Below are 1,129,823 nucleotides of genomic sequence, written 5' to 3' on the forward strand. Positions count from 1 at the left end.
GCTTACAAGACAGGTAACACTTACAGCTGTGCTTGCTTTAGGAGAAAGCATAGGAATAAAAGAAGGGCAATAAGGAGAGGAACCAAGAAGTGTGTGGGTTAATATGGTGTGTCTGTGGACATGGAGAAGAATGTGGACATGGAAGGGTGGACCTGGGAATCTGGCCATGTCCTGATAATGGACCAAAATCAACAAACCAGTGCAAGAGTCTTGTTAACAGATGCCCTTCCCATTGCATATCTTCTAGGTGTAACTTGCTGCCGTCTATAGAGTTGATAAACAGGGCCAAGAAAAAGACATCATCTAGACTTAAATTCTACCTTATGACCTTTAAATATCCTTTTTTTTTCATTCAATTCTATTGAATCATCATTTCCTTTGGTGAGGTAATTTTTTCCAATGGGAATTGTTTCTCAGTGATTCTTTGGGGCCTCACTTTAACTTTGTCAGAACAATTGGACAGAATTGAAAATGCCAATTAGTGCTTTGCAAATGTATTTATCCTCTTATTCGTATCCTCAGGGTCCCCTCAAAAGATCCCTACAATAGAAAAGATATTATGACTTCCAGATCTGAAAATTTTCAGCTAAATTCTGATCCAGTCAAACTGACACTGACCTGAGGGCCCCTCATGCTCAACACATCAACCTCAATCCACCTCAGTTCTCCAAAGCAGACATCTACAGAGTGTACACATCAGATATAGACAGCTGTGCCAAGTCACATATGGCTTGTCCTATTTTCAATTTGTTAACTTTGCAAACACTCTGGTTCCCTGCAATTCTGGATTACCAGATATTCAGAAGCATGGCTAATCTCCCACTTACAGTGTATTTCTCCTTTAAATATCATTGTTGAAAACTGTCCATCAGTTCTGTCTGTACTTAGCCATTCTCTGTGCATCCAGAGTATGCCCCTAAATGCAAGAACCATAGGAAAGAAGTAAAAATAAGGGTCCTAAAAACTATCTTATCAGAGACCCTCAGTCTTCGGAGTAAACTATGGCCAAGAGGGTGTTATAGCCTGGCCAGTATCTCTTGGACTGTTATAGATCTCAGATTACATTAAGGCCTAAGATCATTCTTACAACTTGATTTATGTCCTTAATGTAACTGCAAATGTGAAGAACAATTAATAAGAGTCCCCTCATTGATTAGAATATTTTGTTCTTTCCATTTTGGAAGCATATTCATTGCAAGAAGTCAGAACAAGAATTTATTACGAAGTCAAAGTAATCAAAACAAGAATTTCCATTTAAAAACTGTTGTAGGGGCCGGGGATTTAGCTCGGTGGTTTCGCTGTACACTTTAAAAACCCACATCTCTCTTCCTCTAAAATTACATAAATTTTTTTAAAGGCATAGACATGACTAGTCAGGTATCTACTCTTCCATCTCATGGTTTGACTTCCACTAGAACATTATTTCTCTATAGCAGCACCATTGGCCCTTCATGCTTAATAATGCCTTGCTGTGGGAACTGTACTATGCCTTATCAGTTTTCCTGTCCTTGGCTTACTAGATGTCAGTAACAAACCTTCTTCCCCTCCACCCCCCTCTGCCATGCTGCCCTTAGTTATGAAAATCATAAATGTCTCTAGACACTGTTAAATGTTCCATGAGGGTAAATATTTGCTCCCTTCCCTCCATAGAACCATTGGTCAACAATATACTATGAACATAGAGGTTGTTCTGAGGTGTTCCTTGCTGGAATTTCTCATTAGTAATTATTTTCTAGGCCCTGCCTACCACTAACTCCACCATTTCTACTGTAATTTCTATTCTGAGCTCACCCCACAAAGGCTAATATACAACAGTGTGCCTTATTCTTTGAAATGCCTCTACACAAGGCTTAATAAGAAGTAGAAATGATTGAAGGGTGTGAATACCAGAGGTTGAGGCTCATGGAGGATCATAAAGAAACTGTCTAACACAGGAATCACTCAGTAAGTTGAGCTCTTCCTAATATAAAACATTTCCCCTTCACAATTTCTGATAATTTGTTTTCAATTTCATCTGAGGATGGGAAAGTTTTTGCAGTTGGTCAGAATGTTATCCTTGAGGCACGACCTCCTCAAAATAATTTGACATACTCCATTCCTTTAGTGATAATAGTAGGGTCAACTTGACTTAGTGGGACTTTCAATAAAAGCAGGGTTTTGAGTGTCTTTCTCCAGTGAGGGGAAAATTCGTCAAGAAAGCATAGCATGCTACTTCCTTGTTTAGTCAGCCAAAATTCTATGAAAACTATCAAACTATATTGATCAAATATTCATGAAATTATTTCTCAGTTAAACATTTAATTATGTATCACTCTATAATATACCATCTCAAAACTTAATGAATTCTAACATCAATTTATGTGGGTCAGAAATTTGGACAAGGTTCCACTAGGCATTGGCTGGAGTCATTTAGTTGTATTCACCGGGCTGCTGAGAACAGGAAAAAAGATTCAAGAAAGCTTCATTTGCATTGGTAGTGTATTGGTGCTCCTATTCACAGGGCTAATTTGGACTTCCTTGGGATGATAGTCAGACTTCTAGCATGGTGTTTGGTTTCTGAGAGCAAAAGAGCAAAACGCTAAGCCTCAGAAAGGCTTACCCAAGATTTGGCATGTGGTGTTAAAAGTAGATGTATAGATAGACAGACAAATATTAAAATCAACACCCTCAAGTTATGACCAGCCTGATATACGAACAACTTGGGTTATGACTGGAATTTTAGTTTTAACTTAGGAACAGTCTTGAGTTACGACCCAAATGCCAGCCGCTTGTGCTTCCAGATGGTCTCAGATACAGATTTAACCCTTAAAACAATAAATGGAAACAAAGCCTTTGCAAATAGGGAGTGGTGGAGGGGTTGAAGGGAGGGCAGGGGAATAGGGAAAAAATAAGAACCAAGACACATCATGTAAAGGTACAAGTTCCCAATGATGAATGTAAATGTATTGTGTACTTAAAATGTACCAATAAAAGAATTTAAAAGAAAACAAACAAACATTCTGGAATGAACCTTACAACATCCTTTCCTATGTGGGGTTAAATGAGAAATCCTGAGCCAATGTCACTCTAAGAACACAAGATCTGGGGCCGGGGATTTAGCTCAGTGGTTCCGCCACCTGCCTTGCAAGTGCAACATCCCAAGTTTGATCCCCGGTACCAAAAAAAAAAAGAACACAAGCTCTGCCTGTATACAGGAGAGAGACTCTGAAGGCTGTATAGAGGAGCCTGAGCTTTGAATTGACCAATTTGAGTTACAACCAGCACTTGTGAATAAACTGAGTTTGTAAGTCAAGGGTCCACTGTACAGAAGCATGTGTGTGTGTGTGTGTGTGTGTGTGTGTGTGTGTGTGTGTAGATTTCCTCTTTGTCTGCTGAAATGGCCTCCTAGCACTGACATTTCAGTAACAGTAATCATATCTAATACCCAGACCTTTGTTCCTAAATGCTTTTTCCCACTAAAAAGAAAAAGGGCCTTCTGAGTAATTAATTCCAGGGCTGTGGCAGGAAATATATAATAAGATCCTGAAAACTTTGTTTTGACAAAAAGTAACATAGAGCTCATAAAAGGTAGGATCAGGAAGAAAGGACATAGGACTAATCTTGAAGATGTTTGCCATGGTCAATTCTATGACAGGTTAGCAACAGACTAAAGGTTACAATGGACTATTACCCATATAATAAATATCCACTGGACTCTATTGATATAAATAAAGAATTGAATAACTAAACCAGTGATGGTGAACCTTTTAGAGCTTTCAGTGATAACAAGCAACCCACTGTGGCACGCATGCCATAGGTTTCCCACCACTGATAAACAAATGGAGAGGAACAGACATGCTTATCCATGATAGAATTATAGTCAATAAATCTAGGATCAGTAAATAAAGAAATACAACACCAAATAAATGTTTCAGGCAAGAATCATTGACAGGTCCAAAACATAGTGGACGAAAGTATAACAGAAAACAAAATATTTGTATAGTTTCTGTGGTATGCTACAAAATGTCCCCCTCAAAGATAACATTCTAATCCCTGGAACCCACAAGTGTTATCTTGTATGGAAAAATCTTTAAGAATATTGAGATGGGAGAATATTTTGGACTGAGTGAGTGGGCCTAAAATGGAACCATAAATTTCCTTACAAGAGAGGCAAAGGGAGATTGATGGCTGCCTTAGCCATTTGCATCATCACTGTAACACAATATCCAACACCCACAATGTAAAGGAGGAGAGATTTACTCTGGCTCGTGGTTCAGATGTTTCAGTCTATGGTTAGCAGATTTGAATGCAGAAAAGGCAGGGTGGAAAAGCCTAAGCAAAGGAAAGCTGCTCTCATCATGGTGACCGGGAAGTGGAGAGAGAAGGGAAGAGCTGGGGCAGGGGCTATACCTTTCCTGGTCAACCCCCATCGTGACGCATCTCCAGCCAGTCCCCACCTCATAAGACCACATTGATTTATAAACTCATTGGATGAATCCATTGGTGAGTACAGCACCCCATGACCCAATCATCTTCTGAAAGCCCCACTTCTGAACATATGAGACTTTGAGTGGACTTTTAAAAAATCTAAACCATAACAGTGGCAGTCAAAAGATCATGCAATAACAGAAAGGGGAAGGAAGTAGAAGCAGAGAGAGATATCACCAACTTTGAAGTTGGAAAATGGTCATGAGCCAAGGAATAGAAAGAATGCAACTTAAAATGCCAAAACATGTAAAGAAAAAGATTCTATCTCAGAGCTTCAGCAGAGAGTACCCCACAGCTGACACTGTTGTCTTAGTCCAATTACAACTGATTTCAGACCCCTGAACTCTAGAACTGTAAAAGCACGAAATTTTGTGTCTTCAGCCACAAAGTCTGTGACAGTGGTTACAGAGCCATGGGAAACTCTAACACAGTCTCAACACATTTTCTTAAAGTATACTACTTAATAATCAGTAAAACAGAAGCCAGCAACTCTACAGGAACTTGGTTTATGAAAAATATAATACTAAGCAAATAATCAAAATTAAAATCACTCGGATACAATGTTCTAGAACCACACGTACTTTTAGTTAGGATACGTGGAGAGGATCAAAAAGTCACCTTGGAAATTTCTTACTAAAAGGGCAAACCAGAAATGGTGATGCATGGCTGTAATTCCAGTATTCAGGGGGGCCGAGGGTGGATGATTGCAAGTTTGAGGCCCGCATGGACAATTTGATGACTTCACAAGTCCCCATATTAAAATTTAAAAATTTAAAAAAAAATTAAAGGACTGGGGATGTAGCTCAGTGTGATCTCATACAACAAAAACAAAAACATCATAACCTTGATCCAACAATGAGAGGAAAACTGGAACAGATAAGAAAACTGACAATCAAATATGATGTGGAATCCTAGAATGGATCCTGGGCCCAAAGAAAGATATTAATTGGTGTATTCATTTTCTATTGTTGCCTAACACATCATTCTAAGCTTTGAGGTGTAAAACAACACCCATTTATTATCTCAGAGCTCTGAAGTTCAGAAGTTCAGCATGGTGTGACTGTGCACTGGACTCAGGGCATCACAAGACTGAAATCAAGTTATTGGTTTGCTAGAGTTTCTCTCTGGAGGCTCTGGGAATGAAACCATTTCCAAACTCATTTGGGTTGTTGGAAGTTTCAGCTACTTAATTGTAGTGTTGAGGTCCCCGCTTTCTTGCTTTTCTTTCCAGAGCCTCCTGCATTTCTGGCCCTGTGCTTCCCTCCAGCAATGCACACTTCCTATATGTCAGATCCCCTGTGCTTCATATCTGTGACCTAATGTCTTTTACCCTGAATATTTAAAGGACTCATTTGCTTATGTCAGGGCCACCCAGATAATTTCCCTATTTTAAGGCCAACTGATTTCAGATCTTAATGTTATCTACCAAATCCTTCCATAATAGTACTTAGATTAGTGTTGCATTGTGTAAGTGGGTATCTACATCAGGAGGCAGGAAACCTGGAGATCATCTTACAATTCTACCTTTAAAAAAGATAGGAAAACTCATAACATTTGAATAATGTTTATAGATTTGTTAATACCATTATGTCAATGTTAATTTTTAGCTCATATAATTGTACCTTGGTTACATAAAATGTTGATGTGATTGGAAACTGGATGAATAGCAAATGGGAATCTTACGCATGATTTTTGTAATTTTTGTACATCTAAAAGTATTTAACATAGAAAGGCTAAAAAGCAAGCCATAAAGACTAGCTCATACTCAAGAAGAGAAGAAATAAAGTGCATTTCTCCATGGGAATAGACACATGTGGTGCAGAAGAGGGAGGCTGGTGATCATCTTTGGAAATTGTTACAGGCACAATGAGTAAATAAAAAATGGATATCACCCTTTTGTCTCTCAAGTATCCTATAATGTAGTGGGTGAGAGAATGTCTGCATACCAGATACTTATAATGTGTCTCCTATGGAGCAGACAGTATGATAACCACTGGAGATACTGGCTAAGATACCTACAAGGTATTCCAGCTGAGTGAGAATCATTAAGTAATTATAACTTGACATGTGACAACTGCTCTGGTCAGATTATGTATAGGAGACTGAGATAGAAAATAAAATGCAGAGATCACCTCCAATTGTATGGTTTTGAAAAAGTTTCATTCATGGATTCATAGACAAACAGAAGGAGGTACTTCCTGCTCCTCTCTGGCTCCAATACTTTGAAAATATCCCAAACAAAACAAAACCAAAATAACTTACATGTACAACTCACTGCTATATGTTCTCATTTTGGGGACAACATTTTACACTTAATTTGCTGATAGACTAGGTTTTTATTCAAAGGCGTGTTCTGCTGCTCATACAATTAGTAGAAATTAGTTGATTCATACAGATCATTCTAGATGTCTCCATCCTTCTTTTCTGTTTCCAAGAATCTGAAATATAACTGGAACTGGGTATCACTCCTTTTCCCACATTTGCAGGTATTTTGATAAGCCATAATTTGTCTACACTGGATTCCTTTTCTCCACCTGCTTTAAGTCTCAACGATGAGCCAGTCTTTCCCTCAGACACTCACTTGTGCTTCCCTCAGAGGTGAAATACATGAGCCTTAGTCTGTCTCACTGTTTTTTTCAGCAGGGGTCTTCGGAAGAGTTTTTTCTGACCTACCTACTTCCTCAGTGATATTATGACTCCATTTAACATTTTAAAAAATTCTTTTGTTGGTAAATTTTAGGTACACGATACGTTTATATTTATCATTGGGTGCTTGTACCTGTATGTGATATATCTTGGTTCTTATTTTTTTTCCCATTACCTGTGCACCCTTCACCCCCTCCACCCTTCCCTAATTACAAAGATTTTGTTTCCAATTTTTTCTTTTCTCATAATTTTTCCTTTCCCTTCTTTCCCTTCCACTTCCCCTCCTGCCATCCCTACACCTTTGGACCTTTTCCTATTTCAAATTATCAATTACTTGTTTGAATCATTTCAATCCTTAATTACACTTTCACTTTCTTACACTAGAGAAACTAATCGGTATTTACACATGTGTGTCCAATTTATTTCACTTAAGACTATGCCCTCAGTATACATCTATTTAGCTATAAATGTCTTTGGTTTCTCATTCTTTATGGCTGAGTGCTCCATTTTATTTTTCAAAACCCACATCTTCTTTATCCAGTCTCCAGTTGATGGGTACTTGAGCTGTTTCCAACCTTTAGCTATTACAAACTGTGCCGCTATAAACATGGGTGCACATATATCACTGTAGTATGATTCTTTTAATTCTTTGGGGAAGATACCCAGCAGGGGAATAGCTGGGTCAATGGGACCTCTAGTCCTAGTTCTTTGAGGTAGCTCCATACTGATTTCCACAGTGGTTGCACCAGTCTGCACTCCAACAATGGAGAAGAGTTCCTTTCTCCCCTCATGCCCACCAGCATTTGTTATGGGTTGATTTCTTGATAGCAGCCATTCTTTCTGGGGTGAGGTGGAATATCAGTGTTCTTTTCATCTGCATCTCTCGAATGACCAGTGATGTTGAACATTTTTTCATATATTTATTTGCTGCTTTTACCTCTTTGTCTGAGAAATGTCTGTTCATTTCAGTGGCCCATTTTTGAATTGGGTCTTTTAATTTGGGGGGATCTGATTTTTTTCAAGTCTTTATATATTCTAGATAGTAGACCTTCGTCTGAGGTACAGCTGCTAAAAATTCTTTCCCACATTGTAGGTTGTCTCTTAGCTCTGTTGGTGGTTTCTCTTGCAGTGCAGAAGCTTTTTAATAAGATCAAATCCCAGATGTTGATTCTTTGTGCTACTTCCCATGCCACTGAGGTTTTGTTCATAAAGTCTTTTCCTATGCCAATGTCTTCAAGAGTTCTACCTAACTTATCTTCCAGTAAGTTTAATGTTTCTGTCATAATATTAGATATTTAATCCACTTTGATCTCAGTTTAATGCATGGTGATAGGTATGGGTCTATTTTTAATTTATAGCAGGTTGAAATTCAGATTTACCAACACCATTTATTAAATAGGCTATCTTTCCTCCAATGAGGGTGGTTGGCTCCTTTGTCAAATATGAGGTGGCTGAGCATGTCTGAAGTTATTTCTGCATCTTCTAATCTATTCCACTGATGCTTGGGTCTGTTTCTTTGCCAGTACCATGCTGGGTTTTTTTTAATCACAGTAGCCTTGTAGTATAGTTTCAAGTTGGGGATTGTGATACCCCCTGTCATGTCTCTGTTGCCTAGAATTGCTTTTGCTATTCTAGGTCTCTTCTGGTTCCAAATGAATTTTTGGATTGTTTTTTCTAGTTCTGTGAAGTATATTGTTGGAATTTCAATTGGCATTGCATTAAATCTATATAGCAGTTTTGGAAGTATGGCCATTTTTACTATATTGGTTCTTCCTACCCAGGAACAAAGGATATCTTTCCATTTTCTTATGTCCTCCTTGATCTCCTTATTCAGAGTGCTGTAGTTTTCAGTGTAGAGGTCTTTTGCTTCCTTTTTTAGGTTGATTCCTAGATATTTCATTTTTTGGATGCTATTTTAAAAGAAATTGTTTCCCAAATTTCTCTCTCAGTGAGTCTGCTATTTGTGTATATGAAAGCTATTGTTTTTTGAGTGCTGACCTTACATCCAGCTACTCTACTGACTCTGTCAATTAAGTCTAGAAGCCGAGTTTTTTGGGTCTTCTATATAAAGTATCATATCATCAGCAAATAATGACAGTTTAACTTCTTACCTTCCTGTCTTTATTCCTTTTATTTCTTTCTCTTTTCTAATTGCTGTGGCTAATGTTTCCAGAACTATATTGAACAGGAGTGGTGATAGTGGGGATTCTTGTCTTGTTCCTGATTTTAGCATGAAAGTTTTCAGGATTTGACCATTTAGTATGATGTTGTGTGCTGGTTTTTCATAAATAGCCTTAATCAGGTTGAGATAAAGACCTTCTATTCCAATTTTCTGTAGCATTTTTATCACAAATGGGTGCTGGATTTTGTCAAATGCCTTTTCTGTATCTATTGAAATGATCATATGGTTTTTGTCCTTCATTCTGTTAATATAGTTTATTACATTTATTGATTTACAAATGTTGAACCATCCTGCATCCCTGGGATAAATCCGACTTGGTCAGGGTGTATGATCTTGATGACCCTCTGTATTCTCTTTGCCTGTATCTTGTTGAGGATTTTTGCAGCTATGTTCATTAGGGAGATTGCTCTGTAGCTCTCTTTTTGGGTTGGGACTCTCCCTGGTTTTGGAGTCAAAGTAATGCTTGTTTCCAGGAATGAATTTGGAAGCCTTGCTTCCCTTTCAATATCCTTGATGAGTTTAAAGTGTAATGGCATTAGTTATTCTTTAAATGTCTTGTAGAATTCAGCAGTGAAGCCACTGGGACCGGGGCTTTTCTTTGTTGTAAATTTTTTATTACATTTTCAATTTCACTCATTGTAATTGGGGGTTTCAGAATATCTATATCTTCTTCATTTAACTTTGGCAATTCATATGTATCTGGAAATCTGTTTATTTCTTCTGTGTTTTCCATTTTTATTAGAGTACAGGTTCTCAAAGTAGGTATTGATGATCCTCTGGATTTCTGCTGGGTCTGTTGTGACTTCACCTTTTTCACTCTTAATTGCATGGATCTGAGCCCTTTCTTTCCTTTTTTTGATAAGGTTGGCTAAAGGTTTACTGATTTTATTTATTTTTTTGAAAAACCAACTCTTTGATTCATTAATTTTTGTATCATTCTCTTAGTCTCCATTGCATTGATTTCTGCTCTGATCTTTATAATTTCTTTTCTTTTACAAGCTTTGGGTTTGTTATGCTCTTCTCTTTCAAGGAACTTGAGGTTCTGCATTGGGTTATTTATCTGAGTTCTCTCTGTTTTCCTAATATGGGCATTCACTGCTAGAACTGCTTTCATTGTGTTCCATAGATTTCTGTATGTTGTACTGGCACTATCATTTACTTGTAGGAACTGTCTAATTTCTTCTTTAATTTCCTCTGTCACCCACTGGTTGTTCAGGAGGGTGTTATTCAATTTCTATGTATTTGTGGGAGTTTTGTAGTTTCTTATGTTATTGACCTCCAATTTTATTGCCCTATGGTCTGATAATATACAGGCAGTAAGTTCCATTCTTTTACATTTACTTAGACATGTCCTATGAGGTAGCATGTGTTCTATTTTGAGAATGACTCGTGTGCCACCAAAAAGAATGTGTATTCTGATTTAGTGGGGTGGAAATCTTCACCTGCTGTTCCTCAGACAAATGCCTACTATCTCAAATCTATAAGAACTCTAAAAGATCAGACCTACCAAATTTAAAGACACAATCTGAAGATGGGCATCTGAAATGAACAGACATTTTTCAAAGAAGTAGAAATAGCAAATAAATACATGAAAAAATGTTCAACATCACTAGTCATTTGAGAGATGCAAATGAAAACAATGCTGATATTCCACTTCACTCCAGAAAGAATGGCTGCTATCATGAAATCAGCTAATAACAAATGGTGGTGGGGCTGTGGGGAAAAAGGAACACTGCTCCACTGCTGGCAGGAGTGTAGACTGGTGCAACCACTGTGGAAATCAGTATGGAGATACCTCAAAGAACTAGGACTGGAAGTTCCATTTGACCTAGCCATTCCCCTACTGGGTATCTTCCCCAAAGAATTAAAAGAATCATACCACAGTGATATATGTGCACACACGTTCATAGCAGCACAGTTTGTGATAGCTAAAACTTGGAAACAGCCCAAATGCCCATCAACTGGAGACTGGATAAAGAAAATGTTTTTGTTTTTTTTTTATCAAATGGAGTACTACTCAACCGTAAAAAATGAGAAATTTATAGCCAAATGGATGCACATTGAGGTGATACTCTTAAGTGAAATAAATAGGACACACAGGTATAAATACTGAATAGTTTCTCTAGTGTGAGAAACTGAAAGTGTAAATAAGGACTAAAATGTATAATACATAATATGAAATAGGAAGAAAAGGGGCAAAGATGAAGAAAGTGAGAAGGGTAGGGGACAGGAAAGAAGGGAATGGGATTAATATGAGAAAATGGAAAAATAGGAACAAAATCTTTGTAAATAGGGAGGGATGAAGGGGTTGAAGTGAGGGCTGGGCAAGGGTTCAAAATAAGAACCAAGAGAGACTATGTAAAGGTGCGAATTTCCAATGATGAATGTCATTATATTGTATACCTAAAATATACAAATGATTAGAATGAATAATCGATAATGCAAAATAGGAAGAAAAGGTCCAAAGGGGTAGGGGTAGTGGAAGGTTCAGGGGAAAGGAAAGAAGGGAAAGGAAAAATGATGAGAAATGGAAAAAATGGAAATAAAGTCTCTGTAAATTGGGAAGGGTGGAGGGGGTGAAGGGAGGGCTAGGAATGGGGAAAAAATAAGAACCAAGATGCATTATGTAAAGGTACAATTCCCAATGAGAAATGTAAATGTGTTGGTACTAAAATGTACCAATAAAAGAATTTAAGTAAAAAAAAAAATTGTACTCTCTCCTGTTTTTTCTTGGACTCCTATCAGTCTTATGTTATTCTTCCTTGCATCATCTAGCAGCTGCTGGATTGATTTCTCGTGGTCCCTTACTATTTTGAAGAGATCTCTGTTTTCATGGTCCTTAACCACAATCCTGTCTTCTACTATCTGTTATTCTATCTTCAGATTCCCTTAATCTGCTCTGCATGCTTTCAATGGAGTTTTTAATCTCCTGAATATCTGTTTGAATCTATTTCATGGATTCCATTTCTTTCTTATGCTGGGCATTCATGGATTCTAGCATGTTTCTGAGCTCATCTATTTTTTTATCTGTTTCTATTCTAGAGCCTCTAATCATGTCTTTCACTCTGCTCACCATCTCTGTAGTTATCTGAGAAATTATTTCTGTTTTGAATTTTTCTAGAGCCTCATTCACATTTTGTTACTTTCTGTGCTATCAGTTCAGGGTGTCCAGGTAGTTAATTATCAGACTTTTCCACCTCATTTCCCCAGAATTTGCCTTTTGTCAGGTGGAAGTCTGAGTTTGTGCCTTACTTAAATGTCTTCTCATTTTTGTTTTTGGTACTGTCCTTGGTTTAATTCCTGGGTTGATATTTTGAAGTTGCTTATTGTAAATATCTTTGTTGATGTCTTTAGAACCCTTATGGAATGACTGCTTCTCAGAGGTACCTTCCAGATACAGCTGGTCTTTAGGTTTTTAGTCTCTAATGGCTCTGAGGCTGTCTCATTTTCATTATACCAGGAAGGACAACTGATTTGATCAATCACAGCACATTAGGCCCAATGATACAATCAGCAACACAATAGCATCAAATATCTCTTAGAAAATGACATTTTGTGGTAGTTATTAATCTATCACCTTTAACTGTGTGAATTAAATCAAAATCAAGGACCAACCCAACATATGTTTATAGTGAATAAACTCCTCAATATAACAACTTTACCCTTCAGGATGGGGAATTAGAAAGAGTTGGGGAAGAGGAAAAGGTAAGTAGAAGGATAGGGCAAGGTTAGCAGTGAGGCCTGAGGACACAGGCAAGAGAAGAAAAGAGAAGAAAAGAAAGATAAAGAAGAAATCCGAATTAGGGGCAGAACAGGAACACAAAGGGAGGTGAAGAACAATGTGGGACAGCAAGGAAGCAAGGCAGAGAGAGAGAGAAAGAAAAGAGAAAAGAAAGAAAGAAGAGAAAAATAAAAATTTTAAAAGAGTAGCAAAGAAGAAAAAAATTAAAGATAAGAGCAAAAAAATAGTGGTAATTTTGAAAATAACAAATAAAAGATAAAAATGAAGGGCCTCCTTCAGGGTATGTCTCTGCTGTCACAATAGACAACGTGGGCAGCAGTGTGCAGTTAAAGTCAATGAGTCTCACTAAGCAAGTCACAGACTTGTGAGATTCAGGCAGATCTCTGGCTGTAAGTCCCAAGTTCAGCTCCCTGTCCTCCCGCAGAGTTGAACTCTGCAAGTTTCTACTGCAGGTTCCAGCTCCCTTTTCCCTGAAGATAGTCCAGGTTCCGAGGGGAGGTGAGGATCCCTCCAACTTACCAAGCACTGGTCTGGTGTGGTCTGGTGTGTCTTTATTGCAGAGATTCTCTTCACTTTTCCAGTGGGCCTCAGTCTTCATCAGGGAGCCTGAGAGAGGCCCTCTCTCCGTTGTTCACTTCTGCAGCTCAGGACAATGACCTTTTTGCTCCCCTGTGCCTCTGTAGTGTGGATCCAAGTAGCTGTGCAGCAGCCAAGAGGTTGGGAGGGCAGGCGGTGCTGCTGTTGCAGGCACCCGCGTGGTTAAGCTGGAGCCTGGTGGGCATGCCCGGGGGTCCTCATCGCCTTTGTCTCCAGCTCGGTCTCAGGCTCCTCCATTTCACATTTTTAAAAGAACCAAACACAAAAATCTGCTGAGGTGAGGAGGACACTTGGAGTTCTTTTGTTACAGAAGTATATATTCCTAGGACTTGGAATAGATAAAAAGTTGACTATGCCCCTGAGAGGGGAGCCTGAGGAAACTTTGCAGAGAGCCTGTGCCCACAGTATTTAAATGAAGCTGATCTTTGTGGGAATCCTATTATTTCTACAGAGTACTTGCAAAGGTGAAAATGATTGCATTAAAGTCTTTCTGCCCTTAATATGTATAGACTTTTACCCCTTTACTGATATCAAGAACCTTAGAGCTCATGAGTTTAGAGAAATAATCTGGGAGTACTCTTCATGGCAGTAATCACAAGGGGACACTATTCACACTGAAAACGCTCAACTTGTGTGCACCCGAATGGACATAATTTCCTGCAGGCTTTCCCAGGCATGTTCATTAAGTGAGCTAATGCACACAGTTCATTTGGAATAGTGCATAACAATAAGAAAATAGAGCTGGAATTATATAGAACTGTATTCTCAGAATGTTAGGAGGCTGAAACAGGAAAATCACAAGTTGAAGCCTAGTATAGGCATATAGCTCAATATACATATGTATGCCATCATCATTATCCTGCAGCATCAAATTTAATACTAGTCACAGAACTTGTGAAATGATCTGCCAGCATTCTAACAGGGAAAAATTCCACATCTACACATATTAACACAGATTCTTCTTTTACATGGCTCAATCTTATAAATGTATTTCTATTTTGTGTAGGAATGTAAAGCTAAGAACCCTGATGACTGTCAGAGTCCTCTCCCACCCTAACAGAGCCTATTCTCAGTCCGGGAGCTCTTTTTGATGAGTTAATAAGCCTTTCCCCAGAAGTGCACCCACACAGGGGCCCAACAAGCTACTCATTTCACCTCGTGCTACCCATGGTGTATGGGGTAGCTGCATAAAGCACTGAGGTTTGATCACCGTCAACTCCCCAGTTTGTCGCAGTTCAGCTACCCACTTCAAACCTCAGACTCCTGAAAAGAAGCAAGAGAACCAGACCAAATCACTGGACTCAGAAGACAGGAAAAGTAGCCTAGAGCTAGGAGTCCAAGTGACAGGGTATTTCCCGCTCTGTTGTGTTTGTAAGAAGGGGGTGCTTCTGTTTGCTGCCAACTCAGACTTTCTTATTGCACAGTTGCACAAAGCAGGCTGGGAGGATTCTCAGGGTACATTTTCAGAGGTAGACTTGTGTGCTGTAGCATTTCTGTCCTGTCTTATAGCCTGTACCAAGGCCAGTGAGAAGATGACAGGCAATAAGTCAGGCAATCCTTTGCCTTTTTTTCCAGAAAAAGCAGTTCTTTAACATGGCCCCCCAGAAGGAAGCTACAGTTTTCCTGACCCACTCCAAGGAAGAAACAAAAATCTCTGTTAACAGTATATTTCAATGCTTCTATCAAAAACAGCCAGGAAGTTCTTTGTAAAATCAAAAAACATAAATCCAGGACTGTTAGGGTGAATTGTGTTACTCATGTTGCCATGTCTCATACCAAGAGATGCTGTAGAAATCCACATTTTTCTTTAAGGTTCCAAAAGAGGTAAAAGGAGCAGAAACAACATTTCCTGTGGCAGTTTTGCCTGAACATCTCCCCATCTCTCCCCTCAACATCTTGGCTTCAGGCTTGGAGGGTGACTGTCTTCCTGCAGGCTGGGCCCTTTCGCAGAACTTCTGGGTGAGCGGAAGGGGTGTGGGTGGGAAGAGGAGGAGCAGGAAAACTGTCCCTCCAATCTATGTGGTCAGGAGCCAAAGAAACCAACAGGCTTCCACGTGGATAATTTGCAAAGAAAAGGAAAGAAGGGAGGAAAAGGGTGGTTCTATTAAAGTGTTCTGCATGCTCAGAAAGAAGAAAGCAAAGGAAGTCATGAGGATCCCATCATCTAGCTTGACAGATGGCAAGAGCAAAGTGGAGGAGAAGGCACCATCCTTTTGGTGACCACTTCATGGAAATGGCCAGGTATAAGTGCTTTGCCCCTGTCTGCACATGAAACAAGCTTGTCTTTTAAAAGAAAGAGCAAGAAACCAAGTGCAAGGTCAAAGCCCTGCTGAACCAGAAAGTTCCACTATCATGCCCTCACCTGCCTCCGATGACATTTTCCAACCGCAGTAGCCACACCCCAGCTATTTTGCTCCAAAGTGTGTGGCTGGGACACGCTAGTCTTGGCTCCATATTCTAATATTTTACATTTTCTTTTTCTTTTTGGAACTGGAGACCTGTGACAGAGAGATAGGAAGCCTGAGAGCTCTGCCACAGCCCTGCATGGCATCTGGAACACTCCTTCATTTCTTTCCCTGCGTTTCATGGGAGAAGAAGGGACCACTAGGTATTAAGGAACTGCTCCATCCAGAGATTAATTCAAGATTACTTGTGGGGGTGAAGTCATAGTCAAGATTACCACTAGTTGTCTTCCAAATGACTAAGTCCTATTTTTTGGAAGGTCAGACACAGATTAAGGTATGCACATTTGGGTAACATAGGGCTATACCTCTGTGGTTATGTCTGTGTGCATGTCTATGTTTGGAGAGAGAGAAGCCAGATGAAAAGGAAAAGTGGGAAGAAGAGGAGGAAGGGAAGGAAAGTCAGAGAGTAAGGCAAACATGATCACTATGGAGAGAAGGAGAGGAAGGGGAGGAGGGTCAAAGTATAGAAATGTAGGAAAGGAAGTAATCAGAAAAAAAGAAAGGAACAAAAATGGAATAGAAAGAAGACAGCAAAAGAAGGTAGCAACTGGTCACTTCTCTAAGTGAAACTTTCCCTGTCTTGTCTTTTTAGCCCTCAGGTCTTCATGAATGGGAAAAACAAGAGCAAGAGCCATTGTTTAAGAAAAATCGAGGGGAGTGAAATCTGTTTTCTAGGGGAATGCTTGAGATCTCTCCAGGGCCTGTCTCTCTCTCTCTCTGGGCTCTGCCATATCAGGCTGGGTTCCTCTACCCATGGCTGTCTAGAACCTGCAGAGAAAATATGCACACCAGTATCTGCACCTCCAGATACGCTTTTTCCCTTTCCTGCTAATCACTTTCTTTAAAAGATCTTCCCTTTTACGCCTGCACCCCTAGTGTGTGGAACATATGTTCTAATGCAAAGTATTCACTTCCATTTGTCTGCAGTATGAAGAGTGATTCTGGAAGACATATTTTGGAAGGGCTGTTGGGGGATACATGTGTATCAGAGTTGCTTATACTCCACTAATCCAATGCATAAACCTATCCTTCATGCTGCCAACCTTGTTTAAACATTCAGGGCCATTTGTGCTGGGGAGTTAGCATGGTATGTCTTCACTGAGAAACTATCTAAGCATCTTACCAGAGTAAAGCACCAGTTTACTAGGTTTGTGAGACTAATCACGATTGTATTCAATCCCTAAAAACTTTTAGACCTCATTGTAAGAGTCTGTGATATATTTCAGCTTTTCTTGATGTTTGTCATGGAAGTATATGCCTTTTTTTCTGAATCTCTTCATTCTCCTTGTCAAACAGTGATTGTACCAGTACTGGTACCACCAAATCAAGAAGAGGAGTGAGCCTGCTCTACTGACCTCCTAAAGATAGCTGATACTACAATCAAGATTAGCAACGTTTGCTGCACAAGTGCAAGGTCCCGAGTTCCATCTCCGGTACCAAAAACAAGCAAACAAAAACAAAAAGATTAGCAACATCGTTTTTAATCTCAAGGATGCCACCTGCTATAAATACTCACTACAACAGGGACTCTTCCATGAAGAGAAGCCAGCTAAAGGAGAATATCATCATCTTGGGGAATAAATTACAAAAAACCCAAAACAACAGGGTACAGAGGACAAGGAGTGTCCATTTTTTCTCACTTCTCTCCTTGGCCAAGGGTGAGTATTTCTGAGAAGAGGCTGATGATCTGAGCAATCTGGGCAGCTCACTGCCTCACATTTGTTCCCCAACGCTTTAGTGTCTGGAGAATGAGTCCCATGGATGAGCCATGTGGAAGAGGGATAAACAAGACTCACATCTATTAAACTTTTATTTTTGGGACTTGAACTCATCTCCATTATTTTTGTAGTACATATTTGTGAATGTAAAGTTTTTAAAATACACATGTCAAGGTCAAGACACAGAAGAGTTGTGTGAAATATCAAATTCAACTGAAGTATGAATGGATGGGATTTCCCTAAGAAGACTTCAAAGTGGGGACTGTGAATTCTTTTATGGAAAAAACTCTCTCCACAGAGCTATCCAGGTGCAGTAGCTTAATGTCTTAGAATGAAACATCCTATTTAAAATCTCCTTTATTGTTCTAACAACCCAGTAAATGGATCAGAGACAAGATCATACCAATTAACTGAGGTATTCACACAAAGTTGATCAATGTTCATTTCTCTTCTTCTAAGGAAACATTCTGCATATCAGATTGCTTGCTGGGAAAATATAACACATGATTAACCAGAAAATCATGGCAGTAAAAAGTTTAAGAAAAAAACAAAACAAAAAAAGGGAAAGAAGCCCATTTGCTTGTGGACACACCCCTAATTCCAAAATGATTAACCTACGAAGTTTCAAGGAATTTTCTAAGCCAACCTCAGACACAAACCTGCCAGCAGGCAGGCCTTGACATAATCTGAACTTGAGCATATGGTATCTTAGTAGTGAGTTCAGTTTCAGGAATGTGTAAGATAATAGGCCTTGATAATTAAAACAGCACATTTGTTTATAAGCATAATTTGATCTGGAATGTATTGCTAGAAACTTTAGCAAGCACAATGTTTCTTGCAGGACTAATTATCCATCTGAACTTGAAACATATTCTGAATTATTTCTTCCACTAATCACAAAGTAAATGTTTTCTGTTGGTTCGTGATCTGTTGGTTGAAAGCTCTCCTGGATCATTTTGAGCTATGTAGGTGGAAATATATATATATATATATATATATATATATGAATATACTGGAGAAAGTGTCTTTGTTTCAGTGGTGACTAAAATGTTTGAAATGTCTTTATTGGCTTGAAAGTTTTAGAAGCATTTTCTGATCTCTACGCATGATCAGGGTCTTTCTTCATATGGCTATTTGGATATTTCAAATTACTACTCAATCACTAATTTATATTTTGAGATATCTACCTGGATCAGTAGGAGAAATAGTAGACCCGCCTTTTGGGATGTGTGGTTTTACCAGCTCTCTGTATCCAATCATTTACTGATTTCTATACTAATTATGTGAACACAAAGAAATTTTGTGTGAATATAGCACCTGAAATACATGTCTCCAAACATGAATCTGTGAATTAGGCATTGGGGGAAAAGGACAGGTGTGATGAAATTCTCACTAATAGAAGAACAGCAGGAGTTCTTCAGGGATGTCCACAAACAGCAAAGCAAGGGAGACCGTAATTGCTTCAAAAATTTGTAAGCATTCTTCTAAAATGTCTCTCGAGGTCTTGTCAGGAGACAAGCTTTTTATTTGTTTGAAATTGTTGATTCTAGAAACATATTGGTCTTTACAGCATGGATAAATGACTCAAATCATTCCAATTGAAAAGAACACAAAAAGAATACGAGCTCTAAATCACTGTTTGAAAGATGAACATCTGTAACTTAGCTTTCAATTACCACTTGGTATGTAATGACATTGCTTTTAAAATATGTGTGCCTAACAACATGAATTGAGGTCACGTCAGGATACTAGTCATGGGATGTATGATTCTCTGGTCTGTACCTAGTCTTGGCAATTTATCCTGGAAGGTATATCCTAATCACTTCTTATCTTCTAGAGAGAGGATTTTTCTGTACTTTGCATTTGTTGACAAAATACTAGGCATGATATAGTCTTCTACAGTGGGCACTCATATAATGAACAAATGTTTTCCTGTCATTCTCCTATTTGTCATTATTTATATATTATTTGATACCTGGAAAGTTATTCAGCATTCACTTAAGACTGTTGTGTTTGGACATGCCTCAAAATAAGGTACCAACTGAAGAGTCACTCCTCACTCACTCACGCAGACAGATACCTACACTCCAAGCGCATTGGTGGAAATTGATTTTCTGCCATGTATCATGAAATCACCAGGCAAATACAACATAAAGCAAATATTTACTTCCACAGCGGAGAATGGAGCTCAGTTTTACAAGGGACATCAGCAAAGCCCATGGTTTAAACTACACACTAATAAAGGGTTCAAGAGCTCAAAATTAAGTTATTCTGTTTAAAATCAATCACTAGGACTGTCATCCTGCTTATTACTTTGACTTCCTAACAAAGATTTAAATGAGGACTTTATGTACAAGTAGAGAATGTCAAGCGATCTGCACTTTTTCACACTTGTGTGGGCAGGACAGGCAAACATTTAGGTCATTAGCATAATTAGAATGAGGAGCGTATTTTTCCAGAAAAAAACAATTAAACCCTTTTTAAAATTTATTTTACTTTTAATTAGCAGATAGGAATTGCATGTATTTATGAAGTACAATGTGCTGTTTCCATACATCTATACAATATGAAAGGATCAAGCCAGACTAATTAACATATCTGTCACCTTACATACTTCTCTGGAGTGAGAACAAAATTAAATCTTTATTTTAAAAAATCCACAAATGCAGACTATTATTTGACAAAAATTCATAGGGAAAATGATGTAGGGTACATTTGAAGTGCAGTGGACTCATTCATCCAAGTCATTCCAGAGAGGCCAGGCAGGAATCCTGGAGTTCCTCTAACTGCTTCACAGTGGCATCAGATGTGGGGAGAAGGATCCAGATGGAGAACTGCCTTTGCCAGCAAAGTGCACTCCGATTGTGGTTCTGAAAAAGAACCTTTTTCCTGTGTCACTTGGCCTCATGCTGGGTCACCACACCAGCGCTGAGTAGCTCCCCAATGGTCCTGTCATCATATCTGAGGACCTCCTTCAGGATGTGTGTTGTGTGTTGCCCGAGCAGGGGAGGTGGCCTGGCCTCTGACATCTTGAACTTGCTGTATCTCACAGCTGGGCCTGTCCAAGGAGGGGGAAAGCAGGAAGCCCATTAATGAACAAACCTAGGAAGTCCATTACCTAAGCAGCCTGAGGTGCTTCCAGTGAATGCCAAGAACAGCAGTGCCAGTCATACCTTTGCTGATGCATCAGGATTTGGGGAAGAAATATATTTCCACACATGGCTTTTTGTGACGCAACTGCACAGTGGTTGTCTGACCTATCTATCACCATGTAGTGGTCTGCAGGTCTGTCCCTGTCATGTGCTAGGCCTGTTCAAAACTTGTCCCTCCTACCACAAAGGCCCTCTGAGGTGAGACACCCAGCTGACTGGATTCTCTAGGTCCAAGAACACAATGACCAAAGACCCAGACCGTCTCCCTAAAGATAGAAATTTGACCCAGGGAGAAGGCAACACACAAGAACCATTCAGTGTCTACTGTATGTTTCCAAGATTTAGTTCCTTGGACTGCAGAACAATTAAACCTGGTTCAAGCCTTCTGGAAGTAGAAGAGGTCATGTGTACCAGTTCAATGCCAAGCAGCCTTGGGTTACACTCCGGGCTTATACTTTCTAGCAGTGCCATCATACACAAATCACTGCACTTCTCTGAGCCTCATGTTCCACAGCTGGGTATAATAATTTTTGCCACACAGAACCGAGGTAAGAAAAAATTTAACTGAGAAAATGGACAGAAAGCATTTAAGTAAACATTCTCTAACCCATAATAAGACGCAAAACTTGCTCGCACCTGATGATTATGAGAGCTTCCACAGTATCGCTCTTAAAGCTTTATTGGTATATGTTTGTAGTACATAATATGAAGTATGATCAAAAATACAATGGCTGTTTAAATTAAGAATAAATTATTATAGTAAGAGGTATATTGTCATTAATGCCACTAAAAATAGTTTTTCATTCTGAACATACTCATCCCATCATTCTTGCCATTTTCTGAAGCAGTTCTGGAAGTCTTCCTTCATGAGTATCTTTGGTTTCACTGTCAATGCGTTGAATTGATTTGAAACATTTACCTGTCAAGGTATTTTGACTTTAAAGAAAGCCAGAACTTACAGCATCCAATTCAGTAAAGGTGAATGAAGACACAGTGTAACGTATTTACAAGTCTGCCATTCTGTTAGACGGCGCTTAGCAGCAGAATTCACCATATATTTGATAATTCCTGGTAAAGACACTCACAAAAGGAGACTTTGAGAACTGCTTCAGAAAGTGTAAAGAATGATCAAATAAGCGGGTTTGAAGGAAGAGGAGTATTTTAAGGGGGATTAATGACAATGTATCTTTTACTGTAATTTTTTTTACTCAAACATTTTATTTTTTGGTCATCCTCTGTGTTTATATTTATTTTGGGGAATTGGTACATATGCATGTCATATCTTTAAAATTTTTGATCTTCTTTCCCTTCTCCCTATCTTCTCCCTTCCCATTTCCCTAGTCCCCTGCCCCATTTCCAAAAAGTCCACCTCCCTATTTCCTACCATCTGACCTTTATTTTCCTCTTTAATATTTATAATTGGGGTCTCTCATATAAAAGAAATCAGGTAATATTAACCTTCTGGTTTGACTTATTTCACTTAACTTTGTGGACTTGAGATCCATTTTTCTATAAATGGCATGAATTAATTTCTCTTCTGAGGGTAAATAAAATTCACTGTGTATATATGTTATAGTTTAGATCATGTGTTCAGAGGTGGGGCTTTTGGAAGGTGATTGGATTATGGGGGCTTATATCTGATTTGCTGTTGAAAGAAAGAGGTGCATCACTGGGGCCAGGGCCTGAAAGGGTGTACACTATTTCCCTTCCCAGGTTCTCCTTTCTCTCCCTGTTTCCAGCTGCCATGATGTGGCCAGTTTCCCTCCACCAGATCCTTTCACCATGCCATTGCTGCCTTGGAGCCAGCCAACCATAGACTGGTTATGTGAGCCAAAATAAACTTCTCCTCCTTTAAGCTGTGGGTGTCAGATATTGTGTCCCAGTGACAAAGAAGTGGATAAGCCAATAAAACACATTTTCTTTATCTATTTGTCTGTTGATGAGCATCTAGGCTGTTTCCAGAACTTAGTTATTGTAAATTGTGCTGCTATAACTATGGGTATGCATGTATCAGCATGATATGATTAACTCTTTGAGAAAGATACCTAGAAGCAGTATACCTGGGTCAAATAGAATTTCTACTTTTAGTTTTTTGATGAATCTCCACATTAATTTTCATAGTGGTTGTACTAGTTTACATTCCTGCCATTGATGTAGAAGGCTTTCTTTTTTCTCCATATCTTCACCAGCATTTGTTGCTTTTTGTGTTCTTCCTGATATCCATTCTGACTAGAGTAAGATAGAATTTGAGAGATGCTTTGATTTGTATTTCCCTAATAGCAAATACTGCTGAGCATTGTTTTTCTTGTACTTATTGCATATACGGTGTTTTTGAAAGAGAGAGTTCACAGATATAACACTGTCAAACTGCACCTTTATGTAACACATACTCTCCTCTGCAGACCAATGACAACCTCCAACTGATGTCTAAAGTCTGTCCTCTGAAGCTTTGTGAAATCCATCAGTTCTTAAATTTTCCTTTAAATGCATCATTGTATAACTTTTTTCTTTCTCCAAAGGTTGATTCCTATTTGGTAAAGAAGGATACAAGAACAACAAACAGCTGGAGACAAGGCCCATTATTCTCCCCAGAATTCTGATAATGTAATCTTGTACATATCTGATCCTAATTCATTGTTTCCTCAGACTCTTTTTCATTTTGATATTAATTTAAAACAAGTTTAATCCCAAATTTGTCATTTGGGATAAAGACTCCACTGAGGAAATTCAACATCCAGAAGTCAATATCATGTGGGTTGATCCTAAATGAAGTTCTTGAAGCAAGACCACAGAATGGGAAATAGTTGCTGGATTACACCAAGATCTGGGTGGGTTGGAACACAGCTACTGCTACTGCTGCTGCTGGTGCTAGCAGTAGTAGTAGCAATAAGTAGGTAGTAACAGTGACAGCCGTAGCTGTAACTACCACTTCCTGAGAGTGATGTGCTGACCAAGCACCGAAGGCTTCCATGCCTCTTCTCGCAACACCCTCACGATTCTCTCTACATAGTAGGCAGTTAGTCATTGCTTCCAGATTAGAAGATTGAAAGGAATGGAAAATGAAAGTAAAAATGTTAAAATTAGTGTTAAAGTTAGCTGATTAAAATAACTTCCCCAAAGCTACAAAGTTAGAAAATGACAGAGTTAGCATGCAATCTCAGGTTTATTGGTTCTAGAACTTGGACCTTTAAAGAAATCATTTCCTGAAATGAATTTTATATGGCATAAATTCTACAAAGTGAACAATTCAGAGGCATTTAGTACATTCTCAATGTTGTGCAACCTATCTAGCTCCAAAACATTCTTATCACAACAAAATAGAGTCCATACTCATTAAGCAGTTCTTTTCTTATTCCTCCATCCTCTCAAACTCAGGCATGGATTTATCTATTCTGGATATTTTTTATATAAGGAAACATATAGTATATGTTCTTTGGTGGCTGGTGTAATTCACTGGGGAGAATGTCCTCGAGATTCATTTACATTGTATGCATCAGGACTAAAAAATCTGTACTTTTAGTCTCCATGTAATGATCAGGTCCATCCATATTAAAGGTCAATTCACCTCATGTTTCCACTGAACACCCTCTTTCCTGGTGGTTTTCAGATCTACACTGAAGACCACACTACAAGTTTAGAACATATATTTAACCCTTTGCATAAAATTTAGTTTAGAAGAAAGGTACTTTTGGCTGTTTGTCAGGCAATGGGATAAAGACATACATATGATAATGGGAAAAATAAACTGATGTCAAGATCTCAAAGAAAACTCTGTTCCTATGAGCCATTTGAAATCCATTCTTGCAATCTTGTGCAATAATCCTTTGTTGAAGGAACATCTCTCTCAGTCTAGACTTTGCACAAGGGACTAAAGAGCTCATAAAATATCTTTATTTAAGAAGTACTAGAAAATAGTTGACATAATTATTTATAATCTATGGTCTAGAAATAATGAATAGTCTTATCTTCCATTAGAAAAGATGAACAAGATAAGCCACATGTTCTTAAATTTTTTGGCAAAGTAACATCTATATTCTCATATGCTTTCAAATAAGTACAAGCTGTTTGAACTTGAGGATTTTTAAGTCTCCAGAGACTCAGCCTACACATTTTATAAGATATTTACAATAAAGATTGTATTAACTTCTTGACACTGAGACACAATACCTGATACCCACAACTTAAAGGAAGAGGTTCAATTTGGTTCATAGTTTTGGAGGATTTTGTTCACAGGTGGCTGGCTCCAGGGCAGAAACATCATGGCAGAAGGGTGTGGCAGAGCAGATGCTTAGTTCATGAAGGCAAGGAATCAGAGCAGGGGAGCAGTGCCAAACAGGAAAGGACCGGGACCATATGTAGTGCCCAAAGTCACACCTCAATGATCCACCAACACCCACCAAAACACACCAAGACATGTCTTCCACCACCCCCCTGGGCAGACACCAAGGCTAATAAAGTTGATATTCCACCCTATTTGTCACAGCTATTGAGGGCTGGATTGAGTATTTAACGTCATAACAGATAATATTCAAGATCAGCAATAATTTTAAAAAATTGTATATGAAAATAACAAAATAAAATATATTCATAAAATTATTCAATATTCACTTGTTTTTAAGAAATTGGGAACTTCTTAAAAAGGAGGTAAAAATCCTTTTTTAAAAAAATGGAGCTAGGGACTGAACCTAGGACTAGGTAAGTACTCTACTGCTGAGCTATATTCTGAGCCTGGTATAATACTTCTTGAGGGAAATTTTAGCAACTACATATAAAAATGTTTAAAATGTTCATATAGTTGGATGGAAAAATCTCACTTTAGAAATTTTTTCCTATGAACATAATGTGGAATGTTGAGCAATTTTATAGCCAAGGATCTATACAGATTTCTCAGTCTGCTTAATGCTTGACTTGCTGTGCTGTTTTCTAACCTACTGCCTAGGAGAGTTCCTTGGTGGGATTCTGGATTCTTTTTGTTCATTTTTCCACTTGCTCTTTGGTTCCAAAGGTTACTTTTGTTCAGAGTAGGTATTTAGCTCTTCATTCTTTCATGCACTGTCCCCATAGGCATATTTCCAATATTTCTCTTCTAGATAAAGAGGTCAAATAGTTATGATATTGAAAAAATTAGGAAAATACGTCCAAAACTTGGGAACTCATTAAATAAATAACAGTGTCTCCAAATGATGGCAAACTGTATTATTTGGCTTTGGAGAAAGGGGGGGGGGGCTTTCCTAGTCTCCTGAAATCCCACTGAAATAAAAGTAGAACAACAAAAAGTAGAACAATTAAACAAAAAACTTGATACAAATGAAAGGAAGGAAGGGTGCATCATTAGTTAATGAAATATTTCCAGTAAAAAAATACATGGATGGGATCATGTTGGTAGGTAAAAGAGGTAAACAAAAGACTAGAGTATTCTATAAAGAGACAGATAAAAAGTACACGATGATTGGTCTATTTTAGTCTTCAAGAGTCTCTAATTTGAAATCATTGGTTCTAAAAGTCATAAATGACACTAGAAATAAGACTGAAAGCAGAAGGATTGAGTGTCTCCATATAAAATAACTCATCCAGCTGAGATCTACTAAAATCTTTAAACAAAGCCTACAAAAGGGAGCAGAGGGAGTCATCATTTAACAGCAAACAAAATATCAACCAGTTCTTCTTAGAAGCAGTTCAAAAAAGATGTAAAGCATAAGTTAAAACTTATAATATGGCTTTTAGTCCTGGTAACTAAGGTCATCCTCTTTCCTGCAATTGAGGGGTCCCATAACCTGTCTTTGACTACTTGTTCTTATCTCAACCATTCCTATAGTAAAGTTCATTGGTTAAACTATCTTGACTTGCTCTTTCAAGAACTCTCATTTATAATGTATCCAATTAGAGTGGAAAACATGCTCAACAACAGAAATTGATGTTTGACATTTAGATCATTTTTTTAAATTCCATATATTTACTGGTATATTTTAGGTATACAGTATGATGACATTTATCATTGGCAATTTGTACCTTTACATCATATATCTTGGTTCTTATGTCTCCCCCCTTCTCCTGCCCTCCCTTCAACCCCTCCATTCCTCCCTATTTACAAAGACTTTGCTTCCATTTTTTCCTTTTCTCATATTTTTCCTTTCCCTTCTTTATTTTCCCCTATCCCCCTACTTCCCCTTCCCCTTTAGACCTTTGCTTCCTGTTATACATTATCTATTATACATTTTGATCCTCATTTACACTTTCAGTTTCTCACACCAGAGACCCACTATTTGGTATTTACACGTGTGTCCCTTTATTTTGCTTAAGAGTATTGCCTCAATGTGCATCCATTTAGCTATAAATGTCTCTAGGTTCTCATTATTTATGGCTGAGTAGTACTCCATTTTATTTTTTTTAAAACCCACATCTTCTTTATCTAGTCACCAGTTGATGGGCATCTGGGCTGTGTCCAAGATTTAGCCATTAGAAACTGTGCCTCTATAAAGATGTGTGCACATATATTGCTGTGGTAGGATTCTTTTAATTCTTTTGGGAAGATATCGAGCAGGGGAATAGCTGGGTCAAATGAGACCTCTAATCCTAGTTCTTTGAGGTATCTCCATACTGATTTCTACAGTGGTTGCACCAGTCTACACTCCCACCAAGAGTGGAGAAGAGTTCCTTTCTCCCCACAATCCTGCCAGCATTTGTTCTTGGTTGATTCCGTGATAGCGGCCATTCTTTCTGGAGTGAGGTGGAATCTCAGCATGGTTTTCTTTTGCATCTCTCGATGATCAGTGATGTTGAATATGTTTTCATATGTTTATTTGCTGTTTTTACTTCTTTGACTGAGAAATGTCTGCTCATTTCAGATGCCCATTTTTTCAATTGTGCCTTTAAATTTGGGAGGTCTGATGTTTCTAAGTTCTTTATATATTCTAGATAGTAGATCTTTGTCTAGATAGTGGATCTTTTTACCAGGAACAGCTGGTAAATATTTTTCCCCACATTGTGGGTTGTCTCTTCACTCTGTTCGTAGTTTCTCTTGCTGTGCAGAAGCTTTTTAATAAGATGAGATCCCAGTTGATGATTGTTTGTGCTAGTTCATGTTTTATTCATAGTGTTTTCCTATGCCAATGTCTTCAATAGTTCTACCTAACCTATCTTCCAGCAGGTTTAGTGTTTCTGTTTTAATATTTCGATCTTTGATCCATTTCAATTTGAGTTTAGTGCATGGTGAGAGACATAGGTCTAGTTTTAATCTTTAGCAAGTTGAAACCCAATTTTTCCAGCACCATTTATTAAAGAGGTTATGTTTCCTCCAGTGAGGGTATGTGGCTCCTTGGTCAAAGATGAGATGGCTGAGTATGTCTGGAGTTGTTTCTGGATCTTCTGATCTATTCCACTGGTCCTCCAGTTTGTTTCTTTGCCAGTACCATGCTGTTCTTATTACAGTAGTTTTGTAGTATAGTTTCAAATTGGGAATTGTGATACCCCCACCTTGTCTTTGTTGCCTAGAATTGCTTTTATTATTCTAGGTCTCTTCTTGTTAGAAATGAATTTTGAGATTGTTTCCTCAAGTTCTGTGAAATATGATGTTGGAATTTTGATAGGGATTGCATTGAATCTATATAGAAGTTTTGGAAGTATGACCATTTTTCACTATATTGGTTCTTCCTACCCAGGAGCAAGGGCTACCTTTCCATTTTCTGATATCCTCTTTGATCTCTTTTTACAGAGTGCTGTAGTTTTAAGAGAATTGGTCTTTTATTTCTTTCTTTAGACTAATTCCTAGGTATATCATTTTTTTTTGGATGCTACTGTGAAAGAAATTGTTTCTCTAGTCCCTCTCTCAGGGAATCTGTTGTTTGTGTACAGGAAGACTATTGATTTTTATGTGTTGACCTTATATCCAGCTACTCTACTGAATTTGGTTATTAACTCTAGAAGACTTTTGGTGGAGCTCTTGGGGTCTTCTATATAGAGTATCATGTCATCTGCAAATAATAACAATTTAACTTCTTCATATCCTATTTTTTCCTTTTATTTTTTTCTCTTGTCTAATTGCTGTGACTAATGTTTCTAGAACTATATTGAACAGGAGTGGAAGATCATTTTCTATATAAGATGTTCAACCAAAGATTACCAGGAAAATAAGAGCTTTATGAAAGAATGAAAAAAGTGAAAACAGTCCATAACTGAACAAAAACAGAATGCTATGCAAAAAGCCTGATTAAAAGAAAAGTAAGCACTTACATGTTTTTTAATATTATTTTCAAAATTAGAACTTTAGAAAATAAAGTAAAAATTATCCCTAAGTATGTAAGGCTAAAAATACAAATTGGGTAAATAATATAAGAGAGGATATAAGAGTTCTCATAAAACAGACTAGGATTCCAGAAGGAAGAAAGTAAAAAGTGAAGAGGATAAAAGTTTTGTAGCAAATATAAGGAACAGGGCAAAAAAGCATGTTTTCAGACTGCTAGTGTCAACTGAGAATCTGAAGGAAGGAAGAAAAGACCTGAATCTTGAAATTTTAGAATATCAAATATGCAATTTTAGAATATCTATGATGCACTGAGATGGACTGAGAATCATCATAGGGCTCTAGGAAAAGTACACAAGTTTGTAGGTAATAGTAGGTCAGGAAGGTGGAAATTAGTTGTCTACAAAAGAAGAAAATCAGCTTGCACCAAATTTCTCACCACTTTCTACAGAAAACTTGAAGATAGAACTTGTTTTCAACTTTCCAAAGACAAACTGCATTAAACTTGGAATTATATATCCAGTCAAATGAAGATATATGCACACTTCAAAGACTAAGTAAGTGTACTAAGTTTCATTAAGATAACTCCAGTAAAGTGTAAGACAGGAGGTGAAGGAATAGAGGGAGGAGAAGGAGGCAGGGAGAGAGAGAAGCTGGTGGTGAAAAGGGATGAGAGGGAGAAGTCAGAGGAAGGAGTGGCGAGAGGAAGAGAAGGAGGAAAAGGAAAATGTTGGAATACAGGGAAGAAACTTCTAAGAATGCAAGGAAGGAAGGTCCCGGGTTGACACCTAGGACTTGGACAGCCAGAAAGAGAGAGATGGAAAACAGATGCCTTTCAAAGGACAGTCCAAGAAAATAAAAAGTTTTAATTTTGTAACTAGTATTACTGAAAGGTGAAAAAAACACAATGGGTAAAGTTGCTTTGTGCAAGAAAAAAACAATAATTACAAACTTAAAACTCTAGAGAAAAACTGCAGAAGTATAATCAAGATCTAAATATGAAGCAATTCCAAAAATATAGCAGGATTTAAAGAATGTGATGAACCGTGAGCAAAGAAAATCTATTTGACTTTGAAACAAAGATTCGAATAGCACAGATTATCTTTTGCATCCTATTGCATAATACATTTTTGCATCCTTAGCATAATACATTGAATTGTCTGTTTAGTTGCCTATATCCCCAATGCAGGCAGAAACAATGCTGACTGTGTTTGCTAATGGACCTTTAAGGCCCTCCATGGCCCCTACAAAGTGAAAGTCATTGTGGCAACCCTCCCTTCAGAAAATCATGATGATTATGGGCTGTGCTTTTTATTTCATTATTTCACTGAACTTCTCAATAAAATAGAGACTATTATATTTGCCATTTTAAAGATCAGAAAATTGAAGCCCTTTCAAGAAGTAAGTAATTTGCCTAAGGTTACCCAGCTAATAAAAGATGAAATTCAGGCCAGAACTCTTACCTGTCAGAATCCATTGCCTGTGCTCTGTCATTCAACACAAATTTGTTGATGTAATGATTGACAGCAATCAAATGTATTGGAATAGATATTTTTCATATTACATCTATAAATTTATTCATCTATTAATTTATTCTATTATAATTTTTAATATACCTGTGTCAAGATTCTGCCTATGTGATCTAGATGTATATTAGCAAACAAAACATACCTAGATACTATTTTTATGGAATACACTTTCTGAGTTGGTAAATAACAAATTGAAAAAGAACAAATGAGCAAACAGAAAACGAATTGGTAAAATTTGAAAAAATTATAAAATTATTATAAACCAACCTGAATGGTAGATAATGCTACCAGCCCCCCTGGGCAGGGACTACGGTGGTAACAAAGGGCTGGTCTGCATGGGATCCGCAGAGCAGACCACACTGATTAGATTATCCTGAAACTGACTGAAGTTGAACCATCCACGGCAACAGTGGAGGAAAGAAGATTCTAGGCAGAAAGAGCACATGATCGGGTTTGGTGTTCAAAGAACTGAAGAACAAAAAAACCCCATCTGGCTAGAACATAATTTGTCAGGACATAGGTTCTAGATTAAGTTGGAGGGAGAGGCAGTGGAGAGAGTTCATGGGGGATTTTTAGGCCGATGCAGTGCAAGTGGCTCTTATTTTGGGTGAAGCAGAAAGAGTGCAAAGCAGTGACAGACTTATGACACGGTGACTTGTTGCAAGCCAGGGAATCCAGTGAGTTCAGAGGCTGGAGTGGGAAGACAAGAAGAGATGATAGTGGCCTGGGATGGGATGATACTCCTAGAGTTTGAGAAAAGTGGGTATAATCGAGTCTCGTCCTTCTGGCTAAGATCAGATGGAGAGAAGTAGGTGTTGCTGAGGAATATCTGGGCCAACATAGTTGGGGAAAGAGAAAGCTCAAAGGAGAATCCTGTGTTTCCAGGCTAACAACTGGGAGGCCACTTGCTAGATGGGGAAGACTGAAAATGTTGCATGGACAACTTTGGGCAGAAGGTGAAATCAAAGATTTCTTTTGGACCTGCTAAGTTTGAGATGCCCATGAGATATCCAAGGAGAGAGGTTAGTGGACCATGAGCTATGCAGGTCTCTAATACAGAGAAGAGCTTTGGCCAGTATATATGAAGTTAGACATTATTGATTATTAAAATATTCTCATTGCAAAACAATGTATTTCCAAATCAATTATATTTCTTCTGACAGCTTTGATGCTAAGGTTTTTTAAAATAAGTTATTTTCATAGTTTTTCCTCTATTACATAAGTGCTCAACCTGTATCTATTGCATCAAAAAGATTTTGTGTCTACAGGAAGCAAATTCATTAAATAAAAATTAATCTCTAAAGCTCATAATGTCAGTGATGAGTGCATGTATTTCAATTCTTCTGGGTGTTCAATAGATAAATCTCCATTGACTTGAGAGTAGGAATTAGGGCAGTTTCCCTTTTGAAAGAACTGTAGACTTTTGTTCTTCACAGAAAGAGGCAGAGAAAGGAATTTAGAACTCTTTTTTACTGGGTCATGGGTATTTAGGGATAAAAAGGCAATCAAACTGAAAACCACTGAGACAAATGCACACCCTACCAATGTCCCGCACATCACCTAGTACAGAACCTGAACCCCCAAGTACTGTTCTTGTGAGGTAACTACCTAGTCTGGTGTCTGGTAGCCAAGTTCCTGTGTCTTCTTTCGTCTCCCACAAGAAAGGGAGTTGAGTGGCCTGGTTTGTAGATTATACCTACCTCCCAGGCAGGACTGTGTGTGACTTGCCTGTCTGTGGACCTGTAGGGGATGGTTCTATCTGATTCTAGAAAAATAAGTCTTTTTTTTGCTTCAAGATTGGCATATGCCCATATATGGGAGGCTGAATAGACAATCTTCTTAGAATGGAGTTAGGGTGCTAGCACTTGACAAAATTGTTAAGGTCAAAGTTATTCAAAGTGAAAGCAAAAAGGAATCAACTATTTCTTAACCATTATTTCATAACAAGAACTTTTGTGAAACTACTGTTAAAGTGAGAGGTCACTGTATACCAGATCCAAGCTAGATGGTTTACATTTATTATCTAATTTGACCTTCACAATAACCTTTGACTTTTTTCATAGTTACTAATTTATTTTATCCTTATATCATGAAGCTCAGAGGGGTTAAGAAATGTGTGCAAAAGCACACAGCAGAAGCAAATATAGCTCTTCCGACTTCAAAGTTATTTTTTTTCTGAGAAGTGATATGGTAAAGCGGATAAGTTTATAGGTTCCAGAAAGTTCATATTCTGGCTTTGAAATTAATGGATTGTATTTCCTTGGGTCATTCACCTAATGAACCTGTGCCTCAGGGTCCTATCATGTAAAATGGGCTTGACAGGGCACCTAACTTATAAAGTTGTAGTGGTGAAAAACTTCCTCCTACAAATCCCTCAGAACACTGCCATGCATACAGTAAGCACTTGATACATGCTGTCCTTCCTTCTGGGCTTACCTTAGTAACCTAGCCATCTCTAGTAAAGGCCTTGGTCACCACTAACTTCAGAGCTAGACTTCTCAGAAATTTGGTGAGATAGCTGCATTTTACATTTGTGAAAGCAAGCTGAGGATAAAAATTTTAACAGTCTCTAACAGTCAAGGTCAAGGTTATTCAGAGTGAAAGAAAAAAGGAAGAAGGAATCAACCATTTCTTAAGCATTACCACATAACGATGGTATTGAATGTGGTTTATTCCTCCTCATAACATCTTCCCCACTTCCAGAGGCTAAAGGATGTTAGATGATTACCCTTGTCATACTTCCTACAAGTACATCAATTAGTAGGCAATCAGCTATTGTTGCCAGTTACCAAAAATTAATCTTATATTCTCTTGACTTTAGTTGTAATAGAAGTAACTTTGGATCCATGGCATTTCTTTTACTTCTTCAGAAAACATTAACTATATGCCAGGCACTATCATATGAGCTTTATACACTTGCCTCAGTTTCTAGGATAACACAAAAATATTCTTATTATCATCCACCATTTAAAAATGGGGGGCACACAGACAGAGGGGAAGTCACTGCTCAGGGCCACAGAGCTTGTAAGAAGCAGAGCTATTATTCACACCCAGATAATCTTGCTACAGAATCCAGGTGCTTTGCTACTGGACCACACTGCTTCCTGGTGAACAGGGGTGAGGCAGTTGTTTCTGCTGAACACTACCAGGGGTCCTAAAGGAGAAAGTGCCAAGGACAGTTTCAGGCTTCATCTTCTGCCCATCTGTCCTCTCGGTCCCTCCAGATCAAACTTACTGCAGATCTCACATGCCATATGGATTCATCACAGCCTCTTTTTTTCAATCTCATCTGTCACATGTCACCTATTCCTATGGGGCAGTCCTGGAATCATGGCACCACCATCACATCCTGATTTCTCCTGTTTCTAAATCAGGGATGCTCCCCAAAGCCTCACCCCCCAAAAAATAAAGCCTCTACTGTGCTGTCTGTGCGAGGTTGTCTGCTTTGCGGCACAAGGAAGGCCAGTGCTCAGCAGACCAGAGAATCGCACAGATAGCCCCGCAGTGTTTCCCAGCTGTGGTGTTAAGCCTGTCTGTAGCAAGGCCCTGAGTATTTTGTCTGGCCTCTGTTTAGACCCCTTCCATGATTCTCAGGCTGAAAAGGGAATCTACCCAACTTAGGTGGACATGCCAGGTTACTCCAGACACAGACTCCAAGCAACATATCCATAAGTCAGATCAACTTAATAATGTAAACAGTTGCAGGAAATAGAGGTAGCCAAAAACATGTGGGAAACCATAATGGATATTCAAGTAACAGGAAAGGAATATCACATCATCATGAAAGAAGGGACCTAAACAGACACCTTTTCTAGAATTCCTTTCATCTCCTATCTCGATACATTTCCAAAGCAATGAAATGAAACAAGCTATTACTCAACCTCACAACTAACTGCCAATTGATCAACACTAAGGGTTAAATTAACACACTTGGCCAGTCGAATCACCATAGAATCAAGAATGACTAGAATTAAAACCAAACACAGTAAAGTTTTCTTGCTCCCTTTTTTTCTTTTAAATTTCTGATATGGTGTTCATTTATTTTAATATCAAGCATACTTAAAAGCACCTATCTGTTTTATGATATACAAAATGTTACATCCAATATTTTTATTTCGACTTCTTTGGCCCATTGCTAAGATACATGCTGTAGATATCATGTAATCTTCAGGTCTTACTAGTGTAATAAGAAGCCAGACTTCATTTTGCTATAAATAAGTGATACCTCCAATATCAGATTATTTCACAATTTTCCCTCCAGTGCCTGAACTCATCATTATAACATAACATATTTTTATATGGAGGCTCTCAGTCTTGACATCCAATGCATCAAATAGAGCCATACAGTTATAACACATCACACCCATTAGATGTGAGATAAAAGCAGATAAACCATTTAAACTAGCATGAAATGGTGTGAAAGGCCATACAGAATAAATGTGGCTTCAGATATCTTTAAAAGAACTCAGTCCAGGGCATTCCCTATGGGGGCAGCCATCCCAGAAACTCCAGGCAATATGTGGTATCTACTACCCACTTGGCTGGGTCATTCCTGCCCCACTCAGCATTCAGAAGCACCACATGTCACTTTTACTCTAATGAATATTGAAGCATTGCCTTTCAAGGCAATTACAATGCCTTAAATATCACTCTCCATCAGTTAGAGTCTATTTTCAACTGCATCTGTTGCCCTGTGATAGTTGTCCAACACATTTCCAGTTTCTACCTTCCAGGAGGAACACAGCAGTATTGCATGTCTTGGCTGTGTGGCTGGCAGGGTGAAGCCATATGAGCCAGAGGAATGGTAAATGGAAGGGATGTGTGTGTGTCACTCCCAAGGCAGAACAATCAATTGCTGATTTAAGGTCTTCTAGAGCTCTCCTTCCTTCCTGTATGACAATGGCAGCATGTAAAATGGTGACTACTCTGTCAGCTGGGACTCTGTGAACCCAGAATGGACTACATATAGAATGAGCAAGAAATATATTGTTCCAAAACCCAGTTATTTGAGGACTGTTTGTTACAGCAGTATAACCTAGCCTATTGAGACCGACCCTATGGTTTGGCTTTAGTAGACAGACCTATTTTCCTGGACCCAAGGAGGAATTAATTAACCCAGTTCCTCAGCAATGCATTACAAAGTATTCAGTCCAGACATTCCAATACTTTGAAACTGCTCATTTAGTCTGTAGCCAATTTTGACCCTGGAATGATCATAATACCTATTATTTATTGAGTGGTTACATGTGTTAGGCACTTGGCAGAATGCCCTCCATATATTACCATATTTGATTGACAAAATGCCTTTACAGGGTAGGATTATTATGATACTACTTCATCAATGAAGAAAGTAATGTTAAGTAACCTTATCAAAATTACACAGCTTGTCAAGTAAAGAAATTTCATTAGAACTTGGGCTGGTTAAATACAAAGTGCATGCTCGTTAACACTAGGATGTACTTCCTCTCTGCATAATGTGGAAGAAAATCTGTTCTCATATCAGTGGCTGAATAAATACCATTCTTTGGCAGATGGTGTTACAAAGCAGTACTGTATTATAAATACTTATATATTTCATGATTGCTAATCCATTAAGGCATTAATCTTTCATTTGTAAAAGAAACAGGGCAACTTGAATTTGATTTATCTATCTTATTCCAACCCACTGAAATGTCATAGTAGATTATCCATTTCCTATTGGAAAAATATATAGCCCATAAGGAAATGCTATTCATATTCATTAGTAAACATGCTGTCTCTCCTCAAAGTGTGCTACACAAACCGTCCACTGAGGTCATTGAAAAATATCCAGCGAAAAGCTCTCCCAAATGCTTCTTTCCAACACTGGTGTTTGTTTCTCATTATTTTTCACACTTCTAAAAACTCTAAGCAGGGTGAAGAAACACCTTGCTGACAATGTTCTCTTTGCCAAAATAATCAATTCTTTTGTTTCTTTACCTCCTAAAATTCAAATATTTCATACAAGCTCTTTGGGCAAATTCCCAAGATTTCCTTCAGTTAGACCTTACCATGGAAAACAAAATTGGTTCAGCTAAAGTCTGTAGCCAGAACATTTTAAGCTTCTCAGACCTTCAAAGTAGTGACCTTCTCCTCACCTCCTCTGCCTCTGTACTCCATTAAGGAAAATACCGGAAGAAGTTTCCAGTCAGAGAAGCCAGATTGCATTTTGATTCAATTTTGGGAGGAAGAACTGAGTGAAGCACTGGAGCAGGTGGTTATGTGTTGCTCTTACCTCAAATGAGCTTTGAAAAGTTCTGTAAATCTTCAAATATCTTTTGCAATATAATAAAACTTTTCGGGACTCCATAGTCTCTTATTAAAGGGATCAGCAGCCTTATATCTACCATCTTCTTCTTTTCTTTTCTCTAAGATCACACAAACCACAGCCATATTCCAAGAAAAGAGAAGACAGAGAAAGTTAGGCCCCCAGTACTGCTGCTGTGAAAATGGGTACGTTCCCATCATTTACCAAAGGAATTGATCTTAACATCTCCCTCTCTGTTAGCCTATGCAGCCCAGATGCAAAGGTTTTAAGATAGGGCCCTTGCTCTCTGTTTCCCTGTCTCAGTTTTGGCACTGCCATCCCCTCAGGACTATGATTGTCCTTCCTAGCTCCAGTACCTATTGTACCTTCCTATTGTACCGTCTTATCTCTCTCATACATTATCCACACTTATCTTTTCTTCTGCCTCTTTGGTCCAAAGCACTCTGCAGTATGAGGACAACTTATTCAATCTTTCTTCCCAACTACTCTCTCCCCTGAGCTGCACTGACTCTCCCCTGGACCCAGAGTTGTGTGAGACAATGGACCATCTCAGTTTGGCAGTCCTCTAGTCCATATTATTCTCAGAGATCTGTTCTGACTAACTTGATGATGTCAGAAGTTCCCTTTTCCCCACAATCCAATGGAACATCTCTCTACTTTGAGTCCCCACAACCTCTGTTGTCCTCCTCCTCCACGGTGCTTCTGATCTTCTAATTATATTTTTCTTGTGATCTTAACTGAGGCTAAAATTAATATTTTGCTCATTTTGTACCCTCCATAGTATTTCATGTTCAAAAATGGCTGAAAGGATCAGACTATAACAAAATAAAAAACCCCAACAAGTTCTTGGATTAGGAAACAAGGACAAAGGGAAGTCAAAGTTTGCAGACTGGTATATTTTTCACTGGTTTCTAAATGGAGTCATCTTGATTCTTCTTTTTCTCTTATGCTCCATATCCAACTCATCAGTATGTTCTATTGACTCTACCTTCAAGATATATGGAATTTAACTATCTTTTGCAACTGGTCTGGTTGTAGCTACCATCACCTCTTGCCTGGATTTCTGTGAGAATTTCCTACCAGGTCTCCCTGGATGTATACTTTCCTAAAGCATCTTTTCCATCAAGCAGCTATTGTCATGCCTTAAAAACATTAGTCAGATCAAATCATTTCTAAAAAATGGTCACAAGTCTGTGAATCTTCCTGTTTCACTCTTTATAACAGGCTATGGGGTTCTCCATAATCCACTCCCCTTGCCACTGAACCATCCATCTGGCCTCCCTCTTCCTCACTTGCTTCAGCTACCCTAAACTCATTGCTCTTCATAGGCACATCCCTCCATACTGTCTCTGCTCCAGCTGCTCCTACACTTGGAACATTCTTCCTTCTGAAATACACTCAGATCACCCCTCAAATCCTTCAAGTCTTTGCTCAAGTAGGCTTACCTGACTACAATGTTTAACATTTCAATCCACCAACCTGCTCCAGCCAATGTTCCAATCCTCTTAGGTTGTTCTCTCTCTGTCTTCTTAGTCCTTTTGACTTATGTCTACTACTCTTTATCTGCTTCTGTTAGCTAGAATCTTGGTTTGTTTCTCTCTACAAATATGTTCTCAAAGACAATGAATGAATAATTGATGTAGTAGTTCAAGCTTTAAATTCAGTTCTGAGGTCTCTAAAACCATTAAATTCAATATGGTGACAATTTCAGACATTAAAATTCTAGCAAAATAAATTCCATCAAACAGAGAAAAAGGGATGATGAGACACTTTTAGTATGAGCTGAAATAGTCATCTGTATATAACAGTGTTAAACATAATGTGTTTAGTCTCATTGCATCTGATTTATCCAATGGTGTCTTTTGGATTTATGCTACTCACAAAGGTAGATGCCTTGAAATACTCCAAGGATCAAGCATTCTAACAGGTGTCTGGAATTTCTGAGTATAGATATTCACTTGATAGGTTGAATAAAAACAGGTGGACAGGAGAATTTATGAGTTCCATAAAAGCAAGAATTTTATCTACTTTCTTTGCACTGTTTGCCCAGAAGTTAGAAAATTAGAATGTTCAATAAATATTCATTAAATGAATGAATGAAAGGAATAGACCCTTATATATTCAGAAATAAATAAACCAGTAAAGGATAATTTTATTGTTCATACAAAGAAAGTCTTATTACCTGAATGTTAGTATAATTCTGAATTTTAAATAATTTAATTTTAGAGTTTCATTTTTATTATAAAAATAATGTGTAAAACTCTATGAACAGAGTAAAATAGCCCAAGAAAACATCAGACTTTTAAAAAATAATGTTAATATTTTTTTCTTGGACGTAATTCTTTTACATCTTTAATGACTATATTTTTCTATTTGGAAAATATAACCCTGAGTTTTTATTTATATGAGCCTATAATTTCTATAATTGCACATTAATTGTATTTTGTTTCCCATGTTTCTTTTTTTAGTTGCCGTTGTGATTTCATATAACAATAACGACATGTGTCTTTTGTGGTATACAAACATTTTCCCATTTATTGGGGGTTTTTTCATAGGCTCCTTATTAGCTCTTTAGATTGATGCTTACAAAATGCCCTGCCAACTCTTTTGCACATTAGTTTTGTGGTTATTTTTCCTAGTATTGTTTGAGTTATTAAAAAGCATTTAACACATAAGGTGAAAAGAACTAATTACTACTGAAAATCTGAAATATTTTTATTTACACAGTTTGATTGTAAATTTGAATATGGTCATTTTTTATGTACTAATTAAATGCATAAGTACTATTCTCTCTCCCCATGGAGCTCTTTGCATGATGTCGAAGAACACAAATTCAGTTTTCCTTTTCACTCAGGGTAGAGTGAGACTATCTATTAAATATAGGCCATTATCTATGAAATTTGTTAGAATATCCTTAATGCATTCTGAGTGGAAAGACATTCTTTTTACATTGGGCTTTCATTAATTTTGCTTAACCAAGTAACAATCTAGGTTAAGCAAATGAAAAATATGAAGCATATCTATTTCTTGCAAGAAAATGAAACTAGACCAGCGATGTCTTGTAAATTCATGAGAAATCTTACTTTTTAATAATATACACAAGTGGATTACAATTACTAACTCAATTATTTTCCTATAAAGGGTACTTGTTCTGGGTTTGAGTGTGCTTATTTTTAGTTAAAATTTAAACATTTCCTGTGTAATCATAATTAAACCAATAATTTGTTCAAGAATATTTTTAACAAGAGAGCACAAAGATAAACCTCAATTTAGCTGCCCCCTTCTATGTGACCATATATTCCAAATTAATGAGAACCAGATTTAAAACATTACTATTATTAGGTATCTGAGCCCCAAAGTTCATAAAATCCAAAGACATGGTCTCAAATAATGAAGTGTAGATTATCAATGATAAAAAAGTTCCTGATGAGCAATGTTTTAAGGATAGTCTATCATCAGATATTATTTACATCTGCATCAACTAATATTCTTATCTGTGTCAACAAAATTTTATTTATTTAACAAAAATAAGTAAATCAGAAATATTTTAATGAAGTTTCCACATGACACTTTGAATTGCACAAAAAAGTCAAGATATTTTAGCAATAATGAGTTATAAATTTAATAACTGTCTTCGTATTATACTTTCTCTGAAAGTTTTGCACCTTAAAATTACATGAAGGGATAAAAAAAATGTATGTGAGGAAAGGGACTATTTTTATAAGATGCAAAAGGATTTAGGAGTTGCCATTGTATAAAAAGAGCTCTTATGTCATAAAAAAATCCAAAGACGTGACACATAGTTTAAGGATAACAATGGCTTTGCTTCCTGTGAAACAAAACATTCAGGTAATATCCAAGTGGCCACTCGTCAGGGAGTAGACTGTCCAGCTCAGCAGTGTGGCATTGAATGCACAGCCAACCTCACAGAATATGGTTCAAGAGACTTTGGGAATCCTCTTGGGTAAAACTCAGAAGAGCAAAGCACCCCCAAATCCCTCTTCTTTTTTTGTTTGTTTTCTCCATTCTTTATTTGTAATAGCCAGCTTACCAAAGAGAAGACAGATGCTTTGATGTCTTAAGTTTTCATCATTGTGAATAAAGGGCTTCCTTCTTCAATTTTCCAGTTTGCTACATCAAAAATGTATATTCCTGAGCTTGGCCTTACAACTACTACATCAGAATCTTTGAAAGTAGGAAATGTTATCTCAATTTGACAAAAGATGTTAAATTTCTTTTTAATCACTAAATTGGAAATGCTATGCTGCTTCCTAGCTATGTGAAATTAAGCAAATCATTTCATCTCTGGCAGCCTCAGTGTTCTCCTCTATACCATGAAGGTGATAGCAGGACTGAGTCTGTGGGTTAGTTCTGAGGGTTAAAGGATGCCAAGCATGTAACATGGGCCCTGTCACACATGAAGTGCCTGCAAATTACTAGATGTCTTGAGGGGAGGGTGGCATGAGAAGTGAGATTCTGCCCCAGGACAACCATACTTCCATGCTTAGCATCTACCCTGAAATCCTGGCAGAAGGACTCATTGTAAACTGAGACTGTTTATTTTGACATTAGCGAACAGAAAATGAAATCTGTACAAAGTACTACATAAAAAGCAATACCTTGGACTTCTGATTCTGGTCAAAATGAAATAGTCCCATTTTTCCTCAGGTCTCTCTTTTGCAGCTAAAAGACACTGGACACAGAAGCACAGAAAAATTCCGAGAGGTATAAAGAAGGTGCACTGCCAAGGGATCTTGAGACTCGAGGAATAACACTGGAGAGGATTTTCTGGGGTTTGTTGTTGCCCCCTACATATCAGGAACAGGCCATCACAGAAGCCTCTGGACACACAGTGTCCATCACCACTGCAGGTGGTTTGAGGGAGTGAAGCTAAAAGTTGATCCACCCTATTCTGAAGAAGTAGACAGCAGTGTTGATTTCCCAGCCCCACAGAGTCAGCAGGACCAAAGAGGAGCACAATTCTCATTCTATGTCTAAAGAAAGCAGATGTCATTCTGATTATCCCACCAGGATAGTGTCATGGAAATCTGAGATTCCATTCCCCACCTGGGAGAAGGAGGACTGAACATTTTAGTGTATGACAGGACTATTCATCACAGTGCTTCACCTCTGCTGTCCTCTCCACCCTCACTTTCTTAGTGTCAGCAGGTCCATCAGAGAATTGAGCTTCATCTTCATTCCCTAAAGCAGCAAAATGGTGTGAAGCATCCTTCTGATTCTTCCCTGTTGTTGTCAGTACTGTACAGCAGAAACTGAGGTAATATTCCCACTTAGAGACAAAGAGATAAAACAAGCTGATACCCTATTTCCCAGAGAAAGATGTTGGTAGGGTCAAATACAAAGACACATTTTCACAGCATCCATAATGAGACAGAGTGTCAGCCACATCTCACTTTTTCTACACCGGGGTGGGGAGTCTAATGGGAGGGATGCTGATAACATACACAGCCACTTAGCTTTTGTGATATAACTCAACAGAGGAACTGCCTGCTTTACAAAAGGAGCAGAGGAAGAGGAAGAAGAAGGAGGAGGAGGAGGAGGGAGGGGAGGGGAGAGGGAGGATGAAGACAAGAACAAGGGGAGAAGGAAAAAGAAGATGAAGAAGAAGGAGGAGAACAGGAGGAGAGGTTAAAAGAGGAGGAGAAGAAAGAGGAGGAGAAGGAGAAGAGCAAAAGAAGAAAGAGGATGGGGAGGAGAAGAAGAAGGGGGTAGGAGGAGGAGAGGAAGAGGAAGAATGGGAAGATTGAATGGGATCCAGAATCTCTTAATATCCAAATGTTCTGGATACAATTAAAAATCACTCATCATAATAATAACCAGGAAAATCAGAACATGAATAGGAAATGATAATCAAAAGATGTCAGAGACAAGATAAATCAAATATTGCAATTAACTGACAAGAAGGTTTAAAAATCCATCATAAGAATGTCTTGTAAGAGTTATTATTTCAACCTAAAGTATCCCCCCAAAGTCTCAAGTATGCAGAGGTAGGTGGGACTTTCACAAGGAGATTGGATCATAAAGTCACCAATCTGACCAACGGATTAACTGATGACTTCCCAGATTACTGGGTTATTAGGAGGTGAGGCCTAGGTGCAGGTGGGCCCTAGCTGGGGACATGACTTTGAAGGGCATATTTTTGCTCAGGTTCTTTTCCTTTTCCCTGCCTTATGGGTGCCATGAGGTGAGGCGCTTTCTATACCATGCCCTTTTGCCATCATGTTTCTGCCTTGGATCTAGCCAACCAAGGGCTGAAACCTCTGAAACTGACCTACAATAAAGCTTTCTTCCTTTAAATTGTTCATGTCACAGCAACAGAAAGCTGTAAGTACTTATGAATTTTATTGAAACAAATGAAAAAATAGAAAATATCAACAGAATATAAAAATGATTCTCCCTCTTGTTACCTTTGCTTCCTTGTGTGTACCATGTTGTTTCTGCTCTGCCATACCTGTTTTCCATCCCTGCCTTGGAGTTGGCTCATTATGGACTGAAACCTCCATAAACTGCAAGCCAAATAAATCCCTTCCCCTTTAACTTTGGGGGTCTGGCATTTTGTCTCAGCAGCAAGAGAGAAAGGTAACTAACACAGAAATTTGTCACCAGGGAAGTGGGGTCATTGCTGTGATATTACCTGGTCATGTGGCTCACAGCCTTTGGAACTGGATTGTGGAAAAGGGAAGAGTTAGGAAAGATCTGTAGATGTTGGCTACAGAATCAGCACTGGAATGCCTTAGACTGTTTTGTATGGGAGATTCTGGTCAGAGCTCAGAAGACCAGAAGGCTGGTAGAGACCCAGCTCAGGAGGTTTCTGCTGAGAAGGACTGCATTGGTTGCTGGACTCCAGAAGATGTTTGTTCTGACTTGACAGAAAATTTGTCTGAATTTTGTTCATGTTCAGAGACTGCTGGAAGATTCAGAGCTACCAGCTGAAGAAGTAGGGCTACAATGCCTTAGGCTGTTATGTGTGGGAGATTCTGGTCAGAGATCAGAAGAACAGAAAGCTTATAAAGACAAGGCTGGGAAGGTTTCTGCTAGAAGGAAGGACTATATTGGCTGTTGAACTCCAGATTATGTGTGTTATAGCTTGGCAGAAAGTTTGTCTGCATTTTGTTCATGTCCAGAGACTTTGCCTGACACTGAGATTAAGGGTGGTGAAGTAATTAATCTGGGAGAAGAAGTTTCAAGGCAGTCAAATATTGAGGCAGTGGCATGGCTACTACTGGGGGCTTTTAGCCAGATCTATGTGGAGAATCAAGAGCAAAGAGACCAGCAGAATGATTTAAAACATATTAGGTTGGGCCAGAAAGGGAGCTCCAGTAAAGCTGTGGACTGCAAAGATAGAGCAGAGCAGATCTTGATTACTGAGAAGGAACAGGAAAATAGAAAAGGTGGTTTCAGAGCATCACAAGAAGCAGTAGGACCCCACACTTTGTAGCCTCAGATTTATAAAGCTGAAGGAATTTGCTTTGAGAAATAAGCCCCACAAAACCGGGTTCCAAAATGGCGACAGTCACACCATGTTCCAGAATGGCGGCAGGCTAGGGAAACTGTTCCAAAATGGTGGCCTAGGGAAGCTGTTCCAAAATGGCAGCAGCCTAGAGAATTTGTTCCTTCGGATTGAGTTCACAGTCCTCAGCAATCCAGGCACTTGACCCCTACAGCAAAGAGAGAGGGAAGACTGGCTACTCCTGCTCCAGCTGGCAGTAGACCTTGGCATCATCCATGTGGTGCTGGTTTTAGGCGCATGCAGAATGCAAGAGTTGTGGGGTCAGGAATGCTTCCACCCAGATTTCAGAAGAAGGCCCAGGAGGCCAGGCAGTGTAACCCTGATAGGGCAATGTGTGAAGCTGTGACTGTGAAGCTGAAGGTACACTGGAGACTCCAGAAGTTTGAAGAAACCAGGGGTATGGATTGCCTGAGGAAAGCTACAAGAAGGAAAGCACAGCCAGCCCAAGAGAGAAGCCATGGGAGGTACAACCACCAGAAATGCCACAGGGGTGGAGCCACCCAAGCCCTTTGGTGTTCCCAACTTGCCACAGATTGCTGGGGATGCTGGAAATGGAACTGTGGGATTTAATATTTGCCCTACTGGATTTTGGGCTTACTTTGGTCCCGTTCCATTGTATCTTCCTGTTTGTACCTTTTGGAATGGTAATGTCTATCTTGTGTCATTGAATGTTGGAAGAGTTTGACTTTCTTTTCATTTGCACAGGAGCTTGCAGGTTAGAGTTTGCCTTAAATCTCAGAGGAGACTTTCAACTTGGACTTTTCAGCAATACTGAAACTGTTAGGACTTTGGCAACTTTTAGAAATAGACTAAATGCCTTTTGTATATAGGATTGAACAGGAGTCTTTGGGGGGGCCAGGGGCAGAATGTTATGGTTTGGGTCTAGATGTCCTCCCAAAGCCTCATGTGGTCATAGGATGGATTGAGAGTATGTGAAGCTGGAATTGATTCATGATGCAATGCTAGGCTCAAGGGCACTAGGATTAAGGGTGTGAGTGCTACCTGCCCTAAGTAGTCTGAATAAAATAAAAGGGGCAGGGAGACACCAGTAATTCCCTCTTGTTACCTTTGCTGTCTTGTGTGTACCATGTTGTTTCTGTTCTGCCATGCCTGTTTTTCATCCCTGCCTTGGAGTTGGCTGATTATGGATTGAAACCACTATGAACTGTAAGCCAAATAAACCCCTTCTCCTTGAAAAAATAAAAAAATAAAAAAATAAAAATTATTAAATGAACCAGAGTAATTATATAATTTAAAAATACAGTAACCAATATAAAACACTTACTGATAGTTCAGCAAGATGGAGATGACAAAAGATGGAGTCAGAAAATTTGAGGACAAGTTAGTCATATTTACTAAACTAACAGAGAGAAAATAAGCTGAAGAAAAAGTTGAAAGATTCTCATGGCTATCTAGGCTAAAATCAAAAAAGCTAACATTTCTATTATTGGAGTGTCAGAATGAGAAGAGAGAGAGCAAGACTGAAAAGGTATTTGAATAAATGATAGCTGAAAATTTCCTAAATCTATTGAATTTGATGTATAAAATGTAAAACTATGAAAGTCTTACAATAAAAAAGGACAAAAATCTTGAGAATTTATAATTCGATGAAGAATTCTTATACTCAATATAAAAATATCAAAAGCAAGATCCCTAAAAGGAAAATATGAATTATACCTCATCAAATTTAAAAATTGTTCCTGAATAGCACATTAAGAAGATGGAAAGACAAGCTGTAAATTTGGAAAAAATATTTGAAAATCATATATCTGACAAAGGACAAGTACCGACTATATATAAAGAACTCTCAAAACTCTAAAGCAAAAATCAAATAACTCAATTAGAAAATAAGGAGAAGAAAACACATTTTACAGAAGAGACTACACAGGTGGCTAATAAGTATATGTTCCATATTATTAGCCATTAGGGAGTTGTAAATGAAAACCATAATCAGCTATTAAAACACACACATTGAATGACTAAAATAATAAACAGTGATCTCACCAAATGCAGGTGATCATGCAGAGAAATTAGATCACTCATACAATGCTGGTGGGAATGTGAAATGTTACATTTTTTCAGTCTTTCTGGAAAACAGTATAGTAGTTCCTTTCAAAATTGTATATGCATTTATCATGTAATATAGGAATTACACTACTGGACATTTATCTCAGACAAATAAAAAATAATGTATATCTACCCAGAAATCTGTTCATGGATGTTCAAAGAGGATTTATTTGTAATAGCAAAAGCTGTAAATAATTCAATATATTTCACTAGTGGAACAGTTAAATAAATGCATTACAACCATATCTGTGTTATCACCCATATATCAAGGAAATTATGCTGATTAATAAAAACAAAGATAAAATAGTTATATACTATATAAATCCATTTTTATAACATTCTCAAAATGACAAGATTATAAACATGGAATACAACTAGTGCGTAAGAGGAATTAGAGAAGTGAGGAGAAAGGGAAGTGTCAGGACCTCTAAAAAAGGCACTAGGAAGGATTTTGTGATAAACTGTTCTGTACACTGCCCAATGGTTGTCTTCACAAGCATGTACATGTGTGATACAAATGCATAGTACTAGATACACCCGCATACAAATGATACACACACACAGGCACACATGCACACATACAAGTAAGTCACAGTATCAATGCCAATTTCCTGTCTGTGATATTGTTATTATAGTTATGGGAGGTTTTACTATTGGGACAACAAGAATTTCCATGTGAATATACCATTATCTCAAAATAATAAGGTTTTAAAAAGGTATGAAAAGAACAAAAACAAAAGCAATATCTTACATTTTATTAATGTTTTCCATTTTGCATTACAAATCATTATATATTTAATACTGCATTTCAAGAAACTGAAGATAGTGATGTGTTCTTCCTAATGGAGCATAAGTATTTCCCTAAACTAGCTACTTAAAACTTGCAATCGAGGAATGGAGAAATTAAGTGATTTACCTGAACCAGAGGCCTCATTGCTGGGTTCATAAAAATTTACATCAACCCCAGTCTCAACTTTCCTTCATATTCAAAGATATTTGTATGGTTTTTTGTTTGTTTGTTTTGTTTTTGGTACCGGGGATCGAACTCGGGAACTTGTGCTTGCAAGGCAGGCGCTGGAACCACTGAGCTAAATCCCTGGCCCGATATTTGTATGTTTTAAAGTTTGAAAGCAAATAATAACATACAATACAATTATCAAATATGTCCTTCTGCCAAGTTATTGGCAAGCTTTGGAGGACTGCCCATCCTGTCCTGAAAATCAGGGCTAGGCTGGGTGGTGGGGAACAAATGCAGGTCCTTTAGAAAAAAAACACTATTTCTAGAAACCTAGACAGAGAATGTGGCTGCTGCTGGAAGGAGGAGGAGCTTCATTTCTGCAATCAATTTTTGAACATATAAGATACAGGGTAGGTAGGGTCTGTAAAGCACATCATTTGAAAAGAAGAAATTTGATCAACCTGCATAAGAAATTCAAGACATATGCAGAAAGCATATACAACACATAAATAAAAACCTTCATTCAATCATCAGGAAATCAGATTTTATTTCCATTATTCATTTATTTTTAAATTTTCAGGTGAATCTGGAAGAGATAAAAGACCAAATTTCAAAGCTGTCAGCAAGGTGAAATAGAAAAGTATCTTGAACTGCACTGTCCAATACCTAAATCACCAGCTTGGTATGGGCATTAAACTTAAAATTAAAGAGAATTAATATTAATTTCTTCTATTGGACTAGCACAGTGGTGGCAAACCTATGGTACGCACACCACAGCAGGCATGCAGAGCCTTTTCTGTTGGCACAAGAGGCAAGTATATCGATTGCTTGTTCTAAATAAAACCTCAGGATTCAGGTTTAATAGCAGTGGTGGCACTTGGTGATAAAACACACTTGATAAGTGTGTTTTGGGTTGCAGACTGGGCACCCATTCTTTAAAATATTTGCAGTCACTGGACTAGTACATTTCTGGGGCTTGAGAGTCACATATGGGTAGTGGATATCAAACTGGAGATTGCAGAACCATTTTCACCATCTCAGTAGAGCATCATACAGTTCTAATATAGATAATTTAGGAAAATACTACACAGTCCTGACACATATTTTTAATTTTAAAAGGATAGTATTTACAAATGATGCTTCCAAAGACTCACTCCCATGGCCTCTTAGAAGAAAGAGGGTTGAAAGGACTCCAACATCATCATGTCAAATAATGGTCATATGCTGAAATCTTCCTGGTTGTCTAGTCTATATTAAACACCTTTTTTATTGCAAGTAGCCTTTATTTTCCTCATTCTTTGTTCAGATTAAAAGGAATATTAGTGTTTCACAGCTTTAAATCCTTGAATTCTGGCTGTTTGCTGTTGCATTCCAGTCTGGATTCCAATGTATCTATATCTCTAATCAGGAAACTGTTGTGCCAAAATTAAATCCCATGTTCCAGATGCTCTGGCAATAGATGGTTTGCCTTTTTCCTTACTATAAATAGTACATCTCTATTTTCATAGAGTAAAATCACAAAGTATCTTTTAACAATCTCACCAATCAGTTTATTGAAGTGAGTTTTCAGTTAAATAAAATCCTTCAATCTGGCTAATATTGCTCCATCTAATTGAAGTATTCTATACCCTAATTCTAATAATGTCTGCACAGAGTGGACTATCAGCCTACTTTTAATTATTTCTAGTGAAAAATTCATTAAACTTGTTGATGTTGATTAATCCTGTTGATGCAAACGTGGAGCTTCCTACATCTCTCTCTATGTGACATGTTAATAATGAAGACCAAACATTCACCCTTAGAAAATTCTTACCCCAACCAAGCCCAGCCAACAACCACCAGAGTATGGATCCAACCATCTTTGAGTTAGTCTACACTTCTCTGTTCTACACACAGAGACATCGAGGAATCTCAATTTTATTGAATCTCTTACATTACACTTCATCTTTTCCAGAGAGTTAAGAGCAGGCACTGTATTTTGTTTGTTTGTTTAAGATGACTAGCAGGTTTTTATGGCTCAAAAAAGAACTCATCAACCCTGGAGAAAGGACGATACAATTAAAGTCTTGGCACCCCATGGTGGGCAATTTTAGCATTTCATATGGAAACAATGCTGAGAACAATTTATAATGGTTGACTGATTTTCAAACAATAAAAAAGAGTGGAGCCCTATTTGACTGAATTCTAATGAATATGATATTTGCCACAGTCCTTAACCTAATGCTCTTCTTGTACAAGACCCTTTGAAGTGGCTGCGGGAGTGGAGAACTTAGTGTTCCCAAAGCTGCCTTTCCTACTGTTCAGCTGGAATGTTTTAGAACTGAATCTCTTGTGGAATCAATTCAGTCTGGAGACAAAGAGGAAAATTTTGTAGTCTGAAAGGTGGCTGTGCATTTATCATAGAGCATGACCAAGATGCCTGAAAGGAAAGATTCTAGAGAAATATTGCAGGACTTCATTATTATTTTCACTATTTCTCCCAATTTGAAAGTGGCTTGTGTACATGACTTCAATTTTCAACAGATGAAATGTAGTCTGAGACATTAAAACAGGGAAGCCAGAAAATAATAAATGTTGGGATGGAAAAGCATAAAGTAGGTTTGCTTCTCCCAGGAAACAGAGCCATTTAATAGGATTTAGGTAAGTCAAGTTTATTTGCCACATAGGGAACTTCAGGTCACAAATGGGAGAAATACTTTGACAACCAGGCAAAAATAAAAAACATAAAAAAGCTTTCCAAATATGGGAGCCCTTGCTGGGATGTCACTACTTCTTCTGATGTTCAGAGTCTTTAAAAACAACCCACCTCAGCTGAATATGCCTGCACTTGGATTTTGGGTGCAGATCTTTTTTTCCTACAGTAATCTGCAACTAAAATGTAACCAATGTGATTATTATTAGAAAGTTTTAACAAGATCAGTTATTAGATTCCTCTCCAATCAGACAATAAAGAAGAATGGGCTTCTGGGAAGGTGAGATCTCATAGAAGAACCTGCAGCATGGTCAACGGTGATGGGCCAAGCAGAGGGCTGAGGGTCCAAGTGATGGGGACCAAGCGACATGGAAGACTCAACATGGGACTGGCAGAAATGAGAAGACCTGGAAAAGTATTGATGTCTGGGATGAAATCATCCTCTTCAAATAATTCTGTTGCACAAGTGCTTTAAAAATAGTAAATGGGTAGAAGTTTGTAGCTGTCCGTCTCTTGGCTATTTAGTGTCAAAACACACACATATAAATATTAGTGTTAGAGAATATGTGCCTCGTTGTGTGATTCTTTTGTTTGTTTGCTTCTTTCAGTTCTAGTGATTGGACCTGGGGCCTTTGCTTTGAGCTACATCCTCAGAGCAGTTTTTTAATTGTTTGGTTTTTTTTAAATTTTGAGTCAGGACCTCATGAAGTCGCCAAGTTCCCCACACTGGGCTTGAAGTTGCAATCCTCCTGCCTCAGCCTACCAGAATACTAGGATCATAGGCATGTGCCACCATGTCCTGCTCCCCTTATATAATTCTAATAGTAACTTTGCTTTCAGTGGGATACAGATGGTTTTCGTCACCATGTCAAGTAAGATGTTCACAGCGATCACATGGAATGGAGGTTTATTATTTTTCTCACTTGACACTAAAGGAAAATAAGGCTCAGAGAGGCTACGTGTTTCCTAGAATCCCCCAAATACGGAAACAGAATAAAGACAAGGGAGGTTAAATTCTTATTCTGAGTTTTTCTCATGACTCTGCACTGTCACTCATTTGACACAGCATAGGCTACTGCCTACCCTACTCTACTGTGGATGCCTGAAGCCTCCTCTAGCACTTCTTGCCAGTGTGTAAGTTTTGCACAATCCTTTCCTCAAAATGCCCAGTACCCCTCACTATCCTAAAGGCTTACAACCAGCCCTGCTGACTTTGGGCTGTCATAAGAGTCAATGGTAAGGAGAATCTCACGCAGAGATAGGAGCTGGAGGTAAAAAGTGTGCACAGGAAAAGTGTTCTTGGTGTCCCCCATTGGAAATCAAACGCAAACTCATATTTTCCCACAGACTCCATGTGTCTGATAGTGGCTTTCTAACAAAGTTCAAGAATTCTAGGAGTATCTAGCGGTATCTTGGTTGGCCATCTGCGTTATACAGAGTTTCACAGATGAACTCAAAGCTACCCATCAGCCATAATACTGAAAATTGGGTACCATCTGCCTCCAAACGCTCTCTGCTCTCCATGGCACTTTCTGTGAACCAACCTGTTTTCTTTTTATGTCCAACTTCTGGGTGGTCCATGAAGACTAGTGCTCCTCTGAAACTACAGCAGAGGCAAGCAATGAGGAGAAAGTGAAAGTTCTGGGGAAAGGTCCTCTCTGCTAGCACAAGGAAGGAGTAAGATGGGGGAAGTAGAGAGAGCTGGAATTGTTCATCAGACAGCAAATTAAGGTAAGCCCATGCGGTTGTCAGGTTACAGCCTTCTATAGGAATACCACATGAAACTTCAGGCAGGAGAGATGGATGCCCTTAAGAAGGCACAGGCTGTTGCCTATTGGAAATGGTGATTTGAAGTCAAATATTTAACCTCTTAGAAGGCTTAGTTTTCTCATCTCTAAAATTCAGACAATTTTTATTGCCCTGGACATTTGTGAAGATCAAATTAATTATGTAAATGTGAACAGAACAGCACTGTCTCTAGTAACAAAGAGCAAATGGGAACATGCTTTTCCTCTGTTTCCTCCTTTGAGATATGCAGTGTGACTTAGGGGAAAGATTAGAGGAAATCTAAGAGGATTTGCATTCCACACTCAGAATTCACACCAGTGACAGCCTGTTCACAGTCAGAGTTTCTGTCTTTGTGCCTTTGCCAAGTGCTTTTGTTGGTAGTAAATGAATTAACATGTGTGAATACCTGCAGACAGTTGGTCAGTATGCATTATTGATTCATTATTTCAGGCAATCTGTGTTCAAGTGTCCAATATGGGCCAAGCACTGTGCTAGGGGAGTGAATTCTGGCAAAGAGAAAGAAGGTGACAGGGCTGTTATGGTAGACAGGATGGTCAGAGATGAGATATACAGAGAGTCCTGAATGAAGAGAGGGAGGGAGTGGGCTGCAGACATGTCCCAGCAAAGAGGCATCCGGACAGAGAAAGAGAAGGGCAGCTGGAGGGAGAGCTAGGCAGTCAGGTCGGCTTGGCCTGGATGGGGAACGGTGAGTTGGTCCTCAGGTCTTAATGACTAGTGGAAAGTGGAGGGATGGGGTGGCCTTAGCCTGTTGATGTGCCCTCCAAAAGGACTTTCTACATATCTAAGTACAGGGAAGCCCTGGGCAGTTGTGAGTGGCACAGTCTGTGTTCTAAAGAAGCCATTTGGAAGAAAGAGGGTGGTGGCCCAAGGGCAGAAGTATGATAAGTAGTAGGAGGTGCCAGTGGCTGGTGAGGAAGGTGGAGATGGCCTGCTGGGCTCAGGCTGCCACAGGGCGGAGGTACAGAATGCTCTGTTTCAACGTGAGCTCTGCAGTTAAAGCCAGCTGGATATGCTGATGAAGGCTTGGTTGTGGAGTGGGAGAGAAAGAACAGTGGAGAAAGAATCAAACTGTTGTGGTTGCTCCTCTAATGGTGATGCTAGCGGTCAGGCAGGGGAGCAAGTGCTGTAGGAAAATCATCATCTGGTCATCAACAGGGTGAGTTTGATCCAGGGTTTAGATGTCTGTGGAGTGTTCAAGATGTGTTCCTTCGTGGAAGGGCCCTTTTCAATAAAATGCTACATCATGTTTTCTTTTGTTATTGCTTTTCTAAGTATAAAAATTATAAAATAATTCAAACTGCTTGAGTCCTAAAGACAAAATAACTGACACTTTACCCAAATTTGAACTTGTGAACATTGGGTCACTTTGCTCTATTCATTTCAAAGAAAACTAAAGTCACCTCCCATCTAGACCAACCCTTTCTTCTTCCTCCCCATAGGCCTCAGTGAGCACTAAGACCTTGCCAGGAAGGTTGGGTTGCATGCAGCGCATTCTCCATCAAGGTCAGGCCCAGCTGTCCTGGGGAGGTGAGGATACCATGGTTATGATGTCCAGCTTCCCCATGCATTTTCTAGCTCCTCCTTCATAAATGTATCTCCATGGAAATGAATAGTACAGTTTTATTTGGTTTTTTAAATGGTAACATTTTGTACTATAATTCTTTTGTCCTTTCTTTTCACTCAACCTTGTGTTACGGTGGTGTTTTGTTTTCATTTTTGTTTTATTGAATGGGTTAGACACAATTTAGGAAATAAAGAGGGATGGGAGGCAGAAACAAAATCTTTGCAGAGAGAGCAATTGGAGGGTGCTGTGGAAATCCTGATGCACCTACTCTCGGGAAACGTTTTCTCCCTCCTTTCTGTCTTTTTCATTCCTCCATAGCTGCGCAGAGGAGAAAGGAGATGATTCAATGTTGTGACAATATTAAACGTCAGGTACACATATGCTCAGACCAGGAAGATACTCTCAAGACCCCCTGATCCTATAGTCCCCAACTCATTCCTCTGCTTATCCCGCTCCCCTGAAAAAGAGCCAGAAAACAGTGACCTGGGGTAAGATGACTGCATTCTGGAACTGATGAGCACATTCTCATCTGCAAGCAAAGTAAAAGTGAATATACAAGCTATACTTCCTGGTCACTGTTATTTTTCTCCTCTCTCATAGTCCAGTTATCTGTTTTATTTTTATTTCAGAGTCTTCACAGAATAGGCAATGTTTGGATTTAAGCTCCAAAGAGTTAAAGGTAGACAGGGGGCACATTCCACTCAAGAATCCAGGCATAAATTTCAAAGTGGCAATTTGATCCATGTCATCATGGGATTTAGACTGGAAGACAGGACTCATTTTCAAGACAGTGATGCCCCACAGTGACAGAATGGGACATTTCTGTGCCAGCAGCATCCAAGTGGCACTAACTGGAGTCATGCTGGCCCACTTCAGAGAATGGATTCTCCATAGCGTGGGTAGGTTTTGTTGCTGCTCCTGTGAAGCTTACTTTCTGGTAGTTTCTCCCCTTTGAAGCCTTTCTTAGAAGAGGGCTGGGCAGTAAAGACTCCCTGGAAGGTAGGTGAAATGTTGCAGATCAAGTCTTCTGGCCACAGAAAGGAGGGGACGATCAGGCCTGAAGCCTGGGTCAGGACACACCTTGGAGGAGGAATGAGCCTAAAAGTTAGCAAGCTTCTTTTGCCTAAGTTTTCCATGGAATTAAGAGCTTTCCACATGTCAGCTGATGGCAGAACAAGCTGGGAGCCTCAAATCAGAATCACACTGAAGCTGGTGAATGGAGAAAGGACACTTTGGCCTCTGAATGTGGGAGCTCAATTTGTCCCTTGCTTGGAGCCAGGCAGCAGCTTTTCTCTTTCCTTCCTCCCTGCTTGGTTCCAGCCCTCTGTCCCCGTTTCTGAGGCTCAGAGCTTACAGCAGCAGGTGCCTGATTCCAGTGGGATTTCTCCACCACGGAATGTCTCGGAGCAGGGCAGCACCTTACACCCACACACCCCATCACCTCTGATCCTTTGCCATTTGCACTTACAGCTTTTCATTTGACACACTCTGAGTTCACTCCAGCATCAGGGACTTTTGTGTTTTTCTTTCCTATGCTATACTTTCTCTCCTCATCACTCCTTTGTACTGTGGCCTAAGCCCGTTCAGCTTCTTCTTTTGTTTTATGAGAAGCGATACGTTTTCTCAAAAAAACTACACAAAACACAGAGATTTCAAGCACAAAGTGCCAAAACAAAATTAAAGTAGGAAAGTGTAGCAGGTTTGAGGGTTAAGGAAAGCAAACTTGCAGCCCAGTTTCACAAACTTGAAACATATTTATTTTCTTGGCCAAGTTCTCACCAGTCCTCTCATTTTGTGTCTTAAGGGATGGGCGAAAGCTGTTTCCTGCTCAGCACTTACTTAATACTTAAACGAAGTACCCTGTCGTTCTCTAGTAATGCACTTGTTGCTAACAGTGGAAATACAGACACCCAAGAGGCCAGATTTTTGGGAAATCTGGGGCCTATTCTTATGAAGACTGATGCCTTGTGGGTGATTCAGAAATAACTCCAGAGTTCCAAGTCACATTCCCCATATACTGTTTTAAGGAAAATTCTTTGTCTTGAGCTACAAACATTCTGGAAAACATTTCTCAAGGCTGCAGCAAGGCTGGGCTATGGATGTGAGACTCAGAAGTCTAGCTTCTTCACCCAATGCTTGCAAAATGTTTATAGTGAACTCAAATACCTTTCACAGATTACTCTCATTCTCTATCTGATTTCTCCACCAGCTGTTCTCTGCCTGATTCATTGTCCAGATTTCTTTCTAGTGTTGTGGATATTCCCTAGTTACCTACCATAATGCTAGGTCTTACAGGTGTATAGTTTGCTTATAATGCTTGTTTATACACTCCCATGGAAAATAATCATAAAATACAATTTTATGTGTAATTTTCCTGAATACTAAATGCTTTGCCCTAAACTTGAAGATAGTGTATCAGTTAAAGGATGCCAGAAATTACTTCACCTCATATATATGTACCTGTTATAGATTATCTTCATTTTCAAATTAATTTCAAAGCCAGCTGTTACTTTTTTAAAAAGTAATCTTTGATGGTGTTTTAGTAACTGCCATTTCAAACCTAGAGACAACTGGCTGTGCGATCTGAGAATTTAAAAATACAGTGATTGGTTCCTTATTATTGTTTCACAGTTTTCAGCTTAAGTCTCCTTCATAATTACATTGCTTGTAGTCATTTAATAAAATGAACTATTACAGAATATATATGTATATATGTATTTATATTTTTTAAATTCTGAAACTGTTGATTGATTTACCTTTTTAAAAAATTATAATTGTTCAGATATCTCTGTAGCAATACTGAGATTTAAAGGCAAGTGTGTAGACCATGGAGCTTGTTGGAAATGGTAGCTGGGAATGCAACAATCTATGTAAATCTTAACTCAAAGGAGGACTCCTTTCCCTGGAAAGGTAATCTCTTTGAGCCATTAGATACCTGGGCAGCCTGACTCACCTGTCAGGTCGACCTAGGGAGCAGAGTTAGGTGTGACAATCAGAGGTAGAAGGCAGGACCTCCTCCATTGTGAGCACAGATGAGACTGGACCCTCATTTGGCAGAATTTTTGAAGAATTCAAATTTTTCTCTTCCTGTTTTTATAGAATTGATGCAATGAATATTTGCAAACAATAAAAAGAACAAAATTTCCAGCCTATGCCAAGCACTTCAAATTAAGTTTCCACAGAAAATTTGAAACCTTAAAATGTTTCTCACCCAAGCCAGTGACAGATACAAATAATAAGTATACAGAGTCACAAACTCTTCTAAAGAATGCTAGAAACAAGGCAGCCAGACTTCCAACAGTGCAAGACCTCACTTGTATGTTTTTAAGGACTTTGTGACTGTCATTTTCAGCTAGATGAAAGTACTACCATGTGTCAGAAACAATGACATATGTCCACTAAACATTTATTTTCCTTCTGGGCATCCAGAAAGGATACATTTCCCAGTTTCTTTTGCAATTATTTTTGGGGAATGAGTCTAAATTCTATTCAATGAAATGCAAGCAAGAGTTATGCTTGCCAGGCCTGGCCCCAACGTTCCTACCTCACACACAACCTTTGACATCTCTCCTCCTCTTTCACACAAACCTCGGGACCACATAATGAAGATGGCGGCACTATAAGATAGAAAAAGGCCAGGTTCCAGAAGGCCTGTAGTCAGTGATACCCATTCCCCCAGGATTCTATTGAACTGTGACAGGATGCAATGTTTTGAATGTTTGTCCCCTCCAAGTTGAATTGCCATTGTGACAGTACTGGGAAGTGAAAGCTTTAAGACGTTCGTTCTCTCTCTCTCTCTCTCTCTGGAACATTTTTTTTTTCAGCAATTAATGTAGAGTGAATTTAAGAGTATAGCTAGCTACTTGTCATAAGCCTGAATGAGACAGAGGGAGAAATTTTCCGTTCACTGATCACTGTTTTTGTCTCTCATTTCCACCTCCTCTAAATTGTCCCATTAATCTAACGACCACCCAATGACAACCACTGCAGTGAGGGTTCTTTCAGGAAAGGGACCAATGAATACTCATTTTTATCCCCAATACTGGGACCCTACTAGGCAATTACTATGTTGACTTATTTAGAGATAAGATTACAAATCAGAAAATAAACTGCTTTGACTCTCAAAAAGCAGTAGGGCACTTTTATGGGACTAGGATGCCTGCCTGCCCTTCTGTTAGTCTATAGTTATTTGAACACCAGTTCTGAGACTTAAGGGAAATGAAAATCTAAATATAAAACACCACCTTTTACCTCATCTTCAAATAGGTTTTTTTTTTTTGCCTTTTTATAAAAGGAGAGGGAAAAGGGAGCAATAGGAAGATAAGAAAGAGGAACAGGAATATAGGAAAGAAAAGTAAAGGAAAATTTGTAGGGGGCCCACTTTCTTCTCAAATATGGAAACAGAGGCTTCAAATAGTTGCAAAATCTCCCCCTCCCAACCCAAGTTGATTGTAAGCAGTGTACTAGAGCTAGGTGAAGGAAATGGAAAACTAGAGGAATAGAAATTGCATTAGCTGTGTACAAATGTAAAACTATAATTTCCACCTTCATCCTCCAGTGTTAGTTTTTGAAATCCCCATAGTAGGAAATCCACTTGAAATATGTTTGCCTTTGGATCTATTTTTAAATTAAAAAATATCTCAGTGCTTCTGGTATATGTATGTACTAGAGAGATGTTAAGAGAGAACCCTGGGGCCAATTTATCAGTGACAGAACCCAATGCCAGAAGAGAAACTGGAATGGCTTTTTAACAAAGGTTCTATTTTTAAGAACTAATTGACTTATCCACTGGGATTATTTCTGGTATTAAGATTTTTAAGGGGCTGTTTCAAGAAATACAGACAGGATGTATGGTAAAAATCATTACTGAGATGATACAATAGCAGCAAATATTTATTAATGCAAAATAGGAAGCGCTAGAGTATCTGGGGGCTTGCTTCACTGTAGTGCTGAGTTATGAGACATCACAACCAAGGCCTACTTTTGGCTTTTTACTTGACATAAAAGAAATAAATACAACCCCTAGAGCTCTCAGAACATCCAAGAGGACTTAGGACTGATCCCTTGAGCATGCTTCGTCAGTCTTCTGTCTACTAATTGTTCACTTTCTCTGAATTTCCCACCTTCCTCTTTTCCTATTGCCATTTGTTTGTCTGGCTGCCCATTCCCATAGTATTTCTCCATTCCTTTAATAGTCTCACTTTCATTGTAGTCTTTCTCCATAGCTCTCTCAGAATTTCTCCATATTCGACACTATCAGATTTCTTCAGATAATCCAGTTCACTTATATGTGTAAACATGGATAAGGTGAATAATAGAGTTTTGCAAGATTCTTTCCTAGCTCCTTAGGCACCTCATTGTATTGGTCACCCTCTACACACACACACACACACACACACACACACACACACACACACACTCACAAGCACACCATTTCGCTATCTGTCCTATAAGTACATATGCAGGCTGAGTAGCTTCTATTTGGTGATATTCTCACCTTAGAGGCACATGTTTTGTCAGCTCTGATATTGTATCTCCTTCTTTCCCATAGACTCATCCATATGGCATGTCTCCATTGGCTCACTTCCCATTTATTTCAATCCATTGAAATCCAGTCTCCACTACTGAAACTACTCTCTCGGGAAAAATACTTCCACATTCTCAATGTCCATGATACTAAAGGTAATGCTTTAAAAATCAGACACATCTTCTAGGACTACTGCCCCTTCTTGAGGGAAGCAGTCCATGTGACTCTTTAGGAAGACGTAGTTATATTACTTTGTACCCCTGGCTGGACCCCCAGGGGCAGAGCAATACAAGTGATCCAAGTACTGCCAGTTTAAGCGCTATGAAACCCCTGCCTTATTACAAGTATGGAGATAAACTAGACCAACTGGATTTTCTCCTTGAAGCCCTGGTCCAGCAACAGGTAAAAGGCAGTGGAGCTAAAGCATGCAGCGTCCCATAGAGTGACAGTCAGACTGGGTATAGGTTGCACAGAAAAAGGTCAGGATGAACCTCCTATTGAGGATGCAGCACAGTATCTCATCACAAATGTTGTGCTGTAACCTGAACAGATTTCTAGGTTTTCAACTATATTCCACTCCTTATACAGCCTGGCTTTTCTGTGGTTCCTGTTTTCTCAGAACCCAGCTGAATGAATAGGTTCCCCATCTCCCGAATTTTCTGAGTGTATGCTTACAATCAAGCCATTTGATTTCTTGATCAAGAAAATTTGAATTAATATGTTCTTTGCTAGCAAAAAGTCCTTCTAAGTAATAGAAATGCACAGCAACTTTTATCATACATCTGTGACATTCAACTGTGTGGATCACTAACTCCTGGAAGTTCTCTCTCTCCTGGATGATACTTTCTTTGGTATCTCACTTATGGCCATTTCTTCCTTTCTGCCCACCATCTCTATTTCTGCATCTCAACCCTTAAAAATGTGTGTTTCTCAGGCATTCATGATCCCCTTTTCTCAAATATATAAAGTCTCTCTGAAGTGTATACATACTCATACTTTCAACAATCATTTAAATCCAAATGACAATTGTTTGCCAGACACTTTATCATTTTTAGATGTACCACAAGGTCATCAAAATCAAAGTCATCACTTTTTTTGCATAAATACAGTAGTGCCTCAGTTCACGACCTTAATTTGTTTCACAACTGTGGAAAAGATGGCCACATTTGTGTTTGTGTGGGAAAGACAGCTGTGGTCATGTTCATCATCCAATACAGAGTTTGCAAACAAACACGAAGTTTTGCCAAATGTTTTTGTTTGCAAATGAAATTGTTCACAAACAAAAAACGTTCATGAACCAAGGTACCACTATCTAAAATGTTTTTGTTTTATATGCCTTACATCATCAGTTGATATTTTAATTCTTTTCCATCACCCCAGCTGGTAAACTGATCCTAAGTTAAGTCCTTTTACTCCATGCTTTAACTTCTAATATCACTACCCCTCCACTCTTTTATAGCTGCTCTCTTCAGATTCTTCTCCCTTGCTTCCCAATGAGTAGGGACTACTCCTCTGTGTTCCCATGGTACCTGCTGTATACCTCTTTCATAGCCAACCCACTGGACAAAGAGTGTTGATTTTCGTGTCTCCTCCAAGATTGTATGAGGTAAGATCAAATAATACAGTGAATGTTTACATTTTTTAAAATTTTTATACCTAAACACACATTGCCTCAAATCTGCCCCACAATTCTCCCTTGCTTCAAACACACTTATTCCATTGTTCTTGTCACTTTGTGCAGCTTTGTGTGAGTGTCTTTATTTGTGCTGTCTTGGCTGCTTTGATGTACTGAATCAATTCAAAATGTGTACCTTTCGTGGTCATTTTGACTTTGAGGAAGAGCCACGAGTCACATAGTGTCAGATGCAGTGAATAACACAGATGAGGACACAACATAATGTTTTTATGAGCCTGTCTAGCCACTGGATGGCTCTTGGTAGCAGCATTCACTATATATTTGATCACACTTCATAAAGACACTCATAAAAGACTTCCAGAACTGCTTCAGAAAGTGCCCAAAAGGAAGGAAAAAGTGTTCAAAGCAAGGAGGAATGTTTTGAGAGGGATTCATGGTAATGTGTCTTTTAATGTGAAACAGTTTTAAAATGTAAACACTCACTGTGTATTTTGATCACCTCTTGTAAGTTCTTTGTAGTTAGAGAACCAATTTTAGCCATAATTGTACTTTATCACCTAACAAAATCCTGGACACTTGTGAGCACATATTAATGAGATTTAGTTAGTGAAAAATAAGTAAGTAGAGAAAAAGTCAGACTTGCTTAATTTATTCAAGAGTAAAGAAGCTCCGGTCTCCTAATTACAGTAAAATCCAAGAAGAAAGGGAAATGTAATTTTGGAACACACAGGAGTTGGTTTCTAATCTCTAAACCACTCCTCTCAGAACACTGGAAACACTTCCCCCAAATGCCATTCCTAAGCCCTTCTCAGACTCCTTTTTTATAATACCTTCATACAACTCTTATTTCACTTCTCATTTTGTACTTTCCCTAATTCAGGCCCTGGATTTGGGGTGAATGTTCACAGCTGACATGCAGAGTTTTGATGACCTTTCTCAAGAAGATTCTGTTTGTTTCCTGTTGAAGGAAGATCTTCACTTCTGCACACTGTGAAGTTGCTAAAGAATGACTGTAGTAAATCTTTCAGCCTTAAATATTGACCTACTCATAGGCTATTGACTCAAAAGGAAATATTTGTGATAAAGCTCGAGGAACTAATTTCTAGTGTGGTACCTTTAGCTAAATTAGTTCTAAGTTCTATTGATGATAGAAATCTAGTTACCTTGTGTGTGTGTGTGTGTGTGTGTGTGTGTGTGACAGAGAGAATATGCAAGAATAAACACACAAAAATGTTGACATGCATATAGAATATAGTGTTATTCTTGCCCATTTTGATTTGCCCACAATAATAAAAAAGCATTAGCATATATGGTAAAGAATAACAGGTATAGGTAAATTTTAATAGTGGAAAGAAAATTATAAATGAAAAACCATATGGACTAAAAATTATTTAACAGTTATGATAGGTATTACTAAACATCTTATAAGCATTATTTTATACAATTGTCATAAAAATTGTCTATAGATAAAAACATGGAAAATCTGATACAGTACAGTCACCTGTGCAAACAACAGAACTGAGATTTAAATTCACATATATTTATCTACAAAATCCATATTGTCAGAGCAATAACACACTGCCTGCCAATTTATCTTTTCAAGTCCAACCTGCTAAGAAAACTGAGGCCCAAAGGTGTAAAATAGCTTGGGCAATGTCCCAAAGTTGGTTAGGAACAGACTTTGATATAAGTTACCTGTGGGCATTTAGCCTTACCACAGAAATATATGAGTACCAGAGACAAATATCTACAAGTAAGAATGACAAGTCTGGAAGGTAGACAAGACAAAGTCATGTGATTTCCTCCTCTGTCTGACATCGGAATGGCCTGCATTCTGTTTCTTATAAAGTCTCCAAGAGACAATTACACTCATGGCAAGGAAAACAATCTGTTTGAATGACACACACAAGAGATATTTTTGCATAAAAGAAGGGAACTGAGCCACTTACAGCCTCTTAAAGATCAAAAGGCCCTTAGAAGAATGTTCCTCCTTACCACCAGCTCCTTATCCCAGCCCACAGTTGACTGACTTCCTTATTAGGCTTGGACAATAGAAGGACAACGAATTTAAACCAACTGGGTTTTGTGAAACTACGGAAGAGTAAGGCTTGGGGAATGGAAGCAATGTCCCCAGGGAGCACAGCTGGACATAGACCAGTTGGGCAGTAAGAGAGGAGACAATGCCCAAGCATAGGATGCCTCTTTGCAAATAATCCAGACTTGGTTGAAAAACATTATTGCAAATCTAGGACTTCTTAAGTTTTCTTGAAGGCTGCTCCCACATATGCAGACTGTCCAGGCTTCTGCTGCTGGATGTCTAACATTCTCCATCTTCAGGTGAGGACAGAGGCCAATCTCACAAGCAATTGACCTTGACATTTAGCAGCTCTCTTGAACCTGGAATCTATTGAGAAGATCCTGGATTGTCCTCACTTACTCTTGGTTTCCCGTACAGTAAACGGGGTAAGGGCATGGCCTAAAACAGGTCCAGTGTCACCAGATGGTCCTTCCATAAAACCACCCCAAGTCAGCCTCATTGTGATTCTGAGCTCCTGCCTGCTTACTCAGCTCCTTCCTGTGGACTCTTGGTCAAAAGCCACAGTTCTTTTCTGAACCTCAGCTTAGTGACTTAAGTTTCGGTGTATGGCCCCATCCTTGGGCAATTTGCTTGATTTTGCTGAGAAACTAAGTATGTAATTTTCTCTAGACTGCATCTGCCTTGGAACTCTACCTTCCACTGATCTCCCCCACTCATCCATCTGGATTTATTAAAGATCTATCATATGAGATCTTACATTGTTTCTTATTGTGTAACATCAGGTATCAAACAATGCAATTATTCTTTGAAAAAATGTAGACAGGTGAGCAAAGGGGAAAATCAGGCTGATGAAGGAGGTAACAATGATGGTGGCTGAAAAGGGAAAGCTAAGTAAAGAATTTCTACCAAAGAAATTTCTACCAACAGTCACAGGAACATGAATAAGATAAAACAGATTTAAAATGGGTTGGTTTGAAGGTGGAACTTCTGCAATTGTTGACCATGTGTTTTGTAAGGCTCTGAAGTGGGCTAGTCAGGACCACTTGATAATCTTTAAGAACCAACCTCCATTAATACTGCAGGGTCCAGATATCTCCCTTTTTCAAAGTAGAAATTTAGCACAAAATATCCAGCCCTAGGTGCTTGTAAATTTGAAGTTTACTTAAGCTTTCAGTTTCATCTTGCAGAAAGAAGGTCTCATTAATTTAATGGTTACTGTTTGGATGCTTAATATTTGAGGATTTAGAAGTGTATCTAGACATTGCTTCTCAGGAGATGCCCAAAGTGGCTTTCCAAGAGATGTACACACTGCATTAAGAAGCATTTTCAATGGGGAAAAAATAAGAACCAAGATGCATTATGCAAAGGTACAATTCCCAATGAGAAATGTAATTGTGTTGTATACCTAAAATGTACCAATAAAAGAATTTAATACAAAAAAAAGAAGCATTTTCTTCTCGTTGTGCTTTCACATAGACAAATAATGATAATAATAATAATAATTTACACCATCTTAGAGTAACATATTATAATATGCTACAATAGTTGGATACTACACATGGAACCATTTAGTATGTTCAATAGCAAAGCCCTAGAATTTTTATATTAAAAAGTACTCCAAAGGAATAAGTGCTCTTTTTCACAAGGATACAAAATAAGTGACAACTATCATTAAATCAACTACGTAAAAAAAAAAAAATTGATTCCTGACAATGGAAGCACTAACAGTTCCCTGGGTTGCATTTACATCTGAATGACACCAAAGTGTTCCTCCCCAAATGGTTTATAAGAACTCTGAACTTTGGAAGAAATCTTTAAGAAGATTCAAGGTAATCTCCATGTCTTTGTCACTTCTTCATGGAGACAACTGCTCGCATTGTCCATGCCTCCCCACATGAAAGCAAGTCATCTTGACAGCAGGGGGACAGCAGCTTGGGTTGAAGTGTAAAGTGCCAAACATGCTTTGGCTTTCAGACAGTGAAACAGCAAATGATTTGTTTTCTAACCAAACCCAAGGAACAAAATTTTCATGTCTGTTTTGATGAATGAGTTATTCAGAAGCAGTGAGTTCACCTCTTTTGGCATCCAGAAATTGGTAAAGATGCATATAAATAGTAAACAATGCTTTTTGGCCTCATGCCCCAGCCCAAGCAGTATGTGACATGCAGCCAGAGAGACTCTACCCTTGGACACACCATGAGTCCCACTGTAGCCAATGAAAATTGCATGAAAATTTCTGGAAGGAGGCAGAATTTTTCTGAGGTGGGGGCTATGCATGAGGATAAGGATACAGTTTAGGCTCAGAGTTTAGGTGAGTGGGTTGGAGCCATGTGCTTTTAACGACAATACTTTTCCTCCTGGAAGTGTATTAACTAGCATGCCTAAAGGAGGCATGAGAAACTGACCCATGAGGCAATGAATTCTAAAGCTGTCCAACTGTCTGAAGGCACACTGTAAAAAGACACAGTCCTTTTTCCTTCTGAAGTGTGTTTTCGTGTAGACATATTGAAGCCAATCACAAATAAAAGTGAAAACAGATCCAAAATAAGTACAGCAAACAATGGAAAACAAATGGATCCTGGAGTTCAGATGAAACCACACTGGTTTTGCATACCCAGTATTCTGCTTCCCGCCCCCCCCAAATGTTTTCTTAACATTTCTAGCATTATTAATGGAATTAAATTATTCCACATGGGTGCGGAATCAGTCCCCTGGTGCCAACATTTGTTTTCTGCACTCAAGCTGGGATAAACACAGTGCACTTCTAAGACAATGAGGCTGCTTTTTTATTATGGCCATTTAGGACTTAGCTTTTACCCTTGGGGAGTTACGCATCACTCAGAACATATAAATGACAAGGACTTTGAGCTTGAGAACCTTATCCTGTTTCCTAACAGATGCTTTCACTTAAGATATTCAGTCTTTGAATTACCTATAGTATCAATTACACTGAAAGGCTGTTTCTGTCTGAGAAGGCCTGGACTGTAATATTCTTAAGAAAAGGAAGGTGAACAATCCCACAGTTTCAACTCAAAGATATAGAAATACATCCAGGGAGAGGTGTAACATCCATAGATTCCTCCTCTTAAAGTTCCCATTATCTAAGGAATATTTATTAAGAATCTATCAGATTCCAGGTACTTTTTTACATGCTAGAGAAACAGAAATACTTAAGAAGCACCAACTGTCTTCCCTCCTGAAATTTGCATTGTACTTAGAGAAGAGAAAGTAAGCAAGTACAGTTGTCATTGCTTTCTGCTTATTGCTTGCTGCTGGCTGCCTTCTGCCTGCCCTGCTTTGCCATGAACTGTTTCTCCTCTGAGATATGTTTCCCCTCTGCCATGTGCCACTCACTCTGCCTTAGAGCCAGCCAGTTATGAACTAAAACCTCTACAAACTGTGAGCTAAATAAACCTTTCCTTCTTTAACTTTAGGTGTCAGATATTTTGTTTCAGCAGAAAGTACTATCAGCATTTTACTGATCAGTTAAATCCTAGTTTGAGATTTTTATTGTAAGAATTTTTTCTCTTAGCTTTAGGCCTAATGTTATATCGATGTACAAAATGTGTACCTTGCTGCCAAGAAGAGTGTAAGCTTTCAGAAGGCAGGAAGAGATCTGTACATTTTTTCTTCTGGAGCAGTAGTGAATTCTGGATGATTTTGATCAGCACCTTGCAACTATGAATAAAATGTCACTTATTTCAAAACTCCATGTTTTATTTAGTCACTATACACAGTGACCTGCTTTTCATGTATAAAGTAATTAGACTTGGGAGTTTGATCTTCCTCAATGACTATGTAGAAAAGTAATATGAACCACTCCTTCCTCCTCTTCCAAGAGAAAATTTAATCAATGTGCTACTCTTCTCCTGATAGACTGTAACAACATGATTTACACTCTTAAATAAAATTAGAATCTGAAGAAAACACAACACCACACCTGAGCTGGAGATAGTTTTCAATTTACTATATGGTTCTTTAGAATCAATCTTTGGTTTCTTTAATTACCCAAAAGAATTTCATCCAGCCTTGCATGATCATATTATTTTGGTGATTATTATTAAAATTATAATGATGAACACTGCAAAAATTAATGATGATTATATTTTTCATGTTTACTGGTGCACATGTATTATTTTCAAAGTGGATTCCTGTGTCCTTCATGAAGATGGAATAAGAAACAGCAATATCGGGAAGCGGGAGGCATTCCTTAAGTTTAAATGAATACATACCTTTCTGAGGTCTACAGCAGCTAGTTAATGGTACAGATTTTAGAGTAGTAAAAATTGGCTTCTTCTGTTACCAATTCACAACTTTAGGCATAATTGAACCTCTGTAAGATCAAGCTGCCCATCAATAAAACAATAGTAAAGTGAGACTTTGTAATCATAACATGGGACAATGTCTCTAAAGGACCTAGAGCTAGGTCTGACAAGTCTGTAAGAACTCCATAAATGGTTGCCATTTTTATTATTTCTACTAAATTGTATATTTTATTATTATATATCATAAAGCAAGGTGGAGAATCTTGCTCAACCCTGACTGGGAACAACAAAGAAAAGAAGAAGAAAAGGAAAGAAGTATTAAAATTGAAAATTTCCATCCTCTGAATAATATTATACCTAAAAATAAAAATTGGTATTCTTATTTGATCCTGTTATCAACTGCTTTGAATATATAATTTTTAAAGAATAATATAAACTATTCCCTAATCTTCAGTAATCAGGGAATCAAAACAATTGCACGTAAAACAATAGCTATAAGTAATATTTAAATTTCATTGAAATTTCTGCTTATAGCTACAATAGGAAATAGAACCCAAATGTACATAAAATCTGATTATTAATATATTTTCTGGTGAAAAACAGGCTAACTTAAAAAAGAAACAGGAAAGAGTAAGGATGATATTTAAAATACCCACTTTCAGCACCAGAAGACCAATAAGTTGGCTCTTCAGTACTGTGATTTCTCCCAGGTATCTATGAAGAGTAAACATTACTCAACCACAAAAGGAATGCTCAGAAGATTTCAGGGATGTTGAATGATGATGGAACAGCTTCTGTAAATCAACATTTAATAGAAATTAGGTTGTCCTCTTCTCCATCGCATCCTCCAAAGGAAGCTCACTGCCCTCTGCTTTGATCACCAAGACTCACTGGAGAAGTAGTTTACAAAGCTTTTTAAAGATGACGAAGTGGAAACTGTAAGGATTTTACAGTCTTCACAGAAAACCTGGTCCATAATGATCACCAAGGAGGATCAGAAGAGATAGTAAATGTAGACCCAGCCATAGAAAGAGGCTTTGTGATTTTAAAAATGCAATTATGGTGATGATCAAATTGAAAAGTCAGAAGGGAGACATTCTGAAAGTGACTGTGTGTGTGCACCTGTGCGTGTGCGTGCGTGTGTGTGTGTGTGTGTGTCTGAGTGCTGAGGGAGTTTCCATAAGGGAACAGAGAAAAAAATATTCTATTCTCTACAGTCATGCTTCTCACAGAGTATCTTTAAGGTATCTGTCTGCTCTAGTTTGAAATGACTAAGTGATGGGCCTTTCAACAAGTTCCAGGGGAGACCATCCCACAGTCCACAAAATTTCACTGTTTCCTCTCATTCAGCTTAATTTACTCCACTTCAGCTCACTGTTTCTATTCCAACTTTGGTTTCCTTTTCATTCTTAATGATTGGGTTTTCCATGGCCATGCCTTGTATATTCTAGAAAGGATGTATGAGTATAAGCAGATTACTTTTCTTGTCCAAAGGAGATATGCTGGCTGATTTGGGGGTCAAATCTGCATACAGTACAAATATGAGGGCATTTTTAGATCTGCATCCTGGCTCAGAGGACCTGGGCACACCTAATAAACAACCACATATTACATAATATCTTTAGGGGTATTGCCCCCCTTCCTATGTGCAAGAAGTGTAAGAGTTCAAAGTTCAAGCCCAATCTGAAATGTGCCACATTTTTCATTTCTCAACTTATGTCTAAGAGGTATGTAGTACTATCTGCTCTACCTTCCAAAAAGAGGGAGATCCTCCTTTGAAAAAGTCACTGTTTATTTTCACAGTTAAGACTTTAGACTGAGCCAGGCATGGAGGTTTATGCCTATAATTCCAACACTCTGGGAAACTGAGGCAGAGAGATCAAAAGTTTTAACCCAATCTGGGTAACTTAGTCACTTAGTCAGACATTGTCACAAAAAAAAATGTATCTTTTTTGTAAAGGGCTGGGAACGTAGCTTTATGCAAAGGGCTCTAGATTCAATTCCTAGTATTGAAAAAGAAAAAAAGAAAAATTCTTTAGTCTGGGTCACTACTGCCAGCTTCTGTGAGCCTCTTCTTTTTGCTCAAGAGAAATGTGCCAGTGAAGGTGAATTTGAAGCCAAACATTGTTATCAAGGCATAGCCACAAGATCCTGGATGAAGATGTCTGGGATAGAATTTTAATTTCTTTCTCTTCCCACAAGTCTATGGGTATGAGGCACAAATGTCTCATGAAATATTTCTTGAGATGCTCTGAATTGTTGGAGAATGCTTACATTCTGATCTCCACCAAGACTTACTGAATCTTCTGCCGGGGAAAGTGAGGTGTGGAAATTAATAAATCCCCCAGGGGTTGTGTATGCATGCTAACATAGGAAGAACAGACATTTTAACCCTTTAACTCTATCCAAAAGGGTGCTCACAACTTTTAATGTCTATCAAGATCCTGATGAGTTTTCTTCCCATCTCTACCTATTCGTAATCTAAACTAAATCATTTCTCTATGTGAAAAAGTTGATTGGTTCTTTTAAAAATATTGTCTACCACTACCAAGTGTCTGCTTGAGATGAGTGTGGGAACGTGAGTAGGAACATAATCTCTGGACCCATCTACAAATTCCTGGCTTTGTGACCTTACCCAAGACGCTTTCCTGTCTCCTCAATTTGAAATGGTGGTGATAATTGCAAATACTTGATAGAACTAGGAAGGACTGCATGATTAAATTAATTAATAAGTGTAAAGTGCTTAAATAATGCCTGCAAAATAGTAAACTTAGGACATTATAGTGTCAATTTCTGAACACAATATGGAAACTTCTGTATATCTTATACACCTTCCTGGGAAGAAAATAAAGAAATAGAGTGTTGTAGTTAAACTTAATTGCATCAACTTGATTGTCTTTTGATCCACTGAAGGAATTGGTAAAGCATTCTTTGGTTGTGTATGAGTTGGTCATGGAAGCATGACCTTGGGTGCTTGCCCATTCTGCTCTGGTACTGTTTCCCTGCTTTACTTCCTGGCCACCATGAACTGAACATCTTTGCTCTGCCACACAGATCTGCTATGATATTCTTGCCTTGGAGACAATTGTCCATGGACTGAATACCTGAAACTGTGAGCCATACTAAGCTTTTCCTCTTTTATGTTGTGGTTATCAAATATTGTGTCCCCATGAAAGAATAGCTGACTAATACAAAGAGAAATTCAAATCTACAGTGAGCTGCAACAGAAAATAATAGCAACTGTGGTTTCTGTGGTAAGTAGAATTTTCCATAAAGACATTATAAGGTCATGAGTACAAGCTCCCACCCTGCCCCAGTCTTGCCCTAGACGAGAGCCACTGTCAGACACAGCCTCAACCATCATCCAGGGCAGGAGACATCAGCAAGACAAGAGCATTCTGAGGAGGCACCATGATGTAAAGAGAAAAGAGTAAGTCATGCTTTTTTGGCTGGGTAGTCAAGAATGAATCTTTGGACATTTATGACAATGACTTTTGAATGTCAGTAATGAAAACAGATGTCTGCCTGGGGCACAATGTCATTTTCCAGGCCCACAAGGACTGGAGCCACCATAGCACTTGTGCTAAGAAAGAATTTCCCTTTGCAGAGTATAAAAAGATCCTGATTTTCAGCAAACCTTTCCAAAATCTGTTACCTGGCTTCATTAGGGACCAGTTTGATATGGTGATGGCTTTTTCACTGCAGGTATTCAGGATGTTCTTGTTTCACAAAATTTTTTCTCTGAATTTTCCAGGCTAGAGCCAAAGGCAAAGATTCTCCAGGCCAGATTTTCTAAAAATTTAATAAATCTACTGTCATAATACTAACTGCCACCACTGACAAATTTAATAAATGACAGGATGCAAAGCCTAAGTTTCCTAATGGGATAGCTTTCTTTTCTTTTCTTTTTTTCTTCCTCTTTGACAAGTTTTACAGAGTAGCACTTCGGAGATGTAGACAAGTGCTATAAACTTAATCCTTAGCAATTTCCTCCTTAGCTCAAATAACCTAAATATTTTATGAATGGTAAAGGATTTCACATGTCAGCCATCAACCGACCTTTGTCTCTCATTTTACTCTGTCTTACTTTTCTTCTGGGTTGTTTGGGTAATTTTGTTTGAGAAAGCATACTTCTGTCAATTTTTCCACAAAATGCACAGGATATTTTTAATATGCTTTCTTTAGAAGCTCTCAAAAAGAATGTGCTATTCCCAAGCAAAATATATTGTATGAAAGCTATCAAAAGCTTCCAGTAGCTTTGATGTTAAATTTTAAGGTCTAGTCTAAGTGCTTGGGCAAATGAGAGGACTAATTCTAAGACATCATGGGCACAAAGTACAGGATTTAGCTCCAGATGCCCCTCATGGGAGACACGGCTCTGGGAGCCTCTCAGTGCATTCTAGATCCTATTGGAGACCTATTTGGGGCACAGCCTACCTTGCCTGGTAGGAGTTACTTTCTTTAAAGTGGTGTGGGCTTCCTCAGATCTGTCAGTCTGCAGAGCAAAATCTATAGCACGCTTCCTGAAGCAAAGATCTGCAGGGTCTTACAATGTTACCAGCTTAGTGTAGCTTGCAGTGAAGAATGATAAGTTATTATATATTTGTGAATCTAATACTTAGGAACACAGTCTCTCTAACAAAAATAATTTGAAAAATAGAATAAAATAAATGTGTGTTATCAAGTGCCATGTCATACACTACAGTATGTTGGTAGCTTAAATATTTTGCCTGTTTGATACTTTATGATAATTCTAAGATAAGTGTCATTTCCCATGGTACAAAGTAAGGCATATGATGCTCAGAGAAGGTAAGTAGCATACACAAAGCATGAAGGACACAGAGTAAATAAGTGGTATTTGAGCCTTACAGTATTACAGAAATCAAAATTTTAACAGGCATGGTGGTACATGCCTGTTATACCAACACTCTGGGTACTGGGCCAGGAGGATTGCAAGTTCGAGTCCAGCCTGGGCAGTTTAGTAACTTACTATGTATGACCCTGTCTTAAAATAAAATATAAAAACATAATAAAGGACTAGGATTATAGATCAGTGTGAAGACCCTGCATTCAAACCCCAGTATCAAAAAAAAATGATTTTTAAATTTAAAATTGAAGACATAAATGTACATTAAAACATTATCCACTAAAACTGGGATGTACTATTTGCTAAAATTAGTTAAAGTTCACTTTTTTATTTTGATTAAAGCTGTATCAACAAGAAATTAATTCAGACATTATCTTTCACTGTTCTTAACAAATAAATTCTATCTTTTCAATATTTCAGTGTTCTACCTCAGCAACCCGAAATACATCTTTTTGTAAAGATTTATTTATACATACAATTCTCAAAGAAACTCAGAAAAAGAAGTGTACCATTGAAAAAACAGAATGGACAGAGTCGTTAATCTTAGCGCAAGCATTCATTTAACAGAAGCATTTATTGATCCAGCCTTTATGCAAGGGGCAAGGGTTTAAGATAAATAAAGTATGTGTCCACACTCAAGAAGAGCACTGGGAAGGAGAACTATATAATACCAAGTTATTATCATAACATAGTTTTATGAAAGCTAGAAACATAACTCTTCAGAAGAGAATTTAGAAGACAGCTCAGAGAATCTGTGTGTCACTGGGGATTCTATTGAAGTGGCTGGTGCTTGAATTCTAAAGGACACATTTGCAGTCTTTTGGTAGAGGTAATAGAGTTCCACACTTTCAGTAGAAGAAGTATATGAAACTATGAACTGTATAAAGCTATAAATTTGTCTGAGTAGCTAATGTATACTGTGTGAGTTTGGTAACAGGGAAAGACAGGAAAGGAGGGTGAATGGAATCCTGGTATTAAATCCCCTTTTTTCAGCCTCTGGAATATGAATATTGACTTACAAGCACAGGGCATATATGGTATAAGTTAAATGTTGAGAAGTCTAAAATCCTAAAGCACCTTTCACTTGCATCATGCATTCTAAGTAAAGCAGCCTTTGGGCCTTCCTTTGGGATCTATGCTCTCAATCATTTGATCTTATAAGTTTGTACACCATACAGGAGGATGGGAATCAGTGTCTGAGCTGAGGTTTGAGTCATCGAGGCCTCTGTTGACCAGTTGGATATGGACACTGAGGGAGATGGAGCAATGTAGATAGCATGGCTGTAGTTTTCAGCTACAGTGACAGAGGAGCTCATTAATCCAGAGAGTAAATACAGAGGAGGAAAAGATTACAGAGGGTATATAAATGAGTCATTTGGGAAATCTCCAGTTAGAAATTTGAAGTGACTGGGTTGTGTATTACAAAGAGAGTGGTGGTGTTTTCCAAAAGAAACACAAAAATGGTTTATGCAGTACACAGTTTCTGTGTGAAAATACAGCAGGCATTTCAATATGGGGCAATTACTGTGACTATCAAATGCCTTTATATACTTTAAATCAAATACCAGTATCAATGGGAAATTTTATAGTTTAAAAATCAGTTCATGCTGCATTCTCTCCTATGTACTAATAAAATATGCATAGAATTAAACTGTGTACAACCTACTTGCCTTTTGATCCTGTTAGACATGAGAAAATTTACCATAAGACTTAAATGAGCCCCTTGAGTATGTTCTGCATGCTACAGATACAGGTTGAGGAAACCTGGCCTTGACCACCAGAAAATGCTGTCTCAGAAATCTGTGGTCCCCTTAATAATTTGTTCACCTCCCAGTCAACATTGTCCCTATGTTGCCTCAGTGTTTGGGTATTCAGCTTCTGGGCTGCCCCTCGCTGGTCTGCAGGTACCTGCCTTGGCCCAGCTATTGCTGACCTCTACTCACTGTCATCTTCTCTCTCCAGCCTTGTGGCTGGAGAAACACCAGATGGCTGGTGTTTCTTGACTCCAGACCTTTCCTGGTCCAGATTCATTGGATAAAGTCAAATACTTTTCCAAAGTGTCAAATACATTTTTTTTAAATTCAACCCATAGGTACATCTGCTCTAGGAGGCAATATAGCTTAGGAATTAAGATGAGGTATATGGTGTCAGAAAAAGTTGATTCAAGTCCCTGAAATGTCATTTATGATGTAATATCATGAACAAGTCACTTGAACTCTCTTGTTTTGTGAAGTAAGGATAAAAGAAGCTGCCTCCTAGATTTTGCAGTACAAATGTCAGAAAATGCTAATACACATCTAGTGCTTATCCTAGTACCTTCTAAAGAGTAAAAGTTCAATATTTCTTTACCTTTTTCTTCTTTCTCCTCCTTTTCCTATCTCCTTTCTCCCTCCTTCCTCCCCCTTCTTGTCTTCTTTTTCTTTCTCCTCCCTTTTCTCTTCCTCTTCCTCTTCTTCTTCTCTTCCTCTTCTTTTTCTCCTTCTTCTACTGCTGCTGCCATTGCCACTGCCTCTTTCTTTCTTTCTCCTTTTCCTCATGATTATGAATTCTTCATAATATGCTTCTTTTTAGTGCAAAGCCTACCAACGCGTCATCTTACAAAGCACTTTCTCACAGGAAATAGGGAGATAGATCTTTTGCAAAAGGGAAGGGGGCAAAGAGCTGAAGGGAGGAAGGAGACAGAAAAGGGGAAAGGACTAAAAAATAAATAAGACATGCTATGTACATGTACCAACTCCCCATGAGGAGTGTAATTATCATGTACTGTAAATGTACTAATAAAAATAAAATGAAATACCAAATGCTAAAAACATTGCTTAGGTCATTCCTTAGCCTTCAATGGAAATTTCTCTCCTTATAATACCTCTGTTCTAAATCCTTTTGAATATCTTTGCATATATTCTTTTTTTCATGGACTAATGAATGCACAGAACACCAACACAAGGATTCTAAACCCAATACTCACCTTTGTCCTATTTCTAAATTATTAGAAGTCTCTTACTGACAATCCAGTCGGGTCAAGACACTGTGCTTTTTTCCATGAAAGGTATTTGTTGTACACAGACAAACAGACAGGAAGAAATTCTAAAAGGAAAAAAAATCGGGGTCCAGGATTCAAAAGGGTTATTATAAACAACTGGGAGTACAGAAAAGAAAAAGAAAAAGGAAACATTTAAAAGAGGTGAAGAAAGTACCTCCGCAGAACCTTTTCATTTGTATTGTTTCAAGTAAAAGATCATATATTCACAATATTCCTATTAATTTTCATATGCTGCACTTGCTCAGCATGTTTGACTATTTCGCTTCATAATGTTTTGGCACAAAAATGTAAATAACATTGCACTTCACCTTCCCAAGTTCCCATAGCCCATTTTCTGTAATAGCAGGAAGAATACACTAACAGTAAGAAACTGTGCACATTCTGCTGGTTGAGATCCAAAAGTGGTTTTTAAAAAGAGTTCTCTGTCACAACTTGTTCTTAGAAGTCTGTTCCCTGCCAACTAGAAACCATGATTGTAGGGGAGTACACACCCTCTTAAAAATCAGACAGGATTACTGGACCTCAGTGTTGATTTGGGTTGAAGCCCTATGAAAGTGTCCATTTTCCACTTCAGGTCAAGATCTGGTACCATTGCTTTTTGACTTCAGATTTCATTTTCCTTAAAGAACTTCTGGGGCATAGCTGGATAGCAGTTTTCAGGAGACAGGCCAGTTTTCCTTGTCCTTAGTGAAAGAAGATGGGTTCTAGAAACATTTTAGTTTTGGAATAGGTTACCTTCTGGAAATGGTTTTCCAAGTAGCAATTTACAAAATGTTGCCTTGTGATCATAAAGAAGGGAGGGTTAGGACAAGAGATTCTGGTCTGAGCTCTGCTGCTATCTGTATGGCCTTGAGGAAATAATCATTCTTATCTCTAAGTGAGATTTCCTTAAGTGTGCACCAGGAATGACCAGCCTTAGGGTGACCCCACTTTCAAAGGTGCTCAATTACTCTGGTGTGTTACACACCACATAATTTCTTCAATAAGGAAATGTTACACTGTTTAACCCAGAATTCCATAAGCCTATGATACAATTTGGCTATAAATTACTCTTCTATGGAAATTTACATAGGAAAGTATTACTCTAGTTATAACTTTACTATCAGGAATACAAGGTAAGTGTATTTGTAAAGATATATATTAAGATTCTAACATATTCTTACAGTGTTTGATTGCTCAAAATGTCACTTCCTGCTCTTCCTGCCTTGGAGCATAGAATAAGAATTGGAGAATGACATTTTTTTCTTAATTAATTTTTAAAAAGAGCATTGAACCTCTGTTTATGGAAATTGGTGGAATCCTGAAAAACATTCTTGATCCAAGTCATTTAAAAATGTTAACATACACTTTTAAAATATTTTAGTTTATGCTTTTTAAGTCGTTGGGAGGTGGTAAGTTGAGGAGGGAGAGCAAAAAGACACAGAAAATCATAAAATGTTAATTAAATGAGTTTAAAGACAGTAACTTCCACAAGAGCCTTTTGCCAATGTTTATTGATTCATAGCTGTGGTATAAATATCCAGATGAAGAATGGAAGATGCAGGTGAAAGATTGTGCAAGGGGAGGAGCCATGTTTGAGACCCCTCCACGCAACCGAGCCCTGCCCAAATGTCACTACCTCAGTACAATGGTAAACTAGAAATAAAAGCCATCTCACGTGGGAAAATGACAATAAATATTCTATTCATCATTCTGAGTTTCCATGAAGAGTGATAAAATAATTTCCTTGAGAATCACAAATCAATCTTTATACAAGTTTAGAACATGAATTCTTGCCACATTGATGACCACAAAACCAATAAGCTGAAATGTAATTTAAAAGGTGGATATCTTTGAAGTGTCACAGGCCTCTATCAGAAGTAAACACAAAGGAATGTACTTTTGATACAGGCCTTAAAGAATTCTGACAAAGTTCCATTGAATGTAACACATGCACATGCACACGCACACGCACATGCACACACACACACACACACACACACACAAATATAGCACCATGAACTAGAGACAGCAAGGAAAAACCAATCATCACATCCTTAATATTTCAGCTATTAAGTTATCAGATCCAGCATATAAATATAAAAAATAAAGGAAGGAATCAAAGTGGTTAAAATTCTGTAAGAATAAGAAGAGATATTTGAAAACATAACTCATAAATTCTAGAAGTGAAAATTTAAATCATTAAGTTAAAACTTGATGGGCAGGTTAAACATTAGATTAGATATGGTAGAGAATGAACTGTGAAACATAACTGAAGATACTAACCAGCATGTAAGAGAGATGAAGACTTGAAACATGAAAGAGAGTTATGAAAGTAAGAAAGACAAGAAATTAAGATGAGAAGGGTTATGGTTTAGATCTAGACTGTCTCAATCTAGAAAGGCTCATGTGTTCAGAAGTTGGGTTTATGGAAGGTAATGGGATCGTGGGGTGCTTGACTCATTAGTGGATTAATCTATTGATGAGTTTAGAGCTGAATGTGCTGTTAGGAGACAGTCTGGTCAGAAGATGTGGGTCACTGGGGGCATGACCTAGAAGAATATATCTCCTTCTCCAGCTCCTCCCTCTGCTCTCCTCTCTGCTTCCTGGCTGCCATGAGGTAAGCAGCTTTCCTCTCCCAGGCCCTTCCACCATGCCCTTCTTGCCTTGGAGCTAGTTGATTACTGACTGAATCCTCTAAAACCATGAGCCAAAATAACCCTCTCCTGCTTTAAGTTGTACTTGTCAGGTGTTATGTAGCAGAAACAGACAGTGACTGAGACAACACATATCAAGATGAAGTTACAAAAGGAGAAAATAAAGAATCAACATTTGAAGAATTTTCCAGAATTGATGAAAAACCAAACAAATTGTAAGGAAGTTAATAAGAATATCAATAAACAAGTAGCCAGTACTACCACTCCCAGCCCAGAGGATGTGGCTTCTGGGCTGCTGCACCACCACTACCAGCACAGATGAGGAGGCGTCCAGGCTACCACAGCACCACGCCCAGTGCAGAGGAAGTCTTCTGGGCCAACCTACCACCTCTTTCAGCACAGAGGAGGAGGCTTCCAGGCCTCCATAGCACCACTCCCAGCATAGAAGAGGTGAGCTGCGCAGACACCAGCAGCACACGCCCCCCTCCGGTTGAAATGAGAAGACACATAAAAAAGTCTCAAAACCAGACTTCCAGACCACCTACAGCAACCCCAAAGGGAAATGAGATGGAACACAATGATAATCAACCACCTAGACTCCCTGAACTGGCAACAAAGAGGATCTGGAAAAAATGAAATCAGAAATAATTTCTCAGATAACAGCAGAGATTGTGCTCATACTGCAAGACATGATTAATAAATCTAGAGAGGAACTGGGGAACATGATGGAATCTCAACAAAGGAAACAAATGGAATCCATAAAACAGGAGCAAACAGATTTCTAGGAGATTAAAAACTCCATTGAAAGTCTACACAGCAGAATGAGACAATGTGAGGACAGAATTTCAGATATAGAAGATAAGATTGCAATTAGTGACCAGGATGAGAAAAATTGCTTTAAAATTGTAAGGGACCATGAAAAATCAATCCAGCAGTTCCTAGGTGATGCAAAGAAGAATAACGTAAGACTAACTGGAGTCAATGAAGACACAGGAGAGAGTGCCGATGACATAAAAAAACTGTTCACAGAAGTGATGGTAGAAAACAGCCCAAGCAGGGGAAAAGAACTTGGCATACAGATAAGTGAGGCATATAGAACTCCAACTAGCCTTGAACAAAAAAATCTACACATAGGCATATAATTGTTAAGATTCCAGAAACTCAACAGAAGAATAAAGTTCTACAAGCAGTTAGAGAAAAGAAACAAATCACATACAAAGGAAAGCCCATCAGAATCACAGCAGACTTCTCCATGCAAACCCTCAAGGCAAGAAGAGCTTGGAGAGATGTATTTCAAGCCCTAAAGGAAAACAGCCTCCAACCCAGACTGATATACCCTGCAAAACTATCTTTCAAGAATTGATGGTTAAATAAGATACTTTCATAACAAAGAGCACCTTAGGAACTTCATGAATACCAAACCAGTACTCCAAAAAATTTTAGACAATATTCTTGGAAAAGTCAATGAGAATCACAACCCCAGGAAGCCCAGCAGAATGAATCCACTGGGTGTGACAAGAAATTAAATGCAAAGGGGGAGAAACCAACAAAAAGAAAAAGTCATGGCAATGATAAGTTAGTATGTATCAGTTATAACCATTAATATTAACGGTCTCAATTCACCAATCAAAAGAAATAGACTAGCAGAACAGATCAAGAAGCAAGATCCAACAATATGCTGCATACAAGAAACACACTTAATTCAAAAAGAAACTCATAGACTGAAAGTTAAAGTGTGGAAAACAATACTCCATGCAACAGGAACCCAGCAAAAAGCAGCAGTAGCTATCCTTTTTTGCAGATCAAGTAGATTTCAAACCAACACTGATTAAGAGACACAAAGAAGGACACTACATCTTTGTAAAGGGAACAATCCAACAGGAAAAGATGACATTCATAAATATCTATGCACCAAAAACTAGTGTGCCCAAATATATAAAACAAATACTAATGGACATGAAAAGTCATATATGCACTAATGAAATAGTAGTGAGGGACCTCAATATACCATGTTCACAGATAGATCAAGTAGACAAAAAATAAGTAATGAAATACTAGAACTCAATCAAACTCTTCAACAAATGAACTTCACAGATGTTTACAGAGTCTTCTACCCCACAGAATCAGAATACACAATCTTTTCAGCTGAACATGGTTCGTTCTCCAAAATAGACCACATACTCACTCACAGAACATGTTTAAGTAAGAGCAAAGGAATTGAAGTTATCTCCTGTATATTATCAGACCATAGTGTGATCAAATTGGAGATCAATAGCAAAAGAAACCACAAAAATTTTATATACACATGGAAATTGAACAATACACTTCTGAATAACCAATGGGTCACAGAGGAAAATAAAGAAGGAATCAGACAGTTCCTACAATTAAATGACAATGACAATACAACATATCAGAATCTATGAGACACAATGAAAGCAGTCTTATGAGGGAAATTCATAGTAGTGAATACTCATATTAGGAAAACAGAGCAAGCCCAATTAAACAACCTGATGCTGAACCTCAAGCTTCTAGAAGAAGAAGAGCAGGACAAACCCAAAGCTCATACAAGGGAGGAAATTATAAAGATCAGAGCAGAATTCAATTGAATGGAGACTGAGAGAATGATACAAAGAAATCAATGAAGCCAAAAGGTTCTTCGAAAGAATAAAAAAAATTGACAATCCCTGAGCCAACCTTATAAGAAAAAGGAAAGAAAAGGCCCAAATCCAGGCAATAGGAATGAAAAGGGTGAAATTACAACAGACCCAGCAGAAATCCAGAGGATCATCAATACCTACTTCCAGAACCTATATGCCAATAAGATGGACAACACAGAAAAAATGGACAGATTCCTAGATACATATGAATTACCAAACTTGAACAAAGAAGACCTAAAAATTCTAAACAACCCAATATCAATCAATGAAATTGAAAATGTAATGAAAAACTTATCAACTAAGAAAAGCCCTGGTCCTGATGGCTTCACTGCTGAACTCTACAAGACATTTAGAGAGGAAATACTGCCACTACTGTTTAAACTCTTTAATGAAATTGAAAGGGAAGAAATACTCTCAAATTCATTCCTGGAAGCAAGCATCACCTTGATCCCCAAAGCAGAGAAAGACCCAACTGAAAAAGAGAACTATAGGCCAATCCCACTAATGAACACAGATGCAAAAATCCTGAATAAGTTACTGGCAAATAGAATGCAGAAGATCATCAAGAAGATCATATACCCTGATGAAGTAGGATTCATCCCAAGGATGCAGGGATAGTTCAACATTTGCAAATCAATCAATGTAATAAACTATATCAATAGAGCCAGGGACAAAAACCATATGATTTTCTCCATAGACACAGGAAAAGCATTTGACATAATCCATCATGCATTTATGATAAAAACTCAACAAAAAATTGGAATAGATGGTCACTACCTCAAACTGATAAAAGCCATCTATGAAAAACCAACAGCCAGTATCATACTAAATGGTCAAAAACTGAAATCCTTCACACTAAAATCAGGAACAAGACAAGGATGTCCACCCTCACCACTGTTGTTCAATATAGTTTTGGAAACATTAGCCACAACAATTAGACAAGAGAAAGAAATAAAAGGAATAAAGATAGGAAATGAAGAAGTCAAACTGTCATTATTTGCAGATGACATGATACTCTATATAGAAGACCCCAAGTACTCCATGAAAAGTCTTCTAGACTTAACCAAATTCAGTCAAGTAGCTGGTTACAAGGTCAACACAACAAAATAAATAGCTTTCCTCTACACGAATGACAGACTCACTGAGAGAGAAATAAGGCAATTATTTCCTTTCACAATAGCATCCAAAACACTGAAATACCTAGAAATCAAACTAATGAAAGAAATCAAAGACCTAAAAATTCTAAACAACCCAATATCAATCAATGAAATTGAAAAATGTAATTAAAAACTTACCACCTTACAAAAGCCCAGGTCCTGATGGCTTCATTGCTGAATTCTATAGGACACTTAGAGAGGAACTACCGCCACTACTGCTTAAACTCTTCAATGAAATTGAAACGGATGTGATACTAATTCATTCCTGGAAGCAAGCATCCCCAAAGCAGAGAAAGACCCAACTCAAAAAGATCCCCAAAAGCAGAGAAGCTTGATCCCCAAAGCAGAGAAAGACCCAACCCAAAAAGAGAATAATAGGCCAATCTCACTAATGAACATAGATGCAAAAATCCTTAATAAGATACTGGAAAACAGAATGCAGAAGATCATCAAGAAGATCATACACCCTGATCAAGTGGGATTCATCCCAGGGATGCAGGGATGGTTTAACATACACATATCAATAAATTTAATACACTGTATCAATAGAGCCAAGGACAAAAACCACATGATAATCTCAATAGATGTAAAAAAAGTATTTGACAAAATTCAAGACACATTTATGATAAAAACCTTACAAAATATTGGAATTGACCATCTCTACCTCAATCTGATAAAAGCCATCTATGAAAAAGCAACAGCCAGTATCATACTAAATGGTCAAAAACTGAAATCCTTCACACTAAAATCAGGAACAAGACAAGGAGGTCCACTATCATCACTCCTGTTCAATATAGTTTTGGAAACATTAGTCACAGTAATTAGACGAGAGAAAGAAATAAAAGGAATAAAGATAGGGAATGAAGAAGTCAAATTGTCATTATTTGCAGATGACATGATACTCTATAGAGAAGACCCCAAGAACTCCACTAAAAGCCTTGCAGACTTAATAACCAAATTCAGTAAAGTAGCTGGATACAAGGTCAACACACAAAAATTAATAGCTTTCCTCTACACGAACAGCAGTCTCACAGAGACAGAAATAGGGCAAACAATTTCTTTCACAATATCATCCAAAAACTGAAATACCTAGGAATCAACCTAATGAAAGAAATCAAAGACCTCTTCTCTGAAAACTACAGCATTCTGAAAAGAGAGATTGAAGATGATATCAGAAAATGGAAGGACATCCTTTCCTCCTGGGTAGGAATAATCAATATAGTGAAAATGGCCATACTTCCTAAACTGCTATATAGATTCAATGCAATCCCAATTGAAATTCCAGCAGCATACTTCACAGACCTTGAGAAAACAATCCAAAAATTCATTTGGAACAAGAAGACACCCAGAATAGCTAAAGCAATGCTAGAAAACAGAGAGACAAGGCAGGGGGTATCACAACACCCAACTTGAAACTATACTACAAAGCTACTGTGATAAAAACAACATGGTACTGGCAAAGAAACAGACCTGAGGATCACTGTTACCAAAGAGAAGATGCAGAAACAACTCCAGACACACTCAGCCATCTCATCTTCGACAAAGGAGCCAAATACCCTCACTGGAGGAAAGATAGCCTCTTTAATAAATGGTTTTGGAAAAACAGGGTTTCAACTTGACAGAGATTAAAACTAGACCTATATCTCTTACCATCCACTAAACTAAAATCAAAATGGATTAAAGACCTAAATTTTAAAATAGAAATGCTGAACTGGCTGGAACAGAGGTTAGGTAGAACTCTTGAAGACACTGATGTAGGAAAAGATTTTATGAACAAAACCTCAGTTGTCCATGAACTAGCACAATCAACAAGTGGATCTCTTATTAAAAAGCTTCTGCACAGCAAGAGAAACCACCATCAATGTGAAGAGACAACCCATCATGTGTCAAAAATTTTTCACCTGCTGTTCCTCAAAGGTCTACTATCTTGAATCTATAAAGAACTTAAAAAGATCAGACCTCCCAAATTTAAAGACCCATTCCAAAAATACACATCTGAAATGAACAGATATTTCTCAAAGGAAGAAGTAGAAATAGCAAATACATACTTGAAAAAATGTTCAACATCACTGGTCATTTGAGAGATGCAAATGAAAACAATGCTGAGATTCCACCTCACTCCAGAAAGAATGGCTGCTATCATGAAATCAACCAATAACAAATGCTGGAGGGGCTGTGGGGAAAAAGGAACACTGCTCCACTGCTGGTGGGAGTGTAGACTTGTGCAACCACTGTGGAAATCCATATGGAGACACCTCAAAGAATTAGGACTGGATGTCCCATTTGACCCAGCTATTCCCTGCTGGGTATCTTCCCCAAAGAATTAAAAGAATCATACCACAGTGATATATGTGCACCCATGTTCATAGCAGCACCGTTTGTAATAGCTAAAACATGGCAATAGCCCAATTGCACATCATCTGGAGACTGGATAATGAAAAATGTGGGTTTTTTAATAAAATGAAGTACTACACAGCCATAAAAAATGAGAAATTAGAGACATTTATAGCTAAATGGATGCACATTGAGACAATACTCTTAAGTAAGATAAATAGGACACACATGTTTAAATACTGAATAGTTTATCTATTGTGAGAAACTGAAAGTGTAAATAAGGACTAAAATGTATAATAGATAATGTGAAATAGGAAGAAAAGGGGCGAAGGGTAAGGTTAAGTGGTAGGGGTAGGGGATAGAAAAGAAGAGAATGGAAGTAATATGAGAAAATGAAAAAATGGAAACAAAGTCTTTGTAAATAGAGAGGGATGGAGGGGTTAAGGGAGGGCAGGGGAAAGGGGAAAAATAAGAACCAAGAGAGATTATCTAAAGGTGCATATTTCCAATGATGAATGTCATTATATTGTATACCTAAAATGCACCAATAAAATAAAAATTTAAAAAAATCAACACATATACAAGAACAGTTCAGTAAAAATACAAGAGAAGAAAATCTATCAAACAACAACAAAAACCAAAGCCCACAAGAAAAGTTTAACACTGGAGAAAAAGATCACCTATGAAATTCTAACAACACTTAGAGCTGACTTCTCAACAGCAAAAATGAACCTAGAAGCATCAGTGTTACTATTAATCAAATGGCCTTATATTATATTCTACAATTAATGCAAAATATAAAAGAGAAAAGAGGCAAAGAGGCTAAGCAATAAAATGACTAATTAGAAAAAAATGTTATTGAACTTAGAGGTAGAGCTATCATTAATCATTTCTGCAGCATTGAGGGGAAGGAGTGGTGAGTTTGGCCATTTATTTATCATATCAGAGATGCTGCCCCCACTTTTATGTTCCTTGTCATACCCCACCCCACTTTTATGTTCCTCGTCATACCACCTCTCTACAAAACCAGGGATATGAACTATGGATGCCCGGGCAGAAATTCTATTAAGCGACAAATTTATGAATATAATACAGGGAAACTTAGCAACTCACCAAACCAAATTATAACTTTTTAAAAATCAGTAAAAGAAAGTACATATGAATGTGTGTGGAGATACAGTTGAAGAGTTTTTCAAGTAAGACTGTGTATTAGAACCATGGGCAGGGGTTACAAATACAAATAGCTAGTCCATGCCTGATTTACTGAATCAGAAACTCCAGCACAGGACTCCATATTTGTAAATCCCTCCCTGGGCAACTTTGGTATACAGAAAGATAACAATTGATCTGATGAAATTCTACCTAGATCTAGCCTGGTACTTAAAAGGCACAGAACTTGATTCTCATAGAAAGTGACACACTCAAAATCAAATTCCCTTTAAAACTAGTAGGAACACCAGAATGCCAATCTTTAGTGTATGTGGCTATTATGTGTAACCCAAATATTCATTTTATCATGATTTCCCCTTTCTCCACCTATAATCATTTACTTGGAAACATAGTTGCATCAAGAAATCCAATTAATTTGCATCAGAAACCATTATTACATGGAACAAAGAGCTCCAGGGAGTCTACCATACTCCATCGGCATAAATAGGTTGCTAGTAAATGTGGAATCAGAAGAAGGAAGTGGGGAGATAAATTGAAGGTCCCTGGAAATACTTTTCTCATCAAAGTGATGGTTATCAATGGAAGACCAGAATACACAAGTTTTTTGACAACTATCTCTGTGAGGAAAGCATTTTTGTCCTAGGATCCTCCTGATTTTGGAGGGAACAGTGGACTCTAAGTGCTTGAGTGAGACTGGGGTGTGCATCAAAAATATTGCTTCCATAAAATTCTTTAGCTAATGAAACCTTTTAAACATATTTTGTTCTTTTCTATTCTAAGACACAGGCACAGGATCATACGTCTAATGTCAAGACATGTATTTAGACAGATGTATAGATTTAACATGAGATTTTAAAATTAGTGCACCTCTGGCAGATAAAAACTGTTTCTCCTATTATAATTGCAAATTTTTTGTGGGCATGTTTATCTACTTTCATTCAACCCGTGACCAATCACGTGAGGTTAGGGTGAAGGGTCACCATCTTTTCTCATGACCCACATGTATGGGAACAGATACCCCATAAAAATAAAGGGCTATGCTAACAAAACAGGGACATAAGAAAGAAATGTAAGGCCCAATCACTGCTACAGTATATGCCTGAAATTCTTGAGTAAATCCAAAGGTTGCTTCTATCAGAAACCAATTCACTTAAGGAACATTTTTATCATAGCAGAGTAGCAGCCCAGGTGAGACGTATGTATATGTTTGGATTGTTTTAGCAATAAGAGTTTGAACTGAGGTAAGAAAAATGTAAATCCAGAAATAATATTTTCATTTTTTATTCCTTCATGTCTTTATTAAAGTCTTGATTGTAAAAACTTACTAACATTTTCCCGTTTGTTTACATGAGATCTATAGAAACAATATTAAGCAATTTACTCCTCAAACTATTATCTTTCCCTTAAAATCCTAACACACAACATTATGGTTGTTTTTTTGAAGCACACCAAGTTGGCCTCATTAATGAGTCTTATGGCCCTCTAACCACTAATGTACATCCATAGTCACTGAATTTGTGGCATAAAATCGCCAGCATTAAATGTGTTGGTCTCTGAAAAACTTATATCTGTTAGAAAGCTGGTTAAGCAAAATAAACCAGAGAAAACATTCTTTGAGTTTTAATTATCTTGCTTCTCTCTTTATGGAAATTGTTTGTTTAAATCGCATAGACAGTAACACAACTATAGAGCTTTCAGTAATGGTTACTTGATGAAGACAAACGTGTGCTACACTAATTTTAATCCAGTGGTCTTACCTTTATCATAACAACTTTTATTTTTCTGGTTGAAAAGGAAAAAGATTCATTCTATGTAAACAACAAATGCATTTTATGTCAAATATGATTAATGTTTGATAAATAAAGTTTATGAATTTTGTAAAAGAAAAGGTTTTTGTTTGCTTTCTGAATGATCTCTGCAAATAGATTTCTCTGCTCTTTTGACATGTTAGCTCCTTCATATCCTGGAAGCATTAAGTGTATTATGCTTTCAGCCGCAAGCAAATAAGAACAAATCTCAGCCACCTCATTTTACAAATCCTTTCAATCATTTGTAATATTCTTTGACTGGCAAATAAAAGGACCGCACCAAAGAAGCAACTTAACTCATTGCTTACAGATGGAAAGAATGTGCAGCATTTACTATTTAAGGACAGAGCACAATATTATACTCAAAACAGATCACGCTCAAATATTTACTCAACACTTTATGATTGTTTCTACAAATCATCGGTAATAGCTCACCTTTTTATTTTTCTGAGGTAAAATGATAAGAATTTAAATTATTGGGTGCATATAAGTAAATGTGGTGACAATATTCTAGAATTATTTCACTAAATCTTTGAAATTAATTTTCTCTCCCTGCAAATAATTTCTGTAGCTCATCCTGTTACCAAGTTATTATCCATCAGATTTGTTTTTTAAATCTAAGTTAAGTTTTCAGGGAAAACAGCAGTGAAACTCATTGATGAAAGAATTGTTATTTGAAACATATTTTGCCTTCTTCACATATACCTGTGTGCACAAAAATCTCATTTTGAAGGCAGCTTTCAGGAGTAGCCACACAGACTTGAATTTTTCCTGAGACATTTATGAGTCAAGGGGTCCCGGTAACATTCCCCAGCCTTTCTGACCTTCCTTCTTTACATGTTTGTTGTTATGAGCATAAATCATACTCACAACACTGGCTTTTATGAAGATTCAATGAGTTGATGAATATAAATGCAATATAGCACATTGGAAACAATAGGTACACAATTAAGTCTTTTTCTTTCTATATTTTAATTGGTAGAAGCATAAAGTAGGCTTTTTCTCTTTAGGATTCTCAATTCTTGGTGCTTTTTCATAAACATGTGACCTAATTAAAAACCTAACTCAAAACCTACCATGGAAGGCAGCACCCAGCTTCTGAGTATTTAGTCTAAACAACTAAATTCCAATTTTGAAAGGCCTGATGTTCATTGGAGCACTAATCACAGCACATAAGATATAGGAGCAAACTAAATGTCCATCAGTGGATAAATGGATAAAGAAATGTGGCATATATGTACAATGGAATATTATTGTGGGAAGTCCTGCCATATGCAATTTGATTTAATGTGGAAATCCCTGCTAACTAGATGAACCTTGAAGATATTATGTTAAGCAAAATAACCCAATCTCAGAAGAATATATGATATGACTTCACTTACATGAACCATCTAAAATGGCATCAAAGAGTAGAATGGAGTTACTGGTGACTGAATGGAAAGGAAGAATGAGATCTTTGTAATCAATAAACATTAAGTCTCAATTATCTTGGATGAAAAATTTCTAAAGACCTAATGTACAATATTGTTCCTCCAGTTAACAATACTTCATTGAACACATACAATTTTGCTAAGAGGGTATATCTTATGTTAAATGTTATCACAATAAAACCAATTAAATATCTCCTTTGGATTTTTATACAATATTGTGCCTGATATTCTTTTGTGTGCCTGCCCTGTATTTATAAATTAATTAATGGGTTTAAGGATGCAGGTGGATAGGAGGAATAAATTCTTTTTTTTTTTTGGTACCAGGGAAGGAGGAATAAATTCTAATGTTTTAAGTATAACTATAGTTGCTGATAGTTACTTGTGTGCTTCAAAATACCTAGTAAAGAGGATTTTGAATGCTTCTAATACAAAAAAGTAATAAATGTTCAAGGTGATAGATATATCAATTACCCTAATCTGATCATTACAGGTGTAGTCACGTATTGAAATATCACACTGTATCTCATAAATATGTATAATTACACAATATTAAAAATTTTAAATAGATAAATTAAATAATATTAAAAAGAAAACTTTAATAAAGTCCTGATAGATCCAGGTGGTCAAACCACATCATCAGGATCCTGACTCAATTCTTCAAGTCTTCATTCCTGTCCCTTGGCTCACCTCAAGAAGGCTCCCGCCAATCTGTAAGAAATATGACAACCAAGAACCTATGCTTATATTCTAACAACTGAGCAAATAAAAATGAAAAAGAAGTATTTTCCCAGTATTTCCAGAAAGAACCCAAGAAATTTCTCTGGTTATTGGATTTGGTCACTTGCCTTGCCTTGCCTTGAACTAACCTCTCAGGCCAGAAGAGTACAATTCACTCATGCTCTATCATTGCCAAGGGAGGTGGAAGCCCCGACTTGAACCACTGTGAGGAGGAGGCAGGAGAAACAGGTGAAAGGTGAAGGCTGACACTGACTCTAGAACCCACACAGATATCCATTAGAGGAGAACAGAAACTTCATGGCCTCAACATGTTCTACTATTTTCAGTTGGTTCTCTTTTATATTTTCTGTTTCTTTGCAAAGATGTTCTATTTCTCTGCTAAGATGTTCTGCATTTTCATTTGCATGTTTGTAATTGAAGGTTGAAAGGTGTTTTTTTTTAATTTTTAAGAACAGCTGCATCAGCACCTTTGTCATTGGTTAGAGCAAAGAGTTCATTCTCCAAAAGCCTCCACCTTCCCTGGGGTGAGGGGTCATCTTCATTACCTCCAGGCCAGGATAGCAGTCCATGGTCCCCATCTGGCTTTCTTTGATAGTACCCCAGTATGGGTATTCATTGCAAATGGTCTAGGCTCCCTACTCTGCCTCTGCTAACAGAGTTGCGGGTAAGGCTGCTATGTTTTCTAGTGCTATTTGCCTGAAGTAGAGACATTTTTGTCTATATGTTTTCTAGCCTATCCCCGATCTTGGAATTTCTTGCTTTCTGTCTTCTCCAACACTCTGCCTGGAGTACATAAGGAAAAAGAAACCCCAAGGAAGCTCACTGACATGATGATCTTTGGATCCCAAGATCTCCAGATGGTTTACTTTTCTTCCATCTTTCAGAGTTTTATGTTCACTTCTAATATCCACTTTGCTTTGAGATCTTGGCCTCTTATATTCTGGCTTCCTAGAGCATTCCTGGACTCAAATCCAGTAAAACTGGTGCAAGCTCTGAGTTACACTTTCTGGCAGGTTCTATGCCAGGCACTACAGAATGGTAGAGGGGTGGGGGCTGGAGTGAGCAAGGACACAAGGCTTACTTCAGTGTGCTGTATTCTTTGGGGAATAATACCATGGAAGTTATAACTTTCTTGGTAGCTCTTCAGTGCTTTTGAGCATATTTTTTAAAAGTATACAGCTTTACGTATTGTTCTTAGTAGGAGGTTCTGATATCTTCTGAGGATTTTTATATAGTGTTGCACCTAATATTATCTTATTTCATAATAAGATATTTTTCCTGGCCTTATAAATTAATTCTGACCATGGAGGCTCTGGAGTTAAGACGGATTACATCTGAAAATCTTAATGGAAAATGAATCAAATGATTAGTAATGAACAATTCTATATTCACCATGACAGATATTCATTCAGCTTGTATGCACTAGCATACCTGGACTGGTTATTAAATACTGATATATGTCCTATTAATCAGTAAATTCCTGCTGTTCTGCAGCCAAGCACCCTCCCTGGGATTCCACTGAAATGCCTAATGATCCCAAACAGAAAGGGCTAACCCCTAGTTTGGAGTGCTGCTTCTGAAACATCGCCTCTGTGCATACTGGCATCCTGTAATTTGGGGGAGGGCTCATGATTAGCTGTTTTTCAGAAATTTTAATATCATTCCTAAGCCATTTCTATCCCAGTTTAATTTTTCATTTACTCTTGGTTACTTCCGCAGAGAATTGTTTGGTAGAGCTCTTTCATTTATTTGTATAGTATGTCACAATACAATTAGCAAAACTATTCAGATTTGATTCTGCAAATGCATCCTATTTTAGTTTCTGAGCTATGAATATCTTTAACTTTCATTAACATAACTAAAACCAGACATTATTGCCAGGCTAAACCAAATAATTTAGGATTAAGGCCAACCTCATTGCTAAGATATTAATGTTCTCCTAGCTGATCAAGTGTTATATTGAATACACAAAAATAAGAATGTTCTATAACAGATATCTCAAAAAATATCCATTAACAAATTCATTCATAGAGGCCATTTTATTCTTCTATCATTCTGAATCATTTCCTTCAACTGTAGCCTCAGCATATTATTGTCATTACACTTCTCTGAGACAATATGCTTAAATTTCATAAACCTTAATATTTCAGTTATTGACTTTCTATAGGGAACAATCAAAGAATTACATAAGCTAAGTTTATTTGTCTTTGAACTAAATTACAAACAGCTGCCTAATTACTGATTTTAGTATATTGTAATGCAATTATAATTTTTCACTCTGAAGTTACAATTTTTCACTCTGAAAACCACTAATTTAGAGACTAATACATGCATTTTAATACATTTTTTTCCTCTAAGCTACTTTGGAAACAATATCATGTCCTACAGGTTAATAAAGTGTTTATACATATATTAATATTTTCTGGCTATTGTAATCAAGCCCTGGAGGCTTTTCCTCGTTCTACCTTATATTCTTGGTTACTAATTTGGTTCCCCAAAAGTCTTAATATCAATTTTTTACTCTTCTACCTAAGACTAATTTTCTTTTAATGGTAGTCATGAGACTTAGTGATTCCTGCAGATATTAAAAGACTGGGTTATGGGATAAAGGCAAATGGCCCAATTATCAGAATTCATTGAGCTAATTTAATCATGGGTCCTAACCCTAAAGAACTAGTGGAAAACAAGTAGCAAACAGCTATCTCCTCTAGAAGTGGTCTCATCTAGCAGTTTATGGTTCCTAATAAATGAAATAGATTTTATTAATTTTGTGTCTATCAATAGGCACCTAAGCTTTCTCCATAGTTTAGTTATTGTGAATTGCACTCCTATAAAAATGAGTGTTTCATGATCATACCAGCACAATTCAGAATAGGTAAATTTTGGAAGTCACTATGCTAATTAACAGATGGGTGGATCAAGAAAACTGGGGACAGATACACAGGGGAGTACTACTCAGCCATAAAGAAAAATAAATTGCTGTTGTAGGAAAATGGATGCACTTTGAGACTATAGTGCTAAGTGAAATGAACCAGATACAAATAATTTAAAGAGCAAAATGAAAGAGATGATATGAAATAAGAAGGTAGTCTGTGGAGATGGGAAAGGAAACTGAAATAGAAGAAGAGGTGAGGATGAAGGGGGGAAGGGGAAGTGAAAATGATGAAGATGTGATATGGATATGTGCCAATCCCCCAAAATGATTGTAAGTATTATGGATTGCAAATATATAGCAATAAACTATATTTTAAAATGGGTATGCATGGTAGAATATGTGGTATATATACACAATGGAGTTTCTTCAGCCATAATTAGGGACAACATTGTGTTATTCTAGAAAAATGGATGCATCTTAGTCTACAATGTTAAATGTTAAATTAATGAAGTCTGACACAGAAGGTTAAATATTTCGTGGTTCCTCTTATATGAAAAAGTCAGAATATAAATAAATTAAACAGTAAAATAAAGGAGAAATACTAGGAAACAGGAAGGTAGACTTTAGGTGATAGAGAAGGGGATCAGAGGTAGAAGGAGAGGAGAGGAAGAGGACAGGAATCTAAAATAATCAAGAATATATATATAGATTTACAAAATAATATGTAGAATGTAAATATATATATATATATACATTCCCCAAAATGTGATTATTATGTATCACAAACATATACCAATAGAAGAGTTTGTATATACTCTGCTTCACTTTGAGAGACAGTTTTCACTTGAAACAGTGTAAAATTTATAAATGTTCCAGGGGTTGTCTGGGGAGGATGGAGCTACTAGGGACTGACTCAAACTGTGTAGCTGTTGACCATGTGTAGTATGTGAATGTTCCCTTATAGTTGGTTTCTACAAGACTATTTTACTATCGATATATTACATGCAATATTACTTTGCCTCTGTGAGCTTCTATTGATATACACATGTTAATATTATTTACTAATGACAGTAGGTAAATAGTTTATCGTACTGTTAAAAAAAGGATGTCTAGCACAATTAAGTGACTGATTTCAGGTAACAGAACACATAAGTACAAAGACTAGACTCTAATGCTTTATTCAATATGGTTCTTTCTTGTCACTACAGCCTGAGTAATATCTATCTGTATATATTCCAGTCATGTCTATCCATATGGTTAAAATTATTCCCAGAGAATTGTTAGGTCATGTTAGTACCACACAAATAATTGTTTTAAGTATATTTCCTTCCTCAGTTCCAACTACAGAAAAGATAAAGTAGACAGAGGTCAAAAAGGGGCATTCACTAGCCCCAGAGATGAAGAATTCAGAGTGTATTAGTAAGGGATTAGTCTACAAGAGCTCCTCCTAGGAGCTAGTGACTCTAGTCCTCTGAATGTAATCCCCAATAATGGAGGATTTTAATGATACAAAAATGTTGAAAATAACTACAAGGAGAGGTCTACTTGAAACACTGGAAATGAGAATGAAAATAATGCTGTTAGCCCTGTGCAAGAGAGACTCCATCCCCAAAGCTTACATCTCAAATGACTTCAGATGAATGTGGATAAGAGCAGCACAACCAAATTCTGGCAAAGTTCTGAAATCTCCAGTCTCCCACACCTGCCCTAATCTACCTGCTTCTGTGTGCTCTGAAGTCAGGCCCCAGTCCTTTTGTGACTACCATACTAGGTTTTCTAAGAAGGCATCATGGGCAGGGAGAGAAATACTTAGGCATTGTACTAAGCTTTTCCCACACATTAATTTAATGCATATTCATTCTAAAAGTGTATTTTGAGTCATACACAAATGAACACCCCAGAAGAATCTAAAACAATAGAGATATCACCTTTTAGGAGCTCCAAATCCAAATGAATTTTTAGTACAAATTAGTTTTATGTGAGTTTACCAAACATATGAATTGCTTTTATAAAGGCATACAACTTCCCGGATGAGTAAATCACAGCAATCCAGGTTGAGCAATTAAGAAATCTCTGAAATTCTGAGTAAGAGCACATCTAGGATCCCCGTCTAAATATATTTGGATATGCATGTGAGCCCAGGTAAATTTTCTAGGTAATTCACCAATAGGGTTCACTTTCATAGGACATATTCAGGGTTTAGCATTGGACAGAGAATCTATGGGCACAAAGGAGTGTCTGAATATACCCCCAATCAAGCCTTCTGAACTTTGCTTCCCTTTTCTCATTCTCCTCTCTGATTTTTACGCCCTCTCCTGGTATTCTCCACTGCCCCTCACTGTAGCACCCTAAAATAAATATGAACAAAATGTGCTTTCTTCATTCGTTGTAGTAGAAATTGGCTGAAACATTCAGAAAAGTTTCTTTACTAAATATAAAGAAGAACAAAAGGAAAAAGAGGAAAATGTTACATATGCAGGCAAGCCAACTAAGAAAAGCTTTCCGAACCTGTCAAAGCTAGGGACTTGAAAGTTCTATCTCATTCTATTTCAGAAGCCCTGAAAAAGAAATAGTTCCCCTTTCCACCCTAAGATTAAAGTAATTACACTGGTGAGGTAGTCCAGTGTCCTCTTGCTAGCACCAGCTGGCCACTATGTGACAAACTTCAGAAAGCTATGCCCACACAGAGTTTTAAGACCCACTTTCCAGTTTCTGGCTGGGGATTATTTAGCCTGTGCTCAAGATGACCTTTCCTCACTACAAAATCAATGGAAACCCCAATATCTCCCCAGAGCCACAAGACTCACATAGGTAGAGTTACACAGAAGTCGCGTTCTCACTTGTTATTGACTCTGAGTTCCTTGTTATAGTTTAGATCTAAAATTTCTTCTAAAAGTTTCATGTGTTCAGACATGGGGCTTTGAGAAGATGACTGGATCATGGAGTGCTGCGGTTGTCAATGGGTTAATCTATGGATGAGTTCAGAGCTGAATGTGCCGTGGGAGGTGAGGCCTGGCTGGAGGTGATCACTGGGGTGTAATCTCGTCCCTTGCTCTATTTTCCTCTATTTGTACTCTGGCTACCATTGATTAACCACCTTTCCTCTGCCGTGGAGCCAACCCACCATGGACTGAATCCTCTGAAATATGAAACGAAATACACCTCTTTAAAATCGCAAGTGTAGAGTAATTTGTCCCAGAGATGGAAAAATGTCTAATATAATTCTCTTTCCAGAAAGGCATAGTGAGTAAAGTAAAGGCAGTCTATGTTTTAAAAAGATAACTGACTGTAGTGAAAATCCTGAATTTGTTGGACATCGCAAGCTACTGTGATAAAAAGAATCATCGTAATGAAATAACCGTGTCTTTCCATTCTTCTGTTGCTTTTGGTATACAAGAACACAGAGTTTCATGAGATTGATTCAGTCTGAAAAGAGGCAAGAAATGAAGTTCATATTGCAACTTTTTTCCTTGAAAAGATATTTTTCTGATTAGATTCCCTTATTATTCTTAGGCTGAGGGACTGCATGTGCCAATATGAAAAGTGCTGCTAAGGATTTTGCTAGAAATTATTAGAGAAGAAAACATAAAACACATGTATTTACTAGCTAAATTTCTTACCATAGGCACAGATAACAAATGAAATAGACTGGGGGTGATAATTTAAACTTTTTGCATATTCTTGTTCTAGTAAGACAGCTTGAAGGTAAAAAGAAAGGGAAAATACATCAGCAACAAAATATTAGTAAACTAGATAATTAGAAGTTACTAATGAATGGGTCAGGAACATTTAAAAATCATTGATACAGAATAAAAATTAGAATACATGGAGCATATCATTGTAAAAATCCCTGATTCACAATACATATGGAGAAAAATATAATGGGCAGACTTTAAACTTCCTAGGAAAAATAATTATCTATTTATTAACAGTATACCTCTAAAACTCACTTTTTCCCTTTCTTCTGGAAATGTTTTTAAAATATTAAGGTAGTTATGAATTTTAGAAAAAATATTACAGAAAAATAAAGACGGAAAAAATAATCCATTGTCTTATCACCCAAAAAATTATTTTTCTTAGCATCATAACTCTATTATTAGTATGTTGATGCATTCCTTCTAGGCCCTTGTTTTGCGGGGGGAGCCATAAACCTCACAATATCAATCATACAAAATGCTTGGATATTACAACACAATCTAAAAGTTGAGTTTAACACAAATGATAAGCTGTAAGGTCCTGATAGTAAAGAAAAAGGAAACAGAGATAAGCACCATTTGAAATTAAAATGTCAGCTTGGGAATTTGCCTGAGAAGAGGGGAGAGTCACTAATTCAGTGGTAGGAAATCACTTGCCAACCCACCATTCCATTAAGCTCATGATACTCTTACATGTGATTCAGCCATCAGTGAACCCCTGAACTTCTTCAGAATCACATTCAGTCTCAGAATTTCTGCTGTGGTCTGACGTCACACAAACCAATGGCATGCCTGAGTCTCAACACATGCCGTACCACATACAGCTCTATTATCCAAAAAATACACACAGATGTGTGCACACAGATGTACGCATCTGTATCTACATCTAAGTTCAGGGATGCACCGAGAGCCTGGCTCTCAGGCCTTCTTCGTCCCCTGTGCTGGTGGAGGACTGATGCCTTTTCCCTGACCCTAAAGATTCAATTGCTACCAATGTTTTATTATGATTTCCATAGCTATCATTTTATTGGAGAGAAAAAATATGAATTCTAGTAATGACCTTTTAATTATAAGAGAATGTAAGATAGAAATTCAGTGTCAGAGGCCCAAGGCCGAGAATATGAAGATAGTAAGAAAGCCTTGAGAATAACTATCTTGAGTACACATAAACAATGCTGATACATTAAGTGCATAACTAAAGAGAAACAGCTAGCTGATATGAATGTCAAGGAGAAGGAGCAAATAACTACACATGGATAAAAAGAAGTAAAATGAACTCTCTTAGTGTGGCACTAATAATAGAGAACAAAATTATCAACACAAGGAACCCAGTGCCTGAAAAATGGAAAAAAGTAAAATCAGTGACATTGTACTTATTTTCTCTTTGGATGCTAACCATTTCATCATTAGAAATATTTCCTTTCTTCCATTTTGAAGATTTATGATTAAATTCTTTATGCATTAATGAACTTCAAGCTGGCTCCTGAAAACTGTTGCGTCAAAATGTTTAAAACTTTTCAATATTGGAAATTTTTTAAAAGGCAACACAATTTTTTAAAAAATAAGAAAGAAAAAACCCACACTAGGAACTCCAAGTCCTGCCAATTTTTTCTTCCTGCCAAGTCCTATTAGTATAAATGAAGGGTTTATTTTAAGAAATGCCTGATAAATTACTCTACACAATCAGTAATGAGGGTACTGTCAGCAAAGGAGAATCATTTCCAAAATTTACTTGGCATTAAGGAGCTAGTGCCTTGTAAGCTCAAACTGGGTTATGTGGCCCTCGCCCCTGTGGATTCCATAAATCTCTCCCTTCTTCTCAGGCGACTGAGAGACCAGCCTATATACATAATTGCTGATGTTTTTCTTTATCTACTTACAGTTTTTAAAAATTAAAACAAACATGTTCATTTTCAAACTTTCCTTGTCAACAGTTTTTACCATTATTCACAGATTTTCTTTCCCTTTTGGACTTTGCCCTAGGGGAAAATATTAAAGACTCCAGGGTTCTATAATAAAATTAAAAAACACAGGCCAGGACAAAACAGAAAACAGAATGGTATAAGAAGGAAAGGTTTTAAGAGCTTCCCATCACTCTTGGGGCATAGACATTCACCCAGTGCTTGATTCAGACCCAGTGTGACACCGGAGAAATACAATTTTGAGACATGGAGGCTGCAGGTCAATAGTAAATAAAAAAACAAAGACAGCAACAATTACTCCATTTGGAGCAAGGAAGAAAGCAAAATCCATAATATAAAGAATCTGGGTGGAGAAAACCATTAAAGTTGCAATTAAACTATGGAAGATGATTATCATCGTCACTGGTTCCCACAACCCTCCTAGGGGACTGTACCAAGTGAAACCTGTTGTCTTTTTATTACTGAAAAATCTGCAACCAAGACCTCAGAAATAAAAGTCCTGTGGTGCTGTCCTCTTATCCCCTGATCGCTAATGCAAAACTACCTTGTCCTGAAATTTTATTTTATTAAAGGGAGACGGAAGTTGTGTTTTTTTATTGCAGTAGACCCCAGCAAAATTGTGAGAGTGAAGAGTTTAAAACTTGGAGTCTGTTATCTACAAAGGCTTTTTGTGCTCTTTAGAGGAAGAGTATTATAAAAGTTAATGTGCAAAGAAAATAAACAAATCCCTCTAGTCTTTGCCCACCCTCAATTTTCTTGGCCTACTTATAAATTCCCCAGTGATGGGCTTCTCCTACTTTTGCCTAAGACTCTCTTCTAGCCACTGTCTAAAAGACTTCCACTTACCCTTAGCAGTGTCTGTATAATGTTTGTGGTGACCCTGCATTGTTAGGCCTCCAAGTAGGAGACAAAAGTGTTTCATACAATTTATACTACTCATATTTTGTATTTAATATGTTTAAACACTAGGATCAGAGTTCAGCGTTTAATGCAATGCAGTATGTACACAAGCTGACTAAGTTATAGATGAACAGGAGAGATGCTGCATACTTCCTCCAATCTTATAGCAAAAGGAAAGATACCAGCTCTTCTTAGGAAATATTTATAAGTTCCAAGCATTCTTAGCATCATTAATAAGCAAACTTCCCAATGGTCTTGAGAGGTCATTGAAGGAGTCAATTCCTATTTTGTAGATGAAGAAACTGAGACCTGGAAAGAAACTGAGTGAAACTTTCAAAGGCAAGGAAGGAGGAGCTCCACCCAGTGCAGCATCTCAGACCCCTGAGCCATCCTGCCTCATCTGTTTCCCCACAATGGTACCTTCCTCCTCTGCACAAGATAGGGGCGTTTTGGTCTATGTCCATGCTAACATTCCTGTGATGTCTGGAAGGGATTGAAAGGGCTGGATAAATGGACTGTAATATTGGCTTGATTTGTACTCAGTAAAAGCCATACAGAAAATAACAATGGAGTGGAAAATCTCCTCCTCATCCAAAAGACATTCAACTTCATCTTACCTACCATAGAAATATGTTTCTACACAAACGTATTCCTTGAATCTCTCAGGTCTGATCCCAAGTTACTATTAACACAACATTTTGTTAATTGGAAAGCTTGGGGGAAGAAAGGTATACATTTCTATATCAAGCGGGTCAATAATATAAACCTAGCTTTCTCAGCCTCCAAGCCTATCATGCTCTCTGATTACTTTCTGATCGTTTCCAGAGTGCAGAGCAGGAATGGAAAAGGTCCTTTCTTTGTAGCCTGACCTCATCTTTGTGTGACACAGAGTGTTCCTAGATCATTAAATTATGAAATAAGCCAATGGCAATAATTACAGAAAAGAAAAAACAGGTCCTTTCAAAATGATTCTACCATTGCCAGAAAACAAAATACGAAGATAGATGTGAATTTTAAATGGGTGAAATGTCTCCGTTAAATTTCTAAACATAACTTCAAACATATTGTCAGCTATCTGGAGCCCGCTCTGGAATTGGCTACTGTACTGCTCCAGTATTCCCCAAGTAAGTCAAAGAGGTTCTTAGGACTCTAATTCCAGTCTTGGTGATCATATTCTCACACCTCCAAGTATGCTGAAAGCAGACATATACAGAAGAGGCTGTAGATGGTGGCTGTGATTTCTATAGTCTGAGTCTGCAACCTCTGGCCACACCTGATTAAAGCAAGGGGTACTGATTCCAAGGCAGCTACTCCTTGGATTTCAGACTTTGTGACACAATCAGTCGGTGTCTCAGACCAAAAAATTGGGCCCAAGTCTTCTACGGCATTGGGAACTGGAAAGCTAAGCCACAGAGCTAGTTAGCTGTGGGCACTAAAGCAGAAAGGTGGTGATAGGCGGAGATAGATAGCTGTTATGAGCTACACACAGGCTGAATTTATGAGAGGGGAGTGACTGAATGTGCGGAGGAAGTCGACTGGAGAAGAAAGGGGACAGTGAGGCAGAAGCACCAGATTCAGAGGCAGAGTGAAAGGGCGGTGAAGCAGGGGCACTGCTCTTGCTGAAGCTTGGTCATTCAGCTTCTCCCATGCACAAACTCTCAATAAATCCTCCTTCACGCGAGGCAACTTAAGTGCATGTCTGTTTCTTGTAACCAAGAGAGCCTAGAGAAGAACAAAGGCCCCAGAGGAAATGATTAAAGACGGACTGGGGTAGTCCAATCTTTGCATTGTCCAGCCCCAGGCCTACCCAGCTTTCCCCAAACCCTTGGCAGTCAGGCCTCCCGCAGGAGGGTGCCCCCTAGTGTAGTTCCTTGTGCATTACAATATTTAAAGCCACTTGGTCATTCTTCCCCCCCAAATTACTATAAAGGACCGCTGAAATTTAATACTACTCACACTATGAATAAAAAAAATTTTTTAAATCGCTAGCAGTATAATATGCTCAGAGGTAGAGCACTTTCTCAGCACACGTAGGGCCCTAGGTTCAATCTGCAGCAGTGCAAAATAAGCAAATGAAGAAACAAATAATAAAAAAAAATTAAATGTCTCATCATGGAAATATAAATAAGAATATGACCGTTCAGTTAGTGTACAGTGTTTTTTCTACTCTCTTACAATATAAATGTGTCACCTTACCACTGGTTTGTCCTGATGCCTGCGGAGAAGACAGCAGAGTCCTCTCTGCTGTATTCTTCCATAGTGTGGTTTTCAATTCAAATTAAAAAGAAAACAAGAGAAGTAGAAACCATCCCTAGAAATTAATATCTGGGCTCAGGCAGAAGAATGTGAGTTACATTCTGTCAGTGTTTGGTGAGCACAGATCTGAACAACTTCCACATGTAAAGTGTAAGAAGAAGCTGTCTAGAGAAGAAAACGATCTCTCACCCCTTCTCCAGGCAGTAGGGCTTTTGAACTCAAAATTTCATTTTTTAATGAAGTGTTTTTCATAGGTGAGATGCCTTCACACCACTATAGATCTTTTAAGAATGTCAGAGACTTCTCCGTGACTTACCACTTCAATGCAAAGTATCTTTTCATTAAGGTTTCAAAGTGCTCCCTGAAGAACAAAAATCAATACTTTTCTTGCCGTTTATTACATGAGACATTGTTTCATAGATGGCAAATTGATTTCATTCTGAACAGCAACTCCAAATGATTGTTCAAGCCCTGTGCCAAGAAGGGTTCCCTATAGTCAGGGGCATCCCAGGTTGGAGGGAAAGAGCCTTGGATTGATTAGCAAGTCTGCCATGAGCAGGCAGGAAACAGAACAGAATGATCAGTACTACCCAGCTTGAGTGTACACCTTTAATTAATAAGCAAGCTTTTGACTTAGAGTACTGCTTGCCTGAGCTGAGCACAAGGTGACTGTGCTTCAAATAATATTTTTTCACATAAAAGTACTAAGGTTTAAAACAAAAATAATACAGAAGAAATAACGCTGATATGCAACTTATAACTTTAAGGTCCTGCAAAGTAAGGATAACTAATTCATAACTAATAAACTTCCAAAAGAATATGAAAATTTAAACCCAAGAAACCAAGTTTTTCTCATGATGTGAAAGAACCATAAGTCAATTAAAGAAAACCAGTCATTAACATGAATAAAAGTAAGGACTAGGAGTGTAGCTCAGTGAGGGTGTGGGTTCAATGTTCAGTACTTCAAGGAATGATTGAATAAATGAACAACAAACAGACAAACAAATAAGATGATGATTGCTCTACCTGGGCTTGAGTTTTAAAACTTCCTCAAAAGTTATTTCAATCTAAATAAGGTTGTACTCTCCCTGAAAGACCCAGATGCTTCATTTGTTTGTTTGTTTGTTTCTCCTAATTTTGATAATTGAGGAATAGGCAGAACAGAAAGGAGACACTGATTCAAAGGCCCCAACATAAAGCAACAGCATATTCTGGGCTTGCAATGTAAAAATTTGTAGGCTTATTGCCTTAATTTGACCATTATATATCATACATGTATTCAAACTTCACATTGTAGCCCACAAATATGTACAATTATCATATATCAATTAAAAAATTTTAGTACAAATAAGAGTTGATTTTCAGGGGACTTGTTTTATGCCCCTAGACATCCAGACTCCTGTAAACTTTCACAGTGACTGAATCAGGCAATGACTGGGTATCTCTTTGCAAACTGCAATTTGGTCTGGCAGAAACTTGGCAAAGATGTACAAACTGTCACGCATGATGGGGAGGCCAGGAGACTACCTGACATTTCAGGACAATGGACAATATACATCAACTGAATATATTCTTTGGAACAGAAACTTTCAAAAAAGGAAAAAAAATGAAGCAACAATTCCAGAAGCTGAACCATTCTGAATTATCTGTGTTCAAAATATGGATCGAGCGCCTCCCTCTGACACTGTATGTTGACTTCATTTTGTGTTGCTGCTTCTTTAAAGGAATTTGGAAGATTGCACCTGTACTGACTTATTTATACTTTCACAGAAGGAGATAAAGTGCGAAATAATCCACTCATTTTACACTTAAGCCTGAGACAGTTTAAAATCTTGGGGCTTGTCCTTTAAAAAGCAGAAAGCATGGCCACTTAAAACCAGACCAGACTGACCCCCATGGAGAAGCAGAGCTAGAGCGTGGTCCAGTGGATGATTTAAAAAATCCAACTCACGTCAGTTGGAACACTGGCCCTGGCTCTTGCCAGCTGTCTGACTTCAACCATGTCCTGAAAATCTAAGCCTTGACTTACTGATCTGTAAAACAGAGAAAAGATCTATCTAGAAAGACGAAAAAAATATTTTCAGTGTATGCTAAGCACCTGATACAGTGAGAGAGAACACTTAATACATATTAACTTTTAATTACAGATAGACACCTTAGTTTTGTTCACAAAGTACACTTGTGGGTATGTGCTTTTTTTTCCAGTAGGGAAACTGGGACTCCACATCCCACCAAAGACTTTATGTATATGTGAGCTGCTGAGACCAGAAATAAAATACATTTACTTATAAGACAGTATGTGATTGGATCAGAGAGACCCCACTCATTTTGGAAAGAGCTCATTAGCATGTGGTGGCCATAAGATCACCTTCTTTCAGTATCACAGTATTAATGGTAAAGCAGATTTATTTTGAAAACATTCAGGGATGTTCAGAAAACTCATAGGAAGGACACTCAAATATGTTTTTCCTTTTCTTTCTTCTTGTTTATTTGATTTCTCTTCTGTGAAAAAAACAAAGCCTAATGATACCAAAATTGAAACTCCATGGTATGGTAAGCAGTCTCCAAAAAACAAGTATTAAATAGTACTGTGAAATATACATTTTCCAATAACAAGCATGTATTTCCAGCTAGAGTTTTGTGTCATTATTGTTTCACAATTTAAAAGAAGTGATTCACTTTATTTAACATTTTTTCCTTTTTATTGCCAACTAAATGTTACTAATGGGACCACACTAATGAACACAAAAACTCAAGACCTATTATTTATGTCTTGACATTCAGAACAAATTAGTGTTTTCTTGCCAAAATGTCTCAGTCATTATATTTCACAGTTGCAATATTTGGGGTAGATTGAAAATATGAAACTTGTGGGAAAAGCCAATATATAATCAAAACCCTTAACTCTTTTCAGGGCTTCATAATCTGTATACAAATATCATCAACACCAGAAATAACTCTGTTAAATTTAATCACATTCCAGTGAGACACAATGCCTTTAGATGACAGGTTAAATTTGAGAATTTGAAAGTGAAAATGTAGCAAAAGCCCATACAATCAGCAACTTCCACATCGCCACAATAAGAAATGAGGAAATAAATTACTGACTTGAGATACTGCTGTCTGGGAACTTTTCAGGTTCATCAATAACATCTAATTGTAAAGATACAACACAGATACATTTATATTATTATACATATGGAGCTCCTTTTATGTAAATTAGAGAAAATATTTTAGTTTTTAGATTTGCCTGCCACTTCTGAAGGCATTCCTTGGCAATAACTGTTGGGGTTTGACTAGATAAGTTAAAACACTTTATAGAGTTGTGCATCTTCCCTGTGGCTTTTAGAAGGATTGTGATTTATTCCTTTATAAAAAAGAATGGACAGGTGGGCTAGCCCATGCCTGTAATCCCATCACCCATGAGGCTGAGGCAGGAGAATTGCCATGAGTTCCAGGTCAGTCTGAACAACAGAGCAAAACCCTCTCTCAAAATAACTAAATAAATAATAAAAAATCAAAAAGAATCAAGATTGACTTCCAAAACTCTGAAATAATCTGAACACTTAAGCAATCATGGCAAGTCTTAAATTAGGGAAAGAAAGAAATATAAGAGAAAAAAGATGTCAGTTCCCAGATGGATTAACAGTATTGTGGAATTCTAAAATCTGATGTAAGTATATTTGCCCTCACTAAAAGTTGTTCAACACATTTCTGTATAAAACAGATTTATAGCATCCATTTTCACTCTGATTTCCTGTTTCTCTCTTTATTCACCAGGCAAGTATTTGGAAGGCTGAAACAGCTCTGTGGAGTATTAAGAGTTGACCTAGGAAGTGAGAGCTCCTCAGGGAGCAATTTGATTGGTTAATACTAGTTCAGAACCTGGAGTGAATCTTTATGAAGGCACCACTTCAGGAATGAATTACTTGACCTCAACTTTCTCCACAGGGTGCACACCTTCATTTTCCACACTGATTTTCAAATGGAATTACAAAAACACTTTACTTATCTAGAGGTCAACTATTCTACACTCAAATATTTGGAACACAGACAAAAAGTACAGACACAAAAAGTATCTCTGCAGGCAGAGTGATGTCATAAAATCCCATAGCTTTTCTCCATCAGAGAGCTGCTAATCACTTAGAGCAATTGTACCTTGATCTTATTAACAATTCTGATCACTTTCCTGACAATGTTTGCAAGCCAAAAGCAGATTAGTAAAAAACACATCATATGTTAGAAAAAGGGATTAAAAGAGGCAATACCAAGAGAATGTGATTTTTAAAAAGATTCTAATTTAAAAATGATATAAAAGGAAAAACAACTCCACATGACTAGTCTATATGGATATCACTTTAAAAAAACAATACAATAAGGAACATTTATAATTATTAGCAAAAGAGAAAAGTATCCATTTTATTAAATCCTCATTAAGAAAGTAGGGAAAATATTTTACAAAGAATCCCCTTAAAATGAAAAACATTTTGAAAGGATTAGCACGTAGAAGAATAAGCTCTGGTGATCCCACTATCATCTATCCTGGTGGACGCTGGATGATCCCACTGTAATTTAAAGACATGCTCACGGGCTCAAACATGGAAATCAGTCTTAAAAAAAAAAAAAAGAAAAAGCAGAAGCATGTTGTCCTCCAAAGAATAAAAGCTTTTATCTGTAAACCACAGGAACATGAAGCAATCTGGAAGACTGGAGGGAGCATGAGATGATTTTCAACAGGAGGTATCAGGAATATGAGAACCAAAGCTAAACAAGATTTCGAGGAAAATGTTACTCTGTCCTCCCCCTCTATGCTTTTTAGGTGGAAAATGAGGAAGAAGGGTGAAGTGAAGGTAAGTAAACAATACTGTGGCTACAGGAGTGGGCTTTATATTGGCTGATTCCTTTAGCAGGTAAAAGAAGGAATTATTAATAATAATTCTCCGACAACAGGCATAGATCAAGACCAACCTAGGCAAATTGCTTTGTTTAAAGACATAAGGTTGAAAAGTGTAAAATTTATTGCCCTTAACTTGTTCTTGAAGTATAATATGGTGGAAAAATATGAAAGGGTAATTCATAGAAGACTCTATATAACACTCTTAAGAGGTCTCCCCACTTCATGTGCTCATTCACATATTTGCTCAGTTATCCTCAGATAATAGCTACTCTAACCCACTATTACTTTTAACATAATCTCTCTTCCTTAGTAGATTAGATATTTTTAACAGTAAGTACTGTATCATGTCTTTTTAAATTATATTTCCTTTCAGTTCTCATTTGTTTTATTTACTCATTAAATGATAAATATCTATTAATTTTTTTTAAATCCTTAAAATGGAGGATATTTAAAACAATAGGAGTAATAATTACACTTATGTTCCTCCAACTAATCTTAAACTCATCTGACTAGGATAAAATTAGTTGCTTGAACTTGAAAGAATGCTAAAAGATTTTGGATTTCTCTGAACCACAGTACTTACCTTTTCAGCTCTGATAACCTCATGGCAGTGTTAAACACAGTACAGAAAGGGAGACCATCAGAAAAAAAATGCTAGAAAAAATTGCATATTCTGTTACAATAGAGTAACACTTACTGACATAATCTGTATTGATGTAAATCAGGGTCCACATGCAATCTGCTGTGTTTTAATGAATAAACTAATACAAATGGACCTTAATTCTTTCTAAACTATTAATACACAGCAAGGTAGAAGTGGAAGTATGGAGGAAAGTAAATATGTCTTGATAAGTGCAGAATTCTAACTTTTTAAAACAAAACATAAAACATAACTACTTTCATCATTTATTTGCATATACACTCATAAGTTTCTAGGAATTTAAACAAAGCTATGAACACAAAGTACAGTATGTAAGTTCATATATCTACTTAAACTTCAAAATTTTGTAGGTACAAATATCTAAAACCCTTTGAGGATTAATTAATTAATTCAATCACAGTCAATATAGACACATTTTAGCAGCTAGACAATAGAGTGATAAAAACAGTTCCTGCCTCAAATTGCTCATGGTCTAGTGGATAATTTGTTGTCCAAGATCATAGTAAAATTAGGTATTCACAGGTAGTCTGAGTATAAAAAGGAGGCACAGCCAGCAACTTGGTGAATAGTAGTCTTCCTATGCAAGAACTGTATTAGCTGAGTCTTGAATGATATTGTGGGAGATATGGTGTATTGTCCATTTATGTCATTTCTCTTCTTTCACAGTGCAACTGCTTTTCCATAAGCCAAATGTCACCCTAACCCCAAAATAAAAATGACACCTACAAGCCTCTTTCCAAAAATTATATACTTATTAATGTACATGAATAGAAGTATAATCATATGTCTTCCAGGAACCTTACACAGAAGATATAAAGCATGCATTTTTGGTCTTTTTCTTCTTTGTGTTTTCCTCTAATCCTCCATTTGGAACATAGATGTGATAACCAGAGTTCTAAATGCCACCTTACTCTATAATGACAAGTACCATACATCCTGGATGGCAGAGCAATGACCTAGAAGTATCCTGATTTCCTGAGGACATCCTAAAGTAGAAATGTCACTCAAGTGCTGAACTTCCCAACTCCAGACCATTATAGGAGAGACAATAAGTTCTGTTTAAATCTATTATCTGGGGCTCTCTGTAGATAAAGTTCTGATGCAGAGAATAGATGCTATTAAGGCAAAACATAAAAGCCATTCACCAAAGAGGAAACAACACATGCATACTAACAGGGGAAAAATGATTTGGTCCATTCAGGAAACTTGACAAGCTCAGAATGACAAGAGTTCAGGGAGAAAGTAGATGAGAGACAGAACACGTCGAATCAGCCCGCTGCAGACAGGCAGGTCTGCCCACGTGCTACGGAAGCCCCCAGTCAGGTGGAAGATGCCAAATCACCCCACTGCAGACCAGCAGGTCTGCCCACGCCCTACCGAGGTCCTGGGTGGCACGGAAGACACCGAATCACCCTGCTGCCAACAGGCAGCCACCTGGTTCAACACTACAAAGACGCACAGGACACCAGACCACCACACCAAGGTACTGAGTCCCGCTGCTCCCGGCCCAGAGGTATGGGCTTCTGAGCCGTTGTCCCACTGCTCCTGGTCCAGAGGAAGGGGCTTCCTGGCCACCATCCCTCCCGCTGCTCCCAGCCCACAGGAAAGGGCTTTTGGGTCACCATCCTTACCGCTGCGCCCGGCCCCTGTCCCACCTCTCCCAGCTCAGAGGAGGTAATCTGTGCAGGTGCTAACAGCCCCCTGCCCCAGACGAAATGAGAAAACACGTAAATAAGTCTCAAAACCAGACTTCCAGATCACCTACAGCAAAGCCAAAGGGAAATAAGATGGAACACTCTAATACTCAACCACCTGGACCCACTGAACTGGAAACAAAAGAGGATCTGGAAAAAATGAAATCAGAAATAATTTCTCAGATAACAGGAGAAATTGTGCCCCTAGTGCAAGACATGATTAATAAATCTAGAGAGGAGCTCAGGAACATGATGGAATCCCAACATAAGAAACAAATGGAATCCATAAAACATACGCAAATAGATTTCTAGGACATGAAAAACTCCATTGAAAGTCTACATAGCAGAATGAGCCAATGTGAGGACAGAATTTCAGATATAGAAGATAAGATTGCAATTCTTGACCAGGAAAAGAAAAATTGCTTCAAAATTATAAGGGAACATGAGAAAATAATCCAGCAGCTGCTAGATGATGCAAAGAAGAATAACATAAGACTGATTGGGCTCAATGAAGAAACAGGAGAGAGTGGAAATGATATAAAAAATCTCTTCACAGAAATAGTGGCAGAAAACTTCCCAAGCAGGGGAAAAGAACTGGACATACAGATAAGTGAGGCATATAGGACTCCAAATAGCCTTGATCAAAAAAAATCTACACATAGGCATATAAGTGTTAAGATTCCAGAAACTCAACAGAAGAACAAAGTTCTACAAGCAGTCAGAGAAAAAAAACAAATCACATACAAAGGAAAGCCTATCAGAATCACAGCAGACTTCTCAACACAAACCATCAAGGCAAGAAGACCTTGAGGTGACATATTCCAAGCCCTAAAATAAAACAGCCTCCAACCCAGAATGATGTACCCTGCAAAACTATCTTTCAAAATGGATGGAGAAATAAGATACTTTCATGACAAAGAGCACCTTAGGAACTTTGTGAATACCAAACCAGCACTCGAAAGAATTTTGCACAATATCCTAGGAACAGAGATTGAGGATCACAACCCCAGGAAGCAAAGCAGAATGAACCCATCTGGCATGACAAGAAATTAAATGTAAAGGGGGAGAACCCAACAAAAAGAAAAAGTCATGGCAATGACAAGTCAATACGTTTCAGTAATAACCATCAATGTTAATGGTCTCAATTCACCAATCAAAAGAAATAGACTGGCAGAATGGGTCAAGAAGCAAAATCCAACAGTATGCTGCATACAAGAAACACACTTAATTCAAAAAGAAACTCTTAGATTGAAAGTTAAAGGGTGGAAAACAATACTCCATGCGACAGGAACCCCCAAAAAAGCAGGAGTAGCTATCCTCTTGGCAGATCAAGTAGATTTCAAGCCAACACTGATTAAGAGTGACAAAGAAGGACACTACATCCTTGTAAAGAAAAGAATCCAAGAGGAAGAGATGACAATCATAAATATCTATGCACCAAACACTAGTGTGCCCAACTATAAAAAAGAAATACTAATGGACATGAAAAGTCATACATGCACTAATACAATTGTAGTGGGAGACCTCAACACCCCACTGTTTAAAATAGATAGATCAACTAGACTAAAAATAAGTAATGAAATACTAGAACTCAATTGAACTCTTGAACAAATGAACTTAACAGATGTTTACAGAGTCTTCCACCCCACAAAATCAGAATACACATTCTTTTCAGCTGCACATCGGTCATTCTCCAAAATAGACCACATACTCACACATAGAACATGCTTAAGTAAGTGCAAAGCAATTGAAGTTATCCCTTCTATATTATCAGACCATAGTGCAATGAAATTGGAGATCAATAGCAAAAGAAACTCAAAAAATTTCATAAACACAAGGAAATTGAACAACACACTTCTGAATAACCAATCTGTCACAGAGGAAATTAAAGAAGAAATCAGACAGTTTCTTCAATTAAATGACAATGACAGTACAACATATCAGAATCTATGGGACATAATGAAAGCAGTCTTACGAGAGAAATTCATAGCAGTGAATACACATATTAGGAAAACAGAGTGAGCCCAATTAAACAACCTGATGCTGAACCTCAAGCTTCTAGAAAAAGAAGAGCAGGACAAACCCAAAGCTCATACAAGGGAGGAAATTATAACGATCAAGGCAGAAATCAATGCAATGGAGACTAAGAGAATGATACAAAAAATCAATGAAGCCAAGAGTTGGTTCTTTGAAAGAATCAACAAAATTGACAAAACTTTAGCCAACCTTGTCAGAAAAAGGAAAGAAAAGGCCCAAATCCATGCAATTAGGAATGAAAAGGGTGAAATTACAACAGACCCAGCAGAAATCCAGAGGATCATCAATACCTACTACCAGAACCTATACGCCAATAAGATGGACAACACAGAAGAAATGGACAGATTCCTAGATACATATGAATTACCAAAGTTGAACGAAGAAGACCTAAAAATTCTGAACAATCCAATATCAACCAATGAAATTGAAAATATAATTAAAAACTTATCAACTAAGAAAAGCCCAGCCCTGATGGCTTCACTGCTGAATTCTACAAGACATTTAGAGGGGAACTGCTGCCACTACTGTTTAAACTCTTCAATGAAATTGAAAGGGAAGCAATCCTCCCAAATTCATTCCTGGAAGCAAGCATCACCTTGATCCCCAAAGCAGAGAAAGACCCAACTGAAAAAGAGAACTATAGGTCAATCTCACTAATGAACATAGATGCAAAAATCCTTAATAAGATAATGCCAAACAGAATGCAGAAGATCATCAAGAAGATCATACATCCTGCTCAAGTGGGATTCATCCCAGGGATGAATGGGGATGCAGGGATGGTTCAATATAAGAAAATCAATCAATGTAATACACTATATCAATAGAGCCAAGGACAAAAACCATATGATTATCTGCATAGACGCAGAAAAAGTATTTGACAAAATCCAACATGCATTTATGATAAAAACCCTACAAAAAATTGGAATAGATGGTCTCTACCTCAAACTGATAGAAGCCATCTATGAAAAACCAACAGCCAATATCATACTAAACGGTCAGAAACTGAAATCCTTCACACTAAAATCAGGAACAAGACAAGGAGGTCCACTACCTCTACTCTTGTTCAATATAGTTCTGGAAACATTAGCCACAGCAATTAGACAAGAGAAAGAAATAAAAGGAATAAAGATAGGTAGTGAAGAAGTCAAACTGTCATTATTTGCAGATGACATGATACTCTATATAGAAGACCCCAAGAACTCCACCAAAAGTCTTCCAGACTTAATAACCAAATTCAGTCAAGTAGCTGGTTACAAGGTCAACACACAAAAATCAATAGCTTTCCTCTACACCAATGACAGACTCACTGAGAGAGAAATAGGGCAAATAATTCCTTTCACAATAGCATCCAAAAAACTGAAATACCTAGGAATCATCCTAACGAAAGAAATCAAAGACCTCTTCTCTGAAAGCTATGGCACTCTGAAAAGAGAGATTGAAGATGATATCAGAAAATGGACAGACATCCCCTGCTCCTGGGTAGGAAGGATTAATATAGTGAAAATGGCCATACTTCCAAAACTGCTATATAGATTTAATGCAATTCCAATTGAGATCCCAGCCACATACTTCATAGACCTTGAGAAAACAATCCAAAAATTCATTTGGAACAAGAAGAGACCCAGAATAGCAAAAGCAATTCTAGGTAACAGAGACATGGCAGGGGATATCACAATCCTCCACCTGCAACTATACTACAAAGCTACTGTGATAAAAACAGCATGGTACTGGGAAAGAAACAGACTTGAGGACCAGTGGAATAGATTAGAAGATGCAGAAACAACACCAGACACACTCAGCCATCTCATCTTTGAAGAAAGGAGCCAAACACCCTCTTTAGATAGAAAGATAGCCTCTTTAATAAATGGTGCTGGAAAAATTGGGCTTCAACTTCCCAAAGATTAAAACTAGACCTGTATCTCTCACCATGCACTAAACTAAAATCAAAATGGATTAAAGATCTAAATATTAAAATAGAAACTCTGAACCAGCTGGAACAGAGACAGAGGGTAGAACCCTTGAAGACATTGGTGTAGGAAAAGCTTTTATGAACAAAACCTCAGTTGCCCATGAACTAGCACAAACAATCAACAATTGGGATCTCTTCTTATTAAAAAGCTTCTGCACAGCAAGAGAAACCACCAGCAGTGTGAGGAGACAACCCACAATGTGGGAAAAAATCTTTACCTGCTTTTCCTCAGACAAAGTTGTACTATCTAGAATCTATAAAGAATTTTAAAAAATTAGACCTCCCAAATTTAAAGCCTCAATCAGAAAATGGGCATCTGAAATGAGCAGGTATTTCTCAGACAAAGAAGTAGAAATAGCAAATAAACATATGAAAAAATGTTCAACTTCACTGGTCATTCGAGAGATGCAAATGAAAACAACACTGAGATTCCACCTCACTCCAGAAAGAATGGCCACTATCATGAAATCAACCAATAAGAAATGCTAGCGGGGCTGTGGGGAAAGAGGAACCCTGCTCCGCTGCTGGTGGGAGTGTAGACTGGTGCAACCACTGTGAAATCAGTATGGAGATAACTCAAAGAACTAGGGTTGGAAGTCCTATTCGACTCAGCTATTCCCCTTCTGGGTATCTTCCCCAAAGAATTAAAAGAATCATACCACATTGATACATGTGCAGCCATGTTCATAACAGCACAATTTGTAATAGCTAAAACTTGGAAGCAGCCCAAATGCTCATCAACTGGAAACTGGTTAAAGAAAATGTGAGGGGTTTTTTTTTTGTTAATAAAATGGAGTATTACTTAGGCATAAAGAATGAGAAACTAGAGACATTTATAGCTAAATGGATGCACATTGAGGTGATACTCTTAAGTGAAATAAACAGAACACACATGTGTAAATACTGAATAGTTTCTCTAGTGAGAGAAACTGAAAGTGTAAATAAGGGCTAAAAGATATAATAGATAATGTGAAATAGGAAGAAAAGGGGCAAAGGGGAAGGGGAAGTGGGAGGGGTAGGGAACAGGAAAGAAGGGGATGGAATTAATATGAGAAAAATGAAAAAAATGGAAACAAAGCCTTTGTAAACAGGGAGGGATAGAGGGGTTGAAGGGAGGGCAGGGAAAGGGGTAATATTAAGAACTAAGAGAGATTATGTAAAGGTGCAAATTTCCAATGATGAATGTCATTATACTGTATACCTAAAATGTACCAATAAAATTAATTTAAAAAAAGAAATCAATGAATAACAAATGATTGCAGGGCTGCAAGAAGAAGGACCCCTTCTCCACTGTTGGTGTGAGTGTAGACTGGTGTAACCAGTGTGGAAATTTGTGTGGACATTCCTTAAAAACTAGGACTAGAGTTCCCAGTTGATCCACTGTTCCCCTGCTGGTTATGTTCCCAAAAGAATTAAAAGAATCACATCACAGCGACATATGCACACCCATGTTTATAGCAACACAGTTTGCAATAGCTAAATCTGGGAAGCAGCCTAAGATCCCATCAACTGGTGAGTGGATAAATATGTGGTGTTTTTATTAAATGGAGTACTACTCAGCCATAAAAAATGAAAAATTAGAGACAGTTATAGCTAAATATTTGCACCTTGAGGCCATGCTCTAAGTGAAATAAATAGGACACACATGTAAATATCAAATCATTTCTCTGGCTTGATAAAGTCAAGGTGTAAATGAGGATGAAAATGTATAACAGATATTGTGAAATAGGAAGAAAATGTTTAAAGTTAAAGGGAAAAGGGGGGACAGGGGAAAGGAAAGAAGGGAAAGGAAAAAATCTGAAAGTAAGAAAAAATTGCTAACAAAGCTTATGTATATAAGGGGTGGAGGGCTTTAAAGGAGTGCAGGGGAATGGGAAAAATAAGAATCGAGATATATTATGTACAAGATGATATTAATAACTTACATTTTATAATATTTGAAATATTTGATATAACATTTGAAAGTATGTCACAATAAACAGACATATATCTCAAATTGAATACATAGGCAGGAAGATCGGTCTATACATATATGTGCTGAAACCTAAACCTGAACTATTTTCGAATTACCCATCAGTGCTCTCTATATACCATAGTAGAAAGTTTCAGGGAAAAAAATATTTGTTTGAAAGGCTTAATTCTCACTAACATATTGAAACCTTCATTTCCTATTAGGAAAACAAAAAGGAAACTGACATTGGGATTTATAGTAATTTAGAATTGAGGGAGAAGAAAAATAATCAACCAGCAGCCCCATACATGAAGATACATGGCTGAAATTTGTCAAAATAGCAGGATTACCACCTATAATGTGTATGGAAAATGTGTATCACTTTTTCTACACTTTGGGTAGCTCATAGTTTTAATCACATTACATTGGAATACAAGAATAAAAGGTTATAACAGAGTTCCATGGTACTTAAAAAGAAGAATACTGAAATAAACTTTTTCCTTTTTCCACCACAGGTTAAATGGTGACATTTCCTTTTGTATATGTGAAGTATTTAATAAGGGTAAAGAAGAGCAGTCCAAAGAAAATAGATGGCTGAAAACTTAGAGGGTGATGCTTGATATTCTAGAAAAGGACAGGAAGAGGCCCTGCAGTGAGAGGGTTTCCCTGCATGTGAGGCATGCTGGTTTCCGGGGGGTACAGATTAAGACAATTTCAGAAATCACTCCAATGTGAGCACCCCATCTATTCTTTTTCAGTCATAAATTCTGGCTTTTTCTCCATACATGTGCCTTGTTTTAGCCTTTGCTAATACCTCCTATACCCTTTAAATAAGGACAAAGGATACATGTCAAATAGATGATTTGAAGGCAAAAAAAGTAAGGGTTTTTTTTCATGAATTTTAGAAGAAACACATGATTTTTATTTTTTTTTCAAAATAATATGTCCCTGAAAGCATTTTTAATAGGCTCTTTGGCTCCCAGGCAGGGAGTTTAAAAGGAAGAAACCAAGAACCATTTTCAAACAAAGTTTTTGTTTTGTTTTGGTTTGGTTTGGTTGTTTTGTTTTGTTTTTGAAATAAAAATAATCCTGTAATCCTGTTCCACAGTAAATGTCTTAGAATTTTACCTGGAATGACAAGAAACTCTGGTTTGGAGTTCCTATAATTCTAATCTGATTCAAGACCAAATGTGTTTAAATGACAGCTGTTTGTATTCATCTTACTGGGATATATCATGACTATTTGGAAAAATAGATCAGAAGAAAAAAATCAGAAGAAAAATCAATGGAAACTAACAAATCAAAATGGTCATTACATCTTGGTGGATGTAAAATACCAAATTAGGAACCAGTTGTCATTTGTATTTTCTGAGGACCTAGGGACTATTGCTCTGCACTGACAAAGGAGGTTAAAAAGCACCGTGGTGTCATACGGATCATAACTGGAGCTAGGATATACATGCAGAACTTCCAAAATTGGAAAAACAGAGAAAAATAAGCTTCTTTACCACAGAAAGAACAATGGCCTGCTTGGGAGAGCTGATTGTGGGTCCTATTTATAATCTTACATCTAAGAAATTTACAGCTCATCTTCTACAATGGGTGATCAAAATATACAGTGAATATTTAAATTTTTAAAAAATTATTACAGTAAAAGACACATTGTCATGAATTCCCCTCAATATACTTTCCCTTGGTTCAAACACACTTATGTCATTATTCCTTCTGAAGCAGTTCTGGAAGTCCTCTTTTGTGAGTGTTTTTATGAGGTATGATCAAAATATGGTGAATGCTCTTACTGAATTCCATGATGTGAAAAGAAAAACTGGTAAAAACATTATGTTGTATTCTCATCCATCCTATTCCTTGGGTGTGGCACCATGAGACATCTAGGTCTTCCCCAAGTCAAATTGACCATAAAAGATAAACACTTTGGATGAATTCAGAACACTGAGGCAGCCACAACAGGGCAACTAAAGACACTTATGAAAGAGGACCTCCAGAACTGCTTCAGAAAGTGGTGAGAACAATGGAATAAGTGTATTTAAAGTAAGGAGAGCATTTTCAGGAAAATAAATTAAACTTCATTTAAAAAATATGAGCTTTAGGAGTGTTTTATTTTGTTTCAGACTCTACTCCACCCTACTCTCTTGAATGATTCCAGAAGAATTGTTTAAATAACAACTTATTGTTTTCAACCTCCCTGTCAGATCTGATTTTTCCATCTGTATTAACATACCATTTATATATATTTTTTAAGAAAAGAAGAAAGTATTATAAAGATAGTCAAACAAGATGATATATACCATCTCTAATAAGGTTCTGCTATGAAATTCCTCAGAGTTGAAATACGCTCCCTGAATGTAAAAGAAATAAGCAGTCAGTCTTGATGGCTAAAAAAGGCAAATGAGGCAACAATAACATTGATGGACTGACTGTCTCAAGTGTTCCATAAATAGGACTGTGAAATTAATTTTTTCAATCTATATTCTATATTCAAGAAAAATATTCCTCAGTGGTAAGCTGAGGTGAGATATTTGAATAGACAGTGGTTGGAATCTGAGTTGTCATTTCTATATTTATAATTCAGGAACTTCTCAACGAAATGAGATATGCTAAGGATATATTTCCTAAATTTCTTATATGTTATGGTTTGTGACTAGATGTTCTCCACAAAGCCTCATGCAGTCATAGGTGGGGCTTTTTCAGAGGCGGTTGGAGATAAATATGTGATGCTGGGATTAGGGTGTGTGATTATTAAATTAGTCCACTGATTGTTTTGGCACACTCCCTAAACCACATAGCCTAGATGGAATATAAAAGGGGCAGAAAGAAGCTGTTGTTGTCACTTGTGGCTTATTGCTTGCCTTGCTGTCTGCCCTGCTTTGCCATGAATTGTTTCTCCTCTCTGATGCCCCTCTGCCATTCCACCCTGCCTTGGAGCTGGGGGACTATGGACTGAAACCTCTATAAACCATGAGCTGAAATGAACCTTTCCTCCTTCAACTTTGAGTGTCAGGTATTTTTTATCAGCAACAAGAAAAGTAACTGACACTATACCCCTCATGAATCCAGTGCCACACTTTTCGTGGGATTTTTTTTCATCTTCTAATCAAGCCTGCTGGAATGATCTCTCCCTGCTGTATATCTGCTGTAAGACAGTTGAGGAAGAGGCTCTACCCTAGTCCTGCTGTTGTAACAGCTGGTGGCTTTGGCATTTTCATATAAACACGCAAGCCAAAGAGGAATTTCTTCTTTATAATTGGCCCTATCCCCCCATCATAGTGGGACATTCCACAATGCCACCAACGATGAAACGCTCAGAAATAAGGAATCATTTCTGCTTATTTGAAAAGAGATCTGAAGTCTATGACAGAAGGGAAGAAATAACAAAAAGCTTCAACGACCACAAAGAAAAGTTATAATCAAATCTGGATGCTGTTTGGCAGATCTGGCCAGGCCCCTCCATATACCAGCTGTGGATGCTCAGCAAGTTGGAGCCAACCACCCTTTCTCCTAGTCTTGCTATCACACTCCCTGAGCAACCTGGAGCAAGCTGCTTGCTAAAACCATGCCAAAGTATTATCTGGGTTCAGTGTGGGTAGCACCCTTAGTGATCACCCACACTCAAACATCAGCAAACCGTTTTACTCTTAAGAGTGCTTCATATACACTAAGCCATTTGTCTAAGGTTTATAAAAATGCTGATTAAAAATGCTTTCAGGAGGCAGCATAGCATTGTAATAAAAGGGTGTGGCTTTTTTAGTAACTCAGAACTGAATGCAAATTCTGGCTTTGTGATGTACCAATTGAGTGATCTTGGAAGTGTTATTTAATTTCTCAGAGGTCTGCTCATCTGTAAAATGGGGGTGTCAATGCCTCTCTCACAGTGTTGATATGATGACTAGATACTATATTTGTAAAGCACTGAACACATAATCATGCTCAGTGTTAGCCAGTTTTACTAAATGCTCCTTATAGTAACTCTCCTTCTTATGGTTTGCATTACAAACCTCCACATACAGTAGAGTGTAATGCAATGCACAGATTTTCTGTGACTCATATAATTAAACAGTACTACAATTCAGTTTAAGGGAAGAGAGGAAGCTTGAAGCAACTGTAAGGGCTATCACCAGCTCACAATACCTTGCCACAACTTACACATAATTCTCTGTTTTTTAATTTCTTCTCCTAACAAACATAAACTTCGGCATCTTTTGCAAAGAAAATAGTCTGTTACTGTCAGAATGTCATTAGGATGAAAATGACAAACAATGAAAAGTACCTTCCTGAATCTTTATCCAAGTAACTCAACTGATTTTCTCATTCATTGGCAGTCAAGTCACCCTTACTGTTAAATACTATTTCCCTAATATACTTCAATTCAAGTTTCCTTTTTGGTGGTTAAAGCCTGCTTCTTCTCATTTGCCAGATTAGGCAATTAATTGGATATTTATAGCCAGCTATCATATACTCCACTGTCAGTGCTACTCAGTCATACGTCTTAATTTCTCCACATCTTGCCACTTAAATCCTACCCCTTAATCACCTCATCATCTTTGTCACATTTTAAAAGATGCCTTCTACTTAATCAACTCCATTTTCTAAGCTAGAGTATGAACAATTGTGCAGAATTCTCCTAGTGCAGCTTTCCTGAGGCTCAATGAAGAGAAAGTGTTTTCCTCTTAAGTGATTTCTTTAGATCCCAGGATAGTTTTTGCTTCTAGTGTAAGAGCATCACCGTGTGAGCTATTCCTGATCTGCACTTCAGCGCTATCCTCAGTCTATTTTCATTATTAATGCCTTTCATTGTCAAATGAGGCTCTCACTAAGTGGGGGCTGAGGTTATTAAGTGTGAAATTGGGGTGCCCGCCCCATGATCCCTTGGCCACATAGGTTCTGCCTACCCTGTCCTCAGCATGTTCCTGGCTGACCCTCTCCTGTTCAATGTTCACAAACATTCAGCCTTCATGGAGGAAAGAACATTCTTCTAACAGCTTTTAGGATCCTTGGTCTCTTGAGCTAAGAACCAAGAGAAAATTTTGACCTTTGGAGGACAGTTAGTTGTATAGGTTCATGTGATAGTTCTCTCCCTTTGTTAGTGTAAACTAGCCAATTTCTCCAGTAAATGCCATTATGACTTGACTCATGTGGTTTCAAGGGACACACATGCCCACTGGGGTGTCCCACAAATCACTTTCCTCAAGATCCTCATAAGAGCTCGGGAGCTTTGTCAAACAATTTCAGGAACCATGGCATTTTACACCCCTCTTGGAGAGACTGAAGCACTTCTTAGAATATCAATGGTTCTGAGAAATGCCAAGGTCGACAAAACTCAGTAGCTTTTGTTTAGTGTAGATTTCCCAAAGCTGTTTGCCAGAAGGGTCATTTCTTGGTGGGACAACTTGATAAGTTCGCAAGAGGCCAGGGGTCCTACAGGAAATGCTGCAGTGTCATGGTCCTTCTCTAACGTGCCCCAAACAATATTGGACAGTCTCATCTCTGAATTATTTTCAACTGCATGATTTGTCAAAGAATAATGTTTTGAAGGGAGCCTTTCATGCTACATGGTCTCCACTGACTTTATGCACAAAATATTTACTCAAGAGCTTTGAGTTGGAAAACAGATGAAGGGACCCATTTGGCCTCACACATATGCAACAGCCGCAGTCTCAGGGTCTCCCTGTTCTCAGTACATGGGCTCTGATTGGTCCCTGTCACATGTCCCCCGACTAAGCTGCTCTGTCAACCAGCATATGGTACAGAGTAAAGATTGGACAACATTTGTTAACAAAAGAATGATTTGTTTTAGTGTATTTCTTAGAGAAATAGGCAGAATTATTTTAATGTTTAAGGGTTGAAAAATAATTAGTAATGAGGCTAGTTTTCTTTTCTCAAAGACCCTTGGCTACTATAAATGCTAAGGTTTTTAATTATCTACAAAGAGCTTCCACTTATTCATTCTATGTTCCAGGAACTCGGTGTAACTTACTTAATTATTATACGTTGTAATGAGGTATTTGATCATTGTTTTGCAAATAAGATGTCATTAAGAAAGATTAGACTGTCTGTCAGCTTCAATTATAAATTGTAAAGCCTGGTTTTGCTCTTAGGTCTCTCTGAGCCTATATATTCTCCATTCTACTCTATCTTGTATGCAGACCACATATATATATATATATATGAAAATGGAAGTTACTGAATTACTTTTTCTTAATATTATTTTATTGTAGTAGAAATATATTTAACAAAATCTATTATTTTAACCATTTTAGGTGTACAATTCTGTTGCACTAGGTACATTTACATCGTTATGCAACAATCCCTTGCCAACACTGTCATCCATTGTCAATACTTTTCTATCTTCCCAAATAGAAAGTCTGCTTTTATTAAACACTAACACCATATCCCCCCCCCCCAAAAAAGGACAAAAAATTGAGGTAAGTCTGAGTGGCAGCTTAACTTCTTGGTCTTTTGATGATTGAAATCTACATAGAGATCCTAAACATTTCTTTTTTTCTCTCTTTCAAACTGCATTTCTGTTAATGTGTGAAAAACAGTACAACTTGAAGGAAATATAATCCACATGTTTTGCTGCATTTACACTTATATGCTCTTGAGAATATCAATGTGGCTTAACAATACACTTCTGATTTATTTAAATAGAAAAAAAACAATTATAGACTTCGTAAGACAATCATAAAAAGAGTCTAAGTTTAAAGTCTTAAAATTTTAACATGATTTATATAATTTTCCCTGATGATTTTCAAAGAAAACATTTAAAATTCATTCAGGTGCCTTTAAATTATAGATCAAAATCATAAGGTAAAAAAACTCCATAGAAATCTCAACTTTCCTTTTTGGCTAGAACAAGGAGAGACTTCAGATATATCTAGACCTGGGCTTGACTTGCTATATATTTGATTAGTACAGCAACATTCAAGTGTCGGTTTTCTCATCTGTAAAATGGATATAATTTACGGCTTTCTTATGTTCCAGACATGAGATGAAATAAATTGTATACATTAAGTGCTTATATATACAGCATGTAAAGAAAAGCACTCAACAACTGTTACCTTACACTCAGATTTGCATTCTTAGCTTGAATACGCCATAGGAATGATACCATTAAAATTTATTCATAAAATATAAGTATATGCACTACAGTAGATTGTGTTTTTCCTTTAAATTTAAACACTGAAATGATTGATCCTTTAAAGGTTCTAGAAAATGAAGTGAGTTGCTTAAGGTCACACATTAACTTGAAGACTTGGCAACAAAAAGAAAGCAGAGTCAGTTGAGGAGTTTATGGGAGATAAAGTTGTGTTAGGGTATTCTGTAAATCTATGCGAGGTAGGGTCACTCTAGCTTTCTGTTAGTGGTACTTTTATTTAATCATGCACTCTCTTCACATTCCAAAAATATTTATATTAAATTATTTTTTTCTATTTTTAACTTAATTCAAATTATGTTTTTGCATAACTTCACAACTCTTCTTGAAATGATCAGGGTTTAGAGTTCTTAGGAATACTTTGAACAGACATGAACAGTAGTTAGAGCAGGACAGATTAGTTAGACCAATGTTCTACCCACCCTGAGAGTCACACTGCCCACCTGCCCAGATAAAGGGAAAATTGGGGAAGCATTTCAAAGTCCCTCAGGCCTTTCCTGTTGTATGGTATCTTAATTATACTCAGAAAATAATCCCCCAAACACACTGAACTAATGCCAAAGCCAGACACACATATGATGACATGGACATATTGTATGGAGGATTTCACCACAGCTGATAAATAATGGACACAGAGAACAACATTCATTTAAGCTGGGGAGGTTAGCGATGAGGCCCACAGGCCCAGCGTAGGACTTCCAATTCCTTAAGGCTTGGGGGTGACAAGCGGGATATTGCACATGACCCATTGGTTGTTATATGGAGTATTTTGTTTAACTCTTTTACTACTATTTCTTCACCTCCATCCAACATCTCTTTTTAACATTAACAGAACACTGTGTACCTAGTTAAAATTCAACTATGACTATTTCAATTAAAAGATGGCTTGCTTCATTAATACCTTCTCTGAATAGATCATGTTAGCGGAGATATTTCTTTATGTGTTAAGGATTCATATTTAAAGAAAATGACTTTGCTACAGAATTCAGCTCTACCACCATCATTTACTGCACCAGAGCCCTTTCTTGGTAATGCTGGGGGAAAGCAGAGTCACTTTTCTTAGGAGAGGACTAAAATGACCCCTTCTCCAACCATGAATAAACTCAGCAATGAGTCAAGTAACTCACTCCAGGCTGAAAGCACTTGAAGTCAAAGATAAATTAACTAACTGATTATCCAAATGAGGTCCATGACATCGATGTCCAAACTGAAAAACAATTTTTAAACTTTTGTATTTAGCTATTAGGTGGTATGTGTTTTTACTTCATCGATCAGTTTAAATGCCTAATCACATTTAATTAATTTAATTTATTCCCTAATAACCCACAGGAAAGTCACTCCATAAATCTGATCCAGAAAAAGACTTTCCTGGGTACCCAACGAAAAGTCAGCTGCAGCTAATACACCAGATTTTCAAGAACTGATCCCAAAGAATTTCTGGTCCACCTTTTAAGTTCTTTACTATCTTTAAGGCTTCCACTCTTGCTGTATCTTTTTACTTTGTTTTGGTTTTGATTTGTATATGCCATTCTACACTTAGCAATCCAATAAGCTTATTTCAAATTTAGCTCTAAACTCAGGGATCATTCTGCATATTGTACTTGAAAAAATATTCCAAACAACATAGAAGTCCAACTACATAATCACCCAACAAAATTCTTTAGCATGGTGAATATCACTTCCTCATAGTGGAACCTTACTCTGCACCCAGAATTTCATTGATAGCACAGGGTTAGTTTGCAGCAAGAGTTTGCTTATTTGTTAGGCAGATTCACTTATAAGGAACCCAGGGGGTCTGGGTGGATGAGGACATGCTGCAGAGGAATAACTGAGTTCTTGGCCACTTTCCCAGACCCATGAGTTCTCTGAGTATGAAAGCCCAGGTCTCACAAAATATTTCTTCCTCATGGCACAGATAACCATAGTTGATGGAGATTCCCTAAGTCAAATCAATGACAGTAACTTGGTTCTTGGAGCTTCTGTGATGCCTGATGGAAGACATTCCTAGGGATGCAATTCACGCCTCCTCTGCTTCCTCCCAGCTCTCCTAGGAAGGAAAGTCACCAGCTGTTCATTTCCCACCAAATGGGAACAATGTCTAAGATTCTGCCTCAAGGGAGTAGAACTTCCAGAGAAGGCTCCAGGCATTCAATGTCAAATCACCTGATTGATTTCACTATGAGTACCCTGGCATGCATTAGGGGTTTAATAATGTTAAAAATAATTAAGGACTTTGGGAAGTACCATGGCTAGTCTACTTAAAAATTCACTTCCCTGCCAGCTTTCCCTTTTTCCTGTCTACAGACTGTAGTCCCTTCTTTTCATTTTTCCTCTTTTTGCTGCTTACCCTGGTCCCTGAAGGAGTATGCTCTTTCCAGAAGATAGATTGTGCACTACACACAGCACAAAAACTTTACACACTTTTCCTGTTGCCATCTGAAAAGCCTTTCTACCTTGAAGAAATAACTTATCTCACTTTTAATTCTTGCATTGGTTTTATTTCACTTTCCTTCTGCGGACCAACATATTTAAACTTTATGAGACGATATAAGGTAAAACTTTTGTTTCTTAATTTTTCTTTTTCCCAAGTGACATTTGTGACAGTTTTCCCCTCGGCTGTTATCCATTATAGAAATTTAACTGCACTTTGAGGATATGTGATTTCAGAACATTATATGATTTTCTATCTATAGGGAAGAAAACCTAAAAGTAACAGGGCAAGGTGTAGGCTTGTACAGCACAGAAGAGCAAGATTTGTAACCATGAAAGAAATTAGGTGTTTACTCCATTTATTGTACATGCTTCAAACTGAAACAAATAAGTGACATAAATCACTTTCAGAGAGCTTCCACAGGTAGCCAATCCATTCATTAAAATGCACAAATCATCTTTAAAAATATGTATTATCTAATAGTTTTTGATACTAGTCATCACCCAGAAAACTTTATTAGTTTGGAATAAAAGGTGTTGATGGGACTTTAAATATCTTACAGGAGCTTTTGAAAGCATACTGTTTCAAATCCAGAAAGGCATTTTTAGATCATCCTTTATAAAGTCTTGAAAAACACTTAGAAATACAGTATGTCAGATAATCAAATAAAGAAGTAATTCAACTTTTAAAACATATACCTTAAAAGCCAAATATCAATATTTCAATAATTTGGTTCCAGCTAATCCATCATGGTGACACTTCTTTCATCCAACATTTACTGACTAACCATTGATGTAGATTCTAAGTGTGACATTAAAATACTATGGGGAAAACTCTTAAATGTATTATTTAAAAGAATTTGAAGATGCTTTTGGAAAACACAGAGCAAGGGCCCAGCAAGCAATGGTAATTCAATTTAGAATGTGCTAGCATGCTTGCAAGAGTGCTTTCCACCTTCCCTCCAGAGCACTGACATGCTCACCACTGGACTCTTACCAGAAGAGCTGCTGAAATCCAATGACCACAGTGCATACTGAAAACAGTTACATGGTGAGAAACTTTAGAGCTCCACATCAAACTCGATTTCACTGACATCCTCTGAAGTTTGGAGCTCAGCCCCAAGAAGTCCATGTCGGCACCTTCACACTGCAGGTGAGGACAGTACTCTCTGTTCTGGCTACAAATCCACAGTGGCCAGTGAGGTGACATGAGGATGATGCAAATAGTGACCAGCTCAGTGGAAACCAGCACTCCAAAGCAATGCGACAATTTATGCAAGATCTTTCCAGTAAAGTGACAAATAAGGTGATATTTATGTAGTGGCAAATCTCTTGTTTCAGAAATGTGTTAGGAACTTTAAGGTGCCCTTTCATCTTTGTACTGAATAAACACACATTTTTTAAATTAATTTCACAGTTTAAAATTCCAGGCATTATGAATTTTTCAAGGGAGCCAGAAATTACTCCTACAATCAGTCCACAAAAACTTCTGCTAAGACAGCACTGAGGTTCCTGTCCAAGCTGTTTCCAAGTTCAATTTTCACCCAGCAGATAGGCAGAATCTCAGAGCCCTCCATATAGATAGCTTAGAGATCTCGGATTTGTTTTTAACTTGGTCCTTAGCTGTATTTCAGATCTTATTCATCTGGCCTCTGGCTCCCTCTCCAGGGTAATTCTGAGCCCACCCCCCCCACTTTCTCCATCAGAGTGTTTCCTCAGCTCCTCTGTCTCTCACACACACACACACAAACACACACATGCACACAAATACACACGCATATGCACAAACACACAGAGTTCACTCCTCAGCCACATACTAGCCGAGGCAGCCATGGTCTGTGCTCTCAGTCATCCTGCTGTCACCTCTGGCTCTCCATGGAAACATTCATGTCACTTTTCAAAACATATTGTTCATGCTTGCTTTCTCTGCAAACTATATCTCCATGAGGGACTAGGCCCATTCAGCTTTCTTGCCAGAACTCATATGCCAGGTATGATTAAAACATATAATGAATATTTAAAATTTTAAAAAACATTAGAATAAAAGAAACATCACCATTAATCCTCCTCAAAAGATGGCCCCTCTCCTCAAACACATATCTCACCATTCTTCCCACTGTCTGAAGCAGTTCTGGAAGTCCTCTTTCATGAAGGTTTTTAGTTGTGGTGTCTTGGCTGCTTGAATGTCTTGAATTGATTCAAAACATTCATCTTTTATGTCACTTTGACTTTGGGAAAAAGTCTAAAAGTACATCGTGTCAGATCCATTGAATAAGGTGGATGGGAACACACTGAAATGTTTTTTTACAAGGCTGCTTTTCCATTGGATGGCACTTGGCAGCAGGATTCACCATATCTTTTTAATACACCTCCAAACACAATCATGAAAGAAGACTTTTAGAAAGTGGCAAAAAGAACCAGACAAGTGTGTTCAAAGGGAGGGAGGGTATTTTGAGGGGGATTAATTCCAATGTATCTTTTACAGTAATAAATTTTTCAATTTAAGCATTCATTGTATATTTTGATCACACTACATAGTGTACAGAGCAAAGTTCAGTTCATTTAGTTATAGGTAGAGAGTATGTGTTTGAGTTACATTAGTTAATTACGAGTAAATTAGTGCATTGTATCTACTCTGGCAACACTTCTACATAAACATCTTCTAAATAATGGTGAGCTATTCCCTCACTAAGGACTCTTAAAACATCAGAATAGATAAGCCCGGCAAAGAGAGATGTGACACTCGTGCAATAATTAAAGACATATGTCTGAATGCCCCTGAGATTTTATGGTTCTTACACAGCATTATTGGACAATATCTTTATAAATTAAAGTGAACAACAGGGATATTCTTCCCCTTTAGAAATCTGAAAATAACATTCCCTTTTTCCTGAGATTGGTTCTTCATTTCTTTACCCTGGAAACCCAGCACATTCACATGTGGATGGAGACAGTGTTACTTTCAACCAGTGTGTTCATTTTAGGTTGCTCACTGACTTTTCTCCTCACATATCACGCTAACAGTTGTATTGACTTGTACATGCTTCCCCTTTCCTCTAATGCACAGGGGACTATGATGACTCTATAGGACATCATCTTTAGATCAAAGGTTCCTGAGTTGTGGTTTGGGGCCCATGATTCCAAAGAGAGATGTTTGCAGAATCATGGCACTGTAGGGACAGAGGAGGAAAGCTGCACAGATGGAGTGTTAACCTATCATTCAGGAAAACTCTGCTTTTATCTTCTATCTATCTATTTATCTATCTATCTATCTAACTATCTATCTATCTGTCAATGCTGGACCATCACACTGAGCGCCATCCCCAACCTTGTTTCCTTGTTTGCTTGTTTGTTTTTATGAGGCCAGTTCCCACTAAGTCACTAAGTTCTCACTAAGTCAAGCTGGACTTGAACTTGTGATCCTCCTGCATCACCCTTCCAGAATACTAGGATTATGGGTGTGTGCCACCATGCCTGGCAGCTTTGATCTATTTTAGGTAGCAAAGATTCATTTCGAATATCAATCAGGTCCACTATTAAACAATTTAAAACTACTACAAAGTACCCTTTAAAGTCTTCTCAAAATGAAAGTGCTATGCTTACATTTTTTTGGTTCTGACCACCTCCTTCACTTTATTACCACCATGACCCCAATTTAAAAGACCATCAACTAAACTCCTGTAAGAATTTCCCTACTTGGCTCCTACTCTAAGTTATACCTTGGGTTATTTTGCTCCAGTACCTAACATCAAGGTAGACTGAGCCTTAGTGGGGCCTCAGGGCTCTGCTAATCTCTTTAGTCTCAGTCCTGCCCCATTGTCCACACAGCTCTTTCATGCTGGCTTAGTCTACACCTGCTTTTTCCACCTTTCCACCACAGGCCCTCTCACTTGCTGGTCCCACTGCATGCAATACTCTCCCCCTAGCCCTCACAGGCCAGCTTCCTCTGAGCCACACAAACTACTTGAGTCCCCACCTGCCGCTGTCATTCTCTGGGGCAGCACACTATTCTTTCTTTTCTTTGCAGACATAGAAACACTTGTTGGTTGCTTATGTCACCTAACATTCCATTAAATACAAACTCCACATGGCCAGGGTTCAAGCTGTCTGTTTCGTTTTTAACCCTAAAGTAGTGCCTAGCACATAGCATATGCTCAATGGTATGAATGAATGAATGAACTTCTTAGTTTTTAGAAGTAGTTTGTTTCATCACCTTTCTACATTATACAGTATCTCAGTTGGGTGCCATGGGACACATCTGTCATTCCAGAAATCTGGGAGGCTGAGGCAGGAGAATCACAAGTTCAAGTCCAGCCTGGTAAATCAGCTACTTGGCAAGACTCTGTCTCAAAATAAAAGCTAAAAACAGGCCTAGGGATGTAGCTTAGTGCACAGAATGCCTCCAGCTGTAAAAGCCCTCTGCCATATGACCTGGGTGATTGAGCAGTATGAGGAATGCCCAAATTCCAAACAAGATGACTAGGGAAAATCTTTCAAGAAAACAATAATGAAGGTTAGATCCTAGCTAATTTCATTGCCTTGTATTAGAAGAAAAGAAAAAAAGTTTGTAGATATTGTTGAAAATAAGGACAAAATGAATAAGAACATGGAGTGTTTTCCATACACCGCCCAGAGGAGAGACAACAGATCTGAGGAATAATACTGTGATACCAGAAAAGTGAAGTTGGTAAGGATGAGATATTAATTCTAAGCTCTGTCATGAGAATTGTTCAACAGGATGTTCTGAGAGTAGGCATGCAGCTCCTAGCTATCAGAAAGAGAGTTCCATCCAGAAATGAAAAGGTTGGCATTTGGCCTAAGCAGCGGTCTTGGGTACGTTTTTCTGGCGTGAGTCAACTTACAAAAATTCACTCACTTCTGACCTTAATGAAAACATTTAGTTTCCTGATTTGTAAAGCCAAGATCTATACCATAAACCATAGTTACAGAAGAAAATGACTGCTTCTATCTTCCCTGTTTTTCTTTCTCATTCCAAAATAATCACACTATGTTTCTTAATATTTTTCCACATCTATTATTATCCATCTGATAATAATCACATCATGTACTTTTGGATATACAAAATGACACAAAATGGAATGAGGAAATGTGAACTTGTTTTGTCACTGAGGCAATCAGACATTCCTCAGAGCTAAGACATAGCCCTGTGGTCTCAGCTTTCTTTCTTACAAGTGTGCTCCTACCATCCCCTTTCAACCCAAATTATAAGTTTGGATAATGTCTTGATAAGTTGTTTTGGGGAGTCATCAAGCCACCTGCAGCAGAAAATTAATGAAGAAAAGTATTAGGAAAAAATAACAAAAACATTCAAACCTGGAACTGAAATCTTCCCCACTGCTGGATGGTTCATCTCCATAATGAGGCCATTGTGTAATACCTTAAAATGGAAAAACAGAGAGAAAAGTAATTTACAAACTAAAACCATCTTCAATCTCAAGGTAAATGGACAGCTAGGTTCAGTCAACAATGAAGAAAAATATACCTAAGTTTTTCATTTGAAAATAAATATTTGAAGTATATGTTTCCCCTTATCATCCCCCAAGTGAAGCCAAAAGAGAGTAGAAGAATCAAGCAGTAGAAAGTTATATTTGTATGAAATCTTCCTACTCTTTAAAAGAAAAGTTATTTGCTCCTAAATATAGCTGATGATTTACCCATATTATTTATGTATGCTCCTGTGATATCAAAACTCATCTTCCTCCAGAATTACCTCAGGATTGGCTAAGGTCAACTGTAGCCCAGGTGAAGTGGGAAGGTATGGTTACTGTGACTGAAATCTGGACCTCAAAAGAGTCAGTCCAGGGTGAAAAATAAGTCAGCGTGTCCAGAAGGCCCAGTGACTGGTGGAGGCTGGAAGATAGAGGGTTATGGGGACAAATGTGTGAGCAGAGCCAGGTGACAGGGAAACCACAGAGGCTCAGGTCAAAGGCTAGAACAGGCAGGTTAAATCAGGGATATTTTCAGTGGCAGTAAAACTTTAATTATAATGTGAGGTTTCAGAAATAGGACTTTACTATCCTGGAGTGGGGAAACAAAAACAATTAAGAAAAATCCAGAGACCCCAGGCTACTGGGCTGATAGATTTTGACGTGATCTCACATATGCATTTAGTGTCCCATCAAGAACAAAGATAGACTCGGCTCAGGATTAAGACCTAAGGCTGGGTACCAATCCAGAGGCATTCTAGCAATGCCTGACTAGTGAAATGTAGCTTGATGCTGAGTCACCTGACTACTGAACCTAAAATTTGGAGGTGGCAAATTTTTTCTAGGGAGTGGACAGGAAAACAAAATCCACCAGAGATCCAAATCCCTCCTCTATAGGTAAAGGATGAGATGAGGGCATGGGGCCAGATTCTGGAACATAAAAGTTGAGTTACTGATGGCAGAATGTTTTGTGATACACAAATGAAAATGCTTACAAAATTTTGCTTGTTTTGTTTTGGGTAAACTGAGGGATACTTGGTATACTGTCACAATGAGACCAATATCTATTAGTAGGTCTTCAACAAGCCATACATGGACAATTTACATATAAATTGTGTTTCACCCGCTCTGTCAACAAAGTGGAGATCCTCTCTCTTTCTGCTCTGTATGAGCAGGAAAGAAAAAGAAGGATTTCACTGACATTATAAACTTATGTGTCACAGTTCTGTGCCAATATCCCAAAGACTGTGATGGTTCTACAGCATGTTGAGCTTTAGGTAAAAGCAAGATTTGCCTATCCACATTCTTACCAAAGGAGCAAAAGGGCATGGAATAGAGAAGCTAATAAAAATGTTTTTTAGTTAGAAAACTGAGAAAAAGAGGTTAAGTTTCTTGGGATTTATCTATTTCTAATGAACTTTTTGATCACACTATGGAATAAGTCATTAGTAAGATGGATGACATTTTTAAGCGTAGAATTCTAACTCTGCTATGGCTAACATTTTAGGTTTGACTGTTTACTTTGGGAATGGTCACTACTTTGGGGCCACACTATTTATACAATCATGTCAACCTCCCTCATTGATAAGGATGCCACCCCATATGGCAATCTTTTCTAGTAATGCCTTGCCTCTCTTTTAGGATCATCAGGTTTGTTCCCAAGAGCTGGCCAGAGAAAATTCCTGCCAGTGTTAGAATTGTGCTATAATTTGATTCTGGTGTGTTTCATTCTCAGCATCCACACAGCACAGCCTCCTTCTACATGGGGGTGGGGGCTAAATGCCAGCAGGAGGTGCTAAATCTCAGTTCTACTGAGGACAGGAACAAAAATATCAAGCTAAATTTCACTTGAAACAATTATCTACACACTGAATCATTCTTCTCTTCTCCTATCTCTGTTGCCCTCCTGACTACCTCTTTGTAATAATACTGCTATGCTACTCACAAAAGACAAAAGTGAGTGTTCTTTCTTAGCTAAATATAACTTAACTGATAATGTTGAAATTAATTAATGCTGAATTTTAATCATGTAGCAAATGTGAAGTGTCAAACGTGAAAGGGTAGTTGGTAAAGGTCAAGGGACATATGTCAACGTTTTGCAAAGCAAAAGCTAGCAGCAGTTGATTGAGATTTTTCACAGAAGTAGCTTAAGGGATTGTTCCCCCACAATGACTGCTATCTATAAGTAATATCTCCAACATGAAACTTTAACCTAATCAATTCTTTCACATCAAAAAACATTCAGATTTAAGCAAAAGTACAAATGCTTTGTATATTTGGCAAAGGAAGTTAACTGCAGTTTATCATTTGCTGTAGCATTTGCACAATTATGAAGCAATTGAGCTGGGCCGAGCTTCCATCTGCAAAAGAACTGATTTATTCCCCTGCCTGGTTGCCACCCACCTTTTTATGTAAAGTCAGAAGTCCATGAGATTCCATACGCTTCCTTTGTGAATCAGGTCAGATTATCCCAGAGAACAATTGGGACTGTGGCAGTGCTGTCCCTGGAAACCCTTCCTAAAGACTTGGAATCTTGGAAAACTCTCCAGCCTTGTCTGTGGGGCAAATTCTGCCCTACTTAGTAACATTTTTGAGAATCTCAGAAAGCAGAAAGTTGTGTGAATCCTACATAAATCTCTCCTGTTTTACTTCAAGTGAATTGTCTCATCCAAACTTCACTGGAAATAGAGCAACAACCTCCTACCACCACTTGCAAATCATTTATCTGGGAATGGTTACTGAATGTCCCCCTTTCCTGTTCTCATTCAGTTGACATTCCAATCTCTATCACTTCATCTAAAAATTCAAACTAAAAAATGTTCTACTTCATGACCACTAGCAATGGCCTGGTTACCTGAACTTCAGTGAGCTTCAACTACAATTTTTTTCTTAGGGTGAATCCCATGTCTTTTACCTCAGTCTGACCATTCAGGGCATTCCTTGTTGAATACTGAGTTATTTCAAAATAAGGGAAGGACCTTCTGCAAAACTCTACAGTAACTTTGATCCAACTGGCAATGTCTTTGAATTTTATTGTTTTCTCCTTTTGACTTCTTTTATTCTTCCTAGATCTTTCATGGTTTGGTAGCTCTCCTAAATTCCATTTCTTCACTTCAAAATTTCAAAAGCCTATTCTTGACAAGAATAGAATTGTAGATAGGGCACTCACCTCTTCAGCAAAGTATCAGGCCTATTTAAAATAAGGACTCTCTTTTTTTCTCAAGGGCTTTACAGATTGACAGCATAATGATAGAGTAAAATGGTAATATATTCATGATGGGGGGAAGAGTACAATGTATACCTTAAAGTGATGTGGGAAATACAAGTTTAAATGAAAGTAGGCCTTTTCATAAAGCCCTATGGTAGGAATGGCAGAAGGAAAAAATTGATATAATGTAGCACAAGCAAGCCTTTAAAAAAGTACAAAATTAAAATTGATCTCCTCTATATAGATAGTGAAAATCTTTATAGAAAGCAAGAGATGCAGGCCAAGGCTATATTGTCGTTACACATGAAAACTAAAGTAATGCCATCAATGACCTCAGCAATGATATACCAACAAAATGGACCTATCCACTCCGTATGAATAGACATTGACCTACTCATTCAATGCAACAACCTCCATGGAGCACTGGTATGTTAGGAACAGTGAAAGGCTGGTAGTGAAAAGATGAATGAACTTATATCAAAACTGCCTATAATTAGAAGAGAGGGTAGGGAATAAGAGACTGGAGTCAATTTTTGTAACACAATTTAGACTCCATAAGGAAGGAGCATTACCCAATGAGGAGCAAGTAATTTACTCTGCTTTCCTTTGAAGGAAGCTAAATGATCTAGGTTAAGGAGGTCAGTGAAGGCTGTAGAACAAGAATAATATTGAAATTAAATGTTAAGGTTAGCATTAACAATGATAAATCCAGTAACAGCAGCTACTGCACAACAAAACTCCTTAAAGATCAACCATTGTGTTAGGAACTAAACAGTCACTTCTCTTAATCCTTTCAATAACCAGATTAGGCAGGAATTGATATAATCTTCACTTCTACTGATAAGATAACTGACACCTAAAGAAATCAAGTACGTGTCCAAGACTTCCTAATTAATAAGTGTCTAACCTTGAACTATAATTTAGGTGTATCTCACCCTTAGTGTTTAGGTAGGTTCCTGGAAGTTGGAGTCTTCATTTTAAAAAATGGACAAGCATAATTTGACTTACCACTGAAATAACTAGCCAATCTGGTCAATTCTGTAAAACAAATTAGTCAATTCAGCAGGGAGAGAAAATCAGCCAAATGGATTGCTTGGCACCTGGAGACCCAGTGAGTTAATAAACAGAACGCCTCCCTTATAAGCAGCCAAGGGTACCCTGGCACCACCACAAGGGCTGTGAAGAGAGAAGGATTAGTTAGTGCAGAGTAGTTTAGAGTTTGAAGGAGAGAGATGCAGCAGATGATCTTGGGCAAGGAACATAAGGACTCTGGGGCTCAAAACCCTCATCAGTTAAAAAGGATAGTAATATCACTTTCTGAGGAGTTTGTGAGTAGTGAGATGATGAGGGGCTGAGCAAGGCCGCTAGTAAGCTCACAGGCAATGGTAACTGTATTTACTGCTGTCAATAGAATGGGTTCAAATTCTGGATTCACCAACTGCCAGCTGTGTGGCTTTAGGGCACATTCATACGTTCATGCAACAAACATGTATCCAAGGTTTTAACAGTAATGACTAATAATAAATATTTATTAAATGCATATTAATGTGCCAGCCATTGTAAAATGCTGAAGAAAAACTAGGTCACAGAACATGCAAGGTCCTCCTCTCCTTCAAGACACTTATAGCCCTGCATAGGAGACTTGCCAGTTAAATGTACCTCCTGTTCTGCTGTGATATATTAATATCTGCTTTGGTCTCTGCTATATGCCTGGAACTATGAATATTGTGTAGCCCTATCTGGTAGATGCTTAATAAACATTTTTAAATTGTTTAATTAACTGGCTAAGTAGCAGGTGGTTCCTTTTGGTGCCATTATTTTATAGAGAGGGAGGAAAATGCTCTGTTTTAACTTAATTATCAAATTCCAGTGTTGTCTTGCAGTTCCCTCAGTTTCCTAAAGCAGCTTCCAGGTGATCCTGCATTTGCACAGAAATTGCACACAACTAAAGACATTCCAGAGATGGTGCTGAGGAACTCTATCAGGGACCCTGTCTGCCAAAAAGGATGACTATGAAACTAGTAGAAACACTGTGCAAAACACATTTATAAATGTAAATAAAGCCTATCAAATTTGCAAAAATTAATCAGCATTCTCCTGCATCAGGAAACTTCAGAAAACCACTTCCAGAGCATGAGACAATATCTGACAAAAAAACCTACATTGGAATAATCTTGTTTCTTGCACAGGTTAAATATTCCTTATCTGAAATGGTTGGGGTCAGAAGTGTTAGATTTCAGACTTTTCAGATTTTGGAAAGTTTACATATAGGTAATAAGATATTTGGGGGATGGGACACAAGTCTAAACATAGAATTTATTCATGTTTCATATACACTTTATACACATAGCCTGAAGCTAATTATATACAATATTTTTAGAGTGTACCTGCATTTTAACTGTAACCCATCAGATAAGGTTAGCTGTGGAATTTTCCACTTGTGGTATCATATATCACATCCCTCAAAAATGTTTTGGGTGTTAGAGCATTTTAGATTTCAGATTTTTAGATTAGGGATGGTCAACTTGTACTGTCCATTTTATGAACTTAGTCATTCTTTAGCATAATAGGATAAGAGTCTTGAAATAATATTTGAAAAGTTATATAACTGAAGGCAAAATTTGAAATTAACACATTAAAATATAAATTCAGTTGTTTTTAAAAACTGTGCCCACTAAATAATGCAAAAATAACATAAACTCATAAAAAGACAAACTGACAGGTAAGGTAAGCCAGTAGCCTTATTTAGATAATAGAAATCAGAATAAAAGCTGATGTTTTGGGTTTTCTTACTTCTTGAAAAGAAATACTGCAACTAAGTTTTATCTGGAGCTAGTGCACATAAGAAAGCCATTTCACTCTTTAAAAATTATGGTTATTAATCATTCAAAGAAGCATTATGACAAACAAGTGCAGGTTAATGACATAATGAAATGAACACTCTCATATCCAGGACTTGCTTGATAAACATAACTTTTCTAAAAAACAAGTAAAATCCCAAGTTACTCCATATCTCCAACTTCAACCCCCAAATTATCATTTACTTTATTTTGTTAATTATTTCCTTACTTTTTATATATTTGTACCACATATATGTATACCACCTATTTAGTGCTTGATTTCACATTTTTCAATGGAATCACGTATATGTATTCTTTTCTGACATGCTTTTTTCTCTTAATATTATTTCTGAGATTCAAAGTATGCCATTGTATAAATATACCATAATTTATTAACCTACTCTTAGGTTATTTGCAGTTATCTTATTGTGACAAACAATACTACTTTTAACTAAACTGTTCATGCAACAATTTCTCTAGGGCCATATGCTTAGAGCTAGAATTGCTAAGACAAAAGGATGTGTAACTTCGATTTGTTAAGTAATGACAAATTAAGTTTTCTAAATCAATTAGAAACGCCTGCTGGTACTCAATATTATCTTCACTTATTTCATATTCTTAGCAAAACTTGATATCATCAGAATGTTTAGGTTTTGCCAGTGTTGTTACTGTGGAATGGTATATTTAAAAGCTTTAATTTGCATTTCTTTGGTTACTAATGAGCTTGAGTATATTTTCTCTACCTAATAACCATTTAAATTTCCTTTTCAACGAAATGCTTGCTGAAGAAGTCATTTGTATGTTTACCTACTGGTCTAATTATATTTTTATTATTGAATCTTAAAATGTCCTCACATATTCTGGTATGAGTCCTTTACTGCAACATGAAACTATTGAAATGGAAAAATACTATGGTTTCATTTCATACTCAATTTGTGATATATTTTGATAAACAAAATTTTTAACTTCATCATTCTCAACATACTGACATTTTTAAAATTCTTCCCTATTCTTAGATGATAAAGATATTCTTGAAATTTTCTTATAAATGTTTAAACACTGACCCATTCATAGTAAAAGCTCAGAGAAGTTAGGGATTGAAGGGCACTGCCTCAGCCTGATAATGAGTATATACAAAAATCATAACGCTAATGTCATACCTAATGGGGAAAGACTGAATGCTTTTGCTCTAAGATCAAGAGCAAAGCAAAGATATTTGCTCTCACCACTAGAATTAATACTCTGGTAATACTTGACATAAGATTAGAACTTCTAACCACTACCATGAATCAAGACAAACATTAAAAACAAAATCCATAGTGATTGGAAAAGAAGAAATAAAAGCAGAAATAAGGAAAAATATAAAAAATTAGCACAACAAAAAGAAGGAAAATCAAAGGAAGCAACAGTTAAGAGGAAGAAATCATACACATAGCATGAATTGACCACATAGAAAATCCAAAAGAATTTACAAGAGTATTCCTAGAACTAATAAATGAATTTTCAAGGTCCAAGCTATGAAAACAAAAAAAGATCAGTCACATTTCTGTATAGCAATGAATGAACATATAAAAACCCAATTTAAAAACAATCCCATTAAAAATGACTACAAACAAATTGAATTATTTAAGATATAAACTTAACAAAACACAGACAGGCTATGTATGCTAGAAATTACAAAACACTGATAAAAGATATCAAAGAAGATGTAAATAGAGAAGCATAGCCTATTCATGGACTGAAAGATTCAACATAATACAGATGTCAATTATGCCAAAGTTTATAGGTTTAACGCCATTCTTACCAAAACCCTCAAAACTTTTTGTAGTCATATAATAAACTTCTTCTAAAATATATATGAAAAGATACAGGAATCAAGACAGCTTAAACAATCTTGAAAATAAGGATAAAGTGAGAGAGAATCACTCTACCTGATATAAAGATATACTATATTATATAGCTGCTTCACACTGGCTAGCTACAAAATGCTATTGGCACAAGAATAGACACATAATTCAGTGGAGCAGAATAGAAAACTCAGATCCACACCAATAGCCTCGAATAAATTTTGACAAACAGACGAATGCAAGGAAATACAGAGTTTTCAACAATGGAACTGAAATAAATGAAAAAATTAAAGAAAGAAACTTCAACCTAAATCTCATGTCTATACAGCATAGAAAAATTTATTCAAAAAAAAAAGAAAAAGTTATTCAAAATGGATCATGGACTTAAATGTAAAATAGAAAACTATAAAATTTCAGGAAATAGAAACAGGGAAAATCTTTGGAATTGTTCTGCAAAGAGGAAGGAAAGATAAGATATAGTCTGGGGAAAATATTTGTAAACAATATATTGAGAAAGAATTAGTATTAGCACACATATAAAGAACTCTTAGAATGTAGCAATAAAAAAATTTCACACTTTAAACTAGAAAACAGGCAAAAGGTATGAAGAGATATTCTACCAATGAGTTTATATAGATGGCAAAGAAGCACATGAGAAGATAATCAGTTTCATTAACCATTAGGAAGATTAAAATGACAATCTGATGTTCCTACACATCTAACAGAATAGAATTTTAAGAAGTGATATCGAATGCTGAAAAGGAGAAACTAGATCACTCATTTTTTGAGAAAAATCTAAGATGGTACAGGTACTCTGGAAAGAAAAAGTTGGTGGTTTCTTAAAAACCTGAACATGCATCCACATAGAACCCAGAAACTGTACTTTTGAACATTTATCCCAAATAAATGAAGTTATGTTCACACAAAAACCTAGACATAAATATTCATAGCATTTGTATTTGTGATAGCCAAAATGGAAAACACACCACCCCACACTGGGCACTGAACCCAGAGATTTGTACTGAGCTATTTCATCAGTAGATTTATCATTACTAATGTTAATATTATTTTGAGACAGGATCTCAACTAAGTCAACAAATTGCCCAGGCTGGGCTCAAACTTGTAATCCTCCTGCCTCAGCTTCCCAGATAGCTGAGGTCACAGGCATGTGCTACCACACTTAGCTCATACAGTTTTTTAACTGTTGTACCACTAAGCAAACTGTGGTACGTACATGTCATGGAATACTTCTTAACAATAAAAAGGAACAAACTACAGATTCATACAACCCAGATGACTCTTGAGGGGAATTATACTAAGTGAAAACAGCCAACTCACAAAGGGTACATAGCATATGATTTCATTTCCATGGCATTCTTGGATGGCAAAATTCTGGAAATAGAGAACAGAAGTTAGAGGAGAGAGGGGTTTAGACGGGAGGGAGTTGCGAGTGCTATAAAAGAGCAACAGAAGGGAATTTTGTGGTGATGGAATGTTCTTAATCTCAACTGTATCAGTATCAGTGCCCTTATTGGGATGCTGTACTATAGGTTCACAATTACCACTGGGAACTGGATAAAGAGTATATGAGTTCCCTCTATTATTTCTTTTCTTTCTTTTTTCATTGAGTTTTTTGGTACATTTTAGGTATACAATACAGTTACAGTCATCATTGGGATCTTGTATCTTTACATGATGTATCTTGGTTCTTATTTTTTCCCCATTCCTCTTCCCTCCCTTCACTCCCTCCACCCTTCCAAAGATTGGATAAAGAAGATGTGGTTTTTCTATAAAATGGAGTACTACCATAAAGAATCAAAAACTAGAGACATTTATAGTTAAATGGACGCACATTGAGGCCACACTCTTAAGTGAAATAAATAGGACACACATGTAAATACTGAATAGTTTCTCTGGTGTGAAAAACTAAAAGTGTAAATAAAGATCAAAATGTATAATTGATATTGTGAAATAGGAAGAAAAGGTCTAAAGGAGTAGGGGAAGTGGGAGGGGTAGGGAAAAGGAAAGAAAGGAAAAGAAAAAATACGAGAAAAGGAAAAAAAATGGAAACAAAGTCCCTCTATTATTTCTTACAAGTGCATGTGAATCTACATTATCTCTAAACTACGAAGTTTTACTTAATTTTTGAAATATTTAGTCTTGATCATTTTGGTTTTTAAAACCTGGAATTAACTTTTGTGAATGATGTGAAGAAATTTCACTTCTGTTTTCCCCCTAAAATTATTCTGAGCACTTCTTTTCCCAGGAATTGTAACATCATTTGTGTCATGTATCATTTCCATGCATGCTGGGCCTGTTTCTGGGCTCTTCATTATGTTCTGTGGTTCCATTTCTCTCTTCCATTGCCAGGACCACCATGAGCTAATGATTCATTCTAATCATTGGTACATTGTCTTTGAGGATCTTTATCCTTAACTCTTGCCTTTAAATTTTAAACTTAGCCTGTCAAGTCCCAGGAAAAGCCTGTTGAGCAGAAATCATATCCTTACAATATTATCTTACTACCCATTAAACATTTATCTTAATGGTTCTATTGATGTAAGTCACTTTTAATGATTTCATGAAATGCCAGCTTTCATGATTTTTTATAACAGCTTTGTAGATTTTTCATTACACTGATCCCTAACAAAACCAGTCCATTTTAGCTCCTTAGGTAAAATAAAGCTTTTTATGTTCCTAAATAAAACTTTCTGTGTATTGTTAGCATCCAAGGTGAGATTAACTTCTAAAGTGGGATTTTATCTCTAGCAAATATTTTTATTAATAATCCACTTACAGATTGTGCTGTTTTCTATAAAATTAATTATATCACCTCTGAAGGATTACAGTTTTCTTTTTCCATTTGTAATTATTATACATTTCATTTGATTGCTGTATTGCTGGCTAGGACCATCAAGTTATTGATGAATAGAGCGTTAGTAGGAAATATTAAAGGAAATGAACATAATGCTTCATCACTGAGTATTTTTGTGCTGAACCATTTTGAGTACACTTTATCAAGTTAAGGAATTACTGGAATGTCACGGATGCCTCAGATATGGTTTGGGAACCACAGTTACATACTACTGTGTTCAGTATTTTGGTTCTTTTTATAATTCAAAAAATAGACATTATCAATGATTTTGAGCTTACTGTACGTTTACCATAATTTCAGCTCGACATTTTTAAAATCTTAAATCTTCCTTCATTGGTTTTATTTCTTCTTCCTGTAGAATGTTCTTTAGAATTTCTTTAGTTATCTTCTCATAGTAAATTCTCTTGGCTATTATCTTTCTGAAAATTACCTTATTTTGCCTCTATTCTAAGACAGAGTTGTGTTGGCTACACATTTCTAAGCTGACAATTATTTTCTATCTGCACACTGATGATGTTATTCCACTGTCTTCTGATTTTTACTATCAAGAATTCAGTGATAATCTCCATCATCACTGATTTGTAGGTAATTTGTATTTATTCCTGGCTGATTTAAAAATCCTTGCAGTTTTGGTTTTCTACACTTTATCCACCATCGATCTAAAAGTCACTTGCTTTTTATTTAATCTACTTAATTTTTTACATAATTACGTAGTCTTCAGTACTACCTGATTCTGAGGAATTATGTCCCCCAAAGTCCTGAGAAATTCTGAGCTATGTTCGAATATTACCTCTATTCCCCCCAGCTTCTCCAGGAACTTTCGTTAAATACACTAGGCATCTTTTAATTATATATTAGACTTGATGAGTCTATGCCTTTCTGCATCTCTTTATTTTTTCAGGGCTGAATTCTAATTAAATTTATTCGGGTCTATGTCCCACATCATGAATTCTCTCTTCCACTATGTCTAATTTACTATGTAACTTGTCTGCTGTTTACTTGTGCTTCATTCAGAGATGATTTGCATTTTGTTTTTCCAAATGCTCAGGGGAAACCACCAAAATAGGACCGCATTAAATTAAATTTCCTGCTTGAGTACTTTTGGGCCCCAAATGAATTAATTCCTACCCCATTGTCAGAACATTTTCTCTTCACATCTCTCCTACAAGAATCAAAGTCTAATCAGGCCAGAGTCTCCACTGTTTTCCTGTTCAGTTTTCAATGCAGGCTTTTAAAAGTGTTTGTTTTCTTTTTTGTTTTGTTTTATTTTTTTCCTATTATTTTTCACCCACTGAAAATACAAACTTTTTGATGTTCAAGATTTAGTGTGAATTCTCTATTTGATCCCACAGCTAGTGTGGAATTCAGATTGTTGTTCTGTCTCCATCCAAGTCCTAAGCAAATGGTTGTAGCAAGTACTTCTTTCAGTGCATGCTTCTTTCCATATGTGCTTTTTAATCATTTCTGCACTGGCAGATTTCTCTGGTCATGCAGTCTCTTATATTGTCAGAAACAGAGGTCTTCTAGATATTATTGTGTCTTCTTTAAAATACATTTCTGAAGCTTAATTTGATGACCCAAACTTTCTCAGGGTTAATTAGCCCAGGAAATAAGAGTAACAATTATTAAATAAAATAGGAAATACAATAGACCAATGGAATGTAAAGGTGATTTATGAACTTTAAAGTCAGGATATTGGAATTCCAGATTTACATCTTTAATTCAATCCTCCTTGGCAGTGGGACCATTAATTAAAAGAGCCCAGAACCAGTTGGTACAAACTTTGGTGGAAGCTGAGAAAGCATAATTTCCCCTCCAGCACAGGGGCCAGTAAAACCCTTGAGAGGGATCATTGCAAGAGGTGGCTAGCCATGTGACCATGTGTTCTGTCTGCACTTGGCAAGAACCATACAATGCTTTCCTTCTTAGGAATTTTCCAATTTCCCAAGTGAGAAACTGAGTTTTGATTTGTCCTAAGAACAGATCAGGAGGTTGTAAATTTATCATCTTTCCAACTGAATTTAGCACTCTTCTCCCTGTAGACTCTGAAAATTCTAGGCAAGAACCGGAAGTCCCGTCTGAGAGACAGAAGCCCGCTACTTTAATTAATAAAAGAGCTCTTGACCCTTCTCCGAAGTCACGAAGTAAACATTTTTCTCATTAACATTAATTTGTTGATCAAGAAATCATCACTTAAATATGGATCACTGCCAAGGACTCTAAGGCTTTAGGGATTGAAATAACAATGGAATGTAAGGAAGAAAACAGTCAGTTGGAAAAAATTAAAATAAAAAAGCATGACCGAAACAAAGTATGTAAACTAAGTGAACAGAGTTTACTAAGGGGCATTTTAGGGTGAGACCATCTGACATATATTAATGTAAAGAAAAGACACGACTAAGTATGAGGGGGTAGTACCTGGCATCTGCCTACTACAGTTGAGGGCCAATCTGTAAGCCCAGGTTCATTGCTATTCTTCTGTGACCCAGTAAATGCTATTGTCTCTATTGTACACATGAAGACATAGCGCTCGGGAGGTAACATGCTTTGAGCAATATCGTAAGTAGAAGGAAAGAGTGTCTATTTGATGGCAATTTACAGTCTTTCCCTCACCCTGTTCTGTCTCTAAGTGTTCAGGACCACTTCCCAGTCTAATAAGATTCTAGTGTTCCTGTCCTGGGTGCAGCACAGACATCAAAGAAAAAATCATGGGGACTCCAAATATCACATAATTGCCACTAACAACTTGTCATTGCTTCTATTGGCACAAGTGTTGCCTAAGAAAGTCAGGTTGAGTGAGATGTGAGATGTAAGATTTTATGAAAGCCTTCCTCTCTGTCTCTTTGATGGTACTGTGCTGTGAACTCTACAGAAATTAAGTCTCTGTTGGGATCTAATTGCAATAAGGCCTCCTCATAGTTGATGCAGTAATGCTCTTTAGTAAGTCCACAGGAATATGAAAGACAGCAGGATTTAACAAAGCATTAACATCTGCTTCCTTACAATTTCTTCTTTAATAAAGTCATGCATGCCAAACATGTTTAAGACTCATTATCACTCTGACACAGTCTGAGTTTAACCAGGAAAGGTTTTCGGCATCAGGAAACCACAGAGGAAATGATGTTGCAATGTACAAAGATATCTGAATAACTTCAAAGCAAAACAACACTTGATAAATGTGAGGGTTACTAGGTCCTGTACCATGAGGAAGCAATATCACTTACTTACTTTATATAAGCCATTGTAGACTAGAAAGCCATAACCACCCAAGAGACAATCAAGTGATGGCCCACTCATTACAGAAAGATCATGGACATTGTTTGTCTAATTTTGAAGTTCTGGGGATTGAATCCAGGGTCTTTGCACTGAGTTACATCCCCAGACCTTTTTATTTTAAAACAGGATCACGCTAAATCACTGAGTTGCCCAGGCCAGGTTCAAACTTGCAATCCTCCTTCCTGAACTTCTCATGATGCTGGAATTACAAGCATGCACCACCATGCCAGACAGAACTATACATTATAACCCTTTTCTATCTTGTTATTCAAAAATAATTGCTCATTTGCAAAGAAGGACAGAACCATTATAATTAACATGTTTTAGGGCTTAAAAGCACTAAGGTGGAGGTTCTGAACTGGGAGACATTCTGTGTGTTTGTTTTACATTTTGGATTGATTTTTATGAGAATTTGTGTTAGTGGGGAAGTGCTCTGCTTATGGCAGGCCGATGCATGCTTGCCCGAGGTAAAGCGATAAGGGGGACTATTTTAGGAAGGAGCCTCATGACTCAGTGTGGGGGCAATCACATTGGTAAGCATGGGCCTGGTCACTGATAACTTTGTGGGCAAGTGACCCTTTAGATATGCCAAGAGATTTTATCAACAAGAAGAGACTGATTCACTTATATATAATTTTGGCTTGAATTAATTGGGCTGTGGGACAGCGAGGTCATAGAAAATAAAAAACTGGGAGACATGAACTCAGCCAAGAGTCAGGCCTGAGATTCTCTCAAACACATTTGTTTTCCCAGCTGACTTTGCATCCAGGGGCTCATCATTTTAATCATGTTTTATCAACCTGCCTCAGAGGCCCAGTTTCCAGTGCCAACCTTCAAGGCAGTGTTGTATCTCAGTGGAGGAGCCAGAACAGTGGTTGTGGTGTCTGCTTTGCTCCAGTATCATAGGAAACGCTGCCTCCTGATTTCTAGCTGTGTGATACTTTGTCTCAGGGCCTGAAGCTGCCACTCTGGTTTAGCCACTTCTGCTTCTGTTCACAGAAAATATTTTCCTTATGGCTGAGTCCTAAGGTAAAAAGGTAGGTCTTACTTAGCCTGGGTCTTGAGTGAAAGAAACCTAACACTGTCTGTAGTCAGTTGAATAATGGCTACCCAAATGCATCTATTGAGTTCTAATCCCTGGCATTTTAAAACCTTACCTTATTTGGAAAAAGATGCTTTGCAAATGGTATTTAATTAGGATTTTAATACAGCAAAACTGTGCTGGATTATGTGGGGAAGCTTTAATGCTATCATTAAGAGAGAGGCAAGAGAAGACAGCAGACACATGGAAGAGGGGACGGCACTGTGATCATCCAGGCAGAGGCTTGGGCGATGTTAAGCAAGCCAGGACACCTACAGCCACCAGAGGCTGAAAGAGACAGAAAGGGTCATGACAATATAGTTGTACCAACACATTGACTTGGACTTCTGACCTTTAGAACTATGAGTGAATAACTCTGTTGTTTTAAATTGATCTATTCATAGTAATTTGTTATAGCAACCCTAAAATACACTGGGGATTGAACCCAGGGTCTTTGCACTGAGCTACATTCCCAGCCTTTTATTTTTATTTTATCTTTAAATTTTGAAACAAGGTCACACTCTTCACTAAGTTGCCCAGAGTAGATTTGAACTTGAAATCCTCTTGCCTCAGCTTCTTGAAGTGGTGGTGTTGTAAAAGTGCACCACTATGTCCTGCTGTATTCTAGCTCTTAAGTTACACACAGATATATCCTCAGGAACTACAATTATCAATTTAGTTTATGTACCGCTCTATTAACATAAGTCCCCAGCAAAAACAAACAAAAGAAAACCTGGCCCAAGGAAAGAGTTCAATGTGGATTCAGAGTCTCTACATAATGGAGAAAGGAATACTTTGAACAATAGTTATGCTGAAGTCAACTACTAGATGATACTTCATTGTGATTGTTTTCATGAAGGAATATTATTGTTTCCATCTTATTTTTGTACTCTTTTGGAACTAGCTTTGCTAGCTCAGTCACCTAGTAACAACTAAAAGCCAAATGCTGTTTTTATGTCAAAGCTCTCTTCCACTTCAGTAATTTGTTTATGCAAATCGCAGAGCTCAGCCATAGGCTGGTGCTTTGGGTACATGTATCCATGTAAATGCAGATGCTTGTTATCCACACTGTTTTGGTTCCTTTATAAACCCAATTATTTTCTGATGAGTCCTAAATGTTGATTTTATTTTTCCTTCAAGTATGAAAACATAATTTGCAAATGCTCTGTTTTGTATAATACCATAATAATATTTAAAGCAAAAATAAGGAGATGAGGAATACTTGATAGATATATCAGAAGATCTTGGTCTTATCTGAAAATAGCATTGATTAGTAAAGGAAAATTTAACAATTTATGATCTGTCATTATTAGATGGGGGCTTGGACAAAATTGTTTCTAACCCCTTGGGACTGTAATTTTTGTAATGTTAAAAACTATGCTAATATGATCTACCTCACAGCCTTGTTAGGAGGATTACAGGAGCTAAAATACTTTCACCTGAAGATCAGACCTCTCATGGTCAATAATGCCCCCAAAATGTATCGTCATACACCCCCAACAAGGAAAATTTGTAGATTTCACATACAAACTTGGATTCATGAGCTTTCATGAAAAACTAAAGGGTTTGATATGCTTAGAGCCACAGGAGCTGAGAAGCAGCTATTGTCTTTAGCTATGACATCTGCTTTCCTATTTTCCATGGTCCCTGCCATCCCTATCACTGGTCACCCAATCTGATTAACTCACTGACTTTATCTGCCTGGTGTCTTTAGGTACTTGAGCTATTGCTTATGATCTATGGGGCAAAGTCCAAACTTTGTAGCATAGAGAAAAAGCACTCATATTTGCACCTAGGACCCCTTCTCCCATCTTATCTCACCCAGATGAAGCATTGAACACTTGGTGATTCCTAAGCATCATACTCTTTCAAGCCTCTTTGACTTTAATATGCTTCCAACTCCCTGCCACACAGTCACCTCCATTACTGTCTTCTTTGCAAGCATGCATCTTGCGGCACGCTACTTAAATGGCACAACTTCAGTGAATTTTTATTTGGGTAGGCAAAGCAACTACATGCTTGTTCTAGTCATATACATATAAAAACATTTATTGCATTGATTTCTAATCATGTAGGTACATAGTCCCCAGCAAAAGGGCTTGTGCCTACTTCCTTTATATTGTTGACCTCTAGCACAGAACCTGGTATACAGAGATGTTAGTAAATGTTTGCTTTTAAAAATTGTTAATGTCTTTGTCCACTATTCAACATGTAGGAAGTGCTAAAATATTTGTCTTGAAATAGAGTAAACAGTATTAGGTATCACAGACTAGGGTTTACTATAAATGAACTCCACTTTAAAGTCCATTAAAAAATTATAACATTATACCACAATGAATAAGGATGCAAGCTCTGGCTGGGCATGGTGGTACACACCTGTAATCTCAGTACTCTGAGAGGCTGAAGTACAAAGATCACAAATTCAAGCCACCTCAGGCAACCTAATGACTTAGGAAGATCCTGTCTTAAAATAAAAAATAAAGAAGTAGGGCAAAGGCCCTGCATCAAATCCCCAGTACCATAAAAAGAAGAAGAAGAATGTAGACTCTGGAGTCAAGCTTTCTAGCTCCGCTGTTTGCCCACTGCCTACTATTTAACAAATCTCCTTTCCAACTTAGTTTAATCCATAAATAGGAATTTCTTCAAAGATTATTGAGATAATCCTGTAGGTATTTATAAAATCCTAAACATCATTTGTTGTGTGGCCCTAAGTAAATTTAGCTGAGATTACTGCTACTGTTATTGTTATTATGTAAAGCCTTCTTCATCAAGAAGTCTCCCTTGTGGACAAAAACAAAACAAAAAACTCCACAGAGTCAATCAGCACTCTACTGAGATGACTATATTGTGAGGTCTCAGAACTTACTAGCATATGGCAAAAAATACATATCCAGACAAGTTCCACAGCCCTTTTTTCCCAGTCATTCAGGAGGCTCCTCTTTTCCTTAAGCTTCCGATCATCCTATAGAAATGAACTTAATTAGGGCTGATGGGATACTCAGTGGTAACACACCTGCCCAGAAGCATGAGGCTCTGCTTCCATCGCCAGTACAACAACAACAACCAACAAGCAGGAAAATCTATCTCATTTAAACGAGTCAAATGATAGACACTATATCCCTAACACAACAATGAAATGCCACCTATTTGTAGCATTTGTAAATGTGCATATTCTTAATAAGATCACAATGCTCAAAGTTTAAAAGAGACACATAATTTTTCCCTTGAAGGTAAAGGTATATATTTATATGTATTTGAAAAGGGTACAGTTAATAAATGCAAGGAATTTTTTTAAATGTACTGTTTGACCAAATAATTCTGTGAATTTGTTCAAAAGAAATAATTTTTAAAAAGTAAAAAGTCTTACACATAAAAGTGCCAGTCTCAGCATCTTTGTAGCATTATCAAAAAATTGGCAATAATCTAAAGACCCAAAAGTAGAATAATAAATATGTAATAACACACATACATGATAGAACATTTGTAAGGTATAAAAATTATGTTCATAAAGTTATTTAACAACATAAGAATGTTACTACACGAAAATGGAAAATACAAATTTATACAAATAAAATAACCCTAAATAGTAAGGGGGAAATGAATAAGGAATTATACCTCACTTATTTTGTACATAGGCATTTAAAACTGCAACATCCCTAAGGTAGCAAAATTCTCTTTCTGCAATAATAATTAAACATTTCAACTTTATAATCCATGAGTTTAGAACTAGACAGAAAAGTGTATATTAAATTGATAACTACATTGTATGAAGATCAGTGTTTAAAAGATGAAGTTCTAATCTGAACTGGATGGCCAATTTGAAAAAAAAAATGCTTTCATGGAAGAATATGGCCACTTCTCAGTACAAGGATCAAACTTTAAGGATACAACCATATTTTAGATGAAATGGCCATCATTTATTAATAAATAAAGATATGTGATTTTTAAAAAAATGTTTAAAGATCTTGAACTCACCTAAGTGAAAACTGCTTACAAGAAAGAAGAAAACTCTTGAAGGCTAGATTCCCCAGCTGAAGATGAGGAAGATGCTTAGCAAACAGTTCCCAAAATGCGACACCTCTTTATCAACCGAGACTAGGAAACCAGCAACTTTGATTTAGAAACACAAAAACTGAGTTTGTATCTCTTAGATAAGCTAAAGAATAACTTCCAAGAGGGCTGGGGATTTAGCTCAGTGGCACCGTGCCTGCCTTACAAGCTCAATGTCCTGAGTTCAACCCCTGGTACAAAAAAAAAAAAAAAGAAGACTAACTTCCAAGAGACAATAATTTCCTACTAAAGAAACCATGACAATTTGGTATACAGCATGGAAAAGTATACTGTGGGAGGCAAAAAAGAAATCTCACAGGTCAGAAAATTCTTGTGTAGAGAAAAAGTTACTGCCCTAGCCAACTGTGAGCAAAGGAATCACTAACCATAACATGATACCATTCCTACTAATATATTATTCCACATCTGACAGCCCGCAGGGGAGCCCTTCTTGTTTCTCCAAACACAAAAAGTCAGCATAGGCTTTTCAATTACTCATATGATACTGTCTCAAGAGCTTTGCTTAAGGAACCATTCATTTTTCACCTGTAATGCAAGTGTTGCACCTTGTTTATGTATCATTCTTTTGTATTTTAGCGCACAGTTCTTTGGGCAGGGGTATTAATCCCTCTCCTAACCATCAAGTGTGGTCCTTGAATGAGAATGCCTAAGCAAAGCTCCACCTGTGGAGTCCATGACAGTATCTTCAGAGTGTGAGGTGAGACAAACGATTGCCCATGCCCTCCAAAATAAACCTGGGCCACTCTGCTATAGAGCCTTAGTTTGCCTTTCACTTTGCTTCAAATGTAACATCACTTCATGAATTATTGCACTCAAATATAAGATGCTAACATAAACATCTAAGAAAGTGTTAAGTGCCTAGGGTACGCTGATTAGTAATAATTATTAATATTCAACGTCTATTATGTGCCATGCATTTTGTACAAATAATATCTTTTCATTGTTTGTCAGCTCCATTTACTGACAAAGAAACTGAGGCACAGAAAGGCCAGTTCAAGAGGAAGAGCTGGGATCCAACTTGGAACTGCCTGGTGCCAAATCTCTCAACCCCGATTTTATATTGTCTTCTACTGACTGCCTTCCCGATTGCAAAGTTCTCTAGAGCTTTCCATTGTCCCTCTCTATAAGTTCTAAATCTCTTACTATTTGTTGTGGGTACCTTCTCTGAAAAAAATGTATCCTTATAAATCAAGGCTCTAAGAATCAAGGCAGTAGAAACAGGAAAAATCCAATTTCTCCATGAAAAGATTTTGGGGCATCAAAATCATAGTGATTCTAGGAACTGAACATATTGTTTGCTGAGAAATAATTAATTATAAACAATAAACAACTGGCTATAGGGTCTCAAGAGATTACTACTAGCCACATGGGAAGACAGAGAGTTGCGATGAATTCCAATAGCCAAAAGAGAAAGCAATGGCTTGAAAATGCTGTAGGGAAGTACTACTCAGTCTTTTTTTTTTTTTCTGGTACCCGGATTGAACTCAGGACCTTGTGCTTGCGAGGCAGGCGGCAGACTAATCAATGTCTTTTATGTCCCTGAATGTGTCATGCTGGCCACTGACATGATGGGTAGGGTTTTATTTAGAAGGAAAAGTAAGCAAGAAGGAATTCAAAAGATTAAAAGTGGGTAAAGGTCCTAAGCCAGTCCCCCTCTTCCAAAATGGAAAATACATTGCAGCGTTTGTATATCAGGAGTTTAAGAAGGTAGTTTCAGATAATACACAGCTTTAAAAGTATACTCAAAAGAAAGAAGGTCTCCCATTTTTCATTTGTTGGTTCGCTTATTTATTCACTCATTAATTCATGCAAAATTAGGAATCTTCTGTGTCAGTGCTTCTCTAACTCCAGCATGCATAAAAGTCCTGTGGAGAGTTGGTTTAGAAGGCTTACACTTCAAACAAGATCTTAAGTTGTGCTCATGCTGTCAGAGCACACCTGGTAGGAGCAGCAAGATTCTACATAACCTCATGAGAAGGACACGGGTCCTGTAAGTCCTGGGAAGGGAAGGCAAGGCCTGGCTGAAAGTACAAGCAGGAAACAGGAATAGGAAGGAAGGAGCTCTGCCGCTCCAGCCCAGTGTTTCCACTCCAGCAGCTCTGAGCACTTCCAGAGTTTTCACACAGCTATAAAAACAGGCAACTGGCAAATGCATCAAAATGCTCCTTCTATAGTAATAGGATAGATCGTTAAAAAGATTTCCATTTTTGTTTTCTCAGCTCTTCTGTAGAAGTGTTTGTTAATGTTTTATCTGTTTGTGTCTTTTTGTTAAATAAAATATGTAGAATTGGTTCCAATTGAAATTTAGCATCTTTGAGATAAATATACATATATAATTTATATGTATATACTTTATACACCTGGTTCATACATAAAAACATACTATATAATATATGTGTGTGTCTATGACACGTCACTGACTTCAGAGATCAATAAGCTGGTTACTAAATTTGGATCTCAGATTTCAAGTTATTACATTCAGCCCTAGTCCTTCTTAATAGGAAAGATAAATAAACAAGAATGCTAAATGGACACAAAGAGTCACATGTGGCAATAACCATCTGCCACGTCCTTCCACTTCCTAGTGTCCCCACGTGAAGAATTCTCCCCTCTATGTTTTATTTTCTCAGATCAAGGGAACAATATAGGCAATTGTGTGTTCATATTTTGCCTTAGACTTAAGTCCAGTGCTTAAATAGCCTCCTCCAAGACCCTGGTCCATGGCATAAATATCTTGTCATATTCTTCATACAGTGTCTATTCTCCTTTTTTCTTGTCTTAATTTCATTGCTCCACTTTGCATCTTTTTCATAAACTAGTTTGACTCCTTTTCACAAATAGATAAGAAATACGTAAATATTGATCTTAGTTGGATCACACAGCAATTTCTGAGTGATTCTTAGGTTGTAGGCACTGGGAGGTGAAGGAGCTCCTGTCTCATGAAGATGCAAAGAGTGAGAAAATCATGGTATAGGGTAGTTAAGAGCTTAGTATCCTCAACGTGTGTCTGAATTAATGAGATATAGTGCATAAGATATGTAACTCTAGTGTTCTGTAAAGCTGTAGTTTCTATCTTTTTGGCCCAAGAGTCTTAAAATCAAATTAGAGATTTCCTATGGCTATGTGATTTAACTGAAAGCCAGACTCGGAAGTAGAAGTCCAGTACTAGAAATTAATATCAAAACCTGTCCCTTTTATTACAAAATAAATCTCTTTCTCTTTCAGGGAACTGTGACTTCAGGAGACAGAACATCCCAGAAGGTAAATTGTCACCTGTCCTGTGATAAGTTGAAGAATTTATGCATGTTGTACCTTTCTGCAAACAGAACCAAAAAGGGAAGAAAGGCAGCAGCTGCTACACCTGCTGAGGAGGGGTGGGGAGAGCACTACCAAACGCCACTGTGGAAGGGCACTGTGCCAGCCACGCCTGCAACATCATCTCCTTTCAGACTTGCTTCACTTGCTGAAATTAGAGAAGTGATGTTACTTTCAAAGGTCACAAAGAAACAGTGGGGCCAAAATTCCAGCCCATCTAGCTCCTGCTTCTACAATTAGAGGTCTCATATGCAATGCTAGCTGAATGCGTAAAGTCCAGCCTCATGGGCATGTACCTGCTGTGCCTATGAAGTGGTAGGACCCCCAGTTTTCACAGTGCTTCAGAAACACTTTGTTAGTTTAGTTAGGAAATTTCAATAGTCTTATAAACAAAGAGTTCATAGAATACTCTGCCAATTTGCTTTCTGGATTTGGACCTCAGGATAGCTGATCTTAGAAGCAAATCACTTACACAGCACTATTGGTAGATTCATTTCAGATGGCAAACACTACTTGAAAGTACAGATGTTGTTTATGATTTATATGGTTTATAAATAACTTTATCAGATTGAAGGATAAGACTCAGTGTGTCACATGGACTTTTTATTGACCAAAAAGACAGCGGGGGTGCAAGGCGGGGTGATACTTCACCTCACAAGGAAAATATGGAACCAAATTTGATAGAAGAAAAGAAATAGCAACCTAATAATTCAGCTTAGAGAAGAAATATATATATATATTGAACATTATATAGAAATGTGTTATGAAACCACTTATTCCCTCATTCAAGAGTTGTTTACTGATTTCTTCTTGTTCAAACTAAAAGAAAATCCCTTTTACACATATACGATGTTTCATAATGTATCAGTCAGCTGTCACTTTTAGATGTAGAAATAGCTTTACCAAGTCCTATTTCTTAGTAAGATATTTATAACCCCACTGATTTATACCCTCACCCTTTCTAAAGAGTATAAATCCTAAGGAAAACACTTGTGAAATGTACACGTATCAACTCCTCACAAGGAATGTAATCATGATGTACTGTAAACATGTACTAATAAAAAATAAAATTGTAAAACAAAGGTAATATTTAGCCACCCCACTACTTTGGACAAGATTTACATTATATTTAAATTTTATGGGATTTTTTCATCTACTTTCTATACTTTTTTTCATTTCTGGCTACACAAATATAGGGAACTCAAAAACTAGAATTTTGCTAAAATACATCATCTTTAATATAAGTAAACCTAGTTACCACTTATTCATCTAACTGCCACATACCAGATTTTTGGAAATAGCAGCCAAGAAATTTCTGGATGCACCTACTTTTCTTCAGGCCCATTGGCATGTTAGATCCTATATGAGCAACATTTCATCAATTCTACACATTCTAACAATTCATACTATAATTTTCATAATTTTTTCCTTCTTTAAGCCAGTAAGTTTCAAAATGTTGACCTTGAAAGAAAGAGAACAAGATTTTGTGTTTTGACCAGTTTCTCAAATGATAAGTTTTAAAGTAGTACTGTACAGGGATTTGTGATTTTTTTTAAAAAGCCATCTTAAAGAGATTTAACAACACCAAGCGGGTTTTTGGTTGTCTTATTTTGCTTTGCACTGCATTTCAAGTTCCAATCTAATCGTAACTGATTTAACCAAGGCTAATGCCAGAGCATTAGCATTTGGCTGTCCAAATCTGTACACATTAGGTGAAAATCATACATATTTCATTCTCACTTTCATCCTAGTGTGATGCTCTCTGGTTCACACATTCTGCTAAGTTGAGAATGGCATGAACACTTGGATCAGAGTTTTTCTTAATGTTCTATGCATCTTACTCATTGATAAAGGAATCGATGACTAAATGACAAAGTTCTAGCAACCTAGAGAGAGGCAGATGTCTATTGTAAGAAACCAACAGCAGCATCCTGCGCACAGCTGATGCTACTAGTGCCACCTGCTGAATCAGAAATATCAACAAAGTGTACATAAACCAAGATGAAGGATTAACCCCTGAATCTGACTACCTTTTGAAGTTAATTCCTTGTATGGAGAAATTTGCCTTCACCAGAGTATCACACATAGCCCGTGTTCCAGATATATCAGCTGCACAAGGAGTGAAAATTCTGAAGAGAATCCTCTTTGGCCCTCTATTCTAACCCCAGCCCATGTGGTGCTACATCTTCTTCAGAACATCTGTCCTCCAAGGAGTCAGATCCAGAGGTCATCTGCTCTGATGCATGCTCCAGAAGGTCCTGTGTGGAGAACCACAGGCATACTAAAGAAGATGAAGATTCATCCTTGAGGGTCACTATACCTAGGTGGACGAACCTTGTGGTTTTAGAATATTTGTTCCATTTTATGCCTGTGCAACTGTGATTTCAAAACAACCAGTGGAGTTTAAAAGTTCATTTTCATGCAACTGGCTTGACTGTTCTTTAGAAGTGACTATATTTGGTCTCAAACTGTTTTTGGATTGAATGAGCCAACATTCCCAAGGAGCATTTAAATGAGCTATATCATCTTTGCAGTATGGAAATGGCTGAGGCCTATATCAAGGGCTATTTTCATTTGATTATATGTACACTTTCTTATGTAAAAATAGAGCAAAAACATGACACTTCCAAGAGACTTCCCTACGTTATAATAAAATCATGAGCTGGGATTTCTTTAAATTGAATAACTGGGTGTTTATTTTGCTTTCACAGCTGTCACCATTTTTATGTTTAATTTCCCCCAATTTATTGTTATTCATCATGCTTATTATTTAGGAGAATTTATTGATAGCAAAATGTGCTTGTTGGCAACTCCAAAAGAGGAAGTTGTCTACAATGTCAATTTGTGGTGCATGGAATTGTTCAAAGCTATAAGAACAAAACAAAACAAACAAAAAGCTGATGGCAAAATGACTTGAAATGCAGGCCAACTTTTCTCATATTAAATGGATGAGTTTCCTTCCCTTGATCAGGAGCTTGTGCAGCCCTTCTTTCATCCAAGACCAGAAGATATGTATGTAATATTAAATATCTCATGAAAGGACATTCTTGAAATGCTTCCAACTCTAGAAGTCTCATTGTGAATCATATTTTCAACTTCAAGCTATGTAAAATAAAATTTCAAAACCTACCATCCCTTCACAGATTGTATGTATATGCATAAAGAGGGAGAGAGAATCTTTATCCCCACTGTAGCAACTGCAGACTAGAAGACATACTCATCAGAGACAAAGAATGTCCAGGTTACAGGAACAGAATGAAGCCACTTAAGAAAATGGTCAATTATGGAATGTTCTGTGCATAAGTATGTCCATTAATTAAGAAGAGAACTGAAATTACTAATGGATTTTATAATAGCCACTAACCAGCTGCCAGATGGCTGTAGCTTGGTGACAGATGGTAGTGACTGATCTGGACTAGATTTGACCTAGAGATAGACCATCATTTATTAAACTGCAATCCCAAATAAAATTCCATGCATTGCAGCATTTCACTATTACATCTCAGAGTGAGATGCTCTGATAGCATTCCTGATCTGCCACTCCTATTGCAGATGACAAACTGTTCCAAGGACTTAAAGATAAAACTCAGTGAAGAAAAGTCTATAATATCTCTAGGGGGATGAAAACATGCAATTTGAATAAGTTTCACTTGAATAAGGCATAGGGCAAAATGGGAGCTCTGTTCCATGCTAATCCTGGTTGTTAGTTTTTTACCTCCCAGTGCTGAGAAATCGCCTCTTTGTTAATCATACAGTTCTCATTTATATAGAGAGATAGTGATTGGGTTCTCCTTTAATCTATCAGCACATCCTTGGAGAGTGGAGAACTACTACAGACTGGCTCCAGAATCTGCCTTCGCAGGCTTTTGCATGAACAAGTCACTGGAGTGAGGATATCAAAAGTTCCAATTACTGTCACCAGACCCTGTTTCCTCACTGTTAGAGTATTTGGAAAAATTAAACTAAGCTGTACTTTGGGAAACTAAGTGTCATGAAGACCAAGGAGAAAGTATTATTGTTATAAAATCCAGATAAAGAAAATAGAGTTCAGTGTATTTAAAATATTATGGGTAACATACTGTGGAGCTTTCTTTATGTTTTCAGAAAACCATATATCATTTCAAACATCACATGTAACTGTTGCATTCTATTACAAAAACACACATTCAAAGAGCAAAACCATGACACGAATAAGTGATATTTGGTCTTCTTAAAGTTATTACTTTATTACTTATTTCAAACAGATAGAATATTATTATGAATAAAGTTCATATTTAACACATTACATTAATTCTATTTTTCAAAACTTCTTATTTTATCTGAAAGGAGCCTAAATAATACTATAGCTACTTCTTCTGAAGAATGTCCCCTGAAAGGTCCCAAAGAGTAGAGGGGAGTGATTAGAGATTCCTCAGAGATATAGGGGAAAATCCTACAGAGGTCCGATCATGGATGAAATTTCTTTGTATTTTCATGTTTCATCCAAAATTGTGTTCAGTTTTGCACAGTTTATTCATATTTCCATCCCAAAAGTGACGCCAAAACTGTCCCATTATATGAAATTAGTGCATACCTAAGAAGATGTCACATTTTTATTCTGTTATCTCCCTTGTATTTCTGAATATTTTTGTGACCACAAGGTAAAACAACAGTTCTAACCCAAATTCCTCAGTTGATGGATAAGCATACTCAGGCTCACAGAGTTTGTGACCTAACTACAGTTGCATGACTCTAAAGTCTCATCAGAGTAAGTGTCTTACCCAAGGTCACACACAGCAGTGGAGGGGATGGAACCTAAGTTTTTGATTGTCACTCTTGAAATGACTGTGCTCTGAACTAAGCAAATGCTATACAGGACATTTCCACTGAGCTTGCCATGTGCTTTCTCTCGTCCTGCAGGCCGTTTCATCCAGCTTTACTACCTCTCACCTCATCTTGCCCATCAGCTTCTCATCTCTACCCCAATTTACCCTTTGTGTTGAGCCCCCTCTCAACTTCATTCTGCTTTTGAGTTTTCTATTGTGGGTTTTGTCAGTCTTTTGTCCGACCCACTTTACAGTTTTACTCTTCTTGAGTTGGTGGCTTGTAGAGGTTCCACACATGTGAGGCCTTCTGTGGCATGTGGGTGTCCCAGCACTGGCTACAGCTGGGTGTGTTGCCAAAGGATTCAATGTGAGAAAAACAAAAGAAGCTGGCCTGATGCAGATACTAGAGAGCTAGAACAGCAGGAGAGATAGAAGAATGCAACAGTGCCCCTTTCTCTTCAGGGGATACATTCAAAACTCTGCAGATATAGGGAAAGGCAGCTTCTAGGCAGGGAAGATACGCCAGATACATACATGCCCCCTTTACTTAATCATTAACTCTGAACTACCTTTCCATAAGGTTTTCTCACACACACACTTATCCAATCAATGGCCAAAAAAAAATCACTTATCCAAATCAAACAGCCAAAAAAATACCAACAGAGGTGCCCAGGTTAAAATAAAAACATATCCAGAGAGCCAATCAGATGGCAACAATTTCCAAATGTCTGCATGAGAGATTAAAAATAATCACTAGTTCTAAATTTAAAAGGCCAGGGATAAGACCTTGAGGGTATTCACTGTCTGATGCCCCCTACTCTTCCAAAACAGCTGTCTATCTTCTCTTTTTCCACCCTTTTCCAAATAAACCATCTTTCTTAATTTTAAACTCTGCCTCTTTAATTCATTACTGGTGCTGAGTTTATGATCCCCATAGGATCCCCCGAATGTTGCATGTTCCAACACAGCAGTGCCCTGACATGGTGCACACCCCCAGATGTGACACGTGGATGCCTGAAAGCCCAGCTAGTACTGAACCCTGTATATACCAGGTTTTTTCCTGAGTAACAGGCAGGTAGTGACTACAATATAGGTGTGCCAGATAATGGCATGATTCACATCTCAGATGGGATGGGGCAGGATAGAGATTAGTTTTCATCATCCTACTCAGAAAACTGGTACATAATTTAAAACTTACGGATTTTTCTAATTCTGGAATTTTCCATTTAATATTTTCAGGCTGAAGTTTACCATGGGTAACTGAAGCCACAGAAAGCAAAACCTAGAATAAGGGAGGAATACTATAAGAATAAATTAGAGATGAAGGTAAGAGCCTGAAACAGAAGAAGAAATAAACTGAGCTATACAGTACTACAAGAAAATAAACTGGGCTATAGAAGACTAAGGGAAAACAGCTAGACAGTCTCAGAAAGAAAAGCATGTGTAGAGACACATATAATAGGAAGCAGGGTACAGTAGATCTTCTGAAGCATGGGAAGGGATCCATAGGAAAAAATAAGCCCAGAGTCACTGGCAGGTGCCAGTCCTCTTATGGCTTTGTAAGCCATAACACACAGTGAAGAGATGCTACAAGGTTTACCACACAATAGCATGCTAAAATTTACGTTTTAAGACTGCTGCAAAGGAAATCTCCAACTTGGCCTTATTAGCTAAAGGAACTATGTTCAATGAAGTTTTCAAAGTGGTCTACGTTTATACCTGCTTTTATCATTCTATATTCAATAGTTTTTGGACAGAAAGGCTATAAGCAAATATTTTTTCTAGCTTCTGATAGTCTAAGAACTTCTTCCCAGACTTTGTGGCAAATAGTGTGGACACTGGCTCAGGGACAAGTATGTGGAATCTACTCTAATAACTATCCTTTAAAATACACAAAGTTCTTTTGTGGATAAAATGTCACTGCAGAACCATTTTTAAATGTTTACCTATATACTTAAATCTCCAAACTGCTGATAGCAATTTGAGATGGAAGGTCAAAAGCTGTTTCTCTCCCTTTTTATTGTACTATTATTAACTGGTAAGAAAGCCTAGCAGTTCATTTATCAGAGGAAAAAAATGTATAAATGCTTGACAGATGAAAGCAATGTTATGGCTTTATTTGAATTACATTTTATGGACAAAGCATGCCAATCGGTCAACCTCAAGTTACTGCTCTGTTACCTATGGTAACAGTAAGATATTTTCCTCATTACTTAACAGTACCAAATTTCACATAAGTATCAAACATGAAAAACAGATGTTAAAATGTGACACTCAGGGTTGGCTTATACTGCACACTTGTTCATTTTAAGTGCACTCTCAAAAGTTGTTTCTGAAAATTTTCACAAGATTGTACTGACTTGGTTGCAGGGGTGAGAGTCTTAATACGAATGTGAGACCCAAAAAGGAACCTGCTTTGTTATTAAAGTAGCAATAAGATGGGAGAAACTAGTTTTGAACTATAATGCTCATTACTTTGCATGAAATCTGATTTCATATAAGTAACCAGAATCAAAGGCATAGTTTCCATTTTTCTTTCAAACATTTGAATTTGTATTCTGTCTTTACTGTGTTGAGTGTTCTTATAAATCTATCAAAGGTGTATCTTCCATTTTAAATAGAAAACAACTTTTCATTATTATGCTATTATGGCTTTTTAAAAAACTAAAATATATGAATAAAGACACAGAAGAAAAAAAAGAGCTTATCATGATACAGCTCTCAAAAAAATCACATAATATAAATTTAGTTCCAGGTTGTTTTCCTCTGTATGCTTATATCTACATATCTATAACTATTTTCTTGGAGGAAATTTTGGAATGAAAACATGCAGTGAAGATCTTTCCATGCCAATTACTCTTCATTGGCAGCATCATATTTAAATGCTGAAGATGGTGCCCTGATATGGATACGCTATAATTTATTCAAATAATCACTGATTTCTGTGCATGTAAATTGCTTCCAATGTTTTGGTTTTATAAATATTATGTCAAGGAACAAATATGTAGCTTAATCTTTCTACACATTCTTGATTATTTCCTCAGCGTAAATTTCAAGAAGTAAAATTTCTGGGTCAAAGGGATCCATGTTTCATAATTTTGAGTACATAACTGCTTAACTGCAACCACAAAGATTGTACTAAATTATGTGTCCTTCTAGAGGTGAGTAGCTGGCATTTTCTGTCATATCGGGTTTTTTTTTTAGTTTGCTACTATACATCTTGGATTCCAAGGGGCAAGTTTTTCCTCCATATTTTAAAATCCTTAAATCCAAGTCACATTTTACAACTGCTGGCATATCATAGCTTAACTGGTGGTATATTTTCTTTCACAATGATACAAAATAGTATTACATCACATAAATGTTGTTATAATTCAAGAAGATATAGTATTTACCTTTATATATGTTATTGTTCTAAATAAATACACAGAACTTTTTAGTTTTTAGATAATCAAACAGTCCCTCATTGGTTGTCAGGCTCATGATTTCTCTAATTCTATTTAATAGATAGTCACCTATGTTCTCACACACAATATTTAAATATTTAATAAGACTAATATTCACAATTACTTTTTTCACAAATAATTAGCCAATTACTGTGCATGAACTAATTGTTTTTGTGTTTATATATCATATAAAATTTATTTTATTTAGACATTAATCAGTCCTATTAAGTTATTGTCTTAATCTCAAGAAGCATTTAATAAATATAATGGATTAATTAAATTTAGAGTTAAAAAGTAGATTTTGGAATGAGGTAAGGTTATGAAGTCATGGTTTAGGATTTATAAAGAGATTATAGTTTTAGTGGTTAAAGGCCAATCAGCCATTGGGTTGCCTGATTGATCATTGCCCTGTCACAGGAGACAGCAAATTAAAAAATAGTGCTCCTCATTGTTGATTACCATTCTCAAGGTCCTCTGGACTCCGGGAGGAAGGATGACTGGGCTGGCCTGAAAAACTCTCCAGAGCAGTTCTCAACACAATTCCACTGGAATTTATTGGGAGCCAATAAGAATCAAATAATACACTAGAGTCAGGAACATGTTCCCCACGCAGCTCATCAATTCAGTTCACAAGTTTATCTTTTAAAAGCCCAAATGCAGTCAGTGCACTTCAACTGACACATAATAAACAATTACTCTCTCTCTGCCCAGCACTAATGCTAGGCAGATGATAGCAAAACATTTCTGACATCACAACACCAGTTGGTGAGGAAGACAGATAAAAGTCAAGAAGTGCTATAAAATCCAACCCTTATTTTACTAATTCACAATGGATGGGGTGCAATAGGGGAACAAAGAAGAAAACAAGAGTCCAAGAAGAGGGGGAGGGGCAGAAAAATTAACAGAAAGAGGTGTGTAAAGAATCACTTGGCCAATACAGAGTTGGGGGTATAGGGACTGGGAAGGGCTTAATAAGCATATGATGGGCGGACAGAGTGAAGTACCCAAGGACACATTTGGAGAAACTGAAAAGCAATCAGATAGAAGACGCAGTAAGGAGTTGGAATGAGGACTTAGTGATTGAATGAAGGTAGGGACAGGGAGAAATCTGGGCTGATTCTCTCTTTTGAAGCTTGTATGGGATGTCCATCCATTGGGTGGGGGGAAAATAACAGGGGGAGGAGGGGCAAAGATAAACTCAGTTTTAAAATATGTTGAGTTTGAGTTCCTGTGGGTGGAAATACCCTGGTGGATATATGCTCAGCTTGAAGTTAGATATATGAAATTTGGAATTGGAGAGAGACCTGATTACATCCAACTTCACATCGCTTTACTTCATTTGCCTTCCTAGTAAATGTATTCTTGCTGGGGAATGAGAATTGATTGTGTTTGTTCATGTTTGTTTGTTTGTTTTGTGGGAAATAGGAGAGTGCACTGAAGGAGCGTGACCTTCCTTCTATTCTGCAAAGACACTGGACTCTTGAAAGGAAAGAGAAGGAAATTTAAGAAGACAGCAAAGGCAGGCTAGATGTCCTATTACTGTGCAGATTAGGTGACAGCAACAGAAGGTCCTATCCCAATCCCACATCAAGCCCTCTGCTGAGTTCTCTGCACTGGCCATAAACTGCTTACCCTTTGCTACATAGGTGGAATGAATAATGCTCAAGGATAACCTATCTGTACTAAGTTGGTTGATTTTAGAAAACAAAGGATAGATTACATTTTCAAAAAAATATTATTTCAGTGAAATAAAAAATGTGATTTTTATTATCCAAGTTACACCCCTAAAATCTTTTTTCAAACAATCTCTGTTCCTGGTACATGATAGGCAGAGATACCCCCTTGTCTCTGGGGTTGCAGACCTGTGATTTACATCTGGGTTTTTGGAATGTGATAGAGTCTCAGTGTGAATTAGATTTTATTACATGTACACCAGGGTCAGAAGGAGTACTACTCACAGTGGGAATTTAGACCAATTAATTGACTACATGGGGGAAGAAAAGGATAGGTAGATGCTATGCAAGTACAGTACATTTAATATACATACTATTTTCATGTATTGTTTTTAACAGTCTGATGGGTAAACATTCAAAGAGTTTCTAGTTTCTCCAGGGTGTTATAATCAACTTGAAACATGCGCAGAGTTAAAAGGCTTCTGAGAACCAGTGGTTCTGTTAATGTGACTTAATTGATAACAGCCAATGTGAACCCTATTATTTAAAATCTATGCCTCACTAAATAGTTACATTAAAAAATGGAGAACTTTACAAAGAAAAACAAAGAAAACCCTCATGAGCACATGGTTTTCATTTGGGGTGTAGGGAATGCAGAGAGGCTCTGCTCTGAGGTCTCCTTCTTGGCTTCAGGCAAAATGAGGAGATTAAACAGAAAGTACAGCAGAACCACTGCTCTCCACTGCTAGAGGTATTCAACTCAGTGTATGGGAAATCTAAAGGGTTCTTTTGAATTTGGGGAGAATAGTTAAATAGGAAATGATGAATAGTTATGTTCTTATTTTTTATTTTGTTTTGTTTCCAATAGTGGTGTTACCTAAATAATTTTACCACGGAAAGTGACAACGTTTAAAATGCTTTTTTAGTAATTTTAGATAGCTTACTACACGGCAAATGGAAAGAAGATGCCAAATGATGTGTCTTAATGTGGTCAAACAGCCTCATCTCCAAAAGGGAGAAAAGAATATGAAGAAAAATATCAAGCCTGATGGAATGAATGGTGAAGAAGCCAGAGGGCTGGAGAGAAATAGATGGATAAATCAACTCTATATACAACTAATACTTCACAAATACTCAAATGGATCACTGCTAGATGCCCATGTGCAGAGCAGGATTTACATGTGCTGCAGGACATTAAAATAAAATTGCTTCTGCCTCTGTTTTGGTTAAGGCCCAAAGGTTAAGCATGAAATAACAGGTGGCTATTGTTCTAGATCATCTTTGTACAACTTTCAAGGAATTAGTGAAAATTATTTTTGTAACCTTGACTCACAGTTTTTTAAAAATTAATTTTATTGGTACATTTTAGGTATACAAAATAATGACATTAATCATTGGAAATTTACACCTTTACATAAGCTGTCTTGGTTCTTATTTTTCCCCCTACCCCTGCCCTCCCTTCAATGTCTCCATCGCTCTCTATTTACAAAGACTTTGTTTCCATGTTTTCTTTATCTCATATTAATTCCATTCCCTTCTTTCCTTTCCCCTACCCCTCCCACTTCCCCTTCCCCTTTGCCCCTTTTCTTCTTATTTCACATTATCTATTATACCTTTTAATCCTTATTTACACTTTCAATTTCTCACCTAGAGAAACAGTTTGGTATTTACAAATGTGTGTCCTATTTATTTCACAAGAGTATCACATCAATGTGCATCCATTTAGCTATGTCTCTAGTTTCTCATTTACTATGACTAAGTAGCACTTCAAATTACAAAAAAACAACATTTTCTTTATTCAGTCTCCAACTGATGTGCGATTGGGCTGCTTTCAAGTTATAGCTATTACAAATTGTGCTGCTATGAACATGGCTGCACATATATCACTGTGGTATGATTCTTTCAAATCTTTGGGGAAGATACCCAGCAGGGGAATAGCTGGGTCAAATGGGACTTCCAGTCCTAGTTCTTTGAGGTGTCTCCATATGGATTTCCACAGTGCTTGCACCAGTCTACACTCCCACCAGCAGTGGAACAGTGTTCCTCTTTCCCCACAGCCCTGCCAACATTTCTTATTGGTTGATTTCATGATAGCAGCCATTCTTTCTGGGATGAGGTGGAATCACAGTGATATTTTCATTTGCATTTCTCAAATGACCATTGATGTTGAGCACTTTTTCATATGTTAATTTTCTATTTCTACTTCTTTGTGTGAGAAATGTCTGTTCATTTCAGATGCCCATTTTTGGACTGGGTCTTTAAATTTGGGAGGTCTGATTTTTTTAAGTTCTTTATAGGTTCTAGATAGTAGAACTTTGTCTGAGGAACAGCAGGTGAAAATTTTTTCCCACATTGTGGATTGTCTCTTCATACTGTTGGTGGTTTCTCTTGCTGTATAGAAGCTTTTAAATAAGGAGAGATCACACTTGTTGATTGTTTGTGTTAGTTTATGAACAACTAAGGTTTTGTTCATAAAATATTTTCCTACACCAACGTCTTCAAGAGTTCTACCTAAGCTCTGTTCCAGCTGATTCAGCATTTCTGTTTTAATATTTAGATCTTTAATCCATTTCAATTTTAGTTAAGTGCATGATGAGAGATATGGGTCTAGTTTTAATCTTTGGCAAGTTGAAACCCAATTTTTCCAGCACCATTTATTAAAGAGGCTATCTTTTCTCCAGTGAGGGTGTTTGGCTCCTTTGTCAAAGATGAGGCGGCTGAGTGGGTCTGGAGTTCTTTCTGCATCTTCTAATCTGCTCCACTGGTCCTCAGGTCTGTTTCTTTGCCAGTACCATGCTGTTTTTATCACAGTAGCTTTGTAGCAGAGTTGCAAGTTGGGGATTGTGATACTCCCTGCCATGTCTCTGTTACCTAGAATTGCTTTTGCTATTCTAGGTCTCTTCTGGTTCCAAATGAATTTTGGATTGTTCTCTCAAGGTCTGTGAAGTATGGTGCTGGAATCTCAGTTGTGATTACCTTGAATCTATATAGCAGTTTTGGAAATATGGCCATTTTCACTATGTTGATTCTTCCTATCCAGGAGAAAAGGATGTCTTTCTATTTTCTGATATTATCTTCAATCTCTCTTTCCAGAGTGCTATACTTTTCGGAGGAGAGGTCTTTGATTTCTTTTGTTAGGGTGATTCCTAGGTATTTCTGTTTTTTGGATGCTATTGCGAAAGAAATTGTTTGCCCTATTTCTCTCTCAGTGAGTCTGTTGTTCCTGTACAGGAAAGCTATTGATTTTTGTGTGTTGACCTTATATCCAGCTACTTTACTGAATTTGGTTATTAAGTCTGGAAGACTTTTGGTGGAGTTCTTGGGGTCTTCTATCCAGAGTATCATGTCATCTGCAAATAATGACAATTTCACTTCATTTCCTATCTTCATTTCTTTCTCTTGTCTAATTGCTATGGCTAATGTCTCCAAGACTATATTGAACAGGAGTGGTGATAGTGGACATCCTTGTCTTGTACTTATTTTAGTGTGAAAGATTTCAATTTTTGACCATGTAGTATGATACTGGCTGTTGGTTTTCATAGTTGGCTTTTATCAGATTGAGGTAGAGACTTTGTATTCCAATTTTGTGTAGTGTTTTTATCATAAATCCGTGTTGGATTTTGTCAAATGCTTTTTCTGCATCTATTGAGATGATCATGTGGCTTTTGTCCTTGGCCCTATTGATATAGTGCAACTACATTTATTGATTTGCTATGTTGAACCAACCCTGCATCCCTGGGATGAATCCCACTTGGTCAGTGTGTATGATCTTCTTGATGATCTTTTGCATTTACTGGCCAGTATCTTATTAAGGATTTTTGCATCTATGTTCATTAGTGAGATTGGCCTATAGTTCTCTTTTTTGATTGGATCTTTGTTTGGGGATCAAGGTGATGCTTGCTTCCAGGAATGAATTTAGGAGTATTGCTTCCCTTTCAATTTCCTTGAAGAGTTTAAACAGTAGTGGCAGTAGTTCCTCTCTAAATGTCTTGTAGAATTCATCAGTGAAGGCATTGGTGCCCAGGCTGTTCTTAGTTGGTAAATTCTTAGTTACATTTTCAATTTTATTGATTGACATTGGGTTGTTTAGAATTTTTATTTCATCTTCACTCAACTTTGGTAATTCTTACATATCTAGAAATCTTCCATTTCTGCTATATTTTCCATCTCATTGGTGTATAGGTTCTCAAAGTAGGTACTGATGATCCTCTGGATTTCTGCTGGGTCTGTTGTAGTTTCACCCTTTTCATTGGCTAGGGGTTTGTCAATTTTGTTTATTTTTTCAAAGAACCAACTCTTGGCTTCATAATTTTTTGTATCATTGCATTGATTCCTGCTCTGATCTTTATAATTTCCTCCCTTGTGTGAGCTTTGGATTTGTCCTGCTCTTCTTTTTCTAGAAGCTGGAGGTTCAGCAACAGGTGTTTAATAGAGCTCACTCTGTTTTCCAAACATGAGTATTCACTGCTATGAATTTCCCTCGTAAGACTGCTTTCATTGTGTCCCATAGATTTTGATATGTTGTATTGTCATTGTCATTTAATTATAGGAACTGTCTGATTTCTTCTTTAATTTCCTCCATGACCCACTGGTTATTCAGAAGTGTATTGTATAGTTTCCAAGTTTTTATAAAATTCTTGCTGTTTCTTTTTCTATTGATCTCCAATTTCTTCCCATTATGGTCTGATAATATACAGGGGATAAGTTGAATACCTTTGCACTTACTTAAACATGTACTATGAATGAGTATGTCATCTACTTTGGAGAACGATCTGTGTGCAGCTGAGAAGAATGTGTATTCTGATTTTGTGGGGAGGAATACTCTGTAAACATCTGTTAAACTCATTTGTTCAAGAGTTTGATTGAGTTCTAGTATTGTGTTGTTTATTTTTTGTCTAGTTGATCTATCTATTTGTGACAGTGGGGTATTGAGGTCCCCCACTACTACTGTATTAGTGATTTTTTAATTTTTCATGTCTGTTAGCATTTATTCTATATAGTTGGGTGCACTAGTATTTAGTGCATTTATATTTATGATTGTCATCACTTCCTCTTGGATTGTTCCCTTTACAAGGACGTAGTGTTCTTCTTTATCTCTTAATCATTGTGGGTTTGAAATACACTTGGTCTGCAAAGAGGATAGCTACTGCTGCTTTTTTTCGGGTTCCTGTCACATGGAGTATTTTTTTCCACCTTTAACTTTCAGTCTATGAGCTTATTTTTGAATCAAGTGTGTTTCTTGTGTGCAGCATATTGCTGGATCTTGCTTCTTGACCCATTCTGCCAATCTATTTCTTTTGATTGGTGAATTTAAACCATTAATATTGATGGTTATAACTGATACATACTGACTTATCATTGTCATGCTTTTTCATTTTGCTGGATTCTCCCTCTTTGCATTTAATTTCTTGTCATGCCAGAAGTATTCATTCTGCTTGGCTTTATGGTTGTGATCCTCGTTGTCTTTTCCTAGGATATTGTCTAAAATTTTTGTAGAGCTGGTTTGGTATTCATGATGTTCCTAAGATGCTCTTTGTCAGGAAAGTGTCTTATTTCTCCGTCAATTTTGAAAGATATTTTTGCAGGGTATATCAATCTGGGTTGGAGGCTGTTTTCCTTTAGGGCTTGAAATATGTCACTCTAGGCTCTTCTTGCCTTGATGGTTTGTGTTGAGAAGTCTGCTGTGATTCTGATGGGCTTTCCATTGCATGTGATTTGTTTCTTTTCTCTAAATGCTTGTAGAATTTTGTTCTTCTGTTGGGTTTCTGGAATCTTAACTAGTATACCCCTATGTGTAGAATTTTTTTTTAATCACCGCTAGTTGGAGTCCTATATGCCTCACTTATCTATGTGTCAAATTCTTTTCCCCTGCTTGGGAAGTTTTCTGTCATCACTTCTGTGAATAGTTTTTTTATGTCATCTGCACTCTCTCCTGTTTCTTCATTGACTCTTATTAGTCTTATGTTATGCTTCTTTGTATCATCTACCAGCTGCTGGATTAATTTCTCATGGTCCCTCACTCTTTTAAAGAAATTTTTCTTTTCCTGGTCACTAACTGCAACCTTATCTTCTATATCTGAAATTCTGTCCTCACATTGGCTCATTGTGCTATGCAAACTTTCAATGGAGTTTTTAATCCCCTGGGAATTTGTTTTCTTCTGCTTTATGGATTCCATTTTTTTCCTGTGTTGGGATTCCATCATGTTCCTCAGCTCCTCTACTTTTTTATCTGTGTCCTCTCTAGATTTATTAGTCATGTCTTGCACTATGTGAACTATCCATGATGTTATCTGAGAAATTATTTCTGATTTCATTTTTTCCAGATCCTCCTTTGTTGGCAGTTCAGGGAGCCCAGGTTGTTGAGTATCCAATTGTTCCATCTTGTTCCCCTTGGGATTCCCTTAGGTGATCTGCAAGTCTGGTTTTGAGACTTGTTTACATGTTTTCTCATTTCAACAGATGCAGCCTGATGTGTCTTTGTTGAGGCCACTTTAGCTCACCCAGTTGTCTTCAATTCTCATCAAGTTATCTAACAGCCTTTTCTCTCTTGCTCACCAATACAATAATTCCTGGGTTCAGAATGGTGGCCTTCTTGATCCCTGAGCTGACCTGTTGTCTGGGCGGGCTTCTGGCTGTGGCCTGTGCACACTTCGGATGGTACCCAGGTGTGCCTCTGGCTAGGGCCCCTATGTACCTGTTGTCAGGGAAGGCCTTTAGCTGGGGGCTGTGCACCCCAGTTCCTGTTGTGTGAGCAATCTTCAGGCTAGAGTCTCACGCACTTATGGATGGTATCAGGGAAAACCTCTGGTTGTTTCTTGTGTACATGTGCAGCTCTTTTCCAGGTGGGCCCTTGGGTTGGGCTGGTGTGCCCAAGCCTCTGGGGTTGGGGTGGAGCCCTGGCTGGGATCTGCTTGCAGCTACACCACTCTGGTCCACACTGCTGCTCCCTCAACTAAGGTGGTCTAGTGTGTCTTTATTGCAGAGATTTTCTTCACTTTTCCAGTGAGCTTCAATTTTCATCAAGGAGCCTGAGAGAGGCCCTCTTTCTGTTGTTCCCTTCCGCTCTATCTTCTGGAGCTCAGAACAATATCCTTTGTTACTCCTGCAACTCTGTAGTGTGGATCCAGTTAATGGGTCAGCACAGATGTGGTGGTGGTGGTGGGGTCCTGCTGGTGCCCTCTTGGCTCACCTCCTCTGTGCTGGGGGAGCTCTGCTCCTTGGGGCTCAGGGGCCTTGACTCACAGTTTTGAAGTTGTTTGAGTATGGTGGTATTTATTGCAATAACATCCTTAGCCATGGAAATAGGGAACACTTCTTCCTGCCTCAAGGTTCCTAAGAGAGATTTGTAGAAGCTAACTGAGAAAAGAATGAAGACTGATTCTACTTAAAGGATTCAGAAAGGGCTGAGAAAATGCCAATAGGCCAAGTTTGCATTTTCAAATACAATTCCAGACTTTAGTATTCCACTGTAGTTGACACATGAATCATGTCTTAGATGATTCTTGTCACAGAAAGTGATGTGGAAGACTTTTTATTACCAGATCACTGAAAAAGCTTCCTAATATCCAGAGGGAGGAAAAACTCAGGTGTGTTGGTCAGCTTTCCATCATTGTGACAAAATACCAGAGATAATCAACTTTTGATTTTTTGGCTCACAGTTTCAGAGGTTTCAATCCATGGTCCACGGCCCATTGTTTTGGGGCTTGTGGCAATGTAGTACATCACAGCAGTAAGTGTGTCATGGTACAAAGGTGCTCACTTCATTATGGTCAGAAAATGAAAGAGAAGAAGAGGGGGGCAATAGTCCCAATACCCCCTTCAAGGGCCTGCCCCCAATGACTTAATTTCCTTCCTTCCACAAGGTCCCAGCTCCTAAAGGTTTTGTCAACTTCCAACAGTGCCACTGGCTGAGGACCCTCTGAAGTCTACATTCCTGAGCTTAATTTAGGGCCGGGGGTTTAGCCCAGTGGTTCCAGTGCCTGCCTTGCAAGCATGAGGTCCTGAGTTTGATCCCTGGTACAAAAAAGAAAGGCCCCCTGAGTTTAACTCTAGGGAAATGTGATGGCTGCATATGTCAAAGAATCCTGAGGGGATCCTCCTCCCCAGGTATGAGACCTCCATCCTTCTCTGAGATACACTCAAAGGCTGATTGTTGAAATGTCTGATTTCACATCATTTTTTGCAAGGGTAGCACATGACTGTTAATCCTAATAAATACAATAAAAGAAACCAAAGTATTCCCATTTTATGTCTAGTGCATTTTTATAAGTTGTACACTCAAACCAAATTGTGCATTACACTAAATTCTCTTGATCTCCACAGAAGCAATTGGTAGTTTTCCTTCCACACTGAATTGTGCTTTGGGAGATTTGTGTAATACCCTACAACAAATTATAGGGGAAAAATCAACTTGCATTGTCAGGTATAATGCAATATGTACACATCTTTCTATCTATGCTTGATGAGACACAATATGCCTTAGTTGATTAGAAAACACTGCTGAATCCATTTTTATACAATTACTTATAGCTAAAAGTAAGTGTGTTCTATTTTATCAGAGCTCACCCAGCAACTTCTGTTAGTACCGCCCCTTTAACTAATACCATGTCCTAAAAGTTACTCATTTACAAATTCTAATTTGAATACTTAGTCATTGATTCATCATTTAAAATCCCTACTTGACAAACAAAGAAGCTATAGTCTACATATTGTCAAGGACAAAATCAGAGTTAGTTTCTACTGTCAGCTCCATGCTTTATTGGACCATCTTGTTCAGTCTGCAGGCTTGAGGATCGTCGATTTCCCCATGTTTGATGTGGGCTTCAATTGAAGGCTATGGTAAGGACTGAGAACCAAGGTACCAAACCTCTGCCCTCACAGTAAGTACTACCTAAGCACAGGCTGGCAATCGTGCTCTATGCATGTCATGGCATGAGCCACTCCAGGATCCCAGAGACATCTGAGATGGGGAACAGAGTTGACAAACCTACAATCTAGCTGGGCATCCACAGGAATAGTGTAACAATGATTTCTAAGTTCACATAAAAACAGAACTCACAAAACCATATTAATTCAAATAAATGATTCAAAATTTCCACGATAAGATTCCCCAGGAGGCAGTGAACTAGATGTGAAACAGTAAAAGGATGGGAAATGGAGCGTGTTTGGGGGGGACTGGATAGGAAAAAAGGAATGTATAAGGCAGTGTTTAATACTGAGATTACAAACATGGATCTCCATTGTAAAATGTCACAATAAAATCCTGGTTTCCAGCTTTTCTTTTAAGCCCAGAGCCTAGCTCTGAGCTGTCCTCTAAAGAGGAAGGCACCTTGGCTGTTGCATCCCAATGATCTGGATTCTGAGTATTTTATTCTCCTTGGCCTTGGCTTACTAATGTTGCCGGCCTGGCCCTGGTAGCATTTGGGATTACTCATCTGTGAGTTAGAAGTCTAGCTGACCTTGTAAAATATAGACTCACTCAGGCAACCATACAGTACTTTCTATTCCTTCTTCTATCTCATTCCAGTGGCAATTCTCTATCTTGTAACACCTTGGGGGCTGCTTTCCACACTCTAAACAGAAAAACTGCACATGAAATTCGAGTTTTTTTGGAAGGCATCTTTTCAAAGAAAAACTAAAGGAAATTTTCTTGAATTAAGATCCCAGAAGGAATAAAAAACAACCAAATACTATAATAATGAAAGCTCTGATGAGCCTAGCACTAGCTGATCTTTAAATAAAATAAGCATTATTTGCTAGGCTTCTTTACTTCCTTTCCCTTTCCATTTTTGTTTTGTTTTGTTTTGTTTTGTTTTGTTTTGTTTTATACCAGAGATCAAACTCAGGACCTTGTGGTTGTGAGGCAGGCAGTGGAACCACTGAGCTAAATCCCTGGCCCATCCTCCCTCCTTCCTTCCTTCCTTCCTCCCTCCATCCATCCCTTCCTTCCTTCCTTTCTTCCTTTCTCTCTCTCCTTTTCTTCCTCCCTGCCTCCCTCCTTCCCTTCCCTCCCTCCCTCCCTCCCTTACTTCCTTTCTTCCTTCTCTGAATTAGTTCTTAACATGATTAGAAAGGTTTTCTCATCTCTTTTTCTTTAAGCATAACTTTCAAAACACCCACCCCCAAACATACACAGAAACCATACTGCCTAAAGCCACTACTTTTATCAAGATCTAGAGGAAGAAGGAGGAAGAAGGAGGAGGAAGAAGGAAATCATAGTTTTTTAGATAAGGTCTCTGGAATAAAATATTAAAAGTGTTACTCTTTCAGAGTCCCTTAAGCCTCATGTATAAAGCAAGGGCTGGTACTATAACTGAATTTTTCCCATAAACTGTGAGATGGATCACAAATAACTTGTGATATAATATCTCTAGAATAAAAAACTTACAATTGGCTTGCTTCTCTACAAATAAAAGCAAATTTAAGGTCACATTTCTAATTATGCATTTTTGTCTTGCATGCTACAACACTGTCTGGAATAGGAAAGAGGTGGTCCACCTTATAGCTAACATGCACAAGATATTTCATAACTTGGGGGCACAGGCAGTATTTACAGTGAGGAGTGAAATACTGAACAGAGAAGCAATATTAAGAATTCTTTTCCAGGAAGTTTGCTCAGTGTGGGGTGGTGCACACATACTCCCTTGCCCCTTCTCCAAGAAATTTTTGGTAAAAATATATATTACATTCAGTGTTTTCTAGTGTAAGTTTTATGTTTATTTTGTGGAATGTCTTCAAGGCAGTCTTTAGCACGCTATAACCAAATGATTCTCTTAAAGTTGGCTCCCAGTCCCTGACTAGCATCAGCAGACCCTAAGAACTCAGTGGAATCAGTTTTTGAGCTCTACAGCACTCTATTGTGCTAAAAGTTCTGAGAGTGAATGGACCTAGAAATATCTATTTGAAGTCACCCTCTGAGGGACTGTAATGCTCACTGAAATTTGTGAATTGATGCTGTAACCTAGAGTGAGCAACCATTACTGAGAAGCTCTTTGCAGCAAAGACTACAGATGTCACCTATTCAGATCCTGCAGTTCACCTGTCCCTTGGATGCTTTGAGTCACACGGCTGAGGGTTTGTGCCTTTGTCTCTCTCCAGAGACACATCCTGGGGCAGCAGTATAAGGAGAGATGCCTGGGAGCTACCCACCTACCACATCCCTACCCTGAAGCAGTCAATGACTGACTTATGGTGCTCTTAAGCCTGGTAAGGGGTCAGGGTAGCTCTTCCCTAGGAGCCCTGTGGCTCAGCTCAAGGATAACCTTTACCTAAGACCACATCCTCATGGATGCTTCTACCCAGTGTAGCTCTTCTCACCCTCACAGTGTTTATTCTCACTAAAGCCTGTGCTTCCAGATTCTTGGGGAGAACCACACTAAGACACTATTAATACTTGTAATGATAACAAATAATTGTTGTGTTTTTCTCAGAGAAATGATGCTTTGAGGGTGGGTGTTTGGTAGGGAAAGTTCCTAAACATGGGAAAACACCTAGAAGAGTCTTCTCATTGGTCTATTAGGCAACACTGTGTTTCAGCACAGTAAAAGCAGAAGTTGAAAACTGGTAGAGCAGATGACCTCTGTTGAAACTTCAAGATCTAAAATTCATATCACCACAATTCCTCCTGGTGAGTAAAAAATAGTTATTGTGCAATTTTATTTGTGTTCAACTGTGTGAAAAGAATGGACTGTGACTATATGAATTTCACTTGTGTTCCATTATATGAAAGAAATAATCTCTAAAGGAGACTTCACTAAACTAATATTTTATATTGACTATTAAATAATTCATTAAACAAACATTGGCAACAGCTAGTGTCCTGCACTGCAGAAGCAGTGAGTGCAAAGATACTGAGGTGGGCTTGCTTGGCCAGCTCCAAACATTGGGGCTCAAGTAGCTGCTGTGCTGTGACCTAGGAGTCACTGGCCGGAATGAGTTAAGGAGGGGACCAGGCCCTGATTGCACAGGGACTTGCAGGTCGGAGTGAGAACATGGTGTGAGGAGTTAGTCTCAGAGGGCTCTGAGCAGATGATGGCAGGGCCTGCCTGTTAGGTATGGCAAGAGAACCAGGGCCCAAGAGTAAGAGTTAGTGCAGTGGGCTACCTGGTGGGTGTGAGATGGAAACTAATGGCCTCCAAGAAAGTTTCCTGATCTATCCCTTCAGTCCAATGAGACCTCTCTGATCAGCTCCGTGGAATATGCTCACACCACACACTCAGTGCAACTCACTTTTCCTCCTTGCTTGAGCCCAACATGGAGCAGGAAGGAAGGATGCATGAAAGTGCTGAGTCTCAGACTTCCAGAGTGAGGTAGCTAGAGGATATCACTAAGGCACAGAAAACCCAGGAAGCGCTTCAGTGCTAGCGTGTGGCATTGACATCAGCCCCAGGACATTTCACAGAGCATCTCCCTGCCTCCTACCTCTTTATATGGTACTGTGCACAGCTGGGAAGTGTCACTGAGACCACATCCTGTTCTCTAGGGCCAATGGCAAGGAATACTTTCCACTTTATTTTATTCAAAGTGTGTAAATATGTTACTAAACAATACCATAAAAGAAGACATTTTATGTTATCTACACTAACAACTAAAATCTCTACTTCATTATTCACTACCAATAAAATTTCCTATTTGTTACTAAGATTTTATCATACATGGAAAAAAGGTTTCAATTATGATTTATGCCACAAGCAAGTTTTAACTTAGGCAGGCAATTCTTTAATAAAGAGAAAACCCCTTTCTCATGAGCACTCACTTAGAAATGATGCTTAAGGCTTACATCCATGGAGAATCCTAATACTCCCTTCCTAAGTCGAATCCAACTTTCCCATTTGTAAGTTTTCCAGTGCTGGCAGTTGTGATGTGTGTGCCTGTAGTCAGGTAGTTTAGGAAAAGTAGATTTTGGGAAGAAGGAAGGCGCTGGTTTTAAAATTAAACCTGAATCTTTCACATGCCTTAATTATTATGTCCAAAAGAAATTGCTTTCCTCCGAACCAAAAGTACTCTCACCACTCAAATGCAAAGGGTCAGAAGCCTATTCATATATTCTCCATGATTTGTTTCCCAGATTTAACTTTCTATAAGCACTTCCTTCAGGGAAACACATACTTTTCCTCTCACAGCCCAATTTCCTGTAGGAGTGCCTCTTTAGGAAATGATAATCACAGTGTCGTTCTTGGGTTTATGGTGACAACTTAGAAGCAAGACACGCACATACACACATACGAAACACCTTCTAAAATGAAATGAGGATGAAGCAGTGAAAGGTGAGTAAAGAAATGTTCTCCTTTTCCCAAATGGTCCCTTCTTTTTATTTATTTATTTTTAAATAGTAGCTTTTGCAGAATTTTCTTAGCTTACTTTCAGGTTTCAAATCTATACCCCTCCTTTAAATGCATTCTTCTTTTAGTGTAAGGGGTAGACGCATGTAATCTGAGTCTCCATCAGAGTTTATTTAAACAGTTCCTTCCTGAGCAGTTATGGGATACCCAGAACTGCTGTTGGGACATGCCAGCACCGAGGTACTCGGGTGGTCCCAGGGGAGGCTGGGCTATAAGGGAGAGCAGTTCTCTAGTTATCAGAGCCATGAGCTGACCACAGTCATTGTGAGGACTCCCTTAAGAGGTAGACCTGTTTATCTTGAGTTGAGTGGGGGGTCTGTGGAACTATGCCCACAGAAAAAAGAAAGGGGAAACTCAGCTATACAGCCTCACCTCCTAAACACAAAGCTCTCACACAAAGCTGCCTTGAAACCTTTTGAAAATGCTGTGGTTTCCTCTAGATTATGACTCATCAAGGTTTCTAGCAATGGCTGTCCCTGAAAGTGGTGCTGGGAACAAGGTGGTTGCTCCTATGCAGAGGAGCCTCCAGAAATGTGCCTAATGGAGTTCACTGGCCTCTGAAGAAAGTACTCCATGAGAATCACCAAGCAGAGACTGAAGAGCACGCTTCCACTTACTGATCATCAGGCTTTGGGCTCAAATCTTACAACCACCACATGTGCTCAACTCTAAGGCTCTACCATGCTGACTTCTCAAGAGAGAACAAGAAACATCATCCTAACTGAAGTCACATACTGATAAAAATTAAATACAATGCCCATAGAAATACCAGACAAAGCTTAGTAGCTCCTAGCTCTCCATTTAAAGATATTGCTTCATTTAATCCTTAGAAAAATCACAGCTCTCTGAGGTAGATACATTTTTTTTTCTCATTTTACAGTCGAGGAAACTGAGGCTAAAGAAAAAGAATAAAGAAATTAAGGTAAGGGGTAGAACCTGGGTTTTGTACCTCAGAAATCATGCCCTCTGTATCCTAACAGTCTTCCAAGTATCTAGGAGGGAGCCATCATGGGTCCAGTATATGGAACAGTCTCTCCCACAGCTCCAGTGAGATGCAGGGACAAATGTTAAGGACATAGGCCATAATTCCACACCAGTACCAGAGTTAAGTGCTCAAGACTTTGATTTAAGCTTCATTGTCTCTGATGGAAAAAAAAAATCAAATCTCACTTCTTCTGTGACCCAGATTTTAGGATGCAATGTTGTGGATCAGAAGAAACAATCACACTGAGGTCTGAAAGATCTGGGCTTGTAACAGTGCCATGCTGGGACAAAAGGATGGATTTTCTAATTAGTGTTAAAATGTTAATTGGTAAAACAAAAGATGCTGAGAAAATTGGAAATTATAAAAATAGGTTCTCTATTTTTTAATAACACCAAAAATAAAATTCAAATGAACCCCAAAAATTTTAATAAAAATGAGAACATAAAGATCTTTGTGGTGATGGAATACTTTTATATCTTGATTATAGTGGTTGTTATGTTAATCTACACATGACGAAATGGCATGAGACTATACACGCACATTGCACCAATTGTCCAATGTCAATTTCCGAGTTTTGATATTGTAATATAGTTATGTAAGATATAGCCAGAGGGGAAAACAGGCTGAGGGATACGAAAGAGTAGTCTGTATGTTTTTTGCCACTTCCTGGAATTGTTTCAAAAATAAAAAGTCAAAATAAAATTTAAATGAAAGCATAAAATAAATAGACTAAAGTAAAATTGAATAGCTGAATTTGATGTGCACAAGGAAGAAGCATGTATTTAAAAAGTGACTGATAAATTTAAGACAAAGAGAAAACTTCTGAATGTTCAAAAATGCAAAATTATAAGGCAAATATCCACAAATTTTCAGCATCACTGACAAAGGAGCTTTCAGAGGCCTTAATATAATTTTATTTATATGCAAACTGAAAGTGTGGACTGAAGTTTTGAATCTTGGCTCCCCTGCTGGAGAGCAGGATACCTTTGGGAAAGCTGCCCTCACTGAGCTTTGCAATCTGTGAAATGGAGCCAATAGCACTGCCTTCCTCAGTGAGTCATTGTGTAGGTTAAATGAGTTAATCCACAGCCCTTAGAGTAGTAGAGTATCTGGAATATGACATTCATTGGGTTAGTTGTTATAGTTGTTATAATTATTACAATTCAATACAAAAAAGAGGAAATCTTCTGTGATACCAGGTTCTCAGCTGCTCAAAAACTTTCTGGGGTAAACTTGATCTTGATAACTCAGGAGAGATCACCCTGAGCTGAGCTGTAATATGATCTTCTCATGCTAGGTCAGGCCTGGTCATGTATCCTGACAGCTGGTGATTCATGTTAAGTCACTTCAACCCTTGTAATCTGTTAGCTGGATTCCTTGCTCCTTTCAACACTCCTACCTCCTTTCTACTCCAGTGCTTTGGGTCCATGGTAATTAGGTCATGGGATATTTGTAAGACTCTCCTTCTGTCAGGATTCAGGGTTGTCACCTGCCTTTCCCATACATCACCCCTGTTAATATTCACCGTGACCTTATGGGGTAGATTTTACTATCTCCACTTTGAGATGTAGAGAAGGGAATTCAGAGAAATCAGTGATCTATCCAAAGCACTCAGCCAGCAAGTAGGAGCATTCAACCCCCAAATAATTTTTTTCTGAATTAAAAGCCCAGATTGAATGCTCCCAGAATGATGGGAAACCATCTAGCCAACATCATGAACTCATTCAAACTCAGAGATTCACAGCAAAGATCTATGGAACTCCATGTTTGCTAGCACTGGGTTCTGGACACTAGGTTTTCCTTTTTTTTCTTTCTGATTCTCGTCAATGTTCTAGTGAGGGGTTCCCACCATAGAACACTCCCCTAGAGAAGCCAGCTACTCCTCTATCAGCTCACGTTTTATGGGTGAGCAGAAGTTGCCTTTGACTGTCACTTGGTTTGCTTTAGAGATCAGTTTCCCCAGATAGACTGGAGGCTAATAGAACACAGGAACCATGTGTTGTTATGGTCTCATATCCACTCACAAAAATTAATATAGTGGCCTATAATTGCTGGTATTTTGGCCCCCAAATTTGGAACAATGCATGGAAAAGCCAGAGATAGTGCATGTTCCTATTTCAGAAGCTCCTGTGTATATGTCCACCTTTGACCAACTAAGATTACAAGTATGGAAACCTGAGTGTCAGTTACTCTGGTACCAAGAAGGAAGAAGAGTATTTGCTTTTTTACTAGCTATTGGAGACAAAAATGAAATTCTCTTAGAATCATTATTCAGTCTGACCTTGGGCATGTGGATTAAACTTTACTGAATCTGTTTGCTCACATTGTGAAAGGAGTTTATCACTTTGCCAAAATCCCACTTTACAAAACAGCACTTCCAATCCTTCTGGTCTCCACAGAAATCTCAGTATGTATATAGAGAAAGAAGAAAGCCACAGGAGGAGAAGATTGAAAACCCACATTCTGAGGGGTCACTATGGGTTATTGCAGACCTTCAACTGTGTTAAGCACTTATGGAAAACTGTTCTAAAGCACCATGCTCAACTGGACCCTGACAATGAGCACTACCCCTGGATAAAATAGGGTGACTGCTCTCCCTCTCTCCCTCTCTTCCTCTCTCCCTTCCTCCCTTCCCCCTTCCCCCTTCCCCTCCCCTCTCCTCCCCTCCCCTCCCCTCTCCTTTCCTGGGGATTGAACTCAGGAGATATCTCTCTCTCTCTCTCTCTCTCTCTCTGGCTCTCTTGATCCTCTCTCTCTCTTTCTCTACTCTCTTATACACACAAAGAAAAGGTGTCTATTTCTTCTATTACAATATTATACATGGCTATCACTAGATGCTTTTTCTTGAAATAACAAAGTTAGGACTGCAATGACATGATGCCTCTGTTACACATAAAAACAGATCCAAAGTATTCTTGCACACCACGTGGGCAGATTGAGAGTAACTCAGGTCTTGACTGTAAGAGTTCCACATTTAGCTGTTTTATAGGTGAGGGTCCCATGGGATAAGAAACTAGACCAGGAAATGCATTTCAGTGATCATGCATTGATCTGGAAATCCCACACTGACACTTTTTGGGCATTAGCAAGAATACCTTGTTACACAGTTCTTCTAGCCCCAAAAGCAGGAACCAGACCCATGTTGATGGATTGCTATGAAACTGAAAGTAGCTTTACAGAAGGTTGACCCCTAAAGCAGAGAGGTTTAAAGTGAGGTGGACTCGGTGCCTTTAAAGCACACATAAATCTAACATACCAAGACCGTATGCCATACATGTCATTGCCAAGTCCACAGGGAAGGAACAGACAGACAATACCTGTGGTCCAAGGAGCTGAGAAGGTTCATTTGTGGCTCTTAGAGGTAATGAATAATGATTTCACTTGGTTTTCTTGACTTTGATATTTTTACCAGAAAAAGTCACATGAAAGTGTATGTTTTCCACTCTATTATTTCTCTCTTCTGAAACAGTGCCAAGTTTCTTTCACATTAGAAGAAATACCTCATCAGAGTAAAAGGTAAGAAACTGGACTTTAAATTTCTGCAAAACTTCTTCTAGTAGCCTTCCTGCCTATTGATAACAAAGAGTGAAATGTAAAAGAGGTCAGACAATTGATAATTATTTCTGCATTGCCAGCTAGATAATCTGAGGAAAGAGTGGCTGCCTTCAGAATTGCTTACTCTAGGCAGAATGCTCAGGTTTTGGGGGAATCTTTGAAGCTATTTTTAGAGGCCAATATTTGACTGGATTTATGGAAAGAACTAATGACACAGTGAGAGCTATATCCTGCAATGATGTAACCCAAATGGATCGCACACTAATCTTTCAGTTTCCTACATATTTACACGGCTCCACCTTGGTATGTGTCAAGCAAAGGTCATATCCATGGCCCAGGAGTAACCCAGGGGCTCCACAGCTAAGGTTACATTTTCAGAACAAATCCATACATAAACTTCTGCAACTCAGCTTCCTCAGTTGAAGAAGATTGTCCCCCGAGTGCCTACTTCACAAAGTTTATCAGTGAAGTTTTGACAAATCAGGATGGCAGGATGTATTGTAATTTTAGGATTGCCTTGGTGATTCTCACCAGTGTAAATAAACTGGCTAAATAAACTGACTAACAAGTTTGGTAGAAGGCAGATCTGGAAATTCACCTAGTCTCAGTGACTAAATGGCTATAGACTTTTAAAAATCCCTTTAAGCACGATCTATTTCTCTACTTCCCAAATAGGTTCTATCTTTTCCCAGATGACCATCTGGAAAATACTATGGACACCTCCAGGGTGTAATGCTTGTCTGGATACCTCCTTTTCATAGCAGGGTGCAGCTACCTCTGAAAAGGACAAGGTTGGTCTCATGAGCAGCCAGACTTCCATGGAGAAGCAGTTTGGGGCCTCAGGACACAGGGTGTGATGCACAGAGGCCTCTGAACACTGACTGCTGTGGGGGAAGAGCTCAGCTCTCTGAAGTGGCCACAGTGGCTGAGACAGGAGCGCCCTGGCACATGCACTTCCTAAACGACAAGTTCAGCCAAAGCCACATTAAAAGAGGGCTGCTTAATGTTGGCAGAATCTTTCAGGAGGCACCAAATGTGGATGCATAGAAGGGCGAGTGGGCGTCTGGGTCATAAAATGACAAAGCTGCACAAATGTTTCCTGTCTCCAATTCATAATCTCTGATGAGGCTGGAAGGCTACCTCGGAGGCCTGGGGCTTTCCTGAAGAAGCCATAAAAGGAAAGGATGATAAAAGGAGACAGCACTTCCGTAGGACCACTACCAATTCTAACAAAGAGGAAGGACAGACAGATAGCCCCTCTCAACCCTAACTAATCCTTGCTTGTAATTGCAGAGTAACTTTGCTACAGGAAGCTACTTAGAAGTAAGGTTTGGTTTGGTTTCTGTGGTGGCCCTTTTCTCCTCAGCAAGTAAAACTGGTTATATCTAGTCTCCTCATCTTTTCACAGTAGATGCATTTAAGAAGTCAAATAAGAGTTATGGCTTCTTTTTGCATCACACAGCTCCTAGGCCCCTGAACAAAACATACTATCTGCTTAGAAAGCATCCTTGCTCTTAGATAGTTTGCTGTCTGAAGTTAGGATTCCAACAGCAGCCAATAAATACATGTAAAACTATTGACGTAGTCAATAAACATGTACCTTTCATTTGATTTCCAGAACAAGGACATGACAAAGAGCATTTCCTCTGACATTTGTGAATGGGTAGGTTTTCCATTACAGATTCCTTACACTGATTCAATGCTTAAATCTCTCTTTCCATGATTATTTAAATTCTACAATGTGCAACTCCACTCAAGTAATGCCTGAATACATCCATATCTTAGGAAAAAGATAAGTTCTCCTGAATGCTTTAAGACCTTCCAGTCCTAAACTGGGACTGAAATAGGAGGCCTGAGCACTGAGCTAATATATGATATACCATGCAACTCAAAACACAGAGTATAGGGCAGTTTTCAAAGAGGCCCCAGGAATCTTTAGATTCTCAGGAATTTTATTTGACTCATGAAATTTAGGATTCTCCACCCACACTTATCAATGACCTTGTTCCACCCTCCTCTATAAATCCAAAGACATTTGCAGCTGCCCATAGCAAGCACAAAGATTTCCCCAATGAAGCCAATTCTAGTGCAAAGAGAAAAAAAGTTTCAGAAAGGCTCACAGAGTGGAGGGCTTGAGGGTGAAATCAAAAATAGCTTTGGTTCTGATTCTGATTCTATCAATAATTAAATAATGAACAGCATGAAACACGTTTTATATTTATTTTAAATTCTTTAACATTATGTGCCTCACCTGACTTTTACAAAGACATCTGAACTGTCCATCACACTGTTTTACAGATGAGCAGCCAGGGTCTGGGTAACTTGGCAAAGCTCACACTTTTATACTGGCAGAGCTGTTGCCACAACAGGTTTCTGGCCTGAGCTCTCTTTCTCCCCACGGACTGCATGCTGCCTACCCTCCCCGTCCCTTAGTGGGCTTGTTCTCCTAGTTACTTGTAAACCCATTTTAATATTCCCAGAAGGTGAGAAACCTTGCTGACAGTGCAGAGCATGGGAAACCCATGTCTGATGGCCCTAGGACATGGCCCCACATGTTGCATGAAGTATGTGTTCTGTAAATAATCGGCAAATTGAATTAAACTGAATTAATCTGATGTAAAATTGCATGAATTCTGTGAATTCTGTGCCTCCTCCACCCTTAACCTCTTGTTCTCAACCCAACTCCCACCTATCAAAATCTATTCCCGAATCTTTCAGATACATTTTTTAAAAATCGTGATTGATAAAACTTAAAATGTTATTCAACACACAGGTAATAAACTTGAATCTAAAAGGATATGGCTCTATTTCACACATGTCCTGAAAGTCTGTAATGACTTGGGAGTGTCAAGGCTTTTCCAGAAGGCCAGCAATTGTAACTCAGTAGCACTTGTGCCTATACAAAGATCATAGGCTTCCACAGTCACCCCACCTTGGCGCTTTTCATTATGACTTGAAAACTATGAGTCATAAACTGTTTGAAGTATTTCAACTGCTGATTATTTGGATAGCAAAATATAATACTGCAACCCTAACTGAATACTGAGCCCAATCTTAGCAACTAGTTAGTCAAAGTTAACACTGAAATCAAGTTAAAAGTCCAAGAGAGAAAGAGGAAGTTATTCAAGATTATCTTGACATCCAGGACACCTGTGACCTTTCCACAGTAAATAATGGAGCATAGTTGCTTCCACATCTTGGATGCTACCCAGACAAAAATCCTCCTCCAACCTCTCCCCCACCCACTTTCAGTCCTGGGCTTTCACTCCACTTATAAACGAACACACACTAACGCATCTGCATTCTACACTTGGAGATTTCTGTGACTGAAGGACAAACTCTCTGTCCCCACCAGCCTCTTCCTTTGGTGCTATTGAGTTACAATAACTAGGTAAGCATTCATAAACAGAAAAGTTGTGTAGTCCTAGTTGTACCACTCAGGATCTTAACAAGGTTACTTAACCTTTCCAGGCCTGTTTCATCATGTCCTAATTGCAGTGATTCTCATTGGGGACAATTCTGACCCATCACCCACTCCCAGCCAAGAACACTTGACAAGTGTGGACATTTTTGATTGTCACAAATGGGGGGATGAGGGTCCTACTAGCATCTAGTGAGTAGAAATAGATGCTAATAAACATCCTATGATACATAGGACAGTGTCCATAACAAAGAATTATCCCTAGCTCCAGTGGTCAGTAGTCCTGAGGTTGAAAAATCCAGTCTTAATGGAATAGTAACTATTGTACCTGCCCCAAAAGGCTCTTAAATTTCTGCAGAACATGCAGAATGATGTCCTAGGCAGTGATATTCTAAAACAAAGATCTGACTGTGGATGCCAAGAATTGTTTTATATCTTTTTTTTACTTGTTTGTTTAAAAGGAGTGAAAGAGGACAAATTCCTATCTTTTTCACTGACTTAACCAAAGGCAAGATTCTATTTAGAAACTAGGAAGAACAATGTAGAAACTGTTCACTAACAACGTGAGTCATTTTCAGACAATCCCCAGAAAATCTGGGATAAGTTAGGTGAAAGAGAGATAGATGACAGTATGTGGAAAACTTTATTTATGAATGTTAATAAAATTTCTATTGCAGAGGAAATACTAGAGACAAAACTGAAAAGCACTACATTGAGAATGGAGCTGAACTCGGCTGATAGAGATGCAAACAGGCTAAGGACCAATTCATTAAGTGCCAAGTTCAAGAGAGTGATGGCAGGCTGGAGCTCAGCTGGAGAGGTTCCCTCCTGAGGGTTTTGCCAAGAGACTGATCGTACATTTTGCAGGCCATCCTAGATATGTTAGGGCAGACTTGACATCCTCATTGAATTTTCTCCATGTTTTGCAAGATGGAATAAACATCAGCAGATTTTGGAACAAAAACAATCGTACTCATTGCCACTTAGGGCCTTTGATAGAAACATTCAAAATGGAAAAGGAACATGAATACCAGTCAAAATCAAGATTTTTTAAGTTTTACAACATGTAGAGTTCACTTTCAAGGAAAATGGCTGATAAAACCAGAATTGACTTATATGTGCCTGAAAATGCACTCCAAGAAATATCAGATACATATTGGTTTCCACAGTGGATGCTGACATGTTTGATTTGTTTGAACTGTGGGAATGCCTTCAAAAACTTTGGTGAGAACATGGCAGAACAATGTGTTTGTGAGAGCAGGACAGTGTTTTGTGAAGTTGGAATAAAATTGTTTTAAAAAAGTTATTTGAAAAGATTGTCTTTCCTTAGTACTTGCCCAGGTCATGGAAAGAGTAAATATTTTAACTATATTTATGTAATTGAATTAGAAAAGAAAGTGAATATCAGTTAGAATGTCACTGAGCCAAGGCTGGGTTTCCAAATGCTAATACTGAAGAATAAACTGAACACCATGCTCAAATATAAGCTAGCATTTCTTTACCAGCTAATCTTCATTTTATGACTGTATCTGCCAGCCAATGGGCCCAGCTGGGTTGTTGTAGTAACGCAGGTTGGCAGTAACACAGGATAGCCAAATAATGTGATCTCTGAAGTCCTAAGATCTAGGTTCAAATCCTATACCTAAAATGTTTGTGTAACTTTGGAAAACTTATTTATTTATTTATTTGTTTATTTATTTATTTTTTGGGAAAACTTATTTAATCTCTCTGGCCCTCAGCTTTCCCATCTGTTAAACTGAGATAACGATAGTACCTATTTTATATGTTATTATTCCAAAAATCAAATGAGTTCCCAAGCACGGTGGTGCATACATATAATCCCAGTACTCAGGAGGGTGAGGTAGGAGCATTGCCACAAGTTCAATGCAAGCCTGGGCTACATAGTGAGTGAAAGGTCAGCCTGCATAATAAGACCCTGTCTCAGAAAAAATAAAAACAAAAACAAAAAATGAACGAGTGAATGTATGTAAAGCACTTAAGAAGAATAGCCCCTGGTACACTATAAGTGTTCCATCAATCCTAGGTCTCCTCCTCTAATTTCATCTTCACAGGGAAACTCTGAGTTAATATCCATCATTCTCATCTCACAAATGAGGAAAGTGAGGCTTTGCTTGTCCATGTTCACACAGCTCATAAGTGGTGGAGCCACCTTTAATTAACTTCTACCACAGGACAAAGCCTGAAAAGCTTGTAACCACTCACTGTAGGATGTATTTGGAGAAATGACTGAAGCAAAGAGTCAGTCTTCTTTACTAATAGACATAACACCTGCTGGGGCAAAGATTATGAATTTTCTCAGTCCAAGAAGTAGCTCTGAATGACGACCCTTCAGTGGGGCACCTGGTCACTCACAACTCCTTCCCCCCTCCCTGATGCCCTTACAGGAGGGGTAAAGTGATAGATTTCAAAGATTGCCCTTACTATCTCAATCAAAACTCTCTCTTCCTGAAATTTAAACTGATTTCTTTCCTGACACTTAACAAAGAATGAATGTCCTAAAGTCACCATCCTTCCCTTTGCCCAACAGACTTCTCAAGAACATGCTTCTCTCATCCCAACTGGGTGCTTCATTCTGGTAGAATCTTACTGATTCTGAGTCCATTTGAGCTGGTTTCTGGGTGAAGGCAAAGAAGCCTACCAGGTTCTTGGAGAACTTTAAAATAAGGCTTGGAGTTGATGACTGAGCCCTTTCTGTATCTATTTTTCTTCTGGAAGCTTCTCTCTTTTACTATTATCCAAGCTCCCCAGGGAGCCAGGCTCTGAAAATTGTTAGGGCAAGTATCCCTTGTAGAAGCATATTCACCCCATCAACACATTTTACAGCTCCATTTCCCTCATCCGGCTTCCCCTGCAAGGAGACTCCTACTCTCTTACTACATATCATTAGAGACCCTTTACATTTTCAGTGGCTGAACCATAAAAAGCCATAAAATCAGGTGAGCTTTCAAATATTTGCTTTTTCCGTTCTCACTCCCTGAACCTAAAATACCTTCTTCTTTTTCCATTATATTCCCTCAACCTATGTCACCTTAACCCTTCCTCTAAGGGAAAGATTTAAATGTCACTTCTCCCCCATTCACCAGCAGTAGGGAGCCCCAATGTTGTTTTCCCCAAGTCCTCTTTTTCTGTTCCAGAGGAAAAGCAGAAAGCCAAATGCAAAAGCCCAAGTATATTTGGTCTTCACAGGCTCCGGTCTTTGCCGCTCGAGGAGAAATAGACCTTGCCAGAGCCTGTCAGCAATTTTCAATCACAGTCTAGGTTCCTTCAAGATTCAGCTTATGTATTTATATGAATGAATTGCTCTCTTGCACTAGTCCATTAACATAATTTATAGCATAACCTATATAAATGTACTTTTTCAACAATTAACATAGTAGGCATAATGTATACATTAACAAAACATATTAAGCAATAATTAATATAATTAGGAATGGGTAAGAAGTCAGTGCTTAAGAAAGACAGTATTTAATTTATATTTATACCGAAAGGTGATTGCATAGAAAATCTATATATTCTCTCTATATTTTAAAACATTTTCTGGTTTTAAGATGTTATCCGAGCAGAAGTCAACTTGTCACTAAAATGTTCTTATTCATACATATGACCATACTGTAAATACACATTTGAAAAACACTTTATTTAAGGCAACAGTCATAGACAAAGAAATTGTATTATGCTTATCATCTTTGGCACATGTCCCAAGCTCTACATGTTTTGGCAACCTTTCCTGATTCAACAATAAGGGCTTAAACATGAAGATTCCCTTTTTCGTTGCTATTTCAAATGCATAAGAGAAGAAATCCATTTATCTAACTATGAATCTGAAATTCTTTCTAGTATGGTGACCATATGCATCAGTCCTCAGAAAGTAGAAGCAAAATATTAATTTCTCTTTCTGCTGAAGCACTTTATGTTTCTGACATGAGGAACTGATCCTATTAAGTGGTAATTTACAGTGGCTACTTATTGCTTAAATGTGGAAAATCCAAGGGGAAAATTATGGGAATTAAAGACAAGACTACTCTGAGTAAAAATAATATGCACAGCTAATCCTCATGATTCACTCTACATCCTCCCCTGACTTTCCACCTTCCAATCCATCCACTGGATTCCTTGCCACTCAATTAAATGAGAAATGTCCCATAGAGTCTGGCCACTGCAAGAATTTGAGCTGGAGCAAAACAACTCGATCTGTTTCTTAAAAGAAAAATGACCCTTTTGCCATGGCTTTGTATCATTTGTACCAGTATGCCATCAGAACAGTCTCTGTCTTTGCCACACAGTGACTTTCACAGTGTGAAGGAAGGAACAAGAGGTCATAGGCAAAATCTGCCTAAAATCTGAAAGGATTGCTCTTCCATTTAAGTTGTTGAATACTCCCATAGGGAAATCATTCATGATAATGTAATCCTCTTTTTCTTTGATGGTGATATTCAAAATAAACTACACTTCTCTCTTTGCTTGGAAATCTAAGAATTTTTGAATTCATACAGAAAAATACAAGAGATTCCCTTCTCAGTATTTTCTTGTTCCCACAAGTTGGGTGTAGCAGACATCCTTGCCCAGCATTAGCAGGATATAAGTGGCACAAGCTTCTTGCTTCCCCATAATTTGGCTGTATTATATTAGGAGCCTGACCAAAGCCTTACATGACTCAAATAGAGTCACGGATAGCAGAGTTGGGTGAATATTAGCTCCTTCACTAATGGCAGCCACTGAGACCTAAGTCCTGGTGTGTGAAGTGGCAGGGGCCTGCTGAGTTAACTTCCAGCTGAGGTCAGCTCCACCCCAATTAAATTCTTTTCCTCTAAATTACCTGTTTGTTCTCTCCAGCAAGATATGCAAGTGCCTCCCTTTTTACAGCCCTGCCTGCAATATCCACTATCACCAGGTGTTCCAAAGCATATCCTACTCCCGTTTCCCATGCTTTTAATGAATAAACACTGAATGTCCTTGGTGTTTTTGGCCTTTGTTGCCTAGAGCAGCTTGGACCAGCCAAGACCCAGCTTTCTCTCTAAGTTCTTTCTTGTCATGTGTTCTTATTATCTTTCATCATATTGTCTTGCAGGAGATTGAGACCCACAGCCTGGGCTCTTGACAATTGTTCTCGATAGTTGGGGGTTCATCTCTTGCCATTAACTAGACAGCTAAACCTTCTGTAGAGCAACAAGAAGTCTGCACCAACCAGGTCTGTTTTATTGTTTACTTAACAGACTACAAATGAACAAATACAAACAGAAAAATGAAGGGCAGTGTGAGTTGGAACATGTACTGTTTTGTAGTTTTCTGAGCATGTCTTCCTTATGATAAGGTTTCAAAGAAAGTTAAATTGGGTCATTGTCTCAGAATTAAATAACTTTCTCACTTTTGTTCTTTCATTGATAAACTGTACTAGGAAGAGTAAATATATAAAATCCTTTCTTCACCTCCATTTCACCATCCCTCAAGAAGGCCTCTACACAACTCTATTTCATGTCAGAATTCAGCAGTAGGACCTTAGAATGTTTATTCCCTCCAAAGCATCTTTAAAAATATAAATATAGAATTTGAAGACTTAAATTTCATCAATAGATATTTTAATTGCAATTCAATTTAATAAATTCTATCATGTACCTGTATAAATTATTTTTCTCCCAAAGAAAATAAAATTTTGGAAAATGGAGAGAAAATTTAAGGAAAAGTTAGCTATAATCTTATTCTAAAACAAATTGGTATTAACATTTGAGTATAATTGCTTTTAGGGTTTTTTTTCTTTCTCATATAACTTTCAATATAATTCTGACCAAAGTAAGCTAGACATTTTGGATCTTAAAATCTCAAGTATTTTGTATCTGTTGATAACCTGTAATTTTTATATATGTATGTATGTATATACATACATATGCATACGTATGTATATACATACATACATATGCATACGTATGTATATACATACATGCATATACATACGTATGTATATACATACATGCATATACATACGTATGTATATACACATACATATACATACGTATGTATATACACATACATATACATACGTATGTATATACACATACATATACATACGTATGCATATACACATACATATACATACGTATGCATATACACATACATATACATACGTATGTATATACACATACATATACATACGTATGCATATACACATACATATACATACGTATGTATATACACATACATATACATACGTATGTATATGCTTTTGTGCTGTTAGCATTGTTTTTAATGTTTTATTGTTATAAATATAATTTTAAGACAAATAGAAGTATCATAATAACTATTCTGAAGACTGAGAACAAGACCTGAGTTGTTATCTTTTGGTACCAATCAGAACTTGGACATACAAAGTCTAGTAGATATTGAAATACTTCATTTAAAATTTCTCGTAAGAGAGACCATCTTTTGACCCACAGGTACAGTAATTTGGGCAAGAGAGAGACTTGACCTCTAACACTATGCATTGCAACATTGAAATGAACAAGAAGGTTGAGCTTGTTGGCTCAAGATTCATGGTACTGTAAGAGGCCTAAAGTCCTTACTTAACATGGAGATAATATTTATGTCCCATAGCATTGGTGCTGGCAAGATTTTGCATTTCTGTAATATCTTTGAAGTTAAGTCTTAAAATACTGACTGTTAATAAATGTTGAAAGATGAATAGTTTCACATTACCAAGTTGTTTGCAGGGTAAATAAGTTGATGGATGAATCACTGGGGGGGCCCATAATTCCAAATAGACACATAAAAACTGGACAAAAATAATTTATGCCTCTAATTTCCAAGTACAGCTATCTCTCCTTTGCTGACTTGTAGAACTTGAAGCCTCTTTGAAGCTACCTAAGGGAGTCAAGCTGAAAGAGCTCCTGAGGAGCTTCACTTAAAGTCTCCTGAACTGTGTATAGGAGCAGGTGCATAAACTAAAAATACAGACTGGTACTTGCCTCTCATCTACAAAGTACTGAAGAAATAGAGTCTGTTAGAGCAGCCCATGTCAATAGGGTATGAAAGAGGTACAATATGTAGCACAATGTTTGGGGAAAGAAAAACAATGCACACATCCATTCCAGTTCTGCATGGAACTTTGAGAGGTTGGAAGAACTGAATGGTTCCTGACGTCCTCAAGGAACAGAGGCTAGAGGGAGATGGAAGCTATGGAGCTGCCAGGTGGTCAGTATAAAAAGCTAGAAGGCACAACAGTTTTTTCAAAAAGGCACCAGGGTACTAATTATTAGTACACCTAAAGGGAAAATAATCTGCTTCTTCCTGAGAGGGTCCTGAAGTAAAACTGAAAGTCATACCATGATATCACATCCACTATGTCAACACTCTACCAGTAACAGAGAAAATGAAAAACACAAGAAACATGAATATCTGCAAATAAACATCTAATGATAACAGAATTATGCTTCCAAATCCTTCCTATTTCACCAATACAGCAAGACCTGGCTCAAGAGCGAGAAGCAAGAGACACTGAAAGATGGTAACGGCATCTTATAAATTCAGTTGATGACAGATAATTGACTTAGAAGAAAAGAAAAAGGTGGAAATGGTGGATTGAAGTGATTCAGGGTAAAACAAACTACCTAAAATTGATGAGTCTTGGAACTGGAGGCACCAGAAATTCAAAAAGGCAGGGATATAGGGTAAATTGAAAACATGGTCATTGGGTCAAACTTTCAGGAAAGGTTACAAATAACAGCTACAGATTTTTGAACATTATCCAGAGTCGAGGACAAAAGTGATATTACATGCAGAAAACCAGATAATTAAATGAAAATTTTTTTTTATGTTTCCCCCTTTCCCTGCCCTCCCTTCAACCCCTCCATCCTGCCTTATTTACAGAGACTTTGTTTCCTTTTTTTTCATTTTCTCATATTAATTCCATTCCCTACTTTCCTTTCCTCTACCCCTTCCCCTTTGCCCCTTTTCTTCCTATTATCTATTATAACTTTTAGTCCTTAGTTACGCTTTCAGTTTCTCACAATAGAAACTATTCCAATTTACACGTCTCCTATTTATTTCACTTAAGAGTATCACCTCAATGTGCATCCATATAGCAATGAATGTCTCTTAATTTCTCATTTTTATGGCTGAGTAGCACTCTATTTTATATATATAAAAAAATACATTTTCTTTATCCAGTCTCCAGTTGATGGGCATTTGGGTTGTTTCCAAGTTTTAGCTATTACAATCTGTCCTGCTATGAACATGGCTGCATATATATCACTGTGGTACGATTCTTTCAATTCTTTGGGGAAGATACCCAGCAGGGGAATGGCTGGGTCAAATGGGACTTCCAGTCCTAGTTCTTTGAGGTATCTACATACTGATTTCCACAGTGGTTGCACCAGTCTACACTCCCACCAGCAGTGGAGCAGGGTTCCTCTTTCCCCACAGCCCCATCAGCATTTGTTATTGGTTGATTTATTGATAGCAGCGGTTCTTTCTGGTGTGAGGTGGAATCTCAGCCTTGTTTTCATTTGCATCTCTCGAATGACCAGTGATGGAGAACATTTTTTCATGTATTTATTTGACATTTCTACTTCTGTGTGTGAGAAATGTCTGTTCATTTCAGATGCCCATTTTTGAACTGGGTCTTTAAATTTGGGAGGTCTGATTTTTTTAAGTTCTTTATAGAGTTTTGATAGTAGACCTTTGTCTGAGGGAGCTGTGGGCTGTCTCTTCACACTGCTGGTGGTTTCTCTCGCTGTGCAGAAGCTTTTTAGTAAGAAGAGATCCCACTTATTGATTGTTTGTGCTAGTTCATGGGCAACTGAGGGTTTTTTAATAAAATCTTTTCCTACACCAATGTCTTCAAGAGGTCTACCTAACCTCTGTTCCAGCCAGTACAGAATTTCTTTTTTAATGTTTAAATCTTTAATCCATTTCAATTTTAGTTTAGTGCATGGTGAGAGACATAGGTCTAGTTTTAGTCTTTGGCAAGTTGAAACCCAATTTCTCTAGCACCATTTATTAAAGAGGCTATATTTCCTCCAGTGAGGGTATTTGGCTCCTTTGTCAAAGATGAGGTGACTGAGTGTGTCTGGAGTTGTTCCTGCATCTTCTAATCTGTTCCACAGGTCCTCAGGTCTGTTTCTTTGACAGTCCCATGTCGCTTTTATCATAGTAGCCTTGTAGTATAGTTTCAAATTGGGGGTAGTAATATCACCTGCCATGTATCTGTTACCTAGAATTGCTTTTGCTACTCTGGGTCTGTTCTTGTTCCAAATGAATTTTTGGACTATTTTCTCAAGGTCCATGAAGTATCCTCAGATTTAAACTGGGACTGCATTTAATCTATATAGCCGTTTTGGAAGTTTGGACATTTTCACTATATTGATCCTACCTACCCAGGAGCAAGGGATGTCTTTCCATTTTCTGATATCGTCTTCAATCTCTGTTTTCAGAGTTCTATAGTTTTCAGAGAAGAGGTGTTTGATTTCTTTTGTTAGGCTAATTCCTAGATATTTCAGTTTTTTGGATGCTAATGTGAAAGGAATTGTTTGCCCTATTTCTGTCTCAGTGAGTCTGTTGTTCTTGTACAGCAAAGCTATTGATTTTTGTGTGTTGGCCTTGTATCCAGCTACTTTATTGAATTTGGTTATTAAGTCTAGAAGACTTTTGGAGGAGTTTTGGGGTCTTCTATATAGAGTATCATGTCTTCTGCAAATAATGACAATTTGACTTCTTCATTTCCTATTTTTATTCCTTTTACTTCTTTCTCTTATCTAATTGCCATGTCTAATGCTTCCAAAACTATATTGAATAAGAATGGTGATAGTGGACATCCTTGTCTTGTTCCTGATTTTAGTGTGAAGGGTTTCAGTTTTTGACAATTTAGTATGATATTGGCTTTTGGATTTTCATAGATGGCTTTTATTAGATTGAGGTAGAGACTGTCTATTCCCATTTTGCATAGGGTTTTTATCATAAATGCATGTTGGATTTTGTCAAATGCTTTTTCTGCATCTATTGAAATGATCATATGGTTTTTGTCCTTGGCTCTACTGATATAGTGTATTACAGTGATTGATTTGTGTATGTTGAACTATCCCTGGATCCCTGGAATGTATCCCACTTGGTCAAGGTGTATGACCTTCTTGACGATCTTCTGCATTCTATTTGCCAGTATCTTATTAAGGATTTTTGCATCTATGTTCATTAGTGAGATTGGCCTATAGTTCTCTTTTTCAGTTGGGTCTTTCTCTGCTTTGGGGATCAAGGGAATGCTTGCTTCCAGGAATGAATTTGGGAGTATTGCTTCCCTTTTGATTTCTTTGAAGTGTTTAAATAGCAGTGGCAGTAGTTCCTCTCTAAATGTCTTGTAGAATTGAGCAGTGAAGCCATCAGGACCTGGGCTTTTCTTAGTTGGTAAGTCTTTAATTATGTTTTCAATTTCATTGATTGATATTGGGTCATTTAGAATTTTTAGGTCTTCTTCGTTCAACTTTGGTAATTCATATGTATCTAGGAATCTGTCCATTTCTTCAATGTTTTCCATCTTAGTGGCATATAGGTTCTCAAAGTAAGTATTGATGCTCCTCTGGATTTCTGCTGGGTCCATTGTAATTTCTTCCTTTTCATTTCTAATTGCATGGATTTGGGCCTTTTCTTTCCTTTTTCTGATAAGTTTGGCTCAGGATTTGTCAATTTTGTTTATTCTTTTGAAGAACTAACTCTTGCCTTCACTGATTTTTTTGTTTTGTTCTCTTAGTCTCCATTGCATTGATTTCTTCCCTGATCTTTACAATTTCCTCCTTTCTTTGGGCTTTTGGTTTGTCCTGCTCTTCTTTTTCTAGAAGCTTGTGGTTCAGCATCAGGTTGTTTAATTGGGCTTGCACTGTTTTCCTGATATGAGTATTCACTGCTGTGAATTTACCTCATAAGACTGCTTTCATTGTGTCCCATAGATTCTGATATGTTGTATTGTCATTGTTATTTAATTGAAGGAATTGTCTGATTTCTTCTTTAATTTGCTCTGTGACCCATTGGTTATTCAGAAGTGTGTTGTTCAATTTCCATGTGTTTATGAAATTTTTCGGGTTTCTTTTGCTATTGATCCCCAATTTCATTCCACTATGGTCTGATAATGTACAGAGGATAACTTCAATTCCTTTGCACTTACCTAAATATGTTCTATGAGTGAGTATGTGGTCTGTTTTGGAAAACCACCCATGTGCAGCTGAAAAGAATGTGTAATCTGATTTTGTGGGGTGGAACACTCTGTGAACATCTGTTAAGTTCATTTGTTCAAGAGTTTGATTGAGTTCTAGTATTTTGTTGTTTATTTTTTGTCTAGTTGATCTATCTATTTGTGACAGTGGGGTATTGAGTTCCCTCACTACTACTGTTTTAGTGTTTATTTCATTTTTCATGTCTGGTAGTATTTGTTTTATATAGTTGGGTGCACTAGTGTTTGGTGCATATGTCTTTATGATTGTCATCTCTTCCTCTTGGATTGTTCCCTTTACAAGGATGTAGTGTCCTTTTTTGTCTCTCTTAATCAGTGTGGGTTTGAAATCCACTTGGTCTGCAAAGAGGATAGCTACTCCTGCTTTTTTTCAGGTTCCTGTTACATGGAGTATTATTGTCCACCCTTTAACTTTCAGTCTATGACTTTCTTTTTGAATTAAGTGTGTTTCTTGTATCCAGCATATTTTTGGATCTTGCTTCTTGACCCGTTCTGCCAGTCTATTTCTTTTGATTGTTGAGTTAAGACATTAACATTGATGATTATAACTGATATATATTGAGTTATCATTGTCATGACTTTTTCATTTTGCTGGATTCTTCCCCTTTGCATTTAATTTCTTGTCATGCCCAGTGGATTCATTCTGCTGGGCTCCCTGGAGTTGTGATCCTCATTGTCTTTTCGTAGGATACTGTCTAAAATTTTGTGGAGTGCTGGTTTAGTATTCATGAATTTCCTCAGGTGCTCTTTGTCATGAAAGTATCTTATTTCACCATCAATTTTGAAAGATATTTTTGCAGGGTACATCGATCTGGGTTGGAGGTTGTTTTCCTTTTGGGCTTGAAATACATCACCCCAACCTCTTCTTGCCTTGAGGGTTTGCATTGAGAAGTCTGCTGTGATTTTGATGGGCTTTCCTTTGTGTGTAATTTGTTTCTTTTCTCTATACTCCTTGTAGAACTTTGTTCTTCTGTTGGGTTTCTGGAATCTTAACAATTATATGCCTTAGTATAGACTTTTTTTTTGATCATGGGTAGTTGGAGTCCTATATGCCTCATTTATCTTTTCCCCTGTTTGGGAAGTTTTCTCCATCACTTCTGTGAACAGTTTTTTTTATATCATATGCACTCTCTCCTGTTTCTTCATTGACTCTAATCAGTCTTATGTTATTCTTCTTTGCATCATTTAGCAGCTGCTGGATTGATTTCTTGTGGTCCCTTACAATTTGAAAGAAATTTTTCTTTTCCTGGTCATTAGTTGCAATCTTATCTTCTATATCTGAAATTCTGTCCTCAAATTGGCTCATTCTGCTATACAGACTTTCAATGGAGTTTTTAATCTCCTGGAAATCAGTTTGAATCTGTTTTATGGATTCTAGTTGTTTCCTATGTTGGGATTCCATCATGTTCCTTAGCTCCTCTGTTTTTTTTATCTGTGTCCTCTCTAGATTTATTTATTAATCATATCTTACACCATGGGCCCAATCTCTGCTGTTATGTGAGAGATTATTTCTGATTTCATTTTTTCCAGATCCTCTTTTGTTGCTAGGTCAAGGAGTTCAGGTGGTTGAATATCAGAATGTTCCATCTGGTTTCCCTTTGCTGTAGGTGATCTAGAAGTCTGGTTCTGAGACTTGTTTATGTGTCTTCTCTTTTCAATTGGTGCATGGTGTGCTGCTGGTACCTGCACATCTAACCTCCTCTGTGTTGGGAGCTATGGCATGTCGACCCAGAAGCCTCCTCTGTGCTGGGAGCTGTGGCATGTTGACCCAGAAGCTTCCTCTGCACTGGGAGCTGTAGCAGGTTGTCCTGGAAGCCTCCTCTGCACTGGGAGATGTGGCACACCAACCTGGAAGCCTCCTCTGTGCTTCAAGCTGTGGCACTTGATCCGGAAGCCTCCTCTGCTCTGAGAGCTGTGGCACGCTGACTCAGAAGCCTCCTCTGTGCTGGGAGCTGTGGCATGTCGATGCAGAAGCCTCCTCTGTGCTGGGAGCTTTGGTACATTGACCTGGGTGCTGTGGCACTTGCCCTGGAAGCCTCCTCTGTGCTGGGAGCTGTGGCACTTGACCCAGAAGCCTCCTCTGTGCTGGGAGCTGTGGGACACCAACCTGGAAGCCTCCTCTGCACTGGGGGCTGTGGCACGCTGACCTAGAAGGCTCCTCTGTGCTGGGAGCTGTGGCATGTTGACCCAAAAGCCTTCTCTGTGCTGGGAGCTGTGGCACTTGACCCAGAAGCCTCCTCTGCACTGGGAGCTGTGTTTAAATGAAAATCTTTATGCCAAATATGAGATTCCCCAGGTTCCTTCCTTCACCTGGCTCCTAGAAATCAGATAATCAGGTTTACATTCCATAAATAGAGTTATAGGATTTGTCTCTAGAGACCTGAACAAACACAAGAGAATAAGTGTGTACATGCTGATAGCTGGAGGATTCCAATGAAAAAATAAACTCACCACCTAATCAGTCTACATTCAGAGAGCTACCAGTCAACAACCTCTTTCCACACGTGCAAGGACTCCAGTCCACCTATTTGGTGCCGCATTCTAAAATGTCAGTAGTAACAAGCACCATTCCAACCACATTTTGATTTTTATGAAATCAATTAATTTGCTCCTTTATACATATTGTTTTCCCACATACATCTAAACTTACTTAGTTCTTGTATTTGTCACCTTTCTGTTGCTATGACATGTCTATCTTAAAGGAGGAAAGAATTACTTTGGCTCACAATTTCAGATGATTCAGTCCATGGTCAGCAAGGTCCATTGCCTTTAGGCCTTTAGTGTGGCAGAAATATCATAGTGGAATAGGTTTTTGGAGGAAATTTGTGCACTTCATGGCAGCCAGAAGCGGACAGCAGAAAGACAGCAAGAGAATAAGAGGTCAAGGACAAAATATACCCTTCAAAGGCACACCCCTAGTGGCCTATTTGCAAGTGGGCCCCATCTCCTAATGCTCATTTAGCTGTGAATCCATGAATAGATTAGGCCATAGATGAGGTTAGGGCCAGCATGATCAAATTACACCTCTATGCCCCAGCTCTGAGCATTGCTGCTTTGAGGATCAAAATCTTAATACAAGAGTCTTTAGGGAATGCTTTTTATTTAAATCATAACAACCCTCATAACAACTTTATATGGTAAGTACTTTTATTATTCTCATTTTTCAGTAAGGTAAGCTGGGGTACCTAAAAGTTAAGTAACTTACTCAAGCTACTAAGTGGTATAGTCAAGTTCACAACCATTCAATTTGGTTTCAGATTCCATGTTTCTAACTTCTACATGACACTGCCTCTGAAATGAAAATACAGACAACATTATGCAAAAAAGGAAAAGAAAAACAATGGAAACAGACAAATAGAGGTCAGAAGAAAGTATGAATCAACTGAAACACATTTACTCAGGTGTGTTAACCAGCTTTCCATAGCTGTTACAAAAATGCCTGAGATAAATAACTTGAAAGAGGAAAGATTAATTTTGGCTCATGCTTTCAGGGGATTCAGTCTATGGTGACTTAAGCCTGTTGCTTTGGTTCTGGGGCAAAACTGAACATCATGACAGGGAACATAGTGGAGCAATGCTTCTCATATCATGGTGTACAGGAAGTAAAGAAAAAAAAAACATAGAGAAGAGGGTCTTTAATCTCAATATATTCTTCAAGGGCACACCCTCACTGACCTAACTTCCTTCCACCAGGTCCCACCTCCTAAATTTTCCACCAAGTCCCAATAACACTATCAGATAGGGACCAAGCCTTCATCATACTGGTCTTTAGGAAATATTCAAAATCTAAACCATAACATCAGGTAGGATCCTGCATCCATAACAAAATGAAAATAGGAATGCTCTCTTGTTCAAAGAACAAGAGAGTACAGTAGCATAAGAGTTATACAACAGAATTATAGAACCAAAAAACAGAAAGATGAAATACAACAGAAAAAATTAAGATGATCTGTCTAGAAAGTAAGAAGAGATTAAACTATGGTATGAAATTACCAAACAAATAATATTTTTGAACTCCAGATTGAATGAAACCATGAACATCCAACTATCACAATGAATGAGAAAAAAATCAATATTGACACACCACTGAAAGATATTTGGCAATCAGCTATGTAAAGTTTAGTGCAAAAGTTCCTAGAGAGTAAAAAGTCACAACCAGAGATAAAGATTTAGAATGGCGTAAGGCACCCCAACAGAAACTCTGAAGGTAGAAGATGAGTGGCATCTGGCCAAATACCAATCAAAGGGAAAAAGAAAATTAACAGCTTTTCTATTTTCCAAAACCTCAAAATTATGCCCTATTTGTCTTTTTCCAACAGGAAATATTCTGGAGTTGACAATGAAGGGATGCTTGCAGAATTCACTGGGGCAGCAAGACTATCAAAAAATAATCTACATTGGAGCAACAGGAAAGAAGGTTCCAGGAGGCTCTTTAGGTAAATCTTAATTGGTAGATTACCTGACTTTTTTTTAACATATTGTGGCTCCAGTGGAGAATTTAGGTATGAATTAGTACAACAAACACAGGAAATTAATCAGTAGATTTAAAAAGCGAGTTGTTGAATTCAGAAAAAAACAAAATATACTCAGAAGACACTATATGTTTCAATTGTGAAGACCATTAAATACTCACAGTAATGTAAATTCTGGCTGCTGATTTACTCCAAAAAGCAATATAACCAATTGCATAGAGAAGGGGAGAAGAAAGTTGTGAACTGTGTGAAAAATAATATATGAGCTAAATTTTCATTGTCTGTAGAACAGAATAAATGCATAAGGCCTAAAAATTATAAAAAGTATAAAATAACAGTATTGAATGCAATAGGGAAATATAGATATAATTATCAAAAGAAACAACTTTAAGAGTTTTCAGGAAATAAGAATCTGGAGAGGAGTCCTGGGCAAAATGATGTTGCTTTTTGCTATAAACCTACGAATACTACTTGTTTCTTCAAGTCATATGTATGTGATGCTTTGATAAAATGATTTTTAAAAATTGCAATAAAATATTTTAAAAGGGGAAGGTGGACCCCCAGAATTGGACTCCAAGTGAAATGTAACACTTCTTTGCATCTCCCTAGCCACACAGAGATGATATGGGGCCAGAATGACTGCTCCCCAAGGAAGTCAAGTCCCAATCCCTGGAATCTGTGGTGTTACATTAGCTGTAATTGAGGTTCTAACTCTGGAATAGGGAAACTACCCTGGACTATCCTTCCCTAGCTGCAGCAAGAGAAATGCCCCATGAAGGCTCAAGCACCCTTGCTGGTCTCTGAAGATGAAGGGAGGGACTCACCATGAACCAAAGGATGCAGCAGCCTTGAGTAGCTGAGAACAGCCAGCCCTCAAATGACAAACAGCAAAGAGAACAGGAACCATGATCTTAACAAATATAAGGAACCAAATCTTCCAATAAGCCAAATGAGCAAGGAAGAGGAATGCAGTCCACTGACATCTTGATTTTAACCCAACAAGAGCCATATTGGTCTTCTGACCTACCAGATGGTTAGATAGCACATTTGTGTGTGTTGTCACTTCAGTTTTGATACTTTGTTATGGCAACAAAAGAAAATATAGATTCGCAAATCCTAGGCTACTCAATGCAGTTACTGGTTTAAGTGACAATATCTGATAGTGCATGTGAGCACTCAAAAGACTTAACAAATATATCAATGTAAAATTCTTAATATAGTTGATAAAGGTCAGCTGAGAAGCACTGGAGTATGGGCCTACCCATCATATACTGATCAACGGTTTTGAGCACGGTCAAGAAATCTCAGGCAGGCATGGTGGTACATGCTCATAATCTCAGCACACTGGGAGGTCGAGGAAAGAGAATCGCAAGTTCAAGCCCAGCCTAAGCAACTCACCAACTTAGTGAGACCCTGTCTCAAAATTTAAAAATAAAAAGGAATAGGGATTTAGCTTTATGTGAAGGCTGTGGGTTCAACCCCATAGTACTGAAAGAAAGAGGAAGAGAAGAAGAAAGAAGCTGAGAAGTTAAAGCAGGAGAGAGAGGAAGAGAAGTAGGAGGAGAATGAGGAAGAGGAGGAGGAGGAAGAGCAGGAGGAAGACAAGAAGAAGAGGAAGTTTGAAAGCTCCCACTATAGAAAAGGGAATTTCAGACAATCAAATTTCTTCCTTAAACCATTCCTCATATGAGACATCCAACCAGTGGGATGGGTTTAGAATTGAATTTGAATGCCTGTAAGCACCTGAGATAAAACCACAGGCTTGGGTTCATGTGTTAGCCCTGCAGAAAGGAAGGAGGTGGTCTTCAATCTCAAGCACAGGTGCTATGGAAAAGCTCCCTGTCCCAGCAGCTGTCTCTGCAGCTACTAAAGTGTGAGGGCTATGCAGGCTTTAACAAAAGGAGCAAATTCCCTTTCCTCAAGCTGACAGTGAACAAACCGCTTGATTGCTCTCTTAACTGGAACATACAAGCCACTTGGCATTTATACGGAATTGAGAAATTGTTTATGCTACAAATTTTATTCATAGAAAAATCCTAAAGATTTCTTTCCAAGCAGAAAAGTCATCTAAAGTAAAATTTTAAAGGTTAAATTACTGACTTAAAACAAATTAAATTAAAATTAAATTAAATTGACAAATTACAAAATACAAAGAAATACTATTTACACTACTGACATTGAACAAGGTTCAAAACCTGCCAAAAGAAAATAGAAATGGAATGGATCCTCTCAATTTTCGTACTGCACAATGACCTTTCATTTTCAAATAGACCCTTCCTTTTTGAAGGCACCAAAAAAACCCAGAATGGAATTAGGTAAATATAATTTAGGTTCACATTTGTAAAACAAAACTTGTAAAATAAAATTTGTGAGATAAAGACTATTTTCAACCTAGGTCAGCATAAAATATTAACTTTCATCCCTCTTCCCAAAGAGAGTATGAAATTTTTTATTGTTTTTTTTTTTGCCTCAGTTTTCTATGGAACTTTAATAGAAATAAGAAAAATCAGAAGGGTCTTTCCTACTCTCACAATCACTCAATACTTCTGACACCAGATGTGTACAGATTTCTCTCTGTACACCAAGTGATCAATTATCCAGTGAACAACTGGTTGTGCTCTAATTCAGTTCAATTCTGAAACTACTGAAGTTGGCATCAGATCCTACAGGTTAAGGGCTTAGTCCCACAGAACTGCCCCACTTCAGATGCCTGTCACCAGCCTCAGGTTATGACCTGAACTTCTGACAGGCTAGAGATCAAAATTCCCCAAACCCCATCCTTGGGTTCCATTAATTTGCTAAATTGGCTCACAGAAATCAGGGAAACACTTAACTTACACTCAGAGGTTATTATAAAGGATATTACAAGGTTAAGGTGAACAGCTAGATGAAAGACACGCACAGGGCAAGGTGTGGGGAAACAAGTCAGGCCTTCCCCAATCTCTCCAGGTTATCCTCCCTCCAGGAAGCACACATGCTCAGCTATCCTGAAAATCACCAGAACTCTGTTGTTTTAGGAAGGCTTCATTAAATAGGCATGACCGATTAAGTCATTGGCTACTAGTGATCAACTCAACTTAGAGTTATCTCCACTTTTCAGAGGCTGGGGTGATGAGACTGAAAGTCCCACTAGTCATGCCAGGTATTTCTGGTGAACAGTCCCCGTCCTGAAGCTGTCTGGGCTGCCAGTCATTGGTCATCTCATTAGCATAAAAAAGACATTCTTTTCTAAATAATTTTTTATTTTATTAGTACGTATTTGAAATTCAGACAGTTTACAATCATCTTAGGAGTGGTTACATGTACATATCATAGTTTGTTTCTTTTTTTCTTTTCAATCTCCTTCCCTTTTCCTCCCCTTCCCCCTTCCTCCTCTGGTTGCCCTATCCCCTTTTTCATACTTGATATTATTTGTCTTAGCTCATGTCATGGCATATAGTGCTTCCATTAATTGGAGTTACTAGGTTCCTTTACATAACCTATTTTTACTCTTATTTCCTGTTCCCCTCCTCCTCACCCCTAGCCCTTGTTCCTTTGGACCACTTCCCTATTGCAAGAGATCCATCCCCTTGTCCCTTTCTATCCATCCTTTATCATTCTCTTTGTTTGTACTTTGCCTCACTCAGAGGAGAGAAACCATACTGGATTTAAGTTTGTGTGTCTGATTTCACTCAACATCATATTTTCCAGGTGCATCCATTTTCCAACAAATGTCTCAAATCTGTCATTCTTTATAGCCCCATAGTATTCCTTTATATATAGAAACCACATTTTCTTTATCTGTTGATGGGTATATAGGCTACTTCTAGGATTTAGCTATTACGAATTATGCTGCTATAAACATTGTTATGCATGAATCACTGTAGTATGATGACTTTAGCTCTTTGAGGAAGTTAACTAGCAGAGGGATAGCTGGAATGCATGTGATTTCTAATTTCAGTTCTTTGAGAAGTCTCCATACTGATTTCCATATTGGTTATACTAGTTTGCATTCCCATCAACAATGCAGTAGGGTTCCTTTTTCTTTTCTTTCTTTTTTTTTTTTTTTTTTGGTGGAACCAGGGATCGAACTCAGGACCTTGCGCTTGCCAGGCAGGACGGGTGCCACTGAGCTAAATTGCTGGCCCCAAGGGCTCTTTTTTCAATAGAGACACACCAGCTTTTGTTGTTGTTTGATTTATTAATGATTGCCATTCTTTCCAGAGTAAGATGGCATCTCAGCGCTATTTTAATTTGCATTCCTCTAATGGGCAGAGATATTGAACTTTTTTTTCACATATTTGTGGACCATTTGTATTTCTCCTCCTGTGAAGTGTCTGTTCATTTCTCTTTCCCATTTCTTGACTGGGTCTTTAATTTTAGATGGTTTAATTTTTTTGAGTTCTTTATATATTCTAGATACTAGTCATTTCTCTGAGGAGTAGCTGGAAAAAATTGTTCCCATTCTGTAGGTTCTCTTCACTCTACTGATTGATTCTTTTGCTGTACAGAAGCTTTTAGTCTGATATAATCCCATTTGTTGATTTTTGCTGCTATTTCTTGTGTGACAGAGGTTCTGTTTAGAAAATCCTTTCCTACACCTATGTCTTCAAGTGTTTTACCTATTTTATCTTCTGGAAGGTTTAATATTTCTGTTTTAATGTTTAGATCTTTGATCCATTTTGATTTTAATTTAGTATATGGTGAGAGATAAGGGTCCAGATTCACTCTTCTCCAAACAGATACCCAGTTTTTCCAACAACACCACTTGTTGAATAGGCTATGTTTCCTCGAACATATGCTTTGGGTCTCTTTATCAAAGACCAAATAGTTGAATATGTCTAAGGAGGTTTCTGTATCCTCATTTCAGTTCCATTGATCCATCAGTCTGTTTTTGTTCCAGTACCATTCCATTTTTATCACCATTGCTTTGTAGTGTAGCTTGAAGTCAAGTATTTCTATACCTCCTGGAGCTTTGCTCTTATTTCCCAAAATTATTTTTGCTATTCTGGGTCTTCTGGCTCCATATGGATTCTAGCATTATTTTCTCTAGATCTATAAAGTATGTTGTTGGTATTTTGACTGGGACTGCATTGAATCTGTATAATAGTTTTGGAATTATGACCATTTTGACAATATAGGTTCTGCCTATCCAGGAACAAGGACATCTTTCCATTTTTTGATGTCCTCTTCAATCTTCCTATTCAGAGTACTGTAGTCTTCTTTGTAGAGGTTTTTCACTTCCTTAGTTAATTCCTATATATTTCATTTTTCTCGAACCAATTGTAAATAGTATTGGTTTCATATTTTCCTTTTCATCCATTCATTGTTGGTATACACAAATGCTAATGATTTTTGTGTGTTGATCTTGTATCCTGCTGCTTTGTTTAAGTTGGTTATTAATTCTAAGAGTTTTTTGGTGGAGTTACTTTGGTCTTATATGAAGAGTATCATGTCATGTGCAAATAATGATAATTTGAGTTCTTACTTTCCTATATGTATCCCTTTTATTTCTTTCTCTTGCCCAATTGCTCTAATGTTTCAAGTACTGTGGTAAATACAATTCGTGATAGTGGATATACTTGTCTTGTTCCTGATTTTAGGGGGAATGATTTAGGTTTCCCACATTTAGTATAATGCTACCTATTAGTTTGTCATATATAGCCTTTACCATAGTCAGATGTGGTCCTTCTATACCTGTTTTCTTCAGGATTTTTATCATGAAGGTTGTAGGATTTTGTCCAAAGCCTTTTCTGTTTCTATTGACATGATTGTGTGGTTTTTGACCTTACTCCTGTTTAAGTGATGTACTGCACTTATTGACTTACATATATTAAAACATCCTTGCATCTCTGGGATGAAACCTACTTGATCATGATGTATCATCTTTTTGATAATGTGTTGCATTGTATTTGCTAATATCTTGTTGAGAATATTTGCATCTATGTTCATTAAAGAGATGGGCCTATAGTTTTCACGAACGACATTCTTATAGCTCCAGAGATTCCAAGAGATTCAGGAGCTACATGGTAGGACACAGGGAAAAAGAACAAATATAGTTGATTATTTGAACCCAGAGTTTAGCCTCCATGCATTCAATCAACCACTGACCATAGATCAAAAATATTTTAGAAAAAAAATGTATCTATACTAAATACAGGAAGATTTGTTTCTTGTCTTTATTCCCTAAATAATATAGTATAAAAACTAACATAGCATTTACATTGTATTAGGTATTATGAGTAATTCAAATATGATTTAGAGTATTCAGGAGGCTGTGCTTAGGTTATATGTAAATAGTTATCTGTTTTATATAAGGGTTTTGAGCATCCACAGATTTTGATGTCCGCAAGGATTTCAGAGCCAACTGTCCTGGGATACTTAGGATTAACTGAATTTTTCACAAGATCACAAACCTCCATCATATACTCAGTATCTAAAGTATTCTAATAAGGGAGGGTCCAGATGTTTTGAAGTTAATATTTCACAGGAAGTCTTCAGGTACCCTTTGCTAGCTGAAATATGCTTTTATTTAAAATATTTTTAAATTTAAATTTTGTTCAACTTTAAAGCCCTTCTAATGTAACCATGGATGATACAGGATATTGAAAGGGTGCTAGCAGTAAACTGGGCACGGTACTTGATCTCATTACTCATTACCATCCCCAGAGCCTCACCTCCACTAGGTCACCAGACCCAATTAAAACAACCATACCTACATTGCTCACATACCCCAGGTTTGGATGTGATAACTATGGTTATTATAATCATAGAAAACATAGAATATGAAAAATGGGAGCTATGTGATTCTCAATTACAAATGACATCAAAATTCTCTCAAGACTGGGATTGTACTAATGTAAAATATGTAATCTTTTTTTCTATAGAATTTCATGAAACAAGAACTCCTTATATCCCTGGATAGGCAAGGGTGGAGTATAATTATCTTTTGAAAACAGCATGCACCCTGGCACTTTCCAGGCAAAGCTATTAGACCTTTTATTTTTCTTGTACTTCTTTTGTGGGTGTGCAATCCTTTCTTAAACATTTGGTCTACATATGGATAGACCTGTGATTTTAAATGGCCTAATGAGCCTCAGACAGACTTTTAAGTAACACTCACAAATAAGCCAAAGAAAGATTCTCAGATGCTAACATTTACTGTACTAAGATCTTTTTTCTGTTTGCTGAATTTTTCCTCTTTTAAAAAGTTAAAACTTATTGAATATAATATATCCTGAATCTTTTGCAGGTGCTAAACAGCTGACTTTAATTTTTTAAAGAACAAAATCCATCTATTACCAAACTTTTAAAAAAGAGCTCTATTTATGGAGGTGATTTGACAGTAAATCCTTCCCCTCTATTCTTTCTTTATTTTTCTTAAATTCTTTTATTGGTACATTTTAGGTATACAATATGTTTACATTTATCATTGGGTGCTTGTACCTGTACATGATGTATATTGGTTCTTATTTTTTCCCCTTCCCCTGCCCTCCCTTCCCCCCTCCATCCTTCCCTATTTACGAAGACTTTGTTTCCATTTTTTTCCTTTTCTCATAATTTTTTCCTTCCTCTTCTTTCCTTTCCCCTTCCCCTCCCACTTCCCCTACACCTTTGGACCTTTTCTTCCTATTTCAAATTATCAATTATTCATTTTAATCATTTTAATCCTTAGTTACACTTTCAGTTTCTCACACCAGAGAAACTATTCGGTATTTATACATGTGTGTCCTATTTATTTCACTTAAGAGTATGGCCTTAATATGCATCCATTTAGCTATAAATGTCTCTAGTTTGTCATTCTTTATGGCTGAGTAATACTCCATTTTATTTTTTTAAAAAACTCATTTTCTTTATCCAGTTTCCAGCTGATGGGCATTTGGGCTGTTTCCAAACTTTAGCTATTACAAACTGTGCTGCTATAAACATGGGTGCACATATATCACTGTGGTATGATTCTTTTAATTATTTTGGGAAGATACCCAGCAGGGGAATAGCTGGGTCAAATGGGACTTCCAGTCCTAGTTCTTTGAGGTATCTCCACACTGACTTCCACAGTTTGCACCAGTCTGCACTCCCAACAAGAGTGGAGAAGGGTTCCTTTCTCCCCACACTCCCACCAACATTTGATGTTGGTTGATTTCTTGATAGCAGCCATTCTTTCTGGAGTGAGGTAGAATCTCAGTGTTGTTTTCCCTCTCTATTCTTTCCTAGGAAGAAGATTGCATTTCTCTGTAAAATAAATTTTCTGTGAAGATTAAATATGATCTCATGTGGACTTGTTTATTAAAAAGCTGAACAGTCCAACTGTGGCATGATAAGGGGCACTAACTAGTCAATACTGTCTTTAAATAACATATCTTTTTATAATGACACAAATGCCATATAGCTGAAAGCAAATGGCTTTTAGCTAAGGCATTGTATAGACTAGATATGAAATTCCTATCATGAGAGAATATTGTAATGAATAAAAGGATCAATTACAAGATAGCAAATGAGACTTGAAAAAGAGAAGGTAAATTTAACAAAGACAAACTGAATTTTACTTCATGGGGGGCCTGGGGACTAATCCTAACATCTGGGTTTATCTGCATAAATACTCCTATGTTAATGAATTATCATTATTTTATCACTATTTCCTATTGCCTATCCCAGACAAAGTATTGTCTGCTTCCAAGACTAAAACAGCAGCCAAACTATCAAAATAGGAGAAAGGTGGGGAAGCTGGCCTAGAGTATTTCTCATTGCTAATAAAGATTCTTGACTTCTCTGAAAAAAGTGGAATAAGAACAGGCAGTTGTGTGTGGCAGCTATTCAGTGAGTGGCAGTTATGAGAGTCTAGATTTCTTTAAAATACTCCAACATAGAGGGGTTATGTATCTGTGTGTGATAGGTTTGGTTTTGTTATTTTTGGTAGCGGGGTCAAACTCATGACCTTTTGCTTGCAAGGCACGCGCAGCGCCACTGAGCTAAATCCCCAGCCTCTGTGTGTGATAGTTTCAATGTTCACCTTTGGTCTGGTCTTCTGTGCTAATCAGGATCACATAGCTGGGAGTGCTGAGCTAGCATGGGAACAATCTTAATCAAAAGGCCAATTCTAGATACAGTTTCTACAAAATAGGTTTCAGATATCTTCAAGTCAGATAAATATTAAGGGCTTAGTTTATAGCATAAAAGATACTAGAAATAGTCTCTCATCAGTGAAATGAGTATCAAGATATGTGAAGTGGATAGACACGTGGTGGACATATCTACATTTGCATAAATGCAATAATAAGAATATGGCAAACCTAATAGCCTGAATCCTTCAGAATGGTAGCCTGGCTCACCAAATTAGTCTTTATCTGCTCATTATCTGAAACTATAAGCAGCTACCACAGTCAAAAATTGGTTAGGTTTTATTAATTTATATCTTGCAATAATCTTGTTTCATGTAACAATTTTGCAATGGTGATCAGGGAACTGTACTAAAAGCACGCAAATCAAATTGGTTACAATGTGCGGTTAACAAGATAAAATTACCCTACATTTCCTAATGTCAGAAAAAAATATCTAACATGCAAACATCTATCCTAAACATCAGTTTCTTGCCTCTGTCTCACACAGATATAATATATGAGCTATTTACTACTGAGAAAACAATTCTCACCAGTCGCTCTATGTTACTACAGTTCAGTTTTCCTACTGATTTTATAGTCATATGGCAATGTCTGGGTTTTTCAGCAAATTTTCTCAGATAGGGAAAGTAGGAATTACCACTCAGGCCCTATTTGTGTACCTTTTCCTTGTTCTGGTGGTTGGTCATTCAGAGGGATTCTTCTGGTGAAGTGAGGAGGCATGCATGATCACTTCTTGTTAGCTAATTGTAACCTTATTAATAAGCCTCTTCTTTTAACTTCTCTCACATTCACTCATTCCTACTCACAGACAGGGAACACAGAAAGCATGAAAAAGTATCCCTATGGCCACCAAAAACCAACGTGGTGTGACATAGGAGATAAAATAGGTGCAGCACCTTAGGTCTTCGCTGCTATTGGAGCCCATAAAATGGCAACCATTCGTGCCTTTGTATGGTCTTCTGTCATGTGGAATAGGACTGACTTATGTGATCAACAGAATACTGAAGAAATGATGGTGTGACCTCTGAAAATGGCCCATAAAAGGTATTGCAGATTTTGCTTTGATTCCTTGAATCATTTGCTCCATAGGAAGCCAATCACCATGAACTTTGGAGAGGCTTCCTTGAGCAGAACCAAAGTTGACCACTGGTAACCAGCACCAGCTGGCCAGCCAAGTCAGTGGAGCACTTTAGAAGCAGATTCTGCAGGCCCAGCCAAACCTTCAGAGGGCTGCAGCCCAGGCCAACACATAACTGCAATCTCCTGAAAGACCTCAGGCCCAAATCACCCAGCTAAATATGCTCTGGAAGTTTAGACTCTCAAAAGCTAAAAGACAATGACACTTCTTTTATTTAAGGCCATTACATTTGGGGGATACTTGTAACAATAAATACAGCTACTAAGCCATCAGTATTATCAACCCCATTTTCTTTTTCATTTATTCCTACTTTAGAGGTCTAAGAATGCAGAATACTGATTTTCTTATTAGACTCCTCTGTATCTAGAAATGGCCATGGACCATGTTGCCACTAATGAGACATAACTGGGAGACTATCATGGGAGTTTTCTTATTAAAGGACTGGATACACATAGCACCCTCTACTATGTTTCTGCTTTGAACATCATGATGTCCAGGGCTGATGCAGCTATCTTACAGCTTGAGATGCAGCAAATGTTAAGATAAAAGTTAATAGTAAAAGAGTTTAGAGTGATAGTAGAAAGCTTAGGTCCCTGATAATACATGGTGCCAACCTTCTTCCATCTTGGTCAGAAATTAAAATTAACCCCTTTTTAAAGCCTCTATTGGCTAGATTTTCTATTATAGTACATGTAGAACTGAGATGCAGATTTCTGAAACCAAGAGAGGTATTTTCAATAATAGACTCCTAAAGTATAGAAATGGCTGAATAGAAGAGACTGGACATGGTGCTGTGAGGTTCCACCTTTTCCGTCTTGGGAACACGGTTACCTGTGTAATGCACTGGTAAGGCATAGGTTTCCACTGTTGCCTGTCAGACACAGACAAACATCACTGAAAACAGATGAAGTGATAGAGGAAAAGGCAGAAAAATTGGTGTGACAGTTTCTTTTTCCAAGCATCCTCCTGTTTCTGAATGTTTCAGAAGGGTTAGGAAACCCACACAAGGAGGTAAATATCCTCTTTGGGTACTTTGGGGTGTGATGTCTCACACTGGTACACCACTGGCACACTAGGCAGGCATCTTCAGGGATTGTATATTTGGCTTCATATATTTAAATATCTTTGTATGAAATGAAATAAGAGCTTGAAAACAGGAGATTATTCTCTTTGGGGTTTTCTTCTGCATAAATAAATAAAAACCAGTTAACTTGGTATATTCTGACATATACTTTTCCCATTTAACCCATGAATGACAAATAAAAAATGGTACCTAGGCATAAGATCTCATGAAAGGTATTTCATTTTTTGACCTGATAATCAAATAACAATTGCTAGGAAAGCAACAGTAACCATATTTTAATCTCATACTGCTTTCAAGTGTATTATATAGGTTATTATGTCTATGCTGTACAATAACCCTGTGCGGTAAGTTTTATTAGTCCCTTAGCCAGATGGGAAAACTGAGGCTGTTGCAAAGTGGGCTCAGCATTGTGCTACAGAGCTTCTGCTCATATAATTATGCCCGAATGACTCCTCCTGTTTCTGCCTCCCACTTCTCCCCAACCCCACTCATATCCAATGAATTGCAAGATACTGATAACCATTTTGATTATTTCTCTCATTGGCTTTCCTTATGTGATTAGCCTAAGTAACTTCTCTCCTTTCTCTAACTCCTTCCCAGTGGCATTATAGCCAGGAACATCTTTCTCAAGCTCACATTTGTTCATGTTCCTCCACTACCATTATAATTAAGTCAAACGTCCTTGACATGACACATGTGCCTTCTGTGCGATTTCTCCATTCCTTGCTCCTCATTCTTATCTCACAACAGCTTACTGCTTTCACACCTTTCTATCTCCTCCTACTGCTCACTCTGTGTCCTACCACATGGAATTTCTCCAGGATCCTTATGCTTTTTCACCTCTGGGCTTTTTCAGCCAAAGTCTTTAACTTTGGTTTTGGCCTAGATAATTCTTTTTTTAAAATTTTTGTACCAGGTATTGAACTCAAGACCTTGCACTTGCAAGGCAGGCTGAGGCACCACTGAGCTAAATCCCCAGCCCCCAGTTTAGATAATTCTTGAACAGCCCACCTCCTGGACCTCAATTCTGACCTCCAGTTCTACATGAGATGGCCCCTCTTTGTGTTCTCAAAGCCTCTTGGGCCTCTATTGATCTGGGACTCCTTGCTGTGTGTTTGTCTCTGTCTCAGCTTGACTGAGTTAATATTTTTTACCATTGTGTTTGATATTCAAGATATGTTCAACTCATTTCAAAATGTTTGTACCTGATTTAAATATCCATCAAGGTACATCCCTTGGGAAGAGAGGACACTTTCTAAGAAACAAAAAGGGAGACTGTATTCTGTTCATTAATTTATACTGTATCTAACAACATAGTGTCAAAGCTATACCTCATCGGCATAGTGCATGCTGTCCACAATTATATAATTATAGATCACAATCAGCTAGTTACCCAGATGCAACAAAAAACCCAGGTACTTAGTAAAACTGTACTTATACATAAAATGACTTATTTCCCTCCTTGAAACACATTAGGTTTTGTCCTCATTTGGATGTATACGCATGTAGGCAATGTATATTTTACACATATGTTAATATGTAATTATATATTTGAAGATTATATATACACATATATAATTAAATACAGTTATTTAACAGAACATATTCCCCTTCAATCCTACAATCACAGCACCCTAATTCAAGTCCTCAAGTACTTTACTCTATCTTCTAAGCAGGCTATATTCAATCAAAAATTGCATTTCTTTTATAATATTTATTAAGATAACAAATTTATAAATTGAAAGACTCAGAGGCACATAGTTTAAAAGGCCAATACCATGGGAATAATGAAGTCAACACAGAAAACTAAGAAGATATGAACAGTTACAACTGATACAAGATTTTTAAAAGTTACATTCCCCCCAGTGAACACATCACAGGAATCATCCTTCAAAATTACCATGATAAAAAGTTATTTCCTTCAAAGAAAAATAATTCTTTCCACCTACTGAGCCTAGAAAATCCTATTTACAATTAACTGTCCTGTATTTCGCTAGTATTACGGCCTCCTCTATTCTGCCATTAAAAGTACTGAAAACTTTCTAGCTATTATATTTACAAATGCACATAATATTTATTAAATTTGCTCTTCATAGAGAACAACTGAATATAAACTTAAATCAAATCACAATACAAATGCTTTAGAGTCAAAAACACATTTTGTGGGGACAGGTGTTTGGAAAGAGGTGTATGCAGAAGTATGTTGTTTCTGTAGGATTACTAGGCCAATACGTCTGATAAAACCCAAGGTAGTCACAAAAACAGGTCTTTGTTGAAGAATAATTTTATTTCTGTTTTTACTGGACAAACTGGGCTTCTTCAGTCAACCTTTACCATACTGTATATTTTGGCAACAAACCAAAAGCATGCAAAGAAGCCAATAGTTCCTGTAAAAAGAAAGATCAAAACCTTATTATGGTATAACTGAAGTACAGGATTGTACTTGCTGTTCCTGTGATCTGCAGTTTTGAAAAGAAGTAATGTATTGCATATATTAAGAAATATACTGCAGTGAAGCCGCTGGTGAGGAATGAACGCTACTGCCAATGGTAATCCTCTGCACATAGGTGGAAATAACAAAGAAGTATAGTTGCTTCAGAACATGTAACAACCAAAATGATAAACACCAGAAACAGGAAGCTAAACATGTAATACATCTGGTGTGACCAAATGCTATTCAGAATGAAGAAAAGCTGTACAAAGATGCAGCCGAAGGGCAAAATCCCTCCCATGATAATACCAGGCAGGGGCTTTGTGTAGAAAGAGTGTTCAGGAATCTGACGTGGAATCTGATTGGTTCAAACTGGGTATTCAATGGCATTCTTCTTAAAACCAAAGTATGCACCAATAAATGTCAGAGGCACAGATATGCAGAACCAAAGGGCCAGTATGGCAGCCAATGTGCCAAAGGGAATGGCCACTGATGATCCTTCTCCCCAGAGGATGAGATTCATTATGAAGAAGTCAGCAAACACGATCCCAGGACAAAGAAATGATGTCAATAAAACATCTGTTTTCCACTTTTCACCTCCAAAAGACTTATAGAATCTTGTGGCAATGTAACCTGCAGGAGTACCCAGCAGCACCCACAGGGCCACAGCACACGTCATCAGCGCCCCTCTGTTGGCAGGGGACAAAAACTCCAGGCAGGCAAAAAATAGAGCCTCAAAAGTCATAATTAAAATGTGTCCCAGATCCTAGGAAGACTGACAGAAGCATCCCTTTTCTTGGAGGACAGAATATGTCACCATGAATTAGTTTTCAGCCAAATTCTTCCTGGGCATCCTCTGTAGAATCCATCTGATTGTATCTGGCAATGTCTTTATCTAGTGTCCCTAACATAATCATAGCCACCATTCCAGATAAGAACAGAACAATGATGAGGGAATTCATTATGCTAAACCACTGAATGTGGGTGTGAGTCATAGACTCCAGAATATAGTCCCATCTAGATGCCCATCTGATTTTTTTGTCTTCCTGGAAACTAACAGAATAGGTATAGGCAATTTTGATCTCCCCAGAGGCCTTGTTACTTATATTCATGGGAGGTCCGGAGCAGTCTGATTTATCTATATGGGTATATCTGAAGCTTTTTGTTTCAAGTTTAGCAGCCACCAATCTTGCTCCCATGGACCCCGTCTCAACAACATGATAGTATATTTTCTCATATTAATCCCATTCCCTTCTATCCTTTCCCCTAGCCCTCCCACTTCCTTCCCCTTTGCCCCTTTTCTTCCTATTTCACATTACCAATTATACATTTGAGTCCTTATTTACACTTTCAGTTTCTCACACCAGAGAAACTCTTTGGTATTTATACATGTGTGTCCTATTTATTTCACTTAAGAGTATCGCGTCAATGTGCATCCACTTAGCTATAAATGTCTCTAATTTCTCATTTTTTATGGCTGAGTAGTACTCCATTTTATAAAAAACCCACATTTTCTTTATCCAGTCTCCAGTTGATGGGCATTTGGGCTGTTTCCAAGTATGAGAAAATGGAAAAATAGGAATGAAATCTTTGTAAATAGGGAGGAATGGAGGGGTTGAAGGGAGGGCTGGGCAAGGGTGAAAAATAAGAACCAAGAGAGACTACGTAAAGGTGCAAATTTCCAATGATGAATGTCATTATATTGTATACCTAAAATGTACCAATGATTAGAATGAATAATCGATAACGCAAAATAGGAAGAAAATGTCCAAAGGGGTAGGGGTAGTGGGAGGGGCAGGGGAAAGGAAAGAAGGGAAAGGAAAAATGCTGAGAAATGGAAAAATGGAAATAAAGTCTTTGTAAATAGGGAAGGGTGGAGGGGGTGGAAAAAAATAAAAGGATATTTGATTGGTGAAAAAAAAACAAGACAGTATATTTTGATGTCAACGTGGTTGAAGATGTAAAATGTATCTCAAAGATCGGTTTTGCACATGAAAAAAAATATAATCCAGTTAATCCCCTCATATTTATTATGTGATAGGTGAATATAAAATAAATTTATGAATTGTATGTCCTCCATGTATGTGTGTTGAACTTCAGCCACAGACATTTTATGTTATACAATACTCTTCGGCTCTACAGAGTGCCCTTAAACAGAACCACACACTCCTCATAGAGAGTTTCATTCTTAAATTCTAAGAAAAAAAGGAAAGATGATTTTGAGGCAAGATTTAAGACTTAGTGGTTCAGGGGGAGTGATGGTGAGGAGATAGAGTGGTGTCCAAGAGGAAGAAACTAAATTATGAGAGGCTATGAGAGTAGAGAGTTGGAGCACAATGAAAGAGGCAGAGCACATAAGGAGTCTTCAAGAGAGATTTAGTACAGAGCAGTATTAGAATCTATATTGGTGAGAGTAACAAACATATCACTCAACAGAAAGCAAATCTGTGATTTAAGGGCAAAGATAAGGTGTTCTCTCATTACATAGAGTGCAGAAACCGAGAACTGAAAATGATCTGGAAGAAAAGATAACAGATATGGTAGACAGAGATTCGCAATTTAAATCTGTAAAAGAACAGAATTTTTAAAAGAAGAAACAAGGACAAATGGAACAAAAGCAGGATTTGTTACTGAAGTGATTTGTTATTTGTTATTGTTATATGTTACTAATCTCAACAGAGCTTGCAACATGTAGTTTAAAAGCAAATACTGACATTGTAAAAAAAAAAAAAAACAAAAAAAGGTAAAGTAATTTACAGTGACAGAAGGCAGGTTCCCAAGATCTGGGATGGAGAAGGCAGCATACAAAGGTGCATGAGGAAAACTGGAGGGGGAGGGTGAAATATTCTAATAGTTACGTAGTATTTGTATTCATTTGTCAAAACTCACCAAATTGCACACATGAAAAAGATGCATTTCATTGTGTGTAAACAATAGCTCAATGAAATTAATTTCTTTTTTTGGTACCGGGGATTGAACTCAGGACCTTGCACTTGCAAGGCAGGTGGCGGAACCACTGAGCTAAATCCCCAGCCCCTGAAATTGATTTTTATGAAAATATTTATTTAGAGATGATTGTACATTCACTTGTACTTGTAAGAAATAATTCAGAGATCCAGTGTAAGTTTCACCCAGTTTCCCTCATTGGAAACATCTTATAAAACCATAGTTCAATTTCAAAACCAGCACACCCACAATGATACATCATATCACCAGATGAGACCCAATCCCTTGCCCCCATTTTCATGCCCAGAAAGTTTCCTCACCTTGCTCTTTAATACTCAAACCCACTTCCCCCTTTAGTGTACCTTCTCCTTAAACTCTGGCAATCCATTAACCTAGCCGCCATTTTTACAACTTTGTCATTTCAAAATGTATATATCAAAGAAATCTTTTCATCTATGACATCCTAAGATTGGCTTATTTTCTTTTGGCATAATTTCCTGACTATCCATACAAGTTATTGCATGGGTCATAGTTTGTCTCTACCTATTGAATTATGTAGCTTGTCTTTTTACCCTTTCATAAAGTATTTCATTAAGAAAAGTTCTTAATTTTGATGAAATTCAATTTACCATCTTTCTCTGTGCTTTAATGTCAAGTCCAAGATATTTTTGTCTAATCTAAATACTGAAAACATCCTTGACTCCCATAATTTCTGATGAGAAAGCTCTTGGTGTGCAAATTGTTTTTCCTCTATAGGTGAAGTGTTATTTTTCTCTAATTTCTTTCAAGATATTTTTATCTCCAATTTTCAGAAGTATGATGTCTTTTGACATGGATATCTTTAGGGTTTTTCTTAGGATTGTCTCAACTTCTATCTACATGGAATTATCTTACCAAATTTTGGGAATTTTAACCACAACTTATCTCATATTTTTTCAACCCACCCTTCCCTATACTCCAATAACAAAAATGTAATATCCCACAAGTCCTATTTTTGTCCAATTATTTTCTCTCTGTTATCCCTTATGGTGATTTTTGTTCTGTCTTCAAGTTCATTGCTTTGTTCCCACCATTCTGCTGTTAAATCCATCCACTGAGTACTTTTGTTTTTTATTTTTATTTTTTATTGTATTTTTCAGTTCTAAAATATGCTCTTTTTATATTTTCTAGTTCTGTGCTGAGATTTTCTATTTCTTTACTATGATTTTTATTTTTTTTAAGCTAATTATTACTAATTGAAGAATTTTAATTACGGATGCATTAAAATATTTATCAGATAATTCTAGTATGTCTATCATCTCTGTTGCTTTTTTTTTTTTCTTTTGGTACCAGGGATTGAACTTGGGACCTTGAGCTTGCGAGGCAGGCAGTGGCACCACTGAGCTAAATCCCCAGCCCTCTGTTGCTTTTATTTAATGTCTTTTTTCATGAAATTTGAGATATTCTCTAAGTCAGTAGAACCACTCCATTATTGCCAAATGAGACTAAAAGACTAGCTCCCCCATTTGACCTTCATTGGCTGGACAGAGGGACCCCATCATGACTGCTGAGTTGTAGAGGCAGTTCTGGTTTCTCAGTTGTCCTCCACTAAGACCTCCATTATGATTTGGATATAAAATGTTCCCCAAAATCTCATGTGTTCAGAGCTGGGGCCCCTTATGTGTTCAGGTGATTGGATATGGAGTGCTATACTCAGTGGATTAATCCATGGATGAGTTCTTAGCCAAATGTGATGTTAGGAAGTGGAGTCTAGTTGGAAAAGGTGGGTCACTGGGGGTGTCCCTTTAGAGGGTGTATTTCTTGCTCTGGCTCTTCTTCCTGGGTGCCATGGGTTGAACAGATTTCCTTCAGCAGGCTCTTCCATCATGCCATTTCTGCTGGTGAGCCAGCTGACCATAATCAACATATTCACTACAGGGCCATAATTCATATTTCTGGCTGCCACATGCCTCTGAACCACCAGTGGTACATGCATGACTGTCCCATCAGCCAGCGTGGGACAGTTCCATTGGGTGATACAAGCCATGGATGGGACAGTCATGCATATATCTCCAATGGTTCAAGTTGATGGGAACATGTAACCCCTGAAACTGAGCCAAAATAAACCTCTCCTTAAGTTGCAGGTTTCAGGTATTTTGTCCCAGCAATGGGAAGGTTAATAAAACAATCTCCCTGAATAAAAGGGAAGAAAGAATATCTTTATTTTTCCTCTTGTGGCCTTCACTGACACCACTAAGGATGGAAATAGATGTCTTCATCCATTTTCAGTTTCTGTAACAGAATACCACAGACTGGGTAATTACAGAGAAAAAAAGATATTTGGCTCATAGTTCTGGAGCTGGAAGGTGCAAGACATAATGGCAGAATCTGCTAGGCATCCTGTGAGGACCTTCCTGCTGCATTATCCCATGAAAGAAGGTGAGAGGGAGAGAAAGAAAGGGGGCCAATTTTATAACCACTCATTCTTGCAGTAACTAGCCCATTCCTTTGAAAACAGCATTAATGTATCTGGTCACCTCTTTAAAGCTCCTCTCCCTAACACTGCCAATTAAATTTCACAATGTCAATTAAATTTTAACATGAGTTTTCCAGGGGCCAAACATACAGATCATAGCAGAAGTCCAGGATCCCTGAGTGGTCTCCAGCTAACTGATATGTGTGGCTCCCTATTTGACTTTCTTTGATATTACCTTCCCAGGGACTTTAAGCATCTCCCTGCCACCTGGCCAGACTAGAACTCCAAGTTCCCAATCTAGCCTTTGGCTAGGATGAAGCCATAGTTTTTTCAGTGGTGTTTGGCTACAGTAGAGCAATTATCTCTTAAAGATTTTTACCTCACTAGGCTTTCCCTTTCTTGGTTCTTTGGCTAGAAGGAGCTGGCTTTTCTTGGGGATTTGGTAGTCTGTGGCCCATTTTTGCTTCTGTGTTACCACTTTCTACACCTCCAAGCTCCAACTCAAAAAGAAAACCCAAAGACCTCACCATCATACTGCTTCTTGATCATGAGATCTCTAGCCTTAGCCAGCCTCCCTTTTCTCTTCACTATTCAAATCCTTCTTATGTTTCATTTATATATAATATCTAGGGGTCTTAGTTGTCCTTAGAAAAAGGAATAGAGGAAAATGCATTTATTCTATCTTTGTGGAAGCAGAAATCTCCAATGGTGACTGTTTTTAAAAGTAAACTCTCTGTTTCAGAAAATAAATCTATGCAAAGATCTACGAGTTAAAAGTATTTTGGCAAATATTTTAATTACATATAATAAATCTACAACTATCCATGTAAAAATTAAAAGGTTATCTGTGAAGGAATAAAACAAAAATTAGTATGAATGAAACAACAAATACCAGGAAACCATAAAATTCCAGAGTTGTTAGAAAATAGAAATAAAAAGTAAATTTCTGAACTCAGCCAAATTAGAATTCTCATGTGAAGACAACACAAAAGGATTCTAAAGTATGGAAAATTAGTGTATCAGTCACCCATATATATAATGTGAGTCAATTTAAGATTCATTGTGTTATGGTATGAAAGTTAATGTGTTAGAAACTTAATCTCAATGCAACAGTGCTGGGAAGTGGGGTCTAATAAGAGTTGATGAAGTCCTGGGACACAGCTTTCGTGATTAGATTCATGTCATTACTATGGAGTTGGTCAATTACCTGATTGTACTTTAAATGTGAACTTGGCCCTCTCTTGCCTGCTAGCTCCTTCTCCTTTCTTGCCTTTTTGCCCTCTGTCATAGGATGATGCCTCATGAAGGCTTTCAGCAAAGGACTTACCCACCTCTAGAACTGGAAGAAATAAATGTCTTTTCTTTATAAATAACCCACTCTTCAGTATTCTCTTATGGCACACATACTATTTATATTCTAAAACTTTGAGATTTAATTTAGGAACAAAGAAGTCTCAGTTATAAAGTTAACAAGGAGCATTGAAACCAAGGCTAAAAAATTACCCTGTGACTATACAGTGTTCCAATTTCACAGATATCAAGTGTACTTATATTCTAAACATTAGTCTTCTATTTTTTCTCTGGTTACTCACCACACTTGTTTTCCTATCTTATTAAAACCTTCAATACTTTCACCCATTTTATTTTCCTCATCAGTGTCTCTCCTTTCCATTGACAGTCCCTGATCCACCATGTTGACATTTCTCTTTACATTACTCCATTTCACCTACCCATTTCCTTCTGTTAAATCTGCCCAATAAACTTATGAATTTGGATCAAAGTAAATATCTGATACATCCTATTCTACACTAATGTTGCTGCATAGTGTTGGGGAGAATCACACAATCATGGAGAACATAAACTCATGACATCTAAAGTCAACTGGACACTCATCACTAAACCAAAATTACACGTAGTTTCCTTGGTTTGTTTTCCTTTTCCATTCCTCACAAGAAGCTTGTTCCCAAAGTCACTGGTCTTCCCACTACTCACTCACATCGTTCCTCATTCTTTGAAAACAACCTTGCTTATCTTTCCTCAGAAAAAAAGGGAAACCTACACATGAAACCCCTCAATATCCTATCATCTACCAAACAAACAAAAAACTTTCATTCATCTCCACCTATACCCTTCCTTCTTCCCATAAGTAAGAGCATTTCCCCTCCCCTCCAAGGCTCTTTTCCTCAAACTGTGCTTTGAATCCTATTCCCCTCATACTATGCTGGAGTCTCTATCCATCAGTTAGTTCTCATCTCAGTTATCAACCTCAATATTTATGCTTATTAGCAGGTCTATGCAAAAAATAAAGTATTAAGTTCAAAATAAATAAAAGATAATTCCCATATCCTTTGCTTGCATCTTATCTTCACCCTACCCTGCCCAGATTCTTTGAAGAGTTGTTTTTACCCTGCCTCCATTCCTTAGCCTTCCCCCATCCAGTGCAAAACACAAAATGCCTTTGGTCCCCATACTTTTTAAAGCATTTCTTTCTCCCCAGTGACTTCTGGAATGTGAAACCAATGGATACTTTTCTTCCCTTCTCTAACTTGACCTCTCTGTAACTCTCATCCTTCTGGAAAACTCCTTTCTTCTTTTCTTGTTGTTATTTTTGTTAGTACATGTTTGGAGTACATAGTGGTTACATTCCTAATGGGAAGTTGGTACATGTACATAACACATCTCAATTCTTTTTACATTTCCTTTCTTTCCCCTCCCACACATTGAAAGCATAATGTTAAGTGAAATCAGATATACAAATTTAAATTTCACATGTTTTCTCTTATATGACAAACTAAAAATATAAGTAAAGAGCAAAATAAAATATAGAAAATAGGAAGCAAGGAGATAGATCTTTTTCAAATAGGAAGAGGATCAAGTGAAAACCTTTTTCTTCTTGAAACATTGTTTTCACCCGGCTTTACTATTCCTAGGGTTTTGTAGTTTTTCTCTTCTCTCTGGCCAGTCTTTTTATTTATTTATTTTGTTTTTTGTATTGGGGGTTGAACCTAGGGTCTTCTCACTGAGATACATCCCCACCATTTTAAAAATTTTTACAATATAAGAAATTCAGCATCTTTCTAAATTATTAAATTGCTCAGGCTGGGCACGAACTTTCAACCCTCCTGCTTCAGATTCGCAGAATGCTGGAATTAGAGGTGTGCACCACCATGCCCCAGTGGCCAGATATTTTTAGTGTGCTTTGTGATATTTACTTTCTTTGTTATCCCCTTACATATAGGCATTCCTCAGGGTGTTCAACAATAGACTATTGATTAAATAATTGCAATATACATATAAGGAAAAATTAGCTAGCCATTTATAATTACGTTTATGAGAAAATAATGTCATAGAAAAAAAGCTTTCAATTAAGTTAAGATTATGAGCATCATGATCTAAGCTTAAATAAGAGATGTGTGTTCCAAGTCCTCCAGTGGAGGAAGTAGACAGTCCCATCAGATCATCCTCTACATAGAGCCTGAATCAGCTCCTTCTCTATGTTGATGGGACCCTCACCTAAGGCACCTTCATCTCCTACTCAGCCTATCATACTTATCATATCTAAATTGTTCTATCCACCTCTAGGTTTCCTTCTTATAATTCCTTTTCCAGGCATCAGCTGGAAATTTCCTTATAAAAGTACAAATTTAAGTACTATATACTGCTTAAAATTTTCTAGTTGTTTTCTGCTGCACATGAAGAAATACGCAGGGTTTTTATCTTGGCCCATAAGGCTCCATATGAAGTTACCTCTGTCTATCTGAACCACTTCTAGTAATGCTGGCCTTCTCTGAGAATGCCAAAGTAATTCTCACATCTAAGTCTGAATTGGTTATTCCTCTACCCGGAAAGTTCTTTATAGGTAAAGTTCCTTCTTATGCTCTAAGCCTCAAATGAGTTCTCAAAGTGATCTTCTTTGCAAACACAATCCAGTGTAGCATCCTTTTCGTAGATGGTTTTTCAATTCCTTCTCTGCATCCTTTCTTACTTTTTCCTTGGTCCTTTCCTTTCCCTCTCTTTTCTTCTCTCCCTCCCTCCTTTCTTACTTTCTTACTATTTTCTGCATTTACATACTTATCAGTATATAAATAGATAATACCAAAACTGATTGAGTTAAATACCAAGAGATTTCATATAAACCTCTCCCACTTTGCAAAAGCCCAACAATGTGGAAGGGAGTAATGCCACCTATAGCTTCAGAGATATGCCTCACTTGGCGTGAGCCATTCAGATTTCCTCCAACCCTCATCATCATTATTGGTTTGTGAACGGACATGTAAACCAAGTTCAAAGCTGTCCACACCCAATGATTAACAGGGATAAGCAATGTCCTCCAAAGACCCAGTCAGACTGAAACAGAATACGCTGTTTCTCCTCTGGAGGTGGCTGAAGAAGCATGAAGCCCTGATTCCTGCCAGTGGCAGTTTGGTGACCTTGAAGGAAACCATCTGAGAACAAAAACACATTGAGAACAGATAGTCAGAGTCAAAGCCCTATTTCATCACATACAGAGCCTGCATGATGCAGAATCTTTCAGTGACATAGTCAATAAATTGGTAGTTTCATCCCTGGCTGCCTATTCAATTCTTCTGAGAAGTTTTGATACCTGAAACTCAGCTCCAGAGATTTCCACTTAAAGAAGTCTGGGTTGGATCATCACATTTATATTCCCTGAATGCTCCCTAGGTGATTTTAGCAAGTCTCCAGTTAGAGAGAAACTGCAATAAATCCTTTTAATTGTTTTTTTAAATTCTTTTATTGATACATTTTAGGTATACAACACAATTTCATTTCTCATTGGGAACGTGTACCTTTACATGATGCATCTTAGTTCTTATTTTTTCTGCATTCCTAGCCCTCCCTTCACCCCCTCCACCGTTTCCTATTTACAAAGACTTTATTTCCATTTTTTACATTTCTCATCATTTTTCCTTTCCCTTCTTTCCTTTCCCCTGCCCCTCCCACTGCCCCTACCCCTTTGGACCTTTTCTTCCTATATTGCATTATCAATTATTCATTCTAATCATTGGTACATTTTAGGTATACAATATAATCACATTCATGGTTGGAAATTTGCACCTTTACATAGCCTCTCTTGGTTCTTATTTTTCACCCTTGTCCAGCCCTCCCTTCAAGCCCTCCATTCTTCCCTATTTACAAAGATTTTGTTCCTATTTTTCCATTTTCTCATACTAATTCCATATCCTTCTTTCCGTTCCCCTACCCCGCACACTTCTTTCCTCCTTGCCCCTTTTCTTCCTATTTCACATTATCTATTATACATTTTAGTCTTTACTTACACTTTCAGTTTCTCACACCAGAGAAACTATTTGGTATTTATACATGTGTGTCCTATTTATTTCACTTAAAAGTATCGCATCAGTGTGCATCCATTTATCTATAAATGTCTCTAATTTCTCATTTTTTATGACTGAGTAGTACCCCATTTATGAAAAAAACCCACATTTTCTTGATCCAGTCTCCAGTTGATGGCCATTTGTGATGTTTCCGAGTTTCAGCTATCACAAACTGTGCTGCTATGAACATGGGTGCACATATATCACTGTGGTATGATTCTTTTAATTCTTTGGGGAAGATCCTCAACAGTGGAATAGTGGGGTCAAATGGCACTTCCAGTCCTAGTTCTTTGAGGTATCTCCATACTGATTTCCACAGTGGTTGCACCAGTCTACACTCCCACCAGCAATGGAGAAGGGTTCCTCTTTCCCCAGAGCCCCACCAGCATTTGTTATTGGTTGATTTCATGATAGCACCCATTCTTTCTGGTGTGAGGTGGAATCTCAGCATTGTTTTCATTTGCGTCTCTCGAATGACCAGTGATGTTGAACATTTTTTCATGTATTTATTTGACATTTCTACTTCTTTGTCGGAGAAATGTCTGTTCATTTCAGATGCCCATTTTTGGATTGGGTCTTTAAATTTGGGAGGTCTGATCTTTTGAAGTTCTTTATAGATTCGAGATAGTGGACCTTTGTCTGAGGAAAAGCAGGTGAAGATTTTTTCCCACATTGTGGGTTGTCTCCTCACACTGCTGGTGGTTTCTCTTGCTGTGCAGAAGCCTTTTAATAAGAAGAGATCCCATTTGTTGATTGTTTGTGCTAGTTCACGGGCAACTGAGGTTTTGTTCATAAAAGCTTTTCCTACACCGATGTCTTCAAGAGTTCTACCTAACCTCTGTTCCAACTGGTTCAGAGTTCCTATTTTAATATTTAGATCTTTAATCCATTTTGATTTTAGTTTAGGGCATGGTGAGAGATATAGGTCTAGTTTTAATCTTTGGCAAGTTGAAACCCAATTTTTCCAGCACCATTTATTAAAGAGGCTCTTTTTCCTCCAGTGAGGGTGTTTGGCTCCTTTGTTGAAGATGAGATGGCTGAGTGTGACTGGTGCTGCTTCTGCATCTTCTAATCTGTTCCACTGGTCCTCAGGTCTGTTTCTTTCCCAGTACCATGCTGTTTTTATCAGAGTAGCTTTGTAGTAGAGTTGCAGGTTGGGGATTGTGATACCCCCTGCCATGTCTCTGTTACCTAGAATTGCTTTTGCTCTTCTGGGTCTCTTCTTGTTCCAAATGAATTTTTGGATTGTTTTCTCAAGGTCTATGAAGTATGTGGCTGGGATCTCAATTGGAATTGCACTGAATCTATATAGCAGGTTTGGAAGTATGGCCATTTTCACTCTATTAATCCTTCCTACCCAGGAGCAGGGGATGTCTTTCCATTTTCTGATATCATCTTCAATCTCTCTTTTCAGAGTGCCATAGTTTTCAGAGAAGAGGTCTTTGATTTCTTTCATTAGGTTGATTCCTAGGTATTTCAGTTTTTTGGATGCTATTGTGAAAGGAATTGTTTGTCCTATTTCTCTCTCAGTGAGTCTGTCATTCGTGTAGAGGAAAGCTATTGATTTTTGTGTGTTGACCTTGTAACCAGCTACTTGACTGAACTTGGTTATTAAGTCTAGAAGACTTTTGGTGGAGTTCTTGGGGTCTTCTATATAGAGTATCATGGCATCTGCAAAGAATGACAGTTTGACTTCTTCATTTCCTATCTTTATTCCTTTTATTTCTTTCTCTTGTCCAATTGTCATGGCTAATGTTTCCAAAACTATATTGAACAAGAGTGGTGATAGTGGACATCCTTGTCTTGTTCCTGATTTTAGTGTGAAAGATTTCAGTTTTCGACCATTTAGTATGATACTGGCTGTTGGGTTTTCATAGATGGCTTTTATCAATTTGAGGTAGAGACCATCCATTCCAATTTTTGTAGGGTTTTTATCATAAATGCATGTTGGATTTTGTCAAATGCTTTTTCTGCATCTATTGAGATAATCATATGGTTTTTGTCCCTGGCTCTATTGATATGGTGTATTACAGTGATTGATTTTCATACATTGAACCATCTCTGCATCCCTGGGATGAATCCCACATGATCGGGGTCTATGATCTTCTTGATGATCTTCTGCATTCTGTTTGCCAGTATCTTATTAAGGATTTTTGCATCTATGTTCATTAGTGAGATTGGCCTATAGTTCTCTTTTTCAGTTGGGTCTTTTTCTGCTTTGGGGATCAAGGTGATGCTTGCTTCCAGGAATGAATTTGGGAGGATTGCTTCCCTTTCAATTTCATTGAAGAGTTTAAACAGTAGCGGCATCAGTTTCTCTCTAAATGTCTTGTAGAATTCAGCAGTGAAGCCATCAGGGCCCGGGCTTTTCTGAGTTGATAAGTTTTTCATTACATTTTCAATTTCAATGGTTGATATTGGGTTGTTCAGAATTTTTAGGTCTTCTTCATTAAACTTTGGTAATTCATATGTATCTAGGAATCTGTCCATTTCTTCTGTGTTGTCCATCTTATTGGCATATAAGTTCTGGAAGTAGGTATTGATGATCCTCTGGATTTCTGCTGGGTCTGTTGTAATTTCACCCTTTTCATTCCTAATTGCATGGATTTGGGCCTTTTCTTTCCTTTTTCTAACAAGGTTGGCTAAGGTTTGTCAATTTTGTTGATTCTTTCAAAGAACCAACTCTTGGCTTCATTGATTTTTTGTATCGTTCTCTTAGTCTCCATTGCACTGATTTCTCCTCTGATCTTTATAACTTCCTCCCTTGTGTGCTCTTCTTTTTCTAGAAGCTTGAGGTGCAGCATCAGGTTGTTTAATTGGGCTCGTTCTGTTTTCCTAACATGCATATTCACTGCTATGAATTTCCCTCGTAAGACTGCTTTCATTGTGTCCCATAGATTTTGATATGTTGTACTGTCAATGTCACTTAATTGAAGGAACTGTCTGGCTTCTTCTTTAATTTCCTCTGTGACCCATTGGTTATTCAGAAGTGTGTTGTTCAATTTTCACATGTTTATGAAATTTTTCCAGTTTCTTTTGCTATGGATCTCCAATTTCATCACACTATGGTCTGATAATATACAGGGGATAACTTTAATTCCTTTGCACTTACTTAAGCATGTTCTATGTGTGAGTATGTGGTCTATTTTGGAGAATGACCCATGTGCAGCTGAGAAGAATGTGTATTCTGATTTTGTGGGGTGGAAGATTCTGTAAACATCTGTTAAGTTCATTTGTTCAAGAGTTCGATTGAGTTCTAGTATTTCATTACTTATTTTTAGTCTAGTTGATCTATCTATTTGTGACAGTGGGGTGTTGAGGTCCCCCACTACAATTGTATTAGTGCATATATGACTTTTCATGTCCGTTAGTATTTGTTTTATATAGTTGGGTGCACTAGTGTTTGGTGCATAGATATTTATGATTGTCATCTCTTCCTAATGGATTCCTCCCTTTACGAGGATGTAGTGTCCTTCTTTGTCTCTCTTAATCAATGTTAGTTTGAAATCTACTTGATCTGCAAAGAGGATAGCTACTCCTGCTTTTTTGGGGGTTCCTGTCGCATGGAGTATTGTTTTCCACCCTTTAACTTTCAGTCTATGAGTTTCCTTTTGAATTAAATGTGTTTCTTGTATGCAGCATATTGTTGGATCTTGCTTCTTGACCCATTCTGCCAGTCTATTTCTTTTGATTGGTGAATTGAGACCATTAACATTGATGGTTATAACTGAAACGTATTGACTTGTCATTGCCATGACTTTTTCTTTTTGTTGGGTTCTCCCCTTTACATTTAATTTCTTGTCATGCCAGATGGGTTCATTCTGCTTTGCTTCCTGGGGTTGTGATCCTCAATGTCTGTTCCTAGGATATTGTGTAAAATTCTTTGGAGTGCTGGTTTGGTATTCACGAAATTCCTAAGGTGCTCTTTGTCATGAAAGTATCTTATTTCTCCATCAATTTTGAAAGGTAGTTTTGCAGGGTACATCAATCTGGGTTGGAGGCTGTTTTCTTTTAGGGCTTGGAATATGTCACTCCAAGCTCTTCTTGCCTTGATGGTTTGTGTTGCAAAGTCTGCTGTGATTCTCATGGGCTTTCCTTTGTATGTGATTTGTTTCTTTTCTCTGTCTGCTTGTAGAACTTTGTTCTTCTCTTGAGTTTCTGGAATCTTAACAATTATATGCCTATGTGTAGATTTTTTTTGATCAAGGCTATTTTGAGTCCTATATGCCTCACTTATCTGTATGTCAAGTTCTTTTCCCCTGTTTGGGAAGTTTTCTGCCATTATTTCTGTGAAGAGATTTTTCATGTCATCTCCACTGTCTCCTGTTTCTTCATTGAGCCTGATCAGTCTTATGTTATTATTCTTTGCATCATCTAGCAGATGCTGGATTGATTTCTCATGGTCCCTTATAATTTTGAAGCAATTTTTCTTTTCCTGGTCACTAATTGCAATCTTATCTGAAATTCTGTCCTCACATTGGCTCATTCTGCTATGTAGACTTTCAATGGAGTTTTTCATGTCCTGGAAATCTATTTGAATCTGTTTTATGGATTCCATTTGTTTCTTATGTTGGGATTCCATCATGTTCCTGAGCTCCTCTCTAGATTTATTAATCATGTCTTGTACTAGGGGCACAATTTCTCCTGTTATCTGAGAAATTATTTCTGATTTCATTTTTTCCAGATCCCCTTTTGTTGCCATTTCAGTGGGTCCAGGTGGTTGAGTATCAGAGTGTTCCATCTCCTTTCCCTTTGGGGTTGCTGTAGGTGATCTGGAAGTCTGGTTTTGAGACTTATTTATATGTTTTCTCATTTCCACTGGGGTGGGAGGCTGTTAGCGCCTGCACGAATTACCTCCTCTGAGCTGGGTGAGGTCGGACAGGGGCCAGGAGCAGTGGTAGGGATGGTGACCCAAAAGCCCTTTCCTGTGGCCTGGGAGTAGCGGGAGGGATGGTGGCCGGGAAACCCCTTCCTCTGGACCAGGAGCAGTGGGATGGTGGCTCAGAAGCCTGTCCCTCTGGGCTAGGAGCTGTGGGACCAAAGGTGGCCCAAAAGCCCCTTCCTCTGGACCAGGAGCAGTGGTACGATGACTCAGAAGCCCCTACCTCTGGGACGGGAATAGCAGGACTCATTTCCTTGATCTGGTGGTCTGGTGTCCTCTGCAACTTTGTAGTGTGGAACCAGGTTGCTGCCTGTCTGCAGCGTGGTGATTCGGTGTCTTCTGCAGGACTCAGGACCTTGGTAGGGCATGCACAGACTTTCCTGTCTGTAGCAGGCTGATTTGGTGTGTTCTGTGCAACTCAGGACCTCAGTAGGCCATGAGCAGACCTGCCTGTGTGCAGTGGGGGTGATTTGGAGTCTTCCGCGTGACTCATGACCTCAGTAGGGCGTGCACAAACCTGCCTATCTGCAGCAGGCTGATTTGGCGTATTCTGTGTGACTTAGGACCTCGGTAGGGCATGCCCCATCATTATTTCTTAATGGGTTGAATGTGAGGCATTGGAAAAGAAAAAACCTAAGAATTTTCCTTGGGTTTTACCTGGAAAATCTGGGCCTTTGATGGGACCATTTGCTCCAAAGGGAAAATTTTGCTTTGGGGTAAGGAGAAAATACTTTTAGAAAAGAACAAATAACTGTGTTTTGTCTGTTAGTTTTGAAATACCTATCTAGAAACCCAATAGAGATGTAAGAGACTCAAACTGGATAAGACCACCAAACCAGAGAACATGGCTGAAGTATCTACAACATGGCAGAAAACAAGACGCCAGCAAAGGAGAGAGAGAAGGAGGAAATCCAAGAGGATGTTGTGCTGCAGGAACCCAGAAAAGACAGTTGTCTAAGAAGGAAGGCTGAACCATGGATGCTGCTGAGATGCTGGGTCTCTGTAGGAGAGACTGCATCGATGAGACACTGATCATTAGTTATCTTCATACCAGCTGCTTTAGTGAAGCTTGAGGGGTCAGATGCCAATTTCAGTATATTGAGAAAAAAGTGAGAGGTGAAAAATAAGAACAATAAAGGTAAATAATATGCTCATATTTTTCTATGAAAAAGAGCCAAAAGTGTGATAGCACTTGAAAGGTGCATCATAAGAGGATTCTGATTTTGTTTTAAAATTAGTGATATTTCCGTATGTTTGTTTGCCAGTGGGAATGACCAGATAGACAGGAGAAAAGACAAGGCATCATGGTAAGAGCCAAATCCTTCAGAAAGCACAAGAGATGAGATCTAAGAAAAAAGTGAAGAGGTTGGTTTTAGGAAAAAGAATTACTTTCCACTGTAACAAAATGAGTGGTGGGAAATAATAGTTCCTGTCAGTGAAGGATTTTTTTGCTAGTAATGGCAGCTTAATAGACACAGGTGTGGCATAAGTAAATGTTAGGTTTTGACCAGACTTGGGGGTTTGCCAGTGAAGAACAATGAAAGGAGATAGGCACAAGGAATGTGAGATTAGGGGAAGGTTGTAGATGGGCAATGGGCCCAGCTTGATAGGGTGGAAACAATAGTTCAAGGATAAGGGCAAGTAACTGGACAGAGGTACATGTAATGAAGAGGGGGAGAATTCTTGGAAGGGCAGAGCCAGAGCAAGTGAGGTAGAAATATAGAAAGTGATTATCAAAGACTAGGTCATTTTTTCAAGTCAAGTTTTCCAAAATGGCATAATTATCAGTGATTAGAACATGTAAGATAGTTGTGCCTGTGTGAGCTGCCAAGATGTGATAGTAGGGAAGATCCTCAAAGCTAAAGAAGTTAGAGAACTGAGGAGACTGAGTATTGTTTAAATTATCAGCTTGCAAGTGGAAATTTCCAAGAATGAAAGGAAAAGCAGTCAAGAGTGAGAGAATGACTCAAATGGTGACATTTTCAAAAAATAAGAGAGGCCCAGAGACCAATAGATGGCAACAAGGAGAGCTTAAGGCAGTAAAGTCTCATCTCTTGGACATAAAAGATGGATGGAAGAAAGACAATTTGGGAGCAGAGAAGAGGAAAAAGTGATGCCTTTCTGGCCTTCCAGCCCTGAGATAAGAAGAAAACAATATCATTTGACAGAATTTAGAAGAGGTAGCATTATCAGAGGACAGCCAGGCTCTACTTAGACCAAAAAAGAAAAGAGAACTGTTGAAGTAAAAGTTGAAGCTGGAAGGGCTATGAATGCTGAGAGACGATGGTGGGGAGGCCTGAAGACTGTTGTGATTTAGATCTAGAACTGGTCTTGAGTTTGCTTACTAAGTAACTGGCATGCTCACAGAGTTGCTCCTGAGCATCAAAGTCCAGAGAATGTGGTCCAGTCTCTGCATAAAGGGGCTTAATATCGGAGCACTAGGCTATGAGTCAAGATTTATGTGTGTGTTATGTTACATTTGTGAATGCCATCCTATGAAAGATAGCTAGCTGTCTACAAGGTCTATCTTCCCCTTCCTTACTGAATAATCATGGACTACATTCCCCAGCTAAAATTTCATCCATGCCCCATGTAATTAGGTGGAGGCACATGACCAAGATCTGGCCAATGGAATGTGAAAAGGAGTCATGGATGCCACTTCCAGACTAGTGCATCAAAAGTACCCATCGTTCCTGTCTTACTACTCTCACTGTCTGGGTATCAAAGATCAGGGTGATGCTGCAGGCCTTATCAAATGTAGGAGAGATTCTCTCAGCCTAAATGAGCAATTCTCTCAGTTAGTAGACTTTAAGTGAAAGGAGGAAACATGTTGAGAAAGCCATTAAAATATTGGAGTTTATTTGTTATAGGATTTAATGTTTAACCAATATTACCTCTATCTTGTGTCACATAATTAGAGCTGGAAATCTCATCCTCATTTTTTTTTAAAGTATTAAGATGTAATGGCTATACCCACCAACCAATACTCAACACTACTTCCCTAGTTTACTTGAGAAGACTAAACGGAGAAGTAAGTTGTTGTCTTGGAAGTACATTGTATCTAGCAGACAGTCATGGTGCCCTTCAGCCAAGGCAAAAGGATCCAGGAAGCCCTCAGAGAGTAAGTCCCTGATGGAAATTGGGATTGCACACAAAAAGAATAGATTGGCACCCAGTGCCAAAGAGCAGAGCCACCCTGAGTTCAGAGGAGGTGAACCTTCTGGGCCACCATACCACTATCCCCAGTGCCGAGGAGTAAAGCTACCATCAGAGCAGAGAAGGTGAACCTTCCTGGGAGCTGTACCACCAGCCCAAGCACCAAAGAGGTGAGCCATGCAGGCACCAAAAGCACACATCCCTTCGCCTCATTGCCCGCAATGAAATGAGAGCACACTTAAACAAGTTGGAGAACCAGACTCCAAGATCATCTAAAGCAATCACAAAAGGAAACAAGATGAAACAATCTGATATGCAACCACCTGCACTCCCTGAACTGGTAATAAAAGAGGATCTGGAAAAAATGAAATCAGAAATAATTTCTCACATCACAGCAGACATTGTGGCCACAGTGCAACATGATTAATAAGTCTAGAGAGGTCACAGATTAAAATAATAGAGGAGATGAGGAACATGATGGAATCCCAATATAGGAAAAAAATGGAATCCATAAAACAGATGCAAACATACTTCTAGGAGATTAAAAAGTCCATTGAAAGACTATGCAGAAGAATGAGCCAGTGTGAGGACAGAATTTTAGATAAAGAAGATAAGATTTCAATTAGTGACCAAGAAAAGAAAAATTGCTTTAAAAAAGTAAGGGACCATGAGAAGTCAATCCAGCAGATGCTAGATGATGCAAAGAAGAATAACATAAGACTGATCAGAGTCAATGAAGAAACAGGAGAGAGTGCAGATGACATAAAAAAAAAACTCTTTTCAGCTGCACCTGGGTCATTTTCCAAAAGAGACCACATAATTGCTCATAGAACATGCTTAAGTAAGTGCAAAGGAATTGAAGTTATCCCCTGTATATTATCAGACAATAGTGCAAAGAAATTGGAGATCAATAGCAAAAGAAACAGTAAAAATTTCACAAACACATGGAAACTACACAACACACTTCTGAATAACCAATGGGTCACAAAAGAAATTAAAGAAGAAATCAGACAGTTCCTTCAATTAAATGACAATGACAATACAACATATCAATTTATGAGACACAATGAAAGCAGTCTTACAAGGGAAATTCATAGCAGTGAATAAGCATATTAGGAAAACAGAGTGAGCCCAATTAAACAACCTGATGCTGAACCTCAAGTTTCTAGAAAAAGAAAAAGAGCAGGACAAACCCAAAGCTCATACAAGGGAGGAAGTTATAAAGATCAGAGGAGAAATCAATGCAATGGAGATTGAGAGAATGATACAAAAAAATCAATGAAGCCAAGAGTTGGCTCTTTGAAAGAATAAACAAAATTGACAAACCCTTAGCCAACCTTATCAGAAAAAAGGAAAGAAATGGCCCAAATCCATGCAATTAGGAATGAAAAGGGTGAAATTACAACAGACCCAGCAGAAATCCAGAGGATCATCAATACCTTCTTCATGAACCTAGACGCCAAAAAGATGGACAACACAGAAGAAATGGACAGATTCCTAGATACATATGAATTACCAAAGTTGAACAAAGAAGACCTAAAAATTCTGAACAACCCAATATCAATCAATGAAATTGAAAACATAATTATACACTTACCAACTACGAAAAGTCCAGCCCCGATGGCTTGACTGCAGAATTCCACAAGACATTTAGAGAAGAACTACTGTCACTACTGTTTAAACTCTTCAATGAAATTGAAAGGGAAGCAATACTCTCAAATTCATTCTTGGAAGCAAGCATCACCTTGATCCCCAAAGCAGAGAAAGACCCAACTGAAAAAGAGAACTATAGGCCAATCTCACTAATGAACATAGAGGGAAAAATCCTTAATAGGATACTGGCAATTACAACACAGAAGATCATCAAGAAGATCATACACCCTGATTGAGTGGGATTCATCCCAGGCATTCAGGGATAGTACAACGTACCAAATCAATAAATGTAATATATTACATCAAGAGAGCCAAGGACAAAAGAATATGATCATCTCAATAGATGCAGAAAAAGCATTTGACAAAACCCAACATTCATTTATGATAAAAACCCTACACAAAATGGGAATAGATGGTCTCTACCTCAATCTGATAAAAGTCATCTATGAAAAACCAACAGCCAATATTATATTAAATGGTCAAAAACTGAAATCCTTCACACTAAACTCAGGAACAAGACAAGGATGTTCTCTGTCACTACTCCTGTTCAATATAGGCCTAGAAACATTAGCCACAGCAATTAGACAAGAGAAAGAAATAAAAGGAATAAAGACAGGAAATGAAGTCAAATTGTCATTATTTACAGATGACATGGTACTCTAGACAGAAGACCCCAAGAACTCCACCAAAAGTCTTCTAGACTTAATAACCAAATGCAGTAAAGTAGCTGGATACACGTTCAACACACAAAAATGACTAGCTTTCCTCTACAAAAAACTGAAATACCTAGCAATCAACCTAATGAAAGAAATCAAAGACCTCTTCTCTGAAATCTATAACACTCTGAAAAGAGAGATTGAAGATGATATCAGAAAATGGAAAGACACCCCTTGCTCCTGGGTTGGAAGAATCAACATAGTGAAAATGGCCATACTTCCAAAACTGCTATATAGATTCAATGCAATCCCAATTGAAATTCCAGCAGCATACTTCACAGATCTAGAGAAAACAATTCAAAAATTCATTTGGAACAAGAAGAGACCTAGAATAGTAAAAGAGGCAACAGAGACATTGCAGAGGATACCACAACACCCAACTTGAAACTATACTACAAAGCTACTGTGATTAAAACAGCATGGTACTGGCAAAGAAACAGACCTGAGGCCCAGTGGAACAGATCAGAAAATGCCGAAACAACTCCAGACACACTCAGTGACCTCATCTTCCACAAGGAGCCATACACCCTCACTGGATCAATGATAGCCTCTTTAATAAATGGTGCTGGAAAAATTGGGTTTCAACTTGCCAAAGATTAAAACTAGAACTTTATCTCTCACCATACAATAAACTAAAGTCAAAATGGAATAAACATCTAAATATTAAAACAGAAATGCTGAATCAGCTGGAACAGAGGTTAGGTAGAACTCTTGAAGACGTTGGTGTAGAAAAAGATTTTATGAACAAAACCTCAGTTGTCCGTGAACTAGCACAATCAAAACTGTGATCTCTTCTTATTAAATAGTTTCTACACAGCAAGAGAAACCACCATCAGTGTGAAGAGACAACCCTCAATGTGGGAAAAAATTTTCACGTGCTCTTCCTCAGACAAAGGTGTACTATCTAGAATCTATAAAGAACTTAAAAAAATCAGACCTCCCAAACTTAAAGATCCAATTCAAAAATGGGCATCTGAAATGAACAGACATTTCTCAAACAAAGAAGTAGAAATAGAAAATTAACATATGAAAAAATGTTCAACATCACTGGTCATTTAAGAGATGTAAAGGAAAACAACACTGAGATTTAACCTCACACCAGAAAGAATGGCTGCTATCAAGAAATCAACCAATAACAACTGCTGATGGGGCTGTGGGGAAAGAGGAACACTGCTCCACTGCTGGTGGGAGTGTAGACTGGTGCAACCACTGTGGAAATCAGTATGGAGATAGCTCAAAGAACTAGGACTGGAAGTCCCATTTGACCCAGCCATTCCCCTCCTGGGTATCTTCCCCAAAGAATTAAAAGAATCATACCACAGTGATATATGTGCACCCATGTTCATAGCAGCACAGTTTGAAATAGCTAAAACTTGGAAGCAGCCCAATTGCCCATCAACTGGAGACTGGATAAAGAAAATGTGGTTTTTTTTTTAATGGAGTACTATTCAGCCATAAAAAATGAGAAATTAGAGACATTTATAGCTAAATGGATGCACATTGAGGTGATACTCTTAAGTGAAATAAATAGGACACATATGTGTAAATACCAAGTAATTTCTCTAGTGTGAGAAACTGAAAGTGTAATAAGGACTAAAAGGTATAATAGATACTACGAAATAAGAAGAAAATTTAGCTCAGTGGTTTAGCTGCCTGCTGTGCAAGCACAAGGAACCAAGTTCGATCCCCAGTACCAAAAAAGAAAAATAAATGGGGCAAAGGGAAAGGGGAAGTGAGAGAGGTAGGGGAAAGTAAAGAGGGGAAAGGAATTAATATGAGAAAATGAAAAAATGGAAACAAAATGTTTGCAAATAGGGGGGGTGGAGGGCAGGGGAAGGGTTCAAAATAGGAACCAAGAGAGATCATGTAAAGGTGCAAATTTCCAATGATGAATGTCATTATATTTTATACCTAAAATGTACCAATAAAATTAATTAAAAGTAAAAAAAAGAATAGACTGGCTTCTGTCTCCTGAAACCCCCCCCACACACACACACACACTTTTCAGGTAAGTTACAGTCCCACTCTGGTAACTAGCCTCATATATGGACCCAATAATCCCAATTTCCTGATATTCATATCCTGTATATAGTCCATTTTTACAATGAATTAGGGCTATTCTTTGTGAATAACTAATACTACAGAAGTAATAGTATGTGATTCTGAGCTGAGTCACATAAATAAAAAGTATGCAGCCTTTGACTTGGTCTCTTGAATCACTCATCCTGGAAGGAGTCAGGGTCCTATTAATAGACACACATGGAGAGGGACCATGACCTTCCACCTATAGCCAGCAGCAATGTGTCAAGCATGTAGGTGAGCTACCTTGGCAGCACACCCTCTAGCCTCAAGGAATTTTTCAGATGATTAAAGCTCTAGATGACATCTATCACTTACCGAGGAACCCTTAAATAGAACTTTCCAGTGAACACTCTCCAAAGTTCCTGACTCACAAAAACTATGATATAATAAATTGTTGTTGGATTGACCACAGTGTTGGGGGGGAGTGATATCTTCTACAGCCCTAGATAACTATGGTCAGAGAAAGTCTACCTAACCTGCTCCTTGAAATGTAGGTATATTCATAAACAGACTTCAGTGTCTACCCCTAGGCAAGAAATTCCTAGAAGTGAAAACCTCACTGGAATAGCCAGGCCAATAGGACTTGTAAAGATGAATATGGAAGTGTTTCTAGGAACAATAGGCAAGCCAAATTTGACACCAACCTAGTTGCACAGGACCCACCAAGGACATAGAAGACATTTTTCTGCAGGTTTCTTGTCATATGAAATTAATCACAGAAGTTAAAAGCCCTGAAAAAATCAGAGAACTATGCAAACTCCTCCAAGATAAGCATCACACTATTTCATCTAGTGAGGGATGTGGACGTTTATGGCTGGCAGTGCCAAAGAAAGACTGAAACACTTTCCCTGTGAAATAGTACTCACAAAAAGAGGGGCTAATATAATTTTAAATCTATCCCAGGAAAATTCTTCACCTAATCAGAGCCACTAGCACCAGACACAACTTGATCTAAATCAGAGTCCCCTCAGAGCCTCTTCCCCAACTGAGATGCAACCAGAATAACAGAAGAAAATATCTGCCTCTGAAATTTCCCCTACTGACCTCATTAGACAGGGATCTAAGTCTGAAGAGGATGGGGAGAAGGTAAATCAAAGCCAGGCTGTCTACTCATATACTCTAGAGAAGATCTCTAACCTTGAATGAAAGAAAGAGAAGGCATTGAATTGAGTGTGGGATGAGAGTAATATTAGTCTAATACTAAACAGTTGGAAATGTATGAGTCATCCAAAATATTAAGAGGTGGAAAAGGGCAAATGTGCTCAATATTACACAGTTAACAACATTCCAGATTTGAAAATGGTAATTTCAAAACAAGACAATCTCATGCTTCTGTCTCAATGAGTTGAGACTCCCTTGGTGTAGAGGTTGCATTTCAAATGTTCACCCTGACTTATAAATATTCAGAGGTTAGTTAACAGCAATGCCATATATATGGAAAACCTAGAAGTCATAGAAATGTATGGTTTAACTAAAGACTTAACACATATTACTAGAGGGACAATGTGCTTGACTATTGCATGAAGCTTTAGAGTAGGTCACTGGATTTGATGTGAATAGATAAGGTTCTCATTCTACCCCTATCACTGAAGAGGCGCAAGAGCTTCCACCAGTCATTTATCTCCTTTGACTTTGCATCCTCTATCTAGAGTATGGGGATTATGAATTTTCTTCTTGGGATTATTAGTTAAATAAAACAGGACCTAACAGCACATTTGATACAGGATACAGTCTCTTGATATGTAAAGCATTATCTTGTAACTGTGAGTTTACAAGTATTGTATGTTAGCTTTTCTTTTGACTTCATTGTCAATGTCAAATACAACACAGATGTCGTATTGATACACAGAGAGCATGGACAAATTATCCTCAGCTGACAACAACAAAGGAAATTATTCTTTTTTTATTTAATGAAGGGAAAGAAAAATATAATATATATACCTATACAGGCATGAAATCTATTATAGTTATATACATAGAACTGTTTTCATGGAAATTTGATTTATAGCTTTAAAGGAAAAAACAGCCTTAAAACCATATAACCCCTAATGTATTCTTTCCCTAAAGCTATAAACACACCTCTAGTTATTCTGTCCAACAAAAATATACCACAGCAGGTGGAGTACAAAAAAGTAAATAGTTTCAATCTTTTCATTCATTTCAGTCTATTCCCTCAACAAAAACTTCAAACTGCAGGTGCACGCAGCATACTTCTGCTATGACAAGAGCAGTGTATCTCTGTAACTAGGCCTTCACCTAATGATGTGTGAACTAAATGTTAACTGCAGAGAAATGATTCCAAGCCAAGAAAACCCCAGTTGAGGGTCTTGCCTGGAAGAGGGGCTAAGCCCCAGGAATACACCAAAGAATGGGGTTGATATTTGGTCCTTGAGAGATATCATTCTTTCCTTCTCTTAACTTCTAGTGTTTCGAGGACAGTGTAAATTAAATTAGAATTTTCAATTTGCAGACATTCCTCGTTTGAGGGTCCAAATTTGATTTCAATCTGGAAACTAGTATCTAAATGAGTTTAAGAGAGGAGAAGGTTTTAAGAAGGGTCAAGCCAGTTCGAATAAAACACTAACCAATTATTGCAGAGAAGTAGTTTCACACCTGGAATTGGTTACATGTGAAACAGAAGGAAGAGCTTTCTTAGGACAGTTGGTTTAATTACATTTTAAAACAAGAAAGACTAACCTAGGAATGCCAACGAATCTCAAATGCAAAGAGGCCACTTCTATCTAGTGAACATAATTGCTTCTTTCTTCAACCATAACCATTAATACTATCTCCATAAGTCATTTCTATCAGTTGTTCATCAACTAAAGCAAAATTTGGAATGTCCTTCAAGTACACACTCTGCCTTGGAGTTTCTGAACATTAGGACTGAATGTTAAGTATTCAGATATCTTGTCTCTTAAAAAAAGAAAAGATGCTCTAAGAATATGAACGATTTTGGCATAAGACTGACCAAGAATTTAATTTACTAATTGTGTGACTTTGGGAATGTCACCTCATCTTTCTTTATCTTGTCTTTAACTAGGAAATGGGGATAATTCTTATCTTAAAGAGATCTCCATTCAGATTCCCAAAACAAATCCTACAGCATATGTAAAACGCCAACTATGAAACTATCTGCTACAGCAGGTATTCAACAAATGTTAACTCTCTTGTCTCTCCCTTTTTCCTCCCCTAAATTATTTAACTGCTCATTTTCCCAAAAGTAATATTTTTGGCATATATAATGAGACACAAAGCCATATGTAGCCTACAACCTAAAAAATCAGTTGTATGGTACAGGAGAACATAAGAAATTAAGCATATATAAAGATTTGAAAGTATTCTCCACTGGATATCTAAAAAAATTTATTGTTGTAGTTGAATATAGTTTATGAAATGTACTTTTTGACATACATTTTTAGGCATTCAGCAAATTGAACCTGTATGATTTCACTTTAGTCCTTTGTTTCCCCTCCAATCTCACCTCAGAAATAATAGCATCATATTTTGATCATGCCATCCTCCATTAGGACAATCACAGGCTGGAGCTGGAGGACAACCTGGACTGCAATATGTCACTGCCTTTTAACTCATGCCTTCCTAACATTTGAGAGTAGCAATGAGTGTTTGCAAATTAATACTTTGCCCATAGCATAGGAGAGAATTCTGCTTTGTGATGAGGAAGTTTAGAAGAATGATGCTGAAAGAAACATTTTACTCCCAAAGAGCAGGTTATGACCTTTCAAATGAAACCCGGCCAAAACACTTATATCACATTAACACCCATGAATGGAAAAAAGGGAGACAGGGAAAGAGGATATATTTGAAAAGACACCGTGGCACTGGATGTTTTCATTGCCATTCTCCTGAGTTTTTCTGAGGTTTATAATATATTTCATGAAGTTAATAGTAACATTGAATGCCTGCTAATTTAATCATCTATTCTCTCCACTTGAGTCCAGGTGCAGGGGTAAATCTGTGAGGATGAATTAGAAGACAGGGTCGGCTTGCTGGACCAAGGAGATCAGAGTGGCATCTAAGGAGGATTTGAAACACCAGATGCTGCAGGTCCAAAGTGGTGGAAGAAAGCATTACAGTTATCAAAATAAAAGAGAGTTGTTCATCCACAGTTTGATACTACCTAGAGATAGTTTTCAGGCACTTAGTTTGGAGTCTTTCTGTGCTTGAAGCACACAGTGTGGGATGAGATGGAATTGGTATTTAAATGACATGCAAGGCAGGAAAACTGCTGGATGGGGCAGGGCATTGGCTCTCCTTACACTGGGAGCTGTTTGTAAACATTCCAGCTATCTGAAAAATAAAAAGCCCACTACAGGACTTTGCCATCCCTCCTCGATCTGTCTGGTACTCAGGGTCTTAGGAGGAGGTGTAGAGTTCTTGTGTGCTAAAGCTTGTCAAGGGCACATCAAAATGTAATAACGAAATCAACCACCAGACAGATTGGATGGCAGATTTTGGCAGCTAACAAGAAGTCTTTCTTGTTATAGGATGTGCAAGCTTGTGGGCTGAACTGCAATTAGAAATGATTTTTTTTTTGCTTGAATTCTTCTTATACTTTTCATTCTCACAAATGACAACAGCAAAAGACTACTTCTCACTCCCTAATGTGCACTATTCATCTTCCGGTTGCTAAACTAACTCACATCTTAATTGAATATCAAATTTTTAAAAAATTTGGATCAGTGTCACTCAGTGTCTGTGAAATACTGATTACCTGGGAAACTAAGTGATATATTCCTTAAAACTAATTCTCTTGACTTCTTTCTGTGTATGCAAAATATCTTTCTGGCATTTTTTATTTTTGTTGTTGTAGCTTTAACCATATGTCTTTAGTAGGAAAGCAAGATCTTTGTTTCTCAACAGCTGATATGTACTTGCAACTGTGTCACACAGGAGTCCGCAATACTGTTAGCAACAACTAAATCATTTCCACAGAAACTAAATTTAGCATTCAGAAAGGGAAAATGAACACTACTTTTCTGTTACCTAGTGGACAAATTTCATGTGAAACAACCCAGTGAACCAGGTCAATGTGTTTATCCAGGGGTAAAGGTGAGGCACCCAGAGAGGTGAATGGTTTCCTCAGAGATTCACGGCCTATCTGGGCCAGGATTAGGGCTCAATGCAGCTGACTAGGCAACTTTCAGCAACTGAAAACAACCCTGGAAGGAAGTGAAGCGTGAGCTGACAAGGGAAAAGAAGAGGGGATCATTGAGGTCAACTTTCTAAATAGTCAAGGAATGTCTATTCAAGAACAAGCTGCTGTCCTAAGCCATTGTTCCCAATAGAGAGGTTGATAGACCCAAACTGTCACAGAGTGGAGATAATACAGTTTATAAATCTTTATAGTATAAGAGCTTTTTATTTTGGAGAAAAAAGATAATGAGATCAGGAAACAGGTTGTAAGACTGAGAAATAGGAGAAACTAAAGAGAGAAACTATCCCCACATTCATGCTTTTTATTTTATCAGAAGCAAGGAAAAAAAGTATACATCAAAATTTTCTCTGAATCAACAGCCATCTTTAAATGCATTTAATATATGCCAGACACCAACTGAGCTAGGCTCTAGGTGTACAGAAATAAATTAGAAACTTCCTCTTCCCAGTCATGGTGAATTACAAGTAATAAATAAACAAAAGCACTAAAAGCAATTCACATGTGGCACCCAACAGAGGCACAAAATGGAATTGTCAAGTCTCCACTTTATAGAGATGAGGCTGGAGCTCTTTAAATGAATGGGTATTTTCAGGACAGACTATGAGGAACAGTCATTACAGGCAGAGGGTCCAAAACGAGCCAAAGCACTGTGTGAGGGAAGACCATACAGGTTTAGACACCCATGATATTTTGAAGATCAAATATTCCACAATAGGAGTTTAGATAGGAAGGACATTAAGGAGCATTGAGACAGGGTGACATAGTCTCTGCCATTTACAAAGATCTTCAGGCAACTCTGTAGCAAACACATTGAAGAAGAAAGTATTATTGTGTTAATACAAGTTTTTCTTTCAAACAAACATCTGCCACCGATAAAGTTCTCCCAAATTCTTGTTAAAATATCCATGCAGATAAAGAAAAAGTAAAATATACCTAAATCCAATATCAACAATGTCCAAATTTAGGAAAATGGGCCATAACTATAAGATAATTGTAGCTGAACCAAGATAAACCCGACTCCCTTCTGTCTCCCTATCCTTCTATATGTAGCCATGGACTAAGAACCAGAAAGCTACTGATTAGCAAATGTAGGGGACTCAGGTTTTGTTATGGTTTAAGATGTCCCTCCAAATCCTCCTGTTTGGAAGGTGATTGAATTGTGGCAACCCTAAAACAATATGACTCCATCTTAGTTCTCTTATATCTGAAAAGACTCTGTTTCCAAGTGAAGTGCATTCATAAGTTCCAGGGGTTAGAAATTCAATATATCTTTGAGGAGGACACAATTAAACCTACAATATGTAGTGTTTATAAAAAGCACAGTTAAACTTAATCATAAACAATTTATATATGCCACCATAAGGAAATAGTCAAATTAGCATGCATTGATATAATCAAATATTAAAAACCTACTAAAACAGATTGGATAATAACAATAAATGTGTTTGAAAATATTACTGATATGATATAAAGTAAAAATACAAAAGTGTTAAAGATAGATAATACATAAAGAAGATATACTGAACTGAAAACTTTCATGCTAAAATCAGGAACAAGACAAGGATGTCCACTATCAACACTCCTGTTCAATATAGTTCTGGAGACATTAGCCACAGCAATTAGACAAGGGAAAGAAATAAAAGGAATAAAGACAGGAAAGGAAGAAGTTAAACTGTAATTATTTGCTGATGATATGATACTCTAAATAGAAGACCCAAAAAACTCTGCCAAAAGACTTCTAGATTTAATTGACAGATTCAAGTAGAATAGGTGGATACAAGATCAACATTCAAAAATCAATAGCCTTCTTGAACACAAATAACGGACTCACCAAGAGAGAAATTAGGGAAGCAATTCCTTGCATAATAGCATCCAAAAAATGAAATATCTGGGAATCAACCTAATGAAGGAAGCAAAAGACCTCTACATTTAAAACTACAACACTCTCAAAAAAGAGATCGAGGAGGGTATAAGAAAATGGAAAGACATCCCTTGTTCCTGGGTAGGAAGAACTAATACAGTGAAAATGGCCATACTTGCAAAACAGCTATATAGATTCAATGAAATCCCAATTGAAATTCCAGCAGCATATGTCACGGACCTTGACAAAACAATCCAAAAATTCATTTGGAACCAGAAGAGACCTAGAATAGCAAAAGCAGCTCTAGACAACTGAGACGTGACAGGGAGTATCACAATCCCCAACTTGAAACTATACTACAAAGTCATTGTGATAAAAATAGCATGGTACTGGCAAAGAAATAGACCTGAGGGTCAATGGAATAGATCAGAAGATGCAGAAACAACTACAGACATACACAGCTACCTCATCTTTGATAAAGAAGCCAACCATCCTCACTGGAGGAAAGATAGCCTATTTAATAAATGGTGTTGGAAAAACTGGATTTCAACCCACCAAAGATTAAAACTAGACCCATACCTATCACCATGCGCTAAATTAAGATCAAAGTGGATTAAAAATCTAAATATTAAGACAGAAACAAGAAACTTGCTGGAAAATAAGTTAGGTAGAACTCTTGAAAACATTGGCATAGGAAAAGACTTTATGAACAAAATTTCAGTAGCATGGGAACTAGCACAAAGAATCGACAACTGGGATCTCATCTTATTAAAAAGCTTCTGCACTGCAAGAGAAACCACCAACAGAGCTAAGAGACAACCTACAATGTGGGAAAAAATCTTTATCAGCTGTTCCTCGGACAAAGGACTACTATCTAGAATATATAAATAACTTTAAAAAATCAGACCCCCCGAATATAAAGACACAATTCAAAAATGGGCATTTGAAATGAACAGACACTTCTCAGATGAAGTAAAAGCAGCAAATAAACATATGAAAAAATGTTCAACATCACTGGTCATTTCAGAGATGCAAATGAAAACAACACTGAAATTCCACCTCACTTCAAAAAGAATGGGTGCTATCAAGAAATCAACCAATAACAAATCCTGGTGGGGTTGTGGGGAGGAAGGAACCCTTCTCCATTCTTGGAAGTGCAGACTGGTGCAACCACTGTGGAAATCAATATGGAGATACTTCAGAAAACTAAGATTAGAGGTCCTGTTTAACCCAGTTATTCCTTTGCTGGGTGTCTTCCCAAAAGAATTAAAAGAATTATACCACAGTGATACAGTCACACCCATGTTTACAGTGGCACAGTTTGTAATATTTAAAACTTGGAAATAGCCCAATTGCCTATCAACTGGAGACTGGATAAAGAAAATGTGTTTTTTTCATTTTCTCATATTAATTCCATTCTTATAAAATGGAGTACTACTCAGCCATAAAGAAGGAGAAACTAGAGACATTTATTGCTAAATGGATTCATATTGAGGTCATACTCTTAAGTGAAATAAATAGGACAAACACGTAGATACAAAATAGTTTCTCTGGTGTGAGAAACTAAAAGTGTAAATAACAATCAAAATGTGCAACTGACAATGTGAAATAGGAAGAAAAGGTCTAAAGGGGTAGGGGAAAGGAAAGAAGGAAAAGGAAAAAAATATGAGAAAAGGAAAAAGTGGAAACAAACTCTTTGTAAATAGGGAGGGATGGAGGGGTTGAAGGGAGGGCAGGGGTATGGGGGGAAACAAAGAACCAAGATACATCATGTAAAGGTACAAATTCCCAATGATGAATGTAACTGTATTGTATACCTAAAATGTACCAATAAACTTAATGAAAAAAATCTTAGTAAATGTACACTGAAATAGTCTTAGTGGTTAACACTAGGTCTTAGAATAAGAGGTGATTTTTATATTCATTTTTGTTTTTTTCATTTTTGTTAATTATAGTCAGAATCTGCTAATGTATAGCTGCATGAACTTTGGCAAGTGATCTAATTTTTGTGTGTCTATGTGTCTTAACATGTAAGCTGGATAGAGATTAAGATCAGCCTCAGAACATTGTTTTAGTCATGTTTATGGTCATATCTTCAACAAAAACAATAGGTCAGCTGCTTTTTACCTAGTATTTGATCAGCAATTTCCTATGGTGTATCCAATAGTAGTAGAAGTGGTGTGGGTGATAATGTACTTTAAATGTTCCACATGTTTATTCTGATTGAGTGCATGCTCCTGAAATACAAAGCATATAGGTGCTAAAGTGGCCAAAATGGGAATTGGATAGTTGTATTTGTCCCTCCCCTCCCAAATACATAGCTCAGTCTCCTACACTTTCAGATATCACTTGACATCTTTCAAGTGCCTTGCTTTCATAACGATTTCATATTATGGACCTTTGGTTATTTGTCCAGCTCTCTGCCCCTAAAACACAGAGAGGTGAAGGCATTATCAGTTAATGGTTCCTGCCTTGCCTTGTCAAGGTCTTTGACCTTCAGAGGTACCCAGGCAAGCCCTGCTCACCCCTGGCCAGTGTGTTCAAGGCTACCTCCACAAAGCTGGGTGTCTGGGATTTGCTCAGAACATTAACTCTGCTGGCAGATGTGCCTGATTTCTAAGCAGCACCACCATCCTGCTTGTCATGACCATCACTAGGTTCAATGATCCATTCATGGAACAAATATTTATTATGTCCAAGGCCCTGTACTTGGTCCTGAATAAAACTGCACCCATCTTCCTGAAACTTAGTGAAGTAAAGCAATAGACAATATACAGAAGAACCATATATTGTGGCAGCACCATAAAGGAAATGATAGGATGCAAAGATGAAGAAAAACAGGAAGCGGTGACCACTTGAGATTGGGTTGTCAGAGAAAGTCTCTTTGAGGAGGTGACAATTAATTAAAAACATCAAAGGTACCCAGGCGTGGATGTACATGGCTATAATCCCACAACTCTGGGAGGCTGAGGCCAGAGGATCACAAGGTCAGCCCCAGCCTGGTCAACTTAATGATTTAGTGAGATCCTGTCTCAAAATAAAAAAATAAGAGGATGAAGATATAGCTCAGTGCAAAGGCCATAGGTTCAAGTCCCCATATAGGAAAAGAAAAAAAAGAAAAAAACTTGAAGGGAAGAAGAATGAGCCATGCAAAGAAGCCAGAAAGAATGGCCCAGGTGAGGGAATGTTGCATGTGTTAACATCCTAAACATGAAAGCACTAGACAAATGTAAATAATAGAAAAGAAACTGGAAAGCGGTGCAGAGAAGGGAGCAGAGACATGAAGCAGCTAAACAGAGGTCAGCTCAAGGCACATGGTCTCATCAGATGCAGAAAGTACATTTTGCCCACAGTTTAAACCACACTGAGAAGGGATTGGTAGGTTTTCAGCAAAAGAACAACAGTTATTCAGTTTGTGTTTTTATGAGAGTGGCTGGTTTCTGGAAATAAATAGAAAAGTAAAATATGGGGAGAGTAACAAGGAGGCTATGAAGAGTTCCAGGTGAAGAATAATAAGCCCTGGCCCTAGGTGATGGCAAAGAATTGGGTACATTGAGTCTTATGTTGAGGAAGAAATAATAGATCTTTCTACTCTATTGTACTAGAAAAAAAGGAACCAAAAGTCATTGCAAGGATTCCTGCTGGAAGAAATGACAAAATGACAGCTCACTGATTGAGATAATAGACATAGAGAAAATCTTGTTGGGGAGCTGGTGGTGTGGTGGACTTGAACATGAGAGCTGGAGTTCAGTTCTGAAAACATGATATTTCAAATACAGGGGCATCTAGTATTCCAATGGAGATGAAAGAAGGTGGCTAGATGTCCACATCTGGCTCTGAGATTCTGGATCTGTGCTCAAGATGAAAATGTGGAAGTTGTCAGAAGCAGAATAATGCAGATTTTGAGAGAGTGGCCACTGCAGTAATGCCTTGTCCTGAACCCTGGTTTGCATTGCTGAGGGCCTGGCCTCCCATCAGTCCTTCTTACTGAGGTGGAGGCCCTACAGTTGACTGAAGTCTACCCTGGAGCCCCACAGGTTCTTACCTGGCTGACTTATACGGAGATGGCCTAGAGATTCCCTCCCCACCAGGCTTCCACACCCAAGACCTACCTTCTCTGATTGAATTCAGCCTGTACTGGACCCTTTGTCTGTGCTCTCCCAGGCACTTGGGTTTAAATGAGTATTTGCAGAAAGGCAGTATCTCCCTACAGAAGGTAAATCCACAATGTTTCAGGGAAGTGGGATGAGAAAAGTCTGGGAATAGATTAGCCTTGTTTGTGTGTAAAAAGGGATTGCTCATGTAGTATGAACTGAAGGGTATATAAGAAAGGCAAGCCCCAGTAACTTTCCTTTTCTGTCCACTGGGTCTCTAGCCACTGGGAGAAACACTTTGAAACATACCACTTAGCACTGGAGAACAGTGGAGACAGAAAAGGCCTAGTTCAGTGAGGGAAGGCAGAAGATCTACTCACTTCCTGGCCTCCAGTGTGGCAGTGAAATGGCCCTACCAAGGGACTCTGATAGACCCCAGGAGCCAGTCTGGGCAGGGCAAGTTGCTGTGAGGGCATGTGCCACATAGAATCTGCCCAATAGGGAAATGAAGAGACACAGGAATAACAGGAGCTTCCTCCTCTGCACAGGATTGCAGGAGCTGCCAAACTTCATGCCAGGCAACACAGTTCCCTGACAGCTTGCAAGTGGTCGACACTTCTGATCGCCGTAGGACAGAGGAAGGTATCCTGAGATTAAAGGGTTTAGCATGCCTCAGCACAAAACATTTGTGGTCGAGCCAGCTGCTCTCGTTAACCTGGGCTGAACTCCCTGCCTGGCTTCTTGAATCAACAAATACAGCTATAGGAAGTTAAAAAAAATAGCTTTCTCATGAATCCTTCTATGGTAGTTCACAGGGTTATGAATTAAACAAGTGCAGATGCAATGGTGCCCAGACAACAGGGTGTCATCAGTGATGCCCAGCAATCTAATGGGCAGCTGTGTGCAGGCGGTGGGGACAGCCCAGAATATAAGAAGCAGTCAGGGAAAGACATACAAAAGGGCAACTTCTTAGTCCGGAAGTGGAAGGCATTGTGAGGTCCAAAACAAGAGAGAAGGAGTACTCTATTGTGGGGAAACCAAGAATGAATTGCTAAGGAATAAGTAGTTTGCTGGCATTTCTCCAAGGGTACTTCCTCCATCTTTCCTACTCCTAAGCTTTCTAAATGTGCTGAGAATTTGATGCAGGAGTCAGATAGGGATCAAGAGATCAGCTTTATTCCTAGTGAGGCTGGATCAGAAAATGTGGTCAGTAGGTGAAGTCACAATCAGGCTCCCAACCTCCCCCACCCATCTCAAACTACAGATGTCTCCAGGGCAGATGCCCAGCTCACCCCAACCACAAGGAGATAAAGAGAATATATCTTGTCTGCAGGTAAACTGGCCTGACAGAAGAAAACTCAGAAAGCGATTGAGCCATGGAAAGTCATCCCCCCTCTCCACTCAGGCAATCAGATAAGTCCCTTTTCCTACAGGAGGGGGCTGGCAGGAAGGTTGAAACTTTCCTCTCTTCCCAGTACTTCCAGAAAGACAGATGTTTCTATTTTATGGGCCTCAGTAGGGATGCCTGGAAAGGAAGAAAATTATTCTCCTTGCACTGTACTGGCATATACTGTCAGATTGTACACACTGATATTTAGAGAGGAAAAAAATTCTGTAATTTCTTAATGAGCTAGAAGAAGGCCTAGACATCTTCTGATATACTTGTTTTTCAAAAGTTTTTCCTTTAGCTGTTGAATTCTTTTCTTAAATATAAAGCACAAGAAAGAATTGTTCTGGTCAAAAGGGGCAGAAGGTAAGGCATGTGGACGCCTTTCTTCTACCCAGCAGCCACTCAAAGGGCACCTCCCAGGAACCTAGGATTTCATAGTATCATTTCTAGTGCTCTGAAGTGGATGTACTTCATGGGGAAATTGTTAACCAACGAAGTCATGTGGGTGCTAAATTGTGCAGCTGAGCCTTGGTGCAGATAGGCTGCCAGGCTCCATCATGGTGTATTTCACCTTGACAAGGGTGTAAAATCAGCATAGCTTCAACTCACTTGAAAGGGACTCACAGCAATGGCAATCTCATTTCTTTTTAGACTACTATATTTCCCATCTCTAAGTGCCCAACAGTCTTAGAGGAAGCTGTACCTTGGTAGGGAGTTCACACTGAAAAGTACTTTTAAAAGGAACACTGACCCTTTATTACCATTGCTGCTGATGCAAGGAGCAAGTGATTAAAATCACAATGGGTCAATTAGAGTAAGAGAGATGGACTAATGGAGCTTCCAAGGTCACCTCAAGTACTATCATGTGAATTACATTACATCTTTTCTTTTGTTGTGTGTTCAACAAAGACCAGTCAAAAATGTGTGTCACCATAAGCAGCCACTGGCTAGAACCTATTGCTCTTACTATAACCCTGGACTTCCAGGAGAAAGGAACAGTTAAAGAATAAAACCAGTTTGGCAACTGCACATAGAATTGAGTCATATGAAACCAAATGAAATGCAAACATTGAATCATATGTTTTAGTGGATCATAAAAGGCCAAATATTGGCACTTTTATACATCTGAACCTGTATTTTACTGGCCTGATTCCCGAACCACTTGGATCGTCCTGCACTCCAAATAACAGGTTTTGATACCTCGTTATCCTTAATTTGGCCTTTAGGGATAGGGACCAGCAAAAAGAATGTGTGTGGCCTTGTATAGTGGTACCTTGATTCACAAATGCTTTCGTTCACAATTTGGTTACCAAACAGAAGTATTTGGCAAAATTTTGTTTTTGACTGCAAACTTTGCTGGGGGTGACAAACACAACGGCAGCCATTTTTCCCACACAAACACAAACGTGGCCATCTTTTTCAAAAATCATTGAACAAATGAAGTTCGTAAACCAAGGTACCACTGTATTTTGTTTTTGTTATGTGTGTTCTACCAAAGACCACTGAGTATGTCTCAGGCACAATGCCATGCCCTTCCTCCTGTTATCACTGGTTCCAGTCCATTCTCCTCCTCTTGTCCTCTGTTTATGTTAACACATAAGTATCATACGGAGACTATACTAAGACCACCAACTGATTCCATGCCAACTGCTGAATACTTACAATACAGAACAACTTCTACTATTTCCAAAGATCACAGAAGGGCCAGGAATGAACCAGAGTTTACCATTTCTGCACTCACTCCTCCTGAGAATATTATCAAAACTATATAAGCACATATTTATTTCCATTATCCCTTTCATAGTCACATCCACAGTATAGTCCCTGCAAAAGCAGATGTATTGTTTAAAAAGCCACTTGGTAAGTGTCAGGGGAATTCATATCATCACACGTTAGCAAGCCAGAATATCACTATTACCAAACTGACTTTATAAAACAAAGTGGAGGTAAGAAGCAGGGGCAGGGAAACTTGAACATCAAATAGGATTGATGGGTTTATCATCACCAAAGTACATTACAGGGTGACCTCTGCAGACTGGAAATTGGGTTACATCAACAAACCTCACTTTAAAGTGTGAGATGAAAGAGTGCCTCCCCTAACGCTGTGCAGCATTACTGGCTCAGGTTTAAAGGAAGTATGCAGCCAGGTACCCGTGTCACATTTCAATCTGTGATACTGACATGGATGTGAAAACACAAGCCTTTGAAACTGAGCCTTTCACATGTTGGACAAAAACCTGAAATGCACTCGCTTCGAAGACCTGAAGGAGAGAGGAGGTAAGATGATAAAGGGGAAACCTTTACACAGGAGACATTTCTGAATTTTCCTGACACCGGCTGTAACTCAAATCTGCCAAAGTATAGCTTAGTTCAGATTTTGACATGGATTTTTTTGGTTTTCCTCGATATCAAGGCTTACATGCCTTGTACAGATTCCAAAACTCTGTGATGTGCTGTCAAAGTAATGAAAATTATTTATTTAACACAACAAGCCTTACTTAAGTTGCATTCATTTATGGTCCCCCAACCCCACTTCACCCAACATACACAACACCCTTTTGTCATTTACTTGCTTAGCTAAACTAGTTTCTCTATTGGCTGGCTTCGCAAACTCTCGTGCAAGCACAAAGTACTCAAATATTAAATGCAAGTTTCACTAACCCACCACAAACAATCTTCATAGTTTTCCATACTGTTCCAAAAGGAAAATATCTCTGCCTTATATGTTCAATTTTCAGTTCTGTGTTTTAACCTAAAAATTAACAAGCCAAATATGTCATAGCTAGCTTAATCAATAGGTATATCTGTAGGAAATGCAGGGAAGGCAGACAGAAAGACTTCTCAGCATCCCATAAATCATTTTAAACGGCCTCAAATTCTTCCAACAGGATAAGAAGAAGAGTTATATAACAAAGGGCATTTGAATTCCTTGCAAATGGGGATAAAAGGCTATTTGCTAGTATCTGATGATGCAAACAAGTTCTCCAATAGTAGAAAATAAAAATTCCCTAATATTTTTAAAGCCTTGAAAACATATATATCCCCTGGTCCTTCATTGGCTTCTAGCCAAGCCTAAGGCCCCTTTACCAGGAAGAGACCCCAGGATGCATTATGCTTCCTAATTCTTTATAGTCTGCTTCATTTGGCAAAGGACCTAAACCTAACCACAACAGTTAAAAAGAAAGGCTTACATTCTACTATAAAATATACAAATCATGAAATGTATACAACTAACAAAAACAGTTTCAGTACTACTTGATGAGAGGAATTTTGTGGGATGTATTTTTTTAATTCAGCATTCCAGTAATGTGAAACCACTGTTTAAGGTAGAAAATCATTTTTCAATCTCAGGAAACATCGTTACTAGCTGCCAAAAGTTGATCCATATAATAAGAACTATTTGCTAATGTTGAACACCTGCACTTTTATAGATAGCCTCCCAGGACAGCTGGAGCTGAGTCTTCAAGTCTACTGATACAGCAGCCAAGTAAAAAACACAAAATTTTAGATAAGAATGCTTGTTGAATTAACCATGCATGTATCTACACTAAGTTTAGAATATTTATTAGTCAACTCTGACAGTCATTAGATACAATAAAGTCCAATACAAAATATGTCCCAGATAAGGGTCCCAGCTGCTAGAAGCTTCCATGTTGAGGTGGTAGGATACCCAAATCAAAACACACTAAAGGTATAAACATATATTATGCTTATGGAAGCCATGTGTAAATAGTTATTTCACTTCCCATGGTTAGTGCTAACTTTTTTGATTTCATTGTTTGATTTTCTGACTTTCTGGGTTTCATGGAAAAAAGGTAGCCACCAAAAGTTTAAAGGAAGGATTCATTAAGAAGGTGCAAGTATTGTTTTATATCCTTCTGAAATGAAGAATTTATAGCAAGCATCTTAAGGATAGTTTACACATTTGAACATGTGTATTGAAACACAATGATGCTAATTCTTCACCATTTTCTCATTGCACTAATTTCCTTTGATGAATCAAGCAACAGCCAGAGAAGGACAATTTTAATGCTGTTTCTAGAAGTAATTAAAAGCACTTTCCATCAGGAAAGCATTTCAGAGGACAAGTAACAGTGATATTCTTAAAAGTAATATTCTTGAGTTTGAGCTAAATTTTTAATAAGCCAGTCCAATTCATTTTAATAGTAGTAATTAATTATCTGTACTTTAAAACATACCTGATAACCAAGGCAATGGTTACAAACCTTCCCCTAAAAACAACTGCAAGATATTTGAAGACAATGGCACATGACCTCACCTTTTAAAGGCAACTGGCCTTCACTTCTAAGTCAAATCATTATCCAACACAGATACTACAGAAACCAGTAACAAACATGATGTTTTCATGGTGAATTATCTGAAGTCAGTAGCTCTGATAGCATTTATTGCATAGTTTGCAGCATAATATTTTCTAAAAAATTCAAGCATATCAATACAGATTACAACAATGCTATCGAATGCTCACAAATATTCTATGAAAGTCAAAATGAGAAACACTATCATACTGAGCCTAAAACCTCTTGTACACTGGCTGATTGTGTAGAACATTATGCCTATTAAAACCTTTCCTTTTAAAAAATCTTCCAACCATTATATCACATTCTCAAAGGTGGACATTTCCTGCTATTAGTATTATAACCAATTATTTAATGTGTGGATATTATCAGTTTTATAAAATTAAGAAACCAAGGTAAATACATTAAAACATTTGCCAAGGTCCTCAAACAGCAAAATGTGGAGAGGCTAAACTCTAACGTTCCTAATGAAAGACAGTCACACTGAAATGGGGATAGCAAATTTTATATGGCTAAAGGGCCATATGCTATGCTAGTTTGCTGGCAAAGGTTTAACACTAAATAATTAATAACAAAATGTTTTTAGTCATGGGACTACCCCTCTGTCCACTGCTATACAAAATGATCAAAGAGTTGAAAGGTCCTCATACTTACTGTTAAACGTTCCTTTCCTCAGAGATACTGGTCCTCTGTCTCAATCACACTTCTTCTTGATATACAATATTTAATTCAAATGTTTTAAGTGAGGCTTCCATGTCGGAGGCTACAGGAGGCCTCTATTCACTAGTTGGTCAGTCTGAACACACTCCTTGCTGAGTCCCAACATAACTGTGAGATATTGAGCACATTTGGCTTTTCCTGCTCTTAGTGAACAAAAAGAGGAATCTGGGTTGAGAAGTTGCAAATTTCCATTACAACTTCATTTTTAGGTCTTTTAATGGGTTTTCCCTTGGAGGGAAATACAATTATGGGTTTACTAAACATAAATGGAAAACATGAGCTTCATCAGTCATCCCCATATGTTAAAGGTCACGCCCCATCAGGCTGCTCCCCAAGGATCAGAAATTTCTTCTTCCCAATCTTTTACAGATTTTAAACCCCCAGGAACACATAGATAGCAAAAGCCACCCCTCCTCACCAGTAATATTTGCCACTGTCTGTGAAGAATTCTTGCCAGGACCACAGAGACTAAGAATCAGCACTTTCCGGACTACTTCTGGAACATATATGAAATGTTCCAGAAGAACATATATGAATGTTCCATAAGAAATCTTTTTAAAATGTTAAGACCAAAATAGTTGAGGTACAAGATATGAACTATGTGACTTAATAGTAGTAAAAGATATATAACATAAAATTTACCCTTAGCCATTTCAAATGTACAAGATAGAGCAAAATGTTGTGCAGTCGTCACCACAGTCCACTTTCAGAAGTTTTTCATCATGTCAAACAGAAACTCCATCCATTAAACACTAACTCTCCATACCCTATCCCAGTAGCCCTTGATAACCTATACTGTCTGTCTATAAATTTGCTTATTCTTTTTTATTTTTTTGAGACAGGGTCTGGTTATGTATTCTAGACTGGCCTAAATCTCACTATGTAGCCCAGTCTGGGCTCAAACTTTTAGCAATCATACTGCCTCAGCTTTGTGAGTGCTGGGATTACAGGAGTGAGCCACCACACCTGGCATAGTTGCTTATTCTAGATATTTCATATGTATTTTGTAGTGGTTGCAATGTCTGCAAATTCTTTAACACTCCTGGTCATTAAAGATGTAGTCTAATATCCTTTCCTCTGAATATGGGCACATCTAAGTGATGCACTTCTAATGAACAGCATGGGAAAGAATTTCACTGAGAAACTTCAGGCTAAGACACAAAGGCAATATCCCTTCTACCTGGCTTCCTCCAATCTCCTTGGAAGCCAGACACCACATTCTGAGGGACCCAAGCAGATACAGTTACATAGAAAGGTCACTGTACGCATTCTGGACACAGTCCCAGCTGAAGTCCCAGTCAACAGTTAACAACCATCAGACATGTGAGCAACCACTCAGCTAATTCCAGTCCCAGTTGCTCTTCTTGCAACTCCAGGTTGCTCTCCAGGTTTCAAATCACTTCTGGGATGCCAAGTGAATCAGAGAAGCTGGCCTCATGAGGCCTTCATGAAATGTTAGATTCACAGGAAAGATAAATTTTTCCATCATTTTGTTGTTTTTTAGGAATAAGTCATTGGAATACCACACAATGAGAGTGAATGCTGGCCAGCACATCACATAGGGCACATGAGTTGAATAGTAGCACTGTATGTATTCCACACAACAAATGAAGCAATCCAGAACCCAACTCCAAGGAATCCTGGAGACTAATACCTTTGCAATATTCAATTAATTAAGTTCACAGTAACTTAGACCAAAGTTGAAGTGGAAAGAATCAAGTATTTTTAATTGACTAGTACATTTGAGTTGTTCCAATATAGTGATTAATATTCGTACCTCAGAAGAAAGTGAGAAAATACTAAATTAGGCATTAGGTATATTAATATCACTGGAGGATATAGATTGAAATAAGCTATGAGAGAAAATATTTCTAATCCACTTGTAAAATCAAAGTATATTTCTTCTTGGTAAAAAAAAAAAAATTCAGAGGGGCTGGGGATTTAGCTCAGTGGCACCGTGCCTTCCTTGCAAGCAGAACGTCCTGGGTTCGATCCCTGGTACCAAAAAAAAAGAAATCAGAGTGGGCTGTTTAGATCACTTTAAATTTCATTTAATAAACACTGATGATATAAACAGATCAGCAAGTGATCACGGTGGCAGAGAGACAATAATGCAGACAGACTTCTGGCAAAAGGACTGAAATAAAATTTCAAAATATTACTCTACTAAAGTGTCAATAAATGTGTTTACATACAGATTTTTGTCACTTTGTGTTAATTTAATTTAATTAGCATTCCATTATTTTCCTAGTTTTATAGCTTCCTTTAGCTCTAGAAAATTCTTAGCTGTTATTGTCAGTTATTTTCTCCACTCTTCCCTGGAATTCCTAGTAGACATATATTTCAATATACCCTCTGATTTTCTTTTCCTTCATACAATAATATCCATCCCTTGCTGCATCATTCTGTGTAACTTTCTATTTCATTAACTGTCTCTTCAACTGTATCTAACCCATTATTCATGCTTTTTATCAGAATATTTTTGAACTTTTAATTGGTATGAAAAAGAAGTCATTTTGCAAGATTTCTAATGGGTTATTGGCCATATTTATCTATGCTAGTTTCAACATTTTTTATTCTTGGTCACTATCTCCTATTACTGTGTAATTTGGGTACTAATTCTTTTTATCTTTTAAATGATTTATGAAATAACTACATTCAAATCATTTGAGCAATGCTTGATTATTGATTGTTGTTAATTCCTCAGGTGTAATTCCTCCACTTTGCTGGGTGTACTGGCTATTTATCATATCATGTCTTGAATTTCCACATGTGTTTCTAAAATTGGAAATTGTGAACTTTTCTTGCACCAGCAATTTAGTTCATTTACTTCTTTGTTTTTATCTCTTCATAAATTAACTCTCATGTAATGAGCAAATTAAGATCACCTGAGCCTGATACCAGAATTCACATTTGGAACAAGGTCTTATACTAGAAGTCTGGTGGGAGCTTTGTCCAATGAGAAAACTAAACTGCAATAATCCCTGTTTTGGCACATGGAGACATTACTGGAAAACTCACTGGAATCAGCAAGTAGCTCCAATGCCTTTCCTTGACAGAGTTAATGTCATAGCCCCTGGCATCATAAAAGGTTACTACCTGTGCACTCATTCTGGTGGAAATACCTCATGGGGTGTGTATTATGGGGTCTTCCCTGTTCTTTCCATCTCATTGCCCTGGTTGCTTCAGTTCCTACTTACTAGTGTGGATTTTCATTTTGGTTTTGATTAGCAGATATTTTTATTTTAAATTCTACTTTATAAATGAAACTATGCTTTTAAAAAATTCTCATTTACAATTTTCTGCATTCTAAATGAATGAGGAGGCGTTCTCTACCTCATATAAGAAATTAACCTTTTGCAGACCTCCATAATTCTATGTTTAGAAGCCAGTGAATCTTTTTAACTGCTGGATTTTGCTTCAGATTCATAGCACAAACAACTTTCTAGTCAAGTAAGAACTGGTTCTTCAGCTCTTTTAATTTTCGAAGACAAGTTCTGATTGCCTGATTTCTGAATCAAGCACCTGCTAAAAGGTATCATTTTTCTGGCTGAAAGTCCAGGTGACTTGCACTGACAACAGACTTCACACAAATATTTGTCTACATGTCAGGTAACTGTGAGCAAACTGTAGAACTCTGTGTTCAAAACCTGAGTTATGTCCACCTGACCTTTAGCAAAGAGGTCAGTTTCTGCATATGGGATGTCTTTGAGAATGTTTATTTTGTTTAAGAATGTTAAGTATTCAATATATTTAAAAGTAAAATAACACAGTCACTTTTGATTTCTAAATGTCTTTCTAAATGTCCATATAGGAATACAGAGTTAGTCACAGGAAAGTTACTGAGCAACTCACCAAGTGATAAAAAGGAATGAACAAGATACAGTTTCTCCTCTAGCTGATTTTACAATATAGTATTTTTACAATATGTGATGAAAAGTCTAGTCTCTCTCCTCATATTTTCAATTACTAGTGTGACTGACATATAGTTGACAATCAGATCGGTTTTGAATGAATAAATATGGTTTCACACAATCTGTATGGAAGCAGCTACATAAGTCATTCTTTTTCTTCTTGCTTAGGCATAGAAGAACAAGGAAGTTGGAAGAAAAGAACTGACTGTTAACTTCACATCCCACTTTCTTGTCTGTCCAATTTGTCTTCACAGTGAATGACACTGATTAGGAAATGGAAAAGGCAGTGGAGAACAGATGCCTGAGCAGCAGCCCCATGGCAACTGCAGACCACCTTAGAGAGACACAGAGCAGAAGGCTTGGCATTGACTATGTGCCAAACCCAGTATAAAAGGGCATAATTCTTATTTTCAGCAAAAGACCGGCACAGGAGCATGTCAAGTCTTCCCTATAACATGGCTGACATAGGACAAGAATTAAGCAGGACTCCCATCCCAGGAAGAAAACAAATGTCAAGCCAGAGTGGGTTATACTGGATGTCTAGTGGTGCCAAATTTATCCCACACCTATTTATGAGGGACATAATATGTTCACAGCACTATTCTAGGCCCCAGAGAGTCTATGGTGAATGAGGTCCTATTCCCTGGGAAGCTAGTATTCCAGGAGAATAGGGAGAAAGGTCTCTGGTCCTGAGAGAATCTGCAGGGGTTAAGATCTGAGTCCAAAGAAAAAAATCCAGTATCCTCAAAAAAACAAGCTGGGTCAAAAGCCAAAGGTGGATACAAATGTTGAGATAGCTCCAGGTTCTCAAAGAGAAAGTTCAAACCCATGAGGCAATAAAGTAAAGCTCTGTTTTCCTAGGAGAATATACAGAGCCTGTGCATAACCAAGAGAAACTCAACCCAGTGATCTTCTAGATATGTTTGTCATACTCTAATCAGACTTTTGAGATGGAATTGGTCGTATGACTCAGGAAAGATGGACATCTGTAGGATCCAATCTAAGAAGTCTATGGTATTACTTGCTGTATTGGAAAAAGAAACATTCTAAATATAAATCACATCATCCTTTCCATGGTTACCAAGATCCAATTCAGTCACAGCATTTCAAATCATGAAAAGGCTATCCTCTGCCAACTCATAGGGCAACCACTGGTATCGTGCTCTGATGAGTAAGAAACATTGAATTCTGAATTTGTTGAATTGCAAAACTAAATCTAAACATCTGGTAACAGGGACAATAAAGATCACATAGTCATGTTATCTCTCATCTTGGATGCATAATATATCCAAAAACCAAAAGTACACATACATACACAAGCAAAGTTAGGAGGAAAAGGTATGATTAGCTATAAATCAGAAGGAAAGGTGTTATTACTCAAAATCAGCAGTATGTCGAAGGCTAAGTAGGTTCTTGTGACTTGGAAATAATGCTGAAAGAATCCTAAAATCAAGTACAACTGCCCAATATATCTGTTATCATAGGGTTCATGGCAAGAAATCCTTAATCACGGTAAGAAATTTCCTATTTTTAAACAATTGCTCTTTTCTATCATTTCAGTACAGAGGGTTACACAGAGCAGAAGTAGTAGAATAGTGAAATAAAATAACTTTGGACTTTGAAGTCAGACAGATTTGTGTACAAATCTCAAATCAATAACCTATAGATGACCTGGATCAAATTGCACAACCACTCTGAGCCTATGTTTTTCTAGTCCATAAACTACAGATATTGATACAGAATTTTTATATGAAACTAGTGAGGAATTGTGTGTGCAGACATACACAAATAGAACAGTTAACTGATATACAGTCGGTCAGCTCAAAAATTTATATATATTTTATTATGCAACTTTTTAGGTGTTATAAATTTACCTTCTCTACCAGAATGAGTGGATATAGTTCTTTTTTCCTTTCTCCCTCCCTTCCTCCCTCTGTTCCTCTCTTCCTTCTTTCTTTCTTTCCTTTCTTTCCTTTTTGGTCCTAGAAATTGAACCCAGGGCCTTCACAACTAGCTACATCCCTAGGTTTTTTTTATCATTTATTTTGAGACACTGTCAGCAATTGCTAAGTTGCCCAGCTGGGTCTGATCTTGTGATCTTGCCTCGGTCTCCCAGAGTGCTCGAATTACAAGAATGTGCCCCCATGCATGGCTAGAACATGTATCTTATTATTTTTCTGTCATGAGGATTTAGAAATTGCTTGGTATACGGTAGGCTTTTTTTAAAGTTATGATGTGTCTTTGTTTTTCTAACATTTACTGTACTTATGTCATAAGACTGCTCTTCTCCATTTGCTAAAATAGGAGATGAGAACAAGAAAAAGGCAATACTTCAGTTCCAATATCCTAATTGTACACATGCAAAATCTTTTCACAAAAAATGATATTAGAAAGAAGCCGTGCTATTTCTAGTTTCTGCTTATCATGGTCTTGCAGTTACTCTTCCCTCTGAAATAGTATCTCAGTTCTCCCAAGCTGAGTCAGGCAGCCTTGAGCTCAGGGTAGGTATTTTGCATGTCAACAGAAGGGCAGCTGATAAAGAAGGTAAGGATCCTTCCCCCTTCCAGACAGCCAGTGTAGAGCAGAGTGAGGAGCTCTTTTCTCCAATGTGACCTGATATGGAGCTTGTATTAGAGGACACCAACTTGCGTCTAAGGAATGTCCACTGAAAGAACAACTGTAGATGAAGAGAGGAAGCCACTCATAAAAGACAGAGCTTCCCCACAGGCATAAAGGAAGATGGTCCAGACAGCATCAAGAAGCTCACAGTACCGTTCCGACAGGCTTGTTGAGAAGGTGGTAAGGTAAGGGATGTTCCGTGCCTAAGTAGAAGAATCATGATGCAAGAAGTTGGAAGTCAGGGGGAACACAAACAGACTCTTCATGAAAACTTTCTCTCCCAAAGTCCTGGCTTTGTATTTCTCTCACTGAAACTGGCTTCAAAACTCTGTGGCTTTTCATTCCAACTGTGTAGTTCACAAAAAAGAGGGCTCCTACTGTGAACTGACATCTTTTTAAAGGCCACAAAAATTTTTCTCCTTTAATGTTTTACATTTAATATCAATTTTATGTACAGATAAAATAGATAGGGTTTCAAAATTGACATTTCATGATACATAATCTAACAAATAATGCAGCTTTTAATTCTGATCACAAGTTCTGAGGAATAACTCCTTCCTGAATCAAACAACTTGATTCCCAGTGGAGTTACTAACAGTCAGTGATGGCAAACCTTTTAGAGCTTTCAATGAAACCAACAGCCTGCTGCGGCATATGGCACACATGCAACTCATTCACCACCTAGTCACTAGGTGAACTCAGACAGCACATTCTCCCTCTACAAGAACCTCGGAAACTGACTCCCTCCTCCTGCCATACTCTTACCCCTATTCAAGCCGTAGAGAAAGCGTTAAGATCCCCAACCTTCATTTTCCTTGCTTGTACTTTAAAGTATCTCTGCCTCTTGTCTAGAACTTCCAAGTCTACTGTCAAAGCTGTTCTTAAAGGTGTCTCTCCCAGGCCCTCCAGTCCTCTCTTAGGGAGAGAGAATCTTTCCTCTGCCCTTGCTTTAGTACTTGCTGTCTGTATGAGTGATTCTCTCATCTCCAGTTATGGGCTAAATTGTTTTGGATCTTACATGCCCTAAAGCATGGCACACAGGCTCATAAAGTATTCTTAGTAAGTGCCAGGGTATGTGCTTGGCTAGATTTGCACAGAGATGAAAACAAGTGCACACCTAATCTTTCAGAGTTCACAGTTTAGTAGATGATGACAGCAGCTGGTAAAAGGAAAATGACAGCATGAATAGGCAAGTACTACAAATGATAAAAAAATACAGTGAATGTTAATTTTAAAAATATATATATAGTTAAACACATTGCCACTAATTTCCCTCAAAATAATCCCTCACCATTTGGGATCTTTGAGATCAAAGATCTCATCATTCTTGCTACTTTTTGAAGCAGTTCTGAAAGTCTTTTTCTGTGAGTGTGTTTACAAAGCGGGATCAAAAATAATTCTGCTGCCGAGTGGCATCCAAAGAAAATCCAGGTCATAAAAATATTATAGTGTGTCCCCATCTACCTTACTCATTGGATCTAGCACCATGTAACTTCTGGCTCTTCCACAAAGTCAAAATGACAATGAAAGGTAAACTTTTTGAATCAACCCAGAACATCGAGGCAGCCAAGACAGTGCAACTAAAGACATCCATGAAAGAGGATTTCCAAAACTGCTTCAGAAAGTGGCAAGAATGATAGGATAAGTGTATTTGAAAGAAGGGGGAGTAATTTGAGGGAGGTTAATGGCAATGTGTCTTTTACTCTAATACATTTTTAAAAATTTAAACACATACCATATGTTTCAGTCACACAGTATGTGACAGAGAGAAGTAAAAGGTGCCATGAAATGTGGGATGTTTCTTTGTGGGATGGTGAGAAGAGGAAGTGGGTCCTGAGCAGTGTCCTAAAGGTTAGGACACCTGGAGCAGAGGGATGAGTGGACTGAGTATCCATGTGAGAGAGATCGGCCCACTCTGGGACTAGATTCCATACAATGTGACCGCAGCGCAGTAACTAAGAAGACAGGGCAAGAGACATGGCTGATCACAGCACAGTAAGATGAAGCCTTTGGGTTGTATTCTGGAAAACTCAAAGTATGTACTCCAACCCACATGAACAAAGGATATAAGGGGATGACTGGCATTAGGGAAATCTCATAGGATGCTGTTGTTATAAAACAGGTAAGAGGCGATGCAGGCCAAAGTGAGATAGTAGCTGTGAGAGTTAAGAAGAGAAGAAAAGTTCAAAGATGCTATTGGAAAAGTTTTGTTTGTATCATGTAATAGCAGGGTGATTGTTGGTAGTCAGAGAGAGAAAGGTTCAAGATGAACTCTTCGGTTCCGACTTGAGTGCCTACTATTGTTGAGAGCAGACTTAGGGGTTGGGATAAGGAAGGAGTAAGGGTTTAATATGGGACATGTTTGAGATCCTCTGTGGAATCCAAGGAAGAATTTCCAGAAGAGAAGTGACTATGTATGTCTAGAATATAGTTGATATTATTAGTGTCTTGTCTTGAAAATGAAAGAAAATTGGAAAACTAGTATATATGTAGTAGCTAATTCTATTTAGAAGTAGAAGGATATGTTGAATTATAAGCACGTCTTGTATGTTGGGACTATGATCAAAATCTGTAAGAAATACTTGGAGGTACATGCCTGAAATTGAAGGCAAAAGGATTCAAAGTTTAAGGTCAGCCTGGCAATTTATCAATCTCAAAATAAAAAGGGCTGGGGATGAAGCTCAATGATAGAGCACTTAGCCAGCATGTATGAGGTACTAGGTTCATTCTGAGAGAGAGAGAGAGAGAGAGAGAGAGAGAGAGAGAGAGAGAGAATCCTCAAATTCTACCTGTAAACCCCAAATTCTGATTAGAAATTCTCCAAGGAAAAACATGTTCAGAGTTTCAGAAGTAAGACTAGATCACTATAACATGTCACTACTCCATATTCATCAATGTAGGATGCCCCCTGATGAGTACAGCTGACCCATTAACACTCTGCTGTATCTTTTAATGCCAGAGGCATTTGTAACCTATAAACACTTTTAAAAAGGTGAGAAGGCTTCATTTGCCTCAACTGAAACACAAGGCTCAGTCCTATATATTTTACCACTACAGTGTCAAGACAAAACAAACTGAAGTAACCAAAAGGGCAAAGAAAGGATTTTTCCCAGTGGTCTAGAGTAGACATTACCTAATCCCAGAATCAAGGTATTCTCAGCATAGAATATTACTCCTAATTTCATGGGAAGAACAGAGTAACTGAATAATGATAATGGGGGAGAGCATCATGTATCTCTGCACCAGGATCTAATGCATGTCACTGACCTTTATCCCACGTAAACACTCCTTTTCTTTTGGAATAAAGTTAGAAATTGGAAGTTACCAAGAATTGCCAAGAGTTTCCCATTGGACTCAAAAGGCCAAAGACAAGACCTTGATAAACTTCAACATTTAAGGATTGACTAGACTAGAGCTTTTTTTTTTTGGTACCGGGGAATGAACTCAGGTCCTTGCGCTTGCACAGCAGGCGGCGAAACCACTGAGCTAAATCCCCGACCCTAGACTAGAGCTTTTACAGAGGTGCCTGAGAAGGCATACTACAGAGGCATGGAAGGATAGAATTCAGAAAAGGCAAATTGTCAAGACTACAAAATGCCATTGGGTATAATAAGTAAAAGGGGTATGAGTAGCGTCTGTGAAAATAGTTCTCATGGAATAGTACAGAATCAGAACCCCTGACAGTGGAAAACAGAAATGCACAAAATTCCTTTGTATGTTAAGATTTACATGATTAGAGAATGGATTGAGGATTCACTTTAACAGAGCAGCAAGCTAGCAATCTCTAGAACTGACTGATAGAACAAATTCTAACACAATTCTCAAACCTAAGGACAAAGGCACCCTTTGCTTAGTTGGTGCCCATATGGCTCACTTGGGTTTCTGACCACCAGATGGTGAAGTATCACTAGGGTTTTCTAGTTTCTCTTGAGCTGTGAGACTACACATTCTCCTGTATTATGTAGCATTTGGATAAATGTGGGGAAGCATTTGTTTTAGAGTTTTAGATGAATAAGCTTTGTATTTTAAATTTTATTCTGAACAGAGTTGAGACAGTAGAAGGATGCCATATAGAACTTCAAAAGTGAACATATTCAAAACTGAACTCACACACACACAAGTGTGTGCACCGTCAAAGGGGCAGAAAGAAAAAAACTATATTATTATATTAAAATATCTAACACTAAAGTTACACTAATATTAATTTTGTTGGATGATTTCCTGCCACTTACTGCAGCTATGGATTTTGGGCAAGTTGCTTAATCTCTTTTAGATTCAGTCTCATTTTTTGTTAAATGGGGTAATAATAATGAAATCTAGCTCATAAAATTTTGAGAATTACATATTAGAACACATTTTTAAAGCTGAGCAGGATTCCTAGTGTAAAGCAAGGGATCAGAAAATTATAATTATTATGGTACTTTAGAATACAGAAAGATTTCCAACTAATCATTATGAGCCCCAATAATAATTGCAGTGCATGTACTGTATCATAAAAGTAATAGAATATGTGTGCATATATGTATATAAGCACATATCCATGCAGGTACATATACATTTACATAAGAAGATAGCTTCTTCAAATGGGCAGTCTCCATATTATTAAAGGCTTCAAACTAAAAAATGTGAAAGAATATCATAGAAATTGACTTGGAAATGGTGACGCTTGTGAAAACAGTTAAAAATTCCATCTTCAAAAATTTGTGGGTGCAAAGAATACATTGACCCAACATCTATTCTAATCCCCTTCTACTTACCAAAAGACCGTAGAATTAAAAACTGGAAAATAACTCCAAAACGCTTGTAACAAGGGTTTCAGGGGAAATACTAGGCTCCACCACTCACATAAATTTAGCTTTCTGTTTCAGCTCTTCCAACAGTTCTGAAGTATCTAATCCCTTGTATTAAACCTTTGTTCATTTACACTATTAATAATAGATTTGGACCAATAGAGATAGCTGGAGTCAATATGGCTTTGGACAGGGGCCTGATAACTTCTCAGACAAGTTAAACTTGCTTGAGATCCCCACAAAAGAGTCATCTTTGCCAATTACCATTGTTGGACCTCCTTCCACTTCAGGGCTCACAGAAACCCAACAATTTTTATAAAACATCTATCTGTGAAGAAAAAGCAATTAGGCTGTATGTACACAGGATTGCTGAGGTGGAGGGAGGAGAAGGTGGAAGAAATAGGGAGAAGAACATGTCACTATTTGGATGTACCAGCTCCCTTTTGTGTAACTATTGCAAAGACAGTCACTATCTTTGCTAAGATTCTCAAGAAAAAGCTTTGAAATGTCAAGATTACTTGTATGATTAATTAGAAGAAAATACAAATATATACTTCACAGAGTGTGGCCATTTCAATTCAATAAAAAATCTGAAGGACTTACCATAGTATGTGATGCTGAACAACTCTTTACATATGTTTTTTAAATCATTCTTAGTATCAATTGTTGGAGGAAAAAGAAGTCTGTCTATCCTTCACACAGGCTCCTGATTGTTCTCCGGGAAAGGGTGAAATGAGCTTTTCTAGTTGGTTTTCTAATCAGCTTGGTTATATCCTTCCACTGTGCTATGGTCTGTGATGTAGCTATGGCAAAGTTCATCTTAATAGTTTGACCCACAGTCTCACTAGGACAGAAAACTGTCTACCCTAGTAAGTCACCCAAGGTAGAAAAGACAAGGTTATGGGAAATTGGATTAAGGAGGGAAGAAACAAAGCACAGCTGAAGAAATGAAGAGTTTTGAATTGAGGATAGAAAGGAGAAGGAATGAGAATAGGAATAGAAGAGTGTGAAAAAGGCCAGAACAGGTATGGCAAAGGAATTCAACAGGAACTTCCAGGTGGCAAATTGGCTTAGAATGCTTAACCATAAGGATGCCTAATATTCTATTTACTTGTTTCACTGAGAGGTAAACCCTCTACTGTTGCTTCCCTGTGTTCATTAGCAAACAATTTCTTGTGGGAGTCAAGTGGAGATGAAGGGGATTGCCAGCCTAAGAGAAAGGATTGAGTCCTACGTCTAGGGCAGCTCAGGGCATAAAGAAGGCAGCCTAGGCGGTCAGGAGTGCAACCAGGAGGGGCTGCACCCGAGAACAGGCCAGAGGATGTGCACATATACAGGAGATAACATGGAGTTTTCTAAGAGAAATGAAGTGGAAGGTTGAGGCCATTTTATTTCAATCTCAATGGACAGGATGACCCCAGAGACAAGGGTGACCTCAGCTAACATCTGAGTTACATTAGCTTTTCCAAATAAGGGGGAGAGAGATAAGAATGCACTAGGATAAGTGGGATTATAGAAGGCAATAATTCTCATAGCATGTTTGTTTTTCACAGAGAAATTCTTACTTCAAATGAAACATTACTTGGAAGTCCAGTGTGAAAACATAAAAGAATGTCTGCTCAGCCTGGCAGGAGGATTGGTGTGTGGGGAGAGAGAAGGAGACAAGAGCCCTCCTGCTTGCTTCCTCCACTCCTGCCCTTATTTTACCCACTGAGCAGTTCTACCTATGATAGAGGTCTAACCATGACAGTTTGAAAACCACATATAAGTGCATCTGGCTCTTTTCCAAAACGTAGAATAATAGTGCATTAAACACACAAGGTCTCAAATCAGGTTGCATCATTGTTTGCTCCTAGGTAATTACCTTAACAGTGTTTTATTCTTCATCTATATTGTGAGTATATAAGAGGGAACATCCAGCCAGGGATGGTGCTGCATGCTTGTAATCCTGGAACTCTGGGACACTGAGGCAAAAGGAGCTGAAATTTGAGCCCAGTCTGGACAACTGAGTGATTTAGTAAGACCCTATCTCAAAATAAATAAAAGAAAATGGCTGAAATGTAGCTTGGTGTGAAGGTCCTGAATCTGCAGTACTGAAAAAATAAATAAATAAATACTAGCTGGGCACGGTTGCACATGCCTGTAATCCCACTGTGAGTTCAAGGTCAGCCTGGGCTACATAGTGAGTTTAAGTGAGATCCTATCTCAAAAAACTCATACCCAAACCCAAACCAAAACCAAAACCAAACAAAAATTCACATAAAAGAGCCAACATCCTCATAACCTTATTGTGACTATTAACTGCACATTGTATGTTAAGTATTATAAAAAGTTCTAGCACAAAGTAAATAATGAATGTTAACTATCATTTCTATCTTAACATACTCTTTCATTTCAGATATTTCATTATTAAACAATTTCCAGTTTGGCAATTACCCAACAGAGATTCTGGTGAGGAAGAGAGAGTGGTCCAGAGCACAAGGAAGCTCCAGAGAGACAGGCCTGGGGTAAAGGCTCTGGGGAGGAAAGTGGGGCCCCCACCCCAAAAAGGAAGGCCCTGTATCTCAGAGTAGTAACCAGTGACATCACTCCAAATCAGAAAGTGTCTGACTTACAACACACAACAGAAGTCACTCTATTAACTGTTTAATGCATGCCCATTTAATTACTTACTATGAATCACATCTGACCCTTGTTAGCACTTTGGCCCAAGAACCCTTTAATTATCATTAACACAAATAACACGATGAAAGTATCATAGCCTAATGTCTCAGAGGAACTTGGATCTTGAGGCAGAAAGTAGAAGAAAATGTTAGTAAAAAAGGAATATCCTCTACACTACTTCTTCAGCCTTATTTTGAAATGAGAAGCCAGCAATTATCAGGAATCTCAAATCTCCTCACAAAATATAATGTTCTTCTGTATCACTCCACAAAATTCTTTCTTTTTTTTTTTGGTACCAGAGATCGAACTCGGGTCCTTGTGCTTGCACAGCAGGCGGCGAAACCACTGAGCTAAATCTCCAGCCCTCACAAAATTCTTGATTATTCACTGGTGTGTGTTCCCAAAACTTAAAAGGGAAGTATTATCTAAGTAAATATCTTTGCCAAAGACCAAAAGCAGAAATAGTTCATATTTTTTGCCAAAAAAAAAATTCCTGGAATTGTATTGCTTTTAATAAAATTTATTAACTTAATCGTTTTCTATAAAAGGAGATGTTAAAAAGTAAAGGGAACATAAAAATGATTTCTAGAGGCTCATAAATCAATAAATTGTACTTTATAGAATGCAGAAAAGTGGGAGGGAAATTTAGCCCTCCTATTTACAGTAGCCATGAGAAATGCAGGGCAGAGTCCAATTCTACAGAATTCACTGTTCCAAGGAAGCCTGGGTAATTTAGTACTGGGCAAACATTTAGGGACAAAGTCTAGAATCTTGGGGAGGGCTGAAATAAAGTAGCATTGCTGATGCATTTTTGGAAAGAAAAATAAGGAAGTGTTTCTGAGGCTTGGGAAAATAGCCACAGTTAGACTATAGAGTCACTGGAATGGGGAGATAGGCAACTGGAGAAAGAAAATTGAAAGGCTGAAGGATAATGAAGTGTAGCTTTCCCTTGTGAAGGAAAGGAGTGGTTCCATATGCCTTTATTGGCAGGGAGAGTTCTAGAAAATCCTGTTATCAAGCATCAGAGAGTTTGGACAGAGATCAAATGAATCGCCCAAGGTCACACACTGTGTCAGGGCAGACCCAGAGTTAGAACTCAAAGCCCTGAAGCCAATTGCTTGGCTCCTTAAGCCACAAACGCTTGTCAAGGAAAAGGTCTCCCTAGAGTTGAAGAAATGCAGCTGGAGAATATTAACCCCAATGTAAACCAGACAGGATTTCACTGGACCACAGACCCAGAACCTGTTTTGGTAGATGCATATGGAAAGTGGGAGGCAGGAGAAAGAGAGGTTTGCTGAGAAAATAGTGAGCCTTAATTAGATGATTAGATACTCCCACCCAACAGCCTTTCACACACACACACACACACACACACACACACACACAGAACAAAATGCACACTCAATTAAATATTATGGGCTGACAAAACTGAAAATACTAGTCTGAAAGAAAAGCCATCATTTTAATAATAAGTCATTGATTGGTGGGTGCTGGTGTGTGTGTGTGTGTCTCCGTATGTATGTTCCTTAAACCTGGAAAGGATACTCCTATTAGATCAGTACATAATTAATTCTAAGAACGAGAGAGAGACAGAGACAGAGACAGAGAGAGAAGGGAGGGAGGGAATGGAGGGAAGGATACAGGAAAGAAGAGAGGGAGGGAGAAAACATATTTAAAACATATTTAAACCTATGATCATTGAAAACAGTACCTTATTCCCAGTCTATGAGCCATGCGTTTGTAATCTTTCTTGATATTACTTCCATTGTGAACTTGATGAAAGCTAAGGTCCTCTTCCAGGGAGCTTCTTATGCACCCATACTTGCAATTTTAATATTAAAGTTTCAAGAGTTCAAAGGTCCTCATAAGTCAAAAACTCCAGATAATACACACTATTGTAAGGGGATTTGAATGCTCAGAGGAAGGTGGGAATGGCTCTGATTGCTCATCTTCTTTCCAAAACCCTATCTCCAACCCAGCGGCCTCATGTTCACATGGAACACTTGTTAGACATACAGGTACCAGAATATTTCCCACATCGAGATGAATCTGAATTTCTAGGGCTGGAGAGGTGGGGCAGGTGCCACAGGAATCAGTATTTTAACCATTGTCTCATACAATTGTGATACACAGAGAGATTTGGGAACCACTGCTTTGGACAGCTGCCTAAGGATACTGTCAACTACTTAGAGGCTTCTGAATTTATGGGATAAGGGAATCAGAAGTTGGGGAGGGGGTGTAAGAGGAGTGATCACAGTCTCCAACCCTGATTTGGGACTAATGGCCTAACAATGGCAGAAATATTCAAAATCTGGCCCATTCTAGAAAATTTGGGATATATGATCATTACAGATATGAGATGAAAAATGTCTGAGAAAGCAGTGGTTTAAGGATAAGATAGTCAGATAGATGGTCTGCATTAAGCCGAAAGTTCGATCATTTGATTTTACATCCTATGTCCTTGATTTTCTCTTGGCTGATACCTTCTCTTCCAGCTATTGAAAGACCCCTCTTTTATCACCAGATTTCTCCATCTGATGTGTATGTCAGGAAACCTCACTGTAGGCCCTTCTGATCAGCCTGATTTGCAGCCTGAGACCAGTCTCTCTTGTCCTCCTGTGCTGGACAGTAAAGGGCCCAGAGACTCAACCTATTCCTTTGGTAGCTCTTCCCACACATTCTACTCTTGAGAGTTTGTCCTATCAACTTTCACGCCAGGGAGTAAGATATATATTACTAGCTCATTTTTCTCCACTAGCTCATTTTTACCACCGATAATGCCAGGAAGAAAGGCAAACATCATGGCACTCCCCATTCAGTGGGGGTTCAGTGTTACAGGGTTCTTTGGGCTACACTGGCTAGGCTTTAATCATTGACTTCCTTAAGTATCTCTAATTTATGACTTCTCATTTGTTCTTCAATCTTCTATGATAATTAACATAATGAGAATAATATATATAATAGTATATCATTAATAAGACAAAGATGAGTAGAAATGCGGGCTAATAAAATTGGTGCTTACTCTAGAACTGTTTCACTTACTGTTTCAGAAGTAACAAAGGAAAAGTGCAGTGAAATACAGAACACACTCTTCACAATGCTTATCAGAGGTGTTTGCTACAATACATACTGAAAAATAGATGTTGAATTAAACCAAAAAATGTTAAAGGACTAATAAGCAAAATAACTCACCAAGACTATGTCCACATGCATAAAAATGAACTGTTTCTCTGGTCTCATGCAATCTACTTTACAAAATTGTTAGTTAGCTAAGAGTTAAGCAGTTCTATAAGTTAACATAACTTTTTGTCATTCTCATTATTATTACAGCCATTCAGCTAAATGTCAATAATATATTAAGAGCTGTTCTCTATTTTTCCAAAAATTTTGTGAAGTACAAACTGGCTTCTCATATTATAGCAATGGAAAATGAGGCTCAAAAGGGTTAGATATGTTATGCACATTCACACAAGCTAAATATGCTTGACCCAATGTTCTGCTGGTAGATGTTTAACAATCAGATCTTTGGAGTGAGAAGAGGTTCTCTTTTGTAATATCTGCTAATTCTCATGGTGCATATATTTCCATCAAGGGATTTCAGGTAATTGGGAAGCGATGTGCACACTCATTCTTATCTTGTCAGGTAAGACATGTGTCCCTCTGCATCACGGCTTGAATAGAGGCCCACATAATTCTGCAAGCTGACCATTCATTCACTGCAACATTCTCATAATTGTACGAGCATGGTAATTGGAAACGGGCCATAATTCTGTCCTGCCAATACCAAATAATTTCTGAAATCAGCTTCTTTTTTCATTCATTGAAAAGGTAAAACATATAGGAAAGCCACAAAATTATACTCTTGCTATTGTGTAAAGCTAGTCAAAAGTGAAAACTCATTGTTGATAACTTTGAAAGATGAATTGAAAAATATATGCCAAGGGTATGTCATAAGTACATTAATTCTGATAATGGCAAATATCAGCAATTTTGGTAGCTTCTCACAAATTAGGTGGTTTTTTTTCCAAAACTGTATGTTATAACCCAACAAAGAAAAGTCAGAATAGTCATGCTCAGTTGTAAACTCAGACTTATTTTTTTCATCTGTCCACCACATTGTGCTAAAATTGTTTTAAAATGTTATTTTATTGGTACATTTTAGGTATACAATATAATGACATTCATCATTGGAAATTTGCACCTTTACATAATCTCTCTTGGTTCTTATTTTTCCCCCTTCCCCTGCCCTCCCTTCAACCCCTCCATCTCTCCCTATTTACAAAGACATTGTTTCCATTTTTTCCTTTTCTCATAATAATTCCATTCCCTTCTTTCCTTTCCCCTACTCCTCCCACTTCCCCTTCTCCTTTGCCCTTTTTCTTCCTATTTCACATTATCTATTTTACCTTTTAGTCCTTATTTACACTTTCAGGTTCTCACACTAGAGAAACTATTTGGTATTTATACATGTGTGTCCTATTTATTTCACTTAAGAGTATCACCTCAATGTGCATCCATTTAGCTATAAATGTCTCTAATTTCTTATTTTTATGGTTAAATAGTATTCCATTTTATTTTTAAAAACCCACATTTTCTTTATCCAGTCTCCAGTTGATGGGCATTTGCGTTGCTTCCAAGTTTTACCTATTACAAATTGTGCTGCTATGAACACAAGTGCACCTATATCACTGTGGTATGATTCTGTTAATTCGTTGGGGAAGATACCCAGCAGGGGAATAGCAGGGTCAAATGAGACTTCCAATCCTAGTTCTTTGAGGTATCTCCATACTGATTTCCACAGTGGTTGCACCAGTCTACACTCCCACCAGCAGCAGAGAAGGGTTCCTCTTTCCCCACAACCCCATCAGCATTTGTTATTGGTTGATTTCATGATAGCAGCCATTCTTTCTGGAGTGAGGTGGAATCTTAGTGTTTTTTCCTTTGCATCTCTCGAGTGACCAGTGATGTTGAACATTTTTTTATATGTCTATTTGCTATTTCTTCTACTTTGTCTGAGAAATATCTGTTCATTTCAGATGTGCATTTTCAGATTGGGTCTTTAAATTTGGGAGGTCTGATTTTTTTAAGTTCTTTATAGATTTGAGATAGTAGACCTTTATCTGACGAACAGCAGGTGAAGATTTTTTTCCCAAATTGTGCATAGTCTCTTCACACTGCTGGTGGTTTCTCTTGCTGTGCAGAAGCCTTTTAATAAGAAGAGATCCCACTTGTTGATTGTGCTAGTTCACGGGCAACTGAGGTTTTGTTCATAAAATATTTTCCTACACCAATGTCTTCAAGAGTTCTACCTAACCTCTGTTCCAGCCAGTTCAGCATTTCTATTTTAATATTTAGATCTTTAATCCATTTTGATTTTAGTTTAGTGCATGGTGAGAGATATAGGTCGAGTTTTAATCTCTGACATGTTATAACCCAATTTTTCCAGCACCATTTATTAAAGAGGCTATCCTTCCTCCAGTGAGGGTGTTTGGCTCCTTTATCGAAGATGAGATGGCTGAGTGTGTCTGGAGTTGTTTCGGCATCTTCTAATCTGTTCCACTGGTCCTCAGGTCTGTTTCTTTCCCAGTACCATGCTGTTTTTATCACAGTAGATTTGTAGTACAGTTTTAAGTTGGGGATTGTGATACCCCCTGCCATGTCTCTGTTACCTGGAATTGCTTTAGCTATTCTGAGTGTCTTCTTGTTCCAAATGAATCTTTGGATTGTTTTCTCAAGGTCTGTGAAGTATGCTGCTGGGATTTATATTGGGACTGCATTGAATCTATATAGCAGGTTTGGAAGTACAGCCATTTTCACTATGTTGATCCTTCCTACCCAGGAGCAGGGGATGTCTTTCCATTTTCTGATATCATCTTCAATCTTTCCTTTCAGAGAGCTGTAGTTTTCAGAGAAGAGGTCTTTGATTTCTTTTGTTAGGTTGATTCCTAGGTATTTCAATTCCTTGGATGCTATTGTGAAAGGAAGTGTTTTCTGTATTTCTCTCTCAGTGAGTCTGTTGTTCATGTAGAGGAAAACTATTGATTTTTGTGTGTTGACCTTGTAACCAGCTACTTGACTGAATTTGGTTATTAAGTCTAGAAGACTTTTGGTGGAGTTTTGGGGTCTTCTATATAGAGTATCATGTCATCTTCAAATAATGACAGTTTGCCTTCTTCATTTCCTATCTTTATTCCTTTTATTTCTTTCTCTTGTCTAATTGCCATGGCTAATGTTTCCAAAACTATATTGAACAATAGTGGTGATAGTGGACATCTTTGTCTTGTTCCTGATTTTGGTGTGAAGGATTTCAGTTTTTGACCATTTAGTATGATATTGGCTGCTGGTTTTTCACAGATGGCTTTTATCAGATTGAGGTTAGAGGTGATCTATTCCAATGTTTTGTAGGGTTTTCATCATAAATGCGTGTTAGATTTTTGTCAAATGCTTTTTCTGCATCTATTGAGATAATTATATGGTTTTTGTCCTTGGTTCTATTGATATAGTGTATTACATTGATTGATATGCATATGTTGAACCATTCTTGCATGCTTGGGTTGAATCCCACTTGATCAGAGTGTATGATCTTCTTGATGATCTCCTGCATTCTATTTGCCAGTATCTTATTAGGGATTTTTGCATCTTTGTTCATTAGTGAGATTGGCCTATAGTTCTCTTTCTCAGTTGGCTCTTTCTCTGCTTTGGGGATCAAGGTGATGCTTGCTTCCAGGAATGAATTTGGGTGTTTTGTTTCCCGTTCAATTTCATTGAAGAGTTTAAACAGTAGTGGCAATAGTTCCTATCTAAATGTCTTGGAGAATTCAGCAGTGAAGCCATCAGGACCCGGGCTTTTCTTAGTTGGTAACTTTTTAATTATGTATTCAATTTCACTGATTGATATTGAGTTGTTTAGAATTTTTAGGTCTTCTTCGTTCAACTTTGGTAATTCATATGTATCTAGGAATCTGTCCATTTCCTCTGTGTTTTCCATCTTACTGGTGTATAGCTTCTCATAGTAGATATTAATGATCCTCTGGATTTCAGCTGGGTCTGTTGTAATTTCACCCTTTTCATTTCTAACTGCATGGATTTGGGCCTTTTCTTTCCTTTTTCTGATAAGGTTGGCTAAGACTTTGTCCATTTTGTTTATTCTTTCAAAGAACCAACTCTTGCCTTCATTGATTTTTTTATATCATTCTCTTAGTCTCCATTGAATTGATTTCTGCTCTGATCTTTATAATTTCCTCCCTTGTATGAGCTTTGGGTTTGTCCTATTCTTCTTTTTCTTGAAGCTTGAGGTTCAACATCAGGTTGTTTAATTGGGCTCGCTCTGTTTTACTAATATAAGTATTCAGTGCTATGAATTTCCCTCATAAAACTGCTTTCATTCTGTCCCATAGATTCCCATATGTTGTACTGACATTGTCATTTAGTTGTAGGAACTGTCTGATTTCTTTTTTAATTTCCTCTGTGACCCATTGGTTATCCAGAAGTGTGCTGTGTAGTTTCCATGTATTTATGAAATTCTTCCAGTTCCTTTTGCTATTAATTTCCAATTTCTTCACGCTATGGTCTGATAATATACAGGGGATAACTTCAATTCCTTTGCACTTACTTAAACGTTTTATATGAGCAAGTATGTGGTCTATTTTGGAGGATGACCCATGTGCAGCTGAGAAGAATGTGTATTCTAATTTTGCGGGGTGGAACATTCTGTAAATATCTTTTAGGTTCATTTGTTCAAGAGTTTGATTGAGTTCTAGTATTTAATCACTTACTTTTTGTCTAGTTGATCTATCTATTTGTGATAATGGGGTATTGAGGTCCCTCACTACAATTGTATTAGTGCATACATGACTTTTCATGTCCATTAGTATTTATTTTATATGGTTGGGTGCATTAGTGTTTGGTGCATATATATTGATTGTCATCTCTTCCTGTTGTATTGTTCCCTTTACAAGGATGTAGTGTCCTTCTTTGTCTCTCTTTTTTTTCTTCAATTCTTTTATTGGTACATTTTAGGGAAACAATACATTTACATTTATCAGTAGGTGCTTGTACCTGTACATGATGTATCTTGGTTCTTATTTTTTTCCCCACTACCTGTGACCCTTTCATCCCCTCCACCCTTCCCTATTTACATAACCTTTGTTTCTATTTTTTTTTCTTTTGTCTAATTTTTCCTTTCACTCCTTTCCTTTCCCCTTGCCCTCCCACCACCTGTACCCCTTTGGAACTTTTTTTCCTATTTCAAATTATCAATTATCCATTATAATCATTTTGATTCTTATTTATACTTTCAGTTTCTCACACTAGAGAAAATATTCCTTATTTAAACATGTATGCCCTATTTATTTTACTTATGAGTATGGCCTCAATATCCATCCATTTAGCTATAAATGTCTCTAGCTTCTCATTCTTTATGGCTGAGTAGTGCTCCATTTTACTAAAAAAACCACATCTTCTTTATTCAGTTTCCAGTTGATAGGCACTTGGGCTGTTTTCAAGCTTCAGCTACTACAAACTGAGCTGCTATAAACATGGGTGCACATATATCGCTGTGGTATTATTCTTTTAATTCTTTTGGGAAGATATCCAGCAGGGGAATACCTGGGTCAAATGGGACATCTAGCCCTAGTTCTTTGAGGTATCTCCATACTGATTTCCACAGTGGTTTCAGAACTCTGCACTCCTACAACAATGGAGAAGGGTTCCTTTCTCCCCATACCCCCAACAGCATTTGCTATTGGTTGATTTCTTGAAAGCAGCCATTCTTTCTGGAGTGAGGTGAAATCTCATTGTTGTTTTCATCTGCATTTCTCGAATGACCACTGATATTGAACATTTTTTCATGTTTATTTGCTGTTTTTACTTCTTTGTCTGAGAAATGTCTGTTCAGTTCAGATGCCCATTTTTGAATTGGGTTTTTGAATTTGGGGGGGGCTGATTTTTTAAAGTTCTTTATATATTCTAGATGGTAGTGCTTTGTCTAAGGTATAGCCGCTAAAAATGTTTTCCCACATTGTAGGTTGTCTCTTAGCTCTGTTGGCGGTTTCTCTTGCAGTGCATAAGTTTTTTAATAGGATGAGATCCCAGTTGAAGATTCTTTGTGCTAGTTCCTGTGCTACTGAGGTATTGTTCATAAAGTCTTTTCTTATGCAAATGTTTTCAAGAGTTCTACTGGACTTATCTTCCAGCAAGTTTTTTGTTCCTGTCTTAATATTTAGATCTTTAATCCACTTTGATCTTAGTTTAGCGCATAGTGATAGGTATGGGTCTAGTTTTAATCTTTGGCAGGTTGAAATCCAGTTTTTCCAACACCATTTATTAAATAGGCTATCTTTGCTCCAGTGAGGGTGGTTGGCTCCTTTGTCAAACATGAGGTGGCTGAGTATGTCTGGAGTTGTTTCTGCAATCTATTCCACTTTTCTTCTTTGTCTCTCTTAGTCAGTGTTGGTTTGAAATCCAATTGGTATGCAAAAAGGATAGTTGCTCCTGCTTTTTTTCAGGTTCCCGTCACACGGAGTAGTTTTTTCCACCCTTTATCTTTCAGTCCATGAGTTTCTTTTTGAATTAACTGTGTTTCTTGTATGCAGCACATGGTTGGATTTTGCTTCTTGACCCATTCTGCCAGTATATTTCTTTTGATTGGTGAATTGAGACCATTAACATTGGTGGTTATAATTGATACATATTGACTTATCATTGACATGACTTTTTCTTTTTGTTGGATTCTCCCCCTTTACATTTAATTTTTTGTCCTGCCCAATGGATTCATTCTGCTGGACTTCCTGGGGTTGTGATCCCCATTGTCTTTTCCTAGGATATTTTCTAAAATTTTGGGGGTGCTGGTTTGTTATTCATGAAGTTCCTAAGGTGCTCTTTGTCATGAAAGTGTCTTATTTCCCCATCAGTTTTGAAAGATAGTTTTGCAGGGGACATCATTCTGGGTTGGAGGTTGTTTTCCTTTAGGTCTTAGAATACATCACTCCAAGCTCTTCTTGCCTTGATGGTTTGTGTTGAGAAGTCTGCTGTGATTTTGGTGGGCTTTCCTTTGTATGTGATTTGTTTCTTTTCTCTCACTGCTTGTAGAACTTTGTTCTTCTGTTGTGTTTCTGGAATCTTAACAATTATATGCCTATGTGTAGTTTTTTTTTTATCAAGGCTAGTTGGAGTCCTATATGCCTCACTTATCTGTATGTGAAGTTCTTTTCCCCTGCTTAGGAAGTTTTCTGCCATCACTTCTGTGAACAGTTTTTTTATGTCATCTGCACTCTCTCCTGTTTTTTTTTTACTCCAGTCCGTCTTATGTTATTCTTCTTTGCATCGTGTAGCAGCTGCTGGATTGTTTTCTCCTGGTCCCTTACAATTTTGAAGCAATTTTTCTTTTCCTGGTCATTAATTGAAATTTTATCTTCTATATCTGAAATTCTGTCCTCACATTGGCTCATTCTGCTGTGTAGAATTTCAATGGAGTTTTTAATCTCCTGGAAATCTGTTTATATCTATTTTATGGATTCCATTTGTTTCCTATGTTGGGATTCCATCATGTTCCTCAGATCCTCTCTAGATTTATTAATCATGTCTTGCAATATGAGCACAATGTCTGCTGTTATCTGAGAAATTATTTCTGATTTCATTTTTTCCAGATCCTCTTTTGTTCACAGTTCAGGGAGTCCTGGTGGTTGAGTATCAGAGTGTTCCATCTCATTTCCCTTTGGGGTTGCTGTAGGTGATGTGGACGTCTGGTTTTGAGACTTGTTATGTGTCTTCTCATTTAGATGGGGGGGGGGAGTGCTGCTGGTGCCCATGCAGCTGACCTCCTCTGCGCTGGGAGTGGTGGAACAGCAGCCCGGAAGCCCCTTCCTCTGTGCTGGGAGCAGTGGAATGGCAGCCCCCATTGTGCTAAAATTATTGAAATGTCTCTGACTAGTGTCTTCCTAAAACACCTAAGTAGTCATCTTCTACAACCAAGTCTGTAAATCATGCAAATGTCTATTATACCTAACTCATGAGTACTAATGAAAGGAAAAGGAGAGAAAAATACACATTTTGAAAGAAGAGCCCAAGTCATCCATAAAATCCTTTGCCTAAGAAAAGACAAGAGGGACTAAACAGCAAGTCTCTGACATTTACTTTAAAACCAATCATAGATGTGGTGATATATCACAAATGAATTTGAGGGAAAGAAATTTCAAAACAACGTTACTTAGTTGAGAAAACTGAAATAACAAATAAGAATTACTTTATAATCATAAAATTGTGCTAAATTTTATTCCATTTCAGATTTTTAAAATATAACATGAAAATATATTATCAGATCCATTACCAATTCTAGCACAAACAGTGTAAACCTAATAGAAATGTCATTGATCATTAACATGTAAAACTTGGTAAAAAAATCATAAAATTGTTAGAAATGATTTTGTTTCATTTAGATTTTAATATAAATTGTTTAAGTACTCTGGATGAAGAAAAAAGAAAAATTAACAGATAGTTACTATTTAGCATTGTGAAATAAAGTATATACCTTCCAACTATTTGCCCAGAAATATCTTCAGTTTTTAAAAAAATTACTAAAAAAATTATAGGATCAAAATGATACAAATAATTTATAGAGAAAAGGAATAAATAAGGCAGTATCCATGACTAATAATTTAGCAGCTGTAATAATTTCATAAAAAGAAATCTGATTAAAATGAGCTTTCCAGAAGCCAAATTAGATATATCTCTGAGGAACAGATTTTTACAGAGGCAGGTAGGTTCATGAGCTTTTATAAATAATAGGAGGTCATATCTGAAAGAAAATATGTATGGTACCTGCTAACCAATGGGGAGTACTGTTCTATTTCAGCCACAGTAGGAGAGGAGGTGAAGTGGGGTGTTCAACATTCGAACAAGCCTCAGAAATAGCAGATTTTTGGTGAATTCTAATGTCGGGCAGCTCTAATTATAGGTGTCCATCTTCATTTACTGGAACACCCTCTATCTGTAAGGTTGGACTGCTGGTTCCAATTAAGTATCCTAGGACAGAGGAAAAGTGAAAGGAAGAACAGTAAAATTTGGAAATAGAAAAGTCTGATTTAAATTCTGATGTCATCATCATTTACCAGCTTGGTATCATATACACTCTGCATCTCAAGTTTCTTTATCCACAAAATAGTGGAAAAAATAGTAACCTAAAAAGATTATGAAGATCTAATGAAGATCTAACAATTACTTTCCAATTTCCACTTATCTGAAAGTTCCTAAGTTATTTGAAAATACAGTAGCTACCCAACTATCAAGTGTCTTTGCTGGGAGAGGAGGGTAGATTTCATGTTCACCACAGAATTTATCATGACATTCTACTAGCCTTGGTTGTTTCCTCTTAAGTATTTCCATTTGGTCATGATGACAAAATTGGTCCTGCACAATTCTGAGGCAGTAGTATGTATCCCATTTCAATTATACCTATGGTGATAGTAGAGGTCTAATTAGATTCTGGTCTATTTTGGCAGTAAAGCTACAATGTTTCCTGTTGGACTAGATGTAAAATATAAAAGAGGAAAATTCAGTATCAAGATTTGTAAGCTAATTCCTATTATCTATCTTGGGAGGGTTTAATTTTTTTAATTCTTTATATATTCTAGATATTTGCCCTCTGAGAAATAGCTGGCAAAACATTTCCCATTCTACACATTTTATTTTCACTATGGTTGGTTGTTTCTTTTGTTGTTCAGAAGCTTTTTTATTTGATATGATCGCATTTGTTGATTCTTCATGTTATTTCCTGTGTTTTGGGGGTTCTGTTCAGAAAGTCCTTGCCCATGCTAAGACTTCAAGAGTTTTACCTATTTTATCTTCCAGCAGATTGTTTGTGTTTTAACATATATTTCTTTGATCCATTTTGATTTTAGTTTAGTACATGATAAGAGATATGGGTCTAGATTCAATCTTCTGCATGTGGATAGCCAGTTTCCAAATCTAAAGGGGACCAAAAGACAGAGGTAGTAAGAGAGAGAAAGGGGATATAAAAAGAATTAAGATGTGTTAGATATATGCACCAACTCCCTACGATGAATGTAATCATTATGTACTGTGAAGATGTACTAATAATAATAAAAATAAGATTTGTGATCTGAGCAAATAGAAAAATGAAGTTGTCATTAATCAAGGTGGATAGAGTAAGACTAATTGAAAAATCTTGTTAAATATGTACAAGTCATCCAAGTAGTCAAATAGTTCTCCAAAAAAAGAAGAATAAAGAGATCAAAAGAGAAAGATGTCAGTGATATATGTTTAAACCAACTCAAGAGTTCTATGAAAATAACTCGCAGGATGTTAGCTTTATAACAGCCCTAAAACATAATCAGTCAAAATTAAAATAGGAAATCAGTGGGTTCCAGGAACAATGTCTTCTAGAAAATAATGAAATGAAATTATAAACATGTGATTAAGAAGCAAGGTTATAGTGAAGCAAAAACATTTTTCATTTAATTACATAGAAAATAGGTAATTAAAAAAATATATCATTTGTGATAGTCTAATGAAATAAATAAGAAAAAATGAAGTAAAATATCACTTTCAACAACCAGTATAAAAGAAAAATTTATCTGACCATTTTTTTTAACAACACAAAGGTCATGGCACTATAAGCATAGAAAAGAAAAGAAAATATACTCACAATTTTCCACTTAAAAATATGTATGTAGTTATTAGTTTTCAATGTTTAGTGTCAAATTTATAGACAATATCTGAAAGTTATGGAATTTCTGAGATGTTTAATTTAGGTCTTCTCCGATTTTAAAATTTAACTCATTAATCCCAGTGAAATATTTTATATACAGCACCAGTAGTGACTTCTTTTAAGTAACTAATTTTCTTTTTTCATGGAATGGGTCAGTTAATAAATACACATACACACACATACACACACGCTCACACACAAATCTAACCAGTTGAATTTCTCTCAGAATGTTACTAGACTTCTGAGCTCTTGTCCTGTGACAATCAAATTTCTTCTTTAAAACTGTCAAAAGCAGACATTTCATGGGAACTTCAGATAGCATAAAAGTATAAAGCTTCAAGCTTGACAGAAACTTTGGAGGGGATCTTATTCAAAGCCAGGTCTGGATGACCTCTCCATGCTTTCATCTCACCTTGATCATCAAGGGTATTCAGTAAGCCCCTTATGACAAAGGTATCCTGCTAGACTTTAAAATGGTGTTCATCCATCTTTTAAAGACATAATTCCAGTCTTTAGGACCAATTTCTTCAAAATAGTGAGGAACAGAGCCATGTCTTTGGAACTTTTTTTTCAAATATTAAATAAGAAGGAAAATTTATGGATAAATAAAACACCAGTTTTAAAAATAAGCCATAATATTTATTTGCCTTCTAGCATCTGAAAAAGATCAGAACTATGCCTGATCTTTAATCTACTAAAGATATCCTTTTTGGATTTGAAGTGAAAATATTTATTGAATATCTGAGTTTACATGCAAATGGAAAAATCTAGACTTTGTCAGAACAACCAATATTAATCAAATAAAAAATCTCTTGTTAAGTGTGTTGGACCTAAACCCCCATCATTCAGAGTGGAATACAAGTAGAGGCCATCAACTCCCCTCAGTGGGCAAGGAGAGAAAGGGAATCAACACCCCATTCTACTGAAGGTCTTTCCCTTACAGGCCTTCTATCCTAACAAAAGATTATATAAAGGCCCAGGCAAATGGCTACCTTCAGAATCAATCCTAATCTTACTCCTTCCCTGAAGTATTTTCTTTTGCCTTGAGTATAAGCAGGTTTGTATTCCTATTCTACCATTTCCTAGCTCTTAGCTCTTGGCCAAATCACTTGAATTGTATTTATCCTTTATTTTCTCATGTATAAAACTAATTTATTGTATTTAGTTCCTTGGGTTCTTTAAAGAGTAAAGAAGATGTGTAAATATATTTTAATGATCTGGCACATAAGAGGTATTCAATAATGAATCCTATTCTCCAGTCCTATATTTATTCTATTTTTGATATGTTACATAGAGATCCTAGAATCAAAAAACATGGAGACTTTCTAGGAAAAAGAAACTGGTCACATTTCCGAGATTTAATAAAATGAACTAAGCTTCAGTGACATTAAACCTACTAATAGACATGAGTGACTTTCAAAATTGAATACAAATTTGTCTTCATCAACAGCAGTAGTCCATTGCTTCACTTTTTGTTCAGTGAAGGGGGCTATTCTACACTTCTGAAAGTATATCACATACAACCAAGAGAATAAAGTTGCAGTAAAAAGGAAGGCATAATTTTTTAAATCAAAGTGTTATCTGGGTCTTCTTATTACATACAGCAAGCTGAAAACTGTACCTGATCCTGTGCATTCCCTAAGCAGTCTAAGAACTACACTATACATTGGACCCATTATTTCCATGCTCTGACAAAACTACAAGGCCCTGAGTTTCACACAACCTATTTATGAAACAGTAAATGAGGAACTAAAGCGCAGGCAGAGAAAAAAAGTTCATCCCATAAACACATGTTTGGTACCTGCTTTGTAGCAGGCTTAATGCCCACCAGAGTTTGAATTTAACAAAGTCACCAAGGCCTCAGTATGCTTCTAGATTCCCCATATCTTGATAGCAAAAAATAAATTTCTTTCCACCTAAGAATTAAAGAGCATAAGTGAAAATAATTCCAAAATAAATCATCCCATTTACTTTACTGGGATTAGGAGGTTCTGGAAAAAATGGTTTTCTGGGTTTAAATCGGTATTATAGAATAATATCAGTAATTTATCATCTATATTACACTGACATATTTGTTTAAAACATGAAAATTATTGATGACAAAGGAGTTTACAGTGACCCAAGCTGCCTTTTATAAATCTGACTATAGAGAGAATACACAGATTAAATCAAATTAAATTAAATTTGTAGGCATTCAGGGTTTAGTACAGAATTAGATATATGTTCTTAAACACATTTTATTGTTTCATTTTAAATCATTTTCTTCATTTCAATACAGGGAAAATATTCTGGTGAATTTTGACTTCAAGGTTTTTATGTTAGTTCTAAATAAGCTATGACATGGCCTAATCTTTTTACAAAACAACAGCACAACAACCATTATGCTGGGGTATCTTCATATTTCCATCTACAGCAATGATGACCATATAAAGTAGCATTTCCCCAAGCATGGCTCCAGATACTAACTCTGTGAGATACTACAATAAATAGAGATGCAATGATCAAACAAACATAGCATAGGATGCTAGGTTAGTAAAGTGTTTGCAAACTCCAGCAGAAAGGAAGCCTGGTTACATCCTATGGGCCCATTGCTTCCCAAACTAATGCAAATCAGTGTGCTTTTTGCAGAGCATGTCCTAACATCCTTTAATCTGCCAGGTACAGAACTGACTGGGGAAGTCTGCTACAGCCACATGGGAGCAGGTCATCTTCTTGAATAAAGAACTGAACAAAATTAAGGGAAAGTAAGAAAAATGAAGCAACATCCTTCAAAGTCAACTGGATAATGGAGTGGATTTTGAAACAAACACAGGCTGCGGGTTGTTTATAGTTTTTTTGTTTATCTTCACTCCTTTCCTAGGGTAATTCCCTGAATGAAAATTTAGGCTTCCAGAGAGTGGGTACTATAAAAAACAAAGGCATAAGCATTTGAGCTAACAAAGATAAGATATTTGAAATCCAACAGAAACAACTTTAAAAAATAATAAAATCCACACTATAACCCACAGTTTGACAACTGTGCTTTTTACACATACTGGGTACATCATAAAACTGGGAAGAAACAACAAGTACATTCATTGGCTGTTGCTAGAAGGCTAGCCCATTTGAGCTTACCTTTCACGAATAAAAGAACCAAAGATGAGGAAGTCGTGATGTCAAGAATATATGCTCTTTGTTTCTCACTCTGTCTTCTCCACCTATCCCAGTTCTGGAAAACAAAGTCATGGTGGAGCTACAGGGATCCTGACTCCCTAAATAACCAGACAATAAGCTGTCTAAATACAGTTCAAGTGCCCAAAACAAAGGTGTCCATGTGGACCATTCCAGGATTGGCATCCAATGCTCCACTAGCTACTCCTGCTATGTGAGCAACCTCATGATCCCCCAATTCCCTGCTGGGAGAGTCCCACTTTGGTGCTCAGTGTTACAGGCTACATACACACACGCACTCACACACATTTAGAGTGTCTCATATACTTTATAACAGTATCCACTGAACTTGGTTCCCAGGATTTAATCTGTGACTTTGAAATTCAAAATATACTTGTGAAATGCAAATGTAATTTTATTTCTAATGACCATAATAACATTAGCTAATCACATCTGAATGCTACCATATGCCAAGCACTACACTAAGAGTTTTAGCTTTCTCATTTAACCCTCACAGCAATCCAGAGGTATAAACAACTATAATATTCTCATGTACAAAGAATAGAGAGGAACAGAGGATAGAGGAATAGAGACTTTAGATAAGCTTCCCAAGGTTGCATAGCTTTCATGGACAGAGATAATATTACCATCTAGGCAGGCTGACTACAGACTCTATCCTCTTTATCTTTCCATTACCAAAATAAAAGCTTTACTTTGGTAAAATAAATAAGTAAAAACAAAAATGCTGATTCCTTTTGCTAGTGTAGTGATTGAGAGTGGGCAGTACAGCAGGCCAAATCCATGGTCTCCCTCTAGACAGTGGAGGGCTTATAGATTCTAACTGCAGGGAAACAATGACACCCAACATGCACTGTGCACTATGTGCTATACATTCCAGTGCACTTTACACATACTCACACGTATAAGTTTCACAGCAACCTATGAAAAAGGTACTCTTATTATCGATAATGATACCTAAATAATAGAATTACATGCTTCAACAAATGTAAACCACTTTGGACAGTGCCTGACATAATGCAGTGACAAAATTTTAGACACCAGGCATATCACGTGATACATAAGAGCTTTGTATTAGAATCATTATGATTGAGGGATGCTGTGATTAATTAATGGTGTAATAAAAAAGGGAGGATCAAAGATTCTAGTGGTGATTTAAGGCAACATAAATAAATAAAATATTATCAATAAAAATGACTAGGAAGCAGCTCTGGAGCGTGGTTAAAGCAGGACCTCCAAATATAGGCTCACAGATCCAAAGGTCAGTTTTTCTACTTAATGCCTGTGTGACCTTAGGGAAGTTCCTTACCTGGCTGTCTCACTTTCTTCACCTATAAAATGAGAATAATAAAGACACCTGCCTTTATGAGGTTTCAAAATGGAGATACTCATCTTTGGCTTATAGGATAATGAGGTTTAGGTGAGATAAAACATTTAACGTACTTAGAAAGAATTTTGGCAGATACTCAGAAAAAGTTAGCTACTATTAGTAGTAGCATTGTTACCTCTGCTACTACTGCAAACCATGCCATTTTACTACATTACTCAATCTATCTTGCGATATTTTTTTTTCTCTCCTAGAATTATTGCCTCAAGAGAAGCAATGACCACAAGTGATGTAGGGCTAGGATCTGACTTAAACGCGTCCCACAACGTTCTAGTAACTCTGTTTTCCAAAATTCGTGAATAAACATCCAGCATGTTTTGTTTCTCTTTCAATCACAGCCCACCATCAATGATCTAAAATGGAAGACTTCCAAAGGTGTTTTGTTTTGGTTTTGGTTTTGGTTTTTTTGGGTACCGGGGATCAAAATCAGGACCTTGTGCTTGCAAGGCAGGCACCGGAACCACTGAGCTAAATCCCAGGCCCAAAAGGTGTTATTTTTTAATAGATCATTACTAACCATTACAACGCAGCAGAGGAATACAAGTGGCACTTTAAAGAAAATTGAATTTATTGATAAAGTATATTAATTTGCTTTACACTGAACAAAGGAATGCCTGATGGTTTAGAGATTCATAAGCGAATAAACTTTCCAGTCTCAATGTTGGAAAAGGTATTATACTGCAAAGTATATGGTGATTCTAGAGTTTTATTACTAAATCTGATATACCCTAACTACTAAAATGTGTGGGAGAGCCAGAAAATGCACACAAATGTACAAGAAGGTGCCCACTCATATGTCAAAAATGGCCAATGTGAGCTTTGCACCCCACCCAAGCATGCTCAAGGAAAATATCTAAAACGCATGTCCTTCTCCAAATTCCACTTCCTTGCCCAGCTCCCCCACACTTGGGTTCTGGATCAGAGGAGGAATCTCTATCCAGATGGAAACTCTGATATGCAGTTAGTTGCAAAGAGAATTACCATAATTAATCTTTGATAGACATGGGGCAACACCAAAGCTGATGGATTTTGAAGTCATAAGCACAAATAAAATCTTCTCTTCCCAAAGTAGAAGCACACATAACAGTCAAAAATCAGAATTATTGCTCAAACCAGCACTTTGATTCCAAGGGCAATCCAGAATCTTTAGGACTTACTAATCTCTTCTCAAAAACCTCTTTCTGAACACTGGATTTGGGCTTTCCCAACACAAATGCAGTTTCGAAAGGGTAGGAGATGAAGTGTAAGTTGACCTTTGTCTCTCTCGCCCATTAAGTGGACTATCTGACCCATTTGAGAACTAGATCTTTTCTAGAAAAGATTTCTCTAGATTTTTCTTTATTTATTCATTGGTTATATTAAAACTCTCTCCTACTCAACAAAGCTTATGAGATCACTAATAAATAATAAAATGAATGACAAATTACAAAAATTGGAGCCAAGAAAAAATAGAGCTCAAAATATCACAAAATCCAGTTGTAAGCTTCCTGATGGCCAAGGCAAGAAGAGAAAAGGTCTCTAGGAATTAGATTAAAGGGATTACAACCTACAACCAGATCTAAATTACTATTCAGAAACCACACGTGAATGTATTCCAGTGAATGTGTATCTGCTTAAGATCCACAGGCTGACACTGCATAAATACTTCCTTCACACATGGCTCATTCAGAACAACATCCTGCTACACTTCCGCTAAGGCACCTAAGCTCTCCAGAATGTCCCTGCAGAAGACATTTCAGCTTAACAAATAGGGTCAATGTTTCCATGTTAAGCTAAAGAAATGAATTACTGCCAAATAATAGCCTTTGGAGTACCAATAATGCATTCTTATTTTTCTTTAAAAATAACAAAAAACCCCAAGTGATTTGAAGCATGGACTTATCAAGAATTCAGAATAAGATCAGCCTGAGTCCTCATTTGTAAATCCAATGCATTACACATAGCAAAAGCCTCGTGAGTGTGTGCTGGATCAAATTAGGCCCACTTCTTTGAGTATCATATATGTAGTAACAATCTACATCTGTTATTTTCACACTAATTATTAAGGGTTTTAAGTGCAATTTTAAAAGTGCTCATATGTAAATAAAAGTTAAGAAATGGTATGTGAAAGAATAAAGGAATGATAGTATTTCCACTGTAAGGAAGATAGGAAAGATTTGCCGTGTAGCAAGAAGCTACCTTGCATCCATTCTTGTCTTTGGTTCTTATATCACCTAATTTAATGTGAACAATAATCCTACCATGTTGACACTATCTTTATCATTATTTTACAGATGAGGAAACTAGAGTTGAAAGATATTAAATTATGTAATGCTGTGCTGAAGATCACAGAGCAAGCACTAGAATGTGACCATATTCTCTGCACAGCTCCTGTCATTCCTAACATACTTCAAAAGAGCTTCCATATACCAGGGCACATCGCATTAGGCCCATTTTCTAAGTGAGGAAACCAAAAACTTAGAAGATCAAACTGGCTTTTTAGTGTATGCCAGAGCTAGAATACAACTCAGAGCTTTTCTACCACCTAACAGTTGGTTTGCTCTAAAGAATACAATTTGTAATATTGGTTTCTTTGATAGAGTGTCTGTGATATTCTGAAGACAGAGCTTAAGTTAATAAATAACAACAACGTGTTTTCTTTCTTTTTTACCCTTTTTGGCTCATTGGTAGAATAGACTTTGTAAGTTTATTTGTGAATTTGACTATTGTTCTAAAAGTACAAAGGGATATAATTGAGATAAACTAAAAACATAATAAATGAACTAAAAATATACCTTTTTCACAAGAGAAACCACAATTTTCTAGGCTACATTCCCTAGAGCCAGAGAATATACTCCTAATGAGCTTTGAGTAATCACATAAATTGAAAACCTAACCTTATAATGCCTGATAGTGATCTAAACTACTTAGCTGTGTTTTGTATTATACCACAAAACAGTGGTTTGTTCATGAAATGTAACAAAATATCATGTGTTACTCATACTTTTGCCTTAGGCTTACATGTGTTGAAACCATAATCCCCAACGTATTTCAGAGTATGTTTAGACAACCAAAGTTACTCTATGAAAATGACCTAAAAGGAAAACCCTATTCCATTAAAAACACAAATTGCTAAGAGTTAAATGTTTAAGTATTGCCTAGAGTGTATAAAGAAGATTTAAAATATAGTGCTCATTTTTCCTACTTAAAGAAAAGAAAAAGGAACATTCAGGAACCATACAGGAGAGTTGTAAATTAGCTATATCCTGATCTACTTCATATATGTTGCATTATGTAATGTGGAAGAAACAAGATCCGATTTTCCAACAAAGGTCTGTTTGATACCAAGAGCATCAGCTTCGGAGAAAAAGGGGCTGCCCTGATTGCCAAATTAGGAATGCTCTCCAGAGGAATGCAGAGTATCAAGGATTAATATCAAAAGTCACACGTTGAAGATCCTCAAGGCAAAACATCTAAAATCCATCCTGGTACTGTTTATGTATATTATTTATGCCATAAATTCTCCAAGGACAATGCTGTAGTGGGTTAAAATGTGAGCAGTAAGATGAGGCAGAAGCCACATTTGAATCCCAGTTCTGTAATTCACTAGGTCTGTGACCTTAGGACAATCACTTTACCTCTTGGGGCCTTAATTTACTCACCTTTAAAATAAAAAATAATACTTCTGTCACAGGGTTCATGAGAACAAAAATAAGATGGCATATGTAAAATGCTTAGGAACTTTCCTAACACCTAACAAGCACACAACAACTTTTAGTTACTATTATTATCAGTGCTGTTGTCATGAATAATATTTGTGTCCCTGGGACCTAACATGGTACCTATAATATCAAGGTCTCAAGAAATATTCACTAAATGAACTGAGCTTTGAGACTAATACCTTAAAGTCTTACACTGTTCCACTTAATTATAAAGGAAACATTTAAATATTGAGTTGGCCATCAAATAAGACTGGGAAATGCTAGGTTAAACAAAATCGGTATTTTCTTTCCTGCAGAACTTCTCAGAGCCTTTCAATGACAATGTGAATTATGAATCTCCAAAAAGAAAGGCATAAAAGCATCTCTTCAGTGTTTTTCAAATTTATTGTACAGTTTCTTGATCTGTAAAACATGAGATTTTAAAACATGTTCTCTAAAATAGTCCCTCCTTATTAAAAGGTTAAAATTCTAGGCACTTTTCAGAGCTGGTTATGCATATGAATTTAAATAAAAGGAAATGTTTATTCCTCAAGATTAAAAGAAATTAAACTTTCTTCCATGTTCCCATTCCAAAGCCCACCCAAAATGAACTCAATCTTTGATACTTTTTCATGTATATAACTTAACCCTTTGGCTTAAATATAACTTAAATAGAGCAAGTTCATCTAAAGTTTATTTTTAAGTTGTTTCTGATTTAATGTGACTTTTTGAGACCATACTCTAGTTGACATTAAATAAAAGATGCTAAAGTCAGCAGGCTCCATGATAATGACTTGAACATGTAAAATTCAAGAGGAAATCTTTTTTGGAAAAACATACTTCTCAATAGGATCCTCATTAAGACATAAGGTAATCCCCTTTCCCTCTTTCCCCCTTTCTCTGTACAGAGACTCTTCCTGGATGCTCTCATACATGCCTCAGGCTCCACGCTGGCAAATCCCAAACCTTCCCATTTAGCTGTTTCCTATTATGAGCTTAACACCCGTATCTCCACCTGCTGAATGGGTATCTTTATAGGCAGTCCCATCAAGTACACCAGACCCAAAGTGAAAGTCCTGATTGTGACCCTAAATCTATTTCTGCTCATCTAGGTATCACTGTTATCTAATTTCAAGTCTTCCCTAATTCCCTTCATCCAATCAGTTTCCACCTCTTGAAAAGCTGTACAGCTCATTCTTTTTCCAGAGCCTCTATTCTCATGGCTCTTCTTTTGCTTCATTTTACTTTAACAGAAGCTAAATAACTTCCTGTTGGTGTTTAGACATGCTCCCCATCCATCCTCTACCTTCCTGACAGATAACACTAAAGCAAAAAGCAATCATCCACACTCACCAGATACAGTTCCTCCATGACTTCCATTCTTTGGTCACAATCCAATCTGCTTAGCACACTGGACAACAATCCCTTTTGCATCTGGCTCTAACTCATCATCTAGCCTCACTCTCACCAATTTCTACTTTTTGGATTTTGGCCTCTAAAATGACATTAGCCTTTTCTCACCCATCTACCATCTGCCATGTCCCATCTTGTCCAACTGGCAGATAAGCATCTTTCAGTAGTTACTCCTCACCACCTTACAAAGCATATCCTAACTTCTGCCCCTCCATGGTGTTGTTATTACCACTTCTTTGCTATACTCCAGCAATTTATCCCTTTCTTTATTAATTCCATCCTGTATTGCAAGTCCTCAAGACTGAGCTCTTAACATTTCAGGTACCCCCCCCCCAGTCTCCTAGGGCTCTTCACAATACACAATCCCTGTATATAGAGGGTGCCCATTAATGTCTGAATGACAAAAATAAATAAATAAATGGGCTGCAATGTTTAAAACAAATTGTTAGATTTTTAATCCTTTTACAGCCCCAATTAAGAGAAATTATGCTTATTATAGAAAGCTAAGCCAGTCAAACACACTATAGATCCTCAAAATATATAGGGACAAGCCATTGTTGGGTGTGCTTGCTTTTCCTAAAAACTCCTTCGCATAAAACAAAAAGAAAGGGAGATATGTTGGGAGCAATGCTACATAATTTTAGGGGAAAAATCATTTGGTTAGCCTAGTTCTCCTGCCTACAACCCAGCTATGGAATTCCGAGACATAATTGCATTTTGGCCTCCGGTCACAACTGAGGCCTCAATGATCAGATGATGCCGTCTGTGATTCTCCAGGACAAGAGACATCCCGGGAGCTGAAAACATCCTGAGAGAACAAACATCTACTCAGTTCCTCATTGTTCTTGGACTGTTAACATCTTATTTACCCAGGATGTACTGAACTCTCTGCAAGTCATCTGTTACATTTGTTTCTCCCGATGTACTGAATAAAAGGTGTGGTAAGCTGGGGGCTTTTGTCTTTGCTGCCCTGAGCAGCACTGATCAGACCCAAAGCTCAGCTTTTTCTCAGTCTCATTTTTTTACCTTTTCTGTAATCCGCCTGTAATGTGCTGCCGTGGCTCGCAGGAGACTAGGACTCACTGCAGAGGTTCTGGTAACATCCCCTTCCCCTGTTCCCTACAAGTGACTTAGGAAGAACTTGTCTCAAAAATAAATAAATGAATAAGTAAACTGAAAAATAAATAAATAAAAAATAAAAATAAACAGGGCTGGAGATGCAGTTCAGTGCTAAAGAACTTGCCCAACATGTTCAAAGCCATGGGTTCAATCCCCAGCACTGCAAAAATAAATAAACAAACAAATGTAGGAAATTCAAATAAAATTTAAACAATGAAATTAGAATACTGATTTAGAAAGATCTGTGTGAAACATAAGTAAAACCATACAAATATTCCAAATCTTCTACTACCTGTAATGTGCTGGATGGAAAGCTGAACAAATAGGCAATTCTTGTTGTGATTCCATTTACTCCAAAAGCCAAGACAGGCACGTTGGTGTATTGCACTGTGGAGCTGAATGTCATTAGAACAAATCTGAAACCACTTTCCACAGTGTGAGGACACGTGTGGCTGGAAGTTGGCTGGATAGAATATAAAATGGATTCTCCTGTGCTCCTTCAGATTTGATTTTAAATTGCCTTAAACAATTCACAGCTGCATTTTCACAATCACCCTTACACCGCCAGAGCAACACTCCTTAGAGGAAAATCTGCCCATTAGCAAAAACGTCATTAACTAGGTGCTTCTGGGTGGCCACATCGTGGCTCTGTCCAGCAGAGGGCGCAGAGCCCCCAATCCCTCGCCAGTGCACCTGGCAAGACCGGGTGAAGCTGGTCTACAAATCCAAACCCCCTGAATCCAGGTCAGTGCTCTGACCTCCTGTCCTCGCCTGCTCCCTGGCGCTCTGTTCTGTGTTTCTCACGCACAATGAAGTGTTAGTGAACTTCCAGATTTCAGGCACACACGCTTTGGAGCAATGAGGAGAGGGCAAAGGTGAGACTGTTCACTTAACTAAGAGTGCGATGATTTCTTGGAAAAGGAAGTCTAACTCACTTCTAGCTGGTATTACAGCTACACAAAAGCATCACAAACTGGTTATCTCATACATTCTGATTCTCTCCCCTTCTGAGGTAACAAGATAACACAGAAGGGGAATTTTTCAATATGTCCTGTCCCCCAACTTGAAAGATAATGGTTTTCCACTCTTAATGAGTTGGTTTAGATATGAGTAACTTCCTTCACCTAAATATATTGTTTCTATTTTATGAGAGTGGCTAGGAGAAGAAAAGGGAAAACACGACATCCTTTTCCATTGTAAAGGCAGATGTTCTATTGCCAAATTTAGGAGTAAAGGCCACTGATCTAAAAAGGGAAAATGAAAGATAAAAATAAACTGATTTGTGTAAAACTTAAGGAACCTTACAAGCATCTCCTCTGCTTTTTTGAGGAACATAAAGGAATATCACAGCCCTTCACAGTAAATTTTCTGCTTTCTCTATTACTCCCAGACCTGTGGCAATGGAGTAGATAGGAAGGGTCACGGGTTAACGTTCAAAAGGATGCCATTAAATGCTGTCCTCTTCCTTCACAATACACCAGGCAGAGAAATGAGAAGTCTGCATGGATTTCACTCCCACATTAAAGCATCTCCCTTCCATCCCACTCAGGGGTCTAGATGGAGGACAGACAATGACTACTGGAAACTGTCAGTACTTTCAGGGTTGCTGGAGTGCAAATCGGGGAGGGTGTAATGAAAAATGAAGCTTCAGTGTCACTCACTGTAAACAGTGCTAAAGGTAAGATCTGTGCATCTTTAAGCTAGGAGCAGCCACAGGGATTTTAAGCAATGACATGGCATAACTCCATTTTGGGAAGATCATTCTAGAAATAGAAGCTAGTGGGGCAAGCTTACACATATCATATACAAAATGCCACTGAAACCTCATGCTAACTAATTATGAGAGGGTATAGCAAGGTCATTACTTTATTTTTCAAAAACAGACCATACCAAATAAAAACAATGAGTTTCTTTTATTTCTAGTCTACTTGCCACTTGTCTTACATTAGACCTAGGGCTCCATGCCCAGAAAAATCCCAAGGGTCAGCATTTCTGCCACCCATAAAACCTAGAATCATCTAAACCCAGAATAAAATCTCAAGTGACTTGACTCTACGTTATGTAGGAAGTTAATATCACAAAAACCTTAGGGAGTAGCTACTGTGTTTAATCTACTGTACTTGGGAACTCTGAGATCAATAAAATGCAATCTCTTGTCTTGCAGAAACTCATAGACTACTTCAAACAAGTAGAGAGGAAAAGCACCTTGTTTGTGTTTTATGGGTTATCTTGGGCAAATAAAAATAACAATGAAATCACTTGGTATTATTATGCATTCATAATATATACTCATATATCTAAGTCCTTTTAGGCTCTAATACCTAACTCTCCAAGCATGAACATACAGTTTGAAATTTGGAAAATCAAATTTAAATCAACATTTTTCTATGTTCTTAAGTTAGGTTACATGTCTCCTAAAAATAGAATCTGGATAGTCTTTTTAAAACTTCAACACCAAACTAGAGAATAACTGTAAATGAAAACTTATCTAATTCTTCCTAGAAACTAATTTCCCCAGAGCTTGGATGGGAATCCTGTTCCCTTCAGGCCTATTTATGCTAATAACTTTGCCAGCTCCCTTTCTCCAAAATCTCATCATTATTGCAGGTATGAAAAGCAGCTGCTCAACAGTGTTTGGGAGAGTCCCACCATTTCTAGAAGAAAATGGAGAAAATCCTAAGAACATCAGCCTGTGGAAGGATGCTGGGGGTCCTACAAATAATGTCTAGGATGGAATTTTGATCCTATGCAAGAGAGAGATAGTGCACGTAGACAGAATTAAGAGTGGGTAATGAAAAGAATGGAAGATCCCATAAGGGAAGGAAACTCTTTGGATTAATTTTCTATTGCCACAATGAAATACTTGGGTAACTTATAAAGAAAAAAGGTTTATTTCGCTCACAGTTTTGGAGGCTGAAAACCCAACCCACACGCTGCTAGCTCAGATGAGAGATTACTAGCTGCATCATATCGTAACATCTGACATCATGGCAGAACTGCATGTGAGAGGAAGGGAGCCCATAGAGAGACTGGACACTCAGCCAGAAAGGAAGGTCAGGTTTAACCTTTTCTGATAACGCTTTCATGAGAACTAACCAGGGTGCCAAAAAAGTACATCAATTCCTTCCAAAGGCAGCACCCTAAGTGACCTGATTACTTCCCACTGGATCTCTTTTTAAAGATTTCATTCCATCTTCCCACACTGCCACACTGAGGACAACCAAGCCCTCAAGATATGAACCCTTGGGGGACACACTCAAACTACATACAAGCCATGGCACACTTCTAATAGGCTCTCACAAAGACACCACAATTTTTTGCAGCTCAGTAAAACTCAGGTTCTTGCATTAGATGATTTGTTCTCTACGATTTGAGTAAGTCTTTAGCTATGGTTTAATGATCTGATTCTAGATTACAGCAGATAAGATGGGGAGGGGAAGAGGAATCAACTTCACTTAGCAAAATTGTGCTCAGAATATTTAAGGTGAGAATCCAGGTTTAAAATCCTAATATTATTTTATAAAAAGGGCTCCCAGGAAAAGGGCTTCTGGGCCACAATCCATCCCACCACTCCCGGCCCAGAGGAAGGAGTTTCTGAGCTGCTGTTCCACCACTCCCGGCCCAGAGGAAGGGGCTTCCGGGCCGCCATCCATCCCCTCATGCCTGGCCCAGAGGTAGAGGCTTCTGAGCAACTGTCCCACCGCTCCTGGCCCGGAGGAAGGGGCGTCTGGGCCACCATCCAGCCTGCTGCTTCTGGCCCAGAGGAAGGAGCTACCCAGCCTCCATCCCTCCTGCCACTCACAGCCCACAGGAAAGGGCTTCTGGGCCACTGTCCATACCTCCACTCCCAGCACAGAGGAAGGGGCTTCTGAGTCATTGTCCCACCTCTCTCGGCTCAGAGGAGTAGAGCCACACAGGCGCCAACAGCACTGCCCCCCCCCCCGCCGCCGCCCTGGTCAAAATGAAAAGACACGTAAATAAGTCTCAAAACAAGACTTCCAGATCACCTACAGCAACCACAAAGGGAAATAAGATGCAACACTCTGATACTCAACCACCGGGACTCCTTGAACTGGCAACAAAAGAGGATCTGGAAAAAATGAAATCAGAAATAATTTCTCAGATAACAGCAGAGATTGTGCTCATAGTGCAAGACATGATTAATAAATCTAGAGAGGTGCTCAGGAACATGATGGAATCCGAACATAGGAAACAAATGGAATCCATAAAACAGATGCAAATAGATTTCCAGGAGATGAAAAACTCCACCGAAAGGCTACACAGCAGAATGAGCCAAATGTGAGGACAGAATTTCAGATATAGAAGATAAGGTTGCAATTAGTGACCAGGAAAAGAAACATTGCTTCAAAATTGCAAGGGAACACAAGAAATCAATCCAGCAGCTGCTAGATGATGCAAAGAAGAATAACATAAGACTGATTGGGCTCAATGAAGAAACAGGAGAGAGTGCAGATGACATAAAAAAACTCTCCACAAAAGAAATGGCAGAAAACTTTCCAAGCAGGGGAAAAGAACTTGACATACAGATAAGTGAAGCATATAGGACTCCAACTAGCCTTGATAAAAAAAAAAATCTACACATAGGCATATAATTGTTAAGATTCCAGAAACACAACAGAAGAACAAAATTCTAAAAGCAGTTAGAGAAAAGAAACAAATCACATACAAAGGAAAGCTCATCAGAATCACAGCAGACTTCGCAACACAAACCATCAAGGCAAGAAGAGCTTAGAGTGACATATTCCAAGCCCTAAAAGAAAACGGCCTCCAACCCAGATTGATGTACCCTGCAAAACTATCTTTCAAAATTGACAGATAAATAAGATACTTTCATGACAGAGAGCACCTTAGGAACTTCATGAATACCAAACCAGCACTCCAAAGAATTTTATACAATATCCTAGGAACAGACACTGAGGATCACAACCCAAGGAAGCAAAGCAGAATGAACCCATCTGGCATGATAAGAAATTAAATGAAAAGAGGGAGAACCCAACAAAAAGAAAAAGTCATGACAATGATAGTCAATACATATCAATAACAACCATCAATGTTAATGGTCTCAATACACCAATCAAAAGAAATAGACTGGCAGAATGGGTCAAGTAGCAAAATCCAACAATATGCTGTATACAAGAAACACACTTAATTCAAAAGGAAACTCACAGACTGAAAGTGAAAGGGTGGAGAACAATACTCCATTGCAATGGGAACCCCCAAAAAAGCAGGAGTAGTTATGCTCTTTGCAGATTAAGTAGATTTCAAATCAACACTGATTAACAGAGACAAAGAAGGAAATGACATCCTAGTGAAGGGAACAATCCAACGTGAAGAGATGACCATCAAAAATATCTATGCACCAAACACTAGTGCGTCTAACTATATAAAACAAATACTAACAGACATGAAAAGTCAAATATACGCACTTATACAATAGTAGTGGGGGACCTCAATACCCCACTGTCACAAATAGATAGATCAACTATAGAAAAAATAAGTAATGAAATACTAGACCTCAATCAAACTCTTGAACAAAGGAAGCTAACAGATGTTTACAGAGAGTTCCACCCCACAAAATCAGAATACACATTTTTCTCAGGTGCACATGGGTCGTTCTCCAAAATAGACCACATACTCACTCATAGAACATGTTTAACTAAGTGGAAAGGAATTGAAGTTATCCCCTGTATATTATCAGACCATAGTGCAATGAAATTGGAGATCCATTTCCAAAGAAACTGGAAAAATTTCATAAACACATGGAAATTGAACAACACACTTCTGAATAACCAATGGGTCACAGAGGAAATTAAAGAAGAAATCAGACAGTGCCTTCAATTAAATGGCAATGACAATACAACATATCAGAATCTATGGAACACAATGAAAGCAGTCTTACGAGGGAAATTCATAGCAGTGAATATGCATATTAGGAAAACAGAGCAAGCTCAATTAAACAACCTGATGCTGACCTTCAAGCTTCTAGTAAAAAAAAGCAGGAGAAACCCAAAGCTCATACAAGGGAGGAAATTATAAAGATCAGAGCAGAAATCAATGCAATGGAGACAAAGAGAACGATACAAAAAAATCAGTGGTGCCAAGAGTTGGTTCTTAGAAAGAATCAACAAAATTGACAAACCCTTAGTCAACCTTGTCAGAAAAAGGAAAGAAAAGGCCCAAATCCATGCAATTAGGAATGAAAAGGGTGAAATTACAACAGACCCAGCAGAAATCCAGAGGATCATCAATACCTACTTCCAAGAAGCTATACACCAATAAGATGGAAAACATTGGCGAAATGGACGGATTCCCAGATATATATGAATTACCAAAGTTGAAGGAAGAAGACCTAACATTTCTAAACAACCCAACATCAATCAATGAAATTGAAAACCTAATAAAAAACTAATCAACTAAGAAAGTCTGGGCCCTAATGGCTTCACTGCTGAATTCTATAAGACATTTAGAGAGGAACTACTGTCACTACTGTTTAAACTCTTCAAGGAAATTGAAAGGGAAGCAATACTCCCATATTCATTCCTGGAAGCAAGCATCACCTTGATTCCCAAAGCAGAGAAAGACCCAACTGAAAAAGAGAACTATAGGCCAATCTCACTAATGAACATAGATGCAAGAATCCTTAATAAGATACTGGAAAATAGAATGCAGAAGATCATCAAGAAGATCATACACCCTGACCAAGTGGGATTCATCCCAGGAATGCAGGGATGGTTCAACATATGCAACTCAATCAATGTAATACACTATATCAATACAGCTAAGGACAAAAACCATATGATTATCTCCATAGACACAGAAAAAGCATTTGACAAAATCCAACATGCATTTATGATAAAAATCCTACAAAAAAATTGGAATAGATGGTCTCCACCTCAATCTGATAAAAGCCATCTATGAAAAACCAACAGCCAATATCATACTCAATGGTCAAAAATTGAAATCCTTCACACTAAAACCAGGAACAAGACAAGGATGTCCACTATCACCACTCTTGTTCAATATAGTTCTGGGAACACTAGCCATGGCAATTAGACAAGAGAAACAAATAAAAGAAATAAAGATAGGAAATTAAGAAGTCAAATTGCCATTATTTGCAGATGACATGATATTCTATATAGAAGATCCCAAGAACTCCACCAAAAGTCTTTTAGACTTAATAACCAAATTGAGTAACATGGCTGGATACAAGGTCAACACACAAAAATCAATAGCTTTCCTCTACACCAATGACAGACTCACTGAGAGAGAAATAGGACAAATAATTCCTTCCACAATAACATCCAAAAAACTGAAATACCTAGGAATCAATGTAAGAAAAGAAATCAAAGACCTCTTCTCTGAAAACTATAGCTCTATGAAAAGAGAGATTGAAGATGATATCAGAAAATGGACAGACATCCCGTGCTCCTGGGTAGAAAGGATTAATAGAGTGAAAATGGCCATACTTCCAAAACTGCTTTATAGATTTAATGGAATTCCAATTGAGATCCCAGCAGCATACTTCATAGACCTTGAGAAAACAATCCAAAAATTCATTTGGAACAAGAAGAGACCCAGAAGAGCAAAAGCAATTCTAGGTAACAGAGACATGGCAGGGGGTATCACAATCCTCAACCTGCAAATATGCTACAAAGCTACTGTGATAAAAACAGCATGGTACTGGCAAAGAAACAGACCTGAGAACCAGTGGAACAGATTAGAAGATGCAGAAACAATGCCAGACACACTCAGACATCTCATCTTCGACAAAGGAGCCAAACACCCTCACTGGAGGAAAGATAACCTCTTTAATAAATGGTGCTGGAAAAATTGGGTTTCAACTTGCCAAAAATTAAAACTAGTCCTATATCTCTCACCATGCACTAAACTAAAATCAAAAGATCTAAATATTAAAATAGAAATGCTGAACTGACTGGAACAGAGGTTAGGTAACCCCTTGAAGACATCGGTGTAGGAAAAGATTTTATGAATAAAACTTCAGTTGCCCGTGAACTAGCACAAACAATCAACAAGTGGGATCTCTTCTTATTGACAAGCTTCTGCACAGCAAGAGAAACCACCAGCAGTGTGAAGAGACAATCCACAATGTGGGAAAAAATCTTCACCTGCTCTTCCTCAGACAAAGGTCTACTATCTCCAATCTATAAAGAACTTCAAAAGATCAGGCCTCCCAAATTGAAAGACCCAGTCCAAAAATGGGCATCTGAAATGAACAGATATTTCTCAGACAAGGAAGTACAAATAGCAAATAAATACATGAAAAAATGTTCAACATCACTAGTCATTCAAGAGATGCAAATGAAAACAATGCTGAGATTCCACCTCACTCCAGAAAGAATGGCTGCTGTCATGAAATTAACCAATAACAAATGCTGGCAGGGCTGTGGGGACAAAGGAACCCTTCTCCACTGCTGGTGGGAGTGTAGACTGGTGCAACCACTGTGGAAATCAGTGTGGAGATACCTCAAAGAACTAGGACTAGAGGTCCCATTTGACCCCGCTATTCCACTGCTGGGGATTTTCCCCAAAGATTTAAAAGAATCATACCACAGTGATATATGTGTGCCCATGTTCATAGAAGCACAGTTTGTGATAGCTAAAACTTGGAAACAGCCCAACTGCCCATCAACTGGAGACTAGATAAAGAAAATGCGGCTTTTTTATAAAATGGAGTACTACTCAGCCATAAAAAATGAGAAATTAGAGACATTTATAGCTAAGTGGATGCACATTGAGGCAATACTCTTAAGTGAAATAAATAGGACACACATGTATAAATACCGAATAGTTTCTCTGGTGTGAGAAACTGAAAGTGTAAATAAAGACTAAAATGTGTAATAGATAATGTGAAATAGGAACAAAAGGGGCAAAGAGGAAGGAAGTGGGAGGGATAGGTGAAAGGATAGAAGGGAATGGGATTAATATGAGAAAATGGAAAAACAGGAACAAAATCTTGGTAAATATGGAGGAATGGAGGGGTTGAAGGGAGGGCTGGACAAGGGTGAAAAATAAGAACCAAGAGAGATTATGTAAAGGTACAGATTTCCAATGATGAATGTCACCATATTGTGTACCTAAAATGTACCAATGATTAGAATGAATAATTGATAATGCAAAATAGGAAGAAAAGGTCCAAAGGGGTAGGGGTAGTGGGAGGGGCAGGGGAGAGGAAAGAAGGGAAAGGAAAAATGATGAGAAATGTAAAAAATGGAAATAAAGTCTTTGTAAATAGGGAAGGGTGGAAGGGATGAAGGGAGGGCTAGGATTTGGGAAAAAATAAGAACCAAGATGCATCGTGTAAAGGCACAAGTTCCCAATGAGAAATGTAAATGTGTTGTATACCTACAATGTACCAATAAAAAAATTTTAGTAATTAAAAAAAAAAGAAAAGGGCTCCCAAACAAGGGTAGAAATATATTATTTTATTTTCTGTACAAAATCAGAATAGTGTATCTACGCAAGGACAAAGTAACTATTTCTGACTGGAAATAGGGCATACAAGTAAACACTTGCAGAAAGAGCAATCATGGATTTTTAGATATACTCTGAATTTGGCCACTTGAAGTTTAGATCTGACTTTGTGTCACATTTTTAAATCTTAGTCTTTCTGCAGCAGAACTGCAATCACCACATACTGGAAGGGAGAAGAATGAAGTTACTGTGATACTCCACAGTGCGGAAGTTCATGTTAATGAACCACTACACGTAGCCTGGGTATTTTGTGGTTCGTGTAATTATTTCCACAACAGATTCAAAACCTTCAGAAAATGCTTCTAAACAATATTATTTTATCACTCAGAAATCCATTACACTAGTACACATGGATTTGTGGCAAGGACACATGTGCTTGACACAAAGGGAACCTAGTGTCAGCGGGTCAAAGATCTCTTCTGTGGGTGATCAAACAAGCTAGGAGCTTCAGGTCAATGGACTTAGACACAAGATAAACTAGATTAATGAAAAATTATTACTTTAGATGTGCACTTTAATTGTACATCCAGATGCAAGTACTACAAATTCTTCCCTATTCAATTACTTTACTGGAAGCTGTTTCCTAAGGAAATTCCCTTTGTTCATCTATGTGCAAGATCCTATGAATGGTTCAGATGTATTCCTTCCCTACTACCACAAGCAGCTCTGAATTTCATGTAAATATGGGACCTAAAAAAAAAACACCTAATTTCTCTCCTTTCCTTATAGAACTGGTATAAAATTCATAGCACTCCATTTATGTTGCTATATTTTATTGACAGTGATAAACTCCATAGTTTGACCAAAAAATATTGAGTTTGAAACATAAGTGGATTTGAAAGTTCTCGAAACCTACTGCTCTCAAAGTAAAGATAAATTTAAAACTTATCTCTAGTTAGAAAATTTGAATTAAATTCTAGCACCATCTTTACTCCATGGGCATATCTATTTCTCCTACATGCAGGGAATATTTATTTACTTGGATCTAATCCATAAGGCTTATTAAGAGAAATCTCTCCAGATTCCTCAGAAATTCTGAATGTATGTGTCACCTTGACCAAGAAAAGAAAAATTTGTTTACTTTGATTTTTTTATGACTTCCACTTTTTTCCCAAATGTATTTGAAGCTTGAGTTTTAGAACACATAGGAAGTCAAGTACTACATCTCTCATGTCTCCCACCAAAGAAAAATAAGCAGAACCTGTTACAACTTTATCCTCTAACTTGATGTGAAAGCCCTGAAGATTGAGCAGATGCACGGAGGTGCTCTCAGAAAATTTGTCACATTTACAAAATTAATACCTGGCATGACATTCTGCAAATGTGGTAACAGTCCTGATAACCCATTTTTCTAGCAACAATGATATGTGAGATGCTGGTTAGAAAGGTTTTCACAATTCTTCCCCACTGAGTTAAAAGAAGACTTCCAACTTAGATGTGCAGTGATACAGCTCAAGCCTAAATTGGGATTTATGTACCCCTGATGAATCAATGGATAAGAACTCTGGTTCTTATTCTTTAGTGTTGTGATTATTTGCTCTTAGTTGCTTGTTTTGGGACATGTTCCTGAAAAAGAAAAATAAAATGGTTTTGCACACAGGTCCAGGAAGAACAGTAACTGCATAACAGACTGTTCTCTTCCTCAGGTTTGGGTCCCAGTGTCTGTGCTGTAGAAAGAACTGCAGGGAAAGATGACAGGAAGAAGGAATGTCATTCTGGGGCTCAACAGACAAGCATACTTGCAATAGACCAAGCATACCAAGCATACCTGCAAAGAGGAAAAGAGGCATTCCCCTCATGTGTGTGAAACCCAATGTAACTTCTCTACCATGAAAAATTCCGGAATCTCTACACCACATGCGATTTGAAAGAGCTTAAGGAGCACTTGGTACCAGTTCTTTGGATACCAACACTAATATTCCTATAGTGGGCACTGGCAGCCACCTGAGGCATTGCCCCTAACTGATTTCTTGAATTTCTGATTTCTAGATCCAGCAACGGGAGTTAGAATGGGAAAAATAAGAAAGAACTACATAAAAATAGGGGTAGAGGTCTGGAATTACACAAGTGAGTACAGATACTATTACTATTCATTATGAATTATCCACAAGCTGGTAAGCCCAAGGAGACTTAGTTTAGAGATCAAAAGAAACTGAGTTTTAAGTTTGAGTTTTAAACAAGAAAATCTGATGGGCAATTTGGGGGGAAGAGAAGAAGGCTTATAATCAATAAGGTTACTTATATTACTCAGAATCATGCTCACACAGGAAATCTTGTAAAATGAATACATCCTTAGGAAGACTGAACAGCCTTCTGAGGGTGCCGAAGTTAATGTGACCCCCAAAGCAAAAGCTAATAAGCCACCGCAATTTAGTGTAAAAAGCCTGGCTATCATCTACCCTCCCACGCTTCATTTCCTCAGCTTTAAATAAAGACATTCCTTACCCTCCAATTTATAGCCAAGAATCTAATTTCCTAATTAATGAGAATGCACAAGCTACCCACAAAATTCTCAGAAAACTCCCCTAAGCCTGTGGTATCCTGTGGCGTGGATAACAATGGGTAGGCAGCAAATATTAAGCATCAGCTTCTGAGGCTTCCCTCAAAGAGGTGGCTTTAACCTCTCTCGCTCTCTCTCTCTCCCTCCCTCCCTCCCTCCAGCTCTCATCTGACCCCAAAGCAGACCTACTTCCTGTGGCATCTGAAATGGGGGACAGGAACAAAGGGCAGCATTTTATTTAGAAGGAAATACACGGGAAGGATTACCTGGATCCACACTGCAGAGTTGCAGGGGTCATAAAGAACATTGTTCTGAGCTTGAGAAGATAGAGCAGAAGTGAACAACAGAAAGAGAGTCTCTCTGAGGCTCCATGATGAAAATTAAAGCCCACTGAAAAAGTGAAGAAAATCTCTGCAATAAAAGCACACCAGACCACATTAGTTGGGGGAGCAGTGGTGTGGACAAGAGCAGTGTGGCTGCAAGCAGATCCCACCCAGGGCTCCACCCCAACACCAGAGGCTGGAGCACACTGACCCAAGCCAACAGCCCACCTGGAAAAGAGCTGCACAGGCACACAAGCAACAGCCAGAGGTTTGCCCCAATACAATCGGTAAGTGCACGAGACCCTACCTAGAAGCTTACTCACACAACAGGAACTGGGGTGCACAGCCCCCAGCCAAGGGCCCTCACAGACAACAGCTACATAAGGGCCCTAGCCAGTGGCACACCTAGATACCAGGCCAAGTGTGCACAGGCCCCAGCCAGAAGCCTACTCAGACAACAGGTCATCTTAGGGATCCAAAAGGCCACCTTTCTGAACCCAGGAATTAGTGTTCTGGTGAACAGCACAGAAAAGGCAGCTCTGCGGCTTGCTAAGAATAGACCACTGGGTGATCAAAAAGTTGCCTCAACAAAGGCACAGCAGGCTGCATCTACTGAAATGAGAAGACACATAAACAAGTTTCACAGCCAGACTTCTAGATCACCTAAGGCAACCCTAATGGGAAAGGAGATGGAAAAATCTGATACTCAACCACCTGGACTTCATGAACTGGCAACAAAAGAGGATCTAGGAAAAATGAAATCAGAAATAATTTCTCAGATAACAGCAGACATTGTGCCTATAGTGTAAGACATGATTAATAAATCTAGAGAGGATACAGATTAAAAAAATAGAGGAGCTGAGGAACATGATGGAATCCCAACATAGGAAACAAATGGAATACATAAAACAGATGCAAACAGATTTCCAGGAGATTAAAAACTCCATTGAAAGTTTACTCAGCAGAATGAGCCAATGTGAAGACAAAATTTTAGATGTAGAAGATAGGATTGCAATTAGTGAACAGAACAGAAAAATTTCTTAAAAATAGTAAGAGACCACGAGAAATCAATCCAGCAGCTGCTAGACGATGCAAAGAAGAAGAATATAAGACTCTTCAGAGTCAGTGAAGAAACAGAAGACAGAGAGTGCAACAGACAGTGCAGATGACATAAAAAAAAAACAAAACTGTTCACAGAAGTGATGGCAGAAAACTTCCCAAGCAGGGGAAAAAAAATTGACATTCAGATAAGTGAGGCATATAGGACTCCAACTAGCCGTGATCAAAACACAAAAAATCTACACGTAGGAATATAATTGTTAAGATTCCAGAAACCCAACAGAAGAACAAAATTCTAAAAGCAGTTAGAGAAAAGAAACAAATCACATACAAAGGAAAGCCCATCAGAATCACAGCAGACTTCTCAATGCAAATCCCCAAGGCAAGAAGAGCTTGGAGTGACATGTTCCAAGCCCTAAAGGAAAACGGCCTCCAACCCAGATTTATGTCCCCTGCAAAACTATCTTTCAAAATGGATGGAGAAATAAGATACTTTCATGACAAAGAGCACCTTAGAAACTTCATGAATACCAAACTAGCACTCCAAAAAATTTTATACAATATCCTAGGAACAGACACTGAGGATCACAACCCCAGGAAGCCCAGCAGAATGAATCCATCAGGCACAACAAGAAATTAAACCCAAAGGAGGAGAATCCAATGAAAAGAAAAAGTCATGACAATGATAATTCAATATGTATCAGTTATAACCATCAATGTTAATGGTCTCAATTCACCAATCAAAGGAAAGAGACTGTCAGAATGGGTCAGGAAGCAAAATCCAACAGTATGCTGCATACAAGAAACACACTTAATTCAAAAAGAAACTCATAGACTGAACGTTACAGGGTGGAAAACAGTGCTCCATGTGACAGGAAGCCCACAAAAAAAAAAAAGCAGGAGTAGCTATCCTCTTTGCAGATCAAGTGGATTTCAAACCAAAATCTGAAAGACTTCTGGTCCCAAGAATTCCAGAGAAGGGACAGTCAACCTGTATGTACAAATCTATTGTGAACATGTGTTTTCATTCCTCTTAAGTAAAAACTTAAGAACAGAACTGCTGGTTCTTAACAGTAATATAAGAAATTTCTATATTGTTTTCCAAAATGGTTTTATCATTTTACATTCACATTAGCAGTATTAGAAAGTTCTAACTGGTTCACACCTAAGGTGACATTTTTCTTTTAAAAACTTTTAACTAAATCTCCCTAATGAGCGTATAATACGATCTTGTTATTGTACTGATTAGTATTTTTCTGATTCTAGTGTTGCACACCTTTCCTTGTGCTGTGCTGGCTATTTATCATCTTCTTGTGTCTACTTTTTAATTGGGTTGTTCATTAATGAGCTGTAAGAGTTCATTAGGAATCATAGGTTATATATATTATAAATATGTTCTGGTTAAGGACTACTTTTCATTTTCTTAATGATGTCTTTTAAAGTTCTAAATTTTGATCAAATCTCATTTATCAATTTTTTCTTTTATACATCGTATTTTTCATATCCTAGGAAATTCTTGCCAAAACTAAATTCATGAACATTTTCCATTATAATTTCTTCTTAAAGTTTTATAGTTTTAGTCTTTCATATTTAGAGTCATAGATCTTTAAAAGTTATTTTTATGTATGGAAATAAAAGGCTGAGGTTAATTTTTTACATACGGATACCAGGTGTTCTAGTACCATTTGTTGAAATCATTATTTTTTCCTCTGCTCCTGAGTTGAGTTTATGTTCTATAAAATTTTAATGTTAAATAATCTTTCAAAAATCAGTGGACCATATATGTGTGGTTCTATTTCTAGATTCTCTGTCTTATTCCATTGTCTTTCCTTATGCCAACATTGCCTTGATTACTGTCGCTTTAGAGGAAGTCTTAAAATTAGGTAATAAATGTCTTCCAACACTATTATTTTTTTTTCTTTTTACTTTTCCAAGTCCTTTGTACTCCTACATAACTTTTAAATTTCAATATCGAATTCTTTATTTATAGCAAGTATACATAGACCTGAATTTTTATACATGCCTTGTGTTTTCTAATCCTGCTAAATTCAAATACAAGTTCTAAGGGCTCCAGAGAGTTTTTAGTATTTTCTCTGTAGATGATCATTTCATCTACATATAAAGATTTTACCTCTATCTTGCCAATCCTATGCTATTTGTTTATTTTTATTGACAGACTATTTTGGTTTGGGCCTATGTTTCAAAGTTTAATGGACAGATGAAGAGTAGGCATATCTGCCCTTGTTCCCCACCTTAGGGAGAAACATTGTATCTTTTCCATTCATATAACGTGTTTTTGCTGAAAGTATGGAGTACATGTCTTTTATCTGTTGAGAAGGTTCTGTTCTACTTCTAGTCTCCATAGCTTTTACCATGAACAGCTGTAGAATTTAGTCCAATACTTTTCTGCAACTACTGATAGGATCACATGGCTTTTTCCTTTTCTCTGTTAAAATGATGATTTATGGAGGTGGATCTTCCACTGCCATCCCTATAATAAAATCACTTACTATATACTGCCAGATCTGACTAATAGTTTGTTTTGTTAAACAAATTTTTATTTATGTTCATACTTTTCTCTTCTATTGTCTTTATCCAGTTTTAGTATTAGCACAATGTTGATTTCCTAAAATGAGGGGAGAAGTGTTCCTTCTTTTTTCTGCTTTAAATGTTTGATATAACTTATCAGTTAAAATGTATATGAGCCTGTTATTCTTATATAGGTAGATTTTCAAGCTAGGAATACACTTTCTTTAATAGGTGCTATTCAAATTTTATATTTCTTCCAGAGTCAGTTTCATTAATTTGTCTTCCAAGGCACGTAATAGAAGTTGTTAAATTTATTTCACAAAATATTTTTGTAACATGCTTTCTATATCTTTTAAATTCTGTAAAATCTGTGGTAATGTCCTCTAAATATTGATATTGTAATTTTTTTTAAAATGTATAATTGATATTGTGTAATAGGAAGAAAAGCTCTAAAGGAGTAGGGCAAGTGGGGGGGTAGGGGAAAGGAAAGAAGGGAAAAGAAAAAATATGAGAAAAGGAAAAAAATGGAAACAAAGCCTTTGTAAATAAGGAAGGGTGTAGGGGGTGAAGCAAGGGCAGGGGAAGGGGAAAAAAATAAGAACCAAGATATGTTATGTAAAGGTACAAAATCCCAATGATGAATGTAACTGTATTTTATACCTGAAAGTTACCAATAAACTTAATGGAAAAAAAAAACAAAGAAATACATGGGAAGGTAAGCTACATTAAGGTTTCCTCTACAATTCCAGCTCTAAAGCCAGCATCATGTTTGGAATTGTGAATGGAAAAGGAGATAACCTTGGAGATGAAGAGATGATCTTTTTCAAAATCATTTTTCCTTTGTCTGCAGTTTGAAGGTCCAATATGATCCCTCTCTGCACCCTAGCATAATGGAAACTTTCTGAATTCTAATAGTCATGCTTCACACATGAGAGGTGTTGAAATTCACATCCTGTCTACAAAAATGGTGCACTTGGAATGGTGCCTGTCACTCGCTGGTGAATATTACATCTATATCAACTTCTTACCACCTTGCTTTCTGAAATAAGCCCCATATGACTTTACTCCCCATGCAAATTCATTTCCCATCTGACCCTACTTTGTTCCACCCTCTCTGTAGTCACTATTCCCTGAACACATTAAATCTAGATGAACAATCTCTCTTCCTGTAGTGCCTTTCTCCAGTTTTCTACTTAGAAAAAAAATCATATTATTGGAGGCCCAAATCAACCATCACATTTATCAATCTTCCACCATTTACCTTTCAGAACAGCCTCTTTCTCTATAATAATGTCACAGCAGGTTAACATATTTGAATTAATGGTGTATGTGTATGTGTGTCTGCCTGAGCAAGGTTCAAACCATTGATATATTCTTTTATGGTGGCCAAGATTATTAGAATCTCTTTGGTGACTCATGAGTCTACCTGGAGTCTAGCAACAGAGTAGGACCACAGAGACCAGAGGTAACATCATGACCCAGTACTTGGGAGATATGATTTTAGTATAGATGTATGGTTCCAGCTATGGTCCACCTGTCTTTCCCCACTGTGGGAACAGCTAAGGATGGAGGCATGAATTTAAACAGCAGATATCTTGGCATATGGTACTACTCAGACTTAGAAATATAAATCTGCCAGGGTATCACCATGCTAGTAGACAAGAAACTCATCTGTATCAAGCCATGTGTATATTATGTGACAGAAATAAAAGAAAAGGCAGTGCTGGACTGATAACTGATAACTTTAGTCATTTTATGATCTTTTTTAATATCATAAAATAATGGAAAAATTTTTATAAATTTATGGAGAAAGCAGAGTTTTGCACCAGAGGGTTCCAAAGATTAGCTGGAAATATTACCTATATGAGTCAAGATAGGTTAAATTATGCTAAGTAACAACAATCCCTAAAATATGCTATGACAATAATCCCAAGTTTCAGTGGCTTAAAACAGCAAAAGTTCACCTGGGCATGTTGGTACATTCCTGTAATCCCAGCACTCTGGGAGGCTGAGATAGAAGGACTTCAAGTTAGAGCAAGGCCTGCTCAACTTGGTGACTTAGTGAGACCCTATCTCAAAATAAAAATAAATAAATAAAAACTAAAAATAGCTGGGGATGCTGCTCAGTGAGAGGTTTTGGGTCAGAATCCAACTACAAAAGAAAAGGTTCATTTCTCTTTTATTCTAATGTCAGTAGTGGACTCGGGTTCTTTTAATCACTGAAAGACCCAGGGTGATAGAGAAACCACCATGGCAGGAAATTACCAGTCCATCATGCCAAAGAGACTGACAGCACTGTAGGGGCTCAGACTGGACATTAAGTGCTGTGACCTAGAAACGACACACACCCTCTGTTCCCAGCCACACAGTCTCGTCCCACTATGAGAAAGCCAGGAAGTGCAACCCTATCATGTTGCCAGGAGTCAAAAGCTGGAAATATTTGGTAAACAGCACTGATGACTACCACATGACCTTATTTAGACCCCAAGTTTACAAAGTAGATCACAACTGTGACAATGAGTTGAATTGTACTTTACTGAGATGGATTTTTGTGTTCATTTAAATGAATAAAATGCACATTGTTCAAAGACATTGTGAGAGTCTCTATCCTGAAAGATTCTAGAAAAAAAAGAAACTTTTCTGAACATGAAGTTGTACAAATGAACAATTATATCTCCAAAGCTCTGCCTAAAGAAGCTAGGCCAGACCAATTCCTTGTCTGATAAATATTACAACAAATTAACCCAACTATTAAAATCAGATTTTTATAAGTCCGGGGTTTTCTTTTGAGGGAAATAGAGTCTGAAAGAAAACAAAGACTGATTAGAGGAGCAAAACATATGAGATCAAGCTCCTTATCTTTGACCTACCTGCTGTATAACTTTGAAAATTCCCTTAAAGCACCTGTTCTTTAGTGTTTCTATACAGAAATGAATAACATCACTTATTCAACTATCAAATAATCACTTTGTGTTCACTGGACAGAGACTCCTGGTTACACTGATAATGTAGAGATTAAGGCAGAAATGACATGATCCTTCACCTCATGCATCTTATCATCTATTTGCCACATGTGACTGAAATCACTTGGCTGTATTTAATGGGATGTGATATAAAGATTACCAATCATTATTTAATCAGTTAAGTGCACTGCTGTATGAGCCTTTATAGGGAGGATATTAATAAAGAAGGCAAGCAACAGGAAAAGCAAAGGATATAAAAAGTAAAAGAACCTTACACATTAGAAGAAAGATGATCTCCATCCATCCCCAACTATTAGACTCCCCATGTGCAATGGAACAAATGTTTAGTCATTAGAAGAGAGGTAATGTCAAATCTGTCAAATAATGTGAGGCTGATTTATGGAGGCAAGGAGAAGTATTTTCTTGGATAGCTGATAAGGCCTTTAGGATTCTCCATTGACTTCCTAGATATTCAACTCTGAATAATTTGTGTATATTTAAGGAATCCAATTTCCTAAACAACATATGAAAGTTTACATGGCAATATCAATATGTATCATTATCAAACATAGGCTACACATTCAAAACGTACTTACAATATTTTATCTGTGCCTGTCTGGTCCTTTTGATATTAGTAGAACCAAAATGGCTTCCTAGGACATAATGTACTCCCAATGCCCACTGTAGTTCTATTTTTTCAGTTTTTTATTGGAATCAGCAAATAAATTATTAAAATAAAAAGGATTCTCAAAGCTACAAAAGAAATGTGTATAAAACCAATGAAAAGGACAAGAAATTATTTCTACATTGAACAGTTTATTTCTTATTAACCATAATAAAGTAACAATAATAAAGTAAGACACACAGATCCTAAGTCCTCCCAGATGAGACATCTGCAGGACTCTTTGATTTGAAAAGAAGCTTAGCTAATAAACATGTCAGCCATATTCTGAACAAAATGAAGATTTTGCACTTCTTTGTCCTCCAGCATATTCAAGATCCCTTGCTATTTTAAAATGCTTTTGTTTCCAACTAAATGGGACTCTTTTTCCATCAGCTATAGGGGAAACAAAGGTACCAGGGATGCCCCTTAATGAATACCAACTACTTAAGCTACTAAATTTAAGATTGTAGGGCATCAGACACTGATACAAAATCTTCACCCCATCTTGCTCACAGGTATAAATAATTTGCTATGTTTTAACCTTTCCTTCCACAGACCATTTCCACCTTCTAGTTACCACATTTGACCTTTAATAAACTGTGACAGCTAAGCAAAAGGGAGTGTGCAGACAAGAATGGGAGTATAGTTCTGACATTTCCCAACCTTGCACTAAAATAGACTGTTTTCTTTCTGTGTGCATGTGCGCACGCGTGGGAGCATGTGTGTGTGTGTGTGTGTGTGTGTGTAGAAGGAGAGAGGAAGGGGGGGAAGAGAGAGAGAGAGAGAGAGAGAGTCAGACAAATGTCTCTAGTATTCCACTGAGATATACAATGTGAAGGAAGTCTGGTGAAAGTTTCTCTTCCAATGTTCCTGTCTAGGGCTCTACCTCTAAAGTGTCATCAGTTGTATTAACTTCAATTTGTCAGTGAAATGCTCCTAACATTCTACAAAATGTCTTTCAAGTTTCACTGGCTCTACTCCTCTCTCTTCTCTGCCCATGCAGTAATAGATCACAATAATACATTACAGCAAAAAATAAGGAGCACAATACATTTCCTCAGGGCTGCACAGATGGAAAATGGGGGAGATGGAAGGAATGTGCCCTTTGGTGTCAATACATATCCATCATTTAGGAGCATTATGACCTATACAAAATAACTTCACCTTTTTCTACAAAGTCCATTTTTATTGACTATAACATGAAAGGTAATAATAGTCTTATCACAGAGTTGTAGTAGGTATTTTGTGAGATAATATATTTTAAAGTACCTGGAATATTGTAAACTTTAAATTTTGTAGTTTCTCTTAGAATATTAAGTACACAGAGAACTTTTTATTCTTCTGACAGCTGATAAAATACCTTCCCTTTTCATTGTCAATGCTGGTGGCTACTTTGGAGTTAAATTTATTCAATGATGACACAGGAAAAAGGAGACTGTCTACACTACTCCTAATATGGTAAAAATAAAATGATGCTTTAGAGATATGATCCTCATTCAAATCTAAGATGAGTGGCCAAAGGTAGGTGAAATGTACTGGAGAAGCACAGGCAGGTGGGATTTGGTGTATTTCACCCCATTTTATCCAAAGCAGCTATGCTTTATTCCATTTTACATTGATTGTATAAATATAGGACTTGGAAAAGGCATGAGTGATAGCTTACATTTGATTTCTTTGTTAGCATCACACAGGAAGTAACCAAAATCAAGTCATCCTTTGAGAATTTATTATATATAGATGTATATGTTTAATTATATATTTAATTGTACAAAAACAACTATTTTCTGGCAAGAAAGATGTCAGATATGAATTTTCTCTGCAAATATATGCCGGATACTATTCAAAATTCTAGCGAAAATGGCAGGCAAATGACTGATAAAATCAAGGGAGACTGAAAGATAAAACCAAGGGAGACAAAAATGACAAAAACAAACTTTGTTCAGTGTTTATAGGGCCTCAAAGTGTTTTTACATTTATTACCTCAAATTCCACATTAATAAATGCAACCCAGTCACAAAATAACACATTTTCTAATCTACACTTCCCATATTGAGACTATTTTAAGATTAATCAGGATTACTAGCATATTTTTATATATGTTATTAAGAAAATTTGACCCTGGAAAAATGCTTAAAGCAGAGAACCACATAAAATATAAGTTGTAATCATAAATTAATCTTGTTTATAGTTCTTTATTGAGATTAACAATTCTTCAAGCAAAAAACCCTAATCACTGGAAATATGATCATGGCAAGTGAACAACTCTGTAGGCTACCTCTTCAATTAATAAAATAGAAGTAACATCTTAGCTGTTTGCAGACAACGAACTGGGCCACATAATAGTTTAAAGTCCCTTCTACCTAAAAAAAATTATATGAATCTATGGTTATATTAATGAAGACAAAGTCATGTAAGATTTTTAGATAACTGAATCTGCATAACTATTTTCTTGAAAATACAAAAAGAGAAAATCAGTATATGTTAAAAAAGACATCCATTGTACTATTGTCTCATATAAATGGTTTATGTAAAAGTGAAAATTTCATTATGTATTGAGAAATCTTAAAGTGAGTCTTCAAAGGGGCTGATGATCTCATGTGGTAGTTATTTTTCATTTAAACAAAATAAAAAGAAAATGGGATAAGTCATATAACATTTTACCATTCAGATTTAATTAAAATATCTCTTCCTCCTCCACCTCCACCCTCTTTCCCATGCCAATGGCAAATAAACATCAAGTTGAATAAACATTTACTGAGTCTACTCATGTTAAATACAAATTTAACTGTTTTAGATACACATACCCACATGCATGCACAGCTCTTTTGAAAGTTTTTAATTCCTTCCTCATTTTTCTATTCAATGTATTGTATATCTATATATCATAAATATGAGGTATATTTAGACACAAAATTATAATTATTTATTTTTCAAGATAGCCTGAGTTATAACTGTATTCCCACCTGCTTTTGTGCAAATAAACATGCATAATACTTTCAGATTTTCTTTGTTTTTCATTTGAGCTCATTGAAATGGGAGTTCCATCCAGTAAAATTCACCCTTTTTGGTTCACAGTTCGGTGATTTTTTTACAAATGCATAGTTATGTAAACTGCACTGTTATCAAGATGTAGAATATTTCCACAGCCCTTCAAAATATCTCAACTTGTATCTCTTTATAGTCAATCTCTGCCCTTCCCTCTCAGGTCCTGGAAACTCATATTCATATTCTCTCTTTCTTTCTTCTCTCTCTCTCTCTCTCTCTCTCTCTCTCTCTCTCTCTCTCTCTTCTGTCTTTTGTACAACGTCATACAAATGGAATTCTACAACACACAGCCCTTTACATCTAGCTTCTTCAATTTAGCACAGTGGGTTTGGAATTCAGCTATGTTACTACATGTAGCTGTAGCTCTCTTTCTTTGCATGTTACTAAGTAATATTCTGTTGACCAGATATGTTCTATCACATGTACATGCTTACCAGTTAAAGGGCATTCGAACTATTTTCCTACCTAAAAGTAGTTCTTAACATGTTAGAGCATAAGATAGAACAGTACAGTGGTTAAGAGATTAGACTTCTGGCTTTACAGATTTCAGTTCAAATCTCAGGTGTCATATTAACTTGTACCTTTAGAAAAATTACTTATGTTAATCTTAGTATTATTGTGAAGATTAAATTAGTATGTCCCTCATGTTATCAATAAATGGCTGCTGCTGTTTTTTTCCACTAGTGATTCTAGTTGTCAAACTCTGTTCCACTTCAAGTTTTCAAACTGATTTCAAACAAGACATTACTGATCACCTCAGAACTTCTGTCAGATCCTTTCCTTTAAAATATCCCTTCCCCCTGCTTTCCATCTTTAATAAGACTCAGGGTCAATTTCCCCAGGAGGACTTCCCTAGCTCATACTCCATATTTACACTTCCCCTTTCCACATTCCTATAACATGCATTATCTAATCTTGTAGTCACTACCCATATGAGAGGTTTTTTTAATTAAAATTCTAAAAATTTTAAATCTAGCTCTGTGGTCACAGTAGCCACATTTCAAATGCTCAACGGCAAAATATGGTTAGTGTCTGCCATATTGGGCAATGAGGATATAAAACACTTCAGTCATCATGGAAATTTATATTGGACAATACTTCATAACATTTAAAACTATATATAGTTCCATTTAGAACTTAGTTACATGATCTAGTCTTATTCTCAGTTTTTCTGTGTCCATAGTTTTATATTGCATAAAAATGAACATTTAACACACATTGAATGAGCTCCTATTCTGTGCAAGACACTATCAGGAACAACTTAGGCAATGACATATCATCTTCTATGGGATCCTGAGACACACATTAAATAAATATAAAGGAAATGTAATAAATGTAAAAGAAGAAATGATTACCAAGGTCTAGCTGGTAAAAAGAAAATGGGTCATTAAAAGGTTGGGACATAGTATTCTAATAGGTAGAAAAGTGAAGAGAAACCTATATGTATGCTTTTATATTTCTTCCAAACCACCAAGCACAATGTTATTGAGACAAGGAGGAGCTGAATGATCAGTAACAAGGGTCAATACAGATAGTCATGTGACAGAAGATGGTATGTGGCAGATAGTAATGTAATGAAGATCAGTAATACATACTCAAAGTAGATCCAACTAAATACTGATTGGTAAGAGTGAGTGGAAAGCAAACCCAGAGGTAGAGGTTAAGAAGTAAAGTCAAATCATGCTAAACAAAATGAATAAATGAATGAGGACCAGGCAATCAAAGTGATATTGAGATAAACACAGGCTCAAGGAAGAAGGCAGTGTTTAGAGGTTAGGACAATGAGCCAGAAACAACTCATCACCAGAGAGTTTGAAAGACAAGAGAACGTGTGCCCATGCAAGAGACCAGTCTGGGGAATGTGATCAGCTTGGGAATGATGTTCCAGCTATCTTTTATTCTTGATGTTTCCACATGGGATGGTTTGTCTTCCTGTCTCAAATGTTCAAATGACATATGGAAGTCATATAAATCTTTTGGACAAGTTGTGCTTCAGAAAACTGAAGATTTTATTTTAATGTTTTTAAGTCAAGCATAAAGGTAAAAGTCTGCAAGAACTATATTGAAGTGTAAGGTTAAAAGTAACATCCTTTCATGCATAGGCTTTCTGCAAAGTGCTACCTGCTTTAATGGTGTCCTTCTATTTTCCCATAGCTGTTCTTGGATTTCTTTTCAGCTAAAGAGACCTACTCAAGAAGCTGGTTACAGAAACATGGTTCCAATTGCTTGTTCTTGGGTTACACCCCATGTGTTTTGCCAAAAGATCTACAGAGCCACAAAACAGTGCTCTTCCCAGATTTGTCTGAAGTTAATAGGAAGCGTCAAAGAAAAAGTAAACATTTTAAAGTCCAAACCTTGGGTGAGGAATGAAACGTGTTTTTAGAGTAAAAGGTAAAATATCACTTTGGAATGTACCTTAAAGAGATAACACTATACATCTTGTGTCATCAATCAGTCCAGATACTACATCACATGCTTCCCTGGCTCACTGAGACAACAGTGTTCACACAGTTTTCAGAGATTAAGAACAACTATATTTGGTCCAACTCAGTGTTATAGTTTTAGACCTGGAATGTTCCACAAAGACTCATGTAGGGTTCTTGTTTCTGTTGTTTGCTTGGTTGGTTTTCTGTTTTGTTTTGTTGTTTGTTGTTTGTTGTTTGGTGGGTGGGTGTGTGTGTGTGTGTGTGTGTGTGTGTGTGTGCTGGTTTTTTGCAGGGCGGGGGATTAAACCCAGGGCCTTTGCACTGAGCTACATCTCCAGCCCCTTTGCTATTTTTTTGAGTCAGGCAGGATCTCTCTGAGTTACTAAATTTCCCAGAGTGGGGTCAAACTTGTGAACTTCCTGCCTCAGATTCATTTTAAAGCCTTGGTCCTGGTCACCAGCTGTGGTGCTACTGGGAGGGGGTGAGAGTTTTAAGAGACAAGACTTAGGGAGCTCAGGATGTAGTTCAGTGGTAAAACACTTGCACAACATTCCCTAAGCTGCTGGGCTTCATGCAAAAAGAGAAAGAAAAGTAAAGATAGAGGAACAAGACTCCGTGGAAGGAAATAGCATGCTTTTGGGAGGGATACTGAGATACCAGTATTTCTTTCTTTGGTTCCTGGCTGCCAGAAGGTGAGCAGCTCTGCTCCACCAGCCACTTCCCACCATGATGTGCTGTCTCCCCACAAAGTCAAAAGCAACCAGCTAGCCAACCAGGGACTTAAATTTCCAAAGCTGCAAGCCAAAACAAATGGCTCCTCTTTTAGGTCGATTATCTCAGGTATTTTATCAGAGATAGAAAGCTGGCCAATACAATAAGCACTGGAAAGGAAACTCATTATGAATTCCCCCATTTTTCCTACTACAGGCCCTCATCAGGAGAAGCTACCTAAAAGTATAGAAGCTGAGGCTCTGATCACTCCACAAGTTCATCTCCTCAAGAGGAGCTTGGGGACCTCCAGAAGGTGACTTTTAAAGGCAAGTCATCAACGTGACTTTATAACTATAAATATCTGTAAAAATACTTTATAACTGAAATATCATTGGCAGTGCATCTGTATTAGAAGACCCTGGTTTTCTAATTTTCCTTTTACATAGGACTTCTTCCTAAAAGGCAGCAGAATGCCAGGGTGTCCTTCAAAGCCAGAGCCATCATGATTACCCTAGGGGCACAGCTACCATGGCAGGAGGAAAGTATCCACTGTGTTATGGTTTATATCCAGATGTCCCCAAAGAACCTCATGCGCTCATAGGCAGGCTTTTGGAAGAAGATTGAACCAAGGTGATATAGCTGACTTACTGTTAGGAAATGAGGCCTCATGGGGGAGGCAGATTGCTGGGGGTGTGACCTGAAGGGTGTATCTCCTTCCTTGGCCCCTCCCTGCTCTCTCTGCTTCCAGACCACTTTCTTCCACCAGACCCTTCTGCCATGGCTTCTTCCTTTGGAGGTAGCCAAATACAGACTACAAACATGAGGCAAAATAAACCTCTTCTCCTTTAGATTTCAGGTGCTGGATAGTACCTCCCAACAAAAAAGAAAGTGACTTAGACACAGTGTAAATGATTTGTGACAGTGGAAATTCATGGTACAGTAAAGAAAGCACAGGATTGAGCTCAAGATCCCTATTCCAATCCTAGTACTATCACTGTCTAGCTGAGTGACCTTAGTTTAATACCTTAAATTTCTCCTGTCATCAGTTTATTCATCAACAAAATGGGATAACACATTCTTTAACTACTTTGGTGGGGAGTTGTGACAATCAAATGAAATAATGGCTAAGAAACTGCTTTGTAATCTGTAGATCACTATGCACATGGGAACTATTATCTTGTCTTTTTTCCCTAAAACACTGGTCCTTGGAGTTCACTTAGCCTGGGCTTTTCCAAATGCACTTCTAAAAGAACATTTTTGGAGCTACTCAAATGAAGACATAGACAAAATATGAGTCTCTGTTTTCTGCTTTTTTTTCTGATCCAAAGAACTTGCTTCCTTTCACAGATTTAGCTCTTTATGTCATTAACTAAATTTAAATCATGCCTAAAGACTTACTTGTTTGGCAGCACAGTTTCATATCCTGTTTGGTTTAATTTTTTAAATTCTTTTGTAAAGCACTCCAAGATGTTTGCATGAAGATCACTCAACAAATAGAAGCCTCTCTGGAATACACACACAAGGACACACCCACATCAATGGGAAGAAATATAATACAGACTTTTGTTAACTTGGTAAGACAAGTCTACAGAAAACAGTTCCTAAAATTACATTCAGTGCCATGATGTATTCCAATTTCCTTAACCTCCTCAAAAGCTAATGTGGTCCTATGGAATGCAAAGTCTCCAACTCATATAGAAAGAAGCTTTAAGTATATAGTTCAAAATAGACACAGTACTTTCCATGAAGCAGGCATCCTGGCAAGAGAAAATTCCCTAGTGTTTGAACATTTATCAAGAGACTGACCATCAGATCCTGAACTGAGTTACATAAGCACAATACCCTTATTGTTAGCAGCTGTTCATTGGTCACCATTGCACAACTGACCAGGTGCACAGCAGGATAGAGTTTTGTCTTTATTCAAAGATTCAGGGTAGATGGGCCTAGGGCTTACTCTAAGATAGAAATACATTTGTTTCAAGCCAGCAGGATGACTATAACTCATAAGTTACTTGCCAATTTGTGCATATCTAATAGAAATTAAAGAGCACTGAAGATACCATAAGAGTTACTGTCTTAATTTGGAAACATTCTTTTTTTTTTCATTTTGTATGTTAAGAAATGATTTAAACTTAATCATCTGAATGTGAAGGTAAAATTACTGATTCAACATCACTAAAATAATAAAACAGTTCCAGAAAAGATATATTTAAATTTTCAATGACGAGGGAATTTGATTTTCACTGACCATTTTAAGGTAAATGATTGATGTTAAAATATACTCATTAGAAAAATGAAGGAAAGACTTATTTATGTAGGATAAAAGTTTCTAGAGTTAAAAAAAAACAAACAACTATCTCTGGAGCCGGGGATTTAGCTCAGTGGCACCATGCCTGCCTCGCAAGCTCAAGGTCCTAAGTTTGATCCCTGGTACAAAAAAAAAACCTATCTGCTATATTCAAGAAAAAAAAATATTTCACTTGAAATTAACAAAGTTCAGACTTTTATACTGTCTACAACAGGAATTCAAAGGCTGTATTCTCACCTTTGCTCTTTACTTAGTTTTAAGTCTACTAGTGAGCCTCCTCATTCAATAATTTTTTTTTTTTCAAATGTGTCAGATAACTAGCTAGTAGTCATTTAAAGGTATTATGTTGTAAGGCAAGTTCATGAGCTACTTATTTTTGTGTTCAATAAATCTCTCTTCACAGTGAGTCTTTATTTTTTTGTTACTGTGTTGGTTTAGTTTTTAAGCAATAAATGTTTAACATATTTAAATAGAGCTAACTCAAGAAAATGGCCCTGTCTAGGCAATAATAATAACACCATTATTATGTATTATAAACATACTCTATATTAACACTATTAATCCATGTTTTTCCTTACCTTGATACATAACTAATATATTGCTCTGTAACATCCACGGGGCTAAGGGCCTGCACTGTGTAAGAGCTATTAGTTTCCCCAATATATAGATGAGAAAGTTGAGGCAAAGTGGTTGGAGGGAGTTGTACTCTACAGCATTTTCTCTTCACCAGCAACTCAGTGATGGTGTTTGCAAAGGTAAGTGACAAAGGAGGAACAGGCCTGTAATAAAAGTCCTCTTATAAAGCATTATACAGGAAGTTGATCTCAAAGTTTGGGCCACAAGTTTGCATTCAGGACAGGTAAAACAAATGTCTAAAAATAGAGGATTATCAAATATCCAAAATTTGAATCATGCTTATAGGTCTTTTATTAATGAAAACACTCTTAATACTCTGTGCTTTGATTATCATTGGTGACAAAATATTGACTAGCTTTCATTCTACATGTGAAATGTAATAATGGCATTCAAATAAATCATTGTTAAGAAACAGTAAAACCACTATGTAATTTATTAATATGTCTTCAATAAGGAAATATTATACAGATTATATTGATATGTGCACTTCATAAGACTAAAAGTAAGAGCATTTTGCAGAATATGCGTATTTAGGTTCTGTTTCAGGTATGATCTGTAATGCCCCAGTTTTCCTTGTAAAGTAAAGGATGTTTTTGTACTTGCTTATTGGTCCTGAAGGTGATTTATTTTCTGCTAATCAGGTGACTTTCCCCTGTTCAGTGGTATAGTGGGTGGTGGATGATTGTCCAGAACTGGGATTTACAATAGGTTCTGGAAGAGATTGTGTGTGTACTTTTTCCACACTTTCAGGATCAAAGTATACAAAGCAGGGAGAATGTTTATTGTTTTATTTTTCCAGATGAGTCACGAGGGAGGACAGACACTTACTTCTGTCCCCAATGACCTCTCATTTTTAGTTCCATAAACCAATTTTTACAAATACGGAGGTCCTTTGAGCTTCCTGAAGTTCTCTCTGCTCACTTTGTTGATGGACTTTTCTTTCTCATTCTAAATGGCAGACTGAGCAGAAGATCCCTAAATTAGGTTCTATTTGTACTACATCTTGCAACAATTATTCAAATAGTATAGCCTGAAGGTGTTCCTATTTCTTATTTCCTGCGCAAATAAATTTTTTTATCTGATATATATCAGCAAAAAGATTATACACACATCATTTGAGAGACACAGTGTTAAACATGTGTGATACAATCAGTCTTAAAACAAAAACAAAAGTAGACCTCTTTTTTAGATTTCCCTCACTGTTACCATATTTGAAAGAAAAATTAATTTCCATATCTTTCCCCTAGAATAAAATAAAAACTTAAACAATTTATTGTTCCTCTTCTTCCTTTAGATTTGAAAGTAAACCAAGATCGGTCAACTTTGCAAATTTTTGGAAACTTTGAAATATGAAGCAATCTTTGGCTGGCTAACTCCTTCTAGACATATAAGTCACTGAGCTGTCTCATCTTCCATCTAAATTATGCTCCTCTCATCACTCCTCACGGTACCATTTTCATTATAATTATAGTTTTTGATGTCTTACCTCTCCCAGTTGCAAACTATTTTTAAATTTTATTTTAAGCATCTATACATAGGCATATAATTGTTAAGATTCCAGAAACACAACAGAAGAACAAAGTTCTCCAAGCAGTCAGAGAAAAGAAACAAATCACATACAAAGGAAAGCCCATCAGAATCACAGTAGACTTCTCAACACAAACCATCAAGGCAAGAAGAGCTTGGAGTGACATATTCCAAGCCCTAAAAGAAAACAGCCTCCAACCCAGATTGATGTACCCTGCAAAACTACCTTTCAAAATTGATGGAGAAATAAAGACACTTTCATGACAAAGAGCACCTTAGGAACTTTGTGAATACCAAACCAGCACTCCAAAAAACTTTAGACAGTAACCTAGGAAAAGACAATAAGTATCACAACCCCAGAAAGCACTACAGAATGAATCCGTCAGGCACAACAAGAAATTAAACACAAAGGGGGCGAATCCAACAAAAAGAAAAAGTCATAACAAGGATAAGTCAATACATATCAATTATAGCCATCAATGTTAATGGTCTCAATTCACCAATCAAAAGAAACAGACTGGCAGAATGGGTCAAGAAGCAAGATACAACAAAATGCTGCAGACAAGAAACACACTTAATTCAAAAAGAAATTCATAGACCGAAAGTTAAAGGGTGGAAAACAATACTCTATGTGATAGGAAGCCAAAAAAGCAGGAATAGCTATCCTCTTTGCAGATCATGTGGATTTCAAACCAACACTGATTAAGAGAGACAAAGAAGGACACTACATCCTTGTAAAGGGGACAATCCAACAGGAAGAGCTGACAATCATTAATATATATGCACCAAACACTAGAGTGTCCAACAATACAAAACAAATACTAATGAACATGAAAAATAATATAAGCACTAATACAATAATAGTGGGGGACTTCAATAGCCCACTCTCACCAATAGATAGATCAATTAGACAAAATGTAAACAACAAAATACTAGAACTCAATCAAACTCTTGAACAAATGAACTTAACAGATGTTTACAGAGTGTTCAACCCAGGAAACCAGAATACACATTTGTTTCAGCTGCACATGGGTCATTGTCTAAAATTGACCACATACTCACTCATAGAATACATTTAAGTAAGTGCAAAGGAATTGAAATTATCCCCTCTATATTGTCAGACCATAGTGCAATGAAATTGAAGATCAATAGCAAAATAAATCACAAGAATTTCATAAATGCATGGAAACTGCACAACATGCTTCTGAATAACCAATGGGTCACAGAGGAAATTACACACATGTATAAATACCGAATAGTTTCTCTGGTGTGAGAAACTGAAAGTGTAAATAAGGACTAAAATGTATAATAGGTAATGTGAATTAGGAAGAAAAGGGGCAAAGGGGAAGGAAGTGGGAGGGCTAGGGGAAAGGATAGAAGGGAATGGGATTAATATGAGAAAATGGAAAAATAGGAACAAAATCTTTGTAAATAGGGAGGAATGGAGGGGATGAAGGGAGGGCTGGGCAAGGGTGAAAAATAAGAACCAAGAAGAGATTATGTAAAGGTGCAAATTTCCAATGATGAATGTAATTATACTGTATACCTAAAATGTATCAATGATTAGAATGAATAATCATAATCAATAATGCAAAATTGGAAGAAAAGGTCCAAAGGGGTAGGGGTAGTGGGAGGGGCAGGGGAAAGGAAAGAAGGGAAAGGAAATGTGATGAGAAATGGAAAAGATGGAAATAAAATCTTTGTAAATAGGGAAGGGTGGAGAGGGTGAAGGGAGGGCTAGGAATGGGGAAAAAATAAGAACCAAGATGCATTATGTAAGGGTACAATTCCCAATGAGAAATGTAATTGTGTGGTATACCTAAAATGTACCAATAAAATAATTTAACAAAAAGAAAAAAGAAATCAGACAGTTCCTACAACTAAATGACAATGTCAGTACAGCATACTGGAATCTTTGGGACACAATAAAGCAGTCTTATGAGGGAAATTTATAGCAGTGAATACTCACATTAGGAAAACAGAGCGAGCTCAATTACACAACCTGATGCTGAACCTCAAGCTTCTAGAAAAAGAAGAGCAGGACAAACCCAAACCCATGGAAAGGAGGAAATTATAAAGATCAGAGCAGAAATCAATGCAATGGAGACTAAGAGAACAATGCAAAAAAATCAATGAAGCCAAGAGTTGGTTCTTCAAAAGAATAAACAAAATTGACAAAGCCTTAGCCAACCTTATCCAAAAAAACAAAGAAAAGACACAAATTCATGCAATTAGGAATGAAAAGGGTGAAATTACAATGGACCCAGTAGAAATCCAGAGGATCCTCAATACCTACTTCAAGAATCTATATGCCAAAAAAATGGAAAATAAAGAAGAAATGGACAGATTCCTAGATACCTTGAATTACCAATGTTGAATGAAGAAAACCTAAAAATACTAAACAACCCAAAATCAATGAAATTTAAAACATAATTAAAAAATTTACGAACTAGGAAAAGTCCAGGTCCTGATAGCTTCACTGCTGAATTCTACAAGACATTTAGAGAAGAACTACTGCTACTCCTGTTTAAACACTTCAATGAAATTGAAAGGGAAGCAATACTGCCGAATTCATTCCTGGAAACAAGCATCACCTTGATCCCCAAAGCAGAGAAAGACCCAATGGAAAAAGAAAACTATAGGCCAATCTCACTAATGAACAAAGATGCAAACATCCTTAATAAGACACTGGCAAATAGAATGCAGAAGACCATCAAGAAGATCATGCACCCTGACCAAGTGGGATTCAACCCAGGCATGCAGGGATGGTTCAACATATGCAATTCAGTCAATGTAATACACTATATTAATAGAACCAAGGGAAAATAAACACATGATCATCTTAATAGATGCAGAAAAAGCATTTGACCAAATACAACACACATTTCTGATAAAAATCCTACACAAAATGGGAATAGATGATCTCTACCTCAATCTGATAAAAGCCATCTATGAAAAAACAACATTTAATGCAATACTAAATGGTCAAAAGTGGAAATCCTTCACACTAAAATCAGGAACAAGACAAGGATGTCCACTATCACCACTCCTGTTCAATATAGTTTTGGAAATATTAGTCACAGCAATTAGAAAAGAGAAAGAAATAAAAGGAATAAAGATAGGAAACAAAGAAGTCAAATTGTCATTATTTGCAGATGACATGATATTCTATATAGAAGACCCCAAGAACACCACCAAAAGTCTTCTAGACTTAATAACCAAATTCAGTACAGTAGCCAGATACAAGGTCAACACACAAAAATAAATAGCTTTTCAGTACACACAAAAAAAGACTCACTGAGAGAAAAATGGGGAAATCAATTTCTTTCACAAGAGCATCCAAAAAATTGAAATACCTAGGAATCAGCCTAAAAAAAGAAATTAAAGACCTCTACTCTGAAAACTGTAGCACTAAGAAAAGAGAGATTGAAGAGTATATCAGAAAATGGAAAGACATCCCTTGCTCCTGTATAGAAAGAATCAACATAGTGAAACTGGCCATACTTCCAAAACTCCTATATAGATTAAATGCAATCTCAACTGAAATCACACCAGCATAGCTCACAGACCTGGAGAAAATAATCCAAAAATTCATTTGGAACAAGAAGAGACCTAGAATGGCAAAAGCAATACTAGGCAATAAAGACAAGGAAGGGGGTTTCACAATCCCCAACTTGAAACTATACTGCAAAACTACTGTGATAAAAACAGCATGGTACTGGAAAAGAAACAGTCCTGAGGACCAATGGAACAGATTAGAAGATGCAGAAAGAACTCTAGACACACTCAACCAGCTCATCTTCGACAAAGGAGCCAAACACCCTGACTGGAGGAAAGATAGCCTCTTTAATAAATGGTGCTGGAAAAATTGGGTTTTAACTTGCCAAAGATTAAAACTAGACCTATATCTCTCACCATGCACTAAACTAAAATATAAATGGATTAAAGATCTAAATATTAAAACAGAAACACTAAACCGGCTGGAAGAGAGGTTAGGAAGAATTCTTGAAGACATCGGTGTAGGAAAAGATTTTATGAACAAAACCTCAGTTCCCCATGAGCTAGCACAAACAATCAACAAGTAGGATCTCTTCTTACTAATAAGCTTCTGCACAACAAGCGAAACCATCAACAGTGTGAAGAGACAACCCACAATGTGGGAAAAAATTTTCACCTGCTGTCCCTCAGACAGCAGTCTACTGTCTAGAATCTATAAAGAACTTTAAAAAATCAGACCTCCCAAATTTAAAGACCAAATCCAAAAATGGGCATCTTAAATAAAGAGACATTTCTCACACAAAGAAGTAGAAATGGCAAATAAATATATGAAAAAATGTTCAACATCACTGGTCATTAGAGAGATCCAAATGAAAACAAGGCTGAGATTCCACCTCACTCCAGAAAGAATGGCTGCTATCATGAAATCATGCAATAACGAAGGGTGGCGGGGCTCTGGGGAAAGAGGAAACCTTCTCTGCTGCTGGTGGGAGTGTAGACTGGTGCAACCACTGTGGAAATCAGTATGGAGATACCTCAAAGAACTAGGACTGGAAGTCCCATTTGACCCAGCTATTTCCCTGCTGGGTATCTTCCCCCAAAGAATTAAAAGAATCACACCACAGTGATATATGTGCACCCAGGTTCATAGCAGCACAGTTTGCAATACCTAAAACTTGGAAACAACCCAATTGCCCATCAACTGGAGGCTGGATAAAGAAAATGTGGGGGTTTTTATAAAATGGAGTATTTTTCAGCCATAAAGAACAAGAAACTAGAGACATTTATAGCTAAATGGATGCACATTGAGGCGATACTCTTAAGTGAAATAAATGGGACCCACGTGTGTAAATACTGAATAGTTTCTCTACTGTGAGAACCTGAAAGTGTAAATAAGGACTAAAATGTATAATAGATAATGTGAAATATTAAGGAAAGGGGCAAAGGGGAAGCAGAAATGGAGGAGTAGGGGAAAAGAAAGAAGGGAATGGAATTAATATGAAAAAAGAAAACTGGAGACAAAGACTTTATAGATAGGGAGGAGTGGAGGGGAGGGGAAGGGAGAAAAAATAAGAGCCAAGATGGATTATGTAAAGTTGCACATTTCCAATGATTAATGTCATTATATTGTATAACTTAAATGTACAATACAATTAATTTAAAAAGATATATTTTGCTCAAGTAATAAAAGTAATATTTTGCTCAAGTAAATGTTTATACTTTTTAACAATCAAAAGCAAAAAATAAAAAATTACACAAGGCACAAATTGCTGTGAAACTTCTTTCAAGGGAGTACTTTGTTAATACAATGCCAAAAGAAAGAAACTTATTTATAATTTTTAAAGTTTATACTTGCTATATTTCCCCTAAAGGATCAACAACTGGCAAGTTCTCTGTCTTGCTATCAAAGCTGCCTTAGTACTGGAAATGGAGCAACTTAACCAATGCCTCTTCTTTTCCATTCCCAATTTTACTCCAACCCAAGCACCATTCCCAATTTTACTCCAACCCAAGTCAGATAGAAGGTGGGGGATTTTCACACTATAGATACATGATTGGGACTCTTTCCTTTTGGGCCCTCTTACTTTTTTGGAGATCAATCCAGGAGAATCTCAATACTTTGTTCTATAAAGCTGAGCCTACTTTTATACCTAGAACTCAAGATACTGAGGAGTATTGATAGGTGGGGCTGAGTCTCTCCCACTGAGGATGAGAGGCCACTGTGAAAACAAGGGAGCAAAGAGAATTTCTGATGTCTGCTCATGAAACTCACCACCTGCTTGTTTTTGTATTGAGGTCAGAGACACCCTGCCCTCCACCATGACCATGACCATGACCATGACCACAACCACTTATGGAACCTAACCTATATGATGAAGAAGCAAGAAAACAACATAATCTTTAAACTAAAATATTTGGTAAATGAATTTAAAGAGATATTGGTCTCTTTTGAGAGTCAAATTTATAACCTAGAAAAATTAAGAGACAATATTTAAAAAGATAGAGATCATGACAGAAAGATAAGTAATATTAAAATAAATCTAAGAATCCTGACATCTGAACAATGGGCATCTGGAGAATGGAAAATAAAAAATAATAGAGGAAAAATAATTATTAAATAATGAAATCAAATTCTGTCCTCTTTTTACAAAAATAAAGAAAAAGTTGTTATATATAAAACTTATTTGCAAACTTAGAAGTTATGAGACAATAAAATATGTATTGATTATCTAAAGTAAAGAATTGTAATCTGAAGAACTTCCACCAATTATCAGGCTTTTAAAAATTCTGTAAATATGCAAGTGTTCAAGTAATAAATGACTCCTATATCTAAAGAAACCATAGGTATAAACAGAAGTCTCAAGAGAAGACTAAGAAATAAGGAAGCATTAATGAGAAATAAAGACACACACATATATCCATATGTGCATATGTTACAGACATATAATTATATCTCTAATGACACACTAGTAGACTAAGAATATATAAAATACATAGGGAAAGACTTTTTAGATAAAACTGATGTATCAAGAGAGAAATTTTAATAATCCCCAGAATCTGAAATACTACACTAGCTTAGTACAACCTAGGAGTTTGGGATAAGGTTATAGGGAGATAAAAATACACAATAAAATGTTTTCCATAGGTTTCATTTATTTTCTGGAAAAATATATCATGTTGGTAGAAGAAGCTTTGGTGCTTTGGTTTCATGTGATAAGAGAAAAGTATGAGTACTGGGAAGTGAAGATGACCATTAATGAAATAAAAAACTAACAGAGCAAGGATAATAAAAGAAGTAAACTGCAGGGCCCGGGATTTAGCTGAGTGGTTTCGATGCCTGCCGCACAAGCGCAAGGACCTGAGTTCGATCCCCAGTACCAAAAAAAAAAAAAAAGAAGTAAACTACAACTTTAGGAAATTAGCAATATTTTTCAAAAAGGGAAAAGAAAATAAATATTTAGTATAAAGTAAAATGGGGGAAAAATGTAAGCATATCAATGGTCAAATAAACATGACCTCAAGTCTCTCATCTAAAAGGAGATTGGCAGAGTAGTTTGTTGTTTTTTTTTTGGTACCGGGGATCGAACTCGGGTCCTTGCACTTGCGCAGCAGGCATCGAAACCACTGATCTACATCCCCAGCATGGCAGAGTAGATTTTTAAAAATTAAAACAAAATGCTGTGATAAAGATTTAATATAAATAAATAAGAAAGATAAGTGCAAATAAAAATAAAGAAGGAACAATATTAATATAAAAAAGAAGTGAATTTTTAAGACAAAAACACTAAAATTAAAGCGATGTAATGATAAAGGCATAATGTATAAATATTACACACACATACGCATGCACACACATACACACACCTTGCTGGCCTAAAGAATCAAAGGACAGAAATAAAGAAACTTACAGCTACTGGAAAGTAAAGGGGAAATCCTAGAAAGGAGAGAAGCAGAAAGGCAGAGTCTCCAAACTTTGCCTAAATTGTAGATAGCTCATTAAATGAGCATATAGCCCTGAAAGCTAAGAATAATAACTTAACTAAATCCGAGGCACAGTAAGAGAGTTTGTGGTTTGAGTCCAGAAAAATTAAGTGTATAATTTTAAAAACCAACACCCTTTAGGCAAATATATCAAAATACAGATTCCCTACAAAGATAAATCATAATGCTTAGAAAACAATCAAATCTACTCAACATGTCCACCCACCTTCTCCCTACCTGCCCCTCCCACTCCACACCCCCCCCCAAAGTAGGAACTTAGGACATTTACAAGAAAAAAGATAGACAATACAAGACTAACTACACAGTACACAGATACTAGAATTAACCTACTGGGATGCTTCTGCTCAATACTCCTTCCCTAAGGGTAGACTTGCACTGAGTCCAAGCAGCTCTCCTAGTCTTTTGCTGCTTCTTCTTCATTCTGTCTCACAGCTTTTTTCCCTACTAGAATCTTTGTATGTTCAGTGTGTGCTTCATAAGTGCTTCACTGGAGATGCCATGACACAACTTAATTGAGAAATCTCAAAGTCCAAACCACGATTCCAGTGATGGTTCTCCAACACTGGTGCTCCTGTTAAATTATGACTGATGCCCTCTCCCCCAGGAACTTAGTATTCTGGATTTGTATGTCTAAGTTTCCAGACCATACTGATGCTGCCAGTCTAGGGCCACATTTTGGGAATCACAGATCTGATTGGCACTGGCTACAGGAATATAGGAGGCTAAGGAATCTCATCCATCACCCATTTCCTGGGATGCTTTCCAGATTTTGTCCTGGGAAAAAATCTGGTGTCTGGGGGCCTTCTTTCAGAGGAAAGGTGAAGCTTAGGAGTCAGGGGACCAGGACATCTCCCCTACATCAACCAGGGAAAATTTTCTACTATCCATTTTATATATTGATATTTCATTTTATGAAAGAGTTCAAATGATTAAAAAAAATTTGAATTCAAGCCCTCTAACAAAACTCAAATGCCTTTGCCTGTAAAACCAAATACAATACTGAGAATTCCTTCCTTCTGATCTGCTCGGCCACCTGGACTACACTGCCTGGTAGTAATGCTGTGAACAGCTGTGCCCTCTGGCCTCCTTCCAACTTTCACATGGATCTGAGATACCACTTAGGTCTCCAAGAGCCTTCTGTTTTCCCGGATTCGTATGTTTTTGGCTCTCAACACACTGGAGAGATATTTTAACCTATTGGCACTATGAAATAGCTTCTAAGCAAACCCTATCTAAGAAGCATTTTCTTCTAAAGAGAACATGTCCCCCCTCTCCTTTCTTTCTCACCTTTTTCAAACCCCCCCCCCATTTGAAAGCTTCAAGCCAGAAGACAAGACAGAGTCAAAAAACAAAAGATACAAAGTACAGCTAACATTCAACTTTTGGGTTGCTGCTATTCTATCAACAGATAAACACTTTTCATCACTTTCCATTCTTTTTAATACCCTCCTGGTCTGCCACTAGAGCTCATAAGCTTTTTAAGGCTTATTTCATTTTATATAAAATACAACAGCCTATCTGGTACTATTAATTAATAAACACGGAACTGAGCAATAGTGAATTATAAAAGATGACTCTGTCACAGCTCAGTAATACTGGCCAGCTGTTACAACATGGGAGAAGCATTGCACATCACTCAAAACTGTTCAGACACAGGTGATTCAATTGGAAAACTCTAAGAGACTTGACTTTCCTCTTCTTCTGCCATACTATACATGACCACTTAATGAACTAATAGGACTTCTGAGAATAAAACACTAGGGAGGGGTGGCAGATGATGTTTATTTTTGCTATTGACCAGACATTTGAACAAAGAATTTAGTGGGAGGAAGGTATTTGACAAGTTCTTTTACATTTTGAGTCAACTAGTAATTCAAATATGCCATTTCCTCTTCACTTTCATCTGCTTCTTTCTAAAGTACAGCAATTTAAACTTTATTTATATTGGTGGTGATAATTTTCACATAGGTACATATGAGGCAAACAATCTGGAGAATTTACTCCAGAATTTCCAAAACTTATCCTAATACCTTCCCCAACCAAGCTTATATCTTGCTGATGTACAGGAATACCAAAGAGAACAACAAAAACAGTTAATGAGATAAGGATGGATTCAGAGGGTGGGGAATCTTGAAAACTGGCTCAAATGGTTGAGTCTGAATCAAGATTCAGACTCTCAGTAGACTGTGGGAAAGATGTATCTTCTCCCTGACACCCAAGGTCCATATCTATACATGTGTTATGCCAACAAAATTCCCCAAGATTGTTGTGAGGATTTCGTTGGTTAATGATGGGAGCAACCCCTATGGCTATCTTTAATGCCAGATACTCAATAAAAATGGCAGTTGATTGATTCACAAGCAATCTACTGGAATAGTGAAGAGACCTTTATTCAAGATGACATACACATTCAGAAACAAAATTAGAAATTACAGCTAAATGGGTTTTCAAATTCTTTGTAGATTTGCCTATAAAGAATTGTATTTGAGGGCTGGAGATTTAGCTCAGTGGCACCGCGGCGGCCTTGCAAGCCAGGGTCCTGAGTTCAATCCCCAGTACCCCCCACCCGAAAAAACAAAAGAATTGTATTTGTTACACTATGGAACTAGAGATAAAAATAAGTAAGTCAAAGAATAAATAAAAATGTAATATAAAAGTGCTCCTGGTCACATATAAGAAGGTTGCTAGAATACATGGAAAAAGACCAGCTGCCAATCACGGCGGGAGCAAAGGGTCCAGAGGAAGCTTTGCTTTGCAGAGAGTCCCACATAGGACTGGGTTGGGCCTTGGCTGTAAGTGGGAGTTCATCGCACAGATGTGGTGAGAGGAGAAGCAGTAAACACACCAGACAGAAATTATATGTGCTTATATCCCGTATGGTTTCAGAATAATAGGTTTTCATAAATTTGCCATACAAGACAAGAAAAGGAAACATCATAGCTGAATATAACTAGTCAATGTATAACAAATAATTTAAGGGGAAGAAAATAAGGGAAGTATGAAACATAAATAAGGTTCTCAAATCATATGCTCCAGAGAGTTCAATGGCCTGGTCTGAGGGTAGCTGATACCTGGGGATCATGGGTAAATCTCTGCAAACTCCATGCCTCAGTCTTCTCTCCAAAAACTGCCAACTTGCTTAGCAGATCATTAAGGTCATCTCTAAAAATTGTAGGGCATAATAAAATTGAACCCCCACTTTTACATAGCTATTAATGAAATATATCAGTAAAGTACTTATTTTTTAAAAATCACTTACAAAAATTCATTTCACAATACAAAAAAAGAGAGAGATAAATTGCATCTCTGTGCATGTAGGTGTGCGTGTGTGTGTGTGTGTGTGTGTTACAGCTTATTACTTAAGGGGAAAATAGACTGGATTAAGTCACACCTGGTGAAGGTGGATGGGGAGGGAGAGGGGAAGGAAAGGGAATGCAAAATGTCTGCAGAGCTCATTACTGCCCTGATACCAAATGATTCAAGGACATCTTTGGCCTTGATTCAAATAGTTGTTCTGTTCTGAGTAACATGTCGACAACCTAAAGATCCACAGCTGGACTCTGGAAAACCCTGTCTGATTCTTCTGTTATAAAAGTAACAAATTTGCTGCATTGGGTTGTATGACACAAGAGTATTTCAGAATGAATCCTGTCAAAGCCAGAGACCCAGAGGAGCTGCTTTATGCAATCTGGATAAGAGATAGGATTTGTTTTAAAGTTTCTCTGGTATTAAGAAAGGCTGAGCAGGCAGTTTTGAGAGGTCATGGCTCAAGCTGAAACAAAAAGTGAACACTTGTGTTCACACATCGTGACGGGATGGTATGTCTGTTACTCGAACATTCCTCAGTGACCAGGTACCCCAGCTCACCCTCCAAACAATCCCAAGGACAAACGTCTTCAAAATGAATAACCTACCCATGTGTCTTATCTTGTCTTCTTCCACAGAACTTTGATTTCATAGTGGATGCTACTTACCAGTGACACCATTTGATTGGAAGATATGGAGATATGCCAGGTCTTCGTCAGCCGTACCCTGCCTTCATTCTTTGCTAATCACAAAATCACCAACATCTAAAGCTAGCAGGGACCTCACACATCATCAATTCAGCTCTTCTGCCTAAAGGGAAGTTAATACTATAAACACCACAGTAATGTGATGAGATTAAAATCATAAGTTTTTCCAAGGTGTTAAGGATTTCCCCCATACTTTTTTTCCATCATTACTCTTTAAACTAAAGATAACCCTCATTAAGATTAGGCACAGATTAGTTCAGTACACAATTGCCAGGACTTCCTCCAGCTCTTCAAAGATTGTTGTAACACAAGTGTCCCTGCCACCCTAAGGAAGTCTACACCCCAGCTCTCTAGCATTCATTACTTCCTGGAATCCAACAAAGGTCTAATGAATGGACCCAAGCCATCTGCGATAATGACCCCCAAATATTTCTAGGAAAGAATTTATCTGTTTTAAAATATAGCCTATATGTCCTGTGATTTTTTTTTCCTTTAGGGAAGCAAAAGATATTTTAACTACTGCCAAAGCAATAAATTCTCTTTTGCCCTCCTCCCCTGAATTTTTGCAGGTATTTTCTACACTAAAATTTGCATGCAAAGTGAAAATTTTCAGAAGCTTTCCTCCTGGAAAGCCAGTTTCTCATACCTCTTCAAACAAACACTGACCACATCCTGTCCAAAGCTAAGGACAGTACTTCTAAGCAGACTGAGGTCTGGAGGAAAGAAGATGCCACACTTGGGACAGCAGTCAACATCAGCCAGCACCCTGCCATCTAATCTTCCTCCACTACATAAGTGACCAGTGAGGTTTGGAGGTAAGTGAACACCTTTTGATCCCAAAAGCCAAGGAGAGAAGTCACTTGATTGCTACTTTGCAAGTGTTGTACCAAGGTTGACCACTACCTGAAGCTATTTCATTCCTATGTGAGTTTCACTTAGTAACTCTTTCTCCCGAGACATGTGAACATCATCTTACACATTCCTCCCTAATCCCAGAGAATTTCAGAATACCCAATATTCATACTTTCTTTTTCAGGAATCGATCCCTGACAAAAGCTTCTTTGAAGACAGAAAAGTAACTGGGTGATGACTTTTGAAGCATTTAGCAAAGATTCAAATTAGATTCTAGACAACTGATGTTCTTCATTTATTCATTCACTCAATGAACATTTTTCATGACCATCTATTTTATTCAAAATACTGTAGCAAATGATGCCACTGAAATAAAAATTGAAGCAACAGCTTCTTCCCTCAAAAGCCAGGAGCTGTGCATCTGCATGAAACTTTAGACTCTTGTATTCAAAGTTTAGAATCTAGACTTTTGGACTTGAAAACAATTATGTGTATTTCTCAACTGAAGAAATCAAGATATATGGAAGACAAAACTATAATGTGTGCTTAAGTTCATATTTTCTCATAATGTAGTTTGTAGTTAAAGAAAACCTTAGTAGGATAGATGATTACAATTAAATTTTGATCTCATTTAGACAGTGATGCTCAACATTTTAATTCTTTACTTTTTCTAGTCTATATTAATGTACTGGGGTACTATTTTTTAAACAGTACTTAGCACTTTCAGATAACTAAGATATGGCAAGTTTAATTATACAAAGCATAACTAAATGCAAATTTTTTTAGAAGATCTTTTCTAAAACTATGGTAAGTTGAAATACAAAGTGAAAGGGCACATATGCGATTTTTCTATCAGTGGCCTGTTTTTACAGAGAAAGAAACAGACCCAGAGGGAAAGTGGGGCATTTATAAAAGTATACAGCTTTTGGTCCAGAGGAGGGTGTTTCTGTCTGAAACTCATGGCTTTTTACTCTCACTTTAGACATAATTCTAATGAGTTTGGTTATCTGATTCCCCAAGCAAATGAAAAGCAAATTAGAAAGGAAAAAAAAAAAAGATAAAGTGACTAGAATCAAATGTAATAACTTCTGCAAAGTCAAAGAATTATCAACAGTAAAAGAAGAAACTGGAGGAAAAAACATCAAGAACATCACAAAAGAAACACATCACACATACCACATAGTGAATGGCAGTCCGATGACACTTAATCTAAGGGCAATACCTCTGTGCACATGGATAGCCCCTTGTGGTTTAACTGCATTCCAGTCTCTCTTTTGGTCTCTTGCTCCATTTTCCTCATCCCTCATTAGGCAATAACCATGCTGTTTAGTCCTGCAAAACTTGCCAAGTGTCTAGACATCTCAGGGAGCACTCACACCGTTCTCCCTGCTTCCGCTCTTTCCTCTCCACTCTTCACATGGCCAGGTTTTCTTTCTTTAAGATCCAGTTGATACAGTAACTGATCCTGGGAGGACACTCAGCAATTATTAATTGAATAAATAAATGAAAAATCATTACCTACACCACTGTGAATGCTGTATTCTCCAGGAAAAAAAAAAGAAACAAGAACCTTATCATATTCTAACAACAACAACAACAAAAAAATCAAGGAATGAAATACACAAATTGATCCACCAAAAAGTAGTCTAACTTAAGAATAAAAACAGTAGCAGTTTCAGACAAATTCTTATTTTCTGGAATGTAATACGATCACAACTGAGCTACTACTTTAATACAGTACTTTCTCTTGAAACCAACATTTTCTTGCTATGAAAAAAAGTTCTATAATAAAGTGGCCATGCAGTATTTATTTTTATGAAAGCAAATTACTTATCATTAATTCTGAATAAAATATTTCCCATTTTGAGCAAAGAATAACTTCACAAAATTCTCCCTACCAATTTCCCCAAATTAAATCAATGAAAACTGATAGCTCCTCATCATTTTAGTCAGGCCTGCAGGCTATATAAGATTAAAATGTTTTTAAAATATACTACAGATTAAAGGGACCAGAAAGTCTGATTGTTTCTTATAATACAACTAAACTATCAATAAACTAATTCAAAGTTCCGTTTTTATGATCCTCCTACATTCAGATAATTGATATTTTACAGTAGAAATCCAAACCCACATTTGTATCTTCTCCATGATTTCTCAGTCCAAGTTGCTCACTTCACAAGTCTAAAGACAGTTCCTCTCTGCCTCAGCTGTGCCAACTCAACCTGGGGTGGGAAACATTGAGTTCTGACACTCTTAGGAGCTACCAAGATTGTGTGATGGAAAGGAAGCTGACAGTCTGTCAGGAATGTGAGAAGCAGAATCAGATCCAGCTCATTCCTGCAGAGATGCACTGGCTCTACAAAGCTGAAGATAATAAAAGCAAGTTTGGTGGATAAAATGAGCAGATACAACTGAAAGGCACATGCGGAAGAAGGGTGGCATTTCACATTATTGGCCAGGTGAACAGCACCTAACTACAGATACAGCAACCCCTGAGAAGAAGGGGGAGAGTGTCTCCTTGGGACCTTCTTACACCCTACATTTAGGCTGCCTCTCCTTGCAATCTAAAATCACTGCCCCCTAAGTCTCTTCTCATTCATTTGATATTTGAGGTAATGGTCTTAGTATGGCCTGCAGTGAACATTTTAGGGATCCAAAGTTCTACTGCTCACATTAACACCTGACTTATTTTAAGTCATTTTGGGCCTTTGAAACAACTCTTCAAGTTAGTTACTATTACAGTATTTCTGTTTTACAGATGAGAAAACCAAGGCTTAATAATGAAAGCTAGCTTGCCCAAGGTCATGCAGTTAATGAAGAGCAGAATCAGAATTCAACCCACTTCCTTCACATTCATGCTGCCCTCCTGCCTTTCATGGTTGCTGATAGAATCTCTCCCACACATTACCTCATTCTCACTGAGAAAGTTTTGTTTTCTGCTAGAGGGAAAGATTTTTCCTTTACAAAATGTAAACCAAATAGAAATCTTTACAGATATATGTAAAACACTTCTATACTCTTTATCTGAGAATGTTCTGAATTTCCCAAGAGCCACAAGATCTCTACGATGTCACTTTCCAGGAAGATGTCTGTACAAGCCATGCTCCATGCTCATGATTTGAACAGGAGGCTGTGGCTGGTGATGGTTCCCCCCTTTGCCTGTGTAGATGTGGAGGAGCCAGGTAACCTCTGGTAGCTAAGGAACAAATTGCTTTTAAAGCAGTTTTCATGGCTACCGCTAAAATAGATTTTCATTTTTCCTGTTTTGTTTCAGAACAATCTTAAGGTAAGAAGAAAATATTTTTATTAAAACCCTTATAGGTTTCCACTTTGGAGTTTTGCATTCCTTTTGTCCCCTGATTTTGAGAAGTGTGTGTGTGTGTGTGTGTGTGTGTATCACTGTTACATAAATACTATTATCAGTATCACAGATCATGCTCACTATACACCTGAATGATGAATTTAAAAATTAAGAAATGTGATACAACATAACAAAATATCACAAGAAATATCACAAAATGTGATACAACATAACAATATGACTAACCTTAAACTGAATTAAATGTTTGTTCCTCTATTATATACAGAGAAATATAAACTTTCTGCTTAGTGAAATAAAAGAAATGCAAAATTTGTATTCTGGTCCCTACCATTTATTCCCTCTTAAATTATGTTGTCATTTTGCAAAATAGTGATAATGAAATGCCACTTCAGAAAGTTATATAGAATAATTCATGTGAAGACCCTTAATAAGTAACAAAGACCAATGCACCTTTTATTACCCAGTGCCTTGTCTAACTTAGAATCTGTCTTTTTATACCATCATAAGAAATTCCACTTCATAACATCCTTCTGTTGTTTCAAATGGTGGTAGTGTTGCTAAATTGGAAATGTCTTTTGATATTTCACATTTATACATCTCTTTTTTTTTCCAAGGAGTTACCTAGGTTGTCATTCTGACCTGAAGAAACAAGTTATCTGGAGAAGCTAATCATAGTTGTAGTGTGAAGCAGACTCTAGGATATGTTAGAATGATGGCCAATCAAGAGCACAGTGTGAGAATGACTCCAATGGCAAGACAGACTTAAGCTGCATCGATGTCACCTGAGTCACTTCCTGGAGGATACTCCCATTAAATTGGACCTAGCAGGAACCAGCATATCCATACTTAGAAGTACAGAGTATAAGAAGAAAACCCTATTCATGTTGCATTAATATTTTCAGTAACTTTTCAGATAATACCTAGGTCTATAATGATTACAGTGTGGTTAGGAAATGAGCAGTAATGAACAGTGTTGGATCATTTCATCTTCTAAGAAAAAAATCAAGAACAAAGTCCAATGGTTATCCTTAGCAAGTAAAATATTTCAGACCACAAAATGGTTTGCCATTCTGATCCATTTCAAGCATAAACAAACACATACTTGCATGAACACACAAACTCCTAAGTAAAACCTGTAGTCAAATGCTGAAAGAGTTAATGTAGGCCTTAGAGTAAACTTCCTTTAAACACTGCTTCAAAAGCTCTTAAGAGCAGAAAAATCAATATACTTTTATCAGACTTCAGTGTTTATAGAAGCAATACAAAACAGGATTTTGTTAAATGTATATATTATGCCAGATCAAACTGTAAGTTAAAACATCTGTGTCCAAGTTAATCTCAGATACAGCATAGAGATTTTTTTGAATTGTGTATTTCCTTTTGTGACCTTTTTAGATGTGGCTTTCAGGGGGATGGGTGGAAAAATAATTTTCTTAAGCTTTTAGTTGTCTGCAACAGTGCCAACAGTTGAACATCACAGCAATTTTTTTAAGTTACCCAGATGAATAACAAAAAGGGAGAAAGCTATAGTAATTTCAAAAAATGTTGCATAGGGAATCTTTAAAAAATACATTATAGACACATAAATATAGGTATGCACATCTAAGATTGCTATAGGCTATCCATGACATAACATTTTAAATTAAAATCATTTTATGAGCAATAATCACATTCTGAAAAAGGATACACAACTAGCTAGTGGATTAACCACTTCCCCAATGAAATGAGTCTTAAAACATAAGCAAATATAATGTACTTAGCTCAGCATGCACTGATGTTTTTAACACTCTAAAGGTTTTTAAAGTTCTATAGAAAAGTCCTTGGTTCTTATTTGTAGGAGGCAAGAAAACAAGAACTGAATTTGATGGAAGCTTTCTTTTTTTAGATCTGTTAAGGGATCAGACATCTGTAATTCAAATCCATTTTGATTGAAACAATAAATTTGATTCAATTCTGAAATTTCATTTCAAAAGTGTAAGAGAGAAATTCATAGGACCCCTCAAAGTAAATGACAAGCTTGGTCTCTGAAATATGTCAGGAACACATTAACACCATGTAAAAATAACAGCAGAGCCAAACCAAAGTTGCAATGGCCAAATGTCCTGAAAACAGGGCTCTAGGAAAGGATCTTGCAAATACAATATTAACTGTATCTTTGGTAAGTTATTGAGACTTATAATTGAATCCCCTAAATAAATATTTTTAGTATAGTTGTGCCATTCCTCCTTTGTTTAGTTGATTATGTGCTGAGCAAAACAGGCCCAAGATTAAGAAGAATGTTGTGTAAATGTTGCATATGAAGCAAAATAATGCAACAATTTACAAGAAATATTCATTGAATATATGTTATGATCAAACTCTCATAGGTGCTAGGTATGTAACCAAACAACACAAAACACATTGCCTTGCTTTACAAGGCTTATATTCTAGTGGAAAGAAATATAGATATAGATATAGATATAGATATAGATATAGATATAGATAATCTCACATACACACCAGGTATTGGTGAGCACCTTGAAGGCAAGAACAAATACAAAATACATGTAGAATACCTTTTAAATAAGGTGGTTGCATAAACCGTCTCTGTTGAGGTGACTTTTGAGCAGCACCTTGAACAAAATGAGACAGTAAGCTCTAGTTGTCTATAGAAAGAATATTCTATACAGACCCAACAGGAAATATAAGAAGGCCAAAGCATGAGTTTAGTTAGTGGACTAAAGGAATATAAAGTGATCTGTGACAATGAAGCAGAGTAAGAAAGTTGGGTAGAGGTAGGAAATAGGTAAAAGGAATAAGTAAGGTAAGATTATTCCATCCATGGAATTCCTACTAAATGTGATAGAAAGTGCTTGGAAGGTTTGAGCAGAAGAGCAGCATCATGATCTGGTTGGTGTCTAGTCCTCAGCACAATATCTAGCATGTACTAGATGTTCACTAAAGATCTGATGAATGGAAGCATGAATGAATATAAGATTTGATGATGACAGTCTCCAACAAAAATGTCTCTACCATTAACCTTTAATCCTTTAAACAAAATCATGCATGCTCTCTTTACACAAAAGAATATACCTGAGCAGTGGAGCAAGTTGGTACTTTAAATCAATGTGTTTTGTGAATATGGAATAATACATTTGGCAAAAGTGGGTATAAGCAGGAATCAAGTTTTGTTAAAGAAAGATCTTAAAAAAAGAGGAGACCCTGAATAAGAAAGGATCTAGAGAGTAAGAGTCGAATATTAAATGGGATGAATAAAAAGAAAAAATTGGGGAGAACATTAAAAGAAAAGACTATAATGGTGAATTCTGCTTATCTTTTAACTGCCCGGTATTAGACCTGCTAAGGACACCTACCCATATCCACAACATAGAGCCAGTGTCCATACCTCTTATTTAGAATCCTATTTTACTAGCTGAAGACTCTGGTTATCATTTCTCCATTACTATTCTTCCTGGAGTATGGGAAATTGAAGCTCATACCACTTATATAAAAACTTGGTTGGTAAGTACTTTGTACCTAGGCCAAAGTAATACTGGGCCACTAGGAGGTTGGAAAATTATCTTTATTCTCAGTATCCAAAAGACATAAGTTTCTTCAAGTGTTCGATTCACTACTAGAGAGGAAAATTGGCCATTAGGGAGATCTGACTCCTTCCGATATTGGGTGCAGGAAGTTATAGTCAGTCCCTCCTACAAGATGGCTTACGGAGACAGGCAGGGCTGCCCACCCCTACTGGGGTCCCCAGTCGTGCGGAATACACCGCATCAGCCCGCTGCACACAGGAAGGTCTGTGCACACCCTACCGGAGGTCCTGAGTCGTGCGGAAGACATCAAATCACCCCGCTGCAGATAGGCAGCCACCCGGTTCCACACTACAAATACGCAGAGGACACCAGACCACCAGAACAAGGTACTGAGTCCCGCTGTTCCCGGCCCAGAGGTAGGGGCATCTGAGCCATCATCCCTCTGCTCCTGGTCCAGAGGAAGGGACTTCCCGGTCACCATCCCTCCCGCTGCTCCAGGCCCAGAGGAAAGGGCTTTTGGGCCACCTTCTGTCCCGCTGCTCCTGGCCCAGAGGAAGGGGCTAACAGGCCACCATCCCTCCCACCGCTCCTGGCCCAGAGGGAGGGGCTTCTGAGCCACCATCCCACGGCTCCTGGTCCAGAAGAAGGGGCTTCCTGGTCACCATCCCTCCTGCTGCTCCCAGCCCACGGGAAAGGGCTTTTGGGTCACCATCCCTACCGCTGCTCATGGCCCCTGTCCCACCTCACCCAGCTCAGAGGAGGTAATCCGTGCAGGTGCTAACAGACCCCCGCCCCAGTTGAAATGAGAAAACACGTAAGTAAGTCTCAAAACCAGACTTCCAGATCACCTACACCAACCCCAAAGGGAAATGAGACAGAACACTCTGATACTCAACCACCTGGACCCACTGAACTGGCAACAAAAGGAGATCTGGAAAAAGTGAAATCAGAAATAATTTCTCAGATAACAGGAGAAATTGTGCCCCTAGTGCAAGACATGATTAAAATATCTAGAGAGGAGCTCAGGAACATGATGGATTCCCAACATAAGAAACAAATGGAATCCATAAAACAGATGCAAACAGATTTCCAGGACATGAAAAACTCCATTGAAAGCCTACACAGCAGAATGAGCCAATGTGAGGACAGAATTTCAGATATAGAAGATAAGATTGCAATTAGTAACGAGGAAAAGAAAAATTGCTTCAAAATTATAAGGGAACATGAGAAATCAATCCAGCAGCTGCTAGATGCTGCAAAAAAGAATAACATAAGACTGATTGGGCTCAATGAAGAAACAGGAGAGAATGCAGATGACATAAAAAAATCTCTTCACAGAAATGATGGCAGAAAATTTCCCAAGCAGGGGAAAAGAGCTTGACATACAGATAAGTGAGGCATACAGGACGCCAAATAGCCTTGATCAAAAAAAAAAACTACACATAGGCATATAATTGTTAAGATACCAGAAACACAACAGAAGAACAAAGTTCTCTAGGCAGTCATAGAAAAGAACCAAATGATATACAAAGGAAAGCCCGTCAGAATCACAGCAAACTTCTCAACACAAACCATCAAGGCAAGAAGAGCTTGGAGTGACATATTCCAAGCCCTAAAAGAAAACAGCCTCCAACCGAGATTGATGTGCCCTGCAAAACTATCTTTTGAAATGGATGGAGAAATAAGATACTTTCATGACAAAGAGCACCTTAGGAACTTCGTGAATACCAAACCAGCACTCCAAAGAATTTTACACAATATCCTAGGAATAGACATTGAGGATCACAACCCCAGGAAGCAAAGCAGAATGAACCCATCTGGCATGACAAGAAATTAAATGTAAAGGGGGAGAATCCAACAAAAAGAAAAAGTCATGGCAATGACAAGTCAATACGTTTCAGTTATAACCATCAATGTTAATGGTCTCAATTCACCAATCAAAAGAAATAGACTGGCAGAATGGGTCAAGAAGCAAAATCCAACAATATGCTGCATACAAGAAACACACTTAATTCAAAAGGAAACTCATAGACTGAAAGTTAAAGGGTGGAAAACAATACTGCATGTGACAGGAACCCGAAAAAAAGCAGGAGTAGCTATCCTCTTTGCAGATCAAGTAGATTTCAAACCAACACTGATTAAGAGAGATGAAGAAAGACACTACATCCTTGTAAAAGGAACAATCCAAGAAGAAGAGATGACAATCATAAATATCTACGCACCAAACACTAGTGCACCCAACTATATAAAACAAATACTAACGGACATGAAAAGTCATATATGCACTAATACAATTGTAGTGGGGGACCTCAACACCCCACTGTCAAAAATAGATAGATCAACTAGACTAAAAATAGGTAATGAAATACAAGAACTCAATCGAACTCTTGAACAAATGAACTTAACAGATGTTTACAGAGTCTTCCACCCCACAAAATCAGAATACACATTCTTCTCAGCTGCACATGGGTCATTCTGCAAAATAGACCACATACCCACACATAGAACATGTTTAAGTAAGTGCAAAGGAATTAAAGTTATCCCCTGTATATTATCAGACCATAGTGTGATGAAATTGGAGATCCATAGCAAAAGAAACTCAAAAAATTTCACAAACACGTGGAAATTGAACAACACACTTCTGAATAACCAATGAGTCACAGAGGAAATTAAAGAAGAAATCAGACAGTTCCTTCAATTAAATCACAATGACAATACAACATATCGGAATCTATGGGACACAATGAAAGCAGTCTTATGAGGGGAATTCATAGCAGTGAATATGCATATTAGGAAAACAGAACGAGCCCAATTAAACAACCTGATGCTTAACCTCAAGCTTCTAGAAGAAGAAGAGCAGGACAACCCCAAAGCTCATCCAAGGGAGGAAATTATAAAGATCAAGGCAGAAATCAATGCAATGGTGACTAAGAGAACGATACAAAAAATCAATGAAGCCAAGAGTTGGTTCTTCAAAAGAATCAACAAAATTGACAAACCTTTAGCCAACCTTCTCAGAAAAAGGAAAGAAAAGGCCCAGATCCATGCAATTAGGAATGAAAAGGGTGAAATTACAACAGACCCAGCAGAAATCCAGAAGATCATCAATACCTACTTCCAGAACCTATATACCAATAAGATGGACAACACAGAAGAAATGGACAGATTCCTAGATACATATGAATTACCAAAGTTGGCCGAAGAAGACCTAAAAATTCTGAACAACCCAATATCAACCAATGAAATTGAAAATGTAATTAAAAACTTATCAACTAAGAAAAGCCCTGGCCCTGATGGCTTCACTGCTGAATTCTACAAGACATTTAGAGAGCAACTGCTGCCACTACTGTTTAAACACTTCAATGAAATTGAAAGGGAAGCAATCCTCCCAAATTCATTCACCTTGATGCCCAAAGCAGAGAAAGACCCAACTGAAAAAGAGAACTACAGGCCAATCTCACTAATGAACATAGATGCAAAAGTCCTTAATAAGATAATGGCAAACAGAATGCAGAAGATCATCAAGAAGATCATACACCCTGATCAAGTGGGATTCATCCCAGGGATGCAGGGATGGTTCAATATACGAAAATCAATCAATGTAATACACTATATAAATAGAGCCAAGGACAAATACCATATGATCATCTCCATAGATGCAGAAAAAGCATATGACAAAATCCAACATGCATTTATGATAAAAACCCTACAAAAAATTGGAATACATGGTCTCTACCTCAAACTGATAGAAGCCATCTATGAAAAACCAACAGCCAATATCATACTAAATGGTCACAAACTGAAATCCTTCACAGTAAAATCAGGAACAAGACAAGGATGTCCACTATCGCCACTCTTGTTCAATATAGTTCTGGAAACATTAGCCACGGCAATTAGAAAAAAGAAAGAAATAAAAGGAATAAAGATAGGTAATGAAGAAGTCAAATTGTCATTATTTGAAGATGACATGATATTCTATATAGAAGACCCCAAGAACTCCACCAAAATTCTTCTAGACTTAATAATCAAATTCAGTCAAGTAGCTGGTTACAAGGTCAACACACAAAAATCAATAGCTTTCCTCTACACCAATGACAGACTCACTGAGAGAGAAATAGGGCAAATAATTCCTTTCACAATAGCATCCAAAAAACTGAAATACCTAAGAATCATCCTAACGAAAGAAGTAAAAGATCTCTTCTCTGAAAACTATGACACTCTGAAAAGAGAGATTGAAGATGGCATCAGAAAATGGATAGACATCCCGTGCTCCTGGGTAGAAAGGATTAATAGAGTGAAAATGGCCATACTTCAAAAACTGCTATATAGATTTAATGCAATTCCAATTGAGATCCCAGCAGCATACTTCATAGACCTTGAGAAAACAATCCAAAAATTCATTTGGAACAAGAAGAGACCCAGAAGAGCAAAAGCAATTCTAGGTAACAGAGACATGGCAGGGGGGTATCACAATCCCCAACCTGCAACTCTACTACAAAGCTACTGTGATAAAAACAGCATGGTACTGGCAAAGAAACAGACCTGAGGACCAGTGGAACAGATTAGAAGATGCAGAAACAACGCCAGACACACTCAGCCATCTCATCTTCAACAAAGGAGCCAAATACCCTCATTGGAGGAAAGATAGCCTCTTTAAGAAATGGTGCTGGAAAAATTCGGCTTCAACTTCCCAAAGATTAAAACTAGACCTGTATCTCTCACCATGCACTAAACTAAAATCAAAATGGATTAAAGATCTAAATATTAAAATAGAAACTCTGAACCAGTTGGACCAGAGGTTAGGTAGAACCCTTAAAGACATCGGTGTAGGAAAAGATTTTATGAACAAAACCTCAGTTGCCCATGAACTAGCACAAACAATCAACAAATGGGATTTCTTCTTATTAAAAGGCTTCTGCACAGCAAGAGAAACCACCAGCAGTGTGAAGAGACAACCCACAATGTGGGAAAAAATCTTCACCTGCTCTTCCTCAGACAAAGGTCTACTATCTCAAATCTATAAAGAACTTCAAAAGATCAGACCTCCCAAATTGAAAGACCCAATCCAAAAATGGGCATCTGAAATGAACAGACATTTCTCAGACAAAGAAGTAGAAATAGCAAATAAATACATGAAAAAATGTTCTCCATCACTGGTCATTCGAGAGATGCAAATGAAAACAATGCTGAGATTCCACTTCACTCCAGAAAGAATGGCTGCTATCATGAAATCAACCAATAACAAATGCTGGCAGGGCTGTGGGGAAAGAGGAACCCTGCTCCACTGCTGGTGGGAGTGTAGACTGGTGCAACCACTGTGGAAATCAGTATGGAGATACCTCAAAGAACTAGGACTGGAAGTCCCATTTGACCCCGCTATTCCACTGCTGGGGATCTTCCCCAAAGAATTAAAAGAATCATACCACAGTGATATATGTGTGCCCATGTTCATAGCAGTGCAGTTCGTAATAGCTAAAACTTGGAAACAGCCCAAATGCCCATCAACTGGAGACTGGATAAAGAAAATGTGGTTTTTTTATAGAATGGAGTACTACTCAACCATAAAAAATGAGAAATTAGAGACATTTATAGCTAAGTGGATGCACATTGAGGCAATACTCTTAAGTGAAATAAATAGGACACATGTGTAAATACCAAAAAGTTTCTCTGGTGTGAGAAACTGAAAGTGTAAATAAGGACTAAATGTATAATAGGTCATGTGAAATAGGAAGAAAAGGGGCAAAGGGGAAGGAAGTGGGAGGGCTAGGGGAAAGGATAGAAGGGAATGGGATTAATATGAGAAAATGGAAAAATAGGAACAAAATCTTTGTAAATAGGGAGGACTGGAGGGGTTGAAGGGAGGGCTGGGCAAGGATGAAAAATAAGAACCAAGAGAGACTATGTAAAGGTGCAAATTTCCAATGATGAATGTCATTATATTGTATACCTAAAATGTACCAATGATTAGAATGAATAATCGATAATGTAAAATAGGAAGAAAAGGTCCAAAGGGGTAGGGCTAGTGGGAGGGGCAGGGGAAAGGAAAGAAGGGAAAGGAAAAATGATGAAAAATGGAAAAAATGGAAATAAAGTCTTTGTAAATAGGGAAGGGTGGAGGGCGTGAAGGGAGGAATAGGAATGGGGAAAAAATAAGAACCAAGATGCATTATATAAAGGTACAATTCCCAATGAGAAATGTAATTGTGTTGTATACCTACAATGTACCAATAAAAGAATTTAATACAAAAGAAATATGGCTTACGAACAAGTACTGTTGCAGCAGGGCTTAGTAACAGTGAGCCCTTTCTAGGATATACAATTATCTTCATTCTCAAGATATTATATTGTTGTCTAAAGGATGTACATACATCCAACAGGAAAAGAAATTGGGATTCTGCTTCATGACAATGCAAGGAAAGAATAAGTTAAAATTAATTGTTGTACAGAACGATTTAAGTGCATGTCTTTTTTAATACCTTATATATACATGATTCCTTTATGGCAAAATAATCTTTTTTTATCATAATAGTTGTATAGGCTTATTGTTTGAGATTCTGTATATTTTTAACAAAAAAGAAAATCACTACCACTACTAATTACTATTCGTAAATGTTATTTATTGTACAAAGTAGGATCCATGCTTCAGTGGCAAATATTCCAATTAATAACCTTAGGTTAGGCCTATGTTCAATGGGTTGCTTTGCAGAAGTCTGTGAGATATTTTACCACATGGTCAAAATCAAAATGTGGTATGTCTTTTTTCTCTACCGATCTTGTAATTCAGGGCCTGGCAAACTTGAGCCCTGAGATCAAATCCAGGTGCCACCTGTTTTTTAAATAAAGTTTTATTGGGACACAGCAATGTCTGTTTTTGTATTGGCTATGGATGCTTTTATTCCACAGCAGCAGAGTGATTACAAAAGGGACCATCAAGCTTACAAAGCCTAGAATATTTACTGTCTGGATAGCCTTTCACAGAAAACATTTACTGACCAGTCACATCCCATAACCACCACCTCCCATCAAATATTCAGAAGAAAAATATATATTATGTGTGTGTCCAACCATCGTACCCACACACCATTACCTTGGCACATTTAGATTTTTAGCTGCCATACAGGTTGAGTATCCCTAATCTGAAATGCCTGAGCTCAGAATTGTTAGGACCTTGGACTTTTTAGATTTTCGAATATTTGGATGCATATGATGTATCTTGAGTATAGAGTCTAAATCTAAACACAAAATTCATTTACGTTTCACATACACCATATACATACAGCACAAAGATAATTTTATGTGACGTTTCTAATAATGTTATGCATGAAACAAGGTTTTTGTGGTATCAGGTCAGTGCTCAAAAAATTTCATATTTAGGAGAATTTCAGATTTAGAATTTTTGGATTAGGGATGCTCAACCTGTATTATGAATTTCTAAATCAATACTTCCATGTTATACAGGTTTGGGGAGAACCTACGGTTTTGGGGTTTCTTTCTTGCTCTTTGCCTTATCTTCAGGTGCAAGATGGCATCCTCAAGGCGCTGTATGGAAGAAAGGCAGTGAGTACAGGCACTTGGCAGAAGCACTTCTGATTAGGGCAGTAATGTAGAAGAGCCTAACAGGTTCCCACTATGGATCTTTTTTTTTTTTTTTTGTACCAGGGATGGAACTCAGGACCTTGAACTTATGACACAGGCAGTGGGACCACTGAGCTAAATCCCCAGCCACTCACTATGGATTTTTAAAGGACTAATACTTCTGTTTGTCTTCTTAACATTACCAAAGGGACACTTTTTATTTGCTCTGTTTGCTGGCACAAGTCTGCCTTTCAGATCACATTCTAACGTGTCTTGGTCACTTTCCTTGTCACTGGGACACAATACAAGACACCCACAACTTAAAGGAGGAGAGGTTTATTTTGGCTCATGGTTTCCAAAGGATTCAGCTCATGGCAAGCTGTCTCAAAGGCAGGAAGGAATGGTGGAAGGGCCTGAATAAAGGAAAGCTGCTTCTGTCATGATGGCCAGGAAGTTCTGGGAAAAGGGAAGAGCTGGGAAAGGAGATATATCTTCCAGGTCACATCCCCAGTGACCTGCTTTTTCTGACCAGGCCCCACCCTCTAACAGCAAGCCAGCCATATTTCCCCATGATTCAGTTGTCTTCCAAAAGTCCTGCCTATGAGTACACCAGGTTTTGGGGGAATATTCTCCACCCAAAACATAACACAAAGTAACTGGTAGTTCTTTAATTATCAAAATTCATTCTACATATAGAGAACTCTTCAATTTATAACATGGAAAGAGGCATCTACCCTATAAAGAAAAGATCAAATGATCTACAAATAATGACTTTCCTTGAGCATACATCCTAAAACTAATGAATCAAAGCAACTAGGTGAAGTAAATTGCAGATAACTGACAAGCCCTTCTATGGAGAGATGGAGTACACAAACTATATCATACTTGCCACAGAATGGGAGGATGAAGTAATTGCCTTGAAAATAGGTAATAAGATAAATATACAAAACCTTAAAAAATTCCTAAAGTCTGAGTATAGGAGAGCATGACAAAATAACTTGAAACCACAGATAAGAGAGAAATCTGCAAATTATACCCTTCTCGTGTTCTCAGACCCCTGTTCATAGAAAGCAAAAGCTTTGAGCCAAGCAAGAGACAGGAAATGTTTCAGCTATCAGAGCCAAGGAAAGTTCCATACTTCCAGTTTGTCCCAGGATAATCTCAAATTCAACATGTTCAAAGCAGAACTCATTTTTAAAACTTCTACTGTATTCCTTAAAAATGAGTGGTGCTGCCATTCACCCAGTTAGCACACCAACAACTTGAGATTTATTGTGACTTTCTCTGTCTGACCCCTCCTTCCTTGGCGTGATGTTGGTCCTGCTTCCTAAATATCTCTCAGCCCTAAGAAGGAGAGAAGCTTTTAATTGCTATTCTTTTGATTTAGTTCAGACCCATCACCTTCTGGATTATAACAACTTCCTAATTAATACATGTCTAATAGCTCTTTAGCTCTCCACCTTCCCTACACTGGTCAATTTCTGCTCCTTCTTAAAATTCTGCAAAGTCTCTTTATATTCTACAGGGTGGAATCTGAACTCCTTTGCACAGTAGGAAACTATCTGCCCATCTTGCCAAAACTATGCACCACCCATCACATGGCCTATCTTAAACCCCATGCTCCAGCCACACTGAATGACCTGCCAACACACCAACATACTGCACACTTTTGCACTTTTGTGCCTCATACGGGTCAGCCACTCATCTGGAATATCTCTTCCTGCTTTTTCTACCTGGTAAACTGACATTCACCTTTAAGATGCAGCTGAAACATCTCTAGCTCTGTGAAATAATCACCAAGCTGCTCCCTCCAGCCCTGTTGGGCTTTACATTATTTCCCTTTCCAGTCCATAATGCCTTTGAAGGAGGGCTGTTGAAGCCATCATGTACATCTTAGTCCTATTAGGAACTTCAGCCCTGAGCACAGTGCCTGGGACAATAGATGTTTGATTTGCTGCCTAAATTTGAAATCTGAAATGAAGATACAGCCTTGACAACTTTTTCCACACCTCAGTTTCATTAAGTAGTTAAAATGATCAGTGCACCAAAACCCAGTTCTCCAATACAAGGTAAAATATATTCCTCTGTTTCTCTCTATGACTTATGAAGGAGATGAGGAAAGGGGAAGCTGAATTTTCCCCATGCATTCAGAGAGGAAAAAACCCCAATGAGGCACTTTTACGTGTTTTCTGTCACTTCAACATTTGGTAAAGTGAATATGCTTCATCATGGCATCATGATTGCTAGAATTTTGTAGAAAGTTGCTTTTACTACGCTAGGTAAAAGGACTTATGTCTATGCCTTACCCATGAGTGAATAATTTCTAAGGGCTTTCTGTGCAGTGACTGCATTCCCACTGAGGCCAAACACAGGCAATGCTTTAAAGAATGAACAATGTATTGATAATCACCATTTATTTTCAAGTGCTGCATATTTGTTTCAACAAATTTCAAAACATTTCCCAAGGGATTTTAAAGAAAGCCACCAAGTATGTTTAACAAAACAACATATGGAATGCTAATTTTGTTTTGATGCTATACTCTAATAGAGCAAGAAACAGATTTTTCGTAAAATCAGCAGATTTGCAAACACTAATTAAGAAACATTGAAAACTATCAAGGTCAATTTAAGAATCCATTTGAAAACAAGTATTCCTAGTTGTGTTAATTCTAGTAATTTCTCAACAGGAATTCAATGCACATCAATGAACTTTTACTCTGTAAATTTTGCAGTGGAGGTAAATAAATAAAGGTAAACAGTCAGGTATGGAAGGGTGAATGGAAAGAACTAATCTGTCTCTATCACTATAATCTCTCCTCAAGACTGTAAGTTCCTTGAAGTATAGGATATTATTCAGTTTAAGGTGCATTTCTCCTCAGAGACTTTCCTGGAGTTCTGTGCTTGCACAAGGAACATGCTCTGATATCATTAACTCTGCAAGAATGAATCTCAGCCTTGTGTAGAAAAAGGAAGGAACCCTAAAGACTAGTTTCATAAGTTTTATCTCAATTCTGCCCTTTTCTCCCTGGCCATTTGTCCATCTCTCTCCCTGTCCACTGGCCATGTCACTGTGTGCAAAGTTCTGAACTTAAAAATCAAGAGCTGAAGAGACATATGTGGATATATGTGTGTCATATGTGTACATATGTACATGTTTATAAAAATGTATGTATCAGTTTGCAATTGCTCAGATTTTCAACTGGTGGGTACTGACTAAACACTCACATTATCTAGCTGAATGCTTAGGGCCACTCATCTCTGTTCATGGTTAACTCTATGCACAGAGGATGGGGAGATAATTATATTCATATTCTCCCAGAAGAGAACCAACATTCACCTAAGAACCTTGGATCAACAACAGGAAAAGAGCTGGTTTGAACCCAGGTAACAAAGGTTAAGTACATATCCAGACACCAAGACTTTTTGTGCTAAATAGTTTGACATAGCATTGTTTTATCTTTTTATATCTTGTGTTGTTCCAGAAAAGATTCAAAGCAGTTCTGTTTGACATAACTGTGAGACTGGCTAAAGTTTTGAGAGATGTTGCTAAATGGAATTTGATCTTTTCTTGCTATTTTATTCCTTTTGATGAAATTTTATGTAAGTCACCAATATTTGAATGAGTGAGTCTCAGAACTACAGACCTACAATACTAGACTGCTCAGGTGAAACTCAAAAAATTTCATTAGATAATGATGTAAAATTACAGAAAACAAAGACCCAAAAGTACACCAAAGTAAATGTTATAGCAATAAGTCAAACTTGATTCCTTGAGGGATCCTCACTCATAAACAAATACACCTCCTCTCTCCCTTCCATCATCCATTTCATTTCACTGTTTATAATAAAAAATGAGGAGAATTTGAGCCTATGACATGGGAAGGACAATCTTAACCAATGAGTGATTACATTAAATGTAATGTACTCTGATGTCTAGGGCTTTTGTCAATAATACAAACACAGAAACCAGCAATTAAAGGAAAACACTGGAAGTTTTAAAATATTATTTACTGCTAAGTCTAAAACACCCAAACACCCCAGCACAGTGATAGCCAAATATAAATTAGAGTTGGGGGGCTTTTTAAAAGTTTCTCTTAAGAGAACATTATAGCTCTATGGAGAAGTATGATACATAAAATGGAGCATCTGGCTAGAGACCAATGTGCCTATGAGCCCAAATGAAGTGGGCTCATATGGATAGCTTTTATAAAACCATAAACAGGAAAACATAAAGTAGGCTTAGACTACTTTATAGCATCAATAAGTAAACTAGACTCATTGCACTCATGGGGTTATTGCAAATTCTAACAAGACTTATATAAAGAATTTTCAATAATCTAATTATTGTCTTATTTATTCATGTTTATGCACAGTGAGGGTTTTCCCTTTCTTTTAATGGGAGGTTTAAAATTCACAGCTATGCAGGCATTTGTTTAAATGCCCATAGATAACACACATGTACCTCCTTCATTAAAGGGAGACACTCTAGTGGCACAGATACCAAAGTCCTGAGGCAGGACAGGAAGGGCAAATGCAAGCCTAGAATAAATGCATTCTTTTTACTGTGATAAAAATGCATATATCACATTAAATCTGACATTTTAACATTGTTAAGTATATAATATAATTGCATCAATATATTCACAAAGTTGTCCATTATCACTACTATTTCCAGATCCAATTTTTTAATCATCTTGAACAAAAAAACTTTTTACCTATTAGATAATGACTCTCCATTCTACCCTTTCCCCTAGTTCCCAACAATATCTATTCTGTTTCCAATCTTTAAGAACTCACACATTCTACAAACTGAATATAAGTGGAATCATAGCATTGCTATTTTGTGCCTGGTTTATTTTTAGCATAATGTTTCCAAGTTCATCCACGATGTAGCTTGTATCAGAACCTTTTCTTTTTATGGCTGAATAATTTTCCACTATACACTACATTTTGTTTATTCATCTATTGATGGACATTGACATTTTTATTTTTTGGCTATTATGTTAAATGTTGTTACAATTGCTGGTATATCTATTTGAATCCTTGCTTTCAATTCGGAGATATATATATGGAATATATATATGAATGGAATATATATATGAAATGACTGGGTCATATGGTAATTCTGCTTATCTTTTTGAGAAACCACTAAAACTTCTATACTAGTCGCACCATTTCATATTCTCACATTGCACAAGAGTTCCAGTATCTTCACATCATTACCAAAACATGTTGGTGTGTTTGTGATATCCATGTTTGTGTTTTGTGACAGTCGTTTGAATGGGTGTGAAGAGGTACCACATGTAATTCTGAAAGACATATTCTTGAATTCCATGATTCAGAAGATTGAAATTCAGAAAAATCAAAATCCCTAAAGCCTAAGTTCCCTAAAATTTAACACTCCCAAAATCACAATCTCAAAAAAATTGAAACTCCAGATGTTGAGAACTTTGAAAGCAAAAATCCCCAAAACTACAATTCTCATTAAATAAAAAAAAAAAGTCCCATACAAAGGGGTAGAAAGGCAAATTCTGGGAGAGGGGTTTAGTGGAATTTTAGTTATCCATAGAATAGCTGCATTGTTAAGTCGAATGAATACCTTGAAACATGTTAAAGCATTACTTTGGGTATGTCTGTAGGTGAGTATGTTTCTAGAGATTAACATGAGTCTGAATGAACTCAGTTGAGGAAGATCTGGTAGCAAGGAAATGAATATGAACACCTTCTCTGAGGAGACCATATTCTAAAAGAAAAAAAAAAAACCTGCTATTGGTTGCTACGCAAGACATAGTTGATATAGCTGATGATCATTAAATTAAAGTTAATCAACTCTTAATGGCTATCTATGGGTAACTGCCCATAACCTAGTATCCCTATAATACATTTTTTCAAAAGTCAAGCTTTCTTTTCTTTTAGATTTTTTTCCCACTATTTTAAACTGTCACCATTATTTTTTACAATTTATTATGCTGTGTATTTCATCTTTGCATCTTTTCCAATAGTGGGTATAAAAATTGAGTAGAGTCTCAGAGAGTTCTCATTTGTTTTATGGGGTTCTTGCAAACATGACTCTGAGAAGTGCTTTATTGCAATGCTGACTTTGTATATCAACACTGTGTGTGTACATAAAAAACATTCAAACTTTCTCAGCAAATGAAGAGGTGTCCTTTTTGCACTTCTGAAAAATAAAATTTCTCAAGATCTTGCCTGCTTAAACAATTGTATATATGGGGTGACCCATTAAAATTTTTCACTAATATCATCCAAACCATCAGAGTTATAATGAAAAAATAGGGCCAGGGATTTAGTTCAGTGGTTCCGCCGCCTGCCTTGAAAGCTCAAGGACCCGAGTTTGATCCCTGGTACAAATATATATATATGAACAGGCATTTTCTACAGAAAAATGGTTGGAAGTGACCATGGATATAAGATCTAAAAGCATGATTTATAGAGAATAGCATAATTTAGTGGGGCAGGTTATGCAGGAGAGAGTTACAAACACAAGATTCAGGGCACAGACAACCTAGTATGGGACAAAGCACCATTAGGGCTGGGAGTGAAATGAATGGGGATTGTGCTCTAGGTAATTCCTCTATCAGAGTGTGTAAAATGAATCTGAAAGGAAAGATCCTGAAAAAGGAAAAAATTGCTAGAGGCTCTGAAGTATGACACTAAAAAATAAGGAAATATGAGAAATGATGGAGATAAAATTGACAAATGCTCAGTGAAGATAGAACATATGCAGACTACAGATATCAATAAATACAATGTGCCTCTCCTGAAAAAGTCTGCTTTTATAGCTAAAATGCCAAGTTCACTCTTACTCTCAAAACAATGGTCATTAGTGTTATCCACACAATAAAACTTGATACAGAGAAGCTGCAACCATACAAATTCTGTTTAATTCTCATGCTTACATAGAAGAGTACTAAAACATGGACAAGCTAAACAATTCCAGGTGTCCTTAAGACACATGCATGTAATCACACTTTTACCTTAAACCTACATATATACTCATTCCCTCACATAGTTGGCAGCTTATAAATAAGCAAAATGATAATCAAGTTGCCACTAAACTCTCCAAATCCAGATTCATTAGAATAGGTTAAAAAAAAAACTATCAACTCTCAATTAGTGTTATTATTAGCTCAGCATTAAAAAGTTAACATGTGCATTGTTTTTACAATTTAATTCTAATATCAAATATTTATTGAGTGCTCACTCTGTACGAGGCACTATGCTCCTTACATGTCTTATAACAGTGATTGCTGAGACAGAGTTGCATGCAGCACCCAAAGTTACAGAGCTTTTAAGTAGAAAAGTCAGAATTCAATGCAGATCTTCTCACTCTAGATCCAGGATTCAATCCACTAAGCAATGATCTTCATACATTGTCTCTGTTAATTGCATCCTCCTAAAACTCTGTTGTGTTTGTCATTATTCTCACTGTTTTATAGGTGTGGTACATGAAATTTAGAGAAATGTCAGGATCAACTACAGTCAACTAGGAAGACCTACTATAAGTTGAAGGATCCCCAAGGCAGTGCCTGAAATAGGGGATATTCTGATTGAGGGCATCCTCAATATTCCTAAAACAATATTTTCTAGAAAAGGAAACAGGACATTCAAAATATACCATTGCTCACACTCACACACACACATACACACCCACAAATAATATGGCCGCTTAGTAGAGAAGGTAATGATATTCTACACTTTAGCTTTCTACTATCAGTTGATGACTATCAGTCTGTATTGGAAGTGTAGATATATACAGATGTATCTTTATAGATATAGATACACAGACAGACAGAAATAGATATAGAGAGATATATGTTTCCAGATAGGAATGAGAGGAATACTGTAGGCCACCTATGATTTCTGGAAACCCATGGAGGAATTTTCATAGGTTATTATAAAAAAATTTTAAACTCACTTGATAAAGCAAATATTAAGCACATGCAATGGCATTAAGCAAGGGCTTAATGCATCATTAAAACTTCATGTCTATTCTATATGATACAACTCTCAGAAACAATATCAATCCAGATAGCAAATAAAGTTTTCTAACAAAAGGTGTCTTGTGTTATCTGAATATTATTTTTCTAAGAGAATGATTCCTCTTAGTTATTCTCCAATCATTCCTGCACTTGAAGCTAAACCATCAATTCATCACTTCCTTTCTTTAGAGAATCAATGTTCATTTTGAAGAAAGGGAGCACTCAGCAGGAAAAATCTCAGAAAAATTCCATGATTTTTAAAAAATCTGGAACACAAACCCCAAAGTAATTATTATCTATCCTCTTACTTCCACAAATTATCGTTGGGATTATTAAGAATTTTTGTCTGTATTATTTTAAACAAAATGCACTCTAGAAGTAAATTATCTTCTGCTCATGATGACAAGCAGAGATAATTCATCCTTATTCTTCAGGAGAATGGCCACACCATCTCAAACCCTGAATCTGGAATGAATGATGTGAGGTCAGCCAGGTACAAAGTCTGCAATCACAGCTATAGCTTCATGTAAACAGAAATCAGGATTTCCCAAATCCTGTGATTAGGTCAGGAAGTCCCTGAACCAATTGATTAGTACAACTATTATGGGTTCAGGAAACAAAGTGGGGGTTGGGGTGATAGTTGGAAATGGCTGGGCAAGACAAGCTATACTTAAATATAATTTTCCTTCTTCCTTCCATGCCTTTGGGGAAAGTGTGATAGAAGACATTGCCCAAACCATAGCCTCTCTGTTTGGGTACAGTTTTAGGTTATCCTTTATGTATCCTTTTTGCACTTTGATCCCAGTAATGCTGAAAAAGGAAGTGAGTAGAGCATGCTAGACAAATCCCCAATGCACAGAAATCATGACAGATGAGCACAGAGCTGACCTGTTCCAGCTGGTCTCAATGGCCATAAGCAGGCTCTGTGTGATCTATTAGCAGGGTGCCCAGGTACAGAGACCTGCCTCCAGGCTCACAGAGAGCACCCCCATCATTAACTGATGTAAGCATTGGGTAATTTATGAGAAAAGCATGCAATGTGAACATCAGTCAGGAAATGGTTACAAATTAATAAAAGAAAGAGGTATGGAGGGCAGAGGGGCCTCTTATGCCACAGTCACAAAAGCAACTTCCTCTTTTCCCTAATTTCAGAACCACAGAGCAGAATTCTCTTCATACGAAATTCCTCCCAAGTCACAGGCTGCACTAAACCACAGCCTGTCCCTTTCGATGTGTTCACAGTATAGTCACATAGAAACAGATGTTCCTGCTCTGCTGTCATGCTGTTAAGGGAAAGTGTCATCCAACACGGAGAGCAGTGACCTATAACCTCTGAAGAACAATTCCCAAGCACCTTGTAGTTGCTTTGATTCTCTACAACTCTGGTTTCTTAAAGATTGGTAAAGCCCTTCAAGATGGTGTAGCTCAAGTCTAATGATTCTTATAGTCTGAATAAGCTGCCTAGGGGCCTCTTACTGTATGCAACCCAGATGTAATTTTGACATGTGAAAGCTTCCTTGTTCCTATCTCTATTAGTTAACTTTCCCATTGCAGGGACGTAATGCTCAAGATCAACAACTTAAGGAAGGAGATGCAAATTTGGTTCCCAGTTTTTGGAGATTCAGTCCATGGTTAGCTGACTCCAAGGCAGGAATATCATAGCAAAAGGGCACAGTGGAACAAAGGTGCTTAGTTCATGATGGCCAAGGAGCTGAGCAGAGGAACAATACCAGAGAGGAAAGGGCCAGGGACTAGATATCATATTCAAGATCACACATTCATGACCCCCACACACACATACCCAAGAGTGTGCTCCACCAATCCACAAGTCAGATCCCAATCCAATCTAGTTGACAATCCACCTTCAGTCACTCAAATTGGCTAACAGAGCACTACTACCTCAAAGCAGCTTCCCGTGCTGGTCAGAATTATTCACTCTTAAAGTCCTGTTTTCATATAATTACAGTGTGATGGCACTTCTCCCACCACACTATCATCAATCATCTGTGTTTCTGTTGTCTCTCAAACCAGTCTATCTCACAGACAGAACCAAGGACAAATGGCATTCCATCCACAGGATCAAGCCTCTATCATGTCCTTCTACCCACAGAAGCAAGCACATATAGTGTCCCCAGGTAATGCTAAGTAAATGAAGGGATATACTTCAGCCCAAATTATCAATGTTTATTATGACAGCACAATACATATTTCTCATTCTGCGTTAGATTGTATACTTCCTCATGTTTAACTAAATCACTTCTCTGTTCACAAACCTTGTGAGAGATGAGATAGCTTAGAGTTGTTCTAAAGTTATATCTGAATATAGGCTAAATGCATCTATAGAAGTGATAGTATTCCTGATAGTATTCAGCCTGAAAGTCACTTTTCTCCCTCCAAAAAGATAGAATAGCCCAAGAGAAGATAAACAGAACTATGTTTTCAGCTGGAACTTAGTTAAGCCTCTTATACCAGAAAAGCCAAAGCCTCCGCTACCAATTTAACTAAAGGTCGAGTGGGAAATAGGAAAGTAAGAGGTTTGTAATCCATAACAATAAAACTCTTCCAAGAGGACAATCAGAAGGGGTTCTTGGAGACCCTGGAAAGCCTTGAGCATGCCCACTTGGATGCAGATGGTCCATGGACTCTGGGTGGGCAGAGACATAGATGTTGCCTGGTGAAGGCCTGGAGCAGGTTGTCACAGGGGCCTGAGAAAGACAAAGAGAAAGAAGAAGAAACAAGCAAAAGAAGGAAAGTGCTCCAATAAGATTTTGTAAGCCAGACCAGCAGAGGTCTAGTAAAACAGTAATTCAGTCCTGAGGAAAAAAGGTGAAATGTATGAGTATTTAAAACCAAGAGTACCTTGCAAATCGGAAAAAGAGACAGAGTAAAATGCAGAGTGGCTATTCTTGTTGGGAAGAGCTCTGTAAGGGAAGTGAAACTAACGGGCGACCAAATGGAATTGGGTTTGCATTTGCTTGCAATGTTCAAATAATTATTTAGTACATTTAGTTAATGTTTTCTTCCCATGGTTCTCAGATACTATTTTTTTTTTGGTTATGAGTCTCAGGATCAGAACCCAACCCATAAGGATACTGTGTTTATAATACACGCCTCAATGTGATTGAAGGTGGTGGGCAACAGAAGATCTCCTCCATCCAAATAGGAATCCACAGTTTTTCATGGGATCTTCCACTACTCCTGCCTTCTTGCCCAAAAGAGAAGACCGGTGGTACAGAATTTGTGCCAGAAAACAAATGGAACCTCATGAAAGACTGGGTGTTCCATATAAGAGGAAGTCTGCATTAGAGAGCAGTAATACCTAGCACCACTGGCAACAATTAATACACACACACACACACACACACACACACACACTCACACCCTCAGTATGAGAAGAGTTACAACAAAAAGGAGATGAGAAGGTGTAAGGAAGGTGTTGATACTTATAAAAGTACTGAAGGCTCCAAGGCATCCGCAAAAACCAAGGAGGTTTAAATTATGTTACTGTCTCTGCACCAGGTGACAGAACCATTGCGGCACAGAACAATTTTCTATCTTGTGGACAGTCATTCTGAACTATTGTTTTTTAAGCTTCACAACTTGTTGGAAGAGGGAGAGGAAAAGCAGAGAGAAAGAGAGAGGAAGAGGGAGGGGAAGAGGAAAGGAGAGAGAGCAAGTTTCCAGCCCTTAAAATCCATCTTTTGTGACAAAGTCAGAGTAATTAACCTAGGAAACAAACCTATCCATGCTGTCTCCTCCATAAAATCCTTTCCTGGTTGCCTTCCTTGCCTATAACATGAATTCTGGACTGCTGTAGAGCAGCAGTAGATAATTGTCAGAGTTTCACCTCAACCAACCTCTCCAGTTGTATCTTCTTTTTTCTTCTGTGCATTGCACTCTTGAATAGTCCAAAAACAATTATATGTTCCCATACCTATGCTGCCTTCTTACTCTGTTCTTACACTTACAATTCACTTTTCACAACTCCCAGGCCAACTCCTATTTTTTTCTTTTAAGGTCCTACTCAAATGTCTTTTACTCATCAAACCTCTCCTGGATCATCTTTATCACAATATCTGTTCTTTCCCTTATGTCCAAACCACATTATATTAATGGCTGGTTGCATCACCATTGAAAACTGATATACTAGAGTTGTGTACATCCAAATTTCCAACTAAATAATAAACACCTTAGTCAGAAGTACACTGTTTTATCTTTGCATCTTCCTCCTAGGGAAAGCTTCAGCCAAAAGGTTGAATTTATTGAACATTCACTCTAATTTCATATTCATATGAAATTTACCCATCATTCCAAAACTTACTAACGTTTATTTTTAGTTATTCTTTAAAAAAGCTCTATTTTTAATATAAATTTCATATCCATAATTCATTAGTCATGTGACCAAATATCAAATAAAAGCACAGACAGTACACTGACCACAAAAGTCATGTTCACAAATGGCAGCGTCCATGTCATTAGTTAAATGGAACAATTTTCCTACAGAATGTCATGGAAATACAAGCACAATTATTCTGGACTCAAAGAAATTTGGTATTCATTGTATATGACCTGTATTGTCAGCTGCATGTTTACATGAAGAAATAGTATCTCTTGTATGTCACTGCAGTATAACCTTTGCAATAACCTAAACAAAATGCTTGGTAATTTGTGGCAATTAATGGGAAGACTGAGAAATGTACTACTAACATTTAAATTGTCTTGCAACCAGTTAAAACTTCAAAGGTAATAGAAACTATACATAGCAGTTTCTTTAGGTTTTAAGTCTACTGAACTGAAAATAATCAAACAACCAACATTATTTCTCTAACAAATCAATTATTTCCTATTTTCTCATAATGAAACACAAAAGTAATAAGACTCTTCAAGAAGCAGAGAAAAAGACATGGAGGTTGGAGAAGAATAAAAAAGAAGAACACAACAAATTTTTAGGGGAGTAAAACTACTATGGTATCACAATGAGAGATATGTGTCATTATACATTAGTCAAAACCTATTTCACAGCACCAAGAGTGAGCTCAAAAAACTCTGGGTTTTGGATAATAATAATGGGTCAATATAAGTTCATAGATTATACCACTGTAATGGGAGCTGTTGACAGTAAGGAAGGTTATGCATGTGTAGATGGAAGGGAAATAGAGAAATTTCTGTATCTTCCACTCAATTTTTCCATGAACCTAAAATTCTCCTTAAAATAATGTCTTCAAAAAGGAGAAGAAGCAGAGAAGTGGGCAAGAGCTTTCTTGGAGGACTAAAATTAATATAAGTGAAAAACACAAGACTACACACCTGAAGTCACTACATAGAAGACTTGAAAGTTATAGATAATATGACTAGCCTTATATGTAAAATGAGGCAAAATCATGAATAGCTGATGTAATGTGGAAAATAACAACTCCACTTGTAAGAGTTTTATTCTAAGAGAGTAATCACACATATGCACAAAAATCTGCATATGCAGCTGTGGAAACAACATTCAGTAGTGGATTAGTTAAATAAATTATGGAATATAAGGCAAATACTGGGCAGTGCTTAAAAAGAATGAACAGAAAATAACAGTACATTAGAATATATATTATGTCTAATGTTTTATAAAAGTAATCACACACACACAAATCCAAAACGCTATAGAGGTTAGCTCTGATCTCTGAATTAAGAAAAACATTTATTTCCTTATTTTTCTTATTTCTATTATGAGTATTTTATGATAAACATTTATTTCTTTCATAATAAAAAACAAGCATTAAACAAGTCAGTATTCCTTCATTTCTGTGTCTGAAATAGCATTAAGTCTACAAAAATGGTTTGAGATGAATAAAATGCTCTACCAAAAAGAAAAAGGAAAGTTATAGCTATTATTATTTTTTAAGGAAAGTGTAATGGTTAATTTTATGTCTCAAGTCAAATGGACCAGAAGGTACCCAAACATTTGATCAAACAAAGGCCAAAATCTGAATCTGACTGTAACAGATTGCCCTCTATAAAGTGTTTGACCCTCATCCAATCAGTTGAAAACCTGAAGAGAACAAAATGTCTAAGAGATAACTTTGCTTACTTAAACTGGAGCACTGGCCTCAGAATGGAACTATACCACCAGCTCTCCTAGGTCTCCAGCTTGCCAACTGGAGATCATGGGACGTCTGGTACCTCCATAATTATATGATCTAATTCCCTCTAATACATCATATGTATATAAGTATAGGATTTTACATATAAATATATATCATTTCTTATATTAAATCTAATATATAAAGTGAAAGTAAGATTCTGGTAGACCAAACAGCCTTTATCACAGGTCTGCTACACATGGTGATACCTTATGAGTCCGAGTCTGAGCTATCCTAGGAGCTTTGTTATATTATATATGATCTATATGGGATCTATTATAAGGAATAATATATATAATATATCTGATATATATGTATGTATGTATCTATATCTTCTCGATTTGTTTCTCTGGAGAAACTTGACTAATACAGAAAGGACTCGTGGTAAAAATCACATTTAAGATGGTTAATGTTATAGTGGTATGCAGGTGGGACTGCAGCTGGAGAAGGCCAGAGTTTAAGTATCCAGCCAGAAAGATGCTACAGAATGTGGGCAAAAAAGAATAAAGTTGTTCATTTCCTTTCTCCAAACCTCTGATTTCTCATCCATAATATGAGTATGTGAGAGCATAAATCCCTCAGGACGCTTCTTTGTTCTATAAATTTAAAATTGTACTATCAATGAAAAACAATATTTAGAGGCTCTTGTTTAAACTGTGAATACACTGGGTTGACTTTGTTGTCATATACTACACTGAAATCTTATCAGTACTCAATAAATAATACATTAAGCAAGCTCTTTTGGACATCTTGGTTTAATTGTGAGCCCTAGAAAAGCCCTGGCTTTTGGCAAAGTCTTCACAGTATCAATTACTTTATTAACTTTGCAAACATATAATGGAAAAATAGGCACATTACTTTGAAATAAGCCTGTTTTAATTCACTTTCTTAATCAAAGAAAAAAATATGAGAATAACACATTTTAGATCGGGTAATTTATAATAAAACATTAAATAACTTCAGCACTTGATGCAATTTGAAGATACTCTACATGGGTTACAGTGAGGTTCCAGTAATCCAAGCAGACCTTATGATAGGTCTACTACATATAGCAATAACTGTATCTGAGTCTGAACTAGCCTAGGAGGAAAAAGCCATGTTAAATTCCAAATAGAAATTCTGTTGTCAAAATTGGAAGACTTTGAATAGTGTACTTGAAGATTAACTTCCCACATTTTGAGATTCATGTGATCAATAACATATAAAATTCTAGTTTTAGGGCCGGGGACTTAGCTCAGTGGCACCGCTGCCTGCCTCACAAGTGGAAGGTCTCAAGTTTGATCCCTAATACAAAAAAAAAACTTTAAAATTCTAGTTTTAGAAATATACATGGCTGAACCTGTTTGATCAAATTAAGGCAATCACCCAAACATATTTTTTGGCCACAGATGATATTAAAAAAAAAAAAGGCCCACAGTAAATGCATTGCCTCAGCCCCATTCACAGTTATCTTCATTCTAATCATACAGTTTTCTGGGTATCTGTGAGTCAGAAGCTGAAAATAAAATACACATGATACTTCTGTGGTTAACATACTTATTCTCTGTATTCTTGTAAAAATCAAATAGAGGAAGGAAAGAACAAAGGGAGGGAGGGAGGAAGGAAGGGAGGGTAGAAAAGAGGCAGGGGAGGGAGGGAAGGAAGACAGATCAAATCTCTTTTCGCCTGTTGTCTGGTTTCTTAAAACCTGGACACATGGAACAGCTCTAACTTTCATAAAATTCTTTTCCTTCCTTGTCTTAAGTTTTTTTTTTAACAACTAAGCCTAGATTTAATGGCATTCAATGTCATGAAGTTTTCAGGTAAGGGCATAGTTTACATCATATTATATTAGGGGTCTTGGCAGTGAACTTGGAATTAGCCATTAAGTCAAGGTTTCTCATCCAGTTAACTCCAGGAGAAAGTACGCTAGAAAGAAAGAAAGAGCCAGAGACCTTGACCTCAGGAAATATATTAAACCAGAAAGTGTTTTCCTATTGTACTTCAATAGGAAAGAAGAAAGAGGCTCAACATTTCCGTATCAAAGGACTTCTTTCAGCAGAGGAGCTCCATGGAAAACCTTCCACTGACCTTCATCTAGGAATACTGAGTATGTCATGACTCTCTTCAACCCCACCTCCTCAGTCCATGCTATCAACTGAGGTTTACAAGAGCCAAGCTATTATTTTTAAAGAGGGAAGAAAAAGAAGAATTTGTTCCCAAAATATCTAGTTCTCCACCCTCACCTCTTTTCATTTATAAATCTCTCGGGCTGTTTTTCTACAGGCTTGTTTATAATGTGGCAATGATTATGCTAATACCAGCTGGGAATACATCTATGTGGACATGTTGTGTGAGTGTGTCAGAGACTTGGGGCAGGGAAGGGACATATAAGTGCACGAGGAGAACTATTCAATAAAATTATAGTACATGTGTAGCCCTCTTCCCATATTTACTAGTTTTCGTAAGCTCCTTCTCAAATAGGAAATAGACCATGCTTCCTTTGCAGAAGGGTAGTTATTGAATAACAAAGACCATGTGTTCTGCTACGTCTTATTTGTCTAAGGACTCTGCAGCTATTTTCTAACCAAATTAATAACAGTATACCAAACTTATTTCCCCAGTGAAAACTTCTGGCTACTAAGGATGTCGGTATATGCACCCCACTGACACTGAAAGCACAGCTAATCACTATGTAACCAAAGTCTATGATGGTACCCGAGCGAGGAGGATGCAGTTTTCATGGTCCACAAGGGAAGGCTGACACTTGCTAATTAAATGACTCTGTTTACATAAGCAATAGAGTGTTACATCACTTTCCCTATGCGGAGAAGAGAATGTGAAATTTCAGGAAAGACAGATAGCTATTTAATGTGGAACTTGTCACCACGGTCAGCTTTTGGCATAATAAAACACACATGGAAAATCCCTTGCAGGGAGCCCTCTGCAAAGCAGATTCTTCCTCGGTCTGGGTCAGAGAGTGTCTGTGTCTCTGAAGGAAAGAGCTATCTCTCCTTCCTTCACACACCCACTTGCACAATGAGCTTCCAACAGCTTTTTTGTAATGTGTCTGCTAAATGCCAGGACACAGTGGCAAGAGGCTGGCAGTTTCTCCTGGGCAGTTGAGGGGCCGGGGGGGGGGACAGCATTTCCTTCCTTCAGATCAAGAAAATGCATACATACATGACAGCTAAGCTGGGGTGTATAGAAACTGCCCTCACTTTTTAACCTGTACAGAGCCAAGCAAAGGGTAAACAAAGATACAATTCTGGTAGCAAATTGATCTCAAAAAGGATTTCTAATTTTTTGCTGTATTATTCCAAACTAGAGTGCTTTCTTACAAAGTATGACTTTTAGCTGGGCATGGAGGTGCACACCTGTAATCCCAGCACCCTGGGAAGCTGAAGCAGGAGGATCATAACCTCAAGGCTAGCCTGGGCAACTTAGTGACTTAGTGAGATAGTCTCAAAATAAAAAAGGGCTGGCCACATACTTCAGTGTGAAGGCTTCAGGTTCAATTTCCCAATACCACACACACACAAAAAAAATTTTTGCTGCATATGTAAAGACATTTTTCTGGAAACATATCTGGAAACAAGTAGGCTCCTGTTCTCTCAATTTAACTTTCAATAAATGTTGACAGCAATGGAGGTTTTGTAATATGTTCATATTTCAAATGTGATACTTTTGTTCACAACTCAGTATATAGGCTTATATGCTCACCATTAAAATCCACTCTATAAAATCCCTATTAAAAATTTTAGTTTCATTTGGACATCACAGCTAAAGCATTATATTCGTTCCATAACATGCTCATTTTCTCGAAGTAAAAATTCTTTCTGGTGTTTTCTGATAAAAACTTTCACAGTTCATTATAATTCACAAGTGAAAAAAATCTTTCTAACAGAATCAAAAGTAGCAAGAGTTTCGATCCCCGGTACCAAAAATAAAAAGTAGCGAGAGTTAATGGCCCCGTCCAGTGGATAAGCTTTTGCAGGTCTCCATCTGAAAGTCGTAACATAACCTTTCAGTCTGTGTGCCATTGGTGCAGAAGGTTTCCAAGGCAGAGTTCTTCAAACTAAAAGATGTTAAACAGATGTGCTGCAGAGTCTTCCAGGTCTAAACTATGAAGAATCTGTTTTCAGTCTGTGTGTTGTAGCCTCATTTTTTAAAAAAGTCTTTTATCAAGATCTTCAGATTTGGATATTTGTTTTGTTGTTGATGTTTTTAAGCTGAATATTTGTTTAGAAGAACCAGATTTTAAAACATATTTCTTTTGAACTAAAGAAGGAGCATTAATTTAAAATTTGCCATTTTAAAGCATATTTTCAGCAGAACAATCCAGCTTCCTATAGCAGGTGCTGGAAGCCAAATCCCAGATGTTTTGATGTGTAAATAGCAAGGGAAGAATTTGAGAAATGGGTAGAGATGTGAGAAGGAGGAAGGCATAAATAAAAAACAGACTTGCTGAAACTTTAGTTCATCTGGGTCTGTCACTAAGAGTCATTTCTAAACACTTTGGCTTTTGTTTTCCACTGGTGGGCTTCTCTACTGAACTGTTTTCTCCTGTTATAAACGTCCTTTCCCAAAACATGAAATAGCCATAGTGACTGGCTTAAGTGTTCACCTAGCTATTTATTTCCAATGAACCAAATTCTGTTCCAACATTGACCAGTGTAAGTCCTATATTCAAGTTCAATGTGCTGAGACTCAGAATCCCACTTCATTGATGTCACTATTTTCTCCATCTTTAACTGCATAAGAACTTGAAGTTTATAACTGTATCAAGTCAGCATGATAAATGGGGTTCTCTAACACTTTAGCCTCAGTCTTTGTAGTTGACAGGCCAGTTTTGCCCCTTTTGCTCTTACCCATTTTTCACTTGAAGGGATTTCAGAATTCATAGTTCTAACAGGGTTAAAAGGGTGCTTATAGATGTTTTCTCCTTATTTAGCTTGATGTTGGCAAGGCTCCTCCATCATTTCAATGAGAGACACATGAGCAGAAAAGCTTTTATAATATAGGCAGGCCTTTATAATAAGAGGAGCTTCCTTCTCGAATATCCTTTTTGCTATCAAACTAATCAGTGCTGGGGGTAATTAAAGCCATACCTTACATAGGGTGAGTTTGACTTTTTTAACCACTTCACCACCAGGTCCTTCTGTATCTACACTGATGGGCATAGATAGCACAAATCTATTTTTCAAAAGACCCAGTGTCTGGAAAGGGGGAGTCTAGCATGATTCAATCACACACACTTACCTTTTTTTCCATGACTCTGACACTTGCATGATGTGTGGCTACCCTATGCTCCATCCAAAGTGAACTCATCTTTCTCTTTCAAACAATTCTACCCCATTGCCATGTATTCCAAACATTTGCTAACCCTTGTCTCTGGAAGGCTTATTCATATATTCCACTATATATTATATTATCTACTTCCTGTGCAAGCTCCCATCCTCCCAATATCTGTCAAAAATTTTACCCATCCTTGAAGATACATCACAAATGGCACTTCTTCCATCAAGTATTTCCTTGGCTCTTCAAGTTGTAATCTCTTAAGCCCTTGAATTTACATATTTGCTCTTTCTGGTAAAGAAGTGTGAATTAAACAGACTCTTTATATAATGACACATTACAATCACTGCTTCACAGATAGTCCCCTGTTATATCTGTTTTCTCTTCTACTTTCAACCTCCATTCCTCTTTTCTTGCCATAGCAGAACATTTCAATATTTAATCTGTATATTTTTATTAATAAGTAATCTTGCAAAATAGGCACTGCTTGTATGCCTTTATTTTAATTTATGTCATTGGATTCTATAATAGATCTCACTATACTTTATTGCTGCTATTGTTGCAGCCCTTCCAAGCTGTTGCAGGTACTTCTAACTGTTGCCTAATACTTCTTTATGCACACTGCCCACATGTGGCCTACACTGAACTCTTAGCCCCAGAAATGACTATCTTCATACATGATCCCTCATAGACAGACCTTTTTGAGAATTTTATTGGGATATATACCAAAAGCAGAATTGCAGTGTCATAGGAATAGGAAAATTTCCTAAGGAATATCAAAGCTTTCTCCAGAACATCAGCCCCAGTATGCCTTAGAATGTTGGCCCCTATATCCTCATACCTAGCCAATACCTGGACCTACCCAGCTAGACTTCTAACTCCTGAGTCTTTATTCAGTGTTGCTTTAGTGACTTATTGTTTTCATTTGTACCACTCTACTTACTAATGCATTTAAATTTCATGGTTCTTTTTTCATTGAGCTTTTAACTTAAATAGCCAGAAAGGCTTTTAATTAATATATTTATCTTTCCTCTTCGCTCCATGAAAGATTTTACATTCTGTTCATGTAGGAGCTATAGTTTTGCTTATTTTTGCACTCATTGCAGCTCTTAGCATGGCACATGAGGAAACATAAAAATGAACACAGAAATAAATTGAAGTTATGATAGTATGAGCGGAGTATGAGTGGATGTTAACGTCACAGAGAAAAATGAGTGCTTTGAATTCTGAAATAACAAGTTAGATGTGGCTCATCTTTTCCTTGCTAACGCTATGATTTCTTCTGGCCAGCTGAACAGGAAATGGCAACACTTTTTCTGTCTTCAACGCCACAGTTAAGAGTAGAAAGAAGGTGCTGTTGTGCTGAATTCTAATTCGAGACTCTACTGTGACCTACATAATCAGTCCCCTTAAGTCAGATATGCGAGAACATTCTTTTCGCAATTTATTTTTGGGCCTGTTGAAAATGAGGCTGCCAACTTTACCTTAGTTACTCTCAAATCTCTCCTCTTAAATACAGACACAAATATTGGTGCAAGAAAACTCCTATTTGCCGACATAAATACATCCCAGGGAGTAAACAGTAGTATCCCAGTAGCCAGTGCAGGATGCTATACAGTCTATAATTTTCCTTCTAAAGGAAGGACAACAGTCTCACAATTAACTATACCATCAGGAACACTTGTTTGATGTCCATCATGAAAGCTGCCAAACCACAAAACATGATGACCAAAAGTGAGAGTCCTGTAGTCAGACTAGTTAGCATTTTGACTCTGCTACATACTTACTATTTTACTGTGTTTTGTTTTGTTTTTTACCTTAGCATCAGGTTCTTCAGGTGAAAATGTGGACAATACTTACCTTATCAAATTATAATAATTAAATGAAATAATAGCAAAATACTTGATAAATGGTAGTTATTTTATTATGCCTAATCTCCAACCTATTTCATTTTATCAAGATTCCAGCAGTAGACAAAAGTATACTTTTCATATGTAAGTGGTGGGAAGAAATGCTTCTACCTATAATAAATGATTGGCAAGTTTTCATTGCAAAACTGAATTACACTTGCTACAATGAGAAAAACATACTATTTTAAATACTTGGTTCTAATACCACGTCCTTGCTGCCTATGTTCAAACAAGTGCCCTAACTTCCAACCAGAAGGCAAACACTGTAAATAAGGATAGTATTATCTATTCCACAATGACACTATAAAACAAATCTCATATAATAAATATGAAAGCACTCTGAAAAATGCAAAATAGCATAAACCATGTTAATTATCATTTATCTCCATAGTTTGGATCTTATTTATTAATGGCATTTAATTAGTGTTGAGAATAGTAACCTAGTGTGACCATGATTTAAAATGTCAGAAGTATTTTATTAGAGATGAAATAATGCCAGTAAAAACTCTTTTTTGTTTTACCTTGTTTTTGAGAGATTTCCAACTTCCACTTAGTATTCTAGGAGATTAAAAGGCTCAGCGTTCAGCCTAACATTTGAGCCTAAGGAAGAGGGGTGGCCATCTTCCTAAGTGTAAAAAGACGACTAACAGAAAAATTGTCTCCCTTTAGTGTTAGTGAAGAGTCTTGTTTCTCTAGAACAATTGTCTATTTTAACCTTACAAAAATGGTGATGCTCATAATTTATCTGGCTTCTTTTTTTTTGCTGGCTGCTCCAAATCACTGAACCAAATTTGAGATGATCACTTCTGAATGTGCTGGACTATGCACAACATGAATTGTCTTATCCCTAGACACATTTTTGTCTCCCTATCTGTATTTTTCTTGCCCAGACTTTCCCATTGCTCTTTCATCATCTTAAATAAGAAAGCTTAAAAAAAATAAATAAAAGACAATACTAGTTAGACGGGAGTGAGTTTGGGGCTTCAATTCTGAACCATTTAACGGCCAGGTATCTTATGTGTGTCTTCCTCCTATCTGTGGGGAATAGCAATGCATCCCTCTGTCTTCATCTGCATACCCATTTTCTAGGGCCAGGGGTCTTTTGGCTCAGTAGACTCAAGAAAATATCTTTGGTGAAATATTAATGCTTACTTCTTATCATTCCTTTGTACTGTAAGCACCAACCCTTAAGCACTGTTTTGACTTTTGTTTAGAAGCATTTCTTTAAAATCTGCCCCAAACTTATAGCTTTCATATTCTGAACTACATACAAAGCTAAACATATCTTGTCTACATGCAGTGCTTAAAAAACAATGATGTTTATTTTGTTTTTGAGCTCTGTTTTGAGCTTCAACCTCTGAGCAAGAACTTAGAGGGCAGAATGCCCTGCTCTAACAAAAAAGATGGTGACCATAACTGTGACCTTATCTGGTTAAGAAAATGTTAGAAAGGAAGCGAGGGAATATTTTGACTATAAAGATAAAATCAAAAGCCCTCATTTTCAACCCCAGACTGTGAAGAAATGTTAAACTTTCTATATTGTTTCATACCTACCGTACAAAGATACTTAGTTGGCAAGCAGTAACAATCCTAATGTTTGCATCCTTCAAATGGTTTTCAAACATAGTTTCAAAATCCAAGCATTAAAAATTATCCGAGCTTTTAAAAGCATTAAAGACATCATACTACAGTGATGTATGCATACCTATCCTTATAGCAACACAATTTATGCTAGCTAAATCTTGGAAGCAGCCTATATGTCCATCCACAGATGAATGGATAAAGAGGAAAATGTGATATTTACACACAAAGGAGTACTGCCCTAAAGAAAGATAAACTTAAGTCATTTGTAGGAAAATGGATGTAACTTGAGACCATAATGTTAAGTGAAGTAAATCAGACATACAAAAGGTTATTGTAATCCAGCATGGACAATGTATCTAAAAGTGGACCTTGACTTACTATAACTGTCTTATATTTTATATGTTTTTAGCCTGTTGGTCTGGCTGTTATTCCGTATGCATGATAATTAACTTTATAAATATTTGTAAGATACATAAATGAATCTGATGCTAGCAAAAAAAAAGGGGGGTTTGGGGAACGGGTAAAAAGAATTGAGATATGTTGTGTACATGTACCAATTCCCCACAATGAATGCAATCATTATGTACCGCAAAAATATACCAATAAAAATTTTTTAAATTATTAATGCTAAGAGGATATTCTCATTACTTCAATTGTGGTGATTGTTTCTTATGTCAAAAATATCAGTGTTAAATGATAAAAAATAAGTTATCATTATTATCAATTGTAGTAAAATCAGACTGCTAAAATCACAGACTTATGGTATGATTCATTCTATATATATTCCTTACTTGACTTATTATAAGAAAAGCACCAATAATAACGTTACATGTATCACCTACAGATGAATTTCAGTTGGTTTATAAAGGAATTAAACCAAATAAAAGAAATAATACATTGTACAGATATCCTTGATCATCATTTTAATCAAAAGAAAGGAGCATAGAAATTCAAATACATGCAAATAAAATGATTCATAATGATTAATTACATAAAACATATAGATATTATTATATTAATTTCCCTTATATAGCAATTCCATTGCAAATAGTATAATTAAATAGTTTAAAGTTAAGTACAAGCTAGTATGTTTTGACTTTTTAAAAAAAGGTCTTAAGAAATATTAGATCATCATTATTGGATACTTTTTTGACAGTATTAAATGCTAGGAACATGTTTAATAATTATTTGGACTACATTAAATTCAAAATATTTGAGATCCCTGTTAATAGAGGAGCATATTTACATGTTAAAGAGGATCTCACCTTGGAGACTTCACAATGTTTTATCGACTCAGAACTGTATGACCACAAAAAAATTCTTTCTCAAACAAACACATTTGACTTAGCCTACGTCTACATCAAAGATTCTAATGTATATTTGTTTTCTACTGTTTAAATTACACCAGATTTTGACATGGTGTATTTTCAGAATTATGTTCAAGTAATTAGTTGCTATTTTAAAATAAATATGAAGTTTTTAGAATTACTGAATAAAGAAAACCTTAAAAATACCCAATTAATTCAATCCATGGGAAGAATTCATGTTAATCTTTAACTGCAAACTTGGTAGTTTTGGCAAAAATATTTACAAAAATACGAGTAAATCATCAATGTTTGTTACAGTAATGGTAAAGCCAAATGTTCCCAGCAGATTCCATGGGCAGACTGGATAGGAATACACTTTTCCTGAACCTGGGACATGAAAAGTTGTCACATGGCTGCAGATAAGGGAAATTTTCTCTCTCAAACAGGAATGTACACAGACTTACTGGTGTACAGTATGAAAGTGCTGGCATTAACAGGGGGCTCCTCTCTCAAAAACGTAGAAAGACCAAGACCGGAGGATATTTAAACCATTTAAGATAGCCATTTCTAAAACTAGGAGCTACTCCCCCATTTTCACAGTGGTGTGAATCAACAACTTCCTTTTTTGCTTCCTCTCTAATCCACTTTGGATTGGATTTTGGTTACTACCAACTGAAAGAGTGAGTGATATGTTGGTATTCTTTTTTCTTAAAGTTTTGTGGTTTGTTAATTTCCTACTGTCTTTTCAGATGTTATTTAGTGCATACCTTAAACTTTTTGAATTTTCTGCTCCTAATTTACTTAAAAATTAGATAATCTTATTTGAAACACATATAAAGCTGAGATAAGTTAGCACATAAAGGAGACTTAAAAAGTTCTCCTTCAAGAAAAAAATACATCTACCTCTCTATTCTCACCAAGCTGAAAAAAAGTGTTTTTCCTGCTAGCTGCCACAGGAGCATGTCCTAGGTAACTAGGGATTTACAGGTCTGTAAATGTTGGAAGATCTGGATCAAGTCTTTTCTCTGCATACCCAGAACCTAATATTAATGTATAGAAAGTGTTCAGAAAATGCTCATCAAATTAATGGGTCTCCACACCACATGGCTAACCACTTCCTTGGACTTCGTTGGTTATCTCACTTCAAATTCAGTCATTCCAAAACTCAATTCTCAAAACTTGCTAGTCACTTTGTGTTCTCCTCTTGCATTCATAAGTGGTTTTGCCTCCTACTTAAGAAAATGAATAATATATTGTAGGGACACTGAGAAGGGGAGCTAGACAGGGAATGCTGGCTGCCTACTGGCTGACAGGACACGGCTGATGCAGCAGACAGCTATAGAAATGACCACTTGTTTACTAAAAGAAATCACCCTTCGTGAAATCTTTGCAGGTGTAAGACAGTTATATTTAGGGGCCCACTTGCATCCATTTACTGGAAAGCCCCTAAAACTCCATGCCCCTTAGCTCACCTTAGCAACAGCTCACTCCAGCAACATCTCTTCCCAGCAACAAAAGCTAAGACTCTGGTTGGCTTAGAAACCCTATAAGAATGGGACAGAACAAGCTTGGCAGCTGAAAACCTCCACCTTCACCAAATCATAAATAAACCTCTGCTTCATGCTTCTTTCATCATTCTGCACCCAGGACAACCTGAGTTCTTCATTTTCCACTTGGAGGATCTTCGGCTTTGAAACAGCCTCGCCTCACTCCTCCATTCTTAACCTGAGAGCAGGGCAAGAACTCAAGGAATGGGGGTCACACCAGGGAAGATCCCTAGGTCCCCAGAACCCTGCCATGACATTACAATATGAGCTCCTTCTATTTCCTGTTCTTTCCCTTTCAATACTGCACCCTTGCCAGTCAGTCTCAGAGCATAAAGTATCTCCCTCTCCTACAATCTTCATTTATCCCTTCTTCTTGAAATTCCAGGTTCAGGATTATCTCACTTGTCACCTTCCTTCTTTCTCTAGAAAGCTGAAACTTCTTCCTCTCTGCTGTTATCTTCTCAGAAGTCTGCAAGTCTTTCCCATGGTTGACCCAATAGCATTCTATTAGCCCTCTGGTATTCCTTTCACAGTCAAGCTTCTGAAAAGATCAGTTCACAGTTCTTCACTCCTATGAACTTCTGAATATATTCTACTAGGGTCCTGCCTCTCCTCTCCTAAAGAAACCTCTCTGCACAAACAGCACTTGCTAGGACTTGTACAATTCTACACACATCTCTTTCAATAATGCAATATTTGGTCAATGATTTGGATGCCTTTCTTATTGACTTTATGGCAATAATATAAAAATAAAACATCATGTTATAATGTTTTACAAAAAGTGTAAAATCAAACAATATAGCTAATGGAGTAAAGGAGAAAAAATAGAGTATTCACTTAATATAGACCAGTACTGTTTTAGGGCTGGGTTCTTCATAACATGGAAAATTCATAAAAATAAGTGATATTATATACATATACATATACTTTATCTATAAATTTACAATTTTTGAGACAGAATATGTTTTAAAGCATCTTAATATTTATGATGATAGCTGAGATATTACATTTAAATAGATGAAATATTTCTCTGACATCAAACATTTAATCCATAGAAAAAGTCACTCAAAAAATATCAAAAATATTCAGAAAATATACAAAAAATATATTTGAAGCACTGAACATTTGGAGTGAATCCTTTTGTGTCACCAATAAATTATAAAAATATGTTAAGAAAGACAGAGTAGGCAAAACTTACGGTTTTCTCTTTGTCTATATTTTTGATTTCTCATATAAAAGAAACCATGCACTACTTAAGCTTCTGTGTCTGATTTACTTCATTTAACATTATAGTTTCAAAGTGCATCCATTTTCCTACAAATGAAATTACTGGAAATAAGAATTTAAATAAAAATATTAAGCTAATAATTTGATATCTATAAATATGCTTAAATTTAATATGAAATAATAGACATAAAGAGCAAATTCTTGATGAACACTATTAATAGGTCAAATTCTTAGGTTTATTAAATATCATATATGACAAACAATAGCATACTACGAAACAAAATCTGTAAAACACAAGTAGTAGACATCAGAAACCATATTATTTATTATTTATTATTTATTTGTTTAGCAGTGACAAGGAGTAAGCCCAGAGCCTCATACATTCTAGGCAAGCACTATACCACTGAGGCATACCTCTATCCTTAGAAAAAAAATGTTTTTGAGATAGCATCTCACTATGTAGTTCTGGTTGGCACTGAATTCACTATGTAGCCGAGACTGGCCTAGAACTCGTAACATTCTTCCTGCCTCACCCTCCAAAGTTCTGAGATGATCACAGGCATGCAACACCACACCTGGATGGCCCCAGAATACACTGAAAGACAGACTGTTGAGTACAGTATTGTCAGTCTTAAGTGAATAATGGGATAACCCATGTAGGTTTTCTTTTGTGTTGTTCATTGCAACAATTCAAAATTATTTTCCTAAAAATTTAAGCCAGACCTAAGATAGTATCATTAACACATACAGATATTTACCTGCAAATTTTGCATATATATCTAGTCATCTATGTCTTTTGGATTTAGCAGTAATAAACTTTTCAGTGGAAATGCTAATTAAAGAACTAAAAACTGCTTCCACTACTGTCAAGTCTTTACATGAGCTGAGAGAGTAATGACATTGTATTGATTGTTCATTTTTCAAAATTTTAACAAATAAAAAATAATCATGTGCAACAGGCTACATAATTTGTAAAAATATTCTGGAACACTATCATGGCGTATTATTTGGTGTGACTGAAATGTTTCCAAGAGTTAGTAAAACACTGAATGTGGTAGAAAATTATTCTTTAATCAAACAGATAAATGGTTGGAAAATCAAGCAGTTTGGTAATGTTTTTAAATATGAATTTATATTTTGTTTAAACTTTTTATCATATGTACACTTATAAGAATTCTAAACTTTAGAAAGGTCAACACAGAATTATAGATATTTTCTTTGCCTTAAAAATTCGAATACTTTTTCAGCTCAATTTCAAAACACATTTGCAAAGAGTGGAAGAATGTCAACATTTTTTTTCAGAATGCAGAAAAATTTCAGAATCTAGAAAACCTCAGAAGAGAAAACAACATAAAACAAAATTATAGCTTTTGGATTTATATATTTCTTCAGTTATCATAAAGTATGAATGTTAACATTTAATTAATATTCTAAAACATGCTTTTCTTAAGTTGGACACAATATTACCAAACAAATTTAAATTTTGAGGTCAACAATTTTAGCAAGATGAAAGAAACTTTAGAGCCACCAAAAGAAAGGAGCATACAAAAACCAACTGGAAATGTGGAAAAATTTTATATGTGACAGAAATCTGACTCCCGATTTTAATTTTAGTGAAAAATACAAAATTATATTTCATGGATGGTCATATCATCTTTATACATTGTGAGTCTTAACACAAACTTCATTACAATGCTCCTTGCATTTCACAGCTATTATACTATACATTATATTAGTTCACACAGTAGCTGAAGCAACTCATGTCCAAGTCTGCAGGTTTTGAAAAGAGCTTAGAGGCAGAAGGGAGGGTTTCTAGACAGACTGAGTAGCCTATGACAAATTTGAAAAAGCAGAAGCTGTTAAGAAACTCAATTTAATTTCAAATCCACATGAGCTGTGAGACAAATGATGTGGTATTGAGTTAATTTTAACAAATTAAAATACTGTATTTGTAATTTACATAACAAACATTAATTTAGAGATTCTACGATTTTATTGTTGTGGAACATAACATTGATACTATTGTTTGGATAAGATAATAGAATAACTGTTACTTTATGAAAATCCTTTTTTAATACTAAATACTAAACCCTTTTGTCAAATGTTAGCCTGAAGTGTCTTCTGCAGTTTCTTACTTCCTTATTCAGGATCAACACTGGAGAATCTAACACTACAGATTAAAAGTAATCTGACTCTAACTATGAGCGCGCACACACACACACACACACACACACACACACACACACACATTGGCTCAGTGTAGTGTGCCATACTTGAAATGTTTCTCAATCTTTTATAATTTATTGGATCCCTTTAAGAATGTAAGTAAGTCCACAGCATTGCTCTTTTCCAAAAATTACATCCACACATATAATAGGCTAAAGTCTAAAACTGGACTGCTACTAAGAAGAAAGGGTTTAATAATTTTCCCTTAAAAGAATGATAATTTTCTCCCACAGCCACCCAAGGAGCATAATACATGACTAAAGTTTTATTTTGTTTTAAGAGTTCTAAACTAAATTTTTAATATTTCTGCTGTTTTAAATCACTCTAAGATATCTAATCATTCACTAGTGTTAAGATCCTTATTCTAGGAGAAGTCATGAAATGATTTTTGCAACCTCATCTATAAATCTGCATGAAGCAAACCTTCCTGTATGCTCTATTCATTAAACCTGTTGCCACAGCTTTTTAATCTCATCTCCCTGGTCTGGAGGTGGCTATTCAGAAGGACTGAACCAAAGACTGTCTTATACACATGAGAGAAATACATGCTCAGCTCAAACCATAAGCACATGGCTGTGAAGGTGGATAGGAACTTCTTGTCTACAATAAGAACAAGAGCTATTATTTTTTTTATTAATAAATTTTGAGTACCATGATTATCCAAATAGAATTTTTCTTCAACATTGAGTAAATCTAATTCAACACATTCTCTCCTTTTATGATTGATCACACTGTTTAAAGCAAAAAGGGCCTTAAGAGACAAAAATGCCAATAACTCTTCTGCTTATGGCAGTGAGACAAGCACTGAATTTCAGACCAGAAGACCCAATCTGCTACTTCTCTGTTGCCATCAGTAAGTTGCCTGAACTCTCCAGATGTGTTTCTTCATTTCTAAAATAAGCATAATGCCACCTACCTTACAGAATTCTTGTGACATTTAAACTGGATAATTTATGATCCAGATTTTGTCCAACTTTTCAACTTTTATATCATGCCACTTTCGCATATACATCTCACATTCTAGTCATACTAAACTCCTTGAGGTTCTCTCAGGTGTCACCTTTGTTCTTCCCCTCTACTTTCAATGCTTCTTTCTCTGTCTACCTGGATAATAGTATTAATTCATTGAAACTCAAGGAACTTTTCCCACGAACACCTCCAAGCTGAGTCATATCATCCTCTAGATACCAAGATCTTCCTGTGCAGATCTTTCTCCTGTTATTTGCCTTTTTATTAGTCCAACTCCACCGCCCTTTACATTATTTATGTCTGTAAACTATGCCTTCCATCTTTTCCATCTCATTCGTACTTTGCACATACCTAACCCACAGTAAACAGAAAAAACCTGAATGAGTGGTGAAATGAATGCATAATATACACAAGAGCATTAAGCATGGTTGTCTGTAATATAGTAGGAATTCAATTTAGGTTAACTGGACCTGAAATTTAAACCCTTAGAAATGATACATCCATTGCTCATCGTGATATCCCTTTATTTTGTGTTTTAAACTTCTGAACGATAACTGTTAGTGGTCCAGAGATGTTTTCTAAAAAAAATGAAAAACACCATCAAATGAATCCCACATATGGTCAGCACACGCTGTTAAGAATATTGTATCTTGTTTGTATTAAGTTAGCATCAAGGTCTTTCAGCTTACAAATCCTATAAAACAGACAAACTGACACGAGAAACTTCAATATACCACAAAACTAAATTGCAAGCATGCTTTTCTCAAGTTTCAGCATGGTCACTGCATTCAGTTCCTTAGCTGTGGTATCTGAAGGGTTATATACACTTCCTGCTGTTGGTTAACTTGATTCTTCATTAAAATAATTGTGTTACCATTACCAGAAAGTATATATTATGTTTAAAATAACAGCAAAGTCATATGAAGAAAATAATTGATTCTAAATAGTCATTTTCTTTAGTTAAAAATTAAAGAACTACTCCCAACTTGCTGTAAGTTACAACTAGAAACATTCAAAGTTAATAAAAAAGAGCAATGAAACAAGAAACTTTGAGAGGGAATCACAGTACTTCTAGCATCACTAAGATTCTTGAGGGAGGGAGGCACTTGACAAAAGACACCAACTGCAACAAGACAATTATATGGGCAGCAAAATGCAGGACAGAATATAAAGGAATGAAGCTGAAGTCAGGTGAAGAATTAGGTAAATAATCTCCAGGCTCAGGGAGCCTAGGGTATATAGTCCACATTGGAGCTACAGGTCCTTTGTTTATACTGTCACATTTCTAGCCATTGTAAAACTCAACTTCTATTGTACTTTTGAACACAGCATGACTATCTTTAATATCTTCTGTGGTGGGGGTAAAATTTATATTCCACAACTCATTTACTTTACTTTTTATCACTGCTATTGCTTTCTTTATAGGCCTTCTTCTTATGGATTAAGTACAAACAAAAAAATCCTTTAACTTCACAATTAAACACCCCAAGATGGTGTTGTCTGAGTGAAGAGGAACAGGTGGCTCCTCCATCATCTGGGATCTCACTGGCTGCTGCTGAGATGTCCCATGATATGTCTAAGCCACTGGTAATCCTCTGCTGGTTACAGTAATTTGTACAGCCTGGTTTTTTATGTTCTCAGGCTGGTACCACTGATGACAATCATGGATCTTACCATTAAGCCTGACAGTGAGATATCTGAGTTCAGCATCCTCCAATACCCAGCTGTTTGCTCCAATTGGTCCTTTCAGAATCGGGGCAGTGGAGAGGATGTTCTGTTCTGCCTCATGATTCCCATCTCAAGTTCAATTTTTATGCCAGGGATTTAGCTCAGTGGTTACAGTGCTTGCCTCAAGTTCAATTTTTTTAAAGAAAATTATGACATACACCTCCTCCTCTTTCCTATGTGAAAAACATGGCTTTTGAGGGCAAATGGTGCTTGCTTCAAGACTACACCCTATAATAAAGGTTCCAAATTCTATTTGAACGTTAAAGTCAAATGATATCTCTGTTGTTTATTGTCAGCTGGTCTGTCCTCCCCTAGAAGAAATGGATGCTACTGAATTAGTGAATTTGAGAAATCAAGGAACAAGAATTTAGGATCAATAGGAATCTAAATATGTTATCTTAATATCTCTAAAACATTATCCTCAGTATGCACCTCGAGTTTAGTTTGGAAGAATTAATTTTCATAAAGTTATATTTTACTTAAGCCATCATTAAAGGTTTCAGTAAGATCAACAAATTACTCTTTTTGGCACTTTTTTTTGTCTTAGAGAAAACAGAATAGAAATATAGGTCATAGAGCCTGGCTCACTAAACAAAAGAATCTATAATCTACGGGCCTACAACAGGATTTTCTATTCTTTTTGTGTGTGTGTGTGCTGAGGATCGAACTTGGGACCTTGCACTTGGGAGGCAGGCAGCGGCATCACTGAGCTATATCTCCAGCCCTAGATTTTCTTTTCTTAATGCAGGGAGAAATTACATTAACAAAGTATGACTTCTTGTATGTACGCCCATCTTTAAACCCATGACCAAAATACCACATATTCAATCTTCCAAAAGATGACAATCTAAATTCATATTTAAGCCATTTCCAGTTTGAACCACTCCCAAATGATATACTAAATAGTGACCTACACTGAGGTTGTCATAATCTCCCCTCCCTGTTGGGGGTCGGGTGGCTACAAATCAAACTAGAAAGTTTAGTCAAAGTAAATAATAAGGCCATCATGGACTGAGTACCTATTATGTGTCAAAAACTATTCTAAGATGGGCCGGGGATTTAGCTCAGTGGTTTCGCTGCCTGCTACGCAAGCGTAAGGACCCAAGTTGGATCTCCGGTACCAAAAAAAAAAAAAAAAAAAACTATTCTAAGAGCATTATCTCATTTCATCTTCATTGCATCTTTTAAGGTAAATATACTCGTTATTTTCATTTTACAAATTAGGAAATGGTATAAGAAGGTTAAGTAGTTTCTTCAACCTTACTCAATCAGAATTTTAACCCAAGCAAACTCACCCCATAATCCTTCCATCTATTCACTGTACTATACTGCCTCACACATAAGGGAGATGTAAAGGCACTGAGTTTAATATGTAAAAAGAAAAGAATGAGGCATAAAAAACTCTGCCATCTTTATAAGGACAAAAGAAGGAACTGAGATTACATATTTAGAGTTGGCATGCATAATAATTCCATAACCATATGTTTCTAATGACCCGATTATTGGGTCTTTCATTTCTGATCATTTGACATTTTAAAGCATGAATCATCTAATGAAAAAATTACAAGGCTTTCTTTTGAACACATTGTTTATTTGTCACCAAGAGATCTCAAATATACTTTAAACAAATTCCTTCTATAAAGGAAAGACTACATACCGTCGTGAATGGCATAATCCAAAAATAGAAATTATTTAAAACAGCTCTCACACCTTTTCTAAATTTCCTACATTGTGAAATGACAGCAGTGTCTCCTTTTCAACACTGCCTTCTAGTCAATGCAAAAAGAAATAAACCATCCCCACATGCTCATATTTGGTGTTTACTTTTCCATCAGTCATCTAAAATGGGACACAAGAAAAGGGATGTGTCTGTCTCTGTTAGAAAGAGAAGAAAAGTGAGGGAAAGAAAATCTAATGCAACAAGAGAGTTGCCAGATTTGGAACTGATTGAAAGAGTTGTGTGTCACCAAATATTTTTCAAAGACCTATCAATCTGCAACTCTTTTTATAAACCAACCTGTAATGAGTGGTGTTTCCACACATTTTCTTCACACAGTTGCTTCTGAGTCTGGCAATGCCTTTGATTTGAAAAAGAATTTCAAACTTTAAATGATCACACAGAACCTTTTTGGCATCATGGAAAAGAATATTTAGATCATAAAGACTTAAAGGAATGTAAGCTAGAGTTCCCCCTAGTTTAAACTTTCATTACAGAGATGCCGAAAGCCACATTGCTATGCTTACAGCAAGTATGTTTATTGATGCCTTTTGTAACTCTAATTTAATAAGAATTGAAAAAGATGTAAAAAAAATATAGATAAAAATTAATAGAAAATATAAATTCTGCAGTATATCAAATACTATGACCCAAATAGCACCATAATGTTCCTATTCACATCTTTTGGCATCAAGAGAAAACCACCTTGGAAAAACCAACAAATCCTTAAAATAACAGAAAAGTGCCAGCACTAACAGTGGTATACTTAGCACTCCCTGGGAAAATTCAAAGAAAGTAGAGTAATGAAATTTGTCACCTGCTGACTGGTTTCTGCTGCTTCACAAAACAAAAAGCACAGCACACTTGGGTTCAGAATGTACAGCCAGAGAGAACAGAATTCCTAACTGCACAGTAACTGACTCCATTATAAACACAAATCTCATGCCCTCAACTCCTCGCAAAACACCACTTTGTTCTCCAACCAACAGCATCAACATCTTCTGGTAACTTATTAAAGATACATATTTTCTGGCCCCACATGAATCCCTCTGGGGAGGAAACCCAGAAATCTGTGTTCATCTTTTTTTTTCTTTCAAAAGTTTATTTAGTATCAAGCAAGAGGAGACTTTGCTTAACACTACAGAACATTTCAAGACTTGAGTTACAAAAGAATAACACATTATTTGCACTTGTAATTGGTCTGTGTTCATTTTAATGCACACTAAAACTTGAGATGCCCTGCCCTATATTCATAACTTGATCAGTAAAAGTTACAGAAGTCGGGAAGTCTGAGAATCCTCATCATGACAGCACTTCACACTTATTGAGGGATTACTATGAGAAAGTACACTTCATGGTATATTACTTGTATCAGACTATTTCATTCTTATAGCAACCGGGCAGGTACCATGTCCATGCCACCCTTTAGCTACATAGGATATAGGGAAAATTATTTACAATAAAAAAGGTGTAAAAACAGTGACTTTCCTAAATGTACACATACCAATAGCTATTGAGGGGGAAAACCCTACAAGGGCTTTAAAGAGAATTTTCACATACCTTTAAAGCAACTTTTACTGATAAAATTATTATTCAATTCTAGTTTCTCTCGAGAGGCCAAGGTCTATTTTTTCATGAATCAACTTTCTGAATAGGTTCCATTCTGACAACCTACATTATGGTCCAGAGTGAGAGATTCACTGAGTCCAGCTAACCAGATGTACTGAACAGCTTTGATGACAATTAAGATGGCAGACACTGCAAACTGATTGTCCCCAAGTCTGACTCGTACATAGCTCAAACACCATCTTCTCCAACTCTGCTCCCTTATGTAACTAGAGGATAGTCTTAGAGTCAGCATACAGAAAGCGGAAAGAAAAATCAAGATATAAAACATGATTGTTACTAAGTGTTTATATGACACATAAACCAGAAAATAAATAGCACTTCTTTTTGATCCTTTTAATTGGTTCTGTAGCTCTATTATTTGTTTTCCAGAAAGCTGGGCTTCAAACCTTTATATTTCTTGAATATTCCTTTTTCTTCTCTCTCTCATTCAAAAAGTAACCAAATCCTAACCCCAAATCCTAACATTCTTTTGTTGAAACTCCTCTATGTACTTGCTTTCTACTCCAATCTCTCTCTCTCTCTCTCTCTCTCTCTCTCTCTCTCTCTCTCTCTCTCTCTCTCTCTCTCTCTCTCTCCTGGTCTCATGTACATGCTCCCTTTATCACATCCAAGATTACAGCAACATTCTCTTCATCTCCTCATTTCCATTATACTTATCATGGACAGACACCAATGACAAAGCTACTCTCACCATGATGCATCCTTGCTCAAAACCTATCGATATTTCACAATCGATAGGGCTCTAGTTCCTTAAATACAAATGTAAACATCCTGATAACTTGGCTTCAACTATATCTCAAATTCATTCTTTATGCAAATTCTAAACTCCAATCATAGCTCTATATAAACTGTCCCCAAAATATGTCATGAATATTCCAGTAAGTCTTTTTTGTCCCTCTCCATAGCTCTGGAGAAAGAATAACTGATGCAAAACATCCCAAAGTGAGAAAAGGCATTAAAGTAGAGAATAAACTAAGACCTTATTATCCAGAATTTCATTACAGATCAATACTTCACTATTCTGCTATAATTAATTTAGAATTAATAGAAGAAAATAATGATTAATAAAGCTATTTGCTTATCCTATACAACAGCATTTTAATTAATTATTAAGCCACTGACATCCCTGATGCCAAGGATAAACATATTTATAAAGGAAAAAGGCTTATGTTCCAGAGCTCACAGTTTTGGAGTGAAACAGAAATCCCTCAGAACTTTCCAGTATATACTAAAAGAACAAGCACTCCTGAGACTTAACCAAATTCATTGCTGAAAAAAATAGAAATTCCTACTTGTGCCTAGGAGATACCTCCATCCCCTATTAAAACCATTCAATGGAGTCTTTCAAACATGACTATTAAAAAATTACTAAGATTCACCAATATTTAAAGAAATCCAATAGATTATGTGATAAAAATGCTGTAAGCAACAGCAGGAGAACTATGGATGACAATAATTAATCATATATTTGATAGCCAGTAGAGAAGATATTGAATATTTCCAACAAAAAAAGAAAAGTGTTTGAAGCAATGGATATGTCAATTAACCTGGTCTGATCATTACACTTTGTGTACATGTATAAAAATGTTACCCCATAAGCATGTACAATTTCATATCAATTAAAAGTAAATTTCTACTTTGTAAAAATGTGAAAAGTAGAATTAATTCTGAAGGGATCAGAATTTTTGAAGGAAACAAATTTTAAAGTAATTATAATTATTGTAATCAATAAGACTGAAGCATTGCATTTAACAACACTCTTCAGAAAGAAAAGGAATTGGAAGGAAGAAAAAGGAAGAGGTGGAAGAACAGGAAAGAGGAAGGAGAGGAATAATCAACATCTTTGGAAGTTAAAAATATTGTTTTTAAAAAAACAATAAATGAGGTAACTATGAAAATAAATATGGATAAAGATTAAATGAATGATTTGGAAGATCTACAAAATCTCTTAGAACAAAAAGTGGTTTCTAGCAAATCTAATATAAGAGAAATAATCAGGAATAATTCATATAAAAAACAAAATTGGCACTCTTTGTCAATAATCTTATATCTAGCGAAACATTTGAAAAATTATTAAAATAAACATGCATTTACAAAGCCAGCTGGAAATTATATAAACATATTATATTAGTAGTAGTTATCCTACATGCTATCAGTCACATATTAGAAGATGAATATCTCAGAGTTCACATAATACTCATAAAATCACAAAGAATAAAGCCAAAGTAAATGTGTAAAACATAATTAAAAACTGCCAACCTTACTAAACACATATGAGAACACTTAAATTCTAGAGAAACAGAATTAAAAATTAAATTCTAGAGAAACGCTTCTAAATGGAAAGATTCAGTATCACAAAAGAGTACATTTATCCCTAAATTAATCTACAAATTAAATGAAATCCTTCATACAAGTTTAAAATATATGATAAATGGATTGGTGAAATGATCAGGAGCATTTCAAAACTTCCTCAAAAGGAAGTTTGGATTATTTTTTATTACTATTGTGAAAGGTGTAGTTTCCCTAATTTCTCTCTCAGTAAGTTTATTGTTTGTGTAGAATAATGCTACTGATTTTTGAGTGTTGACTTTGTATATACAACTATGTGACTGAATTTGGTTATTAAATCTAGGCGTCTTTGGAAGTTTTGGGGGTCTTCTATGTAGAATATCATGTTGTCTGCAAATAATGATAGTTTAACTTCTTCTTTCTTATCTTTATTCCTTTTATTTCTTTCTCTTGTCTAATTGCTCTGGCTTATGTTTCCAGAACTATATTGAATAGAATAGGAATAGTGGGCATCATGGTCTTGCTATCCGTTTTTGACCATTTAGTGTGATGTTTGCTGTTGGTTTGTCATAAATGGCTTTTATCAAATTGAGATAAAGACCATCTATTCGCATTTTCTCTAGTTTTTATCATGAATGGGTGTTGGATTTTGCCAAATTCTCTTTCTGCGTCTATTGAGATGATCATGTCATTTTTGTCCTTGGTTCTGTTGATATGCTGTATTACATTTATTGATTTTCATGTGTTAAGGCATCCCTACATCCCTGGTATGAATCCTACTTGGTCGCAGTATAAAATCTTGATGACGTGCTGCATTCTCTTTGCTAGTATCTTATGGAAGATTTTTGCATCTATGTTCATTAGAGAGATTAGCCTGTAGTTCTCTTTTTTGGTTGGGTCATTCTCTGATTTTGGTATGAGGGTAATACTTCCTTCCAGGAATGAAATTGGTAGTATTTCTTCCCTTCCAATTTCATTAAAGAGTTTGAGGAGTAGTGGTATTAGCTCTTCTCTAATGTTCTGGTAGAATTCAGCAGTGAATCCATCAAGACCTGAGCTTTTTGTTGTTGGTAGATTTTAATTACTTCTTCAATTTATTTGATTGATATGAGTCATTTAAATTTTTATGTCTTCTTAATTCAGTGTTAGTAATTCATATGTATCTAGGAATATCTACTTCTTCTGACTTTTCCATTTTATTAGAGTACAATTTCTCAAAGTAGATATTGATGATTTTCTGGATTTCTACAGGATCTCTTGTGATTTCACCCTTTTCATTTTTAATTGCATAGATTTGAATCTTTTCTTTCCTTTTTTGATAAGATGGCCGAGTTTATCAATTTTATTTAATCTTTCAAAGAACCAGCTCTTCAATTAATTCTATGGATTGTTTTCTTAGACTCAAGTGCATTAATTTCTGCTCTGATGTTTATAATTTCTCCCCTCATACAAGCTGTGGGCTTGACTTGTTCTTCTAACTCTAGTAGTTTGAAGCTCAACATTAGATTCTTTATTTGAACTCACTGTGTTTTCCTGATGTGAGAGTTCACTGCTATGAATTTCCCTCATTGGATCGTTTTCATTGTGTCCCATAGGTTCCAGTATGTTGTATCGGTATTATTATTTAATTGTAGAAACTGTTTAATTTCTTCTTTAATTTCATGTGTGACCCACTGGTTATTTTGGAAGGTGTTATTTAATTTCCATGTGATTATGTGTTTTTGTGGTTTCTTTTGCCACCAGTTTTCAATTTCATTGCACTATGGTCTGATAATGTATATGGGATAATTTTAGTTCCTTTTCATTTACTTAAGCATGTTCTATGAGCTGGCATATAGTCTGTTCTGGAGAACAACCCATGTGCAGCTGAGAAGAATGTGTATTCTATTGTTGTGGGGTGGAACACTGTAAACATGTACTAAGTCCATTTGTTTTCAGGTTTGGTTCAGTTCTGATATTTCTTTGTTGATTTTTTTGTCTAGTTGATCTGTCTATTTGTGACAATGAGGTACTGAGGTCCCCCATTACAATTGTACTGGTTCTTATTTGATTTTTTATTTCTATTAATATTCGTTCTATATAGTTGGGTGCACTGGTATTTATTATTGTTATCTTTTCCTCTTAGAGTTTTCCCTTTACAAGTATGTAGTGACCTTTGTTTCTTTTGAGCAGGCTTGGCTTGAATTTCATTTTGCCTGCAAATAGGATAGCTGCCACTGCTATTTTCTGGTTCATGTCACATGAAGTATTGTTTTCCATACTTTGACTTTCAGTCTATAAATTTCATTTTGGGTTAAATGTTTCCTGTATGCAGCAAATTGTTCGATCTTGTCTCTTAATTCATTCTGCCAGTCTGTTTCTTTTGATTGATGAATTGAAACCATTCACATTAATGATTATAACTGATAGGTACTGGCTTATCCTCATCATATTATTTTCCTGTTGGTGGTTCCCTTTCTTATCCCTCTGTTTAATTGCTTGCCTACCCTAGTGGTTTCTTTCTATTGGTGTTATTGGAATTATAGTGTTCATTATCTCTTTATAAAATTTGCTTCAGAATATTTTGTAGAGGTGGTTTAATGGTCATGAATTTCTTTAGTTGTTCTTTCCAATAGTATACCTCACAGAACTAGAGATAACATTCCTGAAATTCACTTGAAACCAGAAGAGGCCCAGAATAGCAAAAGCAATTCTGGGCAACAAAGGCAAGGCAGGGGGCATCACAATCCCTGACTTGAAATAATACTATATAGCTACTGTGATAAAAACAGCATGGTACTGACAAAAAGAAAAAAAAAAAGAGGATCAATGAAACAGATTAGAAGATGCAGAACCAATTCCAAACACACTCAGCCATGTTATCTTTGTTAAAGGGGCCAAACGTCTTCACTGGAAGAAAGATACCCTCTTTAATAAATGGTGCTGGACAGGAACTAGCACAAAGAATCAACAACTAGGATCTCATCTTATTTAAAAGCTTCTGTACTGTAAGAGAAACCACCAACAGAGCTGAGACAACCTACACGGTGGGAAAAAAATTTTACCAGCTATTCCTCAGATGAAGTACTACTATCTAGAAAATACAAAGAACTTTAAAAAATCAGACCTCCCAAATTTAAAGACCCAATTCAAAAATGGGCATCTGAAATGAACAGACATTTCTCAGACAAAGAAGTAAAAGCAGCAAATAAACATATGAAAAAATATTCAACATCACTGGTCATTCGAGAGATGCAGATGAAAACAACAATGAGAATCCACCTCACCCAAGAAAGAATGGCTGCTATCAAGAAATCAACCAACAACAAGTGCTGGAATGCTGGCAGGATTGTGGGGAGAAAGGAACCTTTTCCATCGTTGGTGGGAATGCCAGACCGGTGCAACCACTGTGGAAATCAATATGGAGATACCTCAAAAAGCTAGGATTAAAGTCCCATTTGACCCAGCTATTCCCTTGCTGGGTATCTTCCCAAAAGAATCAAAAGAATCATACCTCAGCAACAGATGTCTAACCATGTTTATAGTGGCACAGTTTGTAATAGCTAAAACTTGGAAACAGCCCAATTGCCCATTAACTGGAGACTGGATAAAGAAGATGTGTTTTTTTTATATAAAATGGAGTACTACTCAGCCATGAAGAGTGAGAAACTAGAGACATTTATAGCTCAATGGATGTACATTGAGGGAATCCTCTTAAGTGAAATAAATAGGATACACATGTGTAAATACTAAATAGTTTCTCTGGTATGAGAAACTGAAAGTGTAAATAAGGATCAAAATGTATAATAGATCATAATAATAATAAGCTTTAAAGTTTGGATTTTCATGTTTGTTTCTATATGATAAAATTTTAGTAAGAATCCTGATAAGTAGTGTAACCATTCTCCATATCTGATCTTTCTCAATATTTAATCAGATTACTCATCCTCCACCCACCACCAGATCACCCTGGATCAGACAAGAATCCTGTTAGATTAGTTTAGTCAGAACCTCTTCTCACCTCTGATGTTTTGTTCTGGAATTTTTTGTCTACTCACCATCACGGTGCTCCTGGGCCATAAATTCCCAATCTTTCTTGTATTCAAAGTTGAGCTCATCTCTCTACTCCACTTTAGGACTCCACTGTAGTGGTCCCTCTACTATTTAAAATTTTGTCCTAAAGATCTGTCTTTGATACGAGGACATTCTTCACACCTCTCTTAATTCTACTGACATTGTTGTAAAATTACTTATTATTAAAATAGGGATCAAATGAGACATTTACTTGCTATATTTCATTTATCAACTTCACTGAACATTATGGCAGACACTAACTATATCATTGAATTTTATGCATAAAAGTATATTTTTGTAAAAGTCTTTAAATCCTGAAATTTCTAGAAAGTAAGCAAAATGTTTTTATGAGTTGGAATTTCTTAAATAATATTTAATAAATAAACCAGTATGGGAATTTACTGATGGTAGCATTATCAACTTACAACAATGATATGAACCAATTCATAAGAGAAACAGAAAATGACTAGTAACTATGTTAATGGAAACGCACTTTGTACCTTGTAATCTGGAGACTATTTCTATGGCTACTGCAAGTAAGCCTACTCATTAGTCAAAATCCAGATGAGAAGGAAGAACTCAGTCTATTGCTACTTGATGATAAATCTCAAACATTTATGAGATATTTTCCTTTATATGTTTTCCACTTACTACACAATAATTATTTGTACACATTTTGTATTTTCTACAGGACATTTTCTCCAAATTAATTTTTTTTTATTTTTAGTATATGTTTGGGGTACATAATGATAACATTCACTGTAGGGAACTGGTATATGTATATAACACATTTCCATGCTTTTTTTCCCCTTACTTCCACTCCCTTTTATTTTTCCAACATCCAAGTTAAATTCTTTTTCTGAGACTTTCCATAGCAGAAAGGGTCAAGTTAGGATGGCTAAATAATATTATTTCTCTATTCAGAAATAGTTTAATAAAAGCAATAATTTAACAAAAAGAATGAAGCTATTAACTAGGTAACTGAAAGGATAGAAAGAAAACTCTAATGTATTACAAAGGTAACAACAACAGCAAGCAGTAACCATGCCTCAGGCTCAGGAGAAACCATGTGAAATATGGAAGAACTAATTTAGGAACTTAGAGCTAAAACTCCTCTATGAAGAGGGGGTACTGGACAGTTAGAAATGGTTTCTCTGAAACAGGACATTTTGCAACTGATTCTATGTGTTATGGGAAAAATGCAAATTTGATTCAGCTGCTGCTACATGAAAGTACAGCTGCAGCAAAGGTGAAATGTCCCTGAGGTGATGATTATAACAACCACAAATGGGGTGGAGCCCAGGAGAAATAAGCAAAAAACAAGAAAATCTTTTTGTCCTATTCTCACCTTGCCAACTCCTCCTGATGCCTCTTCCTAAGTAAAATTCAAACAGGAAGTCAGGTGGCAAGGCAAAGATATGGTTTGAAGAATCTCAGCTCCAACATTACTGAGCAGAATATATAAGGGTAAATGTGCTTCTGAGAAAACAATTCAGTAGCTAGGACAGTGAATCCCTTTAGTGACTCACAGCACATATACTATTTCATAAAACAATCATCTACTTCTACTTCACAAGATACACAAATGAAGACACCCTCTCTTCAAAATGAGGAGAAATGGATCCTAACAATCACGGTACCCATCCCTCCTTTATGTTACTCCATAAATTCAATCACAGTCCCATTTGAATTTTATCTTACCTAGTACAAAACAGAAAATTAATTCCTAAAAAGTACAAGAAAGTTAACAGATATAAAAATATATGCATATTGGTACACATATAACAAGCAAGAACATACACACTACTGTTACAGTCTGTAGTTATGCAACTGGTCATTAAGTTGTCACCAATGTTAATAACTTCCTTCCTTCACTAACTGCTCCAAGTATTTTCTATCTTCAGCCAATATTTTAGCTAGTCAAAGTGTTTACATGTCAAGGTAACCAAGCCTTCATTCCCAAGGTGTCTGGATCCTATTCTGGTAGATGTACATTTTTTATTAACTTCTAATGTTCTCATGTGGAAGTGCTAAGAAAACCCCAAAAGAATGACCTGGATCCCCTGGACCTGTCACGGATCAAGAACCCAATATTCCTTTGGTAATCAAGATCAACTGCCATAGGTAGCAGTAATCACTTTTGTTGTTTACTGCTTCTGTGACATAAGAAGCCCAAAATCATCAGGTAGCAGTTTCATCTTTCAAATCAATGGAATCATTACTGTATCAACTGGTAAAGACATTTCTTGAGAAACAATACTGCTAAGCCAGGAGAGTTTAAAGTGGTGGACAGGAAGTAAATATCTAAGAATGGATTATTAATCATTGCAAATAAAAGGAGCCACTCCCAATTTCTTTATTTGCATACTCAGAGCATTTTAACAATAGCAGAGAGAACACCACACATTATATTCTAGTTGAAAGCATATACTGCTTCCTGTAAGATGGAACTTGACCCCTCTAATGTGTTGTCTCTGTTCTACCTATTAGGAAAAATGCTCCTGGATGACAAAATGTTCAGCAAGACAAATTAATTTCATAGGCATGATCCTACTGTTGAACATTTTCGTGATGAAATGATTTTCTCGGTCAAATCTACATTTATCAACTGGACTTAATGTTCCCATAATTTATCCTCAGTATACAACAAAGAAAGAAATATTTCTTCAAATGAAACTTATTAAGTCTAAATAACAATATGAGGGCCTAGATATCAGACTTAAAAACTAAACATGACAAAATAAGCATTGCAAATATGTTCAGAAAACTGAGAGAAACCTATATCCTTTTCTTACAAAAAGATCCTACCACTAAAAATACAAAGGGACTTCCTCATTCAGATAAAGACATCTACAAGGACTAGAGCCATATTTAATGATGAAAGATTGAGGGAACACAGCCCCACCCAGTGCCAAGGAGGTGAGCCTTTTTGCCCAACTTACCACCACCCCCAGCCCAGAGGACCAGAGCCCCACCCAGCACTGAGGAGGTAAGCCATCCAGGTGACAGCTGCACACAACCCCCTCCCCAATGAAATGAGAAGACATGTAAACAAGTCTCAAAACCAGACTTCCAGATCACCTAAAGCAACCCCAAAGGGAAACAAGATGAAACAATCTGATAAGCAACCAATTTGGACACCCTGAACTGGCAACAAAAGAGGATCTAGGAAAAATGAAATCAGAAATAATTACTCAGATAACCGCAGACATTGTGCCCATAGTGCAAGACATGATTAATAAATCTAGAGAGGACCTGAGGAACATGATGGAATCACAACATAGGAAACAAATGGAATCCATAAAACAGATGCAAACAGATTTCCAGGTGATGAAAAACTCCATTGAAAGTCTATGCAGCAGAATGAGCCAATGTGAGGACAGAATTTCAGATATAGAAGATAAAATTGCAATTAGTGACCAGGAAAAGAAAAATTGCTTTAAAATAGTAAGGGATGATGATAAATCAATCCAGCATCTGCTAGACGATTCAAAGAAGAATAACATAAGACTGATCAGAGTCAAAGAAGAAACATGAGAGAGTGCAGATAACATAAAAAAAAACAACCTGTTCACAGAAATGATGGCAGAAAACTTCCCAAGCAGGGGAAAACAACTTGACACAGATAAGTGAGGCATATAGGACTCCAAATAGCCTTGATCAAAAAAAATCTACATGTAAGCATATAATAGGATTCCAGAAATCCAACAGAAGAACAAAATTCTACAAGCAGTGAGAGAAGAGAAACAAATCACATACAAAGGAAAGCCCATCAGAATCACAGCAGACTTCTCAATGCAAACCCTCAAGGCAAGAAGAGCTTGGAGTGACGTATTCCAAGCCCTAAAGGAAAACAGCCTCCAACCCAGATTGATGTACCCTGCAAAACTATCCTTCAAAATTGATGGAGAAATAAGATACTTTCATGACAAAGAGCACCTTAGGAACTTCATGAATACAAAACTAGCACTCCAAAAAATCTTAGAAAATATCCTAAGAAATGAGGATCACAACCCCAGGAAGCCCAGCAGAATGAATCCATCAGGGACAACAAGAAATTAAACAAAAAGAGGGAGACTCAAACAAAAAGCAAAAGTCATGATGGGCTCATCATGTTACAGAAATCTCGGAAAGAAATACATGGAGACACAGAATTTGGACAAAATAATAAAATTTCTTCTCACAAACAGGCAGGAATGCCAGAAACAGGTCTGGTTAGTCTCCGTGTCCCTTTGTTCAGCGTGTCCCTTTTTACATCCTTTTTAGCCATTATCTCATCCCTAGTGGTCTTTGATGTGTAAATACAATTCCAGTTCCTATTTACAAGTCACAGACACAAGATAGGCACATATACATTGTAAATTCACCCTGGCATGGTAACTTTGTTAGGTTAATGAAGTTACCTGTTAGAGTCAGATAATCATCACTTCAAACAAGGAGTTATGAGAAAAGCAAATTTTAAAAGAACACATTACTTATTTTGTTTCTACAACTACCTTAATATTCAATCTATTAAGTTATCTAAAACTTTTCCATATCAGCCATGCCCACTTGCGACCAGTGAGATGGTGAGGAGCCCTTGGCACACCCACCAGCTGCCAGCATAGCAGCGCAGGCTGAGCGGTCCCTGGCTGGCTGGAGCCCCACTTTGTCCAGCTCACCATGCCCACTTGTGACGAGGGAGATGGTTGAGGACCCCTTGCAACACCCACCAGCTGCCAGCATAGCCACACACAGGTACCTGCAACACCCCTCCCCCCCAGCCTCGGGCCTCTTGGCTGTGCAGCTACCTGATTCTACACTACAGAGGCACAGGGGGGCATAAAGGCCATTGTCTTGAGGTACAGAAGTGTACAACACATAGCAGGCCTCTCTCAGGCTCCTTGATGAAAACTGAAGCTCACTGCAAAAGTGAAGAGAATCTCTACAATAAAGGCACACCAGACCACTGTACTTGGTAACTTGGAGGGATCATCACCTCCCATCAGAACCTGAATTATCCTCAGGGGAAAGGCAGCTGGAACCTGCAGTAGAACATTGCAGAGTTCAACCCTTCAGGAGGACAGGGACCTCAACTTGGGACCTGCAGCCAGAAATATGCCTGAATCTCATGGGTCTGCGAATGGCTTGCTGAGACTCATTGACTTATATCTGCACACAGCTGCCCACATTGTCTATTGTGACAGCAGAGACATACCCTGAAGGAGGTCCTTCATTTTTATCTTTTGCTTGTTATTTTCAAAATTAGCACTATTTTTTTGCTCTTGTTTTAAATTTTTTCTTTTTCTAATCCTTACAAATTTTTAGTTTTCTCTTTTCTTTCTTTCTCTTGCTCTCCCTTGCTCCCTTGCTGTCCCGCATTGTTCTTCATCTCTCTCTGTGTTCCTTTTCTGGCCCTAATTCGTATTTCTTTCTCATTTTTCTTTTCTTCAGTTTCCTTCTCTCACCTGTGTCCTCAGGCCTCACTGCTAGCCTTCCCCTATACTTCTACCTACCTATCGCTCCCTCCCTAACTCCTTCTAACTCCCCATTCTGAAGGGTAAAGTTGTTATATTGAAGAGATTATTCACTATAAACATGTTAGGTTGGTCCTTGATTTTGATTTAATTCACACAGTTAAAGGTGATAGATTAATAACTACCACAAAATGTAATTTTCTAAGATGTACTTGATGCTATGGTGTTGCTGATTGCATCACTTGGGCTAAGGTGTTGTGATTGATCTAATCAGTGGTCCTTCCTGGTGTAATGAAAATGAGACAGCCTCAGAGTCATTAGAATCTCAAAACCTAAAGACCAGCTATACCTGGAAGACACCTCTGAGAAGCAATCATTCCATAAGGGTTCTAATTACAAGCAACAAAGACACTTACAATAAGCAATTTCGAAGTGTCAACCCAGGAATTAAACCAAGGACAGTACCAAAAACAAAAATGAGAAGACATTTAAGCAAGGCACAGACTCAGACTTCCACCCCACAAAAGGCAAATCCTGGGGGAAGCGAGGTAGAAAACTCTTATAATCAACCACCTGGACACCCTGAACTGATAGCACAGGAAGTAACAAAACAGATGAATGGGGCTCTAGAAAAATTCAAAGCAGAAATAATCTCCCAGATATCTAAAGAGATGGTGAGCAGAGTAAAAGACACGATTAAAGGTTCTAGAACAGAAACAGATAAAAAGATGAGCTCAGAAACATGCAGGAAGCCATGAATGTCCAGCATAAGAGAGAAATGGAAACCATGAAACAGATTCAAGCAAACATTCAGGAGATTAAAAACTCTGTTGAAAGTATGCTCACCAGAGTAAGGGAATGTGAAGATAGAATATCAGTTATAGAAGAAAAGATTGCAGTTAATGACCATGAAAACAGAGATTTCCTAAAAATAGTAAGGGACTATGAGAAGTCAATCCAGGAGCTGCTAGATGATGCAAAGAAGAATTACATAAGACTAATAGGAATCCACGAAAAAACACTAGAAAGTACAATTGATGTTAAAAAAACTGTTCACAGAAGTAATAGTTGAAAACTTCCCAGACAGAGATAGAGAATTGAACATACAGATAAGTGAGGCATATAGAACTCCAACTAGCCACAATCGAAAAAATCTACACCTACACATATTATAGTCAAGATCTCAGAAACCCAACAGAAGACCAAAATCCTACAAGCAGTTAGAGAAAAGAAACAAATCACCTATAAAGAAAAGGCCATCAGAACCACAGCAGACTTCTCAACACAAACACTCAAGTCAAGGAGAGCATGGAGTGAAGTATTTCAAGCTCTAAAAGAAAATACCTTCCAACCTAGAGTGTTGTATCCTGCAAAATTATTTTTAAAAATCGATGGGGAAATTAGATACTTCCACTACAAAGAACACCTGAGAAATTTCATGAACACCAAACCAGCACTCCAAGCAAAAGACCTCTATAAAGAAAACTACAGCACTCTGAAAAAACAGATTGAAGAGGATATAAGAAAATGGAAAGATATCCCCTGTTCCTGGGTAGGAAGAACCAATATAGTGAAAATGGCCATACTTCCAAAGCTGCTACATAGATTTAATGCAATGCCGACTGAAATTCCAACAATATATTTCACAGAATTAGAGAAAACAATCCAAAAATTCATTTGGAACCAGAAGAGACCTAGAATAGCAAAGGCAATTCTAGGCAACAGAGACATTCGAGGGCGTATCACAATCCCCAAATTCAAACTGTACTACAAAGCTACTGTGATAAAAACAGCATGGTACTGGCAAAGAAACAGATCCAAGGATCAGTGGAATAGATTAGAAGATGCAGAAACAACTCCAGACATACTCAGCCACCTCATCTTTGACAAAGAAGCCAACCATCCTCACTGGAGGAAAGATAGCATATTTAATAAATGGTGTTGGAAAAACTGGATTTCAACCTGCCAAAGATTAATAATAGACCCATACCTTTCACCATGTGCTAAACTAAGATCAAAGTGGATTAAAGATCTAAATATTAAGACAGAAACAAGAAACTTGCTGGAAGATAAGTTAGGTAGAACTCTTGAAGACATTGGCATAGGAAAAGACTTTATGATCAAAATCTCAGTAGTACAAGAACTAGCACAAAGAATCAACAACTGGGATCTCATCTTACTAAAAAGCTTCTGCCCTGCAAGAGAAACCACCAACAGAGCTAAGAGACAACCTACAATGTGGGAAAAAAATTTTAGCAGCTGTATCTCAGACAAAGGACTACTATCTAGAATATATAAAGAACTGAAAAAAATCAGACTCCCCAAATTTAAAGATCCAATTCAAAAATGGGCATCTGAAATGAACAGACATTTCTCAGACAAAGAAGTAAAAGCAGCAAATAAACACATGAAAAAATGTTCAACATCACTGTAATTGGAGAGATGCAGATAAAAACAACACTGAGATTTCACCTCACCCCAGAAAGAATGGCTACTCTCAAGAAATCAACCAATAACAAATGCTGGCAGGGGTGTGGCGAGAAAGGAACCCTTCTCCATTGTTGGTGGGAGTGTAGACTGGTGCAACCACTGTGGAAATCAGTATGGAGATATCTCAACAATCTAGGACTAGAGGTCCCATTTGACCTGGCTATTCCCCTGCTGAGTATCTTCCCAAAAGAATTAAAGAAACATACCACAGCAATATATGTGCACCCATGTTTATAGCAGCACAGCTTATAACAGCTAAAGTTTGGAAACAGCCCAAGTGCCCATCACCTGCAAACTGCATAAAGAAGATGTGTGGTTTTTTTTATAAAATGGAGTACTACTCAGCCATAAAGAACAAAAAACTAGAGACATTTATAGCTAAATGGATGCATATTGAGGACATACTCTTAAATGAAATAAATAGGACACACATGTAAATTCCAAATAGTTTCTCTAGTGTGAGAAACTGAAAGTGTAAATAAGAATTAAAATGATTAAAATAAATAATTGATAATTTGAAATAGGAAGATACAAAAACGTAGGGGAAGTGGAAAGGGAAGGGGAAAGGAAAGAAGGGAAAGGGAAAATTATGAGAAAAGAAAAAAATGGAAACAAAGTCTTTGTAAATAGGGAAGGGGGGAGCGCACAGGTAATGGGCAAAAAATAAGAACCAAGATACATCATGTACAAGTACAAGCACCCAAGGGTAAATGTAAATATATTCTATACCTAAAATGTATCAATAAAAGAATTTAAGCAAAAAATAATAATAATAGCAAGATATGGGGGCAGACATGAAAGCATTCACCAAATTGTACCCTGACATATAACAAGGTGGAAGCCTCTCTGGCACAAGGAGCTTAAACAAACTCTAACCAGGAGTGATAACTAGGATGCCAGCCTTGATATTAAAATCATGGTCATTCCTGGAAATCTGGGTAGTTATGTGCATATTCAAGGTGGTCTCCTCCCCGAAAAGATTACACAAGGAATCTCCAAGTTATGAGTCCATGTATGAATATGGACTATAATATGTTTAAACTTACTGGAATATTAGCCTCCAACACACACACACACACACACACACACATCAAATCATAAAGGATAAAAATCTAACCTGCTGAAAACAACTTTAGACTAGTAAATGGCATGTGTCAACCAAAAAGTGATCCCTAGATAAAACAGTAGAATAATTTGAAACAATCAAAATTGGGGCATCAGAGGCTATGCATTGCTGGAAAAACAATTCAAAATTTACTTAGCCAAGTCATTATTGTTTGACCTAGCAAGCCACAAACAAAATAACCTTTGGGGTGTGGAGCAAGATCTAAAATCTCCAGTTACCTCCAAAGGAGTATGAAAAGGTAACGTATAAAGAAAAGGTAAAGTGTGGCAAATATACGGAAAGAAGAAAAGTTGGCAATGGAAACTCCCTTAAAGAGTTACAATGGTGGAGCCAGAAAAAAATATATTCAAAACATCTAGTAGAAATATACTCAAAGAACAAAATGAAATTGTGGTTAAAGAATTAAATGGAGGTATGATGACAATGTCTCATCAAAGAGATAATATAATTAAAGAGGTAGATATGATTCAATTAAACAGAACAAAAAGGAAATTTTAGAGTCAAAAAGTACAATAACTGAAATAAAAAATTCATTAGAGGAGATCAGACACAAATCTGAATTAGCAGAAGAACCAGCAAACTTGAAGATAGATCAATAGAGATTATTCAACTACGGAACATAAAGAAAAAAGAATGAAGAAAAATGAGTCATGATAAAATGTACCCACCCATACATAATAGAAGTACCAAAAGAAGATAAGAAAAATGCATGAAAAAATCAGACACAATGGCTAAAAGTTTTTCAAATTTCATGAAAATCATTATTTCACACATCCAAGAAACTCAATGAGCTCAAAATACAATAAATACTAGAAGAACCACAAAGATCCAGACATATACTGAAAATGGTGAAAGACATGAAATCTTAAAAGGAGCAAAAGAAAATGATATGTCACATATAGGAAATTTTTAAAAAGATTAATATATAATCTTTTAGTAGACACGATGGAAATCAAAATTCAGAGAGCAACATATCAAAAGTGATTTAAAAAAACCTGCCAAGTAAAAATCCTATATTCAACAAAAATATCTTTCAAAAAAGTAGAGGGCCAGGGATTTAGTTCAGTGGTTTCACCACCTGCTGCGCAAGTGCAAGGACCCAAATTCGATCCCCGGTACAAAAAAAAAAGTAGAAAAACTAAATACAATCTCAGACAAACAAAAACTGAGAAAACTTATTGCTAATAGACTTATATTACATTGAATATCAAAGATAGTTCTTTAAGCTAAAATTTAAATGAGATCATATAGTGTTTTGAATCCACATTCACACTAAAAAAGAGCACCAGTAAAAGTAATCACGCATGCAATAGGGCCAGGGATTTGGCTCAGTGGTTGTGCTGCCTACCTTACAAGCACAAGGTCCAGAGTTCAATCCCTGGTACCAAAAAACAAAAACAAACAATCATGCATGCAATTACATGAAACCATGTAATTTCTTTTTTCTTCTTCTCTTTCTTTTAATTGATTTAAAAAGCAATTACAATAAACAATATGTATAGAAGTAGAAAGGTTATATGTTTGATATTAATTGCACAAACATTGTAAGAACAAAAAGCTATACCAGAATAAGGAAATAAAATCTAACACTAATTCAAATTCAAAGGAAGAAATTAAGAGAACAAGGCAGGATAAATAAAAAGAATAATTTAGCAAATTCTTTAAATTTAGGCTTGCTCTCATTTCTTTAGTCAACTTCTGTAAAATATTTCCTATTATATAAAATATAATATCAAAATAATTATGGCAGTGCATTGTTGAACTTTTAATATACATTAATATATTATATATACAATGTATTATATATGCAAATGTATTATATGTACATTTGTATATCATATATTTGTGTGTATATACTCATACACATACACAAAAAAAGGCTTCATGGGAATAAAGTTTTCATATTCCATTGAAGCTAAATTAATATAAAACTAAAGCAAATTTTGATAAGTTAAAGTGTTTATTATAGGGTTATGCAGATGCAGCTACATCTGCAAATTTAGAGCACTTGTTTGGCATGTGCAAGACCCTGGGTTTAATCCCCATCATCTGCACACACACACACACACACACACACACACACACAATGTGTAGATTAAGCCCTAGAAAAGCCAATAAGGAAATAACTTAAAGACATCACTTAAAAATTATTAAAGGAATTAAAATATTACATTAGAAAATATAAACCTAATGCAAAAGGTGACCAAAAGTTAGGAACAAGCAAATTTTGAAAACATGATACACATAGAAAACAAAAAAGCTTATAATGTAACAGAGCTCAAAATAAATGAAGCAAAAATTGACTGAAATGAGAGAGAGAAGATTCAACAATACTAGTAGGAGACTTCAACACCCAATTTCCAATAATGGATGTAACAACTAGGAAGATAATCCATAAGGAAATACAAGAGTTGAACAATAGTAGCAGACAAAACTAGAACACTCCAACAGAATACACACTCTTCTCATAAACACATTGAACATTGTGCAGAATAGATTATATGCTAAGACATAACACAAGCTCACTAAATCTGAAGGAGCTGAAATCACATGACGCTTTTTCAATCACAATGGATGAAATTTAAAATTAACATTAGAAAGTTTGAGCTATACAGAAGAATTGGAATTTAAGTAGACATTCCTAAATAATTAAGAGTTTAAAAATAAACACATTACTAGGCAGTTGATTAGAGCAAGAGTGTTAAGAAAATTCAATGGGAAAGAGTGATTACTTCAACGAATAGTAGGACAACTGAATATACATATACAAAATAATGAAACTGGCCCCTCAATTTTGCATTACTCTTGCTTGCATACACACACGCACACACACACACACACACACACACACACACACACACAGCCCACATAAATTCAAAATAAATCATAGGCCTAAATGTCAGGCTTACATTTTTAAAACTCTCAGAAGAAAACAAAAGTGTAAATATCCCTGTCCTTAGATGAAGTAATAGTTTCTTAGTATAACACCAAAAGCACAAGAGATAAAATGAGATAATATGCTACAAACTACATTATATGAAAATAAAAAGAAAATCAAAAGGAAGGAAATACATGCAAATCCAGATGAAGGAACTTTTATCCAGAACATCTATGAACTCATATCTCAATTAAAAACTAAAATGTAACTCGATTAAAAATGATCAAAATGTTTGTTCTTTTTCCAAATATATAAATGATCAATGAGTACATATCTTCATCATTAGATACAAAATATAAATCAAAATCACTTCACACCCACTAGAGATACCACTTCACATCTATTAAGATGACTACAAAAAAAGGCAGACAGTAACAATGTAAAAAAAATTTTAACTACTGAAGAATAGATAAAAGGACAGAAAGGAAAGGGAGCAGAGAAGGGCAGAGACAGAGGAGAGGAGAGTCACAGAGGGGAGGGAAAAAAGGAAAGGGAAGGGAATGGAAGAGAGAAAGGGAAAGAGAAGTGAAGGGGAGGGGAGAGCAAGGAATGGGAGAGGAAGGGAAAAGAGAGTTCATTCATTGATCTACGAGTTCAAGGTCCATTTCTAACTTCTGAATTTTCACAAAATATAAGAGTCCTTTTCAAAGTCCTTTTAGTACATGAATGTACCATCTTAAATCTATTCCTCCATTTGTGTTTTAATTTTGGAAATGTCATAATTTTATTTTCCAGTTCTATTGAGTTATAATTGGCAAATAAAAATCCTACAAAGTGTGCAAAATCATGTGTTACATATCTATACGTTGTCAATTGATTACCACAATCAAACTAATTAACATATCTATTAACATATCCAACATATCCTCACCCTGCTTTGGGAGGGGGTGGAAAACAAGATTTACTCTCTCCACAAATTTTAAATAGACAAATACATTCATATTAACTATAGTTACCATGTTATAGATTACATTTCCAAAACTTATTCACCTTATAGCAGAGATTTTATAGTGTCTAACTAACATCTCCCCATTGTATCCACCCTCCAACCTCTGGTAACTATTATTCTGCTCTGTTTCTATTAATTCAACTTTATTAGATTTCACATACAAGTGACATCATAAGATACTTACCTTTGTGTGCCTGACTAATTTTAGCATTGTATCATCTGGTTTATCCAAGTTAGTGTGTGTATTTGAGGCTAAATAACATTCCATTATACGTAAAAAACACACATGGATCACATTTTCTTTTCCCATTTATTCATTGATACTTGGGTGGTTTTCATACCTCGCCTTTTGTGAGTAATGCTACAATGAACATGAGAGGGCATATTTCTCTTTGAGATGGTAACTTGTACTATACTGTATAGATTGTTCCTTTCTAGTCAAATTTATTGAATCATTTTCTCTGTAACATCTTTTATTGCCTTTATATCTAGAAAGCCTTTACTTTTCCTGAAATCTAACTGCTTATCATTCATATTTCTGTTATATAAAGTTTCACTTTCTACAATAAACTCTAAAGCCTTTATTACTTATCTTGGTAGAAAGTATGCCTATAACTTTAAAAGAAAAATAATTGTTAATTTCCTCCATTATGAATAGAAAATAATTAGCCTTTCTCAACTTGTCGTGTTGTTTTTACCATATACCAATCTGTGTAATGTGTCTGAGTTTTCCTTTATGTTCCATTAATTTACCTCTCCATTCTCTAATAGTTGAACACTCTTTTAATGTGATTTTAAAATATATTTTACCATACATGACAATGCATGCTTCCCTTTTATTACACACACACATATATAATATTTTCTGTTCATGTCCACATATTTTTCCAGATATCTTTGATAAACTGTTTTCCATAAAAGTTCACAAAAACATCCCCATTAGGACTGACTGCAATTAGAGTAGAGCAATAAATGATCTGGAAATCATTGGTGTAACAGTATTCAGTCTCCTCAGCCATAAATGATTATGTCTATACATTTTTTCAAGACTTTTATGGCTTTTGACCAAGTTTTGTAGTTTTCTAGATAATGCAAAAATTTTAAATGCTTTATTAATATTCTTTTATAGTACCAATTGCATTTTAAAATGTTTTGAAGACATTAGGTTAAGATGTATTATTAAAACTAATTTTTCTATTTCTTATTTAATTTAGGGTTGGTAAAAGTCAGTGATTTTACTAGGTCCACTCGGAAATATTTTGCAAAGGTTCAGAAAATATATATTACACATCTAGAGACTGATGAGGAATCTGCTTTCTTGCCCCAGTGCACACACAGGATACAGTGACACAGACAAGGACAGAGGAAGACAAAGTGAAACATTAATTTTATATGACAATGAGAAAACTCTTACGTTCTCAGATCAAATAATTTCAAAATAAACAGTAAAGCCTGAAACAGTCCATTATTTTCTTCCTCATCGAGAGGGAATTTAATAATACTGTGGTAAACTGACTGCAAGGAGCATTTAGAAAGATAAAGAGCTCTTCGGCAAGTTTCAAAAGCTAGACATTTTGCAGCTCTTCAGCATTTAAACTTTTGTTAAATCATTAAATAGAAAAATCGCGTAAAGCTTTATGTTGATTATTTATTGCTATTAAAAACATCAGAGTACTTATATGTATATGTAATTCTATGACACCGAATGCTGTCTACCTCAGCTAGACTGCAACCTCCTGAGGATTTGACACCATATTTTCTGGACTCCCTGTCTTCCATTGTCCCACCGCATGCCAAACACTTAACACAAGACCAGAACACAAGCGGGCCATCTTTACCACATACTGACTGAGAGTAGATGGCTTAATGAGTGAATAAGTGATCATGGTCTCCCTTTTCCCCAAACCAGTTCTTTCACCTTTTCTTAAAACAATCACTCAGGCAATGTCAAGGCATTCCAGTTGGATACCTCAGTAAAAGTAAGTACCATACCTAAATAATTTATATTTAGTGTGATAGTTCAAAGCAGTGTCTCTTCCAAATGGATCCAAATGTTGAAGACATGTAGACTTTTTAAAAAACATAAAATATCAGTAATGCTATTGCTTTTTTTTTTCTTGTGGTATCAGGAATTGAACTCAGGGTCTTCACACTGAACTACATCCCAAGATCTTTTTTGTTTTTTATTTTGAGATAGGGTCATCCCAAATTGCTCAGGCTGTGCTCAAACTTGTGATACTTCTGCTCCAGCCTCCCAGAGTGCTGACATTACAGGCATGTGTCACCAGGTCAGGTGCTAGTAATGTTATTCTAAGTCCTTTCTTTACATTCAACATTTCAGTGAATTTCTTGTAAAAAATAACACAAAGTTTTTTACATTAGGATGCTTGTTAGTGAATAAACTTACATATTTTTGCCTTTTATTAGATATTTTAATAAGAAATACTTTCAATTTTTGTTTTAATCACCTAATTATGAAATGCTTTCAAAATTTCTTTAGAAATAGAAAATATCATACCCAAATATCATAAAACAAATACATACATGAAATATCTAAATTTATGCATCATCTAAAATGTGTCTTGTACATTTGGAAATAAACATAAAATGTATTTTTATATCTTCTTTGTCTACTAGGAATTATTTCCAGGCAAACTAGTTTAACTCATACCTGTATCAACAGTTTTCCAGGTACAGGAACCACTGTATGTATGTATTTCCCAGCAGTATTAGAGATAAGGCTATAATCTTGTTTGACTTGTAAAACCCCCCGAGCACTATGCAACTGCATTTCAAAAAATAGTAACTAATGTCATCCAAAGGTGATCTTTAAAAGTGTGTCAGGTGTGTGTGTGTGTGTGTGTGTGTGTGTGTGTGTAGTAAAAGGGGTTTAAAAACTAGCTCTATATTTTGGAGTGCTTTGCATGCTTACTAACAGCTCTGAATTTTGGGGTTCTTTCGACACTTACATGAATATTGAAGGACCTTTTTTCCAAAATGCTCAGATATTTTGCCAAAATATGCTAAAACAAAATCATTTAGAAAATATGAGCTAGCCCAGAGATTAATAAAACCTCCAACTTCACAGGCTTCCACAAATAATGAGATGAAAACAACAGATAATTTTCAGCCATTAAATATTTCAATAATTCACTTTTCTCTCTATGACATATTTATCCCATATGAAATATTTGCAAAAGGAGTTGTAACGGCCTTCTGGGACAGGAAGAATAAGGTTTCTGTAGAAAATGTTAAATTAATTTTGATGGTGATGCAAAGTTAAGGAAGAGTTGTTAAGGAATGGCTTGCTGCCACAGGGTGGAGTCCTGTTTTGGTATCCTTTTAGAGCCTGCAGGTGTTTGGCACCAGTGAAAATCGGGGCCAGCTGTGATATTTCAATAATTCTGATATTTCCCTCCCCATAGTTCTCAGAAGTGATGCTTCACAGTGATGTCTTACACCTGATTATTCAACTTGTGTGGTACAAATGGGAAGATTTTGTTAAATAACACCAGTTTTGTGACATCCTTTCCCCTTCTTCCCCACTCTTAGGTCATGACATCAAGGGAAAAAAATACTAATCAAAGGCTCCAATCATTAATATTTTTAACTGAGCAGTTCAATCACAGATGATGATACAGTAAAATATGTAAATATGCAGTCTTAGGAAGCGAAATCCTGAAAACAGACTGATGCATTCTCTTTTGATACTCATTGTAGATAATGATGCTTTCAAATCCTCTCTCAGTGGTGACATCCATACCTATATTCAGGGGAATTTCAAAAGTTTCTATTAAAAGCTGCATTTTCTTTTAAGTTTGTTTGGGTTGGAAACCCTCAAACCACAATGTATTTCACGCACATGTTCCCAAGGGTATGTTAAACAGGACCATACTGAGGTCATCTAGTACGTTTTTGAAACTTTTTAAGAATTCCTTTAATGTACTGCACAATCTTGGCCTGATTAAAAGAAGATATTTTAAGAAAGCATTTGGAAAAATGACTGGCTATTAAAATCTACATACAGATAATCTATATTATACTATATAATGCACAGAGCTTTCCCACAGATAATCTGTCACTGAGTGAGGAAAAACAATAAAACTACCATACCATTTTGAGTCAAAACTTCTCAGAACTATCAGTAAATGCAGAACAAAAGGCCCTGTAGTATTTTTGACTGACTTAACAATGGATGATTGTAGGATGAGCTTTAAGTGTATAAAACTCTGTAGCATTTAATCAGAGCATAAAAGGTATACAATCATTCATCTGTCCAGAAAAAAGCATATTGTCTTGTTTTAGTTTAGTTAAAAAGTCAAGTTTTCTTGGAACATGAGTCTATGATGAAATTGTTAGGTTAGGTTAGCAGTAGTTTCTACCATCAAATACATTTTTGTTGCCTACCAACTTTTCAAGACACAAATTAAATGTAAATGACCTACTTGATATGTAGGCACACAAAATTCTTTTTTATTCCTTGAGGGTTGCAATCCTCTTCCCCCTGCCCTCCGGCTGGACATACCCCTTTCCACTTCATCAAAGCCTTCCTTCCTGCACCATGTTCCAGGCCTTGTACTTCACCCAAAGTAATTTTCAGTTGAATGAGCAGCTGTGCTGGCAGAGCGCACATGGAGAGCCGGCCGCCACGCCAGCCCCGTGTTCCCACATCTGAGCATAAGTGGCCAGTTCCTTGTACCCAGGGCCAAGAAACTCTGCAGCTCATCAGAGGAAAGCAAGATTGGCCACCTCAAATGGAAATCATACTTACAAAACCTTTTGTGGAAATGAAAAATAATAGGGTTGTCAATAATCGGAAAGAATGAAGAGTTGAGACCTTCCCAGTACAGAGCGTGGATGCTTCTTCTTAACAAGACAGTACAGTGTGATATTATGTAAATGACCCTCATCCTGGTGACTATATGAGTGTACTTCCATCCACTAGGAAGGTAAGTAACAAAGGTGTTTGTATCAAGAATACAACCATACAGGCCACCATCATAACGGGATCTACACAATGAGCATCTACCATCTAACAACCCCTGTGCTATTGCCTTGATAAACATCTCATTTTATACTTTCAACAGTATAGAGATATGATCCTATTTCACCATAAAGTTAAGGAAACTAAAGCCTGGAAAGTTTATAAAACTGTCCAACACTTTGGACAATTAACCATTATGTTATTTATGTTCAGCCCCCAAGATCAGCAAGAACAATTCAACCAGTCCTAAAGATGGCTTGTCAGCCCAGTTGGAGTAAAGCAGGCACTTGATCATTTGGAAAACCTACACTTTCTATAAGTAAACAACTTATTCATTTGTTGATTCACCCATATGTAAATATTTATCATGTACCTGCTGTTTAAATCAATTTTTAATTTGTTTTTCAGAGATCCAAAGAATACTTAATTCATATTAAATCTCTAACATCTGGAATATAATAAATACAATAAATGTTTCTTGAATAAATGAAAGAATTTTCTCCATAGTCATTTTATACATGTCAACTTTACGTTATTTTAATAATCTTTAACTTTCTGATTTTTCCACATTAAACATTCCTTTTAAAATTGAAAATTTTATAGAATTCTTTCTAATAGGTTACAAACACTTCCAAGCAAAAGGGAAAGATGGTTCCCTTACTTCTTATATGGAACACAAATGGAATATTTAAATTTCCAAAGCCATCTTTGCTTTTTTTCAAAATGTAATAGTAGTATATTATTCTAGTCTTTCTAAAACTCCAGATAAATTGTGTGGATACATTCTTGTATTTAAATTCCAAAGAAAAATAAAATTACATATAAAAGAGAACAATGTTCCTCTAGCTACAAGGGTACAACTGTCAATAACACTCACAGTGTAATTAGATAATTTTGATATTAAAACTGTAACAATTAAAATCCATTTTTTGATGGGTAAAAGAGGATCCTGTAGAAAGTTTGAGGGTAGTATTAAAAGATGGTATCCTAGCTTAGGCAGTATCAATCTTCTCCATTTGCTAAGTAGATTAAGTATGAAAATATGCCACAGACAAAAAATATAAACTTCTTTATGGGTCCAGAACAGTTGATATATCAAGATAATAATTAAAGTTCCCCTGCAGTAATTAAACTGAACTACAAGGGAAAATTAGATACAAAAATCCGAAGTACCCTGTATTTGCTCTGACCAGGCCATGATATGAACAATTTTAAGGCAGTGGGTGAAACTTTAGGTCAATGTTTACCAGAGCCTAAAAAATAGATACTATTAGAACACACCTACTAACATTTAAGAATAATCCTCTGCTTTGGTGACTTTACCAAACAGGTGAAGCAACAGAAATGCTGATGGAAAAACTCTCAGGAAATATCTCTAGGAAAATGTGCCCTCAAATTGAAATAAATGTGAAATCCTACACCCTACAGTGTGCAACGGCTTAAAGCAATGACTCATTCTCATTTGAAGTTATGGTGTGAGACAACCAGCCTCCTGGTCTATATTTGGGGTGTGCACACTACCACCTCATTGCAAGAAATCATCAGGCTATACTCCAGTGAGCTTGTGATCCCTTTCAAACTCACACAACACACACCAAGTGGGCCCTGTTATACCATATCCATACTGACCACTGTTTTATTGCGAACAAAATTCACGGTCTTGGCAGAAAAATAGCACAGAGCAGAATTCATGAATTCATTCACCTTTTTAGGCAGTAAATATTATAACTACTGAATTAAATACACTCCAATTTTCTTTTTGGATGTAAGATGAAGGTACCAAAATTATAGTGACTGGTTTTCCAACAAAGTTGCTCAAAAAGCTATGTTCTGTTTTTAATAATTCATTTCAAATAAAAACCTTCCACTATATAAATATAAAGAACACAAGAAATAAGTCCTATAGTTTTGAAATATTGGAAATTGACAAGATACGTGAATAATCATAGCAAAAGCTACACAGAAAAGCAAAGTTCCTCCATATTTGGGGGTTACCATGTAAATCTAAGATATAGTAAATTGCTTATCATTATGCTTGTTGAAGTAAGAATATCAAAACTTGTTATTGTGAGATCATCTAAAAATAATCCTGTGAACAATACTATAGAAGAAATTATTTTTTTCAGGTGACCATTTTTCCTGGCTCCCAAGAAGGAAATTCTGAAGCAATGGATAGCATCAACCTCTATTCAGGTGAAATTTATGCCTCACAAATAACCACTTTAATCAAAGTACATGAAAACTTGTAATTTGCAAAACTACACATGACAGGCTTTGTACATTTTAAGACAGCCATATGATAAGAGACAAGACGTAACTGAAATTTCTCATATTTCTTTCAACAGAAAGTTCTCTGAGAGCCTGACTCCAGCCTCTCAATTGTCTACATTTTGGTAGTGGCTGATGAGAGGATATATTAGAGCTAACAGATGAAAAAAAGTATGTTTATAGACAGCCAGTTATAAATTCTGATTCATTTCAGATCCACTATTTGATTGTTTGTGTTTTTTTGGCACCGGGGATTGAACGTGGGACCTTGCACTTGCAAGGCAGGCGCCAGAACCACTGAGCTAAATCCCCGGCCCCAGATCCACTATTTGAACATATCAATGAAGTCATATTATGTGGCTTAAAGCTTAAGATCAATGGCTAATGTACGTTTGTATGAATCAATCTGGGTAGGAAAGAGAAGCAACTAAAAACTTCAAAAATCAAACCTGGGGGTCTGCAAATACACCCTTCATGTTGTTGATTGGGCCATAAGGGATTCCACAGCCTTCAAAGAGACACAACCACGTGGCAGTCATTTCTTCTTCAAACCTGGAAATGTACCAAAAAGGATGCATGTTCACAATCTAAAAAATGTAACATGACCTCTTCTCTCATGTGGGCCTCTTTCCAAGTAACTAATGGTGACAAAACATGTTTCTTAAACTTCTTTAACTCTGAGCTTTGAGGGAAATTTATGTATAGGAAACAACTTATATGAACCTACAGTGGTAAAAGCAGCCAGTCTGGCCTCAGGATTTAAAAACCAACCATTAGAGATATAATTCCTCCTATTTCTATCCTGATATATTCTTTGGAAGAGGGTGCTGGAAAAGAAACACCAGGTAAAAAATGGTATTAACTGAGTTCTAAATGTGGTGTTGAACAGTTTACAAAAATAATAATATTCAATATGAGTATGAAGTCATGGAGCAAAATGTTTTATAGGTCTTAGGTACAGTATCAGGTTAGGACAGACATTGATAATCTAAATTGTTCCACAAAATAAAAAATACAGCTATATTAAAATAAAACAATGTGTAAAGTACAAAAGAATTAACAACCACAATCACTGACCTCAAAAACAACCTTAGCTATTTATTTGCAATGTAATTTATGAACTAGAACTCTATACTTGGAAAAGCCTAGTATTTTAACTTAAGCCAACAAAATTCAAATTCATGCATATCCTTTACCTCTGTTTTGTTTCCTCTACAGTTTAAAGTTGGGCTTGGACATAAAAGCATATTTGATTTCATTTATTTTCACTATTGGGTCTTAAGGAAAGAGGAGCTAATTCGTCAATGAGATTTACTGTTTTTTCTTTCTTCTCTGTTAAAATGGGAAACTCAGAAGGAAAATCTTAGATCCTTACAGACAACTCAACACAATTGTAATTTCTAATACATGAAAAATTCAGAATGATTAATTGTTGAAACAGCAAACTACTGCTAGTAATTAATAATCTAGGTGATAAAAGAGAATTTTTAAAAACACTGCTAAGACAGATTATTGCCAGCAAATAAAATGCCTTACCAATCTAAAAATACTAGTGGAACTATGGTTGAAATATTTAACTCATGGTATTCTATTCTACTCTCTTATACACAGCCAGAATTCATCTCAGATCTACAGACTGCATAGGAAACTATATTAGAGAAATACACTTCTTTCATCATTTAAAAAAAGTGCAGAAACAGTATCATTGCTTGGAGAACTCTCCTCTGATTGACATCTAATAAATAAAGATGAAAAAGTAAAAAAGTGAAATTGATGTATTCTCTAAAGAACTAACATATGAAGAATGATGTTAAATCATATAAATTTTTACCTAAAGAGAAAATAAACATTTTTATGAAGTGTTACATTTCACTAGGAATCCAATTAGTGCTATCTACATGTGTATTTAATGAGTGTGTTCTATATGCCAAACATTGATTCTAATCTTTAGTGTCTCCTTTTTCTCTCCAATTTTAATGGATAAAGATTCTGCACTATACACATTTTCATTTCATTCAAGTAATATTCACTATCCCCATTTAGTACACAATAAAATACTTATAAAAATAAAAAGTATTGCTTCATGAGAGTATCATGATTCAAGGTTAAATGTGTTGCCTCTAATCAAGTCTTCACATTCATATTTTCCGTTCAATGACTGCTAACATCATCTCCTAGCCAAGACTTCCTAAAATATACATAGATATTTATCATCAGAATGATATACGCTGAAAGAATAAAAGAGACTCTTTGAATCTGGACCCTTTTCAGGGTGTCAATTATTTAAGTTTTCATAAATAGAGTGGTAAAATGGTTAGTCTGATAAATTTTCAAAACAAGTGAATTTATCTCCACTGGACTCACCCAAGTGGCCTAAAAGATCTGCACAGAGAATGCATGTCAATATCCAAACAAACCCATGACTTCAGGCAGCCAGAAGAGAACTCAGGGGAATAGCTGAAGTTTTAGTATTTATATAAGCTTTTCACCACTGGGCAAAAGAGAGGGATTTATGTCAAGCTATGGAAAACAACGGATACACTTTGGAAATGAGACTGAGAAAAGGCAGCGTCTAAAGTGCAGGGTGACCACTGTCTGCATTTCTGAGTGGGTGTGGGTGTGGAAGGGTTCCTTAATGCCATAAACTCAATCATTCAGAGATGGAACATGCTACATTCCGCTGTTCCCAGAGGACAGAGTCATCATTTTCTTCTGAAAATCTATCTCTTGATCTAAATCTGATGTGGAATCCTTTCCTTTATCTATGCAAAAAAAAAAAAAGGGTGGTAAGCACATGTTTTTATTAACCACAAAAATTCTGCAAAAAGAAAAGAGGGGGAGAGTTGATCTAAACCACTCAGGGCAATCAAATCTTGAAGATAAGACAAAAAAGTGTGTCCTTAGATCCAGTTTAGCAAGCCTCAAAACCACATCTTCCTCTGCAAGGAAGTTATTTGGAGCCTTACAATCTAGATTTAATTGTGAACCTAATAAATCAACCAATGTATTTAATTCTAGATATCTGTTGAACTTATCTGATGCCAGGATTGTGTATTATTAATCAGATAGCATGATTTAGACAGATGAAGCACTGCTACATAAAGATAGACTGCATTAAGTTTCCTAATTCCAAAATTTATCTTAAAAATGGACAAAAATATTTTCTTAAAGGATTAATTAAAGTTTCAAAGAAGCCAAATCTGCAAAGAGAAACTAAGAGATCTGGATCACGAAGACAGGAGTTGGAAGTAATAGTTAACACTGGTGATAACTAAATGCTAGTCACTAAATTTAGTCTATATTTTGTCAATTTAATCCTCACACCATGCTGCTAGGTAAATATGCCTATAATCTTCATTTGACCAATTGGAATCTCAGGTTCAGAAAAATTAACTTAAATTCACATCACTTTTAAGATCTGAGGTTGCATCTGAAGCTGAGATTGCTGAACTACAAAGCCATTTTCTAATATACAATGTCTGTAGCATATGCATACAGAATGTCCAATTCACATGTTGCATATATTACGTATATCATAATAATTTTAAAAAGAGAGAGCATAGAGGTGAAACTGTACTAATATAGTATTTTTTCACTTTTTATACTTTAATATATATTCTCTTATATTAATATTCATTCATTCCTGATGTTTTTAGTGAAGAATTTGTTTTGTATCCGCCATGGAGATTAAAACAAAAAGACAGTTCTTGTGTTCAGGGATCACATAGTTTAATGGCTAACACAGCTATGGAAACAATGAATTAAAATTCAGGATGCTGAGACAAAGATATGAGCGAACAACTTACAGTTGAAGACACAAAGAAGGAGACTTGTACTGGGCTAGGGGAGGCACGAAAGAACTCAAAAAAGAGATGAAATTCGAGCCAGGTGTTGAAGGATGAGTTAGAATTTTCCACGGGAAAGATGAGGGAAAGGATTTCCAGGCAGAGAGAGCAACGTGTACAAAGATCTGACCTGGGAAGAATGTGAACTCCCCTGTGCCCTGAGTGGCAGAAGGTGAAATGCAAGAGGGAGTTTAGAACCAGAGTACAGAGCATCTTGTCTGTTGTGCTACAAGTTTCTGGCAACAGGGAACCCAAAGAGGTCTTTAAGGCAGGGGATTGGCATATTCAGCACTGATTCAGAGGACAGAATGATGCAGAAGAATCTAGAGATAAGGAAACTTTCCAGTAGGCAACATACTGTCTCCTTCTGAAGCATCTCAAATCTACCAATTCTCCCATAGTGTAGTCAATAATAAACAAGTTCTGTCTGAAATAAAATTTTCATGATATCCTTACCCTTTTTAGTTACCATCCTATGTATTGGAGCCTCTAAAATCTGGCTTGTTCAGGAGTGCCTTTTCTTACCTAGTTTCCATTAATTTCAGTAGTCACGTGTCAATTTTCTTTTTAGAGTCCTCATCTTTCCTTGCTGCATAGTACTTGATACCTCTAACTATTCTATTTTCAAGTCTTGTGACACTCCTTATACATTTCTGTTTTCTTTTAATACCTCTTTAGACATTTGTTTCTTACATTAATTCTTTAGTGAAAACCAATACTCCTTTTTATCTTTTACTCACTGCTGTTGTTTAGATAAATATCACCCAAAGGCCTATATGTTAAAGACTTGGTCAGCAACCCATGGCAATATTGGAGGATGGTGGAATATTGAAAAGAGGAGGCTGAGTGGGAAGAAGTTAGATCATCGCAGGTGTGTCCTTAAAGGGGATATGGGGATCCCAGCCTATTGTGATGTATTCCTCACTCAGGTCCAAAAATGACGGAGTCAACTGACCACATGGACTGGAAATTCTGAAACCATGAGCCAAAAATAAACCTTTCCTCCTTAAACGTTAATTTAAGGAGTATACTCAGGTATTTTGTCATAGTAACACAATGCTAGCTAACACACTCACCTAAGTGATCTTATTATCTCTGCAGATGTTACTCAAATTCATTCTTTGAGACTTGATCTATTTTTGCCAGTTCCCTTTTTCTAGTTACTATAGGATAATTCCACTCAGATCCACTATCATGCTTATAAATGCAGTATGCCCACAGATGACTTTATCATTCCCATTTTCCCCAAACCTAGTATTTATCCCTTGCCTGAACTTATACCCTTGCTAAATCTGGAACTCCTGTCTTTCCATCAGTTCTTGTAATTGTCTGTTTGATAAAAATTTCAAAGGTTAAATTTTTTTCATTAAGTTTATTGGTACATTTTAGGTATACAATACAGTTACATTCATCTTTGGGATCTTGTACCTTTATATGATGTATCTTGGCTCTTATTTTTTCCCCATTCTCCCACCCTCCCTTCACCCCCTCCACCAAAGGTTAAATTTATTCCTCCACCTTCACTATAGCTATCATAGTCTTGGCATTTGATACTTCATACCTGGACGGTGGTGATAGCTGGCTTAAAATATATTGCTTCCAGCCAGCCAGGGTGGCACACATCTGTAATCCCAGCACTCAGAGGCTGAGGCAGCAGGATCACTACCACAAAGTCAAGGCCAGCCTTGGCTACACAATGAATTCAAGGGCAGCCTGAACTACACAGTGAGACCCTGTCTCAAAAAAAAGGGAAAGAGAAAGAGAGAGAATACACACACACGCACACACACACACCACATAGCCTCCAATCTTCCTCATTCCAATAAGTCACCAACTTTAGGTATGTCTCAAATCTGTTCATCTATTCTTTCCCCAAGAACTTTACCTTCTCTCAAGCTAAAGAAACATACTGTTTATTGACAACTATATGCTTAAAAAGAAAGAATGACTGGATATGAATGTTTGGGAAAAGCCATAAGTTATCAATCATATTAGCCTGAATTAATGTGATAGGTTATTTTCTCCTAAAACCTCCATAAAACTAGGTTTAATCAGACACTAAGGTAGGGAGAAGGAAGACAAGCAACTACTCTTCTTTCTTCTTTTTCTAAATTGTTCCCTAAATTCTGTATAGGAGTATGTATTGGGAAAAGTAAATTTCATGTTCCAAATAACTTACTAAAAATGCTTAAAACATGATGTTTCAATTTACAGTCTGTGCTATCCAGAGAATCATAAGATCTCAAGATTCAAAGGACCTCTAAAATCCATTGTTTCCTATGATGCTACAAAACCATCATTTTGTATATACTGGAAATATTTCTAGTAATACAGAACTCACTGGTAGCCAGGTTACGAGAAATATTCAAACACAGGAAGCATACTACAAAAGAAAAGGCATGAGCTTTGAAAATAATTGGGTTTGAATAGGCCAAACAATGCAAGCACCTCCTACCCATATGACCTGTATAAAAATATCAATTAATAACTAACAATTTTTCAAACCAAAGCAGCTATCTATTAAGCATGTACAAAGTAAATGGCTCTATGCTAAAAATATTTACCTACATTATGTCAATTAATTCTCACAACAGTCCTACAAAGGAAGTGCCATCATATGCTAATTTAAAAGATAAGCAAACCAAAGTTTAGAAAGTTTAATCTTTTGAACTTACATAAACATTATGTAGCTAAGCAGAATATCTATACTGGATCCAAAGCCCATGTGTTAACCGCCACTATCTACTGCTTGACTTCTGGCACCAATGTTCAGGATAACAGACCAAAGCTCTGAGTGATGTGCTACTGTGAACCCGTCCCACAGACAGCTCAGTGCAGCATTAACTGAGAGCATTTTGTACCAAATACCACAAGAAATACTTCATTTCTATTATTCCTAGACCTTATAACTCTACAAGGTTAGATACCTATGATATGAGAATCCTATCAGTGTGAGAAATATGATCCTCAGAGCTGAGGAAACTAACTAATAAAAGAGGTCAAATAAGGCAGTTCATGGATTAGAAGTTTCAAACCTATCGGCTAATGGGTCTCAGGACTGGTTTTCTCCAGGTTCTCCAGAGTAAGCTCAATAGATGTTAACAGTTTCCAATCAGACTGCAGCACATGATGCCACCTGTAAGCCAGTTTAGCTACTGTCTGTCCTCCAGGTTTGAGGGCAGGAGAAAGGGGCAGGGGCAACTCTGTATTAGGTGAATTGCCTACATTCTAACCATTCTTTACTTTTCTTTTCTTTTTTTTTTGGTACTGAGATCGAACTCGGGACCTTGCACTTGTGAGGCAGGTGGCGGAACCACTAAGCTAAATCCCCGGCCCATTCCTTACTCCTTTACAGCTGGTCACTGTTCAACTCTATGAAGTCTCATAATATTGGCAATGATTTTCTGAACTGATCTGTTTAAGAATTCTATGAGAAAGGATAAATCTTTTCTATTTTGAAGATGAAAAATTGAAGCATTATGGGCACTAACATATCAAGTCTTTGCCTTCTGGGCCAAAAGCTCATCTCACCTCACACTGTACCATATAGAGAAGGTAATCAGTTAATCAATTAATCAATAAAACTTTTTTTGAAGACAAGTGCGACTTTAATCCTAACTTAATCTCACCTGGATTTGTGATTTGTATGCTATTTAACTTCACTGAGCCCCAGTTTTCTTAGTTCCAGGGAAATTACAATAGGTATAAATTGATTAGAGCAGGCCACAGCAAGTACCCAATAAATGGCATTTATTATAATAAAATAAATATAACAATAAAATAGCATGTTTATAATTGCAAATCCCTGAAAAAATTAATAATTCATATTGTAGTCTTATTTATTTCTGATCATCTCTCAGATATTTTATGGTTATTTTCTAGGACATCTGAAATATATTTATATGCTTATTTGATGTTGTTTACTGTTGTCACTTATTTGTTTCATTTCTGGGAAACATCTGTGCTTGTTGTGAAACCCTAGAGGTTTTGTGATGACCGGTGTCAGGAAACCCACTTGACACTCACTACGCTGTTGCAGGGAGTGATGATGCAGAGATTCTAAGTGGAGCAGGAAGTAAAAAGCAGGCACATTTTACCAGGCCAATAAATAAGGCAGTTCAGAAACAATTAAGAGAGGTACCAATGTCAATGTAGTTCCCATGGACAGGCCAAAGAGATTAAAAATATTTTCATCTCATCCTAACTGCTGAGATTAAGTCCAAAGTCCTTCCTGTAAGTGATGAGAAGAGAGCACCTCTTAGGTCTCATGCTAGATCCATATCTGGACATGGCCCCTGGACAAATCTGGTGACTTCAAAATCAGTGACAGCAACTTGGAGCAACTGAAATGTTTCCTTTTTTCTCATCTGCTAAAGAGTTTATGAGGTACTTAAAGACCCATGATTTTCAGAGTTCTCTTTCAGAAAACGGGGCAAGCTTGCGACAAAGGTAAAATCATACACTGCTTGATTTCATGCATTCATCTCCACATTTGAGTCAGAAAAGTATTTCAAAGACAAACTATACATGCAGATTCTGACAAGACTAAATTTTTGAATCTTCTCACTCATTTCTCATATGTATATTAGGACCCTCAAAATGTACATTATTGGAAGGGTCTAGTTGTCTTTTCAGAGAGGTTTTATACCATATAAAAATTCAAATGAAATATACTAACATCCACAATATGATGTTACATTGCAACATTTTCTTTTCTCCTACTAATGATCCATTATGTACAATTTCTTACTACTGCTCACAGTGCTTCCATGGAAGCCTATACATGTTTCTGTTGATAGAAGATTGATACCCTATGGTATATATGAAGAAATGAATATGCCAACTCATCAAGCTCAAACATCTTTAACTATATTACACTTTGCCAAATTAGTCTCTTAAAATTGTGAATGCCAGTAGCTACTTTCATCATACTCCATACTTTTGCAAACTTGTATCAGTGTTAAAGTTCTGTCAATATGATTGAAGTGGAATTGTATTTCATGATTATTTTAAAATGCATTTCCCACAACTGAAGAAATTAAGCATCATTTCATATACTTAAGGGCCACTGGATGTTAGGTTTGTTTTGTTTGTTTCTTCTTCATATGTCTTGTTCATTTTTTTGTTCAGATTGTTTGTCTTTTCTTATAAGAATTTTTGCATAATCTAAATATAAATCCTGTATCAATTATAATCATTCAAATCTCTTCTAGACTAACTAGCTTGTCTTTTCGCTTTTACAATAGAAGCTATTAACTTTAAATAGACAAATTATGATTATTGTCCTTTATGATTTTTGCTTCTTGTATGGCTTTAAGAAATAATGCCTAGTTCATAAGCTTGTTGTGGAGAGTTAAATAAATTAATACTTTGAAGGTTAGAACAGAGCACAAGTAGGCACCATGTACCTGTTCAGTAAGTTAGTTTTACTTACTAAAACTCTGGAGAGTCAAACAGTTGGTAGGGAGAGGGAAGAGACTAGAGTAGATGTTTTAGAAATAAAGATGTGGCACAGAGCTGCATTCCATAAGTTAATTGGCAATATCCCTTTAGACAAATCAGAGTAAACCCAAACTAAACCAATGGGACTCTGTAATATCCAAGCTAGAGTCTATAATTCAGTAACTATAAACAGGCCTGTGACACTTCTATAACCTACAGAGAAACAGCTGGAATTTGTTGGTCGGCATTTCTACCATAAACAAAATCACAGATTTAATATTTCCTGTGATTTCCTCAGACCTTATTTCCTCTTAGGAATTTATCTTTACATATTACTGATAAATTATGGTTAAAGTTATCTGTCTTTTCCCCTGAACATTCTCTAGCTCTCTCTATTGTCTGCATGTCAATTTTCAGGCCACACAGAAGATGGAGTAAGGGCCCATGCAGGGTATCCACTCGCAGCCTTCTCTCTCAAGGTCACTTAGAATTCTTCATATAACTTGCTTTTAAACACAGCAAGACACTTGGTGGAGTAGCCAATGTGTCTTAAAAACTCATGGTAATTATTGGCACATTAACAACGCTGGGTCATACCAATTATCCTTCACAGTTCAGAAATAAACTGTTTCGTGCAGTTTTAAACTAAACAATGGGTTGTATGTCATGATGCTAGGCCTGACTAGAATTGTTATATTAAGGACCAAGCAGCATCATTACAAACATGATGTGAGAAAGTTGCCCACATTGCCTAGGTCCAGTGATACCTTACATCAAAGGCTGTTTATACTAAAAAGTAATCCTCTTTAGTTAAGATTTCTTTATGAAGAACTACTAGTAAAGCAATACAGAATTACTGTAGGAAATTTAATGGACACCAGAGAAGACATAAAATCAATCTTATCACACAGATATAATTTGGCTTTGCATATCTTAACATTTTATATAAACAGTTTTAAAAATCAAAAAGGGACCACAATGTTTTGTAACCACTTAAATTTAGCAATCATATGTCCATGTCAGAAAATGTTACATATTATAATGTTTTAATGGTTAAAGGGTGTTTATTACAAAGATCTATTGTAAGTTACTTAAGTAAAATCTTATGGGTATTTCTTTTATTTTCCTAGGGTTTGTAAATACTGCTATGATAAATATTCTTACAGATAAATCTCTATGCATGATCTTATTCCTAGTATTCATTTCTAGAAATGTAAATCTTAACAGTATATATAATTTTTGAAATATTTTGTATTAATTAATTGAAAAAGTACTTACGGAGTTACTTCTATGGGCTAAGCACTAACTAGTTTTATAGCACTAAATAAAACAGAAAAATTCTCATCTTCATGTAGCTTACCTAAGGGAAAGATAAGTAAGGAAAATCTACACTATTTGTAGATTGTTACAGAGAAAAATTAAAAAGAAAATCCCCTTCTGCCAGGGGTTGCCCTTTTAACGGGGTGATTTAAGAATGTCCCAACGAAAACAGTAAGTGCTTCATACGCAGATTCTCTTACCAAAACTCAGTATTATTTTTATCATTTGATTTGATTTGATTTTTCCCAATTAAGAAAATACCATTACACTATTAATGCTTTTGATTATCTGTATATTTTACAAAATGTCTAATTCTATCTTTTCTATAAGTTTCTGTTGGATTTTTTCTTTTACTTATTAATGTGTAAAAGGCATTTTATATTAGTTATATTAAACCAATTTTTCTTACCTTAAATTTTTATGTATGGTAGTTTCTAATGTATAGAACTTGTAGAATAATTCTGGTTCTCAAGCTGATGATAAAATTAGAAAGTCCAAAATTTTTCATTTGCTTTACCCTATTCATTTGCTTTTCATTCCTTTATCCTATACAGAGATTTAATTTCAGACTAAATATCTTAATCTTACTGTAGCCAGTTATGATGTTTTTATTTTGATGATGCTGCCCCAATTTTCTATCCCTATGCTTAATGGTTGAACTATATTTATGTAATTATGAGGTCAGAACAAATGGTTATTTTATGTTATACTCTTTCCCTTTGACTCTCATTTATGTGTGTGTGTGTGTGTGTGTGTGTATGTGTGTGTGTGTGTAAAGGAAGCTCACTACCAATCTTTAGGTCACTATTTCTTTAGTGTCTTTCACGGTATGAAGCTCATTCTCTAATAGACCACTCAATCCCCATGCATGATACCAACAAAAAGAATAAAATACTCAAAAAAAGACAGAAGAGTGAAAGTCATACTCTATGAATTATAAATCATTCATGAAAGATATTAGAGAAGACATAGAAAAATGGAAGACACTCCATGTTCATGGGTTGGAAGAATAAATACCTTTAAAATGTGCACAATAGACACAACTAGCTATAGGTTCAGTGGAAACACAATCAAAATTCTGATGGCATTGTTTTACAGAAATAAAACAGACAATTCTTACATCTGTGTGGAACAAGAAAGGCCCAGAATAACCAAAAAGATCTTGAATAAAAAGAACAATGGCAATGGCATAAAAACAGACAGATAAAAGTAATGGAACAGAACAGAGGGTCCAGAAATGAATTCACACTTCTATAGGGAATTGATCTTCAATGAGCATATCATGAACAAAACTAGAAGATTCTATTCAGTAAAGGACAGTGAAAAAATGCATATCCACATGCAGAAGAAAGAAATAGGACCCTTATCTCACACCATACACAAAAATCATCTCAAACATATTAGAGACTAAAACATATGACATGAAACCATGTAAGTACTAGAAGAGTACTTTTGGGGGAAAGTTGCTTGATAGTGGTATGGGTAATGACTTTTTGAATGTGGCCCAAAAAGTATGGGGAACAAAAGCAAGAAAGGATAAATGTTTTTACATTAAACTAAAAACCTTCTGCTACTCAACAGAGTATATAGACAACCTACAGAATGGGAGAAAATATTTACAACTTATATGTCTGTAAGGGGTTAATATTCAAAATGTATTAGGAGCTACATAGCTCAAGAGCAAAAATAAATAAATGAACCAATTTCAAAATTAACAAAGAAACTGAATAGGCATTTCTCAGAAGAAGATACTCAAAAGTTCAGCAAGTATCTGTAAAGATTCTCAATATCATTAATCATCAGGGAAATCACATCACCTCATAGCTGTTATAATAGTTATAAAAAAAAATAAAAGAGGGGCCGGGGATTTAGCTCAGTGGTTTCGCCTCCTGCTGCGCAAGCGCAAGGACCCGAGTTCTATCTCCACTACCCAAAAAAAAAAAAAGATAAAAGATTACACGTGGATAAAAGGGAACCATTATACACCAATGGTGCCAGTGTAAATTGGTAGAGCATTATGGAGAAGAGTACGGAGGATATAATGGAAACAACCTAAGTAAGTGTCCATTGATGCATGAAAGGTTAAAAAAAAAATGTGATGTGTATGTATATACACATTGGAATATTATCTTCCCATAAAAAAGAAGGAAATCTTGCCATTTTCGACACAAATAAATGTGGAGGACAGTACTTATGTTAAATTAGACACAGAAAGACAAGTCATATATATGTACATGCATCTATGGAAGTAGATTCTATTAGACAAATATATTAATATCGATTAGATCATACTTAGATTATAACAGCCATATTTTGAAATCTAATTACAGAAGAGGGAAATGCAGAAATGTTGATCAAGAGGAATGAAGTTTCTATTATACAAGATGAGTAAGTTCTGGAGATCTACGGGGGAAAAAGTGAGTATAATTAACAATTCCCTACTGTGTACTTGAAATTTTCTAGAAGAGTAGATATTTAATGTTTTGCCACAAAAAGTGAGAACTATGGTGATGAATATAAAAATTATCTTGTGATGATTATGTCATCATGTATAGGTATAGCAAATCATCAAATTATATCCCTCCTATATATAATATTTATTGGTCAAATATGCCTCAATTTAAAAGTAACCATAGCTCTTTAAACAGGTTAGCCAGGATTTGTCTCTGTAATGTACTATTTACATGTTCTTAGAATATTTTTCTTAAGTTCTTTAAGCCTTACTTCCATCATCAATAACATAGTGTATTATAATAATTCTTAACTTGTAAGGGTTTTTTGAAGGTTAAATAAATATATGTGACATAGATTAAATTTATTTAAGATCCTGGCACATTGTAGAAAATCTAAGATAAAAATTGTATTGTTACTGTTGGGGATGCCATTGTGATATTTCTTGCTCTAACAGCTATTTGTCATCTATTGACTCAACTACCAGACAGAATAATAATTAACCAAAGTCACTTAAAATACACAGACTATCAGCAACATATCAAACATAATCTGTACTCAAGTACATGGTAATAGAAAGCAACATACCATAAAAAACCAGCACCCTGCAACCCCTCTTTAATTTTTTCTGTTTCAAAATCCTGTTTTTAATATGTCTCTACTGAATTTAATTTAAACTTATTAAAAAGAGGAAATTTTCAAATGAAGTATGAAAATCTACTACTTTACAGATTTACCCATTTTCTCATCTGGTGCCTTCTATGCATGAATAGCCTTAGGAAAGGGAACATAATTTTCTTACTGTACATAATACACTAACATGGAAACGGTAGAAAGAAAAGTAGGTATAGGATAGAAAATGTTATTTGTGATTTGAAAGGACTCCAAAGGAGAAATAGATTTTACTTGGCAATTTCCTTCAGCCCAGGAAACCCAGAAAAGATGTCATCCAACCTCCTCTTGCAGGTCTACAGCACAGGAAATGTTCTGCAAGGGCAGGCAGTGATTTCAAAAGCATCTCACCTACATGTGGTAATTTCTAAAGGAGGACTCCAGTTTCCCCACCTTTCTGGCCATCCTCCCTAAACTCACCTGAAATGTTCTCCTTTCTCTGATGGTGAATCTAAGATTCCTCCCAGGTGAGACGCAATGCTCTAAATGTGAGAACACAACTGTTCACATTCATCCTGGAACTGGCCCTTGCAAATCTGCTCCCAATGGTCCTTGTCGAGTCCTGAGGAGTCGCAGGCAATGTTCTTCCCCATAACAATCTTTAAATATTTTTAAACAACAGTCATGCCTTTTCACCAAACCATCTCTTCTATAAACTCTATACTCCTCTGTTCTTTACCTATTGCTCAATAGTATATATAAAGTATTTAGACTATCCATACACCACTTATCGGTGGAGAATAACATTTTACTCAAAGGAAAAGTATGAAGATAAATAATCAAGGGAAGCTCAGATCTACTTGGAATTTTAAAGATGCAGATTCAGCTATTTTGAGTTATCATGATATATGGTACAGAGTTGCAAAAATGAGTGGTTACATAGTGTTACAGATTAATTTTATTGAAAACAATCTGAGCTATAAATTTGTTCATTAAGTTTGATTGTGTCATTCCATTTGTACAGATACTCAAATCAAATACTTCTAATAGTAATAGAACATATTTTAAATAACTTAAATGACAAAAATAGTTAAATTTATTAGTTACATAAGGAATATTTATACAATAGATCACTATATGAGCACTATAAAGTGACTATATAGTCAATATAAACAAAATATATATACAAAATACTTTAAATAAATCCCCCAAAAAACTCACAATTATATGTACATATGATTAAATCTAGTTAAACTTATACACTAATAAAATTCCCAAAACAATTTGGAAAGATATAAATAGAAATAAATGTCAATCACTTGGGCTGGTGATGCATACCTATAAACCAGCACTCTGGAAGGCTGAGGCTGGAGGACTGCAACTTTGAGCCTAGCCTGGGAAATCTGGCAACTTAGTGAGATCTAATCTCAAAAACCAACTGCTAGGGATATAAGTCAGGGTAAAGGCCCAAGGTTTTATTTCCAGTACTGCAGAAAAGAAGGGAGGAAGGGAGGAAGGGAGGAAGGGAGAGAGAGAAAAGGAAAAAGAAAGACAAAGAGGGGGAGCAGGAGGGGAGGAGAGAGAAAGAGAGGGGAAGGAAGGAAGGCAGGGAAGGAGGGAAGAAGGCAGGGAGGAGGAAGGAAATAAAGGGGAGAGGGAAGAAGGAAGAAAGGAAATGTCCACTACATTCTTCTTTTTTGGTACCGGGGATTGAACTCAGGACCTTGCGCTTGCGACGCAGACAGCAGAACCAATGAGCTACACCCCCTGCCCCACCATATTCTTTTTTTCTAATATTTTTCAAACGTAAAAGAAGCAAGAAAAGTACATAGGGATCCCCACTGACGCTAAACACTACAGGGCAAGAAACAAGTCCAGCTTTCTCCCTGTTGTAGTCGTACACCAGGACAGAACCTGACATCTCATGGTTGACATTGTTATGGACTAGCCTATATGCCAGGCACTGGTATAAGCACTTTACATAGATTACACGATCAATCAGCCCAACAACCCTGTACCATAAATATTACATCACCCCCATGTAGACCAGGACGCTGAAGCATTGAGGTGTTTAAATGATTTGCCAAGGTCACACAGTAAGCAAAGGACAGGATTAGATCACAGATAGCATGAACTCCAGAAACCATGCTCTTCTTACTGTACCCCGACTCCATGCTATACCACTTCACAAAACGAGTAAGTGAGCAATGAAAAAGGGACTGACTGTGTACTTGGGTCGATGAATGGAGAAATCAATTGATCATTCAATCTATCAATAGATGAATTATTTGTGTTCATGCTCTGTGGAACCTGGAAGAGGAAAGTGACGTATGGAACACCTCTCTGCTCTGATACTCTGCTAGGTCCTTTTATACATTATCTCACTGACTGATAGCAACAGCTTTGTAAAACTGCAATATTATTGCTTATTTCAGAAGACAAGGAAACGGGATGTTTTGAAGTTGTTTCTTTGAAAAGTCATCCTAGAACTCAAAATAATGCTTGGCATAGTGGAAGCTAAATGTGTATTTTGTTGATGAAGGATGTTTAATCTCCTTTTCATGTTTAGAAAAGGAAATAGTAATAATTAGTAGCTAGTACAGTTTTCTTACATGGAAATAATGCCATCTCGACCTTGTTTTATTTTTTGATTGAATTCTAAACAGATAAATAAAGAAAATTATAGGAACAAACTACTACTGGGTTTTCCCAAAGCTACTAAAAGGTCACCCAAAATGGTCAACACAGAAAATGTTTTCTAATATTTTTTATCTACAGTTGATTGAACACAGAGATATGGAAGGCCAACTGTAACCTGTAAGTTTGCCTTTTAAATTAATATTATAAACATGAGTGCATTTAATTCTTTCAGGACACAGTTTGTAATAGCTAAATCTTGGAAACAACCCAAATGCCCATCAACCGATAAATGGATAAAAAAAGATGTAGTTTTTTTGTACAATGGAGTACTATTCCTCCATAAAGAAAGACATTTATAGCTAAATGGATGCACCTTGAAAACATACTCTTAAGTGAAATAAATAGGACATACTTTTGTAAATATCCCATTGTCTCTCTGCTATGAGAAACTGAAAGGGTAAATAAAGACCAAAATGTATAATACATAATGTGAAATAGGAAGAAGTGGTTCAAAAGGAAAAGAAAATTGTGAAGGGGGAGGGGGAGAAAAAGGAAGGGAAAATTTTAAAAACAAGAAAAGAAGGAGAAAATGGAAACAAAGCTTTTGTAAATAAGGAGGGGAGGATGGGTGGGTGGCTGGGAGGGGAAGGAATTTGGAGAATAAGAGGAACCAAGATACACCTTGTACAGGTACAAATACCCTTTGATGAATGTGATTGTTATGTATATTTAAATTGTACAAATAAAATTATTATTTTTTAAAAAATTAATATTATATAATAAGCATTTCCTGTACAATGAAAAATTTGGGGGTTTTGGTTGGTTGTGTAATAGAATTCCAGGGTTACTAAGAATGACACTTTAAAGTTGTACATGCTTATTGACCAATTGCTTTCTCCCCAGAAAAGTATGAATCTATGTGTTTTAGTATGCATTTTTAGTCTATTTTTGAAAATTACATTTATAATTGGTTAAATTCTGAATGCAACCCTGTTGAAATGATGTTTGGAATTTTGCTAAAAAGTTTATACAAAAAAAATTTGACATATCTATAACACTTAGTCTTCCTAGCCAAGAAAAGTTTTCTAGTTTGGGTTTTCTGTTTCTGTTTTGTTTTGTTTTGTTTTGTTGTTTTGTCTTGTTTTGTTGTTTTGTCATGTAAATCCCACACATATCTTCTTACTATTCCCTGGGTATTTTATTTTTGTTACTGCTGTTAACCATGCATACAATCTCTTTATCATTACATTTTTCAATTAAATAGAAAAGTAGTTTCCTGTACATTGATGTTGTAACTGATCACATATTAAACTCTATTAGTTGTTCATTTTTAAGAATTACTTCAATATTACCTTCAGTATTTTTTTAATGCTTTTGTTTTTTAGTCTAACAAATGTAACAATTTGAGTGAACAACCTATACTTGTTCATGTCCATACAAACACCAACTTTATTCTTTCTTCCTCTTCTATTTTTAGATAATGGCATATATTAAACAATTATCTTTCTAACAATTTCTCTCTGATTTTCTAATAGTTCTAAATTTCTATATCTTAAAATATATTTCTATATTTTGATGTGCTTGAAAATAATTTGCAACCATCCCTTACTCTTATTTTCCAAAAATAGTGCATCTCAATGACTACAAAAAAGGGCCGATCCCAGAGCCACAAAGATCCAGGCCAGCATTTTGATTTTCCTCTTTTGTTTCCATTCATTAAATTGAACAGAGTACTGAGACTTAAGTAAACTCAGACATTCCAATGTCTGGATTTTTCTGTTTCCAAAGTTTGCAAATGAGAAAAGAAAAACAATTCACAAAAAAGGAAAGATCATTTAAAAGGAAAATGTAAATTTATAGATTAAAAGGTAAAAGGTTGTGTATATGTGACTCTGTGTGGGAGAGATACAGAAGGGAAGGAAAAGAAAAGGTAAGTGAGAGAAGAAGAAAGAAAATGATGCTCACTCATTTTCTTTTCCTAGGCAGGATTATTCTAAACATAAAATTTATGGATGGAGAAAAGAGGAATAACCAATTACTGTGAATGTTATGGAAAAAGGCACTGACAATCAAAAGACTCCAATTTGAGCCTCACCAATGAGTTGTGTTATAAGCTGGGTAAGGTGTAACAGTGATCAACTTGCCAAAACTACTGTGGATTGTCCGAGTGATGATGCCCAGGAGCATCTGGCCACTAGAGAATGTTTCAGAATGCTGGACAGCTGGTGGAAATCAAGACTCAGCAGGGATGTCATCTGTCAGTACTTGATGAGAGGTGGAGTCCGCTCTTACTAGAAACATCAATTGATGTGAGATCAAAGGCTCAAGGAAGGCCTATGTTAAAAAGCCAATGCTAAGAGGAGATAAGAATAGAACCCAAGTGGGGGCAGAGTAGTTAGAAGATAGAAATCCAGTCTGAGCCATAGGCAGGCAGATAATTGGGTAGGATAGGAAAGTGTCAGGGAGTCTAAGGAACAAATCAGAGTATCTGGAGATTGAGTCAAACTTCAGATTATCCATTCAATGCAAAAGTCAAGAGCGAAAAAAGGTCTCCCAGAAAAGTCTAGAGAGCTGTACCTAGATCCTCCCAGAAGAAAGGCCTTTAGCATTGGCTTACAGAGCCTCCCACCAGGTTACAGAAGATCTCTGTCCATGATACTGATAAATTTAAGTGGTTACACGAAGGAAAGGGTTAAATTTGATAATATCCAAATTTCTATCCAGCTCCCCAAGTGTTTAAGACTCTAACATTCTATAAATCTTAAAAATATACATTAACCTTCAACAGAGAGATGAGAGTATTAAATGTTTTATCCAGGAAAATAGAGTTTACTAGGCTCCTTCCACCATTATCATTCCCTCCCTACATATGCATATAAATATCCTGCAAACACCACCTAATTCTTTCTACTAAGAGGCAGTGCAGAATGGTTTATAGCCCTCCTGGAAAAAAAAAATGAAGGGAGGCTGGAGCAGTGGGATGACATTCCATTCCATCCTGACTCACTTAAAGACATCATTTGATTCTCAGTCACAAAGAATTCTCTTAACAGAGTGGAAAGAGTCCCGGTCACGAGTAGCTAGTTTGGAGTTGCAGAGGTTCCCTTGGCATGCTTTCCAAAGCCCTGTTTCTTTCTCTTACCCTCAAGGCTGATTTTATAGTAACAAAACGTTGCCACTTAAATCTCTCTCCAAATAACCAACATTTAGGAGATGTACTACATAAAATATAGACATTTTACAAGGGACTGTCTATTAGCTGATAATGGCAGAGCTGCCAAGGAATGCATAAGAAAACAAATGTGACCTTCACCAAACATCAGATCCATTTATCCAAATTAGACCTGCCACAGTGGATGCCAGATCAACCTACAATAATATGATTCAAGGCATTATGAGGGGTTGGGGGAGGTTATAATAAATGAAATATGTAGGTCGAAGATATATATAAATCACATTAAATGCCATGTTGTTAGATGCTAATAGAAGTCAGAAAAAAGGCTGGCAGAAGATATTTTAAAATTCAATCATATGGAAGATTAGACCAGCAAAAAAGTTTTGGAGAGAAAAAACAATGTTTATCTTTCTCTCTCTCTCTCTCTCTCTCTCTCTCTCTCTCTCTCTCTCTCTCTCTCTCTCTCTCCAAATCTATATATAGAGATATGGATAGATAGATGATAGATAGATAGATAGATAGATAGATAGATAGATAGATAGATAGATATGTATACAGGTAGAGACAGATATAGACATATATTTAAAACATATACACATAGGAGAGCCTATGGTTGCCAGATTTAGAGAGGGATTGAATTCATTAGAGTTAAAAGAGACTTCCACAGCCACCCAGCCTTGGGCAAGTGTCAAGAGAAAAAGCTTCATCTCTGAGGGCCTGTTTGCTTTTTATTCCACTCCTCTTCATCCAGTTTAGGCAGCCAGTGTTTTGATGACTTCTCTACAGTCTCCACATTAAAATTCAGTCTGAGGAAAAGGTCTGGGAAAATTTATTTACACTAAGAAATCAGAATTCATTCTTTCACCTCCATATATCGTTTAAAACTTAAGAATGGATAAACTGCTAAGCCATTTAAAAAATCTATTGCCAAGGAATTTGAAATCCACAAAACTATATTTAGGAAGTGTTATGTTCTGTGGATAGGAGATTCCTTTCAGCCCTTGTAAATCATATCATATAGGTAGTTAGTGATAAAATTCCTCCTAGTTCCTGAGGTGAACCAGGCAGCCAATGAAGCCCTCGTGTAAATAAGTGAAAACTAGTATGTATCCATTAGTGTTTAATTTTAAAACAGCTCAAACTGTGAAAGACAGGAAAAGGGTCAGGTGGATGGAGCAGAAAAGGAAGGCAGGAGGGAGGAATGAGATGGGGATCTAAAAAAAATAGCAAAGGGGAAGGGGTAGGAGATAAATAGCTTTTAGAAATTAAATATTGAAGTAGTTTCATTTTCTGTTAAAATAAAAAGTAAGGAAATAAAAGATGTTATTTAATAGAAAAAGTAAAGTCAACAGTTCTTGGAAAGGCAAAAGATGCCCATTAAAGTTTTGAAAAACTTACCCATAAAAATGACACAGGAGAACTCATGGGTGTATTTTTACTTAAGAGTTGAAAGACCCTGGCCTAAGCTTTTCATGGAAGCTCTTAAGACAGCATAGCAACTAAGGAACACACAAAAGTGTTTTATTCTTTATGCAAGTATAGCCACAAGTGCAAGAATAACTCAACTGGAGTGTTCACAAGTAGCAAATTCATTGCCAACACTGAGGAACAAGTGTATCTTGAAGAGAACAGAATGGGAGCTCTTAAGGCCCATTTGGGCTTAAAAAATGAACACTCTTAATATCTTTCATTAGGAAAGTAGTACAAACTTAAATGCATTCCTAATTCTGTGAGCTATTTTTAACTTTTCAAAAAGTTGAACAGAAATCATCTGTCTACCTGCAACAAAGCCATACAGGCCAACTAAAATCTCTGGCTTCACTTCTGTTAGAATAAAATCCAATCAGAACAATAATACTACATGGCTACAGCATCCCAGTCAGGATTTCTGATTAAAAGATAAGTAAAAGTTTATTTTAAAAAATATTGTGAAAATTGATCCTTACTATAATTACAGTTTCACAAATGCATGAAGTTCATGAATTTTTAAATGCTACAGAATTTGAATGGTTAAAAAAACTGGGGAAGTACAATTTATAATTCTCAAGGATTGAGATTCTCCTCTGATAGTCTAGGCACTGATGCACACTCAGCAGTGAGCTGGCTGCTTCCATGCCTTTCCACTTTTTTAATGCTTGCTATGGTGTAGGTATTGCTATATGCACCTGATTTATGAGAACCTGAGGCTCAGCACAATCAGAGGGCTTGTTCAAGACCACAGAGGTAGTCAGTGGAAGATGAGGATCTCCAATTCAGGTCTTCTGATGGTCTTTGGTCATAACACAAGCCTCCCTGGTGAGTGCAAGGTCCTTGTTTGTATTGACCACTGTTCTATTTTTGTTCTGTAGGTCCTGACATTGGAGATCTTCTCTCTTTCCCTTTTGGCCAGGGAATCCATCATGGATTCGAGAGTTCGTTAACTGTAAGAACATTTATTAAGTGCCAGAAAATAAAGATCAAAAGGACATGGTGTCTGTCTTAAGAAATGCATTGTCTTGTTGAGGAGGCAGAGAAGTGACTGACAACAGCTGAGTGCAAAAGATGTTCTGCCTTGGGCCAGGGATTTAGCTCAATTGTTCTGGTACCTGCCTCCCAAGTGTAAAGCACTGAGTTCGATTCCCCGTACAAAAAAATAAATAAATAAAAAATGCTCTGACATAGCACTGTGGAAGGGGCCACTTCCAACAGACCAGGAAAGAAAAGCTCCTAAAATGTGGGCTTATGTTAAAGCTCCTGAAATGTGGTGTAGCAAGATAAAGAGGCTTCATCGTTTTAGTGTAAAGCAATGAGCACAAAGGTGGCCATAGACAACTGAAAGACTGGGCCACATTATGCTGACAAGGCAGGAGGGTGAAAGACTTAAACTTTATCCTTGAAGCTAGGGAGAATTCTAGGGAGACCTAAGCAGAGAAATGGAATAACCAAATTTACCTAAAGGTACCAAAATGTCAGCCTCTGGAAAATTAACATTAAATCTAGCACCTTTGAAATTACAGTCCTTCCATCAACAGCCAAGAAATGGTTCAGGTTCAACTCTCCAGTATTCTGCACAAGTCTATTAAAAACAATTTGATGTCAAATTTTGAAAATGATCAGCTTACAGGAAGGCCTTCAATGAACCCTACATTCAACTGGACAAATATTTATTTAGTACCTCTATTTAGAAAGTCCTGAAATAGTGCAACATTTCATTTCACGATGTTTTAATAAACTCCGAAAATAAGTACATATTAAATTATATATCAGAAACAATTTAAGAAAAAAAACAAATCATCCAAAACCAAAAATACTTTAACAATTCATTTATTTTAATAGACTGTCATAATATTTGAAAAGGTGAATATATCTAATGCTGTTATTTTTATTCATGAGAAATTGGAGTATTGAAGTTCTTAGAAATGGTTTCACTAGGACTATATGGACATACATTTGCTTCACAAGAATAAAAATTTTCCAAAATTTAAAAGCCATTATCTGTGTCTTTCCAAATTACTTTTTATTCTTCTTTCACGATTTTTTCCTTACTCTAAAATTACACTCAAATCAATATTTCCTTCTTTGAATTAACTCTTTCCTTCACCTGCTGAATTCTATTTGTTCTTCAAGACTCTTTTGAAGAGCCACTGCTTCTAGGAAGCCTTTCCTGATTTGCCCAGCCTAAAGCAGTTGCCACTTCTATGGGCCCCAAGGCTCTGCCACTTTCCACACATTATTTAACTCATAGCTTCCCTCATTTTCCTGGTTAGTCCATGAACTACAGAGCCCAGGTTTCATCTTTCATCTGTTATCTGTAGGACCAAGTACACAGTCAGTGGCCAATAAATGTTGATAGAAAGGGCAGGAATAAAATGAATTGTGATTCTATTTTCTCCTTCATTTCTTTTCCTTTATCCTCAGTTCATATCTTCCTATTATTTTTTCCCGGCCACTAATACATCAACTTTATCTTTCACTTCTTAGATTCAGCACACACCATGACTTCCACTCTCCCTCTCTCTTAAGGTCCTAACTATTGCAAAAATGCTGATCTGGTGAGTCAGTAGCACAGGTTGAAGGGTCTGTTGTTCCTTAGGCATTGAAGAGAAGAGGTTTTTAGACCCTGAGTTAGTCTCCATGATTTCTCTTCTCCCATTTTCTAGCTGGTGATCTTTAATATGCTTTAGCTTTACCTAGTTTTCAGTGTTAGCAGCTGGGTAAACAGACTTTCTGCAACACTCTGGATAAAATGGCAAGCTCAAGGGGAAAGTCTTCCATGTTAAAACTAAAAAGAAAAAAAAAAAGACTTGCTCACAGGGCTGGTTGGGGAATAGCACCTGAGAGCACTGGAGGGAAAATGGAGCTGATGACCAAAACAGGCAGCTGCTGTCCTGACCAAGGCCAATGCTCTCAAGAGTGGCCTCAAACTGTATGCAGCAAAAACAACAGGCAAGTGAAACAATGACAGACGTATCTGATTGGCACTTTCAAAACATCTGTGAATTTCATAGCACATGAAAACACCTGATTTGAAAAACTTAAATGAACACTTAACCATGGGTAGGGATAGAAGTACTCAAATTGCTCAGGAAAAAACACTTGGAATGAAGACTTTGAAACACAAGAGGAAATCCATGTGTCTGTTTAGGAGTGCAGACTTTGTAAAAATCTATAAATACTTCAGTTTTCAGTTTTGGGTATCAAATTGGGTATATGAGGAGAGAGGTTTGGTTTTATTTTAATGAATACAGTGAGTCCATTCAATAGTTTATTTTTAAAGTTATCTGTGCTGCTAATTCATTCTCCTAGATCCCTCTGTATTTTTACAGATTTAAAAGATTTTCTAAAATAAAAATAAAGGCTGAGGAAAGTATATATGAGCTTTGAAGAAAAGTGCTCATGATGTAATGTTTAATAGCAGGCAACAGACAAAAATATGGTATACTCACATGGTAATGCAGCTACTGTTACTAAAAATATGGTTTCATTATAGAAATGATTGACAAACCACAGCAGAAAAAAAAAGTAGCATGTATATATATGCTCAAAAAACAAATAAAAAAACCGACAACAAATGATTAACAGGCACAGCCTGTAGCTGCAATACTTTTTAAAAAATATTTTAAAGGCTATGTGAAAATATAGTAAACTAACTTCTTTGGCTCATCAAAACAAGCGTTGCAACAGAACATTTCAAAACAACAAAAGTAATTGTGTCTAGTATCAAGTCTGCAAGGGTTATCCTGACACAAGTACAGCAGGCACTGGGTATGGTACTGCTTGCCGTATAAGCCCAGCTACTTGGACATAGGATATAGCTAATGAGGCAGGATATAGGTCAATGATAACACACTCCTAGGTTCAATCCCCACTACCCCCCAATAAAAGAATCGAAGAGGTAAGAATTTTTGTCTATTTTTAATCCTATATTCCTAGCATTTAGGACAGTACCTAGTACATACTAGGTGTTTGATACATATTTGTTAAATAAATGAGTTAATAAATGAATAAAAAGCATACACCACTGAATTTCATGAGTTCCTTGGGTCTTTTCAAGAAAGAAAGGAGATCTTCTGATTCTCTGTTGCTGGAATACTTAGAACTATCAGGTAGAGCAGTGATGGTGAACCTTTTAGAGCTTTCAATGATACAAGCAGCCCACTGTGACGTGCATGTCATAGGTTCTCCACACTTTGGTAGAGTTTTCCCTTTAAGATATCTCTTCAGGTTAGATAGAAAATAGAAGTTTTGGGGAAGCAAACCGACTTTATGCCAAAAAATTCCTTTCACAAGATTATGCGCCTGCTTTGTCACAAAGACTACCATAACTTTCACAACCTGATCTACCTGCCACCTCCCACGCTCTGCCTGGGCCTGTCCTTGCCCCTCCCCTGGCTCACTTAGGTCCAGGCACTGTCTTCTGTGCTGCTCCTTAAACTCCCCACAATGTACCCTCAGCTTTAATGCTGCTCCCATGGGTCTGCCAACCTTCTTTCGGCGGGCCTCTATTCAAATGCCCCTCTATGAGATGGGCCCTCCTGATCTACCTGAATCAGAGAGCCAGGCTCACCCCAACTTCTGGCACTCTTCCATTCCCTTCTCTGAATTATTTTTCTCCTTTTTTTAAAATTCTTTTATTGGTACATTTTAGGTATACAATACGTTTACATTTATCATTGGGTGCTTGTACCTGTACATGATGTATCTTGGTTATTATTTTTTTCCCCATTACCTGTGTGCCCTTCATCCCCTCCACCCTTCCCTATTTACACAGATTTCATTTCCATTTTTTTTCTTTTCCCTCTCTGAATTATTTTTCAACAGTATACTTTGACTCATTCACTTCCCTATTTCCAATGATTGTAACACTGCCTACCATGTAGTAAGTGCTCAATAAAGACTTACTGAGAGAATAAACAAACAAGAACACAGGAACAGATTGTGTGCCACTTTGGGGAGGTAATATGATACCTGGAAAAGGGGTGGTGTTCCAAACCTCATTTCTAACTACTCCCTATGACCTGACCTTGAGACTAACCTCCCTAAATTTCAGAATTCTCATCTGTAAAGTGAAAATAATGATAATAACATTTATCTGGCCTGTACTTGTACTGGTTCCTCTCCTTCCTTTCTCCCTGCCTCCTTTTGATGGTTGGGAGCTAACGTGGCTCTGCTGTTATGAAACCCACTTGAAGTGATTCACAGGTTCTGAGATGGCTGTGCCTTGAGCTTCATGCAGAGCAACTCCAGAAGGCTGGGCAAAGAAAGCCCTGAGCAACACCATCCCGACGAGAACTAACACTGATGGTGCTTCTTCAATAACTGATAGGTTGGATCTGAGGCACAAAAAGGACACCCTCTTTCCAGAAGGTGCTGTCATCTAACAGGGAAGCAGATAGAGATATGAGACCATAGCTTCCCAGAGATGCAGAACTGGCCCTGCAGGCATAACTGTGTTCAGGATAATACTGAGTCTGGGAAACATTCCAGAGAGGAAACCAAAGAAACCAAATGGGAGTGTGGCTAGAGCGGGGGCTTTCTGCTGAAGCCGATGAGGAGCGAAGGCCAACAGGAAAGGTAAGGTCAGATTGTGGAAGACACAGAATGTCAGACTGAAGAGACTGAATTTAGTCTTGTAATTTACAGAGAGCCACTAAAGTTTTTGAACACTGAAAAAACACAAAATCGTATGACAAAAATGATACATTTCACAGTATTGCAGAGACTTCTGAAAGCCAAACACTAAATTGTATGAAGGAACTTAATGTCATCTGTTCAGAAAAACACAGGATGAAGTACTAAATGGCAATGAATCAATACCCTAATTTCCTCTGATCATCACTACTTGATCCACGATGAAGGAGACTCTTGAGCTAGAAGAGATTTGGAGAATTGCAAATCACAGAGAGCACCAAAGATGTCACTGCGTAGAGGAGAGAGCGGAAATCCCAGTCTTCACACAGCCCAGAGCTCTCTCTGCCATCTGGTCTGTGTTTAACAGCAGTACCCATGACACTGGGACCCCCCTATCAAATTTCCTTTCTTCAGATGGCTCCCCTACTCTCTTCCTTATAGTGTGATTCTGTATTGTTTCTTGAGTCTTAGTAGAAATATAACAACCTTAGGGTTTCAAAAATGCCGAGGCACCCAACACTGGGATATATAAAAGTAAAAGCAAGGTGACAGATTATTTAATTCACCCCACCACACCAAAAAGCAAAACCTAATCTGATACAGATCAAGCAAAAAGTCTGTGCACAGTAGAATTCTATAACAGAATTTAGCAAGGAATAAAAGTTTTAGGACAGAGGAAACCAATGGCTCAACGTTGTGGTTCTTGAAGCTTGGTTAAAGTGCTGGCAACTAAATAATAGGATGATACTTCTATCTGCCTAGATTTTATATTTTTCTTGGGATCTTCTCACAGCATAGATATGATTTATTTGGATTATCAAAGAGCTTTTGATAAGGTTCTCACAAGTGGCTATTATGGAAACTTGGTAACCATGGTGTGAAAGGAAAAAGTCATATCAATGAATTAAATGAATTAAAAAGCCTTGAGAGGCAAAGAGGCAAAAGGCTGAAATAAATGGCCAATTCTCATGTAGAGAAAGGTTAATCACTGAGGGCTCTGGGGCTTTATAGTAGAATCTGGGTTATATTTAACTACTGACCAGGAAAGGGGCATCTAATTCTCATTTCCCTGGTCTGTGTGTATCAATCCCACACACAGAGCCCCTATTGACATGGAAAACATTTGGCAAATGATGGAGATACAGATAGTGCAGAGACGTGTTTAAAATCTAGAAGGGCAAATAGGTGAATGAATATTAACTCAGAATTTAATGTAGGGGGCTGCAAAATAGAAAGGAAACAAAATAAAAGTAACAGCAGAATTTTATTATTTAAAAGCTCATATATATTACATATGTGGGCCTTTTAAAAGAATAGATGTTGTATCTGAACAAAAGTACTTAACTTATTGGCATAATTATAACAAATTTTCAATTCTGAAGAACTGCTCATATGAACATTTAGACTCATGAAACCCACAAAGACTATTTTTTATTATTATTATTAAGTTCATTGGTACATTTTAGGTATACAATATGACCACATTCATCATTGGGATTTTGTACCTGTACATTATATATCTTGGATCTTGTTTTTTCCCATTCTCCTTCCCTGCCTTGCACCCCTCCACCCCTACCTATATACAAAAGCTTTGTTTCTGTTTTTTCCTTCTTTTCTCATTTTTTCCCCTCCCCTCAGTTCCCTTTCCCCTTTGAACCTTTTCTCCCTATTTCACATTATCTATTATACATTTTGGTCCTCATTTACACTTTCAGTTTCTCACAACAGAGAAAACAATTCTGTATTTACACATTTGTCCCATTTATTACACTTAAGAGGATGGCCTCAAGGTAAATCCATGTCTTTAGTTTGTTAAAAAAAAAAAAAAATTACATCTTCTTTACCCTGTGACCAGTTGATGGGCATTTGGGCTGTTTCCAAGATGTGGCAATTATAATCTGTGCCACTATAAACATGGATATGCATATACCACTGTGGTGTGAGTCTTTTGATCGTTTTGCGAAAATATCCAGCAGAGGAATAGCTAGGTCAAATGAGACTTTCAATCCTAGATTTCGGAAAATTTCCATATTGATTTCCACAGTGGTTGCACCAGTCTCCACTTCCCCCAACAGTGGAGAAGGGTTCCTTTCTCCCCACACCCCCACCAGCATTTGCTATTGATTGATTTCTTGATAGCAGCCATTCTTTCTGGAGTGAGATGGAATCTCAGCATTCTTTACATTTGCATTCTTGAATCACCCGTGATGTTGAACATTTTTTCATATGTTTCTTTGCTGCTTCTACTTGTTTGTGGAAATGTCTTTTCTTTTCAGATGCCACTTTTTGGATTATGTCTTTAAATGTGAGGGGGGTCTGATTTTTTTTAAGTTCTTTATATATCCTAGATAGTGGACATTTGTCTGAGGAACAGCTGGTAAAAAATTTTTCCCATATTGTGGGTTGTTTCTTCGGTCTGTTGGTGGTTTCTCTAACTGTGCAAAAGCTTTTTAATAAGATAAGATCCCAGTTGTTGATGTCTTTGTGCTACTTCATGTGCAACTGAGGTTTTGTTCATAAAGTCTTATCCTACACCAATATCTTCAAGAGTTCTACCTAGACTATGTTCTAGCAAGTTTAGTGTTTCTGTTTTAATATTTAGATCTTTGGGACATTTCGATTTTTGTTTAGTGCATGGTGAGAGATATGGGTGTAGTTAAAACCTTTGGAAAGTTGAAATCCAGTTTTTCCAGCACCATTTATTAAAGAGGCTATCTTTCCTCCAGTGAGGGTGGTTGGCTCCTTTATCAAAGATGAGGTGGTTGAGTATGTCTGGAGTTGGTTCTGCATCTTCTAATCTGTTCCACTGATCCTCGGATCTGATTCTTCAACAGTACCATGCTGTTTTTATCACAGTGGCTTTGTAATATAGTTTTAAATTGGTGCTTGTGATACTCCTTACCTTGTCTTTGTTGCCTAGAGTTGCTTTTGCTGTTCCAAGTTTCTCTGGATACAAATGAATTTTTGAATTTTTTTCTCTCTAGTTCTGTGAAATATGCTGTTGGAATTTCAATCAAGATTGCACTGAATCTATACAGCAGTTTTGGAAGTATGGCCATTTTCACTGTATTGGTTCTTCCTACCCAAGAACAAAGGATGTCTTTCCATTTTCTGATATCCTCTTCCATCTCTTCTTTCAGAGTGCTCTAGTTTCAGAGTAGAGGTTTTTTACTCCTTTCCTTAGATTGATTCCTAGGTGTTTCATTTTTGGGATGTTATTGTGAAAAGAGTTGTTTCACCAGTTCCTCTCTCAGTAAGTCTGTTGTTAGTGTACAGGAAGGTTGTTGATTTTTGAGTGTTGACCTTGTATCCAGCTACTCTACTGGATTTTGTTATTAAGTCTAGAAGACTTTTGGTGAAGTTTTTGGGGTCTTCTATATAGAGTATCATGTCATATGCAAATGATAACAATTTAACACCTTCATTTCCTATCTTTATTCTTTTTATTTTTTTCTCTTGTCTAATTGCTGTGGCTAATGTTTCCATAACTATATTGAACAGGAATGGTGATAGTGGACATCCTTGTCTTGTTCCTGATTTTATAGTGAACATTTTCAGTTTCTGACCACTTAGTATTATGTTGGCTATTGGTTTTTCATATATGGCTTTTATCAGGTTGAGATAAAGACCGTCTATTCCAATTTTCTGTAGGGTTTTATCCATGAATGGGTGTTAAATTTTGTCAAATGCTTTTTCTGCATCTATTGAGATGATCATATGGTTTTTGCTCTTGGGTCTATTAATATAGTGTACTACATTTATTTCCATATGTTGAACCATCCTCGCATCCCTGGGATGAATCTTACTTGGACACAGTGTATGGCCTTCTTGATGATCTTCTGCATTCTGTTTGTCAGTATCTTATTGAGGTGTTGTTGTTTTTTTTTTGTGCCAGGGATAGAACTTGGGACCTTGTGCTTGTGAGGCTTATTGAGGATTTTTGCATTTATGTTCATTAGGGAGATTGGCCTGTAGTTCTCTTTTTTGATTGGTTCTTTCTCTGCTTTTGGAATCAAAGTGTTGCTGGCTTCCAGGAATTAATTCAAGAGTATTGCTTACTTTGAATTTCATTGAAGAGTTTAAGCAGTAAAGGCAATAGCTCTTCTCTAAATTTTTTGTAGCATTCAGTGGTTAAGCCATCAGGACCTGGGCTTTACTTTGTTGGTAGGTTTTTAATTATGTTTTCAATTTCATTGATTGATATTGGGTTGTTTAGAATTTTTATATCTTTATTCAACTTTGGTAATTCATATGTGTTAGAAATCTGTCCATTTCTTCTATGTTTTCCATCTTATTGGAGAACAGGTTCTCAAAGTAGAAACTGATGATTCTCTGGATTTCTGCTGAATCTTTTGTAATTTCACCCTTTTCATTCCAAATTTCATGGATTTTGGACTTTTCTTTTCTTTTCTTGACAAGGTTGGATAAAGGTTTGTCAATTTTGTTTATTCTTTCAAAGAACCAACTCTTCCATTCCTTGATTTTTTTGTATCATTCTTTTAGTCTCCATGGTACTGACTTCTGCTCTGATCTTTATAATTTCCTCTCTTGTATAAACTTTGGTTTTTTCTTGCTCTTCTTCTAGAAGCTTGAAGTTCAGCATTAGGTGGCTTATTTGAGCTTGTTCTGTTTTCCTAATATGGGTATTCACTGCTGTGAATTTCCCACACTGGACTGCTTTCATTGTGTCACACAAATGTTGGTATGTTGTATTGGCATTGTCATTTAATTGTAGAAATTGTCTGATTTCTTCCTTAATTTCCTCCTTGACCCAGGAGGGTATTATTCAATTTCCATGTGTTTGTGAAGTTCTTGTGGTTTCTTTGTTATTGATCTTCAATTTCATTGCATTATGATCTGATAATATACAGGTGATAATTTCAATTCCTCACAAAGACTATTCTTAAAAGCAAACAAAAGTGAGACTGATGTGACAGAGCCAGATTACTATTTGGGGGGTTTCTTTTTTTAGGCAAATTTTTAAAAGTAGCGGATGTTTTACAAAAGCATAATCTGACATGGAGGAGTGCTTTGGAAATCAAACATTCTAATTAACATGACCCATAAATCATCATGATTCACACAAGGGGCTTAGAAAAGCTAATAAACTCTTGAGTTCCCCTCTTTTTGCCTTCATTTCCTTATCTATAAAATGAGAATAAAAGATCTTACCTCACAGGGCGACTATAAACATTAAATAGAGTAATGTACACAGAACATTTACCACAATAACATTACAAAATAATGTTAAATATAATTGTGGTTGTAACTGTTGTTATTACTATTTACAATACACTAAACCCAAACAGTTACAGGCCACAGAAAAGCAACCCAATTCAAGAAATTGTGACTTTCTTATTTATATTATTGTTATGACTCAGTGCTTAATAAAACATTTAAATGCTTTCAAATGTTTTTGAACAAAAACAACAAATAGTTTAAAAATATCTTTCCATTATGCAGTTTTGGGAAACAGAAGAGAATTTTACAAACTGATCTATATAAGCCCAAAAGAAAAAACACAAAGCACCAGATAAATGATTATCACATCATACATTACTCCTTAAATGTCTATTAATCTACACTTACCGTGCAGACAGTATTTTAATAAGCTCTTTTCTATTTTGTACCCGAAGATGGTTGGTTTTATACTTAGAGTCATCAATCAATTCAGGTAAGTTCAAGATCTAAAAGGAAAAAATAATTATAAAAAATAATTCATGAGTTTTTCATGTACCTGCAAGCCCTAGGGGTTTCTAGCATTCAGAGCTTATTACTCTATTCCCAAGATCATTCCTTTCTGACCTTTTTACCTCTCAAGCAGGGGACATGGAGAGAGCAAACACAATTCAGATGGATCATGCTGGTGAACAAGTTTGTCATTTACAAGAGGGTTTTACTATGTTCTTATACCCATATATTAGAATAGAAGAGTATCAGATCCCTATAAAAAGTCTTACCTAGAGGAAGTAAGAAGAGAGATATAACATCAGATAAAATAAACCTATTTTTTAGAACCTATATCATAAATGCATGGCTGCACTTACATGAAGCCGACAACTAACATATATCTCATAGTTACAGTCACTTATTTGTTCCACATGTAAATAAAATAATATTATCTGTCCCAATAGACTTATTCAGGATGTTCTACAAGGTACTAAAATAAAGGGAACCATATACATTTGCCCAAATGCTAACCATTAAAACAATGTCAAATTAAAAGATCTTCTTCATATAAGAGTGTCACTATTTTTCTTTAGTATGGTTCCCTGAAGGAATTTGGGCTACAAATGCTTTTATATACTTCCTCCTTTGCTGATCCTTACTAAAGGGAAAAGTCTATCCTGCAAATCCCTCTGGAGATCTTCAATTTTAACAAGACCATAATGAAAGTACCAAGTGGATTTGGAATGGAAAAGAAGTCTTGAAAAGAATGTGTGGAGGCAGTGTTTGGCAGTTATGTTGGAAAGTCAGAAGGAGCATTTATGGGCTGGGGACAGGCCATGTGGCCTAAAGAAAGCTTCACTGCCTTTATTGATGTATTTGCTTTCAATATAAACATTTAATGATTTGATTTGTTCCCCCAGTTTAAATAAAATCAATCCACTTATCATCTTACAAAGGAGAGAGAAGTGAAGAAGAATGCCTGGAGTAAAGAGACCATCTCAATGGGGTAATCCCTCTTTTGCATTTTCCATTTACTTATTTCCTTTAGGAATAATAATGACAGCATTTCTCTCCCAGATTTTAAAAAGCAATGCCACATACGGTGCTCTTCCTAGAAACCTGTCACCATACCTGATCCCAGAATTGGCCTCATGTCTTGTCCAGCAGTCAGAAATCCTCCCTCCCTGAGAGTGAATAAGTCATTCCAAGAAAAACCAAGTGCTTTCACTAAATCACAGGTAAAATTTCTAAGTCTGGCCTCACCCAGAATATACCATCAGCTACATAAAATAGTGTAGAATGACTGTTCTCAACGGGGACTAGAATGCCCATTGTGTCCTCTGTATTTGACTTATTAGACCTCTTTTCTCCTTGCAGAATTGGCATTAAACAGTGGCTAAGACTAATTACAGTATTTTTCTATCTTCTGCTCTGCGGGCTAAGGTTCAAAATGTTTCTAAAGAGACAAGTGTGTGAAACATACCAACAAGGCACTGTTTCCCCTAAAAGAAAAAGTAAATCACATGTTTGTTCAAAGAAAAAAAGGAGGAGAGGAGAAAAAGAGGGATGGTTCCATGGACAATCAAGAGACATGATAACAGAAACTGTAGAGTATTCTCATATGATGCCTCTTACAGCAAAGCCCAAGCTCCTTAGAATAGCCTACAAGGCTCCACACAATAGGGCCTGTTGCCTCTCTAGCATCACCTCCTAACATGTTCTCTCCTTTGCTCCTTGCTGCAGTCATGTTGGCTTCTTTCCGAACCAAGAACATTCTGTCATGTCTCAGCCTCAGGACTTTTACACAAGCTATTTCTTGTCTGCAACATCTTCTGCCAGACACTCAGTTGGCTAATTCCTTCTCTTTATCAAGTTGGTTCAATTAACTTTTTAAGTGTAAATAGGATCAAAATGTATAATTGATAATGTGAAATAGGAAGAAAAGTTCTAAAGGGGAAAGGGAAGTGGGAGGGGTAAGGGAAAGGAAAGAAGGGAAAGGAAAAAATATGAGAAAAGGAAAAAATGGAAATAAAGTCTTTGTAAATAGGGAGGGGTGGAGGGGCTGAAGGGAAGGCAGGGGAATGGGGAAAAAATAAGAACCAAGTTATATCATGTAAAGTTACAAGTTCCCAATGATGAATGTCATTGTATTGTATACCTAAAATGTACCAATAAACCTAATTTTTAAAATGTCAACTTTTTAAAGGGAATACCTCAAGTACCCTAGCTCACTTTAGCCTACCCCACCCCATCCCAGTCCCCTAGATCCCCTCCTTTCTTGCCCTTCCTTTCCCTATAATTTATTTATTATATTTATTATTTACTATCTGTCTGTTCTGATAGAAGGTAAGCTCCACAAGGTCAGAGAATCTTACATGTTTTGTTCACAGGTATATCAGGTATATCTCAAAAGCTGAATCTGTCAACTGACCGATTCACAGATGAACAATGTGAACACTTTGAGGTATGTGATATTGTGGGCATTATTTTATGCATAGACTTTATCCTACCAAGTCTAAAACCACTTTTATGTAGATGCTTCTTACAATCTATGGCCTCTTAAAAAAAAAGGGAGGGAGGAAATTGCAGGCATTTTCACTGCCTGTAGGTCATAGTGTTCATATACATGGTCATCACTTTATGTGCATTATTGATACATGTTAAGTTCAATTGCCATTTGAAATGCTATCCAATATAACACACAAAACTGTTATAGTTCAAAGCTAATCATACTTCAGAACTTACATAAAAGAACTTTGTATATACAGGAAGACACAGAAATAGAGCTTGGAATCCAGCTTTTAGATATAGGGAAAAGTAAACATCCTTTATAAAATATGGTATTTCCCAAATTCTTAGAAAATATAGACCACTCAAAATCTCCTCTGCCAGTGAAAATATAAGTTACAAGGATTTGTTGAAAACAAGTTTTCTTAGATGACAATTGGTCCACTGTTAGTATACCCCCACTCTAGCCTTCTTTTAATTAACGTATATGCCTTTTATTTATTTTGTATCTTTACCAACATCTTTAGTTTATCAATATGATTATATTTAAAGTGAATTTACTGGATCATGGGTTGAATTTTTTTGTTATTTGTTTTGGAGGCTTATTTCTATCTTTTCTCACTATGCCTGCCTTTTAATTGGTGTGGTTAGGCCATTCATACTTAATGTTATTACAGATATTTTTAGTTTATTACCTAAATTTATCTGTATTCTTTGTTCTTCTGTCTTCCCTCTCCTGCCTTTTTGTGGGGTTTCTTCAAAGCTTTTAATATTACATTTATCAATTTTAATTCTGGCTATTGTTTTTTATAGGTAGATGTTTGTTGACTGTGTTAGATATTATAATATATGTACTTTTAACAATGTACATAGAATCATTATTTTCCACTTCAAATAGAATACAGAAAACACCACAGTATAGGTTCATTCTCCTACCTATTTTTTCTGTCAATTGCAGCCATGTACACTGAAAGTCCCATTAGACAATATCTTACTGTTTGCTTTCACCAATCAGACATATTTCAGAATACAAAAGGAGAGGACTAGTGTATTAAATTCTTGCACATATTACTACTTTGGTTGCTCTTCCTTCATTCCTGATGCTCCTAGTTTCCTTCTGATATCATTTACCTTCCGTAAATGAAGAGCTTCCTGTAACAATTCTATTACAGTAGATCAGCTGGCTTCAAATCCTCTGAATTTTTCTTTATATGAGATTGTTTAACCTTCATTTCTTAAGGATATTTCTACTGGACATTCAAGTCAGGGTTGGTAGTTCTTTCTTTTCTGTGTTTTAAATGTGCTGTGCCACTTCCTCCTAGCTCTTGATGAAAAATCTGCAGTCAACAGGGTCATTATCCCCCATAGGTAATACATCATCTTTCCCTAGATGTCTTCAGGATTTTTTGTTAGTCTTAACTTTCAGCATTTAGATTTTTAAATATTTGGCCATACATTTCCTTGGGTTTATCCCACTTGAGGTTTGCTGAAATTATTGTATCTATAGGCTTTTATCTTTCACCCACTTTGTATATTCTCAGTTATTATTTTTTCAATTATTTTTCAGTGTATAATTCTTCTCTTCTCTTTCTAAGAGCACAATGAATACAGATTTTTGTAATGTGCCACAGGTCCCTGAGGATCTCTTCTTTCCTTTTTGTGTGTGGAATATGGCTTTTTTCTGTTTGTTGTTCAGACTGAGTAATTTTTATTGATCTAATTCAAAATACTGTTTTATTTCCTCTGTTATCTGCAATGCACTACTGGGCACACCCAGTGAGATATTATTTATTTCCTAGTTTATTGTATTTTTCAGTTCTAAAACTTCCATTTGGTTCTTCTTCATATCTTCTATTTCTTTGCTAAACATTTCCACTTTTCCGTTTATTTCACCAGTGTCTGTAATGCTTGTTAAAGCATTTTTACAATAGCTGTTTTAAAGTCTTTATGAGTTAATTCCAACATCTGTGTTGTCTTGGCCTTGGTTTTTATAGATTGTCTATTCTCATGCAAGTTCTGGTTCTTCATATGCTGAGTAATTTTGGATTGTGTCCTGAACATTTTGAATATTGTGTTAAGAGCCTCTGGATCTTGTTTAAATCTTACAGAGAATTTTTGATGTTACTGTTTTTAGTAGACAATTGGCTGATTAGGTCCAAGCTGCAAGTTCCAACCCACCTTCTGTGAGCTTTACTTCTAATGTTGGTTTGGTTTCACCAGCTTCTGCAAAGCTATTTGAATCTGTCCTGCATGTGACCCACTTAATGGTCATACTATAACCTAAGTAGTCATGCACTCATTAATTCAGCTCACTTAATTTGTTAACTCAACATGTTTGGGATGCTAATTAGAATCAGATCAGGGCATGTGCAGCTTAGGCGTGAGCCCAGGAGTTCATAAACAACTTCAAGGATTGTTTTGCAAAGCTCTTCCCTTTCTGTAATTTCTCCAGGACTTCCCAATTCCTTGTGACTTTGCTTTAGTTGCCCCATTCTTTAGGACACTTACAAGGATCAAGCCAACCAGTGGGAAGACAGAAAAAAGGCAACAGGGATTCACCCCTTTCCTTAGGAGCTCAGCTTAGCAATGAAGAAGAAAGTTTCCCTTGCTCAGAGCTTGGCTCCTGTTCCTGGACTGCTGCTGCTACAGGATCCCTCACAGGCTGAGACACCATAAAGGAGAGAGGAGGAGGAAACAGACGGTTTCTATACTCTGACATTAGATTTCACTTTTCATGCTCCTTGTACCAGAAATAGAGAGAATCTAGAGCTCAGGTCTCTTGCTCGCTGTCTAACTTCCTGGTTTCTGGCTCTACTATATTCATGTAATGAAATAACTAGAGAGAAAAACTTGTATGTTTAACACCAGTTTAGAATTACTTCTAATTCTGATGCTCTTCCTCAATTCTCCAACTGTTTACTTTTCAACATCCTCAAGCAGATACTCTATGCATAACTGAACAAATACTCTACGCATATCACTGTGCTGTGTGGAAGAGTTAGGGAGAACTGTGTTTACTGGGTCCTCCCTAGAACCAGTATCCTTGCCAAAATTTTGTAGAGGCCATGTATTAAGTGCATACTATGAGCCAGGACTATACTAAGCATTTCATTTATCTAATCGAACTCTTATAAAATTCCACAAGTTATATTTTAGCATAGTTATATATTAGAACCTGTATTTTATACAAAGATGCTTAACAAAGATTAAATATTTTTGTAGAGGTTATGGGACAACACTCACAGTGGGCCTTAAGAATTATGCTATAATATCCTCAGACCACCTGCTCCACAGTCAAATATAGTGTTTATTAAAATTGAAGCTTCCTGAACCCCACCTTAAACACAGTAAATCAAATCTTTGAGAATGGGGCTCCAGAAGATTCTTATGCTTTACTAGACTTGAGAACTAATGCATACTGCCTCCAATAAAAGAAGTCTTCAGTCTAAATAACTTTTAAAAGGATGCCAATATACTTCAAATAGAAATACCCATTAGTGTTGGCATCAATCAGCTTAAAATAGCTTACATATGCTCACTTTCCCTTACTCTTCTGTATCATGTTAAAGGGCATAAAATAGGATTTGTTATAAACCAAGGTTCATTTTATACACAGGAAGATTTTCTGACCCCAAACCCTGAACCCAACATTCTTCCTCCTACTTCAAACCCTGACAATGAGCACTCCCTAACAAGGTCACTCCTCAAAATGTATTAATCAACCAGCATATCAAGTTCCATTTTAGAAAGAGAAGGAGTAAGTAAATCCCATTCATTCATCACAAGCAATACTGCCACATTTCTTCCAAGGAGGTACAGCTCTCTCTTCATTCCTGATGGACCTTTCTTGCAAAAGAACAATTTTGACAGGCTCAAGGTAAAAAAAAAAAAAAAAAAAAAAAAAAAAAAAAAAAAAAATCAATTCCACATCTTCTAAAAGGCCAGTTTGAAGGATAAGCCCATCGTTAATAAGCAAATTTAAATTAAAAATACAAGAAATTTTTCTCTATATGTGACTGAGAGGGAAAGAAAACCTTGCATCAGAATAGGGAAACAGATGATTTTTTTTCTTAGGTGAGAAAGATTTTAGGACACATTTACATGTAAGGATATAATCATGAGGATTGAAAAGGCCAATCAGATTGTGGCATTCATTCACTCAGCAACCCTACGAAATTATATCCATGACATTCAAACCTGGTACACTAACACTTTCCTTCTGAGCATCTCAAAGACTTTTATAGACATTGCCTTAGTGGCTCAGAATGGGGATTATCATTCCTAACTCACACATGGGAAAATCAAGGTCACATTTCCCCTTCTGCTAATCTCCCTAAATGAATATGTGTAAGAACACACCATAACAATAAGTTGTAGTTTAGTACTAAAACTTGTGGCAAATATTTTGCTTTGAAATAGAAATCCTTTTCAAAAAGTGTTCTTATGGATATTTATGAAGAAGTTCAAAAGATTCAAATTGATCGGCAGTAATGAATCAAAACTAAAAAGAGTTCAGTTCAGTTATTTTCAACAATGAAGAACATGTTAACCAGTAATCCCTCCCCGTACCTTTTTTTCCTTCTCTGCAGAGAGAGAAACTCCAAAACATATGGCCCAGGAAGAAAATCTGTACTCGTTTAGAGCAATGAACTGGCTTTTACATCTCTGCAGTTAGAGTATGCAAATGACTTCACAGGCACCGGCTTCAGTATGTTTCATATTTTTAACTTTTACCATTCATAATAAAGATTCTTTGATCCCGGATCAAATGTTTGAATCAATTTTCTCTACACTTACTGAGTCACTGTTATAAAAGCTTGCCTCCTCTCCACCTCAGACTTGCCAGCCCTTCCTCATCGGAACTGTCCATTTGTCACCTTCTTTGTGCTCCTTCTTACCCCTTTGGTGTGGGTTTTAGCTCTGCTCCACAACCTTTCTACAAAGAAGGTGCAGTAATAAATAATTTCTATACATAGTGAGTTAACTACAATAATAAAATTCTTCTAAGAAACTCACACGGGGGCCGGGGATTTAGCTCAGTGGTTTCGCCACCTGCTGCGCAAGCACAAGGACCCAAGTTCAATCCTCGCTACCAAAAAATAAATAAATAAATAAACTCACAGGAATCTTTAATAAAACTGAAACCTCATGTTGACATATTAATAAAAAAGGAAAGAATACTCTCCCAATAAGAAAAAATTTTCATAGGTGAAGCCATTGTCAACATGCAAGAAAAAATAAATACAAAAAGTTAATTGTATTTTTTAAAACTAGGTTATAATTTTGGGACTAAGAGGAAAAATAATCTGACGCCTAAGGAAAGTATAAATAAAAATAAAAGTGTAGATAAACAGTGAAAATGTTTTAAAAAATCTAGAAAATGATAAAAATTGATCAATAATATAAACTATTTTAAATGATTTCAAGGACTTTTTAAGAAGCAAAAATTTTCAACATACCCTTAATTTCTCAACTCTTTTAACATAAATTTTTGTGGAAAGGTGTTCATTAAACAAAGGCTAACTTGAAAAAACAAAGTCTTAAATTTTCTATCAGTAAGTAAAATAAATTCAGGAGTAGTGCAACTATATTTGGGCGAAAATAAACCTGATATGGATAAAAGAGGGGATGGAGGGAAGCTGGAAGGAAGGAAGGGAGGAAGGATAAAGGTGGGAGGGAGGGAGGAGGGATGGAGGGAGGAAATTAAGAAAGGAAAAAGAGGAAAGCATGGGGAAAATCTCAGTGTTAAAAAATCTCTTAAAAATTCATTTTATTGAGTCACACGGAACACACGCCGAATCAGCCCGCTGCAGACAGGCAGCTCTGTGCACGCCCTACCGAGGTCCTGAGTCGTGTGGAAGATGCCGAATCACCCCGCTGCAGACAGGCAGGTCTGCCCACACCCTACCAAGGTCCCCAGGTACACAGAACACACGCCCAGTCAGCCCGCTGCAGACAGGCAGGTCTGTGCACGACCTACCGAAGTCCTGAGTCACGCGGAAGACACTGAATCACCCCGCTGCAGACAGGCAGCCACCTGATTCCACACTACAAAGACTCAGAGGACAACAGACCACCAGACCAAGGTACAGAGTCCCACTGTTCTTGGCCCAGAGGTAGGGGCTTCTGAGCCATCGTTCCACTGCTCCTGGTCCAGAGGAAGGGGTTTCCCAGCCACCATCCCTCCCGCTGCTCCCAGGCCACAGGAAAGGGCTTTTGGGTCACCATTCCTACCACTGCTCCTGGCCCCTGTCCGACCACACCCAGCTCAGAGGAGGTAATCCCTGCAGGCACTAACAGCCCCCCACCCCAGTGGAAATGAGAAGACACGTAAATAAGTCTCAAAACCAGACTTCCAGATCACCTACGGCAACCCCAAAGGGAAAGGAGATGGAACACTCTGATACTCAACCACCTGGACCCACTGAACTGGCAACAAAAGGGGATCTGGAAAAAATGAAATCAGAAATAATTTCTCAGATAACAGGAGAAATTGTGCCCCTAGTGCAAGACATGATTAATAAATCTAGAGAGGAGCTCAGGAACTTGATGGAATCCCAACATAAGAAACAAATGGAATCCATAAAAGAGATGCAAATAGATTTCCAGGACATGAAAAACTCCATGGAAAGTCTACACAGCAGAATGAGCCAATGTGAGGACAGAATTTCAGATACACAAGACAAGATTGCAATTAGTGACCAGGAAAAGAAAAATTGCTTCAAAATTATAAGGTAACATGAGAAATCAATCCAGCAGCTGCTAGATGATGCAAAAAAGAATAACATAAGACTGATTGGGCTCAATGAAGAAACAGGAGAGAGTGCAGATGACATAAAAAATCTCTTCACAGAAATAATGGCAGAAACTTCCCAAGCAGGGGAAAAGAGCTTGACATACAGATAAGTGAGGCATATAGGACTCCAAACAGCCTTGATCAAAAAAAATCTACACATAGGCATATAATTGTTAAGATTCCAGAAACACAACAGAAGAACAAAGTTGTACAAACAGTCAGAGAAAAGAAACAAATGACATACAAAGGAAAGCCCATCAGAATCACAGCAGACTTCTCAACACAAACCATCAAGGCAAGAAGAGCTTGGAGTGACATATTCCAAGCCCTAAAAGAAAACAGCCTCCAACCCAGAATGATGTGCCCTGCAAAGCTATCTTTCCAAAGTGATGGAGAAATAAGATACTTTCATGACAAAGAGCACCTCAGGAACTTCGTGAATACCAAAGCAGTACTCCAAAGAATTTTACACAATAGCCTAGGAACAGACACTGAGGATCACAACCCCAGGAAGCAAAGCAGAATGAACCCATCTGGCATGACAAGAAATTAAATGTAAAGGGGGAAAACCCAACAAAAAGAAAAAGTCATGGCAATGACAAGTCAATACGTTTCAGTTATAACCATCAGCATTAATGGTCTCAATTCACCAATCAAAAGAAATAGACTGGCAGAATGGGTCAAGAAGCAAAATCCAACAATATGCTGCATACAGAAAACGCACTTCATTCAAAAGGAAACTCATAGACTGAAAGTTAAAGGGTGGAAAACAATACTCCATGCAACAGGAACCCAAAAAAAAAAGCAGGAGTAGCTATCCTCTTGGCAGATCAAGTAGATTTCAAACCAACACTGATTAAGAGAGATGAAGAAGGACATTACATCCTTGTAAAGGGAACAATCCAAGAGGAAGAGATGACAATCATAAATATCTATGCACCAAACACTAGTCCACCCAACTATATAAAACAAATACTAATGGACATGAAAAGTCATATATGCACTAATACAATTGTAGTGGGGGACCTCAACACCCCACTGTCACAAATAGATAGATCAACTAGACTAAAAATAAGTAATGAAATACTAGAACTCAATCAAACTCTTGAACAAATGAACCTAACAGATGTTTACAGAGTCTTCTACCCCACAAAATCAGAATACACATTCTTCTCAGCTGCACATGGGTCATTCTCCAAAATAGACCACATACCCACACAGAGAACATGTTTAAGTAAGTGCAAAGGAATTGAAGTTATCCCTGTATATTATCAGACTGTAGTGCGATGAAATTGGAGATCCACAGCAAAAGAAACTCAAAAAATTTCATAAACACGTGGAAATTGAACAACACACTTCTGAATAACCAATGGGTCACAGAGGATATTAAAGAAATCAGACAGCTCCTTCAATTAAATGACAATGACAATACAACATATCGGAATCTATGGGACACAATGAAAGCAGTCTTACAAGGGAAATTCACAGCAGTGAATATGCATATTAGAAAAACAGAATGAGCCAAATTAAACAACCTGATGCTGAACCTCAAGCTTCTAGAAGAAGAAGAGCAAGACAACCCCAAAGCTCATACAAGGGAGGAAATTATAAAGATCAGAGGAGAAATCAATGCAATGGAGACTAAGAGAATGATACAAAAAAATCAATGAAGCCAAGAGTTGGTTCTTCGAAAGAATCAACAAAATTGACAAACCTTTAGCCAACCTTGTCAGAAAAAGGAAAGAAAAGGACCAAATCAATGCAATTAGGAATGAAAAGGGTGAAATCACAGTGGACCCAGCAGAAATCCAGAGGATCATCAATACCTACTTCCAGAACCTATATGCCAATAAGATGGACAACACAGAAGAAATGGACAGATTCCTAGATACATATGAATTACTGAAGTTGAACGAAGAAGACCTAAAAATTCTGAACAACCCAATATCAACCAATGAAATTGAAAATGTAATTAAAAACTTATCAACTAAGAAAAGCCCAGGCCCCGATGGCTTCATGGCTGAATTCTACAAGACATTTAGAGAGGAACTACTGTCACTACTGTTCAAACTCTTCAATGAAATTGAAAGGGAAGTAATACTCCCAAATTCATTCCTGGAAGCAAGCATCACCTTGATCCCCAAGGCAGAGAAACACCCAACTGAAAAAGAGAACTACAGGCCAATCTCACTAATGAACATAGATGCAAAAATCCTTAATAAGATAATGGCAAACAGAATGCAGAAGATCATCAAGAAGATCATACACCCTGATCAAGTGGGATTCATCCCAGGGATGCAGGGATGGTTCATTATATGCAAATCAATGAATGTAATACACTATATCGATAGAGCCAAGGACAAAAATCATATGATTATCTCCATAGATGCAGAAAAAGCATTTGACAAAATCCAACAAGCATTTATGATAAAAACCCTACAAAAAATTGGAATACATGGTCTCTACCTCAAACTGATAGAAGCCATCTATGAAAAACCAACAGCCAATATCATACTAAATGGTCGAAAACTGAAGTCCTTCACACTAAAATCACGAACAAGACAAGGATGTCCACTATCACCACTCTTGTTCAAAATAATTCTGGAAACATTAGTCACAGCAATTAGATAAGAGAAAGAAATAAAAGGAATAAAGATAAGTAATGAAGAAGTCAAATTGTCATTATTTGCAGATGACATGATACTCTATATAGAAGACCCCAAGAACTCCACCAAAAGTCTTCTAGACTTAATAACCAAATTCAGTCAAGAAGCTGGTTACAAGGTCAACACACAAAAATCAATAGCTTTCCTCTACACCAATGACAAACTCACTGAGAGAGAAATAGGACAAATAATTCCTTTCACAATAGCATCCAAAAAACTGAAATACCTAGGAATCATCCTAACAAAAGAAATCAAAGACTTCTTCTCTGAAAACTATAGCACTCTGAAAAGAGAGATTGAAGATGATATCAGAAAATGGACAGGCATCCCCTGCTCCTGGGTAGGAAGGATTAATATAGTGAAAATGGCCATACTTTCAAAACTGCTATATAGATTTAATGCAATTCCAATTGAGATCCCAGCAGCATACTTCATAGACCTTGAGAAAACAATCCAAAAATTCATTTGGAGCAAGAAGAGACCCAGAATAGCAAAAGCAATTCTAGGGAACAGAGACATGGCAGGGGGTATCACAATCCCCAACTTGAAACTGTACTATAAAGCTACTGTGATGAAAACAGCATGGTACTGGCAAAGAAACAGACCTGAGGACCAATGAAACAGATTAGAAGATGCAGAAACAGTGCCAGACACACTCAGCCATCTCATCTTCAACAAAGGAGCCAAATACCCTCACTGGAGGAAAGATAGCCTCTTTAAGAAATGGTGCTGGAAAAATTGGGCTTCAGCTTGCCAAAGATTAAAACTAGACCTATATCTCTCACCATGCACTAAACTAAAATCAAAATGGATTAAAGATCTAAATATTAAAATAGAAACTCTGAACCAGTTGGAACACAGGTTAGGTAGAACCCGTGAAGACATCGGTGTAGGAAAAGATTTTACGAACAAAACCTCAGTTGCCCGTGAACTAGCACAAACAATCAACAAATAGGATCTCTTCTTATTAAAAAGCTTCTGCACAGTAAGAGAAACCACCCGCAGTATGAAGAGACAACCCACAATGTGGGAAAAAATCTTCACCTGCTCTTCCTCAGACAAAGGTCTACTATCTCAAATCTATAAAGAACTTAAAAAGATCAGACCTCCCAAATTTAAAGACCCAATCCAAAAATGGGCATCTGAAATGAACAGACATTTCTCAGACAAAGAAGAACAATTAGCAAATAAATACATGAAAAAATGCTCAACATCACTGGTCATTCGAGAGATGCAAATGAAAAAAATGCTGAGATTCCACTTCACTCCAGAAAGAATGGCTGCTATCATGAAATCAACCAATAACAAATGCTGGTGGGGCTGTGGGGAAAGAAGAACCCAGGTCCCCTGCTGGTGGGAGTGTAGACTGGTGCAACCACTGTGGAAATCAGTATGGAGATACCTCAAAGAACTAGGACTGGAAGTCCCATTTGACCCCGCTCTTCCACTGCTGTGTATCTTCCCCAAAGAATTAAAAGAATCATACCACAGTGATATATGTGCACCCATGTTCATAGCAGCACAGTTTGTAATAGCTAAAACTTGGAAACAGCCCAAATGTCCATCAACTGGAGACTGGATAAAGAAAATGTGGGTTTTTTTTATTAAATGGAGTACTACTCAGCCATAAGAAATGAGAAATTAGAGACATTTATAGCTAAGTGGATGCACATTGAGGCAATCCTCTTAAGTGAAATAAATAGGACACACATGTGTAAATACCAAATAGTTTTTCTGGTGTGAGAAATTGAAAGTGTAAATAAGGACTAAATGTATAATAGGTAATGTGAAATAGGAAGAAAAGGGGCAAAGGGGAAGGAAGTGGGAGGGCTAGGGGAAAGGATAGAAGGGAATGGGATTAATATGAGAAAATGGAAAAATAGGAACAAAATCTTTGTAAATAGGGAGGACTGGAGGGGTTGAAGGGAGGGCTGGGCAAGGGTGAAAAATAAGAACCAAGAGAGACTATGTAAAGGTGAAAATTTCCAATGATGAATGTCATTATATTGTGTACCTAAAATGTACCAATGATTAGAATGAATAATTGATAATGCAAAATAGGAAGAAAAGGTCCAAAGGGGTAGGGGTAGTGGGAGGGGCAGGGGAAAGGAAAGAAGGGAAAGGAAAAATGATGAGAAATGGAAATAAAGTCTTTGTAAATAGGGAAGGGTGGAGGGCATGAAGGGAGGGCTAGGATTGGGGAAAAAATAAGAACCAAGATGCATTATATAAAGGTACAATTCCAATGAGAAATGTAATTGTGTTGTATACCTACAATGTACCAATAAAAGAATTTAATACAAAAAAAATTCATTTTATTTTCTTTCCTTTTGTATTTTGTTTAATACCCCAAGTCTGAGAAAAACTTAAACTATTATAATTCTTCATTTCAAAATACAACTACACGATATATAATGAAAACAAAATGCTAATTTGAACTCAGCCTTTACCATTTCTAATAAGCTGAAAATGGTACTAAAGCAAGGGCTCTTAATTCAGTTACAGACTTAGCATCACTGTGCTCAGATAACTGAAATTTCCCTGACTCTGTGCATATTGAATTGTTGCATATGTCATCCATTCTCCCAAGGAATTATGGATTACCTTGCACAAAGTAGCAAACTGTTGGTTATTTCCTGCTCCAACCACAAGATGGCCATCCTTGGTTTTAAAAGCCTAAAAAACAAAAGAAAAAAAATACAAGTGTAAATGTATGTTTGTATATTGAAAAGATCATGAAGAAGTTGGCTTTAATTTCTAAGACATATACATGGAAAGCTTGTTCTAAAGAAATGTTATTAATTAATTCAATAGCAATTAATTAGTATCTTTTTTTCATACATTTGTATATTTTTTTCATTTAGGATTTTCAAAGTATTTCCTAGTTTTTCTGGTAACTTGAAAAACATACTCAAAAAATTAATAGAAATAGTACCATTTATTATAACTCATAATGTGAAATTCTGTATTCATTATAGTATGAATTAATACAAAATTTTTCAAATTTTTGTGTTTTGTTTCCAATTTTCCTTGTGAGGCAAAAAGTGTGGTTTTCTACAAAGTGTAAGAATAGAAACAAGGAAATGATGAAAGAAAGGAGGGAAGCAAAGAAAGAGGAAGGAAGAAAGGAAGGGTAGGTAAGTGAGCTATTGGAGCTACATTTCTTTTTGAAGATCCCAGATGTAAACCTCTAGACTTCACCTGCTTTGTGTACCTGAAAATCCTTCTGCCTTTTGGAGACAAGTTCACTAGATAGCAGTAGCCCTGTAAGTGCCTGAAGTCTCCACCACCCCCAGCCCTAGGCCACTTGGGATCTTTTCCACTTTCCTCTCTCCATGTATGATCACGATGCAGGTGCAAGAACCAAACTGTTCTCGGACAGCCTCATTCCTACCTCCCCAAAGTAAATCAGCTCTTTGACTTTCCTGTCTTTTTATGTGAAACTTGCTTTGTATCTTCACCTTCTTCTTTACTTGCTCCTGCCTCGAGAAAAATGACTTCTGTCTCCCATGGCAACGGTGACTCCCGCGCTAATGACCTAGGTGCTACCGCCATCCATATCCTCCAGAACTTGCTCAATCATTTTTAGTTTCTTAATTGCACTAACTCCATCCCTTCTGCTGAGGTGTACGCTCAAGCCTTCACTGAAAATATCATTAACAACAAAAAATTTTCATCAATTGTTGACATACTTTTCAAGCTGTCTCGAATTTTTCTTCCTTCCCTCTACCTCTAAGTGACATAAAACTGGCACCTACCCACACTCACTCAGGAGTACCACTTCGCAATGGCCTCTGTCTTCATGAGTTTTCTCCTATTACTGTGCTGAAGCTAAACTTGCTTTGACTCCTCTGCATTAACTGTTATTGTTAACCATCGCTCTCTCAGGATACTGAATTATCTCTAGGCTGTTTCTATTCATCTCCTATCTCTCTGACCTGTTCTCCATATGCCCCTTCTGAAGAGTTATTTTTTCCCTTGGCCACAGCATTCCTTAAGCATCTGTCTTTCATCTTTTCACTTCACTTGTTTCCTATGGTATTACTAGCCTCATGTGGCTGTTAAATTTACATTAATGAAAATTAAATTAGCCAATCACAAAAAGGCCATATATTGTGACTTTATTCATATGAAAAACCCAAAATAGATAAATCAATGGAGACAGAACAAAAACGATAGTGGCTGCACAGGACTGGGGAAGTGGAGGAGAAATGGGGTGCAGGTGCTAATGAGTACCAGGTTTCTTGTTAGGGTAATAAAAATGTTGAAAAATTGATTATGGTGATGGTTGCACAACCATATACACTAGAAAGCACTGAATTACACCTTTTAAATGATGGAATTATATGGCATGTGACTTCTATCTCAATAAAATTATTTTTAAAATTAACAATTTATATCCATAGAAACATAGGTATGTGTCAATCATTGAATAGCAACATGTGACTGGCAGCTACTGTATTGTACAGCATGTATGTGAGCATTTCCCTCACCATAGAAAGTTCTCTTGTACAGTCCTGGGAGACTGTATTTGTTTTCTCTCCTAGTATTCCTACCAGGTCTAACATGATATTTGAAAAACATTAGGCAATTAATAAATGATTGATACATGCTAAGCAATCAGTCAAATGATTACTTCCAATAACAAAATCGAGCCTAAAATAATCTCATGTAAAAACTATAACAAAGTTTTGTTCTATTTTCATTGTTGCTTGATTTGAGAGGAATGCTATTAAGAGAAGATCATGTGAACTATTTTAAGCTTTTTCCCTTGTTCACAGGGCAAAAGAAAAGTTAGTGTGATAAATAAATGCATCCAGGTTTCTTAAACTATAGAAAGGGAATCTGCAACAGAACTGTAGGTGAGCTACAAAGGATTTTGAGTTTGGTGTCTCAATGAGCCACTGACAACTATAAAGGAGAACAGAAGCTTTGTTTGCTTTTTTATGGGGATGAGAGGGGTGTGAATAAATGTGAAGTAACCACACATGTCAACAAGTATAATCCAAAGAAAAGTCTTCAACATTATGGATCAGTGACCTGTTCAACATGTTAATGTTTTGTGGATGGATCATTTCCTATTAATAAATGAATAATATCTGTTTATTCCTTCAGACTCCACCTTATCATAAAACATATCTTGACCAATATATCAATTTAAATTTTTTAATGTAGAGATAACTAATTAATGACCACAAATCAGGAAGTAAAGACGACAGCAGGTGAGCCACCAGAATAGAATCAGACTAAAGATCACCAAATAGATTTTATAAAGATTAAGATAAGATCATGAGGTTTTATAATAAATATAGCTTAAATGAGAACTTTTTAAAAAATATCTTATTGATATAGAAAATTGAGCAAATACACAAAATACTAGGGAGAAATAAAATACCCATGATATCATCACCCAGAGGAATAGCTTAGTCAGTTACTTCTTTCTACTTTCTTTGCATTTGCTTTTGCATCCTTGTTATCTTAATGTACATAAATTTCTAGTCTGCTTTTTTCATTTAACATTGTCATACATATTTAAATGTCATTATCTTAATGACCAAAAATATCTGTTTCAAAATGTTTTCACATTCTCAGTTTGTTTAAAATGAGAGGTATTTTTGTGTCATTGTATTTTGTTTCAATTAAGCCCTACATGATATGATTAACATCACAAATAAGAAATTATTTAACTTGATAGTAAAATTCTGAAAAAACAAATGCTTAGTCTAATTAAGATCCTTTAAAACACATCCGTATAAAACAATATAATATAAATGAAATAGAAAAATGATTCCCCAGGGCCGGAGATTTAGCTCAGTGGTTCTGGCGCCTGTGGTGCAAGTGCAAGGTCCCAAGTTCAATCCCCAGTACCAAAAAAAAAAATGATTCTCATGATGAATTTTAATCATAATGTATACCTAAAATGTAGCAAGAAACTTAACAGAACAAAAAAAAAAGAAAAATGATTCCCAGGTTGGCCATTTACTTAACCTGTGTGGTATTAGGCAAGTGACTTAATTTTAAAGCCTCAAATCTTACCTTTATAAAATAGGAATGAGTACTTACTTTTAGAATTATTACAATGGCTAAATTCACTAAAGTACAGTTATTCCCATTTTGGCAAATACCTATTAACATCCTTTACTATGTGCCAGATACTGGGTACAATGGGCAGACAATGAGAAGCTAAATAGCTATCCTTCACATAAGACTTGCATCCTAACAAAGTGGTAGACATTAATCAAACATTCACACAAATAATTACAAACACTAACACGTGTTAGAAAGGAAAAGTACACAATTCAAAATGAGATCTTATGGTTGAGGGCTGAGAAATCAGAAAAGATAACCTAGAAAAGTAATCTCTAAACTGAGATCTAAGATTGTAGGCATTACCTAAAAAGTTGAGGGAAATAAGTCATTGCTGACAAAAGGACTTCATGTGCAAAGGACCTGTGGCAGGAAGAAGCAATAAAACATAAGAGAATAAGCAGAATAAAAACATAACAGAGGTGGCAAAAGTAGGCAGGGAGCCAGATGAAGTCAAAGGCTGTATGAAATATGTTATCTATTATAAAACTAATGGGAAGTCAGTAAAAGAACATGAATGATCATATTTGCATTTTTTTAAAAAAACTCTCTGGTTGTATTGTAACAACTGATTGGAGGATAAGATTAGAAATGAGAAGATCAAGAGCCTGTTGTGATCATCATGGAAAAGGATGATGTCGTCTTAGAAGCAGGGTCTTGATGACAGAGATGGAAGGAAATAGGTTCAATAAATATTTAAGTGGCAAAATCTACTGGAATTTGTAATGGATTGAATATGATGGTGAAGAGTTGAAGGCTATGAGAGGTAAGTGCCATAAATGATACATAGATCTCTTTGAGATATTCCAGTGGAAATTTCACATGAGTAGTGCTTGGGGGCCAAATGAAAGTCTGAACTGCAGATAAAAACTTGACAACCATTTGCTGAACAGACTGAAGAATACCTACAAAGTGGGTCTTTGTTTACTTTAGCAAGAGCTGTTGTAGCGCCATGACAACAGAATGTAGTTTGGGGGATAAAGGACTAATCATTAAGGAAATAGAGCATGTGCAAAGATCTGACTGAGAAGTCTGGTTGTAAAGAGAAGAAATAAGAAAGGACTGAGCATAGCACAGCATGGATGTGGAGGCAGGTCTTATGTGGGTTGGGCATTGGGAAGTTGAGGAAGTGGATGCTTCTACTTTTTTATGAAGTAACAGGTAAAGGGAGGTAGGTAGAGAAAATCCTAGAAGACTAAAAGGAGTCTAACACATTGCTAAAGACAGTGGAAGAGCAGACTGACTACAGAACTCATCAGAATGCTGATGCATTAAGAGATCAGTTGTCTACTTCAAAAACAAGAGCACCAACTCCAAGCCTTCCTGGAGCTAGTTTTTTAATAATATTTTCTTCCACAAAAGGTAACCATTGCTAAAGGGTTTTATCACCCACTGGAAAAAGGCATTCCACGGAGTTTAACTCACTGCTATGAGAATGTTTTCTGGAATCTCAAGCAGTTGACTTCTGGCTCTGTGCTAGTACATTGTGACAAATATAGAGCATTATTTCCTACCACTAATAGTTCAGGTCACCTTATGGTGCTGGAGCAGGGCTGGGCCAGATGGCAATGAGGGACAGGCTGCTTACAAATCAAGAATAGTCTCAGCGATGGCATGGAACAATGCAGGAAATGGTAAATGAGCCCAGAAGTCTCCAATTTCACCTACTACCTATTTGGCTTTACCCACACATTCTTTCACATGGAATAAACCACTTGGAGGATTCATTGCTGAATTTAAGCCCTTATCTTGAATTGCATATTTCTAGAGTAGCCCTGAAAGCAATATTACATACTGATTTTTTACCCAAGACTTAGGGTAGGATTTGCAAATTCCCTTTTTTGTGTGTGCCATTTGGGGAATTGAACTCAGGGCTTCAAGGAAGCTAAGCACATGCCGTACCACTGAGCTATACCCCCAAATTCTATAGGAAATTTGAATATTCACATATTTTTTAGATTCTTCAAGCCAATTAAATTTTACTTCATAACAAACAAATCTAGAATTTTTAATCTGTCAGCTTCTTACACGGATATAGAGGTAATGGCAAGGAGGGAAACATGAAACAGTATTAAATTTTTTATATTATTCACAGGTTGTCGATGAATATATTTCCTTGTGAAGAAAGTCTGCTATTATTCAAGAAGGCAATCATCATGTATTTGGACAGGATGTCAAATGGCACATGGAGTTTTCCTTCCTGAGAAGTATGGGCTAGAAACTGGTGATGATGATCCTGAAATTACCGGATAATAATGAGTCATAAGGCAGATTGTTTGGAATAGCCTATCAAAAACATTACCCTGTAATGGGAAGTAACCAAAATATACTGGACAGGAGTCCATATTGATTTTTTAGTAACATTCCAAAGTTAAAAAAAATTGCTTGATTATATAAAGCTTTCTTTAAGTAATCTCTTCTGAATTTCAAACATGTTACAGCACAGTTCTATGCCAGTATGTATCACATCTGAAAATATCATTTCTGATCTTGAACATACATTTACTTCAGGCTACCAAAAAACAAATAGATCTGAACTTTAGTTGAGCTCTACTATATTTCACTACATTCAAGCAAAGAATCAGCTAGAAAACTACTTTAGCTATAGTCAGAGTAAGAACATGCTTAAGAAATTTAAAGAACGTGTTGCCAGTAAGGTTTTCCAAGCATAACTAGAATATCCACAGTAAGAGAGAGATTAGAGAAGGCCCTGTTTAGACCTGCATATAGGGCCTGGTGAGGCACAGGGGTACAGGCCCAGTTAACAGCAGAACTTCAGCCCAGAGTGTGGGAAATTTGAATAATCATGGTTCAAAAAAGCAGTCAGCAAGATAAAGTATGAGAGTCTGGGGAGCCCATGGGTGAGAAAATTGATAGAATAATTTTTAAATTTTGTGTTAGTATATACATAATAAATACATTCATTGTCAGGAATTGGTATATATGCACAATGCATCTTAATCTTTTTTACTTCCCCTTCCCCTCCCCTTCCTCCTGTCTCCCCCTACCCCAGAGGCCCTTCCCATAGAATAATTCTTAAAAGTCCTAGAGTAGACAGTTGGCCCATGAAATGTATAGCCAATGGCTGCAGGCTCAGAAAGTTGGTTCCAAATTCTCACATAACTAATTATGATAGCAAAGTAAAGTCTGGAAGGACAGGAATCAGGCAGTCAATGCAATAAGAAACTCAGAGAATACAGGCAAAAGAAGAAGCCTGAGCCTTTTAAAAAAGGCATATGAAGCAAAATTGAGTGATGAGTATAGGCATCTGGATACCAGATCAAAGCAACTTAGCATCCAATATGTTAACCAACTGTATATATACAGTACCAGGACCTATGACAATATCTGGTATGTAGTAAGAGGTCAGCAGTTTTGTTAAATCAATGTCAATGTGTGAATGCAACCTAAGCAATTCAAGAAATATTAGATACTATATAAAGGACTTGATGGCAAAACTAGGGAGAACAAAATCAGGAAAAGAGGAAGTATAAGAAACTCAAGGACAAGGACCAACTGAGAATGGCAAACACACTAAGAACTACTTGCTATGATAAACTTCCTTCCCCACAAATGTTTATCCAGGCTGAAGAGTGAGATAAGTTAAGTAGAGATGGTGAATACCATTCCCTTAGGACTTCCACGTATCCTGTAGTTGAACAAGATGGCTTCACTCTCTTTTATTAAGTAGTTATTTTTTTTACCAAGACTAAAATGTAGCCTTGAAGCATACAGCACCAGGATCAATGCTGTTTCTAGAAACACCTACTACCAATTAGGGAATGGAGACCATTTACATTCAGAGAGGTACTGACTTAATTCCTGTCATAGCATTATTTTCCTGTTGCTCATTTCCTCATTTTTTTTTTCTTCTTTTGCTTAGCTGCTAATCCCGTGAGGTATACTCATTCTTTTGACTTACTGGCATTGTTGGCTTCATTGTCTCTTTCTAAGATATCTTTCAGAATTGTTTGTAATGCTGGTTTGGTGGTCATGAGTTCCTTGAGGTGCTCTTTGTATGGGAAATACCTTATTTCTCCATCAATTTTAAAGTTTTGCAGGATGCATAAGTCGAGATTGAACTTTGTTATCGTTTAGGACTTGAAATACTTCACTCCAAGCCCTCCTGACCTTTAAGCTTTGTGTAGAGAAGTCTGTGATGATTCTGATGGGTTTATCTCGATATGTGATTTGTTGCCTTTCTCGAATAGCTTTTAAGATTTTGTCCCTGTGATAGATTTCTGGAACTTTTAGTATAATGTGGCATGGAGAGGTTCTCTTTTGATCATGGCTATTTGGTGTTTTATATGCTCCACTTATCTGTATGTTTATTTCTTTCCCTATGTTTGGGAAGTTTTTTTCCATTATTTCTGTGAATGGGTTTTTTATGCCATTTGTGTTGTTTTCTGATTTTTCACTTATACTAGTTATTCTTAGATTAGTCTTCTTTGTATCATCTAGCAGCTGTTGGATCCATTTTTCTCCTGTTGTTTTTATGGTGTTTCTGAGTAGTTGATCTTTGAAGGCATCATTATCTTCTAGTTCTAAAATTCTGTCCTCACATTGGTCTGTACTGCTGCCCATACTTTCAATATGATTTTTAATCTCCTGGATTTCTGATTGAAACCTTTTCATTGACTCCAATTATTTGGTATACTGGTCATTTATGTTTTTTGGGTTTTGCTGTAGAAGTTTCCTTTTAATTTGAGATGGTGACAGGAATGAGTTTAGAGTGGGGGACTCAGGGTGAGGAGAACGTCATCATTCAGAATGGAGGGACACCCCTGTCCAATGCCATGACCCAAATGCACACAGGATAGGAACCAGGGAAGGTTCTGGTAGGGTCCAACCCAGGGGCTACAGGACCCACTGTCACGATGCCCTCCCTTCATAGGAAGGGGCCTCTGCTCTCTGCCTCAGAGTCCTGCAGGGAAGGGTGCAAGGATACTGCAGCTGGGGGAGGCTGTGGAGGCCCCAGAGAGCCTGGGCCCTGCTTTTCTTACTGTCAGGATGGGGAGAGGATCACCAGCAGAACTTCTGGGGTTGCTTTTTTAGAGATATTGGAGAGTCTGAGTCATTACCCTAAAATGTGATTGGGAGAAATTTGGTATCTCAGGACCAGAGATTTGGGTAGGTAAGTTTTATTCCCTTAATACTCAAACATAAACACACACACACACACACACACACACACACACACAACTACATATGTGTTCAGATGGTGGCTTACACATGCAGAGGCTCTGGTGATATGGAGACTGGCAGGAAGGATGGGGAGCAAAGATGGCCTTGCTTAGACTTGTGCTTGAGGTGGGGAGGTGGGAGGGCTACTTCTGCCATGTCTATCCCTCCCTACTGAGGTTTGAACCACTTTAGGTACTCGAGGATGTCAGACTTCACCGTACTGACTGGAGCCTTGTGGAATCAGCGCTTGGCAGGGTCCAGCCCCTCAGGAACTTCTCAGAGTTCCAGCAGATGTCATAGACCTTCATGGGCTCCCAGAAGAGCAGCTCTGGTGACCCCAAAAGTTCAGACGTTGGAGGGTAGGAGTTCTTCAGAAAGGTGAAGACCTTCTGTTCATTTTCTCCATTCACATCCCCTTTTTCAAAGAGCTGGAAATTGGGGACAAAGCCACCACCTGGATGCACATATTTAAGCCCAGAGAGGACCTCTGAGTTCTTCCCTGGTTCCTGTCTTCCACACTGGTTACAGGGAAACTCCAATACAACAATCCCCAAACTGCACAGCTTGTCCTGCAGTGCATTCAGTTCAGCATACTGGGTGGTCAGGCCGCAGTAGGTGGCCATGTTGATGAAGAGGATGTGCTTGCCAGAGTACTGCATGAGCTGGATGTACTCCTCGCCCATGTGGATCAGGGCTCCATACTTGTAAATGTTGCCTGGTACAGCTTTGTTGCAACTGGTCTTCATCTTCTGTGCATTTGGGGTGTCTTGCTTGAGGCCCAGCAGGAACAGCAGGATGAGGCCAAGCCCTGCATCGGAGAGCAGAGTGCACATGGCTGGACTAGGTGTGGTCATTTATGTTTTGTATCATTTTGTTTAGCTCATCTAGCCTTTCGAGCTCCTGCATCTTTTTGGTTGTTACTTCCACCTTCTCTAATCCCACTGAGTATTTCCTTCAGCGGTTTTCTAACCTCTTCTACTATGTTTTTGAGTAATTCAGGTGTGTGACTTATATTATTCTTCCCCTTGGTACCCCCTGGATTGGCTTTGGGGGAGTTGGGGGTTTGGGGAAGCTTTGGGTATGATCTTTCATTTTCTCCAGTGTTAGTTTCACAAATTAACTGATATATCCTACATTTTATATAATATTATCCCTTCAAAAGGATAAATGTGTGCAATTTTATACATGTCTTGAAGTAAAGGCTTTGGATAAATGCCAAAAGAAAAATGCTGTAACTTATTTTACCTTAAGCCATCCAACTAGCTCGATTTTAAAAATAGCATAGCTAATTATTCAGGGTGTTTTCTTTACATGACTATGAAATCTTGTTAATCAGATGTTTTGAGAATGTCATTTGTAAGTACCAAATACTTTTGTTCTTCAGAAACTTTCTCCACATACTAATAAGTTAAAATTTAAGTGTTTAGTTATTTAACTATATAAAGTAAATTATTTTGCTTCTCAGATAGTAGTTCCTCTCTACTTCAATTTCCTCACCATTCACCAAAACTACTTTCAAACAACAATTTAATCAATATTTTTTTCTTGAAGTCTTCACTTTTTTTTCATCTCCTGTCCATCAATCAATATTCTCCTTTTTCTTTTTTGAGAAGAAACTCCACAATCTTCCTTCCTTCTAGTTCCAATTTTTCTTTCCTTCTCTATGGGCTTCCATGAGTTTCTCTTCTCAGTCCAGTCCCTTTTCTTCTCTTTATCCTTAGGCTCCATGGCCTCACTCACCATTCCCTGAGATGTAACCATGACTTTTTTTTCCCCAATGCTAGAAACTGAACCCAGGGCCTTCACTTTTTTGTTTGTTTGTTTGTTTGTTTGTTTTGAGGCAGGGTCTCACTAAGTCACTAAGTTGTCTAGGTTGGGCTTGAACTTATGATCCTTCTGCCTTATTCTCCGAGAGTGCTGCAATTTCAAGAATATATCTATTAACTTTGTAACACTGATCCATTTCCACCTTGCACTCTCCACTCCTCAAGTCAGTAATCAAAAGAAAATTCATTATCCACCACTGAAACCAGGACTGGAACAAGGTAAGAAATTATACCTCATGAACTCTCATAAAACAGGGGCACATAAAGAGCTATTTTAAAGAGTGAAAGTACAAATAAGGAAAAATCACTCATGATAAAATCTGGGGTAGGTGGGCACCCATCCCTGCATAATCCTAATCATGGTCTCTCTTCAAAAAGGTTGACATTTATCTGGATACCACAAGCCAAAAACAGCACAACAACAAATGGGTCATGCTTCTTACTGTGTTTGGAGTGTTTTGCAAAAAGCTAATACAAACCTGCTTGGAAAAACAAGCCCTCAACCTAAATTGAGCAGTATTTTCATTAATAACTCAAGTTGTCTTATGAGCTCATGATTCAAAATTACAAAATAATTAAATAAATTTGGTGTCATGAACAACAGTCAGAAGAAAAAAGTAAAGGCCAGAAATAGAACCATGAAATTTTCACATAATAGTATTTGCAAATACAGAATATAAAATAACTGGATGAAGTATTTTTAAACTGAAAAATAGTCAAACATATGAAAAGATGTTGGTCTCAGAAAAGAACTAAGTACATTTTTAAAGAACCAGATAAATTTTTTAAATAGAAGTATAATTAATTTTAAAAACTCCATGGGAAGTTTCCAGATTATACTTGACAGCTGAAAAAAGAGTTATTCCTGAAGTAGAACTTTATAAACTTAATTAGAATTTAGCCAAGATAAGATACCAAAAAATTTTTAAAGAAAGATTCGGAGGATAAAATTTAAATATCCAATTGAACTTAGAGATAGAGAAAAACAGGGAGATGTAATATATAAAATAACTGATGGCTGATAAATATACAAAATTGATTAATTCTGCAAACTATCCAAGTGGGATAAATAAAAAGTACAACTAGATAAACTATGATAAAGCTAAAAGATACCAAAGAAAAAAATTTTAACATTAAGATCACCCAAAAAGTAAGGACAGAATACTTGTTGCAAATGTCAATTAAATTGGTAACAGATACCTCAGGAGAAATTAGAGCAGTCAGATGAGAATGTTGAGATAAAATAACTGTTAACAGACGATTTTATACCTAACTAAAATATTCTTAAGTACAATCATGAAGTAAAATCATTTACTAACAAAATATGACTGAGATTATCACCACCAGTCTTTGCCAAAGCAATTCCTAAACCACATACTTCAAAAATTTCAAATCAGAGGGAGATCAAGAGATGCAGGGAGAAGAGAGAAAATAAAAAGAATTAAGACATATTATGTACATGTATCAACTCCCATAAATCATTATATACTACAAACATGTAATACAAAATATTTTTAATTTAAAGAAAATCTAATCTGAATCTAGAAGGATTCAGATGGAAAAGGGTATGGTGAGGAAGTAAATAAACAAATGAGTGAATCTAAGAAAACATAGATGCATGAAATTATTATAATGACTATGGCATAAACAGAGGTGAACTGCTAAGATCTCATTTCAAGAGACAATCTGAGCCAGCTTTGGTAGCACACACCTGTAATCCTATCAGTTGGAAGGCTGAGGAAGGAGGATTGCCATGAGTTTGAGGCCAGCCTGGGATACACAGTGAGTTCAAAGCCAGACTGAACTACAAAGTGGCACACTGTCTCAAAAAACAAAAACAAAAAACCAAAAAAGAGAGAGAGAGAGAATCTGATGCAGGGTGATTTCATCAAGACAGTGAGTAGGAACCCCCATAGTCTCCTAACCTCCAATAGATTCACTGATTTAATAACAATAAATAGACCAGTTCTCTGCATGAGAAATCCATGAAATATTTAAGAGAATCCCATACTGCATATAAGAACAAAACCTGTCACATTGAAGCCTGTAAGGAAATCTGTGGCACTGATTCACCTTAGTCTCTCCCACACCGCAGCACAATTGGAAAATATTTCCCAGTGACCAACTTCTTCAGAAGGCAAAAAGAAGACAAGCATATATTCAACTGTTCTAGCTTTTTAGAAAGCTGTCTGGGGGACTGATTTCTGTCTTGCCTAAACCTGAGTACTGTCAGGAATGGGTACCAACTTTAGGGTTACTAAGAACAAAGATGATAGTTTGAGCCATACTCCCTCCCTGGCTCAGTGCCGAAAAGAGGGAGGAAGCCTTCAATTTTCAGCTTCTACAGGGGGAGGGAGAGTTAGAGCATGCATCCAATGTGCCTTCTATTCAAAGGACTGCCTAAAACGCTGGTTAAGTTCTCTAAGTTCAACTTAGAGAACTGAAAGAATCTGGCATAGTGTAGAAACCTGGGGTACAATGAGAACTAAAGAGCTGGACAGCTTTCACAGCTCCAGAGAACCTTAGTACCTCAGGCAAATACCAAATACCAGACAAAGTAAGAGGTTATGAAGCCCTTAAAAGAGAAACAAGCATTTCCAGACATAGTGGTGCATGCCTGTGATTCCAGTACTTGGGAGGCTGAGGCAGGAAAATTCCCATGAGTTTGAGGCCATCCTAGGCTACAATAGTGAGATCAAGGCTAGCCTGAACTGCAGTGAGACTCTTTCTCAAAAAAAAAAAAAAAAAAAAAAAAAAAACCAGAAAGAAAAAGACAGAAACAAGCACATCTCTGTAACTGAAAATTCACATACAAAAGTCTGAAAATATGAAATTACAAAAGAAGTTTAAAGAACCACATAACCACTAGCTAGTGAGGCCTAATTAAAAATAGTTCATAAAGACTAGGAAAAATAGCTATTATTTCAAATGTACAGATCTCAACAGGAAGTTATAAGACAAAGAAACAGGAAAATAGGGCTAAAAGTACCAAAATAAATTTCAAAAACCAAACTTAAATAGTTTATTAATTACCTCACAAATCAAAGTACTCATCATAAAGATACTTAATAACCTCAGGAAAATGTTGCATACATAAATTAAAATCTCAGTAAAGAAAACATAAAAAGGACAAAACAGAAATTTTGGAAACAAAGAATACAACTGAATTGAAAAATGCACTACAGGATTCATTACCAGATTCAATCAAGCAAAAGAAAGAACCAGCAAGCTCAAACATAGGTCATTGGAAATTATGCAAAGGAGAGAGAGAGAGAGAGAGGTAAAAAGCCTGATAACTTATAGAATTGAAGTGGACCAATATATGCATCATAGAAATTCAGAAATAAAAACATGGAAAGGGTAGACTGCTTAAAATAATAGCCAAAATACTTCCCAAACCCAGAAAAAGAAATGGACATCCATATTCATGAAGTACAAAAAATACTAACTATAATAAATAAAAAGAACTCCACACTGAGCTATATTATAATACAATTGTCAAAATTTGAAGATAGAGAAAATTTTTGAAAGCAACAAGTTAACCAGTGACATTATCTACAAGGAAGCTCTCATAAGACTGTCAGTGAGTTTTTCAGCAGTAATATTGCTGATCAGAAGGAATGGAAAAATATATATTATAATATATAATTTTATATATAATCCAATACAAATATATTATTAGATGTGTGTGATATATAATGAACACATTTTTCTTGGGGAACTGACATGAGTACTTATCACATATTAATTCTTTTGCTTCCCCTTCCCCTCTCCTCCCACCTCCATCCTTCCATCTCTAGATCCCCTTGCCATTTGCAAAAGATCTCTTTCACTATACTTTCTTATCTACCTTTTATCTTACACTTGAGATTATTTATACTGTGTGTTTCTCATATAAGAGAAACCATGCAATATTTAAGATTGTGTGTCTGGTTTATTGCTCTTAACATTGTGGTCTCAAAGTACATCCATTCTTTTCCAAATGACTCAATTTTATCCTTCTTTGTAGCTGAGTAGTACCATATACTGAAACTGCTGAAAGAAAGAAATGCCACCACAGAAAATGCTATCCAGCAAAAATGTCCTTTAAAAATAAAAGGTATAGAAAGGTACTTTCTCAATATAATAAATTCCATTTATGATAAACCTTAGCTAACATTATAATCAGTGGGAAATAACTGAAAATTTTTCCAGTAAGATCCCACGCAAGGCAAGGATGTCCACTCTTAATGCTTCTTTTCAACATATTACTACTGAAAGTACTTACAAAAGCAATTTGACATTAAAAGGCATCTAAACTGGAAAGAAAATAAAATTATTCAAAAATAACATTGTCCAGAGATCTCACACACACACACACACGCACACACACACACACACACACACACACACACAAATCTGTTGGAACTAATGAATAATCTCTGTAAAGGATACAAAAACAAGATACAAAACCCAGTAACATTTTTATGCACAAATAATGAGCTACCTAACAAAGAAATCAAGAAAACAATTCCACTTAAAATACCATCAAAAATCCAGAACAAACATCTGTGGATGACGCAGTGGGGTCCTCAGTCACAGAGAACCCGCTGATCCACCCAAGCCCCAACAGTGATCCACTGGAACCCCTCCCCTCCCTCCCCCGCTCCTCTGGCCTCTTGGCTGTACAGCCACCTGGTTCCACACTACAAAGACACAGAGGACACCGGACCACCAGACCACTGTACTGGGTAAGTTGGAGTGATCATCACCTCCCATTGGAACTGGGACTATCTTCAGGGAAAGGGCAGCTGGAACCTGCAGTACAACCCTGCAGAATTCAAACCTACAGGAGGACAGGGAGCTCAACTTAGGACTTGCAGCCAGAAATATGCCTGAATCTCATGGGTCTGCAACTGGCTTGCTGAGACTCATTGACTTATATCTACACACTGCTACATACATAGTCTATTGTGACAGCAGAGTCATACCCTGAAGGAGAGCCTTCATTTTTATTTTTAAATTCCAAAATTAGTATTATTGGTTTGTTTGGGGTTTTTGCCACTTATATTTAATTTTTTTCCTACTCTTTGCAAATTTTTGTTTTTCTGTCCATTTTTTTCCTTCTTTCTTTTACTGTTCCTTTCTCTCTCTCTCTTACACTCACTCTCTTGCTGTCCCACATTGTTCATCTCCCATTTTGTTCCTGTTCTGGCCCTCATTCAGACTTCTTTATTTTTCTATTATTCTCTTTTTCCTTCTCTTGCCTGTGTGCTCTGGCCTCACTGCTAACCTTCCCCTATTCTTCTACCTATCTATCCCTCCCTCCCCAACTCCATCTAACTCCTCATCCCGAAGGGGAAAGTTGTTATATTGAAGAGTTTATTCACTATAAACATATGTTGGGTTGGTCCTCAATTTTGATTTAATTCACACAGTTAAAGGTGATAGATTAATAACTACCACAAAATGTCTTTTTCTAAGATGTACTTGATGCTGTGGTGTTGCTGATTGTATCACTTGGGCTAAGGTGTTGTTATTGATCTAGTAAGTGATCCTTCCTTGCATAATGAAAATGAGATCGCCTCAGAGACTCAAAACTTAAAGACCAGCTATATATGGAAGACACCTCTGAGAAGCAATCATTCCAAAAGGGTTTTAATTACAAGCAACAAAGATACTTTACAATGAGCAATTCTGAAGTATCAACCAAGGAGTTAAACCAAGGACAGTACCAAAAAAAAAAAAATGAGAAAACATTTAAGCAAGGCACAAACTCAGATTTCCACTGCACCAAGGGTAAACCCTGAGGGAAATAAGGTGGAAAAGTCTAATAATCAACCACCTGGACACCCTGAACTGATAGTACAGGAAGTAACCAAACAGATGAATGAGGCTCTAGAAAAATTCAAAGCAGAAATAATCTCCCAGATATCTAAAGAGATTGTGAGCAGAGTGAAAGACATGATTAGAGGCTCTAGAACAAAAACAAATAAAAAAATTGATGAGCTCGGAAACATGCAGGAAGCCATAAATACCCAGCATAAGAAAGAAATGGAAACCATGATCACCCAATATAAGAAAGAAATGGAATTCATGAAACAGATTCAAACATATATTCAGGAGATTAAAAACTCCATTGAAAGTATCCATAGCAGATTAAGGGAATCTGAAGATAGAATATCAGACACAGAAGACAGGATCATGGTTAAAAACCATGAAAACAGAGATTTCTTAAAAATAGTAAGGGACCATGAGAAATCAATCCAACAGCTGCTAGATGATGTAAAGAAGAATAACATAAGACTGATAGGAGTCCATGAAAAAACAGGAGAAAGTACAATTGACATTAAAATACTCTTCACAGGAGTAATGGGGGAAAACTTCCCAGACAGAGGTAGAGAATTGGACATACAGATAAGTGACGCATATAGAACTCCAAATAGCCATGATCAAAAAAATCTACATCTAGACATATAATAGTCAAGATCCCAGAAACCCAACAGAAGAACAAAATCCTACAAGCAGTTAGAAAAAGAGAAACAAATCACCTACAAAGGAAAGCCCATCAGAATCACGGCAGACTTCTCAACACAAACCCTCAAGTAAAGGAAAGCCTGGAGTGAAGTATTTCAAGCTCAAAAAGAAAATAACTTCCAACCTAGACTGTTGTATCCTGCAAAATTATCTTTCAAAATTGATGGGGAAATTAGATGCTAGAGTAAGAGATGACAATCCTAAATATATATGCACCCAATACGAATGCCCCCAGCTATACAAAACAAATATTAATGGATATGAAAAACCAAGTAAGTACTAACACAAATATAGTGGGAGACCTCAATACCCCCCTATCACAAAGAGATAGATCATCTAGACAAAAAGTTGACAAGGAAATTCTAGAACTGAACCAAGTTATTGAACAAATGGGCTTACTAGATGTTTACAGAATGTTCCACCCCACAAAATCAGAGTACACATTTTTTTTCGGCTGTACATGGGTCATTCTCCAGAATAGACCACATGCTAGCTCATAAGACCTGTCTAAGTCAATGTAAAAGAATTGAAGTTAGCCCCTGTATATTATCAGACCATAGTGCAATAAAATTGGAGATCAATAACATAAGAAACTGCAAAACCCCAACAAACACATGGAAACTGAATAACACCCTCCTGAACAACCAATGGGTCACAGAAGAAATTAAAAAAGAAATTAAAAAGTTTCTACAAGTAAATGATTGTGCCAGTACAACATATAGGAATCTATGGGACACAATGAAAGCAGTTCTACATGGGAAATTCATAACAGTAAGTGCCCATATTAGGAAAACAGAGAAAACTCAGATGGATAACCTAGTGCAGAACCTCAAGCTGCTAGAAAAAGAAGAGCATAACAAATCTAAAGATCGTACAAGAGAGGAAATTATAAAGATCAGGGCAGAAATCAATGCAATGAAGCCTAAGAGAACAATACAAAAATCAATGAATCAAAGGGTTGGTTTTTTGAAAGAATAAATAAAATCGATAAACCTTTAGCCAACCTTATCACAAAAAGGAAAGAAAAGGTGCAAATACATGCAATTAAGAATGAAAAAGGTGAAGTCATAAGAGATCCAACAGAAATCCAGAGGATCATCAATACCTACTTCAAGAACCTGTACTCTAATAAAATGGAAAACACAGAAGAAATGGGCAGATTCCTACATACATATGAATTGCCAAAGTTAAATGAAAAAGATACAGAAATTCTAAACACCCCAATTACAATGAGTGAAATTGAAAATGTAATAAAATATTTTCCAACAAAGAAAAGCCCAGGTCCTGATGGCTTCACTGCTGAATTCTACAAGACATTTTAAAAAGAACTATTGCCATTACTCTTCAAACTCATCAAGGAAATTGAAAGGGAAGCAATACTTCCAAATTCATTCCTGGAAGCAAGTGTTACTTTGATTCCAAAACCAGGGAAAGACCCAATCCAAAAAGAGAACTACAGGCCAATCTCCCTAATGAACATAGATGCAAAAATCCTCAACAAGATACTGGCAAACAGAATACAGAGGGTCATCAAGAAGATCATACACCCTGACCAAGTCGGATTTGTCCCAGGGATGCAAGGATGGTTCAACATTCATAAATCAATAAATGTAATATATTATATTAAGAGAGTCAAGGACAAAAACTACATGATCATTTTAATAGATGCAGAAAAGGCATTCAACAAAATCCAACACCCATTCATGATAAAAAAAAAATGCTACAGAAAATTGGAATAGAAGGTCTTTATATCAACCTGATTAAGGCTATCTATGAAAAACCAACAGCCAACATCATACTACATGGTCAAAAACTGAAAACTTTCACGCTGAAATCAGGAACAAGACAAGGATGCCCACTATCACCACTCCTATTCAATGTAGTTCTGGAAACATTAGCCTCAGCATTAGAAAAGGGAAAGAAAAAAAGGAATAAAGTTAGGAAGGGAAGAACTTAAACCGTCATTATTTGCTGATGATATGATACTTTACATAGAAGACACAAAAAACTCTGCCAAAAGACTTCTAGACTGAATTGAGAGACTCAGTAGAGTGGCTGGATGCAAGGTCAACACTCAAAAAACAATAGCCTTCTTGTACACAAATAACGGACTCACTGAGAGAGAAATTAGGGAAACAATTCCTTTTCCAATAACATCCCAAAAAATGAAATGTCTAGGAATCAATCTAACAAAGGAAGCAAAAGACCTCTACATTGAAAACTATAGCACTCTGAAAAAAGAGACTGAAAAGGATACAAGAAAACGGAAAGACATCCCTTGCTCCTGGGTTGGAAGAACCAATATAGTGAAAATGGCCACACTTCCAAAACTACTATATAGATTCAATGCAATGCCGATTGAAATTCCAACAATGTACTTCACAGAACTAGAGAAAACAATCCAAAAATTCATTTGGAACAACAAGAGACCTAGAATAGCAAAAGCAATTCTAAGCAACAGAGACATGGCTGGGGGTATCACAATCCCCAACTTGAAATGATACTACAAAGCAACTGTGATAAAAACAGCATTGTACTGGCAAAAGAACAGACCTGAGGATCAGTGGAATATATTAGAAGATGCAGAAGCAACTCCAGACATACTCAGCCACCTCATCTTTGACAAAGAAGCCAACCACCATCACTGGAGGAAAGATAGCCAATTTAATAAATGGTGTTGGACAAACTGGATTTCAACCTGCCAAAGATTAAAACTAGACCCCCACACCTATCATCTAAACTAAGATTGAAGTAGATTAAAGATCTAAATTTTTTTTTGCTGAAATTCTTTTATTGGTACATTTTAGGTATACAATATGTTTATATTTATCATTGAGTGCTTGAACCTGTACAAGATGTATCTTGGTTGTTATTTTTTCCCCATTATCTGTGCACCCTTCACCTCCACCCTTCCCTATTTACATAGACTTCGTTTCCATTTTTTTTTCTTTTCTCATAATTTTTCCTTTCCATTTCTTCCTTTCCTCATCTCCTCCCACCACCCCTACCCCTTTGGACCTGTTCCTATTTTAAAGTGTCAATTATTAGTTATTAATCCTTTTAATCCTTATTTGTACTTTCAGTTTCCCACATTAGAGAAACTATTCAGTATTTGCACATGTGTCCTATTTATTTCACTTAAGAGGATGGCATCGATATGCATCCATTTAGCTATAAATGACTCTAGTTTCTCATTATTTATGGCTGAGTAGTACTGCATTTTATTAAAAACACCACATCTTCATATCCAGTTTCCAGTTGATGGGCACTTAGGCTGTTTCCAAGTTTTAGCTATCACGATATGGGCTGCTATGAACAAGGGTGCACATATATCACTATGGTATGATTCTTCTAATTCTTTGGGGAAGATACCCAGCAGGGAAATGGCTAAGTAAAATGGGACTTCCAGTCCTAGTTCTTTGAAGTAGCTCCATACTGATTTCCAGTGGTTGCACCAGTCTACACTCCCACCAGCAGTGCAGTAGGGTTCCTCTTTTCCCACAGCCCTCCCAGCATTTGTTATTGGTTGATTTCATGATGTCAGCCATTCTTTCTGGGGTGAGATCAAATCTCAGCAGTTTTCATTTGCATCACTCGAAAGACCAGTGTTCTTGAACATTTTTTCTTATGTTTATTTGCTATTTCTACTTCTTTGTCTGAGAAATGTCTGTTCCTTTCAGATGCTCATTTTTGAATTGGATCTTTAAATTAGAGAGGTCTGATTTTTTTAAGTTCTTTATATATTCTAGATAGTAGTCCTTTGTCTGAGGTACAGCTGCTAAAAAATCTTTTCCCACATTCTAGGTTGTCTCTTCACACTGTTGGTGGTTTCTCTTGCTGTACAGAAGCTTTTTAGTAAGAAGAGATCCCACTTGTTGATTGTTTGTGCTAGTCCACGGGCAACTGAGGGTTTGTTCATAAAATCTTTTGCTACACTAATATCTTCAAGAGTTCCACTTCACCTCTATTGCAGCCAGTTCAGCATTTCTGTTTTAATGTTTAGATCTTTAATCCATTTCGATTTTAGTTTAGTGCATGGTGAGAGATATAGGTCTAGTTTTAATTTTTAAATTTAATCTTTAGCAAGTAGAAATTCAATCTTTCCAACACTATTTATTAAAGAGGCTATCTTTCCTCTAGTGAGGCTGTTTGGGTCCTCTGTCCAAGGCGAGGTGGCTGAGTGTGTCTGGAGTTGTTTCTGCATCTTCTAATGTGTTCCACTAGTCCTCAGGTCTATATATTTGCAGGACCATGTTTTATTTATCACAGTACCTTTGTAGTATAGTTTCAAGTTGGGGATTGTAATACCCACTATCTTGCCTAGTATTGCTTTTGTTATTCTAGATCTCTTCTTGTTTCAAATGAATTTTTGGATTGTTTTCTCCAGATCTGTGAAATGTGCTTCTGGGAATTCAACTATATAGCACTTTTAGAAGTATGGCCATTTTCACTGTGTTGATCCTTTCTACTCAGGAGCAAGGGATGTCTTTCCATTTCCTGATATCATCTTCAATCTTTTCAGAGTGCTACAGTTTTCAAAGTAGAGGTCTTTAATTTCTTTTGTTAGGTTGATTCCTAGGTATTTCAGTTTCTTGGATGCTATTGTGAAAGGAATTGATTGCCCATTTCTCTCTCAGTTAGTCTGTTTTTTGTGTAAAGAAAAGCATTGATTTTTGTGTGTTGATCTTGTACCCACCTACTTTACTGAATTTGGTTATTAAGTCTAGAAGAATTTTGGTGGCATTCTTAGGGTCTTCTATATAGAGAGTATGACACCAGCAAAAAAATGACAGTTTGACTTCTTTTTCTCCTATCTTCATTCCTTTTCTTTCTCTTGTCTAATTGCTGTGGCTAATGTTTCCAAAACTAAGTTGAACAGGAGTGATATTAGTGGACATCCTTGACTTGTTCTTGATTTTAGCATGAAGGATTTCACCTTTTGACCATTTAGTATGATATTGGCTGTTGGTTTTTCATAGATGGCTTTTATCAGATTGAGGTAGGGACCATCTATTCCAATGTTTTGTAGGGTTTTTATGATAAATGTGTATTCAATTTTGTCAAATGCTTTTTCTGCATCTATTGAGATAATCATATGGTTTTTGTCCTTGACTCTATTGATATAGTGTATTACACTGACTGATTTGAGTATGTTGAACCATCCTTGCATCCCTGGGATGAATCCCACTTGGTCAGTGTGTATGATCTTCTTGATGATCTTCTGCATTCTATTTGCCAGTATCTTATTAAGTATTTCTGCATCTATGTTCATCAGTGAGATTGGCCTATAGTTCTTTTTTTCAGTAGGATCTTTCTCTTCTTTGGGGATTAAGGTGATGCTTGCTTCCAAGAATGAATTTGGGAGTACTGCTTCCCTTTCAATTTCATTGAAGAGCTTAAACAGTAGTGGCAGCAGTTGCTCTCCAAATGTCTTGTAGAATTGAGCAGTGAATCCAACAGGACCTGGGCTTTTCTTAGTCGGTAAGTTTTTAATTACGTTTTCAATTTCATTGATTGATATTGTGTTGTTTAGAATTTTTAGGTCTTCTTCGTTCAACTTTGGTAATTCATATTTATCTAGGAATCTGTCCATTTCTTCTGTGTTGTCCATCTTATTGGCGTATAGGTTCTGTGAGTAGGTATTGATGATCCTCTGGATTTCCGCTGGGTCCACTGTAATTTCACCTTTTTCGTTCCTAACTGCATGGATTTTGGGCTTTTTCTTTACTTTTTCTGATAAGGGTGGCTCAGGGTTTGTCAATTTTGTTTATTCTTTTGAAGAACTAACTCCTGATTTCATTAATTTTTTGTATCATTCTCTGTCTCCATTCCATTGATTTCTACTCTGATCTTTATAATTTCCTCCCTTGTATGAGCTTTGGGTTTATCCTGCTCTTCTTTTTTAGAAGTTTGAGGTTGAGCATCAAGTTGTTTAATTTGGCTCACTCTGTTTTCTTAATATGAGTATTCACTGCTATGAATTTCCCTCATAAGACTGCTTTCATTGTGTCCTATAGATTCTAAAATGTTGTACTGTCATTGTCATTTAATTGAAGGAACTGTCTGATTTTATTTAATTTCCTCTGTGACCTATTGGTTATTCAGGAGTGTGCTGTTCAATTTCCATGTGTTTATGAAATTCTTGTGGATTCTTTTGCTATTGATCTCCAATTTCATCACACTATGGTCTGATAATGTACAGGGGATTACTTCAATTCCTTTGCACTTACTTAAATATGTTCTACAAGTGAGTATGTGGTCTATTTTGGAGAACAACCCAAGTGCAGCTGAGAAGAACGTTTATTCTGATTTGGCAGGGTGGAATACTCTATAAATATATTTTAAGTTCATTTGTTCAAGAGTTCAATTGAGTTCTAGTATTTCATTACTTATTTTTTGTCTAGTTGATCTATCTATTTGTGACAGTGGGGTAGTGAGTTCCCCCACTACTACTGTATTAGTGGATATATGACTTTTCATGTCCGTTAGTATTTGTTTTATATAGTTGTGCACACTACTGTTTGGTGCATAGATATTTAAGATTGTCATCTCTTCCTGTTGGATTGTTCCCTTTACAAGGACGTAGTGTCCTTCTTTGTCTTTCTTAATCAGTGTTGGTTTGAAATCTACTTGATCTGCAAAGAGGATAGCTACTCCTGCTTTTTGGGGGGTTCCCATCATATGGAGTATTGTTTTCCACCCTTTAACTTTCAGTCTATGAGTTTCTTTTTGAATTAAGTGTGTTTCTTGTATGCAGCATATTTTTGGATTTTGCTTCTTGATCCATTCTGCCAGTCTATTTCTTTTGATTGGTGACTTGAGACCATTAACATTGATGGTTATAACTGATACATACTGACTTATCCTTGTCATGACTTTTTTTACTATTGCATTCTCCCCCTTTACATTTAATTTCTTGTCACACCTGATGGATTCATTCTGCTGTGCTTCCTGGGAATGTGATCTTCATTGTATTTTCTTAGGATATTGTCTAAAATTTTTTGGAGTGCTGGTTTGGTATTCATGAAGTTCCTAAGGTGCTCTTTGTCATGAAAGTAGCTTATTTCTCCATCTTTTTAAAGATAGTTTTGCAGGGTACATCAATCTGGGTTGAAGGCTGTTTTCCTTTAGGGCTTGGAATACATCACTCCAACCTCTTCTTGCCTTGAGGGTTTGCGTTGAGATGTCTGCTGTGATTCTGATGGGCTTTCCTTTGTATGTGATTTGTTTCTTTTCTCTAACTGCTTGTAGAACTTTGTTCTTCTGTTGTGTTTCTGGAATCCTAACAATTATATGCTTATATGCAATTTTTTTTTGATCAAGGCTAGTTGGAGTCCTATATGCCTCACTTATCTGTATGTCAAGTTCTTTTCCCATGCTTGGCAAGTTTTCTGCCATTACTTCTGAAAACAGTTTTTTTATATCATCTGAACTCTCTCCTGTTTCTTCATTGACTTTAATCAGACTTACGTTATTCTTCTTTGTATCATGTAGCAGCTGCTCAATTGATTTCTTGTCCCATACAATTTTGAAGCATTTTTCTTTTCCTTACCACTAATTGCAATCTGATTCTTTATATCTGAAATTCTGTCTTCACATTGGCTCATTCTGCAATGTAGACTTTCAATGGAGTTTTTAATCTCCTGGAAATCTGTTTGCATCTGTTTTATGGATTCCATTTGTTTCCTATGTTGGGATTCCATCATGTTCCTCAGTTCCTCTCTAGATTTATTAATCAAGTCTTGCACTATGAGCACAATCACTGCTGTTATCTGAGAAATTATTTCTGATTTCATTTTTTCCAGATCCTCTTTTGTTGCCAGTTCAGGGAGTTCAGCTGGTTGACTATCAGTGTTCCATCTCATTTCCTTTTGGGGTTGCTGTAGGTGATCTGGAAGTCTGGTTTTGAGACTTGTTTATGAGTCTTCTCATTTTGACAGGGGGGTGAAATGCTGTTGGCGCCTGCTTGGCTCACCTCCTCTGCACTGGGAGCAGTGGTACAGTGGCTCAAGAGCCCCTTCCTCTGTGCTGGGAGCAGTGATACGGTGGCCTGGAAGCCCCTTCCTCTGCACTGGGAGTGGTGGTACAGTGGCCCGTAAGCCCCTACCTCTGCACTGGGAGCAGTGGTACGGCAGCCTGGAAGCCCCCACCTCTGTGCTGGGAGCAGTGGTACAGCGGCCTGGAAGCCCCTTTCTCTGCACTAGAGTGGTGGTACAGCTGCCTGGAAGCCCCTTCCTCTGAGCTGGGAGCAGTGGTATCTCCCTCACTATTTTTAAGTAATCTTTCTTTTCCTGGTCACTAATCACAATCCTGTCTTCTATATCTGATATATATCTATATATAGGTAGATAGATATAGATATAGATATAGAGATAGATATGGATATAGATATATAGATAGATATGGATATAGATATATATCTTCTATATCAGATATATATATCTGACAGATATATATATCTGATATATCTGTCCTCACACTGGCTCTTTCTGCTGAATAAACTTTCAATGGACTGTTCAATCTACTGGATATCTGTCTGCATCTGTTTTATGAATTCTGTTTGTTTCCTATCCTGGGACTCCATCATGTTCCTCAGCTCCTGTATTTTTTTATTCTGTGTGTACTCTAGAGTTATTTGCCCTGTCTTTCACTATAGACACAATCTCTATTGTTATCTGAGAAGCTATTTCTGATTTTATTTTTTCCAAGTCCTCTTTTATTGCCAGTTCAGGGATTCCATGTGGTTGAGTTCCATCTCCTTATCCCTTGGGTTTGTCTTTGGTGATCTGTGAGTCTGGTATTTAGTCTTGTTTAAGTGTCTTCTCATTTCAATCAATGCTATCTGCTGTGCCTTTATTGAGGTGACTCTTTGCTCTCCCAGTGGGCTTCAATTCTCAACAAGCCTCATAGAGGCCTTCTCTCTACTGCTCCCCACTGTGCCAATTTCTGTATTGAGAATGATGGCCTTCTGGATCCCCATGCTTGGCTGTTGTCTGGGCAGGATTCTGGCTGGGGCCTGTGTACACTTACCGATGGTATCTGGGTGGGCCCCTGGTTGGGCCTGCCTGCCTGCCTGTGTAGCTATTGTCCAGGTAGGCTTTTGGCTGGGGCCTGTATGACTGTGCAGCTGTTGTCCAAGCAGGCTTCTGGCTGGGGTCTGTGCACACTTGCTGATGGTATCTGGGCAGGCCTCTGGCTTGGGCCTGCATGCCTGTGCAGCTGTTGTTCAGGCGAGATTCTGGCCATAGAAAATCTTTCTTATAAGTGTTTTAATTTGATATTGCCCAAACAAAAGATGACAGAGAAGGCTGACAATCTTTTCTTTTAAATGGTGTTGTGGAAACTGAATAGCCACATGTAAAAAATAAAATTATATTAAATGTAAAAATCAACTCAAAATAAATTAAAGGCCTGAAACTATAAAACTCCTAGAAGAAAATATGGTGAAAAAACTTCACAACATTGGTCTTGACAATTATTTCTTGGGTATACTACAGGCAAAAAATGTGAAAATAGATAAGAAAATCAAAAATCCTCTGTGCAATCAAGGAAACAATACGATTAAAAAGAAAAGCACCTAAGATGTGAGAAAATATTTGCAAGCCATATCTTTGGTAAGGGGTTAAGATTCAAAATACAGAAGGAGCTCCTAAAATTCAATAACACAAAAGTAACCTGATTTTTCAAATGGGCACAGAATTTGAGTAGATATTTTACCAAAGACAAATAAATGACCAACAGGTATACTGATCATCAGGTGAATATAAATCAAAACCACAAGAGATATAAGGGGAGGGAGAGAGTGTGGGAAGGAGAAAGAAAAAGAAAGTAAGAGTTAACAAAAATGTGGAGAAATTGTACGTGGGTACTAATTAAGACAGTATGGAAGTTCCTGAAAAAATTGTTTTAATTTTTATTTAATAAATGAAGATAAAAGTAAAATGATTTAGCAATTCTACTTATGGACATTTATCCAAAAGAACTGAAAATATGACCACAAAGAGATGGGTGTACTCTTGTTTGTCTTAGAACCTGTTACAGCTGAGATTCAGATTAGATATAGATGATAGATAGATAGATAGATAGATAGATAGATAGATAGATAAATCCAGCTTGTCTGTGTACACCATAAGTCATAAGAGTCCCTTTACTGCAGTCTCTAATACTAAATGCCCACTCTAGTAGCCATAGAAGTTCATGGAAGAGCTTTGGCTCAGTTTCTCTACAAAGTATCCTCGTTAACTGTTCAGACTTGAGTATTACCCTAAATTACAGTGATTTAGCTAAGATTCTGGAAATCTAGTAAGTTCTCTCAGTCTCTTCTCCATGTTAAAATTTCCTCCCCTGTTACAAATCTTTTACTGCAAAGAGATTGATCCCCTGGAATTATAAGGTCAGCTATTATTAAGTGATTACTATGTGTGCCAAACAATGCTAAATTCATCTTATGATTATTATTACCTTGAGTGTGAGCACAATCATAAGATATACATATCACTATAAATTTACTATATTCAGGAAAGAGAAACACTGAAAGATAAGCAATCTACTCAAGCATTTATTAGCAGAGCTACATACTACTGTTTTCCTGATGCTGAATTCTTTTATCCCATTTGTTGGAAACCTACATGGTGTTTGCCGTTTTGGTTCAATATGACATCCTTGGATAATTGTTATATGAACATAACTGAGGTCACAATATCTTTTATAATGGGTGATGGTTAGACCCAGACAATTTCACAAGTACCAGCCTGTGCTACCACCAAAGGGTGCCCAGCTCCAGGTACTACTAATCTCTCCTTTCAGCTGCACTGACAGTCAATTTCTAGGACCCCAATGTCATCACTCCTAAGTTTAAAAAAAAAAACCTTCAATTTTGCCTGGATCCATTTTCATTTCTCTTCCTTAAATGTTCTGGCTTGGGGACAGGAGAACAAGATTCTGCCACTAACTTACTATTACAGCCTTGAGCAAATCACTTAAACTTGTCAGGTCACAATTTCCTCTTGCATAAATTTATGTATTAGACTGGTCCCTTCTAGCTATAAAGTTCTGTGATTTTAAGATCAAACATAAAATCCTGATAGGAGGATTGTAATAAAAACAGTGAAAAAGAAGGAAAATGGCCTGGTCTGGAAGATCTTTTCTTGTTTTATTATGAGAGTTTGGGGCTATTTTATACAAGTTTACATACTCTCAGAGACATTTAAAATGAGGGCATTTTACAAGGTAAGAAACAAGAAAGCCCTCACACACATGATATTTAAAATATGGCTCCACAGTCCACAGCACCTTCATCATGTATAAATAGAACATAGCATTTACAACCACTTATACCATAATATATTTCTTTTGGCTGAGAGGTAATGTTCAGTTACAAGAGTCTCTGAGAACACTGACTTTTTTCTTTATGTTCCTATTTTTTACAGACATAAGGTCCTCAGGCACTTAATCTAATTATCACTGTGTTTTTTGTAAACAATTATAATGGTGCCTATTCATCAAACACCTACTATGGGGTCTAACTGTATGCTTAGTAACTTACATACATAATCTCATTCTTCCAACAAGCCTGCAAAATGTGTAATCATCCCACTTTACTCATAAGAAAATCAGTCCTCAGAGAGTACATTAGCTTAGCTGAACTGTTAAATAAGAAACCAGGACAGAGACCCAAGAATGAAAATCTGCTCTGCCATTCTCCCCTGAAACAACTTAAATCAATCCACTATTCATATAATAACATTAATAAAATTTATTGAACATTTACTATACAAAAACCCTTTTATGCCTCCAAGGTACCTTATCAGCAAAGCACTATTATTATATCCATTTTATAGGTGTGGAAACTGAAGCATACAGAAGTTAAGTAACTTGTCCAGGGTTGCAGTTAAAAAAGATCAATGCTAGCAAACTCCTTACTTGAAGACCACCTTCAATCTCATAGGAGCTTAAGATGTAGAAGAAAAGTACTCATTTCTTCTCAATTTTCACAAATTAATATCTAGCATGATTTGATAAGATAATGGTTATACTTTCAAATAAATCATTTAATTCATTTCTGCTTTCCACACACCTTACTCATATATCAAACGTGTATGAAAAGAAATGATGTTTCAGGGTTATACATATTCCAGTACACCTGTCACCATCTCAATTGCTTCAGTTCCCTACATTTTACTTCCTTTTTTATGAAAACTTAATCAGCAAGTTTCTTTCCCTAAACCAATGAAACCAATGATGATGATGATAAATCTTTCATATGATTACCTTCAACTGTTTCTACCATTCCATACTATCCCAACACAGCAGAGCATGGTTTAAATTTTAAGTATTAAAACCTAATTTATGAAAAAAGATGTGATAAACTAACCTCTTCAGGATCCTAAAACTTGGGGTTTTCTCTTATTGAAAATAATTAATAGTCTATTCTCAACCCAAAGAGAGACACATACAAATATTTTCAAAGAGCAGAAATAATATATGGCTGGTTGTAAAATATGTTTTAAATATCATAAAGTTCATGATAAACCTTAATTTCAAATAAACCCATTGATGTTGTAAATATATACTGTGTTGGAGTGTTTAAAAAAATTATACACAAAATAAATTCTCCATTGCAACATTAATTTTCCATTACCTTTTTCAATAGTATCCTATGAAAACATTACTTGTATAGAAGATAGATACTTTATGATAGCAATACACTGGAGCCAGTGAGGCTTATGTCAGTGTTTCCATTTAAGCTATTTTTTCCAACACATTAATGATTGGACCATAAAAATATGATTAAGTGAAATCTGGCAAGTATGTACTTAGTAAGATTTTTTTAACTAAAATAAACTAAAAACAATGGCTGACCACTTGGAAGACTTTTTAAAATTATTTTTAGGGATAGGTGATGTTAAGAAAAGTTATACAAGGGGCCAGGGATTTATTTAGCTCAGTGGTTCCACTGCCTGCTTCGCAAGCACGAGGTCCCAAGTTCGATCCTTGGTACCAAAAAATAAAAAGAAAAGAAATGTTAGACAAAAGGTTTTGGTAACTTGATTTCTAAATAGACTTTAGAAGTTTGTTGTCAAATTAATATTACCAATTTTTTCTATAAAATAGTCAGTGACTGTAAACAAGTTGACCTACACTTTCTTACTGAACAGGACACATATCAACAGTAACATTAATATTTTTCCACAGATACCAGTTACACACAGTATAAGGGAGTCTTGGTATTCTTACAAGGGTGGCGTGTCAAAGGGTAATAATGGCTCCATTTACAATTGCACTTCTGGTAACTGTTACAAGAGTTGGGAATATGGGTCAGGACTCAGAAATACATGGGTTAAGGTGTCAGCTCTGCCAGATGCTAGCTGCTGTGACCTAGTATAGCTATTTAATCTCCCCGTGCCTCGGGCAACTCATTTTTAAACTGATAATAAAATGTATAGTAGTCATCTCATAGGCCTATTCATCCAAAAAGAAACTGAGTACCTGCCAGAGCAAACAATTATAAAGTCAACTTTTTGAAACCTGCTTAAACATAATATAAAATTTCTGAAATCATGGAAATTTTTCAAAATGAAGAATCAGTGATTATATGTTTTAGGGAGGGTATTTGTTTTGACAACTGATTACTTCTCTAAGATGGCAGGGATGAAGAATAACAAATCATCTGAAAACATTTCAATTACTTTGCTATTATAAAACATTTTAAGTTAAATGTTATAAATTACCCAAGCTACCTAAAGCTCCTGCTATTATATTCAGCAAATATCCACTGAGCATCTACTTTACTGCTGATAGTGTGGATCATGTTAGAGTGTTTCCACAGCATGTGTGAGGCCCTGGGTTTGATCACCAGCAATACATACACACACACACACACACACACACACACACACACACGAGGAAGATGCCAAAAATGACATTAAATACGGATTTATTGGGACACACTAAAAGGGTTAACAACTGTATGTTCAGAATTTTGATGCAAAGAGAAAATGATGTATTGTAGATGTATCAATACACCATACAAGAGAGCCAAAAATACTTTTAATTGTAACAAAGGTTCAAAAATAGTGGCAAAATGAGGTGGACAAGAAGGTACAGGCCAAACTGAAAAGATCAAAAAAGTTTTCATACAGGATTCCATGTATGAAATGTTGAGTTTTTCTAAAAGAGTAAATAAAATAATACATAAAATAAATTTTAACATAGTGCTTGCTTCATATTAACCACTCAAAAATGCTAGAATCTAGTCAATAATTGGTGTATTAAAAAATTGAATTACATCTTATTCAGATACTAAGGAAACACTATCAATAGATGAACACTGAAGCACACAACAAATTTCTACCCAAGTCCCACTCTCACCACCTTACACTTAGCTTATATTATAAATTTAACACTTTTAAGACTGTTTACAAAGCATTTAAACATATTTTGTGATCCATGGGCTTCATAGGATCAAAAAAGAAGTGCAAATAGTTCTTTGGGTTACTCAGGCCTGATCTTGATCTCGAGGCAAATGACATAAGCAGTAGATTCAGGAAGTCCCATGGTAGTCACCAGATTATCAAAGCATCATTAGTGCTTTAACAGCTAAAGGAAAGAGTTCTGGCAAAATGAAGGATGCAAGGCTAGAAGGTCAGATTTCTCCGAAAACTACTCAGAAGGACCTGCCACTGTCTATGGATGAACCACAGTTCAGGGTCAATACACAGTACTCGGAGTGGTGACAAGTCTCAGCTGACCTACTTAGTCACATCCCAAGCTGATCTGATAAGTTCTTGACCTCATTAGCTAGGTCCATTCTAATGACAAGTTGTCACTGAAATTCTCATTTCCAGCAATCTTACACTTATTTATAGGTAACTGTAAATTGTTCTCTTTCACTAGACAGTAAGTTTAATGAAAGGAGTGGCCAAGCCTACTATTTTACTCAACAGCATGTCTCCAGTGTGTGACACAAGGTAGGTAATTAGTATATATTTTTGAAGTAATTTGAAGGAATAAATGGCAAAATAAATCAAGAGGCTCCTGGAGTTCAGGCCAATCATTCTTGCAAACTGCAGATAGAGGGATGCTGAGCTGATTCTGTATAGTATCCAGAACCCTGGCCAGGATAAAGAGCTTGGGAGTTATTTGCCCTGAGGCCTTTCATTGCAAATGCTGATAATGTAAGAGGTGAGGTATTGAGCCAGAAACAGATTTCTAAGAATAACAAGATGAAGACTCAGAAAACTGGATGAGACATAGAAGTAAAAGATAGAGAATAGGCCAAAAAAAAAAAAAAAAAAAAACACCTTCAGAGATGAAAAGAGTAGCTGCTGAAGCTCTGTGAAGACTCCAGAAGTCTCCAGCAGGAGTGGTTTAAGAAATTGTGTGCCTGAATGAACAAGGGCAACTGCAGATTCAGAAATGTGGAAAGGTAAAGAAGGGGTTTCCATGAGAGAACTATACAAACAATGGCACAGGGTTGGAAAAAGAACAAGTGGATTGAAAAAACATACCGGTTTGGTTAAATGAAATATTGAAAACAAAGTTCAAAGACTCAATTGGAATCTTTTTTTTTTTGTACCAGGGATCAAACTCGGGACCTTGTGCTTGTGAGGCAGGAGGCGGAGCCACTAAGCTAAATCCCTGGCCCTCGATTTGAATCTTAATAGCATCCATGTTAAAGAAGTTGGGCTTTAATCAATCAACCACAGAAGAGCCTTTGCAAGTTGTGAGCAGGGGAGAGACCTGATCAAAAGTCTGTTTCCAAACTCAAGAGAGGACAGACAGTCCAAATCATTGGCCCCACCTAATGATTTTGGACTTTAGGATGGTATGAAATCATCCAGTCAAACCTGAACTTGAATTTGAATATTTTCACTGGCGAGAGACATGAGGTGTGATATTCCCTCTAGATGCCGGGCAGCAGCAGTGAGCTGCAGCTCCCAGTCATCCACATGATCGTGAAAGGAAACAAACCATGCTTTGCAATGTCATGTGTCCCTAAGCTGTTATGGTCCATAGGTTAAGTGGACTACATGCATTTTTCACTTACATTTCCAAGTTATAATGGGATGTAACTATCACAAATCAAAAAGCATCTTTATGTTTGAAGAAAGAGAGAAGGTTATGGCTTCTACAGTAATCCTAGCAAGCAAAAAAAAAAAGAGGATCGTGACCATGGAAATCACAGCAACACAAAAGGTGAGACAGTAAGACAATGCCCCCTATAATCTTAAAAACTTGTGCTGACATATTCACACATACTCTTTCTTTAAGGCAACATATATGCTGAGACCTGACACCTGCACACTTCTAGACCATCATTTCCCATCAACACTGTCAGGAGATTTTCCCTGCAGCTAGTAATACACCCCAATACACAGTAGATACCTACTCATATGCTTCGACAGAATGCTCTTCCTCACCCACCAGAATGTCTTCTCTCCACTTTCTTTTTTTTATTTTATTTTATTCGTACATTTCAGGTATACAATATAATGACATTCATCATTGGAAATGTGCACCTTTTCATAATCTCTCTTGGTTTTTATTTTTCCACCTTCCCGTGCCCTCCCTTCAACCCCTCCATCCCTCCCTATTTACAAAGACTTTGCTTCCATTTTTTTCATTTCCTCATATTAATTCCATTCCTTTCTTTCCTTTCCCCTACCCCTCCCACTTCCCCTTCCCCTTTGCCCCTTTTCTTCCTATTTCACATTATCTATTATACTCTTTAGTCCTTAATTACACTTTCAGTTTTTCACACTAGAGAATTTATACATGTGTGTCCTATTTATTTCACTTAAGAGTATCACCTCAATGTGCATCCATTTAGCTATAAATGTCTCTAATTTCTCATTTTTTATGGCTGAGTAGTACTCTATTTTATAAAAAAAAAAAAATATTTTCTTTATCCAGTCTCCCGTTGATGGCAATTGGACTGTTTCCAAGTTTTAGCTATTACAAATTGTGCTACTATGAACATGGGTACACATATATCATTGTGGTATGATTCTTTTAATTCTTTGGGGAAGATACCCAGCAGGGGAATAGCTGGGTCAAATGGGACTTCCAGTCCTAGTTCTTTGAGGTATCTCCATTCTGATTTCTACAGTAGTTGCACCAGTCTACACTCTCATCAGCAGTGGAGCAGGGTTCCTCTTTCCAACAACCTCACTAGCATTTGTTATTGGTTAATTTCATAATAGCAGCCATTCTTTCTGGGGTAAGGTGGAATCTCAGCATTGTTTTCATTTGCATCTCTTGAATGACCGGTGTTGTTGAACATTTTTTCATATATTTATTTGCTTTTTCTGCTTCTATATCTGAGAAATGTCTGTTCATCTCAGATGCCCATTTTGGATTGGGTCTTTGAATTTGGGAGGTTTGATTTTTTTTAAGTTCTTTATAGATTCAAGATAGTAGACCTTTGTCTGAGGCATAGCTGGTGAAAATATTTTCCTACATTCTGGGTTGCCTCTTCACACTGTTGGTGGTTTCTCTTGCTGTGCAGAAGCTTTTTACTAAGAGATCCCATTTGTTGATTGTTTGTGCTAGTTCATGGGCAACTGAGGATTTGTTCATAAAATCTTTTCCTACACTAATGTCTTCAAGAGTTTTACTTCACCTCTGTTGCAGCCAGTTCAGTGTTTCTGTTTTAATATTTAGATCTTTAATGCATTTCCATTTTAGTTTAGTGTATGGTGCGAGATATAGGTCTAGTATTAATCTTTGGCAAGTTGAAACCCAATTTTCCCAGCACCATTTATTAAAGAAGCTATCTTTCCTCCAGTGAAGGTGTTTGGCTCCTTTAACGAAGATGAGATGGCTGAGTGTGTCTGGAGTTGTTTCTGCATCTTCTAATCTGTTCCACTGGTCCTCAGGTCTGTTTCTTTGCCAGTACCATGCTGTTTTTATCACAGTAGTTTTGTAGTGTAGTTTCAAGTTGGGGATTGTGATATCCCCTTCCATGTCTGTGTTACCTAGAATTGCTTTTGCTATTCTGGGTCTCTTCTTGTTCCAAATGAATTTTTGGATTGTTTTCTCAAGTGAAATATGCTGCTGGGATTTCAACTGGGATTGCATTGAATCTATATAGCAGTTTTGGAAGTATGGCTGGTTTCACTATGTTGATCCTTCCAACCCAGGAGCAGGGGATGTCTTTCCATTTTCTGATATCATCTTCAATCTCTTTTTTCAGAGTGCTATAGTTTTCAGAGAAGAGGTCTTTGATTTCTTTTGCTAGGTTGATTCCTAGGTATTTCAGTTTTTTTGGATGCTACTGTGAAAGGAATTGTTTGACCTATTTCTCTCTCAGTGAGTCTGTTGTTCGTGTACAGAAAAGCTATTGATTTTTGTGTGTTAATCTTGCATCCAACTACTTTACTGAATTTGGTTATTAAGTCCAGAAGACTTTCGGTGGAGTTCTTAGGGTCTTCTATATAGACTATCATGTCATCTGCAAATAATGACAATTTGACTTCTTCATTTTCTATCTTTATTCCTTTTATTTCTTTCTCTATGACTAATATTTCCAAAACTATGTTGAACAGGAGTGATATTAGTGGACATCCTTGACTTGTTCTTGATTTTAGTGTGAAGGATTTCACCTTTTGACTATTTAGTATGATATTGGCTCTTGGTTTTTCAGAGATGGCTTTTATCAGATTGAGGTAGAGACTGTCTATTCCAGTTTTTTGTAGAGTGTTTATCATAAATCCGTGTTGAATTTTGTCAAATGCTTTTTCTGCATCTATTGAGATGATCATATGGTTTTTGTGCTTGGCTCTATTGATATAGTGTATTACATTGATGGATTTGCATATGTTGAACCATCCATGTATCCATGGGATGAATCCCATTTGGTCAGGGTGTATGATCTTCTTGATGACCTTCTGCATTCTATTTCTCTTTCTTTATTTGTCAACTCCTTCCATACTTTAAAATTCAAATCAGCATCATTTTCCTAAGGCTGTCCTCTAATCTTCTTGCAGTCTGTGAACTTTCACTCTGAGATATCTCAGTTACCTTACCACACACTAAGTACTGAACCAAATTTTTTGCTTTCCCTCTTGAAACTCTAACCAGTCACAAGGAGAAGTGGGATACCAGAGTTATGAACACAGGTTCCTGTTTGTGTAACTTAGCAGCAACATACATCCTGTGCCCTCATCTTCCTCAGTACAGTGAAGACAACATCCACTTCACAGGACTTCTGCAAAGAGTGTAGGAGACAATAAATGCAAACTTCTTAGCACAATGCCTGGCAGGACAAGAGTACCACATAACAAAGCTTTTTTATTAATGACCTCTGTGATGCTGTTGACAGAACAGTGAAGGAGGTTAGGCCACTTGCCAGAAGTAATCACTAAATCAGTGGCTAGGACCAGGCTTCCTACCAGGTCTCCAGCCTTCCATCCCCTCTTCCTTCCATACTTCCTCAGTAGTGGTTCTGCACCATAAATCCACAAAGAGATAGCCAACCTCTTGAACCAACTCCTTGTTTCCTCTCACAGATAACAGACAAAATGACATTTGGAAAGTGCTACCCAAAGTACAAAATGAACTTAATATAGCTTTGTGGCTAGGAACTAAAATTTGAGAAACCTTTTCACTGCCTAAATTATAAGTCTCCTCCTTTTCGTTCAAATCCAAGCCAAAATTATTTTTCCCTTTTCAGGAATGAATCAAATGATTCATGAGTATACTGGGGATTCCATCTAGGCTCAGAATTGGCTGGCAAGGTACAGAAATGGATGTGGTTAATTAAGTTTTAAAAATTGAATTCCTGCTATCAAATCTCTCATTAACTAGTTATTGGTACCTTTGTCATCAGCCAAAGAAATTCAATCAATACAGCCCACAAAGAACTATCCATTTACAATATGTAAACATGAAGTTAGCGTTTTGTTCCATGCAACAGGAACTTACTACCCCATAAATGAACATATTCTGATTCTGCTGCATCTCATTACAAAAAAAACTTACTTAACATAATTTATAGAGATGTTCTTCTATAAAATGGTAGTTCATGCCATCATCATTTCCAAATATATTTACAACACTCTATTACAGTCAGAGGGTAAGGAAAAAAGGTTTCATTTCAGTACCCTGACAAATATTAAAATTCTGATTATAAATACATTCAAGTTTATGGATCCTGATGCTTCATAAGGCATTTATATTACTTTTAACTACTTTAGAATTAGGCTTCCCAACACTCAGAGGGTAGAGAAAAAGTGAAAAGATGATGTTCTTCATTTAAAGACCCTCTTGGTAACTGACGGATTATAGATGAGAAGCTGTCACTGTCTCGCCAGACAACCTCAACTTTTTGTGCTCTGCCTGCCCATAGCCCTGCAGCCCAGATAGCCACATCCTCTATCCCTCCCTCTTGCCATGGTTAGTAGGAGTTAAACAAAGGTATCTCACCAATGGTGGCTCATGAACAGTTTACCCAGTGACCTGTGCCTGACCAACACTTTGAGCTGGTAGAAACTCATTATTCTCTGAAAAACTTAGTTTTGGGGAAAGGAGAGACTTATTCATTAAAATGTCAAACTCATAGCAAAACGTGTGCCATAAAGGTGAGTTGAGAACATGGCAGCAATGCACACAAACAAGAATAACAAAGGAGAAAAAACAATATCAAATGTCTGGTTACAAAGCCAGTTAGTATATATGACAGCATTCAACCAGGTAGAAGCAGAGAGGGTAGAAGATACATTTCCTGAGGTTTTCCATCTGAATCCTTACAATACATTTATTGGTTGACTCTCTACTCCTTGCAATCAAATACAGTACCATCTGACATAATATCTACTGGATAACTAGTACAGTTTTTCAGAAGTAAGGAAACAAACTACCTCTCAGAAATGTAAAATACAATGATCTAAACACAAAGAGGATTTATTCTATTTAATCAAAAGATATATAAAATTAGGGGTATATTTACAAAAAGATAGGCATTGGTTTTAACCAGTTAACATAAAATGAAGCTTCAGGTTCATATAAAATACATAATACTAATGATATGTATTTATTTTCTATGCTGTACAATAAATTACTACAAATTTGGAAGCTTAAGAAACACCCACTTATCTCACAATTTGTATGCACCAAATGTCTGGGCATACTTCTCTGAGTTCTTGGCCCAGGATCTCCCAAAGCTAAAATCCAGGTGTTAACTAGGCTGTGGTCTCATCTGGAGGTTTGACTAGGGAATGATCCCCTTCCAAACTCAGTTTGTTGATTAATTTCCCTATGCCCCTAGGACCCAGGTGCTCCACTGCTAGAGGCCATCTCTCTACATAAGGAACTCACAATGACACTGTTGGCTTCTTCGAGGCCAGGAGCAGGAGAATGTATGGATATTTGTGTAATATCACATGATCACAAAAGCAACTTTGCCATCACCTTTTCTATATTCCATTGACTAAAAGCAAGTCCTAAGTTCCAAGGGCCTTCAAAGGGAATTAAACAAGTGATGAATAATTAAAGATTATCTCATCATTTTATCACATCAGACAATACCACTGAGTATCACACTTCTCTATTTGAGGAATAAGCTAAAAAAAAAATCTCCTCTGGAAATTTCTTTAGAATTATTGCCTACCAAAAATATTACTTAAAAAAACACAATCACCCATATACACCCTCACTTGTCAAATAAATACATATTACCAAACTGCAAAAACGTTCTTATGGAATCAATATTTATAAAGGTAATAAAAATAATTTAAAGAAAAAAATATCCCTTAACCCTAAGGCAAAAAAATTTACATTTTAAGATGATAGGTAATACAAAGAAAGGAAAGAAGGAAGGAAAGGAAAACAATTAGACTGATTGATAAATGGTAACATAGCACAGAGACGAACAAAATAAGCCTATCCCAGTGAATGTATAGTTTCTATAAAATTTCACTATCTACTAAATAGTCCATCAAGTTGACACATCATAATTTAAGACACCATTCTCCTACTAGATATTAAATTTGTATTAGTTGTTATTTTAAAAACCTGTAGAAAAATTTGCAAAAGTGGGAATTTAAGTCAAAGTGTATACAAAAGTCAAAGTGTATACAAAGTATATAATTACTGTCCAGGGATTTAGCTGAGTGGTGCCAATGCCTGCCTTGCAAATGCAAGGACCCGAGTTTGATCCCCAGTACTGAAAAAAAAGGAAAATTAAACAAAGTATATAATTACTATTTGTTTCTTGATGGCCTTGCAAAGCAGTTTTCCAAAAGTAGATTGACTATTTTTATAGGCTGAGTAATGCTAAAGTGTATAATAACATTATAACATAAGGTATTATTTTTTTCATAAGGTATTATTGGGGATTTTTTGCAAAGTTAAATAAAAAAATAGTGACTTTTGTTTTAGGTTACCTTACTTTAACTGTACTAAAGCTGAAACATCTGGTCTAAACTTATGTATAGAATGCATTGTTATTAATGGAAATTGAGTTCCTTGATTAATGTTTTACCTTTAAATTCACAGACACTCACTATATTGTATACGTTAAAACTAACTGTAAAGAATTTTACCTAGTATCATCTCTTTGCTAAAGACATAGCATCCTGAAATATTTTATGATTCAATATCTCAACTGTTAATACCTTTGTTTCTGATTTCTATAAATGTTTCAAGTTTTAATAAGTAATCAAAGCTCCAAAGATCAAAAAATTTTATTATGTATTTTGCTAAAGAAAAAAATGCTTACTTGCTTTTTTCATTTAAATCATCAATCTATATCAATTTCTATTTTGTCATTATTTCATTATCTGATTATTCATACTAACATCTTTTTTGCAGCATTTATCACACTTCAGTTATTGTTCTGCTTCTCCTTCCCATCTCCAACACTGTTAGCTCTTTTGGGACAAGAATTGTGCCTTATCTGCCACACCTAACTCCTAAAAGCTTTTGTCCAATGATAGTAATCACTCAGTAAATTCACTGAATTAAGTAAATAAAAATCTTGACTCTAAAGAATTTGCAAACATATTCCAAAACTTACTACTAAAAAGTAAGTATTATTGATGCCCTTTTCTTCCAAATCCTGTTCAATCACTTTGCTGAGGCAGAAAGATAACCAGAATACTGGTCAACCCATAACCACCATTTTACCCCTAATGAAAACCAGAAATTAAAATAATGAAAAACAATGCTATTCACAGAGAAAAAAATCTACATAATGGCTGTAAAACTTTGCTGTTAAATAAAAAATAAGATTTGAACAAGTAAATAGGCAAATTACATCATTGGAAAGAAAGAATGATGCCAAAATATTATAAACAGAGATCTTCCAAAAACTATATATATTTTGAATGCAATTAAGTAGGAATCACAATTATTTTGAATCACATAAAAATAATGTTAATATTGACGTGGAAGAATACATTATGAAGAAAAGAAATTATGGAAATAGTAAGCTGAGGACCTTCTTATCCAGGAAAACTTCTTATAGCACATCTTAATCAAACAAGAAATAAGCAAATAGCCCAGTGGAATTAAAGGGAGAACCAAGTTGCCATTTTCCACATATACAAGAACTTAATAGGAGAAGCCCATGGGGCCCAGCGCAGCTCAGTCCCAGCCAGGCCCCTGGCCCAAGCCCAACAGCTTGGACCCACAGGCTGAGCCAAAGGCTAGCTTAGAAAACAGCTGCATGGGTGCACATGGAACAACTAGAGGCCCACTCTGATACAGTTGGTAAGTGCATAAAGGTCTCAGCGAGAAGCCCACTCAGACACCCATGACTAGAGTGCACAGCACCCAGCCAAAGGCACTCCTAGACTACAACTACCTAAGGGGGCAGGCCCCAGCCAGAGGCATGCCCAGATACCATTCCAAGCATGCAAAGGCCCAAGTCAGAACCCTACCTGGATCACAGGGCAGCACAGGGATCTAAAAGTCCACCATTTTGAACCCAGAAACTGGGGCAGGGGTGAGCAGCTGAGAAAAGGCCTCTCAGTGGCTTGCTGAGAATTGAAGACCATGGGGTAAGCAAAAGTTGCCCCAGCAGGCTACATCTCTTGAAATGAGAAGACAGATAAACAAGTCTCAAAACCAGACACCCACATCATTTAAGGCAGCCCCAAAGGGAAATGAGATGGAACACTCTGATACTCAACCACCAGGATTCCCTGAACTGGCAACGAAAGAGAATTTGGAAAAAATGAAATCAGCAAAAATTTCTCAGAAAACAAGAGAGATTGTGTCCATAGTGCAAAACATGATTATTAAATCTAGAGCAGGTACAGATAAAAAAATAATAGCTGAGGAATATGACAAAATCCCAGCATGGTAAACAAACAGAATGCATAAAACATATGCAAACACATATCCAGGAGATTAAAAATTCCACTGAAAGTTTAAAAACCAGAATGAGGGAGGGGAAGGGGAAAGAGAAGAAGGGAAAGGAAAGATTATGAGAAAAGAAAAAAAAATGAAAATGAATTCTATGTAAATAGGGAAGGGTGGAGGGGGTGAAGGGTGCACAGGTAATGGAGAAAAAAATGGGAACTAAGATATATCATGTACAGGTACAAGCACCCAATGATAAATGTAAACATATTGTATACCTAAAATGTACTAATAAAAGAATTTTTTTAAAAAAGCAGAATGAGCCAATGTGAGGACAGAATTACAGACATGGAAGACAGGATTGCAATTAGTGACCAGAAAAAAGAAAAATTTCTTAAACATAGTAAGGGACCATGAGAAATCAATCCAGCAGCTAATAGATGATGCAAAGAAGAATAACATAAGACTGATGAGAGTGAATGAAGAAACAGGAGAGAGTGCAAATGACATAAAAAAAAAAACAAACTTCACAGAAATAATGGCAGGAAACTTCTCAAGCAGGGGAAAGGAACTTGACATACAGATAAGTGAGGCATACAGGACTCCAGCTAGCTGTGATGAAAAAAAAAAGTCTACACATAGGCATATAATAGTTAAGATTCCAGAAACCCAACAGAAGAACAAAATTCTACAAGCAGTTAGAGAAAACAAACAAATCACATACAATGGAAAGCCCATCAGAATCACAGCAGACTTCTCAACACAAACCCTCAAGGCAAAAAAAAGCCTGAAGTGAAGTATTTCAAGCCCTAAAGGAAAACAACCTCCAACCTAGTTTGATGTACCCTGTAAAACTATCCTTCAAAATTGATGGAGAAATAAGATACTTTCATGACAAAGAATACCTTCGGAACTTCAAAAATACCAAAGCAGCACTGCAAAAAATTTTAAACAATATCCTAGGAAGAGACAATGAGGATCAGAACCCCAGGAAGCCCAGAGAATGAATCCATCAGGCATGGCAAGAAATTAAATGCAAAGAGAGAGAATCCAACAAAAAGAAAAAGTCGTAAGAAGGATAAGTCAATACATATCAATTAAAGCCATCAACGTCAATGGTCTCAATTCACCAATCAAAAGAAACAGACTAGCACAATGGGTCAAGAAGCAAGATCCAACAATATGCTGCATACAAGAAACACACTTAATTCAAAAAGAAACTCAGACTGAAAGTTAACGGGTTGGAAAACAATATTCCCTGTGACTGGAACCTAAAAATACCAGGAGTAGCTATCCTTTTTGCAGATCAAATACATTTCAAAACAACACTGATTAAGAGAGACAAAAGCCAATAAATCTTTTTAAAGGGAACAATCCAAGAGGAAGAGTGGACAATCATAAATATATATGCACCAAAAACTAGTGCACCCAACTATTAAAATAAATACTAATGGATATAAAAAATAAAATAAGCACTAATAGTAGTGGGGGACCTCAATACCCCACTGTCATAAATATATGCATCAACTTGACAGAAAATAAACAACAAAATATTGGAACTCAATCAAACTCTTCAACAAATGGACTTAACAGATGTTTAGAGAATGTTCCATACCACAAAATCAGAATGAGCATTCTTTTCAGCTGCACAGAGCTCTTTCTCCAAAATAAAACAAATACTTGCTCAGAGAACACATTTAAGTAAGTTCAAAGGAACTGAAGTTAGCCTCTGTACATGATCAGACCATAGTGTGATGAAATTAGAGATCAATAGCAAAGGAGACAGCAAGAATTTCATAAACACATGAAAATTGAACAACACACATCTGAATAACCAATGGGTCACAGAGGAAATTAAAGGAAACAGCAAGCAGTTTCTACAACTAAATGACAATCTCAATACAACATATCAGAATTTGTGGGACACAATGAAAGCAGTCTTAGGAGGGAAATTCATAACAGTGAATACCCATATAGGAAGACAGAGCTAAGTCAAATAAACAACCAGATGCTGAATGTCAAGTTTCTACAAGAAGAAGAGCTGGACAAACTCAAAACTCATACAAGTGAGAAAATTATAAAGATCAGAGGAGAAATCAATGCAATGGAAACTAAGAGAATGATACAAAAAAATCAATGAAGCAAAAAGTTGATTCTTCGAAAAAATAAAGTTGACAAACCCTCAGCCAACCTTATCAAAAAAAGAAAAGAAAAGACCCAAATCCATGCAATTAGGAATGAAAAGGGTGAAATTACAACAGACTCAGCAGAAATCCAGAGGATCATCAATACCTACTTCGAGAACTTATACGCCAATAAGATGGAAAACACAGAAGAAGTGGACAGATTCCTAGATATGTATGAATTACCAAAGTTGAACAAAAAAGACCTAAATATTCTAAACAACCCAATATCAATCAATGAAGTTGAAAATGAAATTAAAAACTTACCAACTAAGAAAATCCCAGGTCCTGATAGCTTCATTGCTGAATTCTACAAGACATTTAGAGAAAAACTATTGCCAATACTGTTTAAGCACTTCAATGAAATTGAAAGGGAAGCAATACTCCCAAATTCATTCCTGAAAGCAAGCATCACCTTGATCCCCAGAGCAAAGAAAGACCCAACCAAAAAAGAGATATAGGCTAATCTCACTAATGAACATAGGTTCAAAAATCCTAAGTAAGATATTGGAAAATAGAATGCAGAAGATCATGAAGAAGATCATACATCCTGACCAAGTGGGATTCATCCCAGGGATGCAGGGTTGGCTCAATATACACAAATAAATAATAATACACTATATCAATAAAACCCAAGGACGGAAACCATATGATCATCTCAATAAATGCAGAAAAAGCATTCGACAAAATCCAACATACATTCATGATAAAAACCCTACAAAAATTGATAAAAACCTGTTAAAATCCATCTATGAAAAACCAACAGCCAGTATCATACTAAATGGTCAAAAACTGTAATCCTTCATGCTAAAATTAGGAATAAGGCAAGGATGTCCACTATCACCACTCCTGTTCAATATAGTTCTGGAAACATTAGCAACAGCAAGTAGAAAAAAGAAAGAAATGAAAAGAATAAATATTGGAAATGAAGAAGTCAAATTATCATTATTAGCAGATGATATGATACTCTATGTAGGAGACCCCAAAAATTCCACCAAAAGTCTTCTAGACTTAATAAACAAATTCAGTAGAACAGCTGGATACAAGGTTAATACACAGAAATCAATAGCCTTACTGTACACAAACCACAGACTTACTGAGAGAGGAATTGGAGAAACAGCTGCCTTCACAATAGCATCAAAAAAATGAAATACCTAGGAATCAACCTAGCAATACAAATCAAAGACCTCTACTCTGAAAACTACAGCACTCTGAGAAAAGACAAGAGGATATCATAAAATGGAAAGACATCCCTTGCTCCTGGGAGGAAGAACCAATATAGTGAAAATGGCTATACTTCAAAAACTGCTAGGGCTGGGGATTTAGCTCAGTGGTTCCACCGCCTGCCTCACAAGCGCAAACTCCCAAGTTTGATCCCCGGTACCAAAAAATAAAAAAAACTGCTATATAGATTCAATGCAATTCCAATTGAAATTCCAATGGCATATTTCACAAAACTAGAGAAAACCAACCAAAAATTCGTTTGGAACAAGAAGAGACCTAGAATAGCAAAAGCAATTCTAGGCAACAAGGACAATGTAGGGGGTATCACAATCCCCAACTTCAAACTATACTACAAAGCTACTGTAATAAAAAAACAGCATGGTACTGGCAAAGAAACAGATCCAAGGACCAGTGGAACAGATTAGAAGAGGAAGGAACAACTCCAGATACACTCAACCACCTCATATTTGACAAAGGAGCCAAACACCCTCACTGGAGGAAAGATAGCCTCTTTAATAAATGGTGCTGGAAAAATTGGGTTGCAACTTGCCAAAGATCAAAACTAGACCTATATCTCTCATCATGCACTAAACTAAAATCAAAATGCATTAAAGATCTAAATATTAAAACAGAAACACTAAACCAGCTGGAAGAGAGATCAGGTAGAACTCTTGAAGATATTAGCATAGGAAAAGATTTCATGAACTAAACCTCAGTTGTGTGTGAACTAGCACAAACAATTAACAAGTGGGATCCCTTCTTACTAAAAAGCTTCTGCACAGAATGAGAAACTACCAACAGTGTGAAGAGACAACTGAAAATGTGGGAAAAAATTTTTACTAGCTGTTCCTCAGACAAAGGTCTACTATCAAGAATATATAAAGAACTTCAAAAAATTAGACCTCCCAAATTTAAAGATCCAATTCAAAAATGGGCATCTGAAATGAACAGGCATTTCTCAAAGAATTAGAAATAGCAAATAAACATATGAAAAAATGTTCACCGTCACTAGTCATTCAAGAGATGCAAATGAAAACATCAATGAGATTCTACCTCACTCCAGAAACAATGGCTGCTATCAAGAAATCCACCAACAACAAATGGTGGCAAGGACTGTGGGGAGAAAGGAATCCTTCCCTACTGGTGCAACCTCTATGGAAATCAATATGGAGATTCCTCAAAGAACTAAGATTAGAGGTTCCATTTGACCCAGCTATTCCCCTGCTGAGTATCTTCTCAAAAGAATTAAAAGACTCATACCACAGTGACATATGTGCACCCATGTTCATACCAGCACAGTTTGTTATAGCTTAATCTTTGAAATAGCCCAAATGCCCATCAAGTGGTGACTAGATAAAGAAGATTTTTTTTAATAAAATGCAGTACTACTCAGCCCTAAAATATGATAAACTAGAGACATTAACAGCTACATGGATGCACACTGATGTCATACTCTTAAGTGAAATAAATAGGTCACACATGTATAAATACCAAATAGTTTCTCTGGCATGTGAAACTTCAAGAATAAGTAAGACGACCAAAATGTATAAAAGATAATGTAACATAGGAAGAAAAGGTTCAAAAGGGAAAGGAGGGGGAGAAGGGAAGGAAAAAATATGAGAAAAGAAGGAAAAAATGAAAACAAGTTTTTGTAAATAGGGAGGTGTGGAGGGGTGGGAGGCAAGGAAGGGGAATGAGGAAAAAACAAGAACCAAGATATATAATGTAGAGGTTCAAATTCCCAGTGATGAATGTGATCATATTGTATACCTAAAATGTACCTATAAAGTTAATGGAAAAAATAGTCTATGTTGTGAATACAATGGCTATATTAGTCAAATATAAAAGGATGCTTATTATAACACTTGTTAAAATGGAAAAAAATGAAAATAATATACTGTCCATCAATAGGGAAATAAATCTTGTTATACACAAACCATGATCTAGTACACAGCCATTAAAAAGAATGAAGTCTTAGAAAGAGAGGTTCCTAAAATGTACTGGAGAAGTATTATTACCTTTCCTTTACATTTATTAATATAATCAAGAAAATTTAATTAGTTGTTTATATTTACATTTATTTGATTACAAATAAGATTGAATGGCTGTTTTATGTTCTTCTTAGCCATTCATATTTTCTTTATTATGAATCATCCCTTAAGGTTGCTTGTTTTTCTATCAGGATTTTTATATTACCCTAATGAATTTGAAAAAATTCTTTATACATAAGGACTCTCTTTGACCATCAACTCATGTTACAAATAGTTTTATATATTACATAATAATGTGCATGGAGTAAGCTTTTTCATATATATACACTGAAAATTTTTAAAATAGTTAATGCTATCACTAACTTAATTTGTCCTTGTATTGGACTTAAGAACATTCCTCTCCATAGGATATATAAACGTTTTCCCCCATTTTCTTCAAGTACTTATAAAGTTTTATTTTTGTACATGTAAATCTTTAATCCATCTGGAGCTTATTTTGGTACAGGAAGTGAGTTAGGAATCTGACTTTCCCCATGAAGTAGGGCTTTGCCTGAAAAAGCAGGCAGGCGCTCCAGGAAGGAGGCCAGACAGCCAAGAAGTATTCTTGAGGGGAAGCCAGGGGGAAAAGAAACCAGCTATGGAAAGCTGGCCCATGGAACAGCAGCTCCCCATGTACAGACACTAAACCAAGAAGGGAAATTTCCCTGCTTGGATGTTCCATGTCAACCTTTTCCATGTTGCTGGATCACTAATGAAAATTTACTCAGTCTGGCTATTCAACTTTGACTCTGAAGGAAGGGTCCTGATTCCATACAAGACAATGTTGACAATACTCAAAAAGAATCCATCCATGCTATTTTTTTGGCAACATCAGGTAAAAAGAAATCTTTTTCATTTCAAAATGAATAAATATAAAAAGATGAAATCATATCCAGATATTATGCACTACAGAAGGAAATATATTCAATATGTAAGAGGTAAAACTATATTTTTAACACAATATGGCAAAAAACATAAGTTTTAGAAGGCATTTATTTACATTATCACTGAAATTTTTTTTAAATAACACTCCAAAGAAAGAAAGATGAGCTAACAAAACAAAAACAACAACAAAAGCCACAGGAAATTAATCTGCTAAAAGAAAGTAAAGATAAGGGGAATGCCTAACTAGAATCTAAAACTGCACTAAAACTTGTAAAGGTCAGAATCTGTACCACAGAGCTCATACAAACCCAGATGAGATTAAAGAAGAAAAGAACAAAAATATTTAAATGACAAAATAATAAAAATTATGAAAAATATAAAATGGAAATTCAGCATATAAATAATGAATTAGAAAGAATCTAAACACATGACAAATTTTCCTTAAAGTAGAATTGTGGTTGCTTTTGTTCATTTCCTCTTGAAAGGAGGAAAAATGGGGAAAAAAATCAGCTAGTTTTACAAACTATAACAAAAAACTGTAAACAATTTTGTCTTGGGCAACACATTTTGGCCACTAAGAAATTTTAGTTCTTAGTCAAACTATGTCTTCTTAACAAGTTAGATAGATGCACCCATAAGGAACAAAAAGTCTATTTCTAAGCCACATTTCAGAGGAAATAAACGAGTGAGAGAAAGTGGCTTCTGTGATAATCCTGAGGACTCTGGACAGTCAGCAGCTTCTGATCTGATAGATAATATGGTGTAAGTGGGGACACTAGAAAGGAATGATAGTCCTGGCATCCTAGGACTTCTGCCTGAGAGCAAGAAGTTATTTACATATTTGCCATCAACATCATTCCACTGGAGGAGGAATAGGTGAACACTGAATAGGGTTAAGAAAAGTGGATGAGATTTGAGCAAAGGAGCCATGAAGAATTTCCTGCCACTTTTTTTGCCAACAACAATCAATAAAATGCCCACTTTTTTTCTTTCAATGAATGACTCATTGGTTTATATTAGTGGATTAGGGGGAAGTGAGATGAATCACTTTGCCTGGTCTATATTCTTTTAGCCTCATCAGAATTTTTCTATAACAAACAAAATTACTGAGCTGAATAAATATCTAAATCTGAAGTCCAGAAAGCTTCACTTTATATAAGGTGCAACTAATTTCATCCTCACAAATGCTTATTAATATTTTTCAAATATAAGGAAATGGTTCAAAATGTGATTTAAAACAAAAAAGGTAAATTGGCCGAGATTACTTCCTCACAATATTACAAATAGAACAAAATTTTACGGTTTTTAATGGGGAAAATGGCTTCTCACAAATACTATATCCAGGCAAATTTTCATTCACTTGTACAAACAACAGAAAAGTAGTAACAGTTTGCATAAGGGTTATAAAATGTGTCAACCATGAATGCTGGATCAAAAATAAGAGCTTAGAACCATACTCTAGGTACTGAGAGCAAAGGCAAGAAAAAGACACATGAGTATGCATGTTGGCTAGGAAAAGAATGGGAAAAAAATATTGCATTCCATTCTGAGATTTTATTAAATCTCAGAATTATACCCAATAGCTGCTAAAATATAAAATAAAATAAAGGGTATAGTAATTGTTGAAAGAAAAGACATCTGAGATAATAATCACTTCAGTAGTAAAAGAGATCACAGGTAATAAAATATGCCAACAAAAATCTAGAAGCTATAGGGTGGAAAAGTACATTTTTGCCAGAAACAAATTCCTTCAATTCACATAAGGGAGACAATCAATATGGTTTGATTCTTAATATGGGTAATTAGAAAAATAAATTTTCAAGTAATTTTTAACAAAAAAATCTTTTAGTAAAAATTAGCATATGCACATCCTTCAAATTACTAGAAGAAAGAACAAAAAGCAATTCAGCACAATGTTTAAATACACAAAAGGAAGAATAACAGGAATGATTTTTTTCAACTCAGGTCACATGTCAGAAATATAAACAAAAGCACCGAGGAGGAACCTTCTGGGCCACCGTACCACCACTCCCAGGGCTGAGGAGCAGAGCTGCCCCCAGCGCCGAAGAGGGGTCGGTGCCAGCAGCACATACCACCACCACCACCGCCACCCCCGTCAAAATGAGAAGACACGTAAATAAGTCTCAAAACCAGACTTCCAGATCACCTAAAGCAACCCCAAAGGGAATCGAGATAGAACAATCTGATACTCATCCACCTGACTCCCTAAACTGGCAACAAAAGAGGATCTGGAAAAAATGAAATCAGAAATAATTTCTCACATAACAGCAGAGATTGTGCCCATAGTGCAAGACATGATTAATAAATCTAGAGAGGACATAGATAAAAAAAATAGAGGAGCCGAGGACCATGATGGAATCCCAACATAGGAAACAAAGGGAATCCATAAAAGAAATGCAAACAGATTTCCAAAACTCCATTGAAAGTTTATGCAGCAGAATGAACCAATGTGAGGACAGAATTTCAGATATAGAAGGTAAGATTGCAATTAGTGGCCAGGAAAAGAAATACAAACAAATATATCAATAATATACAATGAATATTCAAATAAAAACAATACATCAAGAAAAGCCGTATCTAAATAAACAATGATTCCAAAAGTTTAAAATAAATAGAATAGGGCCAGGGATTTAGCTCAGTGGCACCGCACCTGCCTTGTAAGCGCAAGGTCATGAGTTCAATCCCGGGTACCAAAATTAAAAATAAAAAATAAAATAAAATAAATAGTATAACAATAATAGCAAATACAAATATCATATTAGTGTGATGAGATACTATCATAAAACCAAGGCACTGCATTGGAAAGCCAGGACTTGGTGAGAAAATATAGTGGAGAAAAAGCCAAAAAATGTTCCACAAAATTACCTTCCATCTAGCAACTCCTTTATATTCTCAAAACACTCCCATTTTATAGATGATAAAACCAAGGCACGCAGAACATAAGCAACTTGCTTAATGACACACAGGTCAGAAGCAGCAGAGTAAGGATCAAACCCAGGCAGTGTAGTTCCACAGCACATGGTTTTAATCACAACACTGCCTCTAAGAAGTGGGCAGTATACTCTCTTAAATCTTGAAAATATGTCTCTCTGTTGCCCTCACTGTACCAAAAAACTAATGTCATATGAACAAATTGTATATGATTCAAGACAAACAATATTAAATTGGATTCAGAAGAATAATTTAAAATAACTGAGATTGGATGCTCAAGGCATCTGAATTAGAACTAATTAGAAATGACAAAGGGTTTTGGTGATGTGGCCTGTTGTTATAAGTCATATTATAATATAAACAGTCAACATACTTATATGACATGTGCATATCACATGCTTATATTACAGAATGGAAAAAGATCCTGCCCACTACACCCCAAAAACATGTAAAAACTCTAGGAACTAAAGAAAAGGATATGACCTTTATGAAGAAAGCTATAAAATTTAGCCAAGAGACATACTACAAGAGTTGACTAGAGCCATGCTAGGGAAGACTCAATTATGGTTAAAGGCCACCTCTAACCAAATTAATTTTTATATTTAGAGCAATGTCACTCAAAATCGGAAAGGATGTTTTTCACTTGACATTTTGACTTAAACCTTCTCTGAAAGTATACACAGAAAACTGTAGGCAAGAAAATAGTGAACAAGAAGAATGTAGAGAGCATTTAAAAATAAATGTCTAAACTTGCCATAAACCTAAAATAATGCTAATAGAGTTGAACTGAAGCAATAAGAAATGATGGAATAGAACATAAAATTCAGAACCATGTGAACATATGTGCTTGTATTCATAAAATAAGTTCAAATCACTGAAAGATTATAAGTATATGGTTGTAAGGTAATGGGCTATTTGAAGGAGCTATTCAAAAACACAAATTACTTACCTTTGGATAGATTATTTTCCTTTTGTTTCTGTTTATTTTGCCTTTCCCTAGCACTCTGGCATTTTCATGAGTTCTCTAAATTTTCAATAATGAGAGTATTTTTATTTTAAATTAGAAAAATCTCATAAATGTTACCTTAATGGTATGGGTTCAATTCAAGGTATAATTAGAAAAGAAAACAATGTATCATTTTAGTTCTATATATCTGAAATTCCCCCATAGTGATAGGAAACTGCAGGAAAATTTGCTTTGCTTATAAACTATAATCCAGGTGAACTGTGAAAAGAAAAAGCCTTTAAAGAAACATTTTTTTTACAGTTCTGGGGATTGAACCCAGGGCCTACAAACTAAACTACATCCCTAGCCTTTCTTTTATTTTTTAATTTTGAAAGAGGATCTCATTAAGTCACTAAATCGCTCGTACTAGGCTCTAACTTGTAATCCTCCTGCCTCAGCCTCCCATTAAAATATTCTTACAGAATTGGGCACTGCCTAGGAAAGGCAGGATGACTTAATGAGAGACTACAGTAGGAGAAAAAGTCAGAAAAGTGTTCTATGAATTCACTTTCCATAGATGGGAAAGAGGAGTATTCTTAGAGGGCATACAAATAAGGGGCATACAGTTTGCACAAGCCAGTTTCTAATGTGGTTTCTGAAACGGAAATGTTCAAATGAAAGTGATAGGTTTCTTAAATTACTACTATAGATGAGCACCTCTAGAAAAATCACTAAAGAATATGTTAACAGTAGCTCCAATATATATGATAAATAGAATATGCAAGTACACGCATTATACTTGATAACTAAGAACATCTTTCATTTAAAATTAAGAAAGATAAATAATGAAAGTTGCTTTCAAGTTTAAGAAGTGCTCTTGGAATATTATCTTTCACAAAAGAAAGCCATCACCTTCAATTTACCTTCTGAAATTTTTTTTAACATAATGACTACTAAGATTACAGAAAAGTACATTTGGTCAGAGTGATTTGGAAAAGCTCACTGGCATCAAAATCAACAAACCATTAATATCCTTCCAGGGGAAATAGGTAAAACAGGACTAAAGAAAACATCTGAACTCAGGGGTGGGTTAGTGAGTTTATGGTAATAGAAAACTATCCTAGTGTCACTAGGGAATGAATTGGAGAGCTCTTATTTCAGAGAAAGTGTCCTGTTTTGAACTAAGATAGTCCAGTTTGGAAGAAATATAAATGAAAATGCTCTTGTAGTCTGTTGCCAATTCTGTGTGTATTGAGAAATAAGTTGGGAATAGGATGGGGAAAATGGTACTCCTAATTTATTCCTTTAAAAACCCTTCTAAAACCTTAAATCTGCCAGATTCTTTTGCTGAGGATTGCCAAAACTGAATGAGGAAAAATCAAAAGTTAAATATTGTCATTTTTGCTCATTCTTCAATATTTATAAACTAAGACCCACTTTTTAATTCTTTTTACTTTTTGGTATGATCTTCTTAAGTCATGAAGCTTACTATTTCTATCTTCTTAAGACTTAAATTGGGCTATAATTTATCAGACCATAAAAATGATACTTTTATTTTAGTACACACATAACTTCATAGCTTCATCAGCTTAAAAGATATATAGTTAAATGAATGTTTGCCTTAATTTCAGATAACATTTTGTCAATGCTTTTTTTTTACTTTTATTGTCTTAATAAAACAAAATATCTGAAATTGTTCTTAAATTTTAAAAGCCATTTCATCCCACTCTTGTGATATCACATAGCTACATTAATTATGTTTTTTATTCAAAAAGCCAAGTAAGTTAAGAACAACTTTATCTTGACTCAACAAAGATATGTCAACAACAAACTTTTATCCAATGACAATAAGATAAATTGCTAGTATTTTATATAAGTTTGTGCATTTGAGCTCTCATTTTCAATCATTTCATTTTCTTTGTTGCCTTAAAGATCTTTGTTTTTTATTTTTATTTTTTCAAAAAAATGTATTTAAGTTTTTCTGTGTGTAGGGTAGACATTTTGACATTTGTTTTAAAGCAAAACCTAGACTATCATTATATATCCCACTTTTTTCTCCATATGTATAATTTAAAACTCAGCAAAAATACCTGAAGGATTCTTTGTTTCTACTTCCAAGCCAAATGGTCATTGTAAAAATTCAGAAATCTTCCCCCTGTCCTTGAATATAAATGAGCACCTACACTTCTCAATGTAATGTACTGTTTTAAAAAGTTATCAAAAGGCTAGGGCAGGTTTTTGGAATACTTATCTCTCCTCTATAGTTTTATGACTAATAAAGAAACTAGTATAAATTACAAACATGTTCAAAAAATAGAAGAGGATCAATAGTTTGGGGGAGGGCGGGGAGGGGATGAAAAAGGAATTAAAATGTGTTATGTACATGCACCAACTCCCCACGAGGAAGGTAAGCATTATGTACTGCAAACATGTACTAATAAAAAAAACTAGCTCAGAATTGAACAAACCCTCAATCAAATTAGTTCTCTAGTTAAGCTAATTAAGCCACCTTTTGTTGCTAATGGCATAACAATTAAAATCTGCTACGATAGTAGGTTTATAGGATTTCATAAATTGAAAGGGACATTTCCCTATTGTTAAAAAATGTTCATTCTCTAAAATATTCCCTATATTGTAGTAACACTGATACTGAAACAAGCAGAGTAAATATGTTTTGCAGTAATTAAAGCATTACATATTCTAATGTTCATTGTAAAGCAGAAAACATTATCTTAATGACAATGGAAAAGGAAAAGACAAGATACCCATTACAGAAATGGAGAAATTGAGTTCATATTCCAATAACATATCTCCTGTAATACCTATACCTTCCATCACTTGAAAAGCAGCATGAAACCCTAAATGCATTATGTTTACCTGGGGTTAAAGGACTGTGTACACATGATAGGGACTTTCTTACTTCTTGTAGCTAACAGGAAACTGCCTACTCAAAATAGTTCAGGGGGAGGCCTAGGTAAACTCCAGCTTCTGAGGTTCTGCTGGGAGACTCTCATCTCTGATTTCCTATGCAGCTTGCAGAAAGGTAATAAGAGTTAGGCTTGCATTTTAGGTGGTGAAAAGACCTAGAAATTGAAATGGAACCACATACCCCAGCTCAGCCTACTAGAGAGCTTGGCGGTGATGTTTTCGGCTAAAGCTGAGATAATTCCATGACAATACCAGAATTAGGGATAACAACTAAGGATTTCCAGCACTGCTCAGGCACATCTCTCTGTAAGCAAAGGACCAGCAGAGCACAGAATCCTGTTGACAAGCTTCTTTTAACCTGAGAAGCATTTTTCTCTACAAAGAGTTTCACTGGAAAACATCCATCAGAATTTCCTGTGTGCAAAGACAGAGCAGCAATTGAAACTAGAGACTTCTCTGAAGAAAAGTCTTCCTTAGCCCAAAAAAGATAAAAGACTTTAGACGTCACTGCCTCAGCATCCACTATCACACAGTGTCAGGAGCCTTTCATAGTGACTGAAGTCAATGTCACCTTTCTCTTTGACTTAGAATCATAGAAGACTAGCTCCATCAGCAACCTCAGTGGCTCTAATTCTTCACCTCTCAGATGAGGAAACTCAGACCCAGAGACATCAGGGAACTTCCTCAAGACCACCCAGAAGTGGAACTTCCTGAGATCTGGATTGGAACCCTGACACTGCACAACCCTGTGCTCAGGGATGCACTTCAATTCCTCAGTGACCTCTCCCAGGCCACTTTCATTCCATCCCTCACTGAAGTCAGTGCACTTCCTGATCCTGATCCCTTCTTTATCTCCTTGTCCTGTGTTGCAAAAACCTGGAGAGAAAAATCCACAGAAGAGAGAAAGAAGTCTTCAAGAATGCAATACACAACTCCACTTGGATTGATTACTTTTCATCAGCCAGTAAGTCAGGCAAAAAGAATTCCCAGGAATAGATGCTATTTCCAACATTAATCTTCCAGGAGACTAATGGAGCATGTTCACACTGTAAACTCAACCTGTTTGCCATATAGACAAGGAAAACATGAAAACCTGCTTGTCTTAAACTGCATCAGGTACTTCCACTCTCCCTAGAAAGAAGTTGTGAATCATCTAACCACATCAAAAGCAGACAACAGTAGCCTCAGACAGAAATTAAAAGTTTTAGGTACTTTGTCCTGCATTCATATCACAATGGCCTGTTTGGGTTACAAAAACTTTCCTCCTGAATTTTAAATTGGCTCCTCTGATTTTATGCCTATTGTAACTTTTCTCTTTTGCCCAACATACTGACAGTTTAAAATACTGTTATTATTCCTCCCGTGCAGGTACTACTCCCCTGCCCCTTTAGACTCCAGTCCCTCTAGCAAAAGTTAGTGCTCCTGAAAATGTTACCACTGTTTTTAATACAGTAAGATAAATAAATTGCATCCTATTCAAGTGTGTGGTGAATAAGACACTGCCCAGTTTCACATAGCCTGACGAGTCTTTTTTTATTTATCACTGAACAAACTTTGCATAGGAATATTTATTGACAGAGGACTTTAATATTGCTAAGCTTATCCATTTTCTTATATTTGTGCCAAGTCAGCAGTAACTTGCATTTTTTTACAAAGTGTACTAAAATTATAGAAGATGACAGCAAAGAGAAAATTATTATGTTTATCATATAGTTTATAGTCATCTGTTATTCCCCAAAGGCAAAAGTAGGAAAATGGAAAAATACATTTAAGAGTGAACATAGGACACAAGAAGAATAAGGTTACAGTTTAAAATATAACAAATAGTGCAGATACCAAGACCAGATAATGCTTCCATGTACATAATCATGTCTTGAGCTGCCTCTAACCTACTAGAAATTAAGTGAAGAGCAACATGAGCTTTCCCATACTAAGTCTCTGCTATTCTCACCTAAATCAATGGAAGACAGCAATCCTCATCAATAAAACCACAAAAAACTTAAAAAGTTGGCAGTGCTTGTTCTGGAGAGGACAAAACTTAAGCTGTTTGGAGACTGAACTTCTGATCACCCTAAAAGGGGTGGATCCTACCCAACCAGGATGAAGCAATGACAGAAGACTTTCTACAGAGAGAGAGAGAGAGAGAGGGAGACAGAGAGAGAGAGAGAGATTTTACTTTTAAAACTCCTTAATGCAACTCTTAGTAAAATATATATATGGATTTGCACTCCAAAAAATTTAAACCAAAACACTAGAAATGTTTTCATAGTGTATTTTAAAGAAAGAGCAAAAAGAATCACTGGAGGAAAGATAGCCTCTTTAATAAATGGTGATGGAAAAATTGGATTTCAACTTGCCAAAGATTAAAATTAGACCTATATCTCTCACCATGCACTCAACAAATCAAAATGGATTAAAGATCTAAATGTTAAAACAGAAACACTGAACCAGCTGGAACAGAGGTTAGGTAGAACTTTTTTTTTTTTTTTTTGTACCAGAGATAGAACTCAGGTCCTTGAGCTCATGCAGCAGGCAGCAAAACCACTGAGCTAAATCCTCGGCCCTAGGTAGAACTTTTGAAGACATTGGTGTAGGAAAAGATTTTATGAACAAAACCTCAGTTGCCTGTGAACTAGCACAATCAACAAGTGGGATCTCTTCTTATTAAAAAGCTTCTGCACAGCAAGAGAAACTACCAACAGTGTGAAGAGACAACCCATAATGTGGGAAAAAATTTTCAACTGCTGTTCCTCAGACAAAGGTCTACTATCTCAAATCTATAAAGAACTTAAAAAGATCAGACCTCCCAAATTTAAAGACCCAATCCAAAAATGGGCATCTGAAATGAACAGACATTTCTCAAAGAAGTAGAAATAACAAATAAACATATGAAAAAATGTTCAACATCACTGGTCATTCGAGAGATGCAAATGAAAACAACACTGAGATTCCACCTCACTCCAGAAAGAATGGCTGCTATCAAGAAATCAACCAATAACAAATGCTGGTGGGGCTGTGGGAAAAGAGGAACAGTGCTCCACTGCTGGTGGGAGTGTAGACTGGTGCAACCACTGTGGAATTCAGTATGGAGATACCTCAAAGAACTAGGACTGGAAGTCCCATTTGACCCCGCTATTCCCCTGCTGGGTATCTTCCCCAAAGAATTAAAAGAATCATACCACAGAGATACATGTGCACCTGTGTTCATAGCAGCACAATTTGTAATAGCTAAAACTTGGAAATAGCCCAATTGCCCATCAACTGGAGACTGGATAAAGAAGATGTGGTTTTTTAATAAAATGGAGTACTACTCAGCCATAAAAAATGAGAAATTAGACACATTTATAGCTAAATGGATGCACATTGAGGCAATACTCTTAAGTGAAATAAATAGGACACACATGTAAATATCAAATAGTTTCTCTAGTATGAGAAACTGAAAGTGTAAATAAGGGCTAAAAGGTATAATAGATAATGTGAAATAGGAAAAAAAGGAGCAAAGGGGAAGGGGAAGTGGGAGGGGTAGGGGAAAGGAAAGAAGGGAATGGAATTAATATGAGAAAATGAAAAAATGGAAACAAAATCTTTGTGAATAGGGAGGGATGGAGGGGTTAAAGGCAGGGCAAGGGAAAGGGGAAAAATAAGAACCAAGAGAGATTAAGTAAAGGTGCAAATTTCCAATGATGAATGTCATTATATTGTATACCTAAAATGTACCAATAAAATTAATTTTTTAAAAAATCAGGTGCAAATAAATAATACCTGGAAAGTAAAATTTCCACTGCCTTTGCATTAATATATTGTTATAAGGATTTAGTTTCCTTTCTTATCATCAGTGTTACCACCATGCAAGCTTACGACGTTGCCTTTCTTAATTAAAGCAGTTGATTTCTGGACCTCAGAATGTCAAACAAAAAGAGCAGTCCAAGTAATTACCTTTATAGTTATATACTAAGCTCCCATAACCGTCTCTAGCCACTCACCTTAAAAATGAAAACCAATTATATAAAATCATCTCCAATGTTTCAAACAACTCCAAAGAAAAGACTGAGGCAGAATCAAAGAATATTTTAATCAAAAGGGTTTTAACATTGTCCACCCTCCCTGTGTGACCTTTGGTAAAATATTTAATGTTTACATGACTCAGTTTCTCCATTTGAAAAAACAGTGAATAACATCTACATCATAGAACATTTATTAGAACTAAAGGATATAATCCATATAAAGCATTTAGTGTAATACCTTACACACTCAATAAATATTAGTGATTATTATTATGAATGCTCATTAAATGTGTTTTCCATGAAGCAATTTTTAATGTTAACTGCAAAAAAGATGTTGAGATCAAAAATATTAAAGTGAGCAAACTTGGAGCAGTTTGGAAGACTATCAGAAAGAAAGAAAAGAAAGAGGATTATGGTTAGGAGGAGGACTCCTAACTAGACGACATGAGCACTGAATAGTTGAGATAGGCCTTTCCTTAGAGATCCTTCTTTGTTCATATACTCAATACTCACCAAGTTGCTTTCCAGTCTTGATTTATAGCTCTTATTATTTCTGATCTTATGTAAACTTCCCTTCTAGGAAGAGGTATTTCCTATTTTAGGTTATTAAACTAGTTTCTAGCTAAAAATAAAAATTTGGTCATTGTGAGTCCATTTTCTCTAGGGCTTAATCACTCCTTAGATTAACTGAATGGCCATCCTGCAGACGGTAAAATCGGAAATGCAAGCACCAGAGACGGAAGAGTTCTTGACCTACCTTTCCTGAAGTTTTACATTTAACTGGTCCATCTCTGCTTGGATCCTAATAGGGTCCTGAGTCAGTTAATAAATCAGTAACCTCTCATATTCTACTCTACTTCCTTGTCTCTGCGTCCAGTCCTTAGTGCCTAACATTTCCATTTTGCAGAGTTGTAGAGCACATGCAAAGGCAGAACCTTTATCCAATTATCTCAAGTCTGGCCCTATGGCTACATAATACATAATAAACACTTTAAAAAGTTTGAGACTTGAGCAAAGCACTATTGTATCCTACAGTGCCATACAGTGATTTCTTAAATTTAATGTAATAAAAGCCCAAGGAAAATTTTTGCCAGCTCATAATGAGGAAATGGTTATTAGGGAAAATTCTCCTTTTTAATAGCACACAGTGTAATTTTTTAAAAAATACGTCATAGTCTCTGGAAGATACAGCCTACTCCAAAAGGAAAAGGAAACAAACCATTTATCTTTGCTCAGTCTCAGAAGTTAAGAATAATAAATCACAATTGACAAGAATGAGGTAAATCACAGTTAAGGATCAACCTGAAGATGAAAGAAGAATATAAAATAAAAGCATTTTAGAAACTTCAAAGGGATGAACTGGGCCTCTTGGGATGATTACCTGTACTGGAGAGTTTCATCTGGCTCTGTCAAACCCATCCAGGTACAGGTGTAATAAGCCTTTCCCTTCCTGCATTCCTATCACTCCCACATCCCATCACTCCTTTCAGTTCAGACTCTTTATCTCTGGACTCTAGGTTGAGGTGGGATGAGTATCCAAGGACCCTGAAAGGTGGAGTGCCAAGCAAAGTAGGAAGTAAGCAAAATGTAGACAACATAGAAATGTATCACACCAATGGAAAGTCAATAGAACACATGCTGGCAAATAATAACAAGAAGAGCAGTTTCTGCAAATCCTTGCCACAGGCAGCATATTAATAGCCATAGTTGGCTCCCGGGAGGTTCTACATTGGTGGGCACTCAGCAGCCTCCATTCATAACAGCAGAATGGAGCACAGTGCTCCTGTGGTCCTCATTAAGATCCCTATCTCCTCATTCTGCTGTCTCCATCTCTCCTGCCTCCCAACCCAGAGAAGCCTTCTTCTGTCTCATTGTTTAGAATGGTCATTCATTGTATCTGCCACCCAGCTTCTACTCTTCTTTATTGAGGCAATGGAATCTCAGTTTGTTCAACTTATTCCATCTCCCAATGTCAATTCATGCACTCCTGAGAATTTGAGCAAAATTATAAATTAAAATAATTTCATCTTCCGACTCAAACTCTCCAGAAAATAGGAATAGGAAGCACTTTCCTTACATTTTATGAAACCAATATTACCCTGAATCCACAACTAGATAAAGATAATAAGGACATTGTACAATGAACAAACAACCCTCAAAAATATGGACATAAAAGTTAAGAGATACACACTGCACAAATTGAACCCAGCAATTCACAGAAAGGATGAAATATCATGATCTTGTGGCACTTGCACCAATAAACAAAGATTAAAATTATTAGTATAATTCATCATCCTTACAGAATAAAGAAAAACCACACGGTCATCTCAATTGATGCATTTAATAAAGCATTTAATAAAATCCAACACCAATTATGATTTTTTTAAAATTAACAAACTAAAAATAGAAGGGAACTGACATAACCTAATTGATGAAATCTATGAAAATACCTACAAATTCCATCATACTAAACAGTGAAACACTAAACTCTTTTAAATCAGTTGAAAAACAGGATGCCTGCTCATACTCTCTATTCAGCATTCTACTGGAGGTCCAGCCAATGAAATAAAGCAATAAAAGGGATTAATGGAATATAGATTGGAAGCACATTTACTTGAGTATACTCATTATAACCAAAGTTACCTGGAGATATGGAAACTATAATTAGATTTTCAAGCATAATTACTCAATCCAGTGACATTTATTTGCAACCCAAAATAATTCCCTTATAATTTCATCCTTTGTTCATGGCAAAAATCCCTTCAAGACCTTTCCAAAATTCCTTCTCCAAAAGGATGTTAACTGAACTACACTTTTCCCATTCTGATTACTCTATGGTTTTTTATCTGTAGTAGTTGCCATTATAATTAATATAAAAAATGGACCTTTGTTGCTAAGATTTCAGCTTTACTTAATAGGACATCTTAGGATGAGCTGATCTTAAACAATATCTTATTTGTTATGTGACCCTAGAAAACACAATTCAGGGATATATGAAAAAGATTAGGAAAAGAGAAAAAAACATTAAAGAATGTGTTAATTAGGTTACTGCTCTAGCTGAGACTCAGTCTCATGGGAGACTTTCAGAGGAAATGACCAATAATATACCTCAGAATTGTCTAAGGAAGGTACAATATTTAACCACTGACTGCCATTCCTCACTGGTTGAAAGGTGCCCACTGAGGCAAGAAATCTCCAGCATTTCTGAACTGTCCTGTGTGATATGCCCTGTGACATGCAATAAGTTCTCAGTCAAAGATCTGCAGAGACATATGTGCTTGAGGTGGAAATCTGTCAGTGAGAACAGGAACTAACTCAAAGTAAATAGAAAGGACATGGAATAGGCTACCACGGTACCCCTTACATTGTCCAAATAGGCTTCCAACTCACCTCGTCCTTGAGATCACAAGAATACCAGCAGTCTTCTTTCTCCTCTTCACCTCACGGATTTCTCTAAAGTCTCTACATGAGACTTCATTCACCTACTTAATATATTTCTACTTCAGCCTACATACAATTCCCTTATTAAATATAATAACGCTTGATTGATAGTGTGCAAAAGACAAAAGAAACTCAGGCTTGATAATAATGTCTCTTTTCTGATTAGTCTATCTTTCGTCTCTTTGAGAATGATCATCTTGAGGAAACAGGAGCATTAACTTTCCAAAGTTTCAAGAATAAAGAAGACATAGCCTCTGCTTTCCAGCTGCCTAGTGGAGGAAAGAAGTCATATTCACAAATAACTAAAACATAAGGCAAAATGAGCTAAGTGTCAAAAGAAAGGTCCATATAAAGTTCTTTGAGGGCTCAAAGGAGATAAATATCACATCCAGTTGGCAGGACCAGGAAGGATATATGAATAAGGAATCTTGTGAGCTGAGCTTTAAAGGATGAATGGGATTGTGTCAGTAAGAGATGGCTAGAGGGATTTCTAAATATAGAGAATATTATGAGTAAAGTTCCAACCACAGAAAAATGCATGCTCCTTTAGAAACAGTCTAATTTGGCTAGAAATGTACACATCACATAAGCATAAGAGAGATATGGCTGGAACAGACCTCTCTACATGTATTTTTAACCATTTCAGTAATTAGAGCTTTCAGTTCTTAAAGTGGCATTGCATCAATGCTTCTGGTGGTAAGATCTATAAAATGTGTATTTATTAATATTAGTTTAATATTCATATTCTAAAATTTCCAAAAGATAAAACTTGTTGAAAAGGAATAAAGGAAGTAAGAAGGCGATCATTTCCTTTTGGTCATGTGAGGACAGTATAAAAGTGTAACGGCCTATCAACTTTTTTGTCTTTATCCAATTGCTTCTTAAAGAAAGAAGTGATGGTTTATATTTCACAAGAGATAGGATGAGGTAATAAAAAAGATGAATGAACAAAATAAGTCAATTCTTAATACTCTCTGCAACAGGTGCCTGAATCCACACATATATGTGAGTTTAGAGGAAATTAGCCAAAATAAATAATGTGGGAAATCAATGTTAAACACATTTGTATGCATGTGGTTTTTCTCCACATCCTGAGGGAATTCACATTTTAGTCTTGCTACAGTCCCATTATTAATCTTACTCTTACCAGACTCAAATGGGAAGTAAATCAGCTAAACTGTAATAACTGAAACTAATGGGAAAGTGTTTCTTTCTTACAGAACAAATACTTCAGTTCAGCTAGAGGACTGTTATAACAGTCCTAATTGATTTGCCAATGCACAAATACAGTCTTGGTCTAGCTCTTATGAACACACAATAGCTTGGAATAATTTACATCTGAAAATTAATTAGTACTTTTTCCCATATATTTAATATTTAGAGTAACTTTGTAAATAAAATTGGTCCACAACATGATCCCCTTTTACACATTAAAAAGTCAGAGCTCAAAAATAAAGCAATTTACCTCCCCATGTCAGAGTTGTAATAAGGCATTTTGAGTTCCATTTTATTCCAATATACTGGAACGGAGTCTTCAAAGAAAGTGTTCTTTGCTTTAAAAATTTACTGTTTGAATCTGTACAATGTGGAAAAGGTGGGGATATTGCTTTCAGTAACACTCTCACTGTCAGTATGAATGTTAGTTTTCAGGGATTTAATATTCTTCCATGATTTTCCTCTCACAAAGAAATACTGAAATGATCTGAAATGATCTTTTACATGCAACTGGATTTAGTCCTCTGGAGTCTCAAAGTTCTTGTCACACCTGTTGAATAAATTCAGTTTCCTCTAAAAACCACGTTACGCTAAAGACAGATCCTCTATAGGTGCCAGAATATAAATCAAATCCCTCATTTTCATAACAAAATGCCAACTTTTACTTGTATTTCTAGGACCTGAAGTCAGGCTACCCAAATTGCTAACCAGTTCAAAACACCTGCATTGCTGGATTACAGCCTCTTACAAGAGTCCTCAAATGTTCTCTAGCATCTATTAAGAAATCACTGAGACAATAGCAGGAATAATTTTCAAACTTAAGACTGCAAACAAATCCCTTAAAATACCTTGTTAAGTTGCAGGTTCTGACTCAGTAGAGCTGAGGGAAGACTCAAAATTGAATTTCTAATAAGCTCCAGGTGATTGTATGCTGCTAATCACGACCACACTTTGAGGAACAAAGATCCAGAGCAAACTGAGCCCTGACTATATAATCTATGCAATAAGAATTGTTTTTACATTTTTTAATGGTCAGGGATGGAATGAAATAATACTAATATTTTGTAATATATGAAATTATACAGAGACCTTTGAATGACACTAGCTATCAGGCTCTTATAGTTAGTGGCCCTCCACCACTCTGCTGCCAGTTGAAACCAGCAGCTCTGGTGACCAGAAATGGTGACTCCCAGTAAATTTCTGTTACTCTTAGTCATTTTTTGACTGCTTCTCACCCTCCGTGTTACCAGCCCCAGCTGCTGGCAGCTATCAGTGCCAGTGGCCTTTAGTGTTACCAACTCTTAATGTACCAGCTGAGCATGTTCTACTCAAGATAGAAATCATGAATAGATAAGAATATACAATCCAGAAGAGATGTTATTAGATCTTATGCTGCAGGAGAAAGGAGAACAGCGCACAGACCGACCCCCTAAGGGCTTGACCATAACATTTAAAAGGATGTGAAGGGGCCTGTGAATTTCCCACCCTGGCCACAGATACATGCCAACTCTGAGTCAGCTCTGTATTTTGTTCCCCCTTGGTGTGGGGCAGCAGAGAAGCCAATCAATGACTGATCTGATCACAGACACAGCCAGTGCCTGGGGAGAAAAGGTAAGTCCAGAGGACCAGCCAACCAAGAGAGAAAGTATAAACCTGGCTAGCACCTTCAGGGATTCCAGCGTGTCTTAGTTACTTTGCTTCTTGCTGAGACACAGTATCTGACACCCATAATATAAAGAAGGAAAGGTTTATTTTGGCTTACAGTTTGTAGAGGTTTCAGTCCACAGTCAGCTGGTCCTAAGGCAGGGAAGCATAGAAGAAGAATATGGCAGAGGAGAAACAGTTCATGATGTGGCAGCAGATATGGCAGCATGATAAGAATCAGCAGAGGGGTATCAAGGGAGTAGGAAGGATATATACTTTCAGGTCACATTCAGTGACCCACCTCTTCCTGCCAGCCTTCACCTCCCAACATCACAACAGCTATAAAGTAATCAGTGGATCAATTCAATCTCACACACCCATAATCCAGTGTCACACACCTAGGATCCAGCCACCTCCTAAAAGCCCCACTGAAGAACACAGGAGGCTTTGGGGGGACATGTAGATATAAGCCGTAACATGGTATTACCCTCCCAAAGTAAATGAGTGAGAAACAACCATGGGAGACAGATAGGGTGCAAGTTAGAAAGAGACACTCTCAAAAGTTTAAACTCAGGCTAGGAAGGTCATGGGCCCTGCCCTCCATAGTGATAAACCAGGCCTAAGGAAAATTGACATTAAGTTCAACAATCTGTTTGAGCCCCAGCCCCCTGGCCTACATCCAGAAGAAACCAGAGATCTGATTGCTTTTCCTATCTATCAATATGAGCAAGGTGAGGCCTTGGCTTGGACAGTTACCATGGCCTGGTGTAAAAGAACAGAGGGGGCCTCTGGTGCAAGGAAGGCACCTCACAAACCTACAGACCCTAGATCTAGACAGAGAAACTCTGGATTCCAAGACTGCCCACATGTGTGGAAAGAAACCACACATTCAATTCATCTCACCCAGAGGAAGGGTCTTCCAGGCCACCATCCACCCAGCTGCTCCCAGCACAGAGGAAGGGGCTTCTGGGCCACAGTCCACCCTGCAACTACTAGGCCAAAGGAAGGGGCTTCTGGACCGCCTTCTTTCCCACTGCTCCCAGCTCAGAAGAAGGGGTTGCAGAGCCACTGTCCAACCGCTCCCAGCTCAGAGGAGGTGAGCCACGCAGGTGCCAACAGCACCCCCCACCCCGGGTCAAAATAAGAAGACACATAAACAAGTCTCAAAACCAGACTTTCAGATCACCTACAGAAACCCCAAAGGGAACACTCTGATATTCAACAACATGGATTCCCTGAACTGGAAACAAAAGAAGATCTGGAAAAAATGAAACCAGAAATAATTTCTCAGATAACAGCAGAGATTGGCTCATAGTGCAAGACATGATTAATAAATCTAGAGAGGAGCTGAGGAACATGATGGAATTCCAACATAGGAAACATATAGAATGAATAAAATGGATGCAAATAGATTTCCAGGAGATCAAAAACTCCATTGAAAGTCTATACAGCAGAATGAGCCAATGTGAAGACAGAATTTCAGATATAGAAGATAAGATTGCAATTAGTGACAAGGAAGGGAAAAATTGCTACAAAATTGTAAGGGACCATGAGAAATCAATCCAGCAGCTGCCAAACAATGCAAAGTAGAATAACATAAAGTCAAAGAAGAAAGAGGAGAGAGTGCACATGACATAAAAAACTGTTCACAGAAGAAATGGCAGAAAACTTCCCAAGCAGGGGAAAAGAACTTGACATACAGATAAGTGAGGCATATAGGACTCCAGCTAGCCTTAATCAAAAAAACAATCTACACATAGGCATATAACTGTGAAGATTCCAGAAACTCAACAGAAGAACAAAGTTCTAAAAGCAGTTAGAGAAAAGAAACAAATCACATACAAAGGAAAGCCCATCAGAATCACAGCAGACATCTCAACACAAACCCTCAAGGCAAGAAGAGGTTGGAGTGACGTATTCCAAGCCCTAAAAGAAAACAGCCTCCAACCCAGAATGATGTACACTGCAAAACTATCTTTCAAAATTGATGGAGAAATAAGATACTTTCATGACAAAGAGCACCTTAGGAACTTCATGAATATCAAACCAGCACTCCAAAAAACATTAGACAATATCCTAGAAACAGACAATGTAGACTACAACCCCAGGAAGCACAGCAGAATGAATCCATTGGGTGCAACAAGAAATTAAATGTAAAGGGGGAGAACCCAACAAAAAGAAAAAGTCAGGACAATGATAAGTCAATATGTATCAGTTATAACCATCAATGTTAATGGTCTCAATTCACCAATCAAAAGAAATAGACTGGCAGAATGGGTCAAGAAGCAAAATCCAACAATATGCTGCATACAGGAAACACACTTCATTCAAAAGGAAACTCATAGACTGAAAGTTAAAGGGTGGAAAACAATACTGCATGCACAGGAACCCGAAAAAAAGCAGGAGTAGCTATCCTCTTGGCAGATCAAGTAGATTTCAAACCAACACTGATTAAGAGAGATGAAGAAGGACACTACATCCTTATAAAGGGAACAATCCAACAGGAAGAGATGACAATCATAAATATCTATGCATCAAACACTAGTGCACCTAACTACATAAAACAAATACTAACGGACATGAAAAGTCATATATGCACTAATACAATTGTAGTGGGGGACCTCAACACCCCACTGTCACAAATAGATAGATCAACTAGACAAAAAGTAAGTAATGAAATACTAGAACTCAATCGAACTCTTGAACAAATGAACCTAACAGATGTTTACAGAGTGTTCCTCCCCACAAAATCAGAATACACATTCTTCTCAGCTGCACATGGGTCCTTCTGCAAAATAGACAACATACTCGCGTGGAGAATATGTTTAAGTAAGTGCAAAGGAATTGAAGTTATCCCCTGTATATTATCAGACGATAGTGCAATGAAATTGGGAGATCCATAGCAAAAGAAAACTCGAAAAATTTCATAAACACATGGAAATTGAACAACACGCTTCTGAATAACCAATGGGTTACAGAGGAAATTAAAGAAGAAATCAGACAGTTCCTTCAATTAAATCACAATGACAATACAACATATCAGAATCTATGGGGCACAGTGAAAGCAGTCATATGAGGGAAATTCATAGCAGTGAATACGCATATTAGGAAAACAGAATGAGCCCAACTAAATAACCTAGTGCTGAACCTCAAGCTTCTAGAAGAAGAAGAGCAGAACAAACCAAAAGCTCATAAAAGGGAGGAAATTATAAAGATCAGAGGAGAAATCAATGCAGTGGAGACTAAGGGAATGATACAAAAAAAATCAATGAAGCCAAGTGTTGGTTCTTCAAAAGAATAAACAAAATTGACAAACTCTTAGCCAAGCTGATAAGAGAAGGGAAAGAAAAGGCCCAAATCCTTGCAATTAGGAATGAAAAGGGTGAAATTACAACGGAGCCAGCAGAAATCCAGAGGATCATCAATACCTACTTCAAGAACCTATATGCCAATGAGATGGAAAACACAGAAGAAATGGACAGATTCCTACATATGTATGAATTACCAAAGTTGAACAAAGAAGAGCTAAAACTTCTAAACAACTCAATATCAATCAATGAAATTGAAAACGTAATTAAAAACTTACTAACTGCTCTTTGCTTCTGGGCACCATGAGGTGAAGAGCCCTTCACTACTGCATGTTCCTACCATCATGTATTTTGCTTCCACAGGTCCAAAGTAACAAGGCCAAGCAACCACTGACTGAAACCAGGAGTGAAAACAAGCATTTTCTCCTTGGCAGAGAAGCTCAGCTGATCCCAGCACCTGGAAGGAAGCTCCCCGCCTCCATCCCAGGCTCCTAGGGCAGAGAAGCTCAGCCAGTCCCAGCACCGGGAAGGAAGCTCCCCCACCTTCCCAAGTTCCTAGGGCAGAGAAGCTGAGCCAGTCCCACAACTGAGGAGGAAGCTCCCCCGCTGCCAGCCCAAGCTCCTAGGGCAGAGAAGGTGAGCCGCGGGGGCACCAGAAGCACCCCCTCCCGTGAAAATGAGAAGACACGTAAACAAGCCTCAAAAACAGACTTCTGGATGACCTACAGCAACCCCAAAGGGAAACGAGATGGAACAATCTGATACTCAAGCACCTGGACTCTGTGAACTGGCAACAAAAGAGGATCTGGGAAAAATGAAATCAGAAATAATTACTCAAATAACAGCAAAGATTTTGCTCATGGTGCAAGACATGATTAATAAATCTAGAGAGGACACAGATTAAAAAAATAGAGTATCTGAGGAACATGATGGAATCCCAACATAGGAAACAAATGGAATCCATAAAACACATACAAACAGGTTTCCAGGAGATTAAAAACTCCATCGAAAGTCTGCACAGCAGAATGAACCAATATGAGGATAGAATTTCACATATAGAAGATAAGATTGCAATTAGTGAGGAGGAAAAGAAAAATTGCTTTAAAATTGTAAGGGAACACAAGAAATCAATCCAGCAGCTGCCAGACAATGCAAAGAAGAATAACATAAGACTGACTGGAGTCAATGAAGAAAGAGGAGAGAGTGCAGATGACATAAAAAAACTGTTCACAGAAGTGATGGCAGAGAACTTCCCAAGGAGGGGGAAAGAACTTGACATACAGATAAGTGAGGCATATAGGACTCCAGCTAGCCTTAATCAAAAAAAAAAAAAAAATCTACACATAGACATATAATAGTTAGGATTTCAGAAATCCAACAGAACAAAATTCTATAAGCAGTGAGAGAAAAGAAACAAAGCACATACAGAGGAAAGTCCATCAGAATCACAGCAGACTTCTCAATGCAAACCATCAAGGCAAGAAGAGCTTGGAGTGATGTATTTCAAGCCCTAAAGGAAAACAGCCTCCAACCCAGATTGATGTACCCTGCAAAACTATCTTTCAAAATTGAGGGAGAAATAAGATATTTTCATGACAAAGAGCACCTCAGGAACTTCATAAATACAAAAGCGGCACTCCAAAAAATTTTAGACAATACCCTAGGAAAAGACAATGAGGATCACAAGCCCAGGAAACACAGCAGAATGAATCCATTGGGTGCGACAAACTAAATGCAAAGGGGGAGAATCCAACAAAAAGAAAAAGTCATGACAAGGCTTTTAAAACATTTAACTTCATCTCCCTACTGAGTGTATAATTCAATCCTTTATTGTACTGATTAGTATTTTTCTGATTCTAGAGTTCCACACTATTTCTTGTGCTATATTGGCTATTTATCATCTTCTTATGTCTACTTTTTAATTGGGTTGTCTATTAATGAGCTCTAAGAATTTTTTATATATTCTGGTCATAGGTCATATGCATTGGAAATATGGTCTGTTTGAGGACAACTTTTCATTTTAACGATGTCATTTAAAGTTCTAAATTTTGATGGAATCTCATTTATCAATTTTTTTCTTTTATACATCATGATTTTGTATCCTAGGTAGTTCTTGCCTACCCTGAATTCATAAATATTTTCCCTTATAATTTCTTCTTAAAGTTTTATACTTTTAGGTTTTCTTATTTAGGTTCATAGATCCCTTCAAGTTATTTTCATGTGTACAAAAAAAGGGTTGAGGTTAATTTTTTATATATGGATACCAGGTGTTCTAGTGCCATTTGATGCAAACACTATCTCTTCCTCGGCTCTTGATTTGAGTTTATATTCTATAAAATGCTAATGTTAAATAATCTTTCAAAACTCAGTGGATCATATATGTGTGGTTCTATTTCTAGATTCTCTGTTTAATTCAAATGATCTATATGTCTTTCCTTACACCAACACTGCCTTGATTACTGTATCTTTAGAAGAAGTCTTAAAATTAGGTACTAAATGTCTTCCAACACTGTTTTTGTTTTTAACTTTTCTAGGTCCTTTGTACTCCTACATAACTTTTAAATTTCAATATCCAATTCTTCATTTATAGCAAGTATACACAGACCTGAATTTTTATATATACCTTGTGTTTTCTAATCCTGCTAAATTCAAGTACAAGTTCTAGGGGCTCCTAGAGATTTCTTAATATTTTCTCTGTAGATGATCATTTCATCTACGTATAAACATTTTGCTTCTGTGGTGCCAATCCTATCCTAGTTGTGTCATTTTAATGCCAGACTATTTTGGTGGGGACTAGGTTTCAAAGTTTAATGGACAGCTGAATAGTAAGCATATCTGCCCTTGTTCCCCACCTTAAGGAGAAAGCATTGTATCTTCTCCATTCATATAAGGCATTCTCACTCGAAGTATGGAGTACATGTCTTTAATCTGTTGAGAACTTTCTGTTCTACTTCTAGGCTACTGATGGCTTTTACCATGAACAGCTCTAGAATTTAGTCCAATATTTTCTCCAACTAGTGACAGGATCATATGGCTTTTTCCTTTACTCTGTTTAAATGATGACTTTTGGGGGTGGATCTTCCAATGCTGAACCAACACTGTCATCCCTATAACAAAACCACTTTCTACATACTGCCAGATCTGACTTCCAGTAGTTTGTTTTGTTAAACAAATTTCTATCTATGTTCATACTTTTTTCTTCCATTATCTTTATCTATCCAGTTTTAGGATTAGCACAATGTTGAGTTCCTAAAATGAGGGGAGAAGTGTTCCTTCTTTTTTGTGCTTTGTTTGATATAATTTATCAGTTAAAATGTTTATGAGCCTGATGTTTTCGTGTAGGTAGGTTTTCAAGCTAGGAATATACTTTCTTTAATAGGTGCTATTCAAATTTTATATTTCCTCCAGAGTTAGTTTCATTAATTTGTCTTCCAAGGTACTTCTTAGAAGTTGTCAAATTTATTTCAAAAAAGATTTTTGTAATATGCTTTCTATATCCTTTTAAATTCTGTAAAATCTGTGGTAATGTCTCCTTGATCTTAATATTGTAATTTTAAAAATGTATAACTTATATTGTGTAACAGGAAGAAAAGGTCTAAAAGACCAGGGGAATTGGGAGGGGTAGGGGAAGGGAAAAAAGAGAAAGGGAAAAATATGAAAAGAGGAAAAAAAATAGAAACAAGGTCTTTGCAAATAGGGAAGGGTGGAGGGGGTGAAGGGAGGGCAAGGGAAGGGGAAAAAAATAAGAACCAAGATACTCATGTAAAGGTACAAGATCCCAATGATGAATGTAACTGTATTTTATACCAAAAATGTACCAATAAACTTAATGGGAAAAAAAATTTAAAAAAATTTAAAAAATTACCAACTAAGAAAAGTCCAGAATCTGATAGCTTCACTGCTGAATTCTACAAGACATTTAGAGAGGAACTACTGTCACTACTGTTTAAACTCTTCAATGAAATTGAAGGGGAAGCAATACTCCCAAATTCATTCCTGGAAGCAAGCATCACCTTGATCCCCAAAGCAGAGAAAGACCCAACTGAAAAAGAGAACTATAGGCCAATCTCACTAATGAACATAAATGCAAAAATCCTTAATAAGATAATGGCAAACAGAATGCAGAAGATCATCAAGAAGATCATACACGCTGACCAAGTGGGATTCATCCCAGGGATGCATGGTTCAACATATGCAAATTAATTAATGTAATACACTATATCAATAGGGCCAAGGACAAAAACCATATGATTATCTCAATAGATGCAGAAAAAGCACTGGACAAAATCCAACATGCATTTATGATTTTAAAAAATCCTACAAAAATTTGGAATAGATGGTCTCTGCTGCAAACTGATAAAAGCCATCTATGAAAAACCAACAGCCAATATCATACTAAATGGTCAAAAACTGAAATCCTTCACACTAAAATCAGGAACAAGACAAGGATGTCCACTATCACCACTCTTGTTCAATATAGTTCTGGAAACATTAGCCACGGCAATTAGACAAGAGAAAGAAATAAAGGAATAAAGATAGGAAATGAAGAAGTCAAGTTGTCATTATTTGCAGATGACATGAGACTCTATATAGAAGACCCCAAGAACTCCACCAAAAGTCTTCTAGACTTAATAACCATATTCAGCAAAGTACCTGGATACAAGGTCAACACACAAAAATCAATAGCTTTCCTCTACATGGACAACAGACTCACTGAGAGAGAAATAGGGCAAACAATTCCTTTCACAATAGCATCCAAAAAACTGAAATACCTAGGAATCAACCTAACAAAAGAAATCAAAGACTTCTTCTCTGAAAACTATAGCACTCTGAAAAGAGAGATTGAAGATGATATCAGAAAATGGAAAAACATCCCCTGCTCCTGGGTAGGAAGAATCAACATAGTGAAAATTGCCGAACTTCCAAAACTGCTATATAGATTCAATTCAATCCCAACTGAAATTCCAGCACCATACTTCACAGACCTTGAGAGAACACTCCAAAATTCATTTGGAACCAGAAGAGACCCAGAATAGCAAAAGCAATTCTAGGGAACAGAGACATGGCAGGGGGTATCACAATCCCCAACTTGAAACTGTACTATAAAGCTACTGTGATGAAAACAGCATGGTACTGGCAAAGAAACAGACCTGAGGACCAGTGGAACAGATTAGAAGATGCAGAAACAATACCAGACACACTTAGCCATCTCATCTTCGATAAAGGAGCCAAACACCCTCACTGGAGGAAAGACAGCCTCTTTAATAAATGGTGCTGGAAAAATTGGGCTTCAACTTGCCAAAGATTAAAACTAGACCTATATCTCTCACCATGCACTAAACTAAAATTGAAATGGATTAAAGATCTAAATAGTAAAATAGAAATGCTGAACCGGCTGGAACAGAGGTTAGGTAGAACTCTTGAAGACGTTGGTGTAGGAAAAGATTTTATGAACAAAACCTCAGTTGTCTGTGAACTAGCACAAACAATCAACAACTGGGATCTCTTCCTATTAAAAAGCTTCTGCACTGCAGAGAAACCACCAACAGAGCTAAGAGACAACCTAAAATGTGGGAAAAAAGTTTTAGCAGCAGTACCTCAGACAAAGGACTACTATCTAGAATACACAAAGAACTTTAAAAAAATCAGACCTCCCAAATTTAAAAGACCTAGTTCAAAAATGGGCATCTGAAATGAACAGACATTTCTCAGACAAAGAAGTACAAATAGCAAATAAACGTATGAGAAAATGTTTAACATCACTGGTCATTCGAGAGATGCAGATGAAAACAACACTGAGATTCCACCTCACTCCAGAAAGAATGGCTGCTATCAAGAAATCAACCAACAACAAAGTTGGCAGGGTTGTGGGGAGAAAGGAACCCTTCTCCTTTGCTGGTGGGGGTGCAGACTGGTGCAACCACTGTGGAAATCAGTATGGAGATACCTCAAAGAACTAGGACTAGAGGTCTCATTTGACCCAGCTATTCCCCTGCTGGGTATCTTCCCAAAAGAATTAAAAGAATCATACCTTAGCGATATATGTGCACCCATGTTTATAGCAGCACAGTTTGTAATAGTGAAAGCTTGGAAACAATCAAAGTGCCCATCAACTGGAAACTGGATAAAGAAGATGTGGGGTTTTTATAAAATGTAGTACTACTCAGCCATAAAGAAAGAGAAACTAGAGACATTTATAGCTAACTGGATGCATATTGAGGACATTCTCTTAAGTGAAATAAATAGGACACACATATGTAAATATCAGATAGTTTCTCTGTTGTGAGAAACTCAAAATGTAATGATTAAAATGAATAACTGACAATGGGAAATAGGAAGAAAAGGCCTAAAGAGGTGGGGAAAGTGGGAGGGGTAGGGGAAAGGAAAAATTATGAGAAAAGGAAAAAATGGAAACAAAGTCTTTATAAAGAGGGAAGGGTGGAGGGGGAGGACCGGAAATGGGATAAAAATAAGAACCAAGGTACACCATGTACAGGTACAAGCACCTCATTAGGTAAATGTAAATGTATTGTATACCTAAAATATACCAACAAATGAATTTAAGGAAAAAAAAAAGAAAATGTGATGTTCATGCACAATGGAATACTACTCTGCCATAAAGAAGGATAAATGAGTCATCTGTAGGAAAATGAATCATCTTGGACCATAATATTAAGTGAAATAACTCAGACACATAAGCTTAAATATAGCATGGTTTCTCTTATATGAGAAATGCAAAATACAAAGAGCAATACAGTAAGTCCCCAACTTATGAACTAGTTTCATTCCAGAACATTCGTAAGTTGAAATCATTTGTAAGTATGACAAAGTGAGTCTTACACACCTTTGACAGAAATATACAATGTAAATTATAAAATTACCAAACATACACACAAAAATATGGTAGATAATCTTTTTTTTTTCACAGTTACCTTAAAATGGTGGAACAGTGTTAGGGTCAGAGTGAGCTACTTCCACGATTTGTTCACATGTACCAATGTTTGTAATGCAAGATCCATTCATATCTGTGAAAGTTTCCAACTCAAAAGTTCATAAATTGGGGACTTACTGTATAAAAGACAATAGGAAATAAGAAGATAGATTCTTCTCAAATGGGAAGAACATCAAGAGATGGATGAAGAACAAGGGGAAGAAAAAGTAATTAAAATGTGTAATGTACATGAACCAACTGCACACAATGAATGCAAATATTTTGTTCTTCCAACATGTACTAATAAAAAAATTAAAACTTTAAAAAATTATACACAATTCAAATTTCATTCACGATGATCAAGATACAGAATCTACCATCAGTGAACAAACAGACAAGACAATGTGGTAGACCTACACAATGAAATATTATTCAGCCTGGAAAAAAAAGGAAATCCTGTCATTTGCAACAAGGATGAACCTCGAGGACAATGTGTTAAGTGGAATAAGCCAAGCACAGAAAGACTAGTATCATATGACCTCACTTACATGTAGAATCCGCCTAACTCACAGAAGCAGAGATTAGATGGTGGTTACCAGGAGATCACAGAAGAAGTGGAGAGGTGTGGAGCATCAAAGGATACAAAATTTCAACAGGAAATAAGCTCAGGTGGTTTAAATTAAACACAATGACTAAAATTAATAAAAATTCATGTATGTAGTACTTGATAATTATTGAGAGAAGCATTTTAAATGTTCTTACCACCACCAAAAATAAATATGAGGTAATGCATATATTAATTAGCTTGATTTAGCTATTCTACAATGTATACATATCATACTATCATGTTGTTCAGCATTATCACATACTATTTTTATCACTTAAAATAAATAATAAAAAATTAAAAGTAAAAAGATTTATTGAAGCACTGACATGCTTATTCATTCACATTGTATCTAAATGTAATATAAAAGGCACAATTGGGCTACTGGGAAGCTCTCCTCCTCAACCTGGCCCCAAGGCTAACCCTTGACCACCTACACATTGGTAATGATAATAGAAACAAAGGGTCCAAACTTGCCCTGAAAAATTCCAAACCGACTCCTGTATACTAGACCTCCTTGCTTGACCTACAGTAGCCTTCCTTTCCCTGGAGCTCCTTGAGAGTTCATGAGTATGGACTGCATCTCATACATACAATTATAATAGAGCAAATAATAGGACAGAACATGCGCAATAGACACAGCTAACTTGTCTCAGCACCCTGTCAATCATGCTGTGGAAGATCTCTAAAGGGAGGCACCTTAAAGCAGGTGGGACATTTAAAATCCTACACCCTTGGTGGTCTGACCATTTTCCTTTCACAAGGGTGAGGCCAGTCACTCCAGGCATACTACTGCCTTAACACACTTTGCTGCTGTCTCCTTTTCATCGTCTGCTCCATCCAACTCTCTGTTCATCGCACACAAGAACCTCAGAACCAGTTCCTGGACCCCATAACATATGGTGACACTTTTGTACTGACACAGTTAAATAGCTGCACCAGAAGCTATCTAGCCCACAAAAACTAAAATATTTACTATCTGGGATTTTACAGAAAACCTTTATTGACCACTGGCCTAGAGCAGTAGTTCTCAACCCTCAAAATAGAATCAGATCACTTGAGAGATTTGAAATATATTTCTGACCCTATACCACATCCCTGAGGGTGATCATGGCCCCATTTGTCAAAAATTCTCCAAACGATTCCATGAGCATTTCAGTTTGAAAACTACTGATCTAAAGAAAATCTCCTCTTACCCATTTCTCAGCACCTATAGACAGAGTCACCAAGGTCAAAACTCAAAGTCCACACACATATAATCCTAGCACTCTGGGAGGTGGAGGCAGGAGGGTTACAAGTTTAAACCTATCCTAGGCAACTTAGTGACTTAGCAAGATCGTGTCTCAAAACAAAAAAATAAAATAAAGAAGGCTGGTAATGTAACTCAGAGCAAAAGCCCTAAGTTCAATCTCTAATGCTGAAAAAAGAAAAAACTCAACAACCAAGAAATTTAAAGTCTAGGTCTTCAATTTTTCACAGTTCATTTATGCAAAATCTCAACATTCTTGTTACTACAAAGATAATACTTATATAATGCCTAGAACAATTCTTTTTTTTTAATTCTTTTATTGGTACATTTTAGGTATACAACACATTTACATTTCTTATTGGGAATTGTACCTTTACATAATGCATCTTGGTTCTTATTTTTTCCCCATTCCCTGCCCTTCCTTCACCCCCTCCACCCTTCCCTATTTACAAAGACTTTATTTCCATTTTTTCCATTTTTCATCATTTTTCCTTTCCCTTCTTTCCTTTCCCCTCCCCCTCCCACTACCCCTACCCCTTTGGACCTTTTCTTCCTATTTTGCATTGTCGATTATTCATTCTAATCATTGGTGCATTTTAGGTATACAATATAATGACATTCATCGTTGGAAATTTGCACCTTTACATAATCTCTCTTGGTTCTTATTTTTCACCCTTGCCCAGCCCTCCCTTCAACCCCTCCATTCCTCCCTATTTACAAAGATTTTGTTCCTATTTTTCCATTTTCTCATATTAATCCCATTCCCTTCTATCCTTTCCCCTAACCCTCCCACTTCCTTCCCCTTTGCCCCTTTTCTTGCTATTTCATGCCTAGAACAATTCTTTGGGTGCTTTTGTTATAGCAGTTCTTAACTTCCGCACTTCAAAAAAATAGCATAAACCTTTATTATTCTCTTCATCTTCTTTTTTCTTCCAGATGCCTGAAACCAGCAGCATTATCACTGAACTAACATACGAGCCACACATGATCTATCAGTGCATCCATCTTTTGTGCCCTGAAAAACCAAGAAAGGTCCACTTTTCTGTCTGTTTACTCTGGCCCTAGAGCTTATGGGGACCTACACATTAGCCACACAGTCTCCAACTTCTCTCCCTGATAAGCCTCTTTTCCACAACCTAGACACCTGCTAAATTCTACAACCACAAAAACACCACCTTTTACCAAAATAATCCACCTCTAGCTACTAACCTTCTCCCCCTATCATCCAAACTACTTCAAAGAGAAGTCTAGTTGTTGTCTCAATTCCTAAACTAGTTTTGGTTTTGTCACCATCGTTCTACTTGATCCATTCTTGCAAATATCACCAGTTAACTCTATCGCCTAAGGGAGCAGACACTTTTCAACTCTTATTTCATAATACCACTCCACAGCATTACACAGTTAACCATTTTCCTGAATTTTTGTTTCTCTTCCACCGCACACTGTTAGTTATCATCATAGTTCTTGTTATTTTGCTCCTTGTCCTTGGTGGGTTTTCCACTCCTCAGCCAAAGTAGCTACATCTGCAGTCCACTATTCACACTTGCACCATGATCACAGTCACTCAAACTGCTGCACCTACCACACATGCTGATCATTCCTAAACCTGTTTCCAATCCAAATTCCTGCCCACTGTGCTAGACTCATACAGTCAATTTCTGTCAACTGTCAGTTCTTGACTACCAAACCCAATGTGCCCTAAGCCAAACTCATTATCTTTTTCCTGTGTTTCTGATGCTCTTTCTGTATTTCGGTCTTAGCTGGTGACTCTACAATTCACCCAGTTATACATGCTATAAATTGGCAGTTACTATTTACCTTTTTCTCCTTAATCCCCCAGAGGTAAGCATCATTGGTTCTGCAAACTGATTCCTTAATTGTATCTCAAATGGATCCTCTACTACCACTTTTATATGAAAGACTGAAACTGGTTTCCTTATCTGAAGTTTTGTCTCCTAGAAGCATCTCTCCACCCATTCAAGGGTGATTAACCTCTATTATCATATCAGTTATGTGACTGAAAACTATCAGTGTCTCTTTGTCATATAAGAGTATGCTCAAACTGTTCAACACAGATTCTCAGAAATTTTGGCCTTACCTCTCTGACATCAACCCCTTGCTTCAAGTAATAGTAATAAGTTCCCCTACTGGAGAAACCTCCTCAGACATATTCAAATATTTTATATTTGACAAAGGGACCTAAAGCACATGTGGCAGGAAAGAGCCTATTCAACAAATGGTGTTGGGAAAACTGGTTATTTGTTCGCAGAAGACTGAAACAGGATCCTTATCCCTTGCCATATACTAAATTAAAACCAAAATGGATCAAAGATCTAAACATTAAAACAGAAACATTAAGAGAACTTCCAGATTGGAAAGAATTTTTTCATTTCTCTTCAGACAGAGGACCAATATTCAGAATACACAAAGAATTCAAAAAAATTAAACCACCTAAAATTAAAGACTCAGTCAAGGAATAGGCAAGAGAAATGAAGACACTTCACAGAGGAAGAAATACAAATGGTCAACAAATATATTAAAAAATGTTCAACATCCCTGACCATTAGGGAAATGCAAATTAAAATAATGCTAAGATTCCATCTTACTGCGCAAAGAGCAGCAATTATTAAGAAATCAAACAATAACAAACGCTGATATGGCTGTGGTGAAAAAGGAACACTCCTTCATTGCTGGTGGGTATCCCAACCAGTACAGCCATTATGTAAATCAGTATGGCGACTTCTCAAAGAACTGAAACTAGGGCCGGGGATTTAGCTCAGTGGTTTCGCCGCCTGCTGCGCAAGCGCAAGAACCCGAGTTCAATGCCCGATATCAAAATAAATAAATAAATAAATAAATAGAACTGAAACTAGAAATTCCATATGACCCAGCTATCCCCCTGCTAGGTATCTTCCATAAAGAGTTTAAATCATCATACTACAGCAACATATGCATACCAATATTTATAGCAGCATAATTCATAATAGCTAAATTCTGGAAGCAGCCTGTATACCTGTCAAGAGATGACTGGATAGAGAAAATGTGATATATATTGTATTTATATATGAATTATATATATATATATATATATGAATACTACTCAGCTATAAAGAATGACAAATTTGAGACATTTGTAGGAAAATGGATGCCTAGAAAATATAATGTTGAGTGAAATAAACCAGACACACAAGCTTGAATATCATATAATATTTCTCATGTGAATAAGGCAAAGTACAAAGAAAATGATAAAGGATGGATAGAAAAGGACAAGGGGATGGATCTCTTACAATAAGGAAGTCGTCCAAGGCAACAAAGGCCAGGGATGAGGAGGAAGAGGAGGGGAAAAAAGAAGAATAAAGATATGCTCTGTACAACAACCTAATAACCCCAATTAATGTAAATAATATATGCCATAACATGAGCTAAATCAAATAGTATCAACAAGATTGAAAAATGGGATATCAGAACTGGAAAAGGAGGGAGGGAGGGGAAGGGGAATGTTTTTTTAAAGAAAGAAACACTAAGCTACATGAACAACAAACATGTACAAATAATTTTTTTTTAATTTTTAAAAAGATCAAGGATTTCTTGAGGTCAAGATATTTTATGTAGTATTCTCTGTCAAAACTAGTAAATTCTGTAGTTGTAGTAGGACAGAAGTCATAGACAATTTGCCAGCCCTGGACTTGACTTTGATCCAGATCCATGACAGTAACTTCTGACCCCTTTCTTTTTTTTCTTTTTTTTTTCTTTTTTTCGTACTGGGGATCAAACTCAGGACCTTTTGCTTGCAAGGCAGGCAGCAGAACCACTGAGCTAAATCCCCGGCCCTTTTTGACCCCTTTCTAGAACTGCATGGGTATCTGCCAAGCTGGGCTGAGGAATAAGAGCTAAGGTTGTCCCCAGAGAGGAGCATTTTCTTTGCCTCTTGGTTAGTGTTATCAGGGCAGGGGAGAACCAGCAGGTCTTTATCAGTCCCCAGTCCTCTTCTTTTATTCCAGTTTTCTTTTTTAAAATATATTTTTATTTAAACTATACAGATACATACAAATATAAAAATTGTACATATTAATGACTACTCCTTTTCTTTTAAAATAGTTGAAGGACTGGGTGTGTAGCTCAGTGGTAAAGTGCTAACCTAACATGTGTGAAGCCCTGGGTTTGGACCCTGGGTTCCATCCCCAGCACCACAAAAATAAATAAGTAAATAAATATGCCTTTTATATTTCTTTAGAAAAAAATAAATCATTGTCAAAGATTTTGATAATTTATCTGATTAAGGCAGTCTCTTTAGTTCTTACAAGCACCTCTTTTCTTACAAAAAGAAATGACCTGATACACATTTATACAATAAGAAGAAAAGCTTGATGATAACTTACCAATGCAAAGATAGAGAAGTAGTTTTTTTTCTCACTATAAATTAACACCTCTAACATACTATTTAAGTCCTAAATTGGTTAAAACATGAACACTGCAAACCATGGATGATGTTTTCTTCGTGGGGAGACAAAATTCCTTATGACTAAATCATTATGAGTTATCTACATCCAAAGTAATAGGAGGGCCTTGTTTTTATTTTACTTCAGAGCATGATGCTGTAATATATAAAATCTAAAGTTGTAAAAGATCATCTGCTAATTTTAAAATGTTCAAATGTTCTGAGTTGCATTGTTACAATGACTTGCATTAAAATTGAGCTCACTTCCAAAGCCAAAATTTTCTAATTATAAGCCTGTTCATTATAAGCCCATTCATAAAATGCCACTCATTATGAGTGCCCATTATCTGCTTTATAAAATGCTTACAATTACAGCATCTTTTTCAGCAAAGTATATATATATATTCATATTTTTTATTTCCAGGTGTAAGCACCCATCAGACTTAGACAAAGATTTCTTTTCTCAGTCTTAACATTGTGATACTTTTTTGGAGGTGGTACCGGGGATCAAACTCAGCTCCTTGAGCTTGTGCAGCAGGCAGCGAAATCACTGAGCTAAACCCCCGGCCCTATACTTTTGATTAGATTTCTATTTACTTTTCCTACTTTCAATTGAAAGCAGAATGTAGACATGTAGGAAACAAAACACAAAACTGAATCACGCTTTAACAATTAGGTGAGCCAAGCCTCTTTTTGCTCCGCATTTGCATTACTTCTTTCTGTACTTGGAACAAATTCCAACTCTTCCACTTACAGGATGTGCTCCTTTGGGCAAGAAACAACCCCAGTAAACTTCACACTACCCACATGTGAAATGTGGATGAAAATATTTCAGGAACATTTAAAGGACCATTAAATGAGAAAGCCCAAAGATGTAAACCACTTAACATAGTTCATGAATATATTAACATTATCCTCTTACGCAGCACTCACAAAGTGCCAAGCAGCATTTTAGGGCAATCTACATCATATCAGTCCTTTAATCCTTTAATAGACTATGTAGTAGGTACTGTTATTCACTTTTAACAAATGAGAAGCCTTCCCTAAACCACACTTCTGATTATTTCACAGTACCAGATAAGCAAAGATTTACACTAACAATGCAGGGGTTTCAGCAAGGAAAACAGACTCTAATGCCCTGAGACATCTATTGCATGTAATGAATTAAGTGTTTCCCTATTAAACTAAAATACAACATCCATGGAAGAATGGGAAAAGTAAGTCACTCAAATAGTTTTCCGTGTTCTGTAATTCAGTTGCAAAACCCAAATCAGGATGCAAAAGTTATTCAAGATTTATCCCTCTCCCAGAAAATAATCCTAAGGCCCTTACAGATAGTAAGTCTGCTTTCACCTGTAAATTATGAAACCTCCCTCCAGCTTATCTTGCCTTCAAACATATGTAAGTAGTTTGTATTTTAACATAGCCTACCAAATGGGCAAAACCTGACAAACTCTAGAATACACATCCTAGATAACCCATCTTAAGGACACCCCCAACCCCCACAAATATACCCAGCTCAAGACCACAAATGCCTTTCTCCCTCTGGAGGGCCCGCACCATATTTCTTTGAGTGTGTACTTTTAAAATTATGCATTAAAAAGTCTCTTTTTTGGAGGAGGAGATGCCCTTTTAAATTATTTCCTCCCTTGGCCTCAACTCTATTCCCTGATTAGGTGTTCTGTTTTCCCAAGGTTCAGATGTAAGATTCTCCATGGCAAAGAAATCAGGCAATAGAAGTATGGCAGAATCATATTTTTAGGAAATCTGATAAATTATCTATCTTTACGTAGCAAAGTAATTTATTAAGATATTAAATAACTTTTTGGCTTTGCTTCCATTGAATAATTCGAGAGACTGAAACCACATGCAGTCATTTGTATTCTCTATTTTGCCTTCTTATATTTCACTCCTCCCCTCTGAGAAGATAGCCAGACCTTCTGTACTCCCTGGCCATTGGAGAGCTTTGCTTGTAGCATCAGGGCAGAAGTGACCTGAGGAGAGACTTCCTTGCTATGGTTTCCCAAAAAACTTGGGCTATGGAAACAAAAATTAGCCACTGCATGCGAAGTGACAGTGAAGGACAAAGGTGGGAACAGATAGAGCATAAAGAGCAAGAAAGAAAATAAGATTGGCCCAAGCTTAAGGAAGGGCTAGTCTGTGGGACCTATAAGTAAAGGGATCCACAAGCTTCCCTCTTGCAGAGCTCCAGGAAAGAGGCTGGGTCCCCATGGGAAACTCAAGCTAGTGGCCATACAGGGCTCCACTGAGACACCTGAACCCACTACCTTCCCATACCCTAGGTAATACACAGTTTCAACACCTTCAGATTCCAAGGGATTAGCTGGAGGGTTAGAGTAATTGTATTATACTAGAGGTTTCCACAAGGGGCTTTAGATAGGTTGGGAAGGCTTTTTTACCTTTTTTATTTCTGGTTTGTTGGTTTGTTGGTTGGTTAATTGGTTACAGATGTTGAAAACATCCTATAACATACAGGATAACCCTATACCACAAGAACTCCCCACTCAAAATGACAATATAATTAGGAAAACTGACAATGGGCATCAAAGAGGAAACTGATCTGGACTCAGAGACCAATGTCTCACCTGAACGATCTTCTCAGTGCACCACTCCTAGGACCTTGGCCTTACAACTTTGAGAGTGAAAGGGGAAACCCTTTAATGGCTGAGATATAATCTCCTTCAAGCTGTGGGCACATGGGCTTGAAGTTGGATTAAGGTTGATTTAGAAGAAATAAATCATAGAACATTTCTTGCATGTTAGAGCCTATTGAGGAGGTTGACATCCCCTATGGTGATCTCAGTGTAGGAATGGCTGAGCTTTCAGACGGCACGCTCAGCTCTGTCCTATCTTCTATGTACTCCCGAGGAAGCATGAGCATTTTGGACTAAATGGTTCTGCAGATAGCTTTCCAGACTACATCTCTGTCCTACTACCATGAAGAAGAAACCAAGCCATCCTTCTGACCCGAGAACACCCAATATTTCTGTATTATGATTTTTTTGTATGAAAATGGCAGCCATGATTACATTTTTAGTTTTATTTTTAAGCTATTTTATTTATAATCAATAAAATCTGCTTGAGCATCTGTGTATGTATTCATCCCACCAAACAATTGTTACATGTCACAACAAGACTCGCAAAGAAGGACTTTTGCAATACTATATAAAGTGGCACAAATTATTGTTTTCATTAGCAATGTCCATATATCACCTTAAAAGCTAAGTAAACAGCCACATGCATTTCAAAAAACAGAGAAAAACTTGAACCATTTTCAATTTTAGTATAAAAATAGGTTTGAGTAAAGAAATAAAATAGCATCTATGTGGCACCTTTGTTTAAAGATGAGAAAAATATTATATGGTGCAATTAATCTTTATACTTCTTTGCTAAAAAGAAGAAAGAAGCAACAGGACTCCATGTTTATATGTGAGATACAAAATAAGAAGTTCTGATTTCTTGCCCAAGGACAATGATCAGTGGAGATGGGGTCAAAATCCTACATAAACATTAGGACACTAAATGTCATTCTCTTTAGAGCACTGTATCTTCAAAAGAGAAAAGTTGAATATTTACTATATATCAGGCACTATACATACACATTTCATTCCAATCTTATTGTAACCCCAAGAGGTAGATATAATTTTTTCCATTTTATACTTACAGGAGCTGCTAAGGGCAATGACACTAAGCTGCCTATACAAGATCACCCAGCCAATAAGTACTGAAAGAATTTCACCAATGACTGTTCATGATCTACAATCATGAACTACAAAGCTCATGCTCCTAGCCTATGAATCCTCCTCTCTCTTCACTGCTCACATAATGAAGCGATTTCATGCATTTAAAAATAAGCATGAGTTATTCCTACTGATCATCAAGGACCCTGGAAGTGCCAAATTAAAATATAAACAAGCTATTTTCTATTTCTCTGAGTGTTATGATCACTGAATAGAGCACTAGATTTATCTTCCATACTGTCCTATCATTAATACTAATTACATCTGATTTTGATGCCTTGCTTGATATGTCTCCATGCCAGAGCCAGACCACAAGGCCTTTGAGCACAGGAAGTGTCTATCGCTGCTTACTGATAGTCTCCACATGTACACAATAAACCTTTACTGAATGAGTGTCTGAGGGAGCCAGTGTAGTCTTGTGAGTGACAGTAAGAATGCCACAATCATGGCAAATAGCAGTAAGACCCATTGTCATTTACAGGATCATGATGGACTTGTAGGGAATCTGTGATGCAAGAAAACAAAAGTACAGATTAACAGCAACTAAAACCCTGCCCCACTTTGAAATCTTTCTAAGCTCTTCACAGGAGAACTATCAGTCTCTCTTTAATCCACTCTAGGCACGATTTTTCTCACACATGGATTTCTCCGTATTGTGTCTGTCATGCTAACTGCCACACTTATTTCCTAAATTGCAAATATTCATTTTTGAGTTGCCAGAACTCCAAGAAGTTCCTACACTTTAACATTATCCAATACACTGAATAATAACTTACAACTATATTACATTGTTCCCCTTTGGATAACAAAATTAAGGGACTCCCTTTACCATAATCAAATACTAATTCATATTCCAAAATTATTTCCCACCATTCCTCTCTTCACATGCTTTAGGACCATCTAAAGAGAACTGCCCCCCGATGGCTTAACATTATTTTTGTCTTTGGTCCTGCAGTTCATTCTATACCAAACGCCCTGCATTTTCATGCTGGGGCCAAGCTCAACCATTATTCCACCAGGAAGCCATCACAGACTCAATCTAAATGGACATACCCCCTCCATTGTCTCAATTCTTACATTTTATCTCTATCTTTTGTTGATAAATATCATTTTATAAATTCAGCAGATGGTAAGCTCCCAAAAACCAAATGCCACACATCATTCATCTCTGATTCACGTCAAGCAACACAGAGCATTCTACACAGTAGGTACTTTATAATTTTAAATGAATAAAGGAAAGGGTAAGTGCATTTCGTTCCATTGTCCTTATGTCTTAAACCTAGCCTAATATAAATGGCAATAATAAAATCTGAATCACAGTCCCATTTTTCACACAACTAGCTACAAAACTTAAGCCAACGACTTCGCCTATATTAATTCTAGTTTTTTCACTTGAAAAGAGAGATGACTTCGAGCTGATCTCTCAGGCCATTACTAATATACAGATAGACTGTACAGTATAAAGTACGTAAATAATTTCAAGGAGAGGAAACACAATTCCCCATACTCTTTGCCTAGTAACTTAGTCTTCCTTCAGAACTCAGTTCATCATCAATTCCGTACAGAAGTTTCCCTGATGACCATGACTACATCAAATCCCTCCACATAAAGTTGTTAACAGCACCATAAAGTTCCATACTGAAAGATTTATGATACCTATAATTTCTATTTAGTTAGGTTATTATTTAATTTCTATCCATGTTTCTCCCCTGTACATGCAATAAAAATGAATGTAATATGTCTTAGAAAATGAGATCTTACAAAGCAGAAGGTTTTTTCAATGGTTATCTACATGATATTATTACATATGGTTCAGTACTTACTTTCCAAAGAGGATGGACACAAACTAGGTGTTTTCACAACATCAAAGAGATAATAAAATTCCCAAAGCTTTTAAATTATCATTTTATCAAAGTTTATATATTCAAAGAATATGGTCTCTAATAAAATTACTCTTAAATATGAAATCCAAATCAAATGTACTTTGTTTTATTTTCACCTGCTTTCCCTCCAATACAAATACATTTGCTTTAAAACTCTTCTCCATTTTATTCCTCTTCACATCTTTCCTAAACTTCTCATCTGCAGAGGAGAAGAAAAAGGCATGAGCCGGGGATTTAGCTCAGTGGTTTCCCCACCTGCTGCACCAGTGCAAGGACCCGAGTTCAATCCCCAGCACTAAAAAAAAAAACACGGCAGAGGAATCTCTCACTTCAAATTAGATAATGGAGATATGCAAAATATGGGAAACAGTGCAAAGTTTTGTAGAAAAGCACCACCCAAATAAGGTTGTAGAAGTGCAAGAAACTGTTCAACAATAATGCACTGCCACATTTCCACAAAGTCCTCAAAAAGAGGCAAAAGCAAGTGTCATTGGACAGGTTTCTTGTTAAAGTTGCAGCCAATAGCATTGATTCCATTAGTGATAGTGAAAGTCATCTTACATAATAACTCTTTTCTCTCCTCCCTCACTCCCACTATGCAGGTTGTCAAAGGTTAAGTGAAAGTTGTTTATTTTTCTTTATATTTTGTATTTTCTTTTCTGTTTTGTATTATATTACAGTACTGTAATCATTTTATATGACTATTTTGGGGTTGTGGAGTGAATCAGCTGAGTTTCCATTATTATTTATGGGGAAATTCATTTTGATATATAAGAGCTTTGGATTATGAGCATGCTTCTAGAATTAATTCTAAGGTTTTACTCCAACTATTACTATGATTTATAATTATATCACACGATATATACTGTGTTGGCTCTTGAAACCTAATAGTCCTCTTGATATATGTATATGTAATATATATTTATATTATGTACATTTGTGCTACAACTTGCATTCATGAAAAATCCATATGGGTTTGAAATTTTAAAATTCTAGCAAACAGAAGATCTAGGTTAGTTGCATGGAATCTTTTTTTTTTTTCCTGGTATTGGGGATCAAACTCAGGTCCTTGCACTTGCAAGGCATGTGTGGCACGAATGAGCTAAATCCCAGGCCCTGAATCTTTCAGTTACTTGAACAAGAATGTACAGGCTCCTCACTCCTATTTGTATCCTGTGTGTAGACAAATATTATCTTTCCTTGTTAACATGAGTTCCTCATGGAATATTAGGTTCACTTCAATAGCACTGCCTGTAAATTTTAGGCTTGCCTTACTAATGTTTACATAGATGTATGGTTAATTCACTTAATATATATATATATATATTTTTTTTTCTTTTTGGTAGCAAGGATTAAACTCGGGACCTTGCATTTGCAAGGCAGGTGGCAGAACCACTGAGCTAAATCCCCAACCCAACCTAATAATTTTAAACAGTTTTCTATTGACATAAAAATTAATTCTATTAATGAAACAACATTGAGTGGTGTTTGCCTGCTTTAAAAAAATTCTTTCTTTCATACATTTATTTGCTGTTTCTAATTCTTTGAGAAATGTCTGTTCATTTCATATATCCATTTTTTGATTTGGTCTTACATTTGGGGGGTCTGATTTTTTTAAAGTTCTTTATATATTCTAGATAATAGACTTTTGTCTGAGGAACAACTGGTAAAAACTTTTTCCCATATTATAGGTTGTCTTTTCACTCTGTTGATGGTTTCTCTTGCTGTGCAGAAGCTTTTTAATAAGATGAGATCCCAGTTGTTGATTCCTTGTGCTAGTTCCTGTGCAACTAAGCTTTTCTTCATGAAGTCTTTTCTTACACCAATGTCTTCAAGAGTTCTACCTAACCTCTCTTCCAACCCGTTTAGTGCTTTTGTTTTAATATTTAGATCTTTGATCCATTTCAATTTCAGTTTAGTGCATGGTAAGAGATATAGATCTAGTTTTAATCTTTGGCAAGTTTAAACCCAATTTTTCCAGCACCATTTATTAAAGAAGCTATCTTTCTTCCAGTAAGGGTACTTGGATCCTTTATCAAAGATGAGATGGCTGAGGATGTCTGGAGTTGTTTCTGCATCTTCTAATCTGTTCCACTAATCCTCGGGTCTGTTTCTTTGCCAGTACCATGCTGTTTTTATTAAAGTAGCTTTGTAGTATAGTTTCAAATTGGAGATTGTGATACCCCCAACATCACTAGTCATTCGAGAGATGCAAATGAAAAAACACTGAGATTCTACCTCACTCTGGAAAGAATGACTGCAATCAAGAAGTCAACCAATATCAAATGCTGGCAGGGCTGTGGGGAGAAAGGAACCTTCTCCACTCTTGCTGGGAGTGTAGACTGATGCAACCAATGTGGAAATCAGTATGGAGATACCTCAAAAAACTAGGATTAGAGGTCCCATTTGACTCAGCTATTCTCCTGCTGAGTATCTTCCCAAAAGAATTATAAGAATCATACTACAGCAATATATGTACACCTATGTTTATAGTGGCACAGTTTATAATAGCTAAAACTTGGAAACAGCTCAATTGCCCATCAACTAGTGACTGGATAAAGATGTAGGGTTTTTTTTTTATAAAATGGAGTACTACTCAGCCATAGAGAATGATAAACTAGAGATATTTATACCTAAATGGATGCACATTGAGCCCATACTCTTTTTTTTTTTTTTTTTTTTTTTTTGGTACTGGGGATTGAACTCAGGACATTGCACTTGCAACACAGGCACTGGAACCACTGAGCTAAATTCCCACTCCTAAATGTGTGGCTTTGAATGAAAGTGCCCTTTTTTTCAGATATTTTCTTTTTTCTGGTACTGGGGATCAAACTTGGGTCCTTGCACTTGCAAGGCAGGCGGTGGAACCACTGAGCTAAATCCCCAGCAATACTCTTAAGTGACATAAATAGGACACACATGTATAAATACTGAGTAGTTTCTCTGGTGTGAGAAACTGGAAGTGTAAATGAGTATCAAAATGTATAATAATGTGAAATAGTAAGAAAAGGTCCAAAGGGGAAGGGGAGGGAGAGGTGGAAGTTGTAGGGGATACAAAAGAAGGGGGGAAAAATATGAGTAAAGGAAAAAATGCAAAGTCTTTGTAAATAGGGAGGATGAAGGGTTAGAATGGAGGGAAGGGGATTGGGGGAAAAATAAAAGCCAAGATATATCATGTAAAGGTACAAATTCCCAATGATGAATGTCATCATATTATATACCTAAAATTTACCAATAAACTTATTGAATAAAAAAATAAATAGGGCCGGGGCTTTAGCTCAGTGGTTCTGCTGCCTGCCTCGCAAGTGCAAGGACCTGAGTTCAATCCCCAGTACCAAAAAAAATAAAATAGAAAATAAATAAATAAATAAATCATGTGAGAAAATCTCTCAAGAAAAACTCCTGGATGATATTCCTCCAGGAATATTTCCCAGGAAAACCATAAGAAGCAAAAACTACAGCTATCTCTTATGCAAATGATAAAATAATACATAAAGTGTTCAAGAGAAAAAATGCTTGAAATTAACATTGACTGCACACCGGTTAATAAGTTTTTACCATGTTAGACACCACGCTGAGCGCCCAGCACATCAGTGAAGGCCAGGGCAGACCAAGGCCCCAGTTCATACTCATGACTCTTGTTCAGCCAGATGAGGAACCCTAGGGCCTAGTGCTAGACTTGACTTCTTCCAGCAAGGATTTTATCACATGAAGGAAGTTGATTACTTGCGCAGGGTGGGTGGGATGAAAGCATTAATGGTTTATAAGCAACTGAGGAAGCTGAATGAGTTTGGGTATGCTCTGGCAAGCCATCCTTGGTGGAAATGGCTGTGGAGCCCCATCTTTATAAATTAGTGATGTAATAAAGGTCTCCCAGGGAGGAGGGAAGAGTGCAGAAGGTAGGTAGAACCAAAATTCCGCTGACAGGTTAGAGGTGTGTTGAGTCCAGAATGTCATTTCGTGACAGGAGTTTCATAGCAGGTTACTCAGGCTGGAGCCTAAGGAGCAGGTCTTGGGTGTTGGAGACTTCGAGGCTTGAGAGAACAGTGTAGTGTTTTTGAAGTCTTGGAAAGCTTATTAATTTAAAAATTAAAAAATGAGAGAGAAAATGCTTGAAAAAAATCCATGCTGCAGGTTGTTTTATCAGATAATACATTTGAGTAGAAAAAAAAGAGAAAAATATAAAAAGAGTCAGTCATTCAGCATATCTGAACAACTAGTTTCATTCATCAATTGCGAAGTGCTTTGTGAACATTAAGGATGTAAAGTCTAAAATCTTCAGTACATGTTGTAATTGCCTCGATTAATCTTCAGAATTACAGATGACTAATAGAGACAGACACCTGACAGATTATATTACAAAGTCTATCTTCATGTGAATCTGTCAATCTTCAACTCTTATTTCATTATTAAATTTGGAAGAAAACATAAAAAGTATCAAAAAAATTACTAAAACTATGGTGTAAACACACACATCCATGGCTCTCATTTCAAGTAGGTATTTCATAACTCTTATTTTTTAAAACAAATTGTATTCCTCAACCTGTAGTATGTTTAACACACACACAAAGATAGATAGATAGATAGATAGATAGATAGATAGATAGATAGACAGACAGATAGACGATTCCACAAAAAATGAAAAGAAAACATTAAAACACTAAGGAAACAATATGAAAAGTCTTTATAATAATTGAAAATATTTTATAAAAATGTTAAATCAACCTCTGATACATGACTAAGATTTCTTTTAATACTTTTAAATGATTTATAATATTTTGGCAAGTTTCCAAACCTGCTCAGATAGCAGCCATAGAGAAAACAAAATATAATGAATTTGTGGTCTCCTTTTTTCTTTCGTTTTTTTTAACTTTTAGAAAATTGAAGTACACAGGAAAGCAAACTCTGCCTTAATCTGACTCCACAGATGCATTCCAGAAAGTAACTAATTTTCTTTTGTACAGTTGTTCCAAATATTCCCTCACTTGACATTACTACTTATTACTTATGTGCCCATGAGCACATAGAAAAAATAAAAATAACAAACCAAATGAACATAAATCACAAATGCAAGACATAAAAACAAATTCCTGGTTCATCCTGTACCATGACTAACTTCTATAGTCACTGCAAGTAAGTAATCAGCATTTACTGAGCATTTTTTGATAATAAACTCTTTTCAAGGAACTAAGAAAAAGAGCAAATTGGTGAGTTGTGGGTGAGAACTGGTCAAAATGGAATCTTCTGGAATATATTCTGAATGCTCAATATAGTGAAAAAAATAGCATGAAAGAAACCTCCATGGTGTTTGTAGGTAGAACTGTCTAGTTCTTGTGCCATTTTTTTATATAAATCTCTGGGAAAATCATGTAATTTCTCTGAGTATCAGCTTCTTTATAAAATAATAATAATTCAATGTTACTAAGAGTTACTTAAGATGAAGTGCTTCACACACTACAGGTGCTCAATAAATGAACACTAGACTTATTATTAAAGCTTATAGTATTTATATTTCCTCTAAATGCAAATTATAGCCAAAGCACTTTTTCTTATCAAAAATAATATATAATCAAGAGTTGGAAGAAGTAGGAAGGGAGAAGTGGGTTAGGGGATAAAAAGTAATTAAGATGTATTGTGTACATGTACCAACTCCCCACAGTAAATGTAATCATTATGTATTGTAAACATGTACTAATAAATAAATAAATGCATGGCTTTAGGTTTTTTAAAAGAGATACAGTACATACATATATTCACAGCAGAAATACTTAGCAAACACTAGAGAAAGAAAACAGTGAAATCACATCAAGAGATAACCACAGTTAACATGTAGTACCCCACATTTTGCCCTCTTCACTCATCCTGAGCCTAGTAAAAAGAATTCCTAAAAGTGAGTGTCCATAGGCATGCTTTTTCCTAGAGCTTTGGCTTCACATAAAGCAACTGACTTCATACTGAGAGGCTTAGAAATGATCTCTCTGTGAGGATTCACTCCTGATTCTCTAGTCAGCAAAATTAGGAGATTAAATTGTGTGGAGAAGCAACTGGAGCTGAGAGTCCCACAAACATCCTACTGAAGACTCCTCCCTCAGGATTTCTCAACTAGTTAATCCTCACCACTATGCCACATAGACTGGCGACATCTTTCTGTATATGATTTTTGCAGCCTGCTTTATTTTTTTCCATATTGATATACTGTATTAAATTTTTAATTGTGTATTTGTTAACTGATACATAAAAATTGTACATAATTATAGGGTACTATGTGATGCTTCAATTCATGTATATATAGTACACTATAATGTATAATTCAAGTTAGACATATCTATCTCCTCACTTAGCATATCTATATAGTGAAAACATTTAAAATTCTTTCCTGCAGCTTTTTTAAATGTACAGTACATTAATACTATCTGTAGTCATTTTACTGGGCATCTTACTAGTCATCTTACTGAAATTCTTACTCCCATCTAAGAGTAACAGTATCACATGTTGACAAAGTTTCTAAAGTTAACATGACTGATAATGCAAGAAATAGGTATGAATTTACCTAAACTAAAAAGAAAGTAAGACATGCAAAGATCATAGTGTGGACAAAAGCAGAGAGGCCTAAGACAGGGTAGCATTTTCAGAAAATTAAATTTATCCTATATGGCTCTAGCATAAATGCTCTGCTACTGAGCAGGGAGCTTGGGGAAACAGAAGCCTAGAAGGAAAAAACACCTGGACAGTACAGTAGCAAGTTAGCCATGAAGAGTCTTCTAGATCACATAGCCTAATGTCTAAAGACATGAACTTCACTATCAAAGTGTCTAGAATTCTAGTTCTAGATACTCACTCACTTGATCTTATGGAAATTACAAAACCTCCCTGAGCTTCAGATTCCTCATTTGTAAAACAGCTATGTTAAGATTTAGATCTAAAATGTCTTCCCAAATATAAATAATTTAAAGAGTAAATTAAAAAGAGAGATAGTAGGAAACAAGAAGGTAAATTCTGTGGAGATGGGAAGGGGACTTGCAAACAGGAAGAGAGGGGAAAGCTTGGGGAAGTAAAAATAATCAAGATACAATATGTATATGTACCATTTCCCCAAAATTAATGTAGTTATTATGTGTCACAAACAAACAAATAAATGTATGTATGTATGTATGTATGTATGTATGTATCCATGTATGGTGCCTAAAGTATTATGTGTTCAGAGGTGGGGTTTTTGGAAGGTGATTGGATCATGGAGGTGTTATCCTCATCAGTGGGTTAATTCAAGGATGTGTGTGCTGTTAGGAGGTAGCGTCTGGTTTGGAAGAGGTAGTTCACTGAGAGAATGCCCTGGAAGGGTGTATTCTTGATCTTGGCTCTTTTCTTTTCTCTCTTCTTTCTGGTTGCCATGGATTCAGCAGCTTTCCCCATCATGCCCTTCTGCTATGCTGTTTCTGCCAAGCCAGCCAACCATTCATGGACTGAACTCTCTGAAACTGTGAGCCAAAATAAACTGTTGCTTCAAGTTGCAGGTGTTGGGTATTTCACCTCAGCAACAAAAAAATGATTAATATGAGGTATAGTAGCAACATGTGTAAAAGAATTATCTCAGTCAATATTCAATTTAATTTGATTAATTTAATTATAAAGTCACAACGAACAGTACATTAGCAAATACTGAACTGTTGCACCTAGAGGAAACACATGGTTACATTCTTGAGAGCTTCTGGCCATAACATCTCCATCAATTTATCAGCATATAACTTTGTTTTACATGTGTTTCTGATATGGGATGTTGATTCATTAATATCAAGCTCATGACTAACATTATTACTTGTTCCATATTAAGGTTCGTCTAACATATATATTTTCTACCTGAGGCACATGACAACCTCTTTGAGCTTAGGAATACTAAACAACACTCCAGCACTATAGTTGGAGTCTGCCTTAAATAGCATAATTACCAAGAAAATACACAAAAATGTAAAAAGCATGGTACTAAATAGACCACAAAAAGTATATTTGTTTACAGTATGAAAGATGAAACAAGAATCAGAGCATGTCCTTGTTTGATCACAACTGGAAGCATGGTCAGCATGAGTGACTTGGATTTTTTCATATTCTGTTATGCTGCAGATGACTGTGAAAGCTCTGTGAGTATTGTTTGGGAGATTACAAATAAATGTGAACAAGTAGGCAAATTCATAATACAGAGCTCACAAATAAAGAGGACTGACTGCATATATTAATTCTCAGGAATATTCGATAAATATCTTGTCCATCAGAGGAAAACACTGAAGCTTTCTGAGCTGAACATGACCCTCAGATTTCCATGAATAAAGCAAGAAGGGCATAGAAGCAGAGAAGGTGGCATAAGGGAGGAGACAGGAGACAAAATCTACACCAGGTAAGGATAGAGCAAAAGAAATTTCCAGATTGATCACAAAGTTTCTAAAGTGGACAACTTAGCAACTAAAATAAGAAATTCAGAGAAGAGATCCAAAGATAAGAGACTGGCTCTTCTTTAAAAATGATACCTCCTGACAGGTGAGGTAGCGCATACGTGCAATCCCAGCCAGCACTGTGGGAAGCTGAGGAAGGAAGACTGAAAAGCTTGATCCCAGTGTAGGCAACTTTATGATTTAGTGAGACACTGGCATACATACACACACACACACACACACACACACACGCACATATACATATATACATATGACATATGCACATACACACATATATACATACATACACAAATCTATTAGGGGATGTAGCTCAGTGAAAAAGCCCTGGTACCCTTCCAGTACTACCAAAGAGAGAAAAAAAACTACCCCGTGGCTTCTGCAAAACCTACTATTTTTGTTTTTCCTTTTTACCTCCCTTCTCACCTATACTTTACTTATTAAACTGAGGGAAAGTAATCAGACTTGAGGAGGCAGTCTTCCGCTATTCAGTGTGAGTTAACAGTGAGAATCAACTGTCTATAGATCAGAAGCCCCTTCCAAACAGTGGGTAAAGGTAACTCTGAAGGACCCTATCCAATGGGCCCAAGGTGTCTCGTCTTCCCCTATACCCAACTTAGCTGTAATACAATGTGCTTCATAAATGTATTATGTATTGTATGTATCGTGTCTCCCCAATTAAATTTCTGTTCAGTTTCGTATACCAACTGGAACTTTCAGCCTGACCACAGACCTCACTTAATCCAGCATAGTTCAGAGGCACTAGATATCATTGGTTTCTTTTCTCATTTTTGTGACCACATCCCATTCAAACACAAATGTTCATACAATCCATAGAAGCCTGGGTCAAGAGCAACTGAGTGAGCTTCCTTGAGATCCAATTCTCAAGCTCACTTGATTCCCTGTGGCATCATCTAATAACTCTGCCACTTCCTGTCCATCACAACGAGATTCTCAGATATTCTCAGATATTAACATTAACTCAAATAGAATTAAATTGTCTATGCCTCTTAAACAGCAGGACAAGGACTAATGCCAAGCCCATTTCCCTTCTTGAGCCTGGTTACAGCAGAGTCATTCTCTGACATGGCCCTATAGAATCGCAACTTCATTTCTTCTCACAATGGCCACACTCACACTGTACATTTTATGAGTGGCCAGATACAAATGTATATAGAATTGTTAAACATACAACAAGCTGTTGCAATAGTGGACATGGGAAAAGAATATCTGATGTGTGACAGGGAAAAACCGATAAATTGGTGTAAGCATAACCAAAAAGCCAATTTTTTTCAAGAAGTCAAATTTAAAAGCCAGAGAATGCCTGCCTTGCAAGCACAAGGTCCCAAGTTCAATTCCTGGTACCAAAAAAAAATAAAAAATAAAAAAAAAAAGCCAGAGAAATATTCATTATAGATCCCATAAGCACCAAAACAACGAATTTGTCTTAAAAGTGAAGTCATCATTTCCTCTTTTCTTGAGACAAAACCTGCTTTTCCTCCCATGTTTCCCATCTCAGTAAATGGCACTAATAATATCTACCTGAGGGCTAAAGTTAAAAATTGAGGAATTATAATTTACCCTTTTATTGTAAATATCCTCGCTAAAATTTACTGACCAAGTAATAGCAATTCTAATTCCTTATAGGTCTTGAAGCTGTTTGCTTTCCCTTCTTTCACCCCATTGCCACCATTTTCTTTTACCTGGAGTACTAAAAGAAGCTTTAAACTGGTTTCCTTGTCCACGGTCTTTACTTGGTGGCACACTATTGCCAAAATTTTATTCCTACACACAAATGTTTTTGTGTGCCTAAAACTTTTGCGAGGCTCTCTCTGTCCTTATGATAGTGTTTGCATTTCATAATATGGCTTACGAAGCCTTAAAAATCTCTTAGATTACTTTCATTATTCCCTCTCATGCGGGTGCAATCCCTTCATCATATTTCACCTGCCTTCAGTGGAGATTTTAACTATTCCAGGAAATTTTCTCAAGCCTCCCCAAATCCAAATAAGGTGGTTCCTCCATGTGCATCCATATCACTGTGCATTTACTGCATCAGCAATTAACTTGATTGTCTCCCAGCTACAGTGAGCTCCTTAGCATCAGAGGCAAAGGCTTGTTCTTCACTGTGGGCTCAATGCTTGGAACATTATAGGGGCTTCGTGTTTTGTTGAAATAAAGACTAGATGAATAAATCAATCGATGAATCAATAAAAGCTCATACATCCTGACAAAATTTTCATCAGCATTCTTCACGAAAAGTTAGAATATAAGAGAAATAGTAGTTTTTATCTTTTCAAAACATCTTGAACACACATGTGCAGCAGACCACATGGGCTACTCCATGGATAGTAAAAAGCTGTAGTTCATTTGTCCAACATTTGTAAGTAGTTACTGCTAACTCTGTCCATGATGAGCCTGTATTATGCAGGGACAAAAGTCACCTAGTCATTCTAAATAAATAGTAAAGTTAAAAATCTGTCATGTAATATAAATAATAGCTACCATGACCATTCTCTAGGCTCTCTACTAGTTGACATAGGTCTTATTTAATTCCCACAACCAAGCTCTGAAGTAATCATTTAAAAACTTGGAGAGGAAGAAATCAAGGCTCAGCTGGAAAGGTAAGCACCTTGTCTACAACACAGGTTGTAAGAAACACAGTTCAGCAATCCTTTAATTTTGCCCTCCTTTGTGTGACTGAACATCTACTCTTGACCACTGCAGAAAAACGTTCACAGGAATCTTGTACTGACATTACCATATTGGTTTGGTCTTGCTCAAATAAACAACAGAACATAAAGTTAAGGAGCCTTGAGTACAAATGCCTCTGAGTTGATAAACGAGTGTGAATCTAGGGGACAAAAGTAATGCATCAAAGCTTACTGAGTTCTTTATCTGAATGCAACCCAAAGGAGTTTAAAAATGTAGTGCAAAGTTTATTTGGCTAGTGTGATAGATACCACATTTTTTCCTACCCTTATAGATCAGCCAGATACCTGAAATTACACATTACGTTACCTGAAGGACATTATTTGAATAGTCTTGCATATAAGTAATTAAAATATCCCAACACTGAATTCACCTTTGTGCAAAATACTATCAGCTATTAGCTTCTTTGCCTTCAAGTTCTTTCTGTGCTGGAAATCTGAATAAATTTTTAAAGAATTTTTTATTAAATTTAACAGTAAATCACCTCCTAGAAATAGCCTGGAAGGTTTTGTTTGTCTGCTACACCTGTCTCACATCTGAATAATCCAAAATAATATGCTATCAAGTTATTATCATTTAAATTAATAACCTGGCCAACATGGTTTCCAGCTACTTAACACTTCATGTTTCTCAGGGATAACCTCTCCCTATTTTTAAACTCTCAAAGAGTAAGCAACTCGTTTTGATCCCATCATATTTATGCTGTCATATTGTATAAAATAGCAAATCATTCATACATTTCATCCATTCAACATATCTTTAGAGGACTATTATGTGCCAGAAATTGTCTATTATTTACTCATTCAAAAAGTACCTGCTAAGTATTCATATGCTGGGGATTTAATGGTAAACAAAAAAGTCTTAAAGCTAGGCCTAGATTTTGTATTTCTGCAATATCTCTGGGATTATACTGGATAATAAATAACTGATTTTCAATAGCAAGGGTCAGTAATAGTAGTCTGTTCCCCAAACCCAGCCTGCTGCCCATTTTTTATGAGCGTCAAGCTAAAAATGACCTTTGCATAAGAAAATATCCCATGATACATGAAAATTATATGAAATTCAGACTTCAATGTCTATAAATAAAGTTTCACCCAAACGTAGCCATATTCATCTATTTATGTCTATGGTTGCTTTTCTACTACATCAGCAGAGGTGAGTAGTTGTGACAATGACCATGCAGCACTTTCATGCTTATTGCTTTCCACATCTGCTAATGCACCACAAATTACAGTAACACCGTCATAATTCAACAATATTTCAAACATCACATATATTGTCATACTACATTTTTATTAGTAGTAGTATATAGTACCTGACATGTCAAAACAAGAAGAGAAAAATGGACCTCAAAATGCCATGGTTTCAGCATACATACAATGGAAGGTGGATAATTTTGTCATTGAATTAGACGACATGGCACTTCATTATGCAATGACACTATAAATGTACTAAAGGAGACAATAAATACCGATTAAGAACTCATCATAGTATGCCTAACTCACAGAAAATCAATTCAGAAAAAGTACAAAACTTTTTTTAAAATAATACCTCATCACAGCAAAATTTCTTTAACAAAAAAAATTTAAATAAAAACGAGATTACGACCAAAGCGAATTTTTGAGTGGCTTATTTTTTAGCTAAGAATTGAAAGCCATTACCAGTGATGAGTTAATTAAATCATGTCTGATTACAGTAGCTGAAAAATGTGTCTAGAGAAAACAAACTTGTGTAGGGCTATTAATCTCTTGGTAAAAACACTTGTTCAAAAAGTCAAAGTTATCAATTCAATAACCAGTGTAAAAGTAAGGCAAATTATTTTGAGCGACTTTCCTTAGCTTTTAATGAGTTGACAGATGCTATGGATATTGCTCAGTTGTTCTTTACACAAGAAATCAGTGCTAATTTTGAAGTAACTTAGGAATTAGTCTCAATGAATAAACTGCATAGAACAACTACATGCAAGGATATTTTCAAAACATTGAGAAAACATTAATTCAATACAATTTAAGTGGGATATACTAAGACATGTTCCATTTTATAGTGGTAAAAATTATGTGTGGAACAAAAAGAGACTTGGACAGAACTGATAAAAATTTAAACTGTTGATGACAGTGGTCCAGTAAGATTATAAAGGAACTGAAAAGTTATTACCTAGTGACACTGCAGCTGTGGCAACATCATAGTGCAATGCATTACTCCTGTGTTTGCAATGATGCTGGTGTAAACACATTGATGACTGCCAGGCATATACATGCCAGAACTACAGCATGTACAATTATATTTGATACATAATACTTGATAACTATAATACATGATGATGTTATGCATCTATTACACTAAAAACTACAAGATTAGTTACTTAATATATTATTCATCAGTAAGTACTTTTCAGAAAATAGTTGAAACTATTATATGACTAATGTCAAAATTCCAGTGATGTCACATGATAGTAGTATGTTTCAAAATGTACCTGCAAATTAATACAACAGTAATCTTCACTTGCTCTGAGTAGTTTAACTCTTGTTAGTCTCAGAAAAAGAAGCTTAATATACTAACTCATCTAACCATAGAGGCATTTGTTGCCTAAGAGTAGTAGAGTTTCATTGTGATTATCTGAGATCGGGGTCAAAAAACTTGTTTTTTCTGAATCAGAAGAACCACCCTCAATTTGACACTATCATAAGATACTGAATAGCTTTGGAAGTAGCTTCTCTTGTGGACTGGATAATATTTTTAATGAATTAAATCTAAAATTACAAAGGCAAAATAGCACTTACATATAAAACTTTTATGACAATAAAGCCCTTTGACGACAATTAACATTCGAATCACAAGTAGTGTCAAACTGTATCATTTACTTCTTGTGTTGTCAAAAGATAAAAATGAGATTTCCATTTCCACAAGAATTTGGAGCACATATATTTGCTGAGCTGAGAATATAGCAGTGTTTTCAAACCTTGATGCCAGTGCAAAGGAAATTTTCATATTTCAAAATCCATTTAAAGGTGCAATTGAGGAATTTCCACCTAACTTTCAATTGGAAGTGATTTATATGCAATATAATGACAAGCAAAAGAAAAAATATCAAGAGAAAAATCTAATAAATTCTACATTTGCCTTCCAAGTGATGAATATGCTGAATTAAAATCATATGCCTGTGGATTGATATCTCTATTTGGCAGCACTTTCTGCATGAAAAGACATTTTCAAAGACAAAATATGTAAATTCTTATTAAAGAACAGCACTAAGAGATTAATATTTGCAATCAATTCTGATGAAGTATAAGCCTCCCCAAAAATTTCATTCTTCTCATTAGAAAAATCTGTATTGCAAAAAAGTATTATATTTGACCAATTAAATTTTGTGCAATTTTTTTACTCTCTTACTGTATAAGTACTTGGAGTGTATCCTCAACTTTGTTTCTTGGCCTGCAATGCCCATTACCAAAAATGTTTACCAACCTCTGCTCAAGAAGGTTAGTGGTAAAATGGAACATCGTGCAGTTTCTAAGGCATATCAGCTGTTTATATTTCCTAAAAACAGGTTACAAACGTAATTAATAATAAAAACTTGTCATAGATTATGACTAATATAACTGAAAGTCTAAATACATCCTTGTCTTAAAACATTAGGAATAATAAAGGGAAAATATAAAAGAAATGGACACCAACTGGGGCTCACAGTCTCCACATTCACTTAAGACACCAATATTAATAACAAAGAAGAGGGTAGCAGAATACAGAAGTCTCGAATTCCAATCCTTCCCTATTTATCTGGTCCCCATGTAAATCTCCTGGATTTTTAGGTAATTCCATGGAGAGAGCAGGAGCCAAAATAATGACACAGATACAACTTCCCAGGACATTGTAAATGCTCACAGCCAAATCTGAATCAATATAAAAAATAAAATGCATATGCATTTGTGGTCAGGAGTCATAATGGATACATGATAGGACCTCATACTTCTGTGCTGATTAATTAAATTATGCAAAGTACTTAGTTGAGAGTCTGGTGCCAAAAATATTAGCAATTATTATTATTATTTATCCAACCTCATCTCCTGTTATCACTTTCCTTTCACATTCCCTGCTTCCCATGCACCTCCTCATTATCCATTTCTATGCATTAAGTACACAATGCTCCTTCTCCCTGGAAATCTCATTGCTGCCTTACCTCCTGATATTTTCATTTCATCTTCCTAACTTCTATCCACTCTCATTTTTGTCTTTCATGCTCAGTGCTCTTGACACTGACCTCTTGGCATTACCCTATGGACTGCAAAACCAATTTCCCTTGCCAGCTGACTTTTCATTAGACTTAGGGGATGGACAGAGAAAAAGGCCAAATAATTTCTTCTAAACATTTTCCTCTCTGTGTAGGCACCATATATCTAGAAGTGGCCAGGTCCCTCCAAGACTATAGATCCAATCAGGAAGACTCTCCTTTACAATTCCAGCTCTCACTGGACTCCAAGAACTGAATACCCTTCTTATCCACTTTGGCCCTATGGGGAAGTGACAGCCTCCCACTTCTCTTCCCTCTCTATCCTTTCTTGGCTTCTGCCCAACCTGTTGCAATACCTGTAGTGCCTCCATGTGAGGCAACTGTTTTCTGCTGCTCTCCTGACTGATGAATTCCCCTCACAAAGTCTTATTCAGCCTTCTACACTCAGATCCACCTCCATGAAACCCCATTTGACAACACTTTTCCCTCAAGTTAAGAATTCCCTATCTGGGTGTGGAGGCACACACCTGTAGTCCTAGCACTTAAGAGGGTGAGGCCATGAGTTTGAGCCTAGCCTGGGCCACACATTGAGCTCTAAGCCAGCCTGGACTGCATCATAGTGAGACCCTGGCTCAAAACAAACACACAACCCCACTGCCATTCCATGCTTCTAGGGCAGAGAAAGTGAACTACTCCCAGCACCCAGAAGGAGGCTCCCCTGCCACAATTCCACACTCCTAGGGCAGAGAAGGTGAGCCAGTCCCAGCACCCGGGAGGAGGCTCCCCTGCCACCATTCCATGCTCCTAGGTCAGAGAAGGTGAGCCAGTCCCAGTGCCCAGGATGAGGCTCCCCCACTGCCATTCCACAATTCTAGGGAAGAGAAAGTGAGCCAGTCCCAGAACCCCGAAGGAGGCTCCTCCACCACCATTCCATGCTCCTAGGGTACAGAATGTGAGCCACGCGGGTGCCAGAAGCAAACTCCACCCCACCCCACCCCCGCCATGGAAATGAGAAGACATGTAAACAAGCTTCAAAAACAGACTTCCAGATCATCTACAGCAACCACAAAGAGAAACAAGATGAAACAATATGATACTCAAACACCTGGACTCCCTGAACTGACAAAAAAAAGAGGATCTGGGAAAAATGAAATAATGGAATCCCAACATAGGAAACAAATGGAATCCATAAAACAGATGCAAACAGATTTCCAGGAGATTAAAAACTCCATCGAAAGTCTGTGCAGCAGAATGAACCAATGTGAGGACAAAATTTCAGATATAGAAAATAAAATTGCAATTAGTGACCAGGAAAAGAAAAATTCCTTCAAAATTGTAAGGGAACACAAGAAATCAATCCAGCAGCTGCAAGATGATGCAAAGAGGAATAATATAAGACTGACTGGAGTCAATGAAGAAAGAGGAGAGAGTGCAGATGACATAAAAAACTGTTCACAACTCTTGAACAAATGAACCTAACAGATGTTTACAGAGTCTTCCACCCCACAAAATCAGAATACATATTCTTCTCAGCTGCACATGGGTCATTCTCAAAAATAGACCACATAATCACACATAGAACATGTTTAAGTAAGTGCAAAGGAATTGAAGTTATCCCCTGTATATTATCAGACCATAGTGCAATGAAATTGGGAGATCCATAGCAAAAGAAACTCGAAAAATTTCATAAACACATGGAAATTGAACAACACACTTCTGAATAACCAATGGGTCACAGAGGAAATTAAAGAAGAAATCAGACAGTTCCTTCAATTAAATCACAATGACAATACAACATAGCAGAATCTATGGGACACAATGAAAGCAGTCTTACAAGGGAAATTCATAGCAGTGAATATGCATATTAGGAAAACAGAATGAGCTCAACTAAATAACCTGGTGCTGAACCTCAAGCTTCTAGAAAAAGAAGAACAGGACAACCCTAGAGCTCATACAAGGGAGGAAATTATAAAGATCAAGGCAGAAATCAATGCAATGCAGACTAAGAAAACAATACAAAAAATCAATGAAGCTAAGAGTTGGTTCTTCAAAAGAATCAACAAAATTGACAAACACTTAGCCAACCTTGTCAGAAAAAGGAAAGAAAATGCCCAAATCCATGCAATTAGGAATGAAAAGGGTGAAATTACAACAGACCCAGCAGAAATCCAGAGGATCATCAATACCTACTTCCAGAAACTATACGCCAATAAGATGGAAAACACAGAAGAAATAGGCAGATTCCTACATACATATGAATTGCCAAAGTTAAAAGATATAGAAATTCTAATGAAATTGAAAATGTAATAAAAAATTTACCAACAAAGAAAAGCCCAGGTCCTGATGGCTTCACCGCTGAATTCTACAAGACATTTAAAGAAGAACTAATGCCATTACACTTTAAACTCATCAAGGAAATTAGAAGGGAAGCAAGGCTTCCAAATTCATTCCTGGAAGCAAGTGTTACTTTGATTCCAAAACCAGGGAAAGACCCAACCCAAAAAGAGAACTACAGGCCAATCTCCCTAATGAACATAGATGCAAAAATCCTCAACAAGATACTGGCAAACAGAATACAGAGGGTCATCAAGAAGATCATACACCCTGACCAAGTAGGATTCATCCCAGGGATGCAAGGATGGTTCAACAGATGTAAATCAATAAATGTAATACACTATGTTAACAGAGTCAAGGACAAAAACCATATGATCATCTCAAGAGATACAGAAAAGGCATTCGACAAAATCCAACACCCATCCATGATAAAAACCCTACAGAAAATTGGAATAGAAGGTCTTTATCTCAATCTGATTAAGGCTATCTATGAAAAACCAACAGCCAACATCACAAGTGTTCAAAAGTGAAAACTTTCATACTAAAATCAGGAACAAGACAAGGATGCCCACTATCACCACTCCTGTTTAATATAGTTCTGGAAACATCAGCCACAGCAATTAGAAAAGAAAAAGAAATAAAAGGAATAAAGATAGGAAAGGAAGAAATTAAACTGTCATTATTTGCTGATGGTATGATACTTTATATAGAAGACCCAAAAAACTCAGCCCAAAGACTTCTAAAAAAAAATAGCCTTCTTATACACAAATAGCAGATTCACTGAGAGAGAAATTAGGGAAATAATTCCTTTTACAATAACATCCAAAAAAATGAAATATCTAGGAATCAATCTAACAAAGGAAGCAAAAGACCTCCACACTGAAAACTACAGCACTCTAAAATAGGGGGTTAGGGAGGATATAAGAAAATGGAAAGACATCACTTGTTCCTGGGTAGGAAGAATCAATATAGTGAAAATGGCCATACTTCCAAAACTACTATATAGATTCCTTAGAATTCCTTTTGCTATTCTAGGTCTCTTCTGGTTCCAAATGAATTTTTGGATTGTCTTCTCCAGCTCTGTGAAGTATATTGTTGGAATTTCAATCAGCATTGCATTAAATCTATATAGCAGTTTTGGAAGTATGGCCATTTAATGCTAACTATATTTTAAAAGAATCTATAACTATAGTATATATCTATACTATAGTATAGTATATAGTATAACTATAAATATAGTTATATAGTTATCTTTTAATATATTTTAAATAAATAAATAAATAAATTATTTCATAGAATCTACCAAAAAAAAAAAAACAAATAAAAAGCAATAAAGAGAAAAATAAAGGATTGCTAGGAGGCAACATGGAGATAGATCATTTGCAAATGGGAAGGGGTCCAGGAGACCAAGGGTGAGGGGAGCAGGGAGAAGAAGGTTAAGTAAAAAGATTTAAAATGTGTCATGCACCTGTACCAAGTACTTACAACGAATGTAAACAGTATATGTCATAAACATGAACTATAATAATATAACAATAATAATGGAAATGGGGACAGTTTCAAGATCCAGGGAGGGAGGTGGGTAGAGACAGGAAGAGGATTTAAAAAAGAATCATGATATCTTGTGCACATGTACCTACTCCCTAAGATGAATGTCACTTTTGTGTACTGCAAACATGTACTAAAAAAGTAAAACTTTTAAGAGACAAGTTTTCAGGTAATTCCAATATTCAGTGAGGGTTGATCTAAAATTTTAAATCTCTGTTTCTTCTATTAGTATCTAACTTTTATCACTTATGAAAGATGTACAAGAGTAGAAAATGTTTCATAGATTAAGTGGGCAAAGTTACCATTAAACAGAAGTACATTTTTATCCCAAACTCTAAATGTTCTTTAGCTAATCATTAAAGACTGCTTACAAATGTTTTGTTGACAAAACTAATGCTTATTTATTCAAGAAATTTGCTAAAAACAGTATACATAACTCTGATCACAGTTATTACCTATCTCACAAGGATGTTGAGTGAATTAACTAGATAATGCTTATAAAGGCTTTGAGAATCTTGGAAGGGTAGTAAAAAATACAATTATACTGTTATTAGTATATCACAGTGAACCCCAAAATAATTCAAACAATCCATTCAAGGAAATAGGAAAATAATGTTTATTAAAAAGCAGAAGAAATTAACAAAGGATGTGAACAATCTCTACACTGAATATTATAAAACATGATGAAAGAAATTGAAGATACAAACAAATGGAAAGATATTCATTTATGGTTTGAAATAATAAATATTATTAAAATGCCCATACTTTCCAAACAGACCTACAGGTTCATTGCAATTCTAGTTCTGTAAAGCATAGAAAAAAAAAAAGAGCTAGAAAAAAATCCTAAAATCTGTATGAAACCACAAAAAGCCCTGAATAGCGATAGTGATCATGTGAAAATAGGACAAAGCTGGAGGCATCACATTACCTGACTTCAAAATATAATACAAAGCTATAAGAATCAAAACAACATGATGCTGCCATAAAACACATGAACCAACAGAACCCAACTGAGAGACCAGAAAAAAAAGTCCACTCCTTTACTTTTTGACAAAGCTCCCAAGAACGGGCAATGGAGAAAGAAGTCTCTAAATACTGTTGGGAAAATTGAATATCCGTTTACAAAATGAAATTAGACCCTGTTCCTCATATACAAAAATCTACTCAAAATGGATGAAGGATGCAATTATAAAAATGAAAACTATGAAACTAGTAGAAAAAAAACATAAGGGAAAATGTCAATGACAATAAGTTTTTTGGATATGACTTCAAAGCAAAGGGAACAAAAGCAAAAAAAAAAAAAAAAAAAAGAAAGGACAAATAAGATTACACTGACCTAGAAAAGCTTTTGCACAGCAAAAGAATCAGAGAAAGTATTTACAAACTCTACATCTGATAAGAAGTTAACCCCCAAAGGAACTCAAACAACTCAATAGCCAGAAAATGAATAACAATATTTTTAAATGGACAGAAGATTCAAAAAGATATTTCTCTCAGTTGCCCGTGAACTAGCACAAACAATCAACAAGTGGGATCTCTTCTTATTAAAAAGCTTCTGCACAGCAAGAGAAACCACCAGCAGTGTGAAGAGACAACCCACAATGTGGGAAAAAATCTTCTCCTGCTTTTCCTCAGACAAAGGTCTACTATCTCCAATCTATAAAGAACTTAAAAAGATCAGACCTCCCAAATTTAAAGACCCAAACCAAAAATGGGCATCCAAAATGAACAGACATTTCTCAGACAAAGAAGTAGAAATAGCAAATAAATACATGAAAAAATGTTCAACATCACTGGTCACTCGAGAGATGCAAATGAAAAAAATGCTGAGATTCGATTTTGCTCCAGAAAGAATGGCTGCTATCATGAAATCAACCAATAACAAATGCTGGTGGGGCTGTGGGGAAAGAGGAACCCTGTTCCACTGTTGGTGGGAGTGTAGACTGGTGCAAGCACTGTGGAAATCAGTATGGAGATACCTCAAAGAACTAGGACTGGAAGTCCCATTTGACCTCGCTATTCCACTGCTGGGGATCTTCCCCAAAGAATTAAAAGAATCATACCACAGTGATATATGAGCACCCATGTTCATAGCAGCACAGTTTGTAATAGCTAAAACTTGGAAACAGCCAAAATGCCCATCAACTGGAGACTGGATAAAGAAAATGTGGGTTTTTTTATAAAATGCAGTACTACTCAGCCATAAAAAATGAGAAATTAGAGACATTTATAGCTAAATGGATGCACATTGAGGCGATACTCTTAAGTGAAATAAATAGGACACACGTGTGTAAATACCAATCGTTTCTCTGGTGTGAGAAACTGAAAGTGTAAATAAGGACTAAGTGTATAATAGGTAATGTGAAATAGGAAGAAAAGGGGCAAAGGGGAAGGAAGTGGGAGGACTAGGGGAAAGGAAAGAAGGGACTGGAATTAATATGAGAAAATGGAAAAATAGGAACAAAATCTTTGTAAATAGGGAGGAATGGAGGGATTGAACAGAGGGCTGGGCAAGGGTGAAAAATAAAAACCAAGAGAGACTATGTAAAGGTGCAAATTTCCAGTGATGATTGTCATTATATTGTATACCTAAACTGTACCAATGATTAGAATGAATAATCAATAATGCAAAATAGGAAGAAAAGGTCCAAAGGGGTAGGGGTAGTGGGAGGGGCAGGGGAAAGGAAAAATGATGAGAAATGGAAGAAATGGAAATAAAGTCTTTGTAAATAGGGAAAGGTGGAGGGGGTGAAGGGAGGGCTAGAAATGGGGAAAAAATAAGAACCAAGATGCATTATGTAAAGGTACAATTCCCAATGAGAAATGTAATTGTGTTGTATACCTACAATGCACCAATAAAAGAATTTAATAAAGTGCAAATAAAAGATATTTCTCAAAAGAAGACCTACAAATGCCCAACAGGTATATGAAAAATGTTCAACATCTCTAATCATTAGGGAAATGTAAATTAAAACATTGAGATACCACCTCATACCTCTTAGAATGGCTTATACAAAAAGTAACAGGTGTTGTCTAGGATGTAAAGAAAAGTGAACCTTATATACTATTGGTACAAATGTACATTAGTGCAGCCATCACATAAATGGTATGGAGGCTCCCAAGATACTAAAAATAGAACTACTATATGATCTAGCCATCTCACTCCTGGGTACATATCCAGAAGAAACAAAATTAGTATGTCAAAGAGATATCTGCACCCCCATGTTTATTGCAGCTCTGTTCACAACACCAAAGATATGGAATCAACCTATGTGTCCATCAGTAGATTAACGGTAAAACCATAAAAAGGTTAAAATCCTGTCATTTGCAACAAGATGGGAGGAACTGGAGGGCATATGTTTGGTGAAATGAGCCACCACAGGCAAATAAATATTACATGATCTCACTCATATATGGAATCTAAAAAAGTATCATAGAAGTAAGTAGAATAGTGGTTAACCAGACCCTGGAAAAGGAAAGGAGTGGGGAGAAAGGAAACAGGTTGGTCAAATGATATACATAATTATATTTAGATAAGAGAAGTATTTTTAAATTGACCAGAATATGCCAATACATATAAACAGTAAGCAGTTGAGTGGTTACCTGGGGCAGAGGATTAAGGAGTAGAAGAAAAGTGCAGGTGAGAGAGAAATGGTAAAAGGTCTTTTTTAAGAGATGAAAATCTTCAAAAATTGCAAGGACTGTCACATAACTCTGCAAGCAAACTAAAAATCTCTAGACTATAAGTTTTAAGTGTGTGAATTGTATGGCATATGAATTACATCTCAAAAAATCATTTTAAAGAGATGAGAATAAACATAAAATATTTTAATGTGAAATCATAACAATTGGGCCATATTGTCACATTTCAGGATGGAAAATACTTTCTAAGTATAACCACAATAAAGGAGGTCATAAAAGATTTCTTAAATTAAATAGTTAAAACATTTCATACACTAAAAGTAAAAATACAATTTAAAAAACTTGGAAAGACTAGTTAAACACTATGAGTGGGGTTAGTATTATCAATCCACAAAAATCTGATAACCACACTAACACCACAATAAACAAAGAACATAAACAGATAATTCATTATATATAGTATTCATTTAAGAAATTATAAAATTCAAAATCATTAATAATGTAAAAAATTAAAATAAAACAATTAGTATAATTCATATGTAAAGTAGGCAAACTTTTTATCAATGTATTATTTATAAGTAAGAAATTAATATGAAAAGTATTATCTATGTTATCTAATTATATATTCATATATGGAAACTTTTTTGAAAGAAGAAGAGTACTACAACAAATTGGAAAAAAATATAGAAGAATTTTTGCTAGGTATATTATTTTCTTTTAATTTATTCTATGTGATCACTTGAAGTTTTTATTTATGTCCAAATTTATTTTCTTTTTTATTGTAATGTAATACAAGTAGATAATAGTAAAGAAAATATAAAAAGCACTCTTCTTACTTCTATGAAAAAAAATTTTGTGTAAAAGAGAGTCTTTTTTGTCTATGACTTGTAGTCTGCTAGCTCTATTCTAAATGAACCAAAATAAATGGAATCTTAATGGTTCCCCTGTCTGTCTGCTTGTTTTTGAGATGTGATCTCCCACTGCCACATGCATGCCTACCATGACATTACACAGCTAAGAGGAACATGGAGGAAGCTGAGCTGAGCTGTTGCCAGTTTCATGCCCTTTAACCTCTAAAACTGTGAAAGATATTTGCATCAGGTATTCCATTATAGTCATGAAAAGCAGAGGGGGGACAAAGAAGAAGAATATGAATATCTTTATTGTCTCTCCTTATAAGAATCCTAATTCTATTGCATTAGGGCCCTACTTCTTTTACTTCATTTAATTTCAGTTACCTCTTTAGAGACTCATCTCTCAAACCCAATCACACTAGTGGTTAAAGCTTCACTATATGAATTTTAGGAAATACAATCAGCACATGACAACTGATGTGTGGGTATGCTTACATATGCTAATATATGCTTGAATGTATATGTATTCATACACATATATTTCTAAAATTCTAAAGTAGATATTATTTTATATCTTTTATAATTGAGAACCTAAGGCTGAGAAATTATATAACTTTCACAAGATCATACATATCTTAATTACTTTCTCATCACTGAGACAGTACCCAATACCCACAACTTAAAGGAAAAAAGGTTTATTTTGGCTCACAGCTCGTAGAGGTTTCAGTGCATAGTTGGCTGTCTCCAAGCCAGGGCAGGATGGCAAAGGGTCATGGCAGAGGAGAAAGAACTCATAACATGGCAGGCAGGAAGCAGCAAGACTTCCTTCTTTCCCTTTTTACTTCATCCAGGCTACAAGCCTATTGGTTGGTGATGCCCAAACCCAGAGTGGGTCTTCCCTCTTTAGTAAATCCATCATCCATACCCAGAACTATGCTAAACCAATCAGCAGAAAAATCCAATATCACACACCCATGGTCCAGTCACTCCAAAAAACCCAACCTATGAGTACATGACGATTTGGAGGGACATCTAGATATAAGCCATAACAATACATCACACAATTGTGGAAAAAATTATCTGGATTAAAACCCAGATAATCTGGCCACAGTCTGTGCTCTTATTCACTATAATATTGCGCTTTTCTTTGTATTAGGAATGAAAAGAAAAACACAACAATGTATACAATCAATTTGTTTAAATTATGGTAGAATTCTCAACAGTAGGACAATAGATTTGAATTCCCAGATTAAATTGAAAAATTCAGAAAAAATACTCTCAATAAACTTGAGTTAGAAATAGAAAGCTTGTTTAGATCTTTCACTGTAAAAAATTATCTATAACTTAAAAATCTGTCTATCCACAAACTAGTAGGCCTATAGAGCTTTAACAGATTGTCTCTATCAACAACTTAATGTACAAACAGTTCCAGTCTTCCAGTTAACACACAAGGGATATACATTTCCTACCTTATTTTATGAGATTAACATCAGGTAAAAATCAAAACAAAGCAAAAACAATAAAAGAAAAAGGAAATTCTAGGCTAGTTCACTTATGAAAATAGGTACAGGGGTCCTATATAAAACTCTAGAAAAATTAACATATACATGCGTTTAAAATGATATATCATTACCAATGGGCTATCCCAGGAATGCAAGGATGATGTAATATTAAAATATCTAATTGTATACTTCACTTTCTAGAAATATCAAGAAAAAATGAATACACATATACCACAATTTTGCTCTTAGATATAGCATCCAGGCCATTTCACACATAACAAAAAACATGAATAAGAATACACATGAGCACCATAAAAATAGAAAATGGGAGAAAATCTAAAAATCCTAACCTAACAACAAAGAAACAGTATCATTGTGAAGAATGGAACAATGTAAGGCACACACATATAAAAAATGGAGACTATCTTAGACTTATATATAGTAATGTAGATAAATTTATAAAATGAGATTTTAAAAGGGCAATTGTCAGGATGTATACTATTTAAATAAAGTTTAAAACATATAAAATAGTACCATGTATTATATAAAGATAAATACACATGTAATACAATAAAGGTTTATGATACTGAGAACACCAGAATTAGGTTATCCCTCTGCGGGGGAGAAAAAAGAATGAAATCACTTGGATACATTCCTGCATCCATTCCTTGTACACACCCAGGCCTAGAACGCTCAAGCCCTCTTTTCTCCAATCTCCCCTCTTCAACTATCAAATTTCTACACAGCCTTAAAGATTTAAATCAAATTTTATTTCTTATGTGAATCCTTCTCTGACTCTGGGTACTTGGTTTTCTGGCCTCCTACAGTGTTGTGCACCAACCATAATTATAGCAGTAATCACATAAATTAATTGTATGTTGTAATCCTGTCTTCTTCATTTTGACTCCCTGTGAAGCTGAGTATTGAGGCCAGATCTCATGTTCAATTTCGTTTTTAATCTTGCCTAAGTCTTTTTTTCCACAATAATCAGGTAAAGTACGTTTTCTTGGGGCTGGGGATTTAGCTCAGTAGTTTCACCACCTGCTGCGCAAGCACAAGGACCCGAGTTCAATCCCCAGTACCAAAAAAAATTAAAAATAAATAAATAAAGTAAGTAAGTTTTCTTTCATTACTGTGAATTTGGCAATCAACAAGAGGACTTGGTACAGCTACCCCCGCTAGCCCATCCATTGTGTGATATCAGGAATTACACATGGAAAAAATAATCCTCTACAAGAAGAGCCCAAGGAAATAATGATTATTCTTGAGATTTGAGAACTAAAAAAACAGCTCATTATGAGGTGATTAGGATGACATACGCATATCTGGCCTACCCACTGTGACAAGGTGCCTACCAGTCTGGGTACACCATCAAATTGGCATCTCAACAAGATGGACATTGGACAAGTCTTCCAATTTTTCAATCAGCTAGCTTTTTGAATAAAGTCACCTCCCTTGCCTCGACACCTTGTCTCTCAAGTTAGTTCATTTGCCAAGCAGCAAGCAGTCAGACCAACCAGTCAGACCTGGGTTGGTAGCAATATTTTGGCAAGCCATCTAGGAAGACTGTAGCCCATGGAGGGCCAATCACACAGGGACCCTTAGATTCTCTCTAGTGACTACAAGAACCTTTTTTGTTCCAAGAACTTTGTATTGTCTTCATAGCATAGTGAAGGCTGCCCAAACAACCCCTAATGATACAACATTTGGGTGAACAAAAAAGCTCTACGTGGAGTAAGTTGCTCCAAAATACATGTCAGGAACTCCTTTCTCAATCATTTGAGAAAACTTGGTACTCTTAGATGGATGAAATAGTTCCTGGGTTTGGCATCCAATTTCGCATCTCTGTCTGTGTGTCTTTGTGTGTGTGCTTGCGTGCATAAAGTAGAGATGGGAAAGTCAATATTTGCTCCAAATTGATAGTATAAAGGGTGAGAAAAATTCAAAGGATGAAAAGGCTATAAAAAGTAACAGCGGTAAAAATGGGTACAAAACTTTAGGTGAAGATCAATGCACATATTGTAAGGAGGAAGGTCATTGGAAATGGGACTACCCCAACTTGAAAAAGGGGAGGGGAAAATAATGTATAAGGTACCAGCCAGTAACTGGCTCCACACATCTATCTATGTAAAAATCCTCTGCGCACACACATCTACTTTTAAAATAAAACTCAGAATCCATGGCTCAGTACTACAACTGTAACTGTGTCATTCTGGTTTTTAACAGGTCTATGTAAGTTAATAGTACTGGCAAAAAATCAAAGAATAGTTTTAGACCTCTTACAAGTTTAGAAGACAGTGGTAGTGACCATAAATAGAGTCACTATCTGAAGTTCAAGTACAGATTCACTGGAAATTGCTGCATGCCTTTCTACACATAATAAAAAGTATGTTATGAATGGTATAAACACATCTCAACTACACGATAATAACAAAACGCCTACTCATTCAAAGAAAACAGATGTAGAAAAATGTTATAGAAGTTTTCCTTTTTCTTTCTTTTTTTTCTCCTTTTACTATTTGGTTCCAACTATAGTAAATTTCATTTAAATGCCTTTAAAAATAATTTCTTCATGTTTACAGAAGTTTCACCTACTGTTCATCTATTTGAGGTCCAGATGCAATGCCTATGATATAAAAGAGAACACTTATTGCTTAGCTTGCATGAATTAAACTTATATACCTTTACTAATGCATAATGTTCAGACAAAATTCAGACACACGGCATGCCTACATACAGTATGCCTAGTTCTCTCTCTCTCTCTCTCTATCTATATATATATATATATATATATTTGTGCCTAGTCTTCTCTCTCTTTATGTATATATATTATACATCTACTATATATATATATTCACAGATATATAGGGTGTCAAATATACTATATTATTCATATAAGGTTTAACATCTGGTAATTAAATTAAAAACTAAATTATTTTACTTGTGCTAAAGTGAAGTATTATTTTTTGTGCTAAACTCATACCTTATCTCAACATGAAAAGGACTTTATATTCTGAGAGTGAAACTGTTTCTTGGCTAATCCAGCTACATAAATCTAGCATCTCTATGTAGAAGACACCACTGCAGGAACAGAAAGGTGTCAGTGCTTGTCACATTGTAAATCATCAGTCTAAAAATGACAAAATAGTTGTCATTTTAAAGGATTGTTTCAGCATATAAATGTAAATAAAGAACCAAGACAGAAAAGAACCTATAAGTAGGAAAATAAAATAAAATAAAATAAAAAATCTGTGAGGAATTTTTATTTGGTGAAGAAAGTTAAATAGGAGAAAAAGGGCAAGTTGGATTTCATTCTTCCAGACCAGACAAGGAAGCTCATTTTGGTCAGAGAACCCCCTCTGCAGCTGGGTAATCAGAAGGATGTAAAGAGCCCAAGGGCTCCCTTGGACCTGTGCAGCTATTTCACTTTTCCCTCCACAGAAAGCCTGAATATAACTGACAGTTGGGAACAAACTAATTGGCTTTTCAGTTGATACTGTGATTCTATAATGCCTAAGTCAACTCTGGTCACAGAACTCCGAACAAATCCAGGACTATTCATTCCTGTGACTGTTGGAGAGTCAGATAGAGGACCTTCCTCTGAAAAACAGCTTCCTGTATATGCTAGAATGCCCCATTCAGTTCCTAGACCAAGGCATGCCTTGCAAACTAAATTATATGAAAAGATAACAACCAATGTATAGGCAAACAGGGTTCCTGGATAAAAAAGACAGGTTCAACCCTTATAAATAAAACAATCAAGATTTCTACTCTGGCCATAGGCTTATCTCCCACTTTATTTGGAAAAGTACTGGCCAGAGACTTAAGTCCCTATTTATGGGCTAAAAGGCTAATGAGTGTCTATTACATGAATCTTTAAGTGGTTTGCACTCTGACCCAAGCCATGCTTTTCAATAGGATAAGAAACAAGGAAAAGGGCACAGAGTGTGAATTCAGGTGCTAGGAGACAGTCCCTAACCAAGTGCTTACTAATCCATACAGCTAGAATAAACAAAAGAATGCACCCAAATGTCTAAAAGTTGTAGCTGCCACCAGTGACATTTTCAATGACTCTTATAACAAAATCTTGGCTATTAGATGTTAGATAGAAAAATGTGCAAATAGACTATTTCCCTAAGGCAGTCCAAGTGACAAACTTTAGGTGACTACTGCTTTATTTAAAAACTACGACTCTGCTTCAATGCCAACAATACACTAGAGCATAATTGTATAGAAACTGTGGATTTACTCTATTCCAACACACCTGACCTGGTAGATTAACCACCAAAATGCCTGGATTGGGAACTTCTCACCATCAGAAGTGGCATCAGGAAATGAGGGAACCAATATATGGGTACACCTTGGCAATGACTGAACTGGTGACACAGATGAAACCATGTCATTTCAGATGTCAGCACAGAAGCCAAATTCATAGCATTGACAAGGGAATTACAAATGGCTGCCAGGAAGAAGGAATCTACAAGGATTCCAGGTATACATTTCTGGTTATTCATGCTCATGAGGCCATATCGGGAGAGTGGGGGTGACTAACTGCCAGTAATAGACATTAAACACCTAGTAGAAATTTTGACCTTGCTGGAGGTGGTCTCATCCCTTTAACTGTAGCTTTAATGTACTGTCCAGGACACCAAAGGGGTAACACTCATGTGACCACTCATGATTAACTCATGTGAAGTCACTTGGCCAATGAGGCTGCAAAGAAAGTAGCTGAGAGAATTGAGACAATGGGACCTCTAATTTCTCACACAGATTATCTGATTTATAAAGAGTGGGTCCAGGAATAGGGATATGTCAACAAAACATAAAGTTCATAGGTAGAAATTAAATCCACGGGGCACTATGCTATTGCCTGAATATATGTTTAACATGAAAGCAACCACTATAGAAGGGGGATGTTTTGACCAGCTTGGTACAGTTATAGTTAAAGGGCCCATAGTTGCAAAGAACTATCCAGAGAATCACTAAAAGCTTATAATATGCACAAAATAGAAAAACTTTCAAAACAGATGAGAGTACAATATAAGGGAATCTGTCATTTTAAGGACTGGCAAATGAATTTTACTCAAATGCCTGAAGTTTCTGGAAATCAGACACTTTCTCGGGGTGAGTGGAAATTTACACCACCCAGGGGCAACAGAAGTGGTCATGACCTTATTAAAAGAGATAATTCCCTGATGAAGGTTTGATCCAGAGTGAAAATGAACTTGTTTTCATTTTGAGAGTTAAAAAAAAGAACTTTAGCTCAGACTTGTCAAGAGGCTAGCCTCACCTGGGATAAGGCTCTGCCTGTGGCCCTGATCCATGTTAGGGTGGCTCCTTTATCTGGGCTGAAACTGTCTACTTGAAATTCTGTTCAGGAGTCATTTTCAGACATTTGCAGTCCAGCTTTCCACTAAAAGAATCTCAAAACCCATTAACCTCTAGGGACCAAGTACAGCTCAAGATGTTGAGAGCAAGGACCACAAGAAGTAGACTCATCCTTATGAATCCTTTTCATAAAACAGATGAGTAACTTTGAGCCCTTAATACACATAACAGTATACTTTCTATCTGCTTATCTGGCTATTCTGACATAGGGAAAGAAAACACTTTGGTCTAGATTTAAAACTCTGCCAGAACTATCTTGGGGACTGTTCCCCCAGATAACTTCAGGTATCTGCTCCATCTAAATGACAAAATTATACTGGGGCAGGGCTGGGGATTTAGCTCAGTGGTTTCACCGCCTGCTGTGCAAGCGCAAGGACCCAAGTTCAATCCCCGGTACCAAAAAAAAAAAAAAAAAAAAAAAATTATACTGGGGCTATTATTCGTGTCAGACAAGGAGAAAAAGAAAATTTATTTTATATCTTTGGGTGCAGATAAAATACAATCAAGAGACTTTTGCAAATATTTTATATTTACTTACAAGCTAATATAAACAATCTAAATAGAAACATTTCAAGCTAGATTATAAACCATGATCTTTAAATTTAAATTGTGGCCTTTGTATTCTGATTTCTATTAATTTTATGAAGGTATTATAGAGAAGATGAAATTTTTAATTCTCTATAAAGAGTAAGATTGTTTCACAAACATGGGTAGTCTTCTGGATTTAGAGTGTAATATCAGAGAAAATAAGTACAGTAGTTAAAATCTGGAAATTGGATGAAGGAGTCTGCTATTTAGACTCACTTTACTAGTAATGGGTATAGAAGAAATATAAGAGCAAAAAGTTTGGTTTTGGACAACAAATTAGAATGTATTAAAAACTACAGGTAAACAATAGAATAGTTCAATAGAATTTCAAGAACACTCAACTGCAGCAAGAAAGATGAGGTAAATACATATATGTATATATATATATATATATATTTAAGGAACAGGTTCTATTTGTGTCATGATTATTTCACTAATGAAAGTATATTTTCAGAAATAAGCCATTAATTTCATTATTAGCAAAATGTCTGGAGTTGATCAGATGTAAAAGATAACTGAAGCACTCATAGTGCTTGTTTGTAGCACTCTTTGTAGAGCACCCTATTCACTTAGATAGAAAGACAAAAATCCCAAGGAGTCTTTTCCTGTGCCAATGTCTTCAAGAGTCATGCCTAACTTATCTTCCAGCAAGTTTAGTGCTTCTGTCTTAATATTTATATCTTTAATCCACTTCGATCTTAGTTTAGTGCATGGTGATAGGTATGGGTCTAGTTTTAATATTTGGCAGGTTGAAATCCAGATCTTCCAATACCATTTATTAAATAGGCTATCTTTCCTCCAATGATGGTGGTTGGCTCCTTTGTCAAAGGCTGAGCATGTCTGGAGTTGTTTCTGCATCTTCTAATCTATTCCACTGATCCTCAGGTCTGTTCCTTTACCAGTACCATGCTGATTTTATCACAGTAGCTTTGTAGTATAGTTTCAAGTTGAGGATTGTGATACCACCAGCCATGTCTCTGTTGCCCAGAATTGCTTTAGCTATTCTAGGTCTCTTCTGGTTCCAAATGAATTTTTGGATGGTTTTCTCTGGTTCTGTGAAGTATATTGTTGGAATTTCAATTGGCATTGCATTGAATCTATATAGTAGTTTTGGAAGTATGGCCATTTTCACTATATTGGTTCTTCCTACCCAGGAGCAAGGTATGTATTTCCATTATCTTGTATCCTCTTCGATCTCTTTTTTCAGAGTGCTGTAGTTTTCAGTGTAGAGGTCTTTTGCTTCCTTTGTTAGATTGATTCCTAGATATTTCATTTTTTTGGATGCTATTGTTAAAGGAATTGTTTGCCTAATTTCTCTCTCAGTGAGTATGTTATTTGTGTACAAGAAGGCTATTGTGTTTTGAGTGTTGACCTTGTATCCAGCTACTCTACTGAATCTGTCAATTAAATCTAGAAGTCTTCTGGTGGAGTTTTTTGTGTCTTCTATGTAAAGTATCATATCGTCAGCAAATAATGACAGTTTAACTTCTTCTTTTCCTATCTTTATGCCTTTTATTTCTTTTTCTTTTCTAATTGCTGTGGCTAATGTTTCCAGAACTATATTGAACAGGAGTGGTGATAGTGTGCATCCTTGACTTGTTCCTGATTTTAGCATGAAAGTTTTCAGTTTTTGACCATTTAGTATGATGTTGGCTGTTGGTTTTTCATAGACAGCCTTAATCATGTTGAGATAAAAACCTTCTATTCCAATTTTCTGTAGGGGTTTTATCATGAATGGGTGCTAGATTTTGTCGAATGCCTTTTCTGCATCTATTGAGATGATCATATTGTTTTTTCCTTGACTCTGTTAATATGGTATATTACATTTATTGATTTACAAATGTTGAACCATCCTTGCATCCCTGGAATAAATCCGATTTGATTAGGGTGTATGATCTTCTTGATGACCCTCTGTATTCTGTTTGACTTCATGAACAAAACCTCAGCATCACGGAAACTAGCAGAAAGAATCAACAACTGGGATCTCATCTTATTAAAAAGCTTCTGCACTGCAAAAGAAACTACCAACATAGCTAACAGACAACCTACAATATGGGAAAAAAATTTTAGCAGCTGTACCTTAGACAAAGTACTACTATCTAGAATATATAAAGAATTGAAAAAAATCAGACCCCCCCCCTCAAATTTAAAGACCCAATTCAAAAATGGGTATGTGAAATGAACAGACATTTCTCAAAGAAGTAAAAGCAAACAAATATATGAAAAAAATGTTCACCATCACTGGTCATTTGAGAGATGCAGATGAAAACAACACTGAGATTCCACCTCAGGCCAGAAAGAATGGCTGCTATCAAGAAATCAACAAATAAATGCTGGCAGGGTTGTGGGGAGAAAGAACCCTTCTCCATTGTTGATGGGAGTGCAGACTGGTGCAACCACAGTGGAAGTCAGTATGGAGGTAACTCAAAGAACTAGGACTAGAGGTCCCATTTGACCCAGCTATTCCCCTGCTGGGTATCTTTCCAAAAGAATTAAAAGAATCATACCACATTGATTTATGTGCACCCATGTTCATAGCGGCACAATTTGTAATAGCTAAAGATTGGAAGCAGCCCAAGTGCCCATCAACTGGAAACTGGATAAAGAAAATGTGTTTTTTTTATAAAATGGAGTACTACTCAACCATAAAGAATGAAAAACTAGAGTCATTTATAGCTAAATGGATGCATATCAAGGCCATACTCTTAAATGAAATAAATAGGACACACGTGTAAATACCGAATAGTTTTCTCTAGTGTGAGAAACTCATAGTGTAAACAAGGGTTAAAATGATTAAAATGAATAATTGATAATTTGAAATAGGCAAAAAGGTCCGAAGACAAAGGAGTGAAAGGAGGGGAAGGGAAAAGGAAAAGAGGGAAAGGAAAAACTATGAGAAAAGAAAAAAATGGAAATGAAATCTATGTAAATAGGGAAGGGTGGAGGGGGTGAAGGGCGCACAGGTAATGGGGAAAAAAATAAGAACCAAAATATATCATGTACAGGTACAAACACCCAATGATAAATGTAAACGAACTGTATACCCAAAATGTACCAATAAAAGAATTAAAAAAAAAAAAAAAAAACCAAGGAGAAATACAGAGTTGTTGATTGGGTCTCTGAAAACATTCTAAAGCAAAGGTCAGCATCTTTTCTGTGAAGGGCTCCTGGCAAACAATTTCAGCTTTGCAAGCCATAAGTCTCTGTTGCAACTGCTCAACTCTTGCTGTTGTAGCACAAAAGCAGCCAGACACATAATCAAATGAGTGTGTCTGTGATTAAATAAAATTTTAGATATGGCCACAGAAATTGAATACCATGTTGTTTTCATGTGCTACAAAATAGTATTTTTCATTGGATTTTTTGTCAACCATTTAAAAATGTAATCTCATGGGTCACATAAAAATCAGCAGGTCTATGGACTCTAGTTTGCTAGTCCTTGTTCTAAAGGACATCCAATTGCAATGCAGAAAATGATAGAAGTCATCCTGATGACGGGCTCCGTACTAAAGTTGCTAATAAATACAAGACAATAGAAGGGCAAAATGGGACTGAAAATTAAGGGCCTTATAAATATCCAAATAAAATAAACATAAATGATACAAATAATAGTATCAATGAGGCAATGTTTTATAAAATCATGTGGTTGGAAACACATTCTTAGCGAGTATTTAAATTTATAACCTCCCAAGTTTTATGCAATTAAAAAAGAGAATAAGATGCCATCATGTAATTTAAAATGTATCTCAGCACAGTTGCTTAGAGGATAACATAAGTATGCCAAGTATCCACTCTCTAACCTCTTGGGAAAGGGCCTAAAGTTTGCATGAAGGTAGGGAGGAAATGGAGATAAAACATTCAACTAATAGAAATGAGTGTAAGGAAAGACAGGGGAACAGGAATTGAGAAGGAAAAAAATAGTTTCAAGCTCAGAGATCAGCCCAAGAGGTTATGTTGTGTTGTTTTGTTTTTTATTTGTTTATGGTTCTGGGGAAGCCTCACGCATGTGAGGCAGGCACTCTACCACTGAGCTACAACTCCAGCCTGAGATTCTCTCCCTGATGGAATTTTTGTGGAAATGCCATCATCTATATAAGTCTCTATGGTTTCTTTTATTTTTCTTTTTTTTCCCAAGTCCACAACTGAAATACTAAATACAGTTTCAAAGGGTTTGAAAGAACTGGATTCAAGACACAAGTCTGTCAAATTTGCACTAAAACCTTGGCCAGCACGTTCTATGATGTATCATGATAGTAATTGTCATAGCTTTGAGTTAGTGAGCCAATGTTAGTTTCTAGTAACTATAACAACAATAATTTTAAAAGTGAATGGGTGAATTAGGATAAAATTTGGATATGAATGTAAAGGTAAAAAGTTGATAAAGATGTGTGCATTGGCATATATGACAATGGAACTTGTTCCATAGCTTAGCCTTCAGATTTATTATTAGAATTAATCAAAGATGTTTATCAACAATAATTATTTCACACTGAACGCTTATATTATTCCATACTTCTAAAAGTAATAAGATACTCTAAACCAGATTCTTTCAGGGGAATGATCAGTTGTCCTCCTCAAGATATTGGGACCATCTTTTAATTTATATATACTGGGATTGAAAGGTGTTAATATAAATAATAGATACTTTATTAAAGATACTAAGTACTCTCTATACTTTCCATAGAGCCCACTTTCTGAGTTAATCAACATCAAGCAACTCTGAACTAAATACAGGTGTGAGTTTATGTTTGATTACTCAATGAAAAATCAGAGTTCATGAAGCGTTAATTTGTCTCCCATTTACTCACCTGAGATTTTATTTTACCTATATATTCCTGGCCCTCATCATAAGAGGCTATTCTGTTGATCTATAAATTACAGAAATGCAGCTTTCAACTAAGTATAAAGTCCTTAGTGACAATTACAACTGTTCTAAAAAAATCAAATTTTTTCCTTGTTAGAAGTGAGCTCTTGTAGCTAAATTAGAGAGAAGTTGTGTGGATATCTGATATAAAATTCTCACGGGGTCTCTGTACCATTTGAGACTGAATGATTTCTTGTAGCCAGGGAGTCTAACTTCAACACTTCCCTTCTGAGATTTGGCATTCAGTGTCTGCCATGGACCAGATTTGTATTTAATTTGGATTTGAAACCAGGTCCTTCTCATATCCATTCTCCTTTTTGACAGATGACCATTAAAACCAGAAGAATACACAGGCACAGTGGTTGTGCTGTCAGTGCACCTCTGTTTTCAGAACCTTCCAACATTCTGTTGGCTTACTCAGAAAGATGCATCTACATGACTCCAAATTTCCTTTCTGGTTCCTGAATGAAACCATGTTTCCACCTAATTCAGGGCTCATGATTTTACAAGTTTAGTCTAGCTTCTTTTTCCCAATGTGGGCAGTACTTTTCATAGTACTGGCACTTCTCTGTCACTCTCTTGTCCCTGTATACAATCTTTCAAAACCTTATTCCTGTTGATTTATAATTTCAATAGTCAAAGAACCTGGTCCTGTACCCTTGGAAATTTCATTGTGTTCTTGCTTTTCCAGATTATCTATAAACATATTTAATGAAAAGGGCCAGGAGAAATCCCTAGAGAGGCCTACTGTTTACATAATTTCATCAACAGCAGGCTCACATATTCTATTTTGTGTTTCCTCTATTAATACCTATGTGTGACAAAAAAAATACCTATGTGTGACAAAATATTCCAATACCATGATAACGCAATTTGGAAGAGCTTTGTTGTGAAACTTTTTAATGGACTCAAAAGTCTGAACAAAGTATGTTTGGTTCTTCCCTGGTGCTTATTTATCCTTTTAAATACCTAAAGTATGTCATGAACACAGGATGCCTTTTATCATTCATTACATGAAGTGATCAATGATCCTACAACTTTTGAGTCTCATCAATATGAATGAGATTCACTAGTCAACAGATTGTAGGACCTCCTCAGACTGTTCCAGTAGAATGGAAGCAAGAGAAAAACTCAGGAGCAGTGAAGAGTGAGTTCTCTAACTTATTTCACATTTAGGATCCTCTATTCCCTTGAGTTTCTTCAGATCCTTATAATGGATGTCATAAAGTTTCAGCAATTTGCTTATATCCAGCACACCAATGAGGCAGAACATCCTGTTCCTTTACCACTATTTGATCTAATACTACATATCTCACCTCTTTGCTTCAAAAGACATGATGACAGTGAAGATTTCTGTGTTTCAACAAAGATCAAAGCAAAGAATTCATTGAGTCTCCAGATTTCCTTTCTTCCCTGTGAGCACCATGATCATCAAGCGATCCTATTGATTCTCCAGTTGACCTTCTGCCTTTCATGGATAAAAAAAAGCTTTTATTTCTGGATTGCAGTCCTTTTTGTGCTGTATCTTAAATTCCTTTATAGCCAGAATGGCTTCTTATTTACACCTGACCTGTCACACTTGGAGGTCTTCCCTGTTCTCACTTAAACAATCCCTTGCCTACTTTCCCCCCACCCCTACTTTTGCTTCTTTCACTTTATAAAATGGATGCAAAAGTTTTTCTATGAGTTCCTAATCTTTGATATGTGACATATTTTCCTGCCCTTCTGTTAATGTATTTAAAACATTTCCAGATTTCCTACAATTTATAGTATTTTGAAAATATTACTTTCAATTTTAACTTAATGTACATATTGACTTGATCATAGTTCCATTCTCTAAAACCCAAGTAATAATGTGATAGGATTTTTTTGGCTTTCATTCCCCTTCAGGAGATTAAATGTAATTGACTTGTGAGCATTATTACAATAGTAACAGATTATTTCATGTACCAAACTGTCTAGTCTAGGTACAAATCTAGTATAATCCCATTCCTTAATTTTAAAATTTGCCCTATGAAGCAGACATTTCTGGGAGATCTTCTTTTAGTTTCAAGTGCTCATGGTATGATTTCCCTTCCTCTACTAGTCGGTATAGTTTTCCAGTGTTCTCAATTTAAGTTCATGATCCTTACTCTATTCAGTTGGTCTTTAGTAAGGAATTTATTCTAGAGGCTAGGATGGGTTCTAGGAGGTCTGAAAAGCTCCTGAAGCCACAAGCTAAAATCATGCCTATACAGGTGTATATATACTTTTCTGAGAAAGGATTCCATACTTTCATCAGTTTCTCAAATAAATTACGGTTTAAAAAAAACAATTTAAGAGAAAGTGACCCATAGTGTCACTAAATACATTATTACTTACTGAGCATGAATTTCTCATTCACAGATAATCTATTTGCCCAGTATATTTTGTACATTTTTGTTTGCTCTTTTTATTATATTTATGCTGTTTTCACTGGTTCTATAAATGTTATAATGTCACCATTTCTTCCATACTTGATGTTCCTATAGATTTCCTAACCCAGGAATACCAGTTCTCTGTAGTTTGAACCATTTTTCCCTTGCTAAGAAGTCCATGAAAGAAAAATGGAATGAGGATCTTTACTTGCTATTCTTTTTTATGCTTCTAGAGTTTATATACCTGATATGTAGGTAAACACCTGGGGCTCTGCTTTCCAATGACACTGTCAGTTTTCTGTCTAGATGGGTGTATTATTTTTCCATCCCCAATATGCCATCTTCATCAAACATTGAATCCCCTTCTCCTTTCACTCCTCCTCCACAGCCCATCACCATAACCCTAGCAAGGCCTGTCAATTGGGTCTCATGCTTCCTCTGCACTTACCAACTTTCTCCCAATTTTTAGGTTAAACTAAACTGCCACTTAACAGACTCACAAAACACAGAGCTTGTTTTCTGGCCTCCAACATTAACAGAACACCTCAATGCACCATTATATTTGCTGAACAAACCTTAGATTCTTCTGCCATCTACACAGTAACACCATTATAAGTTTTGTTCCCTACCACCCCCGCCCGCAGCTTCTTTGAACTAGGACTGAACTTAACTGATTTGACTCCTACAATGGAAACAAAACTGACATGGTAGGGGAAAAACAGTGACCCACAACACGTTTAAGGTTTTATAAGATATTCTTTAAGCAATTACCAAAAATATATATTAACATTAACTATGCAAAGAAAAAATTAAATGCAAATTCCAAAAGTCTAGCAGAAAAATGAATGTATTCTTAAGATATGTCATGCTCATAATTCTGTAATATTTTATATTCTATTCTATTTAAGACAGCACACTAACAAAGAGATGTAACATCAGAGTTTCCATCATTCTTCATCAATAGGAAAATATCCCAAAAAAAAACATAAGGCTCATTATGGCAGAAGTGCAAAGACTCTTAATAGGATGTTTTCAGGATTAAAGATCTCTTTAGGCTTCCTCACAGTAGCTTTCAAAAGCTGTAAAGCTGCTAACCAGGTAACTTTCCAATGACCCCAAGGTGTGAGTTATTGCTATTGAAAACCTAGAGGTTCTCTCTGAATTAAAAAAAAAAGTCACCTAAAGCAGTAAAGATATTAAAGAGCAGGCAATCTGGAACTTACATTGTAAAGATTCAATTAGGATTTGGCCATTTGTATCTAAGTGTGTGTTTCTCTCTAGAGCTGAGGTTTAAATTGTGATTAGGACCATGGGCCGGGCTATAATTATGGGTATAGTGACAATACTAATAGTGCTAGTAATTCTATTGAGCTGGATCACCACTTCTAACACGGAGGGAAATTTTCCTTGAGAATTCCAAGGTGGGTTGCAAGGAGAACGTCTCTCCCTGTTGCTATCCTAGGATCAACATGATCCTATCCACACCACACTTACAACATGATCTTACTGATCTGCTCCCCACTGAGCCACCTCCTCCTTGTGGACACATCTGACATGGAGAATAAAAGGAAGATTTCTCAAAAACTTAGAATCCTCCTCTAGTAGAGAAAAATTATGGCAACAGGGGCTCCTGTCACAGTTGGTGGACTAGGTATAACAGCTGAGAGATGAAGTTAACAACAACAGGTCTAGGTCTCCGAGATGGGTATAAAAAGGGCAATAATAGCTACCATATATGAAACATACCTTCTATGCAGTCTCTATGCTACATGCTTTCTATGCCTTGACCTGCTGAATCCCCAGCACAACTCTTGAGGCAGATAGTCTTATCCCTACTTTATAAATGAAGAGGCTTGGTGAAATGAAGTAATGTGCCCAAGGAATGTCTGACGCCAAAGCCCATAATCCAAAGCTAAACAATCTAAATAGGCTGTTATCTCTGGCAACTTCTGGAATGTCAGCAGCAAACATTTTTTAACAGGAGAGAAGAAAATTCAACAGTAAAGGGATGGTCATATCCAATTCTATCCCTGCAGAATGGAAGTTTAGACTGTGGATAGGAATATAAATGAGCATTTTTTCTATAATTTAGATACTGTTTTTAAAAATAAAATTGATTTTTGGTAAAATGTCTTAAAGTTAATTCTGCTCCTGGTCATCAATAACCACATAAATGATGTCAGAAAAAGAATTCAAGTTTACAAGTAGATTCTGTGGTTGCCTTAATTATTCTGAAAACAAAATTATATTTAAGCTAAAAGCACACTGTTTTCACATCAACAAGAAAATTTTTCTCAGCTAAAATCAATCAAAATAAACATTTTCATTTATCTAGTGGTACACATTAATAAATCAAATGTCCCTCCCTATATCCAGAAGAGGAAGTACACACAGAATACACTCAAGCACACATACACACCTGCTCCTTTATGACTTATTTGTTACCCTTGTTAACTGAAACAGATGAAAAACCACATCAGACTCAGAGGGAGGGGAGTTTTGCAAAAGGCTGATTTATTTCAAGAACTAACTTTTCTCAAGCTGGGCATCCGGCAAAAACTTGGATCTTCTACAGCACAGTCTTTAACCTTTTTAGCCCCTTTCATAATATGCAGGCCTAACCAGTAGTTAACAGGACCTTTCCTAGGGGCCTCATACATCTCTGAAAGTGTATCATCTCTCTCAGGATGTTACTCTACCTGTAAATGTTCTTGTATTCATCTTCGTGGCTGAAACTAACTCCCTACAAGATTACATTTGGGATATTTCTTTCTAAACAGACAGGATCTTCTTTATAATGCCACCCTTGAGACACTCTGAGAACTCCAAAAGATCGACAACTTCTCCAACAATCACATCTTAGAGGTTGATGCTAATTTCAGGGTACAGCCTTGCTTCCTTTCTGGTCTCAGTAATTTCCACAGAGAGCAAACCTGTATGCTTATTCTGTGTTGCTGTGTTCAGTAGCCCAGGTTCTGTGCTCTCAGTGCACTAGTGGGAGCAGTGGCAGCATATTCTGTATGAGGGTTATATAAAGGCAGACTAATTCGCAGAATGAGTACTTGAAGGAAGACAGAAGGACAGTAGGCGGGAGTTCTAATTCAACAAATAAAAATCATCTCCAGGAATCTCTCCCCCGTAGCTTAACCCATAAAGAACGGTAATTTTACCTTAAATAATCAATGCGTATATCAGTAGTCCTAACGTTGGGATGGAAATTATCTAATAATAATGATCATGTTCAGGAATTCTTTCAAGTCTTGCTTTTAAAAAATACCATCCCGTTACCAGGTTACAAGAGTGACATCTAGTGGACTCACATTAGGATGACAAAAAAGAGTTTCAAATGTACATACAGTACAGTAGAATTTCACAGTCTAAAATGGAAATGAATCACCTGGGGATCTTGTTAAAATGCAGATTTAGTTCATTAGAATAAAATGGAATCTGTCATTTGCAATGTCTTCCCAGTGGATGCCAAAGCTGCCACTGCCTGGGCTACTCACTCAGATGGGCCAGGACCTCAAGCGTTTCACATGTGCGCTTACCCTCAGTAGAAAAGGTAAGGGGAAAAAAAAAAAAAGGTAAGGGATACTTGAGAATAATCTCTAGATTAAAAATAGGTCAAGTGAACTATTAGTGTGACTTTTTTTACGTTCCTCTTCCCCTAGCCCCACTCAGCATACACATTTACCATCTCCTGTCTCAGCAGAGACCATGCAGTAGTACACATTTCTTTTCGTAAATGCCAGAAGCAAACTAAAAAGCAAAAGAGCACACTGTACAGCCATATTTATTCATGGGCACAATTTGTTCACACTCCATACAGATCCATGTTAGTAGCACTTTAAAATCTTATAGATTTTCTTTGTGTCATTATTTTATTTGCCCAATACTGAATTATATTGTAAGAGTAATTTGTACTGTGTTTGAACTGAGTTCTCTCTGGCCCCCAGGCAATCTGCACCAGAATAATTCACTAGGGTACTACTAAATAAGTACTAAGCACACTTACTCAGAATTTCAACAAGATCTGCCTTAGATATCCCTAAGAACAGTACAGGGTGTGTAATTACATCCAAATCCCACTGTTTCAGAATCCAATTCTGTGTGATTTTTTTTTTTGAGCCAAAGAACCTTAACCTTGACACAGCCACCAGGTTAGTCCCTTGGCTGTGAAATAATGTGCCCGCTCTTCCAGAGAGGAGCTCTGCCAGGCTGCACACAAACTCCTCCCATCAAAGCCTCCCTCTCCTCTAGAATAGAACCCTTTAATTTTGGTTCTGGATCCACAGTTCTAGGAGTCACAACACTGACTTCCAACAAGGAGAGAAATCAGTCTCCTCTTAAACACATACACAAACATATATATATAACCCACTTTCTAGTTCAATAGAATCCTTTTGTACAGGGTGATTGATCTGGAACCAAAAAAATCACTTTTAAGCAGTGAATCCTTGGTTTCAAACTAACAAACAGCCATAAAAAGTAGAACTGTTCTATTTGAAATGGGACTTGGATATTTGGAGATGTGCTGACTCAGTTTCCCCCCAGGGTATCCCCCACCCCATGCCCCAAATCCTGCTCCTCATATCCTAAATACCCCTTCCTACCCTGGCTCCTGTCCTAGCTTACCAACTTCACAAAAATACCATATAAAAGCCAGTAACTGCCAGTAGTGGTGCTGCACACCTATAAATCCCAACACTCCAGCCGGCTGAGGCAGGAAAAGTGCAAGTTTGAGCCCAACCTGGTTAACTTAGTCACTTATCATGACCCTATCTCAAAATTTTAAAAAGAGCTAAGGATGTAACTCAGTGCAAAGGCACTGGACTCAATCACCAGTACTGGAAAAAAAAAAAAAGACCAGAAGCAGTGAGTCTCACAATAGTTAAAATCACTCCAAACTCCTACACTGCTCCAGCATAGTATTATTCTCAATAAAATATGGAGCTAGATAGAGCTGTTTTCTTATAACTTGACTTAATTATGATTCTAATACAATTTTGGCATAGGCAATCAAAGGATTTATTCAAAAAATGTACAACCTGATCCCTGGAGGAAATTTGCTCTTAAGTCATAATTAAGGATCCCTGTGATGAGTAAACAACAGAATTGTTTATGTCTCTTCAATTGCTCTTGGCAGTCCTAAAGGGGAAAATATATAAAAGAAAATGTCACATAACTCTTCCTCTAAAGTGGGATGGAGATGGAAAGTGAAACTATCCATGCAGTGTCTCATCATCTGCCCATACACTGTAGTAGTCTCCTTACCTTGGTCAGAATCCTACTTACATCACTTATTTGTGACCTTGTACAAGTTACCTAAACTTTCCATTCCTCATCCGAAAATGGGAATAACAGCAAAATGCACCATAAGAGTTGCTATAAGCACTGAGTTAATACACAGGTAAAGTATTTCATTTAACTGGCATATATGGTACTCATCTTTCATTAATGTTACCTCTGATGATTAGGATGATTATTACTAACATATTAATAAGGACAATGACTAACATTCTTATTTAATTAAATATTCAACATGGCATTTAATTCCTATGGATACTTTTAGATAAACTTGATAGGTATAGGTATATCAATTCTGCATACATAATGAGAATACGAAAAAAGCTGATATAATTCTAAAGGAACTCAAAATTTATTACTTTTATTGCATTGCCATTCCATGTGCTACGTTCTATTTTATCTCTCAGCAAAATGCATTTGAAAGACTATATTTGTCAACTGGAGACAATTTTGACTTTTAAAAATCAAAGTAGGTTTTGAGTAGTTATAAGTACATTTATTCTTTAGGCAATATGCTTCCCTTGAATGTCATATTACCTAAATGATCTTAAGTTTAGGAATTTTGTTTTCAATCAAAGAGAGCCAAATCTTTTCTAAGGAGAAGCCCAAAGGGTAGCAACTACTATGCCAGTAGCTGGCACATCTGCCCTAATTTTATCTGCCTCTTGGACTGCTCAGTGACCTATTTTCTTAGGTTTTTTTGCAAAGTCCTCACCAGTTAATTTCAAAGTAACCAGGGCCTTCAAAAAACAACTTTATTTTGTTTTAGTGGGAATCTCAAATTTATCAGGATGAAGACACACCTGAACTTTGAAGCAAATATGCAAAAGATATCTGGCCAAAGCCTTTAGAACAAGAGGAGTAAGCAGACATTCAGATAATTCCTGCTTGAATTTACCAGAAACCTTGCTAAACAGACTACACTGTGAGTGCTAATTAATTCAAAAGTTTGCAGAAATCTCTGAAATACAGTCTAACATATTTGTGGTCACCTGCTCTTTTTCTCCCAGTTAGGCCCTAGATTTTTTTGCCTTTTTTCACTGTTCATTGGTACATTTTGGGTATACACTATATTAACATTCATTAGTGGGAATTTGTACCTGTACATGATATATCTTGGTTCTTATTTTTTCCTATTCCTTCTCTTCAATCCCTCCGCCCCTCCCTATTTACATAAGCTTTGTTCCTGTTTTTTCCTTCAATTTTCATTTTTTTCTTTCCCCTCTTTTCTTTCCCCCACCCCCCTCCCTACTTCCCCTCCTCCAGATATATTTTTAAATAAGTAACTATTGCCAAAGTTCATTGGAAACTTTGGTTATAAGAACAGGTGTTTAATAAAATTGGAACTGTTGTGGGGAGAAAAAGTACAGATGGGCAATAAGTATATTAAAAAATGTCCAACGTCTCTAGTCATTTAGGAAATGCAAGTCAAAAGGATACTGAGCTCACCCTAGTCAGAATGGCTATCTTCAACAATACAAAAAATGATAAAAGCTGGAGAAGATTCTGGGGGGGGGCGCTTTGCTACACTGCTGGTAGAAGTATAAATTAGTGCAGCCTCTACAGAAATCAGTATAAAGATTCCTCAAAGCACTAAACATGGAGCTACCACATAACCCAGGTATACCACCTGGTTTAATTCCTCACTATACACCCAAAGGAATTAAAAGTCAGTATATTATTGGGATTCCTGCATTCTCATCTTTATTGGAGCACAATTCACAAAAGCTAAAATATGGAACCAGCCTTGGTGCCCATCAACAGATGAATGAGTAAAGAAAATGTGGGGTATCTATCCAATGGAGTATTATTCAGCCATAAACAAGAATGAAATTAATGTCACTTGCAGGATAACATATGGAACTGAAGGTCATCATTTTAAGTGAAATAAAACAGACTCAGAAAGACAGGTATCATGTGTTTTCCTTAATATGTGGAATCTAGAAAAGATGCTATTAAGTAGAAGGGAGACTATTATTAGACAAGAGGAAGGGAATAAGGGGGAGAAAGTGCAGGAGAGAATAACAGGGATGGATATGATCAAGGTATATGTATGGATGAAAATACCACACTAAAACTAAACATTCTGTAAAAATAATATACACTAACAAAATATATTTTTTAAAAAAGAATAGGTGTTTAAAATACTCTCTATTTCTTCATAAAACTGTGGGAGAAGTCATAACACGAAAGGATAGGTCTGTGTCTTTTATAGAGACAGGTTCCTATCTTGTGAGCTTCTCAGAAATTACTCCTGCAGGTCATTTTTGACATGTTTCATTTTGTTAACTATGAATTTATGCTAAATCTCGAAGCTGGGCATGATAGTGCACACCTATAATCCCAGAACTCAGCAGGCTGAGGCAGGAGGATCACAAGTTCAAGACCAGCCTGAACTACATAGCAAGACCCTATCTCAAGAAGACAAAAAAACCATCTCAATTAACTAGGCAATTCAGTAAACTAGAATCCATATTCCCTTCAGTAATTATGTGGTATCACTATAGATGATTCTCCTCTTGCTGTATTTTTTAATAATGCTACATTTAGGCATTGGCTCAATATTACAATTTCTGAAAAGGGCCTGAAAAGTGTTAAAAAAAAAAAAAAAAGCACATCATAGAGTCTAAACTTCATACTTTCATAGAAAGTATTATTTAAAAGGTAGAATCATTAGTTCAATGTTAGCAATAAGAGACACATCTTACCAAGTATTTTGTGGAGTTCATTAATGCACAAAATACTTAGCACACACTATCTGAGTTCCTCCAGGTCTGACTGACTTCAAAGTCAGTCTCCCCTTTTATACCTGCCAAACTGCCTCTGAGCTCCTTGAAATCAAGGACTCAGTTCTTTCTCACCTGGAGCTTTCAGGACTAAGACAGGGTCTACTCCATAGGGGACTCGATGAATTGCTGTTTACTTGATTTGTTGAGTCACATGGAAGCAATGAATTGAAGCCATGACAGAGCCTGCCCCATTGCCTCACTGGCCCCATAGCTCAGAATTCAAGTATATTTGTATAGCAAAGCTACTAGTTACGTGCAGTAGCCTCTGGAATCATAGTAAACAGGTCATTTGTCAAAGAGATTATAGGAACAGAATTAATCTGTCTGCTAAAGAGATAAATAAGCTACTATTCATGCTGCATAAAGTACTGAATGAACTACTGCTTTGGATAGGGTGGGGAAGGAAATAAGTTTGAAAATCTTAAAACTACCGGTTTAATCTAGGCTAAGACCTAGACTATCAATTTATAAAATGAAAAGAAAAAATATATAGATTGTATCGCAATTGCCTAACATGTGTCCAATGGTAGCTGGTATGCTGATTATCATTGTCATCAAAGTATCGATTAATTTAAATAATCAATACACCCATATGCCCATTTAAATTAAAACTTCAGGGGCCAGGGATTTAGCTTAATGGTTTTGCCCGCTGCTGTGCAAGCACAAGGACCCGAGTTCTATCCCCAGTACCCCCAAATAATTAATTAATTAATTAAAACTTCACACTTTAGTGAGTTCCTCAGTGTTAATTATGGTTTAAAAAATGTAATAATAGACATATCTATGACATTTACATTTTGACTTTTAAAAGAAATCCTAACATTGTGTTGTTTTTAATTCTCAATGTTACCTAATCTGACATATGAATTAACAAAGTTGAGCGAAGAAGACCTAAAAATTCTGAACAACCCAATATCAACCAATGAGATTGAAAATGTAATTTAAAACTTATCAACTAAGAAAAGCCCGGGCCCTGACGGCTTCACTGCTGAATTCTACAAGACATTTAGAGAGGAACTGCTGCCACTACTGTCTAAACACTTCAATGAAATTGAAAGGGAAGCAATACCCCCAAATTCATTCCTGGAAGCAAGCATCACCTTGATCACCAAAGCAGAGAAAGACCCAACCGAAAAAGAGAACTATAGGTCAATCTCACTAATGAACATAGATGCAAAAATCCTTAATAAGATACTGACAAACAGAATGCAGAAGATCATCAAGAAGATCATACACCCTGATCAAGTGGGATTCATCCCAGGGATGCAGGGATGGTTCAATATACAAAAATCAATGAATGTAATACACTACATCAATAGAGCCCAGGACAAAAATCATATGATTATCTCCATAGACACAGAAAAAGCATTTGACAAAATCCAACATGCATTTATGATAAAAACCCTACAAAAAATTAGAATACATGGTCTCTACCTCAAACTGATAGAAGCCATCTATGAAAAACCAACAGCCAATATCATACTAAATGGTCACAAACTGAAATCCTTCACACTAAATTCAGGAACAAGACAAGGATGTCCACTATCACCACTCTTGTTCAATATAGTTCTGGAAACATTAGCCACGGCAATTAGACAAGAGAAAGAAATAAAAGGAATAAAGATAAGTAATGAAGAAGTCAAATTGTCATTATTTGCAGATGACATGATACTCTATATAGAAGACCCTAAGAACTCCACCAAAAGTCTTCTAGACTTAATAACCAAATTCAGTCAAGTAGCTGGTTACAAGGTCAACACACAAAAATCAATAGCTTTCCTCTACACCAATGACAGACTCACTGAGAGAGAAATAGGGCAGAAAATTCCTTTCACAATAGCATCCAAAAAACTGAAATACCTAGGAATCATCCTAACGAAAGAAATCAAAGACCTCTTCTCTGAAAACTATGGCACTCTGAAAAGAGAGATTGAAGATGGTATCAGAAAAGGGACAGACATCCTCTGCTCCTGGGTAGGAAGGATTAATATAGTGAAAATGGCCATACTTCCAAAACTGCTATATAGATTTAAGGCAATTCCAATTGAGATCCCAGCAGCATACTTCATAGACCTTGAGAAAACAATCCAAAACTTCATTTGGATCAAGAAGAGACCCAGAATAGCAAAACCAATTCTAGGTAACAGAGACATAGCAGGGGGTATCATAATCCCCAACCTGCAACTATACTACAAAGCTACTGTGATAAAAACAGCAAGGTACTGGCAAAGAAACAGACTTGAGGACCAGTGGAACAGATTAGAAGATCCAGAAACCATGCCAGATACACTCAGCCATCTCAACTTCAATAAAGGTGCCAAACACCCTCACTGGAGGCAAGATAGCCTCTTTAATAAATAGTGCTGGAAAACTTGGATTTCAACTTGTCAAAGATTAAAACTAGACCTATATCTCTCACCATGCACTAAACTAAAATCAAAATGGATTAAAGATCTAAATATTAAAGTAGAAGCTCTGAACCAGTTGGAACAGAGGTTAGGTAGAACCCTTGAAGACATCGGTGTAGGAAAAGATTTTATGAACAAAACTTCAGTTGCTCATGAACTAGCACAAATAATCAACAAATGGGATCTCTTCTTATTAAAAAGCTTCTGCACAGCAAGAGAAACCACCAGCAGTGTGAAGAGACAATCCACAATGTGGGAAAAAATCTTCACCTACTCTTCCTCAGACAAAGGTCTACTATCTAGAATCTATAAAGCACTTAAAAAGATCAGACCTCCCAAATTTAAAGACCCAATCCAAAAATGGGCATCTGAAATGAACAGACATTTCTCAAAGTAGAAATAGCAAATAAATACATGAAAAAATGTTCAACATCACTGGTCACTCAAGAGATGCAAATGAAAACAATGCTGAGATTCCACTTCACTCCAGAAAGAATAGCTGCTATCATGAAATCAACCAATAACAAATGCTGGCAGGGCTGTGGGGAAAGAGGAACCCTGCTCCACTGCTGATGGGAGTGTAGACTGGTGCAACCACTGTGGAAATCAGTATGGAGATACCTCAAAGAACTAGGACTGGAAGTCCCATTTGACCCTGCTATTCCACTGCTGGGGATCTTCCCCAAAGAATTAAAAGAATCATACCACAGTGATCTATTTGCACCCATGTTCATAGCAGCACAGTTTGTAATAGCTAAAACTTGGAAACACCCCAAATGCCCATCAACTGGAGACTGGATAAAGAAAATGTGGTTTTTTTATAAAATGGAGTACTACTCAGCAATAAAAAATGAGAAATTGGAGACATTTATAGCTAAGTGGATGCACATTGAGGCAATACTCTTAAGTGAAATAAATAGGACACACGTGTAAATACTGAATAGTTTCTCTGGTGTGAGAAACTGAAAGTGTAAATAAGAACTAAATGTATAATAGGTAATGTGAAATAGGAAGAAAAGGGGCAAAGGGGACGGAATTGGGAGGGGTAGGGGAAAGGATAGAAGGGAATGGGATTAATATGAGAAAATGGAAAACTAGGAACAAAATCTTTGTAAATAGGGTGGACTGGAGGGGTTGAAGGGAAGGCTGAGCAAGGATGAAAAATAAGAACCAAGAGAGACTATGTAAAGGTGCAAATTTCCAATGATGAATGTCATTATATTGTATACCTAAACTGTACCAATGATTAGAATGAATAATCGATAATGTAAAATAGGAAGAAAAGGTCCAAAGGGGTAGGGGTAGTGGGAGGGGCAGGGGAAAGGAAAGAAGGGAAAGGAAAAATGATGAGAAATGGAAATAAAGTCGTTGTAAATAGGGAAGGGTGGAGGGTGTGAAGGGAGGGCTAGGAATGGGGAAAAAATAAGAACCAAGATGCATTATGTAAAGGTACAATTCCCAATGAGAAATGTAATTGTGTTGTATACCTACAATGTACCAATAAAAGAATTTAATACAAAAAAAATGTTACCTAATCTGCCAGGCTTTAACATCACTTTGATGTATTCTAAGGAATGATATCAGTGCTGCATCTCCTCAAACTTGGAATTTTTTTTATTAAATTCTTTTATTGGTACATTGTAGGTATACAACACAATTACATTTCTCATTGGGAATTGTACCTTTACATAATGCATCTTGGTTCTTATTTTTTCCCCATTCCTAGCCCTCCCTTCACGCCCTCCACCCTTCCCTATTTACAAATACTTTATTTTCAAACTTGGAATTTACTGCCTGTCTGAATCTCTTCTTGTGCCAAACTAAATATACAGCATCATGTGCCTACCAGAAATAACAAAGGACAGCTTCCTGCTCTACTCCTTGGTTGAATAAACTCAAATTGAAACAAAGAAGGCATTATTTTATTTAATCATCTAAGTAACTGTTTTCTTCAATCTCTTACATTAGAAGCTATTCCAGAAGAAAATTTTAGAAGAAATCAGCAAGTCATTTAACAGGCCATTTAAAGGAAAAGCTTACCTTGGAAGGCTCTTCATTCGAAAGTTCAAGAACGCATAAAAGAAGTATTCTTTTTAATGAACACAGAGAAAGTCAAGTCCCCCCCACCAAGCTATTCCACTCCACTCAAACTCCTGCTATAGCCTCCCACCAACAACCACCACCCAAAACTCCTCAGAAGAGTTTTGTAATGTAAGTGTGTAGAGAAATGGGGTGGCAGATGGGAAAAGGCATGCCTTGATGACTAAGGAGGTCAGCAGGGTTTTGAAGGTCAAGGATACATCCATATGCTTTTCCACTGATGATAGAACACAGGTGATAGAACAGATAAAGTTCAGGAACAATATCTTTACCTAACCAAAATGCGGTAAGGGACAATTCACCCACTTGGACAGGAGGGAATGTAGTGAACTATATGTGGTGCACATGTAGTAGTTTGGGAAATACAGTAGAGAAAAGATGAAGTTGTTTCTTCTGACTGCATCAATTTTCAGTGAAATAAGAGGGAAAATCTAACTAGGATGAGGAAAGATGGAGATCTGAGGAGAGAGAAGATGTGGAGTAGTAGTCTCAGAAAGAGAAAATACATCATGTAGGTGAATATGGCAGGATTTCTGGGTAAGGCAGGGGACCATGTGAAAGAAACGGCCACAGACTGCAGACTGGGAGGCAGACTATAGCATGGTAGAATGTTTTCTAGTCATATCCATTGTTTGGGTACAGGCATGGAATAGATGCAGTAGTAAGTCTAATCAGCACTGTGATTCTGCCAGTTGAGTACAAAAGCAATGATGATATCATTAATTACAATAAAATTGAGATCTGGAGCCTTAGTGCTCATTGTGCAGCAACAACACCACCTCCAATCAGAATCTGCATCTTAACAAGACCTCTGGATGATCCATATTCACTTAGAGGTTTGAGAAATACTTGAGTGGAAGCCAAGTAAGAACAGGAAAAACATAAAAGACAGAAGGAGGTTAAAGAAATGAGAGGCCAAGCTTTGAAAGAGCCTCCATGTGGTTTTCACAGCCAACAAAATTGATGGCAGGAGAAATAAATGAGTCAAAGGAAGAGAAGAAATGAGACTATGGGAAATTGTCCAGATAACAGTAAATGAATGGCCTGGAAGGCTTGAAGTCCTGGTAGCAAATGAGTATGAGGAACAATGGAGTAGCTGGGCATGGTAGCACGTGCCTATAATCCCAGCTACTCAGGGGACTGAGACAGGAGGATCAGTGGGGCCCTGGGGTTCTAAGCCATTCTGGGTAGCAGAGCAAGACCCAGTTAAGGGAGGAAGACAAAAGAAAGAAAAAAATAAAAAGAAAAGCAAGAATGATGGGATTTAGATTGGTAGTCTTTTAAGGAAAGGAAATGGTTGTGGTTGCAGTCTCATTTTCAGGATTGACCTCTTAGGCAATTTGTCCTGATGAAGGGAGAAATATTGTAGTAGAAGGAGCTGTGGTTGTACCAGATTACATGAAGTCCTGCTGCATGTAGGGTAACTGGGGAGAGAAGTGGTCTCAACAGAAATACAAGCTTGGTGGGTTTCTATAGGACCCACACATTGGCATGCACCTTGGGAAGGGGTTCTCTTTAAACAAAAAGTAACTTCTTAACTTCTTAGGGTTGGGATCCCTACCCAAAGATCTACATTTGCACTAGAGGACATAAAACTCCCTAAGACTAGAGAAGTTTGTTGTTCTTGAAAAGAAGAGAGATGAAAGATGTCAGAAGCAGAAAGGGGAACAGAAGATGGGGAGATTCTCATGCTATTCAAGGGAGTGAAATTCACTGACAGCAGCTGATTAGAAAGGTGAGTTCTAGCCAGGCATGGCAGCACACACCTATAATCTCAAATCTCAGCACTGGGGAGGCTGAGGCTGGAGAATCACTGCAAGTCAAGGCCCACCTGAACTACATAGTGAGACCTTGTCTCAAAAAGAACAAGAAAGAGGGCTGGGGATTTAGCTCAGTGGTTCCAGCGCCTGCCTTGCAAGCACAAGGTCTCACGTTTGATCCCTGGTACCAAAAAAAAAAAGAAAAAAGAAAGAAAGGTGAGTTCTCCTGGTCTATCTGAGATCAGGTAACAATTTAAATTTTATTTATATTAAGAAACCAAACTGTCTTTCTTCAAAATATTCAGTGTAGTCTCCTGTTCTAAGAATGTATTTGTGAAGGGATCCGCGATATTAAAGAGAGTTAGAGGTCCGTGTGGATAACAAGTAAATGTAGACGATTAGGAAGATGAAAATTTTGGGGAAAGAGTTCTGAAGTTAAGAGGATTACCATGTGGCCACCTATCTAAAGGGCAGTAGCCTCACTGATAACTATGTGATATAATAAAATATATATATAATATATATATATATATATATATTTTTTTTTTTTGGTACCAGGGATCGAACTCTAGTCCTTGCGCTTGCGCAGCAGGCAGTGAAACCGCTGAGCTAAATCCCCGGCCCTAAAATATATTTTTATAAAGACCGGCTAACTGCTTTGTTCATACACACCTCTGTCATCTCAAAATCCCTCCTGTCTTTATAAATACAATTGTTTAAAGGTCAATGCAATAAAAATATTAACATGAACAGTATGCAATAATTAGTCCCTTAGGCTAAGTGTTTCTTGAGGCCAAGGTCCAACAGTAATGGGAACAGGAGGTGTACTGAAATGCGGCATGGTGGCACATGCCAAGGATCCTAGCACTGTGGGAGGCTAAAGCAGGAGGATTGAAAGTTTGAGCCTCGTGTGGCAAATTGGAAATGTAGAAAGACTGTGACTCAAAATAAAATAATAAAAAGGCTGGGGATTTAGCTCAATGTGAAGGCCTTGGTTTCAATCTTAGTACTGGACTAAAAAAAAAAATGAAACTCAAACCTTTTGAAAAATCTGAATTCTCCTAAAAGCATATGTTAAACAAACAGTGAAATTATTATCTCGATCATGTCTCCTTTTGTTTAATTTGCTCATTTTTTAAAAGCTGAAAGGAAAGAAGTATCAATGGATAATCAATCTGAGAAGTTAAGATTTCTGTTTAAAAACTACCACGCAAATCAAGGATCACTACTTTCAGAAATTTACATTCCATGCATTCAAGGTCTATGATCTTCCAGAGGGGGTTGAATGACTAAAGAAAGTAAGCAGGGCATCTTAACTAACTCCTGAGACCACCAGGGTCTTCCAGTATAGAAGCTCAGCTCAAAATTCAGACAATTCAAACTAAATGCAAAGCTGTAATTATTACAGAAAACTGAATTATAATTATCTTGGCATTCAGCCATGAAAATATTCCCCAAATCGACTTAAAAATTGAAAACAGACTAGGATTTCTAAGCATATCTAGGACCCATCTTGCTGTTAGCTAGTTTCCCCCAAGCTAAATTTGCATTTGTTCCTTAATCACAGTGCTGAACTAGTTCTCTAACAAGAGGAAACAAATTATTTTGGGGCTCCTGAGGAAAGACTCTAATATATCTCTTCTTACAGCTAATAAAGCTGCAATCAACTAGAATCAAATAATCACAGTATACATTTAATACGACTGAGATGATTAAACCAAGAAAAGCACATTTCTTACTTTGAGAGAAAGAGAAAAATCCAGACCTTTTACCTTCTAAAATAAAAGGCAAGATTTTGAATCTCTCATTCTGAATTTATACCTCACAGTGAAATAACTGAGACTATCTCTAAGATGCCAGAATTCTAGGTGCAAATATTCAGGAGGAATAACAGAAGCCTACAGAAAGCTTTTTCAAAACTGCATGTGTGTGCGTGTGTGTGCGTGTGTGTGTGTGTGTGTGTGTGTGGTTTGGGGGATATCTCACCATGCAGTTCAGGCTCTTCTTGAACTCGCAATGTAGCCCAGGCTGGCAGCACACAGTGATCCTTTTCCCTCAACCTCCCAAGTTCTGGGATTAAAGGCATGCACCACCACACCTGGCTTAAAAAGGTATAGTATTTTTTAAATAAACAAAAAAAACTATAAACTTTATATTTGAATGTAGTGAACACCTGCCTTTGTGATGTAACTTAGAATTACACTATAAAGTCTTCCAACTCAGAAATGTTTTCTCCATATATATCAAAGACTGAAGCTCCAATTTCCCTTACATGGGATGAAGTCACAGAGATTCCAACATTGCCCTTTGTTAAAATGCCCTTGAAAAGGATTTTCATTATCAATGCTGAGTATAAAGTATTTAATGAGACACTAAGCTAGGAGCATGTTAGATGAAGAGCATGTAGAAATGGAGTTTGAGAAAGGAACTGAAACCAGAAACCACAGCACTCTCTTGTCAGTGGTTGAAGGATCTGAAAGAATTCTCAACAATGAAGCAGGAAGCCAGAGTTGGAGTTCATCTACCCAATCTAAGGATCAGATTTCTTATCTTAAAAATAAGGCTGAATCTGATGATCTCTAATCAGTTCAAAAATGCAAGGACTTTTATGAAGGGAGATAGGTTTGGCTAGAAGTCCAGGATCAACCACAAAGGGGTAGGAAGTAGGAAAACAAAATATCACTAGTGGTAAGCATGAAAGCACTAGTGGAGGAAAAAAAGGAGATACTAAAGAAAATGTCTCCATTATTGTAATTATGCCAAAAGATTAACTCAACATGTTGAAAAGCAGTTCTACAGTGGAATCCTGCTACAGCCTCAGGTATAAAAAGACCATCAACACAAACAGAGGGGGAAGAATCCTAGTTGAATAACTGCTTTCTTCAAATTTAGATTTTTTAAAAGAGAAAATAAAATAGTTTTGCCTGAGGAAAGAAACAATGTCTTAAATTTAAAAGGACAGTCAGCAATGTTGATAGATTTTCTGGCAAATGAAAAATGCTGACTTTTATGTTTTCCAACAAGAGCACTAACAATGAAATGACTAGAGTAAAATTCATTCAGGAGATATTTATAGGGTACCCAGTCTGTGCTCCTATTGGTTTTGAGAAGAGATACAAGGATGAAAAGGCACATCTACACATACAATACAGTACAGAACATATGACACAAATATTAATAAATTCAAGGGAGTATGATGAAACCTGGGCTAAGCAAAGGTTAGAGGTTTGGAAGAGGAGATAGACTTGTTTTTATCTTTGAAAAATCATATTCACATATTCTTCACATATTCTTTCACACTAGCCCAAGTCCAGAATTGCTACAGATAAGTTTAGACACTTAATAAGGAACAGCAACTCCTAAGCCATCTGCTTTTCTCGAAAAATGAAGATCTACCACACACAAACTTTCATTTTACTACAACCCTATGAGAATATTGTTGTCAGAAGGGGAAGGTAACACTTTATTTCATAAGTGACATGGTAACAAATCATGCTTTCTTAAATGGCTAGTCAGTACCTCATTTGAGTAGAAAAAAAAAGCAAACCATCATGTGACCCCAAAAGTCATTCACTTTCAGCAAGTTCCTTTGATCCATTTAAGGGTCCTGTTACTAATCTTCCTCTGATGAAGAAGCATGTAAAACACAGAATTTAAAGTGAACAACAGAACCTTGTTATAACCAGACAGAGCTACATTACAGAATACCCTGAGGGATTTAAAAAATCATCTCCCAAACTCATGTCACACAAAACTGCACATTATAGTAACATAAGATTAAACTCTTGTGTTTTTACCTGGTAAGGAACAATACTTCCATGAGCTGTGCCCCAACGTTTCCCTTCCCTTTGGTCAATGAGATAATTAGCGGCTACCTGGGTCAAACATGCCACCTACCAGAAAAAAAAAAAAGAAAAGAAAAGAAAAGAAAAACAGTTTATCTGTACTCATGAGCAAAATGCTATAATATGAAGTAATTTCATTTTGTGTCGCTATAGAAGAAAATTATCCAAACAGGTTAGAAGACACATGGACATCTATTCTTTCATCATACAGATAAATAGTAGTATGATATTATTGCCTGAGTTAAGCAGCAGTCAATTCATAAATATAAATACACACACCTTTAGCTCCTGAAAAGATCATCCGAATGCAGGGATTGGCCAAGCAGAGGGAAACTTTGTCCAGTCTTGAACATCAAAGCCATAGCAAAACACTAGTACATGCCTTTCCCCTCTCCAACTGTATCCTTTTACTTTTCATCACAGTGACACACAGAAAGCCTATGTCACCCCTGAACAGATAAGCCAAAGCCAGGAGCCATATTCCTCTAAACTTCTCACCACATAAAATGTAATAATAGTAAGCTTTTATTTTGTTTAGGTCAGTTTAGTCAGGTTTTCTGTTACTTATTGCCCAAGTATTTTGACACTGAAGATCAGGATTTGTGACTTTCTAAAAATTCATTAAGCAAAAATTACTGTACCTCTCTCAACTTGGTCTTAGCCCCATACCCATATTATTATTCTCATTTCAGTTTTTGAGCACTATAGATCTGTTAAAGGGGTCATCTAAAACCCAAAGATCAACTTCTCACTCTTGCAGCATCTCATGGAAAAATCTTGAAAAAGAACAACAGTTCACCTCCATATGAGGATAGCATGCAGATAATAACTTGTTTCTAATGACCTGCCACAAGAATCTTATACTTCAATGAATATCTGTGCCAGAACCATGAAAAAAAAAGTAACCAAATAAGTTTCCATAGATTGAGTATAGGGGGTGCTGGTCTCAGGCCATAATCATGATATAGTAATAGCTTGTTTTTTCTCTTTCTAGATCCTCAGATGAGACTGGGAACCTACCAAACCAGCAATTCAAATACATCCCCAATTGAGATTGGCTCCTGGAACAACTTGAAGTTTGGGGGTTTTTTTCAGGCCTTGATGCCACAACCATTTGCCCTCTACCTGCCATGAATGCTGTGCCTCCTACAAGAGATATTGACAGGACCCACCCTGGATAAGTCTCCTTGCTGGAGCAGCCTTTCTTCTTTACTTTATTCTTGGGATTTACACTCATTTTTATATCCATTTACTGCTCTGCTGAAATTGGAACTGCCTTGTGGCAGCTGGCTATACTGCCCAGGTGGCAAAACTAATAAACTTTGAGTCATCCACTTCTGGACTTCCATCTGGTCTTGGGCATTTGAACCATGGAGCACTGCAGGGCTGCCTGGGGCTGCCTAGTGCTAATCACCATTTCACAGATCACTTCTATGTCTTTCAAAATGGAAAAATCAAATCAACATTTTGTAGCAAAAATGTCCTGGATGGGAAGTTCAGATTCATGGTTTCTAAATTCTGTCAACCTCTAAGTTGTTGAATGACTGTGAGTAAATAATTTAAATTATGTGACCTTCAAATAAATCTTCTATGAATTGTAGGGCATTTAAGATGAATGGATGGCTTTCAAACTTTTTTAAGTATCAAAATGGTTACATCAAATTGAAGAATATATGAAATCCTAATACATAAGCAGATAACAACCCAAATGCTTTGGATGAAGCAGGCCAGCAACATCACCACAGGCAGCATGAATACAGAACACAATTTGCAAAATGATAAATGATCCTTAAATTTGCTTCCAAGGTCTACACTTCAGAATCCCTTTCCTCCTAATAGTCTGGCAGATAAAAAGTTAGAAGGGATCCAATAGTAGTCATTTTCTCATGATGCCTCTTCTTGAAGTTGGGGAAATTTTCTCAAGCCTGAGATCTTTCCTACAAGACAGACACTTCTTTGATCTATGTTAATTTTTTTTTCCTTTTGAATAAATCCTGGTGAAAGTCACTCTCTAAGGGTCTCTGATACTACTGAAGGCTAATAATCTAAATTAATACAGGCAATTCTTTGTAAGAAATTAATCATGAAGGGTTTGTTATTTCTATTTCTCTTTCCCTTGAAAGTCAACATCAGCACAGGGCTGCATGATGTAGTGGACTGGCTGGATGGTTACAAGTTAATTTGTAAATCTAACAATGATCAGATACATTTGCTAAGGATAAGCAGGAACTGGATTCTAGGCTGACATCAGTCTGTCTGCCCCATTTCTTATCCACTACTTTATTCTTTCTTTTTCTGTGTTTCTGATTCTACCTCTTTTAGGGTAAATTTGAATGAAGCACTAGAATCCATCCCTCAAACTGTTTCTAAAGACAAGAGCCTGCCGATGTCCTCCATACAGTAGTAATTAATGGAAATAAAAAGCATTTCAGAATTAGCAGGCTCCCAGGAGCCAGAAAAGTTAAATAAGACTTTAAACCAGTTGCCATTAAAAAACAAAGTGGTTTGTTGGTACGTACTCAAAGGCAAAGTTAAGGGGGAAAAGAGTTCTATTTTTAAAAAGAGAGCAGCAGGGCTAAACTTAGCAACTCAGTGTTTAAAGGGGATATTACAAATCTGAAAGTAATCTGTTTACAGGGATGTATTTTAAGTCAGGAGAAGGGGGGGAAGTCAACAGCTATGACGTGATTATGTATGAAAAATCAGAGGTTTCCTGGGCAATTAATGACAAATTTTCCACAAATTGAAAGAGTGCAGGATGTGACTTTTAGTTTAATAACTACATACTGTATATCCATTCTAAATATTGCATTATATCATTACTTTCATCCTCTAAACTTAGGCTCATTATTTCATCAAGTACAGGCTATATAATTTACTCAGAATGCTGCCTTTATATGGTTTCATTTAAACAAAAAAGCCAACATTGGTTTAATAATAATCATCATGACAGCAAAACTATTATTTTAGATAACATAGTGGGTATGATATTCTTTGTATCCAACCAGAAAACCAAGGGGGTGGTCAAAGAGGATCTCAAAGGGCATAGCTACAGAAGGCTTCAGGAAGAATATATTAAATTATTTTAAAAAGCAGTCTCATGGTGTCTCACCACCTGACCACATGTTTCATTTCCTCCAAATGATCAAGCTGCAATAATAGAATCTTTCATCTCTAAAGGAAAACAAATTTGACAGGTAAAACAGGAAAAAAAAGACTACACCTAAGGCCCATTTCATCCAAACAGTAATTTTTCCCTCCCACTACCTTGCTTGGCCTCCAACTAAATTGGACTAAACCTCAACCGTGCATCCATGCAGCTTTCCATATATTGACCTATTCTTCAAAGCCCATTTCAACATCTTACTCATTAAACCCTGCTCCCATCACCCAAGGAAAAAAACAACTTTCCCTGACTATGAGTGAATACAGTATCTTAATTTACCTATCTCCTGCTGAACTTTAAACATTTGCCTTGTACTACCATTAGAATTATAAGAAGTCAAAGTCAAAAGGATCTAGGTAAGTTTTTCTGAAACCTATCCATGCATCCTAATCACCTTGGAAATTTCTGGACCCTACCCCAGAACCACTGAATCAGATACTCCAGGAACCTGGAGGAACCTGGGAAAAAAATAATTTAACCAGTGTATCATTCGTGGATTGGCTGGATGCTCAGATTTGAGAACCAATGCCTTAAAAGACTCTAGTCAAAATCCTTACTGTAGATGGAGAAGTAAAGGAACAGACAAGGGAAATGGCTTATTTGAAGTCACACTGCTGGCTAGCTCCTTCAACTGTACTGCTATCCTCCATGCTATTAATACTTGCATCTTCTCCTGTCTCTCCTTTCAAATTAGGGGATACATTAGGGTACAAATTATGTACTATAAGCCCTTTATATGTTTTCATGGCACCTAACACAGGTCTAACCACTTTTTTGAACAAATGAATGAAAAGAAATACTGAGTGCTGCTATGTGTAAGGCATTGTGCTAGGGACGGTGCACAAATAAGTAAATGAAAAATCTACAGTCAAGATCTCCCCAGACCTAAGAATCCTAGAGAAAATAATTAAGCAAACAGTTACAGAAAACTGCCACATGTAGAAAGGAGAAGGAAAAGAAATTTTAAAACAAAAACAATGACATGTGAAAACTCTAAGACAAGAAAGAGATTGACATACGGGGGGAGAAAACCCTGAAAGCAAGACAAATACTGAATCATGGTAAGAGAGAGAGAATCTGAGAATGAAATTATAGATGTTGACAAGGACCAGATCTTGGCATTCTTTAGGTCATGGTAAGCAACTATTCTTTGTACATCTTTCAGAATAATCATTTTAAAAATCACAAATCATATCTTGTCATCATTCTACTTATAACTCATATGGCTTCCCATTGCATTGACAATTGTATTCAAAGACTAAACTAAGAAGAGAAAAAGAGGATTGTTACGGATATTACAAAAGTCAATGTATGTTGATGATAGTTAGAACTAGGTTGGTGACAGAAAACACAGAAAATAATCAGTAGGTTTAAGATATATTTTGGACAGATGAAATAGTTCAGTGATGAGCAGTTACCTAGCATGCATGAGACCCTGTGTTCAATCCCCCGTGGTGCAAGAAAAAAAAGATAAAATTTAAGAACAGAATATGTAAAAGATTGTAAGGGAAGAAAACAGCAGATAGGATGATGAAGGAGAGGCAGAAGTCAAGCATAATTCCCACATTCCTGGATGAATATCTGGGTAAACTATTCTGGCATTAACAAAAATTAAAAATTCAGAGATAGAAACAATTGAAGAGAAATGAAAATTAGTACCCATCTCTGAAAGTGTTTTTTTGTTTGTTTGTTTGTTTTGGTACCAGGGGTTGAAATTGGGACCTTGCACTTGCAAGGCAGGTGGCAGCACCACTGAGCTAAATCCCCGGCCCACAGAAAGTGTTGTATTATAGATGACTATGAGACAATCAGTTGGGCTGGGGTCATCACCATAATATAAAAAGTGTTTAAAGTCACACCTCAAGAGGAAATAGAAGAATAAAGTAGGAAATCAGAAAGATTATAAAACCACCTGGGTACGGTGGCACATGTCAGTAATCCCAGCACTCAGGAGGCTCAGGCAGGAGGATCACCACAACTTCAAGACCAGCCTGGGCTACATCGTGACTTCAAGGCCAACTTTAACTACATACTATCTAGCAAGAGCTTGTCTCAAAAAACCATATATATACATTAAGTCAAAGAGAGTCCTTCCTCTAATAACAGGAGTGGTCAAAGATATAGGTACAAATTACAGTAATAGAACCAATTTAAACGCTCAACAAAGGGAGTAGGTTAAATAAGATATAATATCCAAATATAATAGAAGGAAAGTAAGCATTTAAAATTATGCAACAAAAAAAAATAGCATTATGTGTAAAATACAACTTTTCTAATATATTTATTTTAGAACATTTCTAGAAAACTTACCAAGAAAGTACACAGAGTTTCCATATACTTCATATGCAGTATTCTTATTATTAATATATTATATCAGTGTGGTATAATTTACAATTAAAGAACCAATATTTATATATTATTATTAAATAAATCCTATATACTCATATTTCCTTATTTTTTATTTAATATTCTTTTTCTGTACCACAGCTCTGTTCAGAATACCACATATAATGTGGACAACATATATTAGACTCCTCTTAGATGTGAAAGCTTTTCATTCATACATTTTCTTACATTTGATGACCTTCATGGTTTTTGAGGAGTACTTATGAGGCATTTTGAATCATGTTCTTCAACCAGTATACTTAAGTTTTCCTAAAAATTAGACTATAGTTATGGGGTTTGGAAGGAGGGCCACAAAAGTAAAGAGCTATTTTCTTTTTTTTGTTTTAAACAATAACATCTCTGTCATTCTGAATTTAAGGGGAGAGTCTTTATATCTATCTTGATTTTACACACTTGTAAAGCACAAAGTGAATGGTATCCCAAATTAAGCCTTAGGTTTAATACAGCACAATTAATATGGCAAACTTGTCAGACTGTATCCATTCCCATCCCTTCTTTTTTTTTAATTTTATTTTATTGCTTCATTTTAGGTATACAAAATAATGACATTCATCATCGGAAATTTGCACCTGTACTTAATCTCTCTTGGTTCTTATTTTTCTCCCTTCCCCTGCCCTCCCTTCAACCCCTCCATCCCTCCCTATTTACAAAGACTTTGTTTCCATTTTCTCATATTAATTCCTTTCTCTTCTTTCCTTTCCCCTACCCCTCCCACTTCCCCTTCCCCTTTGCCCCTTTTCTTCCTATTTTACATTATCTATATTATACCTTTTAGTACTTATTTACACTTTCAGTTTCTCTCACTAGAGAAACTATTCGGTATTTAAACATGTGTGTCCTATTTATTTCACTTAAGAGTATTTCTTCAATGTGCATCCATTTAGCAATAAATGTCTCCAATTTCTCATTTTTTATGGCTGAGTAGTACTCCATTTTATTTTTTTTTAACCATATTTCCTTTATTCAGTCTCCAGTTGATGGGCAATTGGGCTGCTTCCAAGTTTTAGCTATTACAAATTGTGCTGCTATGAACATGGGTACACATATATCATTGTGGTATGATTCTTTTAATTCTTTGGGGAAGATACCCAGCAGGAGAACAGCTGGGTCAAATAGGACTTCCAGTCCTAGTTCTTTGAGGTATCTCCATAGTGATTTCCACAGTGGTTGCACCAGTCTACACTCCCACCAGCAGTTGAGCAGGGTTCCTCTTTCGCCGAAGCCCTGCCAGCCTTTGTTGTTGGTTGATTTCTTGATAGCAGCCATTCTTTCTGGCCTGAGGTGGAATCTCAGTGTTGTTTTCATTTGCATCTCTCCAATGACCAGTGATGTTGAACATTTTTTTATGCGTTTAATTGCTATTTCTATTTCTTTGTCTGAGAAATGTCTGTTCATTTCAGATGCCCATTTTTGGATTGGGTCTTTAAATTTGGGAGGTCTGATTTTTTTTAAAGTTCTTTATAGATTCTAGAAAGTAGACCTTTGTCTGAGGAATAGCAGGTGAGATTTTCTTCCCACATTGTGGGTTGTCTCTTCACACTGTTGGTGGTCTCTCTCGCTGTGCAGAAGCTTTTTAATAAGAAGAGATCCCAATTGTTGATTGTTTGTGCTAGTTCACAGGCAACTGAGGTTTTGTTCATAAAATCTTTTCCTACGCCAATGTCTTCAATAGTTCTACCTAACCTGTGTTCCAGCCGGTTCAGCGTTTCTGTTTTAATATTTAGATCTTTAATCCATTTCCATTTTAGTTTAGTGCATGGTGAGAGATAAAAGTCTAGTTTTAATCTTTGGCAAGTTGAAATCCAATTTTTCCAGCACCATTTATTAAAGAGGCTATCTTTCCTCCAGTTAGGGTGTTTGGCTCCTTTGTCAAAGATGAGGTGGCTGAGTGTCTCTGGCATTGTTTCTGCATCTTCTAATCTGTTCCACTGGTCCTCAGGTCTGTTTCTTTGCAAGTACCATGCTGTTTTTAATCACAGTAGTTTTGTAGTATAGTTTCAAGTTGGGGGTTGTGATACCCCCTGACACATCTCTGTTACCTAGAATTCCTTTTGCTATTCTGGGTCTCTTCTTGTTCCAAATGAATTTTTGGATTGATTTCTCAAGGTCCATGAAGTAAGCTTCTGGGATTTCAATTGGGATTGCACTGAATCTATACAGCAGTTTTGGAAGTGTGGCCAGTTTCACTATGTTGATCCTTCTTACCTAGGAGCAGGGGATGTTTTTCCATTTTCTGATATCATCTTTGATCTCTCTTTTCAGAGTGCTTTAGTTTTCAGAGAGGAGGTCTTTGATTTCTTTTGTTAGGTTGATTCCTAGGTATTTCAGTTTTTGGATGCTACTGTGAAAGGAATTAATTGCCCTATTTCTCTCTCAGTGAGTCTGTCATTCCTGTAGAGGAAAGCTATTGATTTTTGTGTGTTGACCTTGTATCCAGCTACTCTACTGAATTTGGTTATTAAGTCTAGAAGACTTTTGGTGGAGTTCTTAGGGTCTTCTATATAGAGTATCATGTCATCTGCAAATAATGACAATTTGACTTCTTCATATCCTGCCTTTATTCCTTTTATTTCTTTCTCTTGTCTAATTGCCATGGCTAATGTTTCCAAAACTATATTAAACAGGAGTGGTGATAGTGGACATCCTTTTCTCATTCCTGATTTTAGTGTGAAGGATTTCAGTTTTTGACCATTTAGTATGACACTGGCTGTTGGTTTTTCATAGATGGCTTTTATCAGCTTGAGGTAGAGACCATCCATTCCCATTTTTGTAGGGTATTTATCATAAATGCATGTTGGATTTTGTCAAATGCTTTTTCTGCACCTAATGAAATGATCATATGGTTTTTGTCCTTGGCTCTATTGAAATAGTGTATTACATTTATTGATTTGCGTATGTTGAACCATCCCTGCATCCCTGGGATGAATCCCAGTTCGTCAGGGTATATGATCTTCTTGATGATCTTTTGCATTCTATTTGCCATTATCTTATTAAGGATTTTTGCATCTATGTTCATTAGTGAGATTGGCCTATAGTTTCCGTTGGGTCTTTCTCTGCTTTGGGGATCAAGGTGATGCTTGCTTCCAAGAATGAATTCGGGAGTATTGCTTCCCTTTCAATTTCATTGAAGAATTTAAACAGTAGTGGCAGTAGTTCCTCTCTAAATGTCTTCTAGAATTCAGCAGTGAAGCCATCAGGACCTGGGCTTTTCTCAGTTGGCAAGTTTTTAAGTATGTTTTCAATTTTATTGATTGATATTGGGTTGTTTAGAATTTTTAGGTCTTCTTCATTCATCTTTGGTAATTCATACATATCTAGGAATCTGTCCATTTCTTCTGTGTTTTCCATCTTATTGATGTATAGGTTCTGGAAGTAGGTATTGATGATCCTCTGGATTTCTGCCGGGTCCATTGTAATTTCACCCTTTTCATTCCTAATTGCATGGATTTGGACCTTTTCTTTCCTTTTTTCTGATAAGGTTGGCTAAGGGTTTGTCAGTTTTGTCAACTCTTGGCTTCGCTGATTTTTTTGTATCATTCTCTTGATATATTGATTTCTACTCTGATCTTTATAATTTCCTCTCTTGTGTGAGCTTTGGGTTTTTCCTGCTCTTCTTTCTCTAGAAGCTTGAGGTGCAGCATCAGGTTGTTTAATTGGCCTCTCTCTTTTTTAATAATATGAGTATTCACTGCTATGAATTTCCCTCATAAGACTGCTTTCATTGTGTCCCATAGATTCCGATATGTTGTATTGTCATTGTCATTTAATTGAAGGAACTGTCTGATTTCTTCTTTAATTTCCTCCATGACCCATTGGTTATTCAGAAGTGTGTTGTTCAATTTCCATGTGTTTATGAAATTTTTGAAGTTTCTTTTGCTATTGATCTCCAATTTCATCACACTATGGTCTGATAATATACAGGGGAAAACTTTGATTCCTTTGCACTTACTTAAATATGTTCTCTGAGTGAGTATGTGGTCTATTTTGGAGAACAACCCGTGTGCAGCTGAAAAGAATGTGTATTCTGATTTTGTGGGGTGGAACACTCTGTAAACATCTGTTAAGTTCATTTGTTCAAGAGTTCGACTGAGTTCTAGTATTTCATTATTTATTTTTTGTCTAGTTGATCTATCTATTTGTGACACTGGGGTTTTGAGGTCCCCCACTACTACTGTATTAATGCATATATGACTTTTCATGTCCATTAGTATTTATTTTATATAGTTGGGTGCACTAGCATTTGGTGAATATATATTTATGATTGTCACCTCTTTCTGTTGGACTGTTCCCTTTACAAGGATGTAGTGTCCTTCTTTGTCTCTCTTAATCAGTGTTGGTTTGAAATCCACTTGATCTGCAAAGAGGATAGCTACTCCTGCTTTTTTTCAGGTTCCTATTAAAGAGCTATTTTCAACACATTGTATCAAAGGTACCTTCTATCACCATGACTTTATATTGACCTTGATCATTTGGCTGAGGTATTATCAGTTTCGTCACTGTAAAACTACTCTTTCTCTCCCTTTTTCCACATTACTCTCTTTAGAGGGATGTCACTATCACCAGTCCACACTTAAGGGGTGGGGAATTTTGCTCCTCTCTTTTGAGGATACTACAAAGCTTATTTAGAATACTTCTTGCATGGAGGATAAGTGTCTTCTCATTTATTGATGTACATGTTTATTCATTCATTGAGTCATCAATTTATTTATATCAGCATTGTACATGGATTATTTTATACTTTGGGTTATAATTCTATACTACATTTTGTTACCCAAAGTATTCCAGTTTTAGTCATAGAGAGCAAGGTGTTCCAGTTAGTTCCTGCATCCACTTGACACAATCCCCATTCTTAAGGCAATTTTGCTCTTAGCGTCTCCTTGCTTTGTGGCACTACAAGATGCCCTAAATCCATCCTTATGCTTCTTTTCCCAGTCTTACAGAAAAGCATAAAAAGGAGTCCTAGGCTAAGGAAAAGGAACAAATTATTTTGGTGCCAATGGAAACCTCATTTATTCAAAAACATTGCTATCATAGTACTATGTCCCAGGAACTATTCTAGGTACATGCTTCTGCTCTTGTGAACCTTACATTCTATGTGAGCCACACTGAGACATAAAATAAATGAGTAGGAAAACATCAAAGTATGATAACTACTTTAAAGAGGAGCTCTTCAAGACTAGCAGGTTTAAGAAAGACCTCTTTGAAAGTATTATATTTAATCTGAGACCTGGAGGAAGAATGTGAAAATCTTGGAGAAACTTTTCTATGCAATGAGATCAACCAGTTAAAAGACTTTAATGTAGTTATTTTTTTTTAAATCTTAACGAAAGAAGAAAGAAAGCCATTGTAGCTAGAATGTGGTAAGTTAAAGAGGCGGTAGTACAAAATGAGGTCTAGAAGGCATGCAAAGGTCCAAATCATATGGATCCTTGTAGACCTGAACAAAGATCTAAGATATTATTCTAAGTGTTGTGATAAGCCAACTGGTTTGTGTAATTAAATTACTTGGCTATTATATGGAATACGAAAGGGCAATGAATAGAAGCAAATTATTTCACATGAAGATTTTCAAATGAGAAAACTAAAGCCTAGAGAGATTAACTATCATATCTAGGTCTCACAGCTGTTGAATAGGAAATCTGTGACTCATACACACATCAATCTAGTCTCCACATCATCCCTATACCACCACTTTATCTCCAGCCCCTTTCACACTGATTGTGCTTGACTTCAAATCTGCATCTTTGGTCATGCCCCTGAAAGTCCCCTCAAATCTCCAGAGAAGACTAGAAGCTCTGTAAAACAACCTGATATCTTCCAAATTTGCTTAGAAACCACATCATTAACTGAATACATTAATTCTCACATTCTTCTATTCAACCTCTTTCATTTATTCACTACAAAACATCTTATGGGATTAATATTTTACAAAATCAGGGACTACCTTTCGCAGAAAACACACTTCTTAAGAAGGGAAATTTGTTCTCCCATTAGAAAGTATTTTTTAGTTCCTGTCATCTTTTTTATCCTAATAATTTATTTTGCATGTCAAACTCAGTACCTCACATCTTAAGGTGAACTGATTCTTTCAGAACCCACCAGGGTCCAGGAGGAAAAAACATTTAAGATTGGATTAAGCATGGGGGACAACCTACATGGAAAGAAGAATATGAATCCCACCTTCCACCTAGTCACACTATATCCATCATTCTGTATTTCTAATATTTATGCTTATTAAGTGCTTATTTTACACTCTACTATATAAATAATTTACGTAAACTGAATAAGAGAGGTGCTGTCATGATTCCATTTTACAAAAGAGAAAATGATACATGAATCACTTTAATCATCTGTGCAAGGTTATAGGGTTGGTAAGTAACTGGATAAGCCAGGATCTGTACCCAGCTAGGCTGGATTCTGACATTCATTCTGTACTAAGTTACACACACAATCAAACTTCTTAAATTTTCTGAATAGTCCTGATCCTAGAAAAGTTTAATTGGACCATACATTTTGCTAAAAAGAGCATCCTTTCAGTTAGGTAAGCTTCCCCAAATAAATCTGACCTTAATTATTGCACAATATGTAGTGTGGTACTAGTTCAAATTTCTGCCTCTCTGAAAATATGGTTTGGGTTCTATTCCAATGTAGTTAGAAATAAACTTCAGCCAATACACATTCTACCTGTTAATAATGAATAGCAGTAGAGTTGTTATATAATTTTTAAATTTCTACTTTTATTTATTTAGCAAAGGAAAACCATATTACCAAATTTTTCTTTTCATAACAAGTTTTTAATTGGAACAAACAAAAGGAACACACACACAAATTTTCCATTCCTCTGAATTAGCACAGCCAAATTATATTGATTTTTAATATATGAACTCAAAGGAAAAATAAATTCACATTATACTCAATAATTTTGCCAATTCATCTGAATCAAAATCATATATATGAAGAAACTAGGTATCAAAGGTCAGAAGGTAGGAGAAGACAGCACGAAGAGACAGAATTTCAAAAGCTTATTTAGTATAATACACTAAACATATTTCTTACCATGAACCACTGACCCAGTCAATCATATGACTCAAAAAGTGGTTATAAACAACTTTAAAAAATGTGATGAGTAAGTGGAAATGTGGGAACACAACATCTAATGACATGGTGGGCTCATTTATTCCTGTGATGACATGTCTTCAGTTTCAAATATCTTCTTTAAATATGGTCTTACATTTCCAATAACCTAGTTCTTCAGGATATTTCAGTTTGTAAAATAAAATAATACAATGTCTTTGACACTCAAGAATGAAATGAAAGTTACTTTTGTTTATTACTTCCTTTATTCAGTTAACAGATACTTAATAGCACTCTTAAGTGCTTTTCATCTCACAAGAGGGTTAAACTTTGTAATTCAAAATACAAAATAATCAGTACCACAAGAGAATTTTTTTAAATCAAGTAGGAATAAAAAGTGGCATTAGAGATGACACTTTGGAAACAAGAATTTAGCCAATGCCAAAACAAGAAACAGCATTTTCCAAGTAAAAGAAATGTTATGGGCAAAGCCATAGGAATGAACACCTCATAAGTCTTTTTAAATGAATAAAAAATGAAAATGGATATAAGATTTGATGACCAGAAGATCTTAGGTGATCATTAAGATGCAGGAATTAACAAAAACAAAAACAAATTGTTAAGTAACAATAAAGTGTCAAGGACAAAATCCATATTAAAGGGGACAAATGGATAAGTAAAAAAAATATGAAAGCCTCAGAGTACAGTAGAGGCATGTGTAAAAAAAGAAGGGGAGAAATCGGACAGTGGTTCATTCAAGTAAGCAAGAAAAAGGATGAAAAAAACTGATGTTCATCTAAATATTCAAGAAAAGAAAGAATAATTGAAGAAAAAGAGTCCTAAGCAAGAAGTAAGAGGATGAGAAAGAATAAAGGGAGGGGTTATGGTCCAATGTCATCTCTCAGTGAAATCTTCCCAAACTTGCTCAGATGGGTCACTTCCTCTTCTGGATTTCTTTCCACTAAAATGTAAGCTTCAAGGTGTGTTTGGCGTCTCTCCCTAGTAGCAGGAATTCTGAGACACATTATGAGCAGCCAGTAACTGTTACACTATTCAATGAATGAACGAATAATAGTTTTCTTCCAGTTTGAAAGAATAGTCTTAATGAAGAAAGAATTTTTTTAAATTTAAAAATGAAAAATTGGATACAATCCCCACCGAATAGTACAATAGTAGAAAATATATTCATGGACTAAGAGAGTATAGTGATTAATATTGTCAACTTGATTGGCTTGAAAGATGCCTAGTAGATTGGTAAAGCACACTTCTGGCTGTGTCTGGGCAAGCCATGGGAGTGTGACTTTAGGGACTATATCTGGTGCCTAGCCCCTTGGTACCTGACTCTTCCCCTGCTCTTTGCTTCCCAGATGTCATCAGTTGAGCAACTTTCCTCTGCCAGGCCTTTGTACCATGACGTTTCTGCCTTGGAGTCAGCCGATCACAAACTGAAACCTCTGAAAATGTGAGCCAAAATAAACTTCTCCTCCTCTAAATTGTGGATGTCATGTATTTTGTCCTAGTGACAGAAAGGTGATTAATACAGAATAGGCTGAAATTTGCCTCTTTCTCCCTATAAAACCTGGCCTTGTCAAATGGGATCACACAGAAAAAGTCTTCACTTCTTCCATCATATACCAGATGGATTAATATAGAGGCTGAGTGGGCCAGGGATTTAGCTCAGTGGTTCTGCCGCCTGCCTCGCAAGCACAAGGATCCAAGTTCGATCCCCGGTACCAAAAAAAAAAAATTATATATATATATATATATATATATAGAGAGAGAGAGAGAGAGAGAGAGAGAGAGAGAGAGAGAGAGAGAGAGAGAGAGTCTGAGTTAGAAAGCAATGAAAACTCCAGAGGCCACATGTGTGAGGAAAGCACCAAAGGCATTTAGGGAACAAGGAAATTTTCAGGGATCGAGACTTCATAGAACTAAAAGTGAGTATATAATGATGGTAAAGACTCATAGATTAGGTACAGAAATGAAATAGCAATCCTTCTCTGAAGTAAGAATTGGTCCAGGAAGGGGTTGGGATGGGTTTGCAATTACAGTGACCAGTGGGTTCTATGAGAGAAAACTGCACAACTCCAAAGCTATAAAGTTGAATAAAGGCTGATTACCACTGACCTCCTCTGTTTCCTTCATTGTTTCATGGAGCCCAAAGTGCTGTTTCTTCTACAGAAAGCTGCGATTCATTTTGGAAAGAGCTTCATTCATTTTGTTAGTTATACTGGTCAGGAAACCATCTCCAATTTTCTAATTGCTACATTTTTCCACTAGTTCAGATTACCTCTGCCTTTATGTCCTAATAACCATTCATCACTGTTTCTACAACACTACTCAATAATATGTTATGATCCAAAAGGGAAAAGAGGAGATGCAAAACTATGAAGTTATGCAATATAGTACAGGTAGGCATTCCTTAGACTACCTTCCTTGCAAGAAGATAGGTCAGCCAGGGATTTAGGCTGCCTCACAAGCGCAAGGTCCCAAGTTTAATCCCCGATACCAAAAAACAAAAAAGAAGAAGAAGATAGGCCAGCTTGCATTGGTATGGATAGAGTGAGAAGAGAATAAATGGAAAATCTGAGACAAATAAAAGAAATCACAAGATCTGAGAAATAGAAAAGAATTCACAAAAAGAGCTTGTATTAGTCACCTTTCCGTTGCTGTGACAAAACAACTAACATACGCAACTTAAAGGAGAAAAGGTTTGTTTTAGCTCACAGTTCCAGTAGTTTCAGTCCCTCCTAGACTGAAGGCAGAAACAGCATAGTAGAGAAAACTTTCTCAACTCACAGCAGTCAGAAAGCAGAGAGAGTTGGGGAAAAAAACAAAGAGAAAGCCAAGAAAGGGCTGGGGACAAGAATGTGCCCTTCTGGTTACAGTGACAGTGACATCCAACCAGGCCACACTTCTAACAGCACATTTAGCCATGAATTCATCAATGGATTGTTAATGTCTTGATGGGTTTAGCACCCTCATGATCCCATCACCTTCCAGGAGCCCCACCTCTGAACACTGCTGCATTGGGGATCAAGCCTTCAAGTATTTTAGGGGACACTTCATATTTAAATCATAACACGACTCCAATGTTTTAGCTGTGCCCTAAAAGGAATGTGAATTTACTTCTAGAAATGACTTTCTTAGTAAAGAAATATGTTGAGGTTGGAGGGAACATGTTGATTTAAAGGTATGGTTGGGATGTCCAAATGGAGACACCCATGGGTGGTTGCTATCTAGTGAATGGTGTTCCAGATGATGATGAAAGATAACCACACCTCTTTGGTGGCCATCCAACCAGAAGCTTGTGATAATCATGATGCTAAAGTGGCCACCAAGATTCCCATCACCTACATACCCTTTATGGTTGGATGTCATTTTCCTTTATGATAGGATGTCACCCCTCATGATTAGGTCACTAGTTTATTATAAATTCATCAAAAGGGAGATTAGCCAGGCACGGTGGTGCACATTCATAATCCCAGCACTTGAGGCACTAATGTGAAATCAAGTGATCCCTCTTGAGCCCAGTAATTCAAGTTTGAGACCAGCCTGGACTCAAAAAACTTATCTTGACTGAGCCTGGGCCTCATCTAGTCACAGAAACCTTTATAAGATATGTTCCTGCTGATCTTATAGCCTCTGTGAGCTTTACAGCCATAGGAACTGCATTCTGCCAAAAACCTGAATGAGCTTGGAAGAGACCACTGAACTCTAGGCAAGAACTGCAGTCTAGAAGACAGCTGGCTTGCAGTACTGAAGACCTGACCATGGGATCCAGCTAACCCCTTTCTGGACTCCAGACCCACAGAAACTATGAGATAATAACTTGGTGTTGTTTTACGCAGTGTTTATTTTCTGGTAATTTGTTATGTAGCAATAGAAAATTAACAGAAAAATAAAACCATTGAGGAAAACTAGGCTGGGTATTAGACAGAAAGCAGAGCACAAGGGCAGGCCATAGAGCCAGCCAAGGAGGAAACAAAAAAAGAATAGGCTGTAAAGGTAGGAAGAATAATGGAAAGGTGTGGTGTTTGAAGGCCAGAGAAGGAGAATGTCCAGAGGAATACAGTGGAATGTATACCGAATAGTGAAGTGATATCAAGGAGGACAAGAGTGAGAATCTTGTAAATTAGCCTTCAAGGCCTTTACAGGTAGAGGAACTGGAATAGACATCATAATGAAAAGCATTAGAGTTGAAAGGAAGAAAACAGAACTCCCAAATACAAATAGGATATCAAGTTTGGCACTGAAAGGAGGAAAGACACAGAACAAAAGCTGCAGGGCAGAAATAAACACCAAAAATGGTGTCAAGTAAGTTATTCATGACATTACCCTTTAAAGATCGAAAGGCCTTCCTTATAGCTAGAGGAATGAATCTCTCTTCCTGGAATTTCAAGCATGTTCCCAGGTACATGGAAGAAAGATTTTGTAATCCCACACTTTTTTCTTAGAGCCATTAAATAACAAAACTATATAAAACTCTGCATGAAACAACCAAGCCACAGCATGAGAGTAAATTAACTTATACATTCTGCCTACATCTGATCATTACAGTTAATTAAAATCCAGGCTTGTAAAGGTGTATCTGAAGATGATTTCTATGATCTACCTCACAGTTGGCACAGTTCTTGTCTGGTATGTTCCATTGTTCTGCTCTCCTAGTGTCTGTGGAATAGCTCCCAGAAAAACAGACAAAACTCACTAGAATATAGTACATGACTAAATTCTTTAGTGATGACTCTTCTAAAAGTGAACTCATGGGAGTTTTGGGGAAAGGTGTAAAGCCAGGTGTGGATTAGGAACAAGAAATCTTGATGTCAGTGACCAAATGATTCACCAGGTAAAATATGTATTATGTCATTATACATTAAGCAAAAAAAATTGATGCAAGAAATGCAGGTACGTAGTGCCAAGGATTAATAAGTTAATTAATAACAAATTCAGTGGCAGGAAAAAAAACATACCATGGCATGAGAGAGAAAATATCTTTTAGGTGACAAAAGAGCCAAGCACCCTCACTGGAGGAAAGATAGCCTCTTTAATAAATGGTGCTGGAAAAACTGGGCTTCAACTTGCCAAAGATTAAAACTAGACCTGTATCTCTCACCATGCACTAAACTAAAATTGAAATGGATTAAAAATCTAAATATTAAAACAGAAAAGCTGAACCGGCTGGAACACAGGTTAGGTAGAACTCTTGAAGACACTGGCATAGGAAAAGATTTTATGAACAAAACCTCAGTTGCCCATGAACTAGCACAAACAATCAACAATTGGGATCTCTTCTTATTAAAAAGCTTCTGCACAGCAAGAGAAACCACCAACAGTATGAAGAGACAACCAACAATGTGGGAAAAAATTTTCACCTGCTGTTCCTCAGACAAAGGTCTACTATCTAGAATCTATAAAGAACTTAAAATCAGACCCCCAAATTTAAAGACCCAATCCAAAAATGGCATCTGAAATGAACAGATATTTTTCAGACAAAGAAGTCAAAATAGCAAGTAAGCATATGAAAAAATGTTCCAACATCACTGGCCATTCGAGAGATGCAAATGAAAACAACACTGAGATTCCACCTCACTCCAGAAAGAATGGCTGCTATCAAGAAATCAACCAACAACAACTGCTGGCGGGGCTTGGGGGAAAGAGGAACCCTCCTCAACTGCTGGTGGGAGTGTAGACTGCTGCAACCACTGTGGAAATCACTATGGAGATACCTCAAAGAACTAGGACTGAAAGTCCCATTTGACCCCGCTATTCCACTGCTGGGGATCTTCCCCAAAGAATTAAAAGAATCATACCACAGTGATCTATGTGCACCCATGTACATAGCAGCACAGTTTGTAATAGCTAAAACTTGGAAACAGCCCAAATGCCCATCAACTGGAGACTGGATAAAGAAAATGTGGGTTTTTTATAAAATGCATTACTACTCAGCCATAAAAAATGAGAAATTAGAGACATTTATTGCTAAATGGATGCACATTGAAGCGACACTCTTAAGTGAAATAAATAGGACACATATGTTTAAATACCAAATAGTTTCTCTAGTTTGAGAAACTGAAAGTGTAAATAAGGACTAAAAGCTATAATAGATAATGTGAAATAGGAAGAAAAGGGGCAAAGGGGAAGGGGAAGTGGGAGGGGTGGGGGAAAGGAAAGAAGGAAATGGAATATCAGAAAATGGAAAAAAGGAAACAAAGTCTTTGTAAATAGGGAGGGATGGAGGGGTTGAAGGGAGGGCAGGGGAAGGGGGAAAAAATAAGAACCAGTAGAGATTAAGTAAAGGTGCAAATTTCCGATGATGAATGTCATTATATTGTATACCTAAAATGTACCAATAAAATAAAATTTTTTAAAAAAAGAAAATATATTTTAGGGCTGGTGATTTAGATCAGTGGTTCCACCGCCTGACTCACAAGTGCAAAGTCCCAAGTTTGATCCCTAGTACCAAAAAAAAAGAAAATATATTTTATATTCTTATACATTCATTCTGTTTATGGAACACCTTTTAAATCTTGCATTTATAGTTTATTTATTTTCATTCGGCAAATATTTATTGAGTGATTAATTTGTTTAGGCATTGTGCTAGGTGCTAGGCTATAAGAGCAAAAAGAAGATGGATTCTCTGCCCTCATGAAACATAGTGCAGCGAGAAGATGCATGCCAAACATTCTAAAACCCAATGACCTGAAAAGTTTAGGGGAAGCAATCAGGTTGGAAGCAGACCTAAGGGACTTATCCCAAAGTTGAGTTTGCATGACAGGTACTTTATTTTGATATCTCTCTTTCTCCCCTCCCACCAATTCGCACAAAATACTTTTGGTAAATATAATTGTCATTTTATGACCATCTTTACAAATTAGGAAGACACTTCACAGAAATAGGAAACCAATGAGGATATTTTACTACAGATGTAAACATCTGGCCAATCTCTCCTCTGTTCTTACTAGTACATTCCACTAGAGAATAAAACCAAGGAAACACATCACAGTCAGGACATGTCAATGACAGACCACACAACACAAGCTGGATGGCTTTTAGGATCTGAGCTGCAATCATAGACATGTCTGGACTTTCCAACATCACCTCTAAGGTGATTACACCAACATAATCTCCTTTGATGATACACTATATCATATATCCATATTCTCATATGTCCCTAATTCAGTACATTTGCATATGATCTGCATTCTAACATATTCATAAAAATGTTTTCACATGCTAGCAGACTGTAATATGATAAAACCCTGAAGAAGCCATTCTGCTTTGTTGTGTCAATTCTCATACTTATCAGACAATGATCCTGCCCGTAGCCATATTCTCCACTTGCCCCTTAACCACAATTGGTGGGCTAGACAGTGAGAAAAAGGGCATAGATGAAGAATCTTTTTAACACCCTCAGCAGTCTGGTGGATAGAAATTTGGACCCTGAGTCAAGAGGTCTAAGACTGAAGTCTCAGCTCAGCCTTTCCATCACCCTCCCCTGAATTGCAAAGTTCCTGAGTCAAGTTCACAAATCATCACTGACTTCCTCACAGCCTTGTCTGTTTGACTAATTTGAAAATACTCAAAAGTAAGAATAAGATAAAATTATCATTTAAAATATATTATACAAGAGAATACAGATAAAAAACACTTATTTAGGATTTTACTATGCAACAACTTGACAATTTCACTGAATTTGATTGGTGTTTTCTAACTTTCTCTGATACAAACAATCCATATAGGGAAAACAACTCCCACTAATGACAAAACAGAGTCAACTATATAATGATTGTTTTTATTAATCAAAGAATAGTTTCTGAACTTCTTTTTGGAATACTAAACACACATTAAAACACTGTTGATTTGGAAAACACTAGGGGAAATCATGGATAACAAGCGTGAAATTTGACTATAAATAAAAATTGATTTCTAAGACAAATATTATCAATTTACCTCCAGAGGGTACAAACTGGCAGCTCACACAAGCTATTAACATTCTGCTTAAACTACTAGTATTTTTATATGAGAGATTTTTATATAAGAATTCAGCTTTCTTGTTTGAAAAAAATGTAACCCTAGGCTAGTGGTATGCTGGAGAAAGTTTGTACTTGCTCAGGAGAGCCAGTTACTAACATCCCTTCCAAACATGTTTAGTGACAATCATGGCAGAGGCTGCTTTGTTTGTTTGTTTGTTTTAATAAAACAAGTTGTTAAACATTTTACAAGTATACCACTATCCCAGGATCCTCAGATAGGACAGGATTTATCCATCTAATATAGTTTGTATCAGTCTACATTGATCCTTTTCCTTACTATTTTTTATCTGACTCTGTCCACTCAATTTAATTATCTGCCTGACATATTTAAGCATTTGATTTTGCAGCTCCTGGTTTACAGTCATACTCTACCCAAAACAATCTCTTAGAAGATATCAAAAGCGCAAGAAAAAAAATTACTGTGCTTCCTTAAAAATTAAAACCAAAGAAAGGCAAAGCTTTTAAAGTTATCTTTAGGTTCCTTCTCATCCCTTTTCTAACCATTGTGTTATTTAAGCATAGAACATTGTAATATAGCTTTCGTGTCATAAAAGAAGTCAGCAAAAAATGGATTTTTAAAAGATGAGTACATTATTTAATTATATACTCAAGAAAAATGTGAAAACTGGGAGTACTTTCTGGGAGAAAGTCATCATTGTTTCTACAATTAGGAAGGCCCTTTGGTTTGTCTAAAATCCTTATATGGATATTTGATGGAAACCCTAAAAGTCTGGGCAGAAAAAAAACTCCTTCACAAAATAAACCTCTGATTAAATGACTGTATCAATAAGAATGTCTGAACATGAAACCAGATATGATCTGGTCAGGAAAATTCCCTTTCATGTTCCATCAAGTGGATTCATATACAGATGACTGTCGTTCATCCTCCCCTAATACATAGGTCTGTGTTTCCAAAGACAATAATGCTTTCACTTATCATTCATTTTCCTTGAGGCATGAACATCATAGTCGTACCCACTACAATAAAAAAACATTTTTCTAGAAATCACTTCCAAGGTCCTAAGAAAAAAATGCAGAGGAAAAATTTGGGAAAGAACAAAGACCAGTAAGCATTCCTGAGAAAGTTCCCATCAATGGACTTTATATTTCTGATCACTGTCTTATTACTCACTATTCTACCTTAAAGAATGGGCAATATCAGCACATGTCAGGAGTCTCTACCCCAATGTACCACTTATAAAAATCTATATTTCCTCCTTTACCTCTCACTAAGCCTGTTTCTTGTCTCAAGTCTATTTTTGCATGTAACCTTTTCTTTTTTGTCATTTTGCTCAGAAATAACAAGTACTTGCAATTCTACCCTAGCCCCAAAATTATAAGATCAATTTTTTCTGTGGCAAGAAAATGAAGAGATTAAAGAAGGGAAGGAAAAAAGAAAGAATGAAGGAATAAGAAAGAGGAGAGAGGAAAGGCAGTAATGGTAAGTGGTGACAGAAGGAAGAGAAAGAAAAAAATGAATATAAACATGTTTTGAGGTAATATGATTGAAAAGGTCCATGTTTTTTAAAAAAAGAGATGAAATCAACTATCATGTTCTATCAGGTACATTGTTCTTAATGTAAATTAGGGTCAGGGTAGAATCCAAATACCATCATTATAAATTTTCTTCAAAAATAATTTGGTCTCTGATTTTCAACATCCTTCCATGTACATGAGGCATGCCTGAGGGTACACGGGAAAGCTCAGGAAATGATCCAGCTAAAACCAACAGGAACTTGTTGACAGAACCGAAACAAAAACAAAGCAAAAGAACAAAAAAGTTTTATCTATATTCAGTAATATGTACTAACTATACTAATTTTGGTCAAGCTTTGCTTAAGTGTATTGATTTTCATCAATTTAATACTAAAGGTCTGGGCCTCAATTACCTCAAGATCCTTTTAGTAACAAAGATTAAAGTAAACTGGAGTACTTTTTCTCTCAGGTTTGCACCTGCAGCTGACAAGCAAATACGTATTTCCTGAATCTTCAAGATGTCTTCTTTGCCTACTTAAATTCCAGCCAGAATCCAGACTTTACATGGATACTTACAATAAGCAATATGCCATTTAATATTGCTTGAAGTATTTTCCATTGACTTTTGTTTAAAACCCATAGCAAAGTAAGATTCTGTTTTTATAATGTCTATATTCTACCTAATTGCAAGACATCATCTAAAGTAAAGCCTTATGGTAAAAGTCAGTCTTTGCTACAATTATTATATTCTTACAGTAGGATAGGAAAGGTTAAGAAACGAAAAGTGTACAACAAAAGTGTAGAAGGCAGTTTAAAGAAAAGAACAAAAAAGAGAAAGAAAGTACAGATGATCAAAATAACAATAATAAAAGACAACCTTTGTTTAGTACTTACTATGTAATAGGCACTGCCACAAGCACTTTACATATATTAACCCATTTTAACTTTCATCAATTCTAGAAAGCAAGCACTATTATTATTCTTACTTATAGGAGGAAACTGAAACTTTATCAGGAAACTAAAGCATAGAGCCATTTCATGACTTGCCCAAGGACCACAGATACTTTGTAGAATACTAAGAATTTAACCAGATAGTTTGGCTCCGGAGCCCAGTCTCCTAACCACTACTGTAGCAGCCTATACAGGAAAGTTACCAAATGGCAAGAAGTTAATTCAAAATAACCTTGCAATTAATTAGACACATTCATTCTGAAATTTTACCTTATGAAAACTGCATTCAGATTTAAACATTCTTCTATTAATAAACACCATATGAATGTTAATATGTACTTGGCAACAGGTAACAAGTACAATAACAAATATTAGAAAAGATTACTACTACAAAGCCTTCTCCAGAAATATGGGAGCATAGTATTTTAACTACCACAGATTCCATTTCTAGTGCAGCCCATGAGCGCACAGTGCCATCCAGTGATAGCACAGGTGAAACACAGATAGGTCTTCTGAAAGAGAATGAGCTAGCACCCTAATCTTTCTATAGCTAATTCAGAATCTTCTTGTTAATAAAAAGAAATATGCATTAGTAATAGCCTACCTTTTATTTCACTATAACTTTTGTTAAATTACCCATAAATCTCCACAATGAGTTTTTTTAATTTAAATGTATCAATTCTGTTAAGACCAATCCAAACTATTGAAGGCTAAGAGAAGTTGCTGACAATTTAGTGGAGTGTGGTACTTCATTTTCCTCAAGAAATCATTTAAACTACTTATTTATTAGTAGTGTGTATGTTAACCACCCAATGAGGACTTCTTATCACCATCAGGGTATTGCAGCTAGTGGATTTTTAGAGTTGAGAAGCACAGTGATGAGAGCCAAAAGCACCTGCTCCAGAAAGCAAAATCAATTCTGGGTAGTTCCCCCAACCTATGGCACCTGCACTGTGAAACCCCCATAGAGGATGGTGGAAGAGACATACGCATATTGGGAAGGAAGCTGGGCAAGCAACAAGCAATCCAAAATTTATCCATACACCTAAATAGACAGGCAAATACTCTTTGAAAATTCTCATGCAGGGAATGTTTACACTATGAATTAAAGGAGTTCTACAGTTGAAAGTTCATCCAAAGCCGTAATATTATGACTGATTATACCACTGAGAGAAAATTGTAATTATACATGTTATAATTTTCTCTCAATGGTATAATGATATGTAGATAAAGACAGAAATAGAGATAGAGGTGTAGATATTCCCTGGAAGAAATTTAAGAAAAATACAACAGTGAGTTTTTTAATATGATTTTTTTCTAAAACATTCACTAAACTTTTGGCAGTAGTTATCACCAAGGAACGGACTTGCAAGAAGCTAACTTACTAAATTATACATCTGCATAGTTTGAGCAATTTTTCCTAACATATATTTCTTTTATTAAATATGTGAAAAGTCTTATGCTTAATTCTGTTATAGTGATTATGGAAAGAAGATATTTGTCTCTATTTTCTATATATCCCTTATACATTTCAATCATTTGTGCAAGTTGATATTGTCACATATGCTAATAAAACACAGCTTTTGCTTAACATCCTTCACCACAGAACTACTTAAGAATCTAATGACTTTACAGACAATATTTTCTAATTAACAGCTCAGTTTTTCAGTTCTCTCCTTTTTGAAAGTCCATAGTTGATAATACATCTACAGGAGTGAATATGATTTAAAAGAACAATAAGTGAACTCTGAGCAGTACTATGTGACCAAGGTCTTACAAAAATTTCATATCCATAGCCCTAGGAATATATTCCTGCAGCTGTTTCCGTTCAACTCAAGGGATCAGGATGAATGGTTATAAAGAACCCTACAGAGTCTCCTGAACATTAAGTGACTGATTTCCAATTAGTCTATATTCTCATTGCCTAAAATTATGTTCAGTGTATTATACAGTCATAAAACCTTAGGATTCTTTTCTAAACTATTCTATGTCCTTTTAGATCCCTGTCAACAAAAGGTTCCCAAGGTAGTTTGTAGAACAAAGACATGAAGTACAATGATGGCATTACTAAACCCACAGGCCAGTCAAGAAAGTTGCTGCACGCATGACTTCACTCTAGATTAGCGATTATCTGGGGAACTTCAATGCTATTTAATTTTAAGAGTAACAAGATAATACTAGTGGAATTGTCCAACTACGGACACTATGTGGGGAAGATACATCTAGTTTTCTTTATAAGCTGTGACCCACAAGACTACTGTATCAGTCACTTGGGGTGCTGCTTCAAAATCCAGATTTCTGAATCCTGCCCAGACTCACTGGATCTAAGCATTTGAGTGTGAGGCCTAGGAATTTATTTTTTAAGAAGCTCCCTGGGGTTTTTACATAAGTTTGTGAATTGTTGTATAAAACAGCAGTTCTCAAACTTTGCTGAATGCATATCACAATCTTCTGGAGAGTGTTTGAAAACGTCAATGCCTAGGCCATACCCTACACCAATTATAAGAAAATCTCTGGAAGTCATAGATTTGAAAATTTTCCAGGTGATTCAATGTGCAGCAAAATTTGAGCACTAGTTGAAAAAGACAAAGACTCAGCCTAGAGACCAAATTCAGTCCTCCTCAGTGTCATGGCAGTATACTCAACTTCAGGCTTTTAACAATAACAGCATCAACAAAACTGGCTAATACCTGGTTAGTAATGGTGGTGACAACTAAGGGCCTAACAAGCTGCCCTTAAAAATATTTAAACACATACAAAAAAAAATCATTACCAACTATGGCCATACAAAAGAACAAAATTTCATTGGTTTTATACAAACAAGGGAGTTTATTAAGTACAGCTTGCACTGATAGAAAACATCCTCTGACTATTGCTCTAAATTTATGTTCTGAATCAGTTTCATTAAATAACATGATGAAATGACAGTGACTGAGTGTATATTTCATGCTGTTACAACTGCAAGAATTTGGGGATATTTAGAAGATGATGAAAGAGAATGTACATCTATAAGGTGCTAATATCAGAGAAATAGATTCTAGGAGTCAAGGGCTTCTTTCTTAAAAGATTAATAGATACTCCTGGTTTTCCACCAATGATGTATGAAATTATATATTATACTTTTTTTCAGTGCCAGGGTCTGAACACAGGACCTCATGCATGCTAAGCAAGTGCTATATTACTGAGCTAGACCATCAGCCTAAGTTAGACCAAAAACTTCAGTCACCGAATTTATTTAATAAAATACAACTTTTAAACTAGATTGAGTACAAGGTAAAAGTAGAACAAAATTTACTATTGTGGGCTGGTATGAATTCAATAGAAGCAAAAACATGAAAGAGGACCAGGGATTTAACTCTCTGGTGCTGCTACCTGCCTTGCAAGTGCAAGTTCCCAGGTTTAATCCCTGGTATCAAAAAAAAAAGAAAAAAGAATCACAAAGCTATTTGGGGGAAAGAAATTATCATTTCAGAATTATTTATGTGATTCCAAGTTATATGTTGTTTCTGCAATTTCCTTTAAAGAAAATCTCAAAATGCATCTGAACTGTTACCATTACTACCTATTACAGTGTCCTCTCTTGCAGGCATTTTTCAAAAATAACAAACAGCTATTGTTAACATCAGAGTTGACTGAGATAGTGATACGGTTAGAGCAAACTCGAAGGTGACCAAAAACTTAGAAGGAAATAGTGGATACTGTGATGTCCATTGGAGCACCAAAAAGCTCCAACATAGTCATGGGACTTTAGAAACCTGGAGAGGTCTGGTCTTTCCCCTGTGCCACCCTTGATATTCTACACAACCATGAAGTTAAAACTAAAGAAGAATTTAAACTCTGCCCCAATGCAGACAGACTGCCTCAGAAAAGGCAGCAAGACATATTTGTTCAGAATCCACAGATGACCATTAAACTAACTTCAGTAGCTACACAGGACAATAAATACAAACTTTATAAAATCATTTGGGAAAGTCACCAAACAAACAGCAACAAGAAAACCTTGAGAGGAAGAGAAATCTGAACTCCACCATTACTACATTATATATTATTTAAAACATCTGGCTGGGTATGGTGGCACAGGCCTGCAATCTTAGCATTCAGGAGGCTGAGGCAGGGGGATTACTGAGAGTTCAAGGCCAACCTGAGCTACATAGTGAGTTCAAGGTCAGCCTGAACTATATAATGAGACCCTGTCTCAAAAATGAGCAAACAAATAAAATTTTTTAAAACATTCAGCTTCTGGGCTGGGAGTATAGGACAGTGGTAGAATGCCTGCCAACCATGTGCAAGGTCCTGGGTTTGATCCATAGTACTGCAAAATAAAATTAAAATACCCAGTTTTCAACAACAACCAAAAAATTATAAGGCATGCAATAGAATAGGAAAGTATGGCCATACATTGAGGGAAAAAATACACTCAATAAAATCTCTAAGAAGCCCAGATGTTCTACACTAGAGATAGACTATAAATCAGTTATGTACAAAACACTAAAAGAACCCATGTCTAAAAATTAAAATGTGAAAGTGAGATGAGAATGGAGTCTCAAGGAGAAAAGGAAAAGAAACAGGCAAATAGAAATATTTGAATTAGTAATAGCCCAAGCTCCATAAACTTGATGAAAAACATTACTGTACACATCCAAGAAGCTCAACAAACTCCAAGCAGGATAAACTGAGAAATCCAAATCTAGACACACCAGAAAAAAGAAAAACTGTCAAAAGACCAAGACAGACTCTTGAAAGTAGCAAGACACAAGCAATTCATCACATGTAACAGATCTTCAATAGTATTAATACTTCTCATTAAGAATCACAGATACCATGTTAGCCTTCCAAAGTTGTTTCATACATGTTAGATCTACTATTTCTCACAATCCTATAATGTAGATAGGACATATATATTAGTCAAGGAACATAAGCTGCTGTAACAAATATATTTTTAAAAGTGCTTAACAGTTCCAACTAAAGACTGAAGGCGAGTGGGTGGCTCTGTGCAGTCACTTGGGAATACAGTCTGATAGGAGCTCTACTATCTATAAGACATCACTTTTGAGATCACTGTAATCATTTTCATTACAAGCTGAGAATAAAGAGTCTTGAACAAGTAAATAGAGGTTAAACATCACTTATATTTGGATTCTACTGGCAAGAACTTAATCTCATAAACATAGCAGCCTCAAAGGAAGTTTGGAATTGTAACATATTTGTGAAGGAAAGAATGAACTTTGGTAGAGAGCTAACAGTTTCTGCCACAGCAAATATTTTTGAGTTGTGATTTGCAAGATGAAAAAACCAAGTCTCAAAAAATTGATAATTGCCAGAGGCAGTAGGACAATATATTCAAAATATGGGGAGGAAAAAATACTGTAACTCAAGACTTCTATATGTGCCAAAACTATTCTTCAAAAATAAAAAAGAAATAGTTTCTCCGGTGTGAGAAACTGAAAGTGTAAATAAGGACTAAAATGTATAATAGGTAATGTGAAATAGGAAGAAAAGGGGCAAAGGGGAAGGAAGTGGGAGGGCTAGGGGAAAGGATAGAAGGGAATGGGATTAATATGACAAAATGGAAAAATAGGAACAAAATCATTGTAAATAGGGAGGAATGGAGGGGGTGAAGGGAGGGCTGGGCAAGGGTGAAAAATAAGAACCAAGAGAGACTATGTAAAGGTGCAAATTTCCAATGATGAATGTCATTATATTGTATACCTAAAATGTACAAATGATTAGAATGAATAATCGATAATGCAAAATAGGAAGAAAAGGTCCAAAGGGGTAGGGGTAGTGGGAGGGGCAAGAGAAAGGAAAGAAGGGAAAGGAAAAATGATGAGAAATGGAAAAAAATGGAAATATAGTCTTTGTAAATAGGGAAGGGTGGAGGGGGTGAAGGGAGGGCTAGGAATGGGGAAAAAATAAGAACAAAGATGCATTATGTAAAAGTACAATTCCCAATGAGAAATATAATTGTGTTGTATACCTAAAATGTACCAATAAAAGAATTTAATTTAAAAAAATAAAAATAAAAAAATAAAAAAGATTTTTATCTATTCTGATAATCTGTGCCTTTTAACTGATTATTAACATATTGTTTTAATGTGTTTATTGATTCCATTGGATTTAAAACTATCACATAGCTGTTTGTTTTATTAGTCCTATCTGCTCTGTGTTTGTTTCCTATTTTTCTTCTGTTGGATTAATATTATTTGATTTTATCTTTTTTTTTTTTTGTACCAGGGGTCGAACTCGGGTCCTTGCACTTGCGCAGTAGGCAGCGAAAACACTGAGCTAAATCCCTGGCCCTGATTTATCTTTTTGATTAGGTTATGAGTTATTCTGTTTTGTCCGTTTTTAAGTGGTTGTTTTAGAGTTTATAACATATATTTATCAAAGTCTATCTTCAGCCAATATAACACCACTTCATGTATAGTATAAGGACTGTATAACATTTTTGCCTCCCCAGTCTATGTGCTGCTGTTTCGTTTTATATCTTCATTCATTATAAGAGATATAATTCTTTTGATTGTGGCAAAATATATATATATAACATAAAATTTACCATTTGAACCCTCAAAAAAGGAGAAATTAAGACATTTCCAGATTTTACAAGTGAGAGAATTGTTGTTTGCAAATATACCATATAAGAAGTACAGAGGAACTCCTTCAGGTTGAAATTTTTGAAATTGTAGAGATTTTTGGCCATTAGGGAAATGCAAGTCAAAACATCTTACTCCAATAAGAAAAGCTATCATCAAGGATTCAAAAAGCAACAATTGCTGGCAAGGATGTGGAGGAATAGAAATACTTCTGAACTGCTGATGGGAATGTAAACTAGTATAAGCGCTGTAGAAATCAGTACGGAGCTTCCACAAAAAATTTTAAACAAATTCCATTTGACCCAGCTATACCTCTCCTGGGTATCTTCTAGAAGGAGCTGAGGCCATCATGTGATACATGCATATCCATGTTTATAGCAGCACAATTCACAATAGCTAATTATAGAAATAGCCTAGATGCCAAACAACAAGTGACTAAAGAAAATGTGATATATATATAAACAATGCCATATACTCAGCCATAAAAAAGGATAAATTTGAGTTATTTGTAGAAAAATGGATGAATCTTGGAATTATAATGTTAAGTGAAATAAATCAGGCACAGAAGATCAAATATTGCACGGTTTCTCTTATATGAGAAATCCAAAATATAAATAATTTAAAGAGCAAAGTAAAACAGAGATGATCAGAAGCAGGGAGGTAGACTTTTTGGAGATGGGGAAGGAGACCTGAGAGTGGAAGACAGGGTAGGATAGGGAAGAGTATCAAAAATTATCAAAATGGGCCAGGGATGTAGCTCAGCGACACAGTGCCTGCCTGGCAAGGGCAAGGTCCTGAGTTCAATCCCCAGTACCAAAAACAAAACAAAACATAAAAAGATCAAAATTATATGTATATAAATATATATATTCCTCAAAATGAATGTAATCATTATGCATCACAAACATATACTAATTAAAAAAGAAGAAACCACTAGGGAGTAACACAAAACACACAAAAAATAGAGTACCAGTAATTATCTATGCATGTAATTATAAGAGACAGCAATTATTAGTGTCCTGATGATAAGAGGAAGTCTGCATACAGACATGTAAAGAAGTAAGATGATGTAAAGACACAGTGAGAAGATAGCCTCCCACATACCAAAGAGAGGCCTGGAACCCATCTTTCATGACCCACAGAAGAAACAAACCTTGATCTCAAACTTTAACTCCTGAACTATGAAGAAATAAATATTTTTAAGCCTCCAAGTCTGTAGTACTTTCTTATGGCAGTCCTACTCAATTAATTTATCATGAAAATAGTACCTAAAAAGCAAATGCAATATACAAGCATAGGCTTTAAGACAAAAATTATTACTACAGGTAAAGAAATTGATTTTATAATGACAAAATGGTCAGTCTGTCAGAAAGACATAGCCTATTTACCTACCAGAACCATCAAAATACAAAGAGCAAAAAGCAACAGATTTAAAGGAAAGAGACAATTCAACAATAATACACAGAAATTTAATACCTCACTTTCAATAAATAAATAAATAAATAAATAAATAAAGCAACCAGATAGGAAATAATCAGGGAAAGAGAAAACTGGAAATGCATAATACAAAATCAAAACCATTTTACACTGACTATAATGACTAGAGTAAAGAGGATAGAAAATAACAAGTGTTGAAAAGTTTACGGAGAGATTAGAACTCTCATAAATTGCTAGTGGGGTTATGAAATAGTACAGTCACTTTGGAAAATAATTTGACAGTTCCTCAAACCATGGTGTTAAACATAGTGTTACCATATAAACCAAGGAGACGTAACAGACATCTACATAACAGTCTACACCCAACAAGAGAAAGATGAATGTTCTCCTCAAGTACACCTGGAACATCCTCCTATATATAGACTATTTGGTAGCCAAAAAAATAACCTTGGGTACATTTTAAAGAACTGAAACCACACAAAGAATGTTTTCTCATTATGATGGAAAGAAATGAGAAGTTAATAATAGAAAGACCTTTGGGGAATGCACAAAAAGGTTAAAATTAAACAATACATTCTTTTTAAATCAGTAGATCAAAGAAGAAACAATAGAGCTAACAGTAGGAATAAATGAAACATAATGTAGAAAACCAATAGAGAAAATCAATGAAATCATCAAAAAGAATCAACAAAATTAATACATTTAAGTTTAACTCCCTAAAGAAAAAAGACTCAGGTTACTAAAATCAGGAATAAGAGAGGAAATATGTCTTATAACCTTACATAAATAAAAAAAGATTACAATCATGTGCCACATAATGACCACATAAGACTATATCACCTGTGATGTAAGGTAGTAATCGTTCGTGTAAGTACATTCTATGGTAAAATTAATGACAAACTTGAATAATAACAATTTTCACAGAAGATATCCCTATCATCTAGTGAAGCACGACTGTATATAGGAATACCATGCCCATTGTATGCCAACAATTTAAATAACCTAAATGAAATGAGAAAATTCCTACAAAGATGCATACTACTGAAACTAAGGAAAATAAGTAGAAAAATTAAATAGACATACAAGTGTCGATATTTAATTACTAATTACAAAACTTATACACAAAAAAATCCCAGGCATTTTTCTAAGCTTCACAATGAATTTTATCAAATAATTAAAGGGAAATCAGTACCAATTCTTTACAAATTCTTCCAAAAGCTATAAGGGATAAAACACTTTTCTGAAATGAATATAATCCAGAGATGGCAAAAATATCACAAGAAAACTACAGACCAGACTTTATGAATATAGACCCAAAAATCATTATCAACATACCAGCAAACTGAATACAGCAACATGTACAAATTATTGCATAAAATTATAAAGTGACATTTTTCCTAGGATTGGAAAATTGGCTCAACAAACAAAAACAAATGTTATCTATTAATCAATCAATATTAACCAATAAAAAACAAGCGAATAATCTCAACAAACTAAATAATCATCTCAATAATTACAGAAACAACATTTGTCAAAATCTGACACCCTTTCATGTGAAGCAGTTTCCTTTCAACCCTCGGTCATCTAGAAAATGAAATCAACCATAATATTCAGATTGCTAGGCATTCCCACTAATTAAGGTCTTATACATTACTCAAAAATAGTGATTCTAAGTGCCAGAGATTAGCTCAGTAGCGCCGCGCCTGCCTCACAAGTGCAAGGTCCTGAATTTGATCCCCAGTACCAAAAAAAAAAAAAATGACTCTAGGCTACAAAAGCATTCTAAATATTTTTTACATTACTCACAATTACATCTCATACCCATTCTGTGAAGAACTAAAGTATTTTCCTCAAATCAAATATCAGCCACAATGCTTATGCTAGTTTACTCAGCCTTTGTAAAGATACAATAACATATAGTTGGAGACAAATAGATGTGATAAATTCCCAATATGATGATTGTCATCATATTGTTTACCTAAAATGTACCAATAAACCGAATGAATTTAAAAAACTAATAATCATTGGCTCTATAACCTCTAGTAAATTAAAAGTCACCATTAATTAGCCAGAAGGATATAATTAGATTATATTCTACCTAAGATTTCCTGACCCTACAAAGTACAAAGATGAAAATGGAACTGATTGATTTAGCAACAAAAAACAAATTGTTCTGTTAATGTAGCAGAGAATACAGGTGATTCTAAAGCTGCTAGCCCCAACTTTAGGAACAGTCAGTGAACCAGTATTCCACATTACTCTTTCAAGAACAAAAATATGAATTCAGGGATTAGATGTCAACACCCATAGCTTTTTTTTCATTTCTTTTATATCTTGATCTTAATTGTGTTTCTATTTGTTTGTTTGTTTTTTGCAGTACATTTGAAAGGACAAAATTCTTTTATCTTAATAAAAAAATTAAATTAGATCAGCACAAAATGTATCTGTTTTATTCTTTGCTCCTTTGGGATATTCTCTCACTAGTAATTATCACTTATGACAAGTTAAAAGCCTTGATGTCCCTCACTTCTAGTTCATAGCATATAAAAAAAAGTCCATGAATATAACTCATTATTTCAGTTATACAAAACCAAAACATCTTCCTAAGGCACTGAATTTCACGGAATCTTGTTTAAATAGACAGAAAACAGGTTCATATTGAGGTCAGTTCACAGTTAATCCAACAGCATAAAATAGCAGCATTATAATAATAAATTATCTAAACTTCTTTGTAGTTTTCTTTAGAACTCATTAGATTTTTCATTTTTATTGTGTGTTTGCCTTCCTAATTGCAGTACTCATCTTAATATCTTGCATGCTTTTTATTTTATTTTGCTTTAGTTAATTTTGGGGGGGTTTTAATTGACAAATTAAAATTATATATATTCATAGTACACACAAGATGCTTTGATATGTACATACTTTGAATGATTAAATTGATCTCACATATAATTTCAAGCTTCTATTATTACTTCACAAGGATTTTTTTTCTTTTTGTATACATCAGTGTATTCAGTAGGATGTTTTGACGTATATACATGTAGAATGGCAAAATTGCACTAATTAACATGGGTATTACCTCATATTCTTGTCTTTTTTTTTTTAGTACCAGGGATCGAACTCGGGATCTTGCACTTGCAAGGCAGGCAGCAGAACCACTGAGCTAAATCCCCGGCCCATACACCTGTTATTTTTAAGATGAAAATATATAAATTCTACTTTGCAATTTTCAAGAAAAAACATTATGATTAATTATAGTCATCATGTTATACAATAGATTCTTGAATGAATTCCTCCTAATTGAAATTTTGTATCCTTTGACCAATATCTCCCCTTCTACCTACTCACCCTCACCACCCGCTAGCCATCATTCAGCTCTCTATTTCTGTGAGTTCAGTATTTTTAGACTCCACATATAAGGGAGATCAAGTGGCATTTGTCTGTCTGTGACTGGCTTATTCCACTCAACATAATCTCCTCTAGGTTCACCCATGTTATCACAAGTGACAGGACTTCCTTCTTTATTAAGGCTGAATAATATTGTATGGCGCATATAAACCATATTTCTTTACCTAGTCATTCATTAAGGGACATTTAGGTTGCTTCCATATCTTAGTTACTGTGACTAATGCTGCAAAGAATGTGGGAATGTAGATATCTCTTCCTATTCATTTCATTTCCCTTGAATATATACCCAAGACTAGGACTGCTACATCATACTCTGGTTCTATATGTAATTCTTATCAGACATCTTCATATTGTTTTCCACAATGACTGTACTCATTTACACTCCCAGCAATAGTGTGCAAGAGTTCCTTCTCTCCACATCTTCACCAAAACTTGTTCTTTCTATTTTTATAATAGCCATATTACAGGTGTGAAGTGATATTTCATTATGGCTTTGATTGGTATGTACCTGACACTGAGCAACTTTTCAAATATCTATTGGTCAGTTAGATGTCTTTTTCTGAGAAATGTCTCTCAGGACCTTTGCTTGATTTTTAATAGTTAATTTTTTTCCTATTGCAGTGGATTCTTTATTTTATATATTAACTCCTTATCAGTTATATGGTTTGCAGATATTTTCTCCCTTCTGTAGGTTGTCTATTCACTCTATTGATTATTTCTTTGCTGTCCAGAGCCTGTTTAGTTTGATGAAACCCATTTGTCTATTTTTGCTCTTATTGCCTGTGTTTTGGAGGTTATATCCAAAAGTTCATTACAAAGAAAAATGTCAACAGCTGGGAATTTATCTCAGTGGTTCTGCCACCTGCCACACAAGCACAAGGTCCCAAGTTCGAGCCCCAGTACCAAAAAAAAAAAGTCAAGAAGCTTTTTCCCTATATTTTCTTCTTTAGTCTGATAGTTTTAGGTCTTTAATATATTTTAATATAGTCTTTAATATATTTTTAGTTCACATTTGTATATGATGTCAGATAAGGTTCAATTTCATTCTTCTGCATGTGGCTATTCAGTTTTCACAACACCATTTATTGAAGGGCCTGTCCTCTTCCTGTTGTGTTTTCTTGACACCTTTGTTGAAGATCAATTGACTGTAAACAGATTTATTTCTGGGATTCCTTTGATGTTACTTTGGTCAATACATCTTTTTTATGCCAGTACCATACTTTTTTCATTACAATAGCTTTGCAGTATATTTTGAAATCAGGAAGTCTGACGCTTCCCACTTTGTTCTTTTTGGTCAACATTGTTTTGGTTACATTAGCAGAATAAAGGATTAAAATCATACAATTATCTCGATGTGTAAAAGCTTTTGAAAAAATTCAAGAGAGCAATTAAGGAACTAAGCAAATAAAAGGCATCCAAATTGCAAAGGAAGAAGAAAACTGTCTCTACAGATATCATGATCTTATATATAGAAAATCCTAGATTCTACTTTTAAAAAAACTGTTAGAATAAACAAATTCAGTATGTTTGCATGATATAAAACCAACATACAAAGTCAGTAGCATTTCACAAACTAACAACAAACTATCCAAAAAAGAAATCAAGAACATAATCTCCCTTATTATATTACCAAAAATAAAATAAAATACTTAGGAATAAATTTAATAGAAGCCTAAAACAATCCTAAAATTTATACAGAACCACTTATAAATATTAATATCCATTTGCATCTCCTAAATTTAAATATTTACAGCAGTAAAAGTTCTTAGTTAAGGAAAATGCTGGCTGAAGAATGAAAGTTGGATTAGGATTAAAAATTGGCTACAGGTAACTGAAATTGTTAGGCTGACAAGGGCTTTTAAAATGGGAATGGAATGGGCTTCTCAAAAGGAAGGGGATCAAGAGACAGCTAGAGGGGGGAAGGAAGGGAAGGGAAAGAGGATGAAAAAAGTAACAAAGATGGTTATGTACGTGTACCAACTCCCCACAAGGAATGTAAACATTATGTACTACAAACACGTGTTAATAAATAAAAAATGAAGATTCAAATGCAGAACCACTGTCCCCCAATTTCATGAAATATCCAATTTTACCCTCTTTTTCTCTTTTCCTATTCCACTGTCTCAACTTCTTGCTTCCAGATTATATGCCTCTCTATCTTTCCATCCACTACCCATTCTTCAGCATAATTTCAGTTTTCAGTCTCCACTTTCTTCCTGGATACACAATATTCTCTTCTCACAAATTTGGCGCATTGATAGACTATTCTCAGCATAATTCTTACCCATTAAGATGACTTACCCATTAAGTATCACAGATACAGTGCCTAATGCCCACAATACTTTAGGGGTATATAAAAATATTTTAACTTTTAATTTTGTCAGGTAAAAATCTGCAAACCAAGACCAGACCAGGCCACAACAAGTCTTTATTGCAAGGACAATCTGCCAGGTTATCTCTGAACAAAGGAGAGACAAAAGCAATATGGCCAGGATGGAGAGTCCTTTTTATAGGAGCTGGGGTGGGTTTGAGTGAGGTAGTGGCTAGGGACTGGAGAAGCCTGTGACGTCACTAGCTGGTAGGAGGAGAGCAAGTATTTGGTTACTCTTTTGGTGGGAGTAGGGGCATGTTGGGGAAAAGAAGGTAGCTTTTATGTACAGCAGCCACCCTAAATTGGAGGGAAATCCATCAAATTTCTTTTAAAATCTAAAGAAAAAATGAATTAAAATGAAAATAAATAATAATGGATTATATTTATCTTTATACAATGCAGTAACAGAATGTAATTTTAATAATTTTATAGATGAAAGAATCCACAAATGTAAAAGTTTCTAGGTCTCATAGATGCTATAATAGCTCCTAAATTCTGAATCAGCCCAGACCTGAATTCCTACTAGTCCAGTGGCCTTATGAGTAATCTCCAAACCAGAAGTGACTGTATGAGTAAAATTTTCAAACCCTGATTTACAGCGATGGTTGATAACTCACTAAATTTACTAGAAATCATTAAATTGTCACATAAAATAAAGCATATTTTATGATATGTAATATACACCTCATTAAATTACTTTTTTTAAAATATAGAGTGAAAAGAAAAGCAAGTGTAAAGACAAAAAGATGGATTTCAGATTACTTCTTTGAGATTCAATAGCTTAACCAGAATGTGCTAAAATAAAAATCAAAGTCTTATCTACCTTAATATGATCATATACGTGTAACAGCAACAATATACAAATGTGGGAAAAGGACAGCACCGCCAAAAATGACAAAACGCTCTATATTTGAGAGTAATTATGGTGTGAAAAAACCTAACTCATTGTAGTAGTAATTAAGGGAGCCTGGTTACAATTAAGCACAGGAAGGATATTAAAACTTCCAAAAGATATTTCTTTAAGCCACAACAAAAGAATAAGAGCAAAAGAATAATTGGAACCACATCCAAACCCACTTCCTTGTTATTTACCAGTATCATCTAAGAACACTGCTTAGATGCTGACATTAGACAATCTTCAGTGAACAACTTTAAATCACATTAAGACTAAAAGAAAATCAAAAGAATTTTATGACAAGGGTTAAAAGTTTAGAGCCTTGAAACTACAAAAAATTTGGTACTCACTACAAACCACATCCCGGCAACCAATATGTCTCTGCAATGAACTACTTAAAATGGTTTTGTTGTGGTTGAGGCAATCATCTCTGAGTTAATAATTAGCTACTAGTCAAATCAAGTGTAATTTGTCTATTGTATGCTAGCTCACTTTTAAAAGAAGTACAAAATCTCATTTTTAGCAGCAACATTGAATGTTATAATCATTCATTTGTCATCCGATGTAATGCAATCAAAACAAGTAGAAAAGCATGTTTTTACCACTACATGAAATCACAGTCATTTTTCAGGCAGCTGAAATTAAGTACAAATGTTATGCGCTTAATGCAAATGAAACTTTATATATTTTTAAAAGAATACTTTATAAAAAGGTAAAGTTTTCTATTATGCTACTTTGAAAAGTATCTAGAAATAGCGCCTCTCACTTACATAAAGCAGATTTTAATCATTTTGTGGTTTTGTTGTTGAATTTAGAATCTATAATGTTATTTTAAATTGAAATACAAAGTGAAATTAATCAAGATTTCTGTACTATGAAAAGTTGTAAGTCTGATAATAAAACAATTATGCCCAATAAGCAACTTTTAAATCTCAGCACATTTCCAACACTGTGAAATATTTTTCAAAAACGTGATACATAAAATTAATGCTCATCATCAGTAGAATACTTTCTAATTTACAAGAATTTTTCACATCCTTTATTGCATTGGATCCTGAAAACAACCCTGTATGCTAGTAGAGGAAACATTTGTAGATTGCTCCCTCAACACTCATTTCCCCTTCCTGTATCCAAAAAGAAACCACATCATTCTCTTGGGGATCAACCTCTCCCCCGGTCTCAGCCATATGACTTGGGTAGAATTAACCCCACCCTAATACTGGTTATGGCCTAAGCAAATCAGCAAATTCTGTCTTTCAGACCTCATTAATCAGTTTGGAATGGTCACTAACCTGACACTAGTAAAACAGACACTCTTACTTTCTGGGAAAGAACTTCCTTTTTCCTTTATGGGAATCACTGTAAGATTACCTCCATTATATAGGATAAGAATGTAACATCTTGAACCAAGCTGACATAACTCCACCAAAGGGAGGATGGAAGAAAAGAGGCAAAAAAAGGAAAAGGAAGAGAGTACAGAATAGGACTGAAACCAGGAAATTTTTTGAAAAGATAAGCAAGACAAAGACAAAGGCAAAAAGAGATACCCAGACTGGAGACGCACACATGAAAAGAAAGGAGGGAACCCAGAGACAAGGAATAAGGGAAATGCAAAAAGAGAGAAACAGGACTCTGGATAAAGTGGGTTCAGAAGACAAATATATTCTCCCCACCCAATGTCTTCCAATTTAGGTGGACTTGAGCACAAGTCATTTAGTCACTGCTGCCCTTTGAACTCTATAACCAGTAAGCACAGCTCAGAGGCTATTTTGAACTGGGCAGTTGTAGTAAGTACACCTAACAGAATGTATAGATAAACAAAAGCCTTTAGAGATTTAAATCAAGATTCCTACGTAGGATATATGAGGCCCCTAACAGTCTTGGTCCAATCAAATTTTCTGACCCTGTCTTCTGCCCTTCCTCACTCATATCCCAAGTTCTAGCTTTGTCATCATTTTTGTCTTTGCATTTGCTATTAGCCATGCCAAGATGTCACCTCTCTCTCCTGCCCCCTAGTGAACGCCTACCAGTTCTTCAAGACATAGCTCACTAACACCTTCAACTCTCCCACGTGACTTGGCTATTAAACCTGGAACAGATGTGTCACCTCCCTCTCCCACCAGGTTAGTCCAGGGCCTGGAAAATACAAAGTGCTCTGTTGGTTAGAGCAGGAGAAAAGGTTGTCATCTATAACTCCAAATGCTATTTTTCTCAAGATTCCTATATGTCAAAAGAAATACTTGTCCCATCACTATCTTCACTCCATGACTATCTTCATGGAGTGTCACATCCATGGATAGTCACATCCATGACTATCTTCACTCACTGAATCAAAACATGACAGGTAACCATCCAGATGGGCTCACTTTGTTGCTCTATTTCTGGTGGCTCTTGTACTTTGTGGGTACAATAGGCATGGGGAGTCTTGCTGTTTCTTTCTTACAGATGCATCTTACAGATGCTCTTTTGTGAATATCCCCTGGATATTCACTGCAGGAAAGCCTAGAGCTTGCCTGTCTCTCAATGTCAAAATTTTGGGCCTTAAAGAAGTAGGGAAGAGATATGGTCTGGATGTCAGAAACCAGAGTTTTTGCTGTGACTCTGTTGCTTAAGCAAGTCAATTTTCATTTTCCTTGCAAGTAAAGTGGGAATAAAAATTCCTACCCTACCTGCATTTATCAAGTGATTGACCTCTGTCAGGATCATATAAAATAGTAGACAAGAAAAGTATATAGCTCTAAAATAAGACATAATAGACATAATAGATGTTTATTGCTCAAAGACAGTTAATGAGTCTTAGACAGGCATGATGGCACATGCCTGCAATCCTAACACTCTGGGAGACTGAGGCAGAAGGACTGAAAGTTCAAGACCAGCCTGGGCAATTTAGCAATTTAGTAAGCTCCAGTTTCCAAAAAGGGGGTGGGGGCCTGGTGTGGCAGTGCAAGCCTGTAATCCCAGCATTCAGGAGGCTGAGGCAGGAGGATCGCTGTGAGTTTGAGGCCAGCCTGAACTACATAGCAAGACCCTGACTCAAAAAAAAAGAACTAAATAGGACTGGAGATGTAGCTCAATGAGAAGGCTCTGGGTCAAGCCCCAGTAACACGTGGGGGCGCACACATGCACACACACACACACCAAAAAATGGCTAAAATACATATCTGTGTGTGTTAATTTACACTCATGTTGAAGGAGCCCTGCCGGGTATTACAGTACACTCTCCTTCATGCCTACCCCCAGGGGAACACACATCCTACATGGTGAGTCACTACTTAGGGGCTAGAAGAGATTTAAACTCACAAGAGATTTTTTTCCAAAGCTAATTAATTTCTAATTGAGGTACAGACCAAAGCAATCTAGATAGAGATCAGAAGACCTACATAGAATCCCAACTCCAGGAGCTGCTATATAATTTGAGAGACCTGTTGCAAAATGAAAAATGTAGGGTCTCTTATTCAAAAAGTATTTAAAATGTCAAGATGAGAGCAGGATATTTAAACTAAGTCAAGCCCTCCACAACTGCACAGGCCACCTCCATGAAACCTTCACGGCTTCCATTCTTATTGGATGTGCAGCTTTCATCCAGTTACTTAACATGTATCAGGTTCTTTACATTCAGGGAAGCAAAGAAAGAGCTCAGCTATTTCTTATAACTAGCATCTGTGGTTCTTTGTGAAGGAGTAAGATCATTCATTTGACAAGAGGTCTTTTAACTTTTATTAAATTAAAATTCTGATTGTGACTCAAAGCTGTTGTTGAAAATTCATACATAGTATTTCACCTTCAACCACATTGATTTTTTTTTATTTCTATACACCTCTGTAATTTTGCCTAGGAGAAAATAATTCTCCAAAGCAGTGTTCCAAGTTTACTATTTTCCCACATATGCCATTTAAATCTGAAATTCCCAACTGAGGTCTCTATGTCTAGAAAGTAATTTTTCCCACACTAAACTGTCTCCTTGTACAAATTAGATATTTTCTTTTTTCTATCCCTGAAAAATTACTATCTATTCAGAATCAGCTTCCACATATGGTACAGCATCTGAGTCTGATCTAGTAGAAAGGAGGCAAATGTCATGTTGAAAGTGAGTTAACCTTTTTTTTCCAACATAGTACATTAACTGATAAATACCTAGACCAATGCTTCTTCTTCTGAGTTCATGGACAGAATTCTGGGAGTTAATTACTTTGAGTAAAAAAACAATTGCAGCTTCACTTTCATCGATCTGTAACTAAACTTTATTATTTTTTTCAATTATGAATGTAAACAAAAAAAACCACCAGAGTACTAGCAGTACCCATGACTCAATCACCAATAAATATTATACATATTGTCATAACATAGTTATTGCAAGTTTCTTGAATATCATTTATACTCAACATTACCTCAAAATTATAATAGTATTAGACCCATCACTGTATCTTATGGTTTAATACATTAGTAAAAATCATAATATATTATTAGAATAACTATATTTTACTATAACTTCCCTCTAATCCTACCTGACTTTATTAATTTAAAAACATGATTCCAAGGTACTAGAATACAAAAGGAGTCCATGGCACATAAAAGGTACAGAAACTCTGGTCAAAAGAAGTTACAGACCTCACATGCCAATAAAATAGAAACCAATGTATTCTTATCTCATAGTATCAATGAAACAATTCTAGTAATAAAAAAGTCTTTAAAATTCTAGTTCAACAACCTGTACATAACAAAATCTTCATGGTTCACTTATTTTAACATGAAAATAGATATTTCTTTTTCTGTTGTTTTGTTTTTTATTTTAATGGCTTTTTGTATATATGACCATAGGGTTTAATCTGAAAAGGTATAGTTCAAACACAGGTTTGAACACCATTCTCTAAAATGTTATTTAGATTGGTACCTGCGATGACAGTAGGTTACAATCAATGAACAGTCCTTTTCCAGTTTTACATCTTTGGATCAGTCCGGCCATAACAGCTCCATATGCATACAGGCCAGTGGCAAGATCAGTCATGGCCACTCCTGGGCGAACTGGATCTCCATCCTGATTTGAGGGTTAGGTTGAGAATTGAAAATTAAAACCATTACAGAATTTCTCAACTATTCTAAATAAAAGAATTTTATATGAAGTATGCAAACATACATACACAAATAAATACAACAAATTATTGTTGATGATATCTGTTAAGAGGTTTATATTTACTATATTTATTACTATATTTCTCTCCTCAAACTCTACTGAGCAAACTAAACCAAATAAAATATGATTTTTAAAAACACATATAAAGTTCCTTAAAACATTTTACCTTGTTTATACTAAAAAAAGAAGAAATAATTCAATTTGAATTTAAATAAGTTTCTTTGCTGGTGAGGAAAGAGTTAAAAAAACAAGTATTTTTCTCTCATTGAGTGAAAGGCTACCTCAGGAAAAAAAAAGGCAGAAGACTTGGCCTAATCTCTTTATAATCACTCAAATAGCTGGCAAATATCTTAATGGTTTTTGCTTTTTATAAAAAAGACATATCTATAAAAGAATGTAGCAGAAAGGCTGGGGATTTAGCTCAGTGGTTTCACCACCTGCCTTGAAAGCTCAAGGTCCCGAGTTCGATCCCCGGTACAAAAAAAAAAAAAAAAAGATGTAGCAGGAAACCCCTGGTTTAGGATTACTGCAATGAATAAACCTAACATCTATAGATTATAGGCCAGAGGGCATGTATAGGAGGTCAGCTATGCATCTAAGTATAAAATGGACATGTTTCACAGCCTATAATGCTGCTCTTTGTATTGGATAGCCTGTGTACTTTATTAAGAATTTTATTTACTGCTCTGGGCTTGGGAGTCTTGTCTGTTGTAAGAAGAATCTGGTAGCCTCTTTCAGTATCCAGGATCTTACTGCTTCACCTGTGCCTTTTGATTGCTTCTAGCTTTGAAATTATAAATGAAGTTTGATGATAATTAACACCTCCAATTTATGTCAGTCTGATTTCATAGTGCAGTCCTTGCTTCACATATAAAGATACTGGAAGGGTGTCTGACTCACCGTAAGTCCTCTATAAAAATCACCTATTGACATTATATTAGACAGTTTCTACTTTTCACTACTTTGGAATTTTGTTAAGCCTTTCATTGCACAAAATATCTAAAAACACTCACATTTCATATTTCATCTAGTTGATACACTCATTATTCATATCCCAAATGGTTACTTCCAGTAGCTGTTAAGTCATTTTCAGAAACTAATTTTTCCTTTTCTGAATCTCATGCATGTACCACATTAATCATCTTACAACAGTACTAAGCAATGTTAAAAGCAAGTAAGTGAGATATATACAGTGCCTAAAGAGTTTTTCCCTGTTTTTCAACACAATTTCAAAGAAGATATTGCCACGAAAACCAAGAATATCTAGTAGTTTCTATTATTATTGTCCAAACTTGTAATGTAATGGTTTGAATCAATAAACATATATGTCATTGGGAGTTAAGATTGTTTAATGTATTAAAAGTGAAAGACAAGACAGGGCCAGGGATTTAGCTCAAAGGAGCTGCCACCTGCCTCGCAAGCGCAAGGTCCCAAGTTCGATCCCTAGTACCAAAAAAAAAACCAAACAAAACTGAAAGACAAGTTTAAATTTAAGTTTATAGATTTTTTCTCACTACGAACTGAATGTAATTATATTTTATCCTCTATACCTCTCAGACCAGTAGGAATAATTAAGATAATAAATCTTTTAAATTATATTTTAACTTAGAGGTGGATTCCTGTAATCCCAGCACTTGGAAAGCTGAGGCAAGGGAATCTCCAAGAATTTGAGGTCAGTTTGGACTACATGGGGAGTTCAAGACCAGCCTGAACTGCATAGCAATACCCTGTCTCAAAAAAATTATATTTTAAATTTCAAAAAAAAGGGAACTACCTTTGATTAATATCTAAAAATACCATTACATTATTCAAAATAATAACAAGATGTGTAAACATTAAGTAAACATTAATAATAATTATATAACTTATAAATAATGAAATAATGTTACCCATGTATTAGAGACATCATTGCCACAGGTAAAAAAATGACTATTTGTGCTAAATAATTTTAGTCAAACACTAATTGAAAGAAACTTGCTTTTATAGTCAGAAATACAAACAGGTTGAAAATAAAAGCATGGAAAAAGATACAGTATGCAAGTCACTGTCACAAGAAAACTCAAGGGGTTTTACTAGTACCAGTTAAAATATACTTTGAAACAAAAACAATGTACCTAGAGAAAAATGGGGATATTGTGTAATTAGAAAAAGGGTTAAGGAATTTGAAAGATAGAGAAATTATAAGAAATCAGGTGTATATGAACACCTAACAACATAAATATCAGAATAAACAAACCAAAAAATGACAGTTCAAAGAAAGAAAAAGACAACTCAAGAATAAATAATAGGAAATTTCAATGGGAAAATTTGAATGAGGGATGAAACAACTAAAGAGAAGATCACAGAGAAATAAGTGATTTGAATTATAGTATAAGCCAGCCATATCTAACATATCTAAAAACTAGGTTATCTAATAACAGAATATGCATTCTTCTCAAATACAAATGGGACATTCTCTAGGACAGACCATATCCTACAATGTAAAACAAACTAAAATACATTTAAAACAAGTGAATTCACACAAAATAATGTGCCAAGACCAGAATGGGATGAAATTAGGATCAATAACAGAAGCATATTTGGGAAACTCAAAAGTATATAAAGAACAAGAGAGTAGGTCAGTGGAAGGGCACTTGCTCACATGTGCAAGACTTTGGGTTTGAGCCCCAGCACCATATATAGTGTATGTATATGTGTGTGTGTGTGTGTGTGTGTGTGTGTGTGTGTGTATGACCATAAGACCTAATATTGTTAATATGGTATTATTTTCCAAACTGATCTACAGATTCAGTGTATGTAATCCCACTTACCAAAATTCTAGGTGCTTTTTTTGCAGAAAAAAATTTGATCCTAAAATTCATATGAAAATATCAAAAACAAAATAGCCAGAATAATCTAAGGGAATAAAGTTGAAGGACTCATTCTCCTAACATCAAAACTTACTACAAAGCTATCATAATCAAGACTACACAGTACCAGCATGCAAAAAATGTATAAGCAATAAACATTTTCAGATTTATGTACAATTAGTTTTCAACAAGTTTATCAAAACATTTCAATTGAGAAAGACTTGTCTTTTCTTTAATGGTGAAAAAATACAAGAGAATAAAGTCACAGAAAGAAATTAATCCTTAGCCTTGGAGATGTAGCTCAGTGGTAATGTTTCCATAGCCTGAGAAAGGCCTGGGATTCAATCCCTAGGATTGCAAAAAAAAAAAAAAAAAAATTACTTCTATGCTGTTGGTAAGAATGTAAATTAGTTTTAAAAATTATTTTTTAAATGATGTATGGAAGTTCCTAAAAAACTAAAAATAGAATTATCCTAAGATCCAGCAAGCTTACTTCCAGATATCTACACAAAGAGTTGAAATCAGTTTGTTAAGGAATATCTGCACTTCCACGTTTACTGCAGCAACTGTTCACAATAGCCAAGTTATGGAATCAACCAGTGTCCACCAACAGATGAATGGGTAAAAATGGAGTGTATATAAACAATGGAATATGATTCTACTATTAAAAGGAAGAAAGTTCTGTCATCTGCAACAACATGGATGGAATTGGCCATCATAATGCTAACTGAAACAAGCCAGGCCCAAAAGACAGACATCACATGTTTTCACAAATACGTGAAATCTGAAATAATGAAATTCACAGAAACAAGGAACAGAATAGTGTTTACCCAGGCTGGGGAAGGGGAGTGAGAGGAATGGAGAGATGATGGCCAAAGGGTATAAAACCTCATACAGGAGGAAGATACTTGTTTGTTGTTTAGTTCTATTGCACAACATAACAAATACAGTTAATAATAGAGCACTATACATTTCAATTTGTTTAGAAAGTAAATTTCAAATGTTCTTACTGCAAAATAATTTGAATATTTGATGTACTGGACATGTTAACTAGCTAAATTTAATCATTCCACATGGTAGCCATAAATTATAACACCACTTTGTATATCATAAATTTGTACAATTATAAATTAAAAACAAATTAAGCACATAAAAATTGACCTAAATATAAGATCTAAAACCAGAAAATGGAAGGAAACATAGAAATAAACCTTCATGATCCTGGAATTGGCAATGATTTCTTAAATAAGACACCATACTATGAAAATCCACATGAATAGAAAATCCTGTCATAAAAGAACTGTCAGCATGCCAGAGAACTAAGGAAATGAAAACAAATTATCATTTAATAAGCAGGAAGTCCCACAGAGAACCACACTGTGGCTGTGAAGTGAGTGCTCCCAGGTGCAACAGGACACAATCAGAGAGGGGCCTGTATGGATGCAAGGTGCTCAGTGTCCCTTCTTCACCTGGAACTCCAACACCACCCTGCTGCTGTGACAGCGCAACACATCTGCCCCTCTCTCCATTTCTCCTTCTCTCTCTCTCTCTCTCTCTCTCTCTCTCTCTCTCTCTCTCTCTCTCTCTCTCTCTGTCTTTTCCTTGTGGCACTGGGCAATGAACCCAAGGCCTTTGTAGTGAGCTACATCTCAGCCCTTTTTTATTTTTTCTTTTCACACAGTCTTGCTTGCTGTAACTTGCAATCTTCCTGCTTCAGCCTCCCAAAGCGCTGTAATTAGTCATGCACCACCATCCCCTGCTCTTTATGTCAGTAGGGATTTATCCCTCAGAATGTTTAGTAAAGAGACATTTGAGGAAAAATGGGTAAGTAACTGACTTTGGTAAACAGTAATGCTCTATAATCTTACCATAATTTATTGGAAGAAGTGGATTTAAACTTACATGTAGACTTTTAGAAATCGAGTAATATGTTTAGTGCAGTAAATAGTAATCCTGGAAACTGATAGTAGAATTTTTTTTTTTTTTTTTTTTTTTTTTTGGTACCAGGGATCAAACTTGAGACCTTGTGCTTGCAAGGTAGGCAGTGGAACCACTGAGCTAAATCCCTGGCCCTAGAATTTTTATTTTTTCACAGTCATTCAGAAACTGCTCTAAATGTATTTAGATCTTTTAATTAATGTATCCCCTTTGTAAGGAAGATCGGTAATAATCTTTCTGTGAAACTAAGAGACAAGACTCTCATCAACAAAGACAAGAACAAGGGGAGACTCTAAGACATAAAACATACAGTTATCATGGGGAGACAAAGTATGACATAAAAATATTAAGTCTTCCAGTTAGCCAGTTTCTATATTCACTCATATTTATCTCCAGTCTCACTCTTCGCAATGCTATTTTCTTATATTCTCTCGTGCCCCATTTGTTCATGTATTCAAACCCTGACAACTGTAAAACAATGTGAACGTTAGTGGAAAAACTAGTAAAATCTAATCAAAGTATGGAGTTCAGCTAATTGTATTTCTTAGTTTTGATCATGGTCTCTATATGATTTTGTAGAATGTTATTATTAGAGCACACTGAGTGAAAGCTACAGTAACTGTACTACTTTTACAATTTCTCTATAAGTATAAAACTATTTTACAAATTAAAAAGTAGAAAGTGAAACCTAAAATAGGTCTTTAAAATATAAATTGATAATTTTTAAATGGCAAAAATATACCGGGTTTTTTTAATTATGCACTCTAGAAAAAAAGCAGGAAAATACCACTACTCATAAAAGTGTTTTCATTGTTATTATTGTTTGTTTCCTTTACCTAACAATCTCCTAAATACCAAAATAAAAATTTTTTTGCTTAAATTCTTTCATTGGTACATTTTAGGTATACAATACATTTACATTTATCATTGTGTGCTTGTACCTGTACATGATGTATCTTGGTTCTTATTTTTTCCCCATTCTCTGTGCTCCCTTCACCTCCTCCACCCCAAAATAAAAATTTTAAAGATTAGTTCCCAGACACAATTTAAGACTTTAACATTTTCATTCATTTCTTTATATTCTATTCTTCCCATTACTTTCAGATTTTACCAAGTGAAATAGAAAAGAGAAAGACAAGGAAGAAGAAAAATTTGTGTTTTTTCTAACTTACTATTTAAAATCTTCTTTTGTTAGAAAAGATATGAGAAACTATAAATCAATTCTGGTACATGTTCAATAAAGAGGCACGGATAAGTATCTGAAAACTCACCACACATTTTTCTCCAAAGTTACATTACTCAACCTAATTGCTTCATAAAACAACAAAAATGTTTAAAATTTCTTTTCCTTTTAGGTATTGGCTTCTTTTCCAAAATTAAAAAATTATCTTTAAATATATCTGTGCCTTTGTGTCATATTTTAGTTTTATACTGATTCTTTTATTACTAACGTAATCTATAGAAAATTTTGTTTTTATTCTAGGGTACATGAATTTTTAAATGAGTTGTTTTCCTATGAATTCTTCCACCACTTACTAACTGCATAACCTTTGGATGGTGTTAGGCCTTTCTTAGCTTTTTCCTCAATTGTCGAATGTGGGCAATGATAATATCTACTTCATCATTTGGTGTGAAAACTAAGTAGGAAAGAGTATATTAAAAAGCAGTTTGTAAAAAAAACTGCACAAATATTTCTAAAATATTTGGTGTGACTCTGTGAGACCCATCTGCATGAGCTGGCAGTAGTTCAGAGGGACAGACAAGATGAGAATCACAATCAAGGTCACAGAAGAGAAAATGGATTCAAGAGATACTCAGAAACTTGAATTTCTAACTTACTAGCTGGTTGGAGAGTGTATGGGAAATAATGAAATCAATCTAGGAAAACAACCAGCAAGAAATTAAGTTTTTTAATATAAAGTAATATTTTGATTATAAAAACCATCAATTAATATGATTTTCAGCCTGAACTAGGAAAAACATCTTTAGTAGAAGTGAAAAGAGTAGCATGAAGAACAACAAATGGTTAAGTTTGGATCAAATGCGGGTTTTAGTACACACAGAACACAGTCATCACAGTCACTGACTTCACACTTCATGGGCACAGACTGTGAATGCACAGCATCTGAACCTTCTGTTCCAAGCACACAATCTATTCAAACCACTAATTGATGCTACAAATGTGCTTACAGGGACACTAGCATTACACTAATACTAACACTAACTAAAATTTCCACAAAGTAACTTTTCCTCTGCATGAAGGAAATTCCATCTAATGGCTGAACACTGAACTCAGAGCTGAAAATTATATTCCTTTCACCGTATCTGTATCACTTATAAATAGGCATGACAAAAATCTATCACCTCTGTTCCTCAGTGACATAAGGAGTTCTGTGGACCTTAAGTCATCATTTCAGAACCCTAAAGGAGCCTATAGTTGAATCAGTAAAACTCATTAGTGAAACTAGAGAAGTAGGAAAGTATATTAGTGGTTTAGAGATCAATCTCTGCTACTTATTGGCAAATAGATCCCAAATAAAACAGAGAAAAGAATATTCACATTGTAATTCACTGAAGTTAGGCTGTAAGTGGTGGAAGATACCAAGGAGAGAAGGAGCTTCACGTTTCACCTAGAGAATGGAACAAGACCATTTTTCATTATCACATGTTGAAAGCTTCAAGCTCCCAACTTATCCCCTACATGCATGCCTCCAGTACAACCTCAACAAAGCACAAGCCAAAGGTAAAAAACATGACAAACTGAGACCCCAGAAGGTTAGAAGAATAAAGAAAGCTTGAGGCCATGAGGGAGAGAAGACAGCAAAAACTGGTCTTCATCCCAGGTGAACACATCACATCAGACAGACAACTCAAAGGGAAATGTATTAATTCATCTGTGATATGCTCTGGATCCTTTGTGAATACTTGATTACTTAACATTGTTAGTTTCATTCAATAATAAATTAAATCTTTCTTCTCTTCTAAACATTAAAGGCATAACCCATGTTGGACTTATAGACTATAACATTCTATAGAGAGCACTTTTTAAGCCACTATCTAACTTGTTCTTTACACAGCCCCCAGAAGGAAGCAATCTTGGTTGCAGATGAGGAACTAAAGAACAGCTAGACAAAGAAATATAGTAAGATGTTATGACCATTTAGTAGAAAAGCCAAGATGATATCCCAAATCAAGTGACCTAAGTCTGCTGCCTTTACCACTTCGCTGGACTCAATTACCTTCCTTAATTAAGAATCCATGATCAAGTTTAAATTCTTAACTATTCTGTATTTAATAACTCAATATGAAATTATCTTCAGGCCTCCATGTCCATAGTGTTTATGGAACACTTCATGTTTTTCAAAGTGCTTTACCATATGCTATCACATTGAATTCTCAATAATAATGCTACAGATATCAATAGTATCCCATTTGAAAGGTTATGAAAGAAATGTTTAGACAGCAAAATAACTTTTCAAAGCCATGGAGAGCAAATGGCAAAATTAGAACTAGAACTCAGGAATTCTGACCCAAAAGTTTCTGTTCTTTATGTTACCACCTTGCTTCTATATATCATTTTATTATGGTCCGTATTCATCAACTTTCCTTTTCAATCACTATAAAGCAAAAAATTTTCAAGTGAGTTGATTTTTCATTTCTACAATTACAGTCATGGAATGATGAGCCCTTATATGGGATGTTTTACTCTATGTAATTCAAGTGACTTGCAAACAGTCTAATGCATCTACAGAGAAACAAGGCTTACCACTCAGAAAAATGTAAATTAAACCCTTTCCAAAAAATAACTGAAAGACTACATTCATTGGAAACCTACTACATTTTTTTAAAGTAAGCAAAAATAAAAATTTTCAAAAAGGCCTTAAATATACCAATCACATTACAGTATTTTCTTGTCTAGTGACTAAAAACCATCTAAATCATTTTGACTTAGCTCCCACGGTGCAATGCCCAAAATATCATCTAGCCTGGCTGTTTTCATAAGTTTAAATAGGGTAAGACTGGAAGAAAATGAAATGAAAGATTGAGAAATGTGATATTTTAAGGAATGGACCAATAAATACTTTGAAAATGTATTTTGCTTCTGTCCACACTGTTCTTCAAAAGACAGTTTCCTAATTAAAGTCTTTGTGCTATAGCTTTCTGTGCTATGTATCAGGGCAGCAAAAGCAAATCTGAAAGTCAATACCTCTAATTTATGAAAGAGAATGGCATTCATATTGACTAAAATCTATAAATATTCAGTCCTTTATTTAACAATCCTCCTCCAACTCAGTCTATAAAAAACTGTCAAACTAGCAGATAAATTTCTAAATCATCTAAGAGAGATGCTTAACCCTCTCTCTTTAAAGATCTCCAGAGAACTGAGAATGTTTGTTCAGGGTCTGTTATCTGCCAAGTGTGCACTAGAAAGGGGAAAGGAGCTAACATTATTGCCCATGTGCTTGCCTACATATTATCTCATCATATCTTAGTACATCTCGCAGAATATGTGTTAGTATTAACAACAAAAAAAGAGACTCAGAGATGTTGAATAGGACTAGGATTCCAAACCAGGACTGTCTCGATGCTCAGGATCTTTCCACCCCACCATGCTAATAAAAACTGCATAATGTTTCTTTACGCTTTGTCATGTTCGTTACCCTACTATCCAAAAAGCTCTCCATTCAGCCACCTTATACCCCTTCTTTAATGTGAGCTAATGTTCTCTTGTTCATTGTTCTCTGAACAATAAAAATAACTCTCCCACTTCCTGATCAAAATAAATGAAACCAGAAACCAAGTCATTTGGTTGTCACACAGGGCAAATAAGTCTATCTCTACAGACTTTCATTGAAAAAAATGTTTTATATTCCTGAGATAATTTCGGCCATTCTTTTTAGCATCTTCTCTGTAACAGCTTCAAAGCATTATGACCCAAAATAAATATAACACTCCCAGAAGTGATCCTTTAGTGAGAGAAGGTGGGTTACAGGGGAGGACTTCGTTTCTTTCCTAAGTTCACAAAGTGAAAACATTATAAACTTACTTAAATGCTTTTCAATCCTGTCCTCCAAATGAATATTTTTCTAAATAACTTTTTATTTTCCAAACATTCATAATCTATAAATTCTGTATTCATATGTTTAAGTATGATGTTTATATTAAATAACTCACCCAATAAGAAACTCTTTTATTTAAGTGTATATTTTAAAGAGCTCTAGAAGGAATATCAAGTGTGATTGCTATGATCATGTATCAGCCTCCTAGTATCAAACTAAATTTGAATCCTTTCTGGTACAACTAAGGATTCCAAATCAATATACAACAAATATCAGTGAGCACCAACTCTGTAGTGGACCTGTGTTATATGCTGGGGATAAGAAGAAAATGTTCCAAAGACATTTTCCCTGAATTAAACCACTTAATCTAAAGAGGGCAGACAAACATACAATTAGCAGCATAAATAAAATTATAAAAAAGCAAGGAGAAAGAAGTGGCAAAATATGCCAAAGGAAGTTAAAAAGTAAAGAAGTTGTAATGAATAGAACTTTTACATACTCAGTAGTATTTATAATAGAAGCATTTGGAAGAAAAAATTTTAGATTCACCACTCTGTCCCACACATAAAGGATACTTACCCAGCCATACCTCAAACAATAAATACTTACAACAATCTGTACCACAGCTCCATTTTAAAACTACTCCAAAATAAAAACCATTTCCAGACCCTAGACTACTTGAAGCTCAGAAATGACATAGGTGAAGAGACTGCCCATCCTACTTCTTAGTTAGGGACAATAGCAGGGAAAGTAAACCAGATGGGAGCCAAATTTCTGAATGAAAAAAGAAAATATTTGAAAGAAAGCCAAGGAATTTCTGATGCAGAAGATGTGACTAATAATAGATTCCCAAATGAAATCTTCCCATACAATACAAAATATAAAATGTATTCATAGGAGTTGGTTGATCAAATAATATCACTGAATGAAAATAACTTTATAACTGACATTTGAGTAAGACTGTAGGATGGTATCACATATCACATATAAGTTGAAGCTTCTATTGTTGTTTCACAATGATATTTTTTCTTTTATTGTAATATATTAGTGTGTAAAACAGGATGTTTTGAAATACCGTATGTATTATGGAATGGCAACATCGAGCTAATTAGCATAGGCATGACATCACATCATATGTCATTTTTTAAATGAAAATATGTAAAATCTACTCCTTGCAATTCCAAGAATATATATTAATTATAGTCACCATGTTCTACAATAGACCTCTTGATCTCTTATTCCTCATATCTAACTGAAATTTTGTATTCTTTGACCAACATCTCCCCACCAGTCCCTGGTAATCACCATTCTTTTACTTTCTTCTGTGAGTTCAACTTTTTGAGATTCCATGTATAATTGAGACTATTCTATATTTGTCTTTCTGTACCCAACTTGTTTTACTTAATATGATGTTCTCCCGGTTCATACAGGCTGTCACAAATGACAGGATTTCCTTGTTTTTTAAGACTTAACAGCATTCAGTATATATATTCTACTTTTTCTTTATCCATTCATCAGTTGATGGATACTTAGTTATTTTCCATTACTTGGCTATTGTGAATAGCACTGCAATGAACATGGGAATGCAAGTATTTCTTCAACATATGCTGAGTTCATCTCCTTTGGACATATACCCAGTGGCAGCATTGCTGGGTCATATAATAACTTTATCTTTAATTTTTTAAGGACATCCATACTGGTTTCCATAGTGGTGTTACTAATTTACATTCCAGACCCACAGTCATCTCTTTTTGTCTTTACAAGTAGAACTATTAAAAGATGTTTTCCCTATTTTGCAGATGGTGGGAAAATAGAAGTTAGACAATTTGCCTAAAGCTACACAGAATGATATTATGAAAATTCAAAACAGGTTTTCTGATTCCTAAGACCATTCAAGGAAGGTGTCAAATAGGTTATCAAAAGTAGATATTTAAACTGCTTAATATAATTGCAGGAAATGAACTTACTGTACTGAGACTAACTACAAGGGTCAAAGTTCTCAGATAATAGCATAGAAAGGGCCAAGATGATTATAGTTATGAGGGTGGGAAAGAATGGGCATAGATTTTAGAAGTGGAGTGGGTGTTAGCACAATGTAGAAGCATCTATTAGGCGTGGGAGTAGAAAGTAAGAAACCTTATCTCTTGAGAAGGTTCTGTTCTACTTCTAGTCTCCTGATAGCTTTTACCATGAACAGCTGTAGAATTTGGTCCAATACTTTTTCTCCAACTAGTGACAGGATCATATGGCTTTTTCCTTTACTCTGTTAAAATGATGACTTTTGGGGGTGGATCTTCCAATGCTGAACCAACAATGCCATCCCTATAATAAAACCACTTTCTACATACTGCCAGATCTGACTTCTAAGAGTTTGTTTTGTTAAACAAATTTCTATGTTCATACTTTTTTCTTCTATTATCTTTATCCAGTTTTAGGATTAGCACAATGTTGAGTTCCTAAAATGAGGGGAGACGTGTTCTTTCTTCTGCTTTACATGTTTGATATAATTTATCAGTTAAAATGTATATGAGCCTGCTGTTGTCATATAGGTAGGTTTTAAAGCTAGGAATATACTTTCTTTAATAGGTGCTATTCCAATTTTATACTTCCTCCAGAGTTAGTTTCATTAATTTGTCTTCCAAGGTACTTCTTAGAAGTTGTCAAATTTATTTCAAAAAAAGATTTTTGTAATATGCTTTCTATATCCTTTTAAATTCTGTAAAATCTGTGGTAATGTCCTCTAAATTTTGATATTATAATTTTTAAAATGTATAATTGATATTGTGTAATAGGAAGAAAAGGTCTAAAGGAGCAGCGGAAGTGGGAGGGGTAAGGGAAAGGAAAGAAGGGAAAAGAAAAAATATGAGAAAAGGAAAGAAATGGAAACAAAGTCTTTGCAAATAGAGAAAGGTGGAGGGGGTGAAGGGAGGGCAGGGGAAGGGGAAAAAAAATAAGAACCAAGATACATCATGTAAAGGTACAAGATCCCAATGAGAAATGTAAATGTATTGTATACCTAAAATGTACCAATAAACTTAATGGAAAAAAAAAAAGAAAGAAGCCTGGAACAAAGCTGGGCATGGTAGTGCACACCTGTAATCCCAGCACTCTGGGAGGGTGATGCCAGAGAATCGAGAACCTCAAGTTTGAGCCTAGCCTGGGCAACCTGGCAACTTTGCAAGACCCTATCTCAAAATAAAAAGGGGGTGAGGATGTAGCTCAATGACAAGGGCCTAGATTCAAGCCTCAATAAACTTCCTCCCCCTGTCCAAAAGAAAGGAAGCCTGGGAGACTGTCCCTGGCCTACAGTTTGTAGGAAGCAGAATAGACAAGAATGCACATTTTCCAATTCAGAGTAATTTGAAAGAAGTAAATGCATGGATGATATCTCAAAACAATTATCCCAATCAATACTCCCTTTCTACATTGGTATTTGTGTATACATAAGTGTCCTTTCAACATTGAAATAAACCAATTATTTTTAATCTTGCTTCTTAGATTAGAAAAAAGACTTTTTAAAAAACATTTCTCTGAAATGTTTTCAATTTGTTGACATTTTTCTGGCATTTTTGGTGCTTACAAACCAACTCGGTATTACAGATCCAGGCATACCAATGCTATATATATATATATATATAGATGAATTGTAGCAATTTTCCTGCTCTGCAGTGTGAAACAAGAAAGGACATACTCAAAATGATATTGACAACATCAAGAAAAGCAACATAAAGAAATACAAATAAATAAAGTTATTGCTTGAAAAATTGAGATTCACATGTGTGAATTCCATTACTAGATACCTGTTTAGAAAAGAAGTTTCAGAGGAATTTGAAAATCTTTGCATTCCTCAAATAAAGTGCACAGATTACTCTTTCTCTCATTGGGTTTCCTTCTATGTAGGGGTCTAATGGGAAAAAAGCAAAGCTGCACAACATTCTGATATAATTCTTATAGAAAACGGCTGAAATGTCAAATGACCATCAGTAAGAAATATCCATAGTAGTAATGTCACTTATTAGAGATGGAGTCTAGCCATCCAATTCAAGTTAAACTAATTAAACTAAACTGAGCAGTCGGTTCAGTTAATCAACAAATCAGTTTGAAAGAGAGGAAAATCATAGCTTATTTTCTCTAAATTTATTTGCAGTTTTATGAACTAACGCAGAATCTAATTGTCTTAAAACATGTAAATATACTTAAATATTTCAGGCAATCATTTGAGTTTTGAAAGCTTTGTTCCAGAAGTTGTTTTAAATGTGGAGCGTACAATAACAAAAAAGCCCTCTCCACATACAGCTTACATCTTAAAAGTGAATACAAATAATAAACAATTAAACTAATAAGAATAAAATATAATTTCACTATAAAGGAAAAGGAAGCTAATGAGTTGGAGAGTAATTGGACCTATCATAAAGATGTTTGGGGCAACCCAAAAGTGATGCCACCTGTTCAGGATTGAATTTCTACTTACCTGAACACTAATTTAGTCCATTTACTGAGGACATACTCTTATTTAGGCACTACAATAAGTATAATCTTCACAACCATCATTAGGAATAAATATGTTATCTCTATCTCACAGATGATAAAAATGGAGACTGATGCATTGTAGCTTGTCTAAAGTTACATAGACAAGCAATGAAAGAGCCTCAATCTAAACTGTGTGACTCCAAAGCTGTATCACACAACTGCTTCAATAAAAAAACAAAATTGCCTTATTATTTCTAAATGTCAAGAAATTATTACAGTTTTATTTTTCATTGGCTTTAATAAGTTTTAATAAAGCAAATCCCTATTATATAATACATTTCTGAAAGATGTTAAGAAATTAAAAGACTGATGTGTTATTAATTATAAAAATGTACTGCATTGAAGGCTACTATTTATCACTTCTATAATAACTTCATTCAAAAATTCTCATTAAAAAATAATTTGCTGTATTTCACAAAATATCTTACATTGTTTGGAAGCTATCACAAAACATTTTTATAATAAAATTATCATTTATCAATGTATAGTTTACCCTTCAGATTTTCTTTAATCTTGAAATATTTATATGACCTAAAGAATTATAATTTTAATAAATAAATTAAATGCTACAACACATCATTTCATCCAGGAAAATAGAAGCAAAGTTGAAAATTTCCCATTTTCCAGTGGTGAGCAGAGATATTAAAGCAGAATCCTACCAATGCATTTGTACTCACAAACATCTTTCTCTATCTCTGTTTTTGCTGTACTATTTTTTCCCAGGTCATACAAATTGGTCCTGTTAAGAACCAAACAAGGAGTGCTTTTGTCTCTCCTTTGTTCAGAGACAGCCCAGCAGATCTATTCCCCTAACAAAGGCTTGTTGTGGCCTGGTCTGGTCTTGGTCTTCGGCCCTTTTACCTTACATTTCTGTTGCCATGACTCGGATGGTAGATGGTCCATTAACGGACGATCCCCCGCAGGACGGGATTGATTGGACTTTTCGGCCGTCTCCATTGGACCAACCCTATCTGCCTTTGCCAGGACCTGCCGGGGCTTTCTACCTTTGTCATTGCTGACACTACACATCCACACCGGTCACCAATCTCTGGTCAGCAGGTGCGGAGACGTCTCTGTCAGAGCTCATCGGCCTGGCAACAGAGGCTTGACGGTGCCCACGGTCATCTACAGCCCCCACGGCCATCACTCTCAATGAGCCCAGGCAGCAGTTTCGGGCCTTCCTTGAGTGTGCTCTGGAAAACGTCGCTTGGTGCTACCCACAGGACGACATCCCTGAGACAATCCTCCAGTCCTGAGTAGGGCAGAAGATGCCGAATCACCCCGCTGCAGACAGGCAGCCACCTGATTCCACACTACAAAGACGCAGAGGACACCAGCCCACCAGACCAAGGTACTGACTCCCACTGCTCCTGGCCCAGAGGAAGGGGCTTCCAGGCCACCATCCCTCCCACCGCTCCCAGCCCAGAGGGAGGGGCTTCTGAGCCACCATCCCACTGCTCCTGGTCCAGAGGAAGGGGTTTTCAAGCCACCATCCCTCCGGCTGTTCCCAGACCACAGGAAAGGGCTTTTGGGTCACCATCCCTACCACTGCTCCTGGCCCCTGTCCCACCTCACCCAGCTCAGAGGAGGTCATCCATACAGGCGCTAACAGCCCCCCGCCCCAGTGAAAATGAGAAAACACGTAAATAAGTCTCAAAACCAGACTTCCAGATCACCTACAGCAACCCCAAAAGGAAATGAGAGGGAACACTCTGATACTCAAACACCTGGACCCGCTGAACTGGCAACAAAAGGGGATCTGGAAAAAAGGAAATCAGAAATAATTTCTCAGATAATAGGAGAAATTGTGCCCCTAGTGCAAGACATGATTAATAAATCTAGAGAGGAGCTGAGGAACATGATGGAATCCCAACATAAGAAATAAATGGAATCCATAAAACAGATGCAAATAGATTTCCAGGACATGAAAAACTCCATTGAAAGTCTACACAGCAGAATGAGCCAATGTGAGGACAGAATTTCAGATATAGAAGATAAGATTGCAATTAGTGACCAGGAAAAGAAAAATTGCTTCAAAATTATAAGGGAACATGAGAAATCAATCCAGCAGCTGCTAGACGATGCAAAGAAGAATAACATAAGACTGATTGGGCTCAATGAAGAAACAGGAGAGAGTGCAGATGACATAAAAAATTTCTTCACAGAAATAATGGCAGAAAACTTCCCAAGCAGGGGAAAAGAGTTTGACATACAGATAAGTGAGGCATATAGGACTCCAAATAGCCTTGATCAAAAAAAATCTACACATAGGCATGTAATTGTTAAGATTCCAGAAACTCAACAGAAGAACAAAGTTCTCCAAGCAGTCAGAGAAAAGAAACAAATCACATACAAAGGAAAGCCCATCAGAATCACAGCAGACTTCTCAACACAAACCATCAAGGCAAGAAGAGCTTGGAGTGACATATTCCAAGCCCTAAAAGAAAACAGCCTCCAACCCAGATTGATGTACCCTGCAAAACTATCTTTCAAAATGGATGGAGAAATAAGAGACTTTCATGACAAAGAGCATCTTAGGAACTTCGTGACTACCAAACCAGCACTCCAAAGAATTTTACACAATAGCCTAGGAACAGACATTGAGGATCACAACCCGAGGAAGCAAAGCAGAATGAACCCATCTGGCATGACAAGAAATTAAATGTAAAGGGGGAGAACCCAACAAAAAGAAAAAGTCATGGCAATGACAAGTCAATATGTTTCAGTTATAACCATCAACATTAATGGTCTCAATTCACCAATCAAAAGAAATAGACTGGCAGAATGGGTCAAGAAGCAAAATCCAACAATATGCTGCATACAAGAAACACACTTAATTCAAAAGGAAACTCATAGACTGAAAGTTAAGGGTGAAAAACAATACTGCATGTGACAGGAACCCAAAAAAAAAGCAGGAGTAGCTATCCTCTTGGAAGATCAAGTAGATTTCAAACCAACACTGATAAAGAGAGACGAAGAAGGACATTACATCCTTGTAAAGGGAAGAATCCAAGAGGAAGAGATGACAATCATAAATATCTATGCACCAAACACTAGTGCACCTAACTATATAAAACAAATACTAATGGACATGAAAAGTCATATATGCACTATTACAATTGTAGTGGGGGACCTCAACACCCCACTGTCACAAATAGATAGATCAACTAGACTAAAAATAATTAATGAAATACTAGAACTCAATCGAACTCTTGAACAAGTGAACTTAACAGATGTTTACAGAGTCTTCCACCCCACAAAATCAGAATACACATTCTTCTCAGCTGCACATGGGTCATTCTCCAAAATAGACCACATACCCACACAGAGAACATATTTAAGTAAGTGCAAAGAAATTGAAGTTATCCACTGTATATTATCAGACCATAGTGCAATGAAATTGGAGATCCACAGCAAAAGAAACTCAAAGAATTTCATAAACACGTGGAAATTGAACAATACATTTCTGAAAAACCAGTGGGTCACAGAGGAAATTAAAGAAGAAATCAGACAGTTCCTTCAATTAAATGACAATGACAGTACAACATATTGGAATCTATGGGACACAATGAAAGCAGTCTTACAAGGGAAATTCATAGCAGTGAATATGCATATTAGGAAAACAGAAGGAGCCCAATTAAACAACCTGATGCTGAACCTCAAGCTTCTAGAAAAAGAAGAGCAGGACAACCCCAAAGCTCATCCAAGGGAGGAAATTATAAAGATCAGAAGAGAAATCAATGCAATGGAGACTAAGAGATCGATACAAAAATTCAATGAAGCCAAGAGTTGGCTCTTCGAAAGAATCAACAAAATTGACAAACCTTTAGCCAACCTTGTCAGAAAAAGGAAAGAAAAGGCCCAAATCCATGCAATTAGGAATGAAAAGGGTAAAATGACAACAGACCCAGCAGAAATCCAGAGGATCATCAATACCTACTTCCAGAACCTATACGCCAATAAGATGGACAACACAGAAGAAATGGACAGATTCCTAGATACATATGAATTACCAAAGTTGAACGAAGAAGACCTAAACATTCTGAACAACCCAATATCAACCAATGAAATTGAAAATGTAATTAAAAACTTATCAACTAAGAAAAGCCCGGGCCCTGATGGCTTCACTGCTGAATTCTACAAGACATTTAGAGAGGAACTGCTGCCACTACTGTCTAAACACTTCAATGAAATTGAAAGGGAAGCAATACCCCCAAATTCATTCCTGGAAGCAAGCATCACCTTGACCCTCAAAACAGAGAAAGACCCAACTGAAAAAGAGAACTATAGGCCAATCTCACTAATGAACATAGATGCAAAAATCCTTAATAAGATACTGACAAACAGAATGCAGAAGATCATCAAGAAGATCATACACCCTGATCAAGTGGGATTCATCCCAGGGATGCAGGGATGGTTCAATATACGAAAATCAATTAATGTAATACACTACATCAATAGAGGCCAGGACAAAAATCATATGATTATCTCCATAGACACAGAAAAAGCATTTGACAAAATCCAACATGCATTTATGATAAAAACCCTACAAAAAATTGGAATACATGGTCTCTACCTCAAACTGATAGAAGCCATCTATGAAAAACCAACAGCCAATATCACACTAAATGGTCAGAAACTGAAATCCTTCACACTAAAATCAAGAACAAGACAAGGATGTCCACTATCACCACTCTTGTTCAATATAGTTCTGGAAACATTAGCCACGGCAATTAGACAAGAGAAAGAAATAAAAGGAATAAAGATAGATAACGAAGAAGTCAAACTGTCATTATTTGCAGAAGACATGATACTCTATATAGAAGACCCCAAGAACTCCACCAAAAGTCTTCTAGACTTAATAACCAAATTCAGTCAAGTAGCTGGTTGTGGAAATCAATAGCTTTCCTCTACATGAATGACTGACTCACTGAGAGAGAAATAGGGCAAATAATTCCTTTCACAATAGCATCCAAAAAACTGAAATACCTAGGAATCATCCTAAAGAAAGAAATCAAAGACCTCTTCTCTGAAAACTATGGCACTCTGAAAAGAGAGATTGAAGATGGTATCAGAAAATGGAAAGACATCCCCTGCTCCTGGGTAGGAAGGATTAATATAGTGAAAATGGCCATACTTCCAAAACTGCTATATAGATTTAATGCAATTCCAATTGAGATCCCAGCAGCATACTTCATAGACCTTGAGAAAACAATCCAAAAATTCATTTGGAACAAGAAGAGACCCAGAATAGCAAAAACAATTCTAGGTAACAGAGACATGGCAGGGGGTATCACAATCCTCAACCTGCAACTATACTACAAAGCTACTGTGATAAAAACAGCATGGTACTGGCAAAGAAACAGACCTGAGGACCAGTGGAACAGATTAGAAGATGCAGAAACAATACCAGACACACTCAGCCATCTCATCTTCAACAAAGGAGCCAAACACCCTCACTGGAGGAAAGATAGCCTCTTTAAGAAATGGTGCTGGAAAAACTGGGCTTCAACTTGCCAAAGATTAAAACTAGACCTATATCTCTCACCATACACTAAATTAAAATCAAAATGGATTAAAGATCTAAATATTAAAATAGAAACTCTGAACCAGTTGGAACAGAGGTTAGGTAGAACCCTTGAAGACATCGGTGTAGGAAAAGATTTTATGAACAAAACCTCAATTGCCCGTGAACTAGCACAAACAATCAACAAATGGGATCTCTTCTTATTCAAAAGCTTCTGCACAGCAAGAGAAACCACCAGCAGTGTGAAGAGACAATCCACAATGTGGGAAAAAATCTTCACCTGCTCTTCCTCAGACAAAGGTCTACTATCTCAAATCTATAAAGAACTTAAAAAGATCAGGCCTCCCAAATTTAAAGACCCAATCCAAAAATGGGCATCTGAAATGAACAGACATTTCTCAGACAAAGAAGTAGAAATAGCAAATAAATACATGAAAAAATGTTCAACATCACTGGTCACTCGAGAGATGCAAATGAAAACAACACTGAGATTCCACTTCACTCCAGAAAGAATGGCTGCTATTATGAAATCAACCAATAACAAATGCTGGCAGGGCTGTGAGGAAAGAGGAACCCTGCTCCACTGCTGGTGGGAGTATAGACTGGTGCAAGCACTGTGGAAATCAGTATGGAGATACCTCAAAGAACTAGGACTGGAAGTCCCATTTGACCCTGCTATTCCACTGCTGGGGATCTTCCCCAAAGAATTAAAAGAATCATACCACAGTGATATATGTGCACCCATGTTCATAGCAGCACAGTTTGTAATAGCTAAAACTTAGAAAGAGCCCAAACGCCCATCAACTGGAGACTGGATAAAGAAAATGTGGGTTTTTTATAAAATGGAGTACTACTCAGCCTTAAAAAATGAGAAATTAGAGACATTTATAGCTAAGTGGATGCACATTGAGGCAATACTCTTAAGTGAAATAAATAGGACACACATGTGTAAATACTAAATAGCTTCTCTGGTGTGAGAAACTGAAAGTGTAAATAAGGATTAAATGTATAGTAGGTAATGTGAAATAGGAAGAAAAGGGGCAAAGGGGAAGGAAGTGGGAGGGCTAGGGGAAAGGATAGAAGGGAATGGGATTAATATGAGAAAATGGAAAAATAGGAACAAAATCTTTGTAAATAGGGAGGACTGGAGGGGTTGAAGGGAGGGCTGGGCAAGGGTGAAAAATAAGAACCAAGAGAGACTATATAAAGGTGCAAATTTCCAATGATGAATGTCATTATATTGTATACCTAAAATGTACCAATTATTAGAATGAATAATAAATAATGTAAAATAGGAAGAAAAGGTCCAAAGGGGTAGGGGTAGTGGGAGGGGCAGGGGAAAGGAAAGAAGGGAAAGGAAAAAATGATGAGAAATGGAAAAAATGGAAATAAAGTCTTTGTAAATAGGGAAGGGTGGAGGGGGTGAAGGGAGGGCTAGGAATGGGGAAAAAATAAGAACCAAGATGCATTATATAAAGGTACAATTCCCAATGAGAAATGTAATTGTGTTGTATACCTACAATGCACCAATAAAAGAATTTAATACAAAAAAAAAAGAAACCAATATTTAAATGTTCAAAATTAGCAGCACAAATAGAAAGCTCCCTCTTGAATTGTATGTGACAGTATGGATATCAATATCCATTTAAAAAATGTGACACCAATGAGTTTACATAAATAAAAAATAAAGAAGTACAAAAATATACAGAAACTTAATGTGACTATTTTGATCTAAAATGAGAATAAATTTAATGACCAAATAAAATTTAATAAAACTACCATATGAAAACTGGGGAAAAAAAAAAAGAACCAAACAAGGAAAAGGAAACAGTTTATAACTCCAAAAGGCAAAGGTCAAGAAAAGAAGTTAAAAATGAGGTTCTACTTCTAAGATACAGCTCCTCACTTCCTCTCCCTTGCTCAGACAGTACTGAAGAAAGCAAAAAATGCTGATGGAATCCTAAGAATGTCCATCAAAAATCTCTAAGAGAGGTGAGAAGAACATAATGAAAGAGGAAGTAAACAACCCTGGGGTCATGGTTTATATCTGGATGCCATAGGCCTGGCATCGTGAAGCTGATTGGATGATGGGAGTGTGATACTCATCCATGGATGAGTCAGTCCACTAATGAGTTTATAGCTAAATGTGATGTAGAGATGAGGTGGGTCACAGGGAGTGTAACCGTTAAGTGTATCGTATCTCTCATCTTCATCCCTTTATCTCCCACAGCTTTCTGTCTGCCATGCCATGAGCAAGGTTCCTTTACCACACTGCCTTGCCTTGGAGCTAGCTGACCATGGACTGAAACTAACCACTGTCGGCAAAGTAAATCTTTCCTCCTTTCAGTTGTGAGCATCATGTATTATGTCCCAGAAATGAGAAAGTAACTAAGAAAAATGGAAAAAGTCAGCTAAATTACTGTACTCTTAGAGGAGAAAGCCAGAGCCATGACAAAAGGTGCTGCCAGGATTTGCTGGGAATATTCGTGTGAGAGTGGGTCCTATAATCATTGGCCTCCTATACATCACTTCTCTTCAAACTTATCCCATTTGTACTCCTTACTTTTGAAGGCCAACTTCAAATTGGGGATATTACTGTTACAGTATAGGACTTAAATGTAATGGAACTTTTAGGTAGGATTAGATTAGGGTAAGTAAAAGTACTAAAGAAAGTACTAACTAAACAAAGTAGTATTTAGTCAACAATTGTGAAGGCAGGACAGAGAGATGGGAAAAAAATGTAAGAATGGTAATTATTTCCCATAGCACAAACCAATGCAGGATATTTAAAACTGAATATATACATAAAGAAACATGAAATGATTCCATCATTTTAAGGGTTTTCATACTCTCTTGTTTCAACCCTAAAACAATCTTTTAGTAATGATTAGAAACATCTAGCCAATCTTGAACAAACTTTCCATTTTACTTCAACCAATTACTTTGCTGTTAAATTCAATTAAATTTAATATTTATATTAGCAAGAATATTACGATCTCATTGTAAGTTATTTTTGTTCATCATGCCCTTTGAATATGGCCACATATAAGCATAAGAAGATGTCTAATTTGATGCTCACCGAATTTTATTACTAGGAACTTTTTTTTTTTTTTTTGGGTACTGGGGATCAAACTCTGGACCCTGCACTTGCGAGGCAGGCGGCACAACCACTGAGCTAAATCCCTGGCCCTACTAGGAACTTCTAAATGATGAGATTAGGATCATTTGCTGTTTTCTTCTCTATTAATTTCTGCCTTAATTAACTTTTTATAATTATGTATTATTTATAAAAATTATTTTAAAAGTAAATTAAAATAAAACAGAAATTAAAGTATTCCACAATTAACTCTGACTAATCAACAGCCAGCTATGATTAAGCAGGTCATTTTAGAAAAGTATATGAATAAAGGAAAAGTTAATTATTTAATATAGACTATTTAAATTCTTTTACTAGATATTAATATTTATAATAAATAAGATTAAGATCAAGGAGAGATATTATTCTGCCATGCCATAAAATAAATATAGGTGACATGCCCAAGAATTCAAAATCCCTATAATATTAAATGAGTGAGACTAACCATCAAAAAAATAAATAAATAAAATTTAAAACTTCTCATCAAGTGATACCAATTTGATGGCAAAATGGCAAGCCACATACTGGAGAAAATATCAGTCATACAGACATTTGGCAAATACTTGTACCCAAACTATAGAAAGAAATCTAAGTCACATAAAAAAAGACCCAGTACTCCAATAAAAACATTTTTGCATTTATGGGAAATGCAAATTTAAAGCCCAGTAAGATACCACAATTAACCAACTAAAATGGCTAAAACTTAAAAAGATAGCATTGTCAAGAGTAAATGAAAATAAAGCTCTAAGACATTGCTGGTAAAGAATAAATTGCTACCATTTGGATAATGGGCAGTCTACTAAAGCTAAACATTTCTAAACTGTAACGCATCAATTCCACTACTAAGTACACCAAGAGAAATAAATGTGCATTGCCAGCATTCTCTCTCTCTCTCTCTCTCCCTCTACACACACACACACACACACACACACACAGTACGTAGCCCCAGGCTTCTAGGATCATAAAACTCGTGGGTTTGCAGAAGTTGTTTATCCAAGGGCTGGGGATTTAGCTCAGTGGTTCTGCCACCTGCTTTGCAAGCACAAGGTCCCCAGTTTGATCCCTAGTACCAAGTGATTTATTCTCAAGAAAAAGAGACCTTCATTTTATCTGCTACATAACATACCACTTAATTTATGCCATTTTATATTTTCCTAATTTTTCCATGAGTGTATTTCTGACCTACTCAACTAAATTATTATTTATAGTAACTTATTATGGGTGCCTAATACAATACCATACCTACACAATCAATACATCTTTCTTCATTGCTTTATCAGTATCATTGTTCTTGATATTCAAGTGTATTATAACATATAAACTACTACATAGAATATATATTACATATATGAGGATAATTTACTTTCTAATCTCTCATATTTACTGATTTCATTCCCAATTCCCTCTCTGTATTCCATGCATCAAACAATAGATGTTCTCTTTTGAGTAATAATTGGTTAGCACAGTTGCATGAATGTGAAAAAATAAGATAATATGATTTTGTTTGATATACAAGATTACAATTTAATCATAGAATAGAAATTGATAAATTTTTAACTTATTTTTATCTATGAAGGAATATGTGCTATTTCTAATAGAAAAGGGTTTGCTTAGCACAGATTTTTTGTTTTGTTTTGTTTTTTGTTTTTTGGTATCAAGAATCAAACTCAGGGCCTTGCACTTGCCAGGCAAGTGCTGCATGGCTGAGCAACATCTCCGCCCCACTTAGCCCAGTTTTTATTAGTGACATGCTTCCAGTAGAAGAAATTTATGGCCATTCCTCTGCTCCCAGCCGAGAGGAGGTGAGCCACATGGGCACCAACAGCAACAACGCCCCAACATTGTCAAAATGAGAAGACACATAAACAAGTCTCAAAACTAGACTTCCAGATCACCTACAGCAACCCCAAAGGGAAAGGAGATGGAATACTCTGATACTCAACCACCTGGACTCTCTGAACTGGCAACAAAAGAGGATCTGGAAGACATTAAATCAAAAATGATTTCTCAGATAACAGCAGAGATTGTGCCCATAGTGCAAGACATGATTAATAAATCTAGAGAGATCACAGATAAAAAAAATAGATGAGCTGAGGAACATGATAGATTCACAACATAGGAAACAAATGGAATCCATAAAAAATATTTTACCATTCCAGCGGTGGAATGGCCATAAATTTCTTCTACTGGAAGCATATCACTAATAAAAACTGAGCTAAGTGGGCCGGAGATGTAGCTCAGCACTGCAGCACTTGCCTGGCAAGTGCAAGGCCCTGAGTTTAATTCCTGATATCAAAAAACAAACAGATTTCCAGGAGATTAAAAATTCCACTGAAAGTTTACACAGCAGAATGAGCCAATATGAGGACAGAACTTCAGACACAGAAGATAAGACTGCAATTAGTAAACAGGAAAAGAAAATTGCTTCAAAATTGTAAGGGACCATGAGAAATCAATCCAGCAGCTGCTAGATGATGCAAAGAAGAATAACATAAGACTGATCAGAGTCAATGAAGAAACAGGAAAGAGTGCAGATGACATAAAAAAACTGTTCACAGAAGTGATGACAGAAAACTTCCCAAGGAGGAGAAAAGAACTTGACATACAGATAAGTGAGGCATATAGGACTCCAAATAGCCTTGATCAAAAAAAACTACACATAGGCATACAATTGTTAAGATTCCAGAAACCCAACAGAAGAATAAAGGTCTACAAGCAGTTAGAAAAAAGAAACAAATCACATACAAAGGAAAGCCAATCAGAATAACAGCAGACTTCTCAACGCAAACTGTCAAAGCAAGAAGAGCTTGGAGTGACTAATTTCAAGTCCTAAAGGAAAACAGCCTCCAACTCAGATTGACGTACTCTGCAAAACTCTTTCAAAATTGATGGAGAAATAAGATACTTTCATGATAAAGACCACCTTAGGAACTTCATGAATACCAAACCAGCACTGCAAAAAATTTTAGATAATATTCTACAAAGAGACAGTTGAGGGTCACAACCCCAGGAAGCCCAGCAGAATGGATCCATCAGGCATGACAAGAAATTAAATGTAAAGGGGGAGAATCCAACAAAAAGAAAAAGTCATGATAATGATAAGTCAATACGCATCCGTTATAACCATCAATGTTAATGGTCTCTATTCACCAATCAAAAGAAATAGACTGGCAGAATGGGTCAAGAAGCAAAACCCAACAATAGGCTGCATGCAAGAAACACACTTAATTCAAAACAAAAACTCCATACTTCCAAAACTCCTATATAGATTCAATGCAATCCCAATTGAAATCCCAGAAGCATACTTCACGGACCTTGAGAAAACAATCCAAAATTCATTTGGAACAAGAAGAGACCCAGAATAGCAAAAGGAATTCTAGGTAACAGAGACATAGCAGGGGGTATCACAATCCCCAACTTGAAACTATAATACAAAGCTACTATGATACAAACAGCATGGTACTTGCAAAGAAACAGACCAGAGGACGAGTGGAACAGATTAGAAGAAGCTGAAACAACTCCAGAGACACTCAGCCACCTCATCTTCGATAAAGGAGCCAAACACCCTCACTGGAGGAAAGATAGCCTCTTTAAGAAATGGTGCTGGAAAAATTGGGTTTCAACTTGCCAAAGATTAAAACTAGACCTATATCTCGCGCCATGCACTAAACTAAAATGGAAATGGATTAAGAATCTAAATATTAAAATAGAAATGCTGAATCGCCTGGAACAGAGGTTAGGTAGAACTCTTGAAGACACTGGTGTAGGAAAAGATTTTATGAACAAAACCTCAATTGTCCGTGAACTAGCACAAACAATCAACAAGTGGGATCTCTTCTTATTAAAAAGCTTCTGCACAGCAAGAGAAACCACCAGCAGTGTGAAGAGACAACCCACAATGTGGGAAAAAATCTTCACCTGCTGTCCCTCAGACAAAGGTCTACTATCTCAAATCTATAAAGAACTTTAAAAAATCAGACCTCCCAAGTTCAAAGACCCAATCTGAAAATGGGCATCTTAAATGAACAGTTATTTCTCAAACAAGTAGAAATAGCAAATAAACATATGAAAAACTGTTCAACATCACTGGTCATTCGAGAGATGCAAATGAAAACAACACTGAGATTCCACCTCACCCCAGAAAGAATGGTTGCTATCAAGAAATCAAGCAATAACAAATGCTGGTGGGTCTGTGGGAAAGAGGAACACTGCTCCACTGCTGGTGGGAGTGCAAACTGGTGCAACCACTGTGGAAATCAGTATGGAGATACCTCAAAGAACTAGGACTGGAAGTCCCACTTGACCCTGCTATTCCACTGCTGGGGATCTTCCCCAAAGAATTAAAAGAATCATACCACAGTGATATATGTGTACCCATGTTCATAGCAGCACAATCTGTAATAGGTAAAACTTGGAAGCAGCCCAATTGCCCATCAACTGGAGACTGGATAAAGAAATGTGGTTTTTTTTATAAAATGGAGTACTACTCAGCCTTAAAAAATGAGAAATTAGAGACATTTATTGCTAAATGGATGCACATTGAGGCAATACTCTTAAGTGAAATAAACAGGACACAGGTGTAAATACTGAATAGTTTCTCTAGTGTGAGAAACTGAAAGTGTAAGTAAGAACTAAAAGGCATAATAGATAATGTGAAACAGGAAGAAAAGGAGCAAAGGGGAAGGGGAAGTAGTAGGGGTAGGGGAAAGGAAAGAAGGGAAGGGAATTAATATGAGAAAATGAAAAATCACAAACAGTCTTTGTAAATTGGGTGGGATGGAGGGGTTGAAGGGAGGGCAGGGGAAGGGGGAAAAATAAGAACCAAGAGAGATTATGTAAAGGTGCAAATGTCCAGTGATGAATGTCATTATATTGTATACCTAAATTGTACCAATAAAATAAAATTTTTTAAAAAATTTACATTCATTTGAGGGAATACGTGTGTTTATATATAGATTGATTTGTTAATATTCATATACTTATGTATTTATATCATATCTTAAGCATTTTAGATTCTCTTTGACTCCCACACTCTCCCTCTTCCCACTCCCACTGATTCCCTCCCCCTAATCCAAAAATTATGCCTTTATTTTATTTTTTAATTCGTTGGGTTTCTTATATAAGAAAAACTGTGCCATATTTAATTTTCTGTGACTGATTTATTTCACTCAATATGATGGTCTCAAGATCCATTCATTTTCCTGCAACTGATTCAAATTCATTCTTTTTATGGCTCAAAGAATCCCATCTAGGTTGTTTCCAGGGGTAAGTTATTGTGGACTGTGCTGCTATAAACATGGGTTTGTATATATCACTATAATATGATGTTGTTACACTTTCAGGAATATACCCAGGAGACATATAGCTGGATCAAATAGAATTTCAACTTTTTTTTTCTCGTTTTTTTTTTCTTGTACCAGGGGTCAAACTCAGGACCTTGAGCTTACAAGCCAAGCACGATACCACTGAGCTAAATCCCTGACCCAACTTTTATTTTTTTGAGAAATCTCTATACTGATTGACAAAAAATTCTTAATAACAATGATATAACTGTTTTTCAAATGTGGTCCATAAATCACCTGTATCAGAAGCACTTGGGCCCATTGCTAAACATGCATATTTGTGGGCTCCACTTACAAATCATTGTCTCTGAGAGTGGAGCTCAGGAATCTGCACCAATACTAAGAAACTAATGATTCTTATATGTACTACCTGATATAATACACAATTTCAACCTTTTTATCAAAGATACGTTATTTGCTCTTTACTGTGTCTTGTAAGGAGATATATGAGCTTCACTTTCAGATGCTGTTCACTGAAACACTGGAAACTATATGATATGTACAAGATCACACAGCACAGTCCACATACTTATTTATTCACTCAACATTCATTTACTTAGTGTTTCCTGGAGCTCTGTTCTATGTATATAGATAAACCAGGATAGCCAAAGCAAACACCATGGTCCTTGTTATGAGGCACATATTCTACTGAGGCCCATTTGAGCAAATCAGTAATAATTAGACTGGCACAAATTAGAACCAGGGACACAGACTTAGTGCAGTGCTCTGTCACTATACCAAGTGGTCTATTCACTATAGTGTATCATATATCAAGCAGCATGGATAAGTAAGATGCAAATACAATAAACATGAAGATTCATTCTGCAAGCATCAGAAAGTGGAAAGAGTGTCGGCTCCAGGAGTTAAATAGAACTGGGTTCAGAGTCTGGCTTTAGGACTTGCATTCCTGGGCATTCTAAGCTTCAGTTAGAATTTGTTAATACCCACCTGACAGGAGCAGTGTAAGGATCAAAAGAGATAATAACATAAGTAAAAGACCTATCAAGGTCTAGGTACGCAAAATCAGATTTTATGTCCATAGGAAGTATGAATCTTAACACCATAACATAGGTTGAGCGAAGGTCAGCTATACCTAGTTTACCTTAAATCTCATCATAAAGAGTACTTTCATAAATCTCATCTCATATCATACATTTATGTATGGCCCCTCAATGGATAAAAATGGCATTAATATTCCATTATAGGGAAAACATGAACTTTTATTCATAGTACTCACCTATACTTATATCTTTGAAACATCATTCAATTCCTAGGCAGAAATATATGATGTCATCACTAGGAAAAATTTACATATAATAATGTATCTTCTCATCAAACTATTACTATAGTAAATCTACAAACAATAAATTCAGCCACTACTCTCTCTGTTTTCAAACTCATTCTGACCCTGCTAATTCACAATAATCTACTGGAATTGTTCTGACTGCTCAGCCTACCAGACTCTTCACCATGTAGATATCATGCACGATATTGCCCTTTCTGTCCCATCTGAAATACCTGGTGCTCAGAGAAGCCTTCCCTAACCGACATCCTGACAAGGCCAGGCTCTATTGTTTACAATGATGTGGTGAAGCCTCCCACCAAGAGAAAAGCCTGGGTTCCAATCAGTCATCTGACAGCATGGAGTTATGCTAGCAGCACAGATGCACAGTGGTGCAGGTGGATAAAAGTGCATATGCCACAAGATATAAGTGGCAATCATGTGTGCATATTGGCTAGCTAATAGTATCAGTCAGGACTTCACAGGTGATCCCTCCTGAGCAACCACTGCCTATAGGCCTAGGTAATTATAATATATGCTGATAAAATGAGCGTAAACAACTTTCCTAAGGAGAATCCCAGCATAGCCTGATTCTTTTTCATCTGCTTTTGCTGTCAAACCAAGTTTTGTGCAGCTCTAAGAAATATAATAATGGTGTTAGGCACAATATTACATGGTTAATAATAACCTGTAGTCTTATTTAGAGCAGCTTCTAGTATTTGTATGCAATGAATATTTTGTTAATTGCTTTTCGTTTGACACCTTTAGGAAGAAAAGAGTGCACCTCTCCTACTGCCTGCTTAATCCCAGTGCCTTCCTCAGTTCCAAGAACATAGTAAGGAACATGTGCAATCACTATTCAATGGGCCAATGAATGCCTTAATTCAAGAGGAAGAGTCGTGTCCAGGTGAAAGATTCACTTTCCCTGGTTTCCTTCTAAAATTAATTCAAGTTGGGGCCTGGCAGTTAGCTCAGTGGTTCCACCGCCTGCCTCAAAGGACAAGGTCCTAAGTTCCATCCTCGGTACCAAAAAAAAAAAAAAATTAATTAATTCAAGTTTAATCCTATGAGTGAGTAAAGAGAAATTTTTTCCTGGAACATATAAGGAGAAATATTATGATTATTCCTTGAAGGATACCTACCTCAGGCCCTGTGATGTGCATCATGCCAGAAATAGCAGAGGCAACAGCATCATAACCAGCTCGCTGCGACATGGGACCTGTGTGGCCATACCCTAAAACAAGAACAGACATAGTCAGCACCACACAGGTGCACCACCACCATTATGCAATAACGTGTCAAAGCCATTTGTTTCCAGAAATCTTGTGGCATTTTGTTCCTGTCAGATCTGTATGATCTCCTGAAGGGGACAGTAAGAATGAATTACTGTGTTCTATCCCCAGAAAGTCAACTCAACTTGCTGGCCAGATCCCACCTACATGAATGTTTTGTTTGACCTGCAGAATGTTTTGAAGTGATTTTGTTTGGCTGCCAACAATTAAAAATCAAGAGGTAGCACATAAAATGCAAATTCAGGGCTTTTGTTGAAAAAAATCAGAAAATAAATTCAAAGATAGGGCCACATTCTTACACGCAACAATCTGAGTTGAAAACATATCTCCTCTTACACAGGACATTAATTCTCCAATTTGCTGCAGTCTCCAACACTCTTTACCCCTCTGGCTCAGCATGATTCACTCTGTTATTTACCTCCCTGGGACCAGGCGGCATTTGCTGCTCTACATCTGTACATGACAACATACAAAGTGAGGAAAGACCTGGCTCCCCAGATTCTACTTACATATTTTCTCAAGCATGCAAAGAAAATATAAATGACAAAATTTGGACAAGAATAAAACAATTATATCTCCTAACAATGCTTTTCAAAGGTGTGAGATTTCTTTTTCTCTTTCTTTTTTAAATGAGAGGGTGAGGGGACAGAGGCAACAATCAAAAAAACACAAAAAATCTTTTCTCTGGCTCTCTTCAGTCTTGGTACAAGTAAGTAATAAGGCTGCATTGAGAGCTACCTGAATCTGTCTCCAAATCCCATTTATCAATCAAAGAGTGAACGAATGAAGAGTGGTCCATGCCCACCCATTAGCTCTTCTGCCAGCCCCTACAGATGCCTACTCTGCTCCACACTCTGGCATCCTCCAGATCCCCACCAGACAGACTTTCCCTGATGACCCTATATAAAAAAGCACTGTCACTTCACACCTTTATTGCCATTTATCCAATTATATTTACCTTCATAGTCCTCATCATCAACATGTTATTTACTTATTCTGTCTCCTTCCTACTAAAATGCACATTCCAGAAATTTCTTCTACTAGACTCACTTCTATATTTCCACCATCTAAAATAGTGTTTAAAAAAAACTTTTATTGAAGGAGTGAATGAATACTGGCTACTCAAAAAAATCTTTTCAAACGGAAATAATCTATAAAATGTGAATGAATAAAAAAATTAAAGTGAATGAGTAAATGATCTAGTCACCAATTAACCTACCCAGATGCATTTAAATCTTTGGATTAAACATCACTTATAAAAAGTTTAAAGAATATGTATCATTATTAATGACAGAGAATGTGTTACATGTCTCTCCTTATGTATTAGAATGGAAAATGTCAAGCAAAAATGGAAAGGATTTATAATAAGCCCATCAGCCAAATTCAATAATTATATATTCAGTCAGTATTTTTTCACTATATTTATTTTTCATTTAAAACAATTATATAGTGACAATAAAATCTTTTTTAAAAACTCAGATAAGACAGTTTTGACTTCCAATTCAAAAAATATAACTTGTGACAGAGGAGGAGGATTCTGGGTCAACATGCCACCGCTCCCAGGACAGAGGAGGAGGCTTCTGGGTGAATGTACCACTGCTCCCAGCACAGAGGAAGTGAGCGATGTGGGAGCCAGCAGCACCCTCGAACCCCCTTTGAAATAAGAAGAAATGTAAACAAGCCTCAAAACCACACTTCCAGATCACCTACAGCAACCCCAAAGGGAAACGATATGAAACACTCTGATAATCAACCACCTGGACTCCCTGAACTGGCAACAAAAGAGGATCTGGAAAAAAAGGAATCAGAAATAATTTCTCCAAGAACAGCAGAGATTGTGCTTATACTGGAAGACATGATTAATAAATCTACAGAGGAGCTGAGGAACATGATGGAATCCCAACATAGGAAACAAATGGAATCCATAAAACAGATGCAAACAGATTTCTAGAAAATTAAAAACTCGATTGAAAGTCTATACAGCAGAATGAGCCAATGTGAGGACAGAATTTCAAATATAGAAGATAAGATTGCAATTAGTAAACAGGAAAAGAAAAATTGCTTTAAAATTGTAAAGGACCATGAGAAATCAACCCAGCAGCTGCTAGATGATGCAAAGAAGAATAACATAAGACTGATCAGAGTCAATGAAGAAAGAGGTCAGAGTGCAGATGACATAAAAAAACTGTTTGCAGAAGTGATGGCAGAAAAGGTCGCAAGCAGGGGAAAAGAACTTGACATACAGATAAGTGAGACATATAGGACTCCAACGACACTTGATCAAAACAAATCTATACATAGACATATAATAGTTAACATTCCACAAACCCAACAGAAGAACAAAGGTCTACAAGCAGTTAGGGAAAAGAAAAAAACCACATAGAAAGAAAAGTCTGTCAAAATCACAGCAGACATCTAAATGCAAATGCTCAAGGCAAGAAGAGCTTGGAGTGACGTATTGCAAGCCCTAAAGGAAAAGAGCCTCCAACCCAGAATGAGGAACCCTGCAAAACTATCTTTCAAAATTGATGGAGAAATAAGATATTTTCAGGACAAAGAGCACCTTAGGAACATCATGAATACCAATCCAGCACTCTAAAAAATTTTAGACAATATCCTAGGAACAGGCAATAAGAATCACAACCCCAGGAACCACAGCAGAATGAACCCATCTGGCATGACAAGAAATTAAATGTAAAGGGGGAGAATCCAACAAAAAGAAAAAGTCGTGACAATGATAAGTCAATACGCATTCATTATAACAATCAAAGTTAATGGTTTCAACTCACAAATCAAGAGAAATAGACAGGCAGAATGGGTCAAGAAGCAAAATCCAACAATATGCTGCATACAAGAAACACACTTAATTCAAAAAGAAACTTATAGACTGAAAGTTAAAGGGTCGAAAACAATACTCCATGCAATGGAAACCCAAAAAATAGCAGGAGTAGCTATCCTCTTGGCAGATCAAGAAGATTTCAAAGCAACACTGATTAAGAGAGACAAAGAAGGACACTATATCCTTGTAAAGGGAACAATCCAACAGGAAGAGATGACAATCATAAATACCTGTGCACCAAACACTAGTGCCCCCAACTACATAAAACAAATACTAATGGACATGAAAAGTCATACAGGCTCTAATACAATAGTAGTGGGGGACCTCAATACCCCACTGTTACAGATAGACAGATCAACTAGACTAAAAATAAGTAATGAAATACTAGAATTCAATCGAACTCTTGAACAAATGTACTTAACAGATATTTACAGAGTGTTCCACCCCACAAAATCAGAATACACATTCTTTTCAGCTGTACACTGGTTCTTCTCCAACATAGAACACATACTCGCTCAGAGAACATGTCCAAGTAAGTGCAAAGGAATTGAAGTTATCCACTGTATATTTTCAGACGATAGTGCAATGAAATTGGAGATCCATAGCAAAAGAAAACACAAAAATTTCATAAGCACATGGAAATTGAACAACACACTTCTGAATAACCAATGGGTCACAGAGGAAAGTAAAGAAGAAATCAGACAGTTCCTTCAATTAAATCACAATGACAATACAACATATCAGAATCTATGGGACACAATGAAAGCAGTCTTATGAGGGGAATTCATAGCAGTGAATATGCATATTAGGAAAACAGAATGAGCCCAATTAAACAACCTGATGCTGCACCTCAAGCTTCTAGAAAAAGAAGAACAGGACAACCCTAGAGCTCATACAAGGGAGGAAATTATAAAGATCAGAGGAGAAATCAATGCAATGGAGACTAAGAGATCGATACAAAAAATCAATGAAGCCAAGAGTTGGTTCTTCAAAAGAATCAACAAAATTGACATACCTTTAGCCAACCTTGTCAGAAAAAGGAAAGAAAAGGTCCAAATCCATGCAATTAGGAATGAAAAGGGTGAAATTACAACAGACCCAGCAGAAATCCAGAGGATCATCAATACCTACTTCCAGAACCTATACGCCAATAAGATGGACAACACAGAAGAAATGGACAGATTCCTAGATACATATGAATTACCAAAGTTGAACGAAGAAGACCTAAAAATTCTGAACAACCCAATATCAACCAATGAGATTGAAAATGTAATTAAAAACTTATCAACTAAGAAAAGCCCGGGCCCTGATGGCTTCACTGCTGAATTCTACAAGACATTTAGAGAGGAACTGCTGCCACTACTGTTTAAACTCTTCAATGAAATTGAAAGGGAAGCAATTCTCCCAAACTCATTCCTGGAAGCAAGCATCACCTTGATCCCCAAAGCAGAGAAAGACCCAACGGAAACTATAGGCCAATCTCACTAATGAACATAGATGCAAAAGTCCCTAATAAGATACTGGCAAATAGAATGCAGAAGATCATTAAGAAGATCATAACACCCTGACCCACTGCGATTCATCCCACAGATGCAGAGATGGTTCAACATACACAAATCAATAAATGTAATACACAATACCAATGAAGACAAGGACAAAATGATCTCAGTAGATGCAGAAAAAGCATTTGACAAAATCCAACATGCGTTTATCATTAAAAACCCTACAAAAATAGGAATAGATGGTTTCTACCTCAAGCTGATAAAAGCCATCTATGAAAAACCAACAGCCAGCATCATACTAAATGGTCAAAAACTGAAATCCTTCACACTAAAATCAAGAACAAGACAAGGATGTTCACTATCACCACTCCTTTTCAATATAGTTTTGGAAATATTAGCTACAGAAATTAGACAAGAGAAAGAAATAAAAGGAATAAAGATAGGAAATGAAGAAGTCAAATTGTCATTATTTGCAGATGATATGATAATCTATATAGAAGATCCCAAGAACTCCACCAAAAGTCTTCTAGACTTAATAACCAAATTCAGTAAAGTAGCTAGACACAAGATCAACACACAAAAATAAATAGCTTTTCAGTATGTGAACAACAGACTCACTGAGAGAGAAATAAGGCAAACAATTCCTTTCACAATAGCATCCAAAAAACTGAAATACCTAGGAATCAACCTAATGAAAGAAATCAAAGACCTCTTCTCTGAAAACTACAGCACTCTGAAAAGAGAGATCAAAGATGATATCAGAAAATGGAAAGACATCTCCTGCTCCTGGATAGTAAGGATCAAGATAGTGAAAATGGCCATACTTCCAAAACTGCTATATAGATTCAATGCAATCCCAATTGAAATCCCAGAAGCATACTTCATGGACCTTGAGAAAACAATCCAAAAATTCATTTGGAACAAGAACAGACCCAGAATAGCAAAAGGAATTCTAAGTAACAGAGACATGGCAGGGAGTATTACAACCCCCAACCTAGAACTATATGACAAAGCTACTGTGATAAGAACAGCATGGTATTTACAAAGAAACAGACCAGAGGACCAGTGAAACAGATTAGAAGAAGCTGAAACAACTCCAGAGACACTCGGCCACCTCATTTTTGACAAAGGAGCCAAACACCCTCACTGGAGAAAAGATAGCCTCTTTAATAAATGGTGCTGGAAAAATTGGGCTTCAGCTTCCTAAAGATTAAAACTAGACCTATATCTCTCACCATCCACTAAACTAAAATGGAAATGGATCAAAGATCTAAATATTAAAACAGAAATGCTGAACCAGCTGGAACACAGGTTAGGTAGAACTCTTGAAGACTCTGGTGTAGGAAAAGATTTTATGAACAAATCACAGTTGTCTGTGAACTAGCAAAAACAATCAACAAGGGATCTTTTTTATCAAAAAGCTTCTGCACAGCAAGAGAAACCACCAACAGTGTGAAGAGACAACCTACAATGTGGGAAAAAATTTTCACCTACTGTTCCTCGGACAGAGGTCTACTATCTAGAATCTATAAAGAACTTTAAAATATCAGACCTCCCAAATTTAAAGACCCAATCCAAAAATGGGCATCTGAAATGAACAGTTATTTCTCAGACAAAGAAGAAGAAATAGCAAATAAACATATGAAAAACTGTTCAACATCACTGGTCATTCAAGAGATGCAAATGAAAACAACACTAAAATTCCACCTCACCCCAGAAAGAATGGCTGCTATCAAGAAATCAAGCAATAACAAATGCTGGTGGGTCTGTGGGAAAGAGGAACACTGCTCCACTGCTGGTGTGAGTGCAGACTGGTGCAACCACGGTGGAAATCAGTATGGAGATACCTCAAATAACGAGGACCAGAAGTCCCATTTGACCCAGCTGTTCTCCTGCTGGGTATCTTCCCCAAAGAATTAAAAGAATCATATCACAGTGATATATGTGCACCCATGTTCATAGCACCACAGTTTGTAATAGTTAAAACTTGGAAACAGCCCAAATGCCCATCAACTGGAGACTGGATTTTTTTTCTTAAATTCTTTTATTGGTACATTTTAGGTATACAACACATTTACATTTCTCATTGGGAACTTGTACCTTTACATGATGCATCTTGGTTCTTATTTTTTCCCCATTTCTAGCCCTCCCTTCACCCCCTCCACCCTTCCCTATTTACAAAGACTTTATTTCCATTTTTTCCATTTCTCAGCATTTTTCCTTTCTCTTCTTTCCTTTCCCTTGCCCCTCCCACTACCCCTACCCCATGGACCTTTTCTTCCTATTTTGCATTATCAATTATTCATTCTAATCATTGGTACATTTTAGGTATACAACATAATGACATTCATCATTGGAAATATGCACCTTTACATAATCTCTCTTGGTTCTTATTTTTCCCCCCTTCCCTTGCCTTCCCTTCAACCCCTCCATTCCTCCCTATTTACAAAGATTTTGTTCCTATTTTTCCATTTTCTCATATTAATCCCATTCCCTTCTATCTTTTCCCCTAGCCCTCCCACTTCCTTCCCCTTTGCCCCTTTTCTTCCTACTTCAGATTACCTATTATACATTTTAGTCCTTATTTACACTTTCAGTTTCTCACACCAGAGAAACTACTGGGTATTTATACATGTGTGTCCTATTTATTTCACTTGAATATCGCCTCAATGTGCATTCTTTTAGCTATAAATATCTCTAATTTCTCATTTTTTAAGGCTGAGTAATACTCCATTTTATTTTAAAAAACACATTTTAAAAATCCAGACTCCATGGATAGAGAAAATGTGGGGTTTTTATAAAATAGAGTACTATTCAGCCATAAAAAAATGAGAAATTAGAGACATTTATAGCTAAATGGATGCACATTGAGGCAATACTCTTAAGTGAAATGAATAGGACACACATGTGTAAATACCAATAGTTTCTCTAGTGGGAGAAACTGAAAGTGTAAATAGGACTAAAGGGCATAATAGATAATGTGAAAAAAGAAGAAAAGGGGCAAGGGGCAAGTGGGAGGGGTAGGGGAAAGGAAAGAAGGGAATAGAATTAATATGAGAAAATGCAAAAATGGAAACAAAGTCTTTGTAACAAGGGAGGGATGGAGGGGTTGAAGGGAGGGCAGGGGAAGGGGGAAAAATAAGAACCAAGAGAGATTATGTAAAGGTGCAAATTTCCAATGACGAATGTCATTACATTGTATACCTAAAATGTACCAATAAAATTAATTTAAAAAAAAATAAAATTCCTACATTTTGAACTATTATTTTTAAAACTTAGAAAAGCAAAAATGGCATATGAAGAGAAACATAAAGAAAAATAAATTAAAAGTCAACACTTTTCAAGCAAAAATGCAGAAACTGATGCCAAGGTTTCCAGAATGAATTTCAGGGCAACCTAGTTTGCAACTGGAAATGTTACCCCAGCCCAGACTTTGCTTTCTTCAACACAACAGTTTTCAAGGGTATCACAGGCATAGCATAGGCCTCTGGAGCAGAGAAAAGCTGCTACCATAAGTTAGGGGCTCACTGTGTGCTCTGGGACCACCTGTTATCTCAACCAGAAGCCAAGAGAAGGATATATCTCAGTTCTCTCAGGGTTGGAAAAATGAGTAGGTGCTTCTGGCTAGAAGCTCAAATCCCTCAAAAGGGACAAATGGAAGCCCCTTACCATCGGCACAAATCTACATGGAGTCTTCTAAATAAAAGGCTTACAGAAAATATGCTCAAAAAACAAACAGCTTACAAAATAAAAGTTCATCAACATCATAGCCTTGTGATACAAATTCTCCTTTTGTTCAACTTACAACAAGGGGAAGGCACAAATATCCAAATTACTTTAAATTGCAACTTCCAAGTCTTTCTATTAAAGAGATATACAAATAGCTACTCTCACTGCAAGCAGTAGGCATAATGCAAAAGAGAATGCAAAAGAAAGTTGGGATTAAAAACAATCTGGATTCAAATTATAGCTCTCCCAGCTATTAAAACTGTGACAATTTTTTAATGTCCCAAAGCCTCAATGGAGAGCCTCTCTCCATCTTTAAAATGGAGAGATTTCCATTTATCTCACAGATTTGTTTTGAGGATTTAATTTGGTAAGACAGCATAAGTACATTTTACATAGAGCACTGACTATACAGTAATCAATCAATATACATTAATCACTATACTAATAATACACTGGCTTACATTTTCCATTTAATGTTGACACTAGCAAAAAGAAAACTGCCTTAAGTTATATTGAAATGAGGATCTTCTAAGCAGTGAAATTACATTAATAGTATAAAGTTGAGATTTTTGTGCTTGGAAACTTATACTTGTTCATCACACAAAATAAACCGACAGTAATATGAGTCAAAAATACTACTAACACCATCAACAAATGTTCATGTCAATACATAATTTTAAAGCAGGGAACTGACATCAAAACAGTAGTTAGCTAAGATTACCCATTTGGGAATGGGGAAAATGTATTTATTAAACATTTAATAAAGAACTGAAAAATAGATAATTATGGGCTCTAAATAGGTTTTTTTACTTTATTTTTAGCCCTACAATTTCAAAAACAACTGTTTAAAATCCAAATTAAGGAGAAAAAATTTAAGCATGTCAGTTCTTTATATGAAGTAAAGAGGTGAGGAAAATTGAGGTTGTGGAAAAGAAGAGAGGAATACCTCTCTCTCTCTCTCTCTCTCTCTCTCCCCCCTCCCCTCTATTTCCTTCACCTACATTCATTTTTAAGGAGCAACCTCGCCATCTTGTGGCTTTTATGATCACTGACTGTAAAGGAAAACTCGCATTTTAATAACTGTTAAGTAAAAATGTGCCGGGAGGAATCTGCAGGGAAAGCATTTCTTATCTCTTAATATTTGTCCTGAATATCACATGCCCTGGTCTGCTCATTCCTGATTTTGCTCATTTTTCCTTTTAATTCTTCTAACTTCATATTTTCCTTCTCTCTTTATGAGCTCTTAGAAAGTTGGCACTATCACTGGTACTCTTGCTTTACGTAACCCCACATTTTCCATGATACTCAGTACCCTGTCTAGCAATGGCTGTCCTTTTGGGGTTCCAAGACCCTTTGTCAAACTGGCCAAAAGAGTAATTGAACACAATCTCCTGCTCTTAAGGCCCATTCACGCACTCCTGGGCTAAGAGTCAGGATTAGATCTCTCAATAGGTAACCACAGCTTGTATCTCTCTGCTCCAGGCCCAGAGTACCCAAAAGTCAGGGCAGCTCTCTTGACAGAGATCAGCTCAAGGACACCTTTAAGACTTCCAAACAACCAAGGGTTTCAAGATTGGGCTTCTCCCTGCTAATAACAAAAAGGAGAACAAAATAAAGCATCTCTCACACGAACACTTTCATTAGCCTCCTGTTTCTGGTCTTCCTATCTTATTCTTCCCTTTTCTGATCACAATTACCTTTTTAAAAATGTAAATCAGGGTCCACTATTTTCCTCCCAAAGCTTTCCAAGGACTTTTTTAGTCATCTAGAGCAAATCCACACTTCTTATCCAGGTTTAGAGAACCCTATCTGAGTCGATCACTGCCAGCTCTCTGGACTCCACTATTCAATTTTCCCACTGCCCTATCTTGAGTCCCATAGCTTTTGTTTTTCTTTTTTGCTTGTTGTTTTTTTGAGACAGGGTTTTGATAAGTCAGTAAACTACCCAAGATGGGCTTGAACTTGCAATCTTTCTCCTGCCTCTGCCCTCCAGAATGCTGAGATTATAGACATATGCCACCACAGTGGCTGCTTTGGTAGTCTTCTTAAGGTTCTCTGAATACATTCACACTTTATTCCCACCTTCAGGCCTTTGCACTACCTGGAGTGTTTCTCCCCTCGATCTTCACATGGCTATCTGCTACTGCTGATGTGATCTTAAGTATAACCTCCTATGAGAGGCTTTCTTTGACTACCCCAATCTAAGACAGACTCTCCCAAAATGTAAGCACCATGAAGGCTGCAACTTAGGTGTCTAATCTCTGTGATATCTTCCCCACCTAGAATAATGTCTGCACTATCTTAACAAGTGCAAGTGCGTGTTTAGTACATGAATGGATGTGAATTAATAAGCTTTAGAAATAGGAATAACACATTACAACTGACTATAAGGCAAAGATAAATCTTCACTTCCTCCAGTAATACCTGAAATAACCTGTTGAGGGTAGAGGACAGAGGAGGAAGGTTAAAGCAACAAAATTTCTGAGGTTCAACTGTTGACATTTCCCAATAGCCCACATTTAACCCCTCTCTTCTCATTCTGTGTTCTCACTGAAAAATCTAATCCATTCCATGGCTCCAAACAAGATATTGGCAGCTTCTATATCTAGACTAATAATAACTATCTATGAAGTTATCACATATTAGGCTCTGTTAGATTATTTTTTAATTAGATCACTTAATTCACACAGCAACAATTAACCTAGGTACCATTATCTTCTTTTTACAACTATAAAAGCTAAGACTTACAAAGCTTAAGTGACCCACCTAAGGTCATACAGATAGGAAGTAGCAGAGCTGTGATTTGAAGCCAAGTCTGGGCCCTTGTACATAAAGGTGTTTATGTGAGTGTACATATTGACATCTCCACCCAACACCCCAACATACTCCAAGCTGATGGTACCCAAACAGAACCTACCATCCCACCTGAGTCATATTCACATGCCACCAATAAAAATCATTCCTTTTCCTACATTCATTATTTCACTGAACAAAATCATCACCCCCACATTTGCATAATCCACAAACCTAAATGTCAGCCTGGACTCTTCTTTTGCTTCTTGTCCAAATTGAATTGATCATCAGTTCCTGATTACTGGATCTGCCTAATACCATCCAGGTCCATCTAAAATTTTATATTCTTCAGTAGCTTGCTTACTGCTCCCCCAACCTGTTAACTTTTCACATCACACAAAGGCTTTTTGAGTATGCAATCCTGATCAAGCCATTTCTCTATTAAAATTCTTATTAAATTGCTGACAGAATGGAAATGAAAGTAAAACTTCAGCATGACATACTGAATCCTTTGTGATCTAGTTCCTCTCCAGTCTGTACATCTTATCTCCTGCCACATCTCCAAAATACCACATATAGTTGTTCTCCAAATCTGCAAGGCCCTATAGTTCCTCTGAGCCTCTGATGCCATCTTACTTGTGACTGCCATCTCCACTCTTTGGTAAACAGTTACTTACCTTCAAGGTACAGTCCTAGTGAGTGACAAGCCTTTAGGGACAAGAAGGAGGTTTCTAAGAGAACTAAGACCTATGCTGATAATGAATTTTAAAACAAAATAGGACTCTTGGAAATTAATACTATGGTTACTAGCTAGATAGCTAATATAATAATATTCCAGCAGCTACAGATATTCCAACAATAGAACATTTACTTGAAAGAACAGAGGACAAAATATTTTATAATAAATAATGAAATTCTTCAAAGTGTATATAAATATCTGGACTTTGTTTCTTCGTATATTTTCTGGTGTGAAGCATGTTTCTGGATTAAGATGATAGTATATATATATATATATATATATATATATATATATATATATTTTTTTTTTTTTTTTTGGTACCAGAGATCAAACTCGGGTCCTCACGCTTTCGAGGCAGGAGGCAGAACCAGTAAGCTAAATTCCCAGCCCAAGATGATAGTATAGAAACTCATTGTGCATTTTATTTTTTTAAGATGTATTTGTTTTTGTGCACTAAAAAGGAATAGAAGCAAAAACAATCATAGTAATAAAGAGTATTCCTAGTATGTGGACTGTGGTCTCTATAATACTTTCTACTAAAAATAACTAAGCACCCTTGAGGAAATAGTCAGATTCCACTACAGAGCAGGAAATGTACATATTCTCCTGGAATATCTTTTACTTAATGAAAAAATAAAACAAAATTTCATAACAAAATAATAAGAGAATAACAATAGATAATATATTGTATATTACTACATTCAAAGTACTTCTTTGGGATACAAGACATAAATTTAAAAAGATTCTTACAAAGAAATAAACACATAAGACAAAACTTTCTTTGCAATGAACTAAGATAAATTAGTAGTATAAATGAAACAAATTAGCATATACAGTAAAACCTTGTATTGTAAGTAACTTGTTCTGCAAGTGTTCCACAAGATGAACAAACATTTCTAACAAATTTTAACTTCATAAACAAGTGATGTCTTGAAATACAAGTAGTATATGGTACCAAATATCACATGATCACAACTAAGCCAATGGTTCCTCCCTCTCTCTCTCTCTCTCTCTCTCTCTCTCTCTCTCTCTCTCTCTGTAGGATTGTGGGTGATCATCTCCCAATAGCAAGAGGTTATAAAGGAGATCTCCTCTGCAGAGGAGGAGGAGAGAAAGCCAGAGAAATCCCTCGCTTCAAATGAGATTAGGGGAATATGTAAAATGTGGGAAACAGTACAAAATTTTGTATAACAACAACACCCAAATAAGGCTGCAGGAGTGTGAGCAATGAATCTGTTCAATGACAATGCAATGTCACATTTCTATGAAATACTCAAAAGGAGCCAAAAGCTAGTGTCATTGCATAGGTTCATTGTTAAACCTGCATGAAAAGAAAAAAACTGCATTGAGCTAACAGAGCAGTGATAACAATAGTGATAGTAAAAGTCATTCTACACAATAGCTCTCCTCTCTCTTGTCTCTCTCACACCAGCCACAAAGGTTTTCAAAAGTGAGTGCAAGTTAATTTGTTTATTTTTTATTTTATTTTGTATTTTCTTTATTATTTTATATTATGACAGTATTGTAATCATTTTTATATGAATATATTTGGGTTGTGGAATGAATCATCTGAGTTTCCATTATTTCTTGTGTGGAAATTTTTTTTGATATATAAATTATTTGGATTACAAGCATGTTTCTGGAAGGAATGATGCTCATAAACTAAGGTTTGACTGTAATAAGTAGGATTGTAGATAAAACTAAATAAGCCACAAATTGACCATGAGAGAATGAGATAACTGAAGATTCATGATACTCTTCTATTTAAATTTAATATTTGTCATCATAAAATCTTTAAAAGTAATAAATTCTAAAACAGGGCCAAGGATTTAGCTCAGTGGTTCTGCTGCCTGCCTTGCAAGTGCAAGCTCCCAAGTTCAATCCCCAGTACCAAAAATAAAAAAATAAATAAATTCTAAAATATATGGACATCCAAAAAGATGGCAGAGTGGTTAATGGCAGAGAAAAAGCCTCTCTGAAATTTGGTGTTCAGATGCTGGAATATAGCAACATGAGGAAGAGAAGGAGGGAAGTGGGCCCCTGGAACACAGCAAGAATCTGAAGCAAGAACTGAAGCACATAGGGAGAGTGAAGAGAGGGTCCTCAATGCAGAAGAAGGAGTTGGCAAGTGGCAACTTCTCCCTGATCCCTGGCTCACTGTGTGGGAGGGAGACTTGAACCTGCAGACCCATGGTGACTGCTGGCAACCCCAGCAGCCTCCACAGAGGCTGTTCACTACTGGAACAGAGCAGTGGATGCAGTGGACTGCAGTAGCTGGTGAATTATTTGAGATCAGACATCATTCAGGAGAGAACTATTGGCCATTTTGGAGAGCCGTTAACTGAGTTCAGAATTCAAACAAGTCAGCTTCAGGCTGACTCCATCTACAGCTTCCAGTGTCAGAGTGGCTTGCTCCACCATCTTCCTGGATCTTGCACCACATTCAAAATTGAAAAACCAAATCTACCTGGAAGACATCTTTGAGAAGTAGTCATTTGCTCAGGGTTCTTGATACTTGCAATGAAGCTACCTGCCATAAGCAATTTACAAGCATCTACCCAGAAATTAAACTAAAAATAAAAACTGAGAAGACGTGGAAGCAAGATGCAACCTCAGACTTCTAGCTCACCAAAGGCAAACACAGGGGGCATCGTGTTTTTAAAAATTTAAAAGCCATGCATGGACCTGCACTCTCTGAAGTGGTAACAGCAGAAATAACAAAGCAGATGAATAAGGCTCTAGAAAAAAATTCAAATCAGAAATAATTTCTCAGATAATTACAAAGATGGTGACCATAATGAAGGACATGGTTAATGAATCTAGAGCAGATACAGATTTTTTTAAATAGAGGAGCTTAGGAAAATGATGGAAATCATGAATACCCAACATAGGAAAGAAGCAGAATCTATGAAACAGATTCAAACAGATCTCCAGGAGATTAAAAATTCCATTGAAAGTATATTCAGCAGAATGAACCAATGTGAGGACAGAATACCAGATACAGAAGACAGAATTGCAGTTAGTGATCATGAAAAGAAAGATTTATTAAAAATAGCAAGGCCCATGAAAGATTAATCCAACAGCTACTAGATGATGCAAAGAAGAATAACATAAGATTGATCAGAGTCAATGAAAAAGCAGGAGATAGTGCAAATGACATTTAAAAAAACTTGTTCACAAAACAGCAGAAAATTTCCCGAGAGAGAAACAATTTGACATACAGATAAGTGAGATATATAGAACTCCAATAAGCCATGAACAAAAAGAAATCTACACCAAGGCATGTAATAGTCAAGATTCCAGAAATTCAACACAAGAACAAAATATTAAAAGCTGTTAAAGAAAAGAAACAAAATATCTATAAAAGAAAGCCCATCAGAATCACAGCAGATTTCTCAACACAAACCCTCAAGTCAAGGACAGCTATGAGTGAAGTATTTCAAGCCCTAAAAGAAAACAACCTCCAACCCATATTGATGTACCCTACAAAACTTTCCTTCAAAATTGATGGAGAAATAAGATACTTCCATGACAAAGAACACCTGAAGAATTTCAGGACCACCAAACCAGCACTCCAAAATGTTCTAAAGGATATTCTAGAAAGAGATAAGGAAGACTACAATTCCATGAACAGCAATAGAAAGAATCCACTAAACAAGGCAAGCAATTAAATAGAAGGGAAAGAAAGGGAACCAACAATAGGAAAACAATATGACAAGAATAACTCAAGAAATCAACCAATAACAAATGCTGGCGGGGATGTGGGGAAAAAGAAACCCTTCTCCACTGATGGTAGGAGTGTAGACTAATGCAACCACTGTGGAAATCAGTGTGGAGATTCTCCAAAAAATAAAACTAGAGGTTCCATTTGACCCAGTTATTCTCTTTCTTGATATCTTTCTGAAAGAATTAAAAGTATCTTACCACAGTGGCATATGCATACCCATGTTCACAGCAGCACAGTTTGTAATAGCTAAATTCTGGAAACAGGCCAATTGCCCATCAATGAATGTATGGATAAAGAAGATGTGGTTTTTTATACTATGGAATACCACTCTGCTGTAAAGAAGGATAAGCTTGAGACATTTCTAGGTAAACAGATGCACCTTGAGACGACACTCTTAAGTGAAATAAATTGGCCACACTGGTTTAAATATCATATTGTTTCTCTGGTGTAAGAAACTGAAAGTGTAAATTAGGACCAAAATGTATAACAGATATTGAGAAATTGGAAGAAAATGTTCAAATGGGAAGGGGAACAAGAGAGGAGAGAGGAGGAAAGGAAGGAAAGGTCAAGAAAAAAAGGGAATAGAGGGAAAAAAGTGGAAACAGCTTTTGTAAGAAGAGGGACTGAAGGAAGGGGAAAGGAATGGGAAAAAAAGAAGAAGGATATATCATTTACAGGTACAAATTGGCTATGATGAGTGTTACCATTATGTATATCTAAAACGTACCAATAAAATTTTTTTAAAATTTAAAAAATTAAATGATATGTAAATTTCCTTTTGTATGTCTAAAATACACCAAGGAATATTAAAGATGAATGGGTGTGGGACAAAAGCTCTCATTTTACATATGACAAAACTGAGCCCCACAGAGTTTACATGACTTGTCCAAAGTCAGAAAGCCAATCAACCCCAAAACTAGAAGTAACATTCAGGTTTTAGTTTCCCAATCTGGTTTGCCTTCATTGGAACAGGAGAGTTTACACTATATTCTGAAGATCCTTAGCCACTCTCTGCTTTATAGGATTATTTCAGAAACAAATTCAAGGGCCAGTGTTCTACAAACTGTTTTTGTGTTTTGTTTTGTTGTTATTTCTTTGTTTTTGGTTTTTGTGCTTTGTTTTATGGACATTTCCCTTATCATATCTCTTTCCTCCATCGTGAGAACAAAATGAAATGTATTCAGAAAATGGCCAAAGTTTCACAATCTTACTTATAGCATTTAATGCAATTTTTTCTACTGACATTGTAAAAACAAAAAAAAACCCTTCCTATTACTTTGAAAGAAGTTTTTCCACAATCATATCATCAGTTTAATAGTGTTTGTTCTTCTGTCATATGCTCAATGATTTAGAGTCTTACAATTATATGTCATTAGGTTTTTGGATTTTTTCTCTTCGCAAAGTACAGATAGAGTATCCTAACTTGCAAAATGTGTACCTTCCACATGGAAGACTGCAAACTAACCTCATCAAGATTCCACTGAGGAAAACCTGCAAGCCAATCCAACACAACACCTAACTCAAGGACTCCATAAAGTCAAATAATAGAGGTAATTTAGAGTTGTAATAACAGCTAGCATGAACACAGCACTTGCTATTTCCAGGAACTGCATTCATGCTTCACATGACATTTCAGTCACACAAAATATACATGAAGTAAATTTCACTGTTCTATTTTAATTGCTATTGAGAAACATGAGATTTTGAGAAACTATGTGCTCAAGGCCACAATACTTGATTATATATGCAATTATTGAGCTGCTGACAGTCATTACTACAAGTAATATTTTTCCATTAATTTTATTGGTACATTTTAGGTATAAAATACACTGATCATTGGGATCTTGTACCTTTACATGAGTATCTTGGTTCTTATTTTTTCCCCACTCCCCTGCCCTCCCTTCACCCCCTCCACCCTTCCCTATTTACAGAGACTTTGTTTCCGTTTTTTTCCTTTTCTCATATTTTTTCTTTTCCCTTTTTTCCTTTCCCCTACCCCTCCCACTTCCGCTGCTCCTATAGACTTTTTCTTCCTATTACACAATATCAATTATACATTTTTTAAATTACAATATCAAGATCTGGGAGACATTACCACAGATTTTACAGAATTTAAAAGGATATAGAAAGCATATTTCAAAAATCTGTTTTGAAATAAATTTGACAACTTCTAAGAAGTACCTTGGAAGACAAATTAATGAAACTAACTCTGGAGGAAATATAAAACTGGAATAGCACCTATTAAAGAAAGTATATTCCTAGCTTGAAAATCTACCTATATGACAACAGCAGGCTCATATACATTTTAACTGATAAATTATATCAAACATTTAAAGCAGAAAAAAGAAGGAACACTTCTCCCCTCATTTTAGGAAATCAACATTGTGCTAATCCTAAAACTGGATAAAGATAATAGAAGAAAAAAGTATGAACATAGATAGAAATTTGTTTAAAAAAACAAACTCTTAGAAGTCAGATCTGGCAGTATGTAGAAAGTGGTTTTATTATAGGGATGGCAGTGTTGGCTCAGCATTGGAAGATCCACCCCCAAAAGTTATCATTTTAACAGAGGAAAGGAAAAAGCCATATGATCCTGTCACTAGTTGGAGAAAAAGTATTGGACTAAATTCTACAGCTGTTCGTGGTAAAAGCTATCAGGAGACTAGAAGTAGAACAGAACTGTCTCAACAGATTAAAGACATGTACTCCATGTACTTCAGTGAGAATGCCTTATATGAATGGAGAAGATACAATGCTTTCGCCTTAAGGTGGGGAACAAGGGCAGATATGTTTACTCTTTATCTGTCCATTAAACTTTGAAACCTAGGCCCAACCAAATTAGTCTGGCAATAAAATGATGCAATTAGCATAGGATTATCAAGGTAGAAGTAAAATCTTTATATGTAGAAGAAATGATCATCTACAGAGAAAATACTAAGAAATCTCTAGGAGCCCCTAGAACTTGTATTTGAATTTAGCAGGATTAGAAAACACAAGGTATACATAAAAATTCAGATCTATGTATACTTGCTATAAATGAAGAATTGGATATTGATATTTAAAACTTATGTAGGAGTAAAAAGGACCTAGAAAAGTTAAAAAAAAGAAAAAAAACAGTGTTGGAAAACATTTAGAACCTAATTTTAAGACTTCTTCTAAAGCTACAGTAATCAAGGTAGTGTTAGTATAAGGAAAGACATATAGATTATTGGAAAAAAACAGAGAATCCAGAAATAGAACCACACATATATGGCCCACTGAATTTTGAAAGATTATTTAACATTAGCATTTTATAGAATATAAACTCAATTCAATAGCCGAGGAAGAGATAGTGTTTTCAGCAAACAGCACTAGAATACCTGGTATCCGTATATAAAAAATTAACCTCAACCTTTTTTTTCCATACATAAAAATAACTTGAAGGGATCTATGAAACTAAATAGGAAAGCCTAAAAGTATAAAACTTTAAAAAGAAATTATAAGGGAAAATGTTTATGAATTTAGGGTAGGCAAGAACTACCTAGGATACAAAAAACATGATGTATAGAAGAAAAAAATTGATAAATGAGATTCCATCAAAATTCAGAACTTTAAAAGACATCATTAAAATGAAAAGTAGTCCTTAAACAGACCATATTTACAATGCATATAACCTATGACCAGAATATATAAAGAAGTCTTACAGCTCATTAATAGACAACCCAATGAAAAAGTAGACATAAGATGATAAATAGCCAGTATAGCACAAGGAAAGGTGTGCAACTCTAGAATCAGAAAAATACAAATCAGTACAATAACAAGATTGAATTGTACCCTCATTAGAGAGATGAAGTTAAAAGTTTTAAAAGCCATGACTTTTTCTTTTTGTTGGATTCTCCCCCTTTGCGTTTAATTTGTCATGCCCAGTGGATTCATTCTGCTGGGTTTCCTGGGGTTGTGATCCTCATTGTCTTTTCCTAGGGTATTGTCTAAAATTTTTGGAGTGCTGGTTTCGTATTCATGAAGTTCCTGAGGTGCTCTTTATCATGAAAGTATCTTATTTCTCCTTCAATTTTGAAAGATAGTTTTGCAGGGTACATCAATCTGGGTTGGAGGCTGTTTTCCATTAGGGCTTGAAATACATCACTCCAAGCTCTTCTTGCCTTGAGGGTTTGCATTGAGAAGTCTGCTGTGATTCTGATGGGCTTTCCTTTGCATGTGATTTGTTTCTTTTCTCTCACTGCTTGTAGAATTTTATTCTTCTGTTGGATTTCTGGAATCCTATTATACGCCTATGTGTAGAGGTTTTTTGATCAAGGCTAGCTGGAGTCCTATATGCCTCACTTATCTGTATGTCAAGCTCTTCTCCCCTGCTTGGGAAGTTTTCTGCCATCATTTCTGTGAACAGTTTTTTTATGTCATCTGCACTCTCTCCTCTTTCTTCATTGACTCTGATTAGTCTTATGTTATTCTTCTTTGCATTGTCTAGCAGCTACTGGATTGATTTTTCATGTTCCCTTACAATTTTAAAGCAATTTTTCTTTTCCTGGTCACTAATTGCAATCTTACCTTCTATATGTGAAACTCTATCGTCACATCGGTTCATTCGGCTGCACAGACTTTCCATGGAGTTTTTAATCTCCTGGAAATCTGTTTGTATCTGTTTTATGGATTCCATTTGTTTCCTATGTTGGGATTCCATCATGCTCCTAAGATCCTCTATTTTTTTAATCTGTGTCCTCTCTAGATTTATTAATCATGTCTTCCACCACAAGCACAATCTTTGCTGTTATCTGAGTAATTATTTCTGATTTCATTTTTCCCAGATCCTCTTTTGTTGCCAGTTCAGAGAGTCCGGGCAGTTAAGTTTCAGATTGTTCCATCTTGTTTCCCTTTGGGGTTGCTGTAGGTGATCCGGAAGTCTGTTTTTGAGGCTTGTTTACGTGTCTTCTCATTTCCACGGTGGGGTGGGGGTGGGGGGTGCTTCTGGAGCCCATGCAGCTCACCTTTTCTGCCCTAGGAGCATGGGATGGTGGCAGGCGAGCTTCCTTCTGGGTGCTGGGACCAGCTCAGCTTCTCTGACCTAGGAGCATGGGATGGCGGCAGGGGAGCTTCCTTCCAGGTGCTGGTACCGGCTCAGCTTCTCTGCCCATTGTGTGGCTTCAGAGTCTCCCAGAGTCCTTCTCATGCAGTATGCAGCCAGTTGAAGTCATAGACGGTGGTCCCGCAAGCTGGGGGGCTCTCAGCAATGTGCTCAGGACACTCACTTCAGCGCCATGACCCCAGAAGGCTATAAGTAATATTTTATAAAATATTTCCATAAGCATCAACAGTTCATATAATGTTTAAAAAACAAAACTGTGATTAATAGTAGCAACAATTCAGACAGTATTCAAAGACTAAAGATGTGATTAATATGCTTTGCTACCTCAGTAATCTATGAAATTAGACCTTAAATCTCTATTACGAACAGGCAGGAAAATTAGTTGATTAATTACAAAGTACTTAAAACATCTGAAATATCATGCTAGCAATCATATGTCCCCAGTCAGAGAAGAAAAATAAATTTTGTAGGTTAAGCAATATTCTTGTAATATAGCAAAAACAGACTGAACAAAAGAAAAGTTTAAACTTATATGTCTTTATTACAAAATTACCATTTTAGTTTTATTGCATTCAATTTAGTAATCCTAATATATAAAAACTGGCCAGGTATGGTGGTACATGTCTGTATTCCCAGCACTGTGGAGGCTGAGGCAGGGAGATGGCAAGTTTCAGGCCATCCGGGCTACATAGTGAGTTCAAGGCCAGCCTGAACTATGTAGTGAGACCCTGTCTCAAAAATGTTTTTTTAAAAAGTGAAAATAAATAAATAAATAAAAATATTAATAGTATGTTTGACAATTGTTTCATACAAATATATCTCATTTTTCCAATTAGAAAATCTAAGACCAGGTGGACAGTAAAAACTTGATAACCATGTATCATCTGACTAGTGCATATTTTTGTATTTCATACTATTCCATGTCTCCTTATGATATTCTCCATATAAACTACCAAAATACATCTTTTCACAGAGTTGATAGGTGTTAGGTTTAATTGAGTGTCAAGATACTGTCTTGTCTATATTTACACTGTATTTTTTATGGAAAAGAAATAAAATGTCTTCAAGATTATCATCAAAATCGATTCTTGGGGCCGAGGATTTAGCTCAGTGGTTACACCATCTACCTTGCTAGCACAAGGACCTGAGTTCAATCCCCAGTACCAAAATAAAAATCGATTCTACACACACAAAAAAAAATAGATTCTACAACCTTAAATATTCTGAGGACATTGCAATGAATTCTGCTAACAGTGACCTTCTATACACTCACAACCACATGCAAGCACCCAGATACACAGAGCATTTTAACTCCTAGGAGCCTTCAAGTAGCAAGGGAAAAAACTTATAAACCACACTGATATGATGAAAGCAAACAGTAGATTTTTTGCTTGACTTAAGAATTAAAATATATTTTCATGAAATCTAAAGGAACTACATCAGTGCTTAGCTCTATATCCCAAGCATCAATATTTTCTATAAGATGAATGCAGTTCACATTCTGACAGGTGCACCATAAAATCATTAAAGAATGAACACAATTACCATTGTGATTTATTTTTCATCTTCAGGGAGAAAATCAAATCTTAAGTGACAGAATGTAAAACAAACTCTCTGAGTAGAAAAGAAAATAAAAACGCAGCCAGACTCTCACATAAAACTAATTCCCTATAGCTGGATTCCCACACTCCAAATAGAAGCACTACGTCAGTCTGTGAAGGAACATTTTAGGCAAAGAACACAAAAATGTTCAGTACAGACCTCTTTAGGACTAAACATTATCTCAAATCAAATCCAGATAAATGGACAACCCAAATGAGTAACAACATAGCAAGAATCACCTTTAGCCTTGTTCCACTGCCAATAGGAAAACACTCAATTAAATATAGTCTACATCTTTATTTAATAAAAATAAATGAAACAAAAGACTAAAAGTAATCCAAATAAGGAAGATATCAAGTAAAATCCAATAATCTTTGAATAGCCCAAAGTTGAGGACAATTAATGCTTATTTAAAAGTGCAGACTTTAGGATATGCAATCCTCAATAAGCAATAAGACCAGCCTGAACAACTTAGTGAGTGCCTGTATCAAAATAAAAATGGCTCAGGATGTAACTCAGTGCAAAGGTCCTGGGTTCAAACCTCAATAGTGGAAGAAAATGAACTGACAATACTCTTAGCAACACTAAATCACAGAGCAGACCAATAGCATGCAATCAGGAGAAATGTCATGAAATGGAATATATGACATGTAATAGCCTTCTTGAAAACAAGCATTTATAGAATAACTGGTCAAGAGCCAAGCGTAGTGGTGCACACCTGAATTCCCAGCACTCAGGAGATGGGGGCAGGAGAATCACCGCAAGTTCAAGACCAGCCTGGGCTACATAGTGATTTCAAGGCCAGCCTGAACTACTTGGTGAGGCCCTATCTCAAACAAAAAATAATAATAACTGATCCAGGTTTATAAACATTGCAGTTACAATATAAGCATATTTAGCGGTTTTTAAATTCTGTTCTCCAGTCGATGGAACTAGGGCTCCTTGGAAGGAAATGGTTGACTACAGAACTGGGACATAGGGGGAAAATATAACAACAAGATGAACTCAGAACATCTGTTTTTTTTCCTTAAATTCTTTTATTGGTATATTTTACATAAAAAATACATTTATATTTATATTATCATTGGGTGCTGTACATGAAGTGTCTTGGCTCTTATTTTTTTCCCCATTACCTGTGAGCCCTTCACCCCCTGCACCCTTCCCTATTTACATAGACTTTGTTTCCATTTTTTTTCTTTTCTCATAATTTTTCCTTTCCCTTCATTCCTTTCCCCTTCCCCTCCCACCACCCCAACCCCTTTGGACCTTTACTTCCTATTTCAAATTATCAATTATTTGTTTTAATGATTTTAATTCTTATTTACACTTTCAGTTTCTCACACTAGAGAAACTATTTGGTATTTACACATGTCTGTACTATTTATTTCACTCATGAATATGGCCTCAATATAGCAATAGCTATAAATGTCTCTAGTTTCTCATTCTTTATGGCTGAATAGTACTCCATTTTATTAAAAAAAAAAACACACACACACATCTTGTTTATCCACTTTCCAGTTGATGGGCACTTGGGCTGTTTCCAAGCTTTAGCTATTATAAACTCTGCTGCTATAAACATGAGTGCACATATATCGCTGTGGTATGATTCTTTTAATTCTTTTGGGAAGATACCCAGCAGGGGAATAGCTGGGTCAAATGGGACCTCTAGTCCTAGTTCCTTGAGGTACCTCCACACTGACTTCCACAGTGGTTGCACCAGTCTGCACTCCCACCAACAATGGAGAAGAGTTCCTTTCTCCCCACACCTCCACCAGCATTTTTATTGGTTGATTTCATGATAGCAGCCATTCTTTCTGGGGTGAGGTGGAATCTCAGTGTTGTTTTCATCTGTATTTCTCGAATGACCAGTGATGTTAAACATTTTTCACATATTTATTTGCTGCTTTTAATTCTCTGAGAAATGTCTGTTCATTTCAGATCCTCCAGTTTTGAATTGGGTCTTTGAATTTGGGGGGTCTGATTTTTTTTCAATTCTTTACATATTCTAGATAGTAGTCCTTTGTCTGAGGTACAGCTGATAAAAAATTTTTTCCCACATTATAGGTTATCTGTTAACTCTGTTGGTGATTTCTTTTGCAGTGCAGAAACTTTTAATAAGATGAGATCCCAGTTGTTGATTCTTTGTGCTAGTTCCTGTGCTACTGAGGTATTGTTCATAAAGTCTTTTCCTATGCCAATGTCTTCAAGAGTTCTACCTAACTTATCTTCCAGCAAGTTTAGTGTTTCTCTCTTAATATTTAGATCTTTAATCCACTTTGATCTTAGTTTAGTGCATGGTGATAGGTATGGGTCTAGTTTTAATCTTTGGCAGGTTGAAATCCAGTTTTTTTCAACACCATTTATTAAATAGTCTACCTTTCCTCTAATGATGGTGGTTGGCTCCTTTGTCAAAGATGAGGTGGCTGAGTATGTCTGGAGTTGCTTCTGCATCTTCTAATCTATTCCACTGATCCTCAGGTCTGTTCTTTTGCCAGTACCATGCTGTTTTCATCACAGTAGCTTTGTAGTATAGTTTCAAGTTGGGGATTGTGATTCCCCCCTGCCATGTCTCAGTTGCCTAGACTCGCTTTTGGTATTCTAGGTCTCTTCTGGTTCCAAATAAATTTTTGGATTATTTTCTCTAGTTCTGTGAAATACATTGTTGGAATTTCAATTGGTATTGCATTACATCTATATAGCACTTTTGGAAGTATGGCCATTTTCACTATATTGATTCTTCCTACCCAGAAACAAGTGATGTCTTTCCATTTTCTTATATCCTCCTTAACCTCCTATTTTAGAGTGCTGTAGTTTTTGGTGTGGAGGTCTTTTGCTTCCTTTGTTAGATTGATTCCTAGATATTTCATTTTTTTGGATGTTATTGTAAAAGGAATTATTTCCCTAGTTTCTCTCTCAGTGAATCTGCTATTTGTGTATAAGAAGGCTATTTTTTTTAGAAGTCTTTGGGCTGAGTTTTTTGGGTCTTCTATATAAAGTATCATACCATCAGCAAATAATGACAGTTTAATTTCTTCCTTTCCTATCTTTATTCCTTTTATTTCTTTTTCTTTTCTAATTGCTGTGGCTAATGTTTCCAGAACTATATTAAACAGGAGTGGTGATAGTGGGCATCCTTGTCTTGTTCCTGATTTTAGTGTGAAAGTTTTCACTTTTGAACACTTGTGATGTTGGCTGTTGGTTTTTCATAGATAGCCTTAATCAGATTGAGATAAAGACCTTCTATTCCAATTTTCTGTAGGGTTTTTTATCATGAATGGGTGTTGGATTTTGTTGAATGCCTTTTCTGCATCTATTGAGATGATCATATGATTTTGTCATTGACTCTGTTAATATAGTATATTACATTTATTGAATTATGAATGTTGTACCATCCTTGCAACCCTGGGATGAATCCGACTTGGTCAGGGGGTATGATCTTCTTGATGACCCTCTGTATTCTGTTTGCCAGTATCTTGTTGAGGATTTTTGCTTCTATGTTCTTTAGGGAGATTGGCCTATAGTTCTCTTTTCAGGTTGGGTCTTTCCCTGGTATTGGACTCAAAGTAACACTTGCTTCCAGGAATGAATTTGGAAGCCTTGCTTCCCTTTCAATTTCCTTGATGAGTTTAAAGTGTAATGATGATAGTTCTTCTTTAAATGTTTTGTAGAATTCAGGAGTGAATCCATCAGGACCTGGGCTTTTCTTTGTTGGTAAATTTTTTATTACATTTTCAATTTCACTCATCATAATTGGGGTGTTTAGAATTTCCATATCTTCTTCATTTAACTTTGGCAATTCATATGTATGTAGGAATCTGCCCATTTCTTTGGTGTTTTCCATTTTATTAAGAGTTACAGGTTCTCAAAGTAGGTATTGATGATCCTGTGGATTGCTGCTGGTTCTGTTGTGACTTCACCTTTTTCATACTTAATTGCATGGATTTGAGCCTTTTCTTTCCTTTTTTTGATAAGGTTGGCTAAAGGTTTATCAATTTTATTTATTCTTCTGAAAAACCAACTCTTTGATTCATTAATTTTCTGTATTGTTCTCTTAGTCTCCATTGCATTGATTTCTGCTTGTATCTTTATAATTTCCTCTCTTGCACGACCTTTGGGTTTGTTACGCTCTTCTTTTTCTAGCAGTTTGAGGTTCTGCATTAGGTTATTTATCTGAGTTCTCTCTGTTTTCCTAGCATAGGCATTCGCTACTATGAATTTCCCACATAGAACTATTTTCATTGTGTCCCATAGATTTCTGTATGTTGTACTGGCACTATCATTTACTTATAGAAACTAATTTCTTCTTTAATTTCCTCTGTGACCCACTGGTTGTTCAGGAGGGTGTTATTCAATTTCCATGTGTTTGTGGGAGTTTTACAGTTTCTTATGTTATTGACCTCCAATTTTATTGCACTATGGTCTGATAATATACAGGGGGTAACTTCAATTCTTTTACATTTACTTAGACATGTCCTACGAGCTAGCATGTGATCTATTTTGGAGAATGACCCGTGTGCAGTTGAAAAGAATGTGTATTCTGATTTTGTGAGGTGGAACATTCTGTAAACAACTATTAAGTCCATTTGTTCAATACCTTGGTTCAGTTCTAGAATTTCATTGTTAATTTTTTGTCCAGATGATCTGTCTATTTGTGATTGATAGTGGGGTATTGAGGTACCCCACTACAACTGTATTAGTGCTTATTTCGTTTTTCATGTCCATTAATATTTGTTTTGTATAGTTGGGGGCATTCGTATTTGGTGCATATATATTTAGGACTGTCATCTCTTCCTCTTGGACTGTTTGCTTCACAAGGATGTAGTGACCATCTTTGTCTCTCTTCATTAGTTTTGGTTTGAAGTCTACTTTGTCTGCAAATAAGATTGCTATGCCTGCTTTTTTCTGGTTTCCTGTCGTGTGGAGAACTGTTTTCAATCGTTTTACTTTTAGTCTATGAATTTCTTTTTGAGTTAGATGAGTTTCTTGAATACAGCATATTGCTGGATTTTGCTTCTTAATCCATTCTGACAATCTATTTCTTTTGATTGATGAATTGGGGCCATTAACATTGATAGTCATAATTGATAGAGATTGACTCATCCTTGTCATGATGTTTTACTGTTGTTGGCTCTTTTATTTCTTATTTTTCCCCTTTTCCCTTTAGTGTCTTACCTTGCCCAGTGGCTTCCCTCTGTTGGGCCTCATAGAGTTGTGACGTTCATTGTCTTTTTCTAGGATATTGCTTAGAATTGTTTGGTGTGCTGGTTTGGTGTTCATGAAATTTCTCAAGTGTTCTTTGTTGTGGAAGTATCTAATTTCCCCATTGACTTTGAAAGATAATTTTGCAGGATACAACAGTCTAGGTTGGAAGTTATTTTCTTTTAGGGCTTGAAATACTTCACTCCAGGTTCTCCTTGATTTGAGGGTTTATGTGGAGAAGTCTGCCATGATTCTGATGGGCTTTCCTTTGTAGGTGATTTGTTTCTTTTCTCTAACTGCATGTAGGATTTTGTTCTTCTGTTGGGTTTCTGGGATATGTCTAGGTGTAGATTTTTTTTGAGTATGGCTAGTTGGAGTTCTATATGCCTCATTTATCTGTATGTCCAATTCTCCACCTCTGTCTAGGAAGTTCTTTACTATTACTTCAGTGAACAATTTTTTATGTCAATTGTACTTTCTCCTGTTTTTTCATGGACTCCTATCAGCCTTACGTTATTCTTCTTTACATTATCTAGCAGATGCTGGATTGATTTCTCATGGTCCCTTACTACTTTTAAGAAATCTCTGTTTTCATGGTCCTTAACCACAATCCTGTCTTCTATATCTGATATTCTATCTTCAGATTCCCTCAATCTGCTATGCATGCTTTCAATGGAGTTTTTAATCTCCTCAATATCTGTTTGAATCTGTTTCATGGATTCCATTTCTTTCTTATGTTGGGCGATCGTGTTTCCATTTCTTTCTTATGCTGGGCATTCATGGCTTCCAGCATATTCTGAGCTCATCTGCTTTTTTATCTGTTTCTGTTCTAGAGCCTCTAATCATGTCTTTCACTCTGCTCACCATCTCTGTAGTTATCTGGGAGATTATTTCTGTTTTGCATTTTTCTAGAGCCTTATTCATCTGTTTTGTTACTTAATGTGCTATCAGTTCAGGGTGTCCAGGTGGTTAATTTGTCAGACTTTTCCACCTTGTTTCCCCCAGAATTTGCCTTTTGTGGGATGGAAGTCTGAGTTTGTACCTTACTTAAATATCTTCTCATTTTTGTTTTTGGTACTGTCCTTGGTTTAGTTCCTGGGTTGATACTTTGAAGTTGCTTATTGTAAGTATCTTTGTTGATGTATTTAGAACCCTTACGGAATGACTGCTTCTCAGAAGTGTCTTCCAGGTATAGCTGGTCTTTAGGTTTTGAGTCTCTAATAGCTCTGAGGCTATCTCATTTTCATTATACCAGGAAGGACAACTGATTAGATCAATCACAACACCTTAGCCCAAGTGATATAATCAGCAACAAAATAGCATCAAGTACCTTTTAGAAAATGATAATTTTTGGTGGTTATTAATCTATAACCTTTAAAAAAAATCTATAATCTTTAACTGTGTGAATTAAATCAAGATCAAGGACAAATCCAACATATGTTTATAGTGAATAAACTGTTCAATATAGCAATTTTACCCTTCGGGATGGGGAGTTAGAAGGAGTGGGGGAGGTAGGAATAGGTAGATAGAGGGATAGGGGAAGGTTATCAGTGAGGCCAGAGCACACAGGCAAAAGAAGGAGAGAGAAGAAAAGAAAAATAAAGAAGAAACCATCTATTCCAATTTTTTGTAGGGTTTTTATCATAAATGCATGTTGGATTTTGTCAAATGCTTTTTCTGCATCTATGGAGATAATCATATGGTTTTTGTCCTTGGCTCTATTGATATAGTGTATTACATTAATTGATTTTCGTATATTGAACCATCCCTGCATCCCTGGGATGAATCCCACTTGATCAGGGTCTACGATCTTCTTGATGATCTTCTGCATTCTGTTTGCCATTATCTTATTAAGGATTTTTGCATCTATGTTCATTAGTGAGATGGGCCTATAGTTCTCCTTTTCAGTTGGGTCTTTCTCTGCTTTGGGGATCAAGGTGATGCTTGCTTCCAGGAATGAGTTTGGGAGTATTGCTTCCCTTTCAATTTCATTGAAGAGTTTAAACAGTAGTGGCAGCAGTTCCTCTCTAAATGTCTTGTAGAATTCAGCAGTGAAGCCATCAGGGCCAGGGCTTTTCTTAGTTGATAAGTTTTTAATTACATTTTCAATCTCATTGGTTGATATTGGGTTGTTCAGAATTTTTAGGTCTTCTTCGTTCAACTTTGGTAATTCATATGTATCTAGGAATCTGTCCATTTCTTCTGTGTTGTCCATCTTATTGGCGTATAGGTTCCGGAAGTAGGTATTGATGATCCTCTGGATTTCTGCTGGGTCTGTTGTAATTTCACCCTTTTCATTCCTAATTGCATGGATTTGGACCTTTTCTTTCTTTTTTCTGACAAGGTTGGCTAAGGGTTTGTCAATTTTGCTGATTCTTTTGAAGAACCAACTCTTGGCTTCATTGATTTTTTTGTATCGATCTCTTAGTCCCCATTGCATTGATTTCTCCTCTGATCTTTATAATTTCCTCCCTTGTATGAGCTTTGAGTTTGTCCCACTCTTCTTTTTCTAGAAGTTTGAGGTGCAGCATCAGGTTGTTTAATTGGGCTCATTCTGTTTTCCTCATATGCATATTCACTGCTATGAATTTCCCTCATAAGACTGCTTTCATTGTGTCCCATAGATTCCAATATGTTGTATTGTCATTGTTATTTAATTGAAGGATCTGTCTGCTTTCTTCTTTACTTTCCTCTGTGACCCATTGGTTATTCAGAAGTGTGTTGTTCAATTTCCTTGTGTTTATGAAATTTTTTGAGTTTCTTTTGGTATGGATCTCCAATTTCATCACACTCTTAAGTGAAATAAATAGGACACACATGTATAAATACCAAATAGTTTCTCTGGTGTGAGAAACTGAAAGTATAAACAAAGACTAAATGTATAATAGGTAATGTGAAATAGGAAGAAAAGGGGCAAAGGGGAAGGAAGTGGGAGGGCTAGGGGAAAGGATAGAAGGGAATGGGATTAATATGAGAAAATGGAAAAATAGGAAGAAAATCTTTGTAAATAGGGAGGAATGGAGGGGGTGAAGGGAGGGCTGGGCAAGGGTGAAAAATAAGAACCAAGAGAGACTATGTAAAGGTGCAAATTTCCAATGATGAATGTCATTATATTGTATACCTAAAATGTACCAATGATTAGAATGAATAATAGATAATGCAAAATAGGAAGAAAATGTCCAAAGGGGTAGGGGTAGTGGGAGGGGCAGGGGAAAGGAAAGAAGGGAAAGGAAAAATGCTGAGAAATGGAAAAAATGGAAATAAAGTCTTTGTAAATAGGGAAGGGTGGAGGGGGTGAAGGGAGGGCTAGGAATGGGGAAAAAATAAGAACCAAGATGCATTATGTAAAGGTACAGTTCCCAATGAGAAATGTAATTGTGTTGTATACCTAAAATGTACCAATAAAAGAATCTAATTAAAAAAAAAAAAAGAAGAAATACGAATTAGGGCCAGAACAGGAACACAAAGGGAGATGAAGAACAATGTGGGACAGCAAGGGAGTGAGGAAGAGAGAGAGAAAGAAAAGAGAAAAAGAAAAAAGAGAAAAAGAAAAATTTTAAGAGTAGCAAAAGAAGAAAAAAAATCAAAAATAAGAGCAAAAAAATAGTGGTGATTTTGAAAATAACAAAGCAAAGAAAAAAATGGAGGGCCTCCTTCAGGGTATATCTCTGCTGTCACAATAAACTACATGGGCAGCAGTGTGCATTTATAAGTCAATGAGTCTCAGTAAGCCAGTCACAGACCTGTGAGATTCAGGCAGATTTCTGGCTGCAAGTCCTAAGTTGAGTTCCCTGTCCTCCTGCAGGGTTAAACCCTGCAAAGTTTTATTATGGGTTCCAGCTGCCTTTCTCCTAAAGATAGTCCAGTTTCAAATGGGAGGTGATGATCCCTCCAACTTCTCTTCACTTTTCCAGTGGGCCTTAGTCTTTATCAGGGAGCCTGAGAGAAGCCCTCTCTCTGTTGTTTACTTCTGCAGCTCAGGACAATGGCCTTCATGTTCCCCTGTGCCTCTGTAGTGTGGAACCAGTTTCATAGCCAAGAGGCCAGAGGCGGGGGAGGGGGGGGCTGTTGTTGCAGGCGCCCACGCGGCTAAGCTGGCGGCTGGTGGGTGCCTGGGGGGGTCCTCACCGGCTCCTGGTCGCAAGTGGGCATATCCTGCCAGACAGAGCTGGGCTCAGTCAGCCTGGTGCACTCTGCCCGTGTGGCTCTCGAACTCAGAACATCTTTAGCCAAATTTTTAAAAAAGTGTTCAACAAAAAATGAAAACAAAGAAAAAGTATATAGAAGCCATTTTAAAGATCCTCCCATTAGTCAAATTGGGAAAAATTTTTGCATCAAAATAAATAATGACCCTTATTTACACTTTTGTTCCAATTTATTTCATTTAAAAGTATAGTCACAAGGTGCATCTATTCACCTATAAATGCTTCAAGTTTATCCTTCTTTATAGCAAAGTAGTACTCCACTGTATAAAAATACCACATCTTTTTTATCCATTCATCCATTGATGGACATTTGGGCTGTATAATAGATATTGGGAAATGGAAAGAAAATGTTCCAACCAGAAAGGGAACAAGGGAGGGGCGAGGGGAAAAAGAAGGAAAGGGGATAAAGAGAACAGAAGGAAAAAATCAAAACACAAATTTTGTAAATAAGCAGGGGAAGACGGGCTGAAGGGAGGGGAGGGGATTGGGGAAAAAAAAGAAGAATCAAGATATATTATGTACAGGTACAAATTCCCTATGATAAATGTGATCACTATGTATATCTAAAATGTACCAATAAAATTTTCAAAATAAAATATTCAAACAACAAAAAAGGATGAAGAAACCAAAAATTAAATAAGTAATGACAATTCAAGATTATAACCTATTGAATAAAATATGAGTCCATACTGATATAAACAAAGGAGAAGAGAAAGCTCTTCCTTGTAGTAGAGAGCTAACTAAAAAATATAGAAGGAATAGCGGAATTAGAAAGCAACTATTTACCAATATCATAATAGTAAACTCAGTCAGGAATCTTAAATATATGATAGGACTGGTAGATGAAAGTTTGAGGAGTCCCAGAATAGTTACATAGTGTCAGTGTACAACCCCACAAGATATCCTTAACTACAAAGGGTACAAAACTGTACCTACAATGGAGAAATCTGGCTAGCATGCCTTTCACTTAATGATCAAAGTTGTAACGGGAATAATCGGAGCATTTGCCTCCTAATACAATGCATCACAAAGAACTCAGCATCACTTTCTGAGATGTGACTGTGACAAGTATTTAAATCTTTGTATAACAGATATTGGGAAATGGGAAGAAAATGTTCAAATGGGAAGGGGAACAAGGGAGGAGATGGGGAGAAAGGAAGGAAAGGACAAAAAAAGGAGAAAATAGAAGGAAAAAATAGAAACAAAGCTTTTGTACATAGGGACAGGAGGGAACTTGAGGGGAGAGGGAGGAATGGGAAAAAGAGGCAGTATGTATCATATACAGATGCAAATTCCCTACAATGAGTATTATCATTACGTATGCCTAAAATGTACCAATAAATGTTTTCCTGTAAAAAAATAAATAAATCTATTCATAAGAAAACATATGAGAAATCCAAATGGGGACATTCAACTAAATAATTGACCTGCACTACAGAATTGCCAATGCCATGAGCTACAAAGAAAGCCTCAGATTTAAGGGGGCATGACAAGTGAATGCAATGCAGATTTTCCATTTTCTTATGCTGTAAAAGATATTACTGGAACACGTGACAAAACAACAATTTTGTCCCCAACAATATCAATATCAATAGGGCCTGCCAAAATAATAAACATCAGGAAAAGAAAAACTTGTATAAATATTTTTATACTAAATTTACTGAGACATCATGAGATTCATACAAATTACCTTTGGCCTTTACAATTACAAGAAGTGCTCAAAATGGTGGTCATTAGCTTCCAGACATTTATTAGTGCTGAAATGTGTATATATCTTTTTGGTAGACTCTGTATAATAGTATTATTTCAATGTTTATTTTCTGATTTTGGTAATTGTGCTACAGGTACATAACAAAATTCCTTGCTTTTATGAAATATATATTGAAACCAAGGCAAAGGGGCATCCCATGTCTGTAACTTGCTTTTATACAGTTCTATATAAAAAATGTAGATAGATTAGACAGATAAATGGTAAACAGGCAGATGCAGAAAGAAAAATGAGAAAGTATTTGTATATCCAAATACATGAGGGGAGGCGCCAGCTTCCTTGTTCTTTTTTTCATATCCAGAAAATAGAGGTTACAAGAGGTTAAATAACGTGGACAAAACTACACAAACAATAAAAATAGAATGGGGACTTCAACCCACATCTGTCTACTGAGCCTTCACCTTTCCGTCATGTAGTCTCATAAAAAGGTGATCCAGATATAACTACCATTATACAAAATACAAACTTTACACAGCTCAAACTGAACTATGCTTAATGACATAATGTCATTAATATCTATGGAATAATTTACAATTGTAATTTCTTATTAGTACATGTTTACAATACATAATGAGTACATTCATTGTGAGGAGTTGATACATGTACATACCGCATCTTAATCCTTTTTACTTCCCCTTCCTCTTCTTTCTCTTCCCTCTCCCTCCATCTCTAGATCCCCTCTCATCTGTATAAGGTCTATCTCCCTGTTCCCTATCATTTATCTTTTATTTTACTCTTTAAATTATTTATATTTTAGGCTTCTCACATAAGAGAAACTATGCAATATTTAACCTTGTGTCTGATTTAATTTACAGTTTTTAAAGGACTTTTATGAATTACATCTCAGACTCACTAGCAGCATATAAGAAAAGCAGAGTAGGGCCAGGGATCTACCCCAGTGGTTTCGCTGCCTGCTGCTCAAGCTCAAGGACCCGAGTTCTATCTCCAGTACCAAAAAAAAAAAAAGAAAGAAAAGCAGAGATTTATTCTCACCTTAGAAATGAGACATTTAGGCTCCAACTAGTGTAATGACTTCCCCAAGACCAAAGGCACTGTAATACAAGTCTCAGAATTTCAAGCTGATAAGTTTCAATTATGTTGCATATTTTCCATAAATTATAAGCAATTAATATTGATATCATAATTTTACCTATTTTATATTATCCCAACTGTGTATAACTAACGTGACATAATAGTATAATAAATGCTTAAAACAGTACCTATAACATACTAAGCACTCAAGATCTATTAGATGTTATATTATTTTTTATATAGCCAAATCAAATGTAAACTTTTCCTAGTAACATTTCTTACTACTTCTGTAATCCTCTTCACTGTGGAGAATTATTTCTATACTTAGGAATGTGGGCATAGGACTCAGATTCCTGGCTTTTACATTACAATGCATTTTCAATCCTAAATATCTTCAGGACCTACCCTTTGGAAGCTAAAAAGGATACAAATAAAGTACCTTTTTCTCTCCATCCTATTGTATCATCATTCATCATTTCCTTCGGGCCACAAACACCAAATGCTCTGGATCTGAGGCCTGAAATTTTTTTGCAGAAGTCAAAGGATAGTAAATATTTCATTCTTTTCAAGGTTTTTGATCTCTGTTTTAACTGCTCTACTCTGCTGTTGCACCACAAAAGTAGCCATAAACTACATATATGTAAACTAATGGACCTGACTATGCACCAATAAAACTGTTTCAAAATCAGACAGCTGGTCACATTTGACACATGGGCTCTTCAAGGCCTCTGTTCTAGAAAATTAAACTGGAGAACAGCAAGAAATCCAAGGAAATGCTGAAAGCGAGATGGTGAGAGAGATGGAAAAGGAAACATATTGGTGCTCCACTCTTACAGTACATAATCTGAGGGTCTTCTGTGTCTTGTGCTTTATTTCTGTTCTGTCTTCATCTCAGAGGTGTCTGGCCACACTGTCCATTGTTCTATGGTTTCCATGTAAGCTTGTTTGTCTTAGATATTGCAAAGCACAGGTGGTCAGTGATGGACCAAAAAGCTTATATCTGTTAACTTCCATGGTTTTATGTATGTAACAAATAGTTTGCATACAAGTAACAGACCAGAAATGGTGAAGGTAAAAGCAAAGGTTGTCCTATTCAAATAAGTAAAAGATGCATAAAAGAACTGAAGAAAAACACTGAACACTGTTGCTGGTATATAATTGATCCAGTGCACTTACAGATAAAAGACCTCAATAGTAATATTTTTCGTGATGGGGGAGTAGAAATATGTATGAGATGTGACTGCAAAATGTTTTTAAATTTTTTAAATTTATTGTAATAAAAAACACATTGCCATTATTTGCCCTCAAAATACTCCTCTTCACTTTAAACACACTTATTCCATTGTTTTTGTCACTTTCTGAGGTAGTTCTGGAAATCTTCTTTCCTGGGTGTCTTTAGTTGTACTGTTATGGCTGCCTTGATGTCCTGAATTGATTCAAAATATTTCCCCTTCATAGTCATTTTGACTTTGGGGAAGAGCCTGAAGTCACTGAGTGCCAGATCTGGTGAATAAAGTAGACAAGGACACACTGCCATGTTTTTTGGAGCCTGCCTTTCTGTCAGATGACACTTGGCAGCTAACATCAATTTCCATAACTTTTTCATTTTCCAAAGGTGAAATTCTGTACAGAATTTCCCTTCCTTCTCTCCATCCCAACTTGGCAACTACCACTGTTTCTGTCTCTATAAATTTGACTGCTCTAGGTACCTCATATAAGTAGAAACATACAATATTTGTCTTTTCATAACTGTCCTATTTCATTTAACATAATGTCTTCGAAGTTCATCCCTGTTGTAGCACGTCTTCAAATTTCCTTCCTTTTTAAAGCTGAATATTTCACTGCATGCACATATCACATTTTGCTTATTTGTTCACCCATCTATGGATACTTGGGTCACATTCACATTTTAGCTACTTTGAATAATGCTGCTATGAATAAGGCTGTACAAATCCTCATCAAGATCTTACTTTCAGCTCCTAGTTATACACACAGAAGTGGAACTGCTGGATCATGTGGTAATTCTTATGCTCACATCTCAATGCTGTTTTCCACAGTGGCAGCAGTATTTTTCCATTCCCACTAATAGTTCACAAGAGTTCTAATTTCTCCACATCCTCACCAACTCTTGTTATTTCCAGTTTTGGTAACAGCCATCCTCACATGTGTGAAGTGCCATTTCATATCTTATTTGTATTTCTCAAATGTCCAGTTGACCATCTTTTCACTCACTTGTCAGCCATTTATATATCTTCTTTGAAGAAGTATTTGCTCAAATCCTTTGCCCATTTTTGAACTGTGTTGTTTATTAGACTAGTCCTTTTCATAGCCAAATATGTTTGCCAAGTTTTTTTAACTTGGATTTTTTCACTTGATAAACTTTTGTGGGTTTTATGTTTTTTACAAGTGGGATTTCACTGATTACACAATTTGGTATTCTATCACTATCCCTGATCCTTCAGGATTCATGACTCCTACTCCACATACTTTTGATCTTTGTGACTGAATATACTATGATTCAAATAAAGAGAATAAAGTTGTAGTATTGTACTATTACTGGCTTGGAACATTTCCAAAAAATGGAAAAAATCATAAGCATTCATGAAATAAATGCTATCTAAACTTTATCTAACATCTGCTATTTGTCCTTTTAAGTATAAATTTTCTTCCTATCTAGCATTGCTTCTTTAAATTTGTGGACTTATTTCCAAGGCCTATTACCATAAGGGGAAACAATTTTGTTCTGATGACAGGGTTTTGGGATAGTGGCTAAATCCTGGCATGTTTATCCAGCACAATCTATGAAACATTCAATTTGTGACAGTCTTTAAATAACACTGCTTAGTCATCTTTTACCCTGTTGCTGATCCCTAATTCCCCAAAGATTTTTAAATTGAGAACTATTATAAGTTAGAAAGCAAATATGAATCAAACCAATTCTGTGGGTAAAGAACCATGTTCAATTTATGCCATATTTTTACACCCAGATTATCTCTTTGTTTCTAGAATTTTAGAGCATGCAGATAATAGCTCAATCTATTCAAGTCTTGAATTTCTCTACTATCAATCAATAACATAAGAAAAAAATCTGAGAACTGGAGTAGGTCACACATACATTTATGTGTAAAATTATGTACTGAGATGATACTCATTTGTACTTCTACAATTACACCCAGCAGAGGTCTTTTCAAAAGGGTGATTTTGACTCTTTTAATATGATGAGAGTCATTTTGTCCACGTTCCAGTCTGTTCACTTTCCTAACCCCACAGTTTCATACAGAGTTCCTAAGGAAAACTCCTAATATTCCTTATACCTAGTAATAACTCAGTATAATCTTTAAAGCGCTACTCACTACTGGGAAAATATATTTATTTTGAAATTAGGAATATGGAAAAATTATCCTTTTCACAAGGGTTTCAATAATTGAAGATGTATGTGAAATTAGACAAAATGCTTTTGTCATTAAATATTATTTTATTTTTTCATACTTAAAAACTTTGAAGACAGAAATCTCAGGTTTATTCTACTTAAAGTTATTCTTTTCTGCAGCCCTACACACACACACACACACACACACACACACACACACACATACACACACACAGATTATTACTGCTATGGTTTAGATAGAGAATGTCCCATCAAACCTTCATGGAATCATAGGCAAGCTATGGTTTAGATAGAGAATGTCCCATCAAACCTTCATGGAGTCATAGGCAAGCTTTTGGAAGATGACTGGATCATGGGGTGTTATACTCACCAACTGGTGAGTTCAGCAGCTGAGTACAGTATGCTGTTGGGAAGCGGGACCTGGTGGAAAGAGCTGGATCACTTTGGGGCTGACCTAGAGGGTATATCTCCTCCCCAGTTCCTCCCTTCTCTCTATACTTCCTGGCCACTGTGACCTGAGCAGCATTCCTCTGATATGCCCCTCTGCAATGCCACATGTGCCCTGGAGAGAACTGACCATGGTTTGTAACCCTAAGCCAAAATAAACCTCTCTTCCTTTAAATTATCAGTATTGGGTATCACGTCCCAGGGACAAGAAAATGACTAAGACACAGGCTGGGAATTTAGCTCAGTGGTGCCACTGCCTGCCTTCCAAGCGCAAGGTCCTGAGTTCCAACTCCGGTAACCAAAAAAAAAAAAAATGACTAAGACAGTTACCATAAGGTCACTCCTTTTTTGCCCAAACTTCTACACAGTTGCCCATTCTTCATCAAATCTAAACATAAAAATATACTTTTCTCTGAGTCTTTGGATGTGCACCCGTGAAGGCCATAAAATCTTGCTAAGTAGGGCCAGGGATTTAGCTCAGGGGTTCCAGCGCCTGTCTCGCAAGCACAAGGTCCCAAGTTCAATCCCTGGTACCAAAAAAAAAAAAAAAATGTAGGGCCGGGGATTTAGCTCAGTGGTTCCGGCGCCTGCCACACGAGCGCAAGGTCCTGAGTTCAATCCCCGGTACCAAAAAAAAGCAAACAAACAAAATCTTGCTAAGTCAATCTGTTATGTTTTTCTCTTGCTAACTTGTCTTCTGTTATAAAGGTGACAACCATGACCCATGATGGGTGACAAAAAGGTATTATGGCTTTCACCATTACACACACTCAAAGGAAAAAAGGAATGAGTAAAAGAAATATGGAAATTTTGATCCTGCATAAATTCTAGGGTGTATGTTATCCTTTACTCCTTGAAAAACATATTTCTTTAGGAAAGATCAAGGTAAAGAATATTCACACAGGACTCCTTACCTGCTTCAGATGAGGCTTCAAACCCAAAAAGAAGCCCTATGTGCAGAATAGCAATGCAGGAATGCTAAAAGATTATGAAGCCAGCTTTGCTGCCCTTAGATTATCATCCATTGAATCTCACTCAAGAAAAGGTAGAAAGGTAATAAGACCTTTAGCAAGGACTTCTTTGCAAAGAGTTGTTTGTATTATGCATCATTGCATCTTGGACATGCTACCTTTCCCTTACCTTCAGTTAAATTGAAAAAGAGTTGGATGTTTTAATGTTAAATTTGACTGAACTTTTTAATACTTTCAGTTAAATAATTAGAAAAAATTATATAGAAGTTGCCTGGGATTTTATCCACAACCAAGGAAATGGACAAACAGTATATACAAGTTTACAGAAGTAGTGTAAGAGAAAAGATAGTGTCTGCCTGTAACACATCTGTTAATATGTGCATAGTTAAAAAGAAATATTTGAAGATTAAAAAGGCTATGCTACTGGGAGCCAAAATAAAAGCATAAAGTCATTTCTGCAATCATTCCACAGCTACAGATGAAAGATAATCTGAGTCCTACCTCTAGGGGTTTTTTAAAACCCTATAGTCACAGTATATAGGAAAGTACTCTTCTCTTGTAGATATGGTGTCATTAGTAAATTATGAGTTTACTATGAAATGTAAATATGCCTAACCACATTTTTCTAGGAATCACTATGAAGTTGGACAGATAGCCACAGCATTCTGAAATTCTGAGGGAAAATATCCCTGATAGAAGCAGCAACAGAGACACTCATAATTTTTACCAGTAATTTTCTATTATTTTGGCTATGAGAGGTCCTTTCAATGTCAAAAGCTGTCATGTCCATATTTATTATCTATTCAATATGGAAATGGTGCTTAATGCCATGTGAATATCATCAGATGAACTAACCCAGATTACTATTTTTATTTTATTCTGGCAGTGCTAGAGATCGATTTTTTTTTTCTTTTGAGATGGAGTCTCACTATTTGGTCAGTCTGGTCTCAAATTCCTGGACTCAGAGGACCCTTTCGCCTCAGTCTTCCCTGATAGATAGGACCACAGGCCCACACGACCACCCAGCTTGGACTACTATTTTTAGAAAACAAAACAAAACCAAAAAACTTACAAACAAAACAAATAAAAACCTTACCTCTTAAGATTCCATTTGACTTAATTCTGATTTTTTCCCTTTATTCCCCCTATTCCTTCCTTCCTTTCTTCTTTCTTTTCTTCCTCCTTCATTTTCTCCTCCTTCCTTTCTTTCATTTCCATTTCTGTTGTCTTTCTTTTCCTTTTCAAAATTTCTCTGGATTTGTAGCACAGGCTGACCTCTACTTATTCTTTTTTAGATGTCTGGCTAGGGGTATAGGTGAGAGGTAAAGCACTTGCCAAGCATGAGGGAGGCTCTGTGTTCAAATCCAAGCATCACAAAATAAATAAAATAAAAGATGTAGTTTGAGTGCACACACACACACACACACACACACATACATATACAAACTCATCTCATAAGAGTACAACAGTGTACACAAAAGAGTACAAAACAACAGTGTTTTGTTCCTTGTTACACAATATGAACATGGAATACAGTGGCTAGATGTCTTATGTATTTTTGCTCATCCTCATTCTCTACAATTTATGCTGAAACACCACAGTGATCTTTAATAATCTAAAGAAATTTTATATTTAAGCTAGTGTCTGAAATACAAACATTATTTCAATATCCAATGTCAATAAGGAGTTGAGTCACCCAGGAATTGAGTCCTAGTACTGAAACCCCTTCCACCATCCCATGGCCGTTGCATACCTCTGCAGTGTCTCCTCAGACAGTCTGCTCTCAGTTTTCCAGACACATTGGTATTCCAGACACACTGGCTTTCTGTTATGTTCCCAAAAGTATCTGGATCTTTCCTACACCTCAGGGCCTTTGCACATACTATTCTCTCTGCCTGAATCATTTTTCCCGACTCATTACATACTAGCACCTTTTTATCCTTTAGGTCTGTTAAACATTACCACTCCAGAAAGGCTTTCCCTAAAAATCCTATTTACAACTCACATGTCCTCCTCTATTAATCTCATATTCTGTTTATTTCATAACAGCACAATTTATTAATACACAGCATACTGTATTTTTAAACATTTAATAGAATGACTTAAACACTGGTCTGTAAGCTCCTTAAAGGTGGAACTACATATGCAATGTTTCCCCTTAACATTGACATAGCCAGAAATATACACAAGTTCAAGAAATATTTGTTTGTGAGTGGGTGGAGATGCAGGGAAGGAAGGATAGAAGAAGGGAATTATTTGGACACTTATGGATTTTTTATTGTTGTTATTTCAGTTGTAAACTACAGAATAATAAATACATACCAGCAGGTCAAGTTATTCTGAAAATAGAAGTGAAGCCCTGTGTATAGCCCTCTCTTTCCTATGTTCCTCCTTCCTCACTCCAAGGGATAATCATTCTGTGGAATTTAATATCTTCATTACTATGTATATCTACATGTTAACCACATATGAGTGTGTTACTAAAAATATATACAATATTTTACATGATTTTAACTTTAAATAAATGGTGTTGTTCTGTATATCATCTTTTGTAACTTGATTTCCTCACTTTTATTTCTGAACTTGAAAAGTTTAAGAAACTTTCATTTTCTACAGGCACATACCTAGAAATAAAAATTCATCACAGGATAGACTCACATGCAACTTTGCAAGTGCTTGCCAACATGGGTGTACCAATCTGAAGTCCCACCAGCACTGGCCAAGTGTTCCCTTGCTACACTCATACTTTGTACGGTCAGATTTTTGAACATCTATCAAGCTCATGGGTGGGAAGTAGAATATTGTTTCTGTTTTAATTTGTATTGTCTAAAGACGTCTGAGACTGAATAATATATATTTATTTAAGGTTTCTTTTTTGGAGCTTGCTCATTTTTATTTTGAATTGGTTCTCTTTTTTCCTTTTTGACCTGAAAAGAATTTTTAATATTCTAGACATTAATCCTTTGTCAGTTTTATTGCAAGAGCCTGCTACTTATCTTCTTGCTTTTTATAGTACTTCTTGAAACATGAAGGTTTTTAATGTAATAAGTAGCCAAGTTTAATAAGTATCCAAGTCTGTCAATATTTTCTTTTGTAGTTTGCGCTTTTTGAGTATTGTGTACAAAATTTTTCCCTACCTTAAGGTCATGGAGACATTCTCCTGTATGTTTTCTAAAAATTTTTGAAGTCTTACTTTTTATATTTAGGGCTTAAATCTACCTAAAATATTATTTTAGTGTATGAAATAAACTAGAAGTTCAATTTCCTCTTTCTTCATAAAGATGACAAGCTTATTCCCATCATTTTTTGCACACCTCATTTTTAATGATCTGTAGTATAATCCACACAAAAATATCTCTATGTACATGCAGTCTGTGTCTGAACTCCCCATTCTATGACATTGGTCTATATCAATGTCCTTCTGCCAATACCATACTGTCTGAATAATTATTGTTTTATAAGATTTAATATCTAACTAGGTAAATCTACATACCATGTTCTTCTTAAAAATTATCTTTGCTATTCTTGTCCCTGTGTTTTAACATATGCTTTTATTTTCTTTCATAAATAGACCTCTTAGAATTTTTCTATTTAGATCTAAAGAGTGGGTCTAACTCTCTCAAAAATTCTCTCTGAAAATACAAAAATAAATGGTCAAAAGTTGCTCTTTAAAAATTAAAAGCATAGAGAGATATGGAGGGGTCACTTAAGGGAAAAAAACAGCCTTCTTAAAAAATATAAATATACCCCTTCAAAGATTCTATGTAGTGGTTCACAGGGAACTTTTTTCAAAAAGTAATTCCTAGTGAATAATAGCTTTTAAAACACTGCCCCCTAATGTGCATACGCAGCTTCCTCTGAAATGATAAGGGGACCTTACTAATAGAAATAATCAGATCCTTCCTCCCTTGAAATCAGTTTAACATTTTTGTCTTGCACACCAGATTTCATAGACTGAGGTGATTTCAATGACAAAACTGTCTGAGTGTGTGAAAGTAAATCTCCCAGCCATTCTACTATTACTCTCATTAGCAACAAGGCCAACATGTGAGAACAAGCAATTTGGGCTTAGACAGCACTCACAAGACAGCAATACCACTGAGAAACATCAGGAAGGTCTAGGATACCAATCATTACATGTGAAACTTTATACTGATATAATCAGTCTTATTACAAAATAAAAAGTAAATATTGATTACCAAGAATACCAAACTTCTATAAGAGATGAATTTTGCTTTATGTCCACATAAACTAATGATACGTAAGTGACTTTTCCTTCCAAAAGAATCTGCTGAAATTTAGACTTCCTGACTAATGAATTTGCTTATGACTTCCACAATTGCAAATATGATTAACAATAAATGAATGGTAAAGACAAAAATAATTTTGAAGTAGAGTTGTTCATTGTCTTGTAATCACAAAATCCATGTCAGCACTTGTATAAGTATGGAAAGCACTGAATCACTTAATACCAAGTCAAAAAGCCTAAATTTAAGCCCATCTGCTATTAAATAGCCATGTGACCTTAGGTCCCTTGGACCTTCTGGCTTGTTCCCTTATCAGGAAATAAATAAAAATGAACTGTATGGATGTTATTCTAAAGACTGTCAGGATGTGGGGATGGAGGGAATAACAGAATAACGAGAGGTGCTTTTTCAGACTACATATGTCTATTGCTATTGCTAGAAATCATATGATCCAGCCAGCAATGATGACACATGCCTATAATTTCAGCTATGGGGTGGCTGAGGCAAGAGGATCCCCGGAAGATATGCAGAGTGGACTGGGCTCCCAATCCACAACTTGGAGCTAAACCTAACCAGTGGGCATCAGCCAAATCCCAGCTGACCACATACATAAGAAAGAGAAATAAATATTTCTTTTCATATAAGATGTTCATATTTGTTGTCTATATAGCATTTTATGGTAATAGGATATTTCAGAAAATAATAATTTACCTATATGAATATTTTAGACCTCAATGTTTCTGTTGGATTTTGAGATTCTAAGGAAAAAAATCTCTCCTGTCACATATATATAAAACTGGTTATTAAAAAAAGCTGTGTTTACAAATCTATAAAACAGTTCATCTAAAAAGAGTCAAATCTAGAGAAAAAGAGTTATCAACCATGTAGAGAACTTGTCTCTCAACTTTATCTAGTATAGAGATTAATGACCAGACAGCTTTTCATCCTATCTAAAATACCATGCAAACATTGTCCTTACGGCTGAATTTATTAAGATAACCATCACAAAATATTACACTGTGAAAGGCAAAGTATTCAAATATCTCAATTAACCTGAATGCACAGAAATAGGTGTATTTTCATCATTATTTTATGAATACTAAATATTTTAACAAAATATTTTGTGGCTTTTTGCACTAAAGCAAGATTTTCAGGAATCTATTATAAATTTACTGAAACTTAAGGGGTAAAGTTTTTTTCTTAGTTTCTTTTTCAATCTTTTTAAATGTACTAGTTCCTCTCCTGGCCTTAGGAAAAGGCCCAAGATAAAAGATCTATGACAGTAATTGAATACTTACTTCATGGTATAAGCTCTTTTTGTACCTTAAAGCAATTATCATTGTATAGTGATATGGATAAACTGTAGAAGAAATAACAAACTAGGCCAAGTATTCACTCACCCCAGGTATGCTCTGGAAGTTTCTCTGGAAAATGTAAGCATAAGCTTTACCATTGATTCTTATCCATAAAAAGTGGAATGCAGAGAAAATGGCAGCTATTTAAAATTCTTTACTCAGGTTCAGATTATGCATTCATTGATTCAAGAAACTCTTGCTGAACCACTACCATCTGAATGGAAGTGGGAATAGAACAAGAGCCTACAGGGAAACAAGAGATAAGCAAGGAAAGAGAAAAATGCAAAATATGGACCAAAACACTCAACCCAGTCTCCTGGGATTAAGAGGCAATGATACCCAAGCTGAGCTCTAAAGGGAAATGAAAGAGCAAACAGAAGTGGCAGGAGAACCATGCTCTGAGCAATGGGAACATATGTGATGGCTTAGAAATGAGAGAAAGCAGAGAAAATTTACAACACACCAGTATGCTTTTTGCCTTTGTGGATACACTGTCTATGGTTTTAACCTTAAGCTGTCTTTGAAAATAAGTAATTTGTGTGCTTGGCTTCTAGGAGGTTCTCATCCTACTTTACTGACAAATCCTTTTCAATGTACTTCCCTGTATTGTAGTTATCACCCAAACATCTAGTCATTAGAGTGCCCTAGGCTCAACCCAATGGAGTCTCTTTGTTCTGTCTGTACTCACTCTCAAATGATCTCACCCAGGCTTCATATTTACTCCTAACTATAAAATTTCCAATCTCCTATGAACTCTTGACTCTTAATTCCAATCCTGTTTTCTACTTCTCCACTTGAATAGGCAACTCAAGCAAGACGAATTCAAAACCTGACTCTTGATATTTACCCCACAAAATCTCCTTTCCAGCATTTCTTATCTCAGGAAATAGTAATTCTATTCTTTGAATTGCTCAGGCAAAACTGAAAGCAGCATCTTTAATCTCTCTTTCACTGATGCTCATCTGTAAACCATCTGCAAATCCTATGCACTTTATCTGGAAAACATTCAGAATTCGTCACTCTCCAACTGCCTCCATCACTACTACTCTAACTCAAGCCACCAGTATGTCTAACCGGGAAAATTTCAACAGCTTCATAATTGTGCTTCTGCTTCCACCTTTGTCCTCTATACTGTAGAGTCCATAGTCCATTCTCAACACAATGGCTAGAGAGATCCCTTAAAAAGGTCAGATTGTATCATTCTTCTGTTCACAATCCTCCATTAGTTTACAATCCCACTTACAGTAAAACCAGAAAACACGTTTTTGTGATCTTAATAATCTACATCTCTCTGATTTTATTCCCATTACCTTGCTCACTCTGCTTCAGCCATACTGGCATTGCAGGTCCTCAACCATGCCCAGAACACTCTTAATGCAGGTCTTTTGTACTTGGTGTTCAACCTTCTGAAATCCTCTTTGGCAATACCTATGTGGCTCATTCCTTTACTTCATTCAAGTCTCCACTCAAATTTCACCTTTACAATGAAGCCACCTCTCAACTTCTGATACAAAATAGTTAATCTTTGCCCTGCTTTATTTTTCTCTCTAACTCTTATCTCTTCTACACCCAATGACTATAACCTAGAATATAAGTCTCCCAGAAAGAACAGGTGTGTTTTAGTCACTCCTGCAACCAGAACCATAAAATGCTGCCTGGCAGATCATAGGCCAGAAGTAGACCTTTGAAAGATGAATCAATAAGAACTAAAAATATTATGAATTTTTGTGACAAAACTATTAATATAATTTTCTATTTTAAGTAAAAGTCACCTGTCTATATTGCAACCTAATTAACTGGTATTTATAAAATATGTAAAAATAACACTAAATACTTTTTCCCCCAATAACCTAAAGACACACCCACATACCCATATACCCACACAAGAGTCAATGGCAAAGGTTGAGCACTAAGAAGACTTTACCGCATTCTTTTCCTTCCCTTGACTTGGTACTTGCAAATATATGGAGAGGATAGGTTGAGTTTCTATGTCATCTTAAAGCCAATTAACATTTCACCTGTAATTCATCTGTATTAACAACAGTACTTTGCAAATATTTATAAAACACCAATATAGAACACTGGTAAAACTATGGACAGATAATTCAAAGAAGAAATACAAACAGCCAATGCATTTACGAAAATGTCCATTTAGGTTAACATTCCTTAATACGTAAATGTTTCACATGCTAAATGTTTGGAAAAGGGAAAGCACAATCGCATCAAGAAATCCAACACCAGCAAGAAGTTTCTTTCTTTTTTTGTTTTTCCTCCTTCCCTTTTATTGGTACATTTTAGGTATACAATTCGTTTACATTTATCATTGGGTGTTTGTACCTGCACATGATGTATCTTGGTTCTTATTTTTTTCCCCATTACCTGTGCGCCCTTCACCCCCTCCACCCTTCCCTATTTACATAGATTTCATTTGCTTTTTTTTTTCTTTTCTCATAGCTTTTCCTTTCCCTCTTTTCCTTTCCCCTTCCCCTCCCTTCACTCCTTCGTCTTTAGAAATCAACAAATAACAAATGCTGGTGGGGGTGTGGGGAGGAAGGAACCCTTCTCCATTGTTGGTGGGAGTGCAGACTGGTGTGACCACTGCAGAAATCAATACGGAGATACCTCAAAGAACTAGGGCTGGAGGTCCCGTTTGACCCAGCTATCCCCCTGCTGGGTATCTTACCAAAAGAATTAAAAGAATCATACCACAGAGATATATGTGCACCCATGTTCATAGCGGCACAGTTTGTAATAGCTAAAGCTTGGAAGCAGCCCAAGTGCCCATCAACTGGAAACTGGATAAAGAAGATGTGGGTTTTTTATAAAATGGAGTACTACTCAGCCATAAAGAATGAAAAACTATAGAGTCATTTATAGCTAAATGGATGCATATCAAGGCCATGCTCTTAAGTGAAATAAATAGGACACATGTGTAAATACCGAATAGTTACTGTAGTGTGAGAAACTGATAGTGTGAACAAGGGTTCAAATGATTAAAATCCAAAGAAGTTTCTTATAGAAGCAAGAAAATGCAGAACCTGGAATTCCTATTCACTGAGCTGGGTGCAGAGTTGAAATACCTGTGATGGAGCAATAGACGATATGAGGAGCAACCTTGTCTACATCTTCATATCCCAGACCCATGGCAGTCAGTTTTCCAGGGACATAGTTTTCCACAAATACATCACAAACAGTTGCAAGCTGAAGGAAGAGGTAAAGATGAATCAGACTTCTTTAGGGACTTTACAACTTTCAACAACTTTCCCACGTGACAGAATTTCAATTTCAATAAACACATTGATTCTCACTTTGTGGCAGTTAAGAAAAATCACAGGAGAGATGAAGTAGATACAGATAAACATAAAAGCCTGGGTCAATTACTTGACACATTACGGTCAGTAAAACAGTGGCTACTAAATTTTACATAAAAACATGGTGCAATAGATTCTGCTTCCTTTGAATATTAGAAATTTTTAGGCTACATGGTCTGTCCAAATCTATTCTCAAAAGTATATGTAAAAAATTAAAATATAAGTACATAAAACATAGGAAAACATCTTTTGAAACCTTTACAAAATATCTAAATTCAATGTCATCACTACTCTCCATCCCTATTATGACATTCCTCATTACAACATGCACTTAACATATATAAACATGATTCTGAAAATGCCTTCATACTTTTAAAATGCATTCCTTCCAAAGAGTTTTAAACATCTTTAATGAGCCACTGCTTTGTTTAGTCTTGTTTTTCAAACTCAACATCATGCCCACTGAACCAGTAATTATCAAAAACAGGACCCAGATTTTGATTGTCAGAGCAATGCCATAGAAATTAGAGGACAATGAACTAATGTAAACCTTAATCTTAATTTTTTCAAAATCTTAATTGTGACTAAATACCTTTCAAAGTCATTTTTAAAGTCATAACAAAAATGATACTAGATCACCCAGAGAAATCCATTATGATAATTTTTTAATAGATCCAGATGCCTAATAACTACTCAATAAAGGGCTAGGAATATGGCTCAGTGGTTGAATGCTTGCCTAGCATGCACAGGCCCTAAGTTGATATCAGTCCTACAGAAAAAATAATTTTTATTGACATAGATTTTAGAAATATTCACATGCATACAACCTAACATAATAAGACTCTATATCAGGAGTGGGCAAACTTTTTCTACCAAGTTACAATAAATATTTTAGGCCACATATGTTTTCTGTCACATATTTTGCTTTATTTTTTCTTAAATAATCTTTAAAAGTGTAAAACTTAATCCTAATCCATAGACTATACAAAACCTAGCCTGACTTGGGTCACATAGTCTACCAACCTCTGCTGTAAATGGACATGGTTGAATTAATATAAGCTTTAGATACAAACATGTAAATAAACTGAGTGTCTGTTATTGTGTCACTACACGTGAAACAGATACATGGAATTGGCAGACAACAAAACTGGGGGCCAAGGTAGCTCTTAGGAAGCATATCAAGGAGAGAAACTCATCCACCAGAGCTCTTAAAACAGAGGCACTAGAGCCCCAGGTGACCACCTCTCAGGAGGGCATGATAAATAAATTAAGAAATAGTACAAAGCCCAAAATTCAATCCTCAGGAAGACACACAAAGGAAAAAAGAAAGAAAGAGGACAATGTTTTAGTTCATTTCTTATGGCTATAACAAAATACCTGAGGTTCAGTAATGCATAAATGAAAAAAGAAAGGAGGTTTAGGACTGAGATTATAGCTCAGTAGTAGAGAGCTTGCCTAGACATACAAGGGCCTGGGATTAATCCCCAGGACTGCATTAAAGAGACAGTTTATATACCTCACAATTTTAGAGGTTGACGAGCATAGCACCAGGATCAGCTCTGCTCTGGTGAAGATCTAGCAAACAGTATCACAGTGGCAAAAATATATGCTGGAGGGATCACACAGTGAGTTGGGAAGCCAGAAAGTAGAGAGGAGGTCAGGCTTGCTCTTTTCTAACAACTCCTGCAATGAGAACAACCAGGATCCCACAAGAACTACCTTAATCCCTTCTGAGGACTGCATCCTAATGACCTAATCACTTTACACTAGGCTTTACCTCTTAAAGGTTCCACCACCTCCCAACATGCTCACATACGGAGGACCAAACTTCCAACACATGAACTGACTGGAACACACTCACACCCTATCTAAACAACAGCAAAGACAGAAAAGTTGCACATGTGTACCTCAAATTTCAAGCAATACATGATCCCTTTCCAAACTGCAGAAGCCAACTAACAATTGAGCTGGTTCTCCTATGGACTACTCAATGCAGTATACTCCACCATAAGTCTCATTAGAAGTATTAATTTACTGTTAACAATTGTACCAAGCATTGCTTGTAGAACTGGAGGATAAGTGTTAGTACTAAATAAAACACAAACTTCAGTTATGCTGTAATTTATTCCACAAATTTTTTCTGAAGCACTATCTGCCATTTCTATAGCACTCTTTCAGGTACAAAAGAAAACAAGCTATATCATATCTAGGTTTCTATGTTAGTCAACTCTGTGTGGTACATGATGTAGTACCTTCTTTAAATGGCTTTAAATATTTTTAATTTTAAATTCCCTATGAGAGGTCTCTCAAAAAGTTAAACATGTAATTATTATATGGCCCAGAAATGCCACTCCTAAAATATAGACAACCAGAGATTCAGATACTTGTATGCAAATGTTCATAGCAGCATTATTCATAACAGCTAAAAAGTAGAAACAACTCAAGTGTCCATGAACCGATCTAAGTTATTCAGCTATAAACAGGAATGAAGCTCTGATACATGTTACAACATGAATAAACCTTCAAAATACTATATTAAGTGAAAATTGCCAAACATAAAAGTACAAATATTCTGTGAGTCCACTTACATATAAAAGAGAAAGTGGAAAGCCAAATGTGCTTGTGCACACCTGAAATCTCAGCACTCAGAAGGCTGAACCATGAGGATCACTGACAGCTCAAGGCCAGCCTGGGCGACATAATGAGTTCAAGGCCAGCCTGGGCTACATAGCAAGACACTGCCTCAAAAAGAAAAAAGAAGATAGGCAAATTCATACAGATAGAAAGTTGATTGCAGATTACTAGAGAATAATGGAAGAGGAAGTGAAGATTTACTGCTTAAAAAACACAAAGTTTTGTTTGGGGTGATGAAAATATTTCAAAAATAAATAGTAGTGGTGGTTGTACACATTGTAAATATAATTAATGCCACTGAAGTGAATGCTTATAAAACAAAAATTTTTATTTGCATATATTTTACCATAATCAAAAAAGTTTTAAACCATGTGAAGTATCTGCATTTTTCAATTTCTATAAAATCCTAGGTCACATCTCAATTCACACAAAGTATTCAAGTAGACCATAAATTTGATGTTTTGATGAAAAAAGAAAATAAATGTAATAAAAAGTTATGCTAATAGAAAACTATTCCAAATATATTAAATAAGAGAATAGCATATTTCATGCTTTTTTCTAATAATTAGTTATGCTAATAGAGAAGTATTCAAAACATACTAAGTAACAAAAAAGTAGATTATATGCAAACAGTCTATATGATATTTTCTGATATCTTGGAGATAAGAATATAAGATGTAAGACAGAGTTTGATGTGATATATAAAAATGTTAATCTTTTTGCCCATTATGCTATAGGTAGGATGTTAAGTATCCCCCAAACACCTATGTATTGGAAGGCTCAGTGTTCAGGAAGGCAGGAGCTATCAAGAAGTGGTGGATCCTGTAAGGGACAGGGCCAAGTGGGAGGTCTTTAGGTCATTGTAGGTATGCCCAGAAAAGAGATAGTAAAACCCAACCCATTTCTCTTCCTTTCTTTTACTTCCTAGCCACAAAGTGAGCAGTTTTGCTCACCATGCACTCCCACCATGATGTGTCGCCTTACCCAAAGCAAGACAGCCAATAGATCATAGACTGAAACCTCTAAAACTATGGGCAGAAATAAACCTTTTCTCTTCATAAATTGATTATATCACATATTTGTTATAGTAATGAAAAGCTGATTAATACACCCATGAACAGGTATTGCTTGTATAATTTTAAAACTTTAAAAACTAAGAAGAGCTGTGCTCAGAGAGTATTATATTATCTGGCCATACAGTGTTTTAAGAAAAATGTGGACTACAGATTTCCACTGATAAAGATGCCCACTATTTGTTTATGATTATCCAAGAGTGCATATTGCTCATTGTAATATTTATTGCTAAAATATCCCTAGAAGAGGGAATATGGAAGAAATTACTCTTTCCCTATTTATATTTATGTAAATAAATATATATTAACCACTCATGAGATAATGATGCTTAGTGAGTCTGCCATCTGGGATACTCTCTCTCTTTTCCAGGATAATCACTCACTTCAAAATTATGTATGTTTCCTATACATTCATAAAAATTCTAAATGGAGCAGTGCTGAAATCCAAGCTGTCAGAATACTCCCTCTGAATGGATATATGTGTGTAAATCAGGACACTAGCTATTCTGGCACCATCATTACTCATACTGTCTATAAGTAGAATACAAACCAACTGCCTGGGTGTAGACCAAATATTTACTGCATTTCCTTAATGCAGAAATAAAAAGAAATAGTGAAAACATAGTGAGGGAGGAAAAAAGATTTGTTTTTAATTACTAGTAATCACCTCTTCTTTATCGAGGTACTCACAAATCACCTACTAATCTATTCTAGAGTCTTGCCCAGAATAAAAAGTATAATTTTTGTATGAGTTTTAGGACCTCCCTCCATCTTTTTTCTTTTAGAAAGAGAAAAATCTTCCTTCCAGTCACATAGCAAATAAGATCTAAAATAAATCTGAACTACACAGTACCTAATTATGAGTTTGTCTCTAGATATAATTTAGAAACAGACTGGATCAGCAAGACAGAAAATGTAGGGGTAAGAAATGATACTAAAAATAAGAAATGATACTAATTTAACCACATTTATAAATAATCATAAAACAAGTCGTTTTAGTAACATGCATATATTGTGCAAATCTATGGGTTTTACTGTGACACTTCTATATCACACATTGGTCATGTCTACCCTCCCTTCTACCCTCTCTTCTTGCTCCTCTCCCCACCTCCCCCAGCTTCCTTCCAATTCCCTAGGAGTCTCTTCTGCTTTCATTTCATCTATAAAATAAGATTTTTAAATATTCTGTACTTATTCATAGGAAAAGTATTCTGAACAATTTAAGAGCAAAGTCTCATGATATTTTCTACTTATTTTTAAATAATTCAAACACACACTTACATAGCCTAGATGTGTGAGTGTATGTGTGTAAACAGACAAATATAGCCAAATGCTAAAAATGCAGGGTGAATGAAAGTTCATTATTCTTTCAATTTTACTGTATGTTTTAAATTTTCATAATAAAATGCTGGAAGGCAACAAAACTCATGATTTTTATATGCTCATGCATTATATGGGCTCACTATAATATATATCCATAATCGGGATATTGTGGCTGTCTACTAATTAACATACAGAACTATTTAAAATACAGGATGACATATACTTGAAAACTATCATATAATATTGCCATGAAAATACCAGGCTCCAACATAGATTTTCTATGCAGAATTTTGTAATAAAGCCTAGTTTTGGTCAGCCTAGTTGACAAAGGAGTCATACTTTTTGGATCTCATATGTATTCATCTGATTGCTTGCATAATATTTTGGAACCATTTCTGTAAATTGGACACATTATATTGACAATCATAGTCACTAAGGTCTGAATGCAGAGGTTGCTTTTGCTATTCTTGAGACTAAAAGAGAAATCCATGACAGAAAGAACACAAGACTAGCCAAAAGGCAATTTTTCCTCTATGCAGCAAGATGCATAACTTATAGATGGCATAACTAGCTAAAAACAATGGACATAAAAATGTCCCCAAACAATTTGTTCAAGTTTAATATGAGTTGAAATGTACTTTATTGTTATCAATAAGATTTAAGGAGAAATTAAGCCCATACTAAAACTTCAAATTTTTACAATATGGTAGAGGACACTGGCAGGATCCAAGCAAAGTGGGAAGGAAGTACCAGCGATTCATTTATTTTGGTCAAAATTACACATATAGGCCCAAAATAGTCATATCCACATTGATATCTTATTAGCAACATTTATGAATTCCACCGAACACTGACCCACTGAGAAGCCCTCATGAAAATGTAAAGTTTTTTTTGGTTTTTTTTTTAGGGTTTAACTTTATTTTTTTTTAATTTATTTATTTTATTTTATTTTTCCCCATTAACTTTATTGGTACATTTTAGGTATAAAATACAGTTACATTCATCATTGGGATCTTGTACCATTACATGAGTCTCTTGGATCTTATTTTTTTTTCCCCTTCCTTTGCCCTCCCTTCACCCCCTCCATGCTTCCCTATTTGCAAAGACCTTGTTTCCATTGTCTTCCTTTTCTCATATTTTTTCCTTTCCCTTTTTTCCCTTCCCCTACCCCTCCCAATTCCCCTGGTCTTTTAGACCTTTTCTTCCTGTTACACAATATCAGTTATACATTTTTTAAATTACAATATTAAGATCTAGGAGACATTACCACAGGCTTTACAGAATTTAAAAGGATACAGAAAGCATATTTCAAAAATCTGTTTTGAAAGAAATTTGACAACTTCTAAGACGTAACTTAGAAGACAAATTAATGAAACTAACTCTGGAGGAAATATAAAATTTGAATAGCACCTATTAAAGAAAGTATATTCCTAGCTTGCAAACCTACCTATATGACAACAGCAGGCTCATAAACATTTTAACTGATAAATTATATCAAACATTTAAAGCAGAAAAAAGAAGGAACACTTCTCCCCTCATTTTAGGAAATCAACATTGTGCTAATACTAAAACTGGATGAAGATAATAGAAGAAAAAAGTATGAACATAGATAGAAATCTGTTTAACAAAACAAACTATTAGAAGTCAGATCTGGCAGTATGTAGAAAGTGGTTTTATTATAGGGATGGCGGTGCTGGTTCAGCATTGGAAGATCCACCCCCAAAAGTCATCATTTTAACAGAGGAAAGGAGAAAGCCATATGATCCTGTCACTAGTTGGAGAAAGAGTATTGGACTAAATTCTATAGCTGTTCATGGTAAAAGCTATCAGGAGACTAGAAGTAGAACAGAACCTTCTCAACAGATCAAAGACATGTACTCCATACTTCCAGCGAAAACGCCTTATATGAATGGAGAAGATACAATGCTTTCTCCTTAAGGTGGGGAACAAGGACAGATAGGCCTACTCTTCATCTGTCCATTAGACTTTGAAACATAGGGCCAAACCAAAATAGTCTGGCAATAAAATGACACAATTAGGACAGGATTGGCAAGGTAGAAGCAAAATCTTTATATGTAGATGAAATGATCATCTACAGAGAAAATACTAAGAAATCTCTAGGAGCCCCTAGAACATGTACTTGAATTTAGCAGAATTAGAAAACACAAGGTATATATAAAAATTCAGGTCTGTGTATACTTGCTATAAATGAAGAATTGGATATTGAAATTTAAAAGTTATGTAGGAGTACAAAGGACCCAGAAAAGCCAAAAACAAAAACAAAAGCAGTGTTGGAGGATGTTTAGTACCTAATTTTATGACTTCTTCTAAAGCTACAGTAATCAAGGCAGTGTTGGTGTAAGGAAGGACATACAGATCATTGGAATAAAACAGAGAATCTAGAAATAGAACCACACATATATGGTCCACTGAGTTTTGAAAGATTATTTAACATTAGCATTTTATAGACTATAAACTCGATTCAAGAGCCGAGGAAGAGATAGTGTCTTCAGCAAACAGCACTAGAATATCTGGTATCCGTATATAAAAAATTAACCTCAACCCTTTTTTTCCATACATAAAAATAACTTGAAGGGATCTATGAACCTAAATAAGAAAGCCTAAAATATAAAACCTTAAAAAGAAATTATAAGGGAAAATATTTATGAATTCAGGGTAGGCAAGAACTACCTAGGATACAAAAAACATGATGTATAAAAGAAAAAAAAATTGATACATGAGATTCCATCAAACTTTAGAACTTTAAATGACATCATTAAAATGAAAAGTAGTCCTTAAACAGACCATATTTACAATGCATATAACCTATGACCAGAATATATAAAGAATTCTTAGAGCTCATGAATAGACAACCCAATTAAAATGTAGACATAAGAAGGTGATAAATAGCCAGTACAGCACAAGGAATGATGTGCAATTCTAGAATCAGAAAAATAGTAATTAATACAATGATAAGATTGAATTATACACTCATTAGGGAGATGAAGTCAAAAGTTTTAAAAGCCTTGTCATGACTTTTTCTTTTTGTTGGGATTCTCCCCCTTTGCATTTAATTTGTCACGCCCAATGGATTCATTCTGCTGGGTTTCCTGGGGTTGTGATCCTCATTGTCTTTTCCTAGGGTATTGTCTAAAATTGTTTGGAGTGCCAGTTTGGTATTCATGAAGTTCCTGAGGTGCTCTTTATCATGAAATATCTTATTTCTCCTTCAATTTTGAAAGATAGTTTTGCAGGGTACATCAATCTGGGTTGGAGGCTGTTTTCCTTTAGGGCTTGAAATATATCACTCCAAGCTCTTCTTGCCTTGAGGGTTTGCATTGAGAAGTCTGCTGTGATTCTGATGGGCTTTCCTTTGCATGTGATTTGTTTCTTTTCTCTCACTGCTTGTAGAATTTTATTCTTCTGTTGGATTTCTGGAATCCTAACTATTATATGCCTATGTGTAGTTTTTTTGATTAAGGCTAGCTGGAGTCCTATATGCCTCACTTATCTGTATGTCAAGTTCTTTTCCCCTCCTTGGGAAGTTTTCTGCCATCACTTCTGTGAAGAGTTTTTTTATGTCATCTGCACTCTCTCCTCTTTCCTCACTGACTCCAATCAGTCTTATGTTATTCTTCTTTGCATCGTCTAGCAGCTGCTGGATTGATTTCTCATGTTCCCTTACAATTTTAAAGCAATTTTTCTTTTCCTCCTCACTAATTGCAATCTTATCTTCTATATGTGAAATTCTATCCTCACATTGGTTCATTCTGCTGCACAGACTTTCGATGGAGTTTTTAATCTCTTGGAAATCTGTTTGTATGTGTTTTATGGATTCCATTTGTTTCCTATGTTGGGATTCCATCATGTTCCTCAGAGCCTCTATTTTTTTATCTGTGTCCTCTCTAGATTTATTAATCATGTCTTGCACCATGAGCAAAATCTTTGCTGTTATCTGAGTAATTATTTCTGATTTCATTTTTCCCAGATCCTCTTTTGTTGCCAGTTCAGGGAGTCCAGGTGGTTAAGTATCAGAGTGTTCCATCTCATTTCCCATTTGGGGTTGCTGTAGGTGATCTGGAAGTCTGTTTTTGAGACTTGTTTATGTGTCTTCTCATTTCCACGGGGTGGGGGGGGTGCTTCTGGCGCCCATGCGGCTCACCTTCTCTGCCCTAGGAGCTTGGGATGGCAGTGGGGGAGCTTCTTTCTGGGTGCTGGGACTGGCTGAGCTTCACTGCCCTAGGAGCCTGGGATGGAGGTGGGGAGCTTCCTTCTGGGTGCTGGGACCAGCTCACCTTCTTGGCCCTAGGAGCCTGGGATGGCAAAAATGTAAAGTTTTAAGTGGGATCTCTTCTTATTAAAAAGCTTCTGCACAGCAAGAGAAACCACCAGCAATGTGAAGAGACAACTCACAATGTGGGAAAAATCTTCGCCTGCTGTTCCTCAGACAAAGGCCGACTATCTCGAATCTATAAAGAACTTAAAAAGATCAGACCTCCCAAATTTAAAGACCTAATCCAAAAATGGGCCTGTGAAATGAACAGACATTTCTCAGACAAAGAAGTAGAAATAGCAAATAAATACATGAAAAAATGTTCAACATCACTGGTCATTCGAGAGACACAAATGGAAACAATGCTGGAATTCCACCTCACCCCAGAAAGAATGGCTGCTATCATGAAATCAAGCAATAACAAATGCTGGTGGGGCTGTGGGGAAAGAGGAACCCTACTCCACTGCTGGTGGGAGTGTCGACTGGTGCAATCACTGTGGAAATCAGTATGGAGATACCTCAAAGAACTAGGACTGGAAGTCCCATTTGACTCCACTATTCCACTGCTGGGGATATTGCCCAAAGAATTAAAAGAATCACACCACAGGGATATATGTGCACCCATGTTCATAGCAATGCAATTTGTAATAGCTAAAACTTGGAAGCAGCCCAAATGCCCATCAACTGGAGACTGGATAAAGAAAATGTGGTTTTTTATAAAATGGAGTACTACTCAGCCATAAAAAATGAGAAATTAGACACATTTATAGGTAAATGGATGCACACTGAGGCGATACTCTTAAGTGAAATAAATAGGATGCACATGTGTAAATAACAAATAGTTTCTGTCGTGTGAGAAACTGAAAGTGTAAATAAGGACTATAAGGTATAATAGATAATGTGAAATAGGAAGAAAAGGGGCAAAGGGGAAGGAAGTGGGAGAGCTAGGAGAACGGAAAGAAGGGACTGGAATTAATATGAGAAAATGGAAAAATAGGAAGAAAATCTTTGTAAATAGGGAGGGATGGAGGGGGTGAAGGGAGGACTGGGCAAGGGTGAAAAATAAGAACCAAGAGAGACTATGTAAAGGTGCAAATTTCCAATGATGAATGTCATTATATTGTATACCTAAAATGTACAAATGATTAGAATGAATAATAGATAATGCAAAATAGGAAGAAAAGGTTCAAAGGGGTAGGGGTAGTGGGAGGGGCAGGGTAAAGGAAGAAGGGAAAGGAAAAATGATGAGAAATGGAAAAAATGGAAACAAAGTCTTTCTAAATAGGGAAGGGTGGAGGGGGTGAATGGAGGGCTAGGAATGGGGAAAAAATAAGAACCAAGATGCATCATGTGAAGGTACAAGTTCCCAATGAGAAATGTAAATGTATTGTATACCTAAAATGTACCAATAAAAAAAATTTAAGTAAAAACAAAAAACCCAGGAAACATTAAGAGAGTTCCATCAAACAAGATGGGCAACAGTATTTCTAGACAAAAAGAAAAAAAAAGGAAGTGACATCCAGAAACAGTTTGATTAGTTATAATTTGGCATGTATCAACAGGGACATGTTCTGCTCCCTTGGGCTGCTGTGATGGGCTGAAACTTCACTATCTGCCACAAGAATATACTCTTAAATTAGTTCATAATTGGTTTACACACTAAATTAGATTGTGGTTTGCTGCATACAGAGTTAGATTTAGGCCAAATTTAAATTAACATTAGCTAGGTAATCTTTGAACCATCACTTAGACTCTACACGATTCAATTTCCTTTCATGAAATTGGGGATTTTTTTTTTTTGGTACCGGGGATTGAACTCAGGACCTTGCACCTGCAAGGCAGGTGAGGTGCCACTGAGCTAAATCCCTGGCCCATACTGGGGATTCTAATACTTCAATTACAAGGCAAATTCTGAGGCTTAGAGAAATTAATGTAAGTAAAATGCCTAAGCCCAAGATCTGATTCAAAAGCCACTCAGTCAATGGTAGCTAGGACTACAATTATACACAATACACAAGAAATAATAAAGCACATTATACTTTTGAAAAATTTCAACTTCTATTCTTAAATGGCATTTACAGCAAAAGTACAGATTGTCAATGAAATAAAGTTTTAAAAATATTTTACTCTAATTACAACCAAGGTTGTAAGTTGCTTTCCACAGAGTATACTGTACCTCTTTGACGATTTTCACACCTTTTGGATCCTTGATATTAACAGCTATACTCTAAAAATCAAAATATAGATATTAAAATTTTATCACAAAGGCATTTTTATTATTGACAGTCCAACAAGAAAGCCATGCATATCATAGATTCTCCTCTTAAAGAAAATTTATTCTCCCCATAGAGAAATACTTAAATATTCTTTATTAATTTTATTTGTAATTAGGAGATGTTATGTTAATAGTTAATATTATAGAAAATGTTTACAACAGTAACACTGGGGTTAGGCATTTAGCATCTTTTTTTTTTTCTGGTACCAGGGATTGAACTCAGGACCTTGCACTTGTGAGGCAGGCACAGCACCACTGAGCTAAATCCCTGGCCCTAGCATCTTTTAAAAGAACAACATATGTAAAAAATCAATTGATTTCTCTCTTTTATAAAGTTTCCATTATAAATTCTCATGAAATGTTTTAAATTTCTTCGTAGAAAAGAAAGATTAGTTAAAAAAAACCAAAATTATTGTTTCTTTCTGTTATCTGGGGAAGTAATAAAATTTCATCATATTTGAAATATTAATTATATCTGCAAAAAAGTCATGATGATATCAAACATTTTGTTATTACAAGAGAATTCCAAAAAATAAACCCAAAAAAGATGATATCCTTACTTTCTTATTTCGGTTAACACTGAGAAAATATGTACTTTCTGTGCCCACAAAAGGTGGCCCCCAAGTTCGTGTGTCATCACCAACTCCTGAAAATAATAATGTGAGTTATTAGTCTTTAGCTTTGAAATACCATAGATCATTTCAAATCCTGATGCACAGGTACCTGCACAAGATCAGCTTAGCCCAGTGGAATCCTCAACTCTGCCCATGGGGGTCTATAGGAGCTCCTTAGAACAGCCAAGCTTTTTACCTTTTTGTGTTAACCATTAGATCCTTCCATATCCTCTTTTGCTAAATTGCACTGTTGAAAGTTTAACCCAGAAGGAAATATCCTACTGGCAGTCTTTAGATTTAATAAACAGCAAACTTCAGAGGGCGGGGGGGAATTACTCTTGTTTTTGGCAAGCAAGTCAGTCAACTCTTTCATGGTTCCCTAGCATTCAATGTGCAAAGAAAATGTGGAGTCTGCAAAAGAGTCTTGATGAATGTAATTTAACTCAGAAGATGTGAGTCTTTATCATAAAGTAACATCTGGAACTAGGTTTACAGCAGTGATTAATGAATCTATAAAATATTTCTGTAACAACCAGGAAAGGCAAAAGAAGCTACTGAATAGCAAATGTCATTAATTTAAAATAATATTTTAGAATAAAATTTTAATCATCTAGGTTTTGTTTCAATGTAATAGTGTAAAACCATCAAAAATAGAGTATTTTATTTTGGATATTTTCTCCTAGTAATTCTGAAATGTACTCATTTTGATTCAAAGACAATACCAGAAAAGTAGAGGAAAAGTTTTTGCACTAAAACCGGTGAAAAATGTAACCGGAACTCAGAAAATGATTCAATAATTAAATGGTACAAAATAGTGTCACCTACAAGTTTTATAAGTTCCAAGTAAATATTGCTATAAAAATCTAATCCCTATTATTGTCTATATAGGCAATTACAAATAAAGTATTTATCACTACCTCCCTTTAAAAACAGAAAGAATTTGTGAATACAGGTTAAAGTTTTAAATGATCATTTAAATAGTACCATTTTTCTAATCATTTAAATAGTATAATCAATCTGTGAGCTATTAGACTTTAGTCACTGAAATTGATCAGGAAAAAATAGGGCTAATTCTCTGTATGAGTATGTGTGTGCGTGCATGCATGTGTTACTAGGGATTAAACCCACGGCCTTCACTCTGAGCTACGTTCCCGGACTCTTTTTTAATCCTTACTTTGAGATATGGTCTTGCTAAGTTGCCCCAGCTGGGCTCAAGGTTCTGATCCTCCTGCCTCCTCCCAGAGTGCTAGGATTACAGGCACGTCCCACTAAGCTGACCAACAGAGACAAATTTGAGGGGGAGGGGCCTAAAGAATAAATTGCTTTATTTAAAAGAGAGAGAGAGAGCTTGGTGGCGCCCACCTATAAGCCCAGCACTCATGAGGTTGAGGCAGGAGGATTGCTGCAAGTTTGAGCCCAGCCTGGGCTAATAGCTACATAGTGAGTTCGAGGCCAATCTGAACTATATAATGAGACTCTCTCTCAAAAAGAAAAAAAAAGAACTAAAAAAAGAGAGAGAAACAGAGTACACAGGTCAGAGGAGAGAAAAGAAACATTAGTTCTAACTAGAGATGAACTAATAATGACAGCAATAAGTGCTAAATACCAGCTTGGCTTAGTGATGTATGCTTGAAATCCCATCACTCTGGGCAAACTACAAGTTCAAGCCCAGCCAGGACAACTGAAGGGAGACTCTATCTCAAAATAAAATTTAAAAAGAGGGATGGGATGTAGCTGAGTGCAAAGGCCCTGGGTTTAATTTATATTACTGCAAAAAAAAATTTTTTTTAATTTTTTTAAAGCTAAGTACTAAAGAGAATGGCATACTTAAAACACCAGGGGGAGACACGAGCTAGAAGGGTCTGCAAGGGCAACTGCCTAGTAAGCTAGACAGTGGCTCACTGCATTGGAAATGTATGTGTGAGTCTGGATCTTCAGTATCAGACAGGACCTCTCAGAGTCACCAGAGAATCTGGCCTCTTCCATGTTTTTGAAACTCCCAATGCATGAAATTTTTTTAAAAGGACAGAAAAAAAAAAGCAATGCTAGAATAAATCTAAAACTGTATAGTTTATTTTAAATGATTGCATTCATCTCTCAGGTGGAAATAATGTCAGAAATCTAAAGTGGGGGCTTCCAAGTCTTTCCTGACCTGCTGTCCTTGGGATTTGGCAATGTTTTAGAGGAGCAGAAAACTAAGGACTGAAAAGCTAAATGTTAAGGTTAAAATTGGAAACTTCAGAAACATGTTTTATGTGACCCACAGTTTTTAATGTTTTTAACTCTACCAAGCTTTCAAAGTCTAGAGATGTCATGTGAAAATTCAGACTGCCCTTTTCCTATGATTTTTCAACACATTCATTGATTTGCTGAATCACTTATGAGCACTGGTTAAGATACTGCTCATAGCAGTGTACAAAAGATCAGCCTTTCTGACCTCATCACCACCCAGTGGGGACAGTCTGGGATTTCAGTGGTATCATTTGCTACCCTTCCTAGCTCACTTCTGTCATTCAGGTTCTCTGCCTAGCCCTGCATATATTATAGATTTACCCCCACCACCACCAAATTGACTAACTCTAAAAAAAGAAGAGAAAAAGTATACTTAAGTTGGATATGTTCTTTGATTATGCAAGAGAGAACAATCTAAGTACTAAGAAAACTACAAACAAATTTTATTTGACTGAAGAAATGAAGAAGTGAACACAAAGAAACACTCAACTGAAATTTGGGAAGATTACCAAGTCCCTTTTAATACTACTAAAACACTTTCCTCCTGTGTTGAATAAGTATCTTAAAAACCCAAAACAATTAAATATGTCATATGAACATTAACATGTATTGGACATGAGGGTTAAGAGAAAGAGTCAGATTAACCAGCCAAAATTGGAACAGTAAATATTTGCTGTGAACAAAGCTTGATACTAACTGCATGGTGTTAGGACGTAACAGAGGCCTAGACAGAGAAAAGTCTTCCCACAGTGGGACCTAAAATGTACAAAAAGGAAATAGGGGTAAGTAAATAAGGAATAATGATTTATAAAATTAACCTAAGTACAAATATCAGCCTGATGACCAACTTAAACTGTAAGAGAAATTACAGTAAATGCTCTCTCTATGAAGAGAAGATGCAAGAAAACCAGAAGTTCAAATCAGAAGTTCTGTGGTGTTGAAATTAGATGGCAATATGGAAATTAGAACCTTTACAGAAACTGGGGAGAAAAAGACAAAATGATCAACTAGAAAGTAAACAATTTTCAGCATGTACCCAGAAAAGACCAAAAGCAATGAACATCACTAACTACAGAGACTAAGCATTATCTCTGGAAAGTGGGACTCACCAGGCACTTGAACCACCTGAGACCAATAAGAACAGGCTCAGATGAATATGATTAAAATATAATATCTAATAGTATTCACCATGCTGATCAGACAATCTTCTGCTAATTGCTTTTGCTTCTTAGTAAGATCTATTTTGGAGGATATTAAATCTTTATAGGCCTTACCACTTAACATAAATTAATAAGTTGATATAATTATAAATTAGCCTCTTATGAGTCTTACAGATAAATACAGACTATTCAGTGCTAGACTATTCTAAGAATTCTGTTTGAGGCTCATAAGGATATGATTTTGAAACATAAATAATAATAACTATCAGTATTATTCTTGAAACCTTTACAATAAACCATTTATAGGTTAATGTACAGGACATAGTAAAGAATAGAGTCTATACCTCTTAAGGGCCTGTTGAAGAGAAAGGACATACAACAATGACACTTTTCTAAGATACCTTACAATAATTCCATGAACTAACCACCAAAATTCTAGGAAGGCAACAAATAAAAGTGAGAATCGTGTACGTAGAGCATACTTATTTGTTGGACAAAGGAGGCAAAAAGAAGCAGAAAGATGTTGAATGAAAAACATTTAAAAAAAAGGAATCAATCTAAAGTTAGATATTTCCCCCATCAAAACCATTAAAATTGTAAAATGGGGGACCTATGGATGTAGCACAGGATAGAGTGTTTATCTGCCTGGCCTGTAGGAGGCCTTGGGTTCAATCCTCAGCACTGCAAATGAAGAAAAGAATTATAAAAAGAGAAAATGTTCCTTTTATTAGAAAAGAATAATGTAGGTTGTGGTACTTGGTTTCCTTTTTTTTTTTTTTGGTACCGGGGATCAAACTCGGGACCTTGTGCTTGTGAGGCAGACGCTGGAACCACTGAGCTAAATCCCCAGCCCCTATGGTTTCCTTTTTGAAGGATTGCTGTTCTTTTCCCTTCTCTCTTTCTTCCATATCCTCTTTCTCCTTGCTTCCCTTTATCCCATACTCCTAGGGTATGGTCACCATCACTAATCAGTCTCAACAGTAGGGCTTTTGTGGGGCTAAGGAGGGTCAGGGTCAGAGCTGAGCACCTTATTAGCTGTGTGGCCTTGAACAAGTTGCTTTACTTTCTGGGCCTACATTTTCCCATGTATAAACTAGGATAATAACATCAGCCTGTAGGATTGTTGTAAACATTAAACTAAAATTGACAAGGGGTTGAGAACTTTGCAGAGCACTGTGTCACTGTCATCGTTGTTATATGTTCTACAGAAGCTTTCAAATGTATGAGAAGGTTTGAGCCCTAGCTCAGTCCTTGGCACTTATAAAAAGAGCATTAATAGAAGTTCATAGGAAAAAAAAGAATAGAGAAAAGAAAATAATCATTTTATTTTAATTATATCTTCATCAAATTTATAGGTACACTAAAATGGATATGTTAAAAATTACTAAAATATTGATTAGCTTGACTCTAGTTTTTAGAGGAAGCCATAGGTTTTTACCTGGTCTTTCTACTTTAATAACTTCTGCTCCAAGATCTCCCAAATTCATAGTAGCAAAAGGTCCCGCCAGTACTCTACAATGTTAACAATGATAAATAACCATATTGAACATTTTTGTATTATTTTCTTAATAGTCTATTAATATAGGTAAGTTCATATAATATTGGTAAAAATCAAAATTGTTTAAAATGTAATTTGGTCATATATATCAAGAGCTTTAAAAAAGTATGTCATCTTTGATCCAGTCATTCTATTACTAGGATTCTATCCTGAGAAAGAAACAAACTGAGGTAAAGATTCATATGCAGGGAAGCTTAATAAATAAAAGTGAAATTTTGGGAGATAATTATGTCATTATGACATCTATGTAATACAATATCATCTTATAATTTTGTCTAATTTTGAACAACAGAAAAATATGCAAAATATAATATGTTTTAAATGAGGGTAAAACTAATTTCAATATAGTTCCAATTTTTCTTATTTAAAATTATATAGAAATAGATTGACAAACATGCATAAATATTACAGTAATATTATCCCAGAATAATGAAATTCCAGGAATTTTTCTTGCTTTTCATTTTTTCCTTCTCTAAAATTTTAACGTAGGCATATAAGTATCCCTTATAACACAAAAAGTAAGTACATTTCCCAATCACAAAAATGTAGATAAACCAAAACAAACCTTGTTAGATCCAGGATTTTTACACCCACCAATGGCTTAACATTGTCAGTCTCTGGCAAAACAGAAAACATTTGAAAAGTAATGATTATTAATTTTCAAAGTAAAGAAGGAATAATTTTTCATACTCTGCTCTAAGTAATCTCTTTTACTATCAAAAATTATCATTTTTCTTCACAATGATTCTACTTTATACGCATCACAGAAACTTTGCCCTGATCTCATTGAAAACCAATCTGTAAAAATTAAAGCCTCTAAAAACAGATTAGTCCCAATGATTGGAGTCCACATATACACTAGAGATACTTTATGTAATAAAAAAGTGAAAAGTAAACTAAACAATGACATATATTTTTATTTTATTTTATTTTTAAATTAATTTCATTGGTACACTTGTGATATATACAATTATCACATTCATCATAGGAAATTTGTACCTGTACATAATTTCATTCTTTTTTTTTCTCATTTTCTTGCCCTCCCTTGAACTCCTCTTCCCTTCCTTAACAAAAATTGGTTTCCATTTTTTTCCTTCTATTCTTTTTTTTCCTTTTCCCTTCCTTCCCCTCTGCCTCCTCCCTCCCTCGTTCTCCTTCCAATTTGAAAATTTTGTTCCTTCTTCCCAGTATCTGTCATCCATTTCGGTCTTTATTTATCCTTTCAGTTTCCCACAGAGGACAAACAATGCCATATTTAAACGTGTGCATCTGATTTACTTAAAAGTGTGGTCCCAAGGTGCATCCATTTACCTAGAAATGTCTAAAGTTATAGCAGAATAGTACTCCATTGTATATAAAGAACATATATTCTTTATCCACTCATTGGTTGATGGACATTTTGGCTGCTTCCAAGATTTAGCTATTACAAATTGTGCTGCTATAAACATGGCTGTGCATATATCACTGTAGTATGATGCTTTTAACTCTTTGGGGAAGATCTGAAGAAGGGGAATAACTGGGTCAAATGGAACCTCTAGTTTCAGTTTTTTTGAGGAATCTCCACATTGACTGCCAGTGATTACACCAGTCGACACTACCACCAACACCAACAACGGAAAAGCATTCCTTTTTCCCCACAGCCTCACCAGCATTTGTTATTGGTTGATTTCTTGATGACAGCCATTCTTTCATGAGTGAGATAGATCTCAGCATTTTAATTTGCATTTCTCAAATGACCGGTGGTATTGAACATTTTTTTCATATATTTATTTGTTGTTTGTATTTCTTCATCTGACAAGCTTTTATTCATTTCAGGTGCCCATTTTTGGATTGGGTCTTTAAATTGGGAGGGGTCTGATTTTTTTTTGAATTCTTTATATATTCTAGGTATTAGTCCTTTGTCTGAGGAATAGCTGGTAAAAATTTTCCTCATTCTGTGGGTTGCCTCTTTATTCTGTTGGTGGTATCTTATGCTGTGCAGAAGCTTTTTAGTATGATGAGATCCTAATTGTGTATTTGTAATATTTCCTATGGGATCGGAGTTTTGTTCATGATGTCCTCACCTACACCTATGTCTTCAAGAGTTCTACCTTTTTTGTACTGGGGATCAAACTCAGGACCAGGCAGGCTCAGCACCACTGAGCTAAATCCCCGACTCTAAGAGTTCTACCTATTCTTTTAGCAGATTTAGTGTCTCTTTTAACATTTAGATCTTTGATCCATTTTGCTTTCAGTTTAGTGCATGGTGAAAGATACGGGTCTAGGTTTCATCTTCGGCATATGGAAAGACAGTTTTCTCACACCATTTATTAAAGAGGCTATCTTTCTTCCAGTGAATATGTTTAGCTTCTTTGTCAAAGATAAGGTGGCTGAATATGTTTGGAGTTGTTACTACATCTTCTAGTCTATTCCACTGATCCTCAGGTCTATTTGTTGTTGTTGTTGCTGTTGTTTTGCCAATACCATGCTCTTTTCATCACAGTAGCTCTGTAGGATAATTTCAAGTCAGTGATTGTGATGCCCGCCGCCTTGACTTTGTTGACCAGAATTGCTTTGGCCATTCTAGGTCTCTTCTGGTTCCTTATGTATTTTAGGATTTTTTTCTCTAGTTCTGTGAGGTATGCTATTGGTATTTTGATCTGGATTGCATTAAATCTGTAGAACAGTTTTAAAAGTATAGCCATTTTCACCACATTGGTTCCTTCTACCCAAGAACAAGGGATATCATTCCACTTTCTGATATCTTCTTCAATCTCCTTTTGCCGAGTACTATAGTTTTCAATGCAAAGGTCTTTTTACTTCCTTCGTTAGATTGATTCCTAAGTATTTCATTTTTCTTGATACTACTGTGAAAGGTGTTATTTCCCTAATTTCTCTCTCGGTGACTTTGATATTTGTTTCCAGGAATGCTATTAATTTTTGAGTGTTGGCTACATATCCAGCTATGCTACTGAATTTGGTTATTAAATCTAGGAGTCCTTTGGTGGAGTTTTTGGGGTCTTCTATCATATCCCCACAAATAATGATAATTTAATTTCTTGCCTTTCTATTCCTATTCTTTTTCTTTCTCTTGTCTAATTGCTCTGGCTAATGTTTCTGGACTGTATTGAATAAGAGTGGTGATAGTGGACATCCTTGTCTTGTTCCTAATTGTAGAGTGAAAGCTTTCAGTTTTTGACCATTTAGTATTATATTGGCCATTGGTTTTTCATAGATGGCTTTTATCATATTGAGATAAAGATCTTCTATTCCAATTTTCTGAACAATTTTTGTCATGAGTGGATGCTGGACTTTGTTAAATGTTTTTTCTGCCTCTATTGAGATGATCATGTGGTTTTGTTTTTGGCTCTGTTAATGTGGTATATTTATTGATTTGTGTATATTGAACCATTCCCTGGGATGAATCCTACTTGGTCATGCTGTAGAATCTTCTTGATGATTTGCTACATTCTGTTTGCCAGTATCTTATTGAGGATTATTGAGTCTATGTTCATTAGAGATTAGCCTGTAGCGCTCTTTTTTGGTTGGATTGTTCTCTGGTTTTGGTATCAACATAATGCTTGCTTCCAGGATGAGTTTGGGAGTAATGCTTCCTTTACAAATTCATTAGAGAGTCTGAGGAATAGTGACATTAGATCTTCTCTAGAGTTCTTGTACAATTCAGCAGTGAATCCAACAGGAGGGCCTTTTTGTTGTTGTTGGTAGTTTTTAAGTTATATCTTCAATTTCACTGACTGATACGGGGTTATTTAGGATTTTTATATCTCCTTAATTCAGCTTTGGTAATTCATATATATCTAGGAATCTGTCCATTTCTTCTGTGTTTTTCATCATTTTAGAATATAGGTTCTCAAAGTAGGTATTGTTGATCTTCTGGATTTCTGCAGAATTTGCTGTGATTTCACCCTTTTAATTCCTAATTGCATGGATTTGAGTCTTCTTTCCTTTTTTTTGATAAGGTTGGTCATATCACAGCAATATATGTGCACCCATGTTTATAGTGGCACAATTTGTAATAGCTAAAACTTGGAAACAGCCCAATTGCCCATCAACTGGTGACTAAAGAAAATGTGGGGTTTTTTAAATATAAAATGGAGTACTACTCATCCAAAAAGAATGAGAAACTAGAGACATTTATAGCTAAATGAATGCACATCAAGGCCATACTCTTAAGTGAAATAAAGAAGACACACATGTGTAAATATCAAATAGTGTCTCTGGTGTGAGAACTGAAAATGTAAGTGAGGACCAAAATGTATCACAGATAATGTGTAACAGAGAAAAGAGGTTCAAAGGGAAAGTGGAAGGGTAGTGGGAGGGGTTGGGAAAAGGAAGGAAGAATAAGGAATAAATATGAGAAAAGGAAAAAACAGAAACAAAGCCCTTGTAAATGGGCAGGGAAATGGGGTTTGTCTGTTTTATTTAAACTTTCAAAGAACCAAATCTTCAATTCATTGATTCTTTGTATTGTAACAATTAGTTATAGCATGCTGTTTTTTCAAGACAGAGAGGAAATGATGAATCTTAAAAGTGTGTTAAACAGTGTATAATCATATGTGTGTCTCTCTTTGCCCATCAACTATAAAAACAAGTAGACTAGGGCCGGGGATTTAGCCCAGTGGTTCCATTGCCTGCCTTGCAAGCGCAAGGACCCGAGTTCGATCTCCGGTACCAAAAAAAAAAAAAAAAACAAGTAGACTGATAATTATAAAAATAATTTACTGAACACATACAATGTCAACGTTAAATCACAAAATCAAATTTTAGACAAATGTCTCACAGAGTTCATGATGACTGAGCTCAATCTGAACTTATTTTAAAGCCCTTATGGGGAAAAATGATGAACTAACATTCTATATGTTTTTAACAGTTCTTGTTTTTTAGAACTGGTTTAGGTCTACAAGTAATTGAGTGGAAGGTACAGAGATTTCTCATAAGTACCCTGACTCCACATATATAAAGCTTCATCCTGTGCCAGGATGGCACATTTGTAATAAGCAATTAACATGCATTAATACATCATTATCACTCAAAGTCTATAGTTTACATTTGGCTTCATTCTTGAATGTTGCACATTTTATTGAATTCTGACAAATATATAAAGATATGGAAACTCCACTGTATTTCATACAAAATAATTTCACTCCCTAAAATCCTCTTTCCTCCATCTATTCATCCCTCCCTCCCCACTAACCACTGGCAATGCTTAATATAAGACTATCTCCATAGCTTTGCAATTACCATAATGCAGTATAGTTGGACTCATAGCATGTAACCTTTTCAGATTGGCCTTTTTCTTGCAGTAATATGCACTTAAATTCTTGTCATATTGCCATGGCTCATTTCCTTTAAGTGCTAAATAATACTCATTGTCTGCATGTATCACAGTTTATCCATTCACCTAGTAAAGAACATCTTGGTCGCTTCCAAGTTTAGGCAATTATGAATAAAGCTGTTATAAACATTGTGTGCATGTTTTTGTGTGGACATAAGTTTTCAATTCATTTGGGCAAATACCAAGGAACATGATTGCAGGACCGTATGGTAAAGAGTATGTTTAGTTTTGTATAAAACTGCCAAACTGTATTCTAAAGTGGCTGTACTATTTTTCACTCCCATCAGCAATGATTGAAAGTTACTTATTCAATATATCTTTTACAAATTCTCAATGTATCTCTATCACAAGTAGCTTAATAATGAATGTCAGAATTCACACTTTTTCACATACAACATTATAAATTTGAGATAGATCATAAGTATAATGATTCTTAACTAGGGGTTCTCAAACCACATTGCTCTAATAAGGAATACTAAGGCATTTGCTCCTTAAAATAAGCTAATTTAGTAATTTACAATAAGTAAATAGAAAATATTGAGAACTCATGTGATTGGTTCATTATTTTCTTAAAAGTACATTTATGTAGAAAACCAAATTATAATAAGGTGGTAAACTGATGGACAGAGGATCAAGAGAAAAGAAGACAGCTACAACAAGGCTCAGTGTATTCGATTGTTACAGCCACAGCACCATGAATCACACTCGTAGATATCCAACCACCTTGCATACTCTCCTTCCGTGTTGACTCTGAACTTGGATGTCTTCCTTGTTTTAGCCAAAGGAACATTAACAGACTTGATGCTAGCAGAGGGTTGGATAAGTGCTTCCTCATTGACTTGACTGTCTGGAATGCTTCCACCTTCGTATGAAGAAGCATAAGAAGACAGAATTCATGGAGAGAGGCTTTGCCATATCAGTCACTACCACAGTCCCAGCAGAGGCCCCAGACTATGAGTGAAGCCATTCAGAATGCAGACAGTAGCTGTCTATGGACAAGCAAATGAGCTCAGGCAAATCCATCTAAGAAACTGTGCAACTGATCCAGAGAACTTCAAGAAAAAAAAAACCATTTTTGTTTTAAGACACTAAGCTTTAGAGTAGTTTGCTATATAGCAAGAAATGAACAAATACCGTGGCTATTGTTATTGTATGGCTATTGTTACAACCAGAGCGATTTTTTTTTTACAGAGTCTCACTATGTAGCCCAAGGCTGATCTCAAACTTCCAAACCTCTTGACTCAGCCTTCTGAGTAGCTAGGGTTACAGGCATGTGCCATTATGCCCAGCTGAGAATGATCTTTTTAAATATAACACATGTAATATCTTCTCCTTGCTAAAATCCTCCAGTGGTTTTCTACCAAATGTAGAGTGAAATCCAGTATCTTTTCACAAGATCTGGCTTGCACTGGGCCTTGACAACCTCTCCAACCTCATTCCTTGTCACTCTACCTCACTTTTCTGAGCTACATCAGCCTTCTTGTAGTGTGGGGGGGGGGGTGTTTCTAACAAGGTGTCATTATTTTGCCCAGACTGGCCTTGAATTCACAATCCTCCTGCCTCAGCCTCCCCAATTCTTGGGATTACAAGTATGTGCCGCCGCACTTAGCTTTTTGCAGGTTTTTTTTTAATTATATTTTGGGGCCTAAGGCAGAGATGTACAATTCAGATTCCCCATCAAGTAAAGACTTGCTGCCCACCTGCAAGGAGCATTTTTCCCTCACAGCCTCCAGTATCAGTTTAGTCAGGGTTCACCTCAGCTTACCTCAGCTCAAACCACACACCATTCTCAGGGCAGTCCCTGATCAAACAGCTGAACAAAGTTGGGGCAAAAAGGCATAGCTGTTTCTTCTACCCAGTGAAGAACAGCCGTACCAGCAGCCTTTGGGGTATTGGCTCTGGGAGTCCCCATAACGTTGGTAAAGACTCTGACTCTGGTGGCTTCCCCACCCCACTGGCTCTCCTATCTTTCCCTTTGACAGAGGTTACTCCCCAATACTTTGCCTTTCTAATGTTCTTAGTGTCTGCTGTTACTCATGTAGACAACCCTGGTCCCATGTGGAAGAGTGCTACACAAGACTATGAGTATAAGGAGATAGCGATCACTGCAGCCACCTTAGAGACCAGCTACAACACTCAGTACAATTTCAAGTTGTATACTGCTGGTGACAAATGATTTCGAGCACTTTTAAATGTGCCCATTGTCCATCTTTATATCTTTTTGTAAAAGATCTTCATAATTTTTTGCCCATTTTTAATTAAGTCCCATAATGAGTCTACATAATGTTGTTTCAAATACCCTTGCCACATAACTGGAAACAAGGTAACCTAAATGTCAAGCTGATGGAAGGAGGCTATTGAACTTTTCCACCTTTAAATTCAAATTGCCTAACTTCACAGTCATTGCTGCCCAACAACCTATTTCAACCCATCTGTTCCTAAAATACCTATTTCAAATCTTCGTCACTATTAACATGCCGCTATTATGGCTTGTATCTGAATGTACCCCCAAAGCCTCATGCAGTCATAGGTTGGGCTTTTAGGAGGTGGCTAGGGTGTGTGATGCTGAGATTAAGGATGTGATTCTGGGATTAAAGGTGTGATGTTGGGGTTAATGCTGCCCACCCTGGATGTAAATGCTAGCCACCAAAATGGTAGGTAGCCTGGAAGGAATGAATATAAGGGACAGAAAGAAGGCTTGTTGCTCCTTGCTGCTTTGCTGCCTTCTGCCTGCCCTGTCACACTACGGACTGTTTCTCCTCTGTGATGCCCCTCTGCCACGCTGTCCTGCCTTGGAGCCAGCCAACTATGGACTGAAACCTCTACAATCTATAAGCTGAAATAAACCTTTCTTCCTCTAACTTTGGGTGTCAGGTATTTTGTCTCAGCAATGAGAAAAGTGACTAAGACAGCCTCCATAACCCTTCCTTCCCTAACCTGTTTGTCTAACAACCTTACTGGGAAACTCTTCTTTGTTGGAGAACTGTATCAATGCAAAAGAAATAACATTAGATACTGACAGAAGTTACCTGTACATAAAGGCCCAGACATTTTACCAATTTGAAACGCACTAGTCAAAAAGCCTGTAATAATTTGTTAGAGCTGTCATAACAAAACACCACAGACTTAAACAACAGAAATTCATTTTCTCTCAGTCCTGGAGGCTAGATAGATTAAAGATCTAAATATGAATAAAATTTAAATTAAACCATCAAAGTGCTGGAAAAAAGTGAGCAAAAATATTCACAATCTTAGTTGACAAAAGCCTTTCTCTATCAAAAAAAATTGAAATTTAAACACCATAAAGGAAAAAGCTGTAACTATATAAAATATTAACTCAATACAGTGAAAGATACCATAAATAAAATTACAAGATAAATGACAGGCTAGAAGACTAAAATCATTTTCAATAAAAATAAAACACAAAAGGTTTCTACAATATATATTAAGAAATCAGTAGGAAAGAAATAAACTCCAGTGAAAAAAAAGTGAAAACAATCAATTCACAAATAAATAAAAGTTCCCATATATTAACACAATGTAATGGAACGTAATAGATAGTTTAGTTAGTTTATAAGTAGGCAGTCAGTAAAAGGTCAGCCTAAGGTATAGAAACTTGAATAAAAAGAACATAGCACACACACATACACAAACACACACACCCCAAGTTAAGAGCTAATTCAAGTCATGCAGCTAGTTAAGCTTAGAATGTAAAAGAAAGTGCAGGAGGAAGGAAAAAAGTTTAAAATGGATGGATAAGGAAGAAGATTCTTAGGAAGAGTATGCTAAGTTAGGTGACAGCTCCTACCTAACCTCCGGGCTGGAAAAAGAATTGCAGAATAACTAGTTTCCTTTGAGCTAGGTTTCCTTTGAACTTGGCTAGTTAAATAACTAGTTTGCTTTAAACCCTCAAATCCACAGAGTAATCTGTTTAAATCAAGTTTCTGTGGTCTGCTTATCCAAGACCAAAACAGAGAGCACAGTGGCCATTCCACTTCCGGAATCCCCTTTTGGATGAAATCCAGGAACTATCTGCCTTATTTCTAATAAACATTCTCCTAACTTCCCTCCTTTTTTCTGCGGTTGCATTATTCAACTTTACAGACAACAAGCTCAGGTTTGTACAGAATTAACTGTTTCAGTATCAGAGCAAAAGATGTTCTTAGAAATTTCATTTACAATCAAAAAGATGAAAATTATTACAAATTTTTTCTCATCAGATTGGTAAACATTTAAAACATATGGCACATATCCAATATTGCCATGGTGAGATGGGCACGTTCATACACTGTGGAATATAAGTCAGTAACCACCTTTTAGGAGAGCAGTCACCTATGAAAATTTAAAATATTAATATGCTAAGTTTTCCTGTTGGCAGAATTTAATTCATAGAAACATTCTATAAATATGTTAAGATACAGGTATAAAAATGTCCATTGCAAGAGTTGTTTTGATTTTCTGCCATACTTTGCATATTTTTAAATGTTTTACCAAAGAATGATTAACATAGGACAAATTATATGTTATATAATTTTATTATATGACATTTGTTATGTATATTATATAACTAACATATATACTAATAACACATATGTAAATATATGTAATCATAACTAATATATTAGTTGTGACAGATGTGTACATCCATGAAATCATCTCCACAATTAAGAAAAAGAACATTCCCTAATCCAGAAGTTTCCTCCTGCCCTTGACAAACTACCACTCCCTCTAGTCCGAGCCTCAGGCAACCACTGATTTTCTTTCTCTCACTCTAATTTAGTTTGCATTTTCAAGAATTATATATACATAAAATACCATATGTTCTCTGTGTCGGACATCTTTTATTCAGCATGATTTTAAAAATCATTTTCCTGCTGCATTTTTATAAGTGTATTCTTCTACATAGATATACCATATTTGTTTAACCATTTAGCTATTGATGGACACTGCTATAGTTTAAATATGGTTTGTCCCCACCAAAACTTTTGTTGAGGTTTGATCCTCACTGTGGTAGTGTTGGGAGATGGGTCGTAGTGGGAAGTGTTTGGACCATGAATGGATTAATGTCTTTTTCACAAGTGAGTTCTCACTCTCTCAGGACTGGATTAGGTATCATGAGAGCAGGTCATTATGTAGCAAGTCAAATGACTAAAGCCTTGCATTTCTTCTTTCACATTAGGTATTTTCCTTTGCATTTTCTACCATAAGCTGTAGCAAAACTTCCCAGACTCAAGAACCATAGCCAAAATAAATCTCTTTTCTTTGTAAATTATCCAATCTCAAGTATTCTGTTTATAGCAACAGAAAATGGATTAAGACAGACAATGAGTTGGTTTTTAGGCTACAGTGAATCAAGCTGCTACAAACATTCACATGCACGTCTTTATGAGCATATGTCTTTATTTTCTCTTGGGTAAATACCTAATGGACTGACTGAGTAATGGTTAAGTCCATGTAGAACTTCTTAAAAAACTGCCAAGCAGATTCCTAAAGCAGTTGTGCAACACTGTATGAGAGTTCCAGATGTTCCACATCTTTACCTCACTAGGAATTATTAATCTTTCAATGTTAGCCATTCTAATGGGTACACTATATAACAGTTTTTCGTTGTTTCAATTTACATGTCACTAATGACTAATGATATTGTGCATTTTTTATGTTAGTAACTGGCCATTTAATGAAGCAAAAACCGTTAAGCTGAATTCATTTAACACTGGGGAATAGAATTTAACTTTTTAATTATCTGAGAAAATACCCAGGACTGCTAGAGTGTATTTAACTCAAAATCAATGAATAAGTTTTAAACAGTTAAGAACATGAACTCTGTAGTCACACTGCCTGGGTTTATTTCCCTATTCTACTATTTACTACCCAAATGGCCTTGAGCAAAATGACTTCACTTCTCTGAGCTTCTTTTTGCCCATCTGAAGCATCCTATCTCACTGGGTTTCCAAGGATTAAATGAAATGTTGAATGCAATGTGTTTACCACACTTTTCTAGAATCAAATAAATTCTCAGTAAAAAAAAATGGAATTGTTATCACTATCATATATATGTTAGTGATTATATATAGATAGTCATACCATCTATTAAAGTTCAGATCTGAGGGCCAGGGATTTACCTCAGTGGTGCTGCTGCCTGCCTCGCAAGCACAAGGTCCCAAGTTCAATCCCCAGTACCAAAAAATTTTTAAAGTTAAAAAATAAAGAAGATATCTAGAGCCATATTCACCTATTTGTAATAGAATGGATAGGCTGGATAGGAGTGGAAGAGTGACAAAGGAAAGAACAGTTGGAAAAACATCAATTGTAATATAATTTCTTGAAATATATTGAGCAGCTTGCATATCTCTCTGTCATATTTGGCCTCTAGTATGGAAAGCTATTATGATGATACAGCTGGGCAACCATGCAAAGAAGTACAATTATAATGAAGCTACCATCAATTCTATGCTTGCCAGAGCTGTTTGCTAGAACTCCCCTGGTACTTGGCCCTAAGTTTTCTATGACACACATAAACTTGAGCAGCCCCATAACAGGGATAGTTGACAGATGCCCACACAAGTGGCTCATCTGTGTGATAGTAATCATGGCAATCCTCTCCACTCATACTAGTCAACGACTGAGGCAAAAAAAAAGGCCAAGTCATAAAACAAACCGATCAAATATCAGTACAAATAGAACACGTGACATACACCAAAAGGATTGTTTTGCATTTTACAAGAGAATTCAACCACCAAAATTTATGTGTGAGAACACACAGGATGGACATCTCTTGAAAGCATACTCTCTTAATCTGCTGATTACCTTATAATAGTCACCATGATGTTTTCTTTCTAGCATGCATTAGAAATCATGAAACAAGCTCTGTTCCTAATACCCTAGTTTGGCAGGAAATTTTAGGAGGGTAGTGTAAGTGGAAAATTAGTATCCATTGGAAGGCATCCCAGGGAAATTACAATTTTGGAATCACAGGGCAATAATTGTTTTCAATTTCTGGATTTGTGGGAAATAAGAAATGAGGTCTATGAAGACTAAGATCTTAGACTCTAGGACATTTCAATTCCATTCTTCACTGAAATCCACGTGTGTTTATATTCACAACCATTCATGAAATAATTATGTGAAGATAATAATTTTTAAATTGTTTTCTTTCTCTTAAATCTCCAGGGCAGCCAGCTGTGCTGGCACACTCCTGTAATCCCAGTATTCAGGAGGCTGAGGCAGGAAGGTTGCCACAAGTTTGAGGCCAGTCTAGGCTACATTTTGAGTTCAAGGCCAGCCTGAACTACATAGCAAGACCCTGTCTCAAAAAAAAAAAAATCTCAGGGGGAAAAAAAAGGACATGAATCTTTGGCATCAAATGTTTAAGTTCATAAAGAATAAAATAGGAGCTGGGTATGGTCATGCATACTTATAGTCTCAACTACTTAGAGGCTGAGGTGGGAGGGACACTTGAACCTATGAGTTCCAGAACAGCCTATGCAACATAGCAAGACACCATCTCAAAAGAAAAAAGTAAAATAAAAATAGGAATTCACCTTTCAACTCAATTAATGTTAACTTCTGATCCCCTGCTACATTGTTAAGAAAGTAAACAAGAGATCACAAACTGAAAAGAAAAAATCCTCAACTGTCACAATTAATTTCCATGTTTTCTCTTTACTAAAAGATTCAGCACAAAAAAATAAGAAAACACAGATAAAGAAAGATAATAGTGAAATCACTCCTTTTTGGATCATTCAAAGCTAATAATTCCTAGTGTTTTTAGTATAAATGCCTTTAGAGATAGAAAAATAGTCAATGGATGGATAAATACTGGATGTGTATTTGTCAGCTTTCTTGATACTAAGACAAAATTCCTGACACATACAACTTAAAGGAGGAGAGGTTTATTCTGGCTCATGATTTCACAGGATTCCATCCAGTGTAGCTGGCTCCAAGGCAGAAACATTATGGTGGAAGGGCACGGGGAAAGGGCATGGTGGAGGAAAGCTACTCACCTCATGGCATTCAAAATGCAGAGAGCAGAAGAACCCAAAAGGAAAGGACCAAGGACAAAATACAGTCCCTAAGGTCATGCCCCCATGACTTACTTCCTCCAGGTAGGCCCCACCTCCTAACAGCCCATTCAGCTATGAACTCCCCAATGAGTTAACCCACTCATGAAATGAGTGCCTTCACAGTCCAATCGCCTTTCCAGAAGTCTCTTAATCCAGTCAAGTTGACAATCAAGATTAACCAGCACAGGATGTATAGTTAGATTTTAAAAGTCTAATCATGCTATGTATACTATATTTTCTTTTGTCCTGTGATATTTTGGGGCTACTACTCAGAGGATTTTAGATCTAAGAAGCAATACTTAGCTGACCTCCAAAGCAAATTGGTCACATAAAGAAGACCTAAAGGCATTAAGAATGCCAGCCTATTGGATTCTCATTGCCAAGAGGTCCAAGTCAACCAGCCCTAGCATGGTTCTTCAAATCCTACTACAAACCCAAAAAGATAGTAGGGAAGTAATGCTAAAGTTATAGGGCAATTACACTGTTTATGGATAACCCGAGAGCAATAGTTAGTTGAACAATGCATAATTTGACCTCTGTTGACAACTAATTTCCTAAGAATTGGCCCTCCTCTCCAAAGCCTTGTTATTATTCTGGGATTTACCATTAAGCAGATTTTTTGTACTGTTGGACACTATTATTTTAACAAAAACCTAAGAAATTTACAAGAAGTATCATACCAAAAAAACTCAGAAAGTTTTTAAGTCATGGTTAAAGCATGCCCAATCAAACCACAAGTCAATGCTAATCCCAAATCTCTCTCCTCTTCCACTTTTTGCAGCTTCTCCTAGTTACACTATAGTCAAATAACAAGGGTCTGGCCAATCAAACAAGCAGAAGTATTAAAAACCAATTTCAACCAGGCATGGTGGCACAGGTCTGTAATTCCAGCTACGCAGAGGGGAGAGGAACAAATATAACCAAGTTTGAGGCCAGCCTGGCCAATTTAGTGAAAACCTGTCTCAAAATTAACAAATAAAAATGGCTGAGTATGTAACTCAATGCTTCCTTGGTTCAGTCCTTGATACTAGAAAAAAAAATTTTAAATTCATTCCCATGAAGGGGAACAAGGGAGGAGGGAGGGAGAAAGGAAGGAAGGGACAAGAAAAAAAGTGAAAATAGAAGGGAAAAATGTAAACAAAGCTTTTGTACATAGGAGAGGGGGATGGGGGGGAATAAAATAAAATAAAATTTATTAATAAAAAATTCATTCCCAAGCTGGGCATGGCAGCACACACCTGTAATCCTAGCACTCCGGAGGCTGAGGCAGGAGGATCACTGCAGGGAGTTTGAGGCCAACCTCGGATACACAGTGAGTTCAAGGCCAGCCTAAATTACCAGAATGACACACTGTCTCAAAAAATGAAAAAAAAAAAAAGTCAATTCCACCCTGACCTTTACAAGCACATGAAATCCGCTAGTCCTCTTATTCCCATAGGAAGCTACAAGTATCCATTAGTAGAGCAACATATGAACTTGTTCCATTAGTATAGCAACATAAGAAAGATATTTTTATTGTATTGAGTCACTCAGATTGTAGGCCACTTCACAAAGCAGCGTGACTTAACCTATCAATGACAAATAAAGATTCCAAGCACTGGAGGCAGAGTGAGTTCTAAGTTAATTTCCAGCACCAAAGCCAACTAGGAAGTTCATTTCAGGCTCAAATGCTTCACTGTTCCTTTAGGAGTAGTCTTTTCAAAAAATTATAGTAGGAGAAGACTTTATTAAGGAATGCTTGAATCATTTTCAAGAACTCAGTTTCCAGATCAACTTCTATATGCATTCTCTACTACTGCTTCCTTCACAATAATCCATCTCCCACTTGACAAAAGGGATGACAAAAGGACATTCCTCACATATTCTAGTTCTTAACATTACTTTAATTCATGTCATAAATTTATCCAAGTGCTGGAAATTTCAAATATCAATTTAAAATAGGCAAAGCAAGGAATTATTTTTCAAAAGTCATTTAGAAGACAGACCACTATAATACCGTCAATTGCTACGTAGAAACCTAGAAAACAATACCAAGGTAGACTTTCTGTGTGTGTGTGTGTGTGTGTGTGTGTGTGTGTGTGTGTGTGTGTGTTTTGAAGACAGGGTCTCACTATGTAGTTCAGGCTGGCCTTGAACTCACTTTGTAGCCCAGCCTGGCCTTAAAGTCATGGCAATCCTTCTGCCGCAGGCTCCTAAGTGCTAGGATTACAGGCATGTGCCACCCATGCCCAGCTAGGGTATATAGACTTTCTAAATTAACTTATAATTATAGAACTCATAACCCAAAGTCAATAAGCCAAATGTGAAAAATTAATTAATTACATGTTCAGGCCTCTTCAGTAGACCATCCTGAAATTAGCTGCCCAGATGATCACAAGTGGTTGAAGCACAAACTGGCAGACAAAACGACACCTACCAATCACTGACTATAATAGTGCTCACAAACCCCAGAGATCCCCTGAATTCCTCATTGTTAGTGATGTAGTTCTCCTCTGGGAGACGACTGACCAAAGAAAAAACCTTTCTGCAAATTAGAAAACGGTAACCCCTACAAGGGACAACTGGCAAAGCAGAGCTGGCAAAGTAGAGCTTACTCTCGATTGCTGAAAGACCTTAATACATTCTTGAAGAAAATTACAATTATCATTGCAAAGAAGAAAATGTGCCCTTGTGGGGAAACAGTAACGTTTTGCAAGGTTTAGCATGAATGCAAAGTGCCCCTTTTGACATAACAGATAACCTGAGTCTCATTTTATAGAATATTGCAGATATTTAACTAGAAGGAATAGAGGGAAAGGGAGGGGAAACTTGGAAGAAGTGTGGAGTGAATATGATTATGAGATAGAATATGTTTCATGATTTGTTTTTAATAGCTTCCAGTGGATAACTCTGAAAGATAGATGTTCAGAGAGAAATTCAGGAGGCTTTCTATATAAAGGTCTATGGAATTCTTCAGACTTCAAGTAGTAAAAAGTAATCTTTAGGGGCCGGGGATTTAACTCAGTGGTTCCGGTGCCTGCCTCGCAAGCACAAGGTCCTGAGTTTGATCCTCGGTACCAAAATAATAATAAAATAATAATAATAATAATCTCTAAAGATTTTACAGCTTTAGAGTGCAGAGAAGAGGAAGCAAGGAGCTTGTTTCTAAGGACAGAAGTAGGCCTTAGTGTGGCTTAGCCATGTCCTTATTACAAATGTTTTAAAAGTTGTAATACATATTATCAAATTATCCATAAATGTTATATAGATATGGATACACCATGACCAGTGGTGTATGAAAATAGTTTTGTCTATCATGTCCCATGACCCTGAATATAACTTTGATTTGAGGCGTTTTCTGATGACTTGTTATAAATTTAACAATTAAAAATCTGCATCCTACTGTCATCAATTTGTATATGAAATATTTTCATACAAATTATCCCTCTCCTTGGTCCCTGTTTCTATAGGCACATTTATCTTTTTCTTATTGCTCTGTCAATATTATTTAGGTAGTAAAAATATTAACCTTTTTTTACCAGTCGTTATTTAGTAATTTTCCTATTTTTTACATGTTTTCAACTGTTTTACAATTTCATTTTTTAATTAAAAAAATAGCTTCTTTTATGGTTTCTGCCTTTGGTCTTGCCTTGAGGTTTCCCAGACCACCCAGTTTCGGTGAGTTGTAGGAGTCATAGGACTCAGTATCTGCTTGTCCTTGCCACTGAAGATTTTTATAGCAAATTGGCACATGACAAGACCCACAACAAGGAAATATAGGAAAATCCATGCAGGCTCTCTCCCTCCAACAGAAGGCCACATGAAGCACACTTCTGTCTCCAGTAATACAAAAACATAGAAGCATGTGCAATGTTTTTACCCAGGGAAGTCTATAAGAAACTTGGAACCCCAGGTTTTTATTGAGGGCTTTTCACATGAGCACTCTGCTTACCACATACCGAAATTCCAGACTCCCAGAAGAAAAGCAAATGTTCACTATAAATCACATTGTCAAACCATCTAGACAGAGTGCATCACTTTCATTAGTTAGGAAGCAATTTGAGTGCTGAGTTCCCAGACGCCTGTTACGTTAACTCTGTTCTGCACAGGTTATTCCAACATAATCTAGTTATATAATTATTCAATTATAGTTGGTGAGTTGGTGGTTTTATTCAGGGGGTTTTTTTTGGTTTGGTTTGTTTTGGAAACAGGGTTTTGCTAAGTTGCCCAGGCTGGGCTCAAACTTGCAATCCTCCTGCCTCAGCCTCCCAGAGTGCTGAGATTATAGATGTGTACAATACCAGGCCGATTTTCCGATCTTAAATGCTTTTATTTTCCTAAAGACTTAAACTATCTCAAGTTTATTTTTTCTATTTAAACATTAAGTAGTTGCCTGTTGGATAAAAGATCAGTATCTTTGTGTTGTTGTTTTGTCATTGCTGTGGAGACAGGGTCTTGCTGTATTTATGTAGCTCAGGCTGGCCTCAAAGTCAAGGCAATCCTCCTGCCTCAGCCTCCCAAGTGCTGGGATTACAGGCATGCTCCACCAGGCCCAGCAATATCTTTTCTTGCTTTCTATTTTGCCCAAAATTTTAGATTTTTTTAGAAAAAGTGTTGTTTTAGTCCATTTTCTGCTGCTACAACAATACCATAGACTGGGTTGTTTATTTTTAAAGGTATTTTTTATTTCTAATTGATCTAGAGGCTGGGAAAGCCAAGAGAGAATGATGCCTGCTTATGGGCTTTGTGCTGCATCACCCCATGGGAGAAAACAAGAGGACAAGAGTGCAGGAACAAGAGAAAAGCAAAGAAGTCAAACTCACATTTACAATAACGCACTTGCCGTGCGGGACATGGTATGTGAAAGGCCAGGGCTGAGAGCAAGAAAAGAATTTACCAACAGTCAAGGAATACAGAAAACATAAGAGTTTATTCATATATTGCAAGAAAGCAGTGGATGAGTCCAAGAGAGGATCATACCATCAGGGTGAAAGACTGAGGTTTTGATAAGGGTTTGAGGACATGATGATGGCGTGGGGTAATCAAAACAAGTATCCCTGAGGGCTTCAGGTCAGCTTGCACTGTCTCAGAGGAATAGCTGCACTGTGTCAAGCTTTATACGTTTTCTTTATTAGTACATATTTGCTGTACATGCATTTTACAATCATCTTGGGGAGGTGCTACATGTACATAACACAGCTTCTTTTATTTCCCTTCCCCCTCCCTCCCTCCTCCTCTAATTCCTCTTTCCCCCTTGTCATTCTTGATGATATTATCTTTGTTCATGATTATGGCCTATAATGTCCACATTCACTGAGGTTATCTGTCAAGTGTCATACACTGAAGGAGCCAATTTGACATGGTCCACTACTCTGGTCCTCACTGAAGGTCCTTAAGGCTTGAGATAAGGGCACCTATATGCATCACCTCTGAGAAAGGGCCATTGAGGAAAATATCTGTGGTCCACATCAAACACATACTTATTTACTTTTACTTGTAGTTTAGCCTGTGCAGAATGTTATGGCCTCTTCATAGTTGCCAGTTCAGGAAAACCTGATGGGGCAAAATTCTAGGTTTACTGTAACTGCAATGTACTTAGACATTAATTCATTTTCTGCCATTCAGACTTCATACCACTCTTGCAATAACCCAGTCTTATGATAACAGACCTAATCCATGGTGACAGCTCTACCCTCATCTCTTAGAGGCAATTAAATTTCAACATAAGTTTTGATGGAGACATTCAAATCATGGAAAGTGTGTACTATTTTTAAAATGGAAAAATACAAAGATAAGATTCTAACAACATTAAAATTTTATTCAATTTAAAACATTTTAGTGTTCATGTCTGGAAAACAATATTCATACTCTCATATTTTTTCATGTAAAAGTATTCTGTCAGCAATTTTATTATTTTCAATGAAAACGTCTTTAAGTGTGAGTTAATGCATTAAAACTTGTGTCATACCTGGATGAAGAATATTAGTCTACAAGGTCTACATCCTGTTGTCTACAAAGATATATGTATAAAACACTTCACCTGTGCTTGGCTGTTATTCATGCTTAGAAATGAACATGAAATTTTAATGAAGCAGTGGAATTTTGACTCTCAAGAGACTTGAAAAGAACTTGCTTCTAATTCGTACTTTTTCGATGAGACTATCACGTGATAGTTAAGCGATCTACAGTGTTCAAAGCAAGCCTAACCCTACCAATGAATGAGCGAATCACTTCTCGAGATGCATTTGCTTTTGTACTACTATCAGTCCTTAACATGACAGAGCTAGCTAACAACAGGTAGCTCTGTGAGGAAAACAGAAAATCTGAAAAATTGCAAGAAATATAAAGTTAAATATTGGAAAAAAGATTATGCTGCAAGTATATGTGCAATAATTTCTATACATAGAAATTATTAAATATATTCCCCTAAGAAGTGTTTATCAAAAAATGCTAAAGTTTTTAATCAATACATTTATTCCTTTGTGGCCTGAAAGTAAACACAACCTTTCTGGAGCAGAGATTAGAGTTATTATTGCTGACATCAAGAAATGCAACATTTCACCACACCTAACACCTCAGGTGATACAATGAGAACCAGTTGGTCAGGCCTATACCTTACAGGGGTTGAATTAAGGGAAGGAGAAGTATCCCAGAATCAAGAATCTAGGAGTTGGTGCAGGACTATTACCCAACTGCTACTTTCCCCTGAGAAAGGGAAAGAATACTCATCTAAGGCAGTGGAGGCCAAGACACTGGCGCAAACAATGGGCTATTTGTTATCATTCAGAGCTCTAGAAGGTTCTTGATCATTGACCTAAGAATGCAAATTCTCCCTGAGAAGAAAAAGAAAAGGTCTCTGGATTCTTATCCAATGGAATGTAAATAAAATCTCTCGGGGGGGGGGGGGGGGGGGGGGAGATAAGGTAAATTTCACTGGGTTTACAATGTTAGGATTGTCTCTAAGGCTCTGGGTTTTATATGCCTTTAAAATATAAATATATGCCTCCTGGAAATTCTCATCAGTTATCTTTTAACTTCCAGGGGTTGTCCTTTAACCCTGATTTCAGGGTTCATAACTTAGAAAATCCAGACAATGCAGAAACATGAAAATACATACTTCTTATTCTTAGTATTATATACTAAAACTAACCAAAGAATTGATATTTACAGCAGTGGTTAATACTTGACACCTTTGTAAAAATAATACTGTTCAAATCCTTTGTGTAGAGCCCTGGGAATTCCTCAGAGGGACCCCAGAGCTTCTCTGGTGATAGTGGAAGGAGGAAGGTAAAGTAGGTGAACAGAGTGACCCCAAACCTGCTTTAAACACAACACGTGCTTTTATACGATGGGCTTCCAAGTATAGTTTTTTGTTTTGGGGGGTTTTTTTGGTACTGGGGATCAAACTCAGTTCCTTGCGCTTGCGCAGCAGGCAGCGAAGCCACTGAGCTAAATCCCCGGCCCTCCAAGTATAGTTTTTGAAGATAAGGTTTTATGGGAAAAAAAACAGAAAACACAAAAAAATAAACTGAAATCAAATGAAAAAAGAAACACCACAAAAAGTCTTAGAAACAGACAAGGTCCTATTTATACTTACACGTAAACTTTCTTGTCTTAGTACTCTTATAATAGACAGCGGTCACATAGAAATATTTTAGGCAGTCAGACAAGGCTAGGCCCTTGAGGGAGTCAGTGCAGAAGATGAAAACATATTACAACTGTGACTAGAGGTACATCTGTTGAAGGCCAGGCCTTAAGATAAAGATGGAATGACCAGGCCTACATGTTTCCCCAAGGAATGAGCAATAATTAGAGTTTATACTATGACTGGTATCACCTGGTCCAGTAAAGTCCAGATAGGTATGAGTCACACAGATGAGTGACCAGAGAATTCGGACCCATCCCTTACCAAAAATGCCTTGTTCTTTCCATGTACCCATGCTATGTGACCTGCTTCCCTACTGGATCAATATTAGTTAACTGGTTATACTTGCGATTTTATTGGTTGATCATAGCTTGACCCATGTTGTACTCACCTCATGATTTAGCTCTATAAAACATTCTTAGAGAAGTAGCCTCAGTGACAACCCACTTTTGGGTCCCCTCCTGTCCCTCAGTAGCTATCTCTCAATAAATTTTTCCTACTCTTAATCTCTGTGGTTCCTTAGAATTCATTCTTCAACTTTGGGAGACACAAACTTGGTGTATCTAACATCTAGCAGATTGGGAGTTATGTTTTCCCCTATATCATCCTTACTTGCTTTAACATAGAACTTCTAAAACACAATAACCATAAAATCAATTACTTCTTGGGCTCCTCATGCAGCTTACAGGTGCTCAGAAAGTTCCTTAATTTTTTTTTTCTCTAATTTATGGTACTAAGGATTAAACCCAGGGACACTGAGCTACAAACCAGACCTTTTTTTTAAGTTTTGTGACACAGTCTTGCTAAGTCACTAAGCTGCCCTTGGCTGACCTTGAACTCACTATCCTCCTGCCTCAGACTCCAAGAATGTTGAGATTATAGGCATTCGCCATTACACCTGCCTCCTTGATGTTCTATTTGTTGATGCCGCCACATACAATGCCATGGAAGACAGCACCTACTAATGCTGGTCCTCCCTACACAATGCTCCAATATTCTTGTTTTTTTAAAAAAAAAAAAAAAAAAGGTCATGTATTTAACAAAAATGAGAAGGGCCTTTTTCCTCCACAGAAGGATGCACATCCATCATCTTAGGTTTTCACTTTCCTAATTCCAGGTAACCCAACAGGAAGCTTCCTCCTTTTCCCCTAATCTCTCTTCTCCTTAACAACATCACCATATAAAGAAATTATATCTACACAGACGTCTGGAGAATTCAGGCCCACCAATCCAGACAGACTATAATTCCCAGGTTAAAGTCTGGGAAGATACTGCCCATTTTTGGAAAGATCAAATAGTTAAAGTTATATCTACTAATCTCTAAGTCAAAAATAAACTACACAGTACCAATTTCAAAAATATACATGGCTTACCTATTGTATTTCTCCAAGGATGGAGCATCAATTCATTTCCCTCTCCCCTTTCTCCTCTCTTCATCTGAGATTTGAAACAGGTCTGTGTTGCCCAGGCTGGTCTCAATCTCCTGGGATTAAGTGATGCTTCCACCTCTGCCTCCTGAGCCCCGGAACTACAAGTGTGCAACACCCTGTCAACCTTGACAATTCATATTTGTTAGAGGGGAGAAAACCTGCCTGGAATTCAATTCAGGAAGCTTGAGTTCTAGTCCTACCTGTGCTTGTTATGTGAATTTATGCAAATCATTTAACTTCTCTTGACCAATTTTTCAACTGTAATAAGGAAAGCAGCAATTGGGAGTGTAGTTCAGTGGTGAAGCACTTCCTTAGCATGGATGAACCCTTGGATTAAATCCCTAGAACAACAACAACAAAGATTAATGTGATCTAGTCTCACAAGTGATTCAACTGGATCTGGAGTTTCATATAATTAGCAAAAATTCCCTGTTCTTCAGTCCTCATATACATCTCTAAAAATGTTCATAGGCACACTGTCATGTATAATCTACCAGTCAAAAAATTTCTAGTATAGGCCAGGCATGGTGGCACATGCCTGTAATCCCAGCAACTAGGAGGTTAAGGCAGAAGGATCACCAGGAGTTCGAGGCCAGCCTGGGCCTCCTATTGAATTCAAGACCAGCCTGAAGTACATAGTGAGACACTGACTCAAAAAAAAAAAAAAAAAAATTTGTATGTCTTCTCCTCCCCCATTTCTAATGCAATTTCATTATTCATAGAAGAGTATTATGTAAGCATAAGCCAAGTAAGGTAACTTACAGTACTTTATACATGAAGGTGAGAACCAATTCCGTATACCTTTTGCCAGTTATTTGAAAAAATTAATAAAGGCAATTTTGGTCTCCACCTCCCTCACTTCTTTGCCCTCTGCCTCAAGCAGACTGGCTGATAACATAAAAAGTGAAAAATCACTGACTTACATGATGTATATTCATTCATTTGATAAATACCTGAGGACCCAATTACACACCAAATATTAAGCTAAGCACAACGTTTAGAAAAAGGAATTTTTGGACAGGACAGAACTACATATAACAAAGTGGATAGACTAGAGTCCTGGGGCCTTAATTATTACATACTAAGACTTGATGACACGATCCTCTCTTGACTGACTAAAACTTGGCTGGAAGAGAACTGTGTACCAAGTTTCCCCAGAATAAATCACCGCCATCACCAACACCACCAACACCAAAAACCTGTATGTGTATGTCTCTTATTCATCAAGAAGGATGGAAGCTGAGAAAGAAAACAAGTTGGGCATGTCACAGAGACAACGAGAAGCAGTGGCTGCAAACTGCGCGCGGCCTGAATGAAAAGCACAGGTCCTGGCTACCTATTAATTGGACTATGCCCTAATGAGTCCTGAAGTTCTTCAAGATTCTAAATCCTACAAACTGATTTCAAGATTTATACTGGAACACTACTTTCTCAATTACAGGGTAAGAAAGTTAGTTCTGTAAAGCTTGTAAATCTAAATTTCACCCCCTAACTAAAATTCTGCTGGTGGGTATCCGGTACAAAGTCGTGCTTTATTGCACAAGAGGTTGGTAATCCTTGAATTAACTCATTTCTCATTGTAACTCCAACCTGCGAAACAAGCAGAGGGGAAGAGCGCTGGCCACATTTTCGCTCTTCGTGCACATCAGCACCTCTGCTTCTTAACCACCTCCCTAACTCGCTTCCACTTCATAGAACTTGAAGCAAGGGGGTAAAGTCCGGCATTGGTTAGTAAGGCGTCTTCTAAGTTATTCCAAGCAGCAAGCAGCTTTCTGAAAAGCCGCTAGGTGTGCTTTCTCTCTCTCTCTTTCTTTTTTTGGAACTGGGCAATTTCTAAACTTGTGGGAAGGCATTGCAGGCGCGGGTCAGTCGCGGGGAGCAGGGGGAGGGAGCGGGCCTGGGGACAAGAGCGCCGACAGGGCGACCCCGACGGGACTGCAGCACCTCGGGGCCCCGGAGCGAGGGCGCGGGGGCGACAAAGGCCAAAAGCGCGGGCTATGGGGGCGACAGGGTCTACGCAAAAGCGCCGAGCTCCCCTCAGGACGCCCCGAGATGGAAACCGGGGGACCCTCTCGCCACCCAAAAGGAGTCTCAGAGGGTACCTGACTTCGGGCGGCCAGTCCACAGCCCCCTCCCGCCGCCCCGGCCGCAGAGGAGCCCGCTTCTCCGCAGAGCCGCCACGCTCCACAGCATGGCGCACCGCTCGGACCGCACCGGCCGGGGAGTGAGGAGCGAACCGCGCCGCGGTGCCTTCCGCCGCTGGGGGCGCTCGCGGGCACCTCAGGCTCCGCCCCCCACCGGGCGGGGCGGGGCGGGACGCTGGTGAATTCGCGCCGTCCCCTAGGCAGGCGTCATCCCTTTGGCGCAGATGGAAGACTGGTAGTCTGGGAAGACCCTCACTGTGACCTGGTGTTCTGTTTTTCCTTTATTGTTTTTTTCTTCACTTAAATCCACGCAAATCTCTTCCGAATTTAGTAGCTTATTTGTCCCGCCGCCCGTTGCGGAACCTTTATGATAGGAACTACAGTGCCTTAAGGCGTTGGCGGCCGGCGGACTGTTTGGGTAAAGGACTACCAGTTCTCGGTGGCGGGTCCGTCGATACAGTTCCGGTAGGAGAACGCGGCAGTGAAGTTTTCGTCCTCGGTTCCTGCCATGCACCGACCGAATTTTCGACCCCCGACTCCTCCTTACCCGGGCCCGGGTGTAGGAGGCTGGGGTAGCGGGAGCAGCTTCCGGGGTACCCCGGGCGGGGGCGGACCGCGGCCGCCCTCCCCTCGGGACGGGTACGGGAGTCCGCACCATACGCCGCCGTGCGGGCCCCGGGCTAGGCCCTACGGAAGCAGCCATTCTCCGCGACACGGCGGCGGCTTCTCGGGGGGCCGGCTCGGGTCTCCGTCCCCTGGCGGCTACCCTGGCTCCTACTCCAGGTCCCCCGCGGGGTCCCAGCAGCAATTCGGCTACTCCCCAGGGCAGCAGCAGACCCACCCCCAGGTAATTGTAGCCAGCGTTTGCCGAGCTCTTCCTGTGTGGCAGGCATGGTACTCATATTCCCTTTACGTGGATTATTTTGTTTAATCCTCTGAGATGATTTTCTATTGTTAGCCCTGTTCTGCAGATGAGTCAACGGAAGCTTAGAGAATTTAAATTTATTTTCCTTACAGTCAGCCTAAAAAGTGGCAGAGCTGTAGTTGTTCTAGAGCCCTGTGCTTTTAACCAGTAAACTGCCATTCATAACAGTTTTCCCAAATTCTGTTTCCTCCTCTTTGCCAAGGGTCTTATCAGTTCGTCTCAGTAAATTATTCTAAGCCCGTGAGCTCCGAGGGGAGAAAATTGAATGAAAAACCCCAGGATATTGTTTCTGTTGATTATAGGGTGTTGCCATTTTCTACAGCGGTTACCTGTCTTTCCCCCCCCCCCCTTCTTTTTTTTAACCTCTCTTTTTTCGAGCTACGTTTCCCTTCGGTAGTACTGAAAGTACTTCATTTCAGTGAGAGTGAATACAAGGCAGAGGAAATATTTCCAATATGTCTAGGATTTCTTCCGCTAACAACTTGGAACTACTCCGTGTTTTCCAACTTTGTGTGTACTAAATCATCCCTACCTCTTTGAGCTTAGAGCTAATGAAGTAGAAAATTTTCGTGAGATGGAAAGTTTCTAGAAACTTTATAGGGTTAAAATTATGTTTTTATGGGCCGGGGATTTAGCTCAGTGGCGCCGCGCCTGCTTCACAAGCGCGGGCAAAGTCCTGAGTTCGATCCCCAGTACCAAAAAAAAAAAATTGATTTTTCTCCAGGATCAAAAGTAAATTTACAGAGAAAATTGAATACAATTATTTTACTTCATCATTGCTTGTATTTGAATTCACTACCGCTTGTGTTTAATAACTAGAGAGTTATTACATAGGTGACAGTGGGAATGGAACTAGTAAGTATACTAAATTGGTTTAAGGACTTTTAACAAAAACACTAGATTAAAGGAAGTATGAACTTTGCAATTGAATGTACCTGTATTTGGTTTCAAGATACAACTTTTAACCAACAGTGTGATCCACACTAGTCTTTAACAAAAGGAAAAACGTACCAATTATCTTTACTAAATGTTTTTTTAACTGATGATTTTTTTCCTAAAGGGTTCTCCAAGGACATCTACTCCATTTGGATCAGGGCGTGTTAGAGAAAAAAGAATGTCTAATGAGTTGGAAAGTTATTTCAAGCCTTCAATGCTTGAAGACCCTTGGGCTGGCCTAGAACCAGTATCTGTAGTGGATATAAGCCAACAATACAGCAATACTCAAACATTCACAGGCAAAAAAGGAAGATACTTTTGTTAACATTTCTGAAATTCACCTGGAAGCTTCATGTGTCAGGACCATCTTGGACAAAACTTTAACTTTGTGATTAAGTTGAACCCAAAGATGATGACTTTCAATAACTAGTAAGGCCTTCATATTTTTCATCACATCAAGTGTTGATGTTAGAGAAGAAGATAGGATAATTTGCAGTATTTAGCTCTCTGGAAGTGCCTACCACATTTAGAAGATTTACAGTTTCCATATATTTAATATTCCTGGTTATATAATGGACATTTGTCTTTTAATGTTTTTCCAATGTTTTAAAATAAAACATTTTGTCTTTCTAGCTATATTGTGATTTTCTGGTATGATAAGCAAAATTACTAAAATAATATCTTGTAATCACTTAGAATTTATAGAATGTTTTTGCAAACTAATTTTGACAATGAAATAGATAAAATGGATAAACCATTCTTTGAGCTATAGACAGTTCTATTCATAAAGGAAGAGAATAGCAGAATTCTATTCATATTTGAAATAACCATCTTTCTGTGTGCATGTTTTATCTAAAGCTTCTGTGAGAATGTATTGGAAGTTGATTTCAAGTCATAAAAACCAACTTATCATGAGCTTATACTCATGTAATCAGAAAAGACAAAGATAGAACATGCATAGCTAGATAAGTGTTCTGTCTCAGTTTCTCAGTATCTCACAATTGTGGAATTATTTACTCTTGAGGCCAAAGAAGTTGGCTACCAGCAATCTCAAATCATTTAATTCTGTCAATCCCAGAGAGGGCAAATTGACCATGCTTAGATGATGTTACTGTATTGTGAAACCACCCAAGGCAGTTAGTCCTAATTACAGTAGCTTGAACTACAGACCCACCCCTATACTGAGAGGAAGTTCTATGATCTATTAGTCCCACTAAAACTGCTTGGACTAGAGAAGTGGTTTTCCAGAGAAAGAGATGCTATGTGTGTATATACCTATAGTAAAGAATATAGAACAGAATGCATTTCTCCGCAGTTTTTTAAATCAAGCCTTAAGTGCACTCTTGTTAGCTATTTTAGGGCCACAAAACATGAAAATGGAACTACTTAAAATTTTGTTTCAACATTCCCAAAAAGAAACATCTAAAAATGAAATGATCACACCACCTGTTTAAGCCATACCAAATTCTCTTTGTTTAATGAAAGCTCTGTGAAAGCCACAATTTTGGAAATTCTCTACCTGTGTGAGTTAACTTCTCTACGTATGATTTTCTCACATGGGGAAATGAATAGTACCTATGTTATAGAAGTGCCATGTTTGGAGAGTAAATGGATTTATATGTGTGAAACTCTAAGCCAGGGCAGGGCAGATAGTAAGCACTCAATAAATGGGCTTTCTTTTATATCCTTTGTGTCCTCAGTTTTTAAAGTAATACCAGCAAAATAGGCACTAAATAAATATTTGGTGAATGAATACAGAAACTCTGTATTATTACTACTATGTTTCTCTACCTATTCTACATATAGTAAAGGGATAAGAGTGATTTTACCCAGTATTTTAAAGGAAAAATCCTTCCCTAACATCTTGTCTTGCCAGATATGTTGAGGTGTGTGAGACAGATGCATGAGACAATTAAAGTAAGTAGACTATTTTTTAAATACCTTTCACTAAACTTCATATGTAAGAAAAATCTTCAGAAATTGATTCTTGGAGATAATTATCAAATCTTTTAGAGATTGTTAGGTTATTGTCAGAGACAAAGGGAAGTTAGGATGCCAGGTACAGTGGTACATGCCTGTAATCCCAGCTACTTGCAGGCAGGGCAAAGAGGATTGAAAGTTCAAGGCAAGCCTGTGCTACTTAGCAAGACCCTACCTCAGAAAATAAAACAATTTTATGCCAGTGTATTTGCATCATACTTGGGAAACAGTCAAATGTAACTCTCCTAATAATTTACATGCATTTTGTTTCTCTGCTTTACTTGAGAAGCAAAATAGTAAACGAGTAAAATTTCTTGCTAAGTTACCAACACCTCCTTCTTTAGATTGGGCCTTTGATGACTTTTTTGAAAAGGCGAAATGTGTTTTTTTCCCCCAGGAAAGATGGATACACCATTGGTAGTGTATACAGCATTGTAGATAAAGTCTTTATGGCATTGGTAATTTGGTTTAATTTCTATTTTTGTTGTTCAGGTGAGTGAAAAAACTTTTTACTCTTTAAAATAGAAAATGATTGGTTTTGTAGTGTTCCAGAATATACATTTTACATCCATAGAAACTGAAAACTTTTTAGAAAAATGTATTATTAAGAATGCGTCTAAGAAAGTCAGATAATGAAGGAAATACTGAACTATGAGAGAATCTTCAAACCAAAGATATGCACACTGCTGGGAGTATTCAGCTTTCCAAGAGATGGAGAGGCATGGTTTCCTTTAAGGGAATCCAAATTCAGATTCTCAATTCCCTTATAAACTCCTTGTTAAAATAGATCTACCTAAGAATATGTCCACAATTAAGAGATCATATCAGTTCTTTTCATAATTTCCTTCCGTTTTATAAAAGAAACCCGTGGCAAGTTATATTTTCCAAAAGTGACCCTGATATCATTTCAGGTTGCACATACTCTCCCAGAACCTTGCCACAGAGTCCTGTCAAGATGTTGTATCCCTTCCATTTGTACCTGAACAGACGTCTCTGACTGCCCTAATTGAGGGAGTTTAATGAAAATGAATGTAATCTCATTATTGGTGAAGTATGGGGTTAGAAATGGGTTACCAGTGGCCCATGTGGAAATGTTCATAATTCAGATGTATTTATCAAGTAGAGAGATGATTGTGTCAGTTTAATGACCTTACCTTTTTTGTTTTCTGACAATTTACAAAGCCAGCTCTGAGGGTAAAATGTATAAAAGAAAACATGAACATAACATGAAGGAAAAGGAACCTTTTTAGACAAATGGTAAGGCTTTTTGTCTCATCTCTAAGAATTAGAATATTCAGATCTGATGTAAAAGTAAGGTTTTGATGAATCAAAGCCTGTGAAGCAGGCTGTATTTCCACTTTTAGTGATAAAGAGCCTGATAAATGTGTCTCAGTCCCTATCAACATAACTTGCATGATTTCAAGGAAGAAGTTAGAGTTTCATGTTTACTTCTGACATACATTACATCTTCAAGTTAAAAGAACATGTATTAGAGGTAAGTTCATAGTTTTATATTATCGGAAACATTTTAGATTATTAGGAGAAACATTTTCATTAACCTTTGCCAGTACATTCTTAGAGTCTATAAATCCATATTGTTTAACTTAGGCCCAGATCTATTGTTGTCACTCAAGCATTTCTCTGCTTTCTTCCCTGTAATGTATTTAAGTATAAATTAACAGAAATATTTTGTGGTTTTTACTGTAAATAAGACATATAATAGACCTGAACTTACTAGTGACTCAGTATCATCTTTTCTGTTTGCTCTTAATTTCCTACTTTTATCACCCTTCTAAAACTATCACAGCTCACCATTTTGTATACCACTTGATAAAAACATGGCCAGATAAACTATGATATACCATCAATTTTAAATGGATTTTTTTTTGGTACTGAGTATCAAACTCAGGACCTTGCACTTGCGAGGCAGGTGGCAGAACTACTGAGCTAAATCCCTGGCCCTGTATACTATCAATTTTAAGATGCATCTAAATTTCTGAGATAATTAAATGTGTCTTAAGTTTGATGCAGTACTATCTACAATTAAAAGTAGAATCTACGTATAGGTATAGGAGTCAGTGTCTCCCAAAATGTGTATTAGCATATACTCATTTAACTAGAAAATTAGTGTTACTTAGATATTTGTATTCTAATTCATAAAACAGCATAAATTACAATATCACTAATAAAATTTTCTACTTTATGCATAATCAAGAAATCTAATTTCCAGTTGGTGGAGGTTTTTCTTCAATTTTGTTTAATTTTAAGTTTCATAAGCAACATGACTTAAGTGAAAGGGCTATATGTAAGTCTTGGTGAAGGTTTTTGCGTAATTTACAAAGGAATTGAGAAGGGCCGTAATTTGAACAGCAAGGTCTTCAGTAGTTTTAGTTTCAGTTCTTCACTTTCAGGAAAATTGAAGAAAGCTTAAATTGTCATCTGAGATTATTAAAAATAACTTGATGATAGATCAGTTTATGACTTTTAGCATATAACTTGAAAAAGTTCAAGAGTTGAGTGGCATCACTATATAAAAGGAATTCTTTAGTACTTGTATCTGCACTTTAAAAATAGTAACAAATTTGATCTCATTCTAGCATAGTTGTTGACTAAATTTTAGCATATTTATTGTTTTTGTCAGTTTAATAAGTGATAATCCAGTCAACAATCCTCAATACTTGGACATTTATAGTCATTGGAAACATTCCCCCCAAATTTTTTATTTCAATAAATGTGATTGTAATGTATTTTGAGAAGCATATGGATGATAGGAAATCAGTGAAAGACTTTGGAGCATTAGATTATATTACTTTGAAATGCACTAGAAATACTAGCTGAAAATAAATAATGTAAATTTTCTACTACTAAAGAAAAACTTCAGGTTTAGGGAGGTAGGTCCGTAAGTATATATAAGACTTTAGTTTCAGAACCACTAAAAATTTTTTTAGAACAAGTAAAACTTGAATCAGTTATGGTGGCACATGCCTGCAGTCCCACGAGGTAGAAGGATTGCAAGTTCTGGGTCACCTTGAACAGCATACTGAGTCCCTGTATCAAAAAAATTTTTTAAAGAGCTAGGATATATGTCAATTGTAGAGTGCTTGCCTAGCCTAGCATGTGTGAGGCTCTGGGTTCAATGTGCAGTACCACAAAGAAAAAAATTTTAATTAAAAAAACAACTTACTCATGTTTTAAGGAATGATGGTGCACATGAAATCACTATATTTAGATTCCATTGGATATCTTAATATTGAATTTATCTTAATATTGCAAAAATGATATCCTTTGCAAAATTTGAAAGGATAAACATGTTTTTATGTTGTATAAAAGGGTTTTTTCAGTTTTCAAAATTATTGTACAGAATATGGAACCAAAAATTTTTTAAATCTCAAACCAGCTGAGGGAAAAATAGTAAACAGAGAAGTCAAAGAACAAAAAAATAGATAAAAATGATAGCAACAAGATTACATATATCAGTAATCAAAATGAATCTAAATGAAATTATTTTTCTTTTTAAAAGATTACCAGATTGTATCATAAAAATGGAATCTACTTGCTAATTTGGAAAAGATTAAAATAAAGGTTATGAAAATTCAATTTTATCATTATACTGGAGGTTTTAGCACATCTCTACCAAAAACAATGAGCAAATAGAAAATTTGTAACAATAAAGAACATGTAAACAAAAATAGAGAATGTATATTTATAATATGTACATATTTTTACATATACATATTATATAATAATTTTTTTAGAAATGTCTGGGAGCTTAGATTGCAAAGAATTGATTGATATATAGATCATGTTTTCTAATCAGAATACCAATACTGCCGCCTGCCTCACAAGTGCAAGGACCCAAGTTCGATCTCTGGTACCAAAAAAAAAAAAAAAAAAAGAATATCAATAAATTTTAAAACAGACTAAAAAGCACCTCCCTGGTTCTTTGGATAAACTAGAGAGGAAAAGAAACAAGAACAAAAGGAAAAATATTAGCGTTTGATGTAACATCAGGAACTACACTTAAAGACTATAGAAAATACATAGTAATAAAACAGTAGTGATAAAATCAAAGGATAATGCAGTACTAAAATCAATATTTTACCCTTACCGTACTACTCCAAGAATTGTATTATCTTTCAAGAAGGTGAAAAGAACTCTAAGAGACAGTCTATGTAAGCTTTAATTGAACACCTTTGAGAATTGGACATAACGATGGAGAAAAGAAAATTGATATGTTCCACAATTATTAGATATGCACTATGTTCTCTAAAATGATGGTAAGGTAGATCTTAATTAAAAAAATAACTCAGACTAAATTTTCAGATGACAGTATCCTAGTTGAGTGAACAATGTATGTCTAAGTAAAACAACAAAAATATATGTTATTCTCATCCATTTAGTTTTTATTCATCAAAATTTGCTTGATAGAATTTTAGCGATTTCCCCTTCTCTTTTGAAGTACAAGGACTGAACCCAGGGCTTCAAGTGTGGTTGCCAAGCTCTCTACCAACAAGCTACATACATCCCCAACCCTTGACAGGTTTTGTAAGTAGACAAATGTTCACAGGTGTACCAAAGGTTATTGGAAGAAAATAATTCATCCAAATATTGCATGACTTGGCTTGTCCATTCTTATTGATGTTTATAAATGAAAGTGAAAATGTTTTGCAATTAAGCAAACATTGCCATATTCTGCAAAAGAAATACATATGACATCAAAGTTTTAAAATGTATTACATTTGGATGACACATACAAAAAAAGAACTTGAACTAATACTTTGTGAACTAGGACCCAGTAGAGGTGTATTTGAAATCTGGGATTAATATTCATAAGGTAAATGTGGTTGGAGTTTACGACATGAGCATCTAATGACATTCAAGGGCATCATGAATACTTCAAAAACATGAAAAATAATAAAAACATACTATGCTGACATCCTTGTTAAAATTTTTAAAACATTCTAATTTTATTCTTTATTTTTGCTAAATAACAAAATATCTTTTTAAAAAATAAGAATTGATTGGATCTAGATGGTAAATGATAACTATTTTGTTATACTGAAGGGTAAGATAAATTATACTACCATAGATAAAGGCTTTGAAAGTCACATTAAAAGAATGAAAAACTTATGTTAAAGTATTTGAAATCAGAGATGAAATGAGTTTTTTAATGAAAAAATGTTAACCGAAGTGAATCCCAAAGTATAAAACCAGAATTAATACCATTAAAGATACTGATGTTGATAATCATGAGTCTTCTCTCCATAAAAGACACCAGACTTCCAAAACTTCACCAGAATATATAATTCGTGTATTATACAAACAAGGGAAAATGTTCAACATATGATAAATTTATGATAGTAACATAACTTAAATTTGCTAAAGAAATAAATGGAACTTGTAGGTCATGTTGCTTACGAACATTGTTGCCATAAATCCTACATAAGACACCACAGTTCAGTTACAAACAAAAATGAACTGATAGGGCACATCTCAGGGTTGCAATCATGGTTCAGCATATTGAATTTACTGTTATATATCATACTAACTAGTGAAAGGAGAGGATCTATATTAATAGGCTGCTCTACATTGAAGAAAAGACATGCAGTGGGGCTGGGGATTTAGCTCAGTGGTTTCGCTGCCTGCTGCTCAAGTGCAAGGACCTGCGTTCGATCCCCGGTACCACAAAAAAAAAAAAAAAAGAGAGAGACATGCAGAAAACTGGATATACCAGTCTTAGAGAACTGGGAAGAGAAGAGAACTGAACTATAATAAACAGATGAAACCAATCTTTGAAGATTAGAAAAATTTTTTGAACTACTGTTCTTGGTCTGTGAATAATATGCAATTACAGCACTACTGTCTATGAGTTAAAATTTGCAGTAGAAAAAAATGTTCCACTTTCCACAGCTAGCTGTAATCTTGGAGGAAAATATTGCAAGCATTTTTGAAGGACTTTTTGAAAAGCATGACTACATTGAGAGATACTCATGCATGAGAAGATAAATATTACAAATTAATTTTTATAAGCAAATTTAATTTTAATCACAGTCTCAAAATAATTGTGGAGGTTGCAAAACAATTCCAGTATTTTAGAGGACCAGGGTTAATCAGAAAAATGTAAACAGGCTTGCCCCACTGGATAAAGAAGCTTGTAAAACTAAAGACCAATTGTTGGAGGGATGAACAGATGAATGAAAGAAGAAACCTCAGAAACAAATATATCTGCAAAATATTCTACTAGATAGACCTACAAAGGAGAAAAGCAGACAGTACATAGTAATGAGTCATTTATGCGTATGAAATGAATGAGAATGGATATTTAACCATTCAAAACTAAATTCTAAGTAGAGACCCAGATGTGAAAAGTAAAACTTAAATGTTTAAAATTTAGGCAACATCTTTTATGAACTTACAGAAAGATTTCTTACACAAGACATGAAAAGCATACAAAAAATTGACAAATGACTTCCACACACAAATAGCACTACAAAGCACTACACTTAACAATTCACATAACTAACAAATGATTGGCATTCGGAATACTGTAAATAAATCATGACAATGAAAAATTCAAGCAGCCCAGTGGGCCAAAGATGACAATTACAGAAGAGAAAATCCAGGTGGAAGATAAGCATTTGAATACTTATTAATCATAAAACTATAATAAAACCACAATGAGCTATCATTCATTAGACTGACAAAACTTCAGAAGTCAACACAACAGTTAAGATGTTCCGTGTCCTATGTGAGTGTTCATGGGAATATAAACGTACATACTTTGAAGAGCTTTTGGCAGTGTAATAAACCTGAAGATTCTCAATATCATAAAACCCAGTAAATCTGTACCTTAATATTGTGAGACAAATTTGTAACCCCAATTCTTGTAGAGGAGTGGGAGCTTGTCAAAAATTGAAGCTGACCATTAGCTACAGATTTAACAGAGCTCTTAAGCGTTCTCAAATTAGGGCCAGGGATGTAGCTCAGTGGTGCCATCCCTGCCTGGCAAGCACAAGGTCCTAAATTCAATTGGTGGTACTGGAGGAAAAAAAAGTTCTCAGAATTACTTTGGTTAATGCAAAAAATGTTTAGAAAGATTTTTCTAAGGTTATAGGTATACATAGCCACAATAAAATTTAAGTTAAATGTACTTATTTAGTGTTTACCCAGATGGACAAAGATTTATCCCTATAACATTCTTAGATTTGTATTTAATATTGTCCTCCAAGGATTATTTGCCAGTATGAAATTGTAGAAAACCAAGCTTTTTAAAATAATTGTGCACAAAAATTAGTTTGAGATAATGGGCCAAATTAGCTCACTGATTATAATAACTACCTGACCATAACTTCACTGTGTTTATAATTTAACTTTGCATAAAAACATTCTCTTACTGGGTAAAGGTATCTGAAAGCCTTCTTGCAGAAATTATTTCTGCATATGAAAGAGAAAACATGAATTTTTTCTACAAAGGTGTACAGTCTAGAGAAATGCTTGCATTTGTATTTGTGTGCAGAGATATTCAGTAGTGTTCTTTGCAGAAATGTTTGTAAGATCAAAAGATTAGCGGTAATCTAAATGATCACAATAGGAGAAAAATAAGACATTTGCACAACTTTATTGAATTAGCTACTTGATACAACATGAATACGTCCAAAATCATAATTTTGGGCAAACAAAAGCCAAAACAAAATATATATGATGCTTCTCTATATAAAAATTAAATGCATACAAACAATACTTTGTCCTATTTATACATGTATAAATTTAAGGTGATGGTATAAAAGCATGAATGAAAGTTACAAATGTATTCACGATAGCACTTATTAAAGGGGGAGGTTTGGGAGTTATAATCATCAAGTGTTTTGGATAAATATGTAGAGGTGTGTTTCAAGCAATGCAAATTTGGAAAGTTAAATTTATTAAAGCTGGCTATCAGGTTTATTTTTTTGCTAGATTTTTTTTATAGTTTTTTTTGCTGTTGAAATATTTCAGAGTAAAATATATACTGTCTTCCTAACTCATTTAATAATCCCAGCACTGCACTGCCCTAATAAAATCAGACAAGGCAGTACAAGAAAGGAAAACTATACACCATTATCTCTCCTCCTCAACAAAATAGCAAACAGAATCAATCCAAAAGCCTATAAAGAGAATTATACAGAAACGCCTAGTGTTATTTATTCTAGGTGGACAAGTCTGATCCAAAAGTCAGTGTGATCCATTACATCACTGGCTAAAAGAAAAATGATAAAATTAACACTCATGATTAAAACTCAACAAGCTAGAAGCAGAAAGAAACTTCCTCAACTGTAGAAACCTTCTGTAGAAACCTACAACTAACATCCTACATAATGGTACAAAATTGGATGCTTTCCCATTAAGATCAGGAATAAATCCAGGATTTCCTATATCTCACTACTATTCAACAGCATAGTGGAAGTGCTAGCTAATGCAATAAGACAAGGAAATCAAGTGTATGCAAATTTGGAAAGAAGAAATAAAACTGTTCACAACTTACTTCATTATCTATGCATTGTCACAATCAAAAAACAACCAAAAACGTTCTGGAACTACATAATCAGTTGTTTCCTGCACGGTTGCAGGTTACTAGGTTAATATGTATAAGTGGATTGCTTTCTCGTATACGAGCAATGAGCAATAAGAATTTGAAGTTTAAAACCCAATACCATTTATATTAGCACCAAAAAGGAAGAAAAAGAAATGGTAAGATATAAATCTAACAAATATGTATAAGATCTGTATGAGAAAAACTCCAAAACTGAAAAGTCAAAGATTAAGTGAAGATGTTCCAATATTGTCAACGTATTTTTGCCCAACTTGATTTGAGATTCATCACAATTCCAATCAGAGCCCTAGCAAGTTACTTTTTCTGAAGTTTTAGTTGATGCATAATTGTGCATATTTGTAGGGTTCAGTGATATTTCAATACATGTATACAATGTATGATTAGATCAAAATAATTGGCATATCCATCACCTCAAATAATTATCGCTTGTGTTGGTAACATTCAAAATCTCTTAGCAAATCTGAAGTATGCGATTATGGCTTTCAACCATAGTTACCTTACTGTGTTGTAAAACATTAGAAGTTATTCCTCCTATCCAACTACGCTTTCTACCATTTATCTTCTATTTTCCATCCCACCTGTTTGCCTGCCACCTTTCCAGCCTCCAGTAACCCTAGTCTACTGTAGTATAAGTTTGCACTTTTTTAGCATCCATATTTATTTGAGAATGTGTAGTATTTGTCTTTTTGTGCCCAACTTGATTTACTTAAGGTCCTCCAGGTTCATCCATGTTGCCACATGACAAGATTTTATTCTTTTTATAGTTTAATCCATTATGTATGCATACCACATTTTCTTTTTTCTTTTTTTTTGGTACCGGCAATTGAACTCAGGATCTTGTGCTTGCCAGGCAGCATATTTTCTTTATGTGTTCATTAATTGAGGGACACCTAGTTTAATTCCATATGGTGACTATTACTAGCAAGTTATTTTGTGGCTGTTGACAAATTGATTCTGAAGGCCCAGAATAGCCAACACAGTTTGTTAAATGAAAATAACAGAGTTGGAAGACTGACAGAATTTACCTACCACCAGCCTACAGTAACTCAAGACAGTGTAGTATTGACAAAAGAATAAAGAGCTAGGTTACTGGACTAGAAAGACAGGAAATGAGCCACACAAATATTGTCAATTAGTTTTTAATGAAGGAGCAAAGCCAATTCAATGGAGGACAGATAATCTTTCCAACAAATGGTGCTAAAACTACCGGACATCTACATGAAATAAGTGATTCTAGACACAGACTATACACCTTTCACAAAAATTAGCAAATTGATTATAGACCTAAATACAAGAAAATAACAGGAGAAAAATCTGGATGATCTTCAGTTTGGTGTACTTTTTTGATACAGCACTAAAAGCCTGATCCATGAAAGGAAAAGTTAGAGAAGTTGGGTCTCATTAAATTGAAATTATCTGCTCTGCAAAAGATACTTAATGCAAAGACAACCCATAGACTAGGAAAAAATAGTTTACAAAACAGCAGGAAAATGCCACAGTTTTCTTTATTCAAAAATTCAAAACTGACAATAGTTGCTCACAAGGATGTGTAGGATGTGGACCTACAATGAATGTATTCATTGCTGATGGTGATCCAAAATAGTATAGCCAATTTTGAAGACAGTTTGGCAGTTTCTTACAAAACAACATACTCCTATCTTATGATCCAGGAATCACACTCCTTGGTGTTTACCCAAATGAATTGAAAGTTTGTCCACATAAAGACTTGCAAACAAATATTTATAATAGCTGTATTCATAATTGCCAAAACTTTTAAGGCTCAAAGACACCCTTCTGTAGGTGAATAATTTAAAAAACTAACTCATATAGACAATGGAATGCAATTCACCCAAAAAAAAAAGCCTAAAGCCATGGAAAAAAATCACAGAGGCACCATATTACTAAGAGAAGTTAATGTGAAAGGGCTACATACCATGTGATTCCAACAATATGACATTTTGGAAAAGGCAAAACTATGGAGGCAATAAAAACAGGTTGTTGAGAATTGAGAAAAGGGATAGGTGAGTGGAATAGGGCATGAATTAGCTGGGGTACAGAGGATTTCTCAAGCAGTGAAATTCTGTGTGGTGCTCTGATATATATGCTATATTTAATTGAACAACCCTATTTTACAAACCCATAGAATGTACAGCACAGAGAGTGAACCTTAATCTATAACTTTAGTTAATAATATATCAATGATGGGTCATCAGTTTTAATAAATGTACCTCAGTATTGTAAAATGTTAAAAGGAGTGGCTGGTAGAAAGAGTGAGGTCAAAAGGGTAGGTACTCATTGTGCAGTACTTTCTGCTCATCTTTCTGGAAATTTGAACTCAGAAAAAGTATTAATTTAAAAAAATTTATTCTGGCATCTTCAGATGTATAGATAATGCTGTGGCTCCTGGTGATATGCCCATATCTAGCTTGGCCTCTGAGTAGTATCCCTAGGTGATCCTTCCTTGTTTAGGAAACTTTCAGGGTTTTTTGGGTTTTTTTTAGAACCTGAATGTTTATGTTAAATGCTTTTTCATTAATTCTTAAATTGTGTTTGAACCATGATTGGTTACATGCATCACAAATCTGTACAAAGTGAACATTTAACTCATCAGTTTGTTTTTGTGGTGGAGAAATCAGTCTTAAGAAGCTGGAATTCTTACATACAGGCTGAGTTTCATTACATGAGCTTATAGTATTAATGAATAGCACACAAGTAATCCAAGTCCTAATAGGTCACCAACTTGATTTCTAAGAGTTAAGACTCACTAAAGAAATAGTACCAAAATCCAACATATTTAAGACTAGAATAATGGCAATCAAAGGACACTCTCAGAACCACTTCTCTTTAAGTGACCACATTAATAAATATATTTGGTTATTTTTTTAATCTGGCACTCAAATTTTCTCTTTGTAATTTAGTAAGCTTACATCATAAGGAAGTATCAGCATGCTTTTCCTTTTGTTTGTTACCAAACAACCCTTAAACATGTTAAATCTTTTTTTTTTTTTAAATTCTTTCTGGTGGCCATTCCCATTCCTTGCTTCTTTATTTATTTATTTATTTTTGGTACCGGAGATCGAACTTGGGTCCTTGTGCTTGTGAGGCAGGTGGCAGAACCACTGAACTAAATCCCCAGCCCCAAACATGTTAAATCTTTAACTTGATGACCTCATTTAATTTAATTAATTACTTCATTAATTACATTTAATTACTTCATTACCTTTTCCTTTGATCTTTTAAATTTACTAATAATCCTTTACAAGTCAGAATCCTTGATGCTTCTACAGAACTGTCATGCTACTGAAGCACTGTTAACATTCAGCTATTAGAAAGGACTGCTGGAGCAAGAGAAAGAGCCACTTCTCATGCAGTCTTATTTCCTAGCTACTTTCACATGTGAAAGAAGCAGAGAAATGAATCACTTTATCAATGTGTAATAACTTAAAAACCAGTGCAACCCAGGCATGGTGGCGCACACCTGTGATCTCAGGACTTGGAAGGCTGAGGCAGGATGTTCACCAAGGTTCTGGGCTACATAGCAAGACCTTGTCTCAACCAAAACCAAAACAAAATAAAAACCCAATGTGAAATGGTAGCTTTGCCAGATTTTTCTTTCTCAAGAGACTCCCAGAAATGTGCCCTTGCTTCCAAAACCCAGATTTAAACAAAAATTTTAAAAGGTATTTAAGCACTAGAAGTCAGAAAAAACAAAGTCATAACCTGAATCCCAGCCCCAGGTCACCAGTTTATAACCGTTGTTCTGAGTAATGAGCAGAAAAGTATGTGTCCCTTAGTAAATGTTTGCAAAAACTTTTTGGACCAGGGGTTTCTATCAGTGAAAAGTTGTTTCTTAAGTTAGCACCAGGATATACTCAGTAATGTTCCAAGTAACTTAGTAACTAAATATTTTCATAAGATGTATATAAGCAATTCTCATTGTCTGTCATTCATGCTAGGACCAATTTTGTAACTCAACAAAGTTAAAAGCTTTATAGTTATTTTAATTTCCCTTCTGTTAGTCATCAATTCTAACTCTGACCCCAAGATTTTTTTAACTGATGCCACATAAACAGAAAGTAATAAACACTAATTCAAACAAGGGAAATTAAAACTATAAAGCTTTTAATTTTTAAATTATCAAACAGTTTTCTCTTTACTGGCATTTCCTAAAACAACTAGTTCTGTTTAATGTTTACTATTTTTTATTAAAATGATATATTCTCCTAATGAAAAATTCAGACGTTCTGAATTGCTTAGCATAGATTATGAACCTCTCTTGTAATCCCCAGTCCATTTAATAGGTTTGCTCTTTCTAAAGATTTTATATACATAAACAAAAACCTTTTTAGAAAAAAATGGTATCATACTAAATTACAGTGTGTGTGTCTGTGTATGTTACTAGGAATAAACTCAGGGCCCTCACATTGAACTATATCCCCAACCCCTTTTTTTTTTTTATTCTGAGACTAGGTCTCAGTAAGTAATTGTGTTGCTCAGGCAGAGCTTGAACTTGTGATCTTGTGATCCTCTTGCCTCAGCCTTCCAGGATGCTGAGATTGTAGGCATGTGCCACCACACCCAGTTTGGATGTACAATTTTGCATTATCTCATAGCAATTTTTGCACTAGTCTGGGTATCTTCTAGATATACAATTCAGAAAACCCAATTTAAACTGCCTTATACAATAAACATACTTTAAAAGTTCATTGCTGGGTGTGGTGCTGCAGCATTTGGGAGGCTGAGGCAGGAGGATTACCATGAGTTTGAGGCCAGCCTGAGCTACATAGTGAGACCCTGTCTCAAAAAGAAAACAACAGGCCCTGGCTGAGTAGAGGAGCTTACAGAATGCTATCTGTTCTTGGTTTTGCTCTCATTTGTTTTTTCTGTGCTTTCCTTTCTTGTTCTCATTTCCCAGCGGTCTCTTGCCAATGATGACGAGACTGACACAACTGTTCACAACTCCAGTGGAAAGGAAACATACTGGTTTCATAATAGTTTCACAACAGCCTTAGAGCTACATTTCACTCACTCTGATTTAGTCACACATGCATGCCCAGAGTAAGGCATGGTGGCACACACCTGTAGTCTCAGCACTCAGGAAGCTGAGTTTGAGGCCGGACTGAACTACATAGTGAGTTCAAGGCTAGCCTAAACTGCATAGCAAGACCCTGTCTTAAAAAAACAAACATGTGCCAGGGATTTAGCTCAGTGGTTCTGGTGCCTGCCTTGCAAGCACAAGGTCCCGAGTTCGATCCCCAGTACCAAAAAAACCAAAAAAGTGTGCATTCCCAAATCTGTAATTGTGATCAAGAAAATGTGATGTTCTGCAGTGGCTCAAGTCTAGGTGGGTCACTTGTGATCAGAGGCAGAGATGGAGTTAGTGCCACTCTGAACAACAAAGAATAAGAATGGTGAGATCCATAGTTTCTCAACAGAAAGCAAATTTTTTTTTTTTGGTACCGGGCATCAAACTCAGGTCCTTGAACTTGTGCAGCAGGCAGCAAAACCACTGAGCTAAATCCCCGGCCCAAAAGCAATTATTTTCAACAAAAGTAAAGTGAATGGTCAGTATGAAAGACATCATCTGGCAGCCAGTTTCCATATAAAGGCCTCTTTCTACACATACACTGTATTCTGTAGTTCTGTTTTATTTTTTACTTTATATTTTACTTTAGATTTACAGAAAAGTTGCAAAGATAGTACAGAGCCTCATGTAGCCTTCCCATAACTTTCCTGGTGTTAACATCTCACATAAACATAGTACATTGTCAAAAGTAAGAATACTAAACAAAGTAAAAAATTTACTTAGACTTTATCAATTTTCCTAATAATGATCTTTTTCTCTTTCAGAATCCAATCTAGGATTCCATGCATTTAGCATCCATACTCTTTGAACCATACCTGATAACAAGTAACTAACAAGACAAAATACATCTCTTTGGAAGACAACTCAAAGTCCCATTTGTCATGCAGATTGAAATTAAAAAACCTGGATGATTGTATTTCTCTTCAGGTTTAATATAGCACCACTGTATGGCAACCCATCACTAAATTAATGATCCTACTAAATTCAATATGCAGTGGTAGGAAACACACACAAACACACACAACACACAGGGCAACTACATGAGGCAAGGGGAGGAAGGAAAGAGAAGAAAAAGAAACTTCCATTGGGATAGGAGAGAAATGAAAATTACAGTGGTCACCAGTTGAAACCATGTACTTATACTGTAATTGAAAGAGTATCTTGGCAGTAAAGTGATATTTTTGATCAGCCAATTGCGTTGCTTCTCATTCCTGCAGGGAATCTCCTTTGTCATTGTTACATAGCAAACCATTTCTTGGGCTGATTAACTTTGGCCTATTTTATTCTTTTAGTTTTAATACTGTTGTATTCCTATATCCAGTGCCTAATTTCCTGCTAGGGCTGCCTTTTACATATGTAACATACACATATACAAATTTAATTGGTATTCAGTAAATACTGATCCAGGTCTGCAGGTACAGTTCTTGATGCTGGAAACAGAGAAAAGCAAAAGCCTCTGGCCCTCATGGAACTTACATGCAGTGAGGAGAGGTGCTTCAGGAGAGAGAAGTGAGCTGGAGGGAAATTCTTTGACCATCAGGAATTTTGTTTTTTTTAAAGAGTACAGTTGATTCATAGTAACAGAAAAGAAATTTGTGAAATAGGGATGGTTGCAAAAGGTGGAGGTGATGTTAGGACTTAGGGGATTTTATTTATGTTTGTAAAAAATTTTAAACAGTGAAGATGGGATTGTTATGGACTGAATTGTGCCCCACGAAATTCCATATTGAAGTTCAACCCTTCAGAACCTCAGAATAATTGGAGATAAGATCATTAAAGAGGTGATTAAGTTAAATGGAGTTGTAACTGGTGTCCTTATAAGAAGCAATAATGTACCCAGCATGGAGGTGCACACTTGTAAGGCTGGGCAGCAGGATCACCTCAAGTTCAAGGCAGCCTGAGCTACATAGTGAGTTCAGGGCCAGCCTGAACTACAAAGTGAGACTGTCTCAAAAAAAAAAAAAAAAAAGAATTGGGGCGGGGGGAGAGAGAAACACCAGAAGTGAATGCACACAGAGGAGAGGCACCTGTAAGAAGATGGGCCTCGGAAGAAATCAAACCTGCTGACACCTGATGGTGGGCTACTAACATCCAGAAAATAAATAGCTGTTGTTAAAGCCGCACATCTGTGTTATTACGTTAGAAAATTAATACAGGGAGGAAGTTTTGAAGGTTTGAAGAGAAGACTAAAGTGTAAAATGATTGGAACAATGAGAGGATAAAAAGATAAGAATTATGCTCTATTTCATCAAAGTCACCATTGATTTAAGACACCATTATTGTAAGTACAGGAAAAGGAAATCCTTGTCAAAGTATGACATGCCACATATAAGACATCCTTATTTCAGATTTAAGAAGTATGAAAATGTGCTTTTAATTGATGAAATATGGTAGTATAGCTATTGGACAAAGGGCCCACATGAGGCCAATGATTATTAAATGAAACTAGTGTGCATCCTGGAGTGTTTTTTCCAGCAATGTTCAACTACATGGGTGTAGGTATAAAACCAGATATTGAGAATTTGAGTCTTAGCAGAGATTTCGTTTTGCCAAGTAAGTACAGGCAAGCAAGAGGACGGACAAAGCAACTAAAGATCCATAGGAGTGAGGAAGCATTTATAATGGAAAGGGTGTCTGGAGCACTAGAACAAATGTGCTGCAAACTTAGGGGGAGTTTTACAGAATATGAGTAGTATGCTTGAAGATGAGAATAAGGTTAGTCTTGCTAAGTTCCATGGTGTGATAAGAGCATAAGTAACAAATGAGATGGAGGATAAGATCACTGGAGAACTGGTAAAGAGGCTAAGATTTGAAAGATCATCTACACAATTTTGAATTTGAGATTAAAGCAGAAGAAAGTCAACAATCATCCATCATTTGTTTCTCCAAATTTTACTTAACCTCAAAAACTCCAAAGTGATTCAAGTAACATTCGCATCTAACATAAATTTGTCACACTGTAGCATAACCACAAACTGCCTTGAATGTCTTCCCTACAAAATTGTAAACTCAGGTTTGGATGACCATGAAAAATATAGGACAACTGAGGAGCAAGATACATTTCATAATGGAAATTTTAGCTGGGCGTGGTGGTGCACACCTGTAATCCCAGCACTCAGGAGGCTGAGGCAGGAGGTTTGCTGAGATTTACAAGGCCAGCCTGGGCTATGTAGTGAGTTCAGGGCCAGCTTGAACTACAAAGGGAGACCCTGCCTCCCCCCCCAAAAAAAAATAATAATAATAATAATAATGGAAGTTTTAGTACAACAAGCATTAGATACAAAAGAAAATTGATGGGTGAATAAAGGAACAAAGAGAACTGTAAAATGAAATTTAGAACAGGTTCTACTAGTGAAGAATTTGGTTACCAAGATTTTTTTTTTACAAATAATCACTTTATATTTTTGAGATGTCAGCATTCTATTATTTCCAATAAAAGCACTCTTCTTGCAAAAGAAAGAAAGGAAAAATGCCAAGAGAACACTTAAAAAAGGGTATTGGTATAATTCATCCAACAAAACTGTATCTTAACACACTTAGTGTTACAGTATTCAAACTTACTTTCCCTGGAAACTCTTTAGCACCCACTGTTAATTAGTGAAGGATGGTACCAATCGGATTGTCTTTCTTTTGTAGACAATCTGTTTTTGTTATTACCTTAATATAAATGTAAAGCTCCAATAAAATTTCAAAATCAGAAATTTGACCTAGATGTATTCTATGTGGAAATCTTTATCATGCATCTTTTTTGGCATTCCATGGACTTAACTGAGAAGACTCGGGTCTCTTTCAACTCCAGGAAATTTTCTTCTAATATTTCTTTATTTCCATTATCCGTGTTTTCTCCTTTGGGAACTCCTAGTAGGATAATGGCATACCTAGATTTAGTCTCCATTGAGTAATTTTTCTTTTATACTTTTCTCCACTTTTCTTTTTATTGGTGAATTTAGAGAGGATTGTCCCTCAGCTTAATATTTTTTTTCTTAAATAAATGCTTCAATAGTAACTAGAGGTAACTTTCCAAAATTCCTCCAACTCTGGTCTAAGTCAGTCATAAATGAGTTGTGCTTCTCAAGAGATAGTTATTTTTGTTTTGTTTGTCTGCCACAATAATCTTGCTACCATCCTGAGCATGAAGCCAAAATACAGCGGACAAAATCTACAAAGAAGTAGATCTGAAGTCCTGATGTACTGTACGTGAAGCCTAATCTTGTTTGGAATTATGTGAGAAAATAAACATCACACATGGTTATGTAACTTTCAGCTAGGTTGTCTGTTATTTGCAACCAAAACATACTGACCTAATCCAAATTTGGTTACAGGAAGTGGGGTCTGCAAGAAGCAAATCCAAAACTGTGACAATGGCATGGAGAAGGAGGTGAATTGAGTGATGGGATTCCCACTACTGTATTCCAGGCTCAGATGACCCTGACCACATTATTACCTTATATATTGAGGTAATGAAGGCAGACCTATAGAAGTACAATACTATGCAAAGTTGTATGGGGAAAAAATACATCAAGCCAGGGATTTAGCTCGGTGGTTTCGCCGCCTACTGTGCAAGCTCAAGGACCAGAGTTTGATCCCCGGCACCAAAAAGAAAAGAAAAGAAAAGAAAAAAAACATCGGGATACTGGAATATGTTGGCTCTTTTCTCACAACCTGCATGAGTTTTATCCAGATAAAGATGGCCTTATCGGAAAGCAGAGGTCCTTTCAAGCTGTCACCTGTAATTCAAATTGAGGCCCTGAGGTTTTAAAAAGCTGGATTGTCTACCCCCAGAAAAGTAGGAGATACACAGAGGATAAGATTGAAACAAAAAAGCACTTTATCAGGCTTCTCTCAGAAGTACAAGATTATGAATCATTACTTTTTTTTAAGAGTAGGAAAATTTATTGGGAAATAGGAATGAGGAATAGGAATAGGGAATAAGAATGAGGAAGAGGGATAGCTCCTGAGAGATAGGAGGGGATCCCAGAAGGGCTGCCCATGAATCATTTCTTCCTACCCAATACTTGTTTCAAATTGCCCCAAAGCCAGTTATCATTAAACAGATGAACAGAAGGATGAATAGGTCACCAAAATAAAGCAAGTGATGACAGAGCTCTTTCTGTGCTGTCAAACTTTCATGAGAACTGTACAAAAAAAGCAAAAGGTGATTCAGTTTTAAGTTACCTTAGCTGAAAATTTTTAACTTTTAGATTTTTCTCATGTTTCATTGAGGATGTTCAAGTGAGATATTGACTTTTAACATTTTTGTAGTGTCAGGTTTTGGCATTAGGGTTATGCTGAACTCATAAAACAAGTTGGGACATGTTCCCTCTTTCCCTAATCTCTAATAAGAGCATATAGAATTATTACTTAAATGTTCAGAAGAATTAGTGAGCAAAGTATTTGGAGCTTGCAGTTCTATTTGTTTTGACTTTTGTGGAAATTTTAAATTAGATTCAATTTCTTTAATACATAGAACTTTGAGATTTGTTTTTCTGAGTTTTCAGCAGTATTTGTCTATTTCATGTACCTTTTCAAAATTATTGGAACAAAGTTGTTCATAAGAATATATAGTATCTGGGCCAGGGATTTAGCTCAGTGGTTTCACCGCCTGCTGCACAAGCACAAGGACCCAAGTTCAATCCCTGGTACCACAAAAAAAAAAAAAAAAAAAAAAAAAAAAAATATATATATATATATATATATATATATATATGTGTGTGTGTGTGTGTGTGTATATATACATACTATATATATATATATATATGTATATATAGTATCTACACAGGAGTGGTGGCACATGCCTGTAATTCCAGCACTTGGGAGGCTGAGAAAGGAGGCTCGCTGTGAACTTGAGCCTAGTCTGGGCTACATAGTGAGTTCAAGGCCAGCCTGGACTATATAGCAAGACCCTGCCTTAAAAAGAAAGAACATAAGGGCCAGGGATTTAACTCAGTGGGGCCACTGCCTGCCTCACAAGTGCAACGTCCCAAGTTTGATCCTGGGTACCAAAAGGAGGAAAAGGAAAAAAAAAAAAAAAAATATATATATATATATATATATGGGCTTATCCCATTAATATAAAGCTTAAGAACAGGCAAAATGAATATAAGGCATTAGAAGAGTGGTTCCTTCTAGGGGAACTGATTGGGAAGAAACAAGGGAGATGTTCTTTATCCTGACTTGAGAGGTGTGGTGTTAAATAATATAAAAATTCATTAAAGAGCGCACTTAGTTAACTTTAATGTAGTCATGTTATAGAAATAACATTAAAATTATCTTGATTATGTGATTGTGATGCTCATCCTAACATGAAAATTTTGAATCCCAGTATGACCTTGAGGAGAGATTTTCAAAATGAATGGTTCCAACACTAGAATATTTGTGATTTCCCACTAGCAAACATATAATTAGCTTATTTTCACTTCTAATGAAGAACTGGGAAATAAATAATGTGAAACTGTAAAAACTAGAGTTTAAACAACATAGATGGACTACATATAGGTTTCTCTATTATCTCTTCTTTCAGATACATAAATTAGAATGACAAGATATACCTCAATTTGTATCCTACAGAATGCCTAAAGGATGAATATTGTGACTTGTTGACTAAAACCAGGAGCTTGTAACTTAAATTTTATTTCAAAATGTATGTCCTTCTTAATTAAAGGCAGCATCAAGGAGGAAACAAAATTCCTTCATCACTCCCACCAATTCCTCCATCAGTAACAGCAAACATTTATGAAGCACGTGAGCAATTAGGAGGGCATTAAGTTACTTAACCACCAAAACTTTAGGCATTATATCCATTTGACTAATGAAAAATCTGAAAAACAGAGCCAATAATTTGTCTAAGGCTATGCTATGCAGATTAAAAAATGGTAAAGGCAGAATTTAATCCTCACTAGCCTGTGCTATAACCCAGTTTCCTTTCCTACGCACTGTATATAGAGGTTTCTTTAATCAAATGGAGTCATGCTATACTTGAATCCGTATTTAATATTTCTCCTACAGATAAATATTTACTTTTATTTCAGAAGATATATATATATGTATCCATACCGGTTTTTTCTGAGTTACAGATTTACACAAGTAAAACTGCTACATCAAAATGCATTTTTTCTTCAACATTTGTCACCCAAACCTACTCAAAGTGTGCATTTATTTCAAAATCTCATTATTTTAATGACAAATTGTCCTAAGAACCATAATAACGGGTAGAGGAAATCCCAATTTCTCATCCTTCAAAATTAATTTTGTTTCTAGGGACTTGTTCAAATCTCACACTAATGCTAACAATTCTGTGAATTCTTTGGGGTATTTTACATGAAAAGTCTATAAGCTGACATGGAGAATTTTTTCTTCCTTTCCAAACCCTCCTTTCTTCCTTCTCTCTTGCCTCCTTTCTAACTATGTAACAAACATTTGCCACAAAAATATCGATCACATGATAAAAACTGGTATCTTTATCTACTTTTGATCTTAAAATGTTGTGCCTAGAATTTTACCAAGTATTTTTCAGGAATTAGATTTTTGGAAATGATAAACAATTTCATACGAAGTTAAAACTTTTTTTTTTAAAGTGATTCTAAAATCATAAATTATACTGCAAAATAAATGGGGAAGTAGCTGCTAGAATGAAAGTGTGCAAATTTCATTTTAAATAAGGGATTGTCTATACCAACTTTTATTTCTGAAGTTATTTGCTTAAAAAATGTATTTAAGCTGAGAGTAGTGGACTTACCTGGCATGTGTGAGATCTTAGGTTCAATCCTAACATCACAAAAATCTTTTTAAAATGTCTTAAATATTTACAAGTGATTGGAAAACAATGTATACATGGTAAATCAATGGAAGGTCCCAAAATATAAATTTTTAAATTCTCTCCAGGAATGATTACAAAACTATCAAGAAGCAGGTGTGGTTGGTTGCACATGCTTGTAATCCCAGCACTCAGGGGCTGATGCAGGAGGATCACTGAGTTTGAGGCCAGCCTGTCCTACATAGTGAGTTCAAGAGCAGCATGAACTACATAGCAAGACCCTGTCTCAAAAAACTAAACAAAACTAGCAAGTTATTTTAAAAAAGGAAAAAGGCATCCAAAGAGCATAAACAGAACACCAAGTAGTTGCGGTATACTAAAATTGAAGCCAAAATTAAAATACTCAAAAACATAAGAACAAAGATTTACTTGGTTATAAACTTTATGTGCTGAATAATAAACAGTATATAAGACAAATAAGATTAGTGATATAAGAAAAAATACCTAATAGTAGTATGTAAGATTTTATTTTACCTTTCTCACTCCGTGACACAGAAATAAGGATGGAGGAAATAAGGATATAGGGAATCTGACCAGTGTTTAACTAGTATTATTTCAATGTGTTTATGACAAATTGTACTGTAGGTACACTCTGGCACCCAGGAAATACTTATAAAACATGTTTGCTTAGCAGGTAAAAATGAAGTCCTTAACAAATTCTCCAAAGCAGACTACACACACTAATATTATGTATTAGAATGAAAAAATGTTAGCAAAAGACTAAAAATATGTCCAATCACCTGGGTATTGAAACATACTATCTTAATTCTTGAATCATATGAAAAAATTTGCAGCCACTAAATAGGCAGAAAATAATACATGGAAATACAGTATTTTTAACCTACAGGATCAAGCCAAAGAAATAATCAGATTCATAGCATTAAAATGCTTTCATTTAGAATTAGAACAAAATTAAATGGGATCAGTTATTAAGTTGAAGAAAAATAAAGGAAATAGAAGGAATGAATCAAAATCAAAATAGTGACATAAATTAGAAAATAAACTACAGATTATTTCCTGGTAGTGAGAAGAATGGAGGTAGACTCAGAAAAACCCTAGATAAACTAATCAAAAAAAGAACCACCAGACAAACTAGTCATGTTGAGCTAGGATTGCTTGAGCCCAGGAGTTGAATGAAGGCCAGCCTGGACAACACAATTCAGACTGGCAAATAAAAAACAAGAAAAAAATACAAAAAGCTAAGAGATGATTTATGTATTTAAATATTGAAATTATTATGTACACCCACATGTTAAAAATCTTTTAAATATAAGGCAAAATTGAATTTTCAGAAAAAGGAAAATCACCAAGATTTACTTATGAAACAAAGCCATACACAGATCAAGACCACAAATTGAAATGGAAAAGATGTGAACAAATTATCTTTGAGAAAATAACCATGAGTATATCAGTAAATAGCTTCAATTTCAAAAAAAGTTAATCCCTATTAGGGACACAAACTATTCTAAATAAGAGTTTTCTAGGTTTTTTTCCCTCAATATATCATAAGCTGTAAAATGAAAATCAGACTAATCTCATACATACAGATAGAAAATCCTAAAAAAATGGCAAGTTAATGGACTGCAGCACCATTTTAATGGATGCTTTAATACTGATTCTATTAATATAATTAGTATTTTTCATCAATAAAGGAGAAAATCCACATATTGGCATTTTTAAAAGAAAAGTTAACACCTGACCCTATTAAGTAGGCTTCATGAAAAAATTTAAACACAAGACTATTCTATTTCTAATATAGTTTGAATTATGTGTACAAGTGAAACACTAAAAATTACATTCATAAAAATCAGAACGTCCATTATGCACAATTAATTGAAAACTGTTAGAAACGAGTTAAGTAATGTGGCCAGTTTTTTAAAAACATACTAGCTTTCCTATTACATTTCATTTGAAGAGTCCATGTCTAAAAGCAATAAAATGATTTTGTAATGTTTTAAAACTAGTGCATCAAAAGTATATAGAAAATTGTGCAACTTATAAAAGGAAATATAGAAAGATCCTACTGTGCTCTCAATGGAAAGATCCACTAAGCAAACAAGCATTCAATATACTTTCAATTAAAACTAACAGTAGGGCTGGGGATTTAGCTCCGTGGTTTCGCCGCCTGCTGCGCAAGCGCAAGGACCCGGTTCGATCCCCGGTACCAAAAAAACCCCCACCTCTTAACAGGATACTTGGGTAAAGTGAACTAAATAATTTTTAAAACTCACATGACGAAATAAACCAGCAGGAATAGAACACAGAAAAGGAAACAAATTAAATTTTGTTCTACAAATCATCTGTATGTACTATTATTCTAGGAATTGGAAATACAGTGATTCAAAAAAATGTACCCAATGTCAGGAGCATAGTAATCAAGATACAAGCGTAGTTAGTACCTTTAAGAACAACAGATCAAGGTAGAATACAACAGAAAGCCCAAGAAAACACCCAAATAAGATATAGATGGCATTTTAAATATACTAACAAATGCCATTGGCATAATTAGAATGGCCATGAAGAAAAATTGTACAGTTGGATCCATACTTCACATCTAACAAAATAACCATTCTAGAATGGTTTAGAATTAATGTAGAACACCAGGGAGTAAAACAAGTATTTACATGGTCTGGGAGTAAAGATAGCTTTTCTAAAGACAAACCATAAAGAAAAGATTAACAGAGCTGACTACATATAAATTTTAAATTATGCTCTAACAAAACCACCACAGACAAGCCTCTAAGATACAGAGTTCACAAAGAGATACTACCTTCCTTACAGAAAAACCTCTTCAAAGCAGTAGAGAAAAAAACCTATTAAACATATGAATAGTTAATGACCAGGAAAAAGACCTGGCTATCAAATGAAATACACACATTTCACTAATAATCAAAATCAAATTAAAACAGTATAATTTACCACCTGTCACAGAGATCTAAAAATGTTGAATACCCAAACACCTACATGAAAAAGGAAGGGGGCAGGAATGTAAAGCTGGCAAACTTCTCTTTACAGCAATCTGGATTTAGCAATGTTCTAAAAGTGAATTTTATACCAGCAACTCAGAGGAAGTTGTAGGTAGATTTTCACATTATTTATAATAGAAGTTAGAAATTTTGTACCTGGCAAAAATGAATTGTTAAACTATGGTTCTGTAAATAATTTACAACTATTAAAAAGAAAATAATTTAACTGACATGATGTTCACAATGTATTAAATGAAAATATTACAAAGCTGGGGGGACTCATAATCTCATCTTTAAGGAAAAAAACCCAGATATGTATTCATGTACGAAAGGCAAAATATTGACTGGGGAATGTGGCTCAGTGGTTTTGCTGCCTGCTGCCCAAGTGCAAGAACCTGAGTTCGATCCCCGGTACCAAAAGAAAAAAACCAAACCAAACCAAACAACAACAAAACAAAAGGCAAAATATTAATAGTAGTTATCTCTGGCTGTTCTACTATTTCTGAATACATGTGTCTACAAGGGGGAAAATTGAGGATTCCGGGTTTTAAGCTTTCTCAAAAAACATGGCACAGTGAGTTACAAGTGTTCATCTTTACCAGAAAAGATTAACAGTCTGTTCTGGATATAAGCAAAAAGAAAACAAGGCTTTAAAAAAATGACCTGGAGTTCGATGGCAGTTTATTTACAGACTATCAAATACAGCCTTTAAAAAAAGGTCATATTAATACATTAAACAGTTACAAGACTTTACTAAAAGTTCTTGCAAAAAAGTACACCAGCTTTACAATAAGTAACTGAGAAAAAACTTAAAGGGGGATTCTCTATTTACTACAGAGCATAATTTGAATACAATCAGAACTAGAAAATTCTTTTCACTAGTCAAGGAAGACTCACAAAATTTGTTAGTCTATGTAATTCAAAGGGCAAGTCATTTCCATTATGTTCAAAAGCTTGCTTTCCCCATCCTCAACTAGTTCCCATGGTAGATTATTAATAGCTCATTTTTAATAAAAGAAACAATGAAGAAAATTGTCTGGAGAAGTCTTTGGTAAATGACAAACCATTACTCCCACTAGAAAGACATTTGAAATTACAAACTCTCAAAAGACTGAAAAGCAAACTACTTTTGCAGGCCTACTGATACAAGTCCTTGTATAAATAGCCTATTTCTATGAAAATTTTTATCAAATTCTCCAGTATTTAATTATTGTCTTAAACAAAACTTTTTGTTGTTGTTGTTTTTGGTGCGAGGGATGGAACCCCAAGGCTTGCTAGGAATGTTGTACCACGGAGCCACACCTCCAGCCTCAGGAACTTCTTTTAAAGTACTATTGAAAGTTGGGCAGAGATAATCTCAGCTAGTAGGCAGGCTGAGGCAGAGGCAGGAGGACCAGAAGTCTGAGGCCAGCCTGGGCAAGTTAGGGTGATGCTGTCCCAAAATAAAAACTAAAAAGGGTTGGGGATGTAGCTAAGTGGCAGAGCATCCCTGGGTTCAGTCCCAGGATGGAAGGAAGAGAGTGAAGGAGGGAGGGAAGAACTGTTTGAAGCCAGTATAGCCAATTTACTGAGACCCTGTCTCAAAAATTTAAAAATTTAAAAGGGCTGCTGGATCACCAGTACCACAGGAAAATAACCAATGCAGTATGTGAAATGAACAGTTCCTACACACTATTAATTTTCGAAATATTTTATTTTATTTTTCTGAATTAAAAGAAACTTTGTCTTAAGCTTTTTAAAAGCTACTAGCGTTAAACTATTAGTCTGGTATTCTACATTTAAAAATTTAACTTTACTGTAACACTGGTCAGGTTAATGCAATTTTACCATTAAGCTAGATAATGAGCCAGGAACAAACACTGGAAATACAGTTGTCCTAAAAAAGGTCCTGTGATCCTTGTAAGCCTCATCTTTATTAGCTGCATAGTGAGGAGACTAACTACATTACGCTTTTATGTTATTGGTACATCCTGTTCAGGCTGTTTAAAATACCAAAACCATTATCCAAGGGAATCACTAAACATGTATGCAAAATTTGTATTTAGCTTTACTAAAGCCTAGGGCTAAAATAAATCAAAATTGGATTGAGCTTGGGCTGGGGATTTAGCTCAGTGGTTCCGCTGCCTGCCTCGCAAGTGCAAGGTCCCGAGTTCAATCCCCAGTACCAAAAAAAAAAAAAATGGATTGAGCTTATAGAAAATTACACTAAAATCTTAACTCACAAGTACCAGTTACATGAGTTCAGAAGCATTTAACCCATATCCTTTTCGTTTTTCTTGAGTAATCATGGTATTTCTTACAAATTGTCTATCACAAATCAGCCAAATTCAACTTAAAAATTTTCATCACTGAATTTGTTGTTCTATTTCTTCTAAAAACCTTATTTCCTATTCAAGTTTCAGTTTAAAATTTTACAGATACTCAAATTTCCATCCTTATGCACACTTAAGTATAATTTGGATACAGCTGGGAGTAGCAGATACCACTAGCTTCTCCAGACATTTTTAAAACTTTGCTGCCAGCCTACTAGATAATTTAACACCATTCCTGTTTACTGATGTATCCCAAGGACTAAAATAGTACCTGGCACATGGTAGGCAGTGAATATATCATTGCTGACAGCAATGAAACACTGAATTACAGCTAAAGTAATTCACATTCCACAAATTATTTGAATCAGTAACCCCTTTAGTTTAAAATTTCAAATCCCCAACAGATAATGGATTGAAGATTTGGGAACCACACACAGTTACATGCAGAACTTGCTGTGTCAGGAAATACAAAATGGAATTTCACATGGGAGACGATAAATATTTTCTCCATTACATAGGTCAATCTTTTCTAATTTCATCTTCTTACTTGCAATCTCACTTACCTGCTTCTTTCCAAAAAAAAATTAAGCAGTATTTTATGCTCTTCAGATTTCATTAAAAAATACTCAGTGATTACTGTAGTTATTATAAGCTAAAGAATTTGTGATTTCCCAACCCTCTTTTTATTAATCCAATTCACTGAATTAAATATCATGGAAGCCTGCATTAAGATTTTTTTACTACCATATTTCATCAATTTTAAGACATATTCTTTAATACAATACCGTTGAATATAAGATTATTTTACAATTGATAGACTTTGAGCATTGTATTATGGTTTAACAGGCAACACTTTTTTCTTCTAAGTGGTACATAAAATATTAATATGGCTCACAAACAATGCTGTCTTTAGGATAGAAGGTATAGTTCAAATTCTTCATTTCAAAGCCAACAATCTGTTGTCCCACTCTCCCAACATAAATACATAACTGAAGTGCTTAATTAGAAAAACTATCCAAACACAGTTCACTTTTATATAAAATATTTAATTTTTAAAACACAGGCTATTCATGTCACATAAATATTTTTAAATTTAGGTTAGCTGCTTATGATCAGCAGAATTATCAAGTGTGACTATTAAGAATAACTTAGATACTGTCACTTATAAGAAAGTCTAAAGCTCTACAACTCACCATATTAAAATTTCAGAGACTTGAATACTGTAGCTATTTTGCTAAATTTCAAAATATTTCTTCACTTCTTGTAGTTTTATTATAAGTTGTTAGTACTCAAATAAAAACAAAATAATTTTTCCATTCATTTCTTTCTCCCCCAAACAAAACATTACATCAAAAAATAAAATGGCCAACTAACATCAACTCATTTTATACTACTAAAGTGGTAACTTAGGCATCTTAACATATTCTTACTGTTACCAAACTGTAATGTCTACCATATCCTGTTTTGAAGTGCAAGTTCACAAATCAGAGAAACAGAAAGCACGGGGTTAACTGGCTCTTAGACCTGGAGCAATCTTCATTCTCTAACAGCTATTCCAGTTTAAGACTCCAATAAAAAAGTAAGTTACCAGAACAGTTAAAGCAAAGTGGTTAATTGGCACAATTTTAAATTTGCAAAGCCTATTTTTTCACTTAGTGATGATGGATATACTGGTTAATTGCCTTTGGTTCCTTTCCAGAATATTATAATTGTGTGTGTGTGTATACACGTACATAAAACTTGAAACTTGACAATATTACAGTTTAAATAAAGGTTATTCCAATTTCATTACTTTTAATGAAAGAAAAAGTCTGGCAAAAGCCATAATAAACTTTATAGAAGGGAAGAAAAGTAAAAGGTTTTGTTTTCTTTCTGCTTGCTTCAATAAATTCAATCTAGGCAATGTTTCTAGTTAACAAGTTGGCTTTTTCTTAAAATGGCAATTGAAAAACTTAAATACTGTGTTTGCCACCCCTCCTCCCATAAAGTTTAATGAATTTATGTAAAATCTGTTCCTAATTCTTGCTTCTGAACTCCTGTCCTCCAAATGGAAACAGAGACAATGTGGCAGCCTAAAACACTACTCTAAAATTCTCATGTAGCTACTACTTTCAACCATTAAATGAAAAAACATTTTAGAACTTCTCAGAAGTGACAGAAGATACTGGCTACAGTTCTACTCCCTTTCTTTGCTCTCACTCCCCTAACAGGAGAAGGCAGTAATAAAAGTTAACACAGCCCAAAGACAGGCAGGAAAGGTGAAAGTCTAACAGGCAGAGGGAATGGACCTAACAGGAACTGAACAGGCAGCCCCTAAAAACTTGAGAGCCTCCTACCTCTTCAATACAATGCATTGATTCCCTTTAAAAGATAAATGGGTGTAAACTGCTTTTTCAGACTTTAAGCTTACCTGTTAAGGCACTTACTTAGCCCTCCCCACCCCACCCATATTTTTCATATAAAACCCACTATTTCATTTGAATGCATTTTGCTAGGCTATGGTAATCATAAAACAAAACAAAAATAACATTGACCATTTTTTTTATAAAACTGTTGCATCAAGAGAAAGGTTGTGTTTTATTTTCTGAAATGAGCACAAAGTACACCTTTCACAATAACACTGAAAGCAGGTGCAAAGACTGACAGTGACCTTTGACTAAAGGTAGCTTTGTAAAAAGAAAAATACCAAATAAATCAGTGCCCTTTCTGATTGTTGTAAAACTGGAGGGGGGCAGGGAAGGGTTGTTTGTTACATAAAAGTTGGTCCAAACTTACAAAAAAAGCACAAATGTGCATAGTTCAGAAGATTTGCAAGAGGGCCATAAAAAGCTTATGTCCCTAAGATTAGCATCCACTTAAAACTGCAAGAATACAAAATAAAATTGTTAACTAGAATTTGTGAAGATGTACAATCAATAGATCTAATTTTAAGAACAGCATGAATTTAAGCAAAGTTTTTCTTTTTTTTAAACTATTGTATGCAAGACCCTTTTCCACATAAAAATAAAGCTGTTGTTGAATTAATATTATTCAAGTCTCTTGGATTACTGCCTTAAATTGCAGCTAGAAAGTCTTTCCAGATAAAAATGATGTGCCTGAGGAAAAACAGATATTCAATATGGTAACCCTCTGCCTCGACCTCTGCCAGCTGATGTGCCGATGTGTCCCCTGTATCCTTGTGAATATCCAGGGCCTTGGGCAGGGGAAGTCCAGGTCTGCCCATGCATGAGGCTTGGGCCGCCTGGATTTTCCTGTAAATTACCACCATAGTTATAGTTGTGCATCTTTGCTGGCAAAGGATGAGTACTCTCTGGCCCTGTGGAAGGGTCACTGCTGTTTGCCAGGACTGCAATAGGACCATGGCTATATTCAAATCTGTGGTCCTTGTCTCCACTGAACAACATGGGACCGGCATTGAGGTAAATGTCTCCATATCCAGCTACAGAACTAGGAAATGACTCAGAAAAGGCAGAAGGCTGAGGTGGACCACCAGAATGAGATGAAGCAGTACTGTAGTTATCCAAAGACGGAATATCTGAGTTTCCAATGAAGCTACGTCGTTCCAATGGTGCAGCAGAACTACTTCCTAGACCATCACTGCTAACATAAGGAGCAGAGGAGAAAGATGATGTTCCAAAGCTGTCCTTGTAGTCTGAAGTAGGCACGTAAGTGTCTCCTGCTGAATAATCAATACCACCTTCTCGTTTGGGCTCCTCCTGGGGCTGATGCTGAGCAAGCAGCTGTAACAGGGCTGCTTTCACTCCAGCATGAGGGTCAGTTAATGAAGAACTAGTAGTAGGTACATGCTGGTTTTCTGTCCGATAATCCAGATCTTCCTCGGTGACTGGTGGTGGTTCAGGAGGCTCCGGAGGTCGTTGATCAGGAGGCAAAATCCGAGGTCGCTCTGGTTCTGGTGTTAGCTCCAATCTCCTCCTATCTTGGTGCTGGATGAGGTCATCTTGCCCTAAGTGAAAAAAAAGCAAAACAGAGTCAAAAGCTACCATGGAAAAACTAAATATTCAAAATAGTAAATGTTTCCTATGGAGTGGTCCCAAAAATGATTAGATGTTTTCATTCTGGAAAAATATTAAATGAAAAGGGAAAATGTTTCCAAGTGCTAATGTCACCTGCTACCTGAAATATTTTGTTGTATTTGGCTTTTCGAAGTTATTTCACATATTCCTATTTATTGCTTGAGGTACAAAAGTCACCATATACATTATATTTATGCCTTGGTTAAGAATCCTTTTGTATTTGGAATAAAAGATTATTTCTGAATCATAGGTTTGTCTTAGAAAAATCTATGGCATTCATAATGCATTATATCACACGTGGATAAGTTGTTAAAAGAATCTGTTCCTGGTAAATAGACTAGGAAACCCACCTAATACCAGTGACCTGAGCATTTTTGAGACATGGCCTAGCCCACTGAAGAAAAAACAGCATGAATCCAGTCCTGAGAGTAACCCAGTAGCCACACACTCACCCGATACTGGTGTGCCAGGTTCTGGAGGTGGCCTGAGTTGTAATGATGCATCATGTCCCGAACCATTTTCCCTCTCTTCTAGTAGCACATCTTTCTGCTTTGACTGCTGAGCCTTTATTAACTGAGTCAACAGAACTGCAAATGCACTCTGCACAGCCGCCTGGGCAGCATCAGTCTCCACTTTAGGCTGGACAGTCTGAGAAGAAGGCTGAATTCCTCCCAATGGTTTCGAAGACTCCTGCTGTGGTGTTGATGGATCTGTCTGTTTTTCACCTGTTGCCAAAATTCCAGCAGGAAGGTTTATTTTATTTAGTTGCTGTTGAGTCTCAGAGTTTACCTTAATGTTCAACACTTGGACAAAATCAGCCATATTAATACTTGTTTTAGACTGTAGTAGGTTTAGTAGAATTGCCAATTCACTGTGGTTTAACTGCTGTCCAGGGCCTGTTATTACTAAAGACAAAATGTGTATTAATTAGAACTGCCACAATTCACAGGTCTTCCCACCCTCCAAAATGGCTTCATGCTACTATATTAAAATGTATGTTTGGGCCGGGGATTTAGCTCAGTGGTTCTGCCACCTGCCTCACAAGCACAAGGACCCAAGTTCAATCCCTGGTACCAAAAAAAAAAAAATGTATGTTTGAGGGTGTTTCAGAAACACTAAGAGGGTGCTCAGTCAAGTTCACTGTCATAACATTTAAGATGAAACTACAATATAAATCAAGATGAAAAAAACTGCAGTCAGTTTTGAATAGGTTATCTTTAGAGGTAAATACTTTAAAAGGCAAATGAAGGGCCAGGGATTTAGCTCAGTGATTCTACCACCTGCCCTGCAAGCACAAGGACCCAAGTTCGATCCCTGGTACCAAAAAAAAAGGAAACTCAAAATTATTACCAGAACCCACACACCAGGAAATATCATATTATGATACGCAAATGAATAATGATGATGACAGCTAACAGAGTGTCATATTACTAAGAATTTTATACCTTTTATGCTTTACAACCATCTTACAAGGCAGGCTCTATATTTAGAGCCTTTTTTATTTTTTATTTTCTATTTTTATTGAAGAAGAAATTTACCTAAAGAAACTAAACAACTCGCCCAGGGTCTCATTCTGTAAGTGGGAGAAGAGAGACCTGAGCTCTAATTCCAGAATCTGGGCTCTTTTCTATACCCTACTGCTACTCTAAACGAAAGAAAATCTACCCTCTGCTGTAAATTGAAAGTAGAATATTTTACAGACTGATCAACATATGTGTTTTAGTATATGTGCTGCTGAAGCAAGCACAGGATCTGTGTTTTTAATTGAATTTTTTTAAGTTACTATGGGTAAACTAGGAAAGCCTACAGAGCATATATACATACATATATACATATATATATATATATGTATATATGTATATATGTATATATATATGAATGACAGGATTAACTGCCAAGTAAAACAGACTTGTTTTCCCAACTTTCAGTTTAGCTGGGGAAGGTTAATATGGGTTCTTGTGCACTTATATATACCGGCAATGTATATATACATTTGTGAATCCTATATACCACCAATGCTTAATATTATTATATACAGTAAGTGATAAGATGGTGCCATAAGCAATTCCAATAATCCAGATGACAGACTAACAAGAGAACTCTAAGATGAAAAAGTATTAATGCTATTCATATTGCTGTATTTTTACATTTATATATTTTAGATACTTTTTATTACTTCTTAATAATACTTTTAGGTTAATTCAAAACAAACTTTTCCAAGTTCTTCTTATGATCTGCAATAAGAAACCATGTTTATTTGCTATATACCAAGAGGCATTTTTCCTTTATATTTTTCTACTAGCAAAAATAGTCTTCATGTGAACTCAGGGCAATATTCTTTAACAGAAAAGGAAGAGGGGAAAAAAGGAAGGAAAAAAACCAAACCTCTCTAATAAAAATTAGGAGGTAAAATAAGACCTAAGTAACAATCACTAAATGAGCCTAGACAGGGAAATCCATCTTTTATCTGATAAAATAGAGTAAAATAACTAGCTTGTATTAGGTTTACTCCTAGTCTCCTGATAGTCTTGTTATATAACAACCACAACCTGGGATAACTGACCACACCATCCAAATTTCCTCTCAAAACCTCTTTTAGCAGTAGATGGTTTGCAAAACATGTAACATAAACACAAATTAGGAAAACTTATATTCTCTTTTGCCTTTGCCCAAATTTTACACATTTGTTATCTTACTGAACATGACAGCTAGTAGCCCTCAGTAAGAGTACTTCTGAACAACAAAAAAACCATTGCTTTCATTTCTTTTAAAAGTCTGAGGTACTTTTTTTTTTTTTTTGGTACGGGGGATCGAACTTGGTACCTTGCACTTGCGAGGCAGGTGGCAGAACCACTGAGCTAAATCCCCGGCCCCTGAGGTACTTTAAATATGTAGTCTACTTAAGGTCACGGATAAGCTTGTGCATTAATGGCAATCTTTCTCAGCTAATCTATTCTATATTTACACTCAATGACCACAACCTCAATCTCAGCCACAGGTCTATTTTAATCATCTGACTGATCAACATTTACTCATCTCCTAGTAAGTGTTAGTGTATTTTCCATGTTTAATACATCACTACCTTCACTCTCACACCCACGAATGCATACATGCACACTCTCACATTTTCTAGCTATCTCTGTCTTCATAAAAATTCCAAAAATGAAGCTGAAGGGCTGGGGATTTAGCTCAGTGGTTCTGTCGCTTGCCTTGCAAGCGCAAGGGCCCGAGTTCGATCCCTGGCACCAAAAAAAAAAAACCACACACACAAAAATGAAGCTGAAGATGTTTCTGGATTCCTCAGGCAAAATGAGGAACTGAATTTTATTTTTTGCAAGTTGCTGACTAAATGGAGACAATTTTAATATTTCTGACAAAACTGAAGAGGCTAACTTCTCATAAAGCAGGTCACTCTTATTTGAGCCAGAAACAATAAGGTTTACCAAAACAACTGAATATAAAAAAAATCCTTCTTTATCGTATTTTATTTCTGGCCCAAATGATCAGATTTCAATCTCTGAAATCTGATATAACAGGGGAATTATCATTAAGAGTGACCTGAGGACATTACAAGTGGCATGAAAGAGCTTCCATGATGATTTTTGGCTGTCTTTCTTATCTTCTTCCTACTCCTTAAGCATCCACAGACACCAAGTGCTGAGCCTCCCCAAGAATAGTATTAATAAAAGATGTAGCCACTCCTGCACTAGGGGAAAAAGGAAAAAGAAAATCTGACCAATCACCAATCACAGGTAATTTGATGCCTCTTTCAAAATTATCTTACCTTGAGATTGTTTAAAATTGGGGTGCCATTAGCAATGCAATTTCTATGCTGGCACAAAAAATAAAGAAACGTCAAGTTTCATGAATAAACCCTAATTTTCATCTTTCAGCCACAAGATGCTTTGGCAGTAGAGCAATGTAACCAACATTAGCCACAAAACAACGTGAAGAAAACCAACCCACAGAAGCATTACTGACCAGGTGCTACATTCGAGTTGCCCTGAGATTTTAGCTGTGTAGCTGGCAGCACACCTTGTGGTGTATTAGTTCTGCTGTCGTCCAAACCCAGAGACAAGTCCTTTCTGGGAGCCTTAATTGTGGAAACATCATCAGTCATGCCCATCTGCTTCTGTCTTCTTCGCTTTTTACTCCACAACTCATGACAATCTTGCCATAAAGGAAGGCTGAAAAAATATGTAAGTACAGAGTTGTGAACGACATTTTAAAAAAATATTCTAAAGTTACAATATAGAACCAGAGCCATCACTGTCCCCTAAGTCATTGTTGAAGACTCCATATACAGATTCTGTAAAACTCCTTAAAAAAACAATCATCCTTGATGGCCCACCATCTTCAGCTTTACCTTTGCAGATGGACTATTTTTCTTTGGCTTCTGAATAACTGATAAATTATGAATGACAAATATATATTCATTAAAGCAGGCTAGCATTATCCTTGGTGCAAACTTTTAAAGGCAATTCTTAATAAATACACTATACATTGAACAGGAAGGAGGCAGAAATATGCCTTTGCAGAAACTAGATACACGAACAATAAAGGAGTAAAAGCTAGAATATAACAATTTATGAAAAACTTTATAATAAATCTTTTTATGTTTTAGTAACCTCTTATTTGCTTCTATAACCAAATGCTCTGACTTCAAATTGAAGCTACAGGTGAGTTTCAAAAATAGGTACTCGAGGCACAGAGAGGCTCATCAGTTACCAACAAAATTCTGAATAACTAGTTAACTATAAAAGTCACCCACAATTCTGAAACAATTCTATCTTAATGTAATTTCACAAAAGCAGTAACATTACAGAATGACTTCTGCTTAAAGAAAGACATAAATATTTGATTTTTAAATGTTTTCTTCATACTGAAAAAAAAAAAAAAAAAAAAACCTATGGATTTTTGTGTATCTATTTTAAAGAACACTGAGGCTTGGAAAGGTTAATAAAATTGCCCAGAATACCTATAAATTCCTTTAAGCAACCCCACCTGACGATATCTACCCAAAGTCCTCAACCTGGATGTTTACCTTGAAGGGTACACATCCTTGAGACTTTCCAAAGGGTACACCTAGAATTGGTTTAAGGGAATTTCCATATCCACATATCCTCTTTTCTAAGACTGAACTTTTGAGAATGGCCTGCATGTTCAGGCAAGTTCTTTCACACCTCCTCTTTCACAATTATTGTTACCTCGTGTTATAAAGGCATACGCAACAGTATGATTGAACCTTAGCAATATTAGTTTAAAAAGGCCATTTCCAAAAGATTACAAACAGTATTGACACCCTTTTATAAAATTAAAAACTAAAAATTTTAAAATATAACTTTTTATGAAAGTACGTACAGATGGCAACAAAAAAGTATATACCAAAACTTAAAAACAAAAAAAGGGGACAATGGTTACCTTAAGTGGAAGAAGGGTGAGGTGACAAGTGGGTGAGAGGAGGGGTTATGATATGATTAAAGTAGGTTATTTTCAAAGTTCTAGCTTTTGGTTGGTAGGTTCATGGCTGCTTATTACCATTATTTAAAATGACTATCAAAGTAATTAAAATAAACAAAAGAGAGCCATGCATGGACCAATGATGAGTGACATGAGGATTATGATTAAACCAAGTCTATGCACCTGAGGTCTGAAAACAAAACAAAAGCATACCTCTTAGCCATCTTACTATGGTGCATTGCCTCAGCGTGTATAAACCTCCTGGAGTGACAAACAAAGGGACAATTTGAAATATTGATATTGGGAAGCTTTAAGGCATCATAAACCCTCCAAAGACATTCCTTTCTGTGTATGTGCATGTGCTTTGTATGATGTGGGGGTTAGACTCTCTTAGCATACTCTAAAGTCACATATACTGTAGTACTACAGAGTAGGGTAAAGGAAGCAATTTCACTTCTTCCATCCTGATGGCCAAGAAATGCAGTGGTCTTGTGGGAGAGTCTCATGAGAGCAGAGCAGAGATCCATAAAAAGGGCTTTTATTCCCTCCCACAGCAGAAAGTTAAAGACATTTTTTATGGATTACCTCAACATTCATCTCTAGAAAGACAGAACACTAGCCTACAAATAACTAACACAGTACAGGTTAGTGATACTGATTCTTTCAGAGACCAGGAATGTTTTCCTGACAACCAAAGCTGATGTGCTTCCTTGAAGGTTCAAATACCAGCTCAGCCACTTATTTGCTGTGTTTTGTTAGGCAAGTAACTTGACCCCTGTGCCTGTTTCCTTATCTTTGAAAATGTAGAGCTGGGAGATGTGGTGCACACCCGTAATCATAGTTCCCAGGAGGTTGAGGCAAAGGATTGCTTTGAGTTTGAGGCCAGTCTGGCCTATCTAGTCAGTTCAACGACTGCCTTAACTACAAAGAGAGACTGTCTCAAGAAACCAAAATACTACAATAAAATGAATTAACAATACTACCTATCTCATACAGATAGAGGTAAAATGTTAACATAAGCACTTGGACAATGCTTCTCACACTATATTCATGTTTGATATCATTGTCATCATTCAGTAAGGTAGCTGAAAACTGTTTTCCATCAAGTCACATCATGAAATATTTATGCTAATGACAAATGATGTTTCACTTTATAAACTGTTTAATGCTTTTTATACTGTGGTGAATATAAAAACAAAACTATGGGCTAGCTGCCAACCTAATTCACTTTTTAGCTACATATACTTTATTTTTTCCTTAAATACATCAGAAATATTTGACAGATGTTTAAATACATTTAACAAAGCTACTTTGGATATTTAATATTCCTGTCATTTGATTTTTTTACAAAAGTGATCAAAAGAATTTGATACATACATTTTCCAGAGGGACATCCTGTCTTCATGATCCTTACTACACTACCTCAAAAAAGACTTATACTTTTAGCTATTCTAATATCCTATTACAACATAATGAGATGTCATATGTTACTGATATAGCTTTTCATTTAAATGTTTTTGTTTGGTTAGTTTCTATTCGATTGGTTCTAATTTTTTTAAGAGGTGTTAGGAACTGATCCCAGGGCCTTGCAATATTCTAGGCAAGGACTCTACCACTGAGCTACATCCCAACTCTTATTTAAACTGACTCAACATCATTGTAATTTCGACCTGACTGCTTTAGTAATGCATGTAACAGGGTAAATTCTATAAAATGTTACTGGTTTACAGAAGGTTCCGCAAATGTGCATTTCTGTTTTTAACGGAAAAATGCAGTCAGGTGTGCTCTAATAAAAATTAAGTCTTATGTGATTTCTTTGACATTAATTGCAGAGTTTATAAGAAAAAGCTGTAAGTATTAGAAAAAGTCATTTAATAAGCACTGGTAAAGCCATTGAAAAACATGAATGATTAATGAGTGGATAAGAAATTCTTATGCAAATCACATGGTTTCTAATACTTCAATGTCAAGAAAATGGAAAAGTTTTAAGTTGACATATGAAAAGTCATTAAAATCATTTCTGATTAAAAAAAACTTCTGTTACATAACGTGGAAAGAATTCAAAGTGATTAACTATGACAATACTCCTTCTACTCTAAAATACTTATTTACAAGGTAAATAAAATGAAAAAGTACAGCTAGGGAAATAGCTCAGTGGTAAAGCATTTGCTACCTAGCATGCACGTGGCCCTGGATTCAGTCCAAACTACTATAAAAATAAAACAGACAGATAAAATTACAATTAATGTGAAAGTATGTCTTATTCTAAAATAAGTACTATTGAAATAAGTATACCAATTACTTGTGGGGAAAAAAAATCTCAGCCCTATCACTTTCATTTGATTTCATTTCCAACAAAATTTACCATTTTTCTTTTTGGGGGGGGGGTACTGGGGATCGAACTCGGGACCTTGCACTTGCAAGGCAGGCAGCGGAACCACTGAGCTAAATCCCCGGCCCTTGTTTTTTTTTTTTATTTGATTGAAATATGTACTATTCATAAAATATTATAGTACAATCACAAGAAATATTTTAAATATCCTTGTCTTAAAGAAGCATAACAGGGTAATTAAAATATATTACATTAGAATAAAAACTTGTAAGAGTAATAATAGAAGTTCAACATGAAAAGATTTGAAATTCACTGAAAAGTATACCTTCTGCAAACTACTTAAAACCTTTGATTTAAAAAAATTTAATTATCAACTGAAAATATGCTTCATACAGTTTTACCAGAATTCTTTCACGAAGACCAACTAAACCAAATGATTAAAAATAGCAGTACCAATAATGGAACAATATAATATTACATTCCTCTTAATGTAATACAATAGATGCACACATCACCATGAAGGTAGTGTTCTTGCCCTAAAAACAAAATTAATCTAATTCTGATTACAAGACAGCAATCAAATCTAGACCGTATGATGTTTTACCAAACAAATCACTTGGATGTTTCAAAAAATGTCCACATTATAAAAGCCCTCCCCAAGGAGGGATTTAAAGGCTGAAGAAACATGCCAACTAATTATAATGTTTTTATATTACGAAAGTCTATAAAGTTATTGAACCATTGGGGAAAGCTGAATATAGACTACTAGCTATCAATGTGAAATTTCTTATGCTTTACAAAAGTCCAATAAATATGTGAAGTTCTAGTTTCTACAGATATAGAATGGAATACTTATAAAAGTGTCACTTTCATAAGACAGTATTCAACCACTTCAGGGAAAACGTTGATATACAGTGATAGCACAAATATGTCCACATATTAACTGAATCTAGATAAAGAAATTCTCATTGTACTATTCTGTGTGTGTTTTGGTAGAGTTAAAACTTTTCCAAATCGAAAGTTTAAAAAAAAAATCTCTGTACTACAGGCTAATCTTTAAGACTACTGAAACAACCAATTCAGTGAATGATTCAAGTTCAATATGTCAGATCCTTTCTGCCTTTTAAAGCACTCCATAAAGGCCACCCATATTCAGTTCAGCAAGATCTTATTTAAGCCTGATTACAACAGCTTCACAGAAATGAGAAGCCCAATCTAACTGTTAAGTGAAAGAGCCAGGATTTGAACTCTAAAGCCCATTTATTCATACAAAATGTGCTAATATTATCATACAAAAACACTGGATTATAGGAATAGCCTATTAAAAATGGTATTCAGAAAGCTAGGCAAGCATTCTACCACTGGGCTACACCCCCATCCAATAGGCTTGCTTTTAATGATGTTCCTCATCATGTTAAAAATTACTAATACCTACAAAGTATTCTCCCTTCCCTCTCCCCAAATCAAGTCCTGGAGAAATCATAGGAGTCTTAAGAAAGTGAGGGTGCATGAACCCAGCTATTCTGATTCTCAAACTATGTAATTTTTACCCCATCAGACAATAACTCATTCCATACATACATACATTAATATTCTTTAATTCATAAGAGATGTGTATTCTTGGGCAAGTTTCTTAACCTCTTTGAGCCTGTTTCCTCCTCTGTAAAATGGTGGTAATAATAATACCTACCTTAGAGGATTATAAAGGTTAATTTAGGGCCAGGGATTTAGCTCAGTGGTGCAGCGCCTGCCTCACAAGCGCAAGTCCTGAGTTCAATCCCCAGTACCAAAACAAACAAAAAACAGATTTAACACATGAAAAAATTTTACCGAGCACTCAAAATTTTAGCTAAAGTAATACTAGTGGTAAAAGTAACAGCAGTAATTTTTTTTAAAGACTTGAAATATGCTTTTACTAATCCTATGGTTAGCTCAACATTAAAGCAAGCATCTGCATTCTAGATGTTCAAATTACATCTACCTTTTGTTTCTTTTGACCTAACCAGGCGTGGGATATTGTCTGATCACTATATACACGTTCATCAAAAATGTCCAGATTCTGCATACATGGGATCTAACCAAAAGTCACTTACTCTGGTGGAGGCATTTTTGAGGGTTCGACATCTCGTAGGAACTCACACTGAAGAGCCTGCTCAGCAGTGCAGCGCTTACTAGGATCCAAGGCGAGCATGTAATCAAATAAGTCTAGTGCAGCTGCAGGAATGCTATCATGAGAGGATCACAAAAGTCATATACATTCTCCAGACACAAGCTCAGTGTTTATTTAGGAATGTTATTTTAATGTAAATTATTATAAATTAAAATTTTGAAATTGTTATTTTAAATGCCAATACTTATATACTTATAATACTTTACTTCAATAAATGCCAAATTTTCTTTGAAGAACTATTTCACTTTTTTACACAATTTTTTAACGATATGGCAAGCAACAGTATATTATTCTATGGGTAATTTGCTGTTATATTTTAAAAACTTAACAAAACAATAGTTCTTTTTTTGTTGTTGGTTTTTTAAGACAAGGTCTCACTGTGTAGTTAAGGCTAGCCTTGAACTTACTATATAGCCCAGGCTGACCTGTAACTCAATGACTCTCCTGCCTCACCCTTCCAAGTGCTGGGATTACAGGTGTGTGCCACCATACACATCTGAACAAAATAATAGTTTCTTAAAACAAAAACCTATGCTCAATTAATTTGAAAGATGTACTAAGAAAATGTAAAACCTTATTTTCAAAATTCTCTCATGTAAGCAACACATCAAACAAACAACCCAAATCACTGATTCCATACAGATGTTAAAAGACAATTTGCATGTAGCAAAAGGAAACTCAAACTTAAGTGGCCTAGAAGATTGTGACAGATCTAGTTCAGGTCAACAGAGGACAGAATGGTATTTAGAATTCACAAGAAGTAACTTTAAAAAAAATATTCAATGCAGTATGGATGTTTAAGCATCCCTTTCTTACAAAACAAACTCTTCTCTTAACTTTCGGCGATATTGCTTCTTTGGTTTCATAGTGTTGAAATATGGTAGCTTGATTACATCAGGCCACACTGCTGGACACGGACTCCCACATATACGGCTAAACAACACACAAAAAGGATTATATCATTATAAGCTAAATAGAAAAATAATACAGACAACTGTTAAAACATCAACTCATTTTTAAATATACAGAATTTGAAGCCTTGATACAATGTATAAAAAGTATAATTAAATATTTTAGAGTTCTGAATTTACTCTCTTAAAAATAAAATCAATCTATTTTCAGTGATGCTTCTAACGACCCAAGCATCTGGTTCCTAGAGAGGACCGTCATGTTGGAAAGTAACTAGCACAAAGACTACAACTGCATGCAAACTGGAAGACCCAAAAGGTAAAACAGTCTTAAATACTAAAGTTCTTTATTGCAAGTTGTGCCATTAATCACAAGATATTTAGAAATTTTAACTCCTTTACTCTCTGCTAATCTACCTTGAAAATCCTCATTAAATTGCTATTAGTAAATTCTTAATTTATAGAAGAAATGCTTAAGAGGCAATTCCAGGTAGTGAATATTTTATTTTTTTAATTTTTTTATTTTTTGGAACCGGGGATCGAACTTAGAACCTTGTGCTTGCGAGGCAGGTGCCAGAACCACTGAGCTAAATCCCCGGCCCAGGAGTGAATATTTTAAAAGTATCTGACTTAATAAATAAAATATTGGCTAAATATGCTTGAGTATATCAAACTTCAAGGATACATGAGTACTGTGTATAAAACTGTCAGCTGATCTTCACAAGTAGCAAGAAAATGTAGATGCATCACTGAAGAAAATAAGAAGTATTTTATATATGCATAAACATAGTATAAATATATGTGATAGTCAAAGCTGCCACAGGCATTTTTTAGATGAACTTCAGGATGTTAATTCAAAAACACATACATGTGCCATGAGATAATTTTTCATGTTTTCAAATTTATGCCACTGAACTATACTTTATCTCAACAGTATCTAAGTTTTTAACTATATTAAGATCTTATTTGTAATCACATCTGCTTTCTTAAAACTGAACTTTCATGACTACCTCAACCTCATTCTTTAGGGAAGAGGGCCAAACTTAGAGCAGGGGCTTGCTATGGGGTATCCCCAAACTGCCTGTATCTCATCTTTCGATGCATTTCTTTGCACAAATGGCTCTTTGATGTTCACGTTTTTCTTTCTTCTGTCTAGATTCTATGTAGCTAAATCATGTTCATTTCACTTCTCAAGGTTCAAATGAAGTCTGATAAGGTCTTCTCTATTCCCAAATATTAACTCAGAATGGCCATTCTTTGCATACTACTTGTTTGGCACCCGTTTCTTCCTAACGTGCATTTTAGTGGTTTGCATGTTCATTGCTCTTACTATTGTTCAGAAACTACGTCTTGTTTTTATAGACTTCTCCAGGGAAGTACATAAATATAAATAACTAAACCGAGGCACATGATGTACATTAATAGGAAGAGTGTAAAACATTGGAATAGTGGAAATGAAAGATACTTTCTATTGTAGACAGACAAGAAAACTTAATTGAGGTTAAGGAAGGGGAGAGTAATTTTGGTTATAATTCCAAGGATGAGTAAGCCACAAAAAGATGGGAAGAGTGTAAAAGAAACACATTACTGGCAGGGAGAAGAAAACAGGCAAAGGCCTGAAAGTAGCAAAGAAAAGACATCTGAGAGAAGATTGAATCATGGCAGATGAAATTTAGGGCTCAAGGAAGTAAGCTGAAGTGTGTATCAGGGGTTACAGTCATTTTTGCCTACCTACAATGAAAACAAACTCTGGAGACAAACTGTAGATCTGGATTCTGTGTAATACTGATCAAACTGCACTTTTTTTTTTTCAAACTGCACTTCTTAGGAATAAGTGGAGAATAATTTTCCTTCAGGGCTACAAAATTAAACTAGCCTATTTACAACCATGATAAATACAAGATTATTATCCTTAAAGTTTCAATTATTACATATGCTGGTGAACAATAACTGAATATTGAAGTTGTCTAACTGGTAGCAGCATAAAGGATGGAATGGAAACATTAAGGAACTGTAGGGAAGCAGGCACAAGAGCAACTGGTAATACAGTAATAAAATCTGTGTTTGATTATGTTAGCCATCCCAGTCTCACTTAATAAAGGTGTCTTGTAATGCACCATATGCTAACACATACACTAAACTCCTAAATATCTGAGGTCTGTTTGGGAAATATATTGTGCTATACTGAACAACTGACTTCTACGTGAAAGCACATGATATCTTTTATCTTTTGAAACGGTGCTAGGACAAAATTATCCACACACCTTTCTCAATTATTTTGCTCTGAATTTTGTAACACATGAAGTGTAGTCAAAACTGCTGACCTCCAAGAGAATGCTGATGGAATTCAACTGCGGCTCTGAACTTTAAAAACTTAGAAATGGTTGCCACCCTTGCACTGCTGAGTTATCACTATCTGAAAAATACTCCTTTTTGTCTTAGATATGTCTCCCAGTGAGATTTTTTTCTTTCTTTGAATACTGTCAGCCCACTATATTTTCTAAGTAGTTATTTAGGAAAATGGACAAGAATTTTAAATAGTCATCTGAGACATTATAGTTCCTGTTTTTTGTTTGTTTTTGGTACTGGGGATCAAACTCGGGGTCTTTGCGCTTGCACGGCAAGTGCCGGAACCACTTAGCTAAATCCCTGGCTAGAGTTCCTGAGTTTTAGAAGTTGCTTGTTCGAGGCTTTCCAGATTTACAAACATTTTACTAATTAGAATGCCGCCCCCCAAATGTATGTACATATGTATGTGTATTATGTATATACACACATAATCATGGTTTGTTACATTATGTGTCAATTCTCTGTGGTAAAATGATGATGCGACACAGTAGTGACTTTGGTGCTGATTTTATTGGGAGTACTTTCCACTGTTAACCCCTGGGAAGGCTGATTCTGGTTTAAGAAACACAAAACACATCATGAAGATAGAAACAGGTACACACAAAAATTCACACATACCTCCTGCAGAAAGGACTCCATTATTCCCTTTTACTATGACCTTTAATTTTTGCAACTTTTAAATTTTTAAAGGATGCTTTGATTTTATCAATTGACTTATAAACTATTAATTTCATCATCTATATTTTCTGCATTAGACTATTAAAGTCATAAACTTATTAAGAGATTTCCTAATACATATTCACCCTTATACTCAAAGGAAAAATACCAGTTGGGCCTAATAAAAGTACTATTATACTAGTGTAATGCCATATGCTTTGCATTGGTATTTATATGTGATACTGGTATACAGCACCAGTGGTAAAAAGTGGGGTCCAAAGATCCCTGGGCTCCCCTAGACCCCTCAGTGCTCTGGCAGTCAAACATCACTAAGACATTATTTGCTTTTTTTTCACTGTGTTAACTTGCACAAATGGCATAAAAGCAATGATGGATAAAACTACTGGCATCTTAATGTAATCCATGCAATTCCAAGGGTGGAGGAGCCAGTTTCACTTGAGGATGTACTTGTTGAAGCAGTAAATATTGTTACTAAATGTTAACATTTGAATGTTTATATATTTAAAATATTCTGTGATGAAATGGGAAATAAAGTACTTCTGCTGCATGCACAAACATGTGCGCACACACACACATAATTAGTTATCTTAAAGAGAAATACTTGTCAGTATTTGAGCTACAAACTCATGTAGCTGCATTTTAAATGACCACTATATCTACCTGTAAGAACAATCAATTAACTATTGGTCATTCATTGGGCATTTGCAATTTTCTCAAATATGAACAAAATCAGCTTTCACTTCAAGGAAAACAAACAATATTCATTGTCAATTATAAAATTCTAATTTTCAAGAGAAAATCAGAATACTGGAACACCTATATCCACCACTATAAGCTTTGATACCTTCTCAATACATAGCTTTCCTGATGAGATTAGTGGTGATAACAAATAAATAATGTTCTATTTGGAAGTAAGCCAGTATTTTCTCATTATTCAAACTAATAATGCATAATGTCACAAAATCACAGATAACTTCATTCAGAGACCAATATAGACCAATGAGCTTCAATAAAGTAGAAAATATTCCTTCAAATAAATTAAGATTGTACATTACAACCAGTCAATCAAGACTGCCAACTTATCAGATATATAAAACTACCTAACAATGTCACTTATTTCAGCAACTTTTATTTTGTGAAATGTACTTTTTTAAGTTAAAAAGGTTATTTACATTGCACTAAAATTCAAATTTTTCAATTTTAACTTCTAATATGGAAATTCCTAATATACACATACACAAAAGCTCATGAGATCTTTAATAATTTTTTAGCATAAAGTTATGAGACCAAATAGATTGAAAAGCATTGTCTGCAGAATATTTAATGCTATTAGTTTATGAAAGTATACATAATTCATTTTTAAACATAATTTCATCTGGGTGACTACCTATGCCGGAGGCTTTGTGTACTTTAGGGGGTTGTGGTGGTAATCAAACAGAAGCAGGATTCTTTTCATTCTCATCTACTTTTCATTTTTTCCATGATTAAGACTTATTTTATGAGCAATATAGATAATATAAAGGCTCTCTAGCTGGCTGCTAGAAGCTTGAAGTTGAGTGTGACACTTGGATAATTTATGTCTATGGCCACAAAGAACATTTTTTGCCTTCATGCATCCCATTTTGTCCCCACGATTTCCATTCTCTTTTTCTATCACTTTTTAACCCACGCTTCTATGAACAAAACTGCATCAGCATACTTTGAAAAACAAAGCAAATTTTAAATAATTATTGTGGTATATAAAGCTCTTTAAGAGATTCTGATTAGTGTTCAAACTTCCGATCATTTTACATGTACTGTATAACACTGGGCCCCGATATCATCAAGGTTGAACCTTTAGGTAATACAGAAAACAATCTGGCGATGTCAACTAAGGTTAAGGGACAGTAGAATGTACTAGAAAACTTACTTACATTTATTTCTTATAACTATAATCATGTTATTGGTTCCATCTTCAATTATGAAGAAACAAATTTATTGTATTGTAGAACTTACCCTAAGTCACAAAGCCAAAAAGTAGCTGAGCTGGCATTAGAACCCACACCTGAAAGATTTCAAAGCCCAAACTTTTCAATATATTCTGCTACCTCAATACATTCAAGAGACACTTTTTTATCAGAAGCTTCCTTTATTTTCTTCAGTTTTAGAAAAATTAATGCTATAGTAAAAATTGAAGCATTTCATTATACTAAAAATATTTAATGTCTTAATAAAAACATGCAGAAATATATAGACCAGAGAGTAAACTTTCCCCTCCCTAGCCTTCTCACAAGTCCATGATCAGACTAACAATTCCAGACTCTTTTTGATATGCTTTACTTAAATGGAATCAACTCAACACAGCCTTCTGTAAAAATGCTTTTCCATGTCAGGATCTCCAGATCAACCGTTCCCTCACTAACTGCAGTATGGTACTAAGTGCATGATCTGACGCTTTTTCATTACATAGTTCACTAACTGATTTGATGTATTCATAAAATAAACCAAGGAACACTCATGTCTCAGTTCTTTATTATTTTCCTGTTCTCTTCATTCAGATCTCTGCTCAAATATTACCTTGTAGAAGACACCTTCCTTGATCCTTCGTACAGTTACTTATTCCTTCATTCCCCATCCCATTTCACTTCTTACCACTTTATGTATTTTACCCATTTATTTTGTCTGCTTCCCCTTCTAAAAAGTAGAAAACGTTTATTCCGTCCTCTTCCTCAGTCCCCATTGTATCCCGAGTTCCCAGGAATTGGCAAACAACCAGTAATCAATATTGCTCCATTATACAGTGAGGTCTGAAATACCTGTACCCAAAAGGTTTTAGTTATAATTCAGTTTCAACATATGCCAACTTTTCCTTCCTTTTAAGACATTTCTTGATATACTGTCTTTCCACATAAACAAAATCAATTGTCAAGTTTCAAAAGCTCTTTTGAAAATCTCATTTGGAATGTACTGATTAACACAGGATGAACAACCAACGTTTTTAAAACATTAAGGATTCTAGTCAAAAACGAGGTATGTCTCTCTAGCAGTTTTTCAAATAACAATTTTTAGTGGAGCATGACAGTTTTCAATATTGCTGGGGAATACATCATGGTGGTTTCATTGAAGGCCTACTTCCCCCTCAACTATGTTTTCTAACTGGTTATTATAGACATTTTTTAAAGCTATTGTTTTTAATATGTAATATATGGATCTATATTGTGGTGTGGTGTTTTTCTTCCTGCCATCTCACCAGACTTCTGAGATGTTTTGAGTGATCCCTTTGCAGGCTCTGTGTGTACAATGTCAGCATATGTGAATTACAACAATACTGTCTTCACCTTTCCACTACAAGTAGCTCTGCAGTTTCACTTTTCTAACACTACTAGCTAACTGTCTAGTACTTCTACTACTAACGATTCCAGAAGACAGTATTTTCTCACTTTTGCCTAATTTCTAGTGTTTTACTACCAAGATAAGTATTATTTTGGCTATTGGTTTATGACACATTTTTATCATGTTAAATATCCCTTTTACATTTAAATAGTATTTCTAGCACACGCCTATTCAACACCTGACAGATAATATATTATCTTCTATTAAAATAATGAATTATAACAAACTTCTTAAAATTTCTTGTAGTCTTGGGACAAATCACACCTTACACTGTAAGTTTATTACTTAATGAAAAGCTGAATACTATTTGTGAATAGCTTTCTTAGAAATTCTGGATTAATACCTTAGAGAAATTTTTCATGTTGTCTTTGTGTCAAATTCATTGTGTAAAGTTTCAGGAAATTTAATTCCCTATGTAGTATACACTAATGGTTTAAAGTTTAGACTGTTAATACTTTCTAGATTCAAATCTTGAGTTCGCATCTTGCAAGTAATATAACTCTAGATAAATTCTTTATCTCCCTAAGATTTAGTTTTCTTAACTATTAAGAGAAGACACCAGGTCATTATGAAATTTAGCTGAGATAATTTAGATGAAACTCTTAGCACACTTGCATAGTCTACAAACTAGGTAAGATGGTAACAGTCACTGACAGAGCCCTTTCTTGTACCCAATAAAATCAGGATCAATACTTGCTTAAGTGAAAAATGTGTTAGAGGGAATTATATAAAAAAAAAAGATACGCAGATAAATAATTCAAACATTTTATTTTAACTGAAAATTTATAAATACACATCCATTCGGCAGTCTTAGACATGCAGCAAAGGCTTTCTCTTTCAACAAAGTATTCACTGAATGGAATTCTGAATTAGTTTTCTTGCATAAACCACAGCCATAACAATCATCAACGATTTTTCATTTTGGTTTATTTTAAATAAGGATAAAAATTAATAATACTCTGTACTAAATCATTCTAGATTTTCTTTGTTTTTTTTACTTTTCTTTCTACTTACGCAGTTATTTGCCCACCCCTAAATACATAACAAAGTTTTAAAGCTTCTGGAAAGCACTGTATCTCTCCATATTTAAATGACATTAGTTGGCACAGAACATTGGAAATAACCACTTACCTCTTGGTCATCACTCTCTTTAACTGTCGGGATAAACATGTGGCATTACTAGAAAGTGGTAGCCTACTAGCTCCAAGCATTCAGCTTGCCGTTTATCAAGCAAATATTTACAGAGGGAAGGGAGAGTTTTGATTAAACTAATAACTCTGTTCAACAGAAGCCTGGATAAGAAAGCTTCTACCATGTTATTTTCTTATGGGATAAAGAACATTAAAATTAATGGTTTCTAAAATATTTGCAAAATTTACCTATGAAAATGTTGGGACCTGGTTGTTAACAGACTAATGCTTTGACAGAACTATTTCATACCTGGACTTTCCAACATAGTCTAGAGGTAATTTTGGTGGACCAAGAACTCTGTTACTTGATTTTATTTATACCTAAGGTCAATTTCTTTTTTGTTTTAATTTAAAATTTTATTTTGAGATAGAGTCTTGCTAACCTCAACTTCATGATCCTCCTGACTCAGCCTCCCAATTAGGTGGGATTACAGGTGTATGCCAGCATGCCTAGCTTTTGAGGTCAATTTCTATCCTATAATATTAACTTTACTTGTTACTCTCCTTTCATATTAAGATGAACTACTGGATTAATTTATATCACATATGTATGTGAATAAACTCAAGGCTATATCATCAGTTTATAAGCTCTACATTTCTTTATATTACAGCTTATTAAGTGCTCGTTTTGTGTATTTTCCTGTTTTGTTTTTTCCCTTGTCAGTTGACCGCTTACTTCATTTAATTTCATTTCTTACTTAGTACTATATACAGTTGTATGTCATTTAACGACAGGGATATGGTCTGAGCACCATGTTGCAAAGTGATTCTGTTGCTGTATGAACATCAGTTACTTACACAAACCTAGACAGCAGCCTGACAAGGCCTGACATGGCCTCTTTATTCAATCAGGAGAGGCAATGAAAGTGAGTTGTATGATGTTGCTGCCAGTGTAACAAGGTACACTGGGTTGTTTTTGGTGTTTTTTCTAAGTTCTTTTATTGGTACATTTTAGGTATACAATTCGTTTACATTTATCATTGGGTGTTTGTACCTGTACATGATGTATCTTGGTTCTTATTTTTTCCCCATTACCTGTGTGCCCTTCACCCCCTCCTCCCTTCCCTATAAGGTATACTGTTTTATAATGAACTTTTTTTTTGTAAGTACAAGTAGTACATGCTAAAACAACTATAACAGTATAGCATAACATAGCATGTACACAAACCAATAACACAGTTGACAGTTCTTACTGTTAAGTATTATGTGCTTATACAATTGTATGTGCTAAACTTGGCAGCACAATAGATTCGCTTGGTATAACCAAAAAAGTATTCTTTCCAATAGATTACAACAGTTATGATGTCACTAGGTGACAGCAATTTTTCAGCTTCATTACAATCTTCTGGCACCCCCAGTATATATGCAGCACACCACGTACGTCCATTGCTGACCAAAATGTCATTGAAAAGTTCGTGACTGTAATTTTCTCCTAAAAACTAGTGTAGCCAATGAATTTTTACATTTAAAATTTCTTGATCTGACAATTTTTGTTTTTATATTCATTTTCAGTTTTATTCTATTTAAAGAATATAGTCTAAATTATTTCAACGTGAGGTTTACTTACATTTGCTTTTTCTATTATTACATAACTATACTTTTACAAATGTTAGTTACTATTGAGAAGTATGTTTCTTATTTTGGGAAGGACAAGTCCTTGATCCTTGTCTATTTATCTGTCACATAGTAAAAGACAAGAGTTTCTTGCTTGTGTGGTGACCTTCCTTCCCCAGTGCTAGTTTGACTCTGTCCCCAATTTCCGTATTTTGGAAACTTAGTCCCCAAAGACTTATAGTATTTGAGAGGTAGAACCTTTCAGAGGTGATTGGGTTGCACAACTCCACTGATTAATAGGTTATCAAGAGAGTGAGTTCTCTCTGGCTAGCTTATGTCTCTACATGTGCTGCCCAGTGCTGCCCTAGACTTTGTAGAGTCTTCCATCAACAAGAAATACCTCACCAGATGTGGATCCCCAACTTTGAGCTTCTCATCCTTCAGAATGTAAGTGAAGAAATTTTTGTTCTTTATAAATTACCGAGTCTATGGTATTTAAGATACAGCAACAGAAAATGAACTACAACACTCTTTTCTCTTTCTAACAACAACTTACCAAAACAAAAAGGGCAACATTAAAAATTATGGATCTGAGGTTTTTTTCAGGGGAGAGGAACAGGCCAAACTCTAACTATGATGATCCCCAAAAGGAGGACTTGCCAATTCTCAGGATCTTCTTTTTATTTGATTAGTTCATGTTTTGGGGTGATACCTCTCAAGTTTATCAGATAAAACTAGAATCCTGTTCCAGTTATTATTTGCTGCTTATGCTTATTTTGTTCATTTGGAAAAGTAAAATTCTATATTTGTGCCTCCTACCTTCATCCTTATTTTGAAACATTCATGGACTCTTATAAGTAACAAGTTGCAGTCTATATAAAATAAACAATAATTTATTTTAAAATATAAAATGAAGAGAAAGTTGACTAATATATATGAGAAAACTGCTTATGAGTGGGGTCCTATGATAGGATCAAATAATGAAGACCTCTGCCAGGCAAATCTATGCATATATTTTAGTGTGTATACATACACATATAGATGCATATAAACATATGATGTTTATAAAGGAGAGTATTTCTTTTACAATATCCCAAAACATTAATTCTCCTTTTATGCTATGCCTTTAAAAAAAAAAACTATCTGCCATTCATTCTCTCCTACTTCGTATTACTTACTTCCCAATCCTGTTCTTTCAGCTTCAAGTCTTTGAATTATTCACCACTACCACACCCACACACACACAGATCTGGGGACAGTAAAATCCTTAATTTTAATTGAACAAGTATTCAAGGGTGTGCATTCTAGGTTCTCCTCCATTTAGTAGTCATCAGGCTTCAAGAGAACCAGACTGTTCTCCTCATGAAGTACGCTTGAAAATGTCAAGTTTCTTATGATGACACACACCCCCATCCTCAAAAATACTATCATCAGCAGCTTACCTTATTAATTCTAGTTGTGCAAGTTCCTGATTTGCTTGAAATATTGGTTTTTTAGTGAAGAGTTCACCAAGTATACATCTAATGGAAAAAATACCAATCGTTACCAAACGATTTTATTCAGTACCGTAAGTTTTAAGTAAAATGTGCCATCAAGAAATCTATCTTACCCACAGCTCCAAACATCAATAGCCGGTGTATATCGTTCTTCTCCTAACAGCAGCTCAGGTGGGCGGTACCATAAAGTGATGACCTTGTTAGTATACGGTCGACTAAAAAACACAGAAAACACTCTTCAGAGTTAGTATTTATTGGAAGAAGAGAGATTCACTTAGGAAATATAATTTTAAGTATCAAACCAATCCTGTAATTCTAACTAAAACTACGTTTATCTCCCTAGTAAATATAGACATAGTAAGGCATTCAATATATGATCATAAAGTGCACCTAAGAGCAACATGATTAAAAAAATTCCCTTCGTATAAGAAAATAAAAATAAGAATAGTTGGCTGTTATCAACCATGATTTGATAAAAGACAGGTCATATAAACTCAACTGTCGAGTAATGTTTTCCCTTTCCATAAAAATTATTAAAATGATGAAACGATTTAAAACAAAGCTGGTTGATTTTGGCCCAATCTGGCAAATTCCTAATAGGTGACAAGATACAGTTCAAATTGGGATCACCCAATGAAAATTTGGGGTTTTCTGTTTGGTTTGGTTTGCCGTACCAGGGATTGGACACAGAGCAAGTGCTCTACCACTGAGCTATAACCTAGCCCCCAACAAGTTCTTAACTGAGGGTATCTTAGGCAGTAGTTCATTAACTTTGACCGTCTCAGGTTTGTGAATAGAAAAGTATGGAAATGTAGACTACAGTACTCGAGGTTTGTTTGGCAAAAGCCCACTAGCAGTAGGTATGATAATTTATTAGATGATTTGTCACCTCTAGAAAGAGGAATATACAGACTATTACCTCTTTCACTGCCATAGAAGAGACTATCTAGCCACATCATTAGTAGAGTGCAATTTAACTATCACAGTATCTATTCACTGGCAAAGTGTTTATAATCCACAGAATGGTCACATTCTACCTGATTCAGATGAATGAAGAATGTCCTATGAAATCAGACAGAGGAGGTTCTTCAACTGATCTGTGATTAAGAGTATATACTTCAGGCTGATCACCTATGTCCTTAGATCAATTCTAAACCTCTGCTTTCTAGATGTCTTACAAATCACAAAAACTCAGAGGATGTAATACAGGAAATTTTCCAGAAAAGCTGTATTCCAAACCCATTTACTGAGATTGGCTTGGACCTGGACCAATTTTGAGAAGGAAAAAAGAGCACACAACTTTTAAAACAATTCCCTCTTGCCTATCATAGACCTGAAGTTTCAGATAGCATAAAATGTGTCTGACCTCTACCCCTCTGAGCCAAATTTCGCCAAGTAACTTAAGTACTAGTATGACAAGTGATCAATCTGGGCATCACATCATCACCACAGACAAGACTATGTTAAATGTTCCAAAGACAGAAAAAAGCTTGGTTGACTTTGGTAAAAACTGAAAATAAAGAGAACAGTGTAAGATTTTTAACAACAAATTAGGGTTTATTTTTTTCTAGTATTATTAATGTACTTTTAGTGATTTTTGTTTACTGGCATCACTTATCTTCACATATACCAGAGTGTTTTTAAATCTAGCTACTCTAATTAAATTAGACTCAGTCATTATTCCTTTAAAAACTGTCTACCTCTTTATGCCTGAAGTCCTTTAACACATTCACAATGGGGCTGTAATTCATATGTCTTGCTGCCAGGCGGCTCTGAACCATGGTGGTACATGCACGACTGCCTCATCGAGTGGCATGGAACAGTTCAGTCAGGTGTTATAAGCTTCCTGATGGGACAGTTGTGCACATACCACCAGTGGTTCAAGCCAGCAGGAATGTGTTAAAAGCTGAAACTGTTCCTAGATTTTTCTCACTTAAATCCTATACTTCCTTCGCTACACACTAGAAGATCCACCTCCATAGAAATCTAATCTCTATTCATAGTAATTTATCTTCACATACTTAGCACAGTCCTAATTCTCTATTTCATATCTTCTATCTTCACAGGAATTCAAAAGACCTTACAACACAAACCCCAGGACAATGGCAGACACAGGGCACCTTAACGTAAGACAGCCCAGCAGCTTCAGGTGACACATGCAAGTTAGCTGGTCAGAACAAAATTTGAATATTAGGATGACTAGTTTCCAAGATATTTCAAGGGTCTATATGCATTTGAAATGTACAGTCATGTTACAAAAGCAACAAAATAACTAGTCTCAAAGAAATGCTTCAATTAATATAAATCTATGCAAACAGTGGATTTTTATCTTTATATTTTGAATTTTGGAGGAACTAGGTAAATTCAGGTGACTAAGATGTACTAAAAAGGAATATTTAAATACAAGATTAGTACTAAGTTCTAGGCGGTATTTATCAGTCATCATTAGCAGTTAAAAGTAACTTACTTTTTAAATGCTAAATTTCCCAGCAATACATTATTAAAAAAAGTCTGCACTGATTTCTTTTACACTGTAATTTATAGAGTTCTTGGGACAGCCTTTACTTAACCACCTATCAAAAAATTTTGTGGCTTCTTTTTAATGCCTATCTAGCTTCTGGAATCAGAAATCCAAAAATCATTCTTGATTCTTCTTTCCATCAAATCACATAACAAACTATATCCTTACTCCAACTATTCTTCGCACATTTGACAACTATGAAGAAAGTGCAAACCACTACATCACTACTGCAGCGTCTGCACGGATTTCCTTGCCTCCATCTCTCATTCTCTTCCCTCACTTCTTTTTAAAACTTTTTTGTAGTAACAGTTTTTAAAGCATAAAACCAGATCCTATCATCTATGTGCTTTAAAATGTCCACTGATCTCCCACCGTTTACTAAAATTTTACTTACCTCAGTTGCTAACACTGTACACTGAGGATCCTGCCTCCTACGTGATCTGATGACACTGGGCAACTTCGTTATCCTTAAACCTTCCAAGTCTGTTCCCAAGCGTCTGAGTCCCTTCTACTTCATAGCTGTAATTTTCTTTGTCTAGTCTTAAGTCTTCTCATTCTCATTGCTCAGGTCTTAGTCCAATTTACTTCCCCAAAGAGGTCCATCCTAACCACCCCAGTGAAAATTACCCCAGCCACCACCTACCCTCCAATATGGGTCCTACAAGCCACTATTTTCTGTGCTTTGTAGTTTGTACTATTTTAAATTCTTTCCCTATCCCATGTGTACTCACCTTCCTCATCACCATGAAAATGGAACCAAGAATTGGGTCTGTCATTAACAACTCTCTAACATACAGCCAACAGATATTGGTTACATCAGTGTCTCGGATATGGGTCACTTATTTATCCTTTGAATGGACTGGCTTATGTCATAACTATGGAACAATAATAATCTTTTTCTCATGCTTTCTTTTCCTCTTCCTATTTTCACTTGTTTTCCTCCTCCTGTGGATAACTTTTAAAATTCATGGATCATTGTATTGCTATAGAAAAATGAAACTATTCTTTTCAAATTGATATTGTCATCTTACTAAGGTCATTTGTCTTGGTTGTCTATTCTTTCTACACATGCACACTTAGAAGTGCTATAAATACTTCCACTGTAACACATCCAAATGTAAGTTTATTACCTTTTGCTGTAAATTGCTTCTCTCTTCCTGCTTCATGTCTCATCAAACAGCATCACCATTTGTGGCAGAGACTGATAGCTGTCCTCTAAAAATATTTTCTTCCTTTCTTCTATGGCAGCTGCCCAGCTATGCTACATTTCCCATCCTCACTGCAGTGAGGTGTCGCCACATGACAAAGTGCTCTCCCATGGAGGATGACAAATGGCAAGTGCCACTTTTAGGCCTCGCTCATGGCAACTCCCTGCTCTCTTCTCATTTCTGACAACAGCCTTAAAAGGCATGTGTAGAAGTTGGCATATCTTCCAACCTGGCTTCCTGGATGCCTATATGGAACAGTCACCACTTGATCTGATGTTATGATTAAATATTAATGGTGCACTGAGGTAAGCAACAACCATTCAGTATGATTGAGAAATTATATGTATATATAAAAATATATATAAATTTCTCATTCTTTAGCTCCTACTACTTTGAGGGTCTCTTTGTTACAAATGTTTAGCAGATCCTAATTAATATACCATTTATCTAGTTGCTTAGCAGTAACCCTGTAGTTAAGAGGTGTATTTTACAACATAGTCAATCACCAAGTTCTAAAACTTCTCTAATATATCCTTATGACATAATTCACCTGTCTTTCCAACACCTGTCCCCATTCCCTAGTTCTAGCCATAATTGTTCTAACTATACTGCAACAGCTTTCTAATTGTCCTTCTACAATCACACATTACTTCTACACAAGACCCAGAAGAACCTTTATTAATTGGTTCATGATCCAATCTCATTGAATCTTTGATTCCTGAAATGCTAAGTAAATACACATTTTCTAGAGCACAGAGATAAAGACAGGGTAGAGAGCTGCCAAGAAAACTTTCAAGAAGTTAGTGGTGCTTTATGTTTTAAATGGTTTTTAGTAAAGTAGATTTTGTTAAATGATGACTTATTAAAATATTTTACAAAATAAGTACCATGCCCCACTCTGAGGAAATATGCAGACAAAAGATCTTAATCATAAAAGCAAACACCAAGACAGAGTTGGAAGAGAATGAGGCCAATATCATGCATCAACCCATTCAAAAACAGTTAAGGAGTATTATCAAGAAAATAGTCTATGTTATAATTAGAATGTAGGGTAATAAGTGTAAAGACAAAATTCAAAAGACTGAAATTGTGTTTTAAAACCAAAAATTTAGCTGAGTATATTGGCACATGCCTGTAATCCCAGCACTCTAAGGCAGAACTGCTATGAATTCAAGGCCAGCTTGAACTATACAGCAAGACCCTGTCTCAGAAAAACAAAACCAAAACCAAAAAACCAAAAACAAAAATTTAGAATCCTTGGAAAATTAAAACACTCTTGTAATATGAAAGTAGATTATCCAAAAGCAGACAAGTAAATACAAATCCAGAATCTTCAAAAAATGAGCATTTTAAACTTAGTTTTCTATATTTGACTACTCATTGTCAACATACTAAAAATGGTATTGCTTAGATCACAAAAGCACATACATGGCTTATTTCATGGGTTAAAAAAATGACATTCTTGATGAAGGTCTACCTAGTCTTCACAAATACAAATTGATTCCTACTGAAAAGACAAGATTGAGAAACAGGTTCTTAGTGTGAAACACTTAGAAAGCTAAAAATATGAACTACTGCAATTTAGTTCATAATTAAAGATATAATCCACTGAGATGTATTATGTATATGTACCAACTCCCCTCTACAAATGTGATCATTATGGACTGCAAATGTGTAACTAAAAAATTTTAAAACTGAAATAAAAGTATAAAATCCAAACCAAAAAATTCCATGATTATCCCCTCCTCTTTCCCATCTCACTTCCCTACCCTCTCTTGCTTCCTAGTTGCCACAAGCCAAGCAGTTTTCTTCTGCCATGGTCTTCCTACATGCTATGTCTTGCCTGGCCACAAGAAGTAAGGGAGCCAGCTGACTACAAACTGAAACCACTGAAAACATGAGCTCAAATAAACCTTTCCTCCTTTACTGTGATTCTGAGGTATTTTGTCATAGCAACGAAAAGCTAACATTTAATAAACACAGGTTTAGCGATCAGAATAAAGATCGAAGCTTGAAATTTAGATTTGTAAGTGTTCAACATTAAGGACATGGGTTAGATTTTCCCAACGTTAGGAGGGAGGAACACTGCCCTCCTATTTTAAATGATCAAAAAAATGTATACTACAGCAAGATGTGGTAGTGCATGCCTGTAATACCAGCACTGGGAAGCTGAGCCAGGAGGATCATAAGTTTGAGCCCAGGCTAAGCCACCTAGTGAGAGCCTGTCTTAAAAAATGTAAGTAGAGGCCGGGGATTTTAGCTCAGTGGTTCTGCTGCTTGGCGCAAGGACCGCAGTTCAATCCCCAGTACCAAAAAAAAAAGAGAGAGAGAAAAAATAAAAGTAGACTGGAGATGTTATTCAGTGGGAAGGCCCTGAGTTCAATACCTACCACACACACGCAAACATACACATGATTTCTATACATCAAAACCAAAGGAACTACAATCTTTTTGTTGTTGTTGAGACAAGGTCTCGCTATCTAGATTCAGGGTGGCCTTAAACTCACTACATAGCTGAGGGTGGCCTCAAATTTTTAGCAGTCCTCCTGCCTCAGCCTCCAAAGTGATGGAATTATAGTCATATACCACTATGCCTGACCTACAATCTAATTTTTTTTTTTTGGTACCGGGGTTCAAACTCAGGACCTTGTGCTTGTGAGGCAGGTAGTGGCACCACTGAGCTAAATCCTCAGCCCCTACAATTTAATTTTGATCATTTGATTAAGTCAGTGATCTAAGTAAAACTTTCACTGCTGAAGCATGTTATTCATATTTATTATTATTCATGTTATTACATCATAATGTTTTTATTACCACAACTCCAGTGTTCTCCAGTCCCCAGAACATTCTCCATGTTATTTGTAACCCCCCAAATTCCCTGTACTGGTCTATACCAGGAAGATCCTTCCTCCAGATCTCTTTGTGGGTAAGGATTAGGCATTTACTGTGAATGTATTTGATGGCTTAGAACACATAAAACACACAAGAATAAAACATGATCTCCACCTTTATTTATTTATTTATTTATTTTGGTACCAGGGATCAAACTCAGGTCCTTGCGCTTGCGAGGCAGGTGCCGGAACCACTGAGCTAAATCCCTGGCCCAGTCTCCCTCTTTAAAATGATACAATTCTAGACTGAATGAGAAGGACACAGGTAACAATTACTAGAGACAAGGAAGCAATTTCAATACTAGATTCTTGGATCTAATCCACCAAGTGGCAGGAGATGCTACTGTCTCCCATTAATACAGCTTTGGGAAACTAGTTTTGTGTTCAAATGCAATTTTATGAAAGGCCACTAGATGGTGATACTGCTTTCAAAAATGTGTGGGGAGGGCGGTGGGATGTAGACTACTGTTAATACAACTTCAAGGCCCCTTATCACCTGCCTCTCTCTCCTTACTAAATCATCATGCAGAAATACAGTAGACTTGATTTGTGTGGTGCTGGGCCCTGTACCCAGGGCCTTGCTAGCAAAGGCTCTCCTCTCACTGAGCTACATATACCCTCCAGGCCAAAATTTTGGGAGATTTAAAAAATCTTTCACCTTAAATTTGAGAATAATGAATTCAGAGAAGTGAAGTGATTTGATCAAGATTTCATAACTGGTTTACACAATAATGCTGGGACTGGAGGCAAAGTTTCTTGATTAGGACTATGGGTTTTATGTTGCTTGAATTAGAAAGGTAAATAAGGTTAATTTTAATTTATGTGGAAAATATTTTTGTAGGGGCAATTCACAGATATTCCATCCTTTAGTAAAGCATCAGATCAATGACTTGCTAAAATAAAACCTCAAAAGAGGGAAATACAGTGGCTCAAAATCTCAGAAAAGTTGTACTTGGATACTGAGAGATCAACAGATAATGAAGTTCTGTAGTTCCCAATGCTAAACAGGATTAAGTATGAATACTGATGCTCAAAATGAGAAAACGATTAAACTTTACAAACATCATTTTCTTCCCTCTTCCAACTCTAATCCATTTTTCTCTCTTCTTTTGTAACCCGAGTAAGAGTGAAGATCTGTACTGATCACAGATTCCACAGTATGAGCTGAAATTCCACTGTTTTTCTCACATGCATAAAAAAGCATGTCCAAAATCAAATGAGTAAGAAAGATTTGGTTAACACTATTACAGAAATAAGCTGAAATCTGCTCTATATTAAAACAAAAAAAAAATCTTTACAGTAATTCTTGAATACTTGGTAGTCTATCTACAGAAACTACGTAGAAAATACTTCAGATATAAAATTTGCATGGCTCTATTACTGTAAAGCTTTATCTTGCTTTCTGCTTATAACAAAGTAGAAATATAAATTAAAAACCACCTATTATGTATTGATTTCAAGTTACACCTAACATTTTAGGAAAATACAATAATTTGGTAAAGGCAGACTGACTTAAAAATCAATGTCATTAAAATTCACTGGAACAAAACACATATTTTGAAGGCATTCTATAATATATTATTATAATTAACACATATTAATTGTACGAGTTAATGGGTTTCACCGTGATATTTCCATACATGCATACATCATGCTATGATTGTATCCATCTTCCCTAGTACTCTCTTTTGCCTTCCCCTTAACCTCCCTCACCCACCATGTCCCAACCCCTGGTCTCTTTCTCTTCCTTAATGGTACTTCTACTTCTGGGGTTTGTTTGTTTTTTTAAGTTTCCAAGCACAAGCATTCTGTAGTACTAAAGAAATCTCTCCAATGAATTTTAAAGACATCAGAATTATTCTAATCTAAAGAAGAGAAGTTTAAAGGAATATATATAGAACCTTTGAGAATAGGAGGGTATTTGCTTATCAAACAAAATAATACACCAAATTTTCTCTTATAAATTTGACTGAGCAGAAAAATTCAGTATACATTACCTGAAGATGCAAAGTTATGAGATTTTAAATGTCCTGCTTTTCTAAACTCAAAATTTCTACATCAATCCAGCAGGGCAACGGAGACCATGGCCCAGTGAACTGCCACACCTCTGACACTCCACTGGAACCCAACACTGCATTTTAAAATGAAAATCAATGGGAAAATGGAGTTTGATATATACAAGATGGCTTTTCAGTAAATTTTTCTGAAACATATCTATTCCAAATGTGCATGAATATCTGTATTAAAAGAACTTATTAGTTGGAAATCGTAATTAGGTGTTGCTCATCTTCTCTGAAACCTAACATGAAAATAATAAAGAAATTCATATTCAAGTGTGACAGACATATAATACTTGTATTAAGAATAATCTAGTTACAGTGAGATCTCAATTGATCTCAACAAGCAAATAGAAATCAGAATTTCTCCCAAAAGAACAGCCACAGATGTACAGTCATTAAAAAAAGGTCATTTCAAGTTTCAGATTAAGGGCAAATTAAAAGTTTTTCCTTCAATTTCTGCTAAGGGGCATTATTATATGTGATGGAAAGAGTAAAAAATGAGGAGTAGAAAGCCTTAAACTATATGTCTTTGGCTGGGCCAACTATTTTCTATTTTTAAAAGTAATTTAATCCTTCACAATAGCAACGATATGGAACCAATATTAAGTATCCACTACCAGATGAACAGAGGAAGAAAATGTAGTATATATGCATAATGGAATACTATTCTACCTTAAAAAAAAAAAGGCAGGAAACACCACTATTTGTGACAATATAGCTGAACCTGAAGGACATCTTAAGAGATATAAGCTAGGCACCAAAAGACAAAGACCACACGATCACACTTATATGTGGAAACTAAAGGAGGTGAACTCAGGGAAGTTGAGTAGTGATAGCTACCATGGGCTACAGTTGGGGCCAGTGATGGGCAAAGGATAAAACTTTTCAGTTCAACGGGAAGAAGAAGTTCAACAGATCTAATGTACAGCAAACATGGTAAACATAATAACAATGTATTGTATTCTTGAAAACTGCTAAGAGAGTAGAGTTTAAGTATTCTTAACACATACACATAATCAGCTCAATTTAGGCATTCCATAATGTATACATATTTCAAAACCACATGTACACAATAAACATACAATTTTCATATGCCAGTTAAAAATAAACTTCAAAAAAAGGAGAAACTCACTCTATCCTTACTGGGTCTGTTTTCTCAAATGTAGGGGATACTGCCTCTTAGGCTCTTGAATAGTTTTAGACTTTCACAAAAATATAACCACACAATCCATTCTTAAAATATTAATTGTAAGTATAATAGGGAAATTAAAAAACTTAATAGCTCTGGTAAAGTAGGTAGAGTGCTCGTTTTGACAGCATGTATACTAAAACTGGTCAAGTAGATACAAAGGACTAGAGCCTTGTCAAAGCACTGTCCACACTACTTTCTGATAGGTTTCACTGAATCCTCTCAGATCCCAAACATGCTATTTTAAAACCTCGCTTCTAAAACAAATAATGGAAAGAATTCTGAGTGATTTTTCACTTTGGAAAATTCAAACTGAAGAATTTTTATTTCAACTATCATAAAACTGGCAGATTCACTGAAAGCAAACATGTAAGAATTCCAATTAACTGATAGGTCTTACATTAAATTGAGGTGGATACTAAAGAATGACAGGATTGCCATAATTTTAATTAAAATATATAAACATATCTGATATGTATTTTGATACATAAAGCTAACAATAAAAGCAGAAAAGGAATGGGTTAAAATGATTAGAGATTTAAACCCAATTAATTCTACAATTTATTTACATAAAATCCACTCTCACAAAATATTTTATCTTGAAATTCATTATTAATTCTAATAAGCAAGTCATATTTCACTACCACCAGGCACCGAGGGAGCCAAGTCAGATACACACCACAACTTTAGCCAGAGAAGCTCCAGCCTTTTCTCTTATTCAATGAACTTCCTCAAGTTCTAGGGAGCCAGACACACACAGACACACACACACACACACACACACACACACACACACACACACGTGTTGATACAGCTATTCCCGCCCCGACAAAAAAGTCTAAGTTAGTAATTAAAACAAAGTTTATAAACTTTTGAGCTACGGGTATAGCTCCGTGGTAGAGTACGTGCCTAGCATGCATGATGTCCTGCATGTGATCCCCAGAAGCACAAAAAGAGGTGGGGGACAAAGTTTTAAACCTTAAATGTGTACTTTAGAAAGCGTACACTAATATTTTTTACCAGACATAAAAATTAAGAACAGCTTAATATCTGGATCTGTGTCAAAAACTGAAGTATGAATTTAAAAGTCTTAAATTCACTTCAGTCATATGTAAAGCTGCACATATTAACAGAATTTGTCTTTACCTGTAAGTTAAAAATCAACTAAAATTGAATAGTTACAATTTTGTAATTAAAATACTCAATATGGTACAAAAGTTCATTATTTTAGTCAAGAAAAGCAAGTATCTTTTTAAAAAACTATCAATAAGGTGTTCGAAGTACACCTTCTAAAATGGAACTCTCATGTCTACAATTTTCATTTGAAAATACTCTTACCTTTCTTCTGAGCTATATAATCGAGCAAGTCCAAAATCTGCAAGTTTTATCTGCCCTCTGGTGGAAACAAAAACAAAATGAATAAAAGGTGGTAGTTACTCTGAACTGATAATACATTCATTTTATTTTAGAACATCAAAAATTCACTCACAAAAACTGTAACTGATCACACTGCAGTATTTATCAAGGTTCCACTGGCAAAGTCAAGATAAATCACAAGATAACAATTAGTACTTTGGATAGTTTCAATTTCTAGTACTATTATAGTCATCCAATTAGCTATCCGTATTTACAGGTTCTGAATCTGCATGTTCAACTAACTGCAAATCTAAAATATTTGAGAAAAGAAAACTGCATGTGTACAAACCGCGTGCAGGTCTTTTCTCCTCATCCCTCCATAAACAATAGAGATTACCAACTGCTTATATAGTGTTTACATTGTATCTGGTATAAGTAATCCAGAGACAATTTAAAGTATATGGGAGCAAACACTTGGTTATGTGCAAACATTACACCATTTCATATGACTTGAGCATACACAAGTCTTGGCAAAGGGAGAAGGGTTTGTCCTGGAACTAATCCCTCAGGGATATTCAGGGACTACTCTACTATAATTACTACAGTTACTACTCTACTAGTTACTAGTATAATAGTACTTTAGGAACTGTTCAGTCCCTATTTTAAAAAAGCACACGTCAATGAAAATAATATGTGCTTACTTAGGAATAAGAAAAATTATTAAATTCACGTCAACAGTGTTCAAGAATTAAGTTAAATCATTTAAAAATTAGGTTTATTTCCAACATTTAGAGGTATTGAGAACATAAGAGTGTTTTCTACTCATTAAAATCAGAACCAGGCAAGCCTCATTTAAACTAACAATACCAATTACCAAAGAAGTACCAGAGCTGAGAATAAGCTGTCACTGAAGCATTTAACACACTCTTCATACATATGTCAAAAACAGCTAACTTCAAAGCACTAATGACTTTTATTTTTAATTCTAAAATGGATTCACAACTAAGCTGAAATCTTATTACTAGTTACTGTAAGATTCATACTGCTTGGAAAACTATCAAACAGAAAGGCCAACTAAGTTTATGTACAACACAAACTATTGCTGGAAGTTAATTTAACTAAAGTATACTTAACAGAACTTTAGAGATAGCCCAAAGCTGTAATAGTCTTGCTTATAGCAGAAGAGTTTCGAAGCAATGAACTAAATTTTAATCTCTTTTAATAGAATCAAGGTATACATTACATAACTCTCATTTTAAACATATATGTCAAGCTGATATCCATACCTATTGTTTAGAAGGATATTTGAACACTTAATATCTCTATGCAAAAAATTCTTCTTATGACAATAATCTAGACCTTCCATGAGTTGTCTCATAAATGACTTGATGTGATTTTCATTAAAATGAACCAAGCCTGATTCCAGCAGTCCCATCAGGTCATGGTCCATGTACTCAAATACCAGATAAAATGCACCTAGGAATGAGAAGAAGCAATACATTAGTAATTTATTCTTACCACTTTTCTATAGGTTTTACTTTTAGCAACAAACTAATGGGGAGGTTTAATCCTTCGGAAGAACTGCTACTTTGTCACCTAAATGACTAACACTCAATTTTCTCTCAAAAGTTTTTTTTTTTTTTTTGGTACTGAGGACCAAACTCAGATCCTTGCACTTGCGCAGCAGGTGGTGAAACCATTGAGCTAAATCCCCGGCCCTCTCAAAGTTTATTATCAATAAAGATGTCCCAGGGAAAAGTCTTGTAAGGAAAATTGTTACAATGAAAACAAACTGCTGGGCTGGGAGCGCAAGGTCCTGAGTTCGATCCCTAGTTAGCCAACCCCCCCAAAAAACAAACCTGCTGATATCCACATTGCATAGTTTCTGGGTATGTCAAATGTAAAATATATTGTCAATTGTTTTAGACATCAAACAAATTGCTCACAAAAGCTGAAAAAAATTAGTATAGTTCATAGAAGAAATCAAAAAGCTGTTAAAAGAATTACTTTTAATAAAAAGGAGCATGATCCCAGATGTACTTTAGATGACTCCTGTTGAGCTTCCGATAAATATATAATTTATTTCTGTTTATCCACATCCAGGGTACTTTAAAACATAAAAATTACAACTTTATTTTATAAAACAAGTTTACTCCTGTTATAAAAACCTAAAATAGGCCAGGGATTTAGCTCAGTGGTTTCACCACCTGCTGGGCAAGCACAGGGACCTGAGTTCGATTCCTGGTACCAAAAAAACCCCAAACCTAAAATAGCACATAATATACTCACAACCACAAACTAAACAACTATACTTATGAGATTAAAGATATTCACACTCACACAAATTGAACCCAAAAGTCTCTAAAGAAGTATCACAAAGTTTTATTTGGCAACGCAAGAACAAAAAAGCTAACAAAACTCACTACATCTATCTGTGAAAAGACAAAAATTCTAACACCATGACAAAAAAGTCATCTGAACATATTTCATCATCAGTTCCTAATTAAAAACAGAGCAAATACATGTTAGTAAACTTGCAACAAGATTATTTCTGAATAGTTTACGAAACCTCTCTGAAAGCAACAACCAGTGTCATATGTAAGTAAGAAATTGCCAAGTGTTGTATACAGGACAAAAACCTTCATTTTTACTGTGTTCAGAACCAAGTAGTTTAAGACAAAGTATAAATACTTTTTAAAATTTTTTTTTGGGGGGGGTGGATACCAGGGATCAAACTCGGGACCTTGCGCTTGCAAGGCAGGCGCTGGAACCACTAAGCTAAATCACCAGTCCCCTTTTTAAAATTTTTTACTTTTTTTTTTTGTGGTACCAGGGATCAAACTCAGGACCTTACACTTGGCAAGGCAGGCGCAGCGCCACTGAGCTAAATCCCCAGCCCAAACTATAAATACTGAAAGACAAAATTATAATTATCAGTGGATGACTATCTTCCTAGAAAACACAAAGGATACACAGTAGCTAGGTTAGAGAAAAATCAATACACAAAAAGCAAAAGGCTTCTTCATATGTGCATTAACAATTCATTAAAAAATAAAATTCAAATGACTCTCCTGTAGAAAAAAAAGCTGTGAATGAATAGTGATGAAGGTTAACAAGAAAAAAAATTAGTTTTTCTCTGTTTGGGGGAGGGGCATTTTAACTTGAAGAAAAGAAACCAATAAGCCAAAATTTTCTGAGAATAAACACCTGCCTCAATAGAAATTTACATGACCATCATACTCAGGGATAGATATGACAGTGGAAAATAATACATACCAGAAAATAATTCCCAAGTATATTCCCAATAGTAATTAGGAAAACAGCCTCTTTGGTATTTGGACAAATGTATAACCTCACAGGTAAGTAGGCAGTAATATCAAAGATAAGAAAAGAAAAAATGGTGAAAAGAGATATATGAAATAAGATTAGTAAAATGTGGTAACTTCTAAAGATGAAGAATAAGGAAGCTGGGATTCATACTATTTTTCTGTACTTTTAAATATGTTTTAACTACTATGATAATAATGAATTTAAACCGTAAAAATATAAAAATTTTAGAATAAAATTTGGATTATCTGGAATTAAAGGACAAATTTTATTGTCCCACATTTTAAATTTGGTTTTTATTTTATCAAGCTTATATATTTGTGTAGCTTAACACAATGTTTTTCAAACTGAGTCATGTAATCAATTTAGTATGTCATAACCTGCACTCTGAAAAAATGTTTTTAGATTGCTTGATATTTTTCCAATACTGGAATGAGGCATTAATAAAACCATATGTAACATAATTTGTAAACTACAGGATCCCAAGGAACATTTCATTTTGATAATTATATATATATATATATCCTCAGAAAAATGTTGGCTATAAAAATTCTAAAAACAAATTATGTGTGTATAACCAGTTGGTAATTTTTATTTCTTTTTATCCTGCACTTTTTAGGCCTTTCTATAAGGAAAATGAATAAGTTTTTAAAAAATATTAATAATTGTTCTTAATACACAAATTGATATGGGTAAAAAAGCAAATAACCCAACTAAAAGGAAATGACAATGCCACAAGCAGACAGATGAAATCAAAATGGCAAACATATATAAGATGCTTTATATTTTACCAGTAACTGGTAAAGTACTAATCAAAACAATGATGAGATATCAGCTTCACTTATCACAATATGCACCGATGGCCAAACTAAACAAAATTGTGCATAACACACTGTGGCATCATCTACACACAGACAATATTATAAAAATACAAATAGCCTTTGACTAAGCTATCCTGTTTCTGTGAGTAAATTAAATAAAAAAATAGTAAAATGTAAAACTAAACTCCTACAAAATAATATAGGAGAAAAAGCAAGGTGGATCTTAGCTTTGTTGATTATTTTTTAAAATACAATAACAAAATCACAGTATACTGGTTAAGTTGTACTTTGTTAAAATGTAAAAATTCTGTCTTAGAAAGGCAGCATTAGCAGAATGAAAAGACAAGACATGGGTTGGGAAGAAATCTTTACAAAATACATATCTGACAGACTGGTATCCCATACAGCAAAAGAATTCTTAAAACTCTATGGTAAGACCACAAACAGCCAAATTAAAAAGTGGGCAAAAGATCTGAATAGACACCTCACCAAAGAAGATATATAAATAGCTAAGGATGATAATAGATAAATATGAAAGGATGCTCATCATATTTCATCAGAGAACTATAAATTAACTTAAACACCACTAGATTTCTATTAGAACTGCAAAACTCCAAAATACTACTGTCAAATGATGAAGAGGGTGTGGAACAACAGAAACTCATTTGTTACTGTGGAAATGTAAAATGGTAAACCAATTTGGAAATGAGAACATTACCTGGGGAATAAAAGACTGCACAGTTCTGATGGCCCTCACTAGTTGAGTAGACCAACTAGCCAATGATTATCATTCATTGTTATCAGGCTCTTTAAATGCCCGCCTCAACAACCAGTTTGCGAAAAGCATAGTAAGTCCACTCAAGCATCTGCTTGAGCTAGTTCACTCAAACTAGAATCACAATGTTCCTGGATTCTAATTGGGGGAAACTTTCCCATCAACCCCAAAATAACACTCTGTTAAGTCAGACTAAGCACCAAAAAGCTCCAAGTTTATACTTGCAAATCCTATTTTAAATGATTTTTGAATCATGCATTTTATAAACTGTAATTTTAAAATTGTGCCTTTGTGAGGCTTTATGCAAAAAGCAGTCAAAAAATGTATTGCTTATAAGTACAAAAATAAGTAAGAATTGCCGGCATCAGGAGCCTCGTAACGTCAGGCTGAAAGCAAATATGCACAAAATGTGAGTATGGCATAAGGAAGAGGGTCTTAGACTGAGGCTTTAAGAGGGACCAAGGACAAGCAGGCTGCTGGGAGTGAAAGGCATGTGGGATTCAAAGGTATCTTCTGAAATGCTTACATGAGGATATCTAGTTAGTAAGTGTAGCTATCTGGAGCTCAGAGATGGAAATATTTTTATGTAACGGTAGTAGCATAGAAACAATTATGATAAAAACCATAGAGCTATGAAGAGTTTCTGAGCAGAAAGACTGCCAAAGACATAACTTTTCAAGAACACCAATATTTAAAGAAACGAGAGGATAAGAAGGCTATGAAGCAACAGCCAAAGAAGAAGAAAACAAATACAGTTCTTTCAGAAGAGCCAGAAGATCCAAGAATCAAGTTAACATAATAAATGCTGCCCACATCAAGTGAGAAAAACCTGAGAAATTACTACTGGTGTTGGCCAGAGATTATAAGTGTCCTTATCTTCATGAGTAGTGAGAAAACTCAGAACAATCAATGAATGACAAAGTAAGAAGGGAAAGACAACAGCAAGTACTGATTACTCTTTTGTTCAGTCTGGTAACAAAGGAAGGAAAAGACAGCAACGATCCATAAACAGAATCAAATTAGCCTTTCTAACAAATGGTGCTGAGGATACTACACATACCTAAGACTGAATCTAGCTAGACCCATATCTATCACCATGCACCAAAATAAAATCAGAATGAGTCAAAAACATAAATATTAAAAAAGAAACAATCTGCTGGAAGATAAAATAGTTAAAACTATTGAAGACAGAGGCACAGGAAAGGACTTTCTGAACAGAATGGGAAAAAGGTTCTTGCTAGCTACTCTTTGGACACAGGACTGACATCTGGAATTTACAAAGAATTTTTTTAAAAAAACAAAAAACAAATCCCTCAAAATAGAAGACCCAATAAAAAAGTGGGCAGCTGAAATGAATACAGAAAGGTTTTTTTTGGTGTTTTACTTAAGACTGGAGAGATCTGAGTAGGTTTATTGCTGAAGGTAAGGAGCTAGAGGATAAAGTGGTTGAAAATACACAAGTGGTAATGCATATCAAAGTTTCTAGGTACTCGAACAGCTTCAAGTAGGAAGGAGAAATGTTCCTCTGAAACAGAAGAGTGAAATAGGTACAGACTGAGCTAAATATACACAAAGCTAAAAGTTGCCAGTGTGAGTTTTCATTTGGTATGTGTGGCTTTGCATCATGAAGCAGCACCTTCTATTTAAAATGAGAAAAAGAAGCTAAACAGAATCTCTGCTTTGTAGAATGGAAGAAAGAGCTAATGAAAAACAAATAAGCAGCTGGTGTTCTGGTACTAAAGTCCTAGCTTTGTAGACCATAAATCTGAGGAGAAAACTACATACATGGTAGTTTGATTTTTCTCCAGCAGGTTTAGTACTTTAAAATATATAGTCACTGGCCATGGTAGCACCTACCTATAATCCCAGAACTCAGGAGCCTGAAGCAGGAAGAATGTCAAGCCCAGCCTGGTCAACTTAGCAAGACCATGTGTCAAAATAAAACAGAAAAAGAGCGAAGGATGTAGCTCAATTCAAAAGTCCTGGGTACAATCCCGAGTACCAGTACCAGGAGGGCCAGGGTGGTAATGGTTGTGCTGTGTGTGATCAGAGGTTGAAGTTTAAAGCAGGACTGGCAGGAGGACAAAACATACGAGGTATGAGATTCCTGGCTAGAATCTTTGAAAATCATTCCTTACAATTCCAAATCTCTTTACTTTATAAAACTGTGTAATTGAAACATTAAGTTGTATTAGAACTCTCTCAAATTCAACATCAGAAATAAGGAAGAGAATTTAAAGGATATGACTTTAACACTAAAGGCAGCAAAATCTGATTTGAGAAAAGAAAGACTATTTGCAATGTGTACATTTTGTATAGAATTCAAATACATTTATATAAAATTCAAAACCATTTCTCCCTAAAATCTGCAAGCAAAGCAAAAACATTTTTTCCAGTGGCTCTTTGCCTTTCATCTGTCATTGCTAGAAAACATTTCTACCTTTACACTCTATGTGATTCTTTGGCCCCTGGGTTCATTACTTGGTATAAACCAATGTTAGTATATTTCTGAGGATTTAATTTGATAACAGATAACTTATAAGCCATTCTTTATTCTAAGACCTTTGGGAATTAACCATTTTGTTACTTAAAACATATCTGACATAAAAAAGTACTTAATTAGTATTTGTTGAATAGGCAAATGAATAAATATCCTTATTCCATTTTTCAATACATGATTCAATTTTTTTCAGGTATTATTTTCAGAAACAAATTAATAAAAAATGTTCACACTGTTTTTCACATGTAGCATTTTAAATAAAAATGATTAGTCCTTTCTTTTGGATGCAAAACATATTTATGGTATACTATATAAGAAATAGTATTACCTTCCTTTTTCTTTTTGGGATGAGTGTAAAATGTGAAGCACTAGGTCTCATGGTAAAAACAAATTATTTTCGTTTTGTTTTTTACTTTTTTCTTCATGTGCTTTATCTCCTTTACGATGTTCAACAAAAATAGAAGTTTCACAATTTCTAATAAATGTATATATAATATAAAAAAGAGCACACTAACAACATTTTATAAAATTACCTTTAGGAAATGTGCATAGATGTATATGACACAAACTGTGTTTAGACTTAGTCCTCATCCTCAAGATAAACCCATTACATATATGGTAATATTCCAAAATTTTTTCAAAAAACCCATAAACACCTAAAATTCAAAACATTTCTGACCTGAAGCACTTTAGATAAGGAATACTCCACCTGTTTGATTAGCAATTAATTAGTAGACTTTCATATTTCTGTCTATAATGTAGGTGGGCCTCAATCAGGAAAAAAGAGAAGACTGAAGTACCATATCCTAAAAAGAAAAGTTCTCAGGGCCGGGGATTTAGCTCAGTGGTTCTGCCTCGAAAGCGCAAGGTCCTGAGTTCAATCCCCGGTACCAAAAAAAAGAAAGAAAAGTTCTCCCCCAAACTGCTTTCGGACTCTAGGCTGCAGGCTACAATACCAACTTCCGAAAATTCCAGCCTACTAGACAGTCCTACAAACTCAGACTTGCCAGCCCTCATAATCATGTGACCCAATTCCTTACAATAAATCTCTACATAAATGTGTCTTATTGATTCTATTTCTTAAAATAATAAATTTAAGAGATTTAAGTGAATTACAACAGAAAAAATTTAAAAATAAATTTACCATCTTCAATGTGTTAAGTAATAATAAACAGCATGTTATCGGAACAATCAGAGTAGTTTTCACATAGATATGTACCTATGTGATTGTGTCTACAATTAAAAGATAATCAAAATGTCAATCTCCCCAAAAGTTTCCTTCTGCTCCTGGAATATTTTAGCACAAAAATTCAATTAAACTTTAGCTCATTGCTGAGCCAGGCATGGGGGCGCTTGCCTGTGATCCCAGCACTTGCCAAGCTGAGGCAGGAGGATTGCCCTGAGTTGGAGGCCAGCCTGGGCTACATAGTGAGTTCAGAGCCAGACTGAACTACAAAGGGAGACACTGCCTCAAAAAACCAAAAATAAAAAACCTTTAGCTATTTGCTTAAAATGTTTTCCAGTTACTAACACACAGAAGTAACAATTTTCATCTAACTTTGACATCATTTTAATGGCATTTAATGACATAATTTTTAATGGCATTCCACAGTAGTAATATGCCATAGTTCTGTTCATGATTCACTTGTTAGATGTTTAGGTCACCTCTAATGTTCTGTTACTTTAAGAAATACTATGAAGAATATCTTTGTACCAATAGCCATATAAAGTCATGATGAGTATTTGTTTCTAAAAATACAACTACAAAGTTAAAGGACATGCTATATTTTCAAAGAATATTATTACGATAGCAACATTATACACTTATCTTGCCCTTAATAATGTGTTGGCTACTATCCTACGCCCTTAACTACTCTCCAAAACTCACGACAGTGTTCTCTCCAGCATTAATACTTCTGTCAATAATTCCCAATCCCAGTGTTTAAAGAAAAAGATCCTTGACCATTCCCAAAGTAACATCATTGTAATTCCAGTCAATTCTCCACTGCTAAGTTTTCAGACCTCATGTCCATAAAAATGAGTAAAAATAAGGGAGGAAGACGAGGAGGTAAACTTTATACACCACAAATTAAAACAAAGTGTAAGGCTGAAACAGAATATGGTACAATCTCAAGACATACAGAAGGAACCATGCAACAGGAGACCCCAGATAATGAGAACATTATATAGGATGAAGATGGGAAAATGGGGAAAGAGTAAAACAAAGAATTTAAATATCTATTTTTAATATAAGTAGAAAAAAATAGAAAATCATTCTTGTACATTTCCAAAAAACTAGGCCTTAAGCATGAGAAAAATCACCTTCCCACGCACACAAAAAAAGGCCTTGCAAAATGAACAAACAGAACATCATCACAGAAGATATAGAATGTCAAACAACACGGGGGGAGAGGAGGGATAAGCAGCAAAAATGGAAAAAATTATCTGTAAGACATGAAACACTAGTATCTATATTTTAATAATGTTTACCACTTACTTAGAAAACATCAAACAGCCAATTACATATGAAATGGCCGGACTTCTGGGAAGACAGTGGAGTGGAGAACAGCAGAGGAACAGCCCCTCCGAGATTTGGTGTCCAGACATTGAAATACAGCAATATGAGGAAGAGAAGGAGGGAAGTAGGTACCCAGGGCCAAGAAAGAATCCAAATGGATAACTGATGCCCACAGGGAGAGCCAATAGAGAGATCGCAACATAGAGGAAGGAGGTGGCAAGCAGCACTTTCTCCCTGAGCCCTGAACTACTGCATGGGAGGGGCAGCTCAAACCTGCAGATTCATGGTGACTACTGATGACCCCAGAGGACGCCAAAGAGAAACTCATCAGTACAACAGAGCAGTGGACACAGGGGACTGCAGTGACTGGTTATTCGGGTTCAGACACTCCCCAGGAGAGGGTGATTGGCAGGTAGCCATCTTGGAGAGGGGCCAACTGAGCTAGGAACTCAAAAACAGCTGCAAGCTTGCACCATCTAGTGGCTGCCAGTGTCACAGTGAGGCAGAACCAAGTTCAAAGTGAGCAAGAGGTCAAGGAGGCAAGTTCAGGGCAGCAGAAGGCACACAGTGTGTTGCAGGCTGAGTTCAGAGCTAAAGGTGCAGCCTTGTTGGAATTATCCACTACTCCCTGTAAATCTACAGTGGACAGGTTGGGATTAACATGGATCTGGACTCTTGTCTGGTGACTTTGTCTATCAATGACAGTAGAAAAATGCTTTGAAGTGGATGGGTTTTTTTCTCTTCATTTTTTTCTTGTCTTTGTTCTTTTTCTTATTTTTGTGTTTATAGGAAAGTGAAAATTTTTTCTAGTATTTTTTGTTGTTGTTGCTGTTTTTATTTCTTCCATCTCTTTCCCTTCTTTACCAGTTTCTAAAACTTTGTGTAATCTTCCCTTGTCATCCAGCCTTGCTTCTAATCTCTTCCATTTCTTCTATTTCTCTATTTTTCCCCAACCCCATTTAAATTTTCTCCTCTGAGGGTAAAATTCCATATTGAGGGCATATTTACTGTATACAATTTTCTAGTTTGTTTTAGGTATAATTCGTATGCTTAAAAGTAGCAAATTAATAGTTACCACAGTCTGTCATTTTTAGGCCATATTTGAAGTTACTGCTGACTGTACTACTTTAGTCAAAGTGACATAACTGTACTAATCAATTGCTCTTCCTGGTATGCCAAGACTGAGGTAGCCTAAGGGTCATAAACAGTACTATAGGCCAGTGCCAAAGAACTAGAGGCTAGGCCAAAAGGGCAGCAATGTCTCATTCTCAATAAATTGAAGAGGGAGGATCTTGCAACAGGCTCAAAACCCAAAAGCCGGCCACACCTGAAATACATCTCTGAGAAGTAGTCATTTCCTAAGGATTCTAAATACTAGCAATACAGCTCCTTGTCATAAGGAATTTACAAGCATCAACCCAGGAATTAAACCAAAAAGAAAACAAGAAGACACTTAAGATGCAACCCCAAACTTTCAGCTCACCAAAGGCAAACCCAGGGGACAATGAGGTGGAACAATTCAAAACCCACCCACTTGGACTCTCTTAAGTGGTAACAATGGAAGCAACAAAGCAGATGAATGAGGCTCTAGAAAAAAATAAAATCAGAAATACTTTCTCAGGTAACTACTGAGATGGTTATCATAATGAAAGACACAGCGACCCAAGAGGAGATACTCATAAAAAAAAAAAAAAAAAAGGAAGACCCATAGGAAAATGATGGAAACCATGAATGCCCAACATAGGAAAGAAATGGAATCTATGAAACAGATTCAAACAGATATCCAGGAGTTTAAAATTTCCATTGAAAGTGTATGCAGCAAAATGAGCCAATGTGAGGACAGAATATCAGATATAGAAGACAGAATTGCAGTGATCATGAAAAGAAAGACTTCTTAAAAACAACAAGGGACCACAAAAAACCAATCCAATAACTGCTAGGTGATGTGAAAAATAATGTAAGCTAGATCAGGGTCAATGAAAAAACAGGTGATAGCGAAAATGACGTTAAAAAAACCTGTTAACAGAAGTAATGGCAGAAAACTTCCCAAGCAGGAAGAAACAATTTGACATACAATAAGTGAGGCATATAGGACTCTAATCATTAGCCATGATCAAACAAAATCTACACCAACACATATGCTAGTCGAGATTCCAGAAATTCAACACAAGAACAGAATATTAAAAGCTGTTAGCCAAAAGAAACAAATCACCTATAAAGGAAAGCCCATCAGAATCACAGCAGATTTCACAATACAAACCCTCAAGTCAAGAATGGCTACAAGTGAAGTATTTCAAGCCCAAAAAGAAAATAACCTCCAGCCCAGATTGATGTACCCCACAATTATCTTTTAAAACTGATGGAGAAATAAGATACTTCCGTAACAAAGAACACCTGAAGAAATTCATGACAACCAAACCAGCACTCCAAAATGTTCTGAAGGACATTCTAGAAGGCAGTAACAAGAAGTACAACTCCATGAACTCCTACAGAATGAATCCACCAGGCAAAGCAAGCAGTTAAACAGAGGAGAAAAAAGGAAACCAACAAGAAGAAAATTTACCAATCAAAAGAAACAGACTGGCAGAATGGATCAAAAAGCAACATCTAGCCAGGCATGGTGGTGCACACCTGTAATCCCAGCACTTGGGAGGCAGAGGCAGGAGGATCGCTGTGAGTTCAAGGCCAGCCTGGGCTACATAGTTCAGGGCCAGCCTGAACTACATAGCAAGGCCCTGCCTCAAAAAAACAGAGCAACATCCTACAATACGCTGCATACAAGATATACATTTAACTCAAAAAGAAATTCAGAGACCAAAAGTTGAAGGATGGAAAATAATACTCCATGGGATAGGAACCTAGAAAAAAGAAGAGGTAGCTATTCTACTTGCAGACAAAGTGGATTTGAAATCACTTTATTAAGAGACTGATTAAGAGAGACAAAGTAGGTTGATACATCCTTATAAAGGGAATAATCCAAGAAGAGATAATAGTCATAAATATGTATGCAACAAATACCTGCTCATACAACTATATAAAACAAGTAATATTAATGGACAAATAAAACAAGTAATATTAATGAAAAATAAAACAAGCACTAATACAATGTAAGGGGGGGACCTCAATGCCCTACTGTCACAAACAAACAGATCAACCAGACAAAAACATCAACAAAGAAATATCAGAACTGAACCAAACTTTTGAACAAGTGTACTTAGTAGAGGTCTACAGAGTGTTCCACCCTACATCACAATACACATTCTTCTCACCTGTACATGGGACGTTCTCCAAGAATGGACCACATACTAGCTCTTTGAACATGCTTAAGTAAATGCAAAGGAATTTTAATTATCCCATACAGATTATCAGACCACAGTGCAATGAAATTGGAAATCAAGGGCAAAAGAAACCACAAGAACTTCACAAACACATGGAAATAAAATAACATCTTCCTGAACAACCAATGGGTCACAGATGAAACTAAAGAAGAAATTAGACAGTTTCTACAATTAAACAATAATGCCAATACAACATACCAGAACTTATGGGACTCAATGAAAGCAGTCCTTTGAGGGAAATTTATAGCAGTGAATTCCCATATCAGAAAAACAGTGAACTCAAATAAACAACCTAATGTTGAACCTCAATCTTCTAGAAAAAGAAGAGCAAGTCAAGCCCAAAGTTTGTACAAGGGAGGAAATTATAAAGATCAGAGCAGAAATGAATGTAACTAAGACTAAAAAAACAGGCCTGAGCATCAGTGGAAGAGACTGGAAGATGCAGAAATAACTTCAAACATACTCAGACACTTTATCTTTGACAAAGAAGCCAAACACCTTCACTAGAAGAAAGCCTCTTTGATAAATGATGCTGGAAAAACCGGCTTTCCATATGCCAAAGATTAAAACAAGACTGATATCTTTCAATCCACTACACTAAAATAGAAATGCATCAAAGATAGAAATATTAAATCAGAACAATAAATCTGCTGGAAGACAGAATAGGTGGAACTCTTGAAGACAATGGTGTAGGCAACGACTTAACAATCAACAACTGGAATCTCGTCTTATTAAAAAGCTTTTGCACAACAGAAGAAACCACCAACAGAGTGGAGAGACAACTCAGTGTGGGGAAACAATTTTGCCATCTGTTCCTCAAAGGATTAATATCTAGACTATAAAAATAACTCAAAAAAATCAGCACCTCCCCCAAATTTAAAGACTCAGTCCAAAAATGGACACTTCTCAGATGAGGATGTACAAAGAGCAAATAAATATACGGAAAAATGTTCATCACTGGTCATTCCAAAGATGAAAATTAAAAGTGTTGAGATTCCATCTCAATGAAGAAAGAATGGCTATTATCAAGAAATCAACCAATAACAAATGGTGGTGGGACTGTGGGGAAAAAGGAATTTCTCCACTGTTGGTGGGGTATAGACTGATGCAACTGCTGTAGAAATCAGGGTGGAGATTCCTCAAAAAACTAAAACTACATGTTCCATTTGACCCAGCTATTTCCCTTCTTGGTATCTTCCTGAATTAAAAGCATCATACTACAGTGATATATACACACACCCATGTTCATAATGGCACAGTTTGTGATAGCTAAATCTTGGAAACAGCCCAAATGTCCATTAACCTATGAATGAATAAAGACGATGCGGGTTTTTTCTACAATGGAGTATTATTACTCTGCCATAAAAAAGGATAAACTTAAGACATTTCTAGCTAAATGAATGCACCTTGAGACCATACTCTTAAAGTGAGGTAAATCAGATACACATGTTAAAATACCACATTGTTTCTCACAGAAAATGAAACTGTAAATAAGGATTAAAACATATAGTAGGTATTGGGAAATGGGACAAAAATGTTCAAATGAGAAGGGGAGGGGGAGGGGCAAGAAAAAACAGAGAATCAAGGAAAAATAGAACCAAAGCTTTTGTAAATAAGGAGGGAAGTGAGGTTGAAGGAAGAGGAGGAGAATGGGACAAAAAAGAACCAAGAGGGCCAGGGATTTAGCTCAGTGGTTCTGCTGCCTGCCTCGCAAGTACAAGGTCCCGAGTTTGATCCCCGGTACCAAAAAGAAAAAAAAAAAAAAAAAAGAACCAAGATTTATCATGTACAGGTAAAAATTCTCATTCTCTATGATCAATGTTATCATTATGTACACCTAAAATGTACCCATAAATGTTTTGTTTCAAAAAAAAAAGAAATGGCAAAAAATATTTTTAAAATGTGTAATTTCATGAGAAAAATATGAAAACAAAATACTGTACCTTTTTCAGTAAACTACATTCTCACACAAAAATCTAATTAGAATACAAATTGGAATGGGTTTTCTTGTAACTTAATATAGCTACAACTATTAACATAAAGAGCTGTATCATTCAATCTAACAATTCCACTTTTAGGAATGTATCCTGCACATACACGTCTCATGATGTTTGGTAAAGCTCTATTAGTGGAAACAAAAATCCAACATAAAGGACATCTAGTAAAATAAAATGTATCCAAATTACAGAACTACAGAATGAATACTACATACTATGTCTTCAATTTCATAAAAATTCATGTATAAATAATGCATACACTGGTTATCCACCAAAAAGTCAGCAAAGAAACTATAAAAGTGTAATTAAGATTTGTGTCTCTTCACTGTTGTCCACAGTATTGCATCTGCTACACATATGTGCATACACTCCTCTCTACTCATTTATCCTCTATATTTCTATATTTCCAGAGTTTGAATTAAGCCAAATATGGTATTTTTATAATTCTAAAAAGTACTGGTAGACATTCTTTTAAAAACACTACCAATTTTTGTTATGTAAAAATATATTCAATTCAAATTATATTTATTATATTGGGGCTATAAAAAACATTTAGTTTTCTTTTGCCTCTTTTATAAATCTTTTATGATGCACCGAGGAAGAGGGATATACCTATGTCTTTAAAAAGAGTAGCTATGCCATAGTTCGTATTTGTCTTAATTACTTTCCTCCTTGCTGAGTGACACAATACCCAACAGTCACAACTTAAAGGAAAGGTTTATTTTGGCTCACAGCTTATAAGAGGTTTTAATCCACAGTCTGCTGGTACCAAGGCAGGAGAGCATGGTAAAGGGCAGGGCAGAGGAAAAGGTGGTCAAGTCATGGTAAGTGGGTCATGGTAACTGGGATGCAGAGTGAAGAATAGAGCCCAGGAGACGACAAACCCTCCCAAGCTACACCCCAGTGACCCACCCTTTAGACCAGGTCCAGCCTCCTAAAAGCAAGTCCACTATAAAACTCATAATCTAATCACCTTCCAAAAGCCCCACCTATGAGCACATGAAGCTCTTGGGAAACATAAAGATAGAAATTACAGCACTCTTCAACATCAGATAACACACTTCTAGAAATGACAGCTGGCATAAAGCCTCTCAAACTCTGACGTAAGACTCTCACAAAATTCTGAACATAAACTGAAAGAAGAAACCTGGTAGCCTTATGTGGTTTGTGTAATGAATCAACTATTTTATAAAGTCTCTTCTGTAATATGCTATTTTAAGACTGATGCCCTCAAATATAGGCCAACTCTAATGTTAAGCATAAAGAATGAGAAACCATTACGGAGATTTAAAAAATTTACATATTATCTCATTTAAGATCTACAGAACCAGATGTTGCCCATGCCTATAATCACAGCACTCTAGGAGGCTGAGGCAGAAAGATACGACAAGTCTGAGCCGAGCCTGGGAAGTTTTAAGAGACTTAGCAAAACCCAATCTCAAAATTTAAAAAAAGCTCTGAGGATGTAGCTCAGTAAGCAGGTCCTGGGTTTAATCCCCAATAGTACCTCTCCCCACAAAAAAGACTCACAATAACCCAAAAAGTATAATTACTGTAACACACAGGCTCAAAAATAGTAAAGAATTTATCACATACCTGCTAAGTAGCAAAAATAAAAGAATTTCCCAGTCTAACTGTACCATATCTTTTTTCACTATGCAAAAAGCTGGGAGGAGACTCAAAAACTACATAGTAATATAACTGCTACCTTTGGTTTCCATGCCCTAAATGGAACTCTGCCACTTCCATCCCTCACCACCAGTGTTTGGCCCAATGTGGAATTTACCTGCAGGAGCATCTTAAGTTTATAATGATAATACTATTTTCAAAGCCAGAGTATAGGCTCCTTAATTTCTCCTCTACTCTCCATTTCTAATTCCCACATTATCTTCTGCTATTTGCATCTATGGACGTCTTGTGTTGCCCGCTTCTGAGTTTCAGTCCTCTGCCTTCCTGCTCCTGCCTGCTAGGGATTGATTAGTACTAATGACTTGCTTTTTTCCTTCCAGTGGGTTAGTCAATTACTAACAGTCAGATGTGATTTGAGGTTTTCATTTTTCTTGACAACTTTTACTATTTATGCTTCTAACCTTCCACAAAATGTTGTTTTAAAAGAAATAATTTCAGGATCAATACCATTCTGGATTTCTCACAATGAAATTTTCATGATTTCTCCATATAATGAAATTTTAGAACTAAAACTGATTTTTTCCAAATTTTTATCCACTCTAATAAAAAAATCGATCTATTAGTGATTTAATTCTGCCCTCACAACCTAAATTTATAGCTAACTTCATTATGTCACATCAAATGATTAACATATTTATTAGTACATTAAGCAACCACAACAAACCTATGAGTTAGGTATCACTACCCCCATTTTTTAGATGAAGAAAATATGGACATACAAAAGAACAAGGATTAAAATTTAAACTCTTAACCATTGCACATATTGCCATTGCTGTTACTTTACAACCCCTGTCCCCAAAGCACATGTATGTTCAGTACCTGTTATCTGAAGTGCTGGGGACCAAAACTGTTTGGATCTTGAAATCTGAAGTATTTGCATATGTAGAATGAATAAGGCATCTTGGGGATGGTATCTGTTATGACTTATACCTAGTTCTCCCCACAAAGCCTCATAAACTCATACATGGGACTTTTCAAAGGTGGCTCAATCTAGGGTGTGTGATAGTGAGATTAAAAAGGGTATGTAATGACTAAATGGGTTTAGCATAAAAATAATTCTAGGTGTGTATGGCACCAATCAACAGGCTCACAGCCTGAATGGAATATAAAGGGAGAGAGGGAAGGCAGGCTTGCTGCTGCTTCTTAGTGCTGCCTGCTGCTTGCTGCCTCCTGCCTGCTTTGCCATGAACTGTTTCTTCTCTGCAGTGCCTGTCTGCCATGCTGCCTTGCCCTGAGAGCCAGCTGACTATAAACTGAAACCTCTACAAACTGTGAGCCAAAATAAACCTTTCCTCCTTTAACTTGTGTCAAGTATTTTATCCTGACAAAAGACAGAACAGTCTAAAGATAAAACTCATTTATGTTTCATGTAAATCATATATATAAGTATACACATATATGTATAGATACGTGTATATATATACATACATACATTCATATATATGGGGGAGACTCTTGAAGTTTAATGTAATATTTTAAACTATTTTTTTATGTACATAGATTCATGATTTGGAATTTTCTACTTGTTATGTCATGTTGGCATCCAAAGTTTCTAATTTCAGAGCATTTAGAGATGCTTAACACTTCTTGTTCAGTTATTCAGGAAATGCTGACTGGACAAAAATACCTTCCCTCTTTCTACCTCATTTCTACTCTCTTACAGATTTCTTTCCCCTTTACATTCCCAATAATAAATTATTTTTCTTCTCAATTCAGCCCAACAAAAATTTATTAACCACTAATATAAAAGACACATGCAGAACAAGTAAATTAGATGCCTGGATAGTTTTCAATGTAAGCCACTCAAAAGACGAACATTCTATTTTTAAAGAATATATTTGAAATCAATTAAGAAAGACAGTAATACTTTAAGAAAAATGGGCCAAGGACAAAAAAGGTAATATAAAAACAGGTAATATAAAAACAAAATATAAATGGCCTTAAATAATGGTGATTTTTAAAAAGCCATTTATCTCCATAAATTTTTAAAAATTACAAAAACAGGATACCACTGCTTGCCTGTCAAACTGACAAAGATTAAATAAAATTACTACAAACACCGATCAAAATGTACAATAAACACTACTTTTTTTTTTTTTAGTAAAAGATTTTGTATTTTGGTCCTTGACATAGCATTTAAGGTCAACCACTTCTGTCACTAACCTACCTTTCTGGCCTCATCTTCTATAATCAACACTCACATATCATACATTCACTTAACTCAATTGGTTTAAGTGTCTTCAGAGTTGTGCAATCATTTAATATAAAAGTTTTTAGAACATTTTCATCATCCAAAACAAGAATCCTTGAAGCTATAAGCAGTCATTCACTTCTAACCCTTCCTCCCCCCACCATGACTAAAAACCATTAACCTACTTTCTGTATCTACAAATTTACCTATTCTGGTCATTTCATATAAATGGAATCACATACTCTTTTCTGAATATCTTTTTATACTTGGCATCCATGTTGCAGTATACCATTTTATCTTTTTCATTTAAAAGGTTCCATCTTAACAATCTCTAATTGTACAGGCAAGCAGTATTAAGTATATCATGCCATGGTGTAATCATCACCATCCAACATTCCAGAACTCTTTTGATCTTGTAACAGAAACACTCTAAAAAAACAAAACAAAACAAAACAGAAACACTCTATGTATTACACAATAACTCTCCATTCCTCCACTCCTTCCATCCACTAGAAACTACCATTCTACTCTTTGTCATTATGAATTTGACTGTCCTAATGAACTATACATCAATATTTGTCCTATTGAGACTAGCTTATTTCATTTAGTATAATGCCCTCAAGGTACATCCATGTTGTAGCATCATGTGTAAGAATTTCCTTCACTTTCATTGAATATTACTTCAATGAATGTCGATACATTTCACTTATCCATTCTTCCATCCAGGGATACTTTGATTGCATCTACTTTTGAACTTCTACCAATAAGGTGCTGTGAACATGGGTTCTCAAATATCTCTGATAGCTGACTTCAATTCTTGTGAATGTATACTCAGCAGTGATTTTCTGGATCATATAATTCTATCTATAATTTTAAAGGAACCTCCATAGTTTTTCACAGTGGCTGTACTACTGTTTCAATTTCTTCCATCCTCACTTGACCCTTATTTACTGTTGTTTTCTAATAACCTTCCTAATGAATGTGAATTAGTATCTCACCATTAGTTTGATTTGTATTTCCCATCTTTTCAAGTCATTACTGGCCTTTTGTATAGCTCCTTCTTTAGCAAAATATCTATTCAGATCCTGTACACACTTTTTCAACAGGTGGCCTTTTTATTATTTAGTTTTAAGGAATTTTTTTTTTTTTTTGTACCAGGGATCGAACTTGGGTCCTTGAGCTTGCGCAGCAGGCAGCAAAACCACTGAGCTAAATCCCTGGCCCTTAAGGAATTCTTTATAAAGTCTAGATACAAGTCCTTTATCAGGATGTGATTTGCAAGTATCTTCTTCCATTCTATGGGTTATCTTTTCATTTCCTAATAACTTTCACTGAAGAACAGTTCTTAATTTTGATGAAATGTATTTCCTTTATTTGTGCTTTTGGTATCACTCAATAAGGTTTTGTTTAATCCAAGGTCACAAAGATCAAGTGATTTTATATAAATATGAGGGTTTATTTCTATACTATCAACTCTTTCATTGATCTATACTTTATCTTAATACCAGTACCACACCAGCTCTGTGGTAAGATTTGAAACTGAAGCCTCAACTTTGCTTTTTATTTTTAAGATTCTTTTGGTTGTTCTGGCTCTCCTAAATTTCCATATAAATTTTAGAATCCACTTGTCAGTTTGCGAAAAAAGAGCCATTGTGATTCTGACAGGGATTGTACTGAATATATAAATAAACTGGAAAATAGGGACATCATAACAGAATTCATGAACATGGAATACCTTTCAAGTTATTTGGTCTTAATTTCTTTTGGTGATGTTTCCTAGTTTTAAAGGTACACACTTTATGTTTGCTAATTTAATTCTAAACATTTCATTCTTTTCAAGGCTCCAATAAAATGATTTTGTTAATTTTACTTTGTTCATTTCTTGTGTATACAATTAATTTTTGTATACTGTATTGATCTTGTATCCTGCCACCTTGCTGAACTCATTTATCCTAACGTTTTATGGATTCCATAGGATTTTATTTACTTCCTATACTGCACTCTGTGGATGTTTACTTACAGATACACACATACATAGTCAGACATACCAAAATAGTTTTATTTCATTTCTTTCTATTCTGGGTACCTTTTATTTCATTTTCTTCCTCACTGTCCTGACTAGTATCTACAATACAACAATAAATAAAAGTAGTGAATAAACATCCTAGTTTTTGTTTCTTACACAGATGCCTTTCATCAGTTGAGGCAGTTGCCCTCTATTTCTAGGCTGCTGAGTGTTCTGCTGGATGATTCTGAGTATACAGTAGCCCTCTCTTATCCCCAGTTCCTTTTCAATGGTTCTAACCAACAGTTAGTCATGGTTCAAATATAGTAAATGGAAACTTCCAGAAATAAACAACATATAAGTTTCAAATTGCACATCATTATGAGTAGTGTAATGAAATCTCAATGTGTCTTATTCAGTCAGGATGTGAATCCCTTTGTCCAGTAGTGGTATACAGGCTACGTGTCCATTAGTATATACATATAGGAGACAGCATAGTAAATATGGGTTTTTAAGCATCTGCTGAGGGGCTTGGAACATATCCCTCACAAATAAAGAGGGACTACAACAAACTGGTACCTTTTCTCTAGAAAACAACTTTACAATGTATGTTCACAGTTTAAACCCTTTGAAACAGTAATTCTATTCTTACTGGTCCATTTAAGGGAATAAGTGCATATTAAAAAAGATTTATGAATAAGAAACTGAAAAATAGAAATCCAGTTTCAGTGTCTATGAACCCACTGTTTCTAGGAGTTGTGGGTATCTGCTCATTGTAAGACTTTTATCCTCACTACTGAATTTCTAACCAAATTAATACTTCAGAATTTATTAAGGCTTTTCCTAGCAGATAGTCCTTTTCTCTATTTAAAGGTATATGAATAGGTGCAGGTACCCACTAGAATGAATCTCCACGTGCAAAATTTCAATATAGGAAATTGTAGCAAAAAGCCTGAAAGAATTTAAATATGCAGCAATGTAAGACAAAGAAATAGATGTTCTACTAATAAATTATCATACATGTATAAGAAAAGAGACACTAGGGAAAATACAGAAAAAGTGATAATATCTGGGTCATTTTCTTCCTTGTATTTTATTTTCTGTTTACAACAATCAATGTTACTTTTATAGTCAAGAAAACCTAAACATAAGCATTCTTTCTCTTCCTCTGCCCCATGCAAAACAAAAGGTAGTAAATTTTAATAGTGCTATACAAAAAGAGAGGACAGGAATTTCAAACTATGAAATCCTGACCCAATTATTGTAACTGGGAATTTCACATAAAATTCTAGATACAAACAAAATGTAGAATACTATTTTATGTTTTATCTTTTATATGACATAAAGCATGACACAATATAGGGAGTGCTAGCATAAAAAAAAATGCAAACTTGCATGTGACCTTCACCCCTGTCTCAACCTGCTGCTGGAGTACCTACTGCACAAGTAACTTTTTGGGGGAGTGGTGTCACTGCAGATCAAACATTTCACCACTCTGCTACTCTCTGCCACTCTACGTCCCCAGGCATCCCACCTCTACCTTTTAAAATTTTGAGACAGGGTCTTGCTAAATTGCCCAGATGAGACTTGAACTTGCAATTCTCCTGTCTCAACCTCCCAAAGTGTTGGGATTACAGGGGCGCACCTCTGTGCCCAGTTGGAACATTTTATTTTTAATAAACATAACTTGAAAATTTATTTTTTTCAGACAAAAACAAAAGGAGGGTGAGTGGAGGAAGAGAGAGAAAAAGAGGACAGGGAGGGACACAGTTTCTAACAGTTAACAACAGACTGCTTGTCAAAAGCTCTCAAGCTTACCTAATATGTTTCACTAACCTGTATTGCTTAAATTTTTTTCAGTTCAATTAAAACTCAACATTTACAACTGAAATTCCAACTATTATAACTTTATAATAAAAAAGAAAGCATGTCAGAAACATGTTTGACATTCATGTATTAGTTATGATTTAGTTTCAGCAGTGCTAATCCTTCTGGTTCCACAAACCAGCTTAAGTCATGGACCAGACTGTTTTAAATGTCCCCAGTACCATCTAGAGGAGCACTATTCAGTCCTGAGATGATGGATGCGTCCTACAGCTGCATGACCCAAACTTCAGCAGCAGCCACGTCCCACGGGGGAGTACCCGAAACTTGACTAATGAGATGCACAGTCTGAAGCTAAGAAATTTTACTTATTTATATTTAGCCACACATGGTGGTGGCTATGGTACTGGCCAGCTCAGGTCTAGAATCCGGTACTATAAACATTTGTGGAGGCAAAGAATAAACATATCTTAATGCTTGTCTCTTACCAAACCCTAAGATATATTAGCAATTTTCTATACTACAGGAATAGGAGTTTAAATTTTTAAGAAAATGAGATAGGATACATAATTTTGAAGAAGGTTTTCTTTAAGAAAACAAATGTCAATCTCTTTCACTGACTTGTAAAAATCAATTTACAAGTTTTTAACTAAAAAACTCTCTTCTCTTGCTATCCAAATTGCACCTATTTTTATTTTTTTTTGGTGCCGGGGATCGAACTTAGGACCTTGGACTTTCGAGGCAGGCGGTGGAACCGCTAAGCTAAATCCCTGGCTAAACTGCACCTATTTTTAACATTACACCTATTCTACTGAAATTTCCCACCACTACATTTCATTCGCTCATTTATTCAAAATTTAATAATTGTAGCCAGGCGTGACAGTGCATGCCTGCAATCCCAGTACTCATGCGGCTGAAGCAGGAGGCTCTCCATGAGTTTGAGAACAGTCTGGGCTACCTAGTGAGTTCAAGGCCATACTGAACTATACAGCAACACCCTGTCTCCCCCCAAAACCAAACAAACATACATATATAAAAAATTTAATAATTGTGTGCTGTACACGCTTAGTATAAAGTAGAAAATTCAGTTCCTGCCCAAAAAATTTAGTAGGAATAAGATATGAAAAACATACATGCAGAAGGAGAAAATACTATCACAGAACTACATATAATATGCTATGCAGATCAAGGGAAGGACCTAATACAAAAGTAGTGACATCTGAGGGCATCTTCTCTAGGCCAAATATGGATACACTGCCACAAGCATTTACTATGATATTATTTTCTTGATTTTTAAGAGTCCAAATTAAAAGTGTATGAATTCTTTCATTATAAAAACACTAATATTGAAAATATTATAGTTAAATGTGTCCAGAATAATTATTATACTGGTTTTTGGCTGTCCAGAATACTATTAATAATTTTAAATATCAAAATATTTTTAGTGCTATCATTATCTGCAGTTTTGCTCTTATTTAATCTGAATACTGAAGTATATATACCTTGAGACAGAGACCAATGATGCATATTTTTATTTTATATGGCACACAACTGCAAAACACAAAATTCTTCCCTGTATAGAGAACTGTACATTGAGTCAAAACTTTCAATATAAGGGAACATTATTATACTCAGAGTATTCTTCTTTAGGAAGAAAATAACAGCTGTTGCAAAAAAATTCATACACAAGTTCAAAGATTTTTTGGACAGTAAAACAGAAACATAAAGACTAAATTATTCCCTACATGAAGTGAATGCCCTGAGGAATAGAAATTGCTCTCTTTGAAAGAAAAGGCCCACCTTGCTAACAATAAAAAGATTTTTTTAAAAAGAAAGAAAAAATGGTGGACTGTCTGAAGATCAAAGAATAAGGAGAAAGATTCAGAATGAGTTTATCTTTTGCTCATTCTCAAGCAATTCAGAAAATAGTTTTTCAGCATTTGTAAGGCTTAGTACAAAAAATATACTCATTACCTGGTATATCACATACTCCTGTCTTTAAAATTATTTTTAAAATTGGCACATAAAACATGTATATTTATGGAGTATTAGATGGTATTTCTATTCATGTATACACTGTAATGTTCAAATCACAATAAGCGTAATTATTTCCATAAACGTATCTTTTTTTAACAGTACAACACTCAAAAACTTTTAGCTTTTTGGAAACATATAATACATCATCATTTTCTATAGTCACTTTACTGTCCAACAGCAGACCAGAGTGTATTTCTCCTAATAACAGACTTAGGGCACATTCACCAATTATTTCCTAACCATCCCTCTCCTCTGTTTACCAGCCCCTATTCTATTGTCAACTTCTATGAGATCAACTCTTAGATTCAACATGCATATGATCATGCAATATCGATCTTTCCAGTCATGGCTAATTCACGAAACATAAAATACTCCAGTCCCATCCATGTTGTCATAAATGATAGGATTTCATCCTATTTTATGGCTGAATGGTATTCTGCTGTGCATATATACATTTTCTTCATCCATCCACCAGGTAATGGACAGTTATTTCCATCTCTTAGCTATTTTGACTAATGCTACAATAAATATGAGACTGCAGATGTCTCTTCAATATACTATTTCCTTTCATTCTGATGTGCACCCAGTAGCCAGATTGCTGTTATCACATGGTAGTTCTATTTTTAATTATCTAAGGAATCTCCATTCTGTTTTCCATAATGACTACTAACTTAGATTCCCTCCAACAATGTTTAAGAGTTCCCTTTTCTCTACAATCTCATCAGCACTTCACCCCCACCCAGAGTCAGCTTTTTAAAAAATACTTTACAGGGGGCCGGGGATTTAGCTCAGTAGTTCTGCCACCTGCTTTGCAAGCACAAGGTCCCAAGTTCGATCCCTGGTACCAAAAGTAAAAACAAAACAAAACAAAAAAAATATTTTACAGGGCCAGGGATTTAGCTCAGTGGTTCCAGTGCCTGCCACACAAGTGCAAGGTCCCAAGTTCGATCCTCGGTACCAAAAAAAACCAAAACAGTCAAAAACAAAAAAGCTTTACAATGTCCTTCTTACATAGCAAATGGCTTGTATTACAACAATGCAAATGTTTTTATCTTCCAAGTTAATACTTGTACTTGATTTTTGTATTGTTTATAACTTTTATATTATTGTACATACATAATACATAGTGTTATTTTTTAATTTTATGAATACAAATACACTCACATCAGATTAGCCCACAACTTAAATCAACATTCTCCAACTGTTTTCTTCTCCCGTGTAGCAACTACAACTGCTGCCTCATCGTGGTTCCCATGAAAATAACCGAAGAATTGTGTTAGATTTTATGATCCCTCACATACTCTAATACATATAATTAACACTACCTAAACATAACCTTCAGAGTAAAAAGAGAGCCTTACTTACCATGCTTCATGTAACTACAAATAGGTTTATGGTAGGGAGAAAAATGAAGAGGGGTGTAAACACATGCTAATTTATGATTTGAAAAATACTGCCAGGTATGGTGGCACATGCCTCTGATCCTGGCACTTGGGAGGATGAGGCAGGAGGATCATTACCAGTTTGAGGCCAGCCAGGGCTACATAGTGAATTCAAGACCAGCCTGGCCAGTGATTTAGTTCAGTGGTTCTGCTGCCTGCCCTGCAAGTGCAAGGACCTGAGTTCGATCCCCAGTACCAAAAAAAAAAAAAGAGAGACCAGCCTGAACTACATACCAAGACCCTTTTTCAAAAAACCAAAAAGAAAGAAAGAAGAATGCTAGACTCTATGAAGGAATCAAAACAAAGGCTTTAGGAAATATATAATCTGGTAAGGAAAATACATTAAATATAATACAGGAAAGACTAGGGACACTATATTTTCAGAGGTAGTGGCAGTCATTTTTAAAATGTTATGGTATAGACAGGAATATAAAAAACAGCTCATTTACTCCTTTAGCAGTTATGGTCATGGGGTAAAACGATAAACAAAGTAGGTTTGATTCCCATCTGGATACGGAAAAACAAGTAATAAACCAATGTAATTACCTCTGGGAAGTTATTAGTTTAAACTAGTGGAAAGTGGGAAGACTGGTCAAGCAAAGCCACACTAATAAATGGAACAACATCCAGATTAAGAACTTGGAAGTGAGAAGTCAGTCTTTCAAACACTGTATGTGCAAGCGCTGGGGGCAAAGAAATGTAAGCTCATGAAAGAAACAATGGCATAAAAGTTCACTGGCCTATTTGAGGACCCCAAAGACCAAAGTGATTGAGGTTTACAGAGCAATCAAAACTAGCAATGATGGGATTAGAGAAGTAGGGATATGAGCTCACAGAACAAAAAAGCAAGAGGTCCAGGGTATGTTGAAAGAAAAGCAAATTTACTAATTTGGCTAGAGCATGAGGTTAATGGAAAACAACATTTGCCCACCACCTTCATGTTTAAGGTCTTAATTCAATTTTTACTACACAGTAAGAGAATGTTTCCCTTTTATGGATGAAAGAATAACAGTTTCAGGAAGAGCTAAAAGTCTTACTAATAAGGTCACACTGTTAATAAACAGAGTCTCAAATCCCAGACATGTTAAGTCAAACAAGTACCCTAATTTCTATTACACAGTAAGAAGTCATGAAAAATAAGGTTAAAAAGACAAACCAGGTTAAATGTCAAGCTGAAAAATATGGGCTTTGTTACAGACAAAAACTGTCAGAAATGATATCAATTAACAAGATTCTGATATCCACAATACATACAGAACACTTTCAAACAGAAGTTAATTTACACAAAATAATTACCATATAGTATATCGATCATTTTTAAACTGTATTTCCCAGAAGTGTAAGACTGTATGGGTGTGTAATGGCTAAATATCAAGTTCAATCAAAACATTACCTACTTTAATCTGTTTTATATTTGAAAAAAAGCATTTGGCTGTTTAAAAAGCATATATTATAAAGAATCAATTTTGGTTCTGGAAATCTTACTCTAAAACATATAGAAGTAGAACATTTCTTTCAACCATCATATGCTCTTAACTACCTTACTAATCAGGCTAATAATCTCTTGCAGCTTTTCTCCAAAAAGCCAGCTATGTGTTAATAAAAGTTATTAAAGATAATTTCAAGATGTTTTTGCTTGCACACTTTAGGAACATATATGCCTACCAAAAATACCCATGGATGTTTAGGGTATTTATAACATAAAATGTAGGATAAATATACTCTAACAATACTATAAAGTTTTTCTAATAACTAAAAAAAAATATGAAATATTACATATTAATTCTAAAAAAAGCAGATGTTACTAGTGAAAACTTCATGTATTAACACTGGAAAATATGTTTTAATTAGCTAACACAAAATCCACAACAGTAAATAATACAAATTCTTCAACTCTACTGACTTTAGAAACAGTGTTTAACATGGGCCAATGATTTTATATAACCCCAAATTACTCAAATGGTCAGCATCCCTAACAAAATTTGCAAATTGGAAACATTGTGGATACAAAGAAATGGTTGTTTAAATCTACGTACATACCTTTGTCCTTCTTAAAATCCAAAGCATCTTCTTTATCAGTCACTATTTCCTTCATATTGATAATACTCTGGTGGGTAAGCTGTCGGAGAATTTTAATTTCTCGAATTGCTGTAATTGGAAAGCCTTCTTTTTCATTATCCAGACGTACTTTTTTTAAGGCTACCATTTCTCCTATTAAAAAATTGAATAAAATCAGATTACCAGCTGACAGAAGCAGATGACTTTTTACTAATTTAAATTTATTTTGATTCATAACTTTTGTTCATACATTTTAAGATTACAATCCACAAACTATAGTTTCCAACATACCAAATAATATTTCGAGTTCAATAAATGAGGTCTCTTAGGTAACTGTACAAACCATGAAATACTCTACTAAGAATGAATGAAGTAGATCTGTATGTACTATTTGTTTTGTTTTTTAGGGTCCTTTTTGGTACCAGGAATTGAACTCATGACCCTACGCTTGCCAGGCAGGCGCTGAGCCACTGAGCTACATCCCCGGCCCTGTATGTATTGTATTTTTATGGTCTCCATTGGTATATACCTATTGAAAATATGTAAAACACTAAAGACTAGGTCTATTACACTGCCATTTATTTTATTTAAAGTATAGGAGAGAAGGGTCAATATATCCAATATATTCATACATAAAAATCTCTGAACAGAAAATATGCTCAGACATATTACCTACTCAGTCATCTAGTAATAACACTGGGGTCCAAACTCTGATTAGCCATCTCAAAAGTACTTTTTTTTACCCACTACATTAACTGACACATAGTTAAGATATGAGTAAGACTGGTATCAGACAAGATCTAAATTTTAAAAAAATACAAATACACAAAGCTTAATACAGGTTGAGAATCCCTTATCTGAAATATTTAGAACCAGAAGTGTTTCAGATTTTGGGAGTTTTTTCAACTCTGGAGTATCTGCACAGATGTCATAGGCTAAGCATCAGCTGGACTGGTATAAAAAATTCTCTATAATATTACATTTCTTTCAGGAAAAATAATGCTGTTCTTATAAATTCTCAAAAATCTTATCCTTTCCATCATTAAAACTTACTCATTTTATGACATCTTATAATGCACTATGTTTAGTAAAAAGCTTTTGTTATAATCTTTCTGATAATTATAAATATTGATAGTTACTCTATTCTGCAATACCTTCAAAGGTCAACCCCTCTATCTTAACTGGCCTCAATTTTAATCTATTGGTTTATGTTAGTAAGAAAGATTAAATACTAGCCCTATGTATTATTTAGGAAAATGCATATCTTCTGACACCTACTTCTTCCTCTTTCAAGAATTTTTAAAACTCTCAAGTTTCTGATTATGTTGAGGAATTACCCTGCTCTCCAGGGATAATATATATATTGGGGGGGGGGGTGTGTGCCAGGGATCAAATTCAGGACCTTGCGACTTGCAAGGCAGGCGGGTGCTACTGGGCTAAAACCCCGGCCCCTCCAGGGGTAATATTAAAAAATAAATTTAATCAAAATGCAAGTGTGCACAATTAATACAAAAAATTTTATCACTCAGACAAATTCGAGTGAAAGTACTTTTGTCCCATTACCAATGTTTTAAGAATTATTCACCATAAAAGAAAAAAACCCCACAAATACTAAAGAACACTTTTTAAAAAATCTATGTATACATACACAAAATTACAATAAATCTGAATTTTACTTTTTTAGAAATTCCTAAAGCTATACATTAGAAGAGAGACCGAAAGTACATACACTTCATAGGCCTAAAGAACCCAGAAACTTGGCATTCTTACCAGTGTCTTTATCCCTGGCCTTGTAAACTTGTCCGTAAGTACCTTCTCCAATAATTCCGATGATATCAAATTTATCCACGCAGCGCTTTCCCCAGTCAATATCTTTTTCTTTGATTTCACCATAGCGAGGCCCACATATTCTATTAAATATAGTTCTGAAGTTTTTATATACAATCAAGCAAATTGAGCAAACTATTTAATAATTCAGTATCTACCCCCTTTATTTTCCTCTACCCTTGCATATCTGTGACCATCTAAGATAAGTTACACTCTAATTTGATAATGCATCATAAAAATCAAGGTATGATTTCTACATTCTATTCTTCTGGAGAATAGTATTTAAAACAGAAGAGAGAAGTAATATTTCTATGAAGAGCTTTCAGAAACAAAATGAAATTTTTCAGTCAGTGGATGACCCCAATACCAAAAGTCCTCTAACCAACCTCCAGAATTTTATTTTTCATTCATTATACAGATCATTACCAAAAGTTTGGTAATGAACCCTAACCAAAACTTACAAAATACAAATTTCGACTTATACCTACCTGGATGAAATTATCTTAAAAATGGATAATGCTATAAAGATTTTTCAGCCTAAGAGTAAAAAATGTATTAAATAACTCTCAGGAATCCACACACAGGCAGAGAGATAGATATTACAAAAATTACACTCATAAAAAAGATGTTATTTTATAATATTTTCATACAGTATTTCCCAAAAATAAGACTTCGCTGGAATAAGCCAGGAAATAGTATAATTTTTCAGGATGCTCATAGCATAAGCCCTACTCCCAAAAATAAGTCCCAGTTAAGATTGTCAGCTAGACGGAAGTATTTATTATATCCCCCCAATGCATGATGGATGTAGTAAATTATAAATATGTAACTAAATATAAATATTACCAACATTAATACTTAAATAATATAAATTATAATTATGGATTTGTAAATGCTTAAGTGAGAGCCTTTGGACAAGAAGTAAATGCCTATGTAAACAGATGAACTTGAGACAATGCCTAAAGAATGACCAGAGTACAGACACAACTCACAAATAATGTGCACATTTGGTAACAACGTATGTCACTGTGTCTAATACAAATCTTCATAATCTTCCATAACACGTTATGGGTTGTAACACATATGTAATCCACTCGTGAAATAAAGAAATGTTTTCTAATTTTGTTGCCTGTAATTGTTTTGTCACTTTCGTGCAGATCATCATTCTTTTTTTTTGGTATTGGGGACTGAACTCGGGACCTTGTCCTTGAAAGGCAGGTGGCAGAACTACTGAGCTAAATCCCCAGCCCTAGATCATCATTCTTAACTGTCATCATTTTTGTTGCCACTCTTGTCTCATAAGTCTTCAATACTTGATTTAATGGAAACTTTGTGAAGTTCAGCCTGCAAGAGGTCGTGACTTGGGTGAAGAACTCACAGGATGAAATCACTGACAGCTGTGCTGCCTGTGCACTATGAGCAGGCCACACGGACAGGAAGCTCTCATTTAAGAGAGCTCTGTTGCTGAACATGAGAGATTGGGGCCTCCTGTAGAATGGTTCTACAGGAAAAGGAGATTCATGAAATTCAGGCCAAGCCAGACCTGGGGGCACATGCTTGTAATTCCAACACTCAGGAGGCTGAGGCAGGAGGATCGAGTTCAAGGCCAGCCATGGGCTACATAGTGAGTTCAAAGCTAGCCTGAACTACACAGTGAGACCTTGCCTCAAAAAATAAAAACAAAAACAAAAAAGAAAGAAATTCAGGCCAGAATTAGAGGTTTGGAGAGTTATAACAATGTTCCAGAAGATGATATGACTGTATCTGAATAAATGCAGATTTCTGTACATGAATAGATTACGTGAAAAAATAAGACATTCCCTGAAAATAAGCCCCCCTGCTTCTTGTAGACCAAACATGAATATAAGACCCAGTCTTTTTTTTCTTTTTTGAGGAAATACGGTATTAAGAGAAGATTCCAAAAATTCAAGAAAAACATAAAAGCTATAGTACTCATGGAAGATTACTTTTAAATTTTTCTTTTCTTCTCGTCATAAAAGAAAATGAGCTCATACTCATTACATTAGGCACTACCTGAATAGTAATTTTAAAATCAAATGTAACTCAAAAGGTCTTTATTCTCACTTTCCTTTGGTTAAGTACAAGTTTAAAAAGGCATCCGTGTCCCCCCCACCCCCACCCTTAACTAATGAACAGGTTTCAGGGCAAAGAGTTCTATCTGTACACTTAGCCCAAAACTAATTTAGAATACAGATTTCAAATGTTCTTCCACTCCATCTCTTGCAAAATGAAATGTATTCAGTTATGGGAAGAAATACAGCTACAAGCAAAGGAAAACACAGCTGCTTGCTCATTTCTAATTTTGTTTGAACTCAATGAATACTGACTTCTGCCTTGTCCAATGTCAGTGTTTCTGTGTTATTAAGCTGTCTGAGTGACAGGAATTAACTTTAACACATACAATACCCCAAGGAATTAATACATTAACAAACCATGAAAGAAAATTTAATTTGATTTTATTAGTCATTGTAGATAGGTAAGCAATTATGAAAATTTTTTCCAAAACTAGAAATTTATTCATATATTTATGTCGAGAGAATAAATGTAACTTTCATTTAAAATGAATCATTTCTGGAGGATTTAAGAGCAGGTAGAAAACAAGCACATACTTAGGTCTCCGTTTACTATGCAACTGCGTTGCAGTTTTCTTTTCCTCTGGACTCTTGGAAAGATCATCTCCTCCTGGTAGCTCAGGGGGCAGTGGTAAATCAGCAAGTAGACATCGGAGTTTCTTTTCTACTTCTTTTTTAACTGCTTTTACTGAAATACTTCCTCTTAAGCTTAAAAAACGAAACAAACAAAAAAGTTACACAAATAAAACCCAAAATTTGGTTGAGGAATAAAAATGTGGCAGTGTTTTGCATTTCAGCAGCATGTAAGGGCTATGCATATTCTGTACTATTCCCTACTGCAAGACACTAATCTCAGTTTATTTTCTAGTTAAAATCAAACACTACAAAATACAAAATTTAGAGGTAAAAAATATGCCACAATTACTTAAAAACTAAAGAAACTATAAAATGTGGGCCTTCATTAACAACAATGTATCAATATTGATTCATTAATTTTAACAATGTACACTAAGTAGAATACTAAAAATGAGGAAAGTAGGTGCAAGAAAAATAAAGAATAAATAAATAAATAAATCTTTGTAACTTTCTGGTAATATAAAACTTGTAAAAATATTCTTCAAAATAAGTCAGTGAAAACTATAAATTAAAATTGAAAAATCAACTAATCATTCCTCGTAGCAAAATTCATTAGTTTTGTAAAATCATTTGATACATTTTGCAGTATTATCAGCTTAACTCTGGTGGAGAGGCAAAAGATGTTTTCCTATAAGAAACAAATAAAGCCATGTGAAATTAATAACTTGCTATTGCTTACCTTGCCCATTTAAATAATTCTAAACAGCAACTAATTCAGCTTCAATTCTTTTTAAGGTTAATTAATTTTTCTACATTAGACAATTCTTCTAATTTTTAAAGATGGCAATTTATTAGAATTACTTCCAGGGTGTAATTTAATCTTTAGTTCTATACTTTGTATGAATTCATAAAGAGCTGTGACTTGAAATGGCATGCCCATGTAATCCCAATTACTCAGGAGACTCAGGCAGGAGGATCACAAGTTCAAGCTCAGCTCAGGCAAAAAATAGAAAGGGCTGAGGATGTAGCTCAGTGATAGAGCATTCACCCAGCATGTGCAAGACCCAGTTCAAATGGGGGAGGGGGAATTATAGCTTCACTTGCTAACTGATTAAATTTCCCAAATACCACAAAAACTGTTATCAAATAATGACATGTCGAATAATGACATGTTGAAAAGAGAACCTTAGAATGATAATAAAGTTTGAACTTTACACATTTTCATAGCAGTTATGAGTGTTTGATGAAACCATTTTGTGAGACAACACTGTTGTGGTCAAAAATTAGTAAAGATGTTATCAATTTAATTTAGTCATCACTTCTAATCATGTTAAACATTATTACTCCTGTAAACAAATGGATTCTTTAATACCATCTGATAAAAACTACTTATCAATATTCGGACCAAAAGTGTACCTTTTCTTCACAGCCCTGCTACTCTCTAGCAGGCTCTTTAACAGGGAAAAATACTTGAAAATAAACTGGTTTGTAATCTTATTTTTACAGTAGTATATGACTCAGCCCACTTCTCAGTTTTACTGCCTCTCCATTCAAAAAAATTGTGGGCTTCTATTTGGTAGGTACCGTATAAGACTGGAAAATTTAACAACAATAAATAGGCACATTACTCTACTGCTCCTTTCAGATAGGACCTTACATTTTTGGAAGAGTCAGGTAAGCAGTAAGATTAAGCACTATGCAAAGAGATTCTCAGATTAGCATGGTACCTAAATCACACCTGAAGCACAGTAAAGAGTTCCTTCTACAAAGTTACCACTTCAACAGTCTAAAAATATGCCTATTGGCCCGGAATTTAGCTCAGTGGCACTACGCCTGTCTTATAAGTGGAAGGTCCTGAGTTCAATCCCTGGTACTAAAAAATAAAAAATAAAACAAAATAACCTTTAAAAATACGCCTATTTAACATAAGCTATTTAGCTGGGTACAGTGCTGCAATCACAGCACTCTGAGAGGCTTACGCAGGACAACCACAAGTTTGAGCCCACCATGGACAATGTAGCAACTTTGAGACCCTGTTACAGAAATTTAAAAGGCTGGAGATAAAGCTAAGTGTTAAAGCCCTGGATTCAATCCCCAGTACCACAAAAATTAATTAAGGAAACTGTAGCCTCTAACTTGTAATTAGGCTTCAGTTAAAAGTTCACATCTGATGATTCAAATCTACATGGAGAGGTAACGGAAAGTCTCAGTTTCACTTTTAAATTTTTTAATTTTAAAGAGTACGTACGTCTATTCAATTATATTATTACATGCATTATTAAATATTACTTTTTAAGAATAACATAACTAAAAACTACATTTTATTGAATACTTTCAAGAACAAAATATGATTTAAGTTTCCAGAAAAGAAATAAATAAAATGCCTTAAGAAGAAATGTGTAAGGCCAAGAGAAAAAAAATTAAAGCTTTGAAGAACATAAAACTAGATCTGAACAAATGTAAAGAAACTAGGTCTTTGTATGGAAAGTATGATACTGCAAAGCTGTCTCCAAGTTATTCCAAGGCCCTCTAAATTATTTTAGAGCCCCTCAAAAAAATCTTAAGCTTTTTCCATTGTAACTTAACGAGCTGATTATAAAGTTTGTCTAGAAATAAAGGCAGAATTGTCAAGAAACTTTCTGAAAAAATAAGACTGACCCTGTGAAATAAAATGGTCAACCTATTTTGAAAGATCAAGACTACATGAAATCAAATATGCATTATTCAGTCAATACAATGCTTTATAATAACCTGTAAGTTGTCAATAAATTTTAAATAAGATGTACATAAATATTCAAATTCCAGACTTCCTCTAAAAAGGAAAAACTCTACAACAGTGGGCCCAAATTCCTGTATAGCAACATTAGAACTGAAGTTCTATACCAGGTCTATTTATTAATCATTAATTTATTCCAACTCCTTCATATATATACACATATATATGTATATATGTATATATATACATACATATATATGTGTGTATATATATACATATATATGTGTGTGATATAAAACCTATGTGTCCTTGTAATAGAAATTTGAGTTTGAGGGCCAATACACCATGCACCTGAAGATATTAAAACAGGCTACCATGCCTCTTCATGATAGCCCACCATATGCTGTAAGGTGTATTTTAATTTTTATTTTTTCCTCCCTTTTTACACAGCCCAAAACTCACTCTGAAGAGCCTATTTTACCATTCTGGTTCTTTCCTACCTTTAATAAATGTGAAACTTTGTCACCACTGTGGGGTGGGGATATTAAAACAGTAAGGTACTGGCAAAGAAAACACGTCAACAGAGAAGAAATACAGAAAAACACAAGGCACTTAAACAAGAATGTCTATACATGGTATTCCAAATGAGATTCAACAGACAGTGCTGGAGGGGGAGGGTGTGCACAGAGAACCTTAACTACTACTTCCTTCTTCACACAACAACCGAAAGAAATTATGTGAAAACATCTTGAATTAATATTTTTTAACTTTAAAAACACAGAAGTTTTAAAAGAAAGAGAGTGACAGGTATGACTACATAAAAATGAAAAACATCCACACAACCAAAAACAAAAAGCCTCAAAGAAAAAAGACTCTGAAAGGCAAAGTTCTAGATCCCTAACATAAAAGCACCTAAAAAACAATTATAAAAACACAATCGTTAACAATGCAAACATTTCAGCAATTATATATTTTTAAGAATGTTAAAAATTCAAAATCAACAATATCTAGTGTTGGTAAAGTACATTTTTTTAAAAAGTACATTTGAGTATATAAATTGGTACACAGCCTTTGAGAAACAATTTGGCAGTTTCTATCAAATTTTTAAATGTATATAGTACTTTGACATGCACCTGTCCGGCAAAATTACTAATATCAAGTATACAAAGACAGTTTATAGATTGCTATAAACTATGAACAGAAGTACCCATTAATTAATAGTAGAAAGCATGATGCATCCATTTCTAGAACTAAGATTTGATCTATTCAATACAGAAAGATCTTCAACACATTAAATGGAAAAAAGCAAGCCAAGAAACATGATGCATGATATGATCCTAATTGTTTAAAAAAACACAAAACCAATTAATATAAGATGATTTTTCAGGAAAGGGACTGCAACCCTGGGAGAAAAACAGAACTCAAAGCAAGCCTAAGAAGCACAGAACCACTAGAAACAAATGACATTATATCAAAGGATAAAGGAATCAATTTAAAGGAAATCCCACTGGCCAAATTTCCCCCCCAAAATTTGAGCATCAAAAAGAAAAGTTAACAGAATAAAACTCCACAAGACTGGAATGACTAAATGGGGCACAGAGAAGCTCTTATTTATATTAGCTTTATTAACAGGCAGTATTAAAAGAATGACAGAACTAGAAAATCACTATTTGCAGCCCCTACTATAACAACTGATTAAGATAAATATTAATGGGTGCTAAATCATTAGGAGACCTATTGTTGGAGAAAAGGATATTCAAACACTACCAAAGTATTAACCTACAGTTTACTTCTATTTGCAAAGGGAAAAATGTACCTTATCTATCAGCAGATCTTAAAGAGGTCAATTAACCAAGTAATTGCATCACTACTACTAAAATAAAGCAATCTAACATTCTGTTTCTCCTGTAGTGACACCATTAAGTACATAAAGTAATCCTAAATAATCCTAAATAATCAGACCAAAAACCTACTCTTGATCTGATCAAAGCCCAATTAATTTCCAGTTCATAGGAAACAAAAGGGTCAGAGAAGAACAAGCTGAAGTCACCAAGAAGAAACTTCCAGATAAATCCAGAAGTGTGACATTGTATCACACTACTGACCTGATTCTTCAAAAAGTTACGGGTAAGAGGAGCACTGGGCAAATGTAAATACGGACAGACAGGAGATGACGCTATGAAACTTAATTATATACATTAATAGTACCATGATTAAACAGAAAACTGGCTTTATTCTTGGATAACTGAAATACTTGGAGTAAAGTATCATGGCTACTTCTCATTCTCAAATACAGTAGTACAGCAAAAAAGTGTATGCCCTCCTCCTAGTCTCTTAAGAGAGAGAGGGAGGCAGAGAGAGAGGAGTGCAAACATATTGAGAAAAATGTTAACATACTTGCTGAATCTAGACCGAAGTAACACAGATGTTGAATTTATTAGTATTTTTTTAAATGCCTGAATATGAACAAAAAGTGTAACAACTAGTAGAGATTGGCAAAATCAAGAGGTCACATAAAACATACACAACTCTTTGTTAATTTATTTGGGGACACAACAGTAATAGTTAAGAGTGGGTAGAGGCATGCTTAAAGGAAGCAAAGATGAAGTTTTCCTTAAGATATGACTAACAACATTATCCAGACCATTAATCTTCTTTAAAGTGATTTTCAAATGTATAGTCAACAGCAAGTAAATAAAAATGTCTTTCATATTTGGATTTCCTAAAGTATAACAGAAAATAATGAGGAATAGTTTGCAAACCAGTTTCAACTAATAGTTATTTAGCACAAAATAAAAGTATACAAAGCTGGGCATAGTTGTGTGCACCTGTAATCCCAGCACTCTGGAAGGCTGGAGATCCCGTTTGTGGACAGCCTGGGTAACTTAGCAAGACCGTCTCATTAAAAAAAAAGAAGGCTGCAGATGTAACTCAGTGTGTAGGCCCCTGGGTTCAATCCCCAATATCACCACCACCACCACCATCAGCACCACCAAAAAGAAAAAAGTATACAAGTGTCTGTTAGGGTTTAGATCTAAACTACATCCCAAAAGTCTCTTGGGTTTTTTAAACAAATCTCTCCCCCCCACCCTCTCTTTCTATTCCTCCATTTCCTGCTATCTTGAGGAGGTGAGCAGCTTTCCTCCACCATGCCCTTTTACTGTCATTCTACTTTACAGCCAACCCAACCCTGGACTAAATCCTCTACAAACTGTGAGCCAAAATAAACCTCTCTTCCCTTTATGTTGTGGGTGTTGCTTATTTTGTGCTGGTAACAGAAAAGAAAATTTTAAATATGAAATTACTATGACCATTACTTTAAGATACATGAACAACAACAAAAAAGGTGGGTCACGTGGGTGGGATTAAAACCTACAATCTCTCTTTTACCCAAACCCATACTTTTCAAACAAAGCACTTGCCCAGTGTGGTAGCACATGCCCATAATCTCACCACTCTGGGAGGCTGAGGCAGGGAGTCACTGTGAGTTCAAGGGCAGCCTGGACTACAAAGGAAGCCCTCGGATCAAAAAGCAAATAAAACAAAAGAACAAAGTACTAGATCTAGCCGGGCTTGGTGACACATGCCTGTAATCCCAGCATTCGGGAGGTTGAGGCAGGTGGGTCACAAGTTTGAGACCAGGCCGCGCTATACAGTAAGTCCAAATCCAGCCTGGACTACACAGTGAGACCCTGTCTCAAAACAACAACTATAAAACAGTACTAGGTCTATTGCACTATGTTATAAAATACAATAATAGTTATTTTCACTTCATTTTCGGTTTTTGGGGGTTTTTTTTGGTACCGGGATCGAACTCAGGACCTTGCACTTGTGAAGTAGGCACCTGAACCACTGAGCTAAATCCCCGGCCCTTTTCACTTCATTTTCAATAAACACTAAACTAATCTAAAGGAGTTTCCTGCAGGACTCTCCTGCAGGACTTTATACCAATAATCACAGTATCTAAGATGCCTGGACTATACAATTTGCAAAATTCTTTCCATCAATTCATTTAATCCTTATAACTAATCTATGAGATTAAATGGTAAATATTTTCACCCCTGGATAGAACTAAACTTAATGAAGCTCAAATTACCAGGACTGAGGTACAACTGGACTAAAAACTAAATATTCTACAGCCCACTAACAAATTCTATTGCAAATTTTCTAAGAGCAATAGAAATAGTCCATATAAAATGAGTCTCTTGTCCCATTCTTTTTTTTGCTACTGGGGATTAAACTCGGGTCCTTGCGCTTGCACAACAGGTCTGGTCCCATTCTTATCCTTCAATATCCATTCACTTACAAAAGCAATCACTTCTGACCTCTCACTTTTTCATGATACACCTTTATTTAATCACCTAAAATCTGTTTTAAAAAGAAAAATGAAAATAATGTCTCTTCTTTGCATAATTAAATTTTGTAGGTAAATCACAACCACTGAAATAGTTCCACTGGTGCTGAATCAATCTTTTACCACACAGACATGTTAGCAGGAATATTTAGAAGTCTTGAGGAAACCCAACATTCATGAAAAATAACAACAGATTCAAAGAAAAAAGACACAACAAACGACAAAACACAGAAGAGACAGAAAAGTTGTACCCCCCACCACCAATAAAAGAATGACAAAGCCACCACTTCGGCAGATGGAAAAGGAGTACCTCCTTAAATATTTCTATGGGTATTATGTACTGAGTTCTTCAAAAGATCCGAAGAAAAAGCTGTCCCTAAATAGAAATGAGAAAGTACAGAACCACTTTCTCACAGAATCTGGCTTCTCAGTAAGTGCACACTCCTCACTTATGAGAGAACTCAGTTCTGGACTCAAGTCTGTCTATGCTGGAGCCCAATCCAAACTCCATGAAAAACTACAGGTCTATGGCTCGAAACCTTCAATATTCCCAAACAACAGAGTAATCTGCAAATAATACAATTAGAGCAGCGCCTCAGAGGGCAGGGAACACAGGAACTTGATTAAATTTTTCATGTTTTTAAATATATAAAATGATCATAATGCTAGCTAAAGTGAGCACTTGAAAGACATGGCATTTTTGTCCACCTGTTTTCAAGTTCTATAAATTAAGTCAGCTAAGAACACTGCCCACATAACTTCTTTTTAATAGAAAGTGAGGAGAAAAACAACTCTTAATTTCTTCACAAAAATAAAAGCAGTTAAATGGTATAATAGGTAGATAAATCATTCAATAGCATAATTCTACCCTATTATACATAAAAGAAACTTTAGCTTCCCATAGAGCTAGGATAACAGGCATGTTCTACCACCCTAAGCTAAGAAACATTCTTAGGGGCATTTACTTTACCATCAACACTTACCTTCATCTTAAAAATAAAAAATAAGTTGTCCCCAATATTAATAGAAAATTTGAAGCATATTAAAAAAAATCACTTTTGAGTTTTCCATAATACATAACTAATTCCTACTTGTGAGAAAAGCTAAAATAGATGTTAAGATTAAATTAAAAACTAGTAAATTCATAAGGCCACTAAAGAAACTTAAAAATACCCGATATATGAGATTATGAAATTTACAGCAACCAAAGAAGGCTCTCATAGAATGTCCTGGCTGTGACAGTATCAGCAAGGAAGTCAAAGAAAATGCTGGCATTTCTAGTTCTAATTCATCTTGAAATGCGTATTATATCCCAAGGCAATGGCAAATTTTTCTTAAACTGTTCAGCACAGACTGCAGTTTTATCATCTTACAAGCAACATGCTTCATGTTAAGGCGTACAAAATAAAATTCATTTACTTATGGCCTTCTTTATTTAATGGTAGAGAAGTAAGAAAGATCAAATTATTTATCACCTACACGTGACTTTTTCTTTAAACAGTTCTGACACATCTGTGTACACTCACCTATCTGTATCTTTATCTTCAGGAAGCATGGGAGGCAATGGTAAGGGTGGGAGCGTAGAGGTCACTAAAGTCACATGTTGCTCCTTCTCCTTGGCTCCCACACTTGGTGTCAGTGGTTTGGTTTTCTCTTTGAGAGATACTGGTTCCTCCTTTGTAGCAGCAGATTTACTCTCCTTCCCAATTACAGCTGTTTTCTTGGTGGCTTTATCTACAATCAAATTATTGTCTACCTTTGTTACCTGAAGAGGTGGCTTTGATTTTGCCTTGTCATTTTTTAAAGTTCCACCACTTGAGGGAGAAGGCGCATGCTCGGTTTTAAGTTTCTTCACATCCTTCACGTGGTTGGTTTGTGATGAGCTGGCTCCGGTTTCTGTGTTCCCCTTGGTTGGTGTAGATGTGTTGGAGGCTTTTGCAGCTTTCGCAGCTGCCTCTGCAGCCTTGGCAGCCTCTGCAGCTTTTGCTGCCTCTGCAGCTCGTGCTGCCTCTGCAGCACGAGCTTTTTTATTCTTGTTCAACTCAGCAGCCAGGCTACTCTTCAGAGTCAGTGTGCTAGGAGAAATGCTAGAATGACGACTTCGGGATCTAGACAATCTGTGCCTGCTTCGAGACCTTGAATGCCTAGATGAGTATGGACTTCTGCTTCGGGATTTGGCAGACCGTCTAGTGAAAAATAATTAAGATTTAGGAATTAGGAAAATTCAATCTAAAATGTACACAGTGCTAACTGGAATCTATGAAATGAAACAGATATTTACTTTATTTCAAAATCATCATGTAGCTTTTGGGAGAGTTGTTTTAAAAGCAGAAAGTGCTTTAAACCAAAATATGTGATGGCTACAGTTTTCTTGAAAATTGTTTGTCTTATCTTTCTCTGACCTACAAACGCTCAAAAGTGATGCTGGAGGACACACCCCTTAGTAAGAAGAAATACTGTAAAATTAGGAAACCTGTGCTGAAGTGTCACTACTGTCTCAGAAAACACAAGCAGGCAGTGAAGAGACAGCAGGGATGGCAGGGGAACAGCACAGGCTGACCAGTCCCGCAGGGAAAGCTCCTCCAGCTCAGCACACCTGTAACTCCAGGGCTGAGGCCACAGTGAAAAAGACAAAACCGATCATTAAGCAATGAATGAAAACAGTCGGAGGATTCATCTCAGAAAGACAGGTTTTTAGAAGTTTGCACATGCTGATTAAAATGCACACAAGCAAAACCACTTCACTCACATACAAAATAATCTTACGATGTGCTTAACTTCATTCAGAAAGTGGAAGTAACAACCATACAACTATTCTCAAACTAAGGTTCTACTAGCAGCCTTTTCATAAATAAACAATAGCAAGAAAGTTATATACACACACACGTATATGTATAAAATTTAAATCTTCACAGTGCTTGACAACTATGTCTTATTTTATCATAGTAGAATATAAAAATCACTAAGTACTATTACTCCAATTCTCAGAAGGGAAAAGCACACCAAGGTAAAGTAATTTGAACTCCCATAAAGGAGTAAACACAAACAAAAGTAACAGTCCGAAATAAAACTTAGGGTTTCCCACTTCTGGCTCTGTAAAATTACAAAAACCTAAAACTCAGAACTACTTCATCATGATGGTACAACTCACTTTTTAAAAACTGTTTCAAAAACTGGATGTGGTGATACATGCCTGCAATCTCAGCACTTTGGGAGGCTAAGGCAGGAGGATCACAAGTTCAAGTCCAGCCTGGGCAACTTAACAATTTAGCGAAACTCCTTCTCAAAAAAATTAATCCATCAGTTAATTAATTAATTACAACTACATGGAAAAAGGGATGGAGATACAGATCAGTTCCAAGGCCCTGGGTTCAAAAAACAAAATAATGCAGGGCATGGTGGTGCACATGCATAATTCCAGCTCTCAAAAGGCTGAGGTAGGAGGGTCTCAGCAAGTTCAAAGCACCCTGGACTACAAGGCCAGACCCTATCTCAACAAACAAAACAACAACAAAAAAGTAAAAACAGAAACAAACAAAAAATCATTACCTTTAAGACAAACTCAAATGCAAATTCAACTTCCTCATTCTTTCAAAAACAACTATGCGGGGAGGCAAACAGTGTCAACAATGAGCTAGTGTTTCATACAATCCCCATACTTTATATTTTTAAAAAAATACTTTAGACGAACAGAAACACGAGTTTAGAAAATATTCTAATTGTAATTTAACTCATTAAATATTTATATGTACCAATTATTAAAATCAATCCGCTTACAATTTTATTCATGGAAATGAAATGTTTGGTTAAATATGAAGTGATAAATTGGTTGTAAAATAACTTGGACAACTTTAATATAACAAAAGAGTTATAATATGAAACACTTGGCTACATTTTTCAAGTCTGATCCAAGTCACGTTTCCCTCCCTCATCAGATATTGATGAGCAAAAGGAAAAGGCAGAGACACTGTCATCTCAACAAAGTAACAACACAGTGGCTTAGGAAACAGCTTTTCTCCAATAAACTTTCCTACCCTGGCAAGACTGGTTATCAGTTTCACACAGCCACACAAATTATATTTAACAGAGAACTGTGATGAGTAAATCTTCCCTAAGAGATACAAAGATAGTAGGAAAAATCCCAACAAATTACTTCCTCTGGCTTATCAAAGTATCCTAGGCAGAATCTGAATAAGAGAGCTATCAGTAAAGACTTAAAAATGTTTTATTCTGTAAAAAAGGATATTTCAGAAATGCAATTTTTATGGTATTTGATTGCTATTCCTAATAGACTATTCTATATTCATCCTTCATTCCTCTCCAACTCTATTTCTTTAACCTATTGATTTCATGTCTAATAAGCCTTCATTCCCTTAAGACACTGCAATTCCCTAGCAAATTCCAACAATATATTTACTACTTATAACAAACATAACTTGGGAACCTAAAATTAAGTATTCAAAAATCCTCAAAATTGGGACATTTTTAATGATTTAATGCTTCAGCCATACAAAGTTACAAAGGTGAGAGAAGTACATCTCTAAAACTACACAACAAATTATACCACGATAATACTTTAATAAAAGAAGTGTAATAAGGGTAGGTACCAAGTCCAACAAATCTTATCTTTAAGAAAAGATTCTTTTAGGCCAGGGATTTAGCTCAGTGTTTTCGCCACCTGTCTCATAAGCGCAAGGTCCGGAGTTCGAGCCCCGGTACAAAAAAAAAAGAAAAAAAGAGAAGATTCTTTTTAAATCCCAGAACTTAGGAGGCTGAGGCAGAAGGATCAGTGTGAGTCTGAGGCCCACCTGAACTACCTAGTGAGACTCTGTCTCAAAAAACAAAGTTTTTCTAATATTTTTAAATCCAGTGAACACATATTAGCTGTTTCTTGCTTGTTTTTTATGTTTTAAGAAATTATAGGACCTCTAAAGTTAAGAGAGCTTCCTATGTTTCTAAAAGGTTTTCCTAAATCCACACAACTCAAAAGTACAATCACAGTTGAAACTGAACTGCCAGTGCTCACTGTTAATCAGGCCAGTTTGTGTTGGAGAGAGAGCATGGTGTACTGTTCACTCAAGTGTACGACAGAATCTCTCCACGAGTCCAGGTCTTCTGGAAACTACAACTGATGAGCAAACACAAGCCCTGGCAGAGGCTATCCTTCCACCACCCGGGCTCCCGTCAGGCACCCTCTTCTCCAGAGCACTCACCAGGCTCCAAGAGCATTCTATCTTTCTCACCTCTTTATAGAGTTCCCTGTAACTTGTGAAAAAATATCCCTGTGAGTTCCCATAATCCTCCTACCTTCATAGTCCCTTCATTGAAGTCTCTTGAAACATTTAAATTGTATTCCATTTCCTTCTAGAACCCTGACTGATCTACCTGTATACCAGATCTTAATCCTAAAATTGTTAGGTCCTAAATCCAAATTTTTAGTTTCCTATAATAAAATCTAACCCCTTGTTATATAAAATAGTACAGAAGAACATCATCCAATAGAACTTGCTGGGATGGTAGAAGTATTCTACATTTGTGATGGCCAATACAGTAGACACTATGCACAACACTGTTTAGCCTCATTTTTCTACCCTTATACCACATTCCGAAAGCAGCTGTGTTCATTTCAAAATGTACTGTTAATCCCCTTTAAAAGATATGAAAATGCTTACCAAACTAAAAGGTGGTGCTTTTTCAAAAGCCTGTTTTTCTCAAGCATCTCTGTCACTACCTTTGTACATAAAACTGTTACTATGTACTGTCATGAAATGTGATTGTAACAGCCCTATTAACTGTATGTAACAGCACTGCCCCATAAATGTATCTCTTTGTTTTAAACCTTCTATCAACTTATCTAATCAATACTTCTTTAACCAAAATACTACTCCCTCCAGATATGGTGACTCACACATTACTCTGGGAGGCTGAAGCAGAGGAACTCCAATTTCAAGCCCTGCCCAGGCAACTCAGTGACTTAGAGAGATCCTGTCTCAAAATTTAAAAATAAATAAAAAGGAATAGGGATGTACCTCAGTGTGAAAGCCCTGGGTTCAATCCCCAGCAATCAATCAATCAATACTGTTTCTATCATTGCCAACAGGGCCTAAAATTAAAACATGAAAAGTGGCTAAATCTTCCTAACAGCCTTGCTAATCTCTATTTTTAATTTCACTGTTCTCCAGCCATTTACCCAGGCTAGAAATCATTTGTTTCCTGATGCCTGTCTCATTTTGATTCTAAGTCTACATTCACTACAACCATATCCTTTGAATAAAAGTATTTAGAGTCAGAAGTCCAAAATCAGTCTTAGTGAGCTAAAAAAAAAAATTACTGGGCCAGGGATTTGGCTCAGTGGTGGCACCGCCTGCCTCGCAAGCGCAAGGTCCGGAGTTTGATCCCTGGTACAAGAAAAAAAAAAAATTTACATGTCACCAGAGTTTAATTCATGCTGGAGTCTCTTGTCTTTTCCATTTTCAGTAGGCTGTCCACATCCACTGGCTCAGGGAGCCACATTATCAATCCTCTGCTTCCATCATAACACTTCTACGACCACCTGGTGACCTTGCATTATCCTTTCTATGAAGATCTCTGTAATCACACAGGATCTCCTGGATAATTTAAGATAATCTCCCCATCTCAAAATCTTTCATGTAAATGACATGTATACAAAGCCTTTTGCCACATTAAATATCTCATGCACAGGTTCCATGGAGTATAATAACGTGGATATCTGTGGGGAACCATTATTTAGCCTCTTCCATTCTCAAGGCCATTGTCCCTTTTCACCTCACCACCTCTCCCTTAGACTACATTGCCTTTAAAAAACTGATCACCACTGTTCAGTGATCATTACATGTCCCAGATTTGCTCATTTTACTATCATGCTTAGTAGAAATTCCAAGCCTTCACAACTTTCAAGCTCACAGCCCCATTTCCAAGACCATCGGGAATGCCTCTTCAATGCAAACTGTATTTCCACCTGCATTACCCTCGACCTCACCTTGGAGAGGTGTTCCTCCATCTCTGTAAAGCTGACAGCTCTGTAATTCTGATCCCATTCTCTCTAGAACCTCACTTCACAGACTATGGTCCACAGACCAACAGCACAGCATCACCCGCATGTCTGTCAGAATGCTGCATCTCAGGCCCTGACCCAGACCTGCAGAATAAGAATCTGCACTTTAAGAAGTCCCTGGAAGTCTAAGAGGCACTGTGCTAGACTCCTTTAAGATTGTAACTGGCTTATTCCATTACTTGGGACTTTAACCCTTTGTTGTGTTTCTACTTTCCCTCAAGCAATAACCAAGTCTCTAAGACCTTAAAGAAAACCAAAACAAAATGAGGAAGTGATGGTGCTTGATATTGTATTTTATCTCTCCCTTCAGTTAGCCAAATTCTCATTCCCCATAATCTCAAACCACAACAACCTGGCTTAAACCCTCATGGAAATTACTAAAGCTAATAGTCTACCTTTCAAAAAACAGAAAAAGAACAAAAGGAAAACATTCATGTCTTACCCACAGGGCATTGGTGGCACATGCCTGTAATCCCAGGACTCAGGAGGCTGAGGCAGTACTGCTTCAAGTTCAAGTGGGCCACAGTGAGTGCAAAGCCAGCAAGAACTACAAAGTGAGACCCTGTCTCAAAAAGAAAACTTTTTTTCCTAACCCTTTCTATTGCCTTTTTCCTGATTGTTCTTAGTTTTTAGGCTGTTTTTGCCTCTCACAGTACTGTAACTTATTCTTATATATAATAGTTTAAATGATCACCTGAATGTTGTTCCTCTAAATCATCCGCCCTACTCCCAACTATGACATATGTTCCTTAGGAACAACAATGTAACTAAAATATTAAGATTTCCTTTCTTAGTCCACCCCTTCTCCTTAGACAGACCCTTTTCTCGGGCAATGACACCTACTAAGTAAGAGTAGAAACCTGGAAGTCATTCTACATTCCACATCGTCCTTTTCCACCCTTCACCTACCAACTGACTGCTAAGTCCTGCCAACTCTACCTCTGTAGCATCTCTCCAATTTTCAACTTTCTCCCAATAGCTACTATTCTACATTAGGCCTATGTTTTCACTTACTTGGTCTACTGCAATGGTCTCTTTACCAGGTTTCCACCTCAAGTCTCCACTCATTCTAACTTACTCTCCATGCTGCAACCTGAATAACCTTTCATTTTCCCCTCCACCAAAACTCTTTAGTCATGGCATGTATACAAAGCCCTTGCTTAGCCATCCCAAGACACTGGAAATGCCAACCCTAGAATGTTTCTCTCACGTTCCTCTCTTCACCTCCTTTACCTGCTAAACAAAAAAACACCTTGTATCTCTGCACAAAGTCTATCATCTATAAAGTCTTTCCTTATTATACACTACATTGCTGGAGATATTCTTTGTCCCATGACCCTAGCCCACTTTGTTTATATCTCATTAGAATAAAAATAATTAGATAAGCTATCTTCCCCAACTAAGCTGTAATCATTGCAGTTTCACTGCCTAGACTTCTAGCTCATACTTGACAACTGGGGATGCTCAATCTGAACAATTAAGTACACCACTGAAGGTATTCCTACTGAGTGGAAATGACCTTCTTAATCTCCCACCAAGGTCCTGCATAACCTGTCTGGTCCTAGAGTAACCTTCCACATCAAGTACTGGATTTGCCCAATGCTTCCATGTCTTTACTCCCATGGGTTTGTCTCCTGAGAATACCCTAGTATTCAAGGGCTAGTGCAAGAGTTCTCCTTTGTTCACAAAGCCTTACCACTGATCCTCACAGGAAGCAAGTTCTCCTTTCTTTGAACTCATACAGTATTTTGTGTGTAGCTTTTCTGTGACCTGCTACATCACTCTTAACTTTGGGTTTTAGATGTTTAGTACAAAATTAGACTGTACCCTCTTTGAGGAGCAGAATCCAGGTCTAATTCATTTTCATACCATTCCACAGCCCATACAAAGCTTACTATCACACAGACTGGCAGTTTTTTACTAAATAAATAAGTATACTACACTGAACCTCACCACCTACAAAATACATTTATAGGCAGTTTTCATTTAATTTTCTCTTCATAGCAAACAAAGCATAGAAAAAGCACAAGTTACCAAGATAAAGGTGGTTAGTAAATTTAGAACTATGAAGAGGTAGAGTCAATTCTCAAGGGCAAAATTTCCAATTCAAAGCCTGGCACTATTTATTGCTACCACAACATACTCTTTCACCTCCATTTACTTAATTTTTACCGATCTTTCACAAGTCAAGTTAAATTCTAACCTCTGTAACTTCCCATCTGCTGAAATCACATAGTACTTGACACATATTGCCTTGTATTTTGTGTCTCTGTCTTTTAAGAACATAAACTGGGCCAAGTGTGGTGGCATATCTGTAATCTCAACTCCTTCCAAGACTGCAGCAGGAAGATCACAAGCTCAAGGCCAGCCTGAGAAACTTAGCAAGACCCTATCTCAAAATAAAATAAAAAGAGCTAGGGATGTAACTCAAGAGTTCTCTGGGTTCAATCCCCAAAACACACACACGTGCATGCACACGCACACACACACTACACATAGAATAAAAATGAAACTCTTTATGGTGACTCACAAAACCTAAACTGCTTTCCATCTTTCTTATACCTTAACTCAACAGGCTCCAGGCACCACAGTCCTCTTTCCTGACTGCTCAAAAAGCCAGGCTTCTTCCTGATTTACTGCTTTAATATGTACTGTTTTCTTTCCCTGTAATGTATATATCATCACACAGCTAGCTAGCTCTTTCTAGTCATTCCAAAATTAATGCAGATACTACTCATCATGAAACACTGTCCAAAGGATTCTTCAGGAAGAGTACAGGAGGAAAATAGTATGATAAATCACTGTACAACACTATAAAACAGAAGACTTCCTCTCTTCCAATCCCCTAGGACAGTAATGGATAGTTATATATGCTTATGACGGGGGTCAACCAAGATACTCCAGAATTTTTACTGACACCAAAAACTAGATTGTAAAGGATTCATTCAGGATTTTTTGTTTTGTTTTGTTTTTGTTTTATTTTTGCAGTACCAGGGATTCACATACTTGGTAGGTACTCTATTACCAAGCTACATTACCAAGTACCATTTTAGACTAAATAAATAAAACTAGGTGTTTAGCCAGGCATGATGGTACACACCTATAATCCCAACTACTGTTACATAAGAGGATTGTAAATTCAATGCCAGCCCAAGCAACTTAGCAAGATTCTACCACAAAATTAAAAAGGGTTGGTAGAGTGTAGCTCAGTGGTTGAGCTCCCCCGGGTTCAATCCTCAGTAACATACACACACAAACACACACACCCTTAAGATGTTTATTAAAAAAAAAACTACAGCTAAGTATCTTGTGGAGAAAGACTAAATGCTTTCCTCCCACCATCAGGAATAAGACAAGGAAGGGAATTCTTGTCACTCCAATACTGTACTAAAGGTCCTAATACTGCAATTAGTCAAGAAAAATTCACTCCAAAAAGAACTAAAAATGAGTCAGCAACATAGCAGGATATATGCTAAAGAAAGAAACAACTACAGTTCTATACACTAGAAATCAACAATCAAAATGAAAATATTCATTATAATAGCCTTGAAAAGAATAAAATATCTAAGAATTTTAACAAAAGTGCAAGGCCAGCACCCTGAAAACTGCAAGACAGTGAAAGACATTAAGGAAAACCTAAACAAAGGAATAACATTCCATGTTCATGTGTTAGATGACTTAATTCTGTTTTAAAATGGTAATATGCCTCAAATTTCCCCACAGATTGAATGTACTATAGCAAAATCCCACCTAGGATTTTTTTTTTTTTGGTAATAATTGGTAAATGATTCTAAAATTTATGTGGAAAAACAAAAAAAAAGCCAATAGTCAAAACAATCTTTAAAAATGCCAAAGAAGATCTATTTCCTGATTTCAAAACTTATCACAAAGTTAGAGTATCCATAGCAAAGACTATCAGGTTCTGGCAAACAGAGAGACGTAAATCAATGGAACAATTCAAAGCACAAAAATAAACCTTCAAGCCAGGCACAGTGGCACATGCCTGTGATCCCAGCACTCAGGAGGCTGAGGCAAGAGGATTGCCATGAGCTCAAGGCCAGCCTGAACTACACAGCGAAACTGTCTCAAAAAACAAACAAACAAACAAACAAACCTTCACATTTGTATTCAGTTGATTTTCAACAAGGGTGCCAAGACAATTCAATGGAAAAAGAATAATATTTTCAACAAATGCTGCTAGGACAACTAGATATCCATGGGCAAAAAAACCCCACAGACTTCCTTCTCTCACCATACACAAAACCAACTCAAAATGAATTCAAGGCCTGCAATTATGACAGTTTTTAGAACAATATATAAGGATAAGTCTTTGTAAGTACGGATTCAGCAAAGTCTTCTTAGATGATATCAAAAGTACCAGCAATAAAATATACTAGACTTCAAAACATTTGGGTTTTAATAGCATTAACGAAGGGATGGGATGAGAAAATATTTGCAAATTATATATCTGATAAAGGACTTAGATTCAGTATATAAATTAAAAACTCTAAAGAGGGCCGGGGATTTAGCTCAGTGGTTCTGCTGCCTGCCCCGAAAGCACAAGGACCCGAGTTCGATCCCCAGTACCAAAAACAACAACAACAACAAAAAAAACTCTAAACATACAATAAGAACAAAACCAATTTTTAAAATGGGCAACAGACTTGGATATTTCTCCAAAAAAGATAAATAGCCAAAAACACAGATGATTAACTTCATTCATTAGTCATTAGAGAAATGCAAATCAAAATCATACTGAGATGACACCAAACCTCAAGATGCTATAATCAAACAACTTCTGTCACGGATGTGGACAAAGTGGAACCTTCAAGTCACTGCCAGTATAAATGTAAAAATGATGCAACCACTTCAGAAAACAGTTTGGCAGTTTCTCAAAATGTTAAACATAGAATTACTACACAATCTGGTAATCCTAGGAATATACTTCATGGAAATAAAAATATATGCTCATGCAAAAATATATACAAATGTCCATAACGGCAAAAACTGTAATAGCAAAACATTACAAACTCAGGTCTCCACCAACTGACAATACAAGGCAGCACTGTCTGCATAGTAGGACCATTATTTGGCCATAAAAAGGATAAAGTATTTCATGCATAAAGTGAAAGAAGCCAGTCACAGAAGACCCTGCATTGTACCATTCCACCAAAATAAAATGGCCCAACGGGTAAAGCCATTGAGGCATAAAAGTAGATTTATGCTTGTCAGAAGCTAGAGGAGGTGGGAATGAGAAGAGTGACTGCTAACAGTCATGCATTTTTTTCTGAGGTGACTAAAATGCTCTAAAATTAAGTGATGGATGGACAACTCTAAAGATATTATAAACCAATGAACTATACAATTTAAGAATAAACTGAAAGCTGGACACAGTGGCAAATGTGCCTGCATTCCCAACTACTTGGTAGACTGAGGCAAGAAGCTCATTGGGGCCCAGGAGTTCTAGATCATCTTGGACAACACAATGAGCTCCTGCTTCTAAAAGAAAAAAATTAAATAAATAAAAAACCAAATGCTATAGTATGTGAATCACATATCAACAAAAACTAGAAAAAATAACAAAACTGAAATATTTTCTGTTTAATAGTATACTCCTTTACTTTAGGTTCATTATGACACATAAAAAAACAACAAAAAGCCAAGAGTGGTGATGCATGCCTGTAATCCCCGCCCTCAGGAGGCTAAGGCAAGATGATCACCATGAGTTTGTGGCGAGCCTTGGCTATACAGTTCAAGGCTTGGCTAAACTGCATACCAAAACCCTGTCTCAAAATTTTTTTAAAAAAACCAACAAAACAAAACAACAGAAAGAAGACATGTGGCTGACTTTTTGCAGATTTGCTCAAACAGGTTCTAATCCACCAAGTGTGAACTGTTTGCCTTCATGTTTCACTGAACCATGCCCTCAGATGTTTTTGAAGTGAGAAAAGGGTAAGCTGGTAACAGAGAAGGGAATCTTATTCTTGATTTGTACAAAAACACACACTTTGATTAGTCTCTTTCTACTTAATATCACTTGCTGGGTACCTATTATCACATGCAGTGCTAGGTGCTAAAGAGACACAAGACTAAAAAAAGAATCTCATAGGACTTAAAATCAAGTGACTGAAATAAAAACAAAATATTAAGGAAGTTCTCATCAAACTGTGCAAAGCCAGAAGTGGAACAAGTCAAAGTTATAAAGGAAAAAAAATAGTAATTAGGATTCCACACCCAGCAAAAGTATCTTTGAAAACTCTGAAACATTCTTTCAGACATCCAGGACCGTAGACCTACATTATAAGAATCTGGCCGGAGATAATGGACCTTACCTGTAAACTCCAAGTTTACAACTTCCAAGTTTACACACTTCATTAAAAAGGTAAACATTTAAATATGAGACTCCACAATTTAAAATTCCATGTCTACATATAACATACATATGCCATACAAGTCTAGAAATAAAGCATATGACAAAATAGTACAAGAAAATAAAGTACACTATTATCATATTATGTTGTACATGAATACTGACTGATAAAATTGTAAAACCAAGGAGAAAATCTTTGTGAATGAGTTAGTCAAAAATTTTCTTTTTTTTTTTTTGGCAGGGGAGAGGTACAAAAAGTGGTTCCTTGTTCACAAACTTCATTTTTTCCACAATTCTAGTTGCAAAACAAATTGGATGAGAACCAAATCAAATTCAATGGTTAGATTCAATGCTGAACTTCTGGGAAATCTGATTTGGTTCTCATCCAATTCAGTCTGTGACCAGAACTATGGAAAAAATTAAGATCGTGAACCGAGGTACCACTGTATATCATAAAGGAAAAAAATGCTAAGCTGGACTTCAGGAAAATTTTTAAAATTTTGCTCTTCCAAATTACCATTAAGGAGAGCAAGCCACAGCCTGAGAAAAATTTGTAAAACATGTATCTGTGTCCAGAATAGGTACAGAACTCTCACAATACCCAATTCAATCTCCACTTCAGAATATGGAAAAAACAATTTGAGACACTTCATAGACAAAATAAAGGGCAAATAAGCATATGGAAGTATGTTCAACATTATTCACTATTAAAGAATTACAAACACAACCACAATGAGGTACACTTCCACTAGAATTGCTGAAATCAAAGACTGATAAAAAAATGAACTAAGTGAGGATGTGAAGCATCTGGAACACTTGTACACTGTATGAGCAAAATGAGATGGCTATTTTGGAAAACAGGCACTCTACAAAGTCAAATATTCAACATAGAACACATTTTCTTGCTTACTCAAGAGAAACAAAAAGAAAAGACCTGTATTCAAATGATCAGTAGCTTCAGCCACTGAAGTTCCACTGAAGATTTAAACTATACTACCTCAAATTATAAAAAGTATTAAAAAACATAGAGCGAAAGGTGTGTGATATTAGAATGGGCAAAGACTTTTTGACTCTGACCCAAAAAGCACAGGCAACAAAGGCAAAAATAAATTGGACTGTATCAAACTAAAACGCTTCTGCACATTAAAGGAAGCAATTAATGAGTAAAAAAACAATCCACTGTTTGAGAAAAAATATTTGCAAACCATAACTCTGATAAGGGGCTAATATCCAATGTATGGATACTAGAAACTTAAACAACTTGTGGGGCACGGTGGCACTTGCCTATAATCCCAGCACTCAGGAGGCTGAGGCAGGAGGATGGCTGCAAGTTAGGCCAGCCTGGGCTACGTAATGAGTTCAAATCCAGCCTGAATACTGGGCAAGACCCTGTATAGGTGGGGAAAGAAAAACTTGAGCAACTCAAATGCAAGAAAATCCAATTTAAAAATAGGCAAAGGATCTAATATATCTCAGAAGGCATACAAATGGCCAACATATATATGAAAAAAATGTTCATCCTCATTATCATAGAAATGCAAATGAAAAGCAAATGAGATATCACTTCACACCTGTCAAGATGGCTATTATCAAAATGAGGAAATGTAAGTGTTGGTGAGGGTGTGCACTGTTGGTAAGAATGTAAATTAAGGCAGCCATTATGGAAAGCAGTATAGAGGTTCCTCAGAAAAGTAAAAATGGAACTACTATGTGATTCAGCACTCCCATTTCTGACAAATTCAAAGGAACTGCAGTCAGAATGCCAAAGAAATACCTGTGCTCCTTTGCAGTATTCACAAGAGCTAAGTCATGGAAGTAAACTGCTGGTGTCCCTTATCAGAGAAATGGATAAAACATGGTACATATAAACAATGGAATATTATTCAACCTTAAAAAAAAAAAAAAAAAGAAACAAATCCTGTCTTTTGCAACATGGATGAACCTGGAGGACAGTATGCTAAATGAAATAAGCCCAGCACAACAGAAAGACAAACACCACATGATTTCACTGTTATCCAAAATCTAAAACCGTTGAGCTTAATTTTTTAGAATTCTATACAACTTTTCAGAATTCTGTACAACTTTTCAGAACTTCTACAGAATGAAAGAGTAAACGGGTGCTTAACAGAAGGTGGAAGAAGAGGATGGACAGGGAAAGAGGAGATGCTGATCAAGAGGGACAAAGTTTCAGTTAAAAGATTTAGTGATTTACTGCACAGAACAATGAGCATAATAACAATGCAGTGTATATTTCAAAGTTTCTAAGAGTAGATTGTAAATATTTTCACCCCAAAAATTAAATATATGAGGTGCTGGAATTATCATGATTTAATCACAACATAAACATACCAAAACATTATATTAATAATTATATTAATGATTTAATCACAACATAAAACATACTATACCTCATACATACATACAATTAATATGTATCAATTAAAAATAAGTTTTAAGGAGAAGTTTCATTCCATAAGTATTTTATAGAAAATGACAGACTCAAAATTAGGGCCCTTACCCAGAGCACTCCCCCCAAAATACGAGTGGAATAAAGAGGCCTCTGTAAAAGGACTTAAAGAAGAAGCAATTTATTACAGAGAACTAGAGAAAATGACCAGTTACTTTGATACCGGTTACCTAGGAAAAGCTAATGTCACTTACACTATATGATCAAAAAATATGGTGTTAAAAAAACAAACAAACCTGTAATTATTACAGTAAAAGACACACTGTCATCAACCCTCTCAAAATACTCCCCCTTGCTTCAAACACACTTATCCCATTACTCTTGCTACTTTCTGAAGTAGTTCTAAAAGTCCTCCTTCGTGAAGGCCTTCAGCTGTACTGTTGTGGCTGCTTGGATGTCCTGAATCCAATCAACAATGTTTCCTTTTCATGGTTATTTTGACTTTGAGGAAGAGCCACAAGTCACAGTGCCAGATCCTGTGAATAATGTGGATAAGGTCACACTGTCAAGTTTTCATGAACCTGCCTTTCCATTGGATGGTACTCAGCAGCAGCAATCACTGCATTTTTAATCACACCTTGTAAAGACACTCTCAAAAGACGACTTTCAGAATTGCTTCAGAAAGTAGCAAGAATGATAGAATTAGTATGTTCAAAGTGTTCTGAGAGAGATTAATGGCAATGTGCCTTTTACTGTCATTAATTTTTAAAAATTTAAATATTCAACATTTATTTTTACCACACCTCATAAACACAGGAAGATTTCTTAAAACATTACAAAAATAAGGTTAAAAGACAAACTTACAATGGAACAAAAATTCATTATCTCTAATTAACAAAGACGTCTTATAAATTAATAAGAAAAACAACAAAATAAAATTAGAACATCCAAGGAACAGTTTAAAACATATTCAACCAGGGCCGAGGATTTAGCTCAGTGGTTTCACCACCTGCTGAGCAAGCGCAAGGACCCGAGTTCAATCTCCGGTACAAAAAAAAAAAAAATATATATATATATATATATATATTTTTTTTCAAGCTCATTAGACATCAAAGACATGCAAATGAAAACAATAATGAAATACAGTATTTGACAACTGCACATGTTGGTGAAACTGAGGAAATGGACACTTTCACACTGTTTAGAAAGTAAAAGCCTTCAGAGAAATAATCTGACAGTGCATCAAAATTACAAATATGTTAGACCTTTGATTCAAAGATTTGACCCCAAGAAATCCAATGCAGAGAAAGTAACAGGGAAAATGCGCAGAAATATAATTGCTAGTAACATAAACACGTAACAAAAATAAGAGTTCTTTGTCAAAGTACATTTGGTCAAATGTCATGCTATATACTGAGACAATACAACAGTAGGAGTCAATAAAAAGAATAAACTGGAGTACAGGGTACAAAACTCCTTTATAGTATGTTCCCATTTATGTAAAATCATTATGTCCTTATACATATGTGCATGAAAAAGTGTAGAAGAAAGCTCATCAAAATGTCAAGGCTGATCACCTCAGGTGTTTAGATTTAAATTCTTTACACTTTTCTCCACTAACTGAAATTTTCTACCATGAGCTTCAATTGTCTTTGGAAACAAGTAAAAAATATGCAATCAAGTGCAGTAGCGAAAAATAGAAATGACTCCAAGAGCTGAAATAATTTAACTGTAAATTGTGTTTAGAGCGTCACACATCCCAGTGAAAGTGTCTCTATGCAACTGAAAGTGAAGAACAGTGAAGAAGCAGGTAGCCAATCTACAGTTTCAGTTCCTCGCTACCCTTTCATTTCTACTTTGTCAATTCCAGTCTTTACCTAATATTTCTAATATAAATCCATTTCATCTTCCTAGTGTTAATAACATACAGCAAACATGAACTAATAAAAATTAAAAATGTTAATAACACTAGATTCTCCCACTAGTTACATATAGGAATTCAAGAGCAAAATCTATCCAAAGTAATGCTTGATTCTAGCTTGATACAAAAGCAAAGGCTTCCAACACCACTCCAAAACTTACAAATCTCCATATACAGAACAAGTACCACCACAAAAAAGTGATATCCACAAAAAAGTACAGAATAAGGGAAAAGATTACAAACATCTTGTTTGAATATTAAGCAACATTCACTTCCAATAGACTTTTCAAATATAGTACAATTGTTTAGAGTTGGGGAATAAAGTCTGATATAATCTATTCAGAAAATTTTCACCTTAAAGAGTAATTCAAACTCACCAACAAAAACAGATTATTTATCTTGACCAGTATAATACAGTGCAAATACATAAACAGTAGGTCTGAATTTATTGTTTGTACTGATATAACCAGCAGCACTCTATACTCATCCTAGTAACATACAAGCAAGAACCAGGAGGTTCTTAAATTCCCTCCTTATAAATCAAAACAATTACTTCCCCAAACCTAGAGTATATGTGAATGAAATTAGCAAGTATAGAGATGCAACTGCTATCTCTGCAGATTGGTTTCCACTAACCTGTGAGAAACAAAATGTATTTAAACTAAATAAACCACTAATAAATATGCTAGAAATAAATCCAAGATTTAAATCTCATTGTTCATATAAACTACAAATTAGGACTGTGTGGTATAGATCAGTGGTGGAAAGCTTGCCTAGAAAGCTACAGGCCTTGAGTTCAAGTGTCCAGTACCACAAAACAAAACAAACTTAAAATTAAAGACAAATGAGCAGGATAAATCTTCAGAGAAATTGCTTTTTACAGTACTCAAATGCTGAAAACATGGCCATGGAACAGAAATAACCAAACGCATTAAATTTTAGCAAAACACATCATTAAGTGAAGTGACTACATCTCACAAATGTCAGCTATATGATAACAGGACCTATACAAAACAATATTCAGAACATGTACTTTCAAATCAGCCCAAAACCTGAATCCAAGCTGACCTTGGAACAAATCACTTAACTTTTTAGAGCTTCTGTTTTCCAATCCATCAATGGGAATGTTTCCAACTAACACAAGGGTTTGGGGGTAAAAGTATGTTAGGCATGCATCAGTGCCTGGCCCATAATAAAAAACTACAATCATTGCTATTCTCTTCTCTTCCTGAATACTCCCTCTTTTCAATACCTTATATTTATTATAGGCCTAACCAGTATGATTGTGACTTTGCACACCTCAACAATCAAGTAGTAAAGAAAATATGCTAAGTAGGCTACAGATGGGGAAAAGTAAAGCCAAGAAGGGACTGATGAAATGCATAGGCTGAAGACTAAAGAGTCAAATAAAGGCCGGGGATTTAGGTCAGTGGTGCTGCCACCTGCCTCACAAGCAAATGCAACGTCCCAAGTTCGATCCCAGGCCCCCCTCCCCCCAAAAAGTCAAAGCAAAAGCAAGTTGTGAAGTAGAAGTCACTAGAATAGAAAAGATTTGCTCCAGGACACAACACCAAAAGAAAAAAAATTTTAACCAAGGTTCCAATACTGTTCTGAATGTATGAATTTCCTTAAAATTAACTACACTGACAATTCATTAATAAGTAAACTCTACGTGGGCAGGAAAAAGATCACACTGCTATTTCTTAAAGCACAACATATGGTCTGTACCAAATACTCACTTAAATAAAGCATGAAATCTAGATCCACAATAATAATTTGTATGCTCAGAAAACTCCACCATTCCTTCATTTACCTATTACAATTATCTATTAGGAGTCTATATGTGGTCAGATACACCACGATGCACTAGGAAATCAACGGTGAGCCAAACAGGCCAATTGCCTTCCTGGAGTTTACAATACAGCAGTTTATTCCTGAAAGAACATAGACTACTTACAACAACTGCTAAATTCTAGAAGTAAAAAAAAAAACCTTTGCATTAAGCTGGACAAGTGAGTTCAATTAATTGTTCCTAAACACTGACTATCTTAAAAAATTTTTTTAGGTTTCTCAGCTATTTTAGCTGTTAATTCTGGGCTCCACACTTTAAGGACATCTGACACTATACAATGTAAAACAAAAACAAAACCTGAAAACCATATCTTATAAAAAATGAGTTTTAGGCCTTAAGAAGACTCACAAGACATGACAACTGTCTTTACATTTGCTCTATACTATTCCAAATTAAATGTGAAAGTAACAAGAAAGTAGATTTGTTTCAACATAAATAATTCTAACAATGCAAGCTATTCAACAATAATTTGATCATCTTAGATTTCTGTAGGGCTGCAATACTTTACAAAAGACAAACTTTCATTTACTTGAAGTAATTTTTTAGAAGTATCTCCCTATTACAGTTTAGGAAACTAAGGCTCCAAGAATTTTACTAAGAATATGGGCAAGCCAGTAACAGAACGCGAATCCAACATCTAATGGAACAGCCGCCTCACAGCAATGTGCTTCCACTTCTAGATGTATTCAGGCACATACCAAATGGCCATCTGTCAGAAATATTGACCAAGAATATTCAAAAGTTCTTCCAGATCCAATCCTTTCAAAAATGCTAGTGGTCAATATATACTCCACGAAAAGATTCAATAAAGACTGCTCCTTTAGATTGTTAGATTGCAAGCTCCCTGAGGACAATGACTTTGCCATTCTTCCCTGATAATATTCCTGTCCCTGAAACACCTGAGTAGTTAACAGGTGCTCAACGAGTATTTGTTAAATATGCACAATTCTAATCATATAAACCACTATTACATAATTCATACATAAACACACATCACTATTAAAAAATAAAGGACCTGGGCCAGAGATTTAGCTCAGTGGTTCTGCCACCTGCCAAGCGCAAGGTCCCAAGTTCAAGCCCCGGTACCAAAAAAAAAAAAAAAAAAGGACTTGGCTAAACTACTAATAAATACAAAATCCCTTCTTAAAATCCTACCATACATTTAAAATTCCAATCTAAAGTCCTGAAACTTAACCTAATGAGTTTCTACAAGATATTCAATTTCAAAAAATGCAAACTATTCAGCAAGCCTGAAATAACCATAGTTAAAAGTAAAATATAAATCCTTGTAAGCGGAAAAGGCAAAATTTGAAGTTGTTGATGATAATTCATTAAGTGTGCCTGAACACTGTAAGAATGAAAAAATTTATAGATCTCTGACTTAAAGACAAACTCAGAGATTTTTACTCACATCTTTAGTTACTAAGCTGACACTTCCAAGAGTGCAAAATTATAGGTACATCCGTTGTACAGTACTGAGATTTGACAGAGCCTATACTCAGAGGTATTTGGCATCCACTTGGCATTACTAACACCAACAGGAAAAGAACAGCAAAGCTATTTTGTATTTTCTACCATAAGGCCTAGAATCGCCAAGCATCTTAAGAAATGTAAGAACCTACAAAAACCTACAGTATGCTCAAAAGTCCTTTTTAATTTACAAGCAAGGCATAATAACTACGTAAGTTTTACTGCAATTACAACAAATTATACCCTTTAAAATTTTCTGAACAAAGATGCTAATAACAAAAAATCTGGTTAACTTAAACGGTGAGTAGTTTAGGTTTATAATGATATGAGAACATACTAACACATTCTCTTACTCTGGGTCACACCACCTCGACCTACAACGTTACCGACAACTGGATGTGATCACAAACACAGGAACCACAACCAAGTCTTTTTCCCCCCTTTTGCTTTTTAAAATTAAGGTCTTGAAAGATCAGGTAAAAAGCGACCCCACACAACAGTATCGCAAAGTAACTCATCTTCAAAATCTATTACTAACAACCTCCGTTTCAGGGTATCTCCCCTAATAAATGAAAACATCAAGAAGAGCCGCTTTTCCGTCCCCGCAAGATCCACAGATAACATCTGGGATCCACATCTCATTGCCATCAGTCCCAGCCTGACTCCCCTTCCACAGCCTCACTCCCTTCGCTGCTGGGCACTCCTAGACCAGCAAGAAAGCCCGTTCCCCTAAAGAGCTTTCAGAATAAGGACAGAAGGAGTCACCTCTGGGTGACCCACGCCGACCCGGCTGGAGAATAGCAAAGGGCAATCCGAAAAGACCTGTTAATGCATAAACGCAACAAGTCCGAAACTCGGAACTCTCCCTTCGCCACTTCCCCGGCCCCCGGAGTCCGACTCACCTGAGCACCGGGCTGTAGGGGCTCCGCGAGCGCCGCCAGCTGCCGCCGCTGTAGGGGCTGGGGGACACGTCGCCGCCGCGCTCGTACGAGGACGCGCGGCTGTAGCTGCGCGAGCGCCGGCGGTAGGGGCTGGGCGAGCGCGGCCGCCGCGTGTAGGGACTGCCCCCGGCTGGGCTGGGCGAGCGGCGGCTCCGCGGGCCCGGGGCAGCGCGGTGCGAGCCTGGGCTGTCGTCGCGGCCCGGCGGGCTGGGGGAGCGCGGCCGCCGGCGGTAGGCGCGCGGTTCGGCCTTGTCGTCACGGTAGGCCTTGGGTGGCTCGCGGTAGGCGGACGGCGGCTCCTTGCCCGCGCGCGAGCGGCCGCGCCGCACCTTGGAATCGCGCTCCTTACGGCCGCCGCTACTGGACGTGGCCGAGGCACTCTTGCGGCGGCGCCCGCGGCTACTGCTCCGGCTGCCGCTCTCGGCGGGTTCGGCGCGATCGCCGTGCCGGCCGCGGCCCTTGGAGGCCTCGCCGCTGCGGGCGCTCTCCCGCCGCCGGTGCTCGCGGTGTCGCTCCCGGCTGCGGCCGCTGCTGCCGCGGCGCTCCCGCCGGGGCCCGCGCTCCGCGTCCTCCGCGCGCCGCGGCCCGGGCGACGAGGCCGGACTCCCGCCGCCGCCCCCGCTGCCGCCCGTCCCCCCGGCGCCCGCCCCCGCCGCCGCCGCCGCGCCGGCGCCCCCCAGCAGCAGCCCCTGCTCGGACTGCGAGCTCACGTCCTCGTACTCCGCCAGCGGGCTCGCGCCCCCGCCACCGCCGCCGCCGCCGTCGTCCTGCTGCGGCGCGGGCGCCGGGAAGGCGCGGCGCTTCTCCGCCTCCTGCCCGGCGCGGGGCCCGCGGCGCCGCTTCTGCCGCCCGCCCGCGCGCCTCTTGCCTCGCGCCAGCCGCTTGCCCTCCGGCGCGGCGCCCGCGCTGAAGCAGGACGCGGAGGCGGCGGCGGCGGCGGCGGCGGCGGCGGCAGCCGTGCCGGGCGCGGCCAGGAAGAGCAGAGGCGGCGGCGGCGGCGGCGGCTGCAGGAGCTGCGGCTGCAGGAGCGGCAGGAGCAGCGGCGGCTGCTGCGGGGACAGGAACCGCCGGCGCTTGCGGCGCTCCTCCAACTTCTTCTCGGCCCAGCTCAGGCCCGCGCCGCCCCCCAGCGCGGGGTCAGCGCTGCTCGGCATCGCCCCGGGCGCGGCTCACGCGCGGGCCATCCCCGGGGCGGCGGGCGGCGGGGGGACGCGGCGCGGCGGGGCGCGGCGGGGCGAGTCCGGAGTCCTCAGGCGCCGCCCGGGCGGGGAGCGGCTCGGGCCGGCGCGACGCGGAAGTGCCCCTTGGCCGCCGCCGCTTTACTCCATAGCGCCCTGACGTCGGGGGCGAGCGAGACGACAACACGCCTCCGCGTCGACGTTGTCCTCCTCCCGCGGTGGCGGCGGCAGCGGGGCGGCCGGGCCTCGCGCTCTCTGCGGCCGGCGCGGCGGGGCGGGGCACCGCTTCCGGGGCGGTGGAGGCGGGGCGCCCCGGAGTCTGGGGCGCTGGGGACGGCTCTGACTTTCTTCTTCCTCCGTCGCTCCTTCTCTCTCTCCCTCCCTGCACGAGGAGGCTTCCTGGCGTGCGCGGCCGGCCGGGGCTCGCTCCTCCCCTTCCCTCTCCGCTGTTCGTCAGGAGGGGGGGAGGTCGATGGGAATCTCTGGTTGGGCCCCAACCTCCACAACCCCTCCTTCTACCCGCACTCTTTCGCTAACCCCCCCCAACACTGGAAGCCTTGACGCGAGGTCGGGAGCGCGCACGTACGTCACGCTCCGAGAGAGACGACGATGAGTGGCGGCGCAGGGCGAGGGAGGCGGGAGTAAAGGTGCTGCGCGCGCTGGCGTGCTCGCTCCCGCCAGGCACCGACAATCCGCACCGGAAGTGGCGTAAGTACAAATCGCTCCGCTTCCGGTGAGGGGTAGAACTGCGTGTGAAGAAGGGTTAAAGAAAGGAGAGGAGTCTTGCGTCGCCCCCTGCTGTCGCCAAGACTGTCCCAGCGGTGGCCCGCCTGCGGTGTCTGTTGCCAGCGGTCAACACGCGTGGCCTACTCTTGGTTCTCTGCGGACACCATCCTGCCTGCCTCTTGGGGGAGAGGTCATGGCCCGGATGACAATCCCTGGAGACCTTGCGAGGAAGAGTACGTTGGTGACTTTCTGGGCCGGGCAGCTTCCCAGTCCAAGCTCCGCCAAGCCGGGATCGGGACAGCTGCTCTGGAAGAGAAGACGCCGCGCGAAGGAGGGCGGGATGACGTTAGCTTAGCCAGTCTCACGGACACCTAAGTTCCAGCCCCAGCCTAAAAATATACTTGGTAATCAATCACAGCCTCGGGCATCAGTGACACTGAAGTTTGCTTTATAAAAATAAAACAACAAACTTTAAATCAGTCTGGGGAGTATATGGAATATTAAAAGAGACTACTGAAAATCCCAGAATTTATTTGCCAGGGGCCTTCAAGTGAAAACATATAGGAATGAGGGCTGCTTCCTGAGCACTTCATCCACTTTCACCCTAATATCTAAACCTATGGGGCGACCAAACATAAACGTATAAAGACCTTGCTGCGAATTTCTTGTCTTAGCAGGATTGACCTTCAGTCATAGTTTGGGCACTCAGGATGATTAGATTACAATCTAAATGGCTTATTGGCTTGTAGTATGGTTGGAAAGGAAAGCTAAACAATTTGTTCAGTGACTACACGTAGTGATCCCTTTGCAAGTTTTTTTGTTCAGCTCATCAGTTGGTTCTTAGTTTTTAAGTACTTTGCAGTTACCCATCATTCATATACAGTATTAGTGTAAACTTAATCAGCCTGACATCACTGTATCACAGAATGGACTGATTTAAGATCACACATCATGGAGCGAATACAAAGGGATGTTTGTTTGCTAAAGGAAAAGGCTTGAGTGGGCCACATAGGGGGGCCAGCTGAACAGAAAAGTAGGAAATAGATTGCCTAAAGCAAATTTCTCTTAGTACTGCTGAATGAAGGTCCTGTAGCCAACTTTCTATCAAAGAATAGTAAGTGGTTCTTTACAAAAAATAAGATCAACCTGCCCCAGAGTCAACTGTTAAAAAGCTGAGATAACAGAGCAAAGAATAGGTTTATCTAGCACATTCCCAAACCCCTTACGAGGTCCACTTGGTAATGTCATGTATCGAACGCTACAAAGAAAACTTGGTCCACAGTAAACGGATACTTTCCAACCCCAGCAGCAAGCAGAAAAATATTTTTAGTGAGGTTCTGCCACCCACATCTTCCTGAAAGAGTCTTATCTTGGTAAGGAGGTGAATGAAGCATTTTGAGCTCCCCAAAGACTTGTCCACATGCTTTGAAATACTCATAATAGGATTCAAATTCCATTAAACAACTGAGCTTTAAATGAGAGGCTATATATTTCTATAAGCCCATCTGCTTTCCTACATAGATACTTGAAATTATCCTTTGGGACTGTGGGACTGCATAACCTTTGTTCCTTTTCTCTAGCCCCATTGTGATTAAATGTGAGTTAATGGATAAAGGTGCTTGTTAGTTTTGGGACACTAGATAAAATCTGTAACAGACCTAAAGTCCCAAAGTAAACTACTCAACTCCTTGTTTGCCTGGAACTGATGTTCTGGACACCACAATCTATAGAACAAGCTGCAAATGTCTGCTGACCATCAATACGTGACAGTCGACCACTAACCTTTGTCCCTTTTCTTTAATTCTATATGTTAACTTCCCCCTCAACCCCCTATAAGAACAGCCTCGGACTCTGAGCCAGTTGCCTCTCTAAGCTATTTTGCTTTGGGAGTGCCGTCTGGCCAGACTAATAAAGGTCTGTTTTACTTTCCAACTTGTCCGGTGTGTTCCTTCCCGGGTGTTCTTTGCTGCAGTCAGCTCCTCGGAGCATTTGGTAAGGCCCTCGGTCTTACAGGACTATATTTTTGTATATTGCTGGTTGTGTGGTCCTGGTTTAAAAAAGAGGCAGTAGGTTTTTTGACTTTCTTTATCTGACAGGTCATATCATACCATATCAGTTGTTCTTACAGTGGTAAGACCCTTTCAGTAAATTTGCATAGTCAAAACTATTTTAATAATGTAAAATAATTTATCTTTCACTTCCTTTGTATCACACATGTACAAAGGAGTTTTCCAGAGGCAACATGATAGAACATCATCATTCTTTGGCTAATGAAATATGTGCTTGTAACCTCAGTTGTTTTCTAGAATATTCTAAGGTGTTAGGTTTCTAAAATGTGTAAACATTTGTAATATCTACATAAATCAGTGAATCAATATTTTCCAAGCAAACAGTAGTTGATGGTACAGATCATGAGTAAAAGATTCATTGAAAGTACAAGACAGACTTTAATATAACAATACAAAAAGTTCATTTATATTCTTTCAGATTCCACGTTTCAACTGACTTATAAGCAACTACCATGCAGTTTTGCTAAAGTATCAAAGAATAAGACAGTTACAACCCCCTCCCCATTTTGTACAACATACATGTTTTCATTAAAACAGCATATTGCAACAAATTGGATAAAAAGATATAAGAATCCAGTTTCCTTTACATTAAATCAGGCAATAGAGTGCAAAAAGTTAAAATGATAAACCTAAATTTTTTCATTTTTTAAATGTAGTTTCTTTCCTTTCAATGAGTTATTTAGCTGGGCATGGTGGTGCACATCTCTAATCCCAGCACTTAAGAGGCTGAGGCAGGAGGATCAGCACGAATCTGAGGCCAGCTAGCCTAAACTACATAGTAAGATCCTGTCTCAAAAAATAAAAAATAAATAAATGTATTGTTTGTGCTAATATAGGGTCATTCTGATTTTAAATACCTGATTTTAAAATTTCTTTTTATATCTAATAGTCAATATCGATACATATGCCTTCATACACAAAAGTTCTTTGCAGTCTTCATAAATATTAAAGGGCTTCATACCAAATACTAAACCACAAAAAATCATGGTTCTTCCCTTCATGCTTCTTATGGTACAAAGAATGTCTAGTAAGATTCTACTAGAGCAAATATGTCATCCACAGTCATCCTACAATCTTATAATTAGAAACACAGTCTCTATCAACATTACTCTCCTTTTATGGCTTACATTTTACACATCTCCCCAAAGCCTCATGCACCCATAAGTGGGGCTTTGGGGAAGAGACTGGATCATGGGTGTGTGACACTGGATTAGTCCTCTAATGAGTTTATGGCTAGGCATGATGTTGGGAGGTGAAGCCTTGTCTAAGGAGGTGGGTCACTGTGGGAATGGCCTAGAAGGGTATATATAGATATACTTCCTCCTGCTTTGATTGCTGTTGCCTCCTGTCTGCCATACCATGAACTGTTCCTCCTCTGCCATGCCCCTCTGCCATGTGTCCTACCAACTGGAACCAACGGACTCTGGACTGAAACCTCTACAACTGTAATCTAAAATAAACCTCTCCTCCTTTAATCGTGAGTGTGTTGGGTATTTTTTTTTTCCCAGCAATGAGGAAGCCAAAAGCTACATCTCCCAGCGTTCTTTGCAGATGAAGGTTGTGACCACAGGTGCCTGCTGATGCAATGTAAGGGAAAGTTATTGCATGACACTTTTGGAAATTCTTTACATGGAAGGTCAATTTAGCTGGCCTCACCTTTTCCTCTTCACCTTACATCTTTATATCTGGAACTCAAATGCAGCTCTGGAGTTTGAACAGCCATGATGTGACTACAAGAGAATAAGCACAGGCTATTTACAGCTGGGTAAAGGAAAGACGTAAAGATCTCACGGATTAATCAGACCAGTCTTGGACAAAACAAAAACAAAAATGAAATTTAAAAAACCATAAAATTGTCTATTGCTTTAAACCACTGATGTTTGCAATTTTATTATAGCCAAATTAAATATTTTTTATAACCTGATGTCCCCATTCCACTTCCATGGAGAATATCATGAATTAATGGCAATGGTCCTTCCTGCTCATCCTAAATATAGCCTCATACTCCTTCACACACATTGCTTCATACACAGTCATCCATTGCAATACATCAGAGATGGTATCATCATTAAAATTATTTCTCATTCCTGTCCTGGAGTAATTTCTGTGATTATTTGGTGACTTTTTGGTCCATAAACAGGATACATGCCCTGTAATAAAACTACATGTGTTAGTACAAGTTATTCCTTATTTATAGACACACACCCATATATTAAATTATACAAGTGTAAAGGAATATATTTGATTGGGAAAATATTTTTAAACCTGTAATTTAATCGAATGTTTATGTGCTCTTAGATATTAACATTCAGGAATATGTTGGAGTTCAAATACAGAGCAAGAACATACTAAATTGCCAATTATATCAATTTTAAAAGTTGACAGAAAGCATGAACAAATGTGAACAGCTCATCTATGCTTTGTTAAAATTTCTCATAAGCAGATTTTTAACATCTTAGAATATACTATTGGTAATACAGGTCACAGAAATAATTTGTACCAGAACTTTCCAACTGGCAGTGTGAATCTTATTTTGTTTATAGACCATTTCTGTGGAAGTATTAGAATCAGCCTTCAAGACTTGTTTCATCCTTACATTTATGGCCAGTTGATTTTTAAGAAGGGTGCCAAGACAATTCTCAAGAGAAGAATAGTCTTTTCAATAAATGGTGGTGGGACAACTAGATAGCCACATGCAAAAGAATAAAGTTTACCCCCAACTTCATACCATAAAAAAAACCTCAAAATGAATCAGAGACTTTAGTGTAAGAGCCAATAATGCAAAGATAAATAATCCCATTAAAAGCTGGTTAGAGGATTAAGCAAGATAAATGATTTCTGGAGATATAATTTACAGTACAGTGACTATAGTGAGTGATTCTGTATTGCATCTTTGAAGTTTGCTATGACAGTGGGTCTTAAGTGTTAGTACAAAAAAGTAGTTGTAGTACAAAAAAATAGCTTTTGGCATCACCCCCTGCCCCTGTGTTAAGAATCAAACTCAGGACCTTGCCTTGACAGGCAAGTGTGGTGCAGCTGAGCTAAATCCCCGGCCCTCAAAAAAAAAAAATAGTTTAAAGGATTTGAATAGACAGTTCTCCAAAGAAGGCATACAAATGGGGGGAAAAAACTCAGAGGAAAAGATACTTGACATCATTAACCATTAGGACAATTCAAATCTGAACCACCATGAGATACCATTTCAAACACTAAGATGACTATAATTAATAGTCAATTTTTTTCAAGGATGTGGAGAAATTGGAACCTTCATGCAAGGCTAGTGAAAAGGGGAAAATGGTGTGACCACTTTCGAAAGCAGTTTAGCAGTTCCTCAAAGTGCTAAACCTAGAATTACCATTACCATATGACCCAGTAATTCCATTACTAGTCCACATACCTACAGCATATGAAAATAGACATGTACACAAATGTTTATAGCAGAATAATTTAAAATAGAAAAAAAGTGAAAACAATCCAAAATGCCCATCCATTGATGAACAAATAGAAGGTAGCATACGCATGCAGTGGAGTGTTGTTCAGCAAAAAAAGAAATGAATTTGTGATACATGCTATGATCTGGATAAATTTTATTTTGTTTTGTTTTTCAAGACACGGTCTCGCTATGTAGTCCAGGCTGTCCTTGAACTCATTATGTAGCCCAGGCTGGCCTCAAACTCATGGTGATCTTTCTGCCTCAGCCTGCCTCAGTGCTGGGATTACAGGCATGCGGCACCACACCTGGCCATGATATGGATAAATCTTGAAAATGTTATGCTCAGTGAAAGAAGCCTTGGTATCTCTCTTTTAATCATTACCTGAATTACAAGTGGTTGGTCTAATTCCCATTTAACAGTTGAGGAAACAAAGTGCAAAGAGACTAAGTTGCCCAAAGCCACCTAAACCATGATGTAAAACTAGGAATTTAACCTTAAAACATATCCATGTACTAAAATCAAAATGGATCAAAGATCTAAATGTTAAAACAGGAACACTTAACCTGCTGGAAGATAAAATAGGTCAAACTCTCAGAGTCATAAGTGTAGGCAAGGACTTTCTGAACAGAACCCCCAAGGCACAAGAAATAGTGTAATACTGAGAATCAACAAATGGGATCATATCAAATTAAAAAGCTGCTGCACAGCAAAGGAAATAACCGTCAGCATGAAAAGACAACCTATAGAATGGGAAGAAAAAAATCCAGCTTTCCCTCAGACAGGACTAACACCTAGAATATATAAAGAACTCAAATGGAAAGAAGATCAAGGGACTCAGAGAGAAGGGGAAAGGGGATAGGAGGGGAGGGAAAGGGGGTGACACAAGAGTACATGTACCAACTCCGTCATCACTACGTGCTGCAAGCATGTACTAAGAGAAAATAAAAACACAAAAAATTTCCAGTGGAAATTAAGGATTAAAAGTTCAAATCTTATCAAAACTGTAACATTTAGCCCAATCTCTCCACATGCACTCTCTCAATGGAAACAGATTTACATGAATCAAATGTCCAAGTCACTCCAGCTACCTTGGGAAAGAACCCTGGTTTCTTTTATCCCCGATCCAGTATTCTTGACATCAAACTCATAGTTATCAAATTCACTAGTAGTCCTCAAAGATATTCCCAGGGGTAAGCAGGCTGTGAACATTATCAGGAGATTAGTTTTACCCGAGTGTGGTGGTATATGCCTGTGATTCCAGAGCTTGTGAGGCTAAACCAGGAGGATCACCTCAAATCAAGACCAACCTGGGTTACAGGCTGTGAGTTTAAGTGTGGCCTGGACTGCATAGAAAAACCTTGTCTCAAAAAAAAGGGGAAATCAGTTTTAAGATCCTCAACTTTTGTACTTCTAAAATTGATCTTGTTAAGAATGTACCAGGGTTCAAGTGTCCTTCTAGTTGTTTCTTCAACTTTACAAAAGAAAGGTACTTTCAGTCATTCTCTAAACTTCATGACGCACATTGTCTAAAGCTATAAGAACAAAGACAAAACAAGACACAATTCAAAATATTAGTGTGGGAAGCCTTTTCAAATCATGGCAATCTATCTCATCGCAGGAGTAAGTACAGTAATAATCTTCTATAGACACATGTCCTAATGAGACAGGCCACACTAATGTCTAAATATTTTGGGGATGGAAGTGTACCTCAGTGATAAAACATCTAGCTTGCACAAGGCCCTGGGTTTGATCCCCAGTACCACAGTTAAACACACAAACAAACCCACTTAAACACTGTTGACAAGCCAACTGTGTGGCACACACCTGTAATCCTATCTACTCAAAAGGCTGAAGAAGGAGAAACACAACTTAGTGAGACCCTGTCTCAAAATAAAAGGGGCTGGGGATGTAGCCCAGCACCCCCTGGGTTTAATCCCAGTACTTACCCCCAAAATATATATATGCATAAAATATATACACACACATATATGTGTGTGTTTGTATGTATCAGTGTGAATTACATTGTTTTAATCAATTGTGTATTACTGGTAATTGAAATTATAACTCACTCAAGAAGAAAAAATTAAACACATAATTTTCAATTTAACACATATTTTTATGGCAGGATATACAATAAGGTAATCAATAAAATATTGAAGCCAAAAAGTAATTCACATATCACATTATGATAAATTTATGCGAGAGAAATAGAATGGAAATAAAAATTTGAAGAGATAAAGGAACAATGTAAAATTTTGCCTATAAGGAAGGTTGGTGTGGTTTTTCTAAAAGAATGATAGATGCCAAATTGCTATAGTTTGAGTCTCTTCTACATACAGAAGAAAGACATAACAATTTTATTTTATTATTTTTTTTTTAAAGTATTTTTTTTCTTTTTTTTTTTTGGTACCGGGGATCGAACTCAGGTCCTTGTGCTTGCGCAGCAGGCGACGAAACCACTGAGCTAAATCCCCGGCCCCTAACAATTTTATTTTTAACTGTTAATATTTACAATATGACAGAAAATTTCTTCCTTCACAGCCATTTAAATTTATAATGAAAAATCTTAAATGTCAACTTAAAATGTGCAAAGAAATAGATTTTTAAAATTATTTTACTAAGTACAAGCCAAAAAAACCCCAAACAAAACAAACAGGCAAACAAGCAAAACAAGCAAACATTCAAACAAGCAAACTTGAAGGCCACTTTTTTTGAAACAGGGTCTTGCTATGTAGTTTAGGGTGGTCTCAAACTCACTATGTAGCCCAGGCTGCCCTTGAACTCATGGTGATCCTCCTGCCTCAGCCTCCCAAATGCTGGGATTACAGGTGTGTGGCACCACACCCAGCAAGAAGGCCACTCAAGGTAACTCAAGGTAAATCCACTACTGCCTCAGTACCCCTCTCTGCTAACTGTTAACTCAGTATCATTATTTCCACACAAAAAGAAAGCACATTATTATTTAAAAATCAATGATTTAAAGTTATGAAATAGCAGAGATGTTTTTCTTCCACCCTTGAATGTTGCCACCTTTTCTTATACAATTTCTCCAGGCACCTCAGTACAAGCTACTGAATAATGAGAGAGGCTTCTACCTAAAACCCTTCTATTGATCCAATAATGTAAACCAAAAAGTACTAACTCCTCTGTGTGACTTGTTACTTTGCGCAACCCAAGTCCCATTTATCAATCCAGCCTCAGCTTTCTGCCTCCTCTTAAGCTTTCTCTGCACTTGAGTCATACGGAACTTTTTCATTTTTTGAAGGTACTGAATCTCTCTCAACTCTAATTCTTCACAAGGGATTTTTCCCTCTATTTGAAACACACACACACACCTCCTACCTCCCAACTAGATCTCATTTTTACATATTTTCAAATCTCAATTTGGTTATTGCTTATTGCTTTCTTGGATACCCCCACCGCTACCACCACTAAAGTAGCAAGGAGTGCTCCTCCTCTGTGTCTCTGGTGAATAGTGTCCTTCCTCATCCTGCGTGTATTACAATCACTCCTTTTTCTATTTCTTACAATAGATAGTAGGCTGCAAAATAGTAAGGGTGTACTTAGCATCATATTCTTACTTATAAGCTGTATTAGTCAGCTTTCCCATCACTGGATGCGAAACCTGACACACACAACTTAAAGGAGGAAACGTTTAATTTGGCTCATGGTGTTCAGAGGATGCAGTACATGGTCAGCTGGCTCCAAGGCAGGAACATCATGGCAGAAGGACATGGTGAAGCAAAGACACTTAGTTCATGGTGACCAGGAAGCAGAACACGGGGACAGTGCTACAGAGGAAAGAGTGAGGACCATATGTAGTACCCAAGGTCATGCCTACTTGACCTACCCAGACACACCCAGAAGTATGTCTTACCTATCCCCAGGTAGCTCCTGAGCCAATCAAATTGACACAAGTAAGTTTAACCACACAATCCTACTTATTAACCATAATATAGTATTCTGAAGCCCTAGCCCAAAGTAGAGACACTTAATGAATATTTAGACAACTAATATATGGATAGGTTGGTTTTGCTGATTCATCAATTAAAATACTTTCATGGAAAGCAACTGCTACTTCAAGCATTTTAAGAGTATTAAGCTTTTCACTTAAGTGATAAAGAAATTTATTGGAAGGGAATTAAGGGAACACACATTGACAGAAAGCTTGAAATACCAGGTATGACAAACAGAGACCCACATGGCTTCAGACAGCCACAAAGTAGGAAGTCTTTTTTGCAGAAATAGTCTTGGAAGGACACAACTACCTTTGCTGTTGGGCAGGGCAGCTATCATTTGGGATTCCCCCTCAAAGCCCTTGAAGATAATCTTCCTACTGCTGTGATTTAAATATCACAGATTCTTTGTCTTTGAGTCACATGCGCAAGAATCAAAGTTCTGGAGAAATGATCAGGAGCTAAGCTAGATCATGTCCCCACGAGGTGGGAGCATCAGTACATGGCCCTTCATGCTCAGAGAGTGTGAGAAGGAGGGTTTGCCTCTTACCAAGACAGTGGGGAGGGAATTCCCTCAAATAGAAAGGGTGGGACACAGTGCCAGCTTAAAAAGTACAGCTGTCAGCTACAGCTGTCCAGAACGAAAGTGAAGTATGTGTTCCAAAACAGGGCTATTTGTGTTGGTGCCATGCATATTGAGGGCATCTAGAATGGCTTAAAAAGTAAGGAAAACATGAATTGAGTGTCATGTTTTTAGAGATGCTCTTAAGGAAACAATTTTCATTTTGTTTTCAAAAGGAATACTCAAGAGGGCCAGGAATTTAGCTCAATGATGCTGCTGCTTGCCTTGCAAGCGCAAGATTCCAAGTACCAAAAGAAGATTCAGTACCAAAAAAAAAAAAAAAAAGGAATACTCAGGAATTTGGATATAGCTACCCTAGAAGTTTTATTTCATGACATGCTTGGAGAAGGATAGAAGGAAAAATTGCTAAATAGGTATTTTAATCATGAACTGAAAAGAACATATTATTTTGTGTTGCATTATTAAAAGTTTTTTAGTGCCCCAGTTTCATTTAGAGCATGCAAGTATACCTTTCTGTGGAAATTGCCATGAACCTAGAAAACCAAGGTGGATTTTTTTGTTTTTTTTTCCTTTGGTTTCTTTTTTGATGGTGGGAACTGAACCCAGGGCCTTTGCACTGAGCTACATCCCCAGCCTTTTATTATTTATTATTTAAATCCTGGTCTTTCTCAGTCTCTGGGCTGGGCTTGAACTTGCAATCATCCTGCCTTACCCTCTAAGAGTGCTGAGATTACAGGTATGTGCCACCATGCCCAGCTGCAAGGGTCTTTGAAAATCACTGTATGAAATTTTAAACATCTGTATTAATTTTGAGAAAACTTTGTGTACTAAACATTTAATAATCTAGTAAGAGTCCATGCTTGTAGGAAGAAGATAAGGGGTTGTCTTAGACACAGAAGAAATGAACCACATTAGAAGACAAAACTAAAACAAAACCCAATAGTGTAAATTTGACAAACCAGGGATGAAAAAAGAAATACATATCCACGTAAAAGCCTGTACATGAGGCCAGGCATGGTGGCACACACCTGTAATCCCAGCACTGGGGAGGCTGAGGCAGAAGGATCGACCTGAGTTCAAGGCCAGCCTGGGCTACATAGCGGGTTCAAGGCCAGTTTGAACTGTACAGCAAGACTCTGTCTCAAAAGACAAACAAACAAACCAACCTGTACATGGATATTTATGGCAGCTTTATTCGTAAGTGATAAAATTTGGAAACAACCAAGATGTTCTTCAAAAAGTGATTGAAAAACTTTCTTACTTTCATAAGTAGAATATTATTCAGTGATAGAAAGAATTTAGTCAAGCCACAAAAAGACAAGAAGAAAACTTAAGTGAATATTGCTAAGTGAAAGAAGCCAATCTGAAAAGGTTACATACCATATGACATTCTGGAAAAGGTAAAACTATGGAGACAATAACAAGATGACTGGTTCCCAATGGATATGTTTAAGAACATAGAACTGCTTATGATACTATAAAAGTGAACACATGCCATTTTACATTTGTCAAAAATCACACAATCTATGTCACAAACAGTGAACCCAACTGTAAACTTTGGACTTAGGTGAATAATAATGTATCTATATTGGCTCATCAATTGTAACAAATGTAGCACATTAAGGAAAGATATAAATAGAGGAAGCTGGTTGGGGCCATGTGGGAAGGGTATATAGGAACTTTACCCTTGCCATTCAATTTTTCTGTAAAATTAAAAATGCTCAAAAAAAAAAAAAAAGCCCAAAAGCCAGGTGTGTTAGTGCATGCCTATAATCCCAGCAATCTGTGAGGTTGAGGCAGGAGGATTACAAATTGAAGCCCAGCCTGGGCAACTTGGTGATTTAATAAGAACTTGACCCAACACAAAACAGAACAGAACAGAACAGAACAGAACAGAACAGAACAGAATGGAACAGAACAGAATGGAACGGAACGGAACGGAACGGAACGGAACGGAACAGAACAGAGCAAAGCACACACACACACACACACACACACACACACCCCAATAAGAAGGTAAGAAGGACTGGGAATATAGTCCAAAGGCCTTGGGTTCAATCCCCACTTCTTGAAGGAGGAAAAAAAAGAGAAAGAATTAATCCATGTGGCTCTAACTCATTTGCTTCTATCACTAATTCCCTTGGATAGATATGCCACAGTTTGCTTATCCATTCACCTACTGGAGGACATCTTGTTTGCTTCCAGATGTTGGCAATTATGAATCATTGCCATAATCATTTGTGTGCAAGTTTCTGTGTAAACATAGTTTTTCAAATCAGTTGGGTAAATAACTAGGAATACAATTGCTGGATCATATGCTAAGACTATGTTGAGACTATTTTTAACTTGGCGTCAATCTGCCAAACTGTCTTCCAAAGTATCTGTACCATTTTTCATTCCCACCAGCAAGCGAAGACAATTCCTGTTCACATGCTCATCAATATTTTAAATGTAGCAATTCAAATGGGTACGGAATGGCATCTCATTATTTTAATTTGAAGTTTCTTCATGACAAATACTGCCGAGCATTTTTTCTATTTGTTTATCATCTCTGTATCTTTTTTGATGTGTTGGTTTGTTTGTTTCCCAGGTCTTTGCGAAATGGGTTTAAATGGATTTCCATTTTTGATTAGGTTCTTTTCCTCCCTCCTCCCTTCCTCCTTGTCCTCCTCTTTCTTCTCATCTTTCCTCTCCTTCTCCATCTTCTTCTCCTTCCTCCTCCTCCTCCTCTTCCTCTTCTTCTTTTTCTTTCTTCTCCTTTTTTTTGGTACCGGGGATCAAACTCGGGTCCTTGTGCTTGCGCAGCAGGCGGCGAAACCACTGAGCTAAATCCCTGGCCCTTTTTCTTTCTTCTTGAGACAAGGTCTCATTATGTTGCCCATAGGTCTCGAACTTGTGAGCTCAAAGAATCCTCCTACCTCAGCCTCCTAAGTCACCAGGACTAGTTTTGTGACACCATTCGGGGCTGAGTTTTTTATTATAGAGCTTTAAGAGGTCTTTGTATACAGTAATAGCCAGGTATGATGGTGCACATCTGTAATTCCAGCACTCTGAGAGGCTGAGGCAGGTGGATCTCAACTTCAAGTCCAATGTGGGCAAATTAGCCACTTAGAGAAATGCTGTCTCAGTGTGATCACTCCCTCCAAAAGAATTCTTTATATATCTTGGATGCAAATCTTTTCTTAGATACATATTGTGCAAATGTTTTCTTCTAGTCTGAAGCTTGTCTTTTGATTCTCTTTCACAGAACAGAATTTTTTATTTTCATAAAGTAAACTTTTCAAGCTTTTCTTTCATGGACCATGCTTTGATGTATTTAAAAATTCATCACCAAATTCAAGGGCACCTAGATTTTCTCCTATGTTTTCCACTAGATGTTTTATAGCCTTATATTTATATGAAGATCTAAAATCCATTTTTAGTTAATTTTTGTCAAAGGTATGTAACAGTTATTTTTAATATTTTATTTTTAGTTCATTACTAGTATTTAAAAATGCTATTTTTGCATAGGGACCTGCTATACTTGTAGCTGGATAAATTCACATGTGCATTCCATCAAGTTCTTTGAAGATTCTTTAGGACTTTATAATAAAGTGTTTTTTCTTTTTCCTTTTCAAAATGCATTAATTTTTATTCTTTTCGTGTGTTTTTTAACAGAGTTGGATCTCTACTACGGTGCCAGATAGAAGTGGTAGAGCTAACATCTTTACACTGCTTTTAATCCTAGACAGAAATCCAGAATGGCATTCAGTATATATTATTCACAGATGCCCTTTATAAGTTTAGTGAAGGTCCTATTTCTCAGTTACTGAGTATTTTTATCACGAATAGGTACAGATGTTCTCAATTCTTTCCCTCCATCTATTGATATGATATACTTTTTGGAATTTATTTTCCTAAAGTGGTGAAGTACATTGATTGAGATAATTGTACAATTTTTCTTGTGTAGTCTGTTACTATGGTGAATTGCATCGATTACTTTTCACGTGCTAAAACCAACTGTTCAATCCTCCAAGAAACCCTTCTTGTCCGCATACACTACCATTTGCATATATTATTAAATTTGGCTTGCTAACATTTTGTTAAGGATTTTTGCACCTAAATAAATGAAGGATACTGGTTTTTACAATTTTTATTTAAATGTTTTTTCCAGTTTTGATACCATAGGAATGCTGGTTTCTTAAATGAGTTGAAATTATTTCCTCCTCTGTTTTTGGCAAGAATTTGTATAAAACTTGTACTTTTTTTATACCTTTGATAGAATTAACCAGTAAAGTAATTTGGATCTAGGACCTTTTTATTTTGTGAGAAGGCTTTCAATTACAAATTTGATTCCTTTAATTTAAGTCAGTTTGGGTTATTTGTGATACACAAGGAATTTGTTGATTTTGTCTGAGCTGTGAAATCTACTAGTAAAAAATTCTTCACAGTAGTAGTTTATTATCTCCTAGTCTGTTGTGATCTTCCAACACTAATATTTAAAAAAAATTTTAGATAATCTGTGTAGTTACTAGCTTATCATTTTTATTCATTTTTCCAAACTGACAGCTTTTGGTTATTTATTTTCCTCTTTGACCATTTTCTATTTCATTAACTTTTACTATTTTACTTACTACTTCTTTCCTTCTTCTTTCTTTTGGTTTAATTTATCCTTCTTTTTCTAGCTTTTTAAGGATGACATTTATATTATTTTAGATCCTATTGAAAATATGTTTAAAGCTACACTTTCTCAACTCTGCTTTAGCTGTATTTCACGAATTTTTGATAGGTTATGTTTTTATTATTTGACTCAAAACATTTTTTATTTTCTTTGCATTTCTATTTCCCAACTCCTAAGTTATTATAAAGCTGTTGATTATCCAGGTAGTTAGAGAGTTCTCATACATCTTTTGGCTACTGGCTTCTAATTTAATTCCATCGAGGTCAGAAAACATACTTACTATGATTTCAGTCCATCTAATTTATTGAGACTTTTTTTATTGCCCAAAACAACGGCTTATTTTAATGAACACTATACATTCACTTCAAAAGAGTGTGTTACATATTTTTCATTCATTGGGTGTAGTGTTCTATAAGAGGAAAGTTTTATAGAGGTCAATTAGGTCATTGGTTTACAGGTCTTGAACATTCTTAAACATTTGCTTCTTTATGTATCAGTTTCTGAGATGAGTGTGACATCTCCAATAGAAATTAAAGAATTTTCTACTCCTTTAACTCTATCACTTTTTACTTTACATATTTGGAACATTGTTTAATGGATGGATTTAGTAATATTATGTCTTTCTGATGAACTCAAATCTCTTCTTCCATTCCTTTTATCAAACAGAATATAGTTATATCTGCTTTAGTCTTTGTTCCAAAAGTTACAGTATTCTTACCTGGATACAGTGGTGCATGCCTGTAACCCCAGCTACTCAGGAGACTGAGGCAGAATGGTCACAAGTTTGAGGGAAGCCTGGGCAACTTTGTACTTAAGACCCTGTCTCAAAATAAAAAATTACTTTGAAAAAAGGACTAGGGGGCTGGGGATTTAGCTCACTTGTGCAGCCACTTGCCTTGCAAGCGCAAGGTCCTGAGTTCCATCCCTGGTACAAAACAAAAAAGGCTGGGGATGAAGCTTAGAGATAGAGTGCTCCTGGATTCAATTCCCATTACATTAAGGGGGGGAAAAGTTACTGCATTTTTAATAGGGCAATTCCAGCTTTCTCATGATTGTTCTTTGTATATTGTATCTTTTTTATCCCAAATATATATATATATTTGTTGCTTTGCTTTATGAGATAGGGTCTGGCTATGTAATTCAGGTTGACCTTGAACTCAGGGTGACCTCCCTGCCTCAGCCTCCTGATTGCTGGGATATAGACATGCACCACCATACCTGGCTGTATTTTATATCCTAAATGGATTTTTTGTTTTTTGGTATTTAACAATAACTGGGGTCTTGCCCTCCCCCCACCTTCATGGTACTGGGGATTAAATCCAGGGCCTTCACACCGAGCTACATCCCCTCCCCTTTTTTTAAATTTTGAGACAGAATCTCTGAATTGCCCAGACTGACCTCAAACTTGTGATCCTCTTGCCTCAGCCTCCCAGAATGCTGGGATTGCAGGAATATTCCACCATGGCCAGGTCCAAATAGAATTTTTTGAACTTTTTTTTTCTTCAGTTTTATAGTACTAGGGATTGAACCCAACAGTGCTCTACCACTGAGCTACAACCCCAGCCCTTTTACTTTTATTTTCTTTTCATTTTGAGACAGGATCTTACTAAGTTGCTCAGAGTAGAATCCAACATTTGATCCTCCTGCATCAGCCTCCCAGGGTTCCAAGATTATCGATGTGCACCCCCAAGCCCCAGGAGGGAGTCTTGCTTTTTAGATTTGCTGTAGACATTCTCTGTGTTTTAACTGATGCGTTTAGTTATCTGCATTGAATGCACTTCAATTATCTCCAGTATTACTTACTAGCTGTGTCTCTTATGTATGTGTTTGCTCTTGGATTTGCAATATATGCCTTTAACTTAGCAGAATTTAGCTTCAAATAATATTACAATGCTTAATGTATAGTGAAAAACTGTTATCTCAGTACACTCCACTTCACCCTTCCCACTCTTCATGCTGTTTTTGTCACAGGTTTTAATTCTAAATGTATTACAGAGCCCAAAATGCATCGTTAGTTTTTTTGCTTTAAATAATTAATTATCCCTTAAATAAATTAAAATATGAGTGAAAAGTCTGCTTAATTACTTGAATATTCATCACTTCTAAAATTCACCATCACTTTGTGTAGATCCAAGACTTTCTGATATTATTTCCTTCATCCTGCAGAATAACTTTTATGTTATATTTATAGCTCAGATCTTCTAGTGACAAATTCATTCAGCTCGTGTCTGTCTGAAGACATTTTCATTTTGCCATTAGTTTAGAAAGGTAGTTTTCATTAGATACAGACTTCTATGTTGTTACTCTCTTTATCACTGGTCTTAGCAATAAGAGTGTGCACCTTACACTGGTTTTCTCTGTATTTTCTTCCTTGGATTTCACTTATCCTCTTAGATCTGTGGTGTCTAAAACATTTTAATAAATAAATAAAAATAAAACATTTTAATCAAATTTGAAAATATTTTGGCTTTAATATTGTTTGCATCCTTGACTTTCTTTTTTCTTCTGGAACTTCAATTACACGTGTTTGACCATGTGAAATTGTCTCTGAGTCACTGAGGCACTATTAATTATTCTTCAGGTTTTTTCCCAATATGTATGATTTCTATAGCTGTGTCTTCAAGTTCACTGATCTTTTCATATTTTGTATCTAAACTGCTAACAATGTCACCCAGTGAAGTTTTTGTTTCACATATTATTATTATTTTTTTTTGTACTGGGGATTGAACTCAGGTCCTTAGCTTGCGCGGCAGGCGGTGGAACCACTGAGCTAAATCTCCAGCCCATTTCACATTTTTTTTTTTTTTATCTCTAGGAGTCTTGTTTATTTATTTTTTATTTTTTATTTTTTATTTATTTTTTGGTGCTGGGGATCGAACTCAGATCCTTCCGCTTGTGCAGCAGGCAGAGAAACCACTGAGCCAAATCCCTGGCCCTATTCTTGTTTATTTTTGTACCTCTATTTCTGTATTACTTTTCTATTTTTTTAAGCTTTTAAACTTAATAATAATAGCTATTTTGGAAAAGTTTTAAACTTAATAATAATAGCTATTTTGGAAAAGTTTTCTCCTGGTTAAGGGTCCTATTTTCTTCTTCTTGTCTAGCAATTTTGACTGCATGTTGAACATTGTGATTATGTTGTTGAATATTGGATTTTCTTGTCTCCTTTGAATGAAAGTTGAATTTGACAGGCAATTTAGTTACTTGGAAATCACTTGGTCATTTTTTTTTTTTTTTTTTGAGACAAGGTCACACTATGTAGCCCAGGATGGCCTTGAATTCAGTTACTCTCCTGTTTCAGCCTCCCAAGTGCTGGGATTACAGGTGTGTGCTACCACACCCAGCTAGCTTGGTCATTTTAAAACCTCCTTTAAGGTTTTCTGAGGCATATCTAAAATTGCTTCTATTTTAAGGCTTATATTAGACCTACTACTAAGACACATACTTCTAAATTCTTTGCTGGATATTCACCTAGGTTTTTATTTTGTTTTGCTGGTACTAGGGATTAAACCCAAGGCCTTTGCACTGAGCTACATCCCCATCCCTTTTTAATCTATTTCTTAATTTTGAGACAATATCTTGCTAAATCACTAAGTTGCCCAGGTTGAGCTTGATTCTGCTGCTTCAACCTTCCAGGGAACTCAGGTGACAGGTGTTCATCCCCATACCGAGTCACCAAGGTATTTTCTTTTCAAAATAAATTCTCCTGGTCCTGTTAGTAGGAAATTAAATATTTCTTAGTCCTGTGTCAGCCCTAGTATTATAGGCAGCTAAGTTAGATAGAAATGATTGTACAGTCAGAGAGGAACTGAGATCTCAAGGAAGTCAGCACAAAAATAAAGGCATCAGAATTTTGGCTGGAGGTACATTTGAAGACCAGGTATCAAGATGATGATGTAGTATCCAGACCTACATGCCTCCCTAAGGGATAAGCAGTAACTGGAGTTATATTGTAATTACCACTCCCTGGTCCAGGAAGTCCAGATAGACAACAGTTGCCCAATTTGGTGTACAGAGCATCTGGACCCATCCCTTCTCCACAATGCCTTTGTTCTTTCCATGTACCCTTGCTACATGCCCCGCTTCCCTATTGGAAGAATATTAGCTAAGCAGCTATACATGTAATACTATAGGTTGATTATAGTTTGACCCATGTTGTACCCACACTGTGACTTTGGTGTATAAATTATCCCTGACAAAGGGCCTCAGTGGCCACCTACTTCCGGGACCCTTCCAATCTCTCAATAAGTCTTTCCTACTCTTAACTTCTTTTGTCCTTTAGAATTCATTCTTCAATTCCAGGGGACACGAACTCAGTGCATCTGACATCTAGCAGATTGGGAGCTGTATTTCTCCTGTATTACTAGGACTTGTTCAGCTTACAACTCTCAGGCTTTGTTCTTTCTCATTTTTGTGGGGCTTTGCACACATAAGCTCAGATTAGTCTCCTGCCAGCTCGTCAAGGGAATCTTTTGGATCTCCTTCTCTACACATCCCCTTCTTTGGTAGTCACCTCAGCTGCCTAGATTCTTAATTCTGTCTCCTCAACCCAGTGAAATCTCCCAGGGATGTCTGGATTTCCTTCCCTGTGTGGTGGTCCAAGAATCACCTCCAGAAGGAAAGCTGCAGCAATCAAAGGACATTCCTCTGGGTGTCCTTTCTTTCAATGGCCAAAAATGCCTTAAAATATTTATGAGCTGCTTCCTGGTCTACCCATTTTAAGTAGAAAATATCATAAGTCAAAAACCCATTTAATGCACTTAATCTGCTGAACATTGGAGCTCAGCCTCGTCTGCCTTAAACATGCTCAGAGCACTTCTAATAGCCAAGGGTTGGGCAAAATTGTCTCACAGGAGGGGATTCTCCCTTTCTGTATGTCTATCTCCATATCTCCCCCCCTTTGCAGAATAGCTGTCATACTGGTTTTGGGGTTCACTTTACTCCAGCATGATCTCATCTTAGCTAATTACCTCTGCAATGACCCTATAAGGCTACATTTTGAAGTACTCAAAATTAGTACTAAAAACCTTTGGAGGGGCAAAAATGTAACTCATAACAATAGAAAAAGGACTTGGTAAAAAAAAAAAATCTACGAGATGGAAGGGAAATGGAAAATCTATGAGACAAGACAGAGGAAAAAATGGAAACAAATAAACTGTGATTTTATTTTTTAAAAGGCAAGGACATCATGCGAATGATAAAAGTTTATGAAACATGAAATAACAATTTTAGATGCCAGGTGTGGTGGTGCACACCTGTACTCTCAGCACTCTGGGAGGCTGAAGCAGGAGAATCAAAAGTTTGAGCCCAGGCTGGGAAACTTAGGCTCCAAGGCAGGGTGGCATGGCAGAGGCACAAGGCCAAGGAAAATTGCTCCTAGCATGAAGGAGGAGGGAAGGAGATATCCCTTCCAGACCAGTCCTGGGTGATCCACCTCCTCTGACCAGGCTTTGGCTCCCAACAGCACACTTAGCTCATCCACTGATGAATCTCACAGCCCCATGATCCACTCACCTGCGTCAGTGGCCAAGCTAGAGTTCCTGCCACTCCGGGTGGTCCTTCAATTTGCCACCCTCTGCATCTATTGAGATGATCATAAGGATTTTGTCCTTGGCTCTGTTAATATAGTGTATTACATTTATTGATTTATGTATGTTGAACCATCCTTGCATCCCTGGGATAAATCCGACTTGGGCAGGGTGTATGATCTTCTTGATGATCCTCTGTAGTCTGTTTGCCAGTATCTTGTTGAGTATTTTTGCATCTATGTTCATTAGGGAGATTGGCCTGTAGTTCTCTTTTTTGGTTCAGTCTTACCCTGGTTTTGAAATCAAAGTAACACTTGCTTCCAGGAATGAATTTGACAGTATTGCTTTCCTTTCAGTTTCACTGAAGAGTTTAAAGAGAAATGGTGATAGTTCTCTAAATGTCTTGTAGAATTCAGCAGTGAAGCCAACAGGACCTGGGCATTTCTTTGTTGGTAAATTTTTAATTACGTTTTCAATTTCACTCATTGTAATTGGGGTGTTTAGAATTTCTGTATCATCTTCATTTGACTTCGGCAATTCATATGTATCTAGCAATCTGTCCATTTCTTCTGTGTTTTCCATTTTGTTAGGGTACAGGTTCTTAAAGTAGATATTGATGATCTTCTGGATTTCTGCTGGGTCTCTTGTGACTTTACCTTTTTTGTTCTTAATCGCATGGATTTGAGCCTTTTCTTTCCTTTTTTTGATAAGGTTGGCTAAGGGTTTATCGATTTTATTTATTCTTTCAAAAAACCAACTCTCTGATTCACTGGTTTTTTGTACTGTTCTCTTAGTTTCCATTGCATTGATTTCTGCTCTGATCTTTATAATTTCCGCTCTTGTATGAGCTTTGGGTTTGTCATGCTCTTCTTTCTCTAGGAAAAGCATTCAACAAAATCCAAAGCCCATTCATGATAAAAACCCTACAGAAAATTGTAATAGAAGGTCTTTATCTCAACCTGATTAAGGCTATCTATGAAAAACCAACAGCCAACATCATACTAAATGGTCAAAAAGTGAAAACTTTCATGCTAAAATCAGGAACAAGACAAGGATGCCCACTATCACCACTATCCTGTTCAATATAGTTCTGGAAACATTAGCCACAGCAATTACACAAGAGAAAGAATTAATAGGAATAAAGATAGGAAAGGAAGAAGCTAAACTGTCATTATTTGCTGACAATATAATACTCTACATAGAAGACCCAAAAAACTCTGCCAAAAGACTTCTAGACTTAATTGATAGATTCAGTAGAGTAGCTGGATACAAGGTTAACACTCAAAAAACAATAGCCTTCTTGTACACAAATAACAGAGTCACTGGGCTGGGGATTTAGCTCAGTGGTTCCAGCGCCTGCCTCACTAGTGCAAGGTCCTGAGTTTGATCCCTGGTACCAAAAAAACCCCCACAAACATACCATACAAATAACAGAGTCACTGAGAGAGAAATTAGGGAAACAATTCCTTTTACAATAACATCTCCAAAAATGAAATATCTAGGAATCAATCTAACAAAGGAAACAAAAGACCTCTACACTGAAAACTACAGCACTCTGAAAAAAGAGATCAAAGAGGATATAAGAAAATGGAAAGACATCCCTTGTTCCTAGGTAGGAGAAAACGAATATAGTGAAAATGGCCATACTTCCAAAACTGCTATATAGATCTAATGCAATGCCAATTGAAATTCCAAAAATATATTTCACAGAACTAGAGAAAATAATCCAAAAATTCATTTGGAACCAGAAGAGACCTAGAATACTAAAAGGAATTCTAGGCAACAGAGACTTGGCAGGGGATATCACAATCCCCAACTTGAAACTAAACTGCAAAGCGACTGTGATAAAAACAGCACGGTACTGGCAAAGAAACAGACCAAAGGATCAGTGGAATAGATTAAATGATCCAGAAACTACTCCAGACACACTCAGCCATCTCATCTTTGATAAAGGAGCCAACCATCCTCACTGGAGGAAAGACAGCCTCTTTAATAAATGGTGTTGGAAAAACTGGATTTCAAACTGCCAAGGATTAAAACTAGACCCATATCTATCACCATGCACTAAACTAAGATTGAAGTGGATTAAAGATATAAATATTAAAACAGGAACACTAAACTTGCTGGAAATTAAGTTAGGTAGAATTCTTGAAGACATTGGCACAGGAAAAGTTTATGAACAATACCTCAGTAGGATGGTAACTAGCACAAAGAATCAACAACTGAGATCTCATCTTATTAAAAAGCTTCAGGGCTGGGGATTTAACTCAGTGATTTTGCCTCCTGCTGCCCAAGCGCAGGGACCTGAGTTCGAGCCTCAGTACCAAAAAACAAAACAAAACAAAACAAAAAGCTTCTGCACTGCAAGAGAAACCACCAACACAGCTAAGAGACAACTTACAATGTGGGGAAAAAACAATTTAGCAGCTGTCCCTCAGACAAAGGACTACTATCTAGAATATATAAAGACCTGAAAAAACCAGACACCCCAAATTTAAAGACCTAACCCAAAAAGGGGCATGTGAAATGAACAGACATTTCTCAGACAAGCACATAAAAGCAGCAAAGAAACATGAAAAAATGTTCAACATCACTGGTCATTCGAGAGTCACAGATGAAAACAACACTGAGATTCCACCTCAGCCCAGAAAGAATGGCTGCTATCAAGAAATCAACCAATAACAAATGCTGGCGGGGTTGTGGAGAGAAAGGAACCCTTCTCCATTGTTGGTGAGAACGCAGACTGGTGCAACCACTGTGAAAATCAGTATGGAGATACCTCAGAGAACTAAGACTAGAGGTCTCATTTGATCCAGTTATTCCTCTACTAGGTATCTTCCCAGAAGAATTAAAAGAATCATACCATAGCGATATATGTGTACTCATGTTTATAGTGGCAGTTTGTAATAGCTAAAGCTTGGAAATAGCCCATCAAGTGGAAACTGGAAAAAGAAGATGTGTTTTTTATTTGTAATAAAATGGAGTACTACTCAGCCATAAAGAATGACAAACTAGAGAAATTTATAGCTAAATGGATGAATATTGAGGCCATACTCTTCAGTGAAATAAATAGGACACATGAATAATATCTCTAGTGTGTGAAACTGAAAGTGTAAATAAGGATTAAAATAATTAAAATGAATAATTGAAAATCTCAAATAGGAAGAAAAGGTCCAAAGGGGTAGGGGAAGTGGGAGGGGTAGTGGAAAGGAAAGAAGGGAAAGGAAAAATTATGAGAAAAGGAAAAAATTGACACAAAGTCTTTGTAAATAGGGAAGGGTGGAAGGGGTGAAGGGAGGACAGGAAATGGGGAAAATATAAGAACCAAGATACATCATGTACAGGTACATGCACACAATGGTAAATGTAAACATATTGTATACCTAAAATGTACTAATAAAAGAATTTAAGGGAAAAAAATTTGCCACCCTCCAACATATCTGAATATGTTAACTTCTTTAAATGATGTACAGAGAAAAAGGTAGATAATTTTTTACAATTATTTATTAAATAAAAAAACAATCTACAATGTTACTTAAAGTAGAAAATTAAAATGACCTATAGAGAAAAATTAGGATAATTTTTGCATGAATGTCTTCATTATACTAAATATGTAGTTTAATATAATTATTCTGCGAAATATCTGCAAAGTCTTACAACTAGAAAAATATGTTTCAGAGAACCGGAAGTGGTGTATAGGTGAGGTCTGTACTCCATGCTCTCTCATGGGTGGAGGAGCAGTGAATGCAGCAGCGTCTGTCCCGCATGCCTTCTTACCCACACACTATACTTAGAGGCTGCAGCGGTGGAGACGTGTGAACCCCTCAGTACGATGTGTGTGTAAGCCGTCATGCAGCTAGACACTGCTGCGTTCAGACACACATACGAAACCTTGGCTTAATATCAAATACAGTTCAAAAAAATCATACGGGGCCAGGGATTTAGCTCAGTGGCCCCACGCCTACCTGGCAAGCTCAAAGTCCTGAGTTGGATCCCAGGTTAAAAAAAAAAAAAGAAATCATACATTATTATCATAATTTACTATGATCTATAATAAATGATACTAGTTAACTGATCTGAATAAATACTACTACTAATAATAATATTTTAAAAGAATTCGTTATAAAATGTTACAAATATTGCAGAGCGTGTTCAGTAAAATTAACATTTTAAGAGCGCAATAAACTGCAGATGTAACATTCGTATTTTTTCTTTTCTTTTTTTGGTACCGGGGATTGAAGACCTTGCATCTGCGAGGCAGGAACAGTGCCACTGAGCTAAATCCCCAGCCCTACATTCATATTTCTATGTACTGGAATCTTCTCTGTGTTAAAATGGAGTAAACTGTTACAATATAATTTTCCTTTGGGCCAATAATGTAGCCAAAAAGCCACCCCAGTGGGGGCCTCCCCCTCTACCTTGTGTCCCGATCTGCTAATTTATTGATCACCCCCAAAAACCCACCTATGAGTTCATGAGGCTTTAGGGGGACATCTAGATATAAGCCATAACAATGTAATATGTTAAGTTTTACAATATTGAGAAACTAAAAAATTAAGAATACATTCTGGCAAAGTTTTTGGGTTTTTTGTTTTTTGTTTTTGTTTTTTTTGTTGTTTTTTTGAAACAGTGTCCCAATATGTAGTTCAGCCGGGCCTGGAACTCACTATGCAGCCTAGGCTCTCCTCAGACTTTCAGTGATCCTCCTGCCTCAGCCTCCTGAGTGGTGGCATTACAGGTGTGTGCCACCATGGCAGGCTGTAATTTTATTTTTAAATCACATATGAAAAACTGTGAAAGTCTCATCGATATTTCATGGAGCTATTTGTGCTCTTCAAAAAAGGAGTACAAAGAACCAATATAGTGAAAATGGCCATAATTCCAAAACTATTATATAGGTTTAATGCAAACCCAATTGAAATTCCAACAATATATTTCACAGAACTAGAGAAAACAATACAAAAATTCATTTGGAACCAGAAGAGACCTAGAATAGCAAAAGAAATTTTAGGCAACAGAATTATGGCTGGAGGTATCACAATCCCCAACTTGAAACTATACTACAAAGCTACTGTGATAAAAACAGCATGTTATTGGCAAAGAAACAGACCTGAGGTCAGTGGAATAGATTAGAAGATGCAGAAACAACCACAGATATGCTCAGCCACCTCATCTTTCACAAAGGAGCCAACAATCCTCATTGGAGGAAAGATAGCCTATTTAATAAATGGTGTTGGAAAAACTGGATTTCAACCTGCCAAAGATTAAAACTTGACCCATGCCTATCACCATGCACTAAATTAAGATTGAAGTGGATTAAATATTTAAATATTAGGACAGAAACACTAAACTTGCTGGAAGATAAGTTAGGAAGAACTCTTGAAGATATTGCCATAGGAAAAGACTTTATGAACAAAACCACTGTGGCATGGGAACTTGCACAAAGAATCAACAACTGGGATCTGATCTTATTAAAAAGCTTCTGCACTGCAAGAGAAACCACCAACACAGCTAAGAGACAACCTACAATGTGGGAAAAAATTTTCAGCAGCTGTACCTTAGACAAAGGACTGCTATCTAGAATACATAAAGAACTGAAAAAAATCAGACCCCCCAAATTCAAAGACCCAATTCTAAAATGGGCATCTGAAATGAACAGACATTTCTCAGACAAACAAGTAAAAGCAGCAGAAAATATAAGAAAAAATGTTGAACATCACTGGTTATTCTAGAGATGCAGATGAAAACAACACTGAGATTCCACCTCACCCCAGAAAGAATGGCTGCTATTAAGAAATCATCTAATAACAAATGTTGGTGGGGGTGTGAGGAGAAAGGAACCCTTCTCCATTGTTGGTGGGAGTGCAGACTGGTGCAACCACTGTGGAAATCAGTATGGAGATACCTTAAGGAACTAGGACTAGAGGTCCCATTGGACTATTCTCCTGCTGGGTATCTTCCCCAAAGAATTGAAAGAATCATACCACAGCGAAATATGCGCACCCATGTTTATAGCGGCACAGTTCGTAATAGCTAAATCTTGGAAACAGCCCAAATGCCCATCAACTGGAAACTGGATAACGAAGATGTGGGTTTTTTAAAAAAATAAAATGCAATACTACTCAGCCATAAAGAAAGAGAAATTAGAGACATTTATAGCTAAATGGATGCATATTGAGGCCATCCTCTTAAGTGAAATAAATAGGATACACATGTGTAAATACCGAATAGTTTCTCTAGTGTGAGAAACTATAAGTGTAATTAAGGATACACACAGATGAAATAGCCCAATAACATATTTCTCAAATTGCGTTTCCATCGTGTGTCATATGACTGTATCGAAATTTAAATTAGGGAGAAGTTTGGTTTATGTGGAGTCTGCTAACTAACGAGATTTTTTCCAGATCATTATTTCTTCGGTGTTGGTTTTGGGGATCTTTCTGAAACAAATCACATCCTCTGGTGTCTTGTTGGTGCTTGAGATGCTTTTTTAAGTTATATGGAAAAATGTTTAAGTGCTTTTCAGCCTAGTTTTGGTTGAGTTCTACTGTATTTGAATATTATTGTAGTTTTTTCCCCCTTGCATTGTTCTTCTTTGAAGGGTTTTAATTTTTTTTGTGTATGTTTGATAATAAAGTTATTTTAAAAAATAAAAAAGGAGTACAGATCCTCTCATTATACAACTGTTTTCCTGATTTATGGCATGACAAATGATTTCAAATGGTAAATCTAAAGGAATTAAACCGTGGAGAGTGCACAAAGTGAAAATTGTCTATGGGATGATTACATCTCTGGAATGATCCCAGATGACCTGGAAATTTTTGTTTCTATAAAATCCTACTAGCCATAAAAGCTAGTCTTATTGAGGAAGTTTCTTCTTTAGTTTATAAATTATAACTTTTTTTCCCCCTCAGCTTTGTTGTTTTGATTTGGTTTTTGCCTCTTTTTTTTTTGCTTAAATTCTCTTATTGGTAAATTTTAGGTATACAACACATTTACATTTATTTTAGGTATACAATACGTTTACATTTATCATTACATAGGTATCATTGAGTGCTTGTCCCTGTACATGATGCATCTTGGTTCTTATGTTTTCCCCATTCCTAGCCCTCCCTTCACCCCCTCCACCCTTCCCTATTTACAAAGACTTTGTTTCCATTTTTTTCTTTTCTCATAATTTTTTCCTTTCCCTTCTTTCCTTTCCACTACCCCTCCCACTTCCCCTACCCCTTTGGACCTTTTCTTCCTATTTGAGATTTTCAATTATTCATTTTAATCCTTATTTACACTTTCAGTTTCACACATTAGAGGTATTATTCGGTATTTACACATGTGTCCTATTTATTTCACTGAAGAGTATGGCCTCAATATTCATCCATTTAGATATAAATGTCTCTAGTTTCTTGTTCTTTACGGCTGAGTAGTACTCCATTTTATAAGAAAAACACATCTTTTTTATTCAGTTTCCAGTTGATGGGCACTTGGGCTGTTTCCAAGCTTTAGCTATTATGAACTGTGCTGCTATAAACATGGGTGCACATGTATATCTGTGGTATGATTCTTTTAATTCTTTGGGGAAGATACCCAGCAGGGTAATACCTGGGTCAAATGGGACCTCCAGCCCTAGTTTTTTGAGGTATCTCCACACTGATTTCCACAGTGATTGCACCAGTCTGCACTCCCACCAACAATGGAGAAGGGTTCCTTTCTCCCCACACCCCCGCCAGCATTTGTTATTGGTTGATTTCTTAATAGCAGCCATTCTTTCTGGGGTGAGGTGGAATCTCAGTGTTGTTTTCATCTGCATCTCTCGAATGACCAGTGATGTTGAACATTTTCTCATACGTTTATTTGCTGCTTTTACTTGTTTGTCTGAGAAATGTCTGTTCATTTCAGATGCCCATTTTAGAATTGGGTCTTTGAATTTGGGGGCCCTGATTTTTTTCAGTTCTTTATATATTCTAGATAGTAGTCCTTTGTCTGAGGTACAGCTGCTAAAAATGTCTTCCCACACTGTAGGTTGTCTCTTAGCTGTGTTGGTGGTTTCTCTTGCAGTGCAGAAGCTTTTTAATAAGATGAGATCCCAGTTGTTGATGGTTTTTGCCTCTTTTATGTCATACCTTTTCTTATTTTTGCATATTTGTTATACAAATTAATGGGTTTCATTTTGACAGATTTGTGCATGCATGCAACCTACTTGGATCATTTTCATCCCCCTACTGCCTCCCTCACCTGCCCTTCTCTCTCATAGTTTCACAGTTTTGGGGGAAGGGGTTTCAGTGCTTACACCATATCTTGATCTTTAATCAGTTGATCTCATCCTGCTCCCCACAAGGGATAGTCTAGACTTTAACATTAGAATTATACAAAATAAAACAGGAAAGAATTCTAACAAGGAAATAAGCTTTTCTTATAGAACAATGCACTCATAAGCAATTCTTCCTACTTTTCCTTTTGACTTTTTCTATGTCTTGAATGTAAGTTTCCTGAAAGCTTTCATCATATTATTTCTACTGCTTGGTACACTGCGCAGAATAGTAAGCATTCACTGGCTACTTTTTTATGATGATTTTTAAAAAGAATTAGTTTTCAAATTACCATGGACATATTGGCAGAAATTTATTGCAGAAAGAGTTTTGTACAAGGATGACAGGACTTGTGAAAGTTGACAGTGTGCCTCATTTTATAAAATATTATAAAAGAGATAATAAGTGCTCGCTTCGGCAGCACATACACTAGAAGAGATAACAAGAAGCTACCAGTTCAGATTTAGAGAAAACTGGGAATTGCTGCAGAACTTTTTTCTTGATTTTTTTGGTGAGTGTTTCTGAAAAATAATCTAGATATATAGACATATCTGACTCAAAATCCTTCAAAGACCAAAGAAAATTGAAACTGTGGGGTGTAGTGTAGTATACTTTCTGTAGGAGCTCAATCTATGCATCTTTGTGAGACCCTATCTCAAAATAAAATACAATTAAGTAAAATGAAAGAAAAAATGGAATTCAAACTGATTAGATAAGTTAGAGCTTATCTAAATCTAAAAAAATAAAGCTTTCATCATGTCATTACTGTCTTTTAAAGTACTTTCTAAAATATGAACTATTTCTTGCTCCTTTCCCTTTTGCTTTTGATTTCCAAACCACAAAATTTTAATATCATTAGTAAAAATGAATCATCATTTTTGGATGTTTTTTGAAGTCCAGTAATCTCCTATGAACAGCTTCAGTACACTAAGAATCTGCTGAACACATTCACAGATAATAACTCATTTATTTTTCAAAACACCCTCTAAGGTAGGCATTATCATTCCTACTTCACAAGTGTGAAACAAATTCCCAGAAATTATGTGAATTTCTCAATATCACACAACCAGCAAGGATCAGAAATTTAAGTGATATTTGTGAATGTTGGAGGAAGGAAAGGAGATGAAATGGGAATAGTTCTCTGAGGAGGCAATACTTTGGAAACTTTTTTCATAGCTGGCAGGGTTTTTGTTTGATTGTTTTTGGTGTTTTATTTTGTTTAGTGTTTTTGAGCCAGGGTCTCACTATGTAGTTGAGGCTGGCCTTGAACTCACTATGTAGCCCAGGTTGGCATTGAATTCACTTCGATTCTCCTGTCTCAGCCTCCTGAGTGCTGGGATTACCCACCATACCTGGACCACAGCTATTTTTGAAAGCCTGGTGAGACAAGTCAAAGCATGCCTGTTTTTATTCCCTGGTCATCACTTCAGAAAGCTAAGGATACATTTTTAAAAAAGCAAGCCTTCTTGCCAGGTTTGGTGGTGTGCGGCTATAATTCCAGCAATATGGGAGGCTGAAGCAGAAGGATGGAAAGTTCCAGCCCATCCTGGCCAATTTAGTGATTTAGCAAGACCCTATCTCAAAAAAAAAAAAAAAAGAGAAGGAGCATAGCTCAGTGCAAAGGCCCTCAGTACTGGGGGAAAAACATCAAGCTTTTTTTTTCTCCAGTGCTGGGGGTCGAACTCAGGACCTTGTGCTTGTGAGGCACACATGGCACCACTGAGCTATATCCCTGGCCCCATCTTTTTATTCTGAGCACAAAGATTTGTTGAATCCCCTTGTCTCTGTGGAGGGCACCATTCTGTACAAAAAGAACAAAAGATATAAAGCAGACTCATTTCCCCTCTGACAGTACAGTTGCTATCTCTTTTGGTGGAAAGTATTTTTGAATTTGTGTAAAGAGCATTTCCCAACTCAAAGTATAACATATTTGACATTCTTCTTCTCTAAAACAAAACAAAAAATGTCCTTAGACAATGGTTAATGTTAGTGATTAATCAGTAGCAGCCACGCTGAGATACTTATGAAAGGAACCAATATTATTATATGAGGGTGGATCAAAATGTTCGGTGATTATTTAAATTTTTAAAATGTATAACAGCAAATAAAACTATTGCCATAAATCTCCTGCAAAATATTCACCCTTGCTTGCATCACATTTATTCCATCATTCTTGTCACTTTTGAAGCAGTTTTTGAAATTCTCATTCGTGAGTGTTTTTACAAGGGGTGATCAAAAATATGGTAAATGCTACTGTTGATCACCATCAATAGAAAGGCAGGCTCTTAAAACTATTATAGGATGTCCTCACTCACCTTAATGACCATATCTGGCATCCAGCAACTTCTGGCTCTTTCTCAAAGTCAAAATGACCATGAAAGGAGAACGTTTTGAATCAACTCAGGACATCGAGGCAGCCAAGACAGTGGAACTAAAGACACTCACGAAAGAGCACTTCCAGAACTGCTGCAGAAAGTGACAAGAACAATGGGATAAATATGTTTGAAGCCTGGAGGAGGATTTTGAGGAGGATTTGTGGCAATGTGTCTTTTACTATAATAATTTTAGAAAATTTAATCATTTACTGTTGTAAATGTCCATCACACTCTTCCCTTTGGTCCTGCCCCAGTTCCCAGTTACACAGAGGGGAAGGGTCTGGAGAGGGGGCACTTGCATTTGCCTTTTTTCATGGCGAGGCCCTGAGTGTCCAGGACACCTGATTCCATCCAACATTGATGACCTTCTTCTCATCCCTTCCAGCATTAGCTTCTCAGGGTGATAACTCTCTTTCCATGAACCCAGTGAAGACCACAGCATTTATAAGAAAAGCCTCCCATGATGCGTCTGCTCATCTCTACTCTGTGCTTCTGGAACCAACAGGCTTCTCCCAGAAGAGCTCTGCCTATGTCCCTGGCATTCACATCATTCCCGTATCACCTTCCTCAGAGTCTGAAATCTAGAAAGAAGTCACCCTATTTTTAAGACAGTTGGTTTCTTTCTGTATTTACACACAGTGCAAACATTTAGTAGTTCACAGCTCCTTATAATCCCTGCGTTCTCCTCCTAGCAGCACGGAGGGCAGTTGCTTCATTAACCCTCCATCTTGTTTCCTTTCCCTGGAAGGCTCAGACCTGAATGGGAGCTGTGTGACTTAGATTCTGACAGGCTGTAGGGCAGCTAGGCCCAAGGGATTAGAGCTTGTGATAGCTGAGCCTGCTGTGTGGCAGGAGGAAAACAAGTCAGAGCAAGTGTGTGCTCAAGGAAAGAACTCTCCTGCTGAGCTTGCTGGTGAGAGATCTGGTACCTGGAAACTGTTGGGAAGAATGAGTCTTATGTTTTATGCTTCAGTGGATCACTGTGGTTCAACAGAAGTAAATGATTCAAAAGGAACACTCATTTGAGTACTCCTAAAACTAGTAAACTGTTTTGAGAGTACATTTAAACTTTATAAAATTAATTAAGCAATTTTTAGTTTGTTTTTTGAGACAGGCTTTCACTATTTAGCCCAGACTGGCCTCAAACACTGGGTGATTCTCCTGCCTCAGTCTCCTGAGTTCTGGGATTACAGGTGTGCACCACCACACCAGCTTAATTAGACAATTTTAACATTGCATGTTGCTGGACAGATATTTTGGCTATTACTATATCTGTACCCCTGTGTGACTTTTAACTCACCTTTATGCCTGAATAGTGGTCTCTTATGTTTTGAAATTTTGTCCTTGAGGGATGTATGGGATGGGGTAATAGGCTGAGTTAGATGAACTCTGGCTCTGCCATTTCAGTCCCACTCATTCACTGTCTCTTAGCCTCAGTTTCCACATCTGTGCAATGGTAGGAATGAGGGCTGTCTCACTCACTGGAGCGAAGTTCCCATAATGATACGGGGTCAGTGTGTATGAATCACCCGAGCCAGCACAAGTGGGGCTGCCACCCATTTCACACAAGAGGGAACTAGAGCTTGGCTGCCTGGGCCGGCAGCCCCAGTCATTCACAATGTGCCAGGCTGAGGTTATGCTGCAGCCAGACTCAGAGGCCCCTGCGCAGCCCTGACCTTGGCCTCTTGCTTAACAGAGTGCACCCGGTCCCGAGCACCTCAGCTGACCCCTCCCTCGGCACGATGGCTGTAACATTGGATTTGCTTCTCCTCCTTTTTTTGTCTTCACTCTTTTTAAAAAAAATCTTGTTACTAAATTTAATTTTCTTTCAATACATAGCTTTCTCTCATGCTCACCCACTGTGAGGAGGAAAAAATGACCCTGCCTCTCCCTCACTCCATTCTGTGGATTCCATGGGTAAAGCCTGAGATGATGAGGATGATGTATAAAAACACTATAGCTGAGTGTGGTGGCACATACGCATAATCCTAGCACTCAGGAGACTGAAGTAAGAGAACCCACACAAGTTCGAGGCCAGCCCAGGCTACATAGCAAGACCCTGTCTCAAAAACACCAAACAAAACAAAACAAAGCAGAACAAAACACCACTCCTATTTATAAAAGGAAGAAGGTATCTTTTGCTACTTAACTTTTAGATCCCAATTTCCAGTTCCTTTTGTTTCTTTAGAAAAAGACACTAGGGATAAATTTGAGTGTAGAACAAGCCCTTTCTCTAGAGGACTCTCAAACTCCAACCTGAAACAGGAAGCCCCGAGATCAACTGAATAAGGGGGGTTAGATGACACTGCTGATCCCAGTAGGGGAAGGGTCTGTCCCTCATGCGGGAGACCACCAGCCTTTATTCCAATAGGTCCTATGTAAACAACCCTTCCTATTTCATCAGAGCCTCTGTCACCTCCTATAATAGTTATGGTTCTCTAGAGGAACTGATTCAATATAAAATATAGGTATGATTATACAAGGAATTTATTAGATAAGCTTCTAGGATCAGAGGTAGAAAAATCCATAATGGTCATCCGTGTGCTGGAGAGCTGAGGATCCAGTAGCAGGTGAAGGTTGAAGCCCTTAATCTCTCTGTGGTCATGAGTGTGAGTCTATGTTGGAAGCCAAAGAGTCTGCATTGGAAGGGTGAAGCTTCTGCCCTGAAAGGCTGAAGGAACTGGAGACCAACATCCAAGGACAATGAGGAAGACCAGAGCTCATCCAAAAAAGGGGGAACTCTTCCTTCTTTCCCTTTTTATTCCATCCAGGCTACAAGCCTATTGGTCGGTGCCACCCACATCCGGGGTGGGGTTTTCTCCCTCAGTTTATAGCCTACATGTCAGTTATGCACAGGTACAGCCAGAAGTTACTCAAGTCAAACTGACATGTCACAATGACTGATCACACTTCCAATGGTGCCACTAAGCACCTTGATCTCTCCTTCCTTCTTTTCCAGCCTTCCTATGAAAGGAGAGGGCAGGAGAGGACAGGGTCTAGGTGGGCAGAGGTCACCTACTTCCTTCCAGATCAGAGAAGCTTGTGCTTCTATGGGGAGCCCTGTGGGGGCTAAGTTGCTAAATTGTGCCAGCACCGTTGTAGACCATCCCATCATCACCCAAAGTTCTACTCAACAGTGCTATTCAAAGCCCTGCTCTAATGAATAACTTCTACTTTAAGCAGTTTCACTCTCAGACAGGCACCTTCTCTCTTTCTGGGTCACTGGGACTCACCACTTAAATACTTCTACAGCCTCTATTTGGTCCCATTGTTGTAGGAGTCTTTCCTCACTATGCTTTTGCTTTTGCCATGTCCTCCTGACTCCCTTTATCCAGCTTCAATTTTATGATTTTTCACTTCATCATCACTCCCTTGATTATAGTCACCCAATGTGTGGGACATCTCCTGTTTGCCCCTCTAGATATGTTATAGTCAATTTTCCATCGCTGTGACAAAATACCTGAGACAGATGACTTAAAAAGAGGGAAGGTTTATTCTAGCTTCAGAGGTTTCACTCTATGGTCCTTGCTCCTGGTGTTTTAGGGCTAAAAGGCACCACATCATGACAGGAACACATAGAGGAGGAAACTTGCTTGCCCCATGGTAGCCAGGAAGCAAAGAGAGGTAGAGGAAGTGGCCAGGGTCCAGTGTCTCCTTCGAGGGCACACTCCTAATGATCAAACTTCTTGGGCTGGGAATTTAGCTCAGTGGTTCTGCCACCTGCCTCGCAAGTGCAAGGACCCAAGTTCAATCCCCAGTACTAAAAAACAAAACAAAGCAAAAAACTTCCTTCCACTGGTTCATGTCCTAAAGCTTCTACCACAACCCAATAGCACCGTAGGGGTGCAATGAGGCCTTCAGTGAAGAAGCTCTGGGAGGTCTTTAAGATCCAAACTGTAACAAGATACAGGGTCCATGCTTCTCCTGCTATGTGCCCTGGGAGGGTGACATATATGGTCTACACTTGGCAATGAACCCCTTGCTGTCTGGGTTCCGTTTGGGTTCTTCCCATGGTAAACCTAGATGAAAATCAAAGAGATGGAAGAGGAGGAGGTTGGGGTATTCATTCCCCCAGCTCTCTCTCTAAGAAGTCACCATAAGGCCAGGTGTGGTAAAATGTGACTGTAATCCCAGCACTCTGGGAAGCTGAGCCAGGAGGACCTCAAGATCCAGCCTGGCTTGGGCAAATTAGCAACTTAGTGTGGCCTTATGGGAAAATGAAAAATTTCAAAAGAGGGCTGGGGATGTGGCTCAGTATGAAGGCCCTAATTTCAATGCAGAGAGGGAGAGAGAGGGAGAGAGTGCCATGTACTGGGTACTACGTGCCCCCCACTGGAAAGATTCAGTTCCTGAAATGCTTTCAACTACTCTCTAAAAACAACTAAAACAAAAAGGACCTTCCTGGATTACTACAAGGCTCTGACCCAAGCCTTCCAGCCTGAACTGTATATTATAGGCGCCAATAAAACATAAAAATTGGACACGCAGAGCAGGTTTGCTATAAACTGGAAACGATAGGCCCAGTGTCATAAGCAGGTGTAGAAGACAAAGGTCACACAGACTCCCATGTTCCGGCTGCCACTGCTTTCTTGCCTCTCCTCAATCCAGGCCAGGGCCCTTGTGAGGAGTTCCACATAACCAGTTAATAGAGGAGAAAGAAATGTAGGCCAAGTTAATGAATGGATCTGCCTGTGTCATGGTGAATTGTGATATGCTGACTTGACTGGAGTGAGAACCTTCTAGCAGATTAGTAAAGTTCTGCATGTGTCTGTCGATGATTGACAGGTAGGCCAGCAAACTGAAAGGGAAGGCCCACCCCTGATGTGGGTGGCACCAACCAATAATCTTGAAGTCTGATTGGGAAAAAAAGGAAAGAAGAAGGAAATGTTTCTCTTTTTGGAGGAGCTCCAGGCTCTGCCATTGCCTTTGGACATTGGTCTCTAGTTTCTTCAGCCTTTCCACAGAAACTCACACGGGTGATTCTATGGTGAGTTTCCAGGCCACTGCTACTGGATGCCCTGGCTCTCCAGCATGCAGGCTGCCCTTTTGGTTTCTTCTACCTCTGATCTGCAGATGGCAATTGAGACTTTTTTGCCTCTGACACTGTCAGCCTACCTCATGAATCCCTTTGTGTAGTAATACATACATTTTGTATTGACTCTGTTCCTCTAGAGAACCCTAACTACAACCTGTTAGGGCATCACCAGCTGGAAGTGGGCACTGCTATATCATCATTCCATTCAAGTGTGGTCCAGAGAGTGAGGTGAAGGGAGGAATTTTGCATGCCAGTCGAGTTGTCCACGTCACATGAAGGAAGTAGTGGCCTGAGGCACAGAGCTCTAGCAATCCATGAACAGTGACTCAGAGACTTGGGGCAGAGGCATGTGGGAAAACTCATGGAATGGGTACTATAGTAGTGAGTTGCTCATTATTATAACAAAAATAACTGAAGTCTGGTAAGTGTGTAAGGAAAAGAAGTTTATTGAGCTCATAGTCTTGGAGATTAAAAGCCCAAAGTTGGGTGGGCCCATCCAGTCAGCCTCTACTGCTGGATGGATTGAAGCCATGATGGGAGTGTGTGTGAGAGGAGGAGATCACATTGCAGGACAATGTGACAAAGCCAGAAGAGGACTGGAGCCAGATTTGGTGTCATTATAATAATTCTCTCATACAACTAACTTAGGGTCCCACAAGAACTCCCTTAACCCCAATGAGCTAAGGACCTTCACGAGGCCCCACCTCTTTATTTTTCTTTTCTTTTGGCACTGAGGATTGAAGCCTTTGCTCTGAGCTACATCCCCAATCCTTTTTAAATTTTAAATTTTGAGATGGAGTCTCACTAAGCTGCCAAGGCTGGGCTCAAACTTGAGATGCTCCTGTCTTGGCTAAGGCAGAGTGCTGGGATGACAGGTGTGTAACACCACATGTCACTTAGGCCCCACCTTTTAACATCGCAACACTGAGGACCGAACTTCCAGCACATGGACAAACCCCATCAACACAAGGCTGAAGACACCCACGTGCCATGTGAACGCTATCTAGAGGACAGTCCCTGAAGAGGACGCCAGGCCCTGCCCTGCGGGTGTCAGTGGGTCTCTCTCCCCATCCTCCCTTGGCTTCATGGACCTATGCACAGGCGGAGCCTGGTGACAAGAAGGTAATGGGCTCAGCAACACGGACTTCCCCTCGCTGGGGCTGAGCTGGCTGCCAGCCTGACGGTGCCCAGTGGTATGGCCTCCTTCCCTGTGGAACTCCACAGTCTGCCTGGTAAAAGCTCAGGAGGGACACATTGGCCAGAGGCAGACGTTTCTTTCCTCAAGTGCTTCTGCCAGCCCCACCAGTTTCTGGGTTCTCAGAACACCTTCCCCACCTCTATTACACCCCACAAAACACTGCCTAAGCCACGGGGATGCATTTATGGCAAAGGAAGTGGAGCAATGGGTTCAACATCTGTGATCCTTATTGATCTTTCTGCAGACCCACCCCCACTTCTTTTCCCCAGCACTACTGGAATTGAAATTTTGGATTGAACTGAGCTACATTCCCAGCACCTTTTAAAATTTCTTATTTTGAGACAGGGTCTCACTAAGTCACTGAGTTGCCCAGGCAGAGCTGGAACTTGGAATCCTCCTGCCTCAGCCTCCCAGAGTGCTGGAATTACAGGCATGTACCACTGAACCCAGGTATACATCCTTCCTTTCACAGAAGTAACTGATCTGGCAGAACCATATGTAGAATGGCATGTTCCAGGTTTAGTCCTGGCACCAGCTGGGAGGCAGCTCCCTGGTAGGTTGGGCTGCTGATCTACAAATTTAGGTGTGCTTTGAACTAGGAACCATGTAGAGTGCCTGTATTTTCCTAGACAGAGTGCATAAGGCCCAGGAAGCAAGGATTGGAGACAGAATGATACGTATGCCTAACCATGACACCATCGCCTTTAAGGATTTTTGCTTTGTGTTTTTCTCTTTGCATTAGTTACTTTTCGGGTTGCTGACACAAAATATCCAAAACCCAAAGTTAATGAAGGAAAGGTTTAGTTAGCTCACAGTTTGTAGAGGTTTCAGTCCATAGTTGGCTGGCCCCAAGGCAGGGTGGCATGGCAGAGGAGAAACAGTCCATGGCAGGCAGAAAGCAGAAGGCAAACAGCAACAGCAAGCAGGCTACAAGCAGCGAGCACAGCAGCTCTTTCTGTCCCTTATATCTTACCCAGGCTACCCTCAGGGTGGGTAGCACTCACACCCTTAATCTTAGTACTGGTGAATCAATCCCAGCATCACATCCTTGATCCCAGCAGCACACACCCTAGACCCAGCCACCTCTGAAAAGCCCCACCTATGACTGCATGAGGCCTTGAGGGGACATCTAAACACAGCCATAACATATTCTCTCTTTCTTCCCCCTTTCCCCTCTTCCCGTCATCCCTCTCTCCCTGTTCCTCTCTCCTTTTCCCTCTCTTCCTCTCTCTGTTTCTTTGAGATAGAGTCTTGCTATGTAGTTCAGGCTGGTCTTGAACTCATGGAGATCTGTATCAGTCAGTGCCTACTAGAGAAACAGATTTAATGCAAGATATACAAATATATAAAAATTTACAACATTGGCTTACAGTGGCCACCTACAGAGTCAGGTGTGGAAGAGTGCAAAAGGGCTGTCTGTCTGCTAGAGATCTGAAGGAGCCAGTGGAAGGCCTGGTGCTCAGTGCAGTGTTCTTTTCGAGCCCATAGCAGGAGGTGAAAGATCTGCACTGAAAGGCTGAAGGGTCTGTGCTGGAGGCTGAAGAGTCTGCACTGGAAGCCAGGACACGACGTCCAAGGTGAAGGTGAAGACTGGAGCTCCTCTGAAGAAACAGAAGCAAGCCTTTCCTCTTCATTTCCCTTTAAAACCATTCTGGAGCCAGTCCTCCCTAGAGTGGGTCTTCCACTCCCAGAACTATGCTGAGCCAATTTACTTGGGTGTTTCTTATTCAAGTTGACACAATCAACCATCACAAGACCTTTGTGCCTTGGGCTCCTGAGTGCTGGGATTATAGGTGTGTGCCATCACACATGACTACTTTTTGGCCCTGTGACCATGGCCTTGTGCTAGCTCCCAGTGGTCAAGTGAGGAATGCAGAAAATGCAGTAACTGATGCTGGTTGCTTGGGGGAAATATTGTTGTTGGATGACGTAGTCTAGCAATTACAGTCAGCTGACTGACAGTGCTGTTGAGTTGAACTATGTCCTTGCTGGCTTTCTGCCTGTAGGTTCAGTTCAGATCTGATGGGGATGGGGGTGTTAAAGTCCTCAACTGTAACAGTGCATTCATCTATTTTTCTTTACAGTTTAATTGGTTCTTACATCATGTATTTAATTTCTGATTGTTAAGTGCACACACGTTAAGGATTATTATGTCTTCTTTTTTCTGTTTGGTGGTACTGGGAATTGAACCCCCAGCTTTGTGCATGCTAGGAGAACACTCTTCCCCTGAGCTACATCCCCAGCACTGCTATCCCTGCTGTAGAATTGACCCCTTCATCATTATGTTATGCTCTTTATCCTTGATAATATTCCTTACTCTGAAGTCTGTTCTTTCTGAAATTAATATAGCTCTGTCCCTTTTTCTGGTGTTACAGAGGTATTTATTTTTTAATTATCTGAGTCTATCTATCAATAGCAGGCTTTTGTAGACAACATATAGTTGGGTATTGTTTTTTTATTCACTTTTATAATCTTTTTTGTTTTGTTTTGGTTTGTTTGGGTTTAGACAGGATCTTGCTGTATAGTCCAGGCTGCCTTTAAACTCACTGTGTAGTCCAGCCTGGTTTCAAACTTGTGGCAATCCTCCTGCTTCAGCCTTCTGAGTTCTGGGATTATAGGCATGCACCACCACACCCAGCTGTGTGTGTGTGTGTGTGTGTGTGTGTGTGTGTGTGTATGTGTTAGGGGAAATTGAACCCAGGGCCTTGTGTATGCTAAGCAAGTGCTTTACCACTGAGCTACATTCCAGATTTTTTTTTTTTGAGACAAGATTTCACTAAATATTCTAGGCTGTCTTCAAATTTGTGATTTTGTGATACTTCTGCCTCAGCCTCCTGAGTAGCTGAGATTACAGGTATGAACCAGTGCACTTGGTAATCTCTTTTAATTGGTGTACGCTGACCATTGATGTTTAAAGTAATTATTGTTTAATTATTGATGTAGTAGGATTAATAACTACCATGTATCTTCCTATTTTCTATTTGATGCTATTATTCTTTACTTCTATTTTTGTCTTCCTCTCCTTTTCTGCCATTTGCAGATTGAAATGAGCATTTTATTATTCCTTTTCTTCTTAGCATATCACTTCCCTCTTTTCTTAGCATAGCAGTTGTGTTTGCTTATTCATTTTTTAAGATGTTACTCTAGAATTTGCCAAGCACATTTATAACAAAACCGAGTTCGCTTTTAAATAACATTACCCATTTTACAGGCAGTTTGAGTACCTTATAATAACAGAATGATCCTGATTCCTCCCTCTTTTCCCTCATATTATTGACTGTATTCATTTCTCTTACACACACATGCACATATATATGTATATATACACACATATACATATGCCTATATGTTTTTATAATACCAATAAAAATATGCAAAATATTGTTAAACCAAGATAGTGAGAGAAAAGAGAAAAAAAACCTAGGGAAGTTTCTTACAAGAAGCAGAAATTGGCCATTTGTCACCTGTTGCTGATAGGTCTTAGAGGAAGGGATTGTGCATTCCAGCCAGCATCCCATCTCTGTCCTTCTCAGTTCACAGACACAGGACTGAGCAATCCTGGCCTTCATGGTTCCCTAGGACTCTCGGGACCTGGCCACTCATTGTTCCACCTGTGTCATGCCTTGCATCTAGACATCCCCCAAAGCCTCATCTGCTCATAGGTGGGTCTTTTGGGAGGTGGCTGGATCATGGATGTGTGATTCTGGCATTAAGGTAGTGTGATAACTAAATTGGTTTAGTGTAGTTCTGGGTATGGGTGTGGATGGCATCAACCAATATGCTGGTAGCCTGGATGTAATATATAGAGACAGAAAGAAGACAGGCTTTGATAGTTGCTGCTTTCTGCCTTCCCTGCCATGGACTGTTTCTCCTCTGTGATGCCCCTCTGCCATGCCATCCAAGTATGGACTGAAACCTCTACAAACTGTGAGCCAAAATAAACCTCTCCTCCTTTAATTGTGGGTGTTGGGTATTTTGTCTCAGCAATGAGAAATTAACTAAGACAACCTGGAAGAAAAGAAAAATGCCAGAGAAGGACAGAGATTACTACTTTAAGAAAGTGAATTCTTGTGATTATTGCAAAGCTAAGCCAGAGGAAGGGGCTTCTGGGCCCCGTTCCACTGCTCCCAGTGCAGAGGTGAGCCACGTCCCCTGGTCAAAATGAGAAGACACATAAACAAGTCTCAAAACCAGACTTCCAGATCACCTACAGCAACCCCAAAGGGAAAGGAGATGGAACATTCTGATACTCAACCACCTGAATTCCCTGAACTGGCAACAAAAAGGGATCTGGAAAAAATGAAATCAGAAATAATTTCTCACATAACAGCAGAGATTGTGCCCATAGTGCAAGACATGATTAATAAATCTAGAGAGGACATAGATAAAAAAATAGAGGAGCTGAGGAACATGATGGAATCCCAACATAGGAAACAAATGGAATCCATAAAACAGATGCAAACAGATTTCCAGGAGATTAAAAACTCCATTGAAAGTCTAAGCAGCAGAATGAGCCAATGTGAGGACAGAATTTCAGATATAGAAGATAAGATTGCAATTAGTGACCAGGAAAAGAAAAATTGCTTTAAAATTGTAAGGGAACATGAAAAATCAATCCAGCAGCTGCTAGACAATGCAAAGAAGAATAACATAAGACTAATCAGAGTCAATGAAGAAAGAGGAGAGAGTGCAGATGACATAAAAAACTGTTCACAGAAGTAATGGCAAAAAACTTCTCAAGCAGGAGAAAAGAACTTGACATACAGATAAGTGAGGCATATAGAACTCCAACTAGCCTTGATCAAAAAAAATGTACACATAGGCATATAATTGTTAAGAATCCAGAAACCCAACAGAAGAACAAAGTTCTGCAAAGCTAAGGTTAGATATGACATTTTTCCAAAGGATTAAAAAAAGGTTAGCCTGGGATTTTCTTTTAAAAGTAAAAAAAAAAGTATGAAAGTTTAAGGTGTAGAAAAATGTGTGTGGAAAATACACTTCTATGCATAAAATATATAGAAAGATACAGGCCTTCAACAAACTAGCAATTGAATTCTGTTGAATTTAATTCTATTTAATTATTTTGTTGAGTTCAATCAACAGAATGGGAGTTTGAAAGAAAATGTTGAGCTATACGTAAATTAAGAAAGTTGAAAAATATACTACTAATGCAAAAGAAAACAATTACCATTCTAAATTCATTTTAATAACTTTAATGCAATGTTTTAAACAGGATGTTCATTTTATAAGAATTACAAAGAGTTTTACAATTACAATTTCTCCTTACAATGTCCATGGAATGCAGAATGGTGACAGAAACTTTAAAGATGCCATATACCCTTTAACCCAGTAATTACAAGAACAAGAACTTAGGCAAAAGAACTCATTTATTGTGTGTAAAAAATTTTACCTCTTGGTGGTGCATGCATGCCTGTAATTCCAGCACTCTGGGAAGCTGAGGCAGGAGGATTGTAAGATAGAGCCCAGCCTGGGCAACTTAACAACTTAGTGAGACACTATCTCAAAATAAAGAAGGGGTTGTAGTTCAGAGGGGTGGAGATGTAGCTAAGTGCGAAGGCGCCAGTAAGTACAATAAGGAATTAGTGAAATAAATGCCATAGCTAGGTGTGGAGGTGCATTCCTGTAACCCCAGCACCTGGGAAGCTGAAGCAGGAGGATCGCTCTGAGTTCAAGGCCAGCCTGGGCTACATAGCAGACCCTGTCTCAAAAAAACAAAGCCATAAATTTGTCACTATTTAGTCATTAACCATGACTCAAATTTATTCTATAGAAAGCTATCACAAGAAGTGTATTTGTTTTAAAATATAATAAATACTCTTCTAATAGCTAGAGTTATCCAACAGTGGAATAAGCATCTGTGGATATTCTTTTTTTTTTTCTTTTCAGTACTGAGAATAAACCCAGGGCCTTTACACTGAGCTATCCCCAACCCTTTTTAATTTGTATTTTGAGACAGGATCTCATTAAGTTGCTAAATTTCCCAGGCTGGGTTTTGAATTTGTGACCCTCCATCCCCAGCCCCCCAGAGTGGTGGGATTACCACACAGTGCTGCCATGACCATTCTAACAAGGCTTTCTAGAAAGAGCACTCATGTATCATACAACTCCATGGGCAACAGGATGAGGTTAGTTCATTCAAGTGCAGCCTGGGCAATTTAGAGAGACCCTGTCTCAAAAACACTGACATTTGATAAATCCTATGCATTCAATTTTATGGTCTCCACAGAATGCCTTGAAGTATAGTCATTCAATGGATAGCTTTTTTGTACAAAAAGCTACAAGAAAATATGAAATGCCACAATTTATTATTCTTAAGTGATACATTTATGCATCTATGAGAATTTTATACCTATTTGTGTATTTTAAAAATCACTGTAATAAATATCTATAATCATACATTATTTTATGCTCAGAAGCAATGTGTGTTAAAAATACATTATTTATGGGCTGGGGATTTAGCTCAGTGGTGCCCTGCCTGCCTTGCAAGTGCAAGGTCCTGAGTTCGATCCTGGTACCAGAAGAAACCAACATATGAATATGTCTTGTATTTCTAACAGATGGGATTAGGGGACTTTTTTTGTTGATGTGTGCTGTTTTGGCTGTCTTCAAACTCACGATGCTCGAGCCTCAGCCTCCCAAGGTGCCGGGATTACAGGCACAGGCCACCGCACCTGGCTCGAATGGATGGTAATTCGTATCCTACCGTCCCATCCGTCCAGTACTCAATAAGTATTTAATTTTTAAAAATAAAACAAGACAAAAGGTCTTGGGGATATAGCTCAGTAGGAAGACCTTGGCTTCAATCTGCAGTACTGCAAAAAATATAGGTAGACAGATGATAGATAGTTAGATAGGAAAAAATAACACTTCAAAAGGCAGAAACTGGATTGTTTGGTTGTGAAAGGTTGAAAGCACGTTAAAGAGAATGCCTTCCTCTCAATTTGTCACTAGAGGGCGCCAGAACACGCTGCTTCAAAAGCGTTTCTCTTGAACAAATAATACCACGAGGCTTCAATTAGACACAAGACTTGCCCAAAGTGACGGTCTCCTTCGAATAACCCTAAGGGCAGAAGACAGTGGCCAAATCCCCCCTAAAAAGCCTTTTGAGGCATAAAATTTCTTTGATGTTAACAGTTGTTCGTTTTTTCTGGCACTGGGGATTGAACCCAGCGCCTTCGCGCTGAATTGCATCCGTGTGGTCAGACCCCAGGGGCACTCCGAAGAAATATGAAACTGTATTAAAACAGATGTACTTCAAATTCCAGGGAAAGTCACGCCCGTTTTTTTTTTTTTTACATAAAACTATATCCTCCTGGCGAGGTGGTGCACGTCTGTAATCTCAGCACTTTGGTAGGCTGAAGCAGGAAGATAGCAGGTTCGAGTCCCGCATGGGTAATTTAGGGAGCTCCTATCTCAAAAAAATAAAAAGAACCAGGAAAAAAAAAAAAAGAAAAAAAAGAACTAGGGATGCGCTTCGGAGACCGCTGGGGGGCGCCCGCGAGCCAGTTCCCCGCTTCCACTCTACGAAGCGACTCAGGGTCCCAACAGGGAGGGGGCTGAGTTCACAGAGGTGGCGATCTCAAGTCTGAACGGGGATCCCAAGGAACCTGCAATCCAGGAAAATAGGGTGTCAACTGCGGAAGAGCCTAGAGGTGCGCAGAGCCCGGCCTGGCAGTTTCCAGGGCCGCTGTCCGGAAAATTCCAGCGCGGTGCTGCCCCACTCTGGACGATTAGGAGATTAAACTCAAACTTTGTCATAAAACCGGCTTTTCCAGCCAAATATTTTGTAAAAGAGCTAGCGCTGGCTATGTCTGTGATAATATTTTTTCCTAATGTATTGGATTGATACTTCCAAGCTGTGTGATCATCAGAGAAACACAAAGGGACAAATATGAAAAGATAAAAATTTACCAATAATTACTGAGAAATTAAATCAAACACTTCAATGTCTTCTAGACTCAGTCTTTATGAATGTGAAAGCTCTGTGAGTCGGGAATGTTTTCCGATATGCATTTGCTACAGAATCACTGACTTGCAGAAAATTTTGAATTAAAATAATAGCAAACATTTGCTGAGTATTTGCTGTATCCATACCTTATGCATACAATTTTATGGCTAAAACAAGGATAATGTGATTAATAGATTCATCTATACTTTATGGAGATGGATTTATTTAATCCTCACTACAATCCCCCAAAGCAGATGCCTTTATTATCCTTATTTTACATATAAAGCAATTGAAATGGATGAAAAAGTGAGATTTATAAAGTAAGTTCCCGACTTATGAACATTTGAGTTGCAAACTTGTACAGATAGGAATGGATCTCGCATCACAAACATTTGTAGATGTGAACAAATTGCAAAAGTAGCTAGACACTGTCCCAGTTGTGCTGCTGTGCGCTTGCTGTACGGTGTGATAGTGTACAGCGGTACAGTGCTCAATCAGAGCCCAGGATGTCTGGAAGCAAGAGGAAAGCCAGTGGTGACATGGTGGGGACTGCTAGGAAATGCAAAGCAATAACCATGGAAACAAAGGTAAGAATACAGTATAAAACTCACTTTGTTGGACTTATCAATGTGCTGGGACAGAACTCATTCTTAGTTGGGGACTTACTGTACTCAATGGAATATTATTTTCTCATTAAGAACAAAATCATGCCAGTTGCAGGAAAATGAATGGAACTGGTGATCATGATGCTGAGTGGAATAAGCCAGACTCAGAAAGTCAAGCATCACATATTTCTTCTCATAAAAGGAAGTGAGAGAGAGAGAGAACATGAAAGTAGAAGGGAGACTGTTAGAGAAGAGCAAGGGGGAAGGGGGTTAGGGAAAGGGGGAGTAAGGGGAGAGGATGGTGATGGGATGGAGTGGTCAAAGTATGTTATGTGCATGTACAAATATGCCAAAATGAAACCCACTAGTCAGTGTAGCTGGTATGCACTAATAATAATTAAATGAAGAGAAATTGAGGCACAGGATGTTAAGTAAACATCACTCAGCAAACATGACAAACTAGAAGTCCAGCCTTGTGGCTCTCATGTGTGGCCCCCAGACAGCATCATCACTATGGAAACTTGACTGAACTTCAAGTTGACATGAATCTGAAATTCAGCATAGGAACCAGGTAAGCCCAGGGAATTTTGCCACTTGAATAAGTCTGACAACCACAGAGTCAGACTATGCTACTTCTAATTCTTAGAGTTTTTAAATAAAAGCAACTCTGGTTCTAGATCTACCCTGAAGACCAACCATAAACAATGAGGTATAATTATAATCATATCACCTCGCGATGAACTTAGCAGATGGATTTCAGGCTCTTTTGTACAACAAGCAAAGACTTGCAAGCATACAATCCAAATGGCAAGTGAAAAGCAGCTACATTTATTGAAGATCGTGGAAGATATTGCTCAGGGCAAGTCACGGCTGACAAAGACATGGCAGAAACAGAAAACGGAGCTGGGGTGACAGGATAACAAAAACATTGCACATAGATCACAGCAGGAGCAACAACCCTGATAAGTCAGGATTTTGGATTGAAAGGATGTACAGCCCAGGTGCCTTTCCCTGAATCTCTAGGTGTGATTGACTGGAATGATTGACAGGGTGCTGTGTTATCTCAGGGGCTCTCAACACACATGTTTGTCCCAGAATGCACTCTGACCTTAATTATATGCATGGCATGTAGTATATATTTATGAACTCTTACTTAGGTTTGAGTAGGACAAAGGTGACTGAAAGTCAGGTGTGTGTGGGGGGGATTCAACACACATGTGGTCTCGCCTAGAGCATCAGAGATCTCCTGAGTTTTTGTTATGTGATTCTCTACTTCTCTTAGGACAAGGGAAGGAAAAATAGCTGGAGGGGATTGTTTAAAAATTAAATGAATGGAAGGGAGTGACTGCCTTGGCTCTATTGTTTCTAATTGTGCTAATTATATTATCATTTATGTTCTTTCATGTAATTATGTAATGTATTTCAAAAGCCTGTCCAGGACAGAAGGAAAAAGTATATTTTGGAACCTAATGCTTATACAATTAAGACCTTTAAAAACTTAGCTGCATATCCTAAACTCATCAGAACTTCCTGGAAATTGTCAGGAACTCTGTGTTCATCATAATCATGTTTTGATTGGGAGAACGACCCCCTTGAAAGTATTATAAATGGAGCACAAGAGGCCACTTGGACACAGACTTTGTGTGAGTCCTAAGAGCTTTATTTCCATCCGGGTGCGAATAGGCTGAAATACAGAAAGATTTCAGCAGCTAACTGGGAGAGAAGTTAAGTCTTTATAGGAATTGGGAAGGGGTCTATAATCCTAAGGAATCTGGAATGTAATGTTTATGACTGAGGGTCCAAGGACGGTCAGCACAGATGTGCAGATAACACTGGACTTCTCGGCTCTGCAGAGACTGTATATCCTATCTTAAATTTTCTTTATGACAAACAGCTGTTCTGTTTGTCTAGGTCAGCATGGCTCTTTTCCTGTTGTTTGTTGAAAACAGCATGTTTTCTGTGAGGGTCTCACTCAGGTCAGGCATGACAGAAAGAATCCTAGGATAGGAGGGTGTGGGCATTTCTGGGCACAGCAGAGGACACCCTGGTGTCCACCCTGGAGGCTGGCAGCCAAGAATAATCCCACAGCTGCAAAACAAAGCACAAAACAAATACTAAAGAGAGGCAATTCTCCTTTTCTCCAGCCCCCCACCCCCATGATACTTGAGATCAAATCCAAGGCCTTCACACTGAGCTACATTTCCAGCATTAAAAAAATTTTTTTTTCCATTTTGAGCCAAGTTCTTGCTAAGTGGCTAAATTGCTCAGGCTGGGCTCCAACTTGTGATCCCCCCTGCTTCAGCCTCTAGTGTGCTGGGAATATAGGTCTGCACCACCATACCTGGCTTCTCTTTAGCTTTTGAACCCCAGTGAGAGTAGGATGTCACCAATCCAGATGTGTGGTTTAGAATGGCAGCAGTTAGTTTAGCTAAACTGAAGCTGTTTCCTAGAATTCCCCTGGATGCATAGGGAGCATCAGATGGCTGTGGAATTTAGAAGGCAGGTGTGAAAGAGTATCCACATTGCTCCTGCTTGGTAGACTGAGGCAGGGCACCCGGGGTTGTGCAGCTCCTGTTCAAGGGGTGCTGATTCACTGTCTCGCCTAAGTGTGCACAGCTGCCAGGCTCACAGTTCCTCCCACCAGTCCCCACTCCACTCTCTTTTAGCCTCTCTGACTCCTGGCCTAGATGTGTGAGTTTGGCTTTTACGAAGTAAAATGTGTAGAAGCCAATTGGCTTGGACTGAGTTCCTGCACTAGGCCCAACAGAGCAAACGGAAATGGAGTTACTCTGGCTGAATTTTCACATTACCAAGCCAAAACTAGCTGGGTGTGGTGGTGCACATCTGTAATCCCAGCACTCAGGAAGCTGAGGCAGGAGGATCACTGCAAGTTTGAGGCCAGCCTGGGCTACATAGTGAGACCCTGTTTCAAAACAAAAACAAAATCAAAACTAAGCTGTTTACTTGACCTTTGAAGAACTTGGTGGGGGGACCAAATCTCCAAGCAGGCCAGTTTTAGCTTCAGTGGTAGAGCATTTGCCCAGCAGATGTGAGACCTTGGCTCAATCTCCAGCACTGAAAAACACCTTTTAAAAATTAAGATCTTTAAAATAACTTGTTATGGTTTGATTTTTGGCACCACACTGGGGGGCTCTGGCTTTTCCTTTAAGATATCAATTTGTGATGCCTGTAGCAGCTTCATACATCTTAAGTTTATCAAGTACTGTGGTTGCACCATTTTCTCTTTTGCTCAACTTGCTGTCATGCTGGTTTGTTCATCTTGACCCTGTGAGCAATAGGCTATAATTTATATGCAAGTTTTATATATACATTATATATCAACCACACAGAGTAGGGGATCCCACAGCTGGCTTTACAGTCATCTGAGGTTTCCTATAAAAATACACATTCCAGGCTCCAAATCAGGCTTCCTAATTTAGATCCTCTATGAATAAGGCCAAGTAATCTGAATTTTAACATGCTCATCAAGTAATTCGGATGATTAGCTAGTTTGGGAAACTATCAACTGAGGAGTTTATTTACTTTTTGCCATCAAAAAAACCTTAAATCTATTCAACAATTTCCCAATTAAACACTCATCCAATATTAACTCCTTTGGTATGGGGCAGCTTACTTTTCTGAGGCTGCCGATCCTGTTATAGTCATGATTGTTGACTTCTTTCTTATATTGACCTGAAACTTCCTTCCCCTCAAGTTTTACCCAAGGGTCTTGTGACACAGAAAAGAAATCTTGATCAGAACTTGTAAAATTATTATTGTAGTACTTGGAATTGAACCCAAGGGCATTCTACCACTGAGCTACACCCCTAGACCTTTTAATTTTTTTCTGAGACAGAGTCTCACTAAAATGCCCAGCTGCCCTTGAACTTGTAAACCTTCAGCCTCAGTTTCTGGAGTGGCTGGAGTTACAAGCAGGAGACACTACCCCTGGGCCATTCTGTTTCTAAATGTGCAGTTCAGTGACATTGAGTTCATTTTCATTGTTGTGCCACTGTCACCACCATCCATTCTCAGAACTCTTCTCATCCTGCAAAACTGAAACTCTGTATCCATGAAAAAATAACTTCCTATTGGTCCCCCCCCCCAACACTTTTGTTTTTATAAATTAGACTACTCTAGGTACCACATGTGAATGGAATCACACAATATCTTCCCTATGGTGATTGGATAATTTCACTTAGCATAATGTCCTTAAGGTTATCTGTGTTGTAGCATTGGTCAGAATGTCCTTGTTGTTAAGGCTGTGCAATGTTCTATATTGTATCGTGTGTATATACACCACATTTTGTTTATTCATTCAGCTGTCAGACACTTGAGTTGTTTCCACCTTTTGAGACAAAATACTCAACACTCGCAACTTAAGGAGGAGTTTCAAGTTGGCTCATGATTTTAGAGGGTTCAGTCTATGGTTGGCTGGTTCCAAGGCAGAAACAGCATGGTGAAAGGGCATGATGGAGGAAAACTGCTCAACCCATGGTGGCCAGGAAGTGGATAGAGAAGGGAGGAGCTGGGGAAGGAGATGAACCTTTCCAGGTCGCACTCCAGTGACCCACCTCCGAACAGACCCCCACCTCCTAACAGCATATTCAGCTATGAACTCATTAATGGATGAATCCACTGATGAATATAGTGACTCCATGATCCAATCACTTCCCAAACACTTTTGGGGAATGTTTTGGATCTAAACCATATCATCAGCTTATAAAGAGCAAAGGTTTATTTTGGCTCATGGTTTTAAAGGTTTCTATCTGTGGCTAGTTGGCCCCTTTGTTTTGGGTGGAGAAATATTACTCACCTTGTGGTGGGGTTGTGAAAGAGAGGAAGAGGCTGGGTTCCCTCCATCCCCTTCGAGGATCCAATGAACTCCTACTAGGTCCCACTTCTTAAAGTTTCCACCACCACCACCTCCCAGTGGTGCCACATGGGAGTCAACCCTTTAACCTATGGGTCTTTGGGGAATATTCAAGGTCTACATCATAGCAAAGGCAGACACTTGAAATAATTTAAGTAAATGTTACTCAAATAATAAAATAATCTTACACCAAGTTTTTCTGTTCCAAATCATAGATTTTCTGAAATTGTGATCTTTCTGAAAGAACTTTAGTGCTATTTTTCTTTTCTGTTTCAAAAAAAACCACATGAGTTTTCATTGTTAGATTGTTTATTTTTCTGCAATTTCAAATGACAGAGAGTTTCCATCTTTCACAGAAACTGGAGGGCTCTTGGTATTGGGTGATGATTCGTTATTATTTCACTTTTACTCTCAAGTTCATTTTTCTCCTGATTGGAAAGCTTCTATGATTGATCACCATCATAACAGATCCTGGACCAGTCCTGTTCTGCTCCCAGTGCTGTCTTCTGGGGCACTTTGCTCAAGCTCAGGACATGTTTGTACCAGGAAAAATTGTTTTCTTGTTTTAGATCCAAAGACTAATTGAGGAAGCATTCTCTGAATCTAAGTGTAGTTTAAAGCACACACATTTGATTCTCCTGGTCTTTAGAATTTAGAAGTTCTTGCCGTAGGAACATTTTCCTTTTCATGTTCCATAATTGACTTTTTATTTTCCATTCAACAGAGACTAGAAATGCCTGAAAAAAGAATTCCATTTAAATCAGACTCTCCCCACTCTTTTTTTTTTTTTTTTTCAGTACAGGGGGTTGAAACCAAGGAGTACTGAAACACATCCCCAACCCTTTCTACTTGTTCTTGTTTGTATCTTGAGACAGGGTCTCACTAAATTACCCAGGTTGGCCTAGAACTTGTGATTTTCCTGCCTCAGTCTCCTGAGTAGCTGGGATTACAGGCATGCACCATCACACCTGCCTAGTCTCTCTTCACTCTTTCTCAACAATTAGACAAATATCAAACCAAGGAAATCCAGTATAAGCCTTGACTGGAGCCTTCCATTCATGTGAATTTAACATGGGGGAATGGACAAAGGTGTTGGAGTGTGTGGGATTGAGCCCACTGAGAAGGAGGCAGGACTCGTAGGTCCTAATGTAACCATGCGACTCAACCATGTCATTTAAACTCTCTGGGGACTAGACCATGATATCCAGGAAGAATCTTCAGAAGGTAATACAAAAGTCCTAGCACTCTCCAAGATGGCAGTCCAACAGAGGAGTCTACTTGAGAGAACCATCCTAACTTTGCAAAATCATAATTCTGACTTTTCAGAAGTCACACACCTATGATCCAGTATCACACACCCATGATCTAGCCCCTTCCCAAAAGCTCCACCTATGAGGCCATTTCAATAATACAAGCCATTTCCATAAATTCCCTTGATATAATGATAAAGTCAGCCCTTTATCAAAAGAGGGAAAGAGCAGAAAGGAAGAGCTCACATTTCTAATGAACATGCGTGTTTTTATGCAGCAGAAGGTAAAGCTGAGGCTGTTCTTGAAAAATCTTGTACAAACTATGGAAGATGACGGAGGGAAAAGCAGGCAGGTTATTCCTTTGAAAACAACTGATCTGACCTTGACTGGGGAGACGTGAGGAGATTTTGAGAAGCTTTCGAGTGATGCTGGTTACTTTTTCATAAAATTTGTTGCCTGAAAATAAATAACAATTATGTCTTGGAACCCATGTTTTGCCTACATTCTATGACTATAAAATTGGATTTAAATGTGGAAAATTTTTGAAATACTGCAGAAACAGTATGGGAAAAATAATCTCTAAACTCTCTTTATAAACAAGTGTAAAAATCAATTTCTAGAATTTAGTGAGCAACTCTGCATGCTCTCATTACAAACCAGAGGAAGGATTTTTTGTGGTGCTAAGGATTGAACCCAGGGCCTTGTGCATATGAGGCAAGGGCTCAACCACTGAGCTACATCCTCAGCTCCCCAGAGGGATGACTTTGATAAATTGCCTCTGGGTCTTATAATTTTAGAAAATTCCAAAATGTATGTTCATTATTTTCTAGGAGGCAAATAATAGCTCTGATTTCCTCTATAATTTAGTCTATAGATTATATTTAATTGACCTTGTCTCTGCCAAAACAAAAAAAGGATAATTTAACCAAAAGGAGAAGTCTTAGAAGGATTCTTATTACAGAATACACATTTACTCATTTGAACATTTATTGAGGGCTTCTGAGAATATAGTTGTTTATGGCTTATATCTAGATGTCCACTACAGAGCCTCCTAGGTGTGGCTTTGGGGAGGTGGCTAGAGCATGGGTGTGTGATACTGGATCATGGGTATGTGACAACTGGATCAGTCCACTGATTAGTTTAGCATAGTTCTGGGTGTGGGTAATGGGAAGCCACACAGGTGGCACCATCCAACAGGCTTATAACCTGGATGGAATACAAAGGGAAAGGAAGGCTTGCTGCTGCTGTTGCTTCCTGCTTCCTGCCTGCCTTGGCATGGACTGTTTCTCCTCTACCATGCAACTCTGCCATGCCTGTCTGGTAGCCAGCTGACTATGGACTAAAACAGCTACAAACTGTGAGCTCAAGTGAACTTTTCCTCATTTAACTTGTGGGTTTTGAATATTTTGTCCCCAAAACAAGGAAGTAACTAAGACAGTAGCAATGAACTAAAACAAAGACTCTGATCTCATGAAGCTAGTCTCCATCAAGGGGAAACCTATAACAAACAAACAAATATATAACATTAGCTGATGATAAGTGCTACAAAGACAAAGGATCATAAGAGTGCAAAGAGCTGGGCATCATGATGTATATCTGTAAAACCAGGACTCCAGAAGACCAAGTCAGGAGGATTACATGTTGAAGCCCAGCCTGGGTAACTGAGCAACTTACCAAGATCCTATCTCAAAATAACATTTTTAAAGAAAAGGGCTGGGAAGTGCTCGCTTCAGCAGCACATATACTAAAATTGGAAAAGGGCTAGGATGCAGAAGCCTCGGGTTTAATCTCTAGGACTCCTCCCACCAAAAAAAGGGGGCTTTTGTGAGCTAAGTTACCTCCTTGACAAAAATCTGTAAAGAACAAGTGGAGGACATTTGTAATATTTAGGTAGGACATTTGTTCCCTGACTCTCCCCACTGAGTTGACATTTGCACGGATACCTGAAAGAAGTGAAGGAACAAAGCATGTGTTTATCTACGTAGCAATCAGCAGTTTTTCCTCTCTCTTTCTTTCTTCTTTCTTCTCTCTCTCTCTCTCTCTTTCTTTTTTTCTAGTACCTGGAATCGAACTCAGGACCTTGCACTTGGGAGGCAGAAGCAGCACCACTGAGGTAAATCTCTGGCCCCCTGGCAAAATTTTTCTTGAAGAGACCAGAAAATAAGTCTTTTTGGCTAAATGCAGGTGGACAGTAAATATTTTTGGACCTGTGAACTGTGCAGTCGCTGTTGTAACTCAGCTCTACCCCCAAGAAAGGAGTCATGAACAACATGTACAGTATGGCTATATTTCTATAAACTCTTATTTATGGACAATGCTCAAGACCAGCATTTTTAAAAGGATGAAACAGAACGAATGAGAGAAGAAAACACCCGGCACATGATATGATAGAGGGTAACTATTATATAGGCTTCTGGTTTTGGTTTTATAAATACATGTCAGCTATTCTCAAATTCTTTGGCCTCGGGATCTTTTTGTGCTCTTAAAATATACAAAGGACCCCCAAAACCTTTTGTTTCTCTGGTTTAGATCTATTGCTGTTTACTGTACTAAAATTAAAATTGGGAATTTCAAAAAATATTAATTTTTGTACCAATAACTGTGCTTGTGAGGAAGGCAGCGGAACCACTGAGCTAAATCCCCGGTCCTCAATAACTATGTAGTCACCCATGGAGGCAGGATGAGCCAGAGACTGGCATGACCAGCAAGTGGCCACAACTGAGGGACTCGCTTGTCTTGCTTTGGCTTGGAGATGGCTCGCTGCCTGCTGACCACAGGTGTCCGAGGTGCTGCCTGGTAGCCAGTGTGCTTTTGAGTTGTGGTGCTGCCTGCAGGGAGTTTGTGTGGTGATCTGTGCTGCCGTGTGCTACATTTGCTGACTCTCACGGAGCCTCTCACCCAAGCTGAGTGGTAAGTTTCAGTCATTTGTGTTTGGGGCCTGGAAAATGGCATCAAAGGCCTCTTTAAAGCAGCCCTGGGTCCTATGTCTCAGCCTTGGCCAGATAGTATCTTGCTGGAAGAGATCACCCCTCCCAAGAGCCCTTGGGTATCTGCGGAGCCTCCTCAGATTAACAATGTGAAAACAGCAAAGGGTGAACATTTTTATGGATGTCACTGCCATCATATCACATGATGGGCCTTGCTGGAGGACCAGTGGTTTCAGCCCTTACTAGGATCCCAAATCAAATATAGGAGCCAAGGGTCATTACATTGGCTGGACTTCAGTCACTCATCTATACAGGAGCTTCTAGCCAATGGTATACCCCATCTGCACATTTGTAGAGACCCTTTGGGTATTTATTCCCAATGGCATGGTCATCTGGTCCAACAAATGGCAACATCAATTCTTCATCCAAGGTTGTACCCTTTGGGGTAAAGACCTATGGGAATCTTGCCTCAAAGATACTTAAAATATAAATTAAGATCACACGGAACTCTACATATTCTAAAACCACAAATGAACGTTCACTGAGACACGTATCCTTTCTGAAGTTTCACACATTATTGATGGTGATGAAGGCACACACTGCATTGTGCAAAATATACAATGCCAGGCTCTTCAACATAGCATTCAACAGCACTCTCTCCTTCCTTAACACCCTCTGGCTACAGCTTCACAGAGCCCTGTGATGGCTTAGTTTTTACAAGTACAACTAGAAATATTTCAGTCATCATCGGATACCAGAAATGAGTTTTGATAAAGTCAAACTCCATTTTTTATAATGACTGCTGACATCTTCCACCCTCTAGGTTTCACCTTTCCCTCTTGATTTACACTTGGGCACCCTAATAAGAGCACTCACAAGCTCCTTCTCTTGGTACTGATCAAAAGTTCAGACCACAAAAACCCCAGCCCACATGTGGGAAGCTTTAAACCCCTGCATTCCTTAATCACCTTAAAACACCAAATTAATCACCTATCACTGCTTTCTCAAGCCACTGATAGACTTTCTTGGGAGTCTGCCTTGCTGTTCCCAGAAAATCTCATTATGTGAGTAAGTAACCTCATGCCCTCTTGCCTCTGTGACATCATTAATCTCCACTCCCAAATCAAATTTTGTGTCAGGATTAGTGGTGCAGGCCTGTAATTCTGGCTGAAGCAATAGGATCACAAGTTCAAGCCTGCCCTCGGAAACTTATCAAGATGCTATTTCAAAATAAAATGGGACAGTGATGTAGCTCAGTGCAAAGGCTCTGGATTCAATCCCCAGTACAGAAGAAGAAAATTGTGTGAGAATCCATCTACTTCCATGGGTTGACCATAACAACAATAAACTTATCACATCTTAAGCAAAAATAACACACTTTTAAGAAGAAAAAAATAACTATTCTCCAATATAGGAAAATATTTAGTGAGAAAAATGGCATTGTTTTCTGAAGTCCTTTTAATGCCTAATAGAAGCAGATACTCATTCTGCTTCCTTAGTCTGTTGTACTCTGTGTTTAAGAGATTGAAGAAAAATCTTTTGTTTTAGTCAGCTTTATGTTACTGTGACAAAACACTTGAGATAATCAATTTAAAGAAGGAAAAGTATATTTTGGCTCACAGTTTCAAAGTTTAAGTCTGTGGTCCTGTTGCTCTGGGCCTGTGGCAGCACAGAACATCATGCTAGGAGCCTGTGATGGGCCCAATCACCTCCTGGCAGCCAGGAAGCAAAAAAAGGAACAGGAAGAGGTGGAGTCTCAACATCCTCTTCAGGGCCACACCCCTAATGACCTCACTTCCTCTTGGGCTCTTCCTTTTAAAGGTTCCACCCCTTTTCAGTAGCAACAGGAGCTGGGAAACAAGCCTTTAACATATGTATGGGCCTTTGGGTTGATATTTCAGATCCAAAGTACTGCATTTGTCCTGACTGATACGTGGTTAGAAAGGGGGAAAATATTGCAATAACATTCTTATTTTATTTTTGTAATTTTTATTTTTATTGGTACATGTTTTCAGTACTACATAATGATTACATTCATCATGGGGAGATGGTACTTGTACAGAACATATCTTAATTCTTTTTACTTCTCCTTCCTTTCCCTCTTTCCACCTCTTGGACAATAGCATTTTTAGATCAATGTGGTGTTCTTTGGTGCTTTCAATATTACCAAAATTTTGCAAAGGACAGGTTTTTAATGGTTAGTTGCACTATGGAATCTGAAACTGTGTCAATGAACTTTTTATATTCTGCATATTAAATCTGTCTTGTATATTGAGTGGATCTTTTACCTAAGTGTAAGTGTAACATCATTCTTTCATTATTTGGAAAATACTGATTAACTGAGTCATACAAACTTTACATAAGTTGACATGTTTCACTGGCAATTATTTAAAAAATACTTTTATCTCATCAGAAATTTTTTACATATTAGGAAACTATCAAGCTCATGGTGGTGGATACAACTTTACAAAAGTTCTAATTTTTGCTAGAAGGTTCAAATTGTGTAACTGGCAATAAATACCATCAGTTGCTTTTTATTGAAGTCACAGGCTCTCTTTATTCATTTTTTAGGAAGTGCCACCCTAATCCTCAAGTCTGAATAACTCTAGTTTATTCTTTTGAGTGAAAATGGTGTTTAATGAAAAAAATGCAACTTGTTCAGTTTGCAACTCAGTGAATGGCTCAAGTGCTTTTCTTGGATGACCACTGTGCCTTAGTTTGCAGCAGAAGTGGCCTATGCATAGTTATTTGATCACACAGGCACATTCACTTTAAAGTCTAAAGTCTCATCTAAATATCACCTATGCAAATGGGGTTATACTCAATGTACAATTCATTCTAAGGCAAAATTACTCTGCTACTGTGGATCCCTGAAACCAGAAAAGTCAAATGTTCTCAAAATATGGTGTTGGGATGGGCATCAGGTAGACATTTTCATTGTTAAACGGAGAGACTGAAGAGAAGGAAAATGAAGCATCCTAGTAAGTCCAAAACCTGGCAAGGCAAATTCCATTAGACCTTTTTTTTTTTTTGGTACCGGAGATCGAACTTGGGTCCTCGCACTTGCCCAGCAGGTGGCAAAACCACTGAGCTAAATCCCTGGCCCTCCATTAGACCTTTAGGGTTGGGAATAAACCTCTCTGGCTTGGAGCCCCCACCCCCACGTCCTGTGCAGCTCTGCCCGAGAAGCTCTGCTGGGCAGCAACCCCACCCTTCAAAAGGGAAGTGGAGGTGGCCTTGCTTTCTGGGGCCTGCTTGTCATGGGGGTGGCAGCCCTCACTGTCTTTGAGTTGCCTTTGCAATCTTCACTATTCTTAAAGAATGATGCACACTTGCAGCTAAATAGCTTTATGGTCCAAACATATAAAATCCAAAAAGTTGATAGTCATTCTTCATTCCTTCCTACCTGCTCTGTCCCCTGTGGCTCAAACTGGCAGTGCATCTGCTCCTGGCTTCTACTGAGGGGACCTATTAAGCTCAGGAGTCACACCCATCATCTCTTTATCAAAAATCATTTTCAGCTACATCCTTAGTGTTTTGGGATCAAGCTCTAATTAATATCTCCCCACCCCCACCCCTTTGCCACATGGATAGGCTGAGAATTTTCCAAATCTCAAAATCTGGTACCGTTTTGGTTAACAATTCCTTCTTCAATTCATCTCTTTCTCCTCACATTTTACTAGCATTCAGGAAGTCTCAAGTCCCTCCTTCAACACTTAATTTTAAAAATCTCTGCAACTAAATATCCAATTTCCTCACATGCAAAGTTTACCTTCCACAAAACACTGCAATGTAGTTCGGCCAAGTTCTTTTTTACTTTAAAATTTTATTATTTTATTATTATTATTAATGAGACATGGTCTCATCATGTAGTTCAGACTGGCCTTGAACTCACTATGTAGGCCAGGCTGGCCTCAAACTTGCTATCCTCCTTCTTCAGCCTCCCAGGTGCTGGTATTACAGGCGTGCGTAATGCCCAGCTTATTTTAGCTTTAATACAAAGAATATCTTCTCACTAGCTTCCAAAAACATGTTCCTCATTTCCATGTGTGGCATTACCAGAATCTATTAATTGATATCTATTCCAGCATTCCTCCCGAAACTCTTCCAGCCCCTACCTGTCACCCAGTTCCAAATCCACTGCCACATGCTTAAGTGATTGCTATGCAAACCTCCACTTCTCAGTGCCAAAATGTGTCTTAGGGTTCCCCTGAGAAGTAGGACCTATGAAATCTAGACTGATTACATGATTGTGAGCTGAGAAGTCCCAAGACCTACAGTGGGTAAGCTAGAGACTCAGTAATCTAATTGCAGGCCATGCCCAAGACATGACATTGCTAAGTTCCAGCCAAGTCTGCATCCAAAGACAGCCCGAAGATGACCAGGAAGACAGAATGAATTATCCCTTGTTCAGCCTTTTATTTTATTCAGGTCTTCTTTGTTTGTTTACTTACTTATTTATAAATAAGTGCTGGGGATTGAACCCAGAGCCTTCACACTGAGCTACATCCACAGCCCTTACTTTTTGAGACAGGTTATTGCTAAATTGCTGAGTTGCTCAAGCTGGGCTTGAACTTTCAGTCCTCCTGCCTCAGCCTTCCAGAGTGCTGTGATCATAGGCATGTGCCACTGTGCCCCACTTCTTTTCAAGTCTTTAATAGATTGAGACCCACCCCAATGGGGAGGGCAGTCTGCTTTATTCAGTCTAGTGATCAAATATTAATCTCATTCACAGACATCCTCACAGACATGATAATGACTGATCAAATATCTGGCACTGGGCAGCCCAGCTAGTCACACAAGGGCAATACTGTCCTTTCTAAAATCAAAGAGAACATGACTGTCTCCAGAGTGGTGAAGCATCCAGAAATCATGGCAAGTGGGAAGAAGTTGAAAGAACAGAGCATGAAGTTGTCCAGCACGGGTGAGGGTTCTCTTCGTTTATCTAAAGGGGTCCTGGCACACAAGAGGTCATGGCTGCTCCATGTGGTCCAGATGAAGGGAAAGTCCAGGGCAACACAATCTGACTACCACACCGAGGAGTGGAGAAGAATCTGAGGTTCTCAGCAAGTTATTTAAACTCTTAAACTAACTATGTCTATTTCCTCATGCAAAATGAGACTGATAATGGTACCTACCATCTACCAAATGCTCCCATAAGGCACTGTAGTGAGCAATGAATAGTGTTATAAGCGAAAGGCTTAGTATGCTGAGTGCAGTGGTGCCCACCTGTAATCCCAGCACTTGGAAGGCTTCGGCAAGAAAATTTCCAAGAGTTTAAGGCCAGCCTGGGCTCCATAGCAAGTTCAAGGCCTGCCTGCACTATAAAGTGAGACCCTGTCTCAAAAAACCACCACCACCACCAACAAAAATTCTCAGTAAAGAGTCCAGCTCAATGAAATATAGGTAAAGAAAATATAACAGAAATTTGAGTCTGTCTAAAAGTAAAAGTATTTCCCCACCATTAGAAGCATCAAAGCAGGGCCTGGAAGACCACTTGGTAAAAGTGTTAAAAATAAAATTCATTCACTGTGTGGACTCATTTAACTAGAAGACTTGGGGGTGGGGTGCACATGCCAGGCAAACGTGCTGCCACTGAGGTACATCCTTAGCCCCCTGGAAGACTTCTATGACTTTACTACTCCAAGTGTGGTCTGTGGACCTGTGACATTGGCCCTGCTTGGAAGGTGTGACAAACCTTGAGTCTTGGACTGCGTCCTGCCCTGCTGGATCAGGCACTGCGTTTTAACAAGATCCCCATGCATCACATGTACATACTGCAGTTAGAGAGGAACAAGAACTCCACCACCACCCCCCCCCCATGCCAGGATTCTGTGATGAAAATGGCCAGACACTTCAATAGGAGGCTCAGAGGGAGTCTCAAGTTGTTAATTAGGGCTTCCTGAATCCACTAACACTTCTCTGCCAGACTATAGGGAGGTGGTACTTTTTTTTTGCACCTTGGACTTTTTTTCACTTTACCATGGCAATTTACTCCTGAGATATTTCCATATCAACACATTCCTACTGGTGGTGTTACAGTGTTATAGCAGTACAGTCACTTTTGCTATAGGAAAGTTTGAATTTGTTCCAATGCAACTGCTATATTAGGGAACTATCTGAGCATGTCAATTTCACATTGGGTTATATATGGTTTTATGTACATGAAATGCTGGGTGATGCAGAAAACTGCATCCTGCTGAGCTGAGCCACAAAGGAAATCTATGCGCAGACCCAGGCTTGTGCCTGACCCAGCTTCCGGCCACCAGGGCTCCCTGTGGCACTGTGGGCCTCACCCATGCATGCTGGGGATTCTGCTTCTTAGGAAAACTCAAGACCTGCTAGGGCCCAGGATTTAGCTCAGTGGTTCCGTCATCTGCCTCATGAGCAGAAGATCTTGAGTTCAATCCCCTGTACCAAAAAAAAAAAAAAAAAAAAGACCCGGTCAGTCTGCTTTCACTTTTGCAAACTAAATTCCTGCACCTAAATCTTTCTCTGTATAGCTCATTTTCAGACACTGTACACAGAAGACTCGCAGGTAGTGGAGACATTTAAAGAGACATTAAAACTTCTCAAATACAGAATCACATTTCCTCCTGACATTAGAAAGCTTCTTTTTCTGAAGGAGGATTTGATGAAAACAGGAGAAAAAGATAAAAGCAGGTTGCCAGGAGGTGGCGCCTGGCGCAGGGAGATTGGCGGGAGCCTTCCCGGAAGAGGACCCCAAAGGTGCAGGCACCACGGAAAGGCCAGGGACAGGGGTGCGGGGTGCTAAGGGATGGGATGGGGTGGGATGGGGGATCCTGGTGCCCCAACAGCAAACCAGAAACTGAAGAATAAATATTTTCCATTCCCCACTAATTCGTCAACAAAAGCTAGTGGTTTTCAAACTCCTTGGGGTGCATAAGAATCCAGGAGGAGTCTTGTCGACAGTGTCAGTGTAACAGTGGGCCCAAACCATGATTTACATCTGCAAGTTATGCATCATGAGAAACATCCTGGGGCTAGGTACGGCGGTGCATATCTAATTTCAGCCCTCTGGGAGGCTGAGGAAGGAGGGTCACAAGCTTGAGCCTAGCCTGGGAAACTCAGAAACTTAGCAAGAACCTGTCTCAAAATAAAATTTTAAAAAGGGTTGAGGATGTGGGCTGGGGATTTAACTCAGTGGCACAGCGCCTGCCTTGTAAGCACAAGGTCCTGAGTTCAATCCCTGGTACCAAGAAGAAAAAAAAAGAGTTGAGGCCGTAGTTCAGTGTGAAGGCTCTGGGTTCGATCCCCAGTACCAACGGGTGGGGAGTGATGAGGAGCAGAAGTAGCCCCCTGGGGTTCCTGAGGTAGGTATGATCCTTAGACCACAGCCGTAATGACTGACGTCCCCCTTTATGGTGGTTTAGCTTTCTGCTCTTTCAGTTATCCATAGTCAACTGTGGTCTGAAAATGTTAAATGGAAAATTCCAGAAATAAATAACATATAAATTCTAAACTGCGTGCCCTCCTGAGTAGTGTCATGAAATCCACACAGTTCTGCCCTGTCCAGCCCAGGACACAAATCTTCCCTTTGTCTAGCATCTCCGAAGTCACTTCGTAGTCACTTCTCAGCTGCCTGCACCATCAGACCAACTGTCATGTTGTCACTGCACTTGCGTTCAAGTGACCTGTTTTACTCAATAATAACTCCAAAGGGCAAGAATAGTAAAGGTGGAGACTTGGATACACAAAACAGATGCTGTAGAATGCTGTAAGGGAAAAGTTGAGAGTTGTTGATTGAATAAGGAGGGGAAAATCAATTGGATATCAAGGTTGTTAAAGAGAATGAATCATCTATCCGTGAAACTGTGACAAAGTAAAGAGGAATTTGGGCTTAGTTTCATGATCACACCTCAGACTGTAAAAGTTATGGCCACTGTATATGGTAAGTGCTTAGTTAAGACAGAAAAAAAGATGGAAAAAGCATTAAATGTGTGGATGTATGTATAGGAAAACAGCGTCTACAGAGCTTGGTCCTATAGAGCTTGGTTGTAGGCATCTGCTGTGAGTCTTGTAATATATCTCCCTGCAGATAAGGGAGTCCACTGCATTTTAGGAGAAACATATTTTATTTTCCTCGGTTTGTGTGCAGTAATAACTAATGTTGAACCAGGAGTAGTGGTGGATGATGAGTGGAATCCCAGTACTCTGGGAAGCTGAGGCAGGAGCATCACCAGTTTGAGCCCAGCCTGGGTAACTTAGGGACTTAGCAAGAGCCTGTCTCAAAACAAAAGATAAAAGAAGGGTTTGGGGTATAGCTCAATGGGTTTGATCTCCAATAGTGAAGAACAAAACAAAACCCTAACATTGAATCTAACCTCTGGTTTTACAAAGGGCTTTCACACCGAAGACTAAGAATTTTCCCTTCATGCAGGTGGAAGCCTAAGGCTTCCATTTCCTGTGCCCTTTGTTCAGCTGGATGCAGCCTCTCCAAGGCCCTGCTCAAAGGTAAAGATGACCTCAGTCTGTCTCAAAACATTGCTGGGTGTGGTGGTACATGCCTGAAATCCCAGCACATGGAAGACTGAGGCAGGGGGTTTGCTAGGCGATCCAAGCCAGCCTGGGCTACTACATAATAAGTTCAAGGCCAGTCTGAACTTCATAGCGAGACCCTGTATAAAGACAAAACCATGCAGCTTGGCCCACAGTTCCCTGCGAACTTGTTAAAGCATAATGTGGAGGTCATCCTGGCCCTGCAGCATCTGAGACTCAGCTATTTGGATTTCAGCAATGCTGAAGGACAGAGGCTGAGGACAGAGGCTGCAGCTGGGGGGCCCTGGACCCCAGAACCAGACTCTGGCACCCAAGGCAGCTCAGGGTCCAGATCACCCATGTGCAGTGCTGAGTGGGGCCAGCTGCTTGGGAAATCAGAGAGCATGGAGGAGGTGCGGGGTGATCCAGCTGGGCTGCTTCTAATCTTTCCCCTGGTTAGTTAGACAGCAGCACCCTTTTCTGTTCAAGGCATGGCTACACCCTGAACATATTTCCAGTCTCCAGTTGATCTGCTAGCAGATGAACTTGTATTCTACTGGGCTTCCCCTCAAGCAGGCTATCTGGATGCCCCGACCTTCAGCCCAGGTCCTGGCCCCTGGGGAAGGCTTGAGGAACCCCCACCCCTCCTCCTGGTTCCTTCTGCTCTTGACACAGAATTTTAGTCCTGCTGCTTGGCTCCTGAAAGCTAAGAACTCCCTGCCTCCCACAGGCAGACATCTGATCCCCCTCTTGTCCTCAGAACTAGGCTCCAGCGACTCCTTTGTGACATCCCTGTTCTTCCCTGCACAGACCTCTTTCCTGGAAAAGTGAGCCAGTCTTCCTCTGGACTCCTCTGAGCCTCGAGCTACCTCAGCCTTTACCTCACTGTTTCATAATTCTCCATCTACTCTTCTGAACTCCTTGGCTTCCCAATATCTACGTCCACTCTTGGCTCAAAATCTGGCAGCAGGAAATGTTCCTTAGATGGAATGAAGGTTTCATTTCCTTCTCACCACAGGTGGAGATCAGTATCCTGCCCTTCTGTATCAGAGTGACCTTGAACCTGGAAACAAACCTAGAGCGTCTCTATATTGTGTGGAATAAACTAGACCCATCCCAGCACTCAGCGAACCACGAAGCCTCCCTGCACCCTGCTTTACAGTCCTGGCCTGTCAATCTTGCTGCTCAGAGAATAGCAGAAAGGATGCTGGGCCACTTGCATCATGGGAAAGTAAGGAGCGGGGGACACCTCATGTCTGAGTCGTGGGGTTAATTGGGCTCACCTGTATTAGAAGCTAACTTTGGCCAAGCTAGGTCTGGGGAGAAAAATCTAGGCAGGCACAGTAAACGAGGTCTTGTGACCGAAGTTGATAGCATTTTTCCATAGTGCACACGTCACTATATATATATATATATATATATATGTATCATCTATCTATTGCTAGGGATTGAACCCTAGGCTTTCACACAGAAAAAAATTTTTTTTTAAATTTTGAGACAGGGTCTCATTAAGTTGCTAAATTGCCCAGGCTGGCCTTAAACTTGGCAATCGTCCTGTCTCAGCCTCCCAGTGTGCTGGGATGACAGCTGTGCACCACCATGCCCAGGTAGTGCTATATTTTGAACAAAGGGCAGGCCAACTTGCAAAAAATTAAGCCCTGCATTTTGTCTCAAAAACTATCTTCCTAACAAAGGATTGCCCAGATTACAAAAGGGTCCTTTTAAGAAGCAGCTTCAGCCAGACGTGAGGACACAGCTCCCTCCGGTGAGGATGTTGAGGGATGGGCATTGGGTGAAGTCAGGATGGTTAAGTTCAAGGCCAGCACAGGCAACTTAGTGAGTCCCTACCTCAAAGTATAATTTAAAGCAGGCTGAAGTGTAGTTTAGGGGTGGAGCACATGCCCAGCAAGTGTGAGGCCCTGGGTTTCACACCTATTACAAAACCAACTTCTCATGTATGGACTTACAGATTGCTACGTGCTGAACAGAGAGAGAAACTAAAACGCTGAAATGTTTCAAGTCACTGCTTATTAGGTAGCATTGAGATCAAGATAAAGTTATTGTGAAAGTATGATGCTAAAAATAGTATTTTCCTACTATTTATTATCTCTAAAGGGTTCTCTGACCAGTAGTGTGTTTTTGCTTGTCTTGTTTTGTTTTGATTTTTGGGTAGGAAGCAAAAGGCCCAGATGCTCAGCTCAGGATTGGACCCAAGAAGCATAAAGGCCTGACTGGTGAGGGACAGGCCCAGACTTAACAGAGGTAGCACGCCTGCAGCTAAGGGACCACTCCCCTCTGCTCTTCTGAACCTGGGCAATGGCCCAGGCCCCCTGCCACACCTCTGTCCTCAGGCCTCCTCCTGGGAGCCACAGGAAAGAAAAGCAAAGCCCCCTGAGCCCGATATTTATTTTCCACTGTGACTCTCGGACAGGGAAATTTCCCTGTAACACCATCAGGCAAGTTGGCATTTCTCCAGAATTCTGTGTCATCTTTGTACCACCATGAAATTCAAAGTCAATGGGCGATGCTACTAAGAAATGACAGTTTTTAATAATTGTATACAACAAGAAATGATGAGTAAAATTTCCTTAAGACATTGACTATTTAAATAGTATTTATCAATTTCTTTTGTTCCAAGTTGTCTTTTTTTTTTGTACCCGGGATCGAACTCGGGACCTTGTGCTTTCGAGGCAGGTGCTGGAATCACTGAGCTAAATCCCCAGCCTATCAATTTTTTTTTTTATGTCCCTGGAGGAAGATTCTATCCACAAACACAATCAATGATACAAACCAAAGATACAAATCTCTCAAGTTTAATCCCAGCACTTGGAGGGCCGAGGCAGGAGGATCACTAGGAGTTCGAGGCCAACCTGGGCTACATGAGCTGAAGAACAGCCTGAACTACACTGGGAGACCCTGTTTCAAAGAACCAAAGCTATTATAGAGAGTAAAGTTAGGTCGAAATAGTATAGGCAGCCAGATGGGGCTAGGTCCTTGAGAGAGTCAGGACAAAGGAAACACATTACAACTGTTGCTGGAGATGCATCTGTTAGAGACCAGGCATCAAGATAAAGATGAAATGACCAGGCCTGCATACTTCCCCAAAGGACAAGGTAAGCAGTAACCCCTGGCCTAATAAAGTCTACATAGCCATCAGTCACCCTGGTGGGTGAGCAAGACCTCCGGACTCAACATTTCCTAGAAAAAGTCTTCGTTCTTTCCTTGCACACTTGTTACTTGACTTGTTCCCCCGCTGGATCACTATTGCCTAAGCAATTGTACTTGTAACCTTTTTGATTGCTCATAGCTTTAAACCACGTTGTACCCATGTGGTTTTTGCTCTATAGAATTTCCCCTGAAAAGTGAGCTCCTCAGCGCCCCAGTTGGGACCCCTTCTGCTTCTCAGGAGATATTCTCTCAATAAATATTTTCCTACTCTTAACCTCCATTGATCCTAGAGTTCATTCTTCAATTTTAGAGAACACAAACTTGGTGTATCAGACATATAACAGGTTGGGAGACATAATATTTTCATATTTCATCTCCTATATCAAAACATTTTTATGTTTACTAGCACATATTTGCAGTACATAATGATTACACTCATTGTGGCGAGTTGGTGCATGGACATACCACATCTTAATTCTTTTTCTTCTCCTTCTCCTCCCCACTCCTTCCATCTCTTCATCCTTTTCCCATTTGCAAAAGATCTATCTTTGTAAAATATTAAATTCATCTGTTTTGCACTATCCAATTAAAAATGTAAACATTACTTTTCTGACATTTTTACCACATAAAGTACATTTGGAAGAGTAATATGCAAAGATAGCTCAAGAACTCTGAAAAAGAAAAAAATAATGGCCCCTAAACATTCTAAGACATCCACAAAAATGTTGAGAGTAGCATTATTGATAGTAACCAAAGGCAGATAAGGGCAGGTGAAGTAGCTCAGCGGTGCAGAATCTGCCTAGCAAGTGTGAGGTCCTGAGTTTGATTCCTGGTACCAAAAAAAGAAAAAAGAAAGGAAAAAAAGAAGACCAAAAGCAGATACAATCCAAATGCCCATCAACAGAAGAATAAATTGTTGTAGTCATATAGCAATAAAAATGAACTTTTGCTACACTGGACTCATAGATGAATCAGACATAATTATGAGTCATCAAAGAATACATTCTATGTGATCTATTTACATAGAGTTCGAAAGTAGGCAAAACAAATCAAGGTGACAATCTAGACCTTACACTTCTAGAACCATGAGCCTAAAAATAAAAACAAAAACAAAAAACCCTTTCATTACAATTTACTCAGTCTCTGGTATTGTGTGATTGGTGACAGGGAACATACCAAGCAGATTAATACAGAAAATATGACCGAAGTCCCTCTTGGACCAAACCTTCTCTGCTCTGGGTATCTACTCTCAGAGAATACAGAGTCTAGTGGGGTTCAAAGCATCATCTGAGCCAGCAAAATGTACATCTGAGGGGAACTAGTTCCCTTACAGAGGACCCTCTGTTCTTGCTGGTGGAGGGAGGCTGGCTCCTCCCAGGTCCTCCCACCTGCAGGCTCTTGGCTCAGGAGTGGGACTTTGTCTTGCAGTGATTCCTTCCTCCTGAGACCTCAGAGGAGTGAAGAGATCACTGTTCTTGAGTTGAAGACAGGCATACAATTAACTGTTTAGTACCCAGGTCTGGAGGGAGCTGAGCTGCAGCAGAAACTAGGGTAGTACCTGCAGGAATGGCACTGGAGGTGAGGAGCCAGTTCATGCCAGTACCCAGGGGGATACCAGGATTTCAGTGCCCAGGAGTCACATTGCATTTTTGTATGGCTTCCTTAAGCTCTGTAATTTCCCCTCATTCATTAATTTTCTTGTACTTAAATGTGTACAAGTAATAAAGGCAACAGCCCTAATTATGACAAAGTTCTGTGGCCTCAAATCTTTAGAGAGAGTGAGGATGGGAGGAATATAAAGATAGAGTCTCATGCTGCAGAAGTTAGGATGCAGACCTCACCACTGCAGGGAATGATGAAGTGGCCAGGAAAAGAAGCAAGCTGAGTGCCTGGAAATTACAGAAGTATGTGTGGGTGTGTGGAGAGGAAGACCAAGGAAAGCTGGACTAGCCCAAGGAAGAAATCATTAACAGAGCAATAAACACGGGCATGGTATTAGTTAGCTTTCTCGTCTCTGGGACAAAATACCTGACGCAATTTAAAGGAGGAAAATTATTTTGGCTCATGGTTTTAGTGGGTTCAGTCCATGGTCAGCTGGCTCCAAGGCAGAAACAGCATGATGAAGGGTTTGGTGGAGGACAGTTGCTCACATCATGGAAGCCAGGACATAGAGAGGAGTTAGGGACAAGGATACACCAACCTCCAACCCTGTTTCCTAAGCTATGAACTCATCAGTGGATGAGTATCCTGATGAGTTAGCACCCTCGCAGTCCAGTCACCTTCCACACACATGAGACTTTTGAGGGATATTTTATATAGAAACCATAACAAGTACCCAATACAGAACACAAATTTAATCAGATTGATTTTCTTCATTAAAATTAATTGAAGACATTATAAGGACCATTATATTAAGTACCATGTGTCTGGCACCTTTTGTAGTGGTTTTACCTAACCCAAGGACAAACTACTGAAGAGAGGTTCACTGTCCTCATTCTACAACTGGGGAAACTGAGGCCCTGAACAAGCTCCATGTGTCTTGCTGGTTAGAAACTCTGGAAATTACCTATGTTCTGACCAGGCCACTTGCTAGCTATGTGCTCTGGTGCACCACACCTCATCTTAAACTATTGAAAGTTATCTGGCAGTCAAAAGATCCTAGGCTCAGACACACAGACGTCTAGGACTCTAATGCACCCACAATAGCCTCCCAAGGTCCCTGTGTTACAGATGAGGAAACAGGTCAGAGGCAAGGGTAACTCTAGAATCCAGGATCCAGTTCCCAGGCAGAAGCTGCTTGCAGACCCACACAGTCCTTTCTCCCTGTTCTACCTACGAGAAATGGACACCCAGCTCCAAGAGAAGCTAGTCTGAGCTGGAAGTCACAATAGAGGCCGGGTTCTGCTCTGCAGGGAACATCCTGCGCTGCAGATTTCCGGTCCCTGCCCTGGGGATTCCTTCTCCTCCAGTAGGTCAAGAAGGCCCACTGGGGCGACTCTGCTACTCACAGTCGTCATGGAAACCTCTTCCCTGGTCTCCAGGGACCACCGCGGTCCAGCCTTCCCATATCCACCAATGAGAACGTGTGATTCCTGTGACGTCAATGGTAGCTGGACAGGTTGTGAAGCATTGACCAGGCTTTTAGCGAGAAACCCAGAGTTCCTTGTTCAGGATTGGGAAATAGCAGGTGTGATCAAATATAGCGTGATATTTACCTTAAAAAAATGTATTAAGGTGAAAGACACACTGCCATGAATCTGCCTCAAAATTCTCTTCCTTACTCTGAACACACTTATCATTCCCTTTGTGAAACAGTTCTGGAAATCTTCTTTCATGGCTTTATGAGATGTGATTAAAAAAAAATTACAGTGAATGTAAAATTACATAAAAAATTACAGTGATGGTAGCTCCTGAGCACCATCCAACAGGAAGGGGGCTTGTAAAGATATGATAGTGAGGGTCGGGAATTTAGCTCAGTGGTTCCACCACCTGTTCTGCAAGCGCAAGGACCCAAGTTCAATCCCTGGTGCCAAAAAAAGAAAAGAAAAAAAGAAAAAAGATATGATTGTTTGTCCTCAGCCACCTTATTCACTGGATCTGGTATCGTACAACTTCTGGTTCTTCCCCAAAGTCAAAATGACCAAGAAAGGGAAATGTCTGGAACCATTTCAGGACATTGAGGCACTATATCAGCACAACTAAAGACACTCATGAAAGAGGACTTCCAGAACTGCTTCCGAAAGTGGCAAGAACGGTGGGATGAGTGTGTTTAAAGCAAGGGGAGGATTCTGAGGGGCATTTGTGGCAATGTGTTTTTTTACTGTAATAACTATTTAAACATTTTTTGTTAAAACATTCACAATATTTTTCCATCACATTTCATATAGTGCTCAGGGAGGAGGAAAAGCTGGAGTCAGAGATACAGGTTCCTGTCCTCCTGGGTGGCCCAAGGCACCACCTGTCATGTTCTCCCTAAATGCACACTTCCTCTCTCCCACCTGCTCTTCCTGAAACAATTTCCATGCTGGCACCCCCTCTATTTTAGGAGCAGGGTCCAATGTGTGGGGCAGGGTAGAGGAGGAGCAGCAAGGTCAGAGAAAGCTCAGTAGGGGACTTTGTTTGCTGTGTTTGATTCTGGCAGGAAAGGCTGAGTGGGAGGTAAGGATGGTGAGAACTTTCCTACCTGGGAAATGCTACTTGAGAAGCAAAGAAGTCTACTTCAGAAACTGCAGGATCCTGGGAGAGGGTTGGCCCAGCCCAACTGTAGGAAGCTGGGATGTCAGCCTGTGAGTCTCACTGTCTTGCTGGCGATGGCCAGCATTGCTACAACCAGGCAGTGACATGATCACTGATGACTCGGGGAGGGGAGAGGGAGGTCTTTGGCAAGGATGCTGGGGTGTTGCTCTTCAGATGGTGGCTTAGTTACTCTCTTGTTGGGACAAAATATCCGACACCTACAAGTTAAAGGAGGAAAAGTTTATTTTAGCTCACAGCTTGTAGAGGCTTTAGTCTATAGTTGGCTGGGTCCACAGCAGGGTGGCATTGCAGAAGGGGATGGCAGAGGAGAAACACCTCGTGGTAAGGCAGTCCAGAGGCAGGGAGCCTTCCTCTTTCTTTCCCTTTTTATTCCATGCACACTATAAGCCTATTGGTTGGTGCCACCCATACCCAGGGTAGGTCTTCCATTTTCAGTAAATCCATCGTCCATGCCCAAAACTATGCTAAACCAATCAGTGAACTATCCAGCATCACACACCCATGATCCAGTCCTCCCAAAAGCCCCACCAATGAGTGCATGAGGCTTTGGGGGACCATCTAGATACAGACCATAACAAATGGCCATGGGCCTGGCTCAGCCAGCATGGGGGGGGGGGTCTCCAGCAGGCATTCTTTCCTTCCTTTCAAGGATCAGGCACACAGCAGTAAATAAGACAGAAAGTCCCTGCCTGGAAGGCAATGACATTCTTGGATGTGTTAGAACCTGAATTCTAGACTCAGTCTTGTGCCAAATGAAGTGAACAGATCGTGCTAGACAAATCCCTAGAGGGTATATTTCTCCCTCCTTCCCTCCCTCTCCTCTTTCTTCCTTTTTCTTTCCTCCTTCCCTCCCTTTTGAAACAGTTAATTTTGTACCAATCCAAGCTCTTTGTCTCACTAAGTTGAAGAAGAAAATCACAGACAAAGGAGGAAGTTTGGACAGCCTTTATCGGCAATAATAATAAGAAAAAAGCTCATGGTGGATGCTGACTCCAAGGGGATTCTAATTATTTTCTTTGTCCTGCCCTTATATGAATACTTAGTGTATTCTTCCCCTTAGTGTTCCAGATACACATCCAACCAATCTTAATTTTAAACTTTAACAAATGGAGAAATCATCACTTCAGGAGAGAAAGCATTTAAATTTTGGGCAACTTTAAGTCTATTTTAAACTTTTTATTTGGAAATAATTATAGGCTTGCATGGAATTGCAAAATTAATGCAGCAGAGACCCTTTCCTCCAACAGCGACATTTTCTTTGGGTGCTGTACAATGCCAAAATCAGGAAATTGATATCGGCTCATTACTGTTCAAAACTACAGGCTTTATATCACCACTTTAAAAAACTCAGCAAAACGACACCAATTTGTGTTTAAGGATATTTTCTGATGTAACTTTACCCTGTGTAGGAATTTGTGTCTCCACCACCACAATGAACCTACAGCACTGTTCCATGGGTGCTTAATGTTGGGCTCCTGCTAACCAAATCTTCACCTCCACTTTGTGGGCTCTTCACGTTTGCCCTTCCTTCAGTGGTCCAGACCCCGCCCTCTTTTCGCTCTTACCTTTCTGAAGACATCTATGTGGCAAGGTACACCTATTTTCAAATTTGTTTTCTCTTCATTCTTTTCTGGAGTCAGGTCTAACCTTGAACTTGCTATGTAGCCCAGACTGGCCTCAGCTTGCAGTGATCCTCCTGCCTCAGCCTTCCAAGTGCTGAGATTACAGGTGTGAACCACCATGCTTCGTCTCTTTCTTTTTATATATATATATATTTTGGTACTGGGGATTGAATTTGGGTCCTTGTGCTTGCACAGCAGGCGGCGAAAACACTGAGCTAAATCCCCAGCCTTCAAATGTATATTTTAAACATTGACATAGTAATTGTATGTCTTTATGGGGTACAATGTGATACTTCAATACATGTATACAATGTGTATAATGAGCAGATCAGGATAATCGGCATATCTATCACATTTATTATTTGGGGGAATAAAATCCTTTCTACTTGCTATTTTGAAATCTTCAGGTGATTCTTGTTGCTCATATCATCCTGCTGTGCTATAGAACACTAGTAGTCACTCCTCCTACCCACTGTACCCTGTACCCACTAACCATCCCCTGTCCATCCCAAGCTGCCTCTATCTTCTGGGACCTGCTGTTCTCTAGTTGTTTGAGACCAACTTTATCTTCCAGTAGCTGTGTCTTTAACTTGTCCTTCCTTCCAGGGGTCTTATACTCCAAACTCCCTCCTTTGCTGGCAGGATGTGGCGATGCAGGCCTGTAATCCCAGCATTCTTTGGGGCTGAGGTGGGCTGATCCCACCTGGGCAATTAAGTGAGATCCTGTCACAAAATGAAAACAATTAAAAAGGGATGGGGATGTAGTCCAGTGATAGAGCACCCCTGTGTTTGACCCCCAATATGCAGTATCAAACACACACACACACACACACACGCACGTGCACATGTACACACATGCATGCAACTCCTGATTTTGATGAGGGACTAAGGTAGGGTAGAAAAAGCAGGAAGAACTCAGCCAGTGGTGCAGGACTGAATCCTGATCTGGCCCCTCCAGCTGTGACCTCAAATGGGTTACCTAGTTCCTCCTTCTCCACCAGCCAACCTGAACTCTACCAACTCAAGAGGTTCTGCACGATTTAATCAGTGCTGAGCAGAATTTCATCCAGAAACAGCTTTTATTGAGAACAGGGGCCTGGGCAAAGTTAATATTTTCCTCTGCATTTGAAAAAAAATAGATGCCCTATAATAAAAATAGCTTATTCTTCATATAATCCTCATAATAACTCTTGGAGTCAGGCAACAAATGCATGTTTTACAATCAAGAACTTCAAGTTCACAGAAGTTCCTCAAGGCCAATGAGAAGGGAGGGAGGCCAAATGTGGATTTGAATTCATCAGGCTCTGGGGAAACTCAGACTGTCTCCATTTAAAGCCTCTCAGGGTGCACACCTGTAATCCTGGTTACTTGAGAGGCTGAGGGAGGAAGGTCCCAAGTTCAAGCTCAGCCTGGGCAATATAGAAAGATCCTGCCTTAAGATCAAATTGAAAAAAGAAGGGGTGGAGCTGGAGTCATAGCTCAGTGGTGGAGCACTTATTTAGTAGGCATGAGACTGTGGGTTCAATCCCCAGTACAAGAAAATAAAAATAAAAAAGAATAAAAATAAAAAAGAATAAAGACCCTTTGGCCTCCTTGGAAGTGGGAAAGGCAAATGGTAAGGGCTGGAATTAGAGGACGGAAGACCAATGCCGGAATTCTGGTCTTTCATTACCATGTGGTCCTGAGCAAGTTCTCTCTTCTGATCTGTAACCGGGGCCAATGGCTTCTAAAGTCCCTTCTTGGACAACTTCTAGGATCCTAGGAAAACCATTTAAAAATCTTTCCACCAAATCTGGCATCCTTTACAAAGATCAGATTGTCACTGGGCAGTGTGGGTCCTTGCTGTCACAGAAATGGAAATGAACACTAAAGCACAAGTCTGCTGGGGAAAAGCTTTAGCTGGGAATAAGACAGCGAAAGGGCTCAGCTTGGGGAGCAGCTGGAGGGGGTCCTCTGGTGAGGAGGATCAGACTGGCCCTGGCACAAACAGATTAGCTGAGTGGGACCAGGGCCAGGGTCATGAACTGGTTTCCAAGTTCTGGAGGAATCTTATGGCTTGGGCGGGGGCAATTCTGTTCCCATGAAATGAGTTTTTGGGGCAGTTTCAGTCACGTTTCAGTCTGGTGCCCCTGGAACCCAGGTGACTACTGAATCAGGGCACCAGCTGGAGACTTTATTTGGTCACTATAGGGGGAAGGGTCCAGAACTGCATGTTAGAAAGGCCGGTGGCGGGAGGTCCCTCTGATTCAGACACTTTAGGCACTCACTCTTATCTTGCTGTCCTCCATCTTGAAGAGGGATCAGATCAGCCAGGTAAATCTAGGGCTACTAAACTTTGTTCTGCCAACTTTTTCTAAATGAGTAACCATACCCAAAGTTCTAGGGTAATAAAAGACAAAATATAGGCCAAGCTTTGTTCTACTGTTTATTACCCAGTGGGTATCTGGAGGCCCAAGTAAAGAGTCAGGGGTTGTAGCAAAACTCCCTTTTGAATCTCTGATTGTCTCCGAAGAAAACATAAATCATGCTTTAATGAGAGAAAGGCTGAGGGCCCAGGAATTTGTTCTTTGTTCCCGTAGCAGTCCCTGACGATGTCAAGTCCACACACATGTTGGCATATGATGTCACCACTCTCAGGGACAACCTGAAACACCACCGCACACCCACAGAGGCCCAGCAGGACTGAGCTTGTAGGCCAACTCCTGCCTTTCAGTTCACCAGGCTCAGCTTCCTGCCTGCCTGTTGAGCCATTCTGCCCTTAGCAGTATTGTCTCTGTTAGATGCTCGCAAGTACCTGCTTTAGTTGGTTTGTTTCTTGAGGCTTCTGACAAAAGCAATCTCAGTCCTTCTATCAGATGAGCCATCGGGGGCCCAGAGCCTCCCTGAAACAGCTGTCAAGTGCTCTCACCCTCCCCTTCCTGGGGATGCTCCAGTGCTGATGGAGAACACAGATGACTGAACCTCTCTCCGCGCCCACTTGCTGAGCATCTATAGGCAGTCAAGGGCAACAGCTGCAATAGAGCTGCTAGAGCAATGGACTAGGAAACTATTTTGCAGTTAAATAAACAAAGAAGGAAAGCTCTGGGCTGCCAAAGGCACGCTGCCTCGGTACCGATGCACAGCCAGGCCTGACACCACATCTGGGTGCTGGGTGAGGTTTTCCTTCCGGTGGGCGCTCACAAGCAGGCTGCAGCCGAAGAGGCTGCATGTGTAGTGAAGCCATGGACTGGGGTCAGGCCGACTCCTGGCCCCCAATCCCAGTTAATCATTACCAGCTCTGTGGTCTTGGTGACATCTTGACGTCTTAGAATCTTCATGTGCAAAAAATAAGGGCTGACAAGGGTACTTATCTCATTGGGTTAAGTATTAATTTGAAATACAGATACTGTATCTTACATGTAGGAGGTGGTTTTCCTGAATATTAAATGGGTTGGGGGCCTATCCTAGAGTAAGGAGACAGAGTTGAAGAGTAACCAGGGTTAGTCTCCTTCCCAACAGCCCATTTATTTATTCATTTAGTCAGGGTGTTACTGAATTGCCCAGGCGGGACTCGAATGTGTGGCCCTCCTGCCTCGGCCTCCTTCACTGCAGGGATTACAGGGTTGCAGCATCACACTCACTCAGCCTTCTTTGAGACAGGGTCTCACTAAATTACCCAGCCTGGCCTTGAGCTTGCCAGCCGCCTGCCTCAGCCTCCCGAGTAGCTGGGATTACAGGCATCCACCACTTTGCCTGACTTCTGATTTGCTTGTAACTTTGCGTACTGCGCTTGTGCATGGGGTGTGCTGGTACTTTCTTCAGTGTGATGCTCTACCACACCCAACTAGTTTTCCCTTCATTAAAACTTCCCAGCAATACCTGAGCCCACAGAAGTCTGCCCCAAAGAGAGGCATGAACGAAGGCCTCCCATGCAATCTGCAAAAGGAGACTTCTAACATTGGATTAGATAAAAGAATTACTCTGAAACTCCTACAGAAATTGCAGTAAATGTTTTGATAATTTAGCCTTAAGGTTATCCAATTTTGGTTTTTGTCCTTGTCACAAAATTTTGAGACATGGCATTTGAGACTAGAACTTAATTTACCATCATAACCCATGTTGGTGATAAGGAGTCCACACAATGAAATTTGAATTATGCTGATTGTAACTTAAATGTATTCATTGTAGCATTGCTTTTAAGATATTAAAGTGAGGGGCTGGAGATTTAGCTCAGTGGTTCTGCCACCTGCCTTGCAAGCGCAAGGACCTGAGTTCGATCTCTGGTACCAAAAAAAAAAAAAAAAAAAAAGATATGAAAGTGAACTGGGTTTTGGAAGATTGTACTCAATACTGGACCAGATGGTTTCTAACTTTAGGAGTTAAAAGGCCATTTCCCATCAGACAGCAAATGTGAGAATGAGCTGGTGGAATAATACCAGGGCAGTCATTCCTGTCACAATCTGGAGATTCTTTGCAGGTCATTCTGATTAGAAAACTAGCTGGGCAGGGTGGCACATACATGTGATCCCTACTACTAAAGAGGCTGAGCCAGGAGGGTCTTGAGTTTGAGGTCAGCTGGGCTACTTAGTGGAACTCCATCTCAAAATAAACAAGGGCTGGGATGCAGCTCAGCTCTAGAGTGCTTGTCTAGCATGCACAAGGCACTGGTTCAAACTGTGTAGCACCTGCAGTTTAGCAGCATTCCAAAAGCAATGCCCACATCTGTGATTTTCAGGACAGCATAACGAGCACCTTCCGTGTAACACTGTACATGGGAGTCTTCCATGTCTGAGTGCAGATTTAAACCACAGTGTCGATGACACTGTTATTTAGGAAATCTGGCATTATGCAAAAGAAGCCCCCAGAGTGATGGCTCAAAAGATTTAGTTTCTAAATCTATGATAAAAATGCCTGTTGAACAATTAGAATTTTATATCTTATTGCAAACATCAAGTAACACCACAGACATTTTAAAAAAGGAAGTTTATTGGTCTTTAAATGGCTCAAATTGCAAATAAACAAATCGGGTAGTGGCATCAGCCTAAGATGTGTGATGCATCTTTGTCAGTTGGCTTCATAGCACCTCAGTACCCAGGAGAGGAAAGGTCTCAAAGCAAAGTCACAATGTTAGTGGTCAGGCCCCCTGGTTCGGTGAGACTGCAACAAGTACACATGGAGAGCGCCGGGCCCGCCGCCCCAGTTACAGCGGCAACTTGGATTCTGCACATGGCATAGCCTAGGAGAAATACGAAATGAAAGATGGATATCGCAAACCTTCACAGACAGATACTGAACATGACAAGCTGGATGTGATAGCTAAGGAGCCGAGTTCCTAAAGAGCCTATTTTTGATAACTTTACATACACACCTGTTACCTGGAATGCCTGCACACACCTTTGACTTGTGAAATTAAGACTGAGCAATGAGAAAGAAAAACTCTGCGGAATCAGCTGCCTTTGTCTCATTCCAAAAAGGAGAAGGAAACTGACAGTGGTCTATTTTCCATTGAAATTACGTTCCCAAAGAGTGTGCTACAGTTCTTCTGGTGGGAACGACACCCAGAGGCGACAGCCTGACGTCTGGTCTGTGTGTCAAACATGTTTTCTGCTCTGCACCTGGGTCTGGTTGCTTGCTGCTGACTTTAGGAAAATGTAGCTACAGCGTTCTTCATTATGAACATAGATAGACTACAAATATTCCTAGTAACTCCCATAAAACCAAACTGTAACCTCATGAGTACAAACTTAGAAACGAACAGTTGGCAAGCACAAATATTTCCCGAAGTGTTCTAGTGCAAAATGAATGAGCACTATAGACGGTTTTCCCTGTGCCCTGCTCTCAGGAGATAAAAAACTTAATACTTATGTGCTCACCACTTGCAGAAAGTCATTTACAGGGACCAGCATCTTCAGAGAAAGAAAAAGCATTCAATCAAACATAACTGGTGCAGAATCCTTGTAGTCTAAAATTATCTTACAAGTATATGCTGGCCCTACATTTTCAACTACCTTATAGCTTATTAAAAGCAATCAAAGAGCTCTGGAACTTTATATTTTCAAGTACCAGAGTATGGCACTCATTTCTAAATTTGGACAGGCTCCTGGCAGATAATAATTTCTCAAGAATCTTCTATACAAAAGCTGCCCTCCATCTACGCAAGATCAGATCACTCACCAGGACGTGGGAGGCTGCAGGGGTCCCTCGTACCAGTGAGAACACACCCAGAATGATGTGACTGGATATTTTTCAGTTTCTAAATTAAGGCATATTCAAAAAGTTCCAACTTGTACAAGTTTTACGCCACTTTTCTAAGTCAGTCACCAGGTAATTAATGCAGATTCACAGATGAATTACTCTCAGCTGAACTATGCAACAACCATGCCAACACCTTTTTCTTCTATATTTTGCATAACAATGGTTAAAAAAAAGTGGTACAGATTAATTATCATGTTCACAATTGTCATCTTTCAAGGCAGTAGAAGACCAAGACATTTTAAAATGATATAAAATTTAAGCTTTATAATAAACACCAGAGGAAATGGCCTTTCCTCTATTCCCCACCCCCACTTAACAGTTCAATGAAGACTGCCCGAGAAATACAAGCTCACACGCTACATTCAGGACTGTGGTAAATGTAGGCAATTATGAAATAAGTTGAACTTTGTTTCTTGGTGAAGCCACATTAATTTCTTTTTTAAGGGAATCTGACTTTCAGTGCAGTTCCAATTCATGCTTTTAGTGATACATAACCATTTCCAAAATGTTAAAGTAATTTCAGTCAATTGAGCCTTCGATGGCAATGCTTATAAATTATATTTATTAGTATGGTCAAGATAAGAAAGAAGTTTGGGCTTTGATTATAAAATGCAGCATCTTTCTCTGATTCTCTTGGCTAAACTTTTCCTCTTCTTTTTTCCATTCTTTTCTTTGCTGTCTTCCATCTTTCTGGCTCGAATTTCCCTCATTAAATCAAAAAATACCTAGAAAGAAGGAAGCAGGGCAATTAAAGCAAGCACACAATATGAACTCCATGCTTTTCTGAATCACAGTGGGAAACCCTGTGGACCATGGAAGAATAAACACCCGTGGCCCCTGCCTCTGCACCACGGCCCAGCTCTCAGAGCTCTCACAGGGCAGGGCAGGGAGAGGGCGGCACGAAACTCAGGTCTGCTCCTCCAGCATCTTGAGAAAATGGGAAAACTAGACGCTTTCCCAAATTGTACTTTCCGGTAAAAATGTTCACAGAACACCTGATCTTTCTATTCCAGTGTTCAAGATAAAAACATAGAAAGTACTACATAGTAATACAAGTGCTAATGATAAAACTCAGTGGATTATTCTTGAGTACTGTATGATCAATAAATGCATTTTAATTCATATTTAATAAAATTGTACCCAATAACTTCATTATATTTAGTAACTTATTTTCCTCAGCTCTATTTTCAAAAGTTCATAGAAAAGCTGGGGAAGGCAGCTGCTTTCTTTATCATCTTGATACCAGACACTTTGTTGTACCATATTTGGGAATTTGTCAATTTTTGTATGATATCTAGGAATTGGCAAATAATGAGATTAACATAATAACTAAAAGTCACTACTATTACAATTCAAAAGTTAAATTTCAATTATAAATGTTCTCTAACAGAGAAGGGCCTGGAAGGGTACAAACTCACACTACAGTAGAGTCTGTGAGTGTGTGTGACAGGCGGTGAGAAACCTTTGAAGTCCACACTTCCGTATTTTTGATTTAAAAAAATTCATTTATTATTTACAGAATCACAAGAGTAAAAACAAGAAGGATACAGAAGAAAAGGAATGCTCCAAGTAAACAAACGTATGTTATGAATGATGAGTGCTTTCTAGTGATGAATGATGAATGATGAATTATGAATGATGAGTGCTCTCTAGTGGGCTCTGAGTGAGAGCAGGGTGCAGACCCGTTCTGGGAGACAGCTGTGTGTGCATGTGTGCGCGCGTGTGCATGTATGTGTGTGTAGCAGGCCACATCCATCTACTGGCACACATTGACAGTATAAGCCACAAACCCATAACCAATTTCATTTTCAAGAGAAGAGAAAGCACCAGGGGTGATGGCGGGGCATCTTTGAATATCCCTCATCATATAATTTCTACTTTGGAAACATGAAATCAAACTAAAACAAGTAAAAACTGACTGTATTCCAAGTTGCTGACATAAGCAGGGAGAAGAAAGAATTATTTCAAGGGTCTTTGAAACACAGCATATGGAATACTCATGTTAGCACAGATAAATAAAACAAAAGTCCCATAAAAATACTGTAAGGTAATACAGTAAGCAACTGTGTTGATGCAGTGTAGGAACCAAGACCCCCAGTGCAAGAGGTAGAAAGCTGAAAAGCTAAATTTGAGTTAGAAATAACAATAGGAGCTCATGAGATTTTTTTTGTTTTTTGAGACAAGGTCTCTGTATGTCTCAGGCTGGCCTTGATTTCACTATGTAGCCCAGGCTGGCCTTGAACTCACAGTGATCCTCCTGCTGCCTCGGCCTCCTGAATGTTGGGATTCTAGGTGTGTGCCACTATACTTGGCTTCTTTTTTTAAAAAATACTATCTATTTTCTACCACTTTTCGCTGAATGGGCCACAAAGAAATGATGACCCAAATGGGTGAATCTTGATTTGTAGCAAGAAATATAAAATTTAGGTCAGCAAGTGAGAAAACTATAAAGGACCAATGGATTGAGTAAAATGGATACAAGACCAACAGGAAGGGGCACAAATAGTTAAAGAAGGGGAAAGTGAACACACACACACACACAAATGCAACATACTAAAACACAGTGGTGATGTAAAATCTGTGAGTTCCTGCCCCCACATAGTGGAGAACGGATTTTAAGACCTCACCCTCAAGTTGGTGTTGAGCTGGGGCCGGAAGCCTCCAACCTAACTAAATGTAACTTTCTGAGTGCTCCCAGGACTGCTTTCTAATGCACACACCCCACTAAGAAAAGAATATTATAAGAAGCCTTCATTTCTAATTTTTATGAGTCTTTGCAATAAACTTCCAATGTATCCCTATTAGAAACCACCAAGGTCATTTAAACTAGAAAATACAGTGGGAAACGTTTAATGTCTGAGTCAGCTAATTTAATGAATTAAAGCTACGACTGCCAAGTGAAGGAAACAAGGAATTAGGCACAGGAATAAAGCACTGGTTTTGATGAACCAGTCCCCTGAAGGGCAAGCAACAGTCCCCTAAGAACTAGGCTTCCTCCAACCTCTTTTAACACAGACATTTTCAAATGACCTCTCTCCCTCTTTTCTTCCATCCTCCCCCTCTTCTCCTGTCTTGCTCTTTCTCTCTTCCTACTTTAGGGCAACCTGGTACGTTCAAAATTCGGCTTTTCTAATTCTGGACCAGAGAGCATAGGAAATCCTTCCTCTTCTCAAACAAACCAAAATAAAAGCAGACAAAAAAAATATATGAGTTCATAATGCAGTCAAATACATTAAGGATCTCTTATAGAAAACAATAAAAAAGAAAGGAAAAAGCTATATAAATTTTTGGAAAAGTTTAGAGTGATAGGAAACAAGCCAGAGAACTCAGAAATTATAAAGGAAAACTCCAAAATATTTGACAATCTTTAATGTCTTTCCATGGCAAAAGACAAAATAAGCCAAGTGAAAAGAAATGAGGCAGATTAAGAGACAAAAGACATAAAGGGACAGAGGTTAATGTCCTTAAATAAACCAGACTTCTGAATCAAAAAACTAAGGAAGCCATGAGCTAAGTGGGCAGAGGAAAGGTACTTCACAGAATTCACAGGCGAGACACACAGCTGGAAAAGCAGCCCAGTCCGTAATTAGGATATGCAAAACAGGACTCTGCCCATCTTAACGGCGATCTTTAAAGGCTGATTGAGTCGGGGCTGGCAAAGCTATGTGGAAAGGACTTCCTTGCGCACAGCTGGTGGGACTTGGTCAGCCTTCTGCAGGGTAACTGGTCATGGCAACATTAAAAGGTACCAGGGACTTTTCTCTTACATGGTTGTACACATGCACACAGGTCACTGTAGTGTTACTTGTAATAAAAAGACTATAAACCAAAATGCCATTAATAGGAAAATGGTTGAGTTATAAAAAAAGCCTAACTATGTAACACTCTGTAGATTTTAAAAAGAATGTGGGAATATTTATATGCAATGGTATGGAAAAGTTGTAAGATTTACTTGTCATAAAGTCTAAAAAACAAACCAGAAGACAAGCACATGTGCACACACACACACATACACACACATCCTATGAACAAAAAATAAGCACTTTCTTTAATACCTGGAAAGATACACCTGGATTAGTACTGGTTATTGGAAGGAGGGAGGAGTGTAGAATAAGGGCAGAAAGTGATTCCTTCACTTCTCCTTATGTGTGGTGGTTAAGTTTAATTATGTCAACTTCATTGGCTTGGAGACACCAAGGGGGTTACGGAGTCATGACCTTGGTTACTATATCTGGTCCTTTCCCCCTTCCTCCACTGGCCCTTCTGGCCCTGTTCCCCTGCTCTGCTTCCTGGCTAACAGGAATTAAGCACCTCTCTTCCACATCATTTCACCAGGATACTTCTGTATTGCAGCCAGCTAACCATGGACTGAATCCCCTGAAAATGTGAGCCAAATTAAACTATTCTCCTTTGAGTTGTGGGTATCAGATATTGTGTTCCTGTGACAGGAAAGCTGACTAATACATTATACTTCAGTGTTACCAATTTTTCTTTACATAATAAGCATGTATTTGTGTATTACTTTATATAATGAAAAAAATAACCAAAGTAATGTTTTCAAAAAAGTACAGTATATATCTACTAAAATGTTTTCCCCACTGGACATCTATTTGATCAACTTAATTCATACTGCCAAGATGTTCCAAAAGGAACCCTGGAGTTAAGAACCAAAGCAGTTAGCTAGATGGGTACTGACAAGGCTGTGCAGGGACCCTACGAGTGCACACATAGTTTGCCCAAAAGGTCCTCAGGGCTGTGGTTATTAGGACACTTTTCACACAGGGCATTTAAAACCTGTCTCTTTGGAACTTCCATCCACTGGCCTATCTGGTATCCCAATGCGGTTAAAGAATGAATACAGTATTCTTGGGGAGCCAGTCTCTGTTCATAATTCAACAGGAGACAAGATGGACACTTGCCGACTCTGAAAATTCATAATCATGTTTCTAGGAGCGGATGACATACAGTATGAGGGACATGACAAGCTATTCCAGCTGTCATTTTGAATAAAAGAGTGATGAAATGTGACCATAGAGTCACCCAGACTCAGAGTAGGCCTGATGCCGCCACCAACCCTGTGACCTTGCACCAGTTATGCAATCTCTCCATGCCCGTTTTCCCACCTAGAAATGAAAACGCTGAGAGCACCTGGGCCTCGTGCATTTGAGGACTAGTTAGGGCCCGCCACAGTGCCCAGTTCTTTTAAGTTCTAATAAACAAAACATTCACTCTTTCAACTATTACATCACTTCCTCAGCAAAAAGCCCCAAATAGTACCTAATTCTAGAAATTGCTGAGTTACTGGGGGTTACATTTATATAGCCACTGAGATGCTTCACCTGTAGCTGCTCTGCAATGCTTAGGAGTACATGAGCTGCATGTTTTAGTAGGACTGCACCTCAGTTTACAAGCAGCCTCACTTAATGTCATTCTGTTGTGGAGAGGTGACCCACAGATTGCAGATGGTCTTCCAAAACAGTTGCAGCAGTATTTCCTGTGTGGATTTTAAGAATCTTGCCACTCTCTGTCAAGGGGCAGACTATGCTGAAACTTCCTTCTGAACCAAGGAAGGGTTTTGTGACTACCTTGACCAAAAGCATGAGGTTGAAATAATGCTGCATCACTTGAGAGGTTAGGTCCTAAAAGCAGTATGTTTTCTGCCTGGTCCTTACTCTGATGTGACACTTGCCTGGGAGCTCTGCCACTGTGCTGTGACAGAGCCTAATTCAGCACACATGGAAAAGGTCATATGGCAAGGAACTGAGGCATCCCTAGGAACAGCTGGAATCACCTAGTTGACCCAGACAGGTGAGAATACGCCTTCAGAACCTAGTTTTAGAAATTTCCACTGCACAACTTGAAGATTTTCAACCATGGCACCACACATTGTGCAATAGAGACGAACAATCTCCACAGTGCCCTGTCTAAACTGCTGGCCATAGAATAAGTGGTTTATTTTGTTACATAGCCACTGTAATTAAACATAGCTTAATCCCTTCATTTTTCTTCTTTTGAGAAGTAATACATGTAAGTGGAAAAAAGTTCAAACACAGAAGTCTACAAGTGTATTTACAGTGAAATGTGCACACACCTGTAATTCAGCTACCTGGTAATGACCATAGTTACCTGTCCTCTTACATCCCTAGAATATCACAGACACATGAACACGAGTGCACATCTAAACACTGCTGGTAGCAGACTAGAGGTACTCACAGGAACCCTGCTTTTTCCACTCACTTATGTTGACAATCATTTCATATCAGCATATTTAGTTTAATCACCACCCTTCAACTTTTTTTGTGGTACTGGGGATTGAACCCAGGGCTTTTGCACTGAGCTGCATCCCTGCCCTTTTTAATTTTCAGATAAGGCCTTGCTAAGTTATTAAATTGCCTAGGCTGGGCTCAAACTTTCGATTTTCCTGCCCCAGTCTCCCTGAGTGCAGGGATTTTAGGCATGTGCTGCTGTATCTGGCTGTACCATTACTTTTTAATGGCTGGGTACTATTCCACTACAAGGACACATCATACTTCAAACCAGTCCATTATAGGATGCTTGGATATCTCTAGTCTTTTGCGTCTATAAATACTGCTTCAATGGCTGCCACTGATCATACATTTATATTTGAGTCTTTGGGTTTTTTCTGTTGTTTGGTTAAAATTGTGACAGATAATCACTATATTGCTCTTCCACCATACTTTGTTTTTCTATACTCTTGCTGAGTGTTATGATCAACCTCTTTGCTTTTACACCAGGGAACAGGCTAAAAAAGAACAAGCCATCATATTTTTAAATTATACTTTCCTTTTTTTAAAGTGAGGTTGAACTTCTTTTCAAGTTTAAAAACGTTTGCATTTTTTGCAACATGTCTGCTATTTTGGGACCATTTCCCCGTGGACTGTTGGTCATCTTCTGGTCTTGTGAGAACTCTGATCTCACATACCACTGCTCTTCTCAGGGCCTTGGAGCTAGCAGGTAACTACCACAGGGCTGTGACAACATACGCTTCACTGCCTGTGGACAGTTACCCCCTGCCTCTCTTCTCCATCTGCCTTAGTTCAAGTCATTTTTATATAAAAACATCAACCAGGAGGAAACAAAATACATTTGTGCTACGGTAATGTTCAATGTGGTCTTTCAAAACCCCAAATATACTCAATTTTTTTTTAATTTTTGAGACAGGGTCTTGCTATGTAGCACAGGTGGGCCTGAACTATGTAGCTCAGGCTGACCTCAATCTTGCGGCCTCCTACCCTAGCTTCCCAAGTGGTGGGATTATAAGCGTGTGTCATATTTGGCTCCAAACATACTTAATTTTCATTAAATACTTCAAAAAAAATATTTGCCCTAATCACTGAGAAAACCAGTGTGCTATACGAAGAAGAAATCTTGTAGTGCTCATTTTGTACAGCTATCTTGGACCATGTGACTAAAAAGTTAAGCAGGTAAGCCACAATGACACTGTTTTGAGAGCTTCAGCAAATGAACCGCTTCCTGGATCAGACCTATGGAGCTACAAGCAGACCTGTCCACAAACACCTGAGGCCCCACACAGTGTGATTCTAAGCATGGTCCATGAGTACACAGTCTGCATCTTCTGAAACTTGCTAGGACACCAATTCTGAGGCCCCATCCCAGACTGAGAGAAGAAAATCTCAGGGGTAAGGCCCAAGGTTGTATGTGTGCATCAAGCTTTCCAGATGACAGTTTGCATGCTTGAGTCAGGAGCCTGGCTCATCCTGGGGGTCTCCAGCAGCACTGGGGAATTCCTCAAAACCTGGCGGGACTCCACACAGACACCAGGAAGGCTCTGCACAACGTGGGAAGATAAGAGGGCAGGGAGATGACCCTCCTTCCCACTCCAAGGGAAAATAAAGGCAGGCCAAAGGGAAGGAATGTAACTGTGGTAAGAGATCTTAACATCCTCTCTCCTGGGGAGGATTCCTTCATCTTTCTTCCTTCTCTTCCTTCATCTCTGGAGCCATGTTCACTTCTGAGGGCTTAAACGGGTCCTGGCAGGCACCAAGCCATCGGGGAGGCTGATCAGGGCTGGCATCTTGGGACTTAACACAATTCCTTCTAAACTATGGAGCCACAGGGGTAAGAAAAAAGCCAGGAATGTCATCAATGCTAAAAACAAAAGTACATTTTGTTGTAGTGTCTCATGTTTTAAAGTCTCTTGGGAGGCTGGGAACAAGAAGTAAGAGATACCTAAACATGTTGTCCTTAAGCATTCAGGGATGATAAAAATCAACAAGCATTAAGTTTCTATTTGAGTCTCAGGCTAGACAAAATGGGGACAAGTTGAAGTAAATGGACCTGTCTCTAACAGGACGCAGAAATAAGGAGCACTGTGTTTACCTTGTCCACGTTAGCTCGTGTCTTAGCAGATGTTTCCACATAGTTCACATTCCACTGATCGGCTCTGTTTTTTGCCTCTTCTACTGAAACCTGCCTTTTATCTTCTAAATCTGACTTGTTACCAACCAGTAGAAAAGGAACATTTTCATCTTCCTTTACTCTTAAAATCTGCTCCCTGGATAAGAGAAAACAAGGGAGAAATATTAACAGGCTTCCATGTGCTAAAATAAAAAGATAACAACTAGTCATCTGCAATCAGTATTTATTTGTTGTTTCTTTCCAGTCTGCCACAACAGGCTCATCTATTATATGGTAGGAAAAAAATACTTCTTCTGTATTCCACCATCAATTATTTGAGATACACATTCACCTCAGTAATGATGGAAAACCACTCCAACAGGGCAACATAACATGGAGATGAGGTGCAAAATGAGTCAAATGCAACTTCCTTTAAATACTTTTTTCAAAAATAAACTCTTATTTTGGAGGAGTTAGTTATGTATGTATTCAAGACAGGGTCTTGCTATGTAGGTCAGGCTGGCCTTGAACTCATGTGATCCTCCTGCCTCAGCCTCTTGACTGCTGGGATTACAGGTGTGGACCATCATGCCCAGCTTTGGAAGGGTTTTACATTTTTTTTTTTTGATTAAGTTTATTGGTACATTTTAGGCATACAACACAGTTACATTCATCATTGGGATCTTGTACCTGTACATGGTGTATCTTGGTTATTTTTTCCCCATTCCCCTGCCCTCCCTTCACCTCCTCCACCCTTCCCTATTCATAAAGATTGTTTCCATTTTTTTCTTTTCTCTTGTTTTCGTTTCCCTTCTTTCCTTTCCCCTACCACTCCCACTTCCCCTACTCTTTCAGACCTTTTTGTCCTATTTCAATTATCAATTATACATTTCGATCCGTATTTACACTTTTAGTTTCTCACACTAGAGAAACTATTTGGTATTTACACATGTGTGTCCTATTTATTTCATTTAAGAGTATAGCCTCAATGTGCACCCATTTAACTATAAATGTCTAGTTTCTCGTTCTTTATTGCTGAGTAGTAATCCATTTTATAAAAAAAAATCACCTGTTTATCCAGTCTCCAGCTGATGGGCACTTGGGCTGTTGCCAAGTTCTAGCTATTACAAACTGTGCCACTATAAACATGGGTGCACTTATATCGCTGTGGTATGAGTCTTTTAATTCTTTGGGGAAGATACCCAGCAGGGTAATACCTGGGTCAAATGGGACCTCCAGCCCTAGTTTTTTGAGGTATCTCCACACTGATTTCCACAGTGATTGCACCAGTCTGCACTCCCACCAACAATGGAGAAGGGTTCCTTTCTCCCCACAGCCCCGCCAGCATTTGTTATTGGTTGATTTCTTGATAGCAGCCATTCTTTCTGGGGTGAGGTGGAATCTCAGTGTTGTTTTCATCTGCATCTCTCGAATGACCAGTGATGTTGAACATTTTCTCATACGTTTATTTGCTCCTTCTACTTCTTTGTCTAAGAAATGTCTGTTCATTTCAGATGCCCATTTTAGAATTGGGTCTTTGAATTTGGGGGCCCTGATTTTTTTCAGTTCTTTATATATTCTAGATAGTAGTCCTTTGTCTGAGGTACAGCTGCTAAAAATGTCTTCCCACACTGTAGGTTGTCTCTTAGCGCTACTGGTGGTTTCTCTTGCAGTGCAGAAACTTTTTAATAGGAAGAGATCCCAGTTGTTGATTCTTTGCGCTAGTTCCCATGCTACTGAGGTTTTGTTCATAAAGTCTTGTCCTATGCCAATGTCTTCAAGAGTTCTACCTAAGTTATCTTCCAGCAAGTTTAGTGTTTCTGTTCTAGTATTTAGATCTTTAATCCAATTCGATTTTAGTTTAGCGCATGGTGAAAGATAGGGGTCTAGTTTTAATCTTTGGCAGTTTGAAATCCAGATTTTCCAACACCATTTATTAAAGAGGCTATCTTTCCTCCAGTGAGGATGTTTGGCTCCTTTGTCAAAGATGAGGGGGCTGGGTATGTCTGGAGTTCTCTCTGCATCTTCTAATCTATTCCACTGATCCTTGGGTCTGTTTCTTTCCCAGTACCATGCTGTTTTCATCACAGTGGCTGTGTAGTATAGTTTCAAGTTGGGGATTGTGATACCATATCCCCTGTCATGTCTCTGTTGCCTAAAATTGCTTTTGCTATTCTAGGTCTCTTCTGCTTCCAAATGAATTTTTGGATTGTTTTCTCTAGTTCTGTGAAATATACTGTTGGGATTTCAATTGGGATTGCATTGAATCTGTATAGCAAGGAAGAGTTTTACATTTATAGAAAAGCTGTGAAGATGGTACAGAGTTCAGGTTTACTACATACCTACTTTCCTCATAGTACTATCTTGTATTAGTGGGGATGCATATATCACGGTGAATGCCCCGATCCATGATATAGCATTATTTAAGTCCTGACTTTATCCAGACATTCTTAGTTTTTACCTAATGTTCTTTTTTCTGTTGCAGGAGCTCATCCAGGATTCCATGTGACATTCAGTCTCCTTAGACTGCACATGCCTGTGACAGTTCTCGGACTTCCCTTGTTGTTGATGCCCTTGACAGTTTTGAGGGCTGGCTAGATAGTATGTGAATGTCTTTCAGCTGAGATTTGTGGAATGTATTTACTGAACTGAGTTATGGATTTTTGGGAAGATGATCACAAAGGTAGAGAGTGATATTGTTATGTCATATCAAAGGTCCCAGAAACGTTTTTAACTCGCGACCCTGGCACTGTTAGCATCAGGCTCTAACCAACTAAGCTAAGGGGCCACAGCCAGAAATGTTTTTAAAAGCCCCACACATGGCAGAAATTATTGGAAATACCTCCTGAGCAGACTTTGCATTTAGAGGTAAGATATATACGGTGAAAGTGGCATCAATTTTAAAGTACCCTGGCTCTTGCTCTTCATGTGACTGAGCAAAGTCCTTCTTTGCCTCAGTTTCCTTACCCATAAAATGGGACCAGCAACACTTTCCTCATATGGTTGCTATGAGGATTAAATGTAAAATGCTCATAATTACGTGTAGCACACAGTGACTATTCAGTGTTATCTGTTGTCATGATTATCTAGAGGAAATTTAGTTTACTTTTAAATCAACAAACAAAAGGAAGTATGTAAGACTTAAGATTTACTATCTTGCTATGTTACCCATGTCTTGCCTTTGAAATTATGGAGAGGCTGAAACTGTAGGAACATTAGTATTTTTTAAAAGAGAAATATGTGAAAATTAATGGACTATTTGAATGGCAGTTCAGGAAAATACATTTGATTTTTCCAGGCTCTTACGGTGATGCTCGAGGGACTGGGTCAAATCTTCATGACGACTCATCTTCAGACTGGTTATTCGAGTTCCTGAGGCAGCATTTCCTGAATACCACCCATGACCACCCCCATTACTTTGTACTTGTTACAGGCCAAGCACTGACTAGAGCACATTATATACACTGTCTCACCCTAAACCTGTGACACCAGTACTATTTATTCTTCTTACTCTACAGGTAAGGCAATCGAGGCACACAGAAATCACATTAACTTGCTCAGTCACAATTAAGTACAACTAGGATTTAGACCTGAGTAATCTAATGCTAGAGAACACATGCAACTTTTATGCTAGATACCTCAAAGCTCCCCAAATGAGGTATATCTAAGGGCACAGATCCTAAAGGAGAAAGCTGAGTTTCCCAACACTTCTTCATGAGGAGTGATCCCTATTTGTGATATGTAGTGGGCACCGAGGGGTCTGGCACCAAAGGGAGGTTTTCCATGTCATACACCACTTTCCCACATGGCAAGGCTACACACTGGTCCAGGGGGATGTCCTTATTATAGTGATCAGAAAGTGCTGATCACATACAGACAATTTTACCTTTCAGAAAAAAAACCTTTAAATTAATTGTTTCTGTTGAGGGTTGGAATTAATACTAACAAAATAAACAGTGCTATTACAATGTTATAGGGTAGTTAAAGTATAAGTTTAAAATGCTTAATATATTAAAAAATAAACAGTAGAAGACTATATATATATTTTTAAAAGACTATATTTAAAATAGGAGTCATAACACATTTTATTTAAGGACATGTGGTGGCCATATGGTTTTGTAAAAGAATCATCATCAGTTCAATAAGAGCTGGTACAGCATCACCATTACACTCAGGCATGTAAAGGCAGGCCTCCCGGGTTTCAGCCTCTGCTGGTCCTGACTGCAAGTCCTGGGAGAAGTCACTTAGCCTCCCTGTGTTTCAGTTTCATCACTTAAAAATTTGGATAATTTTTAAAAATCAAATTTAAGATTTCACTAACTGTAAGCTTTATTTTACATACTACCTAGAAAAACTGCCAATAATAGTAACTCTAAAATGCCAAGACACAGCCCTGACTTTGAGAAATGTCAACATGTAAAAAATGTGTAACTTAGAATCTACAATAGTATCCACTCCATAGGGTCGTGTGATAAGTGAGTTTATTCATGTGAATGCTTAGAACAGCGTCTGGCTCATGGTAGGTGCTGTGCCATCACTTGCATTACTACTTCAGTCACCTGATTACTGACACGTAGCAAATGCTAACAGACTCAATGCTGGTAGCACGTTCTCCGGACCTGAACCTCTCAGTTCCAACATGCACAGAGTGTGGACCATGCAGAAGGTCACTTCCATCTTTCATGATTTGTACTTTAAACACCCTTTTAAAAAACAAAAAGGCTAAAAAGTGTGGTATGTGGGTGTTGTAAGCTAAGCTTATGGCTACATAGAGCTATGAGGTTTCCTACCACTCATATGCTTTCTTGCAAATTCGGTGTAACCTCGGTTCATGAACTTGATTCTTTCCATGAATCAGTTCCACTCAACTCAGTTTGCGACCAGAATCGTGGCAGGAATTAAGTTTGGGACCCGAGGTACCAGTGTAGCTTGTCAACACTCACAATTACTGCTATTACATTCATAATGTACTTGTGAGGAGGATTTTAGGCAATCACAATCTTCTTCCAGGGCTGGTAACAACCTATTTGCTGTGGTTGTTTACCTAGTTTCCTTCATGATTGGTAACCTGAACTAAGATTTTAAAACTGATGTACCACTCAGTCTCACTTAGCAGCGGGAGGATGGTATGACTCAGGTACATGTGACCCAGCACTTGCAGTCATATGTAGGTATGCTCGTTCATTCATTCATTCCTTAATAAATACTTCCTGAGCTACTCTTACACACTACAGGAAGAGCAAACCCGAAATCGGTGTGACCAACACAGTCAGAAACATGACTTTGGGGAACCTGGGCATACTGGTCAGTGCTGAGAAGACAAGATTCTGCAGAGGCTACAGGCTGGTTATATCAGGTACTTTCCCAGATGCCAGAGAACGGTACTACTACATCCATAACCTTCATACACATTTTGCTTAATGTTATGATCCCTTTAAAATAGTTTTAGAAGCTATTGTAGAATTTTAGAATACAAAGTCCCTTTACAATCTCATCCACCTTCACTTCTGATATAAGGAAAGTAAGCAACAAAATCTAAGAGTTTTCAAATCAATCAAGTGTTTATTAAACATGTACTATCCTGTTATATGATTGCATCTGTGCCAAAGGTGGGTTCCAGGGATACTGAGATGGGTAAGAAACTGGACCTGCTCTTACTTTACCAGGAAAGACAGATACAAAGCAAGCTCAGTGTTAAAGAGTGTGATGCGATACTGGAGCTATAGCAAGCACTGCACTGTCAGGTGAAGGAGTGAGGGATCTGCCTTGGTGATGAAGACCAGGAGGCTAATGGGAGGAGCTGGCATGTGCCACGGAAGCTGCAGGTCAGACCACATGGAGTGACTACTGTAGCCATTCAGGCCTTCTCAGAAGTGCCTTTCACACTGCTGGTGAGTCACCAGGGCCATTTTTATTTATGGGAAGGGCAACACATTGGAGGTACTCTACAAGACTAATGAATCATCCTTATTTTCTGGAACAGTAATAGCCCAAGCTTCTCTCTCTTGGCGTAAAAATACCTTATTCTCTTGAGATACCACTTTGGCTTTAGTAACTATGGTGACAAAATTTATTCCATTATCTAGAAGAGGACCTGCTACATAACAAACTCTCCTATACTTGCTGAATGAATGAATAAGCATTGACACTTATATAACAGAACACGTCTCCCAGGTTTACAAGGTACCAGGAACTGCCACTCTTTGCACTGAATCATTTAGGAAAGGCCTTCCATTTAGAAACCAACAAACTTAGGATTACAATAAATTTGCATTTTAAAGTTTCTTAATGACCCTTCTGGCAAGGAATGTTCTCTTGGAATTCTGTTCTTGAGTCTTCTAAGCGCACTTAGAAAGGAATGCTATGTGTAAGTCCCACTTCACGTTTTTGCTCAGCCATCTAAAATGCTTTCTTTTCTCAACTGCGCACTCATTCTCTTCTTCAGGCTCAACTACTGGTGAAGGCTTCCAAACTCCTTTCCCCTTCTGGATCCTCTATATAATGACTGTGGCCAGTGCTTCCTTCTTTGTCCCATCCTTGCTTTGCTTACGTGCCTTATATATTAAACTAGGGTGCATAAATCTTGAAATTAGAGGATATATTATTAGGTACTTCTTTTGTGTCCCCATAATTGAAGCAGATATATATATAACATAGAAGTAAAAATACACCATTACAGAGCACCGTTGATGATGCATGCAGCATATGCAAGAGTACTCAAGAACTTTATGCCAAGTTTCTCTTATGTTTTTGCAAAGAAACCACTCTTCTATTCACCAACTCCCCTTCTCCAGACCAAACTAATGCCAGGTTTTGATTAAGCAAACAATAACTAAGATATATTGTACAACACAACCTAGTGTGCCAGTATATAGTGATCTTACCACAAATTCAGTACTTATTTTTTAAAATGCAGGGCATCTGCACTGTGAAGAGAGTGGGAATGCACCTAGGAAGCAATAAATGGGGTCTGAGAAATTAATGATTAAAGTCTGGGAGAGCTCCATGATTTGGTGCAAATACTAACTACCACGACAGCAGAGGCACTTTAAGAGAAGTATTTCAGTATTGCAGAGAGGGGCTTAGGCTACCTGAGGCTGCCACAAACTTAAGGTGTAAAACAGCTGGCACTAGGAAGGCTGTAGAGTTGTGTAAAGTATCTGGAGTATGAACACAATTAAAGACAGAGTAAATTACTAACAAGCAAGAGGCTTTCGCTGTCTGTGTTTCTGAGGTACTGCTGGGTGGCATGTCATGAGCAACATACCTGAAGTCGGCGGTGGCTGCAAAGGATTCCATTTCTGTAATAGAGAAGACACAGAGGAAGCCCTCCCCGCTCCGGAAGTAGTTGTCTCTGATTGCAGCGTAGTCCTCCTGCCCAGCTGTATCCAAGATATCGATCTGCACTTCTTCTCCATCCAGCACGACCTTCTTCCTGTAGCTGTCTGCTTTGGTAGGCTCATAGTCCTCCACAAACTAGAAAACATGAAAGACACATTGATGTTTTCATTAACATTTTTACTTGTCAAAACTTACTTTTAAATCATTACAGGTTTCACATAAAGGCCAAAATAATACAGAGGTCCATGTGCTCTTTACTCAAGTTTCCCCAAAGAAAATGAAGTTTTCACTTTCATTATTAGTCAGCTTCCTTATTTGCAAAAGGAGGGGGCTCAACTATTACCTGAAGGCTATTTACAGCTTGAAAATTACGCCTTTTTTCTTTCCTAAAACGTTACACATGCAAAAAATATTATACACATTTTACCAAATTTACAAGAACTGCTTTCTATGTCAATCCAAATAGACAGTTTTGTGCCAGAACTGTGGAAATACCTTAAGGGTCAATATTAAGGTAAACAATGAAAGTATCATTAACTCTTTTCTTTCTTCAAGATGTCACTTCTATGGGAACCAAGTCAATAAAGTGATTTACACTACTCTGCAGAAAGTCAAATCTTGATTTTGAGATTTCTTCCCAGACTTCAGAATTTTAAAATAATACAATTAAGAAACTTTACATTCCCACTCTTTTCACCAATTCCACAAATCTGACATATCTTGAAGAACTTTCTGACATCACTGTTAGCATGTATACATGAACACACACACACACACACACACTCGTAGTTCTTGTACATACTTCTATTGTCTGATTTTTTCTTATTTATTTGCTTACTTTGTATGACCCACTACAAGAACTTAACCCCTAGAGCAGGGGCCTTGACTATGCTACTCATTATTGTATCTCCAAGGTCTACAACAGTGTCTACTACATGGTAGACACTCATAATTATTTTAAAAATGGACAGAGAATTTCTGTAACTGTAAAAATTACTCAACAGTGTACCATATTTATATGCTAACACTGTGCTTAACCATTCATCCAAAGTTGGGCATGGGACTATTTTTATTTTGGGCTTCCTTATTGTTAAGAAGGGGACTGATGTAAGGATTAATTTGAAAGAAGACTAGCTACTAAGTGAACAATATGGAAAATAGAATTGATGAATGAATCAGTAATCTCATCTATCACAGTCACTGACAAGTAGGACAGCTGGCAGATTTGAGGGCCTGGGTGTGTTGGAAGCGCACGGCACAGAAGAAGACTCAGCCGTGATAAAACCTGCAGGGGTTTTCCCCCCCGGAAGATTGGGTTTAACATTTAGTTATTTATTAAAGATCATTCTTCTTGGGCAAGGTGGGTAACGTCTCTGAGATTCTGTTTTCTTCTCTGTTAAATGTGGATACCACTACTTACTCCTGCAGGATTGTTATGAGTTACAGAGAACACTGTAACCATATAACCTGGCTACTGAGAGGCAAAACTGAGGGTAAATAAGACTGTCAATTCTTTTTTTCTGAGTAATAAGCGTTTCTTTATTTGCTGACTGCCATTACAAAAATTGATTACATTAGCAACAAAACTATCTGGAGTTGATGTCAGAAGCAGTTATTCCCCCTAAAGTGTTAAGTAAAACAGTGTACAATTCTTAATCATTAAGACTTGGTAGCAGCTCTCTAGGGAAAGAATATACTGCTGAATATCAGTTGAGACTTTAACTCAAGGATAATAGAAGTCTGACATAAACACATGCACATAAATCTGTAATGTGTCTAATAATTACAATTTGTAGTGAGTGACATGGCCTTCAATTGTTCAATGGTGAGCAAAGTGCTATGCCAAATACACCACAAAGAACTGACGTCTTCATTGAGGTTATTAGAGAACATGTTATGTATGTTAGCCCCATCCCAATTAGGTTCTATGTCCACCAGTTTTATTGCTTTAAAGTGGGAATCTACATTAAAAGACTACAAATAAAAAAAGCTAAAGTTAGGTTACTCAAAAAATAGGTAGCTTTCAGTTTTATTTTTAAAGCCTAAGGTTTTTAAGGATCTTGAGTTCTGAATTTGGTTTAAATAAATTTTATTGGTACATTTTAGATATACATAATGATCACATTCATCATAGGGAATTTGTACCTGTATATATCATGAATCTTTTCCCCCCACTCCCCTCCCCTCCCTTCAACCTCTCTTCCCCTTATTTACACAAACTTTGTTTCCATTTTTTTTCTTCTACTTGTCCCCCCCACCCCTTCCATGTTCCTCTTCCCATCTGAACATTTTCTTCCTATTTATCCATTCAACTGTTGATGGGCATTTGAGCTGTTTCCAAAATTTACCTATTACAAATTGTGATGCTATGAACATGGGTGTACATATATAGTGGTGGTATGATTCTTTTAATTCCAAGAAGGGGAATAGCTGGGTCAAATGGAACTTCTACTTCTAGTTCTTTGAGGTATCTCCACAATGATTTCCACAGTGGTTGCACCGGTCTGCACTTCCATCAACAGTGGAGAAGGGTTCCTTTTTCCCCACAGCCCCACCAGCATTTGTTATTGGTTGATTTCTTGATCTTAGCCATTCTTTTTGGAGTGAGATGGAATCTGTGTTGTTTTAATTTGCACTTCTTAAGTGAGCAGTGATGCTGAACATTTTTTCCTATATTTATTTGCCATTTGTACTTCTTCATCTGAGAAGTGTCTATTCATTTCAGATGCCCATTTTTGGATTGGTCTTTAAATTTGGAGGGGTCTGATTTTTTCTGAGTTCTTATTGTAGATGTTAGTCCTTTGTCTGAGGAACAGCTGGCAAAAATTTTTTCCCACTCTGTGGGCTATCTCTTCATGCTATTCGTGCTTTCTTTCTTTCCTTCTTTCCTTCCTTCCTTCCTTCCTTCCTTCCTTCCTTCCTTCCTTTTCTTTTCTCGGTACTGGGGACTGAACTCAGGACCTTGTGTTTGATAGGCAGGCGTGGTGCCACTGAGCTAAATTCCCGGCCCTGCTGGTGGTTTCTTTTACTGTGCAAAAGCTTTTTTAGTAAGATGAGATCCCAGATGTTGATTCTTTGTAATATTTCCTGTAGGATCAGAGTTTTGTTCATGAAGTCTTTGCCTATACCTATGTCTACTAGAGTTCTACCTATTCTACCTTCCAGCAGATATAGTGTTTCTGTTTTAATATTCAGATCTTCGATCCATTTTAATTTTAGTTTAGTGCATGGTGAAAAGTATGGGTCTAGTTTTAATCTTGGGAATGTGGAAAGCCAGTTTTCCCAACACCATTTATTAAAGAAGCTATCTTTTTTCCAGTGAAGGTGTTTGGCCCCTTTGTCAAAGATAAGGTGGCTGAGTGTGTTTGGAGTTGTTTAATTTGTAAAATCAAATTATGTACGGATGTCAGCTTAGAACTTCAAAATGGAAAAACATTACCAGTAGGATTCGAGGAATCCATCCCAAACAGTGCCAAACCTAAGCTGCAGAAGTGTCCTCTCAAAGCCTAAACTGTGATTCTCATCGTGAAGGTAGCACTTACCTCATCATACATGAACTGCAGGGTCAGGGCCGATTTGCCCACACCACCACTGCCCACCATGATGACTTTATGTAGGGCCAAAGAGTTCTGACCCTTGGGCTTATTTGTGGCCATCCTTTCTCACAGATTTTTCACCAGAGGCTTAAGGAGAATCTAAGAGGAATGAAAGAATAAATAATGATCAGTACATTCTTCTTCAGAATTCTAGCACAGGAGATATGGTGTCCTTAGGGTTCAGGACAGTTTTCACTCTGTGGTGATTGCAAACAGATGACAACTGAAGTATACTCATTGAGGGGAAGAATGCTTATCACAGAATGAGAATCGCTGGCAAGGAAACAAGCTGATGACTCAAGAGCATTTCTCTTATAATAGTTTCTGTGATGAGCTGCGACCAAATGGGAAAACTTCCCAGTGCAACCACAAGCTGACAATAATGGGGGATTGCTGCAGTGGAATATATTCATATGGATTATGAAAACAGGCTTAAGGATCACTTTATTCAAATTATCCCATGCCGGCAATATTTCGAGACACTCTTTCTAATTTCAGTACAAAACAAATGACCAAACACCATGCCTTATGCTAAGGTCCTCATTGAAAGGCTTGCCATATTATAAAAGAAGAAACTTCATCCCAACGACTTAGTAACAGAATTTGAAACAGAATCCAACTCTGTACACCACAATTAAGTATTACCAGAACATCTTTGTGTCTTGGGTGTATAGCCATCTAACTTAAAATACTTGGATTGAATTAAACATGCATTTAATTTTTTTCCTTTATTGTATGGGGATTGAACCCAAGGCCTTTGCACTGAGCTGCAATTCCAGCCCTTCTTTATTTCCAGACAGGGTCTTGTTATGTTGTTTTCTGTCTCAGCCTCCCAGAGTCTGAGATTTGAATAGAACCCAAATTCTATTTCAGCCAAATCCAAACCTGTGATGAGGACCAGGTTCCTACTGAAGCAAAAGTAGTTGGGCACTAAAGACACCCAGTTACCTGGTCCTGGTACCAGCCTTAGAAAAATAAAGGCTGTGAGGTCACAACGAACGCTCTGTGTGTAGGGGGACTTTTTGCCACGTACCTTTCTTCTGGGCATCCCTCTGACACAGCTTCCTAAGCTGCAACTCAGGACCATGCCCCATCCTGCTTCCCCCCAAGCTGTGCCCACCTCTCCCCGCACAGCTACATCACACCGGTGCAGGGCTCCTGTTCCTTAGATCTCTTCTCTGCCTCTCGGCCTTTGCCACGCAGTTTCCTCTCCAGCATATTCTTATTCCATCTGGCCGAGTCGTCTCAGTTTTTGGGTCTTAGTCTTACCAAACATGTTTAATGTAAATTAGACTTGCTCCTGTCCTGGTTCTCAGAGAACATCTGATACTTTTAGTTCATAGCCTTTTCACAGTCTGAAATTGCTTGAGCGTGTAATTGTTCAACTTGGGGGTTCTCTAGTACAGTTTACCAGGAGTAGTGTGGGTGCTGAGGCCATGTCTACCTGGTTTGCCCTATGCCTGAGTTAACTGACATGGCTTGGTGAAACAGCCCATCAGTTCTCATGTATTGAATGAAAAACAAATGCTTGCAGCCAGACTCAACCCTGGGGAATGCTACACCTAATGGGTGTAAAACAACTACCGGAGATCAGCCGTGAGGGGGAGCCAGGACAGTCTGTAAGGATCTGTACCAAGGGGGCACTAGAGCGCTGGGCACTAGAGCGCTGGGCACTGCTTTAGACCTTGCCCAGAAATCACGCCCACTGGCCGATCTGCCCAACACGAAACAGTTTTCAAACAAAACAAAAACAAGCCACACCCTGCCCCCAATTTAACACCAGGAACATGTTAACCATACTTCCTTTGAGAGTGCCTGGACTCTGTATTTAGCCTGAGATCACATCACATATGCAATTTTTTCATGCTGCTCTTACTAAATCATAAGGATTTTAGTAGAAGCAGCTGGAAATATGAAGGGCAAGACAAAAAAATCTGTACTTACGGGCTTAAGAGTTCAACTCAACAAACAAGGACTGGTCCCCTCTTGCCTGGGTACCAACTACAGTAGACTTCAGAAAACTAAAAATCTGCCAGGGATTTAGCTCAGCAGGACAGCGCCTGCCTGGCAAGCGTGAGGCCCTGAGTTCGATTCCCGGTACCAAAAAAAAAAAAATCTGGACAATACTAAGTCCAAGCCAGTTTATGGAATGTGCTGTTGTTGGTGTTCCTAAAAAATAAATACTAAGTACCAGATGATCTCAGGGTGTTACCACATCAATTAATATACTAAGAGGTGTGTGTGTGTGTGCGCGCGCGTGTGTACATGTGTTTTAAAGCAAATATTTAGTAGTTACACTAAATTGGTTAAAACACTTTCCCTTCTAGAATAGTTTAAAAAAGAGATTTGCAAGGACATTTTTCCAATTGTGGGCATTCTTAATAACTATGAGTGGCACATTGCAGACTTAAATTTAAGAGGCTACCTAGGAAAAGACACTCCTACCAAAGAATATGCTTCACCCACCATTAAATAAACTTGGCACTCCCCAACTTAGCCTCTTACCCTGGCATGCTAGTCAGCTTTCTGTCACTGTGACAAAATACCCATGAAAATGCTTAAAAGGACAAAAGGTAATTCTGGCTCATGGTTTCAGAGGTTTGCGCCCATGGTCCCTTTGGGCCTTATCAGGACATCATAGGACAACATGGATAGCATGGTAGAGCAAAGCTGCCTGCCTCATGATGGCTGGGAAGTGGAGAGAGAGCAAGGCAGGGTTGGGGTCCCCATAATCTCTCCAAGAGCACACACCCAATGACCTAACTTCTTTTCACGAGGTCCCACCTCCTAAAGGTTCCACCACCTCTCAAGAGCACCACAGGCCAATACTTTGGGAGACATTTAAGACCTGAACTGTAATACCTGGTCTAGATGCTTTGAATGGTAAACAGCCAATGGTTCTGACTAGCAGAATGTAAGACATACACAGAAATAAAATCCCAATGGTACTAAGTGCAATGAAAACCCAAGAGGGTAGAGAGATTATTACAATTTACAGCTAGATGTCTCCCTAAAGCCTTATATGCTCATAGGTGGGGCTTTGGGAGGTAATTGGATCACGAGGACATTATGCACATCAGTGAATTAGTCCACAGATGAGTTTATAGCTAAATGTGTTGTTGGAAGCCTGGTTGGAGGAGGCGAGTGACCCCGGACTGGAAGGGTATGGCTCACACCCACCCACCCACCTTGCTCCCATTCTCTGTTCTTGCTGCCATGCCAGGAGCTCTTTCTCCTCAGCCATGCTGCCCTGCCCTGGAACCAGCCAAGTATGGACTGAAATCTCCACAAACTCTAAGCCAAAATCAGCCTTTCCTCCTTGCAGCTGTGGGTATTGTGTATTGTGCCTCAGTGATGACAAAACACAACTAAGACAAGGATAAAGAGCGGAGGGACAGTCGAGGGTGACTCCTCTGCAGAGGTGGTATTTTAGAGCCAGGACCTGAATGTTATGAAGGAAGCAGGCAGCTCTGGGGACAGAGCATTGTGGACACAGTGAATAACAAGCACAAAGATGCTAGGATGAGAGAGCTGGCACTTTCTGGGGATGAGAAGCACAGAGCAGAAGAAGCCTGGTGAGTGACAGGCGAGGTGGGGCTGAAAGGGAGATGGAGGCTAAATGACAAAAATCCTTCAGGGCCACTGGAAGGTGTTACAACTGCAATGGGAAGACCCTGGAGCATTTTAAGCAGGAAAGTGCCACAATTTCACGTATGTTTTTAAAAAGATCATGCTGGCTGGTGTGTGGGAAGAGACAGCAGAAAAGCAAGAGTTGAAAGCACAAGGCTGTGCCAGTGGTCCATGCTTGAGAGGACAGAGGCCTGGGCTACTGTGGCAGTAGCAGAAATCATACTAGTTCCACCACTGCAAGCAGTAGTGATATAAGTACTATCTCTAACTGAGACAAGAAAAATAAACAACACTGCCCACGTACTAAGCACGAGATCTTGTTTTGAGCATTCGGTGCCCATGAACTCAGCTGAGTACCATATTTCATATTTCATACAGTAACAATCCTAGGAGGTGCAGACTATTTTAACTTCACTTAACTTATGAGGAATGTGGGTCACAGAAGCCAACTTGCTCAAGGCTGGGCCAGGATTTAAAGTGAAGCACCCTTACCACTATGCCACCCGTGATGTATTCTGGAGAAACAATTGGCTGGACTTGTTGACTGGATGAGGGAAAACAAGAGCAACTTGCAAGCTCTTGGCCCAACTAGCTGAATGTGTGACAGTGCCACCAACTCAGGTGGAAGATTCGGAAAGGAAGGAACAGGTCTGGGAAAGAAATCCCAAAGCTGTGCTTGTGTATGAGCCATCTAACTGGAGCTGGTGATGAGGAATTTCAATGTTATAGTCTGGGTTCAGGGGTGAGTGGAGAGATGGAAACAAAAACATAAATGTCAGTTTGCAGATGGTATTTAAAGTCACAAAATGGAACAAGAGATAAGATGGCGATGGATGGGAGAGGGCAGCAGGGGACAGTCCTAAGACAACGTGGCAGGCTGGTTAGCAGGAGGAAGTGCTGTGACTGCACCATCCACTGAAGCCAGCCAGCTCAAACCTTGCTGAGACTGCGACTAGATACAGTGGGGTGAGAGACACAGAGAACTCATGACTGGATCCTGCAGGATGGAGACTCTTGGGAACAGTCATCTCACCGGTGGAGTAAGAATGGCTGGGATGGTGCAGAACGGAGTTTTACTCTGAAGATGAACTCGAGAAATGGGGCCATGCTGGAAGGTGTTTCAGGAACAAGGTTTGTGGTTTGGCTGCTTTTAAATATTAGTAATCATTGTACGCTAATCCTCCAAAAAGGGTAAAAATTTAATGATGCAGAAGGGAAGATGATTCCAGAAGCTAGGTCTTCAAGTGGACCAGAGAAAGTGACAGAAACAGGGATATCTCCTGTGTAATGGGGGGTGAGGCAAGAAGAACAAGGTATAGCTGCAGGCCACAGGGGGATCTGGTGTTTCTTTCTTTAACTGCAACTTTACTTCTTCAATGAAATATGAGCACACGGATAATCCAGTGAGGGAGTGAGAATTCAGAAGCAAGTTTGTCTAGATCAATGGGAGAGAACATACAGAAACTGATTTAAATACATACTAAATAGTACAGAGTGTAACAAGGTGGTATTGTAAATGGGGAGGGGAAGAATGGAGAATAATTCAATAACTGGTATTAGGTAAGTCATGTTGGATCGATTCTCGCACCAACAGAAAGTCTAAGTAAATCAAAGATTTAAGTGATAAAATGAAATCACAAAGGAACAAAAAAACTAAAAATTTATTTTATAATCTTTATGTAGAAAAGGCTAAAGTGTTATATAAAACCCAAGTTATAAAGTAAGTTTGATAAATTTTACTATTCAAGTTTCTATATTGTCTATAAGCAAAGTGAAAGGTGAAACTGGGGAAATATTTGCAACTCATTTCATAGATAAAAAGACAATTTCCTCATGTAAGAAGGGTACAGTAAAAGCATCTGTAGGAAATGAGGTGTAAAATATGAATAGTTACAGAAAAGGATATATGAATTGTTTTAAATATGCTCAACCTCACTGATAAAGAGAAATATAAGTAAAACTATATTGGGACACTACTGTGTTACCCAACAGGTTGAAAATGTTTGCAAATCGTGGCTCTGTTGGGCTGTTCACATATGGCCTGTGAATTAAGAATGAATGATTTCTATGTTTTTGAAGGGCTGCAAACAAAACAAACCCAAGAATAGGGAACAGAGAAGATATGCAGCCTGCAAGCCTGAACTGAAAAGGCTCGTCTACCTGTGGTGTAGAGAAATAGGCATATTCAATCATTGCTGGTGAAGGATAAATCTGACACATGGAATGATATGCAACCAAAAAGCAATGAGCGAGCTTGTTATAAAGTGCTGATAGAGAAGGAAAGGAGCTCAAGTGTTGTTAAATGAAAAACAAAACTAGGGCCGGGGATTTAGCTCAGCGGTTCCATTGCCTACCTCGCAAGCGCAAGGTCCCGAGTTCGATCTCTGGTACCAAAAAAAAAAAAAAGGAAAGAAAAGGAATAACATATAGAATACATTGTTCTGCATCTTGTTTTGTTTTCTTCTACATCAATTTTTTCTTTCTTTTTTGGTACCAGCGATAAAACTCGGGACCTTGCGCTTGCGAGGCAGGCGGCGGAACCACTGAGCTAAATCCCCGGCCCTGTATTCCATATGTTATGAACTGCTTAAAAGAATAAAAAGGATTGTTTAGGATTTGATTATATATTTGGAAGGATGTAAAAACCCTCTAATAAGAGGATTACTATAAGAATGGAAACCATTCTATATTACTAATATGCATTAATAAAACAAAAAGAATGGAAATCGTATCACCAGTGGACAAGGGAGGGGAGCAACGGTTGACTGTATAACATTTTGTGTATTTTTGATTTTTGTACCATGTGAACATATAGCTTATTTTTAAAATAAAATTTAAAATAGTCATGAAATAAATTTTATTTATTGCATTCACTTGGCACAAGCACAATTAACTATCTTCTTGGCACCTTATATAAACTAAAGTGGAGGACTTAATTGAATTTTAATTAAAATATCATTTATCCACATGTGCATGCATCTGTATTTTTTCTTTTTCAAAGAGATGGGGATCTATAGGCTTCAAATTGGTTGTTTCTTCAAACATTTTCCAACTCGCACTATGCAACTTCTCTCTCTCTCTCTCTCTCTCTGGTCTTGCTATGTAGTTCCAGCTGGGCTTGAAGTCATTGTGCAGCCCAGGCTGGCCTTGACCTCATGGCAATCCTCCTGCCTCAGCCTCCTGAGTGCTGGGTTACAGGCATGTGCCACTACGCCTGTGCTGTTCAAACTTTTAAAATGCTATCTTCAAATAATAACATAGGACTTACTTTGGATTTGGGTGGGCTTCAAGTTTGCAACTTCATTGGTTTACTCTGTTCATCCAGAAACTAGACACCTATATCATGCTCACAAGGTTCATTTTCAGTATAAGCTCCCTGAAGTATTTTTCTTCTTTCCTCCCTCTTCCCCACCAGTCCCCCTCTACATATATACAGAGTGCCTCCCTTACTCTGCAAGGCACTGGTCTAGGTGCTGAGGATAAGGAGCTGAATTCCACAGTCCGTGCCCTCCTGCATCTGTTAACAAACAGCACACTGTACAGAAATAGTTTCCTGTTGCCACTGTAAAAAATGAGCACAAAAGCCATGGCTTAAAACAACACAAATGGGGCTGGGGATTTAGCTCAGTGGTTCTGGCGCCTGCCTTGCAAGCCCAAGGTCCTGAGTTTGATCCCAGGTACCAAAAAAAACACCCCAAAACAAAACACAAATGCATTCACTTACAGTTCTGGATGCCAGAAGTCCAAAATGAGTCTGAGAGAGGTCTAAAATCAAAGCGTCAGCAGGGCTGGTCCCTTCTGGGGACTCCAGGGCAGAATGTGTTCCTTGCCCATTTCACTTCTAGAAACTTCAGGATTCCTTCCATGGCCTGGCCCCACCACTACAATCTGTGCTTCTGTGGGCCTCCTCTCCTCTCCAGTGCAGTCAGGCTTCAATCCGTCTCCCCTTGTGACATATTTAGGGCTCACCCAAGTCCAGAATAATGTCCCCAACTCAAAAATTCTCATCACATCTGCAAAATCCCCTTTAGCCACATGACGCAGTATTCATAGGTTTCAAGGTTAGGACGTGGGCTTTTTGCGGGGCCCATCCCCACTTCCCCCTTTCAGCAGTATGGGGGAGTGATCCCAGAGCCTTTGCATTGAGCTACATCTCCATACCTTTTCTTACTGTTTAGAGACAAGGTCTTCTAAGTCACTAAGTTGTGCAGGTAGGGATCAAACTTGCAATCCTCCTTCCTCGACCTCCCAGAGTGCGGGGATCACCAGCATTGTGCCACACTATGCCTGGTTTGTAGGGCCATTATTCAATTTATCATACACAGGAAATGCGTCAAGGAATCTATCATACAAGGAAGTGAGAATTGTGGCCTAAAGCTCACAATTCTCCAATCTAAACTCCAAGATCTCTTTTCAAAACTTTTAAGAAAATTTCCAATACTTACTAAGGAATAATCTACCAAGTAAGACACCAAACCCTTCCCATGTACCAAAACAAAAATCCCAATGATCTTTATATTTCTAGACTTCATTATTATCATCTTCAGACTTCTGTAATAAAGAAATTCATCATCAGGCTGTAGTCTAACAAAAACATTGCTAGTAAAAGTTGTGAGCGATTCCTTGCTAATAAAAAAATTAAAGCATTTCCCTCTCCTCCGATTTGAACAGTACTTTAAATGCTTATGATTACTAAAGTTCAGTACTATTAAATCATTATAAATCATTATAAATCACAAGTAGAGGCCAAATTAGTGAAGCTCTCTCAAAATGAAAAGAATTTCATATAAACTCACAATACTTCTTATCTGCATTAAAAATATCTGTTCAAAAAAATTATATAAACTGAGCAATTTAGATTTAGAATATACTCCATCAAGAAAATGATACATAATTCTATTTTGAAAGAGCTTCAAAACTATTTAGATTACCAAACCCAGATAAGAATCACAAATGTATTTTCTCCACCCTTTAAAGAACAGATACTGTTAATACTATTTAACATTCCAAAGCATAAAGCTTCCAAGTTCCTTTTAGAGAGCTCATCTAACACAAAGCCCTAACCAAGACATAATAAAGGAAAAGTAGACTGATCTATCATTTGAATATGGAGCAGAAATTCTAAATAAAAATGTTAACAAGTAGAGTCCAGGCCATTAAGAGAATAAACCAAAACGACCAGGCAGGATTCAGTCACAAATGAGGGAATAGCTAAACATTTTAGGGAGTCAAAATAGTTCTTAATATTAATAGATGAGAAAAATCATGATTCTTTCTACAGGTGGAGCCAAGATATTTGTTAAAATTCCAAGCTCAATCCTTCTAAGTGTCCTTTACTACAGCAGAAACAGATGGTGTTCATGTAATACACACAGAAACTGGCTATCTGGAAACCAAAATCATAAAAATAAATCATGTTTAATGATAATATAAAAGCACTTCCACTAACGCCAGGAATAAGAGTGCCCACTATCATCACTCATAAACCATTATAAACAAAAGACTTCAAAAGGCAAAATAATATAAAATTTCTTTTCAAATAGTAAGTTAGAACATATAATGGAAAGAGACTCAGTTTACAAACTTAAACAGTACTAACAGAGAATCCATAACTAAGAATAAAATTAACACATTCTGTATTATATATGTGATACATAAAATAATCATATTTAGCTAACATAAAGGGTGACCTGATCAAATGAAGAGAAATTTTGTTCTTGGGACAAGAAGAGCCTATATTAGTAAAGGCACAAAATCCTGATAATAAAAAGGCTTGAATTTTGACATTTAAAAATTAAAAATTTCTTCACAATAAACAAAAAATGCCATTGAGTCAAAAGAGCAAAGGCCCTAACTTGGGAGTTACCTGGTTTGTGGAAGTTTTCTTTACCCTAAAATCTGGAAAGGTAATTTCTGATGCTGAAAATTGGCTTGAGTTCTGAGAAGTGTACAGTCACGTAACCACCAGCACAACCAGGACACAGACCCCTGCATCACCCCAAAGTGTCCTCTGGCCCCTACACAGCCAGTTTCCTCCACCCCTCTGGCAGCCACTGACTTTAGCTCCTAGGGCTGTACCTTTTCCAGAATATCATCATACCACAGCAACGGACTGTGAGGGAAGTAGCCTTTTATGCCTGATTTCTTTCACTTAGACGAGGCTTTCTGGATACCTCTGTATGCATGCATCTTTTTTCTTTTCTTACTGCTGACACTATTCCATTTTCTAGGAGTACCATGGCTTACTTAGGCTGTTTGCATTTTTAAAGTTTTATGAGTAAGGCACCAATAAACATTCATGTGTATATATATATATACATATATACACACATATATATATATACATATATATACACATATATATACACACACACACACACATATATATATATATATACACACACACATACACACACATGCTTTTCATTTATCTTGGGTGAGGAACTAGGAGTAGGACTGCTAGGCTATATAACAAGAGTACATCAAAATGTTTTCCACAGTGGCTGTGCCTTTTTTCCCCTCTACATTTTCTAATTAAACTGGCACAACAGAATACTACAGCATTTTTTTGGGTACACACTTGAAAGTATTTTTGTTGCTGTTTGCAGAGCTGGAAATCAAATCAAACCCAGGACCTCAGCATGCTAATCACGTGCTCTACCATTGAGCTATGTGCCTAGGCCCAGGAAGACATTTTTAAAACTAGCATTTTCTAAACTTCCAGGTACCTTTCTACCCCTATTATATATTTTCTATAAAACATGCAAATCGATCAATTAAAATACAAAAAGAAAATGTTTCTATAGTAACCATAGATAATGTTTCTACAGTATCATTGGAGCTCACAGTTAAGGCTGTATATAATTGGAATTCTGAAATGAATCAGAGCTATGACTTGACAAAAATGGGTATTGATTTAGGAGTTCCTGTTTTCAATCCCATTTCTTCTTCTGACGGTTTGATTCTGAACAAATAACAATTTCTCTAAGATCATTTTGATCCATAAAATAAAGGAAGTAGGCTAGACCAGCACTGTGCATAAAACTCTCTGAAGCGATGGGAACATTCTCTGCTTTGTGCAGTATGGCAGTCACTGGCCACATGTAGTGACTGAACACTTGAAATGTGGCTGGTGTGATGAAGCGACTAAATTTTAACTTTTATTTAATACTACTTTTTAAATAGCGACATGTGACTGAAAACTACCATATAAGATAGCTCTGTGTCTAGACTCACTTTTAACGCATTCTCTCAGCAAACATCAGAGTGCCTACAATCTCTTAAGCATCAGAGGGGTGGGAAAAGTGCATTATTAATGTCTTTGTCTTCAAGGAGTTAATATGGAGAAAACCTATGCTTCAGTGATGATATCACAGAGGGCAATAACTAGAAGGCACATCATCTCTAAGGTCCTCTCCAGTTCTAAAATTATATGAATGAAATTCAACAAGTACTTACTTACTGAACAGCTATTCTCTGTCCAGCTTTTTATTGGCTCCATTTCTTAATAAACCATTATCACCCAGAGCAAGTAGCTAACAAGTACTACCAGGACTCTCATTTTGTTCACTGACTAATTCACTCAATATTTAGAGTTCTTTGTGTTTTAACATACTGTGTGTGTGTGTGTGTGTGTATATATATATATATATATATATTTGATTTTTTTATATATATATTTTTCATACTGTACATTCTAAATGACTTAGTGATTGTACATATTTATAGGGGTATCACGTGATATTTCAGTACACACATACATGCAACGTGTAATGATCAGATCAGGGAAGTAGTCTATCACCTCAGATATTTATCATTTCTTGGTGCTGGTAACACCTAAAATCTCTACTAGCTATAATGCTGTACCTCTCTGCATTTCCACCAACAATGTATGGGGGTTTCCAGCTGCTGTACACCCTGGTACTGTCCTAATCTTTCAATTTGAGACAGTCTAATGGATTGTATATTGGTATTTCATTGTGGTTTTAATTTTCATTTTCCTAATGACTCATCATGAACATTTTTCCTTACCAAGAGAGTACAGGTCTTTGGTGTTCAAATTTTCTGCTCATGTTAAGCACAAAAAAATTAATGTCTTTTTGGTGAGTTGTAAGGGTTCTTTATATTCTGGAATCAAATCCTTTATCAGAAATGTATACTGAAAATGTTTTTCCCCAGTCTGTAGTTTATCTTTTCATTTTCTTAACATGTTTTTTAAAGAGTAGAAGCTTTTAATTTTGATGATGCCTAAATTTATCAGTTTTTTCTTTATGTAAATTTCATGTTTTCCCCAAAACTTGACAAATCTTAGCTGACAAAGATGCTACATTTTGAAAATTTATAAATAAAATTTTATTATTTTGTCATTAATTGTTAAGGACAAGATAGAAGGAAGGCCAAGGCAGAAAATAACATTAATAATAAGTGATACCCTAAATATTTACGAGTTCTTCCTCCATTTAAAAATATGTGGTTGTTTCAGTTTTGAAATACAACAACTTAATAATTTCCAATTATCCAATCTGAATAAAAAGAACACAAAATTATAACAAAGACTGAACTAAGGAAATTGTCCTAAGGGTACAGCAGTTGAAAACATCTTAAAGATGGCTTCACATTTTGTATTATTTGGAAAATAAATTTATATTACTTGCCCAAAATGTTGTCAAAAATCAAAGTATGGATTCTTAAAACCAGAAAGCTTCAAATTACTTTCCTGTTTGTAACAGTAAGGTTAAGATGAATAAAATAGCATATGTAAGATATCTAATACATATAAGTATGTGATAAAGGGTATCTTTGACATTCAGGCATCTTTTTAGAAGACCTTGTCTTTTTATGCAATATGTTCAGCCCTGGTCAGTTTAAAATTGTCACCAGTAGCACTAGGGAAAGGTTCTTTCCATAGGTAAAGGAACAAAGAGCTTCCTGAATGCATGAGGAAGTGATGTCTAAGCTGAGACTTCAAAGACAAACCATCAGCAAGCCAACTGAAGCAGGGAGCCACGGTGAGAAATGAAGCTACTGTATGAAGTAAAATGGCTTGGCACAGAACTTTATAAGCCAGGCATTTAGATCTGTATCCTTAGGAAAATAGAGAACACCAAGTGTTCTGGTGTTCAGACTCCCGAGGCAAGAAACAGGCAGAGGCTTACGGAGTGACAATGACTCTAGACTAGGGAGGAGGGAGGCAGAGCTCACTGTTATTGCTAATAACATCTTTGATTAAAGAGAAGAAACATCTTTCTAGCTATTAGCATTTTATGAGTTGTTCACATTCATTACTCAGCAGCAACAGTATCTCCTGTGTCATATTTTATATAACCTCATGCCACCATTGGCTAGGTTTTCTTTCTTCCTGCTCTCCCAGTTCACTGTCATTGGGTAGATCTGCTCCCCACAACAGATCATGAAGAGACTGGATATGAAGTTCACATGGTATTTAACGAACAGGCATGCTTCGTTTTAAAGACAAAAGGCAATGAACCAATGAGCAAGTTGACAGGTTGATGCCTTCAAATATCAGAATGAGAAGCATTTACTCTGAGTTGTTGATGCTCTTATTAGAACTCAGTTCCTAGGCTATGAGTTCAAAAAGAAAATTTGTTTTTGGAAGCAGATTTTCAATGTTAGCATGGGAACCAATGCTGTCGCATGGGTTGCTCTGTACGGGTTGTGTGTGTGGTCAGGCTATTCAGTTAAGCTTTTCACGTGTGCTCCTTTAATCAATCCCATGTCCTATCACCTCTTCTGCTGCTGACACATGCTTAAAGCCTCTTTGGGACTCTCAGGAAGCACATTTTCCATGCAGCCCTCCCTCTGGGTAGGCTGAGGGATTCCTCCACCCTGCTTCACCCTTAACACCATCTGTTCTGTCTTCTAGAACCTGGAAAGGCTCTGCTTTGCTGATGGTCACTCCATCTGCTCCCATTCTCAGTGCTGTTACGGATTTACAAATTTCTGTCTGTAAATTCTTTTTTCTGTCATTTCACAGGGAGGTAGGGATAAGAGGAGACAGACGCTTGAGTTGAGTTCATTGGCTTTCACCACAAAATCTGAGTTCAAATCCTGACTGACTTAATTTGGAACCCCCAAATATTTTAGATTTAGAATATGGAAGATCTCAAAGACATTAAAATTAGCCTGCATTTTGAAGAATATTATTATTCAATACCAACTTTAAGAATAAGTCAGTTTCCTTACTGACTTAATATGGATGATGTGGATGGCCTAAAGATCATAAAGAGCAGAGTTTAAGACTGGGTACTATCTGCCATAAAGAGGAGCTGGAATGAGGGCGATGGGAGAGACAGAAGAGGAGAGCCCATGCTCGTCACTTTCCAGGAAAGGGGTGAAATGATATTTTACCCCCAAACATAGTTTTCTCACAACACTGGAGCAAACTGGCAAACACTCAAATTTATATGAGGACATGGTGATCAATCAAGGCTTCCAAAATGACCCATCAGAATTATTTTTATAAACTAGGAATTTAAAACCAAGACATCTCTACAGACACAAAGATGCCCTTTGTGCCAATTAACCTTTACTAATGCCCTTCTACAGATCACCTGCTAGACTGTTCCTCTGCATAACTGTGACTGAAAAACCCATTAATTCCTTTTACATAATATGAGGGAAGAGAAAAAGGAGGGGAGAGGAGGAATATAAAGTAGTAAACTTAATTCTGACTTGCTACGCATAGCACCACGTATCCACTCAGTCAAGGGAACATGTTGGTGAGCACTGTAGGATGCTTACTGGAAAGTGGGCGTGGTGGTGCACACCTATGCAGTAATCCCAACCACTCAGGAGGCTGAGGCAGAAGGGCTGCCAAGTGTGCGAGGTCAGACTGGGCAACTTAGCAAGACCCTGTCTCAGATAAAAAGGGCTGAGGATGTAGCTCAGTGCAGAGGACCACGTGTGAGGTCATGGAGTCAGTTTTTAAAAAGCGCTTACTGTATACATACGGCGTTGAAAATGTCACTTTACTCCCGATTTACTGCAGGCTCCTCTCCAAGGGATACATTGAGTGCTGCCGCATTCCTCACCTCACCATTTGTACTGATCACCCACTATCTGCAGGGCCTGAGCTCCTTCTCACAACACTTTTTCATGATTTTTAAAAAGTAACATATGCTCAGCTTATACAGCTTGGAGAGTAAAGAGATGAGGGGCAATGTCACTTCTGTGGACCTATGGCCCGTATTAATCTTTTACATTTTTATCTTTTTTTAAGGACCATCTTTTACAAAATATTCAACAATTGCATGGTTCAGGAAACTGGTAGGAAAATTCCAAGGAAAGCAGGAAAAAGAAAAAAAGATTAAAAAATCAAAATATCCGAGTATGACAATAACCGTTGGAAAAGCATTTCCATTTATTGAGCACTTGGTTCTGTGTCAGACATTTTTTTCAACTATTTAATTATCTTTCAAACTCTCAAAACAACTTTGCATCTATTACCCACATTTTCTAGGTAAGAAGATTAAGCCAGAGAGAGCTTTAAAACATGTGCCCAAGGGGCTGTGCCTCAGTGCAGAGCACTTGCCTGGTTTGCGCCAGGCCCTGGGTTCCATCCTCAGCACTAAACAGAGGCAGACAAAACAAAAGCCATGTGCCTGTCACACTGCTGAGATAAAACAACAGCACTCTCGAACCCTAAAAAACAGCCCTAAATGTTTACCATTTCTAAACCTCTCACTAAGGCTACGGAAGAATAATTGCTAAGAACTGACCTTACACAAGGTCTGGGACCCAGTTTTAGAGGCAATTTCTTTTAAATATAAAAAGATAATTTGCAAGGATAGCTGAGAAAAGCTACCCAAAGCATTTTATAAATCAGTGCTCTCAAACTAGCAATGGTCACACCAAAAACAATTAAATCTCATTTATGAATATAGAAATTTCATGAAAACACCAACATCTGGTTTTTACTTCTCAGTATTCTTTACAGTTTCGTGTTTTAGTCCAGAAATGAAATAGCTTAATATTAGGAATGCTATGAAATAGTAGCTGGGCATGGTGGCGCATACCTGTGATTCCAGCACTCAGGAAGCTGAGGCAGGAGGATCATCATGAGTTTGAGGCCAGGCTGGGCTACAGAGAGTTCAAGGCCAGCCTTAACTACATAGTGACACCCTGTCTCAAAAACCAAACAAACAAAACAAAAGAAAATGCTATAAAACACAATCACATGAAAACTCAGATGATTATGGAGTGCAAAAGAAAAGGCATTAGATAAAATTCAGTATTTCTTCCTGATAACAATTCTTCTGAGTTAACCACTAGCAGCTGCCCCGTAAGTGTATGACTATATTTCCAATGAAATGCTTCATAAATCTGGAGGCCATTTTTGTACAGGAACCATACCAGACCTCAGTGTATTTACACCACTAAAGCAAGCATACTTCATTTTTAAGGAATGCCGCCAGTTAGGGAGAACGTGACAGAGACAGGTAGGAGTGTCCGGTCTGAGTTTTAGTACAGCACTCTTTTGTGTGGCTGCCAACAAACTAAGAAAAAGTTTCTAATTTGGGGTTTATCCAGAGCCTCCTTGCTCTGAGATTCTACAGCACAGGCTAATAAAAAAAGCAGATTACACATATTAACACAAACGAATGGAGTCAGCTGTTGTACAAAGAAATTCCCCCCATTTTCTCTGGGCCACATCAAAATTTTGAATCCTGTGGGTGAACTGCGTTGTGAATCATTAAGGTAAGTTAATAATGAACCATGGCCTGCTTAGTACTCTTAATCAATCCCCTTTCCCAAGAAAAGGCAGAAGTGTGGGCAGGGGATTTAGCTCAGTGGTGCCACCACTTGCCTTGCAAGCACAAGGTCCCGAGTTCAATCTCTGAAACAAAAAAAAAGGAAAAGAAAAGGCAAAAGTCTATTTGGAATGGGCAAAATCCTAGAGTTAAGTTATATGAAAGACAACATGAAGTTGCAAGTGAGGAAAACAAAAAAGATTCAGAAATATCCTGAAAATTACAAAAACATCTTATAGCACCTAGATTTTTCTCCCTAAGATTGAGGACTAATAAATCTTAAAATTTAAAATGATCAGAACTGATAAAGTCATAAAACTAAAGTTTCAGTGTGTCACTAATTATACCCAAAACAAACTGGTCTATATAAATAATGATTCCATTAAAAGAGAAACTGCCTGAAGGGCAGGTGCTCTCAAAGGCGTTTTTAACCAGGAGTATGAATCAGAACCATCTGGGGACCTTTTTCTTCCAAAATGCATTTACCCAGAACCCATTCATGGGAATTCTGGTTCACGGGCCTGGGATGAAAATGGTGCAATACACTTTATTATTATAAATAATAAAACAGGTCCTTTTAGTTCACATCTCAGGTTAAGAACCATCACTCTAAACTGGATGAGGTGGCGCACACCTATAATCCCAGTACTTGGGAGGCTGAGGCAGGAGGATTTCCTAGTGTTCGAGGCCAGCCTGGCCTACAGAGTGACTTCAAGGCCAGCCTGGACTATGTAGCTGGGCTCTGTCTCAAAACAAAACTCCCCAAAAGAACCATCACTGCAGAGTGGGGTAGTGCACACGCTTAACATGTACAATCCCCAACATCAAACAAAACCAAACCCCCCAAATCATCACTGTATAAAGTTAAACCATATGAAATTGCCAATGTGAGTCTTTTTTACTACATACAAAAATCCAGCAATTTCCTATGGTTCATCTAACAGAAAGTTGGGAGGGAATAAGATTAGTTAACATTTATTGAACATACTATAGTTGTCCCTTGGTATCTGTAAGAAACTGGTTTCAGGATCCCTGTGGACACCAAAATCTGAGGGTGCTCAAGTCTCTTCTACAACTTATGTACACTCTCCGGTATACTTCAGGTCACTTCTTATACCTAACACAATGTAAATGCTATGTAAATAGTTGTTATGCTGTACTTTTTCATGACAACTCACAAGAAGGTCAACATGTTGAGTACAGGTGCATTGTGTTTTCAAATATTTTTGATCCGTGATTGCTTGAGCCCAAGGATGTGGAACCCGTAGATATGCAGGGCCAACTGTATTTTGTACAAGGTACTTGTTTATTTTGTTTTGGGTACCAGGGATTGAACTTGGGACCTCGCGCTTTTGAGGCAGGCACCGGAACCACTGAGCTAAATTCCTGGCCCATAAGGTTTGTTTGTATTTGCTGACAGTTCTGCTAACACTAGGCAAGAGGTGGGCAAAAACATAGCTAGGCTTTGTATGGAGAGGTGAGAGGGACAGAGAAGCAACTAGGAAAGAAGAGCAGTCACGGATGCCACAGCACAAATTACTGTTATGTCTGGGATGAAGACCACTGGGGTTACAGACAGACTGATGGTGGCAGAAGAGAACATTAATTTGAGACAAGACCTACACTCAGCAAAGGGTCATCCCTTCTCAGCTGTTTTCAGTATGTCTAGTAGCAAGAACAGTAGCAAGAGTAGCAGCATGCCTTATTACTCCAGCCAGACAGTGAGACAGGGGAGCAAAGTAGCTGACTTTAAGGGGCTTGCTGAGTAGTCATAACTCATCAACAATGGTTCAGTATCACACGAGCGGGACAGCAGGCCCAGGAACAAGTGAACTTCCAGTCTTTTAAAACTTAATCACTGAATGCCAATCATACATTTGAAATTCAAATATTAAACATGTACACTGAAATTCAAACCGTTAGAAGCAAAATTGTACTACCTTATTATTTTAGGCTTATAGAGTTCAACTAACACACAGCACAGTGCGATGGCCAGCGGAAGGTAGAGGCCCCACAGGCTGTTCTTGGGGAGGGACCTCCTCCAGTACAATTTTCTTCAGTATATTTGTCTACTTCTTCCAGTTCTCCTACACAGTAAGATACTGACAAATCTCCTTCCTCCCTTCCTCCTCTCTTGTGGCACCAGGGATTAAAGCAGGGCCTCAGGCATGCTAAGCAAGCATGCCATCACTGAGACAGATTCCATTCCTTTTAAAATTTGTATTTTGTTAAACTGCTCAGGTTGGTTTCCAACTCTTGGTAATCCTCCTGCTTCAGCCTCCTGAGTTACAGTTATGTACAACAATTACAGTTGTGTACAACCATACCCAGCTCACTTTCATTTTTACCTAGAAGTTCTAGTACAAGATTTTTAAAAAGCCAAGTAAATATAATGAAACTGAAGAACCAGAGAAGGAAGGCTTGAAATAATCCAAGCCTTTCATTTTTTGTATGAGAAAATAAGGGCTCCAGAAGACTCAACTCATTCGCAAGAAGTTCCATAGAGAGCCGTGGTGGAATTAAAGCCGGAACTTGACCCAAGACTGTATGATCCAAGAGTTTCAAGAGACAGGTCAAGCCGATGTGTTTTACTTGGTAACTGGTACTGCTCACAGGCACCCACAGTCATTGGCCTGTCATATTAGAGGACTGAGTTTAACTGAGCCTAACTTCCTTTGGGACTGGCCACAATGTGTCCTAGCAGTTTCAAGTTATGCCAGGTGTGCAAAGACACAGTCTTGGCTGCACAGTGACAGCACGGTATGAAAACAGACACTTGTTTCATAAGCCTCTTTAACAACAAAACATTCTAAATCCCAGATAATTGGCTGCAGCTCATAAATCACCTTTTTTTCCTTTCCAGGTTCTTGTTGCTGTCATGACTCAGTTGTGGCCTCATAACTAATTCCAAATCAGTAAGCCCTGACTCTAAAGGTTTGCAAGGAAGACAAATAAAAGATTAAAGCTCTTACACACTACTTTATAAGACTGCAAATTGAGCAATTGCAAGCATGAATGGATAACGCCTAGAAAATCTTAGGCCTAAATATAGTTGTCACTCTCATAAACCCAAGAAACATTTGGAAGTAAGAAAATTCAGATAGTTCTGAATTTTGAATTGCTAGTTACACTTCAGTTGACAGGATGCAACTATAATAAACAGGGTGGGAATAAATGTAAGATAGTAGAAGAGAGGTTTTGACTCTTGACACTGCAAAGTCTACATATTAACTAAAATACAAAAAGGACTACAAAGCCCCTTAGGTGAATGCTGCTTGCATTTTTATACAAGCTCAACTTATCACAATAAAAAGTGAAATGCTTGTGACACAATGTGTTTAAAATTCTTCTGAGACTGCATATTGCTTGTAGATTTAAATCTCAATTCCTTAATACCATCTCCCATGTGATCCAATTCTGCTCATTTCATTTTTCATTCCTTTCCCTTTAAACTTTATATCCTTTGATTCTGAAGCATTTTGCAGTTTCTACTAATGAAATATTTGTGGTCAATATGGGGGCATATGGCTTAAGGGACACTTAGTAAAGTGGATGTGTACGTAGCTGAACAATGGTACCAGGGAAGGTTAACAGGGTTTGGCATGACATAACTTGAATAAAGAAACAGAAGGTACACTTGAAGTGAGACTGATGGAAGGTAAGGGAATGAAAAAAGTATTAAGATGTGTTACGTGCATGTACCAACTCCTCAGGATGAATGTGATCACTGTATACTACAAACACGTACTAATAAAAATAAAAATTATAAAACAAGCAAAACAGTTTACCTACCCATCAAGTATCCCATGTCAATTTTAGAACTGTACCTGTAACAGTTTTATTGAGGTACGACACAGAATAAACTGCACATATTTAAAAGTCTGTTCCCCTGTAATTCCTCCCCAATACTTCCCTCCCCATATACTGATCTGACTTATGCAACTACAGGCTAGTTAGCATTGTCTATACTTATATAAAAATGAAATTAAGCAAAATATACTGGTTCTTTCTTTTACATTGATTTCTCTTTAAAAAATTTATAATTTATTTTTAACCAATACATAAACATATAAAACTGTATATATTAATAGGGCATTATGTACTGTTTTATCTGGCTTCTTTAACCCAGCATAAGTCTGAAAGTCATTCCTGTTGTTTGTATCAACGGTTCATTTTCTTTTACTGCTGAGTAGCATTCCATAGCACAAATTCTATTTATTTCCTGTAGATTGAGAAGCAAAAGACAGTGCATTAAACAAAGGATAATATTTTACAACATTGATGCAGGAACAATTAAACATCCATAGGCACAAATAAAAAGAACTTGGATCCATATCTTACACTGTATTAAAAATTAACTCAAAATGGGTCATTCTAATGTAAAACCTAAAATTACAAACATTCTAGAAGAAAGCATAAGATTAGGCAGGTGACCTTGAGTTAGGCAATGATTTTTTAGATTCAACATCAAAAGCAAAATCTTTAAAAGATCAAATGGATAAACTGGAATTCATGAAAATTTAAGCCTTCTGTTCTTAAAAATACAGTTGAAAAAAATGAAAGGATAAGCACAGACTGGGAGATAATTTTTGGAACTTAAGGCTAAAATTACTGAGCGAAAGGCAAAAATAGGCAGATTTTGGCTCACTAGCAGGATCTTTCAGATTACTTAAAATGTCAAAAATGGAATCAACTGTCTGTAAGCTTCTATCAAAGAATTCAAGCAGAGAAAGGGGTCTGGAGACAGGACTGATTGAATTTAAATTCTTATTCTACAGAATTGAAGGAAAAAAATAGAAACAGCTTTTGTAAATCAGGAGGGGAAGAAGGGTTGAATGGAGGGAGGGGATATATTATAGATTAGATAATTAAGATGTATTATGTACATGTACAAATTCCTCATGTTGAAAATAAGAATTAGGTATGGTAAACATGTACTAATAAAAAATTCCCTCTTATTCTATGTCAAATTTTAGCAATTTCTAAGATGACCAATTTAATGCACATTTGCTATAATAGTGTTCAATGATAAAAGAAGCAAGTTTGTTCTTGGTTCACATAACTCAATCAAAATGTTAATTAAAACAACTTTGCCTAATAAGGTGAAGTGAATGTACCCAGAGAGGTAAAGAAAGTTGTTTATACAGAAGCTCTTTTGTGCAGTGTTCCCTGCCTTCTGATGGCTCTCCAGGTTGGAGTGGTTAATTCCTTGGGGGTTCCAGAGCATTCCAGACAGAGCTTCTGTCGGTGCTCTTCACCTTATTAACTATTAGGAGCTTTCCTACTAACTGAAGAGAGTTGTCTTCTTTCATTCTGTAATCCTTGCACCTAGTACGGTATCTGCAAACAAATAGTGCATATGCTACATTTGAAATAGAGTGGATTTTTTTTTTTTTTTTTTTTTGAGACAAGGTCTTGCTAAGTAGTTCAGGCTGTCCTTGAACTCACTATGTGGCCCACGCTGGCCTCAAACTTTTGGCAATCTGTCTGCCTCTGCCTCCCAGTGCTGGGATTACCAGGCATGTGCCAGCGCCACCATGCCTAGCCCTACATTTGAAATAGAAATTAAACTCTAAAAATTGACAGTGGAGAACAGTTAATCAGTATTGGTAAAATTCTGAGTCATCCCCCCAGGAAGACTGGGAGCCCTACCTAACAATTCCTGACTGAAGGGAAGAAAAGTCAACAAAACAGATTAGTCCGACTGCTCCCACATCTGATACAGCTGTGTTGTATTACCTGAAATTACGATGGACTAGCATTAAAGACAAATGAAACTGGAATCAGAATTGATGAGACTAATGTCCATCCCCCTCCTCCAAATAAAATGAAACCGTTACAGATAATCTTGCTGAGTAGAGCTGACATTTCAGGCAATTTTCTTAACAAATAATATAAGCAATATCAACTGTACATGATTTGACTGCAAGGAAATTCAATCTTCTGATAGACAGTCATTTACTAAAATCACTATATAACAAATGGTAAATCTCTGCAAAACTTCTCTTGGTTCCTATCTTATATAGATGTTTATGAGGCTTAGGAGTTTGAGGGGCATTAGAATTGCTATATTCTTTTGCTTATCTGTATTCCAGTTTTCTACCATGAATGTTAATTCTGCAATCAGAAAAAAGCTTAGTAAAAAATATTTGTGGTTATAATATAATTAAACTGTCACAAACAGCTACTCTGGACAATGATGGCAACACTGGTCACAGGCCAAAGCTGGTCATACACAATGTAATGCGAGTTCAGCAGACTCTCAAGCAGGTCAGTTTGGGAGTCAGCCCCCAAGTGGACTCTACCAATGCCCACTGCCTCCTGGTACTCATGCCCTATATGGCTCCTCCTATGCTCTACCAAGGCTGTCCTGTGTGATCAACATACTACAGCAGAAGTAACAGCATGTCATTTCCAGAACTAGGTTATAAATGACTTGGGCTCTTTCCTATCTTTACCTGGGGAGATAATGGTTGTGGGCAGTTCCACGGAGAGGCCCGTGTAGCAAGGACCTGGGCATCCTGCTGACAGGCATGGGAGTGAGTGAGGAAGCAGACTAGAGATGTGGATCTAGCCACATCTCAGACAACCACAGCTTAGTGAGACATGGAGCCAGAGCCACGCAGCTAAACTGCTCTCAGTTCCCACCACTAAAATTTTGAGATGAATGTTTGTCTTAACTTGTAACTAATTTATAACACAGCAGTAGATAACTACAGTTAGTGTACAAGTTTGCAGACTCAGGACTCTTCAAAGGATCCACTTTGGGAAAAGGCACCTGGGATGCAAGTCATTTTGCTTCAGATTTGAGGTTCCAAATTGCCATCTGATTTGACCAAAACCAGAAAAGATATTTGAATACCTTCTCCAAAACACTCAGTTCCTTAGATTTTCTTCTACTTTTTTGCCTTTCCCACTCACATTTCACCCTATCTTCTTTAGTTACTGTAAACCTAGGGCCAGCAAACTATCTGTACATACATCAGGCATTTTTGGAGTACCTACTTAGTTGTGCTGCTGTAGTTCAAAAGCAGCCATAGATAGACACGACCTAAAAATGAAAGTGGTTGTGTTCTAATAAAACTGTATTTTAAAAACAAGCAGACCCTTTTTATAAATAAAACTGATCAAAATCCTAACAATTGCAAAGCTTCATGCAATAGATCCCACGTCCTTTTAGCCAACTCAACACTGCTCCAGAAATTTTCCCTACTCACACATCAATCTGTCCTTTTCCACATGATCCAAGTATTTTTTTTTTTTTGGCCTGTCTTAAAAAGCAAACCAAACAATCTCTCAGCTCTACCTCCATTTCTCAAACTCACTGCCTCCAATTTGCTCCTCTCAGCCTTTCTCCCAAGCCTACTCACCGGCCCTTGCTAAAGGTCACTTCTAATTCCATAGTCAATTTTCAATCTTTGTTACACAGGATTTTTTGGTAGCAGGTGACCCAAGTGATCATTCCGTTTCTTCAAACATTTTCTTTGTTTGACTTCCAGGACATCACACTCAACCTGTTTTCTTTTTTCATAAACCTCTATGGTTGCTCCCTTCCTATCTGCCTCACTCTAAATGTTGACAGACTTAACTTTAGCTTGAACCTCTTGTTTTCTATCCATACTCATGCATCTCCTTCATGATTTCCCTCCATATAGAGTGTTTATGCTGCTTTAACACAAATCTAAGACTTGGGAATATATAAAAAACAGAAGTTCATTTTTTGCAGTGGGCTGGAAGCGGAAGATCAAGATGCCACAGGTTTGGTGAGGACTGTTCTCTGCTTCAGGGTGGCATCTTCTCACTGTGTCCTCCAGAGGGTACAGATGTTATGTGGTGGACAAGCACAAGAGCAAAAAGGGGCCGACATCAGTCCCTTCAGCCCTTTCCAGTCACTATCACGGCCTAATCACCTCCCAAAGACACAACTTCCTATTACTGTGCACTGGGGATTACATTTCAATATGAAGTTTGGAGGAGAAAAACATTCAAACCATACCACTGAGTATATCAACTATATGAGGAAGACACCCATATTTCTACTTCCAGATTCCACCTCTCTCTCAAACACCAGATTTATGTTCAATGGCCTACTTAACACCTAACACTGGGTGTCTAACACTAGGAACCTTTAACTTAACTGTCCAAACTCCAGCTGTCTACAGCTCAACCCTTAATTTCATTTACACCAGTGATGGTGTAAATTAGATGGTGATTAGAGCTTTCAATGCTAACAGCCCACTGCAGCACACATGCCACAGGTTTGCTACCACTGACCTACACCAACTTCCTCTCTTTTAGCTTTTCCTCTATCAGCAGGTGGAGCCACATTCTTCAAGCTGGTCAGGCCAAAACCCTTGGAGTCTTTCTGAACCTTTCTTTCATGGCCCATTTCATATTTGCTGGCAAATATGGGGGCTCTAACCTGATAGGAACTCGGCTGTTCTCACAGTCAAAGAAGCTCGAGTCCTCACTGTCACTGTGGATGGCTGCTGTTTTCTTCAGGGGAGCCCTGGTCTTCACCTTAACTGTTGCTTCCTGGCTCCAGGGCAGATCCCTCAGCCTGGTGGCACAGACCCTTCACTCCACTGGCACAGATGTTCCAGCTTCCACCACTGCCCATTGGGCCTTCCTGGTGCAGATCCTGGTGCAGACTTGCACTGGACATTGCCATGTGCTCTAGGCCTCTGGCTGGACTCATGGAGGCCACTGCTATGGGATCCACGCCCTTTGCTGGATTCTTCAAGTCTCTAATGCATGGACAGATCTCTTGCACTCCTCTGCGTTTGACTTTTTGGGTGAATATTATAAAACAATCCTATAAATTATATGTCCTGTATTAAATCTATTCCCTGGCAAACCCTGACTATAACACCTTAGATAGTTCCTGACACACATTAACTCCCTAAGAGATATTTATTCAACAAATAAGTTAACTATGAAAATAGGCAAAGAATATTTTCTAAGTTGATAGAAAACAAGCAAAGTGAATACGTTAACTGCTTTCTCATGTTCAGTGTTTTCTGATGATACACTACAGCACAAAGAGGCCTAAGATGTGAGGGAATGGGCCTACATTCCACTCCTGACCAGCCTCTAAAGATGCTGGGTTTTTGCTTACAAGCCTCTAAAAGACCATGGTTTTCAGATCTATAAAATGACAGGTCTGAACACAGAGCCCTGGACCCCTTTAAGATCTATAAAACTCCAAAATTCTGCATATGACCTCAGAAGTTTAGGTAATGGAGCAGCTTGTAAAGGTGTGTTGATAGTGAGTATACGCCTGACTTCCTGGAAAAAAGATCTTCCTATGTAGAAGTGTCACACCAGCTGATAAGCTGCTGCAACAAACACCTATTTAAGGGCTTACAATGTCTAAGGATTCACACTAGATACTTGAAAAACTTCTTCATCTTTGGCAAAACACAGAAAAGTAGGTAGAAATTTTCAGTCTTTCTGATGAGCCCCCAAAGTTATATGACACTGCCATAGCCCACAGGGGCTGTCAGAACAAGACTAAGTAGCTTCTGTACAACAGACATTTCTATAGTTTCGGAGGCTGGAAGTCCAAGACCAAGGTGCTGGCAATCAGGCGACTGGTAAAGGCCCATTTCCTCATACATGGATGTCTTCTCACCCTAACCTCCCACAGTGGGACGGGTACAGATATCTACGGTCTTTTTTAAAAATTAAAATGAGGGCACCAATCTCATACAGAGGCCTCTGATCTCGGGACCTAATTATCTCCCCCAATCTCCTAAATTCTATCATGTTCTATCACGTTAAGAATTAGGCGTTCAGGGCCAGGGATTTAGCTCAGTGGTACCACACCTGCCTCGCAAGCACAAGGTCCTGAGTTTGATCCACGGTACTGCCCCCCAAAAAGAATTAGGATTTCAACCCCTGTGTCAGGGGTGGGGCATTAACATCCAGTCCACTGCCAACATGTCCTAGGTCACACAGCTAATAAATATCTGAGCTGGAATTCAAATACAGAGCTGTGAATCTCCAAACTTACATTATCTGCACCACAATACCTCAAGTCTTGAGTTACAGGACACACATCTACTGGAATAGCCACAGATATTTAAGGAACCTTTTGATCAGACACAACCAATTCTACCTCTGGTATATTTACAAAAATCATTTTCATACCTGAGTAATTACAAAGGACAGTCCCACAATTCATATCAGAAGCTACAGCTAGATTTCCTACTAGAAAGAATCTACTTGTTAGTAAACAGAATACTTCTGTTACATTTTCTCAGTTATATTTCTCAACATAAACTAAGACATCCCTGTTTATTTTTAAAGAAAAGGAAGTTAAAATTTGTGGATGAATACCTTTTGCCTTCTAATATTTTATAATATTTATCAATAAACTGTACAGCAGGCATCAGACAGGTGAAAAATACAAGCTTCACAAGATCACACAAAGGATTATGCATCTTGCCTGCAAGTTCAAGCGTAAAACAGTATAAAACAGTGGAGTGGAGATGTGAATAGGGTCCATGTGTTTCCAGCTGCCACTGCTCATACCTACTTGAATATTCACATACAACTCAAACTTAAAATAATTAAGAACAAAAACAAACCCTCAATTATAATCCTTCCTCTCTTTCTCATTTTATTTAGGAGGCCACAACTGCCAGCACATCCCAGATTGGAAAGGGAGAAGCACGTACTGGCAACCACTTTCATCTCAAAACTACCTGCATGTGACTGACTGAAGGGGAGCATCCTTTCTGTGTCTGGTGCTCTCACTCCCTACACTACAAAAGATCTGTAAAATATATTTATGGATTGATATAGGAAAAACACAAAAGGGAACATTCCTTTTGTTCACCCTTAGCCCAACCGTTTCAATCTGACGGTTACAAAAAAGTACTCAGTTCTGAACCTAAATGATGCTATGCTACAATTATAAATGCATAGTTTAAACCAAAAGGTACTTCACACTTTTATGATTTAGGGAAGTTGTTGAAAAATCTGGTTACATCACACTTAGTCCAGTGACATAAGGAAACAGCAAAGTTACCATTTCACTCCAGAAAGAATGGCCATCATCAAGAAATCAACCAATAACAAATGCCAGTGAGGCTATGGGGAAAAAGGAATTCTTCTACATTGCAAATAGGAGTGTAAACTAGTACAGCCACTATGGAGATCAGTACAGATTCCTCAAAAAACTGAAAATAGAAATTCCAACTGACTCAGCTATTCCCCTCAAAGTTAAAGTCATCATATTACATCGATAAATGCATATTCGTATTTATAGAAGCACAATTTATAATAGCTAAATCTTGAAAACAACCTACATGCCCATGAACAGATGAGTAGATAAAGAAAATGTGATATTTAGGGCCGGGGATTTAGCTCAGTGGTTCCCCTGCCTGCTTTGCAAGCGCAAGGTCCCGAGTTCGATCCCCAGCACCAAAACAAACAAACAAAAACCCCCCAGAAAATGTATTTATATACAATGGAGTATTACTCTGCCACAAAGAAGGATAACCTGGAGTCATTAGTAGGAAAACGGATGCACCTTCAGACCATAATGTTAAGTGTAATAAATCAGACACACAGCTTAAATATTGCATGGTTTCTCTTATACAAAAAACTCAAATACAAATATAGGACAGAATAAAAGATAATACGAAGTAGAGAGATCTTTCTCAAATGGGAAAGAGAACAAGAGATGGGGGGAGAGAAGGAATAAGAAAAGAGAAAGAATCGCCGCCTGCCTTGCAAGTGGAAGGATCCGAGTTCGATCCCTGGTACCAAAAAAAAAAAAAAAAAAAGAGAAAGAAAAAAATGGAAATAGAGCTTCTGCAAATGGAAAGGAGAACAAGAGCTAGAGGGAGAAGGGAGGGTGGGAGGGGAAGCAGATGAAAAAAGAATCAAGATGTGTTATGTACAGATATAAACACCCCACAAAAAATATAATCACTGTGTACTGCAAATATGTATTAATCAAAAGCATAAAAGAGAAAAGAATCACTGAAGAGTAATTTACAAGCAGAATCTGAAATTTCTTACATTTTATATGAATTTTATATTCTGTATGATGTAACAAAATTTTTTAATATGAAGTTACTAAAATCTCACTAAGAGCATGGGTAAGTTTATTATTTTATAATCTCAAGGACAGCAATGCTCTGACAAGGGTAACTTCTAGGTTTTAAATAATTTTTAAAAACCCCCATGTATATTCTGGACTGTACTTTTTACCTAATCTTTTTGGTTGCAGAAAAAATTGTTATCTGTACCCAAGATTTAAAGATGTAATATAAGCCGGGTGTGGTGGCATACACCTGTAATTCCAGCACTCAGGAAGCTGAGGCAGGATGATCACTGTGAGTTCAAGGACAGCTTGGACTACAGAGTGAGACCCTGTCTCAAAACCAAACCAAACCAAACCAAACACAATGCCCCCGCCCCCAGATGCAATACATTTAGAAACAGTCTTAGCACCCAACCAGGCAGTGGGGGCTTTGCAGGAAAATGAGATGAAAAATGCAGTAATGTATTTCTTAAGTAATACAATCTTACTCTTTTACTTCCAAATCTAAAAAAAAGCAAAGCAAATGTTAACCAGATGGTTTAAAAGTATGCATCCACAAACATTCTTACATGAAAAATTATATCTTGCTTGCTAAGTATTCTCTTGGATACTGAAGGAACCGATAGCAGAAGAAATGGACCACAATGTCCTGTGACACATGAGAAGTCGAGCTAGGATAAAACTTAACAGGTCCAAGATGGAAAACCCTTGGTAATTCAACGCAGTTATAAGGAATGACAAATTATCCTCTCCAAATAATCACTGATGATAACCCCCTATTTGAGTATCCTTTTGAGTAACTTACTTTAGTATCCTCTTAACAGATACTTTAAAAGCTCATAAGCATGACAATTTCCCAACAAGACCATAATCAGTAAGAAATAAATAATTTAGGCACCAGATAAATAGTTTGTGCTATCAGTACTCAGAATAGTGTTTTTATTTTTAAACTATATTAAAAAATTTGATAACTGACCCACAAAAACAAAAATTGTACATATTAATGGGATACTTTGATATGTGTCTAAATTGCATAATGCTTAAATCAAGTTAAATATCTCCTGAAGCAGTTACCATTTTCATAATGAAAACTTTCAAAGCCCATTCATTCCTCTAGCTTTCTGAAACAGATACTATTGTTATCTATAGTCACTCCATGGGAAATAGCACATTGAGTTGTATTCTATTGTATTTGCGAGTTCCTCAATTTAACTGAACAATTCTTTTAAAAATTCTTGGTGACTCGAAATCAATGTGATCGATTATAATCCCAATCTTAGAGGCTATTACAGATTGAGGGCAGTTTTCCGGAGATTTGGGCCCTAGAATGTGGAACTCTCATTTCTTCACTCCTGTTCTGCAGTCTTTTTCTGTCTCTTGCGTCCTTCTTGTCATTGTCCCTCACTATTCACTGCTGCCTGCGCGCTAGTCTTCAGCAGCATCCTTCACCGGGAGAAAATGTGTGGCGTGTGCTACCCGGCTTACCGCTTGTCTTTCCTTTCTCACTGCTGAGACAAAACACCTGACACCCAAAGTTACAGGAGGAAAGGTTTATTTAGCTCACACTTTGTAGAGGTTTCAGGCCATAATTGGCTGGCTCCAAGGCAGCGGGGCACATGGCAGAGGGGCAACAGTTCACGGTGGCGGAGGACAGCCAAAGCAACAAGGGCCCTTAACAGCATCTTTCTGCCCCTTTTATCTTATCCAGACTACTTAGGGCGGGTGCCACTCACACCCTTCATCCTAGCACCGTGCAGTCTACCACTACACCATGAATTAATTCCAGCGGCACATACTCTAGATCCAGCCACCTCCAAAAAGTCCCACCTCATTTGCATGAGGCTTTTGGGGGACATCTAGACACAGGCCATGACACTGCCGCAAGGCACGAAGAGTGAGCAAGGAGGCTGTGGGTGATGGTCTAATTATTCGCCTGAGCGTCTGAAACATAACAGCCTTCAGTGCCTTGGCATTTCTACTTTGGATGTTCAAAAGCAGTTGTTTGCTTCTTATTTTTTGGTTTTAAACTTCCTGATTCTTAATGGTGTGGTCTTTAGTTCACTTTCTCCTTCACAGAGTTTGGTGGATAACTAAATGGAAATAATGAATCTGAAATTGTTCCTGTCCAGCCACCCACAGAAGGAAATCTACATGTTCTAGTAATATGATTTCTCCTCCCTTGTCAAGTGTCTCCTGTTTAAGCTGTAAATGTGATCTCCAAGGAAATTATACAGCTGTATAATTGTTTTAAGTTTGTGTCCGGGATGGTTAGGAACTAACTGAAGAAATGAAAGATGTGTGACTTGAAATGCAGACCATGCAGGAAGCGAGGACAGCTTTGTGACTGCCAGCTTCTCCAGTCTAAAGAAAAGTAGATGTTAGGTGACTACGCTCAATGCTGTCACCACATGTACTGTTTAGCAAGTATTCAAAAGTATGTGTGCTAAGTGTTGTTCCAGGTGGCAAAACAAAGAACAAAGAGAAGCTGTAAGATAATATGTTCCGGTTCAAAATGAGGACAGATGTTAAAACAGCCAAAAATCAAGCAGATTTCTATAGCATTACTACTACAAGTGTGTGAGAATGGCTAGCAGCTAAATTGTTTTGAGGGGATTTTTGTAAACAGTGTGAATGAAAAAAATCAGAATATATCACCCCAAAATAGGCCTTTGATATAAAAATGATTTTGAACTAAAGGTAACTGAGAGGTAGCGAACCAAGGAACAGCTGTCTTTATCCTCCCCCTCTTTTTCCTACAGAACACAAATTCTCCTGCACTGGAGACAGCTCTGGACTCTGCCAGAGGAATCTACAAGCAACCTTACTCCACCAGGGCTGGGGATTTAGCTCAGTGGCACCACGCCTGCCTCGCAAGTGCAAGGTCATGAGTTCGATCCCTGGTGGGTGGGTGGGGGGATCTTACTCTACCAGTTTCCTCCAGTACAGTTATCTTCCAACAGTTTCCTGCCTATCCTTTCTCTGGTCCTGTCTTCACAAATTTACTGTTCTCTGTTGAAGACTCTGTATAAGCCACAGTTCCAAGTGTGGCCTTGAATTTCTTTTCATTGTGGTTCTCCTGCATAATGTGTGCTGTACACATTCATAAACCTGTTGAGTTCTTCTCTTGTTAATCTGTTGTTTGTTACAGGAGTTCATCCCAACTAAGCACTTTGCTGGGTAGAGGCGAGCTTCAGCCTCTCCCACAGGTGGAAGAAGATACCCGATACCCTCTTAAGGTCCTGTCCCACTGTCACAGATCTATTTCATACAGACGATCCAAAACCACAAGTTTTTATTTCTGTATTTAGCTTTCATGCTGAAAATAAATCCCGAAGGGTACAATATGAAAGAAATTTAAAATCCACACAGTATCCAAAGTTATTTATTCAATGACATGAACAAATACCAGTTGTATCTATCAAGAGTTTAGATAAGACGCTCTTCAAGTGAAAAGTAATCATTTCCTTTTTTGAGCAGGATAATCACAGCACCATCACCATACATGTCACACACCCAATGTCATCAAAAGGAACTAGGAACTATCTTTAAAAAAAAATCATTTCAAAGATGAATCACATAACATATGGACACTGACAGAACTTGAGAATCTGAGTTAAGAATCCGAATGTGTGTGTGGGGGGGGAGCAAACTAATTATAAAAAAATTGATTTCAGCAATCTGTAGGAATGTAAGAACTCCAAGACAGTTGGCTATAGCACTCACTCACAGAGCTGATAGAAGAACAGCATGAAAAGTGGGAGTGAGGTTCAAACCACAAGCATCAAGTTGCTGTTGATCACTGTTAATATAGGTTCCCTCCTCTCCTTGGGAGGTGGGAAGAGTGTATGCTGTAGCTTAAACCAGGTATCACATGTAAAGTTTAGATTTAAAAAAGGAGAGTGCTGCTAGGAGGGTCTGATTTAGAGTCGAAATTAACCTGATAATGAACATTGATTTTTTTTCAAACACTCCAGATGACCACCTCTTCACTACTTGATATAATCTCATAAAAGAGTTCTCCCAATACCCAATACTCGTAAAGCAGCAGACACGTCTGTCTACCCAGCACGCTTTCCTCTTGAGGGAACTGTATCCCTTGCTGTTACAATAGGACTACATCAGGATGTGCCCACAGGATAAGGCTCTTGCTGCCCAGGACTCCAACCCTGGGGTTCTTCTCTAGGACTACTGAGGAAAAGTGGCTCTTCCTGCAGAGCGGGAAGAACTGAATCCAGAGATGACGGTGGGCATCTTGTCAATCACACAAAGAGGCTGCTGTGAAGATGAAGAAGGGAGCAGAGGAAGGGAGAGAAAAGAAACTGTCTGGCTAAACTGATTTCTGCCCCTTGCAAATGAAAGTGCCTCAGTACCCACAAATCTACATTCACCTCTTGTGGTCCAGACAGAAGAGTTCTTCATGGCTTAACGGTGAAGATGAAGGTATCGATTCTCACCTCTAATCACTAACTCTCCTTCAACACGAGATATGCAGAGGAATTAAGAAGAGTTAGAATTTAGTCCAACCATCCCAAAACACAGCATAGCAAATTAGAAAGCATCACATAAGGCTCACAGTTAAAATCATTACCCAAAACAACAGCACTTTCGGTGAGAAAACATTTGCCAATCACATAGATCTGATGAAGGACTTGTCTCTGGAATATACAAAGGACACTTACAACTGGGTAGCAAAAAGATAATCAACTCAATCAGAAAGAAATGAGAAAGTTTTGAGTGGACATTACCACAAAAATTACATGACTAGATGATAAGCATGTGAAAAGATGCAGCAAACCACCTGTTATTGGGGAAATGTTAATTAAAACTGCCATGAGATGCCATTCCACACCCATGAGAACGGCTCCGATATAACACAATGACAATAACAGACTGTCAACAACAATTGGTAAAGATGTTAAGAAACAGGACCCCTTAGACACTGCTGCTAGGAATGCAAACTAACGTGCATTTAATTCGGAAAACAGTTTGGTGGCTTCGTAAAAAGAGATAAACCTAAATATACCTTAGAACCCAGCAATTACATTCCTGGGTATATACCCATGCGAAATGAAACATATGTTCACATAAAGACTTGTACATGATTGTTCAGAGGAAGATTATTTGTAATAAACAAAAATGTGACACAATCTAAGTGCCCATCAATGGGTAAGCAAAAATGTAGTATGGCCAAACAAATGGAATAGTACTCAGCAATGAAAAGGAAGATACTGAGATGCTATGACATGAACAGAGCAGAAAAATGTTATGCCAAACAGAAGAAGCCAAACACAAAAGATGACATATTACATAACTCCATTTATGTGTACCATCCAGAAAATGCAAATCTCTGGAGACAGAACATAAACTAATAGTGGCCTGGTGTGAGGGCCATGGGGTGGGACTGGGGATTAACTATAAATAGACACAAAGGGTCTTACCTAGGTTGGAAAACTAGTTTAAATGTTTTCAAACTACATTATGGTGCTGTTACACAACTGAGGAGTTACTAAAAATGACTGTAAACTGAAAAATGTATGTATTTATGATATATAAATTATATCTCAAAAAAGTTCAGTAGGGGCTGGGGGTCTAGCTCCGTGCCAGGATACCTGACTTACACCTGTGAGGGCCTGGGCTCCCTCCCCAGCAACATCCCCACCTGCTTATCCACCAAAGGAAATCATAATGAATTTCATTTTTTAAAAAATGAACAGGCTAAAGAAGACATAATAAACAAAAAGAAACCACAAACTTACATTTTGGATCAAGGGAAAAATAACTATTAAAAACATCAGGAGACAACTGGGGGAAAAAACCCCTGCCATTTAGATGAAAGACTAGTTAGTATTATGGAATTATTACTAATTTTTTTTAGGGTTTACAATAATATGGTTATTCTTAGAAGATGCAAGAACACGGCTGAAGTTTCTCTAACTTACTTTCAAATAACTCAAAAAATAAGAGCATCCATCCTTAGAAATAAAAAGCAAATGAGGCCAAATAATAACAGGTGATAGGTGAACATAGGTGCAAGCATTCACAGAAGTACTGCTCTTCTAACATTTCTAAAGGTTTGAAATGTTTCAAAGCAAAAAGCTGGAAGGAAATAGCACTGTCATTTTAGACTGTAACCAGAAATGAAATAAATCAGCAAGGCAGTTCTCTGGATGCCAGAAAGGGCCCATAGTTAATTATACTATCATCTTGGTTTATGACTGCATTAACATACAAAAACTAACATAGAGAACAATTGAGAACCAGAAATATGAAATAATTATGCAGCCAGGCATGATGGCACATGTCTGTGATCCTAACACTCTGGGAGGCTGAGGCAGGATCCTACCCTGGGCAACTTAATGACTTAGTAAGACCCCAACTAAAAAGGCGGGGAGGGGTGTTGGGGGATGTTAGCTCAATGTGAAGACCCTGGATTCACACCCTGGTACTATGCAGGTGGTGGTGGTGGTACAAATCTAACAAGTTAAAGCCTTACAAAAATGTTCTTGGTAACAAATACTTTTTGAAATGGCATTTAAGTCAGAGCAACATAGTTATTAATTGACACTGAAATCTTTAGTTTATAGATGTGACCAAAAAACACTGTTGAATGACAGTCAATAAATATTCCCATCTGAATGAATATCCATCCCATGTATTTCTTGGCCTACATTAACATCGAATTAGATCTTATATACAAAAGTGCTAAGCTTTAAAAAAACTTTTAAAAATTCAATCACACTTTGTACTAGGATGTATATAGAATAAAATCTAGTATTTCTGGTTACTCTAATTTTCTTATGTTTTATAATACTATGGTTATGCAAGAGAATGTTTTTATTCTCAGAAGATGTAAGCTGAAGAACACAGCTAAAGTTTCTCCAACTTTGGCCTCTAATGAGGGCTTTGTAATTTTGTAGTCAACACTACACTAACAATTCACTTGAAGACAGTGTCAGTCATGTTCATTATGAATAATTCCTTTTCATTGCTCTTGAGACATTTTGTCTTACTGTTATGCCACAAGTTCTAATACTGTATTTTTAACAATTTGAAGTTTTAATAGCTTGAAACTCATCAAACATGATAATGTAAAACAAATCTTGTTAATGCATCAGAAAGAAAATTCACCCAGAAGTTCAAACAAAATCACATATATACCTTTCATAATAAAGAAACATTCTAGGCAGGGAACCTCATATTAAGTTACTTAAGAAAAAGACATGACATGCTAAGATAACAGATTATTTCATACACACAAGACATTTTAGACAAAATATTCCAGCAGATGAAAGAAGACAGAAATAATAGCTACTAGAATGGCTATATATATATATATATATATATATATATAAAAGATGGACAATAACAAGTGTTGAAGATGTGGGAAAATTGGGAAGGATCATACACTGCTAGATTTTCCACATTTTCACTAAATTGTGCGGCCACTTTAGAAAACAGTTTGCCAGCTCCTCAAAATGTTAAACACAGTTACCATCTGACTCATCAATTCCACCCCTCGGTATACGCTCAAGAGAAATGGAAACATGTCCATGCCAAAGCATGGGCAGCAGTGTCTGTGGGAGCATTACTCAATACAAAAAGCTGAAAAGCAGATACACCCAAAAGTCCATCAGCTGATGCATGGATGAAATGTGGCCTGTCCACATGATGGTACATTATTCAGCTATAAAACAGAATGACGTATTCATACCTGCTACAACATGCATGAACCTTAAAAACATGCTAAATGAAAGAAGCCAGACACAAATGATCACATATTCTATGATTCTATTTATGAAATTCCAAAATTTCCAGAACAGGCAAATTTGTAGATAGGAAGCTAGTTAATAATTGTTATGCTGAGGGGGCAGGAAAAATCTGGGCTCATGGCTAATGAGCACAAATTTCTTTCAGGGGGTTAATGAGTGTGAATCAGACAGTGGTGGTGGCTGTACAACTCTGTTATTACACTAAAAACCAATGAACTGCATACTTATAAGAGGGTGCATTTTATAGTATGTGAAGTGTATCTTAACAAATCTGTTATTAAAAAGAAAAATCAGCCCCTGCATTAGGGGTAGCGATAGGAGCGGGGGAGGGGGGGAGCAAAAGACATAAAAAGATAATTCCCAGAAAAAGAAATAAAAATGACCAGTGAATGCACCAGAAGTCTCAACAGTTATAACCAGATAAACATAAGCTTTAAAACAGACAGGATTTGGTTTTATGAACTAAACCAAAGCAATGGATAAGAGCTAATGATCATTTTTATTTTATTCTTAAGGACCAAGAAAGCTACTAAAACCCACAAGCATTAAATAAGAATAAATGAAGTGACAGACACAGAGAACTGTCCTACTTGTGGTATGTAAACATGAAAAACAAGGAGACCTTGGAGAGTAAGAGGGTGGGGGTATGTCCCCAGGTATCCAAGCATAAAGTGAAGAGGGCTTGTGTCCCACAGAGCCAAGGCTTCAGAGGATGGGGGTTTTCTTTCACAGATTAAATTAGGAAGATGTGCAGAGGCAGATTTCTTTCGGACTAAAAGGGCAGAGGGAAAAGGAATGAGAGAAAAAGAGCAAACAAAAGATCACTCTCTAAGCTCTGCCATCAGGTAGGAGCACATTCCAGAGGGTAAGATCTGAGGGTCTCCAAGGCAGGGAATCCCCCCACCCAAGAGGTCACAGAACATGTGAGGAAGGGCAGATGGCAGTGGACTAAGATACTTGCTTGAGAGCAAGTGTTCATCAGTCTCCAGGCAGGATAAGATATCAACACTCCACCTGCCAGCACTCAGAAGACCACAGGTCACAAACCAAGCACTGCAGTAAGTTCCAGGGAGGTGCTCCTCAGCATAAAGGAAGAAATTAACAAATGGCCTACCACCCCGGACTTCTGGGAGAGGAAAGATTGAGACTGACAGAGGAAGACAAGAGATGTGGACAGACTTCACACATAGACCTAGATCGCTCTGAAATGCTAAGAATCCTCAGGAAATATGCTACTTGAACTTTCTGCATGGAGTCGATGGCAATAAAGTGAAGATATTCTCCAGAATTAGGAAGACTAAGCACTGCCATGGATGGAATGTGGACAGGATGCAGAGCCAACACCTAATTTCACACCAACATGTCTTTCTGGCCAGAGCGCTGGATCTACAAGACAAATTCTGGAGAAACAACTGCCTCAAAACCAGATGATCCAGGCCCTAAAAAACTGTCTAAAACCACCCCGTACCCATGTACTCTAGGGCTAGGCCAACCCGCTGAAGGAAGCCACTTAATCACACACCTGGCCTGCCATATCACCTAGAGACCCAAGGACCCATGACAGAACTGGGGCAACGCAAAGTAAGCCTAATTCATGTGAAAAGCCCAGAACCCACTCAAGACTGGGAATGCCTAGAAGAGAAGTTCCAGATTTCCACAGACCTAGGAGGTTAAAGGAGCTTACATTGTGGCATCCATGACTGGCTAGGTGAAGACAATGACGTCCAGAAGAACACTCAGGACAGCTGTACAAACTGGGAAACCACAGAACATTCCTTATCTTGTTAATCACTGTATTTTGCTACACCCCACTAGGAAAGTCAACCTGTCCTGCCTCTCACCACATCCATCTCCACGAAAGAGACAGTACAGGGGGCCGGGGATTTAGCTCAGTGGTTGCGCGGCTTGCTGCGCAAGCGCAAAGACCCGAGTTCGATCCCCGGTACCAAAAAAAAAAAAGAGACAGTACAGGACTGCAATCTTTGAAAAGCACATCCATAGCTAAGTTGATATCTATGTTCAAATGTATGCATTTGTATATCCGTAAAGAAGATAATACAAAGAAGCAACAGGTATCTTCATTATAGATACTGTTACACTACTACTTAACATTGTTCTAGAGTATAGTCAATGCAATTAGAAAAGATAAACAGAGCCATAAACACTGAAAAGAAGGAGAAATAACCTCTATTTACTGATGACAGGATAATACCAAGAAAGCTCAATTAAAGTAAGAATTTGGCAAGGTAGCAGGAAAACATGCAGAAATCAATAATATTCATCTAATGAATAAAAAGTTAAAAGACATAATTGATAATAAAACTAGAATAGCAACAAAAAGATAAAGTACTCAGGCATAAACTTAAGAAATTTTCAAAACTTATATGAAGAAAACTATACACATAAGTAGACCTAAAGAAAGACATCGCTTCTTTAGATTAAGATGTCTCAATATCATCAAGATGTCAGTTCTCCCTAAATTAAATCTTAAGTTTAATGCAGTCACAATAAAAATAGCAATGAGTTTTTTTAAACAGATAAATGGGTTCTAACGTTCACACAGACAAAGACAGTAAGCAAGAAAAGCAAGGAAAACACTGAAGAGGAACCATTACAATAGGGGACTACTCTCATCTGATAACATACTACAAAGCCTCTAGGTAATAAAACACCACAAAACCTCTACAATTAAAACAGTGGTACAAGGACATGAATGGTCAGACAATGCAACAGAATAACATACACCAAACTACATACAGCATGTGACAAATGGAGGAAAGTTTTTTTTAAAAAAATAAATGACACTGGGATAACTGGGCAGCTATTTGGAAAAAATATGATAAATTAGATTCATTCCTCACACAAAAATATGCTCCAAATGGAAACAGGAAAAATAAACTACATGAGTATCAGAAGAAAGCATGTGTGAACTGTTCTATAACCTGAAGGCAGGGAAAGACTTTCTAAGACTAGAACTGAAAATGAAATAAATTTAAGGTTAATACATTTGACTATGCAAAACATACTTTTTGCATGGCAAAAACAACATAAACAATGCCAAAAGATCACTAGGCAAAATATTTATAAGATATGTTAAATAGCTAATATTCTTAAATACAAAAAAACTGAAAAGTTGAGAGGGAAAAAAGACCAAAAAAGTCATACTAGGAAGTGTGCAAACAACATTAACAATTAAGAAAAAGAAATAGTAAAATGGACCTTAACATATGAAAAAATGTTTAATTTGCTTGTGATAAGAAAAATACAAATGAAAACTACACTGAGATATCAATTCTTACCCATTAGTTCGTCAAAAATTAAAAAGCTGATAGTAAATTCACCGGTAAGATTGTGGGAAACAGGAACTCATATATTGCTGGAGAGAATGCAAAACAGTACAACCCCACAGGGAAAAGAATTTGGCAACATCTAACAAATCTATCCATGAATTTGGCCTGAAGATACATTTCCAACAATACAAAGATACACTAATGCAAAGTTTCAAATTACAACCTATCTGTAATTGGAAATTATTTAAGTTTCCAGGTTGGACATTGGCTGGAAAAAAAATCATGGTACATACAATGAAGTACTCTGCAGTTAAAAATGAAAGTTATTTAGCTGGGTGTGGTGGTATATGTATGTAATTTCCAGTACTCTGGGAGGCAAAGGAGGAAGATTAGAAGTTTGAGCTCAATATGGGCAACCTGATAAAGCCCTGTATCAAAAATTTTTTAAAAGGCAAGAAATGTAGCTCAGTGTAAAGATCCTGGGTTCAATCTCCAATATTTTTGTTTCTTTTCTTTTTTTTTTTTCCTCTACCAGGGATTGAACTCCAGACCTTGCACTTGCAAGACAGGCACCAGAACCACTGAGCTAAATCCCTGGCCCAATCTCCAATAGTTTTTTTTTTAAGTTATTTAGTTTATGTGTATTATTTCTCAAAAAGCTACTAAGATGTTAAATAATAAATTATTTGGACTAGCTACTTAATAAATTAAACTGTCAGGTGTTTTGACCTATAGATGAAAAAATTACTGATATAATAAGAGTGCCAAGAGCTGAGAAAGTTGGGGAAGTTCTGGTAAAGGCCTGTGAAGGCATTTAACAGAGGAGCTGAGAGAGGAGGGAGAGGGTGTGTCTGTCTGTGTAGTTCCAAGGTAGCTACGGAGTGAGGTAAACCAAATTTACAATAGACACTCTCTTACAATGAAAGCACTCTCCTTAGTGTAGTAAGTACTGGAACTGAAGACATAATAGCACACGAGAAGCACCTAGCCCAGACTTGAAGCGAAGAATTTTTTTCTTTCTCTTCTCTTTTTCCTTTTTTTTTTAAGGGATGAGTCCAAAGAAAAGACCTAATTGAGATATGGTTTTCTAAGAGGCATAATTTGAACTGAGTCTGAAGGCCCAGCAGGAGTGGTAGACTGGGAGAAGGAGGAGTGGCTAGCACTGCCGGAAGCGGAAATGGGAGAAGGAATAAACACTAACATTCCAAGCTCTCAGCACTGCTGGAACTGAGTACCATGGAAGAAAGAGGAAGCCAGACAGCTGGTTAGGTAAGGAGTACATGTGTAAGGTTTTGTATACGATAAGAATAAAAGGAGTTTGATTTTACCAAAATGGGCAAAAAGGAGGCACAAGAAGCTTTTAAGCAGATGAGTATCACGATTGTTCTAACTACGAGTGAGGAAAAGATTAGAAAGGCCAGCCACGGGACAGAAGGCAGTTGTAGTATTCCAGAATAGGCGTTGGCAGGAAAACACTTGCAATTCTGTGTGGCAATGTCCACTCTCAGTGGATTACTACGCTAGCTACTGAACTGCATTAAAAAAATAGAGATCCTGTGGCTTCCATGGCCATGACCATGATCTTTGTGGAATGTGGGAATCTCTGTCCCATCTTCACAATGAATCTGGGAGTAGAAGTCATGTCATAATCTCACTGTGTTCTACTGTCCATAATGACATTGTCAAACCTTGATACTTAGTTTCAAGAAGCAGGTTTGGCAATGAAATTGGATTCCAGGCTGTAAAGAGATTACCTGGGTCAAGTACTTTGTCTACTGCATCTAATACAGGACACTAGCTGTGAAGGCCTTTAAGAAAAGTATCATAATATTTGTGGCAGCTTGCTTTTTTAGGCTTGTACAGACTACTCTGTTGACTTTGGGGAAACAAGTCTTCACCGTCACTTATAATTAAATCAAGGATGCAAATTCTCTTCTAAAATTTACTCACACAGTTTTAGGAAAGTGTCTAAGAATTAAAGAAAAAAAAGAACAGTTTCTTATGGAGACTAGAGAATGAGCTGTATTATACTTAGAATTGGATCTTTTTTTTTTCAAACCAAGAGTCGAACACATTCTTCAAATTAAGCCTATGAAAAAGTGTATTTTTTAAAAATCCCACAGACTTAGAAGGAATAGAGCATTCTCCTAGCACTGAATAGTAATGAGACCATTAACAAGAGTTCTGCAACCCTCAAGTCCCCACGCTAAACCCAGAGAAAAATGATTTATGGCTGGAGTGGGAAGAACAGGCCTGGCACACCTCTGCTACTGAATCTGCAGGCACACTGGAGATAAAGAGGAGAGCAGCTGCCGTCGGAGGCCACCTGACCAGAGTCACTGGTGACCCAGGCCACACATGATGACCAAGAGTGCTCAGATCAGTGTCTTCACTTTCCTCAGGTTCAGCTCAATCAGAATTATCTTTTCCTCCCTTTTAGGGATAACAGCAACCCTCAGTGCTCTCAGAAATCCTTATCTTATTTTCAAAACCAGGTTCTACTACACACTAGCTAGGGGGCTGAGTCTCTGGCAAATAACTGCAGTGTGCGTTAGTAAAGTATGGGAAAAGTCTACATCTTGCAGAGGTATATGGAGATTAGAAATAATGTAAGTAAAGCTCTAATCATAATGCTTGGCAGGAAATCAATAGATGAGAAGTATTATTTATTACCAAGGGGGTTATTGAATTAAAGAAGGGACTAATATCTATACAGTGATCATGTTGCTTAGACATGAAACTGCAGGCTTTCTTCTCCTTTGTCTTAGAATTCAAACATTTTATAAAACATTGAAAATCATGAACTGTCTCCCTGTGTCTTTGAAAACCATATTTTTCCTCATTAACATTCACAGCTTCTTATTCCAGTACTTTAAAAGTGATTTGCCCTTGACATTCATTTATTAAAAAAACACAAGTGTGTATTCCACTGAGAGATGCATAAGAAGGGATACCGAAGCCAGGGATGGTGGCCCACACCTGTAATACCAGCACTCTGGGAGTCTAGAGCAGGAGCTCAAGTTCAAGCCCAGGCTGGGCCACTAAGCAACTTAGCCAGACCCTGTCCAGGAAAAAAAAAAAAAAAGCCCTGGGTTCAATCCCCAAGTACCACCACCACTAAAACAAAACAAAACAAACAACAAAAATGAGGCTGGGATGTTTATTTATGTTCTGTACAAAGTGAGTGGGCTTGGAAAAACCAATGCAGGAGCACCATTAGATACATAGGCAGGAAAGAAGAGGCTAGCATTTTGTTCTGATTTGGGCCTCCCTGAAGTGAAAATAATACAACTATCTATAAATACAAATCTTCCTGCATAAACTGTCAATAAGATTCTACCCTGTAGTTAGCCTTTTTTCCCTCCTTTTATGAAAGCCCAGCAAAAAAAAAAAAAAAAAAAAAAAAAAAAAGAGTGTTGTAATGAAGTAATACAGATGGCTGCACACTCAGCAGACACTAGAGAACAGCATCTGGATCTTGGGACAGAAATGCGAAAGTGGCTCCTGGTAAATCTTATCAAGGTCACATCAGATGGCAGGGGACTTCAGGCATCTGGGAAGGAGCCACTAGAAGCAATCCTGTGATGCACCATGTTTCCCACACAGTATTAACTCCCCATTTCCTCCTTTTCATTAAAACAGGGTAGTTATCTACTCCAAACAAAAATGTAATGCCTTATCACCAGGAAATCTCTTCCTCCTAACCCTGGATATGCTCAAACTGTAATCGTTGAACCCTGGAATACAAGTTTTTGCACTCCTCAACTGCAATGCCTCAAATAAAATTTTAATCTTTCAGGGAAGGGTAGAGTTTTGGAAATTGTTCTTTAACTCCGCTGAAGAACAGGAAGACAAAGCAAAATTGTACGTGCCAAGAACCTCAACCAACCAAACAAACAAACACCTTAGGTCAACAAAAGAAAGGACACTTTTAGAAGACCACAGTGAAATCATCTACACGTTCATTCATTCATTCATTCATTCTGTCCAAAAAATGTGTGAAAAGCTTCTGTGTTTTAGGGACACTGCATCGAAACACAAGACATGGCTCCTGCCCTGGAAAAATTCAAGGTCTAAAAACAACATTCTTTATTAATGGAGACAGAAAAACCTAAGCTAATCAGACACATTAACATACATAAGCTAAATGGAATGCCTTCTACTGTGAGTTTACTTACTAAATTTGCTATCCTATTTTTGGAACGATTATTAAAGTTGCAATTTACTTTCGTGGAAAGAATGAACTTAGGACACACGTTTTATAAAGGTTTTTCCTCGCACACATCAAACTACTGTATTTGACAGCTAGGGCGTGGCACTGGAGTTCTCATAATCTCAATGACACTCATCCGAGCTCTCACAAGTGTGGACATTCAAGTTTCCAAGCAAAGGCCAGGGAAATCCCTAATTCCCCCTAAACCTCGAAACAACGCTGCCACCTAGGCGCGCAAGCACCCCCGCCCACTTCCCCACACAAGTGTCCAGGCTCGGGCGCACAAATCTCACCTTCCACTTCTGGAAACCACTGAAGAAATGCCCCCACCCAGACATCTCCATTCCTCTCCTCGTTTCCGAGGCTGGGTCACCCTAACAGACAAGAGGCTCGAGCTCTGCAGCTCAAGGCCAGCTGTTCAGTTCAGTGCGGGGCGTCTCCTGACTTCGGTCCCCAAAGTCGTACCTGGGATTGGCACACAAGTCCCGGCGGAGGCTCCAGCACAGGCGAGGGGTGCAAAGGTAGGAAGGGACGGAGAGAGGGGTGGAGGAGGGAGCGGGGACTGCGGCGGCGGAGGCAGGGAATCCCCAAGTCGCCGGCACCGCCCGGGCGGGGACCTCAGCGCCTCCGGCTGGAGATGCGGGTTGACCTTCCGGAAGCCGCCCCAAGGGGCTGGGGGCGCGGGGACCTCGCTCCCAGGGCGCACTAGCCGCACAGCCGCGAACGCGACGCCTGAGTCCCAGCGTCCGGTGTTCGTCCCGCAGCCCAGCCCGAGAGGTGCAATCTGGGCGCCAGGACGCCGCGCCAGGGGCCTCGGCGGCCGCCACCTGAACACACCCCCGCCGCTGCCCCAGCCCTCCTGGCCCCGCGGGCATCACTCACCTGCGCGGCAAGCCGGTCCGCCGCCCGCGGGCTCCCGAAGCTGCGGCTGTGCTGCCTCTGGCCAGAGGCTCCGCGGCCTTTGTCGCCTGGGAAGCTCCCTGCCGAAAGCGGCAGGAGGAGGAGTCCGACGGGCGGCGGCGGAGGCTGGGCGGCTGGAGGAGGATAAGGCGGAGGATTCGGAGCTCCGCTCAGGAGAGAGCCACCCTCCTCCCGGCCGCTCTGCAGCAGCCGCCGCCTATCACTTCCGGGGAGCCGGGAAGCGGGGCGGGGCCTACGGGGAGTATTTCCGGTCCGCGGTAGCAGAGCAGAGTGATGGCGGCCGGGGATGGAGAACAAAGGCTTTGGAGGGCGCGGGCTTGCCTGCCTCCGCCCCCTGCGTCTGTTACGGGCGGCCCCACCTCCGGCGGTCGGGGCGCTCAGTGAGGTGAAGTCACCTCCCAGGGGTCCGGGAGTGGCCTTGGGCCTCGTGGAGGTTCCTGGATCGCGGCGTCCTATCTTCTGCTGGGGACCGGGAAGGGGTTCTCCGGAAGGGAGGGAGACCGCCATCTTGCTTGCAGGGGGCATCCCCTTCTCCCCAGGCGTCCTTGGGTGGGGGCAGCTGTGTCTCTGGGCCGGGATTTTCCCGAGTGTGACGTGGCGTGTCGAGGTCTAACTCCTAGGTGGTAGCTGGCCGCCTGTCCTGGGTGGCGGTTTTGGGGCTGCCCAGCCTCGTACACAGGTGCCCGGGAAACCGCCCTGGCCGGTGGCCCGCGGTCCCTTCCGAGGAGCTCGGTTCTTCGTGCAGCAGGTGTGATGTCGTTGTGGCTCCGAGATCGCCCGCGGCCCACTGCACAGATTGAGTGGCTTAAGTTAGAAGTCGTTTCACTAAGTCGGCTGCTGCATTTATATCCCTCCACAGCTTCGAAATAGATGCTTTGCCCATCATCAGCTAGCAGATATTTATTTATTCTCATTTCTTCTTCCTCTCTGAGTACCATCTACATGCCTGGCATTACCCATTGAAGAAATGACAGGTGAAGTGGACCAATGTGAAACCAAACAATTGTATTTGGAACTACGTGTATCAAGGTGCGCAGAAGAAAAGACTGAAACTTGACATTAGGGTTTTGAAGATACATAGGGATTTTTCCAGCATAAAAGTAGAGGAGATAGCAAATTCTGATCTGTACAAGAAGGACGTGCAACACAGGGACAACTGTGTTGATTTAATTGGGAAAAGGCTGAGTAGTAATTGCAGGTTTTAAAAGTTCAAGCTCAGGTCGCTGAAAAGATGAGGCTGCAGAAACAGAAGCCAAATCTTGAACTCCTTGCCCTTATGACACAGCGAGAGGAATGACCCTGGGCAGATTTACAATTTAACCTATTCTTTTGTTGGAGAGGGATAGATTAGTTGCTGGGGAGGAACAGGGCAAGGCATCTAAACAAGGAGCTGTTGGCTAACTCGAAGGAAAAAGACAAGGACTGTTGTGAGTGACAGTGAGCGTGTAAAAGATGGAGTTCTATAATATTAGGAGACCAGATCAACTGATAATTGCTGAGGACAGCTGGGTAAGAGAATGGAAGTGGCAGTAACGATGTTTTGTTTTATGTTGGAGGAGGGGCAGGATAAATATTTTACCAATGTCATGAGAAAGGGTTGAGATGGGTTGTGGGAAGGAAGGAGAACTTTTTCTTTCTTTCTTTTTTTTTTTTTTTTTTTTTTTTTTTCAGAAAATGAGTTTGGCTTTGGGCTTTGTGAAATTGAAGTGAGAGTGGTACTGTCTAATGGCAGTTGTTACTTGAGTCTACAGGTCTGGAGAAGTGAACTGACATAAGAGACACCACAGGTTTATGTGATCTCATCGAGAGGACTGCAGTCTCCCTTCATTGCAAAGTTTCAAAACCACTTCTCCTTTCTCCCTACCTTAACTTTGGAAAATTTCTTACATTAAAAAAAATCCCAATATGGTGCCATGTGCCCATCCATAGATCAACACTAATGCATAATGGTCAGAGGACCATAAAGGTCAGGCTTTTAAATTTGTTTCAGTACACATGGGGAATTGAACCCAGGGCTTTCACACCAAACTACATCCCCAGCACTTCTTTTTTTTTTTTTTTTATACTGGGGATCGAACTCAGGACCTCGCACTTGCTAGGCAGGCTCTGTGCCACTGAGCTACATCCCCGGCCCCCCAGCACTTTTTTTATGTTGAGAAAGGGTCTTGCTAAGGTCCCCAGGCTGAAATTAAACTTGCAGTCCTGCTGCCTCAGCCTTACAGAGTGCTGAGATTACACCACCACACCTGCTTAAGGTCAGGCTTTGAGTATGATAGTGCTAATACAGCAGCGTCATAAACTTATAAGATGAAATATTACCTATGTTGATATTTTAATAAAAGTATTTTAATCATTAGCAGTGCCTTAGACTACCACGGACCAAGGTTGAGGATGATGGACTGCACAAATATTTGCTGAATGGAAGACTAGAAGGACAGCTTCAAGAGTAAGCAATAGGCACGCCATGAAAGCCTGAACTTCATTAGCCTGTCTCAGCTGCTTCTCAGTTGTTATAGCTGTGCTAACCTAGCACGATGCAGTCAGAATAGTTCATTTTGAGTAGAGGCTTCAGGAAACCACAAATAACAAAAGCCCCATAAATAATAGCTACACAACCAAACCAAAGACTATTGATTTTTGGTCTATATTCCTGTAAAGCAGAATTTTTGAAAAACAAAGCAAGAAACATTCATTCACTTACCTTTAATTCTTAGATTACTTAAGTACATTATTGTCAATCTTCCTAGACTAGAAATACATTTAAGTATATTAAGCATATAAAAGGTGATATACTGAACTAGAAATGAAAATAATTAACTTGAGTCCCTTTTTTATTAGTTGTTCACCATTATGACCCCAGCAAAGTTACTTAACCTTTCTATGCCCTAGTTTTTCTGACCATAAAATAAAGATAATAATAACTTTATACCAGTCTGCCTCTCAGAGATATTATAAGAAATAAGAAATTAATGCTCTTAAGAGCTCTTTGAGGCACTTAGATGAAAGGGCATAATTACAAGTACATATTAATAATTAGCACTAATATCCAGTAGAACTCGAGCATTGCTAAATTTGCTGCCTGCACAGCTCAAAGAACATGAAAAATCCTGTTTTAAAATAGGCTTACATCTATTTCCCTGTTTCCTTCTATCAGTCCTTTATTTTGCTCTTTATTTGTACTTTGCTTAACTCAAGTGAGAGATACCATACAGTATTTAAGCTCTGTGTTTTATTTATTTCACTTAACATATTCTCCAGGTGTGTCCATTTCCTGTCTCGAATTTGTCCTTCTGTATAGCGGAGTAGTAAATGAGAAGGGGTCTCAGGAGATGGAGGAGGAGGGAAGTGGGGAAGTAAAAGATCTAAGGTTTGTCATGTACCTATACCAGATGACCACAATGAATGTAAACATTACATGTTACAATGAACTGAAAATAGTAAAGACTGAAAATGGGCCAAGGGGATTTAGAGATGGAGGGAGGGAGGGAGGTGGATGGAAAGAAGGGGATTAAAAAGAATCAAGTTTTGTTAGGTACATGTACCTACTCTCTAAGATGAGTGTAAACTTCATGTACTGCAAACGTGTACTAATAAAATAAAGCATAAAATAGGCCTAGATTTCTTCTTGACCTGTGAATTTACTTTATATCATTGATGACCAGACTTTACATAGTAACAAAAATAATAGTATGTGAGTAAGTAAAAGAAGGGAAGTTTTAGTGACTACAGTTTTAAGGTTCACTATTACTCATAGCTCATGTTTGTTTGAGAGAAAACAAGGTAGGCATGGTTTTGTCAGACTCAGGCTTCAGAATGACTGAGTAATTGACTGGAGTCATTTAATTGGAATTTTGTGTTAAAAGCATTACTCATGTTTCTGTAGAATAAACATTTTGAAACAGTAAGGTGAACATTCCTGCAAACCTTCTGCCGTTTGCATTACTAGTGGTTAATCAGAATTACATAATGAAATAGATTGTCCTGTGAGGTTTGTCCAATGTCTATCCCTAAAGTAGGTGAATTTTTTTCATTGGATTGGTGGCTTCAGAATTTCTTTTTCGACAGGTATGCACATATGCAAACATTTAAATATATTCATAACCATAGATGTCCATATTTGTATGGATGCTTATTTCATAAAAATATCTGAAGGGCTGAATAATCCCAGCATAATCCCAGCATTCAGGAGGCTGAAGCAGGAAGATCACCATAAGTTTGAGGCCAGCCTGGACTACATAGACTGTCTCAAAAATTAAACATATATATATATATATATATATATATATATATATATATATGAATGAAAGTACATCGACTATATGTCTAGTAACAAAAACAACAAAACTTCTTAGATGGGTTGTTTAAAAGTTTGTCACCATCAGGGAAAAAAACAAGTCAAAGTGCGTGTTTTCCCCGCCTGCCTCACAAGCTCAAGGTCCAGAGTTCGATCCCTGGGGAGAAAGAAAAAAAAAGTGTGTGTTTGTTATGGCTGTTTCTTCCTTCATGATGTCAGGCATCAGTAGTCAGAAAATTTCTTAAGGATGAATAAAAAGTATTTTATGTTTGGTTTTAAGGAGAAAAAACCCTGTGATCACCTCAGAAACTTTCAGGGACATGTGAGTGTAATTTTTCTGGTTGGAGAGGGGTAGGCTTAAGTAGCTGGTGGTGACCGTCACCCATAGGATAACTATCTGAACATACCTGTCTGGCCTTAGATATGCCAGATGACCTTTCGGTTGTGGACCCACAGAGACTGGGATGATGACAGTTTCAGTGTCTAGAATCCACTCTTCTTGTCTGGCCCATGAAGTCCATATTGTCATACCAATTCTCTAAGGAGTTCAGAGTAGAAGATTGCTCTATTGATGGTTCCCAAATGCAGCTGCTCATCCAAACACCCTGCATCACATGAAGGGAAATTCAGATTCTCTAGTCCCACTCTGAGTAATCAATCAGAGCTGTTGGGTGAAGCCCAAGGCATCTGTCATGGTAGCATCCTCTCTCAGATTCTAAGGGTCACACAGGTTTAGGAAGTTCTGGTTCCAGTAATCTGTCCAAGGTTACACCAAACCCTAAATATAACCAGGAGCTACTGTGGCTCTGATCCTATGAGTCCAGTTTTGTTTCATTGGGCTTTTTACTGTCCTTTTACTATTTGATGGGGCAAGAGTGCAAGGTGAGGAGAAAAATAGCAATTTTTTCTTTTTATTACTTGCTAACAATTCTGTTACATGGTTTTAAGATTAAATGAGCTAGTATCTGCTTAGAACAGTGGTAAGTCATGTAAGTGTTAAATAATAAATCTCCACTGTCTTAGCTTTCACTTTGCCCAGGATTAAATTAGGTAAAATTGTATTAAATATTAATATTTTCTATGTAGAAGAAAGGTGGCATCCTCAACCTTCGTTTGTCATGGAAGCCCGACACTTGTACAGCTGAAGCTATTTTTGTATTGTTTCTCTTAATCATTTCTGGTATGTTAAGAGAAATGTTAATGATGTATTTATAAAATAAAATTTTGGGAAAAATATGGCACAGTATTTTTATATTCTCTTATTTAAGAAATGTTAAGACACATGAGATAAGGCATTTTGCATTGATCTCCTTACACTGGACTAGCTCCAAAATTGATTCTTATTTTTATGTAATTAAGTAGTCAATATTTAGAAGCCAGTGTCTGCATAGATTGGTCTTCCGAATGAAATATTTCCCTTAAATGAGGTAAGAGATATGCTTGATTCTAATTAATTCATTTCTGCAAATTTCTTCAATCTTTTTGTCTTAAACATGTATTTATACTTGCTTAAATAAAGTTTTTTTTTATTACTAGCAAGTGAAGAAACCAATTTAATATTTTTTTTTTGGTACCAGGGATCGAACTCGGGTCCTTACACTTGCAAGGCAGGTGATGAAACCACTGAACTAAATCCCTGGCCCCAGTTTTATGTCTTAAAGAGCTCTTTGAGGGCCGAGGATTTAGCTCAGTGATTCTGCCGCCTGCCTCGCAAGTCCAAGGTTCCAAGTTCGATCCGTGGTACCAAAAAAAAAAAAAAGAGCTCTTTGATACTTTTTAACAAAGTATGTGAAAATTACCTTTGATCAGTATCTATGAAATTTATACCCATTTTAGGTTTTGTCCAATTTTATAAGCTGTCCTGTTTTCCAGAGGGATTTCCACATACCCCCACATCAATTTGTAGGGGCTCCTATATTCTAATATGTGCATGTGTGTACACAGAATAACTTCATGTCTTTGTCCAGAATATAATTTAGTCTTTAAATCAACTTAGCTAAAATGAATTATTCTATCCTAAATGGATTTTTTTTTCTGGGAAATTAGAAGTAGGGGTGAGGGCTGGAGATTTAGCTCAGTGGTTTCGTCGCCTGCTGCGCAAGCGCAAGGACCCGAGTTCGATCACCGGTACCAAAAAAAAAAAAAAGAAGTAGGGGTAAAGCAGAACAGAAGATATTTATAAAGTCAGGAGCCATCTGGCAGGTATAGTAAATTAGACCAGCGGGTACAGATCATAGAAGCCAGAAGAATCAGATGCCATCCCTAATGAAGCAGCCATGGAAGGGAATTAGGTTTCCAGTAATTGAATATTTATTATACAGTCTTTCAGATATTGTACTAGGCACCTTACAAGAAAAGGAATGGCTGGCTAGGGCCCATAAATCTAAGTGGTTTAATTTTTGAGAGTCAGAGAAAATTGTATTAAGTAGGGCATGTGAACACATTTTTTTATTCCTTGTCTTTTTATACTTATACTTCATTGTTTATAAGAATTCAGTGAAAAATGAGAGAGTCTATGTTAGTCATTAACTTTTAACCATATCCATCCTTTCCTCCTCTATCCTTTTTATAATATAAGACCATTATTTAATCTGTGTTTTGGATTTCAACTCTTCCTGTCTCCTTGGGGTCCTTGCTAGATCAATTACTTTCTGTTGGGTCAACTTCTCAGTCTTCATTGGTGCCTCTCCATTAGTATTCTCATTTGTTTATAGTGTCTTCCTCATACATACTCTCCTTCTAGCTTCTGGTTGAACCCTTGTTCTTTTTTACTAAAGAACAATTTAGAATTGTCTGTGTTATCTCCATTTCCTTACCTCTAGGTTACTTCTTCAACCATTTATAAAAGGGCTTTCACCCCAATACTGCTGTGAAACTAGTCTAGATAAGACATCAACGTTATTTTTACTACACGATACCTTGTAACATTCTTCATGTTTCAACAACATTTGAAGCCCCTAACCATTCCTGCTTTTTTGAAATAATCTCTTTTCTTGGCTTCTGTGATACAATATACATCACCATTTATTTCCTTTTACTGTCATCTGGATGCTTCTGTTTTGCTTAAATATTGCAGTTCCAAGAATTTTAGGAATTTTATCAGGCCACACATTCTTCTTGGATGATCTCATCTATACCCATGGCTTTCTACATTCATGGCTTTATTTCTATTTTTAGTTTCCCATTGTTGTTGTAACAAATTGACACAGATTTAGTGGCTTAGTAGAAAAACAAATGTATTATTTTTACAGTGCAAGAGGTCTGAAGTATAAAGCAGGTTGGCAGGACTGTGCTCCTTCTGGGGGGCCTGAGGAAGTCTATTCATTGACTCTTGTGGCTTTCAGAGCCTGATTTTCCTTACCTGGCCCTCTCTGTCTTCAAAGCTAGCATCTCATTGCTGACCTTTTTGCTTTTATCCTCATAGCTCCAGGCTGACACTGACCTTCTTTCAAGGACTTTTGTGATTGCGTTGTGTCTACAGGTGATTCAAGAGAATTTCCCCATCTCAAAATCCTTGTCTTAGAGTCCTATCTGCCAAATCCTTTTGCCTTGTAAAGTAAAATATCTGCAGGTTCTGGATAATTGGGACATGAACATCTGTAGGTGGTGGTATGATTTAGAATAGCTCAATACATGTTTATTGAACTGATACACATATATAAAGGGTCAAATAAGATTGAAAGTCCCTCTTTCCAAGGCAAGCATTTTTAGCTTTTTATATCTGTTTCTTTGAGTAATTAACATAGAATGAAATTCCAGAGAATGTGAAAATTTTAATTAGACCTTAACCGTGTCTAAAGCATATATTAGACAGCATTAGCCTTTTTCCACTGAGAAGAAATTACAGTGCAACAAGTCAGTCATTCTGTAAATATTTATTGGGTCTTTATTATGGTCAGGGCACCAAGTATCCTGAGAGTTCTTTGCTACATTCTCTTCCTCTCTTTGTTTCCATTCTAAAAACCATCCATTAAACTTTTTCTATCACCCACTGTATCTCCTTTTCAGTTCCTATCCTTCAACTTCTATCTCTCCTCTTGACAGTGGTCACTTGCTCAATAGTATATATCATCCTGATTTTTAACTTCTCTAGGGTGTTTTGATGAATAAATTATTGGCTACTGAAAGATTTTTCGAACTATTAGTAAATATAGCTTCATTTCTAAGCCGATTTTTATAAATTGCATCTTTATACCCATATGATAATGGCAACTTCATTCATTTTAGGTCTTGTCACCAATTTCCTTAGTTAATTTTGCTGATAGAAGAAATCAAAGGAGGGGGCATATATGCTAGAATCTTTGGATTTGGCTTGAAAGTTATTAAGAATTGCAATAGAAATGGAATCACTGTTGAGAAAATACCAAGAGAAAAAAAAAACAAGAACAAATATATTGCTTCTGCAATGAGTTACCACAAACTTAATGGTTTCAAACAACAAAAGTTGATTATCTTACAGAAATCCAATGTGGATCTTACTGGGCTGAGATAAAAATGTTGGCAGTGTATATATCAGAGGCTGCCTGACTTTCTTGGCTCATGCCCTCTTTCTTCACCCTCAAAGCCAAAATGCCAAGTTCAGCCCAGGTGACCATTTCTCTGGTTCTCCCTTCTACTTTTTAAAGAGTCTTGTGATTATATTGGGCCCAGCTGCATAATCCAAGACACTTCTCTATTTTAAAGTCAGCTGATTATCAACCTTAATTCTACCTGCAACTTTAATTCCCTTTTGCTGTATAATCTAACATATTCTCAGGTTTCAAGGATTAAGATAGTTTTTTTTTAAGAAAGATTTTGAGAGGGGACATTATTTTATTTATTACAGTAAGCAAACAAAGGAGAAGATTCAGACAATCCCAAAAGAGGGAAAAATTATGGCATTAAGTACACACCATAATTTAGAGGAGAAGATGGTAGCAAAAAATTCTTGAAGATAGAATAGTCCATAATATTGGGAGTACTTAACATTCCTATAGAGTGATGAGAATGAGAAGAACTTGAATATGTCATGTAATTATTGACAGACAGTAAAATATCACAGTCAATTTGTATTTGTAAAAAACATTTCAGGAAAAAATAAAAATTGTACCTGTTATCTCTGAAAAGATTCAAACTTAAAATGATGACAGGAGGCAACTTTATGCAAATCACCCTAGAACAAAAGAGTATATATTTAATTACAGTATAAATTACAAAAGAATTATATTCTGTTACAAAATTATATTCTATTACAAAAGAATTATAATCATACAAGTTGAGAAATTTTGGATCGTAAATTGTTTAACAGTTGATTATATGTGGCTTCTCACAACTACTGTGTAATGCTTTCTTAGAGTTTTCTTAGTGCTATTTTGGTGTTATGTTTGGAATCTTCTAATTTTCCCCTAAACTAAAATAGAAAATACTGGGCCCACCCTCCTATACAGGCACAAATATAGCAACTGGGATGTTATCTGTATCCCACCATCTGCCCAGTTCTACTTCCATGTTCAGCAAAACTCACCAGGGTGGAGTAAATTTATGCAGCAGAGAATAATAGTTTTACTTTTCCCTTTTGTTCCTGCTAGGGTTCACAGACTAATCATCGTCAAAGAGGATGAGATTAGAATTCTGTCTTCTTTTTCCATTTGCATGAGGTTTCCCAATGTTCAACTAAGAACTTAACTAGAAGTGGGTGTTTAATATACTAGAATTCTTTTACTTGATAAAAATTTATCAAATGTAGTTTGAAGTTTAGACCCCAAATATCTCTATACTTTTGAAATGGTTCTGTGACAATGCAATCTATGTCTCGTTTCATTCAATTCTTTTTCTGACTTTTTGTAATTAAATTTTCTTTTTGGGGGCACATACAAAAATAATAACTCCCAAAGGAAAAAATATGAAAGCAGTAAGTTAATATAATAATGAGATCTTTGAGGTGGACTTTCTGGGCTAGAGAATTTCTCAAAAATTGTTTTACCATGAGTCTTGAAGTAGGGGAAAGACTCTGTGGGCCACCTGTTTCCATTTTCCAGTGAAAAGAGCGTGGTGATTACAAGTGAACGAATAAAAATTGAAGTAGAACTGGAATTTTGTTTTGATTAATTAATTTATTTTTTGAGACAGGGTCTCACTATGTAGTTCAGGCTTGCCTTAAACTCACTGTGGAGTCCAGGCTGTCTCTGAACTCATGGCAACCCTCCTGCCTCAGCCATCCAAGCACTGGGATTACAGGCATGTGCCACCACACCCAGCATCATAGGACTAGAATCTTAGTCATCCTCAAAACATAACAATAAGTAAAAAGAATAATCTAGAGAACGTGCTTCACTCATCTACAAGAAATGAGGAAATGGCTTTCTTTGGAAGAAGTTCTTAGCCCATGTATTGGTCAGGGTTCTCCAGAGAACAGAACGAACAGGGTGTATGTCTGTGTGTGTGTGTGTGTGTGTGTGTGTGTGTGTGTGTGTGTGTGTAGAAAGAGAAATTGGCTTGTGTGATAATGGAGGCTAAGAGGTCCCAAGATCTGTGGGTAGCAAACTGGAGACCCAGGAGAACCAAGATGTAGTTCTAGTCTGAGTCCAAATTTCTGAGGACAAGGAGAACAAGGGTTATACATTCAGTAGGAAGGCAAGCAGGCTTGAAAACAAGATCTGCTGATGTTTTATGTAATATGAGACTGCAGGCAAGATAAGACAGATGTCTCCACTCAAAGAGTCAGGCAGGAGGAATTTCCTTTTACTGGAGAGGTCAGCGTTTTTAGCCTTTCCAGGCCCTCAGTTGAGGGTATCCACATTAGGTAGAGCAATCAGCTTTACTAGGTCTCCTGATTCAGATGTTAATCTCATCCAAAAACACTCTCACAGACTCATCCAGAATGTTTGACCAAGTATGTGGGCATTAAATCACCTAGTCACATGGACATATAAAATGGTCACAACTCATGAGACAGAATGATAGCTCACAAGAAGGCTGCATGTTTAGAATGTTACTTTGATCTGGCCTGGTTTCCTACACAAAGCAAGATTCTCTCACATTGATGCTAGATGGCCATGCAAACTCTTGGAAATTTCCAATGGAGAAACCAATATTTTGTGAGAAAGCTCACAGGCAGTTTGATAGGTTATGATATATTAAGCTAAGGATGTTTTACTGTAATTTGACCTCTATTCTACTTCTAACCTGTGGAACTAAACAGAATGTCTACACTCTATTCTAAATACTAACTCTTCAAGTAAACTCAGATTTTTGCTGCATTATATTTCTCAAAATAGAAGGAAGGAATTTGAATGTACTTACTATAAAGCAATGAAAGAAGTTTAGGTAATGCATAAGTTAATTACTCTGAGTTGATCACTACCCAATGCATACATGAATCAAAATATCACCTTACAACTCATAAATTTACATTATGTGTCAATCAAAAAAGTTAAAGATTCCTGTCATATTCTTCCAAGTGTTTTCCCCAAGTTAGACATTCCCAGCTTTTTTCCAATCCTCTTAGTATATGATTTATTTGATATATTCTAGCTTTCATAAAATGTGATGCCTTAAACTGAATACATCATTCTTTGTGCTAGCTCTTTTTTAAGAAAACAAAATCAAGTTTAAGTCTCCATATAAACAAAAAGATTTTTATGGAATCACTGAAATCTTTACTTATGACTGTAATGCTACTAATCGAATTAGCCTTAATATATTACAAACTGTCTGATCCAAGAACCTTACATAAATGATTTCCAAAATCCACTAATATACATAATATTTATATCTGATGTATATATTAACACAATAATGCTATTTTCTTTGAGACTCAAATGTCAATCAGGTGGTCATACTGTAACCTAGCAGCCCTAATTTTTTTAAAGGTATACACTTATTCCCCTTGTGACTCAGATGAAGGGGACAGGAATGAACCCTGGTTGGCCTAAGATAGTTAAGGCGTTTCAGAATGGGAGCCATCTCCCTTGCCAGGAGTCTGGTTTAATGACAAGAATGTGACAGAGTTCTGCTGTAGTTTCTTCTTGGAATAATTTCCTTATTCATAAGAGGGAGAACTCAAGAAATGGCCTTTTTTTCCTTTCCCTGGGTATTAATGCCAGGGATGGTTATAACCATCTTACTATCACTGGAAATGTCAGAATAAATATATTGAAAGAACCTAAGTGCTTGATATCAACTACGCACCCTTCCTCCATATTTCCTGCCCTTCCTCTATAATTCCTGATATATGAGATAATTAAGTCAAGTCAAATCAGAGCTTTTTGTTTTAGTTTATTTTATTTTGTTTTTTGGTTACTTGCAGCCAGATCATCTTCATTAACAAGCTCTATGTAAGTTTTTGGAAAAGTTGTGTCAATTTTTACCTTACAGTGGGTGAGAAATCCAGTGTTCCTTTTAATTCTTTCCATCTTTTTCTAAATCCATCTTCCTGATACTGAGCTCTTGAGCACAGTGCTGACCCAACCACAGAACATGATTTTTTCATTTCAACAAAACAAAACAATAACAATGAAACAACCACTCACATCATACATATCAAAGTTTTGTGAGAGGGTGTGTGTGTGGATGCAAAATCTTATGGAAAATTTAAGCCAGGCATGGTGGCAAAAGTCTGTAATCCCAGCACTCTGAGAGGCTGAGGCAAGAAGGCCACAAGTTCAAGCCCAGCCTGGGTAATTTAGCAATCTAGTGAAACCCTGTCTTAAAATAAAAAATAAAGAAAGGGCTAAGGATGTAGCTCAGTGACAAGACCCTGGGTTCCATCTCCACTACTGCAACAAACAAGCAACCCAAAGCAAAACGGTCTATTGCCTGCTTTATCATTTATTTAATCATTGATTCAGTACGTACTGATTTTAGACTACAGGAATAGGTTTACATTCCTCCAGTAAAACATCTTACAGTGGATTTTTAGATATTCTTGCTTGTATTCATCCTCAGCAGTCCCATCTGCTGGGATTTTTCACTGGTCACTTCCAATAGCAGTCTCTGATTTCATTCTTCAGGGTAATCTCTCCAGGAAGAGACACTTCATTCCAATGATCACATCTTATTTTCAAAATAATTTATTTTTCCACCTGGTTTGCTTGTGCACATTAAAATTCATCGCATGCTCTGCTAAATTAAGGAGTACCTATTTTGAGACTTTCTTTTGGTGGCATAGAAAAATTGGCAGAAACTTTGAAATTTGAGTCTCTCCTTTCCTCCTCTTTTAGGAGACCCTGCAAAGGGAACAAAGTAATAAAGAGACTACAGTGATCCCTCCAGGACCCCTGTAGATACTCAAGTCTGTGGTTCTTGAATTCCATTAATGAAATGGTATAGCCTAAATACATTATATTGCTGTACATCACTCTATCCACACCTGGGCCTTTGAGTTTTGGCAACCAAAAATGTCTCCTGCCAATTGACAAAAATGTCAAACTGCCAATTGTCCCCTGAAGGGCATATTGCCCTAGTTGTTTACACAAACAAGGAGAACGCAAAAACTTCATTGTCATAAAAAATAACAAAACTGGGCTGGAGATTTAGCTCAGTGGTTCTGCCGCCTGCCTTGCAAGCGTAATGTTTCGAGTTTGATCCCCGGTACCAAAACAAACAAACAAACATAATGTAACAAAACAAATATAGACAAAGGAGCTACAACTGATTAAAGAATGACAACTAAATGCAACCTGTGGTCCTCAGATGATTCCTGTATAGAAAAATAATTGCTATAAAGAACTTTATTAGTACAATTAACTGCCTGGAATATGTACTACAGACTGAAGTATTATAATAATAATGAATTTCCCAATTGGACAGCTGTGGTGGGTTATATAAGGAAATATCTGGGTTCCTAGTATGAAGTGTTAAGAGGTAGAGGGAATAAATATCTACTCCCACATGGTTGAGGAAAAAAAATAAAATAAAATGGTACAGCATTTGCCTATAGCCTGCCCACGACTCCCATATACTTTAATCCATCTCTAGATTACTTACAACACTTAATAGGATGTTAATAGTATGTGAATAGTTGTACTATATTGTTTAGGAAATAATAACAACAAAAAAGTGCATACATGTTCAGTACACATGCAGTTTTGCTCATGTATTTTCAACCTGTAGTATGTTGAACATGCAGGTGTGGAACCTGTAAATGTAGAATTCTGACAGTAATTTTCCTGCTGATGTGAATATTGTCAGTTCACTTTAGAGAAAAAAAGCAGCTATAGTACTTTTGAATTCTAAGTAACATTTCCCCTTCCCTTGGAGACACAAAAATGGTAATATAATGAGTAATTGTTCTAGAGCTTTTGCAGATGAGTCTTTTCAGAAACTTTGAATTTTTTCTGATATTATAGAACTCTGCAACATGAAAATCCATCATTTCATCATCAGTTTCTACTCATGCTAAGACTTTAAAAAAATCTCAGAAATTTCTTGTATTTATCAGCTTTCCCATCACTAGGATGCAATACCCAACATCCATAACTTAAAGGCTGAGGACTTTACCTTGGCTTATGATTTCAGAGGATTCAGTCCATGGCCAGCTGGTTCCAAGCCAGGAACATCATGGTGAGAGGGCATGGTGGGGCACAGATCTTTAATTCATGGCAGTTGGAGCAAGCACAGCTGGGGAACCGTGCCAGAGAGGAAAGGGCCAAGGACCATACATAGACCCCAAAGCCACACCTCCATGACCCACCCCCACACACAGAATGTGATTTACTAATCCCCTAGGTGGCCAAATCCTGCTTAATGGTCACAATTACTGTCTATTATCTCTCCAGGTCTATTAGATATGAAGGAATCTGAGCTGTTTTTACTCTAGCCATCAATTGGTTGGATTGGGCTGGAACGTGGTATCCCTTTGGCAAGAACAGGTTGGCAGTTTTACAGGGATGGACCCCACAGGCTCTGTCATTGCTGAATTTAATCATGCATCTCTTCCAGGTGGTCTCTTAGGTCTCTTGTATCAATTCTGAGCAGCTGTCTCTTTGAGTCTCTCTAATTTGCTCCTGAAAATAGTATAAATGACAAGTATGATCCTAGGACAATTATTATTGCACAAAAATCCTTGTTAATTGCACCTGTGTGGCCCAGTTTTTAAAAGTAACCTACTTTCTTAATTCACTCATTATTCATTCACTCATTCATTGACTTATTATAGTGTTTACTAATTGTTTTCTTTCTGTGGCCTCCTGCCAGGTTCTTGTTATCATTATGGCCCTCTGTAATAGCCTGCTTAATCCACTGATGAGCACAATGCCCCTAGGATCCAGTCACCTTACAAAAGCCCCAACACTAAACACAGGAGACTCTCAGGGAACATTTTAAACCATAATACCCTTGAAGTTATAATATTGATGGAAATACTTTAATTTTTCCAATTATTTTGTCAGTGTCAAATCTATGTAATACTCCATTCATGCTGGGTATGGTGGCACATGACTGTAGTCTCAGCACTTAGGAGGCTGAGGCAGAAGGATCACTGAGAGTTTGAGATCAGCCTGGGCTACATAGAAAGTTCAAGGCCAGCTTGAACTACATAGCAAGACCTTATCTCCAAAAAAAAAAAATTAGAACTAATACTCCACTCAAGTGTCTACTTAAAGCAAATGGTATTCAATACAGAAAAGAGCCAATTAAGTTGCAGAAGTTGGACTAGTCTTTATAGTTTATTGTTATATTAATCATGAAAATGGAAAATAAATCAAAAATAATAAATTTTGAGCTGGACATGGTGGCACATGGCCCTAATTCTATCTCTCAGGGAGCAGAGACAAAAGTCTCTCCAGTTTGTGGACAGCCTAGGCTACATAGTCCACCTGGATAAACACCCAGGTTGGGGCACCCTTAATCCTACCCAAAACTATGCCAAACCAGTCAGTGGGCTAATTTAGTAATCACACACTCCTGATTCCAGCATCACACCCTTAATCCCAGCATCACACACTTTAGATCCAGCCACCTCTGAAAAATCCCACCTATGACTGCGTGAGGCTTTGGGAGGGCATGTAGACACAAGCCATAACACCAAATAAAGCTTCTCTTTCAGAATAGATTCAAGCCATCAAGAGATTATAATATCTGAGCTGTGCATGGTAGCACATATCTGTAAACCTAACAGTCTGGGAGGCTGAAACAAGAAGAGTGCAAGTTCAAGCCCAGCCTGGGCAATTTCGTGACTCAATGAGACCTTGTCTCAAAATTTAAAAATATAAAAAGGGGCTTGTGATATAGCTCAGTACAAAGAGCCTGGGTTCAAATCCCAGTACCATCAAATGTATATATCTTAAGATGATGATGCTAACTTCTATTAGTTTCCTAGGGCCACTATAACAAAGTACCACAAATGAGTAACTTAAATGACAGAAATTTATTGTCACAATTTTGTCAACAGGGTTTGTTCCTTCTGTGGGTATCAGAAAAAGTAGGTTCCATGCGTCCCCTGGCTCCTGGTGCTTGCTGGCAATCTCTGGTGCTTTTTGGAGTACAAAAGCACCACCCCAACATCCACACGCATCTTCACATGGCTTCTCCCTCTGCTCACATTGTCCTCCGTTTCTTCCCTTAGTGAGGACATGAGTTGTATCAGATGAAAGGCACACCCTACTCCTGTAGGACCAGTTAAATATTTAAACAATCGTATTTCAAAATAAGGTCACAGTCTGAAGAACCAAAATTCACATAGGAATTTTGGGGGATACAACTCAACCCATAACACTTGTAATTAAAATTATGTTTTATAATAATGGATCATCTATTTCTTCAATAAATTTCTACTATCTGTGTACCAAACAATATGTAAGGCACTGGTAATAAGTTATACACTCCAATACTCTCTTTTCTAATAAGTGTCAAAATTCTGAGACCAAAACTAATATATTTGATTATGTAATACATCATAAGTAATTACAGAAAGATTATCTAGACTAAATATTTTCTTTTACTTTTTTTTTTTTCCAGGACCAGGGATTGAACTTAGGACCTTGTGCTTGTAAGGCAAGGAGTGGCACCACTGAGCTATATCCCTGGCCCTCCTTTTACATTTCTAAAGGCTTTAATAGGATTCTTTTTACTGTAAAGAAGACACTGTTCAAAACCAACTCCATTTTAGGAATAAGCTTTACATTTCCCTTTTGTTAAATGATGGCCTGTCCACAGTTATCATGTCATAGTACAGACATGTCTTTTCAAAGTCTAGGTGCAAATTGTCATTGGAAGCTTAAATTAGAAGAGAAAGTCAGTTTCAATTGTATGTAGTCATATTTGCTTCTAAAATCTTTCCCTTGAAATTTTTATAGGCATATTCTGATTACTTCACGTGTTAACAGATGCCCCTACATTAGTTATGTCATGGACACTGTTACGGTTTGGATCAAAAATGTCTCCCAATCATGTGTTGAGAAGTGGGATATTGGAAGGTAGATAGATCGTGGAGTTCCTAAGCTATGAGTTGATAGCCATCTATGAATTGATAGTTGAATGTGCTATTAGGAGGTAGGACCTAGTTGAAGGAAGTAGGTCACCAAGGGAGTGACCTGAAAGGGTCTCCAGTCCATTCTTTCTCTGGCTCTTACCCAGCTCTGTTTACTGGCTGCCATAGGTTGAGCATCTTTCCTCTGCCACACCCTTCCACCATGATGTTCCTCCCCATGATGTTCAGACCAGGGACTGAAACCTCTGAAATCATGAGCCACATTAAACCTTTTCTCCTTTAAGTTGTATATATCAGGTATATGGTCCCAGCAGTGGAAAATCTAATTCAGGCACAAAGATTCATATATTCAAGAAGCATGTATTGAATATTTTATCCTAGGTCCTAATCTAGCAAGGTTTAGTAAAAGACGGAGCATACATACTCTGAAGAAGGAGATGTCTGATAGAAGGTGAATGAACAGCTTCAATACACGGTGGTAAATAATATTTGATGTATGTTAGCATAAAGAACCCACAAGACAGCCAAGTTGGGAGACGAGCAGGGTTGGAAATGTGGCAGAGGAATAGAAAACTTTGAAACTTCATGATGAATCATTAATGCTAGAAGTGCTCATTGATTGTTATATGTAGTAAGATTTTATTTTGTCAGTTCTCAAATATTCCAAGTGCTGAGTGCCTCTCCTTTGCAAACTTTAAATGAAACATTATTTTGATGATGGAGAATTCAGCATTTGTTATAGTTCAGTTATTAAGGCTGAACATCAAGAAAAAGATGTATCCCATGGAGAAAATTAATGATTGGGGCAGAAACTTAGCTGGTTGATCTAAAGAAATATACTATACAGAGACTTGGCCAGAAAAACAAAGGTATGATTCATTCTCCTCTTAAGAAGGCTTGATCAAAGTATCCAAATGAATTCCTTGAGTCTTGAATCTTTAAGTGCAGTCATCCCAGGCTTGAAACTCACCCATGTAACTGCTTATTGTCACCATACATAGCTTTAAATAGGGACAAGAATGTCACCAGTAACAGTACTTGATAGTAGGAGGCTATTTTCCTCTTCATCTGCAATAGACTGGTTACTGAGAAAGCTGTTTTGCAACTCTTCATTCATTCACTCAGACATTATTCATCCTTAAAAAATTATAGAGTGAAATGTAAATTACAGGTTAGGAATCCCTTATGAAAATGCTCCTGGAACAGAAGTGTTTTGGATTTTGAGATATTTGCATATACATGATGAGATATCATAGGGATAGGATCCAAGTCTAAACACAAAATTCTTTTATGTTTCATGCACACTATATACTCATAGCTCAAGAGTAGTTTATACTCTATTGTGACTTGTCACATGAAGTTAGGTTTGCAGAGGTCCACTTGTAGTGTCATGTCAGCACTCAAAAAGTTTTGGCTGGGCATGGTGGGGTGGCTACTTGGCAGGGTGAGACAGGGGTTTTTCTGGTTTTGTTTTGTTTTTTTTTTGGTACTGGGGATCGAACTTGGGACCTTGCACTCTCAAGGCAGGTGGCAGAACCACTGATCTACATCCCTGGCCCAAGGCAGGAGTGTTCTTGAACCCAGGAGTTCAAGATGAGATGGGACAACAGTGAGATACAATCTCACACAAACAAAAAAAGTTTTGACTACTGGAGCATAAGGACAGTCAACTTGTATATTTTAATGAAGCTGTTCTAAAATACCTATTTATGGTGTTGTCTTAGTTATTTTCTTTATTGCTGGAACAAAATACCCAACACCACAAGTTAAGGAAGGAGAGGTTTATTTTGGCTCACAGTATGTGGAAGTTTCAGTTCCTGGTTGGCTTCTCCAAGGCAGGGCAGCATGGCAGAGGAGGCATGGCTCATGGCATGGTGTCAGGAAGCAGAAAGCTATGAGCCTCTGTATCCAGCCATAAAAGCTTTTTGAATCAAGTAAACTTTAGGCCCTAGCTAGGTTCTTCTGCAGTGTCCTCCTTTTTCTCTGGGTCATGTCCCAGGGTGATAGTCCTTTCTCCTTTCAGGTTATACCACTGGATATGAACTCAAATGCTCTTTATTCAGAAACTTACTGTGCAAACCTCCCCCAAAACTGTATAAAGTCCTCATCAATAAAAAGAGAATAATTGAAAGGAATGCTTGGAAGTGTTCCCAAATGTCCTCAACGTTGGAAAAAAACTCTAGCCTATAATATTTCTAATCACTCATCCCCAAGAATGGAATTGAAGGGTAAGTCAAGGAAAAGAGAGTCTTAGCATGGAGGCTCTGAAGAAAAGGTGGTCCAGCTGCTTCTTTTCAGTAGAAAAGTGAGCTAGGAGCTCTACAACCCAAGGGAGGACATGCTCCTCTTCCAAAAGCTTTATACCAAAGAAAAAAATCAAAGCATGTTTGGATGAGGAGTAACATATTCAATAAAATAAGTCAATAATAAAAATATGGATGTCTAGATTTGGAACAGGTTTTTCTTAAAGAAAAAGAAGTTTAATTTCCATTAGTGGTGGAGTAGCATATATCAAATCAACCTTTCCACAAGTAGCATTTATAAACTCTAGACAAAGTATGGAAAATAACTACATGAAGGCATTGAGTAGTGACCAAAGCAGGGTGAAGATGGAGGAGAGTCAACCCAGGAAGAAAGAAATGACAATGGCTGAGTGAAACAGGGTCCCTCTATGTAGTTTAGGCTGGCCTTGAACTCACTATGTAGCCTAGGCTGGCCTAGGTTGTCCTCCTGCTTCAGCCTCCCAAGTGCTGGGATTATAGGCATGGGCTACAGGCATGCACCAACACCATCATGCCCCTCATCACGGCTGGCCAAGTTTTCCATTTTTTATGTCTGCTTATGTGCAGGCAGACTTCAATCTGCAACATGCAGGGTGGCTAAGGCCCAGAAACTTGGAATCTTTTTTTATTTTTAATGTTTTTCTTTTTCCTTTGACAAGGTCTCAGTATGTAGTCCAGGCTGGCTTTGAACTCACAATGTAGACCAGGGTGGTCTTGAGCTTTCTATTTTTCTGCCTCAGCCTCCTGAGTGCTGAGTACCCATGTACCACCATGGCTGGCAGAAACTTGTAATCTTACAGGTTAAGTACTCAGAACTAGAGTTTAGGGCAAGCACAGCTAGAGGTGAAGGAGAATATTCCAGAAAGGAGAACAATAGAAGGAGAGAGCTAGTTTTTGAGTATAAAGTCTATTAGAAAATCTAACTGACCCCTGTACTGTGCTTCTAGAGAGCAGAGCCTAAGCAGCCCATATATGGCTAAAAAAAACAACCCCAAAGAGAGATTTCAGCTATTTGTCCAACACAGAGGGGGCGGAGTTTGGACTTTGAATTCTGCCAAGGTAACTGTCTACTACTAAGACAAAAGTCAATGTTCTTGAGAGGAGCACTTCAAAGTACAGAATTTCTACAATATATTCACTTACCATATCCTGAATACAACCCAAAATTACTAGGCGTAAGGAGAAACAGGAAAGGCTGAGGGTTTAGGTCAGTGGTGCTGCACCTGCCTGGCAAGCACAACATCCTGAGTTAAATTCCTGATACGGAAAAAAAAAGAAGAAACAGGAAAATGTGGCCAATGCTGGAAGAAGACACCGGCTACCAACCTGAGGATGCGTTGGGTGTTACAATAAGCACACAAGGATTTAAAAGCAGTTATCATTCTTTTTTGCTTTTTGAGACAGAGTCTCAAAAAGTCAAGGCTGGCCTCAAATTTGCAGCAATTCTCTTGCCTCGCCTCTCAAGTGCTGGGATTACCATGCCCAACCATTCAGGCAGTTATTACAACACTTGATACTTAAGGACATTAAAGAAAATGTAAATCTAATGAATGATATATAGGAAATCTCAGCAGAGAAAAAAACTATACAGAAATGACTGAATGGAAATTCTAGAACTAGATATTAAGAAATCTAACATTTTAGAATCATAGGATAGCTGTAACTGCAGAGGAGAGAGCAGAGCAAAGAATTAGTTCCTTGAAGATAAAGCAATAGAAATTATCCAATGTGGAAAAACAAAAACCAGAGTAGAAAGCCTGGGAGAAAATGAGCAGAGCCCCAGTGATTTGATAAACAGTATCAAGAAATTTAACGTGTGTAAATAGAATTCCAGGAGAAAGGGGGAGGGGAAAGGAAAAGGGGGAGGGATGGGAAGAGGAGAAAGAGACACAGAGAAGAAATATAAATAGGACCAAAAATTTGAAGAACTAATGGCCAAAGTATTTCCAAATTTGATGACATATACAAGACATTGGAGAATCTTGGCAGGTTAAGCACAGAGAGAGCTATGCCTGGGCTTATCATAAGCACACTATTGAAAACCACAATGAAAGAGAACACCTCTGAGGAGAAAACCAGCACATTGTAAACAGGATGACGGTGACATTCATGACAGATGACTTCTTACCACAAGCCAGAGGCAATGAATGACACATTTACAGAACTGAAAGGAAAAAAAATCCTAGAATTTTATATCTACTTTCTGTTTAGTGAATGTACACAGAATTGTACACTGAGGAAAAATAGCCCCAAGGAAATGCAAATTAAATCAACAAGGTAGAACTATACATCTATTTCTATGGCCAAAATTCTGATCCCTGACACCAAATGCCGGAGAGGGTGTGGAACAACAGGAACTCTCAGTCACTGCTGGTGGGAATGCAGAATGGAAGAGTGACTTTAGGAGACAGTTTCTTACAAAATGAACAAACATTTGCTGTATGACCCATCAGTCATGCTTCTTGGTATTTACCCAAAGGAGTTGAGAACTTATGACCATACAAAAACACACATGCAGATGTTTATAGCAAATTTATTAATGTTTGCTAAAAACTGGAGGAAACCAAACTGTCTATCATTAGGTGATATAGGGTGGTATATCACCAATGGGATGCTATTCAGAGCTAAACATAAATGAGCTACTGAGCCTTGAAAAGATAAGGAGGAAACTTAAATGCATATTACTAAGTGAGTCAACCTAAAAGGCTACACACTACATGATTCCAAATATGTGACCTCCTGAAAAAGGTAAAACTATTGAGTCAGCAAAAAAGATTAGTGGTTTGCAGGACTAATTGGAAATGGAGGGATGAATCAGCAGAGCACTAAGGATTTTTTTTTAGGGCTGTAAAACTACTCTGTATAATGCTACAGTGGTAGATTATGTGTCATTCATTATACGATGTACGATAAAAATATAGTGAATGTTTACATTTAAAAGTTTATTGTATAAAAGATATATTGCTATTTACCCCCTCAAAATATTCTGCCTAACTTTGAACACACTCATCCCATTATTCTTGCCAGTTTCTGAAGCAGTTCTGGAAGTCCTCTTTTGTGAGTGTCTTTAGTTGCACTGTCACAGCTGGTTCAATGTCCTGAATCCATTCAAAACTTTTAGTTTTCATGGTCATTTCAACCTTGAGAAAGAGCCAGAAGTTGCATAGTGCCAGATCAAGTGAACAAGATGGATAAGGTCACACTGTAATGTTTTTACAAGCCTGCCTTTCTGTTGGATGGCACTCAGCAGCAGCATTCACCAGATTTTTAAAATCACACTCAGGAAAGAGGACTTTAGAGCTATTTCAGAAAGTGTCAAGAATGATGGGATAAGTGTTTTGAAGGTTAAGGGGAGTATTTTTAGGGAGGTTCATCACAATGTGTCTTTTATTGTAACTTATTTTTTTAAAATGGCAGATTCACCGTATATTTTGATCACACCACGGACATTATCCAATCTCATGGAATGTACAACATTTCTAATGAATGCCAATATAAACTATGAACTTGGGGCAAAAATGCTATGTCAATGTAGGTTCAACAGTGTAACTCACTGCCAATCTGGGGATGTTGCTACTGGGGGAGTCTATGCACAGGTAGAGAGAGGAGGTTTATGGTAACTCTTTGTACCTTCTGCTCAACTTTTCCGTGAACCTAACTGCTTCAAAAAAAAAAAAATCAATTGAAGTAACTTTCAGGGCCAGGGATTTAGCTCAGTGGTTCTGGTGCCTGCCTCGCAAGTGCAAGGTTCCGAGTTCAATCCCTGGTACCAAAAAAAAAAAAAAAGTAACTTTCACGTTTTCTTTATCCATTCATTTGCTGATGGGCACATAGGCTGCTTCCAAGATTTAGCTATTACGAATTGTGTTATTATAAACATGAGTATGCATGTATACTGTAATATAATATCTTTAACTTTTTGGGGAAGATACGTAGAAGGAGAATTGCTGGATTGGATGCAATTTCTATTTTTAGTTTTTTGAGGAGTCTTTGTACTGATTTCTAAAGTGGTTAGACTCATTTACATTCCCACAGCAATCTAGGATTCCTCCCTTCCCACCCCCGCTCATCCTCACCAGAATTTGTTATTTCTGATTTCTTAATGATAGCTGCTCTTTCTGGAATAAGATGGAATCTCAGTGTTGTTTCGATTTTCATTTCTCTAGTGACCAGAGACATTGAACATTTTTTCATGTACTTATTGGCTATTTGTATTTCAGGGAGAGGCGCTTTGGACACACACACACAGACCAGGCCCATGTGCAAATAGAGAGATGACCTTGTGGAGACACAGTGAAAAGGGAGCCATTTGCAAGACAAGGACAGAGGATTCAGAAGAAACTAACCAGCCCATACCTTGCCATGGACTTCTGGCCTTCAGGACTGAAAACACAAATATTTTTTATCAAAGCCATGCAAACTGTGACATTTTGGTATGGCAGCTGTAGCAAGTTAATGCAGTAGGTGATCCCACAAGTCATGGAAGAGGCTTGGGAAAGAAGGAGGGGTGGAAAGGCAGCCAATAAAGATGTATGATTATTCTCTGTGGGAAACAGTCAATATGGGTAATTTAATGTAAAATCTTGATGGGATACTGCGATCATGGTAATTAAGAGGACAGCTGTAGTGTAAGGCAGATATAGGTTTATTTTATTTTATTGTGGTAGTGGGGATTGAAGCCAGGGCCTTTGCACTGAGCTTCATCCCCAGCCCTTTTTTATTTTTTATTTTGAGACAGTTTTGCTAAGTTGCCCAGGCTGATTTTGAACTACCATCCTCTGGCCTTCACCTCCTAGATGCTGGAATTACAGGCTTGCACCCCTAAAGTAAGAAATTAAGCCTGGGACAAATCGGTCAAACAACTGGGCAGAATCTATCAAAGTCATGGAGACCCTGGGCACATGCGGAGAAGATGGGATCCAGGATGACTCTGCAGCCCCTGAGCATGGTGTGTGGAACCCATCAGAAAGGTGCTATTTTCAATTCTTCATTTGCATCTGGTGCAAAGCTAAGTGGGTCTTCCGTAGGGCAGTTTAAATGTGGCACTGGGCCAAGTGAGTTTTTGCTAGGACAACCATCCCAATGCTTTATTTGAATAAAGGGAAGCCAATCCAGGAATTGCAGACACAAAAGACCCCTCTCCCTTTTCCTTGTAGCCACTGTGAGTCTGTTCACCATTTGCTCTCACTCTGCAGACTGTCTCTTTTCCACCTTCAGTAAACGTACACCCTGCTACCTTTTCTGTGTGTCTTTCCAATTCTTTGTTCAGGACACCATGAACCTGGAAGGAATTTCCCCGGGCCCACCATCGGTAGGTAATACCACCACATCTAGCTCCTGGGTTTATTATCTATAAAATTGCGATAACGTTATCACATTAGGAGAATAACATAGTCCGTGAAAAACCATTTGCCAATACTTGACATATTTTAAATGCTCAAGAGGTATCATTACTTTTTAATTATTTCATGACAACTCTATGAAATTAGTGTTAATGATGATAATTTTTTTGAAAATATTTTCCGGTGCTTTTTTGTTAGGTAAATTCTGATACCAGATTGTTGTTATGAAAGGCATAATATCCACTTGGTTCAGTTGAGTCTATGTCACTTGTTCCCCAGCCACTCACAGGTCTTTTACTATTGTGTAAGGAGTGGAACAGATGCTTTTTTTTTTTTTTTTTTTAACAATAAAAGTCTTCTTTATCATTCTAGTATAGAAGCCAGTTGTTACATTTTGGGCAAACTTAGTCTTTTCTATGTGGCATTTGTGTTTTTCTGAAATTATCCCTTTATTAAGTATTGCTTTTCACAATAAAAAAAGAAGATATTTCCAGTAATGAAACTATTAAGATTTATATTGGGATGCTTACCTGAATTATTGTGGTGCTTAGTGTCTGGTGGAGTGGTGAGGCAAGAGACTAGGGTGTGGCAAAGCTGGCTGGGAAGTGGGTGTGACATGTTAACTACAAAACCCCAGGACACACACGAAGAGTAGTTTTCAAAGCCCTGCATGTGGACTTCTCTCAAGAACTCAAGCAGTTTTGGATAGTATGGGCTAGACCTGATGCCAGCCTGGGGAGTAGGTGATACAAGAAGGATAGTCGACATTGAGCTCTCCGCTACTGTGTTCTCTCACAGTAGCCCTATCTCGTCTTGCAGAGTACACTTATTTTCCAACTTTTACTTGACCCAAATTGTTCTGCAATACTTTAATAAATGTAAAACCTTGCTATCATTTGCACTTGTCTTGACCAATTCTTTGCGAAGGACAGAAAGAATCTAGAAACCACACCTAGCAGCAGACTCCAGAACCCCCAAAACCAGTAATAGTGGCCTAATAATTACTTAATACACTAAGTACTTAAATGATTTTTTTCTCCTGTAAACCAAGACAGAACTGTCTATAGGTTCACAAATTCCATAGGTTTCCCACTCCAAAAATAAACGAATAAATAAATAAATATTCCCACCTGCAGAAAATAACACACCTCTTTCCCTTTTGAGTACCTGGACTCTATTTCTTTGAGTGTGTACTTTTAAAATTCTGCCTAATAAATCCCTTTATGCCTCTTCAAAAAGATAATTGATTATGTGTACATGTGATTTTCTTGTTGATAGGCTGTGCTGAAATTACATTCCTTTGTGCTCTGTCTCTGCTTCGTGCTGTAGGGCAAAGTGCATACATATTTTATTAGTGGCACATGTCCAGTGTTTTCTTCTTCTATGTCCTAAGGTTGAGAGGGGCTTTTGGTGAGTCATCGTCTGGGTCTCTGTGGTGACGTGTGACCTTATGGTCTGTCTACTGGGTGCATGCTTTGCTTCCTGACATGAGGCAGCAGTTCCTGAAATGCTGACCACGTGGCTGGGGCAGCCTGTTCCTGAGGATTGCCCTAGACTGGCCTCCTGGGAAACAAGAACGTATCTTATAATGAAGATGTCAGGTACTTAAGTAAATTACCTTTAATTATGGAAAACATTAAAGGGCTGAAGCATAATAAGTGATCAAATTAGATTATCCTTTTCTTAGCAGAAGTTAAAAAGAATACAACTTCATATACACAAGTCCTATCTTCACATTAAAAAATTTTAAAAAAACACAATTCTTACGTCATGTAATGAGTCTAAAAGAGTCAATTTAGTTTTTTAAAGACAATTATTCTTTAAGAAAAGGTCAAATAGTTTTTATTGCATTCAAACAATATAAACACTTGATTTTCAATAAAAGCAAAAATCAACTGAATGTGTATTACTATGGATATTAGGAGTCAGGAGATTAAAAATAAAGGCGTTAATTTAAAATATGCACTCAGGAATTGAATAGCTATTTATTAAGAAATAAATACTACCAGGAACTGGCCTAGGTGCTGTAGTCATAGCTAAAATAGACAAAAAAGAAAAAACTTACTGCTCACTTTGTTGTTGTTGTCGTCGTTGTTTTTTGCACAGAGTCTCCTAAGTTGCCTAGGGTGGTCTTAATTTCACAATCTTCCTGCCTCAGCTTCCTAAATAGCTGAGATTACAGGCATGTGCCATCATACCCAGCTACTACGTTCATATTTATTTATTTATATATTTACTTAGCTATGATCTTGCTATATAGTTCAGGCTATCCTTAAACTCACTATTTAGCCCAAGCTGGTCTTGAACTCATAGCAATCCTCCTGTCTCAGCCTCCATAGTGCTGAGATTACAGGCATGTGATACCACATCTTGCTCCCCCTCACATTTTAAAGAAATATTTAAGTAAAATCCATAAAACATTATGAAAGAATGATAAGAAAAAAACAAGTCCTTAAATTCACCAAATGTTAAAAAAACCCAGTCAATTAAACCCCAGATGATAAATCAGGGATGCCCAAGAAGATAAATCAGGGATAGCCAAATCATTTCTAATTTGGAAAATGATGACCGAAAACAAAACAAAAATAAAAGTAGCAAAAAACATTACAGATAACTAAGAAAACTATCGCAAAAATGTCTAAGGCAATCCAAGCATGGTGGTACAACATCTATAATCTCAGTACCCTGAGAGGCTGAGTGAGGTTCAAAGTTCACAAGTTCTTGCCCAGTCTGGGCAGCTTAGCAACTGAGACCTGGTCTTAAAATTTAAAAAGAGCTGGGGATGCAGGTCAGTAAAAAGGCTAAGACAATAACTAAATAGAATAGTCAAAGAATGTCAGCCATTTAAAAACTTGAAGCTCATGCGTCAATGATGAATGCTGTTACTGGGTTCTGGGGCTCTGGAGCCTCTTTCTAGAGGCATTTCTAGGTTACTTTCTGTCCTGAACAAAGAATTGGTTTCAACAAGCGCAAAAGGTAGTGATGTTTTACATTTATTAAAGGTAGGAAAAGAAATGTGCTCTGCACAGTGAGTTTGGGCCAAGTAAAAGTAGGGAAACAAATACACTCCACAGGGTTAGAGTGGACCACTGTACAAGAGAGAACACAGTGACCGAGAGCTCAAGGGCGACTGTTTTTTGTGTCTCCCTCCCACTCCTCATGCTGATCAGGTCTACGCTGTCCTTTTGAAAACTTGCTGGAGTTCTCAGGAGAACTGAAGACAGCACACTCTGATTGGTTCCTGGTGCAGGGCTTTGGGAACAGTTCTGTGCAAGTGTGTTGGGACTTTGCAATTAACAGGTCATGGCCACTTCCAGCCAGTCTGCCATACCGTAATCTCCCATCTCAAATCTCAAACCGATTTATAAATCCATCAGATGCAATTAGATAAGATTCTAGGGTAGAATAAAGAGCTCAGATGAGAGAAAAATTTAACAGTCACCTGAATGCCCTGACAAGGTTTATGCCTTAATGGGTTCCTTTGGATGCTTGATAGATGTGTTCAGCAATACTGTTTGTTTAGTTCACTCAGAGAATTATATAAACTCAAAAGACCTCTAAACATGCCAGGCTGATTATGCCATTTAATTCATTAAAGATAAACATATTTACAGTGGACAGATTCCTCACAAATGTTCAAGATACTCTTAACCTTCTCTGGGAAAAGAAGGATTCAGCTGTATAGGGACAAAGGAAATTTTCCTTTCACCCATTGAAGTCTGTGAAAAAACTGACAGTAGACAGGTTAACAGGAGAAGAGTATAAAAATGTATTATGTCTCTAAGCTTGGGAGATTGACATAATATGAGACTTGATGGAGGGTCAGATGGTGGTAGCTTAAGTATCATTTTTGGTAGTATTAGATATTGAACACTCAGGCCCCCCCCCACATTTTTTTAGTTTTTATTTTGAGACAGGGTCTTGCTAAATTGCTAAGTTGTCCAGGCTAGGCTTGAACCTGTGATCCTCCTGCCTCAGCCCCACTGAGAGCTGGAATTACAGGCATGTGGCACCATCCCTGGCTTTAGCTAACATTTTTGAGTTATGGAAAGAAATAAGAGATGCCAATGAAGAAGTGTCGACACAAGCTCAGGGAGGGTGAGGGGAGGAAATGAATTGTAAACAGAGATTTTCTTATGTGGCTGGTGTCTCTCAGAGAGCAGTGTTCAGAAGCAGAGGCCTCCTTTTAGTCTCCTGTCCTGTGAGTTAATTCTGTTTGATGAGTTTATAGGGAGGTGGCTCAAGACAATTGCATTAATTCCTAAGAAACTTCCCTTATTCAGATAAGGGAATGTCAGAGAAAGTCCCTTCCTGCACTTCAGGAGGAAAGAGGGCAAGAGATAAGGGCAGGGTGTAAGGGAAACTTCGTTTTTCCTTTAGTTTGAGGTACTCGGCATGCCGAAGCATCATACTTTGGAAGCATTCAGCATACCAAATGATCACTTTTTTGGGGGTATCACTTTCTGAATGCCAATGGTGGATCTTAAAGGCATTTCAACTAGACTGTGGAAGAGCTAAAAGAATTTTCCTGTGGATTACTGTTCATTCAATACATGTACACTGGGCACTTACTATGTTCCTGCACTAAATACTGAATTCCCAGATTTTAATAAAATCAGTCCAATCCCTCAAAGAGCTCACAGTCTAATGGGAAACACTGAGGAATAATTATAATATATTATGTAGTATGAAGAAGATACTAGAGAAATGCAAGGGGAAAGAGATTATTTGGGAGGCTGAGCAATGGCTTCCTTAAAATAGTATTTTAGTTTAATTTTAAAGGAGGAGACAGTGAAGAAAAATTCATTCCTGGCACAGTAACAGATACATACAAGGACACAGAGTATTTAGGAAATAGCACGTGTCTCTCACTGATGTGTGAGACTCTTTGGTTGTATCTATAGATGACTCTTGGGAAAGAATGAGAACAACTGGTTATTTCACAGCCATGGAGAGATAAGGAAGAGAGGAAGATGTTCAAATTTTGTTTTAGAAAGATCCTTCTGGTGATATTGTGTAGCACAGGGGAGCTATGGGAAGTAAAGGAGGGAGTTATGAGGGTTATCCTAATAGGCCAGGCAAAAATTGATAAAGGCTGAATCAAGGCAGTGGAAATTTAAATCTATGGATTTTATTGCTGAATATAGTTGAGAGCCCAGCTAAAGAAAATTTATCCACCCCCCCCACCTCGGGCCATGTTGGACATACATCAACAAATTCTTTTATCATTAATTCTCTTTTCTTTTTCGTTTTTTTTTTTTGGTACCGGGGATCAAACTCAGGTCCTTGTGCTTACACAGCAGGTGGCAAAACCACTGAGCTAAATCCCCGGCCCTAATTCTCTTTTCTTAAACTCCATCCAAGCCATTACCAAACAACCCAGTATGCTTATCTTTTATTAGACATTAGATTTCTTTCTACTTGATAGAATTCAAGAGATAACACAAACTGGGTATGCTGGCTGATGCTTGTAATTCCAGAACTTTGGGAGGCTGAGGCAGAAAAATCAAGAGTTCAAATCCTGTCTGGGCAATTTAGGGAGATCTTGTCTCCAGAAAAAGAGGAAAGGGGGGAGGGGGGAGGGAGGAAGGGAGAGAGAGAGAGAGAGAGAGAGAGAGAGAGAGGGAGCACTCAATGCAAAGACCCTAGGTTCAATTCCAGGAACCTTTAACTCCCTAATGATAACCTAAATCACTGAGAAGATTTTAAGGGAGAGTAAGCTGTAATAATATTAACATTTTCTAGTACATGTTGAAATCTAACAATAACCTAATCATGTAGGAAATTGAAGCTTTTTGTTACCCAGGATTCAATGGGAATTTGGGAGTTTAGAAAAAAAATTTAGACCATGTTGGTTCTTAAACACTATGGAGGAAAAAAATAGGGATTACTGCATAGGTAGAAGTGGGGTTTAAAAGAAAAAGAATGGGGTTTGAGCCATCTCTCTCTCTCTCTCTCTCTCTCTCTCTTTCTTTCTTTCTTTCTTTCTTTCTTTCTTTCTTTCTCTCTTTCTTTCGTACCAGGGATTGAACTCAGGACCTTGTGCTTGTGAGGCAGGTGATGGAACCACTGAACTAAATCCCTAGCCCCCTGAGCTACATATCTTTTATCAAGAAAAATATAGAGACTTTTACTAAGGTCCAACAGGATTTGGGAGCCCCTAATTACGGAAGAAAAGATAATCCCCCTGTAAGTATTTTTGCATGTATTAACACGTTTGAATACTACTGATTATAACTAAGCACCTACATACTGCATAGCCATTATGCTACCTGGGGACACATTTCAGATATGGAATATCAGCACTCTCCTACTTGTTTAAGAATGTCCTTCCCAATATGTCAACGAACAGCTTCAGTGTTAGATGTCAGGTTCTAAAATTCATGTGAAGACTTCTGGGAAGTTGGTGGAGTGGTAAGCAGCAACAAATCAACCTCTCCAAGATTTGGAATCCAGACACTGGAAAATAACAACTTGGGGAAGAAAAGAAGGAGAGAGGTGGATCCCCTGGACCCAGAAAAGTTCTGAAGGGAAAACTGAAGACTACAGAGAAAGTAAAGAGACAGAATTCAATGCAGAAAAAGGAAGGGGCAATCTTCACTTTCTCCCTGGCACCTGGTTCATGGTGGGACAAAGAAAGATCAAATCTACAAAGACACAGTAAAAGTGGGTGACACCAGAGGCCTCCAGGGAGAAAGGCACCAGTAGAACAGAGCAGTGAATGCTGTGCACTACAAGAGTTGGTGAGTGACTCCAGTTCAATTGAGCAGAGTCCCCTGGAGACAGTGCTTGGTTGATGTGATTTTAGGGAGGGGCCAACTGAACCATGGTCTCAGAGCAGCCATGGGTTGGCTTCATCTCACAGCTCCCAGTGTTAAAAACCCACAGTGACTGGGTAAGGGACAACCACAGGAGATATGCAGGGTCAGAGAACAGTGGTTAGGCTGGCAAGAGACACTCAGAGTGTTATAAGCTTAATGAGTCAGGCTCCAACCCCACAATGAAAGGCCAGAGTCAGCTTGAACTTCTGTGGAATCAAATGTACCAGAACTGGCATCCAGCCCTAATCCTACTGCAGGCTTGCTGGATTGCTGGGATTATCCAGCATGGATCTGGGCTTTAACTGCTTCCTTTATCTATCAGCAGGAGCAGAGTCATGCTATGAATTGGGCACTATCAGAGAACTGTAGACCCCAGAAGATAATCAAAGGATTGAAATCACAGACAAATTCTTCTTCTTTTTAAATCTCTTTTGGATTTGTTTTTCTTTTCTTTTTTTTCTTTTTGATAGTTCTTTTTGTTTTTGGTGTGGAGATAAACACTGTTTTTAGTTTTGTTTTGTTTTGTTCTTGTTTTTTTTTCCTTCTTTCTTTCCCTCCTGTCCTCTTCACCATTTTCCTGAGGCTTGAGTAATCTTCATTTCTCCTTCAGCCTTGCTTCTAATCTCTTTACCTTCTTTTATTTCTGTATTTTTTTCTCTTTTCCCCTTTAAATTTTCTCCCCTTAGGGTAAAATCCTCTATTGAGTGGACATCGACTATATATAATTTTCTGATTTGTCTTAGATTTTGTTATATAACTATAAATCTTATACTATTGGTTAAAGGTAGCAAATTAATAGTTATCATAATTTGTCATTTTCCAGTCCGTGTTTGATGGTATTGTTAGTACTGATTGTACTACTTTAGCCAAGATGACACAATTGTAATCAATTGATCTTCTTTGTATACCAAAACCTAGATTGTCTGGGGGTCATAAAGAATACTATAATTCAGTACCAAAGAACTGGGTGCTAGGCCAAATAGGCAGCAAACTCTCATCGCTAATAAATTGAAGATGCAGGATCCTGGGACAGACTCAAAAGCCAAAAGACAGTTAGGTCTAGAAGACATCTTTGAAAAGTAGTCATTTCCTAAGGAGGTTTTGATACTAGTAATAAAGGTACCTACCATAAGCTATTTACAAGCCTTAACACGGAAAACAAATATATATTTTAAAAAATAGAAAGTAGAAAATATGGAAGCAAGATGCAACTCATAATCCTCAACTCACCCAAGGCAAATCAAGGGGGCATTGAAATGCAAGAAATCAAAAGTCACTTCGCTGAACTTTATGAAATGGTACTAGTGAAAGTAAAAAAACAGCAGAATAAGTCTCTTGACAAAAATGAAACAGAAAATTAAAGAGATAAGGACCATAATGAAGGACATGATTAGTGAATCTAGAGTAGATATAGATTTTTTAAAAATAGAAGAGCTTAGGGAAGACATGGAAACCATGAATCTCCAACATAGAAAAAAACGAGACACCACAAAACAGACTCAAATAGAAATCGAGGAGATTAAAAATTCTACTGAAAGTGTATGCAGCAGAGTCAACCAGCAGAGACTGATATTCTGAAGACAGAATTTCATATCTAGAAGATAGGCCTGGGGTTGGTGATCATCAAATGAAAGATTTCTTAAAAATAGCAAGAAAGCATGAAAAGTAAATCCAACAGGAGCTAGATGACACAAAGAAGACTAATATAATATTAATTGGAATCAATAACGAATCAGAAGATAGTACAAGGGGCATAAAAAACCTGTTTACATAAGCAATAGCAGAAAACTTCCCAAGCATGGAAAAAGAGTCTGACATACCAATAAATGAGGCATATTGAACTCCAAAAAGTCATGATCAGAAAAAAAAAACTACACCAAGGTATATAATAGTCAAGATTCCAGAAATTCAACACAAGAACAGAATAGTAAAACTGTTAGAGAAAAGAAACAAATCACCTATAAAGGAAGACCCATCATAATTACAGCAGACTTCTCAATGCAAACCCTAAGTCAAAGAGAGCTTGAAGTATTTCAAGCTTAAAAGAAAATAATCTCCAACCCAGATTGATGTACCCTACAAAATTATCTTTCAAAATTGATGGAGAAATAAGATATTTCCATGATAAAGAACACCTGAAGAAATTCATGACCACCAAACCAGCACTCCAAAAATTTCTGAAGGATATTCTAGAAAACCACAATGAAGACAACAATTCCATGAATCTCAATAGAATTAATCTACCAGTCAAAGCCATGAAAGCTATTAAACAGAAGGGAAAGAAAGGGTATCAACAATAGGAAAATATGACCAAGATAAGTCAATACATATCAGTTATAACCATTATAACCATTAATGGTCTCAATATACCAATCAAAAGAAACAGATTGACAGAATGGATTAAGAAACAAGATCCAATCAAAAGAAACAGATTGGCAGAATGGATTAAGAAACAATATCCAACAATGTGCTACATACAAGAAATACATTTAACACAAAAAGAAATTCATAGACTGTAAGTCAAACAATGGAAAACAATACTCCATGCAACAGGAACACAGAAAAAAGCAGGAGTAGCTATTCTTTTTGTAAATAAAGTGGATTTCAAGCCAAGACTGATCAGAAGAAACAAAGAAGGTCACTAAATACTTGTTAAGGGAAAAATCCAAGAGGAAGAGATAACACTCATAAATATATATACATGAAATATTAGCACACCCAACTATATGAAACAAATCTATATGAAAACTAATCTATATGAAAAATTAGATAAGCCACAATACAATTGTAAGGGGGGGAACTCAATACCTCAGTGTCACAGATAGACAGATCAACTAGACAGAAAATCAACAAATATCAGAGCTGAAACAAACCTTTGAACAAATGGACTTAGTATATATCTATGAAGTATTCCACCCCAAAACTACAGAATAGACATTCTTCTCAGCAGCACACAAGATTTTCTCTAAAATTCTAAATAACCCAGTATTGGTCAATGAAATTGAAGATGTAAAAACTTTCCAACAAAGTAAAGCCTGGGACCTGATGGATTCACTGGTGATTTCTACAAAAAATTTACTGCCATTACTTCTCAAGCTCGTTAATGAAATCAAAAGGAAAGCAATACTCCCAAATTCATTCCCCTGATACCAAAACTAGAGAAGAATCCAATTGAAAAGCAGAACTCCAGGCCAATTTCCCTAATGAACATAGATGCAAAAATCCTCAGTAAGATACTGGCACACAGGATGCAGCAAATCATCCAAAAGATCATACATCATGACCAAATAGGATTCATCCCAGGGATGCAGGGATGGTCCAACATCTGCAAATCAATCAATGCAATGCACCATATTGACAGAGCCAAGGACAAAAACCATATGATCATCTCAATAGATGCAGAAAAGCATTTGATAAAGTGCAACACCCATTCATGGCAAAAACTCTACAGAAAATGGGAAAAGACGGTCATTATCTCAATCTGATAAAAGCCATCTGTGACAAACCAACAGCCTACATCATACTAAATAGTCACAAACTGAAAGCTTTCAACAGCTGGGATCTCATCTTACTAAAAAGCTTTTGCACAGCAGAAGAAACACCAACAGAGTGAAGAGACAACCGAGAGCGTGGGGAAACATTTTTGCCGGCTATTCTCAGACAAAGGGCTAATAATAGCCAGAATGTATAAAGAATTCAAAAAAATCCCCCCCCCCAAATTTAAAGACCCAATCCAATAATGAGCATCTTCAATGAACAGATACTTCTCTGATGAAGAAGTACAAATGGCAAATAAATATATGAAAAAGTGTTCCACATCACTGGTCACAGGCAAGATGCAAATGAAAACAACACTGAGATTCCACCTCACTCCAGAAAGAATGGCTGCTATCAAGAAATCAATGACAAATGCTGGTGGGGCTGTGGGGAAAGAGGAACCCTGCTCCACTGCGGTGGGAGTGTAGACGGGTGCAAGCACTGTGGAAATCAGTACGGAGGTACCTCAAAGAACTAAAACCAGTTCCAGTCAATCCAGCTGTTCCCTTTTTTGGTATCTTCCTGAAAGAATTAAAAGTATCACACCACAGTGATATATGCACACCCACATTTATAGTGGCAGAGTTTGTAATAGCTAAATCTTGGAAACAACCCAAATGCTGATCAGCCAATGAATGGATAAAGATGTGGGTTTTTTTTAATACAATGGAACACTACTCTACCAGGATAAGCTTGAGACATTTCTAACTAAATGGATGCACCTTGAGATCATATTCTTAAGTGAAATAAATCAGACACACATGTTTAAATATCACATTGCTTCTCTGGTGTGAGAAACTGAAAGTGGAAATAAGGACCAAAATGTATAATAGATATTGGGAAATGAGAAGAAAATGTTAGAATGAGAAGGGGAACAAAGTAGAGGGGGGAAGAAGGGACAAGAAAAAAAAATAGAAGGAAAAAATGGAGACAAAGCTTTTGTAAATAAGGAGGGGAAGAGGGGTTGAAGAGAAGGGAAAGGAATGGGGAAAAAAGAAGCAAGATATATCATGTACAGGTACAAACTCCCTATGATGTGTAAAATGTACCAATAAAAAAATAAGAGCTGGGGATTTAGCTCAGTGGTGCCCTGCCTGCCTCACAAGCGAAAAGTCCTGAGTTTGACCCCCAGTACTGGAAAAAAAAAAATGCATCTACATACTTATGTAACATTATACAGTGACTTTCACTTAAATGTATAGTAAAATTTTCCTTGTTCTCATAATAACTCATAATAGACATGTAACATGTTTTGACTGGATGTTATCATAATTTTCTTAACGGCTTTTTAAATTTTTGATCATTAATAAGCTAAGTTTTCTCTACACAGAATACGGCAATGAATTTTCTTTGTGCTGAAAGTTTTTTTCTTTTATCTTTTCTTGGTTCAGTTTTGGTAATTTGTAAGTATTGAGGAATCTACCCATTTGTTTTGAATTCTCCAATTTATTTAAGTAGGTACAGGTTCTCAAAGTAGTTGTTAATAATCTGGGCTTTGGTGGTGTCTGTTGTGATTTCACCTTGTTCATTTCTTTCTTTCTTTTTTTTTTTGGTACCAGGGATTGAACTCGGGACCTTGTGCTTGCGAGGCAGGTGGTGGCACCACTGAGCTAAATCCTCAGCTTCTTTTTTCTTTTCTTAAATCACCTGTTTTATTTCCTTAGATCAAATTCTTAGATCTGGGATTTCTAGACAAATGGGTTGTAAATATCTTTGCTTCTCTCTATATATTCTGCTACAGCAAATCAAAGCCATTTTTTCCAACAGCTGGACATCATCTCTTGAGGGCAACTATCTTTGCCCGACTTTCTCAAGTTACCCTTTTATTTCTCCCTTGGGGACAAAAGTGACCCGTGGTGGACTCAGGAGTACCATGCTCACACTGCAGAGGGAGGGGCCTCAGGGCTCCTGATGCCTCTTATGAAGGCCACCCTTGTTTCCAGGACTGATAGAAATGAAAATGCTCCCTAAGCTGACAGAGGGGATGGGTCCTAAGGAACACCGTGTGATCTCAGACATCATATGGACCTCATGGAAGCCTGCAAGAAGATTAAAATTGAAGACTAATAATATGTCATTGGGCATTTTAAACAGCAAAACAAAATGACTTCAAATTAAAATATGTTTAATTTGCCTTCACTTAAGTCTTAAATGTCTAAATACATTAAATTGATTTTCTTTTGATAATCAACTCTTTTGCAGTAACTTCCTGTGCAACTGATAGATTAAAAACTTATAGTTAGTTTTTTAATAAGCAATAATCTGATGTTTCATGGTGTAAGTTAGAGAATCCTTGGTTATTTTAGCATCTGATTTTGAGAGGAAAACGTTTTGCAATGTCTCTACATAAGAAGGAGGATATTTTATGTTCAGATTACTTACATTGTATTCTTATTTCAGTCCAGATTTTTTATTATTGGCAAGGGCTGTCAGTATTATTGTCAAACTACTCTTATTTATAATTATGAGGGATATGACAAATCATTTGTTTTATGTTTAAAAATTCCATGTAGAACCATATACTTTTAAATAGCCATATTAACAAGACATATGACATAGTGACTATTCAATTCATAAGGAAATAGGCTTAATTATTAGCTGAAATGAATTGTATTTGACATGAAGATAACCTATCTGGTTGTAAATTTGTTGATTAAAAAAAAAAGGTTGTGATATACTTGAGTGAGTTATGAAAGTTGTCTACCCCACCTTTAGATTCTGAAAAGTTGTGTGTGTGTGTGTGTGTGTGTGTGTGTGAGAGAGAGAGAGAGAGAGAGAGAGAGAGAGAGAGAGAGAGAGAGAGAGAGAGAGCAAGAGAGAGAGAGAGATGGATTGGAATTGCTGTTTCAAATAATTTAAGCACGGTCTTCTCTGAGGAGGAATGACGTTTCACTCTTGTGAAATTACAATTTTACAGGTCTCTGACTGAAGGCTATATGCTTTGGGCGCTAAGTGTTTATTTACTCTTAGGCCTGAGAACTTCGGAGAATAAAAGGTGCTTTGTTTTTATGAACACCTTTCTTTATACGTACTTAGTTATTTTGATTTAGAAAAATTCTGTAATTTAAATGAGGGACACTTCAATTTCTTGTTTGTTGACCGACCCAGAAACTCCTCTCTATCCTCCCAGGCTTACAAATGATTCCATCTGTTTTCCATAGCTTCAGGGATAGTCCTTAGCTTCTTATCCTCCTGACAGCAGAGAAGGTTGCCAAAGAATGAAAAACACGCTGTACCAACATCTCAGGGTGCGCTAGCACCACCTAGCGGCCATTACTTATTCAACAATTTCTTGGAGAGAAATAGGATCCAAAGGTCCTGGGCCTCCCTCCCTAATTGCCAGGACTCTGCGTCTGTAGAAACGAATCTGTAGGATGTTCTGATTTGCATTTTGCTGACCTTTCTGAAAAGATCTATTTATAAGATAAGGAAATGCAGTACAATACTTTGTAGAAGATTTCTTGACCTTTTCTGGCAATGGGGTAGCCGAAGATGAAGAGGTTTGTAAGTGATGAGCTAATGCCCTCCTTTGAGTAAGAACATAGGAAAGGTAAAGTTATATTATCACAAAATGAGGATACAAATTATCCTCCTAAGAGAAGGGAGGAAAGTCTAAGGAGTCCAGGGAGAATTTAGTTTCTGTATATGCCAAACACATCTTTCTGTACTGCATTCTCTCCCTCAGTAGGTGAATCTTTCTTTTTCTGCTTGTGTAGCAAACCAACTTCTAATAAAATTTCAATTCTTTTAACTGCTATTTATTAGTATTCACATTTTACAATAAAAATACTACTGACCGGGGAAGACTTGAAAAATGCAGAAAAGTAGAAATTAACAGAAAGGGGAAAATATGGCTCCTAGTCCTCTCTGCTAAACACAGTCATGGCTATGCGCTACTCACTGAGCTACTCACTGAGCTCGTGCCCTGAGGACAGGTTCTGGCATCAGACTCGCCAGGGTGTAACACTCAACTGGGCCATTTCACAGCCGTGAATTCACTTTCCTCACTTTTAAGATGGGGACATAGGGTTAGTATGAGGATTAAACAAATTAGTAGATGTAAAGTCTGTAGCATAGTGCCTGTGTATAGTAAACATTTTCTGTGTATTACTTCCCACCTCCTCTGTTTGCTCTTTGTTCCCCAAATCTTTCCTGCTATTAAGACTGCACCACCAGGCATCCTGCTAGAAACCAATGATTTGTTTATTAAACTGTGTTTTCCTCTAGTTTTTTAAATTTTGTGTGGTTTTTGCTATACTTTCTTAATGACTGAAATTATACTAAAACATAACTATGTATCCTCTAACGCCTTCACACTGTGTTGTAATATTGTTTATTCATTAGAGTGATTGTTAATGATTGGTAAGCGCTGTTGTCTTCATGTTGCTAATTAGCCTGGTATAAGAGGGCGACACACAATTCAGATACGTGGATTTTTATGGTTAACATGTGAAATGAAGGACAGCAACATTTTTCGAAAAGACAAACATAAAGTTTTATTTTCCCTTCTAAAAATGAAAAGATATATATTTTGGAACCTTACATTTCTAGTTATATATTTCTTCTAGCTAGGAAGTTCTCCCATTTTCTTTCTCTTGTTATACAGTGCCTATGCATGTATGTCCAAGGCATGAGGCTAAGTGTTGAGGATGTCACTAACACTGAATAAGATAGTTTCCTGGAGAATGCAGAAGTTAAGAGACACTCAACGTGATGCAGAGGAAATACAGGGAAAAAAGAACTAACCCTGCCTGAGGAAGTTGAAATTTAACACTGGTACTGAAGCCTAAAGAAACATCTGTTGGGAAAGAAGGATATAGATGAAATAATCTGGGCAGAAGAGTTGGCAATAAGTAAGATTAGAAGTTAGAAGTTCTAGCACCTCCACAAAGCTCTGTGTGATTGTCCTTAGTGTGGAATGCATATGGGGCAGATGTCAGGATAGGAAACAAAGCCACCAATGCTGTTTCGGCCCAAAATTGAAATTCAAGTTTATGCTTTATTCAGTAAGGAAAAAAAAAAAGGAATAAATTGAGGCTTTAAAATTTAAATCAGGGGAGGAAGCTGTTTTAGGAGGATAATAATGATGAGAGAGAGGATGGACAGGAATAAGCTAGACTAGAAGTGCTAGACTGGAGGGGCTGGTACACAAGTAAATGAAAGTCTGACGATCTGAATGAAAGTAGGCCAGATTTAAATATGTTCTGAGGATGCTAAACTTCTCAAGTGGAAGAAGGGTCTGATGGTTAAGAACAAGCAGCAGAAGACCTAAAATTTCTGGCTTTAGGTGGGCAGATGCGTCATTTGTAGAATGAAAATACAAAAGGCTCTGGGGATGGGGAGGAGAGAGAAGGGAATGGGGGTCTGCTTAGAAATGCTGCATGCGTACCTAAGGTTGAGAAACGGGCAGTTGCAAATTTAGGTCTGGAGCCTGGGAGATGGAAGGGCTTTGGAATCACTCAATGATGCATTTCTTACAGTGGGTCCCCATTATGACAGTGTGAGATAAGGGTGCACCTATGATTTCAGCTGTCTGCTTCTTGTTTATTTATTGTACAAAAACTTTGGTGGCCTCAGCAGTTTTAGCAACAGAAATGTCAGAATAGCATAATATCGTGGGCATTCTCTCCTTTTTTTTTTTGTAAAAAAATGCCCAAATATATCAGCACCTAGAAATTAGATGAAATTCCTGTTTCTAAAATAGCCACATCACTCAACTCAATGTTTAGGTCTTCAGCCTTGGATGGCTGGCTCTACCAGCTCTGCAGCAATCTTTCCTTGCCGTGACCTGCACGGCGCAGGATCCGAAGCCTGGGAGAGCAGTGGGAGATGAAGAAATAAAAAAAGGAAGAAGCAAAGGCTATTCTTGAAAGTTGGGACCAGGTGGAACCACACCTTGTCAGGACCTAATGGCTGCCTGGAGTGCCACATGCTCTTTATTTATAGTGGAAGGCAAACAGGAAGAGAAGGGGGGCAAATAGAGCTACGTGGCCTACGTGGCCTAGGCGGAACGTAGTGAGATTGTTTCATGATTGGAGCGCTCGCAGGCAGGGAACAAGGAAGAAGGATACGTAATGCAACTGTCTCCTGGGGCTGTGCCAGTTTGACTGTGTGGTCTACGGAGGAGAAAGGGAGTAGGGAGAGGGCCCTGTTCAGGCTCGGCCCGCGGCATTTCCTGACCATTTACCTTCCTCTAGATTGTTCCCTTGGGAGACCTGGCAGGCCTACAACCTAGAAAACAGGTCATGCAAGATTTCTTTCCTAGACTCCGGTTGGTTTTCATCTAGAAGCTTGTATCCATGGAACATGAGTATAATGAGCACACCATTACTAATCCTCTGCTGTCCAGGACCTTCTGCAAGTTAAGAGCCATTTTTTCAACCCAATAGCTTCAACTCAGCTAATTCTCTTGACTTTACTTTCTGGGATCCTCTTTACAAACACCCATTATGTAACCAGTGGTGGCAAGAGAAGTTATTTTTCCAGAATCTTATGAGGGTAAGCCCAGATAAAATCTCAAGATTTACTACTCATGAAATTTTTATTCAGAGTGATCTTCTTAAGATGCACCACTGGAAATGGGTATTTCATAGCTGGGCATAGGGTGCTTTCCTGTAATCCCAGTACTCCAGGAGATTTAGGCAGGGGGATCACAAGTTCAAGTCCAGCCTAGGCAATTCAGCCAGACCTGTCTCAGGAAAGGGGGTGGGTGGTGCTAGGGTGTAGCTTAGTTCAAAGGCCATGGGTTCAATCCCCAGGCTTCAATACCACAAAAAAAAGGAAATAAGTTATGGGTTATTTCATACCTAACATGCAAGGAAGAGTAACATCAAGACTTCAGAGGCCTTTTATAATAGTCTGTGTTGATTTGAGATTTTAGCTGCATCCACAAATATGGAAAAAATATAACAAGATGATTTAGTAAAGTTCTGAATCTCTGAAATGCTGTTTGCACCTGGATATGAGCCCTCCCCACCCCTATTTTGACAGTAGTGGGGACTGAACCCAGGGCCTTTGCACTGACTACATCCCCAGCCTTTTTTATTCTGAGACAAGGTCTTGCTAAGTCACTCTAGGCTCCAAGCTGTGATCCTCTTGCCTTGGCTCCCTAGAGCACCAGGATTACAGGCATGTATGACCACACCTGGCTATTCCCAGCCCTTTTTAAATTTGATTCTCAGACATTGTCCGGATCTTGTTAAAATTTCCCAGGTTGGCCTCAAACTTGCTACCTTCCTGCCTCAGCCTTCTAATTACCTGGAATTACACGCATGCACTTTTTAAAAACTAGTTTGCAAATGTCACTTTGATACTTTCAGCATGTTTTAGTAAAACCTGAAACTCTATATACTGTCTCAGCTTTTTAATGTCCTGTGAACTTTGAAGAGGACTTAAGATCACAGTAGTACATTTCCTTAGACCCTTGGAAAGACACTATCAGACTATTGCAGTAGAGCTTTTAAAATCGATAATGACGTAGCAGCTAAGGCTACAAGGAGGGACAATTATTTGGGTGCCTCTGAGGTCAGGCATCTCATTTAAATTTGTATTTCAGGATAAAAAGAAGTTAAAAATCCTGATCCTAACATGCTTAGGTCTTAGGGCAAAAATTTGAATCTAATTTTGTCTATGTTAGACTAATAATTTCACCTCAAGGTAAGAGAAAAAAGTGAGAGTGTTTTATTTCAGCAGAGAGCAAAGCTACAATCTAGAAATAACCTGGCATATTCTTAGGCAACACTACTTGGAATAGCTAAGTATTTTTCTTCCGACTTGAGCAGGAAAAGTACCTTCTGTGTTTCTCATAGAATTGAATATTGTGGGGGTTTTTTGTGTGCTATGCAGTTTAGGGTGGCCTTGAACTCACTCTCAGTCCTCCTGCATCAGCGTCCTAAGTGCTGGGATTATGAGTGCTGGAAACATGCCCATCTTGAACATCCTTACTTAACAATATGTAACCAAACTGAATTCAGTATTTTGCTTTTAATTATGTAATTTACAGTATAAATATTGTTTTAGTTTCCACTATGGTCTCTTAAATATATGGCTGTATGCCTATGTATCTACATATATATTTCTGTGTATCTATCTATGTTAGCATTAGGTTAATTTTGCTCTTAGGTCTGATTAACCGGTGATGAGGTACAGAACCGCCAGATGGTGACTGCAGCAGAAAGTAGCAGCCACTTCTTACAAAATGTTTCGACTCTTGTTCACTTTTGCTAAAGTCTAAAAATGCTTGATTTTGATCAGAAATTTGAAAATGACACCTGTAATTATTCAGCCCATCTTAAAGTACGAATAAATCACCAGTGACAGAGAATAAAGTGGTTTATATTACATTTAATAGTGTTCATAGTGGAGACATTTCAAACTTCATGAAGGACAACTACAGGCAAAGTATTCAATGTAGAACCCAGTACAGATTTTGGATACATTAGGAAACAAAGTAGTCTAAGAAATATTCTGAACATTGCTTTCAGGGAAGATAATTTTCAAAGTTGTTTGAGGTGCTGTAATACGTCAACTGAGATTCCCAGCTGTGTAACTAAACTGGCTGTCTGTTCTAAAATCCAGGGGAGGATTGGGTTTGCAGAATGTGCAGGTTCTTGTGTTCTGCAGCCTTCTAAATATGAACAATCTGCCCTGCTAGGACTGTTGCCACAGTTTTTGTTAAACTCAGCATTATTTTCATAGAGTCTTTCATCTTTAGCTTCATCCATCTTCTCAGCTGGAACTACATGACAAAGGTCCATATCCTCAATGGAGTCCAATAAATCTCCAACATTGGGCTGGGGAGGGACTGATTTCAGATGCGCGAGCACATATTCTTCACACTGGCTCACTGCATCCAGGAGATTATTTATCTTACTGATCAGAGTTGAACTATTATCATGAAGGTGACACCAGGAGAGCAGAGCGCTGAATGAAAATTAAAAAAAAGTTTAAATAGGAAAATGTTAAATAGTCACAGGCTTTTAGAATATTTGATGTTAAGCCTTACATGTTTTTCTACCAGAAAACCATGCAAAAATGGATGAATGATAATAACTTAGGTCAAAATCAAGAAAGTAATGATGGCAAACAGGATTAGCACATTCACAATGGGGCTGTAACACGTATGTCTCGCTGTGCTGTTGGTACATGCATGTCTGTCCCATTGGGGAGTGTGGGACAGCCCCATCAGGTGGTACAAGCTGCCTGATGGGACAGTCATGTGTGTACCACCAGTGGTTCAAGCTGGTGGAAACTGTTAAAAAATGTGATCTTTTAATAAAAATTAAGCGAGCATACTTAATCATATGAACTGTTTATACCTCCTTCTTCATAGCTTTTTATTATTTTGGATTTTCCCTAATGACCATGTAATTTCTGGTGCAGAGGGATACAATTTAGAGAAAAATCGGAAAAATTAGTTTCTCCTTTAAGGACATCAAACATTCTAAATCACTGATTTTTTTTTTTTTTTTTTTTTTGGTTGTTGTTTCTGAGACAGGGTCTCTGTAGTCCAGGCTAGTTGTAAACTATGTAGCCCAGGCTGGCCTCGAATTCACCACAATCCTCCTGCCTCAGCCTCCCAAGTGCTGGGATTACAAGTGCATGCCATTATGTCTGGCATTAAATTATGATTCTTAATCTTGGCTACACATTAGAATCAACAGAGGAGCTATAAACTATTTCCTTGGAAAAGGTAAGAATTATCCTAGATTTAATATTTTTTCTTACTTTTCTAGAACTGAACCCAGTGGCAAGTCAGTTCACAAACTTGATTCTTTCCAGGATTCTGGTCTCAAACCGAGCTGGATGAAAACAGAATCAAATTCTAGGTTAAATTCAAAGTTGAACTTATGGGAAAATTTGATTCAGTTTTTGTCCAGTTTGATTTGTGTGACCAGAATTGTGGAAAGAATACTTTGTGAACCGAGGCACATACATATATATATATATAATATTTTGCCCATACAGTTCATCCTTACCCAGGGGCATGGTAATCTTCTCTGTATCGTTCCAATTTTAGTATATGTGCTGCTGAAGCAAGTACTCCCCACACATTTCAGATTGTTCAGAAAATCAAGTCATGTCAAAAATAATGGTTATTATGAAAAGCAATTTTCTGGGGGGCGGGGTGCTGGGGATTGAGCCCAGAGCCTCATGCACACTAGCACATGCTCTACCACTGAGCTACATCCCAGCTAAAAAGGAATGTTTTTAAAAATGGAATCAGTTGTTACAAAAACTTCAGCAATAACTATTCTCAGCTTATAAAAAGATTAATTTAACTTGATGATGTGAAGATGAACACTCGATTATTTTTCTACCATAATAGACTATAAATTCTGGTCCCTGTCAGTTGCATTTTCTGTAAGTTCAAACACATGCCTTTGTGTTTTGTTTTGATGGCTTTCTTTTATCTTCTTCTCTTTCAAAAATAGTGATATGCTGAAGTATTTTATGTTTTTCTCTCGGGGGACAGTTTAAAAGACATAAAGCATCAAAGAGGACAGGTCCGTCCTGCTCTCAGCTCCATGTTATTTGACCAGTTGATCCTGCTATATGCCATTACTGCCACGGATTAAAATACATGGAATCATTTTTTCAATTACTAACTATAATTTTCATAATGTACTTCTGGTCTGTTGTACTGTTTTACCACATGTACAAGCACTAACAGCTTTTATTCAATACCTTTTTTTCAATCTTTTAATTAGAGACTGGTGATAGTTTGGGTAGCATAAAGTATACACCTTCTTACCATTCCTTTGCAAAAAAGGACAATATCCGGTTTACATACGGAGGAGGATGAACTGGCAGTAATTTTAACTTTACAAAGGCAGCATCACTGTGTGCTCTGATGCACTCTTGTGTATGCAACACTAGGAAAAGCACGTTAAACACTTCATTTTTACATATTACTTTACAAAAACTACTCCAGTATTGAGGCTAAAATGATTCAGCATTTAAGTTTTTAAACTTACCTCAATGTTCCTCTGAGTTGTCCATAGTTCATAATGACTTCTGCACCTTCCTTATAGCCTTGATTGAAGCCCTGTTGAAGAGCAACTGCTTTACCAGCATCTACTCCATCTCTATAACCTTCCTAAAATAAGCAACGAAGAACTGCAGCTGTAACTACACAAAGTGAAGCATATGTAGGCTTTTCTAAAAAGGCACACAATCAATTTATAAAACAGATGAACTTGGCCTTTCTGTGTTGTTAAACATACTATGGCACAGGCACAGAAGCAAACAAAACAGTTTCTCTGCTAACAACTTATTATTGGTTTATCTTTTTTTATTCCACTTTTTTTTTTGTACCGGGGATCTGACTCAGGACATCGCACTTGTGAGGCAGGTGGCAGCACCACTGAGCTAAATCCCCAGCCCTCTTATTCCATTTTTTAAGTCTAGATTTATTGGGCAAATTTTAAACATATTTTGTTTGTTTTGAGACAGAGTCTCCCTAAGCATAATTTAGGCTGCCCTTGAACTCACTAGGTATATGTAGCCCAGGATGGCCTCGAACTTGTGGTTCTCTTCCTCCCTCAGCCTCCTAAGTAATGCGATTACAGGTGTGGACTTCCATGCTCAGTGGAACACAATTTTAAAAAACTCTGTTAGCAATGTCTTCACAGTGAGGAAATTGCATGTGGCCCTTGGCAACTGACAGGAATGGTGTGGGTGGATAAAAAGGCTGGCAAAGTTAGGAAAGAGGAAACAATTTTAGGAAAAGGAAAATGATAGGTCTGGCTTTAAAAATTTTGTTTGATACCCAAATTCAATGAACCTGGAGATTCTCAGTGGGTAGAGATTCTGCCTTGTATCTCCCAAGGGGTGTCATGGCACTCACAAGATGCTCAATACTTCCAGGTCTAGTCCGAACCTCCTGGAAAGCATTTTTGTAACTGACAACATGGTTTCTGGACTAAGCAAGTATTATTTTACTGAAAGATTAAATTAGGGCGGATCCCCAACTGCAGGTGTATGGGCACTTTAATGGTTGGCAGATATGGGAATGCAGATCTTACCACTTCGTTCTAAATGCTGACCGATCCACCTGGAAATTACACTTAGTTTCAAGGAAGAGTGAGGCAAATTAGGAAAAAATAGTTCACACTTAAATAAAATGGAAATCAACTTTAATATTCTCTTATCTAGACGGCGGCATTTCACCCTAGCTCTCCCCTACTGCCCTGAGACAGCATTGTCAAATCCGCCTTTCTCAAATATTTCGATTAGTGTCATTCCTAACCGGGATCCCTACTATTTCAAGGAGCACCTACGAAGGGCATCGCGTCCTTGGACAGTCGTAACGAGCGGTTCCCATTTGCTCCTTCCCCACTCTTCCCCTGTGATCTTCGCTGAACTGCAAACTCTTTAAAGTCTGGTTAAAGTTTATTTTGGTAGGTCCGCGGCTGCGTCAGGAGCTCACAACACGCTTTCCAGTTACACTGGGAAACCCGGGCGTGATGGGGGAGACCCGGAGCAAGGCCCGGGGCAGGGGCACTCGGGAGCCCGCTCCTTCACAATCCCAAACCACTGTCCTCACAGCCCAGCACCCCAAAGGGCTCCCGCCGCCTCCGCCCGCATTTACTTTGACTCGTCTCTGCATGTGGCTCCGCCATTCCCGCTGTACCAGAAGCGACTCGTCTGCTTCCTCGTCAAACACGTCGTCCTGGTCTCCAGCTTTCCCACCGGCCTGAGCAGCTTGAATCCACGACATCACCCAGGCAACCAACAGAGTCGCCGACCACCGGAAACGCCAGAGAGTCCTTCCGGTCCAGGGGGGCGGGGCGAGGACAGCCAGCCGGGCTGGGCGTGCGGCTGCGCGTGCAGGGGCGGGGTCCGGGTGGGCTTTCACAGGAGGCGAGTTTTTTGTTCTTGGTGTTTTGGGGCTCCCTCATGGACTCTTAGCGCGCACGTTTTAATGCGCGGATTCCTCCCTGGCTGTTCCTCATGACCTTGATCTCCGCGCAGGGCCGCGCGCACATCGGGTAACGCACCAAGTTCCCATCAGGGTCTCCAAGTTTGCTGTTAGGAGGCTCGCGCTTTGGTGAAACCATTCATGGTGTTGGCATGACTGCCCAAGACTCCTTTAGAATCCCCTCGGTGTGTTTAAATGTTACGATCGTATAGCCAAGAACAATAATAATTTAAAAAATTGATTCTGCTGTCCATTGAAATAGGAGGGGCACCCTTGTAAAGTCATTACTTTTTTTTTTTTTTTCCATTGATTGGGAACATCCTTCCCTGCCTTGTGATCTAAATGTAAGGGTTTGGGTTGGGGAGGTGGGTCGTGGTGCTCACACTCAGTCCCCAGGCCCGGTAGGAGCCAGGAGGGGAGCTGGGTGTTGATGACTGAGTGGACACCAGTATCTGTCTACCCTTTGCGTGACTAAAATGCGTCACGTGATCATAATGACCTAACATTTTCTTGAATACCTAATTTGTGTCAGGCACAATTTTAGGCTTTTGAGATACAGCACTAAGAAGTACAGACCCTTGTGGACTTTCTGGGAGCACAATTGATAGAGGATGAGCCATAAGCAGTGTATAAACAACTCTTTTTAAAAATTATTTATTTACTTATTTTGACACAGGGTCTTGTAGTTTAGGCTGGCCTTGAACTCACTATGTAGCCCAGGCTGGCCTCAGACTCCTGCCAATTCTCCTGCCTCTGCCTCCCAAGTGTTGGGATTACAGCTGTGCCCGCCTTGTGTATAAACAACTCATGTACTTGGAAGATCATAAGTGATAAATGCTATGCAAAAAATTTAAAACAAGGAAAATAATAAGAGTGTGTGGGGAATTGGGGTGGTGGTGGTCCAGGTTACAATTTTATTGTTTTTTGTTTTTGTTTGTTTTTGGTACCAGGGATCGAACTCGAGACCTTGCACTTGCGCTGCAGGCCCTGGAACGACTGAGCTAAATCCCTGGCTACAATTTTATTGTTAATTTAGTTGTGTGTGTGTGTGTGTGTGTGTGTGCGCGTGTGTGCTGGGGATTGAATCCAAGGTCTTGTACCTGCCCTATCACTCAATTACACCCATGCCTAAAAGTTACCATTTCAAATAGAATTTTGCATTCAATGAATAAAATTGACCCAAGAAGTAGAAAAGAGGAAGAGCCTAATTACAACAGAAAAACTGGAGATTAAATGTCCACTATAAAAAATAACATGAGTAGGTTCACTGTTAAGTCTTTTTTAATCTTTAAAGAATGATGGATAATTAAATATTACTTTTACTATTTAAGACAGAGAAAAGACGGAAACTCCCTAAATTATTTCATGGAACCAGCCTTATTGTAATGAGATAGTATCAAAAAATTTAACAACATTCAAGTTAGTTTATGAATGTATATCCAAAAGAGAGTCAAGTACCTCACCAAAAGAGTAAGTTAACAAGTTTTATTCCAGGAAATGAAAGTTCGCAATATTAAGATATCTGTGACCATATTTCATTGAATCAACAATTTAAAGAGAGAAAACATTAATAAATGCTGAAAAGTCATTGGAAAAATTTAAAAATCATTCTTGGAGATGATAACATAAAATTATTCTAAAACAAACAAAATAAGCATAGACTACAAATTGATAAGGACTGCCAAGAATCCAATAGCAAGTCATATTTTAAACACTCAGATGTTAAAATATTTTCTTCAAAGTAGTGTAGGGGTAGAGACGGATAGGCAGGGTGAGATGAGGGACTCTCCCCCCCAAGGAGTTCAGGTAGCTAGCAGAACAGGCTTAACCACTCGTGAAAAGCTGACAGTCTGTGGTTGCACCTCCTCTTCACACTGTACCCTGAAAAGCTTGGTTTGCTAAGATCAAAAGGAAAAAAACCTTGACCCTCAGGTGTAAAAGGCCCCTGAAAAGACCCTACCCTGTTGTCCCTAGTAATGAGCTAAGTTAATCATTAACCAATCAAGTAGGGGCTGTCCCAGAGCCAAGATAGGTCCCAACCGGTATAAAACCAGCATCTTGAGCCCCCCTTCATCGGTGGTCCCGTTTTGGGCACCCCTGCCTGTCTCTCTGAGAGAAGGCAGCTGTACTCTTTCTTGCATGCTTGCTGAATAAAAGTACAACGTTGCTTCTATGCTTTTGGTCTTTATCTGATTCTTCCACAACCTTTTGTGTTGTTGTGAGAGTCAGGCTTGGGACTACGGGGACTCTCCACCTGTCTCTGCCTGCAACAGTAGCCATGTCCTTTCTGTGGCCCTGAGGGCTGAACATGGTCCTACTAATGCAAACCGACAAGACTGTAAACTGTTACCATTACTGTGTGATTTTTAGCGGTGCTTTTCATCACTTGATTGCCCAGTACTCCAGTGTGGACTGTGTGGGTGACAAGGGAACACTGCAGTAGAACCCATCACTCAACAGTGGCATGGGAACCCTTGTGTATCACATGTTACGTGTATAGTGAGACTTGGCAGTCACTAGTATTTCAACCTATCTACACGCGTGTGTGCCTGTGAGACAGGCATTTCTCATTTAATTTTTAAACTTGGATTTGTAGAGTTAATTTGTAATAATACATTAAATGTAAAAAGGGGTTTTTTTGGTACCAGGGATCGAACTTGCGCTTGCGCAGCAGGTGGTGAAACCGCTGAGCTAAATGCCCAGCCCTAAAAAGTTTTTTTTACTTATATATAATATATGTATATATATATATATATTCCATTTTATATGTGGCCCAAGACAATTCTTCTTCATACAATGTGGCCCAGGCAAGCCAAAATGTAGGACAGCTATGCCTTAAAGTTAGAAATGAGAGGACATTTGGTGACTGCCATTATTATTTAACATTCTTTTGAAAAATCTTTTAAAGGAAGGTAAACAAAATAATCTGTATACATGTTGGATAATAAAAGATAAAGTTGTTTCTTTTTGCTAATTCTATGACTGTATGCCTACAAAACTCAAAGGATTTCAGTTAAAAACAACAAAATGAGAGAATCTTATAAGGTCTATGGAGTAAAATAAACAGATCAGTGATCTTGTTCTTTTCTAGTAATAACCATCTAGAAATGTAAATGAGATAGAGTCCATTGCAATACCAAAAGCTATTCAATAGGGTATTTATTTACATATTTATTTAGTATTTAGGATAGATTTATAAATGCCAGAAACATTCTTTTACAATTAGACAGTAACATACATATATTGTGAGTGTACAATTGGATGAGTTTTGACAAATATACACTCATGTGTATACACATATAGAAAATTTCCATCATTCCAGAACATTCCCTCCCCCTCCTTTTCAGTCATTTCCACAGCCTGGGCAACTCCTGATCTGATTTCTGTCATGGATGAGTTCTGCTAGTTTTAGAACTTCATAGAACTAGAATCATATATGTCCTTTTATATGTCTAACTTATGTCAGTGTCATGTTCTTAAGATGGTTCAAGGGGTTGCACGTTCCACTAGACTGTTCTTTTTTATTGCTAAGTCCTATTTTTTTTTATATGGCTGTACTCTGACTTGTCCATTCACTCATTGTTGGAATTTTAGATGGTTTCCAGTTTGGTGTGGAGTCACAATTAGGACTATATGTAATTATTGAGGAGTCAAGAGCATAATGCCCATGAAAGATACAAAGAAGAGAAAGCATGCATGATTGGGCAGGGTGAGCCTTTTTAGGAAGGGAGGAGGAGGAAGGATCGGGTGGAGAAATCCTCAGATTGCTGTGTAGATCTGACAATGTCTACATCAACATAGAGGGAGCTCTGGAGCAAAGAGCAAAGGAGTTCTGCCTTTGGTCCACATGGCTGGGTTTTATTTCTGCCTTGCTCACTGCATGGCTGGGGATGCCCAGGAGGAGCGTGGCCTCTGTGAGAAGTCTGGGATAGGTCCAGTAGGCATCAGCAGTTGGAGGAAGGCAGTTCACTCTACCTTCAAGAACCGGACGCTCTTTCAAGGTCTTTTCAAGTGTGTGATTTTATTGTTTCCAAAATGGTAATGCTCCTTTTAAAAAAATGAATTGTAAATAACGATGACATCCCCTGCATAAATTCTGGTGTCACAATGTGAACTTACAGCAGAACATTTACTAAACTTATCTTGCAGCTCAGTGTCTCTTACATAAATATGCTGTAATGGGGTCAACCTTTAGGATTTGCTGGATTTTTCTCCTCATTCTTCTGCTTATCATTCATCCTTGTCTTTTCTTTCAGAGGCTTCAACAATTCTTTTTTATGTTCTTCTATTTCCCATTTCAGTCTCTCATCTTTATCTCAGTCTCCCACACCTTAGTTTGTCTTTTGCAAACCACTCTTTTGTAGTTGACATAATGAACTCTTCAGAGGGCAAAGACCTTTTCTAGAATCCTCTTCCAAGTTCTAACATACTGACTTTAATCATTCAGCCTTTGGAAACCAGCCAGCCAGCAGAGCTGATTTCCTTGAGGCAGGCAAAGTAGTTTTCCCACTTTTCCTTGTTTCTTCTAAACTTTCATTTGCTCTATCACTGGTGGTATGCAGCAGCTAATTCCTTTGGTGCTGTCTTTTATTTGCTTGCATCAGCTTTGTTCTGAGGCTATGTAATATGTATTACAAAATAAAATTGTTGCCAGTGGTGAAGACAGATAGGAGAACATTTGAAATACAGCTTCTAAGGAGAGGGCTTTAGGATAAGTAAAGTAGGTAGATTCTGGACAGAGTTGCCCCATCTATAAACTCAGCTGTCAAAGCTAAGAGGAAAAGATTGTTGAATATTAGAAAAGATGACGTAGAAATGCTAGACAGGAAGCCTGGTTGATCTTTCTAATGGCTTACTGATGGACAGTTCTGTTGAATAGCATTTAAGCATATTCAAGTCTGTTTCATCACTAAAGAAAACCCTTCCTTACCTTCAAACTCTCCTAGCTATTGCTCTATTCTTCTTTTGCTTTACAGCTAAACTTGAAAGAATCACTTTTGTACCTTCATGTACCACTTAAAAGTGGAGGTGAGGAGGTGGAGCCAATGTCCAGTACATATCCTGGAGGTGGAACCTAGGCCCTCAGTATGCTAGGAAATCACACTGCCAGAGCTACCTCCCCAGCCACTCATAATAGTTTTGCAGATGACTCAAATCTCTACCTCCTCACTCTCCTCTACGCATGAGACTCATGTGTCTAGCTGCCTGAAAGGTATTTACCATAGGGATTTTAGTGCATCATTTCTGAATTTATTTATTTTTTCTTCCAATGTTATTCCTTTCTATGTTCACTAGCTCTTTGCTGCTCAAGTTATGGTACCAACACCTGTAAAAGCAGCATCAGCTGGAGCTTGTTAGGGATGCAGAGATCCTAGTTCCAACCCAGAGTTGCTCAATCAGAATCTGCATCCTGGGCAGGTAGCCTGCACAATCAAATGTGAGAAACATTGCATTTCCTTGAATGGCAACCATGTACCCATTGCCCAAGCCAGGAGCCTAATTCCTCTTTTCTGCTCTAAGGCCACATCTTATAACTTTCTCAAATTAGTCCATTTTTTTCCATTCCCACAGGTGCTTTCTTGGTTCAGGCTACCATCCTGTCCCATCTGGCCGTTATAATGGCTTTCTTAACTGATCTGATCTTCTCACCTCCCGTCCTGTCTTCCCTCCAGCCCATTTTCCCCACTCTGCTGAAGCATTATTCCTAAAGCAAAATCTGACAGGGCCATCTCTTGCTTAATTCTCCTCAATACATCCCGATCACTCTCAAGATGAAGGACTGATGCCTTTATTCTGACCAACTGTGCTCTTTGTGTGTGGCCTAGCTCTGCTCACCTCTGGTCTTGCTTCTTGCTACCCTTTACTGGCACACACCTATTTTCAGGTCTTTGTTACATGACTTTTCCTCTGTCTAGATTCTCCCTCCCCAAAGCTATGTATATTTCAGGTCTTAGATTAGATGTCATTTCCTTTTGGAAGTTTCTCTGATCTTCTAAGTCTAGGTTAGTTGCCTCTACCCTATGTGTTATAGTCTTTATGAATGCCAAATTATCTACATTCTGTACCAAACCATAAACTCTTTGAGGCTAGGACTGTGGGTTATAGTTATCTATTTTATCCCTAATTCCTTGTACTAAATAAACAAAATTGAAATAAATATAAATTATCAAACAATTGTTTAATATTTAATAGTTTCTTAACATTTAAATATCTATTAATAGATAATTTATTAAATGAATTAATGAATTTAAGTTCTTAAAACAGCACATTTAAAGCAGTTTCATGCCCCAGTTGCAATTATATAGTAATAAGCCATCTATAAATCCAGCTCAATTTAGGAATTTACTAAGATTAGGATGTTACAGGGGAAGTTAGGGTAGGCTAGGCAAGATACAGAAAGGATAAATAATGATTTAAAAATCACTTTTTATGGGTTTTTTTAGAACTTGCCCTGCAATTTTGTAACCATGTTTATATTTACTTTAGGGGTTATGTAATTGATGTAAGCATGCACGGTAAACATTTTGATTCTCAGATTTTCTTGTACTGTTTCTAGTTTTAATTTGCCTCTTAGGCTTGAGGTCCTCAGATTTTCACAGTGGTGACTCATGAGTAGGATATTTTTCAGAGTTCATGTATCTCTAATGTCAATACTGTCATTCATATTTCCCTAATATCTCATGATATTCTTTGATTTTTGCCTAATATCACATAACCTATCCCATTACTTTTAACTTTTGGATCACTTTATTATAAGTTTGTTCCCTGAACAGATCTGGATCACACACACAAACTCTCACACACATGCTATATATGCATCATATGTGTTTTGGTATAATCTGAGTCATGCGACAGAGATATTTAATCTAGAAACATTTGTAAGAATTTGACCATGTATTAGGAGAGAAGAATGACACAATATGGAGAAGAGCTTTATTTTCTCCTTCCATAACAACAGGGCGGAGGGTAATGGGGTTCAGGGTTGGGGAGCAGGTTCCTGGAAACAATAGGATTGAAGAATTTAGGCTGTCTGACAGCTTCTGCTTTGCAGGAGGAACAACAGGAGCTAGGGAGGGTGGTATTAGTGGTGGTGGTGGTGGTAGTGGCAATAATGTCAGAGCCTCTAGCTTCTGGGGGTGTTGATTAACTCCTGTCTCATGAACAAAATGTAAGAGCAGTCAGGATCCTAATAAACATCCTGTGGGATCTGTAGGCATAACAGAAAAGTCCCTCAGAGAAAGACTGGAAGTGACTCCAACTAGTTTTGATCATCAATCATTTTCCCACAACTCTAACACACATTTAATGTAATGATTAAATTATAAGTCAGGCACCGTGACAGGAACTGTGACAGAGATAAATGAGGTTTAGCTTCTTGCCTACTTCTCATCTTGGTCTCTCCTCTTCCTTTTTGAGTTTCTCCCTCTTTGGCATGAACCCAGGACCCAGCGGCTGAGCGACTGGAGATTCATCTTATTGTACTTAAGTGATCCCTGGCTTGTGGAGGCCACATAGCTGGTTAAGGTTCTTGTCTCATTGGGACCATGGCACTTTCCCTTGGGATGATCCCTTGAGCTAGTTCTCAGTACACCCTTAGGAGTAAGCAGTCATGAAAAGCCCTATCTTTGTTCAAGGACTTTACCTAGAGGATCCCACTTTCCATCCTGATTTGGGGTTAGTGGAAACATTGCCTTTGGAATGAGATTTGAAGCAGCCTCCCCATTGGAAATATGGTAGACATTGGTAATACTGTTGCCTGGTTCTGCTCTCCTTTCTGGTTACCAACAATAGTATACTTCCTAACACGTTGATTCATGCACAGGGCAATATATGACTAATTCTGGCCAGTGGCTAGTAAGTGGCAACATCCCCTTTTACTCACCAACTGAGGCTATTAAATGCCCTGTTTGAGCTCCAGCTTTCTCCCCATCTGATACAGTGATCCTAACGTCCACACACAGAGATGGGGAAGTCGTGGGAGGCAGCCAGCCTGCATTTCTGAGTTACCACCCAGAGGAGCTGCCCTGGTCAGTTGCTGGACCTGTGGTAGAATTTGTGTGTAGGAGAAATGAGCTCTTATTGGTTTAGCCTCTGAGATTAAAAAATAGATGTGTTACCTAGCAGGACCCCCCACAAACACAAGCATGTTTTAAATGTTCTGTCTGATCTACCTGAGTGTTTCAAGTAGCTTCAAGTGGTAATTTGATATTTCTACTTCCTCTCTCATCAATATTCCCAGACTAGAAATCACTTCTGAGCTTTAGACTCATGTATTTAAGTACATACTGCACCATGAAGTAACACAAGTTGTCACATTTAATATGTCTGAAAGTAAACTCATTGTCTTTTCTGCCTCAAACATGGTCTTTTTCCTGTATTCTCAATGTCACAGTGCCACTGCCATGAACAGATAAATACAAGGTGTTCTAGCTACTCAGTGGAATATTATTCAGCCCTACAAAGGAATGAAATAGCTGGGTGTGGTGGTGCCCACCTATAATCCTAGCACTCTGGAAGACTGAGATAGGAAGATTGTAAATTTGAACCTGGGTAATTTAGTGACTTAGTGAGATCTTTTCTCAAAAAATATAAAGTCCTGGATTCCAGGTGTGGTGACACATGCTTGTAATCCTAGTGCTCTGGGAAGCTGAGGCAGAAGGATCTCAAATTCAGGCACATCTTGGGTAACATTGATTTAGGGAAAATCTGTCTAAAAATAAAAAATTTTTAAAAGGGCTGGTTAGTGTAGCTCGGTGTGAAGGTCCTGGGTTCAGTCTCTAACATACTTTCAATGAAAAGTATTGATATGTGCAGCTACATGGATGGGCCTACAAGATATGCTGCTAAGTGAAGTGAATGAGTAACAAAAGGACGTGATGTGTGATTGCATCACATGAAGTACCTAGCACGGGCAAATATATAAAGCCAGAAAATAGATTAGTGATTGTCACAGGCCGGGGGGAAGGGTGGAATGGAGAGTGACCGCTGATGGGTACAGGTTTTCTTTTTTGAGTAGTAAAAGCATTCTGAAATTAGACCCTGTTGATGGTTATAGAACTCTATGAGTACACTGAAAAAGGTCACTGAATTATACACTTTAAAGGGCGAATTTTATGGCATGTGAATTATCTTAATTTAAAAGCATTAGCAGTAGAGAAGAAAGAAATTTTGAAAAATCAATAGAGTATACTTTTGGTTAAATCAGAAGATTGAAAGTCAGTTTTAAGATAGTCTGTTATTTTATGACACATATTTCACATAAAGAGCAAAATATACCATCAGCATTTGGAAAGCATGGGGTTTCTAATATTGATCTAACACTAGCATTTACATCAGGAAAGCCAAATTCAACTGTGCAATTTATGAGAAGCAATCTCACGTCGAGATGGCTAGAGGAATAAAAATAGAGAGGGAAAGGCTTTAAGAATGTCAGTTGAAGCATATGCAAGTGTTAAATTAAAGAAATACAACATACAAACCTGGAAATAAAAAATATTTATTTGGAATCTTATAGTCATTGTTCATATATTTAAAGTCTAGGGCTGGGGATTTAGGTCAGTGGTGCTGCCGCCTGCCTTGGAAGTGCAAGGTCCTGAGTTCGATCTCCAGTACCAAAAAAAAAGTCTAGTTGGTTGGAAAAGAAAAGAGAGGGTGAGCTCTGGTGTTAGACTACTTGTCTTCAGTCAAAATTCAGCTTTGTAATTTCTGGCTGTGTGACCTTGGCCTTAACTTTCTGGTGCTCTAATTCCTTATCTGCAAGATGAGATTCATCCTATAAATCATAGGATGTGTCATTATATTATATTTAAAAATGATGAGTTAAACTCACAATGAGAAAGCACTTCAGTTGGGAGTGGTGGCACATGCCTGTAACCCCAGCACTCAGGAGCCTGAGGTGAGTTTGAGGCCGGCCTGAGTTACATAGTGAGTTCAAAGTTAGCTTGATTAGCAAGACCTGTTTCAAAAAACAAATGAGAGAGAGAGAGAGAGAGAGAGAGAGAGAGAGAGAGAGAGAGAGAGAGAGAGAGAGAGAGAGAACTTATTTGAAATTTAAAAAATTTTATTGGTACATTTAAGGTATACAATATAATGACATTCATCATTGGAAATTTGCACCTTTACAAAAATCTCTTAGTTCTTATTTTTCACCCTTGCCCAGCCCTCCTTTCAACCCCTCCACACCTCCCTCTTTACAAAGACTTTGTTTCCATTAAGAGAGAACTTTTTACCCACCACAATGACTATACTAAAATGTAACTGGCACTTAGTAAAGTCTTTCAATAACTATTAGTTGTTATTGTTTCCCCTTATTTGTTCCCTTTGCTTATAACATTCTCTTCCAGCTTTATCTTCTTTACATTTCTCCTTGTTCTTCCAGTTTTAGCAAATTTTACTTTGTCATATATCCTATGCAAAATCAAGCATTTCCCTATTCCATTCCACTTTTTGAAAAACAGTTTTATCAAAGTCCAATTGACATATAATAAATCACTCATTTTAGCAGCATATGGTCTGGTATACCTGTGAGATCATCACCACAGTCAGGACAGCGAACATGCCTACCATCTCAGAGTCCCCATGTGCCTTCCCAGTCCTTTCCTCCCACCTCTCCTTGCCCCTACACCTGCTATCCCCAGGCAAACACTCAGCTACCTGCTGGCACTTAGTTTAGTTTGTATTTTCTAGAGTGTCATTTAGATGAACCAACAGAGTCTGCATTTCTTTTCCAATACTGGGGATTGAACTTAGGACCTCAAGCATGCTAGGCAAGTGCTCTAGCACTGACTTACATCCTAGCCTTTTAATTATATTTTGAGACAAGGTCTTGCTAAGTTGTCCAGGCAGGTCTCAAACTTGCAATTCATCTGTCTCAGCCTCTTAGTAGCTGGTATTATAGGTGAGCCTGACCATACCCAGCTTTCTGCATTCTTTTCTGTATGTTTTCTTTCACTCAGCGTACTTTTTAATTTTATTGCTAAGTAGTGTTCCATTGTATGGATATACCATGATTATTGGGTTTTACTCCACCAACCCAAATTTAAGAACAACTCAAATTTAAGAACAAAATCCAGATGTTTATTTATTTATTTATTTTTGTACCAGGGATCAAACTCAAGACCTTGTGCTTGCAAGGCAGGCGTGGTACCGCTGAGCTAAATCCCTGGCATTGATGTAAACATTCATGTATAAGTCTTTGTACGACTATGTGCTTTCGTTTCTCTTGGGTAAATATCTAGAAATAGAATGTTAGTATTTTGGTAGTTTTGAAGAAACTGCCAAATTGTTTAATAAGGTTATTGCATCACTGTGCAGGGTATAACATCATACAGTATCTACGTGAGAGTTCCAGTTCTTTCACATCCTTACCAGTGGTGCCAGTTAATTCTTAATTGTCAAATGACTGGATTAAAAGGTTGGGGCACTGTACTCCCCTGGGGATGAATACACTGATGTTCAGTGTGGCATGTGCTGTTTGTGAGAGGTGGGTCACTAGGGTTGTGCGTTTGGAGTGTTTCTCTAGTGAGTACTCTGCCCCTGTGCTATGCTCCCCATCTGCATGAAGTGAGCAGCTTTGGGTGTTATAAAAAGTAACTGACACTGTTACGGTTTGTATCTAAATGTCCCCCTAAAGCTTCATGCAATCATGATTGGCAGCTTTTTCAGAAATGGCTGGATCTAGAGCATGTGTAGGATGTGTAATTACTAAATTAGGTCACTGATTGGTTTGGAATAGTTTGGGGTAGAATTAAGGGTGTTCCCCCTTGGGTGTGAGTGCTTGCTACCTACCTTAAGGGCAGGTAGCCTGGATACAAGGGAAGGGACAGAAAGAGGGTCGCTGTGGTCTCTTGTCACTTGTCACTTGCTGCTTTTGCTGTTTTTACCTGCCATAAACTGTTTTTCCTCTGTGATGCTCCTCTGCTATGTCACCCTGCCTTGGAACCAGCCAACTATGAACTGAAACCTCTACAAACCTTGAGCTAAATAAACTTTTCCTTTCTTATCTTTAGGTGTTGGGTATTTTGTCTCAGCAATGAAAAAAGTAACTAAGACAGGAACCTTCTGCTATGATGTTCTGCCTCACCTCAGATCCCCAGCAATGGGACCAGCTGACCATGGACTGAAACTTCTGAAGCCATGAGCCAAAAATTAACCTCTGCTCCCTTCAGTTTCAGGTGTCAGGTACTTTGTTGCAGTGATGGGAAAGCTGACTAATGCACCAGTACTTGGTATGGTGATGTTTTTAATATGAGCCATTCTGACGAGTGTGTAGTGGGTAGTGCTGTCTTATTGTAGTTTTTTTTTTTTTTTTTTGGTACCGGGGATTGAACTTGGGTCCTTGAGCTTGTGCAGCAGGCTGCAAAACCACTGAGCTAAATTCCCGGCCATCATTGTAGTTTTGATTTTTTTTGGCTTCACTATGGAGTTTGGACTGGCCTTGAACTCACTATGTGTAGCCTAGGCTGACCTCAAACTTGCAGCAATTCTCCTGCCTCAGTCACTGAGGTGCTGGGATTACAGGCATGCATCACCATACCTGGCTCATATTTTACTTTCTTTGTAGACTGCTAGAATCTTTCAATTTAAATTTGTGGCTAACATTTAATAAATAGGGCTCAATGGCTGACATATTATGCACAAATTTGCTTCTCCACCCATCTTACTTTCCTTATATATTTAAAAGGATTTTATCTTGTTGTATTATGTAAATTTGAAAGCTATGTTATGTCCTTGTGTATGTGCATGCATGTGTGTGTGTATGTGTGTGTGTAAAAAGGCAGGGTAAAGAAATGGTAATGGAGTATGTTTGAGAGATGAAAACACCTTCAGTTATTATGAGAGAAAGAAATGAGCTTCTGTATAGCATTTTAAAAAATAGACATTTTATTTTGGAGTAATGTTAGATTTATTTAAAAGTTGTAAACACGGCACAGAGATCCTGTACGCTTCTTACTGTAATCCCCCAGTGTTAACATTTTACATTACCATGGCACATTTAAAGAAGCAGAACATTGACATATTACTGTTAAACTCCTGACTTTATGTGGATTTTACACATTTTTCTATTATGTTCTCTTCTCTTCCAGGATCCAATCCCGTATACTACATTGCATTTAATTGTTGTGTCATCCTGGTTTCCTCTGGTATGTGACAGTTTTTGTTTATTTGTTTTTACTGTTACAGTCTCTCTTGTGTTTTAGACCTTGACAGCTCTGAGGGAGTACTGGCCAGGGACACTGTAGAATAGTGCCTATATGATGTTTTTCAGTAATTAACCTGGGGTTCTGAGTCTTTGGAAAGAATACCACAGGGGATGTATGATACCACATGACCTTACTGGTAATGCCAACTTTCATCACTTGGTTAAATTAGTGATTGCTTGGCTTCTCCATGGTCAAGTTAGTACTATTTACCCTATTCCAAGTGTCATATTTCTGGAGTGAATTATAGTGTCTGACCTACCCTCAAGGTTAGGGTGGGGTTAGGCTCTGTCTCCTGGAGTGGGAAGTATATGCATATGATATTTGGAAATTTTCTGTAAGGAAGATTTGATTTGGCTCTTCTCTGCCACCTATAGAATTACTCAATCATTTGTTTACATTGTATGTATTTATTTTATACTTTGGGTTATGTTCTAATACTACTTTTTTGGTTGTTACTTAAATTGTTCTAGTTTTGTCACTGGGAGCTCATTCAGGTTGGTTCCTCTATCCCTTTGTCTTGTTCTCTTTATTTTGCTTTTTTGAGTACTAGCTTATGTTTTGACATTACAAGATGTTTCAAGCTTATCTTGTGCTCTCTCTGCCCCAGCCCCAGAATCAACCATTTCTCTGAAGAACCTCACTCTTTCCACTAAGGAATGCTATTCATCAACGGAGTACTGGGAGCCTGGTTTGCTTGTGGTTACTAGGGGTGTTAATGCTTTTAGGCTCTCTTGGAGAATAGCACTAGGTTGTATGTGTATGTATATATACAAATGTATAATCATTTCTATATCTACCCAACTATATATGTGTTAAGATGAATGGGATATCTCTGACTCTAATTCAGACCACAGAGTTCAGTCTAGCCTTCCTTTCTTGCTTATCTATAACTTTCTTCTCCAACATTGAGAAACCTGGCTCCCATATTACTTACCATCCACTTACCTATTTGTTCATCCCTAGCAAACATATAGAGAAGTCGCAGAGTTATTAACACATACCTCTGTCTTTAGCACATTTAAACCATTTAAAGGCATTTACTTATTACCATCCTTTTGAGGACACAAATATTTTCACTGTATATGTGTACATAATGGTCAGCTTTCTCATTGCTGAGACAAAATGCCTGACCCATATAACTCAAAGGAAGAAATGGTTTATTTGGCTCATGGTTTCAGAGGTTTCAGTTCATGGTCAGCTTGGTCAGTTCCAAGGCTGGAACAAAATGGTGGAAGGGTGTGCAGAGCAAAGCTGCTCACTTCATGGCAGCTGGAAAGCAGAATACAGAGGAAGAACATCAGCAAGAGATATAGCCTCCAAAGGCTCCCCAGTGACCCACATCCTCCAGTGAGGCCCCTCTCTTAACAGTACATGCAGCTGTGAACATCAGTGCATTAATCCGCTGATGAGTTCAGCACCGCTGTGATCCAGTCCCCCTTCCGAGGAGTCTCTTAACCCACTCAGATTGACAATTAAGATTAACTGGCACAGTGCATGTGTGTATCTAGGAGGAGGAAAGAGAATTCAGGCGTGTCAACTTCAATTTGCTTCTAGACTTAGGAATTTGAAATTGTTCTAATTCTTTTTTCATTTTCCTTGACACTGTTATATTTGATTTGGCTGAAAAATGTTTCATACTTTTCTTGCCAAAGACTAAAATATCTTTAGTGGAGTTCTACTTGCATAATTCAACAATTATTTACCGAACCCCAAATGTGGCACTAGGAGCTTTGTGGCCTCCTGTGCCCTCCACAAAGTTAACACATCTGGTCCCCTCTTAAGGGCTTTTGCAACAGCTGCTGCTTCTGTGGAATGTTTTGTCCCCACATCTTATCATGGTTGGCTAGGCTCCTTTTAATAATTTATATCTCATTTCAAGTGCTACTTCCTTAAGGAGGGATTCTCTATCTATTAAGTAAAAGAGCATCTCTATTACCAGGCACTGTCTCTTACATCCTTCATGATACTTAGAGCATTGTTTGAAAGCTCTTGCTTGTCTATTTGTTTATATTTTAATTGTGTGCACCTTCTTTGCTTACTGGTTTGCTTCCTCTCTATCACCAGTCTCCAGAATAGTGCCTGGCACATAGTGAACACTCCGTAAATATTTCTTGAATGAGGTATTTTATATGGCAAGTCTTGCATTCATTACATAGAACCTCAAGGAGGTTCCACTTCTGTTGAAGGAGGAGGATTTTTGTTCTTTTCTATCTCTTGCCTTCCTTTCCCCATAGACAGAACCTTCCCTGGTACAGGTTCATGCTTCTGTCTTTGCACCTGCTTATTTCATTTCCCCATAACTCTGTCTTAGTTACTTTCCTGTGGCTGAGACACAATACCCAATACCTGCAACTTAAAGGAGGAGAGGTTTATTTTGGCTCACAGTTTCAGAAGTTTCAGTCCACAGTCAGCTGATTTCAATGGAGAAAAGGCATAGTGGAAGAGCCTGTGAAGAAGGAAAGCTGCTTACATCATGGAGGTCAGGAAGCAAAGAGAGAAGGGAGGAGCTGGGAATGGAGATATCCCTTCCAGGCCGTGCCCTCAATGACCACCTCTACTGAGGCCTCACGTCCTAATGGCAAGCCAGCTATAGCCCCCCATGATTTAGTTGCTTTGCAAATATGTGAGACTCAAATCTAAACTATGACACTATCTCACCTACTTAATAATCTCACTTTTGGCTTCCTTGTGGTTAGGGAGAGCATCTTTTAAAAAATCTGATTCTTTTTGGAAACATTACTTTCTAGTGAGGAATACCCCAGTTAGATCCCAGTGGTGAGTGAGGATTAAGGGTTCTGGAGTCAGACTTCATAGATGTAAATCCTTGTTTTGCCACTTACCAAGTTTCTTGATCTTTCTGTGCCTCAGTTTCTTCATCTGTAACACTGGATAACGCTCGTACATATTTCGTATAAATGTCATAAAGACTAAATGAATAACTCTACAAAAATGATGCTGAATAAATCTTAGCAATCATGTTTACTTATTTATCTGACCAGGAATACAATACCTCAAGGATCTTTAGAGATCCCAGGTGCTTGTTTTGGATTCCCGAATAACTTCCTTCTGGTCCATCCTGTGCATTTCCTTTCCTTTTCCGTTTACATCTCCATTTTGGCTTACCTCATTTTCTCTTAATTTTCTCAGTTATTTCTGTTTCAACCATAATCTAATTACTCTACACATTGCATTTGGTTGAAATGTCCTTTTTTTTTTAAAAAAAACACCTCGTTTTATCCTCATTTCCCTTTCTCAGCTACTTTTGCCTCTGTGCCTACTTTGAACACACAGCACATTCTTACCCCAGGGCCTTTGTACTTGCCATTCTGTCCTGCAGAACAATTTTCCCCTCTCCATGTCTTACTGCTTCATTTCCCTCAGATTTCTTTCAAATATCACCTTAACAGAGAGGCTTTTACTTAATTATTTTAATATAAAATAGGACCCCCAATACTTCTTTCTCCTTTTCCAATCTTACCTTAATTTTATTCATTACACTAATGACATATTACCTGTTTGTTTATTTATTGTCTGCCTTTTTGAAGTATGAAATCTATAAGACCTATATATTTTATTTATTACTGTACACACTGTGTCTATAACAGTGCACGGACCATAGGCACTCAATGTTTGTAAAATGAATCAGTGGATGGATGGGTTAGAGGACTCTTTGTTTCCACTCTATTAATTCTTAAAAATGTTGTGCTGACCATGCTTGTGATTAGTGAGTCTTCTCTGTGAGCAGTGACTACGTTAGTGAAGCAGGAGATAGGGCATGGCAAAGCAGCGGGGCAAGTGGGCGTGACCTGTCAATCATGGCGATTCAGGACATGCACAGTACAGCTTCCAAGCCCTGCACTTGATACCAGAGAATGCTGTCTTCATTTCTTCTGGCACAAGATTAAGCAGGTTTTTGATAGGATGGCCTAGATCTGACATCTGACTGGTGGTGGCATAAATGACAGCAGCTATTGCCCTCATGGCCACCGACTTGCTTCCTTGTCAGTGACCTGATCTGTCTGTGGGGCGTATTTCTGTTCCCCACACTCACTCTGCAGAGAACTTCCTTTCAAAGCACTTCTTCTCTCTTTCTTTCTTACCTTTAATACCTTTAATAAATGTAAAACCTCACTATGTTTTTTACTTATCTTTTCCAATTCTTTGAGTAGGACAAGAACTTGGAAAGGGTCCCAGAGGGAATCCACAGAACCCCAGTAACATTAGGACATACGGTTTACAGGTATGAAGTAATAAAGTGACACATAGATAATCAGTATGCATGGACATGAGCACACATCAGTTGACAGAAGATTACTTATTAAGAATATATTTCATTTTGGCTTGAAAAGCCAGAGCAAGATTGTCTCTTGGCCAACTTGGTCCAGGCTGGTGTTACCATACAGAGTTTGGATGTGTTTAGTCAGAACTAGGTGTCTAAATCTTATCTCTACTTCTTAACATTGTGTCTCTGGATAAGTGATCTAGCCTCTTTGAATGCTTTCATCTGTAATGTAGGAATAACTGCTCTTTGCCAGTAGGATAGATACTAGGATTTAGTGAAATTGCATAGTAAGTGCCTGCTCAGTGTTTGACACTTTGTTCAATAAATGCTGGGTTCCTTCCCTTTCTACCATCTTCTGAAGCATGCGGTTTAAATTAGTCCTGCTTCTAGGACAGTTGTTTTCTACAAAAAGGCATTTTTTAAAACCTAGAAGATCAGTGTAGACTATTCCATTTCATTAAAGAGATAGTGATTTAATAATTTATTTAGAAACAAGGTGTGACTTCCTCTATAAAACTCATCTAACATATGTACAAAAAACCACTACTATTTTCCTACTGGCAAGAAAGCTGATGGCCTATAAATACTTTACAGATGTGTGCAGAACAGGCTACCTCATGCACTGTCTATACCTGAAGAAATATCATGTAGTGCCCTGCAGTGGATGTGGCTCAACATAAAATTTGTCACTTCCTGCCTGCTTGAAATATTACCGCGTTTCTTACACCCCTGCCCTGCACACACTTTTTGATAATGTCAGCCTGCCTCTTTATTTCAGTCGCCAAAGTGACACAGGCCTGTTTTATTATTTGGCAAATGATTGAAGGTGCCAGGCAGGTTGCTCTTACCCCCAGGAACTTCACTGATTCCTAACTCTTAAAGAAGAGAGGACAGTGTGCATTTAGCCAGAGGCTGATGTGTTCTGCGGGAATGTATATCCTCAGCAAGTTGTTTGATTATTTTTTTCCTTCTGCCCATCCAGAGAAGCAGATGGGCATATTTCAACTTTCCATTGGCAAGGAAAGGCTCCCCGTCCTTTTATAAGATTTGTAAAATTCCATCCTTTTGAATTTTTTTTGTATTAAATTCTTTTATTGGTACATTTTAGGTATACAACACAATTACATTTCTCATTGGGAATTGTACCTTTACATAATGCATCTTGGTTCTTATTTTTTCCCCATTCCTAGCCCTCCCTTCACGTCCTCCACCCTTCCCTATTTACAAAGACTTTATTTCCGTTTTTTCCATTTCTCATCATTTTTTCCTTTCCCTTCTTTCCTTTCCCCTGCCCCTCCCACTACCCCTACCCCTTTGGACCTTTTCTTAATCCAGACCAGAAAGCGACAGGATATTGGCATTTCAATCAAGGCAGCTTCGGCCAGGCACATAAGCACCCACACACACAGACGATCTCTGGAGATGTCCAGAGATCATTGGCATAAAGCTTTCAGTACAGAGCGTCAAGTGGGCAGGGCAGGGGAAGAGTGTGTGAGTGTGTGCTCGTCTGTGCGTGTGGGTGCTTATGTGCCTGGCCGAAGCTGCCTTGATTGAAATGCCAATATCCTGTCGCTTTCTGGTCTGGATTTACTATAACAATAAAAAGCAAGCGTCCTCCTGCAGAGTGAAGGGTAGCAGTTGGGCTTCACCATTTATTTAGTTGAGTGGGCTTAATGGAGATCAGTGCTCAGTTCTTCCTGGGTCCTTTCTTGTAGCTCTTCTCTGGAGATTCTCACCCATTACTGAGTTTAGGGGAAAGAATTTCCCTGGAGCTATGACAGCCCTCCAGGTGAAGAAAGGCAGGGTTCCCATCCAGTCTTCAGGGATGATAGTTGGGAGTAGAACTCGCCAAGAGTTTTATTGTTTGAAAGCATCTATATTTTTCTAGTTGCAACTTTTTTGGGGGGAGGAAGAATAAATCACACAATATTGGCAAGGTAAAGATTTTACTTCTTTCCAGATCATCAGGTAACAGATGATGGAGGTTGACAAGCTATATAAGTTGGTCTGTGGACTCCAAGTTCAAAAAAGCATTTCCTAATTGCTCTCAGAATTCTGCCAGGCCTGAAGCTTTTGAGGTTTGGAAGCAAATGACAGGAAAGCAATATCAAACAATAGTTACCTTACTAGGAGGAAAGACCCAGATATTTCTTTCATTTTTTATGGGCTGATTTGGATTTAATAGTTGCCTGGTCTTGTAAACTAGGATTCTGGGCAAAAAGAGCAAAGTCAGCAATACTCATAGTCTAAATACAGTCACAGGTCACATAATGACAGTATGACTACTGATAGGCCACATATATGACAGTGGTCCCATAAGATTATAATGAAAATTTCTATTGCTTAATATTTTTACTGAATCTTTTCTATGTTTAGATATGTTTAGAAACACAAATACTGTATTATTATTGTGTATAGTGTTTAGTACAGTAAGGTGCAGTACAAGTTTGTACCCTAAGAGCAAGCAACAGGCTCAACCTCAGGTGTGTAGTAGGTGTGTAGTAGGCTCTGCACTCTAGGTTTGTGTTAGTACAACTATGATGTTCACACAACAACAAAATCACCAATGATATCTTTGTCAGAATGTGTCCCTGTTGTTAAGTGACACCTGACTGCAAGTTTGATTCCTCCTGTGGTCTCATGTCCTCTACGTCCACTTAGCAGATTCCACCATGTTCAACTCAGGGATTCTTTTGCTCTTGAGGCTCATAGGTTTCACAGAGCTCTGTACCAACATTGATCAACTCACTTATGTATTCATTCTGTGAATACTGAATGCCAAACACCATACCAGGTTGTGAATACAAGGATAACTCAAGTATATTTTTGTAACTTGACTGTGAGCTTCTGCAAGCAAAGAGCTTAACTTCCAGGGAAAATCCATTTTGGGTGTCAGAAAGCCATGGTATAGACAGTGAGCTGCCACTAAGGTATAAAGGATACAGAGAATTCATGACGAGTTGTTCCAAGCAGGGAAAGGTGATGTTTGGTAGAAGGATGAAGGAAGACTTGGAGAAAACATGTGGGCTTAAATTCAAATTTATAGGACAAGAGACAAACACATGCCAGGTGGTCAAAGACAGACTTGGAAAAGCAGCAGATGAAATGCATTTCTTGTGGAGGTAGGTGGGAGACATGAGGGGATGAGAAAGGAACAATTCTGTAGCTTAGGCCTCATTTTGAAATTAGGATTTATGGGGTATATGGGCCACCTATAGGGCTCTAAGGAACACAATAAGGGGGTGTGGCAGGGCTCATAGGGAGTTTGCAGCAACAAGGTGTTTTCTGATACCATTTCTGACACTCAATATGTGTCATTTGTCCCACAACCAATTCTCTGACACCAACTGCGTGTCCAAAAATTCAGATTAATTTTGATAGTGGAGTTAGCATCAGATCCCATAAGTGAAAGGGGTCCGTCCCACAAGACTGTCTTTGCTTTAGCTATCAGTTACCAGTGTAGTCACCAGACAACTCACTTTTCTTCCTAGACAACTATAAACTTGGGGATTCTTATGCCCCCACACTCCTGCCTTGGCTTGGGCCAAGGTACGCATAATTCAATAACTTTCTAGAATAACTCAAAATAGTTATTGTAAAGGATACAACTCAAGCACCAGATGGAAGAGATACACAGGGCAAGGTATGAAGTGTGTGTGTGTGGGGGTGGGGCATAGCTTCCAAGTCCTCTTCACATTGCTAGCACAACCATGTTCTATCCCCCAAAGCTGCCAAGCCCTGCTGTTTGGAGGTTCTTATGCAAGTTTCACTGCAACAGAATGATTAAGTAATTGGGCATTGGTGATTGGACACAATCTCCAGCTCCTCTCCCTATCTAAAGAGGGCTTTGGGAGAGGAGCAGAGCCCCACCTAGCACCAAGCAGCTGAGCCTTTCGGGCTGCTGTACCATTGCCCCGAGCTCAGAGGAGCAGAGCCCTGCCCAGAACCGAGGAGGTGAGCTGCATGGGTGCCAGCAGCAAACCCTGCCCCCCTCCCCCATTGAAATGAGAAGACACCTAAACAGGTCTCAAAACCAGACTTCCAGATCATCTAAAGCAACCTCAAAGGGAAACGAGATGGAACAATCTGATACTCAAACACCTGGACTCCCTGAACTGGCAACAAAAGAGGATCTGGAAAAAATGAAATCAGAAATAATTACTCACATAACAGCAGAGATTGTGCCCATAGTGCAAGACAGGATTAATAAATTTAGAGAGGACACAGATAAAAAAATAGAGGTGCTGAGGAACATGATGGAATCCCAACATAGGAAACAAGTGGAATCCATAAAACAGATGCAAACAGATTTCCAGGAGATTAAAACTCCATTGAAAGTCTATGCAGCAGAATGAGCCAATGTGAGGATAGAATTTCAGATATAGAAGATAAGATTGCAATTAGTGACTAGGAAAAGAAAAATTGCTTCAAAATTGTAAGGGAACATGAGAAACCAATCCAGCAACTGCTAGATGATGGAAAGAAGAATAACATAAGACTGATCAGAGTCAATAAAGAAACAGGAAAGCATGGAGATGACATAAAATATTCACAGAAGTGATGGCAGAAAACTTCCCAAGGAGGGGAGAAGAACTTGACATACAGATAAGTGAGGCATATAGGACTCCAACTAGCCTTGATAAAAAAAAATTATAGACATAGGCATATAATTGTTAAGATTCCAGAAACTGAACAGAAGAACAAAGCTCTACAAGCAGTTAGAGAAAAGAAACAAATCACATACAAAGGAAAGCCCATCAGAATCACAGCAGACTTCTCAATGTAAACCCTCAAGGCAAGAAGAGCTTGGAGTGATGTATTGCAAGCCCTAAAGGAAAACAGCCTCCAACCCAGATTGACGTACCCTGCAAAACTCTTTCAAAATTGATGGAGAAATAAGATACTTTCATGATAAAGAACACCTTAGGAACTTCATGAATACCAAACCAGCACTCCAAAAAGTTTTAGACAATAGCCTAGGAAAAGACAATGAGGATCACAATCCCAAGAAGCCCAGCAGAATGAATCCATCAGGCATGACAAGAAATTAAATGCAAAGGCGGAGAATCCAACAAAAAGAAAAATTCATGACAATGATAAGTCAATACATATCAGTTATAACCATCAATATTAATGGTCTCAATTCACCAATCAAAAGAAATAGACTAGCAGAATGGGTCAAGAAGCAAGATCCAACAATGTGCTGCATACAAGAAACTCACTTAACTCAAAAACAAACTCATAGACTGAAAGTTAAAGGGTGGAAAACAATTCTCCATGTGACAGGAACCCGAATAAAAGCAGGAGTAGCTATCCTCTTGGCAGACCAATTGGATTCCAAACCAACACTGATTAAGAGAGACAAAGAAGGACACTACATCCTTGTAAAAGGAAAAATCCAAGAGGAAGAAATGACAATCATAAATATCTATGCACCAAACACTAGTGCACCCAACTATATAAAACAATTAATAACAGATGTGAAAAATCATATAAGCACTAATAGAGTAGTAGTTGGGGAGCTCAATACCCCACTGTCACAAATAGGTAGAGCAACTAGACAAAAAATAAGCAATGAAATACTAAAACTCAATTAAACTCTTGAACAAATGAACTTAACAGATATTTACAGAGTGTTCCACCCCACAAAATCAGAATACACATTCTTTTCAGCTGCACATGGGTCATTCTCCAAAATAGACCACATACTTGCTCATAGAACATGCTTAAGTAAGTGCAAAGGAATTGAAGTTATCCACTGTATATTATCAGACCATAGCATGATGAAATTGGAGATCAATAGCAAAAGAAACTGCAAGAATTTCATAAACACGTGGAAATTGAACAACACACTTCTGAATAACTAATGGGTCACAGAGGAAATTAAAGAAGAAATCAGACAGTTCCTACAATTAAATGACAATGACAACAAAACATATCAGAATCTATGGTATACAATGAAAGCAGTCTTATGAGGGAAATTCATAGCAGTGAATACTCCTATTAGGAAAAGAGAGAGAGAGCCCAATTAAACAACCTGATGCTGAACCACAAGCTTCTAGAAAAAGAAGAGCAGGACAAGCCCAAAGCTCACACAAGGGAGGAAATTATAAAGATCAGAGGAGAAATCAATGCAATGGAGACTAAGAGAACAATGCAAAAAAAATCAATGAAGCCAAAAGTTGGTTCTTCAAAAGAATCAACAAAATTGACAAACCCTTAGCCAATCTTATCAGAAAAGGGAAAGAAATGGCCCAAATCCATGCAGTTAGGAATGAAAAGGGTGAAATTACAACAGCCCCAGCAGAAATCCAGAGGATCATCCATGCCTACTTCCAGAACCTATATGCCAATAAGATGGAAAACAGAAGAAATGGACAGATTCCTAGATATATATGAATTACCAAAGTTGAATGAAGAAGACCTAAAAATTCTAAACAACCCAATATCAATCAATGAAATTGAAAACATAATTAAAAACTTGCCAACTAAGAAAAGCCCGGGTCCTGATGGCTTCAGTGCTGAATTCTCCAAGACATTTAGAGAGGCACTACTGCCACTACCATTTAAACTCTTCAATGAAATTGAAAGGGAAGCGATACTCCCAAATTCATTCCTGGAAGCAAGCATCACCTTGATCCCCAAAGCAGAGAAAGAGCCAACTGAATAGGAGAACTATAGGCCAATCTCACTAATGAACATAGATGTAAAATTCCTTAATAAGATACTGGCAAATAGAATGCAGAAGATCATCAAGAGGATCATACACCTTGACCAAGTGGGATTCATCCCAGGGATGCAGGGATGGTTCAACATATGCAAATCAATCAGTGTAATACACTATATCAATAGAGCCAAGGACAAAAACCATATGCTTATCTCCATAAATGCAGAAAAAGCATTTGACAAAATCCAACATGCATTTATGATAAAAACCCTACAAAAATTGGAATAGATGGTCTCTACCTCAATCTGATAAAAGCCATCTATGAAAACCCAACAGCCAATAACATACTAAATGGTCAAAAACTGAAATCCTTCACACTAAAATCAGGAACAAGACAAGGATGTCCACTATCACGACTTCTGTTCAGCATAGTTTTGGAAACATTAGCCATGGCAATTAGGCAAGAGAAAGAAATAAAAGAAATAAAGGTAGGAAACAAAGAAGTCAAATTGTCACTATTTGCAGGTGACATGATACTCTATATAGTAGAACTCCACCAAAAGTCTTCTAGACTTAATAACCAAATTCAGTAACGTAGCTGGATACAAGGTCAACACACAAAAATCAATAGCTTTTCTCTACGCAAACAACAGACTCACTGAGAGAGAAATAGGGCAAACAATTCCTTTCACAATAGCATCTAAGGAACTGAAATACCTAGGAATCAACCTAACAAAAGGAATCAAAGACCTCTTCTCTGAAAACTATAGCACTCTGAAAAGAGAGATTGAAGACAATATCAGAAAATGGAAAGACATCCCTTGCTCCTGGGTAGGAAGACTCAACATAGTGAAAATGGCCATACTTCCAAAAAAGCTATATAGATTCAATGAAATCCCAATTGAAATCCCAGCAGCATACTTCATGGACCTCGAGAAAATAATCCAAAAATTCATTTGGAACCAGAAGAGACCTAGAATTGCAAAAGCAATTCTAGGCAACAGAGGCATGGCAGGGGGTATCACAACACCCAAGTTGAAACTATACTACAAAGCTACTGTGATAAAAACAGCATGGTACTGGCAAAGAAACAGACCTGAGAACCAGTAGAACAGATTAGAAGATTCAGAAACAACCCTAGACACACTTCGCCACCTCATCTTCAACAAAGGAGCCAAACACCCTCACTGGAGGAAAGATAGCCTCTTTAATAAATGGTGCTGAAAAATTGGGTTTCAACTTGCCAAAGATTAAAACTAGACATATATCTCTCATCATGCGCTAAACTAAAATCAAAATGGATTAAAGATCTAAGTATTAAAACAGAAATACTGAACCAGCTAGAAGAGAGGTTAGGTAGAACTCTTGAAGACATTGGTGTAGGAAAAGATTTTATGAACAAAACCTCAGTTGCCTGTGAACTAGCACAAACAATCAACAAGTGGGATCTCTTCTTATTAAAAAGCTTCTGCACAACAAGAGAAACCACCAACAGTGTGAAGAGACACAACCCACAATATGGGAAAAAATTTTCACCTGCTGTTCCTCAGACAAAGGTCTACTGTCTAGTATATATAAAAAACTTTAAAAAATCAGGCCTCCCAAATTTAAACATCCAATCCAAAAATGGGCATCTGAAATGAACAAATATTTCTCAGACAAAGAAGTAGAAATAGCAAATAAACATATGAAAAAATGTTCAACATCACTGGTCATTGGAGTGATGGAAATTAAAACAATGTTGAGATTCCATATCACCCCAGAAAGAACGGCTGCTATCATGAAATCAACCAATAACAAATGCTGGTGGGGCTGTGCAGAAAGAGGAACCCTGCTCCACTGCTGATGGGAGTGTAGACTGGTGCAACCACTGTGGAAATCAGTATAGAAATACCTTAAAGGACTAGGACTGGAAGTCCCATTTGACCCAGCTATTCCCCTGCTGGGTATCTTCCCCAAAGAACTAGAAGAATCATACCACAGTGATAAATGTGCACCCATGTTCATAGCAGCGCAATTTGTAATAGCTAAAACTTGGAAGCAGCCTAATTGTCCATCAACTGGAGACTGGATAAAGAAAATGTGGTTTTTTCATAAAATGGAGTACTGCTCAGCCATAAAAAATGAGAAATTAGAGGTAGTTAAATGGATACATATTGAGTCAATACTCTTAAGTGAAATAAATAGGACACACATGCGTAAATACCGAATAGTTTCTCTAGTGTAAGAAACAGATAATGTGAAATAGGAAGAAAAGGGGCAAAGGGGAAGGGAAAGTGGGAGGGGTAGGGGAAAGGAAAGAAGGGAATGGAATTAATATGAGAAAATGAAAAACTGGAAACAAAGTCTTTGTAAATCGGGAGGGATGGAGGGGTTGAAGGGAGGGCAGGGGAAGGGGGAAAAATAAGAACCAAGAGAGATTATGTAAAGGTGTGAATTTCCAGTGATGAATGTCATTATATTGTATACCTAAAATGTACCAATAAAATGAAGTTTTTAAAAACTGGGCTTTGAGGAGGGTGGCTGAGAGTTCTAGCCCTCCAGTCACATGGCTGATTTTCCTATTGATCATTTCCTGTGTGAATCACCTCATGAGCATCAGAACAACAGTAGATACCGAAGGTTTCAGGAGCTCTGTGCCAGAAACTTGGAACAAAGATGGCGAAGCCCAACCGACCTCCATTGCTGCTTGACAAAGTTCCAGCTGGGGGAAAGAAAGGGTGGAACACATCGTACCCTCATGTTTTATTTTTTCTTGCCATAATGTTTGTAATTGTTACTCTGATCACAGGAGTCATTGTGTTTGTGACTAACAACAAACTCTCCATGAGGCAAACTGGTAATGATATATTGAAATCTGATCTGGCTCACAAGTCCCAAATTCCAGTTTCTCTTAGTTCTATTGCCACAACAACTCCTAAAGAAACCTCTCCTAAAACCCCCTCTGTTTCCCCACTACCATGACTCCCCCTCTTATTGCTGACATTCTTTTTACTAAAGGGGTCTTACGAAGAGATTGGAAGGACAGGCTTTAGATGTAAGAAATAGTGGAAAATGGGAAGTAGAAAGAAAGTTAAGACAGGTAAGTGCATTAAGGAGGCAAGTTACTCAGTATTTCTCAAAGTGCTGTAAATATCTCCTGCTCATGGACTATGAACCCAAATGACACTTAGGTAAGATGAATAAAGGTATAGAAAAATAGAGAGCTAATAGCAAACTATATTAACCATTGTGCAGTTTCTCAAGGGTCAGCTGGTGACCACAAGTTTGACACTTAGTTGATTAAATCTTGCTTGTACCCCCGCTGATATAAAGATTTTGATTAAGTTACTTTCTGTTCTGTTTAGGTGTGGGTAAATAAGGGGACAATTGTAATTTTTAAATATGTATTCGTGATGTTCAATGAAATGAAACAGTTTAGAGGAATTGTACTTTGTTTAACAAAAAATAACCTTTACTTCAATAGAAATTGCTAAGGCAACTAAAATGTAAACATGTTCCGCCCAATGCCTCCCAGCTATTGCTTGAAGATATAAAAATAAATCAGACCCTGAGACTTCTCAGAACATTGCTTGAGAAGGTTCTTTTCTCATCACCGGCCCAGGACATCTCCCCTTCCTACCCTACATTGACATCGACTGCAGCTGGTCTGCGGCACAAAGGCTAAAGATTTATTTTTGAATTATACCGCAGGGGCAGAAGCCATTTAGTTCACAATCCTGCCATGGAGGACAGTGTTGAGAACAAGTTTGGGTGATGGGACCACATGGAGCTCTGAGGCTACAGGTCAAGTGTGCTGCTGGTTGCTCTGGAGCAAGGCGAAAGCTTGAGCTGAGGTCGGCCAAGCAGGGCAGGGTTGGCGTGACCTTGCTAAAGACGTCACAGTATTGGCTCTGCTGCTGGACTCTAACTTGGGGCAAGTCAGAAGAGAAAATGAGTTTACTATACATGTCTATCTTGCTCTTTTGAACAGATAATTTCTATTGTTAGAATGATGCTCTGACCCAGAAAGGAAAGTGGGCCCCAGCTAGTGTCGGTTCGGGATAATCATCTAGAGTAATTACTTTCTCTGCCTGGTTGGGGATGATCCATCTTGGTAACAGTCACAGTGTAAATATAGGTGCACAATGATTTGGAGAACATGCTGACGGGCTGGCTTGAATCACTGAAAATGTTCACACTTTTCTCTTTGCTGCTGGCAGAGGCATCTTTGAAGGCAAGAATTTAGCTGAATGGCCCCACAGTCCACTAAAGAGGCCAACTCATTCTTTCTTCTCCCTGTTAAGTCTGGTGGGTTTGGGATCTAGGGGTCCCCAGACTCACCCTTGCTGGGCTTATCTCTCTCTCTGACGTAGAAAGAAGAAGTGGTGGCAGAGAAGAACAGTGCAAAGAGAAAGTAATTTTATTGTAGGTTGCACGCAAGGAAGTGGTAAAGAGCCTCTCTGGAGGAGTGGGGGGCCCAGAGCTGGGAGGCCACTGGATCTGGGACTGCAGTCCTGTTTTGTGGGTTAGGGGCCCTGTCTCCACCACCCTGAGGGCCACTAATTGATTGGTTATTGGATTTACTGCTAGGGGGTTAGGTTTGGTAGGCTAATAGGGGAATTTTGAGGGGAAAAGTAACCTAGTTAAAGAAGGACTTAGGTGGGACAGCGTAACTAGCTACACAGAAGCAGATGTCAAAAGCACAGGTTGTCAGCTTTGGCTGCTTGCTGAGATGGAAAGACTCTTTCCTTTTTACTTCTTTTTTTTTTTTTTTGTGGTACCGGGATCATCCTTTTTACTTCTTAAAGGAGCCCGGCTCCCTAATCTTACCCTACCTAAGGATCCCAACTGTCCTTACATCACAGACTGCTAAGATGTCAGTCAGGGTGACTGTCCTTGAGGCCCTGAGGAATCAATTTTAGAATCTATCTTGAAAAGACACCTAATCCCTTCAAAGACATAGCATGGTATTAAAAGCTACTGAAAGAGGCAAAAGGCAGCTCCTTAGGAGTAGCATGGCAAGAATGATGGAAAGAGAAAAGAACTAACATCGAAAACACCTGCCACACTCTGGGAGGCTGAGACAGGAGGATTGTAAGTTTCAGTCAGCTTGGGCAACTGAGTGACTTAGTGAGGTTCATTCTCAAAATAAAAAATATAAAAAGACTTGGGGATGCACCTTAGTACAAAGGCCCAGGGTTCAATCCCTAATACTGTAAACAAAATAAAATTATACAAAACAAAATCTGCCACATGCTGGGCCCCAGGATGCCTGCTTTACCTACTTTACCCACTTTAGTTCTTCTAAGAGCCCTGTGAAGTTGAATTTGTTTTCTCTATCTTACAGATAAGGAAGCTGAGGTTCACAGAAGAAAAATAATTTCTGTAAGGTCATGTGACTAATAAATCTATATGCTAGTCCATCAGCAAGCTAGGGTCCTTCCAATGGATTCAGGTAGAAGTCATGAATACGCCAAGTGCAGCTCTGCCAGCAGTCTCATGTCAACTGATGACACCAGGTAATGCTGGGTGCTGTAGTTGACACGGCCAGCGGTCAGCTCCGCTGGGCACTGGCTGCTGGTCTCCAGAGGTCTTCAGTATTAACAGCTCAGCTACTTTCTCTGTCTATGCTACTCAAGATAAAAGTTCTGAGTAGATTTACAGGACTTTAGGAGTCCACATTACCCAAGAAATAAATCATGAGGATGTTTATAGGAACACCAAGGCAAGCCTTTATTTTAAGAGGGCCAGTGCTACATTACAGAGGAAGGAGTACACAGGAGGGAACCCTCCTTGACTAAAACCTCAGGAGGGTGAGGAAAGTGCTACTTATGTAGCAGTTTTCAGTCCTGTTGCAGTGAGGGTGAGGGAATCTTCTGGAAAGCTTGCTGTGAATGATGGATATGCAAATAATGGGCCCAGATCCCTCCCTTCCTGATCTTAGCTACATCTGAGTGCCCTATCTGCTCTCAAAAATGTAACAGTATTGACTGAATTGGCTAGAGTGGGGAAGGGGCCCCATGCTGTCTCTTTGGTTGCACTTGGTTTGATAGCCAGGGAATATAATGAAACAAACAGTCGCAGTCTACCTGGTGGTCACCTGGTTGTGACTTTGCTTCCAGTGGAGGGAGGCCTAACTTCCAGTAAAGCAGAACCCAAAAGGGCAATAGATTGAGAACTGATTCTGTGATTCTGATAGAATAGGAACATGAGAAGGAGGGGCAGGAGGAGTATGGAAAAAGATTAATGGAAGGAGGAGGATTAATTTTATGAGATATTTAGAGTGTTACAAGTCTACAATAGTTAGCTAATGTGGCTCAAGAATAGATCGGTAGATGAATGGAAAAAGTTGTATTTCCTAGAAGCAAATTCTAAAACTTACCACCTGATATAGGAGAGATACAATATTGAGTAAGATTAGGTTACTTAATAAATGATTTTGAAAAATGTAGCCAGCTATATGAAAAAAGTCAATACAAGTTATGAATTCATACCATATGCCATAATAAATTCCAGATGCATTAATGAAATGTATTTAAAAAGTGAAAGTACTATAAAATTGAGATGAATATTTATCTCAGCTCTGAGTGAGAAGAGGTATTCTAAGCACAAAATCAGTAGGATAAACCACAACAGAAAAAATGGACAGATTTGACTATATACAAATTAAAAATTTTAAAAACAAAATTTAAAAATATTGATAATCTGGGAAAATGTTTATAAGAAATAAGACTAAAGGTCAATAACTCTACTATGTAATATGCACACAAAAATAAATAAGGAAATTGTGAAACTCTTAGATAAAAATGGGTCAATATGAAGAGATAAAACCAATTGTTGAAAAATACAATTTCCCCCTTTGAAACTGTATTAAGCAGTTTAAGTTAGGATGTGATGTAGTAACAAATAGCCCACAAATCCCAGTGGCTTAAAATAGTGACGTGAATAGCTCACTCATGCTACATGCTGACTATTAGTTGTGTGTAGATCTGAGATCAAGGCTGAAGGATTGGTCGCTCCTAGTGACTCTCTTGTGGCAAAGGGAAAAGGATGGCTCTTAAAATGTATGATGGCTCTTAATGCTTCAGCTTGGAAAAGGCACATATTACCAGCCAGTGAAAGGGATATGAGCAAGCTAAGGTCAATGGGCAGGAATTGTAATTCTCTTCGAGGAAGGGTGTCCCCCATAGGGAGGGGCCGTGGGAATTTTGAACAAACAATTCAACTTACTTTATTTGGGTATATATGCATGTTTTATACACACAGAAACAAATTTTGAAGGACTCATAACTTACACTGTTATCCACCTTTACTAATGGGGAGTGAGTTTGGAAAGAGGAGGGTAACTTTCTCTATTAACAAATATCTGCAGTTTTCAATTTATTTCAATACAATGTACTATGTGTAAATTTTTTTAAAAAAAATCTTTGATTTCCTTTTGTTGCTTAAAGAAGATATCTGGCTACCAGCTTACTCTTCTGTTTCAAATATACAGGAATAATAGGTACATTATTTTAGATACTAAGCTCAAAAGCAATAGAGGAACTTTTTAGATTTCAGGAGCAGGTGGGAGCCCAGGGCAGCATAAGATACTAAGGGAACCTAGAATGGATGGGCCACTGGGGCCAGGTTTCAACAGGTAGGCAAGGACCAGAGTAGAAGCCATAGGGCCCTAAGAGAAGGAGAAGTGGATTTTCCCAGTGGGCCAAGGAGGCAGCAGGGTATCATCCTTTGTGAAATGGCATCTGAACATCCAGCCCACCAACACTGAGTAGTGAACAGAAGGTTGCAGCCTTCCCTGGGACATGGATGGAATAAGTCTCTTAGAAGATAAGTAACCTGAGTCCTCATAGTGCAGTGTAGAAACCCCCAGCTGAGGGACAAGACTGAAAATCAAACCCTTTAGAGTACAGATAGAAGCAGCTTAGACTTGTTGTGTCTTCTACAATCTATGGCACTCAAGAAAAAGTTTCCATGAATCAACATTTCCACTAAAGATGAATTCAGAGGCAACACTTACAGAAGAGCCAATACATATCTAACAGGAGTTTCAGAGTAAGGTAATGATGAGCCAGGTGTGGTGGTGCATGTCTGTAATCCCAGCACTTGGGAGGCTGAGGCAGGAGGATTGGCACAAGTTTGAGGTCAGCCTGGGCTACATAGCGAGTTCAAGGCCAGCCTGAACTACATAGCAAGACCCTGTCTCAAAAACAAATAAAAAACAGAGTAAGGTAATGGTGAGATTAGAAGAAGAAATAGTCAAAGATACAGCTGAGACTTTCCCAGAACAGAAGAAAAATGAGACTCATTTTTTAAAAACTTGTAGTTATGAGCTAAAATTTGTTTTAGGCGAAAAAAAAATGAGACTCATTTAAAAAGAACTCATGAGCTAAGTAGAGTGGTGGATCTTGTAGTACCATCTACTCACATAAGGCTGAGGCAGGACAATTGCTTGAATCCAGAAGTCTGAAGCCAGCCTAGGCAACACAGTGAGATTCCATACCTAACAAGGAGTCCTATGGAGTGATTTAAAAATCTGTAAGCTATGTCACAGTGAAACTGCAGAGTGAGATGGCAGACAATCAAGCACACAGAGACTATCCCAATAGATGCTAGTGAGAAAAACCTGAACAATCTGGTTCTAAGAACAACAAGTATGTAGAAATATTTCTTATCATCAACAGTACACTCCAGAGACTATGGAAATATCTTTAAAGATAGAGAAAATAATGTGAATCTAGATTTAATACCTAAACAGATTGAAAATAAAACACATACAAGTTGGAGACAGACAGACTTGTCTTATAAGCTGACTTTGCCACTCAGTAATTATTCAATCTTTTCATACCTATTGTATGGATTGCATAAGGTAATGTTTGTTAAATGTTGAGTAATCTGGGAGTTCCTTCTGATGTACTTAGCAGCATCTATTTATAAAAGAATGACTTCAAACAGGAACATCGCCAGGCTTAGGGAGAAAAATAGAAGAGAAAAGAAGCTATCAGACACAGAATGATCGACATTTGCCCGAGAGGAAACAGAACATCCAAGTTAACTTTTAATTTAAAATAACAGTGGGTCTTGTTTTAAATAATTTAAGATATTTTGGCAAGCAATTCCAAAATTAAATAGTTCCACTTTGCTTTCAAAAAGAATTTCTGAATTATGGCTAGTTCTTTTGAATGAATAATGACATGTCCCTCTGGGTTTGGGTTTGCTTTCTTGTGTTAACAATTCAGTATTGTACCTATGAACCATAGCGGTGCCTTCATCAGCTGTAACCAGCTTGGGTAGGGCTCGGGGGTCACTCTGCTCAGTGTAGGATGAAGCTTTTATTTTGAATTCCAACCCTTTGGTCTCAATTATGCATTCAAGATTCAAATACACTTTTCTTTCATCGTCATAAATGAATGCATTCATTTAAGCTGATGAAGACATTAAAGAACATGCTGCCAAGTATGAGCAATAACTTTCAATGGAATGAAATTATCAATTCTTCGGAGTACAGAACAATCCATTTTTAGGAAGGAATGTGACCCACTGGGCCCCTGACTTTAAGGACATTCTTTATTTAACCTTGATTTAGTTCAATAGGTTATTCTTTACCATTATTTAACCCACTATTAAAATTTCTGCTTCCCATGGAATAATGTTTGGATATTTCCTCCTTTCATTTGTAGCTAGTAATAGAATTCCATAATATACTTCTGATGGCTTCCTAAAAAGGTCTCATCAAAAATAACCTTTAGATAATTAAAAAATAAAAAGATTGGGAAGGGTGTGATTTAAAATGGATCCAATAAGTTGGTTAACAGGGACTAATTTGGAATGTTCTTAGTATAAGTCAAGAGAAATGAGAACCAGTACAGGTGGTTGGGGAGAGAGGGTGGAGGCAGGAGGTAGGAGGCTGGAGATAAAGTCCATGAATCATCATTTGCTTTGGGCAGTGCATTCACACTCCTTCTGCCCCAGTTTTCTCAGCTCCAAAGTATCTGCTCCTCCTTGGAGGGCTCTTGGGAGGATCTTCCAAGATAACAAAAGTAAAAAGACCATGTAAATTTAAAAAATGTAATTTAGATCACAGTATAACTTTTGACTTATTATTTAGTTGAAAGTTCTTTTTTCCTCCCTCTTGAATCATGTGGATATTTATCTCAGCTCTTAGTTCACTTGTTATCACATCAAAGAGTAGGAAAGATCTTAGCAACAGTCATTTGGGCACTATGATCATTTAGGAATGCAAAGGGGAATCCTTTTGAAAAAATAAACACAGGAAAAATGAATTTCAAGTATATGACATTTAATATAATATACATTTGAACCATTAAATATATGGCAATTTAATTTTAAATTAATTAAAATTAGAAGTTGAGTCCCTCAGTTGCACTGGCCACAGTGGAAGTGGTCCATTACTCCATGTATTTTGTGGCTATCATCATGGACAGCACAGATACTTTTTCATCATGGCAGGAAGTTCTACTGGAGAGCACTGGTCCCAAGCAAACATCTGAATGCATGAATATTTCTGGAGGAAGGTAAGAGGAAAACATACAGAAAAGGTGGTCATGTCTGGGTGAAAAGGTCACAGAGTTCCCCCTTTCTGATTGCTAAAACACAATACCTGACACCCACAGTTTAAAGGAGGAGAGGTTTATTCTGGTTCCTGCCTTTTAGAGGTTTCAGTTCATAGTTAGCTGGATCCAAGGCAGGAAGGACATGGTGGAAGGGTCTGGGTGGAGGAAAGCTGCTCATGTCTGAGAATGAAGGAGCTGCGGTGGGGTGGGAGACACCCATCCTGGTCATGTTGTCTTCTGACCAGGCCCTACTTCTCAACACCAAGTCAACTATAGCGTTCCCATTATCTAGTCACCTTTCCAAAGCCTCTCCATGGTGCTTTTGGGGGACATTCTAGATCTAAACCATTACACCTCCACTGTTCCATTGTTTGGAATGAAAATCACTAATCAAGAAATTATACAAATATACAACAAAAATAGTGAGAGGTCCCTTGAAAGAAAAAACCCCCCAGAGAAACCCAAAGTGACTAAGGGATGGAGATAGGGTGTGATTCTTCTGTTAGGAGGCTGAGAAGGTGACAATGACACCAGAACCTGAAGAATGATTAGGAGCTAGGCAGGAAAGTAGGAGATGGGTGAGTGGGGAGTGGTGTGGGTGGTGATGAGGAGAGCATTCCACATGGAAGGGTCAAAGGAATGAGCAGGTAAAGAGAGCCTGAGCAGAGGAAGAAGGCCTTGGTGTATCTTAGGCCCTGGAAGCAGCTAGAATTTGATGGCCCACCTTGTGAGAAATAGAAGGTAGGCCCTTAGAGCTTAGATGGGCCAGATCTTATGTAATGCTGTGTGCCCTAATATAAAGTATGGGTTTTATTTGAATGCATGAGAAGTTCCTGAAGTCGTTGAAGCAGAGGATTGAATTGATCTTCATGTTGTAACAAGACTACTCTGATACAATCTGGAGAATGTCTTCACGGGAGGTCAAGAGTGAAAAGAAGTGATGTACCTCCCTCTAGGCTGGAGTTTTTCTGGAACTTTCCTAAAGCACTTGGTGCTTATTTGAGTATAGTACAGTTAGTCTTTCATATCCATGGGTTTTATGTCCATAGATAACAGCCAACCATGCAGGGAAAATAGTTGAAATAAAATTGTGTATGTACTGAAAGTGTACAGACTTTTTCATGACTATATCTTTTCATTATTCCCTGAATAAGACAAACCATTCACATGGAATTTATTTATAAACCATTTACATGGAGTTAGGTATTATAAGTAATTTAGAGATGATTTAAAGTACACATGAGGATAGATGCATGTATATGCAAATAACATGCCATTTTATACAAAAGACTTGGGCAAATCCTTGGATTTTGATATGGGGGGGTGAGGGTCCTAGAATCAACCCTCTGAGGATACTGAGGCACAACTGTACTTCTTAATCATGATCACAATTTTCTGTTTGCTTATCTGTTGCTTCCACCAATCTGAGAGGTCCTTGAGGGTAGGGATTGTATCTTTTATCTCTATGCCTTGTAACATAAATGTATATTTTGAAGAATAAAAAGAAAAGTGTACTGAACTGAGAATCAGTTCCACTTTTTTTCTTTCCAAATCTCTAGTTCTCTCATCTAGAAAAATAAGTCTATACTGAAGCAGTACACAGCTAAAAAATTCTGCAAACCATGTTGGGTGGAGAAGAAAGGATATTTTATCTTCTTTTTTTTTAGTACTGGGGATCGACCTTGGGACCTTGTGCTTGCGAGGCAGGCACCAGAACCACTGAGCTAAATCCCTAGCCTGAAAGGATATTTTAGATGAGGCATCCTGGTCAGAGGATGGCACTTGGCAGCAGCATTCACCAGATTTTTGATCACCTTTAGAGACACTCAAGAAAGAGGACTTCCAGAACTGCTTCAGAAAGTGTCAAGGATAGTGGAATAAGTGTCTTTGGGGTGGGGGAGAACATTTTGATGGTGGTTAGTGGCAATGTATCTTTTACATAATAAATTTTTAAAATTTAAACATTCACTATATATTCTGGTCATACCTTGTGCAAGTATAACCCAGTTCTTGACTGTAAAGAAAATACAAGCAGTAAGAGAAAAAACCCAGAAACACATATGACCATAATATAGGGCAGTGACAGATGACCACTTTGGGATATTTTCTAACTTCAACAACCAAGTCTCTGATACTCCAGACGCCAACTAGGTGTTGAACAATTCAGTTCTGTCCTGTGGAGTCAGGGTGCACCTTCCTTCTTCCACATGAATGCATTCATCAACCCAGAAGCTCCCTGAACCCCATTATTTAAGTTTTTTTGTGGAGCTTCCAATGCATAGTGTGAATGATTAAATCACTGGCCATTGGTGATTAACTCAATCTCTGTTTCTCTCCCTTCCCTCCAGGTTGAAGGGTGGAGATGAAAGTTCCCAGCCTCTCATCAAAGCTTGCTTAGTCTTTCTGGCAACCAGCTCCAGTCCTGAAGTTGTCCAGGGGGTCTCAAGCCACCGGTAATCTCATTGTCACACAAAAGATACTAATCACTCTGGAGACTCTAAGAGTTTTAGGAGTTGTGCACCAGTAATGAGTGATAAAGACTAAATGTTTTTTAAGAATAACACAGCCATCATAAAGAAATTAAATGTGCTACATGGCTCCAAACAAAAGAAAGATCCCATCCATTTTTGAAAGACCTCATAATATCATACAATGCTAAAGAATTTAGGCTCTTCCTGACCTGTGTTTGACTTTTGGGACAGATCTCATAGCCACTCTCTGCCTCTTCAGTGATATCCTCAATCCATGAAATGGGACAACGTCAATTTCCCCAGACAGAGGATCAGTGACCTCAGATCTCTCAGAGCATAGGGGCTTCTTGCTGTGCAGTCTTATTTCATTTGCTTATCTGTTCAGTCTTCCATGGAGTTTAGCTCTGTTGCCATTTTTTTATTGTTGTTTCCAGAAACCCCAATAAGATGAGGAGATTACTGTTTGAAACTTACAATCCCATCATTTGTCACCCTATGAGAGATAAAAAATGCCACGAGTGTATCCAGAAAGTCATTTTTCAGTAGCTATAGGTGACAAGAATTACATTTCTTTACCAGGACATCTTAATGCAGCACATCATAAGTATTTAGGGTCTGTAGACTTGTAAAACAGATATAATTCCTCTTTTCTTGTACAACATAGCTTCAAGGTCAGATTCTGGATGACTCAGAAATAAGAACGAAGAATTCTTACACATGAGAAAACTGGAGCAGTTGAGGAGTAGGCTGAAGGGGTTTGGGGAAGTAGACTCTGAAAAGTGAAGTGGGGCTTGGGTTTGGAGAACACACAGGGTGATGGACATCATCACCTTTACATCTGGGCAAATGGAGCCCTGGCTCTGGTCCTCCAGCTTTGCCCATGTGATAAGAAGTTCAGGAGACCAAGGGGGTCCACCTTGGAGCCCATGTCACCTACTTCTAGACCAGTAACGGTGAACCTTTTAGAGCTTTCAATGATACAAATAACCTGTTGCAGCATGCACGCCATAGGTTTGCTACCATTTAGACTATGCTCCAGGTCTGGGGGACACTGGAACTCTTGTCCTGACACTCAGATCTGAGAGAGTGTCTTCCTGAGGCCTGTCACCTGTGTGCTCAGAGGTGGCTGTGTGACAGGGACAGGTGAGGAGAGAGATGGAGCTTGGGTGGCTGAGCTCAGATGCTCATATGCATAGGGAAGTGGACTTTTATGATCTGGCAAGAACCTGGGGAGGTAAGAGAGGGGAATAAGTGTGGGTCCTCTATTATTCCCCTAGGAGTGTCATTGTTAGGGGTAGGGTTGTGTTGGGGTTCAGCTTCTAATGTTTCAAGTACAAAGGCTGAATTTGCAAATATTCCTGATAGACTTGAGCTGGCTCGCCCCCACTCTATGTTCAATCCTAATTGCTTTTACCTCTATCTGCCTGCTCACTAATAGGCAGATAGTTCATGATCGTAGCTCTTAGTCCCTAGTCTGTAGCTATGGTCCTTGAGGTGTTGGGGGTAAGAAAAACAGAGAAAGACTGGCTTAGAATTGAGGATAGAAGGTTCTGTGGAGGCTTTGGAATCTATAGAGTCCAGTACTAATGTTATCGGATGGGGTAGGGACCAGGAATATTTTCTAGGTTCTAATTTGTCTGGATCAATGAATTCGTCAGGAAAATTGGTGGATGTGAAAGATTACCATTTATCTTAGGGTAGAAACAAGAAGAAGGAAAGAAAAAGTGCAGAAGAAATGCTCAGGGGGAAAAGGCTGTTTTGAAGGAAAAAGAGAATATACTTCCTTATAAGCAGAATGGACCACTGCAAGAATGAGGGAGCGGTGGTCCCAAAGTCAATGGCTTCCATCTTTTTATGCCTTCTTTGATAGTTGATTCAGATGGTCTTACTTGGGCTCATGCTAGAAGATTGATATCAGGTGCCAGGTTTTGGTGTGTTCTCATATCAGAGTGGTACCAGGTGCTGGGTTTGGCTTGATCCTCTGTCAGGCTCGGGTGCTACTGTTCTGTGCCTGAGGTTAACAAGTGTCCTCAAATAACAGGTCATGCCCAGCTATTCTAGCCACATTGCTGTGCCCCAGCTTCCTACTACACTAAGACCAGGGCAAAGTGGGCCCCTGGTCTGACTCCATAGCTCAAAGGGATCCAATCTTTGGAGTACCTTCCTTCCTCACTTCTTTCTTCCCATCTTTCTTTTCTTTCTTTCTTTCTCTATTTTTCTTCCTTCGTTTCTTTTTCTCGTTCGCTTGCTTGTTTGTCATTTGTTTAGATAGGGTCTCACTATGTAGTTCAGGCTGGCCTTGAACTCATGACAATCAGATCCTCCTGCCTCAAACTTCCAAGTGCTGGGATTACAGGTATATGCCACCAAACCTGGCTTAGCGTTCCTTTCTTAAACCTTTCTAATTTCCTCTCTGATGATTGGGAGTGTTGTAGTCAGCAGGATTTAGCAAGGGAATATATTAAATACAGGACACATAGTTTATAAGATTATTTTATGATAGTTACCCAAAAAGTCAAATGCAAAGGAGTGGAAGAGATTAACTGCACACTAGAAGCCCAAAGAATTCAGCAGAGGGCCTAGATCCCAGCAGTTTCCCACACAAGTCCAACTAAAGGCTTAGAGTCCAAGGCAATCTCCTCCTCGAGTCCAGCCAGTGGCCTAGAAACCACAGCATTGTCTCTTGGTTGTCTGTATTGAGGATCTGCACCTGGAAGGTCCAAAGGCCAGTGGTGGAAGCCAGAAAACCTACAGCAGCGATATCAAGGATTTGTGCCACCAAGCTGAGGGATCCACATTGGGGCCAGGAAGCAATGCTCACAGTGAAGATCAGAGCTCCCCTGACAGAACAGCAGCCATTCCCAGGGACAGCGAGGTCCCAAGCACCTCCTCTGATAAGAACAGCTTAGCTCGCATCAGGAAAGCCATCTGCAGCAGGCTTCTCCTAGAAAATCAACAGGCCAAGATCTTCCCCTCCAGTTCTCTTTTTATGGCTATTGATAACAATCTTCAGGTGGATCCTGCATGCCCAGACCACGCTGATTCAGTTCAGGTGGGAGTTACAAGTTGACCATTAGTCAATCCACCACAGGGAAAGACAGGAATCATCAGTGCCATCCTGGTAGAACTCCTTGGGCTTGTACTGGGCTGGATATGGGTCCTGGTACCCATCCTGCTATCCCACCAGGGCATTTGCTCAACTTCTACCTCTGTACATGAGGGGTCCACCAGACACCCTAGGAGCTCTGAGTCTTGTTTGGTACAGTAGCCTGGGTCCCAGTTCCAGGAGTGCAACCTGGGGAGCAGATAGCTCCTGCTGGCTTACTAGTACAAGGGGTGTTCAAAAACTATGGCAAATGATGAAATAAAAAATTTTAAAAATGATGACAGGAAAAGACATTGCCACTAACCACCCTCAAAATGCCTCCCCCCCACCATTTCAGACATGCTTATCCCACTGTTCTTGCCACTTTCAGAAGCAGTTCTGGAGGTCCTATTCTGTGAGCATCTTTCCAAGGTGGCATCAATAATATGATCAATGTCACTACCGAGTGTCCTCTAACAGAAAGGCAGGCTCATAAAAACCTTGGCTCTGACACCATATGATGTCAGACTCTTTGCCAAAGTCAAAATGACCATGATAGTAAAAGTTTTAAACCAATTCAGGACATGGAGGCAGCCAGGACAGCACAACTAAAGACATTCATGAAAGAGGACTTGCAGAACTGCTTCAGAAAGTGGCAAGACAATGAGATAATTGTGTTTGAAGCCAGATTTTGATTTTGAGGGAAAGTAATGGCAAAGTGTCTTTTAATGTAATATATTTTTAAAAAATTTAAACATTCTCTGTATCTTTTGATCACAACCTCATATTTCTTTTGTGTGGTTATGCAAAATTGGGCTGCCAGATGGTGCTGAAACGTTAATTTTGTCAAGTTGTTTATAGAGACAGAAACTGTGGGGGAAAAAAAAGAAAAGAAAAAAGAAAAAACATTTACCTGGGAGTCACATACATGTTAGAAGTAGCCCTGGCCAGAGGCTTGTTCAAATATTGATGTAGCCATAAAAAGAGAACTGGAGGGGAAGATCTTGGCCTGTTGATTTTCTAGGAGAAGCCTGCTGCAGATGGCTTTCCTGATGCGAACTAAGCTGTTCTTATCAGAGGAGGTGCTTGGGACCTCGCTGTCCCTGGGAATGGCTGCTGTTCTGTCAGGGGAGCTCTGATCTTCACTGTGAGCATCGCTTCCTGGCCCCAATGTGGATCCCTCAGCTTGGTGGCACAAATCCTTCTAAATCTGTGATCTCCTATACCCATGAGGAAGACTCAGATTCTATAAAGAGTGGAAACTAAGAATCTGAGAGGGAAGTGCTGGTCCTATAACTCCTATCTTCTTTGCTATAGATGGAATCACGTCCTCCATAGATGGCATAGACAGTGACCTGTTGGGGCCCCACCCACAGACAGGAGGCTGAGATGCTTCCATGGTCTGAGGGTATTAGGTCTCCCCCTGGGCCAAAGCTAGGGGGAGGGGGGGACTCAAAAGGGGCCCTGGCAGTAAAGCAGAATTCCCAGCACATTCTGCATTCTGTTTGGTGGAGAATGATCACCCTTCACCATCAAGAGCCTTTGTTGTTCCTGCCCTAAGGAAGGGCACATGGAATCAAGAAGAATGCATGTTGGAGGAGTGGAGGATGCCAACAATATGGAGTCACTATTCACCCTTACAGGCAGACTGTGTCCATTATCTGGTTTAGTCCTAATGACAGAGTTTCAGGTGGCCCTCTTATTATCTCCATTTCACGGACAGGGGAGTAAGACTGGCTGGGGATGTAATTTTCTCCGGATGGTATAACCAGTGAGTGGTGAAGCCAGAATTGGAACCTAGGTCTTTCCAGTTGTTGGTGACCCAAGGGCCACCCTTCTGGAGTAGGGCAAGTGTGATTTGTCCTAGGAGAAAACCTGGGGCCTTGCTGCCCCTCAGGATGGGCTCCTCTGGCTGTTTTTAAAAAGACCTGAAGGACTCTGAGTAAGAGATTTTTCATTCCTAGTCAGCAGCTCTGGAGTGAACCATTTCAGTGATTCCTAGAAGTGGGAGTGAGGTATTGACCTTCAGAAAGACAAAAACAAACTGCAGGTGGTTCTTTTCATCCAAACACTTCCAAACCTTTCTAGAGGTCCTCATGGGAATGACTGTCCACGCTCAGGTGGGAGACAGATGGCGGGTCACATGGGATTTGGAAAATGGAGACAGCTTGGGAGCTGTGTCACAGGTTGCACCCACACCAGCACAGAGCCAGCCCCTTCACAACTGGTCACCCTGGTCACACTGATTTGGAATCTACGTTGTGCTGGTCCTGTTCCTCCCTTTCCGTCCTTTCCCCTTCCCCTTCCCTTCCCCCTCCCCTCCCCTGCCCCCTTCCCGTTCTTTTCCCTTTCCCCTTGCCCTCCTTTCTGTTCCCTTCCTCTTCCATCACTAGGGATTGAACCTAGGGCCTCACACATGCCGTACAAGTGGTCTGTCACTAAGCTATACTCCAGCCCCTGTGGCACATTTCTTTTTAATTTGTTTGTCCAGTTTTTTAAAAGGAGGCTTTTTGCAATTATTTGGGCAGGTAGTACTAGGAATTGAACCCAGGGCCTTTTTAAAATAGAGATTTTTGGAGGCTTAGAAGAATCCTCAAAATCTGGCAAGGGAAAGAAGTAAAACAAGAGTGGGAATGAAACAATCAATTCAGTCAGATGCAAACAGAGATGAACTTGGGTGCTTGTGATCCTGTGGTAAAGCCCCAGCCTCCCTCTAACTTCTTCCTGGGACCACTGTGCTCAGTAGTAAGATTTTTACTTAGAACAAAATTAACTTGGTTGGTCCTGGAGAACCCCTCTCCCCTCATGTGAGGTTCTCAATTCCTACTCAGGGGCAGACAGGTCTAGGTAGATTATTGAGCCTT

General features: G+C 37.3%; 5 protein-coding genes, 1 long non-coding RNA gene, 1 other non-coding gene and 2 pseudogenes across 17 annotated transcripts; 2 read left to right on the plus strand and 7 right to left on the minus strand.

Annotated features, from left to right (window-relative positions):
* Positions 1 to 20,291: 20,291 nt before the first annotated feature.
* Sugct (succinyl-CoA:glutarate-CoA transferase) lies at positions 20,292 to 764,285 on the minus strand. The gene is made up of 14 exons (XM_004840252.4): positions 764,130 to 764,285; positions 740,141 to 740,192; positions 739,456 to 739,529; positions 734,572 to 734,657; positions 733,913 to 733,963; positions 722,203 to 722,323; positions 674,344 to 674,435; positions 643,298 to 643,441; positions 600,549 to 600,644; positions 456,953 to 457,024; positions 442,298 to 442,395; positions 410,563 to 410,665; positions 128,740 to 128,803; positions 20,292 to 20,875 (listed from the first exon to the last, which is right to left on the minus strand). The coding sequence occupies exons 1-14, from the start codon at positions 764,218 to 764,220 to the stop codon at positions 20,712 to 20,714; spliced, it is 1,308 nt and encodes a 435-aa protein (XP_004840309.1). The 5' UTR covers positions 764,221 to 764,285; the 3' UTR covers positions 20,292 to 20,711.
* Positions 188,836 to 218,744, minus strand: LOC106008970 (transmembrane 9 superfamily member 2 pseudogene; annotated as a pseudogene).
* On the minus strand, positions 463,474 to 468,015 carry LOC147822668 (glutathione peroxidase 6 pseudogene; annotated as a pseudogene).
* An 87-nt stretch (positions 764,286 to 764,372) lies between the features above and the next one.
* On the plus strand, positions 764,373 to 766,664 carry Mplkip (M-phase specific PLK1 interacting protein). The gene is made up of 2 exons (XM_004840257.4): positions 764,373 to 765,018; positions 766,157 to 766,664. The coding sequence occupies exons 1-2, from the start codon at positions 764,680 to 764,682 to the stop codon at positions 766,355 to 766,357; spliced, it is 540 nt and encodes a 179-aa protein (XP_004840314.1). The 5' UTR covers positions 764,373 to 764,679; the 3' UTR covers positions 766,358 to 766,664.
* Positions 766,665 to 797,337: 30,673 nt separating this feature from the next.
* Positions 797,338 to 895,405, minus strand: Cdk13 (cyclin dependent kinase 13). Of its 8 annotated transcripts, none has more exons than XM_087195810.1 (15): positions 893,633 to 895,405; positions 873,162 to 873,821; positions 864,527 to 864,697; positions 861,840 to 861,979; positions 860,052 to 860,222; positions 832,834 to 833,023; positions 831,530 to 831,586; positions 820,436 to 820,537; positions 820,269 to 820,346; positions 809,592 to 809,708; positions 808,699 to 808,830; positions 804,487 to 804,534; positions 802,849 to 803,000; positions 799,266 to 799,718; positions 797,338 to 798,743 (listed from the first exon to the last, which is right to left on the minus strand). In XM_087195810.1, the coding sequence occupies exons 1-15, from the start codon at positions 894,823 to 894,825 to the stop codon at positions 797,893 to 797,895; spliced, it is 4,515 nt and encodes a 1,504-aa protein (XP_087051936.1). In that variant the 5' UTR covers positions 894,826 to 895,405; the 3' UTR covers positions 797,338 to 797,892. The 8 variants fall into 8 exon arrangements, with proteins under 8 accessions (XP_087051936.1, XP_087051940.1, XP_087051938.1 ...); XM_087195814.1 differs by having other exon boundaries at positions 799,266 to 799,538; positions 893,633 to 895,404; XM_087195812.1 differs by having other exon boundaries at positions 799,266 to 799,538; positions 802,795 to 803,000; positions 893,633 to 895,404.
* A 77,427-nt stretch (positions 895,406 to 972,832) lies between these two features.
* Positions 972,833 to 1,038,292, minus strand: Rala (RAS like proto-oncogene A). 3 transcript variants are annotated; one of them, XR_205037.4, is made up of 6 exons: positions 1,038,052 to 1,038,292; positions 993,386 to 993,538; positions 989,770 to 989,978; positions 982,485 to 982,659; positions 974,043 to 974,848; positions 972,833 to 973,104 (listed from the first exon to the last, which is right to left on the minus strand). XR_205037.4 is itself a non-coding variant. In XM_004840258.4 (5 exons), the coding sequence occupies exons 2-5, from the start codon at positions 993,497 to 993,499 to the stop codon at positions 974,726 to 974,728; spliced, it is 621 nt and encodes a 206-aa protein (XP_004840315.1). In that variant the 5' UTR covers positions 993,500 to 993,538; positions 1,038,052 to 1,038,292; the 3' UTR covers positions 972,833 to 974,725. The 3 variants fall into 3 exon arrangements, 2 of the variants coding, with proteins under 2 accessions (XP_004840315.1, XP_087052527.1); XM_004840258.4 differs by having other exon boundaries at positions 972,833 to 974,848; XM_087196401.1 differs by lacking the exon at positions 974,043 to 974,848 and having other exon boundaries at positions 1,038,052 to 1,038,286.
* Positions 1,038,293 to 1,038,435: 143 nt separating this feature from the next.
* LOC147822669 (uncharacterized) lies at positions 1,038,436 to 1,065,030 on the plus strand. The gene is made up of 3 exons (XR_015445486.1): positions 1,038,436 to 1,040,536; positions 1,062,295 to 1,062,507; positions 1,062,871 to 1,065,030. It is a non-coding gene; the product is annotated as an uncharacterized LOC147822669 (long non-coding RNA).
* A 17,067-nt stretch (positions 1,065,031 to 1,082,097) lies between these two features.
* Yae1 (YAE1 maturation factor of ABCE1) lies at positions 1,082,098 to 1,086,567 on the minus strand. 2 transcript variants are annotated; one of them, XM_004840259.4, is made up of 3 exons: positions 1,086,367 to 1,086,567; positions 1,084,751 to 1,084,872; positions 1,082,098 to 1,082,696 (listed from the first exon to the last, which is right to left on the minus strand). In XM_004840259.4, the coding sequence occupies exons 1-3, from the start codon at positions 1,086,493 to 1,086,495 to the stop codon at positions 1,082,270 to 1,082,272; spliced, it is 678 nt and encodes a 225-aa protein (XP_004840316.1). In that variant the 5' UTR covers positions 1,086,496 to 1,086,567; the 3' UTR covers positions 1,082,098 to 1,082,269. The 2 variants fall into 2 exon arrangements, with proteins under 2 accessions (XP_004840316.1, XP_087052529.1); XM_087196403.1 differs by having other exon boundaries at positions 1,084,751 to 1,084,821; positions 1,086,367 to 1,086,547.
* Positions 1,083,711 to 1,083,816, minus strand: LOC147822670 (U6 spliceosomal RNA). The gene has a single exon (XR_015445521.1). It is a non-coding gene; the product is annotated as a U6 spliceosomal RNA (small nuclear RNA).
* Positions 1,086,568 to 1,129,823: the final 43,256 nt, after the last annotated feature.

Source organism: Heterocephalus glaber, unplaced genomic scaffold (assembly GCF_053883595.1).
Source record: "Heterocephalus glaber isolate CG9 unplaced genomic scaffold, H.glaber_assembly_v1.0 deba00001610, whole genome shotgun sequence".
Taxonomy (NCBI): domain Eukaryota; kingdom Metazoa; phylum Chordata; class Mammalia; order Rodentia; family Bathyergidae; genus Heterocephalus; species Heterocephalus glaber.

Coding starts and splice junctions, on each gene's coding strand:
- Sugct (XM_004840252.4), bottom strand. CDS start 764,220: ATGCTGTGGAGCGTGGCGGCTCTGCGGAGAAGCGGGCTCCTCTGCGGC. Junction 734,658..739,455: donor TATTAAAGTAGAAAGACCAG/GTAAAAACCTAT, acceptor TATTATTTTCAG/GAGTTGGTGATGACACACGA. Junction 457,025..600,548: donor GAAGTATTGTTCCTTACCAG/GTAAAAACACAA, acceptor TTTGTTTTTTAG/GCTTTTAAAACCAAGGATGG.
- Mplkip (XM_004840257.4), top strand. CDS start 764,680: ATGCACCGACCGAATTTTCGACCCCCGACTCCTCCTTACCCGGGCCCG. Junction 765,019..766,156: donor AGCAGCAGACCCACCCCCAG/GTAATTGTAGCC, acceptor TTTTTCCTAAAG/GGTTCTCCAAGGACATCTAC.
- Cdk13 (XM_087195808.1), bottom strand. CDS start 894,825: ATGCCGAGCAGCGCTGACCCCGCGCTGGGGGGCGGCGCGGGCCTGAGC. Junction 860,223..861,839: donor GGCCAGGGATAAAGACACTG/GTAAGAATGCCA, acceptor ATTTTTTAATAG/GAGAAATGGTAGCCTTAAAA. Junction 804,535..808,698: donor TCAAAAATGCCTCCACCAGA/GTAAGTGACTTT, acceptor TTGTCACTCCAG/GAGGTTTATACACGCTGAGG.
- Rala (XM_004840258.4), bottom strand. CDS start 993,499: ATGGCCACAAATAAGCCCAAGGGTCAGAACTCTTTGGCCCTACATAAA. Junction 982,660..989,769: donor GCAGCCACCGCCGACTTCAG/GTATGTTGCTCA, acceptor TCTCTTATCCAG/GGAGCAGATTTTAAGAGTAA. Junction 974,849..982,484: donor CACGAGCTAACGTGGACAAG/GTAAACACAGTG, acceptor CCTTCTTTCTAG/GTATTTTTTGATTTAATGAG.
- Yae1 (XM_004840259.4), bottom strand. CDS start 1,086,495: ATGTCGTGGATTCAAGCTGCTCAGGCCGGTGGGAAAGCTGGAGACCAG. Junction 1,084,873..1,086,366: donor ACATGCAGAGACGAGTCAAA/GTAAATGCGGGC, acceptor TGCTTATTTTAG/GAAGGTTATAGAGATGGAGT. Junction 1,082,697..1,084,750: donor CAACTCAGAGGAACATTGAG/GTAAGTTTAAAA, acceptor ATTTTCATTCAG/CGCTCTGCTCTCCTGGTGTC.